The following is a 1153433-nucleotide window of genomic DNA, read 5'->3' on the forward strand; positions in this document are numbered from 1 at the left end:
ATCCTGAGACCCTTCCTATAGCATGTGATGTGATATCTCAATGCTTATACCAAACCTGAGACCCTTCCTATGGCATGAGATGTCATATACAACTCCTTCCCATTCCAATCCTGAGACCCTTCCTATAGCATGAGATGTGATATCTCAATGCTTATACCAAACCTGAGATGTGATATCCAACTTCTTCCCATTCCAATCCTGAGACCCTTCCTATAACATGAGATGTGATGTTGCAATGCTTCTAATACCAAACCTGAGATCTTTCCTATAACATGAGATGTGATATCCAACTCCTTCCCATTCCAATCCTGAGACCCTTCCTATAGCATGAGATGTGATATCACAATGCTTATACCAAACCTGAGACCGTTCCTATAGCTTGAGATGTGATATCCAACTCCTTCCCAATCCAATCCTGAGACCCTTCCTATAGCATGAGATGTGATATCTCAAGGCCTCTAATACCAAACCTGAGATCGTTCCTCTAACATGAAATGTGATATCCAACTCCTTCCCCTTCCAAACCTGAGAACCTTCCTATAACATGAGATGTGATTTCCAAATCCTTCCCCTTCGAAACCTGAGACCCTCCCTTTAGCATGAGATGTGATATCCAACTCCTTCCCATTCCAATCCTGAGACCCTTCTGTTAGCATGAGATGTGATATTTCAATGCCTCTAATACCAAACCTGAGATCCTACCTCTAACATGAAATGTGATATCCATCGCCTTCCCTTTCCAAACCTGAGACCCTGCCTATAGCATGAGATGTGATATCCAAGTCCTTTCCATTCCAATCCTGAGACCCTTCCTATAGCATGTGATGTGATATCTCAATGCTTATAACAAACCTGAGACCCTTCCTATGGCATGAGATGTCATATACAACTACTTCCCATTCCAAACCTGAGACCCTTCCTATAGCATGAGATGTGATATCTCAATGCTTATACCAAACCTGAGACCCTTCCTATAGCATGAGATGTTATATCCAACTTCTTCCCATTCCAATCCTGAGACCCTTCCTATAACATGAGATGTGATGTCGCAATGCTTCTAATACCAAACCTGAGATCTTTCCTATAACATGAGATGTGATATCCAACTCCTTCCCATTCCAATCCTGAGACCCTTCCTATAGCATGAGATGTGATATCACAATGCTTATACCAAACCTGAGACCGTTCCTATAGCTTGAGATGTGACATCCAAGTCCTCCCCATTCCAATCCTGAGACCCTTCCTATAGCATGAGATGTGATATCTCAATGCTTCTAATACCAAACCTGAGACCCTTCCTATAACATGATTTGGGATATCCAACTCCTTCCCATTCCAATCCTGAGACCCTTCCGATAGCAGAGATGTGATATCTCAATGCTTATACCAAACCTGAGACCCTTCCTATGGCCTGAGATGTCATATGCAACTCCTTCCCATTCCATTCCTGAGACCCTTCCTATAGCATTAGATGTGATATCTCTATGCTTATACCAAATCTGAGACCCTTCCTATAGCATGAGATGTGATATCCAACTTCTTCCCATTCCAATCCTGAGACCCTTCCTATAGCATGAGATGTGATGTCTCAATGCTTCTAATACCAAACCTGAGATCCTTCCTATAACATGAGATGTGATATCCAACTCCTTCCCATTCCAATCCTGAGACCCTTATGATAGCATGAGATGTGATATCTCAATGCCTCTTATACCAAACCTGAGATACTTCTGATAGCATGAGATGTGATATCTCAATGCTTCTAATACCAAACCTGAGATCCTTCCTATAACATGAGATGTGATTTCCAAATCCTTCCACTTCCAAACCTGAGACCCTCCCTTTAGCATGAGATGTGATATCCAACTCCTTCCCATTCCAATCCTGAGACCCTTCTGATAGCATGAGATGTGATATTTCAATGCCTCTAATACCAAACCTGAGATCCTACCTCTAACATGAAATGTGATATCCATCTCCTTCCCTTTCCAAACCTGAGACCCTGCCTATAGCATGAGATGTGATATCCAAGTCCTTCCCATTCCAATCCTCAGACCCTTCCTATAGCATGTGATGTGATATCTCAATGCTTATACCAAACCTGAGACCCTTCCTATGGCATGAGATGTCATATACAACTCCTTCCCATTCCAATCCTGAGACCCTTCCTATAGCATGAGATGTGATATCTCAATGCTTATACCAAACGTGAGACCCTTCCTATAGAATGAGATGTGATATCCAACTTCTTCCCATTCCAATCCTGAGACCCTTCCTATAACATGAGATGTGATGTCTCAATGCTTCTAATACCAAACCTGAGACCCTTCCTATAACATGAGATGGGATATCCAACTCCTTCCCATTCCAATCCTGAGACCCTTCCGATAGCAGAGATGTGATATCTCAATGCTTTTACCAAACCTGAGAACCTTCCTATGGCCTGAGATGTCATATACAACTCCTTCCCATTCCAATCCTGAGACCCTTCCTATAGCATGAGATGTGATATCTCAATGCTTATACCAAATCTGAGACCCTTCCTATAGCATGAGATGTGATATCCAACTCCTTCCCATTCCAATCCTGAGACCCTTCCTATAGCATGTGATGTGATATCTCAATGCTTATAACAAACCTGAGACCCTTCCTATGGCATGAGATGTCATATACAACTACTTCCCATTCCAAACCTGAGACCCTTCCTCTAGCATGGGATGTGATATCTCAATGCTTATACCAAACCTGAGACCCTTCCTATAGCATGAGATGTGATATCCAACTTCTTCCCATTCCAATCCTGAGACCCTTCCTATAACATGAGATGTGATGTCGCAATGCTTCTATTACCAAACCTGAGATCTTTCCTATAACATGAGATGTGATATCCAACTCCTTCCCATTCCAATCCTGAGACCCTTCCTATAGCATGAGATGTGATATCACAATGCTTATACCAAACCTGAGACCGTTCCTATAGCTTGAGATGTGACATCCAAGTCCTCCCCATTCCAATCCTGAGACCCTTCCTATAGCATGAGATGTGATATCTCAATGCTTCTAATACCAAACCTGAGACCCTTCCTATAACATGATTTGGGATATCCAACTCCTTCCCATTCCAATCCTGAGACCCTTCCGATAGCAGAGATGTGATATCTCAATGCTTATACCAAACCTGAGACCCTTCCTATGGCCTGAGATGTCATATGCAACTCCTTCCCATTCCAATCCTGAGACCCTTCCTATAGCATTAGATGTGATATCTCAATGCTTATACCAAATCTGAGACCCTTCCTATAGCATGAGATGTGATATCCAACTTCTTCCCATTCCAATCCTGAGACCCTTCCTATAGCATGAGATGTGATGTCTCAATGCTTCTAATACCAAACCTGAGATCCTTCCTATAACATGAGATGTGATATCCAACTCCTTCCCATTCCAATCCTGAGACCCTTATGATAGCATGAGATGTGATATCTCAATGCCTCTTATACCAAACCTGAGATACTTCTGATAGCATGAGATGTGATATCTCAATGCTTCTAATACCAAACCTGAGATCCTTCCTATAACATGAGATGTGATTTCCAAATCCTTCCACTTCCAAACCTGAGACCCTCCCTTTAGCATGAGATGTGATATCCAACTCCTTCCCATTCCAATCCTGAGACCCTTCTGATAGCATGAGATGTGATATTTCAATGCCTCTAATACCAAACCTGAGATCCTACCTCTAACATGAAATGTGATATCCATCTCCTTCCCTTTCCAAACCTGAGACCCTGCCTATAGCATGAGATGTGATATCCAAGTCCTTCCCATTCCAATCCTCAGACCCTTCCTATAGCATGTGATGTGATATCTCAATGCTTATACCAAACCTGAGACCCTTCCTATGGCATGAGATGTCATATACAACTCCTTCCCATTCCAATCCTGAGACCCTTCCTATAGCATGAGATGTGATATCTCAATGCTTATACCAAACGTGAGACCCTTCCTATAGCATGAGATGTGATATCCAACTTCTTCCCATTCCAATCCTGAGACCCTTCCTATAACATGAGATGTGATGTCTCAATGCTTCTAATACCAAACCTGAGACCCTTCCTATAACATGAGATGGGATATCCAACTCCTTCCCATTCCAATCCTGAGACCCTTCCGATAGCAGAGATGTGATATCTCAATGCTTATACCAAATCTGAGACCCTTCCTATAGCATGAGATGTGATATCCAACTTCTTCCCATTCCAATCCTGAGACCCTTCCTATAGCATGAGATGTGATGTCTCAATGCTTCTAATACCAAACCTGAGATCCTTCCTATAACATGAGATGTGATATCCAACTCCTTCCCATTCCAATCCTGAGACCCTTATGATAGCATGAGATGTGATATCTCAATGCCTCTTATACCAAACCTGAGATACTTCTGATAGCATGAGATGTGATATCTCAATGCTTCTAATACCAAACCTGAGATCCTTCCTATAACATGAGATGTGATTTCCAAATCCTTCCACTTCCAAACCTGAGACCCTCCCTTTAGCATGAGATGTGATATCCAACTCCTTCCCATTCCAATCCTGAGACCCTTCTGATAGCATGAGATGTGATATTTCAATGCCTCTAATACCAAACCTGAGATCCTACCTCTAACATGAAATGTGATATCCATCTCCTTCCCTTTCCAAACCTGAGACCCTGCCTATAGCATGAGATGTGATATCCAAGTCCTTCCCATTCCAATCCTCAGACCCTTCCTATAGCATGTGATGTGATATCTCAATGCTTATACCAAACCTGAGACCCTTCCTATGGCATGAGATGTCATATACAACTCCTTCCCATTCCAATCCTGAGACCCTTCCTATAGCATGAGATGTGATATCTCAATGCTTATACCAAACGTGAGACCCTTCCTATAGCATGAGATGTGATATCCAACTTCTTCCCATTCCAATCCTGAGACCCTTCCTATAACATGAGATGTGATGTCTCAATGCTTCTAATACCAAACCTGAGACCCTTCCTATAACATGAGATGGGATATCCAACTCCTTCCCATTCCAATCCTGAGACCCTTCCGATAGCAGAGATGTGATATCTCAATGCTTTTACCAAACCTGAGAACCTTCCTATGGCCTGAGATGTCATATACAACTCCTTCCCATTCCAATCCTGAGACCCTTCCTATAGCATGAGATGTGATATCTCAATGCTTATACCAAATCTGAGACCCTTCCTATAGCATGAGATGTGATATCCAACTCCTTCCCTTTCCAATCCTGAGACCCTTCCTATAGCATGAGATGTGATGTCTCAATGCTTCTAATACCAAACCTGAGATCCTTCCTATAACATGAGATGTGATATCCAACTCCTTCCCATTCCAATCCTGAGACCCTTATGATAGCATGAGATGTGATATCTCAATGCCTCTAATACCAAACCAGAGATACTTCCGATAGCATGAGATGTGATATCTCAATGCTTCTAATACCAAACCTGAGATCCTTCCTATAACATGAGATGTGATTTCCAAATCCTTCCCCTTCCAAACCTGAGACCCTCCCTTTAGCATGAGATGTGATATCCAACTCCTTCCCATTCCAATCCTGAGACCCATCTGATAGCATGAGATGTGATATTTCAATGCCTCTAATACCAAACCTGAGATCCTACCTCTAACATGAAATGTGATATCCATCTCCTTCCCTTTCCAAACCTGAGACCCTGCCTATAGCATGAGATGTGATATCCAAGTCCTTTCCATTCCAATCCTGAGACCCTTCCTATAGCATGTGATGTGATATCTCAATGCTTATACCAAACCTGAGACCCTTCCTATGGCATGAGATGTCATATACAACTCCTTCCCATTCCAATCCTGAGACCCTTCCTATAGCATGAGATGTGATATCTCAATGCTTATACCAAACCTGAGATGTGATATCCAACTTCTTCCCATTCCAATCCTGAGACCCTTCCTATAACATGAGATGTGATGTTGCAATGCTTCTAATACCAAACCTGAGATATTTCCTATAACATGAGATGTGATATCCAACTCCTTCCCATTCCAATCCTGAGACCCTTCCTATAGCATGAGATGTGATATCACAATGCTTATACCAAACCTGAGACCGTTCCTATAGCTTGAGATGTGATATCCAACTCCTTCCCATTCCAATCCTGAGACCCTTCCTATAGCATGAGATGTGATATCTCAAGGCCTCTAATACCAAACCTGAGATCGTTCCTCTAACATGAAATGTGATATCCAACTCCTTCCCCTTCCAAACCTGAGAGCCTTCCTATAACATGAGATGTGATATCCAACTCCTTCCCATTCCAATCCTGAGACCCATATGATAGCATGAGATGTGATATCTCAATGCCTCTAATACCAAACCTGAGATACTTCCGATAGCATGAGATGTGATATCTCAATGCTTCTAATACCAAACCTGAGATCCTTCCTATAACATGAGATGTGATTTCCAAATCCTTCCCCTTCCAAACCTGAGACCCTCCCTTTAGCATGAGATGTGATATCCAACTCCTTCCCATTCCAATCCTGAGACCCTTCTGATAGCATGAGATGTGATATTTCAATGCCTCTAATACCAAACCTGAGATCCTTCCTACCTCTAACATGAAATGTGATATCCATCTCCTTCCCTTTCCAAACCTGAGACCCTGCCTATAGCATGAGATGTGATATCCAAGTCCTTTCCATTCCAATCCTGAGACCCTTCCTATAGCATGTGATGTGATATCTCAATGCTTATAACAAACCTGAGACCCTTCCTATGGCATGAGATATCATATACAACTACTTCCCATTCCAAACCTGAGACCCTTCCTATAGCATGAGATGTGATATCTCAATGCTTATACCAAACCTGAGACCCTTCCTATAGCATGAGATGTGATATCCAACTTCTTCCCATTCCAATCCTGAGACCCTTCCTATAACATGAGATGTGATGTCGCAATGCTTCTAATACCAAACCTGAGATCTTTCCTATAACATGAGATGTGATATCCAACTCCTTCCCATTCCAATCCTGAGACCCTTCCTATAGCATGAGATGTGATATCACAATGCTTATACCAAACCTGAGACCGTTCCTATAGCTTGAGATGTGATATCCAACTCCTTCCCATTCCAATCCTGAGACCCTTCCTATAGCATGAGATGTGATATCCAACTTCTTCCCATTCCAATCCTGAGACCCTTCCTATAACATGAGATGTGATGTCGCAATGCTTCTAATACCAAACCTGAGATCTTTCCTATAACATGAGATGTGATATCCAACTCCTTCCCATTCCAATCCTGAGACCCTTCCTATAGCATGAGATGTGATATCACAATGCTTATACCAAACCTGAGACCGTTCCTATAGCTTGAGATGTGATATCCAACTCCTTCCCATTCCAATCCTGAGACCCTTCCTATAGCATGAGATGTGATATCTCAAGGCCTCTAATACCAAACCTGAGATCGTTCCTCTAACATGAAATGTGATATCCAACTCCTTCCCCTTCCAAACCTGAGAGCCTTCCTATAACATGAGATGTGATATCCAACTCCTTCCCATTCCAATCCTGAGACCCATATGATAGCATGAGATGTGATATCTCAATGCCTCTAATACCAAACCTGAGATACTTCCGATAGCATGAGATGTGATATCTCAATGCTTCTAATACCAAACCTGAGATCCTTCCTATAATATGAGATGTGATTTCCAAATCCTTCCCATTCCAATCCTGAGACCCTTCCTATAACATGAGATGGGAATATCCAACTCCTTCCCATTCCAATCCTGGGACCCTTCCGATAGCAGAGATGTGATATCTCAATGCTTATACCAAACCTGAGATCCTTCCTATAACATGAGATGTGATATCCAACTCCTTCCCATTCCAATCCTGAGACACTTCCTATAGCATGAGATGTGATATCTCACTGCTTATACCAAACCTGAGACCCTTCCTATAGAATGAGATGTAATATCCAACTCCTTCCCATTCCAATCCTGAGACCCTTCCTATAGCATGAGATGTGATATCTCAATGCTTCTAATATCAAACTTGAGACCCTCCCTATAGCATGAGATGTGATACCCAAGTCCTTCCCATTCCAATCCTGAGACACTTCCTATAGCATGAGATGTGATATCTCAATGCTTCTAATACCAAACCTGAGACTCTTCCTATAACATGAGATGGGATATCCAACTCCTTCCCATTCCAATCCTGAGACCCTTCCAATAGCAGAGATGTGATATCTCAATGCTTATACCAAACATAAGACCCTTCCTATGGCATGAGATGTGATATCCAACTCCTTCCCATTCCAATCCCGAGACCCTTCCTATAGCATGAGATGTGATATCTCGATGCTTATACCAAATCTGAGACCCTTCCTATAGCATGAGATGTGATATCCAACTCCTTCCCATTCCAATCCTGAGGCCCTTCCTATAGCATGAGATGTGATGTCTCAATGCTTCTAATACCAAACCTGAGATCCTTCCTATAACATGAGATGTGATATCCAACTCCTTCCCATTCCAATCCTGAGACCCTTCCTATAGCATGAGATGTGATGTCTCAATGCTTCCAATACCAAACCTGAGAACCTTCCTACAGCATGCGATGTGATATCTCAATGCTTCTAATACCAAACCTGAGACCAGTCCTATAACATGAGATTGGATATCCAACTCCTTCCCCTTCCAAACCTGAGACCCTTCTTATAGCATGAGATGTGATATCCAACTTCTTCCCATTCCAATCCTGAGACCCTTCCTATAACATGAGATGTGATGTCTCAATGCTTCTAATACCAAACCTGAGAACCTTCCTACAGCATGCGATGTGATATCTCAATGCTTCTAATACCAAACCTGAGACCAGTCCTATAACATGAGATTGGATATCCAACTCCTTCCCCTTCCAAACCTGAGACCCTTCCTATAGCATGAGATGTGATATCCAACTTCTTCCCATTCCAATCCTGAGACCCTTCCTATAACATGAGATGTGATGTCTCAATGCTTCTAATACCACACCTGAGATCTTTCCTATAACATGAGATGTAATATCCAACTCCTTCCCATTCCAATCCTGAGACCCTTCCTATAGCATGAGATGTGCTATCTCAATGCTTATACCAAACCTGAGACCCTTCCTAAAGCTTGAGATGTGATATCCAACTCCTTCCCATTCCAATCCTGATACCCTTCCTATAGCATGATATGTGATATCTCAATGCCTCTAATACCTAACCTGAGATCATTCCTCTAACATGAAATGTGATATCGAACTCCTTCCCTTTCCAAACCTGAGAGCCTACCTATAGCATGAGATGTGATATCCAAGTCCTTCCCATTCCAATCCTTAGACCCTTCCTACAGCATGCAATATGATATCTCAATGATTCTAATAACAAACCTGAGACCCGTCCTATAACATGAGATGTGATATCCAACTCCTTCCCGTTTCAAACCTGAGACCCTTCCTATAACATGAGATGTGATATCCAACTCCTTCCCGTTTCAAACCTGAGACCCTTCCTATAGCATATGTGATATCCAACTCCTTCCCATTCCAAACATGAGACCCTTCCTATAGCAAGAATGTAATATCCAACTCCTTCCCATTCCAATCCTGAGACCATTCCTATAGCATGAGATGTGATATCTCAATGCTTCTAATACCAAACCTGAGATCCTTCCTATGACATGAGATGTGATATCCAATTCCTCCCCATTCCAAACCTGAGAACCTTCCTACAGCATGCGATGTGAAATCTCAATGCTTCTAATACCAAACCTGAGACCAGTCCTATAACATGAGATGTGATATCCAACTCCTTCCATTCCAATCCTGAGGCCCTTCCTATAGCATGAGATGTGATGTCTCAATGCTTCTAATACCAAACCTGAGATCCTTCCTATAACATGAGATGCGATATCCAACTCCTTCCCATTCCAATCCTGAGACCCTTCCTATAGCATGAGATGTGATGTCTCAATGCTTCTAATACCAAACCTGAGAACCTTCCTACAGCATGCGATGTGATATCTCAATGCTTCTAATACCAAACCTGAGACCAGTCCTATAACATGAGATTGGATATCCAACTCCTTCCCCTTCCAAACCTGAGACCCTTCCTATAGCATGAGATGTGATATCCAACTTCTTCCCATTCCAATCCTGAGACCCTTCCTATAACATGAGATGTGATGTCTCAATGCTTCTAATACCAAACCTGAGATCTTTCCTATAACATGAGATGTAATATCCAACTCCTTCCCATTCCAATCCTGAGACCCTTCCTATAGCATGAGATGTGCTATCTCAATGCTTATACCAAACCTGAGACCCTTCCTAAAGCTTGAGATGTGATATCCAACTCCTTCCCATTCCAATCCTGAGACCCTTCCTATAGCATGATATGTGATATCTCAATGCCTCTAATACCAAACCTGAGATCCTTCCTCTAACAAGAAATGTGATATCGAACTCCTTCCCTTTCCAAACCTGAGAGCCTACCTATAGCATGAGATGTGATATCCAAGTCCTTCCCATTCCAATCCTTAGACCCTTCCTACAGCATGCAATATGATATCTCAATGATTCTAATAACAAACCTGAGACCCGTCCTATAACATGAGATGTGATATCCAACTCCTTCCCGTTTCAAACCTGAGACCCTTCCTATAACATGAGATGTGATATCCAACTCCTTCCCGTTTCAAACCTGAGACCCTTCCTATAGCATATGTGATATCCAACTCCTTTCCATTCCAAACATGAGACCCTTCCTATAGCAAGAATGTAATATCCAACTCCTTCCCATTCCAATCCTGAGACCATTCCTATAGCATGAGATGTGATATCTCAATGCTTCTAATACCAAACCTGAGATCCTTCCTATGACATGAGATGTGATATCCAATTCCTCCCCATTCCAAACCTGAGAACCTTCCTACAGCATGCGATGTGATATCTCAATGCTTCTAATACCAAACCTGAGACCAGTCCTATAACATGAGATTGGATATCCAACTCCTTCCCCTTCCAAACCTGAGACCCTTCCTATAGCATGAGATGTGATATCCAACTTCTTCCCATTCCAATCCTGAGACCCTTCCTATAACATGAGATGTGATGTCTCAATGCTTCTAATACCAAACCTGAGATCTTTCCTATAACATGAGATGTGATATCCAACTCCTTCCCATTCCAATCCCGAGACCCTTCCTATAGCATGAGATGTGCTATCTCAATGCTTATACCAAACCTGAGACCCTTCCTAAAGCCTGAGATGTGATATCCAACTCCTTCCCATTCCAATCCTGAGACCCTTCCTATAACATGAAATGTGATATCCAACTCCTTCCCATTCCAACCTGAGACCCTTCCTATAGCATGAGATGGGATATCCAACTCCTTCCAAATCCAATACTGATACCCTTCCAATAGCATGAGATGTGATATCCCAATGCTTCTACCAAACCTGAGAACCATACTATGGCATGAGATGTGATATCCGAAATCCTTCCCATTCCAATTCTGAGACCCTTCCTATACTATGAGACTTGATATCTCAATGCTTCTAATACCAAACCTGAGACCCGTCCTATAACATGAGATGTGATATCCAAACCTTTCCCCTTCCAAACCTTAGACCCTTCCTTTATCATGAGATGTGATATCCAACTCCTTCCCATTCCAATCCTGAGACCCTTCCGATAGCATGAGATTTGTTATCTCAATGCTTCTAATATCAAAATTGAGACCCGCCTATAACATGAGATGTGATATCCAAATCTTTCCCCTTCCAAACCTTAGACCCTTCCTTTATCATGAGATGGGATATCCAACTCCTTCCCATTCCAATCCTGAGACCCTTCCGATAGCAGAGATGTGATATCTCAATGCTTATACCAATCCTGAGACCCTTCCTATGGCCTGAGATGTCATATACAACTCCTTCCCAATCCAATCCTGAGACCCTTCCTATAGCATGAGATGTGATATCTCAATGCTTATACCAAATCTGAGACCCTTCCTATAGCATGAGATGTGATATCCAACTCCTTCCCATTCCAATCCTGAGACCCTTCCTATAGCATGAGATGTGATGTCTCAATGCTTCTAATACCAAACCTGAGATCCTTCCTATAACATGAGATGTGATATCCAACTCCTTCCCATTCCAATCCTGATACCCTTCCTATAGCATGAGATGTGATGTCTCAATGCTTCTAATACCAAACCTGAGAACCTTCCAACCGCATGCGATGTGATATCTCAATGCTTCTAATACCAAACCTGAGACCAGTCCTATAACATGAGATTGGATATCCAACTCCTTCCCCTTCCAAACCTGAGACCCTTCCTATAGCATGAGATGTGATATCCAACTTCTTCCCATTCCAATCCTGAGACCCTTCCTATAACATGAGATGTGATGTCTCAATGCTTCTAATACCAAACCTGAGATCTTTCCTATAACATGAGATGTAATATCCAGCTCCTTCCCATTCCAATCCTGAGACCCTTCCTATAGCATGAGATGTGCTATCTCAATGCTTATACCAAACCTGAGACCCTTCCTAAAGCTTGAGATGTGATATCCAACTCCTTCCCATTCCAATCCTGAGACCCTTCCTATAGCATGAGATGTGATATCTCAATGCTTCTAATATCAAACTTGAGACCCTCCCTATAGCATGAAATGTGATACCCAAGTCCTTCCCATTCCAATCCTGAGACACTTCCTATAGCATGAGATGTGATATCTCAATGCTTATACCAAACCTGAGACCCTTCCTTTAGCATGAGATGTGATATCCAACTCCTTCCCATTCCAATCCTGAGACCCTTCCTATAGCATGAGATGTGATGTCTCAATGCTTCTAATACCAAACCTGAGATCCTTCCTATAACATGAGATGTGATATCCAACTCCTTCCCATTCCAATCCTGAGACCCTTCCTATAGCATGAGATGTGATATCCAACTTCTTCCCATTCCAATCCTGAGACCCTTCCTATAACATGAGATGTGATGTCGCAATGCTTCTAATACCAAACCTGAGATCTTTCCTATAACATGAGATGTGATATCCAACTCCTTCCCATTCCAATCCTGAGACCCTTCCTATAGCATGAGATGTGATATCACAATGCTTATACCAAACCTGAGACCGTTCCTATAGCTTGAGATGTGATATCCAACTCCTTCCCATTCCAATCCTGAGACCCTTCCTATAGCATGAGATGTGATATCTCAAGGCCTCTAATACCAAACCTGAGATCGTTCCTCTAACATGAAATGTGATATCCAACTCCTTCCCCTTCCAAACCTGAGAGCCTTCCTATAGCATGAGATATGATAGCCAAGTCCTTCCCATTCCAATCCTGAGACCCATATGATAGCATGAGATGTGATATCTCAATGCCTCTAATACCAAACCTGAGATACTTCCTATAGCATGAGATGTGATATCTCAATGCTTATACCAAACCTGAGACCCTTCCTATAGCATGAGATGTGATATCCAACTTCTTCCCATTCCAATTCTGAGACCCTTCCTTGATATCTCAAGGCCTCTAATACCAAACCTGAGATCGTTCCTCTAACATGAAATGTGATATCCAACTCCTTCCCCTTCCAAACCTGAGAGCCTTCCTATAACATGAGATGTGATATCCAACTCCTTCCCATTCCAATCCTGAGACCCATATGATAGCATGAGATGTGATATCTCAATGCCTCTAATACCAAACCTGAGATACTTCCGATAGCATGAGATGTGATATCTCAATGCTTCTAATACCAAACCTGAGATCCTTCCTATAACATGAGATGTGATTTCCAAATCCTTCCCATTACAATCCTGAGACCCTTCCTATAACATGAGATGGGAATATCCAACTCCTTCCCATTCCAATCCTGGGACCCTTCCGATAGCAGAGATGTGATATCTCAATGCTTATACCAAACCTGAGATCCTTCCTATAACATGAGATGTGATATCCAACTCCTTCCCATTCCAATCCTGAGACACTTCCTATAGCATGAGATGTGATATCTCACTGCTTATACCAAACCTGAGACCCTTCCTATAGAATGAGATGTAATATCCAACTCCTTCCCATTCCAATCCTGAGACCCTTCCTATAGCATGAGATGTGATATCTCAATGCTTCTAATATCAAACTTGAGACCCTCCCTATAGCATGAGATGTGATACCCAAGTCCTTCCCATTCCAATCCTGAGACACTTCCTATAGCATGAGATGTGATATCTCAATGCTTCTAATACCAAACCTGAGACTCTTCCTATAACATGAGATGGGATATCCAACTCCTTCCCATTCCAATCCTGAGACCCTTCCAATAGCAGAGATGTGATATCTCAATGCTTATACCAAACCTAAGACCCTTCCTATGGCATGAGATGTGATATCCAACTCCTTCCCATTCCAATCCCGAGACCCTTCCTATAGCATGAGATGTGATATCTCGATGCTTATACCAAATCTGAGACCCTTCCTATAGCATGAGATGTGATATCCAACTCCTTCCCATTCCAATCCTGAGGCCCTTCCTATAGCATGAGATGTGATGTCTCAATGCTTCTAATACCAAACCTGAGATCCTTCCTATAACATGAGATGTGATATCCAACTCCTTCCCATTCCAATCCTGAGACCCTTCCTATAGCATGAGATGTGATGTCTCAATGCTTCTAATACCAAACCTGAGAACCTTCCTACAGCATGCGATGTGATATCTCAATGCTTCTAATACCAAACCTGAGACCAGTCCTATAACATGAGATTGGATATCCAACTCCTTCCCCTTCCAAACCTGAGACCCTTCTTATAGCATGAGATGTGATATCCAACTTCTTCCCATTCCAATCCTGAGACCCTTCCTATAACATGAGATGTGATGTCTCAATGCTTCTAATACCAAACCTGAGAACCTTCCTACAGCATGCGATGTGATATCTCAATGCTTCTAATACCAAACCTGAGACCAGTCCTATAACATGAGATTGGATATCCAACTCCTTCCCCTTCCAAACCTGAGACCCTTCCTATAGCATGAGATGTGATATCCAACTTCTTCCCATTCCAATCCTGAGACCCTTCCTATAACATGAGATGTGATGTCTCAATGCTTCTAATACCAAACCTGAGATCTTTCCTATAACATGAGATGTAATATCCAACTCCTTCCCATTCCAATCCTGAGACCCTTCCTGTAGCATGAGATGTGCTATCTTAATGCTTATACCAAACCTGAGACCCTTCCTAAAGCTTGAGATGTGATATCCAACTCCTTCCCATTCCAATCCTGATACCCTTCCTATAGCATGATATGTGATATCTCAATGCCTCTAATACCAAACCTGAGATCATTCCTCTAACATGAAATGTGATATCGAACTCCTTCCCTTTCCAAACCTGAGAGCCTACCTATAGCATGAGATGTGATATCCAAGTCCTTCCCATTCCAATCCTTAGACCCTTCCTACAGCATGCAATATGATATCTCAATGATTCTAATAACAAACCTGAGACCCGTCCTATATCATGAGATGTGATATCCAACTCCTTCCCGTTTCAAACCTGAGACCCTTCCTATAACATGAGATGTGATATCCAACTCCTTCCCGTTTCAAACCTGAGACCCTTCCTATAGCATATGTGATATCCAACTCCTTCCCATTCCAAACATGAGACCCTTCCTATAGCAAGAATGTAATATCCAACTCCTTCCCATTCCAATCCTGAGACCATTCCTATAGCATGAGATGTGATATCTCAATGCTTCTAATACCAAACCTGAGATCCTTCCTATGACATGAGATGTGATATCCAATTCCTCCCCATTCCAAACCTGAGAACCTTCCTACAGCATGCGATCTGAAATCTCAATGCTTCTAATACCAAACCTGAGACCAGTCCTATAACATGAGATGTGATATCCAACTCCTTCCCATTCCAATCCTGAGGCCCTTCCTATAGCATGAGATGTGATGTCTCAATGCTTCTAATACCAAACCTGAGATCCTTCCTATAACATGAGATGTGATATCCAACTCCTTCCCATTCCAATCCTGAGACCCTTCCTATAGCATGAGATGTGATGTCTCAATGCTTCTAATACCAAACCTGAGAACCTTCCTACAGCATGCGATGTGATATCTCAATGCTTCTAATACCAAACCTGAGACCAGTCCTATAACATGAGATTGGATATCCAACTACTTCCCCTTCCAAACCTGAGACCCTTCCTATAACATGAGATGTGATATCCAACTTCTTCCCATTCCAATCCTGAGACCCTTCCTATAACATGAGATGTGATGTCTCAATGCTTCTAATACCAAACCTGAGATATTTCCTATAACATGAGATGTAATATCCAACTCCTTCCCATTCCAATCCTGAGACCCTTCCTATAGCATGAGATGTGCTATCTCAATGCTTATACCAAACCTGAGACCCTTCCTAAAGCTTGAGATGTGATATCCAACTCCTTCCCATTCCAATCCTGAGACCCTTCCTATAGCATGATATGTGATATCTCAATGCCTCTAATACCAAACCTGAGATCCTTCCTCTAACATGAAATGTGATATCGAACTCCTTCCCTTTCCAAACCTGAGAGCCTACCTATAGCATGAGATGTGATATCCAAGTCCTTCCCATTCCAATCCTTAGACCCTTCCTACAGCATGCAATATGATATCTCAATGATTCTAATAACAAACCTGAGACCCGTCCTATAACATGAGATGTGATATCCAACTCCTTCCCGTTTCAAACCTGAGACCCTTCCTATAACATGAGATGTGATATCCAACTCCTTCCCGTTTCAAACCTGAGACCCTTCCTATAGCATATGTGATATCCAACTCCTTCCCATTCCAAACATGAGACCCTTCCTTTAGCAAGAATGTAATATCCAACTCCTTCCCATTCCAATCCTGAGACCATTCCTATAGCATGAGATGTGATATCTCAATGCTTCTAATACCAAACCTGAGATCCTTCCTATGACATGAGATGTGATATCCAATTCTTCCCCATTCCAAACCTGAGAACCTTCCTACAGCATGCGATGTGATATCTCAATGCTTCTAATACCAAACCTGAGACCAGTCCTATAACATGAGATTGGATATCCAACTCCTTCCCATTCCAATCCTGAGACCCTTCCTATAACATGAAATGTGATATCCAACTCCTTCCCATTCCAACCTGAGACCCTTCCTATAGCATGAGATGGGATATCCAACTCCTTCCAAATCCAATACTGATACCCTTCCAATAGCATGAGATGTGATATCCCAATGCTTCTACCAAACCTGAGAACCATACTATGGCATGAGATGTGATATCCGAAATCCTTCCCATTCCAATTCTGAGACCCTTCCTATACTATGAGACTTGATATCTCAATGCTTCTAATACCAAACCTGAGACCCGTCCTATAACATGAGATGTGATATCCAAACCTTTCCCCTTCCAAACCTTAGACCCTTCCTTTATCATGAGATGTGATATCCAACTCCTTCCCATTCCAATCCTGAGACCCTTCCGATAGCATGAGATTTGTTATCTCAATGCTTCTAATATCAAAATTGAGACCCGCCTATAACATGAGATGTGATATCCAAATCTTTCCCCTTCCAAACCTTAGACCCTTCCTTTATCATGAGATGGGATATCCAACTCCTTCCCATTCCAATCCTGAGACCCTTCCGATAGCAGAGATGTGATATCTCAATGCTTATACCAATCCTGAGACCCTTCCTATGGCCTGAGATGTCATATACAACTCCTTCCCAATCCAATCCTGAGACCCTTCCTATAGCATGAGATGTGATATCTCAATGCTTATACCAAATCTGAGACCCTTCCTATAGCATGAGATGTGATATCCAACTCCTTCCCATTCCAATCCTGAGACCCTTCCTATAGCATGAGATGTGATGTCTCAATGCTTCTAATACCAAACCTGAGATCCTTCCTATAACATGAGATGTGATATCCAACTCCTTCCCATTCCAATCCTGAGACCCTTCCTATAGCATGAGATGTGATGTCTCAATGCTTCTAATACCAAACCTGAGAACCTTCCAACCGCATGCGATGTGATATCTCAATGCTTCTAATACCAAACCTGAGACCAGTCCTATAACATGAGATTGGATATCCAACTCCTTCCCCTTCCAAACCTGAGACCCTTCCTATAGCATGAGATGTGATATCCAACTTCTTCCCATTCCAATCCTGAGACCCTTCCTATAACATGAGATGTTATGTCTCAATGCTTCTAATACCAAACCTGAGATCTTTCCTATAACATGAGATGTAATATCCAGCTCCTTCCCATTCCAATCCTGAGACCCTTCCTATAGCATGAGATGTGCTATATCAATGCTTATACCAAACCTGAGACCCTTCCTAAAGCTTGAGATGTGATATCCAACTCCTTCCCATTCCAATCCTGAGACCCTTCCTATAGCATGAGATGTGATATCTCAATGCTTCTAATATCAAACTTGAGACCCTCCCTATAGCATGAAATGTGATACCCAAGTCCTTCCCATTCCAATCCTGAGACACTTCCTATAGCATGAGATGTGATATCTCAATGCTTATACCAAACCTGAGACCCTTCCTATAGCATGAGATGTGATATCCAACTCCTTCCCATTCCAATCCTGAGACCCTTCCTATAGCATGAGATGTGATGTCTCAATGCTTCTAATACCAAACCTGAGATCCTTCCTATAACATGAGATGTGATATCCAACTCCTTCCCATTCCAATCCCGAGACCCTTCCTATAGCATGAGATGTGATATCTCGATGCTTATACCAAACCTGAGACCCTTCCTATAGCATGAGATGTGATATCCAACTCCTTCCCATTCCAATCCTGAAACCCTTCCTATAGCATGAGATGTGATATCTCAATGCCTCTAATACCAAACCTGAGATCCTTCCTCTAACATGAAATGTGATATCCAACTCCTTCCCTTTCCAAACCTGAGAGCCTACCTATAGCATGAGATGTGATATCCAAGTCCTTCCCATTCCAATCCTTAGACCCTTCCTACAGCATGCAATATGATATCTCAATGATTCTAATAACAAACCTGAGACCCATCCTATAACATGAGATGGGATATCCAACTCCTTCCCATTCCAATCCTGAGACACTTCCGATAGCAGAGACGTGATATCTCAATGCTTATACCAAACCTGAGACCCTTCCTATAACATGAGATGTGATATCCAACTCCTTCCCGGTCCAAACCTAAGACCCTTCCTATAGCATATGTGATATCCAACTCCTTCCCATTCCAAACATGAGACCCTTCCTATAGCAAGAATGTAATATCCAACTCCTTCCCATTCCAATCCTGAGACCATTCCTATAGCATGAGATGTGATATCTCAATGCTTCTAATACCAAACCTGAGATCCTTCCTATGACATGAGATGTGATATCCAATTCCTCCCCATTCCAAACCTGAGAACCTTCCTACAGCATGCGATGTGATATCTCAATGCTTCTAATACCAAACCCGAGACCAGTCCTATAACATGAGATTGGATATCCAACTCCTTCCCCTTCCAAACCTGAGACCCTTCCTATAGCATGAGATGTGATATCCAACTTCTTCCCATTCCACTCCTGAGACCCTTCCTATAACATGAGATGTGATGTCTCAATGCTTCTAATACCAAACCTGAGATCTTTCCTATAACATGAGATGTGATATCCAACACCTTCCCATTCCAATCCTGAGACCCTTCCTATAGCATGAGATGTGATATCTCAATGCTTATACCAAACCTGAGACCCTTCCTATAGCTTGAGATGTAATATCCAACTCCTTCCCATTCCAATCCTGAGACCCTTCCTATAGCATGAGATGTGATATCTCAAGGCCTCTAATACCAAACCTGAGATCCTTCCTCTAACATGAAATGTGATATCCAACTCCTTCCCCTTCCAAACCTGAGAGCCTTCCTATAGCATGAGATATGATATCCAAGTCCTTCCCATCCAATCCTGAGACCCTTCCTATAACATGAAATGTGATATCCAACTCCTTCCCATTCCAACCTGAGACCCTTCCTATAGCATGAGATGGGATATCCAACTCCTTCCAAATCCAATACTGATACCCTTCCGATAGCATGAGATGTGATATCCCAATGCTTCTACCAAACCTGAGACCCATACTATGGCATGAGATGTGATATCAAACTCCTTCCCATTCCAATCCTGAGACCCTACCTATAGCTTGAGATGTTATATCCAACTCCTTCCCATTCCAATTTTGAGACCCTTCCTATACCATGAGACTTGATATCTCAATGCTTCTAATACGAAACCTGAGACCCGTCCTTTAACATGAGATGTGATATCCAAATCCTTCCCCTTCCAAACCTTAGACCCTTCCTTTATCATGAGATGTGATATCCAATTCCTTCCCATTCCAATCCTGAGACCCTTCCGATATCATGAGATTTGTTATCTCAATGCTTCTAATATCAAACTTGAGACCCTCCCTATAGCATGAGATGTGACATCCAAGTCCTCCCCATTCCAATCCTGAGACTCTTCCTATAGCATGAGATGTGATATCTCAATGCTTCTAATACCAAACCTGAGACCCTTGCTATAACATGAGATGGGATATCCAACTCCTTCCCATTCCAATCCTGAGACCCTTCCGATAGCAGAGATGTGATATCTCAATGCTTATACCAAACCTGAGACCCTTCCTATGGCCTGATTTGTCATATACAACTCCTTCCCATTCCAATCCTGAGACCCTTCCTATAGGATGAGATGTGATATCCAACTCCTTCCCATTCCAATCCTGAGACCCTTCCTATAGCATGAGATGTGATGTCTCAATGCTTCTAATACCAAACCGGAGATCCTTCCTATAACATGAGATGTGATATCCAACCCCTTCCCATTCCAATCCTGAGACCCTTATGATAGCATGAGATGTGATATCTCAATGCCTCTAATACCAAACCTGAGATACTTCTGATAGCATGAGATGTGATATCTCAATGCTTCTAGTACCAAACCTGAGATCCTTCCTATAACATGAGATGTGATTTCCAAATCCTTCCACTTCCAAACCTGAGACCCTCCCTTTAGCATGAGATGTGATATCCAACTGCTTCCCATTCCAATCCTGAGACCCTTCTGGTAGCATGAGATGTGATATTTCAATGCCTCTAATACCAAACCTGAGATCCTACCTCTAACATGAACTGTGATATCCATCTCCTTCCCTTTCCAAACCTGAGACCCTGCCTATAGCATGAGATGTGATATCAAAAGTCCTCCCCATTCCAATCCTGAGACCCTTCCTATAGCATGTGATGTGATATCTCAATGCTTATACCAAACCTGAGACCCTTCCTATGGCATGAGATGTCATATACAACTCCTTCCCATTCCAATCCTGAGACCCTTCCTATAGCATGAGATGTGATATCTCAATGCTTATACCAAACCTGAGACCCTTCCTATAGCATGAGATGTGATATCCAACTTCTTCCCATTCCAATCCTGAGACCCTTCCGATAGCAGAGATGTGATATCTCAATGCTTATACCAAACCTGAGACCCTTCCTATGGCCTGAGATGTCATATACAACTCCTTCCCATTCCAATCCTGAGACCGTTCCTATAGCATGAGATGTGATATCTAAATGCTTATACCAAATCTGAGACCCTTCCTATAGCATGAGATGTGATATCCAACTCCTTCCCATTCCAATCCTGAGACCCTTCCTATAGCATGAGATGTGATGTCTCAATGCTTCTAATACCAAACCTGAGATCCTTCCTATAACATGAGATGTGATATCCAACTCCTTCCCATTCCAATCCTGAGACCCTTATGATAGCATGAGATGTGATATCTCAATGCCTCTAATACCAAACCTGAGAGACTTCCGATAGCATGAGATGTGATATCTCAATGCTTCTAATACCAAACCTGAGATCCTTCCTATAACATGAGATGCGATTTCCAAATCCTTCCCCTTCCAAACCTGAGACCCTCCCTTTAGCATGAGATGTGATATCCAACTCCTTCCCATTCCAATCCTGAGACCCTTCTGATAGCATGAGATGTGATATTTCTATGCCTCTAATACCAAACCTGAGATCCTACCTCTAACATGAAATGTGATATCCATCTCCTTCCCTTTCCAAACCTGAGACCCTGCCTATAGCATGAGATGTGATATCCAAGTCCTTCCCATTACAATCCTGAGACCCTTCCTATAGCATGTGATGTGATATCTCAATGCTTATACCAAACCTGAGACCCTTCCTATGGCATGAGATGTCATATACAACTCCTTCCCATTCCAATCCTGAGACCCTTCCTATAGCATGAGATGTGATATCTCAATGCTTATACCAAACCTGAGTCGCTTCCTATAGCATGAGATGTGATGTCTCAATGCTTCTAATACCAAACCTGAGATCTTTCCTATAACATGAGATGTGATATCCAACTCCTTCCCATTCCAATCCTGAGACCCTTCCTATAGCATGAGATGTGATATCACAATGCTTATACCAAACCTGAGACCGTTCCTATAGCTTGAGATGTGATATCCAACTCCTTCCCATTCCAATCCTGAGACCCTTCCTATAGCATGAGATGTGATATCTCAAGGCCTCTAATACCAAACCTGAGATCGTTCCTCTAACATGAAATGTGATATCCAACTCCTTCCCCTTCCAAACCTGAGAGCCTTCCTATAGCATGAGATATGATAGCCAAGTCCTTCCAATTCCAATCCTGAGACCCTTCCTATAACATGAAATGTGATATCCAACTCCTTCCCATTCCAACCTGAGACCCTTCCTATAGCATAAGATGGGATATCTCAATGCTTCTAATACCAAACCTGAGACTCTTCCTATAACATGAGATGGGATATCCAACACCTTCCCATTCCAATCCTGAGACCCTTCCGATAGCAGAGATGTGATATCTCAATGCTTATACCAAACCTGAGACCCTTCCTATGGCCTGAGATGTGATATCCAACTGCTTCCCATTCCAACCTGAGACCCTTCCTATAGCATGAGATGTGATGTCTCAATGCTTCTAATACCAAACCTGAGATCCTTCCTATAACATGAGATGTGATATCCAACTCCTTCCGATTCCAATCCTGAGACCCTTATGATAGCATGAGATGTGATATCTCAATGCTTCTAATACCAAACCTGAGATCCTTCCTATAACATGAGATGTGATTTCCAAATCCTTCCCCTTCCAAACCTGAGACCCTCCCTTTAGCATGAGATGTGATATCCAACTCCTTCCCATTCCAATCCTGAGACCCTTCTGATAGCATGATATGTGATATCTCAATGCCTCTAATACCAAACCTGAGATCCTACCTCTAACATGAAATGTGATATCCATCTCCTTCCCTTTCCAAACCTGAGACCCTGTCTATAGCATGAGATGTCATATACAACTCCTTCCCATTCCAATCCTGAGACCCTTCCTATAGCACGAGATGTGATATCTCAATGCTTATACCAAACCTGAGACCCTTCCTATAGCATGAGATGTGATATCCAACTCCTTCCCATTCCAATCCTGAGACCCTTCCTATAGCATGAGATGTGCTATCTCAATGCTTATACCAAACCTGAGACCCTTCCTAAAGCTTGAGATGTGATATCCAACTCCTTCCCATTCCAATCCTGAGACCCTTCCTATAACATGAAATGTGATATCCAACTCCTTCCCATTCCAATCTGAGACCCTTCCTATAGCATGAGATGGGATATCCAACTCCTTCCAAATCCAATACTGATACCCTTCCAATAGCATGAGATGTGATATCCCAATGCTTCTACCAAACCTGAGAACCATACTATGGCATGAGATGTGATATCAAACTCCTTCCCATTCCAATCCTGAGACTCTTCCTATAGCTTGAGATGTGATATCCGAAATCCTTCCCATTCCAATTCTGAGACCCTTCCTATACCATGAGACTTGATATCTCAATGCTTCTAATACCAAACCTGAGACCCGTCCTATAACATGAGATGTGATATCCAAATCTTTCCCCTTCCAAACCTTAGACCCTTCCTTTATCATGAGATGTGATATCCAACTCCTTCCCATTCCAATCCTGAGACCCTTCCGATATCATGAGATTTGTTATCTCAATGCTTCTAATATCAAAATTGAGACCCGTCCTATAACATGAGATGTGATATCCAAATATTTCCCCTTCCAAACCTTAGACCCTTCCTTTATCATGAGATGGGATATCCAACTCCTTCCCATTCCAATCCTGAGACCCTTCCGATAGCAGAGATGTGATATCTCAATGCTTATACCAATCCTGAGACCCTTCCTATGGCCTGAGATGTCATATACAACTCCTTCCCAATCCAATCCTGAGACCCTTCCTATAGCATGAGATGTGATATCTCAATGCTTATACCAAATCTGAGACCCTTCCTATAGCATGAGATGTGATATCCAACTCCTTCCCATTCCAATCCTGAGACCCTTCCTATAGCATGAGATGTGATGTCTCAATGCTTCTAATACCAAACCTGAGATCCTTCCTATAACATGAGATGTGATATCCAACTCCTTCCCATTCCAATCCTGAGACCCTTCCTATAGCATGAGATGTGATGTCTCAATGCTTCTAATACCAAACCTGAGATCTTTCCTATAACATGAGATGTAATATCCAACTCCTTCCCATTCCAATCCTGAGACCCTTCCTATAGCATGAGATGTGCTATCTCAATGCTTATACCAAACCTGAGACCCTTCCTAAAGCTTGAGATGTGATATCCAACTCCTTCCCATTCCAATCCTGAGACCCTTCCTATAGCATTATATGTGATATCTCAAGGCCTCTAATACCAAACCTGAGATCCTTCCTCTAACATGAAATGTGATATCCAACTCCTTCCCCTTCCAAACCTGAGAGCCTTCCTATAGCATGAGATATGATATCCAAGTCCTTCCCATTCCAATCCTGAGACCCTTCCTATAGCATGAGATGTGATATCCAACTTCTTCCCATTCCAATCCTGAGACCCTTCCTATAACATGAGATGTGATGTCTCAATGCTTCTAATACCAAACCTGAGATCTTTCCTATAACATGAGATGTAATATCCAACTCCTTCCCATTCCAATCCTGAGACCCTTCCTATAGCATGAGATGTGCTATCTCAATGCTTATACCAAACCTGAGACCCTTCCTAAAGCTTGAGATGTGATAGCCAACTCCTTCCCATTCCAATCCTGAGACCCTTCCTATAGCATTATATGTGATATCTCAAGGCCTCTAATACCAAACCTGAGATCCTTCCTCTAACATGAAATGTGATATCCAACTCCTTCCCCTTTCAAACCTGAGAGCCTTCCTATAGCATGAGATATGATATCCAAGTCCTTCCCATTCCAATCCTGAGACCCTTCCTATAACATGAAATGTGATATCCAACTCCTTCCCTTTCCAACCTGAGACCCTTCCTATAGCATGAGATGGGATATCCAACTCCTTCCAAATCCAATACTGATACCCTTCCAATAGCATGAGATGTGATATCCCAATGCTTCTACCAAACCTGAGACCCATACTATGGCATGAGATGTGATATCAAACTCCTTCCCATTCCAATCTTGAGACTCTTCCTATAGCTTGAGATGTGATATCCAACTCCTTCCCATTCCAATTCTGAGACCCTTCCTATGCCATGAGACTTGATATCTCAATGCTTCTAATACCAAACCTGAGACCCGTCCTATAACATGAGATGTGATATCCAAATCTTTCCCCTTCCAAACCTTAGACCCTTCCTTTATCATGAGATGTGATATCCAACTCCTTCCCATTCCAATCCTGAGACCCTTCCGATATCATGAGATTTGTTATCTCAATGCTTCTAATATCAAACTTGAGACCCTCCCTATAGCATGAGATGTGACATCCAAGTCCTCCCCATTCCAATCCTGAGACCCTTCCTATAGCATGAGATGTGATGTCTCAATGCTTCTAATACCAAACCTGAGATCCTTCCTATAACATGAGATGTGATATCCAACTCCTTCCCATTCCAATCCTGAGACCCTTCCTATAGCATGAGATGTGATGTCTCAATGCTTCTAATACCAAACCTGAGAACCTTCCTACAGCATGCGATGTGATATCTCAATGCTTCTAATACCAAATCTGAGACCAGTCCTATAACATGAGATTGGATATCCAACTCCTTCCCCTTCCAAACCTGAGACCCTTCCTATAGCATGAGATGTGATATCCAACTTCTTCCCATTCCAATCCTGAGACCCTTCCTATAACATGAGATGTGATGTCTCAATGCTTCTAATACCAAACCGGAGATCTTTCCTATAACATGAGATGTGATATCCAACTCCTTCCCATTCCAATCCTGAGACCCTTCCTATAGCATGAGATGTGCTATCTCAATGCTTATACCAAACCTGAGACCCTTCCTAAAGCTTGGGATGTGATATCCAACTCCTTCCCATTCCAATCCTGAGACCCTTCCTATAGCATTATATGTGATATCTCAAGGCCTCTAATACCAAACCTGAGATCCTTCCTCTAACATGAAATGTGATATCCAACTCCTTCCCCTTCCAAACCTGAGAGCCTTCCTATAGCATGAGATATGATATCCAAGTCCTTCCCATTCCAATCCTGAGACCCTTCCTATAGCATGAGATGTGATATCCAACTTCTTCCCATTCCAATCCTGAGACCCTTCCTATAACATGAGATGTGATGTCTCAATGCTTCTAATACCAAACCTGAGATCTTTCCTATAACATGAGATGTAATATCCAACTCCTTCCCATTCCAATCCTGAGACCCTTCCTATAGCATGAGATGTGCTATCTCAATGCTTATACCAAACCTGAGACCCTTCCTAAAGCTTGAGATGTGATATCCAACTCCTTCCCATTCCAATCCTGAGACCCTTCCTATAGCATTATATGTGATATCTCAAGGCCTCTAATACCAAACCTGAGATCCTTCCTCTAACATGAAATGTGATATCCAACTCCTTCCCCTTCCAAACCTGAGAGCCTTCCTATAGCATGAGATATGATATCCAAGTCCTTCCCATTCCAATCCTGAGACCCTTCCTATAACATGAAATGTGATATCCAACTCCTTCCCTTTCCAACCTGAGACCCTTCCTATAGCATGAGATGGGATATCCAACTCCTTCCAAATCCAATACTGATACCCTTCCAATAGCATGAGATGTGATATCCCAATGCTTCTACCAAACCTGAGACCCATACTATGGCATGAGATGTGATATCAAACTCCTTCCCATTCCAATCTTGAGACTCTTCCTATAGCTTGAGATGTGATATCCAACTCCTTCCCATTCCAATTCTGAGACCCTTCCTATGCCATGAGACTTGATATCTCAATGCTTCTAATACCAAACCTGAGACCCGTCCTATAACATGAGATGTGATATCCAAATCTTTCCCCTTCCAAACCTTAGACCCTTCCTTTATCATGAGATGTGATATCCAACTCCTTCCCATTCCAATCCTGAGACCCTTCCGATATCATGAGATTTGTTATCTCAATGCTTCTAATATCAAACTTGAGACCCTCCCTATAGCATGAGATGTGACATCCAAGTCCTCCCCATTCCAATCCTGAGACCCTTCCTATAGCATGAGATGTGATGTCTCAATGCTTCTAATACCAAACCTGAGATCCTTCCTATAACATGAGATGTGATATCCAACTCCTTCCCATTCCAATCCTGAGACCCTTCCTATAGCATGAGATGTGATGTCTCAATGCTTCTAATACCAAACCTGAGAACCTTCCTACAGCATGCGATGTGATATCTCAATGCTTCTAATACCAAATCTGAGACCAGTCCTATAACATGAGATTGGATATCCAACTCCTTCCCCTTCCAAACCTGAGACCCTTCCTATAGCATGAGATGTGATATCCAACTTCTTCCCATTCCAATCCTGAGACCCTTCCTATAACATGAGATGTGATGTCTCAATGCTTCTAATACCAAACCGGAGATCTTTCCTATAACATGAGATGTGATATCCAACTCCTTCCCATTCCAATCCTGAGACCCTTCCTATAGCATGAGATGTGCTATCTCAATGCTTATACCAAACCTGAGACCCTTCCTAAAGCTTGGGATGTGATATCCAACTCCTTCCCATTCCAATCCTGAGACCCTTCCTATAGCATGAGATGTGATATCTCAAGGCCTCTAATACCAAACCTGAGATCCTTCCTCTAACATGAAATGTGATATCCAACTCCTTCCCCTTCCAAACCTGAGAGCCTTCCTATAGCATGAGATATGATATCCAAGTCCTTCCCATTCCAACCCTGAGACCCTTCCTATAACATGAAATGTGATATCCAACTCCTTCCCATTCCAACCTGAGACCCTTCCTATAGCATGAGATGGGATATCCAACTCCTTCCAAATCCAATACTGATACCCTTCCAATAGCATGAGATGTGATATCCCAATGCTTCTACCAAACCTGAGACCCATACTATGGCATGAGATGTGATATCAAACTCATTCCCATTCCAATCCTGAGACTCTTCCTATAGCTTGAGATGTGATATCCAACTCCTTCCCATTCCAATTCTGAGACCCTTCCTATGCCATGAGACTTGATATCTCAATGCTTCTAATACCAAACCTGAGACCCGTCCTATAACATGAGATGTGATATCCAAATCTTTCCCCTTCCAAACCTTAGACCCTTCCTTTATCATGAGATGTGATATCCAACTCCTTCCCATTCCAATCCTGAGACCCTTCCGATATCATGAGATTTGTTATCTCAATGCTTCTAATATCAATTTTGAGACCCTCCCTATAGCATGAGATGTGACATCCAAGTCCTCCCCATTCCAATCCTGAGACCCTTCCTATAGCATGAGATGTGATATCTCAATGCTTCTAATACCAAACCTGAGACCCTTCCTATAACATGAGATGGGATATCCAACTCCTTCCCATTCCAATCCTGAGACCCTTCCGATAGCAGAGATGTGATATCTCAATGCTTATACCAATCCTGAGACCCTTCCTATGGCCTGAGATGTCATATACAACTCCTTCCCAATCCAATCCTGAGACCCTTCCTATAGCATGAGATGTGATATCTCAATGCTTATACCAAATCTGAGACCCTTCCTATAGCATGAGATGTGATATCCAACTCCTTCCCATTCCAATCCTGAGACCCTTCCTATAGCATGAGATGTGATATCTCAATGCTTCTAATACCAAACCTGAGATCCTTCCTATAACATGAGATGTGATATCCAACTCCTTCCCATTCCAATCCTGAGACCCTTCCTATAGCATGAGATGTGATGTCTCAATGCTTCTAATACCAAACCTGAGAACCTTCCTACAGCATGCGATGTGATATCTCAATGCTTCTAATACCAAACCTGAGACCAGTCCTATAACATGAGATTGGATATCCAACTCCTTCCCCTTCCATACCTGAGACCCTTCCTATAGCATGAGATGTGATATCCAACTTCTTCCCATTCCAATCCTGAGACCCTTCCTATAACATGAGATGTGATGTCTCAATGCTTCTAATACCAAACCGGAGATCTTTCCTATAACATGAGATGTGATATCCAACTCCTTCCCATTCCAATCCTGAGACCCTTCCTATAGCATGAGATGTGCTATCTCAATGCTTATACCAAACCTGAGACCCTTCCTAAAGCTTGAGATGTGATATCCAACTCCTTCCCATTCCAATCCTGAGACCCTTGCTATAGCATGAGATGTGATATCTCAAGTCCTCTAATACCAAACCTGAGATCCTTCCTCTAACATGAAATGTGATATCCAACTCCTTCCCCTTCCAAACCTGAGAGCCTTCCTATTGCATGAGATATGATATCCAAGTCCTTCCCATTCCAATCCTGAGACCCTTCCTATAACATGAAATGTGATATCCAACTCCTTCCCATTCCAACCTGAGACCCTTCCTATAGCATGAGATGGGATATCCAACTCCTTCCAAATCCAATACTGATACCCTTCCAATAGCATGAGATGTGACATCCCAATGCTTCTACCAAACCTGAGACCCATACTATAGCATGAGATGGGATATCCAACTCCTTCCAAATCCAATACTGATACCCTTCCAAAAGCATGTAATGTTATATCCCAATGCTTCTACCAAACCTGAGACCCATACTATGGCATGAGATGTGATATCAAACTCATTCCCATTCCAATCCTGAGACTCTTCCTATAGCTTGAGATGTGATATCCAACTCCTTCCCATTCCAATTCTGAGACCCTTCCTATGCCATGAGACTTGATATCTCAATGCTTCTAATACCAAACCTGAGACCCGTCCTATAACATGAGATGTGATATCCAAATCTTTCCCCTTCCAAACCTTAGACCCTTCCATTATCATGAGATGTGATATCCAACTCCTTCCCATTCCAATCCTGAGACCCTTCCGATATCATGGGATTTGTTATCTCAATGCTTCTAATATCAAACTTGAGACCCTCCCTATAGCATGAGATGTGACATCCAAGTCCTCCCCATTCCAATCCTGAGACCCTTCATATAGCATGAGATGTGATATCTGAATGCTTCTAATACCAAACCTGAGACCCTTCCTATAACATGAGATGTGATTTCCAAATCCTTCCCATTCCAAACCTGAGACCCTCCCTTTAGCATGAGATGTGATATACAACTCCTTCCCCATCCAATCCTGAGACCCTTCTGATAACATGAGATGTGATATCTCAATGCCTCTAATACCAAACCTGAGATCCTATCTCTAACATGAAATGTGATATCCATCTCCTTCCCTTTCCAAACCTGAGACCCTGCCTATAGCATGAGATGTGATATCCAAGTCCTTCCCATTCCAATCCTGAGACCCTTCCTATAGCATGTGATGTGATATCTCAATGCTTATACCAAACCTGAGACCCTTCCTATGGCATGAGATGTCATATACAACTCCTTCCCATTCCAATCCTGAGACCCTTCCTATAGCATGAGATGTGATATCTCAATGCATATACCAAACCTGAGACCCTTCCTATAGCATGAGATGTGATATCCAACTTCTTCCCATTCCAATCCTGAGACCCTTCCTATAACATGAGATGTGATGTCTCAATGCTTCTAATACCAAACCTGAGATATTTCCTATTATATGAGATGTGATATCCAACTCCTTCCCATTCCAATCATGAGACCCTTCCTATAGCATGAGATGTGATATCTCAATGCTTATACCAAACCTGAGACCCTTCCTATAGCTTGAGATGTGATATCCAACTCCTTCCCATTCCAATCCTGAGACCCTTCCTATAGCATGAGATGTGATATCTCAAGGCCTCTAATACCAAACCTGAGATCCTTCCTCTAACATGAAATGTGATATCCAACTCCTTCCCCTTCCAAACCTGAGAGCCTTCCTATAGCATGGGATATGATATGCAAGTCCTTCCCATACCAAACCTGAGACCGTTCCTATAGCTTGAGATGTGATATCCAACTCCTTCCCATTCCAATCCTGAGACCCTTCCTATAGCATGAGATGTGATATCTCAAGGCCTCTAATACCAAACCTGAGATCCTTCCTATAACATGAAATGTGATATCCAACTCCTTCCCATTCCAACCTGAGACCCTTCCTATATCATGAGATGGGATATCTCAATGCTTCTAATACCAAACCTGAGACTCTTCCTATAACATGAGATGGGATATCCAACTCCTTCCCATTCCAATCCTAAGACCCTTTCGATAGCAGAGATGTGATATCTCAATGCTTATACCAAACCTGAGACCCTTCCTACGGCATGAGATGTCATATACAACTCCTTCCCATTCCAATCCTGAGACCCTTCCTATAGCACGAGATGTGATATCTCAATGCTTATACCAAACCTGAGACCCTTCCTCTAGCATGATATGTGATATCCAACTCCTTCCCATTCCAATCCTGAGACCCTTCCTATAGCATGAGATGTGATATCCAACTCCTTCCCTTTCCAAACCTGAGAGCCTATCTATAGCATGAGATGTGATATCCAAGTCCTTCCCATTCCAATCCTGAGACACTTCCGATAGCAGAGATGTGATATCTCAATGCTTATACCAAACCTGAGACCCTTCCTATAACATGAGATGTGATATCCAACTCCTTCCCGTTCCAAACCTGAGACCCTTCCTTTAGCATGAGATGTGATATCCAGCTCCTTCCCATTCCAATCCTGAGACACTTCCGATAGCATGAGATGTGATATCTCAATGCTTCTAATATCAAAACTGAGACCCTCCCTATAGCATGATATGTGATATCTAAGTCCTTCATATTCCAATCCTGAGACCCTTCCTATAGCATGAGATGTGATATCTCAATGCTTCTACCAAACCTGAGACCCTTCCTTTAGCATGAGATGTGATAACCAACTCCTTCCCATTCCAATCCTGAGACCCTTCCTATAGCATGAGATGTGATATCTCAATACTTCTAATACCAAACCTGAGATCCTTCCGATAACATGAGATGTGATATCTAAATCCTTCCCCTTCCAAACCTGAGACCCTCCCTTTAGCATGAGATGTGATATCCAACTCCTTCCCATTCCAATCCTGAGAACCTTCTGATAGCATGAGATGTGATATCTCAATGCTTCTATACCAAACCTGAGATCCTTCCGATAGCATGAGATGTGATATCTCAATGCTTCTAATACCAAACCTGAGTTCCTTCCTATAACATGAGATGTGATATCCAAATCCTTCCCCTTCCAAACCTGAGACCCTCCCTTTAGCATGAGATGTGATATCCAACTCCTTCCCATTCCAATCCTGAGACTCTTCTGATAGCATGAGATGTGATATCTCAATGCCTCTAATACCAAACCTGAGATCCTACCTCTAACATGAAATGTGATTTCCAACTCTTTCCCCTTCCAAACCTGAGAGCCTTCCTATAGCATGAGATGTGATATCCAAGTCCTTCTAATTCCAATCCTGAGACCCTTCCTATAACATGAGATGTGATAGCCAACTCCTTCCAATTCCAACCTGAGACCCTTCCTATAGCATGAGATGGGATATCCAACTCCTTCCAAATCCAATCTGATACCCTTCCGATAGAATGAGATGTGATATCCCAATGCTTCTACCAAACCTGAGACCCATACTATGGCATGAGATGTGATATCAAACTCCTTCCCCTTCCAAACCTTAGACACTTCCTTTATCATGAGATGTGATATCCAAGTCCTTCCGATTCCAATCCTGAGACCCTTCCTATAGCATGAGATGTGATATCTCAATGCTTCTAATACCAAACCTGAGACCCTTCCTATAACATGAGATGGGAATATCCAACTCCTTCCCATTCCAATCCTGAGACCCTTCCGATAGTAGAGATGTGATATCTCAATGCTTATACCAAACCTGAGATCCTTCCTATAACATGAGATGTGATATCCAACTCCTTCCCATTCCAATCCTGAGACACTTCCTATAGCATGAGATGTGATATCTCACTGCTTATACCAAACCTGAGACCCTTCCTATAGCATGAGATGTGATATCCAACTCCTTCCCATTCCAATCCTGAGACCCTTCCTATAGCATGAGATATGATATCTCAATGCTTCTAATATCAAACTTGAGACCCTCCCTATAGCATGAGATGTGATATCCAAGTCCTTCCCATTCCAATCCTGAGACCCTTCCGATAGCATGAGATGTGATGTCTCAATGCTTCTAATACCAAACCTGAGATCCTTCCTATAACATGAGATGTGATATCCAACTCCTTCCCATTCCAATCCTGAGACCCTTCCTATAGCATGAGATGTGATATCTCAATGCTTATACCAAACCTGAGACCCTTCCTATAGCATGAGATGTGATATCCAACTCCTTCCCATTCCAATCCTGAGACCCTTCCTATATCATGAGATGTGATATCTCAATGCCTCTAATACCAAACCTAAGATCCTTCCTCTAACATGAAATGTGATATCCAACTCCTTCCCATTCCAATCCTGAGACACTTCCTATAGCATGAGATGTGATATCTAAATGCTTCTAATACCAAACTTGAGACTCTTCCTATAACATGAGATGGGATATCCAACTCCTTCCCATTCCAATCCTTAGACCCTTCCTACAGCATGCAATATGATATCTCAATGATTCTAATACCAAACCTGAGACCCTTCCTATAACATGAGATGTGATATCCAACTCCTTCCCGTTCCAAACCTGAGACCCTTCCTATAGCATATGTGATATCCAACACATTCCCATTCCAAACATGAGACCCTTCCTATAGCAGGAATGTAATATCCAACTCCTTCCCATTCCAATCCTGAGACCATTCCTATAGCATGAGATGTGATATCTCAATGATTCTAATACCAAACCTGAGACCAGTCCTATAACATGAGATTGGATATCCAACTCCTTCCCCTTCCAAACCTGAGACCCTTCCTATAGCATGAGATGTGATATCCAACTTCTTCCCATTCCAATCCTGAGACCCTTCCTATAACATGAGATGTGATGTCTCAATGCTTCTAATACCAAACCTGAGATCTTTCCTATAACATGAGATGTGATATCCAACTCCTTCCCATTCCAATCCTGAGACCCTTCCTATAGCATGAGATGTGCTATCTCAATGCTTATACCAAACCTGAGACCCTTCCTAAAGCTTGAGATGTGATATCCAACTCCTTCCCATTCCAATCCTGAGACCCTTCCTATAACATGAAATGTGATATCCAACTCCTTCCCATTCCAACCTGAGACCCTTCCTATAGCATGAGATGTGATATCTCAAGGCCTCTAATACCAAACCTGAGATCCTTCCTCTAACATGAAATGTGATATCCAACTCCTTCTCCTTCCAAACCTGAGAGCCTTCCTATAGCATGAGATATGATATCCAAGTCCTTCCCATTCCAATCCTGAGACCCTTCCTATAACATGAAATGTGATATCCAACTCCTTCCCATTCCAACCTGAGACCCTTCCTATAGCATGAGATGGGATATCCAACCCCTTCCAAATCCAATACTGATACCCTTCCAATAGCATGAGATGTGATATCCCAATGCTTCTATCAAACCTGAGAACCATACTATGGCATGAGATGTGATATCAAACTCCTTCCCATTCCAATACTGAGACTCTTCCTATAGCTTGAGATGTGATATCCAACTCCTTCCCATTCCAATTCTGAGACCCTTCCTATACCATGAGACTTGATATCTCAATGCTTCTAATACCAAACCTGAGACCCGTCCTATAACATGAGATGTGATATCCAAATCTTTCCCCTTCCAAACTTTAGACCCTTCCTTTATCATGAGATGTGATATCCAACTCCTTCCCATTCCAATCCTGAGACCCTTCTGATATCATGAGATTTGTTATCTCAATGCTTCTAATATCAAAATTGAGACCCTCCCTATAGCATGAGATGGGATATCCAACTCCTTCCCACTCCAATCCTGAGACCCTTCCGATAGCAGAGATGTGATATCTCAAAGCTTATACCAAATCTGAGACCCTTCCTATAGCATGAGATGTGATATCCAACTCCTTCCCATTCCAATCCTGAGACCCTTCCTATAGCATGAGATGTGATGTCTCAATGCTTCTAATACCAAACCTGAGATCCTTCCTATAACATGAGATGTGATATCCAACTCCTTCCCATTCCAATCCTGAGTCCCTTCCTATAGCATGAGATGTGCTATCTCAATGCTTATACCAAACCTGAGACCCTTCCTAAAGCTTGAGATGTGATATCCAACTCCTTCCCATTCCAATCCTGAGACCCTTCCTATAGCATGAGATGTGATATCTCAAGGCCTCTAATACCAAACCTGAGATCCTTCCTCTAACATGAAATGTGATATCCAACTCCTTCCCCTTCCAAACCTGAGAGCCTTCCTATAGCATGAGATATGATATCCAAGTCCTTCCCATTCCAATCCCGAGACCCTTCCTATAACATGAAATGTGATATCCAACTCCTTCCCATTCCAACCTGAGACCCTTCCTATAGCATGAGATGGGATATCCAACTCCTTCCAAATCCAATACTGATACCCTTCCAATAGCATGAGATGTGATATCCCAATGCTTCTACCAAACCTGAGACCCATACTATGGCATGAGATGTGATATCAAACTCCTTCCCATTCCAATCCTGAGACTTTTCCTATAGCTTGAGATGTGATATCCAACTCCTTCCCATTCCAATCCTGAGACCCTTCCGATATCATGAGATTTGTTATCTCAATGCTTCTAATATCAAACTTGAGACCCTCCCTATAGCATGAGATGTGACATCCAAGTCCTCCCCATTCCAATCCTGAGACCCTTCCTATAGCATGAGATGTGATATCTCAATGCTTCTAATACCAAACCTGAGACCCTTCCTATAACATGAGATGGGATATCCAACTCCTTCCCATTCCAATCCTGAGACCCTTCCGATAGCAGAGAAGTGATATCTCAATGCTTATACCTATCCTGAGACCCTTCCTATGGCCTGAGATGTCATATACAACTCCTTCCCAATCCAATCCTGAGACCCTTCCTATAGCATGAGATGTGATATCTCAATGCTTATACCAAATGTGAGACCCTTCCTATAGCATGAGATGTGATATCCAACTCCTTCCCATTCCAATCCTGAGACCCTTCCTATAGCATGAGATGTGATGTCTCAATGCTTCTAATACCAAACCTGAGATCCTTCCTATAACATGAGATCTGATATCCAACTCCTTCCCATTCCAATCCTGAGACCCTTCCTATAGCATGAGATGTGATGTCTCAATGCTTCTAATACCAAACCTGAGAACCTTCCTAAAGCATGCGATGTGATATCTCAATGCTTCTAATACCAAACCTGAGACCAGTCCTATAACATGAGATTGGATATCCAACTCCTTCCCCTTCTAAACCTGAGACCCTTCCTATAGCATGAGATGTGATATCCAACTTCTTCCCATTCCAATCCTGAGACCCTTCCTATAACATGAGATGTGATGTCTCAATGCTTCTAATACCAAACCTGAGATCTTTCCTATAACATGAGATGTGATATCCAACTCCTTCCCATTCCAATCCTGAGACCCTTCCTATAGCATGAGATGTGCTATGTCAATGCTTATACCAAACCTGAGACCCTTCCTAAAGCTTGAGATGTGATATCCAACTCCTTCCCATTCCAATCCTGAGACCCTTCCTATAGCATGAGATGTGATATCTCAAGGCCTCTAATACCAAACCTGAGATCCTTCCTCTAACATGAAATGTGATATCCAACTCCTTCCCCTTCCAAACCTGAGAGCCTTCCTATAGCATGAGATATGATATCCAAGTCCTTCCCATTCCAATCCTGAGACCCTTCCTATAACATGAAATGTGATATCCAACGCCTTCCCATTCCAACCTGAGACCCTTCCTATAGCATGAGATGGGATATCCAACTCCTTCCAAATCCAATACTGATACCCTCCCAATAGCATGAGATGTGATATCCCAATGCTTCTACCAAACCTGAGACCCATACTATGGCATGAGATGTGATATCAAACTGATTCCCATTCCAATCCTGAGACTCTTCCTATAGCTTGAGATGTGATATCCAACTCCTTCCCATTCCAATTCTGAGACCCTTCCTATGCCATGAGACTTGATATCTCAATGCTTCTAATACCAAACCTGAGACCCGTCCTATAACATGAGATGTGATATCCAAATCTTTCCCCTTCCAAACCTTAGACCCTTCCTTTATCATGAGATGTGATATCCAACTCCTTCCCATTCCAATCCTGAGACCCTTCCAATATCATGAGATTTGTTATCTCAATGCTTCTAATATCAAACTTGAGACCCTCCCTATAGCATGAGATGTGACATCCAAGTCCTCCCCATTCCAATCCTGAGACCCTTCCTATAGCATGAGATGTGATATCTCAATGCTTCTAATACCAAACCTGAGACCCTTCCTATAACATGAGATGTCATATACAACTCTTTCCCAATCCAATCCTGAGACCCTTCCAATAGCATGAGATGTGATATCTCAATGCTTATACCAAATCTGAGACCCTTCCTATAGCATGAGATGTGATATCCAACTCCTTCCCATTCCAATCCTGAGACCCTTCCTATAGCATGAGATGTGATGTCTCAATGCTTCTAATACCAAACCTGAGATCCTTCCAATAACATGGGATGTGATATCCAACTCCTTTCCATTCCAATCCTGAGACCCTTATGATAGCATGAGATGTGATATCTCAATGCCTCTAATACCAAACCTGAGATACTTCCGATAGCATGAGATGTGATATCTCAATGCTTCTAATACCAAACCTGAGATCCTTCCTATAACATGAGATGTGATTTCCAAATCCTTCCCCTTCCAAACCTGAGACCCTCCATTTAGCATGAGATGTGATATACAACTCCGTCCCATTCCAATCCTGAGACCCTTCTGATAGCATGAGATGTGATATCTCAATGCCTCTAATACCAAACCTGAGATCCTATCTCTAACATGAAATGTGATATCCATCTCCTTCCCTTTCCAAACCTGAGGCCCTGCCTATAGCATGAGATGTGATATCCAAGTCCTTCCCATTCCAATCCTGAGACCCTTCCTATAGCATGTGATGTGATATCTCAATGCTTATACCAAACCTGAGACCCTTCCTATGGCATGAGATGTCATATACAACTCCTTCCCATTCCCATCCTGAGACCCTTCCTATAGCATGAGATGTGATATCCAACTTCTTCCCATTCCAATCCTGAGACCCTTCCTATAACATGAGATGTGATGTCTCAATGCTTCTAATACCAAACCTGAGATATTTCCTATAACATGAGATGTGATATCCAACTCCTTTCCATTCCAATCCTGAGACCCTTCCTATAGCATGAGATGTGATATCTCAATGCTTATACCAAACCTGAGACCCTTCCTATAGCTTGAGATGTGATATCCAACTCCTTCCCATTCCAATCCTGAGACCCTTCCTATAGCTTGAGATGTGATATCCAACTCCTTCCCCTTCCAAACCTGAGAGCCTTCCTATAACATGAAATGTGATATCCAACTCCTTCCCATTCCAACCTGAGACCCTTCCTATAGCATGAGATGGGATATCCAACTTCTTCCAAATCCAATACTGATACCCTTCCGATAGCATGAGATGTGATATCCCAATGCTTCTACCAAACCTGAGACCCATACTATGGCATGAGATGTGATATCAAACTCCTTCCCATTCCAATCCTGAGACCCTTCCTATAGCTTGAGGTGTGATATCCAACTCCTTCCCATTCCAATTCTGAGACCCTTCTTATACCATGAGACTTGATATCTCAATGCTTCTAATACCAAACCTGAGCCCCATCCTATAACATGAGATGTGATATCCAAATCCTTCCCCTTCCAAACCTTAGACCCTTCCTTTATCATGAGATGTGATATCCAACTCCTTCCCATTCCAATCCTGAGACCCTTCCGATATCATGAGATTTGTTATCTCAATGCTTCTAATATCAAACTTGAGACCCTCCCTATAGCATGAGATGTGACATCCAAGTCCTTCCCATTCCAATCCTGAGACCCTTCCTATAGCATGAGATGTGATATCTCTATGCTTCTAATACCAAACCTGAGACCATTCCTATAACATGAGATGGGATATCCAACTCCTTCCCATTCCAATCCTGAGACCCTTCCGATAGCAGAGATGTGATATCTCAATGCTTATACCAAACCTGAGACCCTTCCTATGGCCTGAGATGTCATATACAACTCCTTCCCATTCCAATCCTGAGACCCTTTCTTTAGCATGAGATGTGATATCTCAATGCTTATACCAAATCTGAGACCCTTCCTATAGCATGAGATGTGATATCCAATTTCTTCCCATTCCAATCCTGAGACCCTTCCTATAGCATGTGATGTGATATCTCAATGCTTATACCAAACCTGAGAGCCTACCTATAGCATGAGATGTGATATCCAAGTCCATCCCATTCCAATCCTTAGACCCTTCCTACAGCATGCGATGTGATATCTCAATGATTCTAATACCAAACCAGAGACTCTTTCTATAACATGAGATGGGATATCCAACTCCTTCCCATTCCAATCCTGAGCCGCTTCCAATAGCAGAGATGTGATATCTCAATGCTTTTACCAAACCTGAGACCCTTCCTATAACATGAGATGTGATATCCAACTCCTTCCCGTTCCAAACCTGAGACACTAACTATAGCATATGTGATATCCAACTGCTTCCCATTCCAAACATGAGACCCTTCCTATAGCAAGAAAGTAATATCCAACTCCTACCCATTCCAATCCTGAGACCCTTCCTATAGCAAGAGATGTGATATCCAAATCCTTCCCATTCCAATCCTGAGACCCTTCCTATAACATGAGATGTGATATCCAACTCCTTCCCATTCAAATCCTGAGACCCTTCCTATAGCATGAGAAGGGATATCCAACTCCTTCCCAATCCAATCCTGAGACCCTTCCGATAGCAGAGACGTGATATCTCAATGCTTCTACCAAACCTGAGACCCTTCCTTTAGCATGAGATGTGATATCCAAACCCTTCACATTCCAATCCTGAGACCCTTCCTATAGCATGAGATGTGATATCTCAATGCTTCTAATACCAAACCTGAGATCCTTCCTATAACATGAGATGTGATATCCAATTCCTTCCCATTCCAAACCTGAGACCCTTCCTATTGGATGAGATGTGATATCCAACTCCTTCCCATTCCAACCCTGAGACCCTTCCTATAGCATGAGATGTGATGTCTCAATGCTTCTAATACCAAACCTGAGATCCTTCCTATAACATGAGATGTGATATCCAACTCCTTCCATTCCAATCCTGAGACCCGTCCTATAGCATGAGATGTGATATCTCAATGCTTATACCAAACCTGAGACCCTTCCTATAGCATGAGATGTGATATCCAACTCCTTCCCATTCCAATCCTGAGACCCTTCCTATAGCATGAGATGTGATATCTCAATGCTTCTAATACCAAACCTGAGATCCTTCCTCTAAGATGAAATGTGATATCCAACTCCTTCCCTTTCCAAACCTAAGAGCCTATCTATAGCATGAGATGTGATATCCAAGTCCTTCCCATTCCAATCCTTAGACCCTTCCTACAGCAAGCAATATGATATCTCAATGATTCTAATAACAAACCTGAGACCCGTCCTATAGCATGAGATATGATATCCAAGTCCTTCCCATTCCAATCCTGAGACCCTTCCTATAACATGAAATGTGATATCCAACTCCTTCCCATTCCAACCTGAGACCCTTCCTATAGCATGAGATGGGATATCCAACTTCTTCCAAATCCAATACTGATACCCTTCCGATAGCATGAGATGTGATATCCCAATGCTTCTACCAAACCTGAGACCCATACTATGGCATGAGATGTGATATCAATCTCCTTCCCATTCCAATCCTGAGACCCTTCCTATTGCTTGAGGTGTGATATCCAACTCCTTCCCATTCCAATTCTGAGACCCTTCTTATACCATGAGACTTGATATCTCAATGCTTCTCATACCAAACCTGAGACCCTCCCTATAGCATGAGATGTGACATCCAAGTCCTTCCCATTCCAATCCTGAGACCCTTCCTATAGCATGAGATGTGATATCTCTATGCTTCTAATACCAAACCTGAGACCCTTCCTATAAGATGAGATGGGATATCCAACTCCTTCCCATTCCAATCCTGAGACCCTTCCGATAGCAGAGATGTGATATCTCAATGCTTATACCAAACCTGAGACCCTTCCTATGGCCTGAGATGTCATATACAACTCCTTCCCATTCCAATCCTGAGACCCTTCCTTTAGCATGAGATGTGATATCTCAATGCTTATACCAAATTTGAGACCCTTCCTATAGCATGAGATGTGATAGCCAAATCATTCCCATTCCAATCCTGAGACCCTTCCTATAGCATGAGATGTGATATCTCAATGCTTATACCAAACCTGAGATCCTTCCTATAACATGAGATGTGATATCCAATTCCTTCCCATTCCAAACCTGAGACCCTTCCTATTGGATGAGATGTGATATCCAACTCCTTCCCATTCCAACCCTGAGACCCTTCCTATAGCATGAGATGTGATGTCTCAATGCTTCTAATACCAAACCTGAGATCCTTCCTATAACAGGAGATGTGATATCCAACTCCTTCCATTCCAATCCTGAGACCCGTCCTATAGCATGAGATGTGATATCTCAATGCTTATACCAAACCTGAGACCCTTCCTATAGCATGAGATGTGATATCCAACTCCTTCCCATTCCAATCCTGAGACCCTTCCTATAGCATGAGATGTGATATCTCAATGCTTCTAATACCAAACCTGAGATCCTTCCTCTAACATGAAATGTGATATCCAACTCCTTCCCTTTCCAAACCTAAGAGCCTATCTATAGCATGAGATGTGATATCCAAGTCCTTCCCATTCCAATCCTTAGACCCTTCCTACAGCAAGCAATATGATATCTCAATGATTCTAATAACAAACCTGAGACCCATCCTATAGCATGAGATATGATATCCAAGTCCTTCCCATTCCAATCCTGAGACCCTTCCTATAACATGAAATGTGATATCCAACTCCTTCCCATTCCAACCTGAGACCCTTCCTATAGCATGAGATGGGATATCCAACTTCTTCCAAATCCAATACTGATACCCTTCCGATAGCATGAGATGTGATATCCCAATGCTTCTACCAAACCTGAGACCCATACTATGGCATGAGATGTGATATCAATCTCCTTCCCATTCCAATCCTGAGACCCTTCCTATAGCTTGAGGTGTGATATCCAACTCCTTCCCATTCCAATTCTGAGACCCTTCTTATACCATGAGACTTGATATCTCAATGCTTCTCATACCAAACCTGAGACCCTCCCTATAGCATGAGATGTGACATCCAAGTCCTTCCCATTCCAATCCTGCGACCCTTCCTATAGCATGAGATGTGATATCTCTATGCTTCTAATACCAAACCTGAGACCCTTCCTATAAGATGAGATGGGATATCCAACTCCTTCCCATTCCAATCCTGAGACCCTTCCGATAGCAGAGATGTGATATCTCAATGCTTATACCAAACCTGAGACCCTTCCTATGGCCTGAGATGTCATATACAACTCCTTCCCATTCCAATCCTGAGACCCTTCCTTTAGCATGAGATGTGATATCTCAATGCTTATACCAAATCTGAGACCCTTCCTATAGCATGAGATGTGATAGCCAAATCATTCCCATTCCAATCCTGAGACCCTTCCTATAGCATGAGATGTGATATCTCAATGCTTATACCAAACCTGAGACCCTTCCTATAACATGAGATGTGATATCCAACTCCTTCCCGTTCCAAACCTGAGACACTAACTATAGCATATGTGATATACAACTGCTTCCCATTCCAAACATGAGACGCTTCCTATAGCAAGAAAGTAATATCCAACTCCTACCCATTCCAATCCTGAGACCCTTCCTATAGCAAGAGATGTGATATCCAAATCCTTCCCATTCCAATCCTGAGACCCTTCCTATAACATGAGATGTGATATCCAACTCCTTCCCATTCAAATCCTGAGACCCTTCCTATAGCATGAGAAGGGATATCCAACTCCTTCCCAATCCAATCCTGAGACCCTTCCGATAGCAGAGACGTGATATCTCAAAGCTTCTACCAAACCTGAGACCCTTCCTTTAGCATGAGATGTGATATCCAAATCCTTCACATTCCAATCCTGAGACCCTTCCTATAGCATGAGATGTGATATCTCAATGCTTCTAATACCAAACCTGAGATCCTTCCTATAACATGAGATCTGATATCCAATTCCTTCCCATTCCAACCCTGAGACCCTTCCTATAGCATGAGATGTGATGTCTCAATGCTTCTAATACCAAACCTGAGATCCTTCCTATAAAATGAGATGTGATATCCAACTCCTTCCATTCCAATCCTGAGACCCGTCCTATAGCATGAGATGTGATATCTCAATGCTTATACCAAACCTGAGACCCTTCCTATAGCATGAGATGTGATATCCAACTACTTCCCATTCCAATCCTGAGACCCTTCCTATAGCATGAGATGTGATATCCCAATGCTTCTAATACCAAACCTGAGATCCTTCCTCTAACATGAAATGTGATATCCAACTCCTTCCCTTTCCAAACCTAAGAGCCTATCTATAGCATGAGATGTGATATCCAAGTCCTTCCCATTCCAATCCTTAGACCCTTCCTACAGCATGCAATATGATATCTCAATGATTCTAATAACAAACCTGAGACCCGTCCTATAGCATGAGATATGATATCCAAGTCCTTCCCATTCCAATCCTGAGACCCTTCCTATAACATGAAATGTGATATCCAACTCCTTCCCATTCCAACCTGAGACCCTTCCTATAGCATGAGATGGGATATCCAACTTCTTCCAAATCCAATACTGATACCCTTCCGATAGCATGAGATGTGATATCCCAATGCTTCTATCAAACCTGAGACCCATACTATGGCATGAGATGTGATATCAAACTCCTTCCCATTCCAATCCTGAGACCCTTCCTATAGCTTGAGGTGTGATATCCAACTCCTTCCCATTCCAATTCTGAGACCCTTCTTATACCATGAGACTTGATATCTCAATGCTTCTAATACCAAACCTGAGACCCGTCCTATAACATGAGATGTGATATCCAAATCCTTCCCCTTCCAAACCTTAGACCCTTCCTTTATCATGAGATGTGGTATCCAACTCCTTCCCATTCCAATCCTGAGACCCTTCCGATATCATGAGATTTGGTATCTCAATGCTTCTAATATCAAACTTGAGACCCTCCCTATAGCATGAGATGTGACATCCAAGTCCTTCCCATTCCAATCCTGAGACCCTTCCTATAGCATGAGATGTGATATCTCTATGCTTCTAATACCAAACCTGAGACCCTTCCCATAAGATGAGATGGGATATCCAACTCCTTCCCATTCCAATCCTGAGACCCTTCCGATAGCAGAGATGTGATATCTCAATGCTTATACCAAACCTGAGACCCTTCCTATGGCCTGAGATGTCATATACAACTCCTTCCCATTCCAATCCTGAGACCCTTCCTATAACATGAGATGTGATGTCTCAATGCTTCTAATACCAAACCTGAGATCTTTCCTATAACATGAGATGTGATATCCAACTCCTTCCCATTCCAATCCTGAGACCCTTCCTATAGCATGAGATGTGCTATGTCAATGCTTATACCAAACCTGAGACCCTTCCTAAAGCTTGAGATGTGATATCCAACTCCTTCCCATTCCAATCCTGAGACCCTTCCTATAGCATGAGATGTGATATCTCAAGGCCTCTAATACCAAACCTGAGATCCTTCCTCTAACATGAAATGTGATATCCAACTCCTTCCCCTTCCAAACCTGAGAGCCTTCCTATAGCATGAGATATGATATCCAAGTCCTTCCCATTCCAATCCTGAGACCCTTCCTATAACATGAAATGTGATATCCAACTCCTTCCCATTCCAGCCTGAGACCCTTCCTATAGCATGAGATGGGATATCCAACTCCTTCCAAATCCAATACTGATACCCTCCCAATAGCATGAGATGTGATATCCCAATGCTTCTACCAAACCTGAGACCCATACTATGGCATGAGATGTGATATCAAACTGATTCCCATTCCAATCCTGAGACTCTTCCTATAGCTTGAGATGTGATATCCAACTCCTTCCCATTCCAATTCTGAGACCCTTCCTATGCCATGAGACTTGATATCTCAATGCTTCTAATACCAAACCTGAGACCCGTCCTATAACATGAGATGTGATATCCAAATCTTTCCCCTTCCAAACCTTAGACCCTTCCTTTATCATGAGATGTGATATCCAACTCCTTCCCATTCCAATCCTGAGACCCTTCCGATATCATGAGATTTGTTATCTCAATGCTTCTAATATCAAACTTGAGACCCTCCCTATAGCATGAGATGTGACATCCAAGTCCTCCCCATTCCAATCCTGAGACCCTTCCTATAGCATGAGATGTGATATCTCAATGCTTCTAATACCAAACCTGAGACCCTTCCTATAACATGAGATGTCATATACAACTCTTTCCCAATCCAATCCTGAGACCCTTCCTATAGCATGAGATGTGATATCTCAATGCTTATACCAAATCTGAGACCCTTCCTATAGCATGAGATGTGATGTCTCAATGCTTCTAATACCAAACCTGAGATCCTTCCAATAACATGGGATGTGATATCCAACTCCTTTTCATTCCAATCCTGAGACCCTTATGATAGCATGAGATGTGATATCTCAATGCCTCTAATACCAAACCTGAGATACTTCCGATAGCATGAGATGTGATATCTCAATGCTTCTAATACCAAACCTGAGATCCTTCCTATAACATGAGATGTGATTTCCAAATCCTTCCCCTTCCAAACCTGAGACCCTCCATTTAGCATGAGATGTGATATACAACTCCGTCCCATTCCAATCCTGAGACCCTTCTGATAGAATGAGATGTGATATCTCAATGCCTCTAATACCAAACCTGAGATCCTATCTCTAACATGAAATGTGATATCCATCTCCTTCCCTTTCCAAACCTGAGGCCCTGCCTATAGCATGAGATGTGATATCCAAGTCCTTCCCATTCCAATCCTGAGACCCTTCCTATAGCATGTGATGTGATATCTCAATGCTTATACCAAACCTGAGACCCTTCCTATGGCATGAGATGTCATATACAACTCCTTCCCATTCTAATCCTGAGACCATTCCTATAGCATGAGATGTGATATCCAACTTCTTCCCATTCCAATCCTGAGACCCTTCCTATAACATGAGATGTGATGTCTCAATGCTTCTAATACCAAACCTGAGATATTTCCTATAACATGAGATGTGATATCCAACTCCTTTCCATTCCAATCCTGAGACCCTTCCTATAGCATGAGATGTGATATCTCAATGCTTATACCAAACCTGAGACCCTTCCTATAGCTTGAGATGTGATATCCAACTCCTTCCCATTCCAATCCTGAGACCCTTCCTATAGCTTGAGATGTGATATCCAACTCCTTCCCCTTCCAAACCTGAGAGCCTTCCTATAACATGAAATGTGATATCCAACTCCTTCCCATTCCAACCTGAGACCCTTCCTATAGCATGAGATGGGATATCCAACTTCTTCCAAATCCAATACTGATACCCTTCCGATAGCATGAGATGTGATATCCCAATGCTTCTACCAAACCTGAGACCCATACTATGGCATGAGATGTGATATCAAACTCCTTCCCATTCCAATCCTGAGACCCTTCCTATAGCTTGAGGTGTGATATCCAACTCCTTCCCATTCCAATTCTGAGACCCTTCTTATACCATGAGACTTGATATCTCAATGCTTCTAATACCAAACCTGAGACCCGTCCTATAACATGAGATGTGATATCCAAATCCTTCCCCTTCCAAACCTTAGACCCTTCCTTTATCATGAGATGTGATATCCAACTCCTTCCCATTCCAATCCTGAGACCCTTCCGATATCATGAGATTTGTTATCTCAATGCTTCTAATATCAAACTTGAGACCCTCCCTATAGCATGATATGTGACATCCAAGTCCTTCCCATTCCAATCCTGAGACCCTTCCTATAGCATGAGATGTGATATCTCTATGCTTCTAATACCAAACCTGAGACCATTCCTATAACATGAGATGGGATATCCAACTCCTTCCCATTCCAATCCTGAGACCCTTCCGATAGCAGAGATGTGATATCTCAATGCTTATACCAAACCTGAGACCCTTCCTATGGCCTGAGATGTCATATACAACTCCTTCCCATTCCAATCCTGAGACCCTTTCTTTAGCATGAGATGTGATATCTCAATGCGTATACCAAATCTGAGACCCTTCCTATAGCATGAGATTTGATATCCAATTTCTTCCCATTCCAATCCTGAGACCCTTCCTATAGCATGTGATGTGATATCTCAATGCTTATACCAAACCTGAGAGCCTACCTATAGCATGAGATGTGATATCCAAGTCCATCCCATTCCAATCCTTAGACCCTTCCTACAGCATGCGATGTGATATCTCAATGATTCTAATACCAAACCAGAGACTCTTTCTATAACATGAGATGGGATATCCAACTCCTTCCCATTCCAATCCTGAGCCGCTTCCAATAGCAGAGATGTGATATCTCAATGCTTTTACCAAACCTGAGACCCTTCCTATAACATGAGATGTGATATCCAACTCCTTCCCGTTCCAAACCTGAGACACTAACTATAGCATATGTGATATCCAACTGCTTCCCATTCCAAACATGAGACCTTTCCTATAGCAAGAAAGTAATATCCAACTCCTACCCATTCCAATCCTGAGACCCTTCCTATAGCAAGAGATGTGATATCCAAATCCTTCCCATTCCAATCCTGAGACCCTTCCTATAACATGAGATGTGATATCCAACTCCTTCCCATTCAAATCCTGAGACCCTTCCTATAGCATGAGAAGGGATATCCAACTCCTTCCCAATCCAATCCTGAGACCCTTCCGATAGCAGAGATGTGATATCTCAATGCTTCTACCAAACCTGAGACCCTTCCTTTAGCATGAGATGTGATATCCAAATCCTTCACATTCCAATCCTGAGACCCTTCCTATAGCATGAGATGTGATATCTCAATGCTTCTAATACCAAACCTGAGATCCTTCCTATAACATGAGATGTGATATCCAATTCAATCCCATTCCAAACCTGAGACCCTTCCTATTGGATGAGATGTGATATCCAACTCCTTCCCATTCCAACCCTGAGACCCTTCCTATAGCATGAGATGTGATGTCTCAATGCTTCTAATACCAAACCTGAGATCCTTCCTATAACATGAGATGTGATATCCAACTCCTTCCATTCCAATCCTGAGACCCGTCCTATAGCATGAGATGTGATATCTCAATGCTTATACCAAACCTGAGACCCTTCCTATAGCATGAGATGTGATATCCAACTACTTCCCATTCCAATCCTGAGACCCTTCCTATAGCATGAGATGTGATATCTCAATGCTTCTAATACCAAACCTGAGATCCTTCCTCTAACATGAAATGTGATATCCAACTCCTTCCCTTTCCAAACCTAAGAGCCTATCTATAGCATGAGATGTGATATCCAAGTCCTTCCCATTCCAATCCTTAGACCCTTCCTACAGCAAGCAATATGATATCTCAATGATTCTAATAACAAACCTGAGACCCGTCCTATAGCATGAGATATGATATCCAAGTCCTTCCCATTCCAATCCTGAGACCCTTCCTATAACATGAAATGTGATATCCAACTCCTTCCCATTCCAACCTGAGACCCTTCCTATAGCATGAGATGGGATATCCAACTTCTTCCAAATCCAATACTGATACCCTTCCGATAGCATGAGATGTGATATCCCAATGCTTCTACCAAACCTGAGACCCATACTATGGCATGAGATGTGATATCAATCTCCTTCCCATTCCAATCCTGAGACCCTTCCTATAGCTTGAGGTGTGATATCCAACTCCTTCCCATTCCAATTCTGAGACCCTTCTTATACCATGAGACTTGATATCTCAATGCTTCTCATACCAAACCTGAGACCCTCCCTATAGCATGAGATGTGACATCCAAGTCCTTCCCATTCCAATCCTGAGACCCTTCCTATAGCATGAGATGTGATATCTCTATGCTTCTAATACCAAACCTGAGACCCTTCCTATAAGATGAGATGGAATATCCAACTCCTTCCCATTCCAATCCTGAGACCCTTCCGATAGCAGAGATGTGATATCTCAATGCTTATACCAAACCTGAGACCCTTCCTATGGCCTGAGATGTCATATACAACTCCTTCCCATTCCAATCCTGAGACCCTTCCTATAGCATGAGATGTGATATCTCAATGCTTATACCAAACCTGAGATCCTTCCTATAACATGAGATGTGATATCCAATTCCTTCCCATTCCAAACCTGAGACCCTTCCTATTGGATGAGATGTGATATCCAACTCCTTCCCATTCCAACCCTGAGACCCTTCCTATAGCATGAGATGTGATGTCTCAATGCTTCTAATACCAAACCTGAGATCCTTCCTATAACATGAGATGTGATATCCAACTCCTTCCATTCCAATCCTGAGACCCGTCCTATAGCATGAGATGTGATATCTCAATGCTTATACCAAACCTGAGACCCTTCCTATAGCATGAGATGTGATATCCAACTCCTTCCCATTCCAATCCTGAGACCCTTCCTATAGCATGAGATGTGATATCTCAATGCTTCTAATACCAAACCTGAGATCCTTCCTCTAACATGAAATGTGATATCCAACTCCTTCCCTTTCCAAACCTAAGAGCCTATCTATAGCATGAGATGTGATATCCAAGTCCTTCCCATTCCAATCCTTAGACCCTTCCTACAGCAAGCAATATGATATCTCAATGATTCTAATAACAAACCTGAGACCCATCCTATAGCATGAGATATGATATCCAAGTCCTTCCCATTCCAATCCTGAGACCCTTCCTATAACATGAAATGTGATATCCAACTCCTTCCCATTCCAACCTGAGACCCTTCCTATAGCATGAGATGGGATATCCAACTTCTTCCAAATCCAATACTGATACCCTTCCGATAGCATGAGATGTGATATCCCAATGCTTCTACCAAACCTGAGACCCATACTATGGCATGAGATGTGATATCAATCTCCTTCCCATTCCAATCCTGAGACCCTTCCTATAGCTTGAGGTGTGATATCCAACTCCTTCCCATTCCAATTCTGAGACCCTTCTTATACCATGAGACTTGATATCTCAATGCTTCTCATACCAAACCTGAGACCCTCCCTATAGCATGAGATGTGACATCCAAGTCCTTCCCATTCCAATCCTGCGACCCTTCCTATAGCATGAGATGTGATATCTCTATGCTTCTAATACCAAACCTGAGACCCTTCCTATAAGATGAGATGGGATATCCAACTCCTTCCCATTCCAATCCTGAGACCCTTCCGATAGCAGAGATGTGATATCTCAATGCTTATACCAAACCTGAGACCCTTCCTATGGCCTGAGATGTCATATACAACTCCTTCCCATTCCAATCCTGAGACCCTTCCTTTAGCATGAGATGTGATATCTCAATGCTTATACCAAATCTGAGACCCTTCCTATAGCATGAGATGTGATAGCCAAATCATTCCCATTCCAATCCTGAGACCCTTCCTATAGCATGAGATGTGATATCTCAATGCTTATACCAAACCTGAGACCCTTCCTATAACATGAGATGTGATATCCAACTCCTTCCCGTTCCAAACCTGAGACACTAACTATAGCATATGTGATATACAACTGCTTCCCATTCCAAACATGAGACGCTTCCTATAGCAAGAAAGTAATATCCAACTCCTACCCATTCCAATCCTGAGACCCTTCCTATAGCAAGAGATGTGATATCCAAATCCTTCCCATTCCAATCCTGAGACCCTTCCTATAACATGAGATGTGATATCCAACTCCTTCCCATTCAAATCCTGAGACCCTTCCTATAGCATGAGAAGGGATATCCAACTCCTTCCCAATCCAATCCTGAGACCCTTCCGATAGCAGAGACGTGATATCTCAAAGCTTCTACCAAACCTGAGACCCTTCCTTTAGCATGAGATGTGATATCCAAATCCTTCACATTCCAATCCTGAGACCCTTCCTATAGCATGAGATGTGATATCTCAATGCTTCTAATACCAAACCTGAGATCCTTCCTATAACATGAGATCTGATATCCAATTCCTTCCCATTCCAACCCTGAGACCCTTCCTATAGCATGAGATGTGATGTCTCAATGCTTCTAATACCAAACCTGAGATCCTTCCTATAAAATGAGATGTGATATCCAACTCCTTCCATTCCAATCCTGAGACCCGTCCTATAGCATGAGATGTGATATCTCAATGCTTATACCAAACCTGAGACCCTTCCTATAGCATGAGATGTGATATCCAACTACTTCCCATTCCAATCCTGAGACCCTTCCTATAGCATGAGATGTGATATCCCAATGCTTCTAATACCAAACCTGAGATCCTTCCTCTAACATGAAATGTGATATCCAACTCCTTCCCTTTCCAAACCTAAGAGCCTATCTATAGCATGAGATGTGATATCCAAGTCCTTCCCATTCCAATCCTTAGACCCTTCCTACAGCATGCAATATGATATCTCAATGATTCTAATAACAAACCTGAGACCCGTCCTATAGCATGAGATATGATATCCAAGTCCTTCCCATTCCAATCCTGAGACCCTTCCTATAACATGAAATGTGATATCCAACTCCTTCCCATTCCAACCTGAGACCCTTCCTATAGCATGAGATGGGATATCCAACTTCTTCCAAATCCAATACTGATACCCTTCCGATAGCATGAGATGTGATATCCCAATGCTTCTATCAAACCTGAGACCCATACTATGGCATGAGATGTGATATCAAACTCCTTCCCATTCCAATCCTGAGACCCTTCCTATAGCTTGAGGTGTGATATCCAACTCCTTCCCATTCCAATTCTGAGACCCTTCTTATACCATGAGACTTGATATCTCAATGCTTCTAATACCAAACCTGAGACCCGTCCTATAACATGAGATGTGATATCCAAATCCTTCCCCTTCCAAACCTTAGACCCTTCCTTTATCATGAGATGTGGTATCCAACTCCTTCCCATTCCAATCCTGAGACCCTTCCGATATCATGAGATTTGGTATCTCAATGCTTCTAATATCAAACTTGAGACCCTCCCTATAGCATGAGATGTGACATCCAAGTCCTTCCCATTCCAATCCTGAGACCCTTCCTATAGCATGAGATGTGATATCTCTATGCTTCTAATACCAAACCTGAGACCCTTCCCATAAGATGAGATGGGATATACAACTCCTTCCCATTCCAATCCTGAGACCCTTCCGATAGCAGAGATGTGATATCTCAATGCTTATACCAAACCTGAGACCCTTCCTATGGCCTGAGATGTCATATACAACTCCTTCCCATTCCAATCCTGAGACCCTTCCTATAACATGAGATGTGATGTCTCAATGCTTCTAATACCAAACCTGAGATCTTTCCTATAACATGAGATGTGATATCCAACTCCTTCCCATTCCAATCCTGAGACCCTTCCTATAGCATGAGATGTGCTATGTCAATGCTTATACCAAACCTGAGACCCTTCCTAAAGCTTGAGATGTGATATCCAACTCCTTCCCATTCCAATCCTGAGACCCTTCCTATAGCATGAGATGTGATATCTCAAGGCCTCTAATACCAAACCTGAGATCCTTCCTCTAACATGAAATGTGATATCCAACTCCTTCCCCTTCCAAACCTGAGAGCCTTCCTATAGCATGAGATATGATATCCAAGTCCTTCCCATTCCAATCCTGAGACCCTTCCTATAACATGAAATGTGATATCCAACTCCTTCCCATTCCAGCCTGAGACCCTTCCTATAGCATGAGATGGGATATCCAACTCCTTCCAAATCCAATACTGATACCCTCCCAATAGCATGAGATGTGATATCCCAATGCTTCTACCAAACCTGAGACCCATACTATGGCATGAGATGTGATATCAAACTGATTCCCATTCCAATCCTGAGACTCTTCCTATAGCTTGAGATGTGATATCCAACTCCTTCCCATTCCAATTCTGAGACCCTTCCTATGCCATGAGACTTGATATCTCAATGCTTCTAATACCAAACCTGAGACCCGTCCTATAACATGAGATGTGATATCCAAATCTTTCCCCTTCCAAACCTTAGACCCTTCCTTTATCATGAGATGTGATATCCAACTCCTTCCCATTCCAATCCTGAGACCCTTCCGATATCATGAGATTTGTTATCTCAATGCTTCTAATATCAAACTTGAGACCCTCCCTATAGCATGAGATGTGACATCCAAGTCCTCCCCATTCCAATCCTGAGACCCTTCCTATAGCATGAGATGTGATATCTCAATGCTTCTAATACCAAACCTGAGACCCTTCCTATAACATGAGATGTCATATACAACTCTTTCCCAATCCAATCCTGAGACCCTTCCTATAGCATGAGATGTGATATCTCAATGCTTATACCAAATCTGAGACCCTTCCTATAGCATGAGATGTGATGTCTCAATGCTTCTAATACCAAACCTGAGATCCTTCCAATAACATGGGATGTGATATCCAACTCCTTTTCATTCCAATCCTGAGACCCTTATGATAGCATGAGATGTGATATCTCAATGCCTCTAATACCAAACCTGAGATACTTCCGATAGCTTGAGATGTGATATCTCAATGCTTCTAATACCAAACCTGAGATCCTTCCTATAACATGAGATGTGATTTCCAAATCCTTCCCCTTCCAAACCTGAGACCCTCCATTTAGCATGAGATGTGATATACAACTCCGTCCCATTCCAATCCTGAGACCCTTCTGATAGAATGAGATGTGATATCTCAATGCCTCTAATACCAAACCTGAGATCCTATCTCTAACATGAAATGTGATATCCATCTCCTTCCCTTTCCAAACCTGAGGCCCTGCCTATAGCATGAGATGTGATATCCAAGTCCTTCCCATTCCAATCCTGAGACCCTTCCTATAGCATGTGATGTGATATCTCAATGCTTATACCAAACCTGAGACCCTTCCTATGGCATGAGATGTCATATACAACTCCTTCCCATTCTAATCCTGAGACCATTCCTATAGCATGAGATGTGATATCCAACTTCTTCCCATTCCAATCCTGAGACCCTTCCTATAACATGAGATGTGATGTCTCAATGCTTCTAATACCAAACCTGAGATATTTCCTATAACATGAGATGTGATATCCAACTCCTTTCCATTCCAATCCTGAGACCCTTCCTATAGCATGAGATGTGATATCTCAATGCTTATACCAAACCTGAGACCCTTCCTATAGCTTGAGATGTGATATCCAACTCCTTCCCATTCCAATCCTGAGACCCTTCCTATAGCTTGAGATGTGATATCCAACTCCTTCCCCTTCCAAACCTGAGAGCCTTCCTATAACATGAAATGTGATATCCAACTCCTTCCCATTCCAACCTGAGACCCTTCCTATAGCATGAGATGGGATATCCAACTTCTTCCAAATCCAATACTGATACCCTTCCGATAGCATGAGATGTGATATCCCAATGCTTCTACCAAACCTGAGACCCATACTATGGCATGAGATGTGATATCAAACTCCTTCCCATTCCAATCCTGAGACCCTTCCTATAGCTTGAGGTGTGATATCCAACTCCTTCCCATTCCAATTCTGAGACCCTTCTTATACCATGAGACTTGATATCTCAATGCTTCTAATACCAAACCTGAGACCCGTCCTATAACATGAGATGTGATATCCAAATCCTTCCCCTTCCAAACCTTAGACCCTTCCTTTATCATGAGATGTTATATCCAACTCCTTCCCATTCCAATCCTGAGACCCTTCCGATATCATGAGATTTGTTATCTCAATGCTTCTAATATCAAACTTGAGACCCTCCCTATAGCATGAGATGTGACATCCAAGTCCTTCCCATTCCAATCCTGAGACCCTTCCTATAGCATGAGATGTGATATCTCTATGCTTCTAATACCAAACCTGAGACCATTCCTATAACATGAGATGGGATATCCAACTCCTTCCCATTCCAATCCTGAGACCCTTCCGATAGCAGAGATGTGATATCTCAATGCTTATACCAAACCTGAGACCCTTCCTATGGCCTGAGATGTCATATACAACTCCTTCCCATTCCAATCCTGAGACCCTTTCTTTAGCATGAGATGTGATATCTCAATGCGTATACCAAATCTGAGACCCTTCCTATAGCATGAGATGTGATATCCAATTTCTTCCCATTCCAATCCTGAGACCCTTCCTATAGCATGTGATGTGATATCTCAATGCTTATACCAAACCTGAGAGCCTACCTATAGCATGAGATGTGATATCCAAGTCCATCCCATTCCAATCCTTAGACCCTTCCTACAGCATGCGATGTGATATCTCAATGATTCTAATACCAAACCAGAGACTCTTTCTATAACATGAGATGGGATATCCAACTCCTTCCCATTCCAATCCTGAGCCGCTTCCAATAGCAGAGATGTGATATCTCAATGCTTTTACCAAACCTGAGACCCTTCCTATAACATGAGATGTGATATCCAACTCCTTCCCGTTCCAAACCTGAGACACTAACTATAGCATATGTGATATCCAACTGCTTCCCATTCCAAACATGAGACCCTTCCTATAGCAAGAAAGTAATATCCAACTCCTACCCATTCCAATCCTGAGACCCTTCCTATAGCAAGAGATGTGATATCCAAATCCTTCCCATTCCAATCCTGAGACCCTTCCGATAGCAGAGACGTGATATCTCAATGCTTCTACCAAACCTGAGACCCTTCCTTTAGCATGAGATGTGATATCCAAATCCTTCACATTCCAATCCTGAGACCCTTCCTATAGCATGAGATGTGATATCTCAATGCTTCTAATACCAAACCTGAGATCCTTCCTATAACATGAGATGTGATATCCAATTCAATCCCATTCCAAACCTGAGACCCTTCCTATTGGATGAGATGTGATATCCAACTCCTTCCCATTCCAACCCTGAGACCCTTCCTATAGCATGAGATGTGATGTCTCAATGCTTCTAATACCAAACCTGAGATCCTTCCTATAACATGAGATGTGATATCCAACTCCTTCCATTCCAATCCTGAGACCCGTCCTATAGCATGAGATGTGATATCTCAATGCTTATACCAAACCTGAGACCCTTCCTATAGCATGAGATGTGATATCCAACTACTTCCCATTCCAATCCTGAGACCCTTCCTATAGCATGAGATGTGATATCTCTATGCTTCTAATACCAAACCTGAGACCCTTCCTATAAGATGAGATGGAATATCCAACTCCTTCCCATTCCAATCCTGAGACCCTTCCGATAGCAGAGATGTGATATCTCAATGCTTATACCAAACCTGAGACCCTTCCTATGGCCTGAGATGTCATATACAACTCCTTCCCATTCCAATCCTGAGACCCTTCCTTTAGCATGAGATGTGATATCTCAATGCTTATACCAAATCTGAGACCCTTCCTTTAGCATGAGATGTGATATCCAAATCATTCCCATTCCAATCCTGAGACCCTTCCTATAGCATGAGATGTGATATCTCAATGCTTATACCAAACCTGAGACCCTTCCTATAACATGAGATGTGATATCCAACTCCTTCCCGTTCCAAACCTGAGACACTAACTATAGCATATGTGATATACAACTGCTTCCCATTCCAAACATGAGACGCTTCCTATAGCAAGAAAGTAATATCCAACTCCTACCCATTCCAATCCTGAGACCCTTCCTATAGCAAGAGATGTGATATCCAAATCCTTCCCATTCCAATCCTGAGACCCTTCCTATAACATGAGATGTGATATCCAACTCCTTCCCATTCAAATCCTGAGACCCTTCCTATAGCATGAGAAGGGATATCCAACTCCTTCCCAATCCAATCCTGAGACCCTTCCGATAGCAGAGACGTGATATCTCAATGCTTCTACCAAACCTGAGACCCTTCCTTTAGCATGAGATGTGATATCCAAATCCTTCACATTCCAATCCTGAGACCCTTCCTATAGCATGAGATGTGATATCTCAATGCTTCTAATACCAAACCTGAGATCCTTCCTATAACATGAGATGTGATATCCAATTCCTTCCCATTCCAACCCTGAGACCCTTCCTATAGCATGAGATGTGATGTCTCAATGCTTCTAATACCAAACCTGAGATCCTTCCTATAACATGAGATGTGATATCCAACTCCTTCCATTCCAATCCTGAGACCCGTCCTATAGCATGAGATGTGATATCTCAATGCTTATACCAAACCTGAGACCCTTCCTATAGCATGAGATGTGATATCCAACTACTTCCCATTCCAATCCTGAGACCCTTCCTATAGCATGAGATGTGATATCCCAATGCTTCTAATACCAAACCTGAGATCCTTCCTCTAACATGAAATGTGATATCCAACTCCTTCCCTTTCCAAACCTAAGAGCCTATCTATAGCATGAGATGTGATATCCAAGTCCTTCCCATTCCAATCCTTAGACCCTTCCTACAGCATGCAATATGATATCTCAATGATTCTAATAACAAACCTGAGACCCGTCCTATAGCATGAGATATGATATCCAAGTCCTTCCCATTCCAATCCTGAGACCCTTCCTATAACATGAAATGTGATATCCAACTCCTTCCCATTCCAACCTGAGACCCTTCCTATAGCATGAGATGGGATATCCAACTTCTTCCAAATCCAATACTGATACCCTTCCGATAGCATGAGATGTGATATCCCAATGCTTCTACCAAACCTGAGACCCATACTATGGCATGAGATGTGATATCAAACTCCTTCCCATTCCAATCCTGAGACCCTTCCTATAGCTTGAGGTGTGATATCCAACTCCTTCCCATTCCAATTCTGAGACCCTTCTTATACCATGAGACTTGATATCTCAATGCTTCTAATACCAAACCTGAGACCCGTCCTATAACATGAGATGTGATATCCAAATCCTTCCCCTTCCAAACCTTAGACCCTTCCTTTATCATGAGATGTGGTATCCAACTCCTTCCCATTCCAATCCTGAGACCCTTCCGATATCATGAGATTTGGTATCTCAATGCTTCTAATAACAAACTTGAGACCCTCCCTATAGCATGAGATGTGACATCCAAGTCCTTCCCATTCCAATCCTGAGACCCTTCCTATAGCATGAGATGTGATATCTCTATGCTTCTAATACCAAACCTGAGACCCTTCCCATAAGATGAGATGGGATATCCAACTCCTTCCCATTCCAATCCTGAGACCCTTCCGATATCAGAGATGTGATATCTCAATGCTTATACCAAACCTGAGACCCTTCCTATGGCCTGAGATGTCATATACAACTCCTTCCCATTCCAATCCTGAGACCCTTCCTATAGCATGAGATGTGATATCTCAATGCTTATACCAAACCTGAGAGCCTACCTATAGCATGAGATGTGATATCCAAGTCCATCCCATTCCAATCCTTAGACCCTTCCTACAGCATGCGATGTGATATCTCAATGATTCTAATACCAAACCAGAGACTCTTCCTATAACATGAGATGGGATATCCAACTCCTTCCCATTCCAATCCTGAGCCGCTTCCGATAGCAGAGATGTGATATCTCAATGCTTATACCAAACCTGAGACCCTTCCTATAACATGAGATGTGATATCCAACTCCTTCCCGTTCCAAACCTGAGACACTAACTATAGCATATGTGATATCCAACTCCTTCCCATTCCAAACATGAGACCCTTCCTATAGCAAGAAAGTAATATCCAACTCCTACCCATTCCAATCCTGAGACCCTTCCTATAGCAAGAAAGTAATATCCAACTCCTACCCATTCCAATCCTGAGACCCTTCCTATAACATGAGATGTGATATCCAACTCCTTCCCATTCCAACCTGAGACACTTCCTATAGCATGAGAAGGGATATCCAACTCCTTCCCAATCCAATCCTGAGACCCTTCCGATAGCAGAGATGTGATATCTCAATGCTTATACCAAACCTGAGACCCTTCCTAAGGCATGAGATGTGATATCCAACTCCTTGCCATTCAAATCCTGAGACCCTTCCTATAGCATGAGAAGGGATATCCAACTCCTTCCCAATCCAATCCTGAGACCCTTCCGATAGCAGAGACGTGATATCTCAATGCTTCTACCAAACCTGAGACCCTTCCTTTAGCATAAGATGTGATATCCAAATCATTCACATTCCAATCCTGAGACCCTTCCTATAGCATGAGATGTGATATCTCAATGCTTCTAATACCAAACCTGAGATCCTTCCTATAACATGAGATGTGATATCCAATTCCTTCCCATTCCAAACCTGAGACCCTTCCTATTGGATGAGATGTGATATCCAACTCCTTCCCATTCCAACCCTGAGACCCTTCCTATAGCATGAGATGTGATGTCTCAATGCTTCTAATACCAAACCTGAGATCCTTCCTATAATATGAGATGTGATATCCAACTCCTTCCATTCCAATCCTGAGACCCGTCCTATAGCATGAGATGTGATATCTCAATGCTTATATCAAACCTGAGACCCTTCCTATAGCATGAGATGTGATATCCAACTACTTCCCATTCCAATCCTGAGACCCTTCCTATAGCATGAGATGTGATATCTCAATGCTTCTAATACCAAACCTGAGATCCTTCCTCTAACATGAAATGTGATATCCAACTCCTTCCCTTTCCAAACCTAAGAGCCTATCTATAGCATGAGATGTGATATCCAAGTCCTTCCCATTCCAACCCTTAGACCCTTCCTACAGCATGCAATATGATATCTCAATTATTCTAATAACAAACCTGAGACCCATCCTATAACATGAGATGGGATATCCAACTCCTTCCCATTCCAATCCTGAGACACTTCCGATAGCAGAGATGTGATATCTCATTGCTTATACCAAACCTGAGACCCTTCCTATAACATGAGATGTGATATCCAAATCCTTCCCGTTCCAAACCTGAGACCCTTCCTTTAGCATGAGATGTGATATCCAGCTCCTTCCCATTCCAATCCTGAGACCCTTCCTATAGCATGAGATGTGATATCTCAATGCTTCTAATACCAAACCTGAGTTCCTTCCTCTAACATGAAATGTGATATCCAACTCCTTCCCTTTCCAAACCTAAGAGCCTATCTATAGCATGAGATGTGATATCCAAGTCCATCCCATTCCAATCCTTAGACCCTTCCTACAGCATGCGATGTGATATCTCAATGATTCTAATACCAAACCAGAGACTCGTCCTATAACATGAGATGGGATATCCAACTCCTTCCCATTCCAATCCTGAGCCACTTCTGATAGCAGAGATGTGATATCTCAATGCTTATACCAAACCTGAGACCCTTCCTATAACATGAGATGTGATATCCAACTCCTTCCCGTTCCAAACCTGAGACACTAACTATAGCATATGTGATATCCAACTCCTTCCCATTCCAAACATGAGACCCTTCCTATCCAAGAAAGTAATATCCAACTCCTACCCATTCCAATCCTGAGACCCTTCCTATAGCAAGAGATGTGATATCCAAATCCTTACCATTCCAATCCTGAGACCCTTCCGATAACATGAGATGTGATATCCAACTCCTTCCCATTCCAACCTGAGACACTTCCTATAGCATGAGAAGGGATATCCAACTCCTTCCCAATCCAATCCTGAGACCCTTCCGATAGCAGAGATGTGATATCTCAATGCTTATACCAAACCTGAGACCCTTCCTATAGCATGAGAAGGGATATCCAACTCCTTCCCAATCCAATCCTGAGACCCTTCCGATAGCAGAGACGTGATATCTCAATGCTTCTACCAAACCTGAGACCCTTCCTTTAGCATGAGATGTGATATCCAAATCCTTCACATTCCAATCCTGAGACCCTTCCTATAGCATGAGAAGGGATATCTCAATGCTTCTAATACCAAACCTGAGATCCTTCCTATAACATGAGATGTGATATCCAATTCCTTCCCATTCCAATCCTGAGACCCTTCCGATAGCAGAGATGTGATATCTCAATGCTTATACCAACCCTGAGACCCTTCCTATGGCCTGAGATGTCATATACAAATCCTTCCCATTCCAATCCTGAGACCCTTCCTATAGCATGAGATGTGATATCTCAATGCTTATACCAAATCTGAGACCCTTCCTATAGCATGAGATGTGATATCCAACTCCTTCCCATTCCAATCCTGAGACCCTTCCTATAGCATGAGATGTGATGTCTCAATGCTTCTAATACCAAACCTGAGATCCTTCCTATAACATGAGATGTGATATCCAACTCCTTCCCATTCCAATCCTGAGACCCTTATGAAAGCATGAGATGTGATATCTCAATGCTTCTAATACCAAACCTGAGATCCTTCCTATAACATGAGATGTGATTTCCAAATCCTTCCCCTTCCAAACCTGAGACCCTCCCTTTAGCATGAGATGTGATATCCAACTCCTTCCCATTCCAATCCTGAGACCCTTCCTATAGCATGAGATGTGATATCTCAATGCTTCTAATACCAAACCTGAGATCCTTCCTATAACATGAGATGTGATATCCAACTCCTTCCATTCCAATCCTGAGACCCGTCCTATAGCATGAGATGTGATATCTCAATGCTTATATCAAACCTGAGACCCTTCCTATAGCATGAGATGTGATATCCAACTACTTCCCATTCCAATCCTGAGACCCTTCCTATAGCATGAGATGTGATATCTCAATGCTTCTAATACCAAACCTGAGATCCTTCCTCTAACATGAAATGTGATATCCAACTCCTTCCCTTTCCAAACCTAAGAGCCTATCTATAGCATGAGATGTGATATCCAAGTCCTTCCCATTCCAACCCTTAGACCCTTCCTACAGCATGCAATATGATATCTCAATTATTCTAATAACAAACCTGAGACCCATCCTATAACATGAGATGGGATATCCAACTCCTTCCCATTCCAATCCTGAGACACTTCCGATAGCAGAGATGTGATATCTCAATGCTTATACCAAACCTGAGACCCTTCCTATAACATGAGATGTGATATCCAAATCCTTCCCGTTCCAAACCTGAGACCCTTCCTTTAGCATGAGATGTGATATCCAGCTCCTTCCCATTCCAATCCTGAGACCCTTCCTATAGCATGAGATGTGATATCTCAATGCTTCTAATACCAAACCTGAGATCCTTCCTCTAACATGAAATGTAATATCCAACTCCTTCCCTTTCCAAACCTAAGAGCCTATCTATAGCATGAGATGTGATATCCAAGTCCATCCCATTCCAATCCTTAGACCCTTCCTACAGCATGCGATGTGATATCTCAATGATTCTAATACCAAACCAGAGACTCGTCCTATAACATGAGATGGGATATCCAACTCCTTCCCATTCCAATCCTGAGCCACTTCTGATAGCAGAGATGTGATATCTCAATGCTTATACCAAACCTGAGACCCTTCCTATAACATGAGATGTGATATCCAACTCCTTCCCGTTCCAAACCTGAGACACTAACTATAGCATATGTGATATCCAACTCCTTCCCATTCCAAACATGAGACCCTTCCTATCCAAGAAAGTAATATCCAACTCCTACCCATTCCAATCCTGAGACCCTTCCTATAGCAAGAGATGTGATATCCAAATCCTTCCCATTCCAATCCTGAGACCCTTCCCATAACATGACATGTGATATCCAACTCCTTCCCATTCCAACCTGAGACACTTCCTATAGCATGAGTAGGGATATCCAACTCCTTCCCAATCCAATCCTGAGACCCTTCCGATAGCAGAGATGTGATATCTCAATGCTTATACCAAACCTGAGACCCTTCCTATAGCATGAGAAGGGATATCCAACTCCTTCCCAATCCAATCCTGAGACCCTTCCGATAGCAGAGACGTGATATCTCAATGCTTCTACCAAACCTGAGACCCTTCCTTTAGCATGAGATGTGATATCCAAATCCTTCACATTCCAATCCTGAGACCCTTCCTATAGCATGAGAAGGGATATCTCAATGCTTCTAATACCAAACCTGAGATCCTTCCTATAACATGAGATGTGATATCCAATTCCTTCCCATTCCAATCCTGAGACCCTTCCGATAGCAGAGATGTGATATCTCAATGCTTATACCAACCCTGAGACCCTTCCTATGGCCTGAGATGTCATATACAACTCCTTCCCATTCCAATCCTGAGACCCTTCCTATAGCATGAGATGTGATATCTCAATGCTTATACCAAATCTGAGACCCTTCCTATAGCATGAGATGTGATATCCAACTCCTTCCCATTCCAATCCTGAGACCCTTCCTATAGCATGAGATGTGATGTCTCAATGCTTCTAATACCAAACCTGAGATCCTTCCTATAACATGAGATGTGATATCCAACTCCTTCCCATTCCAATCCTGAGACCCTTATGAAAGCATGAGATGTGATATCTCAATGCTTCTAATACCAAACCTGAGATCCTTCCTATAACATGAGATGTGATTTCCAAATCCTTCCCCTTCCAAACCTGAGACCCTCCCTTTAGCATGAGATGTGATATCCAACTCCTTCCCATTCCAATCCTGAGACCCTTCTGATAGCATGAGATGTGATATCTAAATGCCTCTAATACCAAACCTGAGATCCTACCTCTACCATGAAATGTGATATCCATCTCAATCCCTTTCCAAACCTGAGACCCTGCCTATAGCATGAGATGTGATATCCAAGTCCTTCCCATTCCAATCCTGAGACCCTTCCTATAGCATGTGATGTGATATCTCAATGCTTATACCAAACCTGAGACCCTTCATATGGCATGAGATGTCATATACAACTCCTTCCCATTCCAATCCTGAGACCCTTCCTATAGCATGAGATGTGATATCTCAATGCTTATACCAAACCTGAGACCCTTCCTATAGCATGAGATGTGATATCCAACTTCTTCCCATTCCAATCCTGAGACCCTTCCTATAACATGAGATGTGATGTCTCAATGCTTCTAATACCAAACCTGAGATCTTTCCTATAACATGAGATGTGATATCCAACTCCTTCCCATTCCAATCCTGAGACCCTTCCTATAGCATGAGATGTGATATCACAATGCTTATACCAAACCTGAGACCGTTCCTATAGCTTGAGATGTGATATCCAACTCCTTCCCATTCCAATCCTGAGACCCTTCCTATAGCATGAGATGTGATATCTCAAGGCCTCTAATACCAAACCTGAGATCCTTCCTCTAACATGAAATGTGATATCCAACTCCTTCCCCTTCCAAACCTGAGAGCCTTCCTATAGCATGGGATATGATATCCAAGTCCTTCCCATTCCAATCCTGAGACCCTTCCTATAACATGAAATGTGATATCCAACTCCTTCCCATTCCAATCCTGAGACCCTTCTGATAGCATGAGATGTGATATCTCAATGCCTCTAATACCAAACCTGAGATCCTACCTCTACCATGAAATGTGATATCCATCTCATTCCCTTTCCAAACCTGAGACCCTGCCTATAGCATGAGATGTGATATCCAAGTCCTTCCCATTCCAATCCTGAGACCCTTCCTATAGCATGTGATGTGATATCTCAATGCTTATACCAAACCTGAGACCCTTCATATGGCATGAGATGTCATATACAACTCCTTCCCATTCCAATCCTGAGACCCTTCCTATAGCATGAGATGTGATATCTCAATGCTTATACCAAACCTGAGACCCTTCCTATAGCATGAGATGTGATATCCAACTTCTTCCCATTCCAATCCTGAGACCCTTCCTATAACATGAGATGTGATGTCTCAATGCTTCTAATACCAAACCTGAGATCTTTCCTATAACATGAGATGTGATATCCAACTCCTTCCCATTCCAATCCTGAGACCCTTCCTATAGCATGAGATGTGATATCACAATGCTTATACCAAACCTGAGACCGTTCCTATAGCTTGAGATGTGATATCCAACTCCTTCCCATTCCAATCCTGAGACCCTTCCTATAGCATGAGATGTGATATCTCAAGGCCTCTAATACCAAACCTGAGATCCTTCCTCTAACATGAAATGTGATATCCAACTCCTTCCCCTTCCAAACCTGAGAGCCTTCCTATAGCATGGGATATGATATCCAAGTCCTTCCCATTCCAATCCTGAGACCCTTCCTATAACATGAAATGTGATATCCAACTCCTTCCCATTCCAACCTGAGACCCTTCCTATATCATGAGATGGGATATCTCAATGCTTCTAATACCAAACCTGAGACTCTTCCTATAACATGAGATGGGATATCCAACTCCTTCCCATTCCAATCCTAAGACCCTTTTGATAGCAGAGATGTGATATCTCAATGCTTATACCAAACCTGAGACCCTTCCTACGGCATGAGATGTCATATACAACTCCTTCCCATTCCAATCCTGAGACCCTTCCTATAGCACGAGATGTGATATCTCAATGCTTATACCAAACCTGAGACCCTTCCTCTAGAATGAGATGTGATATTCAACTCCTTCCCATTCCAATCCTGAGACCCTTCCTATAGCATGAGATGTGATATCCAACTCCTTCCCATTCCAATCCTGAGACCCTTCCTATAGCCTGAGATCTGATATCTCAATGCCTCTAATACCAAACCTGAGATCCTTCCTCTAACATGAAATGTGATATCCAACTCCTTCCCTTTCCAAACCTGAGAGCCTATCTATAGCATGAGATGTGATATCCAAGTCCTTCCCATTCCAATCCTGAGACACTTCCGATAGCAGAGATGTGATATCTCAATGCTTATACCAAACATGAGACCCTTCCTATAGCATGAGATGTGATATCCAACTCCTTCCCGTTCCAAACCTGAGACCCTTCCTTTAGCATGAGATGTGATATCCAGCTCCTTCCCATTCCAATCCTGAGACCCTTCTGATAGCATGAGATGTGATATCTCAATGCTTCTAATATCAAAACTGAGACCCTCCCTATGGCATGATATGTGATATCTAAGTCCTTCCCATTCCAATCCTGAGACCCTTCCTATAGCATGAGAAGTGATATCTCAATGCTTCTACCAAACCTGAGACCCTTCCTTTAGCATGAGATGTGATAACCAACTCCTTCCCATTCCAATCCTGAGACCCTTCCTATAGCATGAGATGTGATATCTCAATACTTCTAATACCAAACCTGAGATCCTTCCGATAACATGAGATGTGATATCCAAATCCTTCCCCTTCCAAACCTGAGACCCTCCCTTTAGCATGAGATGTGATATCCAACTCCTTCCCATTCCAATCCTGAGAACCTTCTGATAGCATGAGATGTGATATCTCAATGCTTCTATACCAAACTGGAGATCCTTCCGATAGCATGAGATGTGATATCTCAATGCTTCTAATACCAAACCTGAGATCCTTCCTATAACATGAGATGTGATATTCAAATCCTTCCCCTTCCAAACCTGAGACCCTCCCTTTAGCATGAGATGTGATATCCAACTCCTTCCCATTCCAATCCTGAGACTCTTCTGATAGCATGAGATGTGATATCTCAATGCCTCTAATACCAAACCTGAGATCCTACCTCTAACATGAAATGTGATATCCAACTCTTTCCCCTTCCAAACCTGAGAGCCTTCCTATAGCATGAGATGTGATATCCAACTCCTTCCCATTCCAACCTGAGACACTTCCTATAGCATGAGAAGGGATATCCAACTCCTTCCCAATCCAATCCTGAGACCCTTCCGATAGCAGAGATGTGATATCTCAATGCTTATACCAAACCTGAGACCCTTCCTATGGCATGAGATGTGATATCCAACTCCTTGCCATTCAAATCCTGAGACCCTTCCTATAGCATGAGAAGGGATATCCAACTCCTTCCCAATCCAATCCTGAGACCCTTCCGATAGCAGAGATGTGATATCTCAATGCTTCTACCAAACCTGAGACCCTTCCTTTAGCATAAGATGTGATATCCAAATCATTCACATTCCAATCCTGAGACCCTTCCTATAGCATGAGATGTGATATCTCAATGCTTCTAATACCAAACCTGAGATCCTTCCTATAACATGAGATGTGATATCCAATTCCTTCCCATTCCAAACCTGAGACCCTTCCTATTGGATGAGATGTGATATCCAACTCCTTCCCATTCCAACCCTGAGACCCTTCCTATAGCATGAGATGTGATGTCTCAATGCTTCTAATACCAAACCTGAGATCCTTCCTATAACATGAGATGTGATATCCAACTCCTTCCATTCCAATCCTGAGACCCGTCCTATAGCATGAGATGTGATATCTCAATGCTTATATCAAACCTGAGACCCTTCCTATAGCATGAGATGTGATATCCAACTACTTCCCATTCCAATCCTGAGACCCTTCCTATAGCATGAGATGTGATATCTCAATGCTTCTAATACCAAACCTGAGATCCTTCCTCTAACATGAAATGTGATATCCAACTCCTTCCCTTTCCAAACCTAAGAGCCTATCTATAGCATGAGTTGTGATATCCAAGTCCTTCCCATTCCAACCCTTAGACCCTTCCTACAGCATGCAATATGATATCTCAATGATTCTAATAACAAACCTGAGACCCGTCCTATAACATGAGATGGGATATCCAACACCTTCCCATTCCAATCCTGAGACATTCCCGATAGCAGAGATGTGATATCTCAATGCTTATACCAAACCTGAGACCCTTCCTATAACATGAGATGTGATATCTCAATACTTCTAATACCAAACCTGAGATCCTTCCGATAACATGAGATGTGATATCTCAATGCTTCTAATACCAAACCTGAGATCCTTCCTCTAACATGAAATGTGATATCCAACTCCTTCCCTTTCCAAACCTAAGAGCCTATGTATAGCATGAGATGTGATATCCAAGTCCTTCCCATTCCAACCCTTAGACCCTTCCTACAGCATGCAATATGATATCTCAATTATTCTAATAACAAACCTGAGACCCATCCTATAACATGAGATGGGATATCCAACTCCTTCCCATTCCAATCCTGAGACACTTCCGATAGCAGAGATGTGATATCTCAATGCTTATACCAAACCTGAGACCCTTCCTATAACATGAGATGTGATATCCAAATCCTTCCCGTTCCAAACCTGAGACCCTTCCTTTAGCATGAGATGTGATATCCAGCTCCTTCCCATTCCAATCCTGAGACCCTTCCTATAGCATGAGATGTGATATCTCAATGCTTCTAATACCAAACCTGAGATCCTTCCTCTAACATGAAATGTGATATCCAACTCCTTCCCTTTCCAAACCTAAGAGCCTATCTATAGCATGAGATGTGATATCCAAGTCCATCCCATTCCAATCCTTAGACCCTTCCTACAGCATGCGATGTGATATCTCAATGATTCTAATACCAAACCAGAGACTCGTCCTATAACATGAGATGGGATATCCAACTCCTTCCCATTCCAATCCTGAGCCACGTCCGATAGCAGAGATGTGATATCTCAATGCTTATACCAAACCTGAGACCCTTCCTATAGCATGAGATGTGATATCTCAATACTTCTAATACCAAACCTGAGATCCTTCCGATAACATGAGATGTGATATCTCAATGCTTCTAATACCAAACCTGAGATCCTTCCTCTAACATGAAATGTGATATCCAACTCCTTCCCTTTCCAAACCTAAGAGCCTATGTATAGCATGAGATGTGATATCCAAGTCCTTCCCATTCCAACCCTTAGACCCTTCCTACAGCATGCAATATGATATCTCAATTATTCTAATAACAAACCTGAGACCCATCCTATAACATGAGATGGGATATCCAACTCCTTCCCATTCCAATCCTGAGACACTTCCGATAGCAGAGATGTGATATCTCAATGCTTATACCAAACCTGAGACCCTTCCTATAACATGAGATGTGATATCCAAATCCTTCCCGTTCCAAACCTGAGACCCTTCCTTTAGCATGAGATGTGATATCCAGCTCCTTCCCATTCCAATCCTGAGACCCTTCCTATAGCATGAGATGTGATATCTCAATGCTTCTAATACCAAACCTGAGATCCTTCCTCTAACATGAAATGTGATATCCAACTCCTTCCCTTTCCAAACCTAAGAGCCTATCTATAGCATGAGATGTGATATCCAAGTCCATCCCATTCCAATCCTTAGACCCTTCCTACAGCATGCGATGTGATATCTCAATGATTCTAATACCAAACCAGAGACTCGTCCTATAACATGAGATGGGATATCCAACTCCTTCCCATTCCAATCCTGAGCCACGTCCGATAGCAGAGATGTGATATCTCAATGCTTATACCAAACCTGAGACCCTTCCTATAACATGAGATGTGATATCCAACTCCTTCCCGTTCCAAACCTGAGACACTAACTATAGCATATGTGATATCCAACTCCTTCCCATTCCAAACATGAGACCCTTCCTATCCAAGAAAGTAATATCCAACTCCTACCCATTCCAATCCTGAGACCCTTCCTATAGCAAGAGATGTGATATCCAAATCCTTCCCATTCCAATCCTGAGACCCTTCCTATAACATGAGATGTGATATCCAACTCCTTCCCATTCCAACCTGAGACACTTCCTATAGCATGAGAAGGGATATCCAACTCCTTCCCAATCCAATCCTGAGACCCTTCCGATAGCAGAGATGTGATATCTCAATGCTTATACCAAACCTGAGACCCTTCCTATAGCATGAGAAGGGATATCCAACTCCTTCCCAATCCAATCCTGAGACCCTTCCGATAGCAGAGACGTGATATCTCAATGCTTCTACCAAACCTGAGACCCTTCCTTTAGCATGAGATGTGATATCCAAATCCTTCACATTCCAATCCTGAGACCCTTCCTATAGCATGAGAAGGGATATCTCAATGCTTCTAATACCAAACCTGAGATCCTTCCTATAACATGAGATGTGATATCCAATTCCTTCCCATTCCAATCCTGAGACCCTTCCGATAGCAGAGATGTGATATCTCAATGCTTATACCAAACCTGAGACCCTTCCTATGGCCTGAGATGTCATATACAACTCCTTCCCATTCCAATCCTGAGACCCTTCCTATAGCATGAGATGTGATATCTCAATGCTTATACCAAATCTGAGACCCTTCCTATAGCATGAGATGTGATATCCAACTCCTTCCCATTCCAATCCTGAGACCCTTCCTATAGCATGAGATGTGATGTCTCAATGCTTCTAATACCAAACCTGAGATCCTTCCTATAACATGAGATGTGATATCCAACTCCTTCCCATTCCAATCCTGAGACCCTTATGAAAGCATGAGATGTGATATCTCAATGCTTCTAATACCAAACCTGAGATCCTTCCTATAACATGAGATGTGATTTCCAAATCCTTCCCCTTCCAAACCTGAGACCCTCCCGTTAGCATGAGATGTGATATCCAACTCCTTCCCATTCCAATCCTGAGACCCTTCTGATAGCATGAGATGTGATATCTCAATGCCTCTAATACCAAACCTGAGATCCTACCTCTAACATGAAATGTGATATCCATCTCATTCCCTTTCCAAACCTGAGACCCTGCCTATAGCATGAAATGTGATATCCAAGTCCTTCCCATTCCAATCATGAGACCCTTCCTATAGCATGTGATGTGATATCTCAATGCTTATACCAAACCTGAGACCCTTCCTATGGCATGAGATGTCATATACAACTCCTTCCCATTCCAATCCTGAGACCCTTCCTATAGCATGAGATGTGATATCTCAATGCTTATACCAAACCTGAGACCCTTCCTATAGCATGAGATGTGATATCCAACTTCTTCCCATTCCAATCCTGAGACCCTTCCTATAACATGTGATGTGATGTCTCAATGCTTCTAATAACAAATTTGAGATCTTTCCTATAACATGAGATGTGATATCCAACTCCTTCCCATTCCAATCCTGAGACCCTTCCTATAGCATGAGATGTGATATCACAATGCTTATACCAAACTTGAGACCGTTCCTATAGCTTGAGATGTGATATCCAACTCCTTCCCATTCCAATCCTGAGACCCTTCCTATAGCATGAGATGTGATATCTCAAGGCCTCTAATACCAAACCTGAGATCCTTCCTCTAACATGAAATGTTATATCCAACTCCTTCCCCTTCCAAACCTGAGAGCCTTCCTATAGCATGGGATATGATATCCAAGTCCTTCCCATTCCAATCCTGAGACCCTTCCTATAACATGAAATGTGATATCCAACTCCTTCCCATTCCAACCTGAGACCCTTCCTATATCATGAGATGGGATATCTCAATGCTTCTAATACCAAACCTGAGACTCTTCCTATAACATGAGATGGGATATCCAACTCCTTCCCATTCCAATCCTAAGACCCTTTTGATAGCAGAGATGTGATATCTCAATGCTTATATCAAACCTGAGACCCTTCCTACGGCATGAGATGTCAAATACAACTCCTTCCCATTCCAATCCTGAGACCCTTCCTATAGCACGAGATGTGATATCTCAATGCTTATACCAAACCTGAGACCCTTCCTCTAGAATGAGATGTGATATCCAACTCCTTCCCATTCCAATCCTGAGACCCTTCCTACAGCATGAGATGTGATATCCAACTCCTTCCCATTCCAATCCTGAGACCATTCCTATAGCCTGAGATCTGATATCTCAATGCCTCTAATACCAAACCTGAGATCCTTCCTCTAACATGAAATGTGATATCCAACTCCTTCCCTTTCCAAACCTGAGAGCCTTCCTTTAGCATGAGATGTGATATCCAGCTCCTTCCCATTCCAATCCTGAGACCCTTCTGATAGCATGAGATGTGATATCTCAATGCTTCTAATATCAAAACTGAGACCCTCCCTATAGCATGAGATGTGATATCCAAGTCCTTCCCATTCCAATCCTGAGACACTTCCGATAGCAGAGATGTGATATCTCTATGCTTATACCAAACCTGAGACCCTTCCTATAACATGAGATGTGATATCCAACTCCTTCCCGTTCCAAACCTGAGACCCTTCCTTTAGCATGAGATGTGATATCCAGCTCCTTCCCATTCCAATCCTGAGACCCTTCTGATAGCATGAGATGTGATATCTCAATGCTTCTAATATCAAAACTGAGATCCTCCCTATAGCATGATATGTGATATCTAAGTCCTTCCCATTCCAATCCTGAGACCCTTCCTATAGCATGAGATGTGATATCTCAATGCTTCTACCAAACCTGAGACCCTTCCTTTAGCATGCGATGTGATAACCAACTCCTTCCCATTCCAATCCTGAGACCCTTCCTATAGCATGAGATGTGATATCTCAATACTTCTAATACCAAACCTGAGATCCTTCCGATAACATGAGATGTGATATCCAAATCCTTCCCCTTCCAAACCTGAGACCCTCCCTTTAGCATGAGATGTGATATCCAACTCCTTCCCATTCCAATCCTGAGAACCTTCTGATAGCATGAGATGTGATATCTCAATGCTTCTATACCAAACCTGAGATCCTTCCGATAGCATGAGATGTGATATCTCAATGCTTCTAATACCAAACCTGAGATCCTTCCTATAACATGAGATTTGATATTCAAATCCTTCCCCTTCCAAACCTGAGACCCTCCCTTTAGCATGAGATGTGATATCCAACTCCTTCCCATTCCAATCCTGAGACTCTTCTGATAGCATGAGATGTGATATCTCAATGCCTCTAATACCAAACCTGAGATCCTTCCTATAACATGAGATGTGATATTCAAATCCTTCCCCTTCCAAACCTGAGACCCTCCCTTTAGCATGAGATGTGATATCCAACTCCTTCCCATTCCAATCCTGAGACTCTTCTAATAGCATGAGATGTGATATCTCAATGCCTCTAATAACAAACCTGAGATCCTACCTCTAACATGAAATGTGATATCCAACTCTTTCCCCTTCCAAACCTGAGAGCCTTCCTATAGCATGAGATGTGATATCCAAGTCCTTCTAATTCCAATCCCGAGACCCTTCCTATAACATGAGATGTGATATCCAACTCCTTCCCATTCCAACCTGAGACCCTTCCTATAGCATGAGATGGGATATCCAACTCCTTCCAAATCCAATCCTGATACCCTTCCGATAGCATGAGATGTGATATCCCAATGCTTCTACCAAACCTGAGACCCATACTATGGCATGAGATGTGATATCAAACTCCTTCCCCTTCCAAACCTTAGACACTTCCTTTATCATGAGATGTGATATCCAACTCCTTCCCATTCCATCCCTGAGACCCTTCCGATATCATGAGATGTGATATCTCAATGCTTCTAATATCAAACTTGAGACCCTCCTTATAGCATGAGATGTGATATCCAAGTCCTTCCCATTCCAATCCTGAGACCCTTCCTATAGCATGAGATGTGATATCTCAATGCTTCTAATACCAAACCTGAGACCCTTCCTATAACATGAGATGGGAATATCCAACTCCTTCCCATTCCAATCCTGCGACCCTTCCGATAGTAGAGATGTGATATCTCAATGCTTATACCAAACCTGAGATCCTTCCTATAACATGAGATGTGATATCCAACTCCTTCCCATTCCAATCCTGAGACACTTCCTATAGCATGAGATGTGATATCTCACTGCTTATACCAAACCTGAGACCCTTCCTATAGCATGAGATGTGATATCCAACTCCTTCCCATTCCAATCCTGAGACCCTTCCTATAGCATGAGATATGATATCTCAATGCTTCTAATATCAAACTTGAGACCCTCCCTATAGCATGAGATGTGATATCCAAGTCCTTCCCATTCCAATCCTGAGACCCTTCCGATAGCATGAGATGTGATGTCTCAATGCTTCTAATACCAAACCTGAGATCCTTCCTATAACATGAGATGTGATATCCAACTCCTTCCCATTCCAATCCTGAGACACTTCCTATAGCATGAGATGTGATAGCTAAATGCTTCTAATACCAAACTTGAGACTCTTCCTATAACATGAGATGGGATATCCAACTCCTTCCCATTCCAATCCTTAGACCCTTCCTACAGCATGCAATATGATATCTCAATGATTCTAATAACAAACCTGAGACCCGTCCTATAACATGAGATGGGATATCCAACACCTTCCCATTCCAATCCTGAGACACTTCCGATAGCAGAGATGTGATATCTCAATGCTTATACCAAACCTGAGACCCTTCCTATAACATGAGATGTGATATCCAACTCCTTCCCGTTCCAAACCTGAGACCCTTCCTATAGCATATGTGATATCCAACACATTCCCATTCCAAACATGAGACCCTTCCTATAGCAGGAATGTAATATCCAACTCCTTCCCATTCCAATCCTGAGACCATTCCTATAGCATGAGATGTGATATCTCAATGCTTCTAATACCAAACCTGAGATCCTTCCTATGACATGAGATGTGATATCCAATTCCTCCCCATTCCAAACCTGAGAACCTTCCTACAGCATGCGATGTGATATCTCAATGCTTCTAAACCAAACCTGAGACCAGTCCTATAACATGAGATTGGATATCCAACTCCTTCCCCTTCCAAACCTGAGACCCTTCCTATAGCATGAGATGTGATATCCAACTTCTTCCCATTCCAATCCTGAGACCCTTCCTATAACATGAGATGTGATATCCAAGTCCTTCCCATTCCAATCCTGAGACACTTCCGATAGCAGAGATGTGATATCTCAATGCTTATACCAAACCTGAGACCCTTCCTATAACATGAGATGTGATATCCAACTCCTTCCCGTTCCAAACCTGAGACCCTTCCTTTAGCATGAGATGTGATATCCAGCTCCTTCCCATTCCAATCCTGAGACCCTTCTGATAGCATGAGATGTGATATCTCAATGCTTCTAATATCAAAACTGAGACCCTCCCTATAGCATGATATGTGATATCTAAGTCCTTCCCATTCCAATCCTGAGACCCTTCCTATAGCATGAGATGTGATATCTCAATGCTTCTACCAAACCTGAGACCCTTCCTTTAGCATGAGATGTGATAACCAACTCCTTCCCATTCCAATCCTGAGACCCTTCCTATAGCATGAGATGTGATATCTCAATACTTCTAATACCAAACCTGAGATCCTTCCGATAACATGAGATGTGATATCCAACTCCTTCCCATTCCAATCCTGAGAACCTTCTGATAGCATGAGATGTGATATCTCAATGCTTCTATACCAAACCTGAGATCCTTCCGATAGCATGAGATGTGATATCTCAATGCTTCTAATACCAAACCTGAGATCCTTCCTATAACATGAGATGTGATATCCAAATCCTTCCCTTTCCAAACCTGAGACCCTCCCTTTAGCATGAGATGTGATATCCAACTCCTTCCCATTCCAATCCTGAGACTCTTCTGATAGCATGAGATGTGATATCTCAATGCCTCTAATACCAAACCTGAGATCCTACCTCTAACATGAAATGTGATATCCAACTCTTTCCCCTTCCAAACCTGAGAGCCTTCCTGTAGCATGAGATGTGATATCCAAGTCCTTCTAATTCCAATCCTGAGACCCTTCCTATAACATGAGATGTGATATCCAACTCCTTCCCATTCCAACCTGAGACCCTTCCTATAGCATGAGATGGGATATCCAACTCCTTCCAAATCCAATCCTGATACCCTTCCGATAGCATGAGATGTGATATCTCAATGCTTCTACCAAACCTGAGACCCATACTATGGCATGAGATGTGATTTCAAACTCCTTCCCCTTCCAAACCTTAGACACTTCCTTTATCATGAGATGTGATATCCAACTCCTTCCCATTCCATCCCTGAGACCCTTCCGATATCATGAGATGTGATATCTCAATGCTTCTAATATCAAACTTGAGACCCTCCTTATAGCATGAGATGTGATATCCAAGTCCTTCCCATTCCAATCCTGAGACCCGTCCTATAGCATGAGATGTGATGTCTCAATGCTTCTAATACCAAACCTGAGACCCTTCCTATAACATGAGATGGGAATATCCAACTCCTTCCCATTCCAATCCTGAGACCCTTCCGATAGTAGAGATGTGATATCTCAATGCTTATACCAAACCTGAGACCCTTCCTATAGCATGAGATGTGATATCCAACTCCTTCCCATTCCAATCCTGAGACCCTTCCTATAGCATGAGATATGATATCTCAATGCTTCTAATATCAAACTTGAGACCCTCCCTATAGCATGAGATGTGATATCCAAGTCCTTCCCATTCCAATCCTGAGACCCTTCCGATAGCATGAGATGTGATGTCTCAATGCTTCTAATACCAAACCTGAGATCCTTCCTATAACATGAGATGTGATATCCAACTCCTTCCCATTCCAATCCTGAGCCCCTTCCTATAGCATGAGATGTGATATCTCAATGCTTATACCAAACCTGAGACCCTTCCTATAGCATGAGATGTGATATCCAAATCCTTCCCATTCCAATCCTGAGACCCTTCCTATAGCATGAGATGTGATATCTCAATGCCTCTAATACCAAACCTGAGATCCTTCCTCTAACATGAAATGTGATATCCAACTCCTTCCCATTCCAATCCTGAGACACTTCCTATAGCATGAGATGTGATAGCTAAATGCTTCTAATACCAAACTTGAGACTCTTCCTATAACATGAGATGTGATATCCAACTCCTTCCCATTCCAATCCTTAGACCCTTCCTACAGCATGCAATATGATATCTCAATGATTCTAATAACAAACCTGAGACCCGTCCTATAACATGAGATGGGATATCCAACACCTTCCCATTCCAATCCTGAGACATTCCCGATAGCAGAGATGTGATATCTCAATGCTTATACCAAACCTGAGACCCTTCCTATAACATGAGATGTGATATCCAACTCCTTCCCGTTCCAAACCTGAGACCCTTCCTATAGCATATGTGATATCCAACACATTCCCATTCCAAACATGAGACCCTTCCTATAGCAGGAATGTAATATCCAACTCCTTCCCATTCCAATCCTGAGACCATTCCTATAGCATGAGATGTGATATCTGAATGCTTCTAATACCAAACCTGAGATCCTTCCTATGACATGAGATGTGATATCCAATTCCTCCTCATTCCAAACCTGAGAACCTTCCTATAGCATGAGATGTGATATCCAACTTCTTCCCATTCCAATCCTGAGACCCTTCCTATAACATGAGATGTGATGTCTCAATGCTTCTAATACCAAACCTGAGATCTTTCCTATAACATGAGATGTGATATCCAACTCCTTCCCATTCCAATCCTGAGACCCTTCCTATAGCATGAGATGTGCTATCTCAATGCTTATACCAAACCTGAGACCCTTCCTAAAGCTTGAGATGTGATATCAAACTCCTTCCCATTCCAATCCTGAGAATCTTCCTATAGCTTGAGATGTGATATCCAACTCCTTCCCATTCCAATTCTGAGACCCTTCCTATACCATGAGACTTGATATCTCAATGCTTCTAATACCAAACCTGAGACCCATCCTATAACATGAGATGTGATATCCAAATCTTTCCCCTTCCAAACCTTAGACCCTTCCTTTATCATGAGATGTGATATCCAACTCCTTCCCATTCCAATCCTGAGACCCTTCCGATATCATGAGATTTGTTATCTCAATGCTTCTAATATCAAAATTGAGACCCTCCCTATAGCATGAGATGGGATATCCAACTCCTTCCCATTCCAATCCTGAGACCCTTCCGATAGCAGAGATGTGATATCTCAATGCTTATACCAAATATGAGACCCTTCCTATAGCATGAGATGTGATATCCAACTCCTTCCCATTCCAATCCTGAGACCCTTCCTATAGCATGAGATGTGATGTCTCAATGCTTCTAATACCAAACCTGAGATCCTTCCTATAACATGAGATGTGATATCCAACTCCTTCCCATTCCAATCCTGAGACCCTTCCTATAGCATGAGATGTGCTATCTCAATGCTTATACCAAACCTGAGACCCTTCCTAAAGCTTGAGATGTGATATCCAACTCCTTCCCATTCCAATCCTGAGACCCTTCCTATAGCATGAGATGTGATATCTCAAGGCCTCTAATACCAAACCTGAGATCCTTCCTCTAACATGAAATGTGATATCCAACTCCTTCCCCTTCCAAACCTGAGAGCCTTCCTATAGCATGAGATATGATATCCAACTCCTTCCAAATCCAATACTGAGACCAGTCCTATAACATGAGATTGGATATCCAACTCCTTCCCCTTCCAAACCTGAGACCCTTCCTATAGCATGAAATGTGATATCCAACTCCTTCCCCTTCCAATCCTGAGACCCTTCCTATAACATGAAATGTGATATCCAACTCCTTCCCATTCCAACCTGAGACCCTTCCTATAGCATGAGATGGGACATCCAACTCCTTCCAAATCCAATACTGATACCCTTCCAATAGCATGAGATGTGATATCCCAATGCTTCTACCAAACCTGAGACCCATACTATGGCATGAGATGTGATATCAAACTCCTTCCCATTCCAATCCTGAGACTCTTCCTATAGCTTGAGATGTGATATCCAACTCCTTCACATTCCAATTCTGAGACCCTTCCTATGCCATGAGACTTGATATCTCAATGCTTCTAATACCAAACCTGAGAACCGTCCTATAACATGAGATGTGATATCCAAATCTTTCCCCTTCCAAACCTTAGACCCTTCCTTTATCATGAGATGTGATATCCAACTCCTTCCCATTCCAATCCTGAGACCCTTCCGATATCATGAAATTTGTTATCTCAATGCTTCTAATATCAAACTTGAGACCCTCCCTATAGCATGAGATGTGACATCCAAGTCCTCCCCATTCCAATCCTGAGACCCTTCCTATAGCATGAGATGTGATATCTCAATGCTTCTAATACCAAACCTGAGACCCTTCCTTTAACATGAGATGGGATATCCAACTCCTTCCCATTCCAATCCTGAGACACTTCCGATAGCAGAGATGTGATATCTCAATGCTTATACCAATCCTGAGACCCTTCCTATGGCTTGAGATGTCATATACAACTCCTTCCCAATCCAATCCTGAGACCCTTCCTATAGCATGAGATGTGATATCTCAATGCTTATTCCAAATCTGAGACACTTCCTATAGCATGAGATGTGATATCCAACTCCTTCCCATTCCAATCCTGAGACCCTTCCTATAGCATGAGATGTGATGTCTCAATGCTTTGAATACCAAACCTGAGATCCTTCCTATAACATGAGATGTGATATCTAACTCCTTCCCTTTCCAAACCTGAGAGCCTTCCTTTAGCATGAGATGTGATATCCAGCTCCTTCCCATTCCAATCCTGAGACCCTTCTGATAGCATGAGATGTGATATCTCAATGCTTCTAATATCAAAACTGAGACCCTCCCTATAGTATGAGATGTGATATCCAAGTCCTTCCCATTCCAATCCTGAGACACTTCCGATAGCAGAGATGTGATATCTCTATGCTTATACCAAACCTGAGACCCTTCCTATAACATGAGATGTGATATCCAACTCCTTCCCGTTCCAAACCTGAGACCCTTCCTTTAGCATGAGATGTGATATCCAGCTCCTTCCCATTCCAATCCTGAGACCCTTCTGATAGCATGAGATGTGATATCTCAATGCTTCTAATATCAAAACTGAGATCCTCCCTATAGCATGATATGTGATATCTAAGTCCTTCCCATTCCAATCCTGAGACCCTTCCTATAGCATGAGATGTGATATCTCAATGCTTCTACCAAACCTGAGACCCTTCCTTTAGCATGCGATGTGATAACCAACTCCTTCCCATTCCAATCCTGAGACCCTTCCTATAGCATGAGATGTGATATCTCAATACTTCTAATACCAAACCTGAGATCCTTCCGATAACATGAGATGTGATATCCAAATCCTTCCCCTTCCAAACCTGAGACCCTCCCTTTAGCATGAGATGTGATATCCAACTCCTTCCCATTCCAATCCTGAGAACCTTCTGATAGCATGAGATGTGATATCTCAATGCTTCTATACCAAACCTGAGATCCTTCCGATAGCATGAGATGTGATATCTCAATGCTTCTAATACCAAACCTGAGATCCTTCCTATAACATGAGATGTGATATTCAAATCCTTCCCCTTCCAAACCTGAGACCCTCCCTTTAGCATGAGATGTGATATCCAACTCCTTCCCATTCCAATCCTGAGACTCTTCTGATAGCATGAGATGTGATATCTCAATGCCTCTAATACCAAACCTGAGATCCTTCCTATAACATGAGATGTGATATTCAAATCCTTCCCCTTCCAAACCTGAGACCCTCCCTTTAGCATGAGATGTGATATCCAACTCCTTCCCATTCCAATCCTGAGACTCTTCTGATAGCATGAGATGTGATATCTCAATGCCTCTAATAACAAACCTGAGATCCTACCTCTAACATGAAATGTGATATCCAACTCTTTCCCCTTCCAAACCTGAGAGCCTTCCTATAGCATGAGATGTGATATCCAAGTCCTTCTAATTCCAATCCTGAGACCCTTCCTATAACATGAGATGTGATATCCAACTCCTTCCCATTCCAACCTGAGACCCTTCCTATAGCATGAGATGGGATATCCAACTCCTTCCAAATCCAATCCTGATACCCTTCCGATAGCATGAGATGTGATATCCCAATGCTTCTACCAAACCTGAGACCCATACTATGGCATGAGATGTGATATCAAACTCCTTCCCCTTCCAAACCTTAGACACTTCCTTTATCATGAGATGTGATATCCAACTCCTTCCCATTCCATCCCTGAGACCCTTCCGATATCATGAGATGTGATATCTCAATGCTTCTAATATCAAACTTGAGACCCTCCTTATAGCATGAGATGTGATATCCAAGTCCTTCCCATTCCAATCCTGAGACCCTTCCTATAGCATGAGATGTGATATCTCAATGCTTCTAATACCAAACCTGAGACCCTTCCTATAACATGAGATGGGAATATCCAACTCCTTCCCATTCCAATCCTGAGACCCTTCCGATAGTAGAGATGTGATATCTCAATGCTTATACCAAACCTGAGATCCTTCCTATAACATGAGATGTGATATCCAACTCCTTCCCATTCCAATCCTGAGACACTTCCTATAGCATGAGATGTGATATCTCACTGCTTATACCAAACCTGAGACCCTTCCTATAGCATGAGATGTGATATCCAACTCCTTCCCATTCCAATCCTGAGACCCTTCCTATAGCATGAGATATGATATCTCAATGCTTCTAATATCAAACTTGAGACCCTCCCTATAGCATGAGATGTGATATCCAAGTCCTTCCCATTCCAATCCTGAGACCCTTCCGATAGCATGAGATGTGATGTCTCAATGCTTCTAATACCAAACCTGAGATCCTTCCTATAACATGAGATGTGATATCCAACTCCTTCCCATTCCAATCCTGAGACACTTCCTATAGCATGAGATGTGATAGCTAAATGCTTCTAATACCAAACTTGAGACTCTTCCTATAACATGAGATGGGATATCCAACTCCTTCCCATTCCAATCCTTAGACCCTTCCTACAGCATGCAATATGATATCTCAATGATTCTAATAACAAACCTGAGACCCGTCCTATAACATGAGATGGGATATCCAACACCTTCCCATTCCAATCCTGAGACACTTCCGATAGCAGAGATGTGATATCTCAATGCTTATACCAAACCTGAGACCCTTCCTATAACATGAGATGTGATATCCAACTCCTTCCCATTCCAATCCTGAGACACTTCCTATAGCATGAGATGTGATATCTCACTGCTTATACCAAACCTGAGACCCTTCCTATAGCATGAGATGTGATATCCAACTCCTTCCCATTCCAATCCTGAGACCCTTCCTATAGCATGAGATATGATATCACAATGCTTCTAATATCAAACTTGAGACCCTCCCTATAGCATGAGATGTGATATCCAAGTCTTTCCCATTCCAATCCTGAGACCCTTCCGATAGCATGAGATGTGATGTCTCAATGCTTCTAATACCAAACCTGAGATCCTTCCTATAACATGAGATGTGATATCCAACTCCTTCCCATTCCAATCCTGAGACACTTCCTATAGCATGAGATGTGATAGCTAAATGCTTCTAATACCAAACTTGAGACTCTTCCTATAACATGAGATGGGATATCCAACTCCTTCCCATTCCAATCCTTAGACCCTTCCTACAGCATGCAATATGATATCTCAATGATTCTAATAACAAACCTGAGACCCGTCCTATAACATGAGATGGGATATCCAACACCTTCCCATTCCAATCCTGAGACACTTCCGATAGCAGAGATGTGATATCTCAATGCTTATACCAAACCTGAGACCCTTCCTATAACATGAGATGTGATATCCAACTCCTTCCCGTTCCAAACCTGAGACCCTTCCTATAGCATATGTGATATCCAACACATTCCCATTCCAAACATGAGACCCTTCCTATAGCAGGAATGTAATATCCAACTCCTTCCCATTCCAATCCTGAGACCATTCCTATAGCATGAGATGTGATATCTCAATGCTTCTAATACCAAACCTGAGATCCTTCCTATGACATGAGATGTGATATCCAATTCCTCCCCATTCCAAACCTGAGAACCTTCCTACAGCATGCGATGTGATATCTCAATGCTTCTAATACCAAACCTGAGACCAGTCCTATAACATGAGATTGGATATCCAACTCCTTCCCCTTCCAAACCTGAGACCCTTCCTATAGCATGAGATGTGATATCCAACTTCTTCCCATTCCAATCCTGAGACCCTTCCTATAACATGAGATGTGATATCCAAGTCCTTCCCATTCCAATCCTGAGACACTTCCGATAGCAGAGATGTGATATCTCAATGCTTATACCAAACCTGAGACCCTTCCTATAACATGAGATGTGATATCCAACTCCTTCCCGTTCCAAACCTGAGACCCTTCCTTTAGCATGAGATGTGATATCCAGCTCCTTCCCATTCCAATCCTGAGACCCTTCTGATAGCATGAGATGTGATATCTCAATGCTTCTAATATCAAAACTGAGACCCTCCCTATAGCATGATATGTGATATCTAAGTCCTTCCCATTCCAATCCTGAGACCCTTCCTATAGCATGAGATGTGATATCCAACTCCTTCCCATTCCAATCCTGAGACTCTTCTGATAGCATGAGATGTGATATCTCAATGCCTCTAATACCAAACCTGAGATCCTTCCTATAACATGAGATGTGATATTCAAATCCTTCCCCTTCCAAACCTGAGACCCTCCCTTTAGCATGAGATGTGATATCCAACTCCTTCCCATTCCAATCCTGAGACTCTTCTGATAGCATGAGATGTGATATCTCAATGCCTCTAATAACAAACCTGAGATCCTACCTCTAACATGAAATGTGATATCCAACTCTTTCCCCTTCCAAACCTGAGAGCCTTCCTATAGCATGAGATGTGATATCCAAGTCCTTCTAATTCCAATCCTGAGACCCTTCCTATAACATGAGATGTGATATCCAACTCCTTCCCATTCCAACCTGAGACCCTTCCTATAGCATGAGATGGGATATCCAACTCCTTCCAAATCCAATCCTGATACCCTTCCGATAGCATGAGATGTGATATCCCAATGCTTCTACCAAACCTGAGACCCATACTATGGCATGAGATGTGATATCAAACTCCTTCCCCTTCCAAACCTTAGACACTTCCTTTATCATGAGATGTGATATCCAACTCCTTCCCATTCCATCCCTGAGACCCTTCCGATATCATGAGATGTGATATCTCAATGCTTCTAATATCAAACTTGAGACCCTCCTTATAGCATGAGATGTGATATCCAAGTCCTTCCCATTCCAATCCTGAGACCCTTCCTATAGCATGAGATGTGATATCTCAATGCTTCTAATACCAAACCTGAGACCCTTCCTATAACATGAGATGGGAATATCCAACTCCTTCCCATTCCAATCCTGAGACCCTTCCGATAGTAGAGATGTGATATCTCAATGCTTATACCAAACCTGAGATCCTTCCTATAACATGAGATGTGATATCCAACTCCTTCCCATTCCAATCCTGAGACACTTCCTATAGCATGAGATGTGATATCTCACTGCTTATACCAAACCTGAGACCCTTCCTATAGCATGAGATGTGATATCCAACTCCTTCCCATTCCAATCCTGAGACCCTTCCTATAGCATGAGATATGATATCTCAATGCTTCTAATATCAAACTTGAGACCCTCCCTATAGCATGAGATGTGATATCCAAGTCCTTCCCATTCCAATCCTGAGACCCTTCCGATAGCATGAGATGTGATGTCTCAATGCTTCTAATACCAAACCTGAGATCCTTCCTATAACATGAGATGTGATATCCAACTCCTTCCCATTCCAATCCTGAGACACTTCCTATAGCATGAGATGTGATAGCTAAATGCTTCTAATACCAAACTTGAGACTCTTCCTATAACATGAGATGGGATATCCAACTCCTTCCCATTCCAATCCTTAGACCCTTCCTACAGCATGCAATATGATATCTCAATGATTCTAATAACAAACCTGAGACCCGTCCTATAACATGAGATGGGATATCCAACACCTTCCCATTCCAATCCTGAGACACTTCCGATAGCAGAGATGTGATATCTCAATGCTTATACCAAACCTGAGACCCTTCCTATAACATGAGATGTGATATCCAACTCCTTCCCGTTCCAAACCTGAGACCCTTCCTATAGCATATGTGATATCCAACACATTCCCATTCCAAACATGAGACCCTTCCTATAGCAGGAATGTAATATCCAACTCCTTCCCATTCCAATCCTGAGACCATTCCTATAGCATGAGATGTGATATCTCAATGCTTCTAATACCAAACCTGAGATCCTTCCTATGACATGAGATGTGATATCCAATTCCTCCCCATTCCAAACCTGAGAACCTTCCTACAGCATGCGATGTGATATCTCAATGCTTCTAATACCAAACCTGAGACCAGTCCTATAACATGAGATTGGATATCCAACTCCTTCCCCTTCCAAACCTGAGACCCTTCCTATAGCATGAGATGTGATATCCAACTTCTTCCCATTCCAATCCTGAGACCCTTCCTATAACATGAGATGTGATATCCAAGTCCTTCCCATTCCAATCCTGAGACACTTCCGATAGCAGAGATGTGATATCTCAATGCTTATACCAAACCTGAGACCCTTCCTATAACATGAGATGTGATATCCAACTCCTTCCCGTTCCAAACCTGAGACCCTTCCTTTAGCATGAGATGTGATATCCAGCTCCTTCCCATTCCAATCCTGAGACCCTTCTGATAGCATGAGATGTGATATCTCAATGCTTCTAATATCAAAACTGAGACCCTCCCTATAGCATGATATGTGATATCTAAGTCCTTCCCATTCCAATCCTGAGACCCTTCCTATAGCATGAGATGTGATATCTCAATGCTTCTACCAAACCTGAGACCCTTCCTTTAGCATGAGATGTGATAACCAACTCCTTCCCATTCCAATCCTGAGACCCTTCCTATAGCATGAGATGTGATATCTCAATACTTCTAATACCAAACCTGAGATCCTTCCGATAACATGAGATGTGATATCCAAATCCTTCCCCTTCCAAACCTGAGACCCTCCCTTTAGCATGAGATGTGATATCCAACTCCTTCCCATTCCAATCCTGAGAACCTTCTGATAGCATGAGATGTGATATCTCAATGCTTCTATACCAAACCTGAGATCCTTCCGATAGCATGAGATGTGATATCTCAATGCTTCTAATACCAAACCTGAGATCCTTCCTATAACATGAGATGTGATATCCAAATCCTTCCCTTTCCAAACCTGAGACCCTCCCTTTAGCATGAGATGTGATATCCAACTCCTTCCCATTCCAATCCTGAGACTCTTCTGATAGCATGAGATGTGATATCTCAATGCCTCTAATACCAAACCTGAGATCCTACCTCTAACATGAAATGTGATATCCAACTCTTTCCCCTTCCAAACCTGAGAGCCTTCCTGTAGCATGAGATGTGATATCCAAGTCCTTCTAATTCCAATCCTGAGACCCTTCCTATAACATGAGATGTGATATCCAACTCCTTCCCATTCCAACCTGAGACCCTTCCTATAGCATGAGATGGGATATCCAACTCCTTCCAAATCCAATCCTGATACCCTTCCGATAGCATGAGATGTGATATCCCAATGCTTCTACCAAACCTGAGACCCATACTATGGCATGAGATGTGATTTCAAACTCCTTCCCCTTCCAAACCTTAGACACTTCCTTTATCATGAGATGTGATATCCAACTCCTTCCCATTCCATCCCTGAGACCCTTCCGATATCATGAGATGTGATATCTCAATGCTTCTAATATCAAACTTGAGACCCTCCTTATAGCATGAGATGTGATATCCAAGTCCTTCCCATTCCAATCCTGAGACCCGTCCTATAGCATGAGATGTGATGTCTCAATGCTTCTAATACCAAACCTGAGACCCTTCCTATAACATGAGATGGGAATATCCAACTCCTTCCCATTCCAATCCTGAGACCCTTCCGATAGTAGAGATGTGATATCTCAGTGCTTATACCAAACCTGAGACCCTTCCTATAGCATGAGATGTGATATCCAACTCCTTCCCATTCCAATCCTGAGACCCTTCCTATAGCATGAGATATGATATCTCAATGCTTCTAATATCAAACTTGAGACCCTCCCTATAGCATGAGATGTGATATCCAAGTCCTTCCCATTCCAATCCTGAGACCCTTCCGATAGCATGAGATGTGATGTCTCAATGCTTCTAATACCAAACCTGAGATCCTTCCTATAACATGAGATGTGATATCCAACTCCTTCCCATTCCAATCCTGAGACCCTTCCTATAGCATGAGATGTGATATCTCAATGCTTATACCAAACCTGAGACCCTTCCTATAGCATGAGATGTGATATCCAACTCCTTCCCATTCCAATCCTGAGACCCTTCCTATAGCATGAGATGTGATATCTCAATGCCTCTAATACCAAACCTGAGATCCTTCCTCTAACATGAAATGTGATATCCAACTCCTTCCCATTCCAATCCTGAGACACTTCCTATAGCATGAGATGTGATAGCTAAATGCTTCTAATACCAAACTTGAGACTCTTCCTATAACATGAGATGTGATATCCAACTCCTTCCCATTCCAATCCTTAGACCCTTCCTACAGCATGCAATATGATATCTCAATGATTCTAATAACAAACCTGAGACCCGTCCTATAACATGAGATGGGATATCCAACACCTTCCCATTCCAATCCTGAGACATTCCCGATAGCAGAGATGTGATATCTCAATGCTTATACCAAACCTGAGACCCTTCCTATAACATGAGATGTGATATCCAACTCCTTCCCGTTCCAAACCTGAGACCCTTCCTATAGCATATGTGATATCCAACACATCCCCATTCCAAACATGAGACCCTTCCTATAGCAGGAATGTAATATCCAACTCCTTCCCATTCCAATCCTGAGACCATTCCTATAGCATGAGATGTGATATCTGAATGCTTCTAATACCAAACCTGAGATCCTTCCTATGACATGAGATGTGATATCCAATTCCTCCCCATTCCAAACCTGAGAACCTTCCTATAGCATGAGATGTGATATCCAACTTCTTCCCATTCCAATCCTGAGACCCTTCCTATAACATGAGATGTGATGTCTCAATGCTTCTAATACCAAACCTGAGATCTTTCCTATAACATGAGATGTGATATCCAACTCCTTCCCATTCCAATCCTGAGACCCTTCCTATAGCATGAGATGTGCTATCTCAATGCTTATACCAAACCTGAGACCCTTCCTAAAGCTTGAGATGTCATATCAAACTCCTTCCCATTCCAATCCTGAGACTCTTCCTATAGCTTGAGATGTGATATCCAACTCCTTCCCATTCCAATTCTGAGACCCTTCCTATACCATGAGACTTGATATCTCAATGCTTCTAATACCAAACCTGAGACCCGTCCTATAACATGAGATGTGATATCCAAATCTTTCCCCTTCCAAACCTTAGACCCTTCCTTTATCATGAGATGTGATATCCAACTCCTTCCCATTCCAATCCTGAGACCCTTCCGATATCATGAGATTTGTTATCTCAATGCTTATAATATCAAAATTGAGACCCTCCCTATAGCATGAGATGGGATATCCAACTCCTTCCCATTCCAATCCTGAGACCCTTCCGATAGCAGAGATGTGATATCTCAATGCTTATACCAAATATGAGACCCTTCCTATAGCATGAGATGTGATATCCAACTCCTTCCCATTCCAATCCTGAGACCCTTCCTATAGCATGAGATGTGATGTCTCAATGCTTCTAATACCAAACCTGAGATCCTTCCTATAACATGAGATGTGATATCCAACTCCTTCCCATTCCAATCCTGAGACCCTTCCTATAGCATGAGATGTGCTATCTCAATGCTTATACCAAACCTGAGACCCTTCCTAAAGCTTGAGATGTGATATCCAACTCCTTCCCATTCCAATCCTGAGACCCTTCCTATAGCATGAGATGTGATATCTCAAGGCCTCTAATACCAAACCTGAGATCCTTCCTCTAACATGAAATGTGATATCCAACTCCTTCCCCTTCCAAACCTGAGAGCCTTCCTATAGCATGAGATATGATATCCAACTCCTTCCAAATCCAATACTGAGACCAGTCCTATAACATGAGATTGGATATCCAACTCCTTCCCCTTCCAAACCTGAGACCCTTCCTATAGCATGAAATGTGATATCCAACTCCTTCCCCTTCCAATCCTGAGACCCTTCCTATAACATGAAATGTGATATCCAACTCCTTCCCATTCCAACCTGAGACCCTTCCTATAGCATGAGATGGGATATCCAACTCCTTCCAAATCCAATACTGATACCCTTCCAATAGCATGAGATGTGATATCCCAATGCTTCTACCAAACCTGAGACCCATACTATGGCATGAGATGTGATATCAAACTCCTTCCCATTCCAATCCTGAGACTCTTCCTATAGCTTGAGATGTGATATCCAACTCCTTCACATTCCAATTCTGAGACCCTTCCTATGCCATGAGACTTGATATCTCAATGCTTCTAATACCAAACCTGAGACCCGTCCTATAACATGAGATGTGATATCCAAATCATTCCCCTTCCAAACCTTAGACCCTTCCTTTATCATGAGATGTGATATCCAACTCCTTCCCATTCCAATCCTGAGACCCTTCCGGTATCATGAGATTTGTTATCTCAATGCTTCTAATATCAAACTTGAGACCCTCCCTATAGCATGAGATGTGACATCCAAGTCCTCCCCATTCCAATCCTGAGACCCTTCCTATAGCATGAGATGTGATATCTCAATGCTTCTAATACCAAACCTGAGACCCTTCCTTTAACATGAGATGGGATATCCAACTCCTTCCCATTCCAATCCTGAGACCCTTCCGATAGCAGAGATGTGATATCTCAATGCTTATACCAATCCTGAGACCCTTCCTATGGCCTGAGATGTCATATACAACTCCTTCCCAATCCAATCCTGAGACCCTTCCTATAGCATGAGATGTGATGTCTCAATGCTTTGAATACCAAACCTGAGATCCTTCCTATAACATGAGATGTCATATCCAACTCCTTCCCATTCCAATCCTGAGACCCTTCCTATAGCATGAGATGTGATGTCTCAATGCTTCTAATACCAAACCTGAGAACCTTCCTACAGCATGCGATGTGATATCTCAATGCTTCTAATACCAAACCTGAGACCAGTCCTATAACATGAGATTGGATATCCAACTCCTTCCCCTTCCAAACCTGAGACCCTTCCTATAGCATGAGATGTGATATCCATCTTCTTCCCATTCCAATCCTGAGACCCTTCCTATAACATGAGATGTGATGTCTCAATGCTTCTAATACCAAACCTGAGATCTTTCCTATAACATGAGATGTGATATCCAACTCCTTCCCATTCCAATCCTGAGACCCTTCCTATAGCATGAGATGTGCTATCTCAATGCTTATACCAAACCTGAGACCCTTCCTAAAGCTTGAGATGTGATATCCAACTCCTTCCCATTCCAATCCTGAGACCCTTCCTATAGCATGAGATGTGATATCTCAAGGCCTCTAATACCAAACCTGAGATCCTTCCTCTAACAAAAAATGTGATATCCAACTCCTTCCCCTTCCAAACCTGAGAGCCTTCCTATAGCATGAGATATGATATCCAAGTCCTTCCCATTCCAATCCTGAGACCCTTCCTATAACATGAAATGTGATATCCAACTCCTTCCCATTCCAACCTGAGACCCTTCCTATAGCATGAGATGGGATATCCAACTCCTTCCAAATCCAATACTGATACACTTCCAATAGCATGAATTGTGATATCCCAATGCTTCTACCAAACCTGAGACCCATACTATGGCATGAGATGGGATATCAAACTCATTCCCATTCCAATCCTGAGACTCTTCCTATAGCTTGAGATGTGATATCCAACTCCTTCCCATTCCAATTCTGAGACCCTTCCTATGCCATGAGACTTGATATCTCAATGCTTCTAATACCAAACCTGAGACCCGTCCTATAACATGAGATGTGATATCCAAATCTTTCCCCTTCCAAACCTTAGACCCTTCCTTTATCATGAGATGTGATATCCAACTCCTTCCCATTCCAATCCTGAGACCCTTCCGATATCATGAGATTTGTTATCTCAAAGCTTCTAATATCAAACTTGAGACCCTCCCTATAGCATGAGATGTGACATCCAAGTCCTCCCCATTCCAATCCTGAGACCCTTCCTATAGCATGAGATGTGATATCTCAATGCTTCTAATACCAAACCTGAGACCCTTCCTATAACATGAGATGTCATATACAACTCCTTCCCAATCCAATCCTGAGACCCTTCCTATAGCATGAGATGTGATATCTCAATGCTTATACCAAATCTGAGACCCTTCCTATAGCATGAGATGTGATATCCAACTCCTTCCCATTCCAATCCTGAGACCTTTCCTATAGCATGAGATGTGATGTCTCAATCCTTCTAATACCAAACCTGAGATCCTTCCAATAACATGAGATGTGATATCCAACTCCTTCCCATTCCAATCCTGAGACCCTTATGATAGCAAGAGATGTGATATCTCAATGCCTCTAATACCAAACCTGAGATACTTCCGATAGCATGAGATGTGATATCTCACTGCTTCTAATACCAAACCTGAGATCCTTCCTATAACATGAGATGTGATTTCCAAATCCTTCCCCTTCCAAACCTGAGACCCTCCATTTAGCATGAGATGTGATATACAACTCCTTCCCATTCCAATCCTGAGACCCTTCTGATAGCATGAGATGTGATATCTCAATGCCTCCAATACCAAACCTGAGATCCTATCTCTAACATGAAATGTGATATCCATCTCCTTCCCTTTCCAAACCTGAGGCCCTGCCTATAGCATGAGATGTGATATCCAAGTCCTTCCCATTCCAATCCTGAGACCCTTCCTATAGCATGTGATGTGATATCTCAATGCTTATACCAAACCTGAGACCCTTCCTATGGCATGAGATGTCATATACAACTCCTTCCCATTCCAATCCTGAGACCCTTCCTATAGCATGAGATGTGATATCTCAATGCTTATACCAAACCTGAGACCCTTCCTATAGCTTGAGATGTGATATCCAACTCCTTCCCATTCCAATCCTGAGACCCTTCCTATAGCATGAGATGTGATATCTCAAGGCCTCTAATACCAAACCTGAGATCCTTCCTCTAACATGAAATGTGATATCCAACTCCTTCCCCTTCCAAACCTGAGAGCCTTCCTATAGCATGAGATATGATATCCAAGTCCTTCCCATTCCAATCCTGAGACCCTTCCTATAACATGAAATGTGATATCCAACTCCTTCCCATTCCAACCTGAGACCCTTCCTATAGCATGAGATGGGATATCCAACTTCTTCCAAATCCAATACTGATACCCTTCCGATAGCATGAGATGTGATATCCCAATGCTTCTACCAAACCTAAGACCCATAATATGGCATGAGATGTGATATCAAACTCCTTCCCATTCCAATCCTGAGACCCTTCCTATAGCTTGAGGTGTGATATCCAACTCCTTCCCATTCCAATTCTGAGACCCTTCTTATACCATGAGACTTGATATCTCAATGCTTCTAATACCAAAACTGAGACCCGTCCTATAACATGAGATGTGATATCCAAATCCTCCCCCTTCCAAACCTTAGACCCTTCCTTTATCATGAGATGTGATATCCAACTCCTTCCCATTCCAATCCTGAGACCCTTCCGATGTCATGAGATTTGTTATCTCAATGCTTCTAATATCAAACTTGAGACCCTCCCCATAGCATGAGATGTGACATCCAAGTCCTTCCCATTCCAATCCTGAGACCCTTCCTATAGCATGAGATGTGATATCTCTATGCTTCTAATACCAAACCTGAGACCATTCCTATAACATGAGATGGGATATCCAACTCCTTCCCATTCCAATCCTGAGACCCTTCCGATAGCAGAGATGTGATATCTCAATGCTTATACCAAACCTGAGACCCTTCCTATGGCCTGAGATGTCATATACAACTCCTTCCCATTCCAATCCTGAGACCCTTCCTTTAGCATGAGATGTGATATCTCAATGCTTATACCAAATCTGAGACCCTTCCTATAGCATGAGATGTGATATCCAATTCCTTCCCATTCCAATCCTGAGACCCTTCCTATAGCATGAGATGTGATATCTCAATGCTTATACCAAACCTGAGAGCCTACCTATAGCATGAGATGTGATATCCAAGTCCATCCCATTCCAATCCTTAGACCCTTCCTACAGCATGCGATGTGATATCTCAATGATTCTAATACCAAACCAGAGACTCTTCCTATAACATGAGATGGGATATCCAACTCCTTCCCATTCCAATCCTGAGCCGCTTCCGATAGCAGAGATGTGATATCTCAATGCTTATACCAAACCTGAGACCCTTCCTATAACATGAGATGTGATATCCAACTCCTTCCCGTTCCAAACCTGAGACACTAACTATAGCATATGTGATATCCAACTGCTTCCCATTCCAAACATGAGACCCTTCCTATAGCAAGAATGTAATATCCAACTCCTACCCATTCCAATCCTGAGACCCTTCCTATAGCAAGAGATGTGATATCCAAATCCTTCCCATTCCAATCCTGAGACCCTTCCTATAACATGAGATGTGATATCCAACTCCTTCCCATTCAAATCCTGAGACCCTTCCTATAGCATGAGAAGGGATATCCAACTCCTTCCCAATCCAATCCTGAGACCCTTCCGATAGCAGAGATCTGATATCTCAATGCTTCTACCAAACCTGAGACCCTTCCTTTAGCATGAGATGTGATATCCAAATCCTTCACATTCCAATCCTGAGACCCTTCCTATAGCATGTGATGTGATATCTCAATGCTTATACCAAACCTGAGACCCTTCCTATGGCATGAGATGTGATATCCAACTCCTTGCCATTCAAATCCTGAGACCCTTCCTATAGCATGAGAAGGGATATCCAACTCCTTCCCAATCCAATCCTGAGACCCTTCCGATAGCAGAGACGTGATATCTCAATGCTTCTACCAAACCTGAGACCCTTCCTTTAGCATGAGATGTGATATCCAAATCCTTCACATTCCAATCCTGAGACCCTTCCTATAGCATGAGATGTGATATCTCAATGCTTCTAATACCAAACCTGAGATCCTTCCTATAACATGAGATGTGATATCCAATTCCTTCCCATTCCAAACCTGAGACCCTTCCTATTGGATGAGATGTGATATCCAACTCCTTCCCATTCCAACCCTGAGACCCTTCCTATAGCATGAGATGTGATGTCTCAATGCTTCTAATACCAAACCTGAGATCCTTCCTATAACATGAGATGTGATATCCAACTCCTTCCATTGCAATCCTGAGACCCGTCCTATAGCATGAGATGTGATATCTCAATGCTTATACCAAACCTGAGACCCTTCCTATAGCATGAGATGTGATATCCATCTACTTCCCATTCCAATCCTGAGACCCTTCCTTTAGCATGAGATGTGATATCTCAATGCTTCTAATACCAAACCTGAGATCCTTCCTCTAACATGAAATGTGATATCCAACTCCTTCCCTTTCCAAACCTAAGAGCCTATCTATAGCATGAGATGTGATATCCAGGTCCTTCCCATTCCAATCCTTAGACCCTTCCTACAGCATGCAATATGATATCTCAATGATTCTAATAACAAACCTGAGACCCGTCCTATAGCATGAGATATGATATCCAAGTCCTTCCCATTCCAATCCTGAGACCCTTCCTATAACATGATATGTGATATCCAACTCCTTCCCATTCCAACCTGAGACCCTTCCTATAGCATGAGATGGGATATCCAACTTCTTCCAAATCCAATACTGATACCCTTCCGATAGCATGAGATGTGATATCCCAATGCTTCTACCAAACCTGAGACCCATACTATGGCATGAGATGTGATATCAAACTCCTTCCCATTCCAATCCTGAGACCCTTCCTATAGCTTGAGGTGTGATATCCAACTCCTTCCCATTCCAATTCTGAGACCCTTCTTATACCATGAGACTTGATATCTCAATGCTTCTAATACCAAACCTGAGACCCGTCCTATAACATGAGATGTGATATCCAAATCCTTCCCCTTCCAAACCTTAGACCCTTCCTTTATCATGAGATGTGATATCCAACTCCTTCCCATTCCAATCCTGAGACCCTTCCGATATCATGAGATTTGTTATCTCAATGCTTCTAATATCAAACTTGAAACCCTCCCTATAGCATGAGATGTGACATCCAAGTCCTTCCCATTCCAATCCTGAGACCCTTCCTATAGCATGAGATGTGATATCTCTATGCTTCTAATACCAAACCTGAGACCCTTCCTATAACATGAGATGGGATATCCAACTCCTTCACATTCCAATCCTGAGACCCTTCCGATAGCAGAGATGTGATATCTCAATGCTTATACCAAACCTGAGAACCTTCCTATGGCCTGAGATGTCATATACAACTCCTTCCCATTCCAATCCTGAGACCCTTCCTTTAGCATGAGATGTGATATCTCAATGCTTATACCAAATCGGAGACCCTTCCTATAGCATGAGATGTGATATCCAATTCTTTCCCATTCCAATCCTGAGACCCTTCCTATAGCATGAGATGTGATATCTCAATGCTTATACCAAACCTGAGAGCCTACCTATAGCATGAGATGTGATATCCAAGTCCATCCCATTCCAATCCTTAGACCCTTCCTACAGCATGCGATGTGATATCTCAATGATTCTAATACCAAACCAGAGACTCTTCCTATAACATGAGATGGGATATCCAACTCCTTCCCATTCCAATCCTGAGCCGCTTCCGATAGCAGAGATGTGATATCCCAATGCTTATACCAAACCTGAGACCCTTCCTATAACATGAGATGTGATATCCAACTCCTTCCCGTTCCAAACCTGAGACACTAACTATAGCATATGTGATATCCAACTCCTTCCCATTCCAAACATGAGACCCTTCCGATATCATGAGATGTGATATCTCAAAGCTTCTAATATGAAACTTGAGACCCTCCCTATAGCATGAGATGTGATATCCAAGTCCTTCCCATTCCAATCCTGAGACCCTTCCTATAGCATGAGATGTGATATCTCAATGCTTCTAATACCAAACCTGAGACCCTTCCTATAACATGAGATGGGAATATCCAACTCCTTCCCATTCCAATCCTGAGACCCTTCCGATAGCAGAGATGTGATATCTCAATGCTTATACCAAACCTGAGACCCTTCCTATGGCATGAGATGTGATATCCAACTCCTTGCCATTCAAATCCTGAGACCCTTCCTATAGCATGAGAAGGGATATCCAACTCCTTCCCAATCCAATCCTGAGACCCTTCCGATAGCAGAGACGTGATATCTCAATGCTTCTACCAAACCTGAGACCCTTCCTTTAGCATGAGATGTGATATCCAAATCCTTCACATTCCAATCCTGGGACCCTTCCTATAGCATGAGATGTGATATCTCAATGCTTCTAATACCAAACCTGAGATCCTTCCTATAACATGAGATGTGATATCCAATTCCTTCCCATTCCAAACCTGAGACCCTTCCTATTGGATGAGATGTGATATCCAACTCCTTCCCATTCCAACCCTGAGACCCTTCCTATAGCATGAGATGTGATGTCTCAATGCTTCTAATACCAAACCTGAGATCCTTCCTATAACATGAGATGTGATATCCAACTCCTTCCATTCCAATCCTGAGACCCGTCCTATAGCATGAGATGTGATATCTCAATGCTTATACCAAACCTGAGACCCTTCCTATAGCATGAGATGTGATATCCATCTACTTCCCATTCCAATCCTGAGACCCTTCCTTTAGCATGAGATGTGATATCTCAATGCTTCTAATACCAAACCTGAGATCCTTCCTCTAACATGAAATGTGATATCCAACTCCTTCCCTTTCCAAACCTAAGAGCCTATCTATAGCATGAGATGTGATATCCAGGTCCTTCCCATTCCAATCCTTAGACCCTTCCTACAGCATGCAATATGATATCTCAATGATTCTAATAACAAACCTGAGACCCGTCCTATAGCATGAGATATGATATCCAAGTCCTTCCCATTCCAATCCTGAGACCCTTCCTATAACATGATATGTGATATCCAACTCCTTCCCATTCCAACCTGAGACCCTTCCTATAGCATGAGATGGGATATCCAACTTCTTCCAAATCCAATACTGATACCCTTCCGATAGCATGAGATGTGATATCCCAATGCTTCTACCAAACCTGAGACCCATACTATGGCATGAGATGTGATATCAAACTCCTTCCCATTCCAATCCTGAGACCCTTCCTATAGCTTGAGGTGTGATATCCAACTCCTTCCCATTCCAATTCTGAGACCCTTCTTATACCATGAGACTTGATATCTCAATGCTTCTAATACCAAACCTGAGACCCGTCCTATAACATGAGATGTGATATCCAAATCCTTCCCCTTCCAAACCTTAGACCCTTCCTTTATCATGAGATGTGATATCCAACTCCTTCCCATTCCAATCCTGAGACCCTTCCGATATCATGAGATTTGTTATCTCAATGCTTCTAATATCAAACTTGAAACCCTCCCTATAGCATGAGATGTGACATCCAAGTCCTTCCCATTCCAATCCTGAGACCCTTCCTATAGCATGAGATGTGATATCTCTATGCTTCTAATACCAAACCTGAGACCCTTCCTATAACATGAGATGGGATATCCAACTCCTTCCCATTCCAATCCTGAGACCCTTCCGATAGCAGAGATGTGATATCTCAATGCTTATACCAAACCTGAGAACCTTCCTATGGCCTGAGATGTCATATACAACTCCTTCCCATTCCAATCCTGAGACCCTTCCTTTAGCATGAGATGTGATATCTCAATGCTTATACCAAATCTGAGACCCTTCCTATAGCATGAGATGTGATATCCAATTCTTTCCCATTCCAATCCTGAGACCCTTCCTATAGCATGAGATGTGATATCTCAATGCTTATACCAAACCTGAGAGCCTACCTATGGCATGAGATGTGATATCCAAGTCCATCCCATTCCAATCCTTAGACCCTTCCTACAGCATGCGATGTGATATCTCAATGATTCTAATACCAAACCAGAGACTCTTCCTATAACATGAGATGGGATATCCAACTCCTTCCCATTCCAATCCTGAGCCGCTTCCGATAGCAGAGATGTGATATCTCAATGCTTATGCCAAACCTGAGACCCTTCCTATAACATGCGATGTGATATCCAACTCCTTCCCGTTCCAAACCTGAGACACTAACTATAGCATATGTGATATCCAACTCCTTCCCATTCCAAACATGAGACCCTTCCTATAGCAAGAAAGTAATATCCAACTCCTACCCATTCCAATCCTGAGACCCTTCCTATAGCAAGAGATGTGATATCCAAATCCTTCCCATTCCAATCCTGAGACCCTTCCTATAACATGAGATGTGATATCCAACTCCTTCCCATTCCAACCTGAGACACTTCCTATAGCATGAGAAGGGATATCCAACTCCTTCCCAATCCAATCCTGAGACGCTTCCGATAGCAGAGATGTGATATCTCAATGCTTATACCAAACCTGAGACCCTTCCTATGGCATGAGATGTGATATCCAACTCCTTCCCAATCCAATCCTGAGACCCTTCCGATAGCAGAGACGTGATATCTCAATGCTTCTACCAAACCTGAGACCCTTCCTTTAGCATGAGATGTGATATCCAAATCCTTCACATTCCAATCCTGAGACCCTTCCTATAGCATGAGATGTGATATCTCAATGCTTCTAATACCAAACCTGAGATCCTTCCTATAACATGAGATGTGATATCCAATTCCTTCCCATTCCAAACCTGAGACCCTTCCTATAGCATGAGATGTGATATCTCAATGCTTATACCAAACCTGAGACCCTTCCTATAGCATGAGATGTGATATCCAACTGCTTCCCATTCCAATCCTGAGACCCTTCCTATAGCATGAGATGTGATATCTCAATGCTTCTAATACCAAACCTGAGATCCTTCCTCTAACATGAAATGTGATATCCAACTCCTTCCCTTTCCAAATCTAAGAGCCTATCTATAGCATGAGATGTGATATCCAAGTCCTTCCCATTCCAACCCTTAGACCCTTCCAACAGCATGCAATATGATATCTCAATGATTCTAATAACAAACCTGAGACCCGTCCTATAACATGAGATGGGATATCCAACTCCTTCCCATTCCAATCCTGAGACACTTCCGATAGCAGAGATGTGATATCTCAATGCTTATACCAAACCTGAGACCCTTCCTATAACATGAGATGTGATATCCAAATCCTTCCCGTTCCAAACCTGAGACCCTTCCTTTAGCATGAGATGTGATATCCAGCACCTTCCCATTCCAATCCTGAGACACTTCCGATAGCATGAGATGTGATATCTCAATGCTTCTAATATCAAAACTGAGACCCTCCCTATAGCATGATATGTGATATCTAAGTCCTTCCCATTCCAATCCTGAGACCCTCCCTATAGCATGAGATGTGATATCCAACTCCTTCCCATTCCAATCCTGAGACCCTTCCTATAGCATGAGATATGATATCTCAATACTTCTAATACCAAACGTGAGATCCTTCCGATAACATGAGATGTGATATCCAAATCCTTCCCCTTCCAAACCTGAGACCCTCCCTTTAGCATGAGATGTGATATCCAACTCCTTCCTATTCCAATCCTGAAACTCTTCTGATAGCATGAGATGTGATATCTCAATGCTTCTAATACCAAACCTGAGATCCTTCCGATAGCATGAGATGTGATATCTCAATGCTTCTAATACCAAACCTGAGATCCTTCCTATAACATGAGATGTGATATCCAAATCCTTCCCCTTCCAAACCTGAGACCCTCCCTTTAGCATGAGATGTGATATCCAACTCCTTCCCATTCCATTCCTGAGACCCTTCTGATAGCATGAGATGTGATATCTCAATGCCTCTAATACCAAACCTGAGATCCTACCTCTAACATGAAATGTGATATCCAACTCTTTCCCCTTCCAAACCTGAGAGCCTTCCTATAGCATGAGATGTGATATCCAAGTCCTTCCCATTCCAATCCTGAGACCCTTCCTATAGCTTGAGATGTGATATCCAACTCCTTCCAATTCCAATTCTGAGACCCTTCCTATACTATGAGACTTGATATCTCAATACTTCTAATACCAAACGTGAGACCCGTAATATAACATGAGATGTGATATCCAAATCCTTCCCCTTCCAAACCTTAGACCCTTCCTTTATCTTGAGATGTGATATCCAACTCCTTCCCATTCCAATCCTGAGACCCTTCCGATATCATGAGATGTGATAGCTCAAAGCTTCTAATATCAAACTTGAGACCCTCCCTATAGCATGAGATGTGATATCCAAGTCCTTCCCATTCCAATCCTGAGACCCTTCCTATAGCATGAGATGTGATATCTCAATGCTTCTAATACCAAACCTGAGACCCTTCCTATAACATGAGATGGGAATATCCAACTCCTTCCCATTCCAATCCTGAGACCCTTCCGATAGCAGAGATGTGATATCTCAATGCTTATACCAAACCTGAGATCCTTCCTATAACATGAGATGTGATATCCAACTCCTTCCCATTCCAATCCTGAGACACTTCCTATAGCATGGGATGTGATATCTCACTGCTTATACCAAACCTGAGACCCTTCCCATAGCATGAGATGTGATATCCAACTCCTTCCCATTCCAATCCTCAGACCCTTTCTATAGCATGAGATGTGATATCTCAATGCTTCTAATATCAAACTTGAGACCCTACCTATAGCATGAGATGTGATACCCAACTCCTTCCCATTCCAATCCTGAGACCCTTCCTATAGCATGAGATATGATATCTCAATACTTCTAATACCAAACGTGAGATCCTTCCGATAACACGAGATGTGATATCCAAATCCTTCCCCTTCCAAACCTGAGACCCTCCCTTTAGCATGAGATGTGATATCCAACTCCTTCCCATTCCAATCCTGAGACCCTTCTGATAGCATGAGATGTGATATCTCAATGCTTCTAATACCAAACCTGAGATCCTTCCGATAGCATGAGATGTGATATCTCAATGCTTCTAATACCAAACCTGAGATCCTTCCTATAACATGAGATGTGATATCCAAATCCTTCCCCTTCCAAACCTGAGACCCTCCCTTTAGCATGAGATGTGATATCCAACTCCTTCCCATTCCATTCCTGAGACTCTTCTGATAGCATGAGATGTGATATCTCAATGCCTCTAATACCAAACCTGAGATCCTACCTCTAACATGAAATGTGATATCCAACTCTTTCCCCTTCCAAACCTGAGAGCCTTCCTATAGCATGAGATGTGATATCCAAGTCCTTCCCATTCCAATCCTGAGACCCTTCCTATAGCTTGAGATGTGATATCCAACTCCTTCCCATTCCAATTCTGAGACCCTTCCTATACTCTGAGACTTGATATCTCAATGCTTCTAATACCAAACCTGAGACCCGTAATATAACATGAGATGTGATATCCAAATCCTTCCCCTTCCAAACCTTAGACCCTTCCTTTATCATGAGATGTGATATCCAACTCCTTCCCATTCCAATCCTGAGACCCTTCCGATATCATGAGATGTGATATCTCAAAGCTTCTAATATCAAACTTGAGACCCTCCCTATAGCATGAGATGTGATATCCAAGTCCTTCCCATTCCAATCCTGAGACCCTTCCTATAGCATGAGATGTGATATCTCAATGATTCTAATAACAAACCTGAGACCCGTCCTATAGCATGAGATATGATATCCAAGTCCTTCCCATTCCAATCCTGTGACCCTTCCTATAACATGAAATGTGATATCCAACTCCTTCCCATTCCAACCTGAGACCCTTCCTATAGCATGAGATGGGATATCCAACTTCTTCCAAATCCAATACTGATACCCTTACGATAGCATGAGATGTGATATCCCAATGCTTCTACCAAACCTGAGACCCATACTATGGCATGAGATGTGATATCAAACTCCTTCCCATTCCAATCCTGAGACCCTTCCTATAGCATGAGATGGGATATCCAACTTCTTCCAAATCCAATACTGATACCCTTCCGATAGCATGAGATGTGATATCCCAATGCTTCTACCAAACCTGAGACCCACACTATGGCATGAGATGTGATATCAAACTCCTTCCCATTCCAATCCTGAGACCCATCCTATAGCTTGAGGTGTGATATCCAACTCCTTCCCATTCCAATTCTGAGACCCTTCTTATACCATGAGACTTGATATCTCAATGCTTCTAATACCAAACCTGAGACCCGTCCTATAACATGAGATGTGATATCCAAATCCTTCCCCTTCCAAACCTTAGACCCTTCCTTTATCATGAGATGTGATATCCAACTCCTTCCCATTCCAATCCTGAGACCCTTCCGATATCATGAGATTTGTTATCTCAATGCTTCTAATATCAAACTTGAGACCCTCCCTATAGCATGAGATGTGACATCCAAGTCCTTCCCATTCCAATCCTGAGACCCTTCATATAGCATGAGATGTGATATCTCTATGCTTCTAATACCAAACCTGAGACCCTTCCTATAACATGAGATGGGATATCCAACTCCTTCCCATTCCAATCCTGAGACCTTTCCGATAGCAGAGATGTGATATCTCAATGCTTATACCAAACCTGAGAACCTTCCTATGGCCTGAGAAGTCATATACAACTCCTTCCCATTCCAATCCTGAGACCCTTCCTTTAGCATGAGATGTGATATCTCAATGCTTATACCAAATCTGAGACCCTTCCTATAGCATGAGATGTGATATCCAATTCCTTCCCATTCCAATCCTGAGACCCTTCCTATAGCATGAGATGTGATATCTCAATGCTTATACCAAACCTGAGAGCCTACCTATAGCATGAGATGTGATATCCAAGTCCATCCCATTCCAATCCTTAGACCCTTCCTACAGCATGCGATGTGATATCTCAATGATTCTAATACCAAACCAGAGACTCTTCCTATAACATTAGATGGGATATCCAACTCCTTCCCATTCCAATCCTGAGCCGCTTCCGATAGCAGAGATGTGATATCTCAATGCTTATACCAAACCTGAGACCCTTCCTATAACATGAAATGTGATATCCAACTCCTTCCCGTTCCAAACCTGAGACCCTTCCTTTAGCATGAGATGTGATATCCAGCTCCTTCCCATTCCAATCCTGAGACACTTCCGATAGCATGAGATGTGATATCTCAATGCTTCTAATATCAAAACTGAGACCCTCCCTATAGCATGATATGTGATATCTAAGTCCTTCCCATTCCAATCCTGAGACACTCCCTATAGCATGAGATGTGATATCCAACTCTTTCCCATTCCAATCCTGAGACCCTTCCTATAGCATGAGATATGATATCTCAATACTTCTAATACCAAACGTGAGATCCTTCCGATAACATGAGATGTGATATCCAAATCCTTCCCCTTCAAAACCTGAGACCCTCCCTTTAGCATGAGATGTGATATCCAACTCCTTCCCCTTCCAATCCTGAGACCCTTCTGATAGCATGAGATGTGATATCTCAATGCTTCTAATAGCAAACCTGAGATCCTTCCGATAGCATGAGATGTGATATCTCAATGCTTCTAATACCAAACCTGAGATCCTTCCTATAACATGAGATGTGATATCCAAATCCTTCCCCTTCCAAACCTGAGACCCTCCCTTTAGCATGAGATGTTATATCCAACTCCTTCCCATTCCATTCCTGAGACCCTTCTGATAGCATGAGATGTGATATCTCAATGCCTCTAATACCAAACCTGAGATCCTACCTCTAACATGAAATGTGATATCCAACTCTTTCCCCTTCCAAACCTGAGAGCCTTCCTATAGCATGAGATGTGATATCCAAGTCCTTCCCATTCCAATCCTGAGACCCTTCCTATAGCTTGAGATGTGATATCCAACTCCTTCCCATTCCAATTATGAGACCCTTCCTATACTCTGAGACTTGATATCTCAATGCTTCTAATACCAAACCTGAGACCCGTAATATAACATGAGATGTGATATCCAAATCCTTACCCTTCCAAACCTTAGACCCTTCCTTTATCATGAGATGTGATATCCAACTCCTTCCCATTCCAATCCTGAGACCCTTCCGATATCATGAGATGTGATATCTCAAAGCTTCTAATATGAAACTTGAGACCCTCCCTATAGCATGAGATGTGATATCCAAGTCCTTCCCATTCCAATCCTGAGACCCTTCCTATAGCATGAGATGTGATATCTCAATGCTTCTAATACCAAACCTGAGACCCTTCCTATAACATGAGATGGGAATATCCAACTCCTTTCCATTCCAATCCTGAGACCCTTCCGATAGCAGAGATGTGATATCTCAATGCTTATACCAAACCTGAGACCCTTCCTATGGCATGAGATGTGATATCCAACTCCTTGCCATTCAAATCCTGAGACCCTTCCTATAGCATGAGAAGGGATATCCAACTCCTTCCCAATCCAATCCTGAGACCCTTCCGATACCAGAGACTTGATATCTCAATGCTTCTACCAAACCTGAGACCCTTCCTTTAGCATGAGATGTGATATCCAAATCCTTCACATTCCAATCCTGAGACCCTTCCTATAGCATGAGATGTGATATCTCAATGCTTCTAATACCAAACCTGAGATCCTTCCTATAACATGAGATGTGATATCCAATTCCTTCCCATTCCAAACCTGAGACCCTTCCTATTGGATGAGATGTGATATCCAACTCCTTCCCATTCCAACCCTGAGACCCTTCCTATAGCATGAGATGTGATGTCTCAATGCTTCTAATACCAAACCTGAGATCCTTCCTATAACATGAGATGTGATATCCAACTCCTTCCATTCCAATCCTGAGACCCTTCCTATAGCATGAGATGTGATATCTCAATGCTTCTAATACCAAACCTGAGATCCTTCCTCTAACATGAAATGTGATATCCAACTCCTTCCCTTTCCAAACCTAAGAGCCTATCTATAGCATGAGATGTGATATCCAAGTCCTTCCCATTCCAATCCTTAGACCCTTCCTACAGCATGCAATATGATATCTCAATGATTCTAATAACAAACCTGAGACCCGTCCTATAGCATGAGACATGATATCCAAGTCCTTCCCATTCCAATCCTGAGAACCTTCCTATAACATGATATGTGATATCCAACTCCTTCCCATTCCAACCTGAGACCCTTCCTATAGCATGAGATGGGATATCCAACTTCTTCCAAATCCAATACTGATACCCTTCCGATAGCATGAGATGTGATATCCCAATGCTTCTACCAAACCTGAGACCCATACTATGGCATGAGATGTGATATCAAACTCCTTCCCATTCCAATCCTGAGACCCTTCCTATAGCTTGAGGTGTGATATCCAACTCCTTCCCATTCCAATTCTGAGACCCTTCTTATACCATGAGGCTTGATATCTCAATGCTTCTAATACCAAACCTGAGACCCGTCCTATAACATGAGATGTGATATCCAAATCCTTCCCCTTCCAAACCTTAGACCCTTCCTTTATCATGAGATGTGATATCCAACTCCTTCCCATTCCAATCCTGAGACCCTTCCGATATCATGAGATTTGTTATCTCAATGCTTCTAATATCAAACTTGAGACCCTCCCTATAGCATGAGATGTGACATCCAAGTCCTTCCCATTCCAATCCTGAGACCCTTCCTATAGCATGAGATGTGATATCTCTATGCTTCTAATACCAAACCTGAGACCCTTCCTATAACATGAGATGGGATATCCAACTCCTTCCCATTCCAATCCTGAGACCCTTCCGATAGCAGAGATGTGATATCTCAATGCTTATACCAAACCTGAGAACCTTCCTATGGCCTGAGATGTCATATACAACTCCTTCCCATTCCAATCCTGAGACCCTTCCTTTAGCATGAGATGTGATATCTCAATGCTTATACCAAATCTGAGACCCTTCCTATAGCATGAGATGTGATATCTCAATGCTTATACCAAACCTGAGAGCCTACCTATAGCATGAGATGTGATATCCAAGTCCATCCCATTCCAATCCTTAGACCCTTCCTACAGCATGCGATGTGATATCTCAATGATTCTAATACCAAACCAGAGACTCTTCCTATAACAAGAGATGTGATATCCAACTCCTTCCCGTTCCAAACCTGAGACCCTTCCTATAGCAAGAGATGTGATATCCAAATCCTTCCCATTCCAATCCTGAGACCCTTCCTATAACATGAGATGTGATATCCAACTCCTTCCCATTCCAACCTGAGACACTTCCTATAGCATGAGAAGGGATATCCAACTCCTTCCCAATCCAATCCTGAGACCCTTCCGATAGCAGAGATGTGATATCTCAATGCTTATACCAAACCTGAGACCCTTCCTATGGCATGAGATGTGATATCCAACTCCTTGCCATTCAAATCCTGAGACCCTTCCTATAGCATGAGATGTGATATCTCTATGCTTCTAATACCAAACCTGAGACCCTTCCTATAACATGAGATGGGATATCCAACTCCTTCCCATTCCAATCCTGAGACCCTTCTGATAGCAGAGATGTGATATCTCAATGCTTATACCAAACCTGAGAACCTTCCTATGGCCTGAGATGTCATATACAACTCCTTCCCATTCCAATCCTGAGACCCTTCCTTTAGCATGAGATGTGATATCTCAATGCTTATACCAAATCTGAGACCCTTCCTATAGCATGAGATGTGATATCCAATTCCTTCCCATTCCAATCCTGAGACCCATCCTATAGCATGAGATGTGATATCTCAATGCTTATACCAAACCTGAGAGCCTACCTATAGCATGAGATGTGATATCCAAGTCCATCCCATTCCAATCCTTAGACCCTTCCTACAGCATGCGATGTGATATCTCAATGATTCTAATACCAAACCTGAGACCCTTCCTATAACATGAGATGTGATATCCAACTCCTTCCCTTTCCAAACCTGAGACACTAACTATAGCATATGTGATATCCAACTCCTTCCCATTCCAAACATGAGACCCTTCCTATAGCAAGAAAGTAATATCCAACTCCTACCCATTCCAATCCTGAGACCCTTCCTATAGCAAGAGATGTGATATCCAAATCCTTCCCATTCCAATCCTGAGACCCTTCCTATAATATGAGATGTGATATCCAACTCCTTCCCATTCCAACCTGAGACACTTCCTATAGCATGAGAAGGGATATCCAACTCCTTCCCAATCCAATCCTGAGACCCTTCCGATAGCAGAGATGTGATATCTCAATGCTTATACCAAACCTGAGACCCTTCCTATGGCATGAGATGTGATATCCAACTCCTTCCCAATCCAATCCTGAGACCCTTCCGATAGCAGAGACGTGATATCTCAATGCTTCTACCAAACCTGAGACCCTTCCTTTAGCATGAGATGTGATATCCAAATCCTTCACATTCCAATCCTGAGACCCTTCCTATAGCATGAGATGTGATATCTCAATGCTTCTAATACCAAACCTGAGATCCTTCCTATAACATGAGATGTGATATCCAATTCCTTCCCATTCCAAACCTGAGACCCTTCCTATTGGATGAGATGTGATATCCAACTCCTTCCCATTCCAACCCTGAGACCCTTCCTATAGCATGAGATGTGATGTCTCAATGCTTCTAATACCAAACCTGAGATCCTTCCTATAACATGAGATGTGATATCCAACTCCTTCCATTCCAATCCTGAGACCCGTCCTATAGCATGAGATGTGATATCTCAATGCTTATACCAAACCTGAGACCCTTCCTATAGCATGAGATGTGATATCCAACTGCTTCCCATTCCAATCCTGAGACCCTTCCTATAGCATGAGATGTGATATCTCAATGCTTCTAATACCAAACCTGAGATCCTTCCTCTAACATGAAATGTGATATCCAACTCCTTCCCTTTCCAAACCTAAGAGCCTATCTATAGCATGAGATGTGATATCCAAGTCCTTCCCATTCCAACCCTTAGACCCTTCCAACAGCATGCAATATGATATCTCAATGATTCTAATAACAAACCTGAGACCCGTCCTATAACATGAGATGGGATATCCAACTCCTTCCCATTCCAATCCTGAGACACTTCCGATAGCAGAGATGTGATATCTCAATGCTTATACCAAACCTGAGACCCTTCCTATAACATGAGATGTGATATCCAGCACCTTCCCATTCCAATCCTGAGACACTTCCGATAGCATGAGATGTGATATCTCAATGCTTCTAATATCAAAACTGAGACCCTCCCTATAGCATGATATGTGATATCTAAGTCCTTCCCATTCCAATCCTGAGACCCTCCCTATAGCATGAGATGTGATATCCAACTCCTTCCCACTCCAATCCTGAGACCCTTCCTATAGCATGAGATATGATATCTCAATACTTCTAATACCAAACGTGAGATCCTTCCGATAACATGAGATGTGATATCCAAATCCTTCCCCTTCCAAACCTGAGACCCTCCCTTTAGCATGAGATGTGATATCCAACTCCTTCCTATTCCAATCCTGAAACTCTTCTGATAGCATGAGATGTGATATCTCAATGCTTCTAATACCAAACCTGAGATCCTTCCGATAGCATGAGATGTGATATCTCAATGCTTCTAATACCAAACCTGAGATCCTTCCTATAACATGAGATGTGATATCCAAAACCTTCCCCTTCCAAACCTGAGACCCTCCCTTTAGCATGAGATGTGATATACAACTCCTTCCCATTCCATTCCTGAGACCCTTCTGATAGCATGAGATGTGATATCTCAATGCCTCTAATACCAAACCTGAGATCCTACCTCTAACATGAAATGTGATATCCAACTCTTTCCCCTTCCAAACCTGAGAGCCCTCCTATAGCATGAGATGTGATATCCAAGTCCTTCCCATTCCAATCCTGAGACCCTTCCTATAGCTTGAGATGTGATATCCAACTCCTTCCCATTCCAATTCTGAGACCCTTCCTATACTATGAGACTTGATATCTCAATGCTTCTAATACCAAACGTGAGACCCATAATATAACATGAGATGTGATATCCAAATCCTTCCCCTTCCAAACCTTAGACCCTTCCTTTATCATGAGATGTGATATCCAACTCCTTCCCATTCCAATCCTGAGACCCTTCCGATATCATGAGATGTGATATCTCAAAGCTTCTAATATCAAACTTGAGACCCTCCCTATAGCATGAGATGTGATATCCAAGTCCTTCCCATTCCAATCCTGAGACCCTTCCTATAGCATGAGATGCTATATCTCAATGCTTCTAATACCAAACCTGAGACCCTTCCTATAACATGAGATGGGAATATCCAACTCCTTCCCATTCCAATCCTGAGACCCTTCCGATAGCAAGAGATGTGATATCCAAATCCTTCCCATTCCAATCCTGAGACCCTTCCTATAATATGAGATGTGATATCCAACTCCTTCCCATTCCAACCTGAGACACTTCCTATAGCATGAGAAGGGATATCCAACTCCTTCCCAATCCAATCCTGAGACCCTTCCGATAGCAGAGATGTGATATCTCAATGCTTATACCAAACCTGAGACCCTTCCTGTGGCATGAGATGTGATATCCAACTCCTTGCCATTCAAATCCTGAGACCCTTCCTATAGCATGAGATGTGATATCTCTATGCTTCTAATACCAAACCTGAGACCCTTCCTATAACATGAGATGGGATATCCAACTCCTTCCCATTCCAATCCTGAGACCCTTCCGATAGCAGAGATGTGATATCTCAATGCTTATACCAAACCTGAGAACCTTCCTATGGCCTGAGATGTCATATACAACTCCTTCCCATTCCAATCCTGAGACCCTTCCTTTAGCATGAGATGTGATATCTCAATGCTTATACCAAATCTGAGACCCTTCCTATAGCATGAGATGTGATATCCAATTCCTTCCCATTCCAATCCTGAGACCCATCCTATAGCATGAGATGTGATATCTCAATGCTTATACCAAACCTGAGAGCCTACCTATAGCATGAGATGTGATATCCAAGTCCATCCCATTCCAATCCTTAGACCCTTCCTACAGCATGCGATGTGATATCTCAATGATTCTAATACCAAACCTGAGACCCTTCCTATAACATGAGATGTGATATCCAACTCCTTCCCTTTCCAAACCTGAGACACTAACTATAGCATATGTGATATCCAACTCCTTCCCATTCCAAACATGAGACCCTTCCTATAGCAAGAAAGTAATATCCAACTCCTACCCATTCCAATCCTGAGACCCTTCCTATAGCAAGAGATGTGATATCCAAATCCTTCCCATTCCAATCCTGAGACCCTTCCTATAATATGAGATGTGATATCCAACTCCTTCCCATTCCAACCTGAGACACTTCCTATAGCATGAGAAGGGATATCCAACTCCTTCCCAATCCAATCCTGAGACCCTTCCGATAGCAGAGATGTGATATCTCAATGCTTATACCAAACCTGAGACCCTTCCTATGGCATGAGATGTGATATCCAACTCCTTCCCAATCCAATCCTGAGACCCTTCCGATAGCAGAGACGTGATATCTCAATGCTTCTACCAAACCTGAGACCCTTCCTTTAGCATGAGATGTGATATCCAAATCCTTCACATTCCAATCCTGAGACCCTTCCTATAGCATGAGATGTGATATCTCAATGCTTCTAATACCAAACCTGAGATCCTTCCTATAACATGAGATGTGATATCCAATTCCTTCCCATTCCAAACCTGAGACCCTTCCTATTGGATGAGATGTGATATCCAACTCCTTCCCATTCCAACCCTGAGACCCTTCCTATAGCATGAGATGTGATGTCTCAATGCTTCTAATATCAAAACTGAGACCCTCCCTATAGCATGATATGTGATATCTAAGTCCTTCCCATTCCAATCCTGAGACCCTCCCTATACCATGAGATGTGATATCCAACTCCTTCCCACTCCAATCCTGAGACCCTTCCTATATCATGAGATATGATATCTCAATACTTCTAATACCAAACGTGAGATCCTTCCGATAACATGAGATGTGATATCCAAATCCTTCCCCTTCCAAACCTGAGACCCTCCCTTTAGCATGAGATGTGATATCCAACTCCTTCCTATTCCAATCCTGAAACTCTTCTGATAGCATGAGATGTGATATCTCAATGCTTCTAATACCAAACCTGAGATCCTTCCGATAGCATGAGATGTGATATCTCAATGCTTCTAATACCAAACCTGAGATCCTTCCTATAACATGAGATGTGATATCCAAATCCTTCCCCTTCCAAACCTGAGACCTTCCCTTTAGCATGAGATGTGATATACAACTCCTTCCCATTCCATTCCTGAGACCCTTCTGATAGCATGAGATGTGATATCTCAATGCCTCTAATACCAAACCTGAGATCCTACCTCTAACATGAAATGTGATATCCAACTCTTTCCCCTTCCAAACCTGAGAGCCCTCCTATAGCATGAGATGTGATATCCAAGTCCTTCCCATTCCAATCCTGAGACCCTTCCTATAGCTTGAGATGTGATATCCAACTCCTTCCCATTCCAATTCTGAGACCCTTCCTATACTACGAGACTTGATATCTCAATGCTTCTAATACCAAACGTGAGACCCATAATATAACATGAGATGTGATATCCAAATCCTTCCCCTTCCAAACCTTAGACCCTTCCTTTATCATGAGATGTGATATCCAACTCCTTCCCATTCCAATCCTGAGACCCTTCCGATATCATGAGATGTGATATCTCAAAGCTTCTAATATCAAACTTGAGACCCTCCCTATAGCATGAGATGTGATATCCAAGTCCTTCCCATTCCAATCCTGAGACCCTTCCTATAGCATGAGATGCTATATCTCAATGCTTCTAATACCAAACCTGAGACCCTTCCTATAACATGAGATGGGAATATCCAACTCCTTCCCATTCCAATCCTGAGACCCTTCCGATAGCAGAGATGTGATATCTCAATGCTTATACCAAACCTGAGATCCTTCCTATAACATGAGATGTGATATCCAACTCCTTCCCATTCCAATCCTGAGACACTTCCTATAGCATGAGATGTGATATCTCACTGCTTATACCAAACCTGAGACCCTTCCCATAGCATGAGATGTGATATCCAACTCCTTCCCATTCCAATCCTCAGACCCTTCCTATAGCATGAGATGTGATATCTCAATGTTTCTAATATCAAACTTGAGACCCTACCTATAGCATGAGATGTGATATCCAAGTCCTTCCCATTCCAATCCTGAGACACTTCCTATAGCATGAGATGTGATATCCAACTCCTTCCCATTCCAATCCTGAGACCCTTCCTATAGCATGAGATATGATATCTCAATAATTCTAATACCAAACGTGAGATCCTTCCGATAACATGAGATGTGATATCCAAATCCTTCCCCTTCCAAACCTGAGACCCTCCCTTTAGCATGAGATGTGATATCCAACTCCTTCCCATTCCATTCCTGAGACCCTTCTGATAGCATGAGATGTGATATCTCAATGCCTCTAATACCAAACCTGAGATCCTACCTCTAACATGAAATGTGATATCCAACTCTTTCCCCTTCCAAACCTGAGAGCCTTCCTATAGCATGAGATGTGCTATCCAAGTCCTTCCCATTCCAATCCTGAGACCCTTCCTATAGCTTGAGATGTGATATCCAACTCCTTCCCATTCCAATTCTGAGACCCTTCCTATACTCTGAGACTTGATATCTCAATGCTTCTAATACCAAACCTGAGACCCGTAATATAACATGAGATGTGATATCCAAATCCTTCCCCTTCCAAACCTTAGACCCTTCCTTTATCATGAGATGTGATATCCAACTCCTTCCCATTCCAATCCTGAGACCCTTCCGATATCATGAGTTGTGATATCTCAAAGCTTCTAATATCAAACTTGAGACCCTCCCTATAGCATGAGATGTGATATCCAAGTCCTTCCCATTCCAATCCTGAGACCCTTCCTATAGCATGAGATGTGATATCTCAATGCTTCTAATACCAAACCTGAGACCCTTCCTATAGCATGAAATGTGATATCCAAGTCCTTCCCATTCCAATCCTGAGACCCTTCCTATAGCATGAGATGTGATATCTCAATGCTTCTAATACCAAACCTGAGACCCTTCCTATAACATGAGATGGGAATATCCAACTCCTTCCCATTCCAATCCTGAGACCCTTCCGATAGCAGAGATGTGATATCTCAATGCTTATACCAAACCTGAGACCCTTCCTATGGCATGAGATGTGATATCCAACTCCTTGCCATTCAAATCCTGAGACCCTTCCTATAGCATGAGAAGGGATATCCAACTCCTTCCCAATCCAATCCTGAGACCCTTCCGATAGCAGAGACGTGATATCTCAATGCTTCTACCAAACCTGAGACCCTTCCTTTAGCATGAGATGTGATATCCAATTCCTTCCCATTCCAAACCTGAGACCCTTCCTATTGGATGAGTTGTGATATCCAACTCCTTCCCATTCCATTCCTGAGACCCTTCTGATAGCATGAGATGTGATATCTCAATGCCTCTAATACCAAACCTGAGATCCAACCTCTAACATGAAATGTGATATCCAACTCTTTCCCCTTCCAAACCTGAGAGCCTTCCTATAGCATGAGATGTGATATCCAAGTCCTTCCCATTTCAATCCTGAGACCCTTCCTATAGCTTGAGATGTGATATCCAACTCCTTCCCATTCCAATTCTGAGACCCTTCCTATACTCTGAGACTTGATATCTCAATGCTTCTAATACCAAACCTGAGACCCGTAATATAACATGAGATGTGATTTCCAAATCCTTCCCATTCCAATCCTGAGACCCTTCCGATATCATGAGATGTGATATCTCAAAGCTTCTAATATGAAACTTGAGACGCTCCCTATAGCATGAGATGTGATATCCAAGTCCTTCCCATTCCAATCCTGAGACCCTTCCTATAGCATGAGATGTGATATCTCAATGCTTCTAATACCAAACCTGAGACCCTTCCTATAACATGAGATGGGAATATCCAACTCCTTCCCAATCCAATCCTGAGACCCTTCCGATAGCAGAGACGTGATATCTCAATGCTTCTACCAAACCTGAGACCCTTTCTTTAGCATGAGATGTGATATCCAAATCCTTCACATTCCAATCCTGAGACCCTTCCTATAGCATGAGATGTGATATCTCAATGCTTCTAATACCAAACCTGAGATCCTTCCTATAACATGAGATGTGATATCCAATTCCTTCCCATTCCAAACCTGAGACCCTTCCTACTGGATGAGATGCGATATCCAACTCCTTCCCATTCCAACCCTGAGACCCTTCCTATAGCATGAGTGTGATGTCTCAATGCTTCTAATACCAAACCTGAGATCCTTCCTATAACATGAGATGTGATATCCAACTCCTTCCATTCCAATCCTGAGACCCGTCCTATAGCATGAGATGTGATATCTCAATGCTTATACCAAACCTGAGACCCTTCCTATAGCATGAGATGTGATATCCAACTACTTCCCATTCCAATCCTGAGACCCTTCCTATAGCATGAGATGTGATATCTCAATGCTTCTAATACCAAACCTGAGATCCTTCCTCTAACATGAAATGTGATATCCAACTCCTTCCCTTTCCAAACCTAAGAGCCTTTCTATAGCATGAGATGTGATATCCAGGTCCTTCCCATTCCAATCCTTAGACCCTTCCTACAGCATGCAATATGATATCTCAATGATTCTAATAACAAACCTGAGACCCGTCCTATAGCATGAGATATGATATCCAAGTCCTTCCCATTCCAATCCTGCGACCCTTCCTATAACATGAAATGTGATATCCAACTCCTTCCCATTCCAACCTGAGACCCTTCCTATAGCATGAGATGGGATATCCAACTTCTTCCAAATCCAATACTGATACCCTTCCGATAGCATGAGACGTGATATCCCAATGCTTCTACCAAACCTGAGACCCATACTATGGCATGAGATGTGATATCAAACTCCTTCCCATTCCAATCCTGAGACCCTTCCTATAGCTTGAGGTGTGATATCCAACTCCTTCCCATTCCAATTCTGAGACCCTTCTTATACCATGAGACTTGATATCTCAATGCTTCTAATACCAAACCTGAGACCCGTCCTATAACATGAGATGTGATATCCAAATCCTTCCCCTTCCAAACCTTAGACCCTTCCTTTATCATGAGATGTGATATCCAACTCCTTCCCATTCCAATCCTGAGACCCTTCCGATATCATGAGATTTGTTATCTCAATGCTTCTAATATCAAACTTGAGACCCTCCCTATAGCATGAGATGTGACATCCAAGTCCTTCCCATTCCAATCCTGAGACCCTTCCTATAGCATGAGATGTGATATCTCTATGCTTCTAATACCAAACCTGAGACCCTTCCTATTACATGAGATGGGATATCCAACTCCTTCCCATTCCAATCCTGAGACCTTTCCGATAGCAGAGATGTGATATCTCAATGCTTATACCAAACCTGAGAACCTTCCTATGGCCTGAGATGTCATATACAACTCCTTCCCATTCCAATCCTGAGACCCTGCCTTTAGCATGAGATGTGATATCTCAATGCTTATACCAAATCTGAGACCCTTCCTATAGCATGAGATGTGATATCCAATTCCTTCCCATTCCAATCCTGAGACCCTTCCTATAGCATGAGATGTGATATCTCAATGCTTATACCAAACCTGAGAGCCTACCTATAGCATGAGATGTGATATCCAAGTCCATCCCATTCCAATCCTTAGACCCTTCCTACAGCATGCGATGTGATATCTCAATGATTCTAATACCAAACCAGAGACTCTTCCTATAACATTAGATGGGATATCCAACTCCTTCCCATTCCAATCCTGAGCCGCTTCCGATAGCAGAGATGTGATATCTCAATGCTTATACCAAACCTGAGACCCTTCCTATAACATGAGATGTGATATCCAACTCCTTCCCGTTCCAAACCTGAGACACTAACTATAGCATATGTGATATCCAACTCCTTCCCATTCCAAACATGAGACCCTTCCTATAGCAAGAAAGTAATATCCAACTCCTACCCATTCCAATCCTGAGACCCTTCCTATAGCAAGAGATGTGATATCCAAATCCTTCCCATTCCAATCCTGAGACCCTTCCTATAACATGAGATGTGATATCCAACTCCTTCCCATTCCAACCTGAGACACTTCCTATAGCATGAGAAGGGATATCCAACTCCTTCCCAATCCAATCCTGAGACCCTTCCGATAGCAGAGATGTGATATCTCAATGCTTATACCAAACCTGAGACCCTTCCTATGGCATGAGATGTGATATCCAACTCCTTGCCATTCAAATCCTGAGACCCTTCCTATAGCATGAGATGTGATATCTCTATGCTTCTAATACCAAACCTGAGACCCTTCCTATAACATGAGATGGGATATCCAACTCCTTCCCATTCCAATCCTGAGACCCTTCCGATAGCAGAGATGTGATATCTCAATGCTTATACCAAACCTGAGAACCTTCCTATGGCCTGAGATGTCATATACAACTCCTTCCCATTCCAATCCTGAGACCCTTCCTTTAGCATGAGATGTGATATCTCAATGCTTATACCAAATCTGAGACCCTTCCTATAGCATGAGATGTGATATCCAATTCCTTCCCATTCCAATCCTGAGACCCTTCCTATAGCATGAGATGTGATATCTCAATGCTTATACCAAACCTGAGAGCCTACCTATAGCATGAGATGTGATATCCAAGTCCATCCCATTCCAATCCTTAGACCCTTCCTACAGCATGCGATGTGATATCTCAATGATTCTAATACCAAACCAGAGACTCTTCCTATAACATGAGATGGGATATCCAACTCCTTCCCATTCCAATCCTGAGCCGCTTCCGATAGCAGAGATGTGATATCTCAATGCGTATACCAAACCTGAGACCCTTCCTATAACATGAGATGTGATATCCAACTCCTTCCCGTTCCAAACCTGAGACACTAACTATAGCATATGTGATATCCAACTCCTTCCCATTCCAAACATGAGACCCTTCCTATAGCAAGAAAGTAATATCCAACTCCTACCCATTCCAATCCTGAGACCCTTCCTATAGCAAGAGATGTGATATCCAAATCCTTCCCATTCCAATCCTGAGACCCTTCCTATAACATGAGATGTGATATCCAACTCCTTCCTATTCCAACCTGAGACACTTCCTATAGCATGAGAAGGGATATCCAACTCCTTCCCAATCCAATCCTGAGACCCTTCCGATAGCAGAGATGTGATATCTCAATGCTTATACCAAACCTGAGACCCTTCCTATGTCATGAGATGTGATATCCAACTCCTTGCCATTCAAATCCTGAGACCCTTCCTATAGCATGAGATGTGATATCTCTATGCTTCTAATACCAAACCTGAGACCCTTCCTATAACATGAGATGGGATAACCAACTCCTTCCCATTCCAATCCTGAGACCCTTCCGATAGCAGAGATGTGATATCTCAATGATTATACCAAACCTGAGAACCTTCCTATGGCCTGAGATGTCATATACAACTCCTTCCCATTCCAATCCTGAGACCCTTCCTTTAGCATGAGATGTGATATCTCAATGCTTATACCAAATCTGAGACCCTTCCTATAGCATGAGATGTGATATCCAATTCCTTCCCATTCCAATCCTGAGACCCTTCCTATAGCATGAGATGTGATATCTCAATGCTTATACCAAACCTGAGAGCCTACCTATAGCATGAGATGTGATATCCAAGTCCATCCCATTCCAATCCTTAGACCCTTCCTACAGCATGCAATGTGATATCTCAATGATTCTAATACCAAACCAGAGACTCTTCCTATAACATGAGATGGGATATCCAACTCCTTCCCATTCCAATCCTGAGCCGCTTCCGATAGCAGAGATGTGATATCTCAATGCTTATCCCAAACCTGAGACCCTTCCTATAACATGAGATGTGATATCCAACTCCTTCCCGTTCCAAACCTGAGACACTAACTATAGCATATGTGATATCCAACTCCTTCCCATTCCAAACATGAGACCCTTCCTATAGCAAGAAAGTAATATCCAACTCCTACCCATTCCAATCCTGAGACCCTTCCTATAGCAAGAGATGTGATATCCAAATCCTTCCCATTCCAATCCTGAGACCCTTCCTATAACATGAGATGTGATATCCAACTCCTTCCTATTCCAACCTGAGACACTTCCTATAGCATGAGAAGGGATATCCAACTCCTTCCCAATCCAATCCTGAGACCCTTCCGATAGCAGAGATGTGATATCTCAATGCTTATACCAAACCTGAGACCCTTCCTATGGCATGAGATGTGATATCCAACTCCTTGCCATTCAAATCCTGAGACCCTTCCTATAGCATGAGATGTGATATCTCTATGCTTCTAATACCAAACCTTAGACCCTTCCTATAACATGAGATGGGATATCCAACTCCTTCCCATTCCAATCCTGAGACCCTTCCGATAGCAGAGATGTGATATCTCAATGCTTATACCAAACCTGAGAACCTTCCTATGGCCTGAGATGTCATATACAACTCCTTCCCATTCCAATCCTGAGACCCTTCCTTTAGCATGAGATGTGATATCTCAATGCTTATACCAAATCTGAGACCCTTCCTATAGCATGAGATGTGATATCCAATACCTTCCCATTCCAATCCTGAGACCCTTCCTATAGCATGAGATGTGATATCTCAATGCTTATACCAAACCACCTGAGAGCCTACCTATAGCATGAGATGTGATATCCAAGTCCATCCCATTCCAATCCTTAGACCCTTCCTACAGCATGCGATGTGATATCTCAATGATTCTAATACCAAACCAGAGACTCTTCCTATAACATGAGATGGGATATCCAACTCCTTCCCATTCCAATCCTGAGCCGCTTCCGATAGCAGAGATGTGATATCTCAATGCTTATACCAAACCTGAGACCCTTCCTATAACATGAGATGTGATATCCAACTCCTTCCCGTTCCAAACCTGAGACACTAACTATAGCATATGTGATATCCAACTCCTTCCCATTCCAAACATGAGACCCTTCCTATAGCAAGAAAGTAATATCCAACTCCTACCCATTCCAATCCTGAGACCCTTCCTATAGCAAGAGATGTGATATCCAAATCCTTCCCATTCCAATCCTGAGACCCTTCCTATAACATGAGATGTGATATCTAACTCCTTCCTATTCCAACCTGAGACACTTCCTGTAGCATGAGAAGGGATATCCAACTCCTTCCCAATCCAATCCTGAGACCCTTCCGATAGCAGAGATGTGATATCTCAATGCTTATACCAAACCTGAGACCCTTCCTATGGCATGAGATGTGATATCCAACTCCTTGCCATTCAAATCCTGAGACCCTTCCTATAGCATGAGATGTGATATCTCTATGCTTCTAATACCAAACCTGAGACCCTTCCTATAACATGAGATGGGATATCCAACTCCTTCCCATTCCAATCCTGAGACCCTTCCGATAGCAGAGATGTGATATCTCAATGCTTATACCAAACCTGAGAACAAGAAAGTAATATCCAACTCCTACCCATTACAATCCTGAGACCCTTCCTATAGCAAGAGATGTGATATCCAAATCCTTCCCATTCCAATCCTGAGACGCTTCCTATAACATGAGATGTGATATCCAACTCCTTCCCATTCCAACCTGAGACACTTCCTATAGCATGAGAAGGGATATCCAACTCCTTCCCAATCCAATCCTGAGACCCTTCCGATAGCAGAGATGTGATATCTCAATGCTTCTACCAAACCTGAGACCCTTCCTTTAGCATGAGATGTGATATCCAAATCCTTCACATTCCAATCCTGAGACCCTTCCTATAGCATGAGATTTGGTATCTCAATGCTTCTAATACCAAACCTGAGATCCTTCCTATAACATGAGATGTGATATCCAATTCCTTCCCATTCCAAACCTGAGACCCTTCCTATTGGATGAGATGTGATATCCAACTCCTTCCCATTTCAACCCTGAGACCCTTCCTATAGCATGAGATGTGATGTCTCAATGCTTCTAATACCAAACCTGAGATTCTTCCTATAACATGAGATGTGATATCCAACTCCTTCCATTCCAATCCTGAGACCCGTCCTATAGCATGAGATGTGATATCTCAATGCTTATACCAAACCTGAGACCCTTCCTATAGCATGAGATGTGATATCCAACTCCTTCCCATTCCAATCCTGAGACCCTTCCTATAGCATGAGATGTGATATCTCAATGCTTCTAATACCAAACCTGAGATCCTTCCTCTAACATGAAATGTGATATCCAACTCCTTCCCTTTCCAAACCTAAGAGCCTATCTATAGCATGAGATGTGATATCCAAGTCCTTCACATTCCAACCCTTAGACCCTTCCTACAGCATGCAATATGATATCTCAATGATTCTAATAACAAACCTGAGACCCTTCCTTTAGCATGAGATGTGATATCCAAATCCTTCACATTCCAATCCTGAGACCCTTCCTATAGCATGAGATTTGATATCTCAATGCTTCTAATACCAAACCTGAGATTCTTCCTATAACATGAGATGTGATATCCAATTCCTTCCCATTCCAAACCTGAGACCCTTCCTATTGGATGAGATGTGATATCCAACTCCTTCCCATTCCAACCCTGAGACCCTTCCTATAGCATGAGATGTGATGTCTCAATGCTTCTAATACCAAACCTGAGATCCTTCCTATAACATGAGATGTGATATCCAACTCCTTCCATTCCAATCCTGAGACCCGTCCTATAGCATGAGATGTGATATCTCAATGCTTATACCAAACCTGAGACCCTTCCTATAGCATGAGATGTGATATCCAACTCCTTCCCATTCCAATCCTGAGACCCTTCCTATAGCATGAGATGTGATATCTCAATGCTTCTAATACCAAACCTGAGATCCTTCCTCTAACATGAAATGTGATATCCAACTCCTTCCCTTTCCAAACCTAAGAGCCTATCTATAGCATGAGATGTGATATCCAAGTCCTTCACATTCCAACCCTTAGACCCTTCCTACAGCATGCAATATGATATCTCAATGATTCTAATAACAAACCTGAGACCCGTCCTATAACATGAGATGTGATATCCAACTCCTTCCCGTTCCAAACCTGAGACCCTTCCTTTAGCATGAGATGTGATATCCAGCTCCTTCCCATTCCAATCCTGAGACACTTCCGATAGCTCGAGATGTGATATCTCAATGCTTCTAATATCAAAACTGAGACCCTCCCTATAGCATGATATGTGATATCTAAGTCCTTCCCATTCCAATCCTGAGACCCTTCCTATAGCATGAGATGTGATATCTCAATGCTTCTACCAAACCTGAGACCCTTCCTTTAGCATGAGATGTGATATCCAACTCCTTCCCATTCCAATCCTGAGACCCTTCCTATAGCATGAGATGTGATATCTCAATACTTCTAATACCAAACCTGAGATCCTTCCGATAACATGAGATGTGATATCTCAATACTTCTAATACCAAACCTGAGATCCATCCTATAACATGAGATGTGATATCCAACTCCTTCCCTTTCCAAACCTAAGAGCCTATCTATAGCATGAGATGTGATATCCAGGTCCTTCCCATTCCAATCCTTAGACCCTTCCTACAGCATGCAATATGATATCTCAATGATTCTAATAACAAACCTGAGACCCGTCCTATAGCATGAGATATGATATCCAAGTACTCCCCATTCCAATCCTGAGACCCTTCCTATAACATGAAATGTGATATCCAACTCCTTCTCATTCCAACCTGAGACCCTTCCTATAGCATGAGATGGGATATCCAACTTCTTCCAAATCCAATACTGATACCCTTCCGATAGCATGAGATGTGATATCCCAATGCTTCTACCAAACCTGAGACCCATACTCTGGCATGAGATGTGATATCAAACTCCTTCCCATTCCAATCCTGAGACCCTTCCTAAAGCTTGAGGTGTGATATCCAACTCCTTCCCATTCCAATTCTGAGACCCTTCTTATACCATGAGACTTGATATCTCAATGCTTCTAATACCAAACCTGAGACCCGTCCTATAACATGAGATGTGATATCCAAATCCTTCCCCTTCCAAACCTTAGACCCTTCCTTTATCATGAGATGTGATATCCAACTCCTTCCCATTCCAATCCTGAGACCCTTCCGATATCATGAGATTTGTTATCTCAATGCTTCTAATATCAAACTTGAGACCCTCCCTATAGCATGAGATGTGACATCCAAGTCCTTCCCATTCCAATCCTGAGACCCTTCCTATAGCATGAGATGTGATATCTCTATGCTTCTAATACCAAACCTGAGACCCTTCCTATAACATGAGATGGGATATCCAACTCCTTCCCATTCCAATCCTGAGACCTTTCCGATAGCAGAGATGTGATATCTCAATGCTTATACCAAACCTGAGAACCTTCATATGGCCTGAGATGTCATATACAACTCCTTCCCATTCCAATCCTGAGACCCTTCCTTTAGCATGAGATGTGATATCTCAATGCTTATACCAAATCTTAGACCCTTCCTATAGCATGAGATGTGATATCTCAATGCTTATACCAAACCTGAGAGCCTACCTATAACATGAGATGTGATATCCAAGTCCATCCCATTCCAATCCTTAGACCCTTCCTACAGCATGCGATGTGATATCTCAATGATTCTAATACCAAACCAGAGACTCTTCCTATAACATGAGATGGGATATCCAACTCCTTCCCATTCCAATCCTGAGCCGCTTCCGATAGCAGAGATGTGATATCTCAATGCTTATACCAAACCTGAGACCCTTCCTATAACATGAGATGTGATATCCAACTCCTTCCCGTTCCAAACCTGAGACACTAACTATAGCATATGTGATATCCACCTCCTTCCCATTCCAATCCTGAGACCCTTCCTATAGCAAGAGATGTGATATCCAAATCCTTCCCATTCCAATCCTGAGACCCTTCCTATAACATGAGATGTGATATCCAACTCCTTCCCATTCCAACCTGAGACACTTCCTATAGCATGAGAAGGGATATCCAACTCCTTCCCAATCCAATCCTGAGACCCTTCCGATAGCAGAGATGTGATATCTCAATGCTTATACCAAACCTGAGACCCTTCCTATGGCATGAGATGTGATATCCAACTCCTTGCCATTCAAATCCTGAGACCCTTCCTATAGCATGAGAAGGGATATACAACTCCTTCCCAATCCAATCCTGAGACCCTTCCGATAGCAGAGACGTGATATCTCAATGCTTCTACCAAACCTGAGACCCTTCCTTTAGCATGAGATGTGATATCCAAATCCTTCACATTCCAATCCTGAGACCCTTCCTATAGCATGAGATGTGATATCTCAATGCTTCTAATACCAAACCTGAGATCCTTCCTATAACATGAGATGTGATATCCAATTCCTTCCCATTCCAAACCTGAGACCCTTCCTATTGGATGAGATGTGATATCCAACTCCTTCCCATTCCAACCCTGAGACCCTTCCTATAGCATGAGATGTGATGTCTCAATGCTTCTAATACCAAACCTGAGATCCTTCCTATAACATGAGATGTGATATCCAACTCCTTCCATTCCAATCCTGAGACCCGTCCTATAGCATGAGATGTGATATCTCAATGCTTATACCAAACCTGAGACCCTTCCTATAGCATGAGATGTGATATTCAACTGCTTCCCATTCCAATCCTGAGACCCTTCCTATAGCATGAGATGTGATATCTCAATGCTTCTAATACCAAACCTGAGATCCTTCCTCTAACATGAAATGTGATATCCAACTCCTTCCCTTTCCAAACCTAAGAGCCTATCTATAGCATGAGATGTGATATCCAAGTCCTTCACATTCCAACCCTTCCTACAGCATGCAATATGATATCTCAATGATTCTAATAACAAACCTGAGACCCGTCCTATAACATGAGATGGGATATCCAACTCCTTCCCATTCCAATCCTGAGACACTTCCGAAAGCAGAGATGTGATATCTCAATGCTTATACCAAACCTGAGACCCTTCCTATAACATGAGATGTGATATCCAAATCCTTCCCGTTCCAAACCTGAGACCCTTCCTTTAGCATGAGATGTGATATCCAGCTCCTTCCCATTCCAATCCTGAGACACTTCCGATAGCATGAGATGTGATATCTCAATGCTTCTAATATCAAAACTGAGACCCTCCCTATAGCATGATATGTGATATCTAAGTCCTTCCCATTCCAATCCTGAGACCCTCCCTATAGCATGAGATGTGATATCCAACTCCTTCCCATTCCAATCCTGAGACCCTTCTGATAGCATGAGATGTGATATCTCAATGCCTCTAATACCAAACCTGAGATCCTACCTCTAACATGAAATGTGATATCCAACTCTTTCCCCTTCCAAACCTTAGAGCCTTCCTATAGCATGAGATGTGATATCCAAGTCCTTCCCATTCCAATCCTGAGACACTTCCTATAGCTTGAGATGTGATATCCAACTCCTTCCCATTCCAATTCTGAGACCCTTCCTATACTATGAGACTTGATATCTCAATACTTCTAATACCAAACGTGAGATCCTTCCGATAACATGAGATGTGATATCCAAATCCTTCCCCTTCCAAACCTGAGACCCTCCCTTTAGCATGAGATGTGATATCCAACTCCTTCCCATTCCATTCCTGAGACCCTTCTGATAGCATGAGATGTGATATCTCAATGCCTCTAATACCAAACCTGAGATCCTACCTCTAACATGAAATGTGATATCCAACTCTTTCCCCTTCCAAACCTGAGAGCCTTCCTATAGCATGAGATGTGATATCCAAGTCCTTCCCATTCCAATCCTGAGACACTTCCTATAGCTTGAGATGTGATATCCAACTCCTTCCCATTCCAATTCTGAGACCCTTCCTATACTATGAGACTTGATATCTCAATGCTTCTAATACCAAACGTGAGACCCGTAATATAACATGAGATGTGATATCCAAATCCTTCCCCTTCCAAACCTTAGACCCTTCCTTTATCATGAGATGTGATATCCAACTCCTTCCCATTCTAATCCTGAGACCCTTCCGATATCATGAGATGTGATATCTCAAAGCATCTAATATCAAACTTGAGACCCTCCCTATAGCATGAGATGTGATATCCAAGTCCTTCCCATTCCAATCCTGAGACCCTTCCTATAGCATGAGATGTGATATCTCAATGCTTCTAATACCAAACCTGAGACCCTTCCTATAACATGAGATGGGAATATCCAACTCCTTCCCATTCCAATCCTGAGACCCTTCCGATAGCAGAGATGTGATATCTCAATGCTTATACCAAACCTGAGATCCTTCCTATAACAAGAGATGTGATATCCAACTCCTTCCCATTCCAATCCTGAGACACTTCCTATAGCATGAGATGTGATATCTCACTGCTTATACCAAACCTGAGACCCTTCCCATAGCATGAGATGTGATATCCAACTCCTTCCCATTCCAATCCTGAGGCCCTTCCTATAGCATGAGATATGATATCTCAATACTTCTAATACCAAACGTGAGATCCTTCCGATAACATGAGATGTGATATCCAAATCCTTCCCCTTCCAAACCTGAGACCCTCCCTTTAGCATGAGATGTGATATCCAACTCCTTCCCATTCCAATCCTGAGACCCTTCTGATAGCATGAGATGTGATATCTCAATGCTTCTAATACCAAACCTGAGATCCTTCCGATAGCATGAGATGTGATATCTCAATGCTTCTAATACCAAACCTGAGATCCTTCCTATAACATGAGATGTGATATCCAAATCCTTCCCCTTCCAAACCTGAGACCGTCCCTTTAGCATGAGATGTGATATCCAACTCCTTCCCATTCCATTCCTGAGACCCTTCTGATAGCATGAGATTTGATATCTCAATGCCTCTAATACCAAACCTGAGATCCTACCTCTAACATGAAATGTGATATCCAACTCTTTCCCCTTCCAAACCTGAGAGCCTTTCTATAGCATGAGATGTGATATCCAAGTCCTTCCCATTCCAATCCTGAGACCCTTCCTATAGCTTGAGATGTGATATCCAACTCCTTCCCATTCCAATTCTGAGACCCTTCCTATACTCTGAGACTTGATATCTCAATGCTTCTAATACCAAACCTGAGACCCGTAATATAACATGAGATGTGATATCCAAATCCTTCCCCTTCCAAACCTTAGACCCTTCCTTTATCATGAGATGTGATATCCAACACCTTCCCATTCCAATCCTGAGACCCTTCCGATATCATGAGATGTGATATCTCAAAGCTTCTAATATGAAACTTGAGACCCTCCCTATAGCATGAGATGTGATATCCAAGTCCTTCCCATTCCAATCCTGAGACCCTTCCTATAGCATGAGATGTGATATCTCAATGCTTCTAATACCAAACCTGAGACCCTTCCTATAACATGAGATGGGAATATCCAACTCCTTCCCATTCCAATCCTGAGACCCTTCCGATAGCAGAGATGTGATATCTCAATGCTTATACCAAACCTGAGACCCTTTGTATGGCATGAGATGTGATATCCAACTCCTTGCCATTCAAATCCTGAGACCCTTCCTATAGCATGAGAAGGGATATCCAACTCCTTCCCAATCCAATCCTGAGACCCTTCCGATAGCAGAGACGTGATATCTCAATGCTTCTACCAAACCTGAGACCCTTCCTTTAGCATGAGATGTGATATCCAAATCCTTCACATTCCAATCCTGAGACCCTTCCTATAGCATGAGATGTGATATCTCAATGCTTCTAATACCAAACCTGAGATCCTTCCTATAACATGAGATGTGATATCCAATTCCTTCCCATTCCAAACCTGAGACCCTTCCTATTGGATGAGTTGTGATATCCAACTCCTTCCCATTCCAACCCTGAGACCCTTCCTATAGCATGAGATGTGATGTCTCAATGCTTCTAATACCAAACCTGAGATCCTTCCTATAACATGAGATGTGATATCCAACTCCTTCCATTCCAATCCTGAGACCGGTCCTATAGCATGAGATGTGATATCTCAATGCTTATACCAAACCTGAGACCCTTCCTATAGCATGATATGTGATATCCAACTACTTCCCATTCCAATCCTGAGACCCTTCCTATAGCATGAGATGTGATATCTCAATGCTTCTAATACCAAACCTGAGATCCTTCCTCTAACATGAAATGTGATATCCAACTCCTTCCCTTTCCAAACCTAAGAGCCTATCTATAGCATGAGATGTGATATCCAGGTCCTTCCCATTCCAATCCTTAGACCCTTCCTACAGCATGCAATATGATATCTCAATGATTCTAATAACAAACCTGAGACCCGTCCTATAGCATGAGATATGATATCCAAGTCCTTCCCATTCCAATCCTGAGAGCCTTCCTATAACATGAAATGTGATATCCAACTCCTTCCCATTCCAACCTGAGACCCTTCCTATAGCATGAGATGGGATATCCAACTTCTTCCAAATCCAATACTGATACCCTTCCGATAGCATGAGATGTGATATCCCAATGCTTCTACCAAACCTGAGACCCATACTATGGCATGAGATGTGATATCAAACTCCTTCCCATTCCAATCCTGAGACCCTTCCTATAGCTTGAGGTGTGATATCCAACTCCTTCCCATTCCAATTCTGAGACCCTTCTTATACCATGAGACTTGATATCTCAATGCTTCTAAAACCAAACCTGAGACCCGTCCTATAACATGAGATGTGATATCCAAATCCTTCCCCTTCCAAACCTTAGACCCTTCCTTTATCATGAGATGTGATATCCAACTCCTTCCCATTCCAATCCTGAGACCCTTCCGATATCATGAGATTTGTTATCTCAATGCTTCTAATATCAAACTTGAGACCCTCCCTATAGCATGAGATGTGACATCCAAGTCCTTCCCATTCCAATCCTGAGACCCTTCCTATAGCATGAGATGTGATATCTCTATGCTTCTAATACCAAACCTGAGACCCTTCCTATAACATGAGATGGGATATCCAACTCCTTCCCATTCCAATCCTGAGACCTTTCCGATAGCAGAGATGTGATATCTCAATGCTTATACCAAACCTGAGAACCTTCCTATGGCCTGAGATGTCATATACAACTCCTTCCCATTCCAATCCTGAGACCCTTCCTTTAGCATGAGATGTGATATCTCAATGCTTATACCAAATCTGAGACCCTTCCTATAGCATGAGATGTGATATCCAATTCCTTCCCATTCCAATCCTGAGACCCTTCCTATAACATGAGATGTGATATCCAACTCCTTCCCATTCCAACCTGAGACACTTCCTATAGCATGAGAAGGGATATCCAACTCCTTCCCAATCCAATCCTGAGACCCTTCCGATAGCAGAGATGTGATATCTCAATGCTTATACCAAACCTGAGACCCTTCCTATGGCATGAGATGTGATATCCAACTCCTTGCCATTCAAATCCTGAGACCCTTCCTATAGCATGAAAAGGGATATCCAACTCCTTCCCAATCCAATCCTGAGACCCTTCCGATAGCAGAGACGTGATATCTCAATGCTTCTACCAAACCTGAGACCCTTCCTTTAGCATGAGATGTGATATCCAAATCCTTCACATTCCAATCCTGAGACCCTTCCTATAGCATGAGATTTGATATCTCAATGCTTCTAATACCAAACCTGAGATCCTTCCTATAACACGAGATGTGATATCCAATTCCTTCCCATTCCAAACCTGAGACCCTTCCTATTGGATGAGATGTGATATCCAACTCCTTCCCATTCCAACCCTGAGACCCTTCCTATAGCATGAGATGTGATGTCTCAATGCTTCTAATACCAAACTTGAGATCCTTCCTATAACATGAGATGTGATATCCAACTCCTTCCATTCCAATCCTGAGACCCGTCCTATAGCATGAGATGTGATATCTCAATGCTTATACCAAACCTGAGACCCTTCCTATAGTATGAGATGTGATATCCAACTCCTTCCCATTCCAATCCTGAGACCCTTCCTATAGCATGAGATGTGATATCTCAATGCTTCTAATACCAAACCTGAGATCCTTCCTCTAACATGAAATGTGATATCCAACTCCTTCCCTTTCCAAACCTAAGAGCCTATCTATAGCATGAGATGTGATATCCAAGTCCTTCACATTCCTACCCTTAGACCCTTCCTACAGCATGCAATATGATATCTCAATGATTCTAATAACAAACCTGAGACCCGTCCTATAACATGAGATGGGATATCCAACTCCTTCCCATTCCAACCCTGAGACACTTCCGATAGCAGAGATGTGATATCTCAATGTTTATACCAAACCTGAGACCCTTCCTATAACATGAGATGTGATATCCAACTCCTTCCCGTTCCAAACCTGAGACCCTTCCTTTAGCATGAGATGTGATATCCAGCTCCTTCCCATTCCAATCCTGAGACAATTCCGATAGCATGAGATGTGATATCTCAATGCTTCTAATATCAAACCTGAGATCCTTCCTCTAACATGAAATGTGATATCCAACTCCTTCCCTTTCCAAACCTAAGAGCCTATCTATAGCATGAGATGTGATATCCAAGTCCTTCACATTCCAACCCTTAGACCCTTCCTACAGCATGCAATATGATATCTCAATGATTCTAATAACAAACCTGAGACCCGTCCTATAACATGAGATGGGATATCCAACTCCTTCCCATTCCAATCCTGAGACACTTCCGATAGCAGAGATGTGATATCTCAATGTTTATACCAAACCTGAGACCCTTCCTATAACATGAGATGTGATATCCAACTCCTTCCCGTTCCAAACCTGAGACCCTTCCTTTAGCATGAGATGTGATATCCAACTCCTTCCCATTCCAATCCTGAGACACTTCCGATAGCAGAGATGTGATATCTCAATGTTTATACCAAACCTGAGACCCTTCCTATAACATGAGATGTGATATCCAACTCCTTCCCGTTCCAAACCTGAGACCCTTCCTTTAGCATGAGATGTGATATCCAGCTCCTTCCCATTCCAATCCTGAGACACTTCCGATAGCAGAGATGTGATATCTCAATGCTTATACCAAACCTGAGACCCTTCCTATAACATGAGATGTGATATCCAAATCCTTCCCGTTCCAAACCTGAGACCCTTCCTTTAGCATGAGATGTGATATCCAGCTCCTTCCCATTCCAATCCTGAGACACTTCCGATAGCATGAGATGTGATATCTCAATGCTTCTAATATCAAAACTGAGACCCTCCCTATAGCATGATATGTGATATCTAAGTCCTTCCCATTCCAATCCTGAGACCCTCCCTATAGCATGAGATGTGATATCCAACTCCTTCCCATTCCAATCCTGAGACCCTTCTGATAGCATGAGATGTGATATCCAAGTCCTTCCCATTCCAATCCTGAGACACTTCCTATAGCTTGAGATGTGATATCCAACTCCTTCCCATTCCAATTCTGAGACCCTTCCTATACTATGAGACTTGATATCTCAATGCTTCTAATACCAAACGTGAGACCCGTAATATAACATGAGATGTGATATCCAAATCCTTCCCCTTCCAAACCTTAGACCCTTCCTTTATCATGAGATGTGATATCTCAATGCCTCTAATACCAAACCTGAGATCCTACCTCTAACATGAAATGTGATATCCAACTCTTTCCCCTTCCAAACCTGAGAGCCTTCCTATAGCATGAGATGTGATATCCAAGTCCTTCCCATTCCAATCCTGAGACACTTCCTATAGCTTGAGATGTGATATCCAACTCCTTCCCATTCCAATTCTGAGACCCTTCCTATACTATGAGACTTGATATCTCAATGCTTCTAATACCAAACGTGAGACCCGTAATATAACATGAGATGTGATATCCAAATCCTTCCCCTTCCAAACCTTAGACCCTTCCTTTATCATGAGATGTGATATCCAACTCCTTCCCATTCTAATCCTGAGACCCTTCCGATATCATGAGATGTGATATCTCAAAGCTTCTAATATCAAACTTGAGACCCTCCCTATAGCATGAGATGTGATATCCAAGTCCTTCCCATTCCAATCCTGAGACCATTCCTATAGCATGAGATGTGATATCTCAATGCTTCTAATACCAAACCTGAGACCCTTCCTATAACATGAGATGGGAATATCCAACTCCTTCCCATTCCAATCCTGAGACCCTTCCGATAGCAGAGATGTGATATCTTAATGCTTATACCAAACCTGAGATCCTTCCTATAACAAGAGATGTGATATCCAACTCCTTCCCATTCCAATCCTGAGACACTTCCTATAGCATGAGATGTGATATCTCACTGCTTATACCAAACCTGAGACCCTTCCCATAGCATGAGATGTGATATCCAACTCCTTCCCATTCCAATCCTGAGACCCTTCCTATAGCATGAGATATGATATCTCAATACTTCTAATACCAAACGTGAGATCCTTCCGATAACATGAGATGTGATATCCAAATCCTTCCCCTTCCAAACCTGAGACCCTCCCTTTAGCATGAGATGTGATATCCAACTCCTTCCCATTCCAATCCTGAGACCCTTCTGATAGCATGAGATGTGATATCTCAATGCTTCTAATACCAAACCTGAGATCCTTCCGATAGCATGAGATGTGATATCTCAATGCTTCTAATACCAAACCTGAGATCCTTCCTATAACATGAGATGTGATATCCAAATCCTTCCCCTTCCAAACCTGAGACCGTCCCTTTAGCATGATATGTGATATCCAACTCCTTCCCATTCCATTCCTGAGACCCTTCTGATAGCATGAGATGTGATATCTCAATGCCTCTAATACCAAACCTGAGATCCTACCTCTAACATGAAATGTGATATCCAACTCTTTCCCCTTCCAAACCTGAGAGCCTTTCTATAGCATGAGATGTGATATCCAAGTCCTTCCCATTCCAATCCTGAAACCCTTCCTATAGCTTGAGATGTGATATCCAACTCCTTCCCATTCCAATTCTGAGACCCTTCCTATACTCTGAGACTTGATATCTCAATGCTTCTAATACCAAACCTGAGACCCGTAATATAACATGAGATGTGATATCCAAATCCTTCCCCTTCCAAACCTTAGACCCTTCCTTTATCATGAGATGTGATATCCAACACCTTCCCATTCCAATCCTGAGACCCTTCCGATATCATGAGATGTGATATCTCAAAGCTTCTAATATCAAACTTGAGACCCTCCCTATAGCATGAGATGTGATATCCAAGTCCTTCCCATTCCAATCCTGAGACCCTTCCTATAGCATGAGATGTGATATCTCAATGCTTCTAATACCAAACCTGAGACCCTTCCTATAACATGAGATGGGAATATCCAACTCCTTCCCATTCCAATCCTGAGACCCTTCCGATAGCAGAGATGTGATATCTCAATGCTTATACCAAACCTGAGACCCTTCGTATGGCATGAGATGTGATATCCAACTCCTTGCCATTCAAATCCTGAGACCCTTCCTATAGCATGAGAAGGGATATCCAACTCCTTCCCAATCCAATCCTGAGACCCTTCCGATAGCAGAGACGTGATATCTCAATGCTTCTACCAAACCTGAGACCCTTCCTTTAGCATGAGATGTGATATCCAAATCCTTCACATTCCAATCCTGAGACCCTTCCTATAGCATGAGATGTGATATCTCAATGCTTCTAATACCAAACCTGAGATCCTTCCTATAACATGAGATGTGATATCCAATTCCTTCCCATTCCAAACCTGAGACCCTTCCTATTGGATGAGTTGTGATATCCAACTCCTTCCCATTCCAACCCTGAGACCCTTCCTATAGCATGAGATGTGATGTCTCAATGCTTCTAATACCAAACCTGAGATCCTTCCTATAACATGAGATGTGATATCCAACTCCTTCCATTCCAATCCTGAGACCGGTCCTATAGCATGAGATGTGATATCTCAATGCTTATACCAAACCTGAGACCCTTCCTATAGCATGAGATGTGATATCCAACTACTTCCCATTCCAATCCTGAGACCCTTCCTATAGCATGAGATGTGATATCTCAATGCTTCTAATACCAAACCTGAGATCCTTCCTCTAACATGAAATGTGATATCCAACTCCTTCCCTTTCCAAACCTAAGAGCCTATCTATAGCATGAGATGTGATATCCAGGTCCTTCCCATTCCAATCCTTAGACCCTTCCTACAGCATGGAATATGATATCTCAATGATTCTAATAACAAACCTGAGACCCGTCCTATAGCATGAGATATGATATCCAAGTCCTTCCCATTCCAATCCTGAGACCCTTCCTATAACATGAAATGTGATATCCAACTCCTTCCCATTCCAACCTGAGACCCTTCCTGTAGCATGAGATGGGATATCCAACTTCTTGCAAATCCAATACTGATACCCTTCCGATAGCATGAGATGTGATATCCCAATGCTTCTACCAAACCTGAGACCCATACTATGGCATGAGATGTGATATCAAACTCCTTCCCATTCCAATCCTGAGACCCTTCCTATAGCTTGAGGTGTGATATCCAACTCCTTCCCATTACAATTCTGAGACCCTTCTTATACCATGAGACTTGATATCTCAATGCTTCTAATACCAAACCTGAGACCCGTCCTATAACATGAGATGTGATATCCAAATCCTTCCCCTTCCAAACCTTAGACCCTTCCTTTATCATGAGATGTGATATCCAACTCCTTCCCATTCCAATCCTGAGACCCTTCCGATATCATGAGATTTGTTATCTCAATGCTTCTAATATCAAACTTGAGACCCTCCCTATAGCATGAGATGTGACATCCAAGTCCTTCCCATTCCAATCCTGAGACCCTTCCTATAGCATGAGATGTGATATCTCTATGCTTCTAATACCAAACTTGAGACCCTTCCTATAACATGAGATGGGATATCCAACTCCTTCCCATTCCAATCCTAAAACCTTTCCGATAGCAGAGATGTGATATCTCAATGCTTATACCAAACCTGAGAACCTTCCTATGGCCTGAGATGTCATATACAACTCCTTCCCATTCCAATCCTGAGACCCTTCCTTTAGCATGAGATGTGATATCTCAATGCTTATACCAAATCTGAGACCCTTCCTATAGCATGAGATGTGATATCCAATTCCTTCCCATTCCAATCCTGAGACCCTTTCTATAACATGAGATGTGATATCCAACTCCTTCCCATTCCAACCTGAGACCCTTCCTATAGCATGAGATGTGATATCTCAATGCTTATACCAAATCTGAGACCCTTCCTATAGCATGAGATGTGATATCCAACTCCTTCCCATTCCAATCCTGAGACCCTTCCTATAGCATGAGATGTGATGTCTCAATGCTTCTAATACCAAACCTGAGATCCTTCCTATAACATGAGATGTGATATCCAACTCCTTCCCATTCCAATCCTGAGACCCTTATGAAAGCATGAGATGTGATATCTCAATGCTTCTAATACCAAACCTGAGATCCTTCCTATAACATGAGATGTGATTTCCAAATCCTTCCCCTTCCAAACCTGAGACCCTCCCTTTAGCATGAGATGTGATATCCAACTCCTTCCCATTCCAATCCTGAGACCCTTCCTATAGCATGATATGTGATATCTCAATGCTTCTAATACCAAACCTGAGATCCTTCCTATAACATGAGATGTGATATCCAACTCCTTCCATTCCAATCCTGAGACCCGTCCTATAGCATGAGATGTGATATCTCAATGCTTATATCAAACCTGAGACCCTTCCTATAGCATGAGATGTGATATCCAACTACTTCCCATTCCAATCCTGAGACCCTTCCTATAGCATGAGATGTGATATCTCAATGCTTCTAATACCAAACATGAGATCCTTCCTCTAACATGAAATGTGATATCCAACTCCTTCCCTTTCCAAACCTAAGAGCCTATCTATAGCATGAGATGTGATATCCAAGTCCATCTCATTCCAATCCTTAGACCCTTCCTACAGCATGCGATGTGATATCTCAATGATTCTAATACCAAACCAGAGACTCGTCCTATAACATGAGATGGGATATCCAACTCCTTCCCATTCCAATCCTGAGCCACTTCTGATAGCAGAGATGTGATATCTCAATGCTTATACCAAACCTGAGACCCTTCCTATAACATGAGATGTGATATCCAACTCCTTCCCGTTCCAAACCTGAGACACTAACTATAGCATATGTGATATCCAACTCCTTCCCATTCCAAACATGAGACCCTTCCTATCCAAGAAAGTAATATCCAACTCCTACCCATTCCAATCCTGAGACCCTTCCTATAGCAAGAGATGTGATATCCAAATCCTTCCCATTCCCATCCTGAGACCCTTCCCATAACATGACATGTGATATCCAACTCCTTCCCATTCCAACCTGAGACACTTCCTATAGCATGAGAAGGGATATCCAACTCCTTCCCAATCCAATCCTGAGACCCTTCCGATAGCAGAGATGTGATATCTCAATGCTTATACCAAATCTGAGACCCTTCCTATAGCATGAGAAGGGATATCCAACTCCTTCCCAATCCAATCCTGAGACCCTTCCGATAGCAGAGACGTGATATCTCAATGCTTCTACCAAACCTGAGACCCTTCCTTTAGCATGAGATGTGATATCCAAATCCTTCACATTCCAATCCTGAGACCCTTCCTATAGCATGAGAAGGGATATCTCAATGCTTCTAATACCAAACCTGAGATCCTTCCTATAACATGAGATGTGATATCCAATTCCTTCCCATTCCAATCCTGAGACCCTTCCGATAGCAGAGATGTGATATCTCAATGCTTATACCAACCCTGAGACCCTTCCTATGGCCTGAGATGTGATATACAACTCCTTCCCATTCCAATCCTGAGACCCTTCCTATAGCATGAGATGTGATATCTCAATGCTTATACCAAATCTGAGACCCTTCCTATAGCATGAGATGTGATATCCAACTCCTTCCCATTCCAATCCTGAGACCCTTCCTATAGCATGAGATGTGATGTCTCAATGCTTCTAATACCAAACCTGAGATCCTTCCTATAACATGAGATGTGATATCCAACTCCTTCCCATTCCAATCCTGAGACCCCTATGAAAGCATGAGATGTGATATCTCAATGCTTCTAATACCAAACCTGAGATCCTTCCTATAACATGAGATGTGATTTCCAAATCCTTCCCCTTCCAAACTGAGACCCTCCCTTTAGCATGAGATGTGATATCCAACTCCTTCCCATTCCAATCCTGAGACCCTTCTGATAGCATGAGATGTGATATCTCAATGCCTCTAATACCAAACCTGAGATCCTACCTCTACCATGAAATGTGATATCCATCTCATTCCCTTTCCAAACCTGAGACCCTGCCTATAGCATGAGATGTGATATCCAAGTCCTTCCCATTCCAATCCTGAGACCCTTCCTATAGCATGTGATGTGATATCTCAATGCTTATACCAAACCTGAGACCCTTCAAATGGCATGAGATGTCATATACAACTCCTTCCCATTCCAATCCTGAGACCCTTCCTATAGCATGAGATGTGATATCTCAATGCTTATACCAAACCTGAGACCCTTCCTATAGCATGAGATGTGATATCCAACTTCTTCCCATTCCAATCCTGAGACCCTTCCTATAACATGAGATGTGATGTCTCAATGCTTCTAATACCAAACCTGAGATCTTTCCTATAACATGAGATGTGATATCCAACTCCTTCCCATTCCAATCCTGAGACCCTTCCTATAGCATGAGATGTGATATCACAATGCTTATACCAAACCTGAGACCGTTCCTATAGCTTGAGATGTGATATCCAACTCCTTCCCATTCCAATCCTGAGACCCTTCCTATAGCATGAGATGTGATATCTCAAGGCCTCTAATACCAAACCTGAGATCCTTCCTCTAACATGAAATGTGATATCCAACTCCTTCCCCTTCCAAACCTGAGAGCCTTCCTATAGCATGGGATATGATATCCAAGTCCTTCCCATTCCAATCCTGAGACCCTTCCTATAACATGAAATGTGATATCCAACTCCTTCCCATTCCAACCTGAGACCCTTCCTATATCATGAGATGGGATATCTCAATGCTTCTAATACCAAACCTGAGACTCTTCCTATAACATGAGATGGGATATCCAACTCCTTCCCATTCCAATCCTAAGACCCTTTTGATAGCAGAGATGTGATATCTCAATGCTTATACCAAACCTGAGACCCTTCCTACGGCATGAGATGTCATATACAACTCCTTCCCATTCCAATCCTGAGACCCTTCCTATAGCACGAGATGTGATATCTCAATGCTTATACCAAACCTGAGACCCTTCCTCTAGAATGAGATGTGATATCCAACTCCTTCCCATTCCAATCCTGAGACCCTTCCTATAGCATGAGATGTGATATCCAACTCCTTCCCATTCCAATCCTGAGACCCTTCCTATAGCCTGAGATCTGATATCTCAATGCCTCTAATACCAAACCTGAGATCCTTCCTCTAACATGAAATGTGATATCCAACTCCTTCCCTTTCCAAACCTGAGAGCCTATCTATAGCATGAGATGTGATATCCAAGTCCTTCCCATTCCAATCCTGAGACACTTCCGATAGCAGAGATGTGATATCTCAATGCTTATACCAAACCTGAGACCCTTCCTATAGCATGAGATGTGATATCCAACTCCTTCCCGTTCCAAACCTGAGACCCTTCCTTTAGCATGAGATGTGATATCCAGCTCCTTCCCATTCCAATCCTGAGACCCTTCTGATAGCATGAGATGTGATATCTCAATGCTTCTAATATCAAAACTGAGACCCTCCCTATAGCATGATATGTGATATCTAAGTCCTTCCCATTCCAATCCTGAGACCCTTCCTATAGCATGAGATGTGATATCTCAATGCTTCTACCAAACCTGAGACCCTTCCTTTAGCATGAGATGTGATAACCAACTCCTTCCCATTCCAATCCTGAGACCCTTCCTATAGCATGAGATGTGATATCTCAATACTTCTAATACCAAACCTGAGATCCTTCCGATAACATGAGATGTGATATCCAAATCCTTCCCCTTCCAAACCTGAGACCCTCCCTTTAGCATGAGATGTGATATCCAACTCCTTCCCATTCCAATCCTGAGAACCTTCTGATAGCATGAGATGTGATATCTCAATGCTTCTATACCAAACTGGAGATCCTTCCGATAGCATGAGATGTGATATCTCAATGCTTCTAATACCAAACCTGAGATCCTTCCTATAACATGAGATGTGATATTCAAATCCTTCCCCTTCCAAACCTGAGACCCTCCCTTTAGCATGAGATGTGATATCCAACTCCTTCCCATTCCAATCCTGAGACTCTTCTGATAGCATGAGATGTGATATCTCAATGCCTCTAATACCAAACCTGAGATCCCACCTCTAACATGAAATGTGATATCCAACTCTTTCCCCTTCCAAACCTGAGAGCCTTCCTATAGCATGAGATGTGATATCCAACTCCTTCCCATTCCAACCTGAGACACTTCCTATAGCATGAGAAGGGATATCCAACTCCTTCCCAATCCAATCCTGAGACCCTTCCGATAGCAGAGATGTGATATCTCAATGCTTATACCAAACCTGAGACCCTTCCTATGGCATGAGATGTGATATCCAACTCCTTGCCATTCAAATCCTGAGACCCTTCCTATAGCATGAGAAGGGATATCCAACTCCTTCCCAATCCAATCCTGAGACCCTTCCGATAGCAGAGACGTGATATCTCAATGCTTCTACCAAACCTGAGACCCTTCCTTTAGCATAAGATGTGATATCCAAATCATTCACATTCCAATCCTGAGACCCTTCCTATAGCATGAGATGTGATATCTCAATGCTTCTAATACCAAACCTGAGATCCTTCCTATAACATGAGATGTGATATCCAATTCCTTCCCATTCCAAACCTGAGACCCTTCCTATTGGATGAGATGTGATATCCAACTCCTTCCCATTCCAACCCTGAGACCCTTCCTATAGCATGAGATGTGATGTCTCAATGCTTCTAATACCAAACCTGAGATCCTTCCTATAACATGAGATGTGATATCCAACTCCTTCCATTCCAATCCTGAGACCCGTCCTATAGCATGAGATGTGATATCTCAATGCTTATATCAAACCTGAGACCCTTCCTATAGCATGAGATGTGATATCCAACTACTTCCCATTCCAATCCTGAGACCCTTCCTATAGCAGGAGATGTGATATCTCAATGCTTCTAATACACACCCTGAGATCCTTCCTCTAACATGAAATGTGATATCCAACTCCTTCCCTTTCCAAACCTAAGAGCCTATGTATAGCATGAGATGTGATATCCAAGTCCTTCCCATTCCAACCCTTAGACCCTTCCTACAGCATGCAATATGATATCTCAATTATTCTAATAACAAACCTGAGACCCATCCTATAACATGAGATGGGATATCCAACTCCTTCCCATTCCAATCCTGAGACACTTCCGATAGCAGAGATGTGATATCTCAATGCTTATACCAAACCTGAGACCCTTCCTATAACATGAGATGTGATATCCAAATCCTTCCCGTTCCAAACCTGAGACCCTTCCTTTAGCATGAGATGTGATATCCAGCTCCTTCCCATTCCAATCCTGAGACCCTTCATATAGCATGAGATGTGATATCTCAATGCTTCTAATACCAAACCTGAGATCCTTCCTCTAACATGAAATGTGATATCCAACTCCTTCCCTTTCCAAACCTAAGAGCCTATCTATAGCATGAGATGTGATATCCAAGTCTATCCCATTCCAATCCTTAGACCCTTCCTACAGCATGCGATGTGATATCTCAATGATTCTAATACCAAACCAGAGACTCGTCCTATAACATGAGATGGGATATCCAACTCCTTCCCATTCCAATCCTGAGCCACGTCCGATAGCAGAGATGTGATATCTCAATGCTTATACCAAACCTGAGACCCTTCCTATAACATGAGACGTGATATCCAACTCCTTCCCGTTCCAAACCTGAGACACTAACTATAGCATATGTGATATCCAACTCCTTCCCATTCCAAACATGAGACCCTTCCTATCCAAGAAAGTAATATCCAACTCCTACCCATTCCAATCCTGAGACCCTTCCTATAGCAAGAGATGTGATATCCAAATCCTTCCCATTCCAATCCTGAGACCCTTCCTATAACATGAGATGTGATATCCAACTCCTTCCCATTCCAACCTGAGACACTTCCTATAGCATGAGAAGGGATATCCAACTCCTTCCCAATCCAATCCTGAGACCCTTCCGATAGCAGAGATGTGATATCTCAATGCTTATACCAAACCTGAGACCCTTCCTATAGCATGAGAAGGGATATCCAACTCCTTCCGAATCCAATCCTGAGACCCTTCCGATAGCAGAGACGTGATATCTCAATGCTTCTACCAAACCTGAGACCCTTCCTTTAGCATGAGATGTGATATCCAAATCCTTCACATTCCAATCCTGAGACCCTTCCTATAGCATGAGAAGGGATATCTCAATGCTTCTAATACCAAACCTGAGATCCTTCCTATAACATGAGATGTGATATCCAATTCCTTCCCATTCCAATCCTGAGACCCTTCCGATAGCAGAGATGTGATATCTCAATGCTTATACCAAACCTGAGACCCTTCCTATGGCCTGAGATGTGATATCCAACTCCTTCCCATTCCAATCCTGAGACCCTTCCTATAGCATGAGATGTGATGTCTCAATGCTTCTAATACCAAACCTGAGATCCTTCCTATAACATGAGATGTGATATCCAACTCCTTCCCATTCCAATCCTGAGACCCTTCCTATAGCATGAGATGTGATATCTCAATGCTTATACCAAACCTGAGACCCTTCCTATAGCATGAGATGTGATATCCAACTCCTTCCCATTCCAATCCTGAGACCCTTCCTATAGCATGAGATGTGATGTCTCAATGCTTCTAATACCAAACCTGAGATCCTTCCTATAACATGAGATGTGATATCCAACTCCTTCCATTCAAATCCTGAGACCCGTCCTATAGCATGAGATGTGATATCTCAATGCTTATACCAAACCTGAGACCCTTCCTATAGCATGAGATGTGATAGCCAACTACTTCCCATTCCAATCCTGAGACCCTTCCTATAGCATGAGATGTGATATCTCAATGCTTCTAATACCAAACCTGAGATCCTTCCTCTAACATGAAATGTGATATCCAACTCCTTCCCTTTCCAAACCTAAGAGCCTATCTATAGCATGAGATGTGATATCCAAGTCCTTCCAATTCCAATCCTTAGACCCTTCCTACAGCATGCAATATGATATCTCAATGATTCTAATAACAAACCTGAGACCCGTCCTATAGCATGAGATATGATATCCAAGTCCTTCCCATTCCAATCCTGAGACCCTTCCTATAACATGAAATGTGATATCCAACTCCTTCCCATTCCAACCTGAGACCCTTCCTATAGCATGAGATGGGATATCCAACTTCTTCCAAATCCAATACTGATACCCTTCCGATAGCATGAGATGTGATGTCCCAATGCTTCTACCAAACCTGAGACCCATACTATGGCATGAGATGTGATATCAAACTCCTTCCCATTCCAATCCTGAGACCCTTCCTATAGCTTGAGGTGTGATATCCAACTCCTTCCCATTCCAATTCTGAGACCCTTCTTATACCATGAGACTTGATATCTCAATGCTTCTAATACCAAACCTGAGACCCGTCCTATAACATGAGATGTGATATCCAAATCCTTCCCCTTCCAAACCTTAGACCCTTCCTTTATCATGAGATGTGGTATCCAACTCCTTCCCATTCCAATCCTGAGACCCTTCCGATATCATGAGATTTGTTATCTCAATGCTTCTAATATCAAACTTGAGACCCTCCCTATAGCATGAGATGTGACATCCAAGTCCTTCCCATTCCAATCCTGAGACCCTTCCTATAGCATGAGATGTGATATCTCTATGCTTCTAATACCAAACCTGAGACCCTTCCTATAACATGAGATGGGATATCCAACTCCTTCCCATTCCAATCCTGAGACCCTTCCGATAGCAGAGATGTGATATCTCAATGCTTATACCAAACCTGAGACCCTTCCTATGGCCTGAGATGTCATATACAACTCCTTCCCATTCCAATCCTGAGACCCTTCCTTTAGCATGAGATGTGATATCTCAATGCTTATACCAAATCTGAGACCCTTCCTATAGCATGAGATGTGATATCCAAATCCTTCCCATTCCAATCCTGAGACCCTTCCTATAGCATGAGATGTGATATCTCAATGCTTATACCAAACCTGAGAGCCTACCTATAGCATGAGATGTGATATCCAAGTCCATCCCATTCCAATCCTTAGACCCTTCCTACAGCATGCGATGTGATATCTCAATGATTCTAATACCAAACCAGAGACTCTTACTATAACATGAGATGGGATATCCAACTCCTTCCCATTCCAATCCTGAGCCGCTTCCGATAGCAGAGATGTGATATCTCAATGCTTATACCAAACCTGAGACCCTTCCTATAACATGAGATGTGATATCCAACTCCTTCCCGTTCCAAACCTGAGACACTAACTATAGCATATGTGATATCCAACTCCTAGCCATTCCAATCCTGAGACCCTTCCTATAGCAATAGATGTGATATCCAAATCCTTCCCATTCCAATCCTGAGACCCTTCCTATAACATGAGATGTGATATCCAACTCCTTCCCATTATAACCTGAGACACTTCCTATAGCATGAGAAGGGATATCCAACTCCTTCCCAATCCAATCCTGAGACCCTTCCGATAGCAGAGATGTGATATCTCAATGCTTATACCAAACCTGAGACCCTTCCTATGGCATGAGATGTGATATCCAACTCCTTGCCATTCAAATCCTGAGACCCTTCCTATAGCATGAGAAGGGATATCCAACTCCTTCCCAATCCAATCCTGAGACCCTTCCGATAGCAGAGACGTGATATCTCAATGCTTCTACCAAACCTGAGACCCTTCCTTTAGCATGAGATGTGATATCCAAATCCTTCACATTCCAATCCTGAGACCCTTCCTATAGCATGAGATGTGATATCTCAATGCTTCTAATACCAAACCTGAGATCCTTCCTATAACATGAGATGTGATATCCAATTCCTTCCCATTCCAAACCTGAGACCCTTCCTATTGGATGAGATGTGATATCCAACTCCTTCCCATTCCAACCCTGAGACCCTTCCTATAGCATGAGATGTGATGTCTCAATGCTTCTAATACCAAACCTGAGATCCTTCCTATAACATGAGATGTGATATCCAACTCCTTCCATTCCAATCCTGAGACCCGTCCTATAGCATGAGATGTGATATCTCAATGCTTATACCAAACCTGAGACCCTTCCTATAGCATGAGATGTGATATCCAACTACTTCCCATTCCAATCCTGAGACCCTTCCTATAGCATGAGATGTGATATCTCAATGCTTCTAATACCAAACCTGAGATCCTTCCTCTAACATGAAATGTGATATCCAACTCCTTCCCTTTCCAAACCTAAGAGCCTATCTATAGCATGAGATGTGATATCCAAGTCCTTCCCGTTCCAACCCTCAGACCCTTCCTACAGTATGCAATATGATATCTCAATGATTCTAATAACAAACCTGAGACCCGTCCTATAGCATGAGATGGGATATCCAACTCCTTCCCATTCCAATCCTGAGACACTTCCGATAGCAGAGATGTGATATCTCAATGCTTATACCAAACCTGAGAGCCTACCTATAGCATGAGATGTGATATCCAAGTCCATCCCATTCCAATCCTTAGACCCTTCCTACAGCATGCGATGTGATATCTCAATGATTCTAATACCAAACCTGAGACCCTTCCTATAACATGAGATGTGATATCCAACTCCTTCCCGTTCCAAACCTGAGACACTAACTATAGCATATGTGATATCCAACTCCTTCCCATTCCAAACATGAGACCCTTCCTATAGCAAGAAAGTAATATCCAACTCCTACCCATTCCGATCCTGAGACCCTTCCTATAGCAAGAGATGTGATATCCAAATCCTTCCCATTCCAATCCTGAGACCCTTCCTATAACATGAGATGTGATATCCAACTCCTTCCGATTCCAACCTGAGACACTTCCTATAGCATGAGAAGGGATATCCAACTCCTTCCCAATCCAATCCTGAGACCCTTCCGATAGCAGAGATGTGATATCTCAATGCTTATACCAAACCTGAGACCTTTCCTATGGCATGAGATGTGATATCCAACTCCTTGCCATTCAAATCCTGAGACCCTTCCTATAGCATGAGAAGGGATATCCAACTCCTTCCCAATCCAATCCTGAGACCCTTCCGATAGCAGAGACGTGATATCTCAATGCTTCTACCAAACCTGAGACCCTTCCTTTAGCATGAGATGTGATATCCAAATCCTTCACATTCCAATCCTGAGACCCTTCCTATAGCATGAGATGTGATATCTCAATGCTTCTAATACCAAACCTGAGATCCTTCCTATAACATGAGATGTGATATCCAATTCCTTCCCATTCCAAACCTGAGACCCTTCCTATTGGATGAGATGTGATATCCAACTCCTTCCCATTCCAACCCTGTGACCCTTCCTATAGCATGAGATGTGATGTCTCAATGCTTCTAATATCAAACCTGAGATCCTTCCTATAACATGAGATGTGATATCCAACTCCTTCCATTCCAATCCTGAGACCCGTCCTATAGCATGAGATGTGATATCTCAATGCTTATACCAAACCTGAGACCCTTCCTATAGCATGAGATGTGATATCCAACTACTTCCCATTCCAATCCTGAGACCCGTCCTATAGCATGAGATGTGATATCTCAATGCTTCTAATACCAAACCTGAGATCCTTCCTCTAACATGAAATGTGATATCCAACTCCTTCCCTTTCCAAACCTAAGAGCCTATCTATAGCATGAGATGTGATATCCAAGTCCTTCCCATTCCAACCCTTAGACCCTTCCTACAGCATGCAATATGATATCTCAATGATTCTAATAACAAACCTGAGACCCGTCCTATAACATGAGATGGGATATCCAACTCCTTCCCATTCCAATCCTGAGACACTTCCGATAGCAGAGATGTGATATCTCAATGCTTATACCAAACCTGAGACCCCTCCTATAACATGAGATGTGATATCCAAATCCTTCCCGTTCCAAACCTGAGACCCTTCCTTTAGCATGAGATGTGATATCCAGCTCCTTCCCATTCCAATCCTGAGACATTTCCGATAGCATGAGATGTGATATCTCAATGCTTCTAATATCAAAACTGAGACCCTCCCTATAGCATGATATGTGATATCTAAGTCCTTCCCATTCCAATCCTGAGACACTCCCTATAGCATGAGATGTGATATCCAACTCTTTCCCATTCCAATCCTGAGACCCTTCCTATAGCATGAGATATGATATCTCATTACTTTTAATACCAAACCTGAGATCCTTCCGATAGCATGAGATGTGATATCTCAATGCTTCTAATACCAAACCTGAGATCCTTCCTATAACATGAGATGTGATATCCAAATCCTTCCCCTTCCAAACCTGAGACCCTCCCTTTAGCATGAGATGTGATATCCAACTCCTTCCCATTCCATTCCTGAGACCCTTCTGATAGCATGAGATGTGATATCTCAATGCCTCTAATACCAAACCTGAGATCCTACCTCTAACATGAAATGTGATATCCAACTCTTTCCCCTTCCAAACCTGAGAGCCTTCCTATAGCATGAGATGTGATATCCAAGTCCTTCCCATTCCAATCCTGAGACCCTTCCTATAGCTTGAGATGTGATATCCAACTCCTTCCCATTCCAATTCTGAGACCCTTCCTATACTCTGAGACTTGATATCTCAATGCTTCTAATACCAAACCTGAGACCCGTAATATAACATGAGATGTGATATCCAAATCCTTCCCCTTCCAAACCTTAGACCCTTCCTTTATCATGAGATGTGATATCCAACTCCTTCCCATTCCAATCCTGAGACCCTTCCGATATCATGAGATGTGATATCTCAAAGCTTCTAATATGAAACTTGAGACCCTCCCTATAGCATGAGATGTGATATCCAAGTCCTTCCCATTCCAATCCTGAGACCCTTCCTATAGCATGAGATGTGATATCTCAATGCTTCTAATACCAAACCTGAGACCCTTCCTATAACATGAGATGGGAATATCCAACTCCTTCCCATTCCAATCCTGAGACCCTTCCGATAGCAGAGATGTGATATCTCAATGCTTATACCAAACCTGAGACCCTTCCTATGGCATGAGATGTGATATCCAACTCCTTGCCATTCAAATCCTGAGACCCTTCCTATAGCATGAGAAGGGATATCCAACTCCTTCCCAATCCAATCCTGAGACCCTTCCGATAGCAGAGACGTGATATCTCAATGCTTCTACCAAACCTGAGACCCTTCCTTTAGCATGAGATGTGATATCCAAATCCTTCACATTCCAATCCTGAGACCCTTCCTATAGCATGAGATGTGATATCTCAATGCTTCTAATACCAAACCTGAGATCCTTCCTATAACATGAGATGTGATATCCAATTCCTTCCCATTCCAAACCTGAGACCCTTCCTATTGGATGAGATGTGATATCCAACTCCTTCCCATTCCAACCCTGAGACCCTTCCTATAGCATGAGATGTGATGTCTCAATGCTTCTAATACCAAACCTGAGATCCTTCCTATAACATGAGATGTGATATCCAACTCCTTCCATTCCAATCCTGAGACCCGTCCTATAGCATGAGATGTGATATCTCAATGCTTATACCAAACCTGAGACCCTTCCTATAGCATGAGATGTGATATCCATCTACTTCCCATTCCAATCCTGAGACCCTTCCTTTAGCATGAGATGTGATATCTCAATGCTTCTAATACCAAACCTGAGATCCTTCCTCTAACATGAAATGTGATATCCAACTCCTTCCCTTTCCAAACCTAAGAGCCTATCTATAGCATGAGATGTGATATCCAGGTCCTTCCCATTCCAATCCTTAGACCCTTCCTACAGCATGCAATATGATATCTCAATGATTCTAATAACAAACCTGAGACCCGTCCTATAGCATGAGATATGATATCCAAGTCCTTCCCATTCCAATCCTGAGACCCTTCCTATAACATGATATGTGATATCCAACTCCTTCCCATTCCAACCTGAGACCCTTCCTATAGCATGAGATGGGATATCCAACTTCTTCCAAATCCAATACTGATACCCTTCCGATAGCATGAGATGTGATATCCCAATGCTTCTACCAAACCTGAGACCCATACTATGGCATGAGATGTGATATCAAACTCCTTCCCATTCCAATCCTGAGATCCTTCCTATAGCTTGAGGTGTGATATCCAACTCCTTCCCATTCCAATTCTGAGACCCTTCTTATACCATGAGACTTGATATCTCAATGCTTCTAATACCAAACCTGAGACCCGCCCTATAACATGAGATGTGATATCCAAATCCTTCCCCTTCCAAACCTTAGACCCTTCCTTTATCATGAGATGTGATATCCAACTCCTTCCCATTCCAATCCTGAGACCCTTCCGATATCATGAGATTTGTTATCTCAATGCTTCTAATATCAAACTTGAGACCCTCCCTATAGCATGAGATGTGACATCCAAGTCCTTCCCATTCCAATCCTGAGACCCTTCCTATAGCATGAGATGTGATATCTCTATGCTTCTAATACCAAACGTGAGATCCTTCCGATAACATGAGATGTGATATCCAAATCCTTCCCCTTCCAAACCTGAGACCCTCCCTTTAGCATGAGATGTGATATCCAACTCCTTCCCCTTCCAATCCTGAGACCCTTCTGATAGCATGAGATGTGATATCTCAATGCTTCTAATAGCAAACCTGAGATCCTTCCGATAGCATGAGATGTGATATCTCAATGCTTCTAATACCAAACCTGAGATCCTTCCTATAACATGAGATGTGATATCCAAATCCTTCCCCTTCCAAACCTGAGACCCTCCCTTTAGCATGAGATGTTATATCCAACTCCTTCCCATTCCATTCCTGAGACCCTTCTGATAGCATGAGATGTGATATCTCAATGCCTCTAATACCAAACCTGAGATCCTACCTCTAACATGAAATGTGATATCCAACTCTTTCCCCTTCCAAACCTGAGAGCCTTCCTATAGCCTTCCTACAGTATGCAATATGATATCTCAATGATTCTAATAACAAACCTGAGACCCGTCCTATAGCATGAGATGGGATATCCAACTCCTTCCCATTCCAATCCTGAGACACTTCCGATAGCAGAGATGTGATATCTCAATGCTTATACCAAACCTGAGAGCCTACCTATAGCATGAGATGTGATATCCAAGTCCATCCCATTCCAATCCTTAGACCCTTCCTACAGCATGCGATGTGATATCTCAATGATTCTAATACCAAACCAGAGACTCTTACTATAACATGAGATGGGATATCCAACTCCTTCCCATTCCAATCCTAAGCCGCTTCCGATAGCAGAGATGTGATATCTCAATGCTTATACCAAACCTGAGACCCTTCCTATAACATGAGATGTGATATCCAACTCCTTCCCGTTCCAAACCTGAGACACTAACTATAGCATATGTGATATCCAACTCCTTCCCATTCCAAACATGAGACCCTTCCTATAGCAAGAAAGTAATATCCAACTCCTACCCATTCCGATCCTGAGACCCTTCCTATAGCAAGAGATGTGATATCCAAATCCTTCCCATTCCAATCCTGAGACCCTTCCTATAACATGAGATGTGATATCCAACTCCTTCCGATTCCAACCTGAGACACTTCCTATAGCATGAGAAGGGATATCCAACTCCTTCCCAATCCAATCCTGAGACCCTTCCGATAGCAGAGATGTGATATCTCAATGCTTATACCAAACCTGAGACCTTTCCTATGGCATGAGATGTGATATCCAACTCCTTGCCATTCAAATCCTGAGACCCTTCCTATAGCATGAGAAGGGATATCCAACTCCTTCCCAATCCAATCCTGAGACCCTTCCGATAGCAGAGACGTGATATCTCAATGCTTCTACCAAACCTGAGACCCTTCCTTTAGCATGAGATGTGATATCCAAATCCTTCACATTCCAATCCTGAGACCCTTCCTATAGCATGAGATGTGATATCTCAATGCTTCTAATACCAAACCTGAGATCCTTCCTATAACATGAGATGTGATATCCAATTCCTTCCCATTCCAAACCTGAGACCCTTCCTATTGGATGAGATGTGATATCCAACTCCTTCCCATTCCAACCCTGTGACCCTTCCTATAGCATGAGATGTGATGTCTCAATGCTTCTAATATCAAACCTGAGATCCTTCCTATAACATGAGATGTGATATCCAACTCCTTCCATTCCAATCCTGAGACCCGTCCTATAGCATGAGATGTGATATCTCAATGCTTATACCAAACCTGAGACCCTTCCTATAGCATGAGATGTGATATCCAACTACTTCCCATTCCAATCCTGAGACCCGTCCTATAGCATGAGATGTGATATCTCAATGCTTCTAATACCAAACCTGAGATCCTTCCTCTAACATGAAATGTGATATCCAACTCCTTCCCTTTCCAAACCTAAGAGCCTATCTATAGCATGAGATGTGATATCCAAGTCCTTCCCATTCCAACCCTTAGACCCTTCCTACAGCATGCAATATGATATCTCAATGATTCTAATAACAAACCTGAGACCCGTCCTATAACATGAGATGGGATATCCAACTCCTTCCCATTCCAATCCTGAGACACTTCCGATAGCAGAGATGTGATATCTCAATGCTTATACCAAACCTGAGACCCCTCCTATAACATGAGATGTGATATCCAAATCCTTCCCGTTCCAAACCTGAGACCCTTCCTTTAGCATGAGATGTGATATCCAGCTCCTTCCCATTCCAATCCTGAGACATTTCCGATAGCATGAGATGTGATATCTCAATGCTTCTAATATCAAAACTGAGACCCTCCCTATAGCATGATATGTGATATCTAAGTCCTTCCCATTCCAATCCTGAGACACTCCCTATAGCATGAGATGTGATATCCAACTCTTTCCCATTCCAATCCTGAGACCCTTCCTATAGCATGAGATATGATATCTCAATACTTTTAATACCAAACCTGAGATCCTTCCGATAGCATGAGATGTGATATCTCAATGCTTCTAATACCAAACCTGAGATCCTTCCTATAACATGAGATGTGATATCCAAATCCTTCCCCTTCCAAACCTGAGACCCTCCCTTTAGCATGAGATGTGATATCCAACTCCTTCCCATTCCATTCCTGAGACCCTTCTGATAGCATGAGATGTGATATCTCAATGCCTCTAATACCAAACCTGAGATCCTACCTCTAACATGAAATGTGATATCCAACTCTTTCCCCTTCCAAACCTGAGAGCCTTCCTATAGCATGAGATGTGATATCCAAGTCCTTCCCATTCCAATCCTGAGACCCTTCCTATAGCTTGAGATGTGATATCCAACTCCTTCCCATTCCAATTCTGAGACCCTTCCTATACTCTGAGACTTGATATCTCAATGCTTCTAATACCAAACCTGAGACCCGTAATATAACATGAGATGTGATATCCAAATCCTTCCCCTTCCAAACCTTAGACCCTTCCTTTATCATGAGATGTGATATCCAACTCCTTCCCATTCCAATCCTGAGACCCTTCCGATATCATGAGATGTGATATCTCAAAGCTTCTAATATGAAACTTGAGACCCTCCCTATAGCATGAGATGTGATATCCAAGTCCTTCCCATTCCAATCCTGAGACCCTTCCTATAGCATGAGATGTGATATCTCAATGCTTCTAATACCAAACCTGAGACCCTTCCTATAACATGAGATGGGAATATCCAACTCCTTCCCATTCCAATCCTGAGACCCTTCCGATAGCAGAGATGTGATATCTCAATGCTTATACCAAACCTGAGACCCTTCCTATGGCATGAGATGTGATATCCAACTCCTTGCCATTCAAATCCTGAGACCCTTCCTATAGCATGAGAAGGGATATCCAACTCCTTCCCAATCCAATCCTGAGACCCTTCCGATAGCAGAGACGTGATATCTCAATGCTTCTACCAAACCTGAGACCCTTCCTTTAGCATGAGATGTGATATCCAAATCCTTCACATTCCAATCCTGAGACCCTTCCTATAGCATGAGATGTGATATCTCAATGCTTCTAATACCAAACCTGAGATCCTTCCTATAACATGAGATGTGATATCCAATTCCTTCCCATTCCAAACCTGAGACCCTTCCTATTGGATGAGATGTGATATCCAACTCCTTCCCATTCCAACCCTGAGACCCTTCCTATAGCATGAGATGTGATGTCTCAATGCTTCTAATACCAAACCTGAGATCCTTCCTATAACATGAGATGTGATATCCAACTCCTTCCATTCCAATCCTGAGACCCGTCCTATAGCATGAGATGTGATATCTCAATGCTTATACCAAACCTGAGACCCTTCCTATAGCATGAGATGTGATATCCATCTACTTCCCATTCCAATCCTGAGACCCTTCCTTTAGCATGAGATGTGATATCTCAATGCTTCTAATACCAAACCTGAGATCCTTCCTCTAACATGAAATGTGATATCCAACTCCTTCCCTTTCCAAACCTAAGAGCCTATCTATAGCATGAGATGTGATATCCAGGTCCTTCCCATTCCAATCCTTAGACCCTTCCTACAGCATGCAATATGATATCTCAATGATTCTAATAACAAACCTGAGACCCGTCCTATAGCATGAGATATGATATCCAAGTCCTTCCCATTCCAATCCTGAGACCCTTCCTATAACATGATATGTGATATCCAACTCCTTCCCATTCCAACCTGAGACCCTTCCTATAGCATGAGATGGGATATCCAACTTCTTCCAAATCCAATACTGATACCCTTCCGATAGCATGAGATGTGATATCCCAATGCTTCTACCAAACCTGAGACCCATACTATGGCATGAGATGTGATATCAAACTCCTTCCCATTCCAATCCTGAGATCCTTCCTATAGCTTGAGGTGTGATATCCAACTCCTTCCCATTCCAATTCTGAGACCCTTCTTATACCATGAGACTTGATATCTCAATGCTTCTAATACCAAACCTGAGACCTGCCCTATAACATGAGATGTGATATCCAAATCCTTCCCCTTCCAAACCTTAGACCCTTCCTTTATCATGAGATGTGATATCCAACTCCTTCCCATTCCAATCCTGAGACCCTTCCGATATCATGAGATTTGTTATCTCAATGCTTCTAATATCAAACTTGAGACCCTCCCTATAGCATGAGATGTGACATCCAAGTCCTTCCCATTCCAATCCTGAGACCCTTCCTATAGCATGAGATGTGATATCTCTATGCTTCTAATACCAAACGTGAGATCCTTCCGATAACATGAGATGTGATATCCAAATCCTTCCCCTTCCAAACCTGAGACCCTCCCTTTAGCATGAGATGTGATATCCAACTCCTTCCCCTTCCAATCCTGAGACCCTTCTGATAGCATGAGATGTGATATCTCAATGCTTCTAATAGCAAACCTGAGATCCTTCCGATAGCATGAGATGTGATATCTCAATGCTTCTAATACCAAACCTGAGATCCTTCCTATAACATGAGATGTGATATCCAAATCCTTCCCCTTCCAAACCTGAGACCCTCCCTTTAGCATGAGATGTTATATCCAACTCCTTCCCATTCCATTCCTGAGACCCTTCTGATAGCATGAGATGTGATATCTCAATGCCTCTAATACCAAACCTGAGATCCTACCTCTAACATGAAATGTGATATCCAACTCTTTCCCCTTCCAAACCTGAGAGCCTTCCTATAGCATGAGATGTGATATCCAAGTCCTTCCCATTCCAATCCTGAGACCCTTCCTATAGCTTGAGATGTGATATCCAACTCCTTCCCATTCCAATTCTGAGACCCTTCCTATACTCTGAGACTTGATATCTCAATGCTTCTAATACCAAACCTGAGACCCGTAATATAACATGAGATGTGATATCCAAATCCTTACCCTTCCAAACCTTAGACCCTTCCTTTATCATGAGATGTGATATCTAACTCCTTCCCATTCCAATCCTGAGACCCTTCCGATATCATGAGATGTGATATCTCAAAGCTTCTAATATGAAACTTGAGACCCTCCCTATAGCATGAGATGTGATATCCAAGTCCTTCCCATTCCAATCCTGAGACCCTTCCTATAGCATGAGATGTGATATCTCAATGCTTCTAATACCAAACCTGAGACCCTTCCTATAACATGAGATGGGAATATCCAACTCCTTTCCATTCCAATCCTGAGACCCTTCCGATAGCAGAGATGTGATATCTCAATGCTTATACCAAACCTGAGACCCTTCCTATGGCATGAGATGTGATATCCAACTCCTTGCCATTCAAATCCTGAGACCCTTCCTATAGCATGAGAAGGGATATCCAACTCCTTCCCAATCCAATCCTGAGACCCTTCCGATACCAGAGACTTGATATCTCAATGCTTCTACCAAACCTGAGACCCTTCCTTTAGCATGAGATGTGATATCCAAATCCTTCACATTCCAATCCTGAGACCCTTCCTATAGCATGAGATGTGATATCTCAATGCTTCTAATACCAAACCTGAGATCCTTCCTATAACATGAGATGTGATATCCAATTCCTTCCCATTCCAAACCTGAGACCCCTCCTATTGGATGAGATGTGATATCCAACTCCTTCCCATTCCAACCCTGAGACCCTTCCTATAGCATGAGATGTGATGTCTCAATGCTTCTAATACCAAACCTGAGATCCTTCCTATAACATGAGATGTGATATCCAACTCCTTCCATTCCAATCCTGAGACCCTTCCTATAGCATGAGATGTGATATCTCAATGCTTCTAATACCAAACCTGAGATCCTTCCTCTAACATGAAATGTGATATCCAACTCCTTCCCTTTCCAAACCTAAGAGCCTATCTATAGCATGAGATGTGATATCCAAGTCCTTCCCATTCCAATCCTTAGACCCTTCCTACAGCATGCAATATGATATCTCAATGATTCTAATAACAAACCTGAGACCCGTCCTACAGCATGAGACATGATATCCAAGTCCTTCCCATTCCAATCCTGAGAACCTTCCTATAACATGATATGTGATATCCAACTCCTTCCCATTCCAACCTGAGACCCTTCCTATAGCATGAGATAGGATATCCAACTTCTTCCAAATCCAATACTGATACCCTTCCGATAGCATGAGATGTGATATTCCAATGCTTCTACCAAACCTGAGACCCATACTATGGCATGAGGTGTGATATCCAACTCCTTCCCATTCCAATTCTGAGACCCTTCTTATACCATGAGGCTTGATATCTCAATGCTTCTAATACCAAACCTGAGACCCGTCCTATAACATGAGATGTGATATCCAAATCCTTCCCCTTCCAAACCTTAGACCCTTCCTTTATCATGAGATGTGATATCCAACTCCTTCCCATTCCAATCCTGAGACCCTTCCGATATCATGAGATTTGTTATCTCAATGCTTCTAATATCAAACTTGAGACCCTCCCTATAGCATGAGATGTGACATCCAAGTCCTTCCCATTCCAATCCTGAGACCCTTCCTATAGCATGAGATGTGATATCTCTATGCTTCTAATACCAAACCTGAGACCCTTCCTATAACATGAGATGGGATATCCAACTCCTTCCCATTCCAATCCTGAGACCCTTCCGATAGCAGAGATGTGATATCTCAATGCTTATACCAAACCTGAGAACCTTCCTATGGCCTGAGATGTCATATACAACTCCTTCCCATTCCAATCCTGAGACCCTTCCTTTAGCATGAGATGTGATATCTCAATGCTTATACCAAATCTGAGACCCTTCCTATAGCATGAGATGTGATATCTCAATGCTTATACCAAACCTGAGAGCCTACCTATAGCATGAGATGTGATATCCAAGTCCATCCCATTCCAATCCTTAGACCCTTCCGACAGCATGCGATGTGATATCTCAATGATTCTAATACCAAACCAGAGACTCTTCCTATAACAAGAGATGTGATATCCAACTCCTTCCTGTTCCAAACCTGAGACCCTTCCTATAGCAAGAGATGTGATATCCAAATCCTTCCCATTCCAATCCTGAGACCCTTCCTATAACATGAGATGTGATATCCAACTCCTTCCCATTCCAACCTGAGACACTTCCTATAGCATGAGAAGGGATATCCAACTCCTTCCCAATCCAATCCTGAGACCCTTCCGATAGCAGAGATGTGATTTCTCAATGCTTATACCAAACCTGAGACCCTTCCTATGGCATGAGATGTGATATCCAACTCCTTGCCATTCAAATCCTGAGACCCTTCCTATAGCATGAGATGTGATATCTCTATGCTTCTAATACCAAACCTGAGACCCTTCCTATAACATGAGATGGGATATCCAACTCCTTCCCATTCCAATCCTGAGACCCTTCCGATAGCAGAGATGTGATATCTCAATGCTTATACCAAACCTGAGAACCTTCCTATGGCCTGAGATGTCATATACAACTCCTTCCCATTCCAATCCTGAGACCCTTCCTTTAGCATGAGATGTGATATCTCAATGCTTATACCAAATCTGAGACCCTTCCTATAGCATGAGATGTGATATCCAATTCCTTCCCATTCCAATCCTGAGACCCTTCCTATAGCATGAGATGTGATATCTCAATGCTTATACCAAACCTGAGAGCCTACCTATAGCATGAGATGTGATATCCAAGTCCATCCCATTCCAATCCTTAGACCCTTCCTACAGCATGCGATGTGATATCTCAATGATTCTAATACCAAACCTGAGACCCTTCCTATAACATGAGATGTGATATCCAACTCCTTCCCGTTCCAAACCTGAGACACTAACTATAGCATATGTGATATCCAACTCCTTTCCATTCCAAACATGAGACCCTTCCTATAGCAAGAAAGTAATATCCAACTCCTACCCATTCCAATCCTGAGACCCTTCCTATAATATGAGATGTGATATCCAACTCCTTCCCATTCCAACCTGAAACACTTCCTATAGCATGAGAAGGGATATCCAACTCCTTCCCAATCCAATCCTGAGACCCTTCCGATAGCAGAGATGTGATATCTCAATGCTTATACCAAACCTGAGACCCTTCCTATGGCATGAGATGTGATATCCAACTCCTTCCCAATCCAATCCTGAGACCCTTCCGATAGCAGAGACGTGATATCTCAATGCTTCTACCAAACCTGAGACCCTTCCTTTAGCATGAGATGTGATATCCAAATCCTTCACATTCCAATCCTGAGACCCTTCCTATAGCATGAGATGTGATATCTCAATGCTTCTAATACCAAACCTGAGATCCTTCCTATAACATGAGATGTGATATCCAATTCCTTCCCATTCCAAACCTGAGACCCTTCCTATTGGATGAGATGTGATATCCAACTCCTTCCCATTCCAACCCTGAGACCCTTCCTATAGCATGAGATGTGATGTCTCAATGCTTCTAATACCAAACCTGAGATCCTTCCTATAACATGAGATGTGATATCCAACTCCTTCCATTCCAATCCTGAGACCCGTCCTATAGCATGAGATGTGATATCTCAATGCTTATACCAAACCTGAGACCCTTCCTATAGCATGAGATGTGATATCAAACTGCTTCCCATTCCAATCCTGAGACCCTTCCTATAGCATGAGATGTGATATCTCAATGCTTCTAATACCAAACCTGAGATCCTTCCTCTAACATGAAATGTGATATCCAACTCTTTCCCTTTCCAAACCTAAGAGCCTATCTATAGCATGAGATGTGATATCCAAGTCCTTCCCATTCCAACCCTTAGACCCTTCCAACAGCATGCAATATGATATCTCAATGATTCTAATAATAAACCTGAGACCCGTCCTATAACATGAGATGGGATATCCAACTCCTTCCCATTCCAATCCTGAGACACTTCCGATAGCAGAGATGTGATATCTCAATGCTTATACCAAACCTGAGACCCTTCCTATAACATGAGATGTGATATCCAGCACCTTCCCATTCCAATCCTGAGACACTTCCGATAGCATGAGATGTGATATCTCAATGCTTCTAATATCAAAACTGAGACCCTCCCTATAGCATGATATGTGATATCTAAGTCCTTCCCATTCCAATCCTGAGACCCTCCCTATAGCATGAGATGTGATATCCAACTCCTTCCCACTCCAATCCTGAGACCCTCCCTTTAGCATGAGATGTGATATCCAACTCCTTCCTATTCCAATCCTGAAACTCTTCTGATAGCATGAGATGTGATATCTCAATGCTTCTAATACCAAACCTGAGATCCTTCCGATAGCATGAGATGTGATATCTCAATGCTTCTAATACCAAACCTGAGATCCTTCCTATAACATGAGATGTGATATCCAAATCCTTCCCCTTCCAAACCTGAGACCCTCCCTTTAGCATGAGATGTGATATCCAACTCCTTCCCATTCCATTCCTGAGACCCTTCTGATAGCATGAGATGTGATATCTCAATGCCTCTAATACCAAACCTGAGATCCTACCTCTAACATGAAATGTGATATCCAACTCTTTCCCCTTCCAAACCTGAGAGCCTTCCTATAGCATGAGATGTGATATCCAAGTCCTTCCCATTCCAATCCTGAGACCCTTCCTATAGCTTGAGATGTGATATCCAACTCCTTCCAATTCCAATTCTGAGACCCTTCCTATACTATGAGACTTGATATCTCAATACTTCTAATACCAAACGTGAGACCCGTAATATAACATGAGATGTGATATCCAAATCCTTCCCCTTCCAAACCTTAGACCCTTCCTTTATCATGAGATGTGATATCCAACTCCTTCCCATTCCAATCCTGAGACCCTTCCGATATCATGAGATGTGATAGCTCAAAGCTTCTAATATCAAACTTGAGACCCTCCCTATAGCATGAGATGTGATATCCAAGTCCTTCCCATTCCAATCCTGAGACCCTTCCTATAGCATGAGATGTGATATCTCAATGCTTCTAATACCAAACCTGAGACCCTTCCTATAACATGAGATGGGAATATCCAACTCCTTCCCATTCCAATCCTGAGACCCTTCCGATAGCAGAGATGTGATATCTCAATGCTTATACCAAACCTGAGATCCTTCCTATAACATGAGATGTGATATCCAACTCCTTCCCATTCCAATCCTGAGACACTTCCTATAGCATGGGATGTGATATCTCACTGCTTATACCAAACCTGAGACCCTTCCCATAGCATGAGATGTGATATCCAACTCCTTCCCATTCCAATCCTCAGACCCTTCCTATAGCATGAGATGTGATATCTCAATGCTTCTAATATCAAACTTGAGACCCTACCTATAGCATGAGATGTGATATCCAAGTCCTTCCCATTCCAATCCCGAGACACTTCCTATATCATGAGATGTGATACCCAACTCCTTCCCATTCCAATCCTGAGACCCTTCCTATAGCATGAGATATGATATCTCAATACTTCTAATACCAAACGTGAGATTCTTCCGATAACACGAGATGTGATATCCAAATCCTTCCCCTTCCAAACCTGAGACCCTCCCTTTAGCATGAGATGTGATATCCAACTCCTTCCCATTCCAATCCTGAGACCCTTCTGATAGCATGAGATGTGATATCTCAATGCTTCTAATACCAAACCTGAGATCCTTCCGATAGCATGAGATGTGATATCTCAATGCTTCTAATACCAAACCTGAGATCCTTCCTATAACATGAGATGTGATATCCAAATCCTTCCCCTTCCAAACCTGAGACCCTCCCTTTAGCATGAGATGTGATATCCAACTCCTTCCCATTCCATTCCTGAGACTCTTCTGATAGCATGAGATGTGATATCTCAATGCCTCTAATACCAAACCTGAGATCCTACCTCTAACATGAAATGTGATATCCAACTCTTTCCCCTTCCAAACCTGAGAGCCTTCCTATAGCATGAGATGTGATATCCAAGTCCTTCCCATTCCAATCCTGAGACCCTTCCTATAGCTTGAGATGTGATATCCAACTCCTTCCCATTCCAATTCTGAGACCCTTCCTATACTCTGAGACTTGATATCTCAATGCTTCTAATACCAAACCTGAGACCCGTAATATAACATGAGATGTGATATCCAAATCCTTCCCCTTCCAAACCTTAGACCCTTCCTTTATCATGAGATGTGATATCCAACTCCTTCCCATTCCAATCCTGAGACCCTTCCGATATCATGAGATGTGATATCTCAAAGCTTCTAATATCAAACTTGAGACCCTTCCTATAGCATGAGATGTGATATCCAAGTCCTTCCCATTCCAATCCTGAGACCCTTCCTATAGCATGAGATGTGATATCTCAATGCTTCTAATACCAAACCTGAGACCCTTCCTATAACATGAGATGGGAATATCCAACTCCTTCCCATTCCAATCCTGAGACCCTTCCGATAGCAGAGATGTGATATCTCAATGCTTATCCCAAACCTGAGACCCTTCGTATGGCATGAGATGTGATATCCAACTCCTTGCCATTCAAATCCTGAGACCCTTCCTATAGCATGAGAAGGGGTATCCAACTCCTTCCCAATCCAATCCTGAGACCCTTCCGATAGCAGAGACGTGATATCTCAATGCTTCTACCAAACCTGAGACCCTTCCTTTAGCATGAGATGTGATATCCAAATCCTTCACATTCCAATCCTGAGACCCTTCCTATAGCATGAGATGTGATATCTCAATGCTTCTAATACCAAACCTGAGATCCTTCCTATAACATGAGATGTGATATCCAATTCCTTCCCATTCCAAACCTGAGACCCTTCCTATTGGATGAGTTTTGATATCCAACTCCTTCCCATTCCAACCCTGAGACCCTTCCTATAGCATGAGATGTGATGTCTCAATGCTTCTAATACCAAACCTGAGATCCTTCCTATAACATGAGATGTGATATCCAACTCCTTCCATTCCAATCCTGAGACCCGTCCTATAGCATGAGATGTGATATCTCAATGCTTATACCAAACCTGAGACCCTTCCTATAGCATGAGATGTGATATCCAACTACTTCCCATTCCAATCCTGAGACCCTTCCTATAGCATGAGATGTGATATCTCAATGCTTCTAATACCAAACCTGAGATCCTTCCTCTAACATGAAATGTGATATCCAACTCCTTCCCTTTCCAAACCTAAGAGCCTATATATAGCATGAGATGTGATATCCAGGTCCTTCCCATTCCAATCCTTAGACCCTTCCTACAGCATGCAATATGATATCTCAATGATTCTAATAACAAACCTGAGACCCGTCCTATAGCATGAGATATGATATCCAAGTCCTTCCCATTCCAATCCTGCGACCCTTCCTATAACATGAAATGTGATATCCAACTCCTTCCCATTCCAACCTGAGACCCTTCCTATAGCATGAGATGGGATATCCAACTTCTTCCAAATCCAATACTGATACCCTTACGATAGCATGAGATGTGATATCCCAATGCTTCTACCAAACCTGAGACCCATACTATGGCATGAGATGTGATATCAAACTCCTTCCCATTCCAATCCTGAGACCCTTCCTATAGCATGAGATGGGATATCCAACTTCTTCCAAATCCAATACTGATACCCTTCCGATAGCATGAGATGTGATATCCCAATGCTTCTACCAAACCTGAGACCCATACTATGGCATGAGATGTGATATCAAACTCCTTCCCATTCCAATCCTGAGACCCATCCTATAGCTTGAGGTGTGATATCCAACTCCTTCCCATTCCAATTCTGAGACCCTTCTTATACCATGAGACTTGATATCTCAATGCTTCTAATACCAAACCTGAGACCCGTCCTATAACATGAGATGTGATATCCAAATCCTTCCCCTTCCAAACCTTAGACCCTTCCTTTATCATGAGATGTGATATCCAACTCCTTCCCATTCCAATCCTGAGACCCTTCCGATATCATGAGATTTGTTATCTCAATGCTTCTAATATCAAACTTGAGACCCTCCCTATAGCATGAGATGTGACATCCAAGTCCTTCCCATTCCAATCCTGAGACCCTTCCTATAGCATGAGATGTGATATCTCTATGCTTCTAATACCAAACCTGAGACCCTTCCTATAACATGAGATGGGATATCCAACTACTTCCCATTCCAATCCTGAGACCTTTCCGATAGCAGAGATGTGATATCTCAATGCTTATACCAAACCTGAGAACCTTCCTATGGCCTGAGATGTCATATACAACTCCTTCCCATTCCAATCCTGAGACCCTTCCTTTAGCATGAGATGTGATATCTCAATGCTTATACCAAATCTGAGACCCTTCCTATAGCATGAGATGTGATATCCAATTCCTTCCCATTCCAATCCTGAGACCCTTCCTATAGCATGAGATGTGATATCTCAATGCTTATACCAAACCTGAGAGCCTACCTATAGCATGAGATGTGATATCCAAGTCCATCCAATTCCAATCCTTAGACCCTTCCTACAGCATGCGATGTGATATCTCAATGATTCTAATACCAAACCAGAGACTCTTCCTATAACATTAGATGGGATATCCAACTCCTTCCCATTCCAATCCTGAGCCGCTTCCGATAGCAGAGATGTGATATCTCAATGCTTATACCAAACCTGAGACCCTTCCTATAACATGAAATGTGATATCCAACTCCTTCCCGTTCCAAACCTGAGACCCTTCCTTTAGCATGAGATGTGATATCCAGCTCCTTCCCATTCCAATCCTGAGACACTTCCGATAGCATGAGATGTGATATCTCAATGCTTCTAATATCAAAACTGAGACCCTCCCTATAGCATGATATGTGATATCTAAGTCCTTCCCAATCCAATCCTGAGACACTCCCTATAGTATGAGATGTGATATCCAACTCTTTCCCATTCCAATCCTGAGACCCTTCCTATAGCATGAGATATGATATCTCAATACTTCTAATACCAAACATGAGATCCTTCCGATAACATGAGATGTGATATCCAAATCCTTCCCCTTCCAAACCTGAGACCCTCCCTTTAGCATGAGATGTGATATCCAACTCCTTCCCCTTCCAATCCTGAGACCCTTCTGATAGCATGAGATGTGATATCTCAATGCTTCTAATAGCAAACCTGAGATCCTTCCGATAGCATGAGATGTGATATCTCAATGCTTCTAATACCAAACCTGAGATCCTTCCTATAACATGAGATGTGATATCCAAATCCTTCCCCTTCCAAACCTGAGACCCTCCCTTTAGCATGAGATGTTATATCCAACTCCTTCCCATTCCATTCCTGAGACCCTTCTGATAGCATGAGATGTGATATCTCAATGCCTCTAATACCAAACCTGAGATCCTACCTCTAACATGAAATGTGATATCCAACTCTTTCCCCTTCCAAACCTGAGAGCCTTCCTATAGCATGAGATGTGATATCCAAGTCCTTCCCATTCCAATCCTGAGACCCTTCCTATAGCTTGAGATGTGATATCCAACTCCTTCCCATTCCAATTCTGAGACCCTTCCTATACTCTGAGACTTGATATCTCAATGCTTCTAATACCAAACCTGAGACCCGTAATATAACATGAGATGTGATATCCAAATCCTTACCCTTCCAAACCTTAGACCCTTCCTTTATCATGAGATGTGATATCCAACTCCTTCCCATTCCAATCCTGAGACCCTTCCGATATCATGAGATGTGATATCTCAAAGCTTCTAATATGAAACTTGAGACCCTCCCTATAGCATGAGATGTGATATCCAAGTCCTTCCCATTCCAATCCTGAGACCCTTCCTATAGCATGAGATGTGATATCTCAATGCTTCTAATACCAAACCTGAGACCCTTCCTATAACATGAGATGGGAATATCCAACTCCTTTCCATTCCAATCCTGAGACCCTTCGGATAGCAGAGATGTGATATCTCAATGCTTATACCAAACCTGAGACCCTTCCTATGGCATGAGATGTGATATCCAACTCCTTGCCATTCAAATCCTGAGACCCTTCCTATAGCATGAGAAGGGATATCCAACTCCTTCCCAATCCAATCCTGAGACCCTTCCGATACCAGAGACTTGATATCTCAATGCTTCTACCAAACCTGAGACCCTTCCTTTAGCATGAGATGTGATATCCAAATCCTTCACATTCCCATCCTGAGACCCTTCCTATAGCATGAGATGTGATATCTCAATGCTTCTAATACCAAACCTGAGATCCTTCCTATAACATGAGATGTGATATCCAATTCCTTCCCATTCCAAACCTGAGACCCTTCCTATTGGATGAGATGTGATATCCAACTCCTTCCCATTCCAACCCTGAGACCCTTCCTATAGCATGAGATGTGATGTCTCAATGCTTCTAATACCAAACCTGAGATCCTTCCTATAACATGAGATGTGATATCCAACTCCTTCCATTCCAATCCTGAGACCCTTCCTATAGCATGAGATGTGATATCTCAATGCTTCTAATACCAAACCTGAGATCCTTCCTATAACATGAGATGTGATATCCAAGTCCTTCCCATTCCAATCCTTAGACCCTTCCTACAGCATGCAATATGATATCTCAATGATTCTAATAACAAACCTGAGACCCGTCCTATAGCATGAGACATGATATCCAAGTCCTTCCCATTCCAATCCTGAGAACCTTCCTATAACATGATATGTGATATCCAACTCCTTCCCATTCCAACCTGAGACCCTTCCTATAGCATGAGATGGGATATCCAACTTCTTCCAAATCCAATACTGATACCCTTCCGATAGCATGAGATGTGATATCCCAATGCTTCTACCAAACCTGAGACCCATACTATGGCATGAGATGTGATATCAAACTCCTTCCCATTCCAATCCTGAGACCCTTCCTATAGCTTGAGGTGTGATATCCAACTCCTTCCCATTCCAATTCTGAGACCCTTCTTATACCATGAGGCTTGATATCTCAATGCTTCTAATACCAAACCTGAGACCCGTCCTATAACATGAGATGTGATATCCAAATCCTTCCCCTTCCAAACCTTAGACCCTTCCTTTATCATGAGATGTGATATCCAACTCCTTCCCATTCCAATCCTGAGACCCTTCCGATATCATGAGATTTGTTATCTCAATGCTTCTAATATCAAACTTGAGACCCTCCCTATAGCATGAGATGTGACATCCAAGTCCTTCCCATTCCAATCCTGAGACCCTTCCTATAGCATGAGATGTGATATCTCTATGCTTCTAATACCAAACCTGAGACCCTTCCTATAACATGAGATGGGATATCCAACTCCTTCCCATTCCAATCCTGAGACCCTTCCGATAGCAGAGATGTGATATCTCAATGCTTATACCAAACCTGAGAACCTTCCTATGGCCTGAGATGTCATATACAACTCCTTCCCATTCCAATCCTGAGACCCTTCCTTTAGCATGAGATGTGATATCTCAATGCTTATACCAAATCTGAGACCCTTCCTATAGCATGAGATGTGATATCTCAATGCTTATACCAAACCTGAGAGCCTACCTATAGCATGAGATGTGATATCCAAGTCCATCCCATTCCAATCCTTAGACCCTTCCTACAGCATGCGATGTGATATCTCAATGATTCTAATACCAAACCAGAGACTCTTCCTATAACAAGAGATGTGATATCCAACTCCTTCCCGTTCCAAACCTGAGACCCTTCCTATAGCAAGAGATGTGATATCCAAATCCTTCCCATTCCAATCCTGAGACCCTTCCTATAACATGAGATGTGATATCCAACTCCTTCCCATTCCAACCTGAGACACTTCCTATAGCATGAGAAGGGATATCCAACTCCTTCCCAATCCAATCCTGAGACCCTTCCGATAGCAGAGATGTGATTTCTCAATGCTTATACCAAACCTGAGACCCTTCCTATGGCATGAGATGTGATATCCAACTCCTTGCCATTCAAATCCTGAGACCCTTCCTATAGCATGAGATGTGATATCTCTATGCTTCTAATACCAAACCTGAGACCCTTCCTATAACATGAGATGGGATATCCAACTCCTTCCCATTCCAATCCTGAGACCCTTCCGATAGCAGAGATGTGATATCTCAATGCTTATACCAAACCTGAGAACCTTCCTATGGCCTGAGATGTCATATACAACTCCTTCCCATTCCAATCCTGAGACCCTTCCTTTAGCATGAGATGTGATATCTCAATGCTTATACCAAATCTGAGACCCTTCCTATAGCATGAGATGTGATATCCAATTCCTTCCCATTCCAATCCTGAGACCCTTCCTATAGCATGAGATGTGATATCTCAATGCTTATACCAAACCTGAGAGCCTACCTATAGCATGAGATGTGATATCCAAGTCCATCCCATTCCAATCCTTAGACCCTTCCTACAGCATGCGATGTGATATCTCAATGATTCTAATACCAAACCTGAGACCCTTCCTATAACATGAGATGTGATATCCAACTCCTTCCCGTTCCAAACCTGAGACACTAACTATAGCATATGTGATATCCAACTCCTTCCCATTCCAAACATGAGACCCTTCCTATAGCAAGAAAGTAATATCCAACTCCTACCCATTCCAATCCTGAGACTCTTCCTATAATATGAGATGTGATATCCAACTCCTTTCCATTCCAACCTGAGACACTTCCTATAGCATGAGAAGGGATGTCCAACTCCTTCCCAATCCAATCCTGAGACCCTTCCGATAGCAGAGATGTGATATCTCAATGCTTATACCAAACCTGAGACCCTTCCTATGGCATGAGATGTGATATCCAACTCCTTCCCAATCCAATCCTGAGACCCTTCCGATAGCAGAGACGTGATATCTCAATGCTTCTACCAAACCTGAGACCCTTCCTTTAGCATGAGATGTGATATCCAAATCCTTCACATTCCAATCCTGAGACCCTTCCTATAGCATGAGATGTGATATCTCAATGCTTCTAATACCAAACCTGAGATCCTTCCTATAACATGAGATGTGATATCCAATTCCTTCCCATTCCAAACCTGAGACCCTTCCTATTGGATGAGATGTGATATCCAACTCCTTCCCATTCCAACCCTGAGACCCTTCCTATAGCATGAGATGTGATGTCTCAATGCTTCTAATACCAAACCTGAGATCCTTCCTATAACATGAGATGTGATATCCAACTCCTTCCATTCCAATCCTGAGACCCGTCCTATAGCATGAGATGTGATATCTCAATGCTTATACCAAACCTGAGACCCTTCCTATAGCATGAGATGTGATATCAAACTGCTTCCCATTCCAATCCTGAGACCCTTCCTATAGCATGAGATGTGATATCTCAATGCTTCTAATACCAAACCTGAGATCCTTCCTCTAACATGAAATGTGATATCCAACTCCTTCCCTTTCCAAACCTAAGAGCCTATCTATAGCATGAGATGTGATATCCAAGTCCTTCCCATTCCAACCCTTAGACCCTTCCAACAGCATGCAATATGATATCTCAATGATTCTAATAACAAACCTGAGACCCGTCCTATAACATGAGATGGGATATCCAACTCCTTCCCATTCCAATCCTGAGACACTTCCGATAGCAGAGATGTGATATCTCAATGCTTATACCAAACCTGAGACCCTTCCTATAACATGAGATGTGATATCCAGCACCTTCCCATTCCAATCCTGAGACACTTCCGATAGCATGAGATGTGATATCTCAATGCTTCTAATATCAAAACTGAGACCCTCCCTATAGCATGATATGTGATATCTAAGTCCTTCCCATTCCAATCCTGAGACCCTCCCTATAGCATGAGATGTGATATCCAACTCCTTCCCACTCCAATCCTGAGACCCTTCCTATAGCATGAGATATGATATCTCAATACTTCTAATACCAAACGTGAGATCCTTCCGATAACATGAGATGTGATATCCAAATCCTTCCCCTTCCAAACCTGAGACCCTCCCGTTAGCATGAGATGTGATATCCAACTCCTTCCTATTCCAATCCTGAAACTCTTCTGATAGCATGAGATGTGATATCTCAATGCTTCTAATACCAAACCTGAGATCCTTCCGATAGCATGAGATGTGATATCTCAATGCTTCTAATACCAAACCTGAGATCCTTCCTATAACATGAGATGTGATATCCAAATCCTTCCCCTTCCAAACCTGAGACCCTCCCTTTAGCATGAGATGTGATATACAACTCCTTCCCATTCCATTCCTGAGACCCTTCTGATAGCATGAGATATGATATCTCAATGCCTCTAATACCAAACCTGAGATCCTACCTCTAACATGAAATGTGATATCCAACTCTTTCCCCTTCCAAACCTGAGAGCCCTCCTATAGCATGAGATGTGATATCCAAGTCCTTCCCATTCCAATCCTGAGACCCTTCCTATATCTTGAGATGTGATATCCAACTCCTTCCCATTCCAATTCTGAGACCCTTCCTATACTATGAGACTTGATATCTCAATGCTTCTAATACCAAACGTGAGACCCGTAATATAACATGAGATGTGATATCCAAATCCTTCCCCTTCCAAACCTTAGACCCTTCCTTTATCATGAGATGTGATATCCAACTCCTTCCCATTCCAATCCCGAGACCCTTCCGATATCATGAGATGTGATATCTCAAAGCTTCTAATATCAAACTTGAGACCCTCCCTATAGCATGAGATGTGATATCCAAGTCCTTCCCATTCCAATCCTGAGACCCTTCCTATAGCATGAGATGCTTTATCTCAATGCTTCTAATACCAAACCTGAGACCCTTCCTATAACATGAGATGGGAATATCCAACTCCTTCCCATTCCAATCCTGAGACCCTTCCGATAGCAGAGATGTGATATCTCAATGCTTATACCAAACCTGAGATCCTTCCTATAACATGAGATGTGATATCCAACTCCTTCCCATTCCAATCCTGAGACACTTCCTATAGCATGAGATGTGATATCTCACTGCTTATACCAAACCTGAGACCCTTCCCATAGCATGAGATGTGATATCCAACTCCTTCCCATTCCAATCCTCAGACCCTTCCTATAGCATGAGATGTGATATCTCAATGTTTCTAATATCAAACTTGAGACCCTACCTATAGCATGAGATGTGATATCCAAGTCCTTCCCATTCCAATCCTGAGACACTTCCTATAGCATGAGATGTGATATCCAACTCCTTCCCATTCCAATCCTGAGACCCTTCCTATAGCATGAGATATGATATCTCAATACTTCTAATACCAAACGTGAGATCCTTCCGATAACATGAGATGTGATATCCAAATCCTTCCCCTTCCAAACCTGAGACCCTCCCTTTAGCATGAGATGTGATATCCAACTCCTTCCCATTCCATTCCTGAGACCCTTCTGATAGCATGAGATGTGATATCTCAATGCCTCTAATACCAAACCTGAGATCCTACCTCTAACATGAAATGTGATATCCAACTCTTTCCCCTTCCAAACCTGAGAGCCTTCCTATAGCATGAGATGTGCTATCCAAGTCCTTCCCATTCCAATCCTGAGACCCTTCCTATAGCTTGAGATGTGATATCCAACTCCTTCCCATTCCAATTCTGAGACCCTTCCTATACTCTGAGACTTGATATCTCAATGCTTCTAATACCAAACCTGAGACCCGTAATATAACATGAGATGTGATATCCAAATCCTTCCCCTTCCAAACCTTAGACCCTTCCTTTATCATGAGATGTGATATCCAACTCCTTCCCATTCCAATCCTGAGACCCTTCCGATATCATGAGATGTGATATCTCAAAGCTTCTAATATCAAACTTGAGACCCTCCCTATAGCATGAGATGTGATATCCAAGTCCTTCCCATTCCAATCCTGAGACCCTTCCTATAGCATGAGATGTGATATCTCAATGCTTCTAATACCAAACCTGAGACCCTTCCTATAGCATGAAATGTGATATCCAAGTCCTTCCCATTCCAATCCTGAGACCCTTCCTATAGCATGAGATGTGATATCTCAATGCTTCTAATACCAAACCTGAGACCCTTCCTATAACATGAGATGTGATATCCAACTCCTTCCATTCCAATCCTGAGACCCGTCCTATAGCATGAGATGTGATATCTCAATGCTTATACCAAACCTGAGACCCTTCCTATAGCATGAGATGTGATATCAAACTGCTTCCCATTCCAATCCTGAGACCCTTCCTATAGCATGAGATGTGATATCTCAATGCTTCTAATACCAAACCTGAGATCCTTCCTCTAACATGAAATGTGATATCCAACTCCTTCCCTTTCCAAACCTAAGAGCCTATCTATAGCATGAGATGTGATATCCAAGTCCTTCCCATTCCAACCCTTAGACCCTTCCAACAGCATGCAATATGATATCTCAATGATTCTAATAACAAACCTGAGACCCGTCCTATAACATGAGATGGGATATCCAACTCCTTCCCATTCCAATCCTGAGACACTTCCGATAGCAGAGATGTGATATCTCAATGCTTATACCAAACCTGAGACCCTTCCTATAACATGAGATGTGATATCCAGCACCTTCCCATTCCAATCCTGAGACACTTCCGATAGCATGAGATGTGATATCTCAATGCTTCTAATATCAAAACTGAGACCCTCCCTATAGCATGATATGTGATATCTAAGTCCTTCCCATTCCAATCCTGAGACCCTCCCTATAGCATGAGATGTGATATCCAACTCCTTCCCACTCCAATCCTGAGACCCTTCCTATAGCATGAGATATGATATCTCAATACTTCTAATACCAAACGTGAGATCCTTCCGATAACATGAGATGTGATATCCAAATCCTTCCCCTTCCAAACCTGAGACCCTCCCTTTAGCATGAGATGTGATATCCAACTCCTTCCTATTCCAATCCTGAAACTCTTCTGATAGCATGATATGTGATATCTCAATGCTTCTAATACCAAACCTGAGATCCTTCCGATAGCATGAGATGTGATATCTCAATGCTTCTAATACCAAACCTGAGATCCTTCCTATAACATGAGATGTGATATCCAAATCCTTCCCCTTCCAAACCTGAGACCCTCCCTTTAGCATGAGATGTGATATACAACTCCTTCCCATTCCATTCCTGAGACCCTTCTGATAGCATGAGATGTGATATCTCAATGCCTCTAATACCAAACCTGAGATCCTACCTCTAACATGAAATGTGATATCCAACTCTTTCCCCTTCCAAACCTGAGAGCCCTCCTATAGCATGAGATGTGATATCCAAGTCCTTCCCATTCCAATCCTGAGACCCTTCCTATAGCTTGAGATGTGATATCCAACTCCTTCCCATTCCAATTCTGAGACCCTTCCTATACTATGAGACTTGATATCTCAATGCTTCTAATACCAAACGTGAGACCCGTAATATAACATGAGATGTGATATCCAAATCCTTCCCCTTCCAAACCTTAGACCCTTCCTTTATCATGAGATGTGATATCCAACTCCTTCCCATTCCAATCCTGAGACCCTTCCGATATCATGAGATGTGATATCTCAAAGCTTCTAATATCAAACTTGAGACCCTCCCTATAGCATGAGATGTGATATCCAAGTCCTTCCCATTCCAATCCTGAGACCCTTCCTATAGCATGAGATGCTATATCTCAATGCTTCTAATACCAAACCTGAGACCCTTCCTATAACATGAGATGGGAATATCCAACTCCTTCCCATTCCAATCCTGAGACCCTTCCGATAGCAGAGATGTGATATCTCAATGCTTATACCAAACCTGAGATCCTTCCTATAACATGAGATGTGATATCCAACTCCTTCCCATTCCAATCCTGAGACACTTCCTATAGCATGAGATGTGATATCTCACTGCTTATACCAAACCTGAGACCCTTCCCATAGCATGAGATGTGATATCCAACTCCTTCCCATTCCAATCCTCAGACCCTTCCTATAGCATGAGATGTGATATCTCAATGTTTCTAATATCAAACTTGAGACCCTACCTATAGCATGAGATGTGATATCCAAGTCCTTCCCATTCCAATCCTGAGACACTTCCTATAGCATGAGATGTGATATCCAACTCCTTCCCATTCCAATCCTGAGACCCTTCCTATAGCATGAGATATGATATCTCAATACTTCTAATACCAAACGTGAGATCCTTCCGATAACATGAGATGTGATATCCAAATCCTTCCCCTTCCAAACCTGAGACCCTCCCTTTAGCATGAGATGTGATATCCAACTCCTTCCCATTCCATTCCTGAGACCCTTCTGATAGCATGAGATGTGATATCTCAATGCCTCTAATACCAAACCTGAGATCCTACCTCTAACATGAAATGTGATATCCAACTCTTTCCCCTTCCAAACCTGAGAGCCTTCCTATAGCATGAGATGTGCTATCCAAGTCCTTCCCATTCCAATCCTGAGACCCTTCCTATAGCTTGAGATGTGATATCCAACTCCTTCCCATTCCAATTCTGAGACCCTTCCTATACTCTGAGACTTGATATCTCAATGCTTCTAATACCAAACCTGAGACCCGTAATATAACATGAGATGTGATATCCAAATCCTTCCCCTTCCAAACCTTAGACCCTTCCTTTATCATGAGATGTGATATCCAACTCCTTCCCATTCCATTCCTGAGACCCTTCCGATATCATGAGATGTGATATCTCAAAGCTTCTAATATCAAACTTGAGACCCTCCCTATAGCATGAGATGTGATATCCAAGTCCTTCCCATTCCAATCCTGAGACCCTTCCTATAGCATGAGATGTGATATCTCAATGCTTCTAATACCAAACCTGAGACCCTTCCTATAGCATGAAATGTGATATCCAAGTCCTTCCCATTCCAATCCTGAGACCCTTCCTATAGCATGAGATGTGATATCTCAATGCTTCTAATACCAAACCTGAGACCCTTCCTATAACATGAGATGGGAATATCCAACTTCTTCCCATTCCAATCCTGAGACCCTTCCGATAGCAGAGATGTGATATCTCAATGCTTATACCAAACCTGAGACCCTTCCTATGGCATGAGATGTGATATCCAACTCCTTGCCATTCAAATCCTGAGACCCTTCCTATAGCATGAGAAGGGATATCCAACTCCTTCCCAATCCAATCCTGAGACCCTTCCGATAGCAGAGACGTGATATCTCAATGCTTCTACCAAACCTGAGACCCTTCCTTTAGCATGAGATGTGATATCCAAATCCTTCACATTCCAATCCTGAGACCCTTCCTATAGCATGAGATGTGATATCTCAATGCTTCTAATACCAAACCTGAGATCCTTCCTATAACATGAGATGTGATATCCAATTCCTTCCCATTCCAAACCTGAGACCCTTCCTATTGGATGAGTTGTGATATCCAACTCCTTCCCATTCCAACCCTGAGACCCTTCCTATAGCATGAGATGTGATGTCTCAATGCTTCTAATACCAAACCTGAGATCCTTCCTATAACATGAGATGTGCTATCCAACTCCTTCCATTCCAATCCTGAGACCCGTCCTATAGCATGAGATGTGATATCTCAATGCTTATACCAAACCTGAGACCCTTCCTATAGCATGAGATGTGATATCCAACTACTTCCCATTCCAATCCTGAGACCCTTCCTATAGCATGAGATGTGATATCTCAATGCTTCTAATACCAAACCTGAGATCCTTCCTCTAACATGAAATGTGATATCCAACTCCTTCCCTTTCCAAACCTAAGAGCCTATCTATAGCATGAGATGTGATATCCAAGTCCTTCCCATTCCAATCCTTAGACCCTTCCTACAGCATGCAATATGATATCTCAATGATTCTAATAACAAACCTGAGACCCGTCCTATAGCATGAGATATGATATCCAAGTCCTTCCCATTCCAATCCTGAGACCCTTCCTATAACATGAGATGTGATATCCAACTCCTTCCCGTTCCAAACCTGAGACCCTTCCTTTAGCATGAGATGTGATATCCAGCTCCTTCCCATTCCAATCCTGAGACACTTCCGATAGCATGAGATGTGATATCTCAATGCTTCTAATATCAAAACTGAGACCCTCACTATAGCATGATATGTGATATCTAAGTCCTTCCCATTCCAATCCTGAGACACTCCCTATAGCATGAGATGTGATATCCAACTCTTTCCCATTCCAATCCTGAGACCCTTCCTATAGCATGAGATATGATAACTCAATACTTCTAATACCAAACGTGAGATCCTTCCGATAACATGAGATGTGATATCCAAATCCTTCCCCTTCCAAACCTGAGACCCTCCCTTTAGCATGAGATGTGATATCCAACTCCTTCCCATTCCAATCCTGAGACCCTTCTGATAGCATGAGATGTGATATCTCAATGCTTCTAATACCAAACCTGAGATCCTTCCGATAGCATGAGATGTGATATCTCAATGCTTCTAATACCAAACCTGAGATCCTTCCTATAACATGAGATGTGATATCCAAATCCTTCCCCTTCCAAACCTGAGACCCTCCCTTTAGCATGAGATGTGATATCCAACTCCTTCCCATTCCATTCCTGAGACCCTTCTGATAGCATGAGATGTGATATCTCAATGCCTCTAATACCAAACCTGAGATCCAACCTCTAACATGAAATGTGATATCCAACTCTTTCCCCTTCCAAACCTGAGAGCCTTCCTATAGCATGAGATGTGATATCCAAGTCCTTCCCATTCCAATCCTGAGACCCTTCCTATAGCTTGAGATGTGATATCCAACTCCTTCCCATTCCAATTCTGAGACCCTTCCTATACTCTGAGACTTGATATCTCAATGCTTCTAATACCAAACCTGAGACCCGTAATATAACATGAGATGTGATTTCCAAATCCTTCCCATTCCAATCCTGAGACCCTTCCGATATCATGAGATGTGATATCTCAAAGCTTCTAATATGAAACTTGAGACGCTCCCTATAGCATGAGATGTGATATCCAAGTCCTTCCCATTCCAATCCTGAGACCCTTCCTATAGCATGAGATGTGATATCTCAATGCTTCTAATACCAAACCTGAGACCCTTCCTATAACATGAGATGGGAATATCCAACTCCTTCCCAATCCAATCCTGAGACCCTTCCGATAGCAGAGACGTGATATCTCAATGCTTCTACCAAACCTGAGACCCTTTCTTTAGCATGAGATGTGATATCCAAATCCTTCACATTCCAATCCTGAGACCCTTCCTATAGCATGAGATGTGATATCTCAATGCTTCTAATACCAAACCTGAGATCCTTCCTATAACATGAGATGTGATATCCAATTCCTTCCCATTCCAAACCTGAGACCCTTCCTACTGGATGAGATGTGATATCCAACTCCTTCCCATTCCAACCCTGAGACCCTTCCTATAGCATGAGTGTGATGTCTCAATGCTTCTAATACCAAACCTGAGATCCTTCCTATAACATGAGATGTGATATCCAACTACTTCCCATTCCAATCCTGAGACCCTTCCTATAGCATGAGATGTGATATCTCAATGCTTCTAATACCAAACCTGAGATCCTTCCTCTAACATGAAATGTGATATCCAACTCCTTCCCTTTCCAAACCTAAGAGCCTTTCTATAGCATGAGATGTGATATCCAGGTCCTTCCCATTCCAATCCTTAGACCCTTCCTACAGCATGCAATATGATTTCTCAATGATTCTAATAACAAACCTGAGACCCGTCCTATAGCATGAGATATGATATCCAAGTCCTTCCCATTCCAATCCTGCGACCCTTCCTATAACATGAAATGTGATATCCAACTCCTTCCCATTCCAACCTGAGACCCTTCCTATAGCATGAGATGGGATATCCAACTTCTTCCAAATCCAATACTGATACCCTTCCGATAGCATGAGACGTGATATCCCAATGCTTCTACCAAACCTGAGACCCATACTATGGCATGAGATGTGATATCAAACTCCTTCCCATTCCAATCCTGAGACCCTTCCTATAGCTTGAGGTGTGATATCCAACTCCTTCCCATTCCAATTCTGAGACCCTTCTTATACCATGAGACTTGATATCTCAATGCTTCTAATACCAAACCTGAGACCCGTCCTATAACATGAGATGTGATATCCAAATCCTTCCCCTTCCAAACCTTAGACCCTTCCTTTATCATGAGATGTGATATCCAACTCCTTCCCATTCCAATCCTGAGACCCTTCCGATATCATGAGATTTGTTATCTCAATGCTTCTAATATCAAACTTGAGACCCTCCCTATAGCATGAGATGTGACATCCAAGTCCTTCCCATTCCAATCCTGAGACCCTTCCTATAGCATGAGATGTGATATCTCTATGCTTCTAATACCAAACCTGAGACCCTTCCTATTACATGAGATGGGATATCCAACTCCTTCCCATTCCAATCCTGAGACCTTTCCGATAGCAGAGATGTGATATCTCAATGCTTATACCAAACCTGAGAACCTTCCTATGGCCTGAGATGTCATATACAACTCCTTCCCATTCCAATCCTGAGACCCTTCCTTTAGCATGAGATGTGATATCTCAATGCTTATACCAAATCTGAGACCCTTCCTATAGCATGAGATGTGATATCCAATTCCTTCCCATTCCAATCCTGAGACCCTTCCTATAGCATGAGATGTGATATCTCAATGCTTATACCAAACCTGAGAGCCTACCTATAGCATGAGATGTGATATCCAAGTCCATCCCATTCCAATCCTTAGACCCTTCCTACAGCATGCGATGTGATATCTCAATGATTCTAATACCAAACCAGAGACTCTTCCTATAACATTAGATGGGATATCCAACTCCTTCCCATTCCAATCCTGAGCCGCTTCCGATAGCAGAGATGTGATATCTCAATGCTTATACCAAACCTGAGACCCTTCCTATAACATGAGATGTGATATCCAACTCCTTCCCGTTCCAAACCTGAGACACTAACTATAGCATATGTGATATCCAACTCCTTCCCATTCCAAACATGAGACCCTTCCTATAGCAAGAAAGTAATATCCAACTCCTACCCATTCCAATCCTGAGACCCTTCCTATAGCAAGAGATGTGATATCCAAATCCTTCCCATTCCAATCCTGAGACCCTTCCTATAACATGAGATGTGATATCCAACTCCTTCCCATTCCAACCTGAGACACTTCCTATAGCATGAGAAGGGATATCCAACTCCTTCCCAATCCAATCCTGAGACCCTTCCGATAGCAGAGATGTGATATCTCAATGCTTATACCAAACCTGAGACCCTTCCTATGGCATGAGATGTGATATCCAACTCCTTGCCATTCAAATCCTGAGACCCTTCCTATAGCATGAGATGTGATATCTCTATGCTTCTAATACCAAACCTGAGACCCTTCCTATAACATGAGATGGGATATCCAACTCCTTCCCATTCCAATCCTGAGACCCTTCCGATAGCAGAGATGTGATATCTCAATGCTTATACCAAACCTGAGAACCTTCCTATGGCCTGAGATGTCATATACAACTCCTTCCCATTCCAATCCTGAGACCCTTCCTTTAGCATGAGATGTGATATCGAAATGCTTATACCAAATCTGAGACCCTTCCTATAGCATGAGATGTGATATCCAATTCCTTCCCATTCCAATCCTGAGACCCTTCCTATAGCATGAGATGTGATATCTCAATGCTTATACCAAACCTGAGAGCCTACCTATAGCATGAGATGTGATATCCAAGTCCATCCCATTCCAATCCTTAGACCCTTCCTACAGCATGCGATGTGATATCTCAATGATTCTAATACCAAACCAGAGACTCTTCCTATAACATGAGATGGGATATCCAACTCCTTCCCATTCCAATCCTGAGCCGCTTCCGATAGCAGAGATGTGATATCTCAATGCTTATAACAATCCTGAGACCCTTCCTATAACATGAGATGTGATATCCAACTCCTTCCCGTTCCAAACCTGAGACACTAACTATAGCATATGTGATATCCAACTCCTTCCCATTCCAAACATGAGATCCTTCCTATAGCAAGAAAGTAATATCCAACTCCTACCCATTCCAATCCTGAGACCCTTCCTATAGCAAGAGATGTGATATCCAAATCCTTCCCATTCCAATCCTGAGACCCTTCCTATAACATGAGATGTGATATCCAACTCCTTCCTATTCCAACCTGAGACACTTCCTATAGCATGAGAAGGGATATCCAACTCCTTCCCAATCCAATCCTGAGACCCTTCCGATAGCAGAGATGTGATATCTCAATGCTTATACCAAACCTGAGACCCTTCCTATGGCATGAGATGTGATATCCAACTCCTTGCCATTCAAATCCTGAGACCCTTCCTATAGCATGAGATGTGATATCTCTATGCTTCTAATACCAAACCTGAGACCCTTCCTATAACATGAGATGGGATATCCAACTCCTTCCCATTCCAATCCTGAGACCCTTCCGATAGCAGAGATGTGATATCTCAATGCTTATACCAAACCTGAGAACCTTCCTATGGCCTGAGATGTCATATACAACTCCTTCCCATTCCAATCCTGAGACCCTTCCTTTAGCATGAGATGTGATATCTCAATGCTTATACCAAATCTGAGACCCTTCCTATAGCATGAGATGTGATATCCAATTCCTTCCCATTCCAATCCTGAGACCCTTCCTATAGCATGAGATGTGATATCTCAATGCTTATACCAAACCTGAGAGCCTACCTATAGCGTGAGATGTGATATCCAAGTCCATCCCATTCCAATCCTTAGACCCTTCCTACAGCATGCAATGTGATATCTCAATGATTCTAATACCAAACCAGAGACTCTTCCTATAACATGAGATGGGATATCCAACTCCTTCCCATTCCAATCCTGAGCCGCTTCCGATAGCAGAGATGTGATATCTCAATGCTTATCCCAAACCTGAGACCCTTCCTATAACATGAGATGTGATATCCAACTCCTTCCCGTTCCAAACCTGAGACACTAACTATAGCATATGTGATATCCAACTCCTTCCCATTCCAAACATGAGACCCTTCCTATAGCAAGAAAGTAATATCCAACTCCTACCCATTCCAATCCTGAGACCCTTCCTATAGCAAGAGATGTGATATCCAAATCCTTCCCATTCCAATCCTGAGACCCTTCCTATAACATGAGATGTGATATCCAACTCCTTCCTATTCCAACCTGAGACACTTCCTATAGCATGAGAAGGGATATCCAACTCCTTCCCAATCCAATCCTGAGACCCTTCCGATAGCAGAGATGTGATATCTCAATGCTTATACCAAACCTGAGACCCTTCCTATGGCATGAGATATGATATCCAACTCCTTGCCATTCAAATCCTGAGACCCTTCCTATAGCATGAGATGTGATATCTCTATGCTTCTAATACCAAACCTGAGACCCTTCCTATAACATGAGATGGGATATCCAACTCCTTCCCATTCCAATCCTGAGACCCTTCCGATAGCAGAGATGTGATATCTCAATGCTTATACCAAACCTGAGAACCTTCCTATGGCCTGAGATGTCATATACAACTCCTTCCCATTCCAATCCTGAGACCCTTCCTTTAGCATGAGATGTGATATCTCAATGCTTATACCAAATCTGAGACCCTTCCTATAGCATGAGATGTGATATCCAATTCCTTCCCATTCCAATCCTGAGACCCTTCCTATAGCATGAGATGTGATATCTCAATGCTTATACCAAACCACCTGAGAGCCTACCTATAGCATGAGATGTGATATCCAAGTCCATCCCATTCCAATCCTTAGACCCTTCCTACAGCATGCGATGTGATATCTCAATGATTCTAATACCAAACCAGAGACTCTTCCTATAACATGAGATGGGATATCCAACTCCTTCCCATTCCAATCCTGAGCCGCTTCCGATAGCAGAGATGTGATATCTCAATGCTTATACCAAACCTGAGACCCTTCCTATAACATGAGATGTGATATCCAACTCCTTCCCGTTCCAAACCTGAGACACTAACTATAGCATATGTGATATCCAACTCCTTCCCATTCCAAACATGAGACCCTTCCTATAGCAAGAAAGTAATATCCAACTCCTACCCATTCCAATCCTGAGACCCTTCCTATAGCAAGAGATGTGATATCCAAATCCTTCCCATTCCAATCCTGAGACCCTTCCTATAACATGAGATGTGATATCCAACTCCTTCCTATTCCAACCTGAGACACTTCCTATAGCATGAGAAGGGATATCCAACTCCTTCCCAATCCAATCCTGAGACCCTTTCGATAGCAGAGATGTGATATCTCAATGCTTATACCAAACCTGAGACCCTTCCTATGGCATGAGATGTGATATCCAACTCCTTGCCATTCAAATCCTGAGACCCTTCCTATAGCATGAGATGTGATATCTCTATGCTTCTAATACCAAACCTGAGACCCTTCCTATAACATGAGATGGGATATCCAACTCCTTCCCATTCCATTCCTGAGACCCTTCCGATAGCAGAGATGTGATATCTCAATGCTTATACCAAACCTGAGACCCTTCCTATGGCATGAGATGTGATATCCAACTCCTTGCCATTCAAATCCTGAGACCCTTCCTATAGCATGAGATGTGATATCTCTATGCTTCTAATACCAAACCTGAGACCCTTCCTATAACATGAGATGGGATATCCAACTCCTTCCCATTCCAATCCTGAGACCCTTCCGATAGCAGAGATGTGATATCTCAATGCTTATACCAAACCTGAGAACAAGAAAGTAATATCCAACTCCTACCCATTCCAATCCTGAGACCCTTCCTATAGCAAGAGATGTGATATCCAAATCCTTCCCATTCCAATCCTGAGACCCTTCCTATAACATGAGATGTGATATCCAACTCCTTCCCATTCCAACCTGAGACACTTCCTATAGCATGAGAAGGGATATCCAACTCCTTCCCAATCCAATCCTGAGACCCTTCCGATAGCAGAGATGTGATATCTCAATGCTTATACCAAACCTGAGACCCTTCCTATAGCATGAAAAGGGATATCCAACTCCTTCCCAATCCAATCCTGAGACCCTTCCGATAGCAGAGACGTGATATCTCAATGCTTCTACCAAACCTGAGACCCTTCCTTTAGCATGAGATGTGATATCCAAATCCTTCACATTCCAATCCTGAGACCCTTCCTATAGCATGAGATTTGGTATCTCAATGCTTCTAATACCAAACCTGAGATCCTTCCTATAACATGAGATGTGATATCCAATTCCTTCCCATTCCAAACCTGAGACCCTTCCTATTGGATGAGATGTGATATCCAACTCCTTCCCATTTCAACCCTGAGACCCTTCCTATAGCATGAGATGTGATGTCTCAATACTTCTAATACCAAACCTGAGATCCTTCCTATAACATGAGATGTGATATCCAACTCCTTCCATTCCAATCCTGAGACCCGTCCTATAGCATGAGATGTGATATCTCAATGCTTATACCAAACCTGAGACCCTTCCTATAGCATGAGATGTGATATCCAACTCCTTCCCATTCCAATCCTGAGACCCTTCCTATAGCATGAGATGTGATATCTCAATGCTTCTAATACCAAACCTGAGATCCTTCCTCTAACATGAAATGTGATATCCAACTCCTTCCCTTTCCAAACCTAAGAGCCTATCTATAGCATGAGATGTGATATCCAAGTCCTTCACATTCCAACCCTTAGACCCTTCCTACAGCATGCAATATGATATCTCAATGATTCTAATAACAAACCTGAGACCCGCCCTATAACATGAGATGGGATATCCAACTCCTTCCCATTCCAATCCTGAGACACTTCCGATAGCAGAGATGTGATATCTCAATGTTTATACCAAACCTGATACCCTTCCTATAACATGAGATGTGAAATTTAACTCCTTCCCGTTCCCAACCTGAGACCCTTCCTTTAGCATGAGATGTGATATCCAGCTCCTTCCCATTCCAATCCTGAGACACTTCCGATAGCATGAGATGTGATATCTCAATGCTTCTAATATCAAAACTGAGACCCTCCCTATAGCATGATATGTGATATCTAAGTCCTTCCCATTCCAATCCTGAGACCCTTCCTATAGCATGAGATGTGATATCTCAATGCTTCTACCAAACCTGAGACCCTTCCTTTAGCATGAGATGTGATATCCAACTCCTTCCCATTCCAATCCTGAGACCCTTCCTATAGCATGAGATGTGATATCTCAATACTTCTAATACCAAACCTGAGATCCTTCCGATAACATGAGATGTGATATCTCAATACTTCTAATACCAAACCTGAGATCCATCCTATAACATGAGATGTGATATCCAACTCCTTCCCTTTCCAAACCTAAGAGCCTATCTATAGCATGAGATGTGATATCCAGGTCCTTCCCATTCCAATCCTTAGACCCTTCCTACAGCATGCAATATGATATCTCAATGATTCTAATAACAAACCTGAGACCCGTCCTATAGCATGAGATATGATATCCAAGTCCTTCCCATTCCAATCCTGAGACCCTTCCTATAACATGAAATGTGATATCCAACTCCTTCCCATTCCAACCTGAGACCCTTCCTATAGCATGAGATGGGATATCCAACTTCTTCCAAATCCAATACTGATACCCTTCCGATAGCATGAGATGTGATATCCCAATGCTTCTACCAAACCTGAGACCCATACTATGGCATGAGATGTGATATCAAACTCCTTCCCATTCCAATCCTGAGACCCTTCCTATAGCTTGAGGTGTGATATCCAACTCCTTCCCATTCCAATTCTGAGACCCTTCTTATACCATGAGACTTGATATCTCAATGCTTCTAATACCAAACCTGAGACCCGTCCTATAACATGAGATGTGATAACCAAATCCTTCCCCTTCCAAACCTTAGACCCTTCCTTTATCATGAGATGTGATATCCAACTCCTTCCCATTCCAATCCTGAGACCCTTCCGATATCATGAGATTTGTTATCTCAATGCTTCTAATATCAAACTTGAGAAGCTCCCTATAGCATGAGATGTGACATCCAAGTCCTTCCCATTCCAATCCTGAGACCCTTCCTATAGCATGAGATGTGATATCTCTATGCTTCTAATACCGAACCTGAGACCCTTCCTATAACATGAGATGGGATATCCAACTCCTTCCCATTCCAATCCTGAGACCTTTCCGATAGCAGAGATGTGATATCTCAATGCTTATACCAAACCTGAGAACCTTCCTATGGCCTGAGATGTCATATACAACTCCTTCCCATTCCAATCCTGAGACCCTTCCTTTACCATGAGATGTGATATCTCAATGCTTATACCAAATCTGAGACCCTTCCTATAGCATGAGATGTGATATCCAATTCCTTCCCATTCCAATCCTGAGACCCTTCCTATAGCATGAGATGTGATATCTCAATGCTTATACCAAACCTGAGAGCCTACCTATAGCATGAGATGTGATATCCAAGTCCACCCCATTCCAATCCTTAGACCCTTCCTACAGCATGCGATGTGATATCTCAATGATTCTAATACCAAACCAGAGACTCTTCCTATAACATGAGATGGGATATCCAACTCCTTCCCATTCCAATCCTGAGCCGCTTCCGATAGCAGAGATGTGATATCTCAATGCTTATACCAAACCTGAGACCCTTCCTATAACATGAGATGTGATATCCAACTCCTTCCCGTTCCAAACCTGAGACACTAACTATAGCATATGTGATATCCAACTCCTTCCCATTCCAAACATGAGACCCTTCCTATAGCAAGAAAGTAATATCCAACTCCTACCCATTCCAATCCTGAGACCCTTCGTATAGCAAGAGATGTGATATCCAAATCCTTCCCATTCCAATCCTGAGACCCTTCCTATAACATGAGATGTGATATCCAACTCCTTCCCATTCCAACCTGAGACACTTCCTATAGCATGAGAAGGGATATCCAACTCCTTCCCAATCCAATCCTGAGACCCTTCCGATAGCAGAGATGTGATATCTCAATGCTTATACCAAACCTGAGACCCTTCCTATGGCATGAGATGTGATATCCAACTCCTTGCCATTCAAATCCTGAGACCCTTCCTATAGCATGAAAAGGGATATCCAACTCCTTCCCAATCCAATCCTGAGACCCTTCCGATAGCAGAGACGTGATATCTCAATGCTTCTACCAAACCTGAGACCCTTCCTTTAGCATGAGATGTGATATCCAAATCCTTCACATTCCAATCCTGAGACCCTTCCTATAGCATGAGATTTGATATCTCAATGCTTCTAATACCAAACCTGAGATCCTTCCTATAACATGAGATGTGATATCCAATTCCTTCCCATTCCAAACCTGAGACCCTTCCTATTGGATGAGATGTGATTTCCAACTCCTTCCCATTCCAACCCTGAGACCCTTCCTATAGCATGAGATGTGATGTCTCAATGCTTCTAATACCAGACCTGAGATCCTTCCTATAACATGAGATGTGATATCCAACTCCTTCCATTCCAATCCTGAGACCCGTCCTATAGCATGAGATGTGATATCTCAATGCTTATACCAAACCTGAGACCCTTCCTATGGCATGAGATGTGATATCCAACTCCTTCCCATTCCAATCCTGAGACCCTTCCTATAGCATGAGATGTGATATCTCAATGCTTCTAATACCAAACCTGAGATCCTTCCTCTAACATGAAATGTGATATCCAACTCCTTCCCTTTCCAAACCTAAGAGCCTATCTATAGCATGAGATGTGATATCCAAGTCCTTCACATTCCAACCCTTAGACCCTTCCTACAGCATGCAATATGATATCTCAATGATTCTAATACCAAACCTGAGACCCTTCCTTTAGCATGAGATGTGATATCCAAATCCTTCACATTCCAATCCTGAGACCCTTCCTATAGCATGAGATTTGATATCTCAATGCTTCTAATACCAAACCTGAGATCCTTCCTATAACATGAGATGTGATATCCAATTCCTTCCCATTCCAAACCTGAGACCCTTCCTATTGGATGAGATGTGATATCCAACTCCTTCCCATTCCAACCCTGAGACCCTTCCTATAGCATGAGATGTGATGTCTCAATGCTTCTAATACCAAACCTGAGATCCTTCCTATAACATGAGATGTGATATCCAACTCCTTCCCTTTCCAAACCTAAGAGCCTATCTATAGCATGAGATGTGATATCCAGGTCCTTCCCATTCCAATCCGTAGACCCTTCTACAGCATGCAATATGATATCTCAATGATTCTAATAACAAACCTGAGACCCGTCCTATAGCATGAGATATGATATCCAAGTACTTCCCATTCCAATCCTGAGACCCTTCCTATAACATGAAATGTGATATCCAACTCCTTCCCATTCCAACCTGAGACCCTTCCTATAGCATGAGATGGGATATCCAACTTCTTCCAAATCCAATACTGATACCCTTCCGATAGCATGAGATGTGATATCCCAATGCTTCTACCAAACCTGAGACCCATACTCTGGCATGAGATGTGATATCAAACTCCTTCCCATTCCAATCCTGAGACCCTTCCTAAAGCTTGAGGTGTGATATCCAACTCCTTCCCATTCCAATTCTGAGACCCTTCTTATACCATGAGACTTGATATCTCAATGCTTCTAATACCAAACCTGAGACCCGTCCTATAACATGAGATGTGATATCCAAATCCTTCCCCTTCCAAACCTTAGACCCTTCCTTTATCATGAGATGTGATATCCAACTCCTTCCCATTCCAATCCTGAGACCCTTCCGATATCATGAGATTTGTTATCTCAATGCTTCTAATATCAAACTTGAGACCCTCCCTATAGCATGAGATGTGACATCCAAGTCCTTCCCATTCCAATCCTGAGACCCTTCCTATAGCATGAGATGTGATATCTCTATGCTTCTAATACCAAACCTGAGACCCTTCCTATAACATGAGATGGGATATCCAACTCCTTCCCATTCCAATCCTGAGACCTTTCCGATAGCAGAGATGTGATATCTCAATGCTTATACCAAACCTGAGAACCTTCCTATGGCCTGAGATGTCATGTACAACTCCTTCCCATTCCAATCCTGAGACCCTTCCTTTAGCATGAGATGTGATATCTCAATGCTTATACCAAATCTTAGACCCTTCCTATAGCATGAGATGTGATATCTCAATGCTTATACCAAACCTGAGAGCCTACCTATAACATGAGATGTGATATCCAAGTCCATCCCATTCCAATCCTTAGACCCTTCCTACAGCATGCGATGTGATATCTCAATGATTCTAATACCAAACCAGAGACTCTTCCTATAACATGAGATGGGATATCCAACTCCTTCCCATTCCAATCCTGAGCCGCTTCCGATAGCAGAGATGTGATATCTCAATGCTTATACCAAACCTGAGACCCTTCCTATAACATGAGATGTGATATCCAACTCCTTCCCGTTCCAAACCTGAGACACTAACTATAGCATATGTGATATCCACCTCCTTCCCATTCCAAACATGAGACCCTTCCTATAGCAAGAAAGTAATATCCAACTCCTACCCATTCCAATCCTGAGACCCTTCCTATAGCAAGAGATGTGATATCCAAATCCTTCCCATTCCAATCCTGAGACCCTTCCTATAACATGAGATGTGATATCCAACTCCTTCCCATTCCAACCTGAGACACTTCCTATAGCATGAGAAGGGATATCCAACTCCTTCCCAATCCAATCCTGAGACCCTTCCGATAGCAGAGATGTGATATCTCAATGCTTATACCAAACCTGAGACCCTTCCTATGGCATGAGATGTGATATCCAACTCCTTGCCATTCAAATCCTGAGACCCTTCCTATAGCATGAGAAGGGATATCCAACTCCTTCCCAATCCAATCCTGAGACCCTTCCGATAGCAGAGACGTGATATCTCAATGCTTCTACCAAACCTGAGACCCTTCCTTTAGCATGAGATGTGATATCCAAATCCTTCACATTCCAATCCTGAGACCCTTCCTATAGCATGAGATGTGATATCTCAATGCTTCTAATACCAAACCTGAGATCCTTCCTATAACATGAGATGTGATATCCAATTCCTTCCCATTCCAAACCTGAGACCCTTCCTATTGGATGAGATGTGATATCCAACTCCTTCCCATTCCAATCCTGAGACCCTTCCTATAGCATGAGATGTGATGTCTCAATGCTTCTAATACCAAACCTGAGATCCTTCCTATAACATGAGATGTGATATCCAACTCCTTCCATTCCAATCCTGAGACCCGTCCTATAGCATGAGATGTGATATCTCAATGCTTATACCAAACCTGAGACCCTTCCTATAGCATGAGATGTGATATCCAACTGCTTCCCATTCCAATCCTGAGACCCTTCCTATAGCATGAGATGTGATATCTCAATGCTTCTAATACCAAACCTGAGATCCTTCCTCTAACATGAAATGTGATATCCAACTCCTTCCCTTTCCAAACCTAAGAGCCTATCTATAGCATGAGATGTGATATCCAAGTCCTTCACATTCCAATCCTGAGACCCTTCCTATAGCATGAGATGTGATATCTCTATGCTTCTAATACCAAACCTGAGACCCTTCCTATAACATGAGATGGGATATCCAACTCCTTCCCATTCCAATCCTGAGACCTTTCCGATAGCAGAGATGTGATATCTCAATGCTTATACCAAACCTGAGAACCTTCCTATGGCCTGAGATGTCATGTACAACTCCTACCCATTCCAATCCTGAGACCCTTCGTATAGCAAGAGATGTGATATCCAAATCCTTCCCATTCCAATCCTGAGACCCTTCCTATAACATGAGATGTGATATCCAACTCCTTCCCATTCCAACCTGAGACACTTCCTATAGCATGAGAAGGGATATCCAACTCCTTCCCAATCCAATCCTGAGACCCTTCCGATAGCAGAGATGTGATATCTCAATGCTTATACCAAACCTGAGACCCTTCCTATGGCATGAGATGTGATATCCAACTCCTTGCCATTCAAATCCTGAGACCCTTCCTATAGCATGAAAAGGGATATCCAACTCCTTCCCAATCCAATCCTGAGACCCTTCCGATAGCAGAGACGTGATATCTCAATGCTTCTACCAAACCTGAGACCCTTCCTTTAGCATGAGATGTGATATCCAAATCCTTCACATTCCAATCCTGAGACCCTTCCTATAGCATGAGATTTGATATCTCAATGCTTCTAATACCAAACCTGAGATCCTTCCTATAACATGAGATGTGATATCCAATTCCTTCCCATTCCAAACCTGAGACCCTTCCTATTGGATGAGATGTGATTTCCAACTCCTTCCCATTCCAACCCTGAGACCCTTCCTATAGCATGAGATGTGATGTCTCAATGCTTCTAATACCAGACCTGAGATCCTTCCTATAACATGAGATGTGATATCCAACTCCTTCCATTCCAATCCTGAGACCCGTCCTATAGCATGAGATGTGATATCTCAATGCTTATACCAAACCTGAGACCCTTCCTATAGCATGAGATGTGATATCCAACTCCTTCCCATTCCAATCCTGAGACCCTTCCTATAGCATGAGATGTGATATCTCAATGCTTCTAATACCAAACCTGAGATCCTTCCTCTAACATGAAATGTGATATCCAACTCCTTCCCTTTCCAAACCTAAGAGCCTATCTATAGCATGAGATGTGATATCCAAGTCCTTCACATTCCAACCCTTAGACCCTTCCTACAGCATGCAATATGATATCTCAATGATTCTAATACCAAACCTGAGACCCTTCCTTTAGCATGAGATGTGATATCCAAATCCTTCACATTCCAATCCTGAGACCCTTCCTATAGCATGAGATTTGATATCTCAATGCTTCTAATACCAAACCTGAGATCCTTCCTATAACATGAGATGTGATATCCAATTCCTTCCCATTCCAAACCTGAGACCCTTCCTATTGGATGAGATGTGATATCCAACTCCTTCCCATTCCAACCCTGAGACCCTTCCTATAGCATGAGATGTGATGTCTCAATGCTTCTAATACCAAACCTGAGATCCTTCCTATAACATGAGATGTGATATCCAACTCCTTCCATTCCAATCCTGAGACCCGTCCTATAGCATGAGATGTGATATCTCAATGCTTATACCAAACCTGAGACCCTTCCTATAGCATGAGATGTGATATCCAACTCCTTCCCATTCCAATCCTGAGACCCTTCCTATAGCATGAGATGTGATATCTCAATGCTTCTAATACCAAACCTGAGATCCTTCCTCTAACATGAAATGTGATATCCAACTCCTTCCCTTTCCAAACCTAAGAGCCTATCTATAGCATGAGATGTGATATCCAAGTCCTTCACATTCCAACCCTTAGACCCTTCCTACAGCATGCAATATGATATCTCAATGATTCTAATACCAAACCTGAGACCCTTCCTTTAGCATGAGATGTGATATCCAAATCCTTCACATTCCAATCCTGAGACCCTTCCTATAGCATGAGATTTGATATCTCAATGCTTCTAATACCAAACCTGAGATCCTTCCTATAACATGAGATGTGATATCCAATTCCTTCCCATTCCAAACCTGAGACCCTTCCTATTGGATGAGATGTGATATCCAACTCCTTCCCATTCCAACCCTGAGACCCTTCCTATAGCATGAGATGTGATGTCTCAATGCTTCTAATACCAAACCTGAGATCCTTCCTATAACATGAGATGTGATATCCAACTCCTTCCATTCCAATCCTGAGACCCATCCTATAGCATGAGATGTGATATCTCAATGCTTATACCAAACCTGAGACCCTTCCTATAGCATGAGATGTGATATCCAACTCCTTCCCATTCCAATCCTGAGACCCTTCCTATAGCATGAGATGTGATATCTCAATGCTTCTAATACCAAACCTGAGATCCTTCCTCTAACATGAAATGTGATATCCAACTCCTTCCCTTTCCAAACCTAAGAGCCTATCTATAGCATGAGATGTGATATCCAAACCCTTCACATTCCAACCCTTAGACCCTTCCTACAGCATGCAATATGATATCTCAATGATTCTAATAACAAACCTGAGACCCGTCCTATAACATGAGATGTGATATCCAACTCCTTCCCGTTCCAAACCTGAGACCCTTCCTTTAGCATGAGATGTGATATCCAGCTCCTTCCCATTCCAATCCTGAGACACTTCCGATAGCATGAGATGTGATATCTCAATGCTTCTAATATCAAAACTGAGACCCTCCCTATAGCACGATATGTGATATCTAAGTCCTTCCCATTCCAATCCTGAGACCCTTCCTATAGCATGAGATGTGATATCTCAATGCTTCTACCAAACCTGAGACCCTTCCTTTAGCATGAGATTTGATATCCAACTCCTTCCCATTCCAATCCTGAGACCCTTCCTATAGCATGAGATGTGATATCTCAATACTTCTAATACCAAACCTGAGATCCTTCCGATAACATGAGATGTGATATCTCAATATTTCTAATACCAAACCTGAGATCCATCCTATAACATGAGATGTGATATCCAACTCCTTCCCTTTCCAAACCTAAGAGCCTATCTATAGCATGAGATGTGATATCCAGGTCCTTCCCATTCCAATCCTTAGACCCTTCTACAGCATGCAATATGATATCTCAATGATTCTAATAACAAACCTGAGACCCGTCCTATAGCATGAGATATGATATCCAAGTACTTCCCATTCCAATCCTGAGACCCTTCCTATAACATGAAATGTGATATCCAACTCCTTCCCATTCCAACCTGAGACCCTTCCTATAGCAGGAGATGGGATATCCAACTTCTTCCAAATCCAATACTGATACCCTTCCGATAGCATGAGATGTGATATCCCAATGCTTCTACCAAACCTGAGACCCATACTCTGGCATGAGATGTGATATCAAACTCCTTCCCATTCCAATCCTGAGACCCTTCCTAAAGCTTGAGGTGTGATATCCAACTCCTTCCCATTCCAATTCTGAGACCCTTCTTATACCATGAGACTTGATATCTCAATGCTTCTAATACCAAACCTGAGACCCGTCCTATAACATGAGATGTGATATCCAAATCCTTCCCCTTCCAAACCTTAGACCCTTCCTTTATCATGAGATGTGATATCCAACTCCTTCCCATTCCAATCCTGAGACCCTTCCGATATCATGAGATTTGTTATCTCAATGCTTCTAATATCAAACTTGAGACCCTCCCTATAGCATGAGATGTGACATCCAAGTCCTTCCCATTCCAATCCTGAGACCCTTCCTATAGCATGAGATGTGATATCTCTATGCTTCTAATACCAAACCTGAGACCCTTCCTATAACATGAGATGGGATATCCAACTCCTTCCCATTCCAATCCTGAGACCTTTCCGATAGCAGAGATGTGATATCTCAATGCTTATACCAAACCTGAGAACCTTCCTATGGCCTGAGATGTCATGTACAACTCCTTCCCATTCCAATCCTGAGACCCTTCCTTTAGCATGAGATGTGATATCTCAATGCTTATACCAAATCTTAGACCCTTCCTATAGCATGAGATGTGATATCTCAATGCTTATACCAAACCTGAGAGCCTACCTATAACATGAGATGTGATATCCAAGTCCATCCCATTCCAATCCTTAGACCCTTCCTACAGCATGCGATGTGATATCTCAATGATTCTAATACCAAACCAGAGACTCTTCCTATAACATGAGATGGGATATCCAACTCCTTCCCATTCCAATCCTGAGCCGCTTCCGATAGCAGAGATGTGATATCTCAATGCTTATACCAAACCTGAGACCCTTCCTATAACATGAGATGTGATATCCAACTCCTTCCCGTTCCAAACCTGAGACACTAACTATAGCATATGTGATATCCACCTCCTTCCCATTCCAAACATGAGACCCTTCCTATAGCAAGAAAGTAATATCCAACTCCTACCCATTCCAATCCTGAGACCCTTCCTATAGCAAGAGATGTGATATCCAAATCCTTCCCATTCCAATCCTGAGACCCTTCCTATAACATGAGATGTGATATCCAACTCCTTCCCATTCCAACCTGAGACACTTCCTATAGCATGAGAAGGGATATCCAACTCCTTCCCAATCCAATCCTGAGACCCTTCCGATAGCAGAGATGTGATATCTCAATGCTTATACCAAACCTGAGACCCTTCCTATGGCATGAGATGTGATATCCAACTCCTTGCCATTCAAATCCTGAGACCCTTCCTATAGCATGAGAAGGGATATCCAACTCCTTCCCAATCCAATCCTGAGACCCTTCCGATAGCAGAGACGTGATATCTCAATGCTTCTACCAAACCTGAGACCCTTCCTTTAGCATGAGATGTGATATCCAAATCCTTCACATTCCAATCCTGAGACCCTTCCTATAGCATGAGATGTGATATCTCAATGCTTCTAATACCAAACCTGAGATCCTTCCTATAACATGAGATGTGATATCCAATTCCTTCCCATTCCAAACCTGAGACCCTTCCTATTGGATGAGATGTGATATCCAACTCCTTCCCATTCCAATCCTGAGACCCTTCCTATAGCATGAGATGTGATGTCTCAATGCTTCTAATACCAAACCTGAGATCCTTCCTATAACATGAGATGTGATATCCAACTCCTTCCATTCCAATCCTGAGACCCGTCCTATAGCATGAGATGTGATATCTCAATGCTTATACCAAACCTGAGACCCTTCCTATAGCATGAGATGTGATATCCAACTCCTTCCCTTTCCAAACCTAAGAGCCTATCTATAGCATGAGATGTGATATCCAAGTCCTTCACATTCCAATCCTGAGACCCTTCCTATAGCATGAGATGTGATATCTCTATGCTTCTAATACCAAACCTGAGACCCTTCCTATAACATGAGATGGGATATCCAACTCCTTCCCATTCCAATCCTGAGACCTTTCCGATAGCAGAGATGTGATATCTCAATGCTTATACCAAACCTGAGAACCTTCCTATGGCCTGAGATGTCATGTACAACTCCTTCCCATTCCAATCCTGAGACCCTTCCTTTAGCATGAGATGTGATATCTCAATGCTTATACCAAATCTTAGACCCTTCCTATAGCATGAGATGTGATATCTCAATGCTTATACCAAACCTGAGAGCCTACCTATAACATGAGATGTGACATCCAAGTCCATCCCATTCCAATCCTTAGACCCTTCCTACAGCATGCGATGTGATATCTCAATGATTCTAATACCAAACCAGAGACTCTTCCTATAACATGAGATGGGATATCCAACTCCTTCCCATTCCAATCCTGAGCCGCTTCCGATAGCAGAGATGTGATATCTCAATGCTTATACCAAACCTGAGACCCTTCCTATAACATGAGATGTGATATCCAACTCCTTCCCGTTCCAAACCTGAGACACTAACTATAGCATATGTGATATCCACCTCCTTCCCATTCCAAACATGAGACCCTTCCTATAGCAAGAAAGTAATATCCAACTCCTACCCATTCCAATCCTGAGACCCTTCCTATAGCAAGAGATGTGATATCCAAATCCTTCCCATTCCAATCCTGAGACCCTTCCTATAACATGAGATGTGATATCCAACTCCTTCCCATTCCAACCTGAGACACTTCCTATAGCATGAGAAGGGATATCCAACTCCTTCCCAATCCAATCCTGAGACCCTTCCGATAGCAGAGATGTGATATCTCAATGCTTATACCAAACCTGAGACCCTTCCTATGGCATGAGATGTGATATCCAACTCCTTGCCATTCAAATCCTGAGACCCTTCCTATAGCATGAGAAGGGATATCCAACTCCTTCCCAATCCAATCCTGAGACCCTTCCGATAGCAGAGACGTGATATCTCAATGCTTCTACCAAACCTGAGACCCTTCCTTTAGCATGAGATGTGATATCCAAATCCTTCACATTCCAATCCTGAGACCCTTCCTATAGCATGAGATGTGATATCTCAATGCTTCTAATACCAAACCTGAGATCCTTCCTATAACATGAGATGTGATATCCAATTCATTCCTTCCCATTCCAAACCTGAGACCCTTCCTATTGGATGAGATGTGATATCCAACTCCTTCCCATTCCAATCCTGAGACCCTTCCTATAGCATGAGATGTGATGTCTCAATGCTTCTAATACCAAACCTGAGATCCTTCCTATAACATGAGATGTGATATCCAACTCCTTCCATTCCAATCCTGAGACCCGTCCTATAGCATGAGATGTGATATCTCAATGCTTATACCAAACCTGAGACCCTTCCTATAGCATGAGATGTGATATCCAACTGCTTCCCATTCCAATCCTGAGACCCTTCCTATAGCATGAGATGTGATATCTCAATGCTTCTAATACCAAACCTGAGATCCTTCCTCTAACATGAAATGTGATATCCAACTCCTTCCCTTTCCAAACCTAAGAGCCTATCTATAGCATGAGATGTGATATCCAAGTCCTTCACATTCCAACCCTTAGACCCTTCCTACAGCATGCAATATGATATCTCAATGATTCTAATAACAAACCTGAGACCCGTCCTATAACATGAGATGGGATATCCAACTCCTTCCCATTCCAATCCTGAGACACTTCCGATAGCAGAGATGTGATATCTCAATGCTTATACCAAACCTGAGACCCTTCCTATAACATGAGATGTGATATCCAAATCCTTCCCGTTCCAAACCTGAGACCCTTCGTATAGCAAGAGATGTGATATCCAAATCCTTCCCATTCCAATCCTGAGACCCTTCCTATAACATGAGATGTGATATCCAACTCCTTCCCATTCCAACCTGAGACCCTTCCTATAGCATGAAAAGGGATATCCAACTCCTTCCCAATCCAATCCTGAGACCCTTCCGATAGCAGAGACGTGATATCTCAATGCTTCTACCAAACCTGAGACCCTTCCTTTAGCATGAGATGTGATATCCAAATCCTTCACATTCCAATCCTGAGACCCTTCCTATAGCATGAGATTTGATATCTCAATGCTTCTAATACCAAACCTGAGATCCTTCCTATAACATGAGATGTGATATCCAATTACTTCCCATTCCAAACCTGAGACCCTTCCTATTGGATGAGATGTGATATCCAACTCCTTCCCATTCCAACCCTGAGACCCTTCCTATAGCATGAGATGTGATGTCTCAATGCTTCTAATACCAAACCTGAGATCCTTCCTATAACATGAGCTGTGATATCCAACTCCTTCCATTCCAATCCTGAGACCCGTCCTATAGCATGAGATGTGATATCTCAATGCTTATACCAAACCTGAGAACCTTCCTATGGCCTGAGATGTCATATACAACTCCTTCCCATTCCAATCCTGAGACCCTTCCTTTAGCATGAGATGTGATATCTCAATGCTTATACCAAATCTTAGACCCTTCCTATAGCATGAGATGTGATATCTCAATGCTTATACCAAACCTGAGAGCCTACCTATAACATGAGATGTGATATCCAAGTCCATCCCATTCCAATCCTTAGACCCTTCCTACAGCATGCGATGTGATATCTCAATGATTCTAATACCAAACCAGAGACTCTTCCTATAACATGAGATGGGATATCCAACTCCTTCCCATTCCAATCCTGAGCCGCTTCCGATAGCAGAGATGTGATATCTCAATGCTTATACCAAACCTGAGACCCTTCCTATAACATGAGATGTGATATCCAACTCCTTCCCGTTCCAAACCTGAGACACTAACTATAGCATATGTGATATCCACCTCCTTCCCATTCCAAACATGAGACCCTTCCTATAGCAAGAAAGTAATATCCAACTCCTACCCATTCCAATCCTGAGACCCTTCCTATAGCAAGAGATGTGATATCCAAATCCTTCCCATTCCAATCCTGAGACCCTTCCTATAACATGAGATGTGATATCCAACTCCTTCCCATTCCAACCTGAGACACTTCCTATAGCATGAGAAGGGATATCCAACTCCTTCCCAATCCAATCCTGAGACCCTTCCGATAGCAGAGATGTGATATCTCAATGCTTATACCAAACCTGAGACCCTTCCTATGGCATGAGATGTGATATCCAACTCCTTGCCATTCAAATCCTGAGACCCTTCCTATAGCATGAGAAGGGATATCCAACTCCTTCCCAATCCAATCCTGAGACCCTTCCGATAGCAGAGACGTGATATCTCAATGCTTCTACCAAACCTGAGACCCTTCCTTTAGCATGAGATGTGCTATCCAAATCCTTCACATTCCAATCCTGAGACCCTTCCTATAGCATGAGATGTGATATCTCAATGCTTCTAATACCAAACCTGAGATCCTTCCTATAACATGAGATGTGATATCCAATTCCTTCCCATTCCAAACCTGAGACCATTCCTATTGGATGAGATGTGATATCCAACTCCTTCCCATTCCAACCCTGAGACCCTTCCTATAGCATGAGATGTGATGTCTCAATGCTTCTAATACCAAACCTGAGATCCTTCCTATAACATGAGATGTGATATCCAACTCCTTCCATTCCAATCCTGAGACCCGTCCTATAGCATGAGATGTGATATCTCAATGCTTATACCAAACCTGAGACCCTTCCTATAGCATGAGATGTGATATCCAACTGCTTCCCATTCCAATCCTGAGACCCTTCCTATAGCATGAGATGTGATATCTCAATGCTTCTAATACCAAACCTGAGATCCTTCCTCTAACATGAAATGTGATATCCAACTCCTTCCCTTTCCAAACCTAAGAGCCTATCTATAGCATGAGATGTGATATCCAAGTCCTTCACATTCCAACCCTTAGACCCTTCCTACAGCATGCAATATGATATCTCAATGATTCTAATAACAAACCTGAGACCCGTCCTATAACATGAGATGGGATATCCAACTCCTTCCCATTCCAATCCTGAGACACTTCCGATAGCAGAGATGTGATATCTCAATGCTTATACCAAACCTGAGACCCTTCCTATAACATGAGATGTGATATCCAAATCCTTCCCGTTCCAAACCTGAGACCCTTCCTTTAGCATGAGATGTGATATCCAGCTCCTTCCCATTCCAATCCTGAGACACTTCCGATAGCATGAGATGTGATATCTCAATGCTTCTAATATCAAAACTGAGACCCTCCCTATAGCATGATATGTGATATCTAAGTCCTTCCCATTCCAATCCCGAGACCCTCCCTATAGCATGAGATGTGATATCCAACTCCTTCCCATTCCAATCCTGAGACCCTTCCTATAGCATGAGATATGATATCTCAATACTTCTAATACCAAACGTGAGATCCTTCCGATAACATGAGATGTGATATCCAAATCCTTCCCCTTCCAAACCTGAGACCCTCCCTTTAGCATGAGATGTGATATCCAACTCCTTCCCATTCCATTCCTGAGACCCTTCTGATAGCATGAGATGTGATATCTCAATACCTCTAATACCAAACCTGAGATCCTACCTCTAACATGAAATGTGATATCCAACTCTTTCCCCTTCCAAACCTGAGAGCCTTCCTATAGCATGAGATGTGATATCCAAGTCCTTCCCATTCCAATCCTGAGACCCTTCCTATAGCTTGAGATGTGATATCCAACTCCTTCCCATTCCAATTCTGAGACCCTTCCTATACTATGAGACTTGATATCTCAATGCTTCTAATACCAAACGTGAGACCCGTAATATAACATGAGATGTGATATCCAAATCCTTCCCCTTCCAAACCTTAGACCCTTCCTTTATCATGAGATGTGATATCCAACTCCTTCCCATTCCAATCCTGAGACCCTTCCGATATCATGAGATGTGATATCTCAAAGCTTCTAATTTGAAACTTGAGACCCTCCCTATAGCATGAGATGTGATATCCAAGTCCTTCCCATTCCAATCCTGAGACCCTTCCTATAGCATGAGATGTGATATCTCAATGCTTCTAATACCAAACCTGAGACCCTTCCTATAACATGAGATGGGAATATCCAACTCCTTCCCATTCCAATCCTGAGACCCTTCCGATAGCAGAGATGTGATATCTCAATGCTTATACCAAACCTGAGATCCTTCCTATAACAAGAGATGTGATATCCAACTCCTTCCCATTCCAATCCTGAGACACTTCCTATAGCATGAGATGTGATATCTCACTGCTTATACCAAACCTGAGACCCTTCCCATAGCATGAGATGTGATATCCAACTCCTTCCCATTCCAATCCTGAGACCCTTCCTATAGCATGAGATATGATATCTCAATACTTCTAATACCAAACGTGAGATCCTTCCGATAACATGAGATGTGATATCCAAATCATTCCCCTTCCAAACCTGAGACCCTCCCTTTAGCATGAGATGTGATATCCAACTCCTTCCCATTCCAATCCTGAGACCCTTCTGATAGCATGAGATGTGATATCTCAATGCTTCTAATACCAAACCTGAGAGCCTTCCGATAGCATGAGATGTGATATCTCAATGCTTCTAATACCAAATCTGAGATCCTTCATATAACATGAGATGTGATATCCAAATCCTTCCCCTTCCAAACCTGAGACCGTCCCTTTAGCATGAGATGTGATATCCAACTCCTTCCCATTCCATTCCTGAGACCCTTCTGATAGCATGAGATATGATATCTCAATGCCTCTAATACCAAACCTGAGATCCTACCTCTAACATGAAATGTGATATCCAACTCTTTCCCCTTCCAAACCTGAGAGCCTTTCTATAGCATGAGATGTGATATCCAAGTCCTTCCCATTCCAATCCTGAGACCCTTCCTATAGCTTGAGATGTGATATCCAACTCCTTCCCATTCCAATTCTGAGACCCTTCCTATACTCTGAGACTTGATATCTCAATGCTTCTAATACCAAACCTGAGACCCGTAATATAACATGAGATGTGATATCCAAATCCTTCCCCTTCCAAACCTTAGACCCTTCCTTTATCATGAGATGTGATATCCAACACCTTCCCATTCCAATCCTGAGACCCTTCCGATATCATGAGATGTGATATCTCAAAGCTTCTAATATCAAACTTGAGACCCTCCCTATAGCATGAGATGTGATATCCAAGTCCTTCCCATTCCAATCCTGAGACCCTTCCTATAGCATGAGATGTGATATCTCAATGCTTCTAATACCAAACCTGAGACCCTTCCTATAACATGAGATGGGAATATCCAACTCCTTCCCATTCCAATCCTGAGACCCTTCCGATAGCAGAGATGTGATATCTCAATGCTTATACCAAACCTGAGACCCTTCGTATGGCATGAGATGTGATATCCAACTCCTTGCCATTCAAATCCTGAGACCCTTCCTATAGCATGAGAAGGGATATCCAACTCCTTCCCAATCCAATCCTGAGACCCTTCCGATAGCAGCGACGTGATATCTCAATGCTTCTACCAAACCTGAGACCCTTCCTTTAGCATGAGATGTGATATCCAAATCCTTCACATTCCAATCCTGAGACCCTTCCTATAGCATGAGATGTGATATCTCAATGCTTCTAATACCAAACCTGAGATCCTTCCTATAACATGAGACGTGATATCCAATTCCTTCCCATTCCAAACCTGAGACCCTTCCTATTGGATGAGATGTGATATCCAACTCCTTCCCATTCCAACCCTGAGACCCTTCCTATAGCATGAGATGTGATGTCTCAATGCTTCTAATACCAAACCTGAGATCCTTCCTATAACATGAGATGTGATATCCAACTCCTTCCATTCCAATCCTGAGACCCGTCCTATAGCATGAGATGTGATATCTCAATGCTTATACCAAACCTGAGACCCTTCCTATAGCATGAGATGTGATATCCAACTACTTCCCATTCCAATCCTGAGACCCTTCGTATAGCATGAGATGTGATATCTCAATGCTTCTAATACCAAACCTGAGATCCTTCCTCTAACATGAAATGTGATATCCAACTCCTTCCCTTTCCAAACCTAAGAGCCTATCTATAGCATGAGATTTGATATCCAAGTCCTTCCCATTCCAATCCTTAGACCCTTCCTACAGCATGCAATATGATATCTCAATGATTCTAATAACAAACCTGAGACCCGTCCTATAGCATGAGAAATGATATCCAAGTCCTTCCCATTCCAATCCTGAGACCCTTCCTATAACATGAAATGTGATATCCAACTCCTTCCCATTCCAACCTGAGACCCTTCCTATAGCATGAGATGGGATATCCAACTTCCTCCAAATCCAATACTGATACCCTTCCGATAGCATGAGATGTGATATCCCAATGCTTCTACCAAACCTGAGACCCATACTATGGCATGAGATGTGATATCAAACTCCTTCCCATTCCAATCCTGAGACCCTTCCTATAGCTTGAGGTGTGATATCCAACTCCTTCCCATTCCAATTCTGAGACCCTTCTTATACCATGAGACTTGATATCTCAATGCTTCTAATACCAAACCTGAGACCCGTCCTATAACATGAGATGTGATATCCAAATCCTTCCCCTTCCAAACCTTAGACCCTTCCTTTATCATGAGATGTGATATCCAACTCCTTCCCATTCCAATCCTGGGACCCTTCCGATATCATGAGATTTGTTATCTCAATGCTTCTAATATCAAACTTGAGACCCTCCCTATAGCATGAGATGTGACATCCAAGTCCTTCCCATTCCAATCCTGAGACCCTTCCTATAACATGAGATGTGATATCCAACTCCTTCCCATTCCAACCTGAGACACTTCCTATAGCATGAGAAGGGATATCTAACTCCTTCCCAATCCAATCCTGAGACCCTTCCGATAGCAGAGATGTGATATCTCAATGCTTATACCAAACCTGAGACCCTTCCTATGGCATGAGATGTGATATCCAACTCCTTGCCATTCACATCCTGAGACCCTTCCTATAGCATGAGATGTGATATCTCTATGCTTCTAATACCAAACCTGAGACCCTTCCTATAACATGAGATGGGATATCCAACTCCTTCCCATTCCAATCCTGAGACCCTTCCGATAGCAGAGATGTGATATCTCAATGCTTATACCAAACCTGAGAACCTTCCTATGGCCTGAGATGTCATATACAACTCCTTCCCATTCCAATCCTGAGACCCTTCCTTTAGCATGAGATGTGATATCTCAATGCTTATACCAAATCTGAGACCCTTCCTATAGCATGAGATGTGATATCCAATTCCTTCCCATTCCAATCCTGAGACCCTTCCTATAGCATGAGATGTGATATCTCAATGCTTATACCAAACCTGAGAGCCTACCTATAGCATGAGATGTGATATCCAAGTCCATCCCATTCCAATCCTTAGACCCTTCCTACAGCATGCGATGTGATATCTCAATGATTCTAATACCAAACCAGAGACTCTTCCTATAACATGAGATGGGATATCCAACTCCTTCCCATTCCAATCCTGAGCCGCTTCCGATAGCAGAGATGTGATATCTCAATGCTTATACCAAACCTGAGACCCTTCCTATAACATGGGATGTGATATCCAACTCCTTCCCGTTCCAAACCTGAGACACTAACTATAGCATATGTGATATCCAACTCCTTCCCATTCCAAACATGAGACCCTTCCTATAGCAAGAAAGTAATATCCAACTCCTACCCATTCCAATCCTGAGACCCTTCCTATAACATGAGATGTGATATCCAACTCCTTCCCATTCCAACCTGAGACACTTCCTATAGCATGAGAAGGGATATCCAACTCCTTCCCAATCCAATCCTGAGACCCTTCCGATAGCAGAGATGTGATATCTCAATGCTTATACCAAACCTGAGACCCTTCCTATGGCATGAGATGTGATATCCAACTCCTTCCCAATCCAATCCTGAGACCCTTCCGATAGCAGAGACGTGATATCTCAATGCTTCTACCAAACCTGAGACCCTTCCTTTAGCATGAGATGTGATATCCAAATCCTTCACATTCCAATCCTGAGACCCTTCCTATAGCATGAGATGTGATATCTCAATGCTTCTAATACCAAACCTGAGATCCTTCCTATAACATGAGATGTGATATCCAATTCCTTCCCATTCCAAACCTGAGACCCTTCCTATTGGATGAGATGTGATATCCAACTCCTTCCCATTCCAACCCTGAGACCCTTCCTATAGCATGAGATGTGATGTCTCAATGCTTCTAATACCAAACCTGAGATCCTTCCTATAACATGAGATGTGATATCCAACTCCTTCCATTCCAATCCTGAGACCCGTCCTATAGCATGAGATGTGATATCTCAATGCTTATACCAAACCTGAGACCCTTCCTATAGCATGAGATGTGATATCCAACTGCTTCCCATTCCAATCCTGAGACCCTTCCTATAGCATGAGATGTGATATCTCAATGCTTCTAATACCAAACCTGAGATCCTTCCTCTAACATGAAATGTGATATCCAACTCCTTCCCTTTCCAAACCTAAGAGCCTATCTATGGCATGAGATGTGATATCCAAGTCCTTCCCATTCCAACCCTTAGACACTTCCTACAGCATGCAATATGATATCTCAATGATTCTAATAACAAACCTGAGACCCGTCCTATAACATGAGATGGGATATCCAACTCCTTCCCATTCCAATCCTGAGACACTTCCGATAGCAGAGATGTGATATCTCAATGCTTATACCAAACCTGAGACCCTTCCTATAACATGAGATGTGATATCCAAATCCTTCCCGTTCCAAACCTGAGACCCTTCCTTTAGCATGAGATGTGATATCCAGCACCTTCCCATTCCAATCCTGAGACACTTCCTATAGCATGAGATGTGATATCTCAATGCTTCTAATATCAAAACTGAGACCCTCCCTATAGCATGATATGTGATATCTAAGTCCTTCCCATTCCAATCCTGAAACCCTCCCTATAGCATGAGATGTGATATCCAACTCCTTCCCATTCCAATCCTGAGACCCTTCCTATAGCATGAGTGATGATATCTCAATACTTCTAATACCAAACGTGAGATCCTTCCGATAACATGAGATGTGATATCCAAATCCTTCCCCTTCAAATCCTGAGACCCTCCCTTTAGCATGAGATGTGATATCCAACTCCTTCCTATTCCAATCCTGAGACTCTTCTGATAGCATGAGATGTGATATCTCATTGCTTCAAATACCAAACCTGAGATCCTTCCGATAGCATGAGATGTGATATCTCAATGCTTCTAATACCAAACCTGAGATCCTTCCTATAACATGAGATGTGATATCCAAATCCTTCCCCTTCCAAACCTGAGACCCTCCCTTTAGCATGAGATGTGATATCCAACTCCTTCCCATTCCATTCCTGAGACCCTTCTGATAGCATGAGATGTGATATCTCAATGCCTCTAATACCAAACCTGAGATCCTACCTCTAACATGAAATGTGATATCCAACTCTTTCCCCTTCCAAACCTGAGAGCCTTCCTATAGCATGAGATGTGATATCCAAGTCCTTCCCATTCCAATCCTGAGACCCTTCCTTTATCATGAGATGTGATATCCAACTCCTTCCCATTCCAATCCTGAGACCCTTCCTATAGCATGAGATGTGATATCTCAATGCTTCTAATACCAAACCTGAGACCCTTCCTATAACATGAGATGGGAATATCCAACTCCTTCCCATTCCAATCCTGAGACCCTTCCGATAGCAGAGATGTGATATCTCAATGCTTATACCAAACCTGAGATCCTTCCTATAACATGAGATGTGATATCCAACTCCTTCCCATTCCAATCCTGAGACACTTACTATAGCATGAGATGTGATATCTCACTGCTTATACCAAACCTGAGACCCTTCCCATAGCATGAGATGTGATATCCAACTCCTTCCCATTCCAATCCTCAGACCCTTCCTATAGCATGAGATGTGATATCTCAATGCTTCTAATATCAAACTTGAGACCCTACCTATAGCATGAGATGTGATATCCAAGTCCTTCCCATTACAATCCTGAGACACTTCCTATAGCATGAGATGTGATATCCAACTCCTTCCCATTCCAATCCTGAGACCCTTCCTATAGCATGAGATATGATATCTCAATACTTCTAATACCAAACGTGAGATCCTTCCGATAACATGAGATGTGATATCCAAATCCTTCCCCTTCCAAACCTGAGACCCTCCCTTTAGCATGAGATGTGATATCCAACTCCTTCCCATTCCAATCCTGAGACCCTTCTGATAGCATGAGATGTGATATCTCAATGCTTCTAATACCAAACCTGAGATCCTTCCGATAGCATGAGATGTGATATCTCAATGCTTCTAATACCAAACCTGAGATCCTTCCTATAACATGAGATGTGATATCCAAATCCTTCCCCTTCCAAACCTGAGACCCTCCCTTTAGCATGAGATGTGATATCCAACTCCTTCCCATTCCATTCCTGAGACCCTTCTGATAGCATGAGATGTGATATCTCAATGCCTCTAATACCAAACCTGAGATCCTACCTCTAACATGAAATGTGATATCCAACTCTTTCCCCTTTCAAACCTGAGAGCCTTCCTATAGCATGAGATGTGATATCCAAGTCCTTCCCATTCCAATTCTGAGACCCTTCATATAGCTTGAGATGTGATATCCAACTCCTTCCCATTCCAATTCTGAGACCCTTCCTATACTCTGAGACTTGATATCTCAATGCTTCTAATACCAAACCTGAGACCCGTAAAATAACATGAGATGTGATATCCAAATCCTTCCCCTTCCAAACCTTAGACCCTTCCTTTATCATGAGATTTGATATCCAACTCCTTCCCATTCCAATCCTGAGACCCTTCCGATATCATGAGATGTGATATCTCAAAGCTTCTAATATCAAACTTGAGACCCTCCCTATAGCATGAGATGTGATATCCAAGTCCTTCCCATTCCAATCCTGAGACCCTTCCTATAGCATGAGATGTGATATCTCAATGCTTCTAATACCAAACCTGAGACCCTTCCTATAACATGAGATGGGAATATCCAACTCCTTCCCATTCCAATCCTGAGACCCTTCCGATAGCAGAGATGTGATATCTCAATGCTTATACCAAACCTGAGACCCTTCGTATGGCATGAGATGTGATATCCAACTCCTTGCCATTCAAATCCTGAGACCCTTCCTATAGCATGAGAAGGGATATCCAACTCCTTCCCAATCCAATCCTGAGACCCTTCCGATAGCAGAGACGTGATATCTCAATGCTTCTACCAAACCTGAGACCCTTCCTTTAGCATGAGATGTGATATCCAAATCCTTCACATTCCAATCCTGAAACCCTTCCTATAGCATGAGATGTGATATCTCAATGCTTCTAATACCAAACCTGAGATCCTTCCTATAACATGAGATGTGATATCCAATTCCTTCCCATTCCAAACCTGAGACCCTTCCTATTGGATGAGTTGTGATATCCAACTCCTTCCCATTCCAACCCTGAGACCCTTCCTATAGCATGAGATGTGATGTCTCAATGATTCTAATACCAAACCTGAGATCCTTCCTATAACATGAGATGTGATATCCAACTCCTTCCATTCCAATCCTGAGACCCGTCCTATAGCATGAGATGTGATATCTCAATGCTTATACCAAACCTGAGACCCTTCCTATAGCATGAGATGTGATATCCAACTACTTCCCATTCCAATCCTGAGACCCTTCCTATAGCATGAGATGTGATATCTCAATGCTTCTAATACCAAACCTGAGATCCTTCCTCTAACATGAAATGTGATATCCAACTCCTTCCCTTTCCAAACCTAAGAGCCTATCTATAGCATGAGATGTGATATCCAGGTCCTTCCTATTCCAATCCTTAGACCCTTCCTACAGCATGCAATATGATATCTCAATGATTCTAATAACAAACCTGAGACCCGTCCTATAGCATGAGATATGATATCCAAGTCCTTCCCATTCCAATCCTGAGACCCTTCCTATAACATGAAATGTGATATCCAACTCCTTCCCATTCCAACCTGAGACCCTTCCTATAGCATGAGATGGGATATCCAACTTCTTCAAAATCCAATACTGATACCCTTCCGATAGCATGAGATGTGATATCCCAATGCTTCTACCAAACCTGAGACCCATACTATGGCATGAGATGTGATATCAAACTCCTTCCCATTCCAATCCTGAGACCCTTCCTATAGCTTGAGGTGTGATATCCAACTCCTTCCCATTCCAATTCTGAGACCCTTCTTATACCATGAGACTTGATATCTCAATGCTTCTAATACCAAACCTGAGACCCGTCCTATAACATGAGATGTGATATCCAAATCCTTCCCCTTCCAAACCTTAGACCCTTCCTTTATCATGAGATGTGACATACAACTCCTTCCCATTCCAATCCTGAGACCCTTCCGATATCATGAGATTTGTTATCTCAATGCTTCTAATATCAAACTTGAGACCCTCCCTATAGCATGAGATGTGACATCCAAGTCCTTCCCATTCCAATCCTGAGACCCTTCCTATAGCATGAGATGTGATATCTCTATGCTTCTAATACCAAACCTGAGACCCTTCCTATAACATGAGATGGGATATCCAACTCCTTCCCATTCCAATCCTGAGACCTTTCCGATAGCAGAGATGTGATATCTCAATGCTTATACCAAACCTGAGAACCTTCCTATGGCCTGAGATGTCATATACAACTCCTTCCCATTCCAATCCTGAGACCCTTCCTTTAGCATGAGATGTGATATCTCAATGCTTATACCAAATCTGAGACCCTTCCTATAGCATGAGATGTGATATCCAATTCCTTCCCATTCCAATCCTGAGACCCTTCCTATAGCATGAGATGTGATATCTCAATGCTTATACCAAACCTGAGAGCCTACCTATAGCATGAGATGTGATATCCAAGTCCATCCCATTCCAATCCCTAGACCCTTCCTACAGCATGCGATGTGATATCTCAATGATTCTAATACCAAACCAGAGACTCTTCCTATAACATGAGATGGGATATCCAACTCCTTCCCATTCCAATCCTGAGCCGCTTAAGGTAGCAGAGATGTGATATCTCAATGCTTATACCAAACCTGAGACCCTTCCTATAACATGAGATGTGATATCCAACTCCTTCCCGTTCCAAACCTGAGACACTAACTATAGCATATGTGATATCCAACTCCTTCCCATTCCAAACATGAGACCCTTCCTATAGCAAGAAAGTAATATCCAACTCCTACCCATTCCAATCCTGAGACCCTTCCTATAGCAAGAGATGTGATATCCAAATCCTTCCCATTCCAATCCTGAGACCCTTCCTATAACATGAGATGTGATATCCAACTCCTTCCCATTCCAACCTGAGACACTTCCTATAGCATGAGAAGGGATATCCAACTCCTTCCCAATCCAATCCTGAGACCCTTCCGATAGCAGAGATGTGATATCTCAATGCTTATACCAAACCTGAGACCCTTCCTATAGCATGAAAAGGGATATCCAACTCCTTCCCAATCCAATCCTGAGACCCTTCCGATAGCAGAGACGCGATATCTCAATGCTTCTACCAAACCTGAGACCCTTCCTTTAGCATGAGATGTGATATCCAACTCCTTCACATTCCAATCCTGAGACCTTTCCGATAGCAGAGATGTGATATCTCAATGCTTATACCAAACCTGAGAACCTTCCTATGGCCTGAGATGTCATATACAACTCCTTCCCATTCCAATCCTGAGACCCTTCCTTTAGCATGAGATGTGATATCTCAATGCTTATACCAAATCTGAGACCCTTCCTATAGCATGAGATGTGATATCCAATTCCTTCCCATTCCAATCCTGAGACCCTTCCTATAGCATGAGATGTGATATCTCAATGCTTATACCAAACCTGAGAGCCTACCTATAGCATGAGATGTGATATCCAAGTCCATCCCATTCCAATCCTTAGACCCTTCCTACAGCATGCGATGTGATATCTCAATGATTCTAATACCAAACCAGAGACTCTTCCTATAACATGAGATGGGATATCCAACTCCTTCCCATTCCAATCCTGAGCCGCTTCCGATAGCAGAGATGTGATATCTCAATGCTTATACCAAACCTGAGACCCTTCCTATAACAAGAGATGTGATATCCAACTCCTTCCCATTCCAATTCTGAGACCCTTCCTATACTATGAGACTTGATATCTCAATGCTTCTAATACCAAACGTGAGACCCGTAATATAACATGAGATGTGATATCCAAATCCTTCCCCTTCCAAACCTTAGACCCTTCCTTTATCATGAGATGTGATATCCAACTCCTTCCCATTCCAATCCTGAGACCCTTCCGATATCATGAGATGTGATATCTCAAAGCTTCTAATATCAAACTTGAGACCCTCCCTATAGCATGAGATGTGATATCCAAGTCCTTCCCATTCCAATCCTGAGACCCTTCCTATAGCATGAGATGTGATATCTCAATGATTCTAATACCAAACCTGAGACCCTTCCTATAACATGAGATGGGAATATCCAACTCCTTCCCATTCCAATCCTGAGACCCTTCCGATAGCAGAGATGTGATATCTCAATGCTTATACCAAACCTGAGATCCTTCCTATAACAAGAGATGTGATATCCAACTCCTTCCCATTCCAATCCTGAGACACTTCCTATAGCATGAGATGTGATATCTCACTGCTTATACCAAACCTGAGACCCTTCCCATAGCATGAGATGTGATATCCAACTCCTTCCCATTCCAATCCTGAGACCCTTCCTATAGCATGAGATATGATATCTCAATACTTCTAATACCAAACGTGAGATCCTTCCGATAACATGAGATGTGATATCCAAATCCTTCCCCTTCCAAACCTGAGACCCTCCCTTTAGCATGAGATGTGATATCCAACTCCTTCCCATTCCAATCCTGAGACCCTTCTGATAGCATGAGATGTGATATCTCAATGCTTCTAATACCAAACCTGAGAGCCTTCCGATAGCATGAGATGTGATATCTCAATGCTTCTAATACCAAACCTGAGATCCTTCCTATAACATGAGATGTGATATCCAAATCCTTCCCCTTCCAAACCTGAGACCGTCCCTTTAGCATGAGATGTGATATCCAACTCCTTCCCATTCCATTCCTGAGACCCTTCTGATAGCATGAGATGTGATATCTCAATGCCTCTAATACCAAACCTGAGATCCTACCTCTAACATGAAATGTGATATCCAACTCTTTCCCCTTCCAAACCTGAGAGCCTTTCTATAGCATGAGATGTGATATCCAAGTCCTTCCCATTCCAATCCTGAGACCCTTCCTATAGCTTGAGATGTGATATCCAACTCCTTCCCATTCCAATTCTGAGACCCTTCCTATACTCTGAGACTTGATATCTCAATGCTTCTAATACCAAACCTGAGACCCGTAATATAACATGAGATGTGATATCCAAATCCTTCCCCTTCCAAACCTTAGACCCTTCCTTTATCATGAGATGTGATATCCAACACCTTCCCATTCCAATCCTGAGACCCTTCCGATATCATGAGATGTGATATCTCAAAGCTTCTAATATCAAACTTGAGACCCTCCCTATAGCATGAGATGTGATATCCAAGTCCTTCCCATTCCAATCCTGAGACCCTTCCTATAGCATGAGATGTGATATCTCAATGCTTCTAATACCAAACCTGAGACCCTTCCTATAACATGAGATGGGAATATCCAACTCCTTCCCATTCCAATCCTGAGACCCTTCCGATAGCAGAGATGTGATATCTCAATGCTTATACCAAACCTGAGACCCTTCGTATGGCATGAGATGTGATATCCAACTCCTTGCCATTCAAATCCTGAGACCCTTCCTATAGCATGAGAAGGGATATCCAACTCCTTCCCAATCCAATCCTGAGACCCTTCCGATAGCAGAGACGTGATATCTCAATGCTTCTACCAAACCTGAGACCCTTCCTTTAGCATGAGATGTGATATCCAAATCCTTCACATTCCAATCCTGAGACCCTTCCTATAGCATGAGATGTGATATCTCAATGCTTCTAATACCAAACCTGAGATCCTTCCTATAACATGAGACGTGATATCCAATTCCTTCCCATTCCAAACCTGAGACCCTTCCTATTGGATGAGATGTGATATCCAACTCCTTCCCATTCCAACCCTGAGACCCTTCCTATAGCATGAGATGTGATGTCTCAATGCTTCTAATACCAAACCTGAGATCCTTCCTATAACATGAGATGTGATATCCATCTCCTTCCATTCCAATCCTGAGACCCGTCCTATAGCATGAGATGTGATATCTCAATGCTTATACCAAACCTGAGACCCTTCCTATAGCATGAGATGTGATATCCAACTACTTCCCATTCCAATCCTGAGACCCTTCGTATAGCATGAGATGTGATATCTCAATGCTTCTAATACCAAACCTGAGATCCTTCCTCTAACATGAAATGTGATATCCAACTCCTTCCCTTTCCAAACCTAAGAGCCTATCTATAGCATGAGATGTGATATCCAAGTCCTTCCCATTCCAATCCTTAGACCCTTCCTACAGCATGCAATATGATATCTCAATGATTCTAATAACAAACCTGAGACCCGTCCTATAGCATGAGAAATGATATCCAAGTCCTTCCCATTCCAATCCTGAGACCCTTCCTATAACATGAAATGTGATATCCAACTCCTTCCCATTCCAACCTGAGACCCTTCCTATAGCATGAGATGGGATATCCAACTTCCTCCAAATCCAATACTGATACCCTTCCGATAGCATGAGATGTGATATCCCAATGCTTCTACCAAACCTGAGACCCATACTATGGCATGAGATGTGATATCAAACTCCTTCCCATTCCAATCCTGAGACCCTTCCTATAGCTTGAGGTGTGATATCCAACTCCTTCCCATTCCAATTCTGAGACCCTTCTTATACCATGAGACTTGATATCTCAATGCTTCTAATACCAAACCTGAGACCCGTCCTATAACATGAGATGTGATATCCAAATCCTTCCCCTTCCAAACCTTAGACCGTTCCTTTATCATGAGATGTGATATCCAACTCCTTCCCATTCCAATCCTGGGACCCTTCCGATATCATGAGATTTGTTATCTCAATGCTTCTAATATCAAACTTGGGACCCTCCCTATAGCATGAGATGTGACATCCAAGTCCTTCCCATTCCAATCCTGAGACCCTTCCTATAACATGAGATGTGATATCCAACTCCTTCCCATTCCAACCTGAGACACTTCCTATAGCATGAGAAGGGATATCTAACTCCTTCCCAATCCAATCCTGAGACCCTTCCGATAGCAGAGATGTGATATCTCAATGCTTATACCAAACCTGAGACCCTTCCTATGGCATGAGATGTGATATCCAACTCCTTGCCATTCACATCCTGAGACCCTTCCTATAGCATGAGATGTGATATCTCTATGCTTCTAATACCAAACCTGAGACCCTTCCTATAACATGAGATGGGATATCCAACTCCTTCCCATTCCAATCCTGAGACCCTTCCGATAGCAGAGATGTGATATCTCAATGCTTGTACCAAACCTGAGAACCTTCCTATGGCCTGAGATGTCATATACAACTCCTTCCCATTCCAATCCTGAGACCCTTCCTTTAGCATGAGATGTGATATCTCAATGCTTATACCAAATCTGAGACCCTTCCTATAGCATGAGATGTGATATCCAATTCCTTCCCATTCCAATCCTGAGACCCTTCCTATAGCATGAGATGTGATATCTCAATGCTTATACCAAACCTGAGAGCCTACCTATAGCATGAGATGTGATATCCAAGTCCATCCCATTCCAATCCTTAGACCCTTCCTACAGCATGCGATGTGATATCTCAATGATTCTAATACCAAACCAGAGACTCTTCCTATAACATGAGATGTGATATCCAACTCCTTCCCGTTCCAAACCTGAGACACTAACTATAGCATATGTGATATCCAACTCCTTCCCATTCCAAACATGAGACCCTTCCTATAGCAAGAAAGTAATATCCAACTCCTACCCATTCCAATCCTGAGACCCTTCCTATAACATGAGATGTGATATCCAACTCCTTCCCATTCCAACCTGAGACACTTCCTATAGCATGAGAAGGGATATCCAACTCCTTCCCAATCCAATCCTGAGACCCTTCCGATAGCAGAGATGTGATATCTCAATGCTTATACCAAACCTGAGACCCTTCCTATGGCATGAGATGTGATATCCAACTCCTTCCCAATCCAATCCGGAGACCCTTCCGATAGCAGAGACGTGATATCTCAATGCTTCTACCAAACCTGAGACCCTTCCTTTAGCATGAGATGTGATATCCAAATCCTTCACATTCCAATCCTGAGACCCTTCCTATAGCATGAGATGTGATATCTCAATGCTTCTAATACCAAACCTGAGATCCTTCCTATAACATGAGATGTGATATCCAATTCCTTCCCATTCCAAACCTGAGACCCTTCCTATTGGATGAGATGTGATATCCAACTCCTTCCCATTCCAACCCTGAGACCCTTCCTATAGCATGAGATGTGATGTCTCAATGCTTCTAATACCAAACCTGAGATCCTTCCTATAACATGAGATGTGATATCCAACTCCTTCCATTCCAATCCTGAGACCCGTCCTATAGCATGAGATGTGATATCTCAATGCTTATACCAAACCTGAGACCCTTCCTATAGCATGAGATGTGATATCCAACTGCTTCCCATTCCAATCCTGAGACCCTTCCTATAGCATGAGATGTGATATCTCAATGCTTCTAATACCAAACCTGAGATCCTTCCTCTAACATGAAATGTGATATCCAACTCCTTCCCTTTCCAAACCTAAGAGCCTATCTATGGCATGAGATGTGATATCCAAGTCCTTCCCATTCCAACCCTTAGACCCTTCCTACAGCATGCAATATGATATCTCAATGATTCTAATAACAAACCTGAGACCCGTCCTATAACATGAGATGGGATATCCAACTCCTTCCCATTCCAATCCTGAGACACTTCCGATAGCAGAGATGTGATATCTCAATGCTTATACCAAACCTGAGACCCTTCCTATAACATGAGATGTGATATCCAAATCCTTCCCGTTCCAAACCTGAGACCCTTCCTTTAGCATGAGATGTGATATCCAGCACCTTCCCATTCCAATCCTGAGACACTTCCTATAGCATGAGATGTGATATCTCAATGCTTCTAATATCAAAACTGAGACCCTCCCTATAGCATGATATGTGATATCTAAGTCCTTCCCATTCCAATCCTGAGACCCTCCCTATAGCATGAGATGTGATATCCAACTCCTTCCCATTCCAATCCTGAGACCCTTCCTATAGCATGAGTGATGATATCTCAATACTTCTAATACCAAACGTGAGATCCTTCCGATAACATGAGATGTGATATCCAAATCCTTCCCCTTCAAATCCTGAGACCCTCCCTTTAGCATGAGATGTGATATCCAACTCCTTCCTATTCCAATCCTGAGACTCTTCTGATAGCATGAGATGTGATATCTCATTGCTTCAAATACCAAACCTGAGATCCTTCCGATAGCATGAGATGTGATATCTCAATGCTTCTAATACCAAACCTGAGATCCTTCCTATAACATGAGATGTGATATCCAAATCCTTCCCCTTCCAAACCTGAGACCCTCCCTTTAGCATGAGATGTGATATCCAACTCCTTCCCATTCCATTCCTGAGACCCTTCTGATAGCATGAGATGTGATATCTCAATGCCTCTAATACCAAACCTGAGATCCTACCTCTAACATGAAATGTGATATCCAACTCTTTCCCCTTCCAAACCTGAGAGCCTTCCTATAGCATGAGATGTGATATCCAAGTCCTTCCCATTCCAATCCTGAGACCCTTCCTTTATCATGAGATGTGATATCCAACTCCTTCCCATTCCAATCCTGAGACCCTTCCTATAGCATGAGATGTGATATCTCAATGCTTCTAATACCAAACCTGAGACCCTTCCTATAACATGAGATGGGAATATCCAACTCCTTCCCATTCCAATCCTGAGACCCTTCCGATAGCAGAGATGTGATATCTCAATGCTTATACCAAACCTGAGATCCTTCCTATAACATGAGATGTGATATCCAACTCCTTCCCATTCCAATCCTGAGACACTTACTATAGCATGAGATGTGATATCTCACTGCTTATACCAAACCTGAGACCCTTCCCATAGCATGAGATGTGATATCCAACTCCTTCCCATTCCAATCCTCAGACCCTTCCTATAGCATGAGATGTGATATCTCAATGCTTCTAATATCAAACTTGAGACCCTACCTATAGCATGAGATGTGATATCCAAGTCCTTCCCATTACAATCCTGAGACACTTCCTATAGCATGAGATGTGATATCCAACTCCTTCCCATTCCAATCCTGAGACCCTTCCTATAGCATGAGATATGATATCTCAATACTTCTAATACCAAACGTGAGATCCTTCCGATAACATGAGATGTGATATCCAAATCCTTCCCCTTCCAAACCTGAGACCCTCCCTTTAGCATGAGATGTGATATCCAACTCCTTCCCATTCCAATCCTGAGACCCTTCTGATAGCATGAGATGTGATATCTCAATGCTTCTAATACCAAACCTGAGATCCTTCCGATAGCATGAGATGTGATATCTCAATGCTTCTAATACCAAACCTGAGATCCTTCCTATAACATGAGATGTGATATCCAAATCCTTCCCCTTCCAAACCTGAGACCCTCCCTTTAGCATGAGATGTGATATCCAACTCCTTCCCATTCCATTCCTGAGACCCTTCTGATAGCATGAGATGTGATATCTCAATGCCTCTAATACCAAACCTGAGATCCTACCTCTAACATGAAATGTGATATCCAACTCTTTCCCCTTTCAAACCTGAGAGCCTTCCTATAGCATGAGATGTGATATCCAAGTCCTTCCCATTCCAATTCTGAGACCCTTCCTATAGCTTGAGATGTGATATCCAACTCCTTCCCATTCCAATTCTGAGACCCTTCCTATACTCTGAGACTTGATATCTCAATGCTTCTAATACCAAACCTGAGACCCGTAATATAACATGAGATGTGATATCCAAATCCTTCCCCTTCCAAACCTTAGACCCTTCCTTTATCATGAGATTTGATATCCAACTCCTTCCCATTCCAATCCTGAGACCCTTCCGATATCATGAGATGTGATATCTCAAAGCTTCTAATATCAAACTTGAGACCCTCCCTATAGCATGAGATGTGATATCCAACTCCTTCCCATTCCAATCCTGAGACCCTTCCTATAGCATGAGATATGATATCTCAATACTTCTAATACCAAACGTGAGATCCTTCCGATAACATGAGATGTGATATCCAAATCCTTCCCCTTCCAAACCTGAGACCCTCCCTTTAGCATGAGATGTGATATCCAACTCCTTCCCATTCCAATCCTGAGACCCTTCTGATAGCATGAGATGTGATATCTCAATGCTTCTAATACCAAACCTGAGATCCTTCCGATAGCATGAGATGTGATATCTCAATGCTTCTAATACCAAACCTGAGATCCTTCCTATAACATGAGATGTGATATCCAAATCCTTCCCCTTCCAAACCTGAGACCCTCCCTTTAGCATGAGATGTGATATCCAACTCCTTCCCATTCCATTCCTGAGACCCTTCTGATAGCATGAGATGTGATATCTCAATGCCTCTAATACCAAACCTGAGATCCTACCTCTAACATGAAATGTGATATCCAACTCTTTCCCCTTTCAAACCTGAGAGCCTTCCTATAGCATGAGATGTGATATCCAAGTCCTTCCCATTCCAATTCTGAGACCCTTCCTATAGCTTGAGATGTGATATCCAACTCCTTCCCATTCCAATTCTGAGACCCTTCCTATACTCTGAGACTTGATATCTCAATGCTTCTAATACCAAACCTGAGACCCGTAATATAACATGAGATGTGATATCCAAATCCTTCCCCTTCCAAACCTTAGACCCTTCCTTTATCATGAGATTTGATATCCAACTCCTTCCCATTCCAATCCTGAGACCCTTCCGATATCATGAGATGTGATATCTCAAAGCTTCTAATATCAAACTTGAGACCCTCCCTATAGCATGAGATGTGATATCCAAGTCCTTCCCATTCCAATCCTGAGACCCTTCCTATAGCATGAGATGTGATATCTCAATGCTTCTAATACCAAACCTGAGACCCTTCCTATAACATGAGATGGGAATATCCAACTCCTTCCCATTCCAATCCTGAGACCCTTCCGATAGCAGAGATGTGATATCTCAATGCTTATACCAAACCTGAGACCCTTCGTATGGCATGAGATGTGATATCCAACTCCTTGCCATTCAAATCCTGAGACCCTTCCTATAGCATGAGAAGGGATATCCAACTCCTTCCCAATCCAATCCTGAGACCCTTCCGATAGCAGAGACGTGATATCTCAATGCTTCTACCAAACCTGAGACCCTTCCTTTAGCATGAGATGTGATATCCAAATCCTTCACATTCCAATCCTGAAACCCTTCCTATAGCATGAGATGTGATATCTCAATGCTTCTAATACCAAACCTGAGATCCTTCCTATAACATGAGATGTGATATCCAATTCCTTCCCATTCCAAACCTGAGACCCTTCCTATTGGATGAGTTGTGATATCCAACTCCTTCCCATTCCAACCCTGAGACCCTTCCTATAGCATGAGATGTGATGTCTCAATGATTCTAATACCAAACCTGAGATCCTTCCTATAACATGAGATGTGATATCCAACTCCTTCCATTCCAATCCTGAGACCCGTCCTATAGCATGAGATGTGATATCTCAATGCTTATACCAAACCTGAGACCCTTCCTATAGCATGAGATGTGATATCCAACTACTTCCCATTCCAATCCTGAGACCCTTCCTATAGCATGAGATGTGATATCTCAATGCTTCTAATACCAAACCTGAGATCCTTCCTCTAACATGAAATGTGATATCCAACTCCTTCCCTTTCCAAACCTAAGAGCCTATCTATAGCATGAGATGTGATATCCAGGTCCTTCCTATTCCAATCCTTAGACCCTTCCTACAGCATGCAATATGATATCTCAATGATTCTAATAACAAACCTGAGACCCGTCCTATAGCATGAGATATGATATCCAAGTCCTTCCCATTCCAATCCTGAGACCCTTCCTATAACATGAAATGTGATATCCAACTCCTTCCCATTCCAACCTGAGACCCTTCCTATAGCATGAGATGGGATATCCAACTTCTTCAAAATCCAATACTGATACCCTTCCGATAGCATGAGATGTGATATCCCAATGCTTCTACCAAACCTGAGACCCTTCCTATAGCATGAAAAGGGATATCCAACTCCTTCCCAATCCAATCCTGAGACCCTTCCGATAGCAGAGACGTGATATCTCAATGCTTCTACCAAACCTGAGACCCTTCCTTTAGCATGAGATGTGATATCCAAATCCTTCACATTCCAATCCTGAGACCCTTCCTATAGCATGAGATTTGATATCTCAATGCTTCTAATACCAAACCTGAGATCCTTCCTATAACATGAGATGTGATATCCAATTCCTTCCCATTCCAAACCTGAGACCCTTCCTATTGGATGAGATGTGATATCCAACTCCTTCCCATTTCAACCCTGAGACCCTTCCTATAGCATGAGATGTGATGTCTCAATGCTTCTAATACCAAACCTGAGATCCTTCCTATAACATGAGATGTGATATCCAACTCCTTCCATTCCAATCCTGAGACCCGTCCTATAGCATGAGATGTGATATCTCAATGCTTATACCAAACCTGAGACCCTTCCTATAGCATGAGATGTGATATCCAACTCCTTCCCATTCCAATCCGGAGACCCTTCCTATAGCATGAGATGTGATATCTCAATGCTTCTAATACCAAACCTGAGATCCTTCCTCTAACATGAAATGTGATATCCAACTCCTTCCCTTTCCAAACCTAAGAGCCTATCTATAGCATGAGATGTGATATCCAAGTCCTTCACATTCCAACCCTTAGACCCTTCCTACAGCATGCAATATGATATCTCAATGATTCTAATAACAAACCTGAGACCCGTCCTATAACATGATATGGGATATCCAACTCCTTCCCATTCCAATCCTGAGACACTTCCGATAGCAGAGATGTGATATCTCAATGTTTATACCAAACCTGAGACCCTTCCTATAACATGAGATGTGAAATTTAACTCCTTCCCGTTCCCAACCTGAGACCCTTCCTTTAGCATGAGATGTGATATCCAGCTCCTTCCCATTCCAATCCTGAGACACTTCCGATAGCATGAGATGTGATATCTCAATGCTTCTAATATCAAAACTGAGACCCTCCCTATAGCATGATATGTGATAACTAAGTCCTTCCCATTCCAATCCTGAGACCCTTCCTATAGCATGAGATGTGATATCTCAATGCTTCTACCAAACCTGAGACCCTTCCTTTAGCATGAGATGTGATATCCAACTCCTTCCCATTCCAATCCTGAGACCCTTCCTATAGCATGAGATGTGATATCTCAATACTTCTAATACCAAACCTGAGATCCTTCCGATAACATGAGATGTGATATCTCAATACTTCTAATACCAAACCTGAGATCCATCCTATAACATGAGATGTGATATCCAACTCCTTCCCTTTCCAAACCTAAGAGCCTATCTATAGCATGAGATGTGATATCCAGGTCCTTCCCATTCCAATCCTTAGACCCTTCCTACAGCATGCAATATGATATCTCAATGATTCTAATAACAAACCTGAGACCCGTCCTATAGCATGAGATATGATATCCAAGTCCTTCCCATTCCAATCCTGAGACCCTTCCTATAACATGAAATGTGATATCCAACTCCTTCCCATTCCAACCTGAGACCCTTCCTATAGCATGAGATGGGATATCCAACTTCTTCCAAATCCAATACTGATACCCTTCCGATAGCATGAGATGTGATATCCCAATGCTTCTACCAAACCTGAGACCCATACTATGGCATGAGATGTGATATCAAACTCCTTCCCATTCCAATCCTGAGACCCTTCCTATAGCTTGAGGTGTGATATCCAACTCCTTCCCATTCCAATTCTGAGACCCTTCTTATACCATGAGACTTGATATCTCAATGCTTCTAATACCAAACCTGAGACCCGTCCTATAACATGAGATGTGATAACCAAATCCTTCCCCTTCCAAACCTTAGACCCTTCCTTTATCATGAGATGTGATATCCAACTCCTTCCCATTCCAAGCCTGAGACCCTTCCGATATCATGAGATTTGTTATCGCAATGCTTCTAATATCAAACTTGAGACCCTCCCTATAGCATGAGATGTGACATCCAAGTCCTTCCCATTCCAATCCTGAGACCCTTCCTATAGCATGAGATGTGATATCTCTATGCTTCTAATAACAAACCTGAGACCCTTCCTATAACATGAGATGGGATATCCAACTCCTTCCCATTCCAATCCTGAGACCTTTCCGATAGCAGAGATGTGATATCTCAATGCTTATACCAAACCTGAGAACCTTCCTATGGCCTGAGATGTCATATACAACTCCTTCCCATTCCAATCCTGAGACCCTTCCTTTACCATGAGATGTGATATCTCAATGCTTATACCAAATCTGAGACCCTTCCTATAGCATGAGATGTGATATCCAATTCCTTCCCATTCCAATCCTGAGACCCTTCCTATAGCATGAGATGTGATATCTCAATGCTTATACCAAACCTGAGAGCCTACCTATAGCATGAGATGTGATATCCAAGTCCATCCCATTCCAATCCTTAGACCCTTCCTACAGCATGCGATGTGATATCTCAATGATTCTAATACCAAACCAGAGACTCTTCCTATAACATGAGATGGGATATCCAACTCCTTCCCATTCCAATCCTGAGCCGCTTCCGATAGCAGAGATGTGATATCTCAATGCTTATACCAAACCTGAGACCCTTCCTATAACATGAGATGTGATATCCAACTCCTTCCCGTTCCAAACCTGAGACACTAACTATAGCATATGTGATATCCAACTCCTTCCCATTCCAAACATGAGACCCTTCCTATAGCAAGAAAGTAATATCCAACTCCTACCCATTCCAATCCTGAGACCCTTCCTATAGCAAGAGATGTGATATCCAAATCCTTCCCATTCCAATCCTGAGACCCTTCCTATAACATGAGATGTAATATCCAACTCCTTCCCATTCCAACCTGAGACACTTGCTATAGCATGAGAAGGGATATCCAACTCCTTCCCAATCCAATCTTGAGACCCTTCCGATAGCAGAGATGTGATATCTCAATGCTTATACCAAACCTGAGACCCTTCCTATAGCATGAAAAGGGATATCCAACTCCTTCCCAATCCAATCCTGAGACCCTTCCGATAGCAGAGACGTGATATCTCAATGCTTCTACCAAACCTGAGACCCTTCCTTTAGCATGAGATGTGATAGCCAAATCCTTCACATTCCAATCCTGAGACCCTTCCTATAGCATGAGATTTGATATCTCAATGCTTCTAATACCAAACCTGAGATCCTTCCTATAACATGAGATGTGATATCCAACTCCTTCCATTCCAATCCTGAGACCCGTCCTATAGCATGAGATGTGATATCTCAATGCTTATACCAAACCTGAGACCCTTCCTATAGCATGAGATGTGATATCCAACTCCTTCCCATTCCAATCCGGAGACCCTTCCTATAGCATGAGATGTGATATCTCAATGCTTCTCATACCAAACCTGAGATCCTTCCTCTAACATGAAATGTGATATCCAACTCCTTCCCTTTCCAAACCTAAGAGCCTATCTATAGCATGAGATGTGATATCCAAGTCCTTCACATTCCAACCCTTAGACCCTTCCTACAGCATGCAATATGATATCTCAATGATTCTAATAACAAACCTGAGACCCGTCCTATAACATGAGATGGGATATCCAACTCCTTCCCATTCCAATCCTGAGACACTTCCGATAGCAGAGATGTGATATCTCAATGTTTATACCAAACCTGAGACCCTTCCTATAACATGAGATGTGAAATTTAACTCCTTCCCGTTCCCAACCTGAGACCCTTCCTTTAGCATGAGATGTGATATCCAGCTCCTTCCCATTCCAATCCTGAGACACTTCCGATAGCATGAGATGTGATATCTCAATGCTTCTAATATCAAAACTGAGACCCTCCCTATAGCATGATATGTGATAACTAAGTCCTTCCCATTCCAATCCTGAGACCCTTCCTATAGCATGAGATGTGATATCTCAATGCTTCTACCAAACCTGAGACCCTTCCTTTAGCATGAGATGTGATATCCAACTCCTTCCCATTCCAATCCTGAGACCCTTCCTATAGCATGAGATGTGATATCTCAATACTTCTAATACCAAACCTGAGATCCTTCCGATAACATGAGATGTGATATCTCAATACTTCTAATACCAAACCTGAGATCCATCCTATAACATGAGATGTGATATCCAACTCCTTCCCTTTCCAAACCTAAGAGCCTATCTATAGCATGAGATGTGATATCCAGGTCCTTCCCATTCCAATCCTTAGACCCTTCCTACAGCATGCAATATGATATCTCAATGATTCTAATAACAAACCTGAGACCCGTCCTATAGCATGAGATATGATATCCAAGTCCTTCCCATTCCAATCCTGAGACCCTTCCTATAACATGAAATGTGATATCCAACTCCTTCCCATTCCAACCTGAGACCCTTCCTATAGCATGAGATGGGATATCCAACTTCTTCCAAATCCAATACTGATACCCTTCCGATAGCATGAGATGTGATATCCCAATGCTTCTACCAAACCTGAGACCCATACTATGGCATGAGATGTGATATCAAACTCCTTCCCATTCCAATCCTGAGACCCTTCCTATAGCTTGAGGTGTGATATCCAACTCCTTCCCATTCCAATTCTGAGACCCTTCTTATACCATGAGACTTGATATCTCAATGCTTCTAATACCAAACCTGAGACCCGTCCTATAACATGAGATGTGATAACCAAATCCTTCCCCTTCCAAACCTTAGACCCTTCCTTTATCATGAGATGTGATATCCAACTCCTTCCCATTCCAATCCTGAGACCCTTCCGATATCATGAGATTTGTTATCTCAATGCTTCTAATATCAAACTTGAGACCCTCCCTATAGCATGAGATGTGACATCCAAGTCCTTCCCATTCCAATCCTGAGACCCTTCCTATAGCATGAGATGTGATATCTCTATGCTTCTAATAACAAACCTGAGACCCTTCCTATAACATGAGATGGGATATCCAACTCCTTCCCATTCCAATCCTGAGACCTTTCCGATAGCAGAGATGTGATATCTCAATGCTTATACCAAACCTGAGAACCTTCCTATGGCCTGAGATGTCATATACAACTCCTTCCCATTCCAATCCTGAGACCCTTCCTTTACCATGAGATGTGATATCTCAATGCTTATACCAAATCTGAGACCCTTCCTATAGCATGAGATGTGATATCCAATTCCTTCCCATTCCAATCCTGAGACCCTTCCTATAGCATGAGATGTGATATCCCAATGCTTATACCAAACCTGAGAGCCTACCTATAGCATGAGATGTGATATCCAAGTCCATCCCATTCCAATCCTTAGACCCTTCCTACAGCATGCGATGTGATATCTCAATGATTCTAATACCAAACCAGAGACTCTTCCTATAACATGAGATGGGATATCCAACTCCTTCCCATTCCAATCCTGAGCCGCTTCCGATAGCAGAGATGTGATATCTCAATGCTTATACCAAACCTGAGACCCTTCCTATAACATGAGATGTGATATCCAACTCCTTCCCGTTCCAAACCTGAGACACTAACTATAGCATATGTGATATCCAACTCCTTCCCATTCCAAACATGAGACCCTTCCTATAGCAAGAAAGTAATATCCAACTCCTACCCATTCCAATCCTGAGACCCTTCCTATAGCAAGAGATGTGATATCCAAATCCTTCCCATTCCAATCCTGAGACCCTTCCTATAACATGAGATGTGATATCCAACTCCTTCCCATTCCAACCTGAGACACTTCCTATAGCATGAGAAGGGATATCCAACTCCTTCCCAATCCAATCCTGAGACCCTTCCGATAGCAGAGATGTGATATCTCAATGCTTATACCAAACCTGAGACCCTTCCTATAGCATGAAAAGGGATATCCAACTCCTTCCCAATCCAATCCTGAGACCCTTCCGATAGCAGAGACGTGATATCTCAATGCTTCTACCAAACCTGAGACCCTTCCTTTAGCATGAGATGTGATATCCAAATCCTTCACATTCCAATCCTGAGACCCTTCCTATAGCATGAGATTTGATATCTCAATGCTTCTAATACAAAACCTGAGATCCTTCCTATAACATGAGATGTGATATCCAATTCCTTCCCATTCCAAACCTGAGACCCTTCCTATTGGATGAGATGTGATATCCAACTCCTTCCCATTTCAACCCTGAGACCCTTCCTATAGCATGAGATGTGATGTCTCAATGCTTCTAATACCAAACCTGAGATCCTTCCTATAACATGAGATGTGATATCCAACTCCTTCCATTCCAATCCTGAGACCCGTCCTATAGCATGAGATGTGATATCTCAATGCTTATACCAAACCTGAGACCCTTCCTATAGCATGAGATGTGATATCCAACTCCTTCCCATTCCAATCCGGAGACCCTTCCTATAGCATGAGATGTGATATCTCAATGCTTCTAATACCAAACCTGAGATCCTTCCTCTAACATGAAATGTGATATCCAACTCCTTCCCTTTCCAAACCTAAGAGCCTATCTATAGCATGAGATGGTATATCCAAGTCCTTCACATTCCAACCCTTAGACCCTTCCTACAGCATGCAATATGATATCTCAATGATTCTAATAACAAACCTGAGACCCGTCCTATAACATGAGATGGGATATCCAACTCCTTCCCATTCCAATCCTGAGACACTTCCGATAGCAGAGATGTGATATCTCAATGTTTATACCAAACCTGAGACCCTTCCTATAACATGAGATGTGAAATTTAACTCCTTCCCGTTCCCAACCTGAGACCCTTCCTTTAGCATGAGATGTGATATCCAGCTCCTTCCCATTCCAATCCTGAGACACTTCCGATAGCATGAGATGTGATATCTCAATGCTTCTAATATCAAAACTGAGACCCTCCCTATAGCATGATATGTGATATCTAAGTCCTTCCCATTCCAATCCTGAGACCCTTCCTATAGCATGAGATGTGATATCTCAATGCTTCTACCAAACCTGAGACCCTTCCTTTAGCATGAGATGTGATATCCAAATCCTTCACATTCCAATCCTGAGACCCTTCCTATAGCATGAGATTTGATATCTCAATGCTTCTAATACCAAACCTGAGATCCTTCCTATAACATGAGATGGGATATCCAACTCCTTCCCATTCCAATCCTGAGACACTTCCGATAGCAGAGATGTGATATCTCAATGTTTATACCAAACCTGAGACCCTTCCTATAACATGAGATGTGAAATTTAACTCCTTCCCGTTCCCAACCTGAGACCCTTCCTTTAGCATGAGATGTGATATCCAGCTCCTTCCCATTCCAATCCTGAGACACTTCCGATAGCATGAGATGTGATATCTCAATGCTTCTAATATCAAACTTGAGACCCTCCCTATAGCATGAGATGTGACATCCAAGTCCTTCCCATTCCAATCCTGAGACCCTTCCTATAGCATGAGATGTGATATCTCTATGCTTCTAATAACAAACCTGAGACCCTTCCTATAACATGAGATGGGATATCCAACTCCTTCCCATTCCAATCCTGAGACCTTTCCGATAGCAGAGATGTGATATCTCAATGCTTATACCAAACCTGAGAACCTTCCTATGGCCTGAGATGTCATATACAACTCCTTCCCATTCCAATCCTGAGACCCTTCCTTTACCATGAGATGTGATATCTCAATGCTTATACCAAATCTGAGACCCTTCCTATAGCATGAGATGTGATATCCAATTCCTTCCCATTCCAATCCTGAGACCCTTCCTATAGCATGAGATGTGATATCTCAATGCTTATACCAAACCTGAGAGCCTACCTATAGCATGAGATGTGATATCCAAGTCCATCCCATTCCAATCCTTAGACCCTTCCTACAGCATGCGATGTGATATCTCAATGATTCTAATACCAAACCAGAGACTCTTCCTATAACATGAGATGGGATATCCAACTCCTTCCCATTCCAATCCTGAGCCGCTTCCGATAGCAGAGATGTGATATCTCAATGCTTATACCAAACCTGAGACCCTTCCTATAACATGAGATGTGATATCCAACTCCTTCCCGTTCCAAACCTGAGACACTAACTATAGCATATGTGATATCCAACTCCTTCCCATTCCAAACATGAGACCCTTCCTATAGCAAGAAAGTAATATCCAACTCCTACCCATTCCAATCCTGAGACCCTTCCTATAGCAAGAGATGTGATATCCAAATCCTTCCCATTCCAATCCTGAGACCCTTCCTATAACATGAGATGTAATATCCAACTCCTTCCCATTCCAACCTGAGACACTTCCTATAGCATGAGAAGGGATATCCAACTCCTTCCCAATCCAATCCTGAGACCCTTCCGATAGCAGAGATGTGATATCTCAATGCTTATACCAAACCTGAGACCCTTCCTATAGCATGAAAAGGGATATCCAACTCCTTCCCAATCCAATCCTGAGACCCTTCCGATAGCAGAGACGTGATATCTCAATGCTTCTACCAAACCTGAGACCCTTCCTTTAGCATGAGATGTGATAGCCAAATCCTTCACATTCCAATCCTGAGACCCTTCCTATAGCATGAGATTTGATATCTCAATGCTTCTAATACCAAACCTGAGATCCTTCCTATAACATGAGATGTGATATCCAACTCCTTCCATTCCAATCCTGAGACCCGTCCTATAGCATGAGATGTGATATCTCAGTGCTTATACCAAACCTGAGACCCTTCCTATAGCATGAGATGTGATATCCAACTCCTTCCCATTCCAATCCGGAGACCCTTCCTATAGCATGAGATGTGATATCTCAATGCTTCTAATACCAAACCTGAGATCCTTCCTCTAACATGAAATGTGATATCCAACTCCTTCCCTTTCCAAACCTAAGAGCCTATCTATAGCATGAGATGTGATATCCAAGTCCTTCACATTCCAACCCTTAGACCCTTCCTACAGCATGCAATATGATATCTCAATGATTCTAATAACAAACCTGAGACCCGTCCTATAACATGAGATGGGATATCCAACTCCTTCCCATTCCAATCCTGAGACACTTCCGATAGCAGAGATGTGATATCTCAATGTTTATACCAAACCTGAGACCCTTCCTATAACATGAGATGTGAAATTTAACTCCTTCCCGTTCCCAACCTGAGACCCTTCCTTTAGCATGAGATGTGATATCCAGCTCCTTCCCATTCCAATCCTGAGACACTTCCGATAGCATGAGATGTGATATCTCAATGCTTCTAATATCAAAACTGAGACCCTCCCTATAGCATGATATGTGATAACTAAGTCCTTCCCATTCCAATCCTGAGACCCTTCCTATAGCATGAGATGTGATATCTCAATGCTTCTACCAAACCTGAGACCCTTCCTTTAGCATGAGATGTGATATCCAACTCCTTCCCATTCCAATCCTGAGACCCTTCCTATAGCATGAGATGTGATATCTCAATACTTCTAATACCAAACCTGAGATCCTTCCGATAACATGAGATGTGATATCTCAATACTTCTAATACCAAACCTGAGATCCATCCTATAACATGAGATGTGATATCCAACTCCTTCCCTTTCCAAACCTAAGAGCCTATCTATAGCATGAGATGTGATATCCAGGTCCTTCCCATTCCAATCCTTAGACCCTTCCTACAGCATGCAATATGATATCTCAATGATTCTAATAACAAACCTGAGACCCGTCCTATAGCATGAGATATGATATCCAAGTCCTTCCCATTCCAATCCTGAGACCCTTCCTATAACATGAAATGTGATATCCAACTCCTTCCCATTCCAACCTGAGACCCTTCCTATAGCATGAGATGGGATATCCAACTTCTTCCAAATCCAATACTGATACCCTTCCGATAGCATGAGATGTGATATCCCAATGCTTCTACCAAACCTGAGACCCATACTATGGCATGAGATGTGATATCAAACTCCTTCCCATTCCAATCCTGAGACCCTTCCTATAGCTTGAGGTGTGATATCCAACTCCTTCCCATTCCAATTCTGAGACCCTTCTTATACCATGAGACTTGATATCTCAATGCTTCTAATACCAAACCTGAGACCCGTCCTATAACATGAGATGTGATAACCAAATCCTTCCCCTTCCAAACCTTAGACCCTTCCTTTATCATGAGATGTGATATCCAACTCCTTCCCATTCCAATCCTGAGACCCTTCCGATATCATGAGATTTGTTATCTCAATGCTTCTAATATCAAACTTGAGACCCTCCCTATAGCATGAGATGTGACATCCAAGTCCTTCCCATTCCAATCCTGAGACCCTTCCTATAGCATGAGATGTGATATCTCTATGCTTCTAATAACAAACCTGAGACCCTTCCTATAACATGAGATGGGATATCCAACTCCTTCCCATTCCAATCCTGAGACCTTTCCGATAGCAGAGATGTGATATCTCAATGCTTATACCAAACCTGAGAACCTTCCTATGGCCTGAGATGTCATATACAACTCCTTCCCATTCCAATCCTGAGACCCTTCCTTTACCATGAGATGTGATATCTCAATGCTTATACCAAATCTGAGACCCTTCCTATAGCATGAGATGTGATATCCAATTCCTTCCCATTCCAATCCTGAGACCCTTCCTATAGCATGAGATGTGATATCCCAATGCTTATACCAAACCTGAGAGCCTACCTATAGCATGAGATGTGATATCCAAGTCCATCCCATTCCAATCCTTAGACCCTTCCTACAGCATGCGATGTGATATCTCAATGATTCTAATACCAAACCAGAGACTCTTCCTATAACATGAGATGGGATATCCAACTCCTTCCCATTCCAATCCTGAGCCGCTTCCGATAGCAGAGATGTGATATCTCAATGCTTATACCAAACCTGAGACCCTTCCTATAACATGAGATGTGATATCCAACTCCTTCCCGTTCCAAACCTGAGACACTAACTATAGCATATGTGATATCCAACTCCTTCCCATTCCAAACATGAGACCCTTCCTATAGCAAGAAAGTAATATCCAACTCCTACCCATTCCAATCCTGAGACCCTTCCTATAGCAAGAGATGTGATATCCAAATCCTTCCCATTCCAATCCTGAGACCCTTCCTATAACATGAGATGTGATATCCAACTCCTGCCAATTCCAACCTGAGACACTTCCTATAGCATGAGAAGGGATATCCAACTCCTTCCCAATCCAATCCTGAGACCCTTCCGATAGCAGAGATGTGATATCTCAATGCTTATACCAAACCTGAGACCCTTCCTATAGCATGAAAAGGGATATCCAACTCCTTCCCAATCCAATCCTGAGACCCTTCCGATAGCAGAGACGTGATATCTCAATGCTTCTACCAAACCTGAGACCCTTCCTTTAGCATGAGATGTGATATCCAAATCCTTCACATTCCAATCCTGAGACCCTTCCTATAGCATGAGATTTGATATCTCAATGCTTCTAATACCAAACCTGAGATCCTTCCTATAACATGAGATGTGATATCCAATTCCTTCCCATTCCAAACCTGAGACCCTTCCTATTGGATGAGATGTGATATCCAACTCCTTCCCATTTCAACCCTGAGACCCTTCCTATAGCATGAGATGTGATGTCTCAATGCTTCTAATACCAAACCTGAGATCCTTCCTATAACATGAGATGTGATATCCAACTCCTTCCATTCCAATCCTGAGACCCGTCCTATAGCATGAGATGTGATATCTCAATGCTTATACCAAACCTGAGACCCTTCCTATAGCATGAGATGTGATATCCAACTCCTTCCCATTCCAATCCGGAGACCCTTCCTATAGCATGAGATGTGATATCTCAATGCTTCTAATACCAAACCTGAGATCCTTCCTCTAACATGAAATGTGATATCCAACTCCTTCCCTTTCCAAACCTAAGAGCCTATCTATAGCATGAGATGGTATATCCAAGTCCTTCACATTCCAACCCTTAGACCCTTCCTACAGCATGCAATATGATATCTCAATGATTCTAATAACAAACCTGAGACCCGTCCTATAACATGAGATGGGATATCCAACTCCTTCCCATTCCAATCCTGAGACACTTCCGATAGCAGAGATGTGATATCTCAATGTTTATACCAAACCTGAGACCCTTCCTATAACATGAGATGTGAAATTTAACTCCTTCCCGTTCCCAACCTGAGACCCTTCCTTTAGCATGAGATGTGATATCCAGCTCCTTCCCATTCCAATCCTGAGACACTTCTGATAGCATGAGATGTGATATCTCAATGCTTCTAATATCAAAACTGAGACCCTCCCTATAGCATGATATGTGATATCTAAGTCCTTCCCATTCCAATCCTGAGACCCTTCCTATAGCATGAGATGTGATATCTCAATGCTTCTACCAAACCTGAGACCCTTCCTTTAGCATGAGATGTGATATCCAACTCCTTCCCATTCCAATCCTGAGACCCTTCCTATAGCATGAGATGTGATATCTCAATACTTCTAATACCAAACCTGAGATCCTTCCGATAACATGAGATGTGATATCTCAATACTTCTAATACCAAACCTGAGATCCATCCTATAACATGAGATGTGATATCCAACTCCTTCCCTTTCCAAACCTAAGAGCCTATCTATAGCATGAGATGTGATATCCAGGTCCTTCCCATTCCAATCCTTAGACCCTTCCTACAGCATGCAATATGATATCTCAATGATTCTAATAACAAACCTGAGACCCGTCCCATAGCATGAGATATGATATCCAAGTCCTTCCCATTCCAATCCTGAGACCCTTCCTATAACATGAAATGTGATATCCAACTCCTTCCCATTCCAACCTGAGACCCTTCCTATAGCATGAGATGGGATATCCAACTTCTTCCAAATCCAATACTGATACCCTTCCGATAGCATGAGATGTGATATCCCAATGCTTCTACCAAACCTGAGACCCATACTATGGCATGAGATGTGATATCAAACTCCTTCCCATTCCAATCCTGAGACCCTTCCTATAGCTTGAGGTGTGATATCCAACTCCTTCCCATTCCAATTCTGAGACCCTTCTTATACCATGAGACTTGATATCTCAATGCTTCTAATACCAAACCTGAGACCCGTCCTATAACATGAGATGTGATAACCAAATCCTTCCCCTTCCAAACCTTAGACCCTTCCTTTATCATGAGATGTGATATCCAACTCCTTCCCATTCCAATCCTGAGACCCTTCCGATATCATGAGATTTGTTATCTCAATGCTTCTAATATCAAACTTGAGACCCTCCCTATAGCATGAGATGTGACATCCAAGTCCTTCCCATTCCAATCCTGAGACCCTTCCTATAGCATGAGATGTGATATCTCTATGCTTCTAATACCAAACCTAAGACCCTTCCTATAACATGAGATGGGATATCCAACTCCTTCCCATTCCAATCCTGAGACCTTTCCGATAGCAGAGATGTGATATCTCAATGCTTATACCAAACCTGAGAACCTTCCTATGGCCTGAGATGTCATATACAACTCCTTCCCATTACAATCCTGAGACCCTTCCTTTACCATGAGATGTGATATCTCAATGCTTATACCAAATCTGAGACCCTTCCTATAGCATGAGATGTGATATCCAATTCCTTCCCATTCCAATCCTGAGACCCTTCCTATAGCATGAGATGTGATATCTCAATGCTTATACCAAACCTGAGAGCCTACCTATAGCATGAGATGTGATATCCAAGTCCACCCCATTCCAATCCTTAGACCCTTCCTACAGCATTTTATTTATTTATTTATTCAGATTTATTTAAAGCGCACATCAGCCCAGGGGCATCGTGGCGCTGTTACATGAATACATACATAGTCTGGTTACAATGGAAGGAAGATGGTTACAAAGCAATTTTCATTACAGGAAGCATTTCGTATCGAACACTTTTAGTATCAGATTTGTGCGAGCTGAGGTGGGTGAAGGGAAGGTGGAGTTAGTTGAATAGCGTGGTTTTGAGGGATTTGCGAAAGAGATACAGAGATGGTTCTGCTCTAAGCGCGTTGGGGAGGGCATTCCATAGCTTAGGTGCTATGTGAGGGAAGCCAATGCCGCCGGCTTTGGCTCTTTTTACAGTGGGTACTTGGAGTTGGTTGGCGTGGTGACTTCTTCTGGGGCGGATGGAGGAGTTCTTGGTTATAGTCTCAGATAGGTAGGGGGGTGCTGTGTGGTTAATGCATTTGTGTGTGAGGGTGAGGATTTTAAAGTTGATCCTTTCCTTGACTGGGAGCCAATGGACGTGTCTTCTGGCCTGTGAGATATGGTCAGTTTTGGTCATGTGTAGTGCAGCACGGAGGGCATTGTTTTGCACTATTTGGAGCTTGTTTAGGTTTTTTGATGAGGTGCCTGCCAGGAGGGCGTTACAGTAGTCCAGTCTGGCTCCTATAGTAGCATGCGATGTGATATCTCAATGATTCTAATACCAAACCAGAGACTCTTCCTATAACATGAGATGGGATATCCAACTCCTTCCCATTCCAATCCTGAGCCGCTTCCGATAGCAGAGATGTGATATCTCAATGCTTATACCAAACCTGAGACCCTTCCTATAACATGAGATGTGATATCCAACTCCTTCCCGTTCCAAACCTGAGACACTAACTATAGCATATGTGATATCCAACTGCTTCCCATTCCAAACATGAGACCCTTCCTATAGCAAGAAAGTAATATCCAACTCCTACCCATTCCAATCCTGAGACCCTTCGTATAGCAAGAGATGTGATATCCAAATCCTTCCCATTCCAATCCTGAGACCCTTCCTATAACATGAGATGTGATATCCAACTCCTTCCCATTCCAACCTGAGACACTTCCTATAGCATGAGAAGGGATATCCAACTCCTTCCCAATCCAATCCTGAGACCCTTCCGATAGCAGAGATGTGATATCTCAATGCTTATACCAAACCTGAGACCCTTCCTATGGCATGAGATGTGATATCCAACTCCTTGCCATTCAAATCCTGAGACCCTTCCTATAGCATGAAAAGGGATATCCAACTCCTTCCCAATCCAATCCTGAGACCCTTCCGATAGCAGAGACGTGATATCTCAATGCTTCTACCAAACCTGAGACCCTTCCTTTAGCATGAGATGTGATATCCAAATCATTCACATTCCAATCCTGAGACCCTTCCTATAGCATGAGATTTGATATCTCAATGCTTCTAATACCAAACCTGAGATCCTTCCTATAACATGAGATGTGATATCCAATTCCTTCCCATTCCAAACCTGAGACCCTTCCTATTGGATGAGATGTGATATCCAACTCCTTCCCATTCCAACCCTGAGACCCTTCCTATAGCATGAGATGTGATGTCTCAATGCTTCTAATACCAAACCTGAGATCCTTCCTATAACATGAGATGTGATATCCAACTCCTTCCATTCCAATCCTGAGACCCGTCCTATAGCATGAGATGTGATATCTCAATGCTTATACCAAACCTGAGACCCTTCCTATAGCATGAGATGTGATATCCAACTCCTTCCCATTCCAATCCTGAGACCCTTCCTATAGCATGAGATGTGATATCTCAATGCTTCTAATACCAAACCTGAGATCCTTCCTCTAACATGAAATGTGATATCCAACTCCTTCCCTTTCCAAACCTAAGAGCCTATCTATAGCATGAGATGTGATATCCAAGTCCTTCACATTCCAACCCTTAGACCCTTCCTACAGCATGCAATATGATATCTCAATGATTCTAATACCAAACCTGAGACCCTTCCTTTAGCATGAGATGTGATATCCAAATCCTTCACATTCCAATCCTGAGACCCTTCCTATAGCATGAGATTTGATATCTCAATGCTTCTAATACCAAACCTGAGATTCTTCCTATAACATGAGATGTGATATCCAATTCCTTCCCATTCCAAACCTGAGACCCTTCCTATTGGATGAGATGTGATATCCAACTCCTTCCCATTCCAACCCTGAGACCCTTCCCATAGCATGAGATGTGATGTCTCAATGCTTCTAATACCAAACCTGAGATCCTTCCTATAACATGAGATGTGATATCCAACTCCTTCCATTCCAATCCTGAGACCCGTCCTATAGCATGAGATGTGATATCTCAATGCTTATACCAAACCTGAGACCCTTCCTATAGCATGAGATGTGATATCCAACTCCTTCCCATTCCAATCCTGAGACCCTTCCTATAGCATGAGATGTGATATCTCAATGCTTCTAATACCAAACCTGAGATCCTTCCTCTAACATGAAATGTGATATCCAACTCCTTCCCTTTCCAAACCTAAGAGCCTATCTATAGCATGAGATGTGATATCCAAGTCCTTCACATTCCAACCCTTAGACCCTTCCTACAGCATGCAATATGATATCTCAATGATTCTAATAACAAACCTGAGACCCGTCCTATAACATGAGATGTGATATCCAACTCCTTCCCGTTCCAAACCTGAGACCCTTCCTTTAGCATGAGATGTGATATCCAGCTCCTTCCCATTCCAATCCTGAGACACTTCCGATAGCATGAGATGTGATATCTCAATGCTTCTAATATCAAAACTGAGACCCTCTCTATAGCATGATATGTGATATCTAAGTCCTTCCCATTCCAATCCTGAGACCCTTCCTATAGCATGAGATGTGATATCTCAATGCTTCTACCAAACCTGAGACTCTTCCTTTAGCATGAGATGTGATATCCAACTCCTTCCCATTCCAATCCTGAGACCCTTCCTATAGCATGAGATGTGATATCTCAATACTTCTAATACCAAACCTGAGATCCTTCCGATAACATGAGATGTGATATCTCAATACTTCTAATACCAAACCTGAGATCCATCCTATAACATGAGATGTGATATCCAACTCCTTCCCTTTCCAAACCTAAGAGCCTATCTATAGCATGAGATGTGATATCCAGGTCCTTCCCATTCCAATCCTTAGACCCTTCCTACAGCATGCAATATGATATCTCAATGATTCTAATAACAAACCTGAGACCCGTCCTATAGCATGAGATATGATATCCAAGTACTTCCCATTCCAATCCTGAGACCCTTCCTATAACATGAAATGTGATATCCAACTCCTTCCCATTCCAACCTGAGACCCTTCCTATAGCATGAGATGGGATATCCAACTTCTTCCAAATCCAATACTGATACCCTTCCGATAGCATGAGATGTGATATCCCAATGCTTCTACCAAACCTGAGACCCATACTCTGGCATGAGATGTGATATCAAACTCCTTCCCATTCCAATCCTGAGACCCTTCCTAAAGCTTGAGGTGTGATATCCAACTCCTTCCCATTCCAATTCTGAGACCCTTCTTATACCATGAGACTTGATATCTCAATGCTTCTAATACCAAACCTGAGACCCGTCCTATAACATGAGATGTGATATCCAAATCCTTCCCCTTCCAAACCTTAGACCCTTCCTTTATCATGAGATGTGATATCCAACTCCTTCCCATTCCAATCCTGAGACCCTTCCGATATCATGAGATTTGTTATCTCAATGCTTCTAATATCAAACTTGAGACCCTCCCTATAGCATGAGATGTGAAATCCAAGTCCTTCCCATTCCAATCCTGAGACCCTTCCTATAGCATGAGATGTGATATCTATATGCTTCTAATACCAAACCTGAGACCCTTCCTATAACATGAGATGGGATATCCAACTCCTTCCCATTCCAATCCTGAGACCTTTCCGATAGCAGAGATGTGATATCTCAATGCTTATACCAAACCTGAGAACCTTCATATGACCTGAGATGTCATATACAACTCCTTCCCATTCCAATCCTGAGACCCTTCCTTTAGCATGGGATGTGATATCTCAATGCTTATACCAAATCTTAGACCCTTCCTATAGCATGAGATGTGATATCTCAATGCTTATACCAAACCTGAGAGCCTACCTATAACATGAGATGTGATATCCAAGTCTATCCCATTCCAATCGTTAGACCCTTCCTACAGCATGTGATGTGATATCTCAATGATTCTACTACCAAACCAGAGACTCTTCCTATAACATGAGATGGGATATCCAACTCCTTCCCATTCCAATCCTGAGCCGCTTCCGATAGCAGAGATGTGATATCTCAATGCTTATACCAAACCTGAGACCCTTCCTATAACATGAGATGTGATATCCAACTCCTTCCCGTTCCAAACCTGAGACACTAACTATAGCATATGTGATATCCACCTCCTTCCCATTCCAATCCTGAGACCCTTCCTATAGCAAGAGATGTGATATCCAAATCCTTCCCATTCCAATCCTGAGACCCTTCCTATAACATGAGATGTGATATCCAACTCCTTCCCATTCCAACCTGAGACACTTCCTATAGCATGAGAAGGGATATCCAACTCCTTCCCAATCCAATCCTGAGACCCTTCCGATAGCAGAGATGTGATATCTCAATGCTTATACCAAACCTGAGACCCTTCCTATGGCATGAGATGTGATATCCAACTCCTTGCCATTCAAATCCTGAGACCCTTCCTATAGCATGAGAAGGGATATCCAACTCCTTCCCAATCCAATCCTGAGACCCTTCCGATAGCAGAGATGTGATATCTCAATGCTTCTACCAAACCTGAGACCCTTCCTTTAGCATGAGATGTGATATCCAAATCCTTCACATTCCAATCCTGAGACCCTTCCTATAGCATGAGATGTGATATCTCAATGCTTCTAATACCAAACCTGAGATCCTTCCTATAACATGAGATGTGATATCCAATTCCTTCCCATTCCAAACCTGAGACCCTTCCTATTGGATGAGATGTGATATCCAACTCCTTCCCATTCCAACCCTGAGACCCTTCCTATAGCATGAGATGTGATGTCTCAATGCTTCTAATACCAAACCTGAGATCCTTCCTATAACATGAGATGTGATATCCAACTCCTTCCATTCCAATCCTGAGACCCGTCCTATAGCATGAGATGTGATATCTCAATGCTTATACCAAACCCGAGACCCTTCCTATAGCATGAGATGTGATATTCAACTGCTTCCCATTCCAATCCTGAGACCCTTCCTATAGCATGAGATGTGATATCTCAATGCTTCTAATACCAAACCTGAGATCCTTCCTCTAACATGAAATGTGATATCCAACTCCTTCCCTTTCCAAACCTAAGAGCCTATCTATAGCATGAGATGTGATATCCAAGTCCTTCACATTCCAACCCTTCCTACAGCATGCAATATGATATCTCAATGATTCTAATAACAAACCTGAGACCCGTCCTATAACATGAGATGGGATATCCAACTCCTTCCCATTCCAATCCTGAGACACTTCCGATAGCAGAGATGTGATATCTCAATGCTTATACCAAACCTGAGACCCTTCCTATAACATGAGATGTGATATCCAAATCCTTCCCGTTCCAAACCTGAGACCCTTCCTTTAGCATGAGATGTGATATCCAGCTCCTTCCCATTCCAATCCTGAGACACTTCCGATAGCATGAGATGTGATATCTCAATGCTTCTAATATCAAAACTGAGACCCTCCCTATAGCATGATATGTGATATCTAAGTCCTTCCCATTCCAATCCTGAGACCCTCCCTATAGCATGAGATGTGATATCCAACTCCTTCCCATTCCAATCCTGAGACCCTTCTGATAGCATGAGATGTGATATCAATGCCTCTAATACCAAACCTGAGATCCTACCTCTAACATGAAATGTGATATCCAACTCTTTCCCCTTCCAAACCTGAGAGCCTTCCTATAGCTTGAGATGTGATATCCAAGTCCTTCCCATTCCAATCCTGAGACACTTCCTATAGCTTGAGAATTGATATCCAACTCCTTCCCATTCCAATTCTGAGACCCTTCCTATACTATGAGACTTGATATCTCAATACTTCTAATACCAAACGTGAGATCCTTCCGATAACATGAGATGTGATATCCAAATCCTTCCCCTTCCAAACCTGAGACCCTCCCTTTAGCATGAGATGTGATATCCAACTCCTTCCCATTCCATTCCTGAGACCCTTCTGATAGCATGAGATGTGATATCTCAATGCCTCTAATACCAAACCTGAGATCCTACCTCTAACATGAAATGTGATATCCAACTCTTTCCCCTTCCAAACCTGAGAGCCTTCCTATAGCATGAGATGTGATATCCAAGTCCTTCCCATTCCAATCCTGAGACACTTCCTATAGCTTGAGATGTGATATCCAACTCCTTCCCATTCCAATTCTGAGACCCTTCCTATACTATGAGACTTGATATCTCAATGCTTCTAATACCAAACGTGAGACCCGTAATATAACATGAGATGTGATATCCAAATCCTTCCCCTCCCTTCCTTTATCATGAGATGTGATATCCAACTCCTTCCCATTCTAATCCTGAGACCCTTCCGATATCATGAGATGTGATATCTCAAAGCATCTAATATCAAACTTGAGACCCTCCCTATAGCATGAGATGTGATATCCAAGTCCTTCCCATTCCAATCCTGAGACCCTTCCTATAGCATGAGATGTGATATCTCAATGCTTCTAATACCAAACCTGAGACCCTTCCTATAACATGAGATGGGAATATCCAACTCCTTCCCATTCCAATCCTGAGACCCTTCCGATAGCAGAGATGTGATATCTCAATGCTTATACCAAACCTGAGATCCTTCCTATAACAAGAGATGTGATATCCAACTCCTTCCCATTCCAATCCTGAGACACTTCCTATAGCATGAGATGTGATATCTCACTGCTTATACCAAACCTGAGACCCTTCCCATAGCATGAGATGTGATATCCAACTCCTTCCCATTCCAATCCTGAGACCCTTCCTATAGCATGAGATATGATATCTCAATACTTCTAATACCAAACGTGAGATCCTTCCGATAACATGAGATGTGATATCCAAATCCTTCCCCTTCCAAACCTGAGACCGTCCCTTTAGCATGAGATGTGATATCCAACTCCTTCCCATTCCATTCCTGAGACCCTTCTGATAGCATGAGATGTGATATCTCAATGCCTCTAATACCAAACCTGAGATCCTACCTCTAACATGAAATGTGATATCCAACTCTTTCCCCTTCCAAACCTGAGAGCCTTTCTATAGCATGAGATGTGATATCCAAGTCCTTCCCATTCCAATCCTGAGACCCTTCCTATAGCATGAGATGTGATATCTCAATGCTTCTAATACCAAACCTGAGACCCTTCCTATAACATGAGATGGGAATATCCAACTCCTTCCCATTCCAATCCTGAGACCCTTCCGATAGCAGAGATGTGATATCTCAATGCTTATACCAAACCTGAGATCCTTCCTATAACAAGAGATGTGATATCCAACTCCTTCCCATTCCAATCCTGAGACACTTCCTATAGCATGAGATGTGATATCTCACTGCTTATACCAAACCTGAGACCCTTCCCATAGCATGAGATGTGATATCCAACTCCTTCCCATTCCAATCCTGAGACCCTTCCTATAGCATGAGATATGATATCTCAATACTTCTAATACCAAACGTGAGATCCTTCCGATAACATGAGATGTGATATCCAAATCCTTCCCCTTCCAAACCTGAGACCCTCCCTTTAGCATGAGATGTGATATCCAACTCCTTCCCATTCCAATCCTGAGACCCTTCTGATAGCATGAGATGTGATATCTCAATGCTTCTAATACCAAACCTGAGATCCTTCCGATAGCATGAGATGTGATATCTCAATGCTTCTAATACCAAACCTGAGATCCTTCCTATAACATGAGATGTGATATCCAAATCCTTCCCCTTCCAAACCTGAGACCGTCCCTTTAGCATGAGATGTGATATCCAACTCCTTCCCATTCCATTCCTGAGACCCTTCTGATAGCATGAGATGTGATATCTCAATGCCTCTAATACCAAACCTGAGATCCTACCTCTAACATGAAATGTGATATCCAACTCTTTCCCCTTCCAAACCTGAGAGCCTTTCTATAGCATGAGATGTGATATCCAAGTCCTTCCCATTCCAATCCTGAGACCCTTCCTATAGCTTGAGATGTGATATCCAACTCCTTCCCATTCCAATTCTGAGACCCTTCCTATACTCTGAGACTTGATATCTCAATGCTTCTAATACCAAACCTGAGACCCGTAATATAACATGAGATGTGATATCCAAATCCTTCCCCTTCCAAACCTTAGACCCTTCCTTTATCATGAGATGTGATATCCAACACCTTCCCATTCCAATCCTGAGACCCTTCCGATATCATGAGATGTGATATCTCAAAGCTTCTAATATCAAACTTGAGACCCTCCCTATAGCATGAGATGTGATATCCAAGTCCTTCCCATTCCAATCCTGAGACCCTTCCTATAGCATGAGATGTGATATCTCAATGCTTCTAATACCAAACCTGAGACCCTTCCTATAACATGAGATGGAAATATCCAACTCCTTCCCATTCCAATCCTGAGACCCTTCCGATAGCAGAGATGTGATATCTCAATGCTTATACCAAACCTGAGACCCTTTGTATGGCATGAGATGTGATATCCAACTCCTTGCCATTCAAATCCTGAGACCCTTCCTATAGCATGAGAAGGGATATCCAACTCCTTCCCAATCCAATCCTGAGACCCTTCCGATAGCAGAGACGTGATATCTCAATGCTTCTACCAAACCTGAGACCCTTCCTTTAGCATGAGATGTGATATCCAAATCCTTCACATTCCAATCCTGAGACCCTTCCTATAGCATGAGATGTGATATCTCAATGCTTCTAATACCAAACCTGAGATCCTTCCTATAACATGAGATGTGATATCCAATTCCTTCCCATTCCAAACCTGAGACCCTTACTATTGGATGAGTTGTGATATCCAACTCCTTCCCATTCCAACCCTGAGACCCTTCCTATAGCATGAGATGTGATGTCTCAATGCTTCTAATACCAAACCTGAGATCCTTCCTATAACATGAGATGTGATATCCAACTCCTTCCATTCCAATCCTGAGACCGGTCCTATAGCATGAGATGTGATATCTCAATGCTTATACCAAACCTGAGACCCTTCCTATAGCATGAGATGTGATATCCAACTACTTCCCATTCCAATCCTGAGACCCTTCCTATAGCATGAGATGTGATATCTCAATGCTTCTAATACCAAACCTGAGATCCTTCCTCTAACATGAAATGTGATATCCAACTCCTTCCCTTTCCAAACCTAAGAGCCTATCTATAGCATGAGATGTGATATCCAGGTCCTTCCCATTCCAATCCTTAGACCCTTCCTACAGCATGCAATATGATATCTCAATGATTCTAATAACAAACCTGAGACCCGACCTATAGCATGAGATATGATATCCAAGTCCTTCCCATTCCAATCCTGAGAGCCTTCCTATAACATGAAATGTGATATCCAACTCCTTCCCATTCCAACCTGAGACCCTTCCTATAGCATGAGATGGGATATCCAACTTCTTCCAAATCCAATACTGATACCCTTCCGATAGCATGAGATGTGATATCCCAATGCTTCTACCAAACCTGAGACCCATACTATGGCATGAGATGTGATATCAAACTCCTTCCCATTCCAATCCTGAGACCCTTCCTATAGCTTGAGGTGTGATATCCAACTCCTTCCCATTCCAATTCTGAGACCCTTCTTATACCATGAGACTTGATATCTCAATGCTTCTAATACCAAACCTGAGACCCGTCCTATAACATGAGATGTGATATCCAAATCCTTCCCCTTCCAAACCTTAGACCCTTCCTTTATCATGAGATGTGATATCCAACTCCTTCCCATTCCAATCCTGAGACCCTTCCGATATCATGAGATTTGTTATCTCAATGCTTCTAATATCAAACTTGAGACCCTCCCTATAGCATGAGATGTGACATCCAAGTCCTTCCCATTCCAATCCTGAGACCCTTCCTATAGCATGAGATGTGATATCTCTATGCTTCTAATACCAAACCTGAGACCCTTCCTATAACATGAGATGGGATATCCAACTCCTTCCCATTCCAATCCTGAGACCTTTCCGATAGCAGAGATGTGATATCTCAATGCTTATACCAAACCTGAGAACCTTCCTATGGCCTGAGATGTCATATACAACTCCTTCCCATTCCAATCCTGAGACCCTTCCTTTAGCATGAGATGTGATATCTCAATGCTTATACCAAATCTGAGACCCTTCCTATAGCATGAGATGTGATATCCAATTCCTTCCCATTCCAATCCTGAGACCCTTCCTATAACATGAGATGTGATATCCAACTCCTTCCCATTCCAACCTGAGACACTTCCTATAGCATGAGAAGGGATATCCAACTCCTTCCCAATCCAATCCTGAGACCCTTCCGATAGCAGAGATGTGATATCTCAATGCTTATACCAAACCTGAGACCCTTCCTATGGCATGAGATGTGATATCCAACTCCTTGCCATTCAAATCCTGAGACCCTTCCTATAGCATGAAAAGGGATATCCAACTCCTTCCCAATCCAACCCTGAGACCCTTCCGATAGCAGAGACGTGATATCTCAATGCTTCTACCAAACCTGAGACCCTTCCTTTAGCATGAGATGTGATATCCAAATCCTTCACATTCCAATCCTGAGACCCTTCCTATAGCATGAGATTTGATATCTCAATGCTTCTAATACCAAACCTGAGATCCTTCCTATAACATGAGATGTGATATCCAATTCCTTCCCATTCCAAACCTGAGACCCTTCCTATTGGATGAGATGTGATATCCAACTCCTTCCCATTCCAACCCTGAGACCCTTCCTATAGCATGAGATGTGATGTCTCAATGCTTCTAATACCAAACCTGAGATCCTTCCTATAACATGAGATGTGATATCCAACTCCTTCCATTCCAATCCTGAGACCCGTCCTATAGCATGAGATGTGATATCTCAATGCTTATACCAAACCTGAGACTCTTCCTATAGTATGAGATGTGATATCCAACTCCTTCCCATTCCAATCCTGAGACCCTTCCTATAGCATGAGATGTGATATCTCAATGCTTCTAATACCAAACCTGAGATCCTTCCTCTAACATGAAATGTGATATCCAACTCCTTCCCTTTCCAAACCTAAGAGCCTATCTATAGCATGAGATGTGATATCCAAGTCCTTCACATTCCAATCCTGAGACCCTTCCGATAGCAGAGATGTGATATCTCAATGCTTATACCAAACCTGAGATCCTTCCTATAACAAGAGATGTGATATCCAACTCCTTCCCATTCCAATCCTGAGACACTTCCTATAGCATGAGATGTGATATCTCACTGCTTATACCAAACCTGAGACCCTTCCCATAGCATGAGATGTGATATCCAACTCCTTCCCATTCCAATCCTGAGACCCTTCCTATAGCATGAGATATGATATCTCAATACTTCTAATACCAAACGTGAGATCCTTCCGATAACATGAGATGTGATATCCAAATCCTTCCCCTTCCAAACCTGAGACCCTCCCTTTAGCATGAGATGTGATATCCAACTCCTTCCCATTCCAATCCTGAGACCCTTCTGATAGCATGAGATGTGATATCTCAATGCTTCTAATACCAAACCTGAGATCCTTCCGATAGCATGAGATGTGATATCTCAATGCTTCTAATACCAAACCTGAGATCCTTCCTATAACATGAGATGTGATATCCAAATCCTTCCCCTTCCAAACCTGAGACCGTCCCTTTAGCATGAGATGTGATATCCAACTCCTTCCCATTCCATTCCTGAGACCCTTCTGATAGCATGAGATGTGATATCTCAATGCCTCTAATACCAAACCTGAGATCCTACCTCTAACATGAAATGTGATATCCAACTCTTTCCCCTTCCAAACCTGAGAGCCTTTCTATAGCATGAGATGTGATATCCAAGTCCTTCCCATTCCAATCCTGAGACCCTTCCTATAGCTTGAGATGTGATATCCAACTCCTTCCCATTCCAATTCTGAGACCCTTCCTATACTCTGAGACTTGATATCTCAATGCTTCTAATACCAAACCTGAGACCCGTAATATAACATGAGATGTGATATCCAAATCCTTCCCCTTCCAAACCTTAGACCCTTCCTTTATCATGAGATGTGATATCCAACACCTTCCCATTCCAATCCTGAGACCCTTCCGATATCATGAGATGTGATATCTCAAAGCTTCTAATATCAAACTTGAGACCCTCCCTATAGCATGAGATGTGATATCCAAGTCCTTCCCATTCCAATCCTGAGACCCTTCCTATAGCATGAGATGTGATATCTCAATGCTTCTAATACCAAACCTGAGACCCTTCCTATAACATGAGATGGAAATATCCAACTCCTTCCCATTCCAATCCTGAGACCCTTCCGATAGCAGAGATGTGATATCTCAATGCTTATACCAAACCTGAGACCCTTTGTATGGCATGAGATGTGATATCCAACTCCTTGCCATTCAAATCCTGAGACCCTTCCTATAGCATGAGAAGGGATATCCAACTCCTTCCCAATCCAATCCTGAGACCCTTCCGATAGCAGAGACGTGATATCTCAATGCTTCTACCAAACCTGAGACCCTTCCTTTAGCATGAGATGTGATATCCAAATCCTTCACATTCCAATCCTGAGACCCTTCCTATAGCATGAGATGTGATATCTCAATGCTTCTAATACCAAACCTGAGATCCTTCCTATAACATGAGATGTGATATCCAATTCCTTCCCATTCCAAACCTGAGACCCTTACTATTGGATGAGTTGTGATATCCAACTCCTTCCCATTCCAACCCTGAGACCCTTCCTATAGCATGAGATGTGATGTCTCAATGCTTCTAATACCAAACCTGAGATCCTTCCTATAACATGAGATGTGATATCCAACTCCTTCCATTCCAATCCTGAGACCGGTCCTATAGCATGAGATGTGATATCTCAATGCTTATACCAAACCTGAGACCCTTCCTATAGCATGAGATGTGATATCCAACTACTTCCCATTCCAATCCTGAGACCCTTCCTATAGCATGAGATGTGATATCTCAATGCTTCTAATACCAAACCTGAGATCCTTCCTCTAACATGAAATGTGATATCCAACTCCTTCCCTTTCCAAACCTAAGAGCCTATCTATAGCATGAGATGTGATATCCAGGTCCTTCCCATTCCAATCCTTAGACCCTTCCTACAGCATGCAATATGATATCTCAATGATTCTAATAACAAACCTGAGACCCGACCTATAGCATGAGATATGATATCCAAGTCCTTCCCATTCCAATCCTGAGAGCCTTCCTATAACATGAAATGTGATATCCAACTCCTTCCCATTCCAACCTGAGACCCTTCCTATAGCATGAGATGGGATATCCAACTTCTTCCAAATCCAATACTGATACCCTTCCGATAGCATGAGATGTGATATCCCAATGCTTCTACCAAACCTGAGACCCATACTATGGCATGAGATGTGATATCAAACTCCTTCCCATTCCAATCCTGAGACCCTTCCTATAGCTTGAGGTGTGATATCCAACTCCTTCCCATTCCAATTCTGAGACCCTTCTTATACCATGAGACTTGATATCTCAATGCTTCTAATACCAAACCTGAGACCCGTCCTATAACATGAGATGTGATATCCAAATCCTTCCCCTTCCAAACCTTAGACCCTTCCTTTATCATGAGATGTGATATCCAACTCCTTCCCATTCCAATCCTGAGACCCTTCCGATATCATGAGATTTGTTATCTCAATGCTTCTAATATCAAACTTGAGACCCTCCCTATAGCATGAGATGTGACATCCAAGTCCTTCCCATTCCAATCCTGAGACCCTTCCTATAGCATGAGATGTGATATCTCTATGCTTCTAATACCAAACCTGAGACCCTTCCTATAACATGAGATGGGATATCCAACTCCTTCCCATTCCAATCCTGAGACCTTTCCGATAGCAGAGATGTGATATCTCAATGCTTATACCAAACCTGAGAACCTTCCTATGGCCTGAGATGTCATATACAACTCCTTCCCATTCCAATCCTGAGACCCTTCCTTTAGCATGAGATGTGATATCTCAATGCTTATACCAAATCTGAGACCCTTCCTATAGCATGAGATGTGATATCCAATTCCTTCCCATTCCAATCCTGAGACCCTTCCTATAACATGAGATGTGATATCCAACTCCTTCCCATTCCAACCTGAGACACTTCCTATAGCATGAGAAGGGATATCCAACTCCTTCCCAATCCAATCCTGAGACCCTTCCGATAGCAGAGATGTGATATCTCAATGCTTATACCAAACCTGAGACCCTTCCTATGGCATGAGATGTGATATCCAACTCCTTGCCATTCAAATCCTGAGACCCTTCCTATAGCATGAAAAGGGATATCCAACTCCTTCCCAATCCAACCCTGAGACCCTTCCGATAGCAGAGACGTGATATCTCAATGCTTCTACCAAACCTGAGACCCTTCCTTTAGCATGAGATGTGATATCCAAATCCTTCACATTCCAATCCTGAGACCCTTCCTATAGCATGAGATTTGATATCTCAATGCTTCTAATACCAAACCTGAGATCCTTCCTATAACATGAGATGTGATATCCAATTCCTTCCCATTCCAAACCTGAGACCCTTCCTATTGGATGAGATGTGATATCCAACTCCTTCCCATTCCAACCCTGAGACCCTTCCTATAGCATGAGATGTGATGTCTCAATGCTTCTAATACCAAACCTGAGATCCTTCCTATAACATGAGATGTGATATCCAACTCCTTCCATTCCAATCCTGAGACCCGTCCTATAGCATGAGATGTGATATCTCAATGCTTATACCAAACCTGAGACTCTTCCTATAGTATGAGATGTGATATCCAACTCCTTCCCATTCCAATCCTGAGACCCTTCCTATAGCATGAGATGTGATATCTCAATGCTTCTAATACCAAACCTGAGATCCTTCCTCTAACATGAAATGTGATATCCAACTCCTTCCCTTTCCAAACCTAAGAGCCTATCTATAGCATGAGATGTGATATCCAAGTCCTTCACATTCCAACCCTTAGACCCTTCCTACAGCATGCAATATGATATCTCAATGATTCTAATAACAAACCTGAGACCCGTCCTATAACATGAGATGGGATATCCAACTCCTTCCCATTCCAACCCTGAGACACTTCCGATAGCAGAGATGTGATATCTCAATGTTTATACCAAACCTGAGATCCTTCCGATAGCATGAGATGTGATATCTCAATGCTTCTAATACCAAACCTGAGATCCTTCCTATAACATGAGATGTGATATCCAAATCCTTCCCCTTCCAAACCTGAGACCGTCCCTTTAGCATGAGATGTGATATCCAACTCCTTCCCATTCCATTCCTGAGACCCTTCTGATAGCATGAGATGTGATATCTCAATGCCTCTAATACCAAACCTGAGATCCTACCTCTAACATGAAATGTGATATCCAACTCTTTCCCCTTCCAAACCTGAGAGCCTTTCTATAGCATGAGATGTGATATCCAAGTCCTTCCCATTCCAATCCTGAGACCCTTCCTATAGCTTGAGATGTGATATCCAACTCCTTCCCATTCCAATTCTGAGACCCTTCCTATACTCTGAGACTTGATATCTCAATGCTTCTAATACCAAACCTGAGACCCGTAATATAACATGAGATGTGATATCCAAATCCTTCCCCTTCCAAACCTTAGACCCTTCCTTTATCATGAGATGTGATATCCAACACCTTCCCATTCCAATCCTGAGACCCTTCCGATATCATGAGATGTGATATCTCAAAGCTTCTAATATCAAACTTGAGACCCTCCCTATAGCATGAGATGTGATATCCAAGTCCTTCCCATTCCAATCCTGAGACCCTTCCTATAGCATGAGATGTGATATCTCAATGCTTCTAATACCAAACCTGAGACCCTTCCTATAACATGAGATGGAAATATCCAACTCCTTCCCATTCCAATCCTGAGACCCTTCCGATAGCAGAGATGTGATATCTCAATGCTTATACCAAACCTGAGACCCTTTGTATGGCATGAGATGTGATATCCAACTCCTTGCCATTCAAATCCTGAGACCCTTCCTATAGCATGAGAAGGGATATCCAACTCCTTCCCAATCCAATCCTGAGACCCTTCCGATAGCAGAGACGTGATATCTCAATGCTTCTACCAAACCTGAGACCCTTCCTTTAGCATGAGATGTGATATCCAAATCCTTCACATTCCAATCCTGAGACCCTTCCTATAGCATGAGATGTGATATCTCAATGCTTCTAATACCAAACCTGAGATCCTTCCTATAACATGAGATGTGATATCCAATTCCTTCCCATTCCAAACCTGAGACCCTTACTATTGGATGAGTTGTGATATCCAACTCCTTCCCATTCCAACCCTGAGACCCTTCCTATAGCATGAGATGTGATGTCTCAATGCTTCTAATACCAAACCTGAGATCCTTCCTATAACATGAGATGTGATATCCAACTCCTTCCATTCCAATCCTGAGACCGGTCCTATAGCATGAGATGTGATATCTCAATGCTTATACCAAACCTGAGACCCTTCCTATAGCATGAGATGTGATATCCAACTACTTCCCATTCCAATCCTGAGACCCTTCCTATAGCATGAGATGTGATATCTCAATGCTTCTAATACCAAACCTGAGATCCTTCCTCTAACATGAAATGTGATATCCAACTCCTTCCCTTTCCAAACCTAAGAGCCTATCTATAGCATGAGATGTGATATCCAGGTCCTTCCCATTCCAATCCTTAGACCCTTCCTACAGCATGCAATATGATATCTCAATGATTCTAATAACAAACCTGAGACCCGACCTATAGCATGAGATATGATATCCAAGTCCTTCCCATTCCAATCCTGAGAGCCTTCCTATAACATGAAATGTGATATCCAACTCCTTCCCATTCCAACCTGAGACCCTTCCTATAGCATGAGATGGGATATCCAACTTCTTCCAAATCCAATACTGATACCCTTCCGATAGCATGAGATGTGATATCCCAATGCTTCTACCAAACCTGAGACCCATACTATGGCATGAGATGTGATATCAAACTCCTTCCCATTCCAATCCTGAGACCCTTCCTATAGCTTGAGGTGTGATATCCAACTCCTTCCCATTCCAATTCTGAGACCCTTCTTATACCATGAGACTTGATATCTCAATGCTTCTAATACCAAACCTGAGACCCGTCCTATAACATGAGATGTGATATCCAAATCCTTCCCCTTCCAAACCTTAGACCCTTCCTTTATCATGAGATGTGATATCCAACTCCTTCCCATTCCAATCCTGAGACCCTTCCGATATCATGAGATTTGTTATCTCAATGCTTCTAATATCAAACTTGAGACCCTCCCTATAGCATGAGATGTGACATCCAAGTCCTTCCCATTCCAATCCTGAGACCCTTCCTATAGCATGAGATGTGATATCTCTATGCTTCTAATACCAAACCTGAGACCCTTCCTATAACATGAGATGGGATATCCAACTCCTTCCCATTCCAATCCTGAGACCTTTCCGATAGCAGAGATGTGATATCTCAATGCTTATACCAAACCTGAGAACCTTCCTATGGCCTGAGATGTCATATACAACTCCTTCCCATTCCAATCCTGAGACCCTTCCTTTAGCATGAGATGTGATATCTCAATGCTTATACCAAATCTGAGACCCTTCCTATAGCATGAGATGTGATATCCAATTCCTTCCCATTCCAATCCTGAGACCCTTCCTATAACATGAGATGTGATATCCAACTCCTTCCCATTCCAACCTGAGACACTTCCTATAGCATGAGAAGGGATATCCAACTCCTTCCCAATCCAATCCTGAGACCCTTCCGATAGCAGAGATGTGATATCTCAATGCTTATACCAAACCTGAGACCCTTCCTATGGCATGAGATGTGATATCCAACTCCTTGCCATTCAAATCCTGAGACCCTTCCTATAGCATGAAAAGGGATATCCAACTCCTTCCCAATCCAACCCTGAGACCCTTCCGATAGCAGAGACGTGATATCTCAATGCTTCTACCAAACCTGAGACCCTTCCTTTAGCATGAGATGTGATATCCAAATCCTTCACATTCCAATCCTGAGACCCTTCCTATAGCATGAGATTTGATATCTCAATGCTTCTAATACCAAACCTGAGATCCTTCCTATAACATGAGATGTGATATCCAATTCCTTCCCATTCCAAACCTGAGACCCTTCCTATTGGATGAGATGTGATATCCAACTCCTTCCCATTCCAACCCTGAGACCCTTCCTATAGCATGAGATGTGATGTCTCAATGCTTCTAATACCAAACCTGAGATCCTTCCTATAACATGAGATGTGATATCCAACTCCTTCCATTCCAATCCTGAGACCCGTCCTATAGCATGAGATGTGATATCTCAATGCTTATACCAAACCTGAGACTCTTCCTATAGTATGAGATGTGATATCCAACTCCTTCCCATTCCAATCCTGAGACCCTTCCTATAGCATGAGATGTGATATCTCAATGCTTCTAATACCAAACCTGAGATCCTTCCTCTAACATGAAATGTGATATCCAACTCCTTCCCTTTCCAAACCTAAGAGCCTATCTATAGCATGAGATGTGATATCCAAGTCCTTCACATTCCAACCCTTAGACCCTTCCTACAGCATGCAATATGATATCTCAATGATTCTAATAACAAACCTGAGACCCGTCCTATAACATGAGATGGGATATCCAACTCCTTCCCATTCCAACCCTGAGACACTTCCGATAGCAGAGATGTGATATCTCAATGTTTATACCAAACCTGAGACCCTTCCTATAACATGAGATGTGATATCCAACTCCTTCCCGTTCCAAACCTGAGACCCTTCCTTTAGCATGAGATGTGATATCCAGCTCCTTCCCATTCCAATCCTGAGACAATTCCGATAGCATGAGATGTGATATCTCAATGCTTCTAATATCAAACCTGAGATCCTTCCTCTAACATGAAATGTGATATCCAACTCCTTCCCTTTCCAAACCTAAGAGCCTATCTATAGCATGAGATGTGATATCCAAGTCCTTCACATTCCAACCCTTAGACCCTTCCTACAGCATGCAATATGATATCTCAATGATTCTAATAACAAACCTGAGACCCGTCCTATAACATGAGATGGGATATCCAACTCCTTCCCATTCCAATCCTGAGACACTTCCGATAGCAGAGATGTGATATCTCAATGTTTATACCAAACCTGAGACCCTTCCTATAACATGAGATGTGATATCCAACTCCTTCCCGTTCCAAACCTGAGACCCTTCCTTTAGCATGAGATGTGATATCCAACTCCTTCCCATTCCAATCCTGAGACACTTCCGATAGCAGAGATGTGATATCTCAATGTTTATACCAAACCTGAGACCCTTCCTATAACATGAGATGTGATATCCAACTCCTTCCCGTTCCAAACCTGAGACCCTTCCTTTAGCATGAGATGTGATATCCAGCTCCTTCCCATTCCAATCCTGAGACACTTCCGATAGCAGAGATGTGATATCTCAATGCTTATACCAAACCTGAGACCCTTCCTATAACATGAGATGTGATATCCAAATCCTTCCCGTTCCAAACCTGAGACCCTTCCTTTAGCATGAGATGTGATATCCAGCTCCTTCCCATTCCAATCCTGAGACACTTCCGATAGCATGAGATGTGATATCTCAATGCTTCTAATATCAAAACTGAGACCCTCCCTATAGCATGATATGTGACATCTAAGTCCTTCCCATTCCAATCCTGAGACCCTCCCTATAGCATGAGATGTGATATCCAACTCCTTCCCATTCCAATCCTGAGACCCTTCTGATAGCATGAGATGTGATATCTCAATGCCTCTAATACCAAACCTGAGATCCTACCTCTAACATGAAATGTGATATCCAACTCTTTCCCCTTCCAAACCTGAGAGCCTTCCTATAGCATGAGATGTGATATCCAAGTCCTTCCCATTCCAATCCTGAGACACTTCCTATAGCTTGAGATGTGATATCCAACTCCTTCCCATTCCAATTCTGAGACCCTTCCTATACTATGAGACTTGATATCTCAATGCTTCTAATACCAAACGTGAGACCCGTAATATAACATGAGATGTGATATCCAAATCCTTCCCCTTCCAAACTTTAGACCCTTCCTTTATCATGAGATGTGATATCCAACTCCTTCCCATTCTAATCCTGAGACCCTTCCGATATCATGAGATGTGATATCTCAAAGCTTCTAATATCAAACTTGAGACCCTCCCTATAGCATGAGATGTGATATCCAAGTCCTTCCCATTCCAATCCTGAGACCCTTCCTATAGCATGAGATGTGATATCTCAATGCTTCTAATACCAAACCTGAGACCCTTCCTATAACATGAGATGGGAATATCCAACTCCTTCCCATTCCAATCCTGAGACCCTTCCGATAGCAGAGATGTGATATCTCAATGCTTATACCAAACCTGAGATCCTTCCTATAACAAGAGATGTGATATCCAACTCCTTCCCATTCCAATCCTGAGACACTTCCTATAGCATGAGATGTGATATCTCACTGCTTATACCAAACCTGAGACCCTTCCCATAGCATGAGATGTGATATCCAACTCCTTCCCATTCCAATCCTGAGACCCTTCCTATAGCATGAGATATGATATCTCAATACTTCTAATACCAAACGTGAGATCCTTCCGATAACATGAGATGTGATATCCAAATCCTTCCCTTCCAAACCTGAGACCCTCCCTTTAGCATGAGATGTGATATCTAACTCCTTCCCATTCCAATCCTGAGACCCTTCTGATAGCATGAGATGTGATATCTCAATGCTTCTAATACCAAACCTGAGATCCTTCCGATAGCATGAGATGTGATATCTCAATGCTTCTAATACCAAACCTGAGATCCTTCCTATAACATGAGATGTGATATCCAAATCCTTCCCCTTCCAAACCTGAGACCGTCCCTTTAGCATGAGATGTGATATCCAACTCCTTCCCATTCCATTCCTGAGACCCTTCTGATAGCATGAGATGTGATATCTCAATGCCTCTAATACCAAACCTGAGATCCTACCTCTAACATGAAATGTGATATCCAACTCTTTCCCCTTCCAAACCTGAGAGCCTTTCTATAGCATGAGATGTGATATCCAAGTCCTTCCCATTCCAATCCTGAGACCCTTCCTATAGCTTGAGATGTGATATCCAACTCCTTCCCATTCCAATTCTGAGACCCTTCCTATACTCTGAGACTTGATATCTCAATGCTTCTAATACCAAACCTGAGACCCGTAATATAACATGAGATGTGATATCCAAATCCTTCCCCTTCCAAACCTTAGACCCTTCCTTTATCATGAGATGTGATATCCAACACCTTCCCATTCCAATCCCGAGACCCTTCCGATATCATGAGATGTGATATCTCAAAGCTTCTAATATCAAACTTGAGACCCTCCCTATAGCATGAGATGTGATATCCAAGTCCTTCCCATTCCAATCCTGAGACCCTTCCTATAGCATGAGATGTGATATCTCAATGCTTCTAATACCAAACCTGAGACCCTTCCTATAACATGAGATGGGAATATCCAACTCCTTCCCATTCCAATCCTGAGACCCTTCCGATAGCAGAGATGTGATATCTCAATGCTTATACCAAACCTGAGACCCTTCGTATGGCATGAGATGTGATATCCAACTCCTTGCCATTCAAATCCTGAGACCCTTCCTATAGCATGAGAAGGGATATCCAACTCCTTCCCAATCCAATCCTGAGACCCTTCCGATAGCAGAGACGTGATATCTCAATGCTTCTACCAAACCTGAGACCCTTCCTTTAGCATGAGATGTGATATCCAAATCCTTCACATTCCAATCCTGAGACCCTTCCTATAGCATGAGATGTGATATCTCAATGCTTCTAATACCAAACCTGAGATCCTTCCTATAACATGAGATGTGATATCCAATTCCTTCCCATTCCAAACCTGAGACCCTTCCTATTGGATGAGTTGTGATATCCAACTTCTTCCCATTCCAACCCTGAGACCCTTCCTATAGCATGAGATGTGATGTCTCAATGCTTCTAATACCAAACCTGAGATCCTTCCTATAACATGAGATGTGATATCCAACTCCTTCCATTCCAATCCTGAGACCGGTCCTATAGCATGAGATGTGATATCTCAATGCTTATACCAAACCTGAGACCCTTCCTATAGCATGAGATGTGATATCCAACTACTTCCCATTCCAATCCTGAGACCCTTCCTATAGCATGAGATGTGATATCTCAATGCTTCTAGTACCAAACCTGAGATCCTTCCTCTAACATGAAATGTGATATCCAACTCCTTCCCTTTCCAAACCTAAGAGCCTATCTATAGCATGAGATGTGATATCCAGGTCCTTCCCATTCCAATCCTTAGACCCTTCCTACAGCATGCAATATGATATCTCAATGATTCTAATAACAAACCTGAGACCCGTCCTATAGCATGAGATATGATATCCAAGTCCTTCCCATTCCAATCCTGAGACCCTTCCTATAACATGAAATGTGATATCCAACTCCTTCCCATTCCAACCTGAGACCCTTCCTGTAGCATGAGATGGGATATCCAACTTCTTCCAAATCCAATACTGATACCCTTCCGATAGCATGAGATGTGATATCCCAATGCTTCTACCAAACCTGAGACCCATACTATGGCATGAGATGTGATATCAAACTCCTTACCATTCCAATCCTGAGACCCTTCCTATAGCTTGAGGTGTGATATCCAACTCCTTCCCATTCCAATTCTGAGACCCTTCTTATACCATGAGACTTGATATCTCAATGCTTCTAATACCAAACCTGAGACCCGTCCTATAACATGAGATGTGATATCCAAATCCTTCCCCTTCCAAACCTTAGACCCTTCCTTTATCATGAGATGTGATATCCAACTCCTTCCCATTCCAATCCTGAGACCCTTCCGATATCATGAGATTTGTTATCTCAATGCTTCTAATATCAAACTTGAGACCCTCCCTATAGCATGAGATGTGACATCCAAGTCCTTCCCATTCCAATCCTGAGACCCTTCCTATAGCATGAGATGTGATATCTCTATGCTTCTAATACCAAACCTGAGACCCTTCCTATAACATGAGATGGGATATCCAACTCCTTCCCATTCCAATCCTGAGACCTTTCCGATAGCAGAGATGTGATATCTCAATGCTTATACCAAACCTGAGAACCTTCCTATGGCCTGAGATGTCATATACAACTCCTTCCCATTCCAATCCTGAGACCCTTCCTTTAGCATGAGATGTGATATCTCAATGCTTATACCAAATCTGAGACCCTTCCTATAGCATGAGATGTGATATCCAATTCCTTCCCATTCCAATCCTGAGACCCTTTCTATAACATGAGATGTGATATCCAACTCCTTCCCATTCCAACCTGAGACACTTCCTATAGCATGAGAAGGGATATCCAACTCCTTCCCAATCCAATCCTGAGACCCTTCCGATAGCAGAGATGTGATATCTCAATGCTTATACCAAACCTGAGACCCTTCCTATGGCATGAGATGTGATATCCAACTCCTTGCCATTCAAATCCTGAGACCCTTCCTATAGCATGAGAAGGGATATCCAACTCCTTCCCAATACAATCCTGAGACCCTTCCGATAGCAGAGACGTGATATCTCAATGCTTCTACCAAACCTGAGACCCTTCCTTTAGCATGAGATGTGATATCCAAATCCTTCACATTCCAATCCTGAGACCCTTCCTATAGCATGAGATTTGATATCTCAATGCTTCTAATACCAAACCTGAGATCCTTCCTATAACATGAGATGTGATATCCAATTCCTTCCCATTCCAAACCTGAGACCCTTCCTATTGGATGAGATGTGATATCCAACTCCTTCCCATTCCAACCCTGAGACCCTTCCTATAGCATGAGATGTGATGTCTCAATGCTTCTAATACCAAACCTGAGATCCTTCCTATAACATGAGATGTGATATCCAACTCCTTCCATTCCAATCCTGAGACCCGTCCTATAGCATGAGATGTGATATCTCAATGCTTATACCAAACCTGAGACCCTTCCTATAGTATGAGATGTGATATCCAATGCCTTCCCATTCCAATCCTGAGACTCTTCCTATAGCATGAGATGTGATATCTCAATGCTTCTAATACCAAACCTGAGATCCTTCCTCTAACATGAAATGTGATATCCAACTCCTTCCCTTTCCAAACCTAAGAGCCTATCTATAGCATGAGATGTGATATCCAAGTCCTTCACATTCCAACCCTTAGACCCTTCCTACAGCATGCAATATGATATCTCAATGATTCTAATAACAAACCTGAGACCCGTCCTATAACGTGAGATGGGATATCCAACTCCTTCCCATTCCAATCCTGAGACACTTCCGATAGCAGAGATGTGATATCTCAATGTTTATACCAAACCTGAGACCCTTCCTATAACATGAGATGTGATATCCAACTCCTTCCCGTTCCAAACCTGAGACCCTTCCTTTAGCATGAGATGTGATATCCAGCTCCTTCCCATTCCAATCCTGAGACAATTCCGATAGCATGAGATGTGATATCTCAATGCTTCTAATATCAAAACTGAGACCCTCCCTATAGCATGATATGTGATATCTAAGTCCTTCCCATTCCAATCCTGAGACCCTTCCTATAGCATGAGATGTGATATCTCAATGCTTCTACCAAACCTGAGACCCTTCCTTTAGCATGAGATGTGATATCCAACTCCTTCCCATTCCAATCCTGAGACCCTTCCTATAGCATGAGATGTGATATCTCAATACTTCTAATACCAAACCTGAGATCCTTCCGATAACATGAGATGTGATATCTCAATACTTCTAATACCAAACCTGAGATCCATCCTATAACATGAGATGTGATATCCAACTCCTTCCCTTTCCAAACCTGAGAGCCGTTCTATAGCATGAGATGTGATATCCAGGTCCTTCCCATTCCAATCCTTAGACCCTTCCTACAGCATGCAATATGATATCTCAATGATTCGAATAACAAACCTGAGACCCGTCCTATAGCATGAGATATGATATCCAAGTCCTTCCCATTCCAATCCTGAGACACTTCCTATAGCATGAGAAGGGATATCCAACTCCTTCCCAATCCAATCCTGAGACCCTTCCGATAGCAGAGATGTGATATCTCAATGCTTATACCAAACCTGAGACCCTTCCTATGGCATGAGATGTGATATCCAAATCCTTCACATTCCAATCCTGAGACCCTTCCTATAGCATGAGATTTGATATCTCAATGCTTCTAATACCAAACCTGAGATCCTTCCTATAACATGAGATGTGATATCCAATTCCTTCCCATTCCAAACCTGAGACCCTTCCTATTGGATGAGATGTGATATCCAACTCCTTCCCATTCCAACCCTGAGACCCTTCCTATAGCATGAGATGTGATGTCTCAATGCTTCTAATACCAAACCTGAGATCCTTCCTATAACATGAGATGTGATATCCAACTCCTTCCATTCCAATCCTGAGACCCGTCCTATAGCATGAGATGTGATATCTCAATGCTTATACCAAACCTGAGACCCTTCCTATAGTATGAGATGTGATATCCAACTCCTTCCCATTCCAATCCTGAGACTCTTCCTATAGCATGAGATGTGATATCTCAATGCTTCTAATACCAAAACTGAGATCCTTCCTCTAACATGAAATGTGATATCCAACTCCTTCCCTTTCCAAACCTAAGAGCCTATCTATAGCATGAGATGTGATATCCAAGTCCTTCACATTCCAACCCTTAGACCCTTCCTACAGCATGCAATATGATATCTCAATGATTCTAATAACAAACCTGAGACCCGTCCTATAACGTGAGATGGGATATCCAACTCCTTCCCATTCCAATCCTGAGACACTTCCGATAGCAGAGATGTGATATCTCAATGTTTATACCAAACCTGAGACCCTTCCTATAACATGAGATGTGATATCCAACTCCTTCCCGTTCCAAACCTGAGACCCTTCCTTTAGCATGAGATGTGATATCCAGCTCCTTCCCATTCCAATCCTGAGACAATTCCGATAGCATGAGATGTGATATCTCAATGCTTCTAATATCAAAACTGAGACCCTCCCTATAGCATGATATGTGATATCTAAGTCCTTCCCATTCCAATCCTGAGACCCTTCCTATAGCATGAGATGTGATATCTCAATGCTTCTACCAAACCTGAGACCCTTCCTTTAGCATGAGATGTGATATCCAACTCCTTCCCATTCCAATCCTGAGACCCTTCCTATAGCATGAGATGTGATATCTCAATACTTCTAATACCAAACCTGAGATCCTTCCGATAACATGAGATGTGATATCTCAATACTTCTAATACCAAACCTGAGATCCATCCTATAACATGAGATGTGATATCCAACTCCTTCCCTTTCCAAACCTGAGAGCCGTTCTAGAGCATGAGATGTGATATCCAGGTCCTTCCCATTCCAATCCTTAGACCCTTCCTACAGCATGCAATATGATATCTCAATGATTCTAATAACAAACCTGAGACCCGTCCTATAGCATGAGATATGATATCCAAGTCCTTCCCATTCCAATCCTGAGACCCTTCCTATAACATGAAATGTGATATCCAACTCCTTCCCATTCCAACCTGAGACCCTTCCTATAGCATGAGATGGGATATCCAACTTCTTCCAAATCCAATACTGATACCCTTCCGATAGCATGAGATGTGATATCCCAATGCTTCTACCAAACCTGAGACCCATACTATGGCATGAGATGTGACATCAAACTCCTTCCCATTCCAATCCTGAGACCCTTCCTATAGCTTGAGGTGTGATATCCAACTCCTTCCCATTCCAATTCTGAGACCCTTCTTATACCATGAGACTTGATATCTCAATGCTTCTAATACCAAACCTGAGACCCGTCCTATAACATGAGATGTGATATCCAAATCCTTCCCCTTCCAAACCTTGGACCCTTCCTTTATCATGAGATGTGATATCCAACTCCTTCCCATTCCAATCCTGAGACCCTTCCGATATCATGAGATTTGTTATCTCAATGCTTCTAATATCAAACTTGAGACCCTCCCTATAGCATGAGATGTGATATCCAACTCCTTCCCATTCCAATCCTGAGACTCTTCCTATAGCATGAGATGTGATATCTCAATGCTTCTAATACCAAACCTGAGATCCATCCTATAACATGAGATGTGATATCCAACTCCTTCCCTTTCCAAACCTAAGAGCCTATCTATAGCATGAGATGTGATATCCAAGTCCTTCACATTCCAACCCTTAGACCCTTCCTACAGCATGCAATATGATATCTCAATGATTCTAATAACAAACCTGAGACCCGTCCTATAACGTGAGATGGGATATCCAACTCCTTCCCATTCCAATCCTGAGACACTTCCGATAGCAGAGATGTGATATCTCAATGTTTATACCAAACCTGAGACCCTTCCTATAACATGAGATGTGATATCCAACTCCTTCCCGTTCCAAACCTGAGACCCTTCCTTTAGCATGAGATGTGATATCCAGCTCCTTCCCATTCCAATCCTGAGACAATTCCGATAGCATGAGATGTGATATCTCAATGCTTCTAATATCAAAACTGAGACCCTCCCTATAGCATGATATGTGATATCTAAGTCCTTCCCATTCCAATCCTGAGACCCTTCCTATAGCATGAGATGTGATATCTCAATGCTTCTACCAAACCTGAGACCCTTCCTTTAGCATGAGATGTGATATCCAACTCCTTCCCATTCCAATCCTGAGACCCTTCCTATAGCATGAGATGTGATATCTCAATACTTCTAATACCAAACCTGAGATCCTTCCGATAACATGAGATGTGATATCTCAATACTTCTAATACCAAACCTGAGATCCATCCTATAACATGAGATGTGATATCCAACTCCTTCCCTTTCCAAACCTGAGAGCCGTTCTATAGCATGAGATGTGATATCCAGGTCCTTCCCATTCCAATCCTTAGACCCTTCCTACAGCATGCAATATGATATCTCAATGATTCTAATAACAAACCTGAGACCCGTCCTATAGCATGAGATATGATATCCAAGTCCTTCCCATTCCAATCCTGAGACCCTTCCTATAACATGAAATGTGATATCCAACTCCTTCCCATTCCAACCTGAGACCCTTCCTATAGCATGAGATGGGATATCCAACTTCTTCCAAATCCAATACTGATACCCTTCCGATAGCATGAGATGTGATATCCCAATGCTTCTACCAAACCTGAGACCCATACTATGGCATGAGATGTGACATCAAACTCCTTCCCATTCCAATCCTGAGACCCTTCCTATAGCTTGAGGTGTGATATCCAACTCCTTCCCATTCCAATTCTGAGCCCCATTTTATACCATGAGACTTGATATCTCAATGCTTCTAATACCAAACCTGAGACCCGTCCTATAACATGAGATGTGATATCCAAATCCTTCCCCTTCCAAACCTTGGACCCTTCCTTTATCATGAGATGTGATATCCAACTCCTTCCCATTCCAATCCTGAGACCCTTCCGATATCATGAGATTTGTTATCTCAATGCTTCTAATATCAAACTTGAGACCCTCCCTATAGCATGAGATGTGACATCCAAGTCCTTCCCATTCCAATCCTGAGACCCTTCCTATAGCATGAGATGTGATATCTCTATGCTTCTAATACCAAACCTGAGACCCTTCCTATAACATGAGATGGGATATCCAACTCCTTCCCATTCCAATCCTGAGACCTTTCCGATAGCAGAGATGTGATATCTCAATGCTTATACCAAACCTGAGAACCTTCCTATGGCCTGAGATGTCATATACAACTCCTTCCCATTCCAATCCTGAGACCCTTCCTTTAGCATGAGATGTGATATCTCAATGCTTATACCAAATCTGAGACCCTTCCTATAGCATGAGATGTGATATCCAATTCCTTCCCATTCCAATCCTGAGACCCTTCCTATAACATGAGATGTGATATCCAACTCCTTCCCATTCCAACCTGAGACACTTCCTATAGCATGAGAAGGGATATCCAACTCCTTCCCAATCCAATCCTGAGACCCTTCCGATAGCAGAGATGTGATATCTCAATGCTTATACCAAACCTGAGACCCTTCCTATGGCATGAGATGTGATATCCAACTCCTTGCCATTCAAATCCTGAGACCCTTCCTATAGCATGAAAAGGGATATCCAACTCCTTCCCAATCCAACCCTGAGACCCTTCCGATAGCAGAGACGTGATATCTCAATGCTTCTACCAAACCTGAGACCCTTCCTTTAGCATGAGATGTGATATCCAAATCCTTCACATTCCAATCCTGAGACCCTTCCTATAGCATGAGATTTGATATCTCAATGCTTCTAATACCAAACCTGAGATCCTTCCTATAACATGAGATGTGATATCCAATTCCTTCCCATTCCAAACCTGAGACCCTTCCTATTGGATGAGATGTGATATCCAACTCCTTCCCATTCCAACCCTGAGACCCTTCCTATAGCATGAGATGTGATGTCTCAATGCTTCTAATACCAAACCTGAGATCCTTCCTATAACATGAGATGTGATATCCAACTCCTTCCATTCCAATCCTGAGACCCGTCCTATAGCATGAGATGTGATATCTCAATGCTTATACCAAACCTGAGACTCTTCCTATAGTATGAGATGTGATATCCAACTCCTTCCCATTCCAATCCTGAGACCCTTCCTATAGCATGAGATGTGATATCTCAATGCTTCTAATACCAAACCTGAGATCCTTCCTCTAACATGAAATGTGATATCCAACTCCTTCCCTTTCCAAACCTAAGAGCCTATCTATAGCATGAGATGTGATATCCAAGTCCTTCACATTCCAATCCTGAGACCCTTCCGATAGCAGAGATGTGATATCTCAATGCTTATACCAAACCTGAGATCCTTCCTATAACAAGAGATGTGATATCCAACTCCTTCCCATTCCAATCCTGAGACACTTCCTATAGCATGAGATGTGATATCTCACTGCTTATACCAAACCTGAGACCCTTCCCATAGCATGAGATGTGATATCCAACTCCTTCCCATTCCAATCCTGAGACCCTTCCTATAGCATGAGATATGATATCTCAATACTTCTAATACCAAACGTGAGATCCTTCCGATAACATGAGATGTGATATCCAAATCCTTCCCCTTCCAAACCTGAGACCCTCCCTTTAGCATGAGATGTGATATCCAACTCCTTCCCATTCCAATCCTGAGACCCTTCTGATAGCATGAGATGTGATATCTCAATGCTTCTAATACCAAACCTGAGATCCTTCCGATAGCATGAGATGTGATATCTCAATGCTTCTAATACCAAACCTGAGATCCTTCCTATAACATGAGATGTGATATCCAAATCCTTCCCCTTCCAAACCTGAGACCGTCCCTTTAGCATGAGATGTGATATCCAACTCCTTCCCATTCCATTCCTGAGACCCTTCTGATAGCATGAGATGTGATATCTCAATGCCTCTAATACCAAACCTGAGATCCTACCTCTAACATGAAATGTGATATCCAACTCTTTCCCCTTCCAAACCTGAGAGCCTTTCTATAGCATGAGATGTGATATCCAAGTCCTTCCCATTCCAATCCTGAGACCCTTCCTATAGCTTGAGATGTGATATCCAACTCCTTCCCATTCCAATTCTGAGACCCTTCCTATACTCTGAGACTTGATATCTCAATGCTTCTAATACCAAACCTGAGACCCGTAATATAACATGAGATGTGATATCCAAATCCTTCCCCTTCCAAACCTTAGACCCTTCCTTTATCATGAGATGTGATATCCAACACCTTCCCATTCCAATCCTGAGACCCTTCCGATATCATGAGATGTGATATCTCAAAGCTTCTAATATCAAACTTGAGACCCTCCCTATAGCATGAGATGTGATATCCAAGTCCTTCCCATTCCAATCCTGAGACCCTTCCTATAGCATGAGATGTGATATCTCAATGCTTCTAATACCAAACCTGAGACCCTTCCTATAACATGAGATGGAAATATCCAACTCCTTCCCATTCCAATCCTGAGACCCTTCCGATAGCAGAGATGTGATATCTCAATGCTTATACCAAACCTGAGACCCTTTGTATGGCATGAGATGTGATATCCAACTCCTTGCCATTCAAATCCTGAGACCCTTCCTATAGCATGAGAAGGGATATCCAACTCCTTCCCAATCCAATCCTGAGACCCTTCCGATAGCAGAGACGTGATATCTCAATGCTTCTACCAAACCTGAGACCCTTCCTTTAGCATGAGATGTGATATCCAAATCCTTCACATTCCAATCCTGAGACCCTTCCTATAGCATGAGATGTGATATCTCAATGCTTCTAATACCAAACCTGAGATCCTTCCTATAACATGAGATGTGATATCCAATTCCTTCCCATTCCAAACCTGAGACCCTTACTATTGGATGAGTTGTGATATCCAACTCCTTCCCATTCCAACCCTGAGACCCTTCCTATAGCATGAGATGTGATGTCTCAATGCTTCTAATACCAAACCTGAGATCCTTCCTATAACATGAGATGTGATATCCAACTCCTTCCATTCCAATCCTGAGACCGGTCCTATAGCATGAGATGTGATATCTCAATGCTTATACCAAACCTGAGACCCTTCCTATAGCATGAGATGTGATATCCAACTACTTCCCATTCCAATCCTGAGACCCTTCCTATAGCATGAGATGTGATATCTCAATGCTTCTAATACCAAACCTGAGATCCTTCCTCTAACATGAAATGTGATATCCAACTCCTTCCCTTTCCAAACCTAAGAGCCTATCTATAGCATGAGATGTGATATCCAGGTCCTTCCCATTCCAATCCTTAGACCCTTCCTACAGCATGCAATATGATATCTCAATGATTCTAATAACAAACCTGAGACCCGACCTATAGCATGAGATATGATATCCAAGTCCTTCCCATTCCAATCCTGAGAGCCTTCCTATAACATGAAATGTGATATCCAACTCCTTCCCATTCCAACCTGAGACCCTTCCTATAGCATGAGATGGGATATCCAACTTCTTCCAAATCCAATACTGATACCCTTCCGATAGCATGAGATGTGATATCCCAATGCTTCTACCAAACCTGAGACCCATACTATGGCATGAGATGTGATATCAAACTCCTTCCCATTCCAATCCTGAGACCCTTCCTATAGCTTGAGGTGTGATATCCAACTCCTTCCCATTCCAATTCTGAGACCCTTCTTATACCATGAGACTTGATATCTCAATGCTTCTAATACCAAACCTGAGACCCGTCCTATAACATGAGATGTGATATCCAAATCCTTCCCCTTCCAAACCTTAGACCCTTCCTTTATCATGAGATGTGATATCCAACTCCTTCCCATTCCAATCCTGAGACCCTTCCGATATCATGAGATTTGTTATCTCAATGCTTCTAATATCAAACTTGAGACCCTCCCTATAGCATGAGATGTGACATCCAAGTCCTTCCCATTCCAATCCTGAGACCCTTCCTATAGCATGAGATGTGATATCTCTATGCTTCTAATACCAAACCTGAGACCCTTCCTATAACATGAGATGGGATATCCAACTCCTTCCCATTCCAATCCTGAGACCTTTCCGATAGCAGAGATGTGATATCTCAATGCTTATACCAAACCTGAGAACCTTCCTATGGCCTGAGATGTCATATACAACTCCTTCCCATTCCAATCCTGAGACCCTTCCTTTAGCATGAGATGTGATATCTCAATGCTTATACCAAATCTGAGACCCTTCCTATAGCATGAGATGTGATATCCAATTCCTTCCCATTCCAATCCTGAGACCCTTCCTATAACATGAGATGTGATATCCAACTCCTTCCCATTCCAACCTGAGACACTTCCTATAGCATGAGAAGGGATATCCAACTCCTTCCCAATCCAATCCTGAGACCCTTCCGATAGCAGAGATGTGATATCTCAATGCTTATACCAAACCTGAGACCCTTCCTATGGCATGAGATGTGATATCCAACTCCTTGCCATTCAAATCCTGAGACCCTTCCTATAGCATGAAAAGGGATATCCAACTCCTTCCCAATCCAACCCTGAGACCCTTCCGATAGCAGAGACGTGATATCTCAATGCTTCTACCAAACCTGAGACCCTTCCTTTAGCATGAGATGTGATATCCAAATCCTTCACATTCCAATCCTGAGACCCTTCCTATAGCATGAGATTTGATATCTCAATGCTTCTAATACCAAACCTGAGATCCTTCCTATAACATGAGATGTGATATCCAATTCCTTCCCATTCCAAACCTGAGACCCTTCCTATTGGATGAGATGTGATATCCAACTCCTTCCCATTCCAACCCTGAGACCCTTCCTATAGCATGAGATGTGATGTCTCAATGCTTCTAATACCAAACCTGAGATCCTTCCTATAACATGAGATGTGATATCCAACTCCTTCCATTCCAATCCTGAGACCCGTCCTATAGCATGAGATGTGATATCTCAATGCTTATACCAAACCTGAGACTCTTCCTATAGTATGAGATGTGATATCCAACTCCTTCCCATTCCAATCCTGAGACCCTTCCTATAGCATGAGATGTGATATCTCAATGCTTCTAATACCAAACCTGAGATCCTTCCTCTAACATGAAATGTGATATCCAACTCCTTCCCTTTCCAAACCTAAGAGCCTATCTATAGCATGAGATGTGATATCCAAGTCCTTCACATTCCAACCCTTAGACCCTTCCTACAGCATGCAATATGATATCTCAATGATTCTAATAACAAACCTGAGACCCGTCCTATAACATGAGATGGGATATCCAACTCCTTCCCATTCCAACCCTGAGACACTTCCGATAGCAGAGATGTGATATCTCAATGTTTATACCAAACCTGAGATCCTTCCGATAGCATGAGATGTGATATCTCAATGCTTCTAATACCAAACCTGAGATCCTTCCTATAACATGAGATGTGATATCCAAATCCTTCCCCTTCCAAACCTGAGACCGTCCCTTTAGCATGAGATGTGATATCCAACTCCTTCCCATTCCATTCCTGAGACCCTTCTGATAGCATGAGATGTGATATCTCAATGCCTCTAATACCAAACCTGAGATCCTACCTCTAACATGAAATGTGATATCCAACTCTTTCCCCTTCCAAACCTGAGAGCCTTTCTATAGCATGAGATGTGATATCCAAGTCCTTCCCATTCCAATCCTGAGACCCTTCCTATAGCTTGAGATGTGATATCCAACTCCTTCCCATTCCAATTCTGAGACCCTTCCTATACTCTGAGACTTGATATCTCAATGCTTCTAATACCAAACCTGAGACCCGTAATATAACATGAGATGTGATATCCAAATCCTTCCCCTTCCAAACCTTAGACCCTTCCTTTATCATGAGATGTGATATCCAACACCTTCCCATTCCAATCCTGAGACCCTTCCGATATCATGAGATGTGATATCTCAAAGCTTCTAATATCAAACTTGAGACCCTCCCTATAGCATGAGATGTGATATCCAAGTCCTTCCCATTCCAATCCTGAGACCCTTCCTATAGCATGAGATGTGATATCTCAATGCTTCTAATACCAAACCTGAGACCCTTCCTATAACATGAGATGGAAATATCCAACTCCTTCCCATTCCAATCCTGAGACCCTTCCGATAGCAGAGATGTGATATCTCAATGCTTATACCAAACCTGAGACCCTTTGTATGGCATGAGATGTGATATCCAACTCCTTGCCATTCAAATCCTGAGACCCTTCCTATAGCATGAGAAGGGATATCCAACTCCTTCCCAATCCAATCCTGAGACCCTTCCGATAGCAGAGACGTGATATCTCAATGCTTCTACCAAACCTGAGACCCTTCCTTTAGCATGAGATGTGATATCCAAATCCTTCACATTCCAATCCTGAGACCCTTCCTATAGCATGAGATGTGATATCTCAATGCTTCTAATACCAAACCTGAGATCCTTCCTATAACATGAGATGTGATATCCAATTCCTTCCCATTCCAAACCTGAGACCCTTACTATTGGATGAGTTGTGATATCCAACTCCTTCCCATTCCAACCCTGAGACCCTTCCTATAGCATGAGATGTGATGTCTCAATGCTTCTAATACCAAACCTGAGATCCTTCCTATAACATGAGATGTGATATCCAACTCCTTCCATTCCAATCCTGAGACCGGTCCTATAGCATGAGATGTGATATCTCAATGCTTATACCAAACCTGAGACCCTTCCTATAGCATGAGATGTGATATCCAACTACTTCCCATTCCAATCCTGAGACCCTTCCTATAGCATGAGATGTGATATCTCAATGCTTCTAATACCAAACCTGAGATCCTTCCTCTAACATGAAATGTGATATCCAACTCCTTCCCTTTCCAAACCTAAGAGCCTATCTATAGCATGAGATGTGATATCCAGGTCCTTCCCATTCCAATCCTTAGACCCTTCCTACAGCATGCAATATGATATCTCAATGATTCTAATAACAAACCTGAGACCCGACCTATAGCATGAGATATGATATCCAAGTCCTTCCCATTCCAATCCTGAGAGCCTTCCTATAACATGAAATGTGATATCCAACTCCTTCCCATTCCAACCTGAGACCCTTCCTATAGCATGAGATGGGATATCCAACTTCTTCCAAATCCAATACTGATACCCTTCCGATAGCATGAGATGTGATATCCCAATGCTTCTACCAAACCTGAGACCCATACTATGGCATGAGATGTGATATCAAACTCCTTCCCATTCCAATCCTGAGACCCTTCCTATAGCTTGAGGTGTGATATCCAACTCCTTCCCATTCCAATTCTGAGACCCTTCTTATACCATGAGACTTGATATCTCAATGCTTCTAATACCAAACCTGAGACCCGTCCTATAACATGAGATGTGATATCCAAATCCTTCCCCTTCCAAACCTTAGACCCTTCCTTTATCATGAGATGTGATATCCAACTCCTTCCCATTCCAATCCTGAGACCCTTCCGATATCATGAGATTTGTTATCTCAATGCTTCTAATATCAAACTTGAGACCCTCCCTATAGCATGAGATGTGACATCCAAGTCCTTCCCATTCCAATCCTGAGACCCTTCCTATAGCATGAGATGTGATATCTCTATGCTTCTAATACCAAACCTGAGACCCTTCCTATAACATGAGATGGGATATCCAACTCCTTCCCATTCCAATCCTGAGACCTTTCCGATAGCAGAGATGTGATATCTCAATGCTTATACCAAACCTGAGAACCTTCCTATGGCCTGAGATGTCATATACAACTCCTTCCCATTCCAATCCTGAGACCCTTCCTTTAGCATGAGATGTGATATCTCAATGCTTATACCAAATCTGAGACCCTTCCTATAGCATGAGATGTGATATCCAATTCCTTCCCATTCCAATCCTGAGACCCTTCCTATAACATGAGATGTGATATCCAACTCCTTCCCATTCCAACCTGAGACACTTCCTATAGCATGAGAAGGGATATCCAACTCCTTCCCAATCCAATCCTGAGACCCTTCCGATAGCAGAGATGTGATATCTCAATGCTTATACCAAACCTGAGACCCTTCCTATGGCATGAGATGTGATATCCAACTCCTTGCCATTCAAATCCTGAGACCCTTCCTATAGCATGAAAAGGGATATCCAACTCCTTCCCAATCCAACCCTGAGACCCTTCCGATAGCAGAGACGTGATATCTCAATGCTTCTACCAAACCTGAGACCCTTCCTTTAGCATGAGATGTGATATCCAAATCCTTCACATTCCAATCCTGAGACCCTTCCTATAGCATGAGATTTGATATCTCAATGCTTCTAATACCAAACCTGAGATCCTTCCTATAACATGAGATGTGATATCCAATTCCTTCCCATTCCAAACCTGAGACCCTTCCTATTGGATGAGATGTGATATCCAACTCCTTCCCATTCCAACCCTGAGACCCTTCCTATAGCATGAGATGTGATGTCTCAATGCTTCTAATACCAAACCTGAGATCCTTCCTATAACATGAGATGTGATATCCAACTCCTTCCATTCCAATCCTGAGACCCGTCCTATAGCATGAGATGTGATATCTCAATGCTTATACCAAACCTGAGACTCTTCCTATAGTATGAGATGTGATATCCAACTCCTTCCCATTCCAATCCTGAGACCCTTCCTATAGCATGAGATGTGATATCTCAATGCTTCTAATACCAAACCTGAGATCCTTCCTCTAACATGAAATGTGATATCCAACTCCTTCCCTTTCCAAACCTAAGAGCCTATCTATAGCATGAGATGTGATATCCAAGTCCTTCACATTCCAACCCTTAGACCCTTCCTACAGCATGCAATATGATATCTCAATGATTCTAATAACAAACCTGAGACCCGTCCTATAACATGAGATGGGATATCCAACTCCTTCCCATTCCAACCCTGAGACACTTCCGATAGCAGAGATGTGATATCTCAATGTTTATACCAAACCTGAGACCCTTCCTATAACATGAGATGTGATATCCAACTCCTTCCCGTTCCAAACCTGAGACCCTTCCTTTAGCATGAGATGTGATATCCAGCTCCTTCCCATTCCAATCCTGAGACAATTCCGATAGCATGAGATGTGATATCTCAATGCTTCTAATATCAAACCTGAGATCCTTCCTCTAACATGAAATGTGATATCCAACTCCTTCCCTTTCCAAACCTAAGAGCCTATCTATAGCATGAGATGTGATATCCAAGTCCTTCACATTCCAACCCTTAGACCCTTCCTACAGCATGCAATATGATATCTCAATGATTCTAATAACAAACCTGAGACCCGTCCTATAACATGAGATGGGATATCCAACTCCTTCCCATTCCAATCCTGAGACACTTCCGATAGCAGAGATGTGATATCTCAATGTTTATACCAAACCTGAGACCCTTCCTATAACATGAGATGTGATATCCAACTCCTTCCCGTTCCAAACCTGAGACCCTTCCTTTAGCATGAGATGTGATATCCAACTCCTTCCCATTCCAATCCTGAGACACTTCCGATAGCAGAGATGTGATATCTCAATGTTTATACCAAACCTGAGACCCTTCCTATAACATGAGATGTGATATCCAACTCCTTCCCGTTCCAAACCTGAGACCCTTCCTTTAGCATGAGATGTGATATCCAGCTCCTTCCCATTCCAATCCTGAGACACTTCCGATAGCAGAGATGTGATATCTCAATGCTTATACCAAACCTGAGACCCTTCCTATAACATGAGATGTGATATCCAAATCCTTCCCGTTCCAAACCTGAGACCCTTCCTTTAGCATGAGATGTGATATCCAGCTCCTTCCCATTCCAATCCTGAGACACTTCCGATAGCATGAGATGTGATATCTCAATGCTTCTAATATCAAAACTGAGACCCTCCCTATAGCATGATATGTGACATCTAAGTCCTTCCCATTCCAATCCTGAGACCCTCCCTATAGCATGAGATGTGATATCCAACTCCTTCCCATTCCAATCCTGAGACCCTTCTGATAGCATGAGATGTGATATCTCAATGCCTCTAATACCAAACCTGAGATCCTACCTCTAACATGAAATGTGATATCCAACTCTTTCCCCTTCCAAACCTGAGAGCCTTCCTATAGCATGAGATGTGATATCCAAGTCCTTCCCATTCCAATCCTGAGACACTTCCTATAGCTTGAGATGTGATATCCAACTCCTTCCCATTCCAATTCTGAGACCCTTCCTATACTATGAGACTTGATATCTCAATGCTTCTAATACCAAACGTGAGACCCGTAATATAACATGAGATGTGATATCCAAATCCTTCCCCTTCCAAACTTTAGACCCTTCCTTTATCATGAGATGTGATATCCAACTCCTTCCCATTCTAATCCTGAGACCCTTCCGATATCATGAGATGTGATATCTCAAAGCTTCTAATATCAAACTTGAGACCCTCCCTATAGCATGAGATGTGATATCCAAGTCCTTCCCATTCCAATCCTGAGACCCTTCCTATAGCATGAGATGTGATATCTCAATGCTTCTAATACCAAACCTGAGACCCTTCCTATAACATGAGATGGGAATATCCAACTCCTTCCCATTCCAATCCTGAGACCCTTCCGATAGCAGAGATGTGATATCTCAATGCTTATACCAAACCTGAGATCCTTCCTATAACAAGAGATGTGATATCCAACTCCTTCCCATTCCAATCCTGAGACACTTCCTATAGCATGAGATGTGATATCTCACTGCTTATACCAAACCTGAGACCCTTCCCATAGCATGAGATGTGATATCCAACTCCTTCCCATTCCAATCCTGAGACCCTTCCTATAGCATGAGATATGATATCTCAATACTTCTAATACCAAACGTGAGATCCTTCCGATAACATGAGATGTGATATCCAAATCCTTCCCTTCCAAACCTGAGACCCTCCCTTTAGCATGAGATGTGATATCTAACTCCTTCCCATTCCAATCCTGAGACCCTTCTGATAGCATGAGATGTGATATCTCAATGCTTCTAATACCAAACCTGAGATCCTTCCGATAGCATGAGATGTGATATCTCAATGCTTCTAATACCAAACCTGAGATCCTTCCTATAACATGAGATGTGATATCCAAATCCTTCCCCTTCCAAACCTGAGACCGTCCCTTTAGCATGAGATGTGATATCCAACTCCTTCCCATTCCATTCCTGAGACCCTTCTGATAGCATGAGATGTGATATCTCAATGCCTCTAATACCAAACCTGAGATCCTACCTCTAACATGAAATGTGATATCCAACTCTTTCCCCTTCCAAACCTGAGAGCCTTTCTATAGCATGAGATGTGATATCCAAGTCCTTCCCATTCCAATCCTGAGACCCTTCCTATAGCTTGAGATGTGATATCCAACTCCTTCCCATTCCAATTCTGAGACCCTTCCTATACTCTGAGACTTGATATCTCAATGCTTCTAATACCAAACCTGAGACCCGTAATATAACATGAGATGTGATATCCAAATCCTTCCCCTTCCAAACCTTAGACCCTTCCTTTATCATGAGATGTGATATCCAACACCTTCCCATTCCAATCCCGAGACCCTTCCGATATCATGAGATGTGATATCTCAAAGCTTCTAATATCAAACTTGAGACCCTCCCTATAGCATGAGATGTGATATCCAAGTCCTTCCCATTCCAATCCTGAGACCCTTCCTATAGCATGAGATGTGATATCTCAATGCTTCTAATACCAAACCTGAGACCCTTCCTATAACATGAGATGGGAATATCCAACTCCTTCCCATTCCAATCCTGAGACCCTTCCGATAGCAGAGATGTGATATCTCAATGCTTATACCAAACCTGAGACCCTTCGTATGGCATGAGATGTGATATCCAACTCCTTGCCATTCAAATCCTGAGACCCTTCCTATAGCATGAGAAGGGATATCCAACTCCTTCCCAATCCAATCCTGAGACCCTTCCGATAGCAGAGACGTGATATCTCAATGCTTCTACCAAACCTGAGACCCTTCCTTTAGCATGAGATGTGATATCCAAATCCTTCACATTCCAATCCTGAGACCCTTCCTATAGCATGAGATGTGATATCTCAATGCTTCTAATACCAAACCTGAGATCCTTCCTATAACATGAGATGTGATATCCAATTCCTTCCCATTCCAAACCTGAGACCCTTCCTATTGGATGAGTTGTGATATCCAACTTCTTCCCATTCCAACCCTGAGACCCTTCCTATAGCATGAGATGTGATGTCTCAATGCTTCTAATACCAAACCTGAGATCCTTCCTATAACATGAGATGTGATATCCAACTCCTTCCATTCCAATCCTGAGACCGGTCCTATAGCATGAGATGTGATATCTCAATGCTTATACCAAACCTGAGACCCTTCCTATAGCATGAGATGTGATATCCAACTACTTCCCATTCCAATCCTGAGACCCTTCCTATAGCATGAGATGTGATATCTCAATGCTTCTAGTACCAAACCTGAGATCCTTCCTCTAACATGAAATGTGATATCCAACTCCTTCCCTTTCCAAACCTAAGAGCCTATCTATAGCATGAGATGTGATATCCAGGTCCTTCCCATTCCAATCCTTAGACCCTTCCTACAGCATGCAATATGATATCTCAATGATTCTAATAACAAACCTGAGACCCGTCCTATAGCATGAGATATGATATCCAAGTCCTTCCCATTCCAATCCTGAGACCCTTCCTATAACATGAAATGTGATATCCAACTCCTTCCCATTCCAACCTGAGACCCTTCCTGTAGCATGAGATGGGATATCCAACTTCTTCCAAATCCAATACTGATACCCTTCCGATAGCATGAGATGTGATATCCCAATGCTTCTACCAAACCTGAGACCCATACTATGGCATGAGATGTGATATCAAACTCCTTACCATTCCAATCCTGAGACCCTTCCTATAGCTTGAGGTGTGATATCCAACTCCTTCCCATTCCAATTCTGAGACCCTTCTTATACCATGAGACTTGATATCTCAATGCTTCTAATACCAAACCTGAGACCCGTCCTATAACATGAGATGTGATATCCAAATCCTTCCCCTTCCAAACCTTAGACCCTTCCTTTATCATGAGATGTGATATCCAACTCCTTCCCATTCCAATCCTGAGACCCTTCCGATATCATGAGATTTGTTATCTCAATGCTTCTAATATCAAACTTGAGACCCTCCCTATAGCATGAGATGTGACATCCAAGTCCTTCCCATTCCAATCCTGAGACCCTTCCTATAGCATGAGATGTGATATCTCTATGCTTCTAATACCAAACCTGAGACCCTTCCTATAACATGAGATGGGATATCCAACTCCTTCCCATTCCAATCCTGAGACCTTTCCGATAGCAGAGATGTGATATCTCAATGCTTATACCAAACCTGAGAACCTTCCTATGGCCTGAGATGTCATATACAACTCCTTCCCATTCCAATCCTGAGACCCTTCCTTTAGCATGAGATGTGATATCTCAATGCTTATACCAAATCTGAGACCCTTCCTATAGCATGAGATGTGATATCCAATTCCTTCCCATTCCAATCCTGAGACCCTTTCTATAACATGAGATGTGATATCCAACTCCTTCCCATTCCAACCTGAGACACTTCCTATAGCATGAGAAGGGATATCCAACTCCTTCCCAATCCAATCCTGAGACCCTTCCGATAGCAGAGATGTGATATCTCAATGCTTATACCAAACCTGAGACCCTTCCTATGGCATGAGATGTGATATCCAACTCCTTGCCATTCAAATCCTGAGACCCTTCCTATAGCATGAGAAGGGATATCCAACTCCTTCCCAATACAATCCTGAGACCCTTCCGATAGCAGAGACGTGATATCTCAATGCTTCTACCAAACCTGAGACCCTTCCTTTAGCATGAGATGTGATATCCAAATCCTTCACATTCCAATCCTGAGACCCTTCCTATAGCATGAGATTTGATATCTCAATGCTTCTAATACCAAACCTGAGATCCTTCCTATAACATGAGATGTGATATCCAATTCCTTCCCATTCCAAACCTGAGACCCTTCCTATTGGATGAGATGTGATATCCAACTCCTTCCCATTCCAACCCTGAGACCCTTCCTATAGCATGAGATGTGATGTCTCAATGCTTCTAATACCAAACCTGAGATCCTTCCTATAACATGAGATGTGATATCCAACTCCTTCCATTCCAATCCTGAGACCCGTCCTATAGCATGAGATGTGATATCTCAATGCTTATACCAAACCTGAGACCCTTCCTATAGTATGAGATGTGATATCCAATGCCTTCCCATTCCAATCCTGAGACTCTTCCTATAGCATGAGATGTGATATCTCAATGCTTCTAATACCAAACCTGAGATCCTTCCTCTAACATGAAATGTGATATCCAACTCCTTCCCTTTCCAAACCTAAGAGCCTATCTATAGCATGAGATGTGATATCCAAGTCCTTCACATTCCAACCCTTAGACCCTTCCTACAGCATGCAATATGATATCTCAATGATTCTAATAACAAACCTGAGACCCGTCCTATAACGTGAGATGGGATATCCAACTCCTTCCCATTCCAATCCTGAGACACTTCCGATAGCAGAGATGTGATATCTCAATGTTTATACCAAACCTGAGACCCTTCCTATAACATGAGATGTGATATCCAACTCCTTCCCGTTCCAAACCTGAGACCCTTCCTTTAGCATGAGATGTGATATCCAGCTCCTTCCCATTCCAATCCTGAGACAATTCCGATAGCATGAGATGTGATATCTCAATGCTTCTAATATCAAAACTGAGACCCTCCCTATAGCATGATATGTGATATCTAAGTCCTTCCCATTCCAATCCTGAGACCCTTCCTATAGCATGAGATGTGATATCTCAATGCTTCTACCAAACCTGAGACCCTTCCTTTAGCATGAGATGTGATATCCAACTCCTTCCCATTCCAATCCTGAGACCCTTCCTATAGCATGAGATGTGATATCTCAATACTTCTAATACCAAACCTGAGATCCTTCCGATAACATGAGATGTGATATCTCAATACTTCTAATACCAAACCTGAGATCCATCCTATAACATGAGATGTGATATCCAACTCCTTCCCTTTCCAAACCTGAGAGCCGTTCTATAGCATGAGATGTGATATCCAGGTCCTTCCCATTCCAATCCTTAGACCCTTCCTACAGCATGCAATATGATATCTCAATGATTCGAATAACAAACCTGAGACCCGTCCTATAGCATGAGATATGATATCCAAGTCCTTCCCATTCCAATCCTGAGACACTTCCTATAGCATGAGAAGGGATATCCAACTCCTTCCCAATCCAATCCTGAGACCCTTCCGATAGCAGAGATGTGATATCTCAATGCTTATACCAAACCTGAGACCCTTCCTATGGCATGAGATGTGATATCCAAATCCTTCACATTCCAATCCTGAGACCCTTCCTATAGCATGAGATTTGATATCTCAATGCTTCTAATACCAAACCTGAGATCCTTCCTATAACATGAGATGTGATATCCAATTCCTTCCCATTCCAAACCTGAGACCCTTCCTATTGGATGAGATGTGATATCCAACTCCTTCCCATTCCAACCCTGAGACCCTTCCTATAGCATGAGATGTGATGTCTCAATGCTTCTAATACCAAACCTGAGATCCTTCCTATAACATGAGATGTGATATCCAACTCCTTCCATTCCAATCCTGAGACCCGTCCTATAGCATGAGATGTGATATCTCAATGCTTATACCAAACCTGAGACCCTTCCTATAGTATGAGATGTGATATCCAACTCCTTCCCATTCCAATCCTGAGACTCTTCCTATAGCATGAGATGTGATATCTCAATGCTTCTAATACCAAAACTGAGATCCTTCCTCTAACATGAAATGTGATATCCAACTCCTTCCCTTTCCAAACCTAAGAGCCTATCTATAGCATGAGATGTGATATCCAAGTCCTTCACATTCCAACCCTTAGACCCTTCCTACAGCATGCAATATGATATCTCAATGATTCTAATAACAAACCTGAGACCCGTCCTATAACGTGAGATGGGATATCCAACTCCTTCCCATTCCAATCCTGAGACACTTCCGATAGCAGAGATGTGATATCTCAATGTTTATACCAAACCTGAGACCCTTCCTATAACATGAGATGTGATATCCAACTCCTTCCCGTTCCAAACCTGAGACCCTTCCTTTAGCATGAGATGTGATATCCAGCTCCTTCCCATTCCAATCCTGAGACAATTCCGATAGCATGAGATGTGATATCTCAATGCTTCTAATATCAAAACTGAGACCCTCCCTATAGCATGATATGTGATATCTAAGTCCTTCCCATTCCAATCCTGAGACCCTTCCTATAGCATGAGATGTGATATCTCAATGCTTCTACCAAACCTGAGACCCTTCCTTTAGCATGAGATGTGATATCCAACTCCTTCCCATTCCAATCCTGAGACCCTTCCTATAGCATGAGATGTGATATCTCAATACTTCTAATACCAAACCTGAGATCCTTCCGATAACATGAGATGTGATATCTCAATACTTCTAATACCAAACCTGAGATCCATCCTATAACATGAGATGTGATATCCAACTCCTTCCCTTTCCAAACCTGAGAGCCGTTCTAGAGCATGAGATGTGATATCCAGGTCCTTCCCATTCCAATCCTTAGACCCTTCCTACAGCATGCAATATGATATCTCAATGATTCTAATAACAAACCTGAGACCCGTCCTATAGCATGAGATATGATATCCAAGTCCTTCCCATTCCAATCCTGAGACCCTTCCTATAACATGAAATGTGATATCCAACTCCTTCCCATTCCAACCTGAGACCCTTCCTATAGCATGAGATGGGATATCCAACTTCTTCCAAATCCAATACTGATACCCTTCCGATAGCATGAGATGTGATATCCCAATGCTTCTACCAAACCTGAGACCCATACTATGGCATGAGATGTGACATCAAACTCCTTCCCATTCCAATCCTGAGACCCTTCCTATAGCTTGAGGTGTGATATCCAACTCCTTCCCATTCCAATTCTGAGACCCTTCTTATACCATGAGACTTGATATCTCAATGCTTCTAATACCAAACCTGAGACCCGTCCTATAACATGAGATGTGATATCCAAATCCTTCCCCTTCCAAACCTTGGACCCTTCCTTTATCATGAGATGTGATATCCAACTCCTTCCCATTCCAATCCTGAGACCCTTCCGATATCATGAGATTTGTTATCTCAATGCTTCTAATATCAAACTTGAGACCCTCCCTATAGCATGAGATGTGATATCCAACTCCTTCCCATTCCAATCCTGAGACTCTTCCTATAGCATGAGATGTGATATCTCAATGCTTCTAATACCAAACCTGAGATCCATCCTATAACATGAGATGTGATATCCAACTCCTTCCCTTTCCAAACCTAAGAGCCTATCTATAGCATGAGATGTGATATCCAAGTCCTTCACATTCCAACCCTTAGACCCTTCCTACAGCATGCAATATGATATCTCAATGATTCTAATAACAAACCTGAGACCCGTCCTATAACGTGAGATGGGATATCCAACTCCTTCCCATTCCAATCCTGAGACACTTCCGATAGCAGAGATGTGATATCTCAATGTTTATACCAAACCTGAGACCCTTCCTATAACATGAGATGTGATATCCAACTCCTTCCCGTTCCAAACCTGAGACCCTTCCTTTAGCATGAGATGTGATATCCAGCTCCTTCCCATTCCAATCCTGAGACAATTCCGATAGCATGAGATGTGATATCTCAATGCTTCTAATATCAAAACTGAGACCCTCCCTATAGCATGATATGTGATATCTAAGTCCTTCCCATTCCAATCCTGAGACCCTTCCTATAGCATGAGATGTGATATCTCAATGCTTCTACCAAACCTGAGACCCTTCCTTTAGCATGAGATGTGATATCCAACTCCTTCCCATTCCAATCCTGAGACCCTTCCTATAGCATGAGATGTGATATCTCAATACTTCTAATACCAAACCTGAGATCCTTCCGATAACATGAGATGTGATATCTCAATACTTCTAATACCAAACCTGAGATCCATCCTATAACATGAGATGTGATATCCAACTCCTTCCCTTTCCAAACCTGAGAGCCGTTCTATAGCATGAGATGTGATATCCAGGTCCTTCCCATTCCAATCCTTAGACCCTTCCTACAGCATGCAATATGATATCTCAATGATTCTAATAACAAACCTGAGACCCGTCCTATAGCATGAGATATGATATCCAAGTCCTTCCCATTCCAATCCTGAGACCCTTCCTATAACATGAAATGTGATATCCAACTCCTTCCCATTCCAACCTGAGACCCTTCCTATAGCATGAGATGGGATATCCAACTTCTTCCAAATCCAATACTGATACCCTTCCGATAGCATGAGATGTGATATCCCAATGCTTCTACCAAACCTGAGACCCATACTATGGCATGAGATGTGACATCAAACTCCTTCCCATTCCAATCCTGAGACCCTTCCTATAGCTTGAGGTGTGATATCCAACTCCTTCCCATTCCAATTCTGAGCCCCATTTTATACCATGAGACTTGATATCTCAATGCTTCTAATACCAAACCTGAGACCCGTCCTATAACATGAGATGTGATATCCAAATCCTTCCCCTTCCAAACCTTGGACCCTTCCTTTATCATGAGATGTGATATCCAACTCCTTCCCATTCCAATCCTGAGACCCTTCCGATATCATGAGATTTGTTATCTCAATGCTTCTAATATCAAACTTGAGACCCTCCCTATAGCATGAGATGTGAGATCCAAGTCCTTCCCATTCCAATCCTGAGACCCTTCCTATAGCATGAGATGTGATATCTCTATGCTTCTAATACCAAACCTGAGACCCTTCCTATAACATGAGATGGGATATCCAACTCCTTCCCATTCCAATCCTGAGACCTTTCCGATAGCAGAGATGTGATATCTCAATGCTTATACCAAACCTGAGAACCTTCCTATGGCCTGAGATGTCATATACAACTCCTTCCCATTCCAATCCTGAGACCCTTCCTTTAGCATGAGATGTGATATCTCAATGCTTATACCAAATCCGAGACCCTTCCTATAGCATGAGATGTGATATCCAATTCCTTCCCATTCCAATCCTGAGACCCTTCCTATAGCATGAGATGTGATATCTCAATGCTTATACCAAATGCTTGTACACTCCTCCCTTCAGACCTGGGGACGCCAAGCATACGAAGCGTGGGAGAGTGACAAGGACTCGAAATACAACACAACCTGGCGGCAGTTACAGAGAAGGACTCCCTTGTAAGCTGGTCAGTCAACTGGATGGCCCAGAGACACTTCCGAAGGCTTACTTGGCAGGAGTTGATGAAGTCGCCGGGAATAGCTGTTCCTGCTATTCCAAAGGTCGAAGCGCCAGTACAGGCCTTCTGGTTCGATCCAAGGAGGAAAGGGTTTCAAAGGACGACAGCAGTGCAAAGGAGGATTCCTTCAGCGGGTCACCAGCGATTCCTCGGTCCAGCCTCGTAGTTGCAGGATACTTGGCTCCTGTATTCCTTCGTTCGTGTGAACTCAGATCGACATGGTAGTGGTGTTTCCAGCTCCCTCTTATCCACGGTTCCCTTCGCGCCAAAACGGAGGGGAGCCAATGGGAGATCCGCTCATCAACACACATACCATACGTGGACCAATCACGGACCACGGTGGTCCCAGGCATTCACACCACCCTAGACTCTCTGGCACCCAGGATGTGTATTGGGACCAGACATCCCAGCCCACACCCTGGAGGCACACAAAGGACATGTAGAAGCCCGCGAAAGCAACCACGTTTCGCGGGAAAGTACATGCCCAAATAAGGAAGGCCCCGGGTCGCCCGACCTGGGGAAGGTGAAGGGAGCAAGACGGTCAGTGGACAGGACAAAGGAGCCTCGTGATCTGGCCATTTTGGGAGCCAGGCCACCATTTTGGGTTCAGTGCGAAAAACGTGCTCAGAACGCCAAAAGGAGCTCAAAATAAACAAAAAACGATCGCTGCCACCATTCCAGTCCCTGAATGACTTGCACCGATCAAAATACCATCCTAAAAGAGTATCTAGGGCCTGTAGAAGGCTAGAGACCCAAAGAGAGCTGTAACTTAGCTTACAGTGCCCTCTTGTGTCATGTTGCACTAAAGCCGCAACACGATAAAAGAAACTACGGGAAACAGCGTTCCCCGGTACTGACTGTCTTAAGGGCATGTCAGTTTCCCCGTAAGAAAGGAGCGAAAGCGCAGAGGAGTGCGGCAGAAGGCTGCACTTCTCTGGCAAAGTCAAGAACAAGGTGTAAAAGAACAGCAAAAAGTTTAGGGGTTGCCACATGGAAGGAAAATTACCTACAATTACGAAATCTTTCCTAACACATTCCAACCCTTAGACCCTTCCTACAGCATGCAATATGATATCTCAATGATTCTAATAACAAACCTGAGACCCGTCCTATAACATGAGATGGGATATCCAACTCCTTCCCATTCCAATCCTGAGACACTTCCGATAGCAGAGATGTGATATCTCAATGTTTATACCAAACCTGAGACCCGTCCTATAACATGAGATGTGATATCCAGCTCCTTCCCATTCCAATCCTGAGACACTTCCGATAGCATGAGATGTGATATCTCAATGCTTCTAATATCAAAACTGAGACCCTCCCTATAGCATATGTGTTAGGAAAGATTTCATAATTGTAGGGAATTTTTCTTCCATGTGGCAACCCCTAAACTTTTTGCTGTTGTTTCTCACCTTGTTCTTGACTTTGCCAGAGAAGTGCAGCCTTCTGCCGCACTCCTCTGGGCTTTCGCTCCTTTCTTACGGGGAAACTGACATGCCCTTAAAACAGTCAGTACCGGGGAACGCTGTTTCCCGTAGTTTCTTTTATCATGTTGCGGCTTTAGTGCAACATGACACAAGAGGGCACTGTAAGCTAAGTTACAGCTCTCTTGGGTCTCTAGCCTTCTACAGACCCTAGATACTCTTTTAGGATGGTATTTGATCGGTGCAAGTCATTCAGGGACTCGAATGGTGGCAGCGATCATTTTGTTTATTTTGAGCTCCTTTTGGTGTTCTGAGCACGTTTTTCGCACTGAACCCAAAATGGTGGCCTGGCTCCCAAAATGGCTAGTCCACGAGGCTCCTTTGTCCTGTCCACTGACCGTCTTGCTCCCTTCACCTTCCCCAGGTCGGGCGACCCGGGGCCTTCCTTATTTGGGCATGTACTTTCCCGCGAAACGTGGTTGCTTTCGCGGGCTTCTACATGTTGTTTGTGTGCCTCCAGGGTGTGGGCTGGGATGTCTGGTCCCAATACACATCCTGGGTGCCAGAGAGTCTAGGGTGGTATGAATGCCTGGGACCACCGTAGTCCGTGATTGGTCCACGTATGGTATGTGTGTTGATGAGCGGATCTCCCATTGGCTCCCCTCCGTTTTGGCGCGAAGGGAACCGTGGATAAGAGGGGGCTGGAAACACCACTACCATGTCGATCTCCTGAGTTCTCACGAACGAAGGAATACAGGAGCCAAGTATCCTGCAACTACGAGGCTGGACCGAGGAATCGCTGGTGACCCGCTGAAGGAATCCTCCTTTGCACTGCTGTCGTCCTTTGAAACCCTTTCCTCCTTGGATCGAACCAGAAGGCCTGTACTGGTGCTTCGACCTTTGGAATAGCAGGAACAGCTATTCCCGGCGACTTCATCATCTCCTGCCAAGTAAGCCTTCGGAAGTGTCTCTGGGCCATCCAGTTGACTGACCAGCTTACAAGGGAGTCCTGCTCTGTAACTGCCGCCAGGTTGTGTTGTATTTCGAGTCCTGGTCACTCTCCCACGCTTCGTACGCTTGGCGTCCCCAGGTCTGAAGGGAGGAGTGCACATTCCTTCCTTTAGCATGAGATGTGATATCCAACTCCTTCCCATTCCAATCCTGAGACCCTTCCTATAGCATGAGATGTGATATCTCAATACTTCTAATACCAAACCTGAGATCCTTCCGATAACATGAGATGTGATATCTCAATACTTCTAATACCAAACCTGAGATCCATCCTATAACATGAGATGTGATATCCAACTCCTTCCCTTTCCAAACCTGAGAGCCGTTCTATAGCATGAGATGTGATATCCAGGTCCTTCCCATTCCAATCCTTAGACCCTTCCTACAGCATGCAATATGATATCTCAATGATTCTAATAACAAACCTGAGACCCGTCCTATAGCATGAGCTATGATATCCAAGTCCTTCCCATTCCAATCCTGAGACCCTTCCTATAACATGAAATGTGATATCCAACTCCTTCCCATTCCAACCTGAGACCCTTCCTATAGCATGAGATGGGATATCCAACTTCTTCCAAATCCAATACTGATACCCTTCCGATAGCATGAGATGTGATATCCCAATGCTTCTACCAAACCTGAGACCCATACTATGGCATGAGATGTGATATCAAACTCCTTCCCATTCCAATCCTGAGACCCTTCCTATAGCTTGAGGTGTGATATCCAACTCCTTCCCATTCCAATTCTGAGACCCTTCTTATACCATGAGACTTGATATCTCAATGCTTCTAATACCAAACCTGAGACCCGTCCTATAACATGAGATGTGATATCCAAATCCTTCCCCTTCCAAACCTTAGACCCTTCCTTTATCATGAGATGTGATATCCAACTCCTTCCCATTCCAATCCTGAGACCCTTCCGATATCATGAGATTTGTTATCTCAATGCTTCTAATATCAAACTTGAGACCCTCCCTATAGCATGAGATGTGACATCCAAGTCCTTCCCATTCCAATCCTGAGACCCTTCCTATAGCATGAGATGTGATATCTCTATGCTTCTAATACCAAACCTGAGACCCTTCCTATAACATGAGATGGGATATCCAACTCCTTCCCATTCCAATCCTGAGACCTTTCCGATAGCAGAGATGTGATATCTCAATGCTTATACCAAACCTGAGAACCTTCCTATGGCCTGAGATGTCATATACAACTCCTTCCCATTCCAATCCTGAGACCCTTCCTTTAGCATGAGATGTGATATCTCAATGCTTATACCAAATCTGAGACCCTTCCTATAGCATGAGATGTGATATCCAATTCCTTCCCATTCCAATCCTGAGACCCTTTCTATAACATGAGATGTGATATCCAACTCCTTCCCATTCCAAACTGAGACACTTCCTATAGCATGAGAAGGGATATCCAACTCCTTCCCAATCCAATCCTGAGACCCTTCCGATAGCAGAGATGTGATATCTCAATGCTTATACCAAACCTGAGACCCTTCCTATGGCATGAGATGTGATATCCAACTCCTTGCCATTCAAATCCTGAGACCCTTCCTATAGCATGAGAAGGGATATCCAACTCCTTCCCAATCCAATCCTGAGACCCTTCCGATAGCAGAGACGTGATATCTCAATGCTTCTACCAAACCTGAGACCCTTCCTTTAGCATGAGATGTGATATCCAAATCCTTCACATTCCAATCCTGAGACCCTTCCTATAGCATGAGATTTGATATCTCAATGCTTCTAATACCAAACCTGAGATCCTTCCTATAACATGAGATGTGATATCCAATTCCTTCCCATTCCAAACCTGAGACCCTTCCTATTGGATGAGATGTGATATCCAACTCCTTCCCATTCCAACCCTGAGACCCTTCCTACAGCATGAGATGTGATGTCTCAATGCTTCTAATACCAAACCTGAGATCCTTCCTATAACATGAGATGTGATATCCAACTCCTTCCATTCCAATCTTGAGACCCGTCCTATAGCATGAGATGTGATATCTCAATGCTTATACCAAACCTGAGACCCTTCCTATAGTATGAGATGTGATATCCAACTCCTTCCCATTCCAATCCTGAGACTCTTCCTATAGCATGAGATGTGATATCTCAATGCTTCTAATACCAAACCTGAGATCCTTCCTCTAACATGAAATGTGATATCCAACTCCTTCCCTTTCCAAACCTAAGAGCCTATCTATAGCATGAGATGTGATATCCAAGTCCTTCACATTCCAACCCTTAGACCCTTCCTACAGCATGCAATATGATATCTCAATGATTCTAATACCAAACCTGAGACCCGTCCTATAACGTGAGATGGGATATCCAACTCCTTCCCATTCCAATCCTGAGACACTTCCGCTAGCAGAGATGTGATATCTCAATGTTTATACCAAACCTGAGACCCTTCCTATAACATGAGATGTGATATCCAACTCCTTCCGTTCCAAACCTGAGACCCTTCCTTTAGCATGAGATGTGATATCCAGCTCCTTCCCATTCCAATCCTGAGACAATTCCGATAGCATGAGATGTGATATCTCAATGCTTCTAATATCAAAACTGAGACCCTCCCTATAACATGATATGTGATATCTAAGTCCTTCCCATTCCAATCCTGAGACCCTTCCTATAGCATGAGATGTGATATCTCAATGCTTCTACCAAACCTGAGACCCTTCCTTTAGCATGAGATGTGATATCCAACTCCTTCCCATTCCAATCCTGAGACCCTTCCTATAGCATGAGATGTGATATCTCAATACTTCTAATACCAAACCTGAGATCCTTCCGATAACATGAGATGTGATATCTCAATACTTCTAATACCAAACCTGAGATCCATCCTATAAAATGAGATGTGATATCCAACTCCTTCCCTTTCCAAACCTGAGAGCCGTTCTATAGCATGAGATGTGATATCCAGGTCCTTCCCATTCCAATCCTTAGACCCTTCCTACAGCATGCAATATGATATCTCAATGATTCTAATAACAAACCTGAGACCCGTCCTATAGCATGAGATATGATATCCAAGTCCTTCCCATTCCAATCCTGAGACCCTTCCTATAACATGAAATGTGATATCCAACTCCTTCCCATTCCAACCTGAGACCCTTCCTATAGCATGAGATGGGATATCCAACTTCTTCCAAATCCAATACTGATACCCTTCCGATAGCATGAGATGTGATATCCCAATGCTTCTACCAAACCTGAGACCCATACTATGGCATGAGATGTGACATCAAACTCCTTCCCATTCCAATCCTGAGACCCTTCCTATAGTTTGAGGTGTGATATCCAACTCCTTCCCATTCCAATTCTGAGACCCTTCTTATACCATGAGACTTGATATCTCAATGCTTCTAATACCAAACCTGAGACCCGTCCTATAACATGAGATGTGATATCCAAATCCTTCCCCTTCCAAACCTTGGACCCTTCCTTTATCATGAGATGTGATATCCAACTCCTTCCCATTCCAATCCTGAGACCCTTCCGATATCATGAGATTTGTTATCTCAATGCTTCTAATATCAAACTTGAGACCCTCCCTATAGCATGAGATGTGAGATCCAAGTCCTTCCCATTCCAATCCTGAGACCCTTCCTATAGCATGAGATGTGATATCTCTATGCTTCTAATACCAAACCTGAGACCCTTCCTATAACATGAGATGGGATATCCAACTCCTTCCCATTCCAATCCTGAGACCTTTCCGATAGCAGAGATGTGATATCTCAATGCTTATACCAAACCTGAGAACCTTCCTATGGCCTGAGATGTCATATACAACTCCTTCCCATTCCAATCCTGAGACCCTTCCTTTAGCATGAGATGTGATATCTCAATGCTTATACCAAATCCGAGACCCTTCCTATAGCATGAGATGTGATATCCAATTCCTTCCCATTCCAATCCTGAGACCCTTCCTATAGCATGAGATGTGATATCTCAATGCTTATACCAAATGCTTGTACACTCCTCCCTTCAGACCTGGGGACGCCAAGCGTACGAAGCGTGGGAGAGTGACAAGGACTCGAAATACAACACAACCTGGCGGCAGTTACAGAGAAGGACTCCCTTGTAAGCTGGTCAGTCAACTGGATGGCCCAGAGACACTTCCGAAGGCTTACTTGGCAGGAGTTGATGAAGTCGCCGGGAATAGCTGTTCCTGCTATTCCAAAGGTCGAAGCGCCAGTACAGGCCTTCTGGTTCGATCCAAGGAGGAAAGGGTTTCAAAGGACGACAGCAGTGCAAAGGAGGATTCCTTCAGTGGGTCACCAGCGATTCCTCGGTCCAGCCTCTTGGTTGCAGGATACTTGGCTCCTTTATTCCTTCGTTCATGAGAACTCAGGAGATCGACATGGTAGTGGTGTTTCCAGCCCCCTCTTATCCACGGTTCCCTTCGCGCCAAAACGGAGGGGAGCCAATGGGAGATCCGCTCATCAACACACATACCATACGTGGACCAATCACGGACCACGGTGGTCCCAGGCATTCACACCACCCTAGACTCTCTGGCACCCAGGATGTGTATTGGGACCAGACAACCCAGCCCACACCCTGGAGGCACACAAAGGACATGTAGAAGCCCGCGAAAGCAACCACGTTTCACGGGAAAGTACATGCCCAAATAAGGAAGGCCCCGGGTCGCTCGACCTGGGGAAGGTGAAGGGAGCAAGACGGTCAGTGGACAAGACAAAGGAGCCTCGTGGTCTGGCCATTTTGGGAGCCAGGCCACCATTTTGGGTTCAGTGCGAAAAACGTGCTCAGAACGCCAAAAGGAGCTCAAAATAAACAAAACGATCGCTGCCACCATTCCAGTCCCTGAATGACTTGCACCGATCAAATACCATCCTAAAAGAGTATCTAGGGCCTGTAGAAGGCTAGAGACCCAAGAGAGCTGTAACTTAGCTTACAGTGCCCTCTTGTGTCATGTTGCACTAAAGCCGCAACACGATAAAAGAAACTACGGGAAACAGCGTTCCCCGGTACTGACTGTCTTAAGGGCATGTCAGTTTCCCCATAAGAAAAGGAGCGAATGCCCAGAGGAGTGCTGCAGAAGGCTGCACTTCTCTGGCAAAGTCAAGAACAAGGTGAAAAACAATAGCAAAAAGTTTAGGGGTTGCCACATGGAAGGAAAATTCCCTACAATTACGAAATATTTCCTAACACTCGCCCCTCCCAGACTATGGACAGGGGGAACTAATCCACCCCTGGATGAGTCTCTTGTTCAGGTCGGTTAAACATTCTGGACAACCCATCAGCATTGCTATGTTGGACACCTGGCCTATGCTCAATAGTGAAGTCGAAGCCTTGTAGACTTATGGACCACCTAAGCAACTTTGGATTCTCCCCCTTCATGTTCATTAGCCACTTTAACGGCTTATGGTCAGTCTGCACAGTGAAGTGGGTCCCATAGAGGTAGGGCCTCAGCTTCCTTAGGGCCCACACAACAGAGAAACATTCTTTCTCTACCGTGGACCATCTGAGCTCTCTGTCCTTAAGCTGGCGACTAATAAAACCGATAGGGTGTTCCTTACCCTTCTCATCTACTTGTGATAGTACAGCTCCTATCCCAGTGTCAGAGGCATCCGTCTGCACGATAAAAGGTCTTTGATAATCAGGGGCCCTAAGTACAGGGGCCTGGCACAAGGAGTCTTTTAAGCCATTGAAGGCCTTCTCACACTCGTCGGTCCAAGTTACCTTCTTGGGTTTCTTCAGAGTTGTGAGGGCAGTCAGAGGAGCAGCTATGGTGCCATAGTCTGCCACAAAATTGCGATAATACCCCGTGCGTCCTAAGAAGGCTCTCACTTGGGTTTGCGTAGTGGGGGTAGGCCAGTCTTGTACTGCTTGTACTTTACTGGGTAGAGGCTGTATCCTCCCTCCACCTACTTCATGTCCAAGGTAAACCACTGAGCCTTGTCCATTTTGGTGAGGGGCCACTCGGACACCCTCAAAAGAGCTTTCTGAAGGACTGCTTTGGAACAGGTCGGGGAGAGGTTCAGACTCCTCTTCCTCAACGTCTGAAGCCAATAGCAGTGCTGCGATTTCTACGCTTGGGACGAAAGCCTTCAGCCTATTCACGTGAAGAGCTTTTGGAGCCTGTCCAGGCCTTCCAAGGCCCACTGAATAGTTAACCTCACCCAGGGGCTCCACCACTGGGTAAGGGCCTGACCATTTGTCCTGTAAAGCTCGAGGCCTTATGGGATTCATGATCAGGACTTGCTGACCATGTGTAAAGTTGATGAGGGAAGCTTTCTGGTCGTACCAATGTTTCACCAGCGCTTGCCCTGCCTTCAATTTATCACTAGCCAAGCCCATCAGAAGTACCATCCGTTTTCTGAGCCCTAGCACATAATCAACTACATTGGTAGTAACAGGGGGAGTGGGCATCTCCCATCCCTCCTTGACGATGGCTAAGGGTCCCCGTACGGGATGACCGAACAGAAGTTCGAAGGGGCTGAAGCCAACACCCTCCTGTGGTACCTCTCGGTAGGCAAACAGTAAGCATGAAACAAGAAGATCCCATTTTCTTCTCTGAGGCTCCTCCAGAGCCCCAATCATGCTCGTTAGCGTCCTGTTGAAACGCCCCCCCAGACCATCGGTCTGGGGGCGGTATGCAGAAGAGAACCTGTAGGTGACCCCACATTCTTTCCACATAGCCTGCCGATACTTCGACATAAAGGTGCTGCCATCATCCGGCACAACTTCTTTAGGGAAGCCAACCCTAGTAAACATGCCGAGTAAAGATTCTGCAACTGGCTTGGCAGTTACAGTTGTAAATGGGATGGCCTCAGGATACCTGGTTGCATGGTCGACCAGCACCAGGATAAACCTATTGCCTGAGGATGTTTGCGGGTCAAGGGGACCAACCATGTCGATCCCTACCCTTTTAAATGGTACCCCCACAACTGGGAGCGGTACCAACGGAGCTTGGATTGTCGCGCCAACCTTACCAGACAACTGGCAGGCGGCACAACTCCTGCAGTGACTTTCTACTTGCTCCCCCATCTTGGGCCAGTAGAAGTGCATGGATAACCTTTGCTTGGTCTTCCTCATACCGAGGTGACCAGCAAGGGGAACTTCATGCGCCAACTGCAGGAGGAAGGGCCTAACAGCAAGGGGAACCACCAACCTCCTATGGTCTCCTTCTGTAGACTCTGTGGGCTCACTATACAGGAGTCCACCTTCCCAATAAATTCTATGCTTCCCAGGAGGTTCACCCTCAAGCTGGGAGCAGGCCTGTCTCCTTAGGCCTTCCAGAGATGGGCACTCATGTTGGCCTTTACTGAATTCGTCCCTATCAGGACCTCCTTCAACTAACAAGTCTTTTAGTTCAGAAGGAACGTTGGGGTCGAATACTTCAGGCATCGCCACCTCCTCGTCAGGCCCGGGCGATTGACCAACTTCCTCCACCGCAGTGGTAGGCGAGCTCGGGGGAATATTCTCTTTCCCTCGTTTTGACTTGTAGACTCCTTTCGCCTTGGGTTTCCCCTTCGGCTGGGGCGGCGTATTGGACTTGGGCAATGCTGCCGTGCTTGAGACCGTGTGTAGGGTCTTTCGGCAGTGTCTCCTACGAGCCCTAAAGCTCTGAGATCATTACCCAACAAGACCTTTCCCGGGACGTTTCTCTGAATGCTCACTGGAATCCTGACTGCTGTACCATTTAAAGTAAGATTTACAGGGATCACGGGAAACATACGGAGGGGGCCGTCAGCCAACTTAGTGGGCATCAGAGTAGCTCTGGCAACTTCCTCTGAGTCTACCAAGGTAGAATCCACTACAGTGCGACTGCACCCACTATCGTTAAGAGCTGGAGTATCCACTCCATTGATCAGCACACTGTCTTTAAAATAGTGCTTGGTATTATCCGGAATCCTAGCATACGACTCTGCGACTTTAGGCTCCCAGGAACCCAGGGACACTAAAACTACCTTGGCCTCTATTCCGCTGGGAAATGAGTCCGAGGAGAAGGATGCTCCTGTAATCTCTTCTTCCTCGTAGGAGGAGAAGGCCAGATTAGCGGAGTGGACCCCCAAAGGTCTAACCTTACAACAGGGATCCCCCTTCACATGGTCAGTTGCTCCACAAGAAAAACAAGCCCCAGTGGGTCTGTTTACGTAGGGAGGCTTATTGTAACCAGAGTTCTGTTTCGGAGGCGCACCTCCACTACCCTGTGAGTTCTCTTGTGTCTTACCCTTGTTTTTCTTTTTGTGGCCCTTTTGGGAAGAAGATTTAGCAGATTCCCCACCCTCCATGTCTTTGGACTTTTTCCCCTCCTCCTGCTTACCAGGATGAGTTTTGTCCTTATGGGACACTCGATGTGACACCCATAAGTCTGCTGCAATGGCCAGCTTCTTAGGATCTATCTCCTTCGAATCGGCCAAATGCTGCTTAAGCTCCGGGGAAGAAGAAGCAAAAATGTGTTCCAGCATGACAAGATTTATCATGCCGTCAAAGGTAGAAACCTTATAGCCTTCGACCCAGCCAGTTAAGTTTTTCAAAGATTCAGCGACATAAGATACCCAAGTACCACCTTCCTTTTTCTTATACTCTCGAAAACGCTTTAAATATTGGGCCGGAGTCTTCCCAAACTTTAAAATGAGAGTCTGCTTTAACATTGCGAAATCAGCCCGCTCAGCCTTCGACATTTCCATAATGGCACTACAGCCAGAATGGGGCAGTCTACTGAGCAACCACGCAATCTTATCAGCATTGTCAACTTCCTGGACCTCGCAAGCATACTCAAACGCATTCAGCCAGTCCATAATGTCATTCCTCTCTTCATACACACTGAGCAGATCTTTTGGAAACTGTGGATGAGAGGAGGCCCCAGACCCATGTCCAGGACCCTTGGATCCATTTGCAACCTGAAGCTTGGCCAGTTCCAACTGGTGATCCCTGTCTTTCTGTTTTTCTGCCTGTTCGATTTTTAGTTTGGCTATGCTGAATTCAAGCTCCTGCTGCCTAAACCGCAGCTCTTGCTTCTTGAATTCAAGCATAGCCTCCCCATCAGCACTGGCAGAGGAAACATTAGACAGCTCGTCCTCCCTGTCCTCGTGGTCGCGGTGGAACAGTGCGGCGGCAGAACCATCGGTTCTACCAGTGAGAGCAGCCCCACCACCTTCCGCACTGTCCTCAGAAGTTATAGCGTCAAGCTGCGCTTCTTGCCACGCCACGATTCTTTGGATCATTTCCAATTTCGTGCCTTGAGAGGAAACACCTCTCTCCGCACACATCTTTTTCAGCGTTTCTGATTTGGAAGCATTTAAAGTTAACAACGTACTTGTTTCCAAACTGTTTGATAGGACTATGGCCTTTTTAAAGTTATACTATAACAATTCACTACGTGTACTGTTTGGAATAACCTGAAATGCCTTAGTTCGAGCGCAACACTGGATACCTTCAGTCGTATCCCACCGCTGTACACCAATTTGTTAAGACGGATTTCTGAACTCTGTCCTGGTGGCGCAGAAGTTCAGAAGGCCAACCTAATTACTTGGAACAGGGTAACCTCTGGACAAGCCAGACCAATCAAGGTAGCGATCGCGGCGGTCAAGACTAGGTCTCAAGAGGGGTGAGGGTGACTGAAAGCCCGCAATGAGCACACAAAGCAAGAGCGCTTACAAACTACTCCAAACAGTTGTTATATCAAAAATAGATACACATTTATTTTAAGGCCTTTAAAACAACGACCGTAGCGAGAAAATCACAATATCACAATATTAAACCAACACATACCATATCAACACAATATATATACAAATACACAGTCGCAAGCGTTTAAAGCACGAAATATGTAGTCCACCTGAAAGGAAAGGAAAACAGGCAGTGCGATAACACTTTTGACTCAGTTCGCCTTTAGAGGCACCTAACTAGATGGAAGTCCGAGCCCTGCGAAGAGTGGAGCCTTGTGCTCAAAGTACCTGCCACGCCGGTGCCAACGGGCAAAAGGGGAAGCTCTTCGGAGGAAGTCAGGCAGTTCGGGTTAGTGCACAGCAGAAGGAGAACGGGTTCCGCAACTCAAGCGCAGCCTCCACAGCGAGCAGAAGCAGAGCGCGAGTACGGCAAAAGGGTGCTGTTTTTACACAGCAGGAAAAGCAATGGGATACTGCAGGAGGGCGACCAGATCCTAGCTAAACTACTCACCGGTCCCCGAAGCAAGCAGACCCAGGCTTCTCCACGTTAGTTTCAGCAGCTGGCAGGTTCAGAAGAGCAGGGAACGCCTCGTAGTCGTGTAGAGCAAAAAGACGTCCCAATCGACGAAACCAGCACAGTTTTGTTGCCGCAGCAGGACAACGGAGCGGCTGTGTGTATTCAAGCCAAATGTACACTCCTCCCTTCAGACCTGGGGACGCCAAGCGTACGAAGCGTGGGAGAGTGACAAGGACTCGAAATATAACACAACCTGGCGGCAGTTGCAGAGCAGGACTCCCTTGTAAGCTGGTCAGTCAATTGGATGGCCCAGAGACACTTCCGAAGGCTTACTTGGCAGGAGATGATGAAGTCGCCGGGAATAGCTGTTCCTGCTATTCCAAAGGTCGAAGCACCAGTACAGGCCTTCTGGTTCGATCGAAGGAGGAAAGGGTTTCACAGGACGACAGCAGTGCAAAGGAGGATTCCTTCAGCGGGTCACCAGCGATTCCTCGGTCCAGCCTCTGGGTTGCAGGATACTTGGCTCCTGTATTCCTTCGTTCGTGAGAACTCAGGAGATCGACATGGTAGTGGTGTTTCCAGCTCCCTCTTATCCAGGGTTCCCTTCGCGCCAAAATGGAGGGGAGCCAATGGGAGATCCGCTCATCAAAACACATACCATACGTGGACCAATCACGGACCACAGTGGTCCCAGGCATTCACACCACCCTAGACTCTCTGGCACCCAGGATGTGTATTGGGACCAGACATCCCAGCCCACACCCTGGAGGCACACAAACGACATGTAGAAGCCCGCGAAAGCAACCACGTTTCGCGGGAAAGTACATGCCCAAATAAGGAAGGCCCCGGGTCGCCGGACCTGGGGAAGGTGAAGGGAGCAAGACGGACAGTGGACAGGACAAAGGAGTATTGCGGCCTGGCCATTTTGGGAGCCAGGCCACCATTTTGGGTTCAGTGCAAAAACGTGCTCAGAACGCCAAAAGGAGCTCAAAATAAACAAAACGATCGCTGCCACCATTCCAGTCCCTGAATGACTTGCACCGATCAAATACCATCCTAAAAGAGTATCTAGGGTCTGTAGAAGGCTAGAGACCCAAGAGAGCTGTAACTTAGCTTACAGTGCCCTCTTGTGTCATGTTGCACTAAAGCCGCAACACGATAAAAGAAACTACGGGAAACAGCGTTCCCCGGTACTGACTGTTTTAAGGGCATGTCAGTTTCCCCGTAAGAAAGGAGCGAAAGCCCAGAGGAGTGCGGCAGAAGGCTGTACTTCTCTGGCAAAGTCAAGAACAAGGTTAAAAACAATAGCAAAAAGTTAAGGGGTTGCCACATGGAAGGAAAATTCCCTACAATTACGAAATCTTTCCTAACACTTCCTATAACATGAGATGGGAATATCCAACTCCTTCCCATTCCAATCCTGAGACCCTTCCGATAGTAGAGATGTGATATCTCAATGCTTATACCAAACCTGAGACCCTTCCTATAGCATGAGATGTGATATCCAACTTCTTCCCATTCCAATCCTGAGACCCTTCCTATAGCATGAGATATATCTCAATGCTTCTAATATCAAACTTGAGACCCTCCCTATAGCATGAGATGTGATATCCAAGTCCTTCCCATTCCAATCCTAAAACCCTTCCGATAGCATGAGATGTGATGTCTCAATGCTTCTAATACCAAACCTGAGATCCTTCCTATAACATGAGATGTGATATCCAACTCCTTCCCATTCCAATCCTGAGACCCTTCCTATAGCATGAGATGTGATATCTCAATGCTTATACCAAACCTGAGACCCTTCCTATAGCATGAGATGTGATATCCAACTCCTTCCCATTCCAATCCTGAGACCCTTCCTATAGCATGAGATGTGATATCTCAATGCCTCTAATACCAAACCTGAGATCCTTCCTCTAACATGAAATGTGATATCCAACTCCTTCCCATTCCAATCCTGAGACACTTCCTATAGCATGAGATGTGATAGCTAAATGCTTCTAATACCAAACTTGAGACTCTTCCTATAACATGAGATGGGATATCCAACTCCTTCCCATTCCAATCCTTAGACCCTTCCTACAGCATGCAATATGATATCTGAATGATTCTAATAACAAACCTGAGACCCGTCCTATAACATGAGATGGGATATCCAACACCTTCCCATTCCAATCCTGAGACATTCCCGATAGCAGAGATGTGATATCTCAATGCTTATACCAAACCTGAGACCCTTCCTATAACATGAGATGTGATATCCAACTCCTTCCCGTTCCAAACCTGAGACCCTTCCTATAGCATATGTGATATCCAACACATTCCCATTCCAAACATGAGACCCTTCCTATAGCAGGAATGTAATATCCAACTCCTTCCCATTCCAATCCTGAGACCATTCCTATAGCATGAGATGTGATATCTGAATGCTTCTAATACCAAACCTGAGATCCTTCCTATGACATGAGATGTGATATCCAATTCCTCCCCATTCCAAACCTGAGAACCTTCCTACAGCATGCGATGTGATATCTCAATGCTTCTAATACCAAACCTGAGACCAGTCCTATAACATGAGATTGGATATCCAACTCCTTCCCCTTCCAAACCTGAGACCCTTCTTATACCATGAGACTTGATATCTCAATGCTTCTAATACCAAACCTGAGACCCGTCCTATAACATGAGATGTGATATCCAAATCCTTCCCCTTCCAAACCTTAGACCCTTCCTTTATCTTGAGATGTGATATCCAACTCCTTCCCATTCCAATCCTGAGACCCTTCCGATATCATGAGATTTGTTATCTCAATGCTTCTAATATCAAACTTGAGACCCTCCCTATAGCATGAGATGTGAGATCCAAGTCCTTCCCATTCCAACCCTGAGACCCTTCCTATAGCATGAGATGTGATATCCAACTCCTTCCCATTCCAATCCTGAGACCATTCTGATAGCATGAGATGTGATATCTCAATGCATCTAATACCAAACCTGAGATCCTTCCTCTAACATGAAATGTGATATCCAACTCCTTCCCGTTCCAAACCTGAGACCCTTCCTATAGCATGAGATGCGATATCCAACTCCTTCCCATTCCAATCCTGAGACCCTTCTGATAGCATGAGATGTGATATCTCAATGCCTCTAATACCAAACCTGAGATCCTACCTCTAACATGAAATGTGATATCCAACTCCTTCCCTTTCCAAACCTGAGAGCCTATCTATAGCATGATATGTGATATCCAATTCCTTCCCATTCCAATCCTGAGACACTTCCGATAGCAGAGATGTGATATCTCAATGTTTATACCAAACCTGAGACCCTTCCTATAACATGAGATTTGATATCCAACTCCTTCCCGTTCCAAACCTGAGACCCTACCTTTAGCATGAGATGTGATATCCAGCTCCTTCCCATTCCAATCCTGAGACACTTCCGATAGCATGAGATGTGATATCTCAATGCTTCTAATATCAAAACTGAGACCCTCCCTATAGCATATGTGTTAGGAAAGATTTCATAATTGTAGGGAATTTTTCTTCCATGTGGCAACCCCTAAACTTTTTGCTGTTGTTTCTCACCTTGTTCTTGACTTTGCCAGAGAAGTGCAGCCTTCTGCCGCACTCCTCTGGGCTTTCGCTCCTTTCTTACGGGGAAACTGACATGCCCTTAAAACAGTCAGTACCGGGGAACGCTGTTTCCCGTAGTTTCTTTTATCATGTTGCGGCTTTAGTGCAACATGACACAAGAGGGCACTGTAAGCTAAGTTACAGCTCTCTTGGGTCTCTAGCCTTCTACAGACCCTAGATACTCTTTTAGGATGGTATTTGATCGGTGCAAGTCATTCAGGGACTCGAATGGTGGCAGCGATCGTTTTGTTTATTTTGAGCTCCTTTTGGTGTTCTGAGCACGTTTTTCGCACTGAACCCAAAATGGTGGCCTGGCTCCCAAAATGGCTAGTCCACGAGGCTCCTTTGTCCTGTCCACTGACCGTCTTGCTCCCTTCACCTTCCCCAGGTCGGGCGACCCGGGGCCTTCCTTATTTGGGCATGTACTTTCCCGCGAAACGTGGTTGCTTTCGCGGGCTTCTACATGCTGTTTGTGTGCCTCCAGGGTGTGGGCTGGGATGTCTGGTCCCAATACACATCCTGGGTGCCAGAGAGTCTAGGGTGGTATGAATGCCTGGGACCACCGTAGTCCGTGATTGGTCCACGTATGGTATGTGTGTTGATGAGCGGATCTCCCATTGGCTCCCCTCCGTTTTGGCGCGAAGGGAACCGTGGATAAGAGGGGGCTGGAAACACCACTACCATGTCGATCTCCTGAGTTCTCACGAACGAAGGAATACAGGAGCCAAGTATCCTGCAACTACGAGGCTGGACCGAGGAATCGCTGGTGACCCACTGAAGGAATCCTCCTTTGCACTGCTGTCGTCCTTTGAAACCCTTTCCTCCTTGGATCGAACCAGAAGGCCTGTACTGGTGCTTCGACCTTTGGAATAGCAGGAACAGCTATTCCCGGCGACTTCATCATCTCCTGCCAAGTAAGCCTTCGGAAGTGTCTCTGGGCCATCCAGTTGACTGACCAGCTTACAAGGGAGTCCTGCTCTGTAACTGCAGCCAGGTTGTGTTGTATTTCGAGTCCTGGTCACTCTCCCACGCTTCGTACGCTTGGCGTCCCCAGGTCTGAAGGGAGGAGTGCACATTCCTTCCTTTAGCATGAGATGTGATATTCAACTCCTTCCCATTCCAATCCTGAGACCCTTCCTATAGCATGAGATGTGATATCTCAATACTTCTAATACCAAACCTGAGATCCTTCCGATAACATGAGATGTGATATCTCAATACTTCTAATACCAAGCCTGAGATCCATCCTATAACATGAGATGTGATATCCAACTCCTTCCCTTTCCAAACCTGAGAGCCGTTCTATAGCATGAGATGTGATATCCAGGTCCTTCCCATTCCAATCCTTAGACCCTTCCTACAGCATGCAATATGATATCTCAATGATTCTAATAACAAACCTGAGACCCGTCCTATAGCATGAGATATGATATCCAAGTCCTTCCCATTCCAATCCTGAGACCCTTCCTATAACATGAAATGTGATATCCAACTCCTTCCCATTCCAACCTGAGACCCTTCCTATAGCATGAGATGGGATATCCAACTTCTTCCAAATCCAATACTGATACCCTTCCGATAGCATGAGATGTGATATCCCAATGCTTCTACCAAACCTGAGACCCATACTATGGCATGAGATGTGATATCAAACTCCTTCCCATTCCAATCCTGAGACCCTTCCTATAGCTTGAGGTGTGATATCCAACTCCTTCCCATTCCAATTCTGAGACCCTTCTTATACCATGAGACTTGATATCTCAATGCTTCTAATACCAAACCTGAGACCCGTCCTATAACATGAGATGTGATATCCAAATCCTTCCCCTTCCAAACCTTAGACCCTTCCTTTATCATGAGATGTGATATCCAACTCCTTCCCATTCCAATCCTGAGACCCTTCCGATATCATGAGATTTGTTATCTCAATGCTTCTAATATCAAACTTGAGACCCTCCCTATAGCATGAGATGTGACATCCAAGTCCTTCCCATTCCAATCCTGAGACCCTTCCTATAGCATGAGATGTGATATCTCTATGCTTCTAATACCAAACCTGAGACCCTTCCTATAACATGAGATGGGATATCCAACTCCTTCCCATTCCAATCCTGAGACCTTTCCGATAGCAGAGATGTGATATCTCAATGCTCATGCCAAACCTGAGAACCTTCCTATGGCCTGAGATGTCATATACAACTCCTTCCCATTCCAATCCTGAGACCCTTCCTTTAGCATGAGATGTGATTATCTCAATGCTTATACCAAATCTGAGACCCTTCCTATAGCATGAGATGTGATATCCAATTCCTTCCCAATCCAATCCTGAGACCCTTCCTATAGCATGAGATGTGATATATCAATGCTTATACCAAACCTGAGAGCCTACCTATAACATGAGATGTGATATCCAAGTCCATCCCATTCCAATCCCTAGACCCTTCCTACAGCATGCGATGTGATATCTCAATGATTCTAATACCAAACCAGAGACTCTTCCTATAACATGAGATGGGATATCCAACTCCTTCGCATTCCAATCCTGAGCCGCTTCCGATAGCAGAGATGTGATATCTCAATGCTTATACCAAACCTGAGACCCTTCCTATAGCATGAGATGTGATATCCAACTGCGTCCCATTCCAATCCTGAGACCCTTCCTATAGCATGAGATGTGATATCTCAATGCTTCTAATACCAAACCTGAGATCCTTCCTATAACATGAGATGTGATATCCAAATCCTTCCCCTTCCAAACCTGAGACCCTCCCTTTAGCATGAGATGTGATATCCAACTCCTTCCCATTCCATTCCTGAGACCCTTCTGATAGCATGAGATGTGATATCTCAATGCCTCTAATACCAAACCTGAGACCCTTCCTATAGCTTGAGATGTGATATCCAACTCTTTCCTTCCAAACCTGAGACCCTTCCTATAGCATGAGATGTGATATCTCAATGCTTATACCAAACCTGAGAGCCTACCCATAACATGAGAGGTGATATCCAAATCCTTCCCCTTCCAAACCTGAGACCCTCCCTTTAGCATGAGATGTGATATCCAACTGCGTCCCAATCCAATCCTGAGACCCTTCCTATAGCATGAGATGTGATATCTCAATGCTTCTAATACCAAACCTGAGATCCTTCCTATAACATGAGATGTGATATCCAAATCCTTCCCCTTCCAAACCTGAGACCTTCCCTTTAGCATGAGATGTGATATCCAACTCCTTCCCATTCCATTCCTGAGACACTTCTGATAACATGAGATGTGATATCTCAATGCCTCTAATACCAAACCTGAGATCCTACCTCTAACATGAAATGTGATATCCAACTCTTTCCCCTTCCAAACCTGAGAGCCTTCCTATAGCATGAGATGTGATATCCAAGTCCTTCCCATTCCAATCCTGAGACCCTTCCTATAGCTTGAGATGTGATATCCAACTCCTTCCCATTCCAATTCTGAGACCCTTCCTATACTATGAGACTTGATATCTCAATGCTTCTAATACCAAACCTGAGACCCGTAATATAACATGAGATGTGATATCCAAATCCTTCCCCTTCCAAACCTTAGACCCTTCCTTTATCATGAGATGTGATATCCAACTCCTTCCCATTCCAATCCTGAGACCCTTCCGATATCACGAGATGTGATATCTCAAAGCTTCTAATATCAAACTTGAGACCCTCCCTATAGCATGAGATGTGATATCCAAGTCCTTCCCATTCCAATCCTGAGACACTTCCTATAGCATGAGATGTGATATCTCACTGCTTATACCAAACCTGAGACCCTTCCCATAGCAGATGTGATATCCAACTCCTTCCCATTCCAATCCTCAGACCCTTCCTATAGCATGAGATGTCATATCTCAATGCTTCTAATGTCAAACTTGAGACCCTACCTTTAGCATGAGATGTGATATCCAACTCCTTCCCATTCCAATCCTGAGACCCTTCCTATAGCATGAGATGTGATATCTCAATACTTCTAATACCAAACCTGAGATCCTTCCGATAACATGAGATGTGATATCTCAATACTTCTAATACCAAACCTGAGATCCATCCTATAACATGAGATGTGATATCCAAATCCTTCCCCTTCCAAACCTGAGACCCTCCCTTTAGAATGAGATGTGATATCCAACTCCTTCCCATTCCAATCCTGAGACCCTTCTGATAGCATAAGATATGATATCTCAATGCTTCTATACCCAACCTGAGATCCTTCCGATAGCATGAGATGTGATATCTCAATACTTCTAATACCAAACCTGAGATCCTTCCTATAACATGAGATGTGATATCCAACTCCTTCCCGTTCCAAACCTGAGACCCTTCCTTTAGCATGAGATGTGATTTCCAACTCCTTCCCGTTCCAAACCTGAGAGCCTTCCTTTAGCATGAGATGTGATATCCAGCTCCTTCCCATTCCAATCCTGAGACACTTCCGATAGCATGAGATTTGATATCTCAATGCTTCTAATATCAAAACTGAGACCCTCCCTATAGCATGATATGTGATATCTAAGTCCTTCCCATTCCAATCCTGAGACCCTTCCTATAGCATGAGATGTGATATCTCAATGCTTATCCTTGATTCCTGTAGTAAATTGATTTCCTTTGCAGGCCGACTCCTGTCACGAATGCCTTGTCTGCATGCATTCTCTCCTGGCCATTCGCTCACCGTGGCTATTTGCCTACCCCCTTCCTCTCTCAGTGGATGGACTTCTCCATCCTAGCCTCCTACCACTCAACTCCGCCTACTTGGAGAATTCAACATGAACCTGTATGCTTCCTGACCTGGACTTTTACGAGATCTGCAACTCTTCATGTCGCTGGCCCTACACACTGCAGGGAATACTCAGGATTTTGTGATCTCAGACCTCCCCCTCTGTAACCCTCTCAACAATCCTCTCCCGTGGTGATCAAGTTCTCATCTCCAAAGAAGGCTAACTGCCAGCTGTTCCTCCTCAGAGGAGTTCTCCCTTTCTGTCCCTGCACCGTTTCGCGTTGCAAACACTCGCTTCCCAGCTCTCTGGTTTAGACGCGTGTTCCCTGCCTTCTCTCTTCCCACTGCCTTCAAATCAAAAAATGAGCTCCAAAAGATACACAGTGCTCAAAATGCTCTATAACACCCATTATTCAACATATAGCCGTAACCCGCTAGACGTATTGAAACGTGCTGTAAACTAGCAAAAACAGCTAGAAAATGTACTTTCCTCGCGTTTTTGTAAATGCTAATTCTGATGGGTTCCCATGTATGTACTGTCCGTGCGTTTGTTGTCGAATCCTGAAGTTTTTAACCACTGTTCTCCCATACAAGGGGGGGGGGGGTCAACGTCTACTGCTGTTCACAGGCTGAATGTATACGGCTGAAATCTTCAAGGCATTATCAGCTTTCCTGACTGTTTTGGAACGTGTATTTGCCATCTGTTCATGCAGTCGCCCTGTGTTCATCGTCCCTTCTACTTTACAGGCTGCACTCCCCTGGTGATCACATTCTCCTCTCCAGAGCAGGCTGACTACCAGCTGCTCCTCCTCATAGGTGTTCATCCTTTCTGTCCCTGCTCCCTGCACCGTTTCGCGTTGCATGTACTCGCTTCCCAGCTCTCTGGTTGAGATGCGTGTTCCCTGCCTTCTCTCCTCTTGCTACAGCCTTCCAATTTGCTCCACAAGATACAGTATTCAGAATGCGTTATAATACCCATTATTCAACATATAGCTGTAACCCGCTAGACGTATTGAAACGTGCTAAAAACTAGCAAAAACAGCTAGAAAATGTACTTCCCTCGCGTTTTGGTAAATGCAGGGTACACGCGTCTAAACCAGAAAGCAGGGAAGCGAGCATTTCAGCAGTATAAATTCAGCCTGTGAACAACACATTTTGACCCTCCCTTGTATGGGAGAAGAGTGGTTCAAAAGACCAGGATTCGACTGAACAAACGCACGAACAGAGTACAAAATGGGAATCCACCAGAATTCGCAATTACCAAAACGCGAGGAAAGTACATTTTCTAGCTGTTTCTGCTCGTTTTTAGCACGTTTCAATACGTCTAGCGGGTTACAGCAATATGTTGAATAATGGGTGTTATAAAGCATTCTGAACACTATCTTGTGGAGCTCATTGGAAGGCTGTAGGAAGAGGAGAGAAGGCAGGGAACACGCATCTAAACCAGAGAGCTGGGAAGCGAGTACATGCAACGCAAAACGGTGCAGGGAGCAGGGACAGAAAGGATGAACGCCTATGAGGAGGAGCAGCTGGTAGTCAGCCTGCTCTGGAGAGGAGAATGTGATCACCAGGGGAGTGCAGCCTGTAAAGTAGAAGGGACGATGAACACAGGGCGACTGCATTAACAGATGACAAATACACGTTCCAAAACAGTCAGGAAAGCTGATAATGCCTTGAAGATTTCAGCCGTATACATTCAGCCTGTGAACAGCAGTAGACGTTGACCCCCCCTTGTATGGGAGAACAGTGGTTAAAAACTTCAGGATTCGACAACAAACGCACGGACAGTATACATGGGAACCCATCAGAATTAGCATTTACAAAAACGCGAGGAAAGTACATTTTCTGGCTGTTTTTGCTAGTTTACAGCACGTATCAATACGTCTAGCGGGTTACGGCTATATGTTGAATAATGGGTGTTATAGAGCATTCTGAGCACTGTGTATCTTTTGGAGCTCATTTTTTGATTTGAAGGCAGCGGGAAGAGGAGAGAAGGCAGGGAACACGCCTCTAAACCAGAGAGCTGGGAAGCGAGTACTTGCAACGCGAAAAGGGCAGAAAGCAAGAAGGCCTCTGAGAAGGAAAAGCGTCTAAATAAGAGAGCAGGGAAGCGAGTGTTTGCAACGCGAAACGGTGCAGGGAGCAGGGACAGAAAGGGAGAACTCCTTTGAGGAGGAACAGTTGGCAGTTAGCCTTCTTTGAAGATGAGAACTTGATCACCACGGGAGAGGATTGTTGAGAGGGTTACAGAGGGGGAGGTCTGAGATCAGAAAATCCTGAGTATTCCCTGCAGTGTGTACGGCCAGCGACATGAAGAGTTGCAGATCTCGTAAAAGTCCAGGTCAGGAAGCATACAGGTTCATGTTGAATTCTCCAAGTAGGCGGAGTTGAGTGGTAGGAGGCTAGGATGGAGAAGTCCATCCACTGAGAGAGGAAGGGGGTAGGCAAATAGCCACGGTGAGCGAATGGCCAGGAGAGAATGCATGCAGACAAGGCATTCGTGACAGGAGTCGGCCTGCAAAGGAAATCAATTTACTACAGGAATCAAGGATAAGCATTGAGATATCACATCTCATGCTATAGGAAGGGTCTCAGGATTGGAATGGGAAGGACTTAGATATCACATATGCTATAGGGAGGGTCTCAGTTTAGATATTAGAAGCATTGAGATATCACATCTCATGCTATCGGAAGTGTCTCAGGATTGGAATGGGAAGGAGCAGGATATCACATATGCTAAAGGAAGGGTCTCGGGTTTGGAACGGGAAGGAGTTGGATATCACATCTCATGTTATAGGAAGGGTCTCAGGTTTGGTATAAACATTGAGATATCACATCTCTGCTATCGGAAGTGTCTCAGGATTGGAATGGGAAGGAGTTGGATATCCCATCTCATGTTATAGGACGGGTCTCAGGTTTTTTATTAAAATCATTGAGATATCATATTGCATGCTGTAGGAAGGGTCTAAGGATTGGAATGGGAAGGACTTGGATATCACATCTCATGCTATAGATAGGCTCTCAGGTTTGGAAAGTGAAGGAGTTGGATATCACATTTCATGTTAGAGGAAGGATCTCAGGTTTGGTATTAGAAGTATTGAGATATCACATCTCATGCTATCGGAAGGATCTCAGGTTTGGTATAGAAGCATTGAGATATATCTTATGCTATCAGAAGGGTCTCAGGATTGGAATGGGAAGGAGTTGGATATCACATCTCATGCTAAAGGGAGGTTCTCAGGTTTGGAAGGGGAAGGATTTGGATATCACATCTCATGTTATAGGATGGATCTCAGGTTTGGTATTAGAGGTATTGAGATATCACATCTCATGTTATCGGAAGGATCTCAGGTTTGGTGTTAGAAGTATTGAGATATCACATCTCATGCTATAGGAAGGGTCTCAGGATTGGAATGGGAAGGAGTTGGATATCACATCTCATGCTAAAGGAAGGGTCTCAGGTTTGGTAGAAGCATTGAGATATCACATCTCATGCTATAGGAAGGGTCTCAGGATTGGAATGGGAAGGACTTAGATATCACATATCATGCTATAGGGAGGGTCTCAGTTTTGATATTAGAAGCATTGAGATATCACATCTCATGCTATCGGAAGTGTCTCAGGATTGGAATGGGAAGGAGCTGGATATCACATCTCATGCTAAAGGAAGGGTCTCAGGTTTGGAACGGGAAGGAGTTGGATATCACATCTCATGTTATAGGAAGGGTCTCAGGTTTGGTATAAACATTGAGATATCACATCTCTGCTATCGGAAGTGTCTCAGGATTGGAATGGGAAGGAGTTGGATATCCCATCTCATGTTATAGGACGGGTCTCAGGTTTTTTTATTAGAATCATTGAGATATCATATTGCATGCTGTAGGAAGGGTCTAAGGATTGGAATGGGAAGGACTTAGATATCACATGTCATGCTATAGATAGGCTCTCAGGTTTGGAAAGTGAAGGAGTTGGATATCACATTTCATGTTAGAGGAAGGATCTCAGGTTTGGTATTAGAGGCATTGAGATATCACATCTCAGGCTATAGGAAGGGTCTCAGGATTGGAATGGGAAGGAGTTGGATATCACATCTCATGCTATAGGAAGGGTCTCAGGTTTTGTTATAAGCATTGAGATATCACATCTCATGCTATAGGAAGGGTCTCAGGATTGGAATGGGAAGGACTTGGGTATCACATCTCATGCTATAGGGAGGGTCTCAAGTTTGATATTAGAAGCATTGAGATATCACATCTCATGCTATAGGAAGGGTCTCAGGATTGGAATGGGAAGGAGTTGGATATCACATTGGATATTCCCATCTCATGTTATAGGAAGGGTCTCAGGTTTGGTATTAGAAGCATTGAGATATCAAATCTCATGCTATAGGAAGGGTCTCAGGATTGGAATGGGAAGGACTTGGATCTCACATCTCATGCTATAAGGAGGGTCTCAAGTTTGATATTAGAAGCATTGAGATATCACATTTCATGATATCGGAAGGGTCTCAAGATTGGAATGGGAAGGAGTTGGATATCACATCTCATGATAAAGGAAGGGTCTAAGGTTTGGAAGGGGAAGGATTTGGATATCACATCTCATGTTATAGGACGGGTCTCAGGTTTGGTATTAGAAGCATTGAGATATCAAGTCTCATGGTATAGGAAGGGTCTCAGAATTAGAATGGGAAGGATTTGGATATCACATCTCAAGCTATAGGAATGGTCTCAGGATTAGAATGGGAAGGAGTTTGATATCACATCTCATGCCATAGTATGGGTCTCAGGTTTGGTAGAAGCATTGGGATATCACATCTCATGCTATCGGAAGGGTATCGGGATTGGATTTGGAAGGAGTTGGATATCCCATCTCATGCTATAGGAAGGGTCTCAGGTTGGAATGGGAAGGAGTTGGATATCACATCTCATGTTATAGGAAGGGTCTCAGGATTGGAATGGGAAGGACTTGGATATCACATCTCATGCTATAGGAAGGCTCTCAGGTTTGCAAGGGGAAAGAGTTGGATATCACATTTTATGTTAGAGGTAGGATCTCAGGTTTGGTATTAGAAGTATTGAGATATCACATCTCATGCTATCAGAAGGATCTCAGGTTTGGCATAGAAGCTTTGAGATATATCTTATGCTATCAGTAGGGTCTCAGGATTGGAATGGGAAGGAGTTGGATATCACATCTCATGCTAAAGGGAGGGTCTCGGGTTTGGAAGGGGAAGGATTTGGATATCACATCTCATGTTCTAGGATGGATCTCAGGTTTGGTATTAGAAGTATTGAGATATCACATCTCATGTTATCGGAAGGATCTCAGGTTTGGTATTAGGGGCATTGAGATATCACATCTCAGGCTATAGGAAGGGTCTCAGGATTGGAATGGGAAGGAGTTGGATATCACATCTCATGCTATAGGAAGGGTCTCAGGTTTGGTAGAAGCATTGAGATATCACATCTCATGCTATAGGAAGGGTCTCTGATTGGAATGGAAGGAGTTGGATATCACATCTCATGTTATAGGAAGGATATCAGGTTTGGTATTAGAAGCATTGAGACATCACATCTCATGCTATAGGAAGGGTCTCTGGATTGGAATGGGAAGGAGTTGGATATCACATCTCATGCTATAGGAAGGGTCTCAGGATTGGAATGGGAAGGAGTTGAATATGACATCTCATGCCGTAGGAAGGGTCTCAGGTTTGGAATGGGAAGGACTTGGATATCACATCTCATGCTATAAGGAGGGTCTCAAGTTTGATATTAGAAGCATTGAGATATCACATTTCATGATATCGGAAGGGTCTCAAGATTGGAATGGGAAGGAATTGGATATCACATCTCATGATAAAGGAAGGGTCTAAGGTTTGGAAGGGGAAGGATTTGGATATCACATCTCATGTTATAGGACGGGTCTCAGGTTTGGTATTAGAAGCATTGAGATATCAAGTCTCATGGTATAGGAAGGGTCTCAGAATTGGAAGGGGAAAGAGTTGGATATCACATTTCATGTTAGAGGTAGGATCTCAGGTTTGGTATTATAAGTATTGAGATATCACATCTCATGCTATCAGAAGGATCTCAGGTTTGGTATAGAAGCATTGAGATATCAAATCTTATGCTATCAGAAGAGTCTCAGGATTGGAATGGGAATGAGTTGGATAAAGGAAGGAAGGGTCTCAGGTTTGGAAGATAAGGATTTGGATATCACATCTCATGTTATAGGAAGGATCTCAGGTTTGGTATTAGAAGTATTGAGATATCACATCTCATGCTATCGGAAGGATCTCAGGTTTGGTATAGAAGCATTGAGATATATCTTATGCTATCAGAAGGGTCTCAGGATTGGAATGGGAAGGAGTTGGATATCACATCTCATGCTAAAGGGAGGGTCTCAGGTTTGGAAGGGGAAGGATTTGGATATCACATCTCATGTTATAGGATGGATCTCAGGTTTGGTATTAGAAGTATTGAGATATCACATCTCATGTTATCGGAAGGATCTCAGGTTTGGTATTAGAAGTATTGAGATATCACATCTCATGCTATAGGAAGGGTCTCAGGATTGGAATGGGAAGGAGTTGGATATCACATCTCATGTTATAGGAAGGGTCTCAGGTTTGGTATAAACATTGAGATATCACATCTCTGCTATCGGAAGTGTCTCAGGATTGGAATGGGAAGGAGCTGGATATCACATCTCATGCTATCGGAAGTGTCTCAGGATTGGAATGGGAAGGAGCTGGATATCACATCTCATGCTAAAGGAAGGGTCTCAGGTTTGGAACGAGAAGGAGTTGGATATCACATCTCATGTTATAGGAAGGGTCTCAGGTTTGGTATAAACATTGAGATATCACAGCTCTGCTATCGGAAGTGTCTCAGGATTGGAATGGGAAGGAGTTGAATATCCCATCTCATGTTATAGGACGGGTCTCAGGTTTTTTTATTAGAATCATTGAGATATCATATTGCATGCTGTAGGAAGGGTCTAAGGATTGGAATGGGAAGGACTTAGATATCACATCTCATGCTATAGATAGGCTCTCAGGTTTGGAAAGTGAAGGAGTTGGATATCACATTTCATGTTAGAGGAAGGATCTCAGGTTTGGTATTAGGGGCATTGAGATATCACATCTCAGGCTATAGGAAGGGTCTCAGGATTGGAATGGGAAGGAGTTGGATATCACATCTCATGCTATAGGAAGGGTCTCAGGTTTGGTAGAAGCATTGAGATATCACATCTCATGCTATAGGAAGGGTCTCAGGATTGGAATGGAAGGAGTTGGATATCACATCTCATGTTATAGGAAGGATATCAGGTTTGGTATTAGAAGCATTGAGACATCACATCTCATGCTATAGGAAGGGTCTCAGGATTGGAATGGGAAGGAGTTGGATATCACATCTCATGCTATAGGAAGGGTCTCAGGATTGGAATGGGAAGGAGTTGAATATGAAATCTCATGCCGTAGGAAGGGTCTCAGGTTTGGTATAAACATTGAGATATCACATCTCTGCTATCAAAAGGGTCTCAGGATTGGAATGGGAAGGAGTTGGATTTTCCATCTCATGTTATAGGAAGAGTCTCAGGTTTGGTATTAGAAGCATTGAGATATCACATCTCATGCTATAGGAAGTGTCTCAGGATTGGAATGGGAAGGACTTAGATATCACATCTCATGCTATGGGAAGGGTCTCAGGTTTGGTATAAGCAGTGAGATATCACATCTCATGCTATAGGAAGTGTCTCAGGATTGGAATGGGAAGGAGTTGGATATCACATCTCATGTTATAGGAAGGATCTCAGGTTTGGTATAAGCATTGAGATATCACATCTCTGCTATCGGAAGGGTCTCAGGATTGGAATGGGAAGGAGTTGGATATTCCCATCTCATGTCATAGGAAGGGTCTCAGGTTTGGTATTAGAAGCATTGAGATATCACATCTCATGCTATAGGAAGGGTCTCAGGATTGGAATGGGAAGGACTTGGATATCACATCTCATGCTATAGGGAGGGTCTCAAGTTTGATATTAGAAGCTTTGAGATATCACATCTCATGATATCGGAAGGGTCTCAGGATTGGAATGGGAAGGAGTTGGATATCACATCTCATGATAAAGGAAGGGTCTAAGGTTTGGAAGGGGAAGGATTTGGATATCACGTCTCATGTTATATTATCGGTCTCAGGTTTGGTATTAGAAGCATTGAGATATCACATCTCATGATATCGGAAGGGTCTCAGGATTGGAATGGGAAGGAGTTGGATATCACATCTCAAGATCTAGGAAGGGTCTCAGGATTGGAATGGGAAGGACTTGGATATCACATCTCATGCTATAGGAAGGCTCTCAGGTTTGGAAGGGGAAAGAGTTGGATATCACATTTCATGTTAGAGGTAGGATCTCAGGTTTGGTATTAGAGGCATTGAGATATCACATCTCATGCTATCAGAAGGGTCTCAGGAATGGAATGGGAAGGAGTTGGATATCACATCTCATGCTAAAGGGAGGGTCTCAGGTTTGGAAGGGGAAGGATTTGGATATCACATCTCATGTTATAGGAAGGATCTCAGGTTTGGTATTAGAAGCATTGAGATATCACATCTCATGCTATCGGAAGGATCTCAGGTTTGGTATTAGAAGCATTGAGATATCACATCTCATGCTATCAGAAGAGTCTCAGGATTGGAATAGGAAGGAGTTGGATATCACATCTCATGCTAAAGGGAGGGTCTCAGGTTTGGAAGGGGAAGGATTTGGATATCACATCTCATGTTATCGGAAGGATCTCACGTTTGGTATTAGAAGTATTGAGATATATCTCATGCTATAGGAAGGGTCTCAGGATTGGAATTGGAAGGAGTTGGATATCACATCTCATGCTATAGGGAGGGTCTCAGGATTGGAATGGGAAGGACTTAGATATCACATATCATGCTATAGGGAGGGTCTCAGTTTTGATATTAGAAGCATTGAGATATCACATCTCATGCTATCGGAAGTGTCTCAGGATTGGAATGGGAAGGAGCTGGATATCACATCTCATGCTAAAGGAAGGGTCTCAGGTTTGGAACGGGAAGGATTTGGATATCACATCTCATGTTATAGGAAGGGTCTCAGGTTTGGTATAAGCATTGAGATATCACATGCTATCGGAAGTGTCTCAGGATTGGAATGGGAAGGAGTTGGATATCCCATCTCATGTTATAGGACGGGTCTCAGGTTTGTTATTAGAATCATTGAGATATCATATTGCATGCTGTAGGAAGGGTCTAAGGGTTGGAATGTGAAGGACTTGGATATCACATCTCATGCTATAGATAGGCTCTTAGGTTTTGAAAGGGAAGGAGTTGGATATCACATTTCATGTTAGAGGAAGGATCTCAGGTTTGGTATTAGAAGCATTGAGATATCACATCTCATGCTATAGGAAGGGTCTCAGGATTGGAATGGGAAGCAGTTGGATATCACATCTCATGCTATAGGAAGGGTCTCAGGTTTGGTATAAGCATTGAGATATCACATCTCATGCTATAGGACGGGTCTCAGGATTGGAATGGAAGGAGTTGGATATCACATCTCATGTTATAGGAAGGATCTCAGGTTTGGTATTAGAAGCATTGAGACATCACATCTCATGCTATAGGAAGGGTCTCAGGGTTGGAATGGGAAGGAGTTGGATATCACATCTCATCCAATAGGAAGGGTCTCAGGTTTGGAATGGGAAGGAATTGGATATCACATCTCATGTTATAGGAAGGATCTCAGGTTTGGTATTAGAAGCATTGAGATATCACATCTCATGCTATAGGAAGGGTCTCAGGATTGGAATGTGAAGGATTTGGATATCACATCTCATGCTAAAGGAAGGGTCTCAGGTTTGGTAGAAGCATTGAGATATCACGTCTCTGCTATCGGAAGGGTCTCAGGATTGGATTGGGAAGGAGTTGGATATCCCTTCTCATGCTTTAGGAAGGGTCTCAGGATTTGAATGGCAAGGAGTTGGATATCACATCTCATGCCATAGGAAGGGTCTCAGGTTTGGTATAAGCATTGAGATATCACATCTCTGCTATCGGAAGGGTCTCAGGATTGGATTGGGAAGGAGTTGGATATCACATCTCATGCTATAGGAATTGTCTCAGGTTTGGTATAAGCATTGAGATATCACATCTCATGCTATAGGACGGGTCTCAGGATTGGAATGGGAAGTAGTTGGATATCACATCTCATGCTATAGGAATTGTCTCAGGTTTGGTATAAGCATTGAGATATCACATCTCATGCTATAGGACGGGTCTCAGGATTGGAATGGAAGGAGTTGGATATCACATCTCATGTTATAGGAAGGATCTCAGGTTTGGTATTAGAAGCATTGAGACATCACATCTCATGCTATAGGAAGGGTCTCAGGGTTGGAATGGGAAGGAATTGGATATCGCATCTCATCCAATAGGAAGGGTCTCAGGTTTGGAATGGGAAGGAATTGGATATCACATCTCATGTTATAGGAAGGATCTCAGGTTTGGTATTAGAAGCATTGAGATATCACATCTCATGCTATAGGAAGGGTCTCAGGATTGGAATGTGAAGGATTTGGATATCACATCTCATGCTAAAGGAAGGGTCTCAGGTTTGGTAGAAGCATTGAGATATCACGTCTCTGCTATCGGAAGGGTCTCAGGATTGGATTGGGAAGGAGTTGGATATCCCTTCTCATGCTATACGAAGGGTCTCAGGATTTGATTGGGAAGGAGTTGGATATCACATCTCATGTTATCGGAAGGGTCTCAGGATTGGAATGGGAAGGATTTGGATATCACATCTTTTGCTATAGGAAGGGTCTCAGGATTGGAATGGGTAGGAGTTGGATATTACTTTCTTGCTATAGGAAGGGTCTCATGTTTGGAATGGGAAGCAGTTGGATATCACATATGCTATAGTTAGTGTCTCAGGTTTGGAACGGGAAGGAGTTGGATATCACATCTCATGTTATAGGAAGGGTCTCAGGTTTGGTATAAGCATTGAGATATCACATCTCTGCTATCGGAAGCGGCTCAGGATTGGAATGGGAAGGAGTTGGATATCCCATCTCATGTTATAGGAAGAGTCTCTGGTTTGGTATTAGAATCATTGAGATATCACATCGCATGCTGTAGGAAGGGTCTAAGGATTGGAATGGGATGGACTTGGATATCACATCTCATGCTATAGGTAGGCTCTCATTTTTGGTATAAGCATTGAGATATCACATCTCATGCTATAGGAAGGGTCTCAGGATTGGAATGGGAAGGAATTGGATATCACCTCTCATGCTATAGGAAGGGTCTCAGATTTGGTATAAGCATTGAGATATCACATCTCATGCTAAAGGAAGGGTCTCAGGATTGGAATGGGAAGGAGTTGTATATGACATCTCAGGCCATAGGAAGGGTCTCAGGTTTGGTATAAGCATTGAGATATCACATCTCTGCTATCAGAAGGGTCTCAGGATTGGAATGGGAAGGAGTTGGATATCCCATCTCATGTTATAGGAATGGTCTCAGGGTTGGTATTAGAAGCATAGAGATATCACATCTCATGCTATAGGAAGGGTCTCAGGATTAGAATGGGAAGGACTTGGATGTCACATCTCATGCTATAGGGAGGGTCTCAAGTTTGATATTAGAAGCATTGAGATAACAAATCTCATGATATCGGAAGGGTCTCAGGATTGGAATGGGAAGGAGTTGGATATCACATCTCATGATAAAGGAAGGGTCTAAGGTTTGGAAGGGGAAGGATTTGGATATCACATCTCATGTTATAGGACGGGTCTCAGGTTTGGTATTAGAAGCATTGAGATATCAAGTCTCATGGTATAAGAAGGGTCTCAGAATTGGAATGGGAAGGAGTTGGATATCACACCTCAAGCTATAGGAAGGGTCTCAGGATTGGAATGGGAAGGAGTTTGATATCACATCTCATGCCATAGTATGGGTCTCAGGTTTGGTAGAAGCATTGGGATATCACATCTCATGCTATCGGAAGGGTATCAGTATTGGATTTGGAAGAAGTTGGATATCCCATCTCATGCTATAGGAAGGGTCTCAGGTTGGAATGGGAAGGAGTTGGATATCACATTTCATGTTATAGGAAGGGTCTCAGGATTGGAATGGGAAGGACGTGGATATCATATCTCATGCTATAGGAAGGCTCTCAGGTTTGGAAGGGGAAGGAGTTGGATATCACATTTCATGTTAGAGGAAGGATCTCAGGTTTGGTATTAGAGGCCTTGAGATATCACATCTCATGCTATAGGAAGGGTCTCAGGATTGGAATGGGAAGGAGTTGGATATCACATCTCAAGCTATAGGAAGGGTCTCAGGTTTGGTATAAGCATTGAGATATCACATCTCATGCTATAGGAAGGGTCTCAGGATTGGAATGGGAAGGAGTTGGATATCACATCTCATGTTATAGGAAGGGTCTCAGGATTGGAATGGGAAGAAGTTGGATATCACATCTCATGCTATAGGAAGGGTCTCAGGTTTGGTATAAGCATTGAGATATCACATCTCATGCTATAGGAAGGGTCTCGGGATTGGAATGGGAAGGAGTTGTATATGACATCTCATGCCATAGGAAGGGTCTCAGGTTTGGTATAAGCATTGAGATATCACATCACATGCTATAGGAAGGGTCTCAGGATTGGAATGGGAAGGACTTGGATATCACATCTCATGCTATAGGCAGGGCCTCAGATTTGGAAAGGGAAGGAGATGGATATCACATTTCATGTTAGAGATGGGATCTCAGGTTTGGTATTAGAGGCATTGAGATATCACATCTCATGCTATCAGAAGGGTCTCAGGATTGGAATGGGAAGGAGTTGTATATCACATCTCATGCTAAATGGAGGGTCTCAGGTTTGGAAGGGGAAGGATTTGGAAATCACATCTCATGTTATAGGAAGGATCTCAGGTTTGGTATTAGAAGCATTGAGATATCACATCTCATGCTATCGGAAGTATCTCAGGTTTGGTATTAGAGGCATTGAGATATCACATCTCATGCTATCATAAGGGTCTCAGGATTGGAATGGGAAGGAGTTGTATATCACATCTCATGTTATTGGAAGGATCTCAGGTTTGGTATTAGAAGCATTGAGATATCACATCTCATGCTATCGGAAGTATCTCAGGTTTGGTATTAGAGGCATTGAGATATCACATCTCATGCTATCATAAGGGTCTCAGGATTGGAATGGGAAGGAGTTGGATATCACATTTCATGTTATAGGAAGGGTCTCAGGATTGGAATGGGAAGGACTTGGATATCATATCCCATGCTATAGGAAGGCTCTCAGGTTTGGAAGGGGAAGGAGTTGGATATCACATTTCATGTTAGAGGAAGGATCTCAGGTTTGGTATTAGAGGCCTTGAGATATCACATCTCATGCTATAGGAAGGGTCTCAGGATTGGAATGGGAAGGAGTTGGATATCACATCTCAAGCTATAGGAACGGTCTCAGGTTTGGTATAAGCATTGTGATAACACATCTCATGCTATAGGAAGGGTCTCAGCATTGGAATGGGAAGGAGTTGGATATCACATCTCATGTTATAGGAAAGATCTCAGGTTTGGTATTAGAAGCATTGAGACATCACATCTCATGTTATAGGAAGGGTCTCAGGATTGGAATGGGAAGAAGTTGGATATCACATCTCTTGCTTTTGGAAAGGTCTCAGATTTGGTATAAGCATTGAGATATCACATCTCATGCTATAGGAAGGGTCTCAGGATTGGAATGGGAAGGAGTTGTATATGACATCTCATGCTATAGGCAGGGTCTCAGGTTTGGAAAGGGAATGAGATGGATATCACATTTCATGTTAGAGGTAGGATCTCAGGTTTGGTATTAGAGGCATTGAGATATCACATCTCATGCTATCAGAAGGGTCTCAGGATTGGAATGGGAAGGAGTTGGATATCACATCTCATGCTAAAGGGGGGGTCTCAGGTTTGGAAGGGGAAGGATTTGGAAATCACATCTCATGTTATAGGAAGGATCTCAGGTTTGGTATTAGAAGCATTGAGATATCACATCTCATGCTTTCATAAGGGTCTCAGGATTGGAATGGGAAGGAGTTGGATATCACATCTCATGTTATAGGAAGGATCTCAGGTTTGGTATTAGAAGCATTGAGACATTACATCTCATGCTATAGGAAGGGTCTCATGATTGGAATGGGAAGGAGTTGGATATCACATCTCATGCTATAGGAAGGGTCTCAGATTTGGTATAAGCATTGAGATATCACATCTCATGCTATAGGAAGGGTCTCAGGATTGGAATGGGAAGGAGTTGTATATGACATCTCAGGCCATAGGAAGTGTCTCAGGTTTGGTATAAGCATTGAGATATCACATCTCTGCTATCGGAAGAGTCTCAGGATTGGAATGGGAAGGAATTGGATATCACATCTCATGTTATAGGAAGGATCTCAGGTTTGGTATTAGAAGCATTGAGATATCCCTTCTCATGCTATAGGAAGGGTCTCAGGATTGGAATGTGAAGGATTTGGATATCACATCTCATGCTAAAGGAAGGGTCTCAGGTTTGGTAGAAGCATTGAGATATCACGTCTCTGCTATCGGAAGGGTCTCAGGATTGGATTGGGAAGGAGTTGGATATCCCTTCTCATGCTATAGGAAGGGTCTCAGGTTTGGTATAAGCATTGAGATATCACATCTCTGCTATCGGAAGGGTCTCAGGATTGGATTGGGAAGGAGTTGGATATCCCTTCTCATGCTATAGGAAGTGTCTCAGGTTGGAATGGGAAGGAGTTGGATATCACATCTCATGTTATAGGAAGGGTCTCAGGATTGGAATGGGAAGGATTTGGATATCACATCTCTTGCTATAGGAAGGGTCTCAGGATTGGAATGGGTAGGAGTTGGATATTACTTTCTTGCTATAGGAAGGGTCTCATGTTTGGAATGGGAAGGAGTTGGATATCACATATGCTATAGTTAGTGTCTCAGGTTTGGAACGGGAAGGAGTTGGATATCACATCTCATGTTATAGGAAGGGTCTCAGGTTTGGTATAAGCATTGAGATATCACATCTCTGCTATCGGAATTGGCTCAGGATTGGAATGGGAAGGAGTTGGATATCCCATCTCATGTTATAGGACGAGTCTCTGGTTTGGTATTAGAATCATTGAGATATCACATCGCATGTTGTAGGAAGGGTCTAAGGATTGGAATGGGATGGACTTGGATATCACATCTCATGCTATAGGTAGGCTCTCAGGTTTGGTATAAGCATTGAGATATCACATCTCATGCTATAGGAAGGGTCTCAGGATTGGAATGGGAAGGAATTGGATATCACATCTCATGCTATAGGAAGGGTCTCAGATTTGGTATAAGCATTGAGATATCACATCTCATGCTATAGGAAGGGTCTCAGGATTGGAATGGGAAGGAGTTGTATATGACATCCCTGGCCATAGGAAGGGTCTCAGGTTTGGTATAAGCATTGAGATATCACATCTCTGCTATCGGAAGGGTCTCAGGATTGGAATGGGAAGGAGTTGGATATCCCATCTCATGTTATAGGAAGGGTCTCAGGTTTGGTATTAGAAGCATAGAGATATCACATCTCATGCTATAGGAAGGGTCTCAGGATTGGAATGGGAAGGACTTGGATGTCACATCTCATGCTATAGGGAGGGTCTCAAGTTTGATATTAGAAGCATTTAGATAACAAATCTCATGATATCGGAAGGGTCTCAGGATTGGAATGGGAAGGAGTTGGATATCACATCTCATGATAAAGGAAGGGTCTGAGGTTTGGAAGGGGAAGGATTTGGATATCACATCTCATGTTATAGGACGGGTCTCAGGTTTGGTATTAGAAGCATTGAGATATCAAGTCTCATGGTATAAGAAGGGTCTCAGAATTGGAATGGGAAGGAGTTGGATATCACACCTCAAGCTATAGGAAGGGTCTCAGGATTGGAATGGGAAGGAGTTTGATATCACATCTCATGCCATAGTATGGGTTTCAGGTTTGGTAGAAGCATTGGGATATCACATCTCATGCTATCGGAAGGGTATCAGTATTGGATTTGGAAGGAGTTGGATATCCCATCTCATGCTATAGGAAGGGTCTCAGGTTGGAATGGGAAGGAGTTGGATATCACATTTCATGTTATAGAAAGGGTCTCAGGATTGGAATGGGAAGGACTTGGATATCATATCTCATGCTATAGGAAGGCTCTCAGGTTTGGAAGGGGAAGGAGTTGGATATCACATTTCATGTTAGAGGAAGGATCTCAGGTTTGGTATTAGAGGCCTTGAGATATCACATCTCATGCTATAGGAAGGGTCTCTGGATTGGAATGGGAAGGAGTTGGATATCACATCGCAAGCTATAGGAAGGTTCTCAGGTTTGGTATAAGCATTGACATATCACATCTCATGCTATAGGAAGGGTCTCAGGATTGGAATGGGAAGGAGTTGGATATCACATCTCATATTATAGGAAATATCTCAGGTTTGGTATTAGAAGCATTGAGACATCACATCTCATGTTATAGGAAGGGTCTCAGGATTGGAATGGGAAGAAGTTGGATATCACATCTCATGCTATAGGAAGGGTCTCAGGTTTGGTATATGCATTGAGATATCACATCTCATGCTATAGGAAGGGTCTCAGGATTGGAATGGGAAGGAGTTGTATATGACATCTCATGCCATAGGAAGGGTCTCAGGTTTGGTATAAGCATTGAGATATCACATCACATGCTATAGGAAGGGTCTCAGGATTGGAATGGGAAGGACTTGGATATCACATCTCATGCTATAGGAAGGGTCTCAGGTTTGGAAAGGGAAGGAGATGGATATCACATTTCATGTTAGAGATAGGATCTCAGGTTTGGTATTAGAGGCATTGAGATATCACATCTCATGCTATCAGAAGGGTCTCAGGATTGGAATGGGAAGGAGTTGTATATCACATCTCATGCTAAAGGGAGGGTCTCAGGTTTGGAAGGGGAAGGATTTGGAAATCAAATCTCATGTTATAGGAAGGGTCTCAGGTTTGGTATTAGAAGCATTGAGATATCACATCTCATGCTATAGGAAGGGTCTCAGGATTGGAATGGGGAGGACTTGGATGTCACATCTCATGCTATAGGGAGGGTCTCAAGTTTGATATTAGAAGCATTGAGATAACAAATCTCATGATATCGGAAGGGTCTCAGGATTGGAATGGGAAGGAGTTGGATATCACATCTCATGATAATGGAAGGGTCTAAGGTTTGGAAGGGGAAAGATTTGGATATCACATCTCATGTTATAGGACGGGTCTCAGGTTTGGTATTAGAAGCATTGAGATATCAAGTCTCATGGCATAGGAAGGATCTCAGAATTGGAATGGGAAGGAGTTGGATATCACATCTCAAGCTATAGGAAGAGTCTCAGGATTGGAATGGGAATGAGTTTGATATCACATCTCATGCCATAGTATGGGTCTCAGGTTTGGTAGAAGCATTGGGATATCACATCACATGCTATTGGAAGGGTATCAGTATTGGATTTGGAAGGAGTTGGATATCCCATCCCATGCTATAGTATGGGTCTCAGGTTTGGTAGAAGCATTGGGATATCACATCTCATGCTATTGGAAGGGTATCAGTATTGGATTTGGAAGGAGTTGGATATCCCATCTCATGCTATAGGAAGGGTCTCAGATTTGGTATAAGCATTGAGACATCAGCAAAGGAATACAGTGTAGGGGATCAGGTGTACAAGTTTCATTTTGGAAAAAGTAAACAGAAAAATTCTAAATTTCTAGCAGCCTGGCAGGGGCCATTTCGGATTATAGATAAGGTCTCTCCTGTAGTGTATAAAATTTTGTAAAATGAAGGTGAAACAGCAATAGAGCAGTTTGTCCATGTAAATCAAATCAAACCATGCCATCCCAGACATGAGATCAGGCGGCTTGAGCATGTAGAAACAGATAAAATCCCTTGAACACAAAAAGAGAAAATAAATGGGTACAATCAGGAGGCAGTGACAAAGAAGTTAAAAAGTTGATTGTTATGATGGCACATAAACACTGTAATATATGTAAAAATATATAAATAAATAAATAAATAAATGCACATATAATGGAAGCTCATGGTTGGTGTGCAGATAGAAAGTGTGTTAAATATTGAATATCTGCTTGTTTTCTTTTAACTTGTGTTTAATTTCAGAAAAAAAAAAAAAAAATGAAATATTTTTACCAAGCATGTTTTATTTTTGGCAAAAGGATGAAGTTAGTATTATGCTATGTACTTAATTTGTTTATTTTCTATTTTGATTTAGACAATTAACATTATTTGATCGGAGGTTCCGAGATCAGAGCCCACGGGAGAGACGATGGAGTCCTGGAGTCCCCTGGATGAAGACCAAAAGACGCCTGCCTCCAGGTGGAGGTGAAGACAAAATAACTGGAATGCCTCATGTTATAGGAAGAGTCTCAGGTTTGGTATAAGCATTGAGATATCACATCTCTGCTATCAGGAGTGGCTCAGGATTGGAATGGGAAGGAGTTGGATATCCCATCTCATGTTAAAGGACGGGTCTCTGGTTTGGTATTAGAATCATTGAGATATCACATCGCATGCTGTAGGAAGGGTCTAAGGATTGGAATGGGATGGACTTGGATATCACATCTCATGCTATAGGTAGGCTCTCAGGTTTGGTATAAGCATTGAGATATCACATCTCATGCTATAGGAAGGGTCTCAGGATTGGAATGGGAAGGATTTGGATATGACATCTCATGCTATAGGAAGGGTCTCAGGTTTGGTATAAGCATGGAGATATCACTTCTCATGCTATAGGAAGGGTCTCAGGATTGGAATGGGAAGGTGTTGGATATCACATCTCATGCTATAGGAAGGGTCTCAGATTTGGTATAAGAAGGATTTGGATATCACATCTCATGCTATAGGAAGGGTCTCAGGTTTGGTATAAGCATGGAGATATCACTTCTCATGCTATAGGAAGGGTCTCAGGATTGGAATGGGAAGGTGTTGGATATCACATCTCATGCTATAGGAAGGGTCTCAGATTTGGTATAAGCATTGAGATATCACATCTCATGCTATAGGAAGGGTCTCAGGATTGGAATGGGAAGGAGTTGTATATGACATCTCAGGCCTTAGGAAGGGTCTCAGGTTTGGTATAAGCATTGAGATATCACATCTCTGCTATCGGAAGGGTCTCAGGATTGGAATGGGAAGGAGTTGGATATCCCATCTCATGCTATAGGAAGGGTCTCAGGATTGGAATGGGAAGGACTTGGATGTCACATCTCATGCTATAGGGAGGGTCTCAAGTTTGATATTAGAAGCATTGAGATAACAAATCTCATGATATCGGAAGGGTCTCAGGATTGGAATGGGAAGGAGTTGGATATCACATCTCATTATAAAGGAAGGGTCTAAGGTTTGGAAGGGGAAGGATTTGGATATCACATCTCATGTTACAGGACGGGTCTCAGGTTTGGTATTAGAAGCATTGAGATATCAAGTCTCATGGTATAAGAAGGGTCTCAGAATTGGAATGGGAAGGAGTTGGATATCACATCTCAAGCTATAGGAAGCGTCTCAGGATTGGAATGGGAAGGAGTTTGATATCACATCTCATGCCATAGTATGGGTCTCAGGTTTGGTAGAAGCATTGGGATATCACATCACATGCTATCGGAAGGGTATCAGTATTGGATTTGGAAGGAGTTGGATATCCCATCTCATGCTATAGGAAGGGTCTCAGTTTAGAATGGGAAGGAGTTGGATATCACATTTCATGTTATAGGAAGGGTCTCAGGATTGGAATGGGAAGGACCTGGATATCATATATCATGCTATAGGAAGGCTCTCAGGTTTGGAAGGGGAAGGAGTTGGCTATCACATTTCATGTTAGAGGAAGGATCTCAGGTTTGGTATTAGAGGCCTTGAGATATCACATCTCATGCTATAGGAAGGGTATCAGGATTGGAATGGGAAGGAGTTGGATATCACATCTCAAGCTATAGGAAGGGTCTCAGGTTTGGTATAAGCATTGAGATATCACATCTCATGCTATAGGAAGGGTCTCAGGATTGGAATGGGAAGAAGTTAGATATCACATCTCATGCTATAGGAAGGGTCTCAGGTTTGGTATAAGCATTGAGATATCACATCTCATGCTATAGGAAGGGTCTCAGGGTTGGAATGGGAAGGAGTTGTATATGACATCTCATGCCATATGAAGGGTCTCAGGTTTGGTATAAGCATTGAGATATCACATCACATGCTATAGGAAGGGTCTCAGGATTGGAATGGGAAGGACTTGGATATCACATCTCATGCTATAGGCAGGGTCTCAGGTTTGGAAAGGGAAGGAGATGGATATCACATTTCATGTTAGAGGTAGGATCTCAGGTTTGGTATTAGAGGCATTGAGATATCACATCTCATGCTATCAGAAGGGTCTCAGGATTGGAATGGGAAGGAATTGGATATCACATTTCATGCTAAAGGGAGGGTCTCAGGTTTGGAAGGGGAAGGATTTGGAAATCACATCTCATATTATAGGAAGGATCTCAGGTTTGGTATTAGAAGCATTGAGATATCACATCTCATGCTATCGGAAGGATCTCAGGTTTGGTATAAGAGGCATTGAGATATCACATCTTATGCTATCATAAGGGTCTCAGGATTGGAATGGGAAGGAGTTGGATATCAGATCTCATGTTATAGGAAGGATCTCAGGTTTGGTATTAGAAGCATTGAGACATCACATCTCATGCTATAGGAAGGGTCTCAGGATTGGAATGGGAAGGAGTTTGATATCACATCTCATGCTATAGGAAGGGTCTCAGGTTTGCTATAAGCATTGAGATATCACATCTCATGCTATAGGAAGGGTCTCAGGATTGGAATGGGAAGGATTTGGATATCACATCTTATGCTATAGGAAGGGTCTCAGGTTTGGTATAAGCATTGAGATATCACATCTCATGCTATAGGAAGGGTCTCAGGATTGGAATGGGAAGAAGTTGGATATCACATCTCATGCTATAGGAAGGGTCTCAGGTTTGGTATAAGCATTGAGATATCACATCTCATGCTATAGGAAGGGTCTCAGGGTTGGAATGGGAAGGAGTTGTATATGACATCTCATGCCATAGGAAGGGCCTCAGGTTTGGTATAAGCATTGAGATATCACATCACATGCTATAGGAAGGGTCTCAGGATTGGAATGGGAAGGACTTGGATATCACATCTCATGCTATAGGCAGGGTCTCAGGTTTGGAAAGGGAAGGAGATGGATATCACATATCATGTTAGAGGTAGGATCTCAGGTTTGGTATTAGAGGCATTGAGATATCACATCTCATGCTATCAGAAGGGTCTCAGGATTGGAATGGGAAGGAGTTGGATATCACATTTCATGCTAAAGGGAGGGTCTCAGGTTTGGAAGGGGAAGGATTTGGAAATCACATCTCATATTATAGGAAGGATCTCAGGTTTGGTATTAGAAGCATTGAGATATCACATCTCATGCTATCGGAAGGATCTCAGGTTTGGTATAAGAGGCATTGAGATATCACATCTCATGCTATCATAAGGGTCTCAGGATTGGAATGGGAAGGAGTTGGATATCACATCTCATGTTATAGGAAGGATCTCAGGTTTGGTATTAGAAGCATTGAGACATCACATCTCATGCTATAGGAAGGGTCTCAGGATTGGAATGGGAAGGAGTTGGATATCACATCTCATGCTATAGGAAGGATCTCAGGTTTGGTATAAGCATTGAGATATCACATCTCATGCTATAGGAAGGGTCTCAGGATTGTAATGGGAAGGATTTGGATATCACATCCTATGCTATAGGAAGGGTCTCAGGTTTGGTATAAGCATGGAGATATCACTTCTCATGCTATAGGAAGGGTCTCAGGATTGGAATGGGAAGGAGTTGGATAGCACATCTCATGCTATAGGAAGGGTCTCAGATTTGGTATAAGCATTGAGATATCACATCTCATGCTATAGGAAGGGTCTCAGGATTGGAATGGGAAGGAGTTGTATATGACATCTCAGGCCATAGGAAGGGTCTCAGATTTGGTATAAGCATTGAGATATCACATCTCATGATATCGGAAGGGTCTCAGGATTGGAATGGGAAGGAGTTGGATATCACATCTCATGATAAAGGAAGGGTCTAAGGTTTGGAAGGGGAAGGATTTGGATATCACATCTCATGTTACAGGACGGGTCTCAGGTTTGGTATTAGAAGCATTGAGATATCAAGTCTCATCGTATAAGAAGGGTCTCAGGATTGGAATGGGAAGGAGTTTGATATCACATTTCATGCTAAAGGGAGGGTCTCAGGTTTGGAAGGGGAAGGATTTGGAAATCACATCTCATATTATAGGAAGGATCTCAGGTTTGGTATTAGAAGCATTGAGATATCACATCTCATGCTATCGGAAGGATCTCAGGTTTGGTATAAGAGGCATTGAGATATCACATCTCATGCTATCATAAGGGTCTCAGGATTGGAATGGGAAGGAGTTGGATATCACATCTCATGTTATAGGAAGGATCTCAGGTTTGGTATTAGAAGCATTGAGACATCACATCTCATGCTATAGGAAGGGTCTCAGGATTGGAATGGGAAGGAGTTGGATATCACATCTCATGCTATAGGAAGGATCTCAGGTTTGGTATAAGCATTGAGATATCACATCTCATGCTATAGGAAGGGTCTCAGGATTGTAATGGGAAGGATTTGGATATCACATCCTATGCTATAGGAAGGGTCTCAGGTTTGGTATAAGCATGGAGATATCACTTCTCATGCTATAGGAAGGGTCTCAGGATTGGAATGGGAAGGAGTTGGATATCACATCTCATGCTATAGGAAGGGTCTCAGATTTGGTATAAGCATTGAGATATCACATCTCATGCTATAGGAAGGGTCTCAGGATTGGAATGGGAAGGAGTTGTATATGACATCTCAGGCCATAGGAAGGGTCTCAGATTTGGTATAAGCATTGAGATATCACATCTCATGATATCTGAAGGGTCTCAGGATTGGAATGGGAAGGAGTTGGATATCACATCTCATGATAAAGGAAGGGTCTAAGGTTTGGAAGCGGAAGGATTTGGATATCACATCTCATGTTACAGGACGGGTCTCAGGTTTGGTATTAGAAGCATTGAGATATCAAGTCTCATCGTATAAGAAGGGTCTCAGGATTGGAATGGGAAGGAGTTTGATATCACATCTCATGCCATAGTATGGGTGTCAGGTTTGGTAGAAGCATTGGGATATCACATCTCATGCTATCGGAAGGGTATCAGTATTGGATTTGGAAGGAGTTCGATATCCCATCTCATGCTATAGGAAGGGTCTCAGGTTGGAATGGGAAGGAGTTGGATATCACATTTCATGTTATAGGAAGGGTCTCAGGATTGGAATGGGAAGGACTTGGATATCATATCTCATGCTATAGGAAGGCTCTCAGGTTTGGAAGGGGAAGGAGTTGGATATCACATTTCATGTTAGAGGAAGGATCTCAGGTTTGGTATTAGAGGCCTTGAGATATCACATCTCATGCTATAGGAAGGGTCTCAGGATTGGAATGGGAAGGAGTTGGATATCACATCTCAAGCTATAGGAAGGGTCTCAGGTTTGGTATAAGCATTGAGATATCACATCTCATGCTGTAGGAAGGGTCTCAGGATTGGAATGGGAAGAAGTTGGATATCACATCTCATGCTATAGGAAGGGTATCAGGTTTGGTATAAGCATTGAGATATCACATCACATGCTATAGGAAGGGTCTCAGGATTGGAATGGGAAGGACTTGGATATCACATATCATGCTATAGGCAGGGTCTCAGGTTTGGAAAGGGAAGGAGATGGATATCACATTTCATGTTAGAGGTAGGATCTCAGGTTTGGTATTAGAGGCATTGAGATATCACATCTCATGCTATCAGAAGGGTCTCAGGATTGGAATGGGAAGGAGTTGGATATCACATCTCATGCTAAAGGGAGGGTCTCAGGTTTGGAAGGGGAAGGATTTGGAAATCACATCTCATATTATAGGAAGGATCTCAGGTTTGGTATTAGAAGCATTGAGATATCACATCTCATGCTATCGGAAGGATCTCAGGTTTGGCATAAGAGGCATTGAGATATCACATCTCATGCTATCATAAGGGTCTCAGGATTGGAATGGGAAGGAGTTGGATATCACATCTCATGTTATAGGAAGGATCTCAGGTTTGGTATTGGAAGCATTGAGACATCACATCTCATGCTATAGGAAGGGTCTCAGGATTGGAATGGGAAGGAGTTGGATATCACATCTCATGCTATAGGAAGGGTCTCAGATTTGGTATAATCATTGAGATATCACATCTCATGCTATAGGAAGGGTCTCAGGATTGGAATGGGAAGGAGTTGTATATGACATCTCAGGCCATAGGAAGGGTCTCAGGTTTGATATAAGCATTGAGATATCACATCTCTGCTATCGGAAGGGTCTCAGGATTGGAATGGGAAGGAGTTGGATATCCCATCTGAGTTGGATATCCCATCTCATGTTATAGGAAGGGTCTCAGGTTTGGTATTAGAAGCATTGAGATATCACATCTCATGCTATAGGAAGGGTCTCAGGATTGGAATGGGGAGGACTTGGATGTCACATCTCATGCTATAGGGAGGGTCTCAAGTTTGATATTAGAAGCATTGAGATAACAAATGTCATGATATCGGAAGGGTCTCAGGATTGGAATGGGAAGGAGTTGGATATCACATCTCATGATAAAGGAAGGGTCTAAGGTTTGGAAGGGGAAGGATTTGGATATCACATCTCATGTTATAGGACGGGTCTCAGGTTTGGTATTAGAAGCATTGAGATATCAAGTCTCATGGTATAGTAAGGGTCTCAGAATTGGAATGGGAAGAAGTTGGATATCACATCTCAAGCTATAGGAAGGGTCTCAGGATTGGAATGGGAAGGAGTTTGATATCACATCTCATGCCATAGTATGGGTCTCAGATTTGGTAGAAGCATTGGGATATCACATCTCATGCTATCGGAATGGTATCAGTATTGGATTTGGAAGGAGTTGGATATCCCATCTCATGCTATAGGAAAGGTCTCAGGTTGGAATGGGATGGAGTTGGATATCACATTTCATGTTATAGGAAGGGTCTCAGGATTGGAATGGGAAGGACTTGGATATCATATCTCATGCTATAGGAAGGCTCTCAGGTTTGGAAGGGGAAGGAGTTGGATATCACATTTCATGTTAGAGGAAGGATCTCAGGTTTGGTATTAGAGGCCTTGAGATATCACATCTCATGCTATAGGAAGGGTCTCAGGATTGGAATGGGAAGGAGTTGGATATCACATCTCAAGCTATAGGAAGGGTCTCAGGTTTGGTATAAGCATTGAGATATCACATCTCATGCTATAGGAAGGGTCTCAGAATTGGAATGGGAAGAAGTTGGATATCACATCTCAAGCTATAGGAAGGGTCTCAGGATTGGAATGGGAAGGAGTTTGATATCACATCTCATGCCATAGTATGGGTCTCAGATTTGGTAGAAGCATTGGGATATCACATCTCATGCTATCGGAATGGTATCAGTATTGGATTTGGAAGGAGTTGGATATCCCATCTCATGCTATAGGAAAGGTCTCAGGTTGGAATGGGATGGAGTTGGATATCACATTTCATGTTATAGGAAGGGTCTCAGGATTGGAATGGGAAGGACTTGGATATCATATCTCATGCTATAGGAAGGCTCTCAGGTTTGGAAGGGGAAGGAGTTGGATATCACATTTCATGTTAGAGGAAGGATCTCAGGTTTGGTATTAGAGGCCTTGAGATATCACATCTCATGCTATAGGAAGGGTCTCAGGATTGGAATGGGAAGGAGTTGGATATCACATCTCAAGCTATAGGAAGGGTCTCAGGTTTGGTATAAGCATTGAGATATCACATCTCATGCTATAGGAAGGGTCTCAGGATTGGAATGGGAAGGAGTTGGATATCACATCTCATGTTATAGGAAAGATCTCAGGTTTGGTATTAGAAGCATTGAGACATCACATCTCATGCTATAGGAAGGGTCTCAGGTTTGGAAGGGGAAGGAGTTGGATATCCAATCTCATGTTATAGGACTGGTCTCAGGTTTGGTATTAGAAGCATTGAGATATCACATTGCATGCTGTAGGAAGGTTCTCAGGTTTGGAATGGGGAGGAATTGGATATCAGATCTCATGTCATAGGAAGGATCTCAGGTTTGGTATTAGAAGCATTGAGATATCACATCTCATGCTATAGGAATGGTCTCAGGGTTGGAATGGGAAGGAGTTGGATATTACATTCTTGCTATAGGAAGGGTCTCATGTTTGGAATGGGAAGGAGTTGGATATCACATATGCTATAGGAAGGGTCTCAGGTTTGGAACGGGAAGGAGTTGGATATTCGATCTCATGTTATAGGAAGGGTCTCAGGTTTGGTATAAGCATTGAGATATCACATCTCTGCTATCAGAAGTGTCTCAGGATTGGAATGGGAAGGAGTTGGATATCCCATCTCATGTTATAGGACGGGTCTCAGGTTTGTTATTAGAATCATTGAGATATCATATTGCACGCTGCAGGAAGGGTCTAAGGATTGGAATGGGAAGGACTTGGATATCACATCTCATGCTATAGATAGGCTCTCAGATTTGGAAAGGGAAGGAGTTGGATATCACATTTCATGTTAGAGGAAGGATCTCAGGTTTGGTATTAGAGGCATTGAGATATCACATCTCATGCTATAGGAAGTGTCTCAGGATTGGAATGGGAAGGAGTTGGGTATCACATCTCATGCTATAGGAAGGGTCTCAGGATTGGTATAAGTATTGAGATATAACATCTCATGCTATAGGAAGGGTCTCAGGATTGGAATGGAAGGAGTTGGATATCACATCTCATGTTATAGGAAGGATCTCAGGTTTGGTATTAGAAGCATTGAGACATCACATCTCATGCTATAGGAAGGGTCACAGGATTGGAATGGGAAGGAGTTGGATATCACATCTCATGCTATAGGAAGGGTCTCAGGTTTGGTATAAGCATTGAGATATCACATCTCATGCTATAGGAAGGGTCTCAGGATTGGAATGGGAAGGAGGTGTATATGACATCTCATGCCGTAGGAAGGGTCTCAGGTTTCGTATAAGCATTGAGATATCACATCTCTGCTATCGGAAGGGTCTCAGGATTGGAATGGGAAGGAGTTGGATATCCCATCTCATGTTATAGGAAGAGTCTCAGGTTTGGTATTAGAAGCATTGGATATCACATATCATGCTATAGGAAGTGTCTCAGGATTGGAATGGGAAGGACTTGGATATCACATCTCATGCTATAGGGAGGGTCTCAAGTTTGATATTAGAAGCATTGAGATATCACATCTCATGCTATAGGAAGGGTCTCAGGATTGGAATGGGAAGGAGTTGGATATCACATCTCATGCTATAGGAAGGGTCTCAGGTTTGGTATAAGCAGTGAGATATCACATCTCATGCAATAGGAAGGGTCTCAGGATTGGAATGGGAAGGAGTTGGATATCACATCTCATGTTATAGGAAGGATCTCAGGTTTGGTATAAGCATTGAGATATCACATCTCTGCTATCGGAAGGGTCTCAGGATTGGAATGGGAAGGAGTTGGATATTCCCATCTCATGTTATAGGAAGGGTCTCAGGTTTGGTATTAGAAGCATTGAGATATCACATCTCATGCTGTAGGAAGGGTCTCAGGATTGGAATTGGAAGGAGTTGGATATCACATCTCATGCTATTGGAAGGATCACAGGTTTGGTATTAGAAGCATTGAGATATCACATCTCATGCTATCAGAAGGGTCTCAGGATTGGTATAAGTATTGAGATATAACATCTCATGCTATAGGAAGGGTCTCAGGATTGGAATGGAAGGAGTTGGATATCACATCTCATGTTATAGGAAGGATCTCAGGTTTGGTATTAGAAGCATTGAGACATCACATCTCATGCTATAGGAAGGGTCACAGGATTGGAATGGGAAGGAGTTGGATTTCACATCTCATGCTATAGGAAGGGTCTCAGGTTTGGTATAAGCATTGAGATATCACATCTCATGCTATAGGAAGGGTCTCAGGATTGGAATGGGAAGGAGGTGTATATGACATCTCATGCCGTAGGAAGGGTCTCAGGTTTCGTATAAGCATTGAGATATCAGATCTCTGCTATCGGAAGGGTCTCAGGATTGGAATGGGAAGGAGTTGGATATCCCATCTCATGTTATAGGAAGAGTCTCAGGTTTGGTATTAGAAGCATTGGATATCACATATCATGCTATAGGAAGTGTCTCAGGATTGGAATGGGAAGGACTTGGATATCACATCTCATGCTATAGGGAGGGTCTCAAGTTTGATATAAGAAGCATTGAGATATCACATCTCATGCTATAGGAAGGGTCTCAGGATTGGAATGGGAAGGAGTTGGATATCACATCTCATGCTATAGGAAGGGTCTCAGGTTTGGTATAAGCATTGAGATATCACATCTCTGCTATCGGAAGGGTCTCAGGATTGGAATGGGAAGGAGTTGGATATTCCCATCTCATGTTATAGGAAGGGTCTCAGGTTTGGTATTAGAAGCATTGAGATATCACATCTCATGCTGTAGGAAGGGTCTCATGATTGGAATTGGAAGGAGTTGGATATCACATCTCATGCTATAGGAAGGATCACAGGTTTGGTATTAGAAGCATTGAGATATCACATCTCATGCTATCAGAAGGGTCTCAGGATTGGAATGGGAAGGAGTTGGATATCACATCTCATGCTATAGGAAGGGTATCAGGTTTGGAACGGGAAGGAGTTGGATATCCCATCTCATGTTATAGGACGGGTCTCAGGTTTGGTATTAGAAGCATTGACATATCACATCGCATGCTGTAGGAAGGATCTCAGGTTTGGAATGGGAAGGAATTGGATATCACATCTCATGTCATAGGAAGTATCTCAGGTTTGGTATTAGAAGCATTGAGATATCACATCTCATGCTATAGGAATGGTCTCAGGATTGGAATGGGTAGGAGTTGGATATTACATTCTTGCTATAGGAAGGGTCTCATGTTTGGAATGGGAAGGAGTTGGATATCACATATGCTACAGGAAGGGTCTCAGGTTTGGAACGGGAAGGATTTGGATATCACATCTCATGCTATAGGAAGGGTCTCAGGTTTGGTATAAGCATGGAGATATCACATCTCATGCTATAGGAAGGGTCTCAGGATTGGAATGGGAAGGATTTGGATATCACATCTCATGCTATAGGAAGGGTCTCAGGATTGGTATAAGCATGGAGATATCACTTCTCATGCTATAGGAAGTGTCTCAGGATTGGAATGGGAAGGAGTTGGATATCACATCTCATGTTATAGGAAGGATCTCAGGTTTGGTATTAGAAGCATTGAGACATCACATCTCATGCTATAGGAAGGGTCTCAGGATTGGAATGGGAAGTAGTTGGATATCACATCTCATGCTAAAGGGAGGGTCTCAGGTTTGGAAGGGGAAGGATTTGGATATTACATCTCGTGTTATAGGAATGATCTCAGGTTTGGTATTAGAAGCATTCAGATATCACATCTCATGCTATCGGAAGGATCTCAGGTTTGGTATTAGAAGCATTGAGATATCAAATCTCATGCTATAGGAAGGGCCGCAGGATTGGAATGGGAAGGAGTTCGATATCACATCTCATGCTATGGGAAGGGTCTCAGGATTGGAATGGGAAGGAGTTTTATATGACATCTCATGCCATAGGAAGGATCTCAGGTTTGGTATTAGAAGCATTGAGACATAACATCTCATGTTATAGGAAGGGTCTCAGGATTGGAATGGGAAGGAGTTGGATATCACATCTCATGCTATAGGAAGGGTCTCAGGTTTGGTATAAGTATTGAGTTATCACATCTCATGCTATAGGAAGGGTCTCAGGATTGGAATGGGAAGGAGTTGTATATGACATCTCATGCCACAGGAAGGGTCTCAGGTTTGGTATAAGCATTGAGATATCACATCTCTGCTATCGGAAGGGTCTCAGGATTGGAATGGGAAGGAGTTGGATATCCCATCTTACGTTATAGGAAGGGTCTCAGGTTTGGTATTAGAAGCATTGAGATATCACATCTCATGCTATAGGAAGGGTCTCAGGATTGGAATGGGAAGGACTTGGATATCACATCTCATTCTATAGGGAGGGTCTCACGTTTGGAAAGGGAAGGAGTTGGATATCACATTTCATGTTAGATGTAGGATCTCAGGTTTGGTATTAGAGGCATTGAGATATCACATCTCATGCTATCAGAAGGGTCTCAGGATTGGAATGGGAAGGAGTTGGATATCACATCTCATGTAAAAGGGAGGGTCTCAGGGATGGAAGGGGAAGGATTTGGATATCACATCTCATGTTATAGGAAGGATCTCAGGTTTGGTATTAGAGGCATTGAGATATCACAACTCATGCTAAAGGGAGGGTCTCAGATTTGGAAGGGGAAGGATTTGGATATCACATCTCTTGTTATAGGAAGGATCACAGGTTTGGTATTAGAAGCATTGAGATATCACATCTCATGCTATGGGAAGGGTCTCAGGATTGGAATGGGAAGGAGTTGGATATCGCATCTCATGCTATAGGTAGGGTCTCAGGTTTGGAACGGGAAGGAGTTAGATATCACATCTCATGTTATAGTAAGAGTCTCAGGTTTGGTATAAGCATTGAGATTTCACATCTCTGCTATCGGAGGTGTCTAAGGATTGGGATGGGAAGGAATTGGATATCACATCTCATGCTATAGGAAGGGTATCAGGTTTGGAACGGGAAGGAGTTGGATATCCCATCTCATGTTATAGGACGGGTCTCAGTTTTGATATTAGAAGCATTGAGATATCACATCACATGCTGTAGGAAGGGTCTCAGCTTTGGAATGAGAAGGATTTAGATATCACATCTCATGTCATAGGAAGGATCTCAGGTTTGGTATAAGCATTGAGATATCACATCTCTGCTATTGGAAAGGTCTCAAGATTGGAATGGGAAGGACTTGGATATCACAATTCATGTTATAGGAAGGGTCTCAGGTTTGGTATTAGAAGCATTGAGATATCACATCTCATGCTATAGGAAGGGTCTCAGGATTGGAATGGGAAGGACTTGGATATCACATCTCATGTTATAGGACGGGTCTCAGGTTTGGTATTAGAAGCATTGAGATATCACATCTCATGCTATAGGAAGGGTCTCAGGAGTGGAATGGGAAGGAGTTGGATATCACATCTCATGATAAAGGAAGGGTCTAAGGTTTGGAAGGGGAAGGATTTGGATATCACATCTCATGTTATTGGACTGGTCTCAGGTTTGGTATTAGAAGCATTGAGATATCAAGTCTCATGGTATAGGACGGGAGTTTGATATCACATCTCATGCCATGGTATGGGTCTCAGGTTTTGTAGAAGCATTGGGATATCACATCTCATGCTATCGGAAGGATATCAGGATTAGATTTGGAAGGAGTTGGATATCCCATCTCATGCTATAGGAAGGGTCTCAGGTTGGAATGGGAAGGAGTTGGATATCCAATCTCATGTTATAGGACTGGTCTCAGGTTTGGTATTAGAAGCATTGAGATATCACATCACATGCTGTAGGAAGGTTCTCAGGTTTGGTATTAGAAGCATTGAGATATCACATCTCATGCTATAGGAAGGGTCTCAGGATTGGAATGGGAAGGAGTTGGATATCACATCTCATGTTATAGGAAGGATCTCAGGTTTGGTATTAGAAGCATTGAGACATCACATCTCATGCTATAGGAAGGGCCTCAGGATTGGAATGGGAAGGAGTTGGATATCACATCTCATGCTATAGGAAGGGTCTCAGATTTGGTATAAGCATCGAGATATCACATCTCATGCTATAGGAAGGGTCTCGGGATTGGAATGGGAAGGAGTTGGATATCACATCTCATGCCATAGGAAGGGTCTTAGGTTTGGTATAAGCATTGAGATATCACATCTCTGCTATTGGAAGGGTCTCAGGATTGGAATGGGAAGGAGTTGGATATCCCATCTCATGTTATAGGAAGAGTCTCAGGTTTGGTATTAGAAGCATTGAGATATCAGATCTCATGCTATAGGAAGTGTCTCAGGATTGGAATTGGAAGGACTTGGGTATCACATCTCATGCTATAGGGAGGGTCTCAAGTTTGATATTAGAAGCATTGAGATATCACATCTCATGCTATAGGAAGGGTCTCAGGATTGGAATGGGAAGGAGTTGGATATCACATCTCATTCTATAGGAAGGGTCTCAGGTTTGGTATAAGCAGTGAGATATCACATCTCATGCTATAGGAAGTGTCTCAGGATTGGAATGGGAAGGAGTTGGATATCACATCTCATGTTATAGGAAGGATCTCAGGTTTGGTATAAGCATTGAGATATCACATCTCTGCTATCGGAAGGGTCTCAGGATTGGAATGGGAAGGAGTTGGATATTCCCATCTCATGTTATAGGAAGGGTCTCAGGTTTGGTATTAGAAGCATTGAGATATCCCATCTCATGATATAGGAAGGGTCCCAGGTTGGAATGGGAAGGAGTAGGATATCACATTTCATGTTATAGGAAGGGTCTCAGGATTGGAATGGGAAGGACTTGGATATCATATCTCATGCTATAGGAAGGCTCTCAGGTTTGGAAGGGGAAGGAGTTGGATATCACATTTCATGTTAGAGGAAGGATCTCAGGTTTGGTATTAGAGGCCTTGAGATATCACATCTCATGCTATAGGAAGGGTCTCAGGATTGGAATGGGAAGGAGTTGGATATCACATTTCATGTTAGAGGAAGGATCTCAGGTTTGGTATTAGAGGCCTTGAGATATCACATCTCAAGCTATAGGAACGGTCTCAGGTTTGGTATAAGCATTGTGATATCACATCTCATGCTATAGGAAGGGTCTCAGAATTGGAATGGGAAGGAGTTGGATATCACATCTCATGTTATAGGAAAGATCTCAGGTTTGGTATTAGAAGCATTGAGACATCACATCTCATGTTATAGGAAGGGTCTCAGGATTGGAATGGGAAGAAGTTGGATATCACATCTCATGCTATAGGAAGGGTCTCAGGTTTGGTATAAGCATTGAGATATCACATCTCATGCTATAGGAAGGGTCTCAGGATTGGAATGGGAAGGAGTTGTATATGACATCTCATGCCATAGGAAGGGTCTCAGGTTTGGTATAAGCATTGAGATATCACATCACATGCTATAGGAAGGGTCTCAGGATTGGAATGGGAAGGAGTTGGATATCCCATCTCATGTTATAGGAAGAGTCTCAGGTTTGGTATTAGAAGCATTGGATATCACATATCATGCTATAGGAAGTGTCTCAGGATTGGAATGGGAAGGACTTGGATATCACATCTCATGCTATAGGGAGGGTCTCAAGTTTGATATAAGAAGCATTGAGATATCACATCTCATGCTATAGGAAGGGTCTCAGGATTGGAATGGGAAGGAGTTGGATATCACATCTCATGCTATAGGAAGGGTCTCAGGTTTGGTATAAGCATTGAGATATCACATCTCTGCTATCGGAAGGGTCTCAGGATTGGAATGGGAAGGAGTTGGATATTCCCATCTCATGTTATAGGAAGGGTCTCAGGTTTGGTATTAGAAGCATTGAGATATCACATCTCATGCTGTAGGAAGGGTCTCATGATTGGAATTGGAAGGAGTTGGATATCACATCTCATGCTATAGGAAGGATCACAGGTTTGGTATTAGAAGCATTGAGATATCACATCTCATGCTATCAGAAGGGTCTCAGGATTGGAATGGGAAGGAGTTGGATATCACATCTCATGCTATAGGAAGGGTATCAGGTTTGGAACGGGAAGGAGTTGGATATCCCATCTCATGTTATAGGACGGGTCTCAGGTTTGGTATTAGAAGCATTGACATATCACATCGCATGCTGTAGGAAGGATCTCAGGTTTGGAATGGGAAGGAATTGGATATCACATCTCATGTCATAGGAAGTATCTCAGGTTTGGTATTAGAAGCATTGAGATATCACATCTCATGCTATAGGAATGGTCTCAGGATTGGAATGGGTAGGAGTTGGATATTACATTCTTGCTATAGGAAGGGTCTCATGTTTGGAATGGGAAGGAGTTGGATATCACATATGCTACAGGAAGGGTCTCAGGTTTGGAACGGGAAGGATTTGGATATCACATCTCATGCTATAGGAAGGGTCTCAGGTTTGGTATAAGCATGGAGATATCACATCTCATGCTATAGGAAGGGTCTCAGGATTGGAATGGGAAGGATTTGGATATCACATCTCATGCTATAGGAAGGGTCTCAGGATTGGTATAAGCATGGAGATATCACTTCTCATGCTATAGGAAGTGTCTCAGGATTGGAATGGGAAGGAGTTGGATATCACATCTAATGTTATAGGAAGGATCTCAGGTTTGGTATTAGAAGCATTGAGACATCACATCTCATGCTATAGGAAGGGTCTCAGGATTGGAATGGGAAGTAGTTGGATATCACATCTCATGCTAAAGGGAGGGTCTCAGGTTTGGAAGGGGAAGGATTTGGATATTACATCTCGTGTTATAGGAATGATCTCAGGTTTGGTATTAGAAGCATTCAGATATCACATCTCATGCTATCGGAAGGATCTCAGGTTTGGTATTAGAAGCATTGAGATATCAAATCTCATGCTATAGGAAGGGCCGCAGGATTGGAATGGGAAGGAGTTCGATATCACATCTCATGCTATGGGAAGGGTCTCAGGATTGGAATGGGAAGGAGTTTTATATGACATCTCATGCCATAGGAAGGATCTCAGGTTTGGTATTAGAAGCATTGAGACATAACATCTCATGTTATAGGAAGGGTCTCAGGATTGGAATGGGAAGGAGTTGGATATCACATCTCATGCTATAGGAAGGGTCTCAGGTTTGGTATAAGTATTGAGTTATCACATCTCATGCTATAGGAAGGGTCTCAGGATTGGAATGGGAAGGAGTTGTATATGACATCTCATGCCACAGGAAGGGTCTCAGGTTTGGTATAAGCATTGAGATATCACATCTCTGCTATCGGAAGGGTCTCAGGATTGGAATGGGAAGGAGTTGGATATCCCATCTTACGTTATAGGAAGGGTCTCAGGTTTGGTATTAGAAGCATTGAGATATCACATCTCATGCTATAGGAAGGGTCTCAGGATTGGAATGGGAAGGACTTGGATATCACATCTCATTCTATAGGGAGGGTCTCACGTTTGGAAAGGGAAGGAGTTGGATATCACATTTCATGTTAGATGTAGGATCTCAGGTTTGGTATTAGAGGCATTGAGATATCACATCTCATGCTATCAGAAGGGTCTCAGGATTGGAATGGGAAGGAGTTGGATATCACATCTCATGTAAAAGGGAGGGTCTCAGGGATGGAAGGGGAAGGATTTGGATATCACATCTCATGTTATAGGAAGGATCTCAGGTTTGGTATTAGAGGCATTGAGATATCACAACTCATGCTAAAGGGAGGGTCTCAGATTTGGAAGGGGAAGGATTTGGATATCACATCTCTTGTTATAGGAAGGATCACAGGTTTGGTATTAGAAGCATTGAGATATCACATCTCATGCTATGGGAAGGGTCTCAGGATTGGAATGGGAAGGAGTTGGATATCGCATCTCATGCTATAGGTAGGGTCTCAGGTTTGGAACGGGAAGGAGTTAGATATCACATCTCATGTTATAGTAAGAGTCTCAGGTTTGGTATAAGCATTGAGATTTCACATCTCTGCTATCGGAGGTGTCTAAGGATTGGGATGGGAAGGAATTGGATATCACATCTCATGCTATAGGAAGGGTATCAGGTTTGGAACGGGAAGGAGTTGGATATCCCATCTCATGTTATAGGACGGGTCTCAGTTTTGATATTAGAAGCATTGAGATATCACATCACATGCTGTAGGAAGGGTCTCAGCTTTGGAATGAGAAGGATTTAGATATCACATCTCATGTCATAGGAAGGATCTCAGGTTTGGTATAAGCATTGAGATATCACATCTCTGCTATTGGAAAGGTCTCAAGATTGGAATGGGAAGGACTTGGATATCACAATTCATGTTATAGGAAGGGTCTCAGGTTTGGTATTAGAAGCATTGAGATATCACATCTCATGCTATAGGAAGGGTCTCAGGATTGGAATGGGAAGGACTTGGATATCACATCTCATGTTATAGGACGGGTCTCAGGTTTGGTATTAGAAGCATTGAGATATCACATCTCATGCTATAGGAAGGGTCTCAGGAGTGGAATGGGAAGGAGTTGGATATCACATCTCATGATAAAGGAAGGGTCTAAGGTTTGGAAGGGGAAGGATTTGGATATCACATCTCATGTTATTGGACTGGTCTCAGGTTTGGTATTAGAAGCATTGAGATATCAAGTCTCATGGTATAGGACGGGAGTTTGATATCACATCTCATGCCATGGTATGGGTCTCAGGTTTTGTAGAAGCATTGGGATATCACATCTCATGCTATCGGAAGGATATCAGGATTAGATTTGGAAGGAGTTGGATATCCCATCTCATGCTATAGGAAGGGTCTCAGGTTGGAATGGGAAGGAGTTGGATATCCAATCTCATGTTATAGGACTGGTCTCAGGTTTGGTATTAGAAGCATTGAGATATCACATCACATGCTGTAGGAAGGTTCTCAGGTTTGGTATTAGAAGCATTGAGATATCACATCTCATGCTATAGGAAGGGTCTCAGGATTGGAATGGGAAGGAGTTGGATATCACATCTCATGTTATAGGAAGGATCTCAGGTTTGGTATTAGAAGCATTGAGACATCACATCTCATGCTATAGGAAGGGCCTCAGGATTGGAATGGGAAGGAGTTGGATATCACATCTCATGCTATAGGAAGGGTCTCAGATTTGGTATAAGCATCGAGATATCACATCTCATGCTATAGGAAGGGTCTCGGGATTGGAATGGGAAGGAGTTGGATATCACATCTCATGCCATAGGAAGGGTCTTAGGTTTGGTATAAGCATTGAGATATCACATCTCTGCTATTGGAAGGGTCTCAGGATTGGAATGGGAAGGAGTTGGATATCCCATCTCATGTTATAGGAAGAGTCTCAGGTTTGGTATTAGAAGCATTGAGATATCAGATCTCATGCTATAGGAAGTGTCTCAGGATTGGAATTGGAAGGACTTGGGTATCACATCTCATGCTATAGGGAGGGTCTCAAGTTTGATATTAGAAGCATTGAGATATCACATCTCATGCTATAGGAAGGGTCTCAGGATTGGAATGGGAAGGAGTTGGATATCACATCTCATGTTATAGGAAGGATCTCAGGTTTGGTATTAGAAGCATTGAGACATCACATCTCATGCTATAGGAAGGGTCTCAGGATTGGAATGGGAAGGAGTTGGATATCACATCTCATGCTATAGGAAGGATCTCAGGTTTGGTATAAGCATTGAGATATCACATCTCATGCTATAGGAAGGGTCTCAGGATTGTAATGGGAAGGATTTGGATATCACATCCTATGCTATAGGAAGGGTCTCAGGTTTGGTATAAGCATGGAGATATCACTTCTCATGCTATAGGAAGGGTCTCAGGATTGGAATGGGAAGGAGTTGGATATCACATCTCATGCTATAGGAAGGGTCTCAGATTTGGTATAAGCATTGAGATATCACATCTCATGCTATAGGAAGGGTCTCAGGATTGGAATGGGAAGGAGTTGTATATGACATCTCAGGCCATAGGAAGGGTCTCAGATTTGGTATAAGCATTGAGATATCACATCTCATGATATCGGAAGGGTCTCAGGATTGGAATGGGAAGGAGTTGGATATCACATCTCATGATAAAGGAAGGGTCTAAGGTTTGGAAGGGGAAGGATTTGGATATCACATCTCATGTTACAGGACGGGTCTCAGGTTTGGTATTAGAAGCATTGAGATATCAAGTCTCATCGTATAAGAAGGGTCTCAGGATTGGAATGGGAAGGAGTTTGATATCACATCTCATGCCATAGTATGGGTGTCAGGTTTGGTAGAAGCATTGGGATATCACATCTCATGCTATCGGAAGGGTATCAGTATTGGATTTGGAAGGAGTTCGATATCCCATCTCATGCTATAGGAAGGGTCTCAGGTTGGAATGGGAAGGAGTTGGATATCACATTTCATGTTATAGGAAGGGTCTCAGGATTGGAATGGGAAGGACTTGGATATCATATCTCATGCTATAGGAAGGCTCTCAGGTTTGGAAGGGGAAGGAGTTGGATATCACATTTCATGTTAGAGGAAGGATCTCAGGTTTGGTATTAGAGGCCTTGAGATATCACATCTCATGCTATAGGAAGGGTCTCAGGATTGGAATGGGAAGGAGTTGGATATCACATCTCAAGCTATAGGAAGGGTCTCAGGTTTGGTATAAGCATTGAGATATCACATCTCATGCTGTAGGAAGGGTCTCAGGATTGGAATGGGAAGAAGTTGGATATCACATCTCATGCTATAGGAAGGGTATCAGGTTTGGTATAAGCATTGAGATATCACATCACATGCTATAGGAAGGGTCTCAGGATTGGAATGGGAAGGACTTGGATATCACATATCATGCTATAGGCAGGGTCTCAGGTTTGGAAAGGGAAGGAGATGGATATCACATTTCATGTTAGAGGTAGGATCTCAGGTTTGGTATTAGAGGCATTGAGATATCACATCTCATGCTATCAGAAGGGTCTCAGGATTGGAATGGGAAGGAGTTGGATATCACATCTCATGCTAAAGGGAGGGTCTCAGGTTTGGAAGGGGAAGGATTTGGAAATCACATCTCATATTATAGGAAGGATCTCAGGTTTGGTATTAGAAGCATTGAGATATCACATCTCATGCTATCGGAAGGATCTCAGGTTTGGCATAAGAGGCATTGAGATATCACATCTCATGCTATCATAAGGGTCTCAGGATTGGAATGGGAAGGAGTTGGATATCACATCTCATGTTATAGGAAGGATCTCAGGTTTGGTATTGGAAGCATTGAGACATCACATCTCATGCTATAGGAAGGGTCTCAGGATTGGAATGGGAAGGAGTTGGATATCACATCTCATGCTATAGGAAGGGTCTCAGATTTGGTATAATCATTGAGATATCACATCTCATGCTATAGGAAGGGTCTCAGGATTGGAATGGGAAGGAGTTGTATATGACATCTCAGGCCATAGGAAGGGTCTCAGGTTTGATATAAGCATTGAGATATCACATCTCTGCTATCGGAAGGGTCTCAGGATTGGAATGGGAAGGAGTTGGATATCCCATCTGAGTTGGATATCCCATCTCATGTTATAGGAAGGGTCTCAGGTTTGGTATTAGAAGCATTGAGATATCACATCTCATGCTATAGGAAGGGTCTCAGGATTGGAATGGGGAGGACTTGGATGTCACATCTCATGCTATAGGGAGGGTCTCAAGTTTGATATTAGAAGCATTGAGATAACAAATGTCATGATATCGGAAGGGTCTCAGGATTGGAATGGGAAGGAGTTGGATATCACATCTCATGATAAAGGAAGGGTCTAAGGTTTGGAAGGGGAAGGATTTGGATATCACATCTCATGTTATAGGACGGGTCTCAGGTTTGGTATTAGAAGCATTGAGATATCAAGTCTCATGGTATAGTAAGGGTCTCAGAATTGGAATGGGAAGAAGTTGGATATCACATCTCAAGCTATAGGAAGGGTCTCAGGATTGGAATGGGAAGGAGTTTGATATCACATCTCATGCCATAGTATGGGTCTCAGATTTGGTAGAAGCATTGGGATATCACATCTCATGCTATCGGAATGGTATCAGTATTGGATTTGGAAGGAGTTGGATATCCCATCTCATGCTATAGGAAAGGTCTCAGGTTGGAATGGGATGGAGTTGGATATCACATTTCATGTTATAGGAAGGGTCTCAGGATTGGAATGGGAAGGACTTGGATATCATATCTCATGCTATAGGAAGGCTCTCAGGTTTGGAAGGGGAAGGAGTTGGATATCACATTTCATGTTAGAGGAAGGATCTCAGGTTTGGTATTAGAGGCCTTGAGATATCACATCTCATGCTATAGGAAGGGTCTCAGGATTGGAATGGGAAGGAGTTGGATATCACATCTCAAGCTATAGGAAGGGTCTCAGGTTTGGTATAAGCATTGAGATATCACATCTCATGCTATAGGAAGGGTCTCAGAATTGGAATGGGAAGAAGTTGGATATCACATCTCAAGCTATAGGAAGGGTCTCAGGATTGGAATGGGAAGGAGTTTGATATCACATCTCATGCCATAGTATGGGTCTCAGATTTGGTAGAAGCATTGGGATATCACATCTCATGCTATCGGAATGGTATCAGTATTGGATTTGGAAGGAGTTGGATATCCCATCTCATGCTATAGGAAAGGTCTCAGGTTGGAATGGGATGGAGTTGGATATCACATTTCATGTTATAGGAAGGGTCTCAGGATTGGAATGGGAAGGACTTGGATATCATATCTCATGCTATAGGAAGGCTCTCAGGTTTGGAAGGGGAAGGAGTTGGATATCACATTTCATGTTAGAGGAAGGATCTCAGGTTTGGTATTAGAGGCCTTGAGATATCACATCTCATGCTATAGGAAGGGTCTCAGGATTGGAATGGGAAGGAGTTGGATATCACATCTCAAGCTATAGGAAGGGTCTCAGGTTTGGTATAAGCATTGAGATATCACATCTCATGCTATAGGAAGGGTCTCAGGATTGGAATGGGAAGGAGTTGGATATCACATCTCATGTTATAGGAAAGATCTCAGGTTTGGTATTAGAAGCATTGAGACATCACATCTCATGCTATAGGAAGGGTCTCAGGTTTGGAAGGGGAAGGAGTTGGATATCCAATCTCATGTTATAGGACTGGTCTCAGGTTTGGTATTAGAAGCATTGAGATATCACATTGCATGCTGTAGGAAGGTTCTCAGGTTTGGAATGGGGAGGAATTGGATATCAGATCTCATGTCATAGGAAGGATCTCAGGTTTGGTATTAGAAGCATTGAGATATCACATCTCATGCTATAGGAATGGTCTCAGGGTTGGAATGGGAAGGAGTTGGATATTACATTCTTGCTATAGGAAGGGTCTCATGTTTGGAATGGGAAGGAGTTGGATATCACATATGCTATAGGAAGGGTCTCAGGTTTGGAACGGGAAGGAGTTGGATATTCGATCTCATGTTATAGGAAGGGTCTCAGGTTTGGTATAAGCATTGAGATATCACATCTCTGCTATCAGAAGTGTCTCAGGATTGGAATGGGAAGGAGTTGGATATCCCATCTCATGTTATAGGACGGGTCTCAGGTTTGTTATTAGAATCATTGAGATATCATATTGCACGCTGCAGGAAGGGTCTAAGGATTGGAATGGGAAGGACTTGGATATCACATCTCATGCTATAGATAGGCTCTCAGATTTGGAAAGGGAAGGAGTTGGATATCACATTTCATGTTAGAGGAAGGATCTCAGGTTTGGTATTAGAGGCATTGAGATATCACATCTCATGCTATAGGAAGTGTCTCAGGATTGGAATGGGAAGGAGTTGGGTATCACATCTCATGCTATAGGAAGGGTCTCAGGATTGGTATAAGTATTGAGATATAACATCTCATGCTATAGGAAGGGTCTCAGGATTGGAATGGAAGGAGTTGGATATCACATCTCATGTTATAGGAAGGATCTCAGGTTTGGTATTAGAAGCATTGAGACATCACATCTCATGCTATAGGAAGGGTCACAGGATTGGAATGGGAAGGAGTTGGATATCACATCTCATGCTATAGGAAGGGTCTCAGGTTTGGTATAAGCATTGAGATATCACATCTCATGCTATAGGAAGGGTCTCAGGATTGGAATGGGAAGGAGGTGTATATGACATCTCATGCCGTAGGAAGGGTCTCAGGTTTCGTATAAGCATTGAGATATCACATCTCTGCTATCGGAAGGGTCTCAGGATTGGAATGGGAAGGAGTTGGATATCCCATCTCATGTTATAGGAAGAGTCTCAGGTTTGGTATTAGAAGCATTGGATATCACATATCATGCTATAGGAAGTGTCTCAGGATTGGAATGGGAAGGACTTGGATATCACATCTCATGCTATAGGGAGGGTCTCAAGTTTGATATTAGAAGCATTGAGATATCACATCTCATGCTATAGGAAGGGTCTCAGGATTGGAATGGGAAGGAGTTGGATATCACATCTCATGCTATAGGAAGGGTCTCAGGTTTGGTATAAGCAGTGAGATATCACATCTCATGCAATAGGAAGGGTCTCAGGATTGGAATGGGAAGGAGTTGGATATCACATCTCATGTTATAGGAAGGATCTCAGGTTTGGTATAAGCATTGAGATATCACATCTCTGCTATCGGAAGGGTCTCAGGATTGGAATGGGAAGGAGTTGGATATTCCCATCTCATGTTATAGGAAGGGTCTCAGGTTTGGTATTAGAAGCATTGAGATATCACATCTCATGCTGTAGGAAGGGTCTCAGGATTGGAATTGGAAGGAGTTGGATATCACATCTCATGCTATTGGAAGGATCACAGGTTTGGTATTAGAAGCATTGAGATATCACATCTCATGCTATCAGAAGGGTCTCAGGATTGGTATAAGTATTGAGATATAACATCTCATGCTATAGGAAGGGTCTCAGGATTGGAATGGAAGGAGTTGGATATCACATCTCATGTTATAGGAAGGATCTCAGGTTTGGTATTAGAAGCATTGAGACATCACATCTCATGCTATAGGAAGGGTCACAGGATTGGAATGGGAAGGAGTTGGATTTCACATCTCATGCTATAGGAAGGGTCTCAGGTTTGGTATAAGCATTGAGATATCACATCTCATGCTATAGGAAGGGTCTCAGGATTGGAATGGGAAGGAGGTGTATATGACATCTCATGCCGTAGGAAGGGTCTCAGGTTTCGTATAAGCATTGAGATATCAGATCTCTGCTATCGGAAGGGTCTCAGGATTGGAATGGGAAGGAGTTGGATATCCCATCTCATGTTATAGGAAGAGTCTCAGGTTTGGTATTAGAAGCATTGGATATCACATATCATGCTATAGGAAGTGTCTCAGGATTGGAATGGGAAGGACTTGGATATCACATCTCATGCTATAGGGAGGGTCTCAAGTTTGATATAAGAAGCATTGAGATATCACATCTCATGCTATAGGAAGGGTCTCAGGATTGGAATGGGAAGGAGTTGGATATCACATCTCATGCTATAGGAAGGGTCTCAGGTTTGGTATAAGCATTGAGATATCACATCTCTGCTATCGGAAGGGTCTCAGGATTGGAATGGGAAGGAGTTGGATATTCCCATCTCATGTTATAGGAAGGGTCTCAGGTTTGGTATTAGAAGCATTGAGATATCACATCTCATGCTGTAGGAAGGGTCTCATGATTGGAATTGGAAGGAGTTGGATATCACATCTCATGCTATAGGAAGGATCACAGGTTTGGTATTAGAAGCATTGAGATATCACATCTCATGCTATCAGAAGGGTCTCAGGATTGGAATGGGAAGGAGTTGGATATCCCATCTCATGTTATAGGACGGGTCTCAGGTTTGGTATTAGAAGCATTGACATATCACATCGCATGCTGTAGGAAGGATCTCAGGTTTGGAATGGGAAGGAATTGGATATCACATCTCATGTCATAGGAAGTATCTCAGGTTTGGTATTAGAAGCATTGAGATATCACATCTCATGCTATAGGAATGGTCTCAGGATTGGAATGGGTAGGAGTTGGATATTACATTCTTGCTATAGGAAGGGTCTCATGTTTGGAATGGGAAGGAGTTGGATATCACATATGCTACAGGAAGGGTCTCAGGTTTGGAACGGGAAGGATTTGGATATCACATCTCATGCTATAGGAAGGGTCTCAGGTTTGGTATAAGCATGGAGATATCACATCTCATGCTATAGGAAGGGTCTCAGGATTGGAATGGGAAGGATTTGGATATCACATCTCATGCTATAGGAAGGGTCTCAGGATTGGTATAAGCATGGAGATATCACTTCTCATGCTATAGGAAGTGTCTCAGGATTGGAATGGGAAGGAGTTGGATATCACATCTCATGTTATAGGAAGGATCTCAGGTTTGGTATTAGAAGCATTGAGACATCACATCTCATGCTATAGGAAGGGTCTCAGGATTGGAATGGGAAGTAGTTGGATATCACATCTCATGCTAAAGGGAGGGTCTCAGGTTTGGAAGGGGAAGGATTTGGATATTACATCTCGTGTTATAGGAATGATCTCAGGTTTGGTATTAGAAGCATTCAGATATCACATCTCATGCTATCGGAAGGATCTCAGGTTTGGTATTAGAAGCATTGAGATATCAAATCTCATGCTATAGGAAGGGCCGCAGGATTGGAATGGGAAGGAGTTCGATATCACATCTCATGCTATGGGAAGGGTCTCAGGATTGGAATGGGAAGGAGTTTTATATGACATCTCATGCCATAGGAAGGATCTCAGGTTTGGTATTAGAAGCATTGAGACATAACATCTCATGTTATAGGAAGGGTCTCAGGTTTGGTATAAGTATTGAGTTATCACATCTCATGCTATAGGAAGGGTCTCAGGATTGGAATGGGAAGGAGTTGGATATCACATCTCATGCTATAGGAAGGGTCTCAGGTTTGGTATAAGTATTGAGTTATCACATCTCATGCTATAGGAAGGGTCTCAGGATTGGAATGGGAAGGAGTTGTATATGACATCTCATGCCACAGGAAGGGTCTCAGGTTTGGTATAAGCATTGAGATATCACATCTCTGCTATCGGAAGGGTCTCAGGATTGGAATGGGAAGGAGTTGGATATCCCATCTTACGTTATAGGAAGGGTCTCAGGTTTGGTATTAGAAGCATTGAGATATCACATCTCATGCTATAGGAAGGGTCTCAGGATTGGAATGGGAAGGACTTGGATATCACATCTCATTCTATAGGGAGGGTCTCACGTTTGGAAAGGGAAGGAGTTGGATATCACATTTCATGTTAGATGTAGGATCTCAGGTTTGGTATTAGAGGCATTGAGATATCACATCTCATGCTATCAGAAGGGTCTCAGGATTGGAATGGGAAGGAGTTGGATATCACATCTCATGTAAAAGGGAGGGTCTCAGGGATGGAAGGGGAAGGATTTGGATATCACATCTCATGTTATAGGAAGGATCTCAGGTTTGGTATTAGAGGCATTGAGATATCACAACTCATGCTAAAGGGAGGGTCTCAGATTTGGAAGGGGAAGGATTTGGATATCACATCTCTTGTTATAGGAAGGATCACAGGTTTGGTATTAGAAGCATTGAGATATCACATCTCATGCTATGGGAAGGGTCTCAGGATTGGAATGGGAAGGAGTTGGATATCGCATCTCATGCTATAGGTAGGGTCTCAGGTTTGGAACGGGAAGGAGTTAGATATCACATCTCATGTTATAGTAAGAGTCTCAGGTTTGGTATAAGCATTGAGATTTCACATCTCTGCTATCGGAGGTGTCTAAGGATTGGGATGGGAAGGAATTGGATATCACATCTCATGCTATAGGAAGGGTATCAGGTTTGGAACGGGAAGGAGTTGGATATCCCATCTCATGTTATAGGACGGGTCTCAGTTTTGATATTAGAAGCATTGAGATATCACATCACATGCTGTAGGAAGGGTCTCAGCTTTGGAATGAGAAGGATTTAGATATCACATCTCATGTCATAGGAAGGATCTCAGGTTTGGTATAAGCATTGAGATATCACATCTCTGCTATTGGAAAGGTCTCAAGATTGGAATGGGAAGGACTTGGATATCACAATTCATGTTATAGGAAGGGTCTCAGGTTTGGTATTAGAAGCATTGAGATATCACATCTCATGCTATAGGAAGGGTCTCAGGATTGGAATGGGAAGGACTTGGATATCACATCTCATGTTATAGGACGGGTCTCAGGTTTGGTATTAGAAGCATTGAGATATCACATCTCATGCTATAGGAAGGGTCTCAGGAGTGGAATGGGAAGGAGTTGGATATCACATCTCATGATAAAGGAAGGGTCTAAGGTTTGGAAGGGGAAGGATTTGGATATCACATCTCATGTTATTGGACTGGTCTCAGGTTTGGTATTAGAAGCATTGAGATATCAAGTCTCATGGTATAGGACGGGAGTTTGATATCACATCTCATGCCATGGTATGGGTCTCAGGTTTTGTAGAAGCATTGGGATATCACATCTCATGCTATCGGAAGGATATCAGGATTAGATTTGGAAGGAGTTGGATATCCCATCTCATGCTATAGGAAGGGTCTCAGGTTGGAATGGGAAGGAGTTGGATATCCAATCTCATGTTATAGGACTGGTCTCAGGTTTGGTATTAGAAGCATTGAGATATCACATCACATGCTGTAGGAAGGTTCTCAGGTTTGGTATTAGAAGCATTGAGATATCACATCTCATGCTATAGGAAGGGTCTCAGGATTGGAATGGGAAGGAGTTGGATATCACATCTCATGTTATAGGAAGGATCTCAGGTTTGGTATTAGAAGCATTGAGACATCACATCTCATGCTATAGGAAGGGCCTCAGGATTGGAATGGGAAGGAGTTGGATATCACATCTCATGCTATAGGAAGGGTCTCAGATTTGGTATAAGCATCGAGATATCACATCTCATGCTATAGGAAGGGTCTCGGGATTGGAATGGGAAGGAGTTGGATATCACATCTCATGCCATAGGAAGGGTCTTAGGTTTGGTATAAGCATTGAGATATCACATCTCTGCTATTGGAAGGGTCTCAGGATTGGAATGGGAAGGAGTTGGATATCCCATCTCATGTTATAGGAAGAGTCTCAGGTTTGGTATTAGAAGCATTGAGATATCAGATCTCATGCTATAGGAAGTGTCTCAGGATTGGAATTGGAAGGACTTGGGTATCACATCTCATGCTATAGGGAGGGTCTCAAGTTTGATATTAGAAGCATTGAGATATCACATCTCATGCTATAGGAAGGGTCTCAGGATTGGAATGGGAAGGAGTTGGATATCACATCTCATTCTATAGGAAGGGTCTCAGGTTTGGTATAAGCAGTGAGATATCACATCTCATGCTATAGGAAGTGTCTCAGGATTGGAATGGGAAGGAGTTGGATATCACATCTCATGTTATAGGAAGGATCTCAGGTTTGGTATAAGCATTGAGATATCACATCTCTGCTATCGGAAGGGTCTCAGGATTGGAATGGGAAGGAGTTGGATATTCCCATCTCATGTTATAGGAAGGGTCTCAGGTTTGGTATTAGAAGCATTGAGATATCCCATCTCATGATATAGGAAGGGTCCCAGGTTGGAATGGGAAGGAGTAGGATATCACATTTCATGTTATAGGAAGGGTCTCAGGATTGGAATGGGAAGGACTTGGATATCATATCTCATGCTATAGGAAGGCTCTCAGGTTTGGAAGGGGAAGGAGTTGGATATCACATTTCATGTTAGAGGAAGGATCTCAGGTTTGGTATTAGAGGCCTTGAGATATCACATCTCATGCTATAGGAAGGGTCTCAGGATTGGAATGGGAAGGAGTTGGATATCACATTTCATGTTAGAGGAAGGATCTCAGGTTTGGTATTAGAGGCCTTGAGATATCACATCTCAAGCTATAGGAACGGTCTCAGGTTTGGTATAAGCATTGTGATATCACATCTCATGCTATAGGAAGGGTCTCAGAATTGGAATGGGAAGGAGTTGGATATCACATCTCATGTTATAGGAAAGATCTCAGGTTTGGTATTAGAAGCATTGAGACATCACATCTCATGTTATAGGAAGGGTCTCAGGATTGGAATGGGAAGAAGTTGGATATCACATCTCATGCTATAGGAAGGGTCTCAGGTTTGGTATAAGCATTGAGATATCACATCTCATGCTATAGGAAGGGTCTCAGGATTGGAATGGGAAGGAGTTGTATATGACATCTCATGCCATAGGAAGGGTCTCAGGTTTGGTATAAGCATTGAGATATCACATCACATGCTATAGGAAGGGTCTCAGGATTGGAATGGGAAGGAGTTGGATATCCCATCTCATGTTATAGGAAGAGTCTCAGGTTTGGTATTAGAAGCATTGGATATCACATATCATGCTATAGGAAGTGTCTCAGGATTGGAATGGGAAGGACTTGGATATCACATCTCATGCTATAGGGAGGGTCTCAAGTTTGATATAAGAAGCATTGAGATATCACATCTCATGCTATAGGAAGGGTCTCAGGATTGGAATGGGAAGGAGTTGGATATCACATCTCATGCTATAGGAAGGGTCTCAGGTTTGGTATAAGCATTGAGATATCACATCTCTGCTATCGGAAGGGTCTCAGGATTGGAATGGGAAGGAGTTGGATATTCCCATCTCATGTTATAGGAAGGGTCTCAGGTTTGGTATTAGAAGCATTGAGATATCACATCTCATGCTGTAGGAAGGGTCTCATGATTGGAATTGGAAGGAGTTGGATATCACATCTCATGCTATAGGAAGGATCACAGGTTTGGTATTAGAAGCATTGAGATATCACATCTCATGCTATCAGAAGGGTCTCAGGATTGGAATGGGAAGGAGTTGGATATCACATCTCATGCTATAGGAAGGGTATCAGGTTTGGAACGGGAAGGAGTTGGATATCCCATCTCATGTTATAGGACGGGTCTCAGGTTTGGTATTAGAAGCATTGACATATCACATCGCATGCTGTAGGAAGGATCTCAGGTTTGGAATGGGAAGGAATTGGATATCACATCTCATGTCATAGGAAGTATCTCAGGTTTGGTATTAGAAGCATTGAGATATCACATCTCATGCTATAGGAATGGTCTCAGGATTGGAATGGGTAGGAGTTGGATATTACATTCTTGCTATAGGAAGGGTCTCATGTTTGGAATGGGAAGGAGTTGGATATCACATATGCTACAGGAAGGGTCTCAGGTTTGGAACGGGAAGGATTTGGATATCACATCTCATGCTATAGGAAGGGTCTCAGGTTTGGTATAAGCATGGAGATATCACATCTCATGCTATAGGAAGGGTCTCAGGATTGGAATGGGAAGGATTTGGATATCACATCTCATGCTATAGGAAGGGTCTCAGGATTGGTATAAGCATGGAGATATCACTTCTCATGCTATAGGAAGTGTCTCAGGATTGGAATGGGAAGGAGTTGGATATCACATCTCATGTTATAGGAAGGATCTCAGGTTTGGTATTAGAAGCATTGAGACATCACATCTCATGCTATAGGAAGGGTCTCAGGATTGGAATGGGAAGTAGTTGGATATCACATCTCATGCTAAAGGGAGGGTCTCAGGTTTGGAAGGGGAAGGAGTTGGATATCCCATCTCATGTTATAGGACGGGTCTCAGTTTTGATATTAGAAGCATTGAGATATCACATCACATGCTGTAGGAAGGGTCTCAGCTTTGGAATGAGAAGGATTTAGATATCACATCTCATGTCATAGGAAGGATCTCAGGTTTGGTATAAGCATTGAGATATCACATCTCTGCTATTGGAAAGGTCTCAAGATTGGAATGGGAAGGACTTGGATATCACAATTCATGTTATAGGAAGGGTCTCAGGTTTGGTATTAGAAGCATTGAGATATCACATCTCATGCTATAGGAAGGGTCTCAGGATTGGAATGGGAAGGACTTGGATATCACATCTCATGTTATAGGACGGGTCTCAGGTTTGGTATTAGAAGCATTGAGATATCACATCTCATGCTATAGGAAGGGTCTCAGGAGTGGAATGGGAAGGAGTTGGATATCACATCTCATGATAAAGGAAGGGTCTAAGGTTTGGAAGGGGAAGGATTTGGATATCACATCTCATGTTATTGGACTGGTCTCAGGTTTGGTATTAGAAGCATTGAGATATCAAGTCTCATGGTATAGGACGGGAGTTTGATATCACATCTCATGCCATGGTATGGGTCTCAGGTTTTGTAGAAGCATTGGGATATCACATCTCATGCTATCGGAAGGATATCAGGATTAGATTTGGAAGGAGTTGGATATCCCATCTCATGCTATAGGAAGGGTCTCAGGTTGGAATGGGAAGGAGTTGGATATCCAATCTCATGTTATAGGACTGGTCTCAGGTTTGGTATTAGAAGCATTGAGATATCACATCACATGCTGTAGGAAGGTTCTCAGGTTTGGTATTAGAAGCATTGAGATATCACATCTCATGCTATAGGAAGGGTCTCAGGATTGGAATGGGAAGGAGTTGGATATCACATCTCATGTTATAGGAAGGATCTCAGGTTTGGTATTAGAAGCATTGAGACATCACATCTCATGCTATAGGAAGGGCCTCAGGATTGGAATGGGAAGGAGTTGGATATCACATCTCATGCTATAGGAAGGGTCTCAGATTTGGTATAAGCATCGAGATATCACATCTCATGCTATAGGAAGGGTCTCGGGATTGGAATGGGAAGGAGTTGGATATCACATCTCATGCCATAGGAAGGGTCTTAGGTTTGGTATAAGCATTGAGATATCACATCTCTGCTATTGGAAGGGTCTCAGGATTGGAATGGGAAGGAGTTGGATATCCCATCTCATGTTATAGGAAGAGTCTCAGGTTTGGTATTAGAAGCATTGAGATATCAGATCTCATGCTATAGGAAGTGTCTCAGGATTGGAATTGGAAGGACTTGGGTATCACATCTCATGCTATAGGGAGGGTCTCAAGTTTGATATTAGAAGCATTGAGATATCACATCTCATGCTATAGGAAGGGTCTCAGGATTGGAATGGGAAGGAGTTGGATATCACATCTCATTCTATAGGAAGGGTCTCAGGTTTGGTATAAGCAGTGAGATATCACATCTCATGCTATAGGAAGTGTCTCAGGATTGGAATGGGAAGGAGTTGGATATCACATCTCATGTTATAGGAAGGATCTCAGGTTTGGTATAAGCATTGAGATATCACATCTCTGCTATCGGAAGGGTCTCAGGATTGGAATGGGAAGGAGTTGGATATTCCCATCTCATGTTATAGGAAGGGTCTCAGGTTTGGTATTAGAAGCATTGAGATATCCCATCTCATGATATAGGAAGGGTCCCAGGTTGGAATGGGAAGGAGTAGGATATCACATTTCATGTTATAGGAAGGGTCTCAGGATTGGAATGGGAAGGACTTGGATATCATATCTCATGCTATAGGAAGGCTCTCAGGTTTGGAAGGGGAAGGAGTTGGATATCACATTTCATGTTAGAGGAAGGATCTCAGGTTTGGTATTAGAGGCCTTGAGATATCACATCTCATGCTATAGGAAGGGTCTCAGGATTGGAATGGGAAGGAGTTGGATATCACATTTCATGTTAGAGGAAGGATCTCAGGTTTGGTATTAGAGGCCTTGAGATATCACATCTCAAGCTATAGGAACGGTCTCAGGTTTGGTATAAGCATTGTGATATCACATCTCATGCTATAGGAAGGGTCTCAGAATTGGAATGGGAAGGAGTTGGATATCACATCTCATGTTATAGGAAAGATCTCAGGTTTGGTATTAGAAGCATTGAGACATCACATCTCATGTTATAGGAAGGGTCTCAGGATTGGAATGGGAAGAAGTTGGATATCACATCTCATGCTATAGGAAGGGTCTCAGGTTTGGTATAAGCATTGAGATATCACATCTCATGCTATAGGAAGGGTCTCAGGATTGGAATGGGAAGGAGTTGTATATGACATTTCATGCCATAGGAAGGGTCTCAGGTTTGGTATAAGCATTGAGATATCACATCACATGCTATAGGAAGGGTCTCAGGATTGGAATGGGAAGGAGTTGGATATCCCATCTCATGTTATAGGAAGAGTCTCAGGTTTGGTATTAGAAGCATTGGATATCACATATCATGCTATAGGAAGTGTCTCAGGATTGGAATGGGAAGGACTTGGATATCACATCTCATGCTATAGGGAGGGTCTCAAGTTTGATATAAGAAGCATTGAGATATCACATCTCATGCTATAGGAAGGGTCTCAGGATTGGAATGGGAAGGAGTTGGATATCACATCTCATGCTATAGGAAGGGTCTCAGGTTTGGTATAAGCATTGAGATATCACATCTCTGCTATCGGAAGGGTCTCAGGATTGGAATGGGAAGGAGTTGGATATTCCCATCTCATGTTATAGGAAGGGTCTCAGGTTTGGTATTAGAAGCATTGAGATATCACATCTCATGCTGTAGGAAGGGTCTCATGATTGGAATTGGAAGGAGTTGGATATCACATCTCATGCTATAGGAAGGATCACAGGTTTGGTATTAGAAGCATTGAGATATCACATCTCATGCTATCAGAAGGGTCTCAGGATTGGAATGGGAAGGAGTTGGATATCACATCTCATGCTATAGGAAGGGTATCAGGTTTGGAACGGGAAGGAGTTGGATATCCCATCTCATGTTATAGGACGGGTCTCAGGTTTGGTATTAGAAGCATTGACATATCACATCGCATGCTGTAGGAAGGATCTCAGGTTTGGAATGGGAAGGAATTGGATATCACATCTCATGTCATAGGAAGTATCTCAGGTTTGGTATTAGAAGCATTGAGATATCACATCTCATGCTATAGGAATGGTCTCAGGATTGGAATGGGTAGGAGTTGGATATTACATTCTTGCTATAGGAAGGGTCTCATGTTTGGAATGGGAAGGAGTTGGATATCACATATGCTACAGGAAGGGTCTCAGGTTTGGAACGGGAAGGATTTGGATATCACATCTCATGCTATAGGAAGGGTCTCAGGTTTGGTATAAGCATGGAGATATCACATCTCATGCTATAGGAAGGGTCTCAGGATTGGAATGGGAAGGATTTGGATATCACATCTCATGCTATAGGAAGGGTCTCAGGATTGGTATAAGCATGGAGATATCACTTCTCATGCTATAGGAAGTGTCTCAGGATTGGAATGGGAAGGAGTTGGATATCACATCTCATGTTATAGGAAGGATCTCAGGTTTGGTATTAGAAGCATTGAGACATCACATCTCATGCTATAGGAAGGGTCTCAGGATTGGAATGGGAAGTAGTTGGATATCACATCTCATGCTAAAGGGAGGGTCTCAGGTTTGGAAGGGGAAGGATTTGGATATTACATCTCGTGTTATAGGAATGATCTCAGGTTTGGTATTAGAAGCATTCAGATATCACATCTCATGCTATCGGAAGGATCTCAGGTTTGGTATTAGAAGCATTGAGATATCAAATCTCATGCTATAGGAAGGGCCGCAGGATTGGAATGGGAAGGAGTTCGATATCACATCTCATGCTATGGGAAGGGTCTCAGGATTGGAATGGGAAGGAGTTTTATATGACATCTCATGCCATAGGAAGGATCTCAGGTTTGGTATTAGAAGCATTGAGACATAACATCTCATGTTATAGGAAGGGTCTCAGGATTGGAATGGGAAGGAGTTGGATATCACATCTCATGCTATAGGAAGGGTCTCAGGTTTGGTATAAGTATTGAGTTATCACATCTCATGCTATAGGAAGGGTCTCAGGATTGGAATGGGAAGGAGTTGTATATGACATCTCATGCCACAGGAAGGGTCTCAGGTTTGGTATAAGCATTGAGATATCACATCTCTGCTATCGGAAGGGTCTCAGGATTGGAATGGGAAGGAGTTGGATATCCCATCTTACGTTATAGGAAGGGTCTCAGGTTTGGTATTAGAAGCATTGAGATATCACATCTCATGCTATAGGAAGGGTCTCAGGATTGGAATGGGAAGGACTTGGATATCACATCTCATTCTATAGGGAGGGTCTCACGTTTGGAAAGGGAAGGAGTTGGATATCACATTTCATGTTAGATGTAGGATCTCAGGTTTGGTATTAGAGGCATTGAGATATCACATCTCATGCTATCAGAAGGGTCTCAGGATTGGAATGGGAAGGAGTTGGATATCACATCTCATGTAAAAGGGAGGGTCTCAGGGATGGAAGGGGAAGGATTTGGATATCACATCTCATGTTATAGGAAGGATCTCAGGTTTGGTATTAGAGGCATTGAGATATCACAACTCATGCTAAAGGGAGGGTCTCAGATTTGGAAGGGGAAGGATTTGGATATCACATCTCTTGTTATAGGAAGGATCACAGGTTTGGTATTAGAAGCATTGAGATATCACATCTCATGCTATGGGAAGGGTCTCAGGATTGGAATGGGAAGGAGTTGGATATCGCATCTCATGCTATAGGTAGGGTCTCAGGTTTGGAACGGGAAGGAGTTAGATATCACATCTCATGTTATAGTAAGAGTCTCAGGTTTGGTATAAGCATTGAGATTTCACATCTCTGCTATCGGAGGTGTCTAAGGATTGGGATGGGAAGGAATTGGATATCACATCTCATGCTATAGGAAGGGTATCAGGTTTGGAACGGGAAGGAGTTGGATATCCCATCTCATGTTATAGGACGGGTCTCAGTTTTGATATTAGAAGCATTGAGATATCACATCACATGCTGTAGGAAGGGTCTCAGCTTTGGAATGAGAAGGATTTAGATATCACATCTCATGTCATAGGAAGGATCTCAGGTTTGGTATAAGCATTGAGATATCACATCTCTGCTATTGGAAAGGTCTCAAGATTGGAATGGGAAGGACTTGGATATCACAATTCATGTTATAGGAAGGGTCTCAGGTTTGGTATTAGAAGCATTGAGATATCACATCTCATGCTATAGGAAGGGTCTCAGGATTGGAATGGGAAGGACTTGGATATCACATCTCATGTTATAGGACGGGTCTCAGGTTTGGTATTAGAAGCATTGAGATATCACATCTCATGCTATAGGAAGGGTCTCAGGAGTGGAATGGGAAGGAGTTGGATATCACATCTCATGATAAAGGAAGGGTCTAAGGTTTGGAAGGGGAAGGATTTGGATATCACATCTCATGTTATTGGACTGGTCTCAGGTTTGGTATTAGAAGCATTGAGATATCAAGTCTCATGGTATAGGACGGGAGTTTGATATCACATCTCATGCCATGGTATGGGTCTCAGGTTTTGTAGAAGCATTGGGATATCACATCTCATGCTATCGGAAGGATATCAGGATTAGATTTGGAAGGAGTTGGATATCCCATCTCATGCTATAGGAAGGGTCTCAGGTTGGAATGGGAAGGAGTTGGATATCCAATCTCATGTTATAGGACTGGTCTCAGGTTTGGTATTAGAAGCATTGAGATATCACATCACATGCTGTAGGAAGGTTCTCAGGTTTGGTATTAGAAGCATTGAGATATCACATCTCATGCTATAGGAAGGGTCTCAGGATTGGAATGGGAAGGAGTTGGATATCACATCTCATGTTATAGGAAGGATCTCAGGTTTGGTATTAGAAGCATTGAGACATCACATCTCATGCTATAGGAAGGGCCTCAGGATTGGAATGGGAAGGAGTTGGATATCACATCTCATGCTATAGGAAGGGTCTCAGATTTGGTATAAGCATCGAGATATCACATCTCATGCTATAGGAAGGGTCTCGGGATTGGAATGGGAAGGAGTTGGATATCACATCTCATGCCATAGGAAGGGTCTTAGGTTTGGTATAAGCATTGAGATATCACATCTCTGCTATTGGAAGGGTCTCAGGATTGGAATGGGAAGGAGTTGGATATCCCATCTCATGTTATAGGAAGAGTCTCAGGTTTGGTATTAGAAGCATTGAGATATCAGATCTCATGCTATAGGAAGTGTCTCAGGATTGGAATTGGAAGGACTTGGGTATCACATCTCATGCTATAGGGAGGGTCTCAAGTTTGATATTAGAAGCATTGAGATATCACATCTCATGCTATAGGAAGGGTCTCAGGATTGGAATGGGAAGGAGTTGGATATCACATCTCATTCTATAGGAAGGGTCTCAGGTTTGGTATAAGCAGTGAGATATCACATCTCATGCTATAGGAAGTGTCTCAGGATTGGAATGGGAAGGAGTTGGATATCACATCTCATGTTATAGGAAGGATCTCAGGTTTGGTATAAGCATTGAGATATCACATCTCTGCTATCGGAAGGGTCTCAGGATTGGAATGGGAAGGAGTTGGATATTCCCATCTCATGTTATAGGAAGGGTCTCAGGTTTGGTATTAGAAGCATTGAGATATCCCATCTCATGATATAGGAAGGGTCCCAGGTTGGAATGGGAAGGAGTAGGATATCACATTTCATGTTATAGGAAGGGTCTCAGGATTGGAATGGGAAGGACTTGGATATCATATCTCATGCTATAGGAAGGCTCTCAGGTTTGGAAGGGGAAGGAGTTGGATATCACATTTCATGTTAGAGGAAGGATCTCAGGTTTGGTATTAGAGGCCTTGAGATATCACATCTCATGCTATAGGAAGGGTCTCAGGATTGGAATGGGAAGGAGTTGGATATCACATCTCAAGCTATAGGAACGGTCTCAGGTTTGGTATAAGCATTGTGATATCACATCTCATGCTATAGGAAGGGTCTCAGAATTGGAATGGGAAGGAGTTGGATATCACATCTCATGTTATAGGAAAGATCTCAGGTTTGGTATTAGAAGCATTGAGACATCACATCTCATGTTATAGGAAGGGTCTCAGGATTGGAATGGGAAGAAGTTGGATATCACATCTCATGCTATAGGAAGGGTCTCAGGTTTGGTATAAGCATTGAGATATCACATCTCATGCTATAGGAAGGGTCTCAGGATTGGAATGGGAAGGAGTTGTATATGACATCTCATGCCATAGGAAGGGTCTCAGGTTTGGTATAAGCATTGAGATATCACATCACATGCTATAGGAAGGGTCTCAGGATTGGAATGGGAAGGACTTGGATATCACATCTCATGCTATAGGCAGGGTCTCAGGTTTGGAAAGGGAAGGAGATGGATATCACATTTCATGTTAGAGGTAGGATCTCAGGTTTGGAATTAGAGGCATTGAGATATCACATCTCATGCTATCAGAAGGGTCTCAGGATTGGAATGGGAAGGAGTTGGATATCACATCTCATGCTAAAGGGAGGGTCTCAGGTTTGGAAGGGGGAGGATTTGGAAATCACATCTCATGTTATAGGAAGGATCTCAGGTTTGGTATTAGAAGCATTGAGATATCACATCTCATGCTATCGGAAGTATCTCAGGTTTGGTATTAGAGGCATTGAGATGTCACATCTCATGCTATCATAAGGGTCTCAGGATTGGAATGGGAAGGAGTTGGATATCACATCTCATGTTATAGGAAGGATCTCAGGTTTGGTATTAGAAGCATTGAGACATCACATCTCATGCTATAGGAAGGGTCTCAGGATTGGAATGGGAAGGAGTTGGATATCACATATCATGCTATAGGAAGGGTCTCAGATTTGGTATAAGCATTGAGATATCACATCTCATGCTATAGGAAGGGTCTCAGGATTGGAATGGGAAGGAGTTGTATATGACATCTCAGGCCATAGGAAGGGTCTCAGGTTTGGTATAAGCATTGAGATATCACATCTCTGCTACCGGAATGGTCTCAGGATTGGAATGGGAATGAGTTGGATATCCCATCTCATGTTATAGGAAGAGTCTCAGGTTTGGTATTAGAAGCATTGAGATATCCCATCTCATGCTATAGGAAGGGTCTCAGGTTGGAATGGGAAGGAGTTGGATATCACATTTCATGTTATAGGAAGGGTCTCAGGATTGGAATTGGAAGGACTTGGCTATCATATCTCATGCTATAGGAAGGCTCTCAGGTTTGGAAGGGGAAGGAGTTGGATATCACATTTCATGTTAGAGGAACGATCTCAGGTTTGGTATTAGAGGCCTTGAGATATCACATCTCATGCTATAGGAAGGGTCTCAGGATTGGAATGGGAAGGAGTTGGATATCACATCTCAAGCTATAGGAACGGTCTCAGGTTTGGTATAAGCATTGTGATATCACATCTCATGCTATAGGAAGGGTCTCAGGATTGGAATGGGAAGGAGTTGGATATCACATCTCATGTTATAGGAAAGATCTCAGGTTTGGTATTAGAAGCATTGCAACATCACATCTCATGTTATAGGAAGGGTCTCAGGATTGGAATGGGAAGAAGTTGGATATCACATCTCATGCTATAGGAAGGGTCTCAGGTTTGGTATAAGCATTGAGATATCACATCTCATGCTATAGGAAGGGTCTCAGGTTTGGAATGGGAAGGAGTTGTATATGACATCTCATGCCATAGGAAGGGTCTCAGGTTTGGTATAAGCATTGAGATATCACATCACATGCTATAGGAAGGGTCTCAGGATTGGAATGGAAAGGACTTGGATATCACATCTCATGCTATAGGCAGGGTCTCAGGTTTGGAAAGGGAAGGAGATGGATATCACATTTCATGTTAGAGGTAGGATCTCAGGTTTGGTATTAGAGGCATTGAAATATCACATATCATGCTATCAGAAGGGTCTCAGGATTGGAATGGGAAGGAGTTGGATATCACATCTCATGCTAAAGGGAGGGTCTCAGGTTTGGAAGGGGAAGGATTTGGAAATCACAACTCAAGTTATAGGAAGGATCTCAGGTTTGGTATTAGAAGCATTGAGATATCACATCTCATGCTATCGGAAGTATCTCAGGTTTGGTATTAGAGGCATTGAGATATCACATCTCATGCTATCATAAGGGTCTCAGGATTGGAATGGGAAGGAGTTGGATATCACATCTCATGTTATAGGAAGGCTCTCAGGTTTGGAAGGGGAAGGAGTTGGATATCACATTTCATGCTATAGGAACGGTCTCAGGTTTGGTATAAGCATTGTGATATCACATCTCATGCTATAGGAAGGGTCTCAGGATTGGAATGGGAAGGAGTTGGATATCACATCTCATGTTATAGGAAAGATCTCAGGTTTGGTATTAGAAGCATTGCGACATCACATCTCATGTTATAGGAAGGGTCTCAGGATTGGAATGGGAAGAAGTTGGATATCACATCTCATGCTATAGGAAGGGTCTCAGGTTTGGTATAAGCATTGAGATATCACATCTCATGCTATAGGAAGGGTCTCAGGATTGGAATGGGAAGGAGTTGTATATGACATCTCATGCCATAGGAAGGGTCTCAGGTTTGGTATAAGCATTGAGATATCACATCACATGCTATAGGAAGGGTCTCAGGATTGGAATGGGAAGGACTTGGATATCACATCTCATGCTATAGGCAGGGTCTTAGGTTTGGAAAGGGAAGGAGATGGATATCACATTTCATGTTAGAGGTAGGATCTCAGGTTTGGTATTAGAGGCATTGAAATATCACATCTCATGCTATCAGATGGGTCTCAGGATTGGAATGGGAAGGAGTTGGATATCACATCTCATGCTAAAGGGAGGGTCTCAGGTTTGGAAGGGGAAGGATTTGGAAATCACATCTCATGTTATAGGAAGGATCTCAGGTTTGGTATTAGAAGCATTGAGATATCACATCTCATGCTATCGGAAGTATCTCAGGTTTGGTATTAGAGGCATTGAGATATCACATCTCATGCTATCATAAGGGTCTCAGGATTGGAATGGGAAGGAGTTGGATATCACATCTCATGTTATAGGAAGGATCTCAGGTTTGGTATTAGAAGCATTGAGACATCACATCTCATGCTATCGGAAGGGTATCACGATGGGATGGGAAGGAGTTGGATATCACATCTCATGCTATAGGAAGGGTCTCAGATTTGGTATAAGCATTGAGATATCACATCTCATGCTATAGGAAGGGTCTCAGGATTAGAATGGGAAGGAGTTGTATATGACATCTCAGGCCATAGGAAGGGTCTCAGGTTTGGTAAAAGCATTGAGATATCACATCTCTGCTATCAGAAGGGTCTCAGGATTGGAATGGGAAGGAGTTGGGTATCCCATCTCATGTTATAGGAAGGGTCTCAGGTTTGGTATTAGAAGCATTGAGACATCACATCTCATGTTATAGGAAGGGTCTCAGGATTGGAATGGGAAGAAGTTGGATATCACATCTCATGCTATAGGAAGGGTCTCAGGTTTGGTATAAGCATTGAGATATCACATCTCATGCTATAGGAAGGGTCTCAGGATTGGAATGGGAAGGAGTTGTATATGACATCTCATGCCATAGGAAGGGTCTCAGGTTTGGTATAAGCATTGAGATATCACATCACATGCTATAGGAAGGGTCTCAGGATTGGAATGGAAAGGACTTGGATATCACATCTCATGCTATAGGCAGTCTCTCAGGTTTGGAAAGGGAAGGAGTTGGATATCACATTTCATGTTAGAGGAAGGATCTCAGGTTTGGTATTAGAGGCATTGAGATATCACATCTCATGCTATAGGAAGGGTCTCCGGATTGGAATGGGAAGGAGTTGGATATCACATCTCATGCTATAGGAAGGATCTCAGGTTTGGTATTAGAAGCATTGAGACATCACATCTCATGCTATAGGAAGGGTCTCAGGATTGGAATGGGAAGGAGTTGGATATCACATCTCATGCTATAGGAAGGGTCTCAGGTTTGGTATAAGCATTGAGATATCTCATCTCATGCTATAGGAAGTGTCTCAGGATTGGAATGGGAAGGACTTGGGTATCACATCTCATGCTATAGGGAGGGTCTCAAGTTTGATATTAGAAGCATTGAGATATCACATCTCATGCTATAGGAAGGGTCTCAGGATTGGAATGGGAAGGAGTTGGATATCACATCTCAAGCTTTAGGAAGGGTCTCAGGTTTGGCATAAGCATTGAGATAGCACATCTCATGCAATAGGAAGGGTCTCAGGATTGGAATGGGAAGGAGTTGGATATTACATCTCATGTTATAGGAAAGATCTCAGGTTTGGTATTAGAAGCATTGAGACATCACATCTCATGTTATAGGAAGGGTCTCAGGATTGGAATGGGAAGAAGTTGATATCACATCTCATGCTATAGGAAGGGTCTCAGGTTTGGAAGGGGAAGGAGTTGGATATCCAATCTCATGTTATAGGACTGGTCTCAGGTTTGGTGTTAGAAGCATTGAGATATCACATCGCATGCTGTAGGAAGGTTCTCAGGTTTGGTATTAGAAGCATTGAGACATCACATCTCATGCTATAGGAAGGGTCTCAGGATTGGAATAGGAAGGAGTTGGATATCACATCTCATGTTATAGGAAGGATCTCAGGTTTGGTATTAGAAGCATTGAGACATCACATCTCATGCTATAGGAAGAGTCTCAGGATTGGAATGGGAAGGAGTTGGATATCACATCTCATGCTATAGGAAGGGTCTCAGATTTGGTATAAGCATTGAGATATCACATCTCATGCTATAGGAAGGGTCTCAGGATTGGATTGGGAAGGAGTTGTATATGACATCTCAGGCCATAGGAAGGGTCTCAGGATTGGTATAAGCATTGAGATATCACATCTCTGCTATCGGAAGGGTCTCAGGATTGGAATGGGAAGGAGTTGGATATCCCATCTCATGATAAAGGAAGGGTCTAAGGTTTGGAAGGGGAAAGATTTGGATATCACATCTCATGTTATAGGCGGGTCTCAATTTTGATATTAGAAGCATTGAGATTACAAATCTCATGATATCGGAAGGGTCTCAGGATTGGAATGGGAAGGAGTTGGATATCACATCTCATGATAAAGGAAGGGTCTAAGGTTTGGAAGGGGAAAGATTTGGATATCACATCTCATGTTATAGGACGGGTCTCAGGTTTGGTATTAGAAGCATTGAGATATCAAGTCTCATAGTATAGGAAGGGTCTCAGATTCGGAATGGGAAGGATTTCGGATATCACATCTCAAGCTATAGGAAGGGTCTCAGGATTGGAATGGGAAGGAGTTTGATATCACATCTCATGCCATAGTATGGTTCTCAGGTTTGGTAGAAGCATTGGGATATCACATCTCATGCTATTGGAAGGGTATCAGTATTGGATTTGGAAGGAGTTGGATATGCCATCTAATGCTATAGGAAGGGTCTCAGGTTGGAATGGGAAGGAGTTGGATATCACATTTCATGTTATAGGAAGGGTCTCAGGATTGGAATGGGAAGGAGTTGGATATCACATCTCAAGCTTTAGGAAGGGTCTCAGGTTTGGTATAAGCATTGAGATAGCACATCTCATGCTATAGGAAGGGTCTCAGGATTGGAATGGGAAGGAGTTGGATATCACATCTCATGTTATAGGAAAGATCTCAGGTTTGGTATTAGAAGCATTGAGACATCACATCTCATGTTATAGGAAGGGTCTCAGGATTGGAATGGGAAGAAGTTGGATAACACATCTCATGCTATAGGAAGGGTCTCAGGTTTGGAAGGGGAAGGAGTTGGATATCCAATCTCATGTTATAGGACTGGTCTCAGGTTTGGTATTAGAAGCATTGAGATATCACATCGCATGCTGTAGGAAGGTTCTCAGGTTTGGAATGGGGAGGAATTGGATATCACATCTCATGTCATAGGAAGGATCTCAGGTTTGGTATTAGAAGCATTGAGATATCACATCTCATGCTATAGGAATGGTCTCAGGATTGGAATGGGAAGGAGTTGGATATTACATTCTTGCTATAGGAAGGGTCTCATGTTTGGAATGGGAAGGAGTTGGTTATCACATATGCTATAGGAAGGGTCTCAGGTTTGGACCGGGAAGGAGTTGGATATCACATCTCATGTTATAGGAAGGGTCTCAGGTTTGGTATAAGCATTGAGATATCACATCTCTGCTATCGGAAGTGTCTCAGGATTGGAATGGGAAGGAGTTGGATATCCCATCTCATGTTATAGGATGGGTCTCAGGTTTGTTATTAGAATCATTGAGATATCATATTGCATGCTGTAGGAAGGGTCTAAGGATTGGAATGGGAAGGACTTGGATATCACATCTCATGCTATAGGTAGGCTCTCAGGTTTGGAAAGGGAAGGAGTTGGATATCACATTTCATGTTAGAGGAAGGATCTCAGGTTTGGTATTAGAGGCATTGAGATATCACATCTCATGCTATAGGAAGGGTCTCCGGATTGGAATGGGAAGGAGTTGGATATCACATCTCATGCTATAGGAAGGATCTCAGGTTTGGTATTAGAAGCATTGAGACATCACATCTCATGCTATAGGAAGGGTCTCAGGATTGGAATGGGAAGGAGTTGGATATCACATCTCATGCTATAGGAAGGGTCTCAGGTTTGGTATAAGCATTGAGATATCTCATCTCATGCTATAGGAAGTGTCTCAGGATTGGAATGGGAAGGACTTGGGTATCACATCTCATGCTATAGGGAGGGTCTCAAGTTTGATATTAGAAGCATTGAGATATCACATCTCATGCTATAGGAAGGGTCTCAGGATTGGAATGGGAAGGAGTTGGATATCACATCTCAAGCTTTAGGAAGGGTCTCAGGTTTGGCATAAGCATTGAGATAGCACATCTCATGCTATAGGAAGGGTCTCAGGATTGGAATGGGAAGGAGTTGGATATTACATCTCATGTTATAGGAAAGATCTCAGGTTTGGTATTAGAAGCATTGAGACATCACATCTCATGTTATAGGAAGGGTCTCAGGATTGGAATGGGAAGAAGTTGGATATCACATCTCATGCTATAGGAAGGGTCTCAGGTTTGGAAGGGGAAGGAGTTGGATATCCAATCTCATGTTATAGGACTGGTCTCAGGTTTGGTATTAGAAGCATTGAGATATCACATCGCATGCTGTAGGAAGGTTCTCAGGTTTGGTATTAGAAGCATTGAGACATCACATCTCATGCTATAGGAAGGGTCTCAGGATTGGAATAGGAAGGAGTTGGATATCACATCTCATGTTATAGGAAGGATCTCAGGTTTGGTATTAGAAGCATTGAGACATCACATCTCATGCTATAGGAAGGGTCTCAGGATTGGAATGGGAAGGAGTTGGATATCACATCTCATGCTATAGGAAGGGTCTCAGATTTGGTATAAGCATTGAGATATCACATCTCATGCTATAGGAAGGGTCTCAGGATTGGATTGGGAAGGAGTTGTATATGACATCTCAGGCCATAGGAAGGGTCTCAGGATTGGTATAAGCATTGAGATATCACATCTCTGCTATCGGAAGGGTCTCAGGATTGGAATGGGAAGGAGTTGGATATCCCATCTCATGATAAAGGAAGGGTCTAAGGTTTGGAAGGGGAAAGATTTGGATATCACATCTCATGTTATAGGCGGGTCTCAATTTTGATATTAGAAGCATTGAGATTACAAATCTCATGATATCGGAAGGGTCTCAGGATTGGAATGGGAAGGAGTTGGATATCACATCTCATGATAAAGGAAGGGTCTAAGGTTTGGAAGGGGAAAGATTTGGATATCACATCTCATGTTATAGGACGGGTCTCAGGTTTGGTATTAGAAGCATTGAGATATCAAGTCTCATAGTATAGGAAGGGTCTCAGATTCGGAATGGGAAGGATTTCGGATATCACATCTCAAGCTATAGGAAGGGTCTCAGGATTGGAATGGGAAGGAGTTTGATATCACATCTCATGCCATAGTATGGTTCTCAGGTTTGGTAGAAGCATTGGGATATCACATCTCATGCTATTGGAAGGGTATCAGTATTGGATTTGGAAGGAGTTGGATATGCCATCTCATGCTATAGGAAGGGTCTCAGGTTGGAATGGGAAGGAGTTGGATATCACATTTCATGTTATAGGAAGGGTCTCAGGATTGGAATGGGAAGGAGTTGGATATCACATCTCAAGCTTTAGGAAGGGTCTCAGGTTTGGTATAAGCATTGAGATAGCACATCTCATGCTATAGGAAGGGTCTCAGGATTGGAATGGGAAGGAGTTGGATATCACATCTCATGTTATAGGAAAGATCTCAGGTTTGGTATTAGAAGCATTGAGACATCACATCTCATGTTATAGGAAGGGTCTCAGGATTGGAATGGGAAGAAGTTGGATAACACATCTCATGCTATAGGAAGGGTCTCAGGTTTGGAAGGGGAAGGAGTTGGATATCCAATCTCATGTTATAGGACTGGTCTCAGGTTTGGTATTAGAAGCATTGAGATATCACATCGCATGCTGTAGGAAGGTTCTCAGGTTTGGAATGGGGAGGAATTGGATATCACATCTCATGTCATAGGAAGGATCTCAGGTTTGGTATTAGAAGCATTGAGATATCACATCTCATGCTATAGGAATGGTCTCAGGATTGGAATGGGAAGGAGTTGGATATTACATTCTTGCTATAGGAAGGGTCTCATGTTTGAAACGGGAAGGAGTTGGATATCACATCTCATGTTATAGGAAGGGTCTCAGGTTTGAAACGGGAAGGAGTTGGATATCACATCTCATGTTATAGGACGGGTCTCAGGTTTGTTATTAGAATCATTGAGATATCATATTGCATGCTGTAGGAAGGGTCTAAGGATTTGAATGGGAAGGACTTGGATATCACATGTCATGCTATAGGTAGGCTCTCAGGTTTGGAAAGGGAAGGAGTTCGATATCACATTTCATGTTAGAGGAAGGATCTCAGGTTTGGTATTAGAGGCATTGAGATATCACATATCATGTTATAGGAAGGGTCTCAGGATTGGAATGGGAAGGAGTTGGATATCACATCTCAAGCTTTACGAAGGGTCTCAGGTTTGGTATAAGCATTGAGATAGCACATCTCATGCTATAGGAAGGGTCTCAGGATTGGAATGGGAAGGAGTTGGATATTACATCTCATGTTATAGGAAAGATCTCAGGTTTGGTATTAGAAGCATTGAGACAAAACATCTCATGTTATAGGAAGGGTCTCAGGATTGGAATGGGAAGAAGTTGGATATCACATCTCATGCTATCGGAAGGGTCTCAGGTTTGGAAGGGGAAGGAGTTGGATATCCAATCTCATGTTATAGGACTGGTCTCAGGTTTGGTATTAGAAGCATTGTGATATCACATCACATGCTGTAGGAAGGTTCTCAGGTTTGGTATTAGAAGCATTGAGACATCACATCTCATGCTATAGGAAGGGTCTCAGGATTGGAATGGGAAGGAGTTGGATATCACATCTCATGTTATAGGAAGGATCTCATGTTTGGTATTAGAAGCATTGAGACATCACATCTCATGCTATAGGAAGGGCCTCAGGATTGGAATGGGAAGGAGTTGGATATCACATCTCATGCTATAGGAAGGGTCTCAGATTTGGTATAAGCATCGAGATATCACATCTCATGCTATAGGAAGGGTCTCGGGATTGGAATGGGAAGGAGTTGGATATCACATCTCATGCCATAGGAAGGGTCTTAGGTTTGGTATAAGCATTGAGATATCACATCTCTGCTATTGGAAGGGTCTCAGGATTGGAATGGGAAGGAGTTGGATATCCCATCTCATGTTATAGGAAGAGTCTCAGGTTTGGTATTAGAAGCATTGAGATATCACATCTCATGCTATAGGAAGTGTCTCAGGATTGGAATTGGAAGGACTTGGGTATCACATCTCATGCTATAGGGAGGGTCTCAAGTTTGATATTAGAAGCATTGAGATATCACATCTCATGCTATAGGAAGGGTCTTAGGATTGGAATGGGAAGGAGTTGGATATCACATCTCATTCTATAGGAAGGGTCTCAGGTTTGGTATAAGCAGTGAGATATCACATCTCATGCTATAGGAAGTGTCTCAGGATTGGAATGGGAAGGAGTTGGATATCACATCTCATGTTATAGGAAGGATCTCAGGTTTGGTATAAGCATTGAGATATCACATCTCTGCTATCGGAAGGGTCTCAGGATTGGAATGGGAAGGAGTTGGATATTCCCATCTCATGTTATAGGAAGGGTCTCAGGTTTGGTATTAGAAGCATTGAGATATCCCATCTCATGATATAGGAAGGGTCCCAGGTTGGAATGGGAAGGAGTAGGATATCACATTTCATGTTATAGGAAGGGTCTCAGGATTGGAATGGGAAGGATTTGGATATCATATTCATGCTATAGGAAGGCTCTCAGGTTTGGAAGGGGAAGGAGTTGGATATCACATTTCATGTTAGAGGAAGGATCTCAGGTTTGGTATTAGAGGCCTTGAGATATCACATCTCATGCTATAGGAAGGGTCTCAGGATTGGAATGGGAAGGAGTTGGATATCACATCTCAAGCTATAGGAACGGTCTCAGGTTTGGTATAAGCATTGTGATATCACATCTCATGCTATAGGAAGGGTCTCAGGATTGGAATGGGAAGGAGTTGGATATCACATCTCATGTTATAGGAAAGATCTCAGGTTTGGTATTAGAAGCATTGAGACATCACATCTCATGTTATAGGAAGGGTCTCAGGATTGGAATGGGAAGAAGTTGGATATCACATCTCATGCTATAGGAAGGGTCTCAGGTTTGGTATAAGCATTGAGATATCACATCTCATGCTATAGGAAGGGTCTCAGGATTGGAATGGGAAGGAGTTGTATATGACATCTCATGCCATAGGAAGGGTCTCAGGTTTGGTATAAGCATTGAGATATCACATCTCTGCTATCGGAAGGGTCTCAGGATTGGAATGGGAAGGAGTTGGATATCCCAAATCATGTTATAGGAAGGGTCTCAGGTTTGGTATTAGAAGCATTGAGATATCACATCTCATGCTATAGGAAGGGTCTCAGGATTGGAATGGGGAGGACTTGGATGTCACATCTCATGTTATAGGAAGGCTCTCAGGTTTGGAAGGGGAAGGTGCTGGATATCACATTTCATGTTAGAGGAACGATCTCAGGTTTGGTATTAGAGGCCTTGAGATATCACATCTCATGCTATAGGAAGGGTCTCAGGATTGGAATGGGAAGGAGTTGGATATCACATCTCAAGCTATAGGAACGGTCTCAGGTTTGGTATAAGCATTGTGATATCACATCTCATGCTATAGGAAGGGTCTCAGGATTGGAATGGGAAGGAGTTGGATATCACATCTCATGTTATAGGAAAGATCTCGGGTTTGTATTAGAAGCATTGCGACATCACATCTCGTGTTATAGGAAGGGTCTCAGGATTGGAATGGGAAGAAGTTGGATATCACATCTCATGCTATAGGAAGGGTCTCAGGTTTGGTATAAGCATTGAGATATCACATCTCATGCTATAGGAAGGGTCTCAGGATTGGAATGGGAAGGAGTTGTATATGACATCTCATGCCATAGGAAGGGTCTCAGGTTTGGTATAAGCATTGAGATATCACATCACATGCTATAGGAAGGGTCTCAGGATTGGAATGGAAAGGACTTGGATATCACATCTCATGCTATAGGCAGTCTCTCAGGTTTGGAAAGGGAAGGAGATGGATATCACATTTCATGTTAGAGGTAGGATCTCAGGTTTGGTATTAGAGGCATTGAAATATCACATCTTATGCTATCAGATGGGTCTCAGGATTGGAATGGGAAGGAGTTGGATATCACATCTCATGCTAAAGGGAGGGTCTCAGGTTTGGAAGGGGAAGGATTTGGAAATCACATCTCATGTTATAGGAAGGATCTCAGGTTTGGTATTAGAAGCATTGAGATATCACATCTCATGCTATCGGAAGTATCTCAGGTTTGGTATTAGAGGCATTGAGATATCACATCTCATGCTATCATAAGGGTCTCAGGATTGGAATGGGAAGGAGTTGGATATCACATCTCATGTTATAGGAAGGATCTCAGGTTTGGTATTAGAAGCATTGAGACATCACATCTCATGCTATAGGAAGGGTCTCAGGATTGGAATGGGAAGGAGTTGGATATCACATCTCATGCTATAGGAAGGGTCTCAGATTTGGTATAAGCATTGAGATATCACATCACATGCTATAGGAAGGGTCTCAGGATTGGAATGGGAAGGACTTGGATATCACATCTCATGCTATAGGCAGGGTCTCAGGTTTGGAAAGGGAAGGAGATGGATATCACATTTCATGTTAGAGGTAGGATCTCAGGTTTGGTATTAGAGGCATTGAAATATCACATCTCATGCTATCAGAAGGGTCTCAGGATTGGAATGGGAAGGGGTTGGATATCACATCTCATGCTAAAGGGAGGGTCTCAGGTTTGGAAGTGGAAGGATTTGGAAATCACATCTCATGTTATAGGAAGGATCTCAGGTTTGGTATTAGAAGCATTGAGATATCACATCTCATGCTATCAGACGTATCTCAGGTTTGGTATTAGAGGCATTGAGATATCACATCTCATGCTATCATAAGGGTCTCAGGATTGGAATGGGAAGGAGTTGGATATCACATCTCATGTTATAGGAAGGATCTCAGGTTTGGTATTAGAAGAATTGAGACATCACATCTCATGCTATAGGAAGGGTCTCAGGATTGGAATGGGAAGAAGTTGGATATCACATCTCATGCTATAGGAAGGGTCTCAGATTTGGTATAAGCATTGAGATATCACATCTAATGCTATAGGAAGGGTCTCAGGATTGGAATGGGAAGGAGTTGCATATTACATCTCAGGCCATAGGAAGGGTCTCAGGTTTAGTATAAGCATTGAGATATCACATCTCTGCTATCGGAAGGCTCTCAGGATTGGAATGGGAAGGAGTTGGATATCCCAAATCATGTTATAGGAAGGGTCTCAGGTTTGGTATTAGAAGCTTTGAGATATCACATCTCATGCTATAGGAAGGGTCTCAGGATTGGAATGGGGAGGACTTGGATGTCACATCTCATGTTATAGGGAGGGTCTCAAGTTTGATATTAGAAGCATTGAGATAACAAATCTCATGATATCGGAAGGGTCTCAGGATTGGAATGGGAAGGAGTTAGATATCACATCTCAAGCTATAGGTAGGGTCTCAGGATTGGAATGGGAAGGAGTTTGATATCACATCTCATGCCATAGTATGGGTCTCAGGTTTGGTAGAAGCATTGGGATATCACATCTCATGCTATCGGAAGGGTATCAGTATTGGATTTGGAAGGAGTTGGATATCCCATCTCATGCTATAGGAAGGGTCTCAGGTTGGAATGGGAAGGAATTGGATATCACATTTCATGTTATAGGAAGGCTCTCACGTTTGGAAGGGGAAGGAGTTGGATATCACATTTCATGCCATAGTATGGGTCTCAGGTTTGGTAGAAGCATTGGGATATCACATCTCATGCTATCGGAAGGGTATCAGTATTGGATTTGGAAGGAGTTGGATATCACATGTCATGCTATAAGTAGGCTCTCAGGTTTGGAATGGGAAGGAGTTTGATATCACATCTCATGCCATAGTATGGGTCTCAGGTTTGGTAGAAGCATTGGGATATCACATCTCATGCTATCGGAAGGGTATCAGTATTGGATTTGGAAGGAGTTGGATATCACATGTCATGCTATAGGTAGGCTCTCAGGTTTGGAAAGGGAAGGAGTTCGATATCACAGGATTGGAATGGGAAGAAGTTGGATATCACATCTCATGCTATCGGAAGTGTCTCAGGTTTGGAAGGGGAAGGAGTTGGATATCCAATCTCATGTTATAGGACTGGTCTCAGGTTTGGTATTAGAAGCATTGTGATATCACATCACATGCTGTAGGAAGGTTCTCAGGTTTGGTATTAGAAGCATTGAGACATCACATCTCATGCTATAGGAAGGGTCTCAGGATTGGAATGGGAAGGAGTTGGATATCACATCTCATGTTATAGGAAGGATCTCAGGTTTGGTATTAGAAGCATTGAGACATCACATCTCATGCTATAGGAAGGGCCTCAGGATTGGAATGGGAAGGAGTTGGATATCACATCTCATGCTATAGGAAGGGTCTCAGGTTTGGTAGAAGCATTGGGATATCACATCTCATGCTATCGGAAGGGTATCAGTATTGGATTTGGAAGGAGTTGGATATCACATGTCATGCTATAGGTAGGCTCTCAGGTTTGGAAAGGGAAGGAGTTCGATATCACATTTCATGTTAGAGGAAGGATCTCAGGTTTGGTATTAGAGGCATTGAGATATTACATATCATGTTATAGGAAGGGTCTCAGGATTGGAATGGGAAGGAGTTGGATATCACATCTCAAGCTTTAGGAAGGGTCTCAGGTTTGGTATAAGCATTGAGATAGCACATCTCATGCTATAGGAAGGGTCTCAGGATTGGAATGGGAAGGAGTTGGATATTACATCTCATGTTATAGGAAAGATCTCAGGTTTGGTATTAGAAGCATTGAGACATCACATCTCATGTTATAGGAAGGGTCTCAGGATTGGAATGGGAAGAAGTTGGATATCACATCTCATGCTATCGGAAGGGTCTCAGGTTTGGAAGGGGAAGGAGTTGGATATCCAATCTCATGTTATAGGACTGGTCTCAGGTTTGGTATTAGAAGCATTGTGATATCACATCACATGCTGTAGGAAGGTTCTCAGGTTTGGTATTAGAAGCATTGAGACATCACATCTCATGCTATAGGAAGGGTCTCAGGATTGGAATGGGAAGGAGTTGGATATCACATCTCATGTTATAGGAAGGATCTCAGGTTTGGTATTAGAAGCATTGAGACATCACATCTCATGCTATAGGAAGGGCCTCAGGATTGGAATGGGAAGGAGTTGGATATCACATCTCATGCTATAGGAAGGGTCTCAGATTTGGTATAAGCATCGAGATATCACATCTCATGCTATAGGAAGGGTCTCGGGATTGGAATGGGAAGGAGTTGGATATCACATCTCATGCCATAGGAAGGGTCTTAGGTTTGGTATAAGCATTGAGATATCACATCTCTGCTATTGGAAGGGTCTCAGGATTGGAATGGGAAGGAGTTAGATATCCCATCTCATGTTATAGGAAGAGTCTCAGGTTTGGTATTAGAAGCATTGAGATATCACATCTCATGCTATAGGAAGTGTCTCAGGATTGGAATTGGAAGGACTTGGGTATCACATCTCATGCTATAGGGAGGGTCTCAAGTTTGATATTAGAAGCATTGAGATATCACATCTCATGCTATAGGAAGGGTCTCAGGATTGGAATGGGAAGGAGTTGGATATCACATCTCATTCTATAGGAAGGGTCTCAGGTTTGGTATAAGCAGTGAGATATCACATCTCATGCTATAGGAAGTGTCTCAGGATTGGAATGGGAAGGAGTTGGATATCACATCTCATGTTATAGGAAGGATCTCAGGTTTGGTATAAGCATTGAGATATCACATCTCTGCTATCGGAAGGGTCTCAGGATTGGAATGGGAAGGAGTTGGATATTCCCATCTCATGTTATAGGAAGGGTCTCAGGTTTGGTATTAGAAGCATTGAGATATCCCATCTCATGATATAGGAAGGGTCCCAGGTTGGAATGGGAAGGAGTAGGATATCACATTTCATGTTATAGGAAGGGTCTCAGGATTGGAATGGGAAGGATTTGGATATCATATTCATGCTATAGGAAGGCTCTCAGGTTTGGAAGGGGAAGGAGTTGGATATCACATTTCATGTTAGAGGAAGGATCTCAGGTTTGGTATTAGAGGCCTTGAGATATCACATCTCATGCTATAGGAAGGGTCTCAGGATTGGAATGGGAAGGAGTTGGATATCACATCTCAAGCTATAGGAACGGTCTCAGGTTTGGTATAAGCATTGTGATATCACATCTCATGCTATAGGAAGGGTCTCAGGATTGGAATGGGAAGGAGTTGGATATCACATCTCATGTTATAGGAAAGATCTCAGGTTTGGTATTAGAAGCATTGAGACATCACATCTCATGTTATAGGAAGGGTCTCAGGATTGGAATGGGAAGAAGTTGGATATCACATCTCATGCTATAGGAAGGGTCTCAGGTTTGGTATAAGCATTGAGATATCACATCTCATGCTATAGGAAGGGTCTCAGGATTGGAATGGGAAGGAGTTGTATATGACATCTCATGCCATAGGAAGGGTCTCAGGTTTGGTATAAGCATTGAGATATCACATCTCTGCTATCGGAAGGGTCTCAGGATTGGAATGGGAAGGAGTTGGATATCCCAAATCATGTTATAGGAAGGGTCTCAGGTTTGGTATTAGAAGCATTGAGATATCACATCTCATGCTATAGGAAGGGTCTCAGGATTGGAATGGGGAGGACTTGGATGTCACATCTCATGTTATAGGAAGGCTCTCAGGTTTGGAAGGGGAAGGTGCTGGATATCACATTTCATGTTAGAGGAACGATCTCAGGTTTGGTATTAGAGGCCTTGAGATATCACATCTCATGCTATAGGAAGGGTCTCAGGATTGGAATGGGAAGGAGTTGGATATCACATCTCAAGCTATAGGAACGGTCTCAGGTTTGGTATAAGCATTGTGATATCACATCTCATGCTATAGGAAGGGTCTCAGGATTGGAATGGGAAGGAGTTGGATATCACATCTCATGTTATAGGAAAGATCTCGGGTTTGTATTAGAAGCATTGCGACATCACATCTCATGTTATAGGAAGGGTCTCAGGATTGGAATGGGAAGAAGTTGGATATCACATCTCATGCTGTAGGAAGGGTCTCAGGTTTGGTATAAGCATTGAGATATCACATCTCATGCTATAGGAAGGGTCTCAGGATTGGAATGGGAAGGAGTTGGATATCACATCTCATGCTATAGGAAGGGTCTCAGGTTTGGTATAAGCATTGAGATATCTCATCTCATGCTATAGGAAGTGTCTCAGGATTGGAATGGGAAGGACTTGGGTATCACATCTCATGCTATAGGGAGGGTCTCAAGTTTGATATTAGAAGCATTGAGATATCACATCTCATGCTATAGGAAGGGTCTCAGGATTGGAATGGGAAGGAGTTGGATATCACATCTCAAGCTTTAGGAAGGGTCTCAGGTTTGGCATAAGCATTGAGATAGCACATCTCATGCTATAGGAAGGGTCTCAGGATTGGAATGGGAAGGAGTTGGATATTACATCTCATGTTATAGGAAAGATCTCAGGTTTGGTATTAGAAGCATTGAGACATCACATCTCATGTTATAGGAAGGGTCTCAGGATTGGAATGGGAAGAAGTTGGATATCACATCTCATGCTATAGGAAGGGTCTCAGGTTTGGAAGGGGAAGGAGTTGGATATCCAATCTCATGTTATAGGACTGGTCTCAGGTTTGGTATTAGAAGCATTGAGATATCACATCGCATGCTGTAGGAAGGTTCTCAGGTTTGGTATTAGAAGCATTGAGACATCACATCTCATGCTATAGGAAGGGTCTCAGGATTGGAATAGGAAGGAGTTGGATATCACATCTCATGTTATAGGAAGGATCTCAGGTTTGGTATTAGAAGCATTGAGACATCACATCTCATGCTATAGGAAGGGTCTCAGGATTGGAATGGGAAGGAGTTGGATATCATATCTCATGCTATAGGAAGGGTCTCAGATTTGGTATAAGCATTGAGATATCACATCTCATGCTATAGGAAGGGTCTCAGGATTGGATTGGGAAGGAGTTGTATATGACATCTCAGGCCATAGGAAGGGTCTCAGGATTGGTATAAGCATTGAGATATCACATCTCTGCTATCGGAAGGGTCTCAGGATTGGAATGGGAAGGAGTTGGATATCCCATCTCATGATAAAGGAAGGGTCTAAGGTTTGGAAGGGGAAAGATTTGGATATCACATCTCATGTTATAGGCGGGTCTCAATTTTGATATTAGAAGCATTGAGATTACAAATCTCATGATATCGGAAGGGTCTCAGGATTGGAATGGGAAGGAGTTGGATATCACATCTCATGATAAAGGAAGGGTCTAAGGTTTGGAAGGGGAAAGATTTGGATATCACATCTCATGTTATAGGACGGGTCTCAGGTTTGGTATTAGAAGCATTGAGATATCAAGTCTCATAGTATAGGAAGGGTCTCAGATTCGGAATGGGAAGGATTTCGGATATCACATCTCAAGCTATAGGAAGGGTCTCAGGATTGGAATGGGAAGGAGTTTGATATCACATCTCATGCCATAGTATGGTTCTCAGGTTTGGTAGAAGCATTGGGATATCACATCTCATGCTATTGGAAGGGTATCAGTATTGGATTTGGAAGGAGTTGGATATGCCATCTCATGCTATAGGAAGGGTCTCAGGTTGGAATGGGAAGGAGTTGGATATCACATTTCATGTTATAGGAAGGGTCTCAGGATTGGAATGGGAAGGAGTTGGATATCACATCTCAAGCTTTAGGAAGGGTCTCAGGTTTGGTATAAGCATTGAGATAGCACATCTCATGCTATAGGAAGGGTCTCAGGATTGGAATGGGAAGGAGTTGGATATCACATCTCATGTTATAGGAAAGATCTCAGGTTTGGTATTAGAAGCATTGAGACATCACATCTCATGTTATAGGAAGGGTCTCAGGATTGGAATGGGAAGAAGTTGGATAACACATCTCATGCTATAGGAAGGGTCTCAGGTTTGGAAGGGGAAGGAGTTGGATATCCAATCTCATGTTATAGGACTGGTCTCAGGTTTGGTATTAGAAGCATTGAGATATCACATCGCATGCTGTAGGAAGGTTCTCAGGTTTGGAATGGGGAGGAATTGGATATCACATCTCATGTCATAGGAAGGATCTCAGGTTTGGTATTAGAAGCATTGAGATATCACATCTCATGCTATAGGAATGGTCTCAGGATTGGAATGGGAAGGAGTTGGATATTACATTCTTGCTATAGGAAGGGTCTCATGTTTGAAACGGGAAGGAGTTGGATATCACATCTCATGTTATAGGAAGGGTCTCAGGTTTGAAACGGGAAGGAGTTGGATATCACATCTCATGTTATAGGACGGGTCTCAGGTTTGTTATTAGAATCATTGAGATATCATATTGCATGCTGTAGGAAGGGTCTAAGGATTTGAATGGGAAGGACTTGGATATCACATGTCATGCTATAGGTAGGCTCTCAGGTTTGGAAAGGGAAGGAGTTCGATATCACATTTCATGTTAGAGGAAGGATCTCAGGTTTGGTATTAGAGGCATTGAGATATCACATATCATGTTATAGGAAGGGTCTCAGGATTGGAATGGGAAGGAGTTGGATATCACATCTCAAGCTTTACGAAGGGTCTCAGGTTTGGTATAAGCATTGAGATAGCACATCTCATGCTATAGGAAGGGTCTCAGGATTGGAATGGGAAGGAGTTGGATATTACATCTCATGTTATAGGAAAGATCTCAGGTTTGGTATTAGAAGCATTGAGACAAAACATCTCATGTTATAGGAAGGGTCTCAGGATTGGAATGGGAAGAAGTTGGATATCACATCTCATGCTATCGGAAGGGTCTCAGGTTTGGAAGGGGAAGGAGTTGGATATCCAATCTCATGTTATAGGACTGGTCTCAGGTTTGGTATTAGAAGCATTGTGATATCACATCACATGCTGTAGGAAGGTTCTCAGGTTTGGTATTAGAAGCATTGAGACATCACATCTCATGCTATAGGAAGGGTCTCAGGATTGGAATGGGAAGGAGTTGGATATCACATCTCATGTTATAGGAAGGATCTCATGTTTGGTATTAGAAGCATTGAGACATCACATCTCATGCTATAGGAAGGGCCTCAGGATTGGAATGGGAAGGAGTTGGATATCACATCTCATGCTATAGGAAGGGTCTCAGATTTGGTATAAGCATCGAGATATCACATCTCATGCTATAGGAAGGGTCTCGGGATTGGAATGGGAAGGAGTTGGATATCACATCTCATGCCATAGGAAGGGTCTTAGGTTTGGTATAAGCATTGAGATATCACATCTCTGCTATTGGAAGGGTCTCAGGATTGGAATGGGAAGGAGTTGGATATCCCATCTCATGTTATAGGAAGAGTCTCAGGTTTGGTATTAGAAGCATTGAGATATCACATCTCATGCTATAGGAAGTGTCTCAGGATTGGAATTGGAAGGACTTGGGTATCACATCTCATGCTATAGGGAGGGTCTCAAGTTTGATATTAGAAGCATTGAGATATCACATCTCATGCTATAGGAAGGGTCTCAGGATTGGAATGGGAAGGAGTTGGATATCACATCTCATTCTATAGGAAGGGTCTCAGGTTTGGTATAAGCAGTGAGATATCACATCTCATGCTATAGGAAGTGTCTCAGGATTGGAATGGGAAGGAGTTGGATATCACATCTCATGTTATAGGAAGGATCTCAGGTTTGGTATAAGCATTGAGATATCACATCTCTGCTATCGGAAGGGTCTCAGGATTGGAATGGGAAGGAGTTGGATATTCCCATCTCATGTTATAGGAAGGGTCTCAGGTTTGGTATTAGAAGCATTGAGATATCCCATCTCATGATATAGGAAGGGTCCCAGGTTGGAATGGGAAGGAGTAGGATATCACATTTCATGTTATAGGAAGGGTCTCAGGATTGGAATGGGAAGGATTTGGATATCATATTCATGCTATAGGAAGGCTCTCAGGTTTGGAAGGGGAAGGAGTTGGATATCACATTTCATGTTAGAGGAAGGATCTCAGGTTTGGTATTAGAGGCCTTGAGATATCACATCTCATGCTATAGGAAGGGTCTCAGGATTGGAATGGGAAGGAGTTGGATATCACATCTCAAGCTATAGGAACGGTCTCAGGTTTGGTATAAGCATTGTGATATCACATCTCATGCTATAGGAAGGGTCTCAGGATTGGAATGGGAAGGAGTTGGATATCACATCTCATGTTATAGGAAAGATCTCAGGTTTGGTATTAGAAGCATTGAGACATCACATCTCATGTTATAGGAAGGGTCTCAGGATTGGAATGGGAAGAAGTTGGATATCACATCTCATGCTATAGGAAGGGTCTCAGGTTTGGTATAAGCATTGAGATATCACATCTCATGCTATAGGAAGGGTCTCAGGATTGGAATGGGAAGGAGTTGTATATGACATCTCATGCCATAGGAAGGGTCTCAGGTTTGGTATAAGCATTGAGATATCACATCTCTGCTATCGGAAGGGTCTCAGGATTGGAATGGGAAGGAGTTGGATATCCCAAATCATGTTATAGGAAGGGTCTCAGGTTTGGTATTAGAAGCATTGAGATATCACATCTCATGCTATAGGAAGGGTCTCAGGATTGGAATGGGGAGGACTTGGATGTCACATCTCATGTTATAGGAAGGCTCTCAGGTTTGGAAGGGGAAGGTGCTGGATATCACATTTCATGTTAGAGGAACGATCTCAGGTTTGGTATTAGAGGCCTTGAGATATCACATCTCATGCTATAGGAAGGGTCTCAGGATTGGAATGGGAAGGAGTTGGATATCACATCTCAAGCTATAGGAACGGTCTCAGGTTTGGTATAAGCATTGTGATATCACATCTCATGCTATAGGAAGGGTCTCAGGATTGGAATGGGAAGGAGTTGGATATCACATCTCATGTTATAGGAAAGATCTCGGGTTTGTATTAGAAGCATTGCGACATCACATCTCGTGTTATAGGAAGGGTCTCAGGATTGGAATGGGAAGAAGTTGGATATCACATCTCATGCTATAGGAAGGGTCTCAGGTTTGGTATAAGCATTGAGATATCACATCTCATGCTATAGGAAGGGTCTCAGGATTGGAATGGGAAGGAGTTGTATATGACATCTCATGCCATAGGAAGGGTCTCAGGTTTGGTATAAGCATTGAGATATCACATCACATGCTATAGGAAGGGTCTCAGGATTGGAATGGAAAGGACTTGGATATCACATCTCATGCTATAGGCAGTCTCTCAGGTTTGGAAAGGGAAGGAGATGGATATCACATTTCATGTTAGAGGTAGGATCTCAGGTTTGGTATTAGAGGCATTGAAATATCACATCTTATGGTATCAGATGGGTCTCAGGATTGGAATGGGAAGGAGTTGGATATCACATCTCATGCTAAAGGGAGGGTCTCAGGTTTGGAAGGGGAAGGATTTGGAAATCACATCTCATGTTATAGGAAGGATCTCAGGTTTGGTATTAGAAGCATTGAGATATCACATCTCATGCTATCGGAAGTATCTCAGGTTTGGTATTAGAGGCATTGAGATATCACATCTCATGCTATCATAAGGGTCTCAGGATTGGAATGGGAAGGAGTTGGATATCACATCTCATGTTATAGGAAGGATCTCAGGTTTGGTATTAGAAGCATTGAGACATCACATCTCATGCTATAGGAAGGGTCTCAGGATTGGAATGGGAAGGAGTTGGATATCACATCTCATGCTATAGGAAGGGTCTCAGATTTGGTATAAGCATTGAGATATCACATCACATGCTATAGGAAGGGTCTCAGGATTGGAATGGGAAGGACTTGGATATCACATCTCATGCTATAGGCAGGGTCTCAGGTTTGGAAAGGGAAGGAGATGGATATCACATTTCATGTTAGAGGTAGGATCTCAGGTTTGGTATTAGAGGCATTGAAATATCACATCTCATGCTATCAGAAGGGTCTCAGGATTGGAATGGGAAGGGGTTGGATATCACATCTCATGCTAAAGGGAGGGTCTCAGGTTTGGAAGTGGAAGGATTTGGAAATCACATCTCATGTTATAGGAAGGATCTCAGGTTTGGTATTAGAAGCATTGAGATATCACATCTCATGCTATCAGAAGTATCTCAGGTTTGGTATTAGAGGCATTGAGATATCACATCTCATGCTATCATAAGGGTCTCAGGATTGGAATGGGAAGGAGTTGGATATCACATCTCATGTTATAGGAAGGATCTCAGGTTTGGTATTAGAAGAATTGAGACATCACATCTCATGCTATAGGAAGGGTCTCAGGATTGGAATGGGAAGAAGTTGGATATCACATCTCATGCTATAGGAAGGGTCTCAGATTTGGTATAAGCATTGAGATATCACATCTAATGCTATAGGAAGGGTCTCAGGATTGGAATGGGAAGGAGTTGCATATTACATCTCAGGCCATAGGAAGGGTCTCAGGTTTAGTATAAGCATTGAGATATCACATCTCTGCTATCGGAAGGCTCTCAGGATTGGAATGGGAAGGAGTTGGATATCCCAAATCATGTTATAGGAAGGGTCTCAGGTTTGGTATTAGAAGCTTTGAGATATCACATCTCATGCTATAGGAAGGGTCTCAGGATTGGAATGGGGAGGACTTGGATGTCACATCTCATGTTATAGGGAGGGTCTCAAGTTTGATATTAGAAGCATTGAGATAACAAATCTCATGATATCGGAAGGGTCTCAGGATTGGAATGGGAAGGAGTTAGATATCACATCTCAAGCTATAGGTAGGGTCTCAGGATTGGAATGGGAAGGAGTTTGATATCACATCTCATGCCATAGTATGGGTCTCAGGTTTGGTAGAAGCATTGGGATATCACATCTCATGCTATCGGAAGGGTATCAGTATTGGATTTGGAAGGAGTTGGATATCCCATCTCATGCTATAGGAAGGGTCTCAGGTTGGAATGGGAAGGAATTGGATATCACATTTCATGTTATAGGAAGGCTCTCACGTTTGGAAGGGGAAGGAGTTGGATATCACATTTCATGCCATAGTATGGGTCTCAGGTTTGGTAGAAGCATTGGGATATCACATCTCATGCTATCGGAAGGGTATCAGTATTGGATTTGGAAGGAGTTGGATATCACATGTCATGCTATAAGTAGGCTCTCAGGTTTGGAATGGGAAGGAGTTTGATATCACATCTCATGCCATAGTATGGGTCTCAGGTTTGGTAGAAGCATTGGGATATCACATCTCATGCTATCGGAAGGGTATCAGTATTGGATTTGGAAGGAGTTGGATATCACATGTCATGCTATAGGTAGGCTCTCAGGTTTGGAAAGGGAAGGAGTTCGATATCACAGGATTGGAATGGGAAGAAGTTGGATATCACATCTCATGCTATCGGAAGTGTCTCAGGTTTGGAAGGGGAAGGAGTTGGATATCCAATCTCATGTTATAGGACTGGTCTCAGGTTTGGTATTAGAAGCATTGTGATATCACATCACATGCTGTAGGAAGGTTCTCAGGTTTGGTATTAGAAGCATTGAGACATCACATCTCATGCTATAGGAAGGGTCTCAGGATTGGAATGGGAAGGAGTTGGATATCACATCTCATGTTATAGGAAGGATCTCAGGTTTGGTATTAGAAGCATTGAGACATCACATCTCATGCTATAGGAAGGGCCTCAGGATTGGAATGGGAAGGAGTTGGATATCACATCTCATGCTATAGGAAGGGTCTCAGGTTTGGTAGAAGCATTGGGATATCACATCTCATGCTATCGGAAGGGTATCAGTATTGGATTTGGAAGGAGTTGGATATCACATGTCATGCTATAGGTAGGCTCTCAGGTTTGGAAAGGGAAGGAGTTCGATATCACATTTCATGTTAGAGGAAGGATCTCAGGTTTGGTATTAGAGGCATTGAGATATTACATATCATGTTATAGGAAGGGTCTCAGGATTGGAATGGGAAGGAGTTGGATATCACATCTCAAGCTTTAGGAAGGGTCTCAGGTTTGGTATAAGCATTGAGATAGCACATCTCATGCTATAGGAAGGGTCTCAGGATTGGAATGGGAAGGAGTTGGATATTACATCTCATGTTATAGGAAAGATCTCAGGTTTGGTATTAGAAGCATTGAGACATCACATCTCATGTTATAGGATGGGTCTCAGGATTGGAATGGGAAGACGTTGGATATCACATCTCATGCTATCGGAAGGGTCTCAGGTTTGGAAGGGGAAGGAGTTGGATATCCAATCTCATGTTATAGGACTGGTCTCAGGTTTGGTATTAGAAGCATTGTGATATCACATCACATGCTGTAGGAAGGTTCTCAGGTTTGGTATTAGAAGCATTGAGACATCACATCTCATGCTATAGGAAGGGTCTCAGGATTGGAATGGGAAGGAGTTGGATATCACATCTCATGTTATAGGAAGGATCTCAGGTTTGGTATTAGAAGCATTGAGACATCACATCTCATGCTATAGGAAGGGCCTCAGGATTGGAATGGGAAGGAGTTGGATATCACATCTCATGCTATAGGAAGGGTCTCAGATTTGGTATAAGCATCGAGATATCACATCTCATGCTATAGGAAGGGTCTCGGGATTGGAATGGGAAGGAGTTGGATATCACATCTCATGCCATAGGAAGGGTCTTAGGTTTGGTATAAGCATTGAGATATCACATCTCTGCTATTGGAAGGGTCTCAGGATTGGAATGGGAAGGAGTTAGATATCCCATCTCATGTTATAGGAAGAGTCTCAGGTTTGGTATTAGAAGCATTGAGATATCACATCTCATGCTATAGGAAGTGTCTCAGGATTGGAATTGGAAGGACTTGGGTATCACATCTCATGCTATAGGGAGGGTCTCAAGTTTGATATTAGAAGCATTGAGATATCACATCTCATGCTATAGGAAGGGTCTCAGGATTGGAATGGGAAGGAGTTGGATATCACATCTCATTCTATAGGAAGGGTCTCAGGTTTGGTATAAGCAGTGAGATATCACATCTCATGCTATAGGAAGTGTCTCAGGATTGGAATGGGAAGGAGTTGGATATCACATCTCATGTTATAGGAAGGATCTCAGGTTTGGTATAAGCATTGAGATATCACATCTCTGCTATCGGAAGGGTCTCAGGATTGGAATGGGAAGGAGTTGGATATTCCCATCTCATGTTATAGGAAGGGTCTCAGGTTTGGTATTAGAAGCATTGAGATATCCCATCTCATGATATAGGAAGGGTCCCAGGTTGGAATGGGAAGGAGTAGGATATCACATTTCATGTTATAGGAAGGGTCTCAGGATTGGAATGGGAAGGATTTGGATATCATATTCATGCTATAGGAAGGCTCTCAGGTTTGGAAGGGGAAGGAGTTGGATATCACATTTCATGTTAGAGGAAGGATCTCAGGTTTGGTATTAGAGGCCTTGAGATATCACATCTCATGCTATAGGAAGGGTCTCAGGATTGGAATGGGAAGGAGTTGGATATCACATCTCAAGCTATAGGAACGGTCTCAGGTTTGGTATAAGCATTGTGATATCACATCTCATGCTATAGGAAGGGTCTCAGGATTGGAATGGGAAGGAGTTGGATATCACATCTCATGTTATAGGAAAGATCTCAGGTTTGGTATTAGAAGCATTGAGACATCACATCTCATGTTATAGGAAGGGTCTCAGGATTGGAATGGGAAGAAGTTGGATATCACATCTCATGCTATAGGAAGGGTCTCAGGTTTGGTATAAGCATTGAGATATCACATCTCATGCTATAGGAAGGGTCTCAGGATTGGAATGGGAAGGAGTTGTATATGACATCTCATGCCATAGGAAGGGTCTCAGGTTTGGTATAAGCATTGAGATATCACATCTCTGCTATCGGAAGGGTCTCAGGATTGGAATGGGAAGGAGTTGGATATCCCAAATCATGTTATAGGAAGGGTCTCAGGTTTGGTATTAGAAGCATTGAGATATCACATCTCATGCTATAGGAAGGGTCTCAGGATTGGAATGGGGAGGACTTGGATGTCACATCTCATGTTATAGGAAGGCTCTCAGGTTTGGAAGGGGAAGGTGCTGGATATCACATTTCATGTTAGAGGAACGATCTCAGGTTTGGTATTAGAGGCCTTGAGATATCACATCTCATGCTATAGGAAGGGTCTCAGGATTGGAATGGGAAGGAGTTGGATATCACATCTCAAGCTATAGGAACGGTCTCAGGTTTGGTATAAGCATTGTGATATCACATCTCATGCTATAGGAAGGGTCTCAGGATTGGAATGGGAAGGAGTTGGATATCACATCTCATGTTATAGGAAAGATCTCGGGTTTGTATTAGAAGCATTGCGACATCACATCTCATGTTATAGGAAGGGTCTCAGGATTGGAATGGGAAGAAGTTGGATATCACATCTCATGCTGTAGGAAGGGTCTCAGGTTTGGTATAAGCATTGAGATATCACATCTCATGCTATAGGAAGGGTCTCAGGATTGGAATGGGAAGGAGTTGTATATGACATCTCATGCCATAGGAAGGGTCTCAGGTTTGGTATAAGCATTGAGATATCACATCACATGCTATAGGAAGGGTCTCAGGATTGGAATGGAAAGGACTTGGATATCACATCTCATGCTATAGGCAGTCTCTCAGGTTTGGAAAGGGAAGGAGATGGATATCACATTTCATGTTAGAGGTAGGATCTCAGGTTTGGTATTAGAGGCATTGAAATATCACATCTCATGCTATCAGATGGGTCTCAGGATTGGAATGGGAAGGAGTTGGATATCACATCTCATGCTAAAGGGAGGGTCTCAGGTTTGGAAGGGGAAGGATTTGGAAATCACATCTCATGTTATAGGAAGGATCTCAGGTTTGGTATTAGAAGCATTGAGATATCACATCTCATGCTATCGGAAGTATCTCAGGTTTGGTATTAGAGGCATTGAGATATCACATCTCATGCTATCATAAGGGTCTCAGGATTGGAATGGGAAGGAGTTGGATATCACATCTCATGTTATAGGAAGGATCTCAGGTTTGGTATTAGAAGCATTGAGACATCACATCTCATGCTATAGGAAGGGTCTCAGGATTGGAATGGGAAGGAGTTGGATATCACATCTCATGCTATAGGAAGGGTCTCAGATTTGGTATAAGCATTGAGATATCACATCACATGCTATCGGAAGGGTCTCAGGATTGGAATGGGAAGGACTTGGATATCACATCTCATGCTATAGGCAGGGTCTCAGGTTTGGAAAGGGAAGGAGATGGATATCACATTTCATGTTAGAGGTAGGAACTCAGGTTTGGTATTAGAGGCATTGAAATATCACATCTCATGCTATCAGAAGGGTCTCAGGATTGGAATGGGAAGGGGTTGGATATCACATCTCATGCTAAAGGGAGGGTCTCAGGTTTGGAAGTGGAAGGATTTGGAAATCACATCTCATGTTATAGGAAGGATCTCAGGTTTGGTATTAGAAGCATTGAGATATCACATCTCATGCTATCAGAAGTATCTCAGGTTTGGTATTAGAGGCATTGAGATATCACATCTCATGCTATCATAAGGGTCTCAGGATTGGAATGGGAAGGAGTTGGATATCACATCTCATGTTATAGGAAGGATCTCAGGTTTGGTATTAGAAGAATTGAGACATCGCATCTCATGCTATAGGAAGGGTCTCAGGATTGGAATGGGAAGAAGTTGGATATCACATCTCATGCTATAGGAAGGGTCTCAGATTTGGTATAAGCATTGAGATATCACATCTAATGCTATAGGAAGGGTCTCAGGATTGGAATGGGAAGGAGTTGCATATTACATCTCAGGCCATAGGAAGGGTCTCAGGTTTGATATAAGCATTGAGATATCACATCTCTGCTATCGGAAGGGTCTCAGGATTGGAATGGGAAGGAGTTGGATATCCCAAATCATGTTATAGGAAGGGTCTCAGGTTTGGTATTAGAAGCTTTGAGATATCACATCTCATGCTATAGGAAGGGTCTCAGGATTGGAATGGGGAGGACTTGGATGTCACATCTCATGTTATAGGGAGGGTCTCAAGTTTGATATTAGAAGCATTGAGATAACAAATCTCATGATATCGGAAGGGTCTCAGGATTGGAATGGGAAGGAGTTAGATATCACATCTCAAGCTATAGGTAGGGTCTCAGGATTGGAATGGGAAGGAGTTTGATATCACATCTCATGCCATAGTATGGGTCTCAGGTTTGGTAGAAGCATTGGGATATCACATCTCATGCTATCGGAAGGGTATCAGTATTGGATTTGGAAGGAGTTGGATATCCCATCTCATGCTATAGGAAGGGTCTCAGGTTGGAATGGGAAGGAATTGGATATCACATTTCATGTTATAGGAAGGCTCTCACGTTTGGAAGGGGAAGGAGTTGGATATCACATTTCATGTTAGAGGAAGGATCTCAGGTTTGGTATTAGAGGCCTTGAGATATCACATCTCATGCTATAGGAAGGGTCTCAGGATTGGAATGGGAAGGAGTTGGATATCACATCTCAAGCTATAGGAAGGGTCTCAGGTTTGGTATAAGCATTGAGATATCACATCTCATGCTATAGGAAGGGTCTCAGGATTGGAATGGGAAGGAGTTGGATATCACATCTCATGCTATAGGAAAGATCTCAGGTTTGGTATTAGAAGCATTGAGACATCACATCTCATGTTATAGGAAAGATCTCAGGTTTGGTATTAGAAGCATTGAGACATCACATCTCATGTTATAGGAAGGGTCTCAGGATTGGAATGGGAAGAAGTTGGATATCACATCTCATGCTATCGGAAGGGTCTCAGGTTTGGAAGGGGAAGGAGTTGGATATCCAATCTCATGTTATAGGACTGGTCTCAGGTTTGGTATTAGAAGCATTGTGATATCACATCACATGCTGTAGGAAGGTTCTCAGGTTTGGTATTAGAAGCATTGAGACATCACATCTCATGCTATAGGAAGGGTCTCAGGATTGGAATGGGAAGGAGTTGGATATCACATCTCATGTTATAGGAAGGATCTCAGGTTTGGTATTAGAAGCATTGAGACATCACATCTCATGCTATAGGAAGGGCCTCAGGATTGGAATGGGAAGGAGTTGGATATCACATCTCATGCTATAGGAAGGGTCTCAGATTTGGTATAAGCATCGAGATATCACATCTCATGCTATAGGAAGGGTCTCGGGATTGGAATGGGAAGGAGTTGGATATCACATCTCATGCCATAGGAAGGGTCTTAGGTTTGGTATAAGCATTGAGATATCACATCTCTGCTATTGGAAGGGTCTCAGGATTGGAATGGGAAGGAGTTGGATATCCCATCTCATGTTATAGGAAGAGTCTCAGGTTTGGTATTAGAAGCATTGAGATATCACATCTCATGCTATAGGAAGTGTCTCAGGATTGGAATTGGAAGGACTTGGGTATCACATCTCATGCTATAGGGAGGGTCTCAAATTTGATATTAGAAGCATTGAGATATCACATCTCATGCTATAGGAAGGGTCTCAGGATTGGAATGGGAAGGAGTTGGATATCACATCTCATTCTATAGGAAGGGTCTCAGGTTTGGTATAAGCAGTGAGATATCACATCTCATGCTATAGGAAGTGTCTCAGGATTGGAATGGGAAGGAGTTGGATATCACATCTCATGTTATAGGAAGGATCTCAGGTTTGGTATAAGCATTGAGATATCACATCTCTGCTATCGGAAGGGTCTCAGGATTGGAATGGGAAGGATTTGGATATTCCCATCTCATGTTATAGGAAGGGTCTCAGGTTTGGTATTAGAAGCATTGAGATATCCCATCTCATGATATAGGAAGGGTCCCAGGTTGGAATGGGAAGGAGTAGGATATCACATTTCATGTTATAGGAAGGGTCTCAGGATTGGAATGGGAAGGATTTGGATATCATATTCATGCTATAGGAAGGCTCTCAGGTTTGGAAGGGGAAGGAGTTGGATATCACATTTCATGTTAGAGGAAGGATCTCAGGTTTGGTATTAGAGGCCTTGAGATATCACATCTCATGCTATAGGAAGGGTCTCAGGATTGGAATGGGAAGGAGTTGGATATCACATCTCAAGCTAAAGGAACGGTCTCAGGTTTGGTATAAGCATTGTGATATCACATCTCATGCTATAGGAAGGGTCTCAGGATTGGAATGGGAAGGAGTTGGATATCACATCTCATGTTATAGGAAAGATCTCAGGTTTGGTATTAGAAGCATTGAGACATCACATCTCATGTTATAGGAAGGGTCTCAGGATTGGAATGGGAAGAAGTTGGATATCACATCTCATGCTATAGGAAGGGTCTCAGGTTTGGTATAAGCATTGAGATATCACATCTCATGCTATAGGAAGGGTCTCAGGATTGGAATGGGAAGGAGTTGTATATGGCATCTCATGCCATAGGAAGGGTCTCAGGTTTGGTATAAGCATTGAGATATCACATCTCTGCTATCGGAAGGGTCTCAGGATTGGAATGGGAAGGAGTTGGATATCCCAAATCATGTTATAGGAAGGGTCTCAGGTTTGGTATTAGAAGCATTGAGATATCACATCTCATGCTGTAGGAAGGGTCTCAGGATTGGAATGGTGAGGACTTGGATGTCACATCTCATGTTATAGGAAGGCTCTCAGGTTTGGAAGGGGAAGGTGCTGGATATCACATTTCATGTTAGAGGAACGATCTCAGGTTTGGTATTAGAGGCCTTCAGATATCACATCTCATGCTATAGGAAGGGTCTCAGGATTGGAATGGGAAGGAGTTGGATATCACATCTCAAGCTATAGGAACGGTCTCAGGTTTGGTATAAGCATTGTGATATCACATCTCATGCTATAGGAAGGGTCTCAGGATTGGAATGGGAAGGAGTTGGATATCACATCTCATGTTATAGTAAAGATCTCGGGTTTGTATTAGAAGCATTGCGACATCACATCTCATGTTATAGGAAGGGTCTCAGGATTGGAATGGGAAGAAGTTGGATATCACATCTCATGCTATAGGAAGGGTCTCAGGTTTGGTATAAGCATTGAGATATCACATCTCATGCTATAGGAAGGGTCTCAGGATTGGAATGGGAAGGAGTTGTATATGACATCTCATGCCATAGGAAGGGTCTCAGGTTTGGTATAAGCATTGAGATATCACATCACATGCTATAGGAAGGGTCTCAGGATTGGAATGGAAAGGACTTGGATATCACATCTCATGCTATAGGCAGTCTCTCAGGTTTGGAAAGGGAAGGAGATGGATATCACATTTCATGTTAGAGGTAGGATCTCAGGTTTGGTATTAGAGGCATTGAAATATCACATCTCATGCTATCAGATGGGTCTCAGGATTGGAATGGGAAGGAGTTGGATATCACATCTCATGCTAAAGGGAGGGTCTCAGGTTTGGAAGGGGAAGGATTTGGAAATCACATCTCATGTTATAGGAAGGATCTCAGGTTTGGTATTAGAAGCATTGAGATATCACATCTCATGCTATCGGAAGTATCTCAGGTTTGGTATTAGAGGCATTGAGATATCACATCTCATGCTATCATAAGGGTCTCAGGATTGGAATGGGAAGGAGTTGGATATCACATCTCATGTTATAGGAAGGATCTCAGGTTTGGTATTAGAAGCATTGAGACATCACATCTCATGCTATAGGAAGGGTCTCAGGATTGGAATGGGAAGGAGTTGGATATCACATCTCATGCTATAGGAAGGGTCTCAGATTTGGTATAAGCATTGAAATATCACATCACATGCTATCGGAAGGGTCTCAGGATTGGAATGGGAAGGACTTGGATATCACATCTCATGCTATAGGCAGGGTCTCAGGTTTGGAAAGGGAAGGAGATGGATATCACATTTCATGTTAGAGGTAGGATCTCAGGTTTGGTATTAGAGGCATTGAAATATCACATCTCATGCTATCAGAAGGGTCTCAGGATTGGAATGGGAAGGGGTTGGATATCACATCTCATGCTAAAGGGAGGGTCTCAGGTTTGGAAGTGGAAGGATTTGGAAATCACATCTCATGTTATAGGAAGGATCTCAGGTTTGGTATTAGAAGCATTGAGATATCACATCTCATGCTATCAGAAGTATCTCAGGTTTGGTATTAGAGGCATTGAGATATCACATCTCATGCTATCATAAGGGTCTCAGGATTGGAATGGGAAGGAGTTGGATATCACATCTCATGTTATAGGAAGGATCTCAGGTTTGGTATTAGAAGAATTGAGACATCACATCTCATGCTATAGGAAGGGTCTCAGGATTGGAATGGGAAGAAGTTGGATATCACATCTCATGCTATAGGAAGGGTCTCAGATTTGGTATAAGCATTGAGATATCACATCTAATGCTATAGGAAGGGTCTCAGGATTGGAATGGGAAGGAGTTGCATATTACATCTCAGGCCGTAGGAAGGGTCTCAGGTTTGGTATAAGCATTGAGATATCACATCTCTGCTATCGGAAGGGTCTCAGGATTGGAATGGGAAGGAGTTGGATATCCCAAATCATGTTATAGGAAGGGTCTCAGGTTTGGTATTAGAAGCTTTGAGATATCACATCTCATGCTATAGGAAGGGTCTCAGGATTGGAATGGGGAGGACTTGGATGTCACATCTCATGTTATAGGGAGGGTCTCAAGTTTGATATTAGAAGCATTGAGATAACAAATCTCATGATATCGGAAGGGTCTCAGGATTGGAATGGGAAGGAGTTAGATATCACATCTCAAGCTATAGGTAGGGTCTCAGGATTGGAATGGGAAGGAGTTTGATATCACATCTCATGCCATAGTATGGGTCTCAGGTTTGGTAGAAGCATTGGGATATCACATCTCATGCTATCGGAAGGGTATCAGTATTGGATTTGGAAGGAGTTGGATATCCCATCTCATGCTTTAGGAAGGGTCTCAGGTTGGAATGGGAAGGAATTGGATATCACATTTCATGTTATAGGAAGGCTCTCACGTTTGGAAGGGGAAGGAGTTGGATATCACATTTCATGTTAGAGGAAGGATCTCAGGTTTGGTATTAGAGGCCTTGAGATATCACATCTCATGCTATAGGAAGGGTCTCAGGATTGGAATGGGAAGGAGTTGGATATCACATCTCAAGCTATAGGAAGGGTCTCAGGTTTGGTATAAGCATTGAGATATCACATCTCATGCTATAGGAAGGGTCTCAGGATTGGAATGGGAAGAAGTTGGATATCACATCTCATGTTATAGGAAAGATCTCAGGTTTGGTATTAGAAGCATTGAGACATCACATCTCATGTTATAGGAAGGGTCTCAGGATTGGAATGGGAAGAAGTTGGATATCACATCTCATGCTATAGGAAGAGTCTCAGGTTTGGAAGGGGAAGGAGTTGGATATCCAATCTCATGTTATAGGACTGGTCTCGGGTTTGGTATTAGAAGCATTGAGATATCACATCGCATGCTGTAGGAAGGTTCTCAGGTTTGGAATGGGGAGGAATTGGATATCACATCTCATGTCATAGGAAGGATCTCAGGTTTGGTATTAGAAGCATTGAGATATCACATCTCATGCTATAGGAATGGTCTCAGGATTGGAATGGGAAGGAGTTGGATATTACACTCTTGCTATAGGAAGGGTCTCATGTTTGGAATGGGAAGGAGTTGGATATCACATATGCCATAGGAAGGGTCTCAGGTTTGGACCGGGAAGGAGTTGGATATCACATCTCATGTTATAGGACGGGTCTCAGGTTTGGTATAAGCATTGAGATATCACATCTCTGCTATCGGAAGTGTCTCAGGATTGGAATGGGAAGGAGTTGGATATCCCATCTCATGTTACAGGACGGGTCTCAGGTTTGTTATTAGAATCATTGAGATATCATATTGCATGCTGTAGGAAGGGTCTAAGGATTGGAATGGGAAGGACTTGGATATCACATCTCATGCTATAGGTAGGCTCTCAGGTTTGGAAAGGGAAGGAGTTGGATATCACATTTCATGTTAGAGGAAGGATCTCAGGTTTGGTATTAGAGGCATTGAGATATCACATCTCATGCTATAGGAAGAGTCTCAGGATTGGAATGGGAAGGAGTTGGATATCACATCTCATGCTATAGGAAGGGTCTCAGGTTTGGTATAAGCATTGAGATATCACATCTCATGCTATAGGAAGGGTCTCGGGATTGGAATGGGAAGGAGTTGGATATCACATCTCATGTTATAGGAAGGATCTCAGGTTTGGTATTAGAAGCATTGAGACATCACATCTCATGCTATAGGAAGGGTCTCAGGATTGGAATGGGAAGGAGTTGGATATCACATCTCATGCTATAGGAAGGGTCTCAGGTTTGGTATAAGCATTGAGATATCACATCTCATGCTATAGGAAGGGTCTCAGGATTGGAATGGGAAGGAGTTGTATATGACATCTCATGCAATAGGAAGGGTCTTAGGTTTGGTATAAGCATTGAGATATCACATCTCTGCTATCGGAAGGGTCTCAGGATTGGAATGGGAAGGAGTTGGATATCCCATCTCATGTTATAGGAAGAGTCTCAGGTTTGGTATTAGAAGCATTGAGACATCACATCGCATGCTGTAGGAAGGGTCTCAGGATTGGAATGGGAAGGACTTGGGTATCACATCTCATGCTATAGGGAGGGTCTCAAGTTTGATATTAGAAGCATTGAGATATCACATCTCATGCTAAAGGAAGGGTCTCAGGATTCGAATGGGAAGGAGTTGGATATCACATCTCATGCTATAGGAAGGGTCTCAGGTTTGGTATAAGCAGTGAGATATCACATCTCATGCTATAGGAAGTGTCTCAGGATTGGAATGGGAAGGAGTTGGATATCACATCTCATGTTATAGGAAGGATCTCAGGTTTGGTATAAGCATTGAGATATCACATCTCTGCTATCGGAAGGGTCTCAGGATTGGAATGGGAAGGAGTTGGATATTCCCATCTCATGTTATAGGAAGGGTCTCAGGTTTGGTATTAGAAGCATTGAGATATCACATCTCAATGCCTCTAATACCTGAGATACTTCCGATAGCATGAGATGTGATATCTCAATGCTTCTAATACCAAACCTGAGATCCTTCCTATAACATGAGATGTGATTTCCAAATCCTTCCCCTTCCAAACCTGAGACCCTCCCTTTAGCATGAGATGTGATATCCAACTCCTTTCCATTCCAATCCTGAGACCCTTCCTATAGCATGTGATGTGATATCTCAATGCTTATACCAAACCTGAGACCCTTCCTATCGCATGAGCTGTCATATACAACTCCTTCCCATTCCAATCCTGAGACCCTTCCTATAGCATGAGATGTGATATCTCAATGCTTATACCAAACCTGAGACCCTTCCTATGGCATGAGATGTCATATACAACTCCTTCCCATTCCAATCCTGAGACCCTTCCTATAGCATGAGATGTGATATCTCAATGCTTATACCAAACCTGAGACCCTTCCTATAGCATGAGATGTGATATCCAACTTCTTCCCATTCCAATCCTGAGACTCTTCCTATAACATGAGATGTGATGTCTCAATGCTTCTAATACCAAACCTGAGATCTTTCCTATAACATGAGATGTGATATCCAACTCCTTCCCATTCCAATCCTGAGACCCTTCCTATAGCATGAGATGTGATATCACAATGCTTATACCAAACCTGAGACCGTTCCTATAGCTTGAGATGTGATATCCAACTTCTTCCCATTCCAATCCTGAGACTCTTCCTATAACATGAGATGTGATGTCTCAATGCTTCTAATACCAAACCTGAGATCTTTCCTATAACATGAGATGTGATATCCAACTCCTTCCCATTCCAATCCTGAGACCCTTCCTATAGCATGAGATGTGATATCACAATGCTTATACCAAACCTGAGACCGTTCCTATAGCTTGAGATGTGATATCCAACTCCTTCCCCTTCCAAACCTGAGAGCCTTCCTATAGCATGAGATATGATATCCAAGTCCTTCCCATTCCAATCCTGAGACCCTTCCTATAACATGAGATGTGATATCCAACTCCTTCCCATTCCAATCCTGAGACCCTTCCTATAGCATGAGATGTGATATCACAATGCTTATACCAAACCGGAGACCGTTCCTATAGCTTGAGATGTGATATCCAACTCCTTCCCATTCCAATCCTGAGACCCTTCCTATAGCATGAGATGTGATATCTCAAGGCCTCTAATACCAAACCTGAGATCCTTCCTCTAACATGAAATGTGATATCCAACTCCTTCCCCTTCCAAACCTGAGAGCCTTCCTATAGCATGAGATATGATATCCAAGTCCTTCCCATTCCAATCCTGAGACCCTTCCTATAACATGAAATGTGATATCCTACTCCTTCCCATTCCAACCTGGGACCCTTCCTATATCATGAGATGGGATATCACAATGCTTATACCAAACATGAGACCGTTCCCATAGCTTGAGATGTGATATCCAACTCCTTCCCATTCCAATCCTGAGACCCTTCCTATAGCATGAGATGTGGTATCTCAAGGCCTCTAATACCAAACCTGAGATCGTTCCTCTAACATGAAATGTGATATCCAACTCCTTCCCCTTCCAAACCTGAAAGCCTTCCTATAACATGAGATGTGACATCCACGTCCTCCCCATTCCAATCCTGAGACCCTTCCTATAGCATGAGATGTGACATCTCAATGCTTCTAATACCAAACCTGAGACCCTTCCTATAACATGATTTGGGATATCCAACTCCTTCCCATTCCAATCCTGAGACCCTTCCGATAGCAGAGATGTGATATCTCAATGCTTATACCAAACCTGAGACCCTTCCTATGGCCTGAGATGTCATATGCAACTCCTTCCCATTCCAATCCTGAGACCCTTCCTATAGCATGAGATGTGATATCTCAATGCTTATACCAAATCTGAGACCCTTCCTATAGCATGAGATGTGATATCCAACTTCTTCCCATTCCAATCCTGAGACCCTTCCTATAGCATGAGATGTGATGTCTCAATGCTTCTAATACCAAACCTGAGATCCTTCCTATAACATGAGATGGGATATCCAACTCCTTCCCATTCCAATCCTGAGACCCTTATGATAGCATGAGATGTGAGATCTCAATGCCTCTAATACCAAACCTGAGATACTTCCGATAGCATGAGATGTGATATCTCAATGCTTCTAATACCAAACCTGAGATCCTTCCTATAACATGAGATGTGATTTCCAAATCCTTCCCCTTCCAAACCTGAGACCCTCCCTTTAGCATGAGATGTGATATCCAACTCCTTCCCATTCCAATCCTGAGACCCTTCTGATAGCATGAGATGTGATATTTCAATGCCTCTAATACCAAACCTGAGATCCTACCTCTAACATGAAATGTGATATCCATCTCCTTCCCTTTCCAAACCTGAGACCCTGCCTATAGCATGAGATGTGATATCCAGGTCCTTTCCATTCCAATCCTGAGACCCTTCCTATAGCATGTGATGTGATATCTCAATGCTTATACCAAACCTGAGACCCTTCCTATGGCATGAGATGTCATATACAACTCCTTCCCATTCCAAACCTGAGACCCTTCCTATAGCATGAGATGTGATATCTCAATGCTTATACCAAACCTGAGACCCTTCCTATAGCATGAGATGTGATATCCAACTTCTTCCCATTCCAATCCTGAGACCCTTCCTATAGCATGAGATGTGATATCCAACTCCTTCCCATTCCAATCCTGAGACCCTTCCTATAGCATGAGATGTGATATCACAATGCATATACCAAACCTGAGACCGTTCCTATAGCTTGAGATGTGATATCCAACTCCTTCCCATTCCAATCCTGAGACCCTTCCTATAGCATGAGATGTGATATCTCAAGGCCTCTAATACCAAACCTGAGATCGTTCCTCTAAAATGAAATGTGATATCCAACTCCTTCCCCTTCCAAACCTGAGAGCCTTCCTATAGCATGAGATATGATAGCCAAGTCCTTCCAATTCCAATCCTGAGACCCTTCCTATAACATTAAATGTGATATCCAACTCCTTCCCATTCCAATCCTGAGACCCTTCTGATAGCATGAGATGTGATATCTCAATGCCTCTAATTCCAAACCTGAGATCCTACCTCTAACATGAAATGTGATATCCATCTCCTTCCCTTTCCAAACCTGAGACCCTGCCTATAGCATGAGATGTGATATCCAAGTCCTTCCCATTCCAATCCTGAGACCCTTCCTATAGCATGTGATGTGATATCTCAATGCTTATACCAAACCTGAGACCCTTCCTATGGCATGAGATGTCATATACAACTCCTTCCCATTCCAATCCTGAGACTCTTCCTATAACATGAGATGTGATATCTCAATGCTTATACCAACCCTGAGACCCTTCCTATAGCATGAGATGTGATATCCAACTCCTTCCCATTCCAATCCTGAGACCCTTCCTATAGCATGAGATGTGATATCACAATGCTTATACCAAACCTGAGACCGTTCCTATAGCTTGAGATGTGATATCCAACTCCTTCCCATTCCAATCCTGAGACCCTTCCTATAGCATGAGATGTGATATCTCAAGGCCTCTAATACCAAACCTGAGATCCTTCCTCTAACATGAAATGTGATATCCAACTCCTTCCCCTTCCAAACCTGAGAGCCTTCCTATAGCATGAGATATGATATCCAAGTCCTTCCCATTCCAATCCTGAGACCCTTCCTATAACATGAAATGTGATATCCTACTCCTTCCCATTCCAACCTGGGACCCTTCCTATATCATGAGATGGGATATCTCAATGCTTCTAATACCAAACCTGAGACCCTTCCTATAACATGAGATGGGAATATCCAACTCCTTCCCATTCCAATCCTGAGACCCTTCCGATAGCAGAGATGTGATATCTCAATGCTTATACCAAACCTGAGATCCTTCCTATAACATGAGATGTGATATCCAACTCCTTCCAATTCCAATCCTGGGACACTTCCTATAGCATGAGATGTGATATCTCACTGCTTATACCAAACCTGAGACCCTTCCTATAGAATGAGATGTGATATCCAACTCCTTCCCATTCCAATCCTGAGACCCTTCCTATAGCATGAGATGTGATATCTCAATGCTTCTAATATCAAACTTGAGACCCTCCCTATAGCATGAGATGTGATACCCAAGTCCTTCCCATTCCAATCCTGAGACACTTCCTATAGCATGAGATGTGATATCTCAATGCTTCTAATACCAAACCTGAGACTCTTCCTATAACATGAGATGGGATATCCAACTCCTTCCCATTCCAATCCTGAGACCCTTCCAATAGCAGAGATGTGATATCTCAATGCTTATACCAAACCTAAGACCCTTCCTATGGCATGAGATGTGATATCCAACTCCTTCCCATTCCAATCCCGAGACCCTTCCTATAGCATGAGATGTGATATCTCGATGCTTATACCAAATCTGAGACCCTTCCTATAGCATGAGATGTGATATCCAACTCCTTCCCATTCCAATCCTGAGGCCCTTCCTATAGCATGAGATGTTATGTCTCAATGCTTCTAATACCAAACCTGAGATCCTTCCTATAACATGAGATGTGATATCCAACTCCTTCCCATTCCAATCCTGAGACCCTTCCTATAGCATGAGATGTGATGTCTCAATGCTTCTAATACCAAACCTGAGAACCTTCCTACAGCATGCGATGTGATATCTCAATGCTTCTAATACCAAACCTGAGACCAGTCCTATAACATGAGATTGGATATCCAACTCCTTCCCCTTCCAAACCTGAGACCCTTCCTATAGCATGAGATGTGATATCCAACTTCTTCACATTCCAATCCTGAGACCCTTCCTATAACATGAGATGTGATGTCTCAATGCTTCTAATACCAAACCTGAGATCTTTCCTATAACATGAAATGTAATATCCAACTTCTTCCCATTCCAATCCTGAGACCCTTCCTATAGCATGAGATGTGCTATCTCAATGCTTATACCAAACCTGAGACCCTTCCTAAAGCTTGAGATGTGATATCCAACTCCTTCCCATTCCAATCCTGAGACCCTTCCTATAGCATGATATGTGATATCTCAATGCCTCTAATACCAAACCTGAGATCCTTCCTCTAACATGAAATGTGATATCGAACTCCTTCCCTTTCCAAACCTGAGAGCCTACCTATAGCATGAGATGTGATATCCAAGTCCTTCCCATTCCAATCCTTAGACCCTTCCTACAGCATGCAATATGATATCTCAATGATTCTAATAACAAACCTGAGACCCGTCCTATAACATGAGATGTGATATCCAACTCCTTCCCGTTTCAAACCTGAGACCCTTCCTATAACATGAGATGTGATATCCAACTCCTTCCTGTTTCAAACCTGAGACCCTTCCTATAGCATATGTGATATCCAACTCCTTCCCATTCCAAACATGAGCCCCTTCCTATAGCAAGAATGTAATATCCAACTCCTTCCCATTCCAATCCTGAGACCATTCCTATAGCATGAGATGTGATATCTCAATGCTTCTAATACCAAACCTGAGATCCTTCCTATGACATGAGATGTGATATCCAATTCCTCCCCATTCCAAACCTGAGAACCTTCCTACAGCATGCGATGTGATATCTCAATGCTTCTAATACCAAACCTGAGACCAGTCCTATAACATGAGATTGGATATCCAACTCCTTCCCCTTCCAAACCTGAGACCCTTCCTATAGCATGAGATGTGATATCCAACTTCTTCCCATTCCAATCCTGAGACCCTTCCTATAACATGAGATGTGATGTCTCAATAATTCTAATACCAAACCTGAGATCTTTCCTATAACATGAGATGTGATATCCAACTCCTTCCCATTCCAATCCTGAGACCCTTCCTATAGCATGAGATGTGCTATCTCAATGCTTATACCAAACCTGAGACCCTTCCTAAAGCTTGAGATGTGATATCCAACTCCTTCCCATTCCAATCCTGAGACCCTTCCTATAACATGAAATGTGATATCCAACTCCTTCCCATTCCAACCTGAGACCCTTCCTATAGCATGAGATGGGATATCCAACTCCTTCCAAATCCAATACTGATACCCTTCCAATAGCATGAGATGTGATATCCCAATGCTTCTACCAAACCTGAGAACCATACTATGGCATGATATGTGATATCAAACTCCTTCCCATTCCAATCCTGAGACTCTTCCTATAGCTTGAGATGTGATATCCGAAATCCTTCCCATTCCAATTCTGAGACCCTTCCTATACTATGAGACTTGATATCTCAATGCTTCTAATACCAAACCTGAGACCCGTCCTATAACATGAGATGTGATATCCAAATCTTTCCCCTTCCAAACCTTAGACCCTTCCTTTATCATGAGATGTGATATCCAACTCCTTCCCATTCCAATCCTGAGACCCTTCCGATATCATGAGATTTGTTATCTCCATGCTTCTAATATCAAAATTGAGACCCGCCTATAACATGAGATGTGATATCCAAATCTTACCCCTTCCAAACCTTAGACCCTTCCTTTATCATGAGTTCGGATATCCAACTCCTTCCCATTCCAATCCTGAGACCCTTCCGATAACAGAGATGTGATATCTCAATGCTTATACCAATCCTGAGACCCTTCTTATGGCCTGAGTTGTCATATACAACTCCTTCCCAATCCAATCCTGAGACCCTTCCTATAGCATGAGATGTGATATCTCAATGCTTATACCAAATCTGAGACCCTTCCTATAGCATGAGATGTGATATCCAACTCCTTCCCATTCCAATCATGAGACCCTTCCTATAACATGAGATGTGATATCCAACTTCTTCCCATTCCAATCCTGAGACCCTTCCTATAACATGAGATGTGATGTCTCAATGCTTCTAATACCAAACCTGAGATCCTTCCTATAACATGAGATGTGATATCCAACTCCTTCCCATTCCAAACCTGAGACCCTTCCTATAGCATGAGATGTGATGTCTCAATGCTTCTAATACCAAACCTGAGAACCTTCCTACAGCATGCAATGTGATATCTCAATGCTTCTAATACCAAACCTGAGACCAGTCCTATAACATGAGATTGGATATCCAACTCCTTCCCCTTCCAAACCTGAGACCCTTCCTATAGCATGAAATGTGATATCCAACTTCTTCCCATTCCAATCCTGAGACCCTTCCTATAACATGAGATGTGATGTCTCAATGCTTCTAATACCAAACCTGAGATCTTTCCTATAACATGAGATGTAATATCCAACTCCTTCCCATTCCAATCCTGAGACCCTTCCTATAGCATGAGATGTGCTATCTCAATGCTTATACCAAACCTGAGACCCTTCCTAAAGCTTGAGATGTGATATCCAACTCCTTCCCATTCCAATCCTGAGACCCTTCCTATAGCATGAGATGTGATATCTCAATGCTTCTAATATCAAACTTGAGACCCTCCCTATAGCATGAGATGTGATACCCAAGTCCTTCCCATTCCAATCCTGAGACACTTCCTATAGCATGAGATGTGATATCTCAATGCTTATACCAAACCTGAGACCCTTCCTATAGCATGAGATGTGATATCCAACTCCTTCCCATTCCAATCCTGAGACCCTTCCTATAGCATGGGATGTGATGTCTCAATGCTTCTAATACCAAACCTGAGATCCTTCCTATAGCATGAGATGTGATATCTCAATGCTTCTAATACCAAACCTGAGACCCTTCCTCTAACATGAAATGTGATATCCAACTCCTTCCCTTTCCAAACCTGAGAGCCTACCTATAGCATGAGATGTGATATCCAAGTCCTTCCCATTCCAATCCTTGGACCCTTCCTATAGCATGCAATATGATATCTCAATGCTTCTAATAACAAAGCTGAGACCCATCCTAAAACATGAGACGGGATATCCAACTCCTTCCCGGTCCAAACCTGAGACCCTTCCTATAGCATATGTGATATCCAACTCCTTCCCATTCCAAACATGAGACCCTTCCTATAGCAAGAATGTAATATCCAACTCCTTCCCATTCCAATCCTGAGACACTTCCGATAGCAGAGATGTGATATCTCAATGCTTATACCAAACCTGAGACCCTTCCTATAACATGAGATGTCATATCCAACTCCTTCCCGGTCCAAACCTGAGACCCTTCCTATAGCATATGTGATATCCAACTCCTTCCCATTCCAAACATGAGACCCTTCCTATAGCAAGAATGTAATATCCAACTCCTTCCCATTCCAATCCTGAGACCATTCCTATAGCATGAGATGTGATATCTCAATGCTTCTAATACCAAACCTGAGATCCTTCCTATGACATGAGATGTGATATCCAATTCCTCCCCATTCCAAACCTGAGAACCTTCCTACAGCATGCAATGTGATATCTCAATGCTTCTAATACCAAACCCGAGACCAGTCCTATAACATGAGATTGGATATCCAACTCCTTCCCCTTCCAAACCTGAGACCCTTCCTATAGCATGAGATGTGATATCCAACTTCTTCCCATTCCACTCCTGAGACCCTTCCTATAACATGAGATGTGATGTCTCAATGCTTCTAATACCAAACCTGAGATCTTTCCTATAACATGAGATGTGATATCCAACTCCTTCCCATTCCAATCCTGAGACCCTTTCTATAGCATGAGATGTGATATCTCAATGCTTATACCAAACCTGAGACCCTTCCTATAGCTTGAGATGTGATATCCAACTCCTTCCCATTCCAATCCTGAGACCCTTCCTATAGCATGAGATGTGATATCTCAAGGCCTCTAATACCAAACCTGAGATCCTTCCTCTAACATGAAATGTGATATCCAACTCCTTCCCCTTCCAAACCTGAGAGCCTTCCTATAGCATGAGATATGATATCCAAGTCCTTCCCATCCAATCCTGAGACCCTTCCTATAACATGAAATGTGATATCCAACTCCTTCCCATTCCAACCTGAGACCCTTCCTATAGCATGAGATGGGATATCCAACTCCTTCCAAATCCAATACTGATACCCTTCCAATAGCATGAGATGTGATATCCCAATGCTTCTACCAAACCTGAGACCCATACTATGGCATGAGATGTGATATCAAACTCCTTCCCATTCCAATCCTGAGACCCTACCTATAGCTTGAGATGTGATATCCAACTTCTTCCCATTCCAATTCTGACACCCTTCCTATACCATGAGACTTGATATCTCAATGCTTCTAATACAAAACCTTAGACCCGTCCTATAACATGAGATGTGATATCCAAATCCTTCCCCTTCCAAACCTTAGACCCTTCCTTTATCATGAGATGTGATATCCAATTCCTTCCCATTCCAATCCTGAGACCCTTCCGATATCATGAGATTTGTTATATCAATGCTTCTAATATCAAACTTGAGACCCTCCCTATAGCATGAGATGTGACATCCAAGTCCTCCCCATTCCAATCCTGAGACTCTTCCTATAGCATGAGATGTGATATCTCAATGCTTCTAATACCAAACCTGAGACCCTTCCTATAACATGAGATGGGATATCCAACTCCTTCCCATTCCAATCCTGAGACCCTTCCGATAGCAGAGATGTGATATCTCAATGCTTATACCAAACCTGAGACCCTTCCTATGGCCTGATTTGTCATATACAACTCCTTCCCATTCCAATCCTTTGACCCTTCCTATAGCATGAGATGTGATATCTCAATGCTTATACCAAATCCGAGACCCTTCCTATAGCATGAGATGTGATATCCAACTCCTTCCCATTCCAATCCTGAGACCCTTCCTATAGCATGAGATGTGATGTCTCAATGCTTCTAATACCAAACCTGAGATCCTTCCTATAACATGAGATGTGATATCCAACCCCTTCCCATTCCAATCCTGAGACCCTTATGATAGCATGAGATGTGATATCTCAATGCCTCTAATACCAAACCTGAGATACTTCTGATAGCATGAGATGTGATATCTCAATGCTTCTAGTACCAAACCTGAGATCCTTCCTATAACATGAGATGTGATTTCCAAATCCTTCCACTTCCAAACCTGAGACCCTCCCTTTAGCATGAGATGTGATATCCAACTCCTTCCCATTCCAATCCTGAGACCCTTCTGATAGCATGAGATGTGATATTTCAATGCCTCTAATACCAAACCTGAGATCCTACCTCTAACATGAAATGTGATATCCATCTCCTTCCCTTTCCAAACCTGAGACCCTGCCTATAGCATGAGATGTGATATCAAAAGTCCTTCCCATTCCAATCCTGAGACCCTTCCTATAGCATGTGATGTGATATCTCAATGCTTATACCAAACCTGAGACCCTTCCTATGGCATGAGATGTCATATACAACTCCTTCCCATTCCAATCCTGAGACCCTTCCTATAGCATGAGATGTGATATCTCAATGCTTATACCAAACCTGAGACCCTTCCTATAGCATGAGATGTGATATCCAACTTCTTCCCATTCCAATCCTGAGACCCTTCCTATAACATGAGATGTGATGTCTCAATGCTTCTAATACCAAACCTGAGACCCTTCCTATAACATGAGATGGGATATCCAACTCCTTCCCATTCCAATCCTGAGACCCTTCCGATAGCAGAGATGTGATATCTCAATGCTTATACCAAACCTGAGACCCTTCCTATGGCCTGAGATGTCATATACAACTCCTTCCCATTCCAATCCTGAGACCGTTCCTATAGCATGAGATGTGATATCTCAATGCTTATACCAAATCTGAGACCCTTCCTATAGCATGAGATGTGATATCCAACTCCTTCCCATTCCAATCCTGAGACCTTTCCTATAGCATGAGATGTGATGTCTCAATGCTTCTAATACCAAACCTGAGATCCTTCCTATAACATGAGATGTGATATCCAACTCCTTCCCATTCCAATCCTGAGACCCTTATGATAGCATGAGATGTGATATCTCAATGCCTCTAATACCAAACCTGAGATACTTCCGATAGCATGAGATGTGATATCTCAATGCTTCTAATACCAAACCTGAGATCCTTCCTATAACATGAGATGTGATTTCCAAATCCTTCCCCTTCCAAACCTGAGACCCTCCCTTTAGCATGAGATGTGATATCCAACTCCTTCCCATTCCAATCCTGAGACCCTTCTGATAGCATGAGATGTGATATTTCAATGCCTCTAATACCAAACCTGAGATCCTACCTCTAACATGAAATGTGATATCCATCTCCTTCCCTTTCCAAACCTGAGACCCTGCCTATAGCATGAGATGTGATATCCACCAAGTCCTTCCCATTACAATCCTGAGACCCTTCCTATAGCATGTGATGTGATATCTCAATGCTTATACCAAACCTGAGACCCTTCCTATGGCATGAGATGTCATATACAACTCCTTCCCATTCCAATCCTGAGACCCTTCCTATAGCATGAGATGTGATATCCAACTCCTTCCCATTCCAATCCTGAGACCTTTCCTATAGCATGAGATGTGATGTCTCAATGCTTCTAATACCAAACCTGAGACCCTTCCTATAGCATGAGATGTGATATACAACTTCTTCCCATTCCAAACCTGAGACCCTTCCTATAGCATGAGATGTGATGTCTCAATGCTTCTAATACCAAACCTGAGAACCTTCCTACAGCATGCGATGTGATATCTCAATGCTTCTAATACCAAACCTGAGACAGACCAGTCCTATAACATGAGATTGGATATCCAACTCCTTCCCCTTCCAAACCTGAGACCCTTCCTATAGCATGAAATGTGATATCCAACTTCTTCCCATTCCAATCCTGAGACCCTTCCTATAACATGAGATGTGATGTCTCAATGCTTCTAATACCAAACCTGAGATCTTTCCTATAACATGAGATGTAATATCCAACTCCTTCCCATTCCAATCCTGAGACCCTTCCTATAGCATGAGATCTGCTATCTCAATGCTTATACCAAACCTGAGACCCTTCCTAAAGCTTGAGATGTGATATCCAACTCCTTCCCATTCCAATCCTGAGACCCTTCCTATAGCATGAGATGTGATATCTCAATGCTTCTAATATCAAACTTGAGACCCTCCCTATAGCATGAGATGTGATACCCAAGTCCTTCCCATTCCAATCCTGAGACACTTCCTATAGCATGAGATGTGATATCTCAATGCTTATACCAAACCTGAGACCCTTCCTATAGCATGAGATGTGATATCCAACTCCTTCCCATTCCAATCCTGAGACCCTTCCTATAGCATGGGATGTGATGTCTCAATGCTTCTAATACCAAACCTGAGATCCTTCCTATAACATGAGATGTGATATCCAACTCCTTCCCATTCCAATCCCGAGACCCTTCCTATATCATGAGATGTGATATTTCGATGCTTATACCAAACCTGAGACCCTTCCTATATCATGAGATGTGATATCCAAATCCTTCCCATTCCAATCCTGAGACCCTTCCTATAGCATGAGATGTGATATCGCAATGCCTCTAATACCAAACCTGAGACCCTTCCTCTAACATGAAATGTGATATCCAACTCCTTCCCTTTCCAAACCTGAGAGCCTACCTATAGCATGAGATGTGATATCCAAGTCCTTCCCATTCCAATCCTTAGACCCTTCCTATAGCATGCAATATGATATCTCAATGCTTCTAATAACAAACCTGAGACCCATCCTAAAACATGAGATGGGATATCCAACTCCTTCCCATTCCAATCCTGAGACACTTCCGATAGCAGAGATGTGATATCTCAATGCTTATACCAAACCTGAGACCCTTCCTATAACATGAGATGTGATATCCAACTCCTTCCCGGTCCAAACCTGAGACCCTTCCTATAGCATATGTGATATCCAACTCCTTCCCATTCCAAACATGAGACCCTTCCTATAGCAAGAATGTAATATCCAACTCCTTCCCATTCCAATCCTGAGACCATTCCTATAGCATGAGATGTGATATCTCAATGCTTCTAATACCAAACCTGAGATCCTTCCTATGACATGAGATGTGATATCCAATTCCTCCCCATTCCAAACCTGAGAACCTTCCTACAGCATGCGATGTGATATCTCAATGCTTCTAATACCAAACCCGAGACCAGTCCTATAACATGAGATTGGATATCCAACTCCTTCCCCTTCCAAACCTGAGACCCTTCCTATAGCATGAGATGTGATATCCAACTTCTTCCCATTCCACTCCTGAGACCCTTCCTATAACATGAGATGTGATGTCTCAATGCTTCTAATACCAAACCTGAGATCTTTCCTATAACATGAGATGTGATATCCAACTCCTTCCCATTCCAATCCTGAGACCCTTTCTATAGCATGAGATGTGATATCTCAATGCTTATACCAAACCTGAGACCCTTCCAATAGCTTGAGATGTGATATCCAACTCCTTCCCATTCCAATCCTGAGACCCTTCCTATAGCATGAGATGTGATATCTCAAGGCCTCTAATACCAAACCTGAGATCCTTCCTCTAACATGAAATGTGATATCCAACTCCTTCCCCTTCCAAACCTGAGAGCCTTCCTATAGCATGAGATATGATATCCAAGTCCTTCCCATCCAATCCTGAGACCCTTCCTATAACATGAAATGTGATATCCAACTCCTTCCCATTCCAACCTGAGACCCTTCCTATAGCATGAGATGGGATATCCAACTCCTTCCAAATCCAATACTGATACCCTTCCGATAGCATGAGATGTGATATCCCAATGCTTCTACCAAACCTGAGACCCATACTATGGCATGAGATGTGATATCAAACTCCTTCCCATTCCAATCCTGAGACCCTACCTATAGCTTGAGATGTGATATCCAACTTCTTCCCATTCCAATTCTGACACCCTTCCTATACCATGAGACTTGATATCTCAATGCTTCTAATACAAAACCTTAGACCCGTCCTATAACATGAGATGTGATATCCAAATCCTTCCCCTTCCAAACCTTAGACCCTTCCTTTATCATGAGATGTGATATCCAATTCCTTCCCATTCCAATCCTGAGACCCTTCCGATATCATGAGATTTTTTATCTCAATGCTTCTAATATCAAACTTGAGACCCTCCCTATAGCATGAGATGTGACATCCAAGTCCTCCCCATTCCAATCCTGAGACTCTTCCTATAGCATGAGATGTGATATCTCAATGCTTCTAATACCAAACCTGAGACCCTTCCTATAACATGAGATGGGATATCCAACTCCTTCCCATTCCAATCCTGAGACCCTTCCGATAGCAGAGATGTGATATCTCAATGCTTATACCAAACCTGAGACCCTTCCTATGGCCTGATTTGTCATATACAACTCCTTCCCATTCCAATCCTTTGACCCTTCCTATAGCATGAGATGTGATATCTCAATGCTTATACCAAACCTGAGACCCTTCCTATGGCCTGAGATGTCATATACAACTCCTTCCCATTCCAATCCTGAGACCGTTCCTATAGCATGAGATGTGATATCTCAATGCTTATACCAAATCTGAGACCCTTCCTATAGCATGAGATGTGATATCCAACTCCTTCCCATTCCAATCCTGAGACCTTTCCTATAGCATGAGATGTGATGTCTCAATGCTTCTAATACCAAACCTGAGATCCTTCCTATAACATGAGATGTGATATCCAACTCCTTCCCATTCCAATCCTGAGACCCTTATGATAGCATGAGATGTGATATCTCAATGCCTCTAATACCAAACCTGAGATACTTCCGATAGCATGAGATGTGATATCTCAATGCTTCTAATACCAAACCTGAGATCCTTCCTATAACATGAGATGTGATTTCCAAATCCTTCCCCTTCCAAACCTGAGACCCTCCCTTTAGCATGAGATGTGATATCCAACTCCTTCCCATTCCAATCCTGAGACCCTTCTGATAGCATGTGATGTGATATCTCAATGCTTATACCAAACCTGAGACCCTTCCTATGGCATGAGATGTCATATACAACTCCTTCCCATTCCAATCCTGAGACCCTTCCTATAGCATGAGATGTGATATCTCAATGCTTATACCAAACCTGAGACCCTTCCTATAGCATGAGATGTGATATCCAACTCCTTCCCATTCCAATCCTGAGACCTTTCCTATAGCATGAGATGTGATGTCTCAATGCTTCTAATACCAAACCTGAGATCCTTCCTATAACATGGGATGTGATATCCAACTCCTTCCCATTCCAATCCTGAGACCCTTATGATAGCATGAGATGTGATATCTCAATGCCTCTAATACCAAACCTGAGATACTTCCTATAGCATGAGATATGATAGCCAAGTCCTTCCAATTCCAATCCTTAGACCCTTCCTATAACATGAAATGTGATATCCAACTCCTTCCCATTCCAACCTGAGACCCTTCCTATAGCATGAGATGGGATATCTCAATGCTTCTAATACCAAACCTGAGACTCTTCCTATAACATGAGATGGGATATCCAATTCCTTCCCATTCCAATCCTGAGACCCTTCTGATAGCAGAGATGTGATATCTCAATGCTTATACCAAACCTGAGACCCTTCCTATAGCCTGAGATGTGATATCCAACTGCTTCCCATTCCAATCCCGAGACCCTTCCTATAGCATGAGATGTGATATCTCAATGCTTATACCAAATCTGAGACCCTTCCTATAGCATGAGATGTGATATCCAACCCCTTCCCATTCCAATCCTGAGACCCTTCCTATAGCATGAGATGTGATGTCTCAATGCTTCTAATACCAAACCTGAGATCCTTCCTATAACATGAGATGTGATATCCAACTCCTTCCGATTCCAATCCTGAGACCCTTATGATAGCATGAGATGTGATATCTCAATGCTTCTAATACCAAACCTGAGATCCTTCCTATAACATGAGATGTGATTTCCAAATCCTTCCCCTTCCAAACCTGAGACCCTCCCTTTAGCATGAGATGTGATATCCAACTCCTTCCCATTCCAATCCTGAGACCCTTCTGATAGCATGAGATGTGATATCTCAATGCCTCTAATACCAAACCTGAGATCCTACCTCTAACATGAAATGTGATATCCATCTCCTTCCCTTTCCAAACCTGAGACCCTGTCTATAGCATGAGATGTCATATACAACTCCTTCCCATTCCAATCCTGAGACCCTTCCTATAGCACGAGATGTGATATCTCAATGCTTATACCAAACCTGAGACCCTTCCTATAGCATGAGATGTGATATCCAACTCCTTCCCATTCCAATCCTGACACCCTTCCTATAGCATGAGATGTGATATCCAACTCCTCCCCATTCCAATCCTGAGACCCTTCCTATAGCCTGAGATGTGATATCTCAATGCCTCTAATACCAAACCTGAGATCCTTCCCCTAACATGAAATGTGATATCCAACTCCTTCCCTTTCCAAACCTGAGAGCCTTATGATAGCATGAGATGTGATATCTCAATGCCTCTAATACCAAACCTGAGATACTTCCGATAGCATGAGATGTAATATCCAACTCCTTCCCATTCCAATCCTGAGACCCTTATGATAGCATGAGATGTGATATCTCAATGCCTCTAATACCAAACCTGAGATACTTCCGATAGCATGAGATGTGATATCTCAATGCTTCTAATACCAAACCTGAGATCCTTCCTATAACATGAGATGTGATTTCCAAATCCTTCCCCTTCCAAACCTGAGACCCTCCCTTTAGCATGAGATGTGATATCCAACTCCTTCCCATTCCAATCCTGAGACCCTTCTGATAGCATGAGATGTGATATTTCAATGCCTCTAATACCAAACCTGAGATCCTACCTCTAACATGAAATGTGATATCCATCTCCTTCCCTTTCCAAACCTGAGACCCTGCCTATAGCATGAGATGTGATATCCAAGTCCTTCCCATTACAATCCTGAGACCCTTCCTATAGCATGTGATGTGATATCTCAATGCTTATACCAAACCTGAGACCCTTCCTATGGCATGAAATGTCATATACAACTCCTTCCCATTCCAATCCTGAGACCCTTCCTATAGCATGAGATGTGATATCTCAATGCTTATACCAAACCTGAGACCCTTCCTATAGCATGAGATGTGATATCCAACTTCTTCCCATTCCAATCCTGAGACCCTTCCTATAACATGAGATGTGATGTCTCAATGCTTCTAATACCAAACCTGAGATCTTTCCTATAACATGAGATGTGATATCCAACTCCTTCCCATTCCAATCCTGAGACCCTTCCTATAGCATGAGATGTGATATCACAATGCTTATACCAAACCTGAGACCGTTCCCATAGCTTGAGATGTGATATCCAACTCCTTCCCATTCCAATCCTGAGACCCTTCCTATAGCATGAGATGTGATATCTCAAGGCCTCTAATACCAAACCTGAGATTGTTCCTCTAACATGAAATGTGATATCCAACTCCTTCCCCTTCCAAACCTGAGAGCCTTCCTATAGCATGAGATATGATAGCCAAGTCCTTCCAATTCCAATCCTGAGACCCTTCCTATAACATGAAATGTGATATCCAACTCCTTCCCATTTAAACCTGAGACCCTTCCTATAGCATGAGATGGGATATCTCAATGCTTCTAATACCAAACCTGAGACTCTTCCTATAACATGAGATGGGATATCCAACTCCTTCCCATTCCAATCCTGAGACCCTTCCGATAGCAGAGATGTGATATCTCAATGCTTATACCAAACCTGAGACCCTTCCTATGGCCTGAGATGTGATATCCAACTGCTTCCCATTCCAATCCTGAGACCCTTCCTATAGCATGAGATGTGATATCTCAATGCTTATACCAAATCTGAGACCCTTCCTATAGCATGAGATGTGATATCCAACCCCTTCCCATTCCAATCCTGAGACCCTTCCTATAGCATGAGATGTGATGTCTCAATGCTTCTAATACCAAACCTGAGATCCTTCCTATAACATGAGATGTGATATCCAACTCCTTCCGATTCCAATCCTGAGACCCTTATGATAGCATGAGATGTGATATCTCAATGCTTCTAATACCAAACCTGAGATCCTTCCTATAACATGAGATGTGATTTCCAAATCCTTCCCCTTCCAAACCTGAGACCCTCCCTTTAGCATGAGATGTGATATCCAACTCCTTCCCATTCCAATCCTGAGACCCTTCTGATAGCATGAGATGTGATATCTCAATGCCTCTAATACCAAACCTGAGATCCTACCTCTAACATGAAATGTGATATCCATCTCCTTCCCTTTCCAAACCTGAGACCCTGTCTATAGCATGAGATGTCATATACAACTCCTTCCCATTCCAATCCTGAGACCCTTCCTATAGCACGAGATGTGATATCTCAATGCTTATACCAAACCTGAGACTCTTCCTATAGCATGAGATGTGATATCCAACTTCTTCCCATTCCAATCCTGACACCCTTCCTATAGCATGAGATGTGATATCCAACTCCTTCCCATTCCAATCCTGAGACCCTTCCTATAGCCTGAGATGTGATATCTCAATGCCTCTAATACCAAACCTGAGATCCTTCCCCTAACATGAAATGTGATATCCAACTCCTTCCCTTTCCAAACCTGAGAGCCTTATGATAGCATGAGATGTGATATCTCAATGCCTCTAATACCAAACCTGAGATACTTCCGATAGCATGAGATGTGATATCCAACTCCTTCCCATTCCAATCCTGAGACCCTTATGATAGCATGAGATGTGATATCTCAATGCCTCTAATACCAAACCTGAGATACTTCCGATAGCATGAGATGTGATATCTCAATGCTTCTAATACCAAACCTGAGATCCTTCCTATAACATGAAATGTGATTTCTAAATCCTTCCCCTTCCAAACCTGAGACCCTCCCTTTAGCATGAGATGTGATATCCAACTCCTTCCCATTCCAATCCTGAGACCCTTCTGATAGCATGTGATGTGATATCTCAATGCTTATACCAAACCTGAGACCCTTCCTATGGCATGAGATGTCATATACAACTCCTTCCCATTCCAATCCTGAGACCCTTCCTATAGCATGAGATGTGATGTCTCAATGCTTCTAATACCAAACCTGAGATCTTTCCTATAACATGAGATGGGATATCCAACTCCTTCCCATTCCAATCCTGAGACCCTTCCTATAGCATGAGATGTGATATCACAATGCTTATACCAAACCTGAGACCGTTCCTATAGCTTGAAATGTGATATCCAACTCCTTCCCATTCCAATCCTGAGACCCTTCCTATAGCATGAGATGTGATATCTCAAGGCCTCTAATACCAAACCTGAGATTGTTCCTCTAACATGAAATGTGATATCCAACTCCTTCCCCTTCCAAACCTGAGAGCCTTCCCATAGCATGAGATATGATAGCCAAGTCCTTCCAATTCCAATCCTGAGACCCTTCCTATAACATGAAATGTGATATCCAACTCCTTCCCATTCCAACCTGAGACCCTTCCTATAGCATGAGATGGGATATCTCAATGCTTCTAATACCAAACCTGAGACTCTTCCTATAACATGAGATGGGATATCCAACTCCTTCCCATTCCAATCCTGAGACCCTTCCGATAGCAGAGATGTGATATCTCATTGCTTATACCAAACCTGAGACCCTTCCTATGGCCTGAGATGTGATATCCAACTGCTTCCCATTCCAATCCTGAGACCCTTCCTATAGCATGAGATGTGATATCTCAATGCTTATACCAAATCCGAGACCCTTCCTATAGCATGAGATGTGATATCCAACTCCTTCCCATTCCAATCCTGAGACCCTTCCTATAGCATGAGATGTGATGTCTCAATGCTTCTAATACCAAACCTGAGATCCTTCCTATAACATGAGATGTGATATCCAACTCCTTCCGATTCCAATCCTGAGACCCTTATGATAGCATGAGATGTGATATCTCAATGCTTCTAATACCAAACCTGAGATCCTTCCTATAACATGAGATGTGATTTCCAAATCCTTCCCCTTCCAAACCTGAGACCCTCCCTTTAGCATGAGATGTGATATCCAACTCCTTCCCATTCCAATCCTGAGACCCTTCTGATAGCATGAGATGTGATATCTCAATGCCTCTAATACCAAACCTGAGATCCTACCTCTAACATGAAATGTGATATCCATCTCCTTCCCTTTCCAAACCTGAGACCCTGTCTATAGCATGAGATGTCATATACACCTCCTTCCCATTCCAATCCTGAGACCCTTCCTGTAGCACGAGATGTGATATCTCAATGCTTATACCAAACCTGAGACCCTTCCTATAGCATGAGATGTGATATCCAACTCCTTCCCATTCCAATCCTGACACCCTTCCTATAGCATGAGATGTGATATCCAACTCCTTCCCATTCCAATCCTGAGACCCTTCCTATAGCCTGAGATGTGATATCTCAATGCCTCTAATACCAAACCTGAGATCCTTTCCCTAACATGAAATGTGATATCCAACTCCTTCCCTTTCCAAACCTGAGAGCCTATCTATAGCATGAGATGTGATATCCAAATCCTTCCCCTTCCAAACCTGAGACCCTCCCTTTAGCATGAGATGTGATATCCAACTCCTTCCCATTCCAATCCTGAGACCCTTCTGATAGCATGAGATGTGATATCTCAATGCTTCTATACCAAACCTGAGATCCTTCCGATAGCATGAGATGTGATATCTCAATGCTTCTACCAAACCTGAGACCCTTCCTTTAGCATGAGATGTGATAACCAACTCCTTCCCATTCCAATCTTGAGACCCTTCCTATAGCATGAGATGTGATATCTCAATACTTCTAATACCAAACCTGAGATCCTTCCGATAACATGAGATGTGATATCCAAATCCTTCCCCTTCCAAACCTGAGACCCTCCCTTTAGCATGAGATGTGATATCCAACTCCTTCCCATTCCAATCCTGAGACCCTTCTGATAGCATGAGATGTGATATCTCAATGCTTCTATACCAAACCTGAGATCCTTCCGATAGCATGAGATGTGATATCTCAATGCTTCTAATACCAAACCTGAGATCCTTCCTATAACATGAGATGTGATATCCAAATCCTTCCCCTTCCAAACCTGAGACCCTCCCTTTAGCATGAGATGTGATATCCAACTCCTTCCCATTCCAATCCTGAGACTCTTCTGATAGCATGAGATGTGATATCTCAATGCCTCTAATACCAAACCTGAGATCCTACCTCTAACATGAAATGTGATATCCAACTCTTTCCCCTTCCAAACCTGAGAGCCTTCTTATAGCATGAGATGTGATATCCAAGTCCTTCCCATTCCAAACCTGAAACCCTTCCTATAACATGAGATGTGATATCCAACTCCTTCCCATTCCAACCTGAGACCCTTCCTATAGCATGACATGGGATATCCAACTCCTTCCAAATCCAATACTGATACCCTTCCAATAGCATGAGATGTGATATCCCAATGCTTCTACCAAACCTGAGAACCATACTATGGCATGAGATGTGATATCAAACTCCTTCCCATTCCAATCCTGAGACTCTTCCTATAGCTTGAGATGTGATATCCGAAATCCTTCCCATTCCAATTCTGAGACCCTTCCTATACCATGAGACTTGATATCTCAATGCTTCTAATACCAAACCTGAGACCCGTCCTATAACATGAGATGTGATATCCAAATCTTTCCCCTTCCAAACCTTAGACCCTTCCTTTATCATGAGATGTGATATCCAACTCCTTCCCATTCCAATCCTGAGACCCTTCCGATATCATGAGATTTGTTATCTCAATGCTTCTAATATCAAAATTGAGACCCGTCCTATAACATGAGATGTGATATCCAAATCTTTCCCCTTCCAAACCTTAGACCCTTCCTTTATCATGAGATGGGATATCCAACCCCTTCCCATTCCAATCCTGAGACCCTTCCGATAGCAGAGACGTGATATCTCAATGCTTATACCAATCTTGAGACCCTTCCTATGGCCTGAGATGTCATATACAACTCCTTCCCAATCCAATCCTGAGACCCTTCCTATAGCATGAGATTTGATATCTCAATGCTTATACCAAATCTGAGACCCTTCCTATAGCATGAGATGTGATGTCTCAATGCTTCTAATACCAAACCTGAGATCCTTCCTATAACATGAGATTGGATATCCAACTCCTTCCCCTTCCAAACCTGAGACCCTTCCTATAGCATGAGATGTGATATCCAACTTCTTCCCATTCCAATCCTGAGACCCTTCCTATAACATGAGATGTGATGTCTCAATGCTTCTAATACCAAACCTGAGATCTTTCCTATAACATGAGATGTAATATCCAACTCCTTCCCATTCCAATCCTGAGACCCTTCCTATAGCATGAGATGTGCTATCTCAATGCTTATACCAAACCCAAAACCCTTCCTAAAGCTTGAGATGTGATATCCAACTCCTTCCCATTCCAATCCTGAGACCCTTCCTATAGCATAATATGTGATATCTCAAGGCCTCTAATACCAAACCTGAGATCCTTCCTCTAACATGAAATGTGATATACAACTCCTTCCCCTTCCAAACCTGAGAGCCTTCCTATAGCATGAGATATGATATCCAAGTCCTTCCCATTCCAATCCTGAGACCCTTCCTATAAAATGAAATGTGATATCTAACTCCTTCCCATTCCAACCTGAGACCCTTCCTATAGCATGAGATGGGATATCCAACTCCTTCCAAATCCAATACTGATACCCTTCCAATAGCATGAGATGTGATATCCCAATGCTTCTACCAAACCTGAGACCCATACTATGGCATGAGATGCGATATCAAACTCCTTCCCATTCCAATCTTGAGACTCTTCCTATAGCTTGAGATGTGATATCCAACTCCTTCCCATTCCAATTCTGAGACCCTTCCTATGCCATGAGACTTGATATCTCAATGCTTCTAATACCAAACCTGAGACCCGTCCTATAACATGAGATGTGATATCCAAATCTTTCCCCTTCCAAACCTTAGACCCTTCCTTTATCATGAGATGTGATATCCAACTCCTTCCCATTCCAATCCTGAGACACTTCCAATATCATGAGATTTGTTATCTCAATGCTTCTAATATCAAACTTGAGACCCTCCCTATAGCATGAGATGTGACATCCAAGTCCTCCCCATTCCAATCCTGAGACCCTTCCTATAGCATGAGATGTGATATCTCAATGCTTCTAATACCAAACCTGAGACCCTTCCTATAACATGAGATGGGATATCCAACTCCTTCCCATTCCAATCCTGAGACCCTTCCGATAGCAGAGATGTGATATCTCAATGCTTATACCAATCCTGAGACCCTTCCTATGGCCTGAGATGTCATATACAACTCCGTCCCAATCAAATCCTGAGACCCTTCCTATAGCATGAAATGTGATATCTCAATGCTTATACCAAATCTGAGACCCTTCCTATAGCATGAGATGTGATATCCAACTCCTTCCCATTCCAATCCTGAGACCCTTCCTATAGCATGAGATGTGATGTCTCAATGCTTCTAATACCAAACCTGAGATCCTTCCTATAACCTGAGATGTGATATCCAACTCCTTCCCATTCCAATCCTGAGACCCTTCCTATAGCATGAGATGTGATGTCTCAATGCTTCTAATACCAAACCTGAGAACCTTCCTACAGCATGCGATGTGATATCTCAATGCTTCTAATACCAAACCTGAGACCAATCCTATAACATGAGATTGGATATCCAACTCCTTCCCCTTCCAAACCTGAGACCCTTCCTATAGCATGAGATGTGATATCCAACTTCTTCCCATTCCAATCCTGAGACCCTTCCTATAACATGAGATGTGATGTCTCAATGCTTCTAATACCAAACCGGAGATCTTTCCTATAACATGAGATGTGATATCCAACTCCTTCCCCTTCCAAACCTGAGAGCCTTCCTATAGCATGAGATATGATATCCAAGTCCTTCCCATTCCAATCCTGAGACCCTTCCTATAACATGAAATGTGATATCCAACTCCTTCCCATTCCAACCTGAGACCCTTCCTATAGCATGAGATGGGATATCCAACTCCTTCCAAATCCAATACTGATACCCTTCCAATAGCATGAGATGTGATATCCCAATGCTTCTACCAAACCTGAGACCCATACTATGGCATGAGATGTGATATCAAACTCCTTCCCATTCCAATCTTGAGACTCTTCCTATAGCTTGAGATGTGATATCCAACTCCTTCCCATTCCAATTCTGAGACCCTTCCTATGCCATGAGACTTGATATCTCAATGCTTCTAATACCAAACCTGAGACCAGTCCTATAACATGAGATGTGATATCCAAATCTTTCCCCTTCCAAACCTTAGACCCTTCCTTTATCATGAGATGTGATATCCAACTCCTTCCCATTCCAATCCTGAGACCCTTCCGATATCATGAGATTTGTTATCTCAATGCTTCTAATATCAAACTTGAGACCCTCCCTATAGCATGAGATGTGACATCCAAGTCCTCCCCATTCCAATCCTGAGACCCTTCCTATAGCATGAGATGTGATATCTCAATGCTTCTAATACCAAACCTGAGACCCTTCCTATAACATGAGATGGGATATCCAACTCCTTCCCAATCCAATCCTGAGACCCTTCCGATAGCAGAGATGTGATATCTCAATGCTTATACCAATCCTGAGACCCTTCCTATGGCCTGAGATGTCATATACAACTCCGTCCCAATCCAATCCTGAGACCCTTCCTATAGCATGAGATGTGATATCTCAATGCTTATACCAAATCTGAGACCCTTCCTATAGCATGAGATGTGATATCCAACTCCTTCCCATTCCAATCCTGAGACCCTTCCTATAGCATGAGATGTGATGTCTCAATGCTTCTAATACCAAACCTGAGATCCTTCCTATAATATGAGATGTGATATCCAACTCCTTCCCATTCCAATCCTGAGACCCTTCCTATAGCATGAGATGCGATGTCTCAATGCTTCTAATACCAAACCTGAGAACCTTCCTACAGCATGCGATGTGATATCTCAATGCTTCTAATACCAAACCTGAGACCAGTCCTATAACATGAGATTGGATATCCAACTCCTTCCCCTTCCAAACCTGAGACCCTTCCTATAGCATGAGATGTGATATCCAACTTCTTCCCATTCCAATCCTGAGACCCTTCCTATAACATGAGATGTGATGTCTCAATGCTTCTAATACCAAACCGGAGATCTTTCCTATAACATGAGATGTGATATCCAACTCCTTCCCCTTCCAAACCTGAGAGCCTTCCTATAGCATGAGATATGATATCCAAGTCCTTCCCATTCCAATCCTGAGACCCTTCCTATAACATGAAATGTGATATCCAACTCCTTCCCATTCCAACCTGAGACCCTTCCTATAGCATGAGATGGGATATCCAACTCCTTCCAAATCCAATACTGATACCCTTCCAATAGCAGAGATGTGATATCTCAATGCTTATACCAATCCTGAGACCCTTCCTATGGCCTGAGATGTCATATACAACTCCTTCCCAATCCAATCCTGAGACCCTTCCGATAGCAGAGATGTGATATCTCAATGCTTATACCAATCCTGAGACCCTTCCTATGGCCTGAGATGTCATATACAACTCCTTCCCAATCCAATCCTGAGACCCTTCCTATAGCATGAGATGTGATATCTCAATGCTTATACCAAATCTGAGACCCTTCCTATAGCATGAGATGGGATATCCAACTCCTTCCAAATCCAATACTGATACCCTTCCAATAGCATGAGATGTGATATCCCAATGCTTCTACCAAACCTGAGACCCATACTATAGCATGAGATGGGATATCCAACTCCTTCCAAATCCAATACTGATACCCTTCCAATAGCATGTGATGTGATATCCCAATGCTTCTACCAAACCTGAGACCCTTCCTATGGCCTGAGATGTCATATACAACTCCTTCCCAATCCAATCCTGAGACCCTTCCTATAGCATGAGATGTGATATCTCAATGCTTATACCAAATCTGAGACCCTTCCTATAGCATGAGATGGGATATCAAACTCATTCCCATTCCAATCCTGAGACTCTTCCTATAGCTTGAGATGTGATATCCAACTCCTTCCCATTCCAATTCTGAGACCCTTCCTATGCCATGAGACTTGATATCTCAATGCTTCTAATACCAAACCTGAGACCCGTCCTATAACATGAGATGTGATATCCAAATCTTTCCCCTTCCAAACCTTAGACCCTTCCATTATCATGAGATGTGATATCCAACTCCTTCCCATTCCAATCCTGAGACCCTTCCGATATCATGAGATTTGTTATCTCAATGCTTCTAATATCAAACTTGAGACCCTCCCTATAGCATGAGATGTGACATCCAAGTCCTCCCCATTCGAATCCTGAGACCCTTCCTATAGCATGAGATGTGATATCTCAATGCTTCTAATACCAAACCTGAGACCCTTCCTATAACATGAGATGTGATTTCCAAATCCTTCCCCTTCCAAACCTGAGACCCTCCCTTTAGCATGAGATGTGATATACAACTCCTTCCCATTCCAATCCTGAGACCCTTCTGATAGCATGAGATGTGATATCTCAATGCCTCTAATACCAAACCTGAGATCCTATCTTTAACATGAAATGTGATATCCATCTCCTTCCCTTTCCAAACCTGAGACCCTGCCTATAGCATGAGATGTGATATCCAAGTCCTTCCCATTCCAATCCTGAGACCCTTCCTATAGCATGTGATGTGATATCTCAATGCTTATACCAAACCTGAGTCCCTTCCTATGGCATGAGATGTCATATAGAACTCCTTCCCATTCCAATCCTGAGACCCTTCCTATAGCATGAGATGTGATATCTCAATGCATATACCAAACCTGAGACCCTTCCTATAGCATGAGATGTGATATCCAACTTCTTCCCATTCCAATCCTGAGACCCTTCCTATAACATGAGATGTGATGTCTCAATGCTTCTAATACCAAACCTGAGATATTTCCTATAATATGAGATGTGATATCCAACTCCTTCCCATTCCAATCCTGAGACCCTTCCTATAGCATGAGATGTGATATCTCAATGCTTATACCAAACCTGAGACCCTTCCTATAGCTTGAGATGTGATATCCAACTCCTTCCCATTCCAATCCAGAGGCCCTTCCTATAGCATGAGATGTGATATATCAAGGTCTCTAATACCAAACCTGAGATCCTTCCTCTAACATGAAATGTGATATCCAACTCCTTCCCCTTCCAAACCTGAGAGCCTTCCTATAGCATGTGATATGATATCCAAGTCCTTCCCATTCCAATCCTGAGACCCTTTCTATAACATGAAATGTGATATCCAACTCCTTCCCATTCCAACCTGAGACCCTTCCTATAGCATGAGATGGGATATCCAACTCCTTCCAAATCCAATACTGATACCCTTCCGATAGCATGAGATGTGATATCCCAATGCTTCTACCAAACCTGAGACCCATACTATGGCATGAGATGTGATATCAAACTCCTTCCCATTCCAATCCTGAGACCCTTCCTATAGCTTGAGGTGTGATATCCAACTCCTTCCCATTCCAATTCTGAGACCCTTCTTATACCATGAGACTTGATATCTCAATGCTTCTAATACCAAACCTGAGACCCGTCCTATAACATGAGATGTGATATCCAAATCCTTCCCCTTCCAAACCTCAGACCCTTCCTTTATCATGAGATGTGATATCCAACTCCTTCCCATTCCAATCCTGAGACCCTTCCGATATCATGAGATTTGTTATCTCAATGCTTCTAATATCAAACTTGAGACCCTCCCTATAGCATGAGATGTGACATCCAAGTCCTTCCCATTCCAATCCTGAGACCCTTCCTATAGCATGAGATGTGATATCTCTATGCTTCTAATACCAAACCTGAGACCCTTCCTATAACATGAGATGGGATATCCAACTCCTTCCCATTCCAATCCTGAGACCCTTCCGATAGCAGAGATGTGATATCTCAATGCTTATACCAAACCTGAGACCCTTCCTATGGCCTGGGATGTCATATACAACTCCTTCCCATTCCAATCCTGAGACCCTTCCTATAGCATGAGATGTGATATCTCAATGCTTATACCAAATCTGAGACCCTTCCTATAGCATGAGATGTGATATCCAATTCCTTCCCATTCCAATCCTGAGACCCTTCCTATAGCATGAGATGTGATATCTCAATGCTTATACCAACCCTGAGAGCCTACCTATAGCATGAGATGTGATATCCAAGTCCATCCCATTCCAATCCTTAGACCCTTCCTACAGCATGCAATGTGATATCTCAATGATTCTAATACCAAACCAGAGACTCGTCCTATAACATGAGATGGGATATCCAACTCCTTCCCATTCCAATCCTGAGCCACTTCCGATAGCAGAGATGTGATATCTCAATGCTTATACCAAACCTGAGACCCTTCCTATAACATGAGATGTGATATCCAACTCCTTCCCGTTCCAAACCTGAGACACTAACTATAGCATATGTGATATCCAACTCCTTCCCATTCCAAACATGAGACCCTTCCTATAGCAAGAAAGTAATATCCAACTCCTACCCATTCCAATCCTGAGACCCTTCCTATAGCAAGAGATGTGATATCCAACTCCTTCCCAATCCAATCCTGAGACCCTTCCGATATCAGAGATGTGATATCTCAATGCTTATACCAAACCTGAGACCCTTCCTATAGCATGAGAAGGGATATCCAACTCCTTCCCAATCCAATCCTGAGACCCTTCCGATAGCAGAGACGTGATATCTCAATGCTTCTACCAAACCTGAGACCCTTCCTTTAGCATGAGATGTGATATCCAAATCCTTCACATTCCAATCCTGAGGCCCTTCCTATAGCATGAGAAGGGATATCTCAATGCTTCTAATACCAAACCTGAGATCCTTCCTATAACATGAGATGTGATATCCAATTCCTTCCCATTCCAATCCTGAGACCCTTCCGATAGCAGAGGTGTGATATCTCAATGCTTATACCAAACCTGAGACCCTTCCTATGGCCTGAGATGTCATATACAACTCCTTCCCATTCCAATCCTGAGACCCTTCCTATAGCATGAGATGTGATATCTCAATGCTTATACCAAATCTGAGACCCTTCCTATAGCATGAGATGTGATATCCAACTCCTTCCCATTCCAATCCTGAGACCCTTCCTATAGCATGAGATGTGATGTCTCAATGCTTCTAATACCAAACCTGAGATCCTTCCTATAACATGAGATGTGATATCCAACTCCTTCCCATTCCAATCCTGAGACCCTTATAAAAGCATGAGATGTGATATCTCAATGCTTCTAATACCAAACCTGAGATCCTACCTCTAACATGAAATGTGATTTCCAAATCCTTCCCCTTCCAAACCTGAGACCCTCCCTTTAGCATGAGATGTGATATCCAACTCCTTCCCATTCCAATCCTGAGACCCTTCTGATAGCATGAGATGTGATATCTCAATGCCTCTAATACCAAACCTGAGATCCTACCTCTAACATGAAATGTGATATCCATCTCATTCCCTTTCCAAACCTGAGACCCTGCCTATAGCATGAGATGTGATATCCAAGTCCTTCCCATTCCAATCCTGAGACCCTTCCTATAGCATGTGATGTGATATCTCAATGCTTATACCAAACCTGAGACCCTTCCTATGGCATGAGATGTCATATCCAAATCCTTCCCCTTCCAAACCTGAGACCCTCCCTTTAGCATGAGATGTGATATCCAACTCCTTCCCATTCCAATCCTGAGACACTTCTGATAGCATGAGATGTGATATCTCAATGCCTCTAATACCAAACCTGAGATCCTACCTCTAACATGAAATGTGATATCCAACTCTTTCCCCTTCCAAACCTGAGAGCCTTCCTATAGCATGAAATGTGATATCCAAGTCCTTCTAATTCCAATCCTGAGACCCTTCCTATAACATGAGATGTGATATCCAACTCCTTCCCATTCCAACCTGAGACCCTTCCTATAGCATGAGATGGGATATCCAACTCCTTCCAAATCCAATCCTGATACCCTTCCGATAGCATGAGATGTGATATCCCAATGCTTCTACCAAACCTGAGACCCATACTATGGCATGAGATGTGATATCAAACTCCTTCCCCTTCCAAACCTTAGACACTTCCTTTATCATGAGATGTGATATCCAACTCCTTCCCATTCCATCCCTGAGACCCTTCCGATATCATGAGATGTGATATCTCAATGCTTCTAATATCAAACTTGAGACCCTCCTTATAGCATGAGATGTGATATCCAACTCCTTCCCATTCCAATCCTGAGACCCTTCCTATAGCATGAGATGTGATATCACAATGCTTATACCAAACCTGAGACCGTTCCTATAGCTTGAGATGTGATATCCAACTCCTTCCCATTCCAATCCTGAGACCCTTCCTATAGCATGAGATGTGATATCTCAAGGCCTCTAATACCAAACCTGAGATCCTTCCTCTAACATGAAATGTGATATCCAACTCCTTCCCCTTCCAAACCTGAGAGCCTTCCTATAGCATGGGATATGATATCCAAGTCCTTCCCATTCCAATCCTGAGACCCTTCCTATAACATGAAATGTGATATCCAACTCCTTCCCATTCCAACCTGAGACCCTTCCTATATCATGAGATGGGATATCTCAATGCTTCTAATACCAAACCTGAGACTCTTCCTATAACATGAGATGGGATATCCAACTCCTTCCCATTCCAATCCTAAGACCCTTTCGATAGCAGAGATGTGATATCTCAATGCTTATACCAAACCTGAGACCCTTCCTCTAGCATGAGATGTGATATCCAACTCCTTCCCATTCCAATCCTGAGACCCTTCCTATAGCATGAGATGTGATATCCAACTCCTTCCCATTCCAATCCTGAGACCCTTCCTATAGCCTGAGAACTGATATCTCAATGCCTCTAAAACCAAACCTGAGATCCTTCCTCTAACATGAAATGTGATATCCAACTCCTTCCCTTTCCAAACCTGAGAGCCTATCTATAGCATGAGATGTGATATCCAATTCCTTCCCATTCCAATCTTGAGACACTTCCGATAGCAGAGATGTGATATCTCAATGCTTATACCAAACCTGAGACCCTTCCTATAACATGAGATGTGATATCCAACTCCTTCCCGTTCCAAACCTGAGACCCTTCCTTTAGCATGAGATGTGATATCCAGCTCCTTCCCATTCCAATCCTGAGACACTTCCGATAGCATGAGATGTGATATCTCAATGCTTCTAATATCAAAACTGAGACCCTCCCTATAGCATGATATGTGATATCTAAGTCCTTCCCGTTCCAATCCTGAGACCCTTCCTATAGCATGAGATGTGATATCTCAATACTTCTAATACCAAATCTGAGATCCTTCCGATAACATGAGATGTGATATCCAAATCCTTCCCCTTCCAACCTGAGACCCTTCCTATAGCATGAGATGGGATATCCAACTCCTTCCAAATCCAATCCTGATACCCTTCCGATAGCATGAGATGTGATATCCCAATGCTTCTACCAAACCTGAGACCCATACTATGGCATGAGATGTGATATCAAACTCCTTCCCCTTCCAAACCTTAGACACTTCCTTTATCATGAGATGTGATATCCAACTCCTTCCCGTCCATCCCTGAGACCCTTCCGATATCATGAGATGTGATATCTCAATGCTTCTAATATCAAACTTGAGACCCTCCTTATAGCATGAGATGTGATATCCAAGTCCTTCCCATTCCAATCCTGAGACCCTTCCTATAGCATGAGATGTGATATCTCAATGCTTCTAATACCAAACCTGAGACCCTTCCTATAACATGAGATGGGAATATCCAACTCCTTCCCATTCCAATCCTGAGACCCTTCCGATAGTAGAGATGTGATATCTCAATGCTTATACCAAACCTGAGATCCTTCCTATAACATGAGATGTGATATCCAACTCCTTCCCATTCCAATCCTGAGACACTTCCTATAGCATGAGATGTGATATCTCACTGCTTATACCAAACCTGAGACCCTTCCTATAGCATGAGATGTGATATCCAACTCCTTCCCATTCCAATCCTGAGACCCTTCCTATAGCATGAGATATGATATCTCAATGCTTCTAATATCAAACTTGAGACCCTCCCTATAGCATGAGATGTGATATCCAAGTCCTTCCCATTCCAATCCTGAGACCCTTCCGATAGCATGAGATGTGATGTCTCAATGCTTCTAATACCAAACCTGAGATCCTTCCTATAACATGAGATGTGATATCCAACTCCTTCCCATTCCAATCCTGAGACCCTTCCTATAGCATGAGATGTGATATCTCAATACTTATACCAAACCTGAGACCCTTCCTATAGCATGAGATGTGATATCCAACTCCTTCCCATTCCAATCCTGAGACCCTTCCTATAGCATGAGATGTGATATCTCAATGCCTCTAATACCAAACCTGAGATCCTTCCTCTAACATGAAATGTGATATCCAACTCCTTCCCATTCCAATCCTGAGACACTTCCTATAGCATGAGATGTGATATCTAAATGCTTCTAATACCAAACTTGAGACTCTTCCTATAACATGAGATGGGATATCCAACTCCTTCCCATTCCAATCCTTAGACCCTTCCTACAGCATTCAATATGATATCTCAATGATTCTAATAACAAACCTGAGACCCGTCCTATAACATGAGATGGGATATCCAACACCTTCCCATTCCAATCCTGAGACACTTCCGATAGCAGAGATGTGATATCTCAATGCTTATACCAAACCTGAGACCCTTCCTATAACATGAGATGTTATATCCAACTCCTTCCCGTTCCAAACCTGAGACCCTTCCTATAGCATATGTGATATCCAACACATTCCCATTCCAAACATGAAACCCTTCCTATAGCAGGAATGTAATATCCAACTCCTTCCCATTCCAATCCTGAGACCATTCCTATAGCATGAGATGTGATATCTCAATGCTTCTAATACCAAACCTGAGATCCGTCCTATGACATGAGATGTGATATCCAATTCCTCCCCATTCCAAACCTGAGAACCTTCCTACAGCATGCGATGTGATATCTCAATGCTTCTAATACCAAACCTGAGACCAGTCCTATAACATGAGATTGGATATCCAACTCCTTCCACTTCCAAACCTGAGACCCTTCCTATAGCATGAGATGTGCTATCTCAATGCTTATACCAAACCTGAGACCCTTCCTAAAGCTTGAGATGTGATATCCAACTCCTTCCCATTCCAATCCTGAGACCCTTCCTATAACATGAAATGTGATATCCAACTCCTTCCCATTCCAACCTGAGACCCATCTGAGACCCTTCCTATAGCATGAGATGTGATATCCAATTCCTTCCCATTCCAATCCTGAGACCCTTCCTATAGAATGAGATGTGATATCTCAATGCTTATACCAAACCTGAGAGCCTACCTATAGCATGAGATGTGATATCCAAGTCCATCCCATTCCAATCCTTAGACCTTTCCTACAGCATGCGATGTGATATCTCAATGATTCTAATACCAAACCAGAGACTCTTCCTATAACATGAGATGTGATATCCAACTCCTTCCCGTTCCAAACCTGAGACACTAACTATAGCATATGTGATATCCAACTGCTTCCCATTCCAATCCTGAGACCCTTCCTATAGCAAGAGATGTGATATCCAAATCCTTCCCATTCCAATCCTGAGACCCTTCCTATAACATGAGATTTGATATCCAACTCCTTCCCATTCAAATCCTGAGACCCTTCCTATAGCATGAGAAGGGATTTTCAACTCCTTCCCAATCCAATCCTGAGACCCTTCCGATAGCAGAGACGTGATATCTCAATGCTTCTACCAAACCTGAGACCCTTCCTTTAGCATGAGATGTGATATCCAAATCCTTCACATTCCAATCCTGAGACCCTTCCTATAGCATGAGATGTGATATCTCAATGCTTCTAATACCAAACCTGAGATCCTTCCTATAACATGAGATGTGATATCCAATTCCTTCCCATTCCAAACCTGAGACCCTTCCAATTGGATGAGATGTGATATCCAAATCCTTCCCATTCCAACCCTGAGACCCTTCCTATAGCATGAGATGTGATGTCTCAATGCTTCTAATACCAAACCTGAGATCCTTCCTATAACATGAGATGTGATATCCAACTCCTTCCATTCCAATCCTGAGACCCGTCCTATAGCATGAGATGTGAATCTCAATGCTTATACCAAACCTGAGACCCTTCCTATAGCATGAGATGTGTTAAGACGGATTTCTGAACTCTGTCCTGGTGGCGCAGACGTTCAGAAGGCCAACCTAATTACTTGGAACAGGGTAACCTCTGGACAAGCCAGACCAATCAAGGTAGCGATCGCGGCGGTCAAGACTAGGTCTCAAGAGGGGTGAGGGTGACTGAAAGCCCGCAGTGAGCACACAAAGCAAGAGCGCTTACAAACTACTCCAAACAGGTGTTATATCAAAAATATAAACACATTTATTTTAAGGCCTTTAAAACAACGACCGCAGCGAGAAAATCACAATATCACAATATTAAACCAACACATACCATATCAACACAACATATATACAAATACACAGTCGCAAGCATTTAAAGCACGAAATATGTAGTCCACCTGAAAGGAAAGGAAAACAGGCAGTGCGATAACGCTTTAGACTCAGTTCGCCTTCAGAGGCACCTAACTAGATGGAAGTCCGAGCCCTGCGAAGAGTGGAGCCTTGTGCTCAAAGTACCTGCCACGCCGGTGCCAACGGGCAAAAGGGGAAGCTCTTCGGAGGAAGTCAGGCAGTTCGGGTTAGTGCACAGCAGAAGGAGAACAGGTTCCGCAACTCAAGCGCAGCCTCCACAGCGGGCAGAAGCAGAGCGCGAGTACGGCCAAAAGGGTGCTGTTTTTACACAGCAGGGAAAAGCAATGGGATACTGCAGGAGGGCGACCAGATCCTAGCTAAACTACTCACCGGTCCCCGAAGCAAGCAGACCCAGGCTTCTCCACGTTAGTTTCAGCAGCTGGCAGGTTTAGAAGAGCAGGGAACGCCTCGTAGTCGTGTAGAGCAAAAAGACGTCCCAATCGACGAAACCAGCACAGTTTTGTTGCCGCAGCAGGACAACGGAACGGCCGTGTGTATTCAAGCCAAATGTACACTCCTCCCTTCAGACCTGGGGACGCCAAGCGTACGAAGCGTGGGAGAGTGACCAGGACTCGAAATACAACACAACCTGGCGGCGGTTACAGAGCAGGACCCCCTTGTAAGCTGGTCAGTCAACTGGATGGCCCAGAGACACTTCCGAAGGCTTACTTGGCAGGAGATGATGAAGTCGCCGGGAATAGCTGTTCCTGCTATTCCAAAGGTCGAAGCACCAGTACAGGCCTTCTGGTTCGATCCAAGGAGGAAAGGGTTTCACAGGACGACAGCAGTGCAAAGGAGGATTCCTTCAGCGGGTCACCAGCGATTCCTCGGTCCAGCCTCTGGGTTGCAGGATACTTGGCTCCTGTATTCCTTAGTTCGTGAGAACTCAGGAGATCGACATGGTAGTGGTGTTTCCAGCTCCCTCTTATCCACGGTTCCCTTCGCGCCAAAACGGAGGGGAGCCAATGGGAGATCTGCTCATCAACACACATACCATACGTGGACCAATCACGGACCACGGTGGTCCCAGGCATTCACACCACCCTAGACTCTCTGGCACCCAGGATGTGTATTGGGACCAGACATCCCAGCCCACACCCTGGAGGCACACAAACGACATGTAGAAGCCCGCGAAAGCAACCACGTTTCGCGGGAAAGTACATGCCCAAATAAGGAAGGCCCCGGTTCGCTCGACCTGGGGAAGGTGAAGGGAGCAAGACGGTCAGTGGACAAGACAAAGGAGCCTCGTGGTCTGGCCATTTTGGGAGCCAGGCCACCATTTTGGGTTCAGTGCGAAAAACGTGCTCAGAACGCCAAAAGGAGCTCAAAATAAACAAAACGATCGCTGCCACCATTCGAGTCCCTGAATGACTTGCACCGATCAAATACCATCCTAAAAGAGTATCTAGGGTCTGTAGAAGGCTAGAGACCCAAGAGAGCTGTAACTTAGCTTACAGTGCCCTCTTGTGTCATGTTGCACTAAAGCCGCAACATGATAAAAGAAACTACGGGAAACAGCGTTCCCCGGTACTGACTGTCTTAAGGGCATGTCAGTTTCCCCGTAAGAAAGGAGCGAAAGCCCAGAGAAGCGCGGCAGAAGGCTGTACTTCTCTGGCAAAGTCAAGAACAAGGTTAAAAACAATAGCAAAAAGTTTAGGGGTTGCCACATGGAAGGAAAATTCCCTACAATTACGAAATCTTTCCTAACAAGATGTGATATCCAACTACTTCCCATTTCAATCCTGAGACCCTTCCTATAGCATGAGATGTGATATCTCAATGCTTCTAATACCAAACCTGAGATCCTTCCTCTAACATGAAATGTGATATCCAACTCCTTCCCTTTCCAAACCTAAGAGCCTATCTATAGCATGAGATGTGATATCCAAGTCCTTCCCATTCCAATCCTTAGACCCTTCCTACAGCATGCAATATGATATCTCAATGATTCTAATAACAAACCTGAGACCCGTCCTATAGCATGAGATATGATATCCAAGTCCTTCCCATTCCAATCCTGAGACCCTTCCTATAACATGAAATGTGATATCCAACTCCTTCCCATTCCAACCTGAGACCCTTCCTACGGCATGAGATGTCATATACAACTCCTTCCCATTCCAATCCTGAGACCCTTCCTATAGCACGAGATGTGATATCTCAATGCTTATACCAAACCTGAGACCCTTCCTCTAGCATGAGATGTGATATCCAACTCCTTCCCATTCCAATCCTGAGACCCTTCCTATAGCATGAGATGTGATATCCAACTCCTTCCCATTCCAATCCTGAGACCCTTCCTATAGCCTGAGATCTGATATCTCAATGCCTCTAATACCAAACCTGAGATCCTTCCTCTAACATGAAATGTGATATCCAACTCCTTCCCTTTCCAAACCTGAGAGCCTATCTATAGCATGAGATGTGATATCCAATTCCTTCCCATTCCAATCCTGAGACACTTCCGATAGCAGAGATGTGATATCTCAATGCTTATACCAAACCTGAGACCCTTCCTATAACATGAGATGTGATATCCAACTCCTTCCCGTTCCAAACCTGAGACCCTTCCTTTAGCATGAGATGTGATATCCAGCTCCTTCCCATTCCAATCCTGAGACACTTCCGATAGCATGAGATGTGATATCTCAATGCTTCTAATATCAAAACTGAGACCCTCCCTATAGCATGATATGTGATATCTAAGTCCTTCCCGTTCCAATCCCGAGACCCTTCCTATAGCATGAGATGTGATATCTCAATGCTTCTACCAAACCTGAGACCCTTCCTTTAGCATGAGATGTGATAACCAACTCCTTCCCATTCCAATCCTGAGACCCTTCCTATAGCATGAGATGTGATATCTCAATACTTCTAATACCAAACCTGAGATCCTTCCGATAACATGAGATGTGATATCCAAATCCTTCCCCTTCCAAACCTGAGACCCTCCCTTTAGCATGAGATGTGATATCCAACTCCTTCCCATTCCAATCCTGAGAACCTTCTGATAGCATGAGATGTGATATCTCAATGCTTCTATACCTAACCTGAGATCCTTCCGATAGCATGAGATGTGATATCTCAATGCTTCTAATACCAAACCTGAGATCCTTCCTATAACATGAGATGTGATATCCAAATCCTTCCCCTTCCAAACCTGAGACCCTCCCTTTAGCATGAGATGTGATATCTAACTCCTTCCCATTCCAATCCTGAGACTCTTCTGATAGCATGAGATGTGATATCTCAATGCCTCTAATACCAAACCTGAGATCCTACCTCTAACATGAAATGTGATATCCAACTCTTTCCCCTTCCAAACCTGAGAGCCTTCCTATAGCATGAGATGTGATATCCAAGTCCTTCTAATTCCAATCCTGAGACCCTTCCTATAACATGAGATGTGATATCCAACTCCTTCCCATTCCAACCTGAGACCCTTCCTATAGCATGAGATGGGATATCCAACTCCTTCCAAATCCAATCCTGATACCCTTCCGATAGCATGAGATGTGATATCCCAATGCTTCTACCAAACCTGAGACCCATACTATGGCATGAGATGTGATATCAAACTCCTTCCCCTTCCAAACCTTAGACACTTCCTTTATCATGAGATGTGATATCCAACTCCTTCCCATTCCATCCCTGAGACACTTCCGATATCATGAGATGTGATATCTCAATGCTTCTAATATCAAACTTGAGACCCTCCTTATAGCATGAGATGTGATATCCAAGTCCTTCCCATTCCAATCTTGAGACCCTTCCTATAGCATGAGATGTGATATCTCAATGCTTCTAATACCAAACCTGAGACCCTTCCTATAACATGAGATGGGAATATCCAACTCCTTCCCATTCCAATCCTGAGACCCTTCCGATAGTAGAGATGTGATATCTCAATGCTTATACCAAACCTGAGATCCTTCCTATAACATGAGATGTGATATCCAACTCCTTCCCATTCCAATCCTGAGACACTTCCTATAGCATGAGATGTGATATCTCACTGCTTATACCAAACCTGAGACCCTTCCTATAGCATGAGATGTGATATCCAACTCCTTCCCATTCCAATCCTGAGACCCTTCCTATAGCATGAGATGGGATATCTCAATGCCTCTAATACCAAACCTGAGATCCTTCCTCTAACATGAAATGTGATATCCAACTCCTTCCCATTCCAATCCTGAGACACTTCCTACAGCATGCAATATGATATCTCAATGATTCTAATAACAAACCAGAGACCCGTCCTATAACATGAGATGGGATATCCAACACCTTCCCATTCCAATCCTGAGACACTTCCGATAGCAGAGATGTGATATCTCAATGCTTATACCAAACCTGAGACCCTTCCTATAACATGAGATGTGATATCCAACTCCTTCCCGTTCCAAACCTGAGATCCTTCCTATAGCATATGTGATATCCAACACATTCCCATTCCAAACATGAGACCCTTCCTATAGCAGGAATGTACTATCCAACTCCTTCCCATTCCAATCCTGAGACCATTCCTATAGCATGAGATGTGATATCTCAATGCTTCTAATACCAAACCTGAGATCCTTCCTATTACATGAGATGTGATATCCAATTCCTCCCCATTCCAAACCTGAGAACCTTCCTACAGCATGCGATGTGATATCTCAATGCTTCTAATACCAAACCTGAGACCAGTCCTATAACATGAGATTGGATATCCAACTCCTTCCCCTTCCAAACCTGAGACCCTTCCTATAGCACGAGATGTGATATCCAACTTCTTCCCATTCCAATCCTGAGACCCTTCCTATAACATGAGATGTGATGTCTCAATGCTTCTAATACCAAACCTGAGATCTTTCCTATAACATGAGATGTGATATCCAACTCCTTCCCATTCCAATCCTGAGACCCTTCCTATAGCATGAGATGTGCTATCTCAATGCTTATACCAAACCTGAGACCCTTCCTAAAGCTTGAGATGTGATATCCAACTCCTTCCCATTCCAATCCTGAGACCCTTCCTATAACATGAAATGTGATATCCAACTCCTTCCCATTCCAACCTGAGACCCTTCCTATAGCATGAGATGTGATATCTCAAGGCCTCTAGTACCAAACCTGAGATCCTTCCTCTAACATGAAATGTGATATCCAACTCCTTCTCCTTCCAAACCTGGGAGCCTTCCTATAGCATGAGATATGATATCCAAGTCCTTCGCATTCCAATCCTGAGACCCTTCCTATAACATGAAATGTGATATCCAACTCCTTCCCATTCCAACCTGAGACCCTTCCTATAGCATGAGATGGGATATCCAACTCCTTCCAAATCCAATACTGATACCCTTCCAATAGCATGAGATGTGATATCCCAATGCTTCTATCAAACCTGAGAACCATACTATGGCATGAGATGTGATATCAAACTCCTTCCCATTCCAATCCTGAGACCCTTCCTATAGCAAGAGATGTGATATCTCAATACTTCTAATACCAAACCTGAGATCCTTCCGATAACATGAGATGTGATATCCAAATCCTTCCCCTTCCAAACCTGAGACCCTTCCTTTAGCATGAGATGTGATAACCAACTCCTTCCCATTCCAATCCTGAGACCCTTCCTATAGCATGAGATGTGATATCTCAATACTTCTAATACCAAACCTGAGATCCTTCCGATAACATGAGATGTGATATCCAAATCCTTCCCCTTCCAAACCTGAGACCCTCCCTTTAGCATGAGATGTGATATCCAACTCCTTCCCATTCCAATCCTGAGAACCTTCTGATAGCATGAGATGTGATATCTCAATGCTTCTATACCAAACCTGAGATCCTTCCGATAGCATGAGATGTGATATCTCAATGCTTATAATACCAAACCTGAGATCCTTCCTATAACATGAGATGTGATATCCAAATCCTTCCCCTTCCAAACCTGAGACCCTCCCTTTTAGCATGAGATGTGATATCCAACTCCTTCCCATTCCAATCCTGAGACTCTTCTGATAGCATGAGATGTGATATCTCAATGCCTCTAATACCAAACCTGAGATCCTACCTCTAACATGAAATGTGATATCCAAGTCCTTCTAATTCCAATCCTGAGACCCTTCCTATAACATGAGATGTGATATCCAACTCCTTCCCATTCCAACCTGAGACCCTTCCTATAGCATGAGATGGGATATCCAACTCCTTCCAAATCCAATCCTGATACCCTTCCGATAGCATGAGATGTGATATCCCAATGCTTCTACCAAACCTGAGACCCATACTATGGCATGTGATGTGATATCAAACTCCTTCCCCTTCCAAACCTTAGACACTTCCTTTATCATGAGATGTGATATCCAACTCCTTCCCATTCCATCCCTGAGACACTTCCGATATCATGAGATGTGATATCTCAATGCTTCTAATATCAAACTTGAGACCCTCCTTATAGCATGAGATGTGATATCCAAGTCCTTCCCATTCCAATCTTGAGACCCTTCCTATAGCATGAGATGTGATATCTCAATGCTTCTATACCAAACCTGAGATCCTTCCGATAGCATGAGATGTGATATCTCAATGCTTCTAATACCAAACCTGAGATCCTTCCTATAACATGAGATGTGATATCCAAATCCTTCCCCTTCCAAACCTGAGACCCTCCCTTTAGCAAGAGATGTGATATCCAACTCCTTCCCATTCCAATCCTGAGACTCTTCTGATAGCATGAGATGTGATATCTCAATGCCTCTAATACCAAACCTGAGATCCTACCTCTAACATGAAATGTGATATCCAACTCTTTCCCCTTCCAAACCTGGGAGCCTTCCTATAGCATGAGATATGATATCCAAGTCCTTCCCATTCCAATCCTGAGACCCTTCCTATAACATGAAATGTGATATCCAACTCCTTCCCATTCCAACCTGAGACCCTTCCTATAGCATGAGATGGGATATCCAACTCCTTCCAAATCCAGTACTGATACCCTTCCAATAGCATGAGATGTGATATCCCAATGCTTCTATCAAACCTGAGAACCATACTATGGCATGAGATGTGATATCAAACTCCTTCCCATTCCAATCCTGAGACTCTTCCTATAGCTTGAGATGTGATATCCAACTCCTTCCCATTCCAATTCTGAGACCCTTCCTATACCATGAGACTTGATATCTCAATGCTTCTAATACCAAACCTGAGACCCGTCCTATAACATGAGATGTGATATCCAAATCATTCCCCTTCCAAACCTTAGACCCTTCCTTTATCATGAGATGTGATATCCAACTCCTTCCCATTCCAATCCTGAGACCCTTCCGATATCATGAGATTTGTTATCTCAATGCTTCTAATATCAAAATTGAGACCCTCCCTATAGCATGAGATGGGATATCCAACTCCTTCCCATTCCAATCCTGAGACCCTTCCGATAGCAGAGATGTGATATCTCAATGCTTATACCAAATCTGAGACCCTTCCTATAGCATGAGATGTGATATCCAACTCCTTCCCATTCCAATCCTGAGACCCTTCCTATAGTATGAGATGTGATGTCTCAATGCTTCTAATACCAAACCTGAGATCCTTCCTATAACATGAGATGTGATATCCAACTCCTTCCCATTCCAATCCTGAGACCCTTCCTATAGCATGAGATGTGCTATCTCAATGCTTATACCAAACCTGAGACCCTTCCTAAAGCTTGAGATGTGATATCCAACTCCTTCCCTTTCCAATCCTGAGACCCTTCCTATAGCATGAGATGTGATATCTCAAGGCCTCTAATACCAAACCTGAGATCCTTCCTCTAACATGAAATGTGATATCCAACTCCTTCCCCTTCCAAACCTGAGAGCCTTCCTATAGCATGAGATATGTTATCCAAGTCCTTCCCATTCCAATCCTGAGACCCTTCCTATAACATGAAATGTGATATCCAACTCCTTCCCATTCCAACCTGAGACCCTTCCTATAGCATGAGATGGGATATCCAACTCCTTCCAAATCCAATACTGATACCCTTCCAATAGCATGAGATGTGATATCCCAATGCTTCTACCAAACCTGAGACCCATACTATGGCATGAGATGTGATATCCAACTCCTTCACATTCCAATTCTGAGACCCTTCCTATGCCATGAGATTTGATATCTCAATGCTTCTAATACCAAACCTGAGACCCGTCCTATAAAATGAGATGTGATATCCAAATCTTTCCCCTTCCAAACCTTAGACCCTTCCTTTATCATGAGATGTGATATCCAACTCCTTCCCATTCCAATCCTGAGACCCTTCCGATATCATGAGATTTGTTATCTCAATGCTTCTAATATCAAACTTGAGACCCTCCCTATAGCATGAGATGTGACATCCAAGTCCTCCCCATTCCAATCCTGAGACGATGGGACATCCAACTCCTTCCCATTCCAATCCTGAGACCCTTTTGATAGCAGAGATGTGATATCTCAATGTTTATACCAAACCTGAGACCCTTCCTACGGCATGAGATGTCATATTCAACTCCTTCCCATTCCAATCCTGAGACCCTTCCTATAGCATGAGATGTGATATCCAACTCCTTCCCATTCCAATCCTGAGACCCTTCCTATAGCATGAGATGTGATGTCTCAATGCTTCTAATACCAAACCTGAGATCCTTCCTATAACATGAGATGTGATATCCAACTCCTTCCATTCCAATCCTGAGACCCTTCCTATAGCATGAGATGTGATATCTCAATGCTTATACCAAACCTGAGACCCTTCCTATAGCATGAGATGTGATATCCAACTCCTTCCCATTCCAATCCTGAGACCCTTCCTATAGCCTGAGATGTGATATCTCAATGCCTCTAATACCAAACCTGAGATCCTTCCTCTAACATGAAATGTGATATCCAACTCCTTCACTTTCCAAACCTGAGACCCTTCCTATAGCATGAGATGTGATGTCTCAATGCTTCTAATACCAAACCTGAGATCCTTCCTATAACATGAGATGGGATATCCAACTCCTTCCCATTCCAATCCTGAGACACTTCCGATAGCAGAGATGTGATATCTCAATGTTTATACCAAACCTGAGACCCTTCCTATAACATGAGATGTGATATCCAACTCCTTCCCGTTCCAAACCTGAGACCCTTCCTTTAGCATGAGATGTGATATCCAGCTCCTTCCCATTCCAATCCTGAGACACTTCCGATAGCATGAGATGTGATATCTCAATGCTTCTAATATCAAAACTGAGACCCTCCCTATAGCATGATATGTGATATCTAAGTCCTTCCCATTCCAATCCTGAGACCCTTCCTATAGCATGAGATGTGATATCTCAATGCTTCTACCAAACCTGAGACCATTCCTTTAGCATGAGATGTGATATCCAACTCCTTCCCATTCCAATCCTGAGACCCTCCCTTTAGCATGAGATGTGATATCCAACTCCTTCCCATTCCAATCCTGAGACCCTTCTGATAGCATAAGATATGATATCTCAATGCTTCTATACCAAATCTGAGATCCTTCTGATAGCATGAGATGTGATATCTCAATACTTCTAATACCAAACCTGAGATCCTTCCTATAACATGAGATGTGATATCCAAATCCTTATCTTCCAAACCTGAGACCCTCCCTTTAGCATGAGATGTGATATCCAACTCCTTCCCATTCCAATCCTGAGACTCTTCTGATAGCATAAGATATGATATCTCAATGCTTCTATACCAAACCTGAGATCCTTCTGATAGCATGAGATGTGATATCTCAATACTCTAATACCAAACCTGAGATCCTACCTCTAACATGAAATGTGATATCCAACTCTTTCCCCTTGCAAACCTGAGAGCCTTCCTATAGCATGAGATGTGATATCCAAGTCCTTCCCATTCCAATCCTGAGACCCTTCCTATAACATGAGATGTGATATCCAACTCCTTCCCATTCCAATCCTGAGACCCTTCCTATAGCATGAGATGTGATATCTCAATGCTTATACCAAACCTGAGACCCTTCCTATAGCATGAGATGTGATATCCAACTCCTTCCCATTCCAATCCTGAGACCCTTCCTATAGCCTGAGATGTGATATCTCAATGCCTCTAATACCAAACCTGAGATCCTTCCTCTAACATGAAATGTGATATCCAACTCCTTCACTTTCCAAACCTGAGACCCTTCCTATAGCATGAGATGTGATGTCTCAATGCTTCTAATACCAAACCTGAGATCCTTCCTATAACATGAGATGGGATATCCAACTCCTTCCCATTCCAATCCTGAGACACTTCCGATAGCAGAGATGTGATATCTCAATGTTTATACCAAACCTGAGACCCTTCCTATAACATGAGATGTGATATCCAACTCCTTCCCGTTCCAAACCTGAGACCCTTCCTTTAGCATGAGATTTGATATCCAGCTCCTTCCCATTCCAATCCTGAGACACTTCCGATAGCATGAGATGTGATATCTCAATGCTTCTAATATCAAAACTGAGACCCTCCCTATAGCATGATATGTGATATCTAAGTCCTTCCCATTCCAATCCTGAGACCCTTCCTATAGCATGAGATGTGATATCTCAATGCTTCTACCAAACCTGAGACCATTCCTTTAGCATGAGATGTGATATCCAACTCCTTCCCATTCCAATCCTGAGACCCTCCCTTTAGCATGAGATGTGATATCCAACTCCTTCCCATTCCAATCCTGAGACCCTTCTGATAGCATAAGATATGATATCTCAATGCTTCTATACCAAATCTGAGATCCTTCTGATAGCATGAGATGTGATATCTCAATACTTCTAATACCAAACCTGAGATCCTTCCTATAACATGAGATGTGATATCCAAATCCTTATCTTCCAAACCTGAGACCCTCCCTTTAGCATGAGATGTGATATCCAACTCCTTCCCATTCCAATCCTGAGACTCTTCTGATAGCATAAGATATGATATCTCAATGCTTCTATACCAAACCTGAGATCCTTCTGATAGCATGAGATGTGATATCTCAATACTCTAATACCAAACCTGAGATCCTACCTCTAACATGAAATGTGATATCCAACTCTTTCCCCTTGCAAACCTGAGAGCCTTCCTATAGCATGAGATGTGATATCCAAGTCCTTCCCATTCCAATCCTGAGACCCTTCCTATAACATGAGATGTGATATCCAACTCCTTCCCATTCCAACCTGAGACCCTTCCTATAGCATGAGATGGGATATCCAACTTCTTCCAAATCCAATCCCGATACCCTTCCGATAGCATGAGATGTGATATCCCAATGCTTCTACCAAACCCGAGACCCATACTATGGCATGAGATGTGATATCAAACTCCTTCCCATTCTAATCCTGAGACCCTTCCTATAGCTTGAGATGTGATATCCAACTCCTTCCCATTCCAATTCTGAGACCCTTCCTATACCATGAGACTTGATATCTCAATGCTTCTAATACCAAACCTGAGACCCGTCCTATAACATGAGATGTGATATCCAAATCCTTCCCCTTACAAACCTTAGACCCTTCCTTTATCATGAGATGTGATATCCAACTCGTTCCCATTCCAATCTTGAGACCCTTCCGATATCATGAAATGTGATATCTCAATGCTTCTAATATCAAACTTGAGACCCTCCCTATAGCATGAGATGTGATATCCAAGTCCTTCCCATTCCAATCCTGAGACCCTTCCTATAGCGTGAGATGTGATATCTCAATGCTTCTAATACCAAACCTGAGACCCTTCCTATAACATGAGATGGGAATATCCAACTCCTTCCCATTCCAATCCTGAGACCCTTCCGATAGCAGAGATGTGATATCTCAATGCTTATACCAAACCTGAGATCCTTCCTATAACATGAGATGTGATATCCAACTCCTTCCCATTTCAAACCTGAGACCCTTCCTATAGCATGAGATGTGATATCCAACTCTTTCCCATTCCAATCCTGAGACCCTTCCTATAGCATGAGATGTGATATCTCAATGCTTCTAATATCAAACTTGAGACCCTCCCTTTAGCAAGAGATGTGATATCCAACTCCTTCCCATTCCAATCCTGAGACTCTTCTGATAGCATGAGATGTGATATCTCAATGCCTCTAATACCAAACCTGAGATCCTACCTCTAACATGAAATGTGATATCCAACTCTTTCCCCTTCCAAACCTGGGAGCCTTCCTATAGCATGAGATATGATATCCAAGTCCTTCCCATTCCAATCCTGAGACCCTTCCTATAACATGAAATGTGATATCCAACTCCTTCCCATTCCAACCTGAGACCCTTCCTATAGCATGAGATGGGATATCCAACTCCTTCCAAATCCAGTACTGATACCCTTCCAATAGCATGAGATGTGATATCCCAATGCTTCTATCAAACCTGAGAACCATACTATGGCATGAGATGTGATATCAAACTCCTTCCCATTCCAATCCTGAGACTCTTCCTATAGCTTGAGATGTGATATCCAACTCCTTCCCATTCCAATTCTGAGACCCTTCCTATACCATGAGACTTGATATCTCAATGCTTCTAATACCAAACCTGAGACCCGTCCTATAACATGAGATGTGATATCCAAATCATTCCCCTTCCAAACCTTAGACCCTTCCTTTATCATGAGATGTGATATCCAACTCCTTCCCATTCCAATCCTGAGACCCTTCCGATATCATGAGATTTGTTATCTCAATGCTTCTAATATCAAAATTGAGACCCTCCCTATAGCATGAGATGGGATATCCAACTCCTTCCCATTCCAATCCTGAGACCCTTCCGATAGCAGAGATGTGATATCTCAATGCTTATACCAAATCTGAGACCCTTCCTATAGCATGAGATGTGATATCCAACTCCTTCCCATTCCAATCCTGAGACCCTTCCTATAGTATGAGATGTGATGTCTCAATGCTTCTAATACCAAACCTGAGATCCTTCCTATAACATGAGATGTGATATCCAACTCCTTCCCATTCCAATCCTGAGACCCTTCCTATAGCATGAGATGTGCTATCTCAATGCTTATACCAAACCTGAGACCCTTCCTAAAGCTTGAGATGTGATATCCAACTCCTTCCCTTTCCAATCCTGAGACCCTTCCTATAGCATGAGATGTGATATCTCAAGGCCTCTAATACCAAACCTGAGATCCTTCCTCTAACATGAAATGTGATATCCAACTCCTTCCCCTTCCAAACCTGAGAGCCTTCCTATAGCATGAGATATGTTATCCAAGTCCTTCCCATTCCAATCCTGAGACCCTTCCTATAACATGAAATGTGATATCCAACTCCTTCCCATTCCAACCTGAGACCCTTCCTATAGCATGAGATGGGATATCCAACTCCTTCCAAATCCAATACTGATACCCTTCCAATAGCATGAGATGTGATATCCCAATGCTTCTACCAAACCTGAGACCCATACTATGGCATGAGATGTGATATCCAACTCCTTCACATTCCAATTCTGAGACCCTTCCTATGCCATGAGATTTGATATCTCAATGCTTCTAATACCAAACCTGAGACCCGTCCTATAAAATGAGATGTGATATCCAAATCTTTCCCCTTCCAAACCTTAGACCCTTCCTTTATCATGAGATGTGATATCCAACTCCTTCCCATTCCAATCCTGAGACCCTTCCGATATCATGAGATTTGTTATCTCAATGCTTCTAATATCAAACTTGAGACCCTCCCTATAGCATGAGATGTGACATCCAAGTCCTCCCCATTCCAATCCTGAGACGATGGGACATCCAACTCCTTCCCATTCCAATCCTGAGACCCTTTTGATAGCAGAGATGTGATATCTCAATGTTTATACCAAACCTGAGACCCTTCCTACGGCATGAGATGTCATATTCAACTCCTTCCCATTCCAATCCTGAGACCCTTCCTATAGCATGAGATGTGATATCCAACTCCTTCCCATTCCAATCCTGAGACCCTTCCTATAGCATGAGATGTGATGTCTCAATGCTTCTAATACCAAACCTGAGATCCTTCCTATAACATGAGATGTGATATCCAACTCCTTCCATTCCAATCCTGAGACCCTTCCTATAGCATGAGATGTGATATCTCAATGCTTATACCAAACCTGAGACCCTTCCTATAGCATGAGATGTGATATCCAACTCCTTCCCATTCCAATCCTGAGACCCTTCCTATAGCCTGAGATGTGATATCTCAATGCCTCTAATACCAAACCTGAGATCCTTCCTCTAACATGAAATGTGATATCCAACTCCTTCACTTTCTAAACCTGAGACCCTTCCTATAGCATGAGATGTGATGTCTCAATGCTTCTAATACCAAACCTGAGATCCTTCCTATAACATGAGATGGGATATCCAACTCCTTCCCATTCCAATCCTGAGACACTTCCGATAGCAGAGATGTGATATCTCAATGTTTATACCAAACCTGAGACCCTTCCTATAACATGAGATGTGATATCCAACTCCTTCCCGTTCCAAACCTGAGACCCTTCCTTTAGCATGAGATGTGATATCCAGCTCCTTCCCATTCCAATCCTGAGACACTTCCGATAGCATGAGATGTGATATCTCAATGCTTCTAATATCAAAACTGAGACCCTCCCTATAGCATGATATGTGATATCTAAGTCCTTCCCATTCCAATCCTGAGACCCTTCCTATAGCATGAGATGTGATATCTCAATGCTTCTACCAAACCTGAGACCATTCCTTTAGCATGAGATGTGATATCCAACTCCTTCCCATTCCAATCCTGAGACCCTCCCTTTAGCATGAGATGTGATATCCAACTCCTTCCCATTCCAATCCTGAGACCCTTCTGATAGCATAAGATATGATATCTCAATGCTTCTATACCAAATCTGAGATCCTTCTGATAGCATGAGATGTGATATCTCAATACTTCTAATACCAAACCTGAGATCCTTCCTATAACATGAGATGTGATATCCAAATCCTTATCTTCCAAACCTGAGACCCTCCCTTTAGCATGAGATGTGATATCCAACTCCTTCCCATTCCAATCCTGAGACTCTTCTGATAGCATAAGATATGATATCTCAATGCTTCTATACCAAACCTGAGATCCTTCTGATAGCATGAGATGTGATATCTCAATACTCTAATACCAAACCTGAGATCCTACCTCTAACATGAAATGTGATATCCAACTCTTTCCCCTTGCAAACCTGAGAGCCTTCCTATAGCATGAGATGTGATATCCAAGTCCTTCCCATTCCAATCCTGAGACCCTTCCTATAACATGAGATGTGATATCCAACTCCTTCCCATTCCAATCCTGAGACCCTTCCTATAGCATGAGATGTGATATCTCAATGCTTATACCAAACCTGAGACCCTTCCTATAGCATGAGATGTGATATCCAACTCCTTCCCATTCCAATCCTGAGACCCTTCCTATAGCCTGAGATGTGATATCTCAATGCCTCTAATACCAAACCTGAGATCCTTCCTCTAACATGAAATGTGATATCCAACTCCTTCACTTTCCAAACCTGAGACCCTTCCTATAGCATGAGATGTGATGTCTCAATGCTTCTAATACCAAACCTGAGATCCTTCCTATAACATGAGATGGGATATCCAACTCCTTCCCATTCCAATCCTGAGACACTTCCGATAGCAGAGATGTGATATCTCAATGTTTATACCAAACCTGAGACCCTTCCTATAACATGAGATGTGATATCCAACTCCTTCCCGTTCCAAACCTGAGACCCTTCCTTTAGCATGAGATTTGATATCCAGCTCCTTCCCATTCCAATCCTGAGACACTTCCGATAGCATGAGATGTGATATCTCAATGCTTCTAATATCAAAACTGAGACCCTCCCTATAGCATGATATGTGATATCTAAGTCCTTCCCATTCCAATCCTGAGACCCTTCCTATAGCATGAGATGTGATATCTCAATGCTTCTACCAAACCTGAGACCATTCCTTTAGCATGAGATGTGATATCCAACTCCTTCCCATTCCAATCCTGAGACCCTCCCTTTAGCATGAGATGTGATATCCAACTCCTTCCCATTCCAATCCTGAGACCCTTCTGATAGCATAAGATATGATATCTCAATGCTTCTATACCAAATCTGAGATCCTTCTGATAGCATGAGATGTGATATCTCAATACTTCTAATACCAAACCTGAGATCCTTCCTATAACATGAGATGTGATATCCAAATCCTTATCTTCCAAACCTGAGACCCTCCCTTTAGCATGAGATGTGATATCCAACTCCTTCCCATTCCAATCCTGAGACTCTTCTGATAGCATAAGATATGATATCTCAATGCTTCTATACCAAACCTGAGATCCTTCTGATAGCATGAGATGTGATATCTCAATACTCTAATACCAAACCTGAGATCCTACCTCTAACATGAAATGTGATATCCAACTCTTTCCCCTTGCAAACCTGAGAGCCTTCCTATAGCATGAGATGTGATATCCAAGTCCTTCCCATTCCAATCCTGAGACCCTTCCTATAACATGAGATGTGATATCCAACTCCTTCCCATTCCAACCTGAGACCCTTCCTATAGCATGAGATGGGATATCCAACTTCTTCCAAATCCAATCCCGATACCCTTCCGATAGCATGAGATGTGATATCCCAATGCTTCTACCAAACCCGAGACCCATACTATGGCATGAGATGTGATATCAAACTCCTTCCCATTCTAATCCTGAGACCCTTCCTATAGCTTGAGATGTGATATCCAACTCCTTCCCATTCCAATTCTGAGACCCTTCCTATACCATGAGACTTGATATCTCAATGCTTCTAATACCAAACCTGAGACCCGTCCTATAACATGAGATGTGATATCCAAATCCTTCCCCTTACAAACCTTAGACCCTTCCTTTATCATGAGATGTGATATCCAACTCGTTCCCATTCCAATCTTGAGACCCTTCCGATATCATGAAATGTGATATCTCAATGCTTCTAATATCAAACTTGAGACCCTCCCTATAGCATGAGATGTGATATCCAAGTCCTTCCCATTCCAATCCTGAGACCCTTCCTATAGCGTGAGATGTGATATCTCAATGCTTCTAATACCAAACCTGAGACCCTTCCTATAACATGAGATGGGAATATCCAACTCCTTCCCATTCCAATCCTGAGACCCTTCCGATAGCAGAGATGTGATATCTCAATGCTTATACCAAACCTGAGATCCTTCCTATAACATGAGATGTGATATCCAACTCCTTCCCATTTCAAACCTGAGACCCTTCCTATAGCATGAGATGTGATATCCAACTCTTTCCCATTCCAATCCTGAGACCCTTCCTATAGCATGAGATGTGATATCTCAATGCTTCTAATATCAAACTTGAGACCCTCCCTATAGCATGAGATGTGATACCCAAGTCCTTCCCATTCCAATCCTGAGACACTTCCTATAGCATGAGATGTGATATCTCAATGCTTCTAATACCAAACCTGAGACCCTTCCTATAACATGAGATGGGAATATCCAACTCCTTCCCATTCCAATCCTGAGACCCTTCCGATAGCAGAGATGTGATATCTCAATGCTTATACCAAACCTGAGATCCTTCCTATAACATGAGATGTCATATCCAACTCCTTCCCATTCCAATCCTGAGACACTTCCTATAGCATGAGATGTGATATCTCACTGCTTATACCAAACCTGAGACCCTTCAGATAGCATGAGATGTGATATCCAACTCCTTCCCATTCCAATCCTGAGACCCTTCCTATAGCATGAGATGTGATATCTCAATGCTTCTAATATCAAACTTGAGACCCTCCCTATGGCATGAGATGTGATATCAAACTCCTTCCCATTCCAATCCTGAGACACTTCCTATAACATGAGATGGGATATCCAACTCCTTCCCATTCCAATCCTGAGACCCTTTCGATAGCAGAGATGTGATATCCAAGTCCTTCCCCTTCCAAACCTTAGACCCTTGCTTTATCATGAGATGTGATATCCAACTTCTTCCCATTCCAATCTTGAGACCCTTCCGATATCATGAAATGTGATATCTCAATGCTTCTAATATCAAACTTGAGACCCTCCCTATAGCATGAGATGTGATATCCAAGTCCTTCCCATTCCAATCCTGAGACCCTTCCTATAGCATGAGATGTGATATCTCAATGCCTCTAATACCAAACCTGAGATCCTTCCTCTAACATGAAATGTGATATCCAACTCCTTCACTTTCCAAACCTGAGACCCTTCCTATAGCATGAGATGTGATGTCTCAATGCTTCTAATACCAAACCTGAGATCCTTCCTATAACATGAGATGGGATATCCAACTCCTTCCCATTCCAATCCTGAGACACTTCCGATAGCAGAGATGTGATATCTCAATGTTTATACCAAACCTGAGACCCTTCCTATAACATGAGATGTGATATCCAACTCCTTCCCGTTCCAAACCTGAGACCCTTCCTTTAGCATGAGATGTGATATCCAGCTCCTTCCCATTCCAATCCTGAGACACTTCCGATAGCATGAGATGTGATATCTCAATGCTTCTAATATCAAAACTGAGACCCTCCCTATAGCATGATATGTGATATCTAAGTCCTTCCCATTCCAATCCTGAGACCCTTCCTATAGCATGAGATGTGATATCTCAATGCTTCTACCAAACCTGAGACCCTTCCTTTAGCATGAGATGTGATATCCAACTCCTTCCCATTCCAATCCTGAGACCCTTCCTATAGCATGAGATGTGATATCTCAATACTTCTAATACCAAACCTGAGATCCTTCCGATAACATGAGATGTGATATCTCAATACTTCTAATACCAAACCTGAGATCCATCCTATAACATGAGATGTGATATCCAAATCCTTCCCCTTCCAAACCTGAGACCCTCCCTTTAGCATGAGATGTGATATCCAACTCCTTCCCATTCCAATCCTGAGACCCTTCTGATAGCATAAGATATATCTCAATGCTTCTATACCAAACCTGAGATCCTTCCGATAGCATGAGATGTGATATCTCAATACTTCTAATACCAAACCTGAGACCCTTCCTATAACATGATATGTGATATCCAATTCCTTCCCATTCCAAACCTGAGACCCTCCCTTTAGCATGAGATGTGATATCCAACTCCTTCCCATTCCAATCCTGAGACCCTTCTGATAGCATAAGATATATCTCAATGCTTCTATACCAAACCTGAGATCCTTCCGATAGCATGAGATGTGATATCTCAATACTTCTAATACCAAACCTGAGATCCTTCCTATAACATGAGATGTGATATCCAAATCCTTATCTTACAAACCTGAGACCCTCCCTTTAGCATGAGATGTGATATCCAACTCCTTCCCATTCCAATCCTGAGACTCTTCTGATAGCATAAAATATGATATCTCAATGCTTCTATACCAAACCTGAGATCCTTCTGATAGCATGAGATGTGATATCTCAATACTCTAATACCAAACCTGAGATCCTACCTCTAACATGAAATGTGATATCCAACTCTTTCCCCTTGCAAAGCTGAGAGCCTTCCTATAGCATGAGATGTGATATCCAGGTCCTTCCCATTCCAATCCTGAGACCCTTCCTATTACATGAGATGTGATATCCAACTCCTTCCCATTCCAACCTGAGACCCTTCCTATAGCATGAGATGGGATATCCAACTCCTTCCAAATCCAATCCCGATACCCTTCCGATAGCATGAGATGTGATATCTCAATGCTTCTAATATCAAACTTGAGACCCTCCCTATAGCATGAGATGGGATATCCAACTCCTTCCAAATCCAATCCCGATACCCTTCCGATAGCATGAGATGTGATATCCCAATGCTTCTACCAAATCCGAGACCCATACTATGGCATGAGATGTGATATCAAACTCCTTCCCATTCTAATCCTGAGACCCTTCCTATAGCTTGAGATGTGATATCCAACTCCTTCCCATTCCAATTCTGAGACCCTTCCTATACCATGAGACTTGATATCTCAATGCTTCTAATACCAAACCTGAGACCCATCCTATAACATGAGATGTGATATCCAAATCCTTCCGCTTCCAAACCTTAGACCCTTCCTTTATCATGAGATGTGATATCCAACTCCTTCCCATTCCAATCTTGAGACCCTTCCGATATCATGAAATGTGATATCTCAATGCTTCTAATATCAAACTTGAGACCCTCCCTATAGCATGAGATGTGATATCCAAGTCCTTCCCATTCCAATCCTGAGACCCTTCCTATAGCATGAGATGTGATATCTCAATGCTTCTAATACCAAACCTGAGACCCTTCCTAAAACATGAGATGGGAATATCCAACTCCTTCCCTTTCCAATCCTGAGACCCTTCCGATAGCAGAGATGTGATATCTCAATGCTTATACCAAACCTGAGATCCTTCCTATAACATGAGATGTGATATCCAACTCCTTCCCATTCCAATCCTGAGACACTTCCTATAGCATGAGATGTGATATCTCACTGCTTATACCAAACCTGAGACCCTTCCTATAGCATGAGATGTGATATCCAACTCCTTCCCATTCCAATCCTGAGACCCTTCCTATAGCATGAGATGTGATATCTCAATGCTTCTAATATCAAACCTGAGACCCTCCCTATAGCATGAGATGTGATATCCAAGTCCTTCCCATTCCAATCCTGAGACCCTTCCTATAGCATGAGATGTGATATCTCAATGCTTCTAATACCAAACCTGAGACCCTTCCTATAACATGAGATGGGAATATCCAACTCCTTCCCATTCCAATCCTGAGACCCTTCCGATAGCAGAGATGTGATATCTCAATGCTTATACCAAACCTGAGATCCTTCCTATAACATGAGATGTGATATCCAACTCCTTCCCATTCCAATCCTGAGACACTTCCTATAGCATGAGATGTGATATCTCACTGCTTATACCAAACCTGAGACCCTTCCTATAGCATGAGATGTGATATCTCAATGCTTCTAATACCAAACCTGAGACTCTTCCTATAACATGAGATGGGATATCCAACTCCTTCCCATTCCAATCCTGAGACCCTTTCGATAGCAGAGATGTGATATCTCAATGTTTATACCAAACCTGAGACCCTCCCTACGGCATGTGATGTTATATACAACTCCTTCCCATTCCAATCCTGAGACCCTTCCTATAGCATGAGATGTGATATCCAACTCCTTCCCATTCCAATCCTGAGACCCTTCCTATAGCATGAGATGTGATGTCTCAATGCTTCTAATACCAAACCTGAGATCCTTCCTATAACATGAGATGTGATATCCAACTCCTTCCATTCCAATCCTGAGACCCTTCCTATAGCATGAGATGTGATATCTCAATGCTTATAACAAAACCTGAGACCCTTCCTATAGCATGAGATGTGATATCCAACTCCTTCCCATTCCAATCCTGAGACCCTTCCTATAGCCTGAGATGTGACATCTCAATGCCTCTAATACCAAACCTGAGATCCTTCCTCTAACATGAAATGTGATATCCAACTCCTTCACTTTCCAAACCTGAGACCCTTCCTATAGCATGAGATGTGATGTCGCAATGCTTCTAATACCAAACCTGAGATCCTTCCTATAACATGAGATGGGATATCCAACTCCTTCCCATTCCAATCCTGAGACACTTCCGATAGCAGAGATGTGATATCTCAATGTTTATACCAAACCTGAGACCCTTCCTATAACATGAGATGTGATATCCAACTCCTTCCCGTTCCAAACCTGAGACCCTTCCTTTAGCATGAGATGTGATATCCAGCTCCTTCCCATTACAATCCTGAGACACTTCCGATAGCATGAGATGTGATATCTCAATGCTTCTAATATCAAAACTGAGACCCTCCCTATAGCATGATATGTGATATCTAAGTCTTTCCCATTCCAATCCTGAGACCCTTCCTATAGCATGAGATATGATATCTCAATGCTTCTACCAAACCTGAGACCCTTCCTTTAGCATGAGATGTGATATCCAACTCCTTCCCGTTCCAAACCTGAGACCCTTCCTTTAGCATGAGTGGTGATATCCAGCTCCTTCCCATTCCAATGCTGAGACCCTTCCTATAGCATGAGATGTGATATCTCAATACTTCTAATACCAAACCTGAGATCCTTCCGATAGCATGAGATGTGATATCTCAATACTTCTAATACCAAACCTGAGATCCTTCCTATAACATGAGATGTGATATCCAAATCCTTATCTTCCAAACCTGAGAACCTCCCTTTAGCATGAGATGTGATATCCAACTCCTTCCCATTCCAATCCTGAGACTCTTCTGATAGCATAAGATATGATATCTCAATGCTTCTATACCAAACCTGAGATCCTTCTGATAGCATGAGATGTGATATCTCAATACTTCTAATACCAAACCTGAGATCCTACCTCTAACATGAAATGTGATATCCAACTCTTTCCCCTTGCAAACCTGAGAGCCTTCCTATAGCATGAGATGTGATATCCAAGTCCTTCCCATTCCAATCCTGAGACCCTTCCTATAACATGAGATGTGATATCCAACTCCTTCCCATTCCAAACTGAGACCCTTCCTATAGCATGAGATGGGATATCCAACTCCTTCCAAATCCAATCCCGATACCCTTCCGATAGCATGAGATGTGATATCCCAATGCTTCTACCAAACCTGAGACCCATACTATGGCATGAGATGTGATATCAAACTCCTTCCCATTCTAATCCTGAGACCCTTCCTATAGCTTGAGATGTGATATCCAACTCCTTCCCATTCCAATTCTGAGACCCTTCCTATACCATGAGACTTGATATCTCAATGCTTCTAATACCAAACCTGAGACCCGTCCTTTATCATGAGATGTGATATCCAACTCCTTCCCATTCCAATCTTGAGACCCTTCCGATATCATGAAATGTGATGTCTCAATGCTTCTAATATCAAACTTGAGACCCTCCCTATAGCATGAGATGTGATATCCAAGTCCTTCCCATTCCAATCCTGAGACCCTTCCTATAGCATGAGATGTGATATCTCAATGCTTTTAATACCAAACCTGAGACCCTTCCTATAACATGAGATGGGAATATCCAACTCCTTCCCATTCCAATCCTGAGACCCTTCCGATAGCAGAGATGTGATATCTCAATGCTTACACCAAACCTGAGATCCTTCCTATAACATGAGATGTGATATCCACCTCCTTCCCATTCCAATCCTGAGACACTTCCTATAGCATGAGATGTGATATCCAACTCATTCCCATTCCAATCCTGAGACCCTTCCTATAGCATGAGATGTGATATCTCAATGCTTCTAATACCAAACCTGAAACCCTTCCTATAACATGAGATGGGAATATCCAACTCCTTCCCATTCCAATCCTGAGACCCTTCCGATAGCAGAGATGTGATATCTCAATGCTTATACCAAACCTGAGATCCTTCCTATAACATGAGATGTGATATCCAACTCCTTCCCATTCCAATCCTGATACACTTCCTATAGCATGAGATGTGATATCTCACTGCTTATACCAAACCTGAGACCCTTCCTATAGCATGAGATGTGATATCTCAATGCTTCTAATATCAAACTTGAGACCCTCCCTATAGCATGAGATGTGATACCCAAGTCCTTCCCATTCCAATCCTGAGACACTTCCTATAGCATGAGATGTGATATCTCAATGCTTCCAATACCAAACCTGAGACTCTTCCTATAACATGAGATGGGATATCCAACTCCTTCCCATTCCAATCCTGAGACCCTTTCGATAGCAGAGATGCGATATCTCAATGTTTATTCCAAACCTGAGACCCTCCCTACGGCATGAGATGTCATATACAACTCCTTCCCATTCCAATCCTGAGACCCTTCCTATAGCATGAGATGTGATATCCAACTCCGTCCCATTCCAATCCTGAGACCCTTCCTATAGCATGAGATGTGATGTCTCAATGCTTCTAATACCAAAGCTGAGATCCTTCCTATAACATGAGATGTGATATCCAGCTCCTTCCATTCCAATCCTGAGACCCTTCCTATAGCATGAGATGTGATATCCAACTCCTTCGCATTCCAATCCTGAGACCCTTCCTATAGCCTGAGATGTGATATCTCAATGCCTCTAATACCAAACCTGAGATCCTTCCTCTAACATGAAATGTGATATCCCACTCCTTCACTTTCCAAACCTGAGAGCCTATCTATAGCATGAGATGTGATATCCAAGTCCTTCCCATTCCAATCCTTAGACTCTTCCTACAGCATGCAATATGATATCTCAATGATTTTAATAAAAAACCTGAGACCCGTCCTATAACATGAGATGGGATATCCAACTCCTTCCCATTCCAATCCTGAGACACTTCCGATAGCAGAGATGTGATATCTCAATGTTTATACCAAACCTTAGACCTTTCCTATAGCATGAGATGTGATATCCAGCTCCTTCCCATTCCAATCCTGAGACACTTCCGATAGCATGAGATGTGATATCTCAATGCTTCTAATACCAAACCTGAGACCCTTCCTATAACATGAGATGGGATATCCAACTCCTTCCCATTCCAATCCTGAGACACTTCCGATAGCAGAGATGTGATATCTCAATGTTTATACCAAACCTGAGACCCTTCCTATAACATGAGATGTGATATCCAACTCCTTCCCGTTCCAAACCTGAGTTCCTTCCTTTAGCATGAGATGTGATATCCAGCTCCTTCCCATTCCAATCCTGAGACACTTCCGATAGCATGAGATGTGACATCTCAATGCTTCTAATATCAAAACTGAGACCCTCCCTATAGCATGATATGTGATATCTAAGTCCTTCCCATTCCAATCCTGAGACCCTTCCTATAGCATGAGATGTGATATCTCAATGCTTCTACCAAACCTGAGACCATTCCTTTAGCATGAGATGTGATATCCAACTCCTTCCCATTCCAATCCTGAGACCCTCCCTTTAGCATGAGATGTGATATCCAACTCCTTCCCATTCCAATCCTGAGACCCTTCTGATAGCATAAGATATGATATCTCAATGCTTCTATACCAAATCTGAGATCCTTCCGATAGCATGAGATGTGATATCTCAATACTTCTAATACCAAACCTGAGATCCTTCCTATAACATGAGATGTGATATCCAAATCCTTATCTTCCAAACCTGAGACCCTCCCTTTAGCATGAGATGTGATATCCAACTCCTTCCCATTCCAATCCTGAGACTCTTCTGATAGCATAAGATATGATATCTCAATGCTTCTATACCAAACCTGAGATCCTTCTGATAGCATGAGATGTGATATCTCAATACTCTAATACCAAACCTGAGATCCTACCTCTAACATGAAATGTGATATCCAACTCTTTCCCCTTGCAAACCTGAGAGCCTTCCTATAGCATGAGATGTGATATCCAAGTCCTTCCCATTCCAATCCTGAGACCCTTCCTATAACATGAGATGTGATATCCAACTCCTTCCCATTCCAACCTGAGACCCTTCCTATAGCATGAGATGGGATATCCAACTCCTTCCAAATCCAATCCCGATACCCTTCCGATAGCATGAGATGTGATATCCCAATGCTTCTACCAAACCCGAGACCCATACTATGGCATGAGATGTGATATCAAACTCCTTCCCATTCTAATCCTGAGACCCTTCCTATAGCTTGAGATGTGATATCCAACTCCTTCCCATTCCAATTCTGAGACCCTTCCTATACCATGAGACTTGATATCTCAATGCTTCTAATACCAAACCTGAGACCCGTCCTATAACATGAGATGTGATATCCAAATCCTTCCCCTTACAAACCTTAGACCCTTCCTTTATCATGAGATGTGATATCCAACTCGTTCCCATTCCAATCTTGAGACCCTTCCGATATCATGAAATGTGATATCTCAATGCTTCTAATATCAAACTTGAGACCCTCCCTATAGCATGAGATGTGATATCCAAGTCCTTCCCATTCCAATCCTGAGACCCTTCCTATAGCATGAGATGTGATATCTCAATGCTTCTAATACCAAACCTGAGACCCTTCCTATAACATGAGATGGGAATATCCAACTCCTTCCCATTCCAATCCTGAGACCCTTCCGATAGCAGAGATGTGATATCTCAATGCTTATACCAAACCTGAGATCCTTCCTATAACATGAGATGTGATATCCAACTCCTTCCCATTCCAAACCTGAGACCCTTCCTATAGCATGAGATGTGATATCCAACTCCTTCCCATTCCAATCCTGAGACCCTTCCTATAGCATGAGATGTGATATCTCAATGCTTCTAATATCAAACTTGAGACCCTCCCTATAGCATGAGATGTGATACCCAAGTCCTTCCCATTCCAATCCTGAGACACTTCCTATAGCATGAGATGTGATATCTCAATGCTTCTAATACCAAACCTGAGACCCTTCCTATAACATGAGATGGGAATATCCAACTCCTTCCCATTCCAATCCTGAGACCCTTCCGATAGCAGAGATGTGATATCTCAATGCTTATACCAAACCTGAGATCCTTCCTATAACATGAGATGTCATATCCAACTCCTTCCCATTCCAATCCTGAGACACTTCCTATAGCATGAGATGTGATATCTCAATGCTTCTAATACCAAACCTGAGACCCTTCCTATAACATGAGATGGGAATATCCAACTCCTTCCCATTCCAATCCTGAGACCCTTCCGATAGCAGAGATGTGATATCTCAATGCTTATACCAAACCTGAGATCCTTCCTATAACATGAGATGTCATATCCAACTCCTTCCCATTCCAATCCTGAGGCACTTCCTATAGCATGAGATGTGATATCTCACTGCTTATACCAAACCTGAGACCCTTCAGATAGCATGAGATGTGATATCCAACTCCTTCCCATTCCAAACCTGAGACCCTTCCTATAGCATGAGATGTGATATCTCAATGCTTCTAATATCAAACTTGAGACCCTCCCTATAGCATGAGATGTGATACCCAAGTCCTTCCCATTCCAATCCTGAGACACTTCCTATAGCATGAGATGTGATATCTCAATGCTTCTAATACCAAACCTGAGACTCTTCCTATAACATGAGATGGGATATCCAACTCCTTCCCATTCCAATCCTGAGACCCTTTCGATAGCAGAGATGTGATATCCAAGTCCTTCCCCTTCCAAACCTTAGACCCTTGCTTTATCATGAGATGTGATATCCAACTTCTTCCCATTCCAATCTTAAGACCCTTCCGATATCATGAAATGTGATATCTCAATGCTTCTAATATCAAACTTGAGACCCTCCCTATAGCATGAGATGTGATATCCAAGTCCTTTCCATTCCAATCCTGAGACCCATCCTATAGCATGAGATGTGATATCTCAATGCCTCTAATATCAAACCTGAGATCCTTCCTCTAACATGAAATGTGATATCCAACTCCTTCACTTTCCAAACCTGAGACCCTTCCTATAGCATGAGATGTGATGTCTCAATGCTTCTAATACCAAACCTGAGATCCTTCCTATAACATGAGATGGGATATCCAACTCCTTCCCATTCCAATCCTGAGACACTTCCGATAGCAGAGATGTGATATCTCAATGTTTATACCAAACCTGAGACCCTTCCTATAACATGAGATGTGATATCCAACTCCTTCCCGTTCCAAACCTGAGACCCTTCCTTTAGCATGAGATGTGATATCTCAATGCTTCTAATACCAAACCTGAGACTCTTCCTATAACATGAGATGGGATATCCAACTCCTTCCCATTCCAATCCTGAGACCCTTTCGATAGCAGAGATGTGATATCCAAGTCCTTCCCCTTCCAAACCTTAGACCCTTGCTTTATCATGAGATGTGATATCCAACTTCTTCCCATTCCAATCTTGAGACCCTTCCGATATCATGAAATGTGATATCTCAATGCTTCTAATATCAAACTTGAGACCCTCCCTATAGCATGAGATGTGATATCCAAGTCCTTCCCATTCCAATCCTGAGACCCATCCTATAGCATGAGATGTGATATCTCAATGCCTCTAATACCAAACCTGAGATCCTTCCTCTAACATGAAATGTGATATCCAACTCCTTCACTTTCCAAACCTGAGACCCTTCCTATAGCATGAGATGTGATGTCTCAATGCTTCTAATACCAAACCTGAGACCCTTCCTATAACATGAGATGGGATATCCAACTCCTTCCCATTCCAATCCTGAGACACTTCCGATAGCAGAGATGTGATATCTCAATGTTTATACCAAACCTGAGACCCTTCCTATAACATGAGATGTGATATCCAACTCCTTCCCGTTCCAAACCTGAGACCCTTCCTTTAGCATGAGATGTGATATCCAGCTCCTTCCCATTCCAATCCTGAGACACTTCCGATAGCATGAGATGTGATATCTCAATGCTTCTAATATCAAAACTGAGACCCTCCCTATAGCATGATATGTGATATCTAAGTCCTTCCCATTCCAATCCTGAGACCCTTCCTATAGCATGAGATGTGATATCTCAATGCTTCTACCAAACCTGAGACCCTTCCTTTAGCATGAGATGTGATATCCAACTCCTTCCCATTCCAATCCTGAGACCCTTCCTATAGCATGAGATGTGATATCTCAATACTTCTAATACCAAACCTGAGATCCTTCCGATAACATGAGATGTGATATCTCAATACTTCTAATACCAAACCTGAGATCCATCCTATAACATGAGATGTGATATCCAAATCCTTCCCCTTCCAAACCTGAGACCCTCCCTTTAGCATGAGATGTGATATCCAACTCCTTCCCATTCCAATCCTGAGACCCTTCTGATAGCATAAGATATATCTCAATGCTTCTATACCAAACCTGAGATCCTTCCGATAGCATGAGATGTGATATCTCAATACTTCTAATACCAAACCTGAGATCCTTCCTATAACATGAGATGTGATATCCAAATCCTTATCTTCCAAACCTGAGACCCTCCCTTTAGCATGAGATGTGATATCCAACTACTTCCCATTCCAATCCTGAGACTCTTCTGATAGCATAAGATATGATATCTCAATGCTTCTATACCAAACCTGAGATCCTTCTGATAGCATGAGTTGTGATATCTCAATACTTCTAATACCAAACCTGGGATCCTACCTCTAACATGAAATGTGATATCCAACTCTTTCCCCTTGCAAACCTGAGAGCCTTCCTATAGCATGAGATGTGATATCCAAGTCCTTCCCATTCCAATCCTGAGACCCTTCCCATAACATGAGATGTGATATCCAACTCCTTCCCATTCCAAACTGAGACCCTTCCTATAGCATGAGATGGGATATCCAACTCCTTCCAAATCCAATCCCGATACCCTTCCGATAGCATGAGATGTGATATCCCAATGCTTCTACCAAACCTGAGACCCATACTATGGCATGAGATGTGATATCAAACTCCATCCCATTCTAATCCTGAGACCCTTCCTATAGCTTGAGATGTGATATCTCAATGCTTCTAATACCAAACCTGAGACCCTTCCTATAACATGATATGTGATATCCAATTCCTTCCCATTCCAAACCTGAGACCCTCCCTTTAGCATGAGATGTCATATCCAACTCCTTCCCATTCCAATCCTGAGACCCTTCTGATAGCATAAGATATATCTCAATGCTTCTATACCAAACCTGAGATCCTTCCGATAGCATGAGATGTGATATCTCAATACTTCTAATAGCAAACCTGAGATCCTTCCTATAACATGAGATGTGATATCCAAATCCTTATCTTACAAACCTGAGACCCTCCCTTTAGCATGAGATGTGATATCCAACTCCTTCCCATTCCAATCCTGAGACTCTTCTGATAGCATAAGATATGATATCTCAATGCTTCTATACCAAACCTGAGATCCTTCTGATAGCATGAGATGTGATATCTCAATACTCTAATACCAAACCTGAGATCCTACCTCTAACATGAAATGTGATATCCAACTCTTTCCCCTTGCAAAGCTGAGAGCCTTCCTATAGCATGAGATGTGATATCCAGGTCCTTCCCATTCCAATCCTGAGACCCTTCCTATTACATGAGATGTGATATCCAACTCCTTCCCATTCCAACCTGAGACCCTTCCTATAGCATGAGATGGGATATCCAACTCCTTCCAAATCCAATCCCGATACCCTTCCGATAGCATGAGATGTGATATCTCAATGCTTCTAAAATCAAACTTGAGACCCTCCCTATAACATGAGATGGAATATCCAACTCCTTCCAAATCCAATCCCGATACCCTTCCGATAGCATGAGATGTGATATCCCAATGCTTCTACCAAATCCGAGACCCATACTATGGCATGAGATGTGATATCAAACTCCTTCCCATTCTAATCCTGAGACCCTTCCTATAGCATGAGATGGGATATCCAACTCCTTCCAAATCCAATCCCGATACCCTTCCGATAGCATGAGATGTGATATCTCAATGCTTCTAATATCAAACTTGAGACCCTCCCTATAACATGAGATGGGATATCCAACTCCTTCCAAATCCAATCCCGATACCCTTCATATAGCATGAGATGTGATATCTCAATGCTTCTAATACCAAACCTGAGACCCTTCCTATAACATGAGATGGGAATATCCAACTCCTTCCCTTTCCAATCCTGAGACCCTTCCGATAGCAGAGATGTGATATCTCAATGCTTATACCAAACCTGAGATCCTTCCTATAACATGAGATGTGATATCCAACTCCTTCCCATTCCAATCCTGAGACACTTCCTATAGCATGAGATGTGATATCTCACTGCTTATACCAAACCTGCCATCATCCATAAATGTAGTCTCATCATGAGACTTGCAACACCTACTACCGTCCCATCATGTGAAACACTCTCAGTCAAAATCCCACTGACCAACACCCAAACTCTCAACATCCACCTCATCTACTGCCCGCCAGGCCCCATTGGTACCTTCGATGAAGATATCAGTACCATCCTCTCAACCAACCTTACTAGTTCCACCCAAGTCCTCATCCTGGGTGACTTCAACTTGGGCCACAATGATCCTGAAGACCATTCCGCCAGCACCATAATCAATACTCTTTCGGAACTAGGTTTCACGCAAAGAAGCAAGGCACCTACACATGACAAAGGCAGAACACTCGATTGGGTGGCCGATCACAACTGCCTAGCGAACATTACTAACATATCACCCCTAGCCTGGACTGACCACCACCTGGTCTCATTCCTGCTCTCTACTGACAGACCCCCTCCCCCACCCACTATCAGGGCCCCGCCCACCCTCACAAGAAATAAGAAGAATATGACAGCTGAAAGACTTTTACCGCACTTACTCCCTACCCTCAACTCACTCCCAGACAACCTAGAACCTGACACCTTAGTTGAAGAATATAACAAGACCATGGCCACCTCGTTGGACCTAATTGCCCCCCTCAAACTGAGACCTAGCAAACCAAAGACGCATCTAAACAAATGGTACACCCCATTCCTTAAAAACTTAAGGCAGCAAAAAAGGAATTGTGAGGCCACTTGGAAAAAATCCCCCTCAGATGCGAATAAACTTAAACTCTCCAAACTAGCCACACTCTACAAAAAAGAAATCTACCTGGCTAAACGAACCTCCTTTGACTCTCGCATATCCCAAGCAAAATCAAACATGAAGGAACTCTTCTCCATCCTTAAAGAAGTTGAAACCCCTATAGTACCTCTCGACACGCACTAAAGATAAAAACTGGTGCTCTGAAATTCAAAGTGCCCTAGCCAACAAAATTGCGACCCTCCAAAGCAAAATAGCCTGCAAAAAAGTGTCCCTCAACGGCTCTCTTCCCTCCAAAACACCAGACACGCCCACACACAGATCTCCCTCGCTTTAACTTCTCCAAAGTCACGATTCTCGAAGTAGAAAAAATCATCCTGTCTCTGAAACCGTCCAACTGTCAGGGAGACCCATGCCCAGCACAGCTCATTAAAGATGCTGCCCGTGACCTCTCTCCCTTCATCACAAAACTGATTAATGCCTCCTTCACCTCTGGCTCTATTCCCACTAACCTGAAACAATCCTGGGTACTTCCACTATTAAAAAAAACCACACTCGACCCAGCCACGCCTACAAACTATAGACCCATAACAACTGTTCCCTTCCTACTAAAAATCCTGGACAAGGTTGCTTATGTACAAATTCAGAAGCACTTGGAAGAACACCGTCTACTGGGTTCCAGACAATCAGGGTTCCGCCCTCAACATGGAACTGAAACTGCCCTCATTGACTTGAAGGCTCAGATCGATACGCTCAGAGACAACGGCCAAGCCGCCCTACTTCTCCTCCTCGACCTGTCTGCAGCCTTCGATTTGGTTGATCACTCTGTCCTATGCACACACCTCAGCTCACTTCTCGGCCGAGGCTATCACCTGGATCACCTCTTTTCTTAATGATAGTACCATGAGGGTCTTCTCACCTACAGCGGCGGCAGACCCCATACCCATCACTTGTGGTGTCCCACAAGGTTCCTGTGTCTCCCCCACCTTATACAACATATTTACCAAGCCCCTTTTCGATGATCTGGATCATCTCGGTATCACCTACACTAACTACGCAGATGATACCCAGATCCTCCTTCCGCTTTCTGGAGATTATGGAAAGGATTTGGCCTTGCTAAATAGGGTGTACATCATCATCCAGGCATGGATGGCCCTACATGGACTATGCCTGAATGATGATAAAACTGAACTCATCATTCTAGGCACCACATCCAGTCTAAAGAAACTTGGCCCTACCTATAACTCTTTCATGATCGATGGGAACAACATTAAGGTTGGACATGAGGTCAAAACTCTGGGCTTTTACCTGGACTCTAACTTCTCCTTCAGAAGACAGGTGAGCTCCTTGGCCTCTTCCACGGCATATACATGTAAATTAATCCGCACAGCGAAACCATTTCTGTCTGACACTAACTGCCTCACCCTCGCTAGAGCCCTTATTCTATCCCGCCTTGACTATTGCAATGCCCTTTATCTCGGATCATCAAAGGCTACCACTAGCAAACTACAAACTCTCCAAAATAATGCCCTCAGAGCGGCCTTGGGCATCTCCAGAAGAGAGCACATCTCAGGACTCAGCGAACAGAACAACTGGCTATCCATCAACGACAAAATTCTCTTAAAAACTGCATCACTCACCCACAAATCCTTAAATAATGCTGCCCCTACTTACCTTATAAATAGATTCCACAGACAACCCTCCCTGAGACCCACCAGAACTGCCTATAAAGACTGCCTCACAGTCCCCAACTTCAAACGAGCCACCATAGGGGGCAATAGCTTCCCAGTGAAAGCAGCCAAACTGTGGAACTCATTGCCACCAAATCTCAGAGCAGACCTACCCTACCAGAATTTCCGATCTAAGGTAGTTTCTTGGTTGAAAACGTAAGCTGTCTAAGATACTCATGCAACCCGCACAGACTGTAACCACGTGCATACTGGCCTATATGTATATTTCATTTATGTAAATCTTTGTTGACTTGTATTTAACTTTGGTGTGCCTTTCTGTACATTCTATGACTATTGTAACTAAGCTTCGCATATTCCTGAAAATGTTGCGCCCTGATACCCTCGGGTACGTTCGCGCATTACAAATAATAAACAAACAAACAAACAAACAAACAAACAAACCCTTCCTATAGCATGAGATGTGATATCCAACTCCTTCCCATTCCAATCCTGAGACCCTTCCTATAGCATGAGATGTGATATCTCAATGCTTCTAATATCAAACCTGAGACCCTCCCTATAGCATGAGATGTGATATCTCAATGCTTCTAATACCAAACCTGAGACCCTTCCTATAACATGAGATGGGAATATCCAACTCCTTCCCATTCCAATCCTGAGACCCTTCCGATAGCAGAGATGTGATATCTCAATGCTTATACCAAACCTGAGATCCTTCCTATAACATGAGATGTGATATCCAACTCCTTCCCATTCCAATCCTGAGACACTTCCTATAGCATGAGATGTGATATCTCACTGCTTATACCAAACCTGAGACCCTTCCTATAGCATGAGATGTGATATCTCAATGCTTCTAATACCAAACCTGAGACTCTTCCTATAACATGAGATGGGATATCCAACTCCTTCCCATTCCAATCCTGAGACCCTTTCGATAGCAGAGATGTGATATCTCAATGTTTATACCAAACCTGAGACCCTCCCTACGGCATGAGATGTTATATACAACTCCTTCCCATTCCAATCCTGAGACCCTTCCTATAGCATGAGATGTGATATCCAACTCCTTCCCATTCCAATCCTGAGACCCTTCCTATAGCATGAGATGTGATGTCTCAATGCTTCTAATACCAAACCTGAGATCCTTCCTATAACATGAGATGTGATATCCAACTCCTTCCATTCCAATCCTGAGACCCTTCCTATAGCATGAGATGTGATATCCAACTCCTTCCCATTCCAATCCTGAGACCCTTCCTATAGCCTGAGATGTGATATCTCAATGCCTCTAATACCAAACCTGAGATCCTTCCTCTAACATGAAATGTGATATCCAACTCCTTCACGTTCCAAACCTGAGACCCTTCCTATAGCATGAGATGTGATGTCGCAATGCTTCTAATACCAAACCTGAGATCCTTCCTATAACATGAGATGGGATATCCAACTCCTTCCCATTCCAATCCTGAGACACTTCCGATAGCAGAGATGTGATATCTCAATGTTTATACCAAACCTGAGACCCTTCCTATAACATGAGATGTGATATCCAACTCCTTCCCGTTCCAAACCTGAGACCCTTCCTTTAGCATGAGATGTGATATCCAGCTCCTTCCCATTCCAATCCTGAGACACTTCCGATAGCATGAGATGTGATATCTCAATGCTTCTAATATCAAAACTGAGACCCTCCCTATAGCATGATATGTGATATCTAAGTCTTTCCCATTCCAATCCTGAGACCCTTCCTATAGCATGAGATATGATATCTCAATGCTTCTACCAAACCTGAGACCCTTCCTTTAGCATGAGATGTGATATCCAACTCCTTCCCGTTCCAAACCTGAGACCCTTCCTTTACCATGAGTGGTGATATCCAGCTCCTTCCCATTCCAATGCTGAGACCCTTCCTATAGCATGAGATGTGATATCTCAATACTTCTAATACCAAACCTGAGATCCTTCCGATAGCATGAGATGTGATATCTCAATACTTCTAATACCAAACCTGAGATCCTTCCTATAACATGAGATGTGATATCCAAATCCTTATCTTCCAAACCTGAGACCCTCCCTTTAGCATGAGATGTGATATCCAACTCCTTCCCATTCCAATCCTGAGACTCTTCTGATAGCATAAGATATGATATCTCAATGCTTCTATACCAAACCTGAGATCCTACCTCTAACATGAAATGTGATATCCAACTCTTTCCCCTTGCAAACCTGAGAGCCTTCCTTTAGCATGAGATGTGATATCCAACTCCTTCCCGTTCCAAACCTGAGACCCTTCCTTTACCATGAGTGGTGATATCCAGCTCCTTCCCATTCCAATGCTGAGACCCTTCCTATAGCATGAGATGTGATATCTCAATACTTCTAATACCAAACCTGAGATCCTTCCGATAGCATGAGATGTGATATCTCAATACTTCTAATACCAAACCTGAGATCCTTCCTATAACATGAGATGTGATATCCAAATCCTTATCTTCCAAACCTGAGACCCACCCTTTAGCATGAGATGTGATATCCAACTCCTTCCCATTCCAATCCTGAGAGCCTTCCTATAGCATGAGATGTGATATCCAAGTCCTTCCCATTCCAATCCTGAGACCCTTCCTATAACATGAGATGTGATATCCAACTCCTTCCCATTCCAAACTGAGACCCTTCCTGTAGCATGAGATGGGATATCCAACTCCTTCCAAATCCAATCCCGATACCCTTCCGATAGCATGAGATGTGATATCCCAATGCTTCTACCAAACCTGAGACCCATACTATGGCATGAGATGTGATATCAAACTCCTTCCCATTCTAATCCTGAGACCCTTCCTATAGCTTGAGATGTGATATCCAACTCCTTCCCATTCCAATTCTGAGACCCTTCCTATACCATGAGACTTGATATCTCAATGCTTCTAATACCAAACCTGAGACCCGTCCTTTATCATGAGATGTGATATCCAACTCCTTCCCATTCCAATCTTGAGACCCTTCCGATATCATGAAATGTGATATCTCAATGCTTCTAATATCAAACTTGAGACCCTCCCTATAGCATGAGATGTGATATCCAAGTCCTTCCCATTCCAATCCTGAGACCCTTCCTATAGCATGAGATGTGATATCTCAATGCTTTTAACACCAAACCTGAGACCCTTCCTATAACATGAGATGGGAATATCCAACTCCTTCCCATTCCAATCCTGAGACCCTTCCGATAGCAGAGATGTGATATCTCAATGCTTACACCAAACCTGAGATCCTTCCTATAACATGAGATGTGATATCCAACTCCTTCCCATTCCAATCCTGAGACACTTCCTATAGCATGAGATGTGATGTCTCAATGCTTCTAATACCAAAGCTGAGATCCTTCCTATAACATGAGATGTGATATCCAGCTCCTTCCATTCCAATCCTGAGACCCTTCCTATAGCATGAGATGTGATATCCAACTCCTTCGCATTCCAATCCTGAGACCCTTCCTATAGCCTGAGATGTGATATCTCAATGCCTCTAATACCAAACCTGAGATCCTTCCTCTAACATGAAATGTGATATCCCACTCCTTCACTTTCCAAACCTGAGAGCCTATCTATAGCATGAGATGTGATATCCAAGTCCTTCCCATTCCAATCCTTAGACCCTTCCTACAGCATGCAATATGATATCTCAATGATTTTAATAAAAAACCTGAGACCCGTCCTATAACATGAGATGGGATATCCAACTCCTTCCCATTCCAATCCTGAGACACTTCCGATAGCAGAGATGTGATATCTCAATGTTTATACCAAACCTTAGACCGTTCCTATAGCATGAGATGTGATATCCAGCTCCTTCCCATTCCAATCCTGAGACACTTCCGATAGCATGAGATGTGATATCTCAATGCTTCTAATATCAAAACTGAGACCCTCCCTATAGCATATGTGATATCCAACTCCTTCCCATTCCAATCGAGACCCTTCCTATAACATGAGATGTGATATCTCTATGCTTCTAATACCAAACCTGAGGCCCTTCCCGTAGTATATGTGAAATCCAACTCCTTCCCATTCCAACCTTGTGACCCTTCCTGTAGCATGAAATGTGATTTTTCACCCCTTCCAATACCATACCCGAGACCATTCCCACAGCCTGAGATTTGAAATCTCATTTCTTCCAATACCAAACCCGAGACCCTTCCGATAGGATGTGATTTGATATCTCAGTGCTTCTAATACCAAACCTGAGACCCTCCCTATAAAAAGAGATATCATATCCAACTCCTTCCCATTCCAATCCTGAGACTCTTCCTATAGCATATGTGATATCGAACTTCCCATTCAAATCCTGAGACTCAGACCTCCCTGTCTAACCTCACCACTCCTAGCTCCCGGATTGATAATGCACTCCTGCTGTGTCTTCTCTCCCTTCTTCTGCTTCCTTTCCTCTCACCTTCCTCATGTGCCCTAGGTCAGGCTCCTTCTACACCTCCGCAAGGATTACTGATTTGTACCCCTCCCCACTCTCAACTCTCACTCAGTTAACACTCATCTGACATCTGCCATTTCCTGGAAGAACCCGACCTTGATGTCCTTGGTCTAACCGAGACATGGATGACGGCCAGCGCTGTCTCGAACTCTGACACTTTCCTCCCTGATGACAAGTTCCTCTCCATGCCCAGATCCAACCGTTCTTGAGGGGGAGTATCCTTGATTCCTGTAGTAAATTGCTTTCCTTTGCAGGCCGACTCCTGTCACGAATGCCTTGTCTGCATGCATTCTCTCCTGGCCATTCTCTCACCGTGGCTATTTGCCTACCCCCTTCCTCTCTCAGTGGATGGACTTCTCCATCCTAGCCTCCTACCACTCAACTCCGCCTACTTGGAGAATTCAACATGAACCTGTATGCTTCCTGACCTGGACTGTTACGAGATCTGCAACTCTTCATGTCGCTGGCCCTACACACTGCAGGGAATACTCAGGATTTTCTGATCTCAGACCTCCCCCTCTGAAACCCTCTCAACAATCCTCTCCGGTGGTGATCAAGTTCTCATCTCCAAAGAAGGCTAACTGCCAGCTGTTCCTCCTCAGAGGTGTTCTCCCTTTCTGTCCCTGCTCCCTGCACCGTTTCGCGTTGCAAACACTCGCTTCCCTGCTCTCTGGTTTAGACGCTTTTCCTTCTCAGGGGCCTTCTTCCTTTCTGCCCTTTTCGCGTTGCAAGTACTCGCTTCCCAGCTCTCTGGTTTAGACGCGTGTTCCCTGCCTTCTCTCCTCTTCCCGCTGGCTTCAAATCAAAAAATGAGCTCCAAAAGATACACAGTGCTCAGAATGCTCTATAACACCCATTATTGAACATATAGCCGTAACCCGCTAGACGTATTGAAACGTGCTGTAAACTAGCAAAAACAGCTAGAAAATGTACTTTCCTCGCGTTTTTGTAAATGCTAATTCTGATGGGTTCTGATGTATGTACTGTCCGTGCGTTTGTTGTCGAATCCTGAAGTTTTTAACCACTGTTCTCCCATACAAGGGGGGGGGGGGGGGTCAACGTCTACTGCTGTTCACAGGCTGAATGTATACGGCTGAAATCTTCAAGGCATTATCAGCTTTCCTGACTGTTTTGGAACGTGTATTTGCCATCTGTTAATGCAGTCGCCCTGTGTTCATCGTCCCTTCTACTTTACAGGCTGCACTCCCCTGGTGATCACATTCTCCTCTCCAGAGCAGGCGGACTACCAGCTGCTCCTCATAGGCGTTCATCCTTTCTGTCCCTGCTCCCTGCATCGTTTCGCGTTGCATGTACTCGCTTCCCAGCTCTCTGGTTTAGATGCGTGTTCCTGCCTTCTCTCCTCTTCCTACAGCCTTCCAATGAGCTCCACAAGATACAGTGTTCAGAATGCTTTATAACACCCATTATTCAACATATAGCTGTAACCCGCTAGACATATTGAAACGTGCTAAAAACGAGCAGAAACAGCTAGAAAATGTACTTTCCTCGCGTTTTGGTAAATGCGAATTCTGGTGGATTCCCATTTTGTACTCTGTTCGTGCGTTTGTTCAGTCGAATCCTCGTCTTTTGAACCACTCTTCTCCCATACAAGGGAGGGTCAAAATGTGTTGTTCACAGGCTGAATTTATACTGCTGAAATGCTCGCTTCCCTGCTCTCTGGTTTAGACGCGTGTACCCTGCATTTACCAAAACGCGAGGGAAGTACATTGTCTAGCTGTTTTTGCTAGTTTTTAGCCTTGAAGATTTCAGCCGTATACATTCAGTCTGTGAACAGCAGTAGATGTTGACCCCCCTCCCCAGTATGGGAGAACAGTGGTTAAAAACTTCAGGATTCGACACAAACGCACGGACACAGTATATACAACATGGGAACCCACCAGAATTCGCATTTACAAAAACGCGAGGGAAGTACATTTTCTAGCTATTTTTGCTAGTTTTTAGCACGTTTCAATACGTCTAGCGGGTTACAGCTATATGTTGAATAATGGGGTTATAAAGCATTCTGAACACTATCTTGTGGAGCTCATTGGAAGGCTGTAGGAAGAGGAGAGAAGGCAGGGAACACGCATCTAAACCAGAAAGCTGGGAAGCGAGTACATGCAACGCGAAACGGTGCAGGGAGCAGGGACAGAAAGGTGGAACGCCTCTGAGGAGGAGCAGCTGGTAGTTAGCCTGCTCTGGAGAGGAGAATGTGATCACCACGGGAGTGCAGCCTTGAAACAAGAAGGGACGATGAAAACATGCTGACTGGAATAACAGATGGCAAATATACTTTCCAGAACAGTCGGTTTACCCGATAATGCATTGACGATTTCAGCAGTATACATTCAGCCTGTGAACAGTAGATTTTGATCCCTCCTTGTATGGGTGACAAGTGGTTAAAAACATCAGGATTCGACTGAACAAATGCACGAACAGAGTACAAAATGGGAATCCACCAGAATTCGTATTTACCAAAACGCGTGGAAAGAACATTTTCTAGCTATTTTTGCTAGTTTTTAGCACTTTTCAATACGTCTAGCGGGTTACAGCAATATCTTGAATAATGGGTGTTATAAAGCATTCTGAGCACCGTGTATCTTTTGAAGCTCATTTGTTGATTTGAAGGCAGCGGGAAGAGGAGAGAAGGCAGGGAACACACGACTAAACCAGAGAGCTGGGAAGCGAGTTGTTCTCTGCAACGCGAAACGATGCAGAGAACAAGCACAGAAAGGAAGAAGGAAAAGCGTCTAAACCAGAGAGCAGGGAAGCGAGTGTTTGCAACGCGAAACGGTGCAGAGAGCAGGGACAGAAAGGGAGAACTCCACTGAGGAGGAACAGCTGGTAGTTAGCCTTCTTTGGAGATGAGAACATGATCACCACGGGAGAGGATTGTTGAGAGGGTTACATAGGGGGATGTCTGAGATCAGAAAATCCTGAGTATTCCCTGCAGTGTGTAGGGCCAGAGACATGAAGAGTTGCAGATCTCGTAAAAGTCCAGGTCAGGAAGCATACAGGTTCATTTTGAATTCTCCAAGTAGGCGGAGTTGAGTGGTAGGAGGCTAGGATGGAGAAGTCCATCCACTGAGAGAGGAAGGGGGTAGGCAAATAGCCACGGTGAGAGAATGGCCAGGAAAGAGAGAATGCGTGCAGACAAGGCATTCGTGAGAGGAGTCGGCCTGCAAAGGAAAGCAATTTACTACAGGAATCAAGGATACTCCCCCTCAAGAACGGTTGGATCTGGGCATGGAGAGGAACTTGTCATCAGGGAGGAAAGTGTCAGAGCTCGAGACAGCGCTGGCCGTCATCCATGTCTCGGTTAGACCAAGGACATCAAGGTCGGGTTCTTCCAGGAAATGGCAGATGTCAGATGAGTGTTAACTGAGTGAGAGTTGAGAGTGGGGAGGGGTACAAATCAGTAATCCTTGCGGAGGTGTAGAAGGAGCCTGACCTAGGGCACATGAGGAAGGTGAGAGGAAAGGAAGCAGAAGAAGGGAGAGAAGACACAGCAGGAGTGCATTATCAATCCGGGAGCTAGGAGTGGTGAGGTTAGACGGGGAGGTCTGAGTCTCAGGATTTGAATGGGAAGTTCGATATCACATATGCTATAGGAAGAGTCTCAGGATTGGAATGGGAAGGAGTTGGATATGATATCTCTTGTTATAGGGAGGGTCTCAGGTTTGGTATTAGAAGCACTGAGATATCAAATCACATCCTATCGGAAGGGTCTCGGGTTTGGTATTGGAAGAAATGAGATTTCAAATCTCAGGCTGTGGGAATGGTCTCGGGTATGGTATTGGAAGGGGTGAAAAATCACATTTCATGCTACAGGAAGGGTCACAAGGTTGGAATGGGAAGGAGTTGGATTTCACATATACTACGGGAAGGGCCTCAGGTTTGGTATTAGAAGCATAGAGATATCACATCTCATGTTATAGGAAGGGTCTCGATTGGAATGGGAAGGAGTTGGATATCACATCTCATGTTATAGGGAGGGTCTCAGTTTTGATATTAGAAGCATTGAGATATCACCTATGCTATTGGAAGTGTCTCAGTATTGGAATGGGAAGGAGTTTGATATCACATCTCATGTTAGAGGTAGGATCTCAGGTTTGGTATTAGAGGCATTGAGATATGACATCTCATGCCATCATAAGGGTCTCAGGATTGGAATGGGAAGGAGTTGGATATCACATCTCATGCTAAAGGGAGGGTCTAAGGTTTGGAAGGGGAAGGATTTGGACATCACATCTCATGTTATTGGAAGGATCTGAGGTTTGGTATTAGAAGCATTGAGATATCACATCTCATGCTATCGGAAGGGTCTCAGGTTTGGTATAAGCATTGAGATATCACATCTCTGCTATCGGAAGGGTCTCAGGATTGGAATGGGAAGGATTTGGATATCACATCTCATGTTATAGGAAGGGTCTCAGGTTTGGTATTAGAAGCATTGAGATATCACATCTCATGCTATAGGAAGGGTCTCAGGAATGGAATGGGAAGGACTTGGATATCACATCTCATAATAAAGGAAGGGTCTAAGGTTTGGAAGGGGAAGGATTTGGATATCACATCTCATGTTATTGGACCGGTCTCAGGTTTGGTATTAGAAGCATTGAGATATCAAGTGTCATGGTATAGGACGGGAGTTTGATATCACATCTCATGCCATGGTATGGGTCTCAGGTTTTGTAGAAGCATTGGGATATCACATCTCATGCTATCGGAAGGGTATCAGGATTGGATTTGGAAGGAGTTGGATATCCCATCTCATGCTATAGGAAGGGTCTCAGGTTGGAATAGAAGGAGTTGGATATCACATCTCATGTTATAGGAAGGGTCTCAGGATTGGAATGGGAAGGACTTGGATATCACATCTCATGCTAAAGGAAGGGTCTCAGGTTTGGTATAAGCATTGAGATATCACATCTCTGCTATCGGAAGGGTCTAAGGATTGGATTGGGAAGGAATTGGATATCCCTTCTCATGCTATAGGAAGGGTCTCAGGTTGGAATGGGTAGGGGTTGGATATCACATCTCATGTTATAGGAAGGGTCTCAAGATTGAAATGGGAAGGATTTGGATATCACATCGCTTGCTATAGGAAGGGTCTCAGGTTTTCTATTAGAAACATTGAGATATGACATCTCATGCTATAGGAAGGGTTTCAGTATTGGAATGGGAAGGATTTGGATATCACATCTCATGCTAAATGAAGGGTCTCAGGTTTGGAAGGGGAAGGATTTGGATATCATATCTCATGTTATAGGACGTATCTCATGTTATAGGACGGGTCCCAGGTTTGGTATTAGAAGCATTGAGATATCACATCTCATGGTATAGGAAGGGTCTCAGGATTGGAATGGGAAGGAGTTGGATCTCCCTTCTCATGCTACAGGAAGGGTCTCAGGTTGGAATGGGAAGGAGTTGGATATCACATCTCGTTATAGGAAGGGTCTCAGGATTGGAATGGGAAGGAATTGGATATCACATCTCTTGCTATAGGAAGGGTCTCAGGTTTGGAAGGGGAAGGATTTGGATATCATATCTCATGTTATAGGACCGGTCCCAGGTCTGGTATTAGAAGCATTGAGATATCACATCTCATGCTATAGGAGTCTCAGGATTGGAATGGGAAGGAGTTGGATATCACGTCTCATGTTATAGGAAGGGTCTCAGGATTGCAATGGGAAGGAGTTGAATATCACATCTCATGCTAAAGGAAGGGTATCAGGTTTGATAGAAGCATTGAGATATCACATCTCATGCTATAGGAAGGAACTCAGGATTGGAATGGGAAGGAGTTGGATATCGCATCTAATGCCATAGGAAGGGTCATCAGGTTAGGTATAAGCATTGAGATATCACATCTCTGCTATCGGAAGGGTCTCAGGATAGGAATGGGAAGGACTTAGAATTCACATCTCATACTATAGGGAGGGTCTCAGTTTTGATATTAGAAGCATTGAGCTATCACATCTCATGCTATCGGAAGGGTCTCAGGATTGGAATGGGATGGAGTTGGATATCACATCTCAAGCTATCTCAGGATTGGAATGGGAAGGAGTTTGATATTTCATCTCAAGCTATAGGAAGGGTCTCAGGTTTGGAAAGGGAAGGATTTGGATTTCATGTTCTCATGTTTGGTTTTAGAAGCATTGAGATATCACACCTCATGCTATCGGAAGGGTCTCAGGTTTGGAAAGGGAAGGATTTGGATTTCACATGTTATAGGATGGTTCTCAGGTTTGGTTTTAGAAGCATTACATTATAACATCTCATGCTATAGGAAGGGTCTCAGGTTTGGAATGGGAAGGAGTTGGATATCACATCTCTGCTATCTGAAGGGTCTCAGGATTAGAATGGGAAGGAGTTGGATATCCCATCTCGTTATAGGAAGGGTCTCAGGTTTGGTATTAGAAGCAATGAGATATCACATCTCATGCTATAGGAAGGGTCTAAGGTTTGGAAGGGGACGGATTTGGGTATCACATCTCATGTTATAGGACCGGTCTCAGGTTTGGTATTTGAAGCATTGAGATATCAAGTCTCATGGTATAGGACGGGTCTCAGAATTGGAATGAGAAGGAGTTGGATATCACATCTCAAGCTATAGGAAGGGTCTCATGATTGGAATGGGAAGGAGTTGGATATCACATCTCATGTTATAGGAAGGGTCTCAGGATTGGAATGGGAAGGACTTGGATATCACATCTCATTCTATAGGAAGGCTCTCAGGGTTGGAAGGGGAAGGATTTGGATATCATATCTCATGTTATAGGACGTATCTCATGTTATAGGACGGGTCCCAGGTTTGGTATTAGAAGCATTGAGATATCACATCTCATGGTATAGGAAGGGTCTCAGGATTGGAATGGGAAGGAGTTGGATCTCCCTTCTCATGCTACAGGAAGGGTCTCAGGTTGGAATGGGAAGGAGTTGGATATCACATCTCGTTATAGGAAGGGTCTCAGGATTGGAATGGGAAGGAATTGGATATCACATCTCTTGCTATAGGAAGGGTCTCAGGTTTGGAAGGGGAAGGATTTGGATATCATATCTCATGTTATAGGACCGGTCCCAGGTCTGGTATTAGAAGCATTGAGATATCACATCTCATGCTATAGGAGTCTCAGGGTTGGAATGGGAAGGAGTTGGATATCACGTCTCATGTTATAGGAAGGGTCTCAGGATTGCAATGGGAAGGAGTTGAATATCACATCTCATGCTAAAGGAAGGGTATCAGGTTTGATAGAAGCATTGAGATATCACATCTCATGCTATAGGAAGGAACTCTGGATTGGAATGGGAAGGAGTTGGATATCGCATCTAATGCCATAGGAAGGGTCATCAGGTTAGGTATAAGCATTGAGATATCACATCTCTGCTATCGGAAGGGTCTCAGGATAGGAATGGGAAGGACTTAGAATTCACATCTCATACTATAGGGAGGGTCTCAGTTTTGATATTAGAAGCATTGAGCTATCACATCTCATGCTATCGGAAGGGTCTCAGGATTGGAATGGGATGGAGTTGGATATCACATCTCAAGCTATCTCAGGATTGGAATGGGAAGGAGTTTGATATTTCATCTCAAGCTATAGGAAGGGTCTCAGGTTTGGAAAGGGAAGGATTTGGATTTCATGTTCTCATGTTTGGTTTTAGAAGCATTGAGATATCACATCTCATGCTATCGGAAGGGTCTCAGATTTGGAAAGGGAAGGATTTGGATTTCACATGTTATAGGATGGTTCTCAGGTTTGGTTTTAGAAGCATTACATTATAACATCTCATGCTATAGGAAGGGTCTCAGGTTTGGAATGGGAAGGAGTTGGATATCACATCTCTGCTATCTGAAGGGTCTCAGGATTGGAATGGGAAGGAGTTGGATATCCCATCTCGTTATAGGAAGGGTCTCAGGTTTGGTATTAGAAGCAATGAGATATCACATCTCATGCTATAGGAAGGGTCTAAGGTTTGGAAGGGGACGGATTTGGGTATCACATCTCATGTTATAGGACCGGTCTCAGGTTTGGTATTTGAAGCATTGAGATATCAAGTCTCATGGTATAGGACGGGTCTCAGAATTGGAATGAGAAGGAGTTGGATATCACATCTCAAGCTATAGGAAGGGTCTCATGATTGGAATGGGAAGGAGTTGGATATCACATCTCATGTTATAGGAAGGGTCTCAGGATTGGAATGGGAAGGACTTGGATATCACATCTCATTCTATAGGAAGGCTCTCAGGGTTGGAAGGGGAAGGAGTTGGATATCACATTTCATGTTAGAGGTAGGATCTCAGGTTTGGTTTTAGAGGCATTGAGATATCACATCTCATGCTATAGGAAGGGTCTCAGGAATGGAATGGGAAGGACTTGGATATCACATCTCATGATAAAGGAAGGGTCTCAGGATTGGAATCGGAAGGATTTGTATTTGACATCTCATGCCATAGGAAGGGTCTCAGGTTTGGTATAAGCATTGAGATATCACATCTCTGCTATCGGAAGGGTCTAAGGATTGGATTGGGAAGGAATTGGATATCCCTTCTCATGCTATAGGAAGGGTCTCAGGTTGGAATGGGTAGGGGTTGATTATCACATCTCATGTTATAGGAAGGGTCTCAAGATTGAAATGGGAAGGATTTGGATATCACATCTCTTGCTATAGGAAGGGTCTCAGGTTTTCTATTAGAAACATTGAGATATGACATCTCATGCTATAGGAAGGGTTTCAGTATTGGAATGGGAAGGATTTGGATATCACATCTCATGCTAAATGAAGGGTCTCAGGTTTGGAAGGGGAAGGATTTGGATATCATATCTCATGTTATAGGACGTATCTCATGTTATAGGACGGGTCCCAGGTTTGGTATTAGAAGCATTGAGATATCACATCTCATGGTATAGGAAGGGTCTCAGGATTGGAATGGGAAGGAGTTGGATCTCCCTTCTCATGCTACAAGAAGGGTCTCAGGTTGGAATGGGAAGGAGTTGGATATCACATCTCGTTATAGGAAGGGTCTCAGGATTGGAATGGGAAGGAATTGGATATCACATCTCTTGCTATAGGAAGGGTCTCAGGTTTGGAAGGGGAAGGATTTGGATATCATATCTCATGTTATAGGACCGGTCCCAGGTCTGGTATTAGAAGCATTGAGATATCACATCTCATGCTATAGGAGTCTCAGGATTGGAATGGGAAGGAGTTGGATATCACGTCTCATGTTATAGGAAGGGTCTCAGGATTGCAATGGGAAGGAGTTGAATATCACATCTCATGCTAAAGGAAGGGTATCAGGTTTGATAGAAGCATTGAGATATCACATCTCATGCTATAGGAAGGAACTCAGGATTGGAATGGGAAGGAGTTGGATATCGCATCTAATGCCATAGGAAGGGTCATCAGGTTAGGTATAAGCATTGAGATATCACATCTCTGCTATCGGAAGGGTCTCAGGATAGGAATGGGAAGGACTTAGAATTCACATCTCATACTATAGGGAGGGTCTCAGTTTTGATATTAGAAGCATTGAGCTATCACATCTCATGCTATCGGAAGGGTCTCAGGATTGGAATGGGATGGAGTTGGATATCACATCTCAAGCTATCTCAGGATTGGAATGGGAAGGAGTTTGATATTTCATCTCAAGCTATAGGAAGGGTCTCAGGTTTGGAAAGGGAAGGATTTGGATTTCATGTTCTCATGTTTGGTTTTAGAAGCATTGAGATATCACATCTCATGCTATCGGAAGGGTCTCAGGTTTGGAAAGGGAAGGATTTGGATTTCACGTTATAGGATGGTTCTCAGGTTTGGTTTTAGAAGCATTACATTATAACATCTCATGCTATAGGAAGGGTCTCAGGTTTGGAATGGGAAGGAGTTGGATATCACATCTCTGCTATCTGAAGGGTCTCAGGATTGGAATGGGAAGGAGTTGGATATCCCATCTCGTTATAGGAAGGGTCTCAGGTTTGGTATTAGAAGCAATGAGATATCACATCTCATGCTATAGGAAGGGTCTAAGGTTTGGAAGGGGACGGATTTGGGTATCACATCTCATGTTATAGGACCGGTCTCAGGTTTGGTATTTGAAGCATTGAGATATCAAGTCTCATGGTATAGGACGGGTCTCAGAATTGGAATGAGAAGGAGTTGGATATCACATCTCAAGCTATAGGAAGGGTCTCATGATTGGAATGGGAAGGAGTTGGATATCACATCTCATGTTATAGGAAGGGTCTCAGGATTGGAATGGGAAGGACTTGGATATCACATCTCATTCTATAGGAAGGCTCTCAGGGTTGGAAGGGGAAGGAGTTGGATATCACATTTCATGTTAGAGGTAGGATCTCAGGTTTGGTTTTAGAGGCATTGAGATATCACATCTCATGCTATAGGAAGGGTCTCAGGAATGGAATTGGAAGGACTTGGATATCACATCTCATGATAAAGGAAGGGTCTAAGGTTTGGAAGGGGAAGGATTTGGATATCACATCTCATGTTATTGGACCGGTCTCAGGTTTGGTATTAGAAGCATTGAGATATCAAGTCTCATGGTATAGGACGGGAGTTTGATATCACATCTCATGCCATGGTATGGGTCTCAGGTTTTGTAGAAGCATTGGGATATCACATCTCATGCTATCGGAAGGGTATCAGGATTGGATTTGGAAGGAGTTGGATATCCCATCTCATGCTATAGGAAGGGTCTCAGGTTGGAATGGGAAGGACTTGGATATCACATCTCATGCTGTAGGAAGGGTCTCAGGTTTGGAAAAGGAAGGAGTTGGATATCACATTTTTAATGTTAGAGGTAGGATCTCAGGTTTGGTATTAGAGGCATTGAGATATCACATCTCATGCTATCAGAAGGGTATCAGGATTGTAATGGGAAGGAGTTGGATATCACATCTCATGCTAAAGGGAGGGTATCAGGTTTGGAATGGGAAGGATTTGGATATCACATCTCATGTTATAGGAAGGACCTTAGGTTTGGTATTAGAAGCATTGAGATATCACATCTCATGCTATAGGAAGGGTCTCGGGATTGGAATGGGAAGGAGTTGGATATCACATCTCATGTTATAGGAAGGATCTCAGGTTTGGTATTAGAAGCATTGAGATATCACATCTCATGCTATAGGAAGGGTCTCAGGATTGGAATGGGAAGGAGTTGGATATCACATATCATGCTATGGGAACGGTCTCAGGTTTGGTATAAGCATTGAAATATCACATCCCTGCTATCGGAAGGGTCTCAGGATTGGAATGGGAGGAGCTGGATATCACATCTCATGCTAAAGGAAGGGTCTCAGGTTTGGAAGGGGAAGGATTTGGATATCACATCTCATGTTATAGGACGGGTCTCAGGTTTGGTATTAGAAGCATTGTGATATCACATCTCATGCTATAGGATGTGTCTCAGGATTGGAATGGGAAGGAGTTGGATATCACATCTCATGCTATAGGAAGGGTTTCAGGTTTGGTAGAAGCATTGAGATATCACATCTCATGCTATAGGAAGAGTCTCAGGTTTGGGAAGGGAAGGATTTGGATTTCACATCTCATGTTATAGGATGGTTCTCATGTTTGGTTTTTGAAGCATTGAGATATCTCAGGGGTCTCAGGTTTGGAATGGGAAGGAGTTGGATATCACATCTCATGTTATAGGAAGGGTCTCAGGTTTGGAATGGGAAGGAGTTGGATATCACATCTCATGCTATAGGAAGGGTCTCAGGTTGGAATGGGAAAGAGTTGGATATCACATCTCATGTTATATAAAGGAAGGGTCTCAGGATTGGAATGGGAAGGATTTGGATATCACATCTCTTGCTATAGGAAGGGTCTCAGGTTGGAATGGGAAAGAGTTGGATATCACATCTCATGTTATATAAAGGAAGGGTCTCAGGATTGGAATGGGAAGGATTTGGATATCACATCTCTTGCTATAGGAAGGTTTTTTATTAGAAACATTGAGATATCACATCTCATGCTATAGGAAGGGTTTTAGGATTGGAATGGGAAGTATTTGGATATCACATCTCATGCTAAAGGAAGGGTCTCAGGTTTGGAAGGGGAAGGATTTGGATATCACATCTCATCCAATAGGAAGGGTCTCAGGCTTGGAATGGGAAGGAATTGGATATCACATCTCATGTTATAGGAAGGGTCTCAGGTTTTTTATTAGAAACATTGAGATATCACATCTCATGTTATAGGACGGTTCCCAGGTTTGGTATTAGAAGCATTGAGATATCACATCTCATGGTATAGGAAGGGTCTCAGGGTAGGAATGGGAAGGAGTTGGATATCACATCTCATCCAATAGGAAGGGTCTCAGGTTTGGAATGGGAAGGAATTGGATATCACATCTCATGTTATAGGAAGGATCTCAGGTTTGGTATTAGAAGCATTGAGATATCACATCTCATGCTACAGGAAGGGTCTCAGGATTGGAATGTGAAGGATTTGGATATCACATCTCATGCTAAAGGAAGGGTCTCAGGTTTAGTAGAAGCATTGAGATATCACATCTCATGCTAAAGGAAGGGTCTCAGGATTTGAATGGCAAGGAGTTGGATATCCCTTCTCATGCTATAGGAAGTGTCTCAGGTTGGAATGTGAAGGATTTGGATATCACATCTCATGCCATAGGAAGGGTCTCGGGTTTGGTATAAGCATTGAGATATCACATCTCTTCTATCGGAAGGTTCTCAGGATTGGATTGGGAAGGAGTTGGATATCCCTTCTCATGCTATAGGAAGTGTCTCAGGTTGGAATGGGAAGGAGTTGAATATCACATCTCATGTTATAGGAAGGGTCTCAGGATTGGAATGGGTAGGAGTTGGATATTACATTCTTGCTATAGGAAGGGTCTCATGTTTGGAATGGGAAGGAGTTGGATATCACATATGCTATAGGAAGTGTCTCAGGTTTGGAACGGGAAGGAGTTGGATATCACATCTCATGTTATAGGAAGGGTCTCAGGTTTGGTATAAGCATTGAGATATCACATCTCTGCTATCAGGAGTGGCTCAGGATTGGAATGGGAAGGAGTTGGATATCCCATTTCATGTTAAAGGACGGGTCTCTGGTTTGGTATTAGAATCATTGAGATCACATCGCATGCTGTAGGAAGGGTCTAAGGATTGGAATGGGATGGACTTGGATATCACATCTCATGCTATAGGTAGGCTCTCAGGTTTGGTATAAGCATTGAGATATCACATCTCATGCTATAGGAAGGGTCTCAGGATTGGAATGGGAAGGATTTGGATATCACATCTCATGCTATAGGAAGGGTCTCAGGTTTGGTATAAGCATGGAGATATCACTTCTCATGCTATAGGAAGGGTCTCAGGATTGGAATGGGAAGGTGTTGGATATCACATCTCATGCTATAGGAAGGGTCTCAGATTTGGTATAAGCATTGAGATATCACATCTCATGCTATAGGAAGGGTCTCAGGATTGGAATGGGAAGGAGTTGTATATGACATATCAGGCCTTAGGAAGGGTCTCAGGTTTGGTCTAAGCATTGAGATATCACATCTCTGCTATCGGAAGGGTCTCAGGATTGGAATGGGAAGGAGTTGGATATCCCATCTCATGTTATAGGAAGGGTCTCAGGTTTGGTATTAGAAGCATTGAGATATCACATCTCATGCTATAGGAAGGGTCTCAGGATTGGAATGGGAAGGACTTGGATGTCACATCTCATGCTATAGGGAGGGTCTCAAGTTTGATATTAGAAGCATTGAGATAACAAATCTCATGATATCGGAAGGGTCTCAGGATTGGAATGGGAAGGAGTTGGATATCACATCTCATGATAAAGGAAGGGTCTAAGGTTTGGAAGGGGAAGGATTTGGATATCACATCTCATGTTATAGGACGGGTCTCAGGTTTGGTATTAGAAGCATTGACATATCAAGTCTCATGGTATAAGAAGGGTCTCAGAATTGGAATGGGAAGGAGTTGGATATCACATCTCAAGCTATAGGAAGCGTCTCAGGATTGGAATGGGAAGGAGTTTGATATCACATCCCATGCCATAGTATGGGTCTCAGGTTTGGTAGAAGCATTGGGATATCACATCTCATGCTATCGGAAGGGTATCAGTATTGGATTTGGAAGGAGTTGGATATCCCATCTCATGCTATAGGAAGGGTCTCAGGTTAGAATGGGAAGGAGTTGGATATCACATTTCATGTTATAGGAAGGGTCTCGGGATTGGAATGGGAAGGACTTGGATATCATATCTCATGCTATAGGAAGGCTCTCAGGTTTGGAAGGGGAAGGAGTTGGATATCACATTTCATGTTAGAGGAAGGATCTCAGGTTTGGTATTAGAGGGCTTGAGATATCACATCTCATGCTATAGGAAGGGTCTCAGGATTGGAATGGGAAGGAGTTGGATATCACATCTCAAGCTATAGGAAGGGTCTCAGGTTGGGTATAAGCATTGAGATATCACATCACATGCTATAGGAAGGGTCTCAGGATTGGAATGGGAAGGACTTGGATATCACATCTCATGCTATAGGCAGGGTCTCAGGTTTGGAAAGGGAAGGAGATGGATATCACATTTCATGTTAGAGGAAGGATCTCAGGTTTGGTATTAGAGGGCTTGAGATATCACATCTCATGCTATAGGAAGGGTCTCAGGATTGCAATGGGAAGAAGTTGGATATCACATTTCATGTTATAGGAAGGGTCTCGGGATTGGAATGGGAAGGACTTGGATATCATATCTCATGCTATAGGAAGGCTCTCAGGTTTGGAAGGGGAAGGAGTTGGATATCACATTTCATGTTAGAGGAAGGATCTCAGGTTTGGTATTAGAGGGCTTGAGATATCACATCTCATGCTATAGGAAGGGTCTCAGGATTGCAATGGGAAGAAGTTGGATATCACATCTCATGCTATAGGAAGGGTCTCAGGTTTGGTATAAGCATTCAGATATCACATCTCATGCTATAGGAAGGGTCTCAGGGTTGGAATGGGAAGGAGTTGGATATGACATCTCATGCCATAGGAAGGGTCTCAGGTTTGGTATAAGCATTGAGATATCACATCACATGCTATAGGAAGGGTCTCAGGATTGGAATGGGAAGGACTTGGATATCACATCTCATGCTATAGGCAGGGTCTCAGGTTTGGAAAGGGAAGGAGATGGATATCACATTTCATGTTAGAGGTAGGATCTCAGGTTTGGTATTAGAGGCATTGAGATATCACATCTCATGCTATCAGAAGGGTCTCAGGATTGGAATGGGAAGGAGTTGGATATCACATTTCATGCTATCATAAGGGTCTCAGGATTGGAATGGGAAGGAGTTGGATATCACATCTCATGTTATAGGAAGGATCTCAGGTTTGGTATTAGAAGCATTGAGACATCACATCTCATGCTATCGGAAGGATCTCAGGTTTGGTATAAGAGGCATTGAGATATCACATCTCATGCTATCATAAGGGTCTCAGGTTTGGTATAAGCATTCAGATATCACATCTCATGCTATAGGAAGGGTCTCAGGGTTGGAATGGGAAGGAGTTGTATATGACATCTCATGCCATAGGAAGGGTCTCAGGTTTGGTATAAGCATTGAGATATCACATCACATGCTATAGGAAGGGTCTCAGGATTGGAATGGGAAGGACTTGGATATCACATCTCATGCTATAGGCAGGGTCTCAGGTTTGGAAGGGGAAGGATTTGGAAATCACATCTCATATTATAGGAAGGATCTCAGGTTTGGTATTAGAAGCATTGAGATATCACATCTCATGCTATCGGAAGGATCCCAGGTTTGGTATAAGAGGCATTGAGATATCACATCTCATGCTATCATAAGGGTCTCAGGATTGGAATGGGAAGGAGTTGGATATCACATCTCATGTTATAGGAAGGATCTCAGGTTTGGTATTAGAAGCATTGAGACATCACATCTCATGCTATAGGAAGGGTCTCAGGATTGGAATGGGAAGGAGTTGGATATCACATCTCATGCTATAGGAAGGGTCTCAGGTTTGGTATAAGCATTGAGATATCACATCTCATGCTATAGGAAGGGTCTCAGGATTGGAATGGGAAGGATTTGGATATCACATCTTATGCTATAGGAAGGGTCTGAGGTTTGGTATAAGCATGGAGATATCACTTCTCATGCTATAGGAAGTGTCTCAGGATTGGAATGGGAAGGAGTTGGATATCACATCTCATGCTATAGGAAGGGTCTCAGATTTGGTATAAGCATTGAGATATCACATCTCATGCTATAGGAAGGGTTTCAGGATTGGAATGGGAAGGAGTTGTATATGACATCTCAGGCCATAGGAAGGGTCTCAGATTTGGTGTAAGCATTGAGATATCACATCTCATGATATCGGAAGGGTCTCAGGATTGGAATGGGAAGGAGTTGGATATCACATCTCATGATAAAGGAAGGGTCTAAGGTTTGGAAGGGGAAGGATTTGGATATCACATCTCATGTTATAGGACGGGTCTCAGGTTTGGTATTAGAAGCATTGAGATATCAAGTCTCATGCTATAGGAAGGGTCTCAGGATTGGAATGGGAAGGAGTTGGATATCACATCTCATGCTATAGGAAGGGTCTCAGGTTTGGTATAAGCATTGAGATATCACATCTCATGCTATAGGAAGGGTCTCAGGATTGGAATGGGAAGGAGTTGTATATGACATCTCATGCCGTTGGAAGGGTCTCAGGTTTCGTATAAGCATTGAGATATCACATCTCTGCTATCGGCAGGGTCTCAGGATTGGAATGGGAAGGAGTTGGATATCCCATCTCATGTTATAGGAAGAGTCTCAGGTTTGGTATTAGAAGCATTGGATATCACATATCATGCTATAGGAAGTGTCTCAGGATTGGAATGTGAAGGACTTGGATATCACATCTCATGCTATAGGGAGGGTCTCAAGTTTGATATTAGAAGCATTGAGATATCACATCTCATGCTATAGGAAGGGTCTCAGGATTGGAATGGGAAGGAGTTGGATATCACATCTCATGCTATAGGAAGGGTCTCAGGTTTGGTATAAGCAATGAGATATCAGATCTCATGCTATAGGAAGGGTCTCAGGATTGGAATGGGAAGGAGTTGGATATCACATCTCATGTTATAGGAAGGATCTCAGGTTTGGTATAAGCATTGAGATATCACATCTCTGCTATCGGAAGGGTCTCAGGATTGGAATGGGAAGGAGTTGGATATTCCCATCTCATGTTATAGGAAGGGTCTCAGGTTTGCTATCAGAAGCATTGAGATATCACATCTCATGCTGTAGGAAGGGTCTCAGGATTGGAATTGGAAGGAGTTGGATATCACATCTCATGCTATAGGAAGGATCACAGGTTTGGTATTAGAAGCATTGAGATATCACATCTCATGCTATCGGAAGGGTCTCAGGATTGGAATGGGAAGGAGTTGGATATCACATCTCATGCTATAGGAAGGGTCTCAGGTTTGGAACGGGAAGGAGTTGGATATCATATCTCATGTTATAGGAAGAGTCTCAGGTTTGGTATAAGCATTGAGATATCACATCTCTGCTATCGGAAGGGTCTCAGGATTGGAATGGGAAGGAGTTGGATATTCCCATCTCATGTTATAGGAAGGGTCTCAGGTTTGGTATCAGAAGCATTGAGATATCACATCTCATGCTGTAGGAAGGGTCTCAGGATTGGAATTGGAAGGAGTTGGATATCACATCTCATGCTATAGGAAGGATCACAGGTTTGGTATTAGAAGCATTGAGATATCACATCTCATGCTATCGGAAGGGTCTCAGGATTGGAATGGGAAGGAGTTGGATATCACATCTCATGCTATAGGAAGGGTCTCAGGTTTGGAACGGGAAGGAGTTGGATATCATATCTCATGTTGTAGGAAGAGTCTCAGGTTTGGTATAAGCATTGAGATATCACATCTCTGCTATCGGAGGTGTCTCAGGATTGGGATGGGAAGGAGCTGGATATCACATCTCATGCTATAGGAAGGGTATCAGGTTTGGAACGGGAAGGAGTTGGATATCCCATCTCATGTTATAGGACGGGTCTCAGGTTTGGTATTAGAAGCATTGAGATATCACATTGCATGCTGTAGGAAGGATCTCAGGTTTGGAATGGGAAGGAATTGGATATCACATCTCATGTCATAGGAAGTATCTCAGGTTTGGTATTAGAAGCATTGAGATATCACATCTCATGCTATAGGAAGGGTATCAGGTTTGGAACGGGAAGGAGTTGGATATCCCATCTCATGTTATAGGACGGGTCTCAGGTTTGGTATTAGAAGCATTGAGATATCACATCGCATGCTGTAGGAAGGATCTCAGGTTTGGAATGGGAAGGAATTGGATATCACATCTCATGTCATAGGAAGTATCTCAGGTTTGGTATTAGAAGCATTGAGATATCACATCTCATGCTATAGGAATGGTCTCAGGATTGGAATGGGTAGGAGTTGGATATTACATTCTTGCTATAGGAAGGGTCTCATGTTTGGAATGGGAAGGAGTTGGATATCACATATGCTATAGGAAGGGTCTCAGGTTTGGAACGGGAAGGAGTTGGATATCACATCTCATGCTATAGGTAGGCTGTCAGGTTTGGTATATGCATTGAGATATCACATCTCATGCTATAGGAAGGGTCTCAGGATTGGAATGGGAAGGATTTGAATATCACATCTCATGCTATAGGATGGGTCTCAGCTTTGGTATAAGCATGGAGATATCACTTCTCATGCTATAGGAAGTGTCTCAGGATTGGAATGGGAAGGAGTTGGATATCACATCTCATGTTATAGGAAGGATTTCAGGTTTGGTATTAGAAGCATTGAGACATCACATCTCATGCTATAGGAAGGGTCTCAGGATTGGAATGGGAAGTAGTTGGATATCACATCTCATGCTAAAGGGAGGGTCTCAGGTTTGGAAGGGGAAGGATTTGGATATTACATCTCGTGTTATAGGAATGATCTCAGGTTTGGTATTAGAAGCATTCAGATATCACATCTCATGCTATCGGAAGGATCTCAGGTTTGGTATTAGAAGCATTGAGATATCAAATCTCATGCTATAGGAAGGGTCGCAGGATTGGAATGGGAAGGAGTTCGATATCACATCTCATGCTATGGGAAGGGTCTCAGGATTGGAATGGGAAGGAGTTTTATATGACATCTCATGCCATAGGAAGGATCTCAGGTTTGGTATTAGAAGCATTGAGATATCACATCTCATGCTATCGGAAGGGTCTCAGGATTGGAATGGGAAGGAGTTGGATATCACATCTCATGCTATAGGAAGGGTCTCAGGTTTGGAACGGGAAGGAGTTGGATATCATATCTCATGTTATAGGAAGAGTCTCAGGTTTGGTATAAGCATTGAGATATCACATCTCTGCTATCGGAGGTGTCTCAGGATTGGGATGGGAAGGAGTTGGATATCACATCTCATGCTATAGGAAGGGTATCAGGTTTGGAACGGGAAGGAGTTGGATATCCCATCTCATGTTATAGGACGGGTCTCAGGTTTGGTATTAGAAGCATTGAGATATCACATTGCATGCTGTAGGAAGGATCTCAGGTTTGGAATGGGAAGGAATTGGATATCACATCTCATGTCATAGGAAGTATCTCAGGTTTGGTATTAGAAGCATTGAGATATCACATCTCATGCTATAGGAATGGTCTCAGGATTGGAATGGGTAGGAGTTGGATATTACATTCTTGCTATAGGATGGGTCTCATGTTTGGAATGGGAAGGAGTTGGATATCACATATGCTATAGGAAGGGTCTCAGGTTTGGAACGGGGAGGAGTTGGATATCACATCTCATGTTATAGGAAGGATCTCAGGTTTGGTATAAGCATTGAGATATCACATCTCTGCTATCGGAAGGGTCTCAGGATTGGAATGGGAAGGAGTTGGATATTCCCATCTCATGTTATAGGAAGGGTCTCAGGTTTGGTATTAGAAGCATTGAGATATCACATCTCATGCTGTAGGAAGGGTCTCAGGATTGGAATTGGAAGGAGTTGGATATCACATCTCATGCTATAGGAAGGATCACAGGTTTGGTATTAGAAGCATTGAGATATCACATCTCATGCTATCGGAAGGGTCTCAGGATTGGAATGGGAAGGAGTTGGATATCACATCTCATGCTATAGGAAGGGTCTCAGGTTTGGAACGGGAAGGAGTTGGATATCATATCTCATGTTATAGGAAGAGTCTCAGGTTTGGTATAAGCATTGAGATATCACATCTCTGCTATCGGAGGTGTCTCAGGATTGGGATGGGAAGGAGTTGGATATCACATCTCATGCTATAGGAAGGGTATCAGGTTTGGAACGGGAAGGAGTTGGATATCCCATCTCATGTTATAGGACGGGTCTCAGGTTTGGTATTAGAAGCATTGAGATATCACATCGCATGCTGTAGGAAGGATCTCAGGTTTGGAATGGGAAGGAATTGGATATCACATCTCATGTCATAGGAAGTATCTCAGGTTTGGTATTAGAAGCATTGAGATATCACATCTTATGCTATAGGAATGGTCTCAGGATTGGAATGGGTAGGAGTTGGATATTACATTCTTGCTATAGGAAGGGTCTCATGTTTGGAATGGGAAGGAGTTGGATATCACATATGCTATAGGAAGGGTCTCAGGTTTGGAACGGGAAGGAGTTGGATATCACATCTCATGCTATAGGTAGGCTCTCAGGTTTGGTATAAGCATTGAGATATCACATCTCCTGCTATAGGAAGGGTCTCAGGATTGGAATGGGAAGGATTTGGATATCACATCTCATGCTATAGGAAGGGTCTCAGCTTTGGTATAAGCATGGCGATATCACTTCTCATGCTATACGAAGTGTCTCAGGATTGGAATGGGAAGGAGTTGGATATCACATCTCATGTTATAGGAAGGATCTCAGGTTTGGTATTAGAAGCATTGAGACATCACATCTCATGCTATAGGAAGGGTCTCAGGATTGGAATGGGAAGTAGTTGGATATCACATCTCATGCCAAAGGGAGGGTCTCAGGTTTGGAAGGGGAAGGATTTGGATATTACATCTCGTGTTATAGGAATGATCTCAGGTTTGGTATTAGAAGCATTCAGATATCACATCTCATGCTATCGGAAGGATCTCAGGTTTGGTATTAGAAGCATTGAGATATCAAATCTCATGCTATAGGAAGGGTCGCAGGATTGGAATGGGAAGGAGTTCGATATCACATCTCATGCTATGGGAAGGGTCTCAGGATTGGAATGGGAAGGAGTTTTATATGACATCTCATGCCATAGGAAGGATCTCAGGTTTGGTATTAGAAGCATTGAGACATAACATCTCATGTTATAGGAAGGGTCTCAGGATTGGAATGGGAAGGAGTTGGATATCACATCTCATGCCACAGGAAGGGTCTCAGGTTTGGTATAAGCATTGAGATATCACATCTCTGCTATCGGAAGGGTCTCAGGATTGGAATGGGAAGGAGTTGGATATCCCATCTTACGTTATAGGAAGGGTCTCAGGTTTGGTATTAGAAGCATTGAGATATCACATCTCATGCTATAGGAAGGGTCTCAGGATTGGAATGGGAAGGACTTGGATATCACCTCTCATTCTATAGGGAGGGTCTCACGTTTGGAAAGGGAAGGAGTTGGATATCACATTTCGAATTAGATGTAGGATCTCAGGTTTGATATTAGAGGCATTGAGATATCACATCTCATGCTATCAGAAGGGTCTCAGGATTGGAATGGGAAGGAGTTGGATATCACATCTCATGCTAAAGGGAGGGTCTCAGGAATGGAAGGGGAAGGATTTGGATATCACATCTCATGTTATAGGAAGGATCTCAGGTTTGGTATTAGAAGCATTGAGATATCACATCTCATGCTATCGGAAGGATCTCAGGTTTGGTATTAGAAGCATTGAGATATCACATCTCATGCTAAAGGGAGGGTCTCAGATTTGGAAGGGGAAGGATTTGGATATCACATCTCTTGTTATAGGAAGGATCACAGGTTTGGTATTAGAAGCATTGAGATATCACATCTCATGCTATGGGAAGGGTCTCAGGATTGGAATGGGAAGGAGTTGGATATCGCATCTCATGCTATAGGAAGGGTCTCAGGTTTGGAACGGGAAGGAGTTAGATATCACATCTCATGTTATAGTAAGAGTCTCAGGTTTGGTATTAGCATTGAGATTTCACATCTCTGCTATCGGAGGTGTCTCGGGATTGGGATGGGAAGGAATTGGATATCACATCTCATGCTATAGGAAGGGTATCAGGTTTGGAACGGGAAGGAGTTGGATATCCCATCTCATGTTATAGGACGGGTCTCAGTTTTGATATTAGAAGCATTGAGATATCACATCACATGCTGTAGGAAGGGTCTCAGGTTTGGAATGAGAAGGATTTAGATATCACATCTCATGTCATAGGAAGGATCTCAGGTTTGGTATAAGCATTGAGATATCACATCTCTGCTATTGGAAAGGTCTCAAGATTGGAAAGGGAAGGAGTTGGATATCACATTTCATGTTAGAGGTAGGATCTCAGGTTTGGTATTAGAGGCATTGAGATATCACATCTCATGCTATCAGAAAGGTCTCAGGATTGGAATGGGAAGGAGTTGTATATCACATCTCATGCTAAATGGAGGGTCTCAGGTTTGGAAGGGGAAGGATTTGGAAATCACATCTCATGTTATAGGAAGGATCTCAGGTTTGCTATTAGAAGCATTGAGATATCACATCTCATGCTATCATAAGGGTCTCATGATTGGAATGGGAAGGAGTTGTATATCACATCTCATGTTATTGGAAGGATCTCAGGTTTGGTATTAGAAGCATTGAGATATCACATCTCATGCTATCGGAAGGGTCTCAGGTTTGGAAAGGGAAGGATTTGGATTTCACATGTTATAGGATGGTTCTCAGGTTTGGTTTTAGAAGCATTACATTATAACATCTCATGCTATAGGAAGGGTCTCAGGTTTGGAATGGGAAGGAGTTGGATATCCCATCTCGTTATAGGAAGGGTCTCAGGTTTGGTATTAGAAGCAATGAGATATCACATCTCATGCTATAGGAAGGGTCTAAGGTTTGGAAGGGGACGGATTTGGGTATCACATCTCATGTTATAGGACCGGTCTCAGGTTTGGTATTTGAAGCATTGAGATATCAAGTCTCATGGTATAGGACGGGTCTCAGAATTGGAATGAGAAGGAGTTGGATATCACATCTCAAGCTATAGGAAGGGTCTCATGATTGGAATGGGAAGGAGTTGGATATCACATCTCATGTTATAGGAAGGGTCTCAGGATTGGAATGGGAAGGACTTGGATATCACATCTCATTCTATAGGAAGGCTCTCAGGGTTGGAAGGGGAAGGAGTTGGATATCACATTTCATGTTAGAGGTAGGATCTCAGGTTTGGTTTTAGAGGCATTGAGATATCACATCTCATGCCATCAGAAGGGTCTCAGGATTGGAATGGGAAGGAGTTGGATATCAAATCTCATGCTAAAGGGATGGTCTAAGGTTTGGAAGGGGAGGGATTTGGACATCATATCTCATGTTATTGGAAGGATCTCAGGTTTGGTATTAGAAGCATTGAGATATCACATCTCATGCTATCGGAAGTGTCTTAGGTTTGGTATAAGCATTGAGATATCACATCTCTGCTATCGGAAGGGTCTCAGGATTGGAATGGGAAGGACTTGGATATCACATCTCATGTTATAGGAAGGGTCTCAGGTTTGGTATTAGAAGCATTGAGATATCACATCTCATGCTATATGAAGGGTCTCAGGAATGGAATGGGAAGGACTTGGATATCACATCTCATGATAAAGGAAGGGTCTAAGGTTTGGAAGGGGAAGGATTTGGATATCACATCTTATGTTATTGGACCGGTCTCAGGTTTGGTATTAGAAGCATTGAGATATCAAGTCTCATGGTATAGGACGGGAGTTTGATATCACATCTCATGCCATGGTATGGGTCTCAGGTTTTGTAGAAGCATTGGGATATCACATCTCATGCTATCGGAAGGGTATCAGGATTGGATTTGGAAGGAGTTGGATATCCCATCTCATGCTATAGGAAGGGTCTCAGGTTGGAATAGAAGGAGTTGGATATCACATCTCATGTTATAGGAAGGGTCTCAGGATTGGAATGGGAAGGACTTGGATATCACATCTCATGCTGTAGGAAGGGTCTCAGGTTTGGAAAAGGAAGGAGTTGGATATCACATTTCATGTTAGAGGTAGGATCTCAGGTTTGGTATTAGAGGCATTGAGATATCACATCTCGTGCTATCAGAAGGGTATCAGGATTGGAATGGGAAGGAGTTGGATATCACATCTCATGCTATAGGAAGGGTCTCGGGATTGGAATGGGAAGGAGTTGGATATCACATCTCATGTTATAGGAAGGATCTCAGGTTTGGTATTAGAAGCATTGAGATATCACATCTCATGCTATAGGAAGGGTCTCAGGATTGGAATGGGAAGGAGTTGGATATCACATCTCATGCTATGGGAAGGGTCTCAGGTTTGGTATAAGCATTGAAATATCACATCTCTGCTATCGGAAGGGTCTCAGGATTGGAATGGGAGGAGCTGGATATCACATCTCATGCTAAAGGAAGGGTCTCAGGATTGGAATGGGAAGGAGTTGTATATGACATCTCATGCCGTAGGGTGGGTCTCAGGTTTGGTATAAACATTGAGATATCACATCTCTGCTATCGAAAGGGTCTCAGGATTGGAATGGGAAGGATTTGGATATCCCATCTCATGTTATAGGAAGAGTCTCAGGTTTGGTATTAGAAGCATTGAGATATCACATCTCATGCTATAGGAAGTGTCTCAGGATTGGAATGGGAAGGACTTGGGTATCACATCTCATGCTATAGGGAGGGTCTCAAGTTTGATATTAGAAGCATTGAGATATCACATCTCATGCTATAGGAAGGGTCTCAGGATTGGAATGGGAAGGAGTTGGATATCACATCTCATGCTATAGGAAGGGTCTCAGGTTTGGTATAAACAGTGAGATATCACATCTCATGCTATAGGAAGTGTCTCAGGATTGGAATGGGAAGGAGTTGGATATCACATCTCATGTTATAGGAAGGATCTCAGGTTTGGTATAAGCATTGAGATATCACATCTCTGCTATCGGAAGGGTCTCAGGATTGGAATGGGAAGGAGTTGGATATTCCCATCTCATGTTATAGGAAGGGTCTCAGGTTTGGTATTAGAAGCATTGAGATATCACATCTCATGCTATAGGAAGGGTCTCAGGATTGGAATGGGAAGGACTTGGATATCACATCTCATGCTATAGGGAGGGTCTCAAGTTTGATATTAGAAGCATTGAGATATCACATTTCATGATATCGGAAGGGTCTCAAGATTGGAATGGGAAGGAGTTGGATATCACATCTCATGATAAAGGAAGGGTCTAAGGTTTGGAAGGGGAAGGATTTGGATATCACATCTCATGTTATAGGACGGGTCTCAGAATTGGAATGGGAAGGAGTTGGATATCACATCTCAAGCTATAGGAAGGGTCTCAGGATTAGAATGGGAAGGAGTTTGATATCACATCTCATGCCATAGTATGGGTCTCAGGTTTGGTAGAAGCATTGGGATATCACATCTCATGCTATCGGAAGGGTATCGGGATTGGATTTGGAAGGAGTCGGATATCACATCTCATGTTATAGGAAGGGTCTCAGGATTGGAATGGGAAGGACTTGGATATCACATCTCATGCTATAGGAAGGCTCTCAGGTTTGCAAGGGGAAAGAGTTGGATATCACATTTCATGTTAGAGGTAGGATCTCATGTTTGGTATTAGAAGTATTGAGATATCACATCTCATGCTATCAGAAGGATCTCAGGTTTGGTATAGAAGCATTGAGATATCATATCGTATGCTATCAGAAGAGTCTCAGGATTGGAATGGGAAGGAGTTGGATATCACATCTCATGGTAAAGGGAGGGTCTCAGGTTTGGAAGATAAGGATTTGGATACCACATCTCATGTTATAGGAAGGATCTCAGGTTTGGTATTAGAAGTATTGAGATATCACATCTCATGCTATCGGAAGGATCTCAGGTTTGGTATAGAAGCATTGAGATATCATATCTTATGCTATCAGAAGGGTCTCAGGATTGGAATGGGAAGGAGTTGGATATCACATCTCATGCTAAAGGGAGGTTCTCAGGTTTGGAAGGGGAAGGATTTGGATATCACATCTCATGTTATAGGATGGATCTCAGGTTTGGTATTAGAAGTATTGAGATATCACATCTCATGTTATCGGAAGGATCTCAGGTTTGGTATTAGAAGTATTGAGATATCACATCTCATGCTATAGGAAGGGTCTCAGGATTGGAATGGGAAGGACTTAGATATCACATCATGCTATAGGGAGGGTCTCAGTTTTGATATTAGAAGCATTGAGATATCACATCTCATGCTATCGGAAGTGTCTCAGGATTGGAATGGGAAGGAGCTGGATATCACATCTCATGCTAAAGGAAGGGTCTCAGGTTTGGAACGGGAAGGAGTTGGATATCACATCTCATGTTATAGGAAGGGTCTCAGGTTTGGTATAAACATTGAGATATCACATCTCTGCTATCGGAAGTGTCTCAGGATTGGAATGGGAAGGAGTTGGATATCCCATCTCATGTTATAGGACGGGTCTCAGGTTTTTTATTAGAATCATTGAGATATCATATTGCATGCTGTAGGAAGGGTCTAAGGATTGGAATGGGAAGGACTTGGATATCACATCTCATGCTATAGATAGGCTCTCAGGTTTGGAAAGTGAAGGAGTTGGATATCACATTTCATGTTAGAGGAAGGATCTCAGGTTTGGTATTAGAGGCATTGAGATATCACATCTCAGGCTATAGGAAGGGTCTCAGGATTGGAATGGGAAGGAGTTGGATATCACATCTCATGCTATAGGAAGGGTCTCAGGTTTGGTATAAGCATTGAGATATCACATCTCATGCTATAGGAAGGGTTTCAGGATTGGAATGGAAGGAGTTGGATATCACATCTCATGTTATAGGAAGGATCTCAGGTTTGGTATTAGAAGCATTGAGACATCACATCTCATGCTATAGGAAGGGTCTCAGGATTGGAATGGGAAGGAGTTGGATATCACATCTCATGCTATAGGAAGGGTCTCAGGATTGGAATGGGAAGGAGTTGAATATGACATCTCATGCCGTAGGAAGGGTCTCAGGTTTGGTATACACATTGAGATATCACATCTCTGCTATCAAAAGGGTCTCAGGATTGGAATGGGAAGGAGTTGGATATCCCATCTCATGTTATAGGAAGAGTCTCAGGTTTGGTATTAGAAGCATTGAGATATCACATCTCATGCTATAGGAAGTGTCTCAGGATTGGAATGGGAAGGACTTGGATATCACATCTCATGCTATAGGTAGGGTCTCAAGTTTGATATTAGAAGCATTGAGATATCACATCTCATGCTATAGGAAGGGTCTGAGGATTGGAATGGGAAGGAGTTGGATATCACATCTCATGCTATGGGAAGGGTCTCGCGTTTGGTATGAGCAGTGAGATATCACATCTCATGCTATAGGAAGTGTCTCGGGATTGGAATGGGAAGGAGTTGGATATCACATCTCATGTTATAGGAAGGATCTCAGGTTTGGTATTAGAAGCATTGAGATATCACATCTCATGCTATAGGAAGGGTCTCAGGATTGGAATGGGAAGGACTTGGATATCACATCTCATGCTATAGGGAGGGTCTCAAGTTTGATATTAGAAGCTTTGAGATATCACATCTCATGATATCGGAAGGGTCTCAGGATTGGAATGGGAAGGAGTTGGATATCACATCTCATGATAAAGGAAGGGTCTAAGGTTTGGAAGGGGAAGGATTTGGATATCACATCTCATGTTATATTACGGGTCTCAGGTTTGGTATTAGAAGCATTGAGATATAAAGTCTCATAGTATAGGAAGGGTCTCAGAATTGGAATGGGAAGGAGTTGGATATCACATCTCAAGCTATAGGAAGGGTCTCAGGATTGGAATGGGAAGGCCTTGGATATCACATCTCATGCTATAGGAAGGCTCTCAGGTTTGGAAGGGGAAAGAGTTGGATATCACATTTCATGTTAGAGGTAGGATCTCAGGTTTGGTATTAGAAGCATTGAGACATCACATCTCATGCTATAGGAAGGGTCTCAGGATTGGAATGGGAAGGAGTTGGATATCACATCTCATGCTATAGGAAGGGTCTCAGGATTGGAATGGGAAGGAGTTGAATATGACATCTCATGCCGTAGGAAGGGTCTCAGGTTTGGTATACACATTGAGATATCACATCTCTGCTATCAAAAGGGTCTCAGGATTGGAATGGGAAGGAGTTGGATATCCCATCTCATGTTATAGGAAGAGTCTCAGGTTTGGTATTAGAAGCATTGAGATATCACATCTCATGCTATAGGAAGTGTCTCAGGATTGGAATGGGAAGGACTTGGATATCACATCTCATGCTATAGGTAGGGTCTCAAGTTTGATATTAGAAGCATTGAGATATCACATCTCATGCTATAGGAAGGGTCTGAGGATTGGAATGGGAAGGAGTTGGATATCACATCTCATGCTATGGGAAGGGTCTCGCGTTTGGTATGAGCAGTGAGATATCACATCTCATGCTATAGGAAGTGTCTCGGGATTGGAATGGGAAGGAGTTGGATATCACATCTCATGTTATAGGAAGGATCTCAGGTTTGGTATTAGAAGCATTGAGATATCACATCTCATGCTATAGGAAGGGTCTCAGGATTGGAATGGGAAGGACTTGGATATCACATCTCATGCTATAGGGAGGGTCTCAAGTTTGATATTAGAAGCTTTGAGATATCACATCTCATGATATCGGAAGGGTCTCAGGATTGGAATGGGAAGGAGTTGGATATCACATCTCATGATAAAGGAAGGGTCTAAGGTTTGGAAGGGGAAGGATTTGGATATCACATCTCATGTTATATTACGGGTCTCAGGTTTGGTATTAGAAGCATTGAGATATAAAGTCTCATAGTATAGGAAGGGTCTCAGAATTGGAATGGGAAGGAGTTGGATATCACATCTCAAGCTATAGGAAGGGTCTCAGGATTGGAATGGGAAGGCCTTGGATATCACATCTCATGCTATAGGAAGGCTCTCAGGTTTGGAAGGGGAAAGAGTTGGATATCACATTTCATGTTAGAGGTAAGATCTCAGGTTTGGTATTAGAGGCATTAGAGATATCACATCTCATGCTATCAGAAGGGTCTCAGGAATGGAATGGGAAGGAGTTGGATATCACATGTCATGCTAAAGGGAGGGTCTCAGGTTTGGAAGGGGAAGGATTTGGATATCACATCTCATGTTATAGGAAGGATCTCAGGTTTGGTATTAGAAGCATTGAGATATCACATCTCATGCTATCGGAAGGATCTCAGGTTTGTTATTAGAAGCATTGAGATATCACATCTCATGCTATCAGAAGAGTCTCAGGATTGGAATAGGAAGGAGTTGGATATCACATCTCATACTAAAGGGAGGGTCTCAGGTTTGGAAGGGGAAGGATTTGGATATCACATCTCATGTTATCGGAAGGATCTCACGTTTGGTATTAGAAGTATTGAGATATCATATCTCATGCTATAGGAAGGGTCTCAGGATTGGAATGGGAAGGAGTTGGATATCATATCTCATGCTATAGGGAGGGTCTCAGGATTGGAATGGGAAGGACTTAGATATCACATATCATGCTATAGGAAGGGTCTCAGGTTTGGTATAAGCATTGAGATATCACATCTCTGCTATCGGAAGTGTCTCAGGATTGGAATGGGAAGGAGTTGGATATCCCATCTCATGTTATAGGACGGGTCTCAGGTTTGTTATTAGAATCATTGAGATATCATATTGCATGCTGTAGGAAGGGTCTAAGGGTTGGAATGTGAAGGACTTGGATATCACATCTCATGCTATAGATAGGCTCTTAGGTTTGGAAAGGGAAGGAGTTGGATATCACATTTCATGTTAGAGGAAAGATCTCAGGTTTGGTATTAGAAGCATTGAGATATCACATCTCATGCTATAGGAAGGGTCTCAGGATTGGAATGGGAAGCAGTTGGATATCACATTTCATGCTATAGGAAGGGTCTCAGGTTTGGTATAAGCATTGAGATATCACATCTCATGCTATAGGACGGGTCTCAGGATTGGAATGGAAGGAGTTGGATATCACATCTCATGTTATAGGAAGGATCTCAGGTTTGGTATTAGAAGCATTGAGACATCACATGTCATGCTATAGGAAGGGTCTCAGGGTTGGAATGGGAAGGAGTTGGATATCACATCTCATCGAATAGGAAGGGTCTCAGGTTTGAAATGGGAAGGAATTGGATATCACATCTCATGTTATAGGAAGGATCTCAGGTTTGGTATTAGAAGCATTGAGATATCACATCTCATGCTATAGGAAGGGTCTCAGGATTGGAATGTGAAGGATTTGGATATCACATCTCATGCTAAAGGAAGGGTCTCAGGTTTGGTAGAAGCATTGAGATATCACGTCTCTGCTATCTGAAGGGTCTCAGGATTGGATTGGGAAGGAGTTGGATATCCCTTCTCATGCTATAGGAAGGGTCTCAGGATTTGAATGGCAAGGAGTTGTATATCACATCTCATGCCATAGGAAGGGTCTCAGGTTTGGTATAAGCATTGAGATATCACATCTCTGCTATCGGAAGGGTCTCAGGATTGGATTGGGAAGGAGTTGGATATCCCTTCTCATGCTATAGGAAGTGTCTCAGGTTGGAATGGGAAGGAGTTGGATATCACATCTCATGTTATAGGAAGGGTCTCAGGATTGGAATGGGAAGGATTTGGATATCACATCTCTTGCTATAGGAAGGGTCTCAGGATTGGAATGGGTAGGAGTTGGATATTACTTTCTTGCTATAGGAAGGGTCTCATGTTTGGAATGGGAAGGAGTTGGATATCACATATGCTATAGTTAGTGTCTCAGGTTTGGAACGGGAAGGAGTTGGATATTACATCTCATGTTATAGGAAGGGTCTCAGGTTTGGTATAAGCATTGAGATATCACATCTCTGCTATCGGAAGCGGCTCAGGATTGGAATGGGAAGGAGTTGGATATCCCATCTCATGTTATAGTAAGAGTCTCTGGTTTGGTATTAGAATCATTGAGATATCACATCGTATGCTGTAGGAAGGGTCTAAGGATTGGAATGGGATGGACTTGGATATCACATCTCATGCTATAGGTAGGCTCTCAGGTTTGGTATAAGCATTGAGATATCACATCTCATGCTATAGGAAGGGTCTCAGGATTGGAATGGGAAGGATTTGGATATCACATCTCATGCTATAGGAAGGGTCTCAGATTTGGTATAAGCATTGAGATATCACATCTCATGCTAAAGGAAGGGTCTCAGGATTGGAATGGGAAGGAGTTGTATATGACATCTCAGGCCATAGGAAGGGTCTCAGGTTTGGTATAAGCATTGAGATATCACATCTCATGCTAAAGGAAGGGTCTCAGGATTGGAATGGGAAGGAGTTGGATATCCCATCTCATGTTACAGGAAGGGTCTCAGGTTTGGTATTAGAAGCATAGAGATATCACATCTCATGCTATAGGAAGGGTCTCAGGATTGGAATGGGAAGGACTTGGATGTCACATCGCATGCTATAGGGAGGGTCTCAAGTTTGATATTAGAAGCATTGAGATAACAAATCTCATAATATCGGAAGGGTCTCAGGATTGGAATGGGAAGGAGTTGGATACCACATCTCATGATAAAGGAAGGGTCTAAGGTTTGGAATGGGAAGGAGTTTGATATCACATCTCATGTTAGAGGTAGGATATCAGGTTTGGTATTAGAGGCATTGAGATATGACATCTCATGCCATCAGAGTGGTCTCAGGATTCGAATGGGAAGGAGTTGGATATCACATCTCATGCTAAAGGGAGGGTCTAAGGTTTGGAAGGGGAAGGATTTGGACATCAAATCTCATGTTATTGGAAGGATCTGAGGTTTGGTATTAGAAGCATTGAGATATCACATCTCATGCTATCGGAAGGGTCTCAGGTTTGGTATAAGCATTGAGATATCACATCTCTGCTATCGGAAGGGTCTCAGGATTGGAATGGGAAGGATTTGGATATCACATCTCATGTTATAGGAAGGGTCTCAGGTTTGGTATTAGAAGCATTGAGATATCACATCTCATGCTATAGGAAGGGTCTCAGGAATGGAATGGGAAGGACTTGGATATCACATCTCATGATAAAGGAAGGGTCTAAGGTTTGGAAGTGGAAGGATTTGGATATCACATCTCATGTTATTGGACCGGTCTCAGGTTTGGTATTAGAAGCATTGAGATATCAAGTCTCATGGTATAGGACGGGAGTTTGATATCACATCTCATGCCATGGCATGGGTCTCAGGTTTTGTAGAAGCATTGGGATATCACATCTCATGCTATCGGAAGGGTATCAGGATTGTATTTGGAAGGAGTTGGATATCCCATCTCATGCTATAGGAAGGGTCTCAGGTTGGAATAGAAGGAGTTGGATATCACATCTCATGTTATAGGAAGGGTCTCAGGATTGGAATGGGAAGGAATTGGATATCACATCTCATGTTATAGGAAGGATCTCAGGTTTTGTATTAGAAGCATTGAGATATCACATCTCATGCTATGGGAAGGGTCTGAGGTTTGGAATGGGAAGGAGTTGGATATCACATCTCATGCTAAAGGAAAGGTCTCAGGTCTGGAAGGGGAAGGATTTGGATCTCACATCTCATGTTTTAGGACGGGTCTCAGGTTTGGTATTAGAAGCATTGAAATATCACATCTCATGGTATAGGAAGGGTCCCAGGATTGGAATGGGAAGGAGTTGGATATCACATTGAATGGGAAGGAGTTTGATATCACATCTCAAGCTATAGGAAGGGCCTCGGGTTTGGAAAGGGAATGATTTGGATTTCACATCTCATGTTATAGGATGGTTCTCATGTTTGGTTTTAGAAGCATTGAAATATCACATCTCATGCTATCGGAAGGGTCTCAGGTTTGGAATGGGAAGGAGTTTGATATCACATCTCATGTTAGAGGTAGGATCTCAGGTTTGGTATTAGAGGCATTGAGATATGACATCTCATGCCATCAGAAGGGTCTCAGGATTCGAATGGGAAGGAGTTGGATATCACATCTCATGCTAAAGGGAGGGTCTAAGGTTTGGAAGGGGAAGGATTTGGACATCACATCTCATGTTATTGGAAGGATCTGAGGTTTGGTATTAGAAGCATTGAGATATCACATCTCATGCTATCGGAAGGGTCTCAGGTTTGGTATAAGCATTGAGATATCACATCTCTGCTATCGGAAGGGTCTCAGGATTGGAATGGGAAGGATTTGGATATCACATCTCATGTTATAGGAAGGGTCTCAGGTTTGGTATTAGAAGCATTGAGATATCACATCTCATGCTATAGGAAGGGTCTCAGGAATGGAACGGGAAGGACTTGGATATCACATCTCATGATAAAGGAAGGGTCTAAGGTTTGGAAGTGGAAGGATTTGAATATCACATCTCATGTTATTGGACCGGTCTCAGGTTTGGTATTAGAAGCATTGAGATATCAAGTCTCATGGTATAGGACGGGAGTTTGATATCACATCTCATGCCATGGTATGGGTCTCAGGTTTTGTAGAAGCATTGGGATATCACATCTCATGCTATCGGAAGGGTATCAGGATTGGATTTGGAAGGAGTTGGATATCCCATCTCATGCTATAGGAAGGGTCTCAGGTTGGAATAGAAGGAGTTGGATATCACATCTCATGTTATAGGAAGGGTCTCAGGATTGGAATGGGAAGGACTTGGATATCACATCTCATGTTATAGGAAGGATCTCAGGTTTTGTATTAGAAGCATTGAGATATCACATCTCATGCTATAGGAAGGGTCTCAGGATTGGAATGTGAAGGATTTGGATATCACATCTCATGCTAAAGGAAGGGTCTCAGGTTTGGTATAAGCATTGAGATATCACATCTCTGCTATCGGAAGGGTCTAAGGATTGGATTGGGAAGGAATTGGATATCCCTTCTCATGCTATAGGAAGGGTCTCAGGTTGGAATGGGTAGGAGTTGGATATCACATCTCATGTTATAGGAAGGGTCTCAAGATTGAAATGGGAAGGATTTGGATATCACATCTCTTGCTATAGGAAGGGTCTCAGGTTTTCTATTAGAAACATTGTGATATGACATCTCATGCTATAGGAAGGGTTTCAGTATTGGAATGGGAAGGATTTGGATATCACATCTCATGCTAAAGGAAGGGTCTCAGGTTTGGAAGGGGAAGGATTTGGATATCATATCTCATGTTATAGGACGTATCTCATGTTATAGGACGGGTCCCAGGTTTGGTATTAGAAGCATTGAGATATCACATCTCATGGTATAGGAAGGGTCTCAGGATTGGAATGGGAAGGAGTTGGATCTCCCTTCTCATGCTACAGGAAGGGTCTCAGGTTGGAATGGGAAGGAGTTGGATATCACATCTCGTTATAGGAAGGGTCTCAGGATTGGAATGGGAAGGAATTGGATATCACATCTCTTGCTATAGGAAGGGTCTCAGGTTTGGAAGGGGAAGGATTTGGATATCATATCTCATGTTATAGGACCGGTCCCAGGTCTGGTATTAGAAGCATTGAGATATCACATCTCATGCTATAGGAGGAGTCTCAGGATTGGAATGGGAAGGAGTTGGATATCACGTCTCATGTTATAGGAAGGGTCTCAGGATTGGAATGGGAAGGAGTTGAATATCACATCTCATGCTAAAGGAAGGGTATCAGGTTTGATAGAAGCATTGAGATATCACATCTCATGCGATAGGAAGGAACTCAGGATTGGAATGGGAAGGAGTTGGATATCACATCTAATGCCATAGGAAGGGTCATCAGGTTTGGTATAAGCATTGAGATATCACATCTCTGCTATCGGAAGGGTCTAAGGATTGGATTGGGAAGGAGTTGGATATCACGTCTCATGTTATAGGAAGGGTCTCAGGTTGGAATAGAAGGAGTTGGATATCACATCTCATGTTATAGGAAGGGTCTCAGGATTGGAATGGGAAGGACTTGGATATCACATCTCATGTTATAGGAAGGATCTCAGGTTTTGTATTAGAAGCATTGAGATATCACATCTCATGCTATAGGAAGGGTCTCAGGATTGGAATGTGAAGGATTTGGATATCACATCTCATGCTAAAGGAAGGGTCTCAGGTTTGGTATAAGCATTGAGATATCACATCTCTGCTATCGGAAGGGTCTAAGGATTGGATTGGGAAGGAATTGGATATCCCTTCTCATGCTATAGGAAGGGTCTCAGGTTGGAATGGGTAGGAGTTGGATATCACATCTCATGTTATAGGAAGGGTCTCAAGATTGAAATGGGAAGGATTTGGATATCACATCTCTTGCTATAGGAAGGGTCTCAGGTTTTCTATTAGAAACATTGAGATATGACATCTCATGCTATAGGAAGGGTTTCAGTATTGGAATGGGAAGGATTTGGCTATCACATCTCATGCTAAAGGAAGGGTCTCAGGTTTGGAAGGGGAAGGATTTGGATATCATATCTCATGTTATAGGACGTATCTCATGTTATAGGACGGGTCCCAGGTTTGGTATTAGAAGCATTGAGATATCACATCTCATGGTATAGGAAGGGTCTCAGGATTGGAATGGGAAGGAGTTGGATCTCCCTTCTCATGCTACAGTAAGGGTCTCAGGTTGGAATGGGAAAGAGTTGGATATCACATCTCGTTATAGGAAGGGTCTCAGGATTGGAATGGGAAGGAATTGGATATCACATCTCTTGCTATAGGAAGGGTCTAAGGTTTGGAAGGGGAAGGATTTGGATATCACATCTTATGTTATTGGACCGGTCTCAGGTTTGGTATTAGAAGCATTGAGATATCAAGTCTCATGGTATAGGACGGGAGTTTGATATCACATCTCATGCCATGGTATGGGTCTCAGGTTTTGTAGAAGCATTGGGATATCACATCTCATGCTATCGGAAGGGTATCAGGATTGGATTTGGAAGGAGTTGATATCCCATCTCATGCTATAGCAAGGGTCTCAGGTTGGAATAGAAGGAGTTGGATATCACATCTCATGTTATAGGAAGGGTCTCAGGATTGGAATGGGAAGGACTTGGATATCACATCTCATGCTGTAGGAAAGGGCTCAGGTTTGGAAAAGGAAGGATATCACATTTCATGTTAGAGGTAGGATCTCAGGTTTGGTATTAGAGGCATTGAGATATCACATCTCATGCTATCAGAAGGGTATCAGGATTGGAATGGGAAGGAGTTGGATATCACATCTCATGCTAAAGGGAGGGTCTCAGGTATGGAATGGGAAGGATTTGGATATCACATCTCATGTTATAGGAAGGACCTTAGGTTTGGTATTAGAAGAATTGAGATATCACATCTCATGCTATAGGAAGGGTCTCGGGATTGGAATGGGAAGGAGTTGGATATCACATCTCATGTTATAGGAAGGATCTCAGGTTTGGTATTAGAAGCATTGAGATATCACATCTCATGCTATAGGAAGGGTCTCAGGATTGGAATGGGAAGGAGTTGGATATCACATCTCATGCTATGGGAAGGGTCTCAGGATTGGAATGGGAAGGAGTTGTATATGACATCTCATGCCGTAGGGAGGGTCTCAGGTTTGGTATAAACATTGAGATATCACATCTCTGCTATCGAAAGGGTCTCAGGATTGGAATGGGAAGGATTTGGATATCCCATCTCATGTTATAGGAAGAGTCTCAGGTTTGGTATTAGAAGCATTGAGATATCACATCTCATGCTATAGGAAGTGTCTCAGGATTGGAAAGGGAAGGACTTGGATATCACATCTCATGCTATAGGGAGGGTCTCAAGTTTGATATTAGAAGCATTGAGATATCACATTTCATGATATCGGAAGGGTCTCAAGATTGGAATGGGAAGGAGTTGGATATCACATCTCATGATAAAGGAAGGGTCTAAGGTTTGGAAGGGGAAGGATTTGGATATCACATCTCATGTTATAGGACGGGTCTCAGGTTTGGTATTAGAAGCATTGAGATATCAAGTCTCATGGTATAGGAAGGGTCTCAGAATTGGAATGGGAAGGAGTTGGATATCACATCTCAAGCTATAGGAAGGGTCTCAGGATTAGAATGGGAAGGAGTTTGATATCACATCTCATGCCATAGTATGGGTCTCAGGTTTGGTAGAAGCATTGGGATATCACATCTCATGCTATCGGAAGGGTATCGGGATTGGATTTGGAAGGAGTTGGATATCCCATCTCATGCTATAGGAAGGGTCTCAGGTTGGAATGGGAAGGAGTTGGATATCACATCTCATGTTATAGGAAGGGTCTCAGGATTGGAATGGGAAGGACTTGGATATCACATCTCATGCTATAGGAAGGCTCTCAGGTTTGCAAGGGGAAAGAGTTGGATATCACATTTCATGTTAGAGGTAGGATCTCAGGTTTGGTATTAGAAGTATTGAGATATCACATCTCATGCTATCAGAAGGATCTCAGGTTTGGTATAGAAGCATTGAGATATCATATCTTATGCTATGAGAAGAGTCTCAGGATTGGAATGGGAAGGAGTTGGATATCACATCTCATGGTAAAGGGAGGGTCTCAGGTTTGGAAGATTAGGATTTGGATATCACATCTCATGTCATAGGAAGGATCTCAGGTTTGGTATTAGAAGTATTGAGATATCACATCTCATGCTATCGGAAGGATCTCAGGTTTGGTATAGAAGCATTGAGATATCATATCTTATGCTATCAGAAGGGTCTCAGGATTGGAATGGGAAGGAGTTGGATATCACATCTCATGCTATAGGAAGGCTCTCAGGTTTGCAAGGGGAAAGAGTTGGATATCACATTTCATGTTAGAGGTAGGATCTCAGGTTTGGTATTAGAAGTATTGAGATATCACATCTCATGCTATCAGAAGGATCTCAGGTTTGGTATAGAAGCATTGAGATATCATATCTTATGCTATGAGAAGAGTCTCAGGATTGGAATGGGAAGGAGTTGGATATCACATCTCATGGTAAAGGGAGGGTCTCAGGTTTGGAAGATAAGGATTTGGATATCACATCTCATGTCATAGGAAGGATCTCAGGTTTGGTATTAGAAGTATTGAGATATCACATCTCCTGTTATCGGAAGAATCTCAGGTTTGGTATTAGAAGTATTGAGATATCACATCTCATGCTATAGGAAGGGTCTCAGGATTGGAATGGGAATGAGTTGGATATCACATCTCATGCTAAAGGAAGGGTCTCAGGTTTGGTAGAAGCATTGAGATATCACATCTCATGCTATAGGAAGGGTCTCAGGATTGGAATGGGAAGGACTTAGATATCACATCATGCTATAGGGAGGGTCTCAGTTTTGATATTAGAAGCATTGAGATATCACATCTCATGCTATCGGAAGTGTCTCAGGATTGGAATGGGAATGAGCTGGATATCACATCTCATGCTAAAGGAAGGGTCTCAGGTTTGGAACGGGAAGGAGTTAGATATCACATCTCATGTTATAGGAAGGGTCTCAGGTTTGGTATAAACATTGAGATATCACATCTTTGCTATCGGAAGTGTCTCAGGATTGGAATGGGAAGGAGTTGGATATCCCATCTCATGTTATAGGACGGGTCTCAGGTTTTTTATTAGAATCATTGAGATATCATATTGCATGCTGTAGGAAGGGTATAAGGATTGGAATGGGAAGGACTTGGATATCACATCTCATGCTATAGATAGGCTCTCAGGTTTGGAAAGTGAAGGAGTTGGATATCACATTTCATGTTAGAGGAAGGATCTCAGGTTTGGTATTAGAGGCATTGAGATATCACATCTCAGGCTATAGGAAGGGTCTCAGGATTGGAATGGGAAGGAGCTGGATATCACATCTCATGCTATAGGAAGGGTCTCAGGTTTGGTATAAGCATTGAGATATCACATCTCATGCTATAGGAAGGGTTTCAGGATTGGAATGGAAGGAGTTGGATATCACATCTCATGTTATAGGAAGGATCTCAGGTTTGGTATTAGAAGCATTGAGACATCACATCTCATGCTATAGGAAGGGTCTCAGGATTGGAATGGGAAGGAGTTGGATATCACATCTCATGCTATAGGAAGGGTCTCAGGATTGGAATGGGAAGGAGTTGAATATGACATCTCATGCCGTAGGAAGGGTCTCAGGTTTGGTATAAACATTGAGATATCACATCTCTGCTATCAAAAGGGTCTCAGGATTGGAATGGGAAGGAGTTGGATATCCCATCTCATGTTATAGGAAGAGTCTCAGGTTTGGTATTAGAAGCATTGAGATATCACATCTCATGCTATAGGAAGTGGCTCAGGATTGGAATGGGAAGGACTTGGATATCACATCTCATGCTATAGGTAGGGTCTCAAGTTTGATATTAGAAGCATTGAGATATCACATCTCATGCTATAGGAAGGGTCTGAGGATTGGAATGGGAAGCAGTTGGATATCACATCTCATGCTATGGGAAGGGTCTCATGTTTGGTATAAGCAGTGAGATATCACATCTCATGCTATAGGAAGTGTCTCAGGATTGGAATGGGAAGGAGTTGGATATTATATCTCATGTTATAGGAAGGATCTCAGGTTTGGTATAAGCATTGAGATATCACATCTCTGCTATCGGAAGGGTCTCAGGATTGGAATGGGAAGGAGTTGGATATTCCCATCTCATGTTATAGGAAGGGTCTCAGGTTTGGTATTAGAAGCATTGAGATATCACATCTCATGCTATAGGAAGGGTCTCAGGATTGGAATGGGAAGGACTTGGATATCACATCTCATGCTATAGGGAGGGTCTCAAGTTTGATATTAGAAGCTTTGAGATATCACATCTCATGATATCGGAAGGGTCTCAGGATTGGAATGGGAAGGAGTTGGATATCACATCTCATGATAAAGGAATGGTCTAAGGTTTGGAAGGGGAAGGATTTGGATATCACATCTCATGTTATATTACGGGTCTCAGGTTTGGTATTAGAAGCTTTTTTTTTTTTATTTATTAGTTTGGTTAATACAATCAACCTTTCAAATTTTCCACATACAAGAGAAAACAAAGCAAATTGCATTTCATAATTATTTACCAGTAAACTTGTACAAAAACAACAATTTCAGTAAATGAATTTAACAGTCTGGGCTACTCAGTTGGTATTCTTTTTGATGTTCAGTAGGATTTGACTACAGCTTATTGTGATCATTAGGAAATACAGCATCCAGAAATTGTATGGTGGCTATCTTTATGACTAGCTTAGGTGATGAAAAGATGAATTGCCACAGATCTTTGTGTATATACCTATTTTGTTCTTCCAAATGATTTTTGAAGTATAGCTTACGAGTCGCTGCTAATTGAGGGCAGTACACTATACAATGTTCCAAAGTCTCTTTCTGGTCTAGAACTTTACAAAATCGGCAGTAATTTTCAGCCTTCGGGATTAAATTTCTGCGAGACAAAACATCTCGAGTCGGCCACAAGTTTAAACGAAAGCGAAGCAGCTTGTGACGTATTTTGGAGCATGGAAATTTGACCAAATAATCAGCCATGACACTGTGACGCTTGTGACCAAATAAATTCCGTTTGAAATCTTTGTAAGTTACGCATTTATTTTGGGTAGTACACCAATCATGCTGTTGAATTTTTTTTTTTGCGCTGCCTTCATTTGATAATAGAAGCTCCAGCGAGATTGATGCATCAGCCAATACATTTAGAGTTAACTTACACCATTGTTTGGAGAACAATCGATCTCTGCTTAATAGATGGACAGCCACCTGACCCAAGATATCTGGGCGATCAAGAGAGAGAAGACATTTTCGAAGAAATGCACAGTATTTCCAAGTAACATACGAAAAAATAGAAAGAGAGCCCAGTTCAAACCTAATCAACGGCAGCGGAGTACTTGCCGGAACATGTAGTACTTGCTTCCAGAAAGATGCTTCCAATCTATCCCACCAAATTTCTTTTTTGGGGGCCTGGGCCTCTGACCCGTAAGTTAAGATTGGAAGGACTTTCTGCACATAGAAAGTTACTACATGTTTTGTTGTGAATTTGCCAAATTTGCCCATTAACAATTTAGCCTGGGCAACTAAAGTCTGAAGTTTGCCCTTAATTTCCAAATCTTGACTGGGGTTTGCAGGAGTGTCAATGATCAAAGTCCCCAAATATTTATATGTGGGAACCTTGACAAGGGCCAAATTATGCAATTTCCATGTGAAAGGTTTGACTTTTACTCCCGTATGCCATTTGCAAACCATTATTTGTGTTTTATTCATGTTTATATTTAGGTGGTTTGCATCCACATACAATTCCAGACCATTTAAGAGATTTTGTAAACCACTTTGAGTTTTTGAGATGAGAATCAAATCGTCTGCATACAGAAGATATTGGATTTTGGTCAAACCCATACTCGGAGACTCACTACTTATCTGCTTAAGAGCAGTGCCCAAATCAAAAATAAAAAAATTAAATATAGAGGCGGCCAAAATGCACCCGTTTCAGTCCTCTGTGTGTTTTGAATTTAGCCGACAGATCGCCACCCAAAGCAAGTCTGACCTGCATGGTAGTATTTGTGTGTAGGAGAACTATTAGTGATGTCAGCGAAGAGGGGCAATTGTATTTAATTAATTTTGAGAATAAAAGAGATCTGTCGACTGAGTCAAAAGCGACTTTAAAGTCAACAAAGGCTAAAAATAAAATCTGTTTCTGGACAGTATGCTCAGAAAGAAGTGTATTTAGAGTGAAGATATTAGGAATAGTGCCTACTTGTGCCACAAAGCCTGCTTGAAAAGGATCATTAAGTCCAGCCTGCATAGTCCATTTTTGAAACTCTCTTAAAATTATACGTGAGAAGATCTTACCGGGAGCGTCCAATAATGCTATGGGTCTGTAACATGTAGGGTCTTTCCTGTTCCCTTTCTTGAAAATGGGAATGATTATTGAGTGAGTCCAAGACGGGGGGAGCGTTTGCGTATTAATAATGGTAGAAAATATTTGAAATAGTATTTTGGACCAGATGTCCGGATGGTCTTTGAACATTCTGTTAGATAAACCATCAGGGCCGCATGCACCAGAGCGACTGGACTTCTTGATAAACAGGCGAATATCATCCAAATCAAAATTTAGATGAAACTTTGTCGTGAACTTATCGGATGATGGTGCAGAGCCCCCTTTTGGAATACTATATAAAATAGAGAAATAGGAAATCCAGTCCGCCTCAGTGACTTCGTTGGCCTGTATTATAGCCTGAGGCCCATTTGTGGCTTGATTGAGCAGGGACCAGGTATTAGCAATATTCAGGCTTTGAATAGTAGCCAATAACAGTTGGCTGTCAAGATGGTATAATGTGGCACGCCTGGATTTAATCCAGTTTCTATAACTGGTTTTGATTTTTAATAACTGACTGAAACGAATACTATGAGGTAATTTCATAGCTTCTCTTTTTTGAAGTCTGAATAATATCTTTTGATCTCTGACCTCAGAGTTGAAGTTATAAAGAGAGGGAAGTCGAGTCTTAGGTTTAGATACAGTGCTCGCCAGAGGAGGTCGAAAGGCTTGAATCATGTCAGAATAGCAGATGTTAGAGTTTGCTACATTCAGTTGAATTTTGTTACCTTCATGATTCAAATGTGTGTAAAAGCGGGCTAAAGTTTTGTCCGTCCATCTTACTTTATTACCTGCATTATTGGTGATCAATTGAGAATGTTGATATTTATCTCTCTGCAAGTTTGGGACACCATTGAACAGAAATTTGGCCGTCAGTTGATTATGGTCACTCACGTCAGATTGTACAATTTCAAAGTCTATTACATCAGAGAAACAGCTGAGATTCATGTACATATAATCTATGATGGTGGAAGACTTCCCTCTATGCCATGTTGAACCTGGAGGGATATCGGATTTGAACGCACCATTGAGTCTATAGAGATTGTGATTTTTTACAAATTGTAACCATTTCTTAATTCGAATTTGGGAGTTTAAGGTTTTCCCACCTATACAATCTATATTTAAGTCACCAGCAATCAAAATTTTGTGTACTGTGTTGTCCATATAGACCAGACTGATCATATCGCTCAACATTTCCAAAAAGCGTTCGTCCGTTATCCCCGCCGGATTCCAATATACATTAATAATGGCAAACGAGGTAGCATCCAATTTTAACCGTGACATTTGCATAAAGGGATTAGGTGAAGACCAGGAAGTGAGACTGGTATTAATGTTCGCTTGAATGGCTGTTAAAAGACCACCATAAGGTCTGCCACAAGAACTCTTGCTAGCAGTATTAATTAAAACATCATGTGTGTCCCAAATTGGCATGCTAGTTAGCCAAGTTTCCTGTAACATAATCAGATTGTATTTGCTTAGTGAACTCAGATCATTATTCAAGAGATGAGAAAAGCCCCTGGAGTTCCAACTTAAAAGTGTGAATTCACTTGTTGTCAGAGCTTGGTCTAGTTACTGCTGATGTTCAGAACCTATAAAAGCTCTGGATTCTTTAGGCCCATACGAATGGCTTTCATATGTAGCATGTTTTGACTGACTAAAAAAATGTTGTTGGTGGGCAACCTGCGGATTTGGGTTAGATTCAGAGTGTACTTCAAAACCAAGGTCAAACAGGTCCTTTCTTGCTAACCATATTGCGTTTTGGATTACACGAGATTGCATCCAAAGTCTCACAATATGTAAGTTCGAGTTGTCAAAGAAATCTACCAATGTTAAATCGTCCGAGCTGATATCCTCAAGTGCCGCTATGTCAGCAAAGATATTCAAAATAGAGTTTCTGTTCAAAACAAACTGCTTATATGGCAACGGACGACATTTCAACACTAGACAGAAATTAGCTAAACGTTTTGGAGTAAGTTGAGTAGTGATGAATTTATTATTGGGAGCCAAAGAAACCGAGTGACTTGCGAGAAGTTTTTTATCACTAGTTAAAGCTACACTAGTTGGCGTTTGAAGATCCTTGGCAATGGTGGCTTTAAGTAGGCTAAATAGTTCAGGAACAATTGCAGCCAAAAGTGATTTCCCAGACTTATCAGATGAGGGTATGGGCAAAAAGTTAGTTTCAGAACAATGCTTGATGGGAGATGCCTTGGGCTCAGTAGATACAGACAAAGGGTTACTCACAGGTTGACGATCTTGTTCAACCTCGGGCATTGCCTGTTTAGTCTGCATTAGTTGAGTGACGGGAGAGGACTCATGTTTGCGGAAGCCCTGATCTGACATATAGGCATCAACAGCCCGTCTAAGTTCCAAACGATGGAGCTCTGAGGTAGAGCTACTGACTTTAGAAGATGAGGGATTCAGGGTGATATCTCTTTCATTAGGTGGAATGAAATTTGATGGTTTAGGGTCATTAATTGCAGTCACCAGAGCATCCAATGGGGCATAAGGCGGCACGATAGGCGCACTTTTGAGATTTTTAGTCAAGGAGATAGTCGAGGTGCGCAACAAGGCCAATTGTTGATATTTTTTTGATACTGCTGAGGAAGCAATTAAGGTATTTTTTTTCGGCAAGTGAATCTGACGAATAAAATTTTTAGTTTTGGATGTGTGATCTTGATTGATAGTGATTTGGTTTTTCGTTTTTTTTGTTTTTATTATTTTTGACTCCGCCCTCTTAGGAGGTTGCCCCTTGCCAGCACCTGTCTGCGCTTTATCTGTAAATATTTCATAGGGAGCATTGGTAGTTGATGAGATGCCAGAGTCAGACTGAGTAGTGGCTAGACCTTGTGCAAAAGCACTTGGACGAACCGCGGCACTATGAATTATGCCTTCAATGTATGGAACGGCTGTGTATGCACAAGATTTGGATGGTGTACTGTGCTCAGTGAGATGACTCACCAAAGTTTGCAATGGGCCAGAAGTTTGTGTACCTAAAGAAGCTTTCAATACTACAAGTGTATCACTTGATTCACATACTTTCTTTGCATTAGCATATTTTGAAAATAGGGTGGGGGCATGCTCCTGCCATTCCAGGATTTTGTCTAATTTTTGAGTATGTTCAGTGGACTTGTTTGTCCATACATCAAATAATTTGATTAATGTTTGAAGTGAAGTATGCATGGCAGCTAATGTTAAGTTGACCAAGCTTTTGTTTGTCATTTCTGGGTCCACCTTACATGCTAAAATTGGGGATTGTGGACATTGTCGAGGGGTAGGAGCAAGATAAGAAGCATCAATGGCGGAGCAGTTCGACTCACAATTTGAAAACATAATAGGAGATTCAGAGAGACGATGAGAAACATCCACATGAAGTAATTGGGAAGAAAGATCAGCATCACTCAAATTTAGATTTGCGGTAACATTTTTTGCCATAGCAATAGGAGTTTGAGCCCCTACTGGTTGAGTAGGGGCAGAGGAAGGTATATTGTGTAATAATATGCTATCAGAAAGGGAAACCTGTTGCACTGACCCAGGCAAAAGGGGTGTCACTGGTTTAACGGCTATTGGTACATCTTGGATATCATTACGCAAAATAGGACACACATCCATTTCAACAAAGGATTGCTCATGAACCATGTGAACAATAGAAGACGATTTTGGGAGGTTTAAAACTGGCCACTTTGCAGATCCTTTGTAAAATTGTCGAATATCCTGCAAAGGAGGTCCGAGAGGCGCAGCTTTGCGACCCTTGCGCGTTCTGCTTGCTATTGGCGTTGAGCACAAAGACAATGCTGGTTGTTGTACAGTTAATGCTATAGAATTTCGTGAACATGAATTGCGTACCAATTGTGATTTTGGGGGCAATCCCATTGTTATTGAAGGCAGTCGTGACTGCATAATAGAAGAGCTGGTCAATAAATACTATAAATTTGATTGAAAATGCGATAAAACTGACAAGAAAAGACGACTATTCACTTTTGATAGATATTAAAATCCTCCGAGTGGTGTGGCACTTACCAGAGCACCTCAGCACCCAACAGCCGCACAACAGCACAGCTAGCGGCCTTTACCCCGCCGGGCTTAACGCCGCAAGGGTGGCTGGCAGTGCACTTTAGCACTGGGGCAAGTCACGTGATGGGTCACGTGCCGAGTGGAGAGCCCGCCTCCAACAGACAGCCTTCACTCTCCTGCAAGAGCCCCTTGTCAGCTCGCAATGCAGGGTTAAGTAAATAAGCAGAAACGAAAGATCCTCTCCACAGCAAGGGCTTTTTAAAATGATGAAACACACGCCGCTCGGGCGGCTGGCAGTGCACTTTAGCACTGGGGCAAGTCACGTGATGGGTCACGTGCCGAGTGGAGAGCCCGCCTCCAACAGACAGCCTTCACTCTCCTGCAAGAGCCCCTTGTCAGCTCGCAATGCAGGGTTAAGTAAATAAGCAGAAACGAAAGATCCTCTCCACAGCAAGGGCTTTTTAAAATGATGAAACACACGCCGCTCGGGCGGCTGGCAGTGCACTTTAGCACTGGGGCAAGTCACGTGATGGGTCACGTGCCGAGTGGAGAGCCCGCCTCCAACAGACAGCCTTCACTCTCCTGCAAGAGCCCCTTGTCAGCTCGCAATGCAGGGTTAAGTAAATAAGCAGAAACGAAAGATCCTCTCCACAGCAAGGGCTTTTTAAAATGATGAAACACACGCCGCTCGGGCGGCTGGCAGTGCACTTTAGCACTGGGGCAAGTCACGTGATGGGTCACGTGCCGAGTGGAGAGCCCACCTCCAACAGACAGCCTTCACTCTCCTGCAAGAGCCCCTTGTCAGCTCGCAATGCAGGGTTAAGTAAATAAGCAGAAACGAAAGATCCTCTCCACAGCAAGGGCTTTTTAAAATGATGAAACACACGCCGCTCGGGCGGCTGGCAGTGCACTTTAGCACTGGGGCAAGTCACGTGATGGGTCACGTGCCGAGTGGAGAGCCCGCCTCCAACAGACAGCCTTCACTCTCATGCAAGAGCCCCTTGTCAGCTCGCAATGCAGGGTTAAGTAAATAAGCAGAAACGAAAGATCCTCTCCACAGCAAGGGCTTTTTAAAATGATGAAACACACGCCGCTCGGGCGGCTGGCAGTGCACTTTAGCACTGGGGCAAGTCACGTGATGGGTCACGTGCCGAGTGGAGAGCCCGCCTCCAACAGACAGCCTTCACTCTCCTGCAAGAGCCCCTTGTCAGCTCGCAATGCAGGGTTAAGTAAATAAGCAGAAACGAAAGATCCTCTCCACAGCAAGGGCTTTTTAAAATGATGAAACATTAGAAGCATTGAGATATCAAGTCTCATAGTATAGGAAGGGTCTCAGAATTGGAATGGGAAGGAGTTGGATATCACATCTCAAGCTATAGGAAGGGTCTCAGGATTGGAATGGCAGGGCCTTGGATATCACATCTCATGCTATAGGAAGGCTCTCAGGTTTGGAAGGGGAAAGAGTTGGATATCACATTTCATGTTAGAGGTAGGATCTCAGGTTTGGTATTAGAGGCATTGATATATCACATCTCATGCTATCAGAAGGGTCTCAGGAATGGAATGGGAAGGAGTTGGATATCACATCTCATGCTATAGGAAGGGTCTCAGGATTGGAATGGGAAGGAGTTGAATATGACATCTCATGCCGTAGGAAGGGTCTCAGGTTTGGTATAAACATTGAGATATCACATCTCTGCTATCAAAAGGGTCTCAGGATTGGAATGGGAAGGAGTTGGATATCCCATCTCATGTTATAGGAAGAGTCTCAGGTTTGGTATTAGAAGCATTGAGATATCACATCTCATGCTATAGGAAGTGTCTCAGGATTGGAATTGGAAGGACTTGGATATCACATCTCATGCTATAGGTAGGATCTCAAGTTTGATATTAGAAGCATTGAGATATCACATCTCATGCTATAGGAAGGGTCTGAGGATTGGAATGGGAAGGAGTTGGATATCACATCTCATGCTATGGGAAGGGTCTCAGGTTTGGTATAAGCAGTGAGATATCACATCTCATGCTATAGGAAGTGTCTCAGGATTGGAATGGGAAGGAGTTGGATATCACATCTCATGTTATAGGAAGGATCTCAGGTTTGGTATAAGCATTGAGATATCACATCTCTGCTATCGGAAGGGTCTCAGGATTGGAATGGGAAGGAGTTGGATATTCCCATCTCATGTTATAGGAAGGGTCTCAGGTTTGGTATTAGAAGCATTGAGATATCACATCTCATGCTATAGGAAGGGTCTCAGGATTGGAATGGGAAGGACTTGGATATCACATCTCATGCTATAGGGAGGGTCTCAAGTTTGATATTAGAAGCTTTGAGATATCACATCTCATGATATCGGAAGGGTCTCAGGATTGGAATGGGAAGGAGTTGGATATCACATCTCATGATAAAGGAAGGGTCTAAGGTTTGGAAGGGGAAGGATTTGGATATCACATCTCATGTTATATTACGGGTCTCAGGTTTGGTATTAGAAGCATTGAGATATCAAGTCTCATAGTATAGGAAGGGTCTCAGAATTGGAATGGGAAGGAGTTGGATATCACATCTCAAGCTATAGGAAGGGTCTCAGGATTGGAATGGGAAGGCCTTGGATATCACATCTCATGCTATAGGAAGGCTCTCAGGTTTGGAAGGGGAAAGAGTTGGATATCACATTTCATGTTAGAGGTAGGATCTCAGGTTTGGTATTAGAGGCATTGAGATATCACATCTCATGCTATCAGAAGGGTCTCAGGAATGGAATGGGAAGGAGTTGGATATCACATCTCATGCTAAAGGGAGGGTCTCAGGTTTGGAAGGGGAAGGATTTGGATATCACATCTCATGTTATAGGAAGGATCTCAGGTTTGGTATTAGAAGCATTGAGATATCACATCTCATGCTATCGGAAGGATCTCAGGTTTGGTATTAGAAGCATTGAGATATCACATCTCATGCTATCAGAAGAGTCTCAGGATTTGAATAGGAAGGAGTTGGATATCACATCTCATACTAAAGGGAGGGTCTCAGGTTTGGAAGGGGAAGGATTTGGATATCACATCTCATGTTATCGGAAGGATCTCACGTTTGGTATTAGAAGTATTGAGATATCATATCTCATGCTATAGGAAGGGTCTCAGGATTGGAATGGGAAGGAGTTGGATATCACATCTCATGCTATAGGGAGGGTCTCAGGATTGGAATGGGAAGGACTTAGATATCACATATCATGCTATAGGGAGGGTCTCAGTTTTGATATTAGAAGCATTGAGATATCACATCTCATGCTATCGGAAGTGTCTCAGGATTGGAATGGGAAGGAGCTGGTTATCACATCTCATGCTAAAGGAAGGGTCTCAGGTTTGGAACGGGAAGGATTTGGATATCACATCTCATGTTATAGGAAGGGTCTCAGGTTTGGTATAAGCATTGAGATATCACATCTCTGCTATCGGAAGTGTCTCAGGATTGGAATGGGAAGGAGTTGGATATCCCATCTCATGTTATAGGATGGGTCTCAGGTTTGTTATTAGAATCATTGAGATATCATATTGCATGCTGTAGGAAGGGTCTAAGGGTTGGAATGTGAAGGACTTGGATATCACATCTCATGCTATAGATAGGCTCTTAGGTTTGAAAAGGGAAGGAGTTGGATATCACATTTCATGTTAGAGGAAGGATCTCAGGTTTGGTATTAGAAGCATTGAGATATCACATCTCATGCTATAGGAAGGGTCTCAGGATTGGAATGGGAAGCAGTTGGATATCACATCTCATGCTATAGGAAGGGTCTCAGGTTTGGTATAAGCATTGAGATATCACATCTCATGCTATAGGACGGGTCTCAGGATTGGAATGGAAGGAGTTGGATATCACATCTCATGTTATAGGAAGGATCTCAGGTTTGGTATTAGAAGCATTGAGACATCACATCTCATGCTATAGGAAGGGTCTCAGGGTTGGAATGGGAAGGAGTTGGATATCACATCTCATCCAATAGGAAGGGTCTCAGGTTTGGAATGGGAAGGAATTGGATATCACATCTCATGTTATAGGAAGGATCTCAGGTTTGGTATTAGAAGCATTGAGATATCACATCTCTAGCTATAGGAAGGGTCTCAGGATTGGAATGTGAAGGATTTGGATATCACATCTCATGCTAAAGGAAGGGTCTCAGGTTTGGTAGAAGCATTGAGATATCACGTCTCTGCTATCGGAAGGGTCTCAGGATTGGATTGGGAAGGAGTTGGATATCCCTTCTCATGCTATAGGAAGGGTTTCAGGATTTGAATGGCAAGGAGTTGGATATCACATCTCATGCCATAGGAAGGGTCTCAGGTTTGGTATATAAGCATTGAGATATCACATCTCTGCTATCGGAAGGGTCTCAGGATTGGATTGGGAAGGAGTTGGATATCCCTTCTCATGCTATAGGAAGTGTCTCAGGTTGGAATGGGAAGGAGTTGGATATCACATCTCATGTTATAGGAAGGGTCTCAGGATTGGAATGGGAAGTATTTGGATATCACATCTCTTGCTATAGGAAGGGTCTCAGATTTGGTATAAGCATTGAGATATCACATCTCATGCTAAAGGAAGGGTTTCAGGATTGGAATGGAAGGAGTTGGATATCACATCTCATGTTATAGGAAGGATCTCAGGTTTGGTATTAGAAGCATTGAGACATCACATCTCATGCTATAGGAAGGGTCTCAGGATTGGAATGGGAAGGAGTTGGATATCACATCTCATGCTATAGGAAGGGTCTCAGGATTGGAATGGGAAGGAGTTGAATATGACATCTCATGCCGTAGGAAGGGTCTCAGGTTTGGTATAAACATTGAGATATCACATCTCTGCTATCAAAAGGGTCTCAGGATTGGAATGGGAAGGAGTTGGATATCCCATCTCATGTTATAGGAAGAGTCTCAGGTTTGGTATTAGAAGCATTGAGATATCACATCTCATGCTATAGGAAGTGTCTCAGGATTGGAATGGGAAGGACTTGGATATCACATCTCATGCTATAGGTAGGGTCTCAAGTTTGATATTAGAAGCATTGAGATATCACATCTCATGCTATAGGAAGGGTCTGAGGATTGGAATGGGAAGGAGTTGGATATCACATCTCATGCTATGGGAAGGGTCTCAGGTTTGGTATAAGCAGTGAGATATCACATCTCATGCTATAGGAAGTGTCTCAGGATTGGAATGGGAAGGAGTTGGATATCACATCTCATGTTATAGGTAGGATCTCAGGTTTGGTATAAGCATTGAGATATCACATCTCTGCTATCGGAAGGGTCTCAGGATTGGAATGGGAAGGAGTTGGATATTCCCATCTCATGTTATAGGAAGGGTCTCAGGTTTGGTATTAGAATCATTGAGATATCACATCGCATGCTGTAGGAAGGGTCTAAGGATTGGAATGGGATGGACTTGGATATCACATCTCATGCTATAGGTAGGCTCTCAGGTTTGGTATAAGCATTGAGATATCACATCTCATGCTACAGGAAGGGTCTCAGGATTGGAATGGGAAGGATTTGGATATCACATCTCATGCTATAGGAAGGGTCTCAGATTTGGTATAAGCATTGAGATATCACATCTCATGCTAAAGGAAGGGTTTCAGGATTGGAATGGAAGGAGTTGGATATCACATCTCATGTTATAGGAAGGATCTCAGGTTTGGTATTAGAAGCATTGAGACATCACATCTCATGCTATAGGAAGGGTCTCAGGATTGGAATGGGAAGGAGTTGGATATCACATCTCATGCTATAGGAAGGGTCTCAGGATTGGAATGGGAAGGAGTTGAATATGACAACTCATGCCGTAGGAAGGGTCTCAGGTTTGGTATAAACATTGAGATATCACATCTCTGCTATCAAAAGGGTCTCAGGATTGGAATGGGATGGACTTGGATATCACATCTCATGCTATAGGTAGGCTCTCAGGTTTGGTATAAGCAATGAGATATCACCTCATGCTATAGGAAGGGTCTCAGGATTGGAATGGGAAGGATTTGGATATCGCATCTCAATGCTATAGGAAGGGTCTCAGGTTTGGTATAAGCATTGAGATATCACATCTCATGCTATAGGAAGGGTTTCAGGATTGGAATGGAAGGAGTTGGATATCACATCTCATGTTATAGGAAGGATCTCAGGTTTGGTATTAGAAGCATTGAGACATCACATCTCATGCTATAGGAAGGGTCTCAGGATTGGAATGGGAAGGAGTTGGATATCACATCTCATGCTATAGGAAGGGTCTCAGGATTGGAATGGGAAGTCGTTGAATATGACATCTCATGCCGTAGGAAGGGTCTCAGGTTTGGTATAAACATTGAGATATCACATCTCTGCTATCAAAAGGGTCTCAGGATTGGAATGGGAAGGAGTTGGATATCCCATCTCATGTTATAGGAAGAGTCTCAGGTTTGGTATTAGAAGCATTGAGATATCACATCTCATGCTATAGGAAGTGTCTCAGGATTGGAATGGGAAGGACTTGGATATCACATCTCATGCTATAGGTAGGGTCTCAAGTTTGATATTAGAAGCATTGAGATATCACATCTCATGCTATAGGAAGGATCTGAGGATTGGAATGGGAAGGAGTTGGATATCACATCTCATGCTATGGGAAGGGTCTCAGGTTTGGTATAAGCAGTGAGATATCACATCTCATGCTATAGGAAGTGTCTCAGGATTGGAATGGGAAGGAGTTGGATATCACATCTCATGTTATAGGAAGGATCTCAGGTTTGGTATAAGCATTGAGATATCACATCTCTGCTATCGGAAGGGTCTCAGGATTGGAATGGGAAGGAGTTGGATATTCCCATCTCATGTTATAGGAAGGGTCTCAGGTTTGGTATTAGAAGCATTGAGATATCACATCTCATGCTATAGGAAGGGTCTCAGGATTGGAATGGGAAGGACTTGGATATCACATCTCATGCTATAGGGAGGGTCTCAAGTTTGATATTAGAAGCTTTGAGATATCACATCTCATGATATCGGAAGGGTCTCAGGATTGGAATGGGAAGGAGTTGGATATCACATCTCATGATAAAGGAAGGGTCTAAGGTTTGGAAGGGGAAGGATTTGGATATCACATCTCATGTTATATTACGGGTCTCAGGTTTGGTATTAGAAGCATTGAGATATCAAGTCTCATAGTATAGGAAGGGTCTCAGAATTGGAATGGGAAGGAGTTGGATATCACATCTAAAGCTATAGGAAGGGTCTCAGGATTGGAATGGGAGGGCCTTGGATATCACATCTCATGCTATAGGAAGGCTCTCAGGTTTGGAAGGGGAAAGAGTTGGATATCACATTTCATGTTAGAGGTAGGATCTCAGGTTTGGTATTAGAGGCATTGAGATATCACATCTCATGCTATCAGAAGGGTCTCAGGAATGGAATGGGAAGGAGTTGGATATCACATCTCATGCTATAGGAAGGGTCTCAGGATTGGAATGGGAAGGAGTTGAATATGACATCTCATGCCGTAGGAAGGGTCTCAGGTTTGGTATAAACATTGAGATATCACATCTCTGCTATCAAAAGGGTCTCAGGATTGGAATGGGAAGGAGTTGGATATCCCATCTCATGTTATAGGAAGAGTCTCAGGTTTGGTATTAGAAGCATTGAGATATCACATCTCATGCTATAGGAAGTGTCTCAGGATTGGAATGGGAAGGACTTGGATATCACATCTCATGCTATACGTAGGGTCTCAAGTTTGATATTAGAAGCATTGAGATATCACATCTCATGCTATAGGAAGGGTCTGAGGATTGGAATGGGAAGGAGTTGGATATCACATCTCATGCTATGGGAAGGGTCTCAGGTTTGGTATAAGCAGTGAGATATCACATCTCATGCTATAGGAAGTGTCTCAGGATTGGAATGGGAAGGAGTTGGATATCACATCTCATGTTATAGGTAGGATCTCAGGTTTGGTATAAGCATTGAGATATCACATCTCTGCTATCGGAAGGGTCTCAGGATTGGAATGGGAAGGAGTTGGATATTCCCATCTCATGTTATAGGAAGGGTCTCAGGTTTGGTATTAGAAGCATTGAGATATCACATCTCATGCTATAGGAAGGGTCTCAGGATTAGAATGGGAAGGACTTGGATATCACATCTCATGCTATAGGGAGGGTCTCAAGTTTGATATTAGAAGCTTTGAGATATCACATCTCATGATATCGGAAGGGTTTTAGGATTGGAATGGGAAGGAGTTGGATATCACATCTCATGATAAAGGAAGGGTCTAAGGTTTGGAAGGGGAAGGATTTGGATATCACATCTCATGTTATATTACGGGTCTCAGGTTTGGTATTAGAAGCATTGAGATATCAAGTCTCATAGTATAGGAAGGGTCTCAGAATTGGAATGGGAAGGAGTTGGATATCACATCTCAAGCTATAGGAAGGGTCTCAGGATTGGAATGGGAAGGCCTTGGATATCACATCTCATGCTATAGGAAGGCTCTCAGGTTTGGAAGGGGAAAGAGTTGGATATCACATTTCATGTTAGAGGTAGGATCTCAGGTTTGGTATTAGAGGCATTGAGATATCACATCTCATGCTATCAGAAGGGTCTCAGGAATGGAATGGGAAGGAGTTGGATATCACATCTCATGCTAAAGGGAGGGTCTCAGGTTTGGAAGGGGAAGGATTTGGATATCACATCTCATGTTATCGGAAGGATCTCACGTTTGGTATTAGAAGTATTGAGATATCATATCTCATGCTATAGGAAGGGTCTCAGGATTGGAATGGGAATGAGTTGGATATCACATCTCATGCTATAGGGAGGGTCTCAGGATTGGAATGGGAAGGACTTAGATATCACATATCATGCTATAGGGAGGGTCTCAGTTTTGATATTAGAAGCATTGAGATATCACATCTCATGCTATCGGAAGTGTCTCAGGATTGGAATGGGAAGGAGCTGGATATCACATCTCATGCTAAAGGAAGGGTCTCAGGTTTGGAACGGGAAGGATTTGGATATCACATCTCATGTTATAGGAAGGGTCTCAGGTTTGGTATAAGCATTGAGATATCACATCTCTGCTATCGGAAGTGTCTCAGGATTGGAATGGGAAGGAGTTGGATATCCCATCTCATGTTATAGGACGGGTCTCAGGTTTGTTATTAGAATCATTGAGATATCATATTGCATGCTGTAGGAAGGGTCTAAGGGTTGGAATGTGAAGGACTTGGATATCACATCTCATGCTATAGATAGGCTCTTAGGTTTGGAAAGGGAAGGAGTTGGATATCACATTTCATGTTAGAGGAAGGATCTCAGGTTTGGTATTAGAAGCATTGAGATATCACATCTCATGCTATAGGAAGGGTCTCAGGATTGGAATGGGAAGCAGTTGGATATCACATCTCATGCTATAGGAAGGGTCTCAGGTTTGGTATAAGCATTGAGATATCACATCTCATGCTATAGGACGGGTCTCAGGATTGGAATGGAAGGAGTTGGATATCACATCTCATGTTATAGGAAGGATCTCAGGTTTGGTATTAGAAGCATTGAGACATCACATCTCATGCTATAGGAAGGGTCTCAGGGTTGGAATGGGAAGGAGTTGGATATCACATCTCATCCAATAGGAAGGGTCTCAGGTTTGGAATGGGAAGGAATTGGATATCACATCTCATGTTATAGGAAGGATCTCAGGTTTGGTATTAGAAGCATTGAGATATCACATCTCATGCTATAGGAAGGGTCTCAGGATTGGAATGTGAAGGATTTGGATATCACATCTCATGCTAAAGGAAGGGTCTCAGGTTTGGTAGAAGCATTGAGATATCACGTCTCTGCTATCGGAAGGGTCTCAGGATTGGATTGGGAAGGAGTTGGATATCCCTTCTCATGCTATAGGAAGGGTCTCAGGATTTGAATGGCAAGGAGTTGGATATCACATCTCATGCCATAGGAAGGGTCTCAGGTTTGGTATAAGCATTGAGATATCACATATCTGCTATCGGAAGCGGCTCAGGATTGGAATGGGAAGGAGTTGGATATCCCATCTCATGTTATAGTAAGAGTCTCTGGTGTGGTATTAGAATCATTGAGATATCACATCGCATGCTGTAGGAAGGGTCTAAGGATTGGAATGGGATGGACTTGGATATCACATCTCATGCTATAGGTAGGCTCTCAGGTTTGGTATAAGCATTGAGATATCACATCTCATGCTATAGGAAGGGTCTCAGGATTGGAATGGGAAGGATTTGGATATCACATCTCATGCTATAGGAAGGGTCTCAGATTTGGTATAAGCATTGAGATATCACATCTCATGCTAAAGGAAGGGTCTCAGGATTGGAATGGGAAGGAGTTGTATATGACATCTCAGGCCATAGGAAGGGTCTCAGGTTTGGAATGGGTAGGAGTTGGATATTACTTTCTTGCTATAGGAAGGGTCTCATGTTTGGAATGGGAAGGAGTTGGATATCACATATGCTATAGTTAGTGTCTCAGGTTTGGAACGGGAAGGAGTTGGATATTACATCTCATGTTATAGGAAGGGTCTCAGGTTTGGTATAAGCATTGAGATATCACATATCTGCTATCGGAAGCGGCTCAGGATTGGAATGGGAAGGAGTTGGATATCCCATCTCATGTTATAGTAAGAGTCTCTGGTGTGGTATTAGAATCATTGAGATATCACATCGCATGCTGTAGGAAGGGTCTAAGGATTGGAATGGGATGGACTTGGATATCACATCTCATGCTATAGGTAGGCTCTCAGGTTTGGTATAAGCATTGAGATATCACATCTCATGCTATAGGAAGGGTCTCAGGATTGGAATGGGAAGGATTTGGATATCACATCTCATGCTATAGGAAGGGTCTCAGATTTGGTATAAGCATTGAGATATCACATCTCATGCTAAAGGAAGGGTCTCAGGATTGGAATGGGAAGGAGTTGTATATGACATCTCAGGCCATAGGAAGGGTCTCAGGTTTGGTATAAGCATTGAGATATCACATCTCATGCTAAAGGAAGGGTCTCAGGATTGGAATGGGAAGGAGTTGGATATCCCATCTCATGTTATAGGAAGGGTCTCAGGTTTGGTATTAGAAGCATAGAGATATCACATCCCATGCTATAGGAAGGGTCTCAGGATTGGAATGGGAAGGACTTGGATGTCACATCTCATGCTATAGGGAGGGTCTCAAGTTTGATATTAGAAGCATTGAGATAACAAATCTCATGATATCGGAAGGGTCTCAGGATTGGAATGGGAAGGAGTTGGATACCACATCTCAAGATAAAGGAAGGGTCTAAGGTTTGGAAGGGGAAGGATTTGGATATCACATCTCATGTTATAGGACGGGTCTCAGGTTTGGTATTAGAAGCATTGAGATATCAAGTCTCATGGTATAAGAAGGGTCTCAGAATTGGAACGGGAAGGAGTTGGATATCATACCTCAAGCTATAGGAAGGGTCTCAGGATTGGAATGGGATGGAGTTTGATATCACATCTCATGCCATAGTATGGGTCTCAGGTTTGGTAGAAGCATTGGGATATCACATCTCATGCTATCGGAAGGGTATCAGTATTGGATTTGGAAGAAGTTGGATATCCCATATCATGCTATAGGAAGGGTCTCAGGTTGGAATGGGAAGGAGTTGGATATCACATTTCATGTTATAGGAAGGGTCTCAGGATTGGAATGGGAAGGACTTGGATATCATATCTCATGCTATAGGACGGGTCTCAGGTTTGTTATTAGAATCATTGAGATATCATATTGCATGCTGTAGGAAGGGTCTAAGGATTGGAATGGGAAGGACTTGGATATCACATCTCATGCTATAGATAGGCTCTTAGGTTTGGAAAGGGAAGGAGTTGGATATCACATTTCATGTTAGAGGAAGGATCTCAGGTTTGGTATTAGAAGCATTGAGATATCACATCTCATGCTATAGGAAGGGTCTCAGGATTGGAATGGGAAGTAGTTGGATATCACATCTCATGCTATAGGAAGGGTCTCATGTTTGGTATAAGCATTGAGATATCACATCTCATGCTATAGGACTGGTCTCAGGATTGGAATGGAAGGAGTTGGATATCACATCTCATGTTATAGGAAGGATCTCAGGTTTGGTATTAGAAGCATTGAGACATCACATCTCATGCTATAGGAAGGGTCTCAGGGTTGGAATGGGAAGGAGTTGGATATCACATCTCATCCAATAGGAAGGGTCTCAGGTTTGGAATGGGAAGGAATTGGATATCACATCTCATGTTATAGGAAGGATCTCAGGTTTGGTATTAGAAGCATTGAGATATCACATCTCATGCTATAGGAAGGGTCTCAGGATTGGAATGTGAAGGATTTGGATATCACATCTCATGCTAAAGGAAGGGTCTCAGGTTTGGTAGAAGCATTGAGATATCACGTCTCTGCTATCGGAAGGGTCTCAGGATTGGATTGGGAAGGAGTTGGATATCCCTTCTCATGCTATAGGAAGGGTCTCAGGATTTGAATGGGAAGGAGTTGGATATCACATCTCATGTTATAGGAAGGGTCTCAGGATTGGAATGGGAAGGATTTGGATATCACATCTCTTGCTATAGGAAGGGTCTCAGGATTGGAATGGGTAGGAGTTGGATATTACTTTCTTGCTATAGGAAGGGTCTCATGTTTGGAATGGGAAGCAGTTGGATATCACATATGCTATAGTTAGTGTCTCAGGTTTGGAACGGGAAGGAGTTGGATATCACATCTCATGTTATAGGAAGGGTCTCAGGTTTGGTATAAGCATTGAGATATCACATCTCTGCTATCGGAAGCGGCTCAGGATTGGAATGGGAAGGAGTTGGATATCCCATCTCATGTTATAGGAAGAGTCTCTGGTTTGGTATTAGAATCATTGAGATATCACATCGCATGCTGTAGGAAGGGTCTAAGGATTGGAATGGGATGGACTTGGATATCACATCTCATGCTATAGGTAGGCTCTCAGGTTTGGTATAAGCATTGAGAAATCACATCTCATGCTATAGGAAGGGTCTCAGGATTGGAATGGGAAGGAATTGGATATCAAATCTCATGCTATAGGAAGGGTCTCAGATTTGGTATAAGCATTGAGATATCACATCTCATGCTAAAGGAAGGGTCTCAGGATTGGAATGGGAAGGAGTTGTATATTACATCTCAGGCCATAGGAAGGGTCTCAGGTTTGGTATAAGCATTGAGATATCACATCTCTGCTATCGGAAGGGTCTCAGGATTGGAATGGGAAGGAGTTGGATATCCCATCTCATGTTATAGGAATGGTCTCAGGTTTGGTATTAAAAGCATAGAGATATCACATCTCATGCTATAGGAAGGGTCTCAGGATTGGAATGGGAAGGACTGGGATGTCACATCTCATGCTATAGGGAGGGTCTCAAGTTTGATATTAGAAGCATTGAGATAACAAATCTCATGATATCGGAAGGGTCTCAGGATTGGAATGGGATGGAGTTGGATATCACATCTCATGATAAAGGAAGGGTCTAAGGTTTGGAAGGGGAAGGAGTTGGATATCACATCTCATGTTATAGGACGGGTCTCAGGTTTGGTATTAGAAGCATTGAGATATCAAGTCTCATGGTATAAGAAGGGTCTCAGAATTGGAATGGGAAGGAGTTGGAAATCACACCTCAGGCTATAGGAAGGGTCTCAGGATTGGAATGGGAAGGATTTTGATATCACATCTCATGCCATAGTATGGGTCTCAGGTTTGGTAGAAGCATTGGGATATCACATCTCATGCTATCGGAAGGGTATCAGTATTGGATTTGGAAGAAGTTGGATATCCCATCTCATGCTATAGGAAGGGTCTCAGGTTGGAATGGGAAGGAGTTGGATATCACATTTCATGTTATAGGAAGGGTCTCAGGATTGGAATGGGAAGGACTTGGATATCATATCTCATGCTATAGGAAGGCTCTCAGGTCTGGAAGGGGAAGGAGTTGGATATCACATTTCATGTTAGAGGAAGGATCTCAGGTTTGGTATTAGAGGCCTTGAGATATCACATCTCATGCTATAGGAAGGGTCTCAGGATTGGAATGGGAAGGAGTTGGATATCACATCTCAAGCTATAGGAAGGGTCTCAGGTTTGGTATAAGCATTGAGATATCACATCTCATGCTATAGGAAGGGTCTCAGGATTGGAATGGGAAGGAGTTGGATATCACATCTCATGTTATAGGAAATATCTCAGGTTTGGTATTAGAAGCATTGAGACATCACATCTCATGTTATAGGAAGGGTCTCAGGATTGGAATGGGAAGAAGTTGGATATCACATCTCATGCTATAGGAAGGGTCTCAGGTTTGGTATAAGCATTGAGATATCACATCTCATGCTATAGGAAGGGTCTCAGGATTGGAATGGGAAGGAGTTGTATATGACATCTCATGCCATAGGAAGGGTCTCAGGTTTGGCATAAGCATTGAGATATCACATCACATGCTATAGGAAGGGTCTCAGGATTGGAATGGGAAGGACTTGGATATCACATCTCATGCTATAGGCAGGGCCTCAGGTTTGGAAAGGGAAGGAGATGGATATCACATTTCATGTTAGAGATAGGATCTCAGGTTTGGTATTAGAGGCATTGAGATATCACATCTCATGCTATCAGAAGGGTCTCAGGATTGGAATGGGAAGGAGTTGTATATCACATCTCATGCTAAATGGAGGGTCTCAGGTTTGGAAGGGGAAGGATTTGGAAATCACATCTCATGTTATAGGAAGGATCTCAGGTTTGCTATTAGAAGCATTGAGATATCACATCTCATGCTATCATAAGGGTCTCAGGATTGGAATGGGAAGGAGTTGGATATCACATCTCATGTTATTGGAAGGATCTCAGGTTTGGTATTAGAAGCATTGAGATATCACATCTCATGCTATCGGAAGGGTCTCAGGTTTGGAAAGGGAAGGATTTGGATTTCACATGTTATAGGATGGTTCTCAGGTTTGGTTTTAGAAGCATTACATTATAACATCTCATGCTATAGGAAGGGTCTCAGGTTTGGAATGGGAAGGAGTTGGATATCCCATCTCGTTATAGGAAGGGTCTCAGGTTTGGTATTAGAAGCAATGAGATATCACATCTCATGCTATAGGAAGGGTCTAAGGTTTGGAAGGGGACGGATTTGGGTATCACATCTCATGTTATAGGACCGGTCTCAGGTTTGGTATTTGAAGCATTGAGATATCAAGTCTCATGGTATAGGACGGGTCTCAGAATTGGAATGAGAAGGAGTTGGATATCACATCTCAAGCTATAGGAAGGGTCTCATGATTGGAATGGGAAGGAGTTGGATATCACATCTCATGTTATAGGAAGGGTCTCAGGATTGGAATGGGAAGGACTTGGATATCACATCTCATTCTATAGGAAGGCTCTCAGGGTTGGAAGGGGAAAGAGTTGGATATCACATTTCATGTTAGAGGTAGGATCTCAGGTTTGGTTTTAGAGGCATTGAGATATCACATCTCATGCCATCAGAAGGGTCTCAGGATTGGAATGGGAAGGAGTTGGATATCAAATCTCATGCTAAAGGGATGGTCTAAGGTTTGGAAGGGGAGGGATTTGGACATCATATCTCATGTTATTGGAAGGATCTCAGGTTTGGTATTAGAAGCATTGAGATATCACATCTCATGCTATCGGAAGTGTCTTAGGTTTGGTATAAGCATTGAGATATCACATCTCTGCTATCGGAAGGGTCTCAGGATTGGAATGGGAAGGATTTGGATATCAAAATTCATGTTATAGGAAGGGTCTCAGGTTTGGTATTAGAAGCATTGAGATATCACATCTCATGCTATAGGAAGGGTCTCAGGATTGGAATGGGAAGGACTTGGATATCACATCTCATGTTATAGGAAGGGTCTCAGGTTTGGTATTAGAAGCATTGAGATATCACATCTCATGCTATAGGAAGGGTCTCAGGAATGGAATGGGAAGGACTTGGATATCACATCTCATGATAAAGGAAGGGTCTAAGGTTTGGAAGGGGAAGGATTTGGATATCACATCTTATGTTATTGGAACGGTCTCAGGTTTGGTATTAGAAGCATTGAGATATCAAGTCTCATGGTATAGGACGGGAGTTTGATATCACATCTCATGCCATGGTATGGGTCTCAGGTTTTGTAGAAGCATTGGGATATCACATCTCATGCTATCGAAAGGGTATCAGGATTGGATTTGGAAGGAGTTGGATATCCCATCTCATGCTATAGGAAGGGTCTCAGGTTGGAATAGAAGGAGTTGGATATCACATCTCATGTTATAGGAAGGGTCTCAGGATTGGAATGGGAAGGACTTGGATATCACATCTCATGCTGTAGGAAGGGTCTCAGGTTTGGAAAAGGAAGGAGTTGGATATCACATTTCATGTTAGAGGTAGGATCTCAGGTTTGGTATTAGAGGCATTGAGATATCACATCTCATGCTATCAGAAGGGTATCAGGATTGGAATGGGAAGGAGTTGGATATCACATCTCATGCTAAAGGGAGGGTCTCAGGTATGGAATGGGAAGGATTTGGATATCACATCTCATGTTATAGGAAGGACCTTAGGTTTGGTATTAGAAGAATTGAGATATCACATCTCATGCTATAGGAAGGGTCTCGGGATTGGAATGGGAAGGAGTTGGATATCACATCTCATGTTATAGGAAGGATCTCAGGTTTGGTATTAGAAGCATTGAGATATCACATCTCATGCTATAGGAAGGGTCTCAGGATTGGAATGGGAAGGAGTTGGATATCACAACTCATGCTATGGGAAGGGTCTCAGGTTTGGTATAAGCATTGAAATATCACATCTCTGCTATCGGAAGGGTCTCAGGATTGGAATGGGAGGAGCTGGATATCACATCTCATGCTAAAGGAAGGGTCTCAGGATTGGAATTGGAAGGAGTTGTATATGACATCTCATGCCATAGGGAGGGTCTCAGGTTTGGTATAAACATTGAGATATCACATCTCTGCTATCGAAAGGGTCTCAGGATTGGAATGGGAAGGATTTGGATATCCCATCTCATGTTATAGGAAGAGTCTCAGGTTTGGTATTAGAAGCATTGAGATATCACATCTCATGCTATAGGAAGTGTCTCAGGATTGGAATGGGAAGGACTTGGGTATCACATCTCATGCTATAGGGAGGGTCTCAAGTTTGATATTAGAAGCATTGAGATATCACATCTCATGCTATAGGAAGGGTCTCAGGATTGGAATGGGTAGGAGTTGGATATCACATCTCATGCTATAGGAAGGGTCTCAGGTTTGGTATAAACAGTGAGATATCACATCTCATGCTATAGGAAGTGTCTCAGGATTGGAATGGGAAGGAGTTGGATATCACATCTCATGTTATAGGAAGGATCTCAGGTTTGGTATAAGCATTGAGATATCACATCTCTGCTATCGGAAGGGTCTCAGGATTGGAATGGGAAGGAGTTGGATATTCCCATCTCATGTTATAGGAAGGGTCTCAGGTTTTGTATTAGAAGCATTGAGATATCACATCTCATGCTATAGGAAGGGTCTCAGCATTGGAATGGGAAGGACTTGGATATCACATCTCATGCTATAGGGAGGGTCTCAAGTTTGATATTAGAAGCATTGAGATATCACATTTCATGATATCGGAAGGGTCTCAAGATTGGAATGGGAAGGAGTTGGATATCACATCTCATGATAAAGGAAGGGTCTAAGGTTTGGAAGGGGAAGGATTTGGATATCACATCTCATGTTATAGGACGGGTCTCAGGTTTGGTATTAGAAGCATTGAGATATCAAGTCTCATGGTATAGGAAGGGTCTCAGAATTGGAATGGGAAGGAGTTGGATATCACATCTCAAGCTATAGGAAGGGTCTCAGGATTAGAATGGGAAGGAGTTTGATATCACATCTCATGCCATAGTATGGGTCTCAGGTTTGGTAGAAGCATTGGGATATCACATCTCATGCTATCGGAAGGGTATCGGGATTGGATTTGGAAGGAGTTGGATATCCCATCTCATGCTATAGGAAGGGTCTCAGGTTGGAATGGGAAGGAGTTGGATATCACATCTCATGTTATAGGAAGGGTCTCAGGATTGGAATGGGAAGGACTTGGATATCACATCTCATGCTATAGGAAGGCTCTCAGGTTTGCAAGGGGAAAGAGTTGGATATCACATTTCATGTTAGAGGTAGGATCTCAGGTTTGGTATTAGAAGTATTGAGATATCACATCTCATGCTATCAGAAGGATCTCAGGTTTGGTATAGAAGCATTGAGATATCATATCTTATGCTATCAGAAGAGTCTCAGGATTGGAATGGGAAGGAGTTGGATATCACATCTCATGGTAAAGGGAGGGTCTCAGGTTTGGAAGATAAGGATTTGGATATCACATCTCATGTTATAGGAAGGATCTCAGGTTTGGTATTAGAAGTATTGAGATATCACATCTCATGCTATCGGAAGGATCTCAGGTTTGGTATAGAAGCATTGAGATATCATATCTTATGCTATCAGAAGGGTCTCAGGATTGGAATGGGAAGGAGTTGGATATCACATCTCATGCTAAAGGGAGGGTCTCAGGTTTGGAAGGGGAAGGATTTGGATATCACATCTCATGTTATAGGATGGATCTCAGGTTTGGTATTAGAAGTATTGAGATATCACATCTCATGTTATCGGAAGGATCTCAGGTTTGGTATTAGAAGTATTGAGATATCACATCTCATGCTATAGGAAGGGTCTCAGGATTGGAATGGGAAGGACTTAGATATCACATCATGCTATAGGGAGGGTCTCAGTTTTGATATTAGAAGCATTGAGATATCACATCTCATGCTATCGGAAGTGTCTCAGGATTGGAATGGGAAGGAGCTGGATATCACATCTCATGCTAAAGGAAGGGTCTCAGGTTTGGAACGCGAAGGAGTTGGATATCACATCTCATGTTATAGGAAGGGTCTCAGGTTTGGTATAAACATTGAGATATCACATCTCTGCTATCGGAAGTGTCTCAGGATTGGAATGGGAAGGAGTTGGATATCCCATCTCATGTTATAGGACGGGTCTCAGGTTTTTTATTAGAATCATTGAGATATCATATTGCATGCTGTAGGAAGGGTCTAAGGATTGGAATGGGAAGGACTTGGATATCACATCTCATGCTATAGATAGGCTCTCAGATTTGGAAAGTGAAGGAGTTGGATATCACATTTCATGTTAGAGGAAGGATCTCAGGTTTGGTATTAGAGGCATTGAGATATCACATCTCAGGCTATAGGAAGGGTCTCAGGATTGGAATGGGAAGGAGTTGGATATCACATCTCATGCTATAGGAAGGGTCTCAGGTTTGGTATAAGCATTGAGATATCACATCTCATGCTATAGGAAGGGTTTCAGGATTGGAATGGAAGGAGTTGGATATCACTTTTCATGATAAAGGAAGGGTCTAAGGTTTGGAAGGGGAAGGATTTGGATATCACATCTCATGTTATATTACGGGTCTCAGGTTTGGTATTAGAAGCATTGAGATATCAAGTCTCATAGTATAGGAAGGGTCTCAGAATTGGAATGGGAAGGAGTTGGATATCACATCTAAAGCTATAGGAAGGGTCTCAGGATTGGAATGGGAGGGCCTTGGATATCACATCTCATGCTAAAGGAAGGGTCTCAGGTTCCAATCCTGAGACCCGTCCTATACAACGAGATATGATATCTCAATGCTTCTAATACCAAACCTGAGACTGTCCTATAACATGAGATGCGATATCTCAATGCTTCTAATAACAAACCTGAGACCCTTCCTATAACATGAGATGTGATATCCGTATCCTTCCCATTCCAATCCTGAGACCCTTCCTATAACATGAGATGTGATATTCAACTCCTTCCCAATCCAATCCTGATACCCTTCCGATAGCATGAGAAATAATATCTCAATGCTTCTAATACCAAACCACAGACCCGTCCTATAAATTGAGATGCGATATCCAAATCCTTCCCCTTCCAAACCTGAGACCCTTCCTTTAGCATGAGATGTGATATCCAACTCCTTCCCATTGCAATCCTGAGACCCGTCCTATACCATGAGATATGATATCTCAATGCTTCTAATACCAACCCTGAGACTGTCCTATAACATGAGATGTGATATCTCAATGCTTCTAATAACAAACCTGAGAGCCTTCCTATAACATGAGATGTGATATCCAACTCCTTCCCAATCCAATCCTGAGACCCTTCCGATAGCATGAGATATGATATCTCAATGCTTCTAATACCAAACCACAGACCCGTCCTATAACTTGAGATGTGATATCCAACTCCTTCCCAATCCAATCCTGAGACCCTTCCGATAGTGTTAGGAAAGATTTCGTAACTGTAGGGAATTTTCCTTCCATGTGGCAACCCCTAAAACTTTTTGCTATTGTTTTTAACCTTGTTCTTGACTTTGCCAGAGAAGTACAGCCTTCTGCCGCACTTCTCTGGGCTTTCACTCCTTTTCTTACGGGGAAACTGACATGCCCTTAAGACAGTCAGTACCGGGGAACACTGTTTCCCGTAGTTTCTTCTATCGTTTTGCGGCTTTAGTGCAACATGACACAAGAGGGCACTGTAAGCTAAGTTACAGCTCTCTTGGGTCTCTAGCCTTCTACAGACCCTAGATACTCTTTTAGGATGGTATTTGATCGGTGCAAGTCATTCAGGGACTCGAATGGTGGCAGCGATCGTTTTGTTTATTTTGAGCTCCTTTTGGCGTTCTGAGCACGTTTTTGCACTGAACCCAAAATGGTGGCCTGGCTCTCCAAAATGGCCAGACCACGAGGCTCCTTTGTCTTGTCCACTGACCGTCTTGCTCCCTTCACCTTCCCCAGGTCGAGCGACCCGGGGCCTTCCTTATTTGGGCATGTACTTTCCCGCAAAACGTGGTTGCTTTCGCGGGCTTCTACATGTCGTTTGTGTGCCTCCAGGGTGTGGGCTGGGATGTCTGGTCCCAATACACATCCTGGGTGCCAGAGAGTCTGGGGTGGTGTGAATGCCTGGGACCACCGTGGTCCGTGATTGGTCCACGTATGGTATGTGTGTTGATGAGCGGATCTCCCATTGGCTCCCCTCCGTTTTGGCGCGAAGGGAACCGTGGATAAGAGGGAGCTGGAAACACCACTGCCAGGTCGATCTCCTGAGTTCTCACGAACGAAGGAATACAGGAGCCAAGTATCCTGCAACCCAGAGGCTGGACCGAGGAATCGCTGGTGACCCACTGAAGGAATCCTCCTTTGCACTGCTGTCGTCCTGTGAAACCCTTTCCTCCTTGGATCGAACCAGAAGGCCTGTACTGGTGCTTCGACCTTTGGAATAGCAGGAACAGCTATTCCCGGCGACTTCATCATCTCCTGCCAAGTAAGCCTTCGGAAGTGTCTCTGGGCCATCCAGTTGACTGACCAGCTTACAAGGGAGTCCTGCTCTGTAACTGCCGCCAGGTTGTGTTGTATTTCGAGTCCTTGTCACTCTCCCACGCTTCGTACACTTGGCGTTCCCAAGTCTGAAGGGAGGAGTGTACATTTGGCTTGAATATACACGGCCGCTCCGTTGTCCTGCTGCGGCAACAAAACTGTGCTGGTTTCGTCGATTGGGACGTCTTTTTGCTCTACACGACTACGAGGCGTTCCCTGCTCTCCTGAACCTGCCAGCTGCTGAAACAAACGTGGAGAAGCCTGGGTCTGCTTGCTTCGGGGACCGGTGAGTAGTTTAGCTAGGATCTGGTCGCCCTCCTGCAGTATCCCATTGCTTTTCCCTGCTGTGTAAAAAAAGCACCCTTTTGGCCGTACTCGCGCTCTGCTTCTGCCCGCTGTGGAGGCAGCGCTTGAGTTGCGGAACCTGTTCTCCTTCTGCTGTGCACTAAACCGAACTGCCTGACTTCCTCCGAAGAGCTTCCCCTTTTGCCCGTTGGCACCGGCGTGGCAGGTACTTTGAGCACAAGGCTCCACTCTTCGCAGGGCTCGGACTTCCATCTAGTTAGGTGCATCTGAAGGCGAACTGAGTCTAAAGCGTTATCGCACTGCCTGTTTTCCTTTCCTTTCAGGTGGACTACATATTTCGTGCTTTGAACGCTTGCGACTGTGTATTTGTATATATATTGTGTTGATTTGGTATGTGTTGGCTTAATACTGTGTTATTGTGATTTTCTCGCTACGGTCGTTGTTTTAAAGGCCTTAAAATAAATGTGTTTATATTTTTGATATAACAACTGTTTGGAGTAGTTTGTAAGCGCTCTTGCTTTGTGTGCTCATTGCGGGCTTTCAGTCACCCTCACCCCTCTTGAGACCTAGTCTTGACCGCCGCGATCGCTACCTTGATTGGTCTGGCTTGTCCAGAGGTTACCCTGTTCCAAGTAATTAGGTTGGCCTTCTGAACTTCTGCGCCACCAGGACAGATTTCAGAAATCCGTCTTAACAAATTGGTGTACAGCGGTGGGATACGACTGAAGGTATCCAGTGTTGCGCTCGAACTAAGGCATTTCAGGTTATTCCAAACAGTACACGTAGTGAATTGTTGTAATATAACTTTAAAAAGGCCATAGTCCTATCAAACAGTATGGAAGCAAATACCTTGTTAACTTTAAATGCTTCCAAATCAGAAACGCTGAAAAAGATGTGTGCGGAGAGAGGTGTTTCCTCTCAAGGCACAAAATTGGAAATGATCCAAAGAATCGTGGCGTGGCAAGAAGCGCAGCTTGACGCTATAACTTCCGAGGACAGTGCAGAAGGTGGTGGGGCTGCTCTCACTGGCAGAACCGACGGTTCTGCCGCTGCACTGATCCATCGCGACCACGAGGACAGGGAGGACGAGCTGTCTAATGTTTCCTCTGCCAGTGCTGATGGGGAGGCTATGCTTGAATTCAAGAATCAAGAGCTGCGGTTTAGGCAGCAGGAGCTTGAATTCAGCATAGCCAAACTAAAAATCGAACAGGCAGAAAAACAAAAAGACAGGGATCACCAGTTGGAACTGGCCAAGCTTCAGGTTGCAAATGGATCCAAGGGTCCTAGACATGGGTCTGGGGCTTCCTCTCATCCACGGTTTCCAAAAGATCTGCTCAGTGTGTATGAAGAAAGGAATGACATTATGGACTGGCTGAATGCGTTTGAGTATGCATGCGAGGTCCAGGAAGTTGACAATGCTGATAAGATTGCGTGGTTGCTCAGTAGACTGCCCCATTCTGGCTGTAGTGCCATTATGGAAATGTCGAAGGCTGAGCGGGCTGATTTCGCAATGTTAAAGCAAACTCTCATTTTAAAGTTTGGGAAGACTCCGGCCCAATATTTAAAGCGTTTTCGAGAGTATAAGAAAAAGGAAGGTGGTACTTGGGTATCTTATGTCGCTGAATCTTTGAAAAACTTAACTGGCTGGGTCGAAGGTTATAAGGTTTCTACCTTCGAAGGCATGATCAATCTGGTCATGCTGGAACACATTTTTGCTTCTTCTTCCCCGGAGCTTAATCAGCATTTGGCCGATTCAAAGGAGATAGATCCTAAGAAGCTGGCCATTGCAGCAGACTTATGGGTGTCACATCGAGTGTCCCATAAGGACAAAACTCATCCTGGTAAGCAGGAGGAAGGGAAAAAGTCCAAAGATATGGAGGGTGGGGAATCTGCTAAATCTTCTTCCCATAAGGGCCACAAAAAGAAAAACAAGGGTACGACACAAGAGAACTCACAGGGTAGTGGAGGTTCGCCTCCGAAACAGAACTCTGGTTACAATAAGCCTCCCTACGTAAACAGACCCACTGGGGCTTGTTTTTCTTGTGGAGCAACTGACCATGTGAAGGGGGATCCCCGTTGTAAGGTTAGACCTTTGGGGGTCCACTCCGCTAATCTGGCCTTCTCCTCCTACGAGGAAGAAGAGATTACAGGAGCATCCTTCTCCTCGGACTCATTTCCCAGCGGAATAGAGGCCGAGGTAGTTTTAGTGTCCCTGGGTTCCTGGGAGCCTAAAGTCGCAGAGGCTTATGCTAGGATTCCGGATAATACCAAGCATTACTTTAAAGACAGTGTGCTGATCAATGGAGTGGATACTCCAGCTCTTAGGGATAGTGGGTGCAGTCGAACTGTAGTGGATTCTACCTTGGTAGACTCAGAGGAAGTTGCCAGAGCTACTCTGATGCCCACTAAGTTGGCTGACGGCCCCCTCCGTATGTTTCCCGTGATCCCTGTAAATCTTACTTTAAATGGTACAGCAGTCAGGATTCCAGTGAGCATTCAGAGAAACGTCCCGGGAAAGGTCTTTTTGGGTAATGATCTCAGAGCTTTAGGGCTCGTAGGAGACACTGCCGAAAGACCCTACACACGGTCTCAAGCACGGGCAGCATTGGCCAAGTCCAATACGCCGCCCCAGCCGAAGGGGAAACCCAAGGCGAAAGGAGTCTACAAGTCAAGACGAGGGAAAGAGAATATTCCCCCGAGCTCGCCTACCACTGCGGTGGAGGAAGTTGGTCAATCGCCCGGGCCTGACGAGGAGGTGGCGATGCCTGAAGTATTCGACCCCAACGATCATCCTGAACTAAAAGACTTGTTAGTTGAAGGAGGTCCTGATAGGGACGAATTCAGTAAAGGCCAACGTGAGTGCCCATCTCTGGAAGGCCGAAGGAGACAGGCCTGCTCCCAGCTTGAGGGTGAACCTCCTGGGATGCATAGGATTTACCAGGAAGGTGGACTCCTGTATAGTGAGCCCACAGAGTCTACAGAAGGAGACCATAGGAGGTTGGTGGTTCCCCTTGCTGTTAGGCCCTTCCTCCTGCAGTTGGCGCATGAAGTCCCCCTTGCTGGTCACCTCGGTATGAGGAAGACCAAGCAAAGGTTATCCATGCACTTCTACTGGCCCAAGATGGGGGAGCAAGTAGAAAGTCACTGCAGGAGTTGTGCCGCCTGCCAGATGCCTGGTAAGGTTGGCGCGACAATCCAAGCTCCGTTGGTACCACTCCCAGTTGTGGGGGTACCATTTGAAAGGGTAGGGATCGACATGGTTGGTCCCCTTGACCCGCAAACATCCTCAGGCAATAGGTTTATCCTGGTGCTGGTCGACCATGCAACCAGGTATCCTGAGGCCGTCCCATTTACAACTGTAACTGCCAAGCCAGTTGCAGAAGCTTTACTCGGCATGTTTACTAGGGTTGGCTTCCCTAAAGAAGTTGTGTCGGATCATGGCAGCAACTTTATGTCGAAGTATAGGCAGGCTATGTGGAAAGAATGTGGGGACACCTACAGGTTCTCTTCTGCATACCGCCCCCAGACCAATGGTCTGGGGGGGCGTTTCAGCAGGACGTTAAAGAGCATGATTGGGGCTCTGGAGGAGCCTCAGAGAAGGAAATGGGATCTTCTTGTTTCATGCTTACTGTTTGCCTACCGAGAGGTACCACAGGAGGGTGTTGGCTTCAGCCCCTTCGAACTTCTGTTCGGTCATCCCGTACGGGGACCCTTAGCCATCGTCAAAGAGGGCTGGGAGATGCCCACTCCCCCTGTTGCTACCAATGTAGTTGATTATGTGCTAGGGCTCAGAAAACGGATGGTACTTCTGATGGGCTTGACTAGTGATAAATTGAAGGCAGGGCAAGCGCTGGTGAAACATTGGTACGACCAGAAAGCTTCCCTCATCAACTTTACACTTGGTCAGCAAGTCCTGATCATGAATCTCATAAGGCCTCGAGCTTTACAGGACAAATGGTCAGGCCCTTACCCAGTGGTGGAGCCCCTGGGTGAGGTTAACTATTCAGTGGACCTTGGAAGGCCTGGACAGGCTCCCAAAGTGTTTCACATGAATAGGCTGAAGGCTTTCGGCCCAAGCGTCGAAATCGCAGCACTGCTACTGGCTTCAGACGTTGCGGGAGAGGAGTCTGAACCTCTCCCCGACCTGTTCCCAAGCAGTCCTTCAGATAGCTCTTTTGAGGGTGTCCGAGTGGCCCCTCACCAAAATGGACAAGGCTCAGTGGTTTACCTTGGACATGAAGTAGGTGGGGGAAGGAGACAGCCTCTATCCAGTAAGGTACCAGCGGTACAAGACTGGCCTACCCCCACTACGCAAACCCAAGTGAGAGCCTTTTTAGGACTCACGGGGTATTACCGCACTTTTGTGGCAGACTATGGCACCATAGCTGCTCCTCTGACTGCCCTCACAACTCCGAAGAAACCCAAGAAGGTAACTTGGACCGAAGAGTGTGAGAAGGCCTTCAATGGCTTAAAAGACTCCTTGTGCCAGGCCCCTGTGCTCAGGGCCCCTGATTATCAAAGACCTTTTATCGTGCAGACGGATGCCTCTGACACTGGGATAGGAGCTGTACTATCACAAGTAGATGAGAAGGGTAAGGAACACCCTATCGGTTTTATTAGTCGCCAGCTTAAGGACAGAGAGCTCAGATGGTCCACGGTAGAGAAAGAATGTTTCTCTGTTGTGTGGGCCCTAAGGAAGCTGAGGCCCTACCTCTATGGGACCCACTTCACTGTGCAGACTGACCATAAGCCGTTAAAGTGGCTAATGAACATGAAGGGGGAGAATCCAAAGTTGCTTAGGTGGTCCATAAGTCTACAAGGCTTCGACTTCACTATTGAGCATAGGCCAGGTGTCCAACATAGCAATGCTGATGGGTTGTCCAGAATGTTTAACCGACCTGAACAAGAGACTCATCCAGGGGTGGATTAGTTCCCCCTGTCCATAGTCTGGGAGGGGCGAGTGTTAGGAAAGATTTCGTAATTGTAGGGAATTTTCCTTCCATGTGGCAACCCCTAAAACTTTTTGCTATTGTTTTTAACCTTGTTCTTGACTTTGCCAGAGAAGTACAGCCTTCTGCCGCACTTCTCTGGGCTTTCGCTCCTTTTCTTACGGGGAAACTGACATGCCCTTAAGACAGTCAGTACCGGGGAACACTGTTTCCCGTAGTTTCTTCTATCGTGTTGCGGCTTTAGTGCAACATGACACAAGAGGGCACTGTAAGCTAAGTTACAGCTCTCTTGGGTCTCTAGCCTTCTACAGACCCTAGATACTCTTTTAGGATGGTATTTGATCGGTGCAAGTCATTCAGGGACTCGAATGGTGGCAGCGATCGTTTTGTTTATTTTGAGCTCCTTTTGGCGTTCTGAGCACGTTTTTGCACTGAACCCAAAATGGTGGCCTGGCTCTCCAAAATGGCCAGACCACGAGGCTCCTTTGTCTTGTCCACTGACCGTCTTGCTCCCTTCACCTTCCCCAGGTCGAGCGACCCGGGGCCTTCCTTATTTGGGCATGTACTTTCCCGCGAAACGTGGTTGCTTTCGCGGGCTTCTACATGTCGTTTGTGTGCCTCCAGGGTGTGGGCTGGGATGTCTGGTCCCAATACACATCCTGGGTGCCAGAGAGTCGGGTGGTGTGAATGCCTGGGACCACCGTGGTCCGTGATTGGTCCACGTATGGTATGTGTGTTGATGAGCGGATCTCCCATTGGCTCCCCTCCGTTTTGGCGCGAAGGGAACCGTGGATAAGAGGGAGCTGGAAACACCACTGCCAGGTCGATCTCCTGAGTTCTCACGAACGAAGGAATACAGGAGCCAAGTATCCTGCAACCCAGAGGCTGGACCGAGGAATCGCTGGTGACCCACTGAAGGAATCCTCCTTTGCACTGCTGTCGTCCTGTGAAACCCTTTCCTCCTTGGATCGAACCAGAAGGCCTGTACTGGTGCTTCGACCTTTGGAATAGCAGGAACAGCTATTCCAGGCGACTTCATCATCTCCTGCCAAGTAAGCCTTCGGAAGTGTCTCTGGGCCATCCAGTTGACTGACCAGCTTACAAGGGAGTCCTGCTCTGTAACTGCCGCCAGGTTGTGTTGTATTTCGAGTCCTTGTCACTCTCCCACGCTTCGTACACTTGGCGTTCCCAAGTCTGAAGGGAGGAGTGTACATTTGGCTTGAATACACACGGCTGCTCCGTTGTCCTGCTGCGGCAACAAAACTGTGCTGGTTTCGTCGATTGGGACGTCTTTTTGCTCTACACGACTACGAGGCGTTCCCTGCTCTTCTGAACCTGCCAGCTGCTGAAACAAACGTGGAGAAGCCTGGGTCTGCTTGCTTCGGGGACCGGTGAGTAGTTTAGCTAGGATCTGGTCGCCCTCCTGCAGTATCCCATTGCTTTTCCCTGCTGTGTAAAAACAGCACCCTTTTGGCCGTACTCGCGCTCTGCTTCTGCCCGCTGTGGAGGCAGCGCTTGAGTTGCGGAACCTGTTCTCCTTCTGCTGTGCACTAAACCGAACTGCCTGACTTCCTCCGAAGAGCTTCCCCTTTTGCCCGTTGGCACCGGCGTGGCAGGTACTTTGAGCACAAGGCTCCACTCTTCGCAGGGCTCGGACTTCCATCTAGTTAAGTGCATCTGAAGGCGAACTGAGTCTAAAGCGTTATCGCACTGCCTGTTTTCCTTTCCTTTCAGGTGGACTACATATTTCGTGCTTTGAACGCTTGCGACTGTGTATTTGTATATATAGTGTGTTGATTTGGTATGTGTTGGCTTAATACTGTGTTATTGTGATTTTCTCGCTACGGTCAGTGTTTTAAAGGCCTTAAAATAAATGTGTTTATATTTTTGATATAACAACTGTTTGGAGTAGTTTGTAAGCGCTCTTGCTTTGTGTGCTCATTGCGGGCTTTCAGTCACCCTCACCCCTCTTGAGACCTAGTCTTGACCGCCGCGATCGCTACCTTGATTGGTCTGGCTTGTCCAGAGGTTACCCTGTTCCAAGTAATTAGGTTGGCCTTCTGAACTTCTGCGCCACCAGGACAGAGTTCAGAAATCCGTCTTAACAGATAGCATGAGATGTGATATCTCAATGCTTCTAAAATCAAACCTGAGACCCTCCCTATAGCATGAGATGTGATATCCAACTCCTTCCCATTCCAATCCTGAGACCCGTCCTATACTATGAGATGTTATATCCAATGCTTCTAATACCAAACCTGAGACTGTCCTATAACATGAGATGTGATATCTCAATGCTTCTAATAACAAACCTGAGACCCTTCCTATAACATGAGATGTGATATCCAAGTCCTTCCCATTCCAATCTTGAGACCCTTCCTATAACATAAGATGTGATATCCAACTCCTTCCCAATCCAATCCTGAGACCCTTCCGATAGCATGAGATATGATATCTCTATGCTTCTAATACCAAACCACAGACCCGTCCTATAACTTGAGATGTGATATCCAAATCCTTTCCCTTCCAAACCTGAGACCCTTCCTTTATCATGAGATGTGATATCCAACTCCTTCCCATTCCAATCCTGAGACCCTTCCTATAGCATGATATGTGATATCCAACTCCTTCCCATTCCAATCCTGAGACCCGTCCTATACAATGAGATATGATATCTCAATGCTTCTAATACCAAACCTGAGACTGTCCTATAACATGAGATGCGATATCTCAATGCTTCTAATAACAAACCTGAGACCCTTCCTATAACATGAGATGTGATATCCAAGTCCTTCCCATTCCAATCTTGAGACCCTTCCTATAACATGAGATGTGATATCCTACTTCTTCGCAATCCAATCCTGAGACCCTTCCGATAGCATGAGATATGATATCTCAATGCTTCTAATACCAAACCACAGACCCGTCCTATAACTTGAGATGTGATATCCAAATCCTTCCCCTTCCAAACCTGAGACCCTTCCTTTAGCATGAGATGTGATATCCAACTCCTTCCCATTCCAATCCTGAGACCCTTCCTATAGCATGAGATGTGATATCCAACTCTTCCCATCCAATCCTGAGACCCGTCCTATACCATGAGATGTTACATCTCAATGCTTCTAACACCAAACCTGAGACTGTCCTATAACATGAGATGTGATATCTCAATGCTTCTAATAACAAACCTGAGACCCTTCCTATAACATGAGATGTGATATCTCAATGCTTCTAATACCAAACCTGAGACCCTCCCTATAGCGTGAGATGTGATATCAAAGTCCTTCCCATTCCAATCCTGATACCCTTCCTATAACATGAGATGTGATATCCAACTCTTCCCATCCAATCCTGAGACCCTTCCTATAACATGAGATGTTATATGCAACTCCTTCCCGATCCAATCCTGAGACCCTTCCGATAGCATGAGATGTGATATCTCAATGCTTCTCATACCAAACCTGAGACCCTCCCTATAGCGTGAGATGTGATATCAAAGTCCTTCCCATTCCAATCCTGATACCCTTCCTATAACATGAGCTGTGATATCCAACTCCTTCCAATTCCAACCTGTGACCCTTCCTATAGCATGAGATGCGATATCCAACTCCTTCCCAATCCAATCCTGAGACCCTTCCGATAGCATGAGATGTGATATCTTAATGCTTCTAGCAAACCTGAGACCTTCCCATGGCATGAGATGTGATATCAAACCTCTTCCCATTCCAATCCTGAGACCCGTCCTATACTATGAGATGTTATATCTCAATGCTTCTAATACCAAACCTGAGACTGTCCTATAACATGAGATGTGATATCTCAATGCTTCTAATAACAAACCTGAGACCCTTCCTATAATATGAGATGTGATATCCAAGTCCTTCCCATTCCAATCTTGAGACCCTTACTATAACATGAGATGTGATATCCAACTCCTTCCCAATCCAATCCTGAGACCCTTCCGATAGCATGAGATATGATATCTCAATGCTTCTAATACCAAACCACAGACCCGTCCTATAACTTGAGATGTGATATCCAAATCCTTCCCCTTCCAAACCTGAGACCCTTCCTTTAGCATGAGATGTGATATCCAACTCCTTCCCATTCCAATCCTGAGACCCTTCCGATAGCATGAGATATGATATCTCAATGCTTCTAATACCAAACCTGAGACTGTCCTATAACATGAGATGTGATATCTCAATGCTTCTAATAACAAACCTGAGACCCTTCCTATAACATGAGATGTGATATCCAAATCCTTCCCATTCCAATCCTGAGACCCTTCCTATAACATGAGATGTGATATCCAAATCCTTCCCATTCCAATCCTGAGACCCTTCCGATAGCATGAGATATGATATCTCAATGCTTCTAATACCAAACCTGAGACTGTCCTATAACATGAGATGCAATATCTCAACGCTTCTAATAACAAACCTGAGACCCTTCCTATAACATGAGATGAGATATCCAAATCCTTCCCATTTCAATCCGGAGACCCTTCCTATAACATGAGATGTGATATCCAACTCCTTCCCACTCCAATCCTGAGACCCTTCCGATAGCATGAGATATGATATCTCAATGCTTCTAATACCAAACCACAGACCCGTCCTATAAATTGAGATGTGATATCCAAATCCTTCCCCTTCCAAACCTGAGACCCTTCCTTTAGCATGAGATGTGATATCCAACTCCTTCCCATTCCAATCCTGAGACCCGTCCTATACCATGAGATATGATATCTCAATGCTTCTAATACCAAACCTGAGACTGTCCTATAACATGAGATGTGATATCTCAATGCTTCTAATAACAAACCTGAGAGCCTTCCTATAACATGAGATGTTATATCCAACTCTTTCCCAATCCAATCCTGAGACCCTTCCGATAACATGAGATGTGATATCCAACTCCTTCGCAATCCAATCCTGAGACCCTTCCGATAGCATGAGATATGATATCTCAATGCTTCTAATACCAAACCACAGACCCGTCCTATAGCTTGAGATGTGATATCCAAATCCTTCCCCTTCCAAACCTGAGACCCTTCCTTTACCATGATATGTGATATCCAACTCCTTCCCATTCCAATCCTGAGACCCTTCCTATAGAATGAGATGTGATATCTCAATGCTTCTACCAAACCTGAGACCCTTCCTATAGCATGAGATGTGATATCCAACTCTTCCCATCCAATCCTGAGACCCGTCCTATACCATGAGATGTTATATCTCAATGCTTCTAATACCAAACCTGAGACTCTCCTATAACATGAGATGTGATATCTCAATGCTTCTAATAACAAACCTGAGACCCTTCCTATAATATGAGATGTGATATCTCAATGCTTCTAATACCAAGCCTGAGACCCTCCCTATAGCGTGAGATGTAATATCAAAGTCCTTCCCATTCCCATCCTGATACCCTTCCTATAACATGAGATGTGATATCCAACTCTTCCCATCCAATCCTGAGACCCTTCCGATAACATGAGATGTGATATCCAAATCCTTCCCATTCCAATGCTGAGACCCTTCCTAGAACATGAGATGTGATATCTCAATGCTTCTAATAACAAACCTGAGACCCTTCCTATAACATGAGATGTGATATCCAAATCCTTCCCATTCCAATCCTGAGACCCTTCCTATAGCATGAGATGTGATATCCAACTCCTTCCCATTCCAATCCTGAGACCCGTCCTATACCATGAGATATGATATCTCAATGCTTCTAATACCAAACCTGAGACTGTCCTATAACATGAGATGCGATATCTCAATGCTTCTAATAACAAACCTGAGACCCTTCCTATAACATGAGATGTGATATCCAAATCCTTCCCATTCCAATCCTGAGACCCTTCCTATAACATGAGATGTGATATCCAAATCCTTCCCATTCCAATCCTGAGACCCTTCCGATAGCATGAGATATGATATCTCAATGCTTCTAATACCAAACCTGAGACTGTCCTATAACATGAGATGCGATATCTCAATGCTTCTAATAACAAACCTGAGACCCTTCCTATAACATGAGATGTGATATCCAAATCCTTCCCATTCCAATCCTGAGACCCTTCCTATAACATGAGATGTGATATCCAACTCCTTCCCAATCCAATCCTGAGACCCTTCTGATAGCATGAGATATGATATCTCAATGCTTCTAATATCAAACCTGAGACCCTCCCTATAGCATGAGATGTGATATACAACTCCTTCCCATTCCAATCCTGAGACCATTCCGATAGCATGAGATGTGATATCCAACTCCTTCCAATTCCAACCTGTGACCCTTCCTATAGCATGAGATGGGATATCCAACTCCTTCCCAATCCAATACTGAGACCCTTCCGATAGCATGAGATGTGATATCTTAATGCTTCTACCATACCTGAGACCTTCCTATGGCATGAGATGTGATATCAAACTACTTCCCATTCGAATCCTGAGACCCTTCCTATAGCATGAGATGTGATATCCAACTCCTTCCCATTCCAATCCTGAGACCCGTCCTATACCATGAGATGTGATATCTCAATGTTTCTAATACCAAACCTGAGACTGTCCTATAACATGAGATGTGATATCTCAATGCTTCTAATAACAAACCTGAGACCCTTCCTATAACATGAGATGTGATATCCAAATCCTTCCCATTCCAATCCTGAGACCCTTCCTATAGCATGAGATGTGATATCCAACTCCTTCCCATTCCAATCCTGAGACCCGTCCTATACCATGAGATATGATATATCAATGCTTCTAATACCAAACCTGAGACTGTCCTATAACATGAGATGCGATATCTCAATGCTTCTAATAACAAACCTGAGACCCTTCCTATAACATGAGATGTGATATCCAAATCCTTCCCATTCCAATCCTGAGACCCTTCCTATAACATGAGATATGATATCCAAATCCTTCCCATTCCAATCCTGAGACCCTTCCGATAGCATGAGATATGATATCTCAATGCTTCTAATACCAAACCTGAGACTGTCCTATAACATGAGATGCGATATCTCAATGCTTCTAATACCAAACCTGAAACCCTTCCTATAACATGAGATGTGATATCCAAATCCTTCCCATTCCAATCCTGAGACCCTTCCTATAACATGAGATGTGATATCCAACTCCTTCCCAATCCAATCCTGAGACCCTTCCGATAGCATGAGATATGATATCTCAATGCTTCTAATACCAAACCACAGACCCGTCCTATAAATTGAGATGTGATATCCGAATCCTTCCCCTTCCAAACCTGAGACCCTTCCTTTAGCATGAGATGTGATATCCAACTCCTTCCCATTCCAATCCTGAGGCCCGTCCTATACCATGAGATGATATCTCAATGCTTCTAATACCAAACCTGAGAGCCTTCCTATAACATGAGATGTGATATCCAACTCCTTCGCAATCCAATCCTGAGACCCTTCCGATAGCATGAGATATGATATCTCAATGCTTCTAATACCAAACCACAGACCCATCCTATAACTTGAGATGTGATATCCATATCCTTCCCCTTCCAAACCTGAGACCCTTCCTATAACATGAGAGGTGATATCCAACTCTTCCCATCCAATCCTGAGACCCGTCCTATACTATTAGATGTTATATCTCAATGCTTCTAATACCAAACCTGAGACTGTCCAATAACATGAGATGTGATATCTCAATGCTTCTAATAACAAACCTGAGACCCTTCCTATAACATGAGATGTGATATCCAAGTCCTTCCCATTCCAATCTTGAGACCCTTCCTATAACATGCGATGTGATATCCAACTCCTTCCCAATCCAATCCTGAGACCCTTCCGATAGCATGAGATATGATATCTCAATGCTTCTAATACCAAACCACAGAACCGTCCTATAACTTGAGATGTGATATCCAAATCCTTCCCCTTCCAAACCTGAGACCCTTTCTTTATCATGAGATGTGATATCCAACTCCTTCCCATTCCAATCCTGAGACCCTTCCTATAGCATGATATGTGATATCCAACTCCTTCCCATTCCAATCCTGAGACCTGTCCTATACAACGAGATATGATATCTCAATGCTTCTAATACCAAACCTGAGACTGTCCTATAACATGAGATGCGATATCTCAATGCTTCTAATAACAAACCTGAGACCCTCCCTATAACATGAGATGTGATATCCAACTCCTTCCCAATCCAATCCTGATACCCTTCCGATAGCATGAGATATGATATCTCAATGCTTCTAATACCAAACCACAGACCCGTCCTATAAATTGAGATGCGATATCCAAATCTTTCCCCTTCCAAACCTGAGACCCTTCCTTTAGCATGAGATGTGATATCCAACTCCTTCCCATTGCAATCCTGAGTCCCGTCCTATACCATGAGATATGATATCTCAATGCTTCTAATACCAAACCTGAGACTGTCCTATAACATGAGATGTGATATCTCAATGCTTCTAATAACAAACCTGAGAGCCTTCCTACAACATGAGATGTGATATCCAACTCCTTCCCAATCCAATCCTGAGACCCTTCCGATAGCATGAGATGTGATATCTCAATGCTTCTAATATCAAACCTGAGACCCTCCCGATAGCATGAGATGTGATATCCAACTCCTTCCCATTCCAATCCTGAGACCCGTCCTATACTATGAGATGTTATATCCAATGCTTCTAATACCAAACCTGAGACTGTCCTATAACATGAGATGTGATATCTCAATGCTTCTAATAACAAACCTGAGACCCTTCTGATAACATGAGATGTGATATCCAAGTCCTTCCCATTCCAATCTTGAGACCCTTCCTATAACATGAGATGTGATATCCAACTCCTTCCCAATCCAATCCTGAGACCCTTCCGATAGCATGAGATATGATATCTCAATGCTTCTAATACCAAACCACAGACCCGTGTTATAACTTGAGATGTGATATCCAAATCCTTCCCCTTCCAAACCTGAGACCCTTCCTTTATCATGAGATGTGATATCCAACTCCTTCCCATTCCAATCCTGAGACCCTTCCTATAGCATGATATGTGATATCCAACTCCTTCCCATTCCAATCCTGAGACCCGTCCTATACAATGAGATATATTATCTCAATGCTTTTAATACCAAATCTGAGACTGTCCTATAACATGAGATGCGATATCCAAGTCCTTCCCATTCCAATCTTGAGACCCTTCCTATAACATGAGATGTGATATCCTACTCCTTCCCAATCCAATTCTGAGACCCTTTCGATAGCATGAGATGTGATATCTTAATGCTTCTAGCAAACCTGAGACCTTCCCATGGCATGAGATGTGATATCAAACTCCTTCGCATTCCAATCCTGAGACCCGTCCTATACTATGAGATGTTATATCTCAATGCTTCTAATACCAAACCACAGACCCGTCCTATAACTTGAGATGTGATATCCAACTCCTTCCCAATCCAATCCTGAGACCCTTCCGATAGCATGAGATGTGATATCTCAATGCTTCTAATATCAAACCTGAGACCCTCCCTATAGCATGAGATGTGATATCCAACTCCTTCCCATTCCAATCCTGAGACCCGTCCTATACTATGAGATGTTATATCCAATGCTTCTAATACCAAACCTGAGACTGTCCTATAACATGAGATGTGATATCTCAATGCTTCTAATAACAAACCTGAGACCCTTCCTATAACATGAGATGTGATATCCAAATCGTTCCCATTCCAATCTTGAGACCCTTCCTATAACATGAGATGTGATATCCAACTCCTTCCCAATCCAATCCTGAGACCCTTCCGATAGCATGAGATATGATATCTCAATGCTTCTAATACCAAACCACAGACCCGTCCTATAACTTGAGATGTGATATCCAAATCCTTCCCCTTCCAAACCTGAGACCCTTCCTTTATCATGAGATGTGATATCCAACTCCTTCCCATTCCAATCCTGAGACCCTTCCTAGAGCATGATATGTGATATCCAACTCCTTCCCATTCCAATCCTGAGACCCGTCCTATACAATGAGATATGATATCTCAATGCTTCTAATACCAAACCTGAGACTGTCCTATAACATGAGATGCGATATCTCAATGCTTCTAATAACAAACCTGAGACCCTTCCTATAACATGAGATGTGATATCCAAGTCCTTCCCATTCCAATCTTGAGACCCTTCCTATAACATGAGATGTGATATCCTACTCCTTCGCAATCCATTCCTGAGACCCTTCCGATAGCATGAGATATGATATCTCAATGCTTCTAATACCAAACAACAGACCCGTCCTATAACTTAAGATGTGACATCCAAATCCTTCCCCTTCCAAACCTGAGACCCTTCCTTTAGCATGAGATGTGATATGCAACTCCTTCCCATTCCAATCCTGAGACCCTTCCTATAGCATGAGATGTGATATCCCAATGCTTCTACCAAACCTGAGACCCTTCCTATAGCATGAGATGTGATATCCAACTCTTCCCATCCAATCCTGAGACCCGTCCTATACCATGAGATGTTACATCTCAATGCTTCTAATACCAAACCTGAGACTGTCCTATAACATGAGATGGGATATCTCAATGCTTCTAATAACAAACCTGAGACCCTTCCTATAATATGAGATGTGATATCCAAGTCCTTCCCATTCCAATCTTGAGACCCTTCCTATAAAATGAGATGTGATATCCAACTCCTTCCCAATCCAATCCTGAGACCCTTCCGATAGCATGAGATATGATATCTCAATGCTTCTAATACCAAACCACAGACCCGTCCTATAACTTGAGATGTGATATCCAAATCCTTCCCCTTCCAAACCTGAGACCCTTCCTTTATCATGAGATGTGATATCCAACTCCTTCCCATTCCAATCCTGAGACCCTTCCGATAGCATGAGATATGATATCTCAATGCTTCTAATACCAAACCTGAGACTGTCCTATAACATGAGATGTGATATCTCAATGCTTCTAATAACAAACCTGAGGCCCTTCCTATAACATGAGATGTGATATCCAAATCCTTCCCATTCCAATCCTGAGACCCTTCCTATAACATGAGATGTGATATCCAAATCCTTCCCATTCCAATCCTGAGACCCTTCCGATAGCATGAGATATGATATCTCAATGCTTCTAATACCAAACCTGAGACTGTCCTATAACATGAGATGCGATATCTCAATGCTTCTAATAACAAACCTGAGACCCTTCCTATAACATGAGATGTGATATCCAAATCCTTCCCATTTCAATCCGGAGACCCTTCCTATAACATGAGATGTGATATCCAACTCCTTCCCACTCCAATCCTGAGACCCTTCCGATAGCATGAGATATGATATCTCAATGCTTCTAATACCAAACCACAGACCCGTCCTATAAATTGAGATGTGATATCCAAATCCTTCCCCTTCCAAACCTGAGACCCTTCCTTTAGCATGAGATGTGATATCCAACTCCTTCCCATTCCAATCCTGAGACCCGTCCTATACCATGAGATATGATATCTCAATGCTTCTAATACCGAACCTGAGACTGTCCTATAACATGAGATGTGATATCTCAATGCTTCTAATAACAAACCTGAGAGCCTTCCTATAACTTGAGATGTTATATCCAACTCTTTCCCAATCCAATCCTGAGACCCGTCCGATAACATGAGATGTGATATCCAACTCTTTCGCAATCCAATCCTGAGACCCTTCCGATAGCATGAGATATGATATCTCAATGCTTCTAATACCAAACCACAGACCCGTCCTATAGTTTGAGATGTGATATCCAAATCCTTCCCCTTCCAAACCTGAGACACTTCCTTTACCATGATATGTGATATACAACTTCTTCCCATTCCAATCCTGAGACCCTTCCTATAACATGAGATGCGATATCTCAATGCTTCTAATAACAAACCTGAGACCCTTCCTATAACATGAGATGTGATATACAAATCCTTCCCATTCCAATCCTGAGACCCTTCCTATAACATGAGATGTGATATCCAAATCCTTCCCATTCCAATCCTGAGACCCTTTCGATAGCATGAGATATGATATCTCAATGCTTCTAATACCAAACCTGAGACTGTCATATAACATGAGATGCGATATCTCAATACTTCTAATAACAAACCTGAGACCCTTCCTATAACATGAGATGTGATATCCAAATCCTTCCCATTCCAATCCTGAGACCCTTCCTATAACATGAGATGTGATATCCAACTCCTTCCCAATCCAATCCTGAGACCCTTCCGATAGCATGAGATATGATATCTCAATGCTTCTAATACCAAACCACAGACCCGTACTATAAATTGAGATGTGATATCCAAATCCTTCCCCTTCCAAACCTGAGACCCTTCCTTTAGCATGAGATGTGATATCCAACTCCTTCCCATTCCAATCCTGAGGCCCATCCTATACCATGAGATGATATCTCAATGCTTCTAATACCAAACCTGAGACTGTCCTATAACATGAGATGTTTACCCAATGCTTCTAATAACAAACCTGAGAGCCTTCCTATAACATGAGATGTGATATCCAACTCCTTCGCAATCCAATCCTGAGACCCTTCCGATAGCATGAGATATGATATCTCAATGCTTCTAATACCAAACCACAGACCCGTCCTATAACTTTAGATGTGATATCCAAATCCTTCCCCTTCCAAACCTGAGACCCTTCCTTTAGCATGAGATGTGATATCCAACTCCTTCCCATTCCAATCCTGAGACCCTTCCTATAGCATGAGATGTGATATCCAACTCTTCCCATCCAATCCTGAGACCCGTCCTATACCATGAGATGTTATATCTTAATGCTTCTAATACCAAACCTGAGACTGTCCTATAACATGAGATGTGATATCTCAATGCTTCTAATAACAAACCTGAGACCCTTCCTATAACATGAGATGTGATATCTCAATGCTTCTAATACCAAACCTGAGACCCTCCCTATAGCGTGAGATGTGATATCAAAGTCCTTCCCATTCCAATCCTGATACCCTTCCGATAGCATGAGATGTGATATCCAACTCTTCCCATCCAATCCTGAGACCCTTCCTATAACATGAGATGTTATATCCAACTCCTTCCCAATCCAATCCTGAGTCCCTTCCGATAGCATGAGATGTGATATCAAAGTCCTTCCCATTCCAATCCTGAGACCCGTCCTATACTATGAGATGTTATAACTCAATGCTTCTAATATGATATCCAAATCCTTCCCATTCCAATCCTGAGACCCTTCCTATAACATGAAATGTGATATCCAACTCCTTCCCATTCCAACCTGAGACCCTTCCTATAGCATGAGATGGGATATCCAACTTCTTCCAAATCCAATACTGATACCCTTCCGATAGCATGAGATGTGATATCCCAATGCTTCTACCAAACCTGAGACCCATACTATGGCATGAGATGTGATATCAAAATCCTTCCCATTCCAATCCTGAGACCCTTCCTATAGCCTGAGGTGTGATTTCCAACTCCTTCCCATTCCAATTCTGAGACCCTTCTTATACCATGAGACTTGATATCTCAATGCTTCTAATACCAAACCTGAGACCCGTCCTATAACATGAGATGTGATATCCAACTCCTTCCCCTTCCAAACCTTAGACCCTTCCTTTATCATGAGATGTGATATCCAACTCCATCCCATTCCAATCCTGAGACCATTCCGGTATCATGAGATTTGTTATCTCAATGCTTCTAATATCAAACTTGAGACCCTCCCTATAGCATGAGATGTGACATCCCAGTCCTTCCCATTCCAATCCTGAGACCCTTCCTATAGCATGAGATGTGATATCTCTATGCTTTTAATACCAAACCTGAGACCATTCCTATAACATGAGATGGGATATCCAACTCCTTCCCATTCCAATCCTGAGACCCTTCCGATAGCAGAGATGTGATATCTCAATGCTTATACCAAACCTGAGACCCTTCCTATGGCCTGAGATGTCATATACAACTCCTTCCCATTCCAATCCTGAGACCCTTCCTTTAGCATGAGATGTGATATCTCAATGCTTATACCAAATCTGAGACCCTTCCTATAGCATGAGATTTGATATCCAATTCCTTCCCATTCCAATCCTGAGACCCTTCCTATAGCATGAGATGTGATTTCTCAATGCTTATACCAAACCTGAGAGCCTACCTATAGCATGAGATGTGATATCCAAGTCCATCCCATTCCAATCCTTAGACCCTTCCTACAGCATGCGATGTGATATCTCAATGATTCTAATACCAAACCAGAGACTCTTCCTATAACATGAGATGGGATATCCAACTCCTTCCCATTCCAATCCTGAGCCGCTTCCGATAGCAGAGATGTGATATCTCAATGCTTATACCAAACCTGAGACCCTTCCTATAACATGAGATGTGATATCCAACTCCTTCCCGTTCCAAACCTGAGACACTAACTATAGCATATGTGATATCCAACTGCTTCCCATTCCAAACATGAGACCCTTCCTATAGCAAGAAAGTAATATCCAACTCCTACCCATTCCAATCCTGAGACCCTTCCTATAGCAAGAGATGTGATATCCAAATCCTTCCCATTCCAATCCTGAGACCCTTCCTATAACATGAGATGTGATATCCAACTCCTTCCCATTCAAATCCTGAGTCCCTTCCTATAGCATGAGAAGGGATATCCAACTCCTTCCCAATCCAATCCTGAGACCCTTCCGATAGCAGAGTCGTGATATCTCAATGCTTCTACCAAACCTGAGACCCTTCCTTTAGCATGAGATGTGATATCCAAATCCTTCACATTCCAATCCTGAGACCCTTCCTATAGCATGAGATGTGATATCCAATTCCTTCCCATTCCAAACCTGAGACCCTTCCTATTGGATGAGATGTGATATCCAACTCCTTCCCATTCCAACCCTGAGACCCTTCCTATAGCATGAGATGTGATGTCTCAATGCTTCTAATACCAAACCTGAGATCCTTCCTATAACATGAGATGTGATATCCAATTCCTTCCCATTCCAAACCTGAGACCCTTCCTATTGGATGAGATGTGATATCCAACTCCTTCCCATTCCAACCCTGAGACCCTTCCTATAGCATGAGATGTGATGTCTCAATGCTTCTAATACCAAACCTGAGATCCTTCCTATAACATGAGATGTGATATCCAACTCCTTCCATTCCAATCCTGAGACCAGTCCTATAGCATGAGATGTGATATCTCAATGCTTATACCAAACCTGAGACCCTTCCTATAGCATGAGATGTGATATCCAACTACTTCCCATTCCAATCCTGAGACCCTTCCTATAGCATGAGATGTGATATCTCAATGCTTCTAATACCAAACCTGAGATCCTTCCTCTAACATGAAATGTGATATCCAACTCCTTCCCTTTCCAAACCTAAGAGCCTATCTATAGCATGAGATGTGATATCCAAGTCCTTCCCATTCCAATCCTTAGACCCTTCCTACAGCATGCAATATGATATCTCAATGATTCTAATAACAAACCTGAGACCCGTCCTATAGCATGAGATATGATATCCAAGTCCTTCCCATTCCAATCCTGAGACCCTTCCTATAACATGAAATGTGATATCCAACTCCTTCCCATTCCAACCTGAGACCCTTCCTATAGCATGAGATGGGATATCCAACTTCTTCCAAATCCAATACTGATACCCTTCCGATAGCATGAGATGTGATATCCCAATGCTTCTACCAAACCTGAGACCCATACTATGGCATGAGATGTGATATCAAACTCCATCCCATTCCAATCCTGAGACCCTTCCTATAGCTTGAGGTATGATATCCAACTCCTTCCCGTTCCAATTCTGAGACCCTTCTTATACCATGAGACTTGATATCTCAATGCTTCTAATACCAAACCTGAGACCCGTCCTATAACATGAGATGTGATATCCAAATCCTTCCCCTTCCAAACCTTAGACCCTTCCTTTATCTTGAGATGTGGTATCCAACTCCTTCCCATTCCAATCCTGAGACCCTTCCGATATCATGAGATTTGTTATCTCAATGCTTCTAATATCAAACTTGAGACCCTCCCTATAGCATGAGATGTGACATCCAAGTCCTTCCCATTCCAATCCTGAGACCCTTCCTATAGCATGGGATGTGATATCTCTATGCTTCTAATACCAAACCTGAGACCCTTCCTATAACATGAGATGGGATATCCAACTCCTTCCCATTCCAATCCTGAGACCCTTCCTTTAGCATGAGATGTGATATCTCAATGCTTATACCAAACCTGAGACCCTTCCTATGGCCTGAGATGTCATATACAACTCCTTCCCATTCCAATCCTGAGACCCTTCCTTTAGCATGAGATGTGATATCTCAATGCTTATACCAAATCTGAGACCCTTCCTATAGCATGAGATGTGATATCCAAATCCTTCCCATTCCAATCCTGAGACCCTTCCTATAGCATGAGATGTGATATCTCAATGCTTATACCAAACCTGAGAGCCTACCTATAGCATGAGATGTGATATCCAAGTCCATCCCATTCCAATCCTTAGACCCTTCCTACAGCATGCGATGTGATATCTCAATGATTCTAATACCAAACCAGAGACTCTTACTATAACATGAGATGGGATATCCAACTCCTTCCCATTCCAATCCTGAGCCGCTTCCGATAGCAGATATGTGATATCTCAATGCTTATACCAAATCTGAGACCCTTCCTATAACATGAGATGTAATATCCAACTCCTTCCCGTTCCAAACCTGAGACACTAACTATAGCATATGTGATATCCAACTCCTTCCCATTCCAAACATGAGACCCTTCCTATAGCAAGAAAGTAATATCCAACTCCTACCCATTCCAATCCTGAGACCCTTCCTATAGCAAGAGATGTGATATCCAAATCCTTCCCATTCCAATCCTGAGACCCTTCCTATAACATGAGATGTGATATCCAACTCCTTCTCATTCCAACCTGAGACACTTCCTATAGCATGAGAAGGGATATCCAACTCCTTCCCAATCCAATCCTGAGACCCTTCCGATAGCAGAGATGTGATATCTCAATGCTTATACCAAACCTGAGACCCTTCCTATGGCATGAGATGTGATATCCAACTCCTTGCCATTCAAATCCTGAGACCCTTCCTATAGCATGAGAAGGGATATCCAACTCCTTCCCAATCCAATCCTGAGACCCTTCCGATAGCAGAGACGTGATATCTCAATGCTTCTACCAAACCTGAGACCCTTCCTTTAGCATGAGATGTGATATCCAAATCCTTCACATTCCAATCCTGAGACCCTTCCTATAGCATGAGATGTGATATCTCAATGCTTCTAATACCAAACCTGAGATCCTTCCTATAACATGAGATGTGATATCCAATTCCTTCCCATTCCAAACCTGAGACCCTTCCTATTGGATGAGATGTGATATCCAACTCCTTCCCATTCCAACCCTGAGATCCTTCCTATAGCATGAGATGTGATGTCTCAATGCTTCTAATACCAAACCTGAGATCCTTCCTATAACATGAGATGTGATATCCAACTCCTTCCATTCCAATCCTGAGACCCGTCCTATAGCATGAGATGTGATATCTCAATGCTTATACCAAACCTGAGACCCTTCCTATAGCATGAGATGTGATATCCAACTGCTTCCCATTCCAATCCTGAGACCCTTCCTATAGCATGAGATGTGATATCTCAATGCTTCTAATACCAAACCTGAGATCCTTCCTCTAACATGAAATGTGATATCCAACTCCTTCCCTTTCCAAACCTAAGAGCCTATCTATAGCATGAGATGTGATATCCAAGTCCTTCACATTCCAACCCTTAGACCCTTCCTACAGCATGCAATATGATATCTCAATGATTCTAATAACAAACCTGAGACCCGTCCTATAACATGAGATGGGATATCCAACTCCTTCCCATTCCAATCCTGAGACACTTCCGATAGCAGAGATTTGATATCTCAATGCTTATACCAAACCTGAGACCCTTCCTATAACATGAGATGTGATATCCAAATCCTTCCCGTTCCAAACCTGAGACCCTTCCTTTAGCATGAGATGTGATATCCAGCTCCTTCCCATTCCAATCCTGAGACCCTTCCTATAGCATGAGATATGATATCTCAATACTTCTAATACCAAACGTGAGATCCTTCCGATAACATGAGATGTGATATCCAAATCCTTCCCCTTCCAAACCTGAGACCCTCCCTTTAGTATGAGATGTGATATCCAACTCCTTCCTATTCCAATCCTGAGACTCTTCTGATAGCATGAGATGTGATATCTCAATGCTTCTAATACCAAACCTGAGATCCTTCCGATAGCATGAGATGTGATATCTCAATGCTTCTAATACCAAACCTGAGATCCTTCCTATAACATGAGATGTGATATCCAAATCCTTCCCCTTCCAAACCTGAGACCCTCCCTTTAGCATGAGATGTGATATCCAACTCCTTCCCATTCCATTCCTGAGACCCTTCTGATAGCATGAGATGTGATATCTCAATGCCTCTAATACCAAACCTGAGATCCTACCTCTAACATGAAATGTGATATCCAACTCTTTCCCCTTCCAAACCTGAGAGCCTTCCTATAGCATGAGATGTGATATCCAAGGCCTTCCCATTCCAATCCTGAGACCCTTCCTATAGCTTGAGATGTGATATCCAACTCCTTCCCATTCCAATTCTGAGACCCTTCCTATACTATGAGACTTGATATCTCAATGCTTCTAATACCAAACCTGAGACCCGTAATATAACATGAGATGTGATATCCAAATCCTTCCCCTTCCAAACCTTAGACCCTTCCTTTATCATGAGATGTGATATCCAACTCCTTCCCATTCCAATCCTAAAACCCTTCCGATATCATGAGATGTGATATCTCAAAGCTTCTAATATCAAACTTGAGACCCTCCCTATAGCATGAGATGTGATATCCAAGTCCTTCCCATTCTAATCCTGAGACCCTTCCTATAGCATGAGATGTGATATCTCAATGCTTCTAATACCAAACCTGAGACCCTTCCTATAACATGAGATGGGAATATCCAACTCCTTCCCATTCCAATCCTGAGACCCTTCCGATAGCAGAGATGTGATATCTCAATGCTTATACCAAACCTGAGATCCTACCTTTAACATGAGATGTGATATCCAACTCCTTCCCATTCCAATCCTGAGACACTTCCTATAGCATGAGATGTGATATCTCACTGCTTATACCAAACCTGAGACCCTTCCCATAGCATGAGATGTGATATCTCAATGCTTATACCAAACCTGAGATCCTACCTTTAACATGAGATGTGATATCCAACTCCTTCCCATTCCAATCCTGAGACACTTCCTATAGCATGAGATGTGATATCTCAATGCTTATACCAAACCTGAGAGCCTACCTATAGCATGAGATGTGATATCCAAGTCCATCCCATTCCAATCCTTAGACCGTTCCTACAGCATGCGATGTGATATCTCAATGATTCTAATACCAAACCAGAGACTCTTACTATAACATGAGATGGGATATCCAACTCCTTCCCATTCCAATCCTGAGCCGCTTCCGATAGCAGATATGTGATATCTCAATGCTTATACCAAACCTGAGACCCTTCCTATAACATGAGATGTAATATCCAACTCCTTCCCGTTCCAAACCTGAGACACTAACTATAGCATATGTGATATCCAACTCCTTCCCATTCCAAACATGAGACCCTTCCTATAGCAAGAAAGTAATATCCAACTCCTACCCATTCCAATCCTGAGACCCTTCCTATAGCAAGAGATGTGATATCCAAATCCTTCCCATTCCAATCCTGAGACCCTTCCTATAACATGAGATGTGATATCCAACTCCTTCCCATTCCAACCTGAGACACTTCCTATAGCATGAGAAGGGATATCCAACTCCTTCCCAATCCAATCCTGAGACCCTTCCGATAGCAGAGATGTGATATCTCAATGCTTATACCAAACCTGAGACCCTTCCTATGGCATGAGATGTGATATCCAACTCCTTGCCATTCAAATCCTGAGACCCTTCCTATAGCATGAGAAGGGATATCCAACTCCTTCCCAATCCAATCCTGAGACCCTTCCGATAGCAGAGACGTGATATCTCAATGCTTCTACCAAACCTGAGACCCTTCCTTTAGCATGAGATGTGATATCCAAATCCTTCACATTCCAATCCTGAGACCCTTCCTATAGCATGAGATGTGATATCTCAATGCTTCTAATACCAAACCTGAGATCCTTCCTATAACATGAGATGTGATATCCAATTCCTTCCCATTCCAAACCTGAGACCCTTCCTATTGGATGAGATGTGATATCCAACTCCTTCCCATTCCAACCCTGAGACCCTTCCTATAGCATGAGATGTGATGTCTCAATGCTTCTAATACCAAACCTGAGATCCTTCCTATAACATGAGATGTGATATCCAACTCCTTCCATTCCAATCCTGAGACCAGTCCTATAGCATGAGATGTGATATCTCAATGCTTATACCAAACCTGAGACCCTTCCTATAGCATGAGATGTGATATCCAACTACTTCCCATTCCAATCCTGAGACCCTTCCTATAGCATGAGATGTGATATCTCAATGCTTCTAATACCAAACCTGAGATCCTTCCTCTAACATGAAATGTGATATCCAACTCCTTCCCTTTCCAAACCTAAGAGCCTATCTATAGCATGAGATGTGATATCCAAGTCCTTCCCATTCCAATCCTTAGACCCTTCCTACAGCATGCAATATGATATCTCAATGATTCTAATAACAAACCTGAGACCCGTCCTATAGCATGAGATATGATATCCAAGTCCTTCCCATTCCAATCCTGAGACCCTTCCTATAACATGAAATGTGATATCCAACTCCTTCCCATTCCAACCTGAGACCCTTCCTATAGCATGAGATGGGATATCCAACTTCTTCCAAATCCAATACTGATACCCTTCCGATAGCATGAGATGTGATATCCCAATGCTTCTACCAAACCTGAGACCCATACTATGGCATGAGATGTGATATCAAACTCCATCCCATTCCAATCCTGAGACCCTTCCTATAGCTTGAGGTATGATATCCAACTCCTTCCCGTTCCAATTCTGAGACCCTTCTTATACCATGAGACTTGATATCTCAATGCTTCTAATACCAAACCTGAGACCCGTCCTATAACATGAGATGTGATATCCAAATCCTTCCCCTTCCAAACCTTAGACCCTTCCTTTATCTTGAGATGTGGTATCCAACTCCTTCCCATTCCAATCCTGAGACCCTTCCGATATCATGAGATTTGTTATCTCAATGCTTCTAATATCAAACTTGAGACCCTCCCTATAGCATGAGATGTGACATCCAAGTCCTTCCCATTCCAATCCTGAGACCCTTCCTATAGCATGGGATGTGATATCTCTATGCTTCTAATACCAAACCTGAGACCCTTCCTATAACATGAGATGGGATATCCAACTCCTTCCCATTCCAATCCTGAGACCCTTCCTTTAGCATGAGATGTGATATCTCAATGCTTATACCAAACCTGAGACCCTTCCTATGGCCTGAGATGTCATATACAACTCCTTCCCATTCCAATCCTGAGACCCTTCCTTTAGCATGAGATGTGATATCTCAATGCTTATACCAAATCTGAGACCCTTCCTATAGCATGAGATGTGATATCCAAATCCTTCCCATTCCAATCCTGAGACCCTTCCTATAGCATGAGATGTGATATCTCAATGCTTATACCAAACCTGAGAGCCTACCTATAGCATGAGATGTGATATCCAAGTCCATCCCATTCCAATCCTTAGACCCTTCCTACAGCATGCGATGTGATATCTCAATGATTCTAATACCAAACCAGAGACTCTTACTATAACATGAGATGGGATATCCAACTCCTTCCCATTCCAATCCTGAGCCGCTTCCGATAGCAGATATGTGATATCTCAATGCTTATACCAAATCTGAGACCCTTCCTATAACATGAGATGTAATATCCAACTCCTTCCCGTTCCAAACCTGAGACACTAACTATAGCATATGTGATATCCAACTCCTTCCCATTCCAAACATGAGACCCTTCCTATAGCAAGAAAGTAATATCCAACTCCTACCCATTCCAATCCTGAGACCCTTCCTATAGCAAGAGATGTGATATCCAAATCCTTCCCATTCCAATCCTGAGACCCTTCCTATAACATGAGATGTGATATCCAACTCCTTCTCATTCCAACCTGAGACACTTCCTATAGCATGAGAAGGGATATCCAACTCCTTCCCAATCCAATCCTGAGACCCTTCCGATAGCAGAGATGTGATATCTCAATGCTTATACCAAACCTGAGACCCTTCCTATGGCATGAGATGTGATATCCAACTCCTTGCCATTCAAATCCTGAGACCCTTCCTATAGCATGAGAAGGGATATCCAACTCCTTCCCAATCCAATCCTGAGACCCTTCCGATAGCAGAGACGTGATATCTCAATGCTTCTACCAAACCTGAGACCCTTCCTTTAGCATGAGATGTGATATCCAAATCCTTCACATTCCAATCCTGAGACCCTTCCTATAGCATGAGATGTGATATCTCAATGCTTCTAATACCAAACCTGAGATCCTTCCTATAACATGAGATGTGATATCCAATTCCTTCCCATTCCAAACCTGAGACCCTTCCTATTGGATGAGATGTGATATCCAACTCCTTCCCATTCCAACCCTGAGATCCTTCCTATAGCATGAGATGTGATGTCTCAATGCTTCTAATACCAAACCTGAGATCCTTCCTATAACATGAGATGTGATATCCAACTCCTTCCATTTCAATCCTGAGACCCGTCCTATAGCATGAGATGTGATATCTCAATGCTTATACCAAACCTGAGACCCTTCCTATAGCATGAGATGTGATATCCAACTGCTTCCCATTCCAATCCTGAGACCCTTCCTATAGCATGAGATGTGATATCTCAATGCTTCTAATACCAAACCTGAGATCCTTCCTCTAACATGAAATGTGATATCCAACTCCTTCCCTTTCCAAACCTAAGAGCCTATCTATAGCATGAGATGTGATATCCAAGTCCTTCACATTCCAACCCTTAGACCCTTCCTACAGCATGCAATATGATATCTCAATGATTCTAATAACAAACCTGAGACCCGTCCTATAACATGAGATGGGATATCCAACTCCTTCCCATTCCAATCCTGAGACACTTCCGATAGCAGAGATTTGATATCTCAATGCTTATACCAAACCTGAGACCCTTCCTATAACATGAGATGTGATATCCAAATCCTTCCCGTTCCAAACCTGAGACCCTTCCTTTAGCATGAGATGTGATATCCAGCTCCTTCCCATTCCAATCCTGAGACCCTTCCTATAGCATGAGATATGATATCTCAATACTTCTAATACCAAACGTGAGATCCTTCCGATAACATGAGATGTGATATCCAAATCCTTCCCCTTCCAAACCTGAGACCCTCCCTTTAGTATGAGATGTGATATCCAACTCCTTCCTATTCCAATCCTGTGACTCTTCTGATAGCATGAGATGTGATATCTCAATGCTTCTAATACCAAACCTGAGATCCTTCCGATAGCATGAGATGTGATATCTCAATGCTTCTAATACCAAACCTGAGATCCTTCCTATAACATGAGATGTGATATCCAAATCCTTCCCCTTCCAAACCTGAGACCCTCCCTTTAGCATGAGATGTGATATCCAACTCCTTCCCATTCCATTCCTGAGACCCTTCTGATAGCATGAGATGTGATATCTCAATGCCTCTAATACCAAACCTGAGATCCTACCTCTAACATGAAATGTGATATCCAACTCTTTCCCCTTCCAAACCTGAGAGCCTTCCTATAGCATGAGATGTGATATCCAAGGCCTTCCCATTCCAATCCTGAGACCCTTCCTATAGCTTGAGATGTGATATCCAACTCCTTCCCATTCCAATTCTGAGACCCTTCCTATACTATGAGACTTGATATCTCAATGCTTCTAATACCAAACCTGAGACCCGTAATATAACATGAGATGTGATATCCAAATCCTTCCCCTTCCAAACCTTAGACCCTTCCTTTATCATGAGATGTGATATCCAACTCCTTCCCATTCCAATCCTAAAACCCTTCCGATATCATGAGATGTGATATCTCAAAGCTTCTAATATCAAACTTGAGACCCTCCCTATAGCATGAGATGTGATATCCAAGTCCTTCCCATTCTAATCCTGAGACCCTTCCTATAGCATGAGATGTGATATCTCAATGCTTCTAATACCAAACCTGAGACCCTTCCTATAACATGAGATGGGAATATCCAACTCCTTCCCATTCCAATCCTGAGACCCTTCCGATAGCAGAGATGTGATATCTCAATGCTTATACCAAACCTGAGATCCTACCTTTAACATGAGATGTGATATCCAACTCCTTCCCATTCCAATCCTGAGACACTTCCTATAGCATGAGATGTGATATCTCACTGCTTATACCAAACCTGAGACCCTTCCCATAGCATGAGATGTGATATCCAACTCCTTCCCATTCCAATCCTCAGACCCTTCCTATAGCATGAGATGTGATATCTCAATGCTTATACCAAACCTGAGAGCCTACCTATAGCATGAGATGTGATATCCAAGTCCATCCCATTCCAATCCTTAGACCGTTCCTACAGCATGCGATGTGATATCTCAATGATTCTAATACCAAACCAGAGACTCTTACTATAACATGAGATGGGATATCCAACTCCTTCCCATTCCAATCCTGAGCCGCTTCCGATAGCAGATATGTGATATCTCAATGCTTATACCAAACCTGAGACCCTTCCTATAACATGAGATGTAATATCCAACTCCTTCCCGTTCCAAACCTGAGACACTAACTATAGCATATGTGATATCCAACTCCTTCCCATTCCAAACATGAGACCCTTCCTATAGCAAGAAAGTAATATCCAACTCCTACCCATTCCAATCCTGAGACCCTTCCTATAGCAAGAGATGTGATATCCAAATCCTTCCCATTCCAATCCTGAGACCCTTCCTATAACATGAGATGTGATATCCAACTCCTTCCCATTCCAACCTGAGACACTTCCTATAGCATGAGAAGGGATATCCAACTCCTTCCCAATCCAATCCTGAGACCCTTCCGATAGCAGAGATGTGATATCTCAATGCTTATACCAAACCTGAGACCCTTCCTATGGCATGAGATGTGATATCCAACTCCTTGCCATTCAAATCCTGAGACCCTTCCTATAGCATGAGAAGGGATATCCAACTCCTTCCCAATCCAATCCTGAGACCCTTCCGATAGCAGAGACGTGATATCTCAATGCTTCTACCAAACCTGAGACCCTTCCTTTAGCATGAGATGTGATATCCAAATCCTTCACATTCCAATCCTGAGACCCTTCCTATAGCATGAGATGTGATATCTCAATGCTTCTAATACCAAACCTGAGATCCTTCCTATAACATGAGATGCGATATCCAATTCCTTCCCATTCCAAACCTGAGACCCTTCCTATTGGATGAGATGTGATATCCAACTCCTTCCCATTCCAACCCTGAGACCCTTCCTATAGCATGAGATGTGATGTCTCAATGCTTCTAATACCAAACCTGAGATCCTTCCTATAACATGAGATGTGATATCCAACTCCTTCCATTCCAATCCTGAGACCCGTCCTATAGCATGAGATGTGATATCTCAATGCTTATACCAAACCTGAGACCCTTCCTATAGCATGAGATGTGATATCCAACTGCTTCCCATTCCAATCCTGAGACCCTTCCTATAGCATGAGATGTGATATCTCAATGCTTCTAATACCAAACCTGAGATCCTTCCTCTAACATGAAATGTGATATCCAACTCCTTCCCTTTCCAAACCTAAGAGCCTATCTATAGCATGAGATGTGATATCCAAGTCCTTCACATTCCAACCCTTAGACCCTTCCTACAGCATGCAATATGATATCTCAATGATTCTAATAACAAACCTGAGACCCGTCCTATAACATGAGATGGGATATCCAACTCCTTCCCATTCCAATCCTGAGACACTTCCGATAGCAGAGATGTGATATCTCAATGCTTATACCAAACCTGAGACCCTTCCTATAACATGAGATGTGATATCCAAATCCTTCCCGTTCCAAACCTGAGACCCTTCCTTTAGCATGAGATGTGATATCCAGCTCCTTCCCATTCCAATCCTGAGACCCTTCCTATAGCATGAGATATGATATCTCAATACTTCTAATACCAAACGTGAGATCCTTCCGATAACATGAGATGTGATATCCAAATCCTTCCCCTTCCAAACCTGAGACCCTCCCTTTAGTATGAGATGTGATATCCAACTGCTTCCTATTCCAATCCTGAGACTCTTCTGATAGCATGAGATGTGATATCTCAATGCTTCTAATACCAAACCTGAGATCCTTCCGATAGCATGAGATGTGATATCTCAATGCTTCTAATACCAAACCTGAGATCCTTCCTATAACATGAGATGTGATATCCAATTCCTTCCCATTCCAAACCTGAGACCCTTCCTATTGGATGAGTTGTGATATCCAACTCCTTCCCATTCCAACCCTGAGACCCTTCCTATAGCATGAGATGTGATATCTCAATGCTTCTAATACCAAACCTGAGATCCTTCCTATAACATGAGATGTGATATCCAACTCCTTCCATTCCAATCCTGAGACCGGTCCTATAGCATGAGATGTGATATCTCAATGCTTATACCAAACCTGAGACCCTTCCTATAGCATGAGATGTGATATCCAACTACTTCCCATTCCAATCCTGAGACCCTTCCTATAGCATGAGATGTGATATCTCAATGCTTCTAATACCAAACCTGAGATCCTTCCTCTAACATGAAATGTGATATCCAACTCCTTCCCTTTCCAAACCTAAGAGCCTATCTATAGCATGAGATGTGATATCCAGGTCCTTCCCATTCCAATCCTTAGACCCTTCCTACAGCATGCAATATGATATCTCAATGATTCTAATAACAAACCTGAGACCCGTCCTATAGCATGAGATATGATATCCAAGTCCTTCCCATTCCAATCCTGAGAGCCTTCCTATAACATGAAATGTGATATCCAACTCCTTCCCATTCCAACCTGAGACCCTTCCTATAGCATGAGATGGGATATCCAACTTCTTCCAAATCCAATACTGATACCCTTCCGATAGCATGAGATGTGATATCCCAATGCTTCTACCAAACCTGAGACCCATACTATGGCATGAGATGTGATATCAAACTCCTTCCCATTCCAATCCTGAGACCCTTCCTATAGCTTGAGGTGTGATATCCAACTCCTTCCCATTCCAATTCTGAGACCCTTCTTATACCATGAGACTTGATATCTCAATGCTTCTAATACCAAACCTGAGACCCGTCCTATAACATGAGATGTGATATCCAAATCCTTCCCCTTCCAAACCTTAGACCCTTCCTTTATCATGAGATGTGATATCCAACTCCTTCCCATTCCAATCCTGAGACCCTTCCGATATCATGAGATTTGTTATCTCAATGCTTCTAATATCAAACTTGAGACCCTCCCTATAGCATGAGATGTGACATCCAAGTCCTTCCCATTCCAATCCTGAGACCCTTCCTATAGCATGAGATGTGATATCTCTATGCTTCTAATACCAAACCTGAGACCCTTCCTATAACATGAGATGGGATATCCAACTCCTTCCCATTCCAATCCTGAGACCTTTCCGATAGCAGAGATGTGATATCTCAATGCTTATACCAAACCTGAGAACCTTCCTATGGCCTGAGATGTCATATACAACTCCTTCCCATTCCAATCCTGAGACCCTTCCTTTAGCATGAGATGTGATATCTCAATGCTTATACCAAATCTGAGACCCTTCATATAGCATGAGATGTGATATCCAATTCCTTCCCATTCCAATCCTGAGACCCTTCCTATAACATGAGATGTGATATCCAACTCCTTCCCATTCCAACCTGAGACACTTCCTATAGCATGAGAAGGGATATCCAACTCCTTCCCAATCCAATCCTGAGACCCTTCCGATAGCAGAGATGTGATATCTCAATGCTTATACCAAACCTGAGACCCTTCCTATGGCATGAGATGTGATATCCAACTCCTTGCCATTCAAATCCTGAGACCCTTTCTATAGCATGAAAAGGGATATCCAACTCCTTCCCAATCCAATCCTGAGACCCTTCCGATAGCAGAGACGTGATATCTCAATGCTTCTACCAAACCTGAGACCCTTCCTTTAGCATGAGATGTGATATCCAAATCCTTCACATTCCAATCCTGAGACCCTTCCTATAGCATGAGATTTGATATCTCAATGCTTCTAATACCAAACCTGAGATCCTTCCTATAACATGAGATGTGATATCCAATTCCTTCCCATTCCAAACCTGAGACCCTTCCTATTGGATGAGATGTGATATCCAACTCCTTCCCATTCCAACCCTGAGACCCTTCCTATAGCATGAGATGTGATGTCTCAATGCTTCTAATACCAAACCTGAGATCCTTCCTATAACATGAGATGTGATATCCAACTCCTTCCATTCCAATCCTGAGACCCGTCCTATAGCATGAGATGTGATATCTCAATGCTTATACCAAACCTGAGACCCTTCCTATAGTATGAGATGTGATATCCAACTCCTTCCCATTCCAATCCTGAGACCCTTCCTATAGCATGAGATGTGATATCTCAATGCTTCTAATACCAAACCTGAGATCCTTCCTCTAACATGAAATGTGATATCCAACTCCTTCCCTTTCCAAACCTAAGAGCCTATCTATAGCATGAGATGTGATATCCAAGTCCTTCACATTCCAACCCTTAGACCCTTCCTACAGCATGCAATATGATATCTCAATGATTCTAATAACAAACCTGAGACCCGTCCTATAACATGAGATGGGATATCCAACTCCTTCCCATTCCAACCCTGAGACACTTCCGATAGCAGAGATGTGATATCTCAATGTTTATACCAAACCTGAGACCCTTCCTATAACATGAGATGTGATATCCAACTCCTTCCCGTTCCAAACCTGAGACCCTTCCTTTAGCATGAGATGTGATATCCAGCTCCTTCCCATTCCAATCCTGAGACAATTCCGATAGCATGAGATGTGATATCTCAATGCTTCTAATATCAAACCTGAGATCCTTCCTCTAACATGAAATGTGATATCCAACTCCTTCCCTTTCCAAACCTAAGAGCCTATCTATAGCATGAGATGTGATATCCAAGTCCTTCACATTCCAATCCTGAGACACTTCCGATAGCAGAGATGTGATATCTCAATGTTTATACCAAACCTGAGACCCTTCCTATAACATGAGATGTGATATCCAACTCCTTCCCGTTCCAAACCTGAGACCCTTCCTTTAGCATGAGATGTGATATCCAGCTCCTTCCCATTCCAATCCTGAGACACTTCCGATAGCAGAGATGTGATATCTCAATGCTTATACCAAACCTGAGACCCTTCCTATAACATGAGATGTGATATCCAAATCCTTCCCATTCCAAACCTGAGACCCTTCCTTTAGCATGAGATGTGATATCCAGCTCCTTCCCATTCCAATCCTGAGACACTTCCGATAGCATGAGATGTGATATCTCAATGCTTCTAATATCAAAACTGAGACCCTCCCTATAGCATGATATGTGATATCTAAGTCCTTCCCATTCCAATCCTGAGACCCTCCCTATAGCATGAGATGTGATATCCAACTCCTTCCCATTCCAATCCTGAGACCCTTCTGATAGCATGAGATGTGATATCTCAATGCCTCTAATACCAAACCTGAGATCCTACCTCTAACATGAAATGTGATATCCAACTCTTTCCCCTTCCAAACCTGAGAGCCTTCCTATAGCATGAGATGTGATATCCAAGTCCTTCCCATTCCAATCCCGAGACACTTCCTATAGCTTGAGATGTGATATCCAGCTCCTTCCCATTCCAATTCTGAGACCCTTCCTATACTATGAGACTTGATATCTCAATGCTTCTAATACCAAACGTGAGACCCGTAATATAACATGAGATGTGATATCCAAATCCTTCCCCTTCCAAACCTTAGACCCTTCCTTTATCATGAGATGTGATATCCAACTCCTTCCCATTCTAATCCTGAGACCCTTCCGATATCATGAGATGTGATATCTCAAAGCTTCTAATATCAAACTTGAGACCCTCCCTATAGCATGAGATGTGATATCCAAGTCCTTCCCATTCCAATCCTGAGACCCTTCCTATAGCATGAGATGTGATATCTCAATGCTTCTAATACCAAACCTGAGACCCTTCCTATAACATGAGATGGGAATATCCAACTCCTTCCCATTCCAATCCTGAGACCCTTCCGATAGCAGAGATGTGATATCTCAATGCTTATACCAACCTGAGATCCTTCCTATAACAAGAGATGTGATATCCAACTCCTTCCCATTCCAATCCTGAGACACTTCCTATAGCATGAGATGTGATATCTCACTGCTTATACCAAACCTGAGACCCTTCCCATAGCATGAGATGTGATATCCAACTCCTTCCCATTCCAATCCTGAGACCCTTCCTATAGCATGAGATATGATATCTCAATACTTCTAATACCAAACGTGAGATCCTTCCGATAACATGAGATGTGATATCCAAATCCTTCCCCTTCCAAACCTGAGACCCTCCCTTTAGCATGAGATGTGATATCCAACTCCTTCCCATTCCAATCCTGAGACCCTTCTGATAGCATGAGATGTGATATCTCAATGCTTCTAATACCAAACCTGAGATCCTTCCGATAGCATGAGATGTGATATCTCAATGCTTCTAATACCAAACCTGAGATCCTTCCTATAACATGAGATGTGATATCCAAATCCTTCCCCTTCCAAACCTGAGACCGTCCCTTTAGCATGAGATGTGATATCCAACTCCTTCCCATTCCATTCCTGAGACCCTTCTGATAGCATGAGATGTGATATCTCAATGCCTCTAATACCAAACCTGAGATCCTACCTCTAACATGAAATGTGATATCCAACTCTTTCCCCTTCCAAACCTGAGAGCCTTTCTATAGCATGAGATGTGATATCCAAGTCCTTCCCATTCCAATCCTGAGACCCTTCCTATAGCTTGAGATGTGATATCCAACTCCTTCCCATTCCAATTCTGAGACCCTTCCTATACTCTGAGACTTGATATCTCAATGCTTCTAATACCAAACCTGAGACCCGTAATATAACATGAGATGTGATATCCAAATCCTTCCCCTTCCAAACCTTAGACCCTTCCTTTATCATGAGATGTGATATCCAACACCTTCCCATTCCAATCCTGAGACCCTTCCGATATCATGAGATGTGATATCTCAAAGCTTCTAATATCAAACTTGAGACCCTCCCTATAGCATGTGATGTGATATCCAAGTCCTTCCCATTCCAATCCTGAGACCCTTCCTATAGCATGAGATGTGATATCTCAATGCTTCTAATACCAAACCTGAGACCCTTCCTATAACATGAGATGGGAATATCCAACTCCTTCCCATTCCAATCCTGAGACCCTTCCGATAGCAGAGATGTGATATCTCAATGCTTATACCAAACCTGAGACCCTTCGTATGGCATGAGATGTGATATCCAACTCCTTGCCATTCAAATCCTGAGACCCTTCCTATAGCATGAGAAGGGATATCCAACTCCTTCCCAATCCAATCCTGAGACCCTTCCGATAGCAGAGACGTGATATCTCAATGCTTCTACCAAACCTGAGACCCTTCCTTTAGCATGAGATGTGATATCCAAATCCTTCACATTCCAATCCTGAGACCCTTCCTATAGCATGAGATGTGATATCTCAATGCTTCTAATACCAAACCTGAGATCCTTCCTATAACATGAGATGTGATATCCAATTCCTTCCCATTCCAAACCTGAGACCCTTCCTATTGGATGAGTTGTGATATCCAACTCCTTCCCATTCCAACCCTGAGACCCTTCCTATAGCATGAGATGTGATGTCTCAATGCTTCTAATACCAAACCTGAGATCCTTCCTATAACATGAGATGTGATATCCAACTCCTTCCATTCCAATCCTGAGACCGGTCCTATAGCATGAGATGTGAAATCTCAATGCTTATACCAAACCTGAGACCCTTCCTATAGCATGAGATGTGATATCCAACTACTTCCCATTCCAATCCTGAGACCCTTCCTATAGCATGAGATGTGATATCTCAATGCTTCTAATACCAAACCTGAGATCCTTCCTCTAACATGAAATGTGATATCCAACTCCTTCCCTTTCCAAACCTAAGAGCCTATCTATAGCATGAGATGTGATATCCAGGTCCTTCCCATTCCAATCCTTAGACCCTTCCTACAGCATGCAATATGATATCTCAATGATTCTAATAACAAACCTGAGACCCGTCCTATAGCATGAGATATGATATCCAAGTCCTTCCCATTCCAATCCTGAGACCCTTCCTATAACATGAAATGTGATATCCAACTCCTTCCCATTCCAACCTGAGACCCTTCCTGTAGCATGAGATGGGATATCCAACTTCTTCCAAATCCAATACTGATACCCTTCCGATAGCATGAGATGTGATATCCCAATGCTTCTACCAAACCTGAGACCCATACTATGGCATGAGATGTGATATCAAACTCCTTCCCATTCCAATCCTGAGACCCTTCCTATAGCTTGAGGTGTGATATCCAACTCCTTCCCATTCCAATTCTGAGACCCTTCTTATACCATGAGACTTGATATCTCAATGCTTCTAATACCAAACCTGAGACCCGTCCTATAACATGAGATGTGATATCCAAATCCTTCCCCTTCCAAACCTTAGACCCTTCCTTTATCATGAGATGTGATATCCAACTCCTTCCCATTCCAATCCTGAGACCCTTCCGATATCATGAGATTTGTTATCTCAATGCTTCTAATATCAAACTTGAGACCCTCCCTATAGCATGAGATGTGACATCCAAGTCCTTCCCATTCCAATCCTGAGACCCTTCCTATAGCATGAGATGTGATATCTCTATGCTTCTTATACCAAACCTGAGACCCTTCCTATAACATGAGATGGGATATCCAACTCCTTCCCATTCCAATCCTGAGACCTTTCCGATAGCAGAGATGTGATATCTCAATGCTTATACCAAACCTGAGAACCATCCTATGGCCTGAGATGTCATATACAACTCCTTCCCATTCCAATCCTGAGACCCTTCCTTTAGCATGAGATGTGATATCTCAATGCTTATACCAAATCTGAGACCCTTCCTATAGCATGAGATGTGATATCCAATTCCTTCCCATTCCAATCCTGAGACCCTTTCTATAACATGAGATGTGATATCCAACTCCTTCCCATTCCAACCTGAGACCCTTCCTATAGCATGAGATGTGATATCTCAATGCTTATACCAAATCTGAGACCCTTCCTATAGCATGAGATGTGATATCCAACTCCTTCCCATTCCAATCCTGAGACCCTTCCTATAGCATGAGATGTGATGTCTCAATGCTTCTAATACCAAACCTGAGATCCTTCCTATAACATGAGATGTGATATCCAACTCCTTCCCATTCCAATCCTGAGACCCTTATGAAAGCATGAGATGTGATATCTCAATGCTTCTAATACCAAACCTGAGATCCTTCCTATAACATGAGATGTGATTTCCAAATCCTTCCCCTTCCAAACCTGAGACCCTCCCTTTAGCATGAGATGTGATATCCAACTCCTTCCCATTCCAATCCTGAGACCCTTCCTATAGCATGAGATGTGATATCTCAATGCTTCTAATACCAAACCTGAGATCCTTCCTATAACATGAGATGTGATATCCAACTCCTTCCATTCCAATCCTGAGACCCGTCCTATAGCATGAGATGTGATATCTCAATGCTTATATCAAACCTGAGACCCTTCCTATAGCATGAGATGTGATATCCAACTACTTCCCATTCCAATCCTGAGACCCTTCCTATAGCATGAGATGTGATATCTCAATGCTTCTAATACCAAACATGAAATCCTTCCTCTAACATGAAATGTGATATCCAACTCCTTCCCTTTCCAAACCTAAGAGCCTATCTATAGCATGAGATGTGATATCCAAGTCCTTCCCATTCCAACCCTTAGACCCTTCCTACAGCATGCAATATGATATCTCAATTATTCTAATAACAAACCTGAGACCCATCCTATAACATGAGATGGGATATCCAACTCCTTCCCATTCCAATCCTGAGACACTTCCGATAGCAGAGATGTGATATCTCAATGCTTATACCAAACCTGAGACCCTTCCTATAACATGAGATGTGATATCCAAATCCTTCCCGTTGCAAACCTGAGACCCTTCCTTTAGCATGAGATGTGATATCCAGCTCCTTCCCATTCCAATCCTGAGACCCTTCCTATAGCATGAGATGTGATATCTCAATGCTTCTAATACCAAACCTGAGATCCTTCCTCTAACATGAAATGTGATATCCAACTCCTTCCCTTTCCAAACCTAAGAGCCTATCTATAGCATGAGATGTGATATCCAAGTCCATCCCATTCCAATCCTTAGACCCTTCCTACAGCATGCGATGTGATATCTCAATGATTCTAATACCAAACCAGAGACTCGTCCTATAACATGAGATGGGATATCCAACTCCTTCCCATTCCAATCCTGAGCCACTTCTGATAGCAGAGATGTGATATCTCAATGCTTATACCAAACCTGAGACCCTTCCTATAACATGAGATGTGATATCCAACTCCTTCCCGTTCCAAACCTGAGACACTAACTATAGCATATGTGATATCCAACTCCTTCCCATTCCAAACATGAGACCCTTCCTATCCAAGAAAGTAATATCCAACTCCTACCCATTCCAATCCTGAGACCCTTCCTATAGCAAGAGATGTGATATCCAAATCCTTCCCATTCCAATCCTGAGACCCTTCCCATAACATGACATGTGATATCCAACTCCTTCCCATTCCAACCTGAGACACTTCCTATAGCATGAGAAGGGATATCCAACTCCTTCCCAATCCAATCCTGAGACCCTTCCGATAGCAGAGATGTGATATCTCAATGCTTATACCAAACCTGAGACCCTTCCTATAGCATGAGAAGGGATATCTCAATGCTTCTAATACCAAACCTGAGATCCTTCCTATAACATGAGATGTGATATCCAATTCCTTCCCATTCCAATCCTGAGACCCTTCCGATAGCAGAGATGTGATATCTCAATGCTTATACCAACCCTGAGACCCTTCCTATGGCCTGAGATGTCATATACAACTCCTTCCCATTCCAATCCTGAGACCCTTCCTATAGCATGAGATGTGATATCTCAATGCTTATACCAAATCTGAGACCCTTCCTATAGCATGAGATGTGATATCCAACTCCTTCCCATTCCAATCCTGAGACCCTTCCTATAGCATGAGATGTGATGTCTCAATGCTTCTAATACCAAACCTGAGATCCTTCCTATAACATGAGATGTGATATCCAACTCCTTCCCATTCCAATCCTGAGACCCTTATGAAAGCATGAGATGTGATATCTCAATGCTTCTAATACCAAACCTGAGATCCTTCCTATAACATGAGATGTGATTTCCAAATCCTTCCCCTTCCAAACCTGACACCCTCCCTTTAGCATGAGATGTGATATCCAACTCCTTCCCATTCCAATCCTGAGACCCTTCTGATAGCATGAGATGTGATATCTCAATGCCTCTAATACCAAACCTGAGATCCTACCTCTACCATGAAATGTGATATCCATCTCATTCCCTTTCCAAACCTGAGACCCTGCCTATAGCATGAGATGTGATATCCAAGTCCTTCCCATTCCAATCCTGAGACCCTTCCTATAGCATGTGATGTGATATCTCAATGCTTATACCAAACCTGAGACCCTTCATATGGCATGAGATGTCATATACAACTCCTTCCCATTCCAATCCTGAGACCCTTCCTATAGCATGAGATGTGATATCTCAATGCTTATACCAAACCTGAGACCCTTCCTATAGCATGAGATGTGATATCCAACTTCTTCCCATTCCAATCCTGAGACCCTTCCTATAACATGAGATGTGATGTCTCAATGCTTCTAATACCAAACCTGAGATCTTTCCTATAACATGAGATGTGATATCCAACTCCTTCCCATTCCAATCCTGAGACCCTTCCTATAGCATGAGATGTGATATCACAATGCTTATACCAAACCTGAGACCGTTCCTATAGCTTGAGATGTGATATCCAACTCCTTCCCATTCCAATCCTGAGACCCTTCCTATAGCATGAGATGTGATATCTCAAGGCCTCTAATACCAAACCTGAGATCCTTCCTCTAACATGAAATGTGATATCCAACTCCTTCCCCTTCCAAACCTGAGGGCCTTCCTATAGCATGGGATATGATATCCAAGTCCTTCCCATTCCAATCCTGAGACCCTTCCTATAACATGAAATGTGATATCCAACTCCTTCCCATTCCAACCTGAGACCCGTCCTATATCATGAGATGGGATATCTCAATGCTTCTAATACCAAACCTGAGACTCTTCCTATAACATGAGATGGGATATCCAACTCCTTCCCATTCCAATCCTAAGACCCTTTTGATAGCAGAGATGTGATATCTCAATGCTTATACCAAACCTGAGACCCTTCCTACGGCATGAGATGTCATATCCAACTCCTTCCCATTCCAATCCTGAGACCCTTCCTATAGCATGAGATGTGATATCCAACTCCTTCCCATTCCAATCCTGAGACCCTTCCTATAGCCTGAGATCTGATATCTCAATGCCTCTAATACCAAACCTGAGATCCTTCCTCTAACATGAAATGTGATATCCAACTCCTTCCCTTTCCAAACCTGAGAGCCTATCTATAGCATGAGATGTGATATCCAAGTCCTTCCCATTCCAATCCTGAGACACTTCCGATAGCAGAGATGTGATATCTCAATGCTTATACCAAACCTGAGACCCTTCCTATAGCATGAGATGTGATATCCAACTCCTTCCCGTTCCAAACCTGAGACCCTTCCTTTAGCATGAGATGTGATATCCAGCTCCTTCCCATTCCAATCCTGAGACCCTTCTGATAGCATGAGATGTGATATCTCAATGCTTCTAATATCAAAACTGAGACCCTCCCTATAGCATGATATGTGATATCTAAGTCCTTCCCATTCCAATCCTGAGACCCTTCCTATAGCATGAGATGTGATATCTCAATGCTTCTACCAAACCTGAGACCCTTCCTTTAGCATGAGATGTGATAACCAACTCCTTCCCATTCCAATCCTGAGACCCTTCCTATAGCATGAGATGTGATATCTCAATACTTCTAATACCAAACCTGAGATCCTTCCGATAACATGAGATGTGATATCCAAATCCTTCCCCTTCCAAACCTGAGACCCTCCCTTTAGCATGAGATGTGATATCCAACTCCTTCCCATTCCAATCCTGAGAACCTTCTGATAGCATGAGATGTGATATCTCAATGCTTCTATACCAAACTGGAGATCCTTCCGATAGCATGAGATGTGATATCTCAATGCTTCTAATACCAAACCTGAGATCCTTCCTATAACATGAGATGTGATATTCAAATCCTTCCCCTTCCAAACCTGAGACCCTCCCTTTAGCATGAGATGTGATATCCAACTCCTTCCCATTCCAATCCTGAGACTCTTCTGATAGCATGAGATGTGATATCTCAATGCCTCTAATACCAAACCTGAGATCCTACCTCTAACATGAAATGTGATATCCAACTCTTTCCCCTTCCAAACCTGAGAGCCTTCCTATAGCATGAGATGTGATATCCAACTCCTTCCCATTCCAACCTGAGACACTTCCTATAGCATGAGAAGGGATATCCAACTCCTTCCAATCCAATCCTGAGACCCTTCCGATAGCAGAGATGTGATATCTCAATGCTTATACCAAACCTGAGACCCTTCCTATGGCATGAGATGTGATATCCAACTCCTTGCCATTCAAATCCTGAGACCCTTCCTATAGCATGAGAAGGGATATCCAACTCCTTCCCAATCCAATCCTGAGACCCTTCCGATAGCAGAGACGTGATATCTCAATGCTTCTACCAAACCTGAGACCCTTCCTTTAGCATAAGATGTGATATCCAAATCATTCACATTCCAATCCTGAGACCCTTCCTATAGCATGAGATGTGATATCTCAATGCTTCTAATACCAAACCTGAGATCCTTCCTATAACATGAGATGTGATATCCAATTCCTTCCCATTCCAAACCTGAGACCCTTCCTATTGGATGAGATGTGATATCCAACTCCTTCCCATTCCAACCCTGAGACCCTTCCTATAGCATGAGATGTGAAGTCTCAATGCTTCTAATACCAAACCTGAGATCCTTCCTATAACATGAGATGTGATATCCAACTCCTTCCATTCCAATCCTGAGACCCGTCCTATAGCATGAGATGTGATATCTCAATGCTTATATCAAACCTGAGACCCTTCCTATAGCATGAGATGTGATATCCAACTACTTCCCATTCCAATCCTGAGACCCTTCCTATAGCATGAGATGTGATATCTCAATGCTTCTAATACCAAACCTGAGATCCTTCCTCTAACATGAAATGTGATATCCAACTCCTTCCCTTTCCAAACCTAAGAGCCTATGTATAGCATGAGATGTGATATCCAAGTCCTTCCCATTCCAACCCTTAGACCCTTCCTACAGCATGCAATATGATATCTCAATTATTCTAATAACAAACCTGAGACCCATCCTATAACATGAGATGGGATATCCAACTCCTTCCCATTCCAATCCTGAGACACTTCCGATAGCAGAGATGTGATATCTCAATGCTTATACCAAACCTGAGACCCTTCCTATAACATGAGATGTGATATCCAAATCCTTCCCGTTCCAAACCTGAGACCCTTCCTTTAGCATGAGATGTGATATCCAGCTCCTTCCCATTCCAATCCTGAGACCCTTCCTATAGCATGAGATGTGATATCTCAATGCTTCTAATACCAAACCTGAGATCCTTCCTCTAACATGAAATGTGATATCCAACTCCTTCCCTTTCCAAACCTAAGAGCCTATCTATAGCATGAGATGTGATATCCAAGTCCATCCCATTCCAATCCTTAGACCCTTCCTACAGCATGCGATGTGATATCTCAATGATTCTAATACCAAACCAGAGACTCGTCCTATAACATGAGATGGGATATCCAACTCCTTCCCATTCCAATCCTGAGCCACGTCCGATAGCAGAGATGTGATATCTCAATGCTTCTACCAAACCTGAGACCCTTCCTTTAGCATGAGATGTGATATCCAAATCCTTCACATTCCAATCCTGAGACCCTTCCTATAGCATGAGAAGGGATATCTCAATGCTTCTAATACCAAACCTGAGATCCTTCCTATAACATGAGATGTGATATCCAATTCCTTCCCATTCCAATCCTGAGACCCTTCCGATAGCAGAGATGTGATATCTCAATGCTTATACCAAACCTGAGACCCTTCCTATGGCCTGAGATGTCATATACAACTCCTTCCCATTCCAATCCTGAGACCCTTCCTATAGCATGAGATGTGATATCTCAATGCTTATACCAAATCTGAGACCCTTCCTATAGCATGAGATGTGATATCCAACTCCTTCCCATTCCAATCCTGAGACCCTTCCTATAGCATGAGATGTGATGTCTCAATGCTTCTAATACCAAACCTGAGATCCTTCCTATAACATGAGATGTGATATCCAACTCCTTCCCATTCCAATCCTGAGACCCTTATGAAAGCATGAGATGTGATATCTCAATGCTTCTAATACCAAACCTGAGATCCTTCCTATAACATGAGATGTGATTTCCAAATCCTTCCCCTTCCAAACCTGAGACCCTCCCTTTAGCATGAGATGTGATATCCAACTCCTTCCCATTCCAATCCTGAGACCCTTCTGATAGCATGAGATGTGATATCTCAATGCCTCTAATACCAAACCTGAGATCCTACCTCTAACATGAAATGTGATATCCATCTCATTCCCTTTCCAAACCTGAGACCCTGCCTATAGCATGAAATGTGATATCCAAGTCCTTCCCATTCCAATCCTGAGACCCTTCCTATAGCATGTGATGTGATATCTCAATGCTTATACCAAACCCGAGACCCTTCCTATGGCATGAGATGTCATATACAACTCCTTCCCATTCCAATCCTGAGACCCTTCCTATAGCATGAGATGTGATATCTCAATGCTTATACCAAACCTGAGACCCTTCCTATAGCATGAGATGTGATATCCAACTTCTTCCCATTCCAATCCTGAGACCCTTCCTATAACATGAGATGTGATGTCTCAATGCTTCTAATAACAAACCTGAGATCTTTCCTATAACATGAGATGTGATATCCAACTCCTTCCCATTCCAATCCTGAGACCCTTCCTATAGCATGAGATGTGATATCACAATGCTTATACCAAACTTGAGACCGTTCCTATAGCTTGAGATGTGATATCCAACTCCTTCCCATTCCAATCCTGAGACCCTTCCTATAGCATGAGATGTGATATCTCAAGGCCTCTAATACCAAACCTGAGATCCTTCCTCTAACATGAAATGTGATATCCAACTCCTTCCCCTTCCAAACCTGAGAGCCTTCCTATAGCATGGGATATGATATCCAAGTCCTTCCCATTCCAATCCTGAGACCCTTCCTATAACATGAAATGTGATATCCAACTCCTTCCCATTCCAACCTGAGACCCTTCCTATATCATGAGATGGGATATCTCAATGCTTCTAATACCAAACCTGAGACTCTTCCTATAACATGAGATGGGATATCCAACTCCTTCCCATTCCAATCCTAAGACCCTTTTGATAGCAGAGATGTGATATCTCAATGCTTATACCAAACCTGAGACCCTTCCTACGGCATGAGATGTCATATACAACTCCTTCCCATTCCAATCCTGAGACCCTTCCTATAGCACGAGATGTGATATCTCAATGCTTATACCAAACCTGAGACCCTTCCTCTAGAATGAGATGTGATATCCAACTCCTTCCCATTCCAATCCTGAGACCCTTCCTATAGCATGAGATGTGATATCCAACTCCTTCCCATTCCAATCCTGAGACCCTTCCTATAGCCTGAGATCTGATATCTCAATGCCTCTAATACCAAACCTGAGATCCTTCCTCTAACATGAAATGTGATATCCAACTCCTTCCCTTTCCAAACCTGAGAGCCTTCCTTTAGCATGAGATGTGATATCCAGCTCCTTCCCATTCCAATCCTGAGACCCTTCTGATAGCATGAGATGTGATATCTCAATGCTTCTAATATCAAAACTGAGACCCTCCCTATAGCATGAGATGTGATATCCAAGTCCTTCCCATTCCAATCCTGAGACACTTCCGATAGCAGAGATGTGATATCTCTATGCTTATACCAAACCTGAGACCCTTCCTATAACATGAGATGTGATATCCAACTCCTTCCCGTTCCAAACCTGAGACCCTTCCTTTAGCATGAGATGTGATATCCAGCTCCTTCCCATTCCAATCCTGAGACCCTTCTGATAGCATGAGATGTGATATCTCAATGCTTCTAATATCAAAACTGAGATCCTCCCTATAGCATGATATGTGATATCTAAGTCCTTCCCATTCCAATCCTGAGACCCTTCCTATAGCATGAGATGTGATATCTCAATGCTTCTACCAAACCTGAGACCCTTCCTTTAGCATGCGATGTGATAACCAACTCCTTCCCATTCCAATCCTGAGACCCTTCCTATAGCATGAGATGTGATATCTCAATACTTCTAATACCAAACCTGAGATCCTTCCGACAACATGAGATGTGATATCCAAATCCTTCCCCTTCCAAACCTGAGACCCTCCCTTTAGCATGAGATGTGATATCCAACTCCTTCCCATTCCAATCCTGAGAACCTTCTGATAGCATGAGATGTGATATCTCAATGCTTCTATACCAAACCTGAGATCCTTCCGATAGCATGAGATGTGATATCTCAATGCCTCTAATACCAAACCTGAGATCCTTCCTATAACATGAGATGTGATATTCAAATCCTTCCCCTTCCAAACCTGAGACCCTCCCTTTAGCATGAGATGTGATATCCAACTCCTTCCCATTCCAATCCTGAGACTCTTCTGATAGCATGAGATGTGATATCTCAATGCCTCTAATAACAAACCTGAGATCCTACCTCTAACATGAAATGTGATATCCAACTCTTTCCCCTTCCAAACCTGAGAGCCTTCCTATAGCATGAGATGTGATATCCAAGTCCTTCTAATTCCAATCCTGAGACCCTTCCTATAACATGAGATGTGATATCCAACTCCTTCCCATTCCAACCTGAGACCCTTCCTATAGCATGAGATGGGATATCCAACTCCTTCCAAATCCAATCCTGATACCCTTCCGATAGCATGAGATGTGATATCCCAATGCTTCTACCAAACCTGAGACCCATACTATGGCATGAGATGTGATATCAAACTCCTTCCCCTTCCAAACCTTAGACACTTCCTTTATCATGAGATGTGATATCCAACTCCTTCCCATTCCATCCCTGAGACCCTTCCGATATCATGAGATGTGATATCTCAATGCTTCTAATATCAAACTTGAGACCCTCCTTATAGCATGAGATGTGATATCCAAGTCCTTCCCATTCCAATCCTGAGACCCTTCCTATAGCATGAGATGTGATATCTCAATGCTTCTAATACCAAACCTGAGACCCTTCCTATAACATGAGATGGGAATATCCAACTCCTTCCCATTCCAATCCTGAGACCCTTCCGATAGTAGAGATGTGATATCTCAATGCTTATACCAAACCTGAGATCCTTCCTATAACATGAGATGTGATATCCAACTCCTTCCCATTCCAATCCTGAGACACTTCCTATAGCATGAGATGTGATATCTCACTGCTTATACCAAACCTGAGACCCTTCCTATAGCATGAGATATGATATCTCAATGCTTCTAATATCAAACTTGAGACCCTCCCTATAGCATGAGATGTGATATCCAAGTCCTTCCCATTCCAATCCTGAGACCCTTCCGATAGCATGAGATGTGATGTCTCAATGCTTCTAATACCAAACCTGAGATCCTTCCTATAACATGAGATGTGATATCCAACTCCTTCCCATTCCAATCCTGAGACACTTCCTATAGCATGAGATGTGATAGCTAAATGCTTCTAATACCAAACTTGAGACTCTTCCTATAACATGAGATGGGATATCCAACTCCTTCCCATTCCAATCCTTAGACCCTTCCTACAGCATGCAATATGATATCTCAATGATTCTAATAACAAACCTGAGACCCGTCCTATAACATGAGATGGGATATCCAACACCTTCCCATTCCAATCCTGAGACACTTCCGATAGCAGAGATGTGATATCTCAATGCTTATACCAAACCTGAGACCCTTCCTATAACATGAGATGTGAAATCCAACTCCTTCCCGTTCCAAACCTGAGACCCTTCCTATAGCATATGTGATATCCAACACATTCCCATTCCAAACATGAGACCCTTCCTATAGCAGGAATGTAATATCCAACTCCTTCCCATTCCAATCCTGAGACCATTCCTATAGCATGAGATGTGATATCTCAATGCTTCTAATACCAAACCTGAGATCCTTCCTATGACATGAGATGTGATATCCAATTCCTCCCCATTCCAAACCTGAGAACCTTCCTACAGCATGCGATGTGATATCTCAATGCTTCTAATACCAAACCTGAGACCAGTCCTATAACATGAGATTGGATATCCAACTCCTTCCCCTTCCAAACCTGAGACCCTTCCTATAGCATGAGATGTGATATCCAACTTCTTCCCATTCCAATCCTGAGACCCTTACTATAACATGAGATGTGATATTCAAGTCCTTCCCATTCCAATCCTGAGACACTTCCGATAGCAGAGATGTGATATCTCAATGCTTATACCAAACCTGAGACCCTTCCTATAACATGAGATGTGATATCCAACTCCTTCCCGTTCCAAACCTGAGACCCTTCCTTTAGCATGAGATGTGATATCCAGCTCCTTCCCATTCCAATCCTGAGACCCTTCTGATAGCATGAGATGTGATATCTCAATGCTTCTAATATCAAAACTGAGACCCTCCCTATAGCATGATATGTGATATCTAAGTCCTTCCCATTCCAATCCTGAGACCCTTCCTATAGCATGAGATGTGATATCTCAATGCTTCTACCAAACCTGAGACCCTTCCTTTAACATGAGATGTGATAACCAACTCCTTCCCATTCCAATCCTGAGACCCTTCCTATAGCATGAGATGTGATATCTCAATACTTCTAATACCAAACCTGAGATCCTTCCGATAACATGAGATGTGATATCCAAATCCTTCCCCTTCCAAACCTGAGACCCTCCCTTTAGCATGAGATGTGATATCCAACTCCTTCCCATTCCAATCCTGAGAGCCTTCTGATAGCATGAGATGTGATATCTCAATGCTTCTATACCAAACCTGAGATCCTTCCGATAGCATGAGATGTGATATCTCAATGCTTCTAATACCAAACCTGAGATCCTTCCTATAACATGAGATGTGATATCCAAATCCTTCCCTTTCCAAACCTGAGACCCTCCCTTTAGCATGAGATGTGATATCCAACTCCTTCCCATTCCAATCCTGAGACTCTTCTGATAGCATGAGATGTGATATCTCAATGCCTCTAATACCAAACCTGAGATCCTACCTCTAACATGAAATGTGATATCCAACTCTTTCCCCTTCCAAACCTGAGAGCCTTCCTGTAGCATGAGATGTGATATCCAAGTCCTTCTAATTCCAATCCTGAGACCCTTCCTATAACATGAGATGTGATATCCAACTCCTTCCCATTCCAACCTGAGACCCTTCCTATAGCATGAGATGGGATATCCAACTCCTTCCAAATCCAATCCTGATACCCTTCCGATAGCATGAGATGTGATATCCCAATGCTTCTACCAAACCTGAGACCCATACTATGGCATGAGATGTGATTTCAAACTCCTTCCCCTTCCAAACCTTAGACACTTCCTTTATCATGAGATGTGATATCCAACTCCTTCCCATTCCATCCCTGAGACCCTTCCGATATCATGAGATGTGATATCTCAATGCTTCTAATATCAAACTTGAGACCCTCCTTATAGCATGAGATGTGATATCCAAGTCCTTCCCATTCCAATCCTGAGACCCGTCCTATAGCATGAGATGTGATGTCTCAATGCTTCTAATACCAAACCTGAGACCCTTCCTATAACATGAGATGGGAATATCCAACTCCTTCCCATTCCAATCCTGAGACCCTTCCGATAGTAGAGATGTGATATCTCAATGCTTATACCAAACCTGAGACCCTTCCTATAGCATGAGATGTGATATCCAACTCCTTCCCATTCCAATCCTGAGACCCTTCCTATAGCATGAGATATGATATCTCAATGCTTCTAATATCAAACTTGAGACCCTCCCTATAGCATGAGATGTGATAACCAAGTCCTTCCCATTCCAATCCTGAGACCCTTCCGATAGCATGAGATGTGATGTCTCAATGCTTCTAATACCAAACCTGAGATCCTTTCTATAACATGAGATGTGATATCCAACTCCTTCCCATTCCAATCCTGAGACCCTTCCTATAGCATGAGATGTGATATCTCAATGCTTATACCAAACCTGAGACCCTTCCTATAGCATGAGATGTGATATCCAACTCCTTCCCATTCCAATCCTGAGACCCTTCCTATAGCATGAGATGTGATATCTCAATGCCTCTAATACCAAACCTGAGATCCTTCCGATAGCATGAGATGTGATATCTCAATGCTTCTAATACCAAACCTGAGAGCCTTCCTGTAGCATGAGATGTGATATCCAAGTCCTTCTAATTCCAATCCTGAGACCCTTCCTATAACATGAGATGTGATATCCAACTCCTTCCCATTCCAACCTGAGACCCTTCCTATAGCATGAGATGGGATATCCAACTCCTTCCAAATCCAATCCTGATACCCTTCCGATAGCATGAGATGTGATATCCCAATGCTTCTACCAAACCTGAGACCCATACTATGGCATGAGATGTGATTTCAAACTCCTTCCCCTTCCAAACCTTAGACACTTCCTTTATCATGAGATGTGATATCCAACTCCTTCCCATTCCATCCCTGAGACCCTTCCGATATCATGAGATGTGATATCTCAATGCTTCTAATATCAAACTTGAGACCCTCCTTATAGCATGAGATGTGATATCCAAGTCCTTCCCATTCCAATCCTGAGACCCGTCCTATAGCATGAGATGTGATGTCTCAATGCTTCTAATACCAAACCTGAGACCCTTCCTATAACATGAGATGGGAATATCCAACTCCTTCCCATTCCAATCCTGAGACCCTTCCGATAGTAGAGATGTGATATCTCAATGCTTATACCAAACCTGAGACCCTTCCTATAGCATGAGATGTGATATCCAACTCCTTCCCATTCCAATCCTGAGACCCTTCCTATAGCATGAGATATGATATCTCAATGCTTCTAATATCAAACTTGAGACCCTCCCTATAGCATGAGATGTGATATCCAAGTCCTTCCCATTCCAATCCTGAGACCCTTCCGATAGCATGAGATGTGATGTCTCAATGCTTCTAATACCAAACCTGAGATCCTTCCTATAACATGAGATGTGATATCCAACTCCTTCCCATTCCAATCCTGAGACCCTTCCTATAGCATGAGATGTGATATCTCAATGCTTATACCAAACCTGAGACCCTTCCTATAGCATGAGATGTGATATCCAACTCCTTCCCATTCCAATCCTGAGACCCTTCCTATAGCATGAGATGTGATATCTCAATGCCTCTAATACCAAACCTGAGATCCTTCCTCTAACATGAAATGTGATATCCAACTCCTTCCCATTCCAATCCTGAGACACTTCCTATAGCATGAGATGTGATAGCTAAATGCTTCTAATACCAAACTTGAGACTCTTCCTATAACATGAGATGTGATATCCAACTCCTTCCCATTCCAATCCTTAGACCCTTCCTACAGCATGCAATATGATATCTCAATGATTCTAATAACAAACCTGAGACCCGTCCTATAACATGAGATGGGATATCCAACACCTTCCCATTCCAATCCTGAGACATTCCCGATAGCAGAGATGTGATATCTCAATGCTTATACCAAACCTGAGACCCTTCTTATAACATGAGATGTGATATCCAACTCCTTCCCGTTCCAAACCTGAGACCCTTCCTATAGCATATGTGATATCCAACACATTCCCATTCCAAACATGAGACCCTTCCTATAGCAGGAATGTAATATCCAACTCCTTCCCATTCCAATCCTGAGACCATTCCTATAGCATGAGATGTGATATCTGAATGCTTCTAATACCAAACCTGAGATCCTTCCTATGACATGAGATGTGATATCCAATTCCTCCCCATTCCAAACCTGAGAACCTTCCTATAGCATGAGATGTGATATCCAACTTCTTCCCATTCCAATCCTGAGACCCTTCCTATAACATGAGATGTGATGTCTCAATGCTTCTAATACCAAACCTGAGATCTTTCCTATAACATGAGATGTGATATCCAACTCCTTCCCATTCCAATCCTGAGACCCTTCCTATAGCATGAGATGTGCTATCTCAATGCTTATACCAAACCTGAGACCCTTCCTAAAGCTTGAGATGTGATATCAAACTCCTTCCCATTCCAATCCTGAGACTCTTCCTATAGCTTGAGATGTGATATCCAACTCCTTCCCATTCCAATTCTGAGACCCTTCCTATACCATGAGACTTGATATCTCAATGCTTCTAATACCAAACCTGAGACCCGTCCTATAACATGAGATGTGATATCCAAATCTTTCCCCTTCCAAACCTTAGACCCTTCCTTTATCATGAGATGTGATATCCAACTCCTTCCCATTCCAATCCTGAGACCCTTCCGATATCATGAGATTTGTTATCTCAATGCTTCTAATATCAAAATTGAGACCCTCCCTATAGCATGAGATGGGATATCCAACTCCTTCCCATTCCAATCCTGAGACCCTTCCGATAGCAGAGATGTGATATCTCAATGCTTATACCAAATATGAGACCCTTCCTATAGCATGAGATGTGATATCCAACTCCTTCCCATTCCAATCCTGAGACCCTTCCTATAGCATGAGATGTGATGTCTCAATGCTTCTAATACCAAACCTGAGATCCTTCCTATAACATGAGATGTGATATCCAACTCCTTCCCATTCCAATCCTGAGACCCTTCCTATAGCATGAGATGTGCTATCTCAATGCTTATACCAAACCTGAGACCCTTCCTAAAGCTTGAGATGTGATATCCAACTCCTTCCCATTCCAATCCTGAGACCCTTCCTATAGCATGAGATGTGATATCTCAAGGCCTCTAATACCAAACCTGAGATCCTTCCTCTAACATGAAATGTGATATCCAACTCCTTCCCCTTCCAAACCTGAGAGCCTTCCTATAGCATGAGATATGATATCCAACTCCTTCCAAATCCAATACTGAGACCAGTCCTATAACATGAGATTGGATATCCAACTCCTTCCCCTTCCAAACCTGAGACCCTTCCTATAGCATGAAATGTGATATCCAACTCCTTCCCCTTCCAATCCTGAGACCCTTCCTATAACATGAAATGTGATATCCAACTCCTTCCCATTCCAACCTGAGACCCTTCCTATAGCATGAGATGGGATATCCAACTCCTTCCAAATCCAATACTGATACCCTTCCAATAGCATGAGATGTGATATCCCAATGCTTCTACCAAACCTGAGACCCATACTATGGCATGAGATGTGATATCAAACTCCTTCCCATTCCAATCCTGAGACTCTTCCTATAGCTTGAGATGTGATATCCAACTCCTTCACATTCCAATTCTGAGACCCTTCCTATGCCATGAGACTTGATATCTCAATGCTTCTAATACCAAACCTGAGACCCGTCCTATAACATGAGATGTGATATCCAAATCTTTCCCCTTCCAAACCTTAGACCCTTCCTTTATCATGAGATGTGATATCCAACTCCTTCCCATTCCAATCCTGAGACCCTTCCGATATCATGAGATTTGTTATCTCAATGCTTCTAATATCAAACTTGAGACCCTCCCTATAGCATGAGATGTGACATCCAAGTCCTCCCCATTCCAATCCTGAGACCCTTCCTATAGCATGAGATGTGATATCTCAATGCTTCTAATACCAAACCTGAGACCCTTCCTTTAACATGAGATGGGATATCCAACTCCTTCCCATTCCAATCCTGAGACCCTTCCGATAGCAGAGATGTGATATCTCAATGCTTATACCAATCCTGAGACCCTTCCTATGGCCTGAGATGTCATATACAACTCCTTCCCAATCCAATCCTGAGACCCTTCCTATAGCATGAGATGTGATATCTCAATGCTTATACCAAATCTGAGACACTTCCTATAGCATGAGATGTGATATCCAACTCCTTCCCATTCCAATCCTGAGACCCTTCCTATAGCATGAGATGTGATGTCTCAATGCTTCAAATACCAAACCTGAGATCCTTCCTATAACATGAGATGTCATATCCAACTCCTTCCCATTCCAATCCTGAGACCCTTCCTATAGCATGAGATGTGATGTCTCAATGCTTCTAATACCAAACCTGAGAACTTTCCTACAGCATGCGATGTGATATCTCAATGCTTCTAATACCAAACCTGAGACCAGTCCTATAACATGAGATTGGATATCCAACTCCTTCCCCTTCCAAACCTGAGACCCTTCCTATAGCATGAGATGTGATATCCAACTTCTTCCCATTCCAATCCTGAGACCCTTCCTATAACATGAGATGTGATGTCTCAATGCTTCTAATACCAAACCTGAGATCTTTCCTATAACATGAGATGTGATATCCAACTCCTTCCCATTCCAATCCTGAGACCCTTCCTATAGCATGAGATGTGCTATCTCAATGCTTATACCAAACCTGAGACCCTTCCTAAAGCTTGAGATGTGATATCCAACTCCTTCCCATTCCAATCCTGAGACCCTTCCTATAGCATGAGATGTGATATCTCAAGGCCTCTAATACCAAACCTGAGATCCTTCCTCTAAAAAAAATGTGATATCCAACTCCTTCCCCTTCCAAACCTGAGAGCCTTCCTATAGCATGAGATATGATATCCAAGTCCTTCCCATTCCAATCCTGAGACCCTTCCTATAACATGAAATGTGATATCCAACTCCTTCCCATTCCAACCTGAGACCCTTCCTATAGCATGAGATGGGATATCCAACTCCTTCCAAATCCAATACTGATACACTTCCAATAGCATGAATTGTGATATCCCAATGCTTCTACCAAACCTGAGACCCATACTATGGCATGAGATGGGATATCAAACTCATTCCCATTCCAATCCTGAGACTCTTCCTATAGCTTGAGATGTGATATCCAACTCCTTCCCATTCCAATTCTGAGACCCTTCCTATGCCATGAGACTTGATATCTCAATGCTTTTAATACCAAACCTGAGACCCGTCCTATAACATGAGATGTGATATCCAAATCTTTCCCCTTCCAAACCTTAGACCCTTCCTTTATCATGAGATGTGATATCCAACTCCTTCCCATTCCAATCCTGAGACCCTTCCGATATCATGAGATTTGTTATCTCAAAGCTTCTAATATCAAACTTGAGACCCTCCCTATAGCATGAGATGTGACATCCAAGTCCTCCCCATTCCAATCCTGAGACCCTTCCTATAGCATGAGATGTGATATCTCAATGCTTCTAATACCAAACCTGAGACCCTTCCTATAACATGAGATGTCATATACAACTCCTTCCCAATCCAATCCTGAGACCCTTCCTATAGCATGAGATGTGATATCTCAATGCTTATACCAAATCTGAGACCCTTCCTATAGCATGAGATGTGATATCCAACTCCTTCCCATTCCAATCCTGAGACCTTTCCTATAGCATGAGATGTGATGTCTCAATCCTTCTAATACCAAACCTGAGATCCTTCCAATAACATGAGATGTGATATCCAACTCCTTCCCATTCCAATCCTGAGACCCTTATGATAGCAAGAGATGTGATATCTCAATGCCTCTAATACCAAACCTGAGATACTTCCGATAGCATGAGATGTGATATCTCACTGCTTCTAATACCAAACCTGAGATCCTTCCTATAACATGAGATGTGATTTCCAAATCCTTCCCCTTCCAAACCTGAGACCCTCCATTTAGCATGAGATGTGATATACAACTCCTTCCCATTCCAATCCTGAGACCCTTCTGATAGCATGAGATGTGATATCTCAATGCCTCTAATACCAAACCTGAGATCCTATCTCTAACATGAAATGTGATATCCATCTCCTTCCCTTTCCAAACCTGAGGCCCTGCCTATAGCATGAGATGTGATATCCAAGTCCTTCCCATTCCAATCCTGAGACCCTTCCTATAGCATGTGATGTGATATCTCAATGCTTATACCAAACCTGAGACCCTTCCTATGGCATGAGATGTCATATACAACTCCTTCCCATTCCAATCCTGAGACCCTTCCTATAGCATGAGATGTGATATCTCAATGCTTATACCAAACCTGAGACCCTTCCTATAGCTTGAGATGTGATATCCAACTCCTTCCCATTCCAATCCTGAGACCCTTCCTATAGCATGAGATGTGATATCTCAAGGCCTCTAATACCAAACCTGAGATCCTTCCTCTAACATGAAATGTGATATCCAACTCCTTCCCCTTCCAAACCTGAGAGCCTTCCTATAGCATGAGATATGATATCCAAGTCCTTCCCATTCCAATCCTGAGACCCTTCCTATAACATGAAATGTGATATCCAACTCCTTCCCATTCCAACCTGAGACCCTTCCTATAGCATGAGATGGGATATCCAACTTCTTCCAAATCCAATACTGATACCCTTCCGATAGCATGAGATGTGATATCCCAATGCTTCTACCAAACCTGAGACCCATACTATGGCATGAGATGTGATATCAAACTCCTTCCCATTCCAATCCTGAGACCCTTCCTATAGCTTGAGGTGTGATATCCAACTCCTTCCCATTCCAATTCTGAGACCCTTCTTATACCATGAGACTTGATATCTCAATGCTTCTAATACCAAACCTGAGACCCGTCCTATAACATGAGATGTGATATCCAAATCCTCCCCCTTCCAAACCTTAGACCCTTCCTTTATCATGAGATGTGATATCCAACTCCTTCCCATTCCAATCCTGAGACCCTTCCGATGTCATGAGATTTGTTATCTCAATGCTTCTAATATCAAACTTGAGACCCTCCCTATAGCATGAGATGTGACATCCAAGTCCTTCCCATTCCAATCCTGAGACCCTTCCTATAGCATGAGATGTGATATCTCTATGCTTCTAATACCAAACCTGAGACCATTCCTATAACATGAGATGGGATATCCAACTCCTTCCCATTCCAATCCTGAGACCCTTCCGATAGCAGAGATGTGATATCTCAATGCTTATACCAAACCTGAGACCCTTCCTATGGCCTGAGATGTCATATACAACTCCTTCCATTCCAATCCTGAGACCCTTCCTTTAGCATGAGATGTGATATCTCAATGCTTATACCAAATCTGAGACCCTTCCTATAGCATGAGATGTGATATCCAATTCCTTCCCATTCCAATCCTGAGACCCTTCCTATAGCATGAGATGTGATATCTCAATGCTTATACCAAACCTGAGAGCCTACCTATAGCATGAGATGTGATATCCAAGTCCATCCCATTCCAATCCTTAGACCCTTCCTACAGCATGCGATGTGATATCTCAATGATTCTAATACCAAACCAGAGACTCTTCCTATAACATGAGATGGGATATCCAACTCCTTCCCATTCCAATCCTGAGCCGCTTCCGATAGCAGAGATGTGATATCTCAATGCTTATACCAAACCTGAGACCCTTCCTATAACATGAGATGTGATATCCAACTCCTTCCCGTTCCAAACCTGAGACACTAACTATAGCATATGTGATATCCAACTGCTTCCCATTCCAAACATGAGACCCTTCCTATAGCAAGAATGTAATATCCAACTCCTACCCATTCCAATCCTGAGACCCTTCCTATAGCAAGAGATGTGATATCCAAATCCTTCCCATTCCAATCCTGAGGCCCTTCCTATAACATGAGATGTGATATCCAACTCCTTCCCATTCAAATCCTGAGACCCTTCCTATAGCATGAGAAGGGATATCCAACTCCTTCCCAATCCAATCCTGAGACCCTTCCGATAGCAGAGATCTGATATCTCAATGCTTCTACCAAACCTGAGACCCTTCCTTTAGCATGAGATGTGATATCCAAATCCTTCACATTCCAATCCTGAGACCCTTCCTATAGCATGAGATGTGATATCTCAATGCTTCTAATACCAAACCTGAGATCCTTCCTATAACATGAGATGTGATATCCAATTCCTTCCCATTCCAAACCTGAGACCCTTCCTATTGGATGAGATGCGATATCCAACTCCTTCCCATTCCAACCCTGAGACCCTTCCTATAGCATGAGATGTGATGTCTCAATGCTTCTAATACCAAACCTGAGATCCTTCCTATAACATGAGATGTGATATCCAACTCCTTCCATTCAAATCCTGAGACCAGTCCTATAGCATGAGATGTGATATCTCAATGCTTATACCAAACCTCAGACCCTTCCTATAGCATGAGATGTGATATCCAACTACTTCCCATTCCAATCCTGAGACCCTTCCTATAGCATGAGATGTGATATCTCAATGCTTCTAATACCAAACCTGAGATCCTTCCTCTAACATGAAATGTGATATCCAACTCCTTCCCTTTCCAAACCTAAGAGCCTATCTATAGCATGAGATGTGATATCCAAGTCCTTCCAATTCCAATCCTTAGACCCTTCCTACAGCATGCAATATGATATCTCAATGATTCTAATAACAAACCTGAGACCCGTCCTATAGCATGAGATATGATTTCCAAGTCCTTCCCATTCCAATCCTGAGACCCTTCCTATAACATGAAATGTGATATCCAACTCCTTCCCATTCCAACCTGAGACCCTTCCTATAGCATGAGATGGGATATCCAACTTCTTCCAAATCCAATACTGATACCCTTCCGATAGCATGAGATGTGATATCCCAATGCTTCTACCAAACCTGAGACCCATACTATGGCATGAGATGTGATATCAAACTCCTTCCCATTCCAATCCTGAGACCCTTCCTATAGCTTGAGGTGTGATATCCAACTCCTTCCCATTCCAATTCTGAGACCCTTCTTATACCATGAGACTTGATATCTCAATGCTTCTAATACCAAACCTGAGACCCGTCCTATAACATGAGATGTGATATCCAAATCCTTCCCCTTCCAAACCTTAGACCCTTCCTTTATCATGAGATGTGATATCCAACTCCTTCCCATTCCAATCCTGAGACCCTTCCGATATCATGAGATTTGTTATCTCAATGCTTCTAATATCAAACTTGAGACCCTCCCTATAGCATGAGATGTGACATCCAAGTCCTTCCCATTCCAATCCTGAGACCCTTCCTATAGCATGAGATGTGATATCTCTATGCTTCTAATACCAAACCTGAGACCCTTCCTATAACATGAGATGGGATATCCAACTCCTTCCCATTCCAATCCTGAGACCCTTCCGATAGCAGAGATGTGATATCTCAATGCTTATACCAAACCTGAGAACCTTCCTATGGCCTGAGATGTCATATACAACTCCTTCCCATTCCAATCCTGAGACCCTTCCTTTAGCATGAGATGTGATATCTCAATGCTTATACCAAATCTGAGACCCTTCCTATAGCATGAGATGTGATATCCAATTCCTTCCCATTCCAATCCTGAGACCCTTCCTATAGCATGAGATGTGATATCTCAATGCTTATACCAAACCTGAGAGCCTACCTATAGCATGAGATGTGATATCCAAGTCCATCCCATTCCAATCCTTAGACCCTTCCTACAGCATGCGATGTGATATCTCAATGATTCTAATACCAAACCAGAGACTCTTCCTATAACATGAGATGGGATATCCAACTCCTTCCCATTCCAATCCTGAGCCGCTTCCGATAGCAGAGATGTGATATCTCAATGCTTATACCAAACCTGAGACCCTTCCTATAACATGAGATGTGATATCCAACTCCTTCCCGTTCCAAACCTGAGACACTAACTATAGCATATGTGATATCCAACTCCTTCCCATTCCAAACATGAGACCCTTCCTATAGCAAGAAAGTAATATCCAACTCCTACCCATTCCAATCCTGAGACCCTTCCTATAGCAAGAGATGTGATATCCAAATCCTTCCCATTCCAATCCTGAGACCCTTCCTATAACATGAGATGTGATATCCAACTCCTTGCCATTCCAACCTGAGACACTTCCTATAGCATGAGAAGGGATATCCAACTCCTTCATAATCCAATCCTGAGAGCCTTCTGATAGCAGAGATGTGATATCTCAATGCTTATACCAAACCTGAGACCCTTCCTATGGCATGAGATGTGATATCCAACTCCTTGCCATTCAAATCCTGAGACTCTTCCTATAGCATGAGATGTGATATCTCTATGCTTCTAATACCAAACCTGAGACCCTTCCTATAACATGAGATGGGATATCCAACTCCTTCCCATTCCAATCCTGAGACCCTTCCGATAGCAGAGATGTGATATCTCAATGCTTATACCAAACCTGAGAACCTTCCTATGGCCTGAGATGTCATATACAACTCCTTCCCATTCCAATCCTGAGACCCTTCCTTTAGCATGAGATGTGATATCGCAATGCTTATACCAAATCTGAGACCCTTCCTATAGCATGAGATGTGATATCCAATTCCTTCCCATTCCAATCCTGAGACCCTTCCTATAGCATGAGATGTGATATCTCAATGCTTATACCAAACCTGAGAGCCTACCTATAGCATGAGATGTGATATCCAAGTCCATCCCATTCCAATCCTTAGACCCTTCCTACAGCATGCGATGTGATATCTCAATGATTCTAATACCAAACCAGAGACTCTTCCTATAACATGAGATGGGATATCCAACTCCTTCCCATTCCAATCCTGAGCCGCTTCCGATAGCAGAGATGTGATATCTCAATGCTTATACCAAACCTGAGACCCTTCCTATAACATGCGATGTGATATCCAACTCCTTCCCGTTCCAAACCTGAGACACTAACTATAGCATATGTGATATCCAACTCCTTCCCATTCCAAACATGAGACCCTTCCTATAGCAAGAAAGTAATATCCAACTCCTACCCATTCCAATCCTGAGACCCTTCCTATAGCAAGAGATGTGATATCCAAATCCTTCCCATTCCAATCCTGAGACCCTTCCTATAACATAAGATGTGATATCCAACTCCTTCCCATTCCAACCTGAGACACTTCCTATAGCATGAGAAGGGATATCCAACTCCTTCCCAATCCAATCCTGAGACCCTTCCGATAGCAGAGATGTGATATCTCAATGCTTATACCAAACCTGAGACCCTTCCTATGGCATGAGATGTGATATCCAACTCCTTCCCAATCCAATCCTGAGACCCTTCCGATAGCAGAGACGTGATATCTCAATGCTTCTACCAAACCTGAGACCCTTCCTTTAGCATGAGATGTGATATCCAAATCCTTCACATTCCAATCCTGAGACCCTTCCTATAGCATGAGATGTGATATCTCAATGCTTCTAATACCAAACCTGAGATCCTTCCTATAACATGAGATGTGATATCCAATTCCTTCCCATTCCAAACCTGAGACCCTTCCTATAGCATGAGATGTGATATCTCAATGCTTATACCAAGCATGAGATGTGATATCCAACTGCTTCCCATTCCAATCCTGAGACCCTTCCTATAGCATGAGATGTGATATCTCAATGCTTCTAATACCAAACCTGAGATCCTTCCTCTAACATGAAATGTGATATCCAACTCCTTCCCTTTCCAAATCTAAGAGCCTATCTATAGCATGAGATGTGATATCCAAGTCCTTCCCATTCCAACCCTTAGACCCTTCCAACAGCATGCAATATGATATCTCAATGATTCTAATAACAAACCTGAGACCCGTCCTATAACATGAGATGGGATATCCAACTCCTTCCCATTCCAATCCTGAGACACTTCCGATAGCAGAGATGTGATATCTCAATGCTTATACCAAACCTGAGACCCTTCCTATAACATGAGATGTGATATCCAAATCCTTCCCGTTCCAAACCTGAGACCCTTCCTTTAGCATGAGATGTGATATCCAGCACCTTCCCATTCCAATCCTGAGACACTTCCGATAGCATGAGATGTGATATCTCAATGCTTCTAATATCAAAACTGAGACCCTCCCTATAGCATGATATGTGATATCTAAGTCCTTCCCATTCCAATCCTGAGACCCTCCCTATAGCATGAGATGTGATATCCAACTCCTTCCCATTCCAATCCTGAGACCCTTCCTATAGCATGAGATATGATATCTCAATACTTCTAATACCAAACGTGAGATCCTTCCTATAACATGAGATGTGATATCCAACTCCTTCCATTCCAATCCTGAGACCCGTCCTATAGCATGAGATGTGATATCTCAATGCTTATACCAAACCTGAGACCCTTCCTATAGCATGAGATGTGATATCCAACTACTTCCCATTCCAATCCTGAGACCCGTCCTATAGCATGAGATGTCATATCTCAATGCTTCTAATACCAAACCTGAGATCCTTCCTCTAACATGAAATGTGATATCCAACTCCTTCCCTTTCCAAACCTAAGAGCCTATCTATAGCATGAGATGTGATATCCAAGTCCTTTCCATTCCAACCCTTAGACCCTTCCTACAGCATGCAATATGATATCTCAATGATTCTAATAACAAACCTGAGACCCGTCCTATAACATGAGATGGGATATCCAACTCCTTCCCATTCCAATCCTGAGACACTTCCGATAGCAGAGATGTGATATCTCAATGCTTATACCAAACCTGAGACCCCTCCTATAACATGAGATGTGATATCCAAATCCTTCCCGTTCCAAACCTGAGACCCTTCCTTTAGCATGAGATGTGATATCCAGCTCCTTCCCATTCCAATCCTGAGACATTTCTGATAGCATGAGATGTGATATCTCAATGCTTCTAATATCAAAACTGAGACCCTCCCTATAGCATGATATGTGATATCTAAGTCATTCCCATTCCAATCCTGAGACACTCCCTATAGCATGAGATGTGATATCCAACCCTTTCCCATTCCAATCCTGAGACCCTTCCTATAGCATGAGATATGATATCTCAATACTTTTAATACCAAACCTGAGATCCTTCCGATAGCATGAGATGTGATATCTCAATGCTTCTAATACCAAACCTGAGATCCTTCCTATAACATGAGATGTGATATCCAAATCCTTCCCCTTCCAAACCTGAGACCCTCCCTTTAGCATGAGATGTGATATCCAACTCCTTCCCATTCCATTCCTGAGACCCTTCTGATAGCATGAGATGTGATATCTCAATGCCTCTAATACCAAACCTGAGATCCTACCTCTAACATGAAATGTGATATCCAACTCTTTCCCCTTCCAAACCTGAGAGCCTTCCTATAGCATGAGATGTGATATCCAAGTCCTTCCCATTCCAATCCTGAGACCCTTCCTATAGCTTGAGATGTGATATCCAACTCCTTCCCATTCCAATTCTGAGACCCTTCCTATACTCTGAGACTTGATATCTCAATGCTTCTAATACCAAACCTGAGACCCGTAATATAACATGAGATGTGATATCCAAATCCTTCCCCTTCCAAACCTTAGACCCTTCCTTTATCATGAGATGTGATATCCAACTCCTTCCCATTCCAATCCTGAGACCCTTCCGATATCATGAGATGTGATATCTCAAAGCTTCTAATATGAAACTTGAGACCCTCCCTATAGCATGAGATGTGATATCCAAGTCCTTCCCATTCCAATCCTGAGACCCTTCCTATAGCATGAGATGTGATATCTCAATGCTTCTAATACCAAACCTGAGACCCTTCCTATAACATGAGATGGGAATATCCAACTCCTTCCCATTCCAATCCTGAGACCCTTCCGATAGCAGAGATGTGATATCTCAATGCTTATACCAAACCTGAGACCCTTCCTATGGCATGAGATGTGATATCCAACTCCTTGCCATTCAAATCCTGAGACCCTTCCTATAGCATGAGAAGGGATATCCAACTCCTTCCCAATCCAATCCTGAGACCCTTCCGATAGCAGAGACGTGATATCTCAATGCTTCTACCAAACCTGAGACCCTTCCTTTAGCATGAGATGTGATATCCAAATCCTTCACATTCCAATCCTGAGACCCTTCCTATAGCATGAGATGTGATATCTCAATGCTTCTAATACCAAACCTGAGATCCTTCCTATAACATGAGATGTGATATCCAATTCCTTCCCATTCCAAACCTGAGACCCTTCCTATTGGATGAGATGTGATATCCAACTCCTTCCCATTCCAACCCTGAGACCCTTCCTATAGCATGAGATGTGATGTCTCAATGCTTCTAATACCAAACCTGAGATCCGTCCTATAACATGAGATGTGATATCCAACTCCTTCCATTCCAATCCTGAGACCCGTCCTATAGCATGAGATGTGATATCTCAATGCTTATACCAAACCTGAGACCCTTCCTATAGCATGAGATGTGATATCCATCTACTTCCCATTCCAATCCTGAGACCCTTCCTTTAGCATGAGATGTGATATCTCAATGCTTCTAATACCAAACCTGAGATCCTTCCTCTAACATGAAATGTGATATCCAACTCCTTCCCTTTCCAAACCTAAGAGCCTATCTATAGCATGAGATGTGATATCCAGGTCCTTCCCATTCCAATCCTTAGACCCTTCCTACAGCATGCAATATGATATCTCAATGATTCTAATAACAAACCTGAGACCCGTCCTATAGCATGAGATATGATATCCAAGTCCTTCCCATTCCAATCCTGAGACCCTTCCTATAACATGATATGTGATATCCAACTCCTTCCCATTCCAACCTGAGACCCTTCCTATAGCATGAGATGGGATATCCAACTTCTTCCAAATCCAATACTGATACCCTTCCGATAGCATGAGATGTGATATCCCAATGCTTCTACCAAACCTGAGACCCATACTATGGCATGAGATGTGATATCAAACTCCTTCCCATTCCAATCCTGAGACCCTTCCTATAGCTTGAGGTGCGATATCCAACTCCTTCCCATTCCAATTCTGAGACCCTTCTTATACCATGAGACTTGATATCTCAATGCTTCTAATACCAAACCTGAGACCCGTCCTATAACATGAGATGTGATATCCAAATCCTTCCCCTTCCAAACCTTAGACCCTTCCTTTATCATGAGATGTGATATCCAACTCCTTCCCATTCCAATCCTGAGACCCTTCCGATATCATGAGATTTGTTATCTCAATGCTTCTAATATCAAACTTGAGACCCTCCCTATAGCATGAGATGTGACATCCAAGTCCTTCCCATTCCAATCCTGAGACCCTTCCTATAGCATGAGATGTGATATCTCTATGCTTCTAATACCAAACCTGAGACCCTTCCTATAACATGAGATGGGATATCCAACTCCTTCCCATTCCAATCCTGAGACCCTTCCGATAGCAGAGATGTGATATCTCAATGCTTATACCAAACCTGAGAACCTTCCTATGGCCTGAGATGTCATATACAACTCCTTCCCATTCCAATCCGGAGACCCTTCCTTTAGCATGAGATGTGATATCTCAATGCTTATACCAAATCTGAGACCCTTCCTATAGCATGAGATGTGATATCCAATTCCTTCCCATTCCAATCCTGAGACCCTTCCTATAGCATGAGATGTGATATCTCAATGCTTATACCAAACCTGAGAGCCTACCTATAGCATGAGATGTGATATCCAAGTCCATCCCATTCCAATCCTTAGACCCTTCCTACAGCATGCGATGTGATATCTCAATGATTCTAATACCAAACCAGAGACTCTTCCTATAACATGAGATGGGATATCCAACTCCTTCCCATTCCAATCCTGAGCCGCTTCCGATAGCAGAGATGTGATATCTCAATGCTTATACCAAACCTGAGACCCTTCCTATAACATGAGATGTGATATCCAACTCCTTCCCGTTCCAAACCTGAGACACTAACTATAGCATATGTGATATCCAACTCCTTCCCATTCCAAACATGAGACCCTTCCTATAGCAAGAAAGTAATATCCAACTCCTACCCATTCCAATCCTGAGACCCTTCCTATAGCAAGAGATGTGATATCCAAATCCTTCCCATTCCAATCCTGAGACCCTTCCTATAACATGAGATGTGATATCCAACTCCTTGCCATTCCAACCTGAGACACTTCCTATAGCATGAGAAGGGATATCCAACTCCTTCATAATCCAATCCTGAGAGCCTTCTGATAGCAGAGATGTGATATCTCAATGCTTATACCAAACCTGAGACCCTTCCTATGGCATGAGATGTGATATCCAACTCCTTGCCATTCAAATCCTGAGACTCTTCCTATAGCATGAGATGTGATATCTCTATGCTTCTAATACCAAACCTGAGACCCTTCCTATGGCCTGAGATGTCATATACAACTCCTTCCCATTCCAATCCTGAGACCCTTCCTTTAGCATGAGATGTGATATCTCAATGCTTATACCAAATCTGAGACCCTTCCTATAGCATGAGATGTGATATCCAATTCCTTCCCATTCCAATCCTGAGACCCTTCCTATAGCATGAGATGTGATATCTCAATGCTTAGACCAAACCTGAGAGCCTACCTATAGCATGAGATGTGATATCCAAGTCCATCCCATTCCAATCCTTAGACCCTTCCTACAGCATGCGATGTGATATCTCAATGATTCTAATACCAAACCAGAGACTCTTCCTATAACATGAGATGGGATATCCAACTCCTTCCCATTCCAATCCTGAGCCGCTTCCGATAGCAGAGATGTGATATCTCAATGCTTATACCAAACCTGAGACCCTTCCTATAACATGCGATGTGATATCCAACTCCTTCCCGTTCCAAACCTGAGACACTAACTATAGCATATGTGATATCCAACTCCTTCCCATTCCAAACATGAGACCCTTCCTATAGCAAGAAAGTAATATCCAACTCCTACCCATTCCAATCCTGAGACCCTTCCTATAGCAAGAGATGTGATATCCAAATCCTTCCCATTCCAATCCTGAGACCCTTCCTATAACATGAGATGTGATATCCAACTCCTTCCCATTCCAACCTGAGACACTTCCTATAGCATGAGAAGGGATATCCAACTCCTTCCCAATCCAATCCTGAGACCCTTCCGATAGCAGAGATGTGATATCTCAATGCTTATACCAAACCTGAGACCCTTCCTATGGCATGAGATGTGATATCGAACTCCTTCCCAATCCAATCCTGAGTCCCTTCCGATAGCAGAGACGTGATATCTCAATGCTTCTACCAAACCTGAGACCCTTCCTTTAGCATGAGATGTGATATCCAAATCCTTCACATTCCAATCCTGAGACCCTTCCTATAGCATGAGATGTGATATCTCAATGCTTCTAATACCAAACCTGAGATCCTTCCTATAACATGAGATGTGATATCCAATTCCTTCCCATTCCAAACCTGAGACCCTTCCTATAGCATGAGATGTGATATCTCAATGCTTATACCAAGCATGAGATGTGATATCCAACTGCTTCCCATTCCAATCCTGAGACCCTTCCTATAGCATGAGATGTGATATCTCAATGCTTCTAATACCAAACCTGAGATCCTTCCTCTAACATGAAATGTGATATCCAACTCCTTCCCTTTCCAAATCTAAGAGCCTATCTATAGCATGAGATGTGATATCCAAGTCCTTCCCATTCCAACCCTTAGACCCTTCCAACAGCATGCAATATGATATCTCAATGATTCTAATAACAAACCTGAGACCCGTCCTATAACATGAGATGGGATATCCAACTCCTTCCCATTCCAATCCTGAGACACTTCCGATAGCAGAGATGTGATATCTCAATGCTTATACCAAACCTGAGACCCTTCCTATAACATGAGATGTGATATCCAAATCCTTCCCGTTCCAAACCTGAGACCCTTCCTTTAGCATGAGATGTGATATCCAGCACCTTCCCATTCCAATCCTGAGACACTTCCGATAGCATGAGATGTGATATCTCAATGCTTCTAATATCAAAACTGAGACCCTCCCTATAGCATGATATGTGATATCTAAGTCCTTCCCATTCCAATCCTGAGACCCTCCCTATAGCATGAGATGTGATATCCAACTCCTTCCCATTCCAATCCTGAGACCCTTCCTATAGCATGAGATATGATATCTCAATACTTCTAATACCAAACGTGAGATCCTTCCGATAACATGAGATGTGATATCCAAATCCTTCCCCTTCCAAACCTGAGACCCTCCCTTTAGCATGAGATGTGATATCCAACTCCTTCCTATTCCAATCCTGAAACTCTTCTGATAGCATGAGATGTGATATCTCAATGCTTCTAATACCAAACCTGAGATCCTTCCGATAGCATGAGATGTGATATCTCAATGCTTCTAATACCAAACCTGAGATCCTTCCTATAACATGAGATGTGATATCCAAATCCTTCCCCTTCCAAACCTGAGACCCTCCCTTTAGCATGAGATGTGATATCCAACTCCTTCCCATTCCATTCCTGAGACCCTTCTGATAGCATGAGATGTGATATCTCAATGCCTCTAATACCAAACCTGAGATCCTACCTCTAACATGAAATGTGATATCCAACTCTTTCCCCTTCCAAACCTGAGAGCCTTCCTATAGCATGAGATGTGATATCCAAGTCCTTCCCATTCCAATCCTGAGACCCTTCCTATAGCTTGAGATGTGATATCCAACTCCTTCCAATTCCAATTCTGAGACCCTTCCTATACTATGAGACTTGATATCTCAATACTTCTAATACCAAACGTGAGACCCGTAATATAACATGAGATGTGATATCCAAATCCTTCCCCTTCCAAACCTTAGACCCTTCCTTTATCATGAGATGTGATATCCAACTCCTTCCCATTCCAATCCTGAGACCCTTCCGATATCATGAGATGTGATAGCTCAAAGCTTCTAATATCAAACTTGAGACCCTCCCTATAGCATGAGATGTGATATCCAAGTCCTTCCCATTCCAATCCTGAGACCCTTCCTATAGCATGAGATGTGATATCTCAATGCTTCTAATACCAAACCTGAGACCCTTCCTATAACATGAGATGGGAATATCCAACTCCTTCCCATTCCAATCCTGAGACCCTTCCGATAGCAGAGATGTGATATCTCAATGCTTATACCAAACCTGAGATCCTTCCTATAACATGAGATGTGATATCCAACTCCTTCCCATTCCAATCCTGAGACACTTCCTATAGCATGGGATGTGATATCTCACTGCTTATACCAAACCTGAGACCCTTCCCATAGCATGAGATGTGATAATCAACTCCTTCCCATTCCAATCCTCAGACCCTTCCTATAGCATGAGATGTGATATCTCAATGCTTCTAATATCAAACTTGAGACCCTACCTATAGCATGAGATGTGATATCCAAGTCCTTCCCATTCCAATCCCGAGACACTTCCTATATCATGAGATGTGATACCCAACTCCTTCCCATTCCAATCCTGAGACCCTTCCTATAGCATGAGATATGATATCTCAATACTTCTAATACCAAACGTGAGATCCTTCCGATAACACGAGATGTGATATCCAAATCCTTCCCCTTCCAAACCTGAGACCCTCCCTTTAGCATGAGATGTGATATCCAACTCCTTCCCATTCCAATCCTGAGACCCTTCTGATAGCATGAGATGTGATATCTCAATGCTTCTAATACCAAACCTGAGATCCTTCCGATAGCATGAGATGTGATATCTCAATGCTTCTAATACCAAACCTGAGATCCTTCCTATAACATGAGATGTGATATCCAAATCCTTCCCCTTCCAAACCTGAGACCCTCCCTTTAGCATGAGATGTGATATCCAACTCCTTCCCATTCCATTCCTGAGACTCTTCTGATAGCATGAGATGTGATATCTCAATGCCTCTAATACCAAACCTGAGATCCTACCTCTAACATGAAATGTGATATCCAACTCTTTCCCCTTCCAAACCTGAGAGCCTTCCTTTATCATGAGATGTGATATCCAACTCCTTCCCATTCCAATTCTGAGACCCTTCCTATACTCTGAGACTTGATATCTCAATGCTTCTAATACCAAACCTGAGACCCGTAATATAACATGAGATGTGATATCCAAATCCTTCCCCTTCCAAACCTTAGACCCTTCCTTTATCATGAGATGTGATATCCAACTCCTTCCCATTCCAATCCTGAGACCCTTCCGATATCATGAGATGTGATATCTCAAAGCTTCTAATATCAAACTTGAGACCCTCCCTATAGCATGAGATGTGATATCCAAGTCCTTCCCATTCCAATCCTGAGACCCTTCCTATAGCATGAGATGTGATATCTCAATGCTTCTAATACCAAACCTGAGACCCTTCCTATAACATGAGATGGGAATATCCAACTCCTTCCCATTCCAATCCTGAGACCCTTCCGATAGCAGAGATGTGATATCTCAATGCTTATCCCAAACCTGAGACCCTTCGTATGGCATGAGATGTGATATCCAACTCCTTGCCATTCAAATCCTGAGACCCTTCCTATAGCATGAGAAGGGGTATCCAACTCCTTCCCAATCCAATCCTGAGACCCTTCCGATAGCAGAGACGTGATATCTCAATGCTTCTACCAAACCTGAGACCCTTCCTTTAGCATGAGATGTGATATCCAAATCCTTCACATTCCAATCCTGAGACCCTTCCTATAGCATGAGATGTGATATCTCAATGCTTCTAATACCAAACCTGAGATCCTTCCTATAACATGAGATGTGATATCCAATTCCTTCCCATTCCAAACCTGAGACCCTTCCTATTGGATGAGTTTTGATATCCAACTCCTTCCCATTCCAACCCTGAGACCCTTCCTATAGCATGAGATGTGATGTCTCAATGCTTCTAATACCAAACCTGAGATCCTTCCTATAACATGAGATGTGATATCCAACACCTTCCATTCCAATCCTGAGACCCGTCCTATAGCATGAGATGTGATATCTCAATGCTTATACCAAACCTGAGACCCTTCCTATAGCATGAGATGTGATATCCAACTACTTCCCATTCCAATCCTGAGACCCTTCCTATAGCATGAGATGTGATATCTCAATGCTTCTAATACCAAACCTGAGATCCTTCCTCTAACATGAAATGTGATATCCAACTCCTTCCCTTTCCAAACCTAAGAGCCTATATATAGCATGAGATGTGATATCCAGGTCCTTCCCATTCCAATCCTTAGACCCTTCCTACAGCATGCAATATGATATCTCAATGATTCTAATAACAAACCTGAGACCCGTCCTATAGCATGAGATATGATATCCAAGTCCTTCCCATTCCAATCCTGCGACCCTTCCTATAACATGAAATGTGATATCCAACTCCTTCCCATTCCAACCTGAGACCCTTCCTATAGCATGAGATGGGATATCCAACTTCTTCCAAATCCAATACTGATACCCTTACGATAGCATGAGATGTGATATCCCAATGCTTCTACCAAACCTGAGACCCATACTATGGCATGAGATGTGATATCAAACTCCTTCCCATTCCAATCCTGAGACCCTTCCTATAGCATGAGATGGGATATCCAACTTCTTCCAAATCCAATACTGATACCCTTCCGATAGCATGAGATGTGATATCCCAATGCTTCTACCAAACCTGAGACCCATACTATGGCATGAGATGTGATATCAAACTCCTTCCCATTCCAATCCTGAGACCCATCCTATAGCTTGAGGTGTGATATCCAACTCCTTCCCATTCCAATTCTGAGACCCTTCTTATACCATGAGACTTGATATCTCAATGCTTCTAATACCAAACCTGAGACCCGTCCTATAACATGAGATGTGATATCCAAATCCTTCCCCTTCCAAACCTTAGACCCTTCCTTTATCATGAGATGTGATATCCAACTCCTTCCCATTCCAATCCTGAGACCCTTCCGATATCATGAGATTTGTTATCTCAATGCTTCTAATATCAAACTTGAGACCCTCCCTATAGCATGAGATGTGACATCCAAGTCCTTCCCATTCCAATCCTGAGACCCTTCCTATAGCATGAGATGTGATATCTCTATGCTTCTAATACCAAACCTGAGACCCTTCCTATAACATGAGATGGGATATCCAACTCCTTCCCATTCCAATCCTGAGACCTTTCCGATAGCAGAGATGTGATATCTCAATGCTTATACCAAACCTGAGAACCTTCCTATGGCCTGAGATGTCATATACAACTCCTTCCCATTCCAATCCTGAGACCCTTCCTTTAGCATGAGATGTGATATCTCAATGCTTATACCAAATCTGAGACCCTTCCTATAGCATGAGATGTGATATCCAATTCCTTCCCATTCCAATCCTGAGACCCTTCCTATAGCATGAGATGTGATATCTCAATGCTTATACCAAACCTGAGAGCCTACCTATAGCATGAGATGTGATATCCAAGTCCATCCCATTCCAATCCTTAGACCCTTCCTACAGCATGCGATGTGATATCTCAATGATTCTAATACCAAACCAGAGACTCTTCCTATAACATTAGATGGGATATCCAACTCCTTCCCATTCCAATCCTGAGCCGCTTCCGATAGCAGAGATGTGATATCTCAATGCTTATACCAAACCTGAGACCCTTCCTATAACATGAAATGTGATATCCAACTCCTTCCCGTTCCAAACCTGAGACCCTTCCTTTAGCATGAGATGTGATATCCAGCTCCTTCCCATTCCAATCCTGAGACACTTCCGATAGCATGAGATGTGATATCTCAATGCTTCTAATATCAAAACTGAGACCCTCCCTATAGCATGATATGTGATATCTAAGTCCTTCCCATTCCAATCCTGAGACACTCCCTATAGCATGAGATGTGATATCCAACTCTTTCCCATTCCAATCCTGAGACCCTTCCTTTAGCATGAGATGTGATATCCAGCTCCTTCCCATTCCAATCCTGAGACACTTCCGATAGCATGAGATGTGATATCTCAATGCTTCTAATATCAAACCTGAGACCCTTCCTATAACATGAAATGTGATATCCAAATCCTTCCCCTTCCAAACCTGAGACCCTCCCTTTAGCATGAGATGTGATATACAACTCCTTCCCCTTCCAATCCTGAGACCCTTCTGATAGCATGAGATGTGATATCTCAATGCTTCTAATAGCAAACCTGAGATCCTTCCGATAGCATGAGATGTGATATCTCAATGCTTCTAATACCAAACCTGAGATCCTTCCTATAACATGAGATGTGATATCCAAATCCTTCCCCTTCCAAACCTGAGACCCTCCCTTTAGCATGAGATGTTATATCCAACTCCTTCCCATTCCATTCCTGAGACCCTTCTGATAGCATGAGATGTGATATCTCAATGCCTCTAATACCAAACCTGAGATCCTACCTCTAACATGAAATGTGATATCCAACTCTTTCCCCTTCCAAACCTGAGAGCCTTCCTATAGCATGAGATGTGATATCCAAGTCCTTCCCATTCCAATCCTGAGACCCTTCCTATAGCTTGAGATGTGATATCCAACTCCTTCCCATTCCAATTCTGAGACCCTTCCTATACTCTGAGACTTGATATCTCAATGCTTCTAATACCAAACCTGAGACCCGTAATATAACATGAGATGTGATATCCAAATCCTTACCCTTCCAAACCTTAGACCCTTCCTTTATCATGAGATGTGATATCCAACTCCTTCCCATTCCAATCCTGAGACCCTTCCGATATCATGACATGTGATATCTCAAAGCTTCTAATATGAAACTTGAGACCCTCCCTATAGCATGAGATGTGATATCCAAGTCCTTCCCATTCCAATCCTGAGACCCTTCCTATAGCATGAGATGTGATATCTCAATGCTTCTAATACCAAACCTGAGACCCTTCCTATAACATGAGATGGGAATATCCAACTCCTTTCCATTCCAATCCTGAGACCCTTCCGATAGCAGAGATGTGATATCTCAATGCTTATACCAAACCTGAGACCCTTCCTATGGCATGAGATGTGATATCCAACTCCTTGCCATTCAAATCCTGAGACCCTTCCTATAGCATGAGAAGGGATATCCAACTCCTTCCCAATCCAATCCTGAGACCCTTCCGATACCAGAGACTTGATATCTCAATGCTTCTACCAAACCTGAGACCTTTCCTTTAGCATGAGATGTGATATCCAATTCCTTCCCATTCCAAACCTGAGACCCTTCCTATTGGATGAGATGTGATATCCAACTCCTTCCCATTCCAACCCTGAGACCCTTCCTATAGCATGAGATGTGATGTCTCAATGCTTCTAATACCAAACCTGAGATCCTTCCTATAACATGAGATGTGATATCCAACTCCTTCCATTCCAATCCTGAGACCCTTCCTATAGCATGAGATGTGATATCTCAATGCTTCTAATACCAAACCTGAGATCCTTCCTCTAACATGAAATGTGATATCCAACTCCTTCCCTTTCCAAACCTAAGAGCCTATCTATAGCATGAGATGTGATATCCAAGTCCTTCCCATTCCAATCCTTAGACCCTTCCTACAGCATGCAATATGATATCTCAATGATTCTAATAACAAACCTGAGACCCGTCCTATAGCATGAGACATGATATCCAAGTCCTTCCCATTCCAATCCTGAGAACCTTCCTATAACATGATATGTGATATCCAACTCCTTCCCATTCCAACCTGAGACCCTTCCTATAGCATGAGATGGGATATCCAACTTCTTCCAAATCCAATACTGATACCCTTCCGATAGCATGAGATGTGATATCCCAATGCTTCTACCAAACCTGAGACCCATACTGTGGCATGAGATGTGATATCAAACTCCTTCCCATTCCAATCCTGAGACCCTTCCTATAGCTTGAGGTGTGATATCCAACTCCTTCCCATTCCAATTCTGAGACCCTTCTTATACCATGAGGCTTGATATCTCAATGCTTCTAATACCAAACCTGAGACCCGTCCTATAACATGAGATGTGATATCCAAATCCTTCCCCTTCCAAACCTTAGACCCTTCCTTTATCATGAGATGTGATATCCAACTCCTTCCCATTCCAATCCTGAGACCCTTCCGATATCATGAGATTTGTTATCTCAATGCTTCTAATATCAAACTTGAGACCCTCCCTATAGCATGAGATGTGACATCCAAGTCCTTCCCATTCCAATCCTGAGACCCTTCCTATAGCATGAGATGTGATATCTCTATGCTTCTAATACCAAACCTGAGACCCTTCCTATAACATGAGATGGGATATCCAACTCCTTCCCATTCCAATCCTGAGACCCTTCCGATAGCAGAGATGTGATATCTCAATGCTTATACCAAACCTGAGAACCTTCCTATGGCCTGAGATGTCATATACAACTCCTTCCCATTCCAATCCTGAGACCCTTCCTTTAGCATGAGATGTGATATCTCAATGCTTATACCAAATCTGAGACCCTTCCTATAGCATGAGATGTGATATCTCAATGCTTATACCAAACCTGAGAGCCTACCTATAGCATGAGATGTGATATCCAAGTCCATCCCATTCCAATCCTTAGACCCTTCCTACAGCATGCGATGTGATATCTCAATGATTCTAATACCAAACCAGAGACTCTTCCTATAACAAGAGATGTGATATCCAACTCCTTCCCGTTCCAAACCTGAGACCCTTCCTATAGCAAGAGATGTGATATCCAAATCCTTCCCATTCCAATCCTGAGACCCTTCCTATAACATGAGATGTGATATCCAACTCCTTCCCATTCCAACCTGAGACACTTCCTATAGCATGAGACGGGATATCCAACTCCTTCCCAATCCAATCCTGAGACCCTTCCGATAGCAGAGATGTGATATCTCAATGCTTATACCAAACCTGAGACCCTTCCTATGGCATGAGATGTGATATCCAACTCCTTGCCATTCAAATCCTGAGACCCTTCCTATAGCATGAGATGTGATATCTCTATGCTTCTAATACCAAACCTGAGACCCTTCCTATAACATGAGATGGGATATCCAACTCCTTCCCATTCCAATCCTGAGACCCTTCCGATAGCAGAGATGTGATATCTCAATGCTTATACCAAACCTGAGAACCTTCCTATGGCCTGAGATGTCATATACAACTCCTTCCCATTCCAATCCTGAGACCCTTCCTTTAGCATGAGATGTGATATCTCAATGCTTATACCAAATCTGAGACCCTTCCTATAGCATGAGATGTGATATCCAATTCCTTCCCATTCCAATCCTGAGACCCTTCCTATAGCATGAGATGTGATATCTAAATGCTTATACCAAACCTGAGAGCCTACCTATAGCATGAGATGTGATATCCAAGTCCATCCCATTCCAATCCTTAGACCCTTCCTACAGCATGCGATGTGATATCTCAATGATTCTAATACCAAACCTGAGACCCTTCCTATAACATGAGATGTGATATCCAACTCCTTCCCGCTCCAAACCTGAGACACTAACTATAGCATATGTGATATCCAACTCCTTCCCATTCCAAACATGAGACCCTTCCTATAGCAAGAAAGTAATATCCAACTCCTACCCATTCCAATCCTGAGACCCTTCCTATAGCAAGAGATGTGATATCCAAATCCTTCCCATTCCAATCCTGAGACCCTTCCTATAATATGAGATGTGATATCCAACTCCTTCCCATTCCAACCTGAGACACTTCCTATAGCATGAGAAGGGATATCCAACTCCTTCCCAATCCAATCCTGAGACCCTTCCGATAGCAGAGATGTGATATCTCAATGCTTATACCAAACCTGAGACCCTTCCTATGGCATGAGATGTGATATCCAACTCCTTCCCAATCCAATCCTGAGACCCTTCCGATAGCAGAGACGTGATATCTCAATGCTTCTACCAAACCTGAGACCCTTCCTTTAGCATGAGATGTGATATCCAAATCCTTCACATTCCAATCCTGAGACCCTTCCTATAGCATGAGATGTGATATCTCAATGCTTCTAATACCAAACCTGAGATCCTTCCTATAACATGAGATGTGATATCCAATTCCTTCCCATTCCAAACCTGAGACCCTTCCTATTGGATGAGATGTGATATCCAACTCCTTCCCATTCCAACCCTGAGACCCTTCCTATAGCATGAGATGTGATGTCTCAATGCTTCTAATACCAAACCTGAGATCCTTCCTATAACATGAGATGTGATATCCAACTCCTTCCATTCCAATCCTGAGACCCGTCCTAGAGCATGAGATGTGATATCTCAATGCTTATACCAAACCTGAGACCCTTCCTATAGCATGAGATGTGATATCCAACTGCTTCCCATTCCAATCCTGAGACCCTTCCTATAGCATGAGATGTGATATCTCAATGCTTCTAATACCAAACCTGAGATCCTTCCTCTAACATGAAATGTGATATCCAACTCCTTCCCTTTCCAAACCTAAGAGCCTATCTATAGCATGAGATGTGATATCCAAGTCCTTCCCATTCCAACCCTTAGACCCTTCCAACAGCATGCAATATGATATCTCAATGATTCTAATAACAAACCTGAGACCCGTCCTATAACATGAGATGGGATATCCAACTCCTTCCCATTCCAATCCTGAGACACTTCCGATAGCAGAGATGTAATATCTCAATGCTTATACCAAACCTGAGACCCTTCCTATAACATGAGATGTGATATCCAGCACCTTCCCATTCCAATCCTGAGACACTTCCGATAGCATGAGATGTGATATCTCAATGCTTCTAATATCAAAACTGAGACCCTCCCTATAGCATGATATGTGATATCTAAGTCCTTCCCATTCCAATCCTGAGACCCTCCCTATAGCATGAGATGTGATATCCAACTCCTTCCCACTCCAATCCTGAGACCCTTCCTATAGCATGAGATATGATATCTCAATACTTCTAATACCAAACGTGAGATCCTTCCGATAACATGAGATGTGATATCCAAATCCTTCCCCTTCCAAACCTGAGACCCTCCCTTTAGCATGAGATGTGATATCCAACTCCTTCCTATTCCAATCCTGAAACTCTTCTGATAGCATGAGATGTGATATCTCAATGCTTCTAATACCAAACCTGAGATCCTTCCGATAGCATGAGATGTGATATCTCAATGCTTCTAATACCAAACCTGAGATCCTTCCTATAACATGAGATGTGATATCCAAATCCTTCCCCTTCCAAACCTGAGACCCTCCCTTTAGCATGAGATGTGATATACAACTCCTTCCCATTCCATTCCTGAGACCCTTCTGATAGCATGAGATGTGATATCTCAATGCCTCTAATACCAAACCTGAGATCCTACCTCTAACATGAAATGTGATATCCAACTCTTTCCCCTTCCAAACCTGAGAGCCCTCCTATAGCATGAGATGTGATATCCAAGTCCTTCCCATTCCAATCCTGAGACCCTTCCTATAGCTTGAGATGTGATATCCAACTCCTTCCCATTCGAATTCTGAGACCCTTCGTATACTATGAGACTTGATATCTCAATGCTTCTAATACCAAACGTGAGACCCGTAATATAACATGAGATGTGATATCCAAATCCTTCCCCTTCCAAACCTTAGACCCTTCCTTTATCATGAGATGTGATATCCAACTCCTTCCCATTCCAATCCTGAGACCCTTCCGATATCATGAGATGTGATATCTCAAAGCTTCTAATATCAAACTTGAGACCCTCCCTATAGCATGAGATGTGATATCCAAGTCCTTCCCATTCCAATCCTGAGACCCTTCCTATAGCATGAGATGCTATATCTCAATGCTTCTAATACCAAACCTGAGACCCTTCCTATAACATGAGATGGGAATATCCAACTCCTTCCCATTCCAATCCTGAGACCCTTCCGATAGCAGAGATGTGATATCTCAATGCTTATACCAAACCTGAGATCCTTCCTATAACATGAGATGTGATATCCAACTCCTTCCCATTCCAATCCTGAGACACTTCCTATAGCATGAGATGTGATATCTCACTACTTATACCAAACCTGAGACCCTTCCCATAGCATGAGATGTGATATCCAACTCCTTCCCATTCCAATCCTCAGACCCTTCCTATAGCATGAGATGTGATATCTCAATGTTTCTAATATCAAACTTGAGACCCTACCTATAGCATGAGATGTGATATCCAAGTCCTTCCCATTCCAATCCTGAGACACTTCCTATAGCATGAGATGTGATATCCAACTCCTTCCCATTCCAATCCTGAGACCCTTCCTATAGCATGAGATATGATATCTCAATACTTCTAATACCAAACGTGAGATCCTTCCGATAACATGAGATGTGATATCCAAATCCTTCCCCTTCCAAACCTGAGACCCTCCCTTTAGCATGAGATGTGATATCCAACTCCTTCCCATTCCATTCCTGAGACCCTTCTGATAGCATGAGATGTGATATCTCAATGCCTCTAATAACAAACCTGAGATCCTACCTCTAACATGAAATGTGATATCCAACTCTTTCCCCTTCCAAACCTGAGAGCCTTCCTATAACATGAGATGTGCTATCCAAGTCCTTCCCATTCCAATCCTGAGACCCTTCCTATAGCTTGAGATGTGATATCCAACTCCTTCCCATTCCAATTCTGAGACCCTTCCTATACTCTGAGACTTGATATCTCAATGCTTCTAATACCAAACCTGAGACCCGTAATATAACATGAGATGTGATATCCAAATCCTCCCCCTTCCAAACCTTAGACCCTTCCTTTATCATGAGATGTGATATCCAACTCCTTCCCATTCCAATCCTGAGACCCTTCCGATATCATGAGATGTGATATCTCAAAGCTTCTAATATCAAACTTGAGACCCTCCCTATAGCATGAGATGTGATATCCAAGTCCTTCCCATTCCAATCCTGAGACCCTTCCTATAGCATGAGATGTGATATCTCAATGCTTCTAATACCAAACCTGAGACCCTTCCTATAGCATGAAATGTGATATCCAAGTCCTTCCCATTCCAATCCTGAGACCCTTCCTATAGCATGAGATGTGATATCTCAATGCTTCTAATACCAAACCAGAGACCCTTCCTATAACATGAGATGGGAATATCCAACTCCTTCCCATTCCAATCCTGAGACCCTTCCGATAGCAGAGATGTGATATCTCAATGCTTATACCAAACCTGAGACCCTTCCTATGGCATGAGATGTGATATCCAACTCCTTGCCATTCAAATCCTGAGACCCTTCCTATAACATGAGAAGGGATATCCAACTCCTTCCCAATCCAATCCTGAGACCCTTCCGATAGCAGAGACGTGATATCTCAATGCTTCTACCAAACCTGAGACCCTTCCTTTAGCATGAGATGTGATATCCAAATCCTTCACATTCCAATCCTGAGACCCTTCCTATAGCATGAGATGTGATATCTCAATGCTTCTAATACCAAACCTGAGATCCTTCCTATAACATGAGATGTGATATCCAATTCCTTCCCATTCCAAACCTGAGACCCTTCCTATTGGATGAGTTGTGATATCCAACTCCTTCCCATTACAACCCTGAGACCCTTCCTATAGCATGAGATGTGATGTCTCAATGCTTCTAATACCAAACCTGAGATCCTTCCTATAACATGAGATGTGCTATCCAACTCCTTCCATTCCAATCCTGAGACCCGTCCTATAGCATGAGATGTGATATCTCAATGCTTATACCAAACCTGAGACCCTTCCTATAGCATGAGATGTGATATCCAACTACTTCCCATTCCAATCCTGAGACCCTTCCTATAGCATGAGATGTGATATCTCAATGCTTCTAATACCAAACCTGAGATCCTTCCTCTAACATGAAATGTGATATCCAACTCCTTCCCTTTCCAAACCTAAGAGCCTATCTATAGCATGAGATGTGATATCCAAGTCCTTCCCATTCCAATCCTTAGACCCTTCCTACAGCATGCAATATGATATCTCAATGATTCTAATAACAAACCTGAGACCCGTCCTATAGCATGAGATATGATATCCAAGTCCTTCCCATTCCAATCCTGAGACCCTTCCTATAACATGAGATGTGATATCCAACTCCTTCCCGTTCCAAACCTGAGACCCTTCCTTTAGCATGAGATGTGATATCCAGCTCCTTCCCATTCCAATCCTGAGACACTTCCGATAGCATGAGATGTGATATCTCAATGCTTCTAATATCAAAACTGAGACCCTCCCTATAGCATGATATGTGATATCTAAGTCCTTCCCATTCCAATCCTGAGACACTCCCTATAGCATGAGATGTGATATCCAACTCTTTCCCATTCCAATCCTGAGACCCTTCCTATAGCATGAGATATGATAACTCAATACTTCTAATACCAAACGTGAGATCCTTCCGATAACATGAGATGTGATATCCAAATCCTTCCCCTTCCAAACCTGAGACCCTCCCTTTAGCATGAGATGTGATATCCAACTCCTTCCCATTCCAATCCTGAGACCCTTCTGATAGCATGAGATGTGATATCTCAATGCTTCTAATACCAAACCTGAGATCCTTCCGATAGCATGAGATGTGATATCTCAATGCTTCTAATATCAAACCTGAGATCCTTCCTATAACATGAGATGTGATATCCAAATCCTTCCCCTTCCAAACCTGAGACCCTCCCTTTAGCATGAGATGTGATATCCAACTCCTTCCCATTCCATTCCTGAGACCCTTCTGATAGCATGAGATGTGATATCTCAATGCCTCTAATACCAAACCTGAGATCCAACCTCTAACATGAAATGTGATATCCAACTCTTTCCCCTTCCAAACCTGAGAGCCTTCCTATAGCATGAGATGTGATATCCAAGTCCTTCCCATTCCAATCCTGAGACCCTTCCTATAGCTTGAGATGTGATATCCAACTCCTTCCCATTCCAATTCTGAGACCCTTCCTATACTCTGAGACTTGATATCTCAATGCTTCTAATACCAAACCTGAGACCCGTAATATAACATGAGATGTGATTTCCAAATCCTTCCCATTCCAATCCTGAGACCCTTCCGATATCATGAGATGTGATATCTCAAAGCTTCTAATATGAAACTTGAGACGCTCCCTATAGCATGAGATGTGATATCCAAGTCCTTCCCATTCCAATCCTGAGACCCTTCCTATAGCATGAGATGTGATATCTCAATGCTTCTAATACCAAACCTGAGACCCTTCCTATAACATGAGATGGGAATATCCAACTCCTTCCCAATCCAATCCTGAGACCCTTCCGATATCAGAGACGTGATATCTCAATGCTTCTACCAAACCTGAGACCCTTTCTTTAGCATGAGATGTGATATCCAAATCCTTCACATTCCAATCCTGAGACCCTTCCTATAGCATGAGATGTGATATCTCAATGCTTTTAATACCAAACCTGAGATCCTTCCTATAACATGAGATGTGATATCCAATTCCTTCCCATTCCAAACCTGAGACCCTTCCTACTGGATGAGATGTGATATCCAACTCCTTCCCATTCCAACCCTGAGACCCTTCCTATAGCATGAGTGTGATGTCTCAATGCTTCTAATACCAAACCTGAGATCCTTCCTATAACATGAGATGTGATATCCAACTCCTTCCATTCCAATCCTGAGACCCGTCCTATAGCATGAGATGTGATATCTCAATGCTTATACCAAACCTGAGACCCTTCCTATAGCATGAGATGTGATATCCAACTACTTCCCATTCCAATCCTGAGACCCTTCCTATAGCATGAGATGTGATATCTCAATGCTTCTAATACCAAACCTGAGATCCTTCCTCTAACATGAAATGTGATATCCAACTCCTTCCCTTTCCAAACCTAAGAGCCTTTCTATAGCATGAGATGTGATATCCAGGTCCTTCCCATTCCAATCCTTAGACCCTTCCTACAGCATGCAATATGATATCTCAATGATTCTAATAACAAACCTGAGACCCGTCCTATAGCATGAGATATGATATCCAAGTCCTTCCCATTCCAATCCTGCGACCCTTCCTATAACATGAAATGTGATATCCAACTCCTTCCCATTCCAACCTGAGACCCTTCCTATAGCATGAGATGGGATATCCAACTTCTTCCAAATCCAATACTGATACCCTTCCGATAGCATGAGACGTGATATCCCAATGCTTCTACCAAACCTGAGACCCATACTATGGCATGAGATGTGATATCAAACTCCTTCCCATTCCAATCCTGAGACCCTTCCTATAGCTTGAGGTGTGATATCCAACTCCTTCCCATTCCAATTCTGAGACCCTTCTTATACCATGAGACTTGATATCTCAATGCTTCTAATACCAAACCTGAGACCCGTCCTATAACATGAGATGTGATATCCAAATCCTTCCCCTTCCAAACCTTAGACCCTTCCTTTATCATGAGATGTGATATCCAACTCCTTCCCATTCCAATCCTGAGACCCTTCCGATATCATGAGATTTGTTATCTCAATGCTTCTAATATCAAACTTGAGACCCTCCCTATAGCATGAGATGTGACATCCAAGTCCTTCCCATTCCAATCCTGAGACCCTTCCTATAGCATGAGATGTGATATCTCTATGCTTCTAATACCAAACCTGAGACCCTTCCTATTACATGAGATGGGATATCCAACTCCTTCCCATTCCAATCCTGAGACCTTTCCGATAGCAGAGATGTGATATCTCAATGCTTATACCAAACCTGAGAACCTTCCTATGGCCTGAGATGTCATATACAACTCCTTCCCATTCCAATCCTGAGACCCTTCCTTTAGCATGAGATGTGATATCTCAATGCTTATACCAAATCTGAGACCCTTCCTATAGCATGAGATGTGATATCCAATTCCTTCCCATTCCAATCCTGAGACCCTTCCTATAGCATGAGATGTGATATCTCAATGCTTATACCAAACCTGAGAGCCTACCTATAGCATGAGATGTGATATCCAAGTCCATCCCATTCCAATCCTTAGACCCTTCCTACAGCATGCGATGTGTTATCTCAATGATTCTAATACCAAACCAGAGACTCTTCCTATAACATTAGATGGGATATCCAACTCCTTCCCATTCCAATCCTGAGCCGCTTCCGATAGCAGAGATGTGATATCTCAATGCTTATACCAAACCTGAGACCCTTCCTATAACATGAGATGTGATATCCAACTCCTTCCCGTTCCAAACCTGAGACACTAACTATAGCATATGTGATATACAACTCCTTCCCATTCCAAACATGAGACCCTTCCTATAGCAAGAAAGTAATATCCAACTCCTACCCATTCCAATCCTGAGACCCTTCCTATAGCAAGAGATGTGATATCCAAATCCTTCCCATTCCAATCCTGAGACCCTTCCTATAACATGAGATGTGATATCCAACTCCTTCCCATTCCAACCTGAGACACTTCCTATAGCATGAGAAGGGATATCCAACTCCTTCCCAATCCAATCCTGAGACCCTTCCGATAGCAGAGATGTGATATCTCAATGCTTATACCAAACCTGAGACCCTTCCTATGGCATGAGATGTGATATCCAACTCCTTGCCATTCAAATCCTGAGACCCTTCCTATAGCATGAGATGTGATATCTCTATGCTTCTAATACCAAACCTGAGACCCTTCCTATAACATGAGATGGGATATCCAACTCCTTCCCATTCCAATCCTGAGACCCTTCCGATAGCAGAGATGTGATATCTCAATGCTTATACCAAACCTGAGAACCTTCCTATGGCCTGAGATGTCATATACAACTCCTTCCCATTCCAATCCTGTGACCCTTCCTTTAGCATGAGATGTGATATCTCAATGCTTATACCAAATCTGAGACCCTTCCTATAGCATGAGATGTGATATCCAATTCCTTCCCATTCCAATCCTGAGACCCTTCCTATAGCATGAGATGTGATATCTCAATGCTTATACCAAACCTGAGAGCCTACCTATAGCATGAGATGTGATATCCAAGTCCATCCCATTCCAATCCTTAGACCCTTCCTACAGCATGCGATGTGATATCTCAATGATTCTAATACCAAACCAGAGACTCTTCCTATAACATGAGATGGGATATCCAACTCCTTCCCATTCCAATCCTGAGCCCCTTCCGATAGCAGAGATGTGATATCTCAATGCTTATACCAAACCTGAGACCCTTCCTATAACATGAGATGTGATATCCAACTCCTTCCCGTTCCAAACCTGAGACACTAACTATAGCATATGTGATATCCAACTCCTTCCCATTCCAAACATGAGACCCTTCCTATAGCAAGAAAGTAATATCCAACTCCTACCCATTCCAATCCTGAGACCCTTCCTATAGCAAGAGATGTGATATCCAAATCCTTCCCATTCCAATCCTGAGACCCTTCCTATAACATGAGATGTGATATCCAACTCCTTCCTATTCCAACCTGAGACACTTCCTATAGCATGAGAAGGGATATCCAACTCCTTCCCAATCCAATCCTGAGACCCTTCCGATAGCAGAGATGTGATATCTCAATGCTTATACCAAACCTGAGACCCTTCCTATGGCATGAGATGTGATATCCAACTCCTTGCCATTCAAATCCTGAGACCCTTCCTATAGCATGAGATGTGATATCTCTATGCTTCTAATACCAAACCTGAGACCCTTCCTATAACATGAGATGGGATATCCAACTCCTTCCCATTCCAATCCTGAGACCCTTCCGATAGCAGAGATGTGATATCTCAATGCTTATACCAAACCTGAGAACCTTCCTATGGCCTGAGATGTCATATACAACTCCTTCCCATTCCAATCCTGAGACCCTTCCTTTAGCATGAGATGTGATATCTCAATGCTTATACCAAATCTGAGACCCTTCCTATAGCATGAGATGTGATATCCAAATCCTTCACATTCCAATCCTGAGACCCTTCCTATAGCATGAGATGTGATATCTCAATGCTTTTAATACCAAACCTGAGATCCTTCCTATAACATGAGATGTGATATCCAATTCCTTCCCATTCCAAACCTGAGACCCTTCCTACTGGATGAGATGTGATATCCAACTCCTTCCCATTCCAACCCTGAGACCCTTCCTATAGCATGAGTGTGATGTCTCAATGCTTCTAATACCAAACCTGAGATCCTTCCTATAACATGAGATGTGATATCCAACTCCTTCCATTCCAATCCTGAGACCCGTCCTATAGCATGAGATGTGATATCTCAATGCTTATACCAAACCTGAGACCCTTCCTATAGCATGAGATGTGATATCCAACTACTTCCCATTCCAATCCTGAGACCCTTCCTATAGCATGAGATGTGATATCTCAATGCTTCTAATACCAAACCTGAGATCCTTCCTCTAACATGAAATGTGATATCCAACTCCTTCCCTTTCCAAACCTAAGAGCCTTTCTATAGCATGAGATGTGATATCCAGGTCCTTCCCATTCCAATCCTTAGACCCTTCCTACAGCATGCAATATGATATCTCAATGATTCTAATAACAAACCTGAGACCCGTCCTATAGCATGAGATATGATATCCAAGTCCTTCCCATTCCAATCCTGCGACCCTTCCTATAACATGAAATGTGATATCCAACTCCTTCCCATTCCAACCTGAGACCCTTCCTATAGCATGAGATGGGATATCCAACTTCTTCCAAATCCAATACTGATACCCTTCCGATAGCATGAGACGTGATATCCCAATGCTTCTACCAAACCTGAGACCCATACTATGGCATGAGATGTGATATCAAACTCCTTCCCATTCCAATCCTGAGACCCTTCCTATAGCTTGAGGTGTGATATCCAACTCCTTCCCATTCCAATTCTGAGACCCTTCTTATACCATGAGACTTGATATCTCAATGCTTCTAATACCAAACCTGAGACCCGTCCTATAACATGAGATGTGATATCCAAATCCTTCCCCTTCCAAACCTTAGACCCTTCCTTTATCATGAGATGTGATATCCAACTCCTTCCCATTCCAATCCTGAGACCCTTCCGATATCATGAGATTTGTTATCTCAATGCTTCTAATATCAAACTTGAGACCCTCCCTATAGCATGAGATGTGACATCCAAGTCCTTCCCATTCCAATCCTGAGACCCTTCCTATAGCATGAGATGTGATATCTCTATGCTTCTAATACCAAACCTGAGACCCTTCCTATTACATGAGATGGGATATCCAACTCCTTCCCATTCCAATCCTGAGACCTTTCCGATAGCAGAGATGTGATATCTCAATGCTTATACCAAACCTGAGAACCTTCCTATGGCCTGAGATGTCATATACAACTCCTTCCCATTCCAATCCTGAGACCCTTCCTTTAGCATGAGATGTGATATCTCAATGCTTATACCAAATCTGAGACCCTTCCTATAGCATGAGATGTGATATCCAATTCCTTCCCATTCCAATCCTGAGACCCTTCCTATAGCATGAGATGTGATATCTCAATGCTTATACCAAACCTGAGAGCCTACCTATAGCATGAGATGTGATATCCAAGTCCATCCCATTCCAATCCTTAGACCCTTCCTACAGCATGCGATGTGATATCTCAATGATTCTAATACCAAACCAGAGACTCTTCCTATAACATTAGATGGGATATCCAACTCCTTCCCATTCCAATCCTGAGCCGCTTCCGATAGCAGAGATGTGATATCTCAATGCTTATACCAAACCTGAGACCCTTCCTATAACATGAGATGTGATATCCAACTCCTTCCCGTTCCAAACCTGAGACACTAACTATAGCATATGTGATATACAACTCCTTCCCATTCCAAACATGAGACCCTTCCTATAGCAAGAAAGTAATATCCAACTCCTACCCATTCCAATCCTGAGACCCTTCCTATAGCAAGAGATGTGATATCCAAATCCTTCCCATTCCAATCCTGAGACCCTTCCTATAACATGAGATGTGATATCCAACTCCTTCCCATTCCAACCTGAGACACTTCCTATAGCATGAGAAGGGATATCCAACTCCTTCCCAATCCAATCCTGAGACCCTTCCGATAGCAGAGATGTGATATCTCAATGCTTATACCAAACCTGAGACCCTTCCTATGGCATGAGATGTGATATCCAACTCCTTGCCATTCAAATCCTGAGACCCTTCCTATAGCATGAGATGTGATATCTCTATGCTTCTAATACCAAACCTGAGACCCTTCCTATAACATGAGATGGGATATCCAACTCCTTCCCATTCCAATCCTGAGACCCTTCCGATAGCAGAGATGTGATATCTCAATGCTTATACCAAACCTGAGAACCTTCCTATGGCCTGAGATGTCATATACAACTCCTTCCCATTCCAATCCTGTGACCCTTCCTTTAGCATGAGATGTGATATCTCAATGCTTATACCAAATCTGAGACCCTTCCTATAGCATGAGATGTGATATCCAATTCCTTCCCATTCCAATCCTGAGACCCTTCCTATAGCATGAGATGTGATATCTCAATGCTTATACCAAACCTGAGAGCCTACCTATAGCATGAGATGTGATATCCAAGTCCATCCCATTCCAATCCTTAGACCCTTCCTACAGCATGCGATGTGATATCTCAATGATTCTAATACCAAACCAGAGACTCTTCCTATAACATGAGATGGGATATCCAACTCCTTCCCATTCCAATCCTGAGCCGCTTCCGATAGCAGAGATGTGATATCTCAATGCTTATACCAAACCTGAGACCCTTCCTATAACATGAGATGTGATATCCAACTCCTTCCCGTTCCAAACCTGAGACACTAACTATAGCATATGTGATATCCAACTCCTTCCCATTCCAAACATGAGACCCTTCCTATAGCAAGAAAGTAATATCCAACTCCTACCCATTCCAATCCTGAGACCCTTCCTATAGCAAGAGATGTGATATCCAAATCCTTCCCATTCCAATCCTGAGACCCTTCCTATAACATGAGATGTGATATCCAACTCCTTCCTATTCCAACCTGAGACACTTCCTATAGCATGAGAAGGGATATCCAACTCCTTCCCAATCCAATCCTGAGACCCTTCCGATAGCAGAGATGTGATATCTCAATGCTTATACCAAACCTGAGACCCTTCCTATGGCATGAGATGTGATATCCAACTCCTTGCCATTCAAATCCTGAGACCCTTCCTATAGCATGAGATGTGATATCTCTATGCTTCTAATACCAAACCTGAGACCCTTCCTATAACATGAGATGGGATATCCAACTCCTTCCCATTCCAATCCTGAGACCCTTCCGATAGCAGAGATGTGATATCTCAATGCTTATACCAAACCTGAGAACCTTCCTATGGCCTGAGATGTCATATACAACTCCTTCCCATTCCAATCCTGAGACCCTTCCTTTAGCATGAGATGTGATATCTCAATGCTTATACCAAATCTGAGACCCTTCCTATAGCATGAGATGTGATATCCAATTCCTTCCCATTCCAATCCTGAGACCCTTCCTATAGCATGAGATGTGATATCTCAATGCTTATACCAAACCTGAGAGCCTACCTATAGCATGATATGTGATATCCAAGTGAATCCCATTCCAATCCTTAGACCCTTCCTACAGCATGCAATGTGATATCTCAATGATTCTAATACCAAACCAGAGACTCTTCCTATAACATGAGATGGGATATCCAACTCCTTCCCATTCCAATCCTGAGCCGCTTCCGATAGCAGAGATGTGATATCTCAATGCTTATCCCAAACCTGAGACCCTTCCTATAACATGAGATGTGATATCCAACTCCTTCCCGTTCCAAACCTGAGACACTAACTATAGCATATGTGATATCCAACTCCTTCCCATTCCAAACATGAGACCCTTCCTATAGCAAGAAAGTAATATCCAACTCCTACCCATTCCAATCCTGAGACCCTTCCTATAGCAAGAGATGTGATATCCAAATCCTTCCCATTCCAATCCTGAGACCCTTCCTATAACATGAGATGTGATATCCAGCTCCTTCCTATTCCAACCTGAGACACTTCCTATAGCATGAGAAGGGATATCCAACTCCTTCCCAATCCAATCCTGAGACCCTTCCGATAGCAGAGATGTGATATCTCAATGCTTATACCAAACCTGAGACCCTTCCTATGGCATGAGATGTGATATCCAACTCCTTGCCATTCAAATCCTGAGACCCTTCCTATAGCATGAGATGTGATATCTCTATGCTTCTAATACCAAACCTGAGACCCTTCCTATAACATGAGATGGGATATCCAACTCCTTCCCATTCCAATCCTGAGACCCTTCCGATAGCAGAGATGTGATATCTCAATGCTTATACCAAACCTGAGAACCTTCCTATGGCCTGAGATGTCATATACAACTCCTTCCCATTCCAATCCTGAGACCCTTCCTTTAGCATGAGATGTGATATCTCAATGCTTATACCAAATCTGAGACCCTTCCTATAGCATGAGATGTGATATCCAATTCCTTCCCATTCCAATCCTGAGACCCTTCCTATAGCATGAGATGTGATATCTCAATGCTTATACCAAACCACCTGAGAGCCTACCTATAGCATGAGATGTGATATCCAAGTCCATCCCATTCCAATCCTTAGACCCTTCCTACAGCATGCGATGTGATATCTCAATGATTCTAATACCAAACCAGAGACTCTTCCTATAACATGAGATGGGATATCCAACTCCTTCCCATTCCAATCCTGAGCCGCTTCCGATAGCAGAGATGTGATATCTCAATGCTTATACCAAACCTGAGACCCTTCCTATAACATGAGATGTGATATCCAACTCCTTCCCGTTCCAAACCTGAGACACTAACTATAGCATATGTGATATCCAACTCCTTCCCATTCCAAACATGAGACCCTTCCTAAAGCAAGAAAGTAATATCCAACTCCTACCCATTCCAATCCTGAGACCCTTCCTATAGCAAGAGATGTGATATCCAAATCCTTCCCATTCCAATCCTGAGACCCTTCCTATAACATGAGATGTGATATCCAACTCCTTCCTATTCCAACCTGAGACACTTCCTATAGCATGAGAAGGGATATCCAACTCCTTCCCAATCCAATCCTGAGACCCTTCCGATAGCAGAGATGTGATATCTCAATGCTTATACCAAACCTGAGACCCTTCCTATGGCATGAGATGTGATATCCAACTCCTTGCCATTCAAATCCTGAGACCCTTCCTATAGCATGAGATGTGATATCTCTATGCTTCTAATACCAAACCTGAGACCCTTCCTATAACATGAGATGGGATATCCAACTCCTTCCCATTCCAATCCTGAGACCCTTCTGATAGCAGAGATGTGATATCTCAATGCTTATACCAAACCTGAGACCCTTCCTATGGCATGAGATGTGATATCCAACTCCTTGCCATTCAAATCCTGAGACCCTTCCTATAGCATGAGATGTGATATCTCTATGCTTCTAATACCAAACCTGAGACCCTTCCTATAACATGAGATGGGATATCCAACTCCTTCCCATTCCAATCCTGAGACCCTTCCGATAGCAGAGATGTGATATCTCAATGCTTATACCAAACCTGAGAACAAGAAAGTAATATCCAACTCCTACCCATTCCAATCCTGAGACCCTTCCTATAGCAAGAGATGTGATATCCAAATCCTTCCCATTCCAATCCTGAGACCCTTCCTATAACATGAGATGTGATATCCAACTCCTTCCCATTCCAACCTGAGACACTTCCTATAGCATGAGAAGGGATATCCAACTCCTTCCCAATCCAATCCTGAGACCCTTCCGATAGCAGAGATGTGATATCTCAATGCTTATACCAAACCTGAGACCCTTCCTATAGCATGAAAAGGGATATCCAACTCCTTCCCAATCCAATCCTGAGACCCTTCCGATAGCAGAGACGTGATATCTCAATGCTTCTACCAAACCTGAGACCCTTCCTTTAGCATGAGATGTGATATCCAAATCCTTCACATTCCAATCCTGAGACCCTTCCTATAGCATGAGATTTGGTATCTCAATGCTTCTAATACCAAACCTGAGATCCTTCCTATAACATGAGATGTGATATCCAATTCCTTCCCATTCCAAACCTGAGACCCTTCCTATTGGATGAGATGTGATATCCAACTCCTTCCCATTTCAACCCTGAGACCCTTCCTATAGCATGAGATGTGATGTCTCAATGCTTCTAATACCAAACCTGAGATCCTCCCTATAACATGAGATGTGATATCCAACTCCTTCCATTCCAATCCTGAGACCCGTCCTATAGCATGAGATGTGATATCTCAATGCTTATACCAAACCTGAGACCCTTCCTATAGCATGAGATGTGATATCCAACTCCTTCCCATTCCAATCCTGAGACCCTTCCTATAACATGAGATGTGATATCCAACTCCTTCCTATTCCAACCTGAGACACTTCCTATAGCATGAGAAGGGATATCCAACTCCTTCCCAATCCAATCCTGAGACCCTTCCGATAGCAGAGATGTGATATCTCAATGCTTATACCAAACCTGAGACCCTTCCTATGGCATGAGATGTGATATCCAACTCCTTGCCATTCAAATCCTGAGACCCTTCCTATAGCATGAGATGTGATATCTCTATGCTTCTAATACCAAACCTGAGACCCTTCCTATAACATGAGATGGGATATCCAACTCCTTCCCATTCCAATCCTGAGACCCTTCTGATAGCAGAGATGTGATATCTCAATGCTTATACCAAACCTGAGACCCTTCCTATGGCATGAGATGTGATATCCAACTCCTTGCCATTCAAATCCTGAGACCCTTCCTATAGCATGAGATGTGATATCTATATGCTTCTAATACCAAACCTGAGACCCTTCCTATAACATGAGATGGGATATCCAACTCCTTCCCATTCCAATCCTGAGACCCTTCCGATAGCAGAGATGTGATATCTCAATGCTTATAACAAACCTGAGAACAAGAAAGTAATATCCAACTCCTACCCATTCCAATCCTGAGACCCTTCCTATAGCAAGAGATGTGATATCCAAATCCTTCCCATTCCAATCCTGAGACCCTTCCTATAACATGAGATGTGATATCCAACTCCTTCCCATTCCAACCTGAGACACTTCCTATAGCATGAGAAGGGATATCCAACTCCTTCCCAATCCAATCCTGAGACCCTTCCGATAGCAGAGATGTGATATCTCAATGCTTATACCAAACCTGAGACCCTTCCTATAGCATGAAAAGGGATATCCAACTCCTTCCCAATCCAATCCTGAGACCCTTCCGATAGCAGAGACGTGATATCTCAATGCTTCTACCAAACCTGAGACCCTTCCTTTAGCATGAGATGTGATATCCAAATCCTTCACATTCCAATCCTGAGACCCTTCCTATAGCATGAGATTTGGTATCTCAATGCTTCTAATACCAAACCTGAGATCCTTCCTATAACATGAGATGTGATATCCAATTCCTTCCCATTCCAAACCTGAGACCCTTCCTATTGGATGAGATGTGATATCCAACTCCTTCCCATTTCAACCCTGAGACCCTTCCTATAGCATGAGATGTGATGTCTCAATGCTTCTAATACCAAACCTGAGATCCTCCCTATAACATGAGATGTGATATCCAACTCCTTCCATTCCAATCCTGAGACCCGTCCTATAGCATGAGATGTGATATCTCAATGCTTATACCAAACCTGAGACCCTTCCTATAGCATGAGATGTGATATCCAACTCCTTCCCATTCCAATCCTGAGACCCTTCCTATAGCATGAGATGTGATATCTCAATGCTTCTAATACCAAACCTGAGATCCTTCCTCTAACATGAAATGTGATATCCAACTCCTTCCCTTTCCAAACCTAAGAGCCTATCTATAGCATGAGATGTGATATCCAAGTCCTTCACATTCCAACCCTTAGACCCTTCCTACAGCATGCAATATGATATCTCAATGATTCTAATAACAAACCTGAGACCCGTCCTATAACATGAGATGGGATATCCAACTCCTTCCCATTCCAATCCTGAGACACTTCCGATAGCAGAGATGTGATATCTCAATGTTTATACCAAACCTGATACCCTTCCTATAACATGAGATGTGAAATTTAACTCCTTCCCGTTCCCAACCTGAGACCCTTCCTTTAGCATGAGATGTGATATCCAGCTCCTTCCCATTCCAATCCTGAGACACTTCCGATAGCATGAGATGTGATATCTCAATGCTTCTAATATCAAAACTGAGACCCTCCCTATAGCATGATATGTGATATCTAAGTCCTTCCCATTCCAATCCTGAGACCCTTCCTATAGCATGAGATGTGATATCTCAATGCTTCTACCAAACCTGAGACCCTTCCTTTAGCATGAGATGTGATATCCAACTCCTTCCCATTCCAATCCTGAGACCCTTCCTATAGCATGAGATGTGATATCTCAATACTTCTAATACCAAACCTGAGATCCTTCCGATAACATGAGATGTGATATCTCAATACTTCTAATACCAAACCTGAGATCCATCCTATAACATGAGATGTGATATCCAACTCCTTCCCTTTCCAAACCTAAGAGCCTATCTATAGCATGAGATGTGATATCCAGGTCCTTCCCATTCCAATCCTTAGACCCTTCCTACAGCATGCAATATGATATCTCAATGATTCTAATAACAAACCTGAGACCCGTCCTATAGCATGAGATATGATATCCAAGTCCTTCCCATTCCAATCCTGAGACCCTTCCTATAACATGAAATGTGATATCCAACTCCTTCCCATTCCAACCTGAGACCCTTCCTATAGCATGAGATGGGATATCCAACTTCTTCCAAATCCAATACTGATACCCTTCCGATAGCATGAGATGTGATATCCCAATGCTTCTACCAAACCTGAGACCCATACTATGGCATGAGATGTGATATCAAACTCCTTCCCATTCCAATCCTGAGACCCTTCCTATAGCTTGAGGTGTGATATCCAACTCCTTCCCATTCCAATTCTGAGACCCTTCTTATACCATGAGACTTGATATCTCAATGCTTCTAATACCAAACCTGAGACCCGTCCTATAACATGAGATGTGATACCAAATCCTTCCCCTTCCAAACCTTAGACCCTTCCTTTATCATGAGATGTGATATCCAACTCCTTCCCATTCCAATCCTGAGACCCTTCCGATATCATGAGATTTGTTATCTCAATGCTTCTAATATCAAACTTGAGACCCTCCCTATAGCATGAGATGTGACATCCAAGTCCTTCCCATTCCAATCCTGAGACCCTTCCTATAGCATGAGATGTGATATCTCTATGCTTCTAATACCGAACCTGAGACCCTTCCTATAACATGAGATGGGATATCCAACTCCTTCCCATTCCAATCCTGAGACCTTTCCGATAGCAGAGATGTGATATCTCAATGCTTATACCAAACCTGAGAACCTTCCTATGGCCTGAGATGTCATATACAACTCCTTCCCATTCCAATCCTGAGACCCTTCCTTTACCATGAGATGTGATATCTCAATGCTTATACCAAATCTGAGACCCTTCCTATAGCATGAGATGTGATATCCAATTCCTTCCCATTCCAATCCTGAGACCCTTCCTATAGCATGAGATGTGATATCTCAATGCTTATACCAAACCTGAGAGCCTACCTATAGCATGAGATGTGATATCCAAGTCCACCCCATTCCAATCCTTAGACCCTTCCTACAGCATGCGATGTGATATCTCAATGATTCTAATACCAAACCAGAGACTCTTCCTATAACATGAGATGGGATATCCAACTCCTTCCCATTCCAATCCTGAGCCGCTTCCGATAGCAGAGATGTGATATCTCAATGCTTATACCAAACCTGAGACCCTTCCTATAACATGAGATGTGATATCCAACTCCTTCCCGTTCCAAACCTGAGACACTAACTATAGCATATGTGATATCCAACTCCTTCCCATTCCAAACATGAGACCCTTCCTATAGCAAGAAAGTAATATCCAACTCCTACCCATTCCAATCCTGAGACCCTTCGTATAGCAAGAGATGTGATATCCAAATCCTTCCCATTCCAATCCTGAGACCCTTCCTATAACATGAGATGTGATATCCAACTCCTTCCCATTCCAACCTGAGACACTTCCTATAGCATGAGAAGGGATATCCAACTCCTTCCCAATCCAATCCTGAGACCCTTCCGATAGCAGAGATGTGATATCTCAATGCTTATACCAAACCTGAGACCCTTCCTTTAGCATGAGATGTGATATCCAAATCCTTCACATTCCAATCCTGAGACCCTTCCTATAGCATGAGATTTGATATCTCAATGCTTCTAATACCAAACCTGAGATCCTTCCTATAACATGAGATGTGATATCCAATTCCTTCCCATTCCAAACCTGAGACCCTTCCTATTGGATGAGATGTGATATCCAACTCCTTCCCATTCCAACCCTGAGACCCTTCCTATAGCATGAGATGTGATGTCTCAATGCTTCTAATACCAAACCTGAGATCCTTCCTATAACATGAGATGTGATATCCAACTCCTTCCATTCCAATCCTGAGACCCGTCCTATAGCATGAGATGTGATATCTCAATGCTTATACCAAACCTGAGACCCTTCCTATAGCATGAGATGTGATATCCAACTCCTTCCCATTCCAATCCTGAGACCCTTCCTATAGCATGAGATGTGATATCTCAATGCTTCTTATACCAAACCTGAGATCCTTCCTCTAACATGAAATGTGATATCCAACTCCTTCCCTTTCCAAACCTAAGAGCCTATCTATAGCATGAGATGTGATATCCAAGTCCTTCACATTCCAACCCTTAGACCCTTCCTACAGCATGCAATATGATATCTCAATGATTCTAATACCAAACCTGAGACCCTTCCTTTAGCATGAGATGTGATATCCAAATCCTTCACATTCCAATCCTGAGACCCTTCCTATAGCATGAGATTTGATATCTCAATGCTTCTAATACCAAACCTGAGATCCTTCCTATAACATGAGATGTGATATCCAATTCCTTCCCATTCCAAACCTGAGACCCTTCCTATTGGATGAGATGTGATATCCAACTCCTTCCCATTCCAACCCTGAGACCCTTCCTATAGCATGAGATGTGATGTCTCAATGCTTCTAATACCAAACCTGAGATCCTTCCTATAACATGAGATGTGATATCCAACTCCTTCCATTCCAATCCTGAGACCCGTCCTATAGCATGAGATGTGATATCTCAATGCTTATACCAAACCTGAGACCCTTCCTATAGCATGAGATGTGATATCCAACTCCTTCCCATTCCAATCCTGACACCCTTCCTATAGCATGAGATGTGATATCTCAATGCTTCTAATACCAAACCTGAGATCCTTCCTCTAACATGAAATGTGATATCCAACTCCTTCCCTTTCCAAACCTAAGAGCCTATCTATAGCATGAGATGTGATATCCAAGTCCTTCACATTCCAACCCTTAGACCCTTCCTACAGCATGCAATATGATATCTCAATGATTCTAATACCAAACCTGAGACCCTTCCTTTAGCATGAGATGTGATATCCAAATCCTTCACATTCCAATCCTGAGACCCTTCCTATAGCATGAGATTTGATATCTCAATGCTTCTAATACCAAACCTGAGATCCTTCCTATAACATGAGATGTGATATCCAATTCCTTCCCATTCCAAACCTGAGACCCTTCCTATTGGATGAGATGTGATATCCAACTCCTTCCCATTCCAACCCTGAGACCCTTCCTATAGCATGAGATGTGATGTCTCAATGCTTCTAATACCAAACCTGAGATCCTTCCTATAACATGAGATGTGATATCCAACTCCTTCCATTCCAATCCTGAGACCCGTCCTATAGCATGAGATGTGATATCTCAATGCTTATACCAAACCTGAGACCCTTCCTATAGCATGAGATGTGATATCCAACTCCTTCCCATTCCAATCCTGAGACCCTTCCTATAGCATGAGATGTGATATCTCAATGCTTCTAATACCAAACCTGAGATCCTTCCTCTAACATGAAATGTGATATCCAACTCCTTCCCTTTCCAAACCTAAGAGCCTATCTATAGCATGAGATGTGATATCCAAGTCCTTCACATTCCAACCCTTAGACCCTTCCTACAGCATGCAATATGATATCTCAATGATTCTAATAACAAACCTGAGACCCGTCCTATAACATGAGATGTGATATCCAACTCCTTCCCGTTCCAAACCTGAGACCCTTCCTTTAGCATGAGATGTGATATCCAGCTCCTTCCCATTCCAATCCTGAGACACTTCCGATAGCATGAGATGTGATATCTCAATGCCTCTAATATCAAAACTGAGACCCTCCCTATAGCATGATATGTGATATCTAAGTCCTTCCCATTCCAATCCTGAGACCCTTCCTATAGCATGAGATGTGATATCTCAATGCTTCTACCAAACCTGAGACCCTTCCTTTAGCATGAGATTTGATATCCAACTCCTTCCCATTCCAATCCTGAGACCCTTCCTATAGCATGAGATGTGATATCTCAATACTTCTAATACCAAACCTGAGATCCTTCCGATAACATGAGATGTGATATCTCAATACTTCTAATACCAAACCTGAGATCCATCCTATAACATGAGATGTGATATCCAACTCCTTCCCTTTCCAAACCTAAGAGCCTATCTATAGCATGAGATGTGATATCCAGGTCCTTCCCATTCCAATCCTTAGACCCTTCTACAGCATGCAATATGATATCTCAATGATTCTAATAACAAACCTGAGACCCGTCCTATAGCATGAGATATGATATCCAAGTACTTCCCATTCCAATCCTGAGACCCTTCCTATAACATGAAATGTGATATCCAACTCCTTCCCATTCCAACCTGAGACCCTTCCTATAGCATGAGATGGGATATCCAACTTCTTCCAAATCCAATACTGATACCCTTCCGATAGCATGAGATGTGATATCCCAATGCTTCTACCAAACCTGAGACCCATACTCTGGCATGAGATGTGATATCAAACTCCTTCCCATTCCAATCCTGAGACCCTTCCTAAAGCTTGAGGTGTGATATCCAACTCCTTCCCATTCCAATTCTGAGACCCTTCTTATACCATGAGACTTGATATCTCAATGCTTCTAATACCAAACCTGAGACCCGTCCTATAACATGAGATGTGATATCCAAATCCTTCCCCTTCCAAACCTTAGACCCTTCCTTTATCATGAGATGTGATATCCAACTCCTTCCCATTCCAATCCTGAGACCCTTCCGATATCATGAGATTTGTTATCTCAATGCTTCTAATATCAAACTTGAGACCCTCCCTATAGCATGAGATGTGACATCCAAGTCCTTCCCATTCCAATCCTGAGACCCTTCCTATAGCATGAGATGTGATATCTCTATGCTTCTAATACCAAACCTGAGACCCTTCCTATAACATGAGATGTGATATCCAACTCCTTCCCGTTCCAAACCTGAGACCCTTCCTTTAGCATGAGATGTGATATCCAGCTCCTTCCCATTCCAATCCTGAGACACTTCCGATAGCATGAGATGTGATATCTCAATGCTTCTAATATCAAAACTGAGACCCTCCCTATAGCATTATATGTGATATCTAAGTCCTTCCCATTCCAATCCTGAGACCCTTCCTATAGCATGAGATGTGATATCTCAATGCTTCTACCAAACCTGAGACCCTTCCTTTAGCATGAGATTTGATATCCAACTCCTTCCCATTCCAATCCTGAGACCCTTCCTATAGCATGAGATGTGATATCTCAATACTTCTAATACCAAACCTGAGATCCTTCCGATAACATGAGATGTGATATCTCAATACTTCTAATACCAAACCTGAGATCCATCCTATAACATGAGATGTGATATCCAACTCCTTCCCTTTCCAAACCTAAGAGCCTATCTATAGCATGAGATGTGATATCCAGGTCCTTCCCATTCCAATCCTTAGACCCTTCTACAGCATGCAATATGATATCTCAATGATTCTAATAACAAACCTGAGACCCGTCCTATAGCATGAGATATGATATCCAAGTACTTCCCATTCCAATCCTGAGACCCTTCCTATAACATGAAATGTGATATCCAACTCCTTCCCATTCCAACCTGAGACCCTTCCTATAGCATGAGATGGGATATCCAACTTCTTCCAAATCCAATACTGATACCCTTCCGATAGCATGAGATGTGATATCCCAATGCTTCTACCAAACCTGAGACCCATACTCTGGCATGAGATGTGATATCAAACTCCTTCCCATTCCAATCCTGAGACCCTTCCTAAAGCTTGAGGTGTGATATCCAACTCCTTCCCATTCCAATTCTGAGACCCTTCTTATACCATGAGACTTGATATCTCAATGCTTCTAATACCAAACCTGAGACCCGTCCTATAACATGAGATGTGATATCCAAATCCTTCCCCTTCCAAACCTTAGACCCTTCCTTTATCATGAGATGTGATATCCAACTCCTTCCCATTCCAATCCTGAGACCCTTCCGATATCATGAGATTTGTTATCTCAATGCTTCTAATATCAAACTTGAGACCCTCCCTATAGCATGAGATGTGACATCCAAGTCCTTCCCATTCCAATCCTGAGACCCTTCCTATAGCATGAGATGTGATATCTCTATGCTTCTAATACCAAACCTGAGACCCTTCCTATAACATGAGATGGGATATCCAACTCCTTCCCATTCCAATCCTGAGACCTTTCCGATAGCAGAGATGTGATATCTCAATGCTTATACCAAACCTGAGAACCTTCCTATGGCCTGAGATGTCATATACAACTCCTTCCCATTCCAATCCTGAGACCCTTCCTTTAGCATGAGATGTGATATCTCAATGCTTATACCAAATCTTAGACCCTTCCTATAGCATGAGATGTGATATCTCAATGCTTATACCAAACCTGAGAGCCTACCTATAACATGAGATGTGATATCCAAGTCCATCCCATTCCAATCCTTAGACCCTTCCTACAGCATGCGATGTGATATCTCAATGATTCTAATACCAAACCAGAGACTCTTCCTATAACATGAGATGGGATATCCAACTCCTTCCCATTCCAATCCTGAGCCGCTTCCGATAGCAGAGATGTGATATCTCAATGCTTATACCAAACCTGAGACCCTTCCTATAACATGAGATGTGATATCCAACTCCTTCCCGTTCCAAACCTGAGACACTAACTATAGCATATGTGATATCCACCTCCTTCCCATTCCAAACATGAGACCCTTCCTATAGCAAGAAAGTAATATCCAACTCCTACCCATTCCAATCCTGAGACCCTTCCTATAGCAAGAGATGTGATATCCAAATCCTTCCCATTCCAATCCTGAGACCCTTCCTATAACATGAGATGTGATATCCAACTCCTTCCCATTCCAACCTGAGACACTTCCTATAGCATGAGAAGGGATATCCAACTCCTTCCCAATCCAATCCTGAGACCCTTCCGATAGCAGAGATGTGATATCTCAATGCTTCTACCAAACCTGAGACCCTTCCTATGGCATGAGATGTGATATCCAACTCCTTGCCATTCAAATCCTGAGACCCTTCCTATAGCATGAGAAGGGATATCCAACTCCTTCCCAATCCAATCCTGAGACCCTTCCGATGGCAGAGACGTGATATCTCAATGCTTCTACCAAACCTGAGACCCTTCCTTTAGCATGAGATGTGATATCCAAATCCTTCACATTCCAATCCTGAGACCCTTCCTATAGCATGAGATGTGATATCTCAATGCTTCTAATACCAAACCTGAGATCCTTCCTATAACATGAGATGTGATATCCAATTCCTTCCCATTCCAAACCTGAGACCCTTCCTATTGGATGAGATGTGATATCCAACTCCTTCCCATTCCAATCCTGAGACCCTTCCTATAGCATGAGATGTGATGTCTCAATGCTTCTAATACCAAACCTGAGATCCTTCCTATAACATGAGATGTGATATCCAACTCCTTCCATTCCAATCCTGAGACCCGTCCTATAGCATGAGATGTGATATCTCAATGCTTATACCAAACCAGAGACCCTTCCTATAGCATGAGATGTGATATCCAACTGCTTCCCATTCCAATCCTGAGACCCTTCCTATAGCATGAGATGTGATATCTCAATGCTTCTAATACCAAACCTGAGATCCTTCCTCTAACATGAAATGTGATATCCAACTCCTTCCCTTTCCAAACCTAAGAGCCTATCTATAGCATGAGATGTGATATCCAAGTCCTTCACATTCCAACCCTTAGACCCTTCCTACAGCATGCAATATGATATCTCAATGATTCTAATAACAAACCTGAGACCCGTCCTATAACATGAGATGGGATATCCAACTCCTTCCCATTCCAATCCTGAGACACTTCCGATAGCAGAGATGTGATATCTCAATGCTTATACCAAACCTGAGACCCTTCCTATAACATGAGATGTGATATCCAAATCCTTCCCGTTCCAAACCTGAGACCCTTCGTATAGCAAGAGATGTGATATCCAAATCCTTCCCATTCCAATCCTGAGACCCTTCCTATAACATGAGATGTGATATCCAACTCCTTCCCATTCCAACCTGAGACACTTCCTATAGCATGAGAAGGGATATCCAACTCCTTCCCAATCCAATCCTGAGACCCTTCGATAGCAGAGATGTGATATCTCAATGCTTATACCAAACCTGAGACCCTTCCTATGGCATGAGATGTGATATCCAACTCCTTGCCATTCAAATCCTGAGACCCTTCCTATAGCATGAAAAGGGATATCCAACTCCTTCCCAATCCAATCCTGAGACCCTTCCGATAGCAGAGACGTGATATCTCAATGCTTCTACCAAACCTGAGACCCTTCCTTTAGCATGAGATGTGATATCCAAATCCTTCACATTCCAATCCTGAGACCCTTCCTATAGCATGAGATTTGATATCTCAATGCTTCTAATACCAAACCTGAGATCCTTCCTATAACATGAGATGTGATATCCAATTCCTTCCCATTCCAAACCTGAGACCCTTCCTATTGGATGAGATGTGATATCCAACTCCTTCCCATTCCAACCCTGAGACCCTTCCTATAGCATGAGATGTGATGTCTCAATGCTTCTAATACCAAACCTGAGATCCTTCCTATAACATGAGATGTGATATCCAACTCCTTCCATTCCAATCCTGAGACCCGTCCTATAGCATGAGATGTGATATCTCAATGCTTATACCAAACCTGAGAACCTTCCTATGGCCTGAGATGTCATATACAACTCCTTCCCATTCCAATCCTGAGACCCTTCCTTTAGCATGAGATGTGATATCTCAATGCTTATACCAAATCTTAGACCCTTCCTATAGCATGAGATGTGATATCTCAATGCTTATACCAAACCTGAGAGCCTACCTATAACATGAGATGTGATATCCAAGTCCATCCCATTCCAATCCTTAGACCCTTCCTACAGCATGCGATGTGATATCTCAATGATTCTAATACCAAACCAGAGACTCTTCCTATAACATGAGATGGGATATCCAACTCCTTCCCATTCCAATCCTGAGCCGCTTCCGATAGCAGAGATGTGATATCTCAATGCTTATACCAAACCTGAGACCCTTCCTATAACATGAGATGTGATATCCAACTCCTTCCCGTTCCAAACCTGAGACACTAACTATAGCATATGTGATATCCACCTCCTTCCCATTCCAAACATGAGACCCTTCCTATAGCAAGAAAGTAATATCCAACTCCTACCCATTCCAATCCTGAGACCCTTCCTATAGCAAGAGATGTGATATCCAAATCCTTCCCATTCCAATCTTGAGACCCTTCCTATAACATGAGATGTGATATCCAACTCCTTCCCATTCCAACCTGAGACACTTCCTATAGCATGAGAAGGGATATCCAACTCCTTCCCAATCCAATCCTGAGACCCTTCCGATAGCAGAGATGTGATATCTCAATGCTTATACCAAACCTGAGACCCTTCGTATGGCATGAGATGTGATATCCAACTCCTTGCCATTCAAATCCTGAGACCCTTCCTATAGCATGAGAAGGGATATCCAACTCCTTCCCAATCCAATCCTGAGACCCTTCCGATAGCAGAGACGTGATATCTCAATGCTTCTACCAAACCTGAGACCCTTCCTTTAGCATGAGATGTGATATCCAAATCCTTCACATTCCAATCCTGAGACCCTTCCTATAGCATGAGATGTGATATCTCAATGCTTCTAATACCAAACCTGAGATCCTTCCTATAACATGAGATGTGATATCCAATTCCTTCCCATTCCAAACCTGAGACCCTTCCTATTGGATGAGATGTGATATCCAACTCCTTCCCATTCCAACCCTGAGACCCTTCCTATAGCATGAGATGTGATGTCTCAATGCTTCTAATACCAAACCTGAGATCCTTCCTATAACATGAGATGTGATATCCAACTCCTTCCATTCCAATCCTGAGACCCGTCCTATAGCATGAGATGTGATATCTCAATGCTTATACCAAACCTGAGACCCTTCCTATAGCATGAGATGTGATATCCAACTGCTTCCCATTCCAATCCTGAGACCCTTCCTATAGCATGAGATGTGATATCTCAATGCTTCTAATACCAAACCTGAGATCCTTCCTCTAACATGAAATGTGATATCCAACTCCTTCCCTTTCCAAACCTAAGAGCCTATCTATAGCATGAGATGTGATATCCAAGTCCTTCACATTCCAACCCTTAGACCCTTCCTACAGCATGCAATATGATATCTCAATGATTCTAATAACAAACCTGAGACCCGTCCTATAACATGAGATGGGATATCCAACTCCTTCCCATTCCAATCCTGAGACACTTCCGATAGCAGAGATGTGATATCTCAATGCTTATACCAAACCTGAGACCCTTCCTATAACATGAGATGTGATATCCAAATCCTTCCCGTTCCAAACCTGAGACCCTTCCTTTAGCATGAGATGTGATATCCAGCTCCTTCCCATTCCAATCCTGAGACACTTCCGATAGCATGAGATGTGATATCTCAATGCTTCTAATATCAAAACTGAGACCCTCCCTATAGCATGATATGTGATATCTAAGTCCTTCCCATTCCAATCCCGAGACCCTCCCTATAGCATGAGATGTGATATCCAACTCCTTCCCATTCCAATCCTGAGACCCTTCCTATAGCATGAGATATGATATCTCAATACTTCTAATACCAAACGTGAGATCCTTCCGATAACATGAGATGTGATATCCAAATCCTTCCCCTTCCAAACCTGAGACCCTCCCTTTAGCATGAGATGTGATATCCAAGTCCTTCCCATTCCATTCCTGAGACCCTTCTGATAGCATGAGATGTGATATCTCAATACCTCTAATACCAAACCTGAGATCCTACCTCTAACATGAAATGTGATATCCAACTCTTTCCCCTTCCAAACCTGAGAGCCTTCCTATAGCATGAGATGTGATATCCAAGTCCTTCCCATTCCAATCCTGAGACCCTTCCTATAGCTTGAGATGTGATATCCAACTCCTTCCCATTCCAATTCTGAGACCCTTCCTATACTATGAGACTTGATATCTCAATGCTTCTAATACCAAACGTGAGACCCGTAATATAACATGAGATGTGATATCCAAATCCTTCCCCTTCCAAACCTTAGACCCTTCCTTTATCATGAGATGTGATATCCAACTCCTTCCCATTCCAATCCTGAGACCCTTCCGATATCATGAGATGTGATATCTCAAAGCTTCTAATATCAAACTTGAGACCCTCCCTATAGCATGAGATGTGATATCCAAGTCCTTCCCATTCCAATCCTGAGACCCTTCCTATAGCATGAGATGTGATATCTCAATGCTTCTAATACCAAACCTGAGACCCTTCCTATAACATGAGATGGGAATATCCAACTCCTTCCCATTCCAATCCTGAGACCCTTCCGATAGCAGAGATGTGATATCTCAATGCTTATACCAAACCTGAGATCCTTCCTATAACAAGAGATGTGATATCCAACTCCTTCCCATTCCAATCCTGAGACACTTCCTATAGCATGAGATGTGATATCTCACTGCTTATACCAAACCTGAGACCCTTCCCATAGCATGAGATGTGATATCCAACTCCTTCCCATTCCAATCCTGAGACCCTTCCTATAGCATGAGATATGATATCTCAATACTTCTAATACCAAACGTGAGATCCTTCCGATAACATGAGATGTGATATCCAAATCCTTCCCCTTCCAAACCTGAGACCCTCCCTTTAGCATGAGATGTGATATCCAACTCCTTCCCATTCCAATCCTGAGACCCTTCTGATAGCATGAGATGTGATATCTCAATGCTTCTAATACCAAACCTGAGAGCCTTCCGATAGCATGAGATGTGATATCTCAATGCTTCTAATACCAAACCTGAGATCCTTCCTATAACATGAGATGTGATATCCAAATCCTTCCCCTTCCAAACCTGAGACCGTCCCTTTAGCATGAGATGTGATATCCAACTCCTTCCCATTCCATTCCTGAGACCCTTCTGATAGCATGAGATGTGATATCTCAATGCCTCTAATACCAAACCTGAGATCCTACCTCTAACATGAAATGTGATATCCAACTCTTTCCCCTTCCAAACCTGAGAGCCTTTCTATAGCATGAGATGTGATATCCAAGTCCTTCCCATTCCAATCCTGAGACCCTTCCTATAGCTTGAGATGTGATATCCAACTCCTTCCCATTCCAATTCTGAGACCCTTCCTATACTCTGAGACTTGATATCTCAATGCTTCTAATACCAAACCTGAGACCCGTAATATAACATGAGATGTGATATCCAAATCCTTCCCCTTCCAAACCTTAGACCCTTCCTTTATCATGAGATGTGATATCCAACACCTTCCCATTCCAATCCTGAGACCCTTCCGATATCATGAGATGTGATATCTCAAAGCTTCTAATATCAAACTTGAGACCCTCCCTATAGCATGAGATGTGATATCCAAGTCCTTCCCATTCCAATCCTGAGACCCTTCCTATAGCATGAGATGTGATATCTCAATGCTTCTAATACCAAACCTGAGACCCTTCCTATAACATGAGATGGGAATATCCAACTCCTTCCCATTCCAATCCTGAGACCCTTCCGATAGCAGAGATGTGATATCTCAATGCTTATACCAAACCTGAGACCCTTCGTATGGCATGAGATGTGATATCCAACTCCTTGCCATTCAAATCCTGAGACCCTTCCTATAGCATGAGAAGGGATATCCAACTCCTTCCCAATCCAATCCTGAGACCCTTCCGATAGCAGAGACGTGATATCTCAATGCTTCTACCAAACCTGAGACCCTTCCTTTAGCATGAGATGTGATATCCAAATCCTTCACATTCCAATCCTGAGACCCTTCCTATAGCATGAGATGTGATATCTCAATGCTTCTAATACCAAACCTGAGATCCTTCCTATAACATGAGACGTGATATCCAATTCCTTCCCATTCCAAACCTGAGACCCTTCCTATTGGATGAGATGTGATATCCAACTCCTTCCCATTCCAACCCTGAGACCCTTCCTATAGCATGAGATGTGATGTCTCAATGCTTCTAATACCAAACCTGAGATCCTTCCTATAACATGAGATGTGATATCCAACTCCTTCCATTCCAATCCTGAGACCCGTCCTATAGCATGAGATGTGATATCTCAATGCTTATACCAAACCTGAGACCCTTCCTATAGCATGAGATGTGATATCCAACTACTTCCCATTCCAATCCTGAGACCCTTCGTATAGCATGAGATGTGATATCTCAATGCTTCTAATACCAAACCTGAGATCCTTCCTCTAACATGAAATGTGATATCCAACTCCTTCCCTTTCCAAACCTAAGAGCCTATCTATAGCATGAGATGTGATATCCAAGTCCTTCCCATTCCAATCCTTAGACCCTTCCTACAGCATGCAATATGATATCTCAATGATTCTAATAACAAACCTGAGACCCGTCCTATAGCATGAGAAATGATATCCAAGTCCTTCCCATTCCAATCCTGAGACCCTTCCTATAACATGAAATGTGATATCCAACTCCTTCCCATTCCAACCTGAGACCCTTCCTATAGCATGAGATGGGATATCCAACTTCCTCCAAATCCAATACTGATACCCTTCCGATAGCATGAGATGTTATATCCCAATGCTTCTACCAAACCTGAGACCCATACTATGGCATGAGATGTGATATCAAACTCCTTCCCATTCCAATCCTGAGACCCTTCCTATAGCTTGAGGTGTGATATCCAACTCCTTCCCATTCCAATTCTGAGACCCTTCTTATACCATGAGACTTGATATCTCAATGCTTCTAATACCAAACCTGAGACCCGTCCTATAACATGAGATGTGATATCCAAATCCTTCCCCTTCCAAACCTTAGACCCTTCCTTTATCATGAGATGTGATATCCAACTCCTTCCCATTCCAATCCTGGGACCCTTCCGATATCATGAGATTTGTTATCTCAATGCTTCTAATATCAAACTTGAGACCCTCCCTATAGCATGAGATGTGACATCCAAGTCCTTCCCATTCCAATCCTGAGACCCTTCCTATAACATGAGATGTGATATCCAACTCCTTCCCATTCCAACCTGAGACACTTCCTATAGCATGAGAAGGGATATCTAACTCCTTCCCAATCCAATCCTGAGACCCTTCCGATAGCAGAGATGTGATATCTCAATGCTTATACCAAACCTGAGACCCTTCCTATGGCATGAGATGTGATATCCAACTCCTTGCCATTCACATCCTGAGACCCTTCCTATAGCATGAGATGTGATATCTCTATGCTTCTAATACCAAACCTGAGACCCTTCCTATAACATGAGATGGGATATCCAACTCCTTCCCATTCCAATCCTGAGACCCTTCCGATAGCAGAGATGTGATATCTCAATGCTTATACCAAACCTGAGAACCTTCCTATGGCCTGAGATGTCATATACAACTCCTTCCCATTCCAATCCTGAGACCCTTCCTTTAGCATGAGATGTGATATCTCAATGCTTATACCAAATCTGAGACCCTTCCTATAACATGAGATGTGATATCCAATTCCTTCCCATTCCAATCCTGAGACCCTTCCTATAGCATGAGATGTGATATCTCAATGCTTATACCAAACCTGAGAGCCTACCTATAGCATGAGATGTGATATCCAAGTCCATCCCATTCCAATCCTTAGACCCTTCCTACAGCATGCGATGTGATATCTCAATGATTCTAATACCAAACCAGAGACTCTTCCTATAACATGAGATGGGATAACCAACTCCTTCCCATTCCAATCCTGAGCCGCTTCCGATAGCAGAGATGTGATATCTCAATGCTTATACCAAACCTGAGACCCTTCCTATAACATGAGATGTGATATCCAACTCCTTCCCGTTCCAAACCTGAGACACTAACTATAGCATATGTGATATCCAACTCCTTCCCATTCCAAACATGAGACCCTTCCTATAGCAAGAAAGTAATATCCAACTCCTACCCATTCCAATCCTGAGACCCTTCCTATAACATGAGATGTGATATCCAACTCCTTCCCATTCCAACCTGAGACACTTCCTATAGCATGAGATGTGATATCCAACTCCTTCCCATTCCAATCCTGGGACCCTTCCGATATCATGAGATTTGTTATCTCAATGCTTATACCAAACCTGAGACCCTTCCTATGGCATGAGATGTGATATCCAACTCCTTCCCAATCCAATCCTGAGACCCTTCCGATAGCAGAGACGTGATATCTCAATGCTTCTACCAAACCTGAGACCCTTCCTTTAGCATGAGATGTGATATCCAAATCCTTCACATTCCAATCCTGAGACCCTTCCTATAGCATGAGATGTGATATCTCAATGCTTCTAATACCAAACCTGAGATCCTTCCTATAACATGAGATGTGATATCCAATTCCTTCCCATTCCAAACCTGAGACCCTTCCTATTGGATGAGATGTGATATCCAACTCCTTCCCATTCCAACCCTGAGACCCTTCCTATAGCATGAGATGTGATGTCTCAATGCTTCTAATACCAAACCTGAGATCCTTCCTATAACATGAGATGTGATATCCAACTCCTTCCATTCCAATCCTGAGACCCGTCCTATAGCATGAGATGTGATATCTCAATGCTTATACCAAACCTGAGACCCTTCCTATAGCATGAGATGTGATATCCAACTGCTTCCCATTCCAATCCTGAGACCCTTCCTATAGCATGAGATGTGATATCTCAATGCTTCTAATACCAAACCTGAGATCCTTCCTCTAACATGAAATGTGATATCCAACTCCTTCCCTTTCCAAACCTAAGAGCCTATCTATGGCATGAGATGTGATATCCAAGTCCTTCCCATTCCAACCCTTAGACCCTTCCTACAGCATGCAATATGATATCTCAATGATTCTAATAACAAACCTGAGACCCGTCCTATAACATGAGATGGGATATCCAACTCCTTCCCATTCCAATCCTGAGACACTTCCGATAGCAGAGATGTGATATCTCAATGCTTATACCAAACCTGAGACCCTTCCTATAACATGAGATGTGATATCCAAATCCTTCCCGTTCCAAACCTGAGACCCTTCCTTTAGCATGAGATGTGATATCCAGCACCTTCCCATTCCAATCCTGAGACACTTCCTATAGCATGAGATGTGATATCTCAATGCTTCTAATATCAAAACTGAGACCCTCCCTATAGCATGATATGTGATATCTAAGTCCTTCCCATTCCAATCCTGAGACCCTCCCTATAGCATGAGATGTGATATCCAACTCCTTCCCATTCCAATCCTGAGACCCTTCCTATAGCATGAGTGATGATATCTCAATACTTCTAATACCAAACGTGAGATCCTTCCGATAACATGAGATGTGATATCCAAATCCTTCCCCTTCAAATCCTGAGACCCTCCCTTTAGCATGAGATGTGATATCCAACTCCTTCCTATTCCAATCCTGAGACTCTTCTGATAGCATGAGATGTGATATCTCATTGCTTCAAATACCAAACCTGAGATCCTTCCGATAGCATGAGATGTGATATCTCAATGCTTCTAATACCAAACCTGAGATCCTTCCTATAACATGAGATGTGATATCCAAATCCTTCCCCTTCCAAACCTGAGACCCTCCCTTTAGCATGAGATGTGATATCCAACTCCTTCCCATTCCATTCCTGAGACCCTTCTGATAGCATGAGATGTGATATCTCAATGCCTCTAATACCAAACCTGAGATCCTACCTCTAACATGAAATGTGATATCCAACTCTTTCCCCTTCCAAACCTGAGAGCCTTCCTATAGCATGAGATGTGATATCCAAGTCCTTCCCATTCCAATCCTGAGACCCTTCCTTTATCATGAGATGTGATATCCAACTCCTTCCCATTCCAATCCTGAGACCCTTCCTATAGCATGAGATGTGATATCTCAATGCTTCTAATACCAAACCTGAGACCATTCCTATAACATGAGATGGGAATATCCAACTCCTTCCCATTCCAATCCTGAGACCCTTCCGATAGCAGAGATGTGATATCTCAATGCTTATACCAAACCTGAGATCCTTCCTATAACATGAGATGTGATATCCAACTCCTTCCCATTCCAATCCTGAGACACTTACTATAGCATGAGATGTGATATCTCACTGCTTATACCAAACCTGAGACCCTTCCCATAGCATGAGATGTGATATCCAACTCCTTCCCATTCCAATCCTCAGACCCTTCCTATAGCATGAGATGTGATATCTCAATGCTTCTAATATCAAACTTGAGACCCTACCTATAGCATGAGATGTGATATCCAAGTCCTTCCCATTACAATCCTGAGACACTTCCTATAGCATGAGATGTGATATCCAACTCCTTCCCATTCCAATCCTGAGACCCTTCCTATAGCATGAGATATGATATCTCAATACTTCTAATACCAAACGTGAGATCCTTCCGATAACATGAGATGTGATATCCAAATCCTTCCCCTTCCAAACCTGAGACCCTCCCTTTAGCATGAGATGTGATATCCAACTCCTTCCCATTCCAATCCTGAGACCCTTCTGATAGCATGAGATGTGATATCTCAATGCTTCTAATACCAAACCTGAGATCCTTCCGATAGCATGAGATGTGATATCTCAATGCTTCTAATACCAAACCTGAGATCCTTCCTATAACATGAGATGTGGTATCCAAATCCTTCCCCTTCCAAACCTGAGACCCTCCCTTTAGCATGAGATGTGATATCCAACTCCTTCCCATTCCATTCCTGAGACCCTTCTGATAGCATGAGATGTGATATCTCAATGCCTCTAATACCAAACCTGAGATCCTACCTCTAACATGAAATGTGATATCCAACTCTTTCCCCTTTCAAACCTGAGAGCCTTCCTATAGCACGAGATGTGATATCCAAGTCCTTCCCATTCCAATTCTGAGACCCTTCCTATAGCTTGAGATGTGATATCCAACTCCTTCCCATTCCAATTCTGAGACCCTTCCTATACTCTGAGACTTGATATCTCAATGCTTCTAATACCAAACCTGAGACCCGTAATATAACATGAGATGTGATATCCAAATCCTTCCCCTTCCAAACCTTAGACCCTTCCTTTATCATGAGATTTGATATCCAACTCCTTCCCATTCCAATCCTGAGACCCTTGCGATATCATGAGATGTGATATCTCAAAGCTTCTAATATCAAACTTGAGACCCTCCCTATAGCATGAGATGTGATATCCAAGTCCTTCCCATTCCAATCCTGAGACCCTTCCTATAGCATGAGATGTGATATCTCAATGCTTCTAATACCAAACCTGAGACCCTTCCTATAACATGAGATGGGAATATCCAACTCCTTCCCATTCCAATCCTGAGACCCTTCCGATAGCAGAGATGTGATATCTCAATGCTTATACCAAACCTGAGACCCTTCGTATGGCATGAGATGTGATATCCAACTCCTTGCCATTCAAATCCTGAGACCCTTCCTATAGCATGAGAAGGGATATCCAACTCCTTCCCAATCCAATCCTGAGACCCTTCCGATAGCAGAGACGTGATATCTCAATGCTTCTACCAAACCTGAGACCCTTCCTTTAGCATGAGATGTGATATCCAAATCCTTCACATTCCAATCCTGAAACCCTTCCTATAGCATGAGATGTGATATCTCAATGCTTCTAATACCAAACCTGAGATCCTTCCTATAACATGAGATGTGATATCCAATTCCTTCCCATTCCAAACCTGAGACCCTTCCTATTGGATGAGTTGTGATATCCAACTCCTTCCCATTCCAACCCTGAGACCCTTCCTATAGCATGAGATGTGATGTCTCAATGATTCTAATACCAAACCTGAGATCCTTCCTATAACATGAGATGTGATATCCAACTCCTTCCATTCCAATCCTGAGACCCGTCCTATAGCATGAGATGTGATATCTCAATGATTATACCAAACCTGAGACCCTTCCTATAGCATGAGATGTGATATCCAACTACTTCCCATTCCAATCCTGAGACCCTTCCTATAGCATGAGATGTGATATCTCAATGCTTCTAATACCAAACCTGAGATCCTTCCTCTAACATGAAATGTGATATCCAACTCCTTCCCTTTCCAAACCTAAGAGCCTATCTATAGCATGAGATGTGATATCCAGGTCCTTCCTATTCCAATCCTTAGACCCTTCCTACAGCATGCAATATGATATCTCAATGATTCTAATAACAAACCTGAGACCCGTCCTATAGCATGAGATATGATATCCAAGTCCTTCCCATTCCAATCCTGAGACCCTTCCTATAACATGAAATGTGATATCCAACTCCTTCCCATTCCAACCTATGACCCTTCCTATAGCATGAGATGGGATATCCAACTTCTTCAAAATCCAATACTGATACCCTTCCGATAGCATGAGATGTGATATCCCAATGCTTCTACCAAACCTGAGACCCATACTATGGCATGAGATGTGATATCAAACTCCTTCCCATTCCAATCCTGAGACCCTTCCTATAGCTTGAGGTGTGATATCCAACTCCTTCCCATTCCAATTCTGAGACCCTTCTTATACCATGAGACTTGATATCTCAATGCTTCTAATACCAAACCTGAGACCCGTCCTATAACATGAGATGTGATATCCAAATCCTTCCCCTTCCAAACCTTAGACCCTTCCTTTATCATGAGATGTGACATACAACTCCTTCCCATTCCAATCCTGAGACCCTTCCGATATCATGAGATTTGTTATCTCAATGCTTCTAATATCAAACTTGAGACCCTCCCTATAGCATGAGATGTGACATCCAAGTCCTTCCCATTCCAATCCTGAGACCCTTCCTATAGCATGAGATGTGATATCTCTATGCTTCTAATACCAAACCTGAGACCCTTCCTATAACATGAGATGGGATATCCAACTCCTTCCCATTCCAATCCTGAGACCTTTCCGATAGCAGAGATGTGATATCGCAATGCTTATACCAAACCTGAGAACCTTCCTATGGCCTGAGATGTCATATACAACTCCTTCCCATTCCAATCCTGAGACCCTTCCTTTAGCATGAGATGTGATATCTCAATGCTTATACCAAATCTGAGACCCTTCCTATAGCATGAGATGTGATATCCAATTCCTTCCCATTCCAATCCTGAGACCCTTCCTATAGCATGAGATGTGATATCTCAATGCTTATACCAAACCTGAGAGCCTACCTATAGCATGAGATGTGATATCCAAGTCCATCCCATTCCAATCCTTAGACCCTTCCTACAGCATGCGATGTGATATCTCAATGATTCTAATACCAAACCAGAGACTCTTCCTATAACATGAGATGGGATATCCAACTCCTTCCCATTCCAATCCTGAGCCGCTTCCGATAGCAGAGATGTGATATCTCAATGCTTATACCAAACCTGAGACCCTTCCTATAACATGAGATGTGATATCCAACTCCTTCCCGTTCCAAACCTGAGACACTAACTATAGCATATGTGATATCCAACTCCTTCCCATTCCAAACATGAGACCCTTCCTATAGCAAGAAAGTAATATCCAACTCCTACCCATTCCAATCCTGAGACCCTTCCTATAGCAAGAGATGTGATATCCAAATCCTTCCCATTCCAATCCTGAGACCCTTCCTATAACATGAGATGTGATATCCAACTCCTTCCCATTCCAACCTGAGACACTTCCTATAGCATGAGAAGGGATATCCAACTCCTTCCCAATCCAATCCTGAGACCCTTCCGATAGCAGAGATGTGATATCTCAATGCTTATACCAAACCTGAGACCCTTCCTATAGCATGAAAAGGGATATCCAACTCCTTCCCAATCCAATCCTGAGACCCTTCCGATAGCAGAGACGTGATATCTCAATGCTTCTACCAAACCTGAGACCCTTCCTTTAGCATGAGATGTGATATCCAACTCCTTCCCATTCCAATCCTGAGACCTTTCCGATAGCAGAGATGTGATATCTCAATGCTTATACCAAACCTGAGAACCTTCCTATGGCCTGAGATGTCATATACAACTCCTTCCCATTCCAATCCTGAGACCCTTCCTTTAGCATGAGATGTGATATCTCAATGCTTATACCAAATCTGAGACACTTCCTATAGCATGAGATGTGATATCCAATTCCTTCCCATTCCAATCCTGAGACCCTTCCTATAGCATGAGATGTGATATCTCAATGCTTATACCAAACCTGAGAGCCTACCTATAGCATGAGATGTGATATCCAAGTCCATCCCATTCCAATCCTTAGACCCTTCCTACAGCATGCGATGTGATATCTCAATGATTCTAATACCAAACCAGAGACTCTTCCTATAACATGAGATGGGATATCCAACTCCTTCCCATTCCAATCCTGAGCCGCTTCCGATAGCAGAGATGTGATATCTCAATGCTTATACCAAACCTGAGACCCTTCCTATAACATGAGATGTGATATCCAACTCCTTCCCGTTCCAAACCTGAGACACTAACTATAGCATATGTGATATCCAACTCCTTCCCATTCCAAACATGAGACCCTTCCTATAGCAAGAAAGTAATATCCAACTCCTACCCATTCCAATCCTGAGACCCTTCCTATAGCAAGAGATGTGATATCCAAATCCTTCCTATTCCAATCCTGAGACCCTTCCTATAACATGAGATGTAATATCCAACTCCTTCCCATTCCAACCTGAGACACTTCCTATAGCATGAGAAGGGATATCCAACTCCTTCCCAATCCAATCCTGAGACCCTTCCGATAGCAGAGATGTGATATCTCAATGCTTATACCAAACCTGAGACCCTTCCTATAGCATGAAAAGGGATATCCAACTCCTTCCCAATCCAATCCTGAGACCCTTCCGATAGCAGAGACGTGATATCTCAATGCTTCTACCAAACCTGAGACCCTTCCTTTAGCATGAGATGTGATATCCAAATCCTTCACATTCCAATCCTGAGACCCTTCCTATAGCATGAGATTTGATATCTCAATGCTTCTAATACCAAACCTGAGATCCTTCCTATAACATGAGATGTGATATCCAATTCCTTCCCATTCCAAACCTGAGACCCTTCCTATTGGATGAGATGTGATATCCAACTCCTTCCCATTTCAACCCTGAGACCCTTCCTATAGCATGAGATGTGATGTCTCAATGCTTCTAATACCAAACCTGAGATCCTTCCTATAACATGAGATGTGATATCCAACTCCTTCCATTCCAATCCTGATACCCGTCCTATAGCATGAGATGTGATATCTCAATGCTTATACCAAACCTGAGACCCTTCCTATAGCATGAGATGTGATATCCAACTCCTTCCCATTCCAATCCGGAGACCCTTCCTATAGCATGAGATGTGATATCTCAATGCTTCTAATACCAAACCTGAGATCCTTCCTCTAACATGAAATGTGATATCCAACTCCTTCCCTTTCCAAACCTAAGAGCCTATCTATAGCATGAGATGTGATATCCAAGTCCTTCACATTCCAACCCTTAGACCCTTCCTACAGCATGCAATATGATATCTCAATGATTCTAATAACAAACCTGAGACCCGTCCTATAACATGAGAAGGGATATCCAACTCCTTCCCATTCCAATCCTGAGACACTTCCGATAGCAGAGATGTGATATCTCAATGTTTATACCAAACCTGAGACCCTTCCTATAACATGAGATGTGAAATTTAACTCCTTCCCGTTCCCAACCTGAGACCCTTCCTTTAGCATGAGATGTGATATCCAGCTCCTTCCCATTCCAATCCTGAGACACTTCCGATAGCATGAGATGTGATATCTCAATGCTTCTAATATCAAAACTGAGACCCTCCCTATAGCATGATATGTGATAACTAAGTCCTTCCCATTCCAATCCTGAGACCCTTCCTATAGCATGAGATGTGATATCTCAATGCTTCTACCAAACCTGAGACCCTTCCTTTAGCATGAGATGTGATATCCAACTCCTTCCCATTCCAATCCTGAGACCCTTCCTATAGCATGAGATGTGATATCTCAATACTTCTAATACCAAACCTGAGATCCTTCCGATAACATGAGATGTGATATCTCAATACTTCTAATACCAAACCTGAGATCCATCCTATAACATGAGATGTGATATCCAACTCCTTCCCTTTCCAAACCTAAGAGCCTATCTATAGCATGAGATGTGATATCCAGGTCCTTCCCATTCCAATCCTTAGACCCTTCCTACAGCATGCAATATGATATCTCAATGATTCTAATAACAAACCTGAGACCCGTCCTATAGCATGAGATATGATATCCAAGTCCTTCCCATTCCAATCCTGAGACCCTTCCTATAACATGAAATGTGATATCCAACTCCTTCCCATTCCAACCTGAGACCCTTCCTATAGCATGAGATGGGATATCCAACTTCTTCCAAATCCAATACTGATACCCTTCCGATAGCATGAGATGTGATATCCCAATGCTTCTACCAAACCTGAGACCCATACTATGGCATGAGATGTGATATCAAACTCCTTCCCATTCCAATCCTGAGACCCTTCCTATAGCTTGAGGTGTGATATCCAACTCCTTCCCATTCCAATTCTGAGACCCTTCTTATACCATGAGACTTGATATCTCAATGCTTCTAATACCAAACCTGAGACCCGTCCTATAACATGAGATGTGATAACCAAATCCTTCCCCTTCCAAACCTTAGACCCTTCCTTTATCATGAGATGTGATATCCAACTCCTTCCCATTCCAATCCCGAGACCCTTCCGATATCATGAGATTTGTTATCTCAATGCTTCTAATATCAAACTTGAGACCCTCCCTATAGCATGAGATGTGACATCCAAGTCCTTCCCATTCCAATCCTGAGACCCTTCCTATAGCATGAGATGTGATATCTCTATGCTTCTAATAACATACCTGAGACCCTTCCTATAACATGAGATGGGATATCCAACTCCTTCCCATTCCAATCCTGAGACCTTTCCGATAGCAGAGATGTGATATCTCAATGCTTATACCAAACCTGAGAACCTTCCTATGGCCTGAGATGTCATATACAACTCCTTCCCATTCCAATCCTGAGACCCTTCCTTTACCATGAGATGTGATATCTCAATGCTTATACCAAATCTGAGACCCTTCCTATAGCATGAGATGTGATATCCAATTCCTTCCCATTCCAATCCTGAGACCCTTCCTAATAGCATGAGATGTGATATCTCAATGCTTATACCAAACCTGAGAGCCTACCTATAGCATGAGATGTGATATCCAAGTCCATCCCATTCCAATCCTTAGACCCTTCCTACAGCATGCGATGTGATATCTCAATGATTCTAATACCAAACCAGAGACTCTTCCTATAACATGAGATGGGATATCCAACTCCTTCCCATTCCAATCCTGAGCCGCTTCCGATAGCAGAGATGTGATATCTCAATGCTTATACCAAACCTGAGACCCTTCCTATAACATGAGATGTGATATCCAACTCCTTCCCGTTCCAATCCTGAGACCCTTCCTATAGCATGAGATGTGATATCTCAATGCTTATACCAAACCTGAGACCCTTCCTATAACATGAGATGTGATATCCAACTCCTTCCCGTTCCAAACCTGAGACACTAACTATAGCATATGTGATATCCAACTCCTTCCCATTCCAAACATGAGACCCTTCCTATAGCAAGAAAGTAATATCCAACTCCTACCCATTCCAATCCTGAGACCCTTCGTATAGCAAGAGATGTGATATCCAAATCCTTCCCATTCCAATCCTGAGACCCTTCCTATAACATGAGATGTGATATCCAACTCCTTCCCATTCCAACCTGAGACACTTCCTATAGCATGAGAAGGGATATCCAACTCCTTCCCAATCCAATCCTGAGACCCTTCCGATAGCAGAGATGTGATATCTCAATGCTTATACCAAACCTGAGACCCTTCCTATGGCATGAGATGTGATATCCAACTCCTTGCCATTCAAATCCTGAGACCCTTCCTATAGCATGAAAAGGGATATCCAACTCCTTCCCAATCCAATCCTGAGACCCTTCCGATAGCAGAGACGTGATATCTCAATGCTTCTACCAAACCTGAGACCCTTCCTTTAGCATGAGATGTGATATCCAAATCCTTCACATTCCAATCCTGAGACACTAACTATAGCATATGTGATATCCAACTCCTTCCCATTCCAAACATGAGACCCTTCCTATAGCAAGAAAGTAATATCCAACTCCTACCCATTCCAATCCTGAGACCCTTCGTATAGCAAGAGATGTGATATCCAAATCCTTCCCATTCCAATCCTGAGACCCTTCCTATAACATGAGATGTGATATCCAACTCCTTCCCATTCCAACCTGAGACACTTCCTATAGCATGAGAAGGGATATCCAACTCCTTCCCAATCCAATCCTGAGACCCTTCCGATAGCAGAGATGTGATATCTCAATGCTTATACCAAACCTGAGACCCTTCCTATGGCATGAGATGTGATATCCAACTCCTTGCCATTCAAATCCTGAGACCCTTCCTATAGCATGAAAAGGGATATCCAACTCCTTCCCAATCCAATCCTGAGACCCTTCCGATAGCAGAGACGTGATATCTCAATGCTTCTACCAAACCTGAGACCCTTCCTTTAGCATGAGATGTGATATCCAAATCCTTCACATTCCAATCCTGAGACCCTTCCTATAGCATGAGATTTGATATCTCAATGCTTCTAATACCAAACCTGAGATCCTTCCTATAACATGAGATGTGATATCCAATTCCTTCCCATTCCAAACCTGAGACCCTTCCTATTGGATGAGATGTGATATCCAACTCCTTCCCATTCCAACCCTGAGACCCTTCCTATAGCATGAGATGTGATGTCTCAATGCTTCTAATACCAAACCTGAGATCCTTCCTATAACATGAGATGTGATATCCAACTCCTTCCATTCCAATCCTGAGACCCGTCCTATAGCATGAGATGTGATATCTCAATGCTTATACCAAACCTGAGACCCTTCCTATAGCATGAGATGTGATATCCAACTCCTTCCCATTCCAATCCTGAGACCCTTCCTATAGCATGAGATGTGATATCTCAATGCTTCTAATACCAAACCTGAGATCCTTCCTCTAACATGAAATGTGATATCCAACTCCTTCCCTTTCCAAACCTAAGAGCCTATCTATAGCATGAGATGTGATATCCAAGTCCTTCACATTCCAACCCTTAGACCCTTCCTACAGCATGCAATATGATATATCAATGATTCTAATACCAAACCTGAGACCCTTCCTTTAGCATGAGATGTGATATCCAAATCCTTCACATTCCAATCCTGAGACCCTTCCTATAGCATGACATTTGATATCTCAATGCTTCTAATACCAAACCTGAGATTCTTCCTATAACATGAGATGTGATATCCAATTCCTTCCCATTCCAAACCTGAGACCCTTCCTATTGGATGAGATGTGATATCCAACTCCTTCCCATTCCAACCCTGAGACCCTTCCTATAGCATGAGATGTGATGTCTCAATGCTTCTAATACCAAACCTGAGATCCTTCCTATAACATGAGATGTGATATCCAACTCCTTCCATTCCAATCCTGAGACCCGTCCTATAGCATGAGATGTGATATCTCAATGCTTATACCAAACCTGAGACCCTTCCTATAGCATGAGATGTGATATCCAACTCCTTCCCATTCCAATCCTGAGACCCTTCCTATAGCATGAGATGTGATATCTCAATGCTTCTAATACCAAACCTGAGATCCTTCCTCTAACATGAAATGTGATATCCAACTCCTTCCCTTTCCAAACCTAAGAGCCTATCTATAGCATGAGATGTGATATCCAAGTCCTTCACATTCCAACCCTTAGACCCTTCCTACAGCATGCAATATGATATCTCAATGATTCTAATAACAAACCTGAGACCCGTCCTATAACATGAGATGTGATATCCAACTCCTTCCCGTTCCAAACCTGAGACCCTTCCTTTAGCATGAGATGTGATATCCAGCTCCTTCCCATTCCAATCCTGAGACACTTCCGATAGCATGAGATGTGATATCTCAATGCTTCTAATATCAAAACTGAGACCCTCCCTATAGCATGATATGTGATATCTAAGTCCTTCCCATTCCAATCCTGAGACCCTTCCTATAGCATGAGATGTGATATCTCAATGCTTCTACCAAACCTGAGACCCTTCCTTTAGCATGAGATGTGATATCCAACTCCTTCCCATTCCAATCCTGAGACCCTTCCTATAGCATGAGATGTGATATCTCAATACTTCTAATACCAAACCTGAGATCCTTCCGATAACATGAGATGTGATATCTCAATACTTCTAATACCAAACCTGAGATCCATCCTATAACATGAGATGTGATATCCAACTCCTTCCCTTTCCAAACCTAAGAGCCTATCTATAGCATGAAATGTGATATCCAGGTCCTTCCCATTCCAATCCTTAGACCCTTCCTACAGCATGCAATATGATATCTCAATGATTCTAATAACAAACCTGAGACCCGTCCTATAGCATGAGATATGATATCCAAGTACTTCCCATTCCAATCCTGAGACCCTTCCTATAACATGAAATGTGATATCCAACTCCTTCCCATTCCAACCTGAGACCCTTCCTATAGCATGAGATGGGATATCCAACTTCTTCCAAATCCAATACTGATACCCTTCCGATAGCATGAGATGTGATATCCCAATGCTTCTACCAAACCTGAGACCCATACTCTGGCATGAGATGTGATATCAAACTCCTTCCCATTCCAATCCTGAGACCCTTCCTAAAGCTTGAGGTGTGATATCCAACTCCTTCCCATTCCAATTCTGAGACCCTTCTTATACCATGAGACTTGATATCTCAATGCTTCTAATACCAAACCTGAGACCCGTCCTATAACATGAGATGTGATATCCAAATCCTTTCCCTTCCAAACCTTAGACCCTTCCGATATCATGAGATTTGTTATCTCAATGCTTCTAATATCAAACTTGAGACCCTCCCTATAGCATGAGATGTGACATCCAAGTCCTTCCCATTCCAATCCTGAGACCCTTCCTATAGCATGAGATGTGATATCTCTATGCTTCTAATACCAAACCTGAGACCCTTCCTATAACATGAGATGGGATATCCAACTCCTTCCCATTCCAATCCTGAGACCTTTCCGATAGCAGAGATGTGATATCTCAATGCTTATACCAAACCTGAGAACCTTCATATGACCTGAGATGTCATACACAACTCCTTCCCATTCCAATCCTGAGACCCTTCCTTTAGCATGAGATGTGATATCTCAATGCTTATACCAAATCTTAGACCCTTCCTATAGCATGAGATGTGATATCTCAATGCTTATACCAAACCTGAGAGCCTACCTATAACATGAGATGTGATATCCAAGTCCATCCCATTCCAATCCTTAGACCCTTCCTACAGCATGCGATGTGATATCTCAATGATTCTAATACCAAACCAGAGACTCTTCCTATAACATGAGATGGGATATCCAACTCCTTCCCATTCCAATCCTGAGCCGCTTCCGATAGCAGAAATGTGATATCTCAATGCTTATACCAAACCTGAGACCCTTCCTATAACATGAGATGTGATATCCAACTCCTTCCCGTTCCAAACCTGAGACACTAACTATAGCATATGTGATATCCACCTCCTTCCCATTCCAATCCTGAGACCCTTCCTATAGCAAGAGATGTGATATCCAAATCCTTCCCATTCCAATCCTGAGACCCTTCCTATAAAATGAGATGTGATATCCAACTCCTTCCCATTCCAACCTGAGACACTTCCTATAGCATGAGAAGGGATATCCAACTCCTTCCCAATCCAATCCTGAGACCCTTCCGATAGCAGAGATGTGATATCTCAATGCTTATACCAAACCTGAGACCCTTCCTATGGCATGAGATGTGATATCCAACTCCTTGCCATTCAAATCCTGAGACCCTTCCTATAGCATGAGAAGGGATATCCAACTCCTTCCCAATCCAATCCTGAGACCCTTCCGATAGCAGAGACGTGATATCTCAATGCTTCTACCAAACCTGAGACCCTTCCTTTAGCATGAGATGTGATATCCAAATCCTTCACATTCCAATCCTGAGACCCTTCCTATAGCATGAGATGTGATATCTCAATGCTTCTAATACCAAACCTGAGATCCTTCCTATAACATGAGATGTGATATCCAATTCCTTCCCATTCCAAACCTGAGACCCTTCCTATCGGATGAGATGTGATATCCAACTCCTTCCCATTCCAACCCTGAGACCCTTCCTATAGCATGAGATGTGATGTCTCAATGCTTCTAATACCAAACCTGAGATCCTTCCTATAACATGAGATGTGATATCCAACTCCTTCCATTCCAATCCTGAGACCCGTCCTATAGCATGAGATGTGATATCTCAATGCTTATACCAAACCTGAGACCCTTCCTATAGCATGAGATGTGATATTCAACTGCTTCCCATTCCAATCCTGAGACCCTTCCTATAGCATGAGATGTGATATCTCAATGCTTCTAATACCAAACCTGAGATCCTTCCTCTAACATGAAATGTGATATCCAACTCCTTCCCTTTCCAAACCTAAGAGCCTATCTATAGCATGAGATGTGATATCCAAGTCCTTCACATTCCAACCCTTCCTACAGCATGCAATATGATATCTCAATGATTCTAATAACAAACCTGAGACCCGTCCTATAACATGAGATGGGATATCCAACTCCTTCCCATTCCAATCCTGAGACACTTCCGATAGCAGAGATGTGATATCTCAATGCTTATACCAAACCTGAGACCCTTCCTATAACATGAGATGTGATATCCAAATCCTTCCCGTTCCAAACCTGAGACCCTTCCTTTAGCATGAGATGTGATATCCAGCTCCTTCCCATTCCAATCCTGAGACACTTCCGATAGCATGAGATGTGATATCTCAATGCTTCTAATATCAAAACTGAGACCCTCCCTATAGCATGATATGTGATATCTAAGTCCTTCCCATTCCAATCCTGAGACCCTCCCTATAGCATGAGATGTGATATCCAACTCCTTCCCATTCCAATCCTGAGACCCTTCTGATAGCATGAGATGTGATATCTCAATGCCTCTAATACCAAACCTGAGATCCTACCTCTAACATGAAATGTGATATCCAACTCTTTCCCCTTCCAAACCTGAGAGCCTTCCTAGAGCATGAGATGTGATATCCAAGTCCTTCCCATTCCAATCCTGAGACACTTCCTATAGCTTGAGATGTGATATCCAACTCCTTCCCATTCCAATTCTGAGACCCTTCCTATACTATGAGACTTGATATCTCAATACTTCTAATACCAAACGTGAGATCCTTCCGATAACATGAGATGTGATATCCAAATCCTTCCCCTTCCAAACCTGAGACCCTCCCTTTAGCATGAGATGTGATATCCAACTCCTTCCCATTCCATTCCTGAGACCCTTCTGATAGCATGAGATGTGATATCTCAATGCCTCTAATACCAAACCTGAGATCCTACATCTAACATGAAATGTGATATCCAACTCTTTCCCCTTCCAAACCTGAGAGCCTTCCTATAGCATGAGATGTGATATCCAAGTCCTTCCCATTCCAATCCTGAGACACTTCCTATAGCTTGAGATGTGATATCTAACTCCTTCCCATTCCAATTCTGAGACCCTTCCTAAACTATGAGACTTGATATCTCAATGCTTCTAATACCAAACGTGAGACCCGTAATATAACATGAGATGTGATATCCAAATCCTTCCCCTTCCAAACCTTAGACCCTTCCTTTATCATGAGATGTGATATCCAACTCCTTCCCATTCTAATCCTGAGACCCTTCCGATATCATGAGATGTGATATCTCAAAGCATCCAATATCAAACTTGAGACCCTCCCTATAGCATGAGATGTGATATCCAAGTCCTTCCCATTCCAATCCTGAGACCCTTCCTATAGCATGAGATGTGATATCTCAATGCTTCTAATACCAAACCTGAGACCCTTCCTATAACATGAGATGGGAATATCCAACTCCTTCCCATTCCAATCCTGAGACCCTTCCGATAGCAGAGATGTGATATCTCAATGCTTATACCAAACCTGAGATCCTTCCTATAACAAGAGATGTGATATCCAACTCCTTCCCATTCCAATCCTGAGACACTTCCTATAGCATGAGATGTGATATCTCACTGCTTATACCAAACCTGAGACCCTTCCCATAGCATGAGATGTGATATCCAACTCCTTCCCATTCCAATCCTGAGACCCTTCCTATAGCATGAGATATGATATCTCAATACTTCTAATACCAAACGTGAGATCCTTCCGATAACATGAGATGTGATATCCAAATCCTTCCCCTTCCAAACCTGAGACCCTCCCTTTAGCATGAGATGTGATATCCAACTCCTTCCCATTCCAATCCTGAGACCCTTCTGATAGCATGATATGTGATATCTCAATGCTTCTAATACCAAACCTGAGATCCTTCCGATAGCATGAGATGTGATATCTCAATGCTTCTAATACCAAACCTGAGATCCTTCCTATAACATGAGATGTGATATCCAAATCCTTCCCCTTCCAAACCTGAGACCGTCCCTTTAGCATGAGATGTGATATCCAACTCCTTCCCATTCCATTCCTGAGACCCTTCTGATAGCATGAGATGTGATATCTCAATGCCTCTAATACAGAACCTGAGATCCTACCTCTAACATGAAATGTGATATCCAACTCTTTCCCCTTCCAAACCTGAGAGCCTTTCTATAGCATGAGATGTGATATCCAAGTCCTTCCCATTCCAATCCTGAGACCCTTCCTATAGCATGAGATGTGATATCTCAATGCTTCTAATACCAAACCTGAGACCCTTCCTATAACATGAGATGGGAATATCCAACTCCTTCCCATTCCAATCCTGAGACCCTTCCGATAGCAGAGATGTGATATCTCAATGCTTATACCAAACCTGAGATCCTTCCTATAACAAAAGATGTGATATACAACTCCTTCCCATTCCAATCCTGAGACACTTCCTATAGCATGAGATGTGATATCTCACTGCTTATACCAAACCTGAGACCCTTCCCATAGCATGAGATGTGATATCCAACTCCTTCCCATTCCAATCCTGAGACCCTTCCTATAGCATGAGATATGATATCTCAATACTTCTAATACCAAACGTGAGATCCTTCCGATAACATGAGATGTGATATCCAAATCCTTCCCCTTCCAAACCTGAGACCCTCCCTTTAGCATGAGATGTGATATCCAACTCCTTCCCATTCCAATCCTGAGACCCTTCTGATAGCATGAGATGTGATATCTCAATGCTTCTAATACCAAACCTGAGATCCTTCCGATAGCATGAGATGTGATATCTCAATGCTTCTAATACCAAACCTGAGATCCTTCCTATAACATGAGATGTGATATCCAAATCCTTCCCCTTCCAAACCTGAGACCGTCCCTTTAGCATGAGATGTGATATCCAACTCCTTCCCATTCCATTCCTGAGACCCTTCTGATAGCATGAGATGTGATATCTCAATGCCTCTAATACCAAACCTGAGATCCTACCTCTAACATGAAATGTGATATCCAACTCTTTCCCCTTCCAAACCTGAGAGCCTTTCTATAGCATGAGATGTGATATCCAAGTCCTTCCCATTCCAATCCTGAGACCCTTCCTATAGCTTGAGATGTGATATCCAACTCCTTCCCATTCCAATTCTGAGACCCTTCCTATACTCTGAGACTTGATATCTCAATGCTTCTAATACCAAACCTGAGACCCGTAATATAACATGAGATGTGATATCCAAATCCTTCCCCTTCCAAACCTTAGACCCTTCCTTTATCATGAGATGTGATATCCAATACCTTCCCATTCCAATCCTGAGACCCTTCCGATATCATGAGATGTGATATCTCAAAGCTTCTAATATCAAACTTGAGACCCTCCCTATAGCATGAGATGTGATATCCAAGTCCTTCCCATTCCAATCCTGAGACCCTTCCTATAGCATGAGATGTGATATCTCAATGCTTCTAATACCAAACCTGAGACCCTTCCTATAACATGAGATGTGATATCCAACTCCTTCCCATTCCAACCTGAGACACTTCCTATAGCATGAGAAGGGATATCCAACTCCTTCCCATTCCAATCCTGAGACCCTTCCGATAGCAGAGATGTGATATCTCAATGCTTATACCAAACCTGAGACCCTTTGTATGGCATGAGATGTGATATCCAACTCCTTGCCATTCAAATCCTGAGACCCTTCCTATAGCATGAGAAGGGATATCCAACTCCTTCCCAATCCAATCCTGAGACCCTTCCGATAGCAGAGACGTGATATCTCAATGCTTCTACCAAACCTGAGACCCTTCCTTTAGCATGAGATGTGATATCCAAATCCTTCACATTCCAATCCTGAGACCCTTCCTATAGCATGAGATGTGATATCTCAATGCTTCTAATACCAAACCTGAGATCCTTCCTATAACATGAGATGTGATATCCAATTCCTTCCCATTCCAAACCTGAGACCCTTCCTATTGGATGAGTTGTGATATCCAACTCCTTCCCATTCCAACCCTGAGACCCTTCCTATAGCATGAGATGTGATGTCTCAATGCTTCTAATACCAAACCTGAGATCCTTCCTATAACATGAGATGTGATATCCAACTCCTTCCATTCCAATCCTGAGACCGGTCCTATAGCATGAGATGTGATATCTCAATGCTTATACCAAACCTGAGACCCTTCCTATAGCATGAGATGTGAAATCCAACTACTTCCCATTCCAATCCTGAGACCCTTCCTATAGCATGAGATGTGATATCTCAATGCTTCTAATACCAAACCTGAGATCCTTCCTCTAACATGAAATGTGATATCCAACTCCTTCCCTTTCCAAACCTAAGAGCCTATCTATAGCATGAGATGTGATATCCAGGTCCTTCCCATTCCAATCCTTAGAGCCTTCCTACAGCATGCAATATGATATCTCAATGATTCTAATAACAAACCTGAGACCCGTCCTATAGCATGAGATATGATATCCAAGTCCTTCCCATTCCAATCCTGAGAGCCTTCCTATAACATGAAATGTGATATCCAACTCCTTCCCATTCCAACCTGAGACCCTTCCTATAGCATGAGATGGGATATCCAACTTCTTCCAAATCCAATACTGATACCCTTCCGATAGCATGAGATGTGATATCCCAATGCTTCTACCAAACCTGAAACCCATACTATGGCATGAGATGTGATATCAAACTCCTTCCCATTCCAATCCTGAGACCCTTCCTATAGCTTGAGGTGTGATATCCAACTCCTTCCCATTCCAATTCTGAGACCCTTCTTATACCATGAGACTTGATATCTCAATGCTTCTAATACCAAACCTGAGACCCGTCCTATAACATGAGATGTGATATCCAAATCCTTCCCCTTCCAAACCTTAGACCCTTCCTTTATCATGAGATGTGATATCCAACTCCTTCCCATTCCAATCCTGAGACCCTTCCGATATCATGAGATTTGTTATCTCAATGCTTCTAATATCAAACTTGAGACCCTCCCTATAGCATGAGATGTGACATCCAAGTCCTTCCCATTCCAATCCTGAGACCCTTCCTATAGCATGAGATGTGATATCTCTATGCTTCTAATACCAAACCTGAGACCCTTCCTATAACATGAGATGGGATATCCAACTCCTTCCCATTCCAATCCTGAGACCTTTCCGATAGCAGAGATGTGATATCTCAATGCTTATACCAAACCTGAGAACCTTCCTATGGCCTGAGATGTCATATACAACTCCTTCCCATTCCAAACCTTAGACCCTTCCTTTATCATGAGATGTGATATCCAACACCTTCCCATTCCAATCCTGAGACCCTTCCGATATCATGAGATGTGATATCTCAAAGCTTCTAATATCAAACTTGAGACCCTCCCTATAGCATGAGATGTGATATCCAAGTCCTTCCCATTCCAATCCTGAGACCCTTCCTATAGCATGAGATGTGATATCTCAATGCTTCTAATACCAAACCTGAGACCCTTCCTATAACATGAGATGTGATATCCAACTCCTTCCCATTCCAACCTGAGACACTTCCTATAGCATGAGAAGGGATATCCAACTCCTTCCCATTCCAATCCTGAGACCCTTCCGATAGCAGAGATGTGATATCTCAATGCTTATACCAAACCTGAGACCCTTTGTATGGCATGAGATGTGATATCCAACTCCTTGCCATTCAAATCCTGAGACCCTTCCTATAGCATGAGAAGGGATATCCAACTCCTTCCCAATCCAATCCTGAGACCCTTCCGATAGCAGAGACGTGATATCTCAATGCTTCTACCAAACCTGAGACCCTTCCTTTAGCATGAGATGTGATATCCAAATCCTTCACATTCCAATCCTGAGACCCTTCCTATAGCATGAGATGTGATATCTCAATGCTTCTAATACCAAACCTGAGATCCTTCCTATAACATGAGATGTGATATCCAATTCCTTCCCATTCCAAACCAGAGACCCTTCCTATTGGATGAGTTGTGATATCCAACTCCTTCCCATTCCAACCCTGAGACCCTTCCTATAGCATGAGATGTGATGTCTCAATGCTTCTAATACCAAACCTGAGATCCTTCCTATAACATGAGATGTGACATCCAACTCCTTCCATTCCAATCCTGAGACCGGTCCTATAGCATGAGATGTGATATCTCAATGCTTATACCAAACCTGAGACCCTTCCTATAGCATGAGATGTGAAATCCAACTACTTCCCATTCCAATCCTGAGACCCTTCCTATAGCATGAGATGTGATATCTCAATGCTTCTAATACCAAACCTGAGATCCTTCCTCTAACATGAAATGTGATATCCAACTCCTTCCCTTTCCAAACCTAAGAGCCTATCTATAGCATGAGATGTGATATCCAGGTCCTTCCCATTCCAATCCTTAGACCCTTCCTACAGCATGCAATATGATATCTCAATGATTCTAATAACAAACCTGAGACCCGTCCTATAGCATGAGATATGATATCCAAGTCCTTCCCATTCCAATCCTGAGAGCCTTCCTATAACATGAAATGTGATATCCAACTCCTTCCCATTCCAACCTGAGACCCTTCCTATAGCATGAGATGGGATATCCAACTTCTTCCAAATCCAATACTGATACCCTTCCGATAGCATGAGATGTGATATCCCAATGCTTCTACCAAACCTGAAACCCATACTATGGCATGAGATGTGATATCAAACTCCTTCCCATTCCAATCCTGAGACCCTTCCTATAGCTTGAGGTGTGATATCCAACTCCTTCCCATTCCAATTCTGAGACTCTTCTTATACCATGAGACTTGATATCTCAATGCTTCTAATACCAAACCTGAGACCCGTCCTATAACATGAGATGTGATATCCAAATCCTTCCCCTTCCAAACCTTAGACCCTTCCTTTATCATGAGATGTGATATCCAACTCCTTCCCATTCCAATCCTGAGACCCTTCCGATATCATGAGATTTGTTATCTCAATGCTTCTAATATCAAACTTGAGACCCTCCCTATAGCATGAGATGTGACATCCAAGTCCTTCCCATTCCAATCCTGAGACCCTTCCTATAGCATGAGATGTGATATCTCTATGCTTCTAATACCAAACCTGAGACCCTTCCTATAACATGAGATGGGATATCCAACTCCTTCCCATTCCAATCCTGAGACCTTTCCGATAGCAGAGATGTGATATATCAATGCTTATACCAAACCTGAGAACCTTCCTATGGCCTGAGATGTCATATACAACTCCTTCCCATTCCAATCCTGAGACCCTTCCTTTAGCATGAGATGTGATATCTCAATGCTTATACCAAATCTGAGACCCTTCCTATAGCATGAGATGTGATATCCAATTCCTTCCCATTCCAATCCTGAGACCCTTCCTATAACATGAGATGTGATATCCAACTCCTTCCCATTCCAACCTGAGACACTTCCTATAGCATGAGAAGGGATATCCAACTCCTTCCCAATCCAATCCTGAGACCCTTCCGATAGCAGAGATGTGATATCTCAATGCTTATACCAAACCTGAGACCCTTCCTATGGCATGAGATGTGATATCCAACTCCTTGCCATTCAAATCCTGAGACCCTTCCTATAGCATGAAAAGGGATATCCAACTCCTTCCCAATCCAATCCTGAGACCCTTCCGATAGCAGAGACGTGATATCTCAATGCTTCTACCAAACCTGAGACCCTTCCTTTAGCATGAGATGTGATATCCAAATCCTTCACATTCCAATCCTGAGACCCTTCCTATAGCATGAGATTTGATATCTCAATGCTTCTAATACCAAACCTGAGATCCTTCCTATAACATGAGATGTGATATCCAATTCCTTCCCATTCCAAACCTGAGACCCTTCCTATTGGATGAGATGTGATATCCAACTCCTTCCCATTCCAACCCTGAGACCCTTCCTATAGCATGAGATGTGATGTCTCAATGCTTCTAATACCAAACCTGAGATCCTTCCTATAACATGAGATGTGATATCCAACTCCTTCCATTCCAATCCTGAGACCCGTCCTACAGCATGAGATGTGATATCTCAATGCTTATACCAAACCTGAGACCCTTCCTATAGTATGAGATGTGATATCCAACTCCTTCCCATTCCAATCCTGAGACCCTTCCTATAGCATGAGATGTGATATCTCAATGCTTCTAATACCAAACCTGAGATCCTTCCTCTAACATGAAATGTGATATCCAACTCCTTCCCTTTCCAAACCTAAGAGCCTATCTATAGCATGAGATGTGATATCCAAGTCCTTCACATTCCAACCCTTAGACCCTTCCTACAGCATGCAATATGATATCTCAATGATTCTAATAACAAACCTGAGACCCGTCCTATAACATGAGATGGGATATCCAACTCCTTCCCATTCCAACCCTGAGACACTTCCGATAGCAGAGATGTGATATCTCAATGTTTATACCAAACCTGAGACCCTTCCTATAACATGAGATGTGATATCCAACTCCTTCCCGTTCCAAACCTGAGACCCTTCCTTTAGCATGAGATGTGATATCCAGCTCCTTCCCATTCCAATCCTGAGACAATTCCGATAGCATGAGATGTGATATCTCAATGCTTCTAATATCAAACCTGAGATCCTTCCTCTAACATGAAATGTGATATCCAACTCCTTCCCTTTCCAAACCTAAGAGCCTATCTATAGCATGAGATGTGATATCCAAGTCCTTCACATTCCAACCCTTAGACCCTTCCTACAGCATGCAATATGATATCTCAATGATTCTAATAACAAACCTGAGACCCGTCCTATAACATGAGATGGGATATCCAACTCCTTCCCATTCCAATCCTGAGACACTTCCGATAGCAGAGATGTGATATCTCAATGTTTATACCAAACCTGAGACCCTTCCTATAACATGAGATGTGATATCCAACTCCTTCCCGTTCCAAACCTGAGACCCTTCCTTTAGCATGAGATGTGATATCCAACTCCTTCCCATTCCAATCCTGAGACACTTCCGATAGCAGAGATGTGATATCTCAATGTTTATACCAAACCTGAGACCCTTCCTATAACATGAGATGTGATATCCAACTCCTTCCCGTTCCAAACCTGAGACCCTTCCTTTAGCATGAGATGTGATATCCAGCTCCTTCCCATTCCAATCCTGAGACACTTCCGATAGCAGAGATGTGATATCTCAATGCTTATACCAAACCTGAGACCCTTCCTATAACATGAGATGTGATATCCAAATCCTTCCCGTTCCAAACCTGAGACCCTTCCTTTAGCATGAGATGTGATATCCAGCTCCTTCCCATTCCAATCCTGAGACACTTCCGATAGCATGAGATGTGATATCTCAATGCTTCTAATATCAAAACTGAGACCCTCCCTATAGCATGATATGTGATATCTAAGTCCTTCCCATTCCAATCCTGAGACCCTCCCTATAGCATGAGATGTGATATCCAACTCCTTCCCATTCCAATCCTGAGACCCTTCTGATAGCATGAGATGTGATATCTCAATGCCTCTAATACCAAACCTGAGATCCTACCTCTAACATGAAATGTGATATCCAACTCTTTCCCCTTCCAAACCTGAGAGCCTTCCTATAGCATGAGATGTGATATCCAAGTCCTTCCCATTCCAATCCTGAGACACTTCCTATAGCTTGAGATGTGATATCCAACTCCTTCCCATTCCAATTCTGAGACCCTTCCTATACTATGAGACTTGATATCTCAATGCTTCTAATACCAAACGTGAGACCCGTAATATAACATGAGATGTGATATCCAAATCCTTCCCCTTCCAAACCTTAGACCCTTCCTTTATCATGAGATGTGATATCCAACTCCTTCCCATTCTAATCCTGAGACCCTTCCGATATCATGAGATGTGATATCTCAAAGCTTCTAATATCAAACTTGAGACCCTCCCTATAGCATGAGATGTGATATCCAAGTCCTTCCCATTCCAATCCTGAGACCCTTCCTATAGCATGAGATGTGATATCTCAATGCTTCTAATACCAAACCTGAGACCCTTCCTATAACATGAGATGGGAATATCCAACTCCTTCCCATTCCAATCCTGAGACCCTTCCGATAGCAGAGATGTGATATCTCAATGCTTATACCAAACCTGAGATCCTTCCTATAACAAGAGATGTGATATCCAACTCCTTCCCATTCCAATCCTGAGACACTTCCTATAGCATGAGATGTGATATCTCACTGCTTATACCAAACCTGAGACCCTTCCCATAGCATGAGATGTGATATCCAACTCCTTCCCATTCCAATCCTGAGACCCTTCCTATAGCATGAGATATGATATCTCAATACTTCTAATACCAAACGTGAGATCCTTCCGATAACATGAGATGTGATATCCAAATCCTTCCCCTTCCAAACCTGAGACCCTCCCTTTAGCATGAGATGTGATATCCAACTCCTTCCCATTCCAATCCTGAGACCCTTCTGATAGCATGAGATGTGATATCTCAATGCTTCTAATACCAAACCTGAGATCCTTCCGATAGCATGAGATGTGATATCTCAATGCTTCTTATACCAAACCTGAGATCCTTCCTATAACATGAGATGTGATATCCAAATCCTTCCCCTTCCAAACCTGAGACCGTCCCTTTAGCATGAGATGTGATATCCAACTCCTTCCCATTCCATTCCTGAGACCCTTCTGATAGCATGAGATGTGATATCTCAATGCCTCTAATACCAAACCTGAGATCCTACCTCTAACATGAAATGTGATATCCAACTCTTTCCCCTTCCAAACCTGAGAGCCTTTCTATAGCATGAGATGTGATATCCAAGTCCTTCCCATTCCAATCCTGAGACCCTTCCTATAGCTTGAGATGTGATATCCAACTCCTTCCCATTCCAATTCTGAGACCCTTCCTATACTCTGAGACTTGATATCTCAATGCTTCTAATACCAAACCTGAGACCCGTAATATAACATGAGATGTGATATCCAAATCCTTCCCCTTCCAAACCTTAGACCCTTCCTTTATCATGAGATGTGATATCCAACACCTTCCCATTCCAATCCTGAGACCCTTCCGATATCATGAGATGTGATATCTCAAAGCTTCTAATATCAAACTTGAGACCCTCCCTATAGCATGAGATGTGATATCCAAGTCCTTCCCATTCCAATCCTGAGACCCTTCCTATAGCATGAGATGTGATATCTCAATGCTTCTAATACCAAACCTGAGACCCTTCCTATAACATGAGATGGGAATATCCAACTCCTTCCCATTCCAATCCTGAGACCCTTCCGATAGCAGAGATGTGATATCTCAATGCTTATACCAAACCTGAGACCCTTCGTATGGCATGAGATGTGATATCCAACTCCTTGCCATTCAAATCCTGAGACCCTTCCTATAGCATGAGAAGGGATATCCAACTCCTTCCCAATCCAATCCTGAGACCCTTCCGATAGCAGAGACGTGATATCTCAATGCTTCTACCAAACCTGAGACCCTTCCTTTAGCATGAGATGTGATATCCAAATCCTTCACATTCCAATCCTGAGACCCTTCCTATAGCATGAGATGTGATATCTCAATGCTTCTAATACCAAACCTGAGATCCTTCCTATAACATGAGATGTGATATCCAATTCCTTCCCATTCCAAACCTGAGACCCTTCCTATTGGATGAGTTGTGATATCCAACTCCTTCCCATTCCAACCCTGAGACCCTTCCTATAGCATGAGATGTGATGTCTCAATGCTTCTAATACCAAACCTGAGATCCTTCCTATAACATGAGATGTGATATCCAACTCCTTCCATTCCAATCCTGAGACCGGTCCTATGGCATGAGATGTGATATCTCAATGCTTATACCAAACCTGAGACCCTTCCTATAGCATGAGATGTGATATCCAACTACTTCCCATTCCAATCCTGAGACCCTTCCTATAGCATGAGATGTGATATCTCAATGCTTCTAATACCAAACCTGAGATCCTTCCTCTAACATGAAATGTGATATCCAACTCCTTCCCTTTCCAAACCTAAGAGCCTATCTATAGCATGAGATGTGATATCCAGGTCCTACCCATTCCAATCCTTAGACCCTTCCTACAGCATGCAATATGATATCTCAATGATTCTAATAACAAACCTGAGACCCGTCCTATAGCATGAGATATGATATCCAAGTCCTTCCCATTCCAATCCTGAGACCCTTCCTATAACATGAAATGTGATATCCAACTCCTTCCCATTCCAACCTGAGACCCTTCCTGTAGCATGAGATGGGATATCCAACTTCTTCCAAATCCAATACTGATACCCTTCCGATAGCATGAGATGTGATATCCCAATGCTTCTACCAAACCTGAGACCCATACTATGGCATGAGATGTGATATCAAACTCCTTCCCATTCCAATCCTGAGACCCTTCCTATAGCTTGAGGTGTGATATCCAACTCCTTCCCATTCCAATTCTGAGACCCTTCTTATACCATGAGACTTGATATCTCAATGCTTCTAATACCAAACCTGAGACCCGTCCTATAACATGAGATGTGATATCCAAATCCTTCCCCTTCCAAACCTTAGACCCTTCCTTTATCATGAGATGTGATATCCAACTCCTTCCCATTCCAATCCTGAGACCCTTCCGATATCATGAGATTTGTTATCTCAATGCTTCTAATATCAAACTTGAGACCCTCCCCATAGCATGAGATGTGACATCCAAGTCCTTCCCATTCCAATCCTGAGACCCTTCCTATAGCATGAGATGTGATATCTCTATGCTTCTAATACCAAACCTGAGACCCTTCCTATAACATGAGATGGGATATCCAACTCCTTCCCATTCCAATCCTGAGACCTTTCCGATAGCAGAGATGTGATATCTCAATGCTTATACCAAACCTGAGAACCTTCCTATGGCCTGAGATGTCATATACAACTCCTTCCCATTCCAATCCTGAGACCCTTCCTTTAGCATGAGATGTGATATCTCAATGCTTATACCAAATCTGAGACCCTTCCTATAGCATGAGATGTGATAGCCAATTCCTTCCCATTCCAATCCTGAGACCCTTCCTATAGCATGAGAAGGGATATCCAACTCCTTCCCAATCCAATCCTGAGACCCTTCCGATAGCAGAGATGTGATATCTCAATGCTTATACCAAACCTGAGACCCTTCCTATGGCATGAGATGTGATATCCAACTCCTTGCCATTCAAATCCTGAGACCCTTCCTATAGCATGAGAAGGGATATCCAACTCCTTCCCAATCCAATCCTGAGACCCTTCCGATAGCAGAGACGTGATATCTCAATGCTTCTACCAAACCTGAGACCGTTCCTTTAGCATGAGATGTGATATCCAAATCCTTCACATTCCAATCCTGAGACCCTTCCTATAGCATGAGATTTGATATCTCAATGCTTCTAATACCAAACCTGAGATCCTTCCTATAACATGAGATGTGATATCCAATTCCTTCCCATTCCAAACCTGAGACCCTTCCTATTGGATGAGATGTGATATCCAACTCCTTCCCATTCCAACCCTGAGACCCTTCCTATAGCATGAGATGTGATGTCTCAATGCTTCTAATACCAAACCTGAGATCCTTCCTATAACATGAGATGTGATATCCAACTCCTTCCATTCCAATCCTGAGACCCGTCCTATAGCATGAGATGTGATATCTCAATGCTTATACCAAACCTGAGACCCTTCCTATAGTATGAGATGTGATATCCAACTCCTTCCCATTCCAATCCTGAGACTCTTCCTATAGCATGAGATGTGATATCTCAATGCTTCTAATACCAAACCTGAGATCCTTCCTCTAACATGAAATGTGATATCCAACTCCTTCCCTTTCCAAACCTAAGAGCCTATCTATAGCATGAGATGTGATATCCAAGTCCTTCACATTCCAACCCTTAGACCCTTCCTACAGCATGCAATATGATATCTCAATGATTCTAATAACAAACCTGAGACCCGTCCTATAACGTGAGATGGGATATCCAACTCCTTCCCATTCCAATCCTGAGACACTTCCTATAGCATGAGATGTGATATCTCACTGCTTATACCAAACCTGAGACCCTTCCCATAGCATGAGATGTGATATCCAACTCCTTCCCATTCCAATCCTGAGACCCTTCCTATAGCATGAGATATGATATCTCAATACTTCTAATACCAAACGTGAGATCCTTCCGATAACATGAGATGTGATATCCAAATCCTTCCCCTTCCAAACCTGAGACCCTCCCTTTAGCATGAGATGTGATATCCAACTCCTTCCCATTCCAATCCTGAGACCCTTCTGATAGCATGAGATGTGATATCTCAATGCTTCTAATACCAAACCTGAGATCCTTCCGATAGCATGAGATGTGATATCTCAATGCTTCTTATACCAAACCTGAGATCCTTCCTATAACATGAGATGTGATATCCAAATCCTTCCCCTTCCAAACCTGAGACCGTCCCTTTAGCATGAGATGTGATATCCAACTCCTTCCCATTCCATTCCTGAGACCCTTCTGATAGCATGAGATGTGATATCTCAATGCCTCTAATACCAAACCTGAGATCCTACCTCTAACATGAAATGTGATATCCAACTCTTTCCCCTTCCAAACCTGAGAGCCTTTCTATAGCATGAGATGTGATATCCAAGTCCTTCCCATTCCAATCCTGAGACCCTTCCTATAGCTTGAGATGTGATATCCAACTCCTTCCCATTCCAATTCTGAGACCCTTCCTATACTCTGAGACTTGATATCTCAATGCTTCTAATACCAAACCTGAGACCCGTAATATAACATGAGATGTGATATCCAAATCCTTCCCCTTCCAAACCTTAGACCCTTCCTTTATCATGAGATGTGATATCCAACACCTTCCCATTCCAATCCTGAGACCCTTCCGATATCATGAGATGTGATATCTCAAAGCTTCTAATATCAAACTTGAGACCCTCCCTATAGCATGAGATGTGATATCCAAGTCCTTCCCATTCCAATCCTGAGACCCTTCCTATAGCATGAGATGTGATATCTCAATGCTTCTAATACCAAACCTGAGACCCTTCCTATAACATGAGATGGGAATATCCAACTCCTTCCCATTCCAATCCTGAGACCCTTCCGATAGCAGAGATGTGATATCTCAATGCTTATACCAAACCTGAGACCCTTCGTATGGCATGAGATGTGATATCCAACTCCTTGCCATTCAAATCCTGAGACCCTTCCTATAGCATGAGAAGGGATATCCAACTCCTTCCCAATCCAATCCTGAGACCCTTCCGATAGCAGAGACGTGATATCTCAATGCTTCTACCAAACCTGAGACCCTTCCTTTAGCATGAGATGTGATATCCAAATCCTTCACATTCCAATCCTGAGACCCTTCCTATAGCATGAGATGTGATATCTCAATGCTTCTAATACCAAACCTGAGATCCTTCCTATAACATGAGATGTGATATCCAATTCCTTCCCATTCCAAACCTGAGACCCTTCCTATTGGATGAGTTGTGATATCCAACTCCTTCCCATTCCAACCCTGAGACCCTTCCTATAGCATGAGATGTGATGTCTCAATGCTTCTAATACCAAACCTGAGATCCTTCCTATAACATGAGATGTGATATCCAACTCCTTCCATTCCAATCCTGAGACCGGTCCTATGGCATGAGATGTGATATCTCAATGCTTATACCAAACCTGAGACCCTTCCTATAGCATGAGATGTGATATCCAACTACTTCCCATTCCAATCCTGAGACCCTTCCTATAGCATGAGATGTGATATCTCAATGCTTCTAATACCAAACCTGAGATCCTTCCTCTAACATGAAATGTGATATCCAACTCCTTCCCTTTCCAAACCTAAGAGCCTATCTATAGCATGAGATGTGATATCCAGGTCCTACCCATTCCAATCCTTAGACCCTTCCTACAGCATGCAATATGATATCTCAATGATTCTAATAACAAACCTGAGACCCGTCCTATAGCATGAGATATGATATCCAAGTCCTTCCCATTCCAATCCTGAGACCCTTCCTATAACATGAAATGTGATATCCAACTCCTTCCCATTCCAACCTGAGACCCTTCCTGTAGCATGAGATGGGATATCCAACTTCTTCCAAATCCAATACTGATACCCTTCCGATAGCATGAGATGTGATATCCCAATGCTTCTACCAAACCTGAGACCCATACTATGGCATGAGATGTGATATCAAACTCCTTCCCATTCCAATCCTGAGACCCTTCCTATAGCTTGAGGTGTGATATCCAACTCCTTCCCATTCCAATTCTGAGACCCTTCTTATACCATGAGACTTGATATCTCAATGCTTCTAATACCAAACCTGAGACCCGTCCTATAACATGAGATGTGATATCCAAATCCTTCCCCTTCCAAACCTTAGACCCTTCCTTTATCATGAGATGTGATATCCAACTCCTTCCCATTCCAATCCTGAGACCCTTCCGATATCATGAGATTTGTTATCTCAATGCTTCTAATATCAAACTTGAGACCCTCCCCATAGCATGAGATGTGACATCCAAGTCCTTCCCATTCCAATCCTGAGACCCTTCCTATAGCATGAGATGTGATATCTCTATGCTTCTAATACCAAACCTGAGACCCTTCCTATAACATGAGATGGGATATCCAACTCCTTCCCATTCCAATCCTGAGACCTTTCCGATAGCAGAGATGTGATATCTCAATGCTTATACCAAACCTGAGAACCTTCCTATGGCCTGAGATGTCATATACAACTCCTTCCCATTCCAATCCTGAGACCCTTCCTTTAGCATGAGATGTGATATCTCAATGCTTATACCAAATCTGAGACCCTTCCTATAGCATGAGATGTGATAGCCAATTCCTTCCCATTCCAATCCTGAGACCCTTCCTATAGCATGAGAAGGGATATCCAACTCCTTCCCAATCCAATCCTGAGACCCTTCCGATAGCAGAGATGTGATATCTCAATGCTTATACCAAACCTGAGACCCTTCCTATGGCATGAGATGTGATATCCAACTCCTTGCCATTCAAATCCTGAGACCCTTCCTATAGCATGAGAAGGGATATCCAACTCCTTCCCAATCCAATCCTGAGACCCTTCCGATAGCAGAGACGTGATATCTCAATGCTTCTACCAAACCTGAGACCGTTCCTTTAGCATGAGATGTGATATCCAAATCCTTCACATTCCAATCCTGAGACCCTTCCTATAGCATGAGATTTGATATCTCAATGCTTCTAATACCAAACCTGAGATCCTTCCTATAACATGAGATGTGATATCCAATTCCTTCCCATTCCAAACCTGAGACCCTTCCTATTGGATGAGATGTGATATCCAACTCCTTCCCATTCCAACCCTGAGACCCTTCCTATAGCATGAGATGTGATGTCTCAATGCTTCTAATACCAAACCTGAGATCCTTCCTATAACATGAGATGTGATATCCAACTCCTTCCATTCCAATCCTGAGACCCGTCCTATAGCATGAGATGTGATATCTCAATGCTTATACCAAACCTGAGACCCTTCCTATAGTATGAGATGTGATATCCAACTCCTTCCCATTCCAATCCTGAGACTCTTCCTATAGCATGAGATGTGATATCTCAATGCTTCTAATACCAAACCTGAGATCCTTCCTCTAACATGAAATGTGATATCCAACTCCTTCCCTTTCCAAACCTAAGAGCCTATCTATAGCATGAGATGTGATATCCAAGTCCTTCACATTCCAACCCTTAGACCCTTCCTACAGCATGCAATATGATATCTCAATGATTCTAATAACAAACCTGAGACCCGTCCTATAACATGAGATGGGATATCCAACTCCTTCCCATTCCAATCCTGAGACACTTCCGATAGCAGAGATGTGATATCTCAATGTTTATACCAAACCTGAGACCCTTCCTATAACATGAGATGTGATATCCAACTCCTTCCCGTTCCAAACCTGAGACCCTTCCTTTAGCATGAGATGTGATATCCAGCTCCTTCCCATTCCAATCCTGAGACAATTCCGATAGCATGAGATGTGATATCTCAATGCTTCTAATATCAAAACTGAGACCCTCCCTATAGCATGATATGTGATATCTAAGTCCTTCCCATTCCAATCCTGAGACCCTTCCTATAGCATGAGATGTGATATCTCAATGCTTCTACCAAACCTGAGACCCTTCCTTTAGCATGAGATGTGATATCCAACTCCTTCCCATTCCAATCCTGAGACCCTTCCTATAGCATGAGATGTGATATCTCAATACTTCTAATACCAAACCTGAGATCCTTCCGATAACATGAGATGTGATATCTCAATACTTCTAATACCAAACCTGAGATCCATCCTATAACATGAGATGTGATATCCAACTCCTTCCCTTTCCAAACCTGAGAGCCGTTCTATAGCATGAGATGTGATATCCAGGTCCTTCCCATTCCAATCCTTAGACCCTTCCTACAGCATGCAATATGATATCTCAATGATTCTAATAACAAACCTGAGACCCGTCCTATAGCATGAGATATGATATCCAAGTCCTTCCCATTCCAATCCTGCGACCCTTCCTATAACATGAAATGTGATATCCAACTCCTTCCCATTCCAACCTGAGACCCTTCCTATAGCATGAGATGGGATATCCAACTTCTTCCAAATCCAATACTGATACCCTTCCGATAGCATGAGATGTGATATCCCAATGCTTCTACCAAACCTGAGACCCATACTATGGCATGAGATGTGACATCAAACTCCTTCCCATTCCAATCCTGAGACCCTTCCTATAGCTTGAGGTGTGATATCCAACTCCTTCCCATTCCAATTCTGAGACCCTTCTTATACCATGAGACTTGATATCTCAATGCTTCTAATACCAAACCTGAGACCCGTCCTATAACATGAGATGTGATATCCAAATCCTTCCCCTTCCAAACCTTGGACCCTTCCTTTATCATGAGATGTGATATCCAACTCCTTCCCATTCCAATCCTGAGACCCTTCCGATATCATGAGATTTGTTATCTCAATGCTTCTAATATCAAACTTGAGACCCTCCCTATAGCATGAGATGTGAGATCCAAGTCCTTCCCATTCCAATCCTGAGACCCTTCCTATAGCATGAGATGTGATATCTCTATGCTTCTAATACCAAACCTGAGACCCTTCCTATAACATGAGATGGGATATCCAACTCCTTCCCATTCCAATCCTGAGACCTTTCCGATAGCAGAGATGTGATATCTCAATGCTTATACCAAACCTGAGAACCTTCCTATGGCCTGAGATGTCATATACAACTCCTTCCCATTCCAATCCTGAGACCCTTCCTTTAGCATGAGATGTGATATCTCAATGCTTATACCAAATCCGAGACCCTTCCTATAGCATGAGATGTGATATCCAATTCCTTCCCATTCCAATCCTGAGACCCTTCCTATAGCATGAGATGTGATATCTCAGTGCTTATACCAAATGCTTGTACACTCCTCCCTTCAGACCTGGGGACGCCAAGCGTACGAAGCGTGGGAGAGTGACAAGGACTCGAAATACAACACAACCTGTCGGCAGTTACAGAGAAGGACTCCCTTGTAAGCTGGTCAGTCAACTGGATGGCCCAGAGACACTTCCGAAGGCTTACTTGGCAGGAGTTGATGAAGTCGCCGGGAATAGCTGTTCCTGCTATTCCAAAGGTCGAAGCGCCAGTACAGGCCTTCTGGTTCGATCCAAGGAGGAAAGGGTTTCAAAGGACGACAGCAGTGCAAAGGAGGATTCCTTCAGCGGGTCACCAGCGATTCCTCGGTCCAGCCTCGTAGTTGCAGGATACTTGGATCCTGTATTCCTTCGTTCGTGAGAACTCAGGAGATCGACATGGTAGTGGTGTTTCCAGCTCCCTCTTATCCACGGTTCCCTTCGCGCCAAAACGGAGGGGAGCCAATGGGAGATCCGCTCATCAACACACATACCATACGTGGACCAATCACGGACCACGGTGGTCCCAGGCATTCACACCACCCTAGACTCTCTGGCACCCAGGATGTGTATTGGGACCAGACATCCCAGCCCACACCCTGGAGGCACACAAAGGACATGTAGAAGCCCGCGAAAGCAACCACGTTTCGCGGGAAAGTACATGCCCAAATAAGGAAGGCCCCGGGTCGCCCGACCTGGGGAAGGTGAAGGGAGCAAGACGGTCAGTGGACAGGACAAAGGAGCCTCGTGGTCTGGCCATTTTGGGAGCCAGGCCACCATTTTGGGCTCAGTGCGAAAAACGTGCTCAGAACGCCAAAAGGAGCTCAAAATAAACAAAACGATCGCTGCCACCATTCCAGTCCCTGAATGACTTGCACCGATCAAAATACCATCCTAAAAGAGTATCTAGGTCCTGTAGAAGGCTAGAGACCCAAAGAGAGCTGTAACTTAGCTTACAGTGCCCTCTTGTGTCATGTTGCACTAAAGCCGCAACACGATAAAAGAAACTACGGGAAACAGCGTTCCCCGGTACTGACTGTCTTAAGGGCATGTCAGTTTCCCCGTAAGAAAGGAGCGAAAGCGCAGAGGAGTGCGGCAGAAGGCTGCACTTCTCTGGCAAAGTCAAGAACAAGGTGTAAAAGAACAGCAAAAAGTTTAGGGGTTGCCACATGGAAGGAAAATTACCTACAATTACGAAATCTTTCCTAACACATTCCAACCCTTAGACCCTTCCTACAGCATGCAATATGATATCTCAATGATTCTAATAACAAACCTGAGACCCGTCCTATAACATGAGATGGGATATCCAACTCCTTCCCATTCCAATCCTGAGACACTTCCGATAGCAGAGATGTGATATCTCAATGTTTATACCAAACCTGAGACCCGTCCTATAACATGAGATGTGATATCCAGCTCCTTCCCATTCCAATCCTGAGACACTTCCGATAGCATGAGATGTGATATCTCAATGCTTCTAATATCAAAACTGAGACCCTCCCTATAGCATATGTGTTAGGAAAGATTTCATAATTGTAGGGAATTTTTCTTCCATGTGGCAACCCCTAAACTTTTTGCTGTTGTTTCTCACCTTGTTCTTGACTTTGCCAGAGAAGTGCAGCCTTCTGCCGCACTCCTCTGGGCTTTCGCTCCTTTCTTACGGGGAAACTGACATGCCCTTAAAACAGTCAGTACCGGGGAACGCTGTTTCCCGTAGTTTCTTTTATCATGTTGCGGCTTTAGTGCAACATGACACAAGAGGGCACTGTAAGCTAAGTTACAGCTCTCTTGGGTCTCTAGCCTTCTACAGACCCTAGATACTCTTTTAGGATGGTATTTGATCGGTGCAAGTCATTCAGGGACTCGAATGGTGGCAGCGATCGTTTTGTTTATTTTGAGCTCCTTTTGGTGTTCTGAGCACGTTTTTCGCACTGAACCCAAAATGGTGGCCTGTCTCCCAAAATGGCTAGTCCACGAGGCTCCTTTGTCCTGTCCACTGACCGTCTTGCTCCCTTCACCTTCCCCAGGTCGGGCGACCCGGGGCCTTCCTTATTTGGGCATGTACTTTCCCGCGAAACGTGGTTGCTTTCGCGGGCTTCTACATGTTGTTTGTGTGCCTCCAGGGTGTGGGCTGGGATGTCTGGTCCCAATACACATCCTGGGTGCCAGAGAGTCTAGGGTGGTATGAATGCCTGGGACCACCGTAGTCCGTGATTGGTCCACGTATGGTATGTGTGTTGATGAGCGGATCTCCCATTGGCTCCCCTCCGTTTTGGCGCGAAGGGAACCGTGGATAAGAGGGGGCTGGAAACACCACTACCATGTCGATCTCCTGAGTTCTCACGAACGAAGGAATACAGGAGCCAAGTATCCTGCAACTACGAGGCTTGACCGAGGAATCGCTGGTGACCCACTGAAGGAATCCTCCTTTGCACTGCTGTCGTCCTTTGAAACCCTTTCCTCCTTGGATCGAACCAGAAGGCCTGTACTGGTGCTTCGACCTTTGGAATAGCAGGAACAGCTATTCCCGGCGACTTCATCATCTCCTGCCAAGTAAGCCTTCGGAAGTGTCTCTGGGCCATCCAGTTGACTGACCAGTTTACAAGGGAGTCCTGCTCTGTAACTGCAGCCAGGTTGTGTTGTATTTCGAGTCCTGGTCACTCTCCCACGCTTCGTACGCTTGGCGTCCCCAGGTCTGAAGGGAGGAGTGCACATTCCTTCCTTTAGCATAAGATGTGATATCCAACTCCTTCCCATTCCAATCCTGAGACCCTTCCTATAGCATGAGATGTGATATCTCAATACTTCTAATACCAAACCTGAGATCCTTCCGATAACATGAGATGTGATATCTCAATACTTCTAATACCAAACCTGAGATCCATCCTATAACATGAGATGTGATATCCAACTCCTTCCCTTTCCAAACCTGAGAGCCGTTCTATAGCATGAGATGTGATATCCAGGTCCTTCCCATTCCAATCCTTAGACCCTTCCTACAGCATGCAATATGATATCTCAATGATTCTAATAACAAACCTGAGACCCGTCCTATAGCATGAGATATGATATCCAAGTCCTTCCCATTCCAATCCTGAGACCCTTCCTATAACATGAAATGTGATATCCAACTCCTTCCCATTCCAACCTGAGACCCTTCCTATAGCATGAGATGGGATATCCAACTTCTTCCAAATCCAATACTGATACCCTTCCGATAGCATGAGATGTGATATCCCAATGCTTCTACCAAACCTGAGACCCATACTATGGCATGAGATGTGATATCAAACTCCTTCCCATTCCAATCCTGAGACCCTTCCTATAGCTTGAGGTGTGATATCCAACTCCTTCCCATTCCAATTCTGAGACCCTTCTTATACCATGAGACTTGATATCTCAATGCTTCTAATACCAAACCTGAGACCCGTCCTATAACATGAGATGTGATATCCAAATCCTTCCCCTTCCAAACCTTAGACCCTTCCTTTATCATGAGATGTGATATCCAACTTCTTCCCATTCCAATCCTGAGACCCTTCCGATATCATGAGATTTGTTATCTCAATGCTTCTAATATCAAACTTGAGACCCTCCCTATAGCATGAGATGTGACATCCAAGTCCTTCCCATTCCAATCCTGAGACCCTTCCTATAGCATGAGATGTGATATCTCTATGCTTCTAATACCAAACCTGAGACCCTTCCTATAACATGAGATGGGATATCCAACTCCTTCCCATTCCAATCCTGAGACCTTTCCGATAGCAGAGATGTGATATCTCAATGCTCATGCCAATCCTGAGAACCTTCCTATGGCCTGAGATGTCATATACAACTCCTTCCCATTCCAATCCTGAGACCCTTCCTTTAGCATGAGATGTGATTATCTCAATGCTTATACCAAATCTGAGACCCTTCCTATAGCATGAGATGTGATATCCAATTCCTTCCCAATCCAATCCTGAGACCCTTCCTATAGCATGAGATGTGATATCTCAATGCTTATACCAAACCTGAGAGCCTACCTATAACATGAGATGTGATATCCAAGTCCATCCCATTCCAATCCCTAGACCCTTCCTACAGCATGCAATGTGATATCTCAATGATTCTAATACCAAACCAGAGACTCTTCCTATAACATGAGATGGGATATCCAACTCCTTCCCATTCCAATCCTGATCCGCTTCCGATAGCAGAGATGTGATATCTCAATGCTTATACCAAACCTGAGACCCTTCCTATAGCATGAGATGTGATATCCAACTGCGTCCCATTCCAATCCTGAGACCCTTCCTATAGCATGAGATGTGATATCTCAATGCTTCTAATACCAAACCTGAGATCCTTCCTATAACATGAGATGTGATATCCAAATCCTTCCCCTTCCAAACCTGAGACCCTCCCTTTAGCATGAGATGTGATATCCAACTCCTTCCCATTCCATTCCTGAGACCCTTCTGATAGCATGAGATGTGATATCTCAATGCCTCTAATACCAAACCTGAGACCCTTCCTATAGCTTGAGATGTGATATCCAACTCTTTCCCCTTCCAAACCTGAGACCCTTCCTATAGCATGAGATGTGATATCTCAATGCTTATACCAAACCTGAGAGCCTACCTATAACATGAGATGTGATATCCAAGTCCATCCCATTCCAATACTTAGACCCTTCCTACAGCATGCAATGTGATATCTCAATTGATTCTAATACCAAACCAGAGACTCTTCCTATAACATGAGATGGGATATCCAACTCCTTCCCATTCCAATCCTGAGCCGCTTCCGATAGCAGAGATGTGATATCTCAATGCTTACACCAAACCTGAGACCCTTCCTATAACATGAGATGTGATATCCAACTCCTTCCCGTTCCAAACCTGAGACACTAATTATAGCATATGTGATATCCAACTCCTTCCCATTCCAAACATGAGACCCTTCCTATAGCAAGAAAGTAATATCCAACTCCTACCCATTCCAATCCTGAGACCCTTCCTATAGCAAGAGATGTGATATCCAAATCCTTCCCATTCCAATCCTGAGACCCTTCCTATAACATGAGATGTGATATCCAACTCCTTCCCAGTCCAACCTGAGACACTTCCTATAGCATGAGAAGGGATATCCAACTCCTTCCCAATCCAATCCTGAGACCCTTCCGATAGCAGAGATGTGATATCTCAATGCTTATACCAAACCTGAGACCCTTCCTATGGCATGAGATGTGATATCCAACTCCTTGCCATTCAAATCCTGAGACCCTTCCTATAGCATGAGAAGGGATATCCAACTCCTTCCCAATCCAATCCTGAGACCCTTCCTGTAGCATGAGATATATCTCAATACTTCAATACCAAACGTGAGATCCTTCCGATAACATGAGATGTGATATCCAAATCCTTCCCCTTCCAAACCTGAGGCCCTCCCTTTAGCATGAGATGTGATATCCAACTCCTTCCTATTCCAATCCTGAGACCCTTCTGATAGCATGAGATGTGATATCTCAATGCTTCTAATACCAAACCTGAGATGCTTCCTATAACATGAGATGTGATATCCAAATCCTTCCCCTTCCAAACCTGAGACCCTCCCTTTAGCATGAGATGTGATATCCAACTCCTTCCCATTCCATTCCTGAGACACTTCTGATAGCATGAGATGTGATATCTCAATGCCTCTAATACCAAGCCTGAGATCCTACCTCTAACATGAAATGTGATATCCAACTCTTTCCCCTTCCAAACCTGAGAGCCTTCCTATAGCATGAGATGTGATATCCAAGTCCTTCCCATTCCAATCCTGAGACCCTTCCGATATCATGAGATTTGTTATCTCAATGCTTCTAATATCAAACTTGAGACCCTCCCTATAGCATGAGATGTGACATCCAAGTCCTTCCCATTCCAATCCTGAGACCCTTCCTATAGCATGAGATGTGATATCTCTATGCTTCTAATACCAAACCTGAGACCCTTCCTATAACATGAGATGGGATATCCAACTCCTTCCCATTCCAATCCTGAGACCTTTCCGATAGCAGAGATGTGATATCTCAATGCTTATACCAAACCTGAGAACCTTCCTATGGCCTGAGATGTCATATACAACTCCTTCCCATTCCAATCCTGAGACCCTTCCTTTAGCATGAGATGTGATATCTCAATGCTTATACCAAATCTGAGACCCTTCCTATAGCATGAGATGTGATATCCAATTCCTTCCCATTCCAATCCTGAGACCCTTCCTATAGCATGAGATGTGATATCTCAATGCTTATACCAAACCTGAGAGCCTACCTATAGCATGAGATGTGATATCCAAGTCCATCCCATTCCAATCCTTAGACCCTTCCTACAGCATGCGATGTGATATCTCAATGATTCTAATACCAAACCAGAGACTCTTCCTATAACATGAGATGGGATATCCAACTCCTTCCCATTCCAATCCTGAGCCGCTTCCGATAGCAGAGATGTGATATCTCAATGCTTATACCAAACCTGAGACCCTTCCTATAACATGAGATGTGATATCCAACTCCTTCCCGTTCCAAACCTGAGACACTAACTATAGCATATGTGATATCCAACTCCTTCCCATTCCAAACATGAGACCCTTCCTATAGCAAGAAAGTAATATCCAACTCCTACCCATTCCAATCCTGAGACCCTTCCTATAGCAAGAGATGTGATATCCAAATCCTTCCCATTCCAATCCTGAGACCCTTCCTATAACATGAGATGTGATATCCAACTCCTTCCCATTCCAACCTGAGACACTTCCTATAGCATGAGAAGGGATATCCAACTCCTTCCCAATCCAATCCTGAGACCCTTCCGATAGCAGAGATGTGATATCTCAATGCTTATACCAAACCTGAGACCCTTCCTATAGCATGAAAAGGGATATCCAACTCCTTCCCAATCCAATCCTGAGACCCTTCCGATAGCAGAGACGTGATATCTCAATGCTTCTACCAAACCTGAGACCCTTCCTTTAGCATGAGATGTGATATCCAACTCCTTCCCATTCCAATCCTGAGACCTTTCCGATAGCAGAGATGTGATATCTCAATGCTTATACCAAACCTGAGAACCTTCCTATGGCCTGAGATGTCATATACAACTCCTTCCCATTCCAATCCTGAGACCCTTCCTTTAGCATGAGATGTGATATCTCAATGCTTATACCAAATCTGAGACCCTTCCTATAGCATGAGATGTGATATCCAATTCCTTCCCATTCCAATCCTGAGACCCTTCCTATAGCATGAGATGTGATATCTCAATGCTTATACCAAACCTGAGAGCCTACCTATAGCATGAGATGTGATATCCAAGTCCATCCCATTCCAATCCTTAGACCCTTCCTACAGCATGCGATGTGATATCTCAATGATTCTAATACCAAACCAGAGACTCTTCCTATAACATGAGATGGGATATCCAACTCCTTCCCATTCCAATCCTGAGCCGCTTCCGATAGCAGAGATGTGATATCTCAATGCTTATACCAAACCTGAGACCCTTCCTATAACATGAGATGTGATATCCAACTCCTTCCCGTTCCAAACCTGAGACACTAACTATAGCATATGTGATATCCAACTCCTTCCCATTCCAAACATGAGACCCTTCCTATAGCAAGAAAGTAATATCCAACTCCTACCCATTCCAATCCTGAGACCCTTCCTATAGCAAGAGATGTGATATCCAAATCCTTCCTATTCCAATCCTGAGACCCTTCCTATAACATGAGATGTAATATCCAACTCCTTCCCATTCCAACCTGAGACACTTCCTATAGCATGAGAAGGGATATCCAACTCCTTCCCAATCCAATCCTGAGACCCTTCCAATAGCAGAGATGTGATATCTCAATGCTTATACCAAACCTGAGACCCTTCCTATAGCATGAAAAGGGATATCCAACTCCTTCCCAATCCAATCCTGAGACCCTTCCGATAGCAGAGACGTGATATCTCAATGCTTCTACCAAACCTGAGACCCTTCCTTTAGCATGAGATGTGATATCCAAATCCTTCACATTCCAATCCTGAGACCCTTCCTATAGCATGAGATTTGATATCTCAATGCTTCTAATACCAAACCTGAGATCCTTCCTATAACATGAGATGTGATATCCAATTCCTTCCCATTCCAAACCTGAGACCCTTCCTATTGGATGAGATGTGATATCCAACTCCTTCCCATTTCAACCCTGAGACCCTTCCTATAGCATGAGATGTGATGTCTCAATGCTTCTAATACCAAACCTGAGATCCTTCCTATAACATGAGATGTGATATCCAACTCCTTCCATTCCAATCCTGATACCCGTCCTATAGCATGAGATGTGATATCTCAATGCTTATACCAAACCTGAGACCCTTCCTATAGCATGAGATATGATATCCAACTCCTTCCCATTCCAATCCGGAGACCCTTCCTATAGCATGAGATGTGATATCTCAATGCTTCTAATACCAAACCTGAGATCCTTCCTCTAACATGAAATGTGATATCCAACTCCTTCCCTTTCCAAACCTAAGAGCCTATCTATAGCATGAGATGTGATATCCAAGTCCTTCACATTCCAACCCTTAGACCCTTCCTACAGCATGCAATATGATATCTCAATGATTCTAATAACAAACCTGAGACCCGTCCTATAACATGAGATGTGACATACAACTCCTTCCCATTCCAATCCTGAGACCCTTCCGATATCATGAGATTTGTTATCTCAATGCTTCTAATATCAAACTTGAGACCCTCCCTATAGCATGAGATGTGACATCCAAGTCCTTCCCATTCCAATCCTGAGACCCTTCCTATAGCATGAGATGTGATATCTCTATGCTTCTAATACCAAACCTGAGACCCTTCCTATAACATGAGATGGGATATCCAACTCCTTCCCATTCCAATCCTGAGACCTTTCCGATAGCAGGGATGTGATATCTCAATGCTTATACCAAACCTGAGAACCTTCCTATGGCCTGAGATGTCATATACAACTCCTTCCCATTCCAATCCTGAGACCCTTCCTTTAGCATGAGATGTGATATCTCAATGCTTATACCAAATCTGAGACCCTTCCTATAGCATGAGATGTGATATCCAATTCCTTCCCATTCCAATCCTGAGACCCTTCCTATAGCATGAGATGTGATATCTCAATGCTTATACCAAACCTGAGAGCCTACCTATAGCATGAGATGTGATATCCAAGTCCATCCCATTCCAATCCTTAGACCCTTCCTACAGCATGCGTTGTGATATCTCAATGATTCTAATACCAAACCAGAGACTCTTCCTATAACATGAGATGGGATATCCAACTCCTTCCCATTCCAATCCTGAGCCGCTTCCGATAGCAGAGATGTGATATCTCAATGCTTATACCAAACCTGAGACCCTTCCTATAACATGAGATGTGATATCCAACTCCTTCCCGTTCCAAACCTGAGACACTAACTATAGCATATGTGATATCCAACTCCTTCCCATTCCAAACATGAGACCCTTCCTATAGCAAGAAAGTAATATCCAACTCCTACCCATTCCAATCCTGAGACCCTTCCTATAGCAAGAGATGTGATATCCAAATCCTTCCCATTCCAATCCTGAGACCCTTCCTATAACATGAGATGTGATATCCAACTCCTTCCCATTCCAACCTGAGACACTTCCTATAGCATGAGAAGGGATATCCAACTCCTTCCCAATCCAATCCTGAGACCCTTCCGATAGCAGAGATGTGATATCTCAATGCTTATACCAAACCTGAGACCCTTCCTATAGCATGAAAAGGGATATCCAACTCCTTCCCAATCCAATCCTGAGACCCTTCCGATAGCAGAGACGTGATATCTCAATGCTTCTACCAAACCTGAGACCCTTCCTTTAGCATGAGATGTGATATCCAACTCCTTCCCATTCCAATCCTGAGACCTTTCCGATAGCAGAGATGTGATATCTCAATGCTTATACCAAACCTGAGAACCTTCCTATGGCCTGAGATGTCATATACAACTCCTTCCCATTCCAATCCTGAGACCCTTCCTTTAGCATGAGATGTGATATCTCAATGCTTATACCAAATCTGAGACCCTTCCTATAGCATGAGATGTGATATCCAATTCCTTCCCATTCCAATCCTGAGACCCTTCCTATAGCATGAGATGTGATATCGCAATGCTTATACCAAACCTGAGAGCCTACCTATAGCATGAGATGTGATATCCAAGTCCATCCCATTCCAATCCTTAGACCCTTCCTACAGCATGCGATGTGATATCTCAATGATTCTAATACCAAACCAGAGACTCTTCCTATAACATGAGATGGGATATCCAACTCCTTCCCATTCCAATCCTGAGCCGCTTCCGATAGCAGAGATGTGATATCTCAATGCTTATACCAAACCTGAGACCCTTCCTATAACATGAGATGTGATATTCAACTCCTTCCCGTTCCAAACCTGAGACACTAACTATAGCATATGTGATATCCAACTCCTTCCCATTCCAAACATGAGACCCTTCCTATAGCAAGAAAGTAATATCCAACTCCTACCCATTCCAATCCTGAGACCCTTCCTATAGCAAGAGATGTGATATCCAAATCCTTCCTATTCCAATCCTGAGACCCTTCCTATAACATGAGATGTAATATCCAACTCCTTCCCATTCCAACCTGAGACACTTCCTATAGCATGAGAAGGGATATCCAACTCCTTCCCAATCCAATCCTGAGACCCTTCCGATAGCAGAGATGTGATATCTCAATGCTTATACCAAACCTGAGACCCTTCCTATAGCATGAAAAGGGATATCCAACTCCTTCCCAATCCAATCCTGAGACCCTTCCGATAGCAGAGACGTGATATCTCAATGCTTCTACCAAACCTGAGACCCTTCCTTTAGCATGAGATGTGATATCCAAATCCTTCACATTCCAATCCTGAGACCCTTCCTATAGCATGAGATTTGATATCTCAATGCTTCTAATACCAAACCTGAGATCCTTCCTATAACATGAGATGTGATATCCAATTCCTTCCCATTCCAAACCTGAGACCCTTCCTATTGGATGAGATGTGATATCCAACTCCTTCCCATTTCAACCCTGAGACCCTTCCTATAGCATGAGATGTGATGTCTCAATGCTTCTAATACCAAACCTGAGATCCTTCCTATAACATGAGATGTGATATCCAACTCCTTCCATTCCAATCCTGATACCCGTCCTATAGCATGAGATGTGATATCTCAATGCTTATACCAAACCTGAGACCCTTCCTATAGCATGAGATGTGATATCCAACTCCTTCCCATTCCAATCCGGAGACCCTTCCTATAGCATGAGATGTGATATCTCAATGCTTCTAATACCAAACCTGAGATCCTTCCTCTAACATGAAATGTGATATCCAACTCCTTCCCTTTCCAAACCTAAGAGCCTATCTATAGCATGAGATGTGATATCCAAGTCCTTCACATTCCAACCCTTAGACCCTTCCTACAGCATGCAATATGATATCTCAATGATTCTAATAACAAACCTGAGACCCGTCCTATAACATGAGATGGGATATCCAACTCCTTCCCATTCCAATCCTGAGACACTTCCGATAGCAGAGATGTGATATCTCAATGTTTATACCAAACCTGAGACCCTTCCTATAACATGAGATGTGAAATTTAACACCTTCCCGTTCCCAACCTGAGACCCTTCCTTTAGCATGAGATGTGATATCCAGCTCCTTCCCATTCCAATCCTGAGACACTTCCGATAGCATGAGATGTGATATCTCAATGCTTCTAATATCAAAACTGAGACCCTCCCTATAGCATGATATGTGATAACTAAGTCCTTCCCATTCCAATCCTGAGACGCTTCCTATAGCATGAGATGTGATATCTCAATGCTTCTACCAAACCTGAGACCCTTCCTTTAGCATGAGATGTGATATCCAACTCCTTCCCATTCCAATCCTGAGACCCTTCCTATAGCATGAGATGTGATATCTCAATACTTCTAATACCAAACCTGAGATCCTTCCGATAACATGAGATGTGATATCTCAATACTTCTAATACCAAACCTGAGATCCATCCTATAACATGAGATGTGATATCCAACTCCTTCCCTTTCCAAACCTAAGAGCCTATCTATAGCATGAGATGTGATATCCAGGTCCTTCCCATTCCAATCCTTAGACCCTTCCTACAGCATGCAATATGATATCTCAATGATTCTAATAACAAACCTGAGACCCGTCCTATAGCATGAGATATGATATCCAAGTCCTTCCCATTCCAATCCTGAGACCCTTCCTATAACATGAAATGTGATATCCAACTCCTTCCCATTCCAACCTGAGACCCTTCCTATAGCATGAGATGGGATATCCAACTTCTTCCAAATCCAATACTGATACCCTTCCGATAGCATGAGATGTGATATCCCAATGCTTCTACCAAACCTGAGACCCATACTATGGCATGAGATGTGATATCAAACTCCTTCCCATTCCAATCCTGAGACCCTTCCTATAGCTTGAGGTGTGATATCCAACTCCTTCCCATTCCAATTCTGAGACCCTTCTTATACCATCAGACTTGATATCTCAATGCTTCTAATACCAAACCTGAGACCCGTCCTATAACATGAGATGTGATAACCAAATCCTTCCCCTTCCAAACCTTAGACCCTTCCTTTATCATGAGATGTGATATCCAACTCCTTCCCATTCCAATCCTGAGACCCTTCCGATATCATGAGATTTGTTATCTCAATGCTTCTAATATCAAACTTGAGACCCTCCCTATAGCATGAGATGTGACATCCAAGTCCTTCCCATTCCAATCCTGAGACCCTTCCTATAGCATGAGATGTGATATCTCTATGCTTCTAATAACAAACCTGAGACCCTTCCTATAACATGAGATGGGATATCCAACTCCTTCCCATTCCAATCCTGAGACCTTTCCGATAGCAGAGATGTGATATCTCAATGCTTATACCAAACCTGAGAACCTTCCTATGGCCTGAGATGTCATATACAACTCCTTCCCATTCCAATCCTGAGACCCTTCCTTTACCATGAGATGTGATATCTCAATGCTTATACCAAATCTGAGACCCTTCCTATAGCATGAGATGTGATATCCAATTCCTTCCCATTCCAATCCTGAGACCCTTCCTAATAGCATGAGATGTGATATCTCAATGCTTATACCAAACCTGAGAGCCTACCTATAGCATGAGATGTGATATCCAAGTCCATCCCATTCCAATCCTTAGACCCTTCCTACAGCATGCGATGTGATATCTCAATGATTCTAATACCAAACCAGAGACTCTTCCTATAACATGAGATGGGATATCCAACTCCTTCCCATTCCAATCCTGAGCCGCTTCCGATAGCAGAGATGTGATATCTCAATGCTTATACCAAACCTGAGACCCTTCCTATAACATGAGATGTGATATCCAACTCCTTCCCGTTCCAAACCTGAGACACTAACTATAGCATATGTGATATCCAACTCCTTCCCATTCCAAACATGAGACCCTTCCTATAGCAAGAAAGTAATATCCAACTCCTACCCATTCCAATCCTGAGACCCTTCCTATAGCAAGAGATGTGATATCCAAATCCTTCCCATTCCAATCCTGAGACCCTTCCTATAACATGAGATGTGATATCCAACTCCTTCCCATTCCAACCTGAGACACTTCCTATAGCATGAGAAGGGATATCCAACTCCTTCCCAATCCAATCCTGAGACCCTTCCGATAGCAGAGATGTGATATCTCAATGCTTATACCAAACCTGAGACCCTTCCTATAGCATGAAAAGGGATATCCAACTCCTTCCCAATCCAATCCTGAGACCCTTCCGATAGCAGAGACGTGATATCTCAATGCTTCTACCAAACCTGAGACCCTTCCTTTAGCATGAGATGTGATATCCAAATCCTTCACATTCCAATCCTGAGACCCTTCCTATAGCATGAGATTTGATATCTCAATGCTTCTAATACCAAACCTGAGATCCTTCCTATAACATGAGATGTGATATCCAATTCCTTCCCATTCCAAACCTGAGACCCTTCCTATTGGATGAGATGTGATATCCAACTCCTTCCCATTTCAACCCTGAGACCCTTCCTATAGCATGAGATGTGATGTCTCAATGCTTCTAATACCAAACCTGAGATCCTTCCTATAACATGAGATGTGATATCCAACTCCTTCCATTCCAATCCTGAGACCCGTCCTATAGCATGAGATGTGATATCTCAATGCTTATACCAAACCTGAGACCCTTCCTATAGCATGAGATGTGATATCCAACTCCTTTCCATTCCAATCCGGAGACCCTTCCTATAGCATGAGATGTGATATCTCAATGCTTCTAATACCAAACCTGAGATCCTTCCTCTAACATGAAATGTGATATCCAACTCCTTCCCTTTCCAAACCTAAGAGCCTATCTATAGCATGAGATGGTATATCCAAGTCCTTCACATTCCAACCCTTAGACCCTTCCTACAGCATGCAATATGATATCTCAATGATTCTAATAACAAACCTGAGACCCGTCCTATAACATGAGATGGGATATCCAACTCCTTCCCATTCCAATCCTGAGACACTTCCGATAGCAGAGATGTGATATCTCAATGTTTATACCAAACCTGAGACCCTTCCTATAACATGAGATGTGAAATTTAACTCCTTCCCGTTCCCAACCTGAGACCCTTCCTTTAGCATGAGATGTGATATCCAGCTCCTTCCCATTCCAATCCTGAGACACTTCCGATAGCATGAGATGTGATATCTCAATGCTTCTAATATCAAAACTGAGACCCTCCCTATAGCATGATATGTGATATCTAAGTCCTTCCCATTCCAATCCTGAGACCCTTCCTATAGCATGAGATGTGATATCTCAATGCTTCTACCAAACATGAGACCCTTCCTTTAGCATGAGATGTGATATCCAACTCCTTCCCATTCCAATCCTGAGACCCTTCCTATAGCATGAGATGTGATATCTCAATACTTCTAATACCAAACCTGAGATCCTTCCGATAACATGAGATGTGATATCTCAATACTTCTAATACCAAACCTGAGATCCATTATATAACATGAGATGTGATATCCAACTCCTTCCCTTTCCAAACCTAAGAGCCTATCTATAGCATGAGATGTGATATCCAGGTCCTTCCCATTCCAATCCTTAGACCCTTCCTACAGCATGCAATATGATATCTCAATGATTCTAATAACAAACCTGAGACCCGTCCTATAGCATGAGATATGATATCCAAGTCCTTCCCATTCCAATCCTGAGACCCTTCCTATAACATGAAATGTGATATCCAACTCCTTCCCATTCCAACCTGAGACCCTTCCTATAGCATGAGATGGGATATCCAACTTCTTCCAAATCCAATACTGATACCCTTCCGATAGCATGAGATGTGATATCCCAATGCTTCTACCAAACCTGAGACCCATACTATGGCATGAGATGTGATATCAAACTCCTTCCCATTCCAATCCTGAGACCCTTCCTATAGCTTGAGGTGTGATATCCAACTCCTTCCCATTCCAATTCTGAGACCCTTCTTATACCATGAGACTTGATATCTCAATGCTTCTAATACCAAACCTGAGACCCGTCCTATAACATGAGATGTGATAACCAAATCCTTCCCCTTCCAAACCTTAGACCCTTCCTTTATCATGAGATGTGATATCCAACTCCTTCCCATTCCAATCCTGAGACCCTTCCGATATCATGAGATTTGTTATCTCAATGCTTCTAATATCAAACTTGAGACCCTCCCTATAGCATGAGATGTGACATCCAAGTCATTCCCATTCCAATCCTGAGACCCTTCCTATAGCATGAGATGTGATATCTCTATGCTTCTAATACCAAACCTGAGACCCTTCCTATAACATGAGATGGGATATCCAACTCCTTCCCATTCCAATCCTGAGACCTTTCCGATAGCAGAGATGTGATATCTCAATGCTTATACCAAACCTGAGAACCTTCCTATGGCCTGAGATGTCATATACAACTCCTTCCCATTCCAATCCTGAGACCCTTCCTTTACCATGAGATGTGATATCTCAATGCTTATACCAAATCTGAGACCCTTCCTATAGCATGTGATGTGATATCCAATTCCTTCCCATTCCAATCCTGAGACCCTTCCTATAGCATGAGATGTGATATCTCAATGCTTATACCAAACCTGAGAGCCTACCTATAGCATGAGATGTGATATCCAAGTCCACCCCATTCCAATCCTTAGACCCTTCCTACAGCATTTTATTTATTTATTTATTCAGATTTATTTAAAGCGCACATCAGCCCAGGGGCATCGTGGCGCTGTTACATGAATACATACATAGTCTGGTTACAATGGAAGGAAGATGGTTACAAAGCAATTTTCATTACAGGAAGCATTTCGTATCGAACACTTTTAGTATCAGATGTGTGCGAGCTGAGGTGGGTGAAGGGAAGGTGGAGTTAGTTGAATAGCGTGGTTTTGAGGGATTTGCGAAAGAGATACAGAGATGGTTCTGCTCTAAGCGCGTTGGGGAGGGCATTCCATAGCTTAGGTGCTATGTGAGGGAAGCCAATGCCGCCGGCTTTGGCTCTTTTTACAGTGGGTACTTGGAGTTGGTTGGCGTGGTGACTTCTTCTGGGGCGGATGGAGGAGTTCTTGGTTATAGTCTCAGATAGGTAGGGGGGTGCTGTGTGGTTAATGCATTTGTGTGTGAGGGTGAGGATTTTAAAGTTGATCCTTTCCTTGACTGGGAGCCAATGGACGCGTCTTCTGGCCTGTGAGATATGGTCAGTTTTGGTCATGTGTAGTGCAGCACGGAGGGCATTGTTTTGCACTATTTGGAGCTTGTTTAGGTTTTTTGATGAGGTGCCTGCCAGGAGGGCGTTACAGTAGTCCAGTCTGGCTCCTATAGTAGCATGCGATGTGATATCTCAATGATTCTAATACCAAACCAGAGACTCTTCCTATAACATGAGATGGGATATCCAACTCCTTCCCATTCCAATCCTGAGCCGCTTCCGATAGCAGAGATGTGATATCTCAATGCTTATACCAAACCTGAGACCCTTCCTATAACATGAGATGTGATATCCAACTCCTTCCCGTTCCAAACCTGAGACACTAACTATAGCATATGTGATATCCAACTCCTTCCCATTCCAAACATGAGACCCTTCCTATAGCAAGAAAGTAATATCCAACTCCTACCCATTCCAATCCTGAGACCCTTCGTATAGCAAGAGATGTGATATCCAAATCCTTCCCATTCCAATCCTGAGACCCTTCCTATAACATGAGATGTGATATCCAACTCCTTCCCATTCCAACCTGAGACACTTCCTATAGCATGAGAAGGGATATCCAACTCCTTCCCAATCCAATCCTGAGACCCTTCCGATAGCAGAGATGTGATATCTCAATGCTTATACCAAACCTGAGACCCTTCCTATGGCATGAGATGTGATATCCAACTCCTTGCCATTCAAATCCTGAGACCCTTCCTATAGCATGAAAAGGGATATCCAACTCCTTACCAATCCAATCCTGAGACCCTTCCGATAGCAGAGACGTGATATCTCAATGCTTCTACCAAACCTGAGACCCTTCCTTTAGCATGAGATGTGATATCCAAATCCTTCACATTCCAATCCTGAGACACTAACTATAGCATATGTGATATCCAACTCCTTCCCATTCCAAACATGAAACCCTTCCTATAGCAAGAAAGTAATATCCAACTCCTACCCATTCCAATCCTGAGACCCTTCGTATAGCAAGAGATGTGATATCCAAATCCTTCCCATTCCAATCCTGAGACCCTTCCTATAACATGAGATGTGATATCCAACTCCTTCCCATTCCAACCTGAGACACTTCCTATAGCATGAGAAGGGATATCCAACTCCTTCCCAATCCAATCCTGAGACCCTTCCGATAGCAGAGATGTGATATCTCAATGCTTATACCAAACCTGAGACCCTTCCTATGGCATGAGATGTGATATCCAACTCCTTGCCATTCAAATCCTGAGACCCTTCCTATAGCATGAAAAGGGATATCCAACTCCTTCCCAATCCAATCCTGAGACCCTTCCGATAGCAGAGACGTGATATCTCAATGCTTCTACCAAACCTGAGACCCTTCCTTTAGCATGAGATGTGATATCCAAATCCTTCACATTCCAATCCTGAGACCCTTCCTATAGCATGAGATTTGATATCTCAATGCTTCTAATACCAAACCTGAGATCCTTCCTATAACATGAGATGTGATATCCAATTCCTTCCCATTCCAAACCTGAGACCCTTCCTATTGGATGAGATGTGATATCCAACTCCTTCCCATTCCAACCCTGAGACCCTTCCTATAGCATGAGATGTGATGTCTCAATGCTTCTAATACCAAACCTGAGATCCTTCCTATAACATGAGATGTGATATCCAACTCCTTCCATTCCAATCCTGAGACCCGTCCTATAGCATGTGATGTGATATCTCAATGCTTATACCAAACCTGAGACCCTTCCTATAGCATGAGATGTGATATCCAACTCCTTCCCATTCCAATCCTGAGACCCTTCCTATAGCATGAGATGTGATATCTCAATGCTTCTAATACCAAACCTGAGATCCTTCCTCTAACATGAAATGTGATATCCAACTCCTTCCCTTTCCAAACCTAAGAGCCTATCTATAGCATGAGATGTGATATCCAAGTCCTTCACATTCCAACCCTTAGACCCTTCCTACAGCATGCAATATGATATATCAATGATTCTAATACCAAACCTGAGACCCTTCCTTTAGCATGAGATGTGATATCCAAATCCTTCACATTCCAATCCTGAGACCCTTCCTATAGCATGAGATTTGATATCTCAATGCTTCTAATACCAAACCTGAGATTCTTCCTATAACATGAGATGTGATATCCAATTCCTTCCCATTCCAAACCTGAGACCCTTCCTATTGGATGAGATGTGATATCCAACTCCTTCCCATTCCAACCCTGAGACCCTTCCTATAGCATGAGATGTGATGTCTCAATGCTTCTAATACCAAACCTGAGATCCTTCCTATAACATGAGATGTGATATCCAACTCCTTCCATTCCAATCCTGAGACCCGTCCTATAGCATGAGATGTGATATCTCAATGCTTATACCAAACCTGAGACCCTTCCTATAGCATGAGATGTGATATCCAACTCCTTCCCATTCCAATCCTGAGACCCTTCCTATAGCATGAGATGTGATATCTCAATGCTTCTAATACCAAACCTGAGATCCTTCCTCTAACATGAAATGTGATATCCAACTCCTTCCCTTTCCAAACCTAAGAGCCTATCTATAGCATGAGATGTGATATCCAAGTCCTTCACATTCCAACCCTTAGACCCTTCCTACAGCATGCAATATGATATCTCAATGATTCTAATAACAAACCTGAGACCCGTCCTATAACATGAGATGTGATATCCAACTCCTTCCCGTTCCAAACCTGAGACCCTTCCTTTAGCATGAGATGTGATATCCAGCTCCTTCCCATTCCAATCCTGAGACACTTCCGATAGCATGAGATGTGATATCTCAATGCTTCTAATATCAAAACTGAGACCCTCCCTATAGCATGATATGTGATATCTAAGTCCTTCCCATTCCAATCCTGAGACCCTTCCTATAGCATGAGATGTGATATCTCAATGCTTCTACCAAACCTGAGACCCTTCCTTTAGCATGAGATGTGATATCCAACTCCTTCCCATTCCAATCCTGAGACCCTTCCTATAGCATGAGATGTGATATCTCAATACTTCTAATACCAAACCTGAGATCCTTCCGATAACATGAGATGTGATATCTCAATACTTCTAATACCAAACCTGAGATCCATCCTATAACATGAGATGTGATATCCAACTCCTTCCCTTTCCAAACCTAAGAGCCTATCTATAGCATGAAATGTGATATCCAGGTCCTTCCCATTCCAATCCTTAGACCCTTCCTACAGCATGCAATATGATATCTCAATGATTCTAATAACAAACCTGAGACCCGTCCTATAGCATGAGATATGATATCCAAGTACTTCCCATTCCAATCCTGAGACCCTTCCTATAACATGAAATGTGATATCCAACTCCTTCCCATTCCAACCTGAGACCCTTCCTATAGCATGAGATGGGATATCCAACTTCTTCCAAATCCAATACTGATACCCTTCCGATAGCATGAGATGTGATATCCCAATGCTTCTACCAAACCTGAGACCCATACTCTGGCATGAGATGTGATATCAAACTCCTTCCCATTCCAATCCTGAGACCCTTCCTAAAGCTTGAGGTGTGATATCCAACTCCTTCCCATTCCAATTCTGAGACCCTTCTTATACCATGAGACTTGATATCTCAATGCTTCTAATACCAAACCTGAGACCCGTCCTATAACATGAGATGTGATATCCAAATCCTTTCCCTTCCAAACCTTAGACCCTTCCGATATCATGAGATTTGTTATCTCAATGCTTCTAATATCAAACTTGAGACCCTCCCTATAGCATGAGATGTGACATCCAAGTCCTTCCCATTCCAATCCTGAGACCCTTCCTATAGCATGAGATGTGATATCTCTATGCTTCTAATACCAAACCTGAGACCCTTCCTATAACATGAGATGGGATATCCAACTCCTTCCCATTCCAATCCTGAGACCTTTCCGATAGCAGAGATGTGATATCTCAATGCTTATACCAAACCTGAGAACCTTCATATGACCTGAGATGTCATACACAACTCCTTCCCATTCCAATCCTGAGACCCTTCCTTTAGCATGAGATGTGATATCTCAATGCTTATACCAAATCTTAGACCCTTCCTATAGCATGAGATGTGATATCTCAATGCTTATACCAAACCTGAGAGCCTACCTATAACATGAGATGTGATATCCAAGTCCATCCCATTCCAATCCTTAGACCCTTCCTACAGCATGCGATGTGATATCTCAATGATTCTAATACCAAACCAGAGACTCTTCCTATAACATGAGATGGGATATCCAACTCCTTCCCATTCCAATCCTGAGCCGCTTCCGATAGCAGAAATGTGATATCTCAATGCTTATACCAAACCTGAGACCCTTCCTATAACATGAGATGTGATATCCAACTCCTTCCCGTTCCAAACCTGAGACACTAACTATAGCATATGTGATATCCACCTCCTTCCCATTCCAATCCTGAGACCCTTCCTATAGCAAGAGATGTGATATCCAAATCCTTCCCATTCCAATCCTGAGACCCTTCCTATAACATGAGATGTGATATCCAACTCCTTCCCATTCCAACCTGAGACACTTCCTATAGCATGAGAAGGGATATCCAACTCCTTCCCAATCCAATCCTGAGACCCTTCCGATAGCAGAGATGTGATATCTCAATGCTTATACCAAACCTGAGACCCTTCCTATGGCATGAGATGTGATATCCAACTCCTTGCCATTCAAATCCTGAGACCCTTCCTATAGCATGAGAAGGGATATCCAACTCCTTCCCAATCCAATCCTGAGACCCTTCCGATAGCAGAGACGTGATATCTCAATGCTTCTACCAAACCTGAGACCCTTCCTTTAGCATGAGATGTGATATCCAAATCCTTCACATTCCAATCCTGAGACCCTTCCTATAGCATGAGATGTGATATCTCAATGCTTCTAATACCAAACCTGAGATCCTTCCTATAACATGAGATGTGATATCCAATTCCTTCCCATTCCAAACCTGAGACCCTTCCTATCGGATGAGATGTGATATCCAACTCCTTCCCATTCCAACCCTGAGACCCTTCCTATAGCATGAGATGTGATGTCTCAATGCTTCTAATACCAAACCTGAGATCCTTCCTATAACATGAGATGTGATATCCAACTCCTTCCATTCCAATCCTGAGACCCGTCCTATAGCATGAGATGTGATATCTCAATGCTTATACCAAACCTGAGACCCTTCCTATAGCATGAGATGTGATATTCAACTGCTTCCCATTCCAATCCTGAGACCCTTCCTATAGCATGAGATGTGATATCTCAATGCTTCTAATACCAAACCTGAGATCCTTCCTCTAACATGAAATGTGATATCCAACTCCTTCCCTTTCCAAACCTAAGAGCCTATCTATAGCATGAGATGTGATATCCAAGTCCTTCACATTCCAACCCTTCCTACAGCATGCAATATGATATCTCAATGATTCTAATAACAAACCTGAGACCCGTCCTATAACATGAGATGGGATATCCAACTCCTTCCCATTCCAATCCTGAGACACTTCCGATAGCAGAGATGTGATATCTCAATGCTTATACCAAACCTGAGACCCTTCCTATAACATGAGATGTGATATCCAAATCCTTCCCGTTCCAAACCTGAGACCCTTCCTTTAGCATGAGATGTGATATCCAGCTCCTTCCCATTCCAATCCTGAGACACTTCCGATAGCATGAGATGTGATATCTCAATGCTTCTAATATCAAAACTGAGACCCTCCCTATAGCATGATATGTGATATCTAAGTCCTTCCCATTCCAATCCTGAGACCCTCCCTATAGCATGAGATGTGATATCCAACTCCTTCCCATTCCAATCCTGAGACCCTTCTGATAGCATGAGATGTGATATCTCAATGCCTCTAATACCAAACCTGAGATCCTACCTCTAACATGAAATGTGATATCCAACTCTTTCCCCTTCCAAACCTGAGAGCCTTCCTATAGCATGAGATGTGATATCCAAGTCCTTCCCATTCCAATCCTGAGACACTTCCTATAGCTTGAGATGTGATATCCAACTCCTTCCCATTCCAATTCTGAGACCCTTCCTATACTATGAGACTTGATATCTCAATACTTCTAATACCAAACGTGAGATCCTTCCGATAACATGAGATGTGATATCCAAATCCTTCCCCTTCCAAACCTGAGACCCTCCCTTTAGCATGAGATGTGATATCCAACTCCTTCCCATTCCATTCCTGAGACCCTTCTGATAGCATGAGATGTGATATCTCAATGCCTCTAATACCAAACCTGAGATCCTACATCTAACATGAAATGTGATATCCAACTCTTTCCCCTTCCAAACCTGAGAGCCTTCCTATAGCATGAGATGTGATATCCAAGTCCTTCCCATTCCAATCCTGAGACACTTCCTATAGCTTGAGATGTGATATCCAACTCCTTCCCATTCCAATTCTGAGACCCTTCCTAAACTATGAGACTTGATATCTCAATGCTTCTAATACCAAACGTGAGACCCGTAATATAACATGAGATGTGATATCCAAATCCTTCCCCTTCCAAACCTTAGACCCTTCCTTTATCATGAGATGTGATATCCAACTCCTTCCCATTCTAATCCTGAGACCCTTCCGATATCATGAGATGTGATATCTCAAAGCATCCAATATCAAACTTGAGACCCTCCCTATAGCATGAGATGTGATATCCAAGTCCTTCCCATTCCAATCCTGAGACCCTTCCTATAGCATGAGATGTGATATCTCAATGCTTCTAATACCAAACCTGAGACCCTTCCTATAACAAGAGATGTGATATCCAACTCCTTCCCATTCCAATCCTGAGACACTTCCTATAGCATGAGATGTGATATCTCACTGTTATACCAAACCTGAGACCCTTCCCATAGCATGAGATGTGATATCCAACTCCTTCCCATTCCAATCCTGAGACCCTTCCTATAGCATGAGATATGATATCTCAATACTTCTAATACCAAACGTGAGATCCTTCCGATAACATGAGATGTGATATCCAAATCCTTCCCCTTCCAAACCTGAGACCCTCCCTTTAGCATGAGATGTGATATCCAACTCCTTCCCATTCCAATCCTGAGACCCTTCTGATAGCATGAGATGTGATATCTCAATGCTTCTAATACCAAACCTGAGATCCTTCCGATAGCATGAGATGTGATATCTCAATGCTTCTAATACCAAACCTGAGATCCTTCCTATAACATGAGATGTGATATCCAAATCCTTCCCCTTCCAAACCTGAGACCGTCCCTTTAGCATGAGATGTGATATCCAACTCCTTCCCATTCCATTCCTGAGACCCTTCTGATAGCATGAGATGTGATATCTCAATGCCTCTAATACAGAACCTGAGATCCTACCTCTAACATGAAATGTGATATCCAACTCTTTCCCCTTCCAAACCTGAGAGCCTTTCTATAGCATGAGATGTGATATCCAAGTCCTTCCCATTCCAATCCTGAGACCCTTCCTATAGCATGAGATGTGATATCTCAATGCTTCTAATACCAAACCTGAGACCCTTCCTATAACATGAGATGGGAATATCCAACTCCTTCCCATTCCAATCCTGAGACCCTTCCGATAGCAGAGATGTGATATCTCAATGCTTATACCAAACCTGAGATCCTTCCTATAACATGAGATGTGATATCCAACTCCTTCCATTCCAATCCTGAGACCCTTCCTATAGCATGAGATGTGATATCTCAATGCTTATACCAAACCTGAGACCCTTCCTATAGCATGAGATGTGATATCCAACTCCTTCCCATTCCAATCCTGAGACCCTTCCTATAGCATGAGATATGATATCTCAATACTTCTAATACCAAACGTGAGATCCTTCCGATAACATGAGATGTGATATCCAAATCCTTCCCCTTCCAAACCTGAGACCCTCCCTTTAGCATGAGATGTGATATCCAACTCCTTCCCATTCCAATCCTGAGACCCTTCTGATAGCATGAGATGTGATATCTCAATGCTTCTAATACCAAACCTGAGATCCTTCCGATAGCATGAGATGTGATATCTCAATGCTTCTAATACCAAACCTGAGATCCTTCCTATAACATGAGATGTGATATCCAAATCCTTCCCCTTCCAAACCTGAGACCGTCCCTTTAGCATGAGATGTGATATCCAACTCCTTCCCATTCCATTCCTGAGACCCTTCTGATAGCATGAGATGTGATATCTCAATGCCTCTAATACCAAACCTGAGATCCTACCTCTAACATGAAATGTGATATCCAACTCTTTCCCCTTCCAAACCTGAGAGCCTTTCTATAGCATGAGATGTGATATCCAAGACCTTCCCATTCCAATCCTGAGACCCTTCCTATAGCTTGAGATGTGATATCCAACTCCTTCCCATTCCAATTCTGAGACCCTTCCTATACTCTGAGACTTGATATCTCAATGCTTCTAATACCAAACCTGAGACCCGTAATATAACATGAGATGTGATATCCAAATCCTTCCCCTTCCAAACCTTAGACCCTTCCTTTATCATGAGATGTGATATCCAACACCTTCCCATTCCAATCCTGAGACCCTTCCGATATCATGAGATGTGATATCTCAAAGCTTCTAATATCAAACTTGAGACCCTCCCTATAGCATGAGATGTGATATCCAAGTCCTTCCCATTCCAATCCTGAGACCCTTCCTATAGCATGAGATGTGATATCTCAATGCTTCTAATACCAAACCTGAGACCCTTCCGATAGCAGAGATGTGATATCTCAATGCTTATACCAAACCTGAGACCCTTTGTATGGCATGAGATGTGATATCCAACTCCTTGCCATTCAAATCCTGAGACCCTTCCTATAGCATGAGAAGGGATATCCAACTCCTTCCCAATCCAATCCTGAGACCCTTCCGATAGCAGAGACGTGATATCTCAATGCTTCTACCAAACCTGAGACCCTTCCTTTAGCATGAGATGTGATATCCAAATCCTTCACATTCCAATCCTGAGACCCTTCCTATAGCATGAGATGTGATATCTCAATGCTTCTAATACCAAACCTGAGATCCTTCCTATAACATGAGATGTGATATCCAATTCCTTCCCATTCCAAACCTGAGACCCTTCCTATTGGATGAGTTGTGATATCCAACTCCTTCCCATTCCAACCCTGAGACCCTTCCTATAGCATGAGATGTGATGTCTCAATGCTTCTAATACCAAACCTGAGATCCTTCCTATAACATGAGATGTGATATCCAACTCCTTCCATTCCAATCCTGAGACCGGTCCTATAGCATGAGATGTGATATCTCAATGCTTATACCAAACCTGAGACCCTTCCTATAGCATGAGATGTGAAATCCAACTACTTCCCATTCCAATCCTGAGACCCTTCCTATAGCATGAGATGTGATATCTCAATGCTTCTAATACCAAACCTGAGATCCTTCCTCTAACATGAAATGTGATATCCAACTCCTTCCCTTTCCAAACCTAAGAGCCTATCTATAGCATGAGATGTGATATCCAGGTCCTTCCCATTCCAATCCTTAGACCCTTCCTACAGCATGCAATATGATATCTCAATGATTCTAATAACAAACCTGAGACCCGTCCTATAGCATGAGATATGATATCCAAGTCCTTCCCATTCCAATCCTGAGAGCCTTCCTATAACATGAAATGTGATATCCAACTCCTTCCCATTCCAACCTGAGACCCTTCCTATAGCATGAGATGGGATATCCAACTTCTTCCAAATCCAATACTGATACCCTTCCGATAGCATGAGATGTGATATCCCAATGCTTCTACCAAACCTGAAACCCATACTATGGCATGAGATGTGATATCAAACTCCTTCCCATTCCAATCCTGAGACCCTTCCTATAGCTTGAGGTGTGATATCCAACTCCTTCCCATTCCAATTCTGAGACCCTTCTTATACCATGAGACTTGATATCTCAATGCTTCTAATACCAAACCTGAGACCCGTCCTATAACATGAGATGTGATATCCAAATCCTTCCCCTTCCAAACCTTAGACCCTTCCTTTATCATGAGATGTGATATCCAACTCCTTCCCATTCCAATCCTGAGACCCTTCCGATATCATGAGATTTGTTATCTCAATGCTTCTAATATCAAACTTGAGACCCTCCCTATAGCATGAGATGTGACATCCAAGTCCTTCCCATTCCAATCCTGAGACCCTTCCTATAGCATGAGATGTGATATCTCTATGCTTCTAATACCAAACCTGAGACCCTTCCTATAACATGAGATGGGATATCCAACTCCTTCCCATTCCAATCCTGAGACCTTTCCGATAGCAGAGATGTGATATCTCAATGCTTATACCAAACCTGAGAACCTTCCTATGGCCTGAGATGTCATATACAACTCCTTCCCATTCCAAACCTTAGACCCTTCCTTTATCATGAGATGTGATATCCAACACCTTCCCATTCCAATCCTGAGACCCTTCCGATATCATGAGATGTGATATCTCAAAGCTTCTAATATCAAACTTGAGACCCTCCCTATAGCATGAGATGTGATATCCAAGTCCTTCCCATTCCAATCCTGAGACCCTTCCTATAGCATGAGATGTGATATCTCAATGCTTCTAATACCAAACCTGAGACCCTTCCTATAACATGAGATGTGATATCCAACTCCTTCCCATTCCAACCTGAGACACTTCCTATAGCATGAGAAGGGATATCCAACTCCTTCCCATTCCAATCCTGAGACCCTTCCGATAGCAGAGATGTGATATCTCAATGCTTATACCAAACCTGAGACCCTTTGTATGGCATGAGATGTGATATCCAACTCCTTGCCATTCAAATCCTGAGACCCTTCCTATAGCATGAGAAGGGATATCCAACTCCTTCCCAATCCAATCCTGAGACCCTTCCGATAGCAGAGACGTGATATCTCAATGCTTCTACCAAACCTGAGACCCTTCCTTTAGCATGAGATGTGATATCCAAATCCTTCACATTCCAATCCTGAGACCCTTCCTATAGCATGAGATGTGATATCTCAATGCTTCTAATACCAAACCTGAGATCCTTCCTATAACATGAGATGTGATATCCAATTCCTTCCCATTCCAAACCTGAGACCCTTCCTATTGGATGAGTTGTGATATCCAACTCCTTCCCATTCCAACCCTGAGACCCTTCCTATAGCATGAGATGTGATGTCTCAATGCTTCTAATACCAAACCTGAGATCCTTCCTATAACATGAGATGTGATATCCAACTCCTTCCATTCCAATCCTGAGACCGGTCCTATAGCATGAGATGTGATATCTCAATGCTTATACCAAACCTGAGACCCTTCCTATAGCATGAGATGTGAAATCCAACTACTTCCCATTCCAATCCTGAGACCCTTCCTATAGCATGAGATGTGATATCTCAATGCTTCTAATACCAAACCTGAGATCCTTCCTCTAACATGAAATGTGATATCCAACTCCTTAGCTTTCCAAACCTAAGAGCCTATCTATAGCATGAGATGTGATATCCAGGTCCTTCCCATTCCAATCCTTAGACCCTTCCTACAGCATGCAATATGATATCTCAATGATTCTAATAACAAACCTGAGACCCGTCCTATAGCATGAGATATGATATCCAAGTCCTTCCCATTCCAATCCTGAGAGCCTTCCTATAACATGAAATGTGATATCCAACTCCTTCCCATTCCAACCTGAGACCCTTCCTATAGCATGAGATGGGATATCCAACTTCTTCCAAATCCAATACTGATACCCTTCCGATAGCATGAGATGTGATATCCCAATGCTTCTACCAAACCTGAAACCCATACTATGGCATGAGATGTGATATCAAACTCCTTCCCATTCCAATCCTGAGACCCTTCCTATAGCTTGAGGTGTGATATCCAACTCCTTCCCATTCCAATTCTGAGACCCTTCTTATACCATGAGACTTGATATCTCAATGCTTCTAATACCAAACCTGAGACCCGTCCTATAACATGAGATGTGATATCCAAATCCTTCCCCTTCCAAACCTTAGACCCTTCCTTTATCATGAGATGTGATATCCAACTCCTTCCCATTCCAATCCTGAGACCCTTCCGATATCATGAGATTTGTTATCTCAATGCTTCTAATATCAAACTTGAGACCCTCCCTATAGCATGAGATGTGACATCCAAGTCCTTCCCATTCCAATCCTGAGACCCTTCCTATAGCATGAGATGTGATATCTCTATGCTTCTAATACCAAACCTGAGACCCTTCCTATAACATGAGATGGGATATCCAACTCCTTCCCATTCCAATCCTGAGACCTTTCCGATAGCAGAGATGTGATATCTCAATGCTTATACCAAACCTGAGAACCTTCCTATGGCCTGAGATGTCATATACAACTCCTTCCCATTCCAATCCTGAGACCCTTCCTTTAGCATGAGATGTGATATCTCAATGCTTATACCAAATCTGAGACCCTTCCTATAGCATGAGATGTGATATCCAATTCCTTCCCATTCCAATCCTGAGACCCTTCCTATAACATGAGATGTGATATCCAACTCCTTCCCATTCCAACCTGAGACACTTCCTATAGCATGAGAAGGGATATCCAACTCCTTCCCAATCCAATCCTGAGACCCTTCCGATAGCAGAGATGTGATATCTCAATGCTTATACCAAACCTGAGACCCTTCCTATGGCATGAGATGTGATATCCAACTCCTTGCCATTCAAATCCTGAGACCCTTCCTATAGCATGAAAAGGGATATCCAACTCCTTCCCAATCCAATCCTGAGACCCTTCCGATAGCAGAGACGTGATATCTCAATGCTTCTACCAAACCTGAGACCCTTCCTTTAGCATGAGATGTGATATCCAAATCCTTCACATTCCAATCCTGAGACCCTTCCTATAGCATGAGATTTGATATCTCAATGCTTCTAATACCAAACCTGAGATCCTTCCTATAACATGAGATGTGATATCCAATTCCTTCCCATTCCAAACCTGAGACCCTTCCTGTTGGATGAGATGTGATATCCAACTCCTTCCCATTCCAACCCTGAGACCCTTCCTATAGCATGAGATGTGATGTCTCAATGCTTCTAATACCAAACCTGAGATCCTTCCTATAACATGAGATGTGATATCCAACTCCTTCCATTCCAATCCTGAGACCCGTCCTATAGCATGAGATGTGATATCTCAATGCTTATACCAAACCTGAGACCCTTCCTATAGTATGAGATGTGATATCCAACTCCTTCCCATTCCAATCCTGAGACCCTTCCTATAGCATGAGATGTGATATCTCAATGCTTCTAATACCAAACCTGAGATCCTTCCTCTAACATGAAATGTGATATCCAACTCCTTCCCTTTCCAAACCTAAGAGCCTATCTATAGCATGAGATGTGATATCCAAGTCCTTCACATTCCAACCCTTAGACCCTTCCTACAGCATGCAATATGATATCTCAATGATTCTAATAACAAACCTGAGACCCGTCCTATAACATGAGATGGGATATCCAACTCCTTCCCATTCCAACCCTGAGACACTTCCGATAGCAGAGATGTGATATCTCAATGTTTATACCAAACCTGAGACCCTTCCTATAACATGAGATGTGATATCCAACTCCTTCCCGTTCCAAACCTGAGACCCTTCCTTTAGCATGAGATGTGATATCCAGCTCCTTCCCATTCCAATCCTGAGACAATTCCGATAGCATGAGATGTGATATCTCAATGCTTCTAATATCAAACCTGAGATCCTTCCTCTAACATGAAATGTGATATCCAACTCCTTCCCTTTCCAAACCTAAGAGCCTATCTATAGCATGAGATGTGATATCCAAGTCCTTCACATTCCAACCCTTAGACCCTTCCTACAGCATGCAATATGATATCTCAATGATTCTAATAACAAACCTGAGACCCGTCCTATAACATGAGATGGGATATCCAACTCCTTCCCATTCCAATCCTGAGACACTTCCGATAGCAGAGATGTGATATCTCAATGTTTATACCAAACCTGAGACCCTTCCTATAACATGAGATGTGATATCCAACTCCTTCCCGTTCCAAACCTGAGACCCTTCCTTTAGCATGAGATGTGATATCCAACTCCTTCCCATTCCAATCCTGAGACACTTCCGATAGCAGAGATGTGATATCTCAATGTTTATACCAAACCTGAGACCCTTCCTATAACATGAGATGTGATATCCAACTCCTTCCCGTTCCAAACCTGAGACCCTTCCTTTAGCATGAGATGTGATATCCAGCTCCTTCCCATTCCAATCCTGAGACACTTCCGATAGCAGAGATGTGATATCTCAATGCTTATACCAAACCTGAGACCCTTCCTATAACATGAGATGTGATATCCAAATCCTTCCCGTTCCAAACCTGAGACCCTTCCTTTAGCATGAGATGTGATATCCAGCTCCTTCCCATTCCAATCCTGAGACACTTCCGATAGCATGAGATGTGATATCTCAATGCTTCTAATATCAAAACTGAGACCCTCCCTATAGCATGATATGTGATATCTAAGTCCTTCCCATTCCAATCCTGAGACCCTCCCTATAGCATGAGATGTGATATCCAACTCCTTCCCATTCCAATCCTGAGACCCTTCTGATAGCATGAGATGTGATATCTCAATGCCTCTAATACCAAACCTGAGATCCTACCTCTAACATGAAATGTGATATCCAACTCTTTCCCCTTCCAAACCTGAGAGCCTTCCTATAGCATGAGATGTGATATCCAAGTCCTTCCCATTCCAATCCTGAGACACTTCCTATAGCTTGAGATGTGATATCCAACTCCTTCCCATTCCAATTCTGAGACCCTTCCTATACTATGAGACTTGATATCTCAATGCTTCTAATACCAAACGTGAGACCCGTAATATAACATGAGATGTGATATCCAAATCCTTCCCCTTCCAAACCTTAGACCCTTCCTTTATCATGAGATGTGATATCCAACTCCTTCCCATTCTAAACCTGAGACCCTTCCGATATCATGAGATGTGATATCTCAAAGCTTCTAATATCAAACTTGAGACCCTCCCTATAGCATGAGATGTGATATCCAAATCCTTCCCATTCCAATCCTGAGACCCTTCCTATAGCATGAGATGTGATATCTCAATGCTTCTAATACCAAACCTGAGACCCTTCCTATAACATGAGATGGGAATATCCAACTCCTTCCCATTCCAATCCTGAGACCCTTCCGATAGCAGAGATGTGATATCTCAATGCTTATACCAAACCTGAGATCCTTCCTATAACAAGAGATGTGATATCCAACTCCTTCCCATTCCAATCCTGAGACACTTCCTATAGCATGAGATGTGATATCTCACTGCTTATACAAAACCTGATACCCTTCCCATAGCATGAGATGTGATATCCAACTCCTTCCCATTCCAATCCTGAGACCCTTCCTATAGCATGAGATATGATATCTCAATACTTCTAATACCAAACGTGAGATCCTTCCGATAACATGAGATGTGATATCCAAATCCTTCCCCTTCCAAACCTGAGACCCTCCCTTTAGCATGAGATGTGATATCCAACTCCTTCCCATTCCAATCCTGAGACCCTTCTGATAGCATGAGATGTGATATCTCAATGCTTCTAATACCAAACCTGAGATCCTTCCGATAGCATGAGATGTGATATCTCAATGCTTCTTATACCAAACCTGAGATCCTTCCTATAACATGAGATGTGATATCCAAATCCTTCCCCTTTCCAAACCTGAGACCGTCCCTTTAGCATGAGATGTGATATCCAACTCCTTCCCATTCCATTCCTGAGACCCTTCTGATAGCATGAGATGTGATATCTCAATGCCTCTAATACCAAACCTGAGATCCTACCTCTAACATGAAATGTGATATCCAACTCTTTCCCCTTCCAAACCTGAGAGCCTTTCTATAGCATGAGATGTGATATCCAAGTCCTTCCCATTCCAATCCTGAGACCCTTCCTATAGCTTGAGATGTGATATCCAACTCCTTCCCATTCCAATTCTGAGACCCTTCCTATACTCTGAGACTTGATATCTCAATGCTTCTAATACCAAACCTGAGACCCGTAATATAACATGAGATGTGATATCCAAATCCTTCCCCTTCCAAACCTTAGACCCTTCCTTTATCATGAGATGTGATATCCAACACCTTCCCATTCCAATCCTGAGACCCTTCCGATATCATGAGATGTGATATCTCAATGCTTCTAATACCAAACCTGAGATCCTTCCTATAACATGAGATGTGATATCCAATTCCTTCCCATTCCAAACCTGAGACCCTTCCTATTGGATGAGTTGTGATATCCAACTCCTTCCCATTCCAACCCTGAGACCCTTCCTATAGCATGAGATGTGATGTCTCAATGCTTCTAATACCAAACCTGAGATCCTTCCTATAACATGAGATGTGATATCCAACTCCTTCCATTCCAATCCTGAGACCGGTCCTATAGCATGAGATGTGATATCTCAATGCTTATACCAAACCTGAGACCCTTTCTATAGCATGAGATGTGATATCCAACTACTTCCCATTCCAATCCTGAGACCCTTCCTATAGCATGAGATGTGATATCTCAATGCTTCTAATACCAAACCTGAGATCCTTCCTCTAACATGAAATGTGATATCCAACTCCTTCCCTTTCCAAACCTAAGAGCCTATCTATAGCATGAGATGTGATATCCAGGTCCTACCCATTCCAATCCTTAGACCCTTCCTACAGCATGCAATATGATATCTCAATGATTCTAATAACAAACCTGAGACCCGTCCTATAGCATGAGATATGATATCCAAGTCCTTCCCATTCCAATCCTGAGACCCTTCCTATAACATGAAATGTGATATCCAACTCCTTCCCATTCCAACCTGAGACCCTTCCTGTAGCATGAGATGGGATATCCAACTTCTTCCAAATCCAATACTGATACCCTTCCGATAGCATGAGATGTGATATCCCAATGCTTCTACCAAACCTGAGACCCATACTATGGCATGAGATGTGATATCAAACTCCTTCCCATTCCAATCCTGAGACCCTTCCTATAGCTTGAGGTGTGATATCCAACTCCTTCCCATTCCAATTCTGAGACCCTTCTTATACCATGAGACTTGATATCTCAATGCTTCTAATACCAAACCTGAGACCCGTCCTATAACATGAGATGTGATATCCAAATCCTTCCCCTTCCAAACCTTAGACCCTTCCTTTATCATGAGATGTGATATCCAACTCCTTCCCATTCCAATCCTGAGACCCTTCCGATATCATGAGATTTGTTATCTCAATGCTTCTAATATCAAACTTGAGACCCTCCCCATAGCATGAGATGTGACATCCAAGTCCTTCCCATTCCAATCCTGAGACCCTTCCTATAGCATGAGATGTGATATCTCTATGCTTCTAATACCAAACCTGAGACCCTTCCTATAACATGAGATGGGATATCCAACTCCTTCCCATTCCAATCCTGAGACCTTTCCGATAGCAGAGATGTGATATCTCAATGCTTATACCAAACCTGAGAACCTTCCTATGGCCTGAGATGTCATATACAACTCCTTCCCATTCCAATCCTGAGACCCTTCCTTTAGCATGAGATGTGATATCTCAATGCTTATACCAAATCTGAGACCCTTCCTATAGCATGAGATGTGATAGCCAATTCCTTCCCATTCCAATCCTGAGACCCTTCCTATAGCATGAGAAGGGATATCCAACTCCTTCCCAATCCAATCCTGAGACCCTTCCGATAGCAGAGATGTGATATCTCAATGCTTATACCAAACCTGAGACCCTTCCTATGGCATGAGATGTGATATCCAACTCCTTGCCATTCAAATCCTGAGACCCTTCCTATAGCATGAGAAGGGATATCCAACTCCTTCCCAATCCAATCCTGAGACCCTTCCGATAGCAGAGACGTGATATCTCAATGCTTCTACCAAACCTGAGACCCTTCCTTTAGCATGAGATGTGATATCCAAATCCTTCACATTCCAATCCTGAGACCCTTCCTATAGCATGAGATTTGATATCTCAATGCTTCTAATACCAAACCTGAGATCCTTCCTATAACATGAGATGTGATATCCAATTCCTTCCCATTCCAAACCTGAGACCCTTCCTATTGGATGAGATGTGATATCCAACTCCTTCCCATTCCAACCCTGAGACCCTTCCTATAGCATGAGATGTGATGTCTCAATGCTTCTAATACCAAACCTGAGATCCTTCCTATAACATGAGATGTGATATCCAACTCCTTCCATTCCAATCCTGAGACCCGTCCTATAGCATGAGATGTGATATCTCAATGCTTATACCAAACCTGAGACCCTTCCTATAGTATGAGATGTGATATCCAACTCCTTCCCATTCCAATCCTGAGACTCTTCCTATAGCATGAGATGTGATATTTCAATGCTTCTAATACCAAACCTGAGATCCTTCCTCTAACATGAAATGTGATATCCAACTCCTTCCCTTTCCAAACCTAAGAGCCTATCTATAGCATGAGATGTGATATCCAAGTCCTTCACATTCCAACCCTTAGACCCTTCCTACAGCATGCAATATGATATCTCAATGATTCTAATAACAAACCTGAGACCCGTCCTATAACGTGAGATGGGATATCCAACTCCTTCCCATTCCAATCCTGAGACACTTCCGATAGCAGAGATGTGATATCTCAATGTTTATACCAAACCTGAGACCCTTCCTATAACATGAGATGTGATATCCAACTCCTTCCCGTTCCAAACCTGAGACCCTTCCTTTAGCATGAGATGTGATATCCAGCTCCTTCCCATTCCAATCCTGAGACAATTCCGATAGCATGAGATGTGATATCTCAATGCTTCTAATATCAAAACTGAGACCCTCCCTATAGCATGATATGTGATATCTAAGTCCTTCCCATTCCAATCCTGAGACCCTTCCTATAGCATGAGATGTGATATCTCAATGCTTCTACCAAACCTGAGACCCTTCCTTTAGCATGAGATGTGATATCCAACTCCTTCCCATTCCAATCCTGAGACCCTTCCTATAGCATGAGATGTGATATCTCAATACTTCTAATACCAAACCTGAGATCCTTCCGATAACATGAGATGTGATATCGCAATACTTCTAATACCAAACCTGAGATCCATCCTATAACATGAGATGTGATATCCAACTCCTTCCCTTTCCAAACCTGAGAGCCGTTCTATAGCATGAGATGTGATATCCAGGTCCTTCCCATTCCAATCCTTAGACCCTTCCTACAGCATGCAATATGATATCTCAATGATTCTAATAACAAACCTGAGACCCGTCCTATAGCATGAGATATGATATCCAAGTCCTTCCCATTCCAATCCTGCGACCCTTCCTATAACATGAAATGTGATATCCAACTCCTTCCCATTCCAACCTGAGACCCTTCCTATAGCATGAGATGGGATATCCAACTTCTTCCAAATCCAATACTGATACCCTTCCGATAGCATGAGATGTGATATCCCAATGCTTCTACCAAACCTGAGACCCATACTATGGCATGAGATGTGACATCAAACTCCTTCCCATTCCAATCCTGAGACCCTTCCTATAGCTTGAGGTGTGATATCCAACTCCTTCCCATTCCAATTCTGAGACCCTTCTTATACCATGAGACTTGATATCTCAATGCTTCTAATACCAAACCTGAGACCCGTCCTATAACATGAGATGTGATATCCAAATCCTTCCCCTTCCAAACCTTGGACCCTTCCTTTATCATGAGATGTGATATCCAACTCCTTCCCATTCCAATCCTGAGACCCTTCCGATATCATGAGATTTGTTATCTCAATGCTTCTAATATCAAACTTGAGACCCTCCCTATAGCATGAGATGTGAGATCCAAGTCCTTCCCATTCCAATCCTGAGACCCTTCCTATAGCATGAGATGTGATATCTCTATGCTTCTAATACCAAACCTGAGACCCTTCCTATAACATGAGATGGGATATCCAACTCCTTCCCATTCCAATCCTGAGACCTTTCCGATAGCAGAGATGTGATATCTCAATGCTTATACCAAACCTGAGAACCTTCCTATGGCCTGAGATGTCATATACAACTCCTTCCCATTCCAATCCTGAGACCCTTCCTTTAGCATGAGATGTGATATCTCAATGCTTATACCAAATCCGAGACCCTTCCTATAGCATGAGATGTGATATCCAATTCCTTCCCATTCCAATCCTGAGACCCTTCCTATAGCATGAGATGTGATATCTCAATGCTTATACCAAATGCTTGTACACTCCTCCCTTCAGACCTGGGGACGCCAAGCGTACGAAGCGTGGGAGAGTGACAAGGACTCGAAATACAACACAACCTGTCGGCAGTTACAGAGAAGGACTCCCTTGTAAGCTGGTCAGTCAACTGGATGGCCCAGAGACACTTCCGAAGGCTTACTTGGCAGGAGTTGATGAAGTCGCCGGGAATAGCTGTTCCTGCTATTCCAAAGGTCGAAGCGCCAGTACAGGCCTTCTGGTTCGATCCAAGGAGGAAAGGGTTTCAAAGGACGACAGCAGTGCAAAGGAGGATTCCTTCAGCGGGTCACCAGCGATTCCTCGGTCCAGCCTCGTAGTTGCAGGATACTTGGCTCCTGTATTCCTTCGTTCGTGAGAACTCAGGAGATCGACATGGTAGTGGTGTTTCCAGCTCCCTCTTATCCACGGTTCCCTTCGCGCCAAAACGGAGGGGAGCCAATGGGAGATCCGCTCATCAACACACATACCATACGTGGACCAATCACGGACCACGGTGGTCCCAGGCATTCACACCACCCTAGACTCTCTGGCACCCAGGATGTGTATTGGGACCAGACATCCCAGCCCACACCCTGGAGGCACACAAAGGACATGTAGAAGCCCGCGAAAGCAACCACGTTTCGCGGGAAAGTACATGCCCAAATAAGGAAGGCCCCGGGTCGCCCGACCTGGGGAAGGTGAAGGGAGCAAGACGGTCAGTGGACAGGACAAAGGAGCCTCGTGGTCTGGCCATTTTGGGAGCCAGGCCACCATTTTGGGTTCAGTGCGAAAAACGTGCTCAGAACGCCAAAAGGAGCTCAAAATAAACAAAACGATCGCTGCCACCATTCCAGTCCCTGAATGACTTGCACCGATCAAAATACCATCCTAAAAGAGTATCTAGGGCCTGTAGAAGGCTAGAGACCCAAAGAGAGCTGTAACTTAGCTTACAGTGCCCTCTTGTGTCATGTTGCACTAAAGCCGCAACACGATAAAAGAAACTACGGGAAACAGCGTTCCCCGGTACTGACTGTCTTAAGGGCATGTCAGTTTCCCCGTAAGAAAGGAGCGAAAGCGCAGAGGAGTGCGGCAGAAGGCACAAACGCACGGACACAGCACATACAACATGGGAACCCACCAGAATTCGCATTTACAAAAACGCGAGGAAAGTACATTTTCTAGCTGTTTTTGCTAGTTTACAGCAGGTTTCAATACGTCTAGCGGGTTACGGCTATATGTTGAATAATGGGTGTTATAGAGCATTCTGAGCACTGTGTATCTTTTGGAGCTCATTTTTTGATTTGAAGGCAGCGGGAAGAGGAGAGAAGGCAGGGAACACGCCTCTAAACCAGAGAGCTGGGAAGCGAGTACTTGCAACGCGAAAAGGGCAGAAAGCAAGAAGGCCTCTGAGAAGGAAAAGCGTCTAAATAAGAGAGCAGGGAAGCGAGTGTTTGCAACGCGAAACGGTGCAGGGAGCAGGGACAGAAAGGGAGAACTCCTCTGAGGAGGAACAGCTGGCAGTTAGCCTTCTTTGAAGATGAGAACTTGATCACCACGGGAGAGGATTGTTGAGAGGGTTACAGAGGGGGAGGTCTGAGATCAGAAAATCCTGAGTATTCCCTGCAGTGTGTACGGCCAGCGACATGAAGAGTTGCAGATCTCGTAAAAGTCCAGGTCAGGAAGCATACAGGTTCATGTTGAATTCTCCAAGTAGGCGGAGTTGAGTGGTAGGAGGCTAGGATGGAGAAGTCCATCCACTGAGAGAGGAAGGGGGTAGGCAAATAGCCACGGTGAGCGAATGGCCAGGAGAGAATGCATGCAGACAAGGCATTCGTGACAGGAGTCGGCCTGCAAAGGAAATCAATTTACTACAGGAATCAAGGATAAGCATTGAGATATCACATCTCATGCTATAGGAAGGGTCTCAGGATTGGAATGGGAAGGACTTAGATATCACATATGCTATAGGGAGGGTCTCAGTTTAGATATTAGAAGCATTGAGATATCACATCTCATGCTATCGGAAGTGTCTCAGGATTGGAATGGGAAGGAGCTGGATATCACATATGCTAAAGGAAGGGTCTCAGGTTTGGAACGGGAAGGAGTTGGATATCACATCTCATGTTATAGGAAGGGTCTCAGGTTTGGTATAAACATTGAGATATCACATCTCTGCTATCGGAAGTGTCTCAGGATTGGAATGGGAAGGAGTTGGATATCCCATCTCATGTTATAGGACGGGTCTCAGGTTTTTTATTAAAATCATTGAGATATCATATTGCATGCTGTAGGAAGGGTCTAAGGATTGGAATGGGAAGGACTTGGATATCACATCTCATGCTATAGATAGGCTCTCAGGTTTGGAAAGTGAAGGAGTTGGATATCACATTTCATGTTAGAGGAAGGATCTCAGGTTTGGTATTAGAGGCATTGAGATATCACATCTCAGGCTATAGGAAGGGTCTCAGGATTGGAATGGGAAGGAGTTGGATATCACATCTCATGCTATAGGAAAGGTCTCAGGTTTTGTTATAAGCATTGAGATATCACATCTCATGCTATAGGAAGGGTCTCAGGATTGGAATGGGAAGGACTTGGGTATCACATCTCATGCTATAGGGAGGGTCTCAAGTTTGATATTAGAAGCATTGAGATATCACATCTCATGCTATAGGAAGGGTCTCAGGATTGGAATGGGAAGGAGTTGGATATCACATTGGATATTCCCATCTCATGTTATAGGAAGGGTCTCAGGTTTGGTATTAGAAGCATTGAGATATCAAATCTCATGCTATAGGAAGGGTCTCAGGATTGGAATGGGAAGGACTTGGATCTCACATCTCATGCTATAAGGAGGGTCTCAAGTTTGATATTAGAAGCATTGAGATATCACATTTCATGATATCGGAAGGGTCTCAAGATTGGAATGGGAAGGAGTTGGATATCACATCTCATGATAAAGGAAGGGTCTAAGGTTTGGAATGGGAAGGAGTTGGATATCACATCTCAAGCTATAGGAAGGGTCTCAGGATTAGAATGGGAAGGAGTTTGATATCACATCTCATGCCATAGTATGGGTCTCAGGTTTGGTAGAAGCATTGGGATATCACATCTCATGCTATCGGAAGGGTATCGGGATTGGATTTGGAAGGAGTTGGATATCCCATCTCATGCTATAGGAAGGGTCTCAGGTTGGAATGGGAAGGAGTTGGATATCACATCTCATGTTATAGGAAGGGTCTCAGGATTGGAATGGGAAGGACTTGGATATCACATCTCATGCTATAGGAAGGCTCTCAGGTTTGCAAGGGGAAAGAGTTGGATATCACATTTTATGTTAGAGGTAGGATCTCAGGTTTGGTATTAGAAGTATTGAGATATCACATCTCATGCTATCAGAAGGATCTCAGGTTTGGTATAGAAGCTTTGAGATATATCTTATGCTATCAGTAGGGTCTCAGGATTGGAATGGGAAGGAGTTGGATATCACATCTCATGCTAAAGGGAGGGTCTCGGGTTTGGAAGGGGAAGGATTTGGATATCACATCTCATGTTCTAGGATGGATCTCAGGTTTGGTATTAGAAGTATTGAGATATCACATCTCATGTTATCGGAAGGATCTCAGGTTTGGTGTTAGAAGTATTGAGATATCACATATCATGCTATAGGGAGGGTCTCAGTTTTGATATTAGAAGCATTGAGATATCACATCTCATGCTATCGGAAGTGTCTCAGGATTGGAATGGGAAGGAGCTGGATATCACATCTCATGCTAAAGGAAGGGTCTCAGGTTTGGAATGGGAAGGAGTTGGATATCACATCTCATGTTATAGGAAGGGTCTCAGGTTTGGTATAAACATTGAGATATCACATCTCTGCTATCGGAAGTGTCTCAGGATTGGAATGGGAAGGAGTTGGATATCCCATCTCATGTTATAGGAAGGGTCTCAGGTTTTTTTATTAGAATCATTGAGATATCATATTGCATGCTGTAGGAAGGGTCTAAGGATTGGAATGGGAAGGACTTAGATATCACATCTCATGCTATAGATAGGCTCTCAGGTTTGGAAAGTGAAGGAGTTGGATATCACATTTCATGTTAGAGGAAGGATCTCAGGTTTGGAATTAGGGGCATTGAGATATCACATCTCAGGCTATAGGAAGGGTCTCAGGATTGGAATGGGAAGGAGTTGGATATCACATCTCATGCTATAGGAAGGGACTCAGGTTTGATAGAAGCATTGAGATATCACATCTCATGCTATAGGAAGGGTCTCAGGATTGGAATGGAAGGAGTTGGATATCACATCTCATGTTATAGGAAGGATATCAGGTTTGGTATTAGAAGCATTGAGACATCACATCTCATGCTATAGGAAGGGTCTCAGGATTGGAATGGGAAGGAGTTGGATATCACATCTCATGCTATAGGAAGGGTCTCAGAATTGGAATGGGAAGGAGTTGGATATCACATCTCAAGCTATAGGAAGGGTCTCAGGATTAGAATGGGAAGGAGTTTGATATCACATCTCATGCCATAGTATGGGTCTCAGGTTTGGTAGAAGCATTGGGATATCACATCTCATGCTATCGGAAGGGTATCGGGATTGGATTTGGAAGGAGTTGGATATCCCATCTCATGCTATAGGAAGGGTCTCAGGTTGGAATGGGAAGGAGTTGGATATCACATCTCATGTTATAGGAAGGGTCTCAGGATTGGAATGGGAAGGACTTGGATATCACATCTCATGCTATAGGAAGGCTCTCAGGTTTGCAAGGGGAAAGAGTTGGATATCACATTTTATGTTAGAGGTAGGATCTCAGGTTTGGTATTAGAAGTATTGAGATATCACATCTCATGCTATCAGAAGGATCTCAGGTTTGGTATAGAAGCATTGAGATATCAAATCTTATGCTATCAGAAGAGTCTCAGGATTGGAATGGGAAGGAGTTGGATATCACATCTCATGGTAAAGGAAGGGTCTCAGGTTTGGAAGATAAGGATTTGGATATCACATCTCATGTTATAGGAAGGATCTCAGGTTTGGTATTAGAAGTATTGAGATATCACATCTCATGCTATCGGAAGGATCTCAGGTTTGGTATAGAAGCATTGAGATATATCTTATGCTATCAGAAGGGTCTCAGGATTGGAATGGGAAGGAGTTGGATATCACATCTCATGCTAAAGGGAGGTTCTCAGGTTTGGAAGGGGAAGGATTTGGATATCACATCTCATGTTATAGGATGGATCTCAGGTTTGGTATTAGAAGTATTGAGATATCACATCTCATGTTATCGGAAGGATCTCAGGTTTGGTGTTAGAAGTATTGAGATATCACATCTCATGCTATAGGAAGGGTCTCAGGATTGGAATGGGAAGGAGTTGGATATCACATCTCATGCTAAAGGAAGGGTCTCAGGTTTGGTAGAAGCTTAGAGATATCACATCTCATGCTATAGGAAGGGTCTCAGGATTGGAATGGGAAGGACTTAGATATCACATATCATGCTATAGGGAGGGTCTCAGTTTTGATATTAGAAGCATTGAGATATCACATCTCATGCTATCGGAAGTGTCTCAGGATTGGAATGGGAAGGAGCTGGATATCACATCTCATGCTAAAGGAAGGGTCTCAGGTTTGGAACGGGAAGGAGTTGGATATCACATCTCATGTTATAGGAAGGGTCTCAGGTTTGGTATAAACATTGAGATATCACATCTCTGCTATCGGAAGTGTCTCAGGATTGGAATGGGAAGGAGTTGGATATCCCATCTCATGTTATAGGACGGGTCTCAGGTTTTTTTATTAGAATCATTGAGATATCATATTGCATGCTGTAGGAAGGGTCTAAGGATTGGAATGGGAAGGACTTAGATATCACATGTCATGCTATAGATAGGCTCTCAGGTTTGGAAAGTGAAGGAGTTGGATATCACATTTCATGTTAGAGGAAGGATCTCAGGTTTGGTATTAGGGGCATTGAGATATCACATCTCAGGCTATAGGAAGGGTCTCAGGATTGGAATGGGAAGGAGTTGGATATCACATCTCATGCTATAGGAAGGGTCTCAGGTTTGGTAGAAGCATTGAGATATCACATCTCATGCTATAGGAAGGGTCTCGGGATTGGAATGGAAGGAGTTGGATATCACATCTCATGTTATAGGAAGGATATCAGGTTTGGTATTAGAAGCATTGAGACATCACATCTCATGCTATAGGAAGGGTCTCAGGATTGGAATGGGAAGGAGTTGGATATCACATCTCATGCTATAGGAAGGGTCTCAGGATTGGAATGGGAAGGAGTTGAATATGACATCTCATGCCGTAGGAAGGGTCTCAGGTTTGGAATGGGAAGGACTTGGATATCACATCTCATGCTATAAGGAGGGTCTCAAGTTTGATATTAGAAGCATTGAGATATCACATTTCATGATATCGGAAGGGTCTCAAGATTGGAATGGGAAGGAATTGGATATCACATCTCATGATAAAGGAAGGGTCTAAGGTTTGGAAGGGGAAGGATTTGGATATCACATCTCATGTTATAGGACGGGTCTCAGGTTTGGTATTAGAAGCATTGAGATATCAAGTCTCATGGTATAGGAAGGGTCTCAGAATTGGAAGGGGAAAGAGTTGGATATCACATTTCATGTTAGAGGTAGGATCTCAGGTTTGGTATTAGAAGTATTGAGATATCACATCTCATGCTATCAGAAGGATCTCAGGTTTGGTATAGAAGCATTGAGATATCAAATCTTATGCTATCAGAAGAGTCTCAGGATTGGAATGGGAAGGAGTTGGATAAAGGAAGGAAGGGTCTCAGGTTTGGAAGATAAGGATTTGGATATCGCATCTCATGTTATAGGAAGGATCTCAGGTTTGGTATTAGAAGTATTGAGATATCACATCTCATGCTATCGGAAGGATCTCAGGTTTGGTATAGAAGCATTGAGATATATCTTATGCTATCAGAAGGGTCTCAGGATTGGAATGGGAAGGAGTTGGATATCACATCTCATGCTAAAGGGAGGGTCTCAGGTTTGGAAGGGGAAGGATTTGGATATCACATCTCATGTTATAGGATGGATCTCAGGTTTGGTATTAGAAGTATTGAGATATCACATCTCATGTTATCGGAAGGATCTCAGGTTTGGTATTAGAAGTATTGAGATATCACATCTCATGCTATAGGAAGGGTCTCAGGATTGGAATGGGAAGGAGTTGGATATCACATCTCATGTTATAGGAAGGGTCTCAGGTTTGGTATAAACATTGAGATATCACATCTCTGCTATCGGAAGTGTCTCAGGATTGGAATGGGAAGGAGCTGGATATCACATCTCATGCTATCGGAAGTGTCTCAGGATTGGAATGGGAAGGAGCTGGATATCACATCTCATGCTAAAGGAAGGGTCTCAGGTTTGGAACGGGAAGGAGTTGGATATCACATCTCATGTTATAGGAAGGGTCTCAGGTTTGGTATAAACATTGAGATATCACAGCTCTGCTATCGGAAGTGTCTCAGGATTGGAATGGGAAGGAGTTGAATATCCCATCTCATGTTATAGGACGGGTCTCAGGTTTTTTTATTAGAATCATTGAGATATCATATTGCATGCTGTAGGAAGGGTCTAAGGATTGGAATGGGAAGGACTTAGATATCACATCTCATGCTATAGATAGGCTCTCAGGTTTGGAAAGTGAAGGAGTTGGATATCACATTTCATGTTAGAGGAAGGATCTCAGGTTTGGTATTAGGGGCATTGAGATATCACATCTCAGGCTATAGGAAGGGTCTCAGGATTGGAATGGGAAGGAGTTGGATATCACATCTCATGCTATAGGAAGGGTCTCAGGTTTGGTAGAAGCATTGAGATATCACATCTCATGCTATAGGAAGGGTCTCAGGATTGGAATGGAAGGAGTTGGATATCACATCTCATGTTATAGGAAGGATATCAGGTTTGGTATTAGAAGCATTGAGACATCACATCTCATGCTATAGGAAGGGTCTCAGGATTGGAATGGGAAGGAGTTGGATATCACATCTCATGCTATAGGAAGGGTCTCAGGATTGGAATGGGAAGGAGTTGAATATGACATCTCATGCCGTAGGAAGGGTCTCAGGTTTGGTATAAACATTGAGATATCACATCTCTGCTATCAAAAGGGTCTCAGGATTGGAATGGGAAGGAGTTGGATTTCCCATCTCATGTTATAGGAAGAGTCTCAGGTTTGGTATTAGAAGCATTGAGATATCACATCTCATGCTATAGGAAGTGTCTCAGGATTGGAATGGGAAGGACTTAGATATCACATCTCATGCTATGGGAAGGGTCTCAGGTTTGGTATAAGCAGTGAGATATCACATCTCATGCTATAGGAAGTGTCTCAGGATTGGAATGGGAAGGAGTTGGATATCACATCTCATGTTATAGGAAGGATCTCAGGTTTGGTATAAGCATTGAGATATCACATCTCTGCTATCGGAAGGGTCTCAGGATTGGAATGGGAAGGAGTTGGATATTCCCATCTCATGTCATAGGAAGGGTCTCAGGTTTGGTATTAGAAGCATTGAGATATCACATCTCATGCTATAGGAAGGGTCACAGGATTGGAATGGGAAGGACTTGGATATCACATCTCATGCTATAGGGAGGTTCTCAAGTTTGATATTAGAAGCTTTGAGATATCACATCTCATGATATCGGAAGGGTCTCAGGATTGGAATGGGAAGGAGTTGGATATCACATCTCATGATAAAGGAAGGGTCTAAGGTTTGGAAGGGGAAGGATTTGGATATCACGTCTCATGTTATATTATGGGTCTCAGGTTTGGTATTAGAAGCATTGAGATATCAAGTCTCATAGTATAGGAAGGGTCTCAGAATTGGAATGGGAAGGAGTTGGATATCACATCTCAAGATCTAGGAAGGGTCTCAGGATTGGAATGGGAAGGACTTGGATATCACATCTCATGCTATAGGAAGGCTCTCAGGTTTGGAAGGGGAAATAGTTGGATATCACATTTCATGTTAGAGGTAGGATCTCAGGTTTGGTATTAGAGGCATTGAGATATCACATCTCATGCCATCAGAAGGGTCTCAGGAATGGAATGGGAAGGAGTTGGATATCACATCTCATGCTAAAGGGAGGGTCTCAGGTTTGGAAGGGGAAGGATTTGGATATCACATCTCATGTTATAGGAAGGATCTCAGGTTTGGTATTAGAAGCATTGAGATATCACATCTCATGCTATCAGAAGAGTCTCAGGATTGGAATAGGAAGGAGTTGGATATCACATCTCATGCTAAAGGGAGGGTCTCAGGTTTGGAAGGGGAAGGATTTGGATATCACATCTCATGTTATCGGAAGGATCTCACGTTTGGTATTAGAAGTATTGAGATATATCTCATGCTATAGGAAGGGTCTCAGGATTGGAATGGGAAGGAGTTGGATATCACATCTCATGCTATAGGGAGGGTCTCAGGATTGGAATGGGAAGGACTTAGATATCACATATCATGCTATAGGGAGGGTCTCAGTTTTGATATTAGAAGCATTGAGATATCACATCTCATGCTATCGGAAGTGTCTCAGGATTGGAATGGGAAGGAGCTGGATATCACATCTCATGCTAAAGGAAGGGTCTCAGGTTTGGAACGGGAAGGATTTGGATATCACATCTCATGTTATAGGAAGGGTCTCAGGTTTGGTATAAGCATTGAGATATCACATGCTATCGGAAGTGTCTCAGGATTGGAATGGGAAGGAGTTGGATATCCCATCTCATGTTATAGGACGGGTCTCAGGTTTGTTATTAGAATCATTGAGATATCATATTGCATGCTGTAGGAAGGGTCTAAGGGTTGGAATGTGAAGGACTTGGATATCACATCTCATGCTATAGATAGGCTCTTAGGTTTTGAAAGGGAAGGAGTTGGATATCACATTTCATGTTAGAGGAAGGATCTCAGGTTTGGTATTAGAAGCATTGAGATATCACATCTCATGCTATAGGAAGGGTCTCAGGATTGGAAAGGGAAGGAGTTGGATATCACATTTCATGTTAGAGGAAGGATCTCAGGTTTGGTATTAGAAGCATTGAGATATCACATCTCATGCTATAGGAAGGGTCTCAGGATTGGAATGGGAAGCAGTTGGATATCACATCTCATGTTATAGGAAGGATCTCAGGTTTGGTATTAGAAGCATTGAGACATCACATCTCATGCTATAGGAAGGGTCTCAGGGTTGGAATGGGAAGGAGTTGGATATCACATCTCATCCAATAGGAAGGGTCTCAGGTTTGGAATGGGAAGGAATTGGATATCACATCTCATGTTATAGGAAGGATCTCAGGTTTGGTATTAGAAGCATTGAGATATCACATCTCATGCTATAGGAAGGGTCTCAGGATTGGAATGTGAAGGATTTGGATATCACATCTCATGCTAAAGGAAGGGTCTCAGGTTTGGTAGAAGCATTGAGATATCACGTCTCTGCTATCGGGTCTCAGGATTGGATTGGGAAGGAGTTGGATATCCCTTCTCATGCTATAGGAAGGGTCTCAGGATTTGAATGGCAAGGAGTTGGATATCACATCTCATGCCATAGGAAGGGTCTCAGGTTTGGTATAAGCATTGAGATATCACATCTCTGCTATCGGAAGGGTCTCAGGATTGGATTGGGAAGGAGTTGGATATCACATCTCATGCTATAGGAATTGTCTCAGGTTTGGTATAAGCATTGAGATATCACATCTCATGCTATAGGACGGGTCTCAGGATTGGAATGGGAAGTAGTTGGATATCACATCTCATGCTATAGGAATTGTCTCAGGTTTGGTATAAGCATTGAGATATCACATCTCATGCTATAGGACGGGTCTCAGGATTGGAATGGAAGGAGTTGGATATCACATCTCATGTTATAGGAAGGATCTCAGGTTTGGTATTAGAAGCATTGAGACATCACATCTCATGCTATAGGAAGGGTCTCAGGGTTGGAATGGGAAGGAGTTGGATATCGCATCTCATCCAATAGGAAGGGTCTCAGGTTTGGAATGGGAAGGAATTGGATATCACATCTCATGTTATAGGAAGGATCTCAGGTTTGGTATTAGAAGCATTGAGATATCACATCTCATGCTATAGGAAGGGTCTCGGGATTGGAATGTGAAGGATTTGGATATCACATCTCATGCTAAAGGAAGGGTCTCAGGTTTGGTAGAAGCATTGAGATATCACGTCTCTGCTATCGGAAGGGTCTCAGGATTGGATTGGGAAGGAGTTGGATATCCCTTCTCATGCTATACGAAGGGTCTCAGGATTTGATTGGGAAGGAGTTGGATATCACATCTCATGTTATCGGAAGGGTCTCAGGATTGGAATGGGAAGGATTTGGATATCACATCTTTTGCTATAGGAAGGGTCTCAGGATTGGAATGGGTAGGAGTTGGATATTACTTTCTTGCTATAGGAAGGGTCTCATGTTTGGAATGGGAAGCAGTTGGATATCACATATGCTATAGTTAGTGTCTCAGGTTTGGAACGGGAAGGAGTTGGATATCACATCTCATGTTATAGGAAGGGTCTCAGGTTTGGTATAAGCATTGAGATATCACATCTCTGCTATCGGAAGCGGCTCAGGATTGGAATGGGAAGGAGTTGGATATCCCATCTCATGTTATAGGAAGAGTCTCTGGTTTGGTATTAGAATCATTGAGATATCACATTGCATGCTGTAGGAAGGGTCTAAGGATTGGAATGGGATGGACTTGGATATCACATCTCATGCTATAGGTAGGCTCTCATTTTTGGTATAAGCATTGAGATATCACATCTCATGCTATAGGAAGGGTCTCAGGATTGGAATGGGAAGGAATTGGATATCACCTCTCATGCTATAGGAAGGGTCTCAGATTTGGTATAAGCATTGAGATATCACATCTCATGCTAAAGGAAGGGTCTCAGGATTGGAATGGGAAGGAGTTGGATATCCCTTCTCATGCCATAGGAAGGGTCTCAGGTTTGGTATAAGCATTGAGATATCACATCTCTGCTATCAGAAGGGTCTCAGGATTGGAATGGGAAGGAGTTGGATATCCCATCTCATGTTATATGAATGGTCTCAGGGTTGGTATTAGAAGCATAGAGATATCACATCTCATGCTATAGGAAGGGTCTCAGGATTGGAATGGGAAGGACTTGGATGTCACATCTCATGCTATAGGGAGGGTCTCAAGTTTGATATTAGAAGCATTGAGATAACAAATCTCATGATATCGGAAGGGTCTCAGGATTGGAATGGGAAGGAGTTGGATATCACATCTCATGATAAAGGAAGGGTCTAAGGTTTGGAAGGGGAAGGATTTGGATATCACATCTCATGTTATAGGACGGGTCTCAGGTTTGGTATTAGAAGCATTGAGATATCAAGTCTCATGGTATAAGAAGGGTCTCAGAATTGGAATGGGAAGGAGTTGGATATCACACCTCAAGCTATAGGAAGGGTCTCAGGATTGGAATGGGAAGGAGTTTGATATCACATCTCATGCCATAGTATGGGTCTCAGGTTTGGTAGAAGCATTGGGATATCACATCTCATGCTATCGGAAGGGTATCAGTATTGGATTTGGAAGAAGTTGGATATCCCATCTCATGCTATAGGAAGGGTCTCAGGTTGGAATGGGAAGGAGTTGGATATCACATTTCATGTTATAGGAAGGGTCTCAGGATTGGAATGGGAAGGACGTGGATATCATATCTCATGCTATAGGAAGGCTCTCAGGTTTGGAAGGGGAAGGAGTTGGATATCACATTTCATGTTAGAGGAAGGATCTCAGGTTTGGTATTAGAGGCCTTGAGATATCACATCTCATGCTATAGGAAGGGTCTCAGGATTGGAATGGGAATGAGTTGGATATCACATCTCATGTTATAGGAAGGGTCTCAGGATTGGAATGGGAAGAAGTTGGATATCACATCTCATGCTATAGGAAGGGTCTCAGGTTTGGTATAAGCATTGAGATATCACATCTCATGCTATAGGAAGGGTCTCGGGATTGGAATGGGAAGGAGTTGTATATGACATCTCATGCCATAGGAAGGGTCTCAGGTTTGGTATAAGCATTGAGATATCACATCACATGCTATAGGAAGGGTCTCAGGATTGGAATGGGAAGGACTTGGATATCACATCTCATGCTATAGGCAGGGCCTCAGATTTGGAAAGGGAAGGAGATGGATATCACATTTCATGTTAGAGATGGGATCTCAGGTTTGGTATTAGAGGCATTGAGATATCACATCTCATGCTATCAGAAGGGTCTCAGGATTGGAATGGGAAGGAGTTGTATATCACATCTCATGCTAAATGGAGGGTCTCAGGTTTGGAAGGGGAAGGATTTGGAAATCACATCTCATGTTATAGGAAGGATCTCAGGTTTGGTATTAGAAGCATTGAGATATCACATCTCATGCTATCGGAAGTATCTCAGGTTTGGTTTTAGAGGCATTGAGATATCACATCTCATGCTATCATAAGGGTCTCAGGATTGGAATGGGAAGGAGTTGTATATCACATCTCATGTTATTGGAAGGATCTCAGGTTTGGTATTAGAAGCATTGAGATATCACATCTCATGCTATCGGAAGTATCTCAGGTTTGGTATTAGAGGCATTGAGATATCACATCTCATGCTATCATAAGGGTCTCAGGATTGGAATGGAAAGGAGTTGTATATCACATCTCATGCTATAGGAAGGGTCTCAGGATTGGAATGGGAAGGAGTTGGATATCACATCTCATGCTATAGGAAGTGTCTCAGATTTGGTATAAGCATTGAGATATCACATCTCATGCTATAGGAAGGGTCTCAGGATTGGAATGGGGAGGACTTGGATGTCACATCTCATGCTATAGGGAGGGTCTCAAGTTTGATATTAGAAGCATTGAGATAACAAATCTCATGATATCGGAAGGGTCTCAGGATTGGAATGGGAAGGAGTTGGATATCACATCTCATGATAAAGGAAGGGTCTAAGGTTTGGAAGGGGAAAGATTTGGATATCACATCTCATGTTATAGGACGGGTCTCGGGTTTGGTATTAGAAGCATTGAGATATCAAGTCTCATGGCATAGGAAGGGTCTCAGAATTGGAATGTGAAGGAGTTGGATATCACATCTCAAGCTATAGGAAGAGTCTCAGGATTGGAATGGGAAGGAGTTTGATATCACATCTCATGCCATAGTATGGGTCTCAGGTTTGGTAGAAGCATTGGGATATCACATCTCATGCTATTGGAAGGGTATCAGTATTGGATTTGGAAGGAGTTGGATATCCCATCTCATGCTATAGGAAGGGTCTCAGGTTGGAATGGGAAGGAGTTGGATATCACATTTCATGTTATAGGAAGGGTCTCAGGATTGGAATGGGAAGGACGTGGATATCATATCTCATGCTATAGGAAGGCTCTCAGGTTTGGAAGGGGAAGGAGTTGGATATCACATTTCATGTTAGAGGAAGGATCTCAGGTTTGGTATTAGAGGCCTTGAGATATCACATCTCATGCTATAGGAAGGGTCTCAGGATTGGAATGGGAAGGAGTTGGATATCACATCTCATGTTATAGGAAGGGTCTCAGGATTGGAATGGGAAGAAGTTGGATATCACATCTCATGCTATAGGAAGGGTCTCAGGTTTGGTATAAGCATTGAGATATCACATCTCATGCTATAGGAAGGGTCTCGGGATTGGAATGGGAAGGAGTTGTATATGACATCTCATGCCATAGGAAGGGTCTCAGGTTTGGTATAAGCATTGAGATATCACATCACATGCTATAGGAAGGGTCTCAGGATTGGAATGGGAAGGACTTGGATATCACATCTCATGCTATAGGCAGGGCCTCAGATTTGGAAAGGGAAGGAGATGGATATCACATTTCATGTTAGAGATGGGATCTCAGGTTTGGTATTAGAGGCATTGAGATATCACATCTCATGCTATCAGAAGGGTCTCAGGATTGGAATGGGAAGGAGTTGTATATCACATCTCATGCTAAATGGAGGGTCTCAGGTTTGGAAGGGGAAGGATTTGGAAATCACATCTCATGTTATAGGAAGGATCTCAGGTTTGGTATTAGAAGCATTGAGATATCACATCTCATGCTATCGGAAGTATCTCAGGTTTGGTATTAGAGGCATTGAGATATCACATCTCATGCTATCATAAGGGTCTCAGGATTGGAATGGGAAGGAGTTGTATATCACATCTCATGTTATTGGAAGGATCTCAGGTTTGGTATTAGAAGCATTGAGATATCACATCTCATGCTATCGGAAGTATCTCAGGTTTGGTATTAGAGGCATTGAGATATCACATCTCATGCTATCATAAGGGTCTCAGGATTGGAATGGGAAGGAGTTGTATATCACATCTCATGCTATAGGAAGGGTCTCAGGATTGGAATGGGAAGGAGTTGGATATCACATCTCATGCTATAGGAAGTGTCTCAGATTTGGTATAAGCATTGAGATATCACATCTCATGCTATAGGAAGGGTCTCAGGATTGGAATGGGGAGGACTTGGATGTCACATCTCATGCTATAGGGAGGGTCTCAAGTTTGATATTAGAAGCATTGAGATAACAAATCTCATGATATCGGAAGGGTCTCAGGATTGGAATGGGAAGGAGTTGGATATCACATCTCATGATAAAGGAAGGGTCTAAGGTTTGGAAGGGGAAAGATTTGGATATCACATCTCATGTTATAGGACGGGTCTCGGGTTTGGTATTAGAAGCATTGAGATATCAAGTCTCATGGCATAGGAAGGGTCTCAGAATTGGAATGTGAAGGAGTTGGATATCACATCTCAAGCTATAGGAAGAGTCTCAGGATTGGAATGGGAAGGAGTTTGATATCACATCTCATGCCATAGTATGGGTCTCAGGTTTGGTAGAAGCATTGGGATATCACATCTCATGCTATTGGAAGGGTATCAGTATTGGATTTGGAAGGAGTTGGATATCCCATCTCATGCTATAGGAAGGGTCTCAGGTTGGAATGGGAAGGAGTTGGATATCACATTTCATGTTATAGGAAGGGTCTCAGGATTGGAATGGGAAGGACTTGGATATCATATCTCATGCTATAGGAAGGCTCTCAGGTTTGGAAGGGGAAGGAGTTGGATATCACATTTCATGTTAGAGGAAGGATCTCAGGTTTGGTATTAGAGGCCTTGAGATATCACATCTCATGCTATAGGAAGGGTCTCGGGATTGGAATGGGAAGGAGTTGGATATCACATCTCAAGCTTTAGGAAGGGTCTCAGGTTTGGTATAAGCATTGAGATAGCACATCTCATGCTATAGGAAGGGTCTCAGGATTGGAATGGGAAGGAGTTGGATATCACATCTCATGTTATAGGAAGGATCTCAGGTTTGGTATTAGAAGCATTGAGACATCACATCTCATGCTATAGGAAGGGTCTCAGATTTGGTATAAGCATTGAGATATCACATCTCTGCTATCGGAAGGGTCTCAGGATTGGAATGGGAAGGAATTGGATATCCCATCTCATGCTATAGGGAGGGTCTCAATTTTGATATTAGAAGCATTGAGATATCACATCTCTGCTATCGGAAGGGTCTCAGGATTGGAATGGGAAGGAGTTGGATATCACATCTCAAGCTATAGGAAGGGTCTCAAGATTAGAATGGGAAGGAGTTTGATATCACATCTCATGCCATAGTATGGGTCTCAGGTTTGGTAGAAGCATTGGGATATCACATCTCATGCTATCGGAAGGGTATCGGGATTGGATTTGGAAGGAGTTGGATATCCCATCTCATGCTATAGGAAGGGTCTCAGGTTGGAATGGGAAGGAGTTGGATATCACATCTCATGTTATAGGAAGGGTCTCAGGATTGGAATGGGAAGGACTTGGATATCACATCTCATGCTATAGGAAGGCTCTCAGGTTTGCAAGGGGAAAGAGTTGGATATCACATTTTATGTTAGAGGTAGGATCTCAGGTTTGGTATTAGAAGTATTGAGATATCACATCACATGCTATCAGAAGCATCTCAGGTTTGGTATAGAAGCTTTGAGATATATCTTATGCTATCAGTAGGGTCTCAGGATTGGAATGGGAAGGAGTTGGATATCACATCTCATGCTAAAGGGAGGGTCTCGGGTTTGGAAGGGGAAGGATTTGGATATCACATCTCATGTTCTAGGATGGATCTCAGGTTTGGTATTAGAAGTATTGAGATATCACATCTCATGTTATCGGAAGGATCTCAGGTTTGGTGTTAGAAGTATTGAGATATCACATATCATGCTATAGGGAGGGTCTCAGTTTTGATATTAGAAGCATTGAGATATCACATCTCATGCTATCGGAAGTGTCTCAGGATTGGAATGGGAAGGAGCTGGATATCACATCTCATGCTAAAGGAAGGGTCTCAGGTTTGGAATGGGAAGGAGTTGGATATCACATCTCATGTTATAGGAAGGGTCTCAGGTTTGGTATAAACATTGAGATATCACATCTCTGCTATCGGAAGTGTCTCAGGATTGGAATGGGAAGGAGTTGGATATCCCATCTCATGTTATAGGAAGGGTCTCAGGTTTTTTTATTAGAATCATTGAGATATCATATTGCATGCTGTAGGAAGGGTCTAAGGATTGGAATGGGAAGGACTTAGATATCACATCTCATGCTATAGATAGGCTCTCAGGTTTGGAAAGTGAAGGAGTTGGATATCACATTTCATGTTAGAGGAAGGATCTCAGGTTTGGAATTAGGGGCATTGAGATATCACATCTCAGGCTATAGGAAGGGTCTCAGGATTGGAATGGGAAGGAGTTGGATATCACATCTCATGCTATAGGAAGGGACTCAGGTTTGATAGAAGCATTGAGATATCACATCTCATGCTATAGGAAGGGTCTCAGGATTGGAATGGAAGGAGTTGGATATCACATCTCATGTTATAGGAAGGATATCAGGTTTGGTATTAGAAGCATTGAGACATCACATCTCATGCTATAGGAAGGGTCTCAGGATTGGAATGGGAAGGAGTTGGATATCACATCTCATGCTATAGGAAGGGTCTCAGAATTGGAATGGGAAGGAGTTGGATATCACATCTCAAGCTATAGGAAGGGTCTCAGGATTAGAATGGGAAGGAGTTTGATATCACATCTCATGCCATAGTATGGGTCTCAGGTTTGGTAGAAGCATTGGGATATCACATCTCATGCTATCGGAAGGGTATCGGGATTGGATTTGGAAGGAGTTGGATATCCCATCTCATGCTATAGGAAGGGTCTCAGGTTGGAATGGGAAGGAGTTGGATATCACATCTCATGTTATAGGAAGGGTCTCAGGATTGGAATGGGAAGGACTTGGATATCACATCTCATGCTATAGGAAGGCTCTCAGGTTTGCAAGGGGAAAGAGTTGGATATCACATTTTATGTTAGAGGTAGGATCTCAGGTTTGGTATTAGAAGTATTGAGATATCACATCTCATGCTATCAGAAGGATCTCAGGTTTGGTATAGAAGCATTGAGATATCAAATCTTATGCTATCAGAAGAGTCTCAGGATTGGAATGGGAAGGAGTTGGATATCACATCTCATGGTAAAGGAAGGGTCTCAGGTTTGGAAGATAAGGATTTGGATATCACATCTCATGTTATAGGAAGGATCTCAGGTTTGGTATTAGAAGTATTGAGATATCACATCTCATGCTATCGGAAGGATCTCAGGTTTGGTATAGAAGCATTGAGATATATCTTATGCTATCAGAAGGGTCTCAGGATTGGAATGGGAAGGAGTTGGATATCACATCTCATGCTAAAGGGAGGTTCTCAGGTTTGGAAGGGGAAGGATTTGGATATCACATCTCATGTTATAGGATGGATCTCAGGCTTGGTATTAGAAGTATTGAGATATCACATCTCATGTTATCGGAAGGATCTCAGGTTTGGTGTTAGAAGTATTGAGATATCACATCTCATGCTATAGGAAGGGTCTCAGGATTGGAATGGGAAGGAGTTGGATATCACATCTCATGCTAAAGGAAGGGTCTCAGGTTTGGTAGAAGCTTAGAGATATCACATCTCATGCTATAGGAAGGGTCTCAGGATTGGAATGGGAAGGACTTAGATATCACATATCATGCTATAGGGAGGGTCTCAGTTTTGATATTAGAAGCATTGAGATATCACATCTCATGCTATCGGAAGTGTCTCAGGATTGGAATGGGAAGGAGCTGGATATCACATCTCATGCTAAAGGAAGGGTCTCAGGTTTGGAACGGGAAGGAGTTGGATATCACATCTCATGTTATAGGAAGGGTCTCAGGTTTGGTATAAACATTGAGATATCACATCTCTGCTATCGGAAGTGTCTCAGGATTGGAATGGGAAGGAGTTGGATATCCCATCTCATGTTATAGGACGGGTCTCAGGTTTTTTTATTAGAATCATTGAGATATCATATTGCATGCTGTAGGAAGGGTCTAAGGATTGGAATGGGAAGGACTTAGATATCACATGTCATGCTATAGATAGGCTCTCAGGTTTGGAAAGTGAAGGAGTTGGATATCACATTTCATGTTAGAGGAAGGATCTCAGGTTTGGTATTAGGGGCATTGAGATATCACATCTCAGGCTATAGGAAGGGTCTCAGGATTGGAATGGGAAGGAGTTGGATATCACATCTCATGCTATAGGAAGGGTCTCAGGTTTGGTAGAAGCATTGAGATATCACATCTCATGCTATAGGAAGGGTCTCGGGATTGGAATGGAAGGAGTTGGATATCACATCTCATGTTATAGGAAGGATATCAGGTTTGGTATTAGAAGCATTGAGACATCACATCTCATGCTATAGGAAGGGTCTCAGGATTGGAATGGGAAGGAGTTGGATATCACATCTCATGCTATAGGAAGGGTCTCAGGATTGGAATGGGAAGGAGTTGAATATGACATCTCATGCCGTAGGAAGGGTCTCAGGTTTGGAATGGGAAGGACTTGGATATCACATCTCATGCTATAAGGAGGGTCTCAAGTTTGATATTAGAAGCATTGAGATATCACATTTCATGATATCGGAAGGGTCTCAAGATTGGAATGGGAAGGAATTGGATATCACATCTCATGATAAAGGAAGGGTCTAAGGTTTGGAAGGGGAAGGATTTGGATATCACATCTCATGTTATAGGACGGGTCTCAGGTTTGGTATTAGAAGCATTGAGATATCAAGTCTCATGGTATAGGAAGGGTCTCAGAATTGGAAGGGGAAAGAGTTGGATATCACATTTCATGTTAGAGGTAGGATCTCAGGTTTGGTATTATAAGTATTGAGATATCACATCTCATGCTATCAGAAGGATCTCAGGTTTGGTATAGAAGCATTGAGATATCAAATCTTATGCTATCAGAAGAGTCTCAGGATTGGAATGGGAAGGAGTTGGATAAAGGAAGGAAGGGTCTCAGGTTTGGAAGATAAGGATTTGGATATCACATCTCATGTTATAGGAAGGATCTCAGGTTTGGTATTAGAAGTATTGAGATATCACATCTCATGCTATCGGAAGGATCTCAGGTTTGGTATAGAAGCATTGAGATATATCTTATGCTATCAGAAGGGTCTCAGGATTGGAATGGGAAGGAGTTGGATATCACATCTCATGCTAAAGGGAGGGTCTCAGGTTTGGAAGGGGAAGGATTTGGATATCACATCTCATGTTATAGGATGGATCTCAGGTTTGGTATTAGAAGTATTGAGATATCACATCTCATGTTATCGGAAGGATCTCAGGTTTGGTATTAGAAGTATTGAGATATCACATCTCATGCTATAGGAAGGGTCTCAGGATTGGAATGGGAAGGAGTTGGATATCACATCTCATGTTATAGGAAGGGTCTCAGGTTTGGTATAAACATTGAGATATCACATCTCTGCTATCGGAAGTGTCTCAGGATTGGAATGGGAAGGAGCTGGATATCACATCTCATGCTATCGGAAGTGTCTCAGGATTGGAATGGGAAGGAGCTGGATATCACATCTCATGCTAAAGGAAGGGTCTCAGGTTTGGAACGGGAAGGAGTTGGATATCACATCTCATGTTATAGGAAGGGTCTCAGGTTTGGTATAAACATTGAGATATCACAGCTCTGCTATCGGAAGTGTCTCAGGATTGGAATGGGAAGGAGTTGAATATCCCATCTCATGTTATAGGACGGGTCTCAGGTTTTTTTATTAGAATCATTGAGATATCATATTGCATGCTGTAGGAAGGGTCTAAGGATTGGAATGGGAAGGACTTAGATATCACATCTCATGCTATAGATAGGCTCTCAGGTTTGGAAAGTGAAGGAGTTGGATATCACATTTCATGTTAGAGGAAGGATCTCAGGTTTGGTATTAGGGGCATTGAGATATCACATCTCAGGCTATAGGAAGGGTCTCAGGATTGGAATGGGAAGGAGTTGGATATCACATCTCATGCTATAGGAAGGGTCTCAGGTTTGGTAGAAGCATTGAGATATCACATCTCATGCTATAGGAAGGGTCTCAGGATTGGAATGGAAGGAGTTGGATATCACATCTCATGTTATAGGAAGGATATCAGGTTTGGTATTAGAAGCATTGAGACATCACATCTCATGCTATAGGAAGGGTCTCAGGATTGGAATGGGAAGGAGTTGGATATCACATCTCATGCTATAGGAAGGGTCTCAGGATTGGAATGGGAAGGAGTTGAATATGACATCTCATGCCGTAGGAAGGGTCTCAGGTTTGGTATAAACATTGAGATATCACATCTCTGCTATCAAAAGGGTCTCAGGATTGGAATGGGAAGGAGTTGGATTTCCCATCTCATGTTATAGGAAGAGTCTCAGGTTTGGTATTAGAAGCATTGAGATATCACATCTCATGCTATAGGAAGTGTCTCAGGATTGGAATGGGAAGGACTTAGATATCACATCTCATGCTATGGGAAGGGTCTCAGGTTTGGTATAAGCAGTGAGATATCACATCTCATGCTATAGGAAGTGTCTCAGGATTGGAATGGGAAGGAGTTGGATATCACATCTCATGTTATAGGAAGGATCTCAGGTTTGGTATAAGCATTGAGATATCACATCTCTGCTATCGGAAGGGTCTCAGGATTGGAATGGGAAGGAGTTGGATATTCCCATCTCATGTCATAGGAAGGGTCTCAGGTTTGGTATTAGAAGCATTGAGATATCACATCTCATGCTATAGGAAGGGTCTCAGGATTGGAATGGGAAGGACTTGGATATCACATCTCATGCTATAGGGAGGGTCTCAAGTTTGATATTAGAAGCTTTGAGATATCACATCTCATGATATCGGAAGGGTCTCAGGATTGGAATGGGAAGGAGTTGGATATCACATCTCATGATAAAGGAAGGGTCTAAGGTTTGGAAGGGGAAGGATTTGGATATCACGTCTCATGTTATATTATGGGTCTCAGGTTTGGTATTAGAAGCATTGAGATATCAAGTCTCATAGTATAGGAAGGGTCTCAGAATTGGAATGGGAAGGAGTTGGATATCACATCTCAAGATCTAGGAAGGGTCTCAGGATTGGAATGGGAAGGACTTGGATATCACATCTCATGCTATAGGAAGGCTCTCAGGTTTGGAAGGGGAAATAGTTGGATATCACATTTCATGTTAGAGGTAGGATCTCAGGTTTGGTATTAGAGGCATTGAGATATCACATCTCATGCTATCAGAAGGGTCTCAGGAATGGAATGGGAAGGAGTTGGATATCACATCTCATGCTAAAGGGAGGGTCTCAGGTTTGGAAGGGGAAGGATTTGGATATCACATTTCATGTTATAGGAAGGATCTCAGGTTTGGTATTAGAAGCATTGAGATATCACATCTCATGCTATCAGAAGAGTCTCAGGATTGGAATAGGAAGGAGTTGGATATCACATCTCATGCTAAAGGGAGGGTCTCAGGTTTGGAAGGGGAAGGATTTGGATATCACATTTCATGTTATAGGAAGGATCTCAGGTTTGGTATTAGAAGTATTGAGATATATCTCATGCTATAGGAAGGGTCTCAGGATTGGAATGGGAAGGAGTTGGATATCACATCTCATGCTATAGGGAGGGTCTCAGGATTGGAATGGGAAGGACTTAGATATCACATATCATGCTATAGGGAGGGTCTCAGTTTTGATATTAGAAGCATTGAGATATCACATCTCATGCTATCGGAAGTGTCTCAGGATTGGAATGGGAAGGAGCTGGATATCACATCTCATGCTAAAGGAAGGGTCTCAGGTTTGGAACGGGAAGGATTTGGATATCACATCTCATGTTATAGGAAGGGTCTCAGGTTTGGTATAAGCATTGAGATATCACATGCTATCGGAAGTGTCTCAGGATTGGAATGGGAAGGAGTTGGATATCCCATCTCATGTTATAGGACGGGTCTCAGGTTTGTTATTAGAATCATTGAGATATCATATTGCATGCTGTAGGAAGGGTCTAAGGGTTGGAATGTGAAGGACTTGGATATCACATCTCATGCTATAGATAGGCTCTTAGGTTTTGAAAGGGAAGGAGTTGGATATCACATTTCATGTTAGAGGAAGGATCTCAGGTTTGGTATTAGAAGCATTGAGATATCACATCTCATGCTATAGGAAGGGTCTCAGGATTGGAATGGGAAGCAGTTGGATATCACATCTCATGCTATAGGAAGGGTCTCAGGTTTGGTATAAGCATTGAGATATCACATCTCATGCTATAGGACGGGTCTCAGGATTGGAATGGAAGGAGTTGGATATCACATCTCATGTTATAGGAAGGATCTCAGGTTTGGTATTAGAAGCATTGAGACATCACATCTCATGCTATAGGAAGGGTCTCAGGGTTGGAATGGGAAGGAGTTGGATATCACATCTCATCCAATAGGAAGGGTCTCAGGTTTGGAATGGGAAGGAATTGGATATCACATCTCATGTTATAGGAAGGATCTCAGGTTTGGTATTAGAAGCATTGAGATATCACATCTCATGCTATAGGAAGGGTCTCAGGATTGGAATGTGAAGGATTTGGATATCACATCTCATGCTAAAGGAAGGGTCTCAGGTTTGGTAGAAGCATTGAGATATCACGTCTCTGCTATCGGAAGGGTCTCAGGATTGGATTGGGAAGGAGTTGGATATCCCTTCTCATGCTATAGGAAGGGTCTCAGGATTTGAATGGCAAGGAGTTGGATATCACATCTCATGCCATAGGAAGGGTCTCAGGTTTGGTATAAGCATTGAGATATCACATCTCTGCTATCGGAAGGGTCTCAGGATTGGATTGGGAAGGAGTTGGATATCACATCTCATGCTATAGGAATTGTCTCAGGTTTGGTATAAGCATTGAGATATCACATCTCATGCTATAGGACGGGTCTCAGGATTGGAATGGGAAGTAGTTGGATATCACATCTCATGCTATAGGAATTGTCTCAGGTTTGGTATAAGCATTGAGATATCACATCTCATGCTATAGGACGGGTCTCAGGATTGGAATGGAAGGAGTTGGATATCACATCTCATGTTATAGGAAGGATCTCAGGTTTGGTATTAGAAGCATTGAGACATCACATCTCATGCTATAGGAAGGGTCTCAGGGTTGGAATGGGAAGGAGTTGGATATCGCATCTCATCCAATAGGAAGGGTCTCAGGTTTGGAATGGGAAGGAATTGGATATCACATCTCATGTTATAGGAAGGATCTCAGGTTTGGTATTAGAAGCATTGAGATATCACATCTCATGCTATAGGAAGGGTCTCGGGATTGGAATGTGAAGGATTTGGATATCACATCTCATGCTAAAGGAAGGGTCTCAGGTTTGGTAGAAGCATTGAGATATCACGTCTCTGCTATCGGAAGGGTCTCAGGATTGGATTGGGAAGGAGTTGGATATCCCTTCTCATGCTATACGAAGGGTCTCAGGATTTGATTGGGAAGGAGTTGGATATCACATCTCATGTTATCGGAAGGGTCTCAGGATTGGAATGGGAAGGATTTGGATATCACATCTTTTGCTATAGGAAGGGTCTCAGGATTGGAATGGGTAGGAGTTGGATATTACTTTCTTGCTATAGGAAGGGTCTCATGTTTGGAATGGGAAGCAGTTGGATATCACATATGCTATAGTTAGTGTCTCAGGTTTGGAACGGGAAGGAGTTGGATATCACATCTCATGTTATAGGAAGGGTCTCAGGTTTGGTATAAGCATTGAGATATCACATCTCTGCTATCGGAAGCGGCTCAGGATTGGAATGGGAAGGAGTTGGATATCCCATCTCATGTTATAGGAAGAGTCTCTGGTTTGGTATTAGAATCATTGAGATATCACATTGCATGCTGTAGGAAGGGTCTAAGGATTGGAATGGGATGGACTTGGATATCACATCTCATGCTATAGGTAGGCTCTCATTTTTGGTATAAGCATTGAGATATCACATCTCATGCTATAGGAAGGGTCTCAGGATTGGAATGGGAAGGAATTGGATATCACCTCTCATGCTATAGGAAGGGTCTCAGATTTGGTATAAGCATTGAGATATCACATCTCATGCTAAAGGAAGGGTCTCAGGATTGGAATGGGAAGGAGTTGTATATGACATCTCAGGCCATAGGAAGGGTCTCAGGTTTGGTATAAGCATTGAGATATCACATCTCTGCTATCAGAAGGGTCTCAGGATTGGAATGGGAAGGAGTTGGATATCCCATCTCATGTTATAGGAATGGTCTCAGGGTTGGTATTAGAAGCATAGAGATATCACATCTCATGCTATAGGAAGGGTCTCAGGATTGGAATGGGAAGGACTTGGATGTCACATCTCATGCTATAGGGAGGGTCTCAAGTTTGATATTAGAAGCATTGAGATAACAAATCTCATGATATCGGAAGGGTCTCAGGATTGGAATGGGAAGGAGTTGGATATCACATCTCATGATAAAGGAAGGGTCTAAGGTTTGGAAGGGGAAGGATTTGGATATCACATCTCATGTTATAGGACGGGTCTCAGGTTTGGTATTAGAAGCATTGAGATATCAAGTCTCATGGTATAAGAAGGGTCTCAGAATTGGAATGGGAAGGAGTTGGATATCACACCTCAAGCTATAGGAAGGGTCTCAGGATTGGAATGGGAAGGAGTTTGATATCACATCTCATGCCATAGTATGGGTCTCAGGTTTGGTAGAAGCATTGGGATATCACATCTCATGCTATCGGAAGGGTATCAGTATTGGATTTGGAAGAAGTTGGATATCCCATCTCATGCTATAGGAAGGGTCTCAGGTTGGAATGGGAAGGAGTTGGATATCACATTTCATGTTATAGGAAGGGTCTCAGGATTGGAATGGGAAGGACGTGGATATCATATCTCATGCTATAGGAAGGCTCTCAGGTTTGGAAGGGGAAGGAGTTGGATATCACATTTCATGTTAGAGGAAGGATCTCAGGTTTGGTATTAGAGGCCTTGAGATATCACATCTCATGCTATAGGAAGGGTCTCAGGATTGGAATGGGAAGGAGTTGGATATCACATCTCATGTTATAGGAAGGGTCTCAGGATTGGAATGGGAAGAAGTTGGATATCACATCTCATGCTATAGGAAGGGTCTCAGGTTTGGTATAAGCATTGAGATATCACATCTCATGCTATAGGAAGGGTCTCGGGATTGGAATGGGAAGGAGTTGTATATGACATCTCATGCCATAGGAAGGGTCTCAGGTTTGGTATAAGCATTGAGATATCACATCACATGCTATAGGAAGGGTCTCAGGATTGGAATGGGAAGGACTTGGATATCACATCTCATGCTATAGGCAGGGCCTCAGATTTGGAAAGGGAAGGAGATGGATATCACATTTCATGTTAGAGATGGGATCTCAGGTTTGGTATTAGAGGCATTGAGATATCACATCTCATGCTATCAGAAGGGTCTCAGGATTGGAATGGGAAGGAGTTGTATATCACATCTCATGCTAAATGGAGGGTCTCAGGTTTGGAAGGGGAAGGATTTGGAAATCACATCTCATGTTATAGGAAGGATCTCAGGTTTGGTATTAGAAGCATTGAGATATCACATCTCATGCTATCGGAAGTATCTCAGGTTTGGTATTAGAGGCATTGAGATATCACATCTCATGCTATCATAAGGGTCTCAGGATTGGAATGGGAAGGAGTTGTATATCACATCTCATGTTACTGGAAGGATCTCAGGTTTGGTATTAGAAGCATTGAGATATCACATCTCATGCTATCGGAAGTATCTCAGGTTTGGTATTAGAGGCATTGAGATATCACATCTCATGCTATCATAAGGGTCTCAGGATTGGAATGGGAAGGAGTTGTATATCACATCTCATGCTATAGGAAGGGTCTCAGGATTGGAATGGGAAGGAGTTGGATATCACATCTCATGCTATAGGAAGTGTCTCAGATTTGGTATAAGCATTGAGATATCACATCTCATGCTATAGGAAGGGTCTCAGGATTGGAATGGGGAGGACTTGGATGTCACATCTCATGCTATAGGGAGGGTCTCAAGTTTGATATTAGAAGCATTGAGATAACAAATCTCATGATATCGGAAGGGTCTCAGGATTGGAATGGGAAGGAGTTGGATATCACATCTCATGATAAAGGAAGGGTCTAAGGTTTGGAAGGGGAAAGATTTGGATATCACATCTCATGTTATAGGACGGGTCTCGGGTTTGGTATTAGAAGCATTGAAATATCAAGTCTCATGGCATAGGAAGGGTCTCAGAATTGGAATGTGAAGGAGTTGGATATCACATCTCAAGCTATAGGAAGAGTCTCAGGATTGGAATGGGAAGGAGTTTGATATCACATCTCATGCCATAGTATGGGTCTCAGGTTTGGTAGAAGCATTGGGATATCACATCTCATGCTATTGGAAGGGTATCAGTATTGGATTTGGAAGGAGTTGGATATCCCATCTCATGCTATAGGAAGGGTCTCAGGTTGGAATGGGAAGGAGTTGGATATCACATTTCATGTTATAGGAAGGGTCTCAGGATTGGAATGGGAAGGACTTGGATATCATATCTCATGCTATAGGAAGGCTCTCAGGTTTGGAAGGGGAAGGAGTTGGATATCACATTTCATGTTAGAGGAAGGATCTCAGGTTTGGTATTAGAGGCCTTGAGATATCACATCTCATGCTATAGGAAGGGTCTCGGGATTGGAATGGGAAGGAGTTGGATATCACATCTCAAGCTTTAGGAAGGGTCTCAGGTTTGGTATAAGCATTGAGATAGCACATCTCATGCTATAGGAAGGGTCTCAGGATTGGAATGGGAAGGAGTTGGATATCACATCTCATGTTATAGGAAGGATCTCAGGTTTGGTATTAGAAGCATTGAGACATCACATCTCATGCTATAGGAAGGGTCTCAGATTTGGTATAAGCATTGAGATATCACATCTCTGCTATCGGAAGGGTCTCAGGATTGGAATGGGAAGGAATTGGATATCCCATCTCATGCTATAGGGAGGGTCTCAATTTTGATATTAGAAGCATTGAGATAACAAATCTCATGATATCGGAAGGGTCTCAGGATTGGAATGGGAAGGAGTTGGATATCACATCTCATGATAAAGGAAGGGTCTAAGGTTTGGAAGGGGAAAGATTTGGATATCACATCTCATGTTATAGGACGGGTCTCCGGTTTGGTATTAGAAGCATTGAGATATCAAGTCTCATGGTATAGGAAGGGTTTCAGAATTGGAATGGGAAGGAGTTGGATATCACATCTCAAGCTATAGGAAGAGTCTCAGGATTGGAATGGGAAGGAGTTTGATATCACATCTCATGCCATAGTATGGTTCTCAGGTTTGATAGAAGCATTGGGATATCACATCTCATGCTATAGGAAGGGTCTCAGGTTGGAATGGGAAGGAGTTGGATATCACATTTCATGTTATAGGAAGGGTCTCAGGATTGGAATGGGAAGGACTTGGATATCATATCTCATGCTATAGGAAGGCTCTCAGGTTTGGAAGGAGAAGGAGTTGGATATCACATTTCATGTTAGAGGAAGGATCTCAGGTTTGGTATTAGAGGCCTTGAGATATCACATCTCATGCTATAGAAAGGGTCTCAGGTTGGAATGGGAAGGAGTTGGATATCACATTTCATGTTATAGGAACGGTCTCAGGATTGGAATGGGAAGGAGTTGGATATCACATCTCAAGCTTTAGGAAGGGTCTCAGGTTTGGTATAAGCGTTGAGATAGCACATCTCATGCTATAGGAAGGGTCTCAGGATTGGAATGGGAAGGAGTTGGATATCACATCTCATGTTATAGGAAAGATCTCAGGTTTGGTATTAGAAGCATTGAGACATCACATCTCATGTTATAGGAAGGGTCTCAGGATTGGAATGGGAAGAAGTTGGATATCACATCTCATGCTATAGGAAGGGTCTCAGGTTTGGAAGGGGAAGGAGTTGGATATCCAATCTCATGTTATAGGACTGGTCTCAGGTTTGGTATTAGAAGCATTGAGATATCACATTGCATGCTGTAGGAAGGTTCTCAGGTTTGGAATGGGGAGGAATTGGATATCACATCTCATGTCATAGGAAGGATCTCAGGTTTGGTATTAGAAGCATTGAGATATCACATCTCATGCTATAGGAATGGTCTCAGGATTGGAATGGGAAGGAGTTGGATATTACATTCCTGCTATAGGAAGGGTCTCATGTTTGGAATGGGAATGTGTTGGATATCACATATGCTATAGGAAGGGTCTCAGGTTTGGAACGGGAAGGAGTTGGATATAACATCTCATGTTATAGGAAGGGTCTCAGGTTTGGTATAAGCATTGAGATATCACATCTCTGCTATCGGAAGTGTCTCAGGATTGGAATGGGAAGGTGTTGGATATCCCATCTCATGTTATAGGATGGGTCTCAGGTTTGTTATTAGAATCATTGAGATATCATATTGCATGCTGTAGGAAGGGTCTAAGGATTGGAATGGGAAGGAGTTGGATATCCCATCTCATGTTATAGGAAGAGTCTCAAGTTTGGTATTAGAAGCATTTAGATATCACATCTCATGCTATAGGAAGTGTCTCAGGATTGGAATGGGAAGGAGTTGGATATCACATTTCATGTTAGAGGAAGGATCTCAGGTTTGGTATTAGAGGCATTGAGATATCACATCTCATGCTATAGGAAGGGTCTCAGGATTGGAATGGGAAGGAGTTGGATATCACATCTCATGCTATAGGGAGGGTCTCAGGTTTGGTATAAGCAGTGAGATATCACATCTCATGCTATAGGAAGTGTCTCAGGATTGGAATGGGAAGGAGTTGGATATCACATCTCATGTTATAGGAAGGATCTCAGGTTTGGTATAAGCATTGAGATATCACATCTCTACTATCGGAAGGGTCTCAGGATTGGAATGGGAAGGAGTTGGATATTCCCATCTCATGTTATAGGATGGGTCTCAGGTTTGGTAATAGAAGCATTGAGATATCACATCTCATGCTATAGGAAGGGTCTCAGGATTGGAATGGGAAGGACTTGGATATCACATCTCATGCTATAAGGAGGGTCTCAAGTTTGATATTAGAAGCATTGAGATATCACATCTCATGATATCGGAAGGGTCTCAGGGATGGAATGGGAAGGAGTTGGATATCACATCTCATGATAAAGGAAGTGTCTAAGGTTTGGAAGGGGAAGGAGTTTGATATCACATCTCATGCCATAGTATGGGTCTCAGATTTGGTAGAAGCATTGGGATATCACATCTCATGCTATCGGAAGGGTATCAGGATTGGATTTGGAAGGAGTTGGATATCCCATCTCATGCTATAGGAAGGGTCTCAGGATTGGAATTAGAAGGACTTGGATATCACATCTCATGCTATAGGAAGGCTCTCAGGTTTGGAAGGGGAAAGAGTTGGATATCACATTTCATGTTAGAGGTAGGATCTCAGGTTTGGTATTAGAGGCATTGAGATATCACATCTCATGCTATCAAAAGAGTCTCAGGATTGGAATGGGAAGGAGTTGGATATCACATCTCATGCTAAAGGGAGGGTCTCAGGTTGGGAAGGGGAAGGATTTGGATATCACATCTCATGTTATAGGAAGGATCTCAGGTTTGGTATTAGAAGCATTGAGATATCACATCTCATGCTATCGGAAGGATCTCAGGTTTGGTATAGAAGCATTGAGATATCACATCTCATGCTATCAGAATGTTCTCAGGATTGGAATGGGAATGAGTTGGATATCACATCTCATGCTAAAGGGAGGGTCTCAGGTTTGGAAGGGGAAGGATTTGGATATCACATCTCATGTTATCGGAAGGATCTCAGGTTTGGTATTAGAAGTATTGAGATATCACATCTCATGCTATAGGAAGGGTCTCAGGATTGGAATGGGAAGGAGTTGGTTATCACATCTCATGCTAAAGGAAGGGTCTCAGGTTTGGTAGAAGCATTGAGATATCACATCTCATGCTATAGGAAGGGTCTCAGGATTGGAATGGGAAGGACTTAGATATCACATATCATGCTATAGGGAGGGTCTCAGTTTTGATATTAGAAGCATTGAGATATCACATCTCATGCTATCGGAAGTGTCTCAGGATTGGAATGGGAAGGAGCTGGATATCACATCTCATGCTAAAGGAAGGGTCTCAGGTTTGGAACGGGAAGGAGTTGGATATCACATCTCATGCTATAGGGAGGGTCTCAGGTTTGGTATAAGCAGTGAGATATCACATCTCATGCTATAGGGAGGGTCTCAGTTTTGATATTAGAAGCATTGAGATATCACATCTCATGCTATCGGAAGTGTCTCAGGATTGGAATGGGAAGGAGCTGGATATCACATCTCGTGTTATAGGAAGGGTCTCAGGTTTGGTATAAGCATTGAGATATCACATCTCTGCTATCGGAAGTGTCTCAGGATTGGAATGGGAAGGAATTGGATATCACATCTCATGCTATAGATAGGCTCTCAGGTTTGGAAAGGGAAGGAGTTGGATATCACATCTCATGTTATAGGAAGGGTCTCAGGTTTGGTATAAGCATTGAGATATCACATCTCTGCTATCGGAAGTGTCTCAGGATTGGAATGGGAAGGACTTGGATATCACATCTCATGCTATAGATAGGCTCTCAGGATTGGAATGGGAAGGAGTTGGATATCACATCTCATGCTAGAGGAAGGGTCTCAGATTTGGTATAAGCATTGAGATATCACATCTCGTGCTATAGGAAGGGTCTCAGGATTGGAATGGGAAGGAGTTGTATATGACATCTCATGCCGTAGGAAGGGTCTCAGGTTTGGTATAAGCATTGAGATATCACATCTCTGCTATCGAAAGGGTCTTAGGATTGGAGTGGGAAGGAGTTGGATATCCCATCTCATGTTATAGGAAGAGTCTCAGGTTTGGTATTAGAAGCATTGAGATATCCCATCTCATGATATAGGAAGGGTCTCAGGTTGGAATGGGAAGGAGTTGGATATCACATTTCATGTTATAGGAAGGGTCTCAGGATTGGAATGGGAAGGACTTGGATATCATATCCCATGCTATAGGAAGGCTCTCAGGTTTGGAAGGGGAAGGAGTTGGATATCACATTTCATGTTAGAGGAAGGATCTCAGGTTTGGTATTAGAGGCCTTGAGATATCACATCTCATGCTATAGGAAGGGTCTCAGGATTGGAATGGGAAGGAGTTGGATATCACATCTCAAGCTATAGGAACGGTCTCAGGTTTGGTATAAGCATTGTGATATCACATCTCATGCTATAGGAAGGGTCTCAGCATTGGAATGGGAAGGAGTTGGATATCACATCTCATGTTATAGGAAAGATCTCAGGTTTGGTATTAGAAGCATTGAGACATCACATCTCATGTTATAGGAAGGGTCTCAGGATTGGAATGGGAAGAAGTTGGATATCACATCTCTTGCTTTTGGAAAGGTCTCAGATTTGGTATAAGCATTGAGATATCACATCTCATGCTATAGGAAGGGTCTCAGGATTGGAATGGGAAGGAGTTGTATATGACATCTCATGCCATAGGAAGGGTCTCAGGTTTGGTATAAGCATTGAGATATCACATCACATGCTATAGGAAGGGTCTCAGGATTGGAATGGGAAGGACTTGGATATCACATCTCATGCTATAGGCAGGGTCTCAGGTTTGGAAAGGGAATGAGATGGATATCACATTTCATGTTAGAGGTAGGATCTCAGGTTTGGTATTAGAGGCATTGAGATATCACATCTCATGCTATCAGAAGGGTCTCAGGATTGGAATGGGAAGGAGTTGGATATCACATCTCATGCTAAAGGGGGGGTCTCAGGTTTGGAAGGGGAAGGATTTGGAAATCACATCTCATGTTATAGGAAGGATCTCAGGTTTGGTATTAGAAGCATTGAGATATCACATCTCATGCTTTCATAAGGGTCTCAGGATTGGAATGGGAAGGAGTTGGATATCACATCTCATGTTATAGGAAGGATCTCAGGTTTGGTATTAGAAGCATTGAGACATTACATCTCATGCTATAGGAAGGGTCTCATGATTGGAATGGGAAGGAGTTGGATATCACATCTCATGCTATAGGAAGGGTCTCAGATTTGGTATAAGCATTGAGATATCACATCTCATGCTATAGGAAGGGTCTCAGGATTGGAATGGGAAGGAGTTGTATATGACATCTCAGGACATAGGAAGTGTCTCAGGTTTGGTATAAGCATTGAGATATCACATCTCTGCTATCGGAAGGGTCTCAGGATTGGAATGGGAAGGAATTGGATATCACATCTCATGTTATAGGAAGGATCTCAGGTTTGGTATTAGAAGCATTGAGATATCCCTTCTCATGCTATAGGAAGGGTCTCAGGATTGGAATGTGAAGGATTTGGATATCACATCTCATGCTAAAGGAAGGGTCTCAGGTTTGGTAGAAGCATTGAGATATCACGTCTCTGCTATCGGAAGGGTCTCAGGATTGGATTGGGAAGGAGTTGGATATCCCTTCTCATGCTATAGGAAGGGTCTCAGGTTTGGTATAAGCATTGAGATATCACATCTCTGCTATCGGAAGGGTCTCAGGATTGGATTGGGAAGGAGTTGGATATCCCTTCTCATGCTATAGGAAGTGTCTCAGGTTGGAATGGGAAGGAGTTGGATATCACATCTCATGTTATAGGAAGGGTCTCAGGATTGGAATGGGAAGGATTTGGATATCACATCTCTTGCTATAGGAAGGGTCTCAGGATTGGAATGGGTAGGAGTTGGATATTACTTTCTTGCTATAGGAAGGGTCTCATGTTTGGAATGGGAAGGAGTTGGATATCACATATGCTATAGTTAGTGTCTCAGGTTTGGAACGGGAAGGAGTTGGATATCACATCTCATGTTATAGGAAGGGTCTCAGGTTTGGTATAAGCATTGAGATATCACATCTCTGCTATCGGAATTGGCTCAGGATTGGAATGGGAAGGAGTTGGATATCCCATCTCATGTTATAGGACGAGTCTCTGGTTTGGTATTAGAATCATTGAGATATCACATCGCATGCTGTAGGAAGGGTCTAAGGATTGGAATGGGATGGACTTGGATATCACATCTCATGCTATAGGTAGGCTCTCAGGTTTGGTATAAGCATTGAGATATCACATCTCATGCTATAGGAAGGGTCTCAGGATTGGAATGGGAAGGAATTGGATATCACATCTCATGCTATAGGAAGGGTCTCAGATTTGGTATAAGCATTGAGATATCACATCTCATGCTATAGGAAGGGTCTCAGGATTGGAATGGGAAGGAGTTGTATATGACATCCCAGGCCATAGGAAGGGTCTCAGGTTTGGTATAAGCATTGAGATATCACATCTCTGCTATCGGAAGGGTCTCAGGATTGGAATGGGAAGGAGTTGGATATCCCATCTCATGTTATAGGAAGGGTCTCAGGTTTGGTATTAGAAGCATAGAGATATCACATCTCATGCTATAGGAAGGGTCTCAGGATTGGAATGGGAAGGACTTGGATGTCACATCTCATGCTATAGGGAGGGTCTCAAGTTTGATATTAGAAGCATTTAGATAACAAATCTCATGATATCGGAAGGGTCTCAGGATTGGAATGGGAAGGAGTTGGATATCACATCTCATGATAAAGGAAGGGTCTGAGGTTTGGAAGGGGAAGGATTTGGATATCACATCTCATGTTATAGGACGGGTCTCAGGTTTGGTATTAGAAGCATTGAGATATCAAGTCTCATGGTATAAGAAGGGTCTCAGAATTGGAATGGGAAGGAGTTGGATATCATACCTCAAGCTATAGGAAGGGTCTCAGGATTGGAATGGGAAGGAGTTTGATATCACATCTCATGCCATAGTATGGGTCTCAGGTTTGGTAGAAGCATTGGGATATCACATCTCATGCTATCGGAAGGGTATCAGTATTGGATTTGGAAGGAGTTGGATATCCCATCTCATGCTATAGGAAGGGTCTCAGGTTGGAATGGGAAGGAGTTGGATATCACATTTCATGTTATAGAAAGGGTCTCAGGATTGGAATGGGAAGGACTTGGATATCATATCTCATGCTATAGGAAGGCTCTCAGGTTTGGAAGGGGAAGGAGTTGGATATCACATTTCATGTTAGAGGAAGGATCTCAGGTTTGGTATTAGAGGCCTTGAGATATCACATCTCATGCTATAGGAAGGGTCTCTGGATTGGAATGGGAAGGAGTTGGATATCACATCGCAAGCTATAGGAAGGTTCTCAGGTTTGGTATAAGCATTGAGATATCACATCTCATGCTATAGGAAGGGTCTCAGGATTGGAATGGGAAGGAGTTGGATATCACATCTCATATTATAGGAAATATCTCAGGTTTGGTATTAGAAGCATTGAGACATCACATCTCATGTTATAGGAAGGGTCTCAGGATTGGAATGGGAAGACGTTGGATATCACATCTCATGCTATAGGAAGGGTCTCAGGTTTGGTATATGCATTGAGATATCACATCTCATGCTATAGGAAGGGTCTCAGGATTGGAATGGGAAGGAGTTGTATATGACATCTCATGCCATAGGAAGGGTCTCAGGTTTGGTATACGCATTGAGATATCACATCACATGCTATAGGAAGGGTCTCAGGATTGGAATGGGAAGGACTTGGATATCACATCTCATGCTATAGGAAGGGTCTCAGGTTTGGAAAGGGAAGGAGATGGATATCACATTTCATGTTAGAGATAGGATCTCAGGTTTGGTATTAGAGGCATTGAGATATCACATCTCATGCTATCAGAAGGGTCTCAGGATTGGAATGGGAAGGAGTTGTATATCACATCTCATGCTAAAGGGAGGGTCTCAGGTTTGGAAGGGGAAGGATTTGGAAATCACATCTCATGTTATAGGAAGGGTCTCAGGTTTGGTATTAGAAGCATTGAGATATCACATCTCATGCTATAGGAAGGGTCTCAGGATTGGAATGGGGAGGACTTGGATGTCACATCTCATGCTATAGGGAGGGTCTCAAGTTTGATATTAGAAGCATTGAGATAACAAATCTCATGATATCGGAAGGGTCTCAGGATTGGAATGGGAAGGAGTTGGATATCACATCTCATGATAATGGAAGGGTCTAAGGTTTGGAAGGGGAAAGATTTGGATATCACATCTCATGTTATAGGACGGGTCTCAGGTTTGGTATTAGAAGCATTGAGATATCAAGTCTCATGGCATAGGAAGGGTCTCAGAATTGGAATGGGAAGGAGTTGGATATCACATCTCAAGCTATAGGAAGAGTCTCAGGATTGGAATGGGAATGAGTTTGATATCACATCTCATGCCATAGTATGGGTCTCAGGTTTGGTAGAAGCATTGGGATATCACATCACATGCTATTGGAAGGGTATCAGTATTGGATTTGGAAGGAGTTGGATATCCCATCCCATGCTATAGTATGGGTCTCAGGTTTGGTAGAAGCATTGGGATATCACATCTCATGCTATTGGAAGGGTATCAGTATTGGATTCGGAAGGAGTTGGATATCCCATCTCATGCTATAGGAAGGGTCTCAGATTTGGTATAAGCATTGAGACATCAGCAAAGGAATACAGTGTAGGGGATCAGGTGTACAAGTTTCATTTTGGAAAAAGTAAACAGAAAAATTCTAAATTTCTAGCAGCCTGGCAGGGGCCATTTCGGATTATAGATAAGGTCTCTCTTGTAGTGTATAAAATTTTGTAAAATGAAGGTGAAACAGCAATAGAGCAGTTTGTCCATGTAAATCAAATCAAACCATGCCATCCCAGACATGAGATCAGGCGGCTTGAGCATGTAGAAACAGATAAAATCCCTTGAACACAAAAAGAGAAAATAAATGGGTACAATCAGGAGGCAGTGACAAAGAAGTTAAAAAGTTGATTGTTATGATGGCACATAAACACTGTAATATATGTAAAAATATATAAATAAATAAATAAATAAATAAATAAATAAATAAATAAATAAATAAATAAATGCACATATAATGGAAGCTCATGGTTGGTGTGCAAGAGAGAAAGTGTGTTAAATATTGAATATCTGCTTGTTTTCTTTTAACTTGTGTTTAATTTCAGAAAAAAAAAAAAAAAAAATGAAATATTTTTACCAAGCATGTTTTATTTTTGGCAAAAGGATGAAGTTAGTATTATGCTATGTACTTAATTTGTTTATTTTCTATTTTGATTTAGACAATTAACATTATTTGATCGGAGGTTCCGAGATCAGAGCCCACGGGAGAGACGATGGAGTCCTGGAGTCCCCTGGATGAAGACCAAAAGACGCCTGCCTCCAGGTGGAGGTGAAGACAAAATAACCGGAATGCCTCATGTTATAGGAAGAGTCTCAGGTTTGGTATAAGCATTGAGATATCACATCTCTGCTATCAGGAGTGGCTCAGGATTGGAATGGGAAAGAGTTGGATATCCCATCTCATGTTAAAGGACAGGTCTCTGGTTTGGTATTAGAATCATTGAGATATCACATCGCATGCTGTAGGAAGGGTCTAAGGATTGGAATGGGATGGACTTGGATATCACATCTCATGCTATAGGTAGGCTCTCAGGTTTGGTATAAGCATTGAGATATCACATCTCATGCTATAGGAAGGGTCTCAGGATTGGAATGGGAAGGATTTGGATATCACATCTCATGCTATAGGAAGGGTCTCAGGTTTGGTATAAGCATGGAGATATCACTTCTCATGCTATAGGAAGGGTCTCAGGATTGGAATGGGAAGGTGTTGGATATCACATCTCATGCTATAGGAAGGGTCTCAGATTTGGTATAAGAAGGATTTGGATATCACATCTCATGCTATAGGAAGGGTCTCAGGTTTGGTATAAGCATGGAGATATCACTTCTCATGCTATAGGAAGGGTCTCAGGATTGGAATGGGAAGGTGTTGGATATCACATCTCATGCTATAGGAAGGGTCTCAGATTTGGTATAAGCATTGAGATATCACATCTCATGCTATAGGAAGGGTCTCAGGATTGGAATGGGAAGGAGTTGTATATGACATCTCAGGCCTTAGGAAGGGTCTCAGGTTTGGTATAAGCATTGAGATATCACATCTCTGCTATCGGAAGGGTCTCAGGATTGGAATGGGAAGGAGTTGGATATCCCATCTCATGCTATAGGAAGGGTCTCAGGATTGGAATGGGAAGGACTTGGATGTCACATCTCATGCTATAGGGAGGGTCTCAAGTTTGATATTAGAAGCATTGAGATAACAAATCTCATGATATCAGAAGGGTCTCAGGATTGGAATGGGAAGGAGTTGGATATCACATCTCATTATAAAGGAAGGGTCTAAGGTTTGGAAGGGGAAGGATTTGGATATCACATCTCATGTTACAGGACGGGTCTCAGGTTTGGTATTAGAAGCATTGAGATATCAAGTCTCATGGTATAAGAAGGGTCTCAGAATTGGAATGGGAAGGAGTTGGATATCACATCTCAAGCTATAGGAAGCATCTCAGGATTGGAATGGGAAGGAGTTTGATATCACATCTCATGCCATAGTATGGGTCTCAGGTTTGGTAGAAGCATTGGGATATCACATCACATGCTATCGGAAGGGTATCAGTATTGGATTTGGAAGGAGTTGGATATCCCATCTCATGCTATAGGAAGGGTCTCAGTTTAGAATGGGAAGGAGTTGGATATCACATTTCATGTTATAGGAAGGGTCTCAGGATTGGAATGGGAAGGACCTGGATATCATATATCATGCTATAGGGAGGCTCTCAGGTTTGGAAGGGGAAGGAGTTGGCTATCACATTTCATGTTAGAGGAAGGATCTCAGGTTTGGTATTAGAGGCCTTGAGATATCACATCTCATGCTATAGGAAGGGTATCAGGATTGGAATGGGAAGGAGTTGGATATCACATCTCAAGCTATAGGAAGGGTCTCAGGTTTGGTATAAGCATTGAGATATCACATCTCATGCTATAGGAAGGGTCTCAGGATTGGAATGGGAAGAAGTTAGATATCACATCTCATGCTATAGGAAGGGTCTCAGGTTTGGTATAAGCATTGAGATATCACATCTCATGCTATAGGAAGGGTCTCAGGGTTGGAATGGGAAGGAGTTGTATATGACATCTCATGCCATAGGAAGGGTCTCAGGTTTGGTATAAGCATTGAGATATCACATCACATGCTATAGGAAGGGTCTCAGGATTGGAATGGGAAGGACTTGGATATCACATCTCATGCTATAGGCAGGGTCTCAGGTTTGGAAAGGGAAGGAGATGGATATCACATTTCATGTTAGAGGTAGGATCTCAGGTTTGGTATTAGAGGCATTGAGATATCACATCTCATGCTATCAGAAGGGTCTCAGGATTGGAATGGGAAGGAGTTGGATATCACATTTCATGCTAAAGGGAGGGTCTCAGGTTTGGAAGGGGAAGGATTTGGAAATCACATCTCATATTATAGGAAGGATCTCAGGTTTGGTATTAGAAGCATTGAGATATCACATCTCATGCTATCGGAAGGATCTCAGGTTTGGTATAAGAGGCATTGAGATATCACATCTTATGCTATCATAAGGGTCTCAGGATTGGAATGGGAAGGAGTTGGATATCAGATCTCATGTTATAGGAAGGATCTCAGGTTTGGTATTAGAAGCATTGAGAAATCACATCTCATGCTATAGGAAGGGTCTCAGGATTGGAGTGGGAAGGAGTTTGATATCACATCTCATGCTATAGGAAGGGTCTCAGGTTTGCTATAAGCATTGAGATATCACATCTCATGCTATAGGAAGGGTCTCAGGATTGGAATGGGAAGGATTTGGATATCACATCTTATGCTATAGGAAGGGTCTCAGGTTTGGTATAAGCATTGAGATATCACATCTCATGCTATAGGAAGGGTCTCAGGATTGGAATGGGAAGAAGTTGGATATCACATCTCATGCTATAGGAAGGGTCTCAGGTTTGGTATAAGCATTGAGATATCACATCTCATGCTATAGGAAGGGTCTCAGGGTTGGAATGGGAAGGACTTGGATATCACATCTCATGCTATAGGCAGGGTCTCAGGTTTGGAAAGGGAAGGAGATGGATATCACATATCATGTTAGAGGTAGGATCTCAGGTTTGGTATTAGAGGCATTGAGATATCACATCTCATGCTATCAGAAGGGTCTCAGGATTGGAATGGGAAGGAGTTGGATATCACATTTCATGCTAAAGGGAGGGTCTCAGGTTTGGAAGGGGAAGGATTTGGAAATCACATCTCATATTATAGGAAGGATCTCAGGTTTGGTATTAGAAGCATTGAGATATCACATCTCATGCTATCGGAAGGATCTCAGGTTTGGTATAAGAGGCATTGAGATATCACATCTCATGCTATCATAAGGGTCTCAGGATTGGAATGGGAAGGAGTTGGATATCACATCTCATGTTATAGGAAGGATCTCAGGTTTGGTATTAGAAGCATTGAGACATCACATCTCATGCTATAGGAAGGGTCTCAGGATTGGAATGGGAAGGAGTTGGATATCACATCTCATGCTATAGGAAGGATCTCAGGTTTGGTATAAGCATTGAGATATCACATCTCATGCTATAGGAAGGGTCTCAGGATTGTAATGGGAAGGATTTGGATATCACATCTTATGCTATAGGAAGGGTCTCAGGTTTGGTATAAGCATGGAGATATCACTTCTCATGCTATAGGAAGGGTCTCAGGATTGGAATGGGAAGGAGTTGGATATCACATCTCATGCTATAGGAAGGGTCTCAGATTTGGTATAAGCATTGAGATATCACATCTCATGCTATAGGAAGGGTCTCAGGATTGGAATGGGAAGGAGTTGTATATGACATCTCAGGCCATAGGAAGGGTCTCAGATTTGGTATAAGCATTGAGATATCACATCTCATGATATTGGAAGGGTCTCAGGATTGGAGTGGGAAGGAGTTGGATATCACATCTCATGATAAAGGAAGGGTCTAAGGTTTGGAAGGGGAAGGATTTGGATATCACATCTCATGTTACAGGACGGGTCTCAGGTTTGGTATTAGAAGCATTGAGATATCAAGTCTCATCGTATAAGAAGGGTCTCAGGATTGGAATGGGAAGGAGTTTGATATCACATCTCATGCCATAGTATGGGTCTCAGGTTTGGTAGAAGCATTGGGATATCACATCTCATGCTATCGGAAGGGTATCAGTATTGGATTTGGAAGGAGTTCGATATCCCATCTCATGCTATAGGAAGGGTCTCAGGTTGGAATGGGAAGGAGTTGGATATCACATTTCATGTTATAGGAAGGGTCTCAGGATTGGAATGGGAAGGACTTGGATATCATATCTCATGCTATAGGAAGGCTTTCAGGTTTGGAAGGGGAAGGAGTTGGATATCACATTTCATGTTAGAGGAAGGATCTCAGGTTTGGTATTAGAGGCCTTGAGATATCACATCTCATGCTATAGGAAGGGTCTCAGGATTGGAATGGGAAGGAGTTGGATATCACATCTCATGCTATAGGAAGGGTCTCAGGTTTGGTATAAGCATTGAGATATCACATCTCATGCTATAGGAAGGGTCTCAGGATTGGAATGGGAAGGACTTGGATATCACATATCATGCTATAGGCAGGGTCTCAGGTTTGGAAAGGGAAGGAGATGGATATCACATTTCATGTTAGATGTAGGATCTCAGGTTTGGTATTAGAGGCATTGAGATATCACATCTCATGCTATCAGAAGGGTCTCAGGATTGGAATGGGAAGGAGTTGGATATCACATCTCATGCTAAAGGGAGGGTCTCAGGTTTGGAAGGGGAAGGATTTGGAAATCACATCTCATATTATAGGAAGGATCTCAGGTTTGGTATTAGAAGCATTGAGATATCACATCTCATGCTATCGGAAGGATCTCAGGTTTGGCATAAGAGGCATTGAGATATCACATCTCATGCTATCATAAGGGTCTCAGGATTGGAATGGGAAGGAGTTGGATATCACATCTCATGTTATAGGAAGGATCTCAGGTTTGGTATTGGAAGCATTGAGACATCACATCTCATGCTATAGGAAGGGTCTCAGGATTGGAATGGGAAGGAGTTGGATATCACATCTCATGCTATAGGAAGGGTCTCAGATTCGGTATAATCATTGAGATATCACATCTCATGCTATAGGAAGGGTCTCAGGATTGGAATGGGAAGGAGTTGTATATGACATCTCAGGCCATAGGAAGGGTCTCAGGTTTGATATAAGCATTGAGATATCACATCTCTGCTATCGGAAGGGTCTCAGGATTGGAATGGGAAGGAGTTGGATATCCCATCTGAGTTGGATATCCCATCTCATGTTATAGGAAGGGTCTCAGGTTTGGTATTAGAAGCATTGAGATATCACATCTCATGCTATAGGAAGGGTCTCAGGATTGGAATGGGGAGGACTTGGATGTCACATCTCATGCTATAGGGAGGGTCTCAAGTTTGATATTAGAAGCATTGAGATAACAAATGTCATGATATCGGAAGGGTCTCAGGATTGGAATGGGAAGGAGTTGGATATCACATCTCATGATAAAGGAAGGGTCTAAGGTTTGGAAGGGGAAGGATTTGGATATCACATCTCATGTTATAGGACGAGTCTCAGGTTTGGTATTAGAAGCATTGAGATATCAAGTCTCATGGTATAGGAAGGGTCTCAGAATTGGAATGGGAAGAAGTTGGATATCACATCTCAAGCTATAGGAAGGGTCTCAGGATTGGAATGGGAAGGAGTTTGATATCACATCTCATGCCATAGTATGGGTCTCTGATTTGGTAGAAGCATTGGGATATCACATCTCATGCTATCGGAATGGTATCAGTATTGGATTTGGAAGGAGTTGGATATCCCATCTCATGCTATAGGAAAGGTCTCAGGTTGGAATGGGATGGAGTTGGATATCACATTTCATGTTATAGGAAGGGTCTCAGGATTGGAATGGGAAGGACTTGGATATCATATCTCATGCTATAGGAAGGCTCTCAGGTTTGGAAGGGGAAGGAGTTGGATATCACATTTCATGTTAGAGGAAGGATCTCAGGTTTGGTATTAGAGGCCTTGAGATATCACATCTCATGCTATAGGAAGGGTCTCAGGATTGGAATGGGAAGGAGTTGGATATCACATCTCAAGCTATAGGAAGGGTCTCAGGTTTGGTATAAACATTGAGATATCACATCTCATGCTATAGGAAGGGTCTCAGGATTGGAATGGGAAGGAGTTGGATATCACATCTCATGTTATAGGAAAGATCTCAGGTTTGGTATTAGAAGCATTGAGACATCACATCTCATGCTATAGGAAGGGTCTCAGTTTTGGAAGGGGAAGGAGTTGGATATCCAATCTCATGTTATAGGACTGGTCTCAGGTTTGGTATTAGAAGCATTGAGATATCACATTGCATGCTGTAGGAAGGTTCTCAGGTTTGGAATGGGGAGGAATTGGATATCACATCTCATGTCATAGGAAGGATCTCAGGTTTGGTATTAGAAGCATTGAGATATCACATCTCATGCTATAGAAATGGTCTCAGGGTTGGAATGGGAAGGAGTTGGATATTACATTCTTGCTATAGGAAGGGTCTCATGTTTGGAATGGGAAGGAGTTGGATATCACATATGCTATAGGAAGGGTCTCAGGTTTGGAACGGGAAGGAGTTGGATATTCGATCTCATGTTATAGGAAGGGTCTCAGGTTTGGTATAAGCATTGAGATATCACATCTCTGCTATCAGAAGTGTCTCAGGATTGGAATGGGAAGGAGTTGGATATCCCATCTCATGTTATAGGACGGGTCTCAGGTTTGTTATTAGAATCATTGAGATATCATATTGCACGCTGCAGGAAGGGTCTAAGGATTGGAATGGGAAGGACTTGGATATCACATCTCATGCTATAGATAGGCTCTCAGATTTGGAAAGGGAAGGAGTTGGATATCACATTTCATGTTAGAGGAAGGATCTCAGGTTTGGTATTAGAGGCATTGAGATATCACATCTCATGCTATAGGAAGCGTCTCAGGATTGGAATGGGAAGGAGTTGGGTATCACATCTCATGCTATAGGAAGGGTCTCAGGATTGGTATAAGTATTGAGATATAACATCTCATGCTATAGGAAGGGTCTCAGGATTGGAATGGAAGGAGTTGGATATCACATCTCATGTTATAGGAAGGATCTCAGGTTTGGTATTAGAAGCATTGAGACATCACATCTCATGCTATAGGAAGGGTCACAGGATTGGAATGGGAAGGAGTTGGATATCACATCTCATGCTATAGGAAGGGTCTCAGGTTTGGTATAAGCATTGAGATATCACATCTCATGCTATAGGAAGGGTCTCAGGATTGGATTGGGAAGGAGGTGTATATGACATCTCATGCCGTAGGAAGGGTCTCAGGTTTCGTATAAGCATTGAGATATCACATCTCTGCTATCGGAAGGGTCTCAGGATTGGAATGGGAAGGAGTTGGATATCCCATCTCATGTTATAGGAAGAGTCTCAGGTTTGGTATTAGAAGCATTGGATATCACATATCATGCTATAGGAAGTGTCTCAGGATTGGAATGGGAAGGACTTGGATATCACATCTCATGCTATAGGGAGGGTCTCAAGTTTGATATTAGAAGCATTGAGATATCACATCTCATGCTATAGGAAGGGTCTCAGGATTGGAATGGGAAGGAGTTGGATATCACATCTCATGCTATAGGAAGGGTCTCAAGTTTGGTATAAGCAGTGAGATATCACATCTCATGCAATAGGAAGGGTCTCAGGATTGGAATGGGAAGGAGTTGGATATCACATCTCATGTTATAGGAAGGATCTCAGGTTTGGTATAAGCATTGAGATATCACATCTCTGCTATCGGAAGGGTCTCAGGATTGGAATGGGAAGGAGTTGGATATTCCCATCTCATGTTATAGGAAGGGTCTCAGGTTTGGTATTAGAAGCATTGAGATATCACATCTCATGCTGTAGGAAGGGTCTCAGGATTGGAATTGGAAGGAGTTGGATATCACATCTCATGCTATAGGAAGGATCACAGGTTTGGTATTAGAAGCATTGAGATATCACATCTCATGCTATCAGAAGGGTCTCAGGATTGGTATAAGTATTGAGATATAACATCTCATGCTATAGGAAGGGTCTCAGGATTGGAATGGAAGGAGTTGGATATCACATCTCATGTTATAGGAAGGATCTCAGGTTTGGTATTAGCTATTAGAAGCATTGAGACATCACATCTCATGCTATAGGAAGGGTCACAGGATTGGAATGGGAAGGAGTTGGATTTCACATCTCATGCTATAGGAAGGGTCTCAGGTTTGGTATAAGCATTGAGATATCACATCTCATGCTATAGGAAGGGTCTCAGGATTGGAATGGGAAGGAGGTGTATATGACATCTCATGCCGTAGGAAGGGTCTCAGGTTTCGTATAAGCATTGAGATATCACATCTCTGCTATCGGAAGGGTCTCAGGATTGGAATGGGAAGGAGTTGGATATCCCATCTCATGTTATAGGAAGAGTCTCAGGTTTGGTATTAGAAGCATTGGATATCACATATCATGCTATAGGAAGTGTCTCAGGATTGGAATGGGAAGGACTTGGATATCACATCTCATGCTATAGGGAGGGTCTCAAGTTTGATATAAGAAGCATTGAGATATCACATCTCATGCTATAGGAAGGGTCTCAGGATTGGAATGGGAAGGAGTTGGATATCACATCTCATGCTATAGGAAGGGTCTCAGGTTTGGTATAAGCATTGAGATATCACATCTCTGCTATCGGAAGGGTCTCAGGATTGGAATGGGAAGGAGTTGGATATTCCCATCTCATGTTATAGGAAGGGTCTCAGGTTTGGTATTAGAAGCATTGAGATATCACATCTCATGCTGTAGGAAGGGTCTCAGGATTGGAATTGGAAGGAGTTGGATATCACATCTCATGCTATAGGAAGGATCACAGGTTTGGTATTAGAAGCATTGAGATATCACATCTCATGCTATCAGAAGGGTCTCAGGATTGGAATGGGAAGGAGTTGGATATCACATCTCATGCTATAGGAAGGGTCTCAGGTTTGGAACGGGAAGGAGTTGGATATCATATCTCATGTTATAGGAAGAGTCTCAGGTTTGGTATAAGCATTGAGATATCACATCTCTGCTATTGGAGGTGTCTCAGGATTGGGATGGGAAGGAGTTGGATATCACATCTCATGCTATAGGAAGGGTATCAGGTTTGGAACGGGAAGGAGTTGGATATCATATCTCATGTTATAGGAAGAGTCTCAGGTTTGGTATAAGCATTGAGATATCACATCTCTGCTATTGGAGGTGTCTCAGGATTGGGATGGGAAGGAGTTGGATATCCCATCTCATGTTATAGGACGGGTCTCAGGTTTGGTATTAGAAGCATTGACATATCACATCGCATGCTGTAGGAAGGATCTCAGGTTTGGAATGGGAAGGAATTGGATATCACATCTCATGTCATAGGAAGTATCTCAGGTTTGGTATTAGAAGCATTGAGATATCACATCTCATGCTATAGGAATGGTCTCAGGATTGGAATGGGTAGGAGTTGGATATTACATTCTTGCTATAGGAAGGGTCTCATGTTTGGAATGGGAAGGAGTTGGATATCACATATGCTATAGGAAGGGTCTCAGGTTTGGAACGGGAAGGATTTGGATATCACATCTCATGCTATAGGAAGGGTCTCAGGTTTGGTATAAGCATGGAGATATCACATCTCATGCTATAGGAAGGGTCTCAGGATTGGAATGGGAAGGATTTGGATATCACATCTCATGCTATAGGAAGGGTCTCAGGATTGGAATGGGTAGGAGTTGGATATTACATTCTTGCTATAGGAAGGGTCTCATGTTTGGAATGGGAAGGAGTTGGATATCACATATGCTATAGGAAGGGTCTCAGGTTTGGAACGGGAAGGATTTGGATATCACATCTCATGCTATAGGAAGGGTCTCAGGTTTGGTATAAGCATGGAGATATCACATCTCATGCTATAGGAAGGGTCTCAGGATTGGAATGGGAAGGATTTGGATATCACATCTCATGCTATAGGAAGGGTCTCAGGATTGGTATAAGCATGGAGATATCACTTCTCATGCTATAGGAAGTGTCTCAGGATTGGAATGGGAAGGAGTTGGATATCACATCTCATGTTATAGGAAGGATCTCAGGTTTGGTATTAGAAGCATTGAGACATCACATCTCATGCTATAGGAAGGGTCTCAGGATTGGAATGGGAAGTAGTTGGATATCACATCTCATGCTAAAGGGAGGGTCTCAGGTTTGGAAGGGGAAGGATTTGGATATTACATCTCGTGTTATAGGAATGATCTCAGGTTTGGTATTAGAAGCATTCAGATATCACATCTCATGCTATCGGAAGGATCTCAGGTTTGGTATTAGAAGCATTGAGATATCAAATCTCATGCTATAGGAAGGGCCGCAGGATTGGAATGGGAAGGAGTTCGATATCACATCTCATGCTATGGGAAGGGTCTCAGGATTGGAATGGGAAGGAGTTTTATATGACATCTCATGCCATAGGAAGGATCTCAGGTTTGGTATTAGAAGCATTGAGACATAACATCTCATGTTATAGGAAGGGTCTCAGGATTGGAATGGGAAGGAGTTGGATATCACATCTCATGCTATAGGAAGGGTCTCAGGTTTGGTATAAGTATTGAGTTATCACATCTCATGCTATAGGAAGGGTCTCAGGATTGGAATGGGAAGGAGTTGTATATGACATCTCATGCCACAGGAAGGGTCTCAGGTTTGGTATAAGCATTGAGATATCACATCTCTGCTATCGGAAGGGTCTCAGGATTGGAATGGGAAGGAGTTGGATATCCCATCTTACGTTATAGGAAGGGTCTCAGGTTTGGTATTAGAAGCATTGAGATATCACATCTCTGCTATCGGAAGGGTCTCAGGATTGGAATGGGAAGGAGTTGGATATCCCATCTTACGTTATAGGAAGGGTCTCAGGTTTGGTATTAGAAGCATTGAGATATCACATCTCATGCTATCAGAAGGGTCTCAGGATTGGAATGGGAAGGACTTGGATATCACATCTCATTCTATAGGGAGGGTCTCACGTTTGGAAAGGGAAGGAGTTGGATATCACATTTCATGTTAGATGTAGGATCTCAGGTTTGGTATTAGAGGCATTGAGATATCACATCTCATGCTATCAGAAGGGTCTCAGGATTGGAATGGGAAGGAGTTGGATATCACATCTCATGTAAAAGGGAGGGTCTCAGGGATGGAAGGGGAAGGATTTGGATATCACATCTCATGTTATAGGAAGGATCTCAGGTTTGGTATTAGAGGCATTGAGATATCACAACTCATGCTAAAGGGAGGGTCTCAGATTTGGAAGGGGAAGGATTTGGATATCACATCTCTTGTTATAGGAAGGATCACAGGTTTGGTATTAGAAGCATTGAGATATCACATCTCATGCTATGGGAAGGGTCTCAGGATTGGAATGGGAAGGAGTTGGATATCGCATCTCATGCTATAGGAAGGGTCTCAGGTTTGGAACGGGAAGGAGTTAGATATCACATCTCATGTTATAGTAAGAGTCTCAGGTTTGGTATAAGCATTGAGATTTCACATCTCTGCTATCGGAGGTGTCTAAGGATTGGGATGGGAAGGAATTGGATATCACATATCATGCTATAGGAAGGGTATCAGGTTTGGAACGGGAAGGAGTTGGATATCCCATCTCATGTTATAGGACGGGTCTCAGTTTTGATATTAGAAGCATTGAGATATCACATCACATGCTGTAGGAAGGGTCTCAGCTTTGGAATGAGAAGGATTTAGATATCACATCTCATGTCATAGGAAGGATCTCAGGTTTGGTATAAGCATTGAGATATCACATCTCTGCTATTGGAAAGGTCTCAAGATTGGAATGGGAAGGACTTGGATATCACAATTCATGTTATAGGAAGGGTCTCAGGTTTGGTATTAGAAGCATTGAGATATCACATCTCATGCTATAGGAAGGGTCTCAGGATTGGAATGGGAAGGACTTGGATATCACATCTCATGTTATAGGACGGGTCTCAGGTTTGGTATTAGAAGCATTGAGATATCACATCTCATGCTATAGGAAGGGTCTCAGGAGTGGAATGGGAAGGAGTTGGATATCACATCTCATGATAAAGGAAGGGTCTAAGGTTTGGAAGGGGAAGGATTTGGATATCACATCTCATGTTATTGGACTGGTCTCAGGTTTGGTATTAGAAGCATTGAGATATCAAGTCTCATGGTATAGGACGGGAGTTTGATATCACATCTCATGCCATGGTATGGGTCTCAGGTTTTGTAGAAGCATTGGGATATCACATCTCATGCTATCGGAAGGATATCAGGATTAGATTTGGAAGGAGTTGGATATCCCATCTCATGCTATAGGAAGGGTCTCAGGTTGGAATGGGAAGGAGTTGGATATCACATCTCATGTTATAGGAAGGGTCTCAGGATTGGAATGGGAAGGACTTGGATATCACATCTCATGCTGTAGGAAGGCTCTCAGGTTTGGAAAGGGAAGGAGTTGGATATCACATTTCATGTTAGAGGTAGGATCTCAGGTTTGGTATTAGAGGCATTGAGATATCACATCTCATGCTATCAGAAGGGTATCAGGATTGGAATGGGAAGGAATTGGATATCACATCTCATGCTAAAGGGAGGGTCTCAGGTTTGGTATTAGAAGCATTGAGATATCACATCTCATGCTACCGGAAGGATCTCAGGTTTGGTATTAGAAGCATTGAGATATCACATCTCATGCTATAGGAAGGGTCTCAGGATTGGAATGGGAAGGAGTTGGATATCACATCTCATGTTATAGGAAGGATCTCAGGTTTGGTATTAGAAGCATTGAGATATCACATCTCATGCTATAGGAAGGGTCTCAGGATTGGAATGGGAAGGAGTTGGATATCACATCTCATGCTAAAGGAAGGGTCTCAGTTTTGGTAGAAGCATTGAGATATCACATCTCATGCTATAGGAAGGGTCTCAGGATTGGAATGGGAAGGAGTTGGATATCACATCTCATGCTATAGGAAGGGTCTCAGGTTTGGTATAAGCATTGAGATATCACATCTCATGCTATAGGAAGGGTCTCAGGATTGGAATGGGAAGGATATGTATAGGACATCTCATGACATAAGAAGGGTCTCAGGTTTGGTATAAGCATTGAGATATCACATCTCATGCTATAGGAAGGGTCTCAGGATTGGAATGGGAAGGATATGTATATGACATCTCATGACATAAGAAGGGTCTCAGGTTTGGTATAAGCATTGAGATATCACATCTCTGCTTTTGGAAGGGTCTCAGGATTCGAATGGGAAGGAGTTGGATATCCCATCTCATGTTATAGGAAGAGTCTCAGGTTTGGTATTAGAAGCATTGAGATATCACATCTCATGCTATAGGAAGTGTCTCAGGATTGGAATGGGAAGGAATTGGATATCACATCTCATGCTATAGGAATGGTCTCAAGTTTGATATTAGAAGCATTGAGATATCACATCTCATGCTATAGGAAAGGTCTCAGGATTGGAATGGAAGGAGTTGGATATCACATCTCATGTTATAGGAAGGATCTCAGGTTTGGTATTAGAAGCATTGAGACATCACATCTCATGCTATAGGAAGGGACTCAGGATTGTAATGGGAAGGAGTTGGATATCTCATCTCATGCTATATGAAGGGTCTCAGGTTTGGTATAAGCATTGAGATATCACATCTCATGCTATGGGAAGGGTCTCAGGATTGGAATGGGAAGGAGTTGTATATGACATCTCATGCCGTATGAAGGGTCTCAGGTTTGGTATAAGCATTGAGATATCACATCTCTGCCATCGGAAGGGTCTCAGGATTGGAATGGGAAGGAGTTGGATATCCCATCTCATGTTATAGGACGGGTCTCAGGTTTGTTATTAGAATCATTGAGATATCATATTGCATGCTATAGGAAGGGTCTAAGGATTGGAATGGGAAGGACTTGGATATCACATCTCATGCTATAGGAAGGGTCTCAGGTCTGGTATAAGCATTGAGATATCACATCTCATGCTATAGGAAGGGTCTCAGGATTGGAATGGGAAGGATATGTATATGACATCTCATGCCATAGGAAGGGTCTCAGGTTTGGTATAAGCATTGAGATATCACATCTCTGCTTTTGGAAGGGTCTCAGGATTGGAATGGGAAGGAGTTGGATATCCCATCTCATGTTATAGGAAGAGTCTCAGGTTTGGTATTAGATTCATTGAGATATCATATTGCATGCTATAGGAAGGGTCTAAGGATTGGAATGGGAAGGACTTGGATATCACATCTCATGCTATAGGAAGGGTCTCAGGTTTGGTATAAGCATTGAGATATCACATCTCATGCTATAGGAAGGGTCTCAGGATTGGAATGGGAAGGATATGTATATGACATCTCATGCCATAGGAAGGGTCTCAGGTTTGGTATAAGCATTGAGATATCACATCTCTGCTTTTGGAAGGGTCTCAGGATTGGAATGGGAAGGAGTTGGATATCCCATCTCATGTTATAGGAAGAGTCTCAGGTTTGGTATTAGAAGCATAGAGATATCACATCTCATGCTATAGGAAGTGTCTCAGGATTGGAATGGGAAGGACTTGGATATCACATCTCATGCTATAGGGAGGGTCTCAAGTTTGATATTAGAAGCATTGAGATATCACATCTCATGCTATAGGAAGGGTCTCGGGATTGGAATGGAAGGAGTTGGATATCACATCTCATGTTATAGGAAGGATCTCAGGTTTGGTATTAGAAGCATTGAGACATCACATCTCATGCTATAGGAAGGGTCTCAGGATTGTAATGGGAAGGAGTTGGATTTCACATCTCATGCTATATGAAGGGTCTCAGGTTTGGTATAAGCATTGAGATATCACATCTCATGCTATAGGAAGGGTCTCAGGATTGGAATGGGAAGGAGTTGGATATCACACCTCATGCTATAGGAAGGGTCTCAGGTTTGGTATAAGCAGTGAGATATCACATCTCTACTATCGGAAGGGTCTCAGGATTGGAATGGGAAGGAGTTGGATACCCCATCTCATGTTATAGGAAGAGTCTCAGGTTTGGTATTAGAAGCATTGAGATATCTCATCTCATGCTATAGGAAGGGTCTCAGGATTGGAATGGGAAGGAGTTGGATATCACATCTCATGCTGTAGGAAGGGTCTCAGGTTTGGTATAAGCAGTGAGATATCACATCTCATGCTATAGGAAGTGTCTCAGGATTGGAATGGGAAGAAGTTGGATATTACATCTCATGTTATAGGAAGGATCTCAGGTTTGGTATAAGCATTGAGATATCACATCTCTGTTATCGGAAGGGTCTCAGGATTGGAATGGGAAGGAGTTGGATATTCCCATCTCATGTTATAGGAAGGGTCTCAGGATTGGAATGGGAAGGACTTGGATATCACATCTCATGCTATAGGGAGGGTCTCACGTTTGATATTAGAAGCATTGAGATATCACATCTCATGATATCGGAAGGGTCTCAGGATTGGAATGGGAAGGAGTTGGATATCACATCTCATGATAAAGGAAGGGTCTAAGGTTTGGAAGGGGAAGGATTTGGATATCACATCTCATGTTATAGGACGGGTCTCAGGTTTGGTATTAGAAGCATTGAGATATCAAGTCTCATGGTATAGGAAGGGTCTCAGAATTGGAATGGGAAGGAGTTGGATATCACATCTCAAGCTATAGGAAGGGTCTCAGGATTGGAATGGGAAGGAGTTTGATATCACATCTCATGCCATAGTATGGGTCTCAGGTTTGGTAGAAGCATTGGGATATCACATCTCATGCTATCGGAAGGGTATCAGGATTGGAATGGGAAGGAGTTGGATATCCCATCTCATGTTATAGGACGGGTCTCAGGTTTGTTATTAGAATCATTGAGATATCATATTGCATGCTGTAGGAAGGGTCTAAGGATTGGAATGGGAAGGACTTGGATATCACATCTCAAGCTATAGGTAGGCTCTCAGGTTTGGAAAGGGAAGGTGTTGGATATCACATTTCATGTTAGAGGAAGGATCTCAGGTTTGGTATTAGAGGCATTGAGATATCACATCTCATGCTATAGGAAGGGTCTCAGGATTGGAATGGGAAGGAGTTGGATATCACATCTCATGCTATAGGAAGGGTCTCAGGTTTGGTATAAGCATTGAGATATCACATCTCATGCTATAGGAAGGGTCTCAGGATTGGAATGGGAAGGATATGTATATGACATCTCATGCCATAGGAAGGGTCTCAGGTTTGGTATAAGCATTGAGATATCACATCTCTGCTTTTGGAAGGGTCTCAGGATTGGAATGGGAAGGAGTTGGATATCCCATCTCATGTTATAGGAAGAGTCTGAGGTTTGGTATTAGAAGCATTGAGATATCACATCTCATGCTATAGGAAGTGTCTCAGGATTGGAATGTGAAGGAGTTGGATATCACATCTCATGCTATAGGAAGGGTATCAGGTTTGGTATAAGCAGTGAGATATCACATCTCATGCTATAGGAAGTGTCTCAGGATTGGAATGGGAAGGAGTTGGATATCACACCTCATGTTATAGGAAGGATCTCAGGTTTGGAATAAGCATTGAGATATCACATCTCTGCTATCGGAAGGGTCTCAGGATTGGAATGGGAAGGAGTTGGATATTCCCATCTCATTTTATAGGAAGGGTATATCAGGTCTTAGCATGAGATGTGATATCCAGTTCCTTCCATTCCAATCCTGAGACCCTTCCGATAGCATGAGATGTGATATCTCAATGCTTCTAATATCAATACTGAGACCCTCCCTATAGCATGAGATGTGATATCTAAGTCCTTCCCATTCCAATCCTGAGACCCTTCCGATAGCAGAGATGTGATATCTCAATGCTTATACCAAACCTGAGACCCTTCCTATAGCACGAGATGTGATATCCAACTCCTTCCCATCCCAATCCTGAGACCCTTCCTATAGCATGAGATGTGATATCTCAATGCTTCTACCAAAACTGAGACCCTTCCTTTAGCATGAGATGTGATATCCAACTCCTTCCCATTCCAATCCTGAGACCCTTCCTATAGCATGAGATGTGATATCTCAATGCTTCTAATACCAAACCTGAGATCCTTCCTATAACATGAGATGTGATATCCAACTCCTTCCCATTCCAATCCTGAGACCCTTCCTATAGCATGAGATGTGATATCTCAATGCTTCTAATACCAAACCTGAGATCCTTCCGATAGCATGAGATGTGATATCTCAATGCTTCTAATACCAAACCTGAGACCCTCCCTTTAGCATGAGATGTGATATCCAATTCCTTCCCATTCCAATCCTGATACCCTTCTGATAGCATGAGATGTGATATCTCAATGCCTCTAATACCAAACCTGAGATCCTACCTCTAACATGAAATGTGATATCCAACTCCTTCCCTTTCCAAACCTGAGAGCCTTCCTACAGCATGAGATGTGATATCCAAGTCCTTCCCATTCCAATCCTGAGACCCTTCCTATAACATGAGATGTGATATCCAACTCCTTCCCATTCCAACCTGAGACCCTTCCTATAGCATGAGATGGGATATCCAACTCCTTCCAAATCTAATCCTGATATCCTTCCGATAGCATGAGATGTGATATCCCAATGCTTCTACAAAACCTGAGACCCATACCATGGCATGAGATGTGATATCAAACTCCCGTCCTATACCATGAGACTTGATATCTCAATGCTTCTAATACCAAACCTGAGACCAGTCCAATAACATGAGATGTGATATCCAAATCCTTCCCCTTCCAAACCTTAGACCCTTCCTTTATCATGAGATGTGATATCCAACTCCTTCCCATTCCACTCCTGAGACCCTTCCTATAGCATGAGATGTGATATCTCAATGCTTCTAATACCAAACCTGAGACCCGTCCTATAACATGAGATGTGATATCCAAGTCCTTCCCATTCCAATCCTGAGACCCTTCCTATAGCATGAGATGTGATATCTCAATGCTTCTAATACCAAACCTGAGACCCTTCCTATAACATGAATTGTGATATCCAAGTCCTTCCCATTCCAATCTTGAGACCTTTCCAATAGCAGAGATGTGATATCTCAATGCTTATACCAAACCTGAGATCCTTCCTATGACATGAGATGTGATATCTAAATCCTTCTCATTCCAAAGCTGAGACCCTTCCTACAGCATGTGATGTGATATCTCAATGCTTCTAATATCAAAACTGAGACCCGTCCTATAACATGAGATGGGATATCCAACTCCTTCCCGTTCCAAACCTGATACCCTTCCTATAGCATGAGATGTGATATCCAATTCCTTCCCATCCCAATCCTTAGACACCTCCGATAGCAGAGATGTGAAATCTCAATGCTTATACCAAACCTGAGACTCTTACTATAACATGAGATGTGATATCTAACTCCTTCCCGTTCCAAACCTGAGACCCTTCCTATAGCATGAGATGCGATATCCAACTCCTTCCCATTCCAATCCTGAGACCCTTCCCATAGCATGAGATGTGATATCTCAATGCTTCTAATACCAAACCTGTGATCCTTCCTATAACAAGAGATGTGATATCCAAATCCTTCCCCTTCCAAATCTGAGACCCTCCCTTTAGCATGAGTTGTGATATCTCAATGCCTCTAATACCAAACCTGAGATCCTTCCTATAACATGAGATGTGATATCCAAATCCTTCCCCTTCCATCCCTGAGACCCTCCCTTTTACATGAGATGTGATATCCAACTCCTTCCCATTCCAATCCTGAGACCCTTCTGATAGCATGAGATGTGATATCTCAATGCCTCTAATACCAAACCTGAGATCCTACATCTAACATGAAATGTGATATCCAACTCCTTCCCTTTCCAAACGTGAGACCCTCCCTATAGAATGAGATGTGATATCCAAGTCCTTCCCATTCCAATCCTGAGACCCTTCCGATAGCAGAGATGTGATATCTCAATGCTTCTAATACCAAACCTGAGACCCTTCCTATAACGTAAGATGGGATATCCAACTCCTTCCCATTCCAATCCTGAGACCCTTCCGATAGCAGAGATGTGATATCTCAATGCTTATACCAAACCTGAGACCCTTCCTGTGGCATGAGATGTCATATACAACTCCTTCCCATTCCAATCCTGAGACCCTTCCTATAGCATGAGATGTGATAACTCAATACTTATTCCAAACCTGAGACCCTTCCTATAGCATGAGATGTGATATCCAACTCCTTCCCATTCCAATCCTGAGACCCTTCCTATAACATGAGATGTTATGTCTCAATGCTTCTAATACCAAACCTGAGATCCTTCCTATGGCATGAGATGTCATATAAAACTCCTTCCCATTCCAAACCTGAGACCCTTCCCATAGCATGAGATGTGATATCGAACTCCTTCCCATTCCAATCCTGCGGCCCTTCCTATAGCATGAGATTTGATATCTCAATGCTTCTAATACCAAACCTGAGATCCTTCCGATAGCATGAGATGTGATATCTGAATGCTTCTAATACCAAACCTGAGATCATTCCTATAACACGAGATGTAATATCCAAATCCTTCCCCTTCCAAACCTGAGACCCTCCCTTTAGCATGAGATGTGATATCCAACTACTTCCCATTCCAATCCTGAGACCCTTCCTGTAGCATGAGATGTGATGTCTCAATGCTTCTAATACCAAACCTGAGATCCTTCCTATAACATGAGATGTGATATCCAACTCCTTCCCATTCCAATCCTGAGACACTTCCTATAGCATGAGAAGTGATATCTCCATGCTTATATCAATCCTGAGACCCTTCCTATAGCATGAGATGTGATATCCAAATCCTTCCCATTCCAATCCTGAGACCCTTCCTATAGCATGAGATGTGATATCTCCATGCTTATACCAAACCTGAGACCCTTCCTATAGCATGAGATGTGATATCCAAATCCTTCCCGTTCCAAACCTGAGACCCTTCCTATAGCATATGTGATATCCAACTCCTTCCCATTCCAAACATGAGACCCTTCCTATAGCAAGAATGTAATATCCAACTCCTACCCATTCCAATCCTGAGACCATTCCTATAGCATGAGATGTGATATCTCAATGCTTCTAATACCAAACCTGAGATACTTCCTATGACATGAGATGTGATATCCAATTCCTTCCCATTCCAAACCTGAGATCCTTCCTACAGCATGCGATGTGATATGTCAATGCTTCTAATACCAAACCTGAGACCCGTCCTATAACATGAGATGGGATATCCAACTCCTTCCCGTTCCAAACCTGATACCCTTCCTATAGCATGAGATGTGATATCCAACTCCTTCCCATCCCAATCCTGAGACACCTCCAATAGCAGAGATGTGATATCTCAATGCTTATACCAAACCTGAGACTCTTCCTATAACATGAGATATGATATCCAACTCCTTCCCGTTCCAAACCTGAGACCCTTCCTATAGCATGAGATGTGATATCCAACTCCTTCCCATTCCAATCCTGAGACCCTTCTGATAGCATGAGATGTGATATCTCAATGCTTCTAATACCAAACCTGTGATCCTTCCTATAGCATGAGATGTGATATCCAACTCCTTCCAATTCCAATCCTGAGACCCTTCCTACAGCATGAGATGTGATATCTCAATGCTTCTAATACCAAACCTGAGACCCTTCCTATAACATGAGATGGGAATATCCAACTCCTTCCCATTCCAATCCTGAGACCCTTCCGATAGCAGAGATGTGATATCTCAATGCTTATACCAAACCTGAGACCCTTCCTATAGCATGAGATGTGATATCCAACTCCTTCCCATTCCAATCCTGAGACCCTTCCTATAGCATGAGATGTGATATCTCAATGCTTCTTATATCAAACTTGAGACCCTCCCTATAGCATGAGATGTGATATCCAAGTCCTTCCCATTCCAATCCTGAGACACTTCCTATAGCATGATATGTGATATCCAATGCTTCTAATACCAAACCTGAGACTCTTCCTATAACATGAGATGGGATATCCAACTCCTTCCCATTCCAATCCTGAGACCCTTCCGATAGCAGAGATGTGATATCTCAATGCTTATACGAAACCTGAGACCCTTCCTACGGCATGAGATGTCATATACACCTCCTTCCCATTCCAATCCTGAGACCCTTCCTATAGCATGAGATGTGATATCTCAATGCTTATACCAAACCTGAGACCCTTCCTATAGCATGAGATGTGAAATCCAACTCCTTCCCATTCCAATCCTGTGACCCTTCCTATAGCATGAGATGTGATGTCTCAATGCTTCTAATACCAAACCTGAGATCCTTCCTATAACATGAGATGTGATATCCAACTCCTTCCATTCCAATCCTGAGACCCTTCCTATAGCATGAGATGTTATATCTCAATACTTATACCAATCCTGAGACCCTTCTGATAGCATGAGATGTGATATCTCAATGCTTCTAATACCAAACCTGTGATCCTTCCTATAGCATGAGATGTGATATCCAACCCCTTCTAATTCCAATCCTGAGACCCTTCCTACAGCATGAGATGTGATATCTCAATGCTTCTAATACCAAACCTGAGACCCTTCCTATAACATGAGATGGGAATATCCAACTCCTTCCCATTCCAATCCTGAGACCCTTCCGATAGCAGAGATGTGATATCTCAATGCTTATACCAAACCTGAGATCCTTCCTATAACATGAGATGTGATATCCAACTCCTTCCCATTCCAATCCTGAGACCCTTCCTATTGCATGAGATGTGATATCTCACTGCTTATACCAAACCTGAGACCCTTCCTATAGCATGAGATGTGATATCCAACTCCTTCCCATTCCAATCCTGAGACCCTTCCTATAGCATGAGATGTGATATCTCAATGCTTCTAATATCAAACTTGAGACCCTCCCTATAGCATGAGATGTGATATCCAAGTCCTTCCCATTCCAATCCTGAGACACTTCCTATAGCATGATATGTGATATCCAATGCTTCTAATACCAAACCTGAGACTCTTCCTATAACATGAGATGGGATATCCAACTCCTTCCCATTCCAATCCTGAGACCCTTCCGATAGCAGAGATGTGATATCTCAATGCTTATACGAAACCTGAGACCCTTCCTACGGCATGAGATGTCATATACACCTCCTTCCCATTCCAATCCTGAGACCCTTCCTATAGCATGAGATGTGATATCTCAATGCTTATACCAAACCTGAGACCCTTCCTATAGCATGAGATGTGATATCCAACTCCTTCCCATTCCAATCCTGTGACCCTTCCTATAGCATGAGATGTGATGTCTCAATGCTTCTAATACCAAACCTGAGATCCTTCCTATAACATGAGATGTGATATCCAACTCCTTCCATTCCAATCCTGAGACCCTTCCTATAGCATGAGATGTTATATCTCAATACTTATACCAATCCTGAGACCCTTCCTATAGCATGAGATGTGATACCCAACTCCTTCCCATTCCAATCCTGAGACGCTTCCTATAGCATGAGATGTGATATCTCAATGCCTCTAATACCAAACCTGAGATCCTTCCTCTAACATGAAATGTGATATCCAACTCCTTCCCTTTCCAAATCTGAGAGCCTAGCTATAGCATGAGATGTGATATCCAAGTCCTTCCCATTCCAATCCTTAGACCCTTCCTGCAGCGTGCAATATGATATCTCAATGATTCTAATAACAAACCTGAGACCCGTCCTATAACATGAGATGGGATATCCAACTCCTTCCCATTCCAATCCTGAGACACTTCTGATAGCAGAGATGTGATATCTCAATGCTTATACCAAACCTGAGACCCTTCCTATAACATGAGATCGAATATCCAACTCCTTCCCGTTCCAAACCTGAGACCCTTCCTATAGCATATGTGATATCCAACTCCTTCCCATTCCAAACATGAGACCCTTCCTATAGCAAGAATGTAATATCCAACTCCTTCCCATTCCAACCCTGAGACCATTCCTATAGCATGAGATGTGATATCTCAATGCTTCTAATACCAAACCTGAGATCCTTCCTATGACATGAGATGTGATATCCAATTCCTCCCCATTCCAAACCTGAGAACCTTCCTACAGCATGCAATGTGATATCTCAATGCTTCTAATACCAAACCTGAGACCAGTCCTATAACATGAGATTGGATATCCAACTCCTTCCCCTTCCAAACCTGAGACCCTTCCTATAGCATGAGATGTGATGTCTCAATGCTTCTAATACCAAACCTGAGATCTTTCCTATAACATGAGATGTGATATCCAACTCCTTCCCATTCCAATCCTGAGACCCTTCCTATAGCATGAGATGTGATATCTCAATGCTTATACCAAACCTGAGACCCTTCCTATAGCTTGAGATGTGATATCCAACTCCTTCCCATTCCAATCCTGAGACCCTTCCTATAGCATGAGATGTGATATCTCAAGGCCTCTAATACCAAACCTGAGATCCTTCCTCTAACATGAAATGTGATATCCAACTCCTTCCCCTTCCAAACCTGAGAGCCTTCCTATAGCATGAGATGTGATATCCAAGTCCTTCCCATTCCAATCCTGAGACCCTTCCTATAACATGAAATGTGATATCCAACTCCATCCCATTCCAACCTGAGACCTTTCCTATAGCATGAGATGGGATATCCAACTCCTTCCAAATCCAATACTGATACCATTCCGATAGCATGAGATGTGATATCCCAATGCTTCTACCAAATCTGAGACCCATACTATGGCATGAGATGTGATATCAAACTCCTTCCCATTCCAATCCTGAGACCCTTCCTATAGCTTGAGATGTGATATCCAACTTCTTCCCATTCCAATTCTGAGACCCTTCCTATACCATGAGACTTGATATCTCAATGCTTCTAATACCAAACCTGAGACCCGTCCTATAACATGAGATGTGATATCCAAATCCTTCCCCTTCCAAACCTTAGACCCTTCCTTTATCATGAGATGTGATATCCAACTCCTTCCCATTCCAATCCTGAGACCCTTCCGATATCATGACATTTGTTATCTCAATGCTTCTAATATCAAACTTGAGACCCTCCCTAATACATGAGATGTGACATCCAAGTCCTCCCCATTCCAATCCTGAGACCCTTCCTATAGCATGAGATGTGATATCTCAATGCTTCTAATACCAAACCTGAGACCCTTCCTATAACATGAGATGGGATATCCAACTCAGATGGGATATCCAACTCCTTCCCATTCCAATCCTGAGACCCTTCCGATAGCAGAGATGTGATATCTCAATGCTTATATCAAACCTGAGACCCTTCCTATGGCCTGAGATGTCATATCCAACTCCTTCCCATTCCAATCCTGAGACCCTTCCGATAGCAGAGATGTGATATCTCAATGCTTATACCAAACCTGAGATCCTTCCTATAACATGAGATGTGATATCCAACTCCTTCCCATTCCAATCCTGAGACCCTTCCTATTGCATGAGATGTGATATCTCACTGCTTATACCAAACCTGAGACCCTTCCTATAGCATGAGATGTGATATCCAACTCCTTCCCATTCCAATCCTGAGACCCTTCCTATAGCATGAGATGTGATATCTCAATGCTTCTAATATCAAACTTGAGACCCTCCCTATAGCATGAGATGTGATATCCAAGTCCTTCCCATTCCAATCCTGAGACACTTCCTATAGCATGATATGTGATATCCAATGCTTCTAATACCAAACCTGAGACTCTTCCTATAACATGAGATGGGATATCCAACTCCTTCCCATTCCAATCCTGAGACCCTTCCGATAGCAGAGATGTGATATCTCAATGCTTATACGAAACCTGAGACCCTTCCTACGGCATGAGATGTCATATACACCTCCTTCCCATTCCAATCCTGAGACCCTTCCTATAGCATGAGATGTGATATCTCAATGCTTATACCAAACCTGAGACCCTTCCTATAGCATGAGATGTGATATCCAACTCCTTCCCATTCCAATCCTGTGACCCTTCCTATAGCATGAGATGTGATGTCTCAATGCTTCTAATACCAAACCTGAGATCCTTCCTATAACATGAGATGTGATATCCAACTCCTTCCATTCCAATCCTGAGACCCTTCCTATAGCATGAGATGTTATATCTCAATACTTATACCAATCCTGAGACCCTTCCTATAGCATGAGATGTGATACCCAACTCCTTCCCATTCCAATCCTGAGACGCTTCCTATAGCATGAGATGTGATATCTCAATGCCTCTAATACCAAACCTGAGATCCTTCCTCTAGCATGAAATGTGATATCCAACTCCTTCCCTTTCCAAATCTGAGAGCCTAGCTATAGCATGAGATGTGATATCCAAGTCCTTCCCATTCCAATCCTTAGACCCTTCCTGCAGCGTGCAATATGATATCTCAATGATTCTAATAACAAACCTGAGACCCGTCCTATAACATGAGATGGGATATCCAACTCCTTCCCATTCCAATCCTGAGACACTTCTGATAGCAGAGATGTGATATCTCAATGCTTATACCAAACCTGAGACCCTTCCTATAACATGAGATCGAATATCCAACTCCTTCCCGTTCCAAACCTGAGACCCTTCCTATAGCATATGTGATATCCAACTCCTTCCCATTCCAAACATGAGACCCTTCCTATAGCAAGAATGTAATATCCAACTCCTTCCCATTCCAACCCTGAGACCATTCCTATAGCATGAGATGTGATATCTCAATGCTTCTAATACCAAACCTGAGATCCTTCCTATGACATGAGATGTGATATCCAATTCCTCCCCATTCCAAACCTGAGAACCTTCCTACAGCATGCAATGTGATATCTCAATGCTTCTAATACCAAACCTGAGACCAGTCCTATAACATGAGATTGGATATCCAACTCCTTCCCCTTCCAAACCTGAGACCCTTCCTATAGCATGAGATGTGATGTCTCAATGCTTCTAATACCAAACCTGAGATCTTTCCTATAACATGAGATGTGATATCCAACTCCTTCCCATTCCAATCCTGAGACCCTTCCTATAGCATGAGATGTGATATCTCAAGGCCTCTAATACCAAACCTGAGATCCTTCCTCTAACATGAAATGTGATATCCAACTCCTTCCCCTTCCAAACCTGAGAGCCTTCCTATAGCATGAGATATGATATCCAAGTCCTTCCCATTCCAATCCTGAGACCCTTCCTATAACATGAAATGTGATATCCAACTCCATCCCATTCCAACCTGAGACCTTTCCTATAGCATGAGATGGGATATCCAACTCCTTCCAAATCCAATACTGATACCATTCCGATAGCATGAGATGTGATATCCCAATGCTTCTACCAAATCTGAGACCCATACTATGGCATGAGATGTGATATCAAACTCCTTCCCATTCCAATCCTGAGACCCTTCCTATAGCTTGAGATGTGATATCCAACTTCTTCCCATTCCAATTCTGAGACCCTTCCTATACCATGAGACTTGATATCTCAATGCTTCTAATACCAAACCTGAGACCCGTCCTATAACATGAGATGTGATATCCAAATCCTTCCCCTTCCAAACCTTAGACCCTTCCTTTATCATGAGATGTGATATCCAACTCCTTCCCATTCCAATCCTGAGACCCTTCCGATATCATGACATTTGTTATCTCAATGCTTCTAATATCAAACTTGAGACCCTCCCTAATACATGAGATGTGACATCCAAGTCCTCCCCATTCCAATCCTGAGACCCTTCCTATAGCATGAGATGTGATATCTCAATGCTTCTAATACCAAACCTGAGACCCTTCCTATAACATGAGATGGGATATCCAACTCAGATGGGATATCCAACTCCTTCCCATTCCAATCCTGAGACCCTTCCGATAGCAGAGATGTGATATCTCAATGCTTATATCAAACCTGAGACCCTTCCTATGGCCTGAGATGTCATATACAACTCCTTCCCATTCCAATCCTGAGACCCTTCCTATAGCATGAGATGTGATATCTCAATGATTATACCAAATCTGAGACCCTTCCTATAGCATGAGATGTGATATATAACTCCTTCCCATTCCAATCCTGAGACCCTTCCTATAGCATGAGATGTGATGTCTCAATGCTTCCAATACCAAACCTGAGATCCTTCCTATAACATGAGATGTGATATCCAACTCCTTCCCATTCCAATCCTGAGACCCTTATGATAGCATGAGATGTGATATCTCAATGCCTCTTATGCCAAACCTGAGATCCTTCCGATAGCATGAGATGTGATATCTCAATGCTTCTAATACCAAACCTGAGATCCTTCCTATAATATGAGATGTGATTTCCAAATCCTTCCCCTTCCAAACCTGAGACCCTCCCTTTAGCATGAGATGTGATATCCAACTCCTTCCCATTCCAATCCTGAGACCCTTCTGATAGCATGAGATGTGATATCTCAATGCCTCTAATACCAAACCTGAGATCCTACCTCTAACATGAAATGTGATATCCATCTCCTTCCCTTTCCAAACCTGAGACCCTGCCTATAGCATGATATGTGATATCCAAGTCCTTCCCATTCCAATCCTGAGACCCTTCCTATAGCATGTGATGTGATATCTCAATGCTTATACCAAACCTGATACCCTTCCTATAGCATGAGATGTGATATCCAACTTCTTCCCATTCCAATCCTGAGACCCTTCCTACAGCATGAGATGTGATATCTCAATGCTTATACCAAACCTGAGACCCTTCCTATAGCTTGAGATGTGATATCCAACTCCTTCCCATTCCAATCCTGAGACCCTTCCTATAGCATGAGATGTGATATCTCAAGGCCTCTAATACCAAACCTGAGATCCTTCCTCTAACATGAAATGTGATATCCAACTCCTTCCCCTTCCAAACCTGAGAGCCTTCCTATAGCATGAGATATGATATCCAAGTCCTTCCCATTCCAATCCTGAGACCCTTCCTATAACATGAAATGTGATATCCAACTCCTTCCCATTCCAACCTGAGACCCTTCCTATAGCATGAGATGGGATATCGAACTCCTTCCAAATCCAATACTGATACCCTTCCGATAGCATGAGATGTGATATCCCAATGCTTCTACCAAACCTGAGACCCATACTATGGCATGAGATGTGATATCAAACTCCTTCCCATTCCAATCCTGAGACCCTTCTTATACGATGAGACTTGATATCTCAATGCTTCTAATACCAAACCTGAGACCCGTCCTGTAACATGAGATGTGATATCCAAATCCTTCCCCTTCCAAACCTTAGACCCTTCCTTTATCATGAGATGTGATATCCAACTCCTTCCCATTCCAATCCTGAGACCCTTCCGATATCATGAGATGTGATATCTCAATGCTTATACCAAATCTGAGACCCTTCCTATGGCCTGAGATGTCATATACAACTCCTTCCCATTCCAATCCTGAGACCCTTCCTATAGCATGAGATGTGATATCTCAATGCTTATACCAAATCTGAGACCCTTCCTATAGCATGAGATGTGATATCCAACTCCTTCCCATTCCAATCCTGAGACCCTTCCTATAGCATGAGAAGTGATATCTCCATGCTTATACCAAACCTGAGACCCTTCCTATAGCATAAGATGTGATATCCAAATCCTTCCCATTACAATCCTGAGACCCTTCCTATAGCATGAGATGTGATATCTCAATGCTTATACCAAACCTGAGATCCTTCCTATAGCATGAGATGTGATATCCAACTCCTTCCCATTCCAATCCTGAGACCCTTCCTATAGCATGAGATGTGATGTCTCAATGCTTCTAATACCAAACCTGAGATCCTTCCTATAACATGAGATGTGATATCCAACTCCTTCCCATTCCAGTCCTGAGACCCTTATGATAGCATGAGATGTGATATCTCAATGCCTCTTATACCAAACCTGAGATCCTTCCGATAGCATGAGATGTGATATCTCAATGCTTCTAATACCAAACCTGAGATCCTTCCTATAATATGAGATGTGATTTCCAAATCCTTCCCCTTCCAAACCTGAGACCCTCCCTTTAGCATGAAATGTGATATCCAACTCCTTCCCATTCCAATCCTGAGACCCTTCTGATAGCATGAGATGTGATATCTCAATGCCTCTAATACCAAACCTGAGATCCTACCTCTAACATGATATGTGATATCCATCTCCTTCCCTTTCCAAACCTGAGACCCTGCCTATAGCATGAGATGTGATATCCAAGTCCTTCCCATTCCAATCCTGAGACCCTTCCTATAGCATGTGATGTGATATCTCAATGCTTATACCAAACCTGAGACCCTTCCTATGGCATGAGATGTCATATACAACTCCTTCCCATTCCAACCCTGAGACCCTTCCTATAGCATGAGATGTGATATCTCAATGCTTATACCAAACCTGAGACCCTTCCTATAGCATGAGATGTGATATCCAACTTCTTCCCATTCCAATCCTGAGACCCTTCCTATAGCATGAGATGTGATATCTCAATGCTTATACCAAACCTGAGACCCTTCCTATAGCATAAGATGTGATATCCAAATCCTTCCCATTCCAATCCTGAGACCCTTCCTATAGCATGAGATGTGATATCTCAATGCTTATAGCAAACCTGAGACCCTTCCTATAGCATGAGATGTGATATCAAACTCCTTCCCATTCCAATCCTGAGACCCTTCCTATAGCATGAGATGTGATGTCTCAATGCTTCTAATACCAAACCTGAGATCCTTCCTATAACATGAGATCTGATATCCAACTCCTTCCCATTCCAATCCTGAGACCCTTATGATAGCATAAGATGTGATATCTCAATGCCTCTTATACCAAACCTGAGATCCGTCCGATAGCATGAGATGTGATATCTCAATGCTTCTGTTAGGAAAGATTTCGTTATTGTAGGGAACTTTCCTTCCATGTGGCAACCCCTAAACTTTTTGCTATTGTTTTCAACCTGTTTTCTTGACTTTGCCAGAGAAGTGCAGCCTTCTGCTGTACTCCTCTGGGCTTTCGCTCCTTTCTTACGGGGAAACTGACATGCCCTTAAGACAGTCAGTACCGGGGAACGCTGTTTCCCGTAGTTTCTTTTATCGTGTCGCCATTTTAGTGCAACACGACACAAGAGGGCACTGTAAGCTAAGTTACAGCTCTCTTGGGTCTCTAGCCTTCTACAGACCCTAGACACTCTTGTAGGATGGTTTTTGGATCGGTGCAAGTCATTCAGGGACTGGGCTGGTGGCAGCGATCATTTGGTTTATTTTGAGCTCCTTTTGCCGTTCTGAGCACCTTTTTGCCGCGAACACAAAAGGGTGGCCCGGCTACCCAAAATGGCCGGACCACGAGGCTCCTTTGTCTCGTCCACTGTCCGTCTTGCTCCCTTTACCTTCCCCCGGGTCAGGCGACCCGGGGCCTTCCTTATTTGGGCATGTAGTTTCCCGCGAAACACGGTTGCTTTCGCGGGCTTCTACATGTCGTTTGAGTGCCCCCAGGATGTGGGCTGGGCTGTCTGGTCCCAATACACATCCTGGGTGCCAGAGAGTCTAGGGTGGTGTGAATGCCTGGGACCACTGTGGTCCGTGATTGGTCCACGTATGGTATGGGTGTTGATGAGCGGATCTCCCATTGGCTCCCCTCCGTTTTGGCGCGAAGGGAACCGTGGATAAGAGGGAGCTGGAAACACCACTACCATGTCGATCTCCTGAGTTCTTACGAACCCAGGGATACAGGAGCCAAGTATCCTGCGAACACGAGGCTGGACCGAGGAATCGCTGGTGACCCCCTGAAGAACTTCTGCTCCTCATTGCTGTCGTCCGGTGAAGCCCTTTCCACCTAAGATCGAACAAGAAGGCCTGTACTGGCGCTTCGACCTATTGGAATAGCAGGACCAGCTATTCCCGGCACCTTCATCAACTCCTGCTGTAAGCCTTCGGAAGTGTCTCTGGGCCATCCAGTTGACTGACCAGCTTACTAAGGAGGCCTGCTCTGTAATCGCCGACAGGTTGGGTGGTATTCTGAGTCCGGGGCATGCTCACACGCTTCGTTTGCTTAGCAGTCCTAAGCTAGAGGTGAGCGGTGCTCGTTTGGCTTGAATACACCCGGCCGTCCCGTTGCCCTGCGGTGGCGACAAAACTGTGCTTGTTTCTTCGATCGGGACGTCTTTTTACTCTGCACGACGACGAGACGTTCCCTGCTCTTCAGAACCTGCCAGAAGCTGCATCTATCGAGGAGAAGCTCGGGCCTGCTTGCTTCGGGGACCGGTGAGTAGATTAGCTAGGATCTGGTCGCCCTCCTGCAGTGCCCCTTGCTTTTCCCCGCTGTGAATACAGCACCCCTTGTCCGTACTCGCGCCCTGCTTCTGCCTCACAGTGGAGGCTGCGCTAGAGTCGCGGACCGTGTTCTCCTTCATTAGAGCTCCCTACAGAGCTGTTCAACGTCCTCCGAAGAGCTTCACCTTCTGCCCATTGGCACCGGCGTGTGCAGGTACTTTTGAGCGCTAGGCTCCACTCTTCGTAGGGATTGGACTACCATCCAGTTAGGGGCCTCAGAAGGCGGACATATCACTCGCATTGGTTCGCACTGCCTGTTTTCCTTCCCCTGCAGGTGGATAACATATTTCGTGCTGCTAATGCTGTGAAACTGTGTATTCTGTATATATATTGGGTGGATAGTGTATGTGTTGGTTTAATATCGTTGTATATTGCTGCTTTTACTGTGGTTATTAGTTTCAAGGCCTTAAAATAAATGTGTATCTATTTTTGATATAAACAACTGTTTGGAGTAGTTTGTAAGCGCTCTTGCTTTGTGTGCTCATTGCGGGCTTTCAGTCACCCTCACCCCTCTTGAGACCTAGTCTTGACCGCCGCGATCGCTACCTTGATTGGTCTGGCTTGTCCAGAGGTTACCCTGTTCCAAGTAATTAGGTTGGCCTTCTGAACCTCTGCGCCACCAGGACAGAGTTCAGAAATCCGTCTTAACAAATTGGTGTACAGCGGTGGGATACGACTGAAGGTATCCAGTGTTGCGCACGAGCTAAGGCGTTTTCAGGTTATTCCAACCAGGACACGCAGTAAAGTATTGAATATAACGTTAAAAAGGCCATAGTCCTATCGACAGTATGGAAACGAATACTTTATTAACCTTAAATGCTTCGAAATCTGAAACATTGAAGAAGATGTGTGCGGAGAGAGGGGTTTCCTCTCAAGGCACTAAATTGGAAATGATCCAGAGAATCGTGGCGTGGCAAGAAGCGCAGCTTGACGCTATAACTTCCGAGGACAGTGCAGAAGGTGGTGGGGCTGCTCTCACTGGCAGAACCGACGGTTCTGCCGCTGCACTGATCCATCACGACCACGAGGACAGGGAGGATGTAATGTCTAACGTTTCCTCTGCCAGTGTTGATGGGGAGGCTATGCTTGAATTCAAGAAGCAAGAGCTGCGGTTTAGGCAGCAGGAGCTTGAATTCAGCATAGCCAAACTGAAAATCGACCAGGCAGAAAAACAAAAAGACAGGGATCACCAGTTGGAACTGGCCAAGCTTCAGTTCGCAAATGGGTCCAAGGGTCCTGGACATGGTTCTGGGGCTTCCTCTCATCCACGGTTTCCAAAAGATCTGCTCAGTGTGTATGAGGAACGAAATGACATTATGGACTGGTTAAATGCGTTTGAGTATGCATGCGAGGTTCAAGAGGTTGATAATGCGGATAAGATTGCATGGTTACTCAGCAGACTGCCCCATTCTGGTTGCAGTGCCATTATGGAAATGTCGAAGGCTGAGCGCGCTGATTTTGCAATGTTGAAGCAGACTCTCATTTTAAAGTTTGGGAAGACTCCGACCCAATATTTGAAAAGGTTTAGAGAGTATAAGAAAAAGGAAGGTGGTACTTGGGTGTCGTATGTAGCTGAGTCCCTGAAAAACTTGACTGGCTGGGTTGAAGGTTATAAGGTTTCTACCTTCGAAGGCATGATCAATCTGGTCATGCTGGAACACATTTTTGCTTCTTCTTCCCCGGAGCTTAAGCAGCATTTGGCCGATTCAAAGGAGATAGATCCTAAGAAGCTGGCCATTGCAGCAGACTTATGGGTGTCACATCGAGTGTCCCATAAGGACAAAACTCATCCTGGTAAGCAGGAGGAAGGGAAAAAGTCCAAAGATGTGGAGGGTGGGGAATCTGCTAAATCTTCTTCCCATAAGGGCCACAAAAAGAAAAATAAGGGTAAGCCATCCGAGAACTCACAGGGTAGTGGAGGTTCGCCTCCGAAACAGAACTCTGGTTATAATAAGCCTCCCTACGTAAACAGACCCAATGGGGCTTGTTTTTCTTGTGGAGCAACTGACCATGTGAAGGGGGATCCCCGTTGTAAGGTTAGACCTTTGGGGGTCCACTCCGCTAATCTGGCCTTCTCCTCCTACGAGGAAGAAGAGATTACAGGAGCATCCTTCTCCTCAGACTCATTTCCCAGCGGAATAGAGGCTGAGGTAGTTTTAGTGTCCCTGGGTTCCTGGGAGCCTAAAGTCGCAGAGGCGTATGCTAGGATTCCGGATAATACCAAGCACTACTTTAAAGACAGTGTGCTGATCAATGGAGTGGATACTCCAGCTCTTAGGGATAGTGGGTGCAGTCGAACTGTAGTGGATTCTACCTTGGTAGACTCAGAGGAAGTTGCCAGAGCTACTCTGATGCCCACTAAGTTGGCTGACGGCCCCCTCCGTATGTTTCCCGTGATCCCTGTTAATCTAACTTTAAATGGTACAGCAGTTAGGATTCCAGTGAGCATTCAGAGAAACGTCCCGGGAAAGGTCTTGTTGGGCAATGATCTCAGAGCTCTAGGGCTCGTAGGAGACACTGCCGAAAGACCCTACACACGGTCTCAAGCACGGGCAGCATTGGCCAAGTCCAATACGCCGCCCCAGCCGAAGGGGAAACCCAAGGCGAAAGGAGTCAACAAGTCCCGACGGGGGAAAGAGAATATTCCCCCGAACTCGCCTACCACTGCGGTGGAGGGAGTTGGTCAATCGCCCGAGCCTGACGAGGAGGTGGCGATGCCTGAAGTGTTCGACCCCAACGACCATCCTGAACTAAAAGACTTGTTAGTTGAAGGAGGTCCTGATAGGGACGACTTCAGTAAGGGCCAACGTGAGTGCCCATCTCTGGAAGGCCTAAGGAGACAGGCCTGCTCCCAGCTTGAGGGTGAACCTCCTGGGTTGCAAAGGATTTACCAGGAAGGTGGACTCCTTTATAGTGAGCCCACAGAGTCTACAGAAGGAGACCATAGGAGGTTGGTGGTTTCCCTTGCTGTTAGGCCCTTCCTCCTGCAGTTGGCGCATGTCGTTCACCTTGCTGGTCACCTTGGTATGAGGAGGACCAAGCAAAGGTTATCCATGCACTTCTACTGGCCCAAGATGGGGGTGCAAGTAGAAAGTCACTGCAGGAGTTGTGCCTCCTGCCAGTTGTCTGGTAAGGTTGGCGCGACAATCCAAGCTCCGTTGGTACCGCTCCCAGTTGTGGGGGTACCATTTGAAAGGGTAGGGATCGACATGGTTGGTCCCCTTGACCCGCAAACATCCTCAGGCAATAGGTTTATCCTGGTGCTGGTCGACCATGCAACCAGGTATCCTGAGGCCGTCCCATTTACAACTGTAACTGCCAAGCCAGTTGCAGAAGCTTTACTCGGCATGTTTACTAGGGTTGGCTTCCCTAAAGAAGTTGTGTCGGATCATGGCAGCAACTTTATGTCGAAGTATAGGCAGGCTATGTGGAAAGAATGTGGGGTCACCTACAGGTTCTCTTCTGCATACCGCCCCCAGACCGATGGTCTGGGGGGGCGTCTTAACAGGACGTTAAAAAGCATGATTGGGGCTCTGGAGGAGCCTCAGAGAAGAAAATGGGATCTTCTTGTTTCATGCTTACCGTTTGCCTACCGAGAGGTACCACAGGAGGGTGTTGGCTTCAGCCCCTTCGAACTTCTGTTCGGTCAGCCCGTACGGGGACCCTTAGCCATTGTCAAGGAGGGATGGGAGATGCCCACTCCCCCTGTTACTACCAATGTAGTTGATTATGTGCTAGGGCTCAGAAAACGGATGGTACTTCTGATGGGCTTGGCTAGTGCTAAATTGAAGGCAGGGCAAGCGCTGGTGAAACATTGGTACGACCAGAAAGCTTCCCTCATCAACTTTACACATGGCCAGCAAGTCCTGATCGTGAATCCCATAAGGCCTCGAGCTTTACAGGACAAATGGTCAGGCCCTTACCCAGTGGTGGAGCCCCTGGGTGAGGTTAGCTATTCAGTGGACCTTGGAAGGCCTGGACAGGCTCTAAAAGTGTTTCACGTGAATAGGCTGAAGGCTTTCGTCCCAAGCGGCGAAATCGCAGCACTGCTATTGGCTTCAGACGTTGAGGAAGAGGAGTCTGAACCTCTCCCTGACCTGTTCCAAAGCAGTCCTTCAGAAAGCTCTTTTGAGGGTGTCCGAGTGGCCCCTCACCAAAATGGACAAGGCTCAGTGGTTTGCCTTGGACATGAAGTAGGTGGAGGGAGGAGACAGCCTCTATCCAGTAAGGTACCAGCGGTACAAGACTGGCCTACCCCCACTACGCAAACCCAAGTGAGAGCCTTCTTAGGACTCACGGGTTATTACCGCAATTTTGTGGCAGACTATGGCACCATAGCTGCTCCTCTGACTGCCCTCACAACTCCGAAGAAACCCAAGAAGGTAACTTGGACTGACGAGTGTGAGAAGGCCTTCCATGGCTTGAAAGACTCCTTGTGCCAGGCCCCTGTGCTCAGGGCCCCTGATTATCAAAGACCTTTTATCGTGCAGACGGATGCCTCTGACACTGGGATAGGAGCTGTACTATCACAAGTAGATGAGAAGGGTAAGGAACACCCTATCGGTTTTATTAGTCGCCAGCTTAAGGACAGAGAGCTCAGATGGTCCACGGTAGAGAAAGAATGTTTCTCTGTTGTGTGGGCCCTAAGGAAGCTGCGGCCCTACCTCTATGGGACCCACTTCACTGTGCAGACTGACCATAAGCCGTTAAAGTGGCTAATGAACATGAAGGGGGAGAATCCAAAGTTGCTTAGGTGGTCCATAAGTCTACAAGGCTTCGACTTCACTATTGAGCATAGGCCAGGTGTCCAACATAGCAATGCTGATGGGTTGTCCAGAATGTTTTACCGACCTGAACAAGAGACTCATCCAGGGGTGGATTAGTTCCCCCTGTCCATAGTCTGGGAGGGGCGAGTGTTAGGAAAGATTTCGTTATTGTAGGGAACTTTCCTTCCATGTGGCAACCCCTAAACTTTTTGCTATTGTTTTCAACCTGTTTTCTTGACTTTGCCAGAGAAGTGCAGCCTTCTGCTGTACTCCTCTGGGCTTTCGCTCCTTTCTTACGGGGAAACTGACATGCCCTTAAGACAGTCAGTACCGGGGAACGCTGTTTCCCGTAGTTTCTTTTATCGTGTCGCCATTTTAGTGCAACACGACACAAGAGGGCACTGTAAGCTAAGTTACAGCTCTCTTGGGTCTCTAGCCTTCTACAGACCCTAGACACTCTTGTAGGATGGTTTTTGGATCGGTGCAAGTCATTCAGGGACTGGGCTGGTGGCAGCGATCATTTGGTTTATTTTGAGCTCCTTTTGCCGTTCTGAGCACCTTTTTGCCGCGAACACAAAAGGGTGGCCCGGCTACCCAAAATGGCCGGACCACGAGGCTCCTTTGTCTCGTCCACTGTCCGTCTTGCTCCCTTTACCTTCCCCCGGGTCAGGCGACCCGGGGCCTTCCTTATTTGGGCATGTAGTTTCCCGCGAAACACGGTTGCTTTCGCGGGCTTCTACATGTCGTTTGAGTGCCCCCAGGATGTGGGCTGGGCTGTCTGGTCCCAATACACATCCTGGGTGCCAGAGAGTCTAGGGTGGTGTGAATGCCTGGGACCACTGTGGTCCGTGATTGGTCCACGTATGGTATGGGTGTTGATGAGCGGATCTCCCATTGGCTCCCCTCCGTTTTGGCGCGAAGGGAACCGTGGATAAGAGGGAGCTGGAAACACCACTACCATGTCGATCTCCTGAGTTCTTACGAACCCAGGGATACAGGAGCCAAGTATCCTGCGAACACGAGGCTGGACCGAGGAATCGCTGGTGACCCCCTGAAGAACTTCTGCTCCTCATTGCTGTCGTCCGGTGAAGCCCTTTCCACCTAAGATCGAACAAGAAGGCCTGTACTGGCGCTTCGACCTATTGGAATAGCAGGACCAGCTATTCCCGGCACCTTCATCAACTCCTGCTGTAAGCCTTCGGAAGTGTCTCTGGGCCATCCAGTTGACTGACCAGCTTACTAAGGAGGCCTGCTCTGTAATCGCCGACAGGTTGGGTGGTATTCTGAGTCCGGGGCATGCTCACACGCTTCGTTTGCTTAGCAGTCCTAAGCTAGAGGTGAGCGGTGCTCGTTTGGCTTGAATACACCCGGCCGTCCCGTTGCCCTGCGGTGGCGACAAAACTGTGCTTGTTTCTTCGATCGGGACGTCTTTTTACTCTGCACGACGACGAGACGTTCCCTGCTCTTCAGAACCTGCCAGAAGCTGCATCTATCGAGGAGAAGCTCGGGCCTGCTTGCTTCGGGGACCGGTGAGTAGATTAGCTAGGATCTGGTCGCCCTCCTGCAGTGCCCCTTGCTTTTCCCCGCTGTGAATACAGCACCCCTTGTCCGTACTCGCGCCCTGCTTCTGCCTCACAGTGGAGGCTGCGCTAGAGTCGCGGACCGTGTTCTCCTTCATTAGAGCTCCCTACAGAGCTGTTCAACGTCCTCCGAAGAGCTTCACCTTCTGCCCATTGGCACCGGCGTGTGCAGGTACTTTTGAGCGCTAGGCTCCACTCTTCGTAGGGATTGGACTACCATCCAGTTAGGGGCCTCAGAAGGCGGACATATCACTCGCATTGGTTCGCACTGCCTGTTTTCCTTCCCCTGCAGGTGGATAACATATTTCGTGCTGCTAATGCTGTGAAACTGTGTATTCTGTATATATATTGGGTGGATAGTGTATGTGTTGGTTTAATATCGTTGTATATTGCTGCTTTTACTGTGGTTATTAGTTTCAAGGCCTTAAAATAAATGTGTATCTATTTTTGATATAAACAACTGTTTGGAGTAGTTTGTAAGCGCTCTTGCTTTGTGTGCTCATTGCGGGCTTTCAGTCACCCTCACCCCTCTTGAGACCTAGTCTTGACCGCCGCGATCGCTACCTTGATTGGTCTGGCTTGTCCAGAGGTTACCCTGTTCCAAGTAATTAGGTTGGCCTTCTGAACCTCTGCGCCACCAGGACAGAGTTCAGAAATCCGTCTTAACAGCTTCTAATACCAAACCTGAGATCCTTGCTATAATATGAGATGTGATTTCCAAATCCTTCCCCTTCCAAACCTGAGACCCTCCCTTTAGCATGAAATGTGATATCCAACTCCTTCCCATTCCAATCCTGAGACCCTTCTGATAGCACGAGATGTGATATCTCAATGCCTCTAATACCAAACCTGAGATCCTACCTCTAACATGAAATGTGATATCCATCTCCTTCCCTTTCCAAACCTGAGACCCTGCCTATAGCATGAGATGTGATATCCAAGTCCTTCCCATTCCAATCCTGAGACCCTTCCTATAGCATGTGATGTGATATCTCAATGCTTATACCAAACCTGAGACCCTTCCTATGGCATGAGATGTCATATACTCCTTCCCATTCCAACCCTGAGACCCTTCCTATAGCATGAGATGTGATATCTCAATGCTTATACCAAACCTGAGACCCTTCCTATAGCATGAGATGTGATATCTAACTTCTTCCCATTCCAATCCTGAGACCCTTCCTATAGCATGAGATGTGATATCTCAATGCTTATACCAAACCTGAGACCCTTCCTATAGCTTGAGATGTGATATCCAACTCCTTCCCATTCCAATCCTGATACCCTTCCTATAGCATGAGATGTGATATCTCAAGGCCTCTAATACCAAACCTGAGATCCTTCCTCTAACATGAAATGTGATAGCCAACTCCTTCCCCTTCCAAACCTGAGAGCCTTCCTATAGCATGATATATGATATCCAGGTCCTTCCCATTCCAATCCTGAGACCCTTCCTATAACATGAAATGTGATATCCAACTCCTTCCCATTCTAAACTGAGACCCTTCCTATAGCATGAGATGGGATATCCAACTCCTTCCAAATCCAATACTGATACCATTCCGATAGCATGTGATGTGATATCCCAATGCTTCTACCAAACCTGAGACCCATACTATGGCATGAGATGTGATATCAAACTCCTTCCCATTCCAATCCTGAGACGCTTCCTATAGCTTGAGATGTGATATCCAACTCCTTCCCATTCCAATTCTGAGACCCTTCTTATACCATGAGACTTGATATCTCAATGCTTCTAATACCAAACCTGAGACCCGTCCTGTAACATGAGATGTGATATCCAAATCCTTCCCCTTCCAAACCTTAGACCCTTCCTTTATAATGAGATGTGATATCCAACTCCTTCCCATTCCAATCCTGAGACCCTTCCGATATCATGAGATTTGTTATCTCAATGCTTCTAATATCAAACTTGAGACCCTCCCTATAGCATGAGATGTGACATCCAAGTCCTTCCCATTCCAATCCTGAGACCCTTCCTATAGCATGAGATGGGATATCCAACTCCTTCCCATTCCAATCCTGAGACCCTTCCGATAGCAGAGATGTGATATCTCAATGCTTATACCAAACCTGAGACCCTTCCTAAGGCCTGAGATGTCATATACAACTCCTTCCCATTCCAATCCTGAGACCCTTCCTATAGCATGAGATGTGATATCTCAATGCTTATACCAAATCTGAGACCCTTCCTATAGCATGAGATGTGATATCCAACACCTTCCCATTCCAATCCTGAGACCCTTCCTATAGCATGAGAAGTGATATCTCCATGCTTATACCAAACCTGAGACCCTTCCTATAGCATGAGATGTGATATCCAAATCCTTCTTATACCAAATCTGAGACCCTTCCTATAGCATGAGATGTGATATCCAACACCTTCCCATTCCAATCCTGAGACCCTTCCTATAGCATGAGAAGTGATATCTCCATGCTTATACCAAACCTGAGACCCTTCCTATAGCATGAGATGTGATATCCAAATCCTTCCCATTCCAATCCTGAGACCCTTCCTATAGCATGAGATGTGATATCTCAATGCTTATACCAAACCTGAGAGCCTACCTATAGCATGAGATGTGATATCCAAGTCCATCCCATTCCAATCCTTAGACCCTTCCTACAGCATGCGATGTGATATCTCAATGATTCTAATACCAAACCAGAGACCCGTCCTTTAACATGAGATGGGATATCCAACTCCTTCCCATTCCAATCCTGAGCCACTCCTGATAGCAGAGATGTGATATCTCAATGCTTATACCAAACCTGAGACTCTTCCTATAACATGAGATGTGATATCCAACTCCTTCCCGTTCCAAACCTGAGACACTTCCTATAGCATATGTGATATCCAACTCCTTCCCATTCCAAACATGAGACCCTTCCTATAGCAAGAATTTAATATCCAACTCCTACCCATTCCAATCCTGAGACCATTCCTATAGCATGAGATGTGATGTCTCAATGCTTCCAATACCAAACCTGAGATCCTTCCTATAACATGAGATGTGATATCCAACTCCTTCCCATTCCAATCCTGAGACCCTTATGATAGCATGAGATGTGATATCTCAATGCCTCTTATACCAAACCTGAGATCCTTCCGATAGCATGAGATGTGATATCTCAATGCTTCTAATACCAAACCTGAGATCCTTCCTATAATATGAGATGTGATTTCCAAATCCTTCCCCTTCCAAACCTGAGACCCTCCCTTTAGCATGAGATGTGATATCCAACTCCTTCCCATTCCAATCCTGAGACCCTTCTGATAGCATGAGATGTGATATCTCAATGCCTCTAATACCAAACCTGAGATCCTACCTCTGACATGAAATGTGATATCCATCTCCTTCCCTTTCCAAACCTGAGACCCTGCCTATAGCATGATATGTGATATCCAAGTCCTTCCCATTCCAATCCTGAGACCCTTCCTATAGCATGTGATGTGATATCTCAATGCTTATACCAAACCTGAGACCCTTCCTATGGCATGAGATGGCATATACAACTCCTTCCCATTCCAATCCTGAGACCCTTCCTATAGCATGAGATGTGATAACTCAATGCTTTACCAAACCTGAGACCCTTCCTATAGCATGTGATGTGATATCCAACTTCTTCCCATTCCAATCCTGAGACCCTTCCTATAGCATGAGATGTGATATCTCAATGCTTATACCAAACCTGAGACCCTTCCTATAGCTTGAGATGTGATATCCAACTCCTTCCCATTCCAATCCTGAGACCCTTCCTATAGCATGAGATGTGATATCTCAAGGCCTCTAATACCAAACCTGAGATCCTTCCTCTAACATGAAATGTGATATCCAACTCCTTCCCCTTCCAAACCTGAGAGCCTTCCTATAGCATGAGATATGATATCCAAGCCCTTCCCATTCCAATCCTGAGACCCTTCCTATAACATGAAATGTGATATCCAACTCCTTCCCATTCCAACCTGAGACCCTTCCTATAGCATGAGATGGGATATCCAACTCCTTCCAAATCCAATACTGATACCCTTCCGATAGCATGAGATGTGATATCCCAATGCTTCTACCAAACCTGAGACCCATACTATGGCATGAGATGTGATATCAAACTCCTTCCCATTCCAATCCTGAGACCCTTCTTATACCATGAGACTTGATATCTCAATGCTTCTAATACCAAACCTGAGACCCGTCCTATAACATGAGATGTGATATCCAAATCCTTCCCCTTCCAAACCTTAGACCCTTCCTTTATCATGAGATGTGATATCCAACTCCTTCCCATTCCAATCCTGAGACCCTTCCGATATCATGAGATGTGATATCTCAATGCTTATACCAAATCTGAGACCCTTCCTATGGCCTGAGATGTCATATACAACTTCTTCCCATTCCAATCCTGAGACCCTTCCTATAGCATGAGATGTGATATCTCAATGCTTATACCAAATCTGAGACCCTTCCTATAGCATGAGATGTGATATCCAACTCCTTCCCATTCCAATCCTGAGACCCTTCCTATAGCATGAGAAGTGATATCTCCATGCTTATACCAAACCTGAGACCCTTCCTATAGCATAAGATGTGATATCCAAATCCTTCCCATTCCAATCCTGAGACCCTTCCTATAGCATGAGATGTGATATCTCAATGCTTATACCAAACCTGAGACCCTTCCTATAACATGAGATGTGATATCCAACTCCTTCCAATTCCAATCCTGAGACCCTTCCTATAGCATGAGATGTGATGTCTCAATGCTTCTAATACCAAACCTGAGATCCTTCCTATAACATGAGATGTGATATCCAACTCCTTCCCATTCCAATCCTGAGACCCTTATGATAGCATGAGATGTGATATCTCAATGCCTCTTATACCAAACCTGAGATCCTTCCGATAGCATGAGATGTGATATCTCAATGCTTCTAATAGCAAACCTGAGATCCTTCCTATAATATGAGATGTGATTTCCAAATCCTTCCCCTTCCAAACCTGAGACCCTCCCTTTAGCATGAAATGGGATATCCAACTCCTTCCCATTCCAATCCTGAGACCCTTCTGATAGCATGAGATGTGATATCTCAATGCCTCTAATACCAAACCTGAGATCCTACCTCTAACATGAAATGTGATATCCATCTCCTTCCCTTTCCAAACCTGAGACCCTGCCTATAGCATGAGATGTGATATCCAAGTCCTTCCCATTCCAATCCTGAGACCCTTCCTATAGCATGTGATGTGATATCTCAATGCTTATACCAAACCTGAGACCCTTCCTATGGCATGAGATGTCATATACAACTCCTTCCCATTCCAACCCTGAGACCCTTCCTATAGCATGAGATGTGATATCTCAATGCTTATACCAAACCTGAGACCCTTCCTATAGCATGAGATGTGATATCCAACTTCTTCCCATTCCAATCCTGAGACCCTTCCTATAGCATGAGATATGATATCTCAATGCTTATACCAAACCTGAGACCCTTCCTATAGCATAAGATGTGATATCCAAATCCTTCCCATTCCAATCCTGAGACCATTCCTATAGCATGAGATGTGATATCTCAATGCTTATACCAAACCTGAGACCCTTCCTATAGCATGAGATGTGATATCCAACTCCTTCCCATTCCAATCCTGAGACCCTTCCTATAGCATGAGATGTCATGTCTCAATGCTTCTAATACCAAACCTGAGATCCTTCCTATAACATGAGATGTGATATCCAACTCCTTCCCATTCCAATCCTGAGACCCTTGTGATAGCATGAGATGTGATATCTCAATGCCTCTTATACCAAACCTGAGATCCTTCCGATAGCATGAGATGTGATGTCTCAATGCTTCCAATACCAAACCTGAGATCCTTCCTATAACATGAGATGTGATATCCAACTCCTTCCCATTCCAATCCTGAGACCCTTATGATAGCATGAGATGTGATATCTCAATGCCTCTTATACCAAACCTGAGATCCTTCCGATAGCATGAGATGTGATATCTCAATGCTTCTAATACCAAACCTGAGATCCTTCCTATAATATGAGATGTGATTTCCAAATCCTTCCCCTTCCAAACCTGAGACCCTCCCTTTAGCATGAGATGTGATATCCAACTCCTTCCCATTCCAATCCTGAGACCCTTCTGATAGCATGAGATGTGATATCTCAATGCCTCTAATACCAAACCTGAGATCCTATCTCTAACATGAAATGTGATATCCATCTCCTTCCCTTTCCAAACCTGAGACCCTGCCTATAGCATGATATGTGATATCCAAGTCCTTCCCATTCCAATCCTGAGACCCTTCCTATAGCATGTGATGTGATATCTCAATGCTTATACCAAACCTGAGACCCTTCCTATGGCATGAGATGGCATATACAACTCCTTCCCATTCCAATCCTGAGACCCTTCCTATAGCATGAGATGTGATATCTCAATGCTTTACCAAACCTGAGACCCTTCCTATAGCATGAGATGTGATATCCAACTTCTTCCCATTCCAATCCTGAGACCCTTCCTATAGCATGAGATGTGATATATCACTGCTTATACCAAACCTGAGACCCTTCCTATAGCTTGAGATGTGATATCCAACTCCTTCCCATTCCAATCCTGAGACCCTTCCTATAGCATGAGATGTGATATCTCAAGGCCTCTAATACCAAACCTGAGATCCTTCCTCTAACATGAAATGTGATATCCAACTCCTTCCCCTTCCAAACCTGAGAGCCTTCCTATAGCATGAGATATGATATCCAAGCCCTTCCCATTCCAATCCTGAGACCCTTCCTATAACATGAAATGTGATATCCAACTCCTTCCCATTCCAACCTGAGACCCTTCCTATAGCATGAGATGGGATATCCAACTCCTTCCAAATCCAATACTGATACCCTTCCGATAGCATGAGATGTGATATCCCAATGCTTCTACCAAACCTGAGACCCATACTATGGCATGAGATGTGATATCAAACTCCTTCCCATTCCAATCCTGAGACCCTTTTTATACCATGAGACTTGATATCTCAATGCTTCTAATACCAAACCTGAGACCCGTCCTATAACATGAGATGTGATATCCAAATCCTTCCCCTTCCAAACCTTAGACCCTTCCTTTATCATGAGATGTGATATCCAACTCCTTCCCATTCCAATCCTGAGACCCTTCCGATATCATGAGATGTGATATCTCAATGCTTATACCAAATCTGAGACCCTTCCTATGGCCTGAGATGTCATATACAACTCCTTCCCATTCCAATCCTGAGACCCTTCCTATAGCATGAGATGTGATATCTCAATGCTTATACCAAATCCGAGACCCTTCCTATAGCATGAGATGTGATATCCAACTCCTTCCCATTCCAATCCTGAGACCCTTCATATAGCATGAGAAGTAATATCTCCATGCTTATACCAAACCTGAGACCCTTCCTATAGCATAAGATGTGATATCCAAATCCTTCCCATTCCAATCCTGAGACCCTTCCTATAGCATGAGATGTGATATCTCAATGCTTATACCAAACCTGAGACCCTTCCTATAGCATGAGATGTGATATCCAACTCCTTCCCATTCCAATCCTGAGACCCTTCCTATAGCATGAGATGTGATGTCTCAATGCTTCTAATACCAAACCTGAGATCCTTCCTATAACATGAGATGTGATATCCAACTCCTTCCCATTCCAATCCTGAGACCCTTATGATAGCATGAGATGTGATATCTCAATGCCTCTTATACCAAACCTGAGATCCTTCCGATAGCATGAGATGTGATATCTCAATGCTTCTAATAGCAAACCTGAGATCCTTCCTATAATATGAGATGTGATTTCCAAATCCTTCCCCTTCCAAACCTGAGACCCTCCCTTTAGCATGAAATGTGATATCCAACTCCTTCCCATTCCAATCCTGAGACCCTTCTGATAGCATGAGATGTGATATCTCAATGCCTCTAATACCAAACCTGAGATCCTACCTCTAACATGAAATGTGATATCCATCTCCTTCCCTTTCCAAACCTGAGACCCTGCCTATAGCATGAGATGTGATATCCAAGTCCTTCCCATTCCAATCCTGAGACCCTTCCTATAGCATGTGATGTGATATCTCAATGCTTATACCAAACCTGAGACCCTTCCTATGGCATGAGATGTCATATACAACTCCTTCCCATTCCAACCCTGAGACCCTTCCTATAGCATGAGATGTGATATCTCAATGCTTATACCAAACCTGAGACCTTTCCTATAGCATGAGATGTGATATCCAACTTCTTCCCATTCCAATCCTGAGACCCTTCCTATAGCATGAGATGTGATATCTCAATGCTTATACCAAACCTGAGACCCTTCCTATAGCATAAGATGTGATATCCAAATCCTTCCCATTCCAATCCTGAGACCCTTCCTATAGCATGAGATGTGATATCTCAATGCTTATACCAAACCTGAGACCCTTCCTATAGCATGAGATGTGATATCCAACTCCTTCCCATTCCAATCCTGAGACCCTTCCTATAGCATGAGATGTCATGTCTCAATGCTTCTAATACCAAACCTGAGATCCTTCCTATAACATGAGATGTGATATCCAACTCCTTCCCATTCCAATCCTGAGACCCTTATGATAGCATGAGATGTGATATCTCAATGCCTCTTATACCAAACCTGAGATCCTTCCGATAGCATGAGATGTGATATCTCAATGCTTCTAATACCAAACCTGAGATCCTTCCTATAATATGAGATGTGATTTCCAAATCCTTCCCCTTCCAAACCTGAGACCCTCCCTTTAGCATGAAATGTGATATCCAACTCCTTCCCATTCCAATCCTGAGACCCTTCTGATAGCATGAGATGTGATATCTCAATGCCTCTAATACCAAACCTGAGATCCTACCTCTAACATGAAATGTGATATCCATCTCCTTCCCTTTCCAAACCTGAGACCCTGCCTATAGCATGAGATGTGATATCCAAGTCCTTCCCATTCCAATCCTGAGACCCTTTCTATAGCATGTGATGTGATATCTCAATGCTTATAGCAAACCTGAGACCCTTCCTATGGCATGAGATGTCATATACAACTCCTTCCCATTCCAACCCTGAGACCCTTCCTATAGCATGAGATGTGATATCTCAATGCTTATACAAAACCTGAGACCCTTCCTATAGCATGAGATGTGATATCCAACTTCTTCCCATTCCAATCCTGAGACCCTTCCTATAGCATGAGATGTGATATCTCAATGCTTATACCAAACCTGAGACCCTTCCTATAGCTTGAGATGTGATATCCAACTCCTTCCCATTCCAATCCTGAGACCCTTCCTATAGCATGAGATGTGATATCTCAAGGCCTCTAATACCAAACCTGAGATCCTTCCTCTAACATGAAATGTGATATCCAACTCCTTCCCCTTCCAAACCTGAGAGCCTTCCTATAGCATGAGATATGATATCCAAGTCCTTCCCATTCCAATCCTGAGACCCTTCCTATAACATGAAATGTGATATCCAACTCCTTCCCATTCTAATCTGAGACCCTTCCTATAGCATGAGATGGGATATCCAACTCCTTCCAAATCCAATACTGATACCCTTCCGATAGCATGAGATGTGATATCCCAATGCTTCTACCAAACCTGAGACCCATACTATAACATGAGATGTGATATCAAACTCCTTCCCATTCCATGGGAAGAAGTTGGATATCACATCTCATGCTGTAGGAAGGGTCTCAGGTTTTGTATAAGCATTGAGATATCACATCTCATGCTATCGGAAGGGTATCAGTATTGGATTTGGAAGGAGTTGGATATCCCATCTCATGCTATAGGAAGGCTCTCAGGTTTGGAAGGGGAAGGAGTTGGATATCACATTTCATGTTAGAGGAAGGATCTCAGGTTTGGTATTAGAGGCCTTGAGATATCACATCTCATGCTATAGGAAGGGTCTCAGGATTGGAATGGGAAGGAGTTGGATATCACATCTCAAGCTATAGGTAGGGTCTCAGGTTTGGTATAAGCATTGAGATATCACATCTCATGCTATAGGAAGGGTCTCAGGATTGGAATGGGAAGGAGTTGGATATCACATCTCATGTTATAGGAAAGATCTCAGGTTTGGTATTAGAAGCATTGAGACATCACATCTCATGTTATAGGAAGGGTCTCAGGAGTGGAATCGGAAGAAGTTGGATATCACATCTCATGCTATAGGAAGGGTCTCAGGTTTGGAAGGGGAAGGAGTTGGATATCCAATCTCATGTTATAGGACTGGTCTCGGGTTTGGTATTAGAAGCATTGAGATATCACATCGCATGCTGTAGGAAGGTTCTCAGGTTTGGAATGGGGAGGAATTGGATATCACATCTCATGTCATAGGAAGGATCTCAGGTTTGGTATTAGAAGCATTGAGATATCACATCTCATGCTATAGGAATGGTCTCAGGATTGGAATGGGAAGGAGTTGGATATTACATTCTTGCTATAGGAAGGGTCGCATGTTTGGAATGGGAAGGAGTTGGTTATCACATATGCTATAGGAAGGGTCTCAGGTTTGGACCGGGAAGGAGTTGGATATCACATCTCATGTTATAGGATGGGTCTCAGGTTTGTTATTAGAATCATTGAGATATCATATTGCATGCTGTAGGAAGGGTCTAAGGATTGGAATGGGAAGGACTTGGATATCACATCTCATGCTATAGGTAGGCTCTCAGGTTTGGAAAGGGAAGGAGTTGGATATCACATTTCATGTTAGAGGAAGGATCTCAGGTTTGGTATTAGAGGCATTGAGATATCACATCTCATGCTATAGGAAGGGTCTCAGGATTGGAATGGGAAGGAGTTGGATATCACATCTCATGCTATAGGAAGGGTCTCAGGTTTGGTATAAGCATCGAGATATCACATCTCATGCTTTCGGAAGGGTCTCGGGATTGGAATGGGAAGGAGTTGGATATCACATCTCATGTTATAGGAAGGATCTCAGGTTTGGTATTAGAAGCATTGAGACATCACATCTCATGCTATAGGAAGGGTCTCAGGATTGGAATGGGAAGGAGTTGGATATCACATCTCATGCTATAGGAAGGGTCTCAGGTTTGGTATAAGCATTGAGATATCACATCTCATGCTATAGGAAGTGTCTCAGGATTGGAATGGGAAGGACTTGGGTATCACATCTCATGCTATAGGGAGGGTCTCAAGTTTGATATTAGAAGCATTGAGATATCACATCTCATGCTATAGGAAGGGTCTCAGGATTGGAATGGGAAGGAGTTGGATATCACATCTCAAGCTTTAGGAAGGGTATCAGGTTTGGTATAAGCATTGAGATAGCACATCTCATGCTATAGGAAGTGTCTCAGGATTGGAATGGGAAGGAGTTGGATATTACATCTCATGTTATAGGAAAGATTTCAGGTTTGGTATTAGAAGCATTGAGACATCACATCTCATGTTATAGGAAGGGTCTCAGGATTGGAATGGGAAGAAGTTGGATATCACATCTCATGCTATAGGAAGGGTCTCAGGTTTGGAAGGGGAAGGAGTTGGATATCCAATCTCATGTTATAGGACTGGTCTCAGGTTTGGTATTAGAAGCATTGAGATATCACATCGCATGCTGTAGGAAGGTTCTCAGGTTTGGTATTAGAAGCATTGAGACATCACATCTCATGCTATAGGAAGGGTCTCAGGATTGGAATGGGAAGGAGTTGGATATCACATCTCATGTTATAGGAAGGATCTCAGGTTTGGTATTAGAAGCATTGAGACATCACATCTCATGCTATAGGAAGGGTCTCAGGATTGGAATGGGAAGGAGTTGGATATCACATCTCATGCTATAGGAAGGGTCTCAGATTTGGTATAAGCATTGAGATATCACATCTCATGCTATAGGAAGGGTCTCAGGATTGGATTGGGAAGGAGTTGTATATGACATCTCAGGCCATAGGAAGGGTCTCAGGATTGGTATAAGCATTGAGATATCACATCTCTGCTATCGGAAGGGTCTCAGGATTGGAATGGGAAGGAGTTGGATATCCCATCTCATGATAAAGGAAGGATCTAAGGTTTGGAAGGGGAAAGATTTGGATATCACATCTCATGTTATAGGCGGGTCTCAATTTTGATATTAGAAGCATTGAGATAACAAATCTCATGATATCGGAAGGGTCTCAGGATTGGAATGGGAAGGAGTTGGATATCAAATCTCATGATAAAGGAAGGGTCTAAGGTTTGGAAGGGGAAAGATTTGGATATCAAATCTCATGTTATAGGACGGGTCTCAGGTTTGGTATTAGAAGCATTGAGATATCAAGTCTCATAGTATAGGAAGGGTCTCAGAATTGGAATGGGAAGGATTTCGGATATCACATCTCAAGCTATAGGAAGAGTCTCAGGATTGGAATGGGAAGGAGTTTGATATCACATCTCATGCCATAGTATGGTTCTCAGGTTTGGTAGAAGCATTGGGATATCACATCTCATGCTATTGGAAGGGTATCAGTATTGGATTTGGAAGGAGTTGGATATCCCATCTCATGCTATAGGAAGGGTCTCAGGTTGGAATGGGAAGGAGTTGGATATCACATTTCATGTTATAGGAAGGGTCTCAGGATTGGAATGGGAAGGAGTTGGATATCACATCTCATGTTATAGGAAAGATCTCAGGTTTGGTATTAGAAGCATTGAGACATCACATCTCATGTTATAGGAAGGGTCTCAGGATTGGAATGGGAAGAAGTTGGATATCACATCTCATGCTATAGGAAGGGTCTCAGGTTTGGAAGGGGAAGGAGTTGGATATCCAATCTCATGTTATAGGACTGGTCTCAGGTTTGGTATTAGAAGCATTGAGATATCACATCGCATGCTGTAGGAAGGTTCTCAGGTTTGGAATGGGGAGGAATTGGATATCACATCTCATGTCATAGGAAGGATCTCAGGTTTGGTATTAGAAGCATTGAGATATCACATCTCATGCTATAGGAATGGTCTCAGGATTGGAATGGGAAGGAGTTGGATATTACATTCTTGCTATAGGAAGGGTCTCATGTTTGAAACGGGAAAGAGTTGGATATCACATCTCATGTTATAGGAAGGGTCTCAGGTTTGAAACGGGAAGGAGTTGGATATCACATCTCATGTTATAGGACGGGTCTCAGGTTTGTTATTAGAATCATTGAGATATCATATTGCATGCTGTAGGAAGGGTCTAAGGATTGGAATGGGAAGGACTTGGATATCACATCTCATGCTATAGGTAGGCTCTCAGGTTTGGAAAGGGAAGGAGTTCGATATCACATTTCATGTTAGAGGAAGGATCTCAGGTTTGGTATTAGAGGCATTGAGATATCACATATCATGTTATAGGAAGGGTCTCAGGATTGGAATGGGAAGGAGTTGGATATCACATCTCAAGCTTTAGGAAGGGTCTCAGGTTTGGGATAAGCATTGAGATAGCACATCTCATGCTATAGGAAGGGTCTCAGGATTGGAATGGGAAGGAGTTGGATATTACATCTCATGTTATAGGAAAGATCTCAGGTTTGGTATTAGAAGCATTGAGACATCACATCTCATGTTATAGGAAGGGTCTCAGGATTGGAATGGGAAGAAGTTGGATATCACATCTCATGCTATAGGAAGGGTCTCAGGTTTGGAAGGGGAAGGAGTTGGATATCCAATCTCATGTTATAGGACTGGTCTCAGGTTTGGTATTAGAAGCATTGAGATATCACATCACATGCTGTAGGAAGGTTCTCAGGTTTGGTATTAGAAGCATTGAGATATCACATCTCATGCTATAGGAAGGGTCTCAGGATTGGAATGGGAAGGAGTTGGATATCACATCTCATGTTATAGGAAGGATCTCAGGTTTGGTATTAGAAGCATTGAGACATCACATCTCATGCTATAGGAAGTGCCTCAGGATTGGAATGGGAAGGAGTTGGATATCACATCTCATGCTATAGGAAGGGTCTCAGATTTGGTATAAGCATCGAGATATCACATCTCATGCTATAGGAAGGGTCTCGGGATTGGAATGGGAAGGAGTTGGATATCACATCTCATGCCATAGGAAGGGTCTTAGGTTTGGTATAAGCATTGAGATATCACATCTCTGCTATTGGAAGGGTCTCAGGATTGGAATGGGAAGGAGTTGGATATCCCATCTCATGTTATAGGAAGAGTCTCAGGTTTGGTATTAGAAGCATTGAGATATCACATCTCATGCTATAGGAAGTGTCTCAGGATTGGAATTGGAAGGACTTGGGTATCACATCTCATGCTATAGGGAGGGTCTCAAGTTTGATATTAGAAGCATTGAGATATCACATCTCATGCTATAGGAAGGGTCTCAGGATTGGAATGGGAAGGAGTTGGATATCACATCTCATTCTATAGGAAGGGTCTCAGGTTTGGTATAAGCAGTGAGATATCACATCTCATGCTATAGGAAGTGTCTCAGGATTGGAATGGGAAGGAGTTGGATATCACATCTCATGTTATAGGAAGGATCTCAGGTTTGGTATAAGCATTGAGATATCACATCTCTGCTATCGGAAGGGTCTCAGGATTGGAATGGGAAGGAGTTGGATATTCCCATCTCATGTTATAGGAAGGGTCTCAGGTTTGGTATTAGAAGCATTGAGATATCCCATCTCATGATATAGGAAGGGTCCCAGGTTGGAATGGGAAGGAGTAGGATATATCATTTCATGTTATAGGAAGGGTCTCAGGATTGGAATGGGAAGGACTTGGATATCATATCTCATGCTATAGGAAGGCTCTCAGGTTTGGAAGGGGAAGGAGTTGGATATCACATTTCATGTTAGAGGAAGGATCTCAGGTTTGGTATTAGAGGCCTTGAGATATCACATCTCATGCTATAGGAAGGGTCTCAGGATTGGAATGGGAAGGAGTTGGATATCACATCTCAAGCTATAGGAACGGTCTCAGGTTTGGTATAAGCATTGTGATATCACATCTCATGCTATAGGAAGGGTCTCAGAATTGGAATGGGAAGGAGTTGGATATCACATCTCATGTTATAGGAAAGATCTCAGGTTTGGTATTAGAAGCATTGAGACATCACATCTCATGTTATAGGAAGGGTCTCAGGATTGGAATGGGAAGAAGTTGGATATCACATCTCATGCTATAGGAAGGGTCTCAGGTTTGGTATAAGCATTGAGATATCACATCTCATGCTATAGGAAGGGTCTCAGGATTGGAATGGGAAGGAGTTGTATATGACATCTCATGCCATAGGAAGGGTCTCAGGTTTGGTATAAGCATTGAGATATCACATCACATGCTATAGGAAGGGTCTCAGGATTGGAATGGGAAGGACTTGGATATCACATCTCATGCTATAGGCAGGGTCTCAGGTTTGGAAAGGGAAGGAGATGGATATCACATTTCATGTTAGAGGTAGGATCTCAGGTTTGGAATTAGAGGCATTGAGATATCACATCTCATGCTATCAGAAGGGTCTCAGGATTGGAATGGGAAGGAGTTGGATATCACATCTCATGCTAAAGGGAGGGTCTCAGGTTTGGAAGGGGGAGGATTTGGAAATCACATCTCATGTTATAGGAAGGATCTCAGGTTTGGTATTAGAAGCATTGAGATATCACATCTCATGCTATCGGAAGTATCTCAGGTTTGGTATTAGAGGCATTGAGATGTCACATCTCATGCTATCATAAGGGTCTCAGGATTGGAATGGGAAGGAGTTGGATATCACATCTCATGTTATAGGAAGGATCTCAGGTTTGGTATTAGAAGCATTGAGACATCACATCTCATGCTATAGGAAGGGTCTCAGGATTGGAATGGGAAGGAGTTGGATATCACATATCATGCTATAGGAAGGGTCTCAGATTTGGTATAAGCATTGAGATATCACATCTCATGCTATAGGAAGGGTCTCAGGATTGGAATGGGAAGGAGTTGTATATGACATCTCAGGCCATAGGAAGGGTCTCAGGTTTGGTATAAGCATTGAGATATCACATCTCTGCTATCGGAAGGGTCTCAGGATTGGAATGGGAATGAGTTGGATATCCCATCTCATGTTATAGGAAGAGTCTCAGGTTTGGTATTAGAAGCATTGAGATATCCCATCTCATGCTATAGGAAGGGTCTCAGGTTGGAATGGGAAGGAGTTGGATATCACATTTCATGTTATAGGAAGGGTCTCAGGATTGGAATTGGAAGGACTTGGCTATCATATCTCATGCTATAGGAAGGCTCTCAGGTTTGGAAGGGGAAGGAGTTGGATATCACATTTCATGTTAGAGGAACGATCTCAGGTTTGGTATTAGAGGCCTTGAGATATCACATCTCATGCTATAGGAAGGGTCTCAGGATTGGAATGGGAAGGAGTTGGATATCACATCTCAAGCTATAGGAACGGTCTCAGGTTTGGTATAAGCATTGTGATATCACATCTCATGCTATAGGAAGGGTCTCAGGATTGGAATGAGAAGGAGTTGGATATCACATCTCATGTTATAGGAAAGATCTCAGGTTTGGTATTAGAAGCATTGCGACATCACATCTCATGTTATAGGAAGGGTCTCAGGATTGGAATGGGAAGAAGTTGGATATCACATCTCATGCTATAGGAAGGGTCTCAGGTTTGGTATAAGCATTGAGATATCACATCTCATGCTATAGGAAGGGTCTCAGGTTTGGAATGGGAAGGAGTTGTATATGACATCTCATGCCATAGGAAGGGTCTCAGGTTTGGTATAAGCATTGAGATATCACATCACATGCTATAGGAAGGGTCTCAGGATTGGAATGGAAAGGACTTGGATATCACATCTCATGCTATAGGCAGGGTCGCAGGTTTGGAAAGGGAAGGAGATGGATATCACATTTCATGTTAGAGGTAGGATCTCAGGTTTGGTATTAGAGGCATTGAAATATCACATATCATGCTATCAGAAGGGTCTCAGGATTGGAATGGGAAGGAGTTGGATATCACATCTCATGCTAAAGGGAGGGTCTCAGGTTTGGAAGGGGAAGGATTTGGAAATCACATCTCAAGTTATAGGAAGGATCTCAGGTTTGGTATTAGAAGCATTGAGATATCACATCTCATGCTATCGGAAGTATCTCAGGTTTGGTATTAGAGGCATTGAGATATCACATCTCATGCTATCATAAGGGTCTCAGGATTGGAATGGGAAGGAGTTGGATATCACATCTCATGTTATAGGAAGGCTCTCAGGTTTGGAAGGGGAAGGAGTTGGATATCACATTTCATGCTATAGAAACGGTCTCAGGTTTGGTATAAGCATTGTGATATCACATCTCATGCTATAGGAAGGGTCTCAGGATTGGAATGGGAAGGAGTTGGATATCACATCTCATGTTATAGGAAAGATCTCAGGTTTGGTATTAGAAGCATTGCGACATCACATCTCATGTTATAGGAAGGGTCTCAGGATTGGAATGGGAAGAAGTTGGATATCACATCTCATGCTATAGGAAGGGTCTCAGGTTTGGTATAAGCATTGAGATATCACATCTCATGCTATAGGAAGGGTCTCAGGATTGGAATGGGAAGGAGTTGTATATGACATCTCATGCCATAGGAAGGGTCTCAGGTTTGGTATAAGCATTGAGATATCACATCACATGCTATAGGAAGGGTCTCAGGATTGGAATGGGAAGGACTTGGATATCACATCTCATGCTATAGGCAGGGTCTTAGGTTTGGAAAGGGAAGGAGATGGATATCACATTTCATGTTAGAGGTAGGATCTCAGGTTTGGTATTAGAGGCATTGAAATATCACATCTCATGCTATCAGATGGGTCTCAGGATTGGAATGGGAAGGAGTTGGATATCACATCTCATGCTAAAGGGAGGGTCTCAGGTTTGGAAGGGGAAGGATTTGGAAATCACATCTCATGTTATAGGAAGGATCTCAGGTTTGGTATTAGAAGCATTGAGATATCACATCTCATGCTATCGGAAGTATCTCAGGTTTGGTATTAGAGGCATTGAGATATCACATCTCATGCTATCATAAGGGTCTCAGGATTGGAATGGGAAGGAGTTGGATATCACATCTCATGTTATAGGAAGGATCTCAGGTTTGGTATTAGAAGCATTGAGACATCACATCTCATGCTATAGGAAGGGTCTCAGGATGGGATGGGAAGGAGTTGGATATCACATCTCATGCTATAGGAAGGGTCTCAGATTTGGTATAAGCATTGAGATATCACATCTCATGCTATAGGAAGGGTCTCAGGATTAGAATGGGAAGGAGTTGTATATGACAACTCAGGCCATAGGAAGGGTCTCAGGTTTGGTAAAAGCATTGAGATATCACATCTCTGCTATCAGAAGGGTCTCAGGATTGGAATGGGAAGGAGTTGGATATCCCATCTCATGTTATAGGAAGGGTCTCAGGTTTGGTATTAGAAGCATTGAGACATCACATCTCATGTTATAGGAAGGGTCTCAGGATTGGAATGGGAAGAAGTTGGATATCACATCTCATGCTATAGGAAGGGTCTCAGGTTTGGTATAAGCATTGAGATATCACATCTCATGCTATAGGAAGGGTCTCAGGATTGGAATGGGAAGGAGTTGTATATGACATCTCATGCCATAGGAAGGGTCTCAGGTTTGGTATAAGCATTGAGATATCACATCACATGCTATAGGAAGGGTCTCAGGATTGGAATGGGAAGGACTTGGATATCACATCTCATGCTATAGGCAGGGTCTCAAGTTTGGAAAGGGAAGGAGATGGATATCACATTTCATGTTAGAGGTAGGATCTCAGGTTTGGTATTAGAGGCATTGAAATATCACATCTCATGCTATCAGAAGGGTCTCAGGATTGGAATGGGAAGGAGTTGGATATCACATCTCATGCTAAAGGGAGGGTCTCGGGTTTGGAAGTGGAAGGATTTGGAAATCACATCTCATGTTATAGGAAGGATCTCAGGTTTGGTATTAGAAGCATTGAGATATCACATCTCATGCTATCAGCAGGATCTCAGGTTTGGTATTAGAGGCATTGAGATATCACATCTCATGCTATCATAAGGGTCTCAGGATTGGAATGGGAAGGAGTTGGATATCACATCTCATGTTATTGGAAGGATCTCAGGTTTGGTATTAGAAGAATTGAGACATCACATCTCATGCTATAGGAAGGGTCTCAGGATTGGAATGGGAAGAAGTTGGATATCACATCTCATGCTATAGGAAGGGTCTCAGATTTGGAATAAGCATTGAGATATCACATCTAATGCTATAGGAAGGGTCTCAGGATTGGAATGGGAAGGAGTTGCATATGACATCTCAGGCCATAGGAAGGGTCTCAGGTTTGGTATAAGCATTGAGATATCACATCTCTGCTATCGGAAGGGTCTCAGGATTGGAATGGGAAGGAGTTGGATATCCCAAATCATGTTATAGGAAGGGTCTCAGGTTTGGTATTCGAAGCATTGAGATATCACATCTCATGCTATAGGAAGGGTCTCAGGATTGGAATGGGGAGGACTTGGATGTCACATCTCATGTTATAGGAAGGCTCTCAGGTTTGGAAGGGGAAGGAGTTGGATATCACATTTCATGTTAGAGGAACGATCTCAGGTTTGGTATTAGAGGCCTTGAGATATCACATCTCATGCTATAGGAAGGGTCTCAGGATTGGAATGGGAAGGAGTTGGATATCACATCTCAAGCTATAGGAACGGTCTCAGGTTTGGTATAAGCATTGTGATATCACATCTCATGCTATAGGAAGGGTCTCATGATTGGAATGGGAAGGAGTTGGATATCACATCTCATGTTATAGGAAAGATCTCAGGTTTGGTATTAGAAGCATTGCGACATCACATCTCATGTTATAGGAAGGGTCTCAGGATTGGAATGGGAAGAAGTTGGATATCACATCTCATGCTATAGGAAGGGTCTCAGGTTTGGTATAAGCATTGAGATATCACATCTCATGCTATAGGAAGGGTCTCAGGATTGGAATGGGAAGGAGTTGTATATGACATCTCATGCCATAGGAAGGGTCTCAGGTTTGGTATAAGCATTGAGATATCACATCACATGCTATAGGAAGGGTCTCAGGATTGGAATGGAAAGGACTTGGATATCACATCTCATGCTATAGGCAGTGTCTCAGGTTTGGAAAGGGAAGGAGATGGATATCACATTTCATGTTAGAGGTAGGATCTCAGGTTTGGTATTAGAGGCATTGAAATATCACATCTCATGCTATCAGATGGGTCTCAGGATTGGAATGGGAAGGAGTTGGATATCACATCTCATGCTAAAGGGAGGGTCTCAGGTTTGGAAGGGGAAGGATTTGGAAATCACATCTCATGTTATAGGAAGGATCTCAGGTTTGGTATTAGAAGCATTGAGATATCACATCTCATGCTATCGGAAGTATCTCAGGTTTGGTATTAGAGGCATTGAGATATCACATCTCATGCTATCATAAGGGTCTCAGGATTGGAATGGGAAGGAGTTGGATATCACATCTCATGTTATAGGAAGGATCTCAGGTTTGGTATTAGAAGCATTGAGACATCACATCTCATGCTATAGGAAGGGTCTCAGGATTGGAATGGGAAGGAGTTGGATATCACATCTCATGCTATAGGAAGGGTCTCAGATTTGGTATAAGCATTGAGATATCACATCACATGCTATAGGAAGGGTCTCAGGATTGGAATGGGAAGGACTTGGATATCACATCTCATGCTATAGGCAGGGTCTCAGGTTTGGAAAGGGAAGGAGATGGATATCACATTTCATGTTAGAGGTAGGATCTCAGGTTTGGTATTAGAGGCATTGAAATATCACATCTCATGCTATCAGAAGGGTCTCAGGATTGGAATGGGAAGGAGTTGGATATCACATCTCATGCTAAAGGGAGGGTCTCAGGTTTGGAAGTGGAAGGATTTCCAAATCACATCTCATGTTATAGGAAGGATCTCAGGTTTGGTATTAGAAGCATTGAGATATCACATCTCATGCTATCAGAAGTATCTCAGGTTTGGTATTAGAGGCATTGAGATATCACATCTCATGCTATCATAAGGGTCTCAGGATTGGAATGGGAAGGAGATGGATATCACATCTCATGATAAAGGAAGGGTCTAAGGTTTGGAAGGGGAAGGATTTGGATATCACATCTCATGTTATAGGACGGGTCTCAGGTTTTGTATTAGAAGCATTGAGATATCAAGTCTCATGGTATAGGAAGGGTCTCAGAATTGGAATGGGAAGGAGTTGGATATCACATCTCAAGCTATAGGTAGGGTCTCAGGATTGGAATGGGAAGGAGTTTGATATCACATCTCATGCCATAGTATGGGTCTCAGGTTTGGTAGAAGCATTGGGATATCACATCTCATGCTATCGGAAGGGTATCAGTATTGGATTTGGAAGGAGTTGGATATCCCATCTCATGCTATAGGAAGGGTCTCAGGTTGGAATGGGAAGGAGTTGGATATCACATTTCATGTTATAGGAAGGGTCTCAGGATTGGATGGAAAGGACTTGGATATCATATCTCATGCTATAGGAAGGCTCTCAGGTTTGGAAGAGGAAGGAGTTGGATATCACATTTCATGTTAGAGGAAGGATCTCCGGTTTGGTATTAGAGGCCTTGAGATATCACATCTCATGCTATAGGAAGGGTCTCAGGATTGGAATGGGAAGGAGTTGGATATCACATCTCAAGCTATAGGAAGGGTCTCAGGTTTGGTATAAGCATTGAGATATCACATCTCATGCTATAGGAAGGGTCTCAGGATTGGAATGGGAAGGAGTTGGATATCACATCTCATGTTATAGGAAAGATCTCAGGTTTGGTATTAGAAGCATTGAGACATCACATCTCATCTTATAGGAAGGGTCTCAGGAGTGGAATGGGAAGAAGTTGGATATCACATCTCATGCTATAGGAAGGGTCTCAGGTTTGGAAGGGGAAGGAGTTGGATATCCAATCTCATGTTATAGGACTGGTCTCTGGTTTGGTATTAGAAGCATTGAGATATCACATCGCATGCTGTAGGAAGGTTCTCAGGTTTGGAATGGGGAGGAATTAGATATCACATCTCATGTCATAGGAAGGATCTCAGGTTTGGTATTAGAAGCATTGAGATATCACATCTCATGCTATAGGAATGGTCTCAGGATTGGAATGGGAAGGAGTTGGATATTACATTCTTGCTATAGGAAGGGTCTCATGTTTGGAATGGGAAGGAGTTGGTTATCACATATGCTATAGGAAGGGTCTCAGGTTTGGACCGGGAAGGAGTTGGATATCACATCTCATGTTATAGGAAGGGTCTCAGGTTTGGTATAAGCATTGAGATATCACATCTCTGCTATCGGAAGTGTCTCAGGATTGGAATGGGAAGGAGTTGGATATCCCATCTCATGTTATAGGATGGGTCTCAGGTTTGTTATTAGAATCATTGAGATATCATATTGCATGCTGTAGGAAGGGTCTAAGGATTGGAATGGGAAGGACTTGGATATCACATCTCATGCTATAGGTAGGCTCTCAGGTTTGGAAAGGGAAGGAGTTGGATATCACATTTCATGTTAGAGGAAGGATCTCAGGTTTGGTATTAGAGGCATTGAGATATCACATCTCATGCTATAGGAAGGGTCTCCGGATTGGAATGGGAAGGAGTTGGATATCACATCTCATGCTATAGTAAGGATCTCAGGTTTGGTATTAGAAGCATTGAGACATCACATCTCATGCTATAGGAAGGGTCTCAGGATTGGAATGGGAAGGAGTTGGATATCACATCTCATGCTATAGGAAGGGTCTCAGGTTTGGTATAAGCATTGAGATATCTCATCTCATGCTATAGGAAGTGTCTCAGGATTGGAATGGGAAGGACTTGGGTATCACATCTCATGCTATAGGGAGGGTCTCAAGTTTGATATTAGAAGCATTGAGATATCACATCTCATGCTATAGGAAGGGTCTCAGGATTGGAATGGGAAGGAGTTGGATATCACATCTCAAGCTTTAGGAAGGGTCTCAGGTTTGGCATAAGCATTGAGATAGCACATCTCATGCTATAGGAAGGGTCTCAGGATTGGAATGGGAAGGAGTTGGATATTACATCTCATGTTATAGGAAAGATCTCAGGTTTGGTATTAGAAGCATTGAGACATCACATCTCATGTTATAGGAAGGGTCTCAGGATTGGAATGGGAAGAAGTTGGATATCACATCTCATGCTATAGGAAGGGTCTCAGGTTTGGAAGGGGAAGGAGTTGGATATCCAATCTCATGTTATAGGACTGGTCTCAGGTTTGGTATTAGAAGCATTGAGATATCACATCGCATGCTGTAGGAAGGTTCTCAGGTTTGGTATTAGAAGCATTGAGACATCACATCTCATGCTATAGGAAGGGTCTCAGGATTGGAATGGGAAGGAGTTGGATATCACATCTCATGTTATAGGAAGGATCTCAGGTTTGGTATTAGAAGCATTGAGACATCACATCTCATGCTATAGGAAGGGTCTCAGGATTGGAATGGGAAGGAGTTGGATATCACATCTCATGCTATAGGAAGGGTCTCAGATTTGGTATAAGCATTGAGATATCACATCTCATGCTATAGGAAGGGTCTCAGGATTGGATTGGGAAGGAGTTGTATATGACATCTCAGGCCATAGGAAGGGTCTCAGGATTGGTATAAGCATTGAGATATCACATCTCTGCTATCGGAAGGGTCTCAGGATTGGAATGGGAAGGAGTTGGATATCCCATCTCATGATAAAGGAAGGGTCTAAGGTTTGGAAGGGGAAAGATTTGGATATCACATCTCATGTTATAGGCGGGTCTCAATTTTGATATTAGAAGCATTGAGATTACAAATCTCAGGATATCGGAAGGGTCTCAGGATTGGAATGGGAAGGAGTTGGATATCACATCTCATGATAAAGGAAGGGTCTAAGGTTTGGAAGGGGAAAGATTTGGATATCACATCTCATGTTATAGGACGGGTCTCAGGTTTGGTATTAGAAGCATTGAGATATCAAGTCTCATAGTATAGGAAGGGTCTCAGATTCGGAATGGGAAGGATTTCGGATATCACATCTCAAGCTATAGGAAGGGTCTCAGGATTGGAATGGGAAGGAGTTTGATATCACATCTCATGCCATAGTATGGTTCTCAGGTTTGGTAGAAGCATTGGGATATCACATCTCATGCTATTGGAAGGGTATCAGTATTGGATTTGGAAGGAGTTGGATATGCCATCTCATGCTATAGGAAGGGTCTCAGGTTGGAATGGGAAGGAGTTGGATATCACATTTCATGTTATAGGAAGGGTCTCAGGATTGGAATGGGAAGGAGTTGGATATCACATCTCAAGCTTTAGGAAGGGTCTCAGGTTTGGTATAAGCATTGAGATAGCACATCTCATGCTATAGGAAGGGTCTCAGGATTGGAATGGGAAGGAGTTGGATATCACATCTCATGTTATAGGAAAGATCTCAGGTTTGGTATTAGAAGCATTGAGACATCACATCTCATGTTATAGGAAGGGTCTCAGGATTGGAATGGGAAGAAGTTGGATATCACATCTCATGCTATAGGAAGGGTCTCAGGTTTGGAAGGGGAAGGAGTTGGATATCCAATCTCATGTTATAGGACTGGTCTCAGGTTTGGTATTAGAAGCATTGAGATATCACATCGCATGCTGTAGGAAGGTTCTCAGGTTTGGAATGGGGAGGAATTGGATATCACATCTCATGTTATAGGAAAGATCTCAGGTTTGGTATTAGAAGCATTGCGACATCACATCTCATGTTATAGGAAGGGTCTCAGGATTGGAATGGGAAGAAGTTGGATATCACATCTCATGCTATAGGAAGGGTCTCAGGTTTGGTATAAGCATTGAGATATCACATCTCATGCTATAGGAAGGGTCTCAGGATTGGAATGGGAAGGAGTTGTATATGACATCTCATGCCATAGGAAGGGTCTCAGGTTTGGTATAAGCATTGAGATATCACATCACATGCTATAGGAAGGGTCTCAGGATTGGAATGGAAAGGACTTGGATATCACATCTCATGCTATAGGCAGTGTCTCAGGTTTGGAAAGGGAAGGAGATGGATATCACATTTCATGTTAGAGGTAGGATCTCAGGTTTGGTATTAGAGGCATTGAAATATCACATCTCATGCTATCAGATGGGTCTCAGGATTGGAATGGGAAGGAGTTGGATATCACATCTCATGCTAAAGGGAGGGTCTCAGGTTTGGAAGGGGAAGGATTTGGAAATCACATCTCATGTTATAGGAAGGATCTCAGGTTTGGTATTAGAAGCATTGAGATATCACATCTCATGCTATCGGAAGTATCTCAGGTTTGGTATTAGAGGCATTGAGATATCACATCTCATGCTATCATAAGGGTCTCAGGATTGGAATGGGAAGGAGTTGGATATCACATCTCATGTTATAGGAAGGATCTCAGGTTTGGTATTAGAAGCATTGAGACATCACATCTCATGCTATAGGAAGGGTCTCAGGATTGGAATGGGAAGGAGTTGGATATCACATCTCATGCTATAGGAAGGGTCTCAGATTTGGTATAAGCATTGAGATATCACATCACATGCTATAGGAAGGGTCTCAGGATTGGAATGGGAAGGACTTGGATATCACATCTCATGCTATAGGCAGGGTCTCAGGTTTGGAAAGGGAAGGAGATGGATATCACATTTCATGTTAGAGGTAGGATCTCAGGTTTGGTATTAGAGGCATTGAAATATCACATCTCATGCTATCAGAAGGGTCTCAGGATTGGAATGGGAAGGAGTTGGATATCACATCTCATGCTAAAGGGAGGGTCTCAGGTTTGGAAGTGGAAGGATTTCCAAATCACATCTCATGTTATAGGAAGGATCTCAGGTTTGGTATTAGAAGCATTGAGATATCACATCTCATGCTATCAGAAGTATCTCAGGTTTGGTATTAGAGGCATTGAGATATCACATCTCATGCTATCATAAGGGTCTCAGGATTGGAATGGGAAGGAGATGGATATCACATCTCATGATAAAGGAAGGGTCTAAGGTTTGGAAGGGGAAGGATTTGGATATCACATCTCATGTTATAGGACGGGTCTCAGGTTTTGTATTAGAAGCATTGAGATATCAAGTCTCATGGTATAGGAAGGGTCTCAGAATTGGAATGGGAAGGAGTTGGATATCACATCTCAAGCTATAGGTAGGGTCTCAGGATTGGAATGGGAAGGAGTTTGATATCACATCTCATGCCATAGTATGGGTCTCAGGTTTGGTAGAAGCATTGGGATATCACATCTCATGCTATCGGAAGGGTATCAGTATTGGATTTGGAAGGAGTTGGATATCCCATCTCATGCTATAGGAAGGGTCTCAGGTTGGAATGGGAAGGAGTTGGATATCACATTTCATGTTATAGGAAGGGTCTCAGGATTGGATGGAAAGGACTTGGATATCATATCTCATGCTATAGGAAGGCTCTCAGGTTTGGAAGAGGAAGGAGTTGGATATCACATTTCATGTTAGAGGAAGGATCTCCGGTTTGGTATTAGAGGCCTTGAGATATCACATCTCATGCTATAGGAAGGGTCTCAGGATTGGAATGGGAAGGAGTTGGATATCACATCTCAAGCTATAGGAAGGGTCTCAGGTTTGGTATAAGCATTGAGATATCACATCTCATGCTATAGGAAGGGTCTCAGGATTGGAATGGGAAGGAGTTGGATATCACATCTCATGTTATAGGAAAGATCTCAGGTTTGGTATTAGAAGCATTGAGACATCACATCTCATCTTATAGGAAGGGTCTCAGGAGTGGAATGGGAAGAAGTTGGATATCACATCTCATGCTATAGGAAGGGTCTCAGGTTTGGAAGGGGAAGGAGTTGGATATCCAATCTCATGTTATAGGACTGGTCTCTGGTTTGGTATTAGAAGCATTGAGATATCACATCGCATGCTGTAGGAAGGTTCTCAGGTTTGGAATGGGGAGGAATTAGATATCACATCTCATGTCATAGGAAGGATCTCAGGTTTGGTATTAGAAGCATTGAGATATCACATCTCATGCTATAGGAATGGTCTCAGGATTGGAATGGGAAGGAGTTGGATATTACATTCTTGCTATAGGAAGGGTCTCATGTTTGGAATGGGAAGGAGTTGGTTATCACATATGCTATAGGAAGGGTCTCAGGTTTGGACCGGGAAGGAGTTGGATATCACATCTCATGTTATAGGAAGGGTCTCAGGTTTGGTATAAGCATTGAGATATCACATCTCTGCTATCGGAAGTGTCTCAGGATTGGAATGGGAAGGAGTTGGATATCCCATCTCATGTTATAGGATGGGTCTCAGGTTTGTTATTAGAATCATTGAGATATCATATTGCATGCTGTAGGAAGGGTCTAAGGATTGGAATGGGAAGGACTTGGATATCACATCTCATGCTATAGGTAGGCTCTCAGGTTTGGAAAGGGAAGGAGTTGGATATCACATTTCATGTTAGAGGAAGGATCTCAGGTTTGGTATTAGAGGCATTGAGATATCACATCTCATGCTATAGGAAGGGTCTCCGGATTGGAATGGGAAGGAGTTGGATATCACATCTCATGCTATAGTAAGGATCTCAGGTTTGGTATTAGAAGCATTGAGACATCACATCTCATGCTATAGGAAGGGTCTCAGGATTGGAATGGGAAGGAGTTGGATATCACATCTCATGCTATAGGAAGGGTCTCAGGTTTGGTATAAGCATTGAGATATCTCATCTCATGCTATAGGAAGTGTCTCAGGATTGGAATGGGAAGGACTTGGGTATCACATCTCATGCTATAGGGAGGGTCTCAAGTTTGATATTAGAAGCATTGAGATATCACATCTCATGCTATAGGAAGGGTCTCAGGATTGGAATGGGAAGGAGTTGGATATCACATCTCAAGCTTTAGGAAGGGTCTCAGGTTTGGCATAAGCATTGAGATAGCACATCTCATGCTATAGGAAGGGTCTCAGGATTGGAATGGGAAGGAGTTGGATATTACATCTCATGTTATAGGAAAGATCTCAGGTTTGGTATTAGAAGCATTGAGACATCACATCTCATGTTATAGGAAGGGTCTCAGGATTGGAATGGGAAGAAGTTGGATATCACATCTCATGCTATAGGAAGGGTCTCAGGTTTGGAAGGGGAAGGAGTTGGATATCCAATCTCATGTTATAGGACTGGTCTCAGGTTTGGTATTAGAAGCATTGAGATATCACATCGCATGCTGTAGGAAGGTTCTCAGGTTTGGTATTAGAAGCATTGAGACATCACATCTCATGCTATAGGAAGGGTCTCAGGATTGGAATGGGAAGGAGTTGGATATCACATCTCATGTTATAGGAAGGATCTCAGGTTTGGTATTAGAAGCATTGAGACATCACATCTCATGCTATAGGAAGGGTCTCAGGATTGGAATGGGAAGGAGTTGGATATCACATCTCATGCTATAGGAAGGGTCTCAGATTTGGTATAAGCATTGAGATATCACATCTCATGCTATAGGAAGGGTCTCAGGATTGGATTGGGAAGGAGTTGTATATGACATCTCAGGCCATAGGAAGGGTCTCAGGATTGGTATAAGCATTGAGATATCACATCTCTGCTATCGGAAGGGTCTCAGGATTGGAATGGGAAGGAGTTGGATATCCCATCTCATGATAAAGGAAGGGTCTAAGGTTTGGAAGGGGAAAGATTTGGATATCACATCTCATGTTATAGGCGGGTCTCAATTTTGATATTAGAAGCATTGAGATTACAAATCTCAGGATATCGGAAGGGTCTCAGGATTGGAATGGGAAGGAGTTGGATATCACATCTCATGATAAAGGAAGGGTCTAAGGTTTGGAAGGGGAAAGATTTGGATATCACATCTCATGTTATAGGACGGGTCTCAGGTTTGGTATTAGAAGCATTGAGATATCAAGTCTCATAGTATAGGAAGGGTCTCAGATTCGGAATGGGAAGGATTTCGGATATCACATCTCAAGCTATAGGAAGGGTCTCAGGATTGGAATGGGAAGGAGTTTGATATCACATCTCATGCCATAGTATGGTTCTCAGGTTTGGTAGAAGCATTGGGATATCACATCTCATGCTATTGGAAGGGTATCAGTATTGGATTTGGAAGGAGTTGGATATGCCATCTCATGCTATAGGAAGGGTCTCACGTTGGAATGGGAAGGAGTTGGATATCACATTTCATGTTATAGGAAGGGTCTCAGGATTGGAATGGGAAGGAGTTGGATATCACATCTCAAGCTTTAGGAAGGGTCTCAGGTTTGGTATAAGCATTGAGATAGCACATCTCATGCTATAGGAAGGGTCTCAGGATTGGAATGGGAAGGAGTTGGATATCACATCTCATGTTATAGGAAAGATCTCAGGTTTGGTATTAGAAGCATTGAGACATCACATCTCATGTTATAGGAAGGGTCTCAGGATTGGAATGGGAAGAAGTTGGATATCACATCTCATGCTATAGGAAGGGTCTCAGGTTTGGAAGGGGAAGGAGTTGGATATCCAATCTCATGTTATAGGACTGGTCTCAGGTTTGGTATTAGAAGCATTGAGATATCACATCGCATGCTGTAGGAAGGTTCTCAGGTTTGGAATGGGGAGGAATTGGATATCACATCTCATGTCATAGGAAGGATCTCAGGTTTGGTATTAGAAGCATTGAGATATCACATCTCATGCTATAGGAATGGTCTCAGGATTGGAATGGGAAGGAGTTGGATATTACATTCTTGCTATAGGAAGGGTCTCATGTTTGAAACGGGAAAGAGTTGGATATCACATCTCATGTTATAGGAAGGGTCTCAGGTTTGAAACGGGAAGGAGTTGGATATCACATCTCATGTTATAGGACGGGTCTCAGGTTTGTTATTAGAATCATTGAGATATCATATTGCATGCTGTAGGAAGGGTCTAAGGATTGGAATGGGAAGGACTTGGATATCACATCTCATGCTATAGGTAGGCTCTCAGGTTTGGAAAGGGAAGGAGTTCGATATCACATTTCATGTTAGAGGAAGGATCTCAGGTTTGGTATTAGAGGCATTGAGATATCACATATCATGTTATAGGAAGGGTCTCAGGATTGGAATGGGAAGGAGTTGGATATCACATCTCAAGCTTTAGGAAGGGTCTCAGGTTTGGGATAAGCATTGAGATAGCACATCTCATGCTATAGGAAGGGTCTCAGGATTGGAATGGGAAGGAGTTGGATATTACATCTCATGTTATAGGAAAGATCTCAGGTTTGGTATTAGAAGCATTGAGACATCACATCTCATGTTATAGGAAGGGTCTCAGGATTGGAATGGGAAGAAGTTGGATATCACATCTCATGCTATAGGAAGGGTCTCAGGTTTGGAAGGGGAAGGAGTTGGATATCCAATCTCATGTTATAGGACTGGTCTCAGGTTTGGTATTAGAAGCATTGAGATATCACATCACATGCTGTAGGAAGGTTCTCAGGTTTGGTATTAGAAGCATTGAGATATCACATCTCATGCTATAGGAAGGGTCTCAGGATTGGAATGGGAAGGAGTTGGATATCACATCTCATGTTATAGGAAGGATCTCAGGTTTGGTATTAGAAGCATTGAGACATCACATCTCATGCTATAGGAAGTGCCTCAGGATTGGAATGGGAAGGAGTTGGATATCACATCTCATGCTATAGGAAGGGTCTCAGATTTGGTATAAGCATCGAGATATCACATCTCATGCTATAGGAAGGGTCTCGGGATTGGAATGGGAAGGAGTTGGATATCACATCTCATGCCATAGGAAGGGTCTTAGGTTTGGTATAAGCATTGAGATATCACATCTCTGCTATTGGAAGGGTCTCAGGATTGGAATGGGAAGGAGTTGGATATCCCATCTCATGTTATAGGAAGAGTCTCAGGTTTGGTATTAGAAGCATTGAGATATCACATCTCATGCTATAGGAAGTGTCTCAGGATTGGAATTGGAAGGACTTGGGTATCACATCTCATGCTATAGGGAGGGTCTCAAGTTTGATATTAGAAGCATTGAGATATCACATCTCATGCTATAGGAAGGGTCTCAGGATTGGAATGGGAAGGAGTTGGATATCACATCTCATTCTATAGGAAGGGTCTCAGGTTTGGTATAAGCAGTGAGATATCACATCTCATGCTATAGGAAGTGTCTCAGGATTGGAATGGGAAGGAGTTGGATATCACATCTCATGTTATAGGAAGGATCTCAGGTTTGGTATAAGCATTGAGATATCACATCTCTGCTATCGGAAGGGTCTCAGGATTGGAATGGGAAGGAGTTGGATATTCCCATCTCATGTTATAGGAAGGGTCTCAGGTTTGGTATTAGAAGCATTGAGATATCCCATCTCATGATATAGGAAGGGTCCCAGGTTGGAATGGGAAGGAGTAGGATATATCATTTCATGTTATAGGAAGGGTCTCAGGATTGGAATGGGAAGGACTTGGATATCATATCTCATGCTATAGGAAGGCTCTCAGGTTTGGAAGGGGAAGGAGTTGGATATCACATTTCATGTTAGAGGAAGGATATCAGGTTTGGTATTAGAGGCCTTGAGATATCACATCTCATGCTATAGGAAGGGACTCAGGATTGGAATGGGAAGGAGTTGGATATCACATCTCAAGCTATAGGAACGGTCTCAGGTTTGGTATAAGCATTGTGATATCACATCTCATGCTATAGGAAGGGTCTCAGAATTGGAATGGGAAGGAGTTGGATATCACATCTCATGTTATAGGAAAGATCTCAGGTTTGGTATTAGAAGCATTGAGACATCACATCTCATGTTATAGGAAGGGTCTCAGGATTGGAATGGGAAGAAGTTGGATATCACATCTCATGCTATAGGAAGGGTCTCAGGTTTGGTATAAGCATTGAGATATCACATCTCATGCTATAGGAAGGGTCTCAGGATTGGAATGGGAAGGAGTTGTATATGACATCTCATGCCATAGGAAGGGTCTCAGGTTTGGTATAAGCATTGAGATATCACATCACATGCTATAGGAAGGGTCTCAGGATTGGAATGGGAAGGACTTGGATATCACATCTCATGCTATAGGCAGGGTCTCAGGTTTGGAAAGGGAAGGAGATGGATATCACATTTCATGTTAGAGGTAGGATCTCAGGTTTGGAATTAGAGGCATTGAGATATCACATCTCATGCTATCAGAAGGGTCTCAGGATTGGAATGGGAAGGAGTTGGATATCACATCTCATGCTAAAGGGAGGGTCTCAGGTTTGGAAGGGGGAGGATTTGGAAATCACATCTCATGTTATAGGAAGGATCTCAGGTTTGGTATTAGAAGCATTGAGATATCACATCTCATGCTATCGGAAATATCTCAGGTTTGGTATTAGAGGCATTGAGATGTCACATCTCATGCTATCATAAGGGTCTCAGGATTGGAATGGGAAGGAGTTGGATATCACATCTCATGTTATAGGAATTATCTCAGGTTTGGTATTAGAAGCATTGAGACATCACATCTCATGCTATAGGAAGGGTCTCAGGATTGGAATGGGAAGGAGTTGGATATCACATATCATGCTATAGGAAGGGTCTCAGATTTGGTATAAGCATTGAGATATCACATCTCATGCTATAGGAAGGGTCTCAGGATTGGAATGGGAAGGAGTTGTATATGACATCTCAGGCCATAGGAAGGGTCTCAGGTTTGGTATAAGCATTGAGATATCACATCTCTGCTATCGGAAGGGTCTCAGGATTGGAATGGGAATGAGTTGGATATCCCATCTCATGTTATAGGAAGAGTCTCAGGTTTGGTATTAGAAGCATTGAGATATCCCATCTCATGCTATAGGAAGGGTCTCAGGTTGGAATGGGAAGGAGTTGGATATCACATTTCATGTTATAGGAAGGGTCTCAGGATTGGAATTGGAAGGACTTGGCTATCATATCTCATGCTATAGGAAGGCTCTCAGGTTTGGAAGGGGAAGGAGTTGGATGTCACATTTCATGTTAGAGGAACGATCTCAGGTTTGGTATTAGAGGCCTTGAGATATCACATCTCATGCTATAGGAAGGGTCTCAGGATTGGAATGAGAAGGAGTTGGATATCACATCTCATGTTATAGGAAAGATCTCAGGTTTGGTATTAGAAGCATTGCAACATCACATCTCATGTTATAGGAAGGGTCTCAGGATTGGAATGGGAAGAAGTTGGATATCACATCTCATGCTATAGGAAGGGTCTCAGGTTTGGTATAAGCATTGAGATATCACATCTCATGCTATAGGAAGGGTCTCAGGTTTGGAATGGGAAGGAGTTGTATATGACATCTCATGCCATAGGAAGGGTCTCAGGTTTGGTATAAGCATTGAGATATCACATCACATGCTATAGGAAGGGTCTCAGGATTGGAATGGAAAGGACTTGGATATCACATCTCATGCTATAGGCAGGGTCTCAGGTTTGGAAAGGGAAGGAGATGGATATCACATTTCATGTTAGAGGTAGGATCTCAGGTTTGGTATTAGAGGCATTGAAATATCACATATCATGCTATCAGAAGGGTCTCAGGATTGGAATGGGAAGGAGTTGGATATCACATCTCATGCTAAAGGGAGGGTCTCAGGTTTGGAAGGGGAAGGATTTGGAAATCACATCTCAAGTTATAGGAAGGATCTCAGGTTTGGTATTAGAAGCATTGAGATATCACATCTCATGCTATCGGAAGTATCTCAGGTTTGGTATTAGAGGCATTGAGATATCACATCTCATGCTATCATAAGGGTCTCAGGATTGGAATGGGAAGGAGTTGGATATCACATCTCATGTTATAGGAAGGCTCTCAGGTTTGGAAGGGGAAGGAGTTGGATATCACATTTCATGCTATAGAAACGGTCTCAGGTTTGGTATAAGCATTGTGATATCACATCTCATGCTATAGGAAGGGTCTCAGGATTGGAATGGGAAGGAGTTGGATATCACATCTCATGTTATAGGAAAGATCTCAGGTTTGGTATTAGAAGCATTGCGACATCACATCTCATGTTATAGGAAGGGTCTCAGGATTGGAATGGGAAGAAGTTGGATATCACATCTCATGCTATAGGAAGGGTCTCAGGTTTGGTATAAGCATTGAGATATCACATCTCATGCTATAGGAAGGGTCTCAGGATTGGAATGGGAAGGAGTTGTATATGACATCTCATGCCATAGGAAGGGTCTCAGGTTTGGTATAAGCATTGAGATATCACATCACATGCTATAGGAAGGGTCTCAGGATTGGAATGGGAAGGACTTGGATATCACATCTCATGCTATAGGCAGGGTCTTAGGTTTGGAAAGGGAAGGAGATGGATATCACATTTCATGTTAGAGGTAGGATCTCAGGTTTGGTATTAGAGGCATTGAAATATCACATCTCATGCTATCAGATGGGTCTCAGGATTGGAATGGGAAGGAGTTGGATATCACATCTCATGCTAAAGGGAGGGTCTCAGGTTTGGAAGGGGAAGGATTTGGAAATCACATCTCATGTTATAGGAAGGATCTCAGGTTTGGTATTAGAAGCATTGAGATATCACATCTCATGCTATCGGAAGTATCTCAGGTTTGGTATTAGAGGCATTGAGATATCACATCTCATGCTATCATAAGGGTCTCAGGATTGGAATGGGAAGGAGTTGGATATCACATCTCATGTTATAGGAAGGATCTCAGGTTTGGTATTAGAAGCATTGAGACATCACATCTCATGCTATAGGAAGGGTCTCAGGATGGGATGGGAAGGAGTTGGATATCACATCTCATGCTATAGGAAGGGTCTCAGATTTGGTATAAGCATTGAGATATCACATCTCATGCTATAGGAAGGGTCTCAGGATTAGAATGGGAAGGAGTTGTATATGACAACTCAGGCCATAGGAAGGGTCTCAGGTTTGGTAAAAGCATTGAGATATCACATCTCTGCTATCAGAAGGGTCTCAGGATTGGAATGGGAAGGAGTTGGATATCCCATCTCATGTTATAGGAAGGGTCTCAGGTTTGGTATTAGAAGCATTGAGACATCACATCTCATGTTATAGGAAGGGTCTCAGGATTGGAATGGGAAGAAGTTGGATATCACATCTCATGCTATAGGAAGGGTCTCAGGTTTGGTATAAGCATTGAGATATCACATCTCATGCTATAGGAAGGGTCTCAGGATTGGAATGGGAAGGAGTTGTATATGACATCTCATGCCATAGGAAGGGTCTCAGGTTTGGTATAAGCATTGAGATATCACATCACATGCTATAGGAAGGGTCTCAGGATTGGAATGGGAAGGACTTGGATATCACATCTCATGCTATAGGCAGGGTCTCAAGTTTGGAAAGGGAAGGAGATGGATATCACATTTCATGTTAGAGGTAGGATCTCAGGTTTGGTATTAGAGGCATTGAAATATCACATCTCATGCTATCAGAAGGGTCTCAGGATTGGAATGGGAAGGAGTTGGATATCACATCTCATGCTAAAGGGAGGGTCTCGGGTTTGGAAGTGGAAGGATTTGGAAATCACATCTCATGTTATAGGAAGGATCTCAGGTTTGGTATTAGAAGCATTGAGATATCACATCTCATGCTATCAGAAGGATCTCAGGTTTGGTATTAGAGGCATTGAGATATCACATCTCATGCTATCATAAGGGTCTCAGGATTGGAATGGGAAGGAGTTGGATATCACATCTCATGTTATTGGAAGGATCTCAGGTTTGGTATTAGAAGAATTGAGACATCACATCTCATGCTATAGGAAGGGTCTCAGGATTGGAATGGGAAGAAGTTGGATATCACATCTCATGCTATAGGAAGGGTCTCAGATTTGGAATAAGCATTGAGATATCACATCTAATGCTATAGGAAGGGTCTCAGGATTGGAATGGGAAGGAGTTGCATATGACATCTCAGGCCATAGGAAGGGTCTCAGGTTTGGTATAAGCATTGAGATATCACATCTCTGCTATCGGAAGGGTCTCAGGATTGGAATGGGAAGGAGTTGGATATCCCAAATCATGTTATAGGAAGGGTCTCAGGTTTGGTATTCGAAGCATTGAGATATCACATCTCATGCTATAGGAAGGGTCTCAGGATTGGAATGGGGAGGACTTGGATGTCACATCTCATGTTATAGGAAGGCTCTCAGGTTTGGAAGGGGAAGGAGTTGGATATCACATTTCATGTTAGAGGAACGATCTCAGGTTTGGCATTAGAGGCCTTGAGATATCACATCTCATGCTATAGGAAGGGTCTCAGGATTGGAATGGGAAGGAGTTGGATATCACATCTCAAGCTATAGGAACGGTCTCAGGTTTGGTATAAGCATTGTGATATCACATCTCATGCTATAGGAAGGGTCTCATGATTGGAATGGGAAGGAGTTGGATATCACATCTCATGTTATAGGAAAGATCTCAGGTTTGGTATTAGAAGCATTGCGACATCACATCTCATGTTATAGGAAGGGTCTCAGGATTGGAATGGGAAGAAGTTGGATATCACATCTCATGCTATAGGAAGGGTCTCAGGTTTGGTATAAGCATTGAGATATCACATCTCATGCTATAGGAAGGGTCTCAGGATTGGAATGGGAAGGAGTTGTATATGACATCTCATGCCATAGGAAGGGTCTCAGGTTTGGTATAAGCATTGAGATATCACATCACATGCTATAGGAAGGGTCTCAGGATTGGAATGGAAAGGACTTGGATATCACATCTCATGCTATAGGCAGTGTCTCAGGTTTGGAAAGGGAAGGAGATGGATATCACATTTCATGTTAGAGGTAGGATCTCAGGTTTGGTATTAGAGGCATTGAAATATCACATCTCATGCTATCAGATGGGTCTCAGGATTGGAATGGGAAGGAGTTGGATATCACATCTCATGCTAAAGGGAGGGTCTCAGGTTTGGAAGGGGAAGGATTTGGAAATCACATCTCATGTTATAGGAAGGATCTCAGGTTTGGTATTAGAAGCATTGAGATATCACATCTCATGCTATCGGAAGTATCTCAGGTTTGGTATTAGAGGCATTGAGATATCACATCTCATGCTATCATAAGGGTCTCAGGATTGGAATGGGAAGGAGTTGGATATCACATCTCATGTTATAGGAAGGATCTCAGGTTTGGTATTAGAAGCATTGAGACATCACATCTCATGCTATAGGAAGGGTCTCAGGATTGGAATGGGAAGGAGTTGGATATCACATCTCATGCTATAGGAAGGGTCTCAGATTTGGTATAAGCATTGAGATATCACATCACATGCTATAGGAAGGGTCTCAGGATTGGAATGGGAAGGACTTGGATATCACATCTCATGCTATAGGCAGGGTCTCAGGTTTGGAAAGGGAAGGAGATGGATATCACATTTCATGTTAGAGGTAGGATCTCAGGTTTGGTATTAGAGGCATTGAAATATCACATCTCATGCTATCAGAAGGGTCTCAGGATTGGAATGGGAAGGAGTTGGATATCACATCTCATGCTAAAGGGAGGGTCTCAGGTTTGGAAGTGGAAGGATTTCCAAATCACATCTCATGTTATAGGAAGGATCTCAGGTTTGGTATTAGAAGCATTGAGATATCACATCTCATGCTATCAGAAGTATCTCAGGTTTGGTATTAGAGGCATTGAGATATCACATCTCATGCTATCATAAGGGTCTCAGGATTGGAATGGGAAGGAGATGGATATCACATCTCATGATAAAGGAAGGGTCTAAGGTTTGGAAGGGGAAGGATTTGGATATCACATCTCATGTTATAGGACGGGTCTCAGGTTTTGTATTAGAAGCATTGAGATATCAAGTCTCATGGTATAGGAAGGGTCTCAGAATTGGAATGGGAAGGAGTTGGATATCACATCTCAAGCTATAGGTAGGGTCTCAGGATTGGAATGGGAAGGAGTTTGATATCACATCTCATGCCATAGTATGGGTCTCAGGTTTGGTAGAAGCATTGGGATATCACATCTCATGCTATCGGAAGGGTATCAGTATTGGATTTGGAAGGAGTTGGATATCCCATCTCATGCTATAGGAAGGGTCTCAGGTTGGAATGGGAAGGAGTTGGATATCACATTTCATGTTATAGGAAGGGTCTCAGGATTGGATGGAAAGGACTTGGATATCATATCTCATGCTATAGGAAGGCTCTCAGGTTTGGAAGAGGAAGGAGTTGGATATCACATTTCATGTTAGAGGAAGGATCTCCGGTTTGGTATTAGAGGCCTTGAGATATCACATCTCATGCTATAGGAAGGGTCTCAGGATTGGAATGGGAAGGAGTTGGATATCACATCTCAAGCTATAGGAAGGGTCTCAGGTTTGGTATAAGCATTGAGATATCACATCTCATGCTATAGGAAGGGTCTCAGGATTGGAATGGGAAGGAGTTGGATATCACATCTCATGTTATAGGAAAGATCTCAGGTTTGGTATTAGAAGCATTGAGACATCACATCTCATCTTATAGGAAGGGTCTCAGGAGTGGAATGGGAAGAAGTTGGATATCACATCTCATGCTATAGGAAGGGTCTCAGGTTTGGAAGGGGAAGGAGTTGGATATCCAATCTCATGTTATAGGACTGGTCTCTGGTTTGGTATTAGAAGCATTGAGATATCACATCGCATGCTGTAGGAAGGTTCTCAGGTTTGGAATGGGGAGGAATTAGATATCACATCTCATGTCATAGGAAGGATCTCAGGTTTGGTATTAGAAGCATTGAGATATCACATCTCATGCTATAGGAATGGTCTCAGGATTGGAATGGGAAGGAGTTGGATATTACATTCTTGCTATAGGAAGGGTCTCATGTTTGGAATGGGAAGGAGTTGGTTATCACATATGCTATAGGAAGGGTCTCAGGTTTGGACCGGGAAGGAGTTGGATATCACATCTCATGTTATAGGAAGGGTCTCAGGTTTGGTATAAGCATTGAGATATCACATCTCTGCTATCGGAAGTGTCTCAGGATTGGAATGGGAAGGAGTTGGATATCCCATCTCATGTTATAGGATGGGTCTCAGGTTTGTTATTAGAATCATTGAGATATCATATTGCATGCTGTAGGAAGGGTCTAAGGATTGGAATGGGAAGGACTTGGATATCACATCTCATGCTATAGGTAGGCTCTCAGGTTTGGAAAGGGAAGGAGTTGGATATCACATTTCATGTTAGAGGAAGGATCTCAGGTTTGGTATTAGAGGCATTGAGATATCACATCTCATGCTATAGGAAGGGTCTCAGGATTGGAATGGGAAGGAGTTGGATATCACATCTCATGCTATAGTAAGGATCTCAGGTTTGGTATTAGAAGCATTGAGACATCACATCTCATGCTATAGGAAGGGTCTCAGGATTGGAATGGGAAGGAGTTGGATATCACATCTCATGCTATAGGAAGGGTCTCAGGTTTGGTATAAGCATTGAGATATCTCATCTCATGCTATAGGAAGTGTCTCAGGATTGGAATGGGAAGGACTTGGGTATCACATCTCATGCTATAGGGAGGGTCTCAAGTTTGATATTAGAAGCATTGAGATATCACATCTCATGCTATAGGAAGGGTCTCAGGATTGGAATGGGAAGGAGTTGGATATCACATCTCAAGCTTTAGGAAGGGTCTCAGGTTTGGCATAAGCATTGAGATAGCACATCTCATGCTATAGGAAGGGTCTCAGGATTGGAATGGGAAGGAGTTGGATATTACATCTCATGTTATAGGAAAGATCTCAGGTTTGGTATTAGAAGCATTGAGACATCACATCTCATGTTATAGGAAGGGTCTCAGGATTGGAATGGGAAGAAGTTGGATATCACATCTCATGCTATAGGAAGGGTCTCAGGTTTGGAAGGGGAAGGAGTTGGATATCCAATCTCATGTTATAGGACTGGTCTCAGGTTTGGTATTAGAAGCATTGAGATATCACATCGCATGCTGTAGGAAGGTTCTCAGGTTTGGTATTAGAAGCATTGAGACATCACATCTCATGCTATAGGAAGGGTCTCAGGATTGGAATGGGAAGGAGTTGGATATCACATCTCATGTTATAGGAAGGATCTCAGGTTTGGTATTAGAAGCATTGAGACATCACATCTCATGCTATAGGAAGGGTCTCAGGATTGGAATGGGAAGGAGTTGGATATCACATCTCATGCTATAGGAAGGGTCTCAGATTTGGTATAAGCATTGAGATATCACATCTCATGCTATAGGAAGGGTCTCAGGATTGGATTGGAAGGAGTTGTATATGACATCTCAGGCCATAGGAAGGGTCTCAGGATTGGTATAAGCATTGAGATATCACATCTCTGCTATCGGAAGGGTCTCAGGATTGGAATGGGAAGGAGTTGGATATCCCATCTCATGATAAAGGAAGGGTCTAAGGTTTGGAAGGGGAAAGATTTGGATATCACATCTCATGTTATAGGCGGGTCTCAATTTTGATATTAGAAGCATTGAGATTACAAATCTCAGGATATCGGAAGGGTCTCAGGATTGGAATGGGAAGGAGTTGGATATCACATCTCATGATAAAGGAAGGGTCTAAGGTTTGGAAGGGGAAAGATTTGGATATCACATCTCATGTTATAGGACGGGTCTCAGGTTTGGTATTAGAAGCATTGAGATATCAAGTCTCATAGTATAGGAAGGGTCTCAGATTCGGAATGGGAAGGATTTCGGATATCACATCTCAAGCTATAGGAAGGGTCTCACGATTGGAATGGGAAGGAGTTTGATATCACATCTCATGCCATAGTATGGTTCTCAGGTTTGGTAGAAGCATTGGGATATCACATCTCATGCTATTGGAAGGGTATCAGTATTGGATTTGGAAGGAGTTGGATATGCCATCTCATGCTATAGGAAGGGTCTCAGGTTGGAATGGGAAGGAGTTGGATATCACATTTCATGTTATAGGAAGGGTCTCAGGATTGGAATGGGAAGGAGTTGGATATCACATCTCAAGCTTTAGGAAGGGTCTCAGGTTTGGTATAAGCATTGAGATAGCACATCTCATGCTATAGGAAGGGTCTCAGGATTGGAATGGGAAGGAGTTGGATATCACATCTCATGTTATAGGAAAGATCTCAGGTTTGGTATTAGAAGCATTGAGACATCACATCTCATGTTATAGGAAGGGTCTCAGGATTGGAATGGGAAGAAGTTGGATAACACATCTCATGCTATAGGAAGGGTCTCAGGTTTGGAAGGGGAAGGAGTTGGATATCCAATCTCATGTTATAGGACTGGTCTCAGGTTTGGTATTAGAAGCATTGAGATATCACATCGCATGCTGTAGGAAGGTTCTCAGGTTTGGAATGGGGAGGAATTGGATATCACATCTCATGTCATAGGAAGGATCTCAGGTTTGGTATTAGAAGCATTGAGATATCACTTCTCATGCTATAGGAATGGTCTCAGGATTGGAATGGGAAGGAGTTGGATATTACATTCTTGCTATAGGAAGGGTCTCATGTTTGGAATGGGAAGGAGTTGGATATCACATGTGCTATAGGAAGGGTCTCAGGTTTGAAACGGGAAGGAGTTGGATATCACATCTCATGTTATAGGAAGGGTCTCAGGTTTGAAACGGGAAGGAGTTGGATATCACATCTCATGTTATAGGATGGGTCTCAGGTTTGTTATTAGAATCATTGAGATATCATATTGCATGCTGTAGGAAGGGTCTAAGGATTGGAATGGGAAGGACTTGGATATCACATGTCATGCTATAGGTAGGCTCTCAGGTTTGGAAAGGGAAGGAGTTCGATATCACATTTCATGTTAGAGGAAGGATCTCAGGTTTGGTATTAGAGGCATTGAGATATCACATATCATGTTATAGGAAGGGTCTCAGGATTGGAATGGGAAGGAGTTGGATATCACATCTCAAGCTTTACGAAGGGTCTCAGGTTTGGTATAAGCATTGAGATAGCACATCTCATGCTATCGGAAGGGTCTCAGGATTGGAATGGGAAGGAGTTGGATATTACATCTCATGTTATAGGAAAGATCTCAGGTTTGGTATTAGAAGCATTGAGACATCACATCTCATGTTATAGGAAGGGTCTCAGGATTGGAATGGGAAGAAGTTGGATATCACATCTCATGCTATCGGAAGGGTCTCAGGTTTGGAAGGGGAAGGAGTTGGATATCCAATCTCATGTTATAGGACTGGTCTCAGGTTTGGTATTAGAAGCATTGTGATATCACATCACATGCTGTAGGAAGGTTCTCAGGTTTGGTATTAGAAGCATTGAGATATCACATCTCATGCTATAGGAAGGGTCTCAGGATTGGAATGGGAAGGAGTTGGATATCACATCTCATGTTATAGGAAGGATCTCAGGTTTGGTATTAGAAGCATTGAGACATCACATCTCATGCTATAGGAAGGGCCTCAGGATTGGAATGGGAAGGAGTTGGATATCACATCTCATGCTATAGGAAGGGTCTCAGATTTGGTATAAGCATCGAGATATCACATCTCATGCTATAGGAAGGGTCTCGGGATTGGAATGGGAAGGAGTTGGATATCACATCTCATGCCATAGGAAGGGTCTTAGGTTTGGTATAAGCATTGAGATATCACATCTCTGCTATTGGAAGGGTCTCAGGATTGGAATGGGAAGGAGTTGGATATCCCATCTCATGTTATCGGAAGAGTCTCAGGTTTGGTATTAGAAGCATTGAGATATCACATCTCATGCTATAGGAAGTGTCTCAGGATTGGAATTGGAAGGACTTGGGTATCACATCTCATGCTATAGGGAGGGTCTCAAGTTTGATATTAGAAGCATTGAGATATCACATCTCATGCTATAGGAAGGGTCTCAGGTTTGGAATGGGAAGGAGTTGGATATCACATCTCATTCTATAGGAAGGGTCTCAGGTTTGGTATAAGCAGTGAGATATCACATCTCATGTTATAGGAAGTGTCTCAGGATTGGAATGGGAAGGAGTTGGATATCACATCTCATGTTATAGGAAGGATCTCAGGTTTGGTATAAGCATTGAGATATCACATCTCTGCTATCGGAAGGGTCTCAGGATTGGAATGGGAAGGAGTTGGATATCACATTTCATGTTAGAGGAAGGATCTCAGGTTTGGTATTAGAGGCCTTGAGATATCACATCTCATGCTATAGGAAGGGTCTCAGGATTGGAATGGGAAGGAGTTGGATATCACATCTCAAGCTATAGGAACGGTCTCAGGTTTGGTATAAGCATTGTGATATCACATCTCATGCTATAGGAAGGGTCTCAGGATTGGAATGGGAAGGAGTTGGATATCACATCTCATGTTATAGGAAAGATCTCAGGTTTGGTATTAGAAGCATTGAGACATCACATCTCATGCTATAGGAAGGGTCTCAGGATTGGAATGGGAAGGAGTTGGATATTACATCTCAAGCTATAGGAACGGTCTCAGGTTTGGTATAAGCATTGTGATATCACATCTCATGCTATAGGAAGGGTCTCAGGATTGGAATGGGAAGGAGTTGGATATCACATCTCATGTTATAGGAAAGATCTCAGGTTTGGTATTAGAAGCATTGAGACATCACATCTCATGTTATAGGAAGGGTCTCAGGATTGGAATGGGAAGAAGTTGGATATCACATCTCATGCTATAGGAAGGGTCTCAGGTTTGGTATAAGCATTGAGATATCACATCTCATGCTATAGGAAGGGTCTCAGGATTGGAATGGGAAGGAGTTGTATATGACATCTCATGCCATAGGAAGGGTCTCAGGTTTGGTATAAGCATTGAGATATCACATCTCTGCTATCGGAAGGGTCTCAGGATTGGAATGGGAAGGAGTTGGATATCCCAAATCATGTTATAGGAATGGTCTCAGGTTTGGTATTAGAAGCATTGAGATATCACATCTCATGCTATAGGAAGGGTCTCAGGATTGGAATGGGGAGGACTTGGATGTCACATCTCATGTTATAGGAAGGCTCTCAGGTTTGGAAGGGGAAGGTGCTGGATATCACATTTCATGTTAGAGGAACGATCTCAGGTTTGGTATTAGAGGCCTTGAGATATCACATCTCATGCTATAGGAAGGGTCTCAGGATTGGAATGGGAAGGAGTTGGATATCACATCTCAAGCTATAGGAACGGTCTCAGGTTTGGTATAAGCATTGTGATATCACATCTCATGCTATAGGAAGGGTCTCAGGATTGGAATGGGAAGGAGTTGGATATCACATCTCATGTTATAGGAAAGATCTCGGGTTTGTATTAGAAGCATTGCGACATCACATCTCATGTTATAGGAAGGGTCTCAGGATTGGAATGGGAAGAAGTTGGATATCACATCTCATGCTATAGGAAGGGTCTCAGGATTGGAATGGGAAGGAGTTGTATATGACATCTCATGCCATAGGAAGGGTCTCAGGTTTGGTATAAGCATTGAGCTATCACATCACATGCTATAGGAAGGGTCTCAGGATTGGAATGGAAAGGACTTGGATATCACATCTCATGCTATAGGCAGTCTCTCAGGTTTGGAAAGGGAAGGAGATGGATATCACATTTCATGTTAGAGGTAGGATCTCAGGTTTGGTATTAGAGGCATTGAAATATCACATCTCATGCTATCAGATGGGTCTCAGGATTGGAATGGGAAGGAGTTGGATATCACATCTCATGCTAAAGGGAGGGTCTCAGGTTTGGAAGGGGAAGGATTTGGAAATCACATCTCATGTTATAGGAAGGATCTCAGGTTTGGTATTAGAAGCATTGAGATATCACATCTCATGCTATCGGAAGTATCTCAGGTTTGGTATTAGAGGCATTGAGATATCACATCTCATGCTATCATAAGGGTCTCATGATTGGAATGGGAAGGAGTTGGATATCACATCTCATGTTATAGGAAGGATCTCAGGTTTGGTATTAGAAGCATTGAGACATCACATCTCATGCTATAGGAAGGGTCTCAGGATTGGAATGGGAAGGAGTTGGATATCACATCTCATGCTATAGGAAGGGTCTCAGATTTGGTATAAGCATTGAGATATCACATCACATGCTATAGGAAGGGTCTCAGGATTGGAATGGGAAGGACTTGGATATCACATCTCATGCTATAGGCAGGGTCTCAGGTTTGGAAAGGGAAGGAGATGGATATCACATTTCATGTTAGAGGTAGGATCTCAGGTTTGGTATTAGAGGCATTGAAATATCACATCTCATGCTATCAGAAGGGTCTCAGGATTGGAATGGGAAGGGGTTGGATATCACATCTCATGCTAAAGGGAGGGTCTCAGGTTTGGAAGTGGAAGGATTTGGAAATCACATCTCATGTTATAGGAAGGATCTCAGGTTTGGTATTAGAAGCATTGAGATATCACATCTCATGCTATCAGAAGTATCTCAGGTTTGGTATTAGAGGCATTGAGATATCACATCTCATGCTATCATAAGGGTCTCAGGATTGGAATGGGAAGGAGTTGGATATCACATCTCATGTTATAGGAAGGATCTCAGGTTTGGTATTAGAAGAATTGAGACATCACATCTCATGCTATAGGAAGGGTCTCAGGATTGGAATGGGAAGAAGTTGGATATCACATCTCATGCTATAGGAAGGGTCTCAGGTTTGGTATAAGCATTGAGATATCACATCTCTGCTATCGGAAGGCTCTCAGAATTGGAATGGGAAGGAGTTGGATATCCCAAATCATGTTATAGGAAGGGTCTCAGGTTTGGTATTAGAAGCTTTGAGATATCACATCTCATGCTATAGGAAGGGTTTCAGGATTGGAATGGGGAGGACTTGGATGTCACATCTCATGTTATAGGGAGGGTCTCAAGTTTGATATTAGAAGCATTGAGATAACAAATCTCATGATATCGGAAGGGTCTCAGGATTGGAATGGGAAGGAGTTAGATATCACATCTCAAGCTATAGGTAGGGTCTCAGGATTGGAATGGGAAGGAGTTTGATATCACATCTCATGCCATAGTATGGGTCTCAGGTTTGGTAGAAGCATTGGGATATCACATCTCATGCTATCGGAAGGGTATCAGTATTGGATTTGGAAGGAGTTGGATATCCCATCTCATGCTATAGGAAGGGTCTCAGGTTGGAATGGGAAGGAATTGGATATCACATTTCATGTTATAGGAAGGCTCTCACGTTTGGAAGGGGAAGGAGTTGGATATCACATTTCATGCCATAGTATGGGTCTCAGGTTTGGTAGAAGCATTGGGATATCACATCTCATGCTATCGGAAGGGTATCAGTATTGGATTTGGAAGGAGTTGGATATCACATGTCATGCTATAGGTAGGCTCTCAGGTTTGGAATGGGAAGGAGTTTGATATCACATCTCATGCCATAGTATGGGTCTCAGGTTTGGTAGAAGCATTGGGATATCACATCTCATGCTATCGGAAGGGTATCAGTATTGGATTTGGAAGGAGTTGGATATCACATGTCATGCTATAGGTAGGCTCTCAGGTTTGGAAAGGGAAGGAGTTCGATATCACAGGATTGGAATGGGAAGAAGTTGGATATCACATCTCATGCTATCGGAAGGGTCTCAGGTTTGGAAGGGGAAGGAGTTGGATATCCAATCTCATGTTATAGGACTGGTCTCAGGTTTGGTATTAGAAGCATTGTGATATCACATCACATGCTGTAGGAAGGTTCTCAGGTTTGGTATTAGAAGCATTGAGACATCACATCTCATGCTATAGGAAGGGTCTCAGGATTGGAATGGGAAGGAGTTGGATATCACATCTCATGTTATAGGAAGGATCTCAGGTTTGGTATTAGAAGCATTGAGACATCACATCTCATGCTATAGGAAGGGCCTCAGGATTGGAATGGGAAGGAGTTGGATATCACATCTCATGCTATAGGAAGGGTCTCAGGTTTGGTAGAAGCATTGGGATATCACATCTCATGCTATCGGAAGGGTATCAGTATTGGATTTGGAAGGAGTTGGATATCACATGTCATGCTATAGGTAGGCTCTCAGGTTTGGAAAGGGAAGGAGTTCGATATCACATTTCATGTTAGAGGAAGGATCTCAGGTTTGGTATTAGAGGCATTGAGATATCACATATCATGTTATAGGAAGGGTCTCAGGATTGGAATGGGAAGGAGTTGGATATCACATCTCAAGCTTTAGGAAGGGTCTCAGGTTTGGTATAAGCATTGAGATAGCACATCTCATGCTATAGGAAGGGTCTCAGGATTGGAATGGGAAGGAGTTGGATATTACATCTCATGTTATAGGAAAGATCTCAGGTTTGGTATTAGAAGCATTGAGACATCACATCTCATGTTATAGGAAGGGTCTCAGGATTGGAATGGGAAGAAGTTGGATATCACATCTCATGCTATCGGAAGGGTCTCAGGTTTGGAAGGGGAAGGAGTTGGATATCCAATCTCATGTTATAGGACTGGTCTCAGGTTTGGTATTAGAAGCATTGTGATATCACATCACATGCTGTAGGAAGGTTCTCAGGTTTGGTATTAGAAGCATTGAGACATCACATCTCATGCTATAGGAAGGGTCTCAGGATTGGAATGGGAAGGAGTTGGATATCACATCTCATGTTATAGGAAGGATCTCAGGTTTGGTATTAGAAGCATTGAGACATCACATCTCATGCTATAGGAAGGGCCTCAGGATTGGAATGGGAAGGAGTTGGATATCACATCTCATGCTATAGGAAGGGTCTCAGATTTGGTATAAGCATCGAGATATCACATCTCATGCTATAGGAAGGGTCTCGGGATTGGAATGGGAAGGAGTTGGATATCACATCTCATGCCATAGGAAGGGTCTTAGGTTTGGTATAAGCATTGAGATATCACATCTCATGCTATAGGAAGTGTCTCAGGATTGGAATTGGAAGGACTTGGGTATCACATCTCATGCTATAGGGAGGGTCTCAAGTTTGATATTAGAAGCATTGAGATATCACATCTCATGCTATAGGAAGGGTCTCAGGATTGGAATGGGAAGGAGTTGGATATCACATCTCATTCTATAGGAAGGGTCTCAGGTTTGGTATAAGCAGTGAGATATCACATCTCATGCTATAGGAAGTGTCTCAGGATTGGAATGGGAAGGAGTTGGATATCACATCTCATGTTATAGGAAGGATCTCAGGTTTGGTATAAGCATTGAGATATCACATCTCTGCTATCGGAAGGGTCTCAGGATTGGAATGGGAAGGAGTTGGATATTCCCATCTCATGTTATAGGAAGGGTCTCAGGTTTGGTATTAGAAGCATTGAGATATCCCATCTCATGATATAGGAAGGGTCCCAGGTTGGAATGGGAAGGAGTAGGATATCACATTTCATGTTATAGGAAGGGTCTCAGGATTGGAATGGGAAGGATTTGGATATCATATTCATGCTATAGGAAGGCTCTCAGGTTTGGAAGGGGAAGGAGTTGGATATCACATTTCTTGTTAGAGGAAGGATCTCAGGTTTGGTATTAGAGGCCTTGAGATATCACATCTCATGCTATAGGAAGGGTCTCAGGATTGGAATGGGAAGAAGTTGGATATCACATCTCATGCTATCGGAAGAGTCTCAGGTTTGGTATTAGAAGCATTGAGATATCACATCTCATGCTATAGGAAGTGTCTCAGGATTGGAATTGGAAGGACTTGGGTATCACATCTCATGCTATAGGGAGGGTCTCAAGTTTGATATTAGAAGCATTGAGATATCACATCTCATGCTATAGGAAGGGTCTCAGGTTTGGAATGGGAAGGAGTTGGATATCACATCTCATTCTATAGGAAGGGTCTCAGGTTTGGTATAAGCAGTGAGATATCACATCTCATGTTATAGGAAGTGTCTCAGGATTGGAATGGGAAGGAGTTGGATATCACATCTCATGTTATAGGAAGGATCTCAGGTTTGGTATAAGCATTGAGATATCACATCTCTGCTATCGGAAGGGTCTCAGGATTGGAATGGGAAGGAGTTGGATATCACATTTCATGTTAGAGGAAGGATCTCAGGTTTGGTATTAGAGGCCTTGAGATATCACATCTCATGCTATAGGAAGGGTCTCAGGATTGGAATGGGAAGGAGTTGGATATCACATCTCAAGCTATAGGAACGGTCTCAGGTTTGGTATAAGCATTGTGATATCACATCTCATGCTATAGGAAGGGTCTCAGGATTGGAATGGGAAGGAGTTGGATATCACATCTCATGTTATAGGAAAGATCTCAGGTTTGGTATTAGAAGCATTGAGACATCACATCTCATGCTATAGGAAGGGTCTCAGGATTGGAATGGGAAGGAGTTGGATATTACATCTCAAGCTATAGGAACGGTCTCAGGTTTGGTATAAGCATTGTGATATCACATCTCATGCTATAGGAAGGGTCTCAGGATTGGAATGGGAAGGAGTTGGATATCACATCTCATGTTATAGGAAAGATCTCAGGTTTGGTATTAGAAGCATTGAGACATCACATCTCATGTTATAGGAAGGGTCTCAGGATTGGAATGGGAAGAAGTTGGATATCACATCTCATGCTATAGGAAGGGTCTCAGGTTTGGTATAAGCATTGAGATATCACATCTCATGCTATAGGAAGGGTCTCAGGATTGGAATGGGAAGGAGTTGTATATGACATCTCATGCCATAGGAAGGGTCTCAGGTTTGGTATAAGCATTGAGATATCACATCTCTGCTATCGGAAGGGTCTCAGGATTGGAATGGGAAGGAGTTGGATATCCCAAATCATGTTATAGGAATGGTCTCAGGTTTGGTATTAGAAGCATTGAGATATCACATCTCATGCTATAGGAAGGGTCTCAGGATTGGAATGGGGAGGACTTGGATGTCACATCTCATGTTATAGGAAGGCTCTCAGGTTTGGAAGGGGAAGGTGCTGGATATCACATTTCATGTTAGAGGAACGATCTCAGGTTTGGTATTAGAGGCCTTGAGATATCACATCTCATGCTATAGGAAGGGTCTCAGGATTGGAATGGGAAGGAGTTGGATATCACATCTCAAGCTATAGGAACGGTCTCAGGTTTGGTATAAGCATTGTGATATCACATCTCATGCTATAGGAAGGGTCTCAGGATTGGAATGGGAAGGAGTTGGATATCACATCTCATGTTATAGGAAAGATCTCGGGTTTGTATTAGAAGCATTGCGACATCACATCTCATGTTATAGGAAGGGTCTCAGGATTGGAATGGGAAGAAGTTGGATATCACATCTCATGCTATAGGAAGGGTCTCAGGATTGGAATGGGAAGGAGTTGTATATGACATCTCATGCCATAGGAAGGGTCTCAGGTTTGGTATAAGCATTGAGCTATCACATCACATGCTATAGGAAGGGTCTCAGGATTGGAATGGAAAGGACTTGGATATCACATCTCATGCTATAGGCAGTCTCTCAGGTTTGGAAAGGGAAGGAGATGGATATCACATTTCATGTTAGAGGTAGGATCTCAGGTTTGGTATTAGAGGCATTGAAATATCACATCTCATGCTATCAGATGGGTCTCAGGATTGGAATGGGAAGGAGTTGGATATCACATCTCATGCTAAAGGGAGGGTCTCAGGTTTGGAAGGGGAAGGATTTGGAAATCACATCTCATGTTATAGGAAGGATCTCAGGTTTGGTATTAGAAGCATTGAGATATCACATCTCATGCTATCGGAAGTATCTCAGGTTTGGTATTAGAGGCATTGAGATATCACATCTCATGCTATCATAAGGGTCTCATGATTGGAATGGGAAGGAGTTGGATATCACATCTCATGTTATAGGAAGGATCTCAGGTTTGGTATTAGAAGCATTGAGACATCACATCTCATGCTATAGGAAGGGTCTCAGGATTGGAATGGGAAGGAGTTGGATATCACATCTCATGCTATAGGAAGGGTCTCAGATTTGGTATAAGCATTGAGATATCACATCACATGCTATAGGAAGGGTCTCAGGATTGGAATGGGAAGGACTTGGATATCACATCTCATGCTATAGGCAGGGTCTCAGGTTTGGAAAGGGAAGGAGATGGATATCACATTTCATGTTAGAGGTAGGATCTCAGGTTTGGTATTAGAGGCATTGAAATATCACATCTCATGCTATCAGAAGGGTCTCAGGATTGGAATGGGAAGGGGTTGGATATCACATCTCATGCTAAAGGGAGGGTCTCAGGTTTGGAAGTGGAAGGATTTGGAAATCACATCTCATGTTATAGGAAGGATCTCAGGTTTGGTATTAGAAGCATTGAGATATCACATCTCATGCTATCAGAAGTATCTCAGGTTTGGTATTAGAGGCATTGAGATATCACATCTCATGCTATCATAAGGGTCTCAGGATTGGAATGGGAAGGAGTTGGATATCACATCTCATGTTATAGGAAGGATCTCAGGTTTGGTATTAGAAGAATTGAGACATCACATCTCATGCTATAGGAAGGGTCTCAGGATTGGAATGGGAAGAAGTTGGATATCACATCTCATGCTATAGGAAGGGTCTCAGGTTTGGTATAAGCATTGAGATATCACATCTCTGCTATCGGAAGGCTCTCAGAATTGGAATGGGAAGGAGTTGGATATCCCAAATCATGTTATAGGAAGGGTCTCAGGTTTGGTATTAGAAGCTTTGAGATATCACATCTCATGCTATAGGAAGGGTTTCAGGATTGGAATGGGGAGGACTTGGATGTCACATCTCATGTTATAGGGAGGGTCTCAAGTTTGATATTAGAAGCATTGAGATAACAAATCTCATGATATCGGAAGGGTCTCAGGATTGGAATGGGAAGGAGTTAGATATCACATCTCAAGCTATAGGTAGGGTCTCAGGATTGGAATGGGAAGGAGTTTGATATCACATCTCATGCCATAGTATGGGTCTCAGGTTTGGTAGAAGCATTGGGATATCACATCTCATGCTATCGGAAGGGTATCAGTATTGGATTTGGAAGGAGTTGGATATCCCATCTCATGCTATAGGAAGGGTCTCAGGTTGGAATGGGAAGGAATTGGATATCACATTTCATGTTATAGGAAGGCTCTCACGTTTGGAAGGGGAAGGAGTTGGATATCACATTTCATGCCATAGTATGGGTCTCAGGTTTGGTAGAAGCATTGGGATATCACATCTCATGCTATCGGAAGGGTATCAGTATTGGATTTGGAAGGAGTTGGATATCACATGTCATGCTATAGGTAGGCTCTCAGGTTTGGAATGGGAAGGAGTTTGATATCACATCTCATGCCATAGTATGGGTCTCAGGTTTGGTAGAAGCATTGGGATATCACATCTCATGCTATCGGAAGGGTATCAGTATTGGATTTGGAAGGAGTTGGATATCACATGTCATGCTATAGGTAGGCTCTCAGGTTTGGAAAGGGAAGGAGTTCGATATCACAGGATTGGAATGGGAAGAAGTTGGATATCACATCTCATGCTATCGGAAGGGTCTCAGGTTTGGAAGGGGAAGGAGTTGGATATCCAATCTCATGTTATAGGACTGGTCTCAGGTTTGGTATTAGAAGCATTGTGATATCACATCACATGCTGTAGGAAGGTTCTCAGGTTTGGTATTAGAAGCATTGAGACATCACATCTCATGCTATAGGAAGGGTCTCAGGATTGGAATGGGAAGGAGTTGGATATCACATCTCATGTTATAGGAAGGATCTCAGGTTTGGTATTAGAAGCATTGAGACATCACATCTCATGCTATAGGAAGGGCCTCAGGATTGGAATGGGAAGGAGTTGGATATCACATCTCATGCTATAGGAAGGGTCTCAGGTTTGGTAGAAGCATTGGGATATCACATCTCATGCTATCGGAAGGGTATCAGTATTGGATTTGGAAGGAGTTGGATATCACATGTCATGCTATAGGTAGGCTCTCAGGTTTGGAAAGGGAAGGAGTTCGATATCACATTTCATGTTAGAGGAAGGATCTCAGGTTTGGTATTAGAGGCATTGAGATATCACATATCATGTTATAGGAAGGGTCTCAGGATTGGAATGGGAAGGAGTTGGATATCACATCTCAAGCTTTAGGAAGGGTCTCAGGTTTGGTATAAGCATTGAGATAGCACATCTCATGCTATAGGAAGGGTCTCAGGATTGGAATGGGAAGGAGTTGGATATTACATCTCATGTTATAGGAAAGATCTCAGGTTTGGTATTAGAAGCATTGAGACATCACATCTCATGTTATAGGAAGGGTCTCAGGATTGGAATGGGAAGAAGTTGGATATCACATCTCATGCTATCGGAAGGGTCTCAGGTTTGGAAGGGGAAGGAGTTGGATATCCAATCTCATGTTATAGGACTGGTCTCAGGTTTGGTATTAGAAGCATTGTGATATCACATCACATGCTGTAGGAAGGTTCTCAGGTTTGGTATTAGAAGCATTGAGACATCACATCTCATGCTATAGGAAGGGTCTCAGGATTGGAATGGGAAGGAGTTGGATATCACATCTCATGTTATAGGAAGGATCTCAGGTTTGGTATTAGAAGCATTGAGACATCACATCTCATGCTATAGGAAGGGCCTCAGGATTGGAATGGGAAGGAGTTGGATATCACATATCATGCTATAGGAAGGGTCTCAGATTTGGTATAAGCATCGAGATATCACATCTCATGCTATAGGAAGGGTCTCGGGATTGGAATGGGAAGGAGTTGGATATCACATCTCATGCCATAGGAAGGGTCTTAGGTTTGGTATAAGCATTGAGATATCACATCTCATGCTATAGGAAGTGTCTCAGGATTGGAATTGGAAGGACTTGGGTATCACATCTCATGCTATAGGGAGGGTCTCAAGTTTGATATTAGAAGCATTGAGATATCACATCTCATGCTATAGGAAGGGTCTCAGGATTGGAATGGGAAGGAGTTGGATATCACATCTCATTCTATAGGAAGGGTCTCAGGTTTGGTATAAGCAGTGAGATATCACATCTCATGCTATAGGAAGTGTCTCAGGATTGGAATGGGAAGGAGTTGGATATCACATCTCATGTTATAGGAAGGATCTCAGGTTTGGTATAAGCATTGAGATATCACATCTCTGCTATCGGAAGGGTCTCAGGATTGGAATGGGAAGGAGTTGGATATTCCCATCTCATGTTATAGGAAGGGTCTCAGGTTTGGTATTAGAAGCATTGAGATATCCCATCTCATGATATAGGAAGGGTCCCAGGTTGGAATGGGAAGGAGTAGGATATCACATTTCATGTTATAGGAAGGGTCTCAGGATTGGAATGGGAAGGATTTGGATATCATATTCATGCTATAGGAAGGCTCTCAGGTTTGGAAGGGGAAGGAGTTGGATATCACATTTCTTGTTAGAGGAAGGATCTCAGGTTTGGTATTAGAGGCCTTGAGATATCACATCTCATGCTATAGGAAGGGTCTCAGGATTGGAATGGGAAGGAGTTGGATATCACATCTCAAGCTATAGGAACGGTCTCAGGTTTGGTATAAGCATTGTGATATCACATCTCATGCTATAGGAAGGGTCTCAGGATTGGAATGGGAAGGAGTTGGATATCACATCTCATGTTATAGGAAAGATCTCAGGTTTGGTATTAGAAGCATTGAGACATCACATCTCATGTTATAGGAAGGGTCTCAGGATTGGAATGGGAAGAAGTTGGATATCACATCTCATGCTATAGGAAGGGTCTCAGGTTTGGTATAAGCATTGAGATATCACATCTCATGCTATAGGAAGGGTCTCAGGATTGGAATGGGAAGGAGTTGTATATGACATCTCATGCCATAGGAAGGGTCTCAGGTTTGGTATAAGCATTGAGATATCACATCTCTGCTATCGGAAGGGTCTCAGGATTGGAATGGGAAGGAGTTGGATATCCCAAATCATGTTATAGGAAGGGTCTCAGGTTTGGTATTAGAAGCATTGAGATATCACATCTCATGCTATAGGAAGGGTCTCAGGATTGGAATGGGGAGGACTTCGATGTCACATCTCATGTTATAGGAAGGCTCTCAGGTTTGGAAGGGGAAGGTGCTGGATATCACATTTCATGTTAGAGGAACGATCTCAGGTTTGGTATAAGCATTGAGATATCACATCTCATGCTATAGGAAGTGTCTCAGGATTGGAATTGGAAGGACTTGGGTATCACATCTCATGCTATAGGGAGGGTCTCAAGTTTGATATTAGAAGCATTGAGATATCACATCTCATGCTATAGGAAGGGTCTCAGGATTGGAATGGGAAGGAGTTGGATATCACATCTCATTCTATAGGAAGGGTCTCAGGTTTGGTATAAGCAGTGAGATATCACATCTCATGCTATAGGAAGTGTCTCAGGATTGGAATGGGAAGGAGTTGGATATCACATCTCATGTTATAGGAAGGATCTCAGGTTTGGTATAAGCATTGAGATATCACATCTCTGCTATCGGAAGGGTCTCAGGATTGGAATGGGAAGGAGTTGGATATTCCCATCTCATGTTATAGGAAGGGTCTCAGGTTTGGTATTAGAAGCATTGAGATATCCCATCTCATGATATAGGAAGGGTCCCAGGTTGGAATGGGAAGGAGTAGGATATCACATTTCATGTTATAGGAAGGGTCTCAGGATTGGAATGGGAAGGATTTGGATATCATATTCATGCTATAGGAAGGCTCTCAGGTTTGGAAGGGGAAGGAGTTGGATATCACATTTCATGTTAGAGGAAGGATCTCAGGTTTGGTATTAGAGGCCTTGAGATATCACATCTCATGCTATAGGAAGGGTCTCAGGATTGGAATGGGAAGGAGTTGGATATCACATCTCAAGCTATAGGAACGGTCTCAGGTTTGGTATAAGCATTGTGATATCACATCTCATGCTATAGGAAGGGTCTCAGGATTGGAATGGGAAGGAGTTGGATATCACATCTCATGTTATAGGAAAGATCTCAGGTTTGGTATTAGAAGCATTGAGACATCACATGTCATGTTATAGGAAGGGTCTCAGGATTGGAATGGGAAGAAGTTGGATATCACATCTCATGCTATAGGAAGGGTCTCAGGTTTGGTATAAGCATTGAGATATCACATCTCATGCTATAGGAAGGGTCTCAGGATTGGAATGGGAAGGAGTTGTATATGACATCTCATGCCATAGGAAGGGTCTCAGGTTTGGTATAAGCATTGAGATATCACATCTCTGCTATCGGAAGGGTCTCAGGATTGGAATGGGAAGGAGTTGGATATCCCAAATCATGTTATAGGAAGGGTCTCAGGTTTGGTATTAGAAGCATTGAGATATCACATCTCATGCTATAGGAAGGGTCTCAGGATTGGAATGGGGAGGACTTCGATGTCACATCTCATGTTATAGGAAGGCTCTCAGGTTTGGAAGGGGAAGGTGCTGGATATCACATTTCATGTTAGAGGAACGATCTCAGGTTTGGTATTAGAGGCCTTGAGATATCACATCTCATGCTATAGGAAGGGTCTCAGGATTGGAATGGGAAGGAGTTGGATATCACATCTCAAGCTATAGGAACGGTCTCAGGTTTGGTATAAGCATTGTGATATCACATCTCATGCTATAGGAAGGGTCTCAGGATTGGAATGGGAAGGAGTTGGATATCACATCTCATGTTATAGGAAAGATCTCGGGTTTGTATTAGAAGCATTGCGACATCACATCTCATGTTATAGGAAGGGTCTCAGGATTGGAATGGGAAGAAGTTGGATATCACATCTCATGCTATAGGAAGGGTCTCAGGTTTGGTATAAGCATTGAGATATCACATCTCATGCTATAGGAAGGGTCTCAGGATTGGAATGGGAAGGAGTTGTATATGACATCTCATGCCATAGGAAGGGTCTCAGGTTTGGTATAAGCATTGAGATATCACATCACATGCTATAGGAAGGGTCTCAGGATTGGAATGGAAAGGACTTGGATATCACATCTCATGCTATAGGCAGTCTCTCAGGTTTGGAAAGGGAAGGAGATGGATATCACATTTCATGTTAGAGGTAGGATCTCAGGTTTGGTATTAGAGGCATTGAAATATCACATCTCATGCTATCAGATGGGTCTCAGGATTGGAATGGGAAGGAGTTGGATATCACATCTCATGCTAAAGGGAGGGTCTCAGGTTTGGAAGGGGAAGGATTTGGAAATCACATCTCATGTTATAGGAAGGATCTCAGGTTTGGTATTAGAAGCATTGAGATATCACATCTCATGCTATCGGAAGTATCTCAGGTTTGGTATTAGAGGCATTGAGATATCACATCTCATGCTATCATAAGGGTCTCAGGATTGGAATGGGAAGGAGTTGGATATCACATCTCATGTTATAGGAAGGATCTCAGGTTTGGTATTAGAAGCATTGAGACATCACATCTCATGCTATAGGAAGGGTCTCAGGATTGGAATGGGAAGGAGTTGGATATCACATCTCATGCTATAGGAAGGGTCTCAGATTTGGTATAAGCATTGAGATATCACATCACATGCTATCGGAAGGGTCTCAGGATTGGAATGGGAAGGACTTGGATATCACATCTCATGCTATAGACAGGGTCTCAGGTTTGGAAAGGGAAGGAGATGGATATCACATTTCATGTTAGAGGTAGGATCTCAGGTTTGGTATAAGCAGTGAGATATCACATCTCATGCTATAGGAAGTGTCTCAGGATTGGAATGGGAAGGAGTTGGATATCACATCTCATGTTATAGGAAGGATCTCAGGTTTGGTATAAGCATTGAGATATCACATCTCTGCTATCGGAAGGGTCTCAGGATTGGAATGGGAAGGAGTTGGATATTCCCATCTCATGTTATAGGAAGGGTCTCAGGTTTGGTGTTAGAAGCATTGAGATATCACATCTCAATGCCTCTAATACCTGAGATACTTCCGATAGCATGAGATGTGATATCTCAATGCTTCTAATACCAAACCTGAGATCCTTCCTATAACATGAGATGTGATTTCCAAATCCTTCCCCTTCCAAACCTGAGACCCTCCCTTTAGCATGAGATGTGATATCCAACTCCTTTCCATTCCAATCCTGAGACCCTTCCTATAGCATGTGATGTGATATCTCAATGCTTATACCAAACCTGAGACCCTTCCTATCGCATGAGATGTCATATACAACTCCTTCCCATTCCAATCCTGAGACCCTTCCTATAGCATGAGATGTGATATCTCAATGCTTATACCAAACCTGAGACCCTTCTTATGGCATGAGATGTCATATACAACTCCTTCCCATTCCAATCCTGAGACCCTTCCTATAGCATGAGATGTGATATCTCAATGCTTATACCAAACCTGAGACCCTTCCTATAGCATGAGATGTGATATCCAACTTCTTCCCATTCCAATCCTGAGACTCTTCCTATAACATGAGATGTGATGTCTCAATGCTTCTAATACCAAACCTGAGATCTTTCCTATAACATGAGATGTGATATCCAACTCCTTCCCATTCCAATCCTTAGACCCTTCCTATAGCATGAGATGTGATATCACAATGCTTATACCAAACCTGAGACCGTTCCTATAGCTTGAGATGTGATATCCAACTCCTTCCCATTCCAATCCTGAGACCCTTCCTATAGCATGAGATGTGATATCTCAAGGCCTCTAATACCAAACCTGAGATCCTTCCTCTAACATGAAATGTGATATCCAACTCCTTCCCCTTCCAAACCTGAGAGCCTTCCTATAGCATGAGATATGATATCCAAGTCCTTCCCATTCCAATCCTGAGACCCTTCCTATAACATGAAATGTGATATCCTACTCCTTCCCATTCCAACCTGGGACCCTTCCTATATCATGAGATGGGATATCACAATGCTTATACCAAACCTGAGACCGTTCCTATAGCTTGAGATGTGATATCCAACTCCTTCCCATTCCAATCCTGAGACCCTTCCTATAGCATGAGATGTGGTATCTCAAGGCCTCTAATACCAAACCTGAGATCGTTCCTCTAACATGAAATGTGATATCCAACTCCTTCCCCTTCCAAACCTGAGAGCCTTCCTATAACATGAGATGTGACATCCACGTCCTCCCCATTCCAATCCTGAGACCCTTCCTATAGCATGAGATGTGATATCTCAATGCTTCTAATACCAAACCTGAGACCCTTCCTATAACATGATTTGGGATATCCAACTCCTTCCCATTCCAATCCTGAGACCCTTCCGATAGCAGAGATGTGATATCTCAATGCTTATACCAAACCTGAGACCCTTCCTATGGCCTGAGATGTCATATGCAACTCCTTCCCATTCCAATCCTGAGACCCTTCCTATAGCATGAGATGTGATATCTCAATGCTTATACCAAATCAGAGACCCTTCCTATAGCATGAGATGTGATATCCAACTTCTTCCCATTCCAATCCTGAGACCCTTCCTATAGCATGAGATGTGATGTCTCAATGCTTCTAATACCAAACCTGAGATCCTTCCTATAACATGAGATGGGATATCCAACTCCTTCCCATTCCAATCCTGAGACCCTTATGATAGCATGAGATGTGAGATCTCAATGCCTCTAATACCAAACCTGAGATACTTCCGATAGCATGAGATGTGATATCTCAATGCTTCTAATACCAAACCTGAGATCCTTCCTATAACATGAGATGTGATTTCCAAATCCTTCCCCTTCCAAACCTGAGACCCTCCCGTTAGCATGAGATGTGATATCCAACTCCTTCCCATTCCAATCCTGAGACCCATCTGATAGCATGAGATGGGATATTTCAATGCCTCTAATACCAAACCTGAGATCCTACCTCTAACATGAAATGTGATATCCATCTCCTTCCCTTTCCAAACCTGAGACCCTGCCTATGGCATGAGATGTGATATCCAAGTCCTTTCCATTCCAATCCTGAGACCCTTCCTATAGCATGTGATGTGATATCTCAATGCTTATACCAAACCTGAGACCCTTCCTGTGGCATGAGATGTCATATACAACTCATTCCCATTCCAATCCTGAGACCCTTCCTATAGCATGAGATGTGATATCTCAATGCTTATACCAAACCTGAGACCCTTCCTATAGCATGAGATGTGATATCCAACTTCTTCCCATTCCAATCCTGAGACCCTTCCTATAACATGAGATGTGATGTCGCAATGCTTCTAATACCAAACCTGAGATATTTCCTATAACATGAGATGTGATATCCAACTCCTTCCCATTCCAATCCTGAGACCCTTCCTATAGCATGAGATGTGATATCACAATGCTTATACCAAACCTGAGACCGCTCCTATAGCTTGAGATGTGATATCCAACTCCTTCCCATTCCAATCCTGAGACCCTTCCTATAGCATGAGATGTGATATCTCAAGGCCTCTAATATCAAACCTGAGATGGTTCCTCTAACATAAAATGTGATATCCAACTCCTTCCCCTTCCAAACCTGAGAGCCTTCCTATAACATGAGATGTGATATCCAACTCCTTCCCATTCCAATCCTGAGACCCTTATGATAGCATGAGATGTGATATCTCAATGCCTCTAATACCAAACCTGAGATACTTCCGATAGCATGAGATGTGATATTTCAATGCTTCTAATACCAAACCTGAGATCCTTCCTATAACATGAGATGTGATTTCCAAATCCTTCCCCTTCCAAACCTGAGACCCTCCCTTTAGCATGAGATGTGATATCCAACTCCTTCCCATTCCAATCCTGAGACCCTTCTGATAGCATGAGATGTGATATTTCAATGCCTCTAATACCAAACCTGAGATCCTACCTCTAACATGAAATGTGATATCCATCTCCTTCCCTTTCCAAACCTGAGACCCTGCCTATAGCATGAGATGTGATATCCAAGTCCTTTCCATTCCAATCCTGAGACCCTTCCTATAGCATGTGATGTGATATCTCAATGCTTATACCAAACCTGAGACCCTTCCTATGGCATGAGATGTCATATACAACTCCTTCCCATTCCAAACCTGAGACCCTTCCTATAGCATGAGATGTGATATCTCAATGCTTATACCAAACCTGAGACCCTTCCTATAGCATGAGATGTGATATCCAACTTCTTCCCATTCCAATCCTGAGACCCTTCCTATAGCATGAGATGTGATATCCAACTCCTTCCCATTCCAATCCTGAGACCCTTCCTATAGCATGAGATGTGATATCACAATGCATATACCAAACCTGAGACAGTTCCTATAGCTTGAGATGTGATATCCAACTCCTTCCCATTCCAATCCTGAGACCCTTCCTATAGCATGAGATGTGATATCTCAAGGCCTCTAATACCAAACCTGAGATCGTTCCTCTAACATGAAATGTGATATCCAACTCCTTCCCCTTCCAAACCTGAGAGCCTTCCTATAGCATGAGATATGATAGCCAAGTCCTTCCAATTCCAATCCTGAGACCCTTCCTATAACATGAAATGTGATATCCAACTCCTTCCCATTCCAATCCTGAGACCCTTCTGATAGCATGAGATGTGATATCTCAATGCCTCTAATTCCAAACCTGAGATCCTACCTCTAACATGAAATGTGATATCCATCTCCTTCCCTTTCCAAACCTGAGACCCTGCCTATAGCATGAGATGTGATATCCAAGTCCTTCCCATTCCAATCCTGAGACCCTTCCTATAGCATGTGATGTGATATCTCAATGCTTATACCAAACCTGAGACCCTTCCTATGGCATGAGATGTCATATACAACTCCTTCCCATTCCAATCCTGAGACCCTTCCTATAGCATGAGATGTGATATCTCAATGCTTATACCAAACCTGAGACCCTTCCTATAGCATGAGATGTGATATCCAACTTCTTCCCATTCCAATCCTGAGACTCTTCCTATAACATGAGATGTGATATCTCAATGCTTATACCAACCCTGAGACCCTTCCTATAGCATGAGATGTGATCTCCAACTCCTTCCCATTCCAATCCTGAGACCCTTCCTATAGCATGAGATGTGATATCACAATGCTTATACCAAACCTGAGACCGTTCCTATAGCTTGAGATGTGATATCCAACTCCTTCCCATTCCAATCCTGAGACCCTTCCTATAGCATGAGATGTGATATCTCAAGGCCTCTAATACCAAACCTGAGATCCTTCCTCTAACATGAAATGTGATATCCAACTCCTTCCCCTTCCAAACCTGAGAGCCTTCCTATAGCATGAGATATGATATCCAAGTCCTTCCCATTCCAATCCTGAGACCCTTCCTATAACATGAAATGTGATATCCTACTCCTTCCCATTCCAACCTGGGACCCTTCCTATATCATGAGATGGGATATCTCAATGCTTCTAATACCAAACCTGAGACCCTTCCTATAACATGAGATGGGAATATCCAACTCCTTCCCATTCCAATCCTGAGACCCTTCCGATAGCAGAGATATGATATCTCAATGCTTATACCAAACCTGAGATCCTTCCTATAACATGAGATGTGATATCCAACTCCTTCCCATTCCAATCCTGAGACACTTCCTATAGCATGAGATGTGATATCTCACTGCTTATACCAAACCTGAGACCCTTCCTATAGAATGAGATGTGATATCCAACTCCTTCCCATTCCAATCCTGAGACCCTTCCTATAGCATGAGATGTGATATCTCAATGCTTCTAATATCAAACTTGAGACCCTCCCTATAGCATGAGATGTGATACCCAAGTCCTTCCCATTCCAATCCTGAGACACTTCCTATAGCATGAGATGTGATATCTCAATGCTTCTAATACCAAACCTGAGACTCTTCCTATAACATGAGATGGGATATCCAACTCCTTCCCATTCCAATCCTGAGACCCTTCCAATAGCAGAGATGTGATATCTCAATGCTTATACCAAACCTAAGACCCTTCCTATGGCATGAGATGTGATATCCAACTCCTTCCCATTCCAATCCCGAGACCCTTCCTATAGCATGAGATGTGATATCTCGATGCTTATACCAAATCTGAGACCCTTCCTATAGCATGAGATGTGATATCCAACTCCTTCCCATTCCAATCCTGAGGCCCTTCCTATAGCATGAGATGTTATGTCTCAATGCTTCTAATACCAAACCTGAGATCCTTCCTATAACATGAGATGTGATATCCAACTCCTTCCCATTCCAATCCTGAGACCCTTCCTATAGCATGAGATGTGATGTCTCAATGCTTCTAATACCAAACCTGAGAACCTTCCTACAGCATGCGATGTGATATCTCAATGCTTCTAATACCAAACCTGAGACCAGTCCTATAACATGAGATTGGATATCCAACTCCTTCCCCTTCCAAACCTGAGACCCTTCCTATAGCATGAGATGTGATATCCAACTTCTTCCCATTCCAATCCTGAGACCCTTCCTATAACATGAGATGTGATGTCTCAATGCTTCTAATACCAAACCTGAGATCTTTCCTATAACATGAAATGTAATATCCAACTCCTTCCCATTCCAATCCTGAGACCCTTCCTATAGCATGAGATGTGCTATCTCAATGCTTATACCAAACCTGAGACCCTTCCTAAAGCTTGAGATGTGATATCCAACTCCTTCCCATTCCAATCCTGAGACCCTTCCTATAGCATGATATGTGATATCTCAATGCCTCTAATACCAAACCTGAGATCCTTCCTCTAACATGAAATGTGATATCGAACTCCTTCCCTTTCCAAACCTGAGAGCCTACCCATAGCATGAGATGTGATATCCAAGTCCTTCCCATTCCAATCCTTAGACCCTTCCTACAGCATGCAATATGATATCTCAATGATTCTAATAACAAACCTGAGACCCGTCCTATAACATGAGATGTGATATCCAACTCCTTCCCGTTTCAAACCTGAGACCCTTCCTATAACATGAGATGTGATATCCAACTCCTTCCTGTTTCAAACCTGAGACCCTTCCTATAGCATATGTGATATCCAACTCCTTCCCATTCCAAACATGAGCCCCTTCCTATAGCAAGAATGTAATATCCAACTCCTTCCCATTCCAATCCTGAGACCATTCCTATAGCATGAGATGTGATATCTCAATGCTTCTAATACCAAACCTGAGATCCTTCCTATGACATGAGATGTGATATCCAATTCCTCCCCATTCCAAACCTGAGAACCTTCCTACAGCATGCGATGGGATATCTCAATGCTTCTAATACCAAACCTGAGACCAGTCCTATAACATGAGATTGGATATCCAACTCCTTCCCCTTCCAAACCTGAGACCCTTCCTATAGCATGAGATGTGATATCCAACTTCTTCCCATTCCAATCCTGAGACCCTTCCTATAACATGAGATGTGATGTCTCAATGCTTCTAATACCAAACCTGAGATCTTTCCTATAACATGAGATGTGATATCCAACTCCTTCCCATTCCAATCCTGAGACCCTTCCTATAGCATGAGATGTGCTATCTCAATGCTTATACCAAACCTGAGACCCTTCCTAAAGCTTGAGATGTGATATCCAACTCCTTCCCATTCCAATCCTGAGACCCTTCCTATAACATGAAATGTGATATCCAACTCCTTCCCATTCCAACCTGAGACCCTTCCTATAGCATGAGATGGGATATCCAACTCCTTCCAAATCCAATACTGATACCCTTCCAATAGCATGAGATGTGACATCCCAATGCTTCTACCAAACCTGAGAACCATACTATGGCATGAGATGTGATATCAAACTCCTTCCCATTCCAATCCTGAGACTCTTCCTATAGCTTGAGATGTGATATCCGAAATCCTTCCCATTCCAATTCTGAGACCCTTCCTATACTATGAGACTTGATATCTCAATGCTTCTAATACCAAACCTGAGACCCGTCCTATAACATGAGATGTGATATCCAAATCTTTCCCCTTCCAAACCTTAGACCCTTCCTTTATCATGAGATGTGATATCCAACTCCTTCCCATTCCAATCCTGAGACCCTTCCGATATCATGAGATTTGTTTGTATTTGTATTTATTTATTTGTATTGCGCACCTTGCCCGGAGGCTTGCGGGCGCATGTTTAGTAGGCAGTTACAAGTTGCAGAGGAGAAGTTACAGGTTCCAGGAGAAGAGGTTAACAGTTACATAGGTAGTGATACAGTATAACATGAACGGTGAAAATGACAATGATACAGTATAACATAACGGGTGAAAATGACATAGATAATAACAACAAAGTAGCAGTACCCAAGGTTACAGTAGAAGGGTACGCGCTGTGAGCAGTTACAAATTTACAGGATGTCTTGTTCTCGTAACCAAAGTTTAGCTTTGGTTTTGAATACGTGGCAAAGCGGAATGATCCTTAGTGCATTGGGGAGTGAGTTCCAGAGCTTGGCAGCAAGGACCGGAAAACTTGACCCTCCTGCCGAGCGTAATTTGAAGCTGGGGATGTCCAAAGTGTGCGCCTGGGCAGCTCTCAAGGGTCTGGTGGCTGTGTGATGCGAGAAACGTGATATTAAGTAGGCTGGAGCTGCATTGTTCTGTGCCTTGTGTGTGAGCACAAGTGATTTGAGTGATATGCGGTGCAAGATAGGTGACCACTGGATGTTGCGTCTGATAGTGGCTATATGATTCCGTCTAGGTATGTTGAATGCTGCCCTAATGGCGTTGTTTTGTGTGACCTGTAGTTTGTCCAGATTTCTTTGGCTCGTCCCAAGGTATAGGGCATTGCAATAGTCTATTTTGGATAAGATGAGGGTTCTCGCGAGGGTCAGACAATTGTCTGGAGTCAGGAATGGCCTGCAGGCTGTAATCAATTTGCAGGTGTAGGACGATGCAGAGACAACTGCATTGGTTTGTCGTGTGAGGGACAAGGTAGAATCAAGGTAGATTCCTAGAGTTTTGGTGACATTGGCCACTTTGATGTCAATCCCGTCAATAGTGAAGGAATTGTAGTTGGCGTCAAGTTTCGCGAGTTTAGTTTGGGAGCCCAGGATGATTAACTCTGTTTTTTCGTCGTTAAGGCAGAGCCCATGATTGGCCATCCAGGCCTGGATGACGGAGTAGACCGTATTAAGAGATTTTGAATCGGTTACAAAATCACCAGTGATAGGGATGAGTATCTGGGTGTCATCCGCATAATTAGTGTAGGAGACACCCAGATAATCAAGGATATCAAAGAGTGGTTTAGTAAACACATTGTAAAGGGTGGGAGATACACAGGATCCTTGTGGGACTCCACAGGGGACGTGGGAGGGGTCAGCCGCTGCTAGTGGAGAGAAGACCCTCATGGTTCTGTTGGCAAGGAATGAACTGATCCAAGAAGTGGCTGCTTCCGAGAAGTGGGCGGCGATTTTGAGATGATGACAGAGAATTTGGTGGTCAACCAGGTCGAAGGCAGCTGAGAGATCTTTATCTCAATGCTTCTAATATCAAAATTGAGACCCGCCTATAACATGAGATGTGATATCCAAATCTTTCCCCTTCCAAACCTTAGACCCTTCCTTTATCATGAGTTCGGATATCCAACTCCTTCCCATTCCAATCCTGAGACCCTTCCGATAACAGAGATGTGATATCTCAATGCTTATAATAATCCTGAGACCCTTCTTATGGCCTGAGATGTCATATACAACTCCTTCCCAATCCAATCCTGAGACCCTTCCTATAGCATGAGATGTGATATCTCAATGCTTATACCAAATCTGAGACCCTTCCTATAGCATGAGATGTGATATCCAACTCCTTCCCATTCCAATCATGAGACCCTTCCTATAACATGAGATGTGATATCCAACTTCTTCCCATTCCAATCCTGAGACCCTTCCTATAACATGAGATGTGATGTCTCAATGCTTCTAATACCAAACCTGAGATCCTTCCTATAACATGAGATGTGATATCCAACTCCTTCCCATTCCAAACCTGAGACCCTTCCTATAGCATGAGATGTGATGTCTCAATGCTTCTAATACCAAACCTGAGAACCTTCCTACAGCATGCGATGTGATATCTCAATGCTTCTAATACCAAACCTGAGACCAGTCCTATAACATGAGATTGGATATCCAACTCCTTCCCCTTCCAAACCTGAGACCCTTCCTATAGCATGAAATGTGATATCCAACTTCTTCCCATTCCAATCCTGAGACCCTTCCTATAACATGAGATGTGATGTCTCAATGCTTCTAATACCAAACCTGAGATCTTTCCTATAACATGAGATGTAATATCCAACTCCTTCCCATTCCAATCCTGAGACCCTTCCTATAGCATGAGATGTGCTATCTCAATGCTTATACCAAACCTGAGACCCTTCCTAAAGCTTGAGATGTGATATCCAACTCCTTCCCATTCCAATCCTGAGACCCTTCCTATAGCATGAGATGTGATATCTCAATGCTTCTAATATCAAACTTGAGACCCTCCCTATAGCATGAGATGTGATACCCAAGTCCTTCCCATTCCAATCCTGAGACACTTCCTATAGCATGAGATGTGATATCTCAATGCTTATACCAAACCTGAGACCCTTCCTATAGCATGAGATGTGATATCCAACTCCTTCCCATTCCAATCCTGAGACCCTTCCTATAGCATGGGATGTGATGTCTCAATGCTTCTAATACCAAACCTGAGATCCTTCCTATAGCATGAGATGTGATATCTCAATGCTTCTAATACCAAACCTGAGACCCTTCCTCTAACATGAAATGTGATATCCAACTCCTTCCCTTTCCAAACCTGAGAGCCTACCTATAGCATGAGATGTGATATCCAAGTCCTTCCCATTCCAATCCTTGGACCCTTCCTATAGCATGCAATATGATATCTCAATGCTTCTAATAACAAACCTGAGACCCATCCTAAAACATGAGATGGGATATCCAACTCCTTCCCATTCCAATCCTGAGACACTTCCGATAGCAGAGATGTGATATCTCAATGCTTATACCAAACCTGAGACCCTTCCTATAACATGAGATGTGATATCCAACTCCTTCCCGGTCCAAACCTGAGACCCTTCCTATAGCATATGTGATATCCAACTCCTTCCCATTCCAAACATGAGACCCTTCCTATAGCAAGAATGTAATATCCAACTCCTTCCCATTCCAATCCTGAGACCATTCCTATAGCATGAGATGTGATATCTCAATGCTTCTAATACCAAACCTGAGATCCTTCCTATGACATGAGATGTGATATCCAATTCCTCCCCATTCCAAACCTGAGAACCTTCCTACAGCATGCGATGTGATATCTCAATGCTTCTAATACCAAACCCGAGACCAGTCCTATAACATGAGATTGGATATCCAACTCCTTCCCCTTCCAAACCTGAGACCCTTCCTATAGCATGAGATGTGATATCCAGCTTCTTCCCATTCCACTCCTGAGACCCTTCCTAAAACATGAGATGTGATGTCTCAATGCTTCTAATACCAAACCTGAGATCTTTCCTATAACATGAAATGTGATACCCAACTCCTTCCCATTCCAACCTGAGACCCTTCCTATAGCATGAGATGGGATATCCAACTCCTTCCAAATCCAATACTGATACCCTTCCGATAGCATGAGATGTGATATCCCAATGCTTCTACCAAACCTGAGACCCATACTATGGCATGAGATGTGATATCAAACTACTTCCCATTCCAATCCTGAGACCCTACCTATAGCTTGAGATGTGATATCCAACTTCTTCCCATTCCAATTCTGACACCCTTCCTATACCATGAGACTTGATATCTCAATGCTTCTAATACAAAACCTTAGACCCGTCCTATAACATGAGATGTGATATCCAAATCCTTCCCCTTCCAAACCTTAGACCCTTCCTTTATCATGAGATGTGATATCCAATTCCTTCCCATTCCAATCCTGAGACCCTTCCGATATCATGAGATTTGTTATCTCAATGCTTCTAATATCAAACTTGAGACCCTCCCTATAGCATGAGATGTGACATCCAAGTCCTCCCCATTCCAATCCTGAGACTCTTCCTATAGCATGAGATGTGATATCTCAATGCTTCTAATACCAAACCTGAGACCCTTCCTATAACATGAGATGGGATATCCAACTCCTTCCCATTCCAATCCTGAGACCCTTCCGATAGCAGAGATGTGATATCTCAATGCTTATACCAAACCTGAGACCCTTCCTATGGCCTGATTTGTCATATACAACTCCTTCCCATTCCAATCCTTTGACCCTTCCTATAGCATGAGATGTGATATCTCAATGCTTATACCAAATCCGAGACCCTTCCTATAGCATGAGATGTGATATCCAACTCCTTCCCATTCCAATCCTGAGACCCTTCCTATAGCATGAGATGTGATGTCTCAATGCTTCTAATACCAAACCTGAGATCCTTCCTATAACATGAGATGTGATATCCAACCCCTTCCCATTCCAATCCTGAGACCCTTATGATAGCATGAGATGTGATATCTCAATGCCTCTAATACCAAACCTGAGATACTTCTGATAGCATGAGATGTGATATCTCAATGCTTCTAGTACCAAACCTGAGATCCTTCCTATAACATGAGATGTGATTTCCAAATCCTTCCACTTCCAAACCTGAGACCCTCCCTTTAGCATGAGATGTGATATCCAACTCCTTCCCATTCCAATCCTGAGACCCTTCTGATAGCATGAGATGTGATATTTCAATGCCTCTAATACCAAACCTGAGATCCTACCTCTAACATGAAATGTGATATCCATCTCCTTCCCTTTCCAAACCTGAGACCCTGCCTATAGCATGAGATGTGATATCAAAAGTCCTTCCCATTCCAATCCTGAGACCCTTCCTATAGCATGTGATGTGATATCTCAATGCTTATACCAAACCTGAGACCCTTCCTATGGCATGAGATGTCATATACAACTCCTTCCCATTCCAATCCTGAGACCCTTCCTATAGCATGAGATGTGATATCTCAATGCTTATACCAAACCTGAGACCCTTCCTATAGCATGAGATGTGATATCCAACTTCTTCCCATTCCAATCCTGAGACCCTTCCTATAACATGAGATGTGATGTCTCAATGCTTCTAATACCAAACCTGAGACCCTTCCTATAACATGAGATGGGATATCCAACTCCTTCCCATTCCAATCCTGAGACCCTTCCGATAGCAGAGATGTGATATCTCAATGCTTATACCAAACCTGAGACCCTTCCTATGGCCTGAGATGTCATATACAACTCCTTCCCATTCCAATCCTGAGACCGTTCCTATAGCATGAGATGTGATATCTCAATGCTTATACCAAATCTGAGACCCTTCCTATAGCATGAGATGTGATATCTCAATGCTTATACCAAACCTGAGACCCTTCCTATGGCCTGAGATGTCATATCCAACTCCTTCCCATTCCAATCCTGAGACCCTTCCGATAACAGAGATGTGATATCTCAATGCTTATAATAATCCTGAGACCCTTCTTATGGCCTGAGATGTCATATACAACTCCTTCCCAATCCAATCCTGAGACCCTTCCTATAGCATGAGATGTGATATCTCAATGCTTATACCAAATCTGAGACCCTTCCTATAGCATGAGATGTGATATCCAACTCCTTCCCATTCCAATCATGAGACCCTTCCTATAACATGAGATGTGATATCCAACTTCTTCCCATTCCAATCCTGAGACCCTTCCTATAACATGAGATGTGATGTCTCAATGCTTCTAATACCAAACCTGAGATCCTTCCTATAACATGAGATGTGATATCCAACTCCTTCCCATTCCAAACCTGAGACCCTTCCTATAGCATGAGATGTGATGTCTCAATGCTTCTAATACCAAACCTGAGAACCTTCCTACAGCATGCGATGTGATATCTCAATGCTTCTAATACCAAACCTGAGACCAGTCCTATAACATGAGATTGGATATCCAACTCCTTCCCCTTCCAAACCTGAGACCCTTCCTATAGCATGAAATGTGATATCCAACTTCTTCCCATTCCAATCCTGAGACCCTTCCTATAACATGAGATGTGATGTCTCAATGCTTCTAATACCAAACCTGAGATCTTTCCTATAACATGAGATGTAATATCCAACTCCTTCCCATTCCAATCCTGAGACCCTTCCTATAGCATGAGATGTGCTATCTCAATGCTTATACCAAACCTGAGACCCTTCCTAAAGCTTGAGATGTGATATCCAACTCCTTCCCATTCCAATCCTGAGACCCTTCCTATAGCATGAGATGTGATATCTCAATGCTTCTAATATCAAACTTGAGACCCTCCCTATAGCATGAGATGTGATACCCAAGTCCTTCCCATTCCAATCCTGAGACACTTCCTATAGCATGAGATGTGATATCTCAATGCTTATACCAAACCTGAGACCCTTCCTATAGCATGAGATGTGATATCCAACTCCTTCCCATTCCAATCCTGAGACCCTTCCTATAGCATGGGATGTGATGTCTCAATGCTTCTAATACCAAACCTGAGATCCTTCCTATAGCATGAGATGTGATATCTCAATGCTTCTAATACCAAACCTGAGACCCTTCCTCTAACATGAAATGTGATATCCAACTCCTTCCCTTTCCAAACCTGAGAGCCTACCTATAGCATGAGATGTGATATCCAAGTCCTTCCCATTCCAATCCTTGGACCCTTCCTATAGCATGCAATATGATATCTCAATGCTTCTAATAACAAACCTGAGACCCATCCTAAAACATGAGATGGGATATCCAACTCCTTCCCATTCCAATCCTGAGACACTTCCGATAGCAGAGATGTGATATCTCAATGCTTATACCAAACCTGAGACCCTTCCTATAACATGAGATGTGATATCCAACTCCTTCCCGGTCCAAACCTGAGACCCTTCCTATAGCATATGTGATATCCAACTCCTTCCCATTCCAAACATGAGACCCTTCCTATAGCAAGAATGTAATATCCAACTCCTTCCCATTCCAATCCTGAGACCATTCCTATAGCATGAGATGTGATATCTCAATGCTTCTAATACCAAACCTGAGATCCTTCCTATGACATGAGATGTGATATCCAATTCCTCCCCATTCCAAACCTGAGAACCTTCCTACAGCATGCGATGTGATATCTCAATGCTTCTAATACCAAACCCGAGACCAGTCCTATAACATGAGATTGGATATCCAACTCCTTCCCCTTCCAAACCTGAGACCCTTCCTATAGCATGAGATGTGATATCCAGCTTCTTCCCATTCCACTCCTGAGACCCTTCCTAAAACATGAGATGTGATGTCTCAATGCTTCTAATACCAAACCTGAGATCTTTCCTATAACATGAGATGTGATATCCAACTCCTTCCCATTCCAATCCTGAGACCCTTTCTATAGCATGAGATGTGATATCTCAATGCTTATACCAAACCTGAGACCCTTCCTATAGCTTGAGATGTGATATCCAACTCCTTCCCATTCCAATCCTGAGACCCTTCCTATAGCATGAGATGTGATATCTCAAGGCCTCTAATACCAAACCTGAGATCCTTCCTCTAACATGAAATGTGATATCCAACTCCTTCCCCTTCCAAACCTGAGAGCCTTCCTATAGCATGAGATATGATATCCAAGTCCTTCCCATCCACTCCTGAGACCCTTCCTATAACATGAAATGTGATACCCAACTCCTTCCCATTCCAACCTGAGACCCTTCCTATAGCATGAGATGGGATATCCAACTCCTTCCAAATCCAATACTGATACCCTTCCGATAGCATGAGATGTGATATCCCAATGCTTCTACCAAACCTGAGACCCATACTATGGCATGAGATGTGATATCAAACTACTTCCCATTCCAATCCTGAGACCCTACCTATAGCTTGAGATGTGATATCCAACTTCTTCCCATTCCAATTCTGACACCCTTCCTATACCATGAGACTTGATATCTCAATGCTTCTAATACAAAACCTTAGACCCGTCCTATAACATGAGATGTGATATCCAAATCCTTCCCCTTCCAAACCTTAGACCCTTCCTTTATCATGAGATGTGATATCCAATTCCTTCCCATTCCAATCCTGAGACCCTTCCGATATCATGAGATTTGTTATCTCAATGCTTCTAATATCAAACTTGAGACCCTCCCTATAGCATGAGATGTGACATCCAAGTCCTCCCCATTCCAATCCTGAGACTCTTCCTATAGCATGAGATGTGATATCTCAATGCTTCTAATACCAAACCTGAGACCCTTCCTATAACATGAGATGGGATATCCAACTCCTTCCCATTCCAATCCTGAGACCCTTCCGATAGCAGAGATGTGATATCTCAATGCTTATACCAAACCTGAGACCCTTCCTATGGCCTGATTTGTCATATACAACTCCTTCCCATTCCAATCCTTTGACCCTTCCTATAGCATGAGATGTGATATCTCAATGCTTATACCAAATCCGAGACCCTTCCTATAGCATGAGATGTGATATCCAACTCCTTCCCATTCCAATCCTGAGACCCTTCCTATAGCATGAGATGTGATGTCTCAATGCTTCTAATACCAAACCTGAGATCCTTCCTATAACATGAGATGTGATATCCAACCCCTTCCCATTCCAATCCTGAGACCCTTATGATAGCATGAGATGTGATATCTCAATGCCTCTAATACCAAACCTGAGATACTTCTGATAGCATGAGATGTGATATCTCAATGCTTCTAGTACCAAACCTGAGATCCTTCCTATAACATGAGATGTGATTTCCAAATCCTTCCACTTCCAAACCTGAGACCCTCCCTTTAGCATGAGATGTGATATCCAACTCCTTCCCATTCCAATCCTGAGACCCTTCTGATAGCATGAGATGTGATATTTCAATGCCTCTAATACCAAACCTGAGATCCTACCTCTAACATGAAATGTGATATCCATCTCCTTCCCTTTCCAAACCTGAGACCCTGCCTATAGCATGAGATGTGATATCAAAAGTCCTTCCCATTCCAATCCTGAGACCCTTCCTATAGCATGTGATGTGATATCTCAATGCTTATACCAAACCTGAGACCCTTCCTATGGCATGAGATGTCATATACAACTCCTTCCCATTCCAATCCTGAGACCCTTCCTATAGCATGAGATGTGATATCTCAATGCTTATACCAAACCTGAGACCCTTCCTATAGCATGAGATGTGATATCCAACTTCTTCCCATTCCAATCCTGAGACCCTTCCTATAACATGAGATGTGATGTCTCAATGCTTCTAATACCAAACCTGAGATCCTTCCTATAACATGAGATGTGATATCCAACTCCTTCCCATTCCAAACCTGAGACCCTTCCTATAGCATGAGATGTGATGTCTCAATGCTTCTAATACCAAACCTGAGAACCTTCCTACAGCATGCGATGTGATATCTCAATGCTTCTAATACCAAACCTGAGACCAGTCCTATAACATGAGATTGGATATCCAACTCCTTCCCCTTCCAAACCTGAGACCCTTCCTATAGCATGAAATGTGATATCCAACTTCTTCCCATTCCAATCCTGAGACCCTTCCTATAACATGAGATGTGATGTCTCAATGCTTCTAATACCAAACCTGAGATCTTTCCTATAACATGAGATGTAATATCCAACTCCTTCCCATTCCAATCCTGAGACCCTTCCTATAGCATGAGATGTGCTATCTCAATGCTTATACCAAACCTGAGACCCTTCCTAAAGCTTGAGATGTGATATCCAACTCCTTCCCATTCCAATCCTGAGACCCTTCCTATAGCATGAGATGTGATATCTCAATGCTTCTAATATCAAACTTGAGACCCTCCCTATAGCATGAGATGTGATACCCAAGTCCTTCCCATTCCAATCCTGAGACACTTCCTATAGCATGAGATGTGATATCTCAATGCTTATACCAAACCTGAGACCCTTCCTATAGCATGAGATGTGATATCCAACTCCTTCCCATTCCAATCCTGAGACCCTTCCTATAGCATGGGATGTGATGTCTCAATGCTTCTAATACCAAACCTGAGATCCTTCCTATAGCATGAGATGTGATATCTCAATGCTTCTAATACCAAACCTGAGACCCTTCCTCTAACATGAAATGTGATATCCAACTCCTTCCCTTTCCAAACCTGAGAGCCTACCTATAGCATGAGATGTGATATCCAAGTCCTTCCCATTCCAATCCTTGGACCCTTCCTATAGCATGCAATATGATATCTCAATGCTTCTAATAACAAACCTGAGACCCATCCTAAAACATGAGATGGGATATCCAACTCCTTCCCATTCCAATCCTGAGACACTTCCGATAGCAGAGATGTGATATCTCAATGCTTATACCAAACCTGAGACCCTTCCTATAACATGAGATGTGATATCCAACTCCTTCCCGGTCCAAACCTGAGACCCTTCCTATAGCATATGTGATATCCAACTCCTTCCCATTCCAAACATGAGACCCTTCCTATAGCAAGAATGTAATATCCAACTCCTTCCCATTCCAATCCTGAGACCATTCCTATAGCATGAGATGTGATATCTCAATGCTTCTAATACCAAACCTGAGATCCTTCCTATGACATGAGATGTGATATCCAATTCCTCCCCATTCCAAACCTGAGAACCTTCCTACAGCATGCGATGTGATATCTCAATGCTTCTAATACCAAACCCGAGACCAGTCCTATAACATGAGATTGGATATCCAACTCCTTCCCCTTCCAAACCTGAGACCCTTCCTATAGCATGAGATGTGATATCCAGCTTCTTCCCATTCCACTCCTGAGACCCTTCCTAAAACATGAGATGTGATGTCTCAATGCTTCTAATACCAAACCTGAGATCTTTCCTATAACATGAGATGTGATATCCAACTCCTTCCCATTCCAATCCTGAGACCCTTTCTATAGCATGAGATGTGATATCTCAATGCTTATACCAAACCTGAGACCCTTCCTATAGCTTGAGATGTGATATCCAACTCCTTCCCATTCCAATCCTGAGACCCTTCCTATAGCATGAGATGTGATATCTCAAGGCCTCTAATACCAAACCTGAGATCCTTCCTCTAACATGAAATGTGATATCCAACTCCTTCCCCTTCCAAACCTGAGAGCCTTCCTATAGCATGAGATATGATATCCAAGTCCTTCCCATCCACTCCTGAGACCCTTCCTATAACATGAAATGTGATACCCAACTCCTTCCCATTCCAACCTGAGACCCTTCCTATAGCATGAGATGGGATATCCAACTCCTTCCAAATCCAATACTGATACCCTTCCGATAGCATGAGATGTGATATCCCAATGCTTCTACCAAACCTGAGACCCATACTATGGCATGAGATGTGATATCAAACTACTTCCCATTCCAATCCTGAGACCCTACCTATAGCTTGAGATGTGATATCCAACTTCTTCCCATTCCAATTCTGACACCCTTCCTATACCATGAGACTTGATATCTCAATGCTTCTAATACAAAACCTTAGACCCGTCCTATAACATGAGATGTGATATCCAAATCCTTCCCCTTCCAAACCTTAGACCCTTCCTTTATCATGAGATGTGATATCCAATTCCTTCCCATTCCAATCCTGAGACCCTTCCGATATCATGAGATTTGTTATCTCAATGCTTCTAATATCAAACTTGAGACCCTCCCTATAGCATGAGATGTGACATCCAAGTCCTCCCCATTCCAATCCTGAGACTCTTCCTATAGCATGAGATGTGATATCTCAATGCTTCTAATACCAAACCTGAGACCCTTCCTATAACATGAGATGGGATATCCAACTCCTTCCCATTCCAATCCTGAGACCCTTCCGATAGCAGAGATGTGATATCTCAATGCTTATACCAAACCTGAGACCCTTCCTATGGCCTGATTTGTCATATACAACTCCTTCCCATTCCAATCCTTTGACCCTTCCTATAGCATGAGATGTGATATCTCAATGCTTATACCAAATCCGAGACCCTTCCTATAGCATGAGATGTGATATCCAACTCCTTCCCATTCCAATCCTGAGACCCTTCCTATAGCATGAGATGTGATGTCTCAATGCTTCTAATACCAAACCTGAGATCCTTCCTATAACATGAGATGTGATATCCAACCCCTTCCCATTCCAATCCTGAGACCCTTATGATAGCATGAGATGTGATATCTCAATGCCTCTAATACCAAACCTGAGATACTTCTGATAGCATGAGATGTGATATCTCAATGCTTCTAGTACCAAACCTGAGATCCTTCCTATAACATGAGATGTGATTTCCAAATCCTTCCACTTCCAAACCTGAGACCCTCCCTTTAGCATGAGATGTGATATCCAACTCCTTCCCATTCCAATCCTGAGACCCTTCTGATAGCATGAGATGTGATATTTCAATGCCTCTAATACCAAACCTGAGATCCTACCTCTAACATGAAATGTGATATCCATCTCCTTCCCTTTCCAAACCTGAGACCCTGCCTATAGCATGAGATGTGATATCAAAAGTCCTTCCCATTCCAATCCTGAGACCCTTCCTATAGCATGTGATGTGATATCTCAATGCTTATACCAAACCTGAGACCCTTCCTATGGCATGAGATGTCATATACAACTCCTTCCCATTCCAATCCTGAGACCCTTCCTATAGCATGAGATGTGATATCTCAATGCTTATACCAAACCTGAGACCCTTCCTATAGCATGAGATGTGATATCCAACTTCTTCCCATTCCAATCCTGAGACCCTTCCTATAACATGAGATGTGATGTCTCAATGCTTCTAATACCAAACCTGAGACCCTTCCTATAACATGAGATGGGATATCCAACTCCTTCCCATTCCAATCCTGAGACCCTTCCGATAGCAGAGATGTGATATCTCAATGCTTATACCAAACCTGAGACCCTTCCTATGGCCTGAGATGTCATATACAACTCCTTCCCATTCCAATCCTGAGACCGTTCCTATAGCATGAGATGTGATATCTCAATGCTTATACCAAATCTGAGACCCTTCCTATAGCATGAGATGTGATATCCAACTCCTTCCCATTCCAATCCTGAGACCTTTCCTATAGCATGAGATGTGATGTCTCAATGCTTCTAATACCAAACCTGAGATCCTTCCTATAACATGAGATGTGATATCCAACTCCTTCCCATTCCAATCCTGAGACCCTTATGATAGCATGAGATGTGATATCTCAATGCCTCTAATACCAAACCTGAGATACTTCCCATAGCATGAGATGTGATATCTCAATGCTTCTAATACCAAACCTGAGATCCTTCCTATAACATGAGATGTGATTTCCAAATCCTTCCCCTTCCAAACCTGAGACCCTCCCTTTAGCATGAGATGTGATATCCAACTCCTTCCCATTCCAATCCTGAGACCCTTCTGATAGCATGAGATGTGATATTTCAATGCCTCTAATATCAAACCTGAGATCCTACCTCTAACATGAAATGTGATATCCATCTCCTTCCCTTTCCAAACCTGAGACCCTGCCTATAGCATGAGATGTGATATCCAAGTCCTTCCCATTACAATCCTGAGACCCTTCCTATAGCATGTGATGTGATATCTCAATGCTTATACCAAACCTGAGACCCTTCCTAAGGCATGAGATGTCATATACAACTCCTTCCCATTCCAATCCTGAGACCCTTCCTATAGCATGAGATGTGATATCTCAATGCTTATACCAAGCCTGAGACCCTTCCTATAGCATGAGATGTGATATCCAACTCCTTCCCATTCCAATCCTGAGACCTTTCCTATAGCATGAGATGTGATGTCTCAATGCTTCTAATACCAAACCTGAGATCCTTCCTATAACATGGGATGTGATATCCAACTCCTTCCCATTCCAATCCTGAGACCCTTATGATAGCATGAGATGTGATATCTCAATGCCTCTAATACCAAACCTGAGATACTTCCGATAGCATGAGATGTGATATCTCAATGCTTCTAATACCAAACCTGAGATCCTTCCTATAACATGAGATGTGATTTCCAAATCCTTCCCCTTCCAAACCTGAGACCCTCCCTTTAGCATGAGATGTGATATCCAACTCCTTCCCATTCCAATCCTGAGACCCTTCTGATAGCATGAGCTGTCATATTTCAATGCCTCTAATACCAAACCTGAGATCCTACCTCTAACATGAAATGTGATATCCATCTCCTTCCCTTTCCAAACCTGAGACCCTGCCTATAGCATGAGATGTGATATCCAAGTCCTTCCCATTACAATCCTGAGACCCTTCCTATAGCATGTGATGTGATATCTCAATGCTTATACCAAACCTGAGACCCTTCCTATGGCATGAGATGTCATATACAACTCCTTCCCATTCCAATCCTGAGACCCTTCCTATAGCATGAGATGTGATATCTCAATGCTTATACCAAACCTGAGACCCTTCCTATAGCATGAGATGAGATATCCAACTTCTTCCCATTCCAAACCTGAGACCCTTCCTATAGCATGAGATGTGATGTCTCAATGCTTCTAATACCAAACCTAAGAACCTTCCTACAGCATGCGATGTGATATCTCAATGCTTCTAATACCAAACCTGAGACCAGTCCTATAACATGAGATTGGATATCCAACTCCTTCCCCTTCCAAACCTGAGACCCTTCCTATAGCATGAAATGTGATATCCAACTTCTTCCCATTCCAATCCTGAGACCCTTCCTATAACATGAGATGTGATGTCTCAATGCTTCTAATACCAAACCTGAGATCTTTCCTATAACATGAGATGTAATATCCAACTCCTTCCCATATCAATCCTGAGACCCTTCCTATAGCATGAGATCTGCTATCTCAATGCTTATACCAAACCTGAGACCCTTCCTAAAGCTTGAGATGTGATATCCAACTCCTTCCCATTCCAATCCTGAGACCCTTCCTATAGCATGCGATGTGATATCTCAATGCTTCTAATATCAAACTTGAGACCCTCCCTATAGCATGAGATGTGATACCCAAGTCCTTCCCATTCCAATCCTGAGACACTTCCTATAGCATGAGATGTGATATCTCAATGCTTATACCAAACCTGAGACCCTTCCTATAGCATGAGATGTGATATCCAACTCCTTCCCATTCCAATACTGAGACCCTTCCTATAGCATGGGATGTGATGTCTCAATGCTTCTAATACCAAACCTGAGATCCTTCCTATAACATGAGATGTGATATCCAACTCCTTCCCATTCCAATCCCGAGACCCTTCCTATATCATGAGATGTGATATTTCGATGCTTATACCAAACCTGAGACCCTTCCTATATCATGAGATGTGATATCCAAATCCTTCCCATTCCAATCCTGAGACCCTTCCTATAGCATGAGATGTGATATCGCAATGCCTCTAATACCAAACCTGAGACCCTTCCTCTAACATGAAATGTGATATCCAACTCCTTCCCTTTCCAAACCTGAGAGCCTACCTATAGCATGAGATGTGATATCCAAGTCCTTCCCATTCCAATCCTTAGACCCTTCCTATAGCATGCAATATGATATCTCAATGCTTCTAATAACAAACCTGAGACCCATCCTAAAACATGAGATGGGATATCCAACTCCTTCCCATTCCAATCCTGAGACACTTCCGATAGCAGAGATGTGATATCTCAATGCTTATACCAAACCTGAGACCCTTCCTATAACATGAGATGTGATATCCAACTCCTTCCCGGTCCAAACCTGAGACCCTTCCTATAGCATATGTGATATCCAACTCCTTCCCATTCCAAACATGAGACCCTTCCTATAGCAAGAATGTAATATCCAACTCCTTCCCATTCCAATCCTGAGACCATTCCTATAGCATGAGATGTGATATCTCAATGCTTCTAATACCAAACCTGAGATCCTTCCTATGACATGAGATGTGATATCCAATTCCTCCCCATTCCAAACCTGAGAACCTTCCTACAGCATGCGATGTGATATCTCAATGCTTCTAATACCAAACCCGAGACCAGTCCTATAACATGAGATTGGATATCCAACTCCTTCCCCTTCCAAACCTGAGACCCTTCCTATAGCATGAGATGTGATATCCAACTTCTTCCCATTCCACTCCTGAGACCCTTCCTATAACATGAGATGTGATGTCTCAATGCTTCTAATACCAAACCTGAGATCTTTCCTATAACATGAGATGTGATATCCAACTCCTTCCCATTCCAATCCTGAGACCCTTTCTATAGCATGAGATGTGATATCTCAATGCTTATACCAAACCTGAGACCCTTCCTATAGCTTGAGATGTGATATCCAACTCCTTCCCATTCCAATCCTGAGACCCTTCCTATAGCATGAGATGTGATATCTCAAGGCCTCTAATACCAAACCTGAGATCCTTCCTCTAACATGAAATGTGATATCCAACTCCTTCCCCTTCCAAACCTGAGAGCCTTCCTATAGCATGAGATATGATATCCAAGTCCTTCCCATCCAATCCTGAGACCCTTCCTATAACATGAAATGTGATATCCAACTCCTTCCCATTCCAACCTGAGACCCTTCCTATAGCATGAGATGGGATATCCAACTCCTTCCAAATCCAATACTGATACCCTTCCGATAGCATGAGATGTGATATCCCAATGCTTCTACCAAACCTGAGACCCATACTTTGGCATGAGATGTGATATCAAACTCCTTCCCATTCCAATCCTGAGACCCTACCTATAGCTTGAGATGTGATATCCAACTTCTTCCCATTCCAATTCTGACACCCTTCCTATACCATGAGACTTGATATCTCAATGCTTCTAATACAAAACCTTAGACCCGTCCTATAACATGAGATGTGATATCCAAATCCTTCCCCTTCCAAACCTTAGACCCTTCCTTTATCAGGAGATGTGATATCCAATTCCTTCCCATTCCAATCCTGAGACCCTTCCGATATCATGAGATTTTTTATCTCAATGCTTCTAATATCAAACTTGAGACCCTCCCTATAGCATGAGATGTGACATCCAAGTCCTCCCCATTCCAATCCTGAGACTCTTCCTATAGCATGAGATGTGATATCTCAATGCTTCTAATACCAAACCTGAGACCCTTCCTATAACATGAGATGGGATATCCAACTCCTTCCCATTCCAATCCTGAGACCCTTCCGATAGCAGAGATGTGATATCTCAATGCTTATACCAAACCTGAGACCCTTCCTATGGCCTGATTTGTCATATACAACTCCTTCCCATTCCAATCCTTTGACCCTTCCTATAGCATGAGATGTGATATCTCAATGCTTATACCAAACCTGAGACCCTTCCTATGGCCTGAGATGTCATATACAACTCCTTCCCATTCCAATCCTGAGACCGTTCCTATAGCATGAGATGTGATATCTCAATGCTTATACCAAATCTGAGACCCTTCCTATAGCATGAGATGTGATATCCAACTCCTTCCCATTCCAATCCTGAGACCTTTCCTATAGCATGAGATGTGATGTCTCAATGCTTCTAATACCAAACCTGAGATCCTTCCTATAACATGAGATGTGATATCCAACTCCTTCCCATTCCAATCCTGAGACCCTTATGATAGCATGAGATGTGATATCTCAATGCCTCTAATACCAAACCTGAGATACTTCCGATAGCATGAGATGTGATATCTCAATGCTTCTAATACCAAACCTGAGATCCTTCCTATAACATGAGATGTGATTTCCAAATCCTTCCCCTTCCAAACCTGAGACCCTCCCTTTAGCATGAGATGTGATATCCAACTCCTTCCCATTCCAATCCTGAGACCCTTCTGATAGCATGAGATGTGATATTTCAATGCCTCTAATACCAAACCTGAGATCCTACCTCTAACATGAAATGTGATATCCATCTCCTTCCCTTTCCAAACCTGAGACCCTGCCTATAGCATGAGATGTGATATCCAAGTCCTTCCCATTACAATCCTGAGACCCTTCCTATAGCATGTGATGTGATATCTCAATGCTTATACCAAACCTGAGACCCTTCCTATGGCATGAGATGTCATATACAACTCCTTCCCATTCCAATCCTGAGACCCTTCCTATAGCATGAGATGTGATATCTCAATGCTTATACCAAACCTGAGACCCTTCCTATAGCATGAGATGTGATATCCAACTCCTTCCCATTCCAATCCTGAGACCTTTCCTATAGCATGAGATGTGATGTCTCAATGCTTCTAATACCAAACCTGAGATCCTTCCTATAACATGGGATGTGATATCCAACTCCTTCCCATTCCAATCCTGAGACCCTTATGATAGCATGAGATGTGATATCTCAATGCCTCTAATACCAAACCTGAGATACTTCCGATAGCATGAGATGTGATATCTCAATGCTTCTAATACCAAACCTGAGATCCTTCCTATAAGATGTGATTTCCAAATCCTTCCCCTTCCAAACCTGAGACCCTCCCTTTAGCATGAGATGTGATATCCAACTCCTTCCCATTCCAATCCTGAGACCCTTCTGATAGCATGAGATGTGATATTTCAATGCCTCTAATACCAAACCTCAGATCCTACCTCTAACATGAAATGTGATATCCATCTCCTTCCCTTTCCAAACCTGAGACCCTGCCTATAGCATGAGATGTGATATCCAAGTCCTCCCCATTACAATCCTGAGACCCTTCCTATAGCATGTGATGTGATATCTCAATGCTTATACCAAACCTGAGACCCTTCCTATGGCATGAGATGTCATATACAACTCCTTCCCATTCCAATCCTGAGACCCTTCCTATAGCATGAGATGTGATATCTCAATGCTTATACCAAACCTGAGACCCTTCCTATAGCATGAGATGTGATATCCAACTTCTTCCCATTCCAATCCTGAGACCCTTCCTATAACATGAGATGTGATGTCTCAATGCTTCTAATACCAAACCTGAGATCTTTCCTATAACATGAGATGTGATATCCAACTCCTTCCCATTCCAATCCTGAGACCCTTCCTATAGCATGAGATGTGATATCACAATGCTTATACCAAACCTGAGACCGTTCCTATAGCTTGAGATGTGATATCCAACTCCTTCCCATTCCAATCCTGAGACCCTTCCTATAGCATGAGATGTGATATCTCAAGGCCTCTAATACCAAACCTGAGATCGTTCCTCTAACATGAAATGTGATATCCTACTCCTTCCCCTTCCAAACCTGAGAGCCTTCCTATAGCATGAGATATGATAGCCAAGTCCTTCCAATTCCAATCCTTAGACCCTTCCTATAACATGAAATGTGATATCCAACTCCTTCCCATTCCAACCTGAGACCCTTCCTATAGCATGAGATGGGATATCTCAATGCTTCTAATACCAAACCTGAGACTCTTCCTATAACATGAGATGGGATATCCAATTCCTTCCCATTCCAATCCTGAGACCCTTCCGATAGCAGAGATGTGATATCTCAATGCTTATACCAAACCTGAGACCCTTCCTATGGCCTGAGATGTGATATCCAACTGCTTCCCATTCCAATCCCGAGACCCTTCCTATAGCATGAGATGTGATATCTCAATGCTTATACCAAATCTGAGACCCTTCCTATAGCATGAGATGTGATATCCAACCCCTTCCCATTCCAATCCTGAGACCCTTCCTATAGCATGAGATGTGATGTCTCAATGCTTCTAATACCAAACCTGAGATCCTTCCTATAACATGAGATGTGATATCCAACTACTTCCGATTCCAATCCTGAGACCCTTATGATAGCATGAGATGTGATATCTCAATGCTTCTAATACCAAACCTGAGATCCTTCCTATAACATGAGATGTGATTTCCAAATCCTTCCCCTTCCAAACCTGAGACCCTCCCTTTAGCATGAGATGTGATATCCAACTCCTTCCCATTCCAATCCTGAGACCCTTCTGATAGCATGAGATGTGATATCTCAATGCCTCTAATACCAAACCTGAGATCCTACCTCTAACATGAAATGTGATATCCATCTCCTTCCCTTTCCAAACCTGAGACCCTGTCTATAGCATGAGATGTCATATACAACTCCTTCCCATTCCAATCCTGAGACCCTTCCTATAGCACGAGATGTGATATCTCAATGCTTATACCAAACCTGAGACCCTTCCTATAGCATGAGATGTGATATTCAACTCCTTCCCATTCCAATCCTGACACCCTTCCTATAACATGAGATGTGATATCCAACTACTTCCGATTCCAATCCTGAGACCCTTATGATAGCATGAGATGTGATATCTCAATGCTTCTAATACCAAACCTGAGATCCTTCCTATAACATGAGATGTGATTTCCAAATCCTTCCCCTTCCAAACCTGAGACCCTCCCTTTAGCATGAGATGTGATATCCAACTCCTTCCCATTCCAATCCTGAGACCCTTCTGATAGCATGAGATGTGATATCTCAATGCCTCTAATACCAAACCTGAGATCCTACCTCTAACATGAAATGTGATATCCATCTCCTTCCCTTTCCAAACCTGAGACCCTGTCTATAGCATGAGATGTCATATACAACTCCTTCCCATTCCAATCCTGAGACCCTTCCTATAGCACGAGATGTGATATCTCAATGCCTCTAATACCAAACCTGAGATCCTTCCCCTAACATGAAATGTGATATCCAACTCCTTCCCTTTCCAAACCTGAGAGCCTTATGATAGCATGAGATGTGATATCTCAATGCCTCTAATACCAAACCTGAGATACTTCCGATAGCATGAGATGTAATATCCAACTCCTTCCCATTCCAATCCTGAGACCCTTATGATAGCATGAGATGTGATATCTCAATGCCTCTAATACCAAACCTGAGATACTTCCGATAGCATGAGATGTGATATCTCAATGCTTCTAATACCAAACCTGAGATCCTTCCTATAACATGAGATGTGATTTCCAAATCCTTCCCCTTCCAAACCTGAGACCCTCCCTTTAGCATGAGATGTGATATCCAACTCCTTCCCATTCCAATCCTGAGACCCTTCTGATAGCATGAGATGTGATATTTCAATGCCTCTAATACCAAACCTGAGATCCTACCTCTAACATGAAATGTGATATCCATCTCCTTCCCTTTCCAAACCTGAGACCCTGCCTATAGCATGAGATGTGATATCCAAGTCCTTCCCATTACAATCCTGAGACCCTTCCTATAGCATGTGATGTGATATCTCAATGCTTATACCAAACCTGAGACCCTTCCTATGGCATGAAATGTCATATACAACGCCTTCCCATTCCAATCCTGAGACCCTTCCTATAGCATGAGATCTGATATCTCAATGCTTATACCAAACCTGAGACCCTTCCTATAGCATGAGATGTGATATCCAACTTCTTCCCATTCCAATCCTGAGACCCTTCCTATAACATGAGATGTGATGTCTCAATGCTTCTAATACCAAACCTGAGATCTTTCCTATAACATGAGATGTGATATCCAACTCCTTCCCATTCCAATCCTGAGACCCTTCCTATAGCATGAGATGTGATATCACAATGCTTATACCAAACCTGAGACCGTTCCTATAGCTTGAGATGTGATATCCAACTCCTTCCCATTCCAATCCTGAGACCCTTCCTATAGCATGAGATGTGATATCTCAAGGCCTCTAATACCAAACCTGAGATCGTTCCTCTAACATGAAATGTGATATCCAACTCCTTCCCCTTCCAAACCTGAGAGCCTTCCTATAGCATGAGATGGGATATCTCAATGCTTCTAATACCAAACCTGAGACTCTTCCTATAACATGAGATGGGATATCCAACTCCTTCCCATTCCAATCCTGAGACCCTTCCGATAGCAGAGATGTGATATCTCAATGCTTATACCAAACCTGAGACCCTTCCTATGGCCTGAGATGTGATATCCAACTGCTTCCCATTCCAATCCTGAGACCCTTCCTATAGCATGAGATGTGATATCTCAATGCTTATACCAAATCTGAGACCCTTCCTATAGCATGAGATGTGATATCCAACCCCTTCCCATTCCAATCCTGAGACCCTTCCTATAGCATGAGATGTGATGTCTCAATGCTTCTAATACCAAACCTGAGATCCTTCCTATAACATGAGATGTGATATCCAACTCCTTCCGATTCCAATCCTGAGACCCTTATGATAGCATGAGATGTGATATCTCAATGCTTCTAATACCAAACCTGAGATCCTTCCTATAACATGAGATGTGATTTCCAAATCCTTCCCCTTCCAAACCTGAGACCCTCCCTTTAGCATGAGATGTGATATCCAACCCCTTCCCATTCCAATCCTGAGACCCTTCTGATAGCATGAGATGTGATATCTCAATGCCTCTAATACCAAACCTGAGATCCTACCTCTAACATGAAATGAGATATCCATCTCCTTCCCTTTCCAAACCTGAGACCCTGTCTATAGCATGAGATGTCATATACAACTCCTTCCCATTCCAATCCTGAGACCCTTCCTATAGCACGAGATGTGATATCTCAATGCTTATACCAAACCTGAGACCCTTCCTATAGCATGAGATGTGATATCCAACTCCTTCCCATTCCAATCCTGACACCCTTCCTATAGCATGAGATGTGATATCCAACTCCTTCCCATTCCAATCCTGAGACCCTTCCTATAGCCTGAGATGTGATATCTCAATGCCTCTAATACCAAACCTGAGATCCTTCCCCTAACATGAAATGTGATATCCAACTCCTTCCCTTTCCAAACCTGAGAGCCTTATGATAGCATGAGATGTGATATCTCAATGCCTCTAATACCAAACCTGAGATACTTCCGATAGCATGAGATGTGATATCCAACTCCTTCCCATTCCAATCCTGAGACCCTTATGATAGCATGAGATGTGATATCTCAATGCCTCTAATACCAAACCTGAGATACTTCCGATAGCATGAGATGTGATATCTCAATGCTTCTAATACCAAACCTGAGATCCTTCCTATAACATGAGATGTGATTTCCAAATCCTTCCCCTTCCAAACCTGAGACCCTCCCTTTAGCATGAGATGTGATATCCAACTCCTTCCCATTCCAATCCTGAGACCCTTCTGATAGCATGAGATGTGATATTTCAATGCCTCTAATACCAAACCTGAGATCCTACCTCTAACATGAAATGTGATATCCATCTCGTTCCCTTTCCAAACCTGAGACAATGCCTATAGCATGAGATGTGATATCCAAGTCCTTCCCATTACAATCCTGAGACCCTTCCTATAGCATGTGATGTGATATCTCAATGCTTATACCAAACCTGAGACCCTTCCTATGGCATGAGATGTCATATACAACTCCTTCCCATTCCAATCCTGAGACCCTTCCTATAGCATGAGATGTGATATCTCAATGCTTATACCAAACCTGAGACCCTTCCTATGGCATGAGATGTCATATACAACTCCTTCCCATTCCAATCCTGATACCCTTCCGATAGCATGAGATGTGATATCCCAATGCTTCTACCAAACCTGAGACCCATACTATGGCATGAGATGTGATATCAAACTCCTTCCCCTTCCAAACCTTAGACCCTTCCTTTATCATGAGATGTGATATCCAACTCCTTCCCATTCCATCCCTGAGACCCTTCCGATATCATAAGATGTGATATCTCAATGCTTCTAATATCAAACTTGAGACCCTCCCTATAGCATGAGATGTGATATCCAAGTCCTTCCCATTCCAATCCTGAGACCCTTCCTATAGCATGAGATGTGATATCTCAATGCTTCTAATACCAAACCTGAGACCCTTCCTATAACATGAGATGGGAATATCCAACTCCTTCCCATTCCAATCCTGAGACCCTTCCGATAGCAGAGATGTGATATCTCAATGCTTATACCAAACCTGAGATCCTTCCTATAATATGAGATGTGATATCCAACTCCTTCCCATTCCAATCCTGAGACCCTTCCTATAACATGAGATGTGATGTCTCAATGCTTCTAATACCAAACCTGAGATCTTTCCTATAACATGAGATGTGATATCCAACTCCTTCCCATTCCAATCCTGAGACCCTTCCTATAGCATGAGATGTGATATCACAATGCTTATACCAAACCTGAGACCGTTCCTATAGCTTGAGATGTGATATCCAACTCCTTCCCATTCCAATCCTGAGACCCTTCCTATAGCATGAGATGTGATATCTCAAGGCCTCTAATACCAAACCTGAGATTGTTCCTCTAACATGAAATGTGATATCCAACTCCTTCCCCTTCCAAACCTGAGAGCCTTCCCATAGCATGAGATATGATAGCCAAGTCCTTCCAATTCCAATCCTGAGACCCTTCCTATAACATGAAATGTGATATCCAACTCCTTCCCATTCCAACCTGAGACCCTTCCTATAGCATGAGATGGGATATCTCAATGCTTCTAATACCAAACCTGAGACTCTTCCTATAACATGAGATGGGATATCCAACTCCTTCCCATTCCAATCCTGAGACCCTTCCGATAGCAGAGATGTGATATCTCAATGCTTATACCAAACCTGAGACCCTTCCTATGGCCTGAGATGTGATATCCAACTGCTTCCCATTCCAATCCTGAGACCCTTCCTATAGCATGAGATGTGATATCTCAATGCTTATACCAAATCCGAGACCCTTCCTATAGCATGAGATGTGATATCCAACTCCTTCCCATTCCAATCCTGAGACCCTTCCTATAGCATGAGATGCGATGTCTCAATGCTTCTAATACCAAACCTGAGATCCTTCCTATAACATGAGATGTGATATCCAACTCCTTCCGATTCCAATCCTGAGACCCTTATGATAGCATGAGATGTGATATCTCAATGCTTCTAATACCAAACCTGAGATCCTTCCTATAACATGAGATGTGATTTCCAAATCCTTCCCCTTCCAAACCTGAGACCCTCCCTTTAGCATGAGATGTGATATCCAACTCCTTCCCATTCCAATCCTGAGACCCTTCTGATAGCATGAGATGTGATATCTCAATGCCTCTAATACCAAACCTGAGATCCTACCTCTAACATGAAATGTGATATCCATCTCCTTCCCTTTCCAAACCTGAGACCCTGTCTATAGCATGAGATGTCATATACACCTCCTTCCCATTCCAATCCTGAGACCCTTCCTGTAGCACGAGATGTGATATCTCAATGCTTATACCAAACCTGAGACCCTTCCTATAGCATGAGATGTGATATCCAACTCCTTCCCATTCCAATCCTGACACCCTTCCTATAGCATGAGATGTGATATCCAACTCCTTCCCATTCCAATCCTGAGACCCTTCCTATAGCCTGAGATGTGATATCTCAATGCCTCTAATACCAAACCTGAGATCCTTCCCCTAACATGAAATGTGATATCCAACTCCTTCCCTTTCCAAACCTGAGAGCCTATCTATAGCATGAGATGTGATATCCAAATCCTTCCCCTTCCAAACCTGAGACCCTCCCTTTAGCATGAGATGTGATATCCAACTCCTTCCCATTCCAATCCTGAGACCCTTCTGATAGCATGAGATGTGATATCTCAATGCTTCTATACCAAACCTGAGATCCTTCCGATAGCATGAGATGTGATATCTCAATGCTTCTACCAAACCTGAGATCCTTCCGATAACATGAGATGTGATATCCAAATCCTTCCCCTTCCAAACCTGAGACCCTCCCTTTAGCATGAGATCTGATATCCAACTCCTTCCCATTCCAATCCTGAGACCCTTCTGATAGCATGAGATGTGATATCTCAATGCTTCTATACCAAACCTGAGATCCTTCCGATAGCATGAGATGTGATATCTCAATGCTTCTAATACCAAACCTGAGATCCTTCCTATAACATGAGATGTGATATCCAAATCCTTCCCCTTCCAAACCTGAGACCCTCCCTTTAGCATGAGATGTGATATCCAACTCCTTCCCATTCCAATCCTGAGACTCTTCTGATAGCATGAGATGTGATATCTCAATGCCTCTAATACCAAACCTGAGATCCTACCTCTAACATGAAATGTGATATCCAACTCTTTCCCCTTCCAAACCTGAGAGCCTTCTTATAGCATGAGATGTGATATCCAAGTCCTTCCCATTCCAAACCTGAAACCCTTCCTATAACATGAGATGTGATATCCAACTCCTTCCCATTCCAACCTGAGACCCTTCCTATAGCATGAGATGGGATATCCAACTGCTTCCAAATCCAATCCTGATACCCTTCCGATAGCATGAGATGTGATATCCCAATGCTTCTACCAAACCTGAGACCCATACTATGGCATGAGATGTGATATCAAACTCCTTCCCCTTCCAAACCTTAGACCCTTCCTTTATCATGAGATGTGATATCCAACTCCTTCCCATTCCATCCCTGAGACCCTTCCGATATCATAAGATGTGATATCTCAATGCTTCTAATATCAAACTTGAGACCCTCCCTATAGCATGAGATGTGATATCCAAGTCCTTCCCATTCCAATCCTGAGACCCTTCCTATAGCATGAGATGTGATATCTCAATGCTTCTAATACCAAACCTGAGACCCTTCCTATAACATGAGATGGGAATATCCAACTCCTTCCCATTCCAATCCTGAGACCCTTCCGATAGCAGAGATGTGATATCTCAATGCTTATACCAAACCTGAGATCCTTCCTATAATATGAGATGTGATATCCAACTCCTTCCCATTCCAATCCTGAGACACTTCCTATAGCATGAGATGTGATATCTCACTGCTTATACCAAACCTGAGACCCTTCCTATAGCATGAGATGTGATATCCAACTCCTTCCCATTCCAATCCTGAGACCCTTCCTATAGCATGAGATGTGATATCTCAATGCTTCTAATATCAAACTTGAGACCCTCCCTATAGCATGAGATGTGATATCCAAGTCCTTCCGATTCCAATCCTGAGACACTTCCTATAGCATGAGATGTGATATCTCAATGCTTCTAATACCAAACCTGAGACTCTTCCTATAACATGAGATGGGATATCCAACTCCTTCCCATTCCAATCCTGAGACCCTTCCGATAGCATGAGATGTGATGTCTCAATGCTTCTAATACCAAACCTGAGATCCTTCCTATAACATGAGATGTGATATCCAACTCCTTCCCATTCCAATCCTGAGACCCTTCCTATAGCATGAGATGTGATATCTCAATGCTTATACCAAACCTGAGACCCTTCCTAAAGCATGAGATGTGATATCCAACTCCTTCCCATTCCAATCCTGAGACCCTTCCTATAGCATGAGATGTGATATCTCAATGCCTCTAATACCAAACCTGAGATCCTTCCTCTAACATGAAATGTGATATCGAACTCCTTCCCTTTCCAAACCTGAGAGCCTACCTATAGCTTGAGATGTGATATCCAAGTCCTTCCCATTCCAATCCTTAGACCCTTCCTACAGCATGCAATATGATATCTCAATGATTCTAATAACAAACCTGAGACCCATCCTATAACATGAGATGGGATATCCAACACCTTCCCATTCCAATCCTGAGACACTTCCGAAAGCAGAGATGTGATATCTCAATGCTTATACCAAACCTGAGACCCTTCCTATAACATGAGATGTGATATCCAACTCCTTCCCGTTTCAAACCTGATACCCTTCCTATAGCATATGTGATATCCAACTCCTTCCCATTCCAAACATGAGACCCTTCCTATAGCAAGAATGTAATATCCAACTCCTTCCCATTCCAATCCTGAGACCATTCCTATAGCATGAGATGTGATATCTCAATGCTTCTAATACCAAACCTGAGATCCTTCCTATGACATGAAATGTGATATCCAATTCCTCCCCATTCCAAACCTGAGAACCTTCCTACAGCATGCAATGTGATATCTCAATGCTTCTAATACCAAACCTGAGACCAGTCCTATAACATGAGATTGGATATCCAACTCCTTCCCCTTCCAAACCTGAGACCCTTCCTATAGCATGAGATGTGATATCCAACTTCTTCCCATTCCAATCCTGAGACCCTTCCTATAACATGAGATGTGATGTCTCAATGCTTCTAATACCAAACCTGAGATCTTTCCTATAACATGAGATGTGATATCCAACTCCTTCCCATTCCAATCCTGAGACCCTCCCTATAGCATGAGATGTGCTATCTCAATGCTTATACCAAACCTGAGACCCTTCCTAAAGCTTGAGATGTGACATCCAACTCCTTCCCATTCCAATCCTGAGACCCTTCCTATAACATGAAATGTGATATCCAACTCCTTCCCATTCCAACCTGAGACCCTTCCAATAGCATGAGATGTGATATCCCAATGCTTCTACCAAACCTGAGAACCATACTATGCCAGAGATGTGATATCAAACTCCTTCCCATTCCAATCCTGAGACTCTTCCTATAGCTTGAGATGTGATATCCAAATCCTTCCCATTCCAATTCTGAGACCCTTCCTATACCATGAGACTTGATATCTCAATGCTTCTAATACCAAACCTGAGACCCGTCCTATAACATGAGATGTGATATCCAAATCTTTCCCCTTCCAAACCTTAGACCCTTCCTTTATCATGAGATGGGATATCCAACTCCTTCCCATTCCAATCCTGAGACCCTTCCAATAGCAGAGATGTGATATCTCAATGCTTATACCAATCCTGAGACCCTTCCTATGGCCTGAGATGTCATATACAACTCCTTCCCATTCCAATCCTGAGACCCTTCCTTTAGCATGAGATGTGATATCTCAATGCTTATACCAAATCTGAGACCCTTCCTATAGCATGAGATGTGATATCCAAATCCTTCCCATTCCAATCCTGAGACCCTTCCTATAGCATGAGATGTGATATCTCAATGCTTATACCAAACCTGAGAGCCTACCTATAGCATGAGATGTGATATCCAAGTCCATCCCATTCCAATCCTTAGACCCTTCCTACAGCATGCGATGTGATATCTCAATGATTCTAATACCAAACCAGAGACTCTTCCTATAACAAGAGATGTGATATCCAACTCCTTCCCGTTCCAATCCTGAGCCGCTTCCGATAGCAGAGATGTGATATCTCAATGCTTATACCAAACCTGAGACCCTTCCTATAACATGAGATGTGATATCCAACTCCTTCCCGTTCCAAACCTGAGACACTAACTATAGCATATGTGATATCCAACTCCTACCCATTCCAATCCTGAGACCCTTCCTATAGCAATAGATGTGATATCCAAGTCCTTCCAATTCCAATCCTTAGACCCTTCCTACAGCATGCAATATGATATCTCAATGATTCTAATAACAAACCTGAGACCCGTCCTATAGCATGAGATATGATATCCAAGTCCTTCCCATTCCAATCCTGAGACCCTTCCTATAACATGAAATGTGATATCCAACTCCTTCCCATTCCAACCTGAGACCCTTCCTATAGCATGAGATGGGATATCCAACTTCTTCCAAATCCAATACTGATACCCTTCCGATAGCATGAGATGTGATATCCCAATGCTTCTACCAAACCTGAGACCCATACTATGGCATGAGATGTGATATCAAACTCCTTCCCATTCCAATCCTGAGACCCTTCCTATAGCTTGAGGTGTGATATCCAACTCCTTCCCATTCCAATTCTGAGACCCTTCTTATACCATGAGACTTGATATCTCAATGCTTCTAATACCAAACCTGAGACCCGTCCTATAACATGAGATGTGATATCTAAATCCTTCCCCTTCCAAACCTTAGACCCTTCCTTTATCATGAGATGTGGTATCCAACTCCTTCCCATTCCAATCCTGAGACCCTTCCGATATCATGAGATTTGTTATCTCAATGCTTCTAATATCAAACTTGAGACCCTCCCTATAGCATGAGATGTGACATCCAAGTCCTTCCCATTCCAATCCTGAGACCCTTCCTATAGCATGAGATGTGATATCTCTATGCTTCTAATACCAAACCTGAGACCCTTCCTATAACATGAGATGGGATATCCAACTCCTTCCCATTCCAATCCTGAGACCCTTCCGATAGCAGAGATGTGATATCTCAATGCTTATACCAAACCTGAGACCCTTCCTATGGCCTGAGATGTCATATACAACTCCTTCCCATTCCAATCCTGAGACCCTTCCTTTAGCATGAGATGTGATATCTCAATGCTTATACCAAATCTGAGACCCTTCCTATAGCATGAGATGTGATATCCAAATCCTTCCCATTCCAATCCTGAGACCCTTCCTATAGCATGAGATGTGATATCTCAATGCTTATACCAAACCTGAGAGCCTACCTATAGCATGAGATGTGATATCCAAGTCCATCCCATTCCAATCCTTAGACCCTTCCTACAGCATGCGATGTGATATCTCAATGATTCTAATACCAAACCAGAGACTCTTACTATAACATGAGATGGGATATCCAACTCCTTCCCATTCCAATCCTGAGCCGCTTCCGATAGAAGAGATGTGATATCTCAATGCTTATACCAAACCTGAGACCCTTCCTATAACATGAGATGTGATATCCAACTCCTTCCCGTTCCAAACCTGAGACACTAACTATAGCATATGTGATATCCAACTCCTACCCATTCCAATCCTCAGACCCTTCCTATAGCAATAGATGTGATATCCAAATCCTTCCCATTCCAATCCTGAGACCCTTCCTATAACATGAGATGTGATATCCAACTCCTTCCCATTATAACCTGAGACACTTCCTATAGCATGAGAAGGGATATCCAACTCCTTCCCAATCCAATCCTGAGACCCTTCCGATAGCAGTGATGTGATATCTCAATGCTTATACCAAACCTGAGACCCTTCCTATGGCATGAGATGTGATATCCAACTCCTTGCCATTCAAATCCTGAGACCCTTCCTATAGCATGAGAAGGGATATCCAACTCCTTCCCAATCCAATCCTGAGACCCTTCCGATAGCAGAGACGTGATATCTCAATGCTTCTACCAAACCTGAGACCCTTCCTTTAGCATGAGATGTGATATCCAAATCCTTCACATTCCAATCCTGAGACCCTTCCTATAGCATGAGATGTGATATCTCAATGCTTCTAATACCAAACCTGAGATCCTTCCTATAACATGAGATGTGATATCCAATTCCTTCCCATTCCAAACCTGAGACCCTTCCTATTGGATGAGATGTGATATCCAACTCCTTCCCATTCCAACCCTGAGACCCTTCCTATAGCATGAGATGTGATGTCTCAATGCTTCTAATACCAAACCTGAGATCCTTCCTATAACATGAGATGTGATATCCAACTCCTTCCATTCCAATCCTGAGACCCGTCCTATAGCATGAGATGTGATATCTCAATGCTTATACCAAACCTGAGACCCTTCCTATAGCATGAGATGTGATATCCAACTACTTCCCATTCCAATCCTGAGACCCTTCCTATAGCATGAGATGTGATATCTCAATGCTTCTAATACCAAACCTGAGATCCTTCCTCTAACATGAAATGTGATATCCAACTCCTTCCCTTTCCAAACCTAAGAGCCTATCTATAGCATGAGATGTGATATCCAAGTCCTTCCCGTTCCAACCCTTAGACCCTTCCTACAGTATGCAATATGATATCTCAATGATTCTAATAACAAACCTGAGACCCGTCCTATAGCATGAGATGGGATATCCAACTCCTTCCCATTCCAATCCTGAGACACTTCCGATAGCAGAGATGTGATATCTCAATGCTTATACCAAACCTGGGAGCCTACCTATAGCATGAGATGTGATATCCAAGTCCATCCCATTCCAATCCTTAGACCCTTCCTACAGCATGCGATGTGATATCTCAATGATTCTAATACCAAACCAGAGACTCTTACTATAACATGAGATGGGATATCCAACTCCTTCCCATTCCAATCCTGAGCCGCTTCCGATAGCAGAGATGTGATATCTCAATGCTTATACCAAACCTGAGACCCTTCCTATAACATGAGATGTGATATCCAACTCCTTCCCGTTCCAAACCTGAGACACTAACTATAGCATATGTGATATCCAACTCCTTCCCATTCCAAACATGAGACCCTTCCTATAGCAAGAAAGTAATATCCAATTCCTACCCATTCCAATCCTGAGACCCTTCCTATAGCAAGAGATGTGATATCCAAATCCTTCCCATTCCAATCCTGAGACCCTTCCTATAACATGAGATGTGATATCCAACTCCTTCCGATTCCAACCTGAGACACTTCCTATAGCATGAGAAGGGATATCCAACTCCTTCCCAATCCAATCCTGAGACCCTTCCGATAGCAGAGATGTGATATCTCAATGCTTACCAAACCTGAGACCTTTCCTATGGCATGAGATGTGATATCCAACTCCTTGCCATTCAAATCCTGAGACCCTTCCTATAGCATGAGAAGGGATATCCAACTCCTTCCCAATCCAATCCTGAGACCCTTCCGATAGCAGAGACGTGATATCTCAATGCTTCTACCAAACCTGAGACCCTTCCTTTAGCATGAGATGTGATATCCAAATCCTTCACATTCCAATCCTGAGACCCTTCCTATAGCATGAGATGTGATATCTCAATGCTTCTAATACCAAACCTGAGATCCTTCCTATAACATGAGATGTGATATCCAATTCCTTCCCATTCCAAACCTGAGACCCTTCCTATTGGATGAGATGTGATATCCAACTCCTTCCCATTCCAACCCTGTGACCCTTCCTATAGCATGAGATGTGATGTCTCAATGCTTCTAATATCAAACCTGAGATCCTTCCTATAACATGAGATGTGATATCCAACTCCTTCCATTCCAATCCTGAGACCCGTCCTATAGCATGAGATGTGATATCTCAATGCTTATACCAAACCTGAGACCCTTCCTATAGCATGAGATGTGATATCCAACTACTTCCCATTCCAATCCTGAGACCCGTCCTATAGCATGAGATGTGATATCTCAATGCTTCTAATACCAAACCTGAGATCCTTCCTCTAACATGAAATGTGATATCCAACTCCTTCCCTTTCCAAACCTAAGAGCCTATCTATAGCATGAGATGTGATATCCAAGTCCTTCCCATTCCAACCCTTAGACCCTTCCTACAGCATGCAATATGATATCTCAATGATTCTAATAACAAACCTGAGACCCGTCCTATAACATGAGATGGGATATCCAACTCCTTCCCATTCCAATCCTGAGACACTTCCGATAGCAGAGATGTGATATCTCAATGCTTATACCAAACCTGAGACCCCTCCTATAACATGAGATGTGATATCCAAATCCTTCCCGTTCCAAACCTGAGACCCTTCCTTTAGCATGAGATGTGATATCCAGCTCCTTCCCATTCCAATCCTGAGACATTTCCGATAGCATGAGATGTGATATCTCAATGCTTCTAATATCAAAACTGAGACCCTCCCTATAGCATGATATGTGATATCTAAGTCCTTCCCATTCCAATCCTGAGACACTCCCTATAGCATGAGATGTGATATCCAACTCTTTCCCATTCCAATCCTGAGACCCTTCCTATAGCATGAGATATGATATCTCAATACTTTTAATGCCAAACCTGAGATCCTTCCGATAGCATGAGATGTGATATCTCAATGCTTCTAATACCAAACCTGAGATCCTTCCTATAACATGAGATGTGATATCCAAATCCTTCCCCTTCCAAACCTGAGACCCTCCCTTTAGCATGAGATGTGATATCCAACTCCTTCCCATTCCATTCCTGAGACCCTTCTGATAGCATGAGATGTGATATCTCAATGCCTCTAATACCAAACCTGAGATCCTACCTCTAACATGAAATGTGATATCCAACTCTTTCCCCTTCCAAACCTGAGAGCCTTCCTATAGCATGAGATGTGATATCCAAGTCCTTCCCATTCCATTCCTGAGACCCTTCCTATAGCTTGAGATGTGATATCCAACTCCTTTCCATTCCAATTCTGAGACCCTTCCTATACTCTGAGACTTGATATCTCAATGCTTCTAATACCAAACCTGAGACCCGTAATATAACATGAGATGTGATATCCAAATCCTTCCCCTTCCAAACCTTAGACCCTTCCTTTATCATGAGATGTGATATCCAACTCCTTCCCATTCCAATCCTGAGACCCTTCCGATATCATGAGATGTGATATCTCAAAGCTTCTAATATGAAACTTGAGACCCTCCCTATAGCATGAGATGTGATATCCAAGTCCTTCCCATTCCAATCCTGAGACCCTTCCTATAGCATGAGATGTGATATCTCAATGCTTCTAATACCAAACCTGAGACCCTTCCTATAACATGAGATGGGAATATCCAACTCCTTCCCATTCCAATCCTGAGACCCTTCCGATAGCAGAGATGTGATATCTCAATGCTTATACCAAACCTGAGACCCTTCCTATGGCATGAGATGTGATATCCAACTCCTTGCCATTCAAATCCTGAGACCCTTCCTATAGCATGAGAAGGGATATCCAACTCCTTCCCAATCCAATCCTGAGACCCTTCCGATAGCAGAGACGTGATATCTCAATGCTTCTACCAAACCTGAGACCCTTCCTTTAGCATGAGATGTGATATCCAAATCCTTCACATTCCAATCCTGAGACCCTTCCTATAGCATGAGATGTGATATCTCAATGCTTCTAATACCAAACCTGAGATCCTTCCTATAACATGAGATGTGATATCCAATTCCTTCCCATTCCAAACCTGAGACCCTTCCTATTGGATGAGATGTGATATCCAACTCCTTCCCATTCCAACCCTGAGACCCTTCCTATAGCATGAGATGTGATGTCTCAATGCTTCTAATACCAAACCTGAGATCCTTCCTATAACATGAGATGTGATATCCAACTCCTTCCATTCCAATCCTGAGACCCGTCCTATAGCATGAGATGTGATATCTCAATGCTTATACCAAACCTGAGACCCTTCCTATAGCATGAGATGTGATATCCATCTACTTCCCATTCCAATCCTGAGACCCTTCCTTTAGCATGAGATGTGATATCTCAATGCTTCTAATACCAAACCTGAGATCCTTCCTCTAACATGAAATGTGATATCCAACTCCTTCCCTTTCCAAACCTAAGAGCCTATCTATAGCATGAGATGTGATATCCAGGTCCTTCCCATTCCAATCCTTAGACCCTTCCTACAGCATGCAATATGATATCTCAATGATTCTAATAACAAACCTGAGACCCGTCCTATAGCATGAGATATGATATCCAAGTCCTTCCCATTCCAATCCTGAGACCCTTCCTATAACATGATATGTGATATCCAACTCCTTCCCATTCCAACCTGAGACCCTTCCTATAGCATGAGATGGGATATCCAACTTCTTCCAAATCCAATACTGATACCCTTCCGATAGCATGAGATGTGATATCCCAATGCTTCTACCAAACCTGAGACCCATACTATGGCATGAGATGTGATATCAAACTCCTTCCCATTCCAATCCTGAGACCCTTCCTATAGCTTGAGGTGTGATATCCAACTCCTTCCCATTCCAATTCTGAGACCCTTCTTATACCATGAGACTTGATATCTCAATGCTTCTAATACCAAACCTGAGACCCGTCCTATAACATGAGATGTGATATCCAAATCCTTCCCCTTCCAAACCTTAGACCCTTCCTTTATCATGAGATGTGATATCCAACTCCTTCCCATTCCAATCCTGAGACCCTTCCGATATCATGAGATTTGTTATCTCAATGCTTCTAATATCAAACTTGAGACCCTCCCTATAGCATGAGATGTGACATCCAAGTCCTTCCCATTCCAATCCTGAGACCCTTCCTATAGCATGAGATGTGATATCTCTATGCTTCTAATACCAAACCTGAGACCCTTCCTATAACATGAGATGGGATATCCAACTCCTTCCCATTCCAATCCTGAGACCCTTCCGATAGCAGAGATGTGATATCTCAATGCTTATACCAAACCTGAGAACCTTCCTATGGCCTGAGATGTCATATACAACTCCTTCCCATTCCAATCCTGAGACCCTTCCTTTAGCATGAGATGTGATATCTCAATGCTTATACCAAATCTGAGACCCTTCCTATAGCATGAGATGTGATATCCAATTCTTTCCCATTCCAATACTGAGACCCTTCCTATAGCATGAGATGTGATATCTCAATGCTTATACCAAACCTGAGAGCCTACCTATAGCATGAGATGTGATATCCAAGTCCATCCCATTCCAATCCTTAGACCCTTCCTACAGCATGCGATGTGATATCTCAATGATTCTAATACCAAACCAGAGACTCTTCCTATAACATGAGATGGGATATCCAACTCCTTCCCATTCCAATCCTGAGCCGCTTCCGATAGCAGAGATGTGATATCTCAATGCTTATACCAAACCTGAGACCCTTCCTATAACATGAGATGTGATATCCAACTCCTTCCCGTTCCAAACCTGAGACACTAACTATAGCATATGTGATATCCAACTCCTTCCCATTCCAAACATGAGACCCTTCCTATAGCAAGAAAGTAATATCCAACTCCTACCCATTCCAATCCTGAGACCCTTCCTATAGCAAGAGATGTGATATCCAAATCCTTCCCATTCCAATCCTGAGACCCTTCCTATAACATGAGATGTGATATCCAACTCCTTGCCATTCCAACCTGAGACACTTCCTATAGCATGAGAAGGGATATCCAACTCCTTCCTAATCCAATCCTGAGACCCTTCCGATAGCAGAGATGTGATATCTCAATGCTTATACCAAACCTGAGACCCTTCCTATGGCATGAGATGTGATATCCAACTCCTTGCCATTCAAATCCTGAGACTCTTCCTATAGCATGAGATGTGATATCTCTATGCTTCTAATACCAAACCTGAGACCCTTCCTATAACATGAGATGGGATATCCAACTCCTTCCCATTCCAATCCTGAGACCCTTCCGATAGCAGAGATGTGATATCTCAATGCTTATACCAAACCTGAGAACCTTCCTATGGCCTGAGATGTCATATACAACTCCTTCCCATTCCAATCCTGAGACCCTTCCTTTAGCATGAGATGTGATATCTCAATGCTTATACCAAATCTGAGACCCTTCCTATAGCATGAGATGTGATATCCAATTCCTTCCCATTCCAATCCTGAGACCCTTCCTATAGCATGAGATGTGATATCTCAATGCTTATACCAAACCTGAGAGCCTACCTATAGCATGAGATGTGATATCCAAGTCCATCCCATTCCAATCCTTAGACCCTTCCTACAGCATGCGATGTGATATCTCAATGATTCTAATACCAAACCAGAGACTCTTCCTATAACATGAGATGGGATATCCAACTCCTTCCCATTCCAATCCTGAGCCGCTTCCGATAGCAGAGATGTGATATCTCAATGCTTATACCAAACCTGAGACCCTTCCTATAACATGCGATGTGATATCCAACTCCTTCCCGTTCCAAACCTGAGACACTAACTATAGCATATGTGATATCCAACTCCTTCCCATTCCAAACATGAGACCCTTCCTATAGCAAGAAAGTAATATCCAACTCCTACCCATTCCAATCCTGAGACCCTTCCTATAGCAAGAGATGTGATATCCAAATCCTTCCCATTCCAATCCTGAGACCCTTCCTATAACATGAGATGTGATATCCAACTCCTTCCCATTCCAACCTGAGACACTTCCTATAGCATGAGAAGGGATATCCAACTCCTTCCCAATCCAATCCTGAGACCCTTCCGATAGCAGAGATGTGATATCTCAATGCTTATACCAAACCTGAGACCCTTCCTATGGCATGAGATGTGATATCCAACTCCTTCCCAATCCAATCCTGAGACCCTTCCGATAGCAGAGACGTGATATCTCAATGCTTCTACCAAACCTGAGACCCTTCCTTTAGCATGAGATGTGATATCCAAATCCTTCACATTCCAATCCTGAGACCCTTCCTATAGCATGAGATGTGATATCTCAATGCTTCTAATACCAAACCTGAGATCCTTCCTATAACATGAGATGTGATATCCAATTCCTTCCCATTCCAAACCTGAGACCCTTCCTATAGCATGAGATGTGATATCTCAATGCTTATACCAAACCTGAGACCCTTCCTATAGCATGAGATGTAATATCCAACTGCTTCCCATTCCAATCCTGAGACCCTTCCTATAGCATGAGATGTGATATCTCAATGCTTCTAATACCAAACCTGAGATCCTTCCTCTAACATGAAATGTGATATCCAACTCCTTCCCTTTCCAAATCTAAGAGCCTATCTATAGCATGAGATGTGATATCCAAGTCCTTCCCATTCCAACCCTTAGACCCTTCCAACAGCATGCAATATGATATCTCAATGATTCTAATAACAAACCTGAGACCCGTCCTATAACATGAGATGGGATATCCAACTCCTTCCCATTCCAATCCTGAGACACTTCCGATAGCAGAGATGTGATATCTCAATGCTTATACCAAACCTGAGACCCTTCCTATAACATGAGATGTGATATCCAAATCCTTCCCGTTCCAAACCTGAGACCCTTCCTTTAGCATGAGATGTGATATCCAGCACCTTCCCATTCCAATCCTGAGACACTTCCGATAGCATGAGATGTGATATCTCAATGCTTCTAATATCAAAACTGAGACCCTCCCTATAGCATGATATGTGATATCTAAGTCCTTCCCATTCCAATCCTGAGACCCTCCCTATAGCATGAGATGTGATATCCAACTCCTTCCCATTCCAATCCTGAGACCCTTCCTATAGCATGAGATATGATATCTCAATACTTCTAATACCAAACGTGAGATCCTTCCGATAACATGAGATGTGATATCCAAATCCTTCCCCTTCCAAACCTGAGACCCTCCCTTTAGCATGAGATGTGATATCCAACTCCTTCCTATTCCAATCCTGAAACTCTTCTGATAGCATGAGATGTGATATCTCAATGCTTCTAATACCAAACCTGAGATCCTTCCGATAGCATGAGATGTGATATCTCAATGCTTCTAATACCAAACCTGAGATCCTTCCTATAACATGAGATGTGATATCCAAATCCTTCCCCTTCCAAACCTGAGACCCTCCCTTTAGCATGAGATGTGATATCCAACTCCTTCCCATTCCATTCCTGAGACCCTTCTGATAGCATGAGATGTGATATCTCAATGCCTCTAATACCAAACCTGAGATCCTACCTCTAACATGAAATGTGATATCCAACTCTTTCCCCTTCCAAACCTGAGAGCCTTCCTATAGCATGAGATGTGATATCCAAGTCCTTCCCATTCCAATCCTGAGACCCTTCCTATAGCTTGAGATGTGATATCCAACTCCTTCCAATTCCAATTCTGAGACCCTTCCTATACTATGAGACTTGATATCTCAATACTTCTAATACCAAACGTGAGACCCGTAATATAACATGAGATGTGATATCCAAATCCTTCCCCTTCCAAACCTTAGACCCTTCCTTTATCATGAGATGTGATATCCAACTCCTTCCCATTCCAATCCTGAGACCCTTCCGATATCATGAGATGTGATAGCTCAAAGCTTCTAATATCAAACTTGAGACCCTCCCTATAGCATGAGATGTGATATCCAAGTCCTTCCCATTCCAATCCTGAGACCCTTCCTATAGCATGAGATGTGATATCTCAATGCTTCTAATACCAAACCTGAGACCCTTCCTATAACATGAGATGGGAATATCCAACTCCTTCCCATTCCAATCCTGAGACCCTTCCGATAGCAGAGATGTGATATCTCAATGCTTATACCAAACCTGAGATCCTTCCTATAACATGAGATGTGATATCCAACTCCTTCCCATTCCAATCCTGAGACACTTCCTATAGCATGGGATGTGATATCTCACTGCTTATACCAAACCTGAGACCCTTCCCATAGCATGAGATGTGATATCCAACTCCTTCCCATTCCAATCCTCAGACCCTTCCTATAGCATGAGATGTGATATCTCAATGCTTCTAATATCAAACTTGAGACCCTACCTATAGCATGAGATGTGATACCCAACTCCTTCCCATTCCAATCCTGAGACCCTTCCTATAGCATGAGATATGATATCTCAATACTTCTAATACCAAACGTGAGATCCTTCCGATAACACGAGATGTGATATCCAAATCCTTCCCCTTCCAAACCTGAGACCCTCCCTTTAGCATGAGATGTGATATCCAACTCCTTCCCATTCCAATCCTGAGACCCTTCTGATAGCATGAGATGTGATATCTCAATGCTTCTAATACCAAACCTGAGATCCTTCCGATAGCATGAGATGTGATATCTCAATGCTTCTAATACCAAACCTGAGATCCTTCCTATAACATGAGATGTGATATCCAAATCCTTCCCCTTCCAAACCTGAGACCCTCCCTTTAGCATGAGATGTGATATCCAACTCCTTCCCATTCCATTCCTGAGACTCTTCTGATAGCATGAGATGTGATATCTCAATGCCTCTAATACCAAAGCTGAGATCCTACCTCTAACATGAAATGTGATATCCAACTCTTTCCCCTTCCAAACCTGAGAGCCTTCCTATAGCATGAGATGTGATATCCAAGTCCTTCCCATTCCAATCCTGAGACCCTTCCTATAGCTTGAGATGTGATATCCAACTCCTTCCCATTCCAATTCTGAGACCCTTCCTATACTCTGAGACTTGATATCTCAATGCTTCTAATACCAAACCTGAGACCCGTAATATAACATGAGATGTGATATCCAAATCCTTCCCCTTCCAAACCTTAGACCCTTCCTTTATCATGAGATGTGATATCCAACTCCTTCCCATTCCAATCCTGAGACCCTTCCGATATCATGAGATGTGATATCTCAAAGCTTCTAATATCAAACTTGAGACCCTCCCTATAGCATGAGATGTGATATCCAAGTCCTTCCCATTCCAATCCTGAGACCCTTCCTATAGCATGAGATGTGATATCTCAATGATTCTAATAACAAACCTGAGACCCGTCCTATAGCATGAGATATGATATCCAAGTCCTTCCCATTCCAATCCTGTGACCCTTCCTATAACATGAAATGTGATATCCAACTCCTTCCCATTCCAACCTGAGACCCTTCCTATAGCATGAGATGGGATATCCAACTTCTTCCAAATCCAATACTGATACCCTTACGATAGCATGAGATGTGATATCCCAATGCTTCTACCAAACCTGAGACCCATACTATGGCATGAGATGTGATATCAAACTCCTTCCCATTCCAATCCTGTGACCCTTCCTATAGCATGAGATGGGATATCCAACTTCTTCCAAATCCAATACTGATACCCTTCCGATAGCATGAGATGTGATATCCCAATGCTTCTACCAAACCTGAGACCCACACTATGGCATGAGATGTGATATCAAACTCCTTCCCATTCCAATCCTGAGACCCATCCTATAGCTTGAGGTGTGATATCCAACTCCTTCCCATTCCAATTCTGAGACCCTTCTTATACCATGAGACTTGATATCTCAATGCTTCTAATACCAAACCTGAGACCCGTCCTATAACATGAGATGTGATATCCAAATCCTTCCCCTTCCAAACCTTAGACCCTTCCTTTATCATGAGATGTGATATCCAACTCCTTCCCATTCCAATCCTGAGACCCTTCCGATATCATGAGATTTGTTATCTCAATGCTTCTAATATCAAACTTGAGACCCTCCCTATAGCATGAGATGTGACATCCAAGTCCTTACCATTCCAATCCTGAGACCCTTCCTATAGCATGAGATGTGATATCTCTATGCTTCTAATACCAAACCTGAGACCCTTCCTATAACATGAGATGGGATATCCAACTCCTTCCCATTCCAATCCTGAGACCTTTCCGATAGCAGAGATGTGATATCTCAATGCTTATACCAAACCTGAGAACCTTCCTATGGCCTGAGATGTCATATACAACTCCTTCCCATTCCAATCCTGAGACCCTTCCTTTAGCATGAGATGTGATATCTCAATGCTTATACCAAATCTGAGACCCTTCCTATAGCATGAGATGTGATATCCAATTCCTTCCCATTCCAATCCTGAGACCCTTCCTATAGCATGAGATGTGATATCTCAATGCTTATACCAAACCTGAGAGCCTACCTATAGCATGAGATGTGATATCCAAGTCCATCCCATTCCAATCCTTAGACCCTTCCTACAGCATGCGATGTGATATCTCAATGATTCTAATACCAAACCAGAGACTCTTCCTATAACATTAGATGGGATATCCAACTCCTTCCCATTCCAATCCGGAGCCGCTTCCGATAGCAGAGATGTGATATCTCAATGCTTATACCAAACCTGAGACCCTTCCTATAACATGAAATGTGATATCCAACTCCTTCCCGTTCCAAACCTGAGACCCTTCCTTTAGCATGAGATGTGATATCCAGCTCCTTCCCATTCCAATCCTGAGACACTTCCGATAGCATGAGATGTGATATCTCAATGCTTCTAATATCAAAACTGAGACCCTCCCTATAGCATGATATGTGATATCTAAGTCCTTCCCATTCCAATCCTGAGACACTCCCTATAGCATGAGATGTGATATCCAACTCTTTCCCATTCCAATCCTGAGACCCTTCCTATAGCATGAGATATGATATCTCAATACTTCTAATACCAAACGTGAGATCCTTCCGATAACATGAGATGTGATATCCAAATCCTTCCCCTTCCAAACCTGAGACCCTCCCTTTAGCATGAGATGTGATATCCAACTCCTTCCCCTTCCAATCCTGAGACCCTTCTGATAGCATGAGATGTGATATCTCAATGCTTCTAATAGCAAACCTGAGATCCTTCCGATAGCATGAGATGTGATATCTCAATGCTTCTAATACCAAACCTGAGACCCTTCCTATAACATGAGATGGGATATCCAACTCCTTCCCATTCCAATCCTGAGCCGCTTCCGATAGCAGAGATGTGATATCTCAATGCTTATACCAAACCTGAGACCCTTCCTATAACATGAAATGTGATATCCAACTCCTTCCCGTTCCAAACCTGAGACCCTTCCTTTAGCATGAGATGTGATATCCAGCTCCTTCCCATTCCAATCCTGAGACACTTCCGATAGCATAAGATGTGATATCTCAATGCTTCTAATATCAAAACTGAGACCCTCCCTATAGCATGATATGTGATATCTAAGTCCTTCCCATTCCAATCCTGAGACACTCCCTATAGCATGAGATGTGATATCCAACTCTTTCCCATTCCAATCCTGAGACCCTTCCTATAGCATGAGATATGATATCTCAATACTTCTAATACCAAACGTGAGATCCTTCCTATAACATGAGATGTGATATCCAAATCCTTCCCCTTCCAAACCTGAGACCCTCCCTTTAGCATGAGATGTTATATCCAACTCCTTCCCATTCCATTCCTGAGACCCTTCTGATAGCATGAGATGTGATATCTCAATGCCTCTAATACCAAACCTGAGATCCTACCTCTAACATGAAATGTGATATCCAACTCTTTCCCCTTCCAAACCTGAGAGCCTTCCTATAGCATGAGATGTGATATCCAAGTCCTTCCCATTCCAATCCTGAGACCCTTCCTATAGCTTGAGATGTGATATCCAACTCCTTCCCATTCCAATTCTGAGACCCTTCCTATACTCTGAGACTTGATATCTCAATGCTTCTAATACCAAACCTGAGACCCGTAATATAACATGAGATGTGATATCCAAATCCTTACCCTTCCAAACCTTAGACCCTTCCTTTATCATGAGATGTGATATCCAACTCCTTCCCATTCCAATCCTGAGACCCTTCCGATATCATGAGATGTGATATCTCAAAGCTTCTAATATGAAACTTGAGACCCTCCCTATAGCATGAGATGTGATATCCAAGTCCTTCCCATTCCAATCCTGAGACCCTTCCTATAGCATGAGATGTGATATCTCAATGCTTCTAATACCAAACCTGAGACCCTTCCTATAACATGAGATGGGAATATCCAACTCCTTTCCATTCCAATCCTGAGACCCTTCCGATAGCAGAGATGTGATATCTCAATGCTTATACCAAACCTGAGACCCTTCCTATGGCATGAGATGTGATATCCAACTCCTTGCCATTCAAATCCTGAGACCCTTCCTATAGCATGAGAAGGGATATCCAACTCCTTCCCAATCCAATCCTGAGACCCTTCCGATACCAGAGACTTGATATCTCAATGCTTCTACCAAACCTGAGACCCTTCCTTTAGCATGAGATGTGATATCCAAATCCTTCACATTCCAAACCTGAGACCCTTCCTATAGCATGAGATGTGATATCTCAATGCTTCTAATACCAAACCTGAGATCCTTCCTATAACATGAGATGTGATATCCAATTCCTTCCCATTCCAAACCTGAGACCCTTCCTATTGGATGAGATGTGATATCCAACTCCTTCCCATTCCAACCCTGAGACCCTTCCTATAGCATGAGATGTGATGTCTCAATGCTTCTAATACCAAACCTGAGATCCTTCCTATAACATGAGATGTGATATCCAACTCCTTCCATTCCAATCCTGAGACCCTTCCTATAGCATGAGATGTGATATCTCAATGCTTCTAATACCAAACCTGAGATCCTTCCTCTAACATGAAATGTGATATCCAACTCCTTCCCTTTCCAAACCTAAGAGCCTATCTATAGCATGAGATGTGATATCCAAGTCCTTCCCATTCCAATCCTTAGACCCTTCCTACAGCATGCAATATGATATCTCAATGATTCTAATAACAAACCTGAGACCCGTCCTATAGCATGAGACATGATATCCAAGTCCTTCCCATTCCAATCCTGAGAACCTTCCTATAACATGATATGTGATATCCAACTCCTTCCCATTCCAACCTGAGACCCTTCCTATAGCATGAGATGGGATATCCAACTTCTTCCAAATCCAATACTGATACCCTTCTGATAGCATGAGATGTGATATCCCAATGCTTCTACCAAACCTGAGACCCATACTATGGCATGAGATGTGATATCAAACTCCTTCCCATTCCAATCCTGAGACCCTTCCTATAGCTTGAGGTGTGATATCCAACTCCTTCCCATTCCAATTCTGAGACCCTTCTTATACCATGAGGCTTGATATCTCAATGCTTCTAATACCAAACCTGAGACCCGTCCTATAACATGAGATGTGATATCCAAATCCTTCCCCTTCCAAACCTTAGACCCTTCCTTTATCATGAGATGTGATATCCAACTCCTTCCCATTCCAATCCTGAGACCCTTCCGATATCATGAGATTTGTTATCTCAATGCTTCTAATATCAAACTTGAGACCCTCCCTATAGCATGAGATGTGACATCCAAGTCCTTCCCATTCCAATCCTGAGACCCTTCCTATAGCATGAGATGTGATATCTCTATGCTTCTAATACCAAACCTGAGACCCTTCCTATAACATGAGATGGGATATCCAACTCCTTCCCATTCCAATCCTGAGACCCTTCCGATAGCAGAGATGTGATATCTCAATGCTTATACCAAACCTGAGAACCTTCCTATGGCCTGAGATGTCATATACAACTCCTTCCCATTCCAATCCTGAGACCCTTCCTTTAGCATGAGATGTGATATCTCAATGCTTATACCAAATCTGAGACCCTTCCTATAGCATGAGATGTGATATCTCAATGCTTATACCAAACCTGAGAGCCTACCTATAGCATGAGATGTGATATCCAAGTCCATCCCATTCCAATCCTTAGACCCTTCCTACAGCATGCGATGTGATATCTCAATGATTCTAATACCAAACCAGAGACTCTTCCTATAACAAGAGATGTGATATCCAACTCCTTCCCGTTCCAAACCTGAGACCCTTCCTATAGCAAGAGATGTGATATCCAAATCCTTCCCATTCCAATCCTGAGACCCTTCCTATAACATGAGATGTGATATCCAACTCCTTCCCATTCCAACCTGAGACACTTCCTATAGCATGAGAAGGGATATCCAACTCCTTCCCAATCCAATCCTGAGACCCTTCCGATAGCAGAGATGTGATATCTCAATGCTTATACCAAACCTGAGACCCTTCCTATGGCATGAGATGTGATATCCAACTCCTTGCCATTCAAATCCTGAGACCCTTCCTATAGCATGAGATGTGATATCTCTATGCTTCTAATACCAAACCTGAGACCCTTCCTATAACATGAGATGGGATATCCAACTCCTTCCCATTCCAATCCTGAGACCCTTCCGATAGCAGAGATGTGATATCTCAATGCTTATACCAAACCTGAGAACCTTCCTATGGCCTGAGATGTCATATACAACTCCTTCCCATTCCAATCCTGAGACCCTTCCTTTAGCATGAGATGTGATATCTCAATGCTTATACCAAATCTGAGACCCTTCCTATAGCATGAGATGTGATATCCAATTCCTTCCCATTCCAATCCTGAGACCCTTCCTATAGCATGAGATGTGATATCTCAATGCTTATACCAAACCTGAGAGCCTACCTATAGCATGAGATGTGATATCCAAGTCCATCCCATTCCAATCCTTAGACCCTTCCTACAGCATGCGATGTGATATCTCAATGATTCTAATACCAAACCTGAGACCCTTCCTATAACATGAGATGTGATATCCAACTCCTTCCCTTTCCAAACCTGAGACACTAACTATAGCATATGTGATATCCAACTCCTTCCCATTCCAAACATGAGACCCTTCCTATAGCAAGAAAGTAATATCCAACTCCTACCCATTCCAATCCTGAGACCCTTCCTATAGCAAGAGATGTGATATCCAAATCCTTCCCATTCCAATCCTGAGACCCTTCATATAATATGAGATGTGATATCCAACTCCTTCCCATTCCAACCTGAGACACTTCCTATAGCATGAGAAGGGATATCCAACTCCTTCCCATTCCAATCCTGAGCCGCTTCCGATAGCAGAGATGTGATATCTCAATGCTTATACCAAACCTGAGACCCTTCCTATAACATGCGATGTGATATCCAACTCCTTCCCGTTCCAAACCTGAGACACTAACTATAGCATATGTGATATCCAACTCCTTCCCATTCCAAACATGAGACCCTTCCTATAGCAAGAAAGTAATATCCAACTCCTACCCATTCCAATCCTGAGACCCTTCCTATAGCAAGAGATGTGATATCCAAATCCTTCCCATTCCAATCCTGAGACCCTTCCTATAACATGAGATGTGATATCCAACTCCTTCCCATTCCAACCTGAGACACTTCCTATAGCATGAGAAGGGATATCCAACTCCTTCCCAATCCAATCCTGAGACCCTTCCGATAGCAGAGATGTGATATCTCAATGCTTATACCAAACCTGAGACCCTTCCTATGGCATGAGATGTGATATCCAACTCCTTCCCAATCCAATCCTGAGACCCTTCCGATAGCAGAGACGTGATATCTCAATGCTTCTACCAAACCTGAGACCCTTCCTTTAGCATGAGATGTGATATCCAAATCCTTCACATTCCAATCCTGAGACCCTTCCTATAGCATGAGATGTGATATCTCAATGCTTCTAATACCAAACCTGAGATCCTTCCTATAACATGAGATGTGATATCCAATTCCTTCCCATTCCAAACCTGAGACCCTTCCTATAGCATGAGATGTGATATCTCAATGCTTATACCAAACCTGAGACCCTTCCTATAGCATGAGATGTGATATCCAACTGCTTCCCATTCCAATCCTGAGACCCTTCCTATAGCATGAGATGTGATATCTCAATGCTTCTAATACCAAACCTGAGATCCTTCCTCTAACATGAAATGTGATATCCAACTCCTTCCCTTTCCAAATCTAAGAGCCTATCTATAGCATGAGATGTGATATCCAAGTCCTTCCCATTCCAACCCTTAGACCCTTCCAACAGCATGCAATATGATATCTCAATGATTCTAATAACAAACCTGAGACCCGTCCTATAACATGAGATGGGATATCCAACTCCTTCCCATTCCAATCCTGAGACACTTCCGATAGCAGAGATGTGATATCTCAATGCTTATACCAAACCTGAGACCCTTCCTATAACATGAGATGTGATATCCAAATCCTTCCCGTTCCAAACCTGAGACCCTTCCTTTAGCATGAGATGTGATATCCAGCACCTTCCCATTCCAATCCTGAGACACTTCCGATAGCATGAGATGTGATATCTCAATGCTTCTAATATCAAAACTGAGACCCTCCCTATAGCATGATATGTAATATCTAAGTCCTTCCCATTCCAATCCTGAGACCCTCCCTATAGCATGAGATGTGATATCCAACTCCTTCCCATTCCAATCCTGAGACCCTTCCTATAGCATGAGATATGATATCTCAATACTTCTAATACCAAACGTGAGATCCTTCCGATAACATGAGATGTGATATCCAAATCCTTCCCCTTCCAAACCTGAGACCCTCCCTTTAGCATGAGATGTGATATCCAACTCCTTCCTATTCCAATCCTGAAACTCTTCTGATAGCATGAGATGTGATATCTCAATGCTTCTAATACCAAACCTGAGATCCTTCCGATAGCATGAGATGTGATATCTCAATGCTTCTAATACCAAACCTGAGATCCTTCCTATAACATGAGATGTGATATCCAAATCCTTCCCCTTCCAAACCTGAGACCCTCCCTTTAGCATGAGATGTGATATCCAACTCCTTCCCATTCCATTCCTGAGACCCTTCTGATAGCATGAGATGTGATATCTCAATGCCTCTAATACCAAACCTGAGATCCTACCTCTAACATGAAATGTGATATCCAACTCTTTCCCCTTCCAAACCTGAGAGCCTTCCTATAGCATGAGATGTGATATCCAAGTCCTTCCCATTCCAATCCTGAGACCCTTCCTATAGCTTGAGATGTGATATCCAACTCCTTCCAATTCCAATTCTGAGACCCTTCCTATACTATGAGACTTGATATCTCAATACTTCTAATACCAAACGTGAGACCCGTAATATAACATGAGATGTGATATCCAAATCCTTCCCCTTCCAAACCTTAGACCCTTCCTTTATCATGAGATGTGATATCCAACTCCTTCCCATTCCAATCCTGAGACCCTTCCGATATCATGAGATGTGATAGCTCAAAGCTTCTAATATGAAACTTGAGACCCTCCCTATAGCATGAGATGTGATATCCAAGTCCTTCCCATTCCAATCCTGAGACCCTTCCTATAGCATGAGATGTGATATCTCAATGCTTCTAATACCAAACCTGAGACCCTTCCTATAACATGAGATGGGAATATCCAACTCCTTCCCTTTCCAAATCTAAGAGCCTATCTATAGCATGAGATGTGATATCCAAGTCCTTCCCATTCCAACCCTTAGACCCTTCCAACAGCATGCAATATGATATCTCAATGATTCTAATAACAAACCTGAGACCCGTCCTATAACATGAGATGGGATATCCAACTCCTTCCCATTCCAATCCTGAGACACTTCCGATAGCAGAGATGTGATATCTCAATGCTTATACCAAACCTGAGACCCTTCCTATAACATGAGATGTGATATCCAAATCCTTCCCGTTCCAAACCTGAGACCCTTCCTTTAGCATGAGATGTGATATCCAGCACCTTCCCATTCCAATCCTGAGACACTTCCGATAGCATGAGATGTGATATCTCAATGCTTCTAATATCAAAACTGAGACCCTCCCTATAGCATGATATGTAATATCTAAGTCCTTCCCATTCCAATCCTGAGACCCTCCCTATAGCATGAGATGTGATATCCAACTCCTTCCCATTCCAATCCTGAGACCCTTCCTATAGCATGAGATATGATATCTCAATACTTCTAATACCAAACGTGAGATCCTTCCGATAACATGAGATGTGATATCCAAATCCTTCCCCTTCCAAACCTGAGACCCTCCCTTTAGCATGAGATGTGATATCCAACTCCTTCCTATTCCAATCCTGAAACTCTTCTGATAGCATGAGATGTGATATCTCAATGCTTCTAATACCAAACCTGAGATCCTTCCGATAGCATGAGATGTGATATCTCAATGCTTCTAATACCAAACCTGAGATCCTTCCTATAACATGAGATGTGATATCCAAATCCTTCCCCTTCCAAACCTGAGACCCTCCCTTTAGCATGAGATGTGATATCCAACTCCTTCCCATTCCATTCCTGAGACCCTTCTGATAGCATGAGATGTGATATCTCAATGCCTCTAATACCAAACCTGAGATCCTACCTCTAACATGAAATGTGATATCCAACTCTTTCCCCTTCCAAACCTGAGAGCCTTCCTATAGCATGAGATGTGATATCCAAGTCCTTCCCATTCCAATCCTGAGACCCTTCCTATAGCTTGAGATGTGATATCCAACTCCTTCCAATTCCAATTCTGAGACCCTTCCTATACTATAAGACTTGATATCTCAATACTTCTAATACCAAACGTGAGACCCGTAATATAACATGAGATGTGATATCCAAATCCTTCCCCTTCCAAACCTTAGACCCTTCCTTTATCATGAGATGTGATATCCAACTCCTTCCCATTCCAATCCTGAGACCCTTCCGATATCATGAGATGTGATAGCTCAAAGCTTCTAATATCAAACTTGAGACCCTCCCTATAGCATGAGATGTGATATCCAAGTCCTTCCCATTCCAATCCTGAGACCCTTCCTATAGCATGAGATGTGATATCTCAATGCTTCTAATACCAAACCTGAGACCCTTCCTATAACATGAGATGGGAATATCCAACTCCTTCCCATTCCAATCCTGAGACCCTTCCGATAGCAGAGATGTGATATCTCAATGCTTATACCAAACCTGAGATCCTTCCTATAATATGAGATGTGATATCCAACTCCTTCCCATTCCAATCCTGAGACACTTCCTATAGCATGGGATGTGATATCTCACTGCTTATACCAAACCTGAGACCCTTCCCATAGCATGAGATGTGATATCCAACTCCTTCCCATTCCAATCCTCAGACCCTTCCTATAGCATGAGATGTGATAGCTCAATGCTTCTAATATCAAACTTGAGACCCTACCTATAGCATGAGATGTGATACCCAACTCCTTCCCATTCCAATCCTGAGACCCTTCCTATAGCATGAGATATGATATCTCAATACTTCTAATACCAAACGTGAGATCCTTCCGATAACACGAGATGTGATATCCAAATCCTTCCCCTTCCAAACCTGAGACCCTCCCTTTAGCATGAGATGTGATATCCAACTCCTTCCCATTCCAATCCTGAGACCCTTCTGATAGCATGAGATGTGATATCTCAATGCTTCTAATACCAAACCTGAGATCCTTCCGATAGCATGAGATGTGATATCTCAATGCTTCTAATACCAAACCTGAGATCCTTCCTATAACATGAGATGTGATATCCAAATCCTTCCCCTTCCAAACCTGAGACCCTCCCTTTAGCATGAGATGTGATATCCAACTCCTTCCCATTCCATTCCTGAGACTCTTCTGATAGCATGAGATGTGATATCTCAATGCCTCTAATACCAAACCTGAGATCCTACCTCTAACATGAAATGTGATATCCAACTCTTTCCCCTTCCAAACCTGAGAGCCTTCCTATAGCATGAGATGTGATATCCAAGTCCTTCCCATTCCAATCCTGAGACCCTTCCTATAGCTTGAGATGTGATATCCAACTCCTTCCCATTCCAATTCTGAGACCCTTCCTATACTCTGAGACTTGATATCTCAATGCTTCTAATACCAAACCTGAGACCCGTAATATAACATGAGATGTGATATCCAAATCCTTCCCCTTCCAAACCTTAGACCCTTCCTTTATCATGAGATGTGATATCCAACTCCTTCCCATTCCAATCCTGAGACCCTTCCGATATCATGAGATGTGATATCTCAAAGCTTCTAATATCAAACTTGAGACCCTCCCTATAGCATGAGATGTGATATCCAAGTCCTTCCCATTCCAATCCTGAGACCCTTCCTATAGCATGAGATGTGATATCTCAATGATTCTAATAACAAACCTGAGACCCGTCCTATAGCATGAGATATGATATCCAAGTCCTTCCCATTCCAATCCTGTGACCCTTCCTATAACATGAAATGTGATATCCAACTCCTTCCCATTCCAACCTGAGACCCTTCCTATAGCATGAGATGGGATATCCAACTTCTTCCAAATCCAATACTGATACCCTTACGATAGCATGAGATGTGATATCCCAATGCTTCTACCAAACCTGAGACCCATACTATGGCATGAGATGTGATATCAAACTCCTTCCCATTCCAATCCTGAGACCCTTCCTATAGCATGAGATGGGATATCCAACTTCTTCCAAATCCAATACTGATACCCTTCCGATAGCATGAGATGTGATATCCCAATGCTTCTACCAAACCTGAGACCCACACTATGGCATGAGATGTGATATCAAACTCCTTCCCATTCCAATCCTGAGACCCATCCTATAGCTTGAGGTGTGATATCCAACTCCTTCCCATTCCAATTCTGAGACCCTTCTTATACCATGAGACTTGATATCTCAATGCTTCTAATACCAAACCTGAGACCCGTCCTATAACATGAGATGTGATATCCAAATCCTTCCCCTTCCAAACCTTAGACCCTTCCTTTATCATGAGATGTGATATCCAACTCCTTCCCATTCCAATCCTGAGACCCTTCCGATATCATGAGATTTGTTATCTCAATGCTTCTAATATCAAACTTGAGACCCTCCCTATAGCATGAGATGTGACATCCAAGTCCTTCCCATTCCAATCCTGAGACCCTTCCTATAGCATGAGATGTGATATCTCTATGCTTCTAATACCAAACCTGAGACCCTTCCTATAACATGAGATGGGATATCCAACTCCTTCCCATTCCAATCCTGAGACCTTTCCGATAGCAGAGATGTGATATCTCAATGCTTATACCAAACCTGAGAACCTTCCTATGGCCTGAGATGTCATATACAACTCCTTCCCATTCCAATCCTGAGACCCTTCCTTTAGCATGAGATGTGATATCTCAATGCTTATACCAAATCTGAGACCCTTCCTATAGCATGAGATGTGATATCCAATTCCTTCCCATTCCAATCCTGAGACCCTTCCTATAGCATGAGATGTGATATCTCAATGCTTATACCAAACCTGAGAGCCTACCTATAGCATGAGATGTGATATCCAAGTCCATCCCATTCCAATCCTTAGACCCTTCCTACAGCATGCGATGTGATATCTCAATGATTCTAATACCAAACCAGAGACTCTTCCTATAACATTAGATGGGATATCCAACTCCTTCCCATTCCAATCCTGAGCCGCTTCCGATAGCAGAGATGTGATATCTCAATGCTTATACCAAACCTGAGACCCTTCCTATAACATGAAATGTGATATCCAACTCCTTCCCGTTCCAAACCTGAGACCCTTCCTTTAGCATGAGATGTGATATCCAGCTCCTTCCCATTCCAATCCTGAGACACTTCCGATAGCATGAGATGTGATATCTCAATGCTTCTAATATCAAAACTGAGACCCTCCCTATAGCATGATATGTGATATCTAAGTCCTTCCCATTCCAATCCTGAGACACTCCCTATAGCATGAGATGTGATATCCAACTCTTTCCCATTCCAATCCTGAGACCCTTCCTATAGCATGAGATATGATATCTCAATACTTCTAATACCAAACGTGAGATCCTTCCGATAACATGAGATGTGATATCCAAATCCTTCCCCTTCCAAACCTGAGACCCTCCCTTTAGCATGAGATGTGATATCCAACTCCTTCCCCTTCCAATCCTGAGACCCTTCTGATAGCATGAGATGTGATATCTCAATGCTTCTAATAGCAAACCTGAGATCCTTCCGATAGCATGAGATGTGATATCTCAATGCTTCTAATACCAAACCTGAGACCCTTCCTATAACATGAGATGGGATATCCAACTCCTTCCCATTCCAATCCTGAGCCGCTTCCGATAGCAGAGATGTGATATCTCAATGCTTATACCAAACCTGAGACCCTTCCTATAACATGAAATGTGATATCCAACTCCTTCCCGTTCCAAACCTGAGACCCTTCCTTTAGCATGAGATGTGATATCCAGCGCCTTCCCATTCCAATCCTGAGACACTTCCGATAGCATAAGATGTGATATCTCAATGCTTCTAATATCAAAACTGAGACCCTCCCTATAGCATGATATGTGATATCTAAGTCCTTCCCATTCCAATCCTGAGACACTCCCTATAGCATGAGATGTGATATCCAACTCTTTCCCATTCCAATCCTGAGACCCTTCCTATAGCATGAGATATGATATCTCAATACTTCTAATACCAAACGTGAGATCCTTCCTATAACATGAGATGTGATATCCAAATCCTTCCCCTTCCAAACCTGAGACCCTCCCTTTAGCATGAGATGTTATATCCAACTCCTTCCCATTCCATTCCTGAGACCCTTCTGATAGCATGAGATGTGATATCTCAATGCCTCTAATACCAAACCTGAGATCCTACCTCTAACATGAAATGTGATATCCAACTCTTTCCCCTTCCAAACCTGAGAGCCTTCCTATAGCATGAGATGTGATATCCAAGTCCTTCCCATTCCAATCCTGAGACCCTTCCTATAGCTTGAGATGTGATATCCAACTCCTTCCCATTCCAATTCTGAGACCCTTCCTATACTCTGAGACTTGATATCTCAATGCTTCTAATACCAAACCTGAGACCCGTAATATAACATGAGATGTGATATCCAAATCCTTACCCTTCCAAACCTTAGACCCTTCCTTTATCATGAGATGTGATATCCAACTCCTTCCCATTCCAATCCTGAGACCCTTCCGATATCATGAGATGTGATATCTCAAAGCTTCTAATATGAAACTTGAGACCCTCCCTATAGCATGAGATGTGATATCCAAGTCCTTCCCATTCCAATCCTGAGACCCTTCCTATAGCATGAGATGTGATATCTCAATGCTTCTAATACCAAACCTGAGACCCTTCCTATAACATGAGATGGGAATATCCAACTCCTTTCCATTCCAATCCTGAGACTCTTCCGATAGCAGAGATGTGATATCTCAATGCTTATACCAAACCTGAGACCCTTCCTATGGCATGAGATGTGATATCCAACTCCTTGCCATTCAAATCCTGAGACCCTTCCTATAGCATGAGAAGGGATATCCAACTCCTTCCCAATCCAATCCTGAGACCCTTCCGATACCAGAGACTTGATATCTCAATGCTTCTACCAAACCTGAGACCCTTCCTTTAGCATGAGATGTGATATCCAAATCCTTCACATTCCAATCCTGAGACCCTTCCTATAGCATGAGATGTGATATCTCAATGCTTCTAATACCAAACCTGAGATCCTTCCTATAACATGAGATGTGATATCCAATTCCTTCCCATTCCAAACCTGAGACCCTTCCTATTGGATGAGATGTGATATCCAACTCCTTCCCATTCCAACCCTGAGACCCTTCCTATAGCATGAGATGTGATGTCTCAATGCTTCTAATACCAAACCTGAGATCCTTCCTATAACATGAGATGTGATATCCAACTCCTTCCATTCCAATCCTGAGACCCTTCCTATAGCATGAGATGTGATATCTCAATGCTTCTAATACCAAACCTGAGATCCTTCCTCTAACATGAAATGTGATATCCAACTCCTTCCCTTTCCAAACCTAAGAGCCTATCTATAGCATGAGATGTGATATCCAAGTCCTTCCCATTCCAATCCTTAGACCCTTCCTACAGCATGCAATATGATATCTCAATGATTCTAATAACAAACCTGAGACCCGTCCTATAGCATGAGACATGATATCCAAGTCCTTCCCATTCCAATCCTGAGAACCTTCCTATAACATGATATGTGATATCCAACTCCTTCCCATTCCAACCTGAGACCCTTCCTATAGCATGAGATGGGATATCCAACTTCTTCCAAATCCAATACTGATACCCTTCCGATAGCATGAGATGTGATATCCCAATGCTTCTACCAAACCTGAGACCCATACTATGGCATGAGATGTGATATCAAACTCCTTCCCATTCCAATCCTGAGACCCTTCCTATAGCTTGAGGTGTGATATCCAACTCCTTCCCATTCCAATTCTGAGACCCTTCTTATACCATGAGGCTTGATATCTCAATGCTTCTAATACCAAACCTGAGACCCGTCCTATAACATGAGATGTGATATCCAAATCCTTCCCCTTCCAAACCTTAGACCCTTCCTTTATCATGAGATGTGATATCCAACTCCTTCCCATTCCAATCCTGAGACCCTTCCGATATCATGAGATTTGTTATCTCAATGCTTCTAATATCAAACTTGAGACCCTCCCTATAGCATGAGATGTGACATCCAAGTCCTTCCCATTCCAATCCTGAGACCCTTCCTATAGCATGAGATGTGATATCTCTATGCTTCTAATACCAAACCTGAGACCCTTCCTATAACATGAGATGGGATATCCAACTCCTTCCCATTCCAATCCTGAGACCCTTCCGATAGCAGAGATGTGATATCTCAATGCTTATACCAAACCTGAGAACCTTCCTATGGCCTGAGATGTGATATACAACTCCTTCCCATTCCAATCCTGAGACCCTTCCTTTAGCATGAGATGTGATATCTCAATGCTTATACCAAATCTGAGACCCTTCCTATAGCATGAGATGTGATATCTCAATGCTTATACCAAACCTGAGAGCCTACCTATAGCATGAGATGTGATATCCAAGTCCATCCCATTCCAATCCTTAGACCCTTCCTACAGCATGCGATGTGATATCTCAATGATTCTAATACCAAACCAGAGACTCTTCCTATAACAAGAGATGTGATATCCAACTCCTTCCCGTTCCAAACCTGAGACCCTTCCTATAGCAAGAGATGTGATATCCAAATCCTTCCCATTCCAATCCTGAGACCCTTCCTATAACATGAGATGTGATATCCAACTCCTTCCCATTCCAACCTGAGACACTTCCTATAGCATGAGAAGGGATATCCAACTCCTTCCCAATCCAATCCTGAGACCCTTCCGATAGCAGAGATGTGATATCTCAATGCTTATACCAAACCTGAGACCCTTCCTATGGCATGAGATGTGATATCCAACTCCTTGCCATTCAAATCCTGAGACCCTTCCTATAGCATGAGATGTGATATCTCTATGCTTCTAATACCAAACCTGAGACCCTTCCTATAACATGAGATGGGATATCCAACTCCTTCCCATTCCAATCCTGAGACCCTTCCGATAGCAGAGATGTGATATCTCAATGCTTATACCAAACCTGAGAACCTTCCTATGGCCTGAGATGTCATATACAACTCCTTCCCATTCCAATCCTGAGACCCTTCCTTTAGCATGAGATGTGATATCTCAATGCTTATACCAAATCTGAGACCCTTCCTATAGCATGAGATGTGATATCCAATTCCTTCCCATTCCAATCCTGAGACCCTTCCTATAGCATGAGATGTGATATCTCAATGCTTATACTAAACCTGAGAGCCTACCTATAGCATGAGATGTGATATCCAAGTCCATCCCATTCCAATCCTTAGACCCTTCCTACAGCATGCGATGTGATATCTCAATGATTCTAATACCAAACCTGAGACCCTTCCTATAACATGAGATGTGATATCCAACTCCTTCCCTTTCCAAACCTGAGACACTAACTATAGCATATGTGATATCCAACTCCTTCCCATTCCAAACATGAGACCCTTCCTATAGCAAGAAAGTAATATCCAACTCCTACCCATTCCAATCCTGAGACCCTTCCTATAGCAAGAGATGTGATATCCAAATCCTTCCCATTCCAATCCTGAGACCCTTCCTATAATATGAGATGTGATATCCAACTCCTTCCCATTCCAACCTGAGACAATTCCTATAGCATGAGAAGGGATATCCAACTCCTTCCCAATCCAATCCTGAGACCCTTCCGATAGCAGAGATGTGATATCTCAATGCTTATACCAAACCTGAGACCCTTCCTATGGCATGAGATGTGATATCCAACTCCTTCCCAATCCAATCCTGAGACCCTTCCGATAGCAGAGACGTGATATCTCAATGCTTCTACCAAACCTGAGACCCTTCCTTTAGCATGAGATGTGATATCCAAATCCTTCACATTCCAATCCTGAGACCCTTCCTATAGCATGAGATGTGATATCTCAATGCTTCTAATACCAAACCTGAGATTCTTCCTATAACATGAGATGTGATATCCAATTCCTTCCCATTCCAAACCTGAGACCCTTCCTATTGGATGAGATGTGATATCCAACTCCTTCCCATTCCAACCCTGAGACCCTTCCTATAGCATGAGATGTGATGTCTCAATGCTTCTAATACCAAACCTGAGATCCTTCCTATAACATGAGATGTGATATCCAACTCCTTCCATTCCAATCCTGAGACCCGTCCTATAGCATGAGATGTGATATCTCAATGCTTATACCAAACCAGAGACCCTTCCTATAGCATGAGATGTGATATCCAACTGCTTCCCATTCCAATCCTGAGACCCTTCCTATAGCATGAGATGTGATATCTCAATGCTTCTAATACCAAACCTGAGATCCTTCCTCTAACATGAAATGTGATATCCAACTCCTTCCCTTTCCAAACCTAAGAGCCTATCTATAGCATGAGATGTGATATCCAAGTCCTTCCCATTCCAACCCTTAGACCCTTCCAACAGCATGCAATATGATATCTCAATGATTCTAATAACAAACCTGAGACCCGTCCTATAACATGAGATGGGATATCCAACTCCTTCCCATTCCAATCCTGAGACACTTCCGATAGCAGAGATGTGATATCTCAATGCTTATACCAAACCTGAGACCCTTCCTATAACATGAGATGTGATATCCAGCACCTTCCCATTCCAATTCTGAGACACTTCCGATAGCATGAGATGTGATATCTCAATGCTTCTAATATCAAAACTGAGACCCTCCCTATAGCATGATATGTGATATCTAAGTCCTTCCCATTCCAATCCTGAGACCCTCCCTATAGCATGAGATGTGATATCCAACTCCTTCCCACTCCAATCCTGAGACCCTTCCTATAGCATGAGATATGATATCTCAATACTTCTAATACCAAACGTGAGATCCTTCCGATAACATGAGATGTGATATCCAAATCCTTCCCCTTCCAAACCTGAGACCCTCCCTTTAGCATGAGATGTGATATCCAACTCCTTCCTATTCCAATCCTGAAACTCTTCTGATAGCATGAGATGTGATATTTCAATGCTTCTAATACCAAACCTGAGATCCTTCCGATAGCATGAGATGTGATATCTCAATGCTTCTAATACCTAACCTGAGATCCTTCCTATAACATGAGATGTGATATCCAAATCCTTCCCCTTCCAAACCTGAGACCCTCCCTTTAGCATGAGATGTGATATACAACTCCTTCCCATTCCATTCCTGAGACCCTTCTGATAGCATGAGATGTGATATCTCAATGCCTCTAATTCCAAACCTGAGATCCTACCTCTAACATGAAATGTGATATCCAACTCTTTCCCCTTCCAAACCTGAGAGCCCTCCTATAGCAAGAGATGTGATATCCAAGTCCTTCCCATTCCAATCCTGAGACCCTTCCTATAGCTTGAGATGTGATATCCAACTCCTTCCCATTCCAATTCTGAGACCCTTCCTATACTATGAGACTTGATATCTCAATGCTTCTAATACCAAACGTGAGACCCATAATATAACATGAGATGTGATATCCAAATCCTTCCCCTTCCAAACCTTAGACCCTTCCTTTATCATGAGATGTGATATCCAACTCCTTCCCATTCCAATCCTGAGACCCTTCCGATATCATGAGATGTGATATCTCAAAGCTTCTAATATCAAACTTGAGACCCTCCCTATAGCATGAGATGTGATATCCAAGTCCTTCCCATTCCAATCCTGAGACCCTTCCTATAGCATGAGATGCTATATCTCATTGCTTCTAATACCAAACCTGAGACCCTTCCTATAACATGAGATGGGAATATCCAACTCCTTCCCATTCCAATCCTGAGACCCTTCCGATAGCAGAGATGTGATATCTCAATGCTTATACCAAACCTGAGATCCTTCCTATAACATGAGATGTGATATCCAACTCCTTCCCATTCCAATCCTGAGACACTTCCTATAGCATGAGATGTGATATCTCACTGCTTATACCAAACCTGAGACCCTTCCCATAGCATGAGATGTGATATCCAACTCCTTCCCATTCCAATCCTCAGACCCTTCCTATAGCATGAGATGTGATATCTCAATGTTTCTAATATCAAACTTGAGACCCTACCTATAGCATGAGATGTGATATCCAAGTCCTTCCCATTCCAATCCTGAGACACTTCCTATAGCATGAGATGTGATATCCAACTCCTTCCCATTCCAATCCTGAGACCCTTCCTATAGCATGAGATATGATATCTCAATACTTCTAATACCAAACGTGAGATCCTTCCGATAACATGAGATGTGATATCCAAATCCTTCCCCTTCCAAACCTGAGACCCTCCCTTTAGCATGAAATGTGATATCCAACTCCTTCCCATTCCATTCCTGAGACCCTTCTGATAGCATGAGATGTGATATCTCAATGCCTCTAATACCAAACCTGAGATCCTACCTCTAACATGAAATGTGATATCCAACTCTTTCCCCTTCCAAACCTGAGAGCCTTCCTATAGCATGAGATGTGCTATCCAAGTCCTTCCCATTCCAATCCTGAGACCCTTCCTATAGCTTGAGATGTGATATCCAACTCCTTCCCATTCCAATTCTGAGACCCTTCCTATACTCTGAGACTTGATATCTCAATGCTTCTAATACCAAACCTGAGACCCGTAGTATAACATGAGATGTGATATCCAAATCCTTCCCCTTCCAAACCTTAGACCCTTCCTTTATCATGAGATGTGATATCCAACTCCTTCCCATTCCAATCCTGAGACCCTTCCGATATCATGAGATGTGATATCTCAAAGCTTCTAATATCAAACTTGAGACCCTCCCTATAGCATGAGATGTGATATCCAAGTCCTTCCCATTCCAATCCTGAGACACTTCCTATAGCATGAGATGTGATATCTCAATGCTTCTAATACCAAACCTGAGACCCTTCCTATAGCATGAAATGTGATATCCAAGTCCTTCCCATTCCAATCCTGAGACCCTTCCTATAGAATGAGATGTGATATCTCAATGCTTCTAATACCAAACCTGAGACCCTTCCTATAACATGAGATGGGAATATCCAACTCCTTCCCATTCCAATCCTGAGACCCTTCCGATAGCAGAGATGTGATATCTCAATGCTTATACCAAACCTGAGACCCTTCCTATGGCATGAGATGTGATATCCAACTCCTTGCCATTCAAATCCTGAGACCCTTCCTATAGCATGAGAAGGGATATCCAACTCCTTCCCAATCCAATCCTGAGACCCTTCCGATAGCAGAGACGTGATATCTCAATGCTTCTACCAAACCTGAGACCCTTCCTTTAGCATGAGATGTGATATCCAATTCCTTCCCATTCCAAACCTGAGACCCTTCCTATTGGATGAGTTGTGATATCCAACTCCTTCCCATTCCATTCCTGAGACCCTTCTGATAGCATGAGATGTGATATCTCAATGCCTCTAATACCAAACCTGAGATCCAACCTCTAACATGAAATGTGATATCCAACTCTTTCCCCTTCCAAACCTGAGAGCCTTCCTATAGCATGAGATGTGATATCCAAGTCCTTCCCATTTCAATCCTGAGACCCTTCCTATAGCTTGAGATGTGATATCCAACTCCTTCCCATTCCAATTCTGAGACCCTTCCTATACTCTGAGACTTGATATCTCAATGCTTCTAATACCAAACCTGAGACCCGTAATATAACATGAGATGTGATTTCCAAATCCTTCCCATTCCAATCCTGAGACCCTTCCGATATCATGAGATGTGATATCTCAAAGCTTCTAATATGAAACTTGAGACGCTCCCTATAGCATGAGATGTGATATCCAAGTCCTTCCCATTCCAATCCTGAGACCCTTCCTATAGCATGAGATGTGATATCTCAATGCTTCTAATACCAAACCTGAGACCCTTCCTATAACATGAGATGGGAATATCCAACTCCTTCCCAATCCAATCCTGAGACCCTTCCGATAGCAGAGACGTGATATCTCAATGCTTCTACCAAACCTGAGACCCTTTCTTTAGCATGAGATGTGATATCCAAATCCTTCACATTCCAATCCTGAGACCCTTCCTATAGCATGAGATGTGATATCTCAATGCTTCTAATACCAAACCTGAGATCCTTCCTATAACATGAGATGTGATATCCAATTCCTTCCCATTCCAAACCTGAGACCCTTCCTACTGGATGAGATGTGATATCCAACTCCTTCCCATTCCAACCCTGAGACCCTTCCTATAGCATGAGTGTGATGTCTCAATGCTTCTAATACCAAACCTGAGATCCTTCCTATAACATGAGATGTGATATCCAACTCCTTCCATTCCAATCCTGAGACCCGTCCTATAGCATGAGATGTGATATCTCAATGCTTATACCAAACCTGAGACCCTTCCTATAGCATGAGATGTGATATCCAACTACTTCCCATTCCAATCCTGAGACCCTTCCTATAGCATGAGATGTGATATCTCAATGCTTCTAATACCAAACCTGAGATCCTTCCTCTAACATGAAATGTGATATCCAACTCCTTCCCTTTCCAAACCTAAGAGCCTATCTATAGCATGAGATGTGATATCCAGGTCCTTCCCATTCCAATCCTTAGAACCTTCTACAGCATGCAATATGATATCTCAATGATTCTAATAACAAACCTGAGACCCGTCCTATAGCATGAGATATGATATCCAAGTACTTCCCATTCCAATCCTGAGACCCTTCCTATAACATGAAATGTGATATCCAACTCCTTCCCATTCCAACCTGATACCCTTCCTATAGCATGAGATGGGATATCCAACTTCTTCCAAATCCAATACTGATACCCTTCCGATAGCATGAGATGTGATATCCCAATGCTTCTACCAAACCTGAGACCCATACTCTGGCATGAGATATGATATCAAACTCCTTCCCATTCCAATCCTGAGACCCTTCCTAAAGCTTGAGGTGTGCTATCCAACTCCTTCCCATTCCAATTCTGAGACCCTTCTTATACCATGAGACTTGATGTCTCAATGCTTCTAATACCAAACCTGAGACCCGTCCTATAACATGAGATGTGATATCCAAATCCTTCCCCTTCCAAACCTTAGACCCTTCCTTTATCATGAGATGTGATATCCAACTCCTTCCCATTCCAATCCTGAGACCCTTCCGATATCATGAGATTTGTTATCTCAATGCTTCTAATATCAAACTTGAGACCCTCCCTATAGCATGAGATGTGACATCCAAGTCCTTCCCATTCCAATCCTGAGACCCTTCCTATAGCATGAGATGTGATATCTCTATGCTTCTAATACCAAACCTGAGACCCTTCCTATAACATGAGATGGGATATCCAACTCCTTCCCATTCCAATCCTGAGACCTTTCCGATAGCAGAGATGTGATATCTCAATGCTTATACCAAACCTGAGAACCTTCCTATGGCCTGAGATGTCATATACAACTCCTTCCCATTCCAATCCTGAGACCCTTCCTTTAGCATGAGATGTGATATCTCAATGCTTATACCAAATCTTAGACCCTTCCTATAGCATGAGATGTGATATCTCAATGCTTATACCAAACCTGAGAGCCTACCTATAACATGAGATGTGATATCCAAGTCCATCCCATTCCAATCCTTAGACCCTTCCTACAGCATGCGATGTGATATCTCAATGATTCTAATACCAAACCAGAGACTCTTCCTATAACATGAGATGGGATATCCAACTCCTTCCCATTCCAATCCTGAGCCGCTTCCGATAGCAGAGATGTGATATCTCAATGCTTATACCAAACCTGAGACCCTTCCTATAACATGAGATGTGATATCCAACTCCTTCCCGTTCCAAACCTGAGACACTAACTATAGCATATGTGATATCCACCTCCTTCCCATTCCAAACATGAGACCCTTCCTATAGCAAGAAAGTAATATCCAACTCCTACCCATTCCAATCCTGAGACCCTTCATATAGCAAGAGATGTGATATCCAAATCCTTCCCATTCCAATCCTGAGACCCTTCCTATAACATGAGATGTGATATCCAACTCCTTCCCATTCCAACCTGAGACACTTCCTATAGCATGAGAAGGGATATCCAACTCCTTCCCAATCCAATCCTGAGACCCTTCCGATAGCAGAGATGTGATATCTCAATGCTTATACCAAACCTGAGACCCTTCCTATGGCATGAGATGTGATATCCAACTCCTTGCCATTCAAATCCCGAGACCCTTCCTATAGCATGAGAAGGGATATCCAACTCCTTCCCAATCCAATCCTGAGACCCTTCCGATAGCAGAGACGTGATATCTCAATGCTTCTACCAAACCTGAGACCCTTCCTTTAGCATGAGATGTGATATCCAAATCCTTCACATTCCAATCCTGAGACCCTTCCTATAGCATGAGATGTGATATCTCAATGCTTCTAATACCAAACCTGAGATCCTTCCTATAACATGAGATGTGATATCCAATTCCTTCCCATTCCAAACCTGAGACCCTTCCTATTGGATGAGATGTGATATCCAACTCCTTCCCATTACAATCCTGAGACCCTTCCTATAGCATGAGATGTGATGTCTCAATGCTTCTAATACCAAACCTGAGATCCTTCCTATAACATGAGATGTGATATCCAACTCCTTCCATTCCAATCCTGAGACCCGTCCGATAGCATGAGATGTGATATCTCAATGCTTATACCAAACCTGAGACCCTTCCTATAGCATGAGATGTGATATCCAACTGCTTCCCATTCCAATCCTGAGACCCTTCCTATAGCATGAGATGTGATATCTCAATGCTTCTAATACCAAACCTGAGATCCTTCCTCTAACATGAAATGTGATATCCAACTCCTTCCCTTTCCAAACCTAAGAGCCTATCTATAGCATGAGATGTGATATCCAAGTCCTTCACATTCCAACCCTTAGACCCTTCCTACAGCATGCAATATGATATCTCAATGATTCTAATAACCAACCTGAGACCCGTCCTATAACATGAGATGGGATATCCAACTCCTTCCCATTCCAATCCTGAGACACTTCCGATAGCAGAGATGTGATATCTCAATGCTTATACCAAACCTGAGACCCTTCCTATAACATGAGATGTGATATCCAAATCCTTCCCGTTCCAAACCTGAGACCCTTCGTATAGCATGAGAAGGGATATCCAACTCCTTCCCAATCCAATCCTGAGACCCTTCCGATAGCAGAGACGTGATATCTCAATGCTTATACCAAACCTGAGACCCTTCCTATAACATGAGATGTGATATCCAACTCCTTCCCGTTCCAAACCTGAGACACTAACTATAGCATATGTGATATCCACCTCCTTCCCATTCCAAACATGAGACCCTTCCTATAGCAAGAAAGTAATATCCAACTCCTACCCATTCCAATCCTGAGACCCTTCCTACAGCAAGAGATGTGATATCCAAATCCTTCCCATTCCAATCCTGAGACCCTTCCTATAACATGAGATGTGATATCCAACTCCTTCCCATTCCAACCTGAGACACTTCCTATAGCATGAGAAGGGATATCCAACTCCTTCCCAATCCAATCCTGAGACCCTTCCGATAGCAGAGATGTGATATCTCAATGCTTATACCAAACCTGAGACCCTTCCTATGGCATGAGATGTGATATCCAACTCCTTGCCATTCAAATCCCGAGACCCTTCCTATAGCATGAGAAGGGATATCCAACTCCTTCCCAATCCAATCCTGAGACCCTTCCGATAGCAGAGACGTGATATCTCAATGCTTCTACCAAACCTGAGACCCTTCCTTTAGCATGAGATGTGATATCCAAATCCTTCACATTCCAATCCTGAGACCCTTCCTATAGCATGAGATGTGATATCTCAATGCTTCTAATACCAAACCTGAGATCCTTCCTATAACATGAGATGTGATATCCAATTCCTTCCCATTCCAAACCTGAGACCCTTCCTATTGGATGAGATGTGATATCCAACTCCTTCCCATTCCAATCCTGAGACCCTTCCTATAGCATGAGATGTGATGTCTCAATGCTTCTAATACCAAACCTGAGATCCTTCCTATAACATGAGATGTGATATCCAACTCCTTCCATTCCAATCCTGAGACCCGTCCTATAGCATGAGATGTGATATCTCAATGCTTATACCAAACCTGAGACCCTTCCTATAGCATGAGATGTGATATCCAACTGCTTCCCATTCCAATCCTGAGACCCTTCCTATAGCATGAGATGTGATATCTCAATGCTTCTAATACCAAACCTGAGATCCTTCCTCTAACATGAAATGTGATATCCAACTCCTTCCCTTTCCAAACCTAAGAGCCTATCTATAGCATGAGATGTGATATCCAAGTCCTTCACATTCCAACCCTTAGACCCTTCCTACAGCATGCAATATGATATCTCAATGATTCTAATAACAAACCTGAGACCCGTCCTATGACATGAGATGGGATATCCAACTCCTTCCCATTCCAATCCTGAGACACTTCCGATAGCAGAGATGTGATATCTCAATGCTTATACCAAACCTGAGACCCTTCCTATAACATGAGATGTGATATCCAAATCCTTCCCATTCCAATCCTGAGACCCTTCCTATAACATGAGATGTGATATCCAACTCCTTCCCATTCCAACCTGAGACACTTCCTATAGGATGAGAAGGGATATCCAACTCCTTCCCAATCCAATCCTGAGACCCTTCGATAGCAGAGATGTGATATCTCAATGCTTATACCAAACCTGAGACCCTTCCTATGGCATGAGATGTGATATCCAACTCCTTGCCATTCAAATCCTGAGACCCTTCCTATAGCATGAAAAGGGATATCCAACTCCTTCCCAATCCAATCCTGAGACCCTTCCGATAGCAGAGACGTGATATCTCAATGCTTCTACCAAACCTGAGACCCTTCCTTTAGCATGAGATGTGATATCCAAATCCTTCACATTCCAATCCTGAGACCCTTCCTATAGCATGAGATTTGATATCTCGATGCTTCTAATACCAAACCTGAGATCCTTCCTATAACATGAGATGTGATATCCAATTCCTTCCCATTCCAAACCTGAGACCCTTCCTATTGGATGAGATGTGATATCCAACTCCTTCCCATTCCAACCCTGAGACCCTTCCTATAGCATGAGATGTGATGTCTCAATGCTTCTAATACCAAACCTGAGATCCTTCCTATAACATGAGATGTGATATCCAACTCCTTCCATTCCAATCCTGAGACCCGTCCTATAGCATGAGATGTGATATCTCAATGCTTATACCAAACCTGAGAACCTTCCTATGGCCTGAGATGTCATATACAACTCCTTCCCATTCCAATCCTGAGACCCTTCCTTTAGCATGAGATGTGATATCTCAATGCTTATACCAAATCTTAGACCCTTCCTATAGCATGAGATGTGATATCTCAATGCTTATCCCAAACATGAGAGCCTACCTATAACATGAGATGTGATATCCAAGTCCATCCCATTCCAATCCTTAGACCCTTCCTACAGCATGCGATGTGATATCTCAATGATTCTAATACCAAACCAGAGACTCTTCCTATAACATGAGATGGGATATCCAACTCCTTCCCATTCCAATCCTGAGCCGCTTCCGATAGCAGAGATGTGATATCTCAATGCTTATACCAAACCTGAGACCCTTCCTATAACATGAGATGTGATATCCAACTCCTTCCCGTTCCAAACCTGAGACACTAACTATAGCATATGTGATATCCACCTCCTTCCCATTCCAAACATGAGACCCTTCCTATAGCAAGAAAGTAATATCCAACTCCTACCCATTCCAATCCTGAGACCCTTCCTATAGCAAGAGATGTGATATCCAAATCCTTCCCATTCCAATCCTGAGACCCTTCCTATAACATGAGATGTGATATCCAACTCCTTCCCATTCCAACCTGAGACACTTCCTATAGCATGAGAAGGGATATCCAACTCCTTCCCAATCCAATCCTGAGACCCTTCCGATAGCAGAGATGTGATATCTCAATGCTTATACCAAACCTGAGACCCTTCCTATGGCATGAGATGTGATATCCAACTCCTTGCCATTCAAATCCTGAGACCCTTCCTATAGCATGAGAAGGGATATCCAACTCCTTCCCAATCCAATCCTGAGACCCTTCCGATAGCAGAGACGTGATATCTCAATGCTTCTACCAAACCTGAGACCCTTCCTTTAGCATGAGATGTGATATCCAAATCCTTCACATTCCAATCCTGAGACCCTTCCTATAGCATGAGATGTGATATCTCAATGCTTCTAATACCAAACCTGAGATCCTTCCTATAACATGAGATGTGATATCCAATTCCTTCCCATTCCAAACCTGAGACCCTTCCTATTGGATGAGATGTGATATCCAACTCCTTCCCATTCCAACCCTGAGACCCTTCCTATAGCATGAGATGTGATGTCTCAATGCTTCTAATACCAATCCTGAGACCCGTCCTATAGCATGAGATGTGATATCTCAATGCTTATACCAAACCTGAGACCCTTCCTATAGCATGAGATGTGATATCCAACTGCTTCCCATTCCAATCCTGAGACCCTTCCTATAGCATGAGATGTGATATCTCAATGCTTCTAATACCAAACCTGAGATCCTTCCTCTAACATGAAATGTGATATCCAACTCCTTCCCTATCCAAACCTAAGAGCCTATCTATAGCATGAGATGTGATATCCAAGTCCTTCACATTCCAACCCTTAGACCCTTCCTACAGCATGCAATATGATATCTCAATGATTCTAATAACAAACCTGAGACCCGTCCTATAACATGAGATGGGATATCCAACTCCTTCCCATTCCAATCCTGAGACACTTCTGATAGCAGAGATGTGATATCTCAATGCTTATACCAAACCTGAGACCCTTCCTATAACATGAGATGTGATATCCAAATCCTTCCCGTTCCAAACCTGAGACCCTTCCTTTAGCATGAGATGTGATATCCAGCTCCTTCCCATTCCAATCCTGAGACACTTCCGATAGCATGAGATGTGATATCTCAATGCTTCTAATATCAAAACTGAGACCCTCCCTATAGCATGATATGTGATATCTAAGTCCTTCCCATTCCAATCCCGAGACCCTCCCTATAGCATGAGATGTGATATCCAACTCCTTCCCATTCCAATCCTGAGACCCTTCCTATAGCATGAGATATGATATCTCAATACTTCTAATACCAAACGTGAGATCCTTCCGATAACATGAGATGTGATATCCAAATCCTTCCCCTTCCAAACCTGAGACCCTCCCTTTAGCATGAGATGTGATATCCAACTCCTTCCCATTCCATTCCTGAGACCCTTCTGATAGCATGAGATGTGATATCTCAATACCTCTAATACCAAACCTGAGATCCTACCTCTAACATGAAATGTGATATCCAACTCTTTCCCCTTCCAAACCTGAGAGCCTTCCTATAGCATGAGATGTGATATCCAAGTCCTTCCCATTCCAATCCTGAGACCCTTCCTATAGCTTGAGATGTAGTATCCAACTCCTTCCCATTCCAATTCTGAGACCCTTCCTATACTATGAGACTTGATATCTCAATGCTTCTAATACCAAACGTGAGACCCGTAATATAACATGAGATGTGATATCCAAATCCTTCCCCTTCCAAACCTTAGACCCTTCCTTTATCATGAGATGTGATATCCAACTCCTTCCCATTCCAATCCTGAGACCCTTCCGATATCATGAGATGTGATATCTCAAAGCTTCTAATATCAAACTTGAGACCCTCCCTATAGCATGAGATGTGATATCCAAGTCCTTCCCATTCCAATCCTGAGACCCTTCCTATAGCATGAGATGTGATATCTCAATGCTTCTAATACCAAACCTGAGACCCTTCCTATAACATGAGATGGGAATATCCAACTCCTTCCCATTCCAATCCTGAGACCCTTCCGATAGCAGAGATGTGATATCTCAATGCTTATACCAAACCTGAGATCCTTCCTATAACAAGAGATGTGATATCCAACTCCTTCCCATTCCAATCCTGAGACACTTCCTATAGCATGAGATGTGATATCTCACTGCTTATACCAAACCTGAGACCCTTCCCATAGCATGAGATGTGATATCCAACTCCTTCCCATTCCAATCCTGAGACCCTTCCTATAGCATGAGATATGATATCTCAATACTTCTAATACCAAACGTGAGATCCTTCCGATAACATGAGATGTGATATCCAAATCCTTCCCCTTCCAAACCTGAGACCCTCCCTTTAGCATGAGATGTGATATCCAACTCCTTCCCATTCCAATCCTGAGACCCTTCTGATAGCATGAGATGTGATATCTCAATGCTTCTAATACCAAACCTGAGAGCCTTCCGATAGCATGAGATGTGATATCTCAATGCTTCTAATACCAAACCTGAGATCCTTCCTATAACATGAGATGTGATATCCAAATCCTTCCCCTTCCAAACCTGAGACCGTCCCTTTAGCATGAGATGTGATATCCAACTCCTTCCCATTCCATTCCTGAGACCCTTCTGATAGCATGAGATGTGATATCTCAATGCCTCTAATACCAAACCTGAGATCCTACCTCTAACATGAAATGTGATATCCAACTCTTTCCCCTTCCAAACCTGAGAGCCTTTCTATAGCATGAGATGTGATATCCAAGTCCTTCCCATTCCAATCCTGAGACCCTTCCTATAGCTTGAGATGTGATATCCAACTCCTTCCCATTCCAATTCTGAGACCCTTCCTATACTCTGAGACTTGATATCTCAATGCTTCTAATACCAAACCTGAGACCCGTAATATAACATGAGATGTGATATCCAAATCCTTCCCCTTCCAAACCTTAGACCCTTCCTTTATCATGAGATGTGATATCCAACACCTTCCCATTCCAATCCTGAGACCCTTCCGATATCATGAGATGTGATATCTCAAAGCTTCTAATATCAAACTTGAGACCCTCCCTATAGTATGAGATGTGATATCCAAGTCCTTCCTATTCCAATCCTGAGACCCTTCCTATAGCATGAGATGTGATATCTCAATGCTTCTAATACCAAACCTGAGACCCTTCCTATAACATGAGATGGGAATATCCAACTCCTTCCCATTCCAATCCTGAGACCCTTCCGATAGCAGAGATGTGATATCTCAATGCTTATACCAAACCTGAGACCCTTCGTATGGCATGAGATGTGATATCCAACTCCTTGCCATTCAAATCCTGAGACCCTTCCTATAGCATGAGAAGGGATATCCAACTCCTTCCCAATCCAATCCTGAGACCCTTCCGATAGCAGAGACGTGATATCTCAATGCTTCTACCAAACCTGAGACCCTTCCTTTAGCATGAGATGTGATATCCAAATCCTTCACATTCCAATCCTGAGACCCTTCCTATAGCATGAGATGTGATATCTCAATGCTTCTAATACCAAACCTGAGATCCTTCCTATAACATGAGACGTGATATCCAATTCCTTCCCATTCCAAACCTGAGACCCTTCCTATTGGATGAGATGTGATATCCAACTCCTTCCCATTCCAACCCTGAGACCCTTCCTATAGCATGAGATGTGATGTCTCAATGCTTCTAATACCAAACCTGAGATCCTTCCTATAACATGAGATGTGATATCCAACTCCTTCCATTCCAATCCTGAGACCCGTCCTATAGCATGAGATGTGATATCTCAATGCTTATACCAAACCTGAGACCCTTCCTATAGCATGAGATGTGATATCCAACTACTTCCCATTCCAATCCTGAGACCCTTCGTATAGCATGAGATGTGATATCTCAATGCTTCTAATACCAAACCTGAGATCCTTCCTCTAACATGAAATGTGATATCCAACTCCTTCCCTTTCCAAACCTAAGAGCCTATCTATAGCATGAGATGTGATATCCAAGTCCTTCCCATTCCAATCCTTAGACCCTTCCTACAGCATGCAATATGATATCTCAATGATTCTAATAACAAACCTGAGACCCGTCCTATAGCATGAGAAATTATATCCAAGTCCTTCCCATTCCAATCCTGAGACCCTTCCTATAACATGAAATGTGATATCCAACTCCTTCCCATTCCAACCTGAGACCCTTCCTATAGCATGAGATGGGATATCCAACTTCCTCCAAATCCAATACTGATACCCTTCCGATAGCATGAGATGTGATATCCCAATGCTTCTACCAAACCTGAGACCCATACTATGGCATGAGATGTGATATCAAACTCCTTCCCATTCCAATCCTGAGACCCTTCCTATAGCTTGAGGTATGATATCCAACTCCTTCCCATTCCAATTCTGAGACCCTTCTTATACCATGAGACTTGATATCTCAATGCTTCTAATACCAAACCTGAGACCCGTCCTATAACATGAGATGTGAAATCCAAATCCTTCCCCTTCCAAACCTTAGACCCTTCCTTTATCATGAGATGTGATATCCAACTCCTTCCCATTCCAATCCTGGGACCCTTCCGATATCATGAGATTTGTTATCTCAATGCTTCTAATATCAAACTTGAGACCCTCCCTATAGCATGAGATGTGACATCCAAGTCCTTCCCATTCCAATCCTGAGACCCTTCCTATAACATGAGATGTGATATCCAACTCCTTCCCATTCCAACCTGAGACACTTCCTATAGCATGAGAAGGGATATCTAACTCCTTCCCAATCCAATCCTGAGACCCTTCCGATAGCAGAGATGTGATATCTCAATGCTTATACCAAACCTGAGACCCTTCCTATGGCATGAGATGTGATATCCAACTCCTTGCCATTCACATCCTGAGACCCTTCCTATAGCATGAGATGTGATATCTCTATGCTTCTAATACCAAACCTGAGACCCTTCCTATAACATGAGATGGGATATCCAACTCCTTCCCATTCCAATCCTGAGACCCTTCCGATAGCAGAGATGTGATATCTCAATGCTTATACCAAACCTGAGAACCTTCCTATGGCCTGAGATGTCATATACAACTCCTTCCCATTCCAATCCTGAGACCCTTCCTTTAGCATGAGATGTGATATCTCAATGCTTATACCAAATCTGAGACCCTTCCTATAGCATGAGATGTGATATCCAATTCCTTCCCATTCCAATCCTGAGACCCTTCCTATAGCATGAGATGTGATATCTCAATGCTTATACCAAACCTGAGAGCCTACCTATAGCATGAGATGTGATATCCAAGTCCATCCCATTCCAATCCTTAGACCCTTCCTACAGCATGCGATGTGATATCTCAATGATTCTAATACCAAACCAGAGACTCTTCCTATAACATGAGATGGGATATCCAACTCCTTCCCATTCCAATCCTGAGCCGCTTCCGATAGCAGAGATGTGATATCTCAATGCTTATACCAAACCTGAGACCCTTCCTATAACATGAGATGTGATATCCAACTCCTTCCCGTTCCAAACCTGAGACACTAACTATAGCATATGTGATATCCAACTCCTTCCCATTCCAAACATGAGACCCTTCCTATAGCAAGAAAGTAATATCCAACTCCTACCCATTCCAATCCTGAGACCCTTCCGATAACATGAGATGTGATATCCAACTCCTTCCCATTCCAACCTGAGACACTTCCTATAGCATGAGAAGGGATATCCAACTCCTTCCCAATCCAATCCTGAGACCCTTCCGATAGCAGAGATGTGATATCTCAATGCTTATACCAAACCTGAGACCCTTCCTATGGCATGAGATGTGATATCCAACTCCTTCCCAATCCAATCCTGAGACCCTTCCGATAGCAGAGACGTGATATCTCAATGCTTCTACCAAACCTGAGACCCTTCCTTTAGCATGAGATGTGATATCCAAATCCTTCACATTCCAATCCTGAGACCCTTCCTATAGCATGAGATGTGATATCTCAATGCTTCTAATACCAAACCTGAGATCCTTCCTATAACATGAGATGTGATATCCAATTCCTTCCCATTCCAAACCTGAGACCCTTCCTATTGGATGAGATGTGATATCCAACTCCTTCCCATTCCAACCCTGAGACCCTTCCTATAGCATGAGATGTGATGTCTCAATGCTTCTAATACCAAACCTGAGATCCTTCCTATAACATGAGATGTGATATCCAACTCCTTCCATTCCAATCCTGAGACCCGTCCTATAGCATGAGATGTGATATCTCAATGCTTATACCAAACCTGAGACCCTTCCTATAGCATGAGATGTGATATCCAACTGCTTCCCATTCCAATCCTGAGACCCTTCCTATAGCATGAGATGTGATATCTCAATGCTTCTAATACCAAACCTGAGATCCTTCCTCTAACATGAAATGTGATATCCAACTCCTTCCCTTTCCAAACCTAAGAGCCTATCTATGGCATGAGATGTGATATCCAAGTCCTTCCCATTCCAACCCTTAGACCCTTCCTACAGCATGCAATATGATATCTCAATGATTCTAATAACAAACCTGAGACCCGTCCTATAACATGAGATGGGATATCCAACTCCTTCCCATTCCAATCCTGAGACACTTCCGATAGCAGAGATGTGATATCTCAATGCTTATACCAAACCTGAGACCCTTCCTATAACATGAGATGTGATATCCAAATCCTTCCCGTTCCAAACCTGAGACCCTTCCTTTAGCATGAGATGTGATATCCAGCACCTTCCCATTCCAATCCTGAGACACTTCCTATAGCATGAGATGTGATATCTCAATGCTTCTAATATCAAAACTGAGACCCTCCCTATAGCATGATATGTGATATCTAAGTCCTTCCCATTCCAATCCTGAGACCCTCCCTAAAGCATGAGATGTGATATCCAACTCCTTCCCATTCCAATCCTGAGACCCTTCCTATAGCATGAGTGATGATATCTCAATACTTCTAATACCAAACGTGAGATCCTTCCGATAACATGAGATGTGATATCCAAATCCTTCCCCTTCAAATCCTGAGACCCTCCCTTTAGCATGAGATGTGATATCCAACTCCTTCCTATTCCAATCCTGAGACTCTTCTGATAGCATGAGATGTGATATCTCATTGCTTCAAATACCAAACCTGAGATCCTTCCGATAGCATGAGATGTGATATCTCAATGCTTCTAATACCAAACCTGAGATCCTTCCTATAACATGAGATGTGATATCCAAATCCTTCCCCTTCCAAACCTGAGACCCTCCCTTTAGCATGAGATGTGATATCCAACTCCTTCCCATTCCATTCCTGAGACCCTTCTGATAGCATGAGATGTGATATCTCAATGCCTCTAATACCAAACCTGAGATCCTACCTCTAACATGAAATGTGATATCCAACTCTTTCCCCTTCCAAACCTGAGAGCCTTCCTATAGCATGAGATGTGATATCCAAGTCCTTCCCATTCCAATCCTGAGACCCTTCCTTTATCATGAGATGTGATATCCAACTCCTTCCCATTCCAATCCTGAGACCCTTCCTATAGCATGAGATGTGATATCTCAATGCTTCTAATACCAAACCTGAGACCCTTCCTATAACATGAGATGGGAATATCCAACTCCTTCCCATTCCAATCCTGAGACCCTTCCGATAGCAGAGATGTGATATCTCAATGCTTATACCAAACCTGAGATCCTTCCTATAACATGAGATGTGATATCCAACTCCTTCCCATTCCAATCCTGAGACACTTACTATAGCATGAGATGTGATATCTCACTGCTTATACCAAACCTGAGACCCTTCCCATAGCATGAGATGTGATATCCAACTCCTTCCCATTCCAATCCTCAGACCCTTCCTATAGCATGAGATGTGATATCTCAATGCTTCTAATATCAAACTTGAGACCCTACCTATAGCATGAGATGTGATATCCAAGTCCTTCCCATTACAATCCTGAGACACTTCCTATAGCATGAGATGTGATATCCAACTCCTTCCCATTCCAATCCTGAGACCCTTCCTATAGCATGAGATATGATATCTCAATACTTCTAATACCAAACGTGAGATCCTTCCGATAACATGAGATGTGATATCCAAATCCTTCCCCTTCCAAACCTGAGACCCTCCCTTTAGCATGAGATGTGATATCCAACTCCTTCCCATTCCAATCCTGAGACCCTTCTGATAGCATGAGATGTGATATCTCAATGCTTCTAATACCAAACCTGAGATCCTTCCGATAGCATGAGATGTGATATCTCAATGCTTCTAATACCAAACCTGAGATCCTTCCTATAACATGAGATGTGATATCCAAATCCTTCCCCTTCCAAACCTGAGACCCTCCCTTTAGCATGAGATGTGATATCCAACTCCTTCCCATTCCATTCCTGAGACCCTTCTGATAGCATGAGATGTGATATCTCAATGCCTCTAATACCAAACCTGAGATCCTACCTCTAACATGAAATGTGATATCCAACTCTTTCCCCTTTCAAACCTGAGAGCCTTCCTATAGCATGAGATGTGATATCCAAGTCCTTCCCATTCCAATTCTGAGACCCTTCCTATAGCTTGAGATGTGATATCCAACTCCTTCCCATTCCAATTCTGAGACCCTTCCTATACTCTGAGACTTGATATCTCAATGCTTCTAATACCAAACCTGAGACCCGTAATATAACATGAGATGTGATATCCAAATCCTTCCCCTTCCAAACCTTAGACCCTTCCTTTATCATGAGATTTGATATCCAACTCCTTCCCATTCCAATCCTGAGACCCTTCCGATATCATGAGATGTGATATCTCAAAGCTTCTAATATCAAACTTGAGACCCTCCCTATAGCATGAGATGTGATATCCAAGTCCTTCCCATTCCAATCCTGAGACCCTTCCTATAGAATGAGATGTGATATCTCAATGCTTCTAATACCAAACCTGAGACCCTTCCTATAACATGAGATGGGAATATCCAACTCCTTCCCATTCCAATCCTGAGACCCTTCCGATAGCAGAGATGTGATATCTCAATGCTTATACCAAACCTGAGACCCTTCATATGGCATGAGATGTGATATCCAACTCCTTGCCATTCAAATCCTGAGACCCTTCCTATAGCATGAGAAGGGATATCCAACTCCTTCCCAATCCAATCCTGAGACCCTTCCGATAGCAGAGACGTGATATCTCAATGCTTCTACCAAACCTGAGACCCTTCCTTTAGCATGAGATGTGATATCCAAATCCTTCACATTCCAATCCTGAAACCCTTCCTATAGCATGAGATGTGATATCTCAATGCTTCTAATACCAAACCTGAGATCCTTCCTATAACATGAGATGTGATATCCAATTCCTTCCCATTCCAAACCTGAGACCCTTCCTATTGGATGAGTTGTGATATCCAAATCCTTCCCATTCCAACCCTGAGACCCTTCCTATAGCATGAGATGTGATGTCTCAATGATTCTAATACCAAACCTGAGATCCTTCCTATAACATGAGATGTGATATCCAATTCCTTCCCATTCCAAACCTGAGACCCTTCCTATTGGATGAGTTGTGATATCCAACTCCTTCCCATTCCAACCCTGAGACCCTTCCTATAGCATGAGATGTGATGTCTCAATGATTCTAATACCAAACCTGAGATCCTTCCTATAACATGAGATGTGATATCCAACTACTTCCCATTCCAATCCTGAGACCCTTCCTATAGCATGAGATGTGATATCTCAATGCTTCTAATACCAAACCTGAGATCCTTCCTCTAACATGAAATGTGATATCCAACTCCTTCCCTTTCCAAACCTAAGAGCCTATCTATAGCATGAGATGTGATATCCAGGTCCTTCCTATTCCAATCCTTAGACCCTTCCTACAGCATGCAATATGATATCTCAATGATTCTAATAACAAACCTGAGACCCGTCCTATAGCATGAGATATGATATCCAAGTCCTTCCCATTCCAATCCTGAGACCCTTCCTATAACATGAAATGTGATATCCAACTCCTTCCCATTCCAACCTGAGACCCTTCCTATAGCATGAGATGGGATATCCAACTTCTTCAAAATCCAATACTGATACCCTTCCGATAGCATGAGATGTGATATCCCAATGCTTCTACCAAACCTGAGACCCATACTATGGCATGAGATGTGATATCAAACTCCTTCCCATTCCAATCCTGAGACCCTTCCTATAGCTTGAGGTGTGATATCCAACTCCTTCCCATTCCAATTCTGAGACCCTTCTTATACCATGAGACTTGATATCTCAATGCTTCTAATACCAAACCTGAGACCCGTCCTATAACATGAGATGTGATATCCAAATCCTTCCCCTTCCAAACCTTAGACCCTTCCTTTATCATGAGATGTGACATACAACTCCTTCCCATTCCAATCCTGAGACCCTTCCGATATCATGAGATTTGTTATCTCAATGCTTCTAATATCAAACTTGAGACCCTCCCTATAGCATGAGATGTGACATCCAAGTCCTTCCCATTCCAATCCTGAGACCCTTCCTATAGCATGAGATGTGATATCTCTATGCTTCTAATACCAAACCTGAGACCCTTCCTATAACATGAGATGGGATATCCAACTCCTTCCCATTCCAATCCTGAGACCTTTCCGATAGCAGAGATGTGATATCTCAATGCTTATACCAAACCTGAGAACCTTCCTATGGCCTGAGATGTCATATACAACTCCTTCCCATTCCAATCCTGAGACCCTTCCTTTAGCATGAGATGTGATATCTCAATGCTTATACCAATTCTGAGACCCTTCCTATAGCATGAGATGTGATATCCAATTCCTTCCCATTCCAATCCTGAGACCCTTCCTATAGCATGAGATGTGATATCTCAATGCTTATACCAAACCTGAGAGCCTACCTATAGCATGAGATGTGATATCCAAGTCCATCCCATTCCAATCCTTAGACCCTTCCTACAGCATGCGATGTGATATCTCAATGATTCTAATACCAAACCAGAGACTCTTCCTATAACATGAGATGGGATATCCAACTCCTTCCCATTCCAATCCTGAGCCGCTTCCGATAGCAGAGATGTGATATCTCAATGCTTATACCAAACCTGAGACCCTTCCTATAACATGAGATGTGATATCCAACTCCTTCCCGTTCCAAACCTGAGACACTAACTATAGCATATGTGATATCCAACTCCTTCCCATTCCAAACATGAGACCCTTCCTATAGCAAGAAAGTAATATCCAACTCCTACCCATTCCAATCCTGAGACCCTTCCTATAGCAAGAGATGTGATATCCAAATCCTTCCCATTCCAATCCTGAGACCCTTCCTATAACATGAGATGTGATATCCAACTCCTTCCCATTCCAACCTGAGACACTTCCTATAGCATGAGAAGGGATATCCAACTCCTTCCCAATCCAATCCTGAGACCCTTCCGATAGCAGAGATGTGATATATCAATGCTTATACCAAACCTGAGACCCTTCCTATAGCATGAAAAGGGATATCCAACTCCTTCCCAATCCAATCCTGAGACCCTTCCGATAGCAGAGACGTGATATCTCAATGCTTCTACCAAACCTGAGACCCTTCCTTTAGCATGAGATGTGATATCCAACTCCTTCCCATTCCAATCCTGAGACCTTTCCGATAGCAGAGATGTGATATCTCAATGCTTATACCAAACCTGAGAACCTTCCTATGGCCTGAGATGTCATATACAACTCCTTCCCATTCCAATCCTGAGAACCTTCCTTTAGCATGAGATGTGATATCTCAATGCTTATACCAAATCTGAGACCCTTCCTATAGCATGAGATGTGATATCCAATTCCTTCCCATTCCAATCCTGAGACCCTTCCTATAGCATGAGATGTGATATCTCAATGCTTATACCAAACCTGAGAGCCTACCTATAGCATGAGATGTGATATCCAAGTCCATCCCATTCCAATCCTTAGACCCTTCCTACAGCATGCGATTTGATATCTCAATGATTCTAATACCAAACCAGAGACTCTTCCTATAACATGAGATGGGATATCCAACTCCTTCCCATTCCAATCCTGAGCCGCTTCCGATAGCAGAGATGTGATATCTCAATGCTTATACCAAACCTGAGACCCTTCCTATAACATGAGATGTGATATCCAACTCCTTCCCGTTCCAAACCTGAGACACTAACTATAGCATATGTGATATCCAACTCCTTCCCATTCCAAACATGAGACCCTTCCTATAGCAAGAAAGTAATATCCAACTCCTACCCATTCCAATCCTGAGACCCTTCCTATAGCAAGAGATGTGATATCCAAATCCTTCCCATTCCAATCCTGAGACCCTTCCTATAACATGAGATGTAATATCCAACTCCTTCCCATTCCAACCTGAGACACTTCCTATAGCATGAGAAGGGATATCCAACTCCTTCCCAATCCAATCCTGAGACCCTTCCGATAGCAGAGATGTGATATCTCAATGCTTATACCAAACCTGAGACCCTTCCTATAGCATGAAAAGGGATATCCAACTCCTTCCCAATCCAATCCTGAGACCCTTCCGATAGCAGAGACGTGATATCTCAATGCTTCTACCAAACCTGAGACTCTTCCTTTAGCATGAGATGTGATATCCAAATCCTTCACATTCCAATCCTGAGACCCTTCCTATAGCATGAGATTTGATATCTCAATGCTTCTAATACCAAACCTGAGATCCTTCCTATAACATGAGATGTGATATCCAATTCCTTCCCATTCCAAACCTGAGACCCTTCCTATTGGATGAGATGTGATATCCAACTCCTTCCCATTTCAACCCTGAGACCCTTCCTATAGCATGAGATGTGATGTCTCAATGCTTCTAATACCAAACCTGAGATCCTTCCTATAACATGAGATGTGATATCCAACTCCTTCCATTCCAATCCTGAGACCCGTCCTATAGCATGAGATGTGATATCTCAATGCTTATACCAAACCTGAGACCCTTCCTATAGCATGAGATGTGATATCCAACTCCTTCCCATTCCAATCCGGAGACCCTTCCTATAGCATGAGATGTGATATCTCAATGCTTCTAATACCAAACCTGAGATCCTTCCTCTAACATGAAATGTGATATCCAACTCCTTCCCTTTCCAAACCTAAGAGCCTATCTATAGCATGAGATGTGATATCCAAGTCCTTCACATTCCAACCCTTAGACCCTTCCTACAGCATGCAATATGATATCTCAATGATTCTAATAACAAACCTGAGACCCGTCCTATAACATGAGATGGGATATCCAACTCCTTCCCATTCCAATCCTGAGACACTTTCGATAGCAGAGATGTGATATCTCAATGTTTATACCAAACCTGAGACCCTTCCTATAACATGAGATGTGAAATTTAACTCCTTCCCGTTCCCAACCTGAGACCCTTCCTTTAGCATGAGATGTGATATCCAGCTCCTTCCCATTCCAATCCTGAGACACTTCCGATAGCATGAGATGTGATATCTCAATGCTTCTAATATCAAAACTGAGACCCTCCCTATAGGATGATATGTGATAACTAAGTCCTTCCCATTCCAATCCTGAGACCCTTCCTATAGCATGAGATGTGATATCTCAATGCTTCTACCAAACCTGAGACCCTTCCTTTAGCATGAGATGTGATATCCAACTCCTTCCCATTCCAATCCTGAGACCCTTCCTATAGCATGAGATGTGATATCTCAATACTTCTAATACCAAACCTGAGATCCTTCCGATAACATGAGATGTGATATCTCAATACTTCTAATACCAAACCTGAGATCCATCCTATAACATGAGATGTGATATCCAACTCCTTCCCTTTCCAAACCTAAGAGCCTATCTATAGCATGAGATGTGATATCCAGGTCCTTCCCATTCCAATCCTTAGACCCTTCCTACAGCATGCAATATGATATCTCAATGATTCTAATAACAAACCTGAGACCCGTCCTATAGCATGAGATATGATATCCAAGTCCTTCCCATTCCAATCCTGAGACCCTTCCTATAACATGAAATGTGATATCCAACTCCTTCCCATTCCAACCTGAGACCCTTCCTATAGCATGAGATGGGATATCCAACTTCTTCCAAATCCAATACTGATACCCTTCCGATAGCATGAGATGTGATATCCCAATGCTTCTACCAAACCTGAGACCCATACTATGGCATGAGATGTGATATCAAACTCCTTCCCATTCCAATCCTGAGACCCTTCCTATAGCTTGAGGTGTGATATCCAACTCCTTCCCATTCCAATTCTGAGACCCTTCTTATACCATGAGACTTGATATCTCAATGCTTCTAATACCAAACCTGAGACCCGTCCTATAACATGAGATGTGATAACCAAATCCTTCCCCTTCCAAACCTTAGACCCTTCCTTTATCATGAGATGTGATATCCAACTCCTTCCCATTCCAATCCTGAGACCCTTCCGATATCATGAGATTTGTTATCTCAATGCTTCTAATATCAAACTTGAGACCCTCCCTATAGCATGAGATGTGACATCCAAGTCCTTCCCATTCCAATCCTGAGACCCTTCCTATAGCATGAGATGTGATATCTCTATGCTTCTAATAACAAACCTGAGACCCTTCCTATAACATGAGATGGGATATCCAACTCCTTCCCATTCCAATCCTGAGACCTTTCCGATAGCAGAGATGTGATATCTCAATGCTTATACCAAACCTGAGAACCTTCCTATGGCCTGAGATGTCATATACAACTCCTTCCCATTCCAATCCTGAGACCCTTCCTTTACCATGAGATGTGATATCTCAATGCTTATACCAAATCTGAGACCCTTCCTATAGCATGAGATGTGATATCCAATTCCTTCCCATTCCAATCCTGAGACCCTTCCTATAGCATGAGATGTGATATCTCAATGCTTATACCAAACCTGAGAGCCTACCTATAGCATGAGATGTGATATCCAAGTCCATCCCATTCCAATCCTTAGACCCTTCCTACAGCATGCGATGTGATATCTCAATGATTCTAATACCAAACCAGAGACTCTTCCTATAACATGAGATGGGATATCCAACTCCTTCCCATTCCAATCCTGAGCCGCTTCCGATAGCAGAGATGTGATATCTCAATGCTTATACCAAACCTGAGACCCTTCCTATAACATGAGATGTGATATCCAACTCCTTCCCGTTCCAAACCTGAGACACTAACTATAGCATATGTGATATCCAACTCCTTCCCATTCCAAACATGAGACCCTTCCTATAGCAAGAAAGTAATATCCAACTCCTACCCATTCCAATCCTGAGACCCTTCCTATAGCAAGAGATGTGATATCCAAATCCTTCCCATTCCAATCCTGAGACCCTTCCTATAACATGAGATGTGATATCCAACTCCTTCCCATTCCAACCTGAGACACTTCCTATAGCATGAGAAGGGATATCCAACTCCTTCCCAATCCAATCCTGAGACCCTTCCGATAGCAGAGATGTGATATCTCAATGCTTATACCAAACCTGAGACCCTTCCTATAGCATGAAAAGGGATATCCAACTCCTTCCCAATCCAATCCTGAGACCCTTCCGATAGCAGAGACGTGATATCTCAATGCTTCTACCAAACCTGAGACCCTTCCTTTAGCATGAGATGTGATATCCAAATCCTTCACATTCCAATCCTGAGACCCTTCCTATAGCATGAGATTTGATATCTCAATGCTTCTAATACCAACCCTGAGATCCTTCCTATAACATGAGATGTGATATCCAACTCCTTCCCATTCCAATCGGGAGACCCTTCCTATAGCATGAGATGTGATATCTCAATGCTTCTAATACCAAACCTGAGATCCTTCCTCTAACATGAAATGTGATATCCAACTCCTTCCCTTTCCAAACCTAAGAGCCTATCTATAGCATGAGATGTGATATCCAAGTCCTTCACATTCCAACCCTTAGACCCTTCCTACAGCATGCAATATGATATCTCAATGATTCTAATAACAAACCTGAGACCCGTCCTATAACATGAGATGGGATATCCAACTCCTTCCCATTCCAATCCTGAGACACTTCCGATAGCAGAGATGTGATATCTCAATGTTTATACCAAACCTGAGAACCTTCCTATAACATGAGATGTGAAATTTAACTCCTTCCCGTTCCCAACCTGAGACCCTTCCTTTAGCATGAGATGTGATATCCAGCTCCTTCCCATTCCAATCCTGAGACACTTCCGATAGCATGAGATGTGATATCTCAATGCTTCTAATATCAAAACTGAGACCCTCCCTATAGCATGATATGTGATATCTAAGTCCTTCCCATTCCAATCCTGAGACCCTTCCTATAGCATGAGATGTGATATCTCAATACTTCTAATACCAAACCTGAGACCCTTCCTATAGCAAGAGATGTGATATCCAAATCCTTCCCATTCCAATCCTGAGACCCTTCCTATAACATGAGATGTGATATCCAACTCCTTCCCATTCCAACCTGAGACACTTCCTATAGCATGAGAAGGGATATCCAACTCCTTCCCAATCCAATCCTGAGACCCTTCCGATAGCAGAGATGTGATAGCTCAATGCTTATACCAAACCTGAGACCCTTCCTATAGCATGAAAAGGGATATCCAACTCCTTCCCAATCCAATCCTGAGACCCTTCCGATAGCAGAGACGTGATATCTCAATGCTTCTACCAAACCTGAGACCCTTCCTTTAGCATGAGATGTGATATCCAAATCCTTCACATTCCAATCCTGAGACCCTTCCTATAGCATGAGATTTGATATCTCAATGCTTCTAATACCAACCCTGAGATCCTTCCTATAACATGAGATGTGATATCCAACTCCTTCCCATTCCAATCCGGAGACCCTTCCTATAGCATGAGATGTGATATCTCAATGCTTCTAATACCAAACCTGAGATCCTTCCTCTAACATGAAATGTGATATCCAACTCCTTCCCTTTCCAAACCTAAGAGCCTATCTATAGCATGAGATGTGATATCCAAGTCCTTCACATTCCAACCCTTAGACCCTTCCTACAGCATGCAATATGATATCTCAATGATTCTAATAACAAACCTGAGACCCGTCCTATAACATGAGATGGGATATTCAACTCCTTCCCATTCCAATCCTGAGACACTTCCGATAGCAGAGATGTGATATCTCAATGTTTATACCAAACCTGAGAACCTTCCTATAACATGAGATGTGAAATTTAACTCCTTCCCGTTCCCAACCTGAGACCCTTCCTTTAGCATGAGATGTGATATCCAGCTCCTTCCCATTCCAATCCTGAGACACTTCCGATAGCATGAGATGTGATATCTCAATGCTTCTAATATCAAAACTGAGACCCTCCCTATAGCATGATATGTGATATCTAAGTCCTTCCCATTCCAATCCTGAGACCCTTCCTATAGCATGAGATGTGATATCTCAATGCTTCTACCAAACCTGAGACCCTTCCTTTAGCATGAGATGTGATATCCAACTCCTTCCCATTCCAATCCTGAGACCCTTCCTATAGCATGAGATGTGATATCTCAATACTTCTAATACCAAACCTGAGATCCTTCCGATAACATGAGATGTGATATCTCAATACTTCTAATACCAAACCTGAGATCCATCCTATAACATGAGATGTGATATCCAACTCCTTCCCTTTCCAAACCTAAGAGCCTATCTATAGCATGAGATGTGATATCCAGGTCCTTCCCATTCCAATCCTTAGACCCTTCCTACAGCATGCAATATGATATCTCAATGATTCTAATAACAAACCTGAGACCCGTCCTATAGCATGAGATATGATATCCAAGTCCTTCCCATTCCAATCCTGAGACCCTTCCTATAACATGAAATGTGATATCCAACTCCTTCCCATTCCAACCTGAGACCCTTCCTATAGCATGAGATGGGATATCCAACTTCTTCCAAATCCAATACTGATACCCTTCCGATAGCATGAGATGTGATATCCCAATGCTTCTACCAAACCTGAGACCCATACTATGGCATGAGATGTGATATCAAACTCCTTCCCATTCCAATCCTGAGACCCTTCCTATAGCTTGAGGTGTGATATCCAACTCCTTCCCATTCCAATTCTGAGACCCTTCTTATACCATGAGACTTGATATCTCAATGCTTCTAATACCAAACCTGAGACCCGTCCTATAACATGAGATGTGATAACCAAATCCTTCCCCTTCCAAACCTTAGACCCTTCCTTTATCATGAGATGTGATATCCAACTCCTTCCCATTCCAATCCTGAGACCCTTCCGATATCATGAGATTTGTTATCTCAATGCTTCTAATATCAAACTTGAGACCCTCCCTATAGCATGAGATGTGACATCCAAGTCCTTCCCATTCCAATCCTGAGACCCTTCCTACAGCATGAGATGTGATATCTCTATGCTTCTAATACCAAACCTGAGACCCTTCCTATAACATGAGATGGGATATCCAACTCCTTCCCATTCCAATCCTGAGACCTTTCCGATAGCAGAGATGTGATATCTCAATGCTTATACCAAACCTGAGAACCTTCCTATGGCCTGAGATGTCATATACAACTCCTTCCCATTCCAATCCTGAGACCCTTCCTTTACCATGAGATGTGATATCTCAATGCTTATACCAAATCTGAGACCCTTCCTATAGCATGAGATGTTATATCCAATTCCTTCCCATTCCAATCCTGAGACCCTTCCTATAGCATGAGATGTGATATCTCAATGCTTATACCAAACCTGAGAGCCTACCTATAGCATGAGATGTGATATCCAAGTCCACCCCATTCCAATCCTTAGACCCTTCCTACAGCATTTTATTTATTTATTTATTCAGATTTATTTAAAGCGCACATCAGCCCAGGGGCATCGTGGCGCTGTTACATGAATACATACATAGTCTGGTTACAATGGAAGGAAGATGGTTACAAAGCAATTTTCATTACAGGAAGCATTTCGTATCGAACACTTTTAGTATCAGATGTGTGCGAGCTGAGGTGGGTGAAGGGAAGGTGGAGTTAGTTGAATAGTGTGGTTTTGAGGGATTTGCGAAAGAGATACAGAGATGGTTCTGCTCTAAGCGCGTTGGGGAGGGCATTCCATAGCTTAGGTGCTATGTGAGGGAAGCCAATGCCGCCGGCTTTGGCTCTTTTTACAGTGGGTACTTGGAGTTGGTTGGCGTGGTGACTTCTTCTGGGGCGGATGGAGGAGTTCTTGGTTATAGTCTCAGATAGGTAGGGGGGTGCTGTGTGGTTAATGCATTTGTGTGTGAGGGTGAGGATTTTAAAGTTGATCCTTTCCTTGACTGGGAGCCAATGGACGCGTCTTCTGGCCTGTGAGATATGGTCAGTTTTGGTCATGTTTAGTGCAGCACGGAGGGCATTGTTTTGCACTATTTGGAGCTTGTTTAGGTTTTTTGATGAGGTGCCTGCCAGGAGGGCGTTACAGTAGTCCAGTCTGGCTCCTATAGTAGCATGCGATGTGATATCTCAATGATTCTAATACCAAACCAGAGACTCTTCCTATAACATGAGATGGGATATCCAACTCCTTCCCATTCCAATCCTGAGCCGCTTCCGATAGCAGAGATGTGATATCTCAATGCTTATACCAAACCTGAGACCCTTCCTATAACATGAGATGTGATATCCAACTCCTTCCCGTTCCAAACCTGAGACACTAACTATAGCATATGTGATATCCAACTCCTTCCCATTCCAAACATGAGACCCTTCCTATAGCAAGAAAGTAATATCCAACTCCTACCCATTCCAATCCTGAGACCCTTCGTATAGCAAGAGATGTGATATCCAAATCCTTCCCATTCCAATCCTGAGACCCTTCCTATAACATGAGATGTGATATCCAACTCCTTCCCATTCCAACCTGAGACACTTCCTATAGCATGAGAAGGGATATCCAACTCCTTCCCAATCCAATCCTGAGACCCTTCCGATAGCAGAGATGTGATATCTCAATGCTTATACCAAACCTGAGACCCTTCCTATGGCATGAGATGTGATATCCAACTCCTTGCCATTCAAATTCTGAGACCCTTCCTATAGCATGAAAAGGGATATCCAACTCCTTCCCAATCCAATCCTGAGACCCTTCCGATAGCAGAGACGTGATATCTCAATGCTTCTACCAAACCTGAGACCCTTCCTTTAGCATGAGATGTGATATCCAAATCCTTCACATTCCAATCCTGAGACCCTTCCTATAGCATGAGATTTGATATCTCAATGCTTCTAATACCAAACCTGAGATCCTTCCTATAACATTAGATGTGATATCCAATTCCTTCCCATTCCAAACCTGAGACCCTTCCTATTGGATGAGATGTGATATCCAACTCCTTCCCATTCCAACCCTGAGACCCTTCCTATAGCATGAGGTGTGATGTCTCAATGCTTCTAATACCAAACCTGAGATCCTTCCTATAACATGAGATGTGATATCCAACTCCTTCCATTCCAATCCTGAGACCCGTCCTATAGCATGAGATGTGATATCTCAATGCTTATACCAAACCTGAGACCCTTCCTATAGCATGAGATGTGATATCCAACTCCTTCCCATTACAATCCTGAGACCCTTCCTATAGCATGAGATGTGATATCTCAATGCTTCTAATACCAAACCTGAGATCCTTCCTCTAACATGAAATGTGATATCCAACTCCTTCCCTTTCCAAACCTAAGAGCCTATCTATAGCATGAGATGTGATATCCAAGTCCTTCACATTCCAACCCTTAGACCCTTCCTACAGCATGCAATATGATATCTCAATGATTCTAATACCAAACCTGAGACCCTTCCTTTAGCATGAGATGTGATATCCAAATCCTTCACATTCCAATCCTGAGACCCTTCCTATAGCATGAGATTTGATATCTCAATGCTTCTAATACCAAACCTGAGATTCTTCCTATAACATGAGATGTGATATCCAATTCCATCCCATTCCAAACCTGAGACCCTTCCTATTGGATGAGATGTGATATCCAACTCCTTCCCATTCCAACCCTGAGACCCTTCCTATAGCATGAGATGTGATGTCTCAATGCTTCTAATACCAAACCTGAGATCCTTCCTATAACATGAGATGTGATATCCAACTCCTTCCATTCCAATCCTGAGACCCGTCCTATAGCATGAGATGTGATATCTCAATGCTTATACCAAACCTGAGACCCTTCCTATAGCATGAGATGTGATATCCAACTCCTTCCCATTCCAATCCTGAGACCCTTCCTATAGCATGAGATGTGATATCTCAATGCTTCTAATACCAAACCTGAGATCCTTCCTCTAACATGAAATGTGATATCCAACTCCTTCCCTTTCCAAACCTAAGAGCCTATCTATAGCATGAGATGTGATATCCAAGTCCTTCACATTCCAACCCTTAGACCCTTCCTACAGCATGCAATATGATATCTCAATGATTCTAATAACAAACCTGAGACCCGTCCTATAACATGAGATGTGATATCCAACTCCTTCCCGTTCCAAACCTGAGACCCTTCCTTTAGCATGAGATGTGATATCCAGCTCCTTCCCATTCCAATCCTGAGACACTTCCGATAGCTCGAGATGTGATATCTCAATGCTTCTAATATCAAAACTGAGACCCTCCCTATAGCATGATATGTGATATCTAAGTCCTTCCCATTCCAATCCTGAGACCCTTCCTATAGCATGAGATGTGATATCTCAATGCTTCTCCCAAACCTGAGACCCTTCCTTTAGCATGAGATGTGATATCCAACTCCTTCCCATTCCAATCCTGAGACCCTTCCTATAGCATGAGATGTGATATCTCAATACTTCTAATACCAAACCTGAGATCCTTCCGATAACATGAGATGTGATATCTCAATACTTCTAATACCAAACCTGAGATCCATCCTATAACATGAGATGTGATATCCAACTCCTTCCCTTTCCAAACCTAAGAGCCTATCTATAGCATGAGATGTGATATCCAGGTCCTTCCCATTCCAATCCTTAGACCCTTCCTACAGCATGCAATATGATATCTCAATGATTCTAATAACAAACCTGAGACCCGTCCTATAGCATGAGATATGATATCCAAGTACTTCCCATTCCAATCCTGAGACCCTTCCTATAACATGAAATGTGATATCCAACTCCTTCCCATTCCAACCTGAGACCCTTCCTATAGCATGAGATGGGATATCCAACTTCTTCCAAATCCAATACTGATACCCTTCCGATAGCATGAGATGTGATATCCCAATGCTTCTACCAAACCTGAGACCCATACTCTGGCATGAGATGTGATATCAAACTCCTTCCCATTCCAATCCTGAGACCCTTCCTAAAGCTTGAGGTGTGATATCCAACTCCTTCCCATTCCAATTCTGAGACCCTTCTTATACCATGAGACTTGATATCTCAATGCTTCTAATACCAAACCTGAGACCCGTCCTATAACATGAGATGTGATATCCAAATCCTTCCCCTTCCAAACCTTAGACCCTTCCTTTATCATGAGATGTGATATCCAACTCCTTCCCATTCCAATCCTGAGACCCTTCCGATATCATGAGATTTGTTATCTCAATGCTTCTAATATCAAACTTGAGACCCTCCCTATAGCATGAGATGTGACATCCAAGTCCTTCCCATTCCAATCCTGAGACCCTTCCTATAGCATGAGATGTGATATCTCTATGCTTCTAATACCAAACCTGAGACCCTTCCTATAACATGAGATGGGATATCCAACTCCTTCCCATTCCAATCCTGAGACCTTTCCGATAGCAGAGATGTGATATCTCAATGCTTATACCAAACCTGAGAACCTTCATATGGCCTGAGATGTCATATACAACTCCTTCCCATTCCAATCCTGAGACCCTTCCTTTAGCATGAGATGTGATATCTCAATGCTTATACCAAATCTTAGACCCTTCCTATAGCATGAGATGTGATATCTCAATGCTTATACCAAACCTGAGAGCCTACCTATAACATGAGATGTGATATCCAAGTCCATCCCATTCCAATCCTTAGACCCTTCCTACAGCATGCGATGTGATATCTCAATGATTCTAATACCAAACCAGAGACTCTTCCTATAACATGAGATGGGATATCCAACTCCTTCCCATTCCAATCCTGAGCCGCTTCCGATAGCAGAGATGTGATATCTCAATGCTTATACCAAACCTGAGACCCTTCCTATAACATGAGATGTGATATCCAACTCCTTCCCGTTCCAAACCTGAGACACTAACTATAGCATATGTGATATCCACCTCCTTCCCATTCCAATCCTGAGACCCTTCCTATAGCAAGAGATGTGATATCCAAATCCTTCCCATTCCAATCCTGAGACCCTTCCTATAACATGAGATGTGATATCCAACTCCTTCCCATTCCAACCTGAGACACTTCCTATAGCATGAGAAGGGATATCCAACTCCTTCCCAATCCAATCCTGAGACCCTTCCGATAGCAGAGATGTGATATCTCAATGCTTATACCAAACCTGAGACCCTTCCTATGGCATGAGATGTGATATCCAACTCCTTGCCATTCAAATCCTGAGACCCTTCCTATAGCATGAGAAGGGATATCCAACTCCTTCCCAATCCAATCCTGAGACCCTTCCGATAGCAGAGACGTGATATCTCAATGCTTCTACCAAACCTGAGACCCTTCCTTTAGCATGAGATGTGATATCCAAATCCTTCACATTCCAATCCTGAGACCCTTCCTATAGCATGAGATGTGATATCTCAATGCTTCTAATACCAAACCTGAGATCCTTCCTATAACATGAGATGTGATATCCAATTCCTTCCCATTCCAAACCTGAGACCCTTCCTATTGGATGAGATGTGATATCCAACTCCTTCCCATTCCAACCCTGAGACCCTTCCTATAGCATGAGATGTGATGTCTCAATGCTTCTAATACCAAACCTGAGACCCTTCCTTTAGCATGAGATGTGATATCCAGCTCCTTCCCATTCCAATCCTGAGACACTTCCGATAGCATGAGATGTGATATCTCAATGCTTCTAATATCAAAACTGAGACCCTCCCTATAGCATGATATGTGATATCTAAGTCCTTCCCATTCCAATCCTGAGACCCTCCCTATAGCATGAGATGTGATATCCAACTCCTTCCCATTCCAATCCTGAGACCCTTCTGATAGCATGAGATGTGATATCTCAATGCCTCTAATACCAAACCTGAGATCCTACCTCTAACATGAAATGTGATATCCAACTCTTTCCCCTTCCAAACCTGAGAGCCTTCCTATAGCATGAGATGTGATATCCAAGTCCTTCCCATTCCAATCCTGAGACACTTCCTATAGCTTGAGATGTGATATCCAACTCCTTCCCATTCCAATTCTGAGACCCTTCCTATACTATGAGACTTGATATCTCAATACTTCTAATACCAAACGTGAGATCCTTCCGATAACATGAGATGTGATATCTAAATCCTTCCCCTTCCAAACCTGAGACCCTCCCTTTAGCATGAGATGTGATATCCAACTCCTTCCCATTCCATTCCTGAGACCCTTCTGATAGCATGAGATGTGATATCTCAATGCCTCTAATACCAAACCTGAGATCCTACCTCTAACATGAAATGTGATATCCAACTCTTTCCCCTTCCAAACCTGAGAGCCTTCCTATAGCATGAGATGTGATATCCAAGTCCTTCCCATTCCAATCCTGAGACACTTCCTATAGCTTGAGATGTGATATCCAACTCCTTCCCATTCCAATTCTGAGACCCTTCCTATACTATGAGACTTGATATCTCAATGCTTCTAATACCAAACGTGAGACCCGTAATATAACATGAGATGTGATATCCAAATCCTTCCCCTTCCAAACCTTAGACCCTTCCTTTATCATGAGATGTGATATCCAACTCCTTCCCATTCTAATCCTGAGACCCTTCCGATATCATGAGATGTGATATCTCAAAGCATCTAATATCAAACTTGAGACCCTCCCTATAGCATGAGATGTGATATCCAAGTCCTTCCCATTCCAATCCTGAGACCCTTCCTATAGCATGAGATGTGATATCTCAATGCTTCTAATACCAAACCTGAGACCCTTCCTATAACATGAGATGGGAATATCCAACTCCTTCCCATTCCAATCCTGAGACACTTCCTATAGCATGAGATGTGATATTTCACTGCTTATACCAAACCTGAGACCCTTCCCATAGCATGAGATGTGATATCCAACTCCTTCCCATTCCAATCCTGAGGCCCTTCCTATAGCATGAGATATGATATCTCAATACTTCTAATACCAAACGTGAGATCCTTCCGATAACATGAGATGTGATATCCAAATCCTTCCCCTTCCAAACCTGAGACCCTCCCTTTAGCATGAGATGTGATATCCAACTCCTTCCCATTCCAATCCTGAGACCCTTCTGATAGCATGAGATGTGATATCTCAATGCTTCTAATACCAAACCTGAGATCCTTCCGATAGCATGAGATGTGATATCTCAATGCTTCTAATACCAAACCTGAGATCCTTCCTATAACATGAGATGTGATATCCAAATCCTTCCCCTTCCAAACCTGAGACCGTCCCTTTAGCATGAGATGTGATATCCAACTCCTTCCCATTCCATTCCTGAGACCCTTCTGATAGCATGAGATGTGATATCTCAATGCCTCTAATACCAAACCTGAGATCCTACCTCTAACATGAAATGTGATATCCAACTCTTTCCCCTTCCAAACCTGAGAGCCTTTCTATAGCATGAGATGTGATATCCAAGTCCTTCCCATTCCAATCCTGAGACCCTTCCTATAGCTTGAGATGTGATATCCAACTCCTTCCCATTCCAATTCTGAGACCCTTCCTATACTCTGAGACTTGATATCTCAATGCTTCTAATACCAAACCTGAGACCCGTAATATAACATGAGATGTGATATCCAAATCCTTCCCCTTCCAAACCTTAGACCCTTCCTTTATCATGAGATGTGATATCCAACACCTTCCCATTCCAATCCTGAGACCCTTCCGATATCATGAGATGTGATATCTCAAAGCTTCTAATATGAAACTTGAGACCCTCCCTATAGCATGAGATGTGATATCCAAGTCCTTCCCATTCCAATCCTGAGACCCTTCCTATAGCATGAGATGTGATATCTCAATGCTTCTAATACCAAACCTGAGACCCTTCCTATAACATGAGATGGGAATATCCAACTCCTTCCCATTCCAATCCTGAGACCCTTCCGATAGCAGAGATGTGATATCTCAATGCTTATACCAAACCTGAGACCCTTTGTATGGCATGAGATGTGATATCCAACTCCTTGCCATTCAAATCCTGAGACCCTTCCTATAGCATGAGAAGGGATATCCAACTCCTTCCCAATCCAATCCTGAGACCCTTCCGATAGCAGAGACGTGATATCTCAATGCTTCTACCAAACCTGAGACCCTTCCTTTAGCATGAGATGTGATATCCAAATCCTTCACATTCCAATCCTGAGACCCTTCCTATAGCATGAGATGTGATATCTCAATGCTTCTAATACCAAACCTGAGATCCTTCCTATAACATGAGATGTGATATCCAATTCCTTCCCATTCCAAACCTGAGACCCTTCCTATTGGATGAGTTGTGATATCCAACTCCTTCCCATTCCAACCCTGAGACCCTTCCTATAGCATGAGATGTGATGTCTCAATGCTTCTAATACCAAACCTGAGATCCTTCCTATAACATGAGATGTGATATCCAACTCCTTCCATTCCAATCCTGAGACCGGTCCTATAGCATGAGATGTGATATCTCAATGCTTATACCAAACCTGAGACCCTTCCTATAGCATGAGATGTGATATCCAACTACTTCCCATTCCAATCCTGAGACCCTTCCTATAGCATGAGATGTGATATCTCAATGCTTCTAATACCAAACCTGAGATCCTTCCTCTAACATGAAATGTGATATCCAACTCCTTCCCTTTCCAAACCTAAGAGCCTATCTATAGCATGAGATGTGATATCCAGGTCCTTCCCATTCCAATCCTTAGACCCTTCCTACAGCATGCAATATGATATCTCAATGATTCTAATAACAAACCTGAGACCCGTCCTATAGCATGAGATATGATATCCAAGTCCTTCCCATTCCAATCCTGAGAGCCTTCCTATAACATGAAATGTGATATCCAACTCCTTCACATTCCAACCTGAGACCCTTCCTATAGCATGAGATGGGATATCCAACTTCTTCCAAATCCAATACTGATACCCTTCCGATAGCATGAGATGTGATATCCCAATGCTTCTACCAAACCTGAGACCCATACTATGGCATGAGATGTGATATCAAACTCCTTCCCATTCCAATCCTGAGACCCTTCCTATAGCTTGAGGTGTGATATCCAACTCCTTCCCATTCCAATTCTGAGACCCTTCTTATACCATGAGACTTGATATCTCAATGCTTCTAATACCAAACCTGAGACCCGTCCTATAACATGAGATGTGATATCCAAATCCTTCCCCTTCCAAACCTTAGACCCTTCCTTTATCATGAGATGTGATATCCAACTCCTTCCCATTCCAATCCTGAGACCCTTCCGATATCATGAGATTTGTTATCTCAATGCTTCTAATATCAAACTTGAGACCCTCCCTATAGCATGAGATGTGACATCCAAGTCCTTCCCATTCCAATCCTGAGACCCTTCCTATAGCATGAGATGTGATATCTCTATGCTTCTAATACCAAACCTGAGACCCTTCCTATAACATGAGATGGGATATCCAACTCCTTCCCATTCCAATCCTGAGACCTTTCCGATAGCAGAGATGTGATATCTCAATGCTTATACCAAACCTGAGAACCTTCCTATGGCCTGAGATGTCATATACAACTCCTTCCCATTCCAATCCTGAGACCCTTCCTTTAGCATGAGATGTGATATCTCAATGCTTATAGCAAATCTGAGACCCTTCCTATAGCATGAGATGTGATATCCAATTCCTTCCCATTCCAATCCTGAGACCCTTCCTATAACATGAGATGTGATATCCAACTCCTTCCCATTCCAACCTGAGACACTTCCTATAGCATGAGAAGGGATATCCAACTCCTTCCCAATCCAATCCTGAGACCCTTCCGATAGCAGAGATGTGATATCTCAATGCTTATACCAAACCTGAGACCCTTCCTATGGCATGAGATGTGATATCCAACTCCTTGCCATTCAAATCCTGAGACCCTTCCTATAGCATGAAAAGGGATATCCAACTCCTTCCCAATCCAATCCTGAGACCCTTCCGATAGCAGAGACGTGATATCTCAATGCTTCTACCAAACCTGAGACCCTTCCTTTAGCATGAGATGTGATATCCAAATCCTTCACATTCCAATCCTGAGACCCTTCCTATAGCATGAGATTTGATATCTCAATGCTTCTAATACCAAACCTGAGATCCTTCCTATAACATGAGATGTGATATCCAATTCCTTCCCATTCCAAACCTGAGACCCTTCCTATTGGATGAGATGTGATATCCAACTCCTTCCCATTCCAACCCTGAGACCCTTCCTATAGCATGAGATGTGATGTCTCAATGCTTCTAATACCAAACCTGAGATCCTTCCTATAACATGAGATGTGATATCCAACTCCTTCCATTCCAATCCTGAGACCCGTCCTATAGCATGAGATGTGATATCTCAATGCTTATACCAAACCTGAGACCCTTCCTATAGTATGAGATGTGATATCCAACTCCTTCCCATTCCAATCCTGAGACCCTTCCTATAGCATGAGATGTGATATCTCAATGCTTCTAATACCAAACCTGAGATCCTTCCTCTAACATGAAATGTGATATCCAACTCCTTCCCTTTCCAAACCTAAGAGCCTATCTATAGCATGAGATGTGATATCCAAGTCCTTCACATTCCAACCCTTAGACCCTTCCTACAGCATGCAATATGATATCTCAATGATTCTAATAACAAACCTGAGACCCATCCTATAACATGAGATGGGATATCCAACTCCTTCCCATTCCAACCCTGAGACACTTCCGATAGCAGAGATGTGATATCTCAATGTTTATACCAAACCTGAGACCCTTCCTATAACATGAGATGTGATATCCAACTCCTTCCCGTTCCAAACCTGAGACCCTTCCTTTAGCATGAGATGTGATATCCAGCTCCTTCCCATTCCAATCCTGAGACAATTCCGATAGCATGAGATGTGATATCTCAATGCTTCTAATATCAAACCTGAGATCCTTCCTCTAACATGAAATGTGATATCCAACTCCTTCCCTTTCCAAACCTAAGAGCCTTTCTATAGCATGAGATGTGATATCCAAGTCCTTCACATTCCAACCCTTAGACCCTTCCTACAGCATGCAATATGATATCTCAATGATTCTAATAACAAACCTGAGACCCGTCCTATAACATGAGATGGGATATCCAACTCCTTCCCATTCCAATCCTGAGACACTTCCGATAGCAGAGATGTGATATCTCAATGTTTATACCAAACCTGAGACCCTTCCTATAACATGAGATGTGATATCCAAATCCTTCCCGTTCCAAACCTGAGACCCTTCCTTTAGCATGAGATGTGATATCCAACTCCTTCCCATTCCAATCCTGAGACACTTCCGATAGCAGAGATGTGATATCTCAATGTTTATACCAAACCTGAGACCCTTCCTATAACATGAGATGTGATATCCAACTCCTTCCCGTTCCAAACCTGAGACCCTTCCTTTAGCATGAGATGTGATATCCAGCTCCTTCCCATTCCAATCCTGAGACACTTCCGATAGCAGAGATGTGATATCTCAATGCTTATACCAAACCTGAGACCCTTCCTATAACATGAGATGTGATATCCAAATCCTTCCCGTTCCAAACCTGAGACCCTTCCTTTAGCATGAGATGTGATATCCAGCTCCTTCCCATTCCAATCCTGAGACACTTCCGATAGCATGAGATGTGATATCTCAATGCTTCTAATATCAAAAATGAGACCCTCCCTATAGCATGATATGTGATATCTAAGTCCTTCCCATTCCAATCCTGAGACCCTCCCTATAGCATGAGATGTGATATCCAACTCCTTCCCATTCCAATCCTGAGACCCTTCTGATAGCATGAGATGTGATATCTCAATGCCTCTAATACCAAACCTGAGATCCTACCTCTAACATGAAATGTGATATCCAACTCTTTCCCCTTCCAAACCTGAGAGCCTTCCTATAGCATGAGATGTGATATCCAAGTCCTTCCCATTCCAATCCTGAGACACTTCCTATAGCTTGAGATGTGATATCCAACTCCTTCCCATTCCAATTCTGAGACCCTTCCTATACTATGAGACTTGATATCTCAATGCTTCTAATACCAAACGTGAGACCCGTAATATAACATGAGATGTGATATCCAAATCCTTCCCCTTCCAAACCTTAGACCCTTCCTTTATCATGAGATGTGATATCCAACTCCTTCCCATTCTAATCCTGAGACCCTTCCGATATCATGAGATGTGATATCTCAAAGCTTCTAATATCAAACTTGAGACCCTCCCTATAGCATGAGATGTGATATCCAAGTCCTTCCCATTCCAATCCTGAGACCCTTCCTATAGCATGAGATGTGATATCTCAATGCTTCTAATACCAAACCTGAGACCCTTCCTATAACATGAGATGGGAATATCCAACTCCTTCCCATTCCAATCCTGAGACCCTTCCGATAGCAGAGATGTGATATCTCAATGCTTATACCAAACCTGAGATCCTTCCTATAACAAGAGATGTGATATCCAACTCCTTCCCATTCCAATCCTGAGACACTTCCTATAGCATGAGATGTGATATCTCACTGCTTATACCAAACCTGAGACCCTTCCCATAGCATGAGATGTGATATCCAACTCCTTCCCATTCCAATCCTGAGACCCTTCCTATAGCATGAGATATGATATCTCAATACTTCTAATACCAAACGTGAGATCCTTCCGATAACATGAGATGTGATATCCAAATCCTTCCCCTTCCAAACCTGAGACCCTCCCTTTAGCATGAGATGTGATATCCAACTCCTTCCCATTCCAATCCTGAGACCCTTCTGATAGCATGAGATGTGATATCTCAATGCTTCTAATACCAAACCTGAGATCCTTCCGATAGCATGAGATGTGATATCTCAATGCTTCTAATACCAAACCTGAGATCCTTCCTATAACATGAGATGTGATATCCAAATCCTTCCCCTTCCAAACCTGAGACCGTCCCTTTAGCATGAGATGTGATATCCAACTCCTTCCCATTCCATTCCTGAGACCCTTCTGATAGCATGAGATGTGATATCTCAATGCCTCTAATACCAAACCTGAGATCCTACCTCTAACATGAAATGTGATATCCAACTCTTTCCCCTTCCAAACCTGAGAGCCTTTCTATAGCATGAGATGTGATATCCAAGTCCTTCCCATTCCAATCCTGAGACCCTTCCTATAGCTTGAGATGTGATATCCAACTCCTTCCCATTCCAATTCTGAGACCCTTCCTATACTCTGAGACTTGATATCTCAATGCTTCTAATACCAAACCTGAGACCCGTAATATAACATGAGATGTGATATCCAAATCCTTCCCCTTCCAAACCTTAGACCCTTCCTTTATCATGAGATGTGATATCCAACACCTTCCCATTCCAATCCTGAGACCCTTCCGATATCATGAGATGTGATATCTCAAAGCTTCTAATATCAAACTTGAGACCCTCCCTATAGCATGAGATGTGATATCCAAGTCCTTCCCATTCCAATCCTGAGACCCTTCCTATAGCATGAGATGTGATATCTCAATGCTTCTAATACCAAACCTGAGACCCTTCCTATAACATGAGATGGGAATATCCAACTCCTTCCCATTCCAATCCTGAGACCCTTCCGATAGCAGAGATGTGATATCTCAATGCTTATACCAAACCTGAGACCCTTCGTATGGCATGAGATGTGATATCCAACTCCTTGCCATTCAAATCCTGAGACCCTTCCTATAGCATGAGAAGGGATATCCAACTCCTTCCCAATCCAATCCTGAGACCCTTCCGATAGCAGAGACGTGATATCTCAATGCTTCTACCAAACCTGAGACCCTTCCTTTAGCATGAGATGTAATATCCAAATCCTTCACATTCCAATCCTGAGACCCTTCCTATAGCATGAGATGTGATATCTCAATGCTTCTAATACCAAACCTGAGATCCTTCCTATAACATGAGATGTGATATCCAATTCCTTCCCATTCCAAACCTGAGACGCTTCCTATTGGATGAGTTGTGATATCCAACTCCTTCCCATTCCAACCCTGAGACCCTTCCTATAGCATGAGATGTGATGTCTCAATGCTTCTAATACCAAACCTGAGATCCTTCCTATAACATGAGATGTGATATCCAACTCCTTCCATTCCAATCCTGAGACCGGTCCTATAGCATGAGATGTGATATCTCAATGCTTATACCAAACCTGAGACCCTTCCTATAGCATGAGATGTGATATCCAACTACTTCCCATTCCAATCCTGAGACCCTTCCTATAGCATGAGATTTGATATCTCAATGCTTCTAATACCAAACCTGAGATCCTTCCTATAACATGAGATGTGATATCCAATTCCTTCCCATTCCAAACCTGAGACCCTTCCTATTGGATGAGATGTGATATCCAACTCCTTCCCATTCCAACCCTGAGACCCTTCCTATAGCATGAGATGTGATGTCTCAATGCTTCTAATACCAAACCTGAGATCCTTCCTATAACATGAGATGTGATATCCAACTCCTTCCATTCCAATCCTGAGACCCGTCCTATAGCATGAGATGTGATATCTCAATGCTTATACCAAACCTGAGACCCTTCCTATAGTATGAGATGTGATATCCAACTCCTTCCCATTCCAATCCTGAGACCCTTCCTATAGCATGAGATGTGATATCTCAATGCTTCTAATACCAAACCTGAGATCCTTCCTCTAACATGAAATGTGATATCCAACTCCTTCCCTTTCCAAACCTAAGAGCCTATCTATAGCATGAGATGTGATATCCAAGTCCGTCACATTCCAACCCTTAGACCCTTCCTACAGCATGCAATATGATATCTCAATGATTCTAATAACAAACCTGAGACCCGTCCTATAACATGAGATGGGATATCCAACTCCTTCCCATTCCAACCCTGAGACACTTCCGATAGCAGAGATGTGATATCTCAATGTTTATACCAAACCTGAGACCCTTCCTATAACATGAGATGTGATATCCAACTCCTTCCCGTTCCAAACCTGAGACCCTTCCTTTAGCATGAGATGTGATATCCAGCTCCTTCCCATTCCAATCCTGAGACAATTCCGATAGCATGAGATGTGATATCTCAATGCTTCTAATATCAAACCTGAGATCCTTCCTCTAACATGAAATGTGATATCCAACTCCTTCCCTTTCCAAACCTAAGAGCCTATCTATAGCATGAGATGTGATATCCAAGTCCTTCACATTCCAACCCTTAGACCCTTCCTACAGCATGCAATATGATATCTCAATGATTCTAATAACAAACCTGAGACCCGTCCTATAACATGAGATGGGATATCCAACTCCTTCCCATTCCAATCCTGAGACACTTCCGATAGCAGAGATGTGATATCTCAATGTTTATACCAAACCTGAGACCCTTCCTATAACATGAGATGTGATATCCAACTCCTTCCCGTTCCAAACCTGAGACCCTTCCTTTAGCATGAGATGTGATATCCAACTCCTTCCCATTCCAATCCTGAGACACTTCCGATAGCAGAGATGTGATATCTCAATGTTTATACCAAACCTGAGACCCTTCCTATAACATGAGATGTGATATCCAACTCCTTCCCGTTCCAAACCTGAGACCCTTCCTTTAGCATGAGATGTGATATCCAGCTCCTTCCCATTCCAATCCTGAGACACTTCCGATAGCAGAGATGTGATATCTCAATGCTTATACCAAACCTGAGACCCTTCCTATAACATGAGATGTGATATCCAAATCCTTCCCGTTCCAAACCTGAGACCCTTCCTTTAGCATGAGATGTGATATCCAGCTCCTTCCCATTCCAATCCTGAGACACTTCCGATAGCATGAGATGTGATATCTCAATGCTTCTAATATCAAAACTGAGACCCTCCCTATAGCATGATATGTGATATCTAAGTCCTTCCCATTCCAATCCTGAGACCCTCCCTATAGCATGAGATGTGATATCCAACTCCTTCCCATTCCAATCCTGAGACCCTTCTGATAGCATGAGATGTGATATCTCAATGCCTCTAATACCAAACCTGAGATCCTACCTCTAACATGAAATGTGATATCCAACTCTTTCCCCTTCCAAACCTGAGAGCCTTCCTATAGCATGAGATGTGATATCCAAGTCCTTCCCATTCCAATCCTGAGACACTTCCTATAGCTTGAGATGTGATATCCAACTCCTTCCCATTCCAATTCTGAGACCCTTCCTATACTATGAGACTTGATATCTCAATGCTTCTAATACCAAACGTGAGACCCGTAATATAACATGAGATGTGATATCCAAATCCTTCCCCTTCCAAACCTTAGACCCTTCCTTTATCATGAGATGTGATATCCAACTCCTTCCCATTCTAATCCTGAGACCCTTCCGATATCATGAGATGTGATATCTCAAAGCTTCTAATATCAAACTTGAGACCCTCCCTATAGCATGAGATGTGATATCCAAGTCCTTCCCATTCCAATCCTGAGACCCTTCCTATAGCATGAGATGTGATATCTCAATGCTTCTAATACCAAACCTGAGACCCTTCCTATAACATGAGATGGGAATATCCAACTCCTTCCCATTCCAATCCTGAGACCCTTCCGATAGCAGAGATGTGATATCTCAATGCTTATACCAAACCTGAGATCCTTCCTATAACAAGAGATGTGATATCCAACTCCTTCCCATTCCAATCCTGAGACACTTCCTATAGCATGAGATGTGATATCTCACTGCTTATACCAAACCTGAGACCCTTCCCATAGCATGAGATGTGATATCCAACTCCTTCCCATTCCAATCCTGAGACCCTTCCTATAGCATGAGATATGATATCTCAATACTTCTAATACCAAACGTGAGATCCTTCCGATAACATGAGATGTGATATCCAAATCCTTCCCCTTCCAAACCTGAGACCCTCCCTTTAGCATGAGATGTGATATCCAACTCCTTCCCATTCCAATCCTGAGACCCTTCTGATAGCATGAGATGTGATATCTCAATGCTTCTAATACCAAACCTGAGATCCTTCCGATAGCATGAGATGTGATATCTCAATGCTTCTAATACCAAACCTGAGATCCTTCCTATAACATGAGATGTGATATCCAAATCCTTCCCCTTCCAAACCTGAGACCGTCCCTTTAGCATGAGATGTGATATCCAACTCCTTCCCATTCCATTCCTGAGACCCTTCTGATAGCATGAGATGTGATATCTCAATGCCTCTAATACCAAACCTGAGATCCTACCTCTAACATGAAATGTGATATCCAACTCTTTCCCCTTCCAAACCTGAGAGCCTTTCTATAGCATGAGATGTGATATCCAAGTCCTTCCCATTCCAATCCTGAGACCCTTCCTATAGCTTGAGATGTGATATCCAACTCCTTCCCATTCCAATTCTGAGACCCTTCCTATACTCTGAGACTTGATATCTCAATGCTTCTAATACCAAACCTGAGACCCGTAATATAACATGAGATGTGATATCCAAATCCTTCCCCTTCCAAACCTTAGACCCTTCCTTTATCATGAGATGTGATATCCAACACCTTCCCATTCCAATCCTGAGACCCTTCCGATATCATGAGATGTGATATCTCAAAGCTTCTAATATCAAACTTGAGACCCTCCCTATAGCATGAGATGTGATATCCAAGTCCTTCCCATTCCAATCCTGAGACCCTTCCTATAGCATGAGATGTGATATCTCAATGCTTCTAATACCAAACCTGAGACCCTTCCTATAACATGAGATGGGAATATCCAACTCCTTCCCATTCCAATCCTGAGACCCTTCCGATAGCAGAGATGTGATATCTCAATGCTTATACCAAACCTGAGACCCTTCGTATGGCATGAGATGTGATATCCAACTCCTTGCCATTCAAATCCTGAGACCCTTCCTATAGCATGAGAAGGGATATCCAACTCCTTCCCAATCCAATCCTGAGACCCTTCCGATAGCAGAGACGTGATATCTCAATGCTTCTACCAAACCTGAGACCCTTCCTTTAGCATGAGATGTGATATCCAAATCCTTCACATTCCAATCCTGAGACCCTTCCTATAGCATGAGATGTGATATCTCAATGCTTCTAATACCAAACCTGAGATCCTTCCTATAACATGAGATGTGATATCCAATTCCTTCCCATTCCAAACCTGAGACCCTTCCTATTGGATGAGTTGTGATATCTAACTCCTTCCCATTCCAACCCTGAGACCCTTCCTATAGCATGAGATGTGATGTCTCAATGCTTCTAATACCAAACCTGAGATCCTTCCTATAACATGAGATGTGATATCCAACTCCTTCCATTCCAATCCTGAGACCGGTCCTATAGCATGAGATGTGATATCTCAATGCTTATACCAAACCTGAGACCCTTCCTATAGCATGAGATGTGATATCCAACTACTTCCCATTCCAATCCTGAGACCCTTCCTATAGCATGAGATGTGATATCTCAATGCTTCTAATACCAAACCTGAGATCCTTCCTCTAACATGAAATGTGATATCCAACTCCTTCCCTTTCCAAACCTAAGAGCCTATCTATAGCATGAGATGTGATATCCAGGTCCTTCCCATTCCAATCCTTAGACCCTTCCTACAGCATGCAATATGATATCTCAATGATTCTAATAACAAACCTGAGACCCGTCCTATAGCATGAGATATGATATCCAAGTCCTTCCCATTCCTATCCTGAGACCCTTCCTATAACATGAAATGTGATATCCAACTCCTTCCCATTCCAACCTGAGACCCTTCCTGTAGCATGAGATGGGATATCCAACTTCTTCCAAATCCAATACTGATACCCTTCCGATAGCATGAGATGTGATATCCCAATGCTTCTACCAAACCTGAGACCCATACTATGGCATGAGATGTGATATCAAACTCCTTCCCATTCCAATCCTGAGACCCTTCCTATAGCTTGAGGTGTGATATCCAACTCCTTCCCATTCCAATTCTGAGACCCTTCTTATACCATGAGACTTGATATCTCAATGCTTCTAATACCAAACCTGAGACCCGTCCTATAACATGAGATGTGATATCCAAATCCTTCCCCTTCCAAACCTTAGACCCTTCCTTTATCATGAGATGTGATATCCAACTCCTTCCCATTCCAATCCTGAGACCCTTCCGATATCATGAGATTTGTTATCTCAATGCTTCTAATATCAAACTTGAGACCCTCCCTATAGCATGAGATGTGACATCCAAGTCCTTCCCATTCCAATCCTGAGACCCTTCCTATAGCATGAGATGTGATATCTCTATGCTTCTAATACCAAACCTGAGACCCTTCCTATAACATGAGATGGGATATCCAACTCCTTCCCATTCCAATCCTGAGACCTTTCCGATAGCAGAGATGTGATATCTCAATGCTTATACCAAACCTGAGAACCTTCCTATGGCCTGAGATGTCATATACAACTCCTTCCCATTCCAATCCTGAGACCCTTCCTTTAGCATGAGATGTGATATCTCAATGCTTATACCAAATCTGAGACCCTTCCTATAGCATGAGATGTGATATCCAATTCCTTCCCATTCCAATCCTGAGACCCTTTCTATAACATGAGATGTGATATCCAACTCCTTCCCATTCCAACCTGAGACCCTTCCTATAGCATGAGATGTGATATCTCAATGCTTATACCAAATCTGAGACCCTTCCTATAGCATGAGATGTGATATCCAACTCCTTCCCATTCCAATCCTGAGACCCTTCCTATAGCATGAGATGTGATGTCTCAATGCTTCTAATACCAAACCTGAGATCCTTCCTATAACATGAGATGTGATATCCAACTCCTTCCCATTCCAATCCTGAGACCCTTATGAAAGCATGAGATGTGATATCTCAATGCTTCTAATACCAAACCTGAGATCCTTCCTATAACATGAGATGTGATTTCCAAATCCTTCCCCTTCCAAACCTATGACCCTCCCTTTAGCATGAGATGTGATATCCAACTCCTTCCCATTCCAATCCTGAGACCCTTCCTATAGCATGATATGTGATATCTCAATGCTTCTAATACCAAACCTGAGATCCTTCCTATAACATGAGATGTGATATCCAACTCCTTCCATTCCAATCCTGAGACCCGTCCTATAGCATGAGATGTGATATCTCAATGCTTATATCAAACCTGAGACCCTTCCTATAGCATGAGATGTGATATCCAACTACTTCCCATTCCAATCCTGAGACCCTTCCTATAGCATGAGATGTGATATCTCAATGCTTCTAATACCAAACATGAGATCCTTCCTCTAACATGAAATGTGATATCCAACTCCTTCCCTTTCCAAACCTAAGAGCCTATCTATAGCATGAGATGTGATATCCAAGTCCATCCCATTCCAATCCTTAGACCCTTCCTACAGCATGCGATGTGATATCTCAATGATTCTAATACCAAACCAGAGACTCGTCCTATAACATGAGATGGGATATCCAACTCCTTCCCATTCCAATCCTGAGCCACTTCTGATAGCAGAGATGTGATATCTCAATGCTTAAACCAAACCTGAGACCCTTCCTATAACATGAGATGTGATATCCAACTCCTTCCCGTTCCAAACCTGAGACACTAACTATAGCATATGTGATATCCAACTCCTTCCCATTCCAAACATGAGACCCTTCCTATCCAAGAAAGTAATATCCAACTCCTACCCATTACAATCCTGAGACCCTTCCTATAGCAAGAGATGTGATATCCAAATCCTTCCCATTCCAATCCTGAGACCCTTCCCATAACATGACATGTGATATCCAACTCCTTCCCATTCCAACCTGAGACACTTCCTATAGCATGAGAAGGGATATCCAACTCCTTCCCAATCCAATCCTGAGACCCTTCCGATAGCAGAGATGTGATATCTCAATGCTTATACCAAACCTGAGACCCTTCCTATAGCATGAGAAGGGATATCCAACTCCTTCCCAATCCAATCCTGAGACCCTTCCGATAGCAGAGACGTGATATCTCAATGCTTCTACCAAACCTGAGACCCTTCCTTTAGCATGAGATGTGATATCCAAATCCTTCACATTCCAATCCTGAGACCCTTCCTATAGCATGAGAAGGGATATCTCAATGCTTCTAATACCAAACCTGAGATCCTTCCTATAACATGAGATGTGATATCCAATTCCTTCCCATTCCAATCCTGAGACCCTTCCGATAGCAGAGATGTGATATCTCAATGCTTATACCAACCCTGAGACCCTTCCTATGGCCTGAGATGTCATATACAACTCCTTCCCATTCCAATCCTGAGACCCTTCCTATAGCATGAGATGTGATATCTCAATGCTTATACCAAATCTGAGACCCTTCCTATAGCATGAGATGTGATATCCAACTCCTTCCCATTCCAATCCTGAGACCCTTCCTATAGCATGAGATGTTATGTCTCAATGCTTCTAATACCAAACCTGAGATCCTTCCTATAACATGAGATGTGATATCCAACTCCTTCCCATTCCAATCCTGAGACCCTTATGAAAGCATGAGATGTGATATCTCAATGCTTCTAATACCAAACCTGAGATCCTTCCTATAACATGAGATGTGATTTCCAAATCCTTCCCCTTCCAAACTGAGACCCTCCCTTTAGCATGAGATGTGATATCCAACTCCTTCCCATTCCAATCCTGAGACCCTTCTGATAGCATGAGATGTGATATCTCAATGCCTCTAATACCAAACCTGAGATCCTACCTCTACCATGAAATGTGATATCCATCTCATTCCCTTTCCAAACCTGAGACCCTGCCTATAGCATGAGATGTGATATCCAAGTCCTTCCCATTCCAATCCTGAGACCCTTCCTATAGCATGTGATGTGATATCTCAATGCTTATACCAAACCTGAGACCCTTCAAATGGCATGAGATGTCATATACAACTCCTTCCCATTCCAATCCTGAGACCCTTCCTATAGCATGAGATGTGATATCTCAATTCTTATACCAAACCTGAGACCCTTCCTATAGCATGAGATGTGATATCCAACTTCTTCCCATTCCAATCCTGAGACCCTTCCTATAACATGAGATGTGATGTCTCAATGCTTCTAATACCAAACCTGAGATCTTTCCTATAACATGAGATGTGATATCCAACTCCTTCCCATTCCAATCCTGAGACCCTTCCTATAGCATGAGATGTGATATCACAATGCTTATACCAAACCTGAGACCGTTCCTATAGCTTGAGATGTGATATCCAACTCCTTCCCATTCCAATCCTGAGACCCTTCCTATAGCATGAGATGTGATATCTCAAGGCCTCTAATACCAAACCTGAGATCCTTCCTCTAACATGAAATGTGATATCCAACTCCTTCCCCTTCCAAACCTGAGAGCCTTCCTATAGCATGGGATATGATATCCAAGTCCTTCCCATTCCAATCCTGAGACCCTTTCTATAACATGAAATGTGATATCTCAATGCTTCTAATACCAAACCTGAGACCCTTCCTATAACATGAGATGGGAATATCCAACTCCTTCCCATTCCAATCCTGAGACCCTTCCGATAGCAGAGATGTGATATCTCAATGCTTATACCAAACCTGAGACCCTTCGTATGGCATGAGATGTGATATCCAACTCCTTGCCATTCAAATCCTGAGACCCTTCCTATAGCATGAGAAGGGATATCCAACTCCTTCCCAATCCAATCCTGAGACCCTTCCGATAGCAGAGACGTGATATCTCAATGCTTCTACCAAACCTGAGACCCTTCCTTTAGCATGAGATGTGATATCCAAATCCTTCACATTCCAATCCTGAGACCCTTCCTATAGCATGAGATGTGATATCTCAATGCTTCTAATACCAAACCTGAGATCCTTCCTATAACATGAGATGTGATATCCAATTCCTTCCCATTCCAAACCTGAGACCCTTCCTATTGGATGAGTTGTGATATCTAACTCCTTCCCATTCCAACCCTGAGACCCTTCCTATAGCATGAGATGTGATGTCTCAATGCTTCTAATACCAAACCTGAGATCCTTCCTATAACATGAGATGTGATATCCAACTCCTTCCATTCCAATCCTGAGACCGGTCCTATAGCATGAGATGTGATATCTCAATGCTTATACCAAACCTGAGACCCTTCCTATAGCATGAGATGTGATATCCAACTACTTCCCATTCCAATCCTGAGACCCTTCCTATAGCATGAGATGTGATATCTCAATGCTTCTAATACCAAACCTGAGATCCTTCCTCTAACATGAAATGTGATATCCAACTCCTTCCCTTTCCAAACCTAAGAGCCTATCTATAGCATGAGATGTGATATCCAGGTCCTTCCCATTCCAATCCTTAGACCCTTCCTACAGCATGCAATATGATATCTCAATGATTCTAATAACAAACCTGAGACCCGTCCTATAGCATGAGATATGATATCCAAGTCCTTCCCATTCCTATCCTGAGACCCTTCCTATAACATGAAATGTGATATCCAACTCCTTCCCATTCCAACCTGAGACCCTTCCTGTAGCATGAGATGGGATATCCAACTTCTTCCAAATCCAATACTGATACCCTTCCGATAGCATGAGATGTGATATCCCAATGCTTCTACCAAACCTGAGACCCATACTATGGCATGAGATGTGATATCAAACTCCTTCCCATTCCAATCCTGAGACCCTTCCTATAGCTTGAGGTGTGATATCCAACTCCTTCCCATTCCAATTCTGAGACCCTTCTTATACCATGAGACTTGATATCTCAATGCTTCTAATACCAAACCTGAGACCCGTCCTATAACATGAGATGTGATATCCAAATCCTTCCCCTTCCAAACCTTAGACCCTTCCTTTATCATGAGATGTGATATCCAACTCCTTCCCATTCCAATCCTGAGACCCTTCCGATATCATGAGATTTGTTATCTCAATGCTTCTAATATCAAACTTGAGACCCTCCCTATAGCATGAGATGTGACATCCAAGTCCTTCCCATTCCAATCCTGAGACCCTTCCTATAGCATGAGATGTGATATCTCTATGCTTCTAATACCAAACCTGAGACCCTTCCTATAACATGAGATGGGATATCCAACTCCTTCCCATTCCAATCCTGAGACCTTTCCGATAGCAGAGATGTGATATCTCAATGCTTATACCAAACCTGAGAACCTTCCTATGGCCTGAGATGTCATATACAACTCCTTCCCATTCCAATCCTGAGACCCTTCCTTTAGCATGAGATGTGATATCTCAATGCTTATACCAAATCTGAGACCCTTCCTATAGCATGAGATGTGATATCCAATTCCTTCCCATTCCAATCCTGAGACCCTTTCTATAACATGAGATGTGATATCCAACTCCTTCCCATTCCAACCTGAGACCCTTCCTATAGCATGAGATGTGATATCTCAATGCTTATACCAAATCTGAGACCCTTCCTATAGCATGAGATGTGATATCCAACTCCTTCCCATTCCAATCCTGAGACCCTTCCTATAGCATGAGATGTGATGTCTCAATGCTTCTAATACCAAACCTGAGATCCTTCCTATAACATGAGATGTGATATCCAACTCCTTCCCATTCCAATCCTGAGACCCTTATGAAAGCATGAGATGTGATATCTCAATGCTTCTAATACCAAACCTGAGATCCTTCCTATAACATGAGATGTGATTTCCAAATCCTTCCCCTTCCAAACCTGAGACCCTCCCTTTAGCATGAGATGTGATATCCAACTCCTTCCCATTCCAATCCTGAGACCCTTCCTATAGCATGATATGTGATATCTCAATGCTTCTAATACCAAACCTGAGATCCTTCCTATAACATGAGATGTGATATCCAACTCCTTCCATTCCAATCCTGAGACCCGTCCTATAGCATGAGATGTGATATCTCAATGCTTATATCAAACCTGAGACCCTTCCTATAGCATGAGATGTGATATCCAACTACTTCCCATTCCAATCCTGAGACCCTTCCTATAGCATGAGATGTGATATCTCAATGCTTCTAATACCAAACATGAGATCCTTCCTCTAACATGAAATGTGATATCCAACTCCTTCCCTTTCCAAACCTAAGAGACTATCTATAGCATGAGATGTGATATCCAAGTCCATCCCATTCCAATCCTTAGACCCTTCCTACAGCATGCGATGTGATATCTCAATGATTCTAATACCAAACCAGAGACTCGTCCTATAACATGAGATGGGATATCCAACTCCTTCCCATTCCAATCCTGAGCCACTTCTGATAGCAGAGATGTGATATCTCAATGCTTAAACCAAACCTGAGACCCTTCCTATAACATGAGATGTGATATCCAACTCCTTCCCGTTCCAAACCTGAGACACTAACTATAGCATATGTGATATCCAACTCCTTCCCATTCCAAACATGAGACCCTTCCTATCCAAGAAAGTAATATCCAACTCCTACCCATTCCAATCCTGAGACCCTTCCTATAGCAAGAGATGTGATATCCAAATCCTTCCCATTCCAATCCTGAGACCCTTCCCATAACATGACATGTGATATCCAACTCCTTCCCATTCCAACCTGAGACACTTCCTATAGCATGAGAAGGGATATCCAACTCCTTCCCAATCCAATCCTGAGACCCTTCCGATAGCAGAGATGTGATATCTCAATGCTTATACCAAACCTGAGACCCTTCCTATAGCATGAGAAGGGATATCCAACTCCTTCCCAATCCAATCCTGAGACCCTTCCGATAGCAGAGACGTGATATCTCAATGCTTCTACCAAACCTGAGACCCTTCCTTTAGCATGAGATGTGATATCCAAATCCTTCACATTCCAATCCTGAGACCCTTCCTATAGCATGAGAAGGGATATCTCAATGCTTCTAATACCAAACCTGAGATCCTTCCTCTAACATGAAATGTGATATCCAACTCCTTCCCTTTCCAAACCTAAGAGCCTATCTATAGCATGAGATGTGATATCCAGGTCCTTCCCATTCCAATCCTTAGACCCTTCCTACAGCATGCAATATGATATCTCAATGATTCTAATAACAAACCTGAGACCCGTCCTATAGCATGAGATATGATATCCAAGTCCTTCCCATTCCTATCCTGAGACCCTTCCTATAACATGAAATGTGATATCCAACTCCTTCCCATTCCAACCTGAGACCCTTCCTGTAGCATGAGATGGGATATCCAACTTCTTCCAAATCCAATACTGATACCCTTCCGATAGCATGAGATGTGATATCCCAATGCTTCTACCAAACCTGAGACCCATACTATGGCATGAGATGTGATATCAAACTCCTTCCCATTCCAATCCTGAGACCCTTCCTATAGCTTGAGGTGTGATATCCAACTCCTTCCCATTCCAATTCTGAGACCCTTCTTATACCATGAGACTTGATATCTCAATGCTTCTAATACCAAACCTGAGACCCGTCCTATAACATGAGATGTGATATCCAAATCCTTCCCCTTCCAAACCTTAGACCCTTCCTTTATCATGAGATGTGATATCCAACTCCTTCCCATTCCAATCCTGAGACCCTTCCGATATCATGAGATTTGTTATCTCAATGCTTCTAATATCAAACTTGAGACCCTCCCTATAGCATGAGATGTGACATCCAAGTCCTTCCCATTCCAATCCTGAGACCCTTCCTATAGCATGAGATGTGATATCTCTATGCTTCTAATACCAAACCTGAGACCCTTCCTATAACATGAGATGGGATATCCAACTCCTTCCCATTCCAATCCTGAGACCTTTCCGATAGCAGAGATGTGATATCTCAATGCTTATACCAAACCTGAGAACCTTCCTATGGCCTGAGATGTCATATACAACTCCTTCCCATTCCAATCCTGAGACCCTTCCTTTAGCATGAGATGTGATATCTCAATGCTTATACCAAATCTGAGACCCTTCCTATAGCATGAGATGTGATATCCAATTCCTTCCCATTCCAATCCTGAGACCCTTTCTATAACATGAGATGTGATATCCAACTCCTTCCCATTCCAACCTGAGACCCTTCCTATAGCATGAGATGTGATATCTCAATGCTTATACCAAATCTGAGACCCTTCCTATAGCATGAGATGTGATATCCAACTCCTTCCCATTCCAATCCTGAGACCCTTCCTATAGCATGAGATGTGATGTCTCAATGCTTCTAATACCAAACCTGAGATCCTTCCTATAACATGAGATGTGATATCCAACTCCTTCCCATTCCAATCCTGAGACCCTTATGAAAGCATGAGATGTGATATCTCAATGCTTCTAATACCAAACCTGAGATCCTTCCTATAACATGAGATGTGATTTCCAAATCCTTCCCCTTCCAAACCTGAGACCCTCCCTTTAGCATGAGATGTGATATCCAACTCCTTCCCATTCCAATCCTGAGACCCTTCCTATAGCATGATATGTGATATCTCAATGCTTCTAATACCAAACCTGAGATCCTTCCTATAACATGAGATGTGATATCCAACTCCTTCCATTCCAATCCTGAGACCCGTCCTATAGCATGAGATGTGATATCTCAATGCTTATATCAAACCTGAGACCCTTCCTATAGCATGAGATGTGATATCCAACTACTTCCCATTCCAATCCTGAGACCCTTCCTATAGCATGAGATGTGATATCTCAATGCTTCTAATACCAAACATGAGATCCTTCCTCTAACATGAAATGTGATATCCAACTCCTTCCCTTTCCAAACCTAAGAGACTATCTATAGCATGAGATGTGATATCCAAGTCCATCCCATTCCAATCCTTAGACCCTTCCTACAGCATGCGATGTGATATCTCAATGATTCTAATACCAAACCAGAGACTCGTCCTATAACATGAGATGGGATATCCAACTCCTTCCCATTCCAATCCTGAGCCACTTCTGATAGCAGAGATGTGATATCTCAATGCTTAAACCAAACCTGAGACCCTTCCTATAACATGAGATGTGATATCCAACTCCTTCCCGTTCCAAACCTGAGACACTAACTATAGCATATGTGATATCCAACTCCTTCCCATTCCAAACATGAGACCCTTCCTATCCAAGAAAGTAATATCCAACTCCTACCCATTCCAATCCTGAGACCCTTCCTATAGCAAGAGATGTGATATCCAAATCCTTCCCATTCCAATCCTGAGACCCTTCCCATAACATGACATGTGATATCCAACTCCTTCCCATTCCAACCTGAGACACTTCCTATAGCATGAGAAGGGATATCCAACTCCTTCCCAATCCAATCCTGAGACCCTTCCGATAGCAGAGATGTGATATCTCAATGCTTATACCAAACCTGAGACCCTTCCTATAGCATGAGAAGGGATATCCAACTCCTTCCCAATCCAATCCTGAGACCCTTCCGATAGCAGAGACGTGATATCTCAATGCTTCTACCAAACCTGAGACCCTTCCTTTAGCATGAGATGTGATATCCAAATCCTTCACATTCCAATCCTGAGACCCTTCCTATAGCATGAGAAGGGATATCTCAATGCTTCTAATACCAAACCTGAGATCCTTCCTATAACATGAGATGTGATATCCAATTCCTTCCCATTCCAATCCTGAGACCCTTCCGATAGCAGAGATGTGATATCTCAATGCTTATACCAACCCTGAGACCCTTCCTATGGCCTGAGATGTCATATACAACTCCTTCCCATTCCAATCCTGAGACCCTTCCTATAGCATGAGATGTGATATCTCAATGCTTATACCAAATCTGAGACCCTTCCTATAGCATGAGATGTGATATCCAACTCCTTCCCATTCCAATCCTGAGACCCTTCCTATAGCATGAGATGTTATGTCTCAATGCTTCTAATACCAAACCTGAGATCCTTCCTATAACATGAGATGTGATATCCAACTCCTTCCCATTCCAATCCTGAGACCCTTATGAAAGCATGAGATGTGATATCTCAATGCTTCTAATACCAAACCTGAGATCCTTCCTATAACATGAGATGTGATTTCCAAATCCTTCCCCTTCCAAACTGAGACCCTCCCTTTAGCATGAGATGTGATATCCAACTCCTTCCCATTCCAATCCTGAGACCCTTCTGATAGCATGAGATGTGATATCTCAATGCCTCTAATACCAAACCTGAGATCCTACCTCTACCATGAAATGTGATATCCATCTCATTCCCTTTCCAAACCTGAGACCCTGCCTATAGCATGAGATGTGATATCCAAGTCCTTCCCATTCCAATCCTGAGACCCTTCCTATAGCATGTGATGTGATATCTCAATGCTTATACCAAACCTGAGACCCTTCAAATGGCATGAGATGTCATATACAACTCCTTCCCATTCCAATCCTGAGACCCTTCCTATAGCATGAGATGTGATATCTCAATTCTTATACCAAACCTGAGACCCTTCCTATAGCATGAGATGTGATATCCAACTTCTTCCCATTCCAATCCTGAGACCCTTCCTATAACATGAGATGTGATGTCTCAATGCTTCTAATACCAAACCTGAGATCTTTCCTATAACATGAGATGTGATATCCAACTCCTTCCCATTCCAATCCTGAGACCCTTCCTATAGCATGAGATGTGATATCACAATGCTTATACCAAACCTGAGACCGTTCCTATAGCTTGAGATGTGATATCCAACTCCTTCCCATTCCAATCCTGAGACCCTTCCTATAGCATGAGATGTGATATCTCAAGGCCTCTAATACCAAACCTGAGATCCTTCCTCTAACATGAAATGTGATATCCAACTCCTTCCCCTTCCAAACCTGAGAGCCTTCCTATAGCATGGGATATGATATCCAAGTCCTTCCCATTCCAATCCTGAGACCCTTTCTATAACATGAAATGTGATATCCAACTCCTTCCCATTCCAACCTGAGACCCTTCCTATATCATGAGATGGGATATCTCAATGCTTCTAATACCAAACCTGAGACTCTTCCTATAACATGAGATGGGATATCCAACTCCTTCCCATTCCAATCCTAAGACCCTTTTGATAGCAGAGATGTGATATCTCAATGCTTATACCAAACCTGAGACCCTTCCTACGGCATGAGATGTCATATACAACTCCTTCCCATTCCAATCCTGAGACCCTTCCTATAGCACGAGATGTGATATCTCAATGCTTATACCAAACCTGAGACCCTTCCTCTAGAATGAGATGTGATATCCAACTCCTTCCCATTCCAATCCTGAGACCCTTCCTATAGCATGAGATGTGATATCCAACTCCTTCCCATTCCAATCCTGAGACCCTTCCTATAGCCTGAGATCTGATATCTCAATGCCTCTAATACCAAACCTGAGATCCTTCCTCTAACATGAAATGTGATATCCAACTCCTTCCCTTTCCAAACCTGAGAGCCTATCTATAGCATGAGATGTGATATCCAAGTCCTTCCCATTCCAATCCTGAGACACTTCCGATAGCAGAGATGTGATATCTCAATGCTTATACCAAACCTGAGACCTTTCCTATAGCATGAGATGTGATATCCAACTCCTTCCCGTTCCAAACCTGAGACCCTTCCTTTAGCATGAGATGTGATATCCAGCTCCTTCCCATTCCAATCCTGTGACCCTTCTGATAGCATGAGATGTGATATCTCAATGCTTCTAATATCAAAACTGAGACCCTCCCTATAGCATGATATGTGATATCTAAGTCCTTCCCATTCCAATCCTGAGACCCTTCCTATAGCATGAGATGTGATATCTCAATGCTTCTACCAAACCTGAGACCCTTCCTTTAGCATGAGATGTGATAACCAACTCCTTCCCATTCCAATCCTGAGACCCTTCCTATAGCATGAGATGTGATATCTCAATACTTCTAATACCAAACCTGAGATCCTTCCGATAACATGAGATGTGATATCCAAATCCTTCCCCTTCCAAACCTGAGACCCTCCCTTTAGCATGAGATGTGATATCCAACTCCTTCCCATTCCAATCCTGAGAACCTTCTGATAGCATGAGATGTGATATCTCAATGCTTCTATACCAAACTGGAGATCCTTCCGATAGCATGAGATGTGATATCTCAATGCTTCTAATACCAAACCTGAGATCCTTCCTATAACATGAGATGTGATATTCAAATCCTTCCCCTTCCAAACCTGAGACCCTCCCTTTAGCATGAGATGTGATATCCAACTCCTTCCCATTCCAATCCTGAGACTCTTCTGATAGCATGAGATGTGATATCTCAATGCCTCTAATACCAAACCTGAGATCCTACCTCTAACATGAAATGTGATATCCAACTCTTTCCCCTTCCAAACCTGAGAGCCTTCCTATAGCATGAGATGTGATATCCAACTCCTTCCCATTCCAACCTGAGACACTTCCTATAGCATGAGAAGGGATATCCAACTCCTTCCCAATCCAATCCTGAGACCCTTCCGATAGCAGAGATGTGATATCTCAATGCTTATACCAAACCTGAGACCCTTCCTATGGCATGAGATGTGATATCCAACTCCTTGCCATTCAAATCCTGAGACCCTTCCTATAGCATGAGAAGGGATATCCAACTCCTTCCCAATCCAATCCTGAGACCCTTCCGATAGCAGAGACGTGATATCTCAATGCTTCTACCAAACCTGAGACCCTTCCTTTAGCATAAGATGTGATATCCAAATCATTCACATTCCAATCCTGAGACCCTTCCTATAGCATGAGATGTGATATCTCAATGCTTCTAATACCAAACCTGAGATCCTTCCTATAACATGAGATGTGATATCCAATTCCTTCCCATTCCAAACCTGAGACCCTTCCTATTGGATGAGATGTGATATCCAACTCCTTCCCATTCCAACCCTGAGACCCTTCCTATAGCATGAGATGTGATGTCTCAATGCTTCTAATACCAAACCTGAGATCCTTCCTATAACATGAGATGTGATATCCAACTACTTCCCATTCCAATCCTGAGACCCTTCCTATAGCATGAGATGTGATATCTCAATGCTTCTAATAACAAACCTGAGATCCTTCCTCTAACATGAAATGTGATATCCAACTCCTTCCCTTTCCAAACCTAAGAGCCTATGTATAGCATGAGATGTGATATCCAAGTCCTTCCCATTCCAACCCTTAGACCCTTCCTACAGCATGCAATATGATATCTCAATTATTCTAATAACAAACCTGAGACCCATCCTATAACATGAGATGGGATATCCAACTCCTTCCCATTCCAATCCTGAGACACTTCCGATAGCAGAGATGTGATATCTCAATGCTTATACCAAACCTGAGACCCTTCCTATAACATGAGATGTGATATCCAAATCCTTCCCGTTCCAAACCTGAGACCCTTCCTTTAGCATGAGATGTGATATCCAGCTCCTTCCCATTCCAATCCTGAGACCCTTCCTATAGCATGAGATGTGATATCTCAATGCTTCTAATACCAAACCTGAGATCCTTCCTCTAACATGAAATGTGATATCCAACTCCTTCCCTTTCCAAACCTAAGAGCCTATCTATAGCATGAGATGTGATATCCAAGTCCATCCCATTCCAATCCTTAGACCCTTCCTACAGCATGCGATGTGATATCTCAATGATTCTAATACCAAACCAGAGACTCGTCCTATAACATGAGATGGGATATCCAACTCCTTCCCATTCCAATCCTGAGCCACGTCCGATAGCAGAGATGTGATATCTCAATGCTTATACCAAACCTGAGACCCTTCCTATAACATGAGATGTGATATCCAACTCCTTCCCGTTCCAAACCTGAGACACTAACTATAGCATATGTGATATCCAACTCCTTCCCATTCCAAACATGAGACCCTTCCTATCCAAGAAAGTAATATCCAACTCCTACCCATTCCAATCCTGAGACCCTTCCTATAGCAAGAGATGTGATATCCAAATCCTTCCCATTCCAATCCTGAGACCCTTCCTATAACATGAGATGTGATATCCAACTCCTTCCCATTCCAACCTGAGACACTTCCTATAGCATGAGAAGGGATATCCAACTCCTTCCCAATCCAATCCTGAGACCCTTCCGATAGCAGAGATGTGATATCTCAATGCTTATACCAAACCTGAGACCCTTCCTATAGCATGAGAAGGGATATCCAACTCCTTCCCAATCCAATCCTGAGACCCTTCCGATAGCAGAGACGTGATATCTCAATGCTTCTACCAAACCTGAGACCCTTCCTTTAGCATGAGATGTGATATCCAAATCCTTCACATTCCAATCCTGAGACCCTTCCTATAGCATGAGAAGGGATATCTCAATGCTTCTAATACCAAACCTGAGATCCTTCCTGTAACATGAGATGTGATATCCAATTCCTTCCCATTCCAATCCTGAGACCCTTCCGATAGCAGAGATGTGATATCTCAATGCTTATACCAAACCTGAGACCCTTCCTATGGCCTGAGATGTGATATCCAACTCCTTCCCATTCCAATCCTGAGACCCTTCCTATAGCATGAGATGTGATGTCTCAATGCTTCTAATACCAAACCTGAGATCCTTCCTATAACATGAGATGTGATATCCACCTCCTTCCCATTCCAATCCTGAGACCCTTATGAAAGCATGAGATGTGATATCTCAATGCTTCTAATACCAAACCTGAGATCCTTCCTATAACATGAGATGTGATTTCCAAATCCTTCCCCTTCCAAACCTGAGACCCTCCCTTTAGCATGAGATGTGATATCCAACTCCTTCCCATTCCAATCCTGAGACCCTTCTGATAGCATGAGATGTGATATCTCAATGCCTCTAATACCAAACCTGAGATCCTACCTCTAACATGAAATGTGATATCCATCTCATTCCCTTTCCAAACCTGAGACCCTGCCTATAGCATGAAATGTGATATCCAAGTCCTTCCCATTCCAATCCTGAGACCCTTCCTATAGCATGTGATGTGATATCTCAATGCTTATACCAAACCTGAGACCCTTCCTATGGCATGAGATGTCATATACAACTCCTTCCCATTCCAATCCTGAGACCCTTCCTATAGCATGAGATGTGATATCTCAATGCTTATACCAAACCTGAGACCCTTCCTATAGCATGTGATGTGATATCCAACTTCTTCCCATTCCAATCCTGAGACCCTTCCTATAACATGAGATGTGATATCACAATGCTTATACCAAACTTGAGACCGTTCCTATAGCTTGAGATGTGATATCCAACTCCTTCCCATTCCAATCCTGAGACCCTTCCTATAGCATGAGATGTGATATCTCAAGGCCTCTAATACCAAACCTGAGATCCTTCCTCTAACATGAAATGTGATATCCAACTCCTTCCCCTTCCAAACCTGAGAGCCTTCCTATAGCATGGGATATGATATCCAAGTCCTTCCCATTCCAATCCTGAGACCCTTCCTATAACATGAAATGTGATATCCAACTCCTTCCCATTCCAACCTGAGACCCTTCCTATATCATGAGATGGGATATCTCAATGCTTCTAATACCAAACCTGAGACTCTTCCTATAACATGAGATGGGATATCCAACTCCTTCCCATTCCAATCCTAAGACCCTTTTGATAGCAGAGATGTGATATCTCAATGCTTATACCAAACCTGAGACCCTTCCTACGGCATGAGATGTCATATACAACTCCTTCCCATTCCAATCCTGAGACCCTTCCTATAGCACGAGATGTGATATCTCAATGCTTATACCAAACCTGAGACCCTTCCTCTAGAATGAGATGTGATATCCAACTCCTTCCCATTCCAATCCTGAGACCCTTCCTATAGCATGAGATGTGATATCCAACTCCTTCCCATTCCAATCCTGAGACCCTTCCTATAGCCTGAGATCTGATATCTCAATGCCTCTAATACCAAACCTGAGATCCTTCCTCTAACATGAAATGTGATATCCAACTCCTTCCCTTTCCAAACCTGAGAGCCTTCCTTTAGCATGAGATGTGATATCCAGCTCCTTCCCATTCCAATCCTGAGACCCTTCTGATAGCATGAGATGTGATATCTCAATGCTTCTAATATCAAAACTGAGACCCTCCCTATAGCATGAGATGTGATATCCAAGTCCTTCCCATTCCAATCCTGAGACACTTCCGATAGCAGAGATGTGATATCTCTATGCTTATACCAAACCTGAGACCCTTCCTATAACATGAGATGTGATATCCAACTCCTTCCCGTTCCAAACCTGAGACCCTTCCTTTAGCATGAGATGTGATATCCAGCTCCTTCCCATTCCAATCCTGAGACCCTTCTGATAGCATGAGATGTGATATCTCAATGCTTCTAATATCAAAACTGAGATCCTCCCTATAGCATGATATGTGATATCTAAGTCCTTCCCATTCCAATCCTGAGACCCTTCCTATAGCATGAGATGTGATATCTCAATGCTTCTACCAAACCTGAGACCCTTCCTTTAGCATGCGATGTGATAACCAACTCCTTCCCATTCCAATCCTGAGACCCTTCCTATAGCATGAGATGTGATATCTCAATACTTCTAATACCAAACCTGAGATCCTTCCGATAACATGAGATGTGATATCCAAATCCTTCCCCTTCCAAACCTGAGACCCTCCCTTTAGCATGAGATGTGATATCCAACTCCTTCCCATTCCAATCCTGAGAACCTTCTGATAGCATGAGATGTGATATCTCAATGCTTCTATACCAAACCTGAGATCCTTCCGATAGCATGAGATGTGATATCTCAATGCTTCTAATACCAAACCTGAGATCCTTCCTATAACATGAGATGTGATATTCAAATCCTTCCCCTTCCAAACCTGAGACCCTCCCTTTAGCATGAGATGTGATATCCAACTCCTTCCCATTCCAATCCTGAGACTCTTCTGATAGCATGAGATGTGATATCTCAATGCCTCTAATACCAAACCTGAGATCCTTCCTATAACATGAGATGTGATATTCAAATCCTTCCCCTTCCAAACCTGAGACCCTCCCTTTAGCATGAGATGTGATATCCAACTCCTTCCCATTCCAATCCTGAGACTCTTCTGATAGCATGAGATGTGATATCTCAATGCCTCTAATAACAAACCTGAGATCCTACCTCTAACATGAAATGTGATATCCAACTCTTTCCCCTTCCAAACCTGAGAGCCTTCCTATAGCATGAGATGTGATATCCAAGTCCTTCTAATTCCAATCCTGAGACCCTTCCTATAACATGAGATGTGATATCCAACTCCTTCCCATTCCAACCTGAGACCCTTCCTATAGCATGAGATGGGATATCCAACTCCTTCCAAATCCAATCCTGATACCCTTCCGATAGCATGAGATGTGATATCCCAATGCTTCTACCAAACCTGAGACCCATACTATGGCATGAGATGTGATATCAAACTCCTTCCCCTTCCAAACCTTAGACACTTCCTTTATCATGAGATGTGATATCCAACTCCTTCCCATTCCATCCCTGAGACCCTTCCGATATCATGAGATGTGATATCTCAATGCTTCTAATATCAAACTTGAGACCCTCGTTATAGCATGAGATGTGATATCCAAGTCCTTCCCATTCCAATCCTGAGACCCTTCCTATAGCATGAGATGTGATATCTCAATGCTTCTAATACCAAACCTGAGACCCTTCCTATAACATGAGATGGGAATATCCAACTCCTTCCCATTCCAATCCTGAGACCCTTCCGATAGTAGAGATGTGATATCTCAATGCTTATACCAAACCTGAGACCCTTCCTATAACATGAGATGTGATATCACAATGCTTATACCAAACTTGAGACCGTTCCTATAGCTTGAGATGTGATATCCAACTCCTTCCCATTCCAATCCTGAGACCCTTCCTATAGCATGAGATGTGATATCTCAAGGCCTCTAATACCAAACCTGAGATCCTTCCTCTAACATGAAATGTGATATCCAACTCCTTCCCCTTCCAAACCTGAGAGCCTTCCTATAGCATGGGATATGATATCCAAGTCCTTCCCATTCCAATCCTGAGACCCTTCCTATAACATGAAATGTGATATCCAACTCCTTCCCATTCCAACCTGAGACCCTTCCTATATCATGAGATGGGATATCTCAATGCTTCTAATACCAAACCTGAGACTCTTCCTATAACATGAGATGGGATATCCAACTCCTTCCCATTCCAATCCTAAGACCCTTTTGATAGCAGAGATGTGATATCTCAATGCTTATACCAAACCTGAGACCCTTCCTACGGCATGAGATGTCATATACAACTCCTTCCCATTCCAATCCTGAGACCCTTCCTATAGCACGAGATGTGATATCTCAATGCTTATACCAAACCTGAGACCCTTCCTCTAGAATGAGATGTGATATCCAACTCCTTCCCATTCCAATCCTGAGACCCTTCCTATAGCATGAGATGTGATATCCAACTCCTTCCCATTCCAATCCTGAGACCCTTCCTATAGCCTGAGATCTGATATCTCAATGCCTCTAATACCAAACCTGAGATCCTTCCTCTAACATGAAATGTGATATCCAACTCCTTCCCTTTCCAAACCTGAGAGCCTTCCTTTAGCATGAGATGTGATATCCAGCTCCTTCCCATTCCAATCCTGAGACCCTTCTGATAGCATGAGATGTGATATCTCAATGCTTCTAATATCAAAACTGAGACCCTCCCTATAGCATGAGATGTGATATCCAAGTCCTTCCCATTCCAATCCTGAGACACTTCCGATAGCAGAGATGTGATATCTCTATGCTTATACCAAACCTGAGACCCTTCCTATAACATGAGATGTGATATCCAACTCCTTCCCGTTCCAAACCTGAGACCCTTCCTTTAGCATGAGATGTGATATCCAGCTCCTTCCCATTCCAATCCTGAGACCCTTCTGATAGCATGAGATGTGATATCTCAATGCTTCTAATATCAAAACTGAGATCCTCCCTATAGCATGATATGTGATATCTAAGTCCTTCCCATTCCAATCCTGAGACCCTTCCTATAGCATGAGATGTGATATCTCAATACTTCTAATACCAAACCTGAGATCCTTCCGATAACATGAGATGTGATATCCAAATCCTTCCCCTTCCAAACCTGAGACCCTCCCTTTAGCATGAGATGTGATATCCAACTCCTTCCCATTCCAATCCTGAGAACCTTCTGATAGCATGAGATGTGATATCTCAATGCTTCTATACCAAACCTGAGATCCTTCCGATAGCATGAGATGTGATATCTCAATGCTTCTAATACCAAACCTGAGATCCTTCCTATAACATGAGATGTGATATTCAAATCCTTCCCCTTCCAAACCTGAGACCCTCCCTTTAGCATGAGATGTGATATCCAACTCCTTCCCATTCCAATCCTGAGACTCTTCTGATAGCATGAGATGTGATATCTCAATGCCTCTAATACCAAACCTGAGATCCTTCCTATAACATGAGATGTGATATTCAAATCCTTCCCCTTCCAAACCTGAGACCCTCCCTTTAGCATGAGATGTGATATCCAACTCCTTCCCATTCCAATCCTGAGACTCTTCTGATAGCATGAGATGTGATATCTCAATGCCTCTAATAACAAACCTGAGATCCTACCTCTAACATGAAATGTGATATCCAACTCTTTCCCCTTCCAAACCTGAGAGCCTTCCTATAGCATGAGATGTGATATCCAAGTCCTTCTAATTCCAATCCTGAGACCCTTCCTATAACATGAGATGTGATATCCAACTCCTTCCCATTCCAACCTGAGAACCTTCCTATAGCATGAGATGGGATATCCAACTCCTTCCAAATCCAATCCTGATACCCTTCCGATAGCATGAGATGTGATATCCCAATGCTTCTACCAAACCTGAGACCCATACTATGGCATGAGATGTGATATCAAACTCCTTCCCCTTCCAAACCTTAGACACTTCCTTTATCATGAGATGTGATATCCAACTCCTTCCCATTCCATCCCTGAGACCCTTCCGATATCATGAGATGTGATATCTCAATGCTTCTAATATCAAACTTGAGACCCTCCTTATAGCATGAGATGTGATATCCAAGTCCTTCCCATTCCAATCCTGAGACCCTTCCTATAGCATGAGATGTGATATCTCAATGCTTCTAATACCAAACCTGAGACCCTTCCTATAACATGAGATGGGAATATCCAACTCCTTCCCATTCCAATCCTGAGACCCTTCCGATAGTAGAGATGTGATATCTCAATGCTTATACCAAACCTGAGATCCTTCCTATAACATGAGATGTGATATCCAACTCCTTCCCATTCCAATCCTGAGACACTTCCTATAGCATGAGATGTGATATCTCACTGCTTATACCAAACCTGAGACCCTTCCTATAGCATGAGATGTGATATCCAACTCCTTCCCATTCCAATCCTGAGACCCTTCCTATAGCATGAGATATGATATCTCAATGCTTCTAATACCAAACCTGAGACCAGTCCTATAACATGAGATTGGATATCCAACTCCTTCCCCTTCCAAACCTGAGACCCTTCCTAGAGCATGAGATGTGACATCCAACTTCTTCCCATTCCAATCCTGAGACCCTTCCTATAACATGAGATGTGATATCCAAGTCCTTCCCATTCCAATCCTGAGACACTTCCGATAGCAGAGATGTGATATCTCAATGCTTATACCAAACCTGAGACCCTTCCTATAACATGAGATGTGATATCCAACTCCTTCCCGTTCCAAACCTGAGACCCTTCCTTTAGCATGAGATGTGATATCCAGCTCCTTCCCATTCCAATCCTGAGACCCTTCTGATAGCATGAGATGTGATATCTCAATGCTTCTAATATCAAAACTGAGACCCTCCCTATAGCATGATATGTGATATCTAAGTCCTTCCCATTCCAATCCTGAGACCCTTCCTATAGCATGAGATGTGATATCTCAATGCTTCTACCAAACCTGAGACCCTTCCTTTAGCATGAGATGTGATAACCAACTCCTTCCCATTCCAATCCTGAGACCCTTCCTATAGCATGAGATGTGATATCTCAATACTTCTAATACCAAACCTGAGATCCTTCCGATAACATGAGATGTGATATCCAAATCCTTCCCCTTCCAAACCTGAGACCCTCCCTTTAGCATGAGATGTGATATCCAACTCCTTCCCATTCCAATCCTGAGAACCTTCTGATAGCATGAGATGTGATATCTCAATGCTTCTATACCAAACCTGAGATCCTTCCGATAGCATGAGATGTGATATCTCAATGCTTCTAATACCAAACCTGAGATCCTTCCTATAACATGAGATGTGATATCCAAATCCTTCCCTTTCCAAACCTGAGACCCTCCCTTTAGCATGAGATGTGATATCCAACTCCTTCCCATTCCAATCCTGAGACTCTTCTGATAGCATGAGATGTGATATCTCAATGACTCTAATACCAAACCTGAGATCCTACCTCTAACATGAAATGTGATATCCAACTCTTTCCCCTTCCAAACCTGAGAGCCTTCCTGTAGCATGAGATGTGATATCCAAGTCCTTCTAATTCCAATCCTGAGACCCTTCCTATAACATGAGATGTGATATCCAACTCCTTCCCATTCCAACCTGAGACCCTTCCTATAGCATGAGATGGGATATCCAACTCCTTCCAAATCCAATCCTGATACCCTTCCGATAGCATGAGATGTGATATCCCAATGCTTCTACCAAACCTGAGACCCATACTATGGCATGAGATGTGATTTCAAACTCCTTCCCCTTCCAAACCTTAGACACTTCCTTTATCATGAGATGTGATATCCAACTCCTTCCCATTCCATCCCTGAGACCCTTCCGATATCATGAGATGTGATATCTCAATGCTTCTAATATCAAACTTGAGACCCTCCTTATAGCATGAGATGTGATATCCAAGTCCTTCCCATTCCAATCCTGAGACCCGTCCTATAGCATGAGATGTGATGTCTCAATGCTTCTAATACCAAACCTGAGACCCTTCCTATAACATGAGATGGGAATATCCAACTCCTTCCCATTCCAATCCTGAGACCCTTCCGATAGTAGAGATGTGATATCTCAATGCTTATACCAAACCTGAGACCCTTCCTATAGCATGAGATGTGATATCCAACTCCTTCCCATTCCAATCCTGAGACCCTTCCTATAGCATGAGATATGATATCTCAATGCTTCTAATATCAAACTTGAGACCCTCCCTATAGCATGAGATGTGATATCCAAGTCCTTCCCATTCCAATCCTGAGACCCTTCCGATAGCATGAGATGTGATGTCTCAATGCTTCTAATACCAAACCTGAGATCCTTCCTATAACATGAGATGTGATATCCAACTCCTTCCCATTCCAATCCTGAGACCCTTCCTATAGCATGAGATGTGATATCTCAATGCTTATACCAAACCTGAGACCCTTCCTATAGCATGAGATGTGATATCCAACTCCTTCCCATTCCAATCCTGAGACCCTTCCTATAGCATGAGATGTGATATCTCAATGCCTCTAATACCAAACCTGAGATCCTTCCTCTAACATGAAATGTGATATCCACCTCCTTCCCATTCCAATCCTGAGACACTTCCTATAGCATGAGATGTGATAGCTAAATGCTTCTAATACCAAACTTGAGACTCTTCCTATAACATGAGATGTGATATCCAACTCCTTCCCATTCCAATCCTTAGACCCTTCCTACAGCATGCAATATGATATCTCAATGATTCTAATAACAAACCTGAGACCCGTCCTATAACATGAGATGGGATATCCAACACCTTCCCATTCCAATCCTGAGACATTCCCGATAGCAGAGATGTGATATCTCAATGCTTATACCAAACCTGAGACCCTTCCTATAACATGAGATGTGATATCCAACTCCTTCCCGTTCCAAACCTGAGACCCTTCCTATAGCATATGTGATATCCAACACATTCCCATTCCAAACATGAGACCCTTCCTATAGCAGGAATGTAATATCCAACTCCTTCCCATTCCAATCCTGAGACCATTCCTATAGCATGAGATGTGATATCTGAATGCTTCTAATACCAAACCTGAGATCCTTCCTATGACATGAGATGTGATATCCAATTCCTCCCCATTCCAAACCTGAGAACCTTCCTATAGCATGAGATGTGATATCCAACTTCTTCCCATTCCAATCCTGAGACCCTTCCTATAACATGAGATGTGATGTCTCAATGCTTCTAATACCAAACCTGAGATCTTTCCTATAACATGAGATGTGATATCCAACTCCTTCCCATTCCAATCCTGAGACCCTCCTTATAGCATGAGATGTGATATCCAAGTCCTTCCCATTCCAATCCTGAGCATGAGATGTGCTATCTCAATGCTTATACCAAACCTGAGACCCTTCCTAAAGCTTGAGATGTGATATCAAACTCCTTCCCATTCCAATCCTGAGACTCTTCCTATAGCTTGAGATGTGATATCCAACTCCTTCCCATTCCAATTCTGAGACCCTTCCTATACCATGAGACTTGATATCTCAATGCTTCTAATACCAAACCTGAGACCCGTCCTATAACATGAGATGTGATATCCAAATCTTTCCCCTTCCAAACCTTAGACCCTTCCTTTATCATGAGATGTGATATCCAACTCCTTCCCATTCCAATCCTGAGACCCTTCCGATATCATGAGATTTGTTATCTCAATGCTTCTAATATCAAAATTGAGACCCTCCCTATAGCATGAGATGGGATATCCAACTCCTTCCCATTCCAATCCTGAGACCCTTCCGATAGCAGAGATGTGATTTCTCAATGCTTATACCAAATATGAGACCCTTCCTATAGCATGAGATGTGATATCCAACTCCTTCCCATTCCAATCCTGAGACCCTTCCTATAGCATGAGATGTGATGTCTCAATGCTTCTAATACCAAACCTGAGATCCTTCCTATAACATGAGATGTGATATCCAACTCCTTCCCATTCCAATCCTGAGACCCTTCCTATAGCATGAGATGTGCTATCTCAATGCTTATACCAAACCTGAGACCCTTCCTAAAGCTTGAGATGTGATATCCAACTCCTTCCCATTCCAATCCTGAGACCCTTCCTATAGCATGAGATGTGATATCTCAAGGCCTCTAATACCAAACCTGAGATCCTTCCTCTAACATGAAATGTGATATCCAACTCCTTCCCCTTCCAAACCTGAGAGCCTTCCTATAGCATGAGATATGATATCCAACTCCTTCCAAATCCAATACTGAGACCAGTCCTATAACATGAGATTGGATATCCAACTCCTTCCCCTTCCAAACCTGAGACCCTTCCTATAGCATGAAATGTGATATCCAACTCCTTCCCCTTCCAATCCTGAGACCCTTCCTATAACATGAAATGTGATATCCAACTCCTTCCCATTCCAACCTGAGACCCTTCCTATAGCATGAGATGGGATATCCAACTCCTTCCAAATCCAATACTGATACCCTTCCAATAGCATGAGATGTGATATCCCAATGCTTCTACCAAACCTGAGACCCATACTATGGCATGAGATGTGATATCAAACTCCTTCCCATTCCAATCCTGAGACTCTTCCTATAGCTTGAGATGTGATATCCAACTCCTTCACATTCCAATTCTGAGACCCTTCCTATGCCATGAGACTTGATATCTCAATGCTTCTAATACCAAACCTGAGACCCGTCCTATAACATGAGATGTGATATCCAAATCTTTCCCCTTCCAAACCTTAGACCCTTCCTTTATCATGAGATGTGATATCCAACTCCTTCCCATTCCAATCCTGAGACCCTTCCGATATCATGAGATTTGTTATCTCAATGCTTCTAATATCAAACTTGAGACCCTCCCTATAGCATGAGATGTGACATCCAAGTCCTCCCCATTCCAATCCTGAGACCCTTCCTATAGCATGAGATGTGATATCTCAATGCTTCTAATACCAAACCTGAGACCCTTCCTTTAACATGAGATGGGATATACAACTCCTTCCCATTCCAATCCTGAGACCCTTCCGATAGCAGAGATGTGATATCTCAATGCTTATACCAATCCTGAGACCCTTCCTATGGCCTGAGATGTCATATCCAACTCCTTCCCATTCCAATCCTGAGACCCTTATGATAGCATGAGATGTGATATCTCAATGCCTCTAATACCAAACCTGAGATACTTCCGATAGCATGAGATGTGATATCTCAATGCTTCTAATACCAAACCTGAGATCCTTCCTATAACATGAGATGTGATATCCAAATCCTTCCCTTTCCAAACCTGAGACCCTCCCTTTAGCATGAGATGTGATATCCAACTCCTTCCCATTCCAATCCTGAGACTCTTCTGATAGCATGAGATGTGATATCTCAATGCCTCTAATACCAAAACTGAGATCCTACCTCTAACATGAAATGTGATATCCAACTCTTTCCCCTTCCAAACCTGAGAGCCTTCCTGTAGCATGAGATGTGATATCCAAGTCCTTCTAATTCCAATCCTGAGACCCTTCCTATAACATGAGATGTGATATCCAACTCCTTCCCATTCCAACCTGAGACCCTTCCTATAGCATGAGATGGGATATCCAACTCCTTCCAAATCCAATCCTGATACCCTTCCGATAGCATGAGATGTGATATCCCAATGCTTCTACCAAACCTGAGACCCATACTATGGCATGAGATGTGATTTCAAACTCCTTCCCCTTCCAAACCTTAGACACTTCCTTTATCATGAGATGTGATATCCAACTCCTTCCCATTCCATCCCTGAGACCCTTCCGATATCATGAGATGTGATATCTCAATGCTTCTAATATCAAACTTGAGACCCTCCTTATAGCATGAGATGTGATATCCAAGTCCTTCCCATTCCAATCCTGAGACCCGTCCTATAGCATGAGATGTGATGTCTCAATGCTTCTAATACCAAACCTGAGACCCTTCCTATAACATGAGATGGGAATATCCAACTCCTTCCCATTCCAATCCTGAGACCCTTCCGATAGTAGAGATGTGATATCTCAATGCTTATACCAAACCTGAGACCCTTCCTATAGCATGAGATGTGATATCCAACTCCTTCCCATTCCAATCCTGAGACCCTTCCTATAGCATGAGATATGATATCTCAATGCTTCTAATATCAAACTTGAGACCCTCCCTATAGCATGAGATGTGATATCCAAGTCCTTCCCATTCCAATCCTGAGACCCTTCCGATAGCATGAGATGTGATGTCTCAATGCTTCTAATACCAAACCTGAGATCCTTCCTATAACATGAGATGTGATATCCAACTCCTTCCCATTCCAATCCTGAGACCCTTCCTATAGCATGAGATGTGATATCTCAATGCTTATACCAAACCTGAGACCCTTCCTATAGCATGAGATGTGATATCCAACTCCTTCCCATTCCAATCCTGAGACCCTTCCTATAGCATGAGATGTGATATCTCAATGCCTCTAATACCAAACCTGAGATCCTTCCTCTAACATGAAATGTGATATCCAACTCCTTCCCATTCCAATCCTGAGACACTTCCTATAGCATGAGATGTGATAGCTAAATGCTTCTAATACCAAACTTGAGACTCTTCCTATAACATGAGATGTGATATCCAACTCCTTCCCATTCCAATCCTTAGACCCTTCCTACAGCATGCAATATGATATCTCAATGATTCTAATAACAAACCTGAGACCCGTCCTATAACATGAGATGGGATATCCAACACCTTCCCATTCCAATCCTGAGACATTCCCGATAGCAGAGATGTGATATCTCAATGCTTATACCAAACCTGAGACCCTTCCTATAACATGAGATGTGATATCCAACTCCTTCCCGTTCCAAACCTGAGACCCTTCCTATAGCATATGTGATATCCAACACATTCCCATTCCAAACATGAGACCCTTCCTATAGCAGGAATGTAATATCCAACTCCTTCCCATTCCAATCCTGAGACCATTCCTATAGCATGAGATGTGATATCTGAATGCTTCTAATACCAAACCTGAGATCCTTCCTATGACATGAGATGTGATATCCAATTCCTCCCCATTCCAAACCTGAGAACCTTCCTATAGCATGAGATGTGATATCCAACTTCTTCCCATTCCAATCCTGAGACCCTTCCTATAACATGAGATGTGATGTCTCAATGCTTCTAATACCAAACCTGAGATCTTTCCTATAACATGAGATGTGATATCCAACTCCTTCCCATTCCAATCCTGAGACCCTTCCTATAGCTTGAGATGTGATATCCAACTCCTTCCCATTCCAATTCTGAGACCCTTCCTATACCATGAGACTTGATATCTCAATGCTTCTAATACCAAACCTGAGACCCGTCCTATAACATGAGATGTGATATCCAAATCTTTCCCCTTCCAAACCTTAGACCCTTCCTTTATCATGAGATGTGATATCCAACTCCTTCCCATTCCAATCCTGAGACCCTTCCGATATCATGAGATTTGTTATCTCAATGCTTCTAATATCAAAATTGAGACCCTCCCTATAGCATGAGATGGGATATCCAACTCCTTCCCATTCCAATCCTGAGACCCTTCCGATAGCAGAGATGTGATATCTCAATGCTTATACCAAATATGAGACCCTTCCTATAGCATGAGATGTGATATCCAACTCCTTCCCATTCCAATCCTGAGACCCTTCCTATAGCATGAGATGTGATGTCTCAATGCTTCTAATACCAAACCTGAGATCCTTCCTATAACATGAGATGTGATATCCAACTCCTTCCCATTCCAATCCTGAGACCCTTCCTATAGCATGAGATGTGCTATCTCAATGCTTATACCAAACCTGAGACCCTTCCTAAAGCTTGAGATGTGATATCCAACTCCTTCCCATTCCAATCCTGAGACCCTTCCTATAGCATGAGATGTGATATCTCAAGGCCTCTAATACCAAACCTGAGATCCTTCCTCTAACATGAAATGTGATATCCAACTCCTTCCCCTTCCAAACCTGAGAGCCTTCCTATAGCATGAGATATGATATCCAACTCCTTCCAAATCCAATACTGAGACCAGTCCTATAACATGAGATTGGATATCCAACTCCTTCCCCTTCCAAACCTGAGACCCTTCCTATAGCATGAAATGTGATATCCAACTCCTTCCCCTTCCAATCCTGAGACCCTTCCTATAACATGAAATGTGATATCCAACTCCTTCCCATTCCAACCTGAGACCCTTCCTATAGCATGAGATGGGATATCCAACTCCTTCCAAATCCAATACTGATACCCTTCCAATAGCATGAGATGTGATATCCCAATGCTTCTACCAAACCTGAGACCCATACTATGGCATGAGATGTGATATCAAACTCCTTCCCATTCCAATCCTGAGACTCTTCCTATAGCTTGAGATGTGATATCCAACTCCTTCACATTCCAATTCTGAGACCCTTCCTATGCCATGAGACTTGATATCTCAATGCTTCTAATACCAAACCTGAGACCCGTCCTATAACATGAGATGTGATATCCAAATCTTTCCCCTTCCAAACCTTAGACCCTTCCTTTATCATGAGATGTGATATCCAACTCCTTCCCATTCCAATCCTGAGACCCTTCCGATATCATGAGATTTGTTATCTCAATGCTTCTAATATCAAACTTGAGACCCTCCCTATAGCATGAGATGTGACATCCAAGTCCTCCCCATTCCAATCCTGAGACCCTTCCTATAGCATGAGATGTGATATCTCAATGCTTCTAATACCAAACCTGAGACCCTTCCTTTAACATGAGATGGGATATACAACTCCTTCCCATTCCAATCCTGCGACCCTTCCGATAGCAGAGATGTGATATCTCAATGCTTATACCAATCCTGAGACCCTTCCTATGGCCTGAGATGTCATATACAACTCCTTCCCAATCCAATCCTGAGACCCTTCCTATAGCATGAGATGTGATATCTCAATGCTTATACCAAATCTGAGACACTTCCTATAGCATGAGATGTGATATCCAACTCCTTCCCATTCCAATCCTGAGACCCTTCCTATAGCATGAGATGTGATGTCTCAATGCTTCGAATACCAAACCTGAGATCCTTCCTATAACATGAGATGTCATATCCAACTCCTTCCCATTCCAATCCTGAGACCCTTCCTATAGCATGAGATGTGATGTCTCAATGCTTCTAATACCAAACCTGAGAACCTTCCTACAGCATGCGATGTGATATCTCAATGCTTCTAATACCAAACCTGAGACCAGTCCTATAACATGAGATTGGATATCCAACTCCTTCCCCTTCCAAACCTGAGACCCTTCCTATAGCATGAGATGTGATATCCAACTTCTTCCCATTCCAATCCTGAGACCCTTCCTATAACATGAGATGTGATGTCTCAATGCTTCTAATACCAAACCTGAGATCTTTCCTATAACATGAGATGTGATATCCAACTCCTTCCCATTCCAATCCTGAGACCTTTCCTATAGCATGAGATGTGCTATCTCAATGCTTATACCAAACCTGAGACCCTTCCTAAAGCTTGAGATGTGATATCCAACTCCTTCCCATTCCAATCCTGAGACCCTTCCTATAGCATGAGATGTGATATCTCAAGGCCTCTAATACCAAACCTGAGATCCTTCCTCTAACAAAAAATGTGATATCCAACTCCTTCCCCTACCAAACCTGAGAGCCTTCCTATAGCATGAGATATGATATCCAAGTCATTCCCATTCCAATCCTGAGACCCTTCCTATAACATGAAATGTGATATCCAACTCCTTCCCATTCCAACCTGAGACCCTTCCTATAGCATGAGATGGGATATCCAACTCCTTCCAAATCCAATACTGATACACTTCCAATAGCATGAATTGTGATATCCCAATGCTTCTACCAAACCTGAGACCCATACTATGGCATGAGATGGGATATCAAACTCATTCCCATTCCAATCCTGAGACTCTTCCTATAGCTTGAGATGTGATATCCAACTCCTTCCCATTCCAATTCTGAGACCCTTCCTATGCCATGAGACTTGATATCTCAATGCTTCTAATACCAAACCTGAGACCCGTCCTATAACATGAGATGTGATATCCAAATCTTTCCCCTTCCAAACCTTAGACCCTTCCTTTATCATGAGATGTGATATCCAACTCCTTCCCATTCCAATCCTGAGACCCTTCCGATATCATGAGATTTGTTATCTCAAAGCTTCTAATATCAAACTTGAGACCCTCCCTATAGCATGAGATGAGACATCCAAGTCCTCCCCATTCCAATCCTGAGACCCTTCCTATAGCATGAGATGTCATATACAACTCCTTCCCAATCCAATCCTGAGACCCTTCCTATAGCATGAGATGTGATATCTCAATGCTTATACCAAATCTGAGACCCTTCCTATAGCATGAGATGTGATATCCAACTCCTTCCCATTCCAATCCTGAGACCTTTCCTATAGCATGAGATGTGATGTCTCAATCCTTCTAATACCAAACCTGAGATCCTTCCAATAACATGAGATGTGATATCCAACTCCTTCCCATTCCAATACTGAGACCCTTATGATAGCAAGAGATGTGATATCTCAATGCCTCTAATACCAAACCTGAGATACTTCCGATAGCATGAGATGTGATATCTCACTGCTTCTAATACCAAACCTGAGATCCTTCCTATAACATGAGATGTGATTTCCAAATCCTTCCCCTTCCAAACCTGAGACCCTCCATTTAGCATGAGATGTGATATACAACTCCTTCCCATTCCAATCCTGAGACCCTTCTGATAGCATGAGATGTGATATCTCAATGCCTCTAATACCAAACCTGAGATCCTATCTCTAACATGAAATGTGATATCCATCTCCTTCCCTTTCCAAACCTGAGGCCCTGCCTATAGCATGAGATGTGATATCCAAGTCCTTCCCATTCCAATCCTGAGACCCTTCCTATAGCATGTGATGTGATATCTCAATGCTTATACCAAACCTGAGACCCTTCCTATGGCATGAGATGTCATATACAACTCCTTCCCATTCCAATCCTGAGACCCTTCCTATAGCATGAGATGTGATATCTCAATGCTTATACCAAACCTGAGACCCTTCCTATAGCTTGAGATGTGATATCCAACTCCTTCCCATTCCAATCCTGAGACCCTTCCTATAGCATGAGATGTGATATCTCAAGGCCTCTAATACCAAACCTGAGATCCTTCCTCTAACATGAAATGTGATATCCAACTCCTTCCACTTCCAAACCTGAGAGCCTTCCTATAGCATGAGATATGATATCCAAGTCCTTCCCATTCCAATCCTGAGACCCTTCCTATAACATGAAATGTGATATCCAACTCCTTCCCATTCCAACCTGAGACCCTTCCGATAGCATGAGATGGGATATCCAACTTCTTCCAAATCCAATACTGATACCCTTCCGATAGCATGAGATGTGATATCCCAATGCTTCTACCAAACCTGAGACCCATACTATGGCATGAGATGTGATATCAAACTCCTTCCCATTCCAATCCTGAGACCCTTCCTATAGCTTGAGGTGTGATATCCAACTCCTTCCCATTCCAATTCTGAGACCCTTCTTATACCATGAGACTTGATATCTCAATGCTTCTAATACCAAACCTGAGACCCGTCCTATAACATGAGATGTGATATCCAAATCCTCCCCCTTCCAAACCTTAGACCCTTCCTTTATCATGAGATGTGATATCCAACTCCTTCCCATTCCAATCCTGAGACCCTTCCGATGTCATGAGATTTGTTATCTCAATGCTTCTAATATCAAACTTGAGACCCTCCCTATAGCATGAGATGTGACATCCAAGTCCTTCCCATTCCAATCCTGAGACCCTTCCTATAGCATGAGATGTGATATCTCTATGCTTCTAATACCAAACCTGAGACCATTCCTATAACATGAGATGGGATATCCAACTCCTTCCCATTCCAATCCTGAGACCCTTCCGATAGCAGAGATGTGATATCTCAATGCTTATACCAAACCTGAGACCCTTCCTATGGCCTGAGATGTCATATACAACTCCTTCCCATTCCAATCCTGAGACCCTTCCTTTAGCATGAGATGTGATATCTCAATGCTTATACCAAATCTGAGACCCTTCCTATAGCATGAGATGTGATATCCAATTCCTTCCCATTCCAATCCTGAGACCCTTCCTATAGCATGAGATGTGATATCTCAATGCTTATACCAAACCTGAGAGCCTACCATGAGATGTGATATCCAAGTCCATCCCATTCCAATCCTTAGACCCTTCCTACAGCATGCGATGTGATATCTCAATGATTCTAATACCAAACCAGAGACTCTTCCTATAACATGAGATGGGATATCCAACTCCTTCCCATTCCAATCCTGAGCCGCTTCCGATAGCAGAGATGTGATATCTCAATGCTTATACCAAACCTGAGACCCTTCCTATAACATGAGATGTGATATCCAACTCCTTCCCGTTCCAAACCTGAGACACTAACTATAGCATATGTGATATCCAACTGCTTCCCATTCCAAACATGAGACCCTTCCTATAGCAAGAATGTAATATCCAACTCCTACCCATTCCAATCCTGAGACCCTTCCTATAGCAAGAGATGTGATATCCAAATCCTTCCCATTCCAATCCTGAGACCCTTCCTATAACATGAGATGTGATATCCAACTCCTTCCCATTCAAATCCTGAGACCCTTCCTATAGCATGAGAAGGGATATCCAACTCCTTCCCAATCCAATCCTGAGACCCTTCCGATAGCAGAGATCTGATATCTCAATGCTTCTACCAAACCTGAGACCCTTCCTTTAGCATGAGATGTGATATCCAGATCCTTCACATTCCAATCCTGAGACCCTTCCTATAGCATGAGATGTGATATCTCAATGCTACTAATACCAAACCTGAGATCCTTCCTATAACATGAGATGTGATATCCAATTCCTTCCCATTCCAAACCTGAGACCCTTCCTATTGGATGAGATGCGATATCCAACTCCTTCCCATTCCAACCCTGAGACCCTTCCTATAGCATGAGATGTGATGTCTCAATGCTTCTAATACCAAACCTGAGATCCTTCCTATAACATGAGATGTGATATCCAACTCCTTCCATTCAAATCCTGAGACCCGTCCTATAGCATGAGATGTGATATCTCAATGCTTATACCAAACCTGAGACCCTTCCTATAGCATGAGATGTGATAGCCAACTACTTCCCATTCCAATCCTGAGACCCTTCCTATAGCATGAGATGTGATATCTCAATGCTTCTAATACCAAACCTGAGATCCTTCCTCTAACATGAAATGTGATATCCAACTCCTTCCCTTTCCAAACCTAAGAGCCTATCTATAGCATGAGATGTGATATCCAAGTCCTTCCAATTCCAATCCTTAGACCCTTCCTACAGCATGCAATATGATATCTCAATGATTCTAATAACAAACCTGAGACCCGTCCTATAGCATGAGATATGATATCCAAGTCCTTCCCATTCCAATCCTGAGACCCTTCCTATAACATGAAATGTGATATCCAACTCCTTCCCATTCCAACCTGAGACCCTTCCTATAGCATGAGATGGGATATCCAACTTCTTCCAAATCCAATACTGATACCCTTCCGATAGCATGAGATGTGATGTCCCAATGCTTCTACCAAACCTGAGACCCATACTATGGCATGAGATGTGATATCAAACTCCTTCCCATTCCAATCCTGAGACCCTTCCTATAGCTTGAGGTGTGATATCCAACTCCTTCCCATTCCAATTCTGAGACCCTTCTTATACCATGAGACTTGATATCTCAATGCTTCTAATACCAAACCTGAGACCCGTCCTATAACATGAGATGTGATATCCAAATCCTTCCCCTTCCAAACCTTAGACCCTTCCTTTATCATGAGATGTGGTATCCAACTCCTTCCCATTCCAATCCTGAGACCCTTCCGATATCATGAGATTTGTTATCTCAATGCTTCTAATATCAAACTTGAGACCCTCCCTATAGCATGAGATGTGACATCCAAGTCCTTCCCATTCCAATCCTGAGACCCTTCCTATAGCATGAGATGTGATATCTCTATGCTTCTAATACCAAACCTGAGACCCTTCCTATAACATGAGATGGGATATCCAACTCCTTCCCATTCCAATCCTGAGACCCTTCCGATAGCAGAGATGTGATATCTCAATGCTTATACCAAACCTGAGACCCTTCCTATGGCCTGAGATGTCATATACAACTCCTTCCCATTCCAATCCTGAGACCCTTCCTTTAGCATGAGATGTGATATCTCAATGCTTATACCAAATCTGAGACCCTTCCTATAGCATGAGATGTGATATCCAAATCCTTCCCATTCCAATCCTGAGACCCTTCCTATAGCATGAGATGTGATATCTCAATGCTTATACCAAACCTGAGAGCCTACCTATAGCATGAGATGTGATATCCAAGTCCATCCCATTCCAATCCTTAGACCCTTCCTACAGCATGCGATGTGATATCTCAATGATTCTAATACCAAACCAGAGACTCTTACTATAACATGAGATGGGATATCCAACTCCTTCCCATTCCAATCCTGAGCCGCTTCCGATAGCAGAGATGTGATATCTCAATGCTTATACCAAACCTGAGACCCTTCCTATAACATGAGATGTGATATCCAACTCCTTCCCGTTCCAAACCTGAGACACTAACTATAGCATATGTGATATCCAACTCCTAGCCATTCCAATCCTGAGACCCTTCCTATAGCAATAGATGTGATATCCAAATCCTTCCCATTCCAATCCTGAGACCCTTCCTATAACATGAGATGTGATATCCAACTCCTTCCCATTATAACCTGAGACACTTCCTATAGCATGAGAAGGGATATCCAACTCCTTCCCAATCCAATCCTGAGACCCTTCCGATAGCAGAGATGTGATATCTCAATGCTTATACCAAACCTGAGACCCTTCCTATGGCATGAGATGTGATATCCAACTCCTTGCCATTCAAATCCTGAGACCCTTCCTATAGCATGAGAAGGGATATCCAACTCCTTCCCAATCCAATCCTGAGACCCTTCCGATAGCAGAGACGTGATATCTCAATGCTTCTACCAAACCTGAGACCCTTCCTTTAGCATGAGATGTGATATCCAAATCCTTCACATTCCAATCCTGAGACCCTTCCTATAGCATGAGATGTGATATCTCAATGCTTCTAATACCAAACCTGAGATCCTTCCTATAACATGAGATGTGATATCCAATTCCTTCCCATTCCAAACCTGAGACCCTTCCTATTGGATGAGATGTGATATCCAACTCCTTCCCATTCCAACCCTGAGACCCTTCCTATAGCATGAGATGTGATGTCTCAATGCTTCTAATACCAAACCTGAGATCCTTCCTATAACATGAGATGTGATATCCAACTCCTTCCATTCCAATCCTGAGACCCGTCCTATAGCATGAGATGTGATATCTCAATGCTTATACCAAACCTGAGACCCTTCCTATAGCATGAGATGTGATATCCAACTACTTCCCATTCCAATCCTGAGACCCTTCCTATAGCATGAGATGTGATATCTCAATGCTTCTAATACCAAACCTGAGACCCGTCCTATAGCATGAGATGGGATATCCAACTCCTTCCCATTCCAATCCTGAGACACTTCCGATAGCAGAGATGTGATATCTCAATGCTTATACCAAACCTGAGAGCCTACCTATAGCATGAGATGTGATATCCAAGTCCATCCCATTCCAATCCTTAGACCCTTCCTACAGCATGCGATGTGATATCTCAATGATTCTAATACCAAACCAGAGACTCTTACTATAACATGAGATGGGATATCCAACTCCTTCCCATTCCAATCCTAAGCCGCTTCCGATAGCAGAGATGTGATATCTCAATGCTTATACCAAACCTGAGACCCTTCCTATAACATGAGATGTGATATCCAACTCCTTCCCGTTCCAAACCTGAGACACTAACTATAGCATATGTGATATCCAACTCCTTCCCATTCCAAACATGAGACCCTTCCTATAGCAAGAAAGTAATATCCAACTCCTACCCATTCCAATCCTGAGACCCTTCCTATAGCAAGAGATGTGATATCCAAATCCTTCCCATTCCAATCCTGAGACCCTTCCTATAACATGAGATGTGATATCCAACTCCTTCCGATTCCAACCTGAGACACTTCCTATAGCATGAGAAGGGATATCCAACTCCTTCCCAATCCAATCCTGAGACCCTTCCAATAGCAGAGATGTGATATCTCAATGCTTATACCAAACCTGAGACCTTTCCTATGGCATGAGATGTGATATCCAACTCCTTGCCATTCAAATCCTGAGACCCTTCCTATAGCATGAGAAGGGATATCCAACTCCTTCCCAATCCAATCCTGAGACCCTTCCGATAGCAGAGACGTGATATCTCAATGCTTCTACCAAACCTGAGACCCTTCCTTTAGCATGAGATGTGATATCCAAATCCTTCACATTCCAATCCTGAGACCCTTCCTATAGCATGAGATGTGATATCTCAATGCTTCTAATACCAAACCTGAGATCCTTCCTATAACATGAGATGTGATATCCAATTCCTTCCCATTCCAAACCTGAGACCCTTCCTATTGGATGAGATGTGATATCCAACTCCTTCCCATTCCAACCCTGTGACCCTTCCTATAGCATGAGATGTGATGTCTCAATGCTTCTAATATCAAACCTGAGATCCTTCCTATAACATGAGATGTGATATCCAACTCCTTCCATTTCAATCCTGAGACCCGTCCTATAGCATGAGATGTGATATCTCAATGCTTATACCAAACCTGAGACCCTTCCAATAGCATGAGATGTGATATCCAACTACTTCCCATTCCAATCCTGAGACCCGTCCTATAGCATGAGATGTGATATCTCAATGCTTCTAATACCAAACCTGAGATCCTTCCTCTAACATGAAATGTGATATCCAACTCCTTCCCTTTCCAAACCTAAGAGCCTATCTATAGCATGAGATGTGATATCCAAGTCCTTCCCATTCCAACCCTTAGACCCTTCCTACAGCATGCAATATGATATCTCAATGATTCTAATAACAAACCTGAGACCCTCCCTATAGCATGATATGTGATATCTAAGTCCTTCCCATTCCAATCCTGAGACACTCCCTATAGCATGAGATGTGATATCCAACTCTTTCCCATTCCAATCCTGAGACCCTTCCTATAGCATGAGATATGATATCTCAATACTTTTAATACCAAACCTGAGATCCTTCCGATAGCATGAGATGTGATATCTCAATGCTTCTAATACCAAACCTGAGATCCTTCCTATAACATGAGATGTGATATCCAAATCCTTCCCCTTCCAAACCTGAGACCCTCCCTTTAGCATGAGATGTGATATCCAACTCCTTCCCATTCCATTCCTGAGACCCTTCTGATAGCATGAGATGTGATATCTCAATGCCTCTAATACCAAACCTGAGATCCTACCTCTAACATGAAATGTGATATCCAACTCTTTCCCCTTCCAAACCTGAGAGCCTTCCTATAGCATGAGATGTGATATCCAAGTCCTTCCCATTCCAATCCTGAGACCCTTCCTATAGCTTGAGATGTGATATCCAACTCCTTCCCATTCCAATTCTTAGACCCTTCCTATACTCTGAGACTTGATATCTCAATGCTTCTAATACCAAACCTGAGACCCGTAATATAACATGAGATGTGATATCCAAATCCTTCCCCTTCCAAACCTTAGACCCTTCCTTTATCATGAGATGTGATATCCAACTCCTTCCCATTCCAATCCTGAGACCCTTCCGATATCATGAGATGTGATATCTCAAAGCTTCTAATATGAAACTTGAGACCCTCCCTATAGCATGAGATGTGATATCCAAGTCCTTCCCATTCCAATCCTGAGACCCTTCCTATAGCATGAGATGTGATATCTCAATGCTTCTAATACCAAACCTGAGACCCTTCCTATAACATGAGATGGGAATATCCAACTCCTTCCCATTCCAATCCTGAGACCCTTCCGATAGCAGAGATGTGATATCTCAATGCTTATACCAAACCTGAGACCCTTCCTATGGCATGAGATGTGATATCCAACTCCTTGCCATTCAAATCCTGAGACCCTTCCTATAGCATGAGAAGGGATATCCAACTCCTTCCCAATCCAATCCTGAGACCCTTCCAATAGCAGAGATGTGATATCTCAATGCTTCTACCAAACCTGAGACCCTTCCTTTAGCATGAGATGTGATATCCAAATCCTTCACATTCCAATCCTGAGACCCTTCCTATAGCATGAGATGTGATATCTCAATGCTTCTAATACCAAACCTGAGATCCTTCCTATAACATGAGATGTGATATCCAATTCCTTCCCATTCCAAACCTGAGACCCTTCCTATTGGATGAGATGTGATATCCAACTCCTTCCCATTCCAACCCTGAGACCCTTCCTATAGCATGAGATGTGATGTCTCAATGCTTCTAATACCAAACCTGAGATCCTTCCTATAACATGAGATGTGATATCCAACTCCTTCCATTCCAATCCTGAGACCCGTCCTATAGCATGAGATGTGATATCTCAATGCTTATACCAAACCTGAGACCCTTCCTATAGCATGAGATGTGATATCCATCTACTTCCCATTCCAATCCTGAGACCCTTCCTTTAGCATGAGATGTGATATCTCAATGCTTCTAATACCAAACCTGAGATCCTTCCTCTAACATGAAATGTGATATCCAACTCCTTCCCTTTCCAAACCTAAGAGCCTATCTATAGCATGAGATGTGATATCCAGGTCCTTCCCATTCCAATCCTTAGACCCTTCCTACAGCATGCAATATGATATCTCAATGATTCTAATAACAAACCTGAGACCCGTCCTATAGCATGAGATATGATATCCAAGTCCTTCCCATTCCAATCCTGAGACCCTTCCTATAACATGATATGTGATATCCAACTCCTTCCCATTCCAACCTGAGACCCTTCCTATAGCATGAGATGGGATATCCAACTTCTTCCAAATCCAATACTGATACCCTTCCGATAGCATGAGATGTGATATCCCAATGCTTCTACCAAACCTGAGACCCATACTATGGCATGAGATGTGATATCAAACTCCTTCCCATTCCAATCCTGAGATCCTTCCTATAGCTTGAGGTGTGATATCCAACTCCTTCCCATTCCAATTCTGAGACCCTTCTTATACCATGAGACTTGATATCTCAATGCTTCTAATACCAAACCTGAGACCCGCCCTATAACATGAGATGTGATATCCAAATCCTTCCCCTTCCAAACCTTAGACCCTTCCTTTATCATGAGATGTGATATCCAACTCCTTCCCATTCCAATCCTGAGACCCTTCCGATATCATGAGATTTGTTATCTCAATGCTTCTAATATCAAACTTGAGACCCTCCCTATAGCATGAGATGTGACATCCAAGTCCTTCCCATTCCAATCCTGAGACCCTTCCTATAGCATGAGATGTGATATCTCTATGCTTCTAATACCAAACCTGAGACCCTTCCTATAACATGAGATGGGATATCCAACTCCTTCCCATTCCAATCCTGAGACCCTTCCGATATCATGAGATGTGATATCTCAAAGCTTCTAATATGAAACTTGAGACCCTCCCTATAGCATGAGATGTGATATCCAAGTCCTTCCCATTCCAATCCTGAGACCCTTCCTATAGCATGAGATGTGATATCTCAATGCTTCTAATACCAAACCTGAGACCCTTCCTATAACATGAGATGGGAATATCCAACTCCTTCCCATTCCAATCCTGAGACCCTTCCGATAGCAGAGATGTGATATCTCAATGCTTATACCAAACCTGAGACCCTTCCTATGGCATGAGATGTGATATCCAACTCCTTGCCATTCAAATCCTGAGACCCTTCCTATAGCATGAGAAGGGATATCCAACTCCTTCCCAATCCAATCCTGAGACCCTTCCGATAGCAGAGATGTGATATCTCAATGCTTCTACCAAACCTGAGACCCTTCCTTTAGCATGAGATGTGATATCCAAATCCTTCACATTCCAATCCTGAGACCCTTCCTATAGCATGAGATGTGATATCTCAATGCTTCTAATACCAAACCTGAGATCCTTCCTATAACATGAGATGTGATATCCAATTCCTTCCCATTCCAAACCTGAGACCCTTCCTATTGGATGAGATGTGATATCCAACTCCTTCCCATTCCAACCCTGAGACCCTTCCTATAGCATGAGATGTGATGTCTCAATGCTTCTAATACCAAACCTGAGATCCTTCCTATAACATGAGATGTGATATCCAACTCCTTCCATTCCAATCCTGAGACCCGTCCTATAGTATGAGATGTGATATCTCAATGCTTATACCAAACCTGAGACCCTTCCTATAGCATGAGATGTGATATCCATCTACTTCCCATTCCAATCCTGAGACCCTTCCTTTAGCATGAGATGTGATATCTCAATGCTTCTAATACCAAACCTGAGATCCTTCCTCTAACATGAAATGTGATATCCAACTCCTTCCCTTTCCAAACCTAAGAGCCTATCTATAGCATGAGATGTGATATCCAGGTCCTTCCCATTCCAATCCTTAGACCCTTCCTACAGCATGCAATATGATATCTCAATGATTCTAATAACAAACCTGAGACCCGTCCTATAGCATGAGATATGATATCCAAGTCCTTCCCATTCCAATCCTGAGACCCTTCCTATAACATGATATGTGATATCCAACTCCTTCCCATTCCAACCTGAGACCCTTCCTATAGCATGAGATGGGATATCCAACTTCTTCCAAATCCAATACTGATACCCTTCCGATAGCATGAGATGTGATATCCCAATGCTTCTACCAAACCTGAGACCCATACTATGGCATGAGATGTGATATCAAACTCCTTCCCATTCCAATCCTGAGATCCTTCCTATAGCTTGAGGTGTGATATCCAACTCCTTCCCATTCCAATTCTGAGACCCTTCTTATACCATGAGACTTGATATCTCAATGCTTCTAATACCAAACCTGAGACCCGCCCTATAACATGAGATGTGATATCCAAATCCTTCCCCTTCCAAACCTTAGACCCTTCCTTTATCATGAGATGTGATATCCAACTCCTTCCCATTCCAATCCTGAGACCCTTCCGATATCATGAGATTTGTTATCTCAATGCTTCTAATATCAAACTTGAGACCCTCCCTATAGCATGAGATGTGACATCCAAGTCCTTCCCATTCCAATCCTGAGACCCTTCCTATAGCATGAGATGTGATATCTCAATGATTCTAATACCAAACCAGAGACTCTTCCTATAACATGAGATGGGATATCCAACTCCTTCCCATTCCAATCCTGAGCCGCTTCCGATAGCAGAGATGTGATATCTCAATGCTTATACCAAACCTGAGACCCTTCCTATAACATGAGATGTGATATCCAACTCCTTCCCGTTCCAAACCTGAGACACTAACTATAGCATATGTGATATCCAACTCCTTCCCATTCCAAACATGAGACCCTTCCTATAGCAAGAAAGTAATATCCAACTCCTACCCATTCCAATCCTGAGACCCTTCCTATAGCAAGAGATGTGATATCCAAATCCTTCCCATTCCAATCCTGAGACCCTTCCTATAACATGAGATGTGATATCCAACTCCTTGCCATTCCAACCTGAGACACTTCCTATAGCATGAGAAGGGATATCCAACTCCTTCCTAATCCAATCCTGAGACCCTTCCGATAGCAGAGATGTGATATCTCAATGCTTATACCAAACCTGAGACCCTTCCTATGGCATGAGATGTGATATCCAACTCCTTGCCATTCAAATCCTGAGACTCTTCCTATAGCATGAGATGTGATATCTCTATGCTTCTAATACCAAACCTGAGACCCTTCCTATAACATGAGATGGGATATCCAACTCCTTCCCATTCCAATCCTGAGACCCTTCCGATAGCAGAGATGTGATATCTCAATGCTTATACCAAACCTGAGAACCTTCCTATGGCCTGAGATGTCATATACAACTCCTTCCCATTCCAATCCTGAGACCCTTCCTTTAGCATGAGATGTGATATCTCAATGCTTATACCAAATCTGAGACCCTTCCTATAGCATGAGATGTGATATCCAATTCCTTCCCATTCCAATCCTGAGACCCTTCCTATAGCATGAGATGTGATATCTCAATGCTTATACCAAACCTGAGAGCCTACCTATAGCATGAGATGTGATATCCAAGTCCATCCCATTCCAATCCTTAGACCCTTCCTACAGCATGCGATGTGATATCTCAATGATTCTAATACCAAACCAGAGACTCTTCCTATAACATGAGATGGGATATCCAACTCCTTCCCATTCCAATCCTGAGCCGCTTCCGATAGCAGAGATGTGATATCTCAATGCTTATACCAAACCTGAGACCCTTCCTATAACATGCGATGTGATATCCAACTCCTTCCCGTTCCAAACCTGAGACACTAACTATAGCATATGTGATATCCTACTCCTTCCCATTCCAAACATGAGACCCTTCCTATAGCAAGAAAGTAATATCCAACTCCTACCCATTCCAATCCTGAGACCCTTCCTATAGCAAGAGATGTGATATCCAAATCCTTCCCATTCCAATCCTGAGACCCTTCCTATAACATGAGATGTGATATCCAACTCCTTCCCATTCCAACCTGAGACACTTCCTATAGCATGAGAAGGGATATCCAACTCCTTCCCAATCCAATCCTGAGACCCTTCCGATAGCAGAGATGTGATATCTCAATGCTTATACCAAACCTGAGACCCTTCCTATGGCATGAGATGTGATATCCAACTCCTTCCCAATCCAATCCTGAGACCCTTCCGATAGCAGAGACGTGATATCTCAATGCTTCTACCAAACCTGAGACCCTTCCTTTAGCATGAGATGTGATATCCAAATCCTTCACATTCCAATCCTGAGACCCTTCCTATAGCATGAGATGTGATATCTCAATGCTTCTAATACCAAACCTGAGATCCTTCCTATAACATGAGATGTGATATCCAATTCCTTCCCATTCCAAACCTGAGACCCTTCCTATAGCATGAGATGTGATATCTCAATGCTTCTAATACCAAACCTGAGATCCTTCCTCTAACATGAAATGTGATATCCAACTCCTTCCCTTTCCAAATCTAAGAGCCTATCTATAGCATGAGATGTGATATCCAAGTCCTTCCCATTCCAACCCTTAGACCCTTCCAACAGCATGCAATATGATATCTCAATGATTCTAATAACAAACCTGAGACCCGTCCTATAACATGAGATGGGATATCCAACTCCTTCCCATTCCAATCCTGAGACACTTCCGATAGCAGAGATGTGATATCTCAATGCTTATACCAAACCTGAGACCCTTCCTATAACATGAGATGTGATATCCAAATCCTTCCCGTTCCAAACCTGAGACCCTTCCTTTAGCATGAGATGTGATATCCAGCACCTTCCCATTCCAATCCTGAGACACTTCCGATAGCATGAGATGTGATATCTCAATGCTTCTAATATCAAAACTGAGACCCTCCCTATAGCATGATATGTGATATCTAAGTCCTTCCCATTCCAATCCTGAGACCCTCCCTATAGCATGAGATGTGATATCCAACTCCTTCCCATTCCAATCCTGAGACCCTTCCTATAGCATGAGATATGATATCTCAATACTTCTAATACCAAACGTGAGATCCTTCCGATAACATGAGATGTGATATCCAAATCCTTCCCCTTCCAAACCTGAGACCCTCCCTTTAGCATGAGATGTGATATCCAACTCCTTCCTATTCCAATCCTGAAACTCTTCTGATAGCATGAGATGTGATATCTCAATGCTTCTAATACCAAACCTGAGATCCTTCCGATAGCATGAGATGTGATATCTCAATGCTTCTAATACCAAACCTGAGATCCTTCCTATAACATGAGATGTGATATCCAAATCCTTCCCCTTCCAAACCTGAGACCCTCCCTTTAGCATGAGATGTGATATCCAACTCCTTCCCATTCCATTCCTGAGACCCTTCTGATAGCATGAGATGTGATATCTCAATGCCTCTAATACCAAACCTGAGATCCTACCTCTAACATGAAATGTGATATCCAACTCTTTCCCCTTCCAAACCTGAGAGCCTTCCTATAGCATGAGATGTGATATCCAAGTCCTTCCCATTCCAATCCTGAGACCCTTCCTATAGCTTGAGATGTGATATCCAACTCCTTCCAATTCCAATTCTGAGACCCTTCCTATACTATGAGACTTGATATCTCCATACTTCTAATACCAAACGTGAGACCCGTAATATAACATGAGATGTGATATCCAAATCCTTCCCCTTCCAAACCTTAGACCCTTCCTTTATCATGAGATGTGATATCCAACTCCTTCCCATTCCAATCCTGAGACCCTTCCGATATCATGAGATGTGATAGCTCAAAGCTTCTAATATCAAACTTGAGACCCTCCCTATAGCATGAGATGTGATATCCAAGTCCTTCCCATTCCAATCCTGAGACCCTTCCTATAGCATGAGATGTGATATCTCAATGCTTCTAATACCAAACCTGAGACCCTTCCTATAACATGAGATGGGAATATCCAACTCCTTCCCATTCCAATCCTGAGACCCTTCCGATAGCAGAGATGTGATATCTCAATGCTTATACCAAACCTGAGATCCTTCCTATAACATGAGATGTGATATCCAACTCCTTCCCATTCCAATCCTGAGACACTTCCTATAGCATGGGATGTGATATCTCACTGCTTATACCAAACCTGAGACCCTTCCCATAGCATGAGATGTGATATCCAACTCCTTCCCATTCCAATCCTCAGACCCTTCCTATAGCATGAGATGTGATATCTCAATGCTTCTAATATCAAACTTGAGACCCTACCTATAGCATGAGATGTGATATCCAAGTCCTTCCCATTCCAATCCCGAGACACTTCCTATATCATGAGATGTGATACCCAACTCCTTCCCATTCCAATCCTGAGACCCTTCCTATAGCATGAGATATGATATCTCAATACTTCTAATACCAAACGTGAGATTCTTCCGATAACACGAGATGTGATATCCAAATCCTTCCCCTTCCAAACCTGAGACCCTCCCTTTAGCATGAGATGTGATATCCAACTCCTTCCCATTCCAATCCTGAGACCCTTCTGATAGCATGAGATGTGATATCTCAATGCTTCTAATACCAAACCTGAGATCCTTCCGATAGCATGAGATGTGATATCTCAATGCTTCTAATACCAAACCTGAGATCCTTCCTATAACATGAGATGTGATATCCAAATCCTTCCCCTTCCAAACCTGAGACCCTCCCTTTAGCATGAGATGTGATATCCAACTCCTTCCCATTCCATTCCTGAGACTCTTCTGATAGCATGAGATGTGATATCTCAATGCCTCTAATACCAAACCTGAGATCCTACCTCTAACATGAAATGTGATATCCAACTCTTTCCCCTTCCAAACCTGAGAGCCTTCCTATAGCATGAGATGTGATATCCAAGTCCTTCCCATTCCAATCCTGAGACCCTTCCTATAGCTTGAGATGTGATATCCAACTCCTTCCCATTCCAATTCTGAGACCCTTCCTATACTCTGAGACTTGATATCTCAATGCTTCTAATACCAAACCTGAGACCCGTAATATAACATGAGATGTGATATCCAAATCCTTCCCCTTCCAAACCTTAGACCCTTCCTTTATCATGAGATGTGATATCCAACTCCTTCCCATTCCAATCCTGAGACCCTTCCGATATCATGAGATGTGATATCTCAAAGCTTCTAATATCAAACTTGAGACCCTCCCTATAGCATGAGATGTGATATCCAAGTCCTTCCCATTCCAATCCTGAGACCCTTCCTATAGCATGAGATGTGATATCTCAATGCTTCTAATACCAAACCTGAGACCCTTCCTATAACATGAGATGGGAATATCCAACTCCTTCCCATTCCAATCCTGAGACCCTTCCGATAGCAGAGATGTGATATCTCAATGCTTATCCCAAACCTGAGACCCTTCGTATGGCATGAGATGTGATATCCAACTCCTTGCCACTCAAATCCTGAGACCCTTCCTATAGCATGAGAAGGGGTATCCAACTCCTTCCCAATCCAATCCTGAGACCCTTCCGATAGCAGAGACATGATATCTCAATGCTTCTACCAAACCTGAGACCCTTCCTTTAGCATGAGATGTGATATCCAAATCCTTCACATTCCAATCCTGAGACCCTTCCTATAGCATGAGATGTGATATCTCAATGCTTCTAATACCAAACCTGAGATCCTTCCTATAACATGAGATGTGATATCCAATTCCTTCCCATTCCAAACCTGAGATCCTTCCTATTGGATGAGTTTTGATATCCAACTCCTTCCCATTCCAACCCTGAGACCCTTCCTATAGCATGAGATGTGATGTCTCAATGCTTCTAATACCAAACCTGAGATCCTTCCTATAACATGAGATGTGATATCCAACTCCTTCCATTCCAATCCTGAGACCCGTCCTATAGCATGAGATGTGATATCTCAATGCTTATACCAAACCTGAGACCCTTCCTATAGCATGAGATGTGATATCCAACTACTTCCCATTCCAATCCTGAGACCCTTCCTATAGCATGAGATGTGATATCTCAATGCTTCTAATACCAAACCTGAGATCCTTCCTCTAACATGAAATGTGATATCCAACTCCTTCCCTTTCCAAACCTAAGAGCCTATATATAGCATGAGATGTGATATCCAGGTCCTTCCCATTCCAATCCTTAGACCCTTCCTACAGCATGCAATATGATATCTCAATGATTCTAATAACAAACCTGAGACCCGTCCTATAGCATGAGATATGATATCCAAGTCCTTCCCATTCCAATCCTGCGACCCTTCCTATAACATGAAATGTGATATCCAACTCCTTCCCATTCCAACCTGAGACCCTTCCTATAGCATGAGATGGGATATCCAACTTCTTCCAAATCCAATACTGATACCCTTACGATAGCATGAGATGTGATATCCCAATGCTTCTACCAAACCTGAGACCCATACTATGGCATGAGATGTGATATCAAACTCCTTCCCATTCCAATCCTGAGACCCTTCCTATAGCATGAGATGGGATATCCAACTTCTTCCAAATCCAATACTGATACCCTTCCGATAGCATGAGATGTGATATCCCAATGCTTCTACCAAACCTGAGACCCATACTATGGCATGAGATGTGATATCAAACTCCTTCCCATTCCAATCCTGAGACCCATCCTATAGCTTGAGGTGTGATATCCAACTCCTTCCCATTCCAATTCTGAGACCCTTCTTATACCATGAGACTTGATATCTCAATGCTTCTAATACCAAACCTGAGACCCGTCCTATAACATGAGATGTGATATCCAAATCCTTCCCCTTCCAAACCTTAGACCCTTCCTTTATCATGAGATGTGATATCCAACTCCTTCCCATTCCAATCCTGAGACCCTTCCGATATCATGAGATTTGTTATCTCAATGCTTCTAATATCAAACTTGAGACCCTCCCTATAGCATGAGATGTGACATCCAAGTCCTTCCCATTCCAATCCTGAGACCCTTCCTATAGCATGAGATGTGATATCTCTATGCTTCTAATACCAAACCTGAGACCCTTCCTATAACATGAGATGGGATATCCAACTCCTTCCCATTCCAATCCTGAGACCTTTCCGATAGCAGAGATGTGATATCTCAATGCTTATACCAAACCTGAGAACCTTCCTATGGCCTGAGATGTCATATACAACTCCTTCCCATTCCAATCCTGAGACCCTTCCTTTAGCATGAGATGTGATATCTCAATGCTTATACCAAATCTGAGACCCTTCCTATAGCATGAGATGTGATATCCAATTCCTTCCCATTCCAATCCTGAGACCCTTCCTATAGCATGAGATGTGATATCTCAATGCTTATACCAAACCTGAGAGCCTACCTATAGCATGAGATGTGATATCCAAGTCCATCCCATTCCAATCCTTAGACCCTTCCTACAGCATGCGATGTGATATCTCAATGATTCTAATACCAAACCAGAGACTCTTCCTATAACATTAGATGGGATATCCAACTCCTTCCCATTCCAATCCTGAGCCGCTTCCGATAGCAGAGATGTGATATCTCAATGCTTATACCAAACCTGAGACCCTTCCTATAACATGAAATGTGATATCCAACTCCTTCCCGTTCCAAACCGGAGACCCTTCCTTTAGCATGAGATGTGATATCCAGCTCCTTCCCATTCCAATCCTGAGACACTTCCGATAGCATGAGATGTGATATCTCAATGCTTCTAATATCAAAACTGAGACCCTCCCTATAGCATGATATGTGATATCTAAGTCCTTCCCAATCCAATCCTGAGACACTCCCTATAGCATGAGATGTGATATCCAACTCTTTCCCATTCCAATCCTGAGACCCTTCCTATAGCATGAGATATGATATCTCAATACTTCTAATACCAAACGTGAGATCCTTCCGATAGCATGAGATGTGATATCTCAATGCTTCTAATACCAAACCTGAGATCCTTCCTATAACATGAGATGTGATATCCAAATCCTTCCCCTTCCAAACCTGAGACCCTCCCTTTAGCATGAGATGTTATATCCAACTCCTTCCCATTCCATTCCTGAGACGCTTCTGATAGCATGAGATGTGATATCTCAATGCCTCTAATACCAAACCTGAGATCCTACCTCTAACATGAAATGTGATATCCAACTCTTTCCCCTTCCAAACCTGAGAGCCTTCCTATAGCATGAGATGTGATATCCAAGTCCTTCCCATTCCAATCCTGAGACCCTTCCTATAGCTTGAGATGTGATATCCAACTCCTTCCAATTCCAATTCTGAGACCCTTCCTATACTATGAGACTTGATATCTCCATACTTCTAATACCAAACGTGAGACCCGTAATATAACATGAGATGTGATATCCAAATCCTTCCCCTTCCAAACCTTAGACCCTTCCTTTATCATGAGATGTGATATCCAACTCCTTCCCATTCCAATCCTGAGACCCTTCCGATATCATGAGATGTGATAGCTCAAAGCTTCTAATATCAAACTTGAGACCCTCCCTATAGCATGAGATGTGATATCCAAGTCCTTCCCATTCCAATCCTGAGACCCTTCCTATAGCATGAGATGTGATATCTCAATGCTTCTAATACCAAACCTGAGACCCTTCCTATAACATGAGATGGGAATATCCAACTCCTTCCCATTCCAATCCTGAGACCCTTCCGATAGCAGAGATGTGATATCTCAATGCTTATACCAAACCTGAGATCCTTCCTATAACATGAGATGTGATATCCAACTCCTTCCCATTCCAATCCTGAGACACTTCCTATAGCATGGGATGTGATATCTCACTGCTTATACCAAACCTGAGACCCTTCCCATAGCATGAGATGTGATATCCAACTCCTTCCCATTCCAATCCTCAGACCCTTCCTATAGCATGAGATGTGATATCTCAATGCTTCTAATATCAAACTTGAGACCCTACCTATAGCATGAGATGTGATATCCAAGTCCTTCCCATTCCAATCCCGAGACACTTCCTATATCATGAGATGTGATACCCAACTCCTTCCCATTCCAATCCTGAGACCCTTCCTATAGCATGAGATATGATATCTCAATACTTCTAATACCAAACGTGAGATTCTTCCGATAACACGAGATGTGATATCCAAATCCTTCCCCTTCCAAACCTGAGACCCTCCCTTTAGCATGAGATGTGATATCCAACTCCTTCCCATTCCAATCCTGAGACCCTTCTGATAGCATGAGATGTGATATCTCAATGCTTCTAATACCAAACCTGAGATCCTTCCGATAGCATGAGATGTGATATCTCAATGCTTCTAATACCAAACCTGAGATCCTTCCTATAACATGAGATGTGATATCCAAATCCTTCCCCTTCCAAACCTGAGACCCTCCCTTTAGCATGAGATGTGATATCCAACTCCTTCCCATTCCATTCCTGAGACTCTTCTGATAGCATGAGATGTGATATCTCAATGCCTCTAATACCAAACCTGAGATCCTACCTCTAACATGAAATGTGATATCCAACTCTTTCCCCTTCCAAACCTGAGAGCCTTCCTATAGCATGAGATGTGATATCCAAGTCCTTCCCATTCCAATCCTGAGACCCTTCCTATAGCTTGAGATGTGATATCCAACTCCTTCCCATTCCAATTCTGAGACCCTTCCTATACTCTGAGACTTGATATCTCAATGCTTCTAATACCAAACCTGAGACCCGTAATATAACATGAGATGTGATATCCAAATCCTTCCCCTTCCAAACCTTAGACCCTTCCTTTATCATGAGATGTGATATCCAACTCCTTCCCATTCCAATCCTGAGACCCTTCCGATATCATGAGATGTGATATCTCAAAGCTTCTAATATCAAACTTGAGACCCTCCCTATAGCATGAGATGTGATATCCAAGTCCTTCCCATTCCAATCCTGAGACCCTTCCTATAGCATGAGATGTGATATCTCAATGCTTCTAATACCAAACCTGAGACCCTTCCTATAACATGAGATGGGAATATCCAACTCCTTCCCATTCCAATCCTGAGACCCTTCCGATAGCAGAGATGTGATATCTCAATGCTTATCCCAAACCTGAGACCCTTCGTATGGCATGAGATGTGATATCCAACTCCTTGCCACTCAAATCCTGAGACCCTTCCTATAGCATGAGAAGGGGTATCCAACTCCTTCCCAATCCAATCCTGAGACCCTTCCGATAGCAGAGACATGATATCTCAATGCTTCTACCAAACCTGAGACCCTTCCTTTAGCATGAGATGTGATATCCAAATCCTTCACATTCCAATCCTGAGACCCTTCCTATAGCATGAGATGTGATATCTCAATGCTTCTAATACCAAACCTGAGATCCTTCCTATAACATGAGATGTGATATCCAATTCCTTCCCATTCCAAACCTGAGATCCTTCCTATTGGATGAGTTTTGATATCCAACTCCTTCCCATTCCAACCCTGAGACCCTTCCTATAGCATGAGATGTGATGTCTCAATGCTTCTAATACCAAACCTGAGATCCTTCCTATAACATGAGATGTGATATCCAACTCCTTCCATTCCAATCCTGAGACCCGTCCTATAGCATGAGATGTGATATCTCAATGCTTATACCAAACCTGAGACCCTTCCTATAGCATGAGATGTGATATCCAACTACTTCCCATTCCAATCCTGAGACCCTTCCTATAGCATGAGATGTGATATCTCAATGCTTCTAATACCAAACCTGAGATCCTTCCTCTAACATGAAATGTGATATCCAACTCCTTCCCTTTCCAAACCTAAGAGCCTATATATAGCATGAGATGTGATATCCAGGTCCTTCCCATTCCAATCCTTAGACCCTTCCTACAGCATGCAATATGATATCTCAATGATTCTAATAACAAACCTGAGACCCGTCCTATAGCATGAGATATGATATCCAAGTCCTTCCCTTTCCAATCCTGCGACCCTTCCTATAACATGAAATGTGATATCCAACTCCTTCCCATTCCAACCTGAGACCCTTCCTATAGCATGAGATGGGATATCCAACTTCTTCCAAATCCAATACTGATACCCTTACGATAGCATGAGATGTGATATCCCAATGCTTCTACCAAACCTGAGACCCATACTATGGCATGAGATGTGATATCAAACTCCTTCCCATTCCAATCCTGAGACCCTTCCTATAGCATGAGATGGGATATCCAACTTCTTCCAAATCCAATACTGATACCCTTCCGATAGCATGAGATGTGATATCCCAATGCTTCTACCAAACCTGAGACCCATACTATGGCATGAGATGTGATATCAAACTCCTTCCCATTCCAATCCTGAGACCCATCCTATAGCTTGAGGTGTGATATCCAACTCCTTCCCATTCCAATTCTGAGACCCTTCTTATACCATGAGACTTGATATCTCAATGCTTCTAATACCAAACCTGAGACCCGTCCTATAACATGAGATGTGATATCCAAATCCTTCCCCTTCCAAACCTTAGACCCTTCCTTTATCATGAGATGTGATATCCAACTCCTTCCCATTCCAATCCTGAGACCCTTCCGATATCATGAGATTTGTTATCTCAATGCTTCTAATATCAAACTTGAGACCCTCCCTATAGCATGAGATGTGACATCCAAGTCCTTCCCATTCCAATCCTGAGACCCTTCCTATAGCATGAGATGTGATATCTCTATGCTTCTAATACCAAACCTGAGACCCTTCCTATAACATGAGATGGGATATCCAACTCCTTCCCATTCCAATCCTGAGACCTTTCCGATAGCAGAGATGTGATATCTCAATGCTTATACCAAACCTGAGAACCTTCCTATGGCCTGAGATGTCATATACAACTCCTTCCCATTCCAATCCTGAGACCCTTCCTTTAGCATGAGATGTGATATCTCAATGCTTATACCAAATCTGAGACCCTTCCTATAGCATGAGATGTGATATCCAATTCCTTCCCATTCCAATCCTGAGACCCTTCCTATAGCATGAGATGTGATATCTCAATGCTTATACCAAACCTGAGAGCCTACCTATAGCATGAGATGTGATATCCAAGTCCATCCCATTCCAATCCTTAGACCCTTCCTACAGCATGCGATGTGATATCTCAATGATTCTAATACCAAACCAGAGACTCTTCCTATAACATTAGATGGGATATCCAACTCCTTCCCATTCCAATCCTGAGCCGCTTCCGATAGCAGAGATGTGATATCTCAATGCTTATACCAAACCTGAGACCCTTCCTATAACATGAAATGTGATATCCAACTCCTTCCCGTTCCAAACCGGAGACCCTTCCTTTAGCATGAGATGTGATATCCAGCTCCTTCCCATTCCAATCCTGAGACACTTCCGATAGCATGAGATGTGATATCTCAATGCTTCTAATATCAAAACTGAGACCCTCCCTATAGCATGATATGTGATATCTAAGTCCTTCCCAATCCAATCCTGAGACACTCCCTATAGCATGAGATGTGATATCCAACTCTTTCCCATTCCAATCCTGAGACCCTTCCTATAGCATGAGATATGATATCTCAATACTTCTAATACCAAACGTGAGATCCTTCCGATAGCATGAGATGTGATATCTCAATGCTTCTAATACCAAACCTGAGATCCTTCCTATAACATGAGATGTGATATCCAAATCCTTCCCCTTCCAAACCTGAGACCCTCCCTTTAGCATGAGATGTTATATCCAACTCCTTCCCATTCCATTCCTGAGACCCTTCTGATAGCATGAGATGTGATATCTCAATGCCTCTAATACCAAACCTGAGATCCTACCTCTAACATGAAATGTGATATCCAACTCTTTCCCCTTCCAAACCTGAGAGCCTTCCTATAGCATGAGATGTGATATCCAAGTCCTTCCCATTCCAATCCTGAGACCCTTCCTATAGCTTGAGATGTGATATCCAACTCCTTCCCATTCCAATTCTGAGACCCTTCCTATACTCTGAGACTTGATATCTCAATGCTTCTAATACCAAACCTGAGACCCGTAATATAACATGAGATGTGATATCCAAATCCTTACCCTTCCAAACCTTAGACCCTTCCTTTATCATGAGATGTGATATCCAACTCCTTCCCATTCCAATCCTGAGACCCTTCCGATATCATGAGATGTGATATCTCAAAGCTTCTAATATGAAACTTGAGACCCTCCCTATAGCATGAGATGTGATATCCAAGTCCTTCCCATTCCAATCCTGAGACCCTTCCTATAGCATGAGATGTGATATCTCAATGCTTCTAATACCAAACCTGATACCCTTCCTATAACATGAGATGGGAATATCCAACTCCTTTCCATTCCAATCCTGAGACCCTTCCGATAGCAGAGATGTGATATCTCAATGCTTATACCAAACCTGAGACCCTTCCTATGGCATGAGATGTGATATCCAACTCCTTGCCATTCAAATCCTGAGACCCTTCCTATAGCATGAGAAGGGATATCCAACTCCTTCCCAATCCAATCCTGAGACCCTTCCGATACCAGAGACTTGATATCTCAATGCTTCTACCAAACCTGAGACCCTTCCTTTAGCATGAGATGTGATATCCAAATCCTTCACATTCCAATCCTGAGACCCTTCCTATAGCATGAGATGTGATATCTCAATGCTTCTAATACCAAACCTGAGATCCTTCCTATAACATGAGATGTGATATCCAATTCCTTCCCAATCCAAACCTGAGACCCTTCCTATTGGATGAGATGTGATATCCAACTCCTTCCCATTCCAACCCTGAGACCCTTCCTATAGCATGAGATGTGATGTCTCAATGCTTCTAATACCAAACCTGAGATCCTTCCTATAACATGAGATGTGATATCCAACTCCTTCCATTCCAATCCTGAGACCCTTCCTATAGCATGAGATGTGATATCTCAATGCTTCTAATACCAAACCTGAGATCCTTCCTCTAACATGAAATGTGATATCCAACTCCTTCCCTTTCCAAACCTAAGAGCCTATCTATAGCATGAGATGTGATATCCAAGTCCTTCCCATTCCAATCCTTAGACCCTTCCTACAGCATGCAATATGATATCTCAATGATTCTAATAACAAACCTGAGACCCGTCCTATAGCATGAGACATGATATCCAAGTCCTTCCCATTCCAATCCTGAGAACCTTCCTATAACATGATATGTGATATCCAACTCCTTCCCATTCCAACCTGAGACCCTTCCTATAGCATGAGATGGGATATCCAACTTCTTCCAAATCCAATACTGATACCCTTCCGATAGCATGAGATGTGATATTCCAATGCTTCTACCAAACCTGAGACCCATACTATGGCATGAGATGTGATATCAAACTCCTTCCCATTCCAATCCTGAGACCCTTCCTATAGCTTGAGGTGTGATATCCAACTCCTTCCCATTCCAATTCTGAGACCCTTCTTATACCATGAGGCTTGATATCTCAATGCTTCTAATACCAAACCTGAGACCCGTCCTATAACATGAGATGTGATATCCAAATCCTTCCCCTTCCAAACCTTAGACCCTTCCTTTATCATGAGATGTGATATCCAACTCCTTCCCATTCCAATCCTGAGACCCTTCCGATATCATGAGATTTGTTATCTCAATGCTTCTAATATCAAACTTGAGACCCTCCCTATAGCATGAGATGTGACATCCAAGTCCTTCCCATTCCAATCCTGAGACCCTTCCTATAGCATGAGATGTGATATCTCTATGCTTCTAATACCAAACCTGAGACCCTTCCTATAACATGAGATGGGATATCCAACTCCTTCCCATTCCAATCCTGAGACCCTTCCGATAGCAGAGATGTGATATCTCAATGCTTATACCAAACCTGAGAACCTTCCTATGGCCTGAGATGTCATATACAACTCCTTCCCATTCCAATCCTGAGACCCTTCCTTTAGCATGAGATGTGATATCTCAATGCTTATACCAAATCTGAGACCCTTCCTATAGCATGAGATGTGATATCTCAATGCTTATACCAAACCTGAGAGCCTACCTATAGCATGAGATGTGATATCCAAGTCCATCCCATTCCAATCCTTAGACCCTTCCTACAGCATGCGATGTGATATCTCAATGATTCTAATACCAAACCAGAGACCCTTCCTATAGCAAGAGATGTGATATCCAAATCCTTCCCATTCCAATCCTGAGACCCTTCCTATAACATGAGATGTGATATCCAACTCCTTCCCATTCCAACCTGAGACACTTCCTATAGCATGAGAAGGGATATCCAACTCCTTCCCAATCCAATCCTGAGACCCTTCCGATAGCAGAGATGTGATTTCTCAATGCTTATACCAAACCTGAGACCCTTCCTATGGCATGAGATGTGATATCCAACTCCTTGCCATTCAAATCCTGAGACCCTTCCTATAGCATGAGATGTGATATCTCTATGCTTCTAATACCAAACCTGAGACCCTTCCTATAACATGAGATGGGATATCCAACTCCTTCCCATTCCAATCCTGAGACCCTTCCGATAGCAGAGATGTGATATCTCAATGCTTATACCAAACCTGAGAACCTTCCTATGGCCTGAGATGTCATATACAACTCCTTCCCATTCCAATCCTGAGACCCTTCCTTTAGCATGAGATGTGATATCTCAATGCTTATACCAAATCTGAGACCCTTCCTATAGCATGAGATGTGATATCCAATTCCTTCCCATTCCAATCCTGAGACCCTTCCTATAGCATGAGATGTGATATCTCAATGCTTATACCAAACCTGAGAGCCTACCTATAGCATGAGATGTGATATCCAAGTCCATCCCATTCCAATCCTTAGACCCTTCCTACAGCATGCGATGTGATATCTCAATGATTCTAATACCAAACCTGAGACCCTTCCTATAACATGAGATGTGATATCCAACTCCTTCCCGTTCCAAACCTGAGACACTAACTATAGCATATGTGATATCCAACTCCTTTCCATTCCAAACATGAGACCCTTCCTATAGCAAGAAAGTAATATCCAACTCCTACCCATTCCAATCCTGAGACCCTTCCTATAATATGAGATGTGATATCCAACTCCTTCCCATTCCAACCTGAGACACTTCCTATAGCATGAGAAGGGATATCCAACTCCTTCCCAATCCAATCCTGAGACCCTTCCGATAGCAGAGATGTGATATCTCAATGCTTATACCAAACCTGAGACCCTTCCTATGGCATGAGATGTGATATCCAACTCCTTCCCAATCCAATCCTGAGACCCTTCCGATAGCAGAGACGTGATATCTCAATGCTTCTACCAAACCTGAGACCCTTCCTTTAGCATGAGATGTGATATCCAAATCCTTCACATTCCAATCCTGAGACCCTTCCTATAGCATGAGATGTGATATCTCAATGCTTCTAATACCAAACCTGAGATCCTTCCTATAACATGAGATGTGATATCCAATTCCTTCCCATTCCAAACCTGAGACCCTTCCTATTGGATGAGATGTGATATCCAACTCCTTCCCATTCCAACCCTGAGACCCTTCCTATAGCATGAGATGTGATGTCTCAATGCTTCTAATACCAAACCTGAGATCCTTCCTATAACATGAGATGTGATATCCAACTCCTTCCATTCCAATCCTGAGACCCGTCCTATAGCATGAGATGTGATATCTCAATGCTTATACCAAAGCTGAGACCCTTCCTATAGCATGAGATGTGATATCAAACTGCTTCCCATTCCAATCCTGAGACCCTTCCTATAGCATGAGATGTGATATCTCAATGCTTCTAATACCAAACCTGAGATCCTTCCTCTAACATGAAATGTGATATCCAACTCCTTCCCTTTCCAAACCTAAGAGCCTATCTATAGCATGAGATGTGATATCCAAGTCCTTCCCATTCCAACCCTTAGACCCTTCCAACAGCATGCAATATGATATCTCAATGATTCTAATAACAAACCTGAGACCCGTCCTATAACATGAGATGGGATATCCAACTCCTTCCCATTCCAATCCTGAGACACTTCCGATAGCAGAGATGTGATATCTCAATGCTTATACCAAACCTGAGACCCTTCCTATAACATGAGATGTGATATCCAGCACCTTCCCATTCCAATCCTGAGACACTTCCGATAGCATGAGATGTGATATCTCAATGCTTCTAATATCAAAACTGAGACCCTCCCTATAGCATGATATGTGACATCTAAGTCCTTCCCATTCCAATCCTGAGACCCTCCCTATAGCATGAGATGTGATATCCAACTCCTTCCCACTCCAATCCTGAGACCCTCCCTTTAGCATGAGATGTGATATCCAACTCCTTCCTATTCCAATCCTGAAACTCTTCTGATAGCATGAGATGTGATATCTCAATGCTTCTAATACCAAACCTGAGATCCTTCCGATAGCATGAGATGTGATATCTCAATGCTTCTAATACCAAACCTGAGATCCTTCCTATAACATGAGATGTGATATCCAAATCCTTCCCCTTCCAAACCTGAGACCCTCCCTTTAGCATGAGATGTGATATCCAACTCCTTCCCATTCCATTCCTGAGACCCTTCTGATAGCATGAGATGTGATATCTCAATGCCTCTAATACCAAACCTGAGATCCTACCTCTAACATGAAATGTGATATCCAACTCTTTCCCTTTCCAAACCTGAGAGCCTTCCTATAGCATGAGATGTGATATCCAAGTCCTTCCCATTCCAATCCTGAGACCCTTCCTATAGCTTGAGATGTGATATCCAACTCCTTCCAATTCCAATTCTGAGACCCTTCCTATACTATGAGACTTGATATCTCAATACTTCTAATACCAAACGTGAGACCCGTAATATAACATGAGATGTGATATCCAAATCCTTCCCCTTCCAAACCTTAGACCCTTCCTTTATCATGAGATGTGATATCCAACTCCTTCCCATTCCAATCCTGAGACCCTTCCGATATCATGAGATGTGATAGCTCAAAGCTTCTAATATCAAACTTGAGACCCTCCCTATAGCATGAGATGTGATATCCAAGTCCTTCCCATTCCAATCCTGAGACCCTTCCTATAGCATGAGATGTGATATCTCAATGCTTCTAATACCAAACCTGAGACCCTTCCTATAACATGAGATGGGAATATCCAACTCCTTCCCATTCCAATCCTGAGACCCTTCCGATAGCAGAGATGTGATATCTCAATGCTTATACCAAACCTGAGATCCTTCCTATAACATGAGATGTGATATCCAACTCCTTCCCATTCCAATCCTGAGACACTTCCTATAGCATGGGATGTGATATCTCACTGCTTATACCAAACCTGAGACCCTTCCCATAGCATGAGATGTGATATCCAACTCCTTCCCATTCCAATCCTCAGACCCTTCCTATAGCATGAGATGTGATATCTCAATGCTTCTAATATCAAACTTGAGACCCTACCTATAGCATGAGATGTGATATCCAAGTCCTTCCCATTCCAATCCCGAGACACTTCCTATATCATGAGATGTGATACCCAACTCCTTCCCATTCCAATCCTGAGACCCTTCCTATAGCATGAGATATGATATCTCAATACTTCTAATACCAAACGTGAGATTCTTCCGATAACACGAGATGTGATATCCAAATCCTTCCCCTTCCAAACCTGAGACCCTCCCTTTAGCATGAGATGTGATATCCAACTCCTTCCCATTCCAATCCTGAGACCCTTCTGATAGCATGAGATGTGATATCTCAATGCTTCTAATACCAAACCTGAGATCCTTCCGATAGCATGAGATGTGATATCTCAATGCTTCTAATACCAAACCTGAGATCCTTCCTATAACATGAGATGTGATATCCAAATCCTTCCCCTTCCAAACCTGAGACCCTCCCTTTAGCATGAGATGTGATATCCAACTCCTTCCCATTCCATTCCTGAGACTCTTCTGATAGCATGAGATGTGATATCTCAATGCCTCTAATACCAAACCTGAGATCCTACCTCTAACATGAAATGTGATATCCAACTCTTTCCCCTTCCAAACCTGAGAGCCTTCCTATAGCATGAGATGTGATATCCAAGTCCTTCCCATTCCAATCCTGAGACCCTTCCTATAGCTTGAGATGTGATATCCAACTCCTTCCCATTCCAATTCTGAGACCCTTCCTATACTCTGAGACTTGATATCTCAATGCTTCTAATACCAAACCTGAGACCCGTAATATAACATGAGATGTGATATCCAAATCCTTCCCCTTCCAAACCTTAGACCCTTCCTTTATCATGAGATGTGATATCCAACTCCTTCCCATTCCAATCCTGAGACCCTTCCGATATCATGAGATGTGATATCTCAAAGCTTCTAATATCAAACTTGAGACCCTCCCTATAGCATGAGATGTGATATCCAAGTCCTTCCCATTCCAATCCTGAGACCCTTCCTATAGCATGAGATGTGATATCTCAATGCTTCTAATACCAAACCTGAGACCCTTCCTATAACATGAGATGGGAATATCCAACTCCTTCCCATTCCAATCCTGAGACCCTTCCGATAGCAGAGATGTGATATCTCAATGCTTATCCCAAACCTGAGACCCTTCGTATGGCATGAGATGTGATATCCAACTCCTTGCCATTCAAATCCTGAGACCCTTCCTATAGCATGAGAAGGGGTATCCAACTCCTTCCCAATCCAATCCTGAGACCCTTCCGATAGCAGAGACGTGATATCTCAATGCTTCTACCAAACCTGAGACCCTTCCTTTAGCATGAGATGTGATATCCAAATCCTTCACATTCCAATCCTGAGACCCTTCCTATAGCATGAGATGTGATATCTCAATGCTTCTAATACCAAACCTGAGATCTTTCCTATAACATGAGATGTGATATCCAATTCCTTCCCATTCCAAACCTGAGACCCTTCCTATTGGATGAGTTTTGATATCCAACTCCTTCCCATTCCAACCCTGAGACCCTTCCTATAGCATGAGATGTGATGTCTCAATGCTTCTAATACCAAACCTGAGATCCTTCCTACAACATGAGATGTGATATCCAACTCCTTCCATTCCAATCCTGAGACCCGTCCTATAGCATGAGATGTGATATCTCAATGCTTATACCAAACCTGAGACCCTTCCTATAGCATGAGATGTGATATCCAACTACTTCCCATTCCAATCCTGAGACCCTTCCTATAGCATGAGATGTGATATCTCAATGCTTCTAATACCAAACCTGAGATCCTTCCTCTAACATGAAATGTGATATCCAACTCCTTCCCTTTCCAAACCTAAGAGCCTATATATAGCATGAGATGTGATATCCAGGTCCTTCCCATTCCAATCCTTAGACCCTTCCTACAGCATGCAATATGATATCTCAATGATTCTAATAACAAACCTGAGACCCGTCCTATAGCATGAGATATGATATCCAAGTCCTTCCCATTCCAATCCTGCGACCCTTCCTATAACATGAAATGTGATATCCAACTCCTTCCCATTCCAACCTGAGACCCTTCCTATAGCATGAGATGGGATATCCAACTTCTTCCAAATCCAATACTGATACCCTTACGATAGCATGAGATGTGATATCCCAATGCTTCTACCAAACCTGAGACCCATACTATGGCATGAGATGTGATATCAAACTCCTTCCCATTCCAATCCTGAGACCCTTCCTATAGCATGAGATGGGATATCCAACTTCTTCCAAATCCAATACTGATACCCTTCCGATAGCATGAGATGTGATATCCCAATGTCTTACCAAACCTGAGACCCATACTATGGCATGAGATGTGATATCAAACTCCTTCCCATTCCAATCCTGAGACCCATCCTATAGCTTGAGGTGTGATATCCAACTCCTTCCCATTCCAATTCTGAGACCCTTCTTATACCATGAGACTTGATATCTCAATGCTTCTAATACCAAACCTGAGACCCGTCCTATAACATGAGATGTGATATCCAAATCCTTCCCCTTCCAAACCTTAGACCCTTCCTTTATCATGAGATGTGATATCCAACTCCTTCCCATTCCAATCCTGAGACCCTTCCGATATCATGAGATTTGTTATCTCAATGCTTCTAATATCAAACTTGAGACCCTCCCTATAGCATGAGATGTGACATCCAAGTCCTTCCCATTCCAATCCTGAGACCCTTCCTATAGCATGAGATGTGATATCTCTATGCTTCTAATACCAAACCTGAGACCCTTCCTATAACATGAGATGGGATATCCAACTCCTTCCCATTCCAATCCTGAGACCTTTCCGATAGCAGAGATGTGATATCTCAATGCTTATACCAAACCTGAGAACCTTCCTATGGCCTGAGATGTCATATACAACTCCTTCCCATTCCAATCCTGAGACCCTTCCTTTAGCATGAGATGTGATATCTCAATGCTTATACCAAATCTGAGACCCTTCCTATAGCATGAGATGTGATATCCAATTCCTTTCCATTCCAATCCTGAGACCCTTCCTATAGCATGAGATGTGATATCTCAATGCTTATACCAAACCTGAGAGCCTACCTATAGCATGAGATGTGATATCCAAGTCCATCCCATTCCAATCCTTAGACCCTTCCTACAGCATGCGATGTGATATCTCAATGATTCTAATACCAAACCAGAGACTCTTCCTATAACATTAGATGGGATATCCAACTCCTTCCCATTCCAATCCTGAGCCGCTCCCGATAGCAGAGATGTGATATCTCAATGCTTATACCAAACCTGAGACCCTTCCTATAACATGAAATGTGATATCCAACTCCTTCCCGTTCCAAACCTGAGACCCTTCCTTTAGCATGAGATGTGATATCCAGCTCCTTCCCATTCCAATCCTGAGACACTTCCGATAGCATGAGATGTGATATCTCAATGCTTCTAATAGCAAAACTGAGACCCTCCCTATAGCATGATATGTGATATCTAAGTCCTTCCCAATCCAATCCTGAGACACTCCCTATAGCATGAGATGTGATATCCAACTCTTTCCCATTCCAATCCTGAGACCCTTCCTATAGCATGAGATATGATATCTCAATACTTCTAATACCAAACGTGAGATCCTTCCGATAACATGAGATGTGATATCCAAATCCTTCCCCTTCCAAACCTGAGACCCTCCCTTTAGCATGAGATGTGATATCCAACTCCTTCCCCTTCCAATCCTGAGACCCTTCTGATAGCATGAGATATGATATCTCAATGCTTCTAATAGCAAACCTGAGATCCTTCCGATAGCATGAGATGTGATATCTCAATGCTTCTAATACCAAACCTGAGATCCTTCCTATAACATGAGATGTGATATCCAAATCCTTCCCCTTCCAAACCTGAGACCCTCCCTTTAGCATGAGATGTTATATCCAACTCCTTCCCATTCCATTCCTGAGACCCTTCTGATAGCATGAGATGTGATATCTCAATGCCTCTAATACCAAACCTGAGATCCTACCTCTAACATGAAATGTGATATCCAACTCTTTCCCCTTCCAAACCTGAGAGCCTTCCTATAGCATGAGATGTGATATCCAAGTCCTTCCCATTCCAATCCTGAGACCCTTCCTATAGCTTGAGATGTGATATCCAACTCCTTCCCATTCCAATTCTGAGACCCTTCCTATACTCTGAGACTTGATATCTCAATGCTTCTAATACCAAACCTGAGACCCGTAATATAACATGAGATGTGATATCCAAATCCTTACCCTTCCAAACCTTAGACCCTTCCTTTATCATGAGATGTGATATCCAACTCCTTCCCATTCCAATCCTGAGACCCTTCCGATATCATGAGATGTGATATCTCAAAGCTTCTAATATGAAACTTGAGACCCTCCCTATAGCATGAGATGTGATATCCAAGTCCTTCCCATTCCAATCCTGAGACCCTTCCTATAGCATGAGATGTGATATCTCAATGCTTCTAATACCAAACCTGAGACCCTTCCTATAACATGAGATGGGAATATCCAACTCCTTTCCATTCCAATCCTGAGACCCTTCGGATAGCAGAGATGTGATATCTCAATGCTTATACCAAACCTGAGACCCTTCCTATGGCATGAGATGTGATATCCAACTCCTTGCCATTCAAATCCTGAGACCCTTCCTATAGCATGAGAAGGGATATCCAACTCCTTCCCAATCCAATCCTGAGACCCTTCCGATACCAGAGACTTGATATCTCAATGCTTCTACCAAACCTGAGACCCTTCCTTTAGCATGAGATGTGATATCCAAATCCTTCACATTCCAGTCCTGAGACCCTTCCTATAGCATGAGATGTGATATCTCAATGCTTCTAATACCAAACCTGAGATCCTTCCTATAACATGAGATGTGATATCCAATTCCTTCCCATTCCAAACCTGAGACCCTTCCTATTGGATGAGATGTGATATCCAACTCCTTCCCATTCCAACCCTGAGACCCTTCCTATAGCATGAGATGTGATGTCTCAATGCTTCTAATACCAAACCTGAGATCCTTCCTATAACATGAGATGTGATATCCAACTCCTTCCATTCCAATCCTGAGACCCTTCCTATAGCATGAGATGTGATATCTCAATGCTTCTAATACCAAACCTGAGATCCTTCCTCTAACATGAAATGTGATATCCAACTCCTTCCCTTTCCAAACCTAAGAGCCTATCTATAGCATGAGATGTGATATCCAAGTCCTTCCCATTCCAATCCTTAGACCCTTCCTACAGCATGCAATATGATATCTCAATGATTCTAATAACAAACCTGAGACCCGTCCTATAGCATGAGACATGATATCCAAGTCCTTCCCATTCCAATCCTGAGAACCTTCCTATAACATGATATGTGATATCCAACTCCTTCCCATTCCAACCTGAGACCCTTCCTATAGCATGAGATGGGATATCCAACTTCTTCCAAATCCAATACTGATACCCTTCCGATAGCATGAGATGTGATATCCCAATGCTTCTACCAAACCTGAGACCCATACTATGGCATGAGATGTGATATCAAACTCCTTCCCATTCCAATCCTGAGACCCTTCCTATAGCTTGAGGTGTGATATCCAACTCCTTCCCATTCCAATTCTGAGACCCTTCTTATACCATGAGGCTTGATATCTCAATGCTTCTAATACCAAACCTGAGACCCGTCCTATAACATGAGATGTGATATCCAAATCCTTCCCCTTCCAAACCTTAGACCCTTCCTTTATCATGAGATGTGATATCCAACTCCTTCCCATTCCAATCCTGAGACCCTTCCGATATCATGAGATTTGTTATCTCAATGCTTCTAATATCAAACTTGAGACCCTCCCTATAGCATGAGATGTGACATCCAAGTCCTTCCCATTCCAATCCTGAGACCCTTCCTATAGCATGAGATGTGATATCTCTATGCTTCTAATACCAAACCTGAGACCCTTCCTATAACATGAGATGGGATATCCAACTCCTTCCCATTCCAATCCTGAGACCCTTCCGATAGCAGAGATGTGATATCTCAATGCTTATACCAAACCTGAGAACCTTCCTATGGCCTGAGATGTCATATACAACTCCTTCCCATTCCAATCCTGAGACCCTTCCTTTAGCATGAGATGTGATATCTCAATGCTTATACCAAATCTGAGACCCTTCCTATAGCATGAGATGTGATATCTCAATGCTTATACCAAACCTGAGAGCCTACCTATAGCATGAGATGTGATATCCAAGTCCATCCCATTCCAATCCTTAGACCCTTCCTACAGCATGCAATGTGATATCTCAATGATTCTAATACCAAACCAGAGACTCTTCCTATAACAAGAGATGTGATATCCAACTCCTTCCCGTTCCAAACCTGAGACCCTTCCTATAGCAAGAGATGTGATATCCTAATCCTTCCCATTCCAATCCTGAGACCCTTCCTATAACATGAGATGTGATATCCAACTCCTTCCCATTCCAACCTGAGACACTTCCTATAGCATGAGAAGGGATATCCAACTCCTTCCCAATCCAATCCTGAGACCCTTCCGATAGCAGAGATGTGATTTCTCAATGCTTATACCAAACCTGAGACCCTTCCTATGGCATGAGATGTGATATCCAACTCCTTGCCATTCAAATCCTGAGACCCTTCCTATAGCATGAGATGTGATATCTCTATGCTTCTAATACCAAACCTGAGACCCTTCCTATAACATGAGATGGGATATCCAACTCCTTCCCATTCCAATCCTGAGACCCTTCCGATAGCAGAGATGTGATATCTCAATGCTTATACCAAACCTGAGAACCTTCCTATGGCCTGAGATGTCATATACAACTCCTTCCCATTCCAATCCTGAGACCCTTCCTTTAGCATGAGATGTGATATCTCAATGCTTATACCAAATCTGAGACCCTTCCTATAGCATGAGATGTGATATCCAATTCCTTCCCATTCCAATCCTGAGACCCTTCCTATAGCATGAGATGTGATATCTCAATGCTTATACCAAACCTGAGAGCATACCTATAGCATGAGATGTGATATCCAAGTCCATCCCATTCCAATCCTTAGACCCTTCCTACAGCATGCGATGTGATATCTCAATGATTCTAATACCAAACCTGAGACCCTTCCTATAACATGAGATGTGATATCCAACTCCTTCCCGTTCCAAACCTGAGACACTAACTATAGCATATGTGATATCCAACACCTTCCCATTCCAAACATGAGACCCTTCCTATAGCAAGAAAGTAATATCCAACTCCTACCCATTCCAATCCTGAGACCCTTCCTATAATATGAGATGTGATATCCAACTCCTTCCCATTCCAACCTGAGACACTTCCTATAGCATGAGAAGGGATATCCAACTCCTTCCCAATCCAATCCTGAGACCCTTCCGATAGCAGAGATGTGATATCTCAATGCTTATACCAAACCTGAGACCCTTCCTATGGCATGAGATGTGATATCCAACTCCTTCCCAATCCAATCCTGAGACCCTTCCGATAGCAGAGACGTGATATCTCAATGCTTCTACCAAACCTGAGACCCTTCCTTTAGCATGAGATGTGATATCCAAATCCTTCACATTCCAATCCTGAGACCCTTCCTATAGCATGAGATGTGATATCTCAATGCTTCTAATACCAAACCTGAGATCCTTCCTATAACATGAGATGTGATATCCAATTCCTTCCCATTCCAAACCTGAGACCCTTCCTATTGGATGAGATGTGATATCCAACTCCTTCCCATTCCAACCCTGAGACCCTTCCTATAGCATGAGATGTGATGTCTCAATGCTTCTAATACCAAACCTGAGATCCTTCCTATAACATGAGATGTGATATCCAACTCCTTCCATTCCAATCCTGAGACCCGTCCTATAGCATGAGATGTGATATCTCAATGCTTATACCAAACCTGAGACCCTTCCTATAGCATGAGATGTGATATCAAACTGCTTCCCATTCCAATCCTGAGACCCTTCCTATAGCATGAGATGTGATATCTCAATGCTTCTAATACCAAACCTGAGATCCTTCCTCTAACATGAAATGTGATATCCAACTCCTTCCCTTTCCAAACCTAAGAGCCTATCTATAGCATGAGATGTGATATCCAAGTCCTTCCCATTCCAACCCTTAGACCCTTCCAACAGCATGCAATATGATATCTCAATGATTCTAATAACAAACCTGAGACCCGTCCTATAACATGAGATGGGATATCCAACTCCTTCCCATTCCAATCCTGAGACACTTCCGATAGCAGAGATGTGATATCTCAATGCTTATACCAAACCTGAGACCCTTCCTATAACATGAGATGTGATATCCAGCACCTTCCCATTCCAATCCTGAGACACTTCCGATAGCATGAGATGTGATATCTCAATGCTTCTAATATCAAAACTGAGACCCTCCCTATAGCATGATATGTGATATCTAAGTCCTTCCCATTCCAATCCTGAGACCCTCCCTATAGCATGAGATGTGATATCCAACTCCTTCCCACTCCAATCCTGAGACCCTCCCTTTAGCATGAGATGTGATATCCAACTCCTTCCTATTCCAATCCTGAAACTCTTCTGATAGCATGAGATGTGATATCTCAATGCTTCTAATACCAAACCTGAGATCCTTCCGATAGCATGAGATATGATATCTCAATACTTCTAATACCAAACGTGAGATCCTTCCGATAACATGAGATGTGATATCCAAATCCTTCCCCTTCCAAACCTGAGACCCTCCCTTTAGCATGAGATGTGATATCCAACTCCTTCCTATTCCAATCCTGAAACTCTTCTGATAGCATGAGATGTGATATCTCAATGCTTCTAATACCAAACCTGAGATCCTTCCGATAGCATGAGATGTGATATCTCAATGCTTCTAATACCAAACCTGAGATCCTTCCTATAACATGAGATGTGATATCCAAATCCTTCCCCTTCCAAACCTGAGACCCTCCCTTTAGCATGAGATGTGATATACAACTCCTTCCCATTCCATTCCTGAGACCCTTCTGATAGCATGAGATGTGATATCTCAATGCCTCTAATACCAAACCTGAGATCCTACCTCTAACATGAAATGTGATATCCAACTCTTTCCCCTTCCAAACCTGAGAGCCCTCCTATAGCATGAGATGTGATATCCAAGTCCTTCCCATTCCAATCCTGAGACCCTTCCTATAGCTTGAGATGTGATATCCAACTCCTTCCCATTCCAATTCTGAGACCCTTCCTATACTATGAGACTTGATATCTCAATGCTTCTAATACCAAACGTGAGACCCGTAATATAACATGAGATGTGATATCCAAATCCTTCCCCTTCCAAACCTTAGACCCTTCCTTTATCATGAGATGTGATATCCAACTCCTTCCCATTCCAATCCTGAGACCCTTCCGATATCATGAGATGTGATATCTCAAAGCTTCTAATATCAAACTTGAGACCCTCCCTATAGCATGAGATGTGATATCCAAGTCCTTCCCATTCCAATCCTGAGACCCTTCCTATAGCATGAGATGCTATATCTCAATGCTTCTAATACCAAACCTGAGACCCTTCCTATAACATGAGATGGGAATATCCAACTCCTTCCCATTCCAATCCTGAGACCCTTCCGATAGCAGAGATGTGATATCTCAATGCTTATACCAAACCTGAGATCCTTCCTATAACATGAGATGTGATATCCAACTCCTTCCCATTCCAATCCTGAGACACTTCCTATAGCATGAGATGTGATATCTCACTGCTTATACCAAACCTGAGACCCTTCCCATAGCATGAGATGTGATATCCAACTCCTTCCCATTCCAATCCTCAGACCCTTCCTATAGCATGAGATGTGATATCTCAATGTTTCTAATATCAAACTTGAGACCCTACCTATAGCATGAGATGTGATATCCAAGTCCTTCCCATTCCAATCCTGAGACACTTCCTATAGCATGAGATGTGATATCCAACTCCTTCCCATTCCAATCCTGAGACCCTTCCTATAGCATGAGATATGATATCTCAATACTTCTAATACCAAACGTGAGATCCTTCCGATAACATGAGATGTGATATCCAAATCCTTCCCCTTCCAAACCTGAGACCCTCCCTTTAGCATGAGATGTGATATCCAACTCCTTCCCATTCCATTCCTGAGACCCTTCTGATAGCATGAGATGTGATATCTCAATGCCTCTAATACCAAACCTGAGATCCTACCTCTAACATGAAATGTGATATCCAACTCTTTCCCCTTCCAAACCTGAGAGCCTTCCTATAGCATGAGATGTGCTATTCAAGTCCTTCCCATTCCAATCCTGAGACCCTTCCTATAGCTTGAGATGTGATATCCAACTCCTTCCCATTCCAATTCTGAGACCCTTCCTATACTCTGAGACTTGATATCTCAATGCTTCTAATACCAAACCTGAGACCCGTAATATAACATGAGATGTGATATCCAAATCCTTCCCCTTCCAAACCTTAGACCCTTCCTTTATCATGAGATGTGATATCCAACTCCTTCCCATTCCAATCCTGAGACCCTTCCGATATCATGAGATGTGATATCTCAAAGCTTCTAATATCAAACTTGAGACCCTCCCTATAGCATGAGATGTGATATCCAAGTCCTTCCCATTCCAATCCTGAGACCCTTCCTATAGCATGAGATGTGATATCTCAATGCTTCTAATACCAAACCTGAGACCCTTCCTATAGCATGAAATGTGATATCCAAGTCCTTCCCATTCCAATCCTGAGACCCTTCCTATAGCAAGAGATGTGATATCTCAATGCTTCTAATACCAAACCTGAGACCCTTCCTATAACATGAGATGTGATATCCAACTCCTTCCATTCCAATCCTGAGACCCGTCCTATAGCATGAGAGGTGATATCTCAATGCTTATACCAAACCTGAGACCCTTCCTATAGCATGAGATGTGATATCAAACTGCTTCCCATTCCAATCCTGAGACCCTTCCTATAGCATGAGATGTGATATCTCAATGCTTCTAATACCAAACCTGAGATCCTTCCTCTAACATGAAATGTGATATCCAACTCCTTCCCTTTCCAAACCTAAGAGCCTATCTATAGCATGAGATGTGATATCCAAGTCCTTCCCATTCCAACCCTTAGACCCTTCCAACAGCATGCAATATGATATCTCAATGATTCTAATAACAAACCTGAGACCCGTCCTATAACATGAGATGTGATATCCAACTCCTTCCCATTCCAATCCTGAGACACTTCCGATAGCAGAGATGTGATATCTCAATGCTTATACCAAACCTGAGACCCTTCCTATAACATGAGATGTGATATCCAGCACCTTCCCATTCCAATCCTGAGACACTTCCGATAGCATGAGATGTGATATCTCAATGCTTCTAATATCAAAACTGAGACCCTCCCTATAGCATGATATGTGATATCTAAGTCCTTCCCATTCCAATCCTGAGACCCTCCCTATAGCATGAGATGTGATATCCAACTCCTTCCCACTCCAATCCTGAGACCCTTCCTATAGCATGAGATATGATATCTCAATACTTCTAATACCAAACGTGAGATCCTTCCGATAACATGAGATGTGATATCCAAATCCTTCCCCTTCCAAACCTGAGACCCTCCCTTTAGCATGAGATGTGATATCCAACTCCTTCCTATTCCAATCCTGAAACTCTTCTGATAGCATGAGAAGTGATATCTCAATGCTTCTAATACCAAACCTGAGATCCTTCCGATAGCATGAGATGTGATATCTCAATGCTTCTAATACCAAACCTGAGATCCTTCCTATAACATGAGATGTGATATCCAAATCCTTCCCCTTCCAAACCTGAGACCCTCCCTTTAGCATGAGATGTGATATACAACTCCTTCCCATTCCATTCCTGAGACCCTTCTGATAGCATGAGATGTGATATCTCAATGCCTCTAATACCAAACCTGAGATCCTACCTCTAACATGAAATGTGATATCCAACTCTTTCCCCTTCCAAACCTGAGAGCCCTCCTATAGCATGAGATGTGATATCCAAGTCCTTCCCATTCCAATCCTGAGACCCTTCCTATAGCTTGAGATGTGATATCCAACTCCTTCCCATTCCAATTCTGAGACCCTTCCTATACTATGAGACTTGATATCTCAATGCTTCTAATACCAAACGTGAGACCCGTAATATAACATGAGATGTGATATCCAAATCCTTCCCCTTCCAAACCTTAGACCCTTCCTTTATCATGAGATGTGATATCCAACTCCTTCCCATTCCAATCCTGAGACCCTTCCGATATCATGAGATGTGATATCTCAAAGCTTCTAATATCAAACTTGAGACCCTCCCTATAGCATGAGATGTGATATCCAAGTCCTTCCCATTCCAATCCTGAGACCCTTCCTATAGCATGAGATGCTATATCTCAATGCTTCTAATACCAAACCTGAGACCCTTCCTATAACATGAGATGGGAATATCCAACTCCTTCCCATTCCAATCCTGAGACCCTTCCGATAGCAGAGATGTGATATCTCAATGCTTATACCAAACCTGAGATCCTTCCTATAACATGAGATGTGATATCCAACTCCTTCCCATTCCAATCCTGAGACACTTCCTATAGCATGAGATGTGATATCTCACTGCTTATACCAAACCTGAGACCCTTCCCATAGCATGAGATGTGATATCCAACTCCTTCCCATTCCAATCCTCAGACCCTTCCTATAGCATGAGATGTGATATCTCAATGTTTCTAATATCAAACTTGAGACCCTACCTATAGCATGAGATGTGATATCCAAGTCCTTCCCATTCCAATCCTGAGACACTTCCTATAGCATGAGATGTGATATCCAACTCCTTCCCATTCCAATCCTGAGACCCTTCCTATAGCATGAGATATGATATCTCAATACTTCTAATACCAAACGTGAGATCCTTCCGATAACATGAGATGTGATATCCAAATCCTTCCCCTTCCAAACCTGAGACCCTCCCTTTAGCATGAGATGTGATATCCAACTCCTTCCCATTCCATTCCTGAGACCCTTCTGATAGCATGAGATGTGATATCTCAATGCCTCTAATACCAAACCTGAGATCCTACCTCTAACATGAAATGTGATATCCAACTCTTTCCCCTTCCAAACCTGAGAGCCTTCCTATAGCATGAGATGTGCTATCCAAGTCCTTCCCATTCCAATCCTGAGACCCTTCCTATAGCTTGAGATGTGATATCCAACTCCTTCCCATTCCAATTCTGAGACCCTTCCTATACTCTGAGACTTGATATCTCAATGCTTCTAATACCAAACCTGAGACCCGTAATATAACATGAGATGGGATATCCAAATCCTTCCCCTTCCAAACCTTAGACCCTTCCTTTATCATGAGATGTGATATCCAACTCCTTCCCATTCCAATCCTGAGACCCTTCCGATATCATGAGATGTGATATCTCAAAGCTTCTAATATCAAACTTGAGACCCTCCCTATAGCATGAGATGTGATATCCAAGTCCTTCCCATTCCAATCCTGAGACCCTTCCTATAGCATGAGATGTGATATCTCAATGCTTCTAATACCAAACCTGAGACCCTTCCTATAGCATGAAATGTGATATCCAAGTCCTTCCCATTCCAATCCTGAGACCCTTCCTATAGCATGAGATGTGATATCTCAATGCTTCTAATACCAAACCTGAGACCCTTCCTATAACATGAGATGGGAATATCCAACTTCTTCCCATTCCAATCCTGAGACCCTTCCGATAGCAGAGATGTGATATCTCAATGCTTATACCAAACCTGAGACCCTTCCTATGGCATGAGATGTGATATCCAACTCCTTGCCATTCAAATCCTGAGACCCTTCCTATAGCATGAGAAGGGATATCCAACTCCTTCCCAATCCAATCCTGAGACCCTTCCGATAGCAGAGACGTGATATCTCAATGCTTCTACCAAACCTGAAACCCTTCCTTTAGCATGAGATGTGATATCCAAATCCTTCACATTCCAATCCTGAGACCCTTCCTATAGCATGAGATGTGATATCTCAATGCTTCTAATACCAAACCTGAGATCCTTCCTATAACATGAGATGTGATATCCAATTCCTTCCCATTCCAAACCTGAGACCCTTCCTATTGGATGAGTTGTGATATCCAACTCCTTCCCATTCCAACCCTGAGACCCTTCCTATAGCATGAGATGTAATGTCTCAATGCTTCTAATACCAAACCTGAGATCCTTCCTATAACATGAGATGTGCTATCCAACTCCTTCCATTCCAATCCTGAGACCCGTCCTATAGCATGAGATGTGATATCTCAATGCTTACACCAAACCTGAGACCCTTCCTATAGCATGAGATGTGATATCCAACTACTTCCCATTCCAATCCTGAGACCCTTCCTATAGCATGAGATGTGATATCTCAATGCTTCTAATACCAAACCTGAGATCCTTCCTCTAACATGAAATGTGATATCCAACTCCTTCCCTTTCCAAACCTAAGAGCCTATCTATAGCATGAGATGTGATATCCAAGTCCTTCCCATTCCAATCCTTAGACCCTTCCTACAGCATGCAATATGATATCTCAATGATTCTAATAACAAACCTGAGACCCGTCCTATAGCATGAGATATGATATCCAAGTCCTTCCCATTCCAATCCTGAGACCCTTCCTATAACATGAGATGTGATATCCAACTCCTTCCCGTTCCAAACCTGAGACCCTTCCTTTAGCATGAGATGTGATATCCAGCTCCTTCCCATTCCAATCCTGAGACACTTCCGATAGCATGAGATGTGATATCTCAATGCTTCTAATATCAAAACTGAGACCCTCCCTATAGCATGATATGTGATATCTAAGTCCTTCCCATTCCAATCCTGAGACACTCCCTATAGCATGAGATGTGATATCCAACTCTTTCCCATTCCAATCCTGAGACCCTTCCTATAGCATGAGATATGATAACTCAATACTTCTAATACCAAACGTGAGATCCTTCCGATAACATGAGATGTGATATCCAAATCCTTCCCCTTCCAAACCTGAGACCCTCCCTTTAGCATGAGATGTGATATCCAACTCCTTCCCATTCCAATCCTGAGACCCTTCTGATAGCATGAGATGTGATATCTCAATGCTTCTAATACCAAACCTGAGATCCTTCCGATAGCATGAGATGTGATATCTCAATGCCTCTAATACCAAACCTGAGATCCAACCTCTAACATGAAATGTGATATCCAACTCTTTCCCCTTCCAAACCTGAGAGCCTTCCTATAGCATGAGATGTGATATCCAAGTCCTTCCCATTCCAATCCTGAGACCCTTCCTATAGCTTGAGATGTGATATCCAACTCCTTCCCATTCCAATTCTGAGACCCTTCCTATACTCTGAGACTTGATATCTCAATGCTTCTAATACCAAACCTGAGACCCGTAATATAACATGAGATGTGATTTCCAAATCCTTCCCATTCCAATCCTGAGACCCTTCCGATATCATGAGATGTGATATCTCAAAGCTTCTAATATGAAACTTGAGACGCTCCCTATAGCATGAGATGTGATATCCAAGTCCTTCCCATTCCAATTCTGAGACCCTTCCTATAGCATGAGATGTGATATCTCAATGCTTCTAATACCAAACCTGAGACCCTTCCTATAACATGAGATGGGAATATCCAACTCCTTCCCAATCCAATCCTGAGACCCTTCCGATAGCAGAGACGTGATATCTCAATGCTTCTACCAAACCTGAGACCCTTTCTTTAGCATGAGATGTGATATCCAAATCCTTCACATTCCAATCCTGAGACCCTTCCTATAGCATGAGATGTGATATCTCAATGCTTCTAATACCAAACCTGAGATCCTTCCTATAACATGAGATGTGATATCCAATTCCTTCCCATTCCAAACCTGAGACCCTTCCTACTGGATGAGATGTGATATCCAACTCCTTCCCATTCCAACCCTGAGACCCTTCCTATAGCATGAGTGTGATGTCTCAATGCTTCTAATACCAAACCTGAGATCCTTCCTATAACATGAGATGTGATATCCAACTCCTTCCATTCCAATCCTGAGACCCGTCCTATAGCATGAGATGTGATATCTCAATGCTTATACCAAACCTGAGACCCTTCCTATAGCATGAGATGTGATATCCAACTACTTCCCATTCCAATCCTGAGACCCTTCCTATAGCATGAGATGTGATATCTCAATGCTTCTAATACCAAACCTGAGATCCTTCCTCTAACATGAAATGTGATATCCAACTCCTTCCCTTTCCAAACCTAAGAGCCTTTCTATAGCATGAGATGTGATATCCAGGTCCTTCCCATTCCAATCCTTAGACCCTTCCTACAGCATGCAATATGATTTCTCAATGATTCTAATAACAAACCTGAGACCCGTCCTATAGCATGAGATATGATATCCAAGTCCTTCCCATTCCAATCCTGCGACCCTTCCTATAACATGAAATGTGATATCCAACTCCTTCTCATTCCAACCTGAGACCCTTCCTATAGCATGAGATGGGATATCCAACTTCTTCCAAATCCAATACTGATACCCTTCCGATAGCATGAGACGTGATATCCCAATGCTTCTACCAAAACTGAGACCCATACTATGGCATGAGATGTGATATCAAACTCCTTCCCATTCCAATCCTGAGACCCTTCCTATAGCTTGAGGTGTGATATCCAACTCCTTCCCATTCCAATTCTGAGACCCTTCTTATACCATGAGACTTGATATCTCAATGCTTCTAATACCAAACCTGAGACCCGTCCTATAACATGAGATGTGATATCCAAATCCTTCCCCTTCCAAACCTTAGACCCTTCCTTTATCATGAGATGTGATATCCAACTCCTTCCCATTCCAATCCTGAGACCCTTCCGATATCATGAGATTTGTTATCTCAATGCTTCTAATATCAAACTTGAGACCCTCCCTATAGCATGAGATGTGACATCCAAGTCCTTCCCATTCCAATCCTGAGACCCTTCCTATAGCATGAGATGTGATATCTCTATGCTTCTAATACCAAACCTGAGACCCTTCCTATTACATGAGATGGGATATCCAACTCCTTCCCATTCCAATCCTGAGACCTTTCCGATAGCAGAGATGTGATATCTCAATGCTTATACCAAACCTGAGAACCTTCCTATGGCCTGAGATGTCATATACAACTCCTTCATATTCCAATCCTGAGACCCTTCCTTTAGCATGAGATGTGATATCTCAATGCTTATACCAAATCTGAGACCCTTCCTATAGCATGAGATGTGATATCCAATTCCTTCCCATTCCAATCCTGAGACCCTTCCTATAGCATGAGATGTGATATCTCAATGCTTATACCAAACCTGAGAGCCTACCTATAGCATGAGATGTGATATCCAAGTCCATCCCATTCCAATCCTTAGACCCTTCCTACAGCATGCGATGTGATATCTCAATGATTCTAATACCAAACCAGAGACTCTTCCTATAACATTAGATGGGATATCCAACTCCTTCCCATTCCAATCCTGAGCCGCTTCCGATAGCAGAGATGTGATATCTCAATGCTTATACCAAACCTGAGACCCTTCCTATAACATGAGATGTGATATCCAACTCCTTCCCGTTCCAAACCTGAGACACTAACTATAGCATATGTGATATCCAACTCCTTCCCATTCCAAACATGAGACCCTTCCTATAGCAAGAAAGTAATATCCAACTCCTACCCATTCCAATCCTGAGACCCTTCCTATAGCAAGAGATGTGATATCCAAATCCTTCCCATTCCAATCCTGAGACCCTTCCTATAACATGAGATGTGATATCCAACTCCTTCCCATTCCAACCTGAGACACTTCCTATAGCATGAGAAGGGATATCCAACTCCTTCCCAATCCAATCCTGAGACCCTTCCGATAGCAGAGATGTGATATCTCAATGCTTATACCAAACCTGAGACCATTCCTATGGCATGAGATGTGATATCCAACTCCTTGCCATTCAAATCCTGAGACCCTTCCTATAGCATGAGATGTGATATCTCTATGCTTCTAATACCAAACCTGAGACCCTTCCTATAACATGAGATGGGATATCCAACTCCTTCCCATTCCAATCCTGAGACCCTTCCGATAGCAGAGATGTGATATCTCAATGCTTATACCAAACCTGAGAACCTTCCTATGGCCTGAGATGTCATATACAACTCCTTCCCATTCCAATCCTGAGACCCTTCCTTTAGCATGAGATGTGATATCTCAATGCTTATACCAAATCTGAGACCCTTCCTATAGCATGAGATGTGATATCCAATTCCTTCCCATTCCAATCCTGAGACCCTTCCTATAGCATGAGATGTGATATCTCAATGCTTATACCAAACCTGAGAGCCTACCTATAGCATGAGATGTGATATCCAAGTCCATCCCATTCCAATCCTTAGACCCTTAATACAGCATGCGATGTGATATCTCAATGATTCTAATACCAAACCAGAGACTCTTCCTATAACATGAGATGGGATATCCAACTCCTTCCCATTCCAATCCTGAGCCGCTTCCGATAGCAGAGATGTGATATCTCAATGCTTATACCAAACCTGAGACCCTTCCTATAACATGAGATGTGATATCCAACTCCTTCCCGTTCCAAACCTGAGACACTAACTATAGCATATGTGATATCCAACTCCTTCCCATTCCAAACATGAGACCCTTCCTATAGCAAGAAAGTAATATCCAACTCCTACCCATTCCAATCCTGAGACCCTTCCTATAGCAAGAGATGTGATATCCAAATCCTTCCCATTCCAATCCTGAGACCCTTCCTATAACATGAGATGTGATATCCAACTCCTTCCTATTCCAACCTGAGACACTTCCTATAGCATGAGAAGGGATATCCAACTCCTTCCCAATCCAATCCTGAGACCCTTCCGATAGCAGAGATGTGATATCTCAATGCTTATACCAAACCTGAGACCCTTCCTATGGCATGAGATGTGATATCCAACTCCTTGCCATTCAAATCCTGAGACCCTTCCTATAGCATGAGATGTGATATCTCTATGCTTCTAATACCAAACCTGAGACCCTTCCTATAACATGAGATGGGATATCCAACTCCTTCCCATTCCAATCCTGAGACCCTTCCGATAGCAGAGATGTGATATCTCAATGCTTATACCAAACCTGAGAACCTTCCTATGGCCTGAGATGTCATATACAACTCCTTCCCATTCCAATCCTGAGACCCTTCCTTTAGCATGAGATGTGATATCTCAATGCTTATACCAAATCTGAGACCCTTCCTATAGCATGAGATGTGATATCCAATTCCTTCCCATTCCAATCCTGAGACCCTTCCTATAGCATGAGATGTGATATCTCAATGCTTATACCAAACCTGAGAGCCTACCTATAGCGTGAGATGTGATATCCAAGTCCATCCCATTCCAATCCTTAGACCCTTCCTACAGCATGCAATGTGATATCTCAATGATTCTAATACCAAACCAGAGACTCTTCCTATAACATGAGATGGGATATCCAACTCCTTCCCATTCCAATCCTGAGCCGCTTCCGATAGCAGAGATGTGATATCTCAATGCTTATCCCAAACCTGAGACCCTTCCTATAACATGAGATGTGATATCCAACTCCTTCCCGTTCCAAACCTGAGACACTAACTATAGCATATGTGATATCCAACTCCTTCCCATTCCAAACATGAGACCCTTCCTATAGCAAGAAAGTAATATCCAACTCCTACCCATTCCAATCCTGAGACCCTTCCTATAGCAAGAGATGTGATATCCAAATCCTTCCCATTCCAATCCTGAGACCCTTCCTATAACATGAGATGTGATATCCAACTCCTTCCTATTCCAACCTGAGACACTTCCTATAGCATGAGAAGGGATATCCAACTCCTTCCCAATCCAATCCTGAGACACTTCCGATAGCAGAGATGTGATATCTCAATGCTTATACCAAACCTGAGACCCTTCCTATGGCATGAGATATGATATCCAACTCCTTGCCATTCAAATCCTGAGACCCTTCCTATAGCATGAGATGTGATATCTCTATGCTTCTAATACCAAACCTGAGACCCTTCCTATAACATGAGATGGGATATCCAACTCCTTCCCATTCCAATCCTGAGACCCTTCCGATAGCAGAGATGTGATATCTCAATGCTTATACCAAACCTGAGAACCTTCCTATGGCCTGAGATGTCATATACAACTCCTTCCCATTCCAATCCTGAGACCCTTCCTTTAGCATGAGATGTGATATCTCAATGCTTATACCAAATCTGAGACCCTTCCTATAGCATGAGATGTGATATCCAATTCCTTCCCATTCCAATCCTGAGACCCTTCCTATAGCATGAGATGTGATATCTCAATGCTTATACCAAACCACCTGAGAGCCTACCTATAGCATGAGATGTGATATCCAAGTCCATCCCATTCCAATCCTTAGACCCTTCCTACAGCATGCGATGTGATATCTCAATGATTCTAATACCAAACTAGAGACTCTTCCTATAACATGAGATGGGATATCCAACTCCTTCCCATTCCAATCCTGAGCCGCTTCCGATAGCAGAGATGTGATATCTCAATGCTTATACCAAACCTGAGACCCTTCCTATAACATGAGATGTGATATCCAACTCCTTCCCGTTCCAAACCTGAGACACTAACTATAGCATATGTGATATCCAACTCCTTCCCATTCCAAACATGAGACCCTTCCTATAGCAAGAAAGTAATATCCAACTCCTACCCATTCCAATCCTGAGACCCTTCCTATAGCAAGAGATGTGATATCCAAATCCTTCCCATTCCAATCCTGAGACCCTTCCTATAACATGAGATGTGATATCCAACTCCTTCCTATTCCAACCTGAGACACTTCCTATAGCATGAGAAGGGATATCCAACTCCTTCCCAATCCAATCCTGAGACCCTTCCGATAGCAGAGATGTGATATCTCAATGCTTATACCAAACCTGAGACCCTTCCTATGGCATGAGATGTGATATCCAACTCCTTGCCATTCAAATCCTGAGACCCTTCCTATAGCATGAGATGTGATATCTCTATGCTTCTAATACCAAACCTGAGACCCTTCCTATAACATGAGATGGGATATCCAACTCCTTCCCATTCCAATCCTGAGACCCTTCCGATAGCAGAGATGTGATATCTCAATGCTTATACCAAACCTGAGACCCTTCCTATGGCATGAGATGTGATATCCAACTCCTTGCCATTCAAATCCTGAGACCCTTCCTATAGCATGAGATGTGATATCTCTATGCTTCTAATACCAAACCTGAGACCCTTCCTATAACATGAGATGGGATATCCAACTCCTTCCCATTCCAATCCTGAGACCCTTCCGATAGCAGAGATGTGATATCTCAATGCTTATACCAAACCTGAGAACAAGAAAGTTATATCCAACTCCTACCCATTCCAATCCTGAGACCCTTCCTATAGCAAGAGATGTGATATCCAAATCCTTCCCATTCCAATCCTGAGACCCTTCCTATAACATGAGATGTGATATCCAACTCCTTCCCATTCCAACCTGAGACACTTCCTATAGCATGAGAAGGGATATCCAACTCCTTCCCAATCCAATCCTGAGACCCTTCCGATAGCAGAGATGTGATATCTCAATGCTTATACCAAACCTGAGACCCTTCCTATAGCATGAAAAGGGATATCCAACTCCTTCCCAATCCAATCCTGAGACCCTTCCGATAGCAGAGACGTGATATCTCAATGCTTCTACCAAACCTGAGACCCTTCCTTTAGCATGAGATGTGATATCCAAATCCTTCACATTCCAATCCTGAGACCCTTCCTATAGCATGAGATTTGGTATCTCAATGCTTCTAATACCAAACCTGAGATCCTTCCTATAACATGAGATGTGATATCCAATTCCTTCCCATTCCAAACCTGAGACCCTTCCTATTGGATGAGATGTGATATCCAACTCCTTCCCATTTCAACCCTGAGACCTTTCCTATAGCATGAGATGTGATGTCTCAATACTTCTAATACCAAACCTGAGATCCTTCCTATAACATGAGATGTGATATCCAACTCCTTCCATTCCAATCCTGAGACCCGTCCTATAGCATGAGATGTGATATCTCAATGCTTATACCAAACCTGAGACCCTTCCTATAGCATGAGATGTGATATCCAACTCCTTCCCATTCCAATCCTGAGACCCTTCCTATAGCATGAGATGTGATATCTCAATGCTTCTAATACCAAACCTGAGATCCTTCCTCTAACATGAAATGTGATATCCAACTCCTTCCCTTTCCAAACCTAAGAGCCTATCTATAGCATGAGATGTGATATCCAAGTCCTTCACATTCCAACCCTTAGACCCTTCCTACAGCATGCAATATGATATCTCAATGATTCTAATAACAAACCTGAGACCCGCCCTATAACATGAGATGGGATATCCAACTCCTTCCCATTCCAATCCTGAGACACTTCCGATAGCAGAGATGTGATATCTCAATGTTTATACCAAACCTGATACCCTTCCTATAACATGAGATGTGAAATTTAACTCCTTCCCGTTCCCAACCTGAGACCCTTCCTTTAGCATGAGATGTGATATCCAGCTCCTTCCCATTCCAATCCTGAGACCCTTCCTATAGCATGAGATGTGATATCCAACTCCTTCCCATTCCAATCCTGAGACCCTTCCTATAGCATGAGATGTGATATCTCAATGCTTCTAATATCAAAACTGAGACCCTCCCTATAGCATGATATGTGATATCTAAGTCCTTCCCATTCCAATCCTGAGACCCTTCCTATAGCATGAGATGTGATATCTCAATGCTTCTACCAAACCTGAGACCCTTCCTTTAGCATGAGATGTGATATCCAACTCCTTCCCATTCCAATCCTGAGACCCTTCCTATAGCATGAGATGTGATATCTCAATACTTCTAATACCAAACCTGAGATCCTTCCGATAACATGAGATGTGATATCTCAATACTTCTAATACCAAACCTGAGATCCATCCTATAACATGAGATGTGATATCCAACTCCTTCCCTTTCCAAACCTAAGAGCCTATCTATAGCATGAGATGTGATATCCAGGTCCTTCCCATTCCAATCCTTAGACCCTTCCTACAGCATGCAATATGATATCTCAATGATTCTAATAACAAACCTGAGACCCGTCCTATAGCATGAGATATGATATCCAAGTCCTTCCCATTCCAATCCTGAGACCCTTCCAATAACATGAAATGTGATATCCAACTCCTTCCCATTCCAACCTGAGACCCTTCCTATAGCATGAGATGGGATATCCAACTTCTTCCAAATCCAATACTGATACCCTTCCGATAGCATGAGATGTGATATCCCAATGCTTCTACCAAACCTGAGACCCATACTATGGCATGAGATGTGATATCAAACTCCTTCCCATTCCAATCCTGAGACCCTTCCTATAGCTTGAGGTGTGATATCCAACTCCTTCCCATTCCAATTCTGAGACCCTTCTTATACCATGAGACTTGATATCTCAATGCTTCTAATACCAAACCTGAGACCCGTCCTATAACATGAGATGTGATAACCAAATCCTTCCCCTTCCAAACCTTAGACCCTTCCTTTATCATGAGATGTGATATCCAACTCCTTCCCATTCCAATCCTGAGACCCTTCCGATATCATGAGATTTGTTATCTCAATGCTTCTAATATCAAACTTGAGACCCTCCCTATAGCATGAGATGTGACATCCAAGTCCTTCCCATTCCAATCCTGAGACCCTTCCTATAGCATGAGATGTGATATCTCTATGCTTCTAATACCGAACCTGAGACCCTTCCTATAACATGAGATGGGATATCCAACTCCTTCCCATTCCAATCCTGAGACCTTTCCGATAGCAGAGATGTGATATCTCAATGCTTATACCAAACCTGAGAACCTTCCTATGGCCTGAGATGTCATATACAACTCCTTCCCATTCCAATCCTGAGACCCTTCCTTTACCATGAGATGTGATATCTCAATGCTTATACCAAATCTGAGACCCTTCCTATAGCATGAGATGTGATATCCAATTCCTTCCCATTCCAATCCTGAGACCCTTCCTATAGCATGAGATGTGATATCTCAATGCTTATACCAAACCTGAGAGCCTACCTATAACATGAGATGTGATATCCAAGTCCACCCCATTCCAATCCTTAGACCCTTCCTACAGCATGCGATGTGATATCTCAATGATTCTAATACCAAACCAGAGACTCTTCCTATAACATGAGATGGGATATCCAACTCCTTCCCATTCCAATCCTGAGCCGCTTCCGATAGCAGAGATGTGATATCTCAATGCTTATACCAAACCTGAGACCCTTCCTATAACATGAGATGTGATATCCAACTCCTTCCCGTTCCAAACCTGAGACACTAACTATAGCATATGTGATATCCAACTCCTTCCCATTCCAAACATGAGACCCTTCCTATAGCAAGAAAGTAATATCCAACTCCTACCCATTCCAATCCTGAGACCCTTCGTATAGCAAGAGATGTGATATCCAAATCCTTCCCATTCCAATCCTGAGACCCTTCCTATAACATGAGATGTGATATCCAACTCCTTCCCATTCCAACCTGAGACACTTCCTATAGCATGAGAAGGGATATCCAACTCCTTCCCAATCCAATCCTGAGACCCTTCCGATAGCAGAGATGTGATATCTCAATGCTTATACCAAACCTGAGACCCTTCCTATGGCATGAGATGTGATATCCAACTCCTTGCCATTCAAATCCTGAGACCCTTCCTATAGCATGAAAAGGGATATCCAACTCCTTCCCAATCCAATCCTGAGACCCTTCCGATAGCAGAGACGTGATATCTCAATGCTTCTACCAAACCTGAGACCCTTCCTTTAGCATGAGATGTGATATCCAAATCCTTCACATTCCAATCCTGAGACCCTTCCTATAGCATGAGATTTGATATCTCAATGCTTCTAATACCAAACCTGAGATCCTTCCTATAACATGAGATGTGATATCCAATTCCTTCCCATTCCAAACCTGAGACCCTTCCTATTGGATGAGATGTGATATCCAACTCCTTCCCATTCCAACCCTGAGACCCTTCCTATAGCATGAGATGTGATGTCTCAATGCTTCTAATACCAAACCTGAGATCCTTCCTATAACATGAGATGTGATATCCAACTCCTTCCATTCCAATCCTGAGACCCGTCCTATAGCATGAGATGTGATATCTCAATGCTTATACCAAACCTGAGACCCTTCCTATAGCATGAGATGTGATATCCAACTCCTTCCCATTCCAATCCTGAGACCCTTCCTATAGCATGAGATGTGATATCTCAATGCTTCTAATACCAAACCTGAGATCCTTCCTCTAACATGAAATGTGATATCCAACTCCTTCCCTTTCCAAACCTAAGAGCCTATCTATAGCATGAGATGTGATATCCAAGTCCTTCACATTCCAACCCTTAGACCCTTCCTACAGCATGCAATATGATATCTCAATGATTCTAATACCAAACCTGAGACCCTTCCTTTAGCATGAGATGTGATATCCAAATCCTTCACATTCCAATCCTGAGACCCTTCCTATAGCATGAGATTTGATATCTCAATGCTTCTAATACCAAACCTGAGATCCTTCCTATAACATGAGATGTGATATCCAATTCCTTCCCATTCCAAACCTGAGACCCTTCCTATTGGATGAGATGTGATATCCAACTCCTTCCCATTCCAACCCTGAGACCCTTCCTATAGCATGAGATGTGATGTCTCAATGCTTCTAATACCAAACCTGAGATCCTTCCTATAACATGAGATGTGATATCCAAATCCTTCCATTCCAATCCTGAGACCCATCCTATAGCATGAGATGTGATATCTCAATGCTTATACCAAACCTCAGACCCTTCCTATAGCATGAGATGTGATATCCAACTCCTTCCCATTCCAATCCTGAGACCCTTCCTATAGCATGAGATGTGATATCTCAATGCTTCTAATACCAAACCTGAGATCCTTCCTCTAACATGAAATGTGATATCCAACTCCTTCCCTTTCCAAACCTAAGAGCCTATCTATAGCATGAGATGTGATATCCAAGTCCTTCACATTCCAACCCTTAGACCCTTCCTACAGCATGCAATATGATATCTCAATGATTCTAATAACAAACCTGAGACCCGTCCTATAACATGAGATGTGATATCCAACTCCTTCCCGTTCCAAACCTGAGACCCTTCCTTTAGCATGAGATGTGATATCCAGCTCCTTCCCATTCCAATCCTGAGACACTTCCGATAGCATGAGATGTGATATCTCAATGCTTCTAATATCAAAACTGAGACCCTCCCTATAGCATGATATGTGATATCTAAGTCCTTCCCATTCCAATCCTGAGACCCTTCCTATAGCATGAGATGTGATATCTCAATGCTTCTACCAAACCTGAGACCCTTCCTTTAGCATGAGATTTGATATCCAACTCCTTCCCATTCCAATCCTGAGACCCTTCCTATAGCATGAGATGTGATATCTCAATACTTCTAATACCAAACCTGAGATCCTTCCGATAACATGAGATGTGATATCTCAATATTTCTAATACCAAACCTGAGATCCATCCTATAACATGAGATGTGATATCCAACTCCTTCCCTTTCCAAACCTAAGAGCCTATCTATAGCATGAGATGTGATATCCAGGTCCTTCCCATTCCAATCCTTAGACCCTTCTACAGCATGCAATATGATATCTCAATGATTCTAATAACAAACCTGAGACCCGTCCTATAGCATGAGATATGATATCCAAGTACTTCCCATTCCAATCCTGAGACCCTTCCTATAACATGAAATGTGATATCCAACTCCTTCCCATTCCAACCTGAGACCCTTCCTATAGCATGAGATGGGATATCCAACTTCTTCCAAATCCAATACTGATACCCTTCCGATAGCATGAGATGTGATATCCCAATGCTTCTACCAAACCTGAGACCCATACTCTGGCATGAGATGTGATATCAAACTCCTTCCCATTCCAATCCTGAGACCCTTCCTAAAGCTTGAGGTGTGATATCCAACTCCTTCCCATTCCAATTCTGAGACCCTTCTTATACCATGAGACTTGATATCTCAATGCTTCTAATACCAAACCTGAGACCCGTCCTATAACATGAGATGTGATATCCAAATCCTTCCCCTTCCAAACCTTAGACCCTTCCTTTATCATGAGATGTGATATCCAACTCCTTCCCATTCCAATCCTGAGACCCTTCCGATATCATGAGATTTGTTATCTCAATGCTTCTAATATCAAACTTGAGACCCTCCCTATAGCATGAGATGTGACATCCAAGTCCTTCCCATTCCAATCCTGAGACCCTTCCTATAGCATGAGATGTGATATCTCTATGCTTCTAATACCAAACCTGAGACCCTTCCTATAACATGAGATGGGATATCCAACTCCTTCCCATTCCAATCCTGAGACCTTTCCGATAGCAGAGATGTGATATCTCAATGCTTATACCAAACCTGAGAACCTTCCTATGGCCTGAGATGTCATGTACAACTCCTTCCCATTCCAATCCTGAGACCCTTCCTTTAGCATGAGATGTGATATCTCAATGCTTATACCAAATCTTAGACCCTTCCTATAGCATGAGATGTGATATCTCAATGCTTATACCAAACCTGAGAGCCTACCTATAACATGAGATGTGATATCCAAGTCCATCCCATTCCAATCCTTAGACCCTTCCTACAGCATGCGATGTGATATCTCAATGATTCTAATACCAAACCAGAGACTCTTCCTATAACATGAGATGGGATATCCAACTCCTTCCCATTCCAATCCTGAGCCGCTTCCGATAGCAGAGATGTGATATCTCAATGCTTATACCAAACCTGAGACCCTTCCTATAACATGAGATGTGATATCCAACTCCTTCCCGTTCCAAACCTGAGACACTAACTATAGCATATGTGATATCCACCTCCTTCCCATTCCAAACATGAGACCCTTCCTATAGCAAGAAAGTAATATCCAACTCCTACCCATTCCAATCCTGAGACCCTTCCTATAGCAAGAGATGTGATATCCAAATCCTTCCCATTCCAATCCTGAGACCCTTCCTATAACATGAGATGTGATATCCAACTCCTTCCCATTCCAACCTGAGACACTTCCTATAGCATGAGAAGGGATATCCAACTCCTTCCCAATCCAATCCTGAGACCCTTCCGATAGCAGAGATGTGATATCTCAATGCTTATACCAAACCTGAGACCCTTCCTATGGCATGAGATGTGATATCCAACTCCTTGCCATTCAAATCCTGAGACCCTTCCTATAGCATGAGAAGGGATATCCAACTCCTTCCCAATCCAATCCTGAGACCCTTCCGATAGCAGAGACGTGATATCTCAATGCTTCTACCAAACCTGAGACCCTTCCTTTAGCATGAGATGTGATATCCAAATCCTTCACATTCCAATCCTGAGACCCTTCCTATAGCATGAGATGTGATATCTCAATGCTTCTAATACCAAACCTGAGATCCTTCCTATAACATGAGATGTGATATCCAATTCCTTCCCATTCCAAACCTGAGACCCTTCCTATTGGATGAGATGTGATATCCAACTCCTTCCCATTCCAATCCTGAGACCCTTCCTATAGCATGAGATGTGATGTCTCAATGCTTCTAATACCAAACCTGAGATCCTTCCTATAACATGAGATGTGATATCCAACTCCTTCCATTCCAATCCTGAGACCCGTCCTATAGCATGAGATGTGATATCTCAATGCTTATACCAAACCTGAGACCCTTCCTATAGCATGAGATGTGATATCCAACTGCTTCCCATTCCAATCCTGAGACCCTTCCTATAGCATGAGATGTGATATCTCAATGCTTCTAATACCAAACCTGAGATCCTTCCTCTAACATGAAATGTGATATCCAACTCCTTCCCTTTCCAAACCTAAGAGCCTATCTATAGCATGAGATGTGATATCCAAGTCCTTCACATTCCAATCCTGAGACCCTTCCTATAGCATGAGATGTGATATCTCTATGCTTCTAATACCAAACCTGAGACCCTTCCTATAACATGAGATGGGATATCCAACTCCTTCCCATTCCAATCCTGAGACCTTTCCGATAGCAGAGATGTGATATCTCAATGCTTATACCAAACCTGAGAACCTTCCTATGGCCTGAGATGTCATGTACAACTCCTTCCCATTCCAATCCTGAGACCCTTCCTTTAGCATGAGATGTGATATCTCAATGCTTATACCAAATCTTAGACCCTTCCTATAGCATGAGATGTGATATCTCAATGCTTATACCAAACCTGAGAGCCTACCTATAACATGAGATGTGATATCCAAGTCCATCCCATTCCAATCCTTAGACCCTTCCTACAGCATGCGATGTGATATCTCAATGATTCTAATACCAAACCAGAGACTCTTCCTATAACATGAGATGGGATATCCAACTCCTTCCCATTCCAATCCTGAGCCGCTTCCGATAGCAGAGATGTGATATCTCAATGCTTATACCAAACCTGAGACCCTTCCTATAACATGAGATGTGATATCCAACTCCTTCCCGTTCCAAACCTGAGACACTAACTATAGCATATGTGATATCCACCTCCTTCCCATTCCAAACATGAGACCCTTCCTATAGCAAGAAAGTAATATCCAACTCCTACCCATTCCAATCCTGAGACCCTTCCTATAGCAAGAGATGTGATATCCAAATCCTTCCCATTCCAATCCTGAGACCCTTCCTATAACATGAGATGTGATATCCAACTCCTTCCCATTCCAACCTGAGACACTTCCTATAGCATGAGAAGGGATATCCAACTCCTTCCCAATCCAATCCTGAGACCCTTCCGATAGCAGAGATGTGATATCTCAATGCTTATACCAAACCTGAGACCCTTCCTATGGCATGAGATGTGAAATCCAACTCCTTGCCATTCAAATCCTGAGACCCTTCCTATAGCATGAGAAGGGATATCCAACTCCTTCCCAATCCAATCCTGAGACCCTTCCGATAGCAGAGACGTGATATCTCAATGCTTCTACCAAACCTGAGACCCTTCCTTTAGCATGAGATGTGATATCCAAATCCTTCACATTCCAATCCTGAGACCCTTCCTATAGCATGAGATGTGATATCTCAATGCTTCTAATACCAAACCTGAGATCCTTCCTATAACATGAGATGTGATATCCAATTCCTTCCCATTCCAAACCTGAGACCCTTCCTATTGGATGAGATGTGATATCCAACTCCTTCCCATTCCAATCCTGAGACCCTTCCTATAGCATGAGATGTGATGTCTCAATGCTTCTAATACCAAACCTGAGATCCTTCCTATAACATGAGATGTGATATCCAACTCCTTCCATTCCAATCCTGAGACCCGTCCTATAGCATGAGATGTGATATCTCAATGCTTATACCAAACCTGAGACCCTTCCTATAGCATGAGATGTGATATCCAACTGCTTCCCATTCCAATCCTGAGACCCTTCCTATAGCATGAGATGTGATATCTCAATGCTTCTAATACCAAACCTGAGATCCTTCCTCTAACATGAAATGTGATATCCAACTCCTTCCCTTTCCAAACCTAAGAGCCTATCTATAGCATGAGATGTGATATCCAAGTCCTTCACATTCCAACCCTTAGACCCTTCCTACAGCATGCAATATGATATCTCAATGATTCTAATAACAAACCTGAGACCCGTCCTATAACATGAGATGGGATATCCAACTCCTTCCCATTCCAATCCTGAGACACTTCCGATAGCAGAGATGTGATATCTCAATGCTTATACCAAACCTGAGACCCTTCCTATAACATGAGATGTGATATCCAAATCCTTCCCGTTCCAAACCTGAGACCCTTCGTATAGCAAGAGATGTGATATCCAAATCCTTCCCATTCCAATCCTGAGACCCTTCCTATAACATGAGATGTGATATCCAACTCCTTCCCATTCCAACCTGAGACCCTTCCTATAGCATGAAAAGGGATATCCAACTCCTTCCCAATCCAATCCTGAGACCCTTCCGATAGCAGAGACGTGATATCTCAATGCTTCTACCAAACCTGAGACCCTTCCTTTAGCATGAGATGTGATATCCAAATCCTTCACATTCCAATCCTGAGACCCTTCCTATAGCATGAGATTTGATATCTCAATGCTTCTAATACCAAACCTGAGATCCTTCCTATAACATGAGATGTGATATCCAATTCCTTCCCATTCCAAACCTGAGACCCTTCCTATTGGATGAGATGTGATATCCAACTCCTTCCCATTCCAACCCTGAGACCCTTCCTATAGCATGAGATGTGATGTCTCAATGCTTCTAATACCAAACCTGAGATCCTTCCTATAACATGAGATGTGATATCCAACTCCTTCCATTCCAATCCTGAGACCCGTCCTATAGCATGAGATGTGATATCTCAATGCTTATACCAAACCTGAGAACCTTCCTATGGCCTGAGATGTCATATACAACTCCTTCCCATTCCAATCCTGAGACCCTTCCTTTAGCATGAGATGTGATATCTCAATGCTTATACCAAATCTTAGACCCTTCCTATAGCATGAGATGTGATATCTCAATGCTTATACCAAACCTGAGAGCCTACCTATAACATGAGATGTGATATCCAAGTCCATCCCATTCCAATCCTTAGACCCTTCCTACAGCATGCGATGTGATATCTCAATGATTCTAATACCAAACCAGAGACTCTTCCTATAACATGAGATGGGATATCCAACTCCTTCCCATTCCAATCCTGAGCCGCTTCCGATAGCAGAGATGTGATATCTCAATGCTTATACCAAACCTGAGACCCTTCCTATAACATGAGATGTGATATCCAACTCCTTCCCGTTCCAAACCTGAGACACTAACTATAGCATATGTGATATCCACCTCCTTCCCATTCCAAACATGAGACCCTTCCTATAGCAAGAAAGTAATATCCAACTCCTACCCATTCCAATCCTGAGACCCTTCCTATAGCAAGAGATGTGATATCCAAATCCTTCCCATTCCAATCCTGAGACCCTTCCTATAACATGAGATGTGATATCCAACTCCTTCCCATTCCAACCTGAGACACTTCCTATAGCATGAGAAGGGATATCCAACTCCTTCCCAATCCAATCCTGAGACCCTTCCGATAGCAGAGATGTGATATCTCAATGCTTATACCAAACCTGAGACCCTTCCTATGGCATGAGATGTGATATCCAACTCCTTGCCATTCAAATCCTGAGACCCTTCCTATAGCATGAAAAGGGATATCCAACTCCTTCCCAATCCAATCCTGAGACCCTTCCGATAGCAGAGACGTGATATCTCAATGCTTCTACCAAACCTGAGACCCTTCCTTTAGCATGAGATGTGATATCTCAATGCTTCTAATACCAAACCTGAGATCCTTCCTATAACATGAGATGTGATATCCAATTCCTTCCCATTCCAACCTGAGACACTTCCTATAGCATGAGAAGGGATATCCAACTCCTTGCCATTCAAATCCTGAGACCCTTCCTATAGCATGAAAAGGGATATCCAACTCCTTCCCAATCCAATCCTGAGACCCTTCCGATAGCAGAGACGTGATATCTCAATGCTTCTACCAAACCTGAGACCCTTCCTTTAGCATGAGATGTGATATCTCAATGCTTCTAATACCAAACCTGAGATCCTTCCTATAACATGAGATGTGATATCCAATTCCTTCCCATTCCAACCTGAGACACTTCCTATAGCATGAGAAGGGATATCCAACTCCTTCCCAATCCAATCCTGAGACCCTTCCTATAGCAAGAGATGTGATATCCAAATCCTTCCCATTCCAATCCTGAGACCCTTCCTATAACATGAGATGTGATATCCAACTCCTTCCCATTCCAACCTGAGACACTTCCTATAGCATGAGAAGGGATATCCAACTCCTTCCCAATCCAATCCTGAGACCCTTCCGATAGCAGAGATGTGATATCTCAATGCTTATACCAAACCTGAGACCCTTCCTATGGCATGAGATGTGATATCCAACTCCTTGCCATTCAAATCCTGAGACCCTTCCTATAGCATGAAAAGGGATATCCAACTCCTTCCCAATCCAATCCTGAGACCCTTCCGATAGCAGAGACGTGATATCTCAATGCTTCTACCAAACCTGAGACCCTTCCTTTAGCATGAGATGTGATATCCAAATCCTTCACATTCCAATCCTGAGACCCTTCCTATAGCATGAGATGTGATATCTCAATGCTTCTAATACCAAACCTGAGATCCTTCCTATAACATGAGATGTGATATCCAATTCCTTCCCATTCCAAACCTGAGACCCTTCCTATTGGATGAGATGTGATATCCAACTCCTTCCCATTCCAACCCTGAGACCCTTCCTATAGCATGAGATGTGATGTCTCAATGCTTCTAATACCAAACCTGAGATCCTTCCTATAACATGAGATGTGATATCCAACTCCTTCCATTCCAATCCTGAGACCCGTCCTATAGCATGAGATGTGATATCTCAATGCTTATACCAAACCTGAGACCCTTCCTATAGCATGAGATGTGATATCCAACTGCTTCCCATTCCAATCCTGAGACCCTTCCTATAGCATGAGATGTGATATCTCAATGCTTCTAATACCAAACCTGAGATCCTTCCTCTAACATGAAATGTGATATCCAACTCCTTCCCTTTCCAAACCTAAGAGCCTATCTATAGCATGAGATGTGATATCCAAGTCCTTCACATTCCAACCCTTAGACCCTTCCTACAGCATGCAATATGATATCTCAATGATTCTAATAACAAACCTGAGACCCGTCCTATAACATGAGATGGGATATCCAACTCCTTCCCATTCCAATCCTGAGACACTTCCGATAGCAGAGATGTGATATCTCAATGCTTATACCAAACCTGAGACCCTTCCTATAACATGAGATGTGATATCCAAATCCTTCCCGTTCCAAACCTGAGACCCTTCCTTTAGCATGAGATGTGATATCCAGCTCCTTCCCATTCCAATCCTGAGACACTTCCGATAGCATGAGATGTGATATCTCAATGCTTCTAATATCAAAACTGAGACCCTCCCTATAGCATGATATGTGATATCTAAGTCCTTCCCATTCCAATCCCGAGACCCTCCCTATAGCATGAGATGTGATATCCAACTCCTTCCCATTCCAATCCTGAGACCCTTCCTATAGCATGAGATATGATATCTCAATACTTCTAATACCAAACGTGAGATCCTTCCGATAACATGAGATGTGATATCCAACTCCTTCCCATTCCATTCCTGAGACCCTTCTGATAGCATTAGATGTGATATCTCAATACCTCTAATACCAAACCTGAGATCCTACCTCTAACATGAAATGTGATATCCAACTCTTTCCCCTTCCAAACCTGAGAGCCTTCCTATAGCATGAGATGTGATATCCAAGTCCTTCCCATTCCAATCCTGAGACCCTTCCTATAGCTTGAGATGTGATATCCAACTCCTTCCCATTCCAATTCTGAGACCCTTCCTATACTATGAGACTTGATATCTCAATGCTTCTAATACCAAACGTGAGACCCGTAATATAACATGAGATGTGATATCCAAATCCTTCCCCTTCCAAACCTTAGACCCTTCCTTTATCATGAGATGTGATATCCAACTCCTTCCCATTCCAATCCTGAGACCCTTCCGATATCATGAGATGTGATATCTCAAAGCTTCTAATATGAAACTTGAGACCCTCCCTATAGCATGAGATGTGATATCCAAGTCCTTCCCATTCCAATCCTGAGACCCTTCCTATAGCATGAGATGTGATATCTCAATGCTTCTAATACCAAACCTGAGACCCTTCCTATAACATGAGATGGGAATATCCAACTCCTTCCCATTCCAATCCTGAGACCCTTCCGATAGCAGAGATGTGATATCTCAATGCTTATACCAAACCTGAGATCCTTCCTATAACAAGAGATGTGATATCCAACTCCTTCCCATTCCAATCCTGAGACACTTCCTATAGCATGAGATGTGATATCTCACTGCTTATACCAAACCTGAGACCCTTCCCATAGCATGAGATGTGATATCCAACTCCTTCCCATTCCAATCCTGAGACCCTTCCTATAGCATGAGATATGATATCTCAATACTTCTAATACCAAACGTGAGATCCTTCCGATAACATGAGATGTGATATCCAAATCATTCCCCTTCCAAACCTGAGACCCTCCCTTTAGCATGAGATGTGATATCCAACTCCTTCCCATTCCAATCCTGAGACCCTTCTGATAGCATGAGATGTGATATCTCAATGCTTCTAATACCAAACCTGAGAGCCTTCCGATAGCATGAGATGTGATATCCAAATCCTTCCCCTTCCAAACCTGAGACCCTCCCTTTAGCATGAGATGTGATATCCAACTCCTTCCCATTCCAATCCTGAGACACTTCCGATAGCATGAGATGTGATATCTCAATGCTTCTAATATCAAAACTGAGACCCTCCCTATAGCATGATATGTGATATCTAAGTCCTTCCCATTCCAATCCCGAGACCCTCCCTATAGCATGAGATGTGATATCCAACTCCTTCCCATTCCAATCCTGAGACCCTTCCTATAGCATGAGATATGATATCTCAATACTTCTAATACCAAACGTGAGATCCTTCCGATAACATGAAATGTGATATCCAAATCCTTCCCCTTCCAAACCTGAGACCCTCCCTTTAGCATGAGATGTGATATCCAACTCCTTCCCATTCCATTCCTGAGACCCTTCTGATAGCATTAGATGTGATATCTCAATACCTCTAATACCAAACCTGAGATCCTACCTCTAACATGAAATGTGATATCCAACTCTTTCCCCTTCCAAACCTGAGAGCCTTCCTATAGCATGAGATGTGATATCCAAGTCCTTCCCATTCCAATCCTGAGACCCTTCCTATAGCTTGAGATGTGATATCCAACTCCTTCCCATTCCAATTCTGAGACCCTTCCTATACTATGAGACTTGATATCTCAATGCTTCTAATACCAAACGTGAGACCCGTAATATAACATGAGATGTGATATCCAAATCCTTCCCCTTCCAAACCTTAGACCCTTCCTTTATCATGAGATGTGATATCCAACTCCTTCCCATTCCAATCCTGAGACCCTTCCGATATCATGAGATGTGATATCTCAAAGCTTCTAATATGAAACTTGAGACCCTCCCTATAGCATGAGATGTGATATCCAAGTCCTTCCCATTCCAATCCTGAGACCCTTCCTATAGCATGAGATGTGATATCTCAATGCTTCTAATACCAAACCTGAGACCCTTCCTATAACATGAGATGGGAATATCCAACTCCTTCCCATTCCAATCCTGAGACCCTTCCGATAGCAGAGATGTGATATCTCAATGCTTATACCAAACCTGAGATCCTTCCTATAACAAGAGATGTGATATCCAACTCCTTCCCATTCCAATCCTGAGACACTTCCTATAGCATGAGATGTGATATCTCACTGCTTATACCAAACCTGAGACCCTTCCCATAGCATGAGATGTGATATCCAACTCCTTCCCATTCCAATCCTGAGACCCTTCCTATAGCATGAGATATGATATCTCAATACTTCTAATACCAAACGTGAGATCCTTCCGATAACATGAGATGTGATATCCAAATCATTCCCCTTCCAAACCTGAGACCCTCCCTTTAGCATGAGATGTGATATCCAACTCCTTCCCATTCCAATCCTGAGACCCTTCTGATAGCATGAGATGTGATATCTCAATGCTTCTAATACCAAACCTGAGAGCCTTCCGATAGCATGAGATGTGATATCTCAATGCTTCTAATACCAAATCTGAGATCCTTCCTATAACATGAGATGTGATATCCAAATCCTTCCCCTTCCAAACCTGAGACCGTCCCTTTAGCATGAGATGTGATATCCAACTCCTTCCCATTCCATTCCTGAGACCCTTCTGATAGCATGAGATATGATATCTCAATGCCTCTAATACCAAACCTGAGATCCTACCTCTACCATGAAATGTGATATCCAACTCTTTCCCCTTCCAAACCTGAGAGCCTTTCTATAGCATGAGATGTGATATCCAAGTCCTTCCCATTCCAATCCTGAGACCCTTCCTATAGCTTGAGATGTGATATCCAACTCCTTCCCATTCCAATTCTGAGACCCTTCCTATACTCTGAGACTTGATATCTCAATGCTTCTAATACCAAACCTGAGACCCGTAATATAACATGAGATGTGATATCCAAATCCTTCCCCTTCCAAACCTTAGACCCTTCCTTTATCATGAGATGTGATATCCAACACCTTCCCATTCCAATCCTGAGACCCTTCCGATATCATGAGATGTGATATCTCAAAGCTTCTAATATCAAACTTGAGACCCTCCCTATAGCATGAGATGTGATATCCAAGTCCTTCCCATTCCAATCCTGAGACCCTTCCTATAGCATGAGATGTGATATCTCAATGCTTCTAATACCAAACCTGAGACCCTTCCTATAACATGAGATGGGAATATCCAACTCCTTCCCATTCCAATCCTGAGACCCTTCCGATAGCAGAGATGTGATATCTCAATGCTTATACCAAACCTGAGACCCTTCGTATGGCATGAGATGTGATATCCAACTCCTTGCCATTCAAATCCTGAGACCCTTCCTATAGCATGAGAAGGGATATCCAACTCCTTCCCAATCCAATCCTGAGACCCTTCCGATAGCAGCGACGTGATATCTCAATGCTTCTACCAAACCTGAGACCCTTCCTTTAGCATGAGATGTGATATCCAAATCCTTCACATTCCAATCCTGAGACCCTTCCTATAGCATGAGATGTGATATCTCAATGCTTCTAATACCAAACCTGAGATCCTTCCTATAACATGAGACGTGATATCCAATTCCTTCCCATTCCAAACCTGAGACCCTTCCTATTGGATGAGATGTGATATCCAACTCCTTCCCATTCCAACCCTGAGACCCTTCCTATAGCATGAGATGTGATGTCTCAATGCTTCTAATACCAAACCTGAGATCCTTCCTATAACATGAGATGTGATATCCAACTCCTTCCATTCCAATCCTGAGACCCGTCCTATAGCATGAGATGTGATATCTCAATGCTTATACCAAACCTGAGACCCTTCCTATAGCATGAGATGTGATATCCAACTACTTCCCATTCCAATCCTGAGACCCTTCGTATAGCATGAGATGTGCTATCTCAATGCTTCTAATACCAAACCTGAGATCCTTCCTCTAACATGAAATGTGATATCCAACTCCTTCCCTTTCCAAACCTAAGAGCCTATCTATAGCATGAGATGTGATATCCAAGTCCTTCCCATTCCAATCCTTAGACCCTTCCTACAGCATGCAATATGATATCTCAATGATTCTAATAACAAACCTGAGACCCGTCCTATAGCATGAGAAATGATATCCAAGTCCTTCCCATTCCAATCCTGAGACCCTTCCTATAACATGAAATGTGATATCCAACTCCTTCCCATTCCAACCTGAGACCCTTCCTATAGCATGAGATGGGATATCCAACTTCCTCCAAATCCAATACTGATACCCTTCCGATAGCATGAGATGTGATATCCCAATGCTTCTACCAAACCTGAGACCCATACTATGGCATGAGATGTGATATCAAACTCCTTCCCATTCCAATCCTGAGACCCTTCCTATAGCTTGAGGTGTGATATCCAACTCCTTCCCATTCCAATTCTGAGACCCTTCTTATACCATGAGACTTGATATCTCAATGCTTCTAATACCAAACCTGAGACCCGTCCTATAACATGAGATGTGATATCCAAATCCTTCCCCTTCCAAACCTTAGACCCTTCCTTTATCATGAGATGTGATATCCAACTCCTTCCCATTCCAATCCTGGGACCCTTCCGATATCATGAGATTTGTTATCTCAATGCTTCTAATATCAAACTTGAGACCCTCCCTATAGCATGAGATGTGACATCCAAGTCCTTCCCATTCCAATCCTGAGACCCTTCCTATAACATGAGATGTGATATCCAACTCCTTCCCATTCCAACCTGAGACACTTCCTATAGCATGAGAAGGGATATCTAACTCCTTCCCAATCCAATCCTGAGACCCTTCCGATAGCAGAGATGTGATATCTCAATGCTTATACCAAACCTGAGACCCTTCCTATGGCATGAGATGTGATATCCAACTCCTTGCCATTCACATCCTGAGACCCTTCCTATAGCATGAGATGTGATATCTCTATGCTTCTAATACCAAACCTGAGACCCTTCCTATAACATGAGATGGGATATCCAACTCCTTCCCATTCCAATCCTGAGACCCTTCCGATAGCAGAGATGTGATATCTCAATGCTTATACCAAACCTGAGAACCTTCCTATGGCCTGAGATGTCATATACAACTCCTTCCCATTCCAATCCTGAGACCCTTCCTTTAGCATGAGATGTGATATCTCAATGCTTATACCAAATCTGAGACCCTTCCTATAGCATGAGATGTGATATCCAATTCCTTCCCATTCCAATCCTGAGACCCTTCCTATAGCATGTGATGTGATATCTCAATGCTTATACCAAACCTGAGAGCCTACCTATAGCATGAGATGTGATATCCAAGTCCATCCCATTCCAATCCTTAGACCCTTCCTACAGCATGCGATGTGATATCTCAATGATTCTAATACCAAACCAGAGACTCTTCCTATAACATGAGATGGGATATCCAACTCCTTCCCATTCCAATCCTGAGCCGCTTCCGATAGCAGAGATGTGATATCTCAATGCTTATACCAAACCTGAGACCCTTCCTATAACATGAGATGTGATATCCAACTCCTTCCCGTTCCAAACCTGAGACACTAACTATAGCATATGTGATATCCAACTCCTTCCCATTCCAAACATGAGACCCTTCCTATAGCAAGAAAATAATATCCAACTCCTACCCATTCCAATCCTGAGACCCTTCCTATAACATGAGATGTGATATCCAACTCCTTCCCATTCCAACCTGAGACACTTCCTATAGCATGAGAAGGGATATCCAACTCCTTCCCAATCCAATCCCGAGACCCTTCCGATAGCAGAGATGTGATATCTCAATGCTTATACCAAACCTGAGACCCTTCCTATGGCATGAGATGTGATATCCAACTCCTTCCCAATCCAATCCTGAGACCCTTCCGATAGCAGAGACGTGATATCTCAATGCTTCTACCAAACCTGAGACCCTTCCTTTAGCATGAGATGTGATATCCAAATCCTTCACATTCCAATCCTGAGACCCTTCCTATAGCATGAGATGTGATATCTCAATGCTTCTAATACCAAACCTGAGATCCTTCCTATAACATGAGATGTGATATCCAATTCCTTCCCATTCCAAACCTGAGACCCTTCCTATTGGATGAGATGTGATATCCAACTCCTTCCCATTCCAACCCTGAGACCCTTCCTATAGCATGAGATGTGATGTCTCAATGCTTCTAATACCAAACCTGAGATCCTTCCTATAACATGAGATGTGATATCCAACTCCTTCCATTCCAATCCTGAGACCCGTCCTATAGCATGAGATGTGATATCTCAATGCTTATACCAAACCTGAGACCCTTCCTATAGCATGAGATGTGATATCCAACTGCTTCCCATTCCAATCCTGAGACCCTTCCTATAGCATGAGATGTGATATCTCAATGCTTCTAATACCAAACCTGAGATCCTTCCTCTAACATGAAATGTGATATCCAACACCTTCCCTTTCCAAACCTAAGAGCCTATCTATGGCATGAGATGTGATATCCAAGTCCTTCCCATTCCAACCCTTAGACCCTTCCTACAGCATGCAATATGATATCTCAATGATTCTAATAACAAACCTGAGACCCGTCCTATAACATGAGATGGGATATCCAACTCCTTCCCATTCCAATCCTGAGACACTTCCGATAGCAGAGATGTGATATCTCAATGCTTATACCAAACCTGAGACCCTTCCTATAACATGAGATGTGATATCCAAATCCTTCCCGTTCCAAACCTGAGACCCTTCCTTTAGCATGAGATGTGATATCCAGCACCTTCCCATTCCAATCCTGAGACACTTCCTATAGCATGAGATGTGATATCTCAATGCTTCTAATATCAAAACTGAGACCCTCCCTATAGCATGATATGTGATATCTAAGTCCTTCCCATTCCAATCCTGAGACCCTCCCTATAGCATGAGATGTGATATCCAACTCCTTCCCATTCCAATCCTGAGACCCTTCCTATAGCATGAGTGATGATATCTCAATACTTCTAATACCAAACGTGAGATCCTTCCGATAACATGAGATGTGATATCCAAATCCTTCCCCTTCAAATCCTGAGACCCTCCCTTTAGCATGAGATGTGATATCCAACTCCTTCCTATTCCAATCCTGAGACTCTTCTGATAGCATGAGATGTGATATCTCATTGCTTCAAATACCAAACCTGAGATCCTTCCGATAGCATGAGATGTGATATCTCAATGCTTCTAATACCAAACCTGAGATCCTTCCTATAACATGAGATGTGATATCCAAATCCTTCCCCTTCCAAACCTGAGACCCTCCCTTTAGCATGAGATGTGATATCCAACTCCTTCCCATTCCATTCCTGAGACCCTTCTGATAGCATGAGATGTGATATCTCAATGCCTCTAATACCAAACCTGAGATCCTACCTCTAACATGAAATGTGATATCCAACTCTTTCCCCTTCCAAACCTGAGAGCCTTCCTATAGCATGAGATGTGATATCCAAGTCCTTCCCATTCCAATCCTGAGACCCTTCCTTTATCATGAGATGTGATATCCAACTCCTTCCCATTCCAATCCTGAGACCCTTCCTATAGCATGAGATGTGATATCTCAATGCTTCTAATACCAAACCTGAGACCCTTCCTATAACATGAGATGGGAATATCCAACTCCTTCCCATTCCAATCCTGAGACCCTTCCGATAGCAGAGATGTGATATCTCAATGCTTATACCAAACCTGAGATCCTTCCTATAACATGAGATGTGATATCCAACTCCTTCCCATTCCAATCCTGAGACACTTACTATAGCATGAGATGTGATATCTCACTGCTTATACCAAACCTGAGACCCTTCCCATAGCATGAGATGTGATATCCAACTCCTTCCCATTCCAATCCTCAGACCCTTCCTATAGCATGAGATGTGATATCTCAATGCTTCTAATATCAAACTTGAGACCCTACCTATAGCATGAGATGTGATATCCAAGTCCTTCCCATTACAATCCTGAGACACTTCCTACAGCATGAGATGTGATATCCAACTCCTTCCCATTCCAATCCTGAGACCCTTCCTATAGCATGAGATATGATATCTCAATACTTCTAATACCAAACGTGAGATCCTTCCGATAACATGAGATGTGATATCCAAATCCTTCCCCTTCCAAACCTGAGACCCTCCCTTTAGCATGAGATGTGATATCCAACTCCTTCCCATTCCAATCCTGAGACCCTTCTGATAGCATGAGATGTGATATCTCAATGCTTCTAATACCAAACCTGAGATCCTTCCGATAGCATGAGATGTGATATCTCAATGCTTCTAATACCAAACCTGAGATCCTTCCTATAACATGAGATGTGATATCCAAATCCTTCCCCTTCCAAACCTGAGACCCTCCCTTTAGCATGAGATGTGATATCCAACTCCTTCCCATTCCATTCCTGAGACCCTTCTGATAGCATGAGATGTGATATCTCAATGCCTCTAATACCAAACCTGAGATCCTACCTCTAACATGAAATGTGATATCCAACTCTTTCCCCTTTCAAACCTGAGAGCCTTCCTATAGCATGAGATGTGATATCCAAGTCCTTCCCATTCCAATTCTGAGACCCTTCCTATAGCTTGAGATGTGATATCCAACTCCTTCCCATTCCAATTCTGAGACCCTTCCTATACTCTGAGACTTGATATCTCAATGCTTCTAATACCAAACCTGAGACCCGTAATATAACATGAGATGTGATATCCAAATCCTTCCCCTTCCAAACCTTAGACCCTTCCTTTATCATGAGATTTGATATCCAACTCCTTCCCATTCCAATCCTGAGACCCTTCCGATATCATGAGATGTGATATCTCAAAGCTTCTAATATCAAACTTGAGACCCTCCCTATAGCATGAGATGTGATATCCAAGTCCTTCCCATTCCAATCCTGAGACCCTTCCTATAGCATGAGATGTGATATCTCAATGCTTCTAATACCAAACCTGAGACCCTTCCTATAACATGAGATGGGAATATCCAACTCCTTCCCATTCCAATCCTGAGACCCTTCCGATAGCAGAGATGTGATATCTCAATGCTTATACCAAACCTGAGACCCTTCGTATGGCATGAGATGTGATATCCAACTCCTTGCCATTCAAATCCTGAGACCCTTCCTATAGCATGAGAAGGGATATCCAACTCCTTCCCAATCCAATCCTGAGACCCTTCCGATAGCAGAGACGTGATATCTCAATGCTTCTACCAAACCTGAGACCCTTCCTTTAGCATGAGATGTGATATCCAAATCCTTCACATTCCAATCCTGAAACCCTTCCTATAGCATGAGATGTGATATCTCAATGCTTCTAATACCAAACCTGAGATCCTTCCTATAACATGAGATGTGATATCCAATTCCTTCCCATTCCAAACCTGAGACCCTTCCTATTGGATGAGTTGTGATATCCAACTCCTTCCCATTCCAACCCTGAGACCCTTCCTATAGCATGAGATGTGATGTCTCAATGATTCTAATACCAAACCTGAGATCCTTCCTATAACATGAGATGTGATATCCAACTCCTTCCATTCCAATCCTGAGACCCGTCCTATAGCATGAGATGTGATATCTCAATGCTTATACCAAACCTGAGACCCTTCCTATAGCATGAGATGTGATATCCAACTACTTCCCATTCCAATCCTGAGACCCTTCCTATAGCATGAGATGTGATATCTCAATGCTTCTAATACCAAACCTGAGATCCTTCCTCTAACATGAAATGTGATATCCAACTCCTTCCCTTTCCAAACCTAAGAGCCTATCTATAGCATGAGATGTGATATCCAGGTCCTTCCTATTCCAATCCTTAGACCCTTCCTACAGCATGCAATATGATATTTCAATGATTCTAATAACAAACCTGAGACCCGTCCTATAGCATGAGATATGATATCCAAGTCCTTCCCATTCCAATCCTGAGACCCTTCCTATAACATGAAATGTGATATCCAACTCCTTCCCATTCCAACCTGAGACCCTTCCTATAGCATGAGATGGGATATCCAACTTCTTCAAAATCCAATACTGATACCCTTCCGATAGTATGAGATGTGATATCCCAATGCTTCTACCAAACCTGAGACCCATACTATGGCATGAGATGTGATATCAAACTCCTTCCCATTCCAATCCTGAGACCCTTCCTATAGCTTGAGGTGTGATATCCAACTCCTTCCCATTCCAATTCTGAGACCCTTCTTATACCATGAGACTTGATATCTCAATGCTTCTAATACCAAACCTGAGACCCGTCCTATAACATGAGATGTGATATCCAAATCCTTCCCCTTCCAAACCTTAGACCCTTCCTTTATCATGAGATGTGACATACAACTCCTTCCCATTCCAATCCTGAGACCCTTCCGATATCATGAGATTTGTTATCTCAATGCTTCTAATATCAAACTTGAGACCCTCCCTATAGCATGAGATGTGACATCCAAGTCCTTCCCATTCCAATCCTGAGACCCTTCCTATAGCATGAGATGTGATATCTCTATGCTTCTAATACCAAACCTGAGACCCTTCCTATAACATGAGATGGGATATCCAACTCCTTCCCATTCCAATCCTGAGACCTTTCCGATAGCAGAGATGTGATATCTCAATGCTTATACCAAACCTGAGAACCTTCCTATGGCCTGAGATGTCATATACAACTCCTTCCCATTCCAATCCTGAGACCCTTCCTTTAGCATGAGATGTGATATCTCAATGCTTATACCAAATCTGAGACCCTTCCTATAGCATGAGATGTGATATCCAATTCCTTCCCATTCCAATCCTGAGACCCTTCCTATAGCATGAGATGTGATATCTCAATGCTTATACCAAACCTGAGAGCCTACCTATAGCATGAGATGTGATATCCAAGTCCATCCCATTCCAATCCTTAGACCCTTCCTACAGCATGCGATGTGATATCTCAATGATTCTAATACCAAACCAGAGACTCTTCCTATAACATGAGATGGGATATCCAACTCCTTCCCATTCCAATCCTGAGCCGCTTCCGATAGCAGAGATGTGATATCTCAATGCTTATACCAAACCTGAGACCCTTCCTATAACATGAGATGTGATATCCAACTCCTTCCCGTTCCAAACCTGAGACACTAACTATAGCATATGTGATATCCAACTCCTTCCCATTCCAAACATGAGACCCTTCCTATAGCAAGAAAGTAATATCCAACTCCTACCCATTCCAATCCTGAGACCCTTCCTATAGCAAGAGATGTGATATCCAAATCCTTCCCATTCCAATCCTGAGACCCTTCCTATAACATGAGATGTGATATCCAACTCCTTCCCATTCCAACCTGAGACACTTCCTATAGCATGAGAAGGGATATCCAACTCCTTCCCAATCCAATCCTGAGACCCTTCCGATAGCAGAGATGTGATATCTCAATGCTTATACCAAACCTGAGACCCTTCCTATAGCATGAAAAGGGATATCCAACTCCTTCCCAATCCAATCCTGAGACCCTTCCGATAGCAGAGACGTGATATCTCAATGCTTCTACCAAACCTGAGACCCTTCCTTTAGCATGAGATGTGATATCCAACTCCTTCCCATTCCAATCCTGAGACCTTTCCGATAGCAGAGATGTGATATCTCAATGCTTATACCAAACCTGAGAACCTTCCTATGGCCTGAGATGTCATATACAACTCCTTCCCATTCCAATCCTGAGACCCTTCCTTTAGCATGAGATGTGATATCTCAATGCTTATACCAAATCTGAGACCCTTCCTATAGCATGAGATGTGATATCCAATTCCTTCCCATTCCAATCCTGAGACCCTTCCTATAGCATGAGATGTGATATCTCAATGCTTATACCAAACCTGAGAGCCTACCTATAGCATGAGATGTGATATCCAAGTCCATCCCATTCCAATCCTTAGACCCTTCCTACAGCATGCGATGTGATATCTCAATGATTCTAATACCAAACCAGAGACTCTTCCTATAACATGAGATGGGATATCCAACTCCTTCCCATTCCAATCTTGAGCCGCTTCCGATAGCAGAGATGTGATATCTCAATGCTTATACCAAACCTGAGACCCTTCCTATAACAAGAGATGTGATATCCAACTCCTTCCCATTCCAATTCTGAGACCCTTCCTATACTATGAGACTTGATATCTCAATGCTTCTAATACCAAACGTGAGACCCGTAATATAACATGAGATGTGATATCCAAATCCTTCCCCTTCCAAACCTTAGACCCTTCCTTTATCATGAGATGTGATATCCAACTCCTTCCCATTCCAATCCTGAGACCCTTCCGATATCATGAGATGTGATATCTCAAAGCTTCTAATATCAAACTTGAGACCCTCCCTATAGCATGAGATGTGATATCCAAGTCCTTCCCATTCCAATCCTGAGACCCTTCCTATAGCATGAGATGTGATATCTCAATGATTCTAATACCAAACCTGAGACCCTTCCTATAACATGAGATGGGAATATCCAACTCCTTCCCATTCCAATCCTGAGACCCTTCCGATAGCAGAGATGTGATATCTCAATGCTTATACCAAACCTGAGATCCTTCCTATAACAAGAGATGTGATATCCAACTCCTTCCCATTCCAATCCTGAGACACTTCCTATAGCATGAGATGTGATATCTCACTGCTTATACCAAACCTGAGACCCTTCCCATAGCATGAGATGTGATATCCAACTCCTTCCCATTCCAATCCTGAGACCCTTCCTATAGCATGAGATATGATATCTCAATACTTCTAATACCAAACGTGAGATCCTTCCGATAACATGAGATGTGATATCCAAATCCTTCCCCTTCCAAACCTGAGACCCTCCCTTTAGCATGAGATGTGATATCCAACTCCTTCCCATTCCAATCCTGAGACCCTTCTGATAGCATGAGATGTGATATCTCAATGCTTCTAATACCAAACCTGAGAGCCTTCCGATAGCATGAGATGTGATATCTCAATGCTTCTAATACCAAACCTGAGATCCTTCCTATAACATGAGATGTGATATCCAAATCCTTCCCCTTCCAAACCTGAGACCGTCCCTTTAGCATGAGATGTGATATCCAACTCCTTCCCATTCCATTCCTGAGACCCTTCTGATAGCATGAGATGTGATATCTCAATGCCTCTAATACCAAACCTGAGATCCTACCTCTAACATGAAATGTGATATCCAACTCTTTCCCCTTCCAAACCTGAGAGCCTTTCTATAGCATGAGATGTGATATCCAAGTCCTTCCCATTCCAATCCTGAGACCCTTCCTATAGCTTGAGATGTGATATCCAACTCCTTCCCATTCCAATTCTGAGACCCTTCCTATACTCTGAGACTTGATATCTCAATGCTTCTAATACCAAACCTGAGACCCGTAATATAACATGAGATGTGATATCCAAATCCTTCCCCTTCCAAACCTTAGACCCTTCCTTTATCATGAGATGTGATATCCAACACCTTCCCATTCCAATCCTGAGACCCTTCCGATATCATGAGATGTGATATCTCAAAGCTTCTAATATCAAACTTGAGACCCTCCCTATAGCATGAGATGTGATATCCAAGTCCTTCCCATTCCAATCCTGAGACCCTTCCTATAGCATGAGATGTGATATCTCAATGCTTCTAATACCAAACCTGAGACCCTTCCTATAACATGAGATGGGAATATCCAACTCCTTCCCATTCCAATCCTGAGACCCTTCCGATAGCAGAGATGTGATATCTCAATGCTTATACCAAACCTGAGACCCTTCGTATGGCATGAGATGTGATATCCAACTCCTTGCCATTCAAATCCTGAGACCCTTCCTATAGCATGAGAAGGGATATCCAACTCCTTCCCAATCCAATCCTGAGACCCTTCCGATAGCAGAGACGTGCTATCTCAATGCTTCTACCAAACCTGAGACCCTTCCTTTAGCATGAGATGTGATATCCAAATCCTTCACATTCCAATCCTGAGACCCTTCCTATAGCATGAGATGTGATATCTCAATGCTTCTAATACCAAACCTGAGATCCTTCCTATAACATGAGACGTGATATCCAATTCCTTCCCATTCCAAACCTGAGACCCTTCCTATTGGATGAGATGTGATATCCAACTCCTTCCCATTCCAACCCTGAGACCCTTCCTATAGCATGAGATGTGATGTCTCAATGCTTCTAATACCAAACCTGAGATCCTTCCTATAACATGAGATGTGATATCCAACTCCTTCCATTCCAATCCTGAGACCCGTCCTATAGCATGAGATGTGATATCTCAATGCTTATACCAAACCTGAGACCCTTCCTATAGCATGAGATGTGATATCCAACTACTTCCCATTCCAATCCTGAGACCCTTCGTATAGCATGAGATGTGATATCTCAATGCTTCTAATACCAAACCTGAGATCCTTCCTCTAACATGAAATGTGATATCCAACTCCTTCCCTTTCCAAACCTAAGAGCCTATCTATAGCATGAGATGTGATATCCAAGTCCTTCCCATTCCAATCCTTAGACCCTTCCTACAGCATGCAATATGATATCTCAATGATTCTAATAACAAACCTGAGACCCGTCCTATAGCATGAGAAATGATATCCAAGTCCTTCCCATTCCAATCCTGAGACCCTTCCTATAACATGAAATGTGATATCCAACTCCTTCCCATTCCAACCTGAGACCCTTCCTATAGCATGAGATGGGATATCCAACTTCCTCCAAATCCAATACTGATACCCTTCCGATAGCATGAGATGTGATATCCCAATGCTTCTACCAAACCTGAGACCCATACTATGCCATGAGATGTGATATCAAACTCCTTCCCATTCCAATCCTGAGACCCTTCCTATAGCTTGAGGTGTGATATCCAACTCCTTCCCATTCCAATTCTGAGACCCTTCTTATACCATGAGACTTGATATCTCAATATTTCTAATACCAAACCTGAGACCCGTCCTATAACATGAGATGTGATATCCAAATCCTTCCCCTTCCAAACCTTAGACCCTTCCTTTATCATGAGATGTGATATCCAACTCCTTCCCATTCCAATCCTGGGACCCTTCCGATATCATGAGATTTGTTATCTCAATGCTTCTAATATCAAACTTGGGACCCTCCCTATAGCATGAGATGTGACATCCAAGTCCTTCCCATTCCAATCCTGAGACCCTTCCTATAACATGAGATGTGATATCCAACTCCTTCCCATTCCAACCTGAGACACTTCCTATAGCATGAGAAGGGATATCTAACTCCTTCCCAATCCAATCCTGAGACCCTTCCGATAGCAGAGATGTGATATCTCAATGCTTATACGAAACCTGAGACCCTTCCTATGGCATGAGATGTGATATCCAACTCCTTGCCATTCACATCCTGAGACCCTTCCTATAGCATGAGATGTGATATCTCTATGCTTCTAATACCAAACCTGAGACCCTTCCTATAACATGAGATGGGATATCCAACTCTTTCCCATTCCAATCCTGAGACCCTTCCGATAGCAGAGATGTGATATCTCAATGCTTATACCAAACCTGAGAACCTTCCTATGGCCTGAGATGTCATATACAACTCCTTCCCATTCCAATCCTGAGACCCTTCCTTTAGCATGAGATGTGATATCTCAATGCTTATACCAAATCTGAGACTCTTCCTATAACATGAGATGGGATATCCAACTCCTTCCCATTCCAATCCTGAGCCGCTTCCGATAGCAGAGATGTGATATCTCAATGCTTATACCAAACCTGAGACCCTTCCTATAACATGAGATGTGATATCCAACTCCTTCCCGTTCCAAACCTGAGACACTAACTATAGCATATGTGATATCCAACTCCTTCCCATTCCAAACATGAGACCCTTCCTATAGCAAGAAAGTAATATCCAACTCCTACCCATTCCAATCCTGAGACCCTTCCTATAACATGAGATGTGATATCCAACTCCTTCCCATTCCAACCTGAGACACTTCCTATAGCATGAGAAGGGATATCCAACTCCTTCCCAATCCAATCCTGAGACCCTTCCGATAGCAGAGATGTGATATCTCAATGCTTATACCAAACCTGAGACCCTTCCTATGGCATGAGATGTGATATCCAACTCCTTCCCAATCCAATCCTGAGACCCTTCCGATAGCAGAGACGTGATATCTCAATGCTTCTACCAAACCTGAGACCCTTCCTTTAGCATGAGATGTGATATCCAAATCCTTCACATTCCAATCCTGAGACCCTTCCTATAGCATGAGATGTGATATCTCAATGCTTCTAATACCAAACCTGAGATCCTTCCTATAACATGAGATGTGATATCCAATTCCTTCCCATTCCAAACCTGAGACCCTTCCTATTGGATGAGATGTGATATCCAACTCCTTCCCATTCCAACCCTGAGACCCTTCCTATAGCATGAGATGTGATGTCTCAATGCTTCTAATACCAAACCTGAGATCCTTCCTATAACATGAGATGTGATATCCAACTCCTTCCATTCCAATCCTGAGACCCGTCCTATAGCATGAGATGCGATATCTCAATGCTTATACCAAACCTGAGACCCTTCCTATAGCATGAGATGTGATATCCAACTGCTTCCCATTCCAATCCTGAGACCCTTCCTATAGCATGAGATGTGATATCTCAATGCTTCTAATACCAAACCTGAGATCCTTCCTCTAACATGAAATGTGATATCCAACTCCTTCCCTTTCCAAACCTAAGAGCCTATCTATGGCATGAGATGTGATATCCAAGTCCTTCCCATTCCAACCCTTAGACCCTTCCTACAGCATGCAATATGATATCTCAATGATTCTAATAACAAACCTGAGACCCGTCCTATAACATGAGATGGGATATCCAACTCCTTCCCATTCCAATCCTGAGACACTTCCGATAGCAGAGATGTGATATCTCAATGCTTATACCAAACCTGAGACCCTCCCTATAGCATGAGATGTGATATCCAACTCCTTCCCATTCCAACCTGAGACACTTCCTATAGCATGAGAAGGGATATCCAACTCCTTCCCAATCCAATCCTGAGACCCTTCCGATAGCAGAGATGTGATATCTCAATGCTTATACCAAACCTGAGACCCTTCCTATGGCATGAGATGTGATATCCAACTCCTTCCCAATCCAATCCTGAGACCCTTCCGATAGCAGAGACGTGATATCTCAATGCTTCTACCAAACCTGAGACCCTTCCTTTAGCATGAGATGTGATATCCAAATCCTTCACATTCCAATCCTGAGACCCTTCCTATAGCATGAGATGTGATATCTCAATGCTTCTAATACCAAACCTGAGATCCTTCCTATAACATGAGATGTGATATCCAATTCCTTCCCATTCCAAACCTGAGACCCTTCCTATTGGATGAGATGTGATATCCAACTCCTTCCCATTCCAATCCTGAGACCCTTCCTATAGCATGAGATGTGATGTCTCAATGCTTCTAATACCAAACCTGAGATCCTTCCTATAACATGAGATGTGATATCCAACTCCTTCCATTCCAATCCTGAGACCCGTCCTATAGCATGAGATGTGATATCTCAATGCTTATACCAAACCTGAGACCCTTCCTATAGCATGAGATGTGATATCCAACTGCTTCCCATTCCAATCCTGAGACCCTTCCTATAGCATGAGATGTGATATCTCAATGCTTCTAATACCAAACCTGAGATCCTTCCTCTAACATGAAATGTGATATCCAACTCCTTCCCTTTCCAAACCTAAGAGCCTATCTATAGCATGAGATGTGATATCCAAGTCCTTCACATTCCAATCCTGAGACCCTTCCTATAGCATGAGATGTGATATCTCTATGCTTCTAATACCAAACCTGAGACCCTTCCTATAACATGAGATGGGATATCCAACTCCTTCCCATTCCAATCCTGAGACCTTTCCGATAGCAGAGATGTGATATCTCAATGCTTATACCAAACCTGAGAACCTTCCTATGGCCTGAGATGTCATGTACAACTCCTTCCCATTCCAATCCTGAGACCCTTCCTTTAGCATGAGATGTGATATCTCAATGCTTATACCAAATCTTAGACCCTTCCTATAGCATGAGATGTGATATCTCAATGCTTATACCAAACCTGAGAGCCTACCTATAACATGAGATGTGATATCCAAGTCCATCCCATTCCAATCCTTAGACCCTTCCTACAGCATGCGATGTGATATCTCAATGATTCTAATACCAAACCAGAGACTCTTCCTATAACATGAGATGGGATATCCAACTCCTTCCCATTCCAATCCTGAGCCGCTTCCGATAGCAGAGATGTGATATCTCAATGCTTATACCAAACCTGAGACCCTTCCTATAACATGAGATGTGATATCCAACTCCTTCCCGTTCCAAACCTGAGACACTAACTATAGCATATGTGATATCCACCTCCTTCCCATTCCAAACATGAGACCCTTCCTATAGCAAGAAAGTAATATCCAACTCCTACCCATTCCAATCCTGAGACCCTTCCTATAGCAAGAGATGTGATATCCAAATCCTTCCCATTCCAATCCTGAGACCCTTCCTATAACATGAGATGTGATATCCAACTCCTTCCCATTCCAACCTGAGACACTTCCTATAGCATGAGAAGGGATATCCAACTCCTTCCCAATCCAATCCTGAGACCCTTCCGATAGCAGAGATGTGATATCTCAATGCTTATACCAAACCTGAGACCCTTCCTATGGCATGAGATGTGAAATCCAACTCCTTGCCATTCAAATCCTGAGACCCTTCCTATAGCATGAGAAGGGATATCCAACTCCTTCCCAATCCAATCCTGAGACCCTTCCGATAGCAGAGACGTGATATCTCAATGCTTCTACCAAACCTGAGACCCTTCCTTTAGCATGAGATGTGATATCCAAATCCTTCACATTCCAATCCTGAGACCCTTCCTATAGCATGAGATGTGATATCTCAATGCTTCTAATACCAAACCTGAGATCCTTCCTATAACATGAGATGTGATATCCAATTCCTTCCCATTCCAAACCTGAGACCCTTCCTATTGGATGAGATGTGATATCCAACTCCTTCCCATTCCAATCCTGAGACCCTTCCTATAGCATGAGTAGTGATGTCTCAATGCTTCTAATACCAAACCTGAGATCCTTCCTATAACATGAGATGTGATATCCAACTCCTTCCATTCCAATCCTGAGACCCGTCCTATAGCATGAGATGTGATATCTCAATGCTTATACCAAACCTGAGACCCTTCCTATAGCATGAGATGTGATATCCAACTGCTTCCCATTCCAATCCTGAGACCCTTCCTATAGCATGAGATGTGATATCTCAATGCTTCTAATACCAAACCTGAGATCCTTCCTCTAACATGAAATGTGATATCCAACTCCTTCCCTTTCCAAACCTAAGAGCCTATCTATAGCATGAGATGTGATATCCAAGTCCTTCACATTCCAACCCTTAGACCCTTCCTACAGCATGCAATATGATATCTCAATGATTCTAATAACAAACCTGAGACCCGTCCTATAACATGAGATGGGATATCCAACTCCTTCCCATTCCAATCCTGAGACACTTCCGATAGCAGAGATGTGATATCTCAATGCTTATACCAAACCTGAGACCCTTCCTATAACATGAGATGTGATATCCAAATCCTTCCCGTTCCAAACCTGAGACCCTTCGTATAGCAAGAGATGTGATATCCAAATCCTTCCCATTCCAATCCTGAGACCCTTCCTATAACATGAGATGTGATATCCAACTCCTTCCCATTCCAACCTGAGACCCTTCCTATAGCATGAAAAGGGATATCCAACTCCTTCCCAATCCAATCCTGAGACCCTTCCGATAGCAGAGACGTGATATCTCAATGCTTCTACCAAACCTGAGACCCTTCCTTTAGCATGAGATGTGATATCCAAATCCTTCACATTCCAATCCTGAGACCCTTCCTATAGCATGAGATTTGATATCTCAATGCTTCTAATACCAAACCTGAGATCCTTCCTATAACATGAGATGTGATATCCAATTCCTTCCCATTCCAAACCTGAGACCCTTCCTATTGGATGAGATGTGATATCCAACTCCTTCCCATTCCAACCCTGAGACCCTTCCTATAGCATGAGATGTGATGTCTCAATGCTTCTAATACCAAACCTGAGATCCTTCCTATAACATGAGATGTGATATCCAACTCCTTCCATTCCAATCCTGAGACCCGTCCTATAGCATGAGATGTGATATCTCAATGCTTATACCAAACCTGAGAACCTTCCTATGGCCTGAGATGTCATATACAACTCCTTCCCATTCCAATCCTGAGACCCTTCCTTTAGCATGAGATGTAATATCTCAATGCTTATACCAAATCTTAGACCCTTCCTATAGCATGAGATGTGATATCTCAATGCTTATACCAAACCTGAGAGCCTACCTATAACATGAGATGTGATATCCAAGTCCATCCCATTCCAATCCTTAGACCCTTCCTACAGCATGCGATGTGATATCTCAATGATTCTAATACCAAACCAGAGACTCTTCCTATAACATGAGATGGGATATCCAACTCCTTCCCATTCCAATCCTGAGCCGCTTCCGATAGCAGAGATGTGATATCTCAATGCTTATACCAAACCTGAGACCCTTCCTATAACATGAGATGTGATATCCAACTCCTTCCCGTTCCAAACCTGAGACACTAACTATAGCATATGTGATATCCACCTCCTTCCCATTCCAAACATGAGACCCTTCCTATAGCAAGAAAGTAATATCCAACTCCTACCCATTCCAATCCTGAGACCCTTCCTATAGCAAGAGATGTGATATCCAAATCCTTCCCATTCCAATCCTGAGACCCTTCCTATAACATGAGATGTGATATCCAACTCCTTCCCATTCCAACCTGAGACACTTCCTATAGCATGAGAAGGGATATCCAACTCCTTCCCAATCCAATCCTGAGACCCTTCCGATAGCAGAGATGTGATATCTCAATGCTTATACCAAACCTGAGACCCTTCCTATGGCATGAGATGTGATATCCAACTCCTTGCCATTCAAATCCTGAGACCCTTCCTATAGCATGAAAAGGGATATCCAACTCCTTCCATATCCAATCCTGAGACCCTTCCGATAGCAGAGACGTGATATCTCAATGCTTCTACCAAACCTGAGACCCTTCCTTTAGCATGAGATGTGATATCCAAATCCTTCACATTCCAATCCTGAGACCCTTCCTATAGCATGAGATGTGATATCTCAATGCTTCTAATACCAAACCTGAGATCCTTCCTATAACATGAGATGTGATATCCAATTCCTTCCCATTCCAAACCTGAGACCCTTCCTATTGGATGAGATGTGATATCCAACTCCTTCCCATTCCAACCCTGAGACCCTTCCTATAGCATGAGATGTGATGTCTCAATGCTTCTAATACCAAACCTGAGATCCTTCCTATAACATGAGATGTGATATCCAACTCCTTCCATTCCAATCCTGAGACCCGTCCTATAGCATGAGATGTGATATCTCAATGCTTATACCAAACCTGAGACCCTTCCTATAGCATGAGATGTGATATCCAACTGCTTCCCATTCCAATCCTGAGACCCTTCCTATAGCATGAGATGTGATATCTCAATGCTTCTAATACCAAACCTGAGATCCTTCCTCTAACATGAAATGTGATATCCAACTCCTTCCCTTTCCAAACCTAAGAGCCTATCTATAGCATGAGATGTGATATCCAAGTCCTTCACATTCCAACCCTTAGACCCTTCCTACAGCATGCAATATGATATCTCAATGATTCTAATAACAAACCTGAGACCCGTCCTATAACATGAGATGGGATATCCAACTCCTTCCCATTCCAATCCTGAGACACTTCCGATAGCAGAGATGTGATATCTCAATGCTTATACCAAACCTGAGACCCTTCCTATAACATGAGATGTGATATCCAAATCCTTCCCGTTCCAAACCTGAGACCCTTCCTTTAGCATGAGATGTGATATCCAGCTCCTTCCCATTCCAATCCTGAGACACTTCCGATAGCATGAGATGTGATATCTCAATGCTTCTAATATCAAAACTGAGACCCTCCCTATAGCATGATATGTGATATCTAAGTCCTTCCCATTCCAATCCCGAGACCCTCCCTATAGCATGAGATGTGATATCCAACTCCTTCCCATTCCAATCCTGAGACCCTTCCTATAGCATGAGATATGATATCTCAATACTTCTAATACCAAACGTGAGATCCTTCCGATAACATGAGATGTGATATCCAAATCCTTCCCCTTCCAAACCTGAGACCCTCCCTTTAGCATGAGATGTGATATCCAACTCCTTCCCATTCCATTCCTGAGACCCTTCTGATAGCATTAGATGTGATATCTCAATACCTCTAATACCAAACCTGAGATCCTACCTCTAACATGAAATGTGATATCCAACTCTTTCCCCTTCCAAACCTGAGAGCCTTCCTATAGCATGAGATGTGATATCCAAGTCCTTCCCATTCCAATCCTGAGACCCTTCCTATAGCTTGAGATGTGATATCCAACTCCTTCCCATTCCAATTCTGAGACCCTTCCTATACTATGAGACTTGATATCTCAATGCTTCTAATACCAAACGTGAGACCCGTAATATAACATGAGATGTGATATCCAAATCCTTCCCCTTCCAAACCTTAGACCCTTCCTTTATCATGAGATGTGATATCCAACTCCTTCCCATTCCAATCCTGAGACCCTTCCGATATCATGAGATGTGATATCTCAAAGCTTCTAATATGAAACTTGAGACCCTCCCTATAGCATGAGATGTGATATCCAAGTCCTTCCCATTCCAATCCTGAGACCCTTCCTATAGCATGAGATGTGATATCTCAATGCTTCTAATACCAAACCTGAGACCCTTCCTATAACATGAGATGGGAATATCCAACTCCTTCCCATTCCAATCCTGAGACCCTTCCGATAGCAGAGATGTGATATCTCAATGCTTATACCAAACCTGAGATCCTTCCTATAACAAGAGATGTGATATCCAACTCCTTCCCATTCCAATCCTGAGACACTTCCTATAGCATGAGATGTGATATCTCACTGCTTATACCAAACCTGAGACCCTTCCCATAGCATGAGATGTGATATCCAACTCCTTCCCATTCCAATCCTGAGACCCTTCCTATAGCATGAGATATGATATCTCAATACTTCTAATACCAAACGTGAGATCCTTCCGATAACATGAGATGTGATATCCAAATCATTCCCCTTCCAAACCTGAGACCCTCCCTTTAGCATGAGATGTGATATCCAACTCCTTCCCATTCCAATCCTGAGACCCTTCTGATAGCATGAGATGTGATATCTCAATGCTTCTAATACCAAACCTGAGAGCCTTCCGATAGCATGAGATGTGATATCTCAATGCTTCTAATACCAAATCTGAGATCCTTCCTATAACATGAGATGTGATATCCAAATCCTTCCCCTTCCAAACCTGAGACCGTCCCTTTAGCATGAGATGTGATATCCAACTCCTTCCCATTCCATTCCTGAGACCCTTCTGATAGCATGAGATATGATATCTCAATGCCTCTAATACCAAACCTGAGATCCTACCTCTAACATGAAATGTGATATCCAACTCTTTCCCCTTCCAAACCTGAGAGCCTTTCTATAGCATGAGATGTGATATCCAAGTCCTTCCCATTCCAATCCTGAGACCCTTCCTATAGCTTGAGATGTGATATCCAACTCCTTCCCATTCCAATTCTGAGACCCTTCCTATACTCTGAGACTTGATATCTCAATGCTTCTAATACCAAACCTGAGACCCGTAATATAACATGAGATGTGATATCCAAATCCTTCCCCTTCCAAACCTTAGACCCTTCCTTTATCATGAGATGTGATATCCAACACCTTCCCATTCCAATCCTGAGACCCTTCCGATATCATGAGATGTGATATCTCAAAGCTTCTAATATCAAACTTGAGACCCTCCCTATAGCATGAGATGTGATATCCAAGTCCTTCCCATTCCAATCCTGAGACCCTTCCTATAGCATGAGATGTGATATCTCAATGCTTCTAATACCAAACCTGAGACCCTTCCTATAACATGAGATGGGAATATCCAACTCCTTCCCATTCCAATCCTGAGACCCTTCCGATAGCAGAGATGTGATATCTCAATGCTTATACCAAACCTGAGACCCTTCGTATGGCATGAGATGTGATATCCAACTCCTTGCCATTCAAATCCTGAGACCCTTCCTATAGCATGAGAAGGGATATCCAACTCCTTCCCAATCCAATCCTGAGACCCTTCCGATAGCAGCGACGTGATATCTCAATGCTTCTACCAAACCTGAGACCCTTCCTTTAGCATGAGATGTGATATCCAAATCCTTCACATTCCAATCCTGAGACCCTTCCTATATCATGAGATGTGATATCTCAATGCTTCTAATACCAAACCTGAGATCCTTCCTATAACATGAGACGTGATATCCAATTCCTTCCCATTCCAAACCTGAGACCCTTCCTATTGGATGAGATGTGATATCCAACTCCTTCCCATTCCAACCCTGAGACCCTTCCTATAGCATGAGATGTGATGTCTCAATGCTTCTAATACCAAACCTGAGATCCTTCCTATAACATGAGATGTGATATCCAACTCCTTCCATTCCAATCCTGAGACCCGTCCTATAGCATGAGATGTGATATCTCAATGCTTATACCAAACCTGAGACCCTTCCTATAGCATGAGATGTGATATCCAACTACTTCCCATTCCAATCCTGAGACCCTTCGTATAGCATGAGATGTGCTATCTCAATGCTTCTAATACCAAACCTGAGATCCTTCCTCTAACATGAAATGTGATATCCAACTCCTTCCCTTTCCAAACCTAAGAGCCTATCTATAGCATGAGATGTGATATCCAAGTCCTTCCCATTCCAATCCTTAGACCCTTCCTACAGCATGCAATATGATATCTCAATGATTCTAATAACAAACCTGAGACCCGTCCTATAGCATGAGAAATGATATCCAAGTCCTTCCCATTCCAATCCTGAGACCCTTCCTATAACATGAAATGTGATATCCAACTCCTTCCCATTCCAACCTGAGACCCTTCCTATAGCATGAGATGGGATATCCAACTTCCTCCAAATCCAATACTGATACCCTTCCGATAGCATGAGATGTGATATCCCAATGCTTCTACCAAACCTGAGACCCATACTATGGCATGAGATGTGATATCAAACTCCTTCCCATTCCAATCCTGAGACCCTTCCTATAGCTTGAGGTGTGATATCCAACTCCTTCCCATTCCAATTCTGAGACCCTTCTTATACCATGAGACTTGATATCTCAATGCTTCTAATACCAAACCTGAGACCCGTCCTATAACATGAGATGTGATATCCAAATCCTTCCCCTTCCAAACCTTAGACCCTTCCTTTATCATGAGATGTGATATCCAACTCCTTCCCATTCCAATCCTGGGACCCTTCCGATATCATGAGATTTGTTATCTCAATGCTTCTAATATCAAACTTGAGACCCTCCCTATAGCATGAGATGTGACATCCAAGTCCTTCCCATTCCAATCCTGAGACCCTTCCTATAACATGAGATGTGATATCCAACTCCTTCCCATTCCAACCTGAGACACTTCCTATAGCATGAGAAGGGATATCTAACTCCTTCCCAATCCAATCCTGAGACCCTTCCGATAGCAGAGATGTGATATCTCAATGCTTATACCAAACCTGAGACCCTTCCTATGGCATGAGATGTGATATCCAACTCCTTGCCATTCACATCCTGAGACCCTTCCTATAGCATGAGATGTGATATCTCTATGCTTCTAATACCAAACCTGAGACCCTTCCTATAACATGAGATGGGATATCCAACTCCTTCCCATTCCAATCCTGAGACCCTTCCGATAGCAGAGATGTGATATCTCAATGCTTATACCAAACCTGAGAACCTTCCTATGGCCTGAGATGTCATATACAACTCCTTCCCATTCCAATCCTGAGACCCTTCCTTTAGCATGAGATGTGATATCTCAATGCTTATACCAAATCTGAGACCCTTCCTATAGCATGAGATGTGATATCCAATTCCTTCCCATTCCAATCCTGAGACCCTTCCTATAGCATGTGATGTGATATCTCAATGCTTATACCAAACCTGAGAGCCTACCTATAGCATGAGATGTGATATCCAAGTCCATCCCATTCCAATCCTTAGACCCTTCCTACAGCATGCGATGTGATATCTCAATGATTCTAATACCAAACCAGAGACTCTTCCTATAACATGAGATGGGATATCCAACTCCTTCCCATTCCAATCCTGAGCCGCTTCCGATAGCAGAGATGTGATATCTCAATGCTTATACCAAACCTGAGACCCTTCCTATAACATGAGATGTGATATCCAACTCCTTCCCGTTCCAAACCTGAGACACTAACTATAGCATATGTGATATCCAACTCCTTCCCATTCCAAACATGAGACCCTTCCTATAGCAAGAAAGTAATATCCAACTCCTACCCATTCCAATCCTGAGACCCTTCCTATAACATGAGATGTGATATCCAACTCCTTCCCATTCCAACCTGAGACACTTCCTATAGCATGAGAAGGGATATCCAACTCCTTCCCAATCCAATCCTGAGACCCTTCCGATAGCAGAGATGTGATATCTCAATGCTTATACCAAACCTGAGACCCTTCCTATGGCATGAGATGTGATATCCAACTCCTTCCCAATCCAATCCTGAGACCCTTCCGATAGCAGAGACGTGATATCTCAATGCTTCTACCAAACCTGAGACCCTTCCTTTAGCATGAGATGTGATATCCAAATCCTTCACATTCCAATCCTGAGACCCTTCCTATAGCATGAGATGTGATATCTCAATGCTTCTAATACCAAACCTGAGATCCTTCCTATAACATGAGATGTGATATCCAATTCCTTCCCATTCCAAACCTGAGACCCTTCCTATTGGATGAGATGTGATATCCAACTCCTTCCCATTCCAACCCTGAGACCCTTCCTATAGCATGAGATGTGATGTCTCAATGCTTCTAATACCAAACCTGAGATCCTTCCTATAACATGAGATGTGATATCCAACTCCTTCCATTCCAATCCTGAGACCCGTCCTATAGCATGAGATGTGATATCTCAATGCTTATACCAAACCTGAGACCCTTCCTATAGCATGAGATGTGATATCCAACTGCTTCCCATTCCAATCCTGAGACCCTTCCTATAGCATGAGATGTGATATCTCAATGCTTCTAATACCAAACCTGAGATCCTTCCTCTAACATGAAATGTGATATCCAACTCCTTCCCTTTCCAAACCTAAGAGCCTATCTATGGCATGAGATGTGATATCCAAGTCCTTCCCATTCCAACCCTTAGACCCTTCCTACAGCATGCAATATGATATCTCAATGATTCTAATAACAAACCTGAGACCCGTCCTATAACATGAGATGGGATATCCAACTCCTTCCCATTCCAATCCTGAGACACTTCCGATAGCAGAGATGTGATATCTCAATGCTTATACCAAACCTGAGACCCTTCCTATAACATGAGATGTGATATCCAAATCCTTCCCGTTCCAAACCTGAGACCCTTCCTTTAGCATGAGATGTGATATCCAGCACCTTCCCATTCCAATCCTGAGACACTTCCTATAGCATGAGATGTGATATCTCAATGCTTCTAATATCAAAACTGAGACCCTCCCTATAGCATGATATGTGATATCTAAGTCCTTCCCATTCCAATCCTGAGACCCTCCCTATAGCATGAGATGTGATATCCAACTCCTTCCCATTCCAATCCTGAGACCCTTCCTATAGCATGAGTGATGATATCTCAATACTTCTAATACCAAACGTGAGATCCTTCCGATAACATGAGATGTGATATCCAAATCCTTCCCCTTCAAATCCTGAGACCCTCCCTTTAGCATGAGATGTGATATCCAACTCCTTCCTATTCCAATCCTGAGACTCTTCTGATAGCATGAGATGTGATATCTCATTGCTTCAAATACCAAACCTGAGATCCTTCCGATAGCATGAGATGTGATATCTCAATGCTTCTAATACCAAACCTGAGATCCTTCCTATAACATGAGATGTGATATCCAAATCCTTCCCCTTCCAAACCTGAGACCCTCCCTTTAGCATGAGATGTGATATCCAACTCCTTCCCATTCCATTCCTGAGACCCTTCTGATAGCATGAGATGTGATATCTCAATGCCTCTAATACCAAACCTGAGATCCTACCTCTAACATGAAATGTGATATCCAACTCTTTCCCCTTCCAAACCTGAGAGCCTTCCTATAGCATGAGATGTGATATCCAAGTCCTTCCCATTCCAATCCTGAGACCCTTCCTTTATCATGAGATGTGATATCCAACTCCTTCCCATTCCAATCCTGAGACCCTTCCTATAGCATGAGATGTGATATCTCAATGCTTCTAATACCAAACCTGAGACCCTTCCTATAACATGAGATGGGAATATCCAACTCCTTCCCATTCCAATCCTGAGACCCTTCCGATAGCAGAGATGTGATATCTCAATGCTTATACCAAACCTGAGATCCTTCCTATAACATGAGATGTGATATCCAACTCCTTCCCATTCCAATCCTGAGACACTTACTATAGCATGAGATGTGATATCTCACTGCTTATACCAAACTGAGACCCTTCCCATAGCATGAGATGTGATATCCAACTCCTTCCCATTCCAATCCTCAGACCCTTCCTATAGCATGAGATGTGATATCTCAATGCTTCTAATATCAAACTTGAGACCCTACCTATAGCATGAGATGTGATATCCAAGTCCTTCCCATTACAATCCTGAGACACTTCCTACAGCATGAGATGTGATATCCAACTCCTTCCCATTCCAATCCTGAGACCCTTCCTATAGCATGAGATATGATATCTCAATACTTCTAATACCAAACGTGAGATCCTTCCGATAACATGAGATGTGATATCCAAATCCTTCCCCTTCCAAACCTGAGACCCTCCCTTTAGCATGAGATGTGATATCCAACTCCTTCCCATTCCAATCCTGAGACCCTTCTGATAGCATGAGATGTGATATCTCAATGCTTCTAATACCAAACCTGAGATCCTTCCGATAGCATGAGATGTGATATCTCAATGCTTCTAATACCAAACCTGAGATCCTTCCTATAACATGAGATGTGATATCCAAATCCTTCCCCTTCCAAACCTGAGACCCTCCCTTTAGCATGAGATGTGATATCCAACTCCTTCCCATTCCATTCCTGAGACCCTTCTGATAGCATGAGATGTGATATCTCAATGCCTCTAATACCAAACCTGAGATCCTACCTCTAACATGAAATGTGATATCCAACTCTTTCCCCTTTCAAACCTGAGAGCCTTCCTATAGCATGAGATGTGATATCCAAGTCCTTCCCATTCCAATTCTGAGACCCTTCCTATAGCTTGAGATGTGATATCCAACTCCTTCCCATTCCAATTCTGAGACCCTTCCTATACTCTGAGACTTGATATCTCAATGCTTCTAATACCAAACCTGAGACCCGTAATATAACATGAGATGTGATATCCAAATCCTTCCCCTTCCAAACCTTAGACCCTTCCTTTATCATGAGATTTGATATCCAACTCCTTCCCATTCCAATCCTGAGACCCTTCCGATATCATGAGATGTGATATCTCAAAGCTTCTAATATCAAACTTGAGACCCTCCCTATAGCATGAGATGTGATATCCAAGTCCTTCCCATTCCAATCCTGAGACCCTTCCTATAGCATGAGATGTGATATCTCAATGCTTCTAATACCAAACCTGAGACCCTTCCTATAACATGAGATGGGAATATCCAACTCCTTCCCATTCCAATCCTGAGACCCTTCCGATAGCAAAGATGTGATATCTCAATGCTTATACCAAACCTGAGACCCTTCGTATGGCATGAGATGTGATATCCAACTCCTTGCCATTCAAATCCTGAGACCCTTCCTATAGCATGAGAAGGGATATCCAACTCCTTCCCAATCCAATCCTGAGACCCTTCCGATAGCAGAGACGTGATATCTCAATGCTTCTACCAAACCTGAGACCCTTCCTTTAGCATGAGATGTGATATCCAAATCCTTCACATTCCAATCCTGAAACCCTTCCTATAGCATGAGATGTGATATCTCAATGCTTCTAATACCAAACCTGAGATCCTTCCTATAACATGAGATGTGATATCCAATTCCTTCCCATTCCAAACCTGAGACCCTTCCTATTGGATGAGTTGTGATATCCAACTCCTTCCCATTCCAACCCTGAGACCCTTCCTATAGCATGAGATGTGATGTCTCAATGATTCTAATACCAAACCTGAGATCCTTCCTATAACATGAGATGTGATATCCAACTCCTTCCATTCCAATCCTGAGACCCGTCCTATAGCATGAGATGTGATATCTCAATGCTTATACCAAACCTGAGACCCTTCCTATAGCATGAGATGTGATATCCAACTACTTCCCATTCCAATCCTGAGACCCTTCCTATAGCATGAGATGTGATATCTCAATGCTTCTAATACCAAACCTGAGATCCTTCCTCTAACATGAAATGTGATATCCAACTCCTTCCCTTTCCAAACCTAAGAGCCTATCTATAGCATGAGATGTGATATCCAGGTCCTTCCTATTCCAATCCTTAGACCCTTCCTACAGCATGCAATATGATATTTCAATGATTCTAATAACAAACCTGAGACCCGTCCTATAGCATGAGATATGATATCCAAGTCCTTCCCATTCCAATCCTGAGACCCTTCCTATAACATGAAATGTGATATCCAACTCCTTCCCATTCCAACCTGAGACCCTTCCTATAGCATGAGATGGGATATCCAACTTCTTCAAAATCCAATACTGATACCCTTCCGATAGTATGAGATGTGATATCCCAATGCTTCTACCAAACCTGAGACCCATACTATGGCATGAGATGTGATATCAAACTCCTTCCCATTCCAATCCTGAGACCCTTCCTATAGCTTGAGGTGTGATATCCAACTCCTTCCCATTCCAATTCTGAGACCCTTCTTATACCATGAGACTTGATATCTCAATGCTTCTAATACCAAACCTGAGACCCGTCCTATAACATGAGATGTGATATCCAAATCCTTCCCCTTCCAAACCTTAGACCCTTCCTTTATCATGAGATGTGACATACAACTCCTTCCCATTCCAATCCTGAGACCCTTCCGATATCATGAGATTTGTTATCTCAATGCTTCTAATATCAAACTTGAGACCCTCCCTATAGCATGAGATGTGACATCCAAGTCCTTCCCATTCCAATCCTGAGACCCTTCCTATAGCATGAGATGTGATATCTCTATGCTTCTAATACCAAACCTGAGACCCTTCCTATAACATGAGATGGGATATCCAACTCCTTCCCATTCCAATCCTGAGACCTTTCCGATAGCAGAGATGTGATATCTCAATGCTTATACCAAACCTGAGAACCTTCCTATGGCCTGAGATGTCATATACAACTCCTTCCCATTCCAATCCTGAGACCCTTCCTTTAGCATGAGATGTGATATCTCAATGCTTATACCAAATCTGAGACCCTTCCTATAGCATGAGATGTGATATCCAATTCCTTCCCATTCCAATCCTGAGACCCTTCCTATAGCATGAGATGTGATATCTCAATGCTTATACCAAACCCGAGAGCCTACCTATAGCATGAGATGTGATATCCAAGTCCATCCCATTCCAATCCTTAGACCCTTCCTACAGCATGCGATGTGATATCTCAATGATTCTAATACCAAACCAGAGACTCTTCCTATAACATGAGATGGGATATCCAACTCCTTCCCATTCCAATCCTGAGCCGCTTCCGATAGCAGAGATGTGATATCTCAATGCTTATACCAAACCTGAGACCCTTCCTATAACATGAGATGTGATATCCAACTCCTTCCCGTTCCAAACCTGAGACACTAACTATAGCATATGTGATATCCAACTCCTTCCCATTCCAAACATGAGACCCTTCCTATAGCAAGAAAGTAATATCCAACTCCTACCCATTCCAATCCTGAGACCCTTCCTATAGCAAGAGATGTGATATCCAAATCCTTCCCATTCCAATCCTGAGACCCTTCCTATAACATGAGATGTGATATCCAACTCCTTCCCATTCCAACCTGAGACACTTCCTATAGCATGAGAAGGGATATCCAACTCCTTCCCAATCCAATCCTGAGACCCTTCCGATAGCAGAGATGTGATATCTCAATGCTTATACCAAACCTGAGACCCTTCCTATAGCATGAAAAGGGATATCCAACTCCTTCCCAATCCAATCCTGAGACCCTTCCGATAGCAGAGACGTGATATCTCAATGCTTCTACCAAACCTGAGACCCTTCCTTTAGCATGAGATGTGATATCCAACTCCTTCCCATTCCAATCCTGAGACCTTTCCGATAGCAGAGATGTGATATTTCAATGCTTATACCAAACCTGAGAACCTTCCTATGGCCTGAGATGTCATATACAACTCCTTCCCATTCCAATCCTGAGACCCTTCCTTTAGCATGAGATGTGATATCTCAATGCTTATACCAAATCTGAGACCCTTCCTATAGCATGAGATGTGATATCCAATTCCTTCCCATTCCAATCCTGAGACCCTTCCTATAGCATGAGATGTGATATCTCAATGCTTATACCAAACCTGAGAGCCTACCTATAGCATGAGATGTGATATCCAAGTCCATCCCATTCCAATCCTTAGACCCTTCCTACAGCATGCGATGTGATATCTCAATGATTCTAATACCAAACCAGAGACTCTTCCTATAACATGAGATGGGATATCCAACTCCTTCCCATTCCAATCCTGAGCCGCTTCCGATAGCAGAGATGTGATATCTCAATGCTTATACCAAACCTGAGACCCTTCCTATAACAAGAGATGTGATATCCAACTCCTTCCCATTCCAATTCTGAGACCCTTCCTATACTATGAGACTTGATATCTCAATGCTTCTAATACCAAACGTGAGACCCGTAATATAACATGAGATGTGATATCCAAATCCTTCCCCTTCCAAACCTTAGACCCTTCCTTTATCATGAGATGTGATATCCAACTCCTTCCCATTCCAATCCTGAGACCCTTCCGATATCATGAGATGTGATATCTCAAAGCTTCTAATATCAAACTTGAGACCCTCCCTATAGCATGAGATGTGATATCCAAGTCCTTCCCATTCCAATCCTGAGACCCTTCCTATAGCATGAGATGTGATATCTCAATGATTCTAATACCAAACCTGAGACCCTTCCTATAACATGAGATGGGAATATCCAACTCCTTCCCATTCCAATCCTGAGACCCTTCCGATAGCAGAGATGTGATATCTCAATGCTTATACCAAACCTGAGATCCTTCCTATAACAAGAGATGTGATATCCAACTCCTTCCCATTCCAATCCTGAGACACTTCCTATAGCATGAGATGTGATATCTCACTGCTTATACCAAACCTGAGACCCTTCCCATAGCATGAGATGTGATATCCAACTCCTTCCCATTCCAATCCTGAGACCCTTCCTATAGCATGAGATATGATATCTCAATACTTCTAATACCAAACGTGAGATCCTTCCGATAACATGAGATGTGATATCCAAATCCTTCCCCTTCCAAACCTGAGACCCTCCCTTTAGCATGAGATGTGATATCCAACTCCTTCCCATTCCAATCCTGAGACCCTTCTGATAGCATGAGATGTGATATCTCAATGCTTCTAATACCAAACCTGAGAGCCTTCCGATAGCATGAGATGTGATATCTCAATGCTTCTAATACCAAACCTGAGATCCTTCCTATAACATGAGATGTGATATCCAAATCCTTCCCCTTCCAAACCTGAGACCGTCCCTTTAGCATGAGATGTGATATCCAACTCCTTCCCATTCCATTCCTGAGACCCTTCTGATAGCATGAGATGTGATATCTCAATGCCTCTAATACCAAACCTGAGATCCTACCTCTAACATGAAATGTGATATCCAACTCTTTCCCCTTCCAAACCTGAGAGCCTTTCTATAGCATGAGATGTGATATCCAAGTCCTTCCCATTCCAATCCTGAGACCCTTCCTATAGCTTGAGATGTGATATCCAACTCCTTCCCATTCCAATTCTGAGACCCTTCCTATACTCTGAGACTTGATATCTCAATGCTTCTAATACCAAACCTGAGACCCGTAATATAACATGAGATGTGATATCCAAATCCTTCCCCTTCCAAACCTTAGACCCTTCCTTTATCATGAGATGTGATATCCAACACCTTCCCATTCCAATCCTGAGACCCTTCCGATATCATGAGATGTGATATCTCAAAGCTTCTAATATCAAACTTGAGACCCTCCCTATAGCATGAGATGTGATATCCAAGTCCTTCCCATTCCAATCCTGAGACCCTTCCTATAGCATGAGATGTGATATCTCAATGCTTCTAATACCAAACCTGAGACCCTTCCTATAACATGAGATGGGAATATCCAACTCCTTCCCATTCCAATCCTGAGACCCTTCCGATAGCAGAGATGTGATATCTCAATGCTTATACCAAACCTGAGACCCTTCGTATGGCATGAGATGTGATATCCAACTCCTTGCCATTCAAATCCTGAGACCCTTCCTATAGCATGAGAAGGGATATCCAACTCCTTCCCAATCCAATCCTGAGACCCTTCCGATAGCAGAGACGTGCTATCTCAATGCTTCTACCAAACCTGAGACCCTTCCTTTAGCATGAGATGTGATATCCAAATCCTTCACATTCCAATCCTGAGACCCTTCCTATAGCATGAGATGTGATATCTCAATGCTTCTAATACCAAACCTGAGATCCTTCCTATAACATGAGACGTGATATCCAATTCCTTCCCATTCCAAACCTGAGACCCTTCCTATTGGATGAGATGTGATATCCAACTCCTTCCCATTCCAACCCTGAGACCCTTCCTATAGCATGAGATGTGATGTCTCAATGCTTCTAATACCAAACCTGAGATCCTTCCTATAACATGAGATGTGATATCCAACTCCTTCCATTCCAATCCTGAGACCCGTCCTATAGCATGAGATGTGATATCTCAATGCTTATACCAAACCTGAGACCCTTCCTATAGCATGAGATGTGATATCCAACTACTTCCCATTCCAATCCTGAGACCCTTCGTATAGCATGAGATGTGATATCTCAATGCTTCTAATACCAAACCTGAGATCCTTCCTCTAACATGAAATGTGATATCCAACTCCTTCCCTTTCCAAACCTAAGAGCCTATCTATAGCATGAGATGTGATATCCAAGTCCTTCCCATTCCAATCCTTAGACCCTTCCTACAGCATGCAATATGATATCTCAATGATTCTAATAACAAACCTGAGACCCGTCCTATAGCATGAGAAATGATATCCAAGTCCTTCCCATTCCAATCCTGAGACCCTTCCTATAACATGAAATGTGATATCCAACTCCTTCCCATTCCAACCTGAGACCCTTCCTATAGCATGAGATGGGATATCCAACTTCCTCCAAATCCAATACTGATACCCTTCCGATAGCATGAGATGTGATATCCCAATGCTTCTACCAAACCTGAGACCCATACTATGGCATGAGATGTGATATCAAACTCCTTCCCATTCCAATCCTGAGACCCTTCCTATAGCTTGAGGTGTGATATCCAACTCCTTCCCATTCCAATTCTGAGACCCTTCTTATACCATGAGACTTGATATCTCAATATTTCTAATACCAAACCTGAGACCCGTCCTATAACATGAGATGTGATATCCAAATCCTTCCCCTTCCAAACCTTAGACCCTTCCTTTATCATGAGATGTGATATCCAACTCCTTCCCATTCCAATCCTGGGACCCTTCCGATATCATGAGATTTGTTATCTCAATGCTTCTAATATCAAACTTGGGACCCTCCCTATAGCATGAGATGTGACATCCAAGTCCTTCCCATTCCAATCCTGAGACCCTTCCTATAACATGAGATGTGATATCCAACTCCTTCCCATTCCAACCTGAGACACTTCCTATAGCATGAGAAGGGATATCTAACTCCTTCCCAATCCAATCCTGAGACCCTTCCGATAGCAGAGATGTGATATCTCAATGCTTATATGAAACCTGAGACCCTTCCTATGGCATGAGATGTGATATCCAACTCCTTGCCATTCACATCCTGAGACCCTTCCTATAGCATGAGATGTGATATCTCTATGCTTCTAATACCAAACCTGAGACCCTTCCTATAACATGAGATGGGATATCCAACTCCTTCCCATTCCAATCCTGAGACCCTTCCGATAGCAGAGATGTGATATCTCAATGCTTATACCAAACCTGAGAACCTTCCTATGGCCTGAGATGTCATATACAACTCCTTCCCATTCCAATCCTGAGACCCTTCCTTTAGCATGAGATGTGATATCTCAATGCTTATACCAAATCTGAGACTCTTCCTATAACATGAGATGGGATATCCAACTCCTTCCCATTCCAATCCTGAGCCGCTTCCGATAGCAGAGATGTGATATCTCAATGCTTATACCAAACCTGAGACCCTTCCTATAACATGAGATGTGATATCCAACTCCTTCCCGTTCCAAACCTGAGACACTAACTATAGCATATGTGATATCCAACTCCTTCCCATTCCAAACATGAGACCCTTCCTATAGCAAGAAAGTAATATCCAACTCCTACCCATTCCAATCCTGAGACCCTTCCTATAACATGAGATGTGATATCCAACTCCTTCCCATTCCAACCTGAGACACTTCCTATAGCATGAGAAGGGATATCCAACTCCTTCCCAATCCAATCCTGAGACCCTTCCGATAGCAGAGATGTGATATCTCAATGCTTATACCAAACCTGAGACCCTTCCTATGGCATGAGATGTGATATCCAACTCCTTCCCAATCCAATCCTGAGACCCTTCCGATAGCAGAGACGTGATATCTCAATGCTTCTACCAAACCTGAGACCCTTCCTTTAGCATGAGATGTGATATCCAAATCCTTCACATTCCAATCCTGAGACCCTTCCTATAGCATGAGATGTGATATCTCAATGCTTCTAATACCAAACCTGAGATCCTTCCTATAACATGAGATGTGATATCCAATTCCTTCCCATTCCAAACCTGAGACCCTTCCTATTGGATGAGATGTGATATCCAACTCCTTCCCATTCCAACCCTGAGACCCTTCCTATAGCATGAGATGTGATGTCTCAATGCTTCTAATACCAAACCTGAGATCCTTCCTATAACATGAGATGTGATATCCAACTCCTTCCATTCCAATCCTGAGACCCGTCCTATAGCATGAGATGCGATATCTCAATGCTTATACCAAACCTGAGACCCTTCCTATAGCATGAGATGTGATATCCAACTGCTTCCCATTCCAATCCTGAGACCCTTCCTATAGCATGAGATGTGATATCTCAATGCTTCTAATACCAAACCTGAGATCCTTCCTCTAACATGAAATGTGATATCCAACTCCTTCCCTTTCCAAACCTAAGAGCCTATCTATGGCATGAGATGTGATATCCAAGTCCTTCCCATTCCAACCCTTAGACCCTTCCTACAGCATGCAATATGATATCTCAATGATTCTAATAACAAACCTGAGACCCGTCCTATAACATGAGATGGGATATCCAACTCCTTCCCATTCCAATCCTGAGACACTTCCGATAGCAGAGATGTGATATCTCAATGCTTATACCAAACCTGAGACCCTCCCTATAGCATGATATGTGATTTCTAAGTCCTTCCCATTCCAATCCTGAGACCCTCCCTATAGCATGAGATGTGATATCCAACTCCTTCCCATTCCAATCCTGAGACCCTTCCTATAGCATGAGTGATGATATCTCAATACTTCTAATACCAAACGTGAGATCCTTCCGATAACATGAGATGTGATATCCAAATCCTTCCCCTTCAAATCCTGAGACCCTCTCTTTAGCATGAGATGTGATATCCAACTCCTTCCTATTCCAATCCTGAGACTCTTCTGATAGCATGAGATGTGATATCTCATTGCTTCAAATACCAAACCTGAGATCCTTCCGATAGCATGAGATGTGATATCTCAATGCTTCTAATACCAAACCTGAGATCCTTCCTATAACATGAGATGTGATATCCAAATCCTTCCCCTTCCAAACCTGAGACCCTCCCTTTAGCATGAGATGTGATATCCAACTCCTTCCCATTCCATTCCTGAGACCCTTCTGATAGCATGAGATGTGATATCTCAATGCCTCTAATACCAAACCTGAGATCCTACCTCTAACATGAAATGTGATATCCAACTCTTTCCCCTTCCAAACCTGAGAGCCTTCCTATAGCATGAGATGTGATATCCAAGTCCTTCCCATTCCAATCCTGAGACCCTTCCTTTATCATGAGATGTGATATCCAACTCCTTCCCATTCCAATCCTGAGACCCTTCCTATAGCATGAGATGTGATATCTCAATGCTTCTAATACCAAACCTGAGACCCTTCCTATAACATGAGATGGGAATATCCAACTCCTTCCCATTCCAATCCTGAGACCCTTCCGATAGCAGAGATGTGATATCTCAATGCTTATACCAAACCTGAGATCCTTCCTATAACATGAGATGTGATATCCAACTCCTTCCCATTCCAATCCTGAGACACTTACTATAGCATGAGATGTGATATCTCACTGCTTATACCAAACCTGAGACCCTTCCCATAGCATGAGATGTGATATCCAACTCCTTCCCATTCCAATCCTCAGACCCTTCCTATAGCATGAGATGTGATATCTCAATGCTTCTAATATCAAACTTGAGACCCTACCTATAGCATGAGATGTGATATCCAAGTCCTTCCCATTACAATCCTGAGACACTTCCTATAGCATGAGATGTGATATCCAACTCCTTCCCATTCCAATCCTGAGACCCTTCCTATAGCATGAGATATGATATCTCAATACTTCTAATACCAAACGTGAGATCCTTCCGATAACATGAGATGTGATATCCAAATCCTTCCCCTTCCAAACCTGAGACCCTCCCTTTAGCATGAGATGTGATATCCAACTCCTTCCCATTCCAATCCTGAGACCCTTCTGATAGCATGAGATGTGATATCTCAATGCTTCTAATACCAAACCTGAGATCCTTCCGATAGCATGAGATGTGATATCTCAATGCTTCTAATACCAAACCTGAGATCCTTCCTATAACATGAGATGTGATATCCAAATCCTTCCCCTTCCAAACCTGAGACCCTCCCTTTAGCATGAGATGTGATATCCAACTCCTTCCCATTCCATTCCTGAGACCCTTCTGATAGCATGAGATGTGATATCTCAATGCCTCTAATACCAAACCTGAGATCCTACCTCTAACATGAAATGTGATATCCAACTCTTTCCCCTTTCAAACCTGAGAGCCTTCCTATAGCATGAGATGTGATATCCAAGTCCTTCCCATTCCAATTCTGAGACCCTTCCTATAGCTTGAGATGTGATATCCAACTCCTTCCCATTCCAATTCTGAGACCCTTCCTATACTCTGAGACTTGATATCTCAATGCTTCTAATACCAAACCTGAGACCCGTAATATAACATGAGATGTGATATCCAAATCCTTCCCCTTCCAAACCTTAGACCCTTCCTTTATCATGAGATTTGATATCCAACTCCTTCCCATTCCAATCCTGAGACCCTTCCGATATCATGAGATGTGATATCTCAAAGCTTCTAATATCAAACTTGAGACCCTCCCTATAGCATGAGATGTGATATCCAAGTCCTTCCCATTCCAATCCTGAGACCCTTCCTATAGCATGAGATGTGATATCTCAATGCTTCTAATACCAAACCTGAGACCCTTCCTATAACATGAGATGGGAATATCCAACTCCTTCCCATTCCAATCCTGAGACCCTTCCGATAGCAGAGATGTGATATCTCAATGCTTATACCAAACCTGAGACCCTTCGTATGGCATGAGATGTGATATCCAACTCCTTGCCATTCAAATCCTGAGACCCTTCCTATAGCATGAGAAGGGATATCCAACTCCTTCCCAATCCAATCCTGAGACCCTTCCGATAGCAGAGACGTGATATCTCAATGCTTCTACCAAACCTGAGACCCTTCCTTTAGCATGAGATGTGATATCCAAATCCTTCACATTCCAATCCTGAAACCCTTCCTATAGCATGAGATGTGATATCTCAATGCTTCTAATACCAAACCTGAGATCCTTCCTATAACATGAGATGTGATATCCAATTCCTTCCTATTCCAAACCTGAGACCCTTCCTATTGGATGAGTTGTGATATCCAACTCCTTCCCATTCCAACCCTGAGACCCTTCCTATAGCATGAGATGTGATGTCTCAATGATTCTAATACCAAACCTGAGATCCTTCCTATAACATGAGATGTGATATCCAACTCCTTCCATTCCAATCCTGAGACCCGTCCTATAGCATGAGATGTGATATCTCAATGCTTATACCAAACCTGAGACCCTTCCTATAGCATGAGATGTGATATCCAACTACTTCCCATTCCAATCCTGAGACCCTTCCTATAGCATGAGATGTGATATCTCAATGCTTCTAATACCAAACCTGAGATCCTTCCTCTAACATGAAATGTGATATCCAACTCCTCCCCTTTCCAAACCTAAGAGCCTATCTATAGCATGAGATGTGATATCCAGGTCCTTCCTATTCCAATCCTTAGACCCTTCCTACAGCATGCAATATGATATCTCAATGATTCTAATAACAAACCTGAGACCCGTCCTATAGCATGAGATATGATATCCAAGTCCTTCCCATTCCAATCCTGAGACCCTTCCTATAACATGAAATGTGATATCCAACTCCTTCCCATTCCAACCTGAGACCCTTCCTATAGCATGAGATGGGATATCCAACTTCTTCAAAATCCAATACTGATACCCTTCCGATAGCATGAGATGTGATATCCCAATGCTTCTACCAAACCTGAGACCCATACTATGGCATGAGATGTGATATCAAACTCCTTCCCATTCCAATCCTGAGACCCTTCCTATAGCTTGAGGTGTGATATCCAACTCCTTCCCATTCCAATTCTGAGACCCTTCTTATACCATGAGACTTGATATCTCAATGCTTCTAATACCAAACCTGAGACCCGTCCTATAACATGAGATGTGATATCCAAATCCTTCCCCTTCCAAACCTTAGACCCTTCCTTTATCATGAGATGTGACATACAACTCCTTCCCATTCCAATCCTGAGACCCTTCCGATATCATGAGATTTGTTATCTCAATGCTTCTAATATCAAACTTGAGACCCTCCCTATAGCATGAGATGTGACATCCAAGTCCTTCCCATTCCAATCCTGAGACCCTTCCTATAGCATGAGATGTGATATCTCTATGCTTCTAATACCAAACCTGAGACCCTTCCTATAACATGAGATGGGATAACCAACTCCTTCCCATTCCAATCCTGAGACCTTTCCGATAGCAGAGATGTGATATCTCAATGCTTATACCAAACCTGAGAACCTTCCTATGGCCTGAGATGTCATATACAACTCCTTCCCATTCCAATCCTGAGACCCTTCCTTTAGCATGAGATGTGATATCTCAATGCTTATACCAAATCTGAGACCCTTCCTATAGCATGAGATGTGATATCCAATTCCTTCCCATTCCAATCCTGAGACCCTTCCTATAGCATGAGATGTGATATCTCAATGCTTATACCAAACCTGAGAGCCTACCTATAGCATGAGATGTGATATCCAAGTCCATCCCATTCCAATCCTTAGACCCTTCCTACAGCATGCGATGTGATATCTCAATGATTCTAATACCAAACCAGAGACTCTTCCTATAACATGAGATGGGATATCCAACTCCTTCCCATTCCAATCCTGAGCCGCTTCCGATAGCAGAGGTGTGATATCTCAATGCTTATACCAAACCTGAGACCCTTCCTATAACATGAGATGTGATATCCAACTCCTTCCCGTTCCAAACCTGAGACACTAACTATAGCATATGTGATATCCAACTCCTTCCCATTCCAAACATGAGACCCTTCCTATAGCAAGAAAGTAATATCCAACTCCTACCCATTCCAATCCTGAGATCCTTCCTATAGCAAGAGATGTGATATCCAAATCCTTCCCATTCCAATCCTGAGACCCTTCCTATAACATGAGATGTGATATCCAACTCCTTCCCATTCCAACCTGAGACACTTCCTATAGCATGAGAAGGGATATCCAACTCCTTCCCAATCCAATCCTGAGACCCTTCCGATAGCAGAGATGTGATATCTCAATGCTTATACCAAACCTGAGACCCTTCCTATAGCATGAAAAGGGATATCCAACTCCTTCCCAATCCAATCCTGAGACCCTTCCGATAGCAGAGACGTGATATCTCAATGCTTCTACCAAACCTGAGACCCTTCCTTTAGCATGAGATGTGATATCCAACTCCTTCCCATTCCAATCCTGAGACCTTTCCGATAGCAGAGATGTGATATCTCAATGCTTATACCAAACCTGAGAACCTTCCTATGGCCTGAGATGTCATATACAACTCCTTCCCATTCCAATCCTGAGACCCTTCCTTTAGCATGAGATGTGATATCTCAATGCTTATACCAAATCTGAGACCCTTCCTATAGCATGAGATGTGATATCCAATTCCTTCCCATTCCAATCCTGAGACCCTTCCTATAGCATGAGATGTGATATCTCAATGCTTATACCAAACCTGAGAGCCTACCTATAGCATGAGATGTGATATCCAACTCCTTCCCAATCCAAACCTGAGACACTAACTATAGCATATGTGATATCCAACTCCTTCCCATTCCAAACATGAGACCCTTCCTATAGCAAGAAAGTAATATCCAACTCCTACCCATTCCAATCCTGAGACCCTTCCTATAGCAAGAGATGTGATATCCAAATCCTTCCCATTCCAATCCTGAGACCCTTCCTATAACATGAGATGTGATATCCAACTCCTTCCCATTCCAACCTGAGACACTTCCTATAGCATGAGAAGGGATATCCAACTCCTTCCCAATCCAATCCTGAGACCCTTCCGATAGCAGAGATGTGATATCTCAATGCTTATACCAAACCTGAGACCCTTCCTATAGCATGAAAAGGGATATCCAACTCCTTCCCAATCCAATCCTGAGACCCTTCCGATAGCAGAGACGTGATATCTCAATGCTTCTACCAAACCTGAGACCCTTCCTTTAGCATGAGATGTGATATCCAACTCCTTCCCATTCCAATCCTGAGACCTTTCCGATAGCAGAGATGTGATATCTCAATGCTTATACCAAACCTGAGAACCTTCCTATGGCCTGAGATGTCATATACAACTCCTTCCCATTCCAATCCTGAGACCCTTCCTTTAGCATGAGATGTGATATCTCAATGCTTATACCAAATCTGAGACCCTTCCTATAGCATGAGATGTGATATCCAATTCCTTCCCATTCCAATCCTGAGACCCTTCCTATAGCATGAGATGTGATATCTCAATGCTTATACCAAACCTGAGAGCCTACCTATAGCATGAGATGTGATATCCAAGTCCATCCCATTCCAATCCTTAGACCCTTCCTACAGCATGCGAAGTGATATCTCAATGATTCTAATACCAAACCAGAGACTCTTCCTATAACATGAGATGGGATATCCAACTCCTTCCCATTCCAATCCTGAGCCGCTTCCGATAGCAGAGATGTGATATCTCAATGCTTATACCAAACCTGAGACCCTTCCTATAACAAGAGATGTGATATCCAACTCCTTCCCATTCCAATTCTGAGACCCTTCCTATACTATGAGACTTGATATCTCAATGCTTCTAATACCAAACGTGAGACCCGTAATATAACATGAGATGTGATATCCAAATCCTTCCCCTTCCAAACCTTAGACCCTTCCTTTATCATGAGATGTGATATCCAACTCCTTCCCATTCCAATCCTGAGACCCTTCCGATATCATGAGATGTGATATCTCAAAGCTTCTAATATCAAACTTGAGACCCTCCCTATAGCATGAGATGTGATATCCAAGTCCTTCCCATTCCAATCCTGAGACCCTTCCTATAGCATGAGATGTGATATCTCAATGATTCTAATACCAAACCTGAGACCCTTCCTATAACATGAGATGGGAATATCCAACTCCTTCCCATTCCAATCCTGAGACCCTTCCGATAGCAGAGATGTGATATCTCAATGCTTATACCAAACCTGAGATCCTTCCTATAACAAGAGATGTGATATCCAACTCCTTCCCATTCCAATCCTGAGACACTTCCTATAGCATGAGATGTGATATCTCACTGCTTATACCAAACCTGAGACCCTTCCCATAGCATGAGATGTGATATCCAACTCCTTCCCATTCCAATCCTGAGACCCTTCCTATAGCATGAGATATGATATCTCAATACTTCTAATACCAAACGTGAGATCCTTCCGATAACATGAGATGTGATATCCAAATCCTTCCCCTTCCAAACCTGAGACCCTCCCTTTAGCATGAGATGTGATATCCAACTCCTTCCCATTCCAATCCTGAGACCCTTCTGATAGCATGAGATGTGATATCTCAATGCTTCTAATACCAAACCTGAGAGCCTTCCGATAGCATGAGATGTGATATCTCAATGCTTCTAATACCAAACCTGAGATCCTTCCTATAACATGAGATGTGATATCCAAATCCTTCCCCTTCCAAACCTGAGACCGTCCCTTTAGCATGAGATGTGATATCCAACTCCTTCCCATTCCATTCCTGAGACCCTTCTGATAGCATGAGATGTGATATCTCAATGCCTCTAATACCAAACCTGAGATCCTACCTCTAACATGAAATGTGATATCCAACTCTTTCCCCTTCCAAACCTGAGAGCCTTTCTATAGCATGAGATGTGATATCCAAGTCCTTCCCATTCCAATCCTGAGACCCTTCCTATAGCTTGAGATGTGATATCCAACTCCTTCCCATTCCAATTCTGAGACCCTTCCTATACTCTGAGACTTGATATCTCAATGCTTCTAATACCAAACCTGAGACCCGTAATATAACATGAGATGTGATATCCAAATCCTTCCCCTTCCAAACCTTAGACCCTTCCTTTATCATGAGATGTGATATCCAACACCTTCCCATTCCAATCCTGAGACCCTTCCGATATCATGAGATGTGATATCTCAAAGCTTCTAATATCAAACTTGAGACCCTCCCTATAGCATGAGATGTGATATCCAAGTCCTTCCCATTCCAATCCTGAGACCCTTCCTATAGCATGAGATGTGATATCTCAATGCTTCTAATACCAAACCTGAGACCCTTCCTATAACATGAGATGGGAACATCCAACTCCTTCCCATTCCAATCCTGAGACCCTTCCGATAGCAGAGATGTGATATCTCAATGCTTATACCAAACCTGAGACCCTTCGTATGGCATGAGATGTGATATCCAACTCCTTGCCATTCAAATCCTGAGACCCTTCCTATAGCATGAGAAGGGATATCCAACTCCTTCCCAATCCAATCCTGAGACCCTTCCGATAGCAGAGACGTGATATCTCAATGCTTCTACCAAACCTGAGACCCTTCCTTTAGCATGAGATGTGATATCCAAATCCTTCACATTCCAATCCTGAGACCCTTCCTATAGCATGAGATGTGATATCTCAATGCTTCTAATACCAAACCTGAGATCCTTCCTATAACATGAGACGTGATATCCAATTCCTTCCCATTCCAAACCTGAGACCCTTCCTATTGGATGAGATGTGATATCCAACTCCTTCCCATTCCAACCCTGAGACCCTTCCTATAGCATGAGATGTGATGTCTCAATGCTTCTAATACCAAACCTGAGATCCTTCCTATAACATGAGATGTGATATCCAACTCCTTCCATTCCAATCCTGAGACCCGTCCTATAGCATGAGATGTGATATCTCAATGCTTATACCAAACCTGAGACCCTTCCTATAGCATGAGATGTGATATCCAACTACTTCCCATTCCAATCCTGAGACCCTTCGTATAGCATGAGATGTGATATCTCAATGCTTCTAATACCAAACCTGAGATCCTTCCTCTAACATGAAATGTGATATCCAACTCCTTCCCTTTCCAAACCTAAGAGCCTATCTATAGCATGAGATGTGATATCCAAGTCCTTCCCATTCCAATCCTTAGACCCTTCCTACAGCATGCAATATGATATCTCAATGATTCTAATAACAAACCTGAGACCCGTCCTATAGCATGAGAAATGATATCCAAGTCCTTCCCATTCCAATCCTGAGACCCTTCCTATAACATGAAATGTGATATCCAACTCCTTCCCATTCCAACCTGAGACCCTTCCTATAGCATGAGATGGGATATCCAACTTCCTCCAAATCCAATACTGATACCCTTCCGATAGCATGAGATGTGATATCCCAATGCTTCTACCAAACCTGAGACCCATACTATGGCATGAGATGTGATATCAAACTCCTTCCCATTCCAATCCTGAGACCCTTCCTATAGCTTGAGGTGTGATATCCAACTCCTTCCCATTCCAATTCTGAGACCCTTCTTATACCATGAGACTTGATATCTCAATGCTTCTAATACCAAACCTGAGACCCGTCCTATAACATGAGATGTGATATCCAAATCCTTCCCCTTCCAAACCTTAGACCATTCCTTTATCATGAGATGTGATATCCAACTCCTTCCCATTCCAATCCTGGGACCCTTCCGATATCATGAGATTTGTTATCTCAATGCTTCTAATATCAAACTTGGGACCCTCCCTATAGCATGAGATGTGACATCCAAGTCCTTACCATTCCAATCCTGAGACCCTTCCTATAACATGAGATGTGATATCAAACTCCTTCCCATTCCAACCTGAGACACTTCCTATAGCATGAGAAGGGATATCTAACTCCTTCCCAATCCAATCCTGAGACCCTTCCGATAGCAGAGATGTGATATCTCAATGCTTATACGAAACCTGAGACCCTTCCTATGGCATGAGATGTGATATCCAACTCCTTGCCATTCACATCCTGAGACCCTTCCTATAGCATGAGATGTGATATCGCTATGCTTCTAATACCAAACCTGAGACCCTTCCTATAACATGAGATGGGATATCCAACTCCTTCCCATTCCAATCCTGAGACCCTTCCGATAGCAGAGATGTGATATCTCAATGCTTATACCAAACCTGAGAACCTTCCTATGGCCTGAGATGTCATATACAACTCCTTCCCATTCCAATCCTGAGACCCTTCCTTTAGCATGAGATGTAATATCTCAATGCTTATACCAAATCTGAGACTCTTCCTATAACATGAGATGGGATATCCAACTCCTTCCCATTCCAATCCTGAGCCGCTTCCGATAGCAGAGATGTGATATCTCAATGCTTATACCAAACCTGAGAACCTTCCTATAACATGAGATGTGATATCCAACTCCTTCCCGTTCCAAACCTGAGACACTAACTATAGCATATGTGATATCCAACTCCTTCCCATTCCAAACATGAGACCCTTCCTATAGCAAGAAAGTAATATCCAACTCCTACCCATTCCAATCCTGAGACCCTTCCTATAACATGAGATGTGATATCCAACTCCTTCCCATTCCAACCTGAGACACTTCCTATAGCATGAGAAGGGATATCCAACTCCTTCCCAATCCAATCCTGAGACCCTTCCGATAGCAGAGATGTGATATCTCAATGCTTATACCAAACCTGAGACCCTTCCTATGGCATGAGATGTGATATCCAACTCCTTCCCAATCCAATCCTGAGACCCTTCCGATAGCAGAGACGTGATATCTCAATGCTTCTACCAAACCTGAGACCCTTCCTTTAGCATGAGATGTGATATCCAAATCCTTCACATTCCAATCCTGAGACCCTTCCTATAGCATGAGATGTGATATCTCAATGCTTCTAATACCAAACCTGAGATCCTTCCTATAACATGAGATGTGATATCCAATTCCTTCCCATTCCAAACCTGAGACCCTTCCTATTGGATGAGATGTGATATCCAACTCCTTCCCATTCCAACCCTGAGACCCTTCCTATAGCATGAGATGTGATGTCTCAATGCTTCTAATACCAAACCTGAGATCCTTCCTATAACATGAGATGTGATATCCAACTCCTTCCATTCCAATCCTGAGACCCGTCCTATAGCATGAGATGCGATATCTCAATGCTTATACCAAACCTGAGACCCTTCCTATAGCATGAGATGTGATATCCAACTGCTTCCCATTCCAATCCTGAGACCCTTCCTATAGCATGAGATGTGATATCTCAATGCTTCTAATACCAAACCTGAGATCCTTCCTCTAACATGAAATGTGATATCCAACTCCTTCCCTTTCCAAACCTAAGAGCCTATCTATGGCATGAGATGTGATATCCAAGTCCTTCCCATTCCAACCCTTAGACCCTTCCTACAGCATGCAATATGATATCTCAATGATTCTAATAACAAACCTGAGACCCGTCCTATAACATGAGATGGGATATCCAACTCCTTCCCATTCCAATCCTGAGACACTTCCGATAGCAGAGATGTGATATCTCAATGCTTATACCAAACCTGAGACCCTTCCTATAACATGAGATGTGATATCCAAATCCTTCCCGTTCCAAACCTGAGACCCTTCCTTTAGCATGAGATGTGATATCCAGCACCTTCCCATTCCAATCCTGAGACACTTCTTATAGCATGAGATGTGATATCTCAATGCTTCTAATATCAAAACTGAGACCCTCCCTATAGCATGATATGTGATATCTAAGTCCTTCCCATTCCAATCCTGAGACCCTCCCTATAGCATGAGATGTGATATCCAACTCCTTCCCATTCCAATCCTGAGACCCTTCCTATAGCATGAGTGATGATATCTCAATACTTCTAATACCAAACGTGAGATCCTTCCGATAACATGAGATGTGATATCCAAATCCTTCCCCTTCAAATCCTGAGACCCTCTCTTTAGCATGAGATGTGATATCCAACTCCTTCCTATTCCAATCCTGAGACTCTTCTGATAGCATGAGATGTGATATCTCATTGCTTCAAATACCAAACCTGAGATCCTTCCGATAGCATGAGATGTGATATCTCAATGCTTCTAATACCAAACCTGAGATCCTTCCTATAACATGAGATGTGATATCCAAATCCTTCCCCTTCCAAACCTGAGACCCTCCCTTTAGCATGAGATGTGATATCCAACTCCTTCCCATTCCATTCCTGAGACCCTTCTGATAGCATGAGATGTGATATCTCAATGCCTCTAATACCAAACCTGAGATCCTACCTCTAACATGAAATGTGATATCCAACTCTTTCCCCTTCCAAACCTGAGAGCCTTCCTATAGCATGAGATGTGATATCCAAGTCCTTCCCATTCCAATCCTGAGACCCTTCCTTTATCATGAGATGTGATATCCAACTCCTTCCCATTCCAATCCTGAGACCCTTCCTATAGCATGAGATGTGATATCTCAATGCTTCTAATACCAAACCTGAGACCCTTCCTATAACATGAGATGGGAATATCCAACTCCTTCCCATTCCAATCCTGAGACCCTTCCGATAGCAGAGATGTGATATCTCAATGCTTATACCAAACCTGAGATCCTTCCTATAACATGAGATGTGATATCCAACTCCTTCCCATTCCAATCCTGAGACACTTACTATAGCATGAGATGTGATATCTCACTGCTTATACCAAACCTGAGACCCTTCCCATAGCATGAGATGTGATATCCAACTCCTTCCCATTCCAATCCTCAGACCCTTCCTATAGCATGAGATGTGATATCTCAATGCTTCTAATACCAAACCTGAGACCCTTCCTATAACATGAGATGGGAATATCCAACTCCTTCCCATTCCAATCCTGAGACCCTTCCGATAGCAGAGATGTGATATCTCAATGCTTATACCAAACCTGAGATCCTTCCTATAACATGAGATGTGATATCCAACTCCTTCCCATTCCAATCCTGAGACACTTACTATAGCATGAGATGTGATATCTCACTGCTTATACCAAACCTGAGACCCTTCCCATAGCATGAGATGTGATATCCAACTCCTTCCCATTCCAATCCTCAGACCCTACCTATAGCATGAGATGTGATATCCAAGTCCATCCCATTCCAATCCTTAGACCCTTCCTACAGCATGCGAAGTGATATCTCAATGATTCTAATACCAAACCAGAGACTCTTCCTATAACATGAGATGGGATATCCAACTCCTTCCCATTCCAATCCTGAGCCGCTTCCGATAGCAGAGATGTGATATCTCAATGCTTATACCAAACCTGAGACCCTTCCTATAACATGAGATGTGATATCCAACTCCTTCCCGTTCCAAACCTGAGACACTAACTATAGCATATGTGATATCCAACTCCTTCCCATTCCAAACATGAGACCCTTCCTATAGCAAGAAAGTAATATCCAACTCCTACCCATTCCAATCCTGAGACCCTTCCTATAGCAAGAGATGTGATATCCAAATCCTTCCCATTCCAATCCTGAGACCCTTCCTATAACATGAGATGTAATATCCAACTCCTTCCCATTCCAACCTGAGACACTTCCTATAGCATGAGAAGGGATATCCAACTCCTTCCCAATCCAATCCTGAGACCCTTCCGATAGCAGAGATGTGATATCTCAATGCTTATACCAAACCTGAGACCCTTCCTATAGCATGAAAAGGGATATCCAACTCCTTCCCAATCCAATCCTGAGACCCTTCCGATAGCAGAGACGTGATATCTCAATGCTTCTACCAAACCTGAGACCCTTCCTTTAGCATGAGATGTGATATCCAAATCCTTCACATTCCAATCCTGAGACCCTTCCTATAGCATGAGATTTGATATCTCAATGCTTCTAATACCAAACCTGAGATCCTTCCTATAACATGAGATGTGATATCCAATTCCTTCCCATTCCAAACCTGAGACCCTTCCTATTGGATGAGATGTGATATCCAACTCCTTCCCATTTCAACCCTGAGACCCTTCCTATAGCATGAGATGTGATGTCTCAATGCTTCTAATACCAAACCTGAGATCCTTACTATAACATGAGATGTGATATCCAACTCCTTCCATTCCAATCCTGAGACCCGTCCTATAGCATGAGATGTGATATCTCAATGCTTATACCAAACCTGAGACCCTTCCTATAGCATGAGATGTGATATCCAACTCCTTCCCATTCCAATCCGGAGACCCTTCCTATAGCATGAGATGTGATATCTCAATGCTTCTAATACCAAACCTGAGATCCTTCCTCTAACATGAAATGTGATATCCAACTCCTTCCCTTTCCAAACCTAAGAGCCTATCTATAGCATGAGATGTGATATCCAAGTCCTTCACATTCCAACCCTTAGACCCTTCCTACAGCATGCAATATGATATCTCAATGATTCTAATAACAAACCTGAGACCCGTCCTATAACATGATATGGGATATCCAACTCCTTCCCATTCCAATCCTGAGACACTTCCGATAGCAGAGATGTGATATCTCAATGTTTATACCAAACCTGAGACCCTTCCTATAACATGAGATGTGAAATTTAACTCCTTCCCGTTCCCAACCTGAGACCCTTCCTTTAGCATGAGATGTGATATCCAGCTCCTTCCCATTCCAATCCTGAGACACTTCCGATAGCATGAGATGTGATATCTCAATGCTTCTAATATCAAAACTGAGACCCTCCCTATAGCATGATATGTGATAACTAAGTCCTTCCCATTCCAATCCTGAGACCCTTCCTATAGCATGAGATGTGATATCTCAATGCTTCTACCAAACCTGAGACCCTTCCTTTAGCATGAGATGTGATATCCAACTCCTTCCCATTCCAATCCTGAGACCCTTCCGATAGCAGAGATGTGATATCTCAATGCTTATACCAAACCTGAGAACCTTCCTATGGCCTGAGATGTCATATACAACTCCTTCCCATTCCAATCCTGAGACCCTTCCTTTAGCATGAGATGTAATATCTCAATGCTTATACCAAATCTGAGACTCTTCCTATAACATGAGATGGGATATCCAACTCCTTCCCATTCCAATCCTGAGCCGCTTCCGATAGCAGAGATGTGATATCTCAATGCTTATACCAAACCTGAGAACCTTCCTATAACATGAGATGTGATATCCAACTCCTTCCCGTTCCAAACCTGAGACACTAACTATAGCATATGTGATATCCAACTCCTTCCCATTCCAAACATGAGACCCTTCCTATAGCAAGAAAGTAATATCCAACTCCTACCCATTCCAATCCTGAGACCCTTCCTATAACATGAGATGTGATATCCAACTCCTTCCCATTCCAACCTGAGACACTTCCTATAGCATGAGAAGGGATATCCAACTCCTTCCCAATCCAATCCTGAGACCCTTCCGATAGCAGAGATGTGATATCTCAATGCTTATACCAAACCTGAGACCCTTCCTATGGCATGAGATGTGATATCCAACTCCTTCCCAATCCAATCCTGAGACCCTTCCGATAGCAGAGACGTGATATCTCAATGCTTCTACCAAACCTGAGACCCTTCCTTTAGCATGAGATGTGATATCCAAATCCTTCACATTCCAATCCTGAGACCCTTCCTATAGCATGAGATGTGATATCTCAATGCTTCTAATACCAAACCTGAGATCCTTCCTATAACATGAGATGTGATATCCAATTCCTTCCCATTCCAAACCTGAGACCCTTCCTATTGGATGAGATGTGATATCCAACTCCTTCCCATTCCAACCCTGAGACCCTTCCTATAGCATGAGATGTGATGTCTCAATGCTTCTAATACCAAACCTGAGATCCTTCCTATAACATGAGATGTGATATCCAACTCCGTCCATTCCAATCCTGAGACCCGTCCTATAGCATGAGATGCGATATCTCAATGCTTATACCAAACCTGAGACCCTTCCTATAGCATGAGATGTGATATCCAACTGCTTCCCATTCCAATCCTGAGACCCTTCCTATAGCATGAGATGTGATATCTCAATGCTTCTAATACCAAACCTGAGATCCTTCCTCTAACATGAAATGTGATATCCAACTCCTTCCCTTTCCAAACCTAAGAGCCTATCTATGGCATGAGATGTGATATCCAAGTCCTTCCCATTCCAACCCTTAGACCCTTCCTACAGCATGCAATATGATATCTCAATGATTCTAATAACAAACCTGAGACCCGTCCTATAACATGAGATGGGATATCCAACTCCTTCCCATTCCAATCCTGAGACACTTCCGATAGCAGAGATGTGATATCTCAATGCTTATACCAAACCTGAGACCCTTCCTATAACATGAGATGTGATATCCAAATCCTTCCCGTTCCAAACCTGAGACCCTTCCTTTAGCATGAGATGTGATATCCAGCACCTTCCCATTCCAATCCTGAGACACTTCTTATAGCATGAGATGTGATATCTCAATGCTTCTAATATCAAAACTGAGACCCTCCCTATAGCATGATATGTGATATCTAAGTCCTTCCCATTCCAATCCTGAGACCCTCCCTATAGCATGAGATGTGATATCCAACTCCTTCCCATTCCAATCCTGAGACCCTTCCTATAGCATGAGTGATGATATCTCAATACTTCTAATACCAAACGTGAGATCCTTCCGATAACATGAGATGTGATATCCAAATCCTTCCCCTTCAAATCCTGAGACCCTCTCTTTAGCATGAGATGTGATATCCAACTCCTTCCTATTCCAATCCTGAGACTCTTCTGATAGCATGAGATGTGATATCTCATTGCTTCAAATACCAAACCTGAGATCCTTCCGATAGCATGAGATGTGATATCTCAATGCTTCTAATACCAAACCTGAGATCCTTCCTATAACATGAGATGTGATATCCAAATCCTTCCCCTTCCAAACCTGAGACCCTCCCTTTAGCATGAGATGTGATATCCAACTCCTTCCCATTCCATTCCTGAGACCCTTCTGATAGCATGAGATGTGATATCTCAATGCCTCTAATACCAAACCTGAGATCCTACCTCTAACATGAAATGTGATATCCAACTCTTTCCCCTTCCAAACCTGAGAGCCTTCCTATAGCATGAGATGTGATATCCAAGTCCTTCCCATTCCAATCCTGAGACCCTTCCTTTATCATGAGATGTGATATCCAACTCCTTCCCATTCCAATCCTGAGACCCTTCCTATAGCATGAGATGTGATATCTCAATGCTTCTAATACCAAACCTGAGACCCTTCCTATAACATGAGATGGGAATATCCAACTCCTTCCCATTCCAATCCTGAGACCCTTCCGATAGCAGAGATGTGATATCTCAATGCTTATACCAAACCTGAGATCCTTCCTATAACATGAGATGTGATATCCAACTCCTTCCCATTCCAATCCTGAGACACTTACTATAGCATGAGATGTGATATCTCACTGCTTATACCAAACCTGAGACCCTTCCCATAGCATGAGATGTGATATCCAACTCCTTCCCATTCCAATCCTCAGACCCTTCCTATAGCATGAGATGTGATATCTCAATGCTTCTAATACCAAACCTGAGACCCTTCCTATAACATGAGATGGGAATATCCAACTCCTTCCCATTCCAATCCTGAGACCCTTCCGATAGCAGAGATGTGATATCTCAATGCTTATACCAAACCTGAGATCCTTCCTATAACATGAGATGTGATATCCAACTCCTTCCCATTCCAATCCTGAGACACTTACTATAGCATGAGATGTGATATCTCACTGCTTATACCAAACCTGAGACCCTTCCCATAGCATGAGATGTGATATCCAACTCCTTCCCATTCCAATCCTCAGACCCTACCTATAGCATGAGATGTGATATCCAAGTCCATCCCATTCCAATCCTTAGACCCTTCCTACAGCATGCGAAGTGATATCTCAATGATTCTAATACCAAACCAGAGACTCTTCCTATAACATGAGATGGGATATCCAACTCCTTCCCATTCCAATCCTGAGCCGCTTCCGATAGCAGAGATGTGATATCTCAATGCTTATACCAAACCTGAGACCCTTCCTATAACATGAGATGTGATATCCAACTCCTTCCCGTTCCAAACCTGAGACACTAACTATAGCATATGTGATATCCAACTCCTTCCCATTCCAAACATGAGACCCTTCCTATAGCAAGAAAGTAATATCCAACTCCTACCCATTCCAATCCTGAGACCCTTCCTATAGCAAGAGATGTGATATCCAAATCCTTCCCATTCCAATCCTGAGACCCTTCCTATAACATGAGATGTAATATCCAACTCCTTCCCATTCCAACCTGAGACACTTCCTATAGCATGAGAAGGGATATCCAACTCCTTCCCAATCCAATCCTGAGACCCTTCCGATAGCAGAGATGTGATATCTCAATGCTTATACCAAACCTGAGACCCTTCCTATAGCATGAAAAGGGATATCCAACTCCTTCCCAATCCAATCCTGAGACCCTTCCGATAGCAGAGACGTGATATCTCAATGCTTCTACCAAACCTGAGACCCTTCCTTTAGCATGAGATGTGATATCCAAATCCTTCACATTCCAATCCTGAGACCCTTCCTATAGCATGAGATTTGATATCTCAATGCTTCTAATACCAAACCTGAGATCCTTCCTATAACATGAGATGTGATATCCAATTCCTTCCCATTCCAAACCTGAGACCCTTCCTATTGGATGAGATGTGATATCCAACTCCTTCCCATTTCAACCCTGAGACCCTTCCTATAGCATGAGATGTGATGTCTCAATGCTTCTAATACCAAACCTGAGATCCTTACTATAACATGAGATGTGATATCCAACTCCTTCCATTCCAATCCTGAGACCCGTCCTATAGCATGAGATGTGATATCTCAATGCTTATACCAAACCTGAGACCCTTCCTATAGCATGAGATGTGATATCCAACTCCTTCCCATTCCAATCCGGAGACCCTTCCTATAGCATGAGATGTGATATCTCAATGCTTCTAATACCAAACCTGAGATCCTTCCTCTAACATGAAATGTGATATCCAACTCCTTCCCTTTCCAAACCTAAGAGCCTATCTATAGCATGAGATGTGATATCCAAGTCCTTCACATTCCAACCCTTAGACCCTTCCTACAGCATGCAATATGATATCTCAATGATTCTAATAACAAACCTGAGACCCGTCCTATAACATGATATGGGATATCCAACTCCTTCCCATTCCAATCCTGAGACACTTCCGATAGCAGAGATGTGATATCTCAATGTTTATACCAAACCTGAGACCCTTCCTATAACATGAGATGTGAAATTTAACTCCTTCCCGTTCCCAACCTGAGACCCTTCCTTTAGCATGAGATGTGATATCCAGCTCCTTCCCATTCCAATCCTGAGACACTTCCGATAGCATGAGATGTGATATCTCAATGCTTCTAATATCAAAACTGAGACCCTCCCTATAGCATGATATGTGATAACTAAGTCCTTCCCATTCCAATCCTGAGACCCTTCCTATAGCATGAGATGTGATATCTCAATGCTTCTACCAAACCTGAGACCCTTCCTTTAGCATGAGATGTGATATCCAACTCCTTCCCATTCCAATCCTGAGACCCTTCCTATAGCATGAGATGTGATATCTCAATACTTCTAATACCAAACCTGAGATCCTTCCGATAACATGGGATGTGATATCTCAATACTTCTAATACCAAACCTGAGATCCATCCTATAACATGAGATGTGATATCCAACTCCTTCCCTTTCCAAACCTAAGAGCCTATCTATAGCATGAGATGTGATATCCAGGTCCTTCCCATTCCAATCCTTAGACCCTTCCTACAGCATGCAATATGATATCTCAATGATTCTAATAACAAACCTGAGACCCGTCCTATAGCATGAGATATGATATCCAAGTCCTTCCCATTCCAATCCTGAGACCCTTCCTATAACATGAAATGTGATATCCAACTCCTTCCCATTCCAACCTGAGACCCTTCCTATAGCATGAGATGGGATATCCAACTTCTTCCAAATCCAATACTGATACCCTTCCGATAGCATGAGATGTGATATCCCAATGCTTCTACCAAACCTGAGACCCATACTATGGCATGAGATGTGATATCAAACTCCTTCCCATTCCAATCCTGAGACCCTTCCTATAGCTTGAGGTGTGATATCCAACTCCTTCCCATTCCAATTCTGAGACCCTTCTTATACCATGAGACTTGATATCTCAATGCTTCTAATACCAAACCTGCGACCCGTCCTATAACATGAGATGTGATAACCAAATCCTTCCCCTTCCAAACCTTAGACCCTTCCTTTATCATGAGATGTGATATCCAACTCCTTCCCATTCCAATCCTGAGACCCTTCCGATATCATGAGATTTGTTATCTCAATGCTTCTAATATCAAACTTGAGACCCTCCCTATAGCATGAGATGTGACATCCAAGTCCTTCCCATTCCAATCCTGAGACCCTTCCTATAGCATGAGATGTGATATCTCTATGCTTCTAATAACAAACCTGAGACCCTTCCTATAACATGAGATGGGATATCCAACTCCTTCCCATTCCAATCCTGAGACCTTTCCGATAGCAGAGATGTGATATCTCAATGCTTATACCAAACCTGAGAACCTTCCTATGGCCTGAGATGTCATATACAACTCCTTCCCATTCCAATCCTGAGACCCTTCCTTTACCATGAGATGTGATATCTCAATGCTTATACCAAATCTGAGACCCTTCCTATAGCATGAGATGTGATATCCAATTCCTTCCCATTCCAATCCTGAGACCCTTCCTATAGCATGAGATGTGATATCTCAATGCTTATACCAAACCTGAGAGCCTACCTATAGCATGAGATGTGATATCCAAGTCCATCCCATTCCAATCCTTAGACCCTTCCTACAGCATGCGATGTGATATCTCAATGATTCTAATACCAAACCAGAGACTCTTCCTATAACATGAGATGGGATATCCAACTCCTTCCCATTCCAATCCTGAGCCGCTTCCGATAGCAGAGATGTGATATCTCAATGCTTATACCAAACCTGAGACCCTTCCTATAACATGAGATGTGATATCCAACTCCTTCCCGTTCCAAACCTGAGACACTAACTATAGCATATGTGATATCCAACTCCTTCCCATTCCAAACATGAGACCCTTCCTATAGCATGAAAGTAATATCCAACTCCTACCCATTCCAATCCTGAGACCCTTCCTATAGCAAGAGATGTGATATCCAAATCCTTCCCATTCCAATCCTGAGACCCTTCCTATAACATGAGATGTAATATCCAACTCCTTCCCATTCCAACCTGAGACACTTCCTATAGCATGAGAAGGGATATCCAACTCCTTCCCAATCCAATCCTGAGACCCTTCCGATAGCAGAGATGTGATATCTCAATGCTTATACCAAACCTGAGACCCTTCCTATAGCATGAAAAGGGATATCCAACTCCTTCCCAATCCAATCCTGAGACCCTTCCGATAGCAGAGACGTGATATCTCAATGCTTCTACCAAACCTGAGACCCTTCCTTTAGCATGAGATGTGATATCCAAATCCTTCACATTCCAATCCTGAGACCCTTCCTATAGCATGAGATTTGATATCTCAATGCTTCTAATACCAAACCTGAGATCCTTCCTATAACATGAGATGTGATATCCAACTCCTTCCATTCCAATCCTGAGACCCGTCCTATAGCATGAGATGTGATATCTCAATGCTTATACCAAACCTGAGACCCTTCCTATAGCATGAGATGTGATATCCAACTCCTTCCCATTCCAATCCGGAGACCCTTCCTATAGCATGAGATGTGATATCTCAATGCTTCTAATACCAAACCTGAGATCCTTCCTCTAACATGAAATGTGATATCCAACTCCTTCCCTTTCCAAACCTAAGAGCCTATCTATAGCATGAGATGTGATATCCAAGTCCTTCACATTCCAACCCTTAGACCCTTCCTACAGCATGCAATATGATATCTCAATGATTCTAATAACAAACCTGAGACCCGTCCTATAACATGAGATGGGATATCCAACTCCTTCCCATTCCAATCCTGAGACACTTCCGATAGCAGAGATGTGATATCTCAATGTTTATACCAAACCTGAGACCCTTCCTATAACATGAGATGTGAAATTTAACTCCTTCCCGTTCCCAACCTGAGACCCTTCCTTTAGCATGAGATGTGATATCCAGCTCCTTCCCATTCCAATCCTGAGACACTTCCGATAGCATGAGATGTGATATCTCAATGCTTCTAATATCAAAACTGAGACCCTCCCTATAGCATGATATGTGATAACTAAGTCCTTCCCATTCCAATCCTGAGACCCTTCCTATAGCATGAGATGTGATATCTCAATGCTTCTACCAAACCTGAGACCCTTCCTTTAGCATGAGATGTGATATCCAACTCCTTCCCATTCCAATCCTGAGACCCTTCCTATAGCATGAGATGTGATATCTCAATACTTCTAATACCAAACCTGAGATCCTTCCGATAACATGAGATGTGATATCTCAATACTTCTAATACCAAACCTGAGATCCATCCTATAACATGAGATGTGATATCCAACTCCTTCCCTTTCCAAACCTAAGAGCCTATCTATAGCATGAGATGTGATATCCAGGTCCTTCCCATTCCAAACCTTAGACCCTTCCTACAGCATGCAATATGATATCTCAATGATTCTAATAACAAACCTGAGACCCGTCCTATAGCATGAGATATGATATCCAAGTCCTTCCCATTCCAATCCTGAGACCCTTCCTATAACATGAAATGTGATATCCAACTCCTTCCCATTCCAACCTGAGACCCTTCCTATAGCATGAGATGGGATATCCAACTTCTTCCAAATCCAATACTGATACCCTTCCGATAGCATGAGATGTGATATCCCAATGCTTCTACCAAACCTGAGACCCATACTATGGCATGAGATGTGATATCAAACTCCTTCCCATTCCAATCCTGAGACCCTTCCTATAGCTTGAGGTGTGATATCCAACTCCTTCCCATTCCAATTCTGAGACCCTTCTTATACCATGAGACTTGATATCTCAATGCTTCTAATACCAAACCTGAGACCCGTCCTATAACATGAGATGTGATAACCAAATCCTTCCCCTTCCAAACCTTAGACCCTTCCTTTATCATGAGATGTGATATCCAACTCCTTCCCATTCCAATCCTGAGACCCTTCCGATATCATGAGATTTGTTATCTCAATGCTTCTAATATCAAACTTGAGACCCTCCCTATAGCATGAGATGTGACATCCAAGTCCTTCCCATTCCAATCCTGAGACCCTTCCTATAGCATGAGATGTGATATCTCTATGCTTCTAATAACAAACCTGAGACCCTTCCTATAACATGAGATGGGATATCCAACTCCTTCCCATTCCAATCCTGAGACCTTTCCGATAGCAGAGATGTGATATCTCAATGCTTATACCAAACCTGAGAACCTTCCTATGGCCTGAGATGTCATATACAACTCCTTCCCATTCCAATCCTGAGACCCTTCCTTTACCATGAGATGTGATATCTCAATGCTTATACCAAATCTGAGACCCTTCCTATAGCATGAGATGTGATATCCAATTCCTTCCCATTCCAATCCTGAGACCCTTCCTATAGCATGAGATGTGATATCTCAATGCTTATACCAAACCTGAGAGCCTACCTATAGCATGAGATGTGATATCCAAGTCCATCCCATTCCAATCCTTAGACCCTTCCTACAGCATGCGATGTGATATCTCAATGATTCTAATACCAAACCAGAGACTCTTCCTATAACATGAGATGGGATATCCAACTCCTTCCCATTCCAATCCTGAGCCGCTTCCGATAGCAGAGATGTGATATCTCAATGCTTATACCAAACCTGAGACCCTTCCTATAACATGAGATGTGATATCCAACTCCTTCCCGTTCCAAACCTGAGACACTAACTATAGCATATGTGATATCCAACTCCTTCCCATTCCAAACATGAGACCCTTCCTATAGCAAGAAAGTAATATCCAACTCCTACCCATTCCAATCCTGAGACCCTTCCTATAGCAAGAGATGTGATATCCAAATCCTTCCCATTCCAATCCTGAGACCCTTCCTATAACATGAGATGTGATATCCAACTCCTTCCCATTCCAACCTGAGACACTTCCTATAGCATGAGAAGGGATATCCAACTCCTTCCCAATCCAATCCTGAGACCCTTCCGATAGCAGAGATGTGATATCTCAATGCTTATACCAAACCTGAGACCCTTCCTATAGCATGAAAAGGGATATCCAACTCCTTCCCAATCCAATCCTGAGACCCTTCCGATAGCAGAGACGTGATATCTCAATGCTTCTACCAAACCTGAGACCCTTCCTTTAGCATGAGATGTGATATCCAAATCCTTCACATTCCAATCCTGAGACCCTTCCTATAGCATGAGATTTGATATCTCAATGCTTCTAATACCAAACCTGAGATCCTTCCTATAACATGAGATGTGATATCCAATTCCTTCCCATTCCAAACCTGAGACCCTTCCTATTGGATGAGATGTGATATCCAACTCCTTCCCATTTCAACCCTGAGACCCTTCCTATAGCATGAGATGTGATGTCTCAATGCTTCTAATACCAAACCTGAGATCCTTCCTATAACATGAGATGTGATATCCAACTCCTTCCATTCCAATCCTGAGACCCGTCCTATAGCATGAGATGTGATATCTCAATGCTTATACCAAACCTGAGACCCTTCCTATAGCATGAGATGTGATATCCAACTCCTTCCCATTCCAATCCGGAGACCCTTCCTATAGCATGAGATGTGATATCTCAATGCTTCTAATACCAAACCTGAGATCCTTCCTCTAACATGAAATGTGATATCCAACTCCTTCCCTTTCCAAACCTAAGAGCCTATCTATAGCATGAGATGGTATATCCAAGTCCTTCACATTCCAACCCTTAGACCCTTCCTACAGCATGCAATATGATATCTCAATGATTCTAATAACAAACCTGAGACCCGTCCTATAACATGAGATGGGATATCCAACTCCTTCCCATTCCAATCCTGAGACACTTCCGATAGCAGAGATGTGATATCTCAATGTTTATACCAAACCTGAGACCCTTCCTATAACATGAGATGTGAAATTTAACTCCTTCCCGTTCCCAACCTGAGACCCTTCCTTTAGCATGAGATGTGATATCCAGCTCCTTCCCATTCCAATCCTGAGACACTTCCGATAGCATGAGATGTGATATCTCAATGCTTCTAATATCAAAACTGAGACCCTCCCTATAGCATGATATGTGATATCTAAGTCCTTCCCATTCCAATCCTGAGACCCTTCCTATAGCATGAGATGTGATATCTCAATGCTTCTACCAAACCTGAGACCCTTCCTTTAGCATGAGATGTGATATCCAACTCCTTCCCATTCCAATCCTGAGACCCTTCCTATAGCATGAGATGTGATATCTCAATACTTCTAATACCAAACCTGAGATCCTTCCGATAACATGAGATGTGATATCTCAATACTTCTAATACCAAACCTGAGATCCATCCTATAACATGAGATGTGATATCCAACTCCTTCCCTTTCCAAACCTAAGAGCCTATCTATAGCATGAGATGTGATATCCAGGTCCTTCCCATTCCAATCCTTAGACCCTTCCTACAGCATGCAATATGATATCTCAATGATTCTAATAACAAACCTGAGACCCGTCCTATAGCATGAGATATGATATCCAAGTCCTTCCCATTCCAATCCTGAGACCCTTCCTATAACATGAAATGTGATATCCAACTCCTTCCCATTCCAACCTGAGACCCTTCCTATAGCATGAGATGGGATATCCAACTTCTTCCAAATCCAATACTGATACCCTTCCGATAGCATGAGATGTGATATCCCAATGCTTCTACCAAACCTGAGACCCATACTATGGCATGAGATGTGATATCAAACTCCTTCCCATTCCAATCCTGAGACCCTTCCTATAGCTTGAGGTGTGATATCCAACTCCTTCCCATTCCAATTCTGAGACCCTTCTTATACCATGAGACTTGATATCTCAATGCTTCTAATACCAAACCTGAGACCCGTCCTATAACATGAGATGTGATAACCAAATCCTTCCCCTTCCAAACCTTAGACCCTTCCTTTATCATGAGATGTGATATCCAACTCCTTCCCATTCCAATCCTGAGACCCTTCCGATATCATGAGATTTGTTATCTCAATGCTTCTAATATCAAACTTGAGACCCTCCCTATGGCATGAGATGTGACATCCAAGTCCTTCCCATTCCAATCCTGAGACCCTTCCTATAGCATGAGATGTGATATCTCTATGCTTCTAATACCAAACCTGAGACCCTTCCTATAACATGAGATGGGATATCCAACTCCTTCCCATTCCAATCCTGAGACCTTTCCGATAGCAGAGATGTGATATCTCAATGCTTATACCAAACCTGAGAACCTTCCTATGGCCTGAGATGTCATATACAACTCCTTCCCATTCCAATCCTGAGACCCTTCCTTTACCATGAGATGTGATATCTCAATGCTTATACCAAATCTGAGACCCTTCCTATAGCATGAGATGTGATATCCAATTCCTTCCCATTCCAATCCTGAGACCCTTCCTATAGCATGAGATGTGATATCTCAATGCTTATACCAAACCTGAGAGCCTACCTATAGCATGAGATGTGATATCCAAGTCCACCCCATTCCAATCCTTAGACCCTTCCTACAGCATTTTATTTATTTATTTATTCAGATTTATTTAAAGCGCACATCAGCCCAGGGGCATCGTGGCGCTGTTACATGAATACATACATAGTCTGGTTACAATGGAAGGAAGATGGTTACAAAGCAATTTTCATTACAGGAAGCATTTCGTATCGAACACTTTTAGTATCAGATGTGTGCGAGCTGAGGTGGGTGAAGGGAAGGTGGAGTTAGTTGAATAGCGTGGTTTTGAGGGATTTGCGAAAGAGATACAGAGATGGTTCTGCTCTAAGCGCGTTGGGGAGGGCATTCCATAGCTTAGGTGCTATGTGAGGGAAGCCAATGCCGCCGGCTTTGGCTCTTTTTACAGTGGGTACTTGGAGTTGGTTGGCGTGGTGACTTCTTCTGGGGCGGATGGAGGAGTTCTTGGTTATAGTCTCAGATAGGTAGGGGGGTGCTGTGTGGTTAATGCATTTGTGTGTGAGGGTGAGGATTTTAAAGTTGATCCTTTCCTTGACTGGGAGCCAATGGACGCGTCTTCTGGCCTGTGAGATATGGTCAGTTTTGGTCATGTGTAGTGCAGCACGGAGGGCATTGTTTTGCACTATTTGGAGCTTGTTTAGGTTTTTTGATGAGGTGCCTGCCAGGAGGGCGTTACAGTAGTCCAGTCTGGCTCCTATAGTAGCATGCGATGTGATATCTCAATGATTCTAATACCAAACCAGAGACTCTTCCTATAACATGAGATGGGATATCCAACTCCTTCCCATTCCAATCCTGAGCCGCTTCCGATAGCAGAGATGTGATATCTCAATGCTTATACCAAACCTGAGACCCTTCCTATAACATGAGATGTGATATCCAACTCCTTCCCGTTCCAAACCTGAGACACTAACTATAGCATATGTGATATCCAACTCCTTCCCATTCCAAACATGAGACCCTTCCTATAGCAAGAAAGTAATATCCAACTCCTACCCATTCCAATCCTGAGACCCTTCGTATAGCAAGAGATGTGATATCCAAATCCTTCCCATTCCAATCCTGAGACCCTTCCTATAACATGAGATGTGATATCCAACTCCTTCCCATTCCAACCTGAGACACTTCCTATAGCATGAGAAGGGATATCCAACTCCTTCCCAATCCAATCCTGAGACCCTTCCAATAGCAGAGATGTGATATCTCAATGCTTATACCAAACCTGAGACCCTTCCTATGGCATGAGATGTGATATCCAACTCCTTGCCATTCAAATCCTGAGACCCTTCCTATAGCATGAAAAGGGATATCCAACTCCTTCCCAATCCAATCCTGAGACCCTTCCGATAGCAGAGACGTGATATCTCAATGCTTCTACCAAACCTGAGACCCTTCCTTTAGCATGAGATGTGATATCCAAATCCTTCACATTCCAATCCTGAGACCCTTCCTATAGCATGAGATGTGATATCTCAATGCTTCTAATACCAAACCTGAGATCCTTCCTCTAACATGAAATGTGATATCCAACTCCTTCCCTTTCCAAACCTAAGAGCCTATCTATAGCATGAGATGTGATATCCAAGTCCTTCACATTCCAACCCTTAGACCCTTCCTACAGCATGCAATATGATATCTCAATGATTCTAATACCAAACCTGAGACCCTTCCTTTAGCATGAGATGTGATATCCAAATCCTTCACATTCCAATCCTGAGACCCTTCCTATAGCATGAGATTTGATATCTCAATGCTTCTAATACCAAACCTGAGATTCTTCCTATAACATGAGATGTGATATCCAATTCCTTCCCATTCCAAACCTGAGACCCTTCCTATTGGATGAGATGTGATATCCAAATCCTTCACATTCCAATCCTGAGACCCTTCCTATAGCATGAGATTTGATATCTCAATGCTTCTAATACCAAACCTGAGATCCTTCCTATAACATGAGATGTGATATCCAATTCCTTCCCATTCCAAACCTGAGACCCTTCCTATTGGATGAGATGTGATATCCAACTCCTTCCCATTCCAACCCTGAGACCCTTCCTATAGCATGAGATGTGATGTCTCAATGCTTCTAATACCAAACCTGAGATCCTTCCTATAACATGAGATGTGATATCCAACTCCTTCCATTCCAATCCTGAGACCCGTCCTATAGCATGAGATGTGATATCTCAATGCTTATACCAAACCTGAGACCCTTCCTATAGCATGAGATGTGATATCCAACTCCTTCCCATTCCAATCCTGAGACCCTTCCTATAGCATGAGATGTGATATCTCAATGCTTCTAATACCAAACCTGAGATCCTTCCTCTAACATGAAATGTGATATCCAACTCCTTCCCTTTCCAAACCTAAGAGCCTATCTATAGCATGAGATGTGATATCCAAGTCCTTCACATTCCAACCCTTAGACCCTTCCTACAGCATGCAATATGATATCTCAATGATTCTAATACCAAACCTGAGACCCTTCCTTTAGCATGAGATGTGATATCCAAATCCTTCACATTCCAATCCTGAGACCCTTCCTATAGCATGAGATTTGATATCTCAATGCTTCTAATACCAAACTTGAGATTCTTCCTATAACATGAGATGTGATATCCAATTCCTTCCCATTCCAAACCTGAGACCCTTCCTATTGGATGAGATGTGATATCCAACTCCTTCCCATTCCAATCCTGAGACCCTTCCTATAGCATGAGATGTGATATCTCAATGCTTCTAATACCAAACCTGAGATCCTTCCTCTAACATGAAATGTGATATCCAACTCCTTCCCTTTCCAAACCTAAGAGCCTATCTATAGCATGAGATGTGATATCCAAGTCCTTCACATTCCAACCCTTAGACCCTTCCTACAGCATGCAATATGATATCTCAATGATTCTAATAACAAACCTGAGACCCGTCCTATAACATGAGATGTGATATCCAACTCCTTCCCGTTCCAAACCTGAGACCCTTCCTTTAGCATGAGATGTGATATCCAGCTCCTTCCCATTCCAATCCTGAGACACTTCCGATAGCATGAGATGTGATATCTCAATGCTTCTAATATCAAAACTGAGACCCTCCCTATAGCATGATATGTGATATCTAAGTCATTCCCATTCCAATCCTGAGACCCTTCCTATAGCATGAGATGTGATATCTCAATGCTTCTACCAAACCTGAGACCCTTCCGTTAGCATGAGATGTGATATCCAACTCCTTCCCATTCCAATCCTGAGACCCTTCCTATAGCATGAGATGTGATATCTCAATACTTCTAATACCAAACCTGAGATCCTTCCGATAACATGAGATGTGATATCTCAATACTTCTAATACCAAACCTGAGATCCATCCTATAACATGAGATGTGATATCCAACTCCTTCCCTTTCCAAACCTAAGAGCCTATCTATAGCATGAGATGTGATATCCAGGTCCTTCCCATTCCAATCCTTAGACCCTTCCTACAGCATGCAATATGATATCTCAATGATTCTAATAACAAACCTGAGACCCGTCCTATAGCATGAGATATGATATCCAAGTACTTCCCATTCCAATCCTGAGACCCTTCCTATAACATGAAATGTGATATCCAACTCCTTCCCATTCCAACCTGAGACCCTTCCTATAGCATGAGATGGGATATCCAACTTCTTCCAAATCCAATACTGATACCCTTCCGATAGCATGAGATGTGATATCCCAATGCTTCTACCAAACCTGAGACCCATACTCTGGCATGAGATGTGATATCAAACTCCTTCCCATTCCAATCCTGAGACCCTTCCTAAAGCTTGAGGTGTGATATCCAACTCCTTCCCATTCCAATTCTGAGACCCTTCTTATACCATGAGACTTGATATCTCAATGCTTCTAATACCAAACCTGAGACCCGTCCTATAACATGAGATGTGATATCCAAATCCTTCCCCTTCCAAACCTTAGACCCTTCCTTTATCATGAGATGTGATATCCAACTCCTTCCCATTCCAATCCTGAGACCCTTCCGATATCATGAGATTTGTTATCTCAATGCTTCTAATATCAAACTTGAGACCCTCCCTATAGCATGAGATGTGACATCCAAGTCCTTCCCATTCCAATCCTGAGACCGTTCCTATAGCATGAGATGTGATATCTATATGCTTCTAATACCAAACCTGAGACCCTTCCTATAACATGAGATGGGATATCCAACTCCTTCCCATTCCAATCCTGAGACCTTTCCGATAGCAGAGATGTGATATCTCAATGCTTATACCAAACCTGAGAACCTTCATATGACCTGAGATGTCATATACAACTCCTTCCCATTCCAATCCTGAGACCCTTCCTATAGCATGAGATGTGATATCTCAATGCTTCTACCAAACCTGAGACCCTTCCTTTAGCATGAGATGTGATATCCAACTCCTTCCCATTCCAATCCTGAGACCCTTCCTATAGCATGAGATGTGATATCTCAATACTTCTAATACCAAACCTGAGATCCTTCCGATAACATGAGATGTGATATCTCAATACTTCTAATACCAAACCTGAGATCCATCCTATAACATGAGATGTGATATCCAACTCCTTCCCTTTCCAAACCTAAGAGCCTATCTATAGCATGAGATGTGATATCCAGGTCCTTCCCATTCCAATCCTTAGACCCTTCCTACAGCATGCAATATGATATCTCAATGATTCTAATAACAAACCTGAGACCCGTCCTATAGCATGAGATATGATATCCAAGTCCTTCCCATTCCAATCCTGAGACCCTTCCTATAACATGAAATGTGATATCCAACTCCTTCCCATTCCAACCTGAGACCCTTCCTATAGCATGAGATGGGATATCCAACTTCTTCCAAATCCAATACTGATACCCTTCCGATAGCATGAGATGTGATATCCCAATGCTTCTACCAAACCTGAGACCCATACTATGGCATGAGATGTGATATCAAACTCCTTCCCATTCCAATCCTGAGACCCTTCCTATAGCTTGAGGTGTGATATCCAACTCCTTCCCATTCCAATTCTGAGACCCTTCTTATACCATGAGACTTGATATCTCAATGCTTCTAATACCAAACCTGAGACCCGTCCTATAACATGAGATGTGATAACCAAATCCTTCCCCTTCCAAACCTTAGACCCTTCCTTTATCATGAGATGTGATATCCAACTCCTTCCCATTCCAATCCTGAGACCCTTCCGATATCATGAGATTTGTTATCTCAATGCTTCTAATATCAAACTTGAGACCCTCCCTATAGCATGAGATGTGACATCCAAGTCCTTCCCATTCCAATCCTGAGACCCTTCCTATAGCATGAGATGTGATATCTCTATGCTTCTAATAACAAACCTGAGACCCTTCCTATAACATGAGATGGGATATCCAACTCCTTCCCATTCCAATCCTGAGACCTTTCCGATAGCAGAGATGTGATATCTCAATGCTTATACCAAACCTGAGAACCTTCCTATGGCCTGAGATGTCATATACAACTCCTTCCCATTCCAATCCTGAGACCCTTCCTTTACCATGAGATGTGATATCTCAATGCTTATACCAAATCTGAGACCCTTCCTATAGCATGAGATGTGATATCCAATTCCTTCCCATTCCAATCCTGAGACCCTTCCTATAGCATGAGATGTGATATCTCAATGCTTATACCAAACCTGAGAGCCTACCTATAGCATGAGATGTGATATCCAAGTCCATCCCATTCCAATCCTTAGACCCTTCCTACAGCATGCGATGTGATATCTCAATGATTCTAATACCAAACCAGAGACTCTTCCTATAACATGAGATGGGATATCCAACTCCTTCCCATTCCAATCCTGAGCCGCTTCCGATAGCAGAGATGTGATATCTCAATGCTTATACCAAACCTGAGACCCTTCCTATAACATGAGATGTGATATCCAACTCCTTCCCGTTCCAAACCTGAGACACTAACTATAGCATATGTGATATCCAACTCCTTCCCATTCCAAACATGAGACCCTTCCTATAGCAAGAAAGTAATATCCAACTCCTACCCATTCCAATCCTGAGACCCTTCCTATAGCAAGAGATGTGATATCCAAATCCTTCCCATTCCAATCCTGAGACCCTTCCTATAACATGAGATGTGATATCCAACTCCTTCCCATTCCAACCTGAGACACTTCCTATAGCATGAGAAGGGATATCCAACTCCTTCCCAATCCAATCCTGAGACCCTTCCGATAGCAGAGATGTGATATCTCAATGCTTATACCAAACCTGAGACCCTTCCTATAGCATGAAAAGGGATATCCAACTCCTTCCCAATCCAATCCTGAGACCCTTCCGATAGCAGAGACGTGATATCTCAATGCTTCTACCAAACCTGAGACCCTTCCTTTAGCATGAGATGTGATATCCAAATCCTTCACATTCCAATCCTGAGACCCTTCCTATAGCATGAGATTTGATATCTCAATGCTTCTAATACCAAACCTGAGATCCTTCCTATAACATGAGATGTGATATCCAATTCCTTCCCATTCCAAACCTGAGACCCTTCCTATTGGATGAGATGTGATATCCAACTCCTTCCCATTTCAACCCTGAGACCCTTCCTATAGCATGAGATGTGATGTCTCAATGCTTCTAATACCAAACCTGAGATCCTTCCTATAACATGAGATGTGATATCCAACTCCTTCCATTCCAATCCTGAGACCCGTCCTATAGCATGAGATGTGATATCTCAATGCTTATACCAAACCTGAGACCCTTCCTATAGCATGAGATGTGATATCCAACTCCTTCCCATTCCAATCCGGAGACCCTTCCTATAGCATGAGATGTGATATCTCAATGCTTCTAATACCAAACCTGAGATCCTTCCTCTAACATGAAATGTGATATCCAACTCCTTCCCTTTCCAAACCTAAGAGCCTATCTATAGCATGAGATGGTATATCCAAGTCCTTCACATTCCAACCCTTAGACCCTTCCTACAGCATGCAATATGATATCTCAATGATTCTAATAACAAACCTGAGACCCGTCCTATAACATGAGATGGGATATCCAACTCCTTCCCATTCCAATCCTGAGACACTTCCGATAGCAGAGATGTGATATCTCAATGTTTATACCAAACCTGAGACCCTTCCTATAACATGAGATGTGAAATTTAACTCCTTCCCGTTCCCAACCTGAGACCCTTCCTTTGGCATGAGATGTGATATCCAGCTCCTTCCCATTCCAATCCTGATACACTTCCGATAGCATGAGATGTGATATCTCAATGCTTCTAATATCAAAACTGAGACCCTCCCTATAGCATGATATGTGATATCTAAGTCCTTCCCATTCCAATCCTGAGACCCTTCCTATAGCATGAGATGTGATATCTCAATGCTTCTACCAAACCTGAGACCCTTCCTTTAGCATGAGATGTGATATCCAACTCCTTCCCATTCCAATCCTGAGACCCTTCCTATAGCATGAGATGTGATATCTCAATACTTCTAATACCAAACCTGAGATCCTTCCGATAACATGAGATGTGATATCTCAATACTTCTAATACCAAACCTGAGATCCATCCTATAACATGAGATGTGATATCCAACTCCTTCCCTTTCAAAACCTAAGAGCCTATCTATAGCATGAGATGTGATATCCAGGTCCTTCCCATTCCAATCCTTAGACCCTTCCTACAGCATGCAATATGATATCTCAATGATTCTAATAACAAACCTGAGACCCGTCCTATAGCATGAGATATGATATCCAAGTCCTTCCCATTCCAATCCTGAGACCCTTCCTATAACATGTAATGTGATATCCAACTCCTTCCCATTCCAACCTGAGACCCTTCCTATAGCATGAGATGGGATATCCAACTTCTTCCAAATCCAATACTGATACCCTTCCGATAGCATGAGATGTGATATCCCAATGCTTCTACCAAACCTGAGACCCATACTATGGCATGAGATGTGATATCAAACTCCTTCCCATTCCAATCCTGAGACCCTTCCTATAGCTTGAGGTGTGATATCCAACTCCTTCCCATTCCAATTCTGAGACCCTTCTTATACCATGAGACTTGATATCTCAATGCTTCTAATACCAAACCTGAGACCCGTCCTATAACATGAGATGTGATAACCAAATCCTTCCCCTTCCAAACCTTAGACCCTTCCTTTATCATGAGATGTGATATCCAACTCCTTCCCATTCCAATCCTGAGACCCTTCCGATATCATGAGATTTGTTATCTCAATGCTTCTAATATCAAACTTGAGACCCTCCCTATAGCATGAGATGTGACATCCAAGTCCTTCCCATTCCAATCCTGAGACCCTTCCTATAGCATGAGATGTGATATCTCTATGCTTCTAATACCAAACCTGAGACCCTTCCTATAACATGAGATGGGATATCCAACTCCTTCCCATTCCAATCCTGAGACCTTTCCGATAGCAGAGATGTGATATCTCAATGCTTATACCAAACCTGAGAACCTTCCTATGGCCTGAGATGTCATATACAACTCCTTCCCATTCCAATCCTGAGACCCTTCCTTTACCATGAGATGTGATATCTCAATGCTTATACCAAATCTGAGACCCTTCCTATAGCATGAGATGTGATATCCAATTCCTTCCCATTCCAATCCTGAGACCCTTCCTATAGCATGAGATGTGATATCTCAATGCTTATACCAAACCTGAGAGCCTACCTATAGCATGAGATGTGATATCCAAGTCCACCCCATTCCAATCCTTAGACCCTTCCTACAGCATTTTATTTATTTATTTATTCAGATTTATTTAAAGCGCACATCAGCCCAGGGGTATCGTGGCGCTGTTACATGAATACATACATAGTCTGGTTACAATGGAAGGAAGATGGTTACAAAGCAATTTTCATTACAGGAAGCATTTAGTATCGAACACTTTTAGTATCAGATGTGTGCGAGCTGAGGTGGGTGAAGGGAAGGTGGAGTTAGTTGAATAGCGTGGTTTTGAGGGATTTGCGAAAGAGATACAGAGATGGTTCTGCTCTAAGCGCGTTGGGGAGGGCATTCCATAGCTTAGGTGCTATGTGAGGGAAGCCAATGCCGCCGGCTTTGGCTCTTTTTACAGTGGGTACTTGGAGTTGGTTGGCGTGGTGACTTCTTCTGGGGCGGATGGAGGAGTTCTTGGTTATAGTCTCAGATAGGTAGGGGGGTGCTGTGTGGTTAATGCATTTGTGTGTGAGGGTGAGGATTTTAAAGTTGATCCTTTCCTTGACTGGGAGCCAATGGACGCGTCTTCTGGCCTGTGAGATATGGTCAGTTTTGGTCATGTGTAGTGCAGCACGGAGGGCATTGTTTTGCACTATTTGGAGCTTGTTTAGGTTTTTTGATGAGGTGCCTGCCAGGAGGGCGTTACAGTAGTCCAGTCTGGCTCCTATAGTAGCATGCGATGTGATATCTCAATGATTCTAATACCAAACCAGAGACTCTTCCTATAACATGAGATGGGATATCCAACTCCTTCCCATTCCAATCCTGAGCCGCTTCCGATAGCAGAGATGTGATATCTCAATGCTTATACCAAACCTGAGACCCTTCCTATAACATGAGATGTGATATCCAACTCCTTCCCGTTCCAAACCTGAGACACTAACTATAGCATATGTGATATCCAACTCCTTCCCATTCCAAACATGAGACCCTTCCTATAGCAAGAAAGTAATATCCAACTCCTACCCATTCCAATCCTGAGACCCTTCGTATAGCAAGAGATGTGATATCCAAATCCTTCCCATTCCAATCCTGAGACCCTTCCTATAACATGAGATGTGATATCCAACTCCTTCCCATTCCAACCTGAGACACTTCCTATAGCATGAGAAGGGATATCCAACTCCTTCCCAATCCAATCCTGAGACCCTTCCGATAGCAGAGATGTGATATCTCAATGCTTATACCAAACCTGAGACCCTTCCTATGGCATGAGATGTGATATCCAACTCCTTGCCATTCAAATCCTGAGACCCTTCCTATAGCATGAAAAGGGATATCCAACTCCTTCCCAATCCAATCCTGAGACCCTTCCGATAGCAGAGACGTGATATCTCAATGCTTCTACCAAACCTGAGACCCTTCCTTTAGCATGAGATGTGATATCCAAATCCTTCACATTCCAATCCTGAGACCCTTCCTATAGCATGAGATTTGATATCTCAATGCTTCTAATACCAAACCTGAGATCCTTCCTATAACATGAGATGTGATATCCAATTCCTTCCCATTCAAAACCTGAGACCCTTCCTATTGGATGAGATGTGATATCCAACTCCTTCCCATTCCAACCCTGAGACCCTTCCTATAGCATGAGATGTGATGTCTCAATGCTTCTAATACCAAACCTGAGATCCTTCCTATAACATGAGATGTGATATCCAACTCCTTCCATTCCAATCCTGAGACCCGTCCTATAGCATGAGATGTGATATCTCAATGCTTATACCAAACCTGAGACCCTTCCTATAGCATGAGATGTGATATCCAACTCCTTCCCATTCCAATCCTGAGACCCTTCCTATAGCATGAGATGTGATATCTCAATGCTTCTAATACCAAACCTGAGATCCTTCCTCTAACATGAAATGTGATATCCAACTCCTTCCCTTTCCAAACCTAAGAGCCTATCTATAGCATGAGATGTGATATCCAAGTCCTTCACATTCCAACCCTTAGACCCTTCCTACAGCATGCAATATGATATCTCAATGATTCTAATGCCAAACCTGAGACCCTTCCTTTAGCATGAGATGTGATATCCAAATCCTTCACATTCCAATCCTGAGACCCTTCCTATAGCATGAGATTTGATATCTCAATGCTTCTAATACCAAACCTGAGATTCTTCCTATAACATGAGATGTGATATCCAATTCCTTCCCATTCCAAACCTGAGACCCTTCCTATTGGATGAGATGTGATATCCAACTCCTTCCCATTCCAACCTTGAGACCCTTCCTATAGCATGAGATGTGATGTCTCAATGCTTCTAATACCAAACCTGAGATCCTTCCTATAACATGAGATGTGATATCCAACTCCTTCCATTCCAATCCTGAGACCCGTCCTATAGCATGAGATGTGATATCTCAATGCTTATACCAAACCTGAGACCCTTCCTATAGCATGAGATGTGATATCCAACTCCTTCCCATTCCAATCCTGAGACCCTTCCTATAGCATGAGATGTGATATCTCAATGCTTCTAATACCAAACCTGAGATCCTTCCTCTAACATGAAATGTGATATCCAACTCCTTCCCTTTCCAAACCTAAGAGCCTATCTATAGCATGAGATGTGATATCCAAGTCCTTCACATTCCAACCCTTAGACCCTTCCTACAGCATGCAATATGATATCTCAATGATTCTAATAACAAACCTGAGACCCGTCCTATAACATGAGATGTGATATCCAACTCCTTCCCGTTCCAAACCTGAGACCCTTCCTTTAGCATGAGATGTGATATCCAGCTCCTTCCCATTCCAATCCTGAGACACTTCCGATAGCATGAGATGTGATATCTCAATGCTTCTAATATCAAAACTGAGACCCTCCCTATAGCATGATATGTGATATCTAAGTCCTTCCCATTCCAATCCTGAGACCCTTCCTATAGCATGAGATGTGATATCTCAATGCTTCTACCAAACCTGAGACCCTTCCTTTAGCATGAGATGTGATATCCAACTCCTTCCCATTCCAATCCTGAGACCCTTCCTATAGCATGAGATGTGATATCTCAATACTTCTAATACCAAACCTGAGATCCTTCCGATAACATGAGATGTGATATCTCAATACTTCTAATACCAAACCTGAGATCCATCCTATAACATGAGATGTGATATCCAACTCCTTCCCTTTCCAAACCTAAGAGCCTATCTATAGCATGAGATGTGATATCCAGGTCCTTCCCATTCCAATCCTTAGACCCTTCCTACAGCATGCAATATGATATCTCAATGATTCTAATAACAAACCTGAGACCCGTCCTATAGCATGAGATATGATATCCAAGTACTTCCCATTCCAATCCTGAGACCCTTCCTATAACATGAAATGTGATATCCAACTCCTTCCCATTCCAACCTGAGACCCTTCCTATAGCATGAGATGGGATATCCAACTTCTTCCAAATCCAATACTGATACCCTTCCGATAGCATGAGATGTGATATCCCAATGCTTCTACCAAACCTGAGACCCATACTCTGGCATGAGATGTGATATCAAACTCCTTCCCATTCCAATCCTGAGACCCTTCCTAAAGCTTGAGGTGTGATATCCAACTCCTTCCCATTCCAATTCTGAGACCCTTCTTATACCATGAGACTTGATATCTCAATGCTTCTAATACCAAACCTGAGACCCGTCCTATAACATGAGATGTGATATCCAAATCCTTCCCCTTCCAAACCTTAGACCCTTCCTTTATCATGAGATGTGATATCCAACTCCTTCCCATTCCAATCCTGAGACCCTTCCGATATCATGAGATTTGTTATCTCAATGCTTCTAATATCAAACTTGAGACCCTCCCTATAGCATGAGATGTGACATCCAAGTCCTTCCCATTCCAATCCTGAGACCCTTCCTATAGCATGAGATGTGATATCTCTATGCTTCTAATACCAAACCTGAGACCCTTCCTATAACATGAGATGGGATATCCAACTCCTTCCCATTCCAATCCTGAGACCTTTCCGATAGCAGAGATGTGATATCTCAATGCTTATACCAAACCTGAGAACCTTCCTATGGCCTGAGATGTCATATACAACTCCTTCCCATTCCAATCCTGAGACCCTTCCTTTACCATGAGATGTGATATCTCAATGCTTATACCAAATCTGAGACCCTTCCTATAGCATGAGATGTGATATCCAATTCCTTCCCATTCCAATCCTGAGACCCTTCCTATAGCATGAGATGTGATATCTCAATGCTTATACCAAACCTGAGAGCCTACCTATAGCATGAGATGTGATATCCAAGTCCACCCCATTCCAATCCTTAGACCCTTCCTACAGCATTTTATTTATTTATTTATTCAGATTTATTTAAAGCGCACATCAGCCCAGGGGCATCGTGGCGCTGTTACATGAATACATACATAGTCTGGTTACAATGGAAGGAAGATGGTTACAAAGCAATTTTCATTACAGGAAGCATTTCGTATCGAACACTTTTAGTATCAGATGTGTGCGAGCTGAGGTGGGTGAAGGGAAGGTGGAGTTAGTTGAATAGCGTGGTTTTGAGGGATTTGCGAAAGAGATACAGAGATGGTTCTGCTCTAAGCGCGTTGGGGAGGGCATTCCATAGCTTAGGTGCTATGTGAGGGAAGCCAATGCCGCCGGCTTTGGCTCTTTTTACAGTGGGTACTTGGAGTTGGTTGGCGTGGTGACTTCTTCTGGGGCGGATGGAGGAGTTCTTGGTTATAGTCTCAGATAGGTAGGGGGGTGCTGTGTGGTTAATGCATTTGTGTGTGAGGGTGAGGATTTTAAAGTTGATCCTTTCCTTGACTGGGAGCCAATGGACGCGTCTTCTGGCCTGTGAGATATGGTCAGTTTTGGTCATGTGTAGTGCAGCACGGAGGGCATTGTTTTGCACTATTTGGAGCTTGTTTAGGTTTTTTGATGAGGTGCCTGCCAGGAGGGCGTTACAGTAGTCCAGTCTGGCTCCTATAGTAGCATGCGATGTGATATCTCAATGATTCTAATACCAAACCAGAGACTCTTCCTATAACATGAGATGGGATATCCAACTCCTTCCCATTCCAATCCTGAGCCGCTTCCGATAGCAGAGATGTGATATCTCAATGCTTATACCAAACCTGAGACCCTTCCTATAACATGAGATGTGATATCCAACTCCTTCCCGTTCCAAACCTGAGACACTAACTATAGCATATGTGATATCCAACTCCTTCCCATTCCAAACATGAGACCCTTCCTATAGCAAGAAAGTAATATCCAACTCCTACCCATTCCAATCCTGAGACCCTTCGTATAGCAAGAGATGTGATATCCAAATCCTTCCCATTCCAATCCCGAGACCCTTCCTATAACATGAGATGTGATATCCAACTCCTTCCCATTCCAACCTGAGACACTTCCTATAGCATGAGAAGGGATATCCAACTCCTTCCCAATCCAATCCTGAGACCCTTCCGATAGCAGAGATGTGATATCTCAATGCTTATACCAAACCTGAGACCCTTCCTATGGCATGAGATGTGATATCCAACTCCTTGCCATTCAAATCCTGAGACCCTTCCTATAGCATGAAAAGGGATATCCAACTCCTTCCCAATCCAATCCTGAGACCCTTCCGATAGCAGAGACGTGATATCTCAATGCTTCTACCAAACCTGAGACCCTTCCTTTAGCATGAGATGTGATATCCAAATCCTTCACATTCCAATCCTGAGACCCTTCCTATAGCATGAGATTTGATATCTCAATGCTTCTAATACCAAACCTGAGATCCTTCCTATAACATGAGATGTGATATCCAATTCCTTCCCATTCCAAACCTGAGACCCTTCCTATTGGATGAGATGTGATATCCAACTCCTTCCCATTCCAACCCTGAGACCCTTCCTATAGCATGAGATGTGATGTCTCAATGCTTCTAATACCAAACCTGAGATCCTTCCTATAACATGAGATGTGATATCCAACTCCTTCCATTCCAATCCTGAGACCCGTCCTATAGCATGAGATGTGATATCTCAATGCTTATACCAAACCTGAGACCCTTCCTATAGCATGAGATGTGATATCCAACTCCTTCCCATTCCAATCCTGAGACCCTTCCTATAGCATGAGATGTGATATCTCAATGCTTCTAATACCAAACCTGAGATCCTTCCTCTAACATGAAATGTGATATCCAACTCCTTCCCTTTCCAAACCTAAGAGCCTATCTATAGCATGAGATGTGATATCCAAGTCCTTCACATTCCAACCCTTAGACCCTTCCTACAGCATGCAATATGATATCTCAATGATTCTAATACCAAACCTGAGACCCTTCCTTTAGCATGAGATGTGATATCCAAATCCTTCACATTCCAATCCTGAGACCCTTCCTATAGCATGAGATTTGATATCTCAATGCTTCTAATACCAAACCTGAGATTCTTCCTATAACATGAGATGTGATATCCAATTCCTTCCCATTCCAAACCTGAGACCCTTCCTATTGGATGAGATGTGATATCCAACTCCTTCCCATTCCAACCCTGAGACCCTTCCTATAGCATGAGATGTGATGTCTCAATGCTTCTAATACCAAACCTGAGATCCTTCCTATAACATGAGATGTGATATCCAACTCCTTCCATTCCAATCCTGAGACCCGTCCTATAGCATGAGATGTGATATCTCAATGCTTATACCAAACCTGAGACCCTTCCTATAGCATGAGATGTGATATCCAACTCCTTCCCATTCCAATCCTGAGACCCTTCCTATAGCATGAGATGTGATATCTCAATGCTTCTAATACCAAACCTGAGATCCTTCCTCTAACATGAAATGTGATATCCAACTCCTTCCCTTTCCAAACCTAAGAGCCTATCTATAGCATGAGATGTGATATCCAAGTCCTTCACATTCCAACCCTTAGACCCTTCCTACAGCATGAGATGTGATATCCAGCTCCTTCCCATTCCAATCCTGAGACACTTCCGATAGCATGAGATGTGATATCTCAATGCTTCTAATATCAAAACTGAGACCCTCCCTATAGCATGATATGTGATATCTAAGTCCTTCCCATTCCAATCCTGAGACCCTTCCTATAGCATGAGATGTGATATCTCAATGCTTCTACCAAACCTGAGACCCTTCCTTTAGCATGAGATGTGATATCCAACTCCTTCCCATTCCAATCCTGAGACCCTTCCTATAGCATGAGATGTGATATCTCAATACTTCTAATACCAAACCTGAGATCCTTCCGATAACATGAGATGTGATATCTCAATACTTCTAATACCAAACCTGAGATCCATCCTATAACATGAGATGTGATATCCAACTCCTTCCCTTTCCAAACCTAAGAGCCTATCTATAGCATGAGATGTGATATCCAGGTCCTTCCCATTCCAATCCTTAGACCCTTCCTACAGCATGCAATATGATATCTCAATGATTCTAATAACAAACCTGAGACCCGTCCTATAGCATGAGATATGATATCCAAGTACTTCCCATTCCAATCCTGAGACCCTTCCTATAACATGAAATGTGATATCCAACTCCTTCCCATTCCAACCTGAGACCCTTCCTATAGCATGAGATGGGATATCCAACTTCTTCCAAATCCAATACTGATACCCTTCCGATAGCATGAGATGTGATATCCCAATGCTTCTACCAAACCTGAGACCCATACTCTGGCATGAGATGTGATATCAAACTCCTTCCCATTCCAATCCTGAGACCCTTCCTAAAGCTTGAGGTGTGATATCCAACTCCTTCCCATTCCAATTCTGAGACCCTTCTTATACCATGAGACTTGATATCTCAATGCTTCTAATACCAAACCTGAGACCCGTCCTATAACATGAGATGTGATATCCAAATCCTTCCCCTTCCAAACCTTAGACCCTTCCTTTATCATGAGATGTGATATCCAACTCCTTCCCATTCCAATCCTGAGACCCTTCCGATATCATGAGATTTGTTATCTCAATGCTTCTAATATCAAACTTGAGACCCTCCCTATAGCATGAGATGTGACATCCAAGTCCTTCCCATTCCAATCCTGAGACCCTTCCTACAGCATGAGATGTGATATCTATATGCTTCTAATACCAAACCTGAGACCCTTCCTATAACATGAGATGGGATATCCAACTCCTTCCCATTCCAATCCTGAGTCCTTTCCGATAGCAGAGATGTGATATCTCAATGCTTATACCAAACCTGAGAACCTTCATATGACCTGAGATGTCATATACAACTCCTTCCCTTCCAATCCTGAGACCCTTCCTTTAGCATGAGATGTGATATCTCAATGCTTATACCAAATCTTAGACCCTTCCTATAGCATGAGATGTGATATCTCAATGCTTATACCAAACCTGAGAGCCTACCTATAACATGAGATGTGATATCCAAGTCTATCCCATTCCAATACTTAGACCCTTCCTACAGCATGCGATGTGATATCTCAATGATTCTAATACCAAACCAGAGACTCTTCCTATAACATGAGATGGGATATCCAACTCCTTCCCATTCCAATCCTGAGCCGCTTCCGATAGCAGAGATGTGATATCTCAATGCTTATACCAAACCTGAGACCCTTCCTATAACATGAGATGTGATATCCAACTCCTTCCCGTTCCAAACCTGAGACACTAACTATAGCATATGTGATATCCACCTCCTTCCCATTCCAATCCTGAGACCCTTCCTATAGCAAGAGATGTGATATCCAAATCCTTCCCATTCCAATCCTGAGACCCTTCCTATAACATGAGATGTGATATCCAAATCCTTCCCATTCCAACCTGAGACACTTCCTATAGCATGAGAAGGGATATCCAACTCCTTCCCAATCCAATCCTGAGACCCTTCCGATAGCAGAGATGTGATATCTCAATGCTTATACCAAACCTGAGACCCTTCCTATGGCATGAGAAGGGATATCCAACTCCTTCCCAATCCAATCCTGAGACCCTTCCGATAGCAGAGACGTGATATCTCAATGCTTCTACCAAACCTGAGACCCTTCCTTTAGCATGAGATGTGATATCCAAATCCTTCACATTCCAATCCTGAGACCCTTCCTATAGCATGAGATGTGATATCTCAATGCTTCTAATACCAAACCTGAGATCCTTCCTATAACATGAGATGTGATATCCAATTCCTTCCCATTCCAAACCTGAGACCCTTCCTATTGGATGAGATGTGATATCCAACTCCTTCCCATTCCAACCCTGAGACCCTTCCTATAGCATGAGATGTGATGTCTCAATGCTTCTAATACCAAACCTGAGATCCTTCCTATAACATGAGATGTGATATCCAACTCCTTCCATTCCAATCCTGAGACCCGTCCTATAGCATGAGATGTGATATCTCAATGCTTATACCAAACCCGAGACCCTTCCTATAGCATGAGATGTGATATTCAACTGCTTCCCATTCCAATCCTGAGACCCTTCCTATAGCATGAGATGTGATATCTCAATGCTTCTAATACCAAACCTGAGATCCTTCCTCTAACATGAAATGTGATATCCAACTCCTTCCCTTTCCAAACCTAAGAGCCTATCTATAGCATGAGATGTGATATCCAAGTCCTTCACATTCCAACCCTTCCTACAGCATGCAATATGATATCTCAATGATTCTAATAACAAACCTGAGACCCGTCCTATAACATGAGATGGGATATCCAACTCCTTCCCATTCCAATCCTGAGACACTTCCGATAGCAGAGATGTGATATCTCAATGCTTATACCAAACCTGAGACCCTTCCTATAACATGAGATGTGATATCCAAATCCTTCCCGTTCCAAACCTGAGACCCTTCCTTTAGCATGAGATGTGATATCCAGCTCCTTCCCATTCCAATCCTGAGACACTTCCGATAGCATGAGATGTGATATCTCAATGCTTCTAATATCAAAACTGAGACCCTCCCTATAGCATGATATGTGATATCTAAGTCCTTCCCATTCCAATCCTGAGACCCTCCCTATAGCATGAGATGTGATATCCAACTCCTTCCCATTCCAATCCTGAGACCCTTCTGATAGCATGAGATGTGATATCTCAATGCCTCTAATACCAAACCTGAGATCCTACCTCTAACATGAAATGTGATATCCAACTCTTTCCCCTTCCAAACCTGAGAGCCTTCCTATAGCATGAGATGTGATATCCAAGTCCTTCCCATTCCAATCCTGAGACACTTCCTATAGCTTGAGATGTGATATCCAACTCCTTCCCATTCCAATTCTGAGACCCTTCCTATACTATGAGACTTGATATCTCAATACTTCTAATACCAAACGTGAGATCCTTCCGATAACATGAGATGTGATATCCAAATCCTTCCCCTTCCAAACCTGAGACCCTCCCTTTAGCATGAGATGTGATATCCAACTCCTTCCCATTCCATTCCTGAGACCCTTCTGATAGCATGAGATGTGATATCTCAATGCCTCTAATACCAAACCTGAGATCCTACCTCTAACATGAAATGTGATATCCAACTCTTTCCCCTTCCAAACCTGAGAGCCTTCCTATAGCATGAGATGTGATATCCAAGTCCTTCCCATTCCAATCCTGAGACACTTCCTATAGCTTGAGATGTGATATCCAACTCCTTCCCATTCCAATTCTGAGACCCTTCCTATACTATGAGACTTGATATCTCAATGCTTCTAATACCAAACGTGAGACCCGTAATATAACATGAGATGTGATATCCAAATCCTTCCCCTTCCAAACCTTAGACCCTTCCTTTATCATGAGATGTGATATCCAACTCCTTCCCATTCTAATCCTGAGACCCTTCCGATATCATGAGATGTGATATCTCAAAGCATCTAATATCAAACTTGAGACCCTCCCTATAGCATGAGATGTGATATCCAAGTCCTTCCCATTCCAATCCTGAGACCCTTCCTATAGCATGAGATGTGATATCTCAATGCTTCTAATACCAAACCTGAGACCCTTCCTATAACATGAGATGGGAATATCCAACTCCTTCCCATTCCAATCCTGAGACCCTTCCGATAGCAGAGATGTGATATCTCAATGCTTATACCAAACCTGAGATCCTTCCTATAACAAGAGATGTGATATCCAACTCCTTCCCATTCCAATCCTGAGACACTTCCTATAGCATGAGATGTGATATCTCACTGCTTATACCAAACCTGAGACCCTTCCCATAGCATGAGATGTGATATCCAACTCCTTCCCATTCCAATCCTGAGACCCTTCCTATAGCATGAGATATGATATCTCAATACTTCTAATACCAAACGTGAGATCCTTCCGATAACATGAGATGTGATATCCAAATCCTTCCCCTTCCAAACCTGAGAGCCTCCCTTTAGCATGAGATGTGATATCCAACTCCTTCCCATTCCAATCCTGAGACCCTTCTGATAGCATGAGATGTGATATCTCAATGCTTCTAATACCAAACCTGAGATCCTTCCGATAGCATGAGATGTGATATCTCAATGCTTCTAATACCAAACCTGAGATCCTTCCTATAACATGAGATGTGATATCCAAATCCTTCCCCTTCCAAACCTGAGACCGTCCCTTTAGCATGAGATGTGATATCCAACTCCTTCCCATTCCATTCCTGAGACCCTTCTGATAGCATGAGATGTGATATCTCAATGCCTCTAATACCAAACCTGAGATCCTACCTCTAACATGAAATGTGATATCCAACTCTTTCCCCTTCCAAACCTGAGAGCCTTTCTATAGCATGAGATGTGATATCCAAGTCCTTCCCATTCCAATCCTGAGACCCTTCCTATAGCATGAGATGTGGTATCTCAATGCTTCTAATACCAAACCTGAGACCCTTCCTATAACATGAGATGGGAATATCCAACTCCTTCCCATTCCAATCCTGAGACCCTTCCGATAGCAGAGATGTGATATCTCAATGCTTATACCAAACCTGAGATCCTTCCTATAACAAGAGATGTGATATCCAACTCCTTCCCATTCCAATCCTGAGACACTTCCTATAGCATGAGATGTGATATCTCACTGCTGATACCAAACCTGAGACCCTTCCCATAGCATGAGATGTGATATCCAACTCCTTCCCATTCCAATCCTGAGACCCTTCCTATAGCATGAGATATGATATCTCAATACTTCTAATACCAAACGTGAGATCCTTCCGATAACATGAGATGTGATATCCAAATCCTTCCCCTTCCAAACCTGAGACCCTCCCTTTAGCATGAGATGTGATATCCAACTCCTTCCCATTCCAATCCTGAGACCCTTCTGATAGCATGAGATGTGATATCTCAATGCTTCTAATACCAAACCTGAGATCCTTCCGATAGCATGAGATGTGATATCTCAATGCTTCTAATACCAAACCTGAGATCCTTCCTATAACATGAGATGTGATATCCAAATCCTTCCCCTTCCAAACCTGAGACCGTCCCTTTAGCATGAGATGTGATATCCAACTCCTTCCCATTCCATTCCTGAGACCCTTCTGATAGCATGAGATGTGATATCTCAATGCCTCTAATACCAAACCTGAGATCCTACCTCTAACATGAAATGTGATATCCAACTCTTTCCCCTTCCAAACCTGAGAGCCTTTCTATAGCATGAGTTGTGATATCCAAGTCCTTCCCATTCCAATCCTGAGACCCTTCCTATAGCTTGAGATGTGATATCCAACTCCTTCCCATTCCAATTCTGAGACCCTTCCTATACTCTGAGACTTGATATCTCAATGCTTCTAATACCAAACCTGAGACCCGTAATATAACATGAGATGTGATATCCAAATCCTTCCCCTTCCAAACCTTAGACCCTTCCTTTATCATGAGATGTGATATCCAACACCTTCCCATTCCAATCCTGAGACCCTTCCGATATCATGAGATGTGATATCTCAAAGCTTCTAATATCAAACTTGAGACCCTCCCTATAGCATGAGATGTGATATCCAAGTCCTTCCCATTCCAATCCTGAGACCCTTCCTATAGCATGAGATGTGATATCTCAATGCTTCTAATACCAAACCTGAGACCCTTCCTATAACATGAGATGGGAATATCCAACTCCTTCCCATTCCAATCCTGAGACCCTTCCGATATCAGAGATGTGATATCTCAATGCTTATACCAAACCTGAGACCCTTTGTATGGCATGAGATGTGATATCCAACTCCTTGCCATTCAAATCCTGAGACCCTTCCTATAGCATGAGAAGGGATATCCAACTCCTTCCCAATCCAATCCTGAGACCCTTCCGATAGCAGAGACGTGATATCTCAATGCTTCTACCAAACCTGAGACCCTTCCTTTAGCATGAGATGTGATATCCAAATCCTTCACATTCCAATCCTGAGACCCTTCCTATAGCATGAGATGTGATATCTCAATGCTTCTAATACCAAACCTGAGATCCTTCCTATAACATGAGATGTGATATCCAATTCCTTCCCATTCCAAACCTGAGACCCTTCCTATTGGATGAGTTGTGATATCCAACTCCTTCCCATTCCAACCCTGAGACCCTTCCTATAGCATGAGATGTGATGTCTCAATGCTTCTAATACCAAACCTGAGATCCTTCCTATAACATGAGATGTGATATCCAACTCCTTCCATTCCAATCCTGAGACCGGTCCTATAGCATGAGATGTGATATCTCAATGCTTATACCAAACCTGAGACCCTTCCTATAGCATGAGATGTGATATCCAACTACTTCCCATTCCAATCCTGAGACCCTTCCTATAGCATGAGATGTGATATCTCAATGCTTCTAATACCAAACCTGAGATCCTTCCTCTAACATGAAATGTGATATCCAACTCCTTCCCTTTCCAAACCTAAGAGCCTATCTATAGCATGAGATGTGATATCCAGGTCCTTCCCATTCCAATCCTTAGACCCTTCCTACAGCATGCAATATGATACCTCAATGATTCTAATAACAAACCTGAGACCCGTCCTATAGCATGAGATATGATATCCAAGTCCTTCCCATTCCAATCCTGAGAGCCTTCCTATAACATGAAATGTGATATCCAACTCCTTCCCATTCCAACCTGAGACCCTTCCTATAGCATGAGATGGGATATCCAACTTCTTCCAAATCCAATACTGATACCCTTCCGATAGCATGAGATGTGATATCCCAATGCTTCTACCAAACCTGAGACCCATACTATGGCATGAGATGTGATATCAAACTCCTTCCCATTCCAATCCTGAGACCCTTCCTATAGCTTGAGGTGTGATATCCAACTCCTTCCCATTCCAATTCTGAGACCCTTCTTATACCATGAGACTTGATATCTCAATGCTTCTAATACCAAACCTGAGACCCGTCCTATAACATGAGATGTGATATCCAAATCCTTCCCCTTCCAAACCTTAGACCCTTCCTTTATCATGAGATGTGATATCCAACTCCTTCCCATTCCAATCCTGAGACCCTTCCGATATCATGAGATTTGTTATCTCAATGCTTCTAATATCAAACTTGAGACCCTCCCTATAGCATGAGATGTGACATCCAAGTCCTTCCCATTCCAATCCTGAGACCCTTCCTATAGCATGAGATGTGATATCTCTATGCTTCTAATACCAAACCTGAGACCCTTCCTATAACATGAGATGGGATATCCAACTCCTTCCCATTCCAATCCTGAGACCTTTCCGATAGCAGAGATGTGATATCTCAATGCTTATACCAAACCTGAGAACCTTCCTATGGCCTGAGATGTCATATACAACTCCTTCCCATTCCAATCCTGAGACCCTTCCTTTAGCATGAGATGTGATATCTCAATGCTTATACCAAATCTGAGACCCTTCCTATAGCATGAGATGTGATATCCAATTCCTTCCCATTCCAATCCTGAGACCCTTCCTATAACATGAGATGAGATATCCAACTCCTTCCCATTCCAACCTGAGACACTTCCTATAGCATGAGAAGGGATATCCAACTCCTTCCCAATCCAATCCTGAGACCCTTCCGATAGCAGAGATGTGATATCTCAATGCTTATACCAAACCTGAGACCCTTCCTATGGCATGAGATGTGATATCCAACTCCTTGCCATTCAAATACTGAGACCCTTCCTATAGCATGAAAAGGGATATCCAACTCCTTCCCAATCCAATCCTGAGACCCTTCCGATAGCAGAGACGTGATATCTCAATGCTTCTACCAAGCCTGAGACCCTTCCTTTAGCATGAGATGTGATATCCAAATCCTTCACATTCCAATCCTGAGACCCTTCCTATAGCATGAGATTTGATATCTCAATGCTTCTAATACCAAACCTGAGATCCTTCCTATAACATGAGATGTGATATCCAATTCCTTCCCATTCCAAACCTGAGACCCTTCCTATTGGATGAGATGTGATATCCAACTCCTTCCCATTCCAACCCTGAGACCCTTCCTATAGCATGAGATGTGATGTCTCAATGCTTCTAATACCAAACCTGAGATCCTTCCTATAACATGAGATGTGATATCCAACTCCTTCCATTCCAATCCTGAGACCCGTCCTATAGCATGAGATGTGATATCTCAATGCTTATACCAAACCTGAGACCCTTCCTATAGTATGAGATGTGATATCCAACTCCTTCCCATTCCAATCCTGAGACCCTTCCTATAGCATGAGATGTGATATCTCAATGCTTCTAATACCAAACCTGAGATCCTTCCTCTAACATGAAATGTGATATCCAACTCCTTCCCTTTCCAAACCTAAGAGCCTATCTATAGCATGAGATGTGATATCCAAGTCCTTCACATTCCAACCCTTAGACCCTTCCTACAGCATGCAATATGATATCTCAATGATTCTAATAACAAACCTGAGACCCGTCCTATAACATGAGTTGGGATATCCAACTCCTTCCCATTCCAACCCTGAGACACTTCCGATAGCAGAGATGTGATATCTCAATGTTTATACCAAACCTGAGACCCTTCCTATAACATGAGATGTGATATCCAACTCCTTCCCGTTCCAAACCTGAGACCCTTCCTTTAGCATGAGATGTGATATCCAGCTCCTTCCCATTCCAATCCTGAGACAATTCCGATAGCATGAGATGTGATATCTCAATGCTTCTAATATCAAACCTGAGATCCTTCCTCTAACATGAAATGTGATATCCAACTCCTTCCCTTTCCAAACCTAAGAGCCTATCTATAGCATGAGATGTGATATCCAAGTCCTTCACATTCCAACCCTTAGACCCTTCCTACAGCATGCAATATGATATCTCAATGATTCTAATAACAAACCTGAGACCCGTCCTATAACATGAGATGGGATATCCAACTCCTTCCCATTCCAATCCTGAGACACTTCCGATAGCAGAGATGTGATATCTCAATGTTTATACCAAACCTGAGACCCTTCCTATAACATGAGATGTGATATCCAACTCCTTCCCGTTCCAAACCTGAGACCCTTCCTTTAGCATGAGATGTGATATCCAACTCCTTCCCATTCCAATCCTGAGACACTTCCGATAGCAGAGATGTGATATCTCAATGTTTATACCAAACCTGAGACCCTTCCTATAACATGAGATGTGATATCCAACTCCTTCCCGTTCCAAACCTGAGACCCTTCCTTTAGCATGAGATGTGATATCCAGCTCCTTCCCATTCCAATCCTGAGACACTTCCGATAGCAGAGATGTGATATCTCAATGCTTATACCAAACCTGAGACCATTCCTATAACATGAGATGTGATATCCAAATCCTTCCCGTTCCAAACCTGAGACCCTTCCTTTAGCATGAGATGTGATATCCAGCTCCTTCCCATTCCAATCCTGAGACACTTCCGATAGCATGAGATGTGATATCTCAATGCTTCTAATATCAAAACTGAGACCCTCCCTATAGCATGATATGTGACATCTAAGTCCTTCCCATTCCAATCCTGAGACCCTCCCTATAGCATGAGATGTGATATCCAACTCCTTCCCATTCCAATCCTGAGACCCTTCTGATAGCATGAGATGTGATATCTCAATGCCTCTAATACCAAACCTGAGATCCTACCTCTAACATGAAATGTGATATCCAACTCTTTCCCCTTCCAAACCTGAGAGCCTTCCTATAGCATGAGATGTGATATCCAAGTCCTTCCCATTCCAATCCTGAGACACTTCCTATAGCTTGAGATGTGATATCCAACTCCTTCCCATTCCAATTCTGAGACCCTTCCTATACTATGAGACTTGATATCTCAATGCTTCTAATACCAAACGTGAGACCCGTAATATAACATGAGATGTGATATCCAAATCCTTCCCCTTCCAAACCTTAGACCCTTCCTTTATCATGAGATGTGATATCCAACTCCTTCCCATTCTAATCCTGAGACCCTTCCGATATCATGAGATGTGATATCTCAAAGCTTCTAATATCAAACTTGAGACCCTCCCTATAGCATGAGATGTGATATCCAAGTCCTTCCCATTCCAATCCTGAGACCCTCCCTATAACATGAGATGGGAATATCCAACTCCTTCCCATTCCAATCCTGAGACCCTTCCGATAGCAGAGATGTGATATCTCAATGCTTATACCAAACCTGAGATCCTTCCTATAACAAGAGATGTGATATCCAACTCCTTCCCATTCCAATCCTGAGACACTTCCTATAGCATGAGATGTGATATCTCACTGCTTATACCAAACCTGAGACCCTTCCCATAGCATGAGATGTGATATCCAACTCCTTCCCATTCCAATCCTGAGACCCTTCCTATAGCATGAGATATGATATCTCAATACTTCTAATACCAAACGTGAGATCCTTCCGATAACATGAGATGTGATATCCAAATCCTTCCCCTTCCAAACCTGAGACCCTCCCTTTAGCATGAGATGTGATATCCAACTCCTTCCCATTCCAATCCTGAGACCCTTCTGATAGCATGAGATGTGATATCTCAATGCTTCTAATACCAAACCTGAGATCCTTCCGATAGCATGAGATGTGATATCTCAATGCTTCTAATACCAAACCTGAGATCCTTCCTATAACATGAGATGTGATATCCAAATCCTTCCCCTTCCAAACCTGAGACCGTCCCTTTAGCATGAGATGTGATATCCAACTCCTTCCCATTCCATTCCTGAGACCCTTCTGATAGCATGAGATGTGATATCTCAATGCCTCTAATACCAAACCTGAGATCCTACCTCTAACATGAAATGTGATATCCAACTCTTTCCCCTTCCAAACCTGAGAGCCTTTCTATAGCATGAGATGTGATATCCAAGTCCTTCCCATTCCAATCCTGAGACCCTTCCTATAGCTTGAGATGTGATATCCAACTCCTTCCCATTCCAATTCTGAGACCCTTCCTATACTCTGAGACTTGATATCTCAATGCTTCTAATACCAAACCTGAGACCCGTAATATAACATGAGATGTGATATCCAAATCCTTCCCCTTCCAAACCTTAGACCCTTCCTTTATCATGAGATGTGATATCCAACACCTTCCCATTCCAATCCTGAGACCCTTCCGATATCATGAGATGTGATATCTCAAAGCTTCTAATATCAAACTTGAGACCCTCCCTATAGCATGAGATGTGATATCCAAGTCCTTCCCATTCCAATCCTGAGACCCTTCCTATAGCATGAGATGTGATATCTCAATGCTTCTAATACCAAACCTGAGACCCTTCCTATAACATGAGATGGGAATATCCAACTCCTTCCCATTCCAATCCTGAGACCCTTCCGATAGCAGAGATGTGATATCTCAATGCTTATACCAAACCTGAGACCCTTCGTATGGCATGAGATGTGATATCCAACTCCTTGCCATTCAAATCCTGAGACCCTTCCTATAGCATGAGAAGGGATATCCAACTCCTTCCCAATCCAATCCTGAGACCCTTCCGATAGCAGAGACGTGATATCTCAATGCTTTTACCAAACCTGAGACCCTTCCTTTAGCATGAGATGTGATATCCAAATCCTTCACATTCCAATCCTGAGACCCTTCCTATAGCATGAGATGTGATATCTCAATGCTTCTAATACCAAACCTGAGATCCTTCCTATAACATGAGATGTGATATCCAATTCCTTCCCATTCCAAACCTGAGACCCTTCCTATTGGATGAGTTGTGATATCCAACTCCTTCCCATTCCAACCCTGAGACCATTCCTATAGCATGAGATGTGATGTCTCAATGCTTCTAATACCAAACCTGAGATCCTTCCTATAACATGAGATGTGATATCCAACTCCTTCCATTCCAATCCTGAGACCGGTCCTATAGCATGAGATGTGATATCTCAATGCTTATACCAAACCTGAGACCCTTCCTATAGCATGAGATGTGATATCCAACTACTTCCCATTCCAATCCTGAGACCCTTCCTATAGCATGAGATGTGATATCTCAATGCTTCTAATACCAAACCTGAGATCCTTCCTCTAACATGAAATGTGATATCCAACTCCTTCCCTTTCCAAACCTAAGAGCCTATCTATAGCATGAGATGTGATATCCAGGTCCTTCCCATTCCAATCCTTAGACCCTTCCTACAGCATGCAATATGATATCTCAATGATTCTAATAACAAACCTGAGACCCGTCCTATAGCATGAGATATGATATCCAAGTCCTTCCCATTCCAATCCTGAGACCCTTCCTATAACGTGAAATGTGATATCCAACTCCTTCCCATTCCAACCTGAGACCCTTCCTGTAGCATGAGATGGGATATCCAACTTCTTCCAAATCCAATACTGATACCCTTCCGATAGCATGAGATGTGATATCCCAATGCTTCTACCAAACCTGAGACCCATACTATGGCATGAGATGTGATATCAAACTCCTTCCCATTCCAATCCTGAGACCCTTCCTATAGCTTGAGGTGTGATATCCAACTCCTTCCCATTCCAATTCTGAGACCCTTCTTATACCATGAGACTTGATATCTCAATGCTTCTAATACCAAACCTGAGACCCGTCCTATAACATGAGATGTGATATCCAAATCCTTCCCCTTCCAAACCTTAGACCCTTCCTTTATCATGAGATGTGATATCCAACTCCTTCCCATTCCAATCCTGAGACCCTTCCGATATCATGAGATTTGTTATCTCAATGCTTCTAATATCAAACTTGAGACCCTCCCTATAGCATGAGATGTGACATCCAAGTCCTTCCCATTCCAATCCTGAGACCCTTCCTATAGCATGAGATGTGATATCTCTATGCTTCTAATACCAAACCTGAGACCCTTCCTATAACATGAGATGGGATATCCAACTCCTTCCCATTCCAATCCTGAGACCTTTCCGATAGCAGAGATGTGATATCTCAATGCTTATACCAAACCTGAGAACCTTCCTATGGCCTGAGATGTCATATACAACTCCTTCCCATTCCAATCCTGAGACCCTTCCTTTAGCATGAGATGTGATATCTCAATGCTTATACCAAATCTGAGACCCTTCCTATAGCATGAGATGTGATATCCAATTCCTTCCCATTCCAATCCTGAGACCCTTTCTATAACATGAGATGTGATATCCAACTCCTTCCCATTCCAACCTGAGACACTTCCTATAGCATGAGAAGGGATATCCAACTCCTTCCCAATCCAATCCTGAGACCCTTCCGATAGCAGAGATGTGATATCTCAATGCTTATACCAAACCTGAGACCCTTCCTATGGCATGAGATGTGATATCCAACTCCTTGCCATTCAAATCCTGAGACCCTTCCTATAGCATGAGAAGGGATATCCAACTCCTTCCCAATCCAATCCTGAGACCCTTCCGATAGCAGAGACGTGATATCTCAATGCTTCTACCAAACCTGAGACCCTTCCTTTAGCATGAGATGTGATATCCAAATCCTTCACATTCCAATCCTGAGACCCTTCCTATAGCATGAGATTTGATATCTCAATGCTTCTAATACCAAACCTGAGATCCTTCCTATAACATGAGATGTGATATCCAATTCCTTCCCATTCCAAACCTGAGACCCTTCCTATTGGATGAGATGTGATATCCAACTCCTTCCCATTCCAACCCTGAGACCCTTCCTATAGCATGAGATGTGATGTCTCAATGCTTCTAATACCAAACCTGAGATCCTTCCTATAACATGAGATGTGATATCCAACTCCTTCCATTCCAATCCTGAGACCCGTCCTATAGCATGAGATGTGATATCTCAATGCTTATACCAAACCTGAGACCCTTCCTATAGTATGAGATGTGATATCCAACTCCTTCCCATTCCAATCCTGAGACTCTTCCTATAGCATGAGATGTGATATCTCAATGCTTCTAATACCAAACCTGAGATCCTTCCTCTAACATGAAATGTGATATCCAACTCCTTCCCTTTCCAAACCTAAGAGCCTATCTATAGCATGAGATGTGATATCCAAGTCCTTCACATTCCAACCCTTAGACCCTTCCTACAGCATGCAATATGATATCTCAATGATTCTAATAACAAACCTGAGACCCGTCCTATAACGTGAGATGGGATATCCAACTCCTTCCAATTCCAATCCTGAGACACTTCGGATAGCAGAGATGTAATATCTCAATGTTTATACCAAACCTGAGACCCTTCCTATAACATGAGATGTGATATCCAACTCCTTCCCGTTCCAAACCTGAGACCCTTCCTTTAGCATGAGATGTGATATCCAGCTCCTTCCCATTCCAATCCT

Source organism: Ambystoma mexicanum, chromosome 12, assembly GCF_040938575.1.
Source record: "Ambystoma mexicanum isolate Mex_15411 chromosome 12, UKY_AmexF1_1, whole genome shotgun sequence".
Classification (NCBI taxonomy): domain Eukaryota; kingdom Metazoa; phylum Chordata; class Amphibia; order Caudata; family Ambystomatidae; genus Ambystoma; species Ambystoma mexicanum.